Source organism: Jaculus jaculus, chromosome 4 (assembly GCF_020740685.1).
Source record: "Jaculus jaculus isolate mJacJac1 chromosome 4, mJacJac1.mat.Y.cur, whole genome shotgun sequence".
NCBI lineage: Eukaryota > Metazoa > Chordata > Mammalia > Rodentia > Dipodidae > Jaculus > Jaculus jaculus.
In genome coordinates this window covers 166,855,398-167,996,938 of record NC_059105.1, presented here as the reverse complement: position 1 = coordinate 167,996,938, position 1,141,541 = coordinate 166,855,398, and the positions used below count along the sequence as shown (strand labels likewise).

Below are 1,141,541 nucleotides of genomic sequence, written 5' to 3'. Positions count from 1 at the left end.
CCTCGGGCTCCGGGTCTCACCCAGAGCCCAGGCGTGCTTCCCTGCATGGCCCGGCTCACACCCGGCCCCGAGCCACCGCCTGGCTGGGCCCAGCGGCGCGGGCCTGCCTTCGTCGCGCGCCAGCCCGTCCTGGGGGCACCCGCTGCCCCTGCCGCTTGGACCCTTTGCAATCGTTAGGTATCCACGTGGGCCGTTTCCTCACCTCCGCCGACGTCGACCCAGGAGTATTTTATTTGCCCGTATTTCCGTGAAGGCTTTCTGATGACACGGATTAGAAATTGTTCCCGCGCCGCAGAGATGACTCAGCAGTTAAGGGGCTTGGGGCAAAGGGGGCGCAGGCCTCTGGAGTCCGTTTGCAGTGGCTAGAGGCTCTGGCGTGACCATTCTCTCTCCCTCTGTCTCTTAAATAAACAAAATTTTTTTTTAAAAAGGAGGAACCCCTTTCATAGAGTTTTGTGGGGATCAAATAACTATTTTCTATTTAAATTATTTTTATTTATTTATTTGAGAGCGACAGAGAGGGGGGAAGGGAGAGAGGGAGAGGGAGAAGGAAAAAGAGAGAGGGAAAGAGAGAGAGAGAGAATGGGCGCGCCAGGGCCTCCAGCCACTGCAAACGACCTCCAGACGCGTGCGTCCCCTTGTGCATCTGGCTAACGTGGGTCCTGGGGAATCGAGCCTCGAACCGGGGTCCTTAGGCTTCACAGGCAAGTGCTTAACCGCTAAGCCATCTCTCCAGCCCCAAATAACTATTTTAAGCTAAACAATATGGTAACAAACTAGGGGCTGGGGCTATGGCTCAGTGGCAGAATGCATGAGTGCAAGGCTCTGGCTTTGATCCCTAATTCCACAAAAAGGAAACAACTATTTAATGAATTCATTGATTAGTTTTCTTTTGAGACAGAGTCTGTAGCCTTGGCTAGTCTGGAATTCACCATGTAGCCCAGGCTGACTTTAAGCTAGAGGCGATTCTCCTGCCTCAGCCTCTCAAATGCTGGGATTATAAACAGGAGCCACCATGCCTGGTTTGTAAAAGAATTATTTTATGTACAAGACTTTGGAAGTCATGCTTGGCACTGCAAACACTGAGTTGGTTTATTTTTATTAATTTTTTTCGAAGTAAGGTCTTGCTCTAGCCCAAGCTGACCTGGAATTCACTATGTAGACTCAGGCTGGCCTGAAACTCACAGCCATCCTCCTATTTCTGCCTCCCGACTGCTGGGATTAAAGGTGTGCGCCACCAGGTCTGGCTGACTTGGGTATTTTTGCCTTGTCAGCCTGTCCATCTCAGCTGTCTCCTGTTTTCTTCCTCCCAACCTCTATGGCTGAATTTGCCTTTCCCCCACTTCTGTATGCCTCTGATGACTTTCTCCAATCTCCCATTTTCTCTCTTATATTTTACATAGGACCTGGTGGGTTTGAGAGACTAGATGGTAGAGGAAAATCTCAAGTATTGAGGTATTATAGTATAGTGGATTTTGTATTAAGGAAAATCCATGTGTGGAATTTTACTTGACAACTTCAAAGTTTACTTTATCTTCTTTCAAATTTTATTTTATGAGAGAGAGGGAGGGGGGGGAGGGGAGGGAGAGAAAGGACATGCCAGGACCTCTTGCCACTGCGGACGACACGTGTTACTTTGCGCATCTGGTTTAACCTGAATTCCTGGGAAGAGAACCCAGGTAAGCAAGTGTCTTTAACCACTGAGCAATCTCCCCAGCCAAGAAACCTTCGCATTTTAACATATTTGGTGCCAGCTGGAAGTGTTGAAGCTTGACATCGTCTCTCACTGCCCACCAAAACCCCAGATCCATGGGTCAGTGGCCATCTACTTTCACCCCTTAACCAGCCCAATACCCTTGCTTTGTCAAACAGGGAAATTGAGACCCAGAAAAAATGGATAACAGTGGTAAAGTCCTATGGTTCATTATGGTCTTCTAGCTCCCTTTTTTTTTTTTTTTTGTTTAGATGTGTGTGTAAGCATGTCCACGTTTGTGAGTGTGGGCACACATGTGCTACTGTGTGCATTTGGAGGTCAGATGACATCTTTTAAAAATATTTTATCTTTATTTATTGATCTGAGAAAGATAGAGATAGACAGAGAGAGAGTGGGAGAGAAAGAGAGAGAGAAAGGGCATGCCAGGGCCTCTACCCATTACAAACAAACTCCAGATGCATGAGTCACCCTGTGCATCTGGCTTATGTGGATCCTGGGGAATTGAACCTGGGTCCTTTGGCTTTGCAGGCAAGTGCCTTAACCGCTAAGCCATCTCTCTAGCCCAGACGACATCTCTTTCAGTCCTCACCTTCCATGTCTTGCTCACTGCTCTGTTCCCCAGGCCAGCGGGTCTGTGGGTTTCTGGGAAATTCTCCTGCCTCCACTTCTCATCTTGCCTCAGGCATGCTGGGATTAGTGAGGCTTGACGCTGCTTGTGGCTTTTACTAGGAGTCTGGGAATATGAACTCAGTGCTCACCTTTGAGTGGCAAAATCGCTTTATCCACTGAGCTGACTCTGCAGCCCCATGGTCTTCTAAAGCCCATCTTTTGGCATCACAAAGCCAAAGTGACAGCCGTATTTCATGGCCCACTTGGAAAAGAGCTCTCAAAGGGGGCGTCCTAAAAGGGACTGTAGGCTCTCCAAGCCAGGTTTCCATGTGTCCGTGGGGCCCAGAAGTTACCGTCCCTGAAGGAAGATCCTGTGTGCCAAGGGTAGCAATACACCAGAGCCCTGTACTAGAGAAGGACATGAGGCCTCTGCCTTAGAGTACAGCCCTGACACTCAGGGAAGAATGACTCTTGCCCCAGGCTCTATGCCCCTATATGACCCTCTGCCATTCTCTGAATATTTGTGTCTCTTCTCCTCTCCTCTCTTCTCTCCAGTCTATTGAAATCTTAACTCACAAGGTGATAGTATTAAGAGATAGGGCCTTAGGGAAGTGATGGTGTTAGGATATGGGACCTTTCAGGGGAGGTCTTTGGAAATAGCACTCTTATAAGACACCCCAGAGACTCGGGCTTTCCCACCACGTGAGAACACTGCGTGAAGGTCGCTGTTGTATCTGACACTGATTTCGCTGGTGTCTTGGCCTCGGACTTCTAGAAAGATGAGAAACACATTTCCATTGCTTGTAAGCTGCCTAGTCTGCGGCATCCTGTTATAGTAATCTGAACCCCTTCTTTTGGCCACATCCTCCTAACAGTGCCCCCTAAGCACCCCTTCACGCTTACTTCTGGAGCTCAGATCACAGAGCCGGAATTCTTTGTCCAATTGCTGGACGCTGTTCCCGGTGCATCACCAGCCTCACTCTTGCTTCTGTCTCCCTGAATGTAGACCGTGCCACGTGTATGTCGGGCTCCTGGGCGCATGGGGTGGCTGTTTGTTGGAGCCCAGACAGTTTCTGTGTTACAGTTGAGGTGAGGAGGGAAAAGGATGGTACCTCAGCAAGAGAAAGGAATATTTATGTTTGGCATGGAATTCCTAAATTCAAACTTAACCTTCCAGATTGTTACATTGTGCAGTTTTCAAGGCAGGAGGGTAAAAATATCGTGTCACTGGTTCCATGGTTTTAAGATATTTAGGCCTGGTGTATATGTGGGCTTCGAATAGAATTCTTGTGTCAGGGTCTAGTGGAAGCAGTAGAGGCTGGCTTCTTGGTGGTCAGAATTTGGTCTAAATCTTACTGTCTCGAGCTCTCCTTGAGCTAGAGGGTTGGCCTAATCATGGCTATCGTTTCATTTTGAAACATTTCAGCCTGCAATAAGTGTTAACATGAACAATTGCTTGGGAAGGAGTAACCAATTTGGAGTGAATTCAGAGAACTGCTTATAAATGTTCTTGATCATGGCCCATTGTTTGCAGTCAATATATTTTTAACACATAATAATAATTCTTGATAATAATCATAATTTTCTCATTATTAGGAGAAGGGCAGCCGCTACCCTGCAGATAGCATTGCTGCTGCCAGGGGGTTTTGGAAAAATACAGCGCTTTCTGATTGTTCAAGGATGTTTCCCTCGTTGAGCGGGCTCGGGTCCAGAGCACCTTCCCTTTCGCAGCTGGGCCACGCTGGGAGGCAGGGCAGCTGGCCAATGGTAACTTAGCCTCATCTCGCCTGTCAAGCAAGAAGGAAAGCATAAAACCTCGGGGTGTTTGTTACCATATTGCTGGATGTTGTGTCCTGCCAAGAGGGTCTGATGGCAACTTAAAAGTGGTATAGGGAATGTCGATGGCTAGTTATAAGAGAGGAGACCTCAAATCTGAAAGTCAATTCTGGACCTGATATTGGCATGAGCTGTAGTCCATGGATTTCCGATTTTTTTTTTTTCACATTGTTCTTTCTAGCATCTGGTGGGTAAATCCTGGTGGTCCAGAAATTTCCTGAGGAGTTGTGGGTATGGGAGATAAAAACAGGGATGAGTAAATGCTACCTTACTCGCTGCCTCTCTGCTGATTATTTCTACTTTTTCCCCCTCGGATTATTATTTTTTTAAATATTTATTTTATTTAACTTATTTGAGAGAGAGAGATAGAAAGAGGGAGAGAAAAAGAGAGAGAGAGAATGGACGTACCAGGGCCTTTAGCCACTGCAGACAAACTCTAGATGCATGTGCCCCCTTGTGCATTTGGCTTATGTGGCTCCTGGGGAATTAAACCTGGGTCCTTTTGGCTTTGCAGGCAAATGCCTTAACTGCTAAGCCATCTCATCAGCCCCGGACTATTATTTTTTAATTAGAGCTGCTTACACAATGCTGAACTGGACTGGAATATTTTCCCTTCCTTTCTCTGTTTGATAGATGTGCTAATAGATAATGAACTGGTCTCTGGAAGAAGCTGAGAGTCTGAAGAATTTATTAACTTAATAATCACTCTCCAAGTAATTCATGATGATAGACCAGTTGTTTCATCAGCAGAATGAGGATAAATCATCACCACTTCATAGGGTTACTGTAAAGATCAAATAAAATTTATGTGTAATGCCTTTGTACTACAGATAGTTGGGATTGGATAATCCTTTTATTTTTCATTAAAAAAATAAAGTTTATTAGATCATAATGTTTTCTGAATTTACTACCTTTTCCAATATGGGCTGGATAATTCTTTGCTGTGAGGGGCTGTCTTGTGCATTACAGATGTTTATCAGCATCCCTGGTTTCTAACCACTAGTTGTGACAACCAAAGAATTTCTGCCAAATGTCATGCGGGGAGGGCAACAAACTTGCTCTGCTAATGGAGAATTGCTGCTCTAGCAAAAGGTCTAGATAAAGCTCTTGAAATAGTGCAGCTTTTTCTTGTTCACAGGAAGGCATGAGTAGGCAAAGGGGTCAAATAAACTACCATGGCAGGCTGTCCAGAGGGTTTGGAGCCCATGATCTCAGTAGAAAATGTTAGAGGGTCAAGTCAAAGAGAGCTGAGCACACCGAGAAGGCAAAGGCGACAAGATTATGGCTGCCGTTGGTTTCTTAGGGTTCATTACACGTTATGTTACGTGCACACTTCAAGGAGCTTTCACTTTCTTACAAAGTATAGATTTATCTTGGTTTTTGTAGTGTGTGCTAGCATCTTTTAGAGTGAGTGCATGGTCTGGTTTAAAAGACACACGGCGGGGGTGGGGGTGGGGGAGGGTGGGTGCTGGAGAGATGGCTTGGTGGTAAAGGCAATTGCCTGCAAAGCCAAAGGATCCTGGTTTGACTCTCCAGGACCCATGTAAACCAGATGCACAAGGGGGCACAGGCATCTGGAGTTCATTTGCAGTGGCTGGAGGCCCTGACGTGCCCATTTTCTCTCTTTCTCTCTCTGCTTCTTTCTCCCAAATAAATAAATAAATAATATATATTCTTGATAAAAAGACAAACAGGGGACTGGAGAGATGGCCTGATAGCTCCAGTTTGATTCATTAGTACTCATGTAAAGCCCGATTTAGAAACTGGCACGTGCATCTGCCATTTGTTTGCAGTGACAAGAGACCCTGGTATTCCCATTCTTCTCTCTCTCTCTCTCTCTCCTTGCAAATAAATAAATACTTAAAAAATATATAAAAGAAGCTGGGCATGGTGGTATATGCCTTTAATCCCAGCATTTGGGAGGCAGAGGTAGGAAGATTGCCATAAGTTCGAGGCCAGCCTGAGACTATGTAGTGAATGCCAGGTCAGCCTGGGTTAGAGTGAAACACTACCTTGAAAAACCAATATATATATATATCAGACAGAGTGGACAAGCCCCCATTGTGTGTGACATATGTCTTTCTTTCCTGATGCTAAGTTCCTCAGGGCTGAGTGAAAGTCTGCCCAAATCACTTCGGTGGCACCTGAATATTCACTAAGACTTCCTTAAGGGTATCGAATAAAATAAAAACCAAACACACCTCCAGTATTCAACCTCCTCCTGAAGACAGCCACTTCTGGGCTTCTTGTGCGCGGCAGCAATGCTCTGCATGTAGTGCCACGAGCCTTCTGCATGGATTGTAAACCCGAGGCAGACAGTGCCTCAGCAACTTTCTCAAGGTCACACTGTGACTCTGTCTCTCTGCTTCCTGGTCACCATGAAATGAGCAACTCTGCTCTGCCATCCCCCATCTTCCATGATATTCTGCCTCCCCAGAGGCCACGCGACCGTGAAACAAAACCTCTGAAACCCATGAGCCAAGGCAAAGGCCGTGTTAACACGCACAGAGAAGAGGGCCATTTGCAAGCCAGGGAGAGAACTCTTGCCACAACCAATCGTGCTGGTATCCTGGTATTGGACCTCCTCCAGAAGTAGGAGAAATGAGTCCTTGTTGTTTAGTCCCCCCCACCCCCAAATCACATGACATGTATGAGGTGGGGCCAGGTCTCCCTAAATCTCCAACTTATAACTTACTTAATGTGTCCATGCCGGTAGAAGTTGATGCCAAGACAACCCAGAATTAAATACCCAAGTAGCAGTTTCCGAGAGACACCCTCTCTCACCTCACAAGTCTCTGGCTGATGCCATCTAACATCTACTAAGTTACGCCCTGAACACTCGTCTCTAGAATTTTTCTGGACTTTGCTTCAATTCAAAGTTCCTAATCCTAATCTTGATAAAAATGAATAATTGTAATAGGCAACACTCTTAAGCTTTGCCATACTAAGATTTCATAACGACATGGAAGTATGTGCAGTTATTACTTTCAGTTTTTAGGGTGAGGAAAGTGAGTCACAGGTTAAATATATTGTACTGAGGTCATGAAGAACTCAAGATCTGTCTGAGTTCAGACCTCATGTTCTACATCTGCTATTGTGGCGAGGCACACGAGCCTGAAGTGGGGAGTAATTTTAAGATCTTGCCTTTTCAGAGCCTCTTATGCACATCACCTTACTGAGCTTGTTAGAGTCAACGCAGGTGCACGCTGCTCAGAGAGCCAGTGGGAGTTACATTGTTGTTATTATTAGAGGTCGTCTTTAGCATTTCTATGGTGCTTGATTCTTGCAAATTGCTCTCTGGTTTATTTTTCTAATGAAGATTCACAAGTGCATTAGAATTTGTAACATATTTATAGATATGGATACATTTACACTGTTGGTAAATATGCTGAGAAAAAAATCTGGTTACTGAGGTCCAATAGCTAATATAGGTTCCCCCCATTAAATGTGATCAGTAAAGCATACCACCCTTACTTTCCTTGACATTTTAAAAATTTTTATTTATTTATTTGACAGACAAAGAGGAAGAGAGAGAGAGGGAGAGAATAAATGGGCATGCCAGGGCCTCCAGCCACTCACTGCAAATGAACTCCAGATGCATGGCCCCCCTTGTGCATCTGGCAAATGTGGGTCCTGGGGAATAGAACCTGGGTCATTTGTCTTTGCAGGCAAACACCTTAACCAGTAAGCCATCCCTCCATCCTCCTTGACAATTTAAAAAAAAAAATTTTATTTCTTTATTTGAGAGAGTGGTAGAGAAAGAGGGAGAGAGGGGGAGAGAATGGGTGCACCAGGGCCTCCAGCTACTGCAAATGAACTCCAGATGCAGGTGCCACCTTGTGCATCTGGCTTATGTGGGGCCTAGGGAATTGAACCTGGGTCCTCTGCTTTGCAGGCAAATGCCTTTACTGCTAAGCCATCCCTCCAGCCCTCCTTGACGATTTTTTGTTGTTGTTGTTGATGTTCTTTCGAGGTAGGGGCTCACTCTGGCCCAGGCTGACCTGGAATTCACTATGGAGTCTTAGGGTGACCTCGAACTCACAGTGATCCTCCTGCCTCTGCCTCCCTAGTGCAGGGATTAAAGGTGCCCGGCTCCTCCTTGACAATTTTTAACACCAAGCATTCTAGCCAGAGATAAAACTGGGAAAATTCAATGAGCAAGTAACCAATAAGCAAATGTTACTTGATGGCAAACTTTAATGTAATAGGAATTAAATTGCACATTGGGAGAGATCTAGTTGATATCCGATTTAATGCCTATTCTTTTAGAAGCAGCCTTTTGTTTGGGTGGTGTCAGTATTGTTCTTGCTCAACACCCTTGCTAACTGCTAGCCATGGAGACCTTTGAATTTATTCAACTATGAACAAACAAGCGCCCGAGTAAGAAACTCATATCATCTCTCTCTCTCCCTCTCTCTCTCTCTCTCTCCTCCCTCCCTCCCTCCCTCCCTCTCTCTCTCTCTCTCTCTCTCTCAGCTACAGTAACACCCAAGGCCATGGCATGCAGCTGTCTTTCACTCTTACCCAAGGGCAGATGTTTGACTAACCCTTTGGTATCAGTGAGCAAAGGACTTCCCCTGCAAAGTGCAAATAGGCATGCAGAATGAGTTTCGAATCTGAGTTCCACTTTGTTATTGCTGCATTATGAGTCGTGCGTGCATTTTGATGGCGTTAGATTAAACTAATCGCATGAACTGGAACAAATACCGAATTGCAGGAACTCCGTTTACCCAATAGGATGCAGTCAGTAATGGAAGTCCCACAATTAAGCGACAATGCCCTCCAAATCATACACCATCGTTGAAGAGAACATACATAATCATTATCTCAAGCACTTCATATCTCTGTTGGGAGTAATTGGAGTCAGACTTGGAAGAAGCCTGACTTTAAATTGACCATTGAAAACAGAACCTCTTTAAACCCTCAGCCCTGGATTACCAGGATGCTGAACTGGGGAGTTTAAACTCACAGACCTTTACAATTAAGTAAAGCCCTTCAGAGAAATACAATCAGCTTCACCACAAATCCATGAAATAATTACAGGTTTTTATTTTCAATCTTTTAGTTATGCCTTGGTATAGCTTCTAGAGCCCATGAATACATGATGGGGTGAGGTTACAGAACTAAAGAAAATTTAAAGAATTACAAGTTTCCACTGTCCAACCACTTAATAAAAATGAAAACAGTTTCCTCAGGATTTCGGGCTTTAAATTTGAGTAGTGTGGAGGTTTAATGTACATCCATAGAGAACCAGAGAATTGCAGGTTGGTGAAATTGTCTTCCAGAGAAATAATATACCCTAAATAAGAAATTAAAAGAAAAATGTACTTACCCTGAAAACTTCTTCTGATTTCTGGAGATTGTGGAGTTTAGTACATCGGCTCCTGCAGCCATTTCCGGAGGACCAATACACCCAAGCCCAGAAAACTTTGCCTTCCCCAGGACACAGAAACTATGGAAAGATTTCTATGCAGAAATCAAATCACCTATTCTTTTAATTGATTTTTTTTTTTTTTTTGCCTTTCGGGTGAAATTGTGAGCTACTCTCCCAGCTTCCTATTAATCCTCACTGCGCGTTCCTCGGCTTGCCAATGCTTCCTTCTACCCTAAAAGGCTGAGGAGGGACCCCAATAATCATTGTTCCTGTTAGCCTCCCAGAGACTCTGTCCTTGGTGCTGAAAGAGAGATGGAGGAGGCACAAGCAAGATCTGTTTTCTACCTCTCTCTCCTCGTCCCCCTTCCCTCTGAGTCTCTGTCTGCTTCGGTATTGTGCTTTTTTTTCCCTTTAGCACATGTGTATTTTTCCCTCAGTGATCCTTTAATAGCAGCACTTCCTCTCTCTTTATCTTTATGCTTTGATTTCTCTTGAATAACTCTCCCCATCCTTAGTTTAATTGCTTTCCAGCTTTTGGTGGGTGTAAAGATGATTGGCTCACACAATCTGAAGGAACCGATCAACAAATTGATACCACAAGTGGTTAATGGAAATCAGCAAAATTGAAAAGACAATTGACGGAATAATTAAACTTGGAGGTGTATGCCTGTCTGGGAAAAGAAGGTTAAAGGAAACAGTGCACTGGAAGCAAAACGGAAGCCTGCAGTATAGCTAGTGAGAAAGAGGGAATCAGTTCATATTGAGAGAAATATTAGGAGTTTACTTAGTGACACTTCTTCTTTACACAGACATTTATAGAACACTTGCCAATCCATTCTTGCTATTTGTCTATCTATTTATTTTTTTCTTTTCCTCCCACTTTATTTATTTATTTTTCAAAATAGGGTCTCTCTGTAGCCTAGGGTGACTCATGTATTCTCAGGCTGGTCTTGAACTCACATCCATCCTCTTACCTTGGCTTCCCAAATTTTGGGATTAAAGGCATGTGCCACCACACCCAGATTCTCCACTTTTTTTTTTTTTTTTTGGTTTTTCGAGGTAGGGTCTCACTCTGGCTCAGGCTGACCTGGAATTCACTATGTAGTCTCAGGGTGGCCTCGAACTCTCGGAGATCCTCCTACCTCTGCCTCCCAAGTGCTGGGATTAAAGGCATGCGCCACCACGCCCGGCCCACTTTTTTTTTTAAAAATATACCTTTACAGGCAAAAGTGGGGGCACAAATAAGAGTAGTATTAATGGAAATCAGCACTAGAATTTAGGCAATCTTAATTCATGTTCACCTGTTCATGTAACACTTTACCACGGAATCCCGACTACCTCCTTTTCTCTTCCTCTTTTTATTTTAAATTTTTATTTATTTATTTGAGGGGGAGAGAAAGAGACAGAGAGAAAATGGGCATGCTAGGGCCTCCAGCCACTGCATAAGAAATCCAGATGCATGCCCCACCTTGTGTATCTGGCTTATGTGGGTCCTGGAGAGTTGAACCTGGGTTCTTTGGCTTTGCAGGCCAATGCCTTAATTGCTAAGCCATCTCTCCAGCCCTTGTTCTCTTATTTTTTAATCTCCTCACCTACCTTCACACAAGGTAGGAATTCTTTCACTAGTTTTATGCCATTTGTGGATGAGCTTTGAGACTGCACTGCCTACTATCATGGGAAGCTAATTCTCATCAGATGTGATGGAGTCCTCAGCTGGCTCAGACAGAGGCAGCAGCACAGTCTACATGCTAATAACAAGGACCATCATGGGCTGGAGAGATGGCTTAGCAGTTAAGGCACTGGCCTACGAACCCAAAAGACTCAGGTTTGATTCCTCAAGATACACGTAAGCCTGAAGCACCAGGTGGCACATGCCTCTGGAGTTTGTTTGCAATAGCTGAAAGCCCTGGTGTGCCCATTCTCTCTCTCAAGTAAATTAAATAAATAAATGAGAAATTAGGATTTAAAAAATGACCATCATTTAGTAAGCATGTATTATCATCAGGTCATTTTGATACACTGCTTCAGTTAATCCTTCCAGCACTTAATCTTATGTGGTAGATACCATTTTTTCTTATATAGATAAGGAAATTGAGACATACAGAAGTTAACATAATATGGTGGGTAGAATGCAAAATGTCCCCTGTACCCTCCAAGTGTTTGTGATTAAGACTCCTACATAGTCCCCATCTGGTCATCTTTGGGAGCTGGGGCCTCACTGGAGGAGGCATGTCAGTGAGTTTGGGCCCTGAGGTTCATTAGTCCAGCCCTACTGGGTTCTGAGAGCTAGTTCATTCTGACTACATTCTTCCTGCTCCTGAGACATGATGCGGTGTCCCCTCGGTCTGCTCTGCCATGCTTTCTCCACCGAGATGAGACTTCTCGTTGAAACTGTAAGTGGAAATAAGCCTTTTTCTCCCATGTTCTGACTGGGTGTTTTGTTCTAGCAACCAGAAGGCAGCTGAATTTCTGAAGGCCACACAGCTAACAAGTAGACCCAGAATTTGGATCTAGACACCTTAATTATCCTAACCATTTTTGCACAATTCTTCCAAAGGTGGAAAAACTTAGTCCTTCTCAGGTGACTGACAACATTTCAGAAAAAAATAATAGATATAATGGTGATAATTAATGATGACATTAGCAATATAATCTTTTTGTGGTGAAATTGTGGAAATGCCAGGACTATGGGATGGATGTCAAGGAGAGCTGCTGGTACTGGATGAAATTTTCTGTGACTGTGAGTAGCCTATCTGGAGAGGCAGAATTGGAACTCCAGAGACTGGTCACTGGTTAGAATTATCGGACTTGGACACTTGTCACTGTTGGAGTTGTTGGACTTGGAACTACAGAGTTTCGTATTTGCTGTGTCTAAATCTTGTATTGGTTGAATGTTTCTTTGCTGTGCCCAATGCCATCTTTTGCTGTGAGTGTTTATTCTGTGCCATCATGTTATTTATTTATTTTTGTTGTTGTAGCTCAGTTAAAAGAAAGTGGACTATAAGGATGTTTGAACATTGTTGGGATTGATAAAAAACTATGGGGGCTTTTAAAGTTGGATGAATGCATTGTATTTTATATCATGTATGGATATCAGTTTATGGGTGCTATAGCCGGAATGTAGTGGTTTGATTCAGGTGTCCCTCATAAACTTAGGTCTTTTGAATGCTTGGTCCTCAGCGGATGGCGATATGGGAGTTAAAACCTCCTAGAGGCAGTGTGTTGGTGGGGTCAGGCTTGTGGGTGTCATAGCCAGTTTCCTCTTACCAGTGTTTGGCACACTCTTCTGATGCTGTTGTCCATCTGATGTTGCCCAGGAGGTGATATCCACCCTCTGCTCATGCCATCATTATTTTCTACTGCTATCAGGGAGCTTCCCCTTGAGACCATAATCCAAAATAACCCCCACTTTTTATTTTACCTACAAGCTACTCTTGGTTGGATGTTTTCGGCCAGCGGTGCGAACCTAACTGCCATAACATGGTAGCTCATGCTCATAAACTCAACACTTAAGAGGCTGAGACAGGAGGAGTGCTACAAGTTTGAGGCCAGCCTAGGCTACATAGTGGATTGCAGGTAATCCTGGGATATATCATGAGATCCTATTCCCCGCCCTGCCAAATAAGCAAGAATTAACCAAACAACAGAAAAAGTAACTATGCCACTTCTGTTTATTTCTTTAACATTTGAGCATATTTGCTGAATGATCTTGCTGCCCTGATTGCCTAAGAATATAGAAGGAAAGGTGTCCTATTTATTTTTTGTTTTGGTTTTGAGGTAGGGTTTCACTGTAGCCCAGGCTGATCTGAAATTCTCTATGTAGTATGTAGCGTCAGGGTGGTCTTGAACTCATGGCTATCCTCCTACCTCTGCCTCCTGAGTGCTGGGATTAAAGGTGTGTGCCACCACGCCTGGCTGGAAAGATCCTATTTCTAGACCTGTGCTGAGAATGTTGTATGTCCTCAGGGGGCCTCTCCAAATGCTGGCAGGCCTTTCCTTAACTTTATTTTTATTTTTATTTATTTATTTGAGAGTGACAGAGAGAGAAAGAGGCAGAGAGAGAGAGAGAGAGAGAGAGAGAGAGAGAGAGAGAGAAAGAGGCAGAGAGAGAGGAGAGTAGGTGCGTCAGGGCCTCCAGCCACTGAAAACAAACTCCAGATGCGTGCACCCCCTTGTGCATCTGGCTAATGTGGGGCCTGGGGAATGGAGCCTTGAACTGGGGTCCTTAGGCTTCACAGGCAAGCGCTTGACTGCTAAGCCACCTCTCCAGCTCTCATTAGCTTTTTTATAGTGATTTTTCTTTGGTAAAGTTCAAGGGGGAAATAAAGAAAGATTACTCCTCTTATTTGATTTCTGTCTAGAGGCATCGGACAGGGAAATTCACTGGCCTGTCCCAAGTCACACATCTGAGCAGTCAGTCCAGTCTCACATCAGTTGGCTCCTCAGTAGACTGCCTGACTCTCTCAGGAATGAGAGGCCTTGGTATAGGCAACCAGAGGGGAGGAAGTGGATGAATGGTCATGTCTCTCAGGACTTCAGTGTAGGCGCAGACCAGCCATTGCCTGTTTTAGCCTGGTGATTGTCATTCATAGTCACCGCCTTGTGCATGTTTTGTTCTTTGAAATAAATGAGGCCTCTTCTCATGATTGGCATTCAGGATTTTGAGATCTGCCTTCTGGGAAGAACTCCATAACGCCTACAGAACAGACACGCCTGGGCAAAACATGAAGAAAAATACAGATCATTCCCTCTGTCTTTCTTCTAGGAACCCATCTCCATGGCACGGGTAGGGCATGCTCATGTGACACCCAGTGGGCCCTTCATCTGGAAGTCTTTCACTTTAACCTGAAGCAAGAGCGGAGTCTCGGTGGACTTCTGGTACATAGTCATGCGCAGTGGTTTTGGAGAAGTCTGTGGTGACTGGAAGATTTGATTCTCACACTGATCTTAAATGCAGACATCCTGATCTAGCTGAAGGACGACCCAGTGTGCTTTTCACTGAAACCACCTTGAGGTTGTTTTCTGTTGCTCTGATTTTTTAAAATTTAAATGTGCCAATTAAACAATACACTATACTTCACAAACTATATATATATATATATTTGTATCTATCATAATTATATAGTTTGTGATTTATAGGTATACATATATTTATATTATAATAATTATATACATAAATATATTTTATATATTATATTTTAATATATAGAATTATATATAAAATTCAATACATAAATTTACATACATAAATGTACATTTATATATATAATAATATATAATTGGTATATATTTAAACTTATATAGTTTGTGATTTATATATCTCACAGTTTGTGATATATATGTATGTGTGAGAGAGAGAGAGAATAAGTATATGGGTGCATCAAGGCTCCTGCCCTTGCAAGTGAACTCTGGTTACACGCACCATTTTTGTATGACTGGCTTTACGTGGGTACTGAGGAATCAAACTCAGGCCAGTAGGCCTGGAAACCATTGGCCACTGAGCAATCATCCCCAGTCTGGTTCTGCTTTTTTTTGTACATATTCCCATTATATAATCTAGGCTAATTTCAAACCCACGGCCATCATCTGCCCACCTTGGCCCTCCAGGTGCTAGGATTGCAGACATGTGCCAGCGTGCCATGTCCCTATCTCAAGTTGGCAAGAGCAGTGCGTGAGTCAGGTGATGTGATTTCTTCTATTACTCCTTTCCTGATCCTCTGCAATGACACCCTGTGATAAATGAGAATTGTCTAAGAAAATCCTGTTTCACATTCAAATTCACCCACCACCTAAATTGAATTCTTGAAGGAAAAATAGCTCAACACATTTATTACTGTCTACTACTGAGCCCGGTCTCACTTCTTTTCTACCAGAGAATGGCGGTGAATAAATGATGCCTCTCAATCAACCTCATTTGTGCTCACTGTTTATTAGGTGGTAGAATAGTGGGAAATAGTAGGTGTTTGTCTTCATATTTATACCTACTTTTCTATTTTTATTTGTTATATTTTATTTATTTGTTTAAGAGAGAGAGAGAGAAAATGGATGTGCCAGCTTCCAGCCACTGCAAACCAACTTCAGATGCGTGCACCACCATGTGTATCTGGCATTTCATGGGTCCTGGGGTATCAAACCTACGTCCTTAGGCTTCATAAGCAAATATCTTAACTGCTAAGCCATCTCTCCAGCCCTAGAATTAGAGACTTTTGTATCTATCTTGATTACTTTTGAATGGATAGGTATGACAATTTTTTTTCTCCCAAAGGTGACGTCAAGTATGTCTCATCCATCACGCTTTTCCAGAACTCTGCCACAAATCATCAGGAAGATCCAGACCTTTCTTCTTCAAGTTGTTAGGCCTTTCTAATTCTACCAGCCTGTAGAGCATGGCAGAAGTAATGCTATGTGATTTTCAAAGGCCAGGTCATAAAATCTCACATGTTTCTACTTTCGTCACCTGAGATACTTTTCCTTGGAACTCAATCACTCTGCTAAGAGCAAGCTGAGACAGTCCATGGAGAGCTACATGAAGAGAAAACAGGACTGTGTCCCACAGTCTGGGCTGAGCCCACAGCTGAAAGCCGGAGCTTTGCCAACCATCAGTATGAAGGATTTTGAAAGTGGATATCCTGGTCCTCAGCTGAACTGTGCCAACTGGTGCCATGTGGAACAGAGGCAAGCAATCACCACAAAGCGTTGTTCAAAGTTCAGACTCACGAGCAAAATGAATGTGTGATGCTATGTTAAGTGGATACTCTTGCTATGCAGCAATAGACAATGCGAGGTTACTTGAGACACAATCTTTATAGAACCTGTCATATTTAGTGTTCAGGAAGAACACATCTCAAATTCTATTGCATCCATCTCATTTTGAGGAAACTGTCACTTAATTACTTGGGGTGTTTCATTTGAACCTCAGACGTTGTCTCTTTTGCTTTCAGTTTTTGTTTTTAATTTTTTTTTTTTAATTTGAGAGTGAGAGATAGGAAGAGAAAGAGGCAGATAGAAAATGGCCATTCCAGGGCCTTCAGTAGAAAGAGAGAGAAAGGTGGGGGAGAGAGAGAATGGGCAAGCCAGGGCCTTCAGCCACTGCAAACAAACTCCAGTGTGTGCACCACCTTGTGTGCATGTGCGGCATTGCTTGCTTGCATCACTGTGTCTGGTTTATGTGGGACCTGGAGATTCGAACATGAGTTCTTAGGCTTTGCAAGCAAGTGCCATAACCACTAAGCCATCTCTCCAGCCCCCATTGTTTTTGTTTTTATAAAACTTTGATATTCAAAATATGGGTCAAGGGCCAGGACCAACAAAATCAGCTTCAGTTTGGAAGTTGCTAGAAATGGAGATTATTGGCCCCCAAACTCTGATTTACTGAATATGGAATATGTATCCTAACAGAATGCCCCACTACTTGTTAAAGTTGGAAAAGCAATGGTATGAATAGCAAGACTGTAAAGTAGGTCTATCTACAGACACTGGAAAAAGAATTGTCTGTCTATCTATCTATCATCTATCATCGATCTATCTACCTACCTACCTATCATCTATTTATCTATCTATCTGCCTACCTACCTCCATATCATCTATCTGTCTATCTATCTATCTACCTACCTATTATCTATCTATCTATCTCTCCATCTATTTATCTATCTAATCTTTTCATCCTATAAAGCTGAAATACTATGTGCATTATAAACAAACTCCTGGGTTGGAGGGATGGCTTAGTGGTTAACGTGCTTGCCTGCAAAGCCTAAAGACCCAGGTTTGATTCCCCAGGACGCATGTAAGCCAAATGTACAAGGTGGTACTCGTGTCTGAGTTCATTTGCAGTGGCTGAAGGCCCTTGCATGCCCATTCTCTCTCTCTCTCTTTGCCACCCTTCAAATAAATAAATAGATAAAAAGTTGGAAAAAAACCAAATTTCCCATTTTCTAGAGAGTTGTTCTTTACAATAAAAATAGATTTTTTTCAGCGTATTTTTATTCCCTGTTTATATGTAATTTAATCTTTATTGTTTCCATTGTATTTCTGGTTTTGGTTTTGTTTGTTATTTTTTTATGTTGTAAAGTTAGTTTGTTGATTTGCAATCTTTCTTGTTTTTCAATGGGAGTATTTCTACTAAAATTTCTTCTAAGCATGGCTGTCACTGTTTGCCATAAATTCTGGTATACTGTGTTTGCATTTGTCTCAAAATATTTTCTAATTTCTCTCATGATTTCTTTCTCCTTCTTCTTCTCCTTCTTCTTCTCCTTCTTCTTCTCCTTCCTCCTCCTCCTCTTTCTTCTTCTTTTTGGTCTCTTTCTGGCCCAGGCTGACCTGGAATTCACTATGTAGTCTCAGGATGACCTCAAATTCACAGTGATCCTCCTACCTCTGCCTCCCGAATGCTGGGCTTAAAGGCATGAGCCACCACGCCTGGCTTTCATGATTTCTTTTTTTTTCTTTTCTTTTTTTTTTTTTTTTTTTTTTTTTTTTTTTTTTTTTTACCATTGTTAAGAGTATGTTATTTTTTTAAACCGTGTTATTCCATGAACGTTAAAACTTTGTCCCATTGTGAGATTAGAAAACACTGCATATGCCTGCTGTGTCTGTTGGAAATATGTTAACCCCACTGTTTCTTCACTAGTTTTCTGTCTGGTTGTTTTATCCACTTGTAAAGGTGGGATGGTAAGGCCTCTATAATATAAAGACTTCTATTTCTTCCTATAGTTCTTTCAGTTCCTTAAACAATTTGTTTACTTTCAAGGAGAAAGAGGGAGGAGAGAGAGAGAGAAGGAGAGAGAGACAGATTGGGCCACTAGCCTCTACAAATGAACTTTGGATGCATGTGCCACCTTATGCATCTGGCTCTATGTGGGTACTGGGGAATCAAACCAAAGTTTTTAGGTTTCGCAGGCCAGTGCCTTAACTGGGGAGTCAACTCCCCCGTCCACTTCTTTTAGTTTTTTAAAGTGTTACTTTATTTTTGTTTATTTATTTGTAAGGAGAAATAGAGAGAAGAGAGACAGAATTGGCACACCAGGGCTGCTAGCTGCTGCAAATGAACTCCAGATGCATGTGTCACTTTGTGCATCTGGCTTTACATGGGTACTGGGGAATTAAACCTGTGTCATTAGGCATTGCAAGCAAGCACCTTAACCATTGAGCAATCTCTCCAGCCCAGTTTTTACTTCATATAGTTTTATGATCAATGGATCATCAGGTAGACCATTATGTGTATAAATGTTTATAGTTGTGATATTTCTCTTGCTGTATCAAAACTTTTATTAACATGTTTTATACTTTTTTGATTTAAAATTTATCCTGTCTGATAGTAATATTGCCAGTCTTACTTTCTTTTGTTACTATTTTCTTGAAATCATTTTTCCTCCATTTTACTTTCAACCTGCTCATGTCTTTGGATCTAAAATGAGTCTCTTGTAGATGGCATATGGTTAGATCATTATTTTAAAAAAAGTCTACTCATCTCTGGCTTTTGAAAGGGCTGTTTAATCCATTTGCACTTAAAGTTATTACTTACAAGGTAGGGCTTACTTCTGTCATTTTACTATTTGTTTTCTCCATAGGAAAAAAATGGTTTAAAAAAGTAGAAAACAAATAGTAAAAAGTGGCTTTTTATCCTCATTTCTGTATTATGATCTTCTTTCATGTTTAGTTGATTTACATAGTAAAACGTTTAAACCCTTATTTTTTGTGTGTATTTAGCTTTATTATTTTCATTTATCATGGGGATTACATTTGACATTCATGTTTTATAACTTTAATTTCAATTTTCAGCAGTCTAACTTCAGTAACTTACAAAAACTTTGCTCCTTATAGCTCCAACCCTACCTCTTTCAGTTGTTGAAATCATGAAATTACATCCTTATATATTGTGTGCCCCAAAATATGAACCAGTGCTTCTTTTATTGATATGCATTGCAATTTTATATTTATTTATGTATTTGAGAGAGACAGAGAGAGAGAGAATGGGTGCTCCAGGGCCTCTTGCTTTGCAAGTGGGTGAGAACTCCAGGTGCATGTACCCACTTTGCATATCTGGCTTTACATGAGTACTGGGCAATCAAACCCAAGCCATCAGGCTTTGCAAGCAAGCACGTTTAACGGCTGAGCCACCTCTCCATTCCCCACCTCAAGTCTTTTAAACTTGTGATTGTCCTTCCGTATCTTTGGTCACTTTCTGATTTACTCACATACACTCTGCTCTTTCTGAATTTTTTAGTCATTAATATATGGCGCCCAAAAAACACCAAAGAAAAAAGTGAAGGGAGATGATTTAAAAAGGTCACTGCCCCTTTCAATTCCCTGGAAGTAATTTAGGCCTGAGGAGTTGAAGCTTGCAGCAAGGGCTAGAGAAATGACAATGGCTGTGTCTTCTACCTTTGAGACAAAGTCTTGCTGTGTAACCTATACTGACCTCAACTTCACCTGCCTCAACCTCCCAAGAACTTGGATTATAGGTATGTGACACCAAGCAAGCTGGCTATGTGCCTCCTCGCTGGCACTTTTGTGAAGAGGAGGAACATGAGGTGATCAGAACACTGGCCCTGGCTATTTGGACGACAAGGCACTCTGGCTTCTCTAAGCAGTGACCAAGGGGCTCCAGGAACTAGTGTGCAGAACAGGGGCTGGGGATGGGTAGCTGTTATTTTCCTAAAGATGGAAATGACCGAAATAAATCTCAGTTTCCCAACCATGTCTGCCTCTGCAAGTTGCAAGCCTTTGATAGACTCCAGTGTTCCGAAATGTTTGTATCCGACAGATTCTGAAAGTGCAGTTGTTCTCTTGGCAAGAAGGCCGGTTCCTTGTGCTTTCTGCGTTCTTATCTTTCTAGAATCTTCCCTTTTCTGTTGGCTTTAAAAATATTATTTATTTATTTGCACATACGTGTGTGTGTGTGTGTGTGTGTGTGCATGAGTGTGCCAGGATCTCTTGCCACTGTAATTGAATGCCTGTCTGGTTTTATGTGGGTGGCTGGGGAATTGAACCCATGCCAAGAGGTTTTACAAGATAAGCACCTCTACCACTGAACCATCTCCCCTGGCCCTCCGTCAGCTTGCATCGCCCTCTGAAAATTAGAAAGCTATACGTATAAGGGTGGGAGATGAGAAAGGTGGAGTACAGACATGATGTCAGAAGTCCTCATGGCTGGGAAACCAGACTCACATGTTGCCTGCAGAGGCTGGAGTGGGTGAGGTAGTGGATTTCCTCTTGGGAGGGTGGAGTGGCTTAGGGATGGCGGATCACTTACTTTTCTTGGAGCTGTGACAGAATATCTAACACAAGCAACTTAAAGAAGAGACCCTTGTGATTCACAGTTTAGGGACTGTCGTCTGTCACGGTGAAGAAAGCATGGTGGCAGGGCCAGCTTCTGTAAGTAGCAGCGGAACTTCTGTGAGGCTGCTTCCTCGTATCCCAGCAGATCCAGAAGCAGAGAAGAGGGGTGCTGGCGCTCAGCTACCTTCTTCCCCTGTGCCCTTTCTATTCAGTCCAGGAGCCCAGCCCATGGGATGGTGCCATCCACATTCAAGCCAGGTCTCCCCTTCTCTGCCCCTCTCCCCCAGTTAATTTCCCGGAAATACCCTCACAGACACACCCAAAAGTGTGCCTCACTAATGCCCCAGGCATTTCTTCATCCAATCAAACTGACAATCAAAATTTACCATAACAGATAGCTATTGCCTGGAATAAGAAGTGTATGAATAAAAGTCACCCGTTCCTTTCCTTCCCTCCTCCCTTTCTTCCTTCCTTCCTTTCTTCTTTCTTCCTCCCTCTCTCCCTCCTTTCTTTCTTTCCTCTTTCCCTGAAATGAAGCCCAGGATCCCAGTCATGCCTCCTAGGCACATTCTCTACTACTGAGTGATAGCCCCAGCCCACTTTATTATTTTTTTATAGCTGACATCATTCTATCATCAAATAGGTGATGTGTGTGTGACTTTCTTTCTTTTTTTTTTTTTTTTGCAAATGGCTAAATATGTATGGAAATATATGTTTATTTTGAAAGTAAATAGTTTTAAAGCACTTTAGGCTTTCCCAGGAGGAAATGTTCTCTAAGATTGAAAATTGACTATTATTTCTTTTGCTATAGATAGGATTTGCGCATTCACACACCAGGCCTCTCTTGGGTAAGTGCTTTCATAATGGTTTGATCCCTGCCCCAGAGCACGAAGGGAGCGGTTTTATCTTCCTATTTTGTTCTTCAAGATACTCAGCATGTGTGAAGTGTATCTGCAACCTGTTCTCCAGGGGTTGCATTTCCTAATCCGCAAAAGTTCAGTCCTCCTCAGCAGATAGGACATAGAGAACTTTGTGTGTTAATGACGATAATCTTGAATTCAGTGGGGACTTCGGCTCCTCCACAGCCCCTTGGCAATCTTGTCGTTGATGTTCAGATATCCCACTGTGTCACGCTGCTGCAAACGTTTGATCGTGACAAAGCAGTCAGTTTGACAAAGGACAAATAGGAGAGTCCAAAGAAGGACAGCTGGTGTCACTGGGACTCTTGGGGACGTTGAAAGAGCTCAGACTTATTGAATGGGTTCACTTCCCAGAAGTGCTCATGTCTTCCTCTTTCCTAGCTGAAGTTTCCTTAAGAGATCTCTCAAGTTGGTTCTGGCTTGTGTGTGTGTGTGTGTGTGTGTGTGTGTGTGTGTGTGTGTGTGTGTTTTAATGAGAGAGAGAGAGACAATGGTCATGCCAGGGCCTTCAGCCACTGAGAACAACTCCAGACGCGTGCGCCCCCTTGTGTGCACATGTGACATTGCGTGCTTGTGTCACTGTGCGTGTGGCTTATGTGGGACCAGGAGATTCAAACATGAGTCCTTAGGCTTCACAGGCAAGCACCTTAACCGCTAAGCCATCTTTCCAGCCCTTGTCCTTGTGTTTTAAAGAAGCCCTGTAAAGTGCTTCTGTCCATCAGGGTCTAGTCACACTAGGGTTCTTTCCAGGCCCACGGGTGGCTGGTGCCTTCACATCGGTGACAAGATGCGGCACAGAGAGCTCCTGCCACGCGGCCTGTGGGGCCTTAGGGAGGAGGCTGGAGCAGCTCCTTTCACAAAGGTTTCCAAGAGCACTTCCCAAAAAAGCAAAGAGGAAAATCGGTTTATTATTCTGCCTAGGAATTTGCAAATAACAACAAAAACCTTCTCAACAGAATGAAATGATAAGGAGTTGATTATCTCTTTAAGAAGCAGGTACCTTCACACGAATTTGTTTGAGAACATGTTTGTTTTCTGTTCTGCCAACCTCAGCACATAGGTCTTGTCTCCAGGCTCACTCACTTCATGGCCATCAACGGCTGTAGCAGCTCCAGAATCTTGTTCTCACAGCAACATCTGAAGGTGGAGGGAAAGACCTGCTTTTTGTTTAAATTTAAATTTATTTGACAAAGAAAGAGGGAGAGAGAGAGAGAGAAAATGGGCACATGCCAGGCACAGCCACTGCAAATGAACTGCAGACACATGTGCCCCCTTGTGCGTCTAGCTAACATGGGTCCTGGGGGATCGAACTTGGGTCCTTTGGCTTTGCAGACAAATGCCTTAACCACTAAGCCATCTCTCCAGTCCAAGACTTGCTTTTAAGATTGAGGGCCCTTTCCCAGGATTCCCTCAGCAAATTTCCCTTATGTTTCTTTTTCTTTATTATTATTATTTTATATAATTAACAACTTTCATGATTGTAATCAATATCTCCTGGTAATTCCTTCCTTCCCCTCACTTTCCCCTTTGAAACTCCACTCTCCATCATATCCTCTCGTCCTCTTAATCAGTCTCTTTTTAACTTCTTTTTTTTTTTGAGGTAAGTTCTCACTCTAGCCTAGGCTGACCTGGAATTCACTATAGAGTCTCAGGGTGGCCTTGAACTCATGGCAATCCTCCAACCTCTGCCTCCTGAGTGCTGGGATTAAAGGCATGCACCACCACGCCCGGCTCTCAATCAGTCTCTTTTATTTTGATGTCATCATCTTTTCCTCCTATTATGATGGTCTTGTGTCAGGCATTATGAAGTCATAGATATTCAGGCCGTTTTGTGTCTGGAGGAGCACATTGTAAGGAGTCCTACCCTTCCTTTGGCTCTTACATTCTTTCTACAACCTCTTCCACAATGTACTCTGAGCCTTGGAAGGTGTGATAGGGATTTTGCAGTGCTGAACACTCCTCTGTCACTTCTTCTCAGCACCATGATGCCTTCTGAGTCATCCCAAGGTCACTGCCATCTGAAAAGAGTAAGTTCTCTAATGAAAAATGAGAGTAGCACTAATATATGGGTATGAACATTAAGGGAAGTTCTTACTGGGCAGTTTGGTGAGCATAGTATATGCATTTAGCCAGACACCAGTAGACCTTACACCCCTAGGGCTCATGACGACCCCTGTTGTAGGTTTTCAGTATCAGGGATGTATTCCCTCCCATGGAGCAGGCTTCCAGTCCTATTAGAGGGCAGTTGGTTTCCCCCATAACAGACATGCCACTGTTGCACCCATTGGCTCATTTGGCCTTGCTGGCCACATATAAGGCTTGCAGTGTCCACTGTGGAGTATCTTCACTGGTGATTTCTCTCTCTCCCATTGAACTGCATGCAACGTGGCTTTTTCCAGCTTTCTGTCAGCTGGTCTACATGGAGGAGGTTTTCAGCTCAGCTCCAGCAGGATTTCTCAGTGGCCTTGCAGCCCAAGTATGTGGAATCTTCAGCAATAGGGTCTTACCATCTATTCCTGGTGGGAAACCAAGGGCCTCGGCAATGGCCTGTAATGTTTTGGGGGCATCAGGGACCTCCTTGGCCAACAACTCACTGAAAGGTATCCCATCCCTGGCACTGAAAATTTTCTAGTAACAATCTATGGCTCCTGAGTGTTCCAGTGTCCAAAAAAAGCAGGTTTCCCTATGATTTATTTATAACCTCTTAGATTTTGATTGGCCATCCCTCCATCTTTCCTTTACTCAGTTTCTTCCCCTGAGCTCACTTAGGCCTTTTTACTACCATTAATCTGTTCTTCTACTTACATATATACAATACCATCCTATCAAGTCCCCCCTCCCTTCCTTTCTATTCCCTTTATATCTCCTTATGTTTCATTTGCCAGATTTATATTACATGTGCATGCTGAACCATCCACCAGCCAGGGGGACCAGAAAACTGCTCCAGACAGGTTGATCAAAACAGCTTCCCAGGAAAAGTGGATGCCTGGACAGAGTTCAGCAGGGAGAGGACAGGAAGTGACAAACAGCTACCTTGAGATGAAAGTGAACTCCTTAGTAGTGCTGTTAAAATCACCTGAAACATTCCAAAGAATGATACAGTAGCATTAACATGATGTTCAGAAGTACAATGACCACACTGCAGCTTTATCTTGCAGATTTCATTGGTTGCACAAATAGCACATGTACTTTTACGTGGGTGAGATGCTTATTTTTGTAGTTATTTTGACCATGTAAAATAATTGTGGACGATAGCACACACAACTCACATCACCAATAGCATCCGTGATGACTCTGTCAATTTGATGTGACATTTTAATCCAGCATCTGTCACTTGAGCCTTTTGCTATTACTAATATCATTGCCATAGCCTTTATTGTTATTTAATTAACTTATGAGGGTTAGAGAATGGGCGCGCCAGGTCCTCTAGCCACTGCAAATAAACTCCAGATGCATGTGTCACCATGTGCATCTGGCTTACATGGGCTCTGGGGAATTCAACCTGGGTCCTTAGGCTTTGCAAGCAAGCATGCCTTAACCATTAACCTATCTCTCCAGCCCTGGAATAGCCTTTAAAGAGGGTATCAGTATAAATCCATACTGGGTAAGGACATGTTACCAGCACCCTGAGAAAGGCAATGGTGAGTAGCTGAAATGTCATCATGCTTGGAATTAGAGTCTAGTATTTTGTCTTATCTCTGCCACATCCAGGCTTCAGTTTATCAATTTTCCAGGCCTCAGTTTCCTTACTTGGAAAAAATAGAGTTAAGCACCCAACATGGCTCAGAGAATATTGTGGAAGAAGGGGCAGAAAATTGTAAGAGCCACAAATTGGGACATTTTGCACAGACATTGCTTCACCCCCATAACTGATTGCTGCCTCCCACAATGCATGACCCACAATCCCCATGGGGCTGGCTTGCATCCCCCATGAGGAAGGTCTCTTCAGAAAGGGGCAGGGAGGAGGAAAAGGATGGTACTAACATTGGTTGTTTATATACTAAATATGCCCATACCTAATAAAAATAAAATTTAAAAAATAATAAAAAAACATGGAGTAAGTAAATAAAATCTGTGTTCATTTCCAGCTTCATTGTTCTCAATGTTATGAATTATAATTTTCTGGAAAGAATTAGTGTTTGGGCCTCAGGCTTAGGTATTGACTTAATAAGTGCACAGTGATTGAAAACTGGTGGCCACGTTATGTCTGTAGAAAACCTGTGTTTTTAGCCAGCATGTTTTTTTCCCCATAAAGCAAATATGCTCTATCCAGTTGGGCCACACCTTCGCCCACCACAAGCGGCTTTCTTCTAGCCATCTGCATACATTTAGGGGACGTGCCTTGTCCCAGAAGGGCTTCGAGTTTACAACTCCTGGAAGAAGGCAAGACCGTGGGGCTTGAACCACTCACCCACCTGAACCTGACACCTGGTTTCCATGGAAGCCTTCCTTCCCAGCATTGTGGAAAGGCAGCCTTGTTTGCTCTGGAGATCTACCGATGGTTTCCTTGTAACGCACATAAACACCTTGTCAGGCACCAGAGACAGGTTGAAGAGGGTGATTGATGGGAGTGGGCTTGTGAAATCACACCTGCTGTCACAGCAGATGGGTGGGTGGGGGGGAGGAAAGAAAAAAAACCCGGTAGTAACCTGTGGAATTCTGATCCTTTCTGAACAGTCACTCACAGAACATAATTTTAGCTCTTTTACATGCTTTAGAAATAACCATTATCACAAACCAAACTCTAGGGGAACAAGGACCATGTGAATTTTCAGCAGTATAATTTCAATAAAATAGCAAGAAACCTTCACCAACTGGGCGAACTGGTGTTTGAGCACTGGGTGGTACGGCAGCTCTTTCTCTGCCAAGTGCAGAAATGTCATTCAAGCTACAGTTGTTGGCTGGCTGCCCACAGGGCGTCTAAAGGCTTAGCGCATTCCTGGGTGAATGTTGTAGTCCACAAGAGATCTTGCCTCTGGAATACCCAATGCCCTAGAGGGGAGAGAGATGAGAAAGATTGTGTGGTGAAAACCAGCGAATATGGGCCATGGACACCAGTGGGTGAGCCCACGTGTACCTGAACAAATGTTTTCTGCTCTCAGTTTTGAGATTTTTTTTTAATCATTGGCTGTGTCCTATATGACTTAGCAACAGGATATCCCAATTGTCCCTGGTAGGCATTTAAACATTTATTTTAAAACTAGTTATTGAGTTTCCGCTACGTTGACTGCATTGTTTTCTGGAAGGAAGGTCCAAATAAGTGTGCGTGGGTGCCTACAGCACATATAAGTGCTATGTTGAGAGGCAGGAAAAGAATTGAACAGGACTGGGCAAGAGAGGTCCCAAGGGCAGATTCCATTAAATTAGAATAAACCTCAAATGCTTAGAGCTGACTACTGTTCATGAAAGGAAGACTAGAGAAATGGATTTGGGCCTCACAGTGCATGGGAATGCGAGCTAGAGTAGATAAAGCACAATAGTGTTGCCCACTAATGTCCAAAGAAAGTCTCTGGTAGTTCGTTCGTTCATTCATTCATTCATTCATTCACCCATCCATCAAATAGTCCCCCCGCATTGGTTCTGCGCCAGGCCTGCCTGAAGGACAAGGAACAGTGGGTAAGCATACCATGTCCAGCCCAGGTCCAGGGAGGGATGACGCCAGCTCACCAGGGACTTTCAGGGGATGGTGAGCATTACGTGGAGGGTGGACATGGGCGGTGGCTGCGACAGGAGATGGGTGAGTGCGGGAGACTGCCTGCTTTCTCCGCTTCCTGGAAGAGGTGATGGCTGTGCTTAGACCAGAAGCAGCCAGCCGTGCAGGGCTCAGGGGTCGAGCATTCCCAGGGGAGGTAACAGCTGGTGCAGAGTCCTTGAGGTGGAAACTGGATTGGCATATTTGAGAAGGCCTGTGTCGCCTGGTATAGTGACAAGACGGTGGAACAAGCGAGGTGGGAGGGGAATACTCCAGATGGCACAGGAGCCCGCGTTTTATTCTGAGGGGATGGAAGCCCTTTGAAGGAAGCAAAGGAATGATGTACTTGATATGCAGACCCCTCACCCTGCTGCCTGAGAATAGAGCGAGCGAGGGAAGGAAGCAGGGACACCCCTCCACCCCCGAAGAGGGGACCTTGGGGATCTGGAAGCAAGGGGGGCTCCTTGGACTCTGGTGGTGTTACTGGAGATGGGGGAGAAAATGCAGTTGGTTTGGATGCTGGTTATAGGGGTGACAGGATTTGCTGAGAGAGAGAGGGAATGGTCAACACTGTGACAGAGATTGATTCAATCATCAAGAATGTTCTGGCTTCTCTGCGATGCTTAAAGAACTCCTGTGATTGCCTTGAGTTTGCAAATAAAAGTGAGCACAATGTAGAAATAAAGAAATGTCTCAAATGAGGAAAAAGAAAAAAAAGCAAGGATATTTCTCCTTAGGTTTCTAGAATGCTAGCAAGCAAGTCAGTCCCCACGACGTTTTTCTTTTCTTTTACTTTTCTTTTTTATTTCCTCTTCTCGTCTTTTGTTTTCTTTCTTTCTTTTTTATTCATTAAAGCAGCCAATCAAAGCCATACCCATGTTAAAGATTCTGCAAGGCTTACTCACTGGCTAATGGGTTGATTAGAATTTTGTGGCCTTGGGATTTGTAATGTTGCAGATCCACAGCCAAGTTATCTCGGACTGTCTTAGTACTCTTTATTATTTTTTATTTGAAGTATAGTCTCTGGCTGTAGCCCAGGCTGCCCTGAAACACACTATGTATTCCCAGGCTGGCCTCAAACTCACAGCATCCTCCTGTCTTTGCCTCCTGAGTATCAAAGGCATGCACCACCACTACTGCTTATCTTTAGTACTCTTGATAACCACTCATTATCACTTCTATGTCTGCCTATAGCATCCTGTGAGTGTCAGGTAAAGCCTTTGGAATGTATTAGCAGACCACTAGCTTCCACAAATCCAAAAGCTAAGATTGTCATTAGATAGCACCCAAAATCCATAGCAATAATTTCCTACTTTACTGTAACCTACCTATCTGATGTTTCTCCAACGTACATTTCTTTTTTTAAAAACAGTTTTAAAAAATATTTTTATTCATTTATTTGAAAGAGAGAGAGAGACAGACAGACAGACAGACAGACAGACAGACAGAGACAAAGAATGGGCACGCTAGGGCCTCCAGCCACTGAAAACAAACTCTAGATGCATGTGTCCCTTTGTGCATCTGGCTTACGTGGGTCCTGGAGAATCCAACTGGGATCCTTTGGCTTTGTAGGCAAATGCCTTAACCACTAAGCCATCTCTCCAGCCCTCCAATGTACATTTCTTGATTTATAACTTTCTTTTGTTCTATAATTACAAAAAAATTCATGAAATCATTTCCACAGTGGAACATGCTATTTGAGGCAAACTGAACCTGTGGTCCCGGCCATGATCACTCACATTTGGCTTAATAATAAACTTCTTCCTCAGTCCCTTTAACTAAGAGCTTTGCTTTGTATTGACAAGTACAGATGTCACTTTGATTCTAAGGGAAATGGTGACAAAATATAGAGAGACTGTCATTATTAATGTCCTGGCCACTTGGATCTGGTGTTATAAGTTATTATTTAAGGATTGCCCTTAAAGATTCTGATTCTATGCAGGTCTAAAGACTAGTTCCTGGGCTGTTTATTATAGATGAGAAGGTGGTGCCCTCCTTGGCTATTGATGTTCTGAGCAGGTCACTGTGGGTTGTGGGTCAAAGTTCTACTTTCATTCACTGCCCCTTTCTATATTCAGTCCCTCAATGTCTTTACAATGCTTGTTTTTATTTCTGAAATAGATCATACATTTTTGTATATTTCTTCCTCTAAGCTCCTGCAAAACCATTTCTTTAGTGTGCGCGTGTGTGTGCACATGCGTGCTTGTGTGTGTGTGTGTGTGTGAGAGAGAGACAGAGAGAGAGAGAGAGAGAGAGAGAGAGAGAGAGAGAGAGAGAGAGAGAGAATCGGTGCTCCAGGGTCTCCAGCCACTGCAATTGAACTCCAGACGCGTGGGCCACCTTGTGCACATGTGACCTTGTGCTTGCGTCACCTTTGTGCATCTGGCTTACGTGGGATCTGGAGAGTCAAACACGGGTCCTTTGGCTTTGCAGGCAAGCGCCTTAACTGCTAAGCCATATCTCCAGCCCCAAATCCATTCCTCATTATCCATTTTCTCCAGGTTTATCTCTGCTGCAACCTCATGTTCTATGGTGAGAGGCGCTTATTAGCCTTTACCTCTCCCCGATGATATTTTCTGACAGATATTAGTTGAATTTCTAATCTTAAAATTGGACTTTCCTCATCACAATATTCTTCATCTTCTTTCTTCCTTCCTTCCTTCCTTCCTTCCTTCCTTCCTTCCTTCCTTCCTTCCTTCCTTCCTTCCTTTCTTTCTTTTTCTGAGGTAGGGTCTCACTCTAGCCCAGATTCAGGGTGGCCTTGAGCTTCCTGTGATCCTCCTGCCTCTGCCCCCCCCCCCCGCCCCTGCACAGTCCCCAGTTTGGGGATTAAAGGCATGCCCCACCACACCTGGCCCTTATAGCAACTGGACTACATCCCCAGGCCTCCTAGTGACATTTTATGTCTAACTATTCCTATTGTCAACAGCACATTTTCCAGGGTTCAAAGTGTGGTTTACCAACTGGTGCCCACAAGAAACCTTTGTTACCAGTCTGAGGCAAGATAAACATCGATATTGAAAGAAAGCATTATAAATATATAAATATAAGTTATAATAATAAATATATAATCTACATGATAATATATTGTATATATAATAAACAAATATATAATAATGCATATATAAATGATTCTAAATAATCATGGCATATGGATAAAATAATTTTATATCCACTGAACTAATATTTATATTTCAGACTTACATTCTCTCTTCCTCCCCCCTCCCTTTTAAAAAATTCTTGTATGTGGGAGTGGAGAGATGGCTTAGTGGTTAAGGCACTTGTCTGCTAAGCCAAAGGACCCAGGTGTGATTCCCCAGGACCCGCAGAAGCCAGATGCACAAGGGGGGGCTGCATGCATCTGGAGTTCATTTGCAGTGGCTGGAAGCCCTGGTGCTGTGCCCATTCTTTCTCTTTCTTTCTCTCTCTGCCTCTTTCCCTTTCTCAAATAAATAAATAAAAATAAAATATATATTTTTTTAAAATTCTTGCATGTGGATTGGAAAGTTGATCACAACTAAAGTTGCATAATGCCTAGCTAGAGAAAAACCACACTAGGTTTCTCACGGTGGCCAACTTGAGAATCGTTGGGATGAGGAAGGCTAAGAGGCGAAAGAGTAGCGGTGGCCTGTTTCTGGAGAGACAGGCAGTGATCTTGAGCCCTTGCCCAGCCCACAGCCTCCTTCCCCTCAGCTCTCAGTCACCCGGGCTGCCCTGGCTTCCACTTTACCACCCCTAGTCTGGAGTAGCCACCTTCGGACAGCCTCTTGTGGCTCGGTGGGCAAAAGGGAAGAAACATGCTTGGCCAGATCATGTTCGCAAACACTCTTGCTTCGCCTTCTTCAGCTTCTGCGTTGCTGCTAATGGGACTGGATTTCTTCATATACTAGAATCTAGAGGAGGGTATCTTAAATTTCACTTGATGAGTTTTCTTTTTTGGGGGGGCAGGCACAAGTGAGCAAACACATTCCTGGCCACACGCACAGAACGGTTTCTTATAGCGTGTTTGTTCAACTCACTGAGTGGCCCTTCTTTTATTTATTTATTTATTTATTTATTTATTTATTTATTTATTTGAGAGCGACAGACACAGAGAGAAAGACAGATAGAGGGAGAAAGAGAGAATGGGTGCGCCAGGGCTTCCAGCCTCTGCAAACGAACTCCAGACGTGTGCGCCCCCCTGTGCATCTGGCTAACGTGGGACCTGGGGAACTGAGCCTCGAACCGGGGTCCTTAGGCTTCACAGGCAAGAGCTTAACCGCTAAGCCATCTCTCCAGCCCTGAGTGGCCCTTCTTGCATCTCTCTTCATTTGCCATTCTCTATCTCCTGGGGAGCTCTGAGTTAGAAGAGCCGGTCCAGATCCTGGTCCTGCAGCAAGAGCTCTCACCTGCTGAGCGGTCTTCCCAGGGAGCTGACTCCACTCCACAGGTAAGTTCGCACGTGCCAGATCCTGTGATCGATGTTTCATGCTTCAAATGCGATCAAGGTGTCGAAGCTCTCCTTGGTGATTTCCCCGAAGGACACCGTGTTCTTTGTAATTCTTCAAGTCAGTGCTTCCTGGTTATCTTCCCTGGGTAGCTGTGCTTCGAACAGCTGGCCTGAGCGGGACCTTCTGCACCTCAATCCATCCTACGTTTGTCCTCGGCGTCTCTGAAGACGTGCTGGCTGGGTCAGCCTCTCCAATCTTACAAAACCATGACACCTTCTGCCCTCAATTTTCCAGGTGAGGCACTTGAACTTGCTGCCTGCTTTTCTGTCCCACTCTCAAGACAGGTGGGTGAGCTCATTAGTCTTACAAATGTCATTTCCCAGCACAGCTTCCTGTCGTGGGAAAGACAGCCTTAGAGCCTATTGCCAAGTTATTGTTTTTAATCACTTAAGTAAAACAGTCTCTGTCTCTCTCTCTCTCTCTCTCTCTCTCTCTCTCTCTCTCTCTCTTTTCTTCCAACTCATCTATCACTCATATTCCCAGCAAATTCTGCCTCCCCTGGCCATCCACAGTGAAAGCAGAACAGCTTTCTCAAGACTTAGGGGGAGCCTGCATGCTTTCAAGCCTTAGGAAATTCCCCCGGCAGGTATCTCCAATCAGCTCTAATCTACTCATCAGTGATTTTCTTTCAAAAGGAACCACTTGAGGCTGAGCCAGAGGCTTGTCAAGTGCTCCAGGCCTTGTGGGAAACTGGGAGGAACAGAACAGAGGTGGGTGAGCAAAGGTGGGGGGTGGGGAGCTGTGGAGGAGTTCATGAATCTCCACTAAACATCAGGACAGACTTTTCTGGAAATATAGGGCCTATATTGGGGGAGGGTGTTAGTTCTTGTAAGTTACTTTTTTTTAATTTACTTTTGTCTTATTTGTAGTAATTGGGAGATCTATTCAAAATTCTCCATAACCTGAAGGGGAGGTATGTTCATCCGGGCTATAATGAAGAGGTACCAAGAGGATGTTGTGCTGATACGCCACTGTGACCAAAGACGCACCCTCAGCAAAAGTGCGAAATGTCAAATGAGAAAATGGTAAATGTCTGTAATCACACAGTCAATAAAATGTGTATGATTTTGACAATATTCCCAACTGAGCTAAGCAAGCAGCTGAATTCCATGGCTGCCTTTGTTATTCATAATAACAGAGACTGGCAAGTAGAGACAATAAGTCATAAACCGACTTTAAAAGTTATTGGGGTTGTGGTAGAAAATATAGATGGTTTTATTTTCAGGTTTGAAGTTAATTCAGTAGGGAGGAATAGCTAGCACACAGCAATATTGAACAGTGCAATTAGGATTTCAAAGGGCTCAAAACCGAAAGCATTTCATATTAATAACACCACAAAAGAGTTAAAATTCTAAAATGTCTTATTCACATATAAAACATCAATTTACATAAGTTGAAGTTGGGGAGATTTTGCTTGACAATCCTTACGGGAGTTAGGCGTTGGAGGGAATGGTTGATTGGATTTCTAAACTTAAAGAGTTAGCAGTTTGATTAAAATAAAGGGAATATCACGGCTTCAAAGCTGTGCAACTTTAGGCTGCTTAGATAAAAGTATGTAAAACCAGATAGGGAATATTCCCTTTGTACTTCAGGCTGTTCAGGTCATTTATTTATTTATTTATTTATTTTGAGGCTAACCCAACAGAATTGGCCTTTTTTTTGAGAGAGAGAGAAAGAGAAAGAGAGAGAGAGAGGATTGGTGTGCCAAAACCTCCACTGCAAAGGAACTCCAGACACGTGTGCCCCCTTGTCTGCAGGTGTGCCCTTGTGCACTTGTATCTGGCTTACGTGGGACCTGGAGAGTCAAACATGAGTCCTTAGGCTTTGTAGGCAAGTGCCTTAACTGCTAGGCCATTTTTTCCAGCCCCCGCACCCCTCCCCCGCTTTTTTGGAGGCAGGATCTTACTCTAGCTCAGGCTGACCTGGAACTCATTCTCAGCCCTAGGCTGGCCTTGAACTCAGGGCCATCCCCCTATCTCAGCTGGGATTAAAGGTGTGAGCCACCATACCCACCTGTTTCCAGGTAATTTGTTGCACAAGAGCCCATTTTGGGCAGGAGGACCAAAGTCAAGGGACTGAGCCATACATACAGTAATACAGTGACCCTCATGCTAACTAATTACATCTTCTAATTGCAAACTACCCAAACAATTAGGTGCATATCTTTAAAATATGTGATTTGATAACTTTTATAAAAGCTTGACACGAAAACATCAGCACAGCCAAGGTGGCAAACATGCATTGTCCCCCCAAAGTTTCCAATTGGAAATTGCTCCTAGCTACTCTTTTCTGTATCCACACCACTTGTATAGCTTCTGTTACCATAAATTAACTTGCGTGCTGGAACAATAGTTCAGTGGTTAAGGCACTTGCCTGCAAAGCCTAATGACCTGGGTTCTATCCACCTGTACCCACATAAAGCCAGGTACACAATGTGGCACATGCATATGGAGTTTGTTTGCAGCAGCTAGAGGCCCTGGCTTGCCCATTCTCTTTCTTTCTCTCTGCTTGAAATAAATAAATAAAAATATTTAAAAAATTAATTTGCACTCTAAGAATTTTATTTAAGTGAAATCATATATATTTTTGGCTTTTACTCAGTCTAATTGTTGTTGTTATTATTTTCTTTTCTTTTGAGACAGGGTCTTACTTAGCTTGGGCTGATCTTGAACTTCCCACGTAGCTGAGGCTGGCTTTGAACTCCTCACCCTTCTGTTTCCACCTGCCACATGCTTAGATTATAAGCACGCACCACCATGGTGCAGATAGAGAATGAGGTAGAATGGGCACTGCAAGCGAACTTCAGATGTGTGCGCCACCTTGTGCATCTGGTTTACGTGGATCCTGGGGAATCGAACCTGAGTTCTTTGAGTTTGCAGGCAATGCCTTAATCACTAAGCCATCTCACCAGCCCTCATTTCTTTTTTTCTATTCATTTTATTAGTATATATTCTATAAAGCAATGGGATTTATTACAACTTTTTTACATTTATATAATATACTTTATTCAGAGTTCTATTTCTATTTATCTATTTATTTATGAGAGACAGAGAGAATAAAGAAGAGGAGAGGGGTAAAGGGAATATGGGCAAACTAGGGATTTCTGCCACTGCAAACAAACTCAAATGCATGTACCATTTCGTGCATCTGGCTATTGTGTAGGTACTGGGGAATTGAACCTGAGCTGTCAGGCCTGTAAGCAAGTGCCTTTAAACTGAGCCATCATTTCATCTCCTCTATTTTTTAATTTCGTTTTTTTGTTTATTTTTATTTATTCATTTGCGAGTGATAGCCAGAGACAGAGACAGAGAGAGAGAGAGAGAATGGGTGTGTCAGGGCCTCCAGCCACCGCAAATGAACTACAGACACACCCCCTTGTGCATCTGACTAACGTGGGTCCTGGGAAAATCAAGCCTCGAACTGGGGTCCTTAGGCTTCACAGGCAAGTGCTTAACCACTAAGCCATCTCTTCAGCCTTCCTCTATTTATTTCTTAATGTTAAGTAATAGTTTACAATCCATCACTAGTTTTTGGCTGTAGCAGACAAAGGAACCATGAACACATACATACAAGTCTTCATATGTAAATATACATCTTTTCTTAACAAGAAGCCCTCAGGAGAGAAGTTGGTAGATCACACGGCAGGCGTAAAGCAATACACCAGTGGCTATGCTAGTTGACAATTCCCACAGACGGTATATAAAATCTCCAGCTCCTCCACACTCTTCCTGGTGCTTGAATGACTGGCACTCCTATGGCCTCTGTTTTTAATTTTAGTCATACGAAAACACAAGATGTGATGTTGTGGGGTATTAACCTGCATGTCTCTAATGAATAATGATGTTGGGCATCTTTTCATATGCTTACTTTGCACCTGTATATTATGAGTTGACCATCAGAAACCTGAAAACCAAGTATACTACTGATGAGACAAAGGTGAAAAAAATAATCTCTGGATAAAAATCCAACAGAAGGAACAATAAAGAAATACTGTGAGAGACTCAGAAAACAGGAAGTGTGCCTGAGGAGGTCATGTAATAATGACACTGAGTGATTTGAGCAAAGGATGGAAATGAAAAAAGCCATTTCTGAAAAAACGAGGCAGATTTCGGATATTTTCAGGAGCTGAAGTAGACTGGCATTCTCACTGTGCTTTCTATAGGATTGTCATATTGCTAAGCTGAATGATATCGGTGTGCTGAATTTACCTTCAGTTTCTCCTTAGAAATTGTCATGTCTTTAAAAAACAAGAAAACCAGGCATTTTTCCTTTCAGAGCAGCTTGTCCCCATTTATCTTCTCAAAGTTTCAAACTTTGTTTTCCTTTAAATTAAAAAAAGGCTTCTCTTGTTTTTTAGTGCTGGTATCTCCAGACAACTGAAGACAGCTGATGAAGGATGGCTTCCTGAAAACTCACGCTGACGCTCATTAAGAAGTACATGTTGAAAACTCTCACGTAATCACTCAGACCTCTTCATGTTTCCAAAAATCGTATTTCCAGCTTCAAAGAAACAATTTGGAATGCAACAGTTCTTCTTTTTCTTTTTTTTTAAACCTTTTTAAAATTATTTGTTTGAGAGAGAGAGAGAGAGAGAGAGAGAGAGAGAGAGAGAGAGAGAGAGAGAGATTGAGCGAGCAAGAAGCAGATAGAGAGAGAATGGGTGTGCCAGGTCTGAAAACAAACTCCAGACACATGGGCCACCTTGTGCATTTGGCTTACGTGGGTCCTGGGGAGTAGAATTGGGTCCGTTGGCTTTAATAGGCAAGTGCCTTAACTGCTAAGCCATCTCTTCAACCCTGGAATACAAGAGTTCTTGTTTCAGCCAAATAATTTTCTGAAGTCCAGCAATGCTTATGCTTTCCTCTGACTTTGTTTCACCTATCAGTCTCAAATAAAGTTCTACCTCGTTGCTTTGTTTAAGAAGGAAAGAGGAAATGCTTCATGGTTGGTCTCAGTTCTGGCTAAGAACTTGGTCGTTTATTTCCTGTCTTTTCTCCCAAGACCTATATTTCATAAAGAAAAAAATCAGATTTTATATACAGATTATTTTTGTCATTTGTTCTTTGATGATTTATCATCTTTCTTGCTAAAATTACATGTAATATCATTCTTTTCTAGCTGGTTTTTTTCCCCCACTCTAGCCCAGGCTGTCCTGAAATTCACTATGTAGTCTCAGGGTGGCCTTGAATTGAATGGCGATCCTCCTACCTTTGACTTCCGAGTGCTGGGATTAAAGGAGTATACCACCATGCCTGTCTCATTACACCTTTTCTTTAAAAAAATTTATTTTATTTATTTGAGAGAGAGAGAAAGAGGCAGATAGAAAGAGCATGGGCACACCAGGGCCCTCCGCCATTGCAAACAAACTCCAGACACATGCACCGCCTTGTACATCGGGCTTTATGTGGGTCCTGGGAAATCGAACCTGGGTCCTTTGGCTTTGTAGGCAAATTCTCTAACCACTAAGCCATCTCTCCAGTCCTCATTACTCCTTTTTAAACAGACAGTGAGCCTCATCTCAGCTCATTCTGTCCCTCCCCTTCCCACTTTCCATACCCTTGTTATTCTCAGAGGCGACATTCCAGGTTTCCTCTCAGCCTCTCTATACCCACAGCCCACATGGTCTCTCTTTCCTGTAATTATACTGTTTTCACTTGTGCTTGTCAGTTTTCTGCAGTGTCCACTCTGTTACTCATTTATTTTGTGACTGTTTTTAATTCTCACCATGATGATTTGCTTATCTTCATTCTTCATAAGATCCCTTCTTCTTTTATATTGCTTTTTCTTTTTATTATTACTGGCTTTAGCTTTCATACAGTGTTCTTTCTTAAGAATTACACAAGAAATAAAAAACATTTGGAGGGAATTTCTCCTGCAAAGAATTTTTCTATTATATTGATATGTATTTTCTATTATTTTGAAATCTATTTTCCTGTTTTTTTTTTTTAAGTTTTATTTATTTATTTATTTGAGAGAGAGTGTCTCAGAGAGACAGAAGAAGAGGCAGACCGGATGGGCACACTGAGGCCTCCAGCCACTGAAAACGAACCCAGGTCCATACGCCACCTTGTTCATTTGGCTTACATGGGTACTGGGGAATTGATGCTAAGTCCTTGGGCTTCATAGGCAAGAGCCTTAACAGCTTAGCCATCTCTCCAGTGCCTGATATCTATTTTATATTATATTGATATCTTTCTGTGGGATTACTCATTTTAAAAATTCATTTCAGTTATTCAACTGGAATTGTAGCTTTATGTGTTGGGGTTGGATATTTTTTAGTAGCTTCTATAGGGCTTACAATATACGCCTGTAACTGGTCACTGACTACTTAGAATTAATCTCGCCCCACTTCATTTGGAATGCAGAAAACTCAACTTTGCAGGTGTATTTATTCCCACCCATATATTTTTGTTTATTTTTTTCAAGGTAGGATATTACTCCAGCCCAGGCTGACCTGGAACTCACTCCATAGTCCTAGGTTGGCCTTGAACTTACAGCAATCCTCCTACCACTGCTAACCAAGTGCTGAGATTAAATTCGTGCACCACCATGTCTGCCTATCCTTATTATTTTATTTTATTTTTTTATGAGAGAGAGAAAAAGAGAGAGAGAGAGAGAGAGAATTGGTGTGCTAGGGCTTTCAGCTACTAATATCGAACTCCAGACATATGTGCCATCTTGTGTGCACGTGCGACCTTGCGTGCTTGCATCACCTTGTGTGTCTGGCTTACTTGGGACCTGGAGGGTTGAACATGGGTCCTTAGGCCTTACAGGCAAGTGCCTTAATTGCAAAGCTATTTCTCCAGCCCAATCTTTTTTTCTTCATTCTAGACTTGTTAGGTATGTTACCTCAGCATACATTATAAGTCCTGATGAAGTGATGTTACTGTTATTTATTTATGTATTTATTTATTTTTTTTAAATATTATTTTTATTTTCTTATTTTTTTTTTATTTGAGAGCAACAGACACAGAGAGAAAGACAGATAGAGGGAGAGAGAGAGAGAATGGGCGCGCCAGGGCTTCCAGCCTCTGCAAACGAACTCCAGACGTGTGCGCCCCCTTGTGCATCTGGCTAACATGGGACCTGGGGAACTGAGCCTCGAACCAGGGTCCTTAGGCTTCACAGGCAAGTGCTTAACTGCTAAGCCATCTCTCCAGCCCTATTTATGTATTTATTTAAGAGTGACAGACAGAGAGAGAAAGAGGCAGATAGAGAGAGAGGGAGAATGGGCGTGCCAGGGCCTCCAGCCACTGCAAACGAACTCCAGATGCATGCATCCCCTTGTGCATCTGGCTAATGTGGGTTCTGGGGAATCGAGCCTTGAACTGGGGTCCTTAGGCTTCACAGGCAAACACTTAACCACTGAGCCATCTCTCCAGCCCAATGTTTTTATTTTAAGCAATTCCATATATGCTGAAGAAATTAAGAATGAATAATAATACATAGTTACCATTTCTGGTGCTGTTCCTTCCTTCTTAAAAATTTGTTTTCCAGCTGGGCATGGTGGAGCATGCCTTTAATCCCAGCACTTGGGAGGCAGAGGTATGAGGATCGTCGTGAGTTTGAGGCCACCCTGAGACTCCATAGTGAGTTCCAGGTCAGCCTGGGCTAGAGTGCGACCTAACCTCGAAAAAAAAAAAAAAAAATTGTTTTTCAGGCTGAAGAGATGCTTAGTGGTTAAGGCATTTGCCTGCAAAGCCTAAGGACCCAGGTTCAATTCCCCAGGACCCACATAAGCCAGATGGCACATGCATCTGTAGTTAGTTTGCAGTGACTAGAAGCCCTGGCATGCCTATTCTGTCTCTCTCAAATCAATTAATAAATAAATCTTTAAAAATACATGTAAAAAATTTGGTTTCCACTTGATTTAATTTTCCTTCAGTCAGAAGAACCTTTTGAATAATTCCATATATGGCATGTTATTGGTAATGAATTCATTTAAAATTTTAAAATTTGCCTGCTCCTTCTTCCTCTCCTTCCTCCTCCTCCTTTCATGAAATAGAGTCTCCTGGGCTGGGAGATGGCTCAGTGACTAAAGGCACTTGCCTGCAAAGTCTACTGGCCTGGGTTGGGTTCTCCAGCAACCACGTAAAACCAGATGAGCAAGTAGCATATGTGCCTCCCTTTCTCCCCCTTTTCTTCCTCTCTCTATCTTTGCAAATAAATAAAAATACTGAAAAATAAAATAAAATAAAATAAATAGGGTCTCCTCATGTTGCCCAGGCTGTTCTCAAACTCTTGGACTAAAGGAATCCTCCTAGCTCAGCTCCAGGAAGGAGTATTGGGATCATAGGCACATGTTACCATGCTTAACATTTGGTAATGTTTGTGTTCATTTGTTTTCTGTGCTGGGGATTGTTAGACAAGTGCTCTGCTACCATATTCTCAACCCCTGCTTTCATTCTGTTTTTCTTTTCTTTTTAAATTTTATTATGTATATATATGTTATAACAGGCTGTACTCTTTTAGCCCCTTGCCCAGGCTCCTGTTACCCTGTGGGGGCCCTCCTCAGTGGGATTATGGTATCAGCTGTGGGGTCATGAAGGCCTCAGTCAGTCCCTGTGGAGTAGCAGGGGAACTGTGCCTCAGGGTATGCCCACCCACTCTGTGGCTCTTACAATCTCTCTGCCCCCTCTTCTGCAATGTTCTCTGAGCCATGGCAGAGCTTTTGGCATTCTGACTTAGTGTTTTTGAGTTCTCTATAACCTCTAGAGTTCTGCTTTGATGGGTTTTGATTGATCACCATGTCTGTCACCATCGCCTTGGAGCGGGCTGTCAAGTTAGCAGTAAGAGCAGTATTCATGCTGCAGCTTCCTCTATAATTTCTCCTTGGTCCTGACAGATGTGGTAGAGGTGGCCTGTATGGTGGTGGGCAGTTGGTTATCTTCTTGTTTTATCGGTTGTTCTTGGTTCTCTCCCATTTTCTCTGCCATCTGTAAAACAAAACCAGATTCTACAACCAAGAGTGAGAGCAGCTTAGGTTAAAGGAGGTATATGAAGTTATTTGAGAGAGATTAAAAAAATATTTTATTTATTTATTTGAGAGAGAGAGGGGAAGAAGCAAAGAGAAAGATAGAATGGGCACACAAGGACCTCCAGCCACTGTAAATGATCTCCAGATGCATGCCCCCCCCCCTTGTGTGTCTGGCTTATGTGGGTCCTGGGGAATCGAACCGGGGTCCTTAGGCTTTGCAGACAAATGCCATAAGTGCTAGGCTATTTCTGTAGCCCCTGACAGATGTTTTGAGAGCAGTGGGGCTTCCCTCTGAAGTCTGAGTTTCTTGACCATGGGATTCTGACTTGGTTCCTACTACTAGATATGAGTTCTCTCCCACTGAAAACAGGCCTCATGCCCAGAGAATAGCTGGTTACCCACAGAGGCCGTATGTCATATTGCACAAGTGTGTACTTCTTTTCCAGGTCATCCATGTTGTAGTGTACAGGGTCCCCTGCCTATTCACGCTCTTGGTGACTGTTGTCCTCCAGTGGTTCCCACAGGGCTTCCCAGCTCTATGAGAACTAGCCAGGAAGGAGCGAGTTTCCCTTGTCTTCTTTCTGAAAGGATATTTTTTTCTGGATATAGAGTCCTGTTTTGTTTTTTTTTTTTTTCTTTCAGAATTTTGTGGTGATTCTCTACATGTCTCCGGTATTTCGTGGCTGGTCTATGGAACTGCTATAGGCACGGTTCTCTTTTTACTTACTCTGCTTGTAATTGAATAGCATGAGGGTGAGTCTGTAGGTGGTTTGTATTTTTCATCAAAATCGAGGATGTTTTGTCCATTATTTGCCCCCATTTGTATACTTTTCTCATTAAAACATCTCTAATCACAGGGCTGGGGAGAGGGCTCAGCAGTTTAAAGCATTTGCTGCCAAGCTCTGCTAGCCCAGGTTCAACTTTCCAGCCACCCATTTAAAGCTAGATGGGCATTCCTTTGCAGTGGCAAAGTACCCTGTTTTTTCCCCACCCCCACAAATAAATAAATAAAATTAAAATGTCTTCAATTCCATGTTGATACTGTCCCATGCATCTCTGATGCTCTTTTTATTTTATCTTGGATTGTTTTCCTGTTCCTTCAGGTTGGATTTCTTTTAGCCAATTTTTAGATTCATAGATTCTTTTATTTGTCATCTCAATTCTATCAATACCATGCCATGAAATTTTTATTTATTTTTGGTTTTTCAAGGTAGAGTCTCACTCGAGCCCAGGCTGACCTGGAATTCACTACGTAGCCTCAGGTTGGCCTCGAACTCATGGCAATCCTCCGACCTCTGCCTCCCGAGGACTGGGATTAAGGGCGTGTACCACCACGCCTGGCTCTATGTTTATTTTTCAGTTGCTGAATTTATATTTGGTTTTTAAACCATAGTTTTTACATTCTAGATAAGAGTTCCTATTGTTTCATTAATTGCAAGTATAGTTTTTGTTATCATGTCAAGCATAGTTGCTGAGTCATTTTGCATTTTATTCTGGACATCGTGAATGGAAGGTGTGGATTCTTTCATATGGTTTCAAAGATTTATTTTGCTGGGGTTAGACAACTGATTTATATCATCATACTATGAACTTTATACTCATAAACTTTATCTTTTAGGTAACAACTTAAAGCTGAGCTCATTGATTTTGATTTTTTTTAGAGTCTCCCCATAATATGTGATTAAGGAGTCAATGGGAGATATGAGTATTATTTACATATAGAATTTGGGACTCCTATTTATGGCTCATTTTTTTTTTGGTGGGGGTTCACTTTTCAATTTATAGCAGCTATGACTTTCCCAACACTGTCCTCTATTCTTTAGACAAAATGGATTGCAACTTCCTGTCGGAAGTTTCACTGTTCTGAGAAGTTATTGGTTGTAGCTTATCTTCAGGATAGAACCATAAAGTAGGAGACACCCCCCTCAGGTAAACAAGTCTCAAAAAATCCTCCAAGAGATGGCTTAGCAGCTAAGGCATTTGCCTGCAAACCCAAAGGACCCATGTTCGATTCCCCAGGACGCACATAAGCCAGATGCACAAGGTGGTGCATGCATCTGGAGTTCATTTGCAATGGCTGAAGGCCCGGGCGTGCATCTTCTCTCTCTCTCTCTCTCGGCCTCTTCTTTCTCTGTCTATAAATAAATAAATAAAATTAAAATTTAAGAAATCCTCCAGTATCTTCCTGGTTTGTTTATTTCCCCTCCCTTCCTTCCTCCGTCCCTCCCTCCCTCCCTACCTCCATCTCTCTCTTCCTTCCTTCCTTTCTTCATTCCTTTTATCTGTCTCTTTTTTAAATTCTCTAGTGCCTTCAGTGTGGTTGAGCTTTACTTTGCTATTGAACTTCTGTTGTCCCCCAGGCTGGCTATGACTTGCTATGAATGTAGCCAGCACTCACCTTGAGTTTCTGATCATCCTGCCTCAGTACCTGAAGAGTGGGGCTACAAGAATTTGCTGCTCTGCCTGGCTACCGCTGAACTCTGAACTGCAGAGAAGTTCTGAAATTCTAGTGGCTCTCTCCTGCTTCTTCATGTGCAGGCCCTGAGTGCGAGCTCAGCAGCCATCGGCTTAGCTGTAAGAGTTGGGATGGGTGAAGAGATTAAGCTGCTCCATTTTTAAGTGCTTCAGCCCAAAATAGAGAAAAGCAGACATTGAAAGGTTTATTTACATTGTAAGTCAGAAGTCTCAAGGGAGTGGGAAGGACCCGAAAACAGAAGCAAAGTCTGTAGGGAATTTTGTCTGTGCTAAAGAGCTTCTTTTCTGTATTTGAAATGGGGTTACCTTGGCAATGCCCCTGATTTTTGCCTGGCAGGGCAGCCTACGCCAGATGTTATGTTGGAACTAAGCCTCACCTGTACTCAGCTCAGTATAGGAAATAACTTCTAACAAATAAAGCTTACTAACATGGAGTTCACCCTCTCAGAAATAGTGGGTTGCCTGTGAATGGACTCATTCAAGTGGAAGGCTGGTGACCACCCTACCTTATTTGATTTCTCATCTTACTATGAGGGATGGTAGAAGAATATATTATTTTTCCCCTGATGCAGTTGATACTGAACAACTGTAAGGTGCATCAACAAGGCTTTGCATTCTGAAGGATAGGGCTTAAATAGTTAGGGTAAATGTTTTTAACTTAGACTTTCTTTTTTTTAAATTTCTTGGGTTTTTTTTTTTTGAGAGAAAGAGAGAGAGAGAGAGAGAGAGAGGGAGAGAGAGAGAATTGGCACGCCAGGGCCTCAGCCACTGTAATCAAACTCCAGATGCTTGTGCCACCTAGTGGGCATGTGTGACCTTGCTCTTGCCTCACCTTTATGCATCTGGTTTATGTAGGATCTGGAGAGAGAGAGATTGAACATGGGTCCTTAGGCTTTGCAGGCAAGTGCCTCAACTGTTAAGCCATATCTCCAGCCTTAACTTAGACTTTTATTGACAGAAAACATGGATGACCCATTAGAATATTGTAAAAGGAAAAACAATTTAAATGTGATCAATTATACAAAACCTGATTACTACTTGCTTTATAATCTTTGAAAATTATCTCTCTAAGAGAAATCTAAATCAGGGCAGGGTGGATGGCAAGTGGTAGGGTTGACCTCAGATGCCACTGGTGTCTAGTGTTCAAATTTGTATCTTTCTCTTGCTTGTCCTTTGTGCTCATAAAAAAAAAAAAAAAAGCTGCCTGTTGGAGCGACACAGTTTGAACATTCAAGCAGGTGTTCCTTTGCCTTCTCGCCTTGCTACCAAATGATTGTCATAAGCAGTATAAAAATGAGTCTTACTTCCTACCAAGGAGGTTTAGAACAGTCTTGATCTTCATAATTAGTCATACTCAGGAAGTAGCATATTATACTAAAAGATGTTGGCACAGTCATATTGTCTTTCCAAACCACCTGTGACATGAGATGAACTGGACACAAGAAGCTACCTGAACAACGATGGCTGCTTTAAGGTCATCTAGCTCTGACAATGACTCCAGTTATGACGACCATGTGACTCACACCTCTCTACCCCACTGTCACTTCAGCCGGAGAAGGAGTTCATAATACTACAAGGACACTCACATAGGGAGTGCCCATTAAACAGTGGAGTGGAGAAATGAGTGATCTATTCTACTCGTCAGTTATCTGGAAATAAATAATCTTTCCCTCATTTGACAGTTCCCAGACAGATGTTTATAAGCTTTGGCAGAAAAGGGATAGTGCCTTAAAATCATATTAAATGGCACTAACTGCACACTTGTCTACATGCTAGAAGGCTTCCTAAGTCCTTTTTATACATTATTTCAATAATATCTTAAAACAGCCCTTTAGCATCTGTTGCTCTTCTCGTTTTACCAGGAAAAAAACTAAGACATAGGAGGTTGGGTACAGCCCGCGGTCGCTGTCTCAGGCAACTGCAGATGGGGAATCTAACTCCAGGGTCCTTGACTTCAGCTTTGGGTCTGGACCACAGCCATAGGATGGACAGATCAGCCATTTTAGAATTCTGCATGACATTCCCTTTAAGTCTTAAAGGGGACTGAGATGGGATTAGGCGTCCAGGATACAGTGGCAAGTGACTGAGTTCAGTAGGCACTGGAATTTCTTCTATGAGCACAGAGACGTTGTTTTCTAAGCCTCACCCTGGCTCACTTTACTCTTCCATTGATCAAAAAGCTACTAGGATGAGAGATAGATAGGTTATGGATTCTTCTACTTTAGATTTTTCTGGATCAAAATAATAACGTTCATTTATTAGAGTTGGTCAGGCTTTGTGGACACTGATTTACCATCAGCATCACTTACAGGTGGTGATGGTGTCTGTTTTTCTGAACCCATAGTCCTAGAATGGACTAGGAGGGTTCTGAGAACCCCTTAAAAATTATAATCATCATGGTATAGGTTTCTGAAAATCTGTATTTTCTTGCGGGGTGTGGCTGTAACTTATAGGGGGAATGGGACCTAAGACAGCTGAGAACCACTGTTTGGGTAACCTAGCATAGTTTCTTTGGGTTGTAACTGTACCCTTGTCTTGAACTTCAGATCAGGGATGGACATTTTCTTTCTTTTTTAAAAATAGTTGTGTGTGCGTGCATGCGTGCGTGTGTGTGTGTGAACAAGTCAGAGTGGACACCAGAAGCATGTGCTCCTTTCGTGTTTGCATCTGGCTTTGCCTGGGGTCGGGGCAATTGAACTGGGGCAGGCAGACTTTGCAAGCAAGCCCCTTTAACGGCCATCTCTCTAGTCCCAGGAATGGACATTTCCTGTGGTTTAGAATAGCTTGATGCTGGTCCTCAGACCCAGATTGGACCCTTTGGATATTGATATCAGCTCACCTTGAGCCCAAGGTAGCCAGCCACAGCCTGTGCTGAGGAGGGAGCGCTGGGTTCATGCACCAGAGTTTAACTTCTGTCTGAAGTTCCATGGTGAGGCTCTTCCATGATAATGTCTTTTCCTGCTTAGGATAATTTACTTAAAAAATTTTTTTTTTAATTTATTTACTTGACAGAGAAAGAGGGAAAGAGAGAGGGAGAGAATGGGTGTGTCAGGGCCTCCAGCCACTGCAAATGAACTCGAGATGTGTGCACACCCTTGTGCATCTGGCTATCTTGGGTCCTGGGGAATGGAACCTGGGTCCTTTGGCTTTGCAGGCAAACACCTTAACCACCAAGCCATCCTTCCAGCCCAGGACAATTTACTTTTACGCAGACGTAATAATAACAAGAAGAGACACTAGTAATGTAATATCTTCTGGTAAAGTAGTAACAGAATCAGACAGATTCTGACACTTCTTTCAGTATAGTGTCAGAATGACAAGCAATTAGCACTGAACATAGAAAATTCATACTCCTATATTATCTTGCCACAGTCTCCTTGAAACTTCCAAGTGTTGAAGAACGTCTACCACCTTTGGAAAGAGCTCATTCCAATGATGGACAGCCTGATTGGAAATATTTTCCTATTCAATTTTTTTCCTTTTTGAAATATCTTCTATAATTTTTTTTTTTCTGTGTGTGTGTGTTTTGTGACTTCGACCCACTGACCTTGGTCTTCTCCTTTCTCCTCCAATAGGTTGTTTTGCTTTTGCTTCTAATGATCTAACAGAGTTTTCCACTCACTCTAGCAGTTGCTCATGTCATGTTTCTCAAGTCCATCTTCTCATTCCACCTGAACTGTTGAATTGCAATGTATGGGTGAGAGTCTCTATGTACTGGAATGCAGCTAATGCTATGTTTATCCATCATGCATTACATGTATGTCTGCATGCGTGTGTATACACACATATGCACATTAGCAGACCATGGTGGTTGATCTTGATTCATTTTGTGATTAGATTGATAAACGCCTGGGAAATTAATAAAGCACATCTATTGTTCATGAGGGCATTCCAGAGAGATTATCTGTTCCTTTTTCTTTCTTTCTTTTCTTTTCTTTTCCTTTTTTTTTGTGGGGGGGGGAGTGTTGAGGTAGGTTCTCACTCTAGCTCAGGATGACCTGGAATTCACTAGTCTCAGGGTGGCCTCGAAACCTCAGTGATTGTCCCACCTCTGCCTCCCAAGTGCTGGGTTTAAAGACATGTGCCACCATGCCCCTGGCAAGAGAGATTCTCTAAATGGAGAAGATTGGCCTTCAATGTGGTTGGCATCATCCCATAATGTGGGGGCCTAAATAGAATTAAAGAGGGACAAGAAGTGAGCCTGCTAATGCAAGCATTTGCTCTTTCTGCTTCCTCGTGGTCATAAGTTGCTATAACATAAGCAAAATTATTTAGGGTTTTTTTTTTTTTTTGAGGCAGGGTCTCACTCTAGAACAGGCTGACTTGGAATTTACTATGTAGTCTCAGGGTGGCCTTGAACCAAAGGCAATCCTCCTACTTCTGCCTCCCAAATGCTGGGGATGAAAGGCATGTGCCACCACGCCTGGCTTCTTCAGGTATTTTGTCACAGCCATGGAAAGTCTGGCCAACATATCCCCTCGTAAACATGTATGCTCCCCCATAGTTAGTAACATTTATTGATAATTTTTTTTGGTTTTTTTTTTGGTTTTTTGAGGTAGGGTCTCACTCTAGCCCAGGCTGACCTGGAATTCACTATGAAGTCTCAGGGTGGCCTCGAACTCAAGGCAATCTTCCTACCTCTGCCTCCTGAGTGCTGGGATTAAAGGCGTGCACCACCACACCTGGGTTGATAGGATTTTTATATCAGCAAGGGCTATTGTATTCATACAGATACACACCATTGTCTTTACAATCTATCCCCCCGGCCATGGGTAGAAGTGAGAGGGAGAATGAATTTATATTTTCTTATCCAAGGGAACATTTATCATGACTCACCCATGATAAATCAGAGGACACGAGATGGCAATGTCCATGCTTGGACTTGACTAGGGTAAAGTCAAAGTGACTTGAGAATCTGGCCTTTCAAGCCAGGGAAGTCCTAGAGCAGATTACATAATTAAAGAAATACGATATTCTTTCATCTGTGGGTGCTGGTGCGTTGAAATTCACACTCCTGCTTATGGTGACTCAGTATGTCTTGTTTATGAAAGTGTTCATAGCAGATTTTTCAGTTGGAAGTTTACACTCTACCAAGGACTCATCCATCTCAGACATGTGTCTAAACAGATCTGATCCCTGTGAGGTGGTGTGCAGTGTGTATTTTGCGGCTCTTCCTAGTTTATAAAAGCAGTCATTTTTTGTTGTTGTTTCCTGTGGTGAACTTTGAGGGCGTGCGGGGTTCATTAGCCTCATTTCATAGATGAGGAAATAGAGCTGTGGAGAGGCAAGGCTTGGTGAATTTTAGGCAAGACTTCAGATGCAGCTTTTGGGTATGATTTGTCCTTGCACACAGTAGGGGCACAGCCAGCCAGGAGAGGAACCTTCTGGGATGTTCTTTTTCAACTAGTATCAGAAGGATAGGCTGCAAGATAGCTCCCAAAGCTTCTGTATTAGTCAGGGTTCTCCAGAGGAACAGAGCTGCTAGAATGAATTGTTTTAAAAAGGAAATTTATTGGATTAGCTTATGGTAGTCCAATAGCAGTTGCAGGCCCGAGAATCAAGGAACCAGGTAGCTCTCAGTCCACACGTGGCCAGATGCCTCTGCAGTCCCAGTCTGGCACTGAAGGCCTGGAGGCTTCCTGAGGAGCCACTGGGTTTTGGTCCACGCGGGTCTGCAGTTGACACTGGCCTTCAGTCCATGCTGGAAGGCAGCGAGCTGCCCCAGCAGCCAAGTGGGAAGAAGGAAGGAAGGGCTCTTTTCACCCAGAGCTTCCTTATATCAAGTCCCCCTCTGAGCGGGGCCACTCGCTCTGGGGGAAGGGCTCACTCTCGGGGAAGGACTTCCTCCTTTACTTGATCCTTCCTGGAAGCAACCTCAGAGACCAACATGAAAGGGATTTCTGTGGATTACTAAACAGATCACAATGACAACACCTTAGCTATCACAGCCACCTATATGAGAAACAGAATTTTTTTTTTGCAACAAAAGTATAATTGATGTATAGTGAAATGTGCACACACTACATGTATAGATTGACTCGTTTTGACAAAATGCAGACACTGCTGTAACCCACATTAGATCAAGAATATTTCTATTACTGTAGAAATATTTCCATCATTTCTTGGCTCTTTTCAATTAGTTTCCTCCCTGCTCCGGTTCTGTCAATAACTTCTACCTTCTGCCCCATGGTTTCGTATTATTAGTATTATTATTTCCAAAACTTCTGTTTGGCTTTTCTGTGGGAAGGGTCAGATGGACAGCAGTGAAATCGGTTGTGTTAATCAAATTTCTGTCACTGTGACCAAACACCTGAGAATGAGCGAGAGAGAAAAGTATTATTTTTGCTCATGGTTTCTGAGGCTTCAGTCTATGACCAGCTGGCTCCTAGGTTTGAGGTGAGGCAGGACATCAAGGCAGCTCGGGCATGGTGGGGCAAAGCTACTCACCAGGGATAAGCATGAAAGAGAACATGAGTCAGGGTCCTCCAGGCTCACGCAGGAACCCAGTGACCTATTTTCCACTGACTTCAAGCCTCGCCAGTACTGGTAGAGGCTCTTGGATCGTTTGTCAGCTGAAGCCACTGAGCAGAGGCAGTGTTTTGGTGACAACAGTTCCTATCTGCATTCAACAGCTAGTGAGTGACATTTAAGCAGCTCTGAGACCTTGCCAGAGGCTCACAGACACCACACTGGAACCAAGTTAATGCTGACACAAAAGAAGACCACAGCCCCAAGCCATTCATTCTATCTCAGAGAGTAGATCTGAGCCCATGAACTTCTTTCAACTCTGGGGTTTGGCCTCAGGGAGTCCCCTGCTCATAGAAGATGGGAAGATAGCCATGTTCTGAAGTCCCTTACTCAACATTATCATAACGCCACCGCAACTTTCATTTCTTAGTCACCGTGACTCTGCAGTGGCTCTGTCAAGATTTGGGGTCCACTGCCCTCTGGAGAAGGAACAGATTTGGAAATGCCAACTATCACCAGAAGGTGTCTGCATCGATGACTGGACTCAGAGTATGGGGCGGGGGGGGGGGGGGAGATTCGACTGTGTCCTACATCTGAACCCCATTTCTAGCCAGGAAATGGCTTTCAAGGGTGCAGCTAGCTGGGATGGTCCACTCCACTCAACTTATTCCCCTGTTGCCAGTCTGGCCAGTCTCCTTGCAAAGGCATTCTTCCTCCCTGCTCCCAGTCAGCTGACTTTGTTCTTGTTACAAAATCCAGTCCCATCATTTCCCATCCCAGCCTGTGAGACCCCTTGTCTGGATTGGGAAAAGGTGCATCCTGGGAATTAGCAGAAGCAAGAGGAAACCACTTCTTTGGCAATTGTGCGGCCCCTTCTTCCTGGTCATGCCAGTGAGCTCCAGGGAAGGGGACTTCCAGCTCCTGGGCCCTTCCCTGGTCATGACAGAGAGACGGGGATGCAGGCAATCCTTGTTCTCCTATGTGATCACTTATCCTTTGTCTCCAGCTACAAACATCGAACGGGGTCAGCGCTCCAGTGCCAGCCTTCCTGTGGATGTGTGGAGGACAAGAAATGAGGCATCAACAAGTACAGGGAATGACAGTTTAGGTGGAGCACAGGGAATTAAAAATCCCCGCCCCCCCAAAAAAATTCCAGAATCTGTTTATTTGCCAATGCATGGTCAGTTTCCTTAGTTGCTTTGATATCATCCCACCTCATTCAAAACTATACAGATTTTGAGCTGGAGAGATGGCTTAGCGGTTAAGCGCTTGCCTGTGAAGCCTACAGAGCCCGGTTCAAGGCTCGATTCCCGAGGACCCACGTTAGCCAGATGCACAAGGGGGCATATGCGTCTGGAGTTCATTTGCAGTGGCTTGAAGACCTAGCACGCCCATTCTCTCTCTCTCTCTCTCTCTTTCTCTCTCTCTCTCTGCCTCTTTCTCTCTCTGTTGCTCTCAAATAAATAAATTAATTAATTAAAAAAAACTGTACAAATTCCAACATCCTCACTTTATCTACACACACATACACACACAATGTAAAAAGAAATGACAATCAAGAGAGTTTGCTTGATTAACATCTTGGGAGAAAATGAACAGGAGTCTTTGGGGATACAAATAAATGGCTTAGAGGCTGATCAACCTTTCACTATCTAAGCAGGGCAGGCAATGAGAGGACTTGGAATTCTGTGACTGTCTGTATGATTACAACCGTACCCTTAACAAGACATGGTAGTGCTTTTTTTGGCATTCAATTATATTGTGCTGTGCGTGTGTGTGTATACACTCACACACGCACACACGCAGCGCTGGAATTGAAATCATCTCAAGTGAGAATTCTTGTGATGTATTTAAAGGGTTTTGCATTTGACAGGTTGCTACCTAGTTATGGACTAAAATCTCACCAGGCACCCCATAGCTTATCGCCTGTCATTTCAAAACAAAGACATCCTGCTTCCTCTTTCTGTGTCACATCTCATCGACTCATTCTCAGCAGACTCTTACTTTCATTACAAGCTCGGTGCCACCTCCCTGACTTTCATCAGATGAGAACTTGAAGGGAAAAAAAAAAAAAAAAAAAACAAGGAAAGAGGGGGAAAAAAAATTCCATGTTTTGACTTGAGCTCTAGGTGTTATTCACTAGGTCCAGCTTGAAAGAGAAAAAACCTGTCCCACGAGGGGGCAGGCCTGCTTTTCTGTCTTCTGCCACCACACGGGTCTCTGAAGTGTGTGAAAAAGAGAGGAAGAGACAATTAACACTCAGCGCCAATCTACATTTCCTTTTTAGCTGCCGTTTACACACTGCTCAGGTCTGGAAAACCAGCATTTCATGCCGCTCCCTAGAGGGCCAGCCTCAGCTCTGGCAGCTCCATCTGCACGGCAGTCACATTGCTGAAATCATCAGCCAACCCAGCGTCCGTTCACTTATTTATTTATTTTTAGGAAAAGAAAATGAGAGAGAGAGAGAGAGAGAGAGGAAGCAGGAGAGTAAAGTTGAGTGCACAAGCGAGCAGGTTGAAAAGACTAGATGAGAATCTGGTAATCTTCATGCACAGCTTGACCAATCCCTTCACTGGGGCCAGGCAGGGGTGCATCGGTGGAGTTTGTCCTTTGATCATCTTCTAGATTCGTGTGAGCAGCGAGCGAATGAGCAAGGGCCTGGTGACAACAGGGGATGACAGGCTGTGAGGTTGGAGGCAGGAAGGACACACTTGATAAGTTCCGATGTGCCTCTCATCAGCCTGTATGTCAGTGAGCTCTTGCTGATGGGGAACAGCAGGCGGGTGGGGGGGGGGGAGGGAGGCAAACTGGGAAGTCACTACTGGTGTGGGACGAGCTACCGAGATGTCTCTGGAGGAGGGGGGTGTGTACCTTACGTCTGGACAGCTTGTTTTATTTCCCCCATGCAGCCCCCCACTCCAGAAAGGTTGATCATTGAGGCAAAATGGCTTCCATAACCTTTGTTGTTTGATCATGATGATTTTTCATATTGAATTCACCACCCCTGGAAGTCATTGAGTCAATGGTCACAGCTGGCTTTTAAAAAGGGGGTTGAGTCATTTTGTGATCGGTGAGACAGAGAGAAGCCCGAGCTGAGGGCAATCATATTTTCCTGCTTCAAGACATCAGTTGATCACTGCAGGGGTCAGAGCGAAGTGTTTTTCTCATGCAAGTTGTGGCATGATAGACTAGGTGAAAGAAGGAAAAAGAAAAATCAAGTTATCTTTTTGTTGATTTTGTTTGTTTTGATTTCAAGAGAACGGGGCTGAAAAGCTTAGCATTATTTCAACAGACCTGCTCCGTCCGGGTCTGCTCAGGTGGCAGTGTGGTGGTGGTGCTGGTGGCTGGGCTGGGCTGGGCAGTGCCTGGGCGTGGACTTGCCCAAGGATGGGCGCAGATGGGAGGCAAGGGCAGCAGTGGGGATGGAATTCAGTGTGTCAAGAAAAGACTCATAAGTAGCCTGCAGTGATCGGTGATTCAGTTACGCATCATCCGGTCCCTCAGTAACACAGATGTGTCATCTGGGTTTCTCAGTCTCTTCCCATTCTCAGCTTCTGGGGGTTCCGGCAATAAGGCTGACTTGTCTCCACTGTGCTAACTTAATGCTCCCCGAGTCACACCCTATAAGGGTTCAGATTGCAAACGCCCCGCATTCATTTCACATTTATCTAAGAAACTGCCCACTGGGAACCCAGAGCTGCTCTACCTGCAGAGGAAATAGAAGTTCAGGTGCTTGCAGACCTTGGGTTCTCGTGAAGGCACACAACTATAAAGAAACAAACAAACAAATATATAACCTTCCAGATGGAAATAAATGCTATAAAACAATCAAAATCCAGGGGTGCACTAGAGAGTGTTGGGGGCACAGCTTAGTAGTGGAATACTTGCTATCTTTGCTGGCATGTGTAAGGTCCTGTGTTCAATTCCCAGCATAGGAAAATAAACAAAGGAATGCATGTTTTAAAAAAATCAGAGAAAAGCCAGGCGTGGTGGCGCACGCCTTTAATCCCAGCACTCGGGAGGCAGAGGTAGGAGGATCACCGTGAGTTCGAGGCCACCCTGAGACTACATAGTTAGTTCCAGGTCAGCCTGGACCAGAGTGAGACCATACCTCGAAAAAGCAAAATAACAACAACAACAACAACAACAACAACAAAAAATCAGAGAATGAGGGCTGGAGAGATGGCTTAGAGGTTAAACGCTTGCCTGTGAAGCCTAGGGACCCCAGTTCGAGGCTCGATTCCCCAGGACCCACATCAGCCAGATGCACAAGGGGGCGCATACATCTGGAGTTTGTTTGCAGTGGCTGGAAGCCCTGGCACGCCCATTCTCTGTCTCTCTCTGCCTGTTTCTCTCTCTGTCTGTCACTGTCAAATAAATAAGAATAAACAACAACAACAAAAAAAAAATCAAAGAATGAGGACAACCAATGAAAGAGGTTTGTTGTAAGTGGGAAACAAATGGAGTCATTTGATTGAACTCGCTGCTGTTTGCAGCTCTGGCTGGAGAAATGGCTTTGACTTGCATGTGGATCGTTAGAAAGGACAAAGGGATGAAGCTAGAGCCATGAGGGATAAGATACAGTTCAGGTGGAAGATCAGCTGTAAACGGGAGATCGGCCGGTCATTTCCAGGAACAGGAGGGGAGGCAAAGCGCGTGGGCGCAGAGGCAGATGATGACAGGATGGGAAATTCCTCTGCCCTCTCCGGCTTGCTGAGTGAAGTGGGAAGCGTGGCTAGCAGAGGTGGATGAAGGGGAAAGGAAGGCGTTGGGGGTTTGCAGACAGAAGAAGATGTGAAACCGATCCAGAAACTTGAGGCCTGGGAGATACAGAAGCTGGGAGGCAGCACCCGTGGCCGCTCTCAGGTGAGACCAGCCAGTTTGCTTTGGTCCTGGGGTTGATGCTCAGGTCGCAGGCCTGGGGCTGCGGAGGGCTCGGCCTCCAGTACGCTCAGCTGAGGAGGATGCAGGGAGAAAGGCTGCCAGCGGCAGGTGGAGATGTGGGCAGCGGGTACCACCCAGTGGCCCACGGAATCTTAGTTAGGTCAAGCAGATGGGGAGGTTGAACGAAAAGATTCCAGGAATGGGCTTTGCAGGGCTGAGGGTGTGTGTGTGTGTGCTAAGAACCGCCAGGACTGGGAGACCAGAGAAGGTGGCCCAGGACAGGGGAGCCAGTGGTCTGGCAAGGAGATGAAGAAGCTTCTGCCTTCGCGGGGCTGTGGCTGAGAGGTGAGAGGAAGGCTGGAAGGCAAATCGCTGCAGGAGAGGCGGCGGAGGCACCGAGGGGCCAGCTTTTTGGGAGGAGAACCCCCCCCCCCCAGAAGGGACATGTACGTCCCCAGTACCACCCTGCGTGCTCTGTCTTTCCTAAGGGATAGTCCCTGGAGCCAAAGCCCATTGCAAACACTGAAAGCACCAGGAGTCATGGTCGAAGTACTTTTTATTGGGGTGCTGGGGAGGCGACCCAGAGGGTAAAGGGCTTGTTGTACGAGCACGCGGGTTTGAATCTGTATCCTAGCATCCACCGAGAAGCCTGCCCGTGTTCCCGCACTGGCGCCCTGAAGACTAAAGCGGCTTCTGGAGGGCTGGCTGGATCAGCTGAATGGCCTGCACTGACCTCTTCAAGACATCATGGAGGAAGAGGAAAAGACCAGGGGATGACTGTGGTACAAAGTGGGGGAAGGAAAATGGCTTAGAAACAAAATGACAGAGGAGAGGGGAGGAAGCCCAGCTCACTTCCCAACCCGGGGGGAGGGGGGGGGGGCAGGGACGGGGGGGGGGTTTCCAGTGGGATGGAAATCTAGTTATCTGACCAGCAGAAAGCTCCCCCGTTTGTTAATTATGAGACTGGGAAAAAAATTATGTAACCTCCCTGTGCCTCATTTTTTTTTTTCCCTCAAACATCAAGTAGAGATAGTGATATTGAACGTCTTTAACAGACTTAAGTATTCAGTGACATAATGTCTGCAGTGTGCTGATCACATAGTACCTAGCTCATAGCAAATATATATATATTATATAAATAAATATAATAAATTATATATATAATATATATATATATATATATATATATATATATATATATATATATATTCATTCTCCAGAGCAGTTTTATCCACTATCTCAATCACTGGAAGGGTAGATTGAGGGGCTTTTTAAGGAAGGTGAGGCACAGAGCCTGGCTGAAAGATGCTGACTTGGCCACAAAAGATGGGGTTCAGAGGGGAGGGCGGAGGGGAGGAAAGTAGCCCCGCAGCTCGGGCAGAGCAGCTGACTCCATAGCCAGAGAGTGCTGACAGAAGAGACGGAAGTGAAGCATGTTTCTAATCAGAGCCATGAAAGTTGGTGGCGGGGATTTGGGGGGGTGTGGGGGGAGTGATGCCTGGAGGCTTTATTGGTAATTGATGTGCCTCTGACAATAATTAGAAACAATTTCTGGGGACTCACAGGGTAAAGTCAACTCGTGACATTATTTACCACAGAGAGTAGCTTCTGGAGTGAAAATGGATGTTATTGTTTCCCCAAGAATGCATTAGAAGGAGACTTTATGGTGAATAGATTTTTCAAGGTATTTGACATTCACTGACTTTCTGTTTAGCTCCTCTTAGTCACAGAAGCTATTACCACGACGACAATACCTGGATTTATCTCTGCTAATGGCAGAAGACCTGTTAGAGATAAATTTCTCCTCTGTGGGCCTCAGGCTCAGCAGTGTGACAACTTTGCCTCTCTAGCCACTGGGATGCTGAGGAATCTTGGAACTGCTGGGAGCTGTACGCTTAGCTTCTGCCTCACGTCAACCAAGACCCAACTGTCAATGCCCAGGGTCTGGGTTAGCGTGAATGGTGGTGTTTTTTTTTTTTTTTTTTACAAAGTTAGTTCTACTTGATGTCATGAGATTAAGATGATATATGTAAGATACTGAACACAGAGCTGGACATATAGCAAGACTCAACTGTTATTTGTGGGTTCTTCTGACAAGAGGTCTTTCTTATTTGGCATACGCCTAGCCCTGGTGATTGGGTACAGGTTGGAGAAAAACCAGTAGCATTCTTGGACCATACTGCTAGGGGGATGTATTTCTCTGGGGAGGCTCTATGTTCAGGAGCTTGAGGTTTCCCTAGAATTGGTTTTGCTTTGGGTGTAGTCCTGGAGGTAAAAGTCAAAGGACAGCTCATCTGGAAGGGCACCACAGACGCCAAAGATCAGACAACACTGATTTGCTTCTCACCTTATCTGTACTAAAATCCAAGTGGCTGGGCTGGAGAGATGGCTTAGCAGTGAAGGCGCTTGTTTACAGAGCCAAAGGACCCCGATTCAATTCCCCAGGACCCACGCAAGCCAGATGCACAAAGTGACACATGTGTCTGGAGTTCATTTGCAGTGGCTGGAGGCCCTGGGGGCAATTCTGTCTCTGTTTCCCTCTCTCTCTCTCTCTCAAATAAATAAATAATCCAAGTGGGAACTGAAGTTGAGCTCAGGGAAGGAGGCACAGGGCAGGGGGTCTCCAAGCTGAGGGCCAAGAACTCTCCTAGGGTACCTTGTGCCCCAGCCCATCCACGAAGATGGGAAACAATATCAAAGCCCGTTGAAGTCAAAGCCCCTACAGATGATTCTCAAAAGGGGTGCTTATTGGCACCTTGGAGGGTAACTCACCCCCAGGTGGGACTGCCCCAGGCAGTTCAGAAAGTGTAACACTGAGGGCTTCCTCTCACTTAAATGTCTGTAGTCTTCCACCTCACAGACACGGCAGTGACTGGAAAGGCCACACACATTTCATAACTTCCCAAGACAAGGACGTCAGAGGGAGTAACAAGGTGTCTGCGTGTCCTCCTCCGTGTAAACAGACCTTTATACTCCCTGGCTGGACAACCCCTGGCCTCACCTGGATCATTTTTCTAGTCTTGCTCAAGCGTGGGTAAAGCAGACAGTGATCTCCCGGGACCGGGCAAGTGTTTAAAGACTTTTAGATACCAGTTGTCCCCTCTCTGGGAATGTGGCCTCCGCTGAAAGAGCTGTCCTAGTCACAATGCTTCCAGCTCTGCATATGTGTCCTGGTTCATCATATGCCACTAGGGCCGGGGGATTGATTCTAAAGCTAATGAGGCTTAAGAATCCAAGGCCTGTATCAGAAAGAAACTTCATAGAATCCCCAATCTGAAACAGTCCTAAAACTTTATATGACATTACCACTATCACTTCATCTGAGAACCCGACTGTAGGATGATTTTAAAGATAGCTCCATGGCTAGGAAGGTGGCTCAGCAGTTGGACACCTGCTGAGTTCAGTCCCTCCTGGTGCCCAGAAAAGCTGAATGCAAAGAGGTGAATGCATTTGGAATCTCAACAAGTGTCTGGCAATGGGAGGTGGAGCCAGGAGAATCCTGAAGCCTACACGCAGCAGCAGCAGTGGCAGCATTAAGAGAGACCTTGTCTCAGAAGAGGAAAGAGGGGGCTGGAGAGATGGCTTAGTGATTAAGGCCCTTGCCTGAGGAGCCCAAGGACCCATGTTCGACTGTCCAGACCCCAGATGCAAAAAGGTGAGGTAAGTGCAAGGTCGCACACTCCCACTAGGTGGTGCAAGTGTCTGGAGTTGGATTACAGTGGCTGAGGCCCTGGTGTGCTAATTCTCTCTCTCTCTAAAATAAAAATTCATTCATTAATTAATAAAGCGGAAAGGAGAAGAGAAGCACCCAAGGTTGTCTTAATATCTACATGTATGTCATGGCAAGCAACTCTCCCCATATTATGGGCCTTGAAAAAGGCTCTAAATCTTAAGCCTCATAATGAAATAGAAAAGAAAAAGAATAACCATAAATTATTGCTAGTCCTTGTGTGTTAAGGCAGTCCTCACCTGGTACTGTCCACAGCTCTGAGAGTTCTTCATTTCATCGCCCCTATCTTATTATTTTTATGTATTTAACTTTTTCTTTTCTTTTTGCAGTGCTAGTGATCCCGGGAGCTGCAAGTTTAGTCCTAGTTTGTAGTTGAGGAGATTGAGGTGCAAGGGAGGTCTCAAATGCCTTGCTTATGATTATAAAGTAAATAGGGGTAAGAACCAGGATTTGAACCCCCAAATTTATGATTCCAAGTCACCTTTTGTGCTCTGCATACAGTTACACTCCTTGCAAATGTGGGGGATATCAAAACAGCAATGCTGGTAAAGGAAATGTCTCAAAAATACTACAGCGGAGGGTGACAGGCAAGCTCAGGCTCCCACGAGGATGAGCAGCTGGCTGACAGGGCAAAGCCTTCAGTTGGCTAAGGAGGTATCTCTTTCCACAGTGCGTGGGCTTGGGGGAGTCAGAGTTTGATCAGTAAGTATCTGTTTTTACCTACAGCTGAATTTGTTAAGTCATTCTGGCAGAAAAAAAAAAAATGTGTGCTATTCCCTGTTCTTGGCTAATGAGCCTTCAGTTTTGCAAGGGACACAGTGGAGGGCTGGCTGGGCTCACACCAACACGGGGTGGGGGGGTGGCTGTGATGGAGGATCACCCAAGTGAAGAGAGAAGCTGTCAAGACTTTGGTTTTGGGAAATTTTTACACAGGTGCAGGTGTTGAGAATACAGGTATTTCCAGAAAATACAGGTATTTCCAGAAAATAGTAAGAGACACCCACTGTGAAGTGCTGTAAGAGAGAGCAGTGCCCAGTCACAGGAAAGTCACCGTGGGCTTTGGAGAGAGGCCTGTCTTCTTGCAGCACAGATCCTTCTCCAGTGTAGCAGCAACGAACTCTTTGAAATGCAGGTGAGAAACCCTGTTTAGATCACTGACTCCAGCTTAAAAAAAAAAAATGCTTATGTAGTCTCCATCACAATGTAGATTGCCCCTTTATTTTTATTTTTTGACAATTTCATACATGTATATAATTTATTTTGATCATATTCAAGCCCCACTACCAATTTTTTTTTTTTTTTTTTGGTTTGTCGAGGTAGGGTCTCACTCTAGCTCAGGATGTCCTGGAATTCACTATGTAGTGTCAGGGTGGCCTCGAACTCATGGCGATCCATCTATCTCTGCCTCCCAAGTGCTGGGATTAAAGGCATATGCCCAGATGCCACTACCCATTTTTATGCTCCCATTCCTGCTTAACCTTCTTTTATAAAAAATGTATTTTTATTTATTTGAGAGAGAGAGAGAGAGAGAGAGAGAGATACAGAGAAAGAGGCAGATAGAGAGAAAGAGAGAATGGGCACATCAGGGCCTCCAGCTGCTGCAATCGAACTCCAGACGCATGTGCCACCTTTGTGCATCTGGCTTATGTAGGTCCTGGGGAATCAAACCATGGTCCTTAGGCTTCACAAGCAAATGCCTTAACTGCTAACCCATTTTCCCCAGCCCTAAACCCCTTCTTTTTCCCAATTAGTCTTCCTCATATTTTCACGTGTGTGTGTGTGTATGTGTGTGTGTGTGTGTCTGCGAGAGAGAGAGAGAGAGAGAGAGAGAGAGAGGGGGAGAGGGAAAGGGGAGAGAGACCCACTGAGTTTAATTAGGATGCTTATGTGAACGTAAGGTGCAGGGTTATTGTTGAAGCATGGACACCTTACCAGTTGCTCCAGCACTGAATAAAATGACTACCCCCACCCAGCAAACACTGGAGGGGTGGGACCTCCTATGCCCCTCCCCATCCATGACAGAATGTGGTCAGACCCAGTCTTGTGCAGGTGATCATGGCCACTATGAGCTCATGAGTACAATGGCCATGTGTCTAGAAGAAAACATTTCAACTCCATTTTCCCTGCTTTTAAAATTATTTTTATGATTTATTAGAAAGAGGGAGAGAGAAGGACAGAGAGAGAGAGAGAGAATGGGCGTGCCAGGGCCTCTAGCTACTGCAAACAAACTCCAGACGCATGCGCTACCTAGTGCTTCTGGCATACATGGGATCTAGGGAATCAAACCTGGGTCCTTAGGCTTTGCAGGCAACAGCCTTAACTGCTAGGCCATCTCTCCAGTCCCTCACCCTGCCTTTTAACCATCATAAAGAGCCCCTGGATAATGTGACAATTAATAAGATGAAATATGTTCATGTCCTGTGAGCTACTTGTTACAATTCATCCGAAGACCTAGCAGCATGACCACATAAATATGGCTAAAGATATTTATTATAGGGCTGAAGAGATGGCTTAGCAGTTTAGCACTTGCCTATCAAGCCTAAGGACCCCAGTTCAAGGCTCGATTCCCCAGGATCCACGTTAGCCAGATGCACAAGGGGGCGCACACATCTGGAGTTCGTTTGCTGTGGCTGGAAGCCCTGGCATGTCCACTCTCTCTCTCTGTCGCTTTCAAATAAATAAATAAGAATAAACCAAAAAATTAAAAATTCAAAAAAGATATTTATTATAGCATTGGTTGGATAAATTGTTATTTAACAGACGATGGATAACTTGGAGTCATGTGAAATGTTTTGCACATTAAATGAAAGGGCTGGGAGACGGCTCAGCAGGTTAGAGCACTTGCTCCAGCAGCAGCAGGATCTGAGTGAGGCCCTCTTCGTCTACACAGAAGCCCAGGCCTGGCTGCACACACTGTATCCCCGGCACCGAGGGAGGCGGAGACAGGAGGATCACTGGGGCTCCCTGGTCAGCAAGTCTAACTGGAAACTGAGGAGCTCCAGTGTCCGTGAGAGACTCTGTCTTTGGGAACTAAGGTAGAAGAGCAATGAAAGGGAGGCACCCAGAGTTTTCTTCTGACCTCTGCATGTGTGGACACCAGGTGCAAGTGTCAGCAAACACACACGTATGTAACACACACACACACACACACACACGCACACACACACACACACACACAGAAACTAAATGAAAAATGAAATTGCAAACTGTTCACATTATGCAATGTGTGGTCCCAGCCAACTGTGCAAAGGCAGGCATTTGCCTCCACACACTTGTGTTCAGCTCAAAGGAAGCAAGTCTGGAAGGACGGTGTATGCCTTTGAGAGCTGAGGTTAGAAATATAGAGGGAAATCCATTGTTTATATCTTATACCCCTTTTCCAAAGGCAGAAGAAGTGGAACTGTGGATGATTTTTTTAATTGATTTATTTAAGAGTGGCAGACACACACACACACAGAGAAAGACAGACAGAGAGAGAGAGAGAGAGAGAGAGAGAGAGAGAATGGGTGCGCCAGGGCCTCCAGCCACTGCAAATGAACTCCAAACGTGTGCACCCCCTTGTGCATCTGGCTAACATGGGTCCTGGGAAATTGAACCTTGAACCGGGATCCTTAGGCTTCACAGGCAAGCACTTAATCGCTAAGCCATCTCTCTAGCCCCTGTGGGTGATTTTTATTTCCTTTTAAAATGCCTTTTCTACATTACCCAAAGTTCATATTAAAAAACAAAACAAAAAAAAAACAAAACCCAGGCTTCTTTTAAGACTGAATTTCAAGGGTTATACTAGGTGAGGTAACACAGGCCCAGAAAGCCAAGCGCCACATGTTCTCTCTCATATGTGGATCCTAGCTACAGATGATTGGGCTTCTGCATGAGAATGAAAATATTTAGTAGCAGAGGCCAGTAAGTTAAAAAGGAGACATAAAGGGAAGAGAAAGGAAAGGAGGAGGGTACTTAATAGGTTGATATTGTATATATGTAAGTACAATGGTTGAGATGGGGAGGTAATATGGTGGAGAATGGAATTTCAAAGGGGAAAGTGTAGGGGGTGGGGAGGGAAGGAATTACCATGGGATTTTTTTTATAATCATGGAAAATGCAAATAAAAATTAAAAGAAAGAAAACAAACAAACAAAAATCACCAGAACAATATTTATATATGATGACAGGCATGCATTCAATGTCTAAGGAGGGAAACGGATATTATACAAATTCAATGAAATATACTTCTTTGAAAAAAGACTAGAGAACTGTCTTCTATAGTAGAAATAAACTATTATAAGTAATTAAAAAAAAAAAGACTGAATTTCAGTCCTGCTCGGGAAGCAGCACAATGTGGCTTCCCAGCCGGGAATGCGGGCTTCATCAGCTAGCCTCGCGGCTGAGCCGTAGGCAGTGGCGTAGATGGCTGACTTTGCCTCTGTGTGCTGCAGGTTCACCTCAGTAACACAGGAATAATAACAGAATCCAGGGCTGGCTTAGTGGTTAACACGTTTGCCCTCAAAGCCAAAGGACCCAGGTTCAATTCCCCAGGACCCACGTAAGCCAGATGTACAAGTTGGCACCTGTGCCTGGAGTTTGTTTGCAGTGGCCGGAGGCCCTAGTGTGCCCATTCTCTCTCTGTGTGTCAAATAAATAACTAAATATTACAGTCTCCAGTCTGTGAAATTGGTGGCAGGATCAGTGAGACCTTTTATATAAAGCATGTGGCCAGGGCTTAGAAAGCATTGGCCATTATTACTGGAAGAAAAGAACAGGCTCAAGGGAACAGGCGGGCAGTGTGACAATGAGACACAGTCTACACTTTCCTGTCTCCCTGTGGGGCTGGAGGGGAAGGACAAGGGGAGACAGACACAAGCCCTTGGGAAGGTGCAGAGGAGGAACTGACTGGGTGCTCTGTCAGCGAGAGCTGTAGGGGAAAGGTCTAGAATGATCATTTCTTTTGGTGCCTGTGCATTTTCTTATGGTCCAGTGATCTCCTCCCCGCCCCCCAGCAAGCTTCAATCCTGCCTGATTTTCTGGGGATGGGGTCTAACTGTGGAGCGCAAGCCTGTGTTTGCCTTTTCGCACCGACAGGCGGGGGTCAAGGCCGCTCACTCTTCCTCAAGTCCGCAGGCCTCTGAGCACTGTGGCCAGGCTGCCCCTGCTGCTGATGTTTTCATTAGCGTCCTCTTGAAATGTTGCTTGGTCAGATGATCAGAAACCTGCCCACCGTCGAAATTGGTTTCTCAGAATTTACTGTCTGGCTCTAAAGCTGTGGTCACTGAAAATGACTCATGGTCCAGTTGTGATTCCTTTTCAGATAAATTACAGGCCAGACAACCTAACTTCTTTGGAAGTCACAGTGGCCATTTCAGATCTCAGCATGCTTTAGGCCCTTTGACCTGGCTGTTTAATGTACCAGAAGAGGCCTCAGTAACTGAAAATGACCACCTGGTAACCATAGAGGGACAACTGCTCGCTGAGAAATAGTCGAGCATCGTGGACATTCCTGCCTGACAGCAGCCCTCCCTCTCGCTCGATTAGACTCGGCTGTCTGTGTCACGTTGCCTCTTGAGCCCGTCTACGGCTCAGAGGATTCAGTGCGGACGCGCTTGTACTGCCATCATTCAAGATGAGTCACAGTCTGGCGGAAGTCATTACAGCCAGCAGAACCGCCTATCAATTCCCCTTCCTCTCCTTCCCACCTTCCTGCCTCTGTCCTCCAAGACTGCCACATCTATGACACTTGTGCCTCCTCTCCCAGCCAGCTCACACTGTCCTTTATATAGTGTTTTTGTGTTGCTTTTCTTTTTTTTTTTTTTTTTAAATTTTTATTTATTTCAGAGCGACAGACACAGAGAGAAAGACAGATAGAGGGAGAGAGAGAATGGGCGCGCCAGGGCTTCCAGCCTCTGCAAACGAACTCCAGACGCGTGCGCCCCCTTGTGCATCTGGCTAACGTGGGACCTGGGGAACCGAGCCTCGAACCGGGGTCCTTAGGCTTCTCAGGCAAGCGCTTAACCGCTAAGCCATCTCTCCAGCCCTTGTGTTGCTTTTCTAATTGGCTACTTCTGAGGCAATCCACCCTGATATACTTTATAGTGTCTTTCTAGAATCTTCTACACAGAGCTGGTTACCTTCACTTGGTTCCTTCCTAACACTTTGATCATATTTACCTCCTCTCCTTGTTTTTATTGTTTAATTAATACATATAATATGTATGTTATAGATACACACATACATTATCTCTCCATACTTAGCACCCTCGTTGTGGTTTAATATATATAGTGATCAGTAAGTCCTCAAACTTCAGCAGGCATAAGAATTTAAAAGCAGCAACAGCAACAACAGCCTATTAAGCATTTATGGTGTGCAAACCTAGCATTGGGAATGCAGTAGGTTTTCAAGTGGACTGGGTCCCAGTGTTTCACCTTTACAGTACTTCCTCCCTAATGGGAGGCCTCTGATTTGGTAGCTCTATCTTGGAGGTAGGACTCAACATTTTAATTATGACCCTGAACATCTCTGATCCCCACGGCTAGAGACACTGATCCCCACGGCTAGAGACACGCTCTTAGGTAAACAGTGTGGTAGACTTTCAGCTTGTCTTCATGAAGCTGATGTTTATAGCATCACTGTAGCCTCGCTTTGAATTCAAGTGCTTTGAGCCCGGACTAGCTAGTGACCATGAAGGACCCTCACCTTGAGGAGAATTACGGATTTTACTAATCTTCAGATAAGAGGTATGACGGTTCCTAAACCAGTCTGCTGGGGAACTCGGTTCTGTAGTGCGTTTAATAGATGAATCACGGGCTGGAGAGATGGTTTAGCGGTTAAGTGCTTGCCTGTGAAGCCTAAGGACCCCGGTTCAAGGCTCGGCTCCCCAGGTCCCACGTTATCCAGATGCATAAGGGGGCGCACGCGTCTGGAGTTCGTTTGCAGAGGCTGGAGGCCCTGGCGTGCCCATTCTCTCTCTCTCCCTCTTGGTGTCTGTCGCTCTCAAATAAATAAATAAAAAATTTTTTAAAAAATAGATGAATTACAAAACAAGTTAAAGAAAGCTAAACCCGTTTTCCTTTGGTCAGCACCTACAGAAAGCAACCTGCATTGGGACTCCATGAGGAGTCTACTAAGTATTTCCCATTTTACAAGGTTGCTGTGTGAAATGTCTGGGCTTTGAGCAAAAAGACCTGAACTTGTTTTACCTGTTCAGACCTAGATTATTCTATTTTTGAGTTTTGGGTTTCTGTTTCTCATTTCTCATTGCTGCTGGCTCTGTCCACATCACAGGACTGCCGTGAGATGGAGATGACTAACACATGTAAATGCCTTTCAAAGTGTAAAGTTCTCAGCAGACATCGCTTTTTAGTACATAGAAAATATGCTAGGCATAATTATAATTGCAGTATGAGTTACTATTGGGCAACAGAGGAGGGAAAAAATAATTTTGACTGGGATAATTAATTTATAGCTAGCAGTTGAATGGGATGCCAAAAGCAAATCCATGCACACAGGTGTTCAGGATTGTTTTTCTGACACCATTTGCTATTCATTTATGTGTTGCTTGCTATGAGCAGGAATATGGGTGTAACTGGAGATCTGTGAATGCCAATCTTCAAGAGAAGGAGCAGCCAAGGAGGACTTTGATATGGCCAAAGTATTTTATTTAGGATTTCAGAAACCTCACTGCAATTATACCTTAATAGGCAATATGGAGCTATATTCCATCTAAGCCCAAGGAAATCATAATGGGGAAAAGAGCTTCGAAAGGTTATGCAGTAACTTCCCTTTATAGAATTTTGACATTATCTGGAGGAAGCATGAACTCATGCAATTTTTATATGATTTATGAATTCCACAATGCTCTGTTTGTCCAGGTAGCAAACTTTTGGCAATTTCCCATTTTCCCTGTTACTGTGTTTGCTGATTGGTTGAAGATTTAGTCAGGGGAGCTCTGGGATTTAGCAAGAAACATCACAATTTTTCTTTGTATTTATTAAGAAACTCTATAGAATTGTCGAACACCTGCTGTATGCCAAGCATAGTACCAGGTACTGGAAATTCAATACTTCATAAAATGGGCCCCGACTTCATAACAGACCCAGGTAAGTGGGAGGTAAGGAGGCCAGCAGGTAGTAGTAACAAGAGGATTCACTGTTGACGTTTGGTGCACTTGATAATAGCGGCCCACCGCCATGTTTCATGGCCCAAGAAGTAGGGTGAATGAGGAGTTTCTTGGGAGAGTCCATAAGCTCACTCATGGGACAAATAAGACAGGAAGGGCAATGTCAGGAAATGGGGAAAACAAACAAACAAAGCCATTAGAGGTACAAGTTCGAGACTGGCTTTTAGGTTAGTTGACTTCCTTTCCCTGGGAATGATCTGTGGGTTTGGTGTCACTGAAGGCTTCCTGCATCTGGTGCTGCCCAGGGGTAAGTGATTACAGATGAGAAATGGTCTTAGCCTGGGACAAGACCTCTGGGTAAATGGAGTCTAAATCTATGCATAGTGTCCCAGAGGCTCAAGGTTGACCTTTGGGGCCTCTGTGGGTAGATTCAGTTTCATACAACAATTACCACTCTAGCAAATTAAAGTAGAAAGGGATTTATTACCACATACTAAGTGACTATGAAACTCTATGGGGACCAGGGGAGCTGGCTCCAGGATGCACATCCAAAATCTCTTACCTCAGCCGCGTGTCCAATTTTCTGACATTGTAATATGACGTTGTCATCCGCAAATGGGTTGTGCTGTGTCCACAGCCATCCCGGGATACACATCCCGGGATGTGCTCACACCTACTCTTACAAGCTCTGGCCATCATCAGGAAATTTGTATTTCTGCCATGCAATGCCATGGGAAACCATGAATGAAAGCTGTGGCCTGCTTCTGTCTCTGCCCATGTGGCAAATGTTTGCCGTGTTCTCCGCGTTCCTCTTCCCACGGTTTAGTTCTGTGCTCAAATTCGCTTTGAATGTATTTGGGAGTATGTCTGGGATGCCAAAGAGAAATGTGGGATTTTTTTTAGCACACTAGGAGGTCGGAATAAACTTGGAAGAAGCCAATCACAGTATCTTCCACAGCCCTTCTAAGTCTAGAGAGGTGCTAGCGGGACTGTTGAGGTCCAAAGCACTCAAGCAATCCCCATTATTTTAAATAGAGGGGAGAAAGCAGGGGTAGAATATGGAATCCTGCTGGTCCTGTGACATGGGGGGACTTGGGAGGCACCTCAGGGCTGTGGGCATGGAGTTAAGGAGGATATGGATGAAAGAACCAGGCATTAAATAAGCAGCTGGGGAGGGATCAGAACAATGTGGACTCAGAGCTCAGGGAGGCCGGGAGGCTCAGTACCCAGAGGTATGGCTGAGAGTTCAGAAGCAGACTCAGGAAGATCCAGCTCATTAGTGGAGTTAATTCTGCTGGGGGTCCCGATGTTAGCGCATTGCTAGATTAACGCAAGGCAAGTTCATATCATTGGGTGCCTTTCTGCATATATGTTGATGTTAGTCAAGAGAGAAACAGAGAGAGAGATCATCCTGTTCGATCACCTTGCTGAACAGCTTTTCATCTGGACTGGAGTGGCCTTTGTCTCTGTTGTCTCTGGTGGGGCTGATCATGATACCCACCTGCTCATTTAGCCCTGCCTCCAGGCTTGAGCTGATTGTGGCAGAGGCCGAAGGTGAAAGAAACGCAGCTTCATCGCTGGGGAGGATGTCAAGCGAAAGCGGACCTGGTATGTCTGGATCTTTGCAAGAAGGCAAAGCCATCTCTCTAGCCCTCACCGTGTTCTTCCATTTACCCACTTAACCATAGCTACACAGGGCTTGCCATGCAGCAGGCGCGTACACGCTCTCTGAACGGGTGATGTGAGGGCAAGCAGACAGCACTGTAATCCTAGTACTTGGGAAGTTGAGGCAGAAGGATCACAAGTTTGAGGCATGTACATCAAAAAAAATAAAATAAAATAAAAAGGGATGGAGAGATGGCTTAGTGGTTAAGGCATTTGCTTGCAAAGTCAAAGGACCTTGGTTCAATTCCCCAGGACCCATGTAAGCCAGATGCAGAAGGTGGCGCATGTGTCTGGAATTCGTTGGAGGCCCTGGGGCACCCATTTTCTCTCTCTGTCTCTGTCTGCCTCTTACCCTCTCACTCTCTCAAATAAATAAATAAAATTAATAAAGAAAAAAAAAGAGAAAGAAAGAAAAAATAAAAAGAGCTAGAGAGATAGTTTAGTGGTTAAGGGCACTTGCCTCCAAAGCCTAAGGACCCATGTTCAATTAACCAGATCCCACACAATCCAGACACACAAGGTAATGCATGTGAAAGGTCACACACATGCACAAGGTGGGGCACACATCTGGAGTTTGATTATAGAAGCTAGAGGTCCTGGTGTATCAATTCTCTCTCTCTTTATCTTGCTCTCACACTTTCATTAAAAATCGAGAGAGAGGAAGAAAAAAAGAGAGAGAAGGGAAAAGAGAAACGTAAAGAAAGAAAAAAAGGGAAGGGAAAGGAGAAGATGGTGAAACTCACTTAGGTAGAGATGGACGGAAGAGCAGGCCAGGTAGAGAGCATGGGGTCTGCACAGCCCGTGGCTGGAGTGGAGGTCATACATAGCACGGACAGAGCTGAGGGTGGGCAGGAAGGGCTTTGCCTGCCTTTCTGCGAAGTGTGAAGGAAAGCCACTGGAAAAGCTTTGGGGCACAAAGAGGCACATACAGAAATCAGTGCTTTAGGAAACGACACTGGCAGTTTTATTTTATTTTTAAAAACTTTTTAAGGGACATTTTTCATACATGTATATGATTTTGTTGTTGTTTTCTGTTTTTTTGTTTTTGCTTTTGTTTTTTGAAGTAGGGTATTACTGTAGCCCAGGCTGACCTGGAATTTACTCTGTAGTGTCAGGGTGGCCTTGAACTCACAGCGATCCTCCTACCTCTGCCTCCCGAGTGCTGGGATGAAAGGTGTGCGCCACCACGCCCGGCTTGTATATGAAGTATTTTGATCATAATCCTTTGTTATCTTCCACTCCCCTTTTACTGACTCCTTTCCAAGTAGTCCTCTTCTATTTTGACATCATTTTTTCCCACTTCTCTATCATCCATGATGATATGTTGATGGGTCTAATATTGTGTACATAACATGCTCTGATGATTTTAAAAGCACTTTATCTCTTCCTTGGAGGAACTAGGCTGGCATCACGGGGGCAGAGGTGGAAGTGGAAAATAGTGGATTTGAGATCAGTGAGGGGGGACCTGAGCAACAGTAGTGGAAGTGAGATAAATGACAATAAGTCATACATAGGATGTGGTGAAGAAGAGACAGAGACAGAACTGAGTAATTAGGTGGAAGAGACAATATGAGAAGGAAGCAGTTTTGTTATTCCTGAACATTCTAGTAACACTTTTCGATTTGCTTTCCATTTTTTTCATATATATCTTTCCAACTTCCACCCTTGGGTGAGAAATTCCAAGTGAATATATTTCCTAAATGAAATTCTCACCACAGTCAGGATGTGCTTATATATAAGACACAACAAAGACGCCGAGGTGGTTGGAGCTCTGTAGCATGTCGTATCATAGAGGATTAACTGTGTTACCTCCGAGGAATGATTTCACCTTTTGCAGTCACAAATTCACCAGGTAAAAAACACTCGGGCCATAACAGTGCATGACTTCTTAGGTTTCTGTAGAATTAAGTGAGATAATATCTGTAAAGCATAGAACCTGGTGTGAAGAAAATCTTCCATGAATGTTGGCTGGCACTGTTACTCAGAGCTTCTAGCTGACCATCCTTCAGGGTCCTCTGAGTCCCCCTGAGGTATGTCCCTGCAGGTCCTGCATAGTAGACTGAGTCCAGGTTACAGGACCCTGAAAAGATGGTTTTGCATATTAGATTTAATTCTACCTGCTTCCTCTCAATGCTGGCTTTGGCCTCTGGGACTGTGCAGAATTTGCCTGAAGAAGATGGTGTGGTAGGAAGGATGGAAGGGACAGGATCAAAGAGGGAGAGATAATGAAGTGCAAAAAATGAAGGTTTCTGCCGGGCATGGTGGCGCACGCCTTTAATCCCAGCATTCAGGAGGCAGAGGTAGGAGGATTGCCATGAGTTTGAGGCCAGCCTGAGACTCCATAGTGAATTCCAGGTCAGCCTAAGCTAGAGGAAACCCTACCTCGAAAAATCATAAAAAAAAAAAAAAAAACAACCAAAAAACAAACAAACAAAAAAAAAAAATGAAGGTTTCTGCCCTGCTGGGGATGTGGTAGTTTTACTGTGGTTCATTTTATTATAGGACTCTGCAGAGTCTTCTTATTTCTCACTCCACTTTTGAGCACTGGCCATGTGTCAAGCACTGGAGACGAGCCCTGGCTCCACGCTGCCAGACCGATCTTTCTTCCCAGAAGGTTTTACTTGCCTGAAATTCTTAGCTGGCCCATTCTTTCTCCATCAAAACGACAAGAGCACCACCACGAAAGGAACCAAGTGGCTCTGTAGCCTAGTCTAGAACAGGGCAGAAAATAGTCTACTGTGTGGATTGGCTCTGTTGCAGTTACCTCTTTTTGTTGGGATACAATGCTTGACCCAAAGCAGACAGCCGGTTGTGGCTGCGCACACCTTTAATCCCGGCCCTTGGGAGGCAGAGGCAGGAGGGTTGCAGTGAGTTCAAGGCCACCCCGAGACTACGTAGTGAATTCCAGACAGGCCTGGGCTAGGGTAAAACCCTACCTCAAACAAACAACAACAAGTCATAATAATGATTCAATAAAAGCAGCTAATGGGAGGAAAGGGTTCACTTTGACTTACAGTCTTGAGGGTGGCATGGTGGCAGGGGAAAGCAGGGCGCAGAGGGGTTGGGATTGGACGCCACACTCTGCCCCAGCAGGCGGAAACCAGCAGCAGGAGAGCAAGCCCGATCTGGCAAGCTGGAGTGGGGTGTAACAGCCCTCAGCTTGCTCTCACAGCACACCTCCTCCAGCAAGGCTCCACCTCCCAAACTGCCACCAGCTGAGGACCAATTGCTCAAAGCACATGAGTTCATGGAGAACATCTGATTCAAATCTTCATGGTTTCCTTTGGGGAGATTCTCATGCCTTCAGAGAGAACATGTGTGTGTTCCTACCAGCTAACTGGAGGCATTACCCAGCTCAGTATATTTTAAATTCTCAGTGTGGTATTTCTCAGCTCATATTAGTCATGAGAACTCTAGCCTTAAATCCAATGAGAATGACGCACTATCATTAATTTCTCAGGAGAAATGCGTCCTTCCCAGCATTCCGAGGATCAGACAGATAATTGTATTTACTGGGCTCCCTCTGGGGGAGGGGGTGTTTTTCCCCATATTTCCTCTTTCCACCAAGGATGTCGCCCTTTAGGGGAACCAACTTTAGGCAAATTAACTGCTTCCACATTGTCCACAATCTAAAATTTGTCCTTCTCCATAACTCTTAACTCATAACTCATAACTTCTTCATAACTCCAGCCAGCACTCCTCCAGTGTGCGCTCAAGATGTTCACGGGAGCCATGGGCCGTTATCACAGACGAAGAAGGTGAGGCTAAAGGTCAGTGATTTTTCTCGTGGAGGTGGGAATTCCAGACATGGACCTCACGTTCCATGTCCTCTTCCTTTATGGAGTCATGGGCTCAATTGTAAACATATTTAATGACCTTGTCCTGTTTTACAGTTGACTTAACACCGGTGTTTGGAAATTTCTGGTTAGTGGATGTCACAGTGCATAACATTTCATACTTCTGATCTTCATGACATGTGACATTGCTTAGTGGTTCTCAAATGCCAGTCTATGGCCCAATTAAGGCCCGTGACAAAGCTATCATAAATTTCAGCAAAATGTAAAGTAAATTTAAATTAAAGGCTGATTCTTTTAAAATGCATCTCCCAAACTTTCCATTATGAAATGATTATTGTATCAGCTATTTTTCTTTCTTCTGATTTTTTTTAAAGGTAATTGCTATTGTATGAAATAAAAGTGGTGATTCTTTTTGTTAAAATTCAGTGCTTATTTCAAAAGGCTAGGGAAACTTGGTATATATAGCCAACTGAAGGAAAACAAGATGTTCTGTTCCTGGCGCAATGAATCCTAGATATTCCAAACAATCCTAGTATAAATACTTATAAAAGTCAGATTGGAAAATCATCAAAAATCTATACTTTTACTGTCGAGAATTAAAAAAAAAATATTTAGAAGCCAAAAACAATAAGAAAGCATAGAGAAAATCTTTTTTTGTGAGAGAGAAGGACAAATTTTAGATTGTGGACAATGTGGAAGCAGTTAATTTGCCTAAAGTTGGTTCCCCTAAAGGGCGACATCCTTGGTGGAAAGAGGAAATATGGGGAAAAGCACCCCTCCCCCAGAGGGAGCCCAGTAAATACAATTATCTGTCTGATCCTCGGAATGCTGGGAGGGACGCATTTCTCCTGAGAAATTAATGATAGTGAGTCATTCTCATTGGATTTAAGGCTAGAGTTCTCATGACTAATATGAGCTGAGAAATACCACACTGAGAATTTAAAATATACTGAGCTGGGTAATGCCTCCAGTTAGCTGGTAGGAACACACACATGTTCTCTCTGAAGGCATGAACTTTGATTCCAGGCCTCAGAGAATTTCTAGCACATCAATTCAACTTAATAGCACAAAATGAAAAAAATCACAAAATAAATCCAAAGATTTATTTTAAAAAAAAGCAATCAGGGCTGGGGAGATGGCTTAGTGTTTAAGTGCTTGCCTGTGAGGCCTAAGGATCCCGGTTCAAGGCTCGATTCCCCAGGACCCACGTTAGCCAGATGCACAAGGGGGCAAATGTATCTGGAGTTCGTTTGCAATGGCTGGAAGCCCTAGTGTGCCCATTTCCTCTCTCTCTCTTCCTCTTTCTGTCTGTCGCTCTCAAAAAAATAAATAAAAATAAACAAAAAATATTAAAAAAAGAAGCAATCGAACCAAAAAACCCAAACAGAATCAGAACTGTAAAACGTTCAGAAGGCAAATGGTCAAAGAAAGGAGATGACTGTTTACAATGGTGCATTTGGATAGCATATGGCCTTGATAATTCATGATCTGAATAATAGGAGGAAAAGCAATAATGACATCAAAATAAAAGAGAGACTAACTTGAAAGAAGAAGTGATTTAGTGGAGGGTTGATTTGGGAGGGGGGGATGGGGTAGTGGGAGGGGGTTATGATCATGGTCTATTGTATATATTTATGCAAGAATTTAGCTAGCAGATTTAAGCAGGACAATTAGAACTTGTACAAATGAAAAGTACAGCTGCTGTCATTTAAAAGTTTCAGTTATGTAGGTGAGAAAAGAGGTAATTAAATGGAAGATAGCTATGAAGCAATTACCCCAATGCCTGAAGGAAGAAAGAGATAAAGAATATGGAAGGCAAGTTAAGAGAGAGGAAAGATAAAGTGAGAAAGTTGATGGGTACATACACATCCACAATTACAGTGGATGAAAAATATCTCAAATCAAAGACAAACGAATGTCCTCAGATTCAGAAATCCTTATAAAAAAAAATCCACCTAAGTATAAAGCAGGATACATCACAGACCCCCACCTATACACACCATATGACAAAAAAAAAAAAAATCCAAGACAAACATGCTGCAAGAAACTATAGAGAAAAGACAAACTATTCAAAAGCAATGGTAATGGAGAGACACACACTTAAACATCTTCACTGAAAAATATTTAATAAGACAAATGTAACACCTAAAGAATCTTATTTCCAAAAATGCCATTTTAATCTTTATTTTTTTATTTTTAGTTTTAAGTAAACACTGTTTTACCTGTAACCAGAATGAAATGGGCCACACACTTGGAATTTAAATATAGACATTTCCTGGCTCATCCCACTTTCACTTTTGGACAAGTAAGATATTATAATCTCACTAAACTGAAAGCCAGGCTGGCCATGAATGCCAGAGATCCTCCTGCCTCAGCCTCTCATGTTCTGCTATTAACAGTCACGTATCACCATACATGGCTTCCTCGTATGTTTTAGCTATCCACATGAGTGGTCATGTGACCAGTATAGCTTCTGATTGTTCCTGTGCCTCTAGTTGAATTGTCTAAGGACACAGATCATGTACTGCACAGTGACTTGGTTCCTTTCTGATACCAAATCTAAAGGGAGCTGAAGTTTGGTCACTGACCCAATACGGTTACTTTTTCACTGTCGTGTGTTTTGCAGGTGAACTTTGAAAAATTCCCTGAATATTTTTCTACTCCAAAGTCATTCTGATAAACTTAGTTCATTTAATAATCCCAGTGAGACCGTACTTGGATCTATTAAATTGTAACTTTGCTTTTTTTTTAAACTTTTTTTATTGACAACTTCCATAATTATAGACAATAAACCACCTCCCTCTCCCACTTTCCCCTTCACAAATTACTCTCCATCATATTCCCTCCCCCTCTCGATCAGTCTCTTTTTTATTTTGATGTCATCATCTTTGCCTGTGTCTGGAAGAGTGCATTGTAAGGAGTCCTTCCCTTCCTTTGGCTCTTACATTCTTTCCGCCACCTCTTCTGCAATGAAACTTGAGCCTTGGAGGGTATGATAAAGATGTTTCAGTGCTGAACACTCCCCTGTCATTTCTTAGCACTATGGTGCCTTTTTTGCCCCCCCAGCAAGCCCAACAAACTGTCCCCCCGCCTTTTTTGTTGTTGTTTTTCCAAGGTAGGGTCTCACTCTGGCTCAGGCTGACCTGGAATTCACTAGGTAGTCTCAGGGTGGTCTTGAACTCACAGCCATCCTCCTACCTCTGCCTCCCAAGTGCTGGGATTAAAGGTGTGCGCCACCACACCTGACAGACTGCCCCTTTTTTATGACAGGGGAAAAGAGAGAGAGAGAGAGAGAGAGAGAGAGGGAGGGAGGGAGGGAGGGAGAGAATTGGCACTCCAGGGCCTACAGCCACTGTAATCGAACTCCAAATGCATGTGCCACCTTGTACACATGTGTGATCTTCTGCACTTGCATGACCTTGTGCGACTGGCTTACATGGGACCTGGAAAATAGGACATGGGGTCCTAAGACTTTGCAGGCCAGCAACTTAAATGCTAAGTCGTCTCTTCAGCCTTTTGAGTTACCCCAGTGGTCATTGCTATCTGAAAAGGGAAGCTTCTCTAACCAAAGTGAGAGTAGCGTTAATATATGGGTATGAATGTTAAGAAAAGTGCTTACAGGGATGTTTGGTGAGCATAATACATGCATTTAGTCAGACAACAGTAGGCATTACACCCTTAGGGCATGTGACCTCCCCCACTATAGGTTTTTGATTTATGTTTCAAGTACCAGGCATATATTCCCTCCTGGGAAGTGGGACTCCAGTCCAGTTAGAAAGTGGATGGTTTCCTCCATAATATGCCACTATTGCACCTGTTGGCTCATTTGCCCTAGCTGGCCAAACTTGAGGCTTCCAGTGTCCACTATTTTCACCACTGATGACTTCTGTCTCCTATGGGGCTGCATGCAGCATAGCTTTTTCCAGCTTTCCATCAGTTGGTCTACAGGGAGGAGGTTTTCAGCTCAGCTCCAGCTTGATTTCTCAGTGACCTTGCAGCTCAAGCATGTGGAGTCTTCAGCAATAGGTTCTTACCATGTATTTCTTGTGGGAAAGGAAGAGCCTTGGCAATGGTCTGTAACGTTTGAGAGGTATCAGGGACCTTCCTGGCCAACAACTCACTAGACAGTATCTCATCTCTAGCAGTGAAATTTTTCTATGGCTCCTGGATGCACAATTATCCAAAAAGGTAGGTTTCCATATGACTTATTCATAACATCTTAAATTTTGATCTGTTCAACAATAACTTTCTTGAGTGTCAGTCATGAACTCCTAAGAAGAAAGAGGGTCACATATATCACCAACTACTATTCTCAGATGTAGAATTACTGTCCTCATGTCTCAGGGAGGGCATCTTCCTTTTAATATTGCAAAATCAGGTCTGCTTAGTTTACTTACAAGGCTCAGACACAATACTCAGTGACTCTCCAGCTTAAAAAGAAAATGTCTTCTCCTATCTCACAGTTCTCTTTCAGGAGCTGATCCCAAATGGGCAGAATAAGTTTTGTGTCATTTTACAACTGCTGACTTCCTTAGCTAAAAAAGAAGATAATCTGCAAGACACCTACATTGGATGCACTACAGCGCTTGTTTCAACAGTGTTAACTGTAGGATACAGATTTCTTATGTGACAACCCCTTGTTTATTTCCAAGTAAGGGGAAAAGTTTTGATGGCATGTAATTTTCCATGAAATGATTAATATTCACATAATTTGTGAGGTAGAACATCGGCAAATCCTAAGATACTATCTGGAGCTGTCAAACTTACTTTCTTTACTGGAAAGGCAAATGGCTTGGTACAAGTCTGATGGCTTGGCATGAAAATTATGTTGGGAAAAAAAATTCTATGTTTCTCTTCATTCAGAACACAACCATCTACCACAGAGTCAGGAAACAGAGCCAGTATTAATTCCACATTCATTCAGTAGGAAACATCCACAGGTGCTGGAGAGATGGCTTCGTGGTGGAGGCATTTGCCTGCGAAGTGTAAGGACCCATGTTCCATCTCTCTCCAGATCCCACATAAGCCAGATGCACAAAGGTGCAAGGTCACACCTGCACATTAGTTGTCACAAGTGCCTGGAGTTCGATTGCAGTGGCTGAGGCCCTGGCGTGCCAATTCTCTCTCCCTAAAAAAAATTCTCTCTAAAAGAAACAATCCCCTATAGCCTGCAACTTTGCATAAATATTAAATACATCAACATTAACATGGAGAACTCAGAAGTGCTTTCCAAGGGATCAGTGTCAACAAGATACAGTGTTTGACACCCAGGACCTAGCCACTAGCGAAGGCCACTTGTAAATTCATAGGGATATAAAGGAGAGAATGTTCACTGCTGAGTTGCCTATGCTGAACTCTCATCTTTGCATGTATTATTCTTCATACATATTGCTTCATAATCTTAAGCCTATCTTATCATTTATTAAATCTGACCCACTAGCTCCAAGTCCTTGGTCCTAGTTAAATGCTTTAAGGCATAATAAGACCACGATGTAACAAAATCCTGTAATATTCGGGGTTTATAAGAAATATCATAGAGCTGGGCATGGTGGCACACGCCTTTAGTCTCAGCACTTGGGAGGTAGAGGTAGGAGGATCATTGTGAGTTCTAGGCCACCCTGAGACTCCATCATGAATTCCAGGCCAGCCTGGGCTAGAGTGAGACCCTACCTTGAAAAACAAAACAAAACAAAACAAAACAAAATCATAGAATTTATTTTTGTTCTAAGGCACCAGCTCTATTCAAATAGTTATTTTACAAAAATAATACTTTAATTTAAAAAGGAAATTGTACTGAAGCACCAAAAGTAAAAAATGGAAGTTCTTCCTGGGCTGGAGAGATGGCTTAGCGGTTAAGCGCTTGCCTGTGAAGCCTGAGGACCCCGGTTCGAGGCTCAATTCCCCAGGACCCACATTAGCCAGGTGCACAAGGGGGCGCATGCGTCTGGAGTTCGTTTGCAGTGGCTGGAGGCCCTGGCTCGCCCATTCTCTCTCTCTCTCTATTTGCCTCTCTCTCTCTCTGTCACTCTCAAATAAATAAATAAATATGAACAAAAAAAATTAAAAAATGGAAGTTCTTCCTGACCTTGGCCCACCCTTTTCTCCATAGAGAGTCACAGTTTCATGCATTTTCTTCAAATTTGGATTCCTTCTTTTACCTGACACTGTATCTTGGCTATGTTTTAATAGCAGTATAAAAAATATCTTATTGTCGCATAGTATTTCATAGAACAGATGTGCCATAACTTACTTCTTACTGACAAGCACTTAGGTTGTTTCCAGTGTTTCACATATAGGCACAAAATTACAGTGTTTGTGATTTTTCTTTGCATATGTTTCTGCATATTTGTGAGGTTATTTCTCTAGCATAGAGTTCTAGAAATTGAATTAACATGAATCTACATGTTTTTCATTTTAATAACCATATCCAGTTAAAATTATTTTCCTGTGATTTTTAATGAGAGATATATCTTATTTTTATTTTTTATTTTTTGTGTTTTTTCAAGACAGGTCCTCACTCTAGCCCAGACTGAGGTGAAATTCTCTATATAGTCTCAGGGTGGCCTTGAACTCACAGTGATCCTCCTCTCCCAAGTGCTGGGATTAAAGTCAGTGCAATGTCACCTGGTTTATTTTTATTTTTAAACTTATTCATTTATTTATATTCACAAGGGGAGAGAGGGATAGACAGAGAATGCATACGGTCTCCAGATGCATGTCCCACATTGTGCATCTGGCTTTATGTGGGTACTGGAGAGTTAAATCCAGACTGCTGGCCTTTTAGGATTTACAAAAAAGTACCTTTAACTGCTGAGTCATCTCCCAGTCCTTTGTTTTTATTTATGTATTTTTAAAATTTGGACTAGGCTGGAGAGATTGCTTAGTGGTTAAGGTACTTGCCTGCAAAGCTAAAAGACCCAGGTTCAATTCCCCAGGGACCACATACACCAGATGCAGAAGGGGGCACACACATCTGGAGTTTGTTTGCAGTGGCTGGAGGCCCTGGCATGTCCATTCTCTCTATCTCTCAAATAAAGAAAGAAAAATAAAACACTTGTTAAAAAATTGGACCTATTTAAGTCTTAGAATACTGTTGCTACACTGGTAAAGTAAGTGAGAGTGATGGACATTCAAAACTATGTTTGCGGGCTGGAGAGATGGCTTAGCAGTTAGGCGCCTGCCTGCGAAGCCTAAGGACCCCGGTTCGAGGCTCGGTTCCCCAGGTCCCACGTTAGCCAGATGCACAAGGGGGCGCACGCGTCTGGAGTTCGTTTGCAGAGGCTGGAAGCCCTGGCGTGCCCATTCTCTCTCTCTCTCCCTCTATCTGTCTTTCTCTCTGTGTCTGTCACTCTCAAATAAATAAATAAAAATAACCAAAAAAACTATGTTTGCAAAAGAGCATTATTATTAGCTGTTGTTCTTGTTAATTTTGGTGTGTAGGCATGCACGTGCATGTGTGTGAGAGCTCACGGGCCACGATGTGTGTGTGGAGGTCAGAAGACAATCCTCTGGTTGGTCCTCGCCTTCCTTCTCTTTGAGGCCGGTGTCTCATTGCTCACTGCTCCATTCACCAGGACAGCTGGTCTGTGAGCCTGAGGGGACTTCTGTCTCCGCGTCTTAACTCATCATAGACCTGCTGGGATTACAGGAGCCCGTCACAGCTTCTTACTTTTTCATGTGGGTTCTGGGGATCTGAACTCAGATACTCACATTTGTATGGAAAGCGCTCTATCCACTGAGCCAGTTCCCCGGCCCCAAGACTTCTTTTAGCATTATTAATATTCATTAAATCCTTACGTAGTCTTAAATGAAGCATCTACTATGCTTACTCGTGTGTGGCCCTGTATCTCCTTGGAGATTAGATAATTTATTTGGAAGGATGCACATATTTTAATTTCCTTCTCTCCAGTGTGATTCCCTGTGTGTCAAAAGAGAGAAAGGCTATAGAAGGTTTTCCCGTGTTATTTGCACTCAAAGCCTTCCCAGCCTCCAGTGTGCGAGGCAAAAGTGGGGGGTGGGAAAAGCTGTTTGTATATTTATGCTTTCATCGTGCTGCTTGCCATGGGGCTCCATGAGTGTTAAATGACGGAGTAGCTTAGCAAAAACCTTTCTGGTGTTCCTCGTATTCACACAGTTTAACGGCAGTTTGGACCATGTTGGGACCCAGACAGAGCGGTAGCCGAAGGTCTTTCCACATTTGCTGCACTCAATAGTCTTCTCGTCAGTGCGGATGGGTGACTTCCTGAAGCCTTTCCCACATGGCACATGGGCGTTATAGCCAGCTTCTCCTTGCCAGTGTCTGACCCACTCTCCTGCTACCATTGCCCACCTGACCGCGGCCAGGAAGGGATGTCCACCCTTTGCTCACCCCAGCAATTCCCCCTGCCGTCATGGAGCTTCCCTTCGAGTCTGTAAGGCAAAAATGAACCCTAACCCTCCCGGAGGCTGCTCTTGGTTGGGTTCTTTGTGCCAGCCACGTGAGTTGACCGCCACACCAAGCAATGCCAAACCTCCCGCAGCTGGAGAGAAGGAGAGGAGATAAGTGGGAGGCAGGCAACAGGGATCCGCATATGACCCTCGTCCAATGCCCTCCCTCGCTCGAGAGAAGAGGATTTGGAATTGGAGAACGAGAGGTAGTTTGAAGGTTCTGCGTGCTGGAAGGAAGGGCGCTGGTGGTCGTTGATGCCCTCAGGGCTGAGGTCTCCACCGTGTGCAATGTTCTGTAAGGCAGCTCTTTGAAATGGTCTTCTCTCGGAACATGGCCAATGGAAGAGAGACTGGAAAGCTACAGGCATTGAAGGTCTGCCAGTGAGGTAGGGTGACTTTCAGAGAATACTTAAATTTGTCCTTCCTTCCTCCCTTCCTTCCTTCCTTCCTTCCTTCCTTCCTTCCTTCCTTCCTTCCTTCCTTCCTTCCTTCCTTCCTTCCTTCCTTCCTTCCTTCCTTCCTTCCTTCCTTCCTTCCTTCCTTCCTTCCTTCCTTCCTTCCTTCCTTCCCTTTCTTGTCCCTCCCTCCCTCCTTCCCTTTCTCCCTCCCTCCTTCCTGCCTTCCTTCTGAGAAAGAGAGAGAGTTGCCACACACCAGGGCCTCAGCCACTGAAATTGAACTCCAGATACTTGCGCCACCTAGTGGGCATGTGTGACCTTGCACTTACTTCACCTCTGTGTGTCTGGCTTAAGTGGAATCTGGAGAGTCGAACATGGGTCCTTAGGTTTCCCAGGCAAGCACCTTAACCGCTAAGCCATCTCTCCAGCCCAAATTTGTCTTATTTTATTTTTAAATCATCTTCTGGGCTGGCCAGAACTTACCCCTCCAACTTTATGAGAAGGGGTAACAGCAGGTGCCCTTTTCACTTTCCTGATATAAGATGATTCTAATATTTTATAATTAAAAGCGTGGATAGCAGGGGTTTTTATTGGCATCACCTGCCTGATCGCTTTCACAATGTATGCATATATTAGGCACTGAGAACTGCAATACTAGGCAGCCATGCCAAGAATTTCCTCATCCAGAGTGTTTGGAGCAAGTCAGCACAGTCAGGATCTAAGGCAGAGGGCTCAGCTGTGTTTTTCAGATAACAAGACCCTCCCTAGGATGGGAATCAGTAGCGGGTGGCAATGAGTTAGGCAGCTATGCATGAGTTAATCGTAATAGCTCTGGACCGTCTTGCTACATATTTGATGGCAAAGTTCTTTCTGGCAGTGGTTCACAAAGTATTACCCCTGGTCTCCATGGTATCATGTTTGAGGGCTGAGGAAAGGCTGGTTATATCTGCATCAGAGCCATGATAATATGGGAATTTACAGCATGAATTTTTTTTTTTTCTCTTGGAAATGAAATCTTTTCTTTAATGAATTTGTCTTTCAGTGTAGCTTTTAAATGACAGAAAGCAGCTTCCAAAACGCTTTATGTCATCTGACATGTCAGTAGCAGTGCTTGAAAGTAACCTGGATGCTCCAGGAGAAAGTTGGTACAAATTAGGTCACAACAGTATCTCTCCCCAATGTCTGTGCAGGACGGAACCACTCACAGGGGCCTCTGTGTCAGCCTAATGCTGTTGCAGGTGACCTGACCGTGACTGTAAATCATCACCTGCAGTCTTTGGTCCTTGGATACACCCCTGGGCAGGATGCCCACTGCCTCCTGTCAGTACTGTAGCCCACACATGGACTCAGGCTCTTTACTATTAATCAAGGCCGAGGGTTTAACCAGACTTTGTAAAGGCTGGCATTAGCTGAGGGACTTCCAAACACAGCAGCTTCCACCCGGACACCAGAAGCGTCCCCCTCCCCTGTGCAGGAGCGCTCTCTTTTCCGGACTTGGTTCTTCTGCCCTTGAAGGAAGGACCTAGTTTTTGTTAACCATTTAATAACACCTTACACATGCCTGCGCTCAAGGGCATCTGGACCCAAGTCAAGGCTTACACAGGTTGGAGCTGCCTTCTGTACTTCAAATCTGACCTGTTGGCTCGTGCCCCAGTTCTCTTTTTACCTTTAAAGATGACTGCCCAATGGGGTTTCTACTTTCCTCACAGGAAACTCTACATGACTTTTATAGCACATCCCTTAGAATAGAACACCATATATATATATATATATATATATATATATATAGACATATACATACACACATACACACACACACACACACAATATCTATCTATCTATCTATCTATCTATCTATCTATCTATCCATGGTTGTGAGTTTAATTGTGGCCCCCTCACCCACAGCTGTTGATGTTGTAGAATCTCAGGATGTGACATTGTGTGGAAACAAGGTCTTGGCAGATAATGAATTTACAATGAGGTTGCTCAAGTGGGTATAATCCAATATTACTTAAAAATGCCCTCATCAAAATTGTTTCAGCCAGGCGTGGTGGTGCACACCTTTAATCCCAGCACTTGGGAGGTAGAGGTAGGAGGATCACCATGAGTTCGAGGCCACCCTGCGAATACATAGTGAATTCCAGGTCAGCCTGGGCCAGAGTGAGACCCTACCTCAAAAGAACAACAACAAAAAAAATTGTTTCAGATGAAAGAGAGAGTACTTTTCCTCAAGGTAAAGGGTTGTGCTGGAAAAGTTGAGTAATTTTTTCACCAGTGAGGTTGAGGTATTGACTTTCAATAGAAAACAACAACTTGGATCCTTCCTTCACATTACACAGAAAAATCAAGTAAAAATGAATTATAGAACCAAATGAGAGAGCTGCAGCTATAAGTCTTAGAAGACAGTGCAGGAATTAATTTCTGTGACCTACGTTTACAACAGTTGTAACATCAAGTGTGTCGGCAATAAGAGGTCACGATGATGTTATCACCGTCACCGGATTAAAAACATTTCTGTGTTTCAAAGGATAATGTTGATGAAGTGGAAAACTCAGCCCAAGAAGAAATATCTATTGCTTAATAAGAGGTTTGTATCTAAAATCATACAAATAACTCTTGTAACCCAAAAGACAACAAGCTCAATTGAACATGTGCAAAGAATTTAAGTAGGCCTGCCTCTAAAAAAAGGTGTACAGGCGGCCAATAGGTGCTCAGAAGATGCTCAAGTCATTAGCTGCTATGAAAGTATGACTCAAAAATTACAATGAAGTTGGTATGGAAGCCCATACCTGTAATCCCAGCCCTTGGGAGGCTGAGGCAGCAAGATTGCTGTGAGTTCAAGGCCAGTATGGGTATAGTTTGAGACTCTCTTAAAAAATACAAAGAAAGTCATTTTATAACAAATGTCATATGAGTCCATTTACATGAATTACCCAGAGGAGATAAATCTACAGAGGCAGAAAGTAAGGTTGGGGGTGAAAAGAAGGCATGGGGATTTACTGATAATGGGGTTGAAGCTTCTTTTGGATAACAAAAATGTTCTAAAATTGGGTTGTGATGATAGATAACTCTATGAATATACCAAAAAAGCATTGATTTCATGCTTTAACTGGATAGGTTTTATGTTTGTAATCTATGTTTCAATAAAACAATTGTCTTTCTTTTGTGAAAACCACGTTTGAATGTCCAAAAGAACACTTTATTTCAGGTGTCCAGAGAAACACTACATTGATCACCCATATGAAAGCTTTTATAGTCAGCATCCTGTTGCTGGCAGAAAACACCTGACCAAGAGCAGCTTATGGGAGGAAAGGGTTTATTTTGGCTCATAGACTCAAGGGGAAGCTCCGCAATGGCAGGGAAAACGACAACATGAGCAGAGGGTGGACGTCACCTCCTTGCTAACGTCAGGTGGAGCACAGCAACAGGCGAGTATGCCGGACACTGACAAGGAGAAGCTGGCTGTAACACCCATAAGCCCAACCCCAACAATATGCCGCCTTCAGGAGGTTCCAATTCCCAAATTGTCACCAGCTGAGGAACCTAGCATTCAGAACACATAAATTTACTGGGGACACCTGAATCAAATCAGCACCCTAGCCATGTAGCTTAATAAGGAACACACTCAGATGGAATGGAAGCCTCTCCTGCATTCCTTCTGTTTTGCTGGTGTGTACGTGTACGCACATGAGTATGTGTAATGTGTGTGGGGGGGGTGGGGGAGGGCATGTGTGTTTGCCTGCTGTGAGAGGTTCTCCTCTATGGTGTCTGGAAAAGAAAGTCAACTAGCCCACTCTGTTGCTCTTTATTATTGTTATTATTTGTATTATTTATTTATGTTTTGTTTTTTATTTTTAAATTTTATTTAAAATTTTTATTTTATTTATTTATTTCAGAGCGACAAACAGAGAGAAAGAGGCAGATAGAGAGAGAGAGAGAGAGAGAGAGAGAGAGAGAGAGAGAGAGAATGGGCGCACCAGGGCCTCCAGCCACTGCAGATGAACTCCAGACGTGTGCGCCCCCTTGTGCATCTGGCTAACGTGGGTCCTGGGGAATCGAGCCTTGAACCGGGGTCCTTAGGCTTCACAGGCAAGCGCCTAACCGCTAAGCCATCTCTCCAGCCCTGTGTTTTGTTTTGTTGAGGTGGGGGTCTCCAGGTTGACCTGGAATTTTCAAGCTGGCCTCAAACGCACAGCTATCCTCCTACCTTAGCCTTCCCTAGTGCTGTGATTAAAGGCATGTACCACCACACCTAGACTGCTCCCACCTTTTGAGTGGGGCAGGGAGAGTCTCTTACTGATAACTCACTCTTTTTTTTTAAAAAATTTTTTTTTTTTATTGATTTATTTGAGAGTGACAGACAGAGAGAGACAGATAGAGGGAGAGAGAGAATGGGCGTGCCAGGGCTTCCAGCCTCTGCAAACGAACTCCAGACGCGTGCACCCCCTTGTGCATCTGGCTAACGTGGGACCTGGGGAATCGAGCCTCGAACCGGGGTCCTTAGGCTTCACAGGCAAGCGCTTAACCGCTATGCCATCTCTCCAGCCCTGATAACTCACTCTTGATGGTTTTTGTGACCAGGGGAAATGCCCTGGTCTCTGGTTCCCTTTGCAGGACTGGAGTCACAGGCACCTGTGGCCATGCCCAGATGTTCATGTGGGTTGTAGAGGTTTGAAATCCGTCAGTTTCAGGCTGCCTCAGGCCTTCTTCAGGCTTGAACCCATAAATTTGTATATAAAAGAAAATATACTTGACAAATTTTGTTTACAAAAGCTGTTATTTTATTACTCTAGCACTTTATTCATTACTATATATGTATATATAGTGTAATATAAATAAATAATAAATATACATATTTATTAATTTATTTGAGACAGGTTCTCACACTGTACCCGAGGCTGGTATGGAATTTACTATGCAGGTCACACTGCCCTCAAACTCATGATCCTCCTGCCTCCCAGTATCTAGTTTTAGACTGTGGTCACTGAATCCAGGCACTGTTGTAGGAATTAATGAATCATTGGCAAAATCCACTGCAGGGAGAGGGAGAGAGTCTTTATTCACATGCAGACCTCTGCTGGCTCATGCCAAAAACTGACAGAGGCCCTGACCTCAAGGCTGTGCTGGACTTACATACCTTTTTCAATCCTTTGTCTGAGTTCTCCCACACTTGGGGGGCGGGGATGTACACCCACAAGTGTAGGGTTCTGTCAAATAAGATTAGGTACAGGCAGCTGTCTCCTGAGATAAGGTAGTTATATATTGTCCAAAGGGGTTGGGCTCGGGGTCACTGTTGCAGTCAGGTTCGCATTGCTGGTAGAAATCACCCAACCAAGAGCAGCTTGTGGGGAAAATAAAAGAGGTTTATTTTGGCTTACAGGCTCAAGGGGAAGCTCCGTGATGGCAGGGGAAAATGATGGTATGAGCAGAGGGTGGACATCACCTCCTGGGCAAGATCAGGTGGACAACAGCAACAGGAGAGCGTGCCAAACACTGGCAAGGGGACACCGGCTATAACACCCATATGCCCGCCCACAACAATACACTGCCTCCAGGTATTAATTCCCAAATCTCCATCTGCTGGGAGCCTGGCATTCTGAAAACCTAAGTTTATGGGGGACAGCTGGATCAAATCCCCACAGTCACAGACTGCTTGTTAGCTACCATCAGAGGACTCTCCCCCGCTGCAGTTTCAGAGGAGGGAAATGCGACATCTATTGCTTCACTGGAAATCCTAGGAGCGTGTACGTCTCTTGTAGATACATTGATTATATTCCATCTAAACTCATACAAGTTAGACACATTAGCTATCTGGTATTCCTCCAGTCCTACAGCCGCAAAAGAGCCGAGTTCTGTCAGTGGACGGGTCTGGAATACATCCTTTCCACCTGTGATGTCTCCTGTCACCTCAGGGTGCTCTTGGAATGCTTTCCCACCTAGCACTGGGTCCTTCATGAGCTCCTTTGTGTTGATAGGTCTGGAGAGCCTCCCATATCCAACCTAGAGAGACATTCAGGTCAAAGAGAGCTTCCCTTGCAGCATTTGTCGACCTCACTGTGTGAAGCACAGAGAGGAGGAAAAAGCAGGCCACCCGTGAGTAGATTGGGGGCTACAGTTCCACAGTGAGCCTATAGGTGCCCAGTGTTTTGTAGAACCTTATTAGATCTCAGAGAAGACAGGCACAGGGGATTTGATTCAGGTGTCCCCCATAAACTCAGGAGCTCTGAATGCTAGGTTCCCAGCTAATGGAGATGTGGGAATCAACACCTCCTGGAGGGCAGTGTATTGTTGGGGCCGGGCTTATGGGTGTTGTAACCAGTTTCCCCTTGCCAGTGTTTGGCACACTCTCCTGTTGCTGTTGTCCACTTTATGTGGGTCAGGGGGCTCAAGCCATCATTTCCCCTGCCATCATGGAGCTTCTCCTCAAGCCTGTAAGCCAAAATAAACCTCTTTTTCCCACAAGCTGCTCTCGGTTGGGTGGTTGCTATCAGCAATGCGAACCTGACTGCAACAACAGGAAATATTAAAGGAAACATGGTTAGAAACAGAATTCATAGAAACAAGATTCCATTTATAATTTCAGCTTGAAAGTTAAGGGACCATTGCGTACCATCTCAATCCTCTACATCTGGGAATTTGCCACCTCAAAACTGTAAGGCCTTTCTTAAAGTCAGAGCCCATCTTGGCATCTGGATATTCATGTCATTGCTAAGAACCTAGTAACTCACTCTGTTATATTATCATCCTTACTATTATACTATTATCATGTCATTACTATTATACCCAACAAAGCCACTTCTATCTTGAGATACAGGCTTAGGTGTGAAAGAAGAGATCCTGAATGAGTTCAGACTAAAGTTTGAGTAGTGGACCCACGAAACCATGCTGTCCCTTGCTCGTAGCTTCTTTCTTTGTCCACTTAAAGGCTGTTCCATACAGTTGTCCATAGGTTCCAAAGTTGTCCATTTAACTCTCCTATTAGACATGGCTGTTATTATTTTAGGACTTTTTTTTTTTTTTTTTTGAGATAGGGTTTCACTTGGGTCCAGACTGACCTATAATTCACTATGGAGTCTCAGGGTGGCCTTGAACTCATGACAATCCTCCCACCTCTGCCTCCTGAGTGCTGGGATTAAAGGCATGCACCACCACGCCTGGCTTATTTTAGGACTTTAACTAAAGTCATCTAGATAGTTTTTTTTTTTCCCGGCCCTTCCACAAAAAGAGCAAATGAGAGCTCATTTGGGGAAGCCCTAGTTCTCTTTCGACTTTGGTTCAAGATAGAACGAATTTGATTCTGGTCTCTGGAATTGGCCTCATATATGATAGGCTGATTTATCCCAGCCCACTGTCTCTATAGACCATTGGCAAGACAACGCTCAGCTTTGTAAGTTGTGCCCCACAGGTTGAAGCTCTTTATAGGAACTGGGGGAGAATAACTCTTCATCACTCTAATATCCAAATAACACTAGAGCAGGGTTCCAGGGTAAGCTCTTCCTCACTTAGTCCATAAAAAAGCAGTATGCGGGCTGGAGAGATGGCTTAGCGGTTAAGCGCTTGCCTGTGAAGCCTAAGGACCCCGGTTCGAGGCTCGGTTCCCCAGGTCCCACGTTAGCCAGATGCACAAGGGGGCGCACGCATCTGGAGTTCGCTTGCAGAGGCTGGAAGCCCTGGCGTGCCCATTCTCTCTCTCTCCCTCTATCTGTCTTTCTCTCTGTGTCTGTCGCTCTCAAATAAATAAATTTAAAAAAAAAAAAAAAAGCAGTATGCATCCTTCATAAACCCAACTGGCCTGGTCCCTATATAATTCTCAAACAGCCTCTTGTTATTTATTCATTAAAGCTTAACTGATGGATCCTTGTTCCAGCCAAGATTGAGCAGCTCAAGTTCTCAGAATGACTCCCTTTTGCAACTAAATCAAAAACCAATCCTAGATTAACACACACTCAGTACGTCCCTGGAAGGTGGGAAAGGTGGACTGCCACAGAACTTCAGAACTTGGGGGGACAACACAAGGGTGCATTTCTTATCTTTAGAAAAATATTTTATTTAAAGATGGGAGTGGTGGTGCACGCCTTTTATCCCAGTACTCGGGAGGCAGAGGTTGGAGGATCACCGTTAGTTCAAGACCACCCTGAGACTGCATAGAGAATTCCAGGTCAGCCTGAGCTAGAGTGAGACCCTATCTCGAAATGTCAAAAAAATTATTTATTTACTTGCAGGGAGTGAGAGGAGAGAGGGAAGGGGGAAGGGGCAAAGAATGTGTGTGCCAGGGCCCTGTGGCCAGTGCAAATGAATTCCAGATTCATATACCACTTCGTGCCTCTGGCTTTATGTGGATACTGGGAATTGAACCTGGGTCATTAGGCATTTCAGGCAAGTGTCTTAGCCACTGAGCCATCTCTTCAGCCCCCCCTCCCATTTTTTGTTTTTGTTTTTGTTTTAACTGCTAATGTATCCTGAGTTAGAAAGGGCAAGAGAAGGCACAGCCTGGAATTCCCAACAGACAAAGACAGAAGAAATCTCAAGAGCAGCAAGCCTTAATATTTATTTACTAGAGAGTAGAAGAGCAATGTTAGGAGATCGAGATAGAGAGAATGGTTACTGCTAGGCCAAGGCCTCCTATAACAAACTCCAGGCACATGTACCACTTTGCGCATCCAGCATTCTGGTACTGGAGAACTGAACCCAGGCAGAGTCATTTAGTCCAGGGCTTCTGAGCCATTTTCTTCTACGGGCTACGTAGCTCAAAGAGTCCAGTTCTGTAAGTATAGACAATAAACCATGAAAATTCCTTGCCTGTCCCCCAATTCCCCTCTCAAATTCACCCTCTATTAAATCCCTTCTTTTTCCCGAGTCTCTCTTTTATATTAATGCCACTATCTTTTCTTCCATGTGAAGGTCTTATGTACGCAGTGTCAGACACTGTGAGGCCATGGATATCAAGACCATCTACCCTTCTTTTGACTGCCACATTCTTTGCACCACCTCTTCTGCAATGGACCTTGAGCCTTCAAGGGTGTGATAGAGATGTCTCAGTGTCAAACACTCCACTGTCTCTTCTTCTCGGCACTGTGGTGAATTTTGAGTCACCCCAGTGGTCACTGCATTTGAAAAGAGAAGCTTCTCTGACCAAAAGTGTTCCAAAGGACTCCTCCTCATCCTCTGGCTCTTACATTATTTCCAACAACTCTTTTACAATATTCCTTGAGCCCTGGTGGCTGTAATAACATGTCTCAATTAGTGATGAGCACTGAGCTGTCACTTCTCAGCACTTCCATGAGGCTGGAGCCTCCCCAGTTGTTACTGCTGTCTGCAAAAAAGAACGACACTAACCTATGCACAGAAATGTAAATATGTGACGAGCAATTTGATGAGTACAATAATTCCACTTAGCCAAACAACAGTAGTAGCTTCCCCCTAGGGCCTAGAACCTTCCCAATCATCAACTTAAAAAAATTTATTTATTTATATTTATTTATTTATTTGACAGAGAAAGAGGGAGAGAGAGGGAGAGAATGGGCATGTCAGGGCCTCCAGCCGCTGCAGACGAACTCCAGATGCATGTGCCACCTTGTGCATCTGGCTTACGTGGGTCCTGGGGAATCGAACCTGGGTCCTTTGGCTTTGCAGGCAAATGCCTTAACCGCTAAGCAATCTCACCATCCCCCACTCATCAACTTTTGACTAAGTTTTCAGTAGTTGGCATGAATTCCCTCCTGTGGAGTAGGCCTCAACTCCAATCATATGCAGTTGGTTACTCCTATAATAATTGTATGACACCGGGTGTGGTGGTGCACGCCTTTAATCCCAGCACTCGGGAGGCAGAGGTAGGAGGATCGCTGAGAGTTCGAGGCCACCCTGAGACTACATAGTGAATTCCAGGTCAGCCTGAGCCAGAGTGAGACCCTACCTCGAAAAAACCAAATAATAATAATAATAATAATAATTGTATGATGCTATTGAATTAGTGGGCACATCATGCCTGGCTGTCTGGTTGTGTGGCTCATTGGAGTCACTGCTGGTAAAACTGTTGGTTCTTGCCTAGCAGCTGACATAGCACTTCCGGCACTAAGACAGCCAGCCAGCAGGGGGAGGCTTCCAGCTCTGCTCCACCTTGACTCCTCAGCATCCTGCAACTGACACATTCCACCTTATTTTTGAGGTAAGGCCTTTTCCTGAACCTGGAGCTCACTAATTTAGTTAGGCAAGTTTGCCAAGAGCCCCAGGGATTCTCCTATCTCTGCCATCTCAATACTGGAGGATTATGGGTGTGTGCCACTATGCCCAGCTTTTTATTTATGTATTTATTTCTATATATTTATTTGAGAGTGACAGAAAGAGAGAGAAAGAGGGAGAGAGAGAGAGAGAGAGAGAGAGAGAGAGAGAGAGAGAGAGAGAATGGGTGTTCCAGGGCCTCCAGCCACTGCAAACAAATTCCAGATGCGTGCGCTTCCTTGTACATCTGGCCAACGTGGATCCTGGGGAATCCAGCCTCGAACCTGGGTCCTTAGGCTTCACAGGCAAGTGCTTAACCACTAAGCCATCTCTCCAGCCCATGCCCAGTTTTAACGTGGGTACTGGTGATCTAGACTCAGGTCCTTATGTTTTACCCACTGAGCCATCTCTCACAACCCTCAACTTTTTGTTTTGTTATTTATATTGTTCCTTTGGCTTCCATTTCATTAATTTTTGACCCAGTCTTTATAATTTCTTTCTGCCTACTGCTTTTGTGTTTGGCTTGTTCTTGTTTTCCTAAGACATTAAGATGTATCATTAGGGCAGGGATGGTTCAACATATGCAAATCAATAAATGTAATGCATTATATAAATGGACTGAAGGACAAAAGTCATATGATCATCTCATTAGATGCAGAGAAAGCATTTGACAAAATCCAACATCCCTTCATGATGAAAGTCTTACAGAGACTGGGAATAGAAGGAACATATCTCAATATAATAAAAGCTATTTATGACAAGCCTACAGCCAGCATATTACTAAATGGGGAAAATCTGGAAGCTCTTCCACTAAAATCAGGAACAAGACAAGGGTGTCCACTGTCCCCACTTTTATTTAATATAGTACTGGAAGTCTTAGCCGTAGTAATGAGGCAAGAGATGCACATAAAAGGGATACAAATTGGAAAGGAATAAATCAAATTATCATTATTTGCAGATGTCATGGTTCTATATATAAAGGACTATAAAGACTCTACTAGCAAACTGTTAGAGCTGATAAACACCTACAACCATGTAGCAGGATACAAAATAAATACACAGAAATCAGGAGCATTCCTATATGCTAACAACAAACATACAGAAGATGAAATCAGAGAATCACTCCCATTCACAATTGCATCAAAGAAAATAAACTACCTTTGAATAAACCTAACCAAAGAAGTACAGGATTTCTACAATGAAAACTATAAAACACTCAAATGAGAAATTGCAGAAGACACTAGGAAGTGGAAAAACATCCCTTGTTCCTGGATTGGAAGAATAAATATTGTGAAAATGGCAATCTTACCAAAAGCAATCTACATATTTAATGCAATCCCCATCAAAATTCCAAAGGCATTCTTCACGGAAATAGAAGAAACAATCCAAAAATTCATTTGGAATCATAAAAACCTTGAATATCTAAAATAATACTGACCAACAAAAATAAGTTGGAAGATATCACCATACCTGATTTTAACCTATACTACAAAGCCATAGTAACAAAAACAGCATGGTACTGGCACAAAAGCAGATATGTAGATAAATGGAACAGAATAGAGGACCCAGGTAGCTACAACCACCTGATATTCAATAAAAATGCCAAAAATACTCATTAGAGAAAAGACAGCCTCTTCAGCAAATGGTGCTGGGAAAACTGGATATGTATCTGTAGAAGGATGAAAATCGATTCTTCTCTTCCTCCATGCACAAGAATTAAATCCAAATGGACTAAAGACCTTAACATCAGACCTGAAACTCTGAAATTGCTAAAGGAAAAAGTAGGGGAAACCCTTCAACATTATTGGTCTTGGCAAAGACTTTCTGTATATAACCCTAGTTGCTCAGGCAATAAAACCACAGATTAACTACTGTGACCTCATGAAATTACAAAGATTTTGTACTGCAAAGGATGCTGTGAATAAAGCAAAGAGGCAACCTACAGAATGGGAAAAAATCTTTGCCAGCTATATGCCTGATAGAGGATTAATATCTAGGATATACAAAGAACTCAAAAAGTTAAATAATAAGAAGTCAAACAAGCCAATTAAAAAATGGGCTATGGGGCTGGAGAGATGGCTTGGTGGTTGGGCGCTTGCCTGTGAAGCCTAAGGACCCCGGTTCAAGGCTCGGTTCCCCAGGTCCCACGTTAGCCAGATGCACAAGGGGGCGTACGCGTCTGGAGTTCGTTTGCAGAGGCTGGAAGCCCTGGCACGCCCATTCTCTCTCTCTCCCTCTATCTGTCTTTCTCTCTGTGTTTGTCGCTCTCAAATAAATAAATAAATAAATAAATTAAAAAAAATGGGCTATGGAGCTAAATAGATGAGTTCTCAAAGGAAGAAATATGAATGGCGTATAAGCATCTAAAAAAATGTTCTACATCACTAGTCATCAGGGAAATGCAGATTAAAACTACATTGAGATTCCATCTCACTCCTGTCAGATTGGCTACCATCATGAAAACAAATGATACATTCTGGGGATTTTGAAAAAGAGGAACTCTTCTACACTGTTGGTGGGAATGAAATCTGGTCCAGCCATTGTGGAAATCAGTGTGGAGGTTCCTAAGACAACTATAAATTGATCTACCATATGACCCAGCTATAGCACTCCTAGGCATATATCCTAAGGACTCATCCCATTTCCTTAGAAGTTCATGTGCAACCATGTTTATTGCTGCTCAATTCATAATAGCTGGGAAATGGAACCAGCCTAGATGTCCCTCAACTGATGAGCGGATAATGAAGATGTGGCACATTTATACAATGGAGTTCTACTCAGCAGTAAAGAAAAATGAAGTTATGAAATTTGCAGGAAAATGGATGGATCTGGAAAGGATTATACTAAGTGAGATAACCTGGGCCCAGAAAGCCAAGTGCCACATGTTCTTCCTCATATGTGGATCCTAGCTACAGATGATTGATCTTCTGTGTGAGAAGGAAAAAAGTCAGTAGCAGAGGCCAGTAAGTTAAAAAGGAGATATAAAGGGAAGAGAAAGGAAGACAGGAGGGTACTTAATAGGTTGGTATTGTATATATGCAAGTAGAAGAATAGATTAACAGGGGTGAAAAGGCCCAAAGTGAGGTCAGGGGAAGAGATTGAGCAAAGGAAAGGTGGAGGGAGGGCTAATCAAAATCTAAGAGGATGCAAATAAATCATATGGAATCCTCCAATTTCTGACAATGGAACACTCAGGAGTCATATATCATTGTTAGAAAATTTTCAGTGCTAGGAATGGGATACCTCCAGTGAATTGTTGGCCAGGGAGATCCCTGATGCCCCAAAACATTATAGGCCATTGCTGAGGCCCTTGGTTTCCCACCAGGAATAGATGGTAAGACCCTGTTGCTGAAGACTTCACATACTTGGGCTGCAAGGCCACTGAGAAATCCTGCTGGAACTGAGCTGATAACCTCCTCCATGTAGACCAGCTGACAGAAAGCTGGAAGAAGCCATTCTACATGTAGTTCAATGGGAGAAAGAGATGCCAACAGTGAAGATACTCAACAGTGGACAATGCAAGCCTTTTAATTGGCCAGCCAGGCCAAATGAGCCAATGGGTGCAATAGTGGCACATCTGTCATGGTGGAAACCAACTGCTCTCCAATTGTACTGGAGGCCCACTCCATGGGGGGAAACACATCCCTGATACTGAAAACTTAAAACAGAGGTAGTCATGAGGCCTAGGGGTGTAACATATGCTGATATCTGGAAAAATGTATATAGTATGCTTATCAAACTGCCCAGTAAGCACTTCTCTTAATATTTATACCCTTATATTAATGCTACTCTCACTTTGGGTAGAGAATCTTCTCTTTGCAGATGGAAGTGACTTTGGGATGACTCAGAAGGTATCATAGTGCTGGAAAGAAATGGCTGAAGTACTGAGTAATATCTCGATCACACCTTCCAAGGCTCACAGTCTAATGCAGAAGAGGTGACGGAAAGAATGTAAGAGCCAAAGGAAGGGTAGGACTTCTTACAATGTGCTCCCTCCAGACATAAAATGGCCTGGATGTCCATGACCTCATAGTGCCTGACACTACCTACACAAGACCATCATAAGAGGAGGAAAAGACCATGACATCAAAATAAAAGAGAGACTGATTGAGATGGGGAGGGGATATGATAGAGAATGGAATTTCAAAGGGGAAAGTGGGGGAGGGGAGGAAGAGTACCATGGGATACTTTTTATAATCATGGAAAATGTTAATAAAAATTGAGAAAAAAATTAAAAAGTAAAGTAAACAAATCTTGGAATCACAAAAAAAGATGTATCATTAGGTTACTTGAGATCTCTTTGTTTTTAAAAGTTGTTTATTATCTTATATTCATTATACATAACAAAGAGTTTTGTTATGGCATTATCATACATGTATATATTTTGATCATATTCAACACCCCCATTACCTACTTTTATCCACTTTCCACACCTACTGATCTCCTTCCTCTTACACACTAGTCAACTGTCTACCTTTGTGCCCATTTTTTGTTTTGTTTTGCCTTTGTTGACCTAACGTGCTTAGCTAATGTTGCTTACAGGAGCATGAGTGAGAGCTTATTTTTAGGAACATGGCCAACTTCCCAGTCGCTACACTGCTAAAGATAATATATCTTCCTCCCCGAGCAACAATTATCTGTCTCTAAATCTTTAAGGAGTGGTGGAGACCTCTGAGCCCCTGGGATGTTGATTGGTCCAACCCTGTGCCTATCTTGTCCAGGTAGTTACGGTCTGTTGAGAGTTCGAGAGTGCAAGGGTTCATGCTATGCTCAAAAGACAGCACTCCACAACACTGTCCAACAACACCTGGCTAGTACATTCTTTCTGAGGTCTCCTTTTTTCTTTTGGCTTTTTGAGGTAGGGTCTCACTCTGGTCCAGACTGACCTGGAATTAACTATGGAGTCTCAGGTGGCCTCAAATTCACAGTGATCCTCCTACCTCTGCCTCCCGAGTGCTGGGATTAAAGGCATAAGCCACTACGCCCAGCTTTCTAGTTTTTTAATATACTTTATTTATTTGAGAGAGAGAGAGAGAGAGAATGGGCATGCCTGGGCCTCTAGCCACTGCAAATAAACTCCAGACGCATGCACCCCCTTGTGCGTCTGGCTTACGTGGGTCTTGGAGAGTAGAACCGGGGTCCTTTGGCTTTTCAGGCAAATGCCTTAAGTGCTAAGCCATCTCTCCAGCCCAAGATCTTTAGTTTTTAAGAAAAGCATGCATCACTAGACATTTTCCTCTTAGAATCATCTTAGCTGTATACCACAAAGGTTCTGGTGGGTTGTGTTTTTTTTTTTTTCATTTGGTCCCAGGAATTTGTAAATTTCCTCTCTGTTTTCTTCCATGAGCAAGAGTGTATTGCTCAGAATCTGAGTGTTTGTGTTTTTTCCATAGTTTCTCTTGCTACTTACTGATTGTAGTATTACTCCACTATGATAGAATAAAAATTATTTTGCTTGTTTTTGTAGTTTCAAAAAAGTCTCTAACGAAAGACGTAAATGGCATTTACTATGAACACGTTAAGACCCTAACAGGAAAAATTAAGAAAGATATTAGAAGATTAAAAGGTTTCCCATGATTATACATAGGCAGGATTAATATTATAAAACTGGTAATTTAGTGAAAGCGACTTACAGATTCAGCACAATCCCTATCAAACTTCCACTTACAACTGGGCATGGTAACACATGCCTTCAATCCAAGCACTATGGAGGCAGCAAGAGGGGGATCATTGTGAGTTTCAGACTTGCCTGGTATACAGAGTGAGTTCCATGTCAGCCTGGGCTAGAGTGAAACATAACCCCTCCGCCCCCCACAAAAAACAAGCAAAAGCAAAATAAAAAAATTCCAATTACATTCCTCATAGAACTAGAAAACAAATTTAAATTCATATGAAAACACAAAATACTTCAAATAGCCAAAACAGTCCTAAGCAGAAAGAGCTATCTTATGATACCTGACCTCAAATTATATGACAGAGCTGTAATAACAAAACCTGTATTGTAATTCACAAAAATGACAGGGACACCAGTGCAAGAAAGTAGAGAATCCAGAAATACCTCTACACGTGTACAATCACCTGATTTTGATTTTTAAAAAGTTATAAACTTTACTGTATGAACAAATCATGTGTTGGTCCCGTTCCCCTCATGTTTTCCTCTGATATCCCTTCTTCCCTGCCCCTGTTCCAGTGAGGGCCCTCCTCAGCGGGGTTATTAGTGTTCACCAAGGGTCATGAATGAGTCAGTTTCTGTGGAGGTGGGACAATGCTTCAGGATAGTCCTCTCCACACTGTGGTTCTTACAATCTTTCCATCTCCTCTTCTGCAATGTTACCTAAGCCTTGGTGGGAATACACCTTCAATAATACAATACCACAATAATAATAATACTACAATGAATCTACTTTAGTGTTGAGCTCTCTGCAACCTATGGGTTTGTGCTTTGATGAGTTTTTGGGTGTCCTTAGTGTCTATGACCATCTCCCTGGAGCAGGTCACACTGGAAACTTAGAAGGGGGCCAGCTCCCTGCCGGCTAGCCCTCAGAGTGCTCGAAGTGCTCTGTGAGCTGCTGGTAGGTAATGGCCACCATCACTGTGAACAAGCAGGGCGTCTTCAAAGCTACAAAATCAACCCGCTGGGCAAGATGTACATACCTCTGCAACAGTGGCACACAGCTTATGTGGGTAACCAGAGGCTCTCTGATTGGGTAAGAGGTCCACTCAGTGAGAGAACTCAGACCTGACATTGAGAACTAAGAATCCTATGGATACAGTGGTTATAGACTCCAGAATAAAGCTTCTACAGCTCTTTGGCAAAGAAAAGAGGCTACACCAACCAAATATCTCTTAAGGGCTGGAGAGATGGCTTAGCAGTTAAGGCACTTGACTATGAAGCCTAAGGACCCATGTTTGACTCCCTAGGTCCCACATACGCCAGATGCACAAGGTGACTGGTGCACGCATTTGGAGTTTGATTATAGTGGCTGGAGGCCCTGGTGTGCCAATTCTCTCTCCCCAGCCCCACCTAAAAATCCAAAAAGCTCTTAAATAACTATGCTTATCCTTTTAATCCAATGCTGCAGTCACTCTTGGTTGAGAATTTGTTTATTTTAATTTAATTTAATTTAATTTATTTTTTTAGCAGATGGAAGCAATAACTGGGGAGTACTAAGACCCATCGCTATTTCAAGAAAAGATAGCCAACTGCCAACGTGAGATGATCCACCCTTAGTACATCTGCCAGCGACCTAATTTTTGACAAAGGTGTCAAAAATCCTACATTAGAGAAAAGACAACCTCTTCAACAAATGATGCTGAGAAAAAAGAATGAAATTCAACCTGTATCTCTCACCACATACAAAACTCAATTTAAAATGGATCAAAGAAAGATCTTAATGGAAAATACAAAACTTTAAAACTGCTATAGGAAAACACAGGCAAGACATATCAAGATATAGGCATAAATAAGGGCTTTCTGAAAAGGACTCCAATATTACAGAAAATAATTTCAAGAATTGACAAATGGGATGACCTAAAATTAAAAAGGAAATGATCACAAGTAAAGAGACAGTATAAGAAATGAGACCAAGTGTTTGCCAACTAGACATCAAAACATGGCATTAATCTATGGAATATGCAAAGAACTACAAAAGTAAACACAAAGCATCAAATTATCCAACTTATAAGTGCATTAATGAACTGAATAGGCACATTTAAAAGAACACATGACAATAAATATTTGAAAAGTGCTAGGGCCGGAGGGGTGGCTTAGCAGTTAAGATATTTGCCTGCAAAGCCAAAGGACCCAGGTTCGATTCCCCAGGACCCACATTAGCCAGGTGCATAAAGGGGGCACACGTGTCTGGAGTTTGTTTGTGGTGGCTGGAGGCTCTGCTGTGCCCATTCTCTCTCCCATTCTCTCTCTCTCCCTCCCTCCCTCTTTGTCTGTCATATAAATAAAGTGCTTAACATTCTTAGCCTTCAGGGAGCTGCAAAGTGAAACTGCTTCGAGATGACGCCTCACCCCAGTAAGAATGGTTATCGCAAAGAAAACAAACAAGTTCTGCTGAGGATGTGGGGAATGAGGAACACTTACATCCTACTGGTGGGAATGTAAATTTGTACGGCCATTATTGAAGTTAGTGTGGAGGTTCCTCAAAAAATTAAAAACAGCCGGGTGTGGTGGCGCACGCCTTTAATCCCAGCACTCAGGAGGCAGAGGTAGGAGGATCGCCATGAGTTCAAGGCCACCCTGAGACTACAGAGTGAATTCCAGGCCAGCCTGGGCTAGAATGAGACTGTATCTCAAAAATCTAAAACTAAATAAATAAATAAAAATAAAATATAAAATTGTATTATTGATTAACTATTTATTAAACCCCAATAGTTTGCTGAGCAGTGCAATTGGTGAATTGGGGAGTAGAAAGATCCCCCACATCCAGAAAATGTATCGTGTTCTAGCAGGTACATACCCACATAGCTGGAGGGGAAGGCCAGAGGCTACTGGTAAAGTTGCTCTGTATTCTTTGAAGTCACAAAGTTACAGGTTAGTTAGAATACTTATATTTATTTAGTGATCCTATTAATTTTTGTTGTTGTTGTTTTTCGAGGTAGGGTCTCACTCTAGCTCCTGGAACTCACTCTGTAGTCTCAGGGTGGCCTTGAACTCATGGCGATCCTCCTACCTCTGCCTCCCGAGGGCTGAGATTAAAGGTGTGCGCCGCCACGCCCGGCTATTCTATTACTTTTAACTCATTGAAAATTTTGTTTCTGAAAGCAGTCCTTTGAGGTTATTGAGCATATGATGTAACTCACATTTTACAGGTGAGTTTTACTTCAGAAAGCTTTCGGCGTGGGAGGTTACATGTGGCAGTGTCTGAACGAGGGTGTTTGCCTCTTCGACAGGGCCTCAGGGAGCTCACTTGCCGGAAAGTGCCACTGAGTCACAAGAAGCTCTGACCACTGGTCTACCCTCTAGGACGACACAAGAAGCAAAGTGGTGGCATTTCCTTTGTCACCTCAGTGTGCCAAGCTTCCTCTGGAGATGCCAGTGGAGAAAGGATAATTTAAACAGCTCAGATCTCGTTCCCTTTTCTCTCTGTGGGCTGGTGTAGGTTTCTTGCCCTGAAATGTCTGCCCCAGCTACTTCTTGGTGCCTCTTATCAGGAGAGCTGGTTTCCTTGAACTCTATGCTAGTGGAAACAGGAATTCCATAGCAAAGCATCCCTTTGCCCTGAAGTGCCTCTCATACAAAAAGGTGAGGAAACAGCCTTTGTTGTAATACATTATCAGGACACTCAAAACAAAATAGGGTACAGGCCTATAGCTTTTGCTTACAGGCTTGTCTAGTACAAGAATACAAAATCCTAGCCGGGTTTGGTGGCACATGCCTTTAATCCCAGCACTTGGGAGGCAGAGACAGGAGGATCACCATGAGTTTGAGGCCACCCTGAGAATACAGAGTGAATTTCAGGTCAGCCTAGACTAGAGTGAAACCCTACTTCCCAGAAAAAAAAAAAAAAAAAAGAATACAGAATCCATATTGTATCTCAGGGATTGGAGGTAGAGGGGATCTGAGTTACACATGTCGTTCAGCACCTGACAGAGCAGAGCTTCAGAGAACCAGGGCTCTGTTCCTAAGTCAACCTGTCTGGCTCACATACTGGCTTCCCTGAGGAAGTCTTCTTCCCTGGGCTTTCCAGGCACTCTGGTGAGTAGATTTGGACAGGCCTGGCCCATGTGAGTCGGAAATAGTCAAATCTAACACAAGGGACCAAGATGGGAGAAGGGCAAGTGGCGTGTGTGTAAGACATAAAGCTCAAGGGGCGGGGGTGGGGGGAGGGATCTGAGCCCAGAAAAACAGCTCAGAGAGAAAATACAAGAGATCAATGAATGATCTGGTACAGAGATGGAAGGATGGAGACTGTGACATCATGGCTTCCTAAGATCAGGCTCCATAGCCAGGTCTGTGAGGAGCATCTATTGTGGGAATATCTGGGCCACTAGCAAGAAGCTACATGACTGAGAGGCCATTTTTACGTGCGGCCTGGAAGGGGATGCCAGCTGTTGTGGACTTGGCCCACCTCCACCAGCCCTCAGGAGGAGTGGAAGGTACGGGGTTAGGAGTCACTGTGGTACTCCTTGAGTCACAGTGACTGCAGATCAGAAAACTCGTGGATGCTGTGACAACACTCAACAGCTTGTGGAAATTTAAGCAGTAGCCCCAAAATTCTTTCAGACTCCTCCTCTTGAGAGGTGTGGCCATGAGCCCCTCCTTTGAGTCTAGGCTCGTTTGTAACTGCTTTGAAGTCAAACATGGCAGACCTGAGGACATGTGACTTCTGAGGCTAGTTCATAAAAGCTCATGCCAATGGGCAACCTGGGGAATAGCCAACCACCCCAGATACCAGGATGGAGAGGCGGTGAGTGAAGACGTTTTGGTTAGAAGCCACAGCTGAAGTCAGCCTGTGACCTTCCTCCTACTATGATTTGAGTGTAAGATGTCTTTTATAGGCTCATGAGCTTCAACACTTGCCCCCCCCACCAGCTTGTGATGCTGTTTTGAGAGAGGATGAGGGGGATGGGCCCTTTAGGTGGTGGGACATGGTTGGTAGAAGCAGGGCTGCTTGGGATAGAGTGTTTCAGGCCCTGCTCCCATCTGATCTCTCTGTGCTTCATAATCTACCAACAAGCCCTGCCACGAGCTCCCACTGCCACAGCCACAGCCACAAGCTGTTCTCACTGCCAAACCTTTCCCACCACAATGGACTTCAGTCCCCCAAACCATAAGCCCAGATAAATCCTTCCTCCCTTGCTTGTTCCTTTCATGTATTTTATCACAGTGATGAGAAAAGTGACTAAAATGTGATGGAAGCCGTGTTAGGTACTCCAGACTAACCCATCTGCCAGCTGAGACCCGTCACAGCGTCACAGTGAAAGAGAAATAGGAGAAAGGCTGGCTTCTTTCAGGCCGTTTCCGTTATAAATTGAGGCCCAGAGAGAACCAGGAGATGCCAGCCCACATGCCAACCCTCCTTAGCACGAAAGGAGCTCTTGTCAGGAATGGAACTCGGGTCTGATCAAGACTCATCTTCAATCAGCTTACAGTGCCCCCTTGCTGCCCATAGTCTAGCCCACTTCTAGGTGGGCTGGCTCTGGGGTCCATCCTCCAAATCTACAAACCATGGCTCTTCCCTTACTTAACTGGGTCTGACAAAGGAATACAGTTTCTAAACTACAAAGGCCGTGGCTTTCTTCCTGTCACTCTCTCTGCCTGCCTGCCCTCACTCTGGCCGTGCGGAGTCTGGCTTCCTCCCCGCCCCCCAGTCTGGCTGAGTGAAGGGGAGAACACAATACCATCTCTTGGTCTGGGGGGACTTTTCTGCTTACCTTTGCTTTATAGTTTTGGGTAACTTCTCACTTTTTATTTATTTATTTTGGTTTTTTGAGGTAGCCCAGGCTGACCTGGAATTCTCTCTGTATTATCAGGATGGCCTGGTACTTATGACGATCCTCCTACCTCTGCCACCCGAGTGCTGGGATTAAAAGCATGCGCCACCACGCCCAGCTCATAACTTCTCATTTTAATTACATGTATGATTTTCTTCTGGTCTCTAAATCTATCACTTGTGTATTTCCCTTACACTTCCAGATCTACCATGTGGGTGCTTTCTCTGACTCTATGTCTGTTGCCTGTGTAACTTCTCTAAACTTGGGGTAACCATGGACATTGGACCTAGGTAGGGCCCTGGGCTAAAGCACACCTAAGCTGTCTGACACTCCATACACCAGGGTATGGAGTGGTTGAAGCAGCTTGAACTGCTGGTCACATCTCGGGGATGGGACTGGCAGGGAAGCTCCTCCCCCTATTCTTGGGGGTCGCAGTGAGCCTGGACCACCACCCCCGGACAAAATCTCAGACCCTGATATCGGCAGGAAGTAAGGCCACTCCCTCTCCAAGCAGGGGATACCTGGACATTCAGATAAGACTTAGGCTTTGCCCATAACCCTGTGGCCTTTGGCCAGTTGCCTAGGAAACTCCTTATATGGAATCAGCCAGCACCTTTCACAGCCCCTCCCCCTGTACCATTGCCTATGTGCTGGGACGAATGCCCCCATATGCTAATTAGGCACCAGCAAGCAACCTTGTACATCCAATCCCCTTAGGACCCTCAACTGATAATAAACCCATTTCCCTGACAATAAGCAGAGAGCTGTTCACTGAAAACTGTCTCCCAAGAGTGATGCTTGCGCGCTCACCTCCATGGTTGCCTGGGACCCCTTTGGTGGACCGCAGCCGGCCCAATGACCCAGGAGCATACTCACGGATATGACTCTCTTTACCACTCATTTCTCATCTCAATTTCTAAGTCTCTGCTTTGGTATTTTTCCCTCTGCTATTCTTCCGTAAGCTCCCACCATTTGCCCTCTTAACTTCCTTCTATAGGGAAGCACAAGGCAGATGCTATGTGGATTTCTTCTACATCTACCTACATATGCACCCAAGTTCTATTTTCCATGTGCTTGTAGCTCTACCCTAGTCTTCCCTTAAAAATCCTCAATTCAGGGCTGGAGAGATGGCTCAGTGGTTAAGGCACTTCTTTGTGAAGCATAAGGACCCAGGTTAGATTCCCCAGTGCCAATGTAAGCCAGATGCACAAGGTGGTGCATGCGTCTGGAGTTCATTTGCAGTGGCTGGAAGCCCTGGCCTGCCCATTTGCTCTCTCAAATTAATAAATAACTAATAAATAACTAAATAAATAAATACCTCAATAATAACTAATAAATAAATAAATACCTCAATTTCTCTTAAATGAACCTTATGAACTGTGCAGTGTTTTCTACTTCCCACATGTTTATGATTCTACTCTGGCCTTCTTCCTAGATCCCAATTTCCCTTAAATATGTCGCACAATTTGTGAGTTCTCCCTAAATAAACTTAATAATTCATAATCTATCCTTCTTCAGTCATTTTTTTCAATTTTTTGTTAAAAATAAAATAGGACCCAAAATTGGGGTTCATAAACTTGGGGACCCTCCTCCTGAACCCCAAAATCCTGCATCAACAGTAGAAAAAATGTGCTGGTACGAAATGAATTGTGTCTCCTTCCCCTCCCAAAGTTCAAACGCAGAAATCCTTACCCCTCGAACCTCAGAATTCAACCGTGTTGGGTGATACGGCTTTAGAGAGGCAACTAAAGTAAAATGGGGTCATAGGGATAGGATCTAATGCTACATAACTAGTCACAGACACACCCAAAGGGCGTGCAGACATACTTGGAGACAGCAGGCCTCTAACAGCCAAGGAGAGACCCCTCAGAAGAAATCAGCCCTGCCAGTACTTTGATTTTGGATTTCTGGCCTCCAGAACTGTGAGGTGTTATGCCCAGTTCTTGACACCCCCAGTGACCACCAAGGAGAACCAAACACATATGCAAGGGCAAGGAGCTTTATTTCGGGCTTAAGCTCTGTCTCTTGACTTCACCAAGGCAGAGGATCTGTACAAGAGCCCCGAGTAGCGGGAGGGTAGGGTTTGTATAGGGATTTGAACATAGAAGGGGACGGGTACGTGATTGGTTGATTTAAACAGTCACTGCACTTGTACTCTTCTGATTGGCTTAGGATTTTGGCCAGCAAAGTTGGCGTGCTGGGCTAGGGGAATTGAACTTTTCTATGACTTCAGGAATGTATGGCATAATCAGTTTCCAGTAATTGTTGAGCCCATCCTTACCAGAAAATAAAAACTTAGATCTTGCCAGGAAACAGAAACTTAGGCCTACTGAGGACTCTGAATCTTGTCATAGCATTCATCTGGTTCCTGAGTCCTTCATAGGGAACCTCTTTCTGTTTCTGTTCTTTTACTTTGAAACTTGTAGTTCATTGTAATGCAGAAGTAGCCAAGTCATGTACCCAACGCCAAAAATTCACCAGAAATCGGGGAAAGATGAGGACACGGTTTGGGGGTAGATTGTTCCACAGCGACACTTGTGGAAATCAGTTTGGGCTTCTAAACTTCCTCTGACTCCCGAGAGCCAAAGTTTTCCTTCTACATTGTCCGAGGAGAATGGACTGCGATTGGACAACTGGAAGAAGGGATAGAACCCGACCAAGAAGATGGGGCAAAGGCCACACACAGAAATGAGATCCAGAAGCTTGTGAAGAGGTTTGAAGACGTGTTCACATTACTTTGAGGAAAAGGGAAAAGGCTGCGTACGGTGCTGCCTCATTACAGCTGTTCTGTGGATATGCCCTTTGGTCTGGTGGGGTTCCCTGGGCGAGAGAACCATAGTAGCAGACTGCAGGCCCAGGGCCCTGTCTGACCCACATTCTGATTTTGTAGAAGAGTGATTATAGCTCTGGAGGTGGGGGGCTAGGTCTGGGGTTGTCTACCAGGAAGCACTTTTCTTACCCTGGGGGATGTTGCATTACAGCTAATTACAGGCTGTCTGCGGAAGATTTTCTAATTACTTCATTTGCATTAGTCTTATTTCTCAAGGAATCTACAAACTTTTTGAAAGCATCTTGAGGACAGGGACACTCTCCTGTGAGTTTTCTCCCCTTGGCAGAGCCCCAGGTAATACCCTTGAAGACATTGAACGGGAGAGGTCATCATCAGTAGAACAGGAGACACTGTGAATGTGGATGCTAGGGTGAGCCTGAGTGGGTTCAAATGTAATTTATTTATTTTTTAATATGGAACGGTTCACAAATTTGCATGTCATCCTTGCACAGGGGCCATGCTAATGTTCTCTGTTATTGCTCCAATTTTTGTGTATATGAGCACTCAAATATAAATTTTATTTCTTACCTGCTAGGGGACCTTGGACAGGCTACTCTCTCCAAACCAGTTTTCTCACCTGCCCACAGGGAATATACTATACAGAATCTGCCTTGTGAAGCACTAGAACCAGCGCTACCTGGCATCCAAGACACGCTCATTCCACGGCAGTAAATACTTACATTAATTAACAGTTTTTATTTTCATTTGGCTTTAAAAGCTCGACACACATTCATGCCCATGAGGCCTCAGGGTTTGAGGTAAGGAGAAGAATGGAAGCAGGTAGGCAGATAGATAGTGGTGGGTTAAAGAGCATGGTTTTGGAGAGGACTTGCAAGCAGATAAGTTCTTGTTGCTGGAATTAAACACTTGAGCAGAAGCAGATTATGGGAGAAGAAGGTTTTGGTTTATAGTTTCAAGAGGAAGCTTCATCATAGAGGAGAAAGCATGGCTACTGGGTCACCTCTTCATTTAGCAGGTGGAGACAGAAGGGGGAGAAGGGGAAGAGGGAGCGGGAGAGAGAGAGAGGAGCAAGAACGAGGTAGCTCCGAACACCCAGTGAGCTAGATGCGTCAACCTCAAGGCCTGCCTCTAGAAACACACCTCCTCCAGCAAGGCTTCACCTCCCAAATTAAGCAGGAGGCTCAATCACAAACATTTGAGGTTAGGGGGGAAATTTACATTCAAACTGCCACGGGCCTCAATCCTAGCTGGACTTTGTTTAACAAGAGTGAATTTGCAGAGGTGTTTGTCTTGGCATGGGAAGGTAGTGAGAATTTCCAAGGTATGGCAGGCACTGTTTACGACCCCACCTATCACCCTCTCACCCCTCCCCACCCCTCAAGAGGACCAATCCTACATAAGCACCTTACTCCCAGGCCTGGCTGACTCCTACGTTATACCTAGGGATCTCCAGCGAACCCAGAGCCTGAGGGTCCTCCCCAGCCACAGCAAGAGCTTTGAGAAATTAGAAGGGAGCCAAATAATTAGAAAAAGCTTAATTAGAAAACAGGTTTCCTAGGAAAAAGGAATTAACTTGAAAAGTGGAACTTAATCAAGAAAACTCTGGGCACAGGAATCAAAATCCCAGAGGTAGTTTGTGCTGCCTTGCATCTCAAACATGCCCATCTTTTCCCCAAGTGCAGTTAATGTTCATCACATGCTCTGTGGTGGTTTGAATTGGCTGCCACCCATGAACTTATGTGTTTTGAATGTTTGGTTCCCAAATGATAGCAATTTGAGAGGTGGATCCTTGCTAGAGCAAGTGTATTTTGGGGGGAGTCAGACTTAGGGATGTTAGAGCTAGGACTCCTTGCTAGAGTTGGGCTCCCTCTCCTGCTGCTGGTGTCCACCTGACGTTGGCCTAGGACATGATGTGCAGCCTCTGCTCCACCATCTTTCCCTTGCCATCATGAAGCTTCACCCCTCAAGTCCTCCCACAAGCTGCTTTTGTTTGGGTTTTGTGCCAGCAACCAGAAGGTAACTGGAACGTGCTCCTCCCTGCTCTGCCTCACCAAAGGATCAAAGTGAAGGGACCAAAGACAATACCACTGAACCTACTAGGTCAGATATTCCCAGGGTTAGAGACATGAGGGCCCCTCCTTTCTGATTAGCAGTGTGTAAATCCAAGGACTGGAGCTGTAGGACTCTAACTAGTGGCCAGAGGCGTCTGTTCTCTGACCCCAGTAGAAGACATGATGATGAGGTACCCAGACGGTCCTTAATCTGTAACTATCAAAATCTAGTTCCAGGAGCCTTAAACCTTGCAAGATTGACTTTCTAGAAGGAGACTTTCTGATAAAGTATCAGAACATGCCACTGTCTCTTCCTATAAGGGTCAATCCAAATGGGCCTATTAATCACATGGACAGGACAATGGCCTTCAGGAAAGCTACATAAATGCGGATAGGAGCAATTGGCCCTTGTCTAGTCTCATCCCTGGAGGTTGCCCACTTTTCTCTGAAATGTATCCAGCCTATATTCCACACGATACTCTGTGTATCTTGTCTGAATTCTTTCTTTTTTAAAAATATATTTTATTTTTATTTGACAGAGAGAGAGAGAGATTTGAGAGATGGAGGGAGGGAGAGAATGGGCGTGCCAGGCCCTCCAGACGCCACAAATGTACTCCAGGTGCATGTGCCACCTTGTACATCTGGCTTATGTGGGTCCTGGGGAATCAAACCTGGGTCCTTTGCCTTTGCAAGTAAGTACCTTAACCACTAAGCAATCCCTTCAGTCCTGTCTGAATTTTTTTTTAAATGTTTTTGTTCTGATTTATTATTTACTTAGTAGAGACAGAGAGAAGGACACACATAGAGAGAATGGGTGCGCCAGGGCCTCTAGCCACTGTAAACAAACTCCAGATGCATGTGCCACCATGTACATCTGGTTTACGTGGGACCTGGAGAATTGAACCTGGGTCCTTAGGCTTCATAGGCAAGGGCCTTAACCACTAAACCATCTCTCCAGCCCCTGTCTGAATTCTTTCTGTGGAACTCACAAAAACTGAAGACCCAAGGGGAATCTAGAGGGAGATTTTGATAACAAAACCATAAGCCCAAAAGAAAAATTTCTCCTTCTACATTAAGTGACAAAGTCCGCAGTCCTAAAAAAATTTGTTTTTATACACAGGTTTGAATCTGTAACATCTCCCAAAGGCCCATATGTCAAAGGCATGGTTTTCAGCCTCTTGTACAACTGGCAGGTGGTGGAACCTTCAGGAAGAGGGACCTAGAAAAAGGAAGTTAGGTCATCGTGAATGTTCCCCTCACCAAGGGCATATTGGTGAAATATTTTTTATTTATTTCATTTTTTTTTTTCAAGGTAGGATCTCACTCTCGCCCACACTGACCTGGAATTCACTATGTAGTCTCAGGGTGGCCTCAAACTCACCACAATCCTCCTACCTCTTCTTTGCAAGTGTTGGGATTAAAGACATCCACCACCATACCTGGCTGGTGGAGCATTTTAAAGGTGGAGAAAGCTGGGTGTGGTGGCGCATGCCTTTAATCCTAGCACTTGGGAGGCAGAGGTAGGAGGATCCCTGTGCACTTGAGGCCACCCTGAGACTACATAATTCCAGGTCACCCTGGGCTAGAATGAGACACTACCTCAAAAAAAATCAAACCAAAACAAACAACAAAAAAGTGGAAAAACCTTGACAAGGGCAGCCCTCTAAGTTACACTCTCAGAGGCACACTTCTTCCAACTGAACCCCACTTAGCAAAGTTTCCTCCACCACCGAGTGACATCACCAGGTAAGAACTAAGCCCAATGTATGAGCCTTTGGGGAAGCTCCTAGATCCAAACTATAACAGAGATCCTGTTGGGTTTAGCTCTGTGTGAGAGAATTTCTTGTTGGCAGTGGCCTTTGGGGGTAGGTCATGGGGTTGAGGTAGCTAGAAAATTGGGTTCATGGAAGGGAGAAAGCAAGGATTTACCGTAGCCAGATACAACTGTAGAGGCCACATCTATATCTGGCCTGTACTTCCCCCACACTGGAAGAAATGTACACATTCTTAAGTCACTCATCCCGTGATCTATTTCTTACTTCCTTCTGGAAGACTTCTCAGACATTTGGGAAGAGTAGTTTTAATTGAATAAGGCAAAGAGAAAGTGTCTGTTTTGAAAAGGATCATTGTGGGACCAGAGGCTGAAATTTTTCATTTGCCCCCCAGCCTGTGAGAATCACGACTTTCTTAACCACTTTGATCAGAGCATCAAACACATGCACTGGCCCTGAGAGAACAAGCTACGCATATCAATCCGTTTGGTACCACAGAAGCTTGCAAAGAAACAGCCCCTTCTTTTCTTTCTTTTTTAAAATTTATTTTTGTTTTTATTTATTTGCAAGAACAGAGAGAAAGAGAGAGAGAGAGAGGAGAGACAGAGAGAGAATGGGCACGCCATGGCCTGTAGCCACCACAAACAAACTCCAGATATATATGCCCCTTGCATATCTGGCTCACATGGGTCCTGAGGAATCGAACCTGGGTCCTTAGGCTTTGCAGGCATATGCCTTAACTGCTAAGCCATCTCTCAAGCCCCCCCCCCTTTTAAAGTATTTTATTTTTACCTATTTATTGAGAGAGGAAGAGAAAGAGAGAATGTGTGCAACAGAGCTTCTACCCACTGCAAATGAACTCCAAACGCATGTGCCTCCTTGTACATCTGGTTTACATGGGTTCTGGGGAGTCAAATTTGGGTCCTTAGGTTTTGCAGGCAAGCACCTTAACCACTAAGCCAGCTCTCCGGCCCCAGAGCCCCTTCTTTCACTGGGACTTTTAAGATGCCTTTCTTTACTACAGGTTGCCATGCACATCCATGTTCCTCCCCCAGTAATATGTTTTCTAACATTCTGAGCAAGCATGCCCAAATGTCCCATCCTGTTTCTGAGATGTTGCCTAGGAGCGTGGAAGACCAGCTATGAAGATGGCATTGCCATTATGACTCTGCAGAGACCAGCTGCGCGCTGTCAGGGCTGCTGCTACCGCTCCGCCTGCTTTCACACTACTGAATTATACCTTCTTGCTCTGAGCTTAGGTTCCTGTGCTTTATCCACACAGCTCCCTCCTTCTCTTTTTACCTGATATGAACCATCATCCTTTAAATCCTCCTTACTTTTTTTTTTAATATTTATTTATTTATTTGAGAGCGACAGACAGAGAAAGAGGCAGATAGAGGGAGAAAGAATGGGGCGCCAGGGCCTCCAGCCACTGCAAATGAACTCCAGACGGATGCGCCCTCTGGCTAATGTGGGTCCTAGGGAGTCTAGCCTCGAACCGGGGTCCTTAGGCTTCAAAGGCAAGCGCTTAACTGCTAAGTCATCTCTGCAGCCCAATCCTCTTACTTTTACGGATGTCATTCACTCATATAATTTACCACATAACTTATATTATTTACTTATATTTTCGAGGTAGGGTCTCGCTCTGGCCCAGGCTGACCTGGAACTCACTATGTAGTCTCAGGCCTTGAACTCACGGCGATCTACCTACCTCTTTCTCCCGAGTGCTGGGATTAAAGGCGTGTCCCACTACACCCAGCTCTTACGTTATTTTTGTTTGGGTGTGAAATTTCTAACAGGTTATAAACTCCTGGAGTAGACTTTTTTTCTTCTTCTTTGCTCTGACCATAATGCCTAGCAGAGCAATATTTCAAAGGAAGATTTCCATGTTTGTTGATTGATTGACATAAAGAAATGTGTTAGTGCTGTGAAATTTGTTATGACACAGCATCAAGCAGCCTCAGTTTAGATTAGTAACTGCCAATCCAAAATGGGAAATTTGGCTATATACTAAAGAGATTTTTGAATTATTATGACATTTTAAATTAATTATGTATTTCCAAGTATATATTTCCGTTAGTTGTATAATTATCATTATGCTGAATACTATTATGCTTAAATGTTTAGTAGCTCATGTAAGCGGCTGAAATTAGTGATGTTTTCCAGCCAACCCTGATTCTTTTTTTCTTTTTGGTTTTTCATGGTAGGGTCTCACTGTAGCCCAGGCTGACCTGGATTTCACTAAGGAGTCTCAGGGTGGCCTCGAACTCACAGCAATCCTCCTACCCCTGCCTCCCGAGTGCTGGGGTTAAAGGCATGAGCTACCATGCCTGGCCAGGTTCATTTTTAATTGTTCTCCACAGCCATGTCCTTGTGGGTCAGCAAACTCTCCTTTCTCTGTCTTCTCACCCACATAACCAGCGAACAAAGGCACACTTGACAAACAGCAGTTCAAACATGTGGTTCAGGTGAGACCGGGTCTCAGCCACACTTAGGGTCCTGCTAAGAAGACAGCTGTACCTGGGCCAGGGCTCCATCAGGTGCCCCGGCGGAGGGTTGGTAATTAGCGCCAATCTTGAAGCCAAAGGGGCACCAGCCTACAAAGTGAATGCTGAGCTTGGACTTGATGGTGGCAATGACAACCCTGACATCTCTACATCTGCTACAGAAAGCTGTTCATACATGGTAGGCTTTCTAGGCAGGTATTACAGAGGCCTGTGAGGTCAGAGAGAAGTAAATGGGCAGGTATGGTGCCAGATTGGTCTGGAATTCTGTCAGATCAACATTCAGGGCTCTGTCATGTCTGATGTGACTAATAAGACTGTTAAGGTTAGTGTAGGTTCGGTACTCTGTATTGGGGTTTCTACTCCAGATGTCATGGATGGTATCATTATCTACCATGAAGGCACAATCTTCTGATTCCAGGGTGCTATGGGTGGTGAGGATGGAGTATGGGGCTCAGCCATTACTATTGAAACCTGGGGGCAGAGTGAGGTGCAGAGGCCCGGTAAAGGGAGAACTTGGACTTGGTCTTCTTGCCACAATCAACAGAGAGATGTTCTGTCAGCAAGATGGTAAGCCCAGACCCACCTCTTCCACCGAAACTTTAGAAAACCAAGAAGCCCTGGGATCTAGTCAGCTACTTTGCCATTTTGCAACCTCAGTCCAGGGTGGAGTCAGAGAACTTGCCAATGTTGCAGTGCCCACGGGCATAGTTATTGGCAGCATTTTCCTTGCATAGGATGAGCTGATCAGGTTGGAAGAGCTGCCAGTAGGTACCAGTGTGAATTTTGTTAGAAGGGTTACAAGCAGATAGACCTCCAGTTATCTTCTCCCAGAAGCTCAGTCAACACAACCCATTCACAAGAACATTTTATTTGTTTGTTTGTTTGTTTATTTATTTTTCCAAGGTAGGGTCTCACTCTGGCCCAGGCTGACCTGGAATTCACTATGTAGTCTCAGGGTGGCCTTGAACTCACAGCGATCCTCCTACCTCTGCCTCCCGAGTGCTGGGATTAAAGGCGTGTGCCACCATGCCCGGCTCCACAAGCACGTTTTCTAGATGATGCTACACATTTTGCACTGGATTCCATCAGATACCAGATACTGGTCGCTGAAATGTAAGCCATGCTTCGATGAGCCACTGGGATGAAGTGCTGACACCTGGTTCTTCCTTTCAGCTGTCAGTTTTGCCCTTTGTGATGAGCCAGCTATCTGCTGAGGCTGCTTAACCCCTGGAATATCTGTGTTGACCCTACATTTCGTATGGTTAGTATCCATGGTTGTTTCTTAACTGAATCAGCTGTTTTATTAGCGTTTATATGGTTTAGTCTATATTTATTGGCTGGAATTATTCTGTCAAGAGCTGTTTTCCTTTCTCACTGGCGCTATTTTTAACCCTTAAATACATTCTATCTGAAAAGACAAGATAAATGATTTTTACTTTTGTTAACAACTTTTAGAATGAGGAATTTTGAAATACTACCTCCAATGGTGATATACATGGTTTACTTGTTGTTGGAATGTCTATTTTTTTTTTTTTTTTTTTGAGGTAGGGACTCACTGTAGCTCAGGCTGACCTGGAATTCACTATGTAGTCTCAGGGTGGCCTTAAACTCATGGCTGTTCTATATTTGCCTCCCTAATGCTAGGATTAAAGGTGTGGACCCAGATCAAGGAATGTCTATTCTTTGAGTGAAAAAAAATATATGTATATATAAGTATATTTTCATAATTCTAATTAGCCCAACTTTGGTCGGTCTAGTCCCTTCAAATTAATTAAATTAAATTTTTCTGGACATGATCCCATTGATCTTTGAAGATTTCAAGCTTATTTATGCTATGTCCATCCCTTGCTCTAAGCTTGGAGTGAATCATTTCTCTTCTCAGCCCTGGCTTCTTGAATGCAGCATGGTATTTAGAGAATATATCTGGCACTGGTATACTTATTGTTACTAGATTTCTTTTTGAAACATTTTATTCGTTCAATAGGCACACTGAGATCATATATATATATATATATATATATATATATATATATGAGATATATATATACACACATATATATATGTATATATATATTTATGTATGGATATTATATCATGGCTTTGAAGTGACAATTTATATTCAAATTTAACATTATATGGTTTTGTCAAGTTATTTGAATTCATATTTATAAATGCCTGTTTTCTCTAATGCTGAAAAGCCCAGCTTCTAACATGAATATAGTTATATATTATATTGTTATCTCAAAATAGTAATACAAATGAATGAATAGAATATGTTTACATTATCTATATCTAGATATTTTTATAAAAGAACACAGATGATCCCCAACTTTGGAAAGTTTGTTTATAATTTCTTGACTTCATGAGACTATGATAGTACTACACGTTCAATAGAAACGATTTTAGAACTTGGAGGTTTTATATTTTTCCAGACTAGTGGTATGTGGTGAGATGGACTCTCTTGTGATGCTGGATGGTGGCAGCTACCTGCAGCTTCCAGATAGCCAGTTGCTCAGCCCCCAGGGTAAAATCCTGAAAATTTTAGTGTATTGTGTTATTAAGTTATCATGTTTGGTAGGTAAGCTGTAGTGTGTCCATTTTTACATATTTTCCACTTTTTTAATTTTCAATTTTTTATTGACAATTTCTATACTTACAGACAATAAACCATGACATTTCCCTCCCCCCATTTTACCCTTCACAACTCTGCTGTCCATCATATCCCCTCCCTCTCTCTGTTAAGTCTCTCTTTTATTTTGATGTCATCATCTTTTTCTATTATGAGGGTCTCGTGAAGGTATTGCTAGGCACTGTGAGGTCATCAATATCAAGGCCCATTTCTGTCTGAACAGTTGTATTGTAAGGAGTGGTGCCCTTCCTTTGGCTCTTACATTCTTTCCACCACCTCTTCAGCAATGGATCCTGAGCCTTGGAGGGTGTGAGATGTTTCAGTGCTGGATACTCCTCCATCCCTTCTTCTCAGCACTATGTTGCCTTTTGGGTCATCCCAGTGGTCATCGCCATCTGAAAAGAGAAGCTTCTCTAACCAGAAGTGAGAGTAGCATTAATATATGAATATGAACATTAAGTGTAGTGCTTTTAGGGCAGTTTGGTGAGAATAATATATGCATTTAGCCAGACCAGAGCAGGCTTTATACCCATAAGGCTCACGACCTCCCTTGCCATAGGCTTTTGATTAGGTTTTCAGTACCAGGCATGTATACCCTACCATAGATCAGGCCTCCAGTCCAATTAGAGAACAGTTTGTTTCCCCCAGAGCAGACATGCCACTATTGTACTCATTTGGCCTGTCTGACCAAACTTGAAGCTTCCAGTGTCCACTGTTTTTACTGCTGATGACTTCTGTCTCCCATAGGGCTACATGCAGTGCAGATTTTTCCAGCTTTCGGTTGTCTGGTTTACAGGGAAAAAGTTTTCAGCTCAGCACCAGCTTGTTTTTATAGTGATTTTGCTGCCCATGCATGTGAAGTCTCCAGCAACAGGGTCTTACCATCTGTTACTCATGGGAAACCAAGGGCCTTGGCAATGGCCTGTAATGTTTTGGAGGCAACAACTCACTGGAAAGTATCCCATCCCTGGCACTGAAAATTTTCTAGTAGCAATCTATGGCTTCTGGATGTGTCATTACCCAAAGAAGTAGGTTTTCATATGTCTTATGCAGAATATCTTGAATTTTGATTGACCCTCCCCCTCCACCCTTCTCTTTCTTAGTCTCTTCCCTTGGCCTTACATAGGCCATTCCACTGCCTGTAATCTGTTTTTCTACTTACATATATACAATACCATCCCCTTAATCAGTATCATGAGGTAACTCCCAGAAGTTGAGGAGCATGTGTATACCCTACTGAATATTAAGTGCTGAGTTTCAAACTCATTTGAAAGAATTACCTTCTTTGTATTGCTGTTATTAACTTTCTATGCAATTAAATTAATTTGCTTTTTTTCAAAATTTGTGTAGTAATGACTTCTAGCTGTGTCCTCAAATAGTTGTTAACAGGGGCTAATGACCTCCTGCAGGCCTCTTTAATAAGGGTGACGACTCCACTAAGGGTTCTTTCCTAATCATGTAATCACTTCCCCATAGGTCCCACATTGTAATACCTACACACTGGAGTTTCCATTTCAACAGATGAACTCTGGTGGGCCACAGACATTCAGATCATAGCAACATATATTTGTGAATCTGTAAGATACTTACATGTTTGGGGAGATAAGACATATTTCACAGTTTTTCTTCTATCCCATTCCCCTCCTTCCCTTCCTCTTTGTTCTTTGCTTAAAGAGGAACTAGTTTTTAAATTAATTTCTGATTCATTCTTATACTTTTCCTCTTTTTAAAATTTTTATTCTTTTGGTTTTTTTCAAGGTAGGGTCTTGCTGTAGCCAAGGCTGAACTGGAATTCACTATGTAGTCTCAGGGTGGTCTCAAGCTCACAACAATCCTACTACCTCTGCCTTCCAAGTACTGGGATCTTATACTTTTAAAAAGATTACACATGTGTGTGCGTGCATGTGCACACGTGCGCGCGCACACACACACATAGGCAAATGCATACTCATAGTTTACTCCCTTTGTCCCCTTCACACAAAGGTACCATATTACACATGCTTTTTGACTCCTCACTTTTTTTATTTGACAATATCCCACAAGTATGACTCCATAATAACACACTAAGCTCAACCTATTTTTGTAAATTTATTTTATTTTACTTTCAAAAGAAACTTTTTGTTGACAGTTTACATAAGAATAGACAATAAATCACGATAATTCCCACCCCCATTCTCTCCCTCTCAAATCCCCTTTTCATCTAATCCCCTGACCCTTCAGTTAGTCTTCATTCTATTTTGATATCTTTTCCTTCTATTGTGTAGGTAGTAACAAGGCACTGTGAGGTCATGGATATTCAGGCCATTTTGTGTGGGGAAGAGTGGACTATAAGCAGTCCTACCCTTCCTTTGGCTCTTACATTCTTTCCACCACCTCTTCCGCGATTGATCTTTGAAGGCTTTTTATTTCCTGCTGTCCATCCCTTTCCCTAAACTTGGAGTGAATCATTTCTCTTGTCAGCCCTGGCTCTTCAAATGCAGAATAGTATTTGGTGACTGTATTGGAGGGTGTGATAGAGCTATCTCAGTGCTGAACGCCTTACTGTCACTTCTCAGCACTATGGTGACTTTTGAGTCACCCCAGTGGTCACCACCATCTGAAAAGAGAAGCTTTTCTAACCAAAAGTGAGAGTAGCATTAATATATGGGTATAGACATTTAAAAAGTGCTTACTGGGCAGTTTGGTGGGCGTCATATATGCATTTAGCCAGACAACAGTAGGTCTTGCTCCCATAGGGCTAATGACCTTCCCAGCCATAGGCTTTTGATTAAGTTTTCTTTACTGGGCATGCATTCCCTCCTGTGAGGTTGGGCCTCCAGTCCAATGAGAGAGCAGTTGGTTTTCCCCATGACACACAATGCCTCCATTGCCCTAGTTGTCACGTTAGGCCTGGATGGAAAATCTTAAGGCTTGCAGGGTCTACTGCTGTTTAACATCATTGATGAATTCTTTCTCCCAAAGTGCTGCATGCAGCTTAGCTTTTTGACAGCTAGTCAACAGGGAGGAGGCTTCCAGCTCAGCTCCAGCTTGATTTCTCAGAGACCTGCAGCCCAAGCATGTGGAGTCGTCAGTAATCAGGTCTTATCATCTAGTTCTGGTAGGAAACCAAGAGCCTTGGCAATGTCCTGTAATGTTTAGGGGACATCAGGAACCTCCCTGGCCAACAACTCACTGGAAGGTATCCTATCCCTGGCACTGAACATTTCCAAGTGACAATCTATGGTTTCTGGGTGCAACATTTCCAAAGAAGTAAGTTTCCATATGTTTATTTATAACACCTTAAATTTGTATTAATCTTTCTCCCTCTCTTCCTAAACTCAGTTCCTTCCCCTGATCCCCCTTAGATCATTCTAATACCATAATCTTTCCCTCTACTTGCATATCTACAATATATTCCCCTTAAGTCCTCCCCTCTCCTCCCTTCCTCACAGTCCCTTTCTAGCTTTCTGGCCTCTCCTACTGACTTTCACTCCAACTCACACAAAAAATCTAAACATTTGTAGCTAGGATCCACATATGAGAGAGTACATGCTACATTTGACTTTCTTGGCGTGGGTTACCTCACTTAATATAATCGTTTCCAGTTCCTTTCATTTCCCAGCAAATTTCATAATTGAACCTGTGTCCTTAGGCTTTGCAGGCAAGCACCTTAACTGCTAAGTCATTTCTCCAGCCCTTCCGTTTCTTAGTATAGGCACTTAAAACTACAAATTCCCTGCTTAGGACTGCCTTCATTGTATCCCATAGGTCTTAGTATGCTATGTTTTCATTATCATTTGATTCTATACATTTTTTATTTCTTTCTTGATTTCTTCATTGACCCATTCATCATTCAGAAATGTATTGTTTAGTTTCTATGAGTTTCTATATGTTCTACAGTCTTGCTTGCTCTTGATTTGTATTTTAAGCCCATTATGATCAGATAGAGTACAGGGATTACTTCAACGTTCTTGTATTTGCTAAGATTTGCTTTGTGTCCTAATATGTGGTCTATTTTAGAGAATGTGCCACATGCTACTGCAAAGAAATTGTATTCTGAGGCATTTGGGTGGAATGTTCTAGAAATATCTGTTAGGTCCATTTGTTCTATGAAGTCATTTAATCCATTAAATCTCTGTTTATTTTATTTTATTTTTTTGCTGGGATGACCTGTCAGTTGGTAAGAGTAGGATTGAAGTCACCCATTTCAATTGGTATTAAAGTCACTTTCTACAACTGTGCTTAGTATTATCTGTGACCTTAACTCTAGTAGTGTTTGTATAATAAAATTTGGGTCATTGTTGGATTGTTCCTGTAATCAATAGAAAGTGGCTTTCATTATCTTTCCTAACTAATCTTGGTTTGAAGTCTTTCCTGCCTGATATTAGAATTAGTAACACCTATTTGTTTCTTATGTTCATTTTCTTGAAATGCCATTTTCTATCCTTTTACCTTACAGTAGTTATTTATTTATTTATTTATTTTATGGAGAGGTGAGTTTTTTGGAGGCAAGAAGCAGAAGGATCCTGCCTTTTAATGTAGTCTGCCAGTCTGTATCTTTTGGGTGGGACATTGAGGCTACTGATGTTATGTTAGAGTTATTATTAAAAGGTGTGTATTTATTCTCACCACTATTCTTATTTTTATAGTGCTTCCTATTTTTCCTTTACTCTGTTTTATTAAATGTTATCTGAACATAGTTTTTTTTTTTTTTTCTGTTTTCTCATGTATGTGCTTTTTTTCCTCTTCATTCTGAAGGATTCCTTCAAGCATTTTCTATAGAACTGGCTTAGTGGTCATATATTCCTTTAGTTTATTTTTGTTGTGAAATGTCCTTATTTCTCTGTCAATTTGGATGGATAGATTGCTGGATATAGTAACCTTGGTTGACAGTTGCCATCTGTCAGAACTTGGAATACATCATTCCAGGCTCTTCTGGCTTTCAAAGTTTATGTTGAATAATCTGCTGTGATCCTGGTGGGCATGCCTTTATAGGTAACTTGATGCTTCTCTCTTACTGATTTTAATATATTTTCTTTGGTCTTTGTGTTTCGTAGTTGAATTATAATATGGGGAGGAGAGGTTTTTTTTTTCTGGTTTTGATTATTTGGTGTTCTAAAGGCTTCCTATATCTGTATTGGCATCTCCTTGACTAGGGAGGAAATTTTCTTCTATGGCTTTGTTGAAAATAACTCTTCTCCTTTTACTGTACCCTGAATTCTTAAGCTTGAGCTCTTCACAGTGTCCCAAATGTCTTGAAATTCCAACCCATGCCTTCCTATTGGTTTGTCTTTCTCTTTGTTGGAATATTCTAGATCTGTCACCTTATCTTGTAGCTCAGATATTCTGTCTTCTCCTTGACTCATTTTTGTGAGGCTTTCTACAGAGGTTTTTTCTTTATTGTTCTTACTGTGTTTTTCATTTTTAGCATTTTATGTTTGGTATTTCTACAGTATTTCTATTTCCTTACTTATATCTTGTATTGATCTCCTTATTTTGCTAAGTTAGTTTCCTTTGTTCTCCCTCAGGAGTTTTTCTTCTTCAATTCCTTTGATTTCTTTTAACATATTTATAATTATTCTTTTGAATGTTTTGTCTGACATTTCATCTAAATAAGTGTCACTGGAGGTTATTTCTGTTTGATTTATAATTTTGGTAGAATTCTATTGCCTTGATTTTTTGTGTTTCTTATATTATAATTTAGAGATTTTTGCATCTTGAGTTAATTTATTGCTTGGGTTTTCTAATTATCTGCTATGTTCTTAGACATGTAAATCATAAATTATATCTTTAAGGTAGGAGCCTATGCTACAAAGTGTGCCTCTAATATTACTCCCAGAGTAACAGCAGAAATGACCCAAGCTGTTGGATAAGCCTGCAATGCAAATACTCTGTTTTAAAACTGACAACAATGTTTCTTTTTATTTCAATAAGTGCTGGTGGGTAAAAGAACAAGGCTGGTAAAGATATTCTAGTATTTTGGTTAACTAGAAGTGGGAGCAGTATAAGGTAAACTAGTGTGAGGGCTAGTATTGACTTTGAAAAGATGATGGAAGTGGCTCAGGTATGTGGGAAGGGGAAGTTGGGTACTATTAGTTTCCATAGATATTAGAAGTTATTGACTCTATGGAAGGTTGTATTTATGGAGAATAAGGAGGAGAAAAAGAGGACAGGGTGTGGAAAAGGGGTTGGGAAAAAAGGATGCAAATAAACAAGTTGTAGGTAGGAAAAGTTGTAGACATATTCCAATAGTAGGCTGGGTGGAGAAAAACACAATCTAAAATCCAACTGAGCAATATGTACACATACAAGACCAACATGGAGCATTTATGCACATGTAGGAATTGAAACAAACAGGTATAGGTATACTAACAAAGCCAAATTCCCTAAACATGACTTATACCCTTAATCCTATTAATTTAGAGGCTGAGATTCCTGGTCTATAATGGGTTCCAGGTCAGCCTGGGCATGATTGAGACCCTTCCCCAACAAAAGACAGAAGAAAAGAAAAAAAGGCACTATAAATCAAGAACTATCAAAAGTGACAAAAGTCAACTCCAGAACTCATTTAAGAATGGCAAAGCTGACCTAAAGCACATCAATCAAATCTAACACATCAGCATTTTTGTCTAAGTAGGCTAGGTTTGAATCCTTTCTCTCCCTGGTATTATTACTTAGTAACATGCCCAGGACCTCTTGCCACTGCAAATAACCTCAGATTCGCTTGCCACTTTGTGCATCTGGCTTTATGTGGTTACTAGAGAATTAAACGCAGGCTGTCAGGCTTTGTAAGCAAGTACCTTTAATCACTGAGCCAGCTGGCCACCCCTCACATTCTTTCAGCCCTTTCCTCCCATGAGTTTCCTGACCTCAAAGACGGTGATATAGATGTCTCATTTAGTTCTGAGCACTCAACAATTCCTGATTTTCTGGTTTTGTTGAGTTTTGAGTCTCCTCAGTGGTCACCAGCAACTGCAAAAAGAAGCTTTTTTTTTTTTTTTTTTTTAACCATAGGTGTGACTAGTACTAATCCATAGGCACAAACATAAATATTTAGATATCAATTTGCTGGGTACAGCATATCCATTTAGCCAAACAACAGTAGTAGCTTCCCTCCAAGGGCCTATGACCTCCCCAGCCATAGACTTAAAAACATTTGTTTATTTGAGATAGAGGGAGAGAAGGGGCACACCAGGGCCTTTAGCTACTGCAATTAAACTCCAGACATATTCCACCTCCACCTTGTGCGTCTGGCTTAGAACCTGGCTCCTGAGGCTTCATAGGCGAGTGCCTTAACCTCTAAACCATCTCTCCAGCCCGCCACAGATTTTTGACTATCAACCTGTATTATTTAAGTTGCCTAGTTCTCCATTATGAAGTTACATGGTTTGTTTAACCATTCCCCTATCAGTAGATATTTCAGTTGTTCCCTTTTATAATTGCTAGATTATATGATGCCCAAATGAATAATTTTGTGACATGTCATTACATATTTGTGAAGTTATTTCTTTAGATTTACAGAAATAACTGGGCCAAAGGGTAAACATAGATGTAATCTTGGGAAATACTGATGAATTCCTCCTGAAAGAAGTCCTTTCATTTTGCACTTCTGACAGTAGTAGATGACAGTACTTATTTCTTCATAGCTGTACCAAGAGAATACATTATCAAATCTTGATTATTATTATTTATTTATTTTTTTTTTTGGTCAATCTAATGGGAGAAAAAAACTAGTATTTTGGTGTAGGTTTTTTTTTTTTTTTTTAAGACACATTCTAATGTACTTTTTGGAAAAAGCACACTAATATTTGTTATTCCTAAGTAGTTTCTGGGTTTTATTTATTTATTTTTTTGTCTTTTTGTTTTTTGAGGTAGGGTCTCACTCCAGCTCAGGCTGACCTGAAATTCACTATGTTGTCTCAGGGTGGCCTCAAACTCTTGGCAATCCTCCTACCTCTGCCTCCCGAGTGATGGGATTAAAGACGTGTGCCACCACGCCCGGCAGTAGTTCCTCTTTGTACAGCTCTCAACACAGAATTTTATTAGAGCAATTTTCACGTTGCTTTATAGAAACATTCATGTTCGTGCTTGCTGTGAGATTGTGAGTTCCACAAGGCAAAGATCACATGATTCATCTTGCATCTCTGCATCTATTTCCTTCTAAGCACTATTTGTTTGCTTGTTTTTTTTTTTTTGTGAAATACAGAAACTTTTAGTTTATTAAAAGAATAAAGAAATAATGTTGATCTGTAAACTTACTGAAAGTGCAAAGGTATAGAGAAAATAATGTGGATACATGAACATCTGTCATGTTAAAAAGGAAAGCTTATAATTCTAGATCCTTTGAAGAGCTATCACACTGGTTATATATTTATCCTGCTCTATACATTTTGCCAGGCATGGTAGCTCACACCTGTAATCCCAGCACTGTCCTCACACTTGGGTGGCAAGCCTTTTATTCACTGAGCCATCTATCTCTACTTCCCCATTCATTCGTTTTCATTTTATTGAGATTGTAAGAAATAAGTCATGGATATTGATTTTATTAGGTTTCTAATAAGAATCAAAGGACATGACCACATGCTTTCAAACATATTGATCTTACATTTAATATTAATGGATTTTCTAGTTTTAAATCATTCTTGTTATCATGGAATAAATGTTACCTGTTGGGCTGGAGAGATGGTTTAGCGGTTAAACGCTTGCCTGTGAAGCCTAAGGACCCCAGTTCGAGGCTCGGTTCCCCAGGACGCACGTTAGCCAGATGCACAAGGGGGCACACGCATCTGGAGTTCTTTTGCAGTGGCTGGAAGCCCTGGCGCACCTGTTCTCAATCTCTCTCTCTCTCTCTCTCTCTCTCTCTCTCTGTCACTCTCAAATAAATAAATAAAAAATGAACAAAAATTTTAAAAAAATGTTACCTGTTGCAGTCATACTTGCGTTGCTGGCAGATAACACCTGACCAAGAACAGCTTGTGGGGAAAAAAAAGGTTTGTTTTGGCTTACAGACTTGAGGGGAAAGCTCCAAGATGGCAGGAGAAAATAATGGCATGAAATGAACAGAGAGTAGATATCACCTTCTGGCCAACATAAGGTGGACAATAGCAACAGGAGAGTGAGCAAAACACTGGCAAGGGGAAACTGGCTATAATACCCATAAGCCTCCCCCCAACAATACTCTGCCTCCAGGAGGCGTTAGTTCCCAAATCTCCATCAGCTGGGAACCTAGCATTCAGAACACCTAAGTTTATGGGGGACACCTGAATCAAACCACCACACCTGATAGTTATATATTTTAACATATTCTTAGTCTTTTTTGCTCAGAATTCTTCCACCAGTATATTTTATTTTTAAGTAGTTTTATTTATTTGCAAGCAGAGAAAGAAGAGAAACACAGAGAATGAGTGCACTGGTGTCTCCATCTGCTGCAGACGGACTCTGGATGCATGTGGAACCTTGTGCATCTGGCTTTATGTGGGTACTGGGGAATTGAACCTGGGTCCTTAGGCTTTGTAGGCAAGTGCCTTAATCACTGAGCCATCTCTTCAGCCTCTTCCCTCAGTGTTTTGAAGAAAACTTGGGATCTGCTTTTCTTTTTTTGTATGCAGTCTTAATCATTTTTGCAACAATTTTCAATTAATTTCATGGAACTAATTAGGAAGTTTTTTTGTGTGTGTGTCTGTATAGTTTAGGTTGGTTATGGTTCCCTTGAGAATCCGGGCCTGTCATTCTCTTTGTTGGGGGGAAGGGGAGCTACCCCCAACCCTAGGTGCTTGAGCTATTTGTAATGGGCATGCTCACTTGTACTTCAATCCCAATCTTAGCTGTCCTGAATAATTTAGGGTTGACAGAAGTAGGAAAACAGAAAGTAAGTCTCCAGAGGTAGAGTGTTCCCAAGGCAGATGGGGGTAAGGGGGTGGTTTGATGACATAAAGGACAAAGACAAAGATTATTTGCTTGACCAAAGTTTAGTTCAGCTCTGAGCTTTCTAGGCCTATCTGTGTGCTTTTTTGTAAAACCCATTCTTTTTTTTTTGTTGTTGTTGTTGTTGTTTTTTGGTTTTTTTCGAGGTAGGGTCTCACTCTAGCCCAGGCTGCCCTGGAATTCACTATGGAGTCTCAGGGTGGCCTCGAACTCATGGTGATCCTCCTACCTCTGCCTCCCAAGTGCTGGGATTAAAGGCGTGCACCACCACGCCTGGCTATGTAAAACCCATTCTTAGCAAATAACTCTGCTGAGGCAGTTGGGCAGGAATCCCATCATCTATATGTGAGCATGCTCCTTATCTGCTCAGGCCTCTCCTCTCTCACCATTTCTCAGTGATGTCTGGTCATCCCGGGGCTCTCCGGCATGAGTCCTGTTAGGTTACTTCAGCCAGCATTTCTCTCAGCTCTGAGCTTTTCTCATGTACCCACCAGTGGCTGCTTGTGCCTTGACTGTTCATTCCCACTTGCCCATGACGTGCTCCGAGTTGAGCCCAGTCTCTTTCCCTCATAGTAAAATCCCATTGCTTTGGTGCCTAAACCAATCATGATGGTTGTGGTATCCCCCGTAGGCTGTTTTATTCTTATTTTATTTATTTACTTATTTTAGTTTTTTTTAAAAATTTTATTTATGATCAGAGAGAGATGGGGGGAAGGGGAGGGAGACTAGGCACTCCAGGGCCTCCAGCCACTGCAAATGAACTCCAGATGCATGTGTCCCTTGTGCATCTGGCTTATGTGGGTCCTGGGGAATCAAACCTTGGTCCTTTGGCTTTGCAGGCAAAAGTCTTAACCACTAAGCTATTTCTCCAGCCCCCATAAACTTTTATGTTCTAAATGCTGGGCCACCAGCTGGTGGCAATTTGGGAAGTGGAGCCTTCTAGAAGTAATGTATTGTTGGGGATGGGCTTATAGGTGTTTATAGCCGGTTTCCCCTTGCCAGTGTTTGGCACACTCTCCTGATGCTGTTGTACACCTGATGTTGACCAGGAGGTGATGTCTACCCTCTGATCATGTCATCGTTTTCCCCTGCCATCATGGAGCTTCCCCTCAAGTCTTCAAGTCAAAATAAACCTTTTCCTCCCACAAGCTGCTCTTGGTTGGGTGTTTTCCAGCCATGTGAACCTGACTGCAACAATGGTCTTTATAAAGTCTGCCTTACTTTACTTGAACAAGTATCTTTTCAAATTATTTGTTTATTTATTTATTTGAGAGCAACAGACAGACAGAGAGAGAAAGAAGCAGAGAGAGAGGGAGGGAGGGAGAGAGAATGGGTGAGCCAGGGCCTAACAAATATCTTGAATAGTGTTTCTAGCTGTATACTAGAGTGATGTCATCTAAGGGCAGGAGGGGAAGGAGGGAAGCGGTGGTAGTGAGAGGGAGGTGGGTCGAGAAGAAGTTGAAGCTAAGGAGACAGGATTAACTACTTCCAGAAACTTTTCTTGGGACTGCATTCCAACCTATTGTGGGAGGCCTCTGCCCTGTTTTCACAGCTGGGCGGGGAGGTGAGCAGGAGTGGCAAGGACATCTGAGTCCAGGGAACTTTTTGGCAGCCTGTGTGGGTGGAAGAGAGAGATCTTCAGTGACGTGACCCAAGAAAGACTTGGACACAAAGAGCCAGCAAGCCCAGCCTGGAGTTCTTATTTGCATGCATTGTGAGGGATGCCATAAACTTTACTTTGGGGTTAAGTCTTTAATTTTCTGAGGCAGCTGCTCTCTGCAAGTGGATTTGTGACAACTACCCCATTGGCTAGATATATGTTCATTGTGAGGTAGTTTTTCAAGGGCAAGTCATGCTCTTCCTGGGCTCAAGAGTGGCTACTCTCGGGCTGGAGAGATGGCTTAGCAGTTCAGGCGCGTGCCTGCCAAGCCTAAGGACCCAGGTTCAAGTCTCCAGGACCCGCTTAAGCCAGATGTACATGGTGGCACATGCATCTGGAGTTTATTTGCAGTGACTAGAAGCTGTGTTGCGCTCATCCTCACTCTCTATTTCTGGCACTCAATATCTAATAAATAAATAAAATCTTAAAAAAAAAAAAAGAGTGGCTAGCATTTCTCTCAGCTGTTTCCCCTGGACTGTGCACGCCTCCACACGCAGTCGCCACTAGGAGGCGCTGGTCCGCGGCATGCTGATTCCCTGGCCCCTTGCAGCTGCAGGATGGATGCCTTTGAACAGAGGCAGGGATTGGAGGGAGCAGATTGTTTGGAAGAGTCCTGGAGCTCCTGCCGCCATTTGTGAGCCTGAAGGAAGACTGCAGAGAAGCCAAAGCCAAAAACAAAAACAAAAACAAAAAAATCCCAAACTGCTGGCTGCTAAAGATTGGTTTGTGTTCTGAGAGACCTGTTATTACTTCTTATGGACACATCTCCAGCCTGATGGAAAGCCTGACCCTCCTCAGCTCCCTTTCCCCTCAGAGCTGTGATCCTTGAATAAACAGGTTTCTAAGTCCAGGCCTAGGAGCTAGCTAGGGGCTCAGGTGAGGCTCACAACAGGCCCAGGGGATGAACTCTGCTGTCAATAGATGTCAGGGGAGTGTTTGGCATCTAGGCATGCGCTTGTTTCCTCTTTACAGACAAATATTAACTTTCTTTCCCAGCGCCTACCTTATACAGCTGCCTCAAGGCTGGCCAGACCTGCTGAGCCCTCCAACCCAAAAGACAGGGGGGAAAAAGAATAATTGATAGCTCATAGCTCATTTGAGAACTTTCCAAGGGAATTTCTAGCCAGCTCCTGACGGTCTCAGAGGTGTCACGCTGTCCTGCTTTCCTCAGTGACTTCCCCAAGCCCAGAAAACCAGGGTTACTTTGGTCCCATTGCTGGATTTGAAGCACAGCTGACAATGATCTTGACCATGTTCCTAGTCAGAAATAAGCAGAAAAAGTCTTCATTTTTTTTTTTTTAACCCAACTCTATTTTTATATTAGCCGGCTTTGAATATTTATAATCCAGATGCAGTGCACCCACCTTTTCATGTACTCTTCCCACTAGCTACTCTCCCATCTCTGATGCCTCTAGCATGACAATTTTGACCACACTCATCCAGTCTGACCTTAGCATTTCCCCTGGGCACATTTGGGTACTATTGCTCCTCTAACTGAAGAAGACACTTGGCTATTAAAAACTGGTGGAGGGGGCTGGAGAGATGGCTTAGCGGTTAGGGCGCATGCCTGCGAAGCCCAAGGACCCTGATTTGATTCTCCAGGTCCTATGTAAGCCAGATGCACATGGTGGTGCATGTGTCTGGAGTTCATTTGCAGTGGCTAGAGGCCCTGGTGCACCCATTCTCATACACTCTCTCCCTCTGTCTATCTCTAATAAAATAAATAAAAATAAAATCTTTTTAAAAAGTGGTGGAGGGGGGCTGGAGAAATGCCTTAGCAGTTAAGGCGCTTGCATGCAAAGCCAAAAGACCTAGGTTCGATTCCCCAGGACCCACATAAGCTAGATGCACAAAGCAGAACATGCATCTGGAGTTTGTTTGCAGAGGCTGAAGGCCCTGGTGCGTCCATTCTTTCTTGCTATCTAAAAATAAATAAAAAATATTAAAATGAAGTGGTGGAGATGTGAGCCCAGAGAGAAAGGTGGACAGGGGGAAGCTGGCAAGGCATAGACTCAGGATCTAGAGAAGGGACAGATGTGCTCATTTGTCACGGTAAAGAGCTGGGAATGGGCAGAACCTAGGAAGGGGAGCAAACTGTTCTGCATGAGGAGAAGGACAAGGGCCTGGCTGCTAGGAAGAGGCTGAAGTGGAGGAGGCAGAATGCGAGGCTCTGAAGGTTTGTCCTGGTGGTGATGCAGATTTTCAGGCTGTACACTGTGATCCATGCCCAACGGTGCTGGGGCAAGTGCTAGGGAGACACATCCCCTTTATCTCTTCTCTTTTGTCTTTTGTTTTTTCATTTTTATTTTTCTGAAGCAGGATCTCACTGTAGCCCAGGCTGACCTGGACCTCCCTCTCCCAGCGATCCAGGCTGGCCTCCAACTCCCAGCGATCCTCTTGCCTCTGCCTCCTGAGCCCTGGCATTACAGGCGTGCCACGGTGCCCTCCAGCTCGTCTCTTGAGCGCTTCTACCAGAGAACAAGCATTGCCCAGCGTTTAGGGCTAAGCTATGGCTATTCGCTTCGTATCTTCAGAGCCTGGGGCTTTGCATGCACTTGGGGACTTTAAAACGAATGAAAAGAGGAAGGAAGGAAAGGGAGGGGGTGAGGAAGGCAGATGGGTTAGCAGCAGGATTTAGTGATGAGCGAAGAGCCCTACGTAAGCGTGAACCATCCCTTTCCTGGATCATCCTTGGGGTTCACTCTTCTGTCTACTTCTGACTTGAGTCAGGTCACTGCATGAAGGGAAAGTCATCCTTCTAGTCACTTCTGTGTGTTAGAGGAACTGAGCCACATAATACAATACAGGATCTAGCTGGATAAACACAGCAAAATGAAGATTAGGGGGGAGTACCTCATTCAAGGAAGTTGCTGTTTGTCTACGACCTTTGTCCCACCCAGGGATCGTCCTCAATTGTCAGTGGCTTTGACTCAGCAGAAATTCCTGAGTGTTCCATACACGCCTTTGAATGTTTTAGATCAAGATGAATTTTCCAACAAGTGCATGAAGAGAGAACTTAGAAACCATAACTGACTAAGAGTCACCACCACCAAGAGTCTAACCACATTCTTTTTGTTGTTCAGTTTTCAATGCATTTCCTTCATGGTTTTTCCTGTGGCTCGCTCTACGTGGTTTGCGTACTCGTAGAGAGCTTTATCTGTTTTTTTGCCACTGTGTTTGCTGACCTCAGTTTTTCCGAGACCCTCTTTCCTCACAGGCTTGGTTTCACCATGTCACCTGGATGTAGTTGGCCAGTTTCAGCCACTTGAAAAGAGGCGACATCTGCTTCCTGTAGGGCCCCTGATCAGAAGCATGCACGGCTGGGTGTTCCTGATCTGGGCCCAGGGTCTGAGGCAGGCTGCCCTTTGTGCCACAGGTAAGACCAGGACAGGGCAAAGAGGAGGCTCGAGCTAGGAGCAGAGACCAGGGCACTCCTGTGGGCAAAGTTCTGTGATGGAAGCACAAGTGGCTGTTAGGGTGCTTTGAGCCCTCATGTCAGAGAAGGGGATGATGTGCTCTTTGGGGTGGTAATGAAAGGCCTTTCTGATCCTCAGGGTTAGGGTTTGGGCTCTGGCTGGACGGCTACACAGAAAGGAGGCGAGGGGAGGAGAAAGGACCAAGAAGGGAGCCAAGAAGCCTTCCAGCAACTCACTTCTGGTGCAGCTTTTCGGTGCCTGAGGAACCTTGCACAGAAACATGGCACATAGTTCCCTGTGCATCAAAATACCTTCTTCCCGTCTTCCAGACAGATTACTACGAGAGTCTGAATTTTGTTAAGTTTATTCCTCTTATGTTGCAAACTTTAGACAGATAGGTCTGAGGGATGAGGACACAAATATGTAAACTTTCATACAGATTAGTGCCAAAGCTGTTTCCTGACTCTTTTGAGAGAAGAGAGGGGTTTAGGGGTGCTGGGGAAGTGTTAAGCAGCGAAGAGGATAGTTTAGCCTAAATTGTTTTTTTCTTTTTTTCTCTTCTTTCCGTTCTTTCCTTTACTCTCCTCCCCTTCCCAATTCTTTCCTTTCTCCGCTTGTCCCTTCTCCTTTCTGTTTTTTTCTTTGACACTGGGTCTCATTATGTTTCTGAGGCTGGCCTAGAACTCACCATGTTGCCCAGGCTGGCCTGAAACTCTCCTAAGATCCTTCTGTCTTAGCCTCCTGAGTGTGTGTGGGTGGGGGGGAATGTGAGCCACCACCCTTGTTGCTAAGAAGTAGAGTTTTTTTCTGCTAAGTTTCCTGTCTCCTGGAGGTTTTTTTTTTTTTTTCCTAACATCCCAAATGTCATTCAACCAAATAGCCCTGCCTTATTTAGAAGGAGAGGACTAGGTGCACAGTTCAGCTGCTGGAGATCATAAAGAAGCAGAGAGCTGATATGCTAAGTCGAGAGACTATAAATCTGTGGACATAATCCCCCAGCTAGAAAGGAAAGTGCCTGGCGGAATACCCTGGAGAGGAAAGTGCTAAGTTGCGTGATAATAAGCCAGGCATTTAGTAATGGGTTAATTATAAAGTATGGGCAGTGAGTGTCCAAGGAAAAGGGAGGTCACTATGGGATGGGATCCCCGGGAGACAAGCCGTAAGTCATCAGGGGGCAGACGGATGATGGGCTGGACTGGAGGGAAGGTCAAGAAGACTGGAAAGAGGCCACAGACTGAGAACAGAAGCAGGAATGGCTGGTACTAGGAGGAACATCTCTTGAGATGGGAGAGATATGAAGCAATAACCAACCCCAGGATGAGCTGCAGGCACTCTCATTCCTGATACCAGGTCTGGTCTCGGGATCGCATGGAATTTCTACAGGACGGTCGATGACGGCTGCCCACCTGGACCTCACAGTGAGCTTTCTCCCTCTTCCCTAGGAGTCATGACAGGCACTATAGAAACAGAGGGGGACATTTCTGCAGAAGAAGGTGGTTCTGCCATCTTTCAGTGCCGCCTTTCATCCACCAAAGCCGAAGTGACCCAGGTCAACTGGAAGAAACGAGACCAACTTCTGGCAGTTTATCACCCTGTCCTTGGGTGGCATATCTCGCCAGGCTTCAGGGAGCGGGTGGCCCCTGGCCCCCATCTAGGCCTCACCTTCAAGTCTCTCACAATGAATGACACAGGGGAGTATTTCTGTACCTATTACACCTACCCTGATGGGATTTACAGTGGGAGGATCTTCCTGGTGGTTCAAGAAAGCTCAGGTATGACCTCTGGAGCGAGCTGGCTCAGGAACCTCTTCCTCTAGTGTTGAAAACAACATCCTGAGATACTCTGAGACTTCTCAGTGCCGAAGCTCATGTGAATTGTAGAAGGAGCTTTGAAAAGAATCCTGATATAAGGGCTATTCCCCCCAGACTGGTGAAATCAGAAACCTCTTCCTGCCACCCCCCACCCCCCACCGAGGTAGGGTCTGGCTCTGGTCCAGGCTGATCTGGAATTCACTATGTAGTCTCAGGGTGGCCTCAAAGTCATGGCAATCCTCCTACCTCTGCCTCCCAAGTGCTGGGACTAAAGGCTGGTGAGAAACCTCTTTTTTAAAATTTTAATATTTATTTATTTATTTGAGAGTGAGAGATAAAGAAATAAGCAGGGAGAGAGAGAGAGAAAGAGAGAGAGAGAGAGAGAGAGACTGGGCATGCCAGGGCCTCCAGCCATTGCAAACGAACTCCAGATACATATGCCCCCTTGTGCATCTGGCTTACGTGGGTCCTGGGGAGCCAAACTTGGGTCCTTTGGCTTTGCAGGCAAACGCTTTAACCGTTAAGCCATCTCTCCAGCCTGAGAGACCTCTTTTTGCATAGGAAGTACCTCTCATCCATATAGATGATGCCTACTGAAGGGTACTCATTCACTTATTTAGTACCAGTCATAGTAATTAGAATTAGCCCTTTGACTTTATGAAGACTAACGTGGGTTGAAAACAGGGCACAGCGCGTGCATGTGCTAAATGTTTGTGGGCCACAATAGACATTTGTGTGACACTTCAAAGCTTCCAAAATGTTCTCAGAATTGTCAGTGTCTGGACGGTTAAAATCCAATTCTTGTGAAGGTGGGAAAGGATTGTTTCAAAATCATACCTGATGGTCAGAGAGGTGGCTTGGTGTCTAAAGGCACTTGCTTGCAAAGCCTGCTGGCCTAGGATCGGTTACCCAGTACCCACGTAAAGCCAGATACACAAAGTGGCACATGCATCTGGAGTTTGTTTGCAGTGGGCAGGAGATCCTGGTACACCAATATTCTCTCTGTCTCTCCCCCATCTGTTACTCTTGTAAATACATAAGAATTGTTTTTTTCTTTAATCACACCTGAGAGATAGTCTAGCAGTGTGGCTAAGAACTCAGCCTCCTGCTGTCAAATAGCCGGGTCTAAACCCTGTACTGCTGTCGACTTTAGTAAGGGTCTTGGTTCCTCTGTGCATAACTTCTCAGCTGTGCAGTGGCGATGCCTGTCCAACCACATGAAGGAATGATGAGGAGGAGCGTAGAATGATCTCCTATAAGAAAATGTCCTGAGCCCAGGGCCAGGAACACAGCAAGCACCTTGTAACTGTTCTCCATGACTATGTTTCCCATCTGACTGATGATGGCAGATTTTGTCACCCGGAGCTGCTCTGGGTAGGACAGTGGATGCTAACACAGGTGTCCTAGGCCATAGAACTCCACAGCTCAGAACCTCTTCTTCCTGAGACCAGTTCTATTGGAGTTTAATTCTCATGAGTTTTGAAAGTATGCAGATAATGAGAACATAAAAAGCTACCTTAAAATTTCCTTTTAAATGTTACTTCTGGGGCTGGGAAGATAGTGCAGTGGTTAAAGGCTCTTGCTTGCAAAGCAATTTCTAAGCCACCCACGTAAGCCAGGTGCAGGGCAAGTATCTTGTATTTGTTTGTAGTGGCAAGAATGCACACACACACACACACACACACACACACTCAAATACACGTGCAAATAAAAATAAATAAGTTAACATTACTTCTCAGTTGGCTCCAAAACAGGCCAAATGCAATGAGTCACCAAGATCCCAGACTCTGGAATCACATAGCCTGGGGCTGGATATTGTCATGGACCCTGGGTGATTTGGGTAGGTTATTAACTTTTTGCCCTTTATCTATAAAGAAGTAATCTATTTTTAAAACATTTGTATGTATTGATTTGCAAGGAGAGACTATAGGAGCGAATGAGTGGGAATGGGCATGTCAGGGTCTCTGGCCACTGCAGAAGAACTACAGATGCATTCAGTGCTTTGTACGTCTGGCTTTCCATGAGCACTGGGGAATCAAACCCCAGTCGACAGGCTTTGTAAGCAGGTGTCTTTAACCACTGACCATCTGCTTCCCAGCCCACCTGAATACACTTCTGTTTGTTCTCATATGACAAGCGTCCGTCAAGCCCACCCTGCCTTTCCTCCATACCTCTCGCTCCTTTTTGTGGTCTACCACCTAGTTTTATAGCTTATATACTCACTTTCGCATCCCTAATTACATGCAGAAAGCAGTAAAAGTTTTGATCCGCTTGTTTCAATGTTTAATTAGACAGTTTTTACTATGTGTATATATGAAGTGTGATAAAACAAAGTGCTCACTTTTTGTATTGCCTTCTGGGTGGTAGTTTTGCATTTCCTGATTACTGAAAATGAGTTGACGGAGCAGAGGAAAGGGTTGAAGAAACGACCCAAGGAACACCCCAGTATGCACCTCCTCCAGAGGTCGGTCACTAATTCCACTGGAGGCCAGGTAGATGCACTGGTCACTGGGGAGCTGGACTTAAAGGCTCGTCTGTGGGGTCGGAGCAAGGGCAGACAACCCTCACCTGAAGCTGAGGCTTTCCTGGGGAAGGCAGCCTTGCCACTTTGCCACTCACCAGTTTTGTTCTCCCTCTAGTGGCCGGGTTCCAGATGCCAGTGTCTGGAGCCGTAGCTGCTGTCCTCGGGGTCATCTGCGCAGCTGCCCTCGGGGTGCTGGTCGCGTTGGTTAGAAAGGTAATGGCTCTGGCTGCCCGTCTCATTCCCAGGCACTCTCATCCCTGCCCGCTCTGTTTTCACGTCCCCGTCTGCTCATGAGAAGAACATAGATAAGAGAGCCAGAGTCAGTTCTACGACACAAGCCCAAGGAGCAGGAACAGAGAGCGCGTCTCTGCTCTGCCTCGCCGGGCTGGAGAAGGGACGCGAGGGTACCTGCCATTCACAGTTCCTGCCTGTCCCTGAAGCTACCTCTCTGAGAGTTCATCCACTATGAGTCTGATATGATATATCTCAGAGCACGTCTTCTGGGTGCTAGGGCTTTTGGTCTTATAGTAACTCATTTAATTTTCACAGCTCTGGCTGTAATGGGAAGCCCAGCACTTCTGCAAGATGGGAACTAAAACCCTGAGAAGCCGGGCGTGGTGGCACACACCTTCAGTTCCAGCATTTGAGAGGCAGAGGTAGGGAGGATCGCTGTGAGTTCAAGGCCACCCTGAGACTGCATAGTGAATTCCAGGTCAGCCTGGTCTACAGTAGGACCTTACCTAAAAAAAAAAAAAAAAAAACCTGAAAATTTGAGCTAAAAGTCACAGCAGGTTGTAAATCCTTTGTGACTTTAGCTTAAGAGGTCTTGTGGCTGGAAGGGTGATAGCTGGGCCATTACAGGGTGTGGTTTCTAGTTCAGCACGGTTCAGGGATGTTAGCTAATGTCCCCCAGCTCTCCATATTTTGTTTGTATACAAAATGGGGATTATAATTCGTGCTCTGTGTCGCAAAGTTGTGATGAACAACTGACATGTTTCAGACCAATACTTGGTAAATCGTGGAAAGCGTCCTTCTTCTTTCTGGGTCATGAACTGTAAGTCGGGGAAGAGCAAAAGTGTTCTGGGTTCTTGTTGGTCACGTGGGTCTGCTAAGCCACCCCGGGTCACCCCAATTCAAGTCACTACACAAACATTTTGGGGAAGCCAGCCTGGGATCCTCTGGAATATTCCCTACAGACCCCCATCCATTTTCCCTCCCATGTAGCATACTGTAGTTAACAGCTCAGCTCTGAAGCCCCCCAGAATTATGCCATGTACTGTTGTTGCTAATGCATGTGGATTTATAGCCACCAGATTATTTTATTTTCCCCCCACCCCCCACTCTGCTTCACTGCCTTTTGATTTTTTTTTTTTTTTTTTTTTTTTTGTTTTCGAGGTAGGGTCTCACTCTAGCCCAGGCTGACCTGGAATTCACTATGGAGTCTCAGGGTGGCCTCGAACTCACGGCGATCCTCCTACCTCTGCCTCTCAAGTGCTGGGATTAAAGGCGTGCGCCACCACGCCCAGCTTTGCCTTTTGATTTTTGAATTTAGATTCTTTCATTATCAAAAATCTTGTTTGTCACTTATGCAATTCTGTTGATATTCTTCTTGTGGTCACATGAAGTATCATAGAATGTGACTTATAAAGTTTTTAATATATTAGTGATAATCAATTATTACTTTTAGTATTTCCTGGAGTGTACAAGAAACTTAGAGAATATTAACTCTTACTTCCCTCCTCTAAGTTATTGCATTTATTACCACATCATTTAGTTCTCTTTATATTTTAAGGCTACAAGAATTATTTCTATGAGGCCATATACCTTTAGGTCTATTCTTCCTTTTGCTATTCCCTCTGTCCTGCCTGGTCTGTCTTGTAACTATAATCAGTTTCCTTCTGCCTAAAGGATATTCTATAGCATTTTTTCAATGAAGATTGGCTGGCATTGAATCATCTTTTTTTTTTTTTTTGGTTTGTTTGTTTGTCTAAAAGTGTTTTCCCCCATGAATTTCGAAATGATATGTTTATTTTGCTAGCTGTAAAAATCCGTGTTGGCAATTATTTTTCTTTTAGCACATGGAAAATAATTGCTTCATTGTCTAACTTCCTATATTTTTATTGGAAGCCAGGTTTTATTTTTACTTCTTTTAAAATCACTCTCAGCCTTCTCATTCTTTGAAAATTCTCTGTAGTTTTCAGCATTTGTACAATGATATAATTAGATGTGATTATCTCTGTTTGGGGTTTGGCAAGAGTGTTTTTTTTTTTTTCAATTTGTGGTTCTATGATTTTTGTCAATTTTTGTCAATTCTGGCCATTATCTCTTCTCATATTACTTCTCTATTCTTGCTTTCTTCTCTTTCTGGAGATCTAATTACAGGGAATTAGATACTTTCACTTTTCTTCTACATGTCTCTTATCTTCTTTTACATTTCCATCCATTTGTCTCACCATGTTTTATAGAGGATCTTTTCTTCTGACATATCGTTCAGGTGACTAAATATCTCTCTTAATATGTCTATTCCTTGTTTAAATAGTTTGCAATCTGTCAAAATTTCCAATCTTGTCATTTAATTCTTTTGTTTATGGGGGGGACATGTGTGTGCTTGTGTAGGAGTGTGCATGTACGTGTGTGTGTGTGTGTGTGTGTGTGTGTGTGCGCGTATAGGCCAGAGGACAACCTCTGGTTCCATTCTCCTTCTTTGAGATAGAATCTGCCATTGGCCTGGAGCCAATTAGGTGAGTCTATGACCCAGGAATCCTCCTGTGTCTGCTTCCTCAGCATTGGAGTTACAGGTGCACACCACAGGTGCACACTACTTGGCTTGGCATTATAATGTGGTACTGGGGATTGAGCTCAGATCCTCATGCTTGTGAAGCAAGCATTTTACTCTTTACTGATAGAGCTATCTCTCCAGCCATCTTTTTTAAAATAAATAAATAAATATATTTTTATGAGGTAGGGTCTCATTCTAGCCCAGGCTAGCCTGGAACTCACTCTATAGTCCCAGGCTGGTTTTGAACTTAAAACAAACCTCCTAGCTCTTCTTCTGAAGTGCTGGGATTTAAGGCATGTAGTGACATGCCTGCCCAGCCATCTTTCAATTCTTTGAAAATATTAAACAATTATTCTGAAGTCTGTGCCTAACAAACATGTTAATTAGACACTCTGTGGGTCTTTCTCTATTATTTAGTTTTACTTGGTTATTAGTCATATGTCATCTCTTTTTTACTTTTTTTTGTTTTTCCTTTTCTTTTTTGTAAAATGTATTTTATTTTTATTTATTTGAGAGAGCAATAAAGAGAGAGAATGAGAGAATGGGCAGCCCAGGGCCTCCAGCCACTGCAAACAAACTCCAGATGCATACACCACTTGCCTTATGTGGGTTCTGGAGAGTGGAGCTGTGGTCCTTTGGCTTTGCAGGCAAGCACCTTAGTTGCTAAGCCATTTCTCCAGCCCCTTCTTCTCTTTTTTTTATTGAAAATATTTTATTAATAATTTAAACCAGGTGTGGTGGTGCATGCCTTCAATCCTAGCACTTGGGAGGCAGAGGTAGGAGGATCGCTGTGAGTTTGAGGCCTCCATGAGACTATATAGGTCAGCCTGGGCTAGAGCAAAACCCCACTTTGAAAAACCAAAAACCAAAAAATGAAAACAAAATTTACATAATCCCTTTCTACCACCTTTCTTGTTTTCCCTACCTGATTTTCCCTCTATTGACCCCCTTTACTTTCCAATTACTCCTTCTTCTATCTTGTTAAGTTTAGTGACAACTTGCATACATATGTACAATGCACCCTGATCACAACCCTGTTACTACCTCCTTTATAAGCCCTTTCTCCTCCCTCCTCCACCAAGACCCTCTTTCTTCCGACTATTTCCTCTTCTTCTATTTGATGTCTTTCTTGACTTTCTCTCTCTTTTTCACCCTCTTCCATTGCCCATGACAATATGTTGATGGGTCCCATATGATGCAGGTTTTGTGTGGATAACGAAAGGTGACGTCACTTTGTGTCTGGAAGACACCATCCAAAGCGTTCCTTCTGATCTTACATCCTTTTCCTCCCTCTTTCTCATGAGAGATGACTCATGTACTGCTCAACTGTCACTTCTCAGCATTTTAAGGAGTTTTGTGTCTCCTCAGTAATCACCATTAATTGAAAAGACAAACTTCTCTAACCAGAAGTGAAGGCTGCACTAATATATGGGCATAAACAAAATATTTCAAGGGCAATTTGGTGGGCATAATAAATCCATTTAGTTCAATAATAATAGCAGCTTCCCTGTTAGGGCTTATGACCCTCTCAGCCATAGGCTTTGACTGGAATTTTAGTATCAGGCATGAGTCCCTTCCCATGGGGTAGATCTTAAATGCAATCAGAAAGCAGATGGTTACCCCCATAAGTCATGCCTCTTTTGCACTAATGGATACAGCTTGCAGGGTCCTTTGCCATTTAAGACTGTTGTTGGTTTTTCTCCCCCAGCAGGCTGCATAGCACATTCCAGCACTATGACAGTCAGTCAGCAGGGATGAGCCTTCTAGTTCAGTTCCAGCTTGATTTCTCAGTGTGCGGCAGCTAGAGCACGCGGAGTGTTCAGCAATAGGGTCATACTGTCTAGCTCTGGTGGGCAGCCAAGAGCCTTGTCAGTAGTCCATATTGTTTTGGGGGCCTCGGAGTCCTTCTTGACCAACAACTAACTAGAAGATGTATTATTTTCTTGGTTAGTAGCACTTTCATTGAATAGCGAGCAGTGTACATGAAAAACTACAGCAGTGATTTGAGACGCTCCTCCTCCAGGGAGTGTTTCCTTCGCGCCAGTCAAGCGGCTAGTCTGCATCACTAGCAGTACCAGGGGTCACGTGAATCAAATCAGTGCCAAAGGACAGGATTCATTACTTTTCTTGTTGTATTGAAATGCCTGACAAAAGCCACTTAAAGAAGGGAAGGTTTATCTTGGTTCACTGTTGGAGAGCAAGAGGAGCTCGGGGTGGCTGGTCACGTTGCCGTCGAAGCACTGGGAGTGTAGGGTAAGCTACTGTGTCCAGCTATGTGTGTGTTCTGGGGGTCTGAATTCAAGTCACCATGCTTGTGCAGCAGGTAACTTTACCCACTGAGTCATCTCAGCCCGGAATTCCTTTTTTACTGGTGTGTGTAGTATCCTCTCTCTCTGTCTCTCTGTCTCTCTGTCTTTCTCTGTCTGTCTCTGCATGTGCATATGCAGGTGCATGTGTCCCATATTCTCTCATTTGAGGAACATATCCTCAAATTCTCTGACTAAACTTGGAGATCACTGTTGTTCTGGCTAGACTGGCTGACAAGTGAGCCCCAGAGAGCCTCCTGTCCCTGCCCCCCGCCCCACAGCACTGGGGTTACAGGCATGTGCGGCCACGCCTGGCCTTTCTTATTTTAGCCTGGGTGTTGAGGATTGAGCTCATATCCTCCTGTAACAAGCTGTCTCATGCCTGCTGAGCCATCTCCGCAGCAGCAGAACTCCTATATCTTTTTAAATATTTTTATTTATTTATTTGCAAGCAGAGAGAGAGAGAGGTAGAAAGAGAATGGGTGCACCAGGTGCTACAAACAAACTCCAGATGCATATATCACTTTGTGCACCTGGCTTTACATGGGTACTGGGGAATCGAACCCTGGTCATTAGGGTTTGCAGACAAGTGCCTTAACTGCTCAGCCATCTCCAGCCCCTAAACCCAGTACTTGGGAAGCGAAGATAGGAGGATCATCATGAGTTCAAGGTCAGTCTGTGCTATAGGGGGAGTTCCAGGACAGCCTGGGCTAGAGTGAGACGCTGCCTCCAAAAATCCTAAAACACACACACACACACACACACACACACACACACACACACACACGTAAACCAAGTCTATCAATGAAATTATGCACAGAACACAATGATGATAATAAATGTCTATGCTACTAGTTTATATTTTCTGTACTGTACTTTAAAATATATATATGTATTTGAGAGAAAGAGAGAATGGGGGCACCAGGGCCTCTTGCCTCTGCAAATGAACTCTAGACACATGCAGCACTTTGTGCATTTGGCTTTATGTGGGCACTGGAGAATCGAACCCATGCCATCAGCCTTTGCAAGCAAATGCCTTTAACTGCTGAGCCATCTCCCCATCCCTGTACTGTATTTTTATTATTTTAGAGTGCAGATGATATTTTGAAAAAATGTCCCATGTGATGCCAATGCAGCTACCACATTTTGTGTTTACCTCATTTTTAAAAAGCTATTTTATTTTCGGGCTGGAGAGATGGCTTAGCAGTTAAGCGCTTGCCTGTGAAGCCTGAGGACCCTGGTTCGAGGCTCGGTTCCCCAGGTCCCACGTTAGCCAGATGTACAAGGGGGCGCACGCGTCTGGAGTTCGTTTGCAGTGGCTGGAAGCCCTGGCACGCCCATTCTCTCTCTCTCCCTCTATCTGTCTTTCTCTCTGTGTCTGTCGCTCTCAAATAAATAAATTAAAAAAAAAAGTTATTTTATTTTATAGCCGGGCGTGGTGATGCACACCTTTCATCCCAGCACTTGGGAGGCAAAGGTAGGAGGATCACCGTGAGTTCAAGGCCACCCTGAGACTACATTGCAGAACTCCTATTTTTGATGCTATGTCTTTCATTCATATTTTCATTTTCAGCTTGATTTTGCAGCAGAGATTTGCCTGACTTATCTACTTTGTATTCTCAGCTGAGTTCCAGCCTCCCCTGCACCCCCTTCCGTCCCCCAGTTCCTCAAACCTAACCAGTGCTCAGCACCATCTGACTGTGCTCTCGCCAGTCCCCGGGAGGGATGGACAGGCCGGTGTCTTTCCATTCAGGTTGCATCTCATTGCGAGTTCTCACACTTTGTTCTCTTTGTCCTTTTCCCAGAAAAGGGCCACATCTCTTTCTTTTCTTTCTTTCTTTCTTTTTTTTTTCCTTTTCTTTTCTTTCTAACTTAACTTTTCTTTGACTTTTTAAAGTCTCTTACTCCCATAAAGACCACAGAGTTTTCTTTCCCTTTCAGTTAGGATGAATCACAGAGCTAGAATTTCTTGGTTAGTGCTATCATATCTCCTTGAATTCCATGAGTGTTTTTTTTTTTTTTAATGTATAAGCAGCCTTAATTTTAACCTTGCCTTGACCCCATTGTATTTATTTCCCACTGTAACTAATTCTGCTTTTGTAGTTAGATTTCTCTTCATGTTCATATCTGTCATGAGTGACTGGCCTTGGACTTTCCCTAATCTTTTACATCTTAAATTCTGTCAGTTTTATGTGTAAACCTTCTCTGTCCTTTATTTATCATCACTGACAAAGGCATTGGTCTAACTAACAAATAACGCATTCTATGTGACATGCGTTCTATTCCTAACCAGATCTTCAAATGAAGAGAGACCAAAACCCTTTGCTCTTAGGATCATTTGACTGGAAAGTGTGGATGGAGAAAGATATTTTGGCAGCGGAGCTAAAGCCATGTTCCCCTCAATAAACTGCAAATTGCCTAGGCCTCCCACAGGGACCCAGCGGTGGCTGAGACGTGGCTGTTGCTATGGAGGAAGCCAATTACCCATAGTATTTTTCTTTACATCCTGGCTCTCATGATAGGCATGGTTAGGAAATGGGGTGTCTGAGGGGAGGGGAGGACAAAAGAAGTGCCTGGCTGAAGGGAAGAAGATGTGACCATTATCTCTGAGCTGGGCAGGGAGCAGTGATAGTGACTGGTGAACAAATGTTCTCTACTGTTGGTCACCAGCGCTTTCTAGTTCTGGAGTGACAAGATGAAAAGCTCTGTAGAGGTGCCAGGAGACATTTTCCTCTTCAGGACTCAAGGCTGGTTAATTTTCACGTTAGAAACCCAGACCAACTTTGTCATGGTGGAGACTGAGAGAAGGGTCAGTAGCTCTCCCGTTCTGTTGTTCTCCTTCTGCAACGTGTCACTCTCCGGTTTTCTCTTTGACACCCCCCATTGCTTCCTGTCTAGCTCAGGTCCCCTCTGCTTCTGTCTTGTTCTTTAGCTACAGTCCCTGGGGCTCTTCAGGTCCTCTCTGCTTCTGTCTTGTACTTTAGCTACAGTCCCTAGGGCTCTCTTCCCTCTTTTCTCAAAGCATCCTATACTTGCATAGTTCAAGGTCCCATCCAGGAACACATAGTTCTCCAGAACCGGGTTGTTCAGAGACAGTTTAAAAGGATCTAGTATATAAGGAAGCAATAAAAGGATGATGAGAAAGGATGGCTGTTGGAACCTAGAGAGAGAGTTATAGAGGGGCCACCTGGAGAGGTGCAGTGATCGTAAAGTGAGGGTCACAATTAGTCCAAGGGCACCCTGCACAGAGAAGGCAGGGCATACGTACCTTCATCTCGCTCTCGGTTCTCCATCCCACTGCTGCCGTGCTGTGTGGAGGGGAGGTGAAGCGGTTCACACGGGGCCTGCAGTACAGTCTTCTTATAGTACAGAAGGCAGAGAAAGTCGAGATTGGAGACAAGTGATAAGCAGACCACACCAATGCTGTCCTATTCCGGGACCTAGAAACTGGGCAAGGGATCTGGCCTTCTAGACTTCCCATGAGCAGGGCTGGCTTCAGAGCCCACACCCATGTACTCTTCATGTTCTACACGTTTAGATGTAGGACAGCTAAACGACCTTGAGCTCTGATGGTGTCTGCTGCCATGACTCAACTCTATCACTATGTTATGAAAGGACTAATTGTTCCAATGAACACTAAAGACATTAAAATTGCAATTTTATATCATTTCCATGTGTTGTGAAATACTCTTTTTTTTTATTAGAAAATTTGTTTTATTAAGTAGAAACTCTGTATGGACACATCATGTGTTAGTGCCGTCATTTCCCTCCTCCCTTCCCCCGTTCCACTGAGGGCCCTCCTCAGAGGGATTGCTGGTGTTCTCCCTGGGGTTGTGGCTTATGAGATGCCATGCAGCAGTCAGTCACTGGGGTGGTGGTGGGGGGGGGGGAACAATGCCTAAGGACATTCCCTTCCACTCTGGGTCTCTTACAGTCTTTCTGCTCCCTCTTCAGAAAAATCCCCTGAGCTGTGGTGGGCGTATTTTAAGTCTTCTTAGTGTTGTGCTCTCTGCAGCTTCTGGGTTCCTGCTTTGGTGTGCTTTCATTATCCCCAGTGTCTGTCTCCATCACCCTGGTGTCAGGCTCGCATGGAAGCAGCGCTCTTGCTCATCTTGCCAAGTCCTCTGTGGTTTCACCTGGGCCCTGGCTGGTATGTGAGAGGTGGTTTATCTCCTGGGCTCTCGCTGCCATCAAAGAAGAAAAATATGTTCTCCAGTGGAGAATAAGGTCAGCATAGGTTAAGTGGGATAAACATTATCAATTAAGAGAGATTTTGATGGGTGTAGCCTCTCTTTCCCAGTTCCAGCTATGGGTTCCTTCCCACTGAACAGAGAGAGCCAGTGGTTACCCATCTAGGCCAGGTGCCATTATTGCACAGGAGTGTACATCTTATCGGGCTGGTTGCTTTCACATAGCAGTGTCCCTGCTAGCAGATCTCTCATTCTGTGGTGGCAGGTAATCAAGTGCTTTAATAGGAGCCTGATTGTTTGGCGACCCCATAGATCTCTCTGATCAATAGTTCAATGTGGGCTGTAGCCAGTTTTCCAGGGCTGGGCAGTACAACCCTGAGTCCAGTGTTTTAGGATTAGGCTTCAACCTACCCTCTCCATGGCCCTTCATAACAGACAGTCCCTGCATACTCCTGTTGAGGGCTGATCTTTCAGTCTGCTATACAGGAGAAAGGTTTCTATGGTACCAATTCATTTTGGATTTAGTTTTGTGAGTATCTTCCCCCACCCCCCGCAGCAACTCCCCATTTCCCTTCCTCAAACACTTCCATCCCTATTATCTGTCCCTCAAAGCTGTTTCAGGTTAGGAACCACAGATGAGGGAGAACATGTAGTTTATCTTTCTGTGCTTACATGAGTTTGCTTAGTATGAGCTGTTCCAAGGCCATTCATTTTCCTATAAATTTCACTGTATCATGTTTCCTTACTGCTGAGTAGAATTACATTGTGTAAATGTACCACATTGTCATTGTCCATTTGTCAAACAATGGGCATCTGGGTTGGTTCCAGTTCTTAGCTATTGTGAATTGAGCAGCTATAAATGTGGTTGAGCCAATATCTCAGCAGTGAAGAGTGGAGCCTTTAAGGTCAATGCCCGGTAGAGGAATAGATGGGTCAGTTGGTAGCTCTATTTTCATCGTTTTCAGGAGTCTCCATGTTGATTTCCATAGTGGTTGTACTAGTTTGCACTCCCACCGGCAGTGAGTGAGGGTTCATCTTTCCCCTCAACAACATTTATTGTCATTTGGGTTTTTTTGTTTATTTATTTATTTATATGAGAGAGACAGGCAGAGAGTGAAAGAGGCAGAGAGAAAGAGAGAGAGAGAAAGAGAGAATGGGCTTGCCAGGGCCTCCAGGCACTGCAAACAAACTCCAGACACATGTGCTCCCTTGTGCATCTGGCTTACATGGGTCCTGGGGAATCAAGTCTTGAACCAGCGTCCTTAGGCTTCACAGGCAAGCACTTAACTGCTAAGCCATCTCTCCAGCCCTGTCATTTGATTTTTTAATGATTGTCATCCTGACTGGAGTAAGGTGGAATCTCAAAGTTCTTTTAATTTGCATTTCCCTGATGGTTAAGGGTGTTGAACATTTTAAGTGAGTATTAGCCATTTGTATTTCTTCATTGAGAATTTCCTATTCAGATCTCTGTTCTATATTTTGAATGTATATTTTTTATTGCTTAGTTTTTTCAGTTCTTTTTTTTTCAAGTCTCTGTCAGTGGAGTAGCTGGTGAAGATTTTCTCCCATTCTGTGGGTAGTCTGTTTGCACTGCTTATGGTATGCTTGTCTGTATGAAAGCTTTTTGGCTCCATGAGATCCCACTGGTTGAGTGATTGTTCAGTTTCTGGGCTGCTGGGATGTTGTTCAGAAGGTTTTACCCCATTTACATATTGTGGAGAGTTCCCCCTATTTTTTCCCAGTAGTTTAAGAGTTTCAGGTCTCATATTGAGGTCTTTAATACATTTGGAGTTGATTTTTGTGCATGGTGAGAGGTGTGGGTCCAGTTTTCATTTTTCTACATGTGATTTTCCAATTTGTCAGCACTATTTGTTGAAGATGCTGTCTTTTCACCAGTGTACATTGTTGGCTCCTTTGTCAAAGATCAAGTAGCTGTAATTGCTTGAACTAAGGGCTGGGTCTTCAATTCTGTTCCATTGGTCTGCATGTCTGTTTTAATGCTAGTGCCATACTGTTTTTGTTACTATGGCTTTGTAGTCTAGCTTTAGATCAGATATGGAGATACCTCCAGAACTGTTTCTTTTGCTTTAGATCAGATATGGTGATACCTCCAGAAGTGTTTCTTTTGCTGAGGCTATTTTTGGATATCTGGGGCTTTCTGCCATTCCATATGATTTTTTTTTTAATTTATTTGAGAGCAACAAAGAGAGAAAGAGGGAGAATAGGTGTGCCAGGGCCTCTAGCCACTGCAAACGAACTCCAGACGTGTGCACCCCCTTGTGCATCTGGCTAACGTGGGTCCTGGGGAATGGAGCCTCGAACCGGGGTCCTTAGGCTTCACAGGCAAGCGCTTAACCACTAAGCCATCTCTCCAGCCCCCATATGAATTTTGAAATCACTTTTTCTATGTCTGTGAAGAGTGATGCTGGGATTTTTATTGGTATTTCATTGAATCTATATATTGCTTTTGGTAGGATTGCCATTTTTACAGTATCAATTCTACCTATGCAAGAACATGGAATGTCTTTCCATCTTTTCATATCCTCCTCAGTTTCTTTTTGAATGTATTTATGTTTTCAGTATAAAAGTCTTTTCCCTCCTTAGTTAGTGTTATTCCAAGGTGTTTGATATGTGTGTGTGGTGGTGTGTGTGGGGGGGGCAGCTGTTGAAAATGGGACTCACTAATTTTTTTTTGTGAGGCAAGCCCAACGGACTGGACTTTTTTTTTCTTTTTACTATTTTAACTATTTTGTTTGTTTGTTTTTATTAACAACTTCCATAATTGTAAACAATATCCCATAGTAATTCCCTTTCTCCTCCCACTTTCCCCTTGAAACTCCACTGTCCATCATATTCCCTCCCCTTATGTGTGTGAGAGCAAGACAGAGAGAGTGTGAGAGAGAAACTGGTGTGCCAGGGCCTCAAGCCACTGCAATTGAACTCCAGACATGTGAGCCACCTTGTGTGCATGTGTGGCCTGCGCACAAGCTTCTGGCTTTTGTGGGATCTGAAGAGTCGAACATGGATCCTTAGGCTTTGCAGGCAGGTGCCTTAACTGTCAAGCCATCTCTCTAGCCCGATTTATTTCTCTATATTTTTATCTTTTGCATATAGGAAGGCTACTGATTTTTGTGTGTTTATTTTGCACTCTGTCACTTTGCTGAAGGTATTTATCACATTTAGAAGTTTTATGGTACAATCTTTCAGGTCAGTTGTGTATAGGGTCACGTCATTTGCAAATAGGACTAGTTTGACTTCTTGCTTACAAATTTGTTTCCTTTCTATGTCTTTCTCCTGTCTTACTGCTTGGGCTAGGACTTCTAGTTCTATGCTGAAGAGCAGCGGTGCGAGTGGGCGCCCCTGCCTTGTTCCCTGTCGTAATGGGAGCTCCGTGAGTCTTTCCTTATTAAATATGATTTGCACTTTAGTGCTTTGAATGTAGCCTTTATTGTGTTGAGATATCAACTCTCCATGACTAGTGTCTCCAGTGTTTTGATCATGATGTTGTAATTTGCCAAAGGCCTTTTCTGCATCTATTGACATTATCATGGGTTCTTATGTTTAAGTTTATTTATTTGGTATATTATGCTAATCCATTTGCATATCTTGAACCGTTCCTGAATCCCTGGGATGAATCCTGCTTGATCCAGATGGATAATGCTTTTGATGTGTGGTTGAATTCCATTTCAGAGGATTTTGTCCAGCATTTTTGTCTACAAGTTTTTCAGGGATATAGGTCTACAGAATTCTTTTTTTTGTGGTATCTCTGTCTGGTTTGGGCATTAAGGTGATGCTAGCTTTATAAAAGGAGTTGAGGAACATTCTCTGTTCTCTGATTATGTGAAATAGCTTGATAAAAAGTGTTTTTAGTTCTTTTATGAAGGTGTGGTAGAATTTGGCTGAGAATCCATCAGGTTATGGACTTTTCCTTTTAAGGAGGCTTTGGGTTACATTTTCAATCTGCATGGATGCCATAGGTTTGTTTAGGAGATTTATCTGCTCTGGAATTAAGTTTGCTAGGTTGTATGTGTCCAGGAATTTGCCCATTTCCTCCAGTTTAGTGAGTTTTGTGGAGTAGATGTTTTGTAAGTGTGGTTTGATGATTCTTCCCATTTTATTGATGTCTGCTATGACCCCCCCCCCGTTTACACTCCTTATTTTATTAATTTCAGACTTCCCCATTTTTCTTCTGGTCAAATTAATTTTATAATTTTCTTTTTTTAAAGAAAAAAATATTTTTATATATTTATTTGAGAGAGAGACAGACAGAGGCAGATAAAGAGAGAGAATGAGCACACCACAGCCTCTAGCCACTGCAAACAAACTCCAGACACATATGTCACCATGTGCATGTGGCTTATGTGGTGAGTACTGGGGAATTGAACCTGGTTCCTTAGGCTTTGCAGGCAAGAGCCTTAACCACTAGGCAATTTCTTCAGCACCTACAATTTCGTTTTTGATTTCTTCAATGACTCATTCATTGTTTAATAACATGTTGTTCCATCTCTAAGAGCTGGGGCAATTTCTGTTGTTTCTGTTGTTCATTTATAACTTTAAAGCACTGTGGTCTGATATTATGCAGGAAGTCACATTAATTTTCCTGAATTTATGGCAGTATGCTTTATGGCCTGATATATGATATATTTTGGAGATGGTTCCATTTGCTTGGAAAATAATTTTCTATCCTTTCACTCTGAGGAGATGTCTATCTTTAATGGTGAGGTGGGTTTCTTGAAGGCAGCAGATAGGAGGATCCATTTCTCTGATCCACCCTGTTAGCTTGTATCTTTCTATGGGTGAGTTAAGTCCATTAATTTTTACAGTTATAACTGTGAGGCATGATTTAAGCCCTGCTGAAGGGCTTGTGGGGCGTGGTGCTTTGAACGTTTTCATGCCATCTCTAGTTTTGGTTAACATGTCCATCCTCTTGTACGCTCTCGAGGTTGGCTGTTTGTTCTTCTGTGGGCAATATTTCCTGTAATATTCTCTTTAGGTTTGGCCTTGTATTCAAATAATAACAGCTGGCTTTTGTAATGGAAAGTTTCCTTTCTTTATTATGAGGGATACTTTCACCGGGTATAGTAGTTTGGGTTGGAAGCCATACTTTTGTAGGCTTTGAAGTACTTCATTCCATGCCCTTCTGGCTTTCATGGTTTTCCATTGAAAAATCTCAGGTAACTCTGATGGACTTGCCTTTGTGTGGGCTGAATTGTTTCTCTCTTGCTGCTTTTAACATTCTCTGTTTTCATTGTTTAGAGTTTTCACTCTGAGGTGCCTTGGAGAGTTTCTTCTTTGGTGTAGTCTGTTTGGTGTTCTATGAGCTTTTTGTATCTTGATGGGTCTCACTTTTGTGGGGCTGGGAAAATTTTCTTCTATAATTTTGTTGAATATGTTCTCTATGCCTATGGCCTGGATTTTCTCCCCCTTCTGGAATGCCCATGATCTGGATGTTTTGTCATTTTAGGGTATCCCATAGTTCCCTCATATTATGTTCCCATGATTTTTTGAACTTATCAAAGTTTTGGGTTCCAGATCAGTTTCTTCTGTCTTATCTCCCAGCTCAGAAGTTCTGTTCCCCACATGACTGACTCTGTTAGTGAGGGCTTCTAGACAGGCTTTTAAAAGCTCTATGTAATTTTTGTTTTCTGTTATGTTTTTCTGAATTGTGTTCATCTCTTTTTTGAGGTCCAATTTCAGGTTGAGCTTTGGTTTTTGTAATGCTTCCTGGAGTTCATTTTTGCATTTGATCATATCTTCTATCAAGCACAATCAGCTGGCTTTTTAGATCCTCTATTTGTTGACTCACCTTCAGTTCATTTATCTCTTTCTCTCTCTCTCTCTCTCTCTCTCTCTCTCTTTTTTTTTTTTTCCAAGGTAGGGTTTCACTCTAGCTCAGGCTGACCTGGAATTCACTATGTAGTCTCAGGGTGGCCTTGAACTCATGGTGATCCTCCTACCTCTGCCTCCCAAGTGTTGGGATTAAAGGCATGCACCACCACACCCAGCCCATTTATCTCTCTTTTGAGGTCTGTCTGGTTTTCCTCAATTAAGCTAAGCCTAGTGAGGAAGGCTGTGTGCATTTCATTTGTGAAATTTTTTTGTTTTTTAAGATTTGCTTCTACTTCAATGATTTGCTTGATCAGGGTCACATAGTTTATTGTGCTTTCATTTTGGGATTTAATTTCTATTGTTTCCTCTATGTTTTCATTGGATGCTTCCATTGTGGGGCTAGGTAACCTTGGTGGAGAACTGTCAGTTTGTGGTCTTTTTTTTTTTTTCCTAAATTCAAGTCTACCCATCTTGGGGTAAAAGCCTTATTTTACTATGGAGGAAGCAAGTATTTGTCTTTGTAGGATCTCCAGTGTTCTGATTTAGATTTGAAATGGACTGGAGTGGGATGGTGTTATAACTGCAGATGCATAGGTTGTGGAGTTTGCAAGCACTTCAGCAGCTCTGGGCTGGTGACTGATAAGAGGTTGTTTTGAAGGTCTGGAATCTTTTCAGCCCATGCTCACAGCCATGCCTTGCCTGTGGGGCTCAGAAGCAATAATAGTTTCTCCTATTCCCCCACTGAGCAGGTTGTGGAGGAGAATGGGTATCCCTTGTGCTGCTTGTCTGGGAAAGAAGTGAGGTGCCAAGGAGGCAGCAGGGGGAGTCTGTCAGGGGATGTAGGCCTTGGGGGCGGGGAGTGGTGGAGCCATGCTCCTTGGGCCAGACAGCTGAACATGGATTCACTGGTTTCTATCTGTCTCCGGGGAGCAAGCTTTCCCCTGAGGTTCTTTGCCCCCAGTGAGCACTCTCTTAAGGGCTAGCTGTTCCCAGCAACCCAGCTTTCTTCCTCTATTAATTCTTTATTGAAGAATTAATTTATTAAGGAATTATTAAAGAACCCAAAACTTGGGGTTCATAAATTCTGGGGGACCCCCGCCTAAACCCCCAAATCCTGCATCAGATACAACACATGTGGAGGTCCAGTGGTTTCCTACCCACCCCAGGAGGAATAAAAAGTTGGGGCCTGTTCTTGCTACATGCACATGTAGGGTCCCAGCCACTCCACATTGGGAGCAGAAGAACCAGGAGTCAGGGACCTGAGACATGTTCTCAGTTTCAACCACTTGGAGAAATGTACAAACAGCAGTGGCTCTAATTTGCTATTTGGGCCCTGATTACTAACCCCTGTCTTAGCAGGTTCACTATAGTACTCCCCACTTTCTGGGCATGTTTTTTTTTCTCTTCTTCTTCTTTTTACATAGTTTTCCAAGTCACTGTTGCACCTCTCCTATATGCAGGATGCTATGCCTGTTTCATGCGGCCCTTGTGAAGGTGCTGAATCTTGTCCCAGTGCTGAGGACTGTTCCTCCGTCTCGCCTCATTCAGTACCTTCAGGATTCACTCCTAGCTCTTGAGTGCCGGTTGACATTTCCCTCTAATTCAGGGGCTCTTGGCCAGTAGGGGAGGTGGAGGCGGATCACAGTGGGCCACATCTGCTGCTGCAGACAGCACAGGAGAAGCAAACGGCTCACAGCTCTCCAGGGCACCTATCCTGATCCTCGCCCTGGTACCGGTGACCCTTCCCTTCCTATCCAAACCCTGACTTTGGCATGGGAGATGCACCTCGAGGGTGCATTCACTCTTCTTTGTGGTGTTGTCACTGGCAGTTAGTTCCTTGTCTTCATCAGCTGGAAACGAGCATCTCTTTACACACTGCCATGAGAGAAACCTCTACCCTTGGCTTTATAAAAGCTCCTCAACCTTGGTCCCTTTACTTCATGTCTTACCCCGGTTCCTCGCAGTCATGGGGTCTCCACTGCTGCCGGCTGGTGATGGACACTTCCCCAGTCCTGTTCCTCCAGGCTGCCTTTTGGCATCCTTCCCAGGAGTCACTGGTTTAGATGTGGTCCTGAGAACAGCGACTGGCAGTGTGAACTCTGGTGTGAGCTCCCGGGCATGCTTTCTCAGTGGAAAGGTCATAAAGGAAGCAGGACAAAAACCAATGGATGAAAGCTCACAATGAATGTCATCTCTGCTGAGGGCATTTTTATATTATAAACATTTTATTTTATATTTTTTGTAGTATAAGCATTGGTTGAATTTATTATAAATGTTATTTGCTAACCAGATAATGGAAAGGTACGCCCAGGGGATCTTTTATGAGGGGAAAAAAAAGAAAGATGTATGTGTCCAGGTCCTGGATGCTAACTCTGCAACCCCACTGTATTTACTCCTAGAGGGCAGTGCTCGTCCTGGGAAGATGCAGCTGCAATCTGTAGCTCCCCTGTAATGTTAGTTCACTAATCCCAGACCTATTTCTTACACTGGTTATAATTATAGAGTCCTCATGCAGGATAAAATGGAAATGGGACAGCTAGGGGACCCACCCCAGGTACATCTGCATCTCCCAGAGGACTTTTAGAGCTCAAAATAGTCCTCAGATTTTTTTTTTAAAAAGGCAAGAATGACTAGTTTTACCTAGAATGAGAATTAGAACACACAAGCACAAGAGGTCATAATTAAAAGTATTCATATTTTAGGGCTGGAGGGATAGCTTAGTGGTTAAGGCATTTGCCTGCAAAGCCAAAGGATCCAGGTTTGATTCCTCAGAACCCACATTAGCCAGATGCACAAGGGGTCACATGTGTCTGGAGTTTGTTTGCAGTGGCTGGAGGCCCTGGCGTGCCCATTCTCTCTCTCTCTCCCTCTTTCTCTGGCAAATAAATAAAATAAATAAAGAATTATTTTTAAAGTATTCATATTTGAAAAACAGAGTGGAATATATTTGAGGTGCAGTAGTTCTTTCAAGCACAGTATCATTATAAACTATGATAGTGACTCCTCCCCTTCACGCTGATGTTAAAGTTCACTTCTCCTGTGAAGCAATGTGGAGACAGATCACTCCTGACGTATGTGCTTCTGAGATTATGGCCTCTATAGGTCTACCTCCTCAAGGCCTGTGTGATGTGCCATCCATGTTTTTTTTTAAAAAGATTTTATTTTTATTTATTTATCAGAGGGAGGGAGACAGAGTAGGAGGGAGAGAAAGAGAGAGAGAGAGTAAGAATGGGCATGCCAGGGCCTCTAGCCACTGCAAACGAACTCTAGACGCATGTTCCACTGTGTGCATCTGGTTTACGTGTGACCTGGAGAATTGAACTGGGGTCCCTAGGCTTCACAGACATGTGTCTTAACCACTAAGCCATCTCTCCAGCCCCCATTCCTGGTTTTTGACATTCATTCACTGTGTGCATTTACACAGCCTCTCTGCTGTCCCTCCTCGGACTATACTGGTGCAGTGATGGGCTTGGGGCTAATCGATGCTGATCCCAACCCTGATGTTTCTTTCTTGGGAGAGGGAGATTTCATGTGCTTTTTCAATTTATGTTTTTTTTTTTTAAGGCATGGTCTCTCTATGTAGCCCTAGGCTGGCTTCTAATTTATAGTAATCCTCTTGCCTCTGTCTTTGCTTTCTGAGTACTTGGATATACAGTATGCACTACCATGCTCCACTCAAATAGAATAACATGTGAATTTTTTTCTTGCAGTAATAGTGGTAGGCCCTGGGGCCTTGGATATGCTCACCAAGTGCTCTACCGCTGACTGATTCTGTCACCATTATTTTCCAAGTCAGTGGCTCTTTGTCATTTGTCATTCAGACACGTATTGGTAGGAGGGTAAATAATCCAAATTATAGCAGTCTTTAGTAAGGCTAAGTGGTATCAGTGGGTATCAGTTTTTGTTCTGTTTTGTTTTTCAAGGTAGGGTCTCACTCGAGCTCAGACTGACCTGGAATTCACTATGGAGTCTCAGGGTGGCCTCGAACTCATGGTGATCCTCCTAGCTCTGCCTCCTGAGTGCTAGGATTAAAGGCATCCATCACCATGCCCAACTCAAGAGGGTATCAGTTTTGCATTGAGATGCCATAAGCATTTCTCCTGCCATTGTGTTTATGCCTTTGGTTCTTCCGTTTCCTTGCCTTAGCACCTATGACATTGTTATAATGATGTGACGACTGACTTCACATCCCTGACTTCATTAAACAGATTTCACTGCTGCAGATAGTGGCAGCTTTTAAACTTCACTTTTGAAAACTCACTAGGTGAGGGCTGTGTGAAGTTAGCCTACAGGTAAGAGGAAATGTGAAGTCAGATCATTGTGAAAGGGATTCGCAAAACAGTCTTTTTCACTGGTGGTGAGAAAGAAAGTATTACGAGCAGACGGGGGAAATTTGGTTGGGGGCTTTGTGGGTGACTGGAACTTAGTATTAGCCTCCAGGTTTCTCAACAGCTGACATCGACAGGAAAAGTTTGTACAGTAGGATCCTGATGGTCTCACTGGAGACAAGGTGAAATCAAGCTTATTGACGGTTATTTGCTGGCTGTGTCTGGCTAGCAGTGGTTACCTATCCCTGGAGCTCAGCACAGAGCCTGTGCTTCAGAGGGCAGGTGATGGATGGCTGCTGGTTCGCTGCAGAGGAAGTGACTCAGCAAGTGCCCAGAGAGAAAAGGCAGACAGGGGCCAGAATCCTAGGGAACTTTTTGATTTGGAGATCAGTGTGCAAAGAGAAGAAAAAGGCCAGTGTAGCTGACGATGAAGATAGAGGATCAAGGGAGGAGGAGAGGGAAAAATGGTGGCATAGAGACCAGGGAGATAAATATTTCTAAAAGGCAGAAATCAACAGTATCAAATGTAGTAAAGAGTAAAGACAGACTGAAGCTGTCATTCCAGGCTAAGGGAAGGGAAAGTAAGGGCTGTGGGGCACAAGGCATGCATGGCAAGTTAGTTTCACTGGAGTTGTTAGTAATGAAATCTAGCTACAATGAGATGAGAAATTATGGGCTAAGGAACACACTTACTTCTCTCTGTCAGCCCTCCCCCTCTCTTTCTCTGTTCATGTAAGAAAAAAGGGAGGTAAGATTACAAGCACGTATCATGTTGGGAAGTAACTTTTGAATAACAGCCTCATGTACTCACTTTGTTTCCTTCTAGAAGAACTCTCTTAGAATCCGTTCAGTGGAAAGTAGCCTTGGGAGAATGGCAGCTGAGCACCAGGAACTGAGCTTCAGCATTCCCTTGTCCCCTGGACGATGTGTCCAGGTAGATGCTGCCCCTGCTAGCCCCTATGAAGAGCAGCAAGGAGACAACTATGAAGAGCCACCTGAATATTTCAATGTCCTGAGCTACAGAAGTCTGGGGAGCATAAGCTTCCTAGTGGAGACCGGTTAACAGCCAGAGGCATCTCTGAAGATGATTCCTGTCTAGACATATTACAGATGCAGGTGTCCCTCTGCTCCCCTGATGTACTCTGTGTGTGTGTGTGTGTGTGTTTTCAGTTAGGTGAATGAAGGGCAGTCTCTTCTCCATCTTCATTTCCTTCATCCTTCCCTTCCATCTCCCTGTGACAGATACAAGGCAAGTAGATTGCAGCTTCATTACAAATATAACGTTGAAAAACAGACAAAAGTAAAAACCCAAAACACATTGACTGGCTTTGTATGTAGCAGAACTCTGGACTCTGCTCAATAACACTTCTCACAGTAGTGCAGAGCAGGGTTTGGGGCTCTGGTGGTTTGTGGTGGATGACGAGAGTGGTGTAACTGCAGAATCACTGTCACCATCATCACATTTGCTCATTCAGGGCATTTATGAATGAGGCATAGTACCAGCCTCTGCAAGGGATTTAGGATGATGAAAGCTTGGTCAGTGCCCTTAGGAAGTGTGTGTGGGAGGAGGGTGGACATTTATATTAAAAGATAGTGGGAGATAAAAGTACATAATTCAGGTTTTCAGGAAGAGGTATCAATTAAGATGAGGTGGTCAGGATAGACTTAGGTATGGTGAAATTTATGGAGCATAAAGGGATTGATGAGGCTGATCTGGTGGGAAGAAACATTTTCCTAGAGTTCACGAAGGAACTCCAATTAGTGCAGTTCTGAGGCTTACAAGTTCTAACACCAAAAGACCAATGGTCTTCAGATTTTCTCCTTTAGATAGGCATATTAAAAAAATGTTTTTTTTTTTTTAATTTGAGAGAGAGAAAGAAAGAGAGAGAGAGAGAATTGGCACACTAGGGCCTCAGCCACTGCAATCAAACCCCAGATGCTTGTGCCACCTAGTGGGCATTGCAAACTTGAGCTTGCCTCACCTTGTGCATCTGGCTTACGTGGGATCTGGAGACTCGAACATGGGTTTTTAGGCTTTGCAGGCAAGCATCTTAACTGCTAAGCCATCTCTCTAGCCCTGGATAGACATTTTAAGTATCTTCTTGTTGTGATGGACTCAGAGTCCATTTGTGATGATCTGACACACAGAGGATTCCTTGTCCCCACCGTGTGGGCTGAGAAACCACCAGGAAACCCCTGTCCACCCAGGACAGTGCCCCATAAGCCAAGATGCACCTTTTCTGAGTCAATCTACCACTGAGCCATTGAAAATAGAGTCTGTTTCCCACCTAAAGTAAAATATATAATTTTTTAACTAGGGACTCTTTTAGGAAGAAAACAAAAACAAAGAAACAGGGTAGATGCATATGTTTGTATGACAAAGGGTTTTAAAAATGTAGATTTTTCTCTTCATCCCATCACCTCTTTATGCTGGGGTTGAGGTATCTGCAATTCATTTTTGTTGGCTGGATCAGAAGAGACTTTGCCCTCAGACTGCCTCTCATGGAGAAATGAGCAAATGGATTGGGTCAGCCGTGAGTGATGTTCTCTCATGGGTTCCAAGCTGAGAGTGTGACATGAACTTGTCTCTTGCCACCAGTAAGGTGACATTTCAACTCCTGGGTTTTTAATTTTATTTGTCTCACTATTCTACCATATGGGTATGCCATTAGGGACAATGATCTGAAACCTGTCCAGGACTACAGCCCTTTGGAAGAAAGATGGATAGTGTAAAATGCTGTTGTTTACTGTGACAGGTCACAGGACCTCTCTTACAAAAGTAATGGAACAGACTCAGAAACAGGAAATAAAGTAAAATGTAAAGACAAAATGGAATGATGATTTGAATTGGAGACGTATATTGAATTGAGGTAGGCTTCAGATTTGGGTGTCATTAACATAATTGTGGTAACTGGGAAACATTTATATAAATACCACTGGGATGGTGATATAAAATACAAGAGAGCCTATAGATGTTGGAAATGGGCCAGGTTACTTCAATTTGACGAAAAACAAATTTCAAAGTGGAAACTGGACTAAATTCTCTGAGAAATGCAGAAGGCAGTCCCCTAAAAGTCAGACTCCTGACAATATGCGCTGTCCAAGACAGTAGCCACTCTCCACATGTGTGGTGGAGTTAATTCTAACTGGGATGTGCTGAGCTGTGAGTGTAAAATTGTTATATAGCAAATCCCTCCAAATTGAAATATTTCTTTCTGCAGGAAGGAGGAAGGCTCTAGAGACTTAGGAGGTCAAGTCTGGGCTAGTTGAAACTTGACAGGTCATATGACCATTCCCTAAGGGTGTAAGAATTTTTTTTTTTTTTAAACAAACAAAACAAAACTCTTGAGGGCAGTCTGTGACCAGTGTGGTGTAGCAATTGAAACCTTCCCTCCTGGTGGGAGGAAGGGAAGATCAGAAAACCCAAGAGATCGACAAGTCTGGGGGAAAAGGTTGCAAGATCCCACCCTACAGATAGATAAAGGAAAAACAACTATGAAAAGAATTTTTCACCTGCCCTGCCAAGCTGCATACGAATCATGTAGTGTGCTGGAAAATCTGACCAGCTGAGCTCCCTGAGACCCTGAGCCCCAGCTTCTGAGTTGCCACCTGGGCTGGGCTGGGCTGGGCTGGTTTTCCGTCAGGCAGCTGCCCTTGAGTCATCCATGCTCCTCACACTGCTCTTAAGTGACTCCAAATAAACTCACTGGTTCACCACACTAGGATCAGTGCATTCCAGCTTTGGTCTGTTGTTTGAGATCAAGCTGGTGTGCATAGCTGTGTGCTCGCATCTCCCCGGGGAAAAAAAGTTTTTCATGACAAAAACACATGCCAGATTTTGAAGACAACATGAAGCCTGAAATTGCACACTATCACATTAGTAATTTAAAGCACTGATTACGTGTCAAAATGATGCTTTGGATCGTTTTGTCCTAAAATATATGAAAGCTAATTTCCCCCATTTCTCTTTGTTTTTTTTTTTTTAATGTGATGGGTGGCTGGACAACCTAAATTTGCTTATGTGGCCTAATTATATTTCTACTGAGATACATGGCTCTGTGTTCTAAATCTGAGTGAAACTGGTATCTAAGGAAGGGTCTCCCTCTCTCTCTCTCTCTCTCTTTCTTTTCTTTTTTCGCTGACCTGGAATTCACTATGTAGTCTCAGGGTGGCGTTGAACTCACAGTGATCCTCCTCCCCCTGCCTCCTGAGTGTTGGGATTAAAGGCGTGTGCCACCACGCTTGGCTCTAAGGGGGTTCTCTCTATGTCTGTGGGCCTTTATCTCATTTTCATTCGTTTTAAAAGATAATTCTTTAGAAAGCTTTCTATTCCCTTTATTATGCCTGTTGAGAAGTATGTCGGGAAGGATTACAGGGGAGGATTGAAATAGGGCCCCTTAAGTGTGACAGAAAGAGATCTCAAGCGCTCTTGGATTCTCTCTCGGGCTTCCTGACCAAGAGGATTAATAAGTGCATGAATGAGTGTTCAGAGCTCGGGAAGGAACTCATCTATTTATTCAATGCCCATATTCAGAACCTAGGCTTATAGAATCAAATCCAGAAATTGTACTGAGTAGGTGTGAGAAATGTCAAGTCATGGAGCATGGGGACAGATGGTCTCTATGAGTGCACAGCATGGACAGCAATGCCAGCCATGACATTTCATCTCAGAGTAGGTCCTTCTCATCCTCCTGGGCTCCAGGGATGAATTGTCATGCCTCCTGTTTATACTAAGCCCATCGGAGTGGGGCTGGAGGCTGTGTGAGCTGCACATGAGTGGAATTTTGGTGGCCTCAGCATCTGCGGCAGGGTGAAGGGAAGATACTGGTTTGCTGTGGCTGTCAGCTAGGGGAAGGTGTGAGTCTGTTCCATCTTCTGATTCTCCCAAGTCCTGTCCATATCTTTCACTAGTAATCTCTCACCCTCTACCCTAAAGCACAACTGTGGAGAGGCTGAGGGGAACAATAAGTGCAGCGAGAGCCTGAGCTCTCCGAAAGCCAGAATATACCTAAAGTTTGGGAGAATTTATTTGGAAAGGTAGCGCGTAGGATAATGCTGCCTGATAGAATTTTCTGTGATGATGGCAGTGTCCTGCATTTTCCAACATGATCACATGAGGATATAGAGACCTTGGAATCTGGCAAATGGGACAAAGAAACTTCAGTGAATTTTAGTCGACTGAAATTTAAATGTAACTTACGTTGTCTGGTGGATAGTGTGCTGGGTATCACTGCCTTGCATATGAAGAACACACAGAGCTGTGCACTATTGGCACTGGGTGGTTCTATGGAAGCTCAACTTTTGACAAGTTTGCCACTGGGAAGAAACATGGATACTCTCCTTCTATTCCATGTCCCCTGGTCAGGACAAAGCCTGAGGTCAAAGTAGGCTGTGTATTTATGTATTTATAGGCCTTCCAATAGCAACCTAGGTAGCTAAATGGTGTATATTTTATAGGCCAGGACTGCCAGGAAGTTTGTGATTCATAGATGTTATGCAGGAATCAACCTTCATCACAGGACTTACCTTCAACTATAGTCATTCTGATTCAAGGCAGTGGTGAAGAACACTTCTCTGGAACTAAAACTCTAATACATTCCACAGCCATCAGGCATAAGCATGGTGTGAAGTGGAGTAGACACTGGGGCTACTTGGTAAAAGTGTTGATTTCTTTAATTAAGTTTCATTATGTTAGATGACTCCAACCACTTAAGAAAACAGCCTCATTACCAATATTTTCCATTTGTAAAATGAAAATAGTAATACTAACTTTTTAAAAAATTTCATTTATTTTTATTTATTTATTTGAGAGCGACAGACGGAGAGAGAAAGGCAGAGAGAGAGAGAGAGAGAGGGAGACAGAATGGGTGCGCCAGGGCCTCCAGCCACTGCAAATGAACTCCAGATGCGTGCGCCCCCTTGTGCATCTGGCTAATGTGGGTCCTGGGGAATGGAGCCTCGAACTGGGGTCCTTAGGCTTCACAGGCAAGTGCTTAACCGCCAAGCCATCTCTCCAGCCCATAATATTAACTTTAATTTATGTTCTTAGCTAGGTGTGGCAGCACACCCCTTTAATCGCAGCACTTGGGAAGCAGAGGTTGGAGGGTTGCCTTGATTTCAAAGCCAGGCTGGGACTACAGAGTGAGTTCCAGGTCAGCCTGGGCTAGAGTGAGACCCTACCTCAAAAAAAATGAAATAAAATAAAATAAAATAAAAATAAAATGTTCTTAAAGGGACGAGGTAAGAACAAAGGTGGAATACTTTTTAAACTATAACATGTTTAGTTTACAAGTTTATATTTATAATTAAGTTGATTTTTTTTTCAAGGTAGGGTCTTGTGCCAGCCCAGGCTGACCTGGAATTCACTACGTAGTTTCATGGTGGCCTTGAACTCACAGCGATCCTCCTACCTCTGCCTCCTGGGTGCTGGGATTAAAGGAGTGCATCATCATACCCAGCCTATAATTAAGTTGATTTTAAGGCACAAAAGCTTCATTCATAAATGATTTACTTGCTCCAGGTGGGTAGAGCAGTAAAAGATCTTTACCATGATTGATGAAGCAGCAAAATGGTTCATTTTGTACATTGTATGCCTGCTGAATTTAGGACATGCACCTGACAGACAGCATTTCACTGTGAGACAGGAACTAGGTTAGCAAAGCAACATTCCTTACATTAATATTATAGCTGAAAAATAAATGATTTCATATTTTTACTAGTGTTTAGTTTATAATTTTTTTTATAATTCTTTAAGAGCTGTATACATAACAAGCTCCCCGATGCTATGTTTGAGCATATTTAAGAATTCTTATAATAAGAATAATTATGAATTATATTATTAGTAAGCATCATAAAAATATAGATTTCACCTCACTGGGGTGGTTGCTGTGGAAAGTTTGTTTTTTTCTCCTTTATATTTATGCTTGAGAAATATTGGTGCATACAATGCCATCAGACTTAAGAGTACTTCAGTGTAGGTGCTGGTTTGCTATTTGCTTTCCACTGGAAAATTATGTATTTCTGAGCCTTTGTTTCTATAAGTTGGTGTAATAATAGCCCCCTTGCAGTGTCCCCATTAGAACTTGGAAGACGGATAAAGTGGTAAGCCGTGAGGTGTGGTACGAATAGTGGGCGTGCTCTTCACAATGGTGAGCACCCCTCCACCACCCACCCACTGTATCAACAGGGACAGAAGAGGCTTCCCGAGTGCATAGAGATGCAGGGAGCACAGTGAACCTGGAAGACACCCGCTGGCATTAAGGTGTTGCTGACATAGGAAGCACAGGTCATGTGTCATGAACGTTTTCTTTCTTCGCTTGTTGTACTTTCTACAACACTCCGTTAACTTAGGAGGTGAGTGACTGAGTTGCAAAAGGCCACTACTTAAGTTCAAAGAGATCATTATGAAGCCTTTGCGGTTCATCGATGACCTGCCAATTCAGAGGTCGCTTTGACCACGTGGAGCTTGTGTTTAGGGCTTTTGGGCTCCTCACGCCAGTGGAAAAGGCCATCCTGACTCCTTCTCCAACTCAAGGCCTAAAGCCTTTCATGAGTCCCACAGACTCAACTGCTTATTCTTTGGATCCTTCCATCGCAGTCTTATTAACTCCTGTAGCGCTGACAGTGTGGCTTGAATGGTGCAATACAGCACGTGGTTTTATAGGAACTTCCATTTCTAGCTGCTGGACTTTAAGGTTTATCAAGGTTGAAATAATTTCCTGCATTTCCTTCACTGAGTGAAATACTGATGCTTACTAAAGACTCAGTGAGTTCCATAGGTTGGGCTGATTTCACCAACCACAAACAATGTGTAAGTTCTCCTCATCATGGTAGCTATTTCTATGAGAATGATGAAGTCAGGAGAGCAAGTATGACTAGGGTCACATATCAGAAAGACCTGAGGCAAACAGTCCTTCTGCAGTCTTTAACATCATCAAATGGCAACATATTTTGTGCCACTGGCTTTCTCTCCTTTTGCATATGGATCTGAGAAGCCCGAGAGATTTTAAGCAAATGGTTCAGGGACAGATTCGCAGCACGACAGGCGAGAGGACACAGGGACAGGGGGGTACTCTAGCGTGTTCGCCACAGGCGGCACATGGACACTGATGTGGTGGGAGGCGTCAATATGAACGGGTTCGTATCAACAGTGAATGAGCCACGTCATGAGGTGTGGGCAGGTGCAGGATAATGCCCAAGTTCCCCAAAGTGACCTTCACATCACCAGCCCCGAAATCCCCATTTCTTGTATGAAGAGGACAGATACACTGATGTACTTTCATGGCATGCTAGTTCAGCCCTCGGGCGGGCACTGCCAGGACCCTGGGGCTACAGGAGGGCACTCCTTCTCCAAGCCCAGCACGCCAGAACTTAGGCTTTGCCCTGTGACCTTTGGCCAGTTGCCTAGTAAATGCCTTATCAGCCAGCAGCCTTCACACAGCCCATCCCCCTGAGACCCTCTTCCCGCCCCTATGTGGATCACCCGACTCTTTCCTGCTGGAATGAACGCCCCTAGGCATCAGCTAGCAACCTTTGAACCCACCAATCCCCTTAGGACCCTCTTCCCTCCCTCAGCTGCTTATAAACCCATTTCCCTGACAAATAAGAGGAGTTGTTCACTGAGACTGCCTCCTGAAAGGGGTTCTTTTGTCGGGCTCACTGCCGCTCAAGACCCTGCTCTCCTCCACCGTTGCCTGGACGCCTTCAGGAGCTGTGCCCGAGGACCCAGGGGCCCACAGTCTTCCCTGAGCACATCTCCGAGCAGGCCAGCCCGCAGTGTGTGCGGAGAGGGCGGCTTGAAACCCACGCTGCCACCGCATGAAGAAGGGCACAGCAGAAGCCAAGAGAAGAGTTTTTTTTTTTTTTTTAATTATTCCTTCATATTCAAACTTCACAAACAGTGTGAACTTGTACAATACCTCGGAAAGTGAAACTTACAAAAAAAGTGCTGGTAACATTTAAAAAAAAAAAAACAACAAAAACCCCAAAAAACAAACATCATTCTTAGCAACATCAATTACTCTTCCACACAAAACAGAAACCTTGTAAAATTTATTTTCGTATTTTTAAGGCGTAATACTTCCGTATAAAGTATATGCAAGAGATAAAACTTCACAGTATTCCAAAATGTCACAATAATAATAATAATATAATAGTATAATGAAGCGCTACAGTTAATTTTTCTTTTTTTGATTTTTTTTTCCTGTTTAAATAACAAATACAAGTCACAGGTAAATATACGTGAGAAAAATACGAGGCTAATATTAAATGGCAGGTAAGGGTACTGTCACTGTAAGAAAAAACTGGCAGGGCGTGTGTATTTAGTCTATATTTTAAAGCACTTGATAGAAAAGGCGTATGCAAGGTTCTCCAAAACAAATTTTCTGTTTGCTTGTTTGATAACTGACAAGTTAAGAGTATAATGAGAAAAAAAAAAAAGGAACAAATTCCCTCTCAAAACTATTGACCTGCTCATCCCCAACCATGTGTGTACGGGTGGATGGGTGCGTGCTTGTGTATGCATGGGCTTCCATGACACAGACTGGCACAGACTGGCAGAGACAGTGCCCCATGCCCACCTGCAAGGACAGGAGGCTTACGTCTGTAGTTCTTCAGCCCACGTTCCTCTAAGGAAATAATCCTTTCTACTTAATCAGCTCTCTCTTCCCTTCTTTCCTTACTTTTTCTTTTTCTTTTTCTATTGCCCAATTCTTCACTCTGAAAAGACAATCTGGTTAGGAAAGTAGGACTCCATTTAAAATTCTCTGGGAGCTGGAAACTGCATACAAGGCTTGTGACACCCACACAGACATCGGAAATATCACTTGGACAAATGAATTGTTTGCGTATGTGTATATTAGGTCTGAATACACAGTGTGTGTGTGCGCGTGCGCACATGTGTGTATACACAGTAGTAATTGCAAAAAAAGGGACCGTATTCCTCTTCATACTAAGATACAACGTGATAAGACACATTTCTGTGCAGGGAAAGGGGCTTCTTCGAGTCTTATCACAACACTGTGGCGGGAGAATCAGGAAGTGGGCTCACCTTTCAGCAGTCACCACAGTAAACTTCACTGAGGACACACATGCCCAGATGTCTGCTCTGTGCACATGTGTGTGTGTTAACAGCCAGCCATTCAGCCAACAGGTAACAGAAAGACAGCAGATAGCAAAACACGTCAATAAGGTGCTCAAAGAAAAAAGTGGCACCCACTCATCAAATGGATGGCCACGTTAAGGTGCTTCAAAAAAGTTCTTTTTTTTTTTTTAAAGTTATTTCAGACATTAAGAGAGTTTGCACATGGTAGTTCTGAGCCAGGCCAAGGGTTTTGAGATTTCTAACATCTTCCTATTAAAAAAGGGCTTTCACTGTAGTCGTTTTGTTCAGTTGGATATGGTTGCTTGAGTTTAACACATTTTTAATAGCCAAAAAAACTGAAATCAAATCATCATGACTAAAAGAAATAAGTGGTGAAATGACAGAACATTACTGCATTCCCGTTGGATCAAGATGGTTTCGCCCATTTTTCTTCTATCACTAACACTGTTCCTTTTTTTCTTTATTACAATCCATTCCTTATGAACATACAGAAATGACCCAAATCACTGCAAGTGGCTGTTTATATTTTTTGTGATCTGTTGCAAGAGTCCAACCTTGTTTCCTCTGCTGCTGTCTGTGTAGCATCTGGATTTGTAATGAGCATCTGATTTGTTACGTGCATGTGTGTATGTATGCACATATACACACCTATATATGTATAGCATATACACCATATATATGTAGACACACATAGAAAGCGTGTATACATTTATACATAATACAGGGTGTACTGTTTCAACTGGAGATAAGCTGAACTGGGTTCAGACACTAGCACATGGTTATCTTTCCCCTGCTCCCTCTGTGTATTTTAAACAGCTTGGAGCTTTTATTTATTTTTAAAGTGCATTTTCAATGCAGAATAACTGTAATCCACTGATTCCTTGGAAAACATTTTTTGATGAGAAAAAAAAAAATCTCACGGTTCTCAGCCCCAAGCAAGAGAAACTTGGGTTTGGTCATGCTAGGGCTGAACGTGGCAGTGCCAGGCCTGTGCCTGGTGACTACTGGACATTCTGGACTCCGGGCACCTTAGCAGCAGCAGCAGCACCTTTATGAGAAGGCAGAGAGAGGAAAGGAAGAAGAGGGAGAGTGCAGAAGAGGAAGAACAGAGTGTGTGTGTGTGTGTGTGTGTGTGTGTGAGTGTGAGTGTGAGAATTGCTAATGTGGACTGTAATGGATGTGCAGTCCCTGTCGGCTTCAGGTAAGGGATACCATCTAGTTCCTTTCCCGCCACCTGACTCCAATGTCCCCTGGCCCCCACATGCTTAAGCATCACTCGCTGGTCCTCACTCCCGAGGCTGGCATCAGGGTTAGTTTATGGTGGGTATGTGAGTGCCAGCATCAAGTAGGAATAAGGCACCAGAGAAATCAAAATGTTACCAAACGATGCAAAATCCCCATTTCAAAGAGCCTCTTCCCATGCTCCATTAAAATATTGCATGTGATACCACTCAGTATGTGTACTTAAAGTGTGTTAGATACAGTCTCTGAAAGGAACTCTAAAAGGCCCTTCAGCACCAGAGATCTTTAGGAATGCACCCTTTGTCTGAACACCCCCACCCCACCCCAGAAGCAAAAGCACCAGATCAGGAGAACCGGGCATCTGGCCTTGCTCCCCTCGTGTTGATAAAAGTGAAGAAGTCTGTGAAATAGAAATCTCAGTAACTGCTCTAAAATCCACTGTATTCAGGTTGTCAGGTATCTGGTTACTTGATTCTCTAAATATCCAAAGCACATTGTGAAGGGGGCTCAGATGTTGGTGTTTTATGCTTTGGGGGAGTGCACTAAATGAAACTTCACTTCTCAAATGATACCTATATCTTCTCCTAACACCTCAGACTTCCCTATCTCTTAAAAAAATAAAAATACAGTATAAAAAGGAAAGAGATTCATCTAACTATAAAAGGAAAAATGAAGGCACATGATTTTATTCGGTCCCACAGTCCTTAAGAAAAAATGGTGTGTGTGTGTGTGTGTGTGTGTGTGTGTGTGTGTGTGTGTGTGTGTGTATGCATGCGTACATACAAAGTGGGAAGCCTAGGGTCATTGAGGAAGTCACCCAAGGGAAATTAGAGAGAACAGAAGAGAATGTTGAAACAGAGAAGGAAGAGGGAGGAGGGAACGGAGGCTTCTCTTCAGCTTTCTGTCATTGACAGTCTCAAGATTTAGCTGCTTTGGGGTCCAGAAAAGAATTTGTTTGTCTTGGTCTAGAAAGTGCCCCAGTTAAAATATCTCCAGTTAATCATGTTACAGCTTTTGGTGTTTCCCTTTTCCCTTCCCTCCAGCCAAATGATTTTTTTTTTATTTTTAAAAAATATCACAGTTTTTAAAAATTATTTTTTCAATGTCGAAAAAATATGGAAAAAGCTATTGACCAGCCTCAGGGCATACTGCCTCTCCATCTTCACAGTGAGCAGATGGATGGATAATCCAGAGTCAAAGGGAAGGAGAGCAAGAGCCCATGTGCCGAGTGGTCTCTTGTTGTGCCTCCCTGAGGGCAGGGTGCCTTCACTGCACCCACAGCCACCTTTTCCATTTGGATCCCTGCCCTTCCCATCCATGGAATGTGGGTTGCTGAGCAAGGCAGACCCAAGGGAACAGCAGGATCTTACGAGCAGAAGGTGAAGGAGGCCAGGCTGCACCTGCCAGGCGCTTGGTCTTGTGTTCTCTTGGTAGACGTTCCTGGGGACAGGGGGAAGCAGGGCTGCCCTGGGGACACTGAAGTCCCACTCACGGTTGACTTCCTGAGACCTCAGCATCAGGCTCACTAGCTTTTGGCTTCTCTGTGCAGCTGGCCCCCCCGGTCCCTAAGAAGGCAATGATCCAAGATAAAAGAGGCAGAACCCATAGGCTGTGGCATACAAAAAAAGGGCTATGGACAGTGGGATTTCAGAAACAAATTGAACTTTGGTTTTCCAACTTTTTCAGACCAGAAAAATTAAAGCAGGGCTTCGGTGGTTTCTGTCATCTGAGAGCTGTTATATTTTTTTCTCATTTGGCAAGGCTAAGGCAGGGGGGAGAGAAAAGGGGTTTCCCATAATTGGTTGAAGACACAGGGTGGCAAAATGCTTCCACACTTAAACTCACAGTCCAGTGTTTTTGACATTTCATAAATAGCTTTTTTTTTTCCTCTAAAAAAAGAATAAAACAAGAACAATCCCTTTACTTACTCATCTGAAACAAAATAAACAGCAGTGGGTACAAACTTCTTCTTGTAACAATTACAAAAAAAACAACAATATAATCCCAACTTTTAACACGCATCTTGAATCAGTTATTTTTTTTTTTTAACCTTAAAACTGCAGCATATCCTTAAGGGCAAACTTTTCGATTAGTTTTTTTCTTTTTTTTTTTTTCTTAAATAATGTCTTCACCAAAAAAACAGTCTTGTACCAATAAAATGCATTCAAAAATAGAAAATATTACACAACAAAAATATGTATCCTTCCTTTCCAAAAAAGATTCTTCACAAAAAAATGTAGAAAAAATTCCAACAATTTTTTTTCCTTCTCCTACACATTAACTTTCAGTCTAGGGCACAATTATTTATTGATTTAAATGTCTGTTTTTGCATAAAATATGGAAGATGCAAAACATTAACTGTATTAGGATTGTGAAATTACATCCTCTCCCACCCCAAGTCTAAAACAAAACAAAACCAGAAAAACCCAGCAAATATGAAACAAGTGATGCAGCCAGTTGGCTAAGAGAGAGGACCTGTGTTCACTGTGCGTTTGTGTGGGTTGTCTGGCCTTGTTGGGGAATGCTGAAGAGAGAGCAGATTGGATTAAAGACCTTCTTTAGCATACACCAATGTCCAGCCAGTCATTTATAGCCCCACTTTGTGGGACCGTCACTGCAAGTCTACATGACAAGAGAAATAGGCAGTCAGAGCACTTAAGTGTACTGATGTGTGTACTGGACACATACGTCTTTGCAAACCACATTCTCAAGCACAATTCCGTGTGTGAGTACATGCATGCTTTTTGTAAAACTTCCCAAAATGGAGCTGAATCATAAGACAAAAGGTAAGAAAATCTGGGGTGATTTCTTCCTTAGTCTCTTCCACATTCAACCTGTTAGTGTATTAATTGAGCAATAAGGAGATCTCCCCTCACAAAGGAGTGCCCTGTTTCCTGTAGAGTTTTTGTATGTTTTTAGCACTGTAGCTTAAAATAAATTTTTCTTACTTGATGATATTTATCTTTCATGGGGCATGTAGCTTGCATGTGTACTCAGTATGGACAAATGTTTTCTTCATAGTTTTTATTACTTCATGTTGCTTATTTGCTTGCTGGATTTTTTCTGTATGGTTTTGTTTTGTTTCTGATTTTTAAACAGTGAAATATGTCCAATTTTATTTCCAGTGCATTAAACAAAATTTAAATTAAAAGAAGAAATAAAACTTTCCCCCTCGTTCTTCTAAACTTCTAAAAGAAATGACTGATAAACGTACAATATAATAAAATCAGGCATTGCCAAAAATAGCATCATGTGCAACCTCAAGAACATCAAAGAAAATAGACAAGTAGGCATTCTAGAACATAGGCATGAAGAAGCCAAGACAATATAATTCCAACTATAGTATGATTGGCAAGCACTGGTAAAATATGGGTAAGGCTACTTTTAGATTCCTAACTCAACATAGTTGACCACTGCTCTTCTGTCTTTTCTTTCAACTCTTACTCTTTTTTTATTTTCTAGTTCCTTATAGCTTTAAAATGAACAAATTTGATTTATATTTTTGGTCTACAGTAGAATTACATATCAGTAATATAATAAAAAGGTATTTCATTAACAGGTTGGTACTGCAACCATGTGGGAAAATAGAAAGAGTACTCAGCTAGACATAGCAAATGGACTCTATCCTTATAAAAATAACAACAAGTGTAATAGAAATTATATTCAGGGTAACATATTAAACTGAAAACAAGTGTAGAAAGATATATTTTGGATAATATAAGCTTCTGACAAGCTATGCCCTAGAATTGCCTTAAATCTTTTCCATGACTTCCACCTTTCCATAGCCTCACTCAAAATTCAAATGAAAACTGAAACAAAATGAACATAAAGAGGTGGTTGAGCCAGCCAAAAACTTCCAAATTATCTTAGTTGACAGTCAAGATCAGATAGATACCATTTGAGAAAACGACCACAGAAGAGCTGCTAATGAATGGTATTTAGTTATACTTTTGGAAGAATTTTCAGCCCACAGATAAAGAGAGAAACCAAGAAACCACATAGTTTTTCTGGTAACATGTGGGATGAAGTATAATTCTGATTGAGAGGATTCAGTGGTGAGGTGGGAAAGAGAAGAGGCAGGAGAAACAGGTGATGCTGGGTACTACCTTCACTTGTTTGTTTGCTCCAATGTGTTGCGGACTCCAGTGTCTTCTGAGTAAATGTGTCATCTCAGCTTTTGACCTGAAATCCACATACACTGGTCTCCCTAAGAGCTGGTGGCTCTAAGGTATCCCTGCTCCCCACTACCCACTGTGGCCCACTCTTGATGAAATATGGAAGCATGCAGAGTTGCAATAGCAAAGGCTGTTTGCAATAGCTATTCCTAGCAATGTCTGAATGACTGAGACACATTCACAGTCCAGTGGGGCGAGGGGAGAAAAAGAAATGATAAAAGTTGAGCTTGGTATCAATAAATGTGAAATTTCCTTATGAAGAAAAGGAAGAAGAATAAGAATAAGAAGAAATGGTATTTGTCAGAAAATACTGCTTTTGGTTTCTTTTAACTTCGACTTGTCCTTGGTTTTCTCTCATTCTGTTGCTCCAGTTTAAAGGAGGGTTTAGAATCTAGTGCAAATATCTTCAAATCACAGCATTCTAGGAGCAATATCCTGTCTCTTCATCCTAAGTGGATACTATCCCTCAGGTCTCAGAAGATGGGGCAATGGTCCAAAAAAGTACAAATAAATAAATTATTAATCTAATACTCACTATAACAAGAAAGGCACTATCACAACAGAATAGTCTCCAAGTATTTTCCTTGCCATGGCAGGGATATTCCATCATGCTAATAACCAAAGCAAAACTCAGACCATAGTTTTTCAGTATTTGAACTCAATGACCCACTGTCTAATGTCCTCATGGGACAGTCACATCAGCCCTGACCCCACAGAGCCCTGATCTGTACTTGTTTCTTGCTGCCCTATGTGTCACCAATGATTCTTGCTTGGTTCTGAATGATTTATCTCACTCTCTTCCATGGAAGTTTCTTTCTCTCCATCAGTCTCCAGGTCATGACTCCAGTAAAGACAGTTTACAGGTCATGCACTGTTGTGCATTTTTCCTTTCATTTTCCAAACCTTTGACCAAACCCTAAGTCAGTTCAGTAGCTCCTTTAATGCCAAGGTTTCCTGTAAATACCATTGTGAACAGAAAGAAAGTCAAAGTGTCAACCGTTAACCATCAAAAGCACATCCCTTGAGCCTGTTTTCATACTTTTATCTGGGAGAGAGGTGGATGGGCTCTGGAGAAGAAAATCTTTGGTGACGGAACTGGAGTGGATATACAAGCTTTAAGGAAGAAATTGTTTGTTCACCAAAGCCCTGCCCCCCAAAGTATTCTAGGACAGTTAATGTAAGAATGTTTTGAAAGGTCAATGTTTTCTTTCCATAGCTTTGGTTTGGAGTCATCATATCCTCTTAGTGCTTACTCAATGCACATTTCCAAGTGTCTTTTAAGAGCTCTGTATTTAGAGTTCTTATCTGACACACAGTTCTTTAATTCTTTGAGTGCTTAAGGGATTGCTTCTGTTATTTCTCAATGCTCTACACAGAGTTTGCTTAACTAGCAAGGTGGATACTTCTGTTAAAAAAAAAAATAACCCTCTAATTTGGAATGGCAGGCTGGGACAGATTTTAAGGAGGAGAAAGAAAGGTAAGTCTCAATACTTAATCATACGAAAGGAGCCTCAAGTGTGAGCTTCCCAAATTGATGCCTTCATGTGTGAGAGTATGCAAAGAGATCCAACATTAGCTGTTTATATGGGTAGATTTTTTTTTTCCTTACTGAGAAAGAATTCTCAAAAGCTGTCACCTGGGATTCGAGAAGAGTCCCTCAGAAGTTTCACTCTTCTGTTATTATTCCCACACTATCTATTGCTTTTCCTGTGGTACAAGATTCTCTTATTAACAGTTACTAAAGAGCTGTCAAACTCTGATTTCTTCTAAGACAAAAAACAGAAAAGGCAATAAAATAAAGCCAACAAAGAAAAGTTAGGGGGAAATAACCACTGTTAACTTTTAGGCACTGTTAAGGTCTCTGCTTAAGGACAGTGTAGAATGGAGCAGGGGTAGGTTCTCATCGGTCCTCTAACCCTTCCTCCAATGTGAGCGCTGGCCTTGCTTGTTTCAAAATAAGCTTCGCACCTCACTGGTCTTCACTGCTTATTGCACTGTTCCCTTACTGTCACCCTACAGGACTTTTCCGCACGCATGGCCTTCCTCTTTGGTTAGCCCCATCTAGGGTTCCCATGGATGGATTGAAAGAATATCTCATTACGGGTTATGAGGTTGTGCTTTTTCTTTCTTTTGAAAGAAGCACACGTCACTGCCCTGTCACAGAGAGGCACACTACCAAGGGGCTTTGTAGTACTGGCCAAGATGAAGACTTTATGTTGGAGCAGGTGGCTTTTATTTTTTTTTTTAACCATTGTGGCTCTTACTGAAAACTTAGTTGGAAATACTGGATAGTTTCTTAAATGTCTTCCACTTGCTATATGAACCCGGCTTCGTTACAGTAAGAAAACAGCTCTTATCAGTGTGGCAATTTTTCGGTCGGATCAAAAGCTGACAAAAATCCCGCAGATTCCCATCAGCTCTGCTAAGACCAAGCACGGCGGAGACAACCTCCAATCTGTGATGCTCCTGGTCTACTAACTGGCCTCTTTCTTTCCCTTACCTAACACACTCTCGCCTGGCACAAGTAAATGCATTTCAGTAGTGCAATGCAGTGCAATCATGCTTAGTGAAAAAAAAAAAAAAGGAAGAAGAAACTACTATTATAGACTTCAAGCTCAACTCTAAACAGCTCTTGCTAAAGGTCACCAGTGCTACAAAAGTGAGAGATTCAGTCTTTACCTCACTCCTGTGAGTCATTTCTGTCTTTTTCCTTTTTCCTTTTCTTTTGCCCCTGTTTGTTTCAGCTCAAAGGAGAGGAACAACTGGCTGGTACCTCTGTATTGTTCTGTGAAACATTAAGCCAATAGGCAGAAAATAAGAGGAAGTAGTTGAGTTGAAACCAAGGGTGTTATTTAGAGGAGGAAACCTCTATTAATGCAAGGGTCAGTAGTGGTTTTTATTTGACAGTTTTTGTCATGTCAGATGGCTCCAATGCTAACAGGAATGGGTGCAGAACAAAGATGGAGCCTTCCTGTTCCCCAAAACATGCTCCTAAATTTAACAGTGCTAGGATCTTGCTTTTGAGTGTGCAATCAGTACTCTTCAAGGGCTACAGGCTGCTCCACCTTACATAAGATAAATAGGTATGCTGTTCTACATTCACCACTTTTCCTTCACGCCATTCCTCTTCTATTCATTCTTTCTTGACTACACAAAGAAACAGCTATACATACATGCACAGAAATTCTCAAGGCCCCTCTCTGAACGATGCATTGAAAACTGGCACAAATAGCTCAATGACATACTTATGCAAAAAGCACAGCTAAGTGAATGATCACACCAAAATGAAGATTCTGCCCTGTATGTCCTCTTGTTCATCAGTTCAAAGGGAGAAGAGCTATTCATAGGAGTTCTTGTTAAAGGGAATCCGGAGTGAGTCTGGGGTGACAGCATGAGCTGCTCTGGAGAAGCTCCATGTTCAACAATCCCCAAGCATCTGTCCATTCCCCTTGTCTGCATTTTCCCTCCACAGATGCAAACCTGCCTGACAGCTCAAACCCACACATGCATGCTTGCAGTTGGGGGGGGGGGGGATCAATGTGTACTTTAGAATAGGTAACAGAAATGAAGAAGTTTGGCATAGTAGATTTAGCATGCTTAAATTGCTTTAAGACAAAATGACCCTAGATTTTTCTCCCTTATCAGCTTCTCACCCTTAGTTAGTCCTGGTGGATGAGGACCAAGGTCCTATCTCCTCGGGTGACAGAACTATTATTTCTCTCAACCTTGTGCGAAACTGGACCTTCATTAGATATAAGCAAATCGTCCTTGATTTATATTTCAATGGGCCCCTCTTGAAAACTGAGGTTCAAATCAATGGGACTAAGGAAGAAGTTAACTGCTGAAAATACCTTTGAGAATTCTCTCTCACAGCTCTATAGCTTAGTAGGGCAACTAGCTGTGTCTTTCAAGGACTCCCCCTGCTTCAGACTAGAACAAACTCTGGTTGGATGTGATGCTTATGCTCTTTTTAGTTGTTGCTGCGTGTATTCCTCATATATCTTGGAGAGTACATTAGGTGCAGGAGAAGTCAAGGATTTCTATATATTCTTTAAATGGGGCTTGAGAGCATTAAGGGAAGACTCACATTAAAAAAAATGTATAGTTATATTAATTCTTAGAACCACCGCAAAGAGAGGTGGAGAGGAATGATGGGGAAAGTGGTGGTAGCTTTCTCTGCTGCCCCAGACAACTGGCTTTAGGACTTATAGCTGTATCAGATTGAGTCCCATCATGTCCTCTTGCCCTTTTGCTTTTCTTATGCTGGTCATTTGATTGAAATTGTAGTGATTTTAAAGTATGAGCCGAGAATGAAAATCAAAGCACAAATGACATGTCATAAGAAGGTTGTCAGGCTATTTGTAAATCGAGTTGAGTTGTGAACAGTGTGCTTCAAGTGAAGTTCTACAATCCCCTCTCCTTTTTCTCTCCAGTTTCTAATTGTCGTGTTTCCTTTTTTTGCAATGTTGGGCTTCCGGGCACGGGTAGGACTGGCAGTTCAGAGTTCCTGCTTATCAGAATCTCAGTGCTCATTAGGGAGAGATGAGAGGCGAAGGGAAAGTGGATGTTTTTATACTTAAGACCATTGGAACACAGTCTAGAAATAAGTAGAAAAGAAAATCCTACAATTGCAAAAACGTGATTTAGGTATTTTATTAACACTTCTTCTTTTTCCTTTCTGAGTAGTCTGTATAATATACTAAGAAGAAACATCCAAAGAAAAATTAAATTAAATTAATTTGTTCCCAGCCTCACTCCAAGAAGGATTTGGGGAGGCAATAAGGATTTGTAGTATGAAATGTTTGCCCCTCGTTTACAATCAACTCCCATTCTTTAATCCCAGACATGTTAGTTTAGGTAAATAGAGATTTATTTTTTCTCCCTCAAGGAACAGATTTATTTTAACTAGTCTCTTTTCAAAGTGCAGAGAAAATTTCTCTCCTCAAAGCTCTCAAGTGCCATCAGAAAAGGAAAATAAGATTTTTCAGGAAAAAAAAAAGGATTCCTTGATGGAAAAATGAAGGCTTTTCTAACTGGAAAGTGACTACAGTGGGGTAGGACAGCCACATGACTGCCCAGGGACAGCACCAAATTAAAGAATAAAAACCTTCTTCCTAGCTTGAGAAAAGATCAAGAAAAACAAACAAATCAACAAACGAACTCTACTAAAATATACATTCCTCCAGTTTCTGGTTCCTAACAAGGTATGATTCGGTTTAAGTCAAGGTTTATAGATAGCAAACGACTGTTTTAATGTGTACAAGTATTGTCCCTTTGCTTGGCTATGTTTCACTTTCTTGGAAGCAATTGCATCTATGCACACTTGTTCTGAAGTCCCAGTGCAGAAAACAAACTGGTTTTCTACCAGCCTCAGTCTCCTAACATTTCCTAAGCTATATGTGCAAATACTAAAACTACCTAAGTGTAAAATGAGATGCAGGCTTTCTGAAATGCACTGTGTATGTGGGGGAGGAAGTAAGCTTTTTATGAGCAAAAGAAAAAAAATTCCCTTCCTAATCTGCCAACTATGTAGACAGTGTTTCTGACCATGGTTGTGCTGCATACATTACTGCAAGGGTGGCTGCTATCTTGACAGGAGCTGCCTTGCAAAGGCAGGAGGCCCACGAGCAATAGGAAATTCACACCCTGGAGCCTCCTCACTATTAAATGGGATTTAGATGTTCATCTATGACTCACAGAGGTTATGTTAAGAAATCCTTGGTCTGAGGATTGGACCTCTTGGGCTAAGAAAGTGGCCTGGATCAATTGGACCAGAAGATATCTTTCAGAACTAGATCTTCTCTCACTTCACACTCTACTTGAAATGATAGCATAGAATTGTAAGACAGTCTTTCAGAAGGCCATGCCAGAGGAGAAGAATACTTTAGAGAAAGAATACTTAAGAGAAAAGGTTGCAGGTGTCCTAAAGGGCAAAAGAAGAGAGGGTGAGTGAGACTCCCTAGGAGAACATGCTGTGACTCTTCAGCAGGGCAAATGTTGGCTCTCAGAAGCCGTGGCTTCCTGATGCACATCAGCCTTAGGAAAGCTTTGTGGACCTTCTGTTTATTCCATTGCTGTCTGTGGCACGAGTTGATGTCACAACTGGTTTAACACAAAAGCTGGGTGAAGCCTCAAGTCAACAGAGAATATAGTTCTGGTCTTGTTGATTCTGCTTTTTAAGGAGAAAAGTGAGAAATGAGTGCCTGTGCACTCTAAGGCAGGTACTACTGCAGTTGTAAGAGTCTGTCTTCACATGAACCGAGAGGTGAGATGGTAACATGGCAAGTCGGGGCACTGGATTCCAGGGTCATTGTAAAGATAACATTATAGGTATCCTGGATGGGCTACATCTAGAATGACTTAAGTCTTCCGGTCAGTTTTCTAAAGATCAGGCAGCTGTAGTACATCAGAATGACATCTAGCACACTGGTCACATAATAAGCAGAATATTTAGGAATGACAGCCTTTAAAGTAACCACTCATTCTTGTTACTGTTTTGTCTTAAAGCACATATTATGTGCATGTTTAAAAATCTCTGGCTGCATAATAGATACTTGAAAAACCTTATGGGTCCTTTATGCCTTAGTAAATTACTGCTCAAAGTTCTATACTAGTTGATATTTGGTTTATCAAAAATGTAATAAATGGGGCTGGAGAGATAGCTTAGCAGTTAAGGTGCTTGCCTGAGAAGCCTGAAGACCCAGGTTTAATTCCCCAGTATCCATGTAAGCCTGATGCACAAGGTGGCACATGCATCTGGAATTCATTTGCAATGGCTGAAGTTCTGGCATGCCTATTCTCTCTCTTTATCTGCTTCTTTCTCTTTCATTCCCTCTCTCAAATAGAATCCTATATGTCTAATATCTGGTAAATATATAATTTGGACAAATATTAGCACAAGTTGAAATAGTCAACATTAGTGATTTTTTTTTTTCTTTCCCAGAAATGGTCTACTCATCTCAAGAATTTGAAAACTGTGGTATTTAAAAAAGAGAGACCATACTTTTTTTTTTTCTTTTTTATCTTTGGTTGAATGTAAAGGTGAGAGGAATTAATAATCTCAGCTAGTACAGTTGACATTTAAAACTGTGACTCAGGTCCTCCTACTCTCAGAAGAATATTGACAACGTTTATAATCTGAAGCTGAAATGAAGACATGCCTCATTCTGCCTACGAGTCTCAAGTTTGTGAGCTCATTTGAGGAAGGACATTAAGAACTGGTGAGTGAAGGCAGAGACCGGAACAACCAGGGCTCATGGAGTAATAGTAGTTTTGTGGGTCAGCAGAGAGATAATTAGACAGTTCAAAGCCATCTTAAAAAAAAAGAAACATGACATAAAGCAAATCAAGAAAGAAAAAGAAAGAGGGAAATCATGAATTTGAGACATTCTACATAGCACGTGATCACTGGAGGAGGAACGACGGCACTCACACTCAGTTCATAACCATGCTTGTATAGTTCACATGCGTTTAGTTAAAAATGGACAACACAGGGGTAATTTCCTATTATCCTCTATTTTAGCCTCCCCACAGGAGATGAAGATGGAAGCTCCTTGGTCAGTACCAGGTCCACAACTAAGAATGCTAAGGAGAGCTTGGGATGGGGGAGCGTAAGGTGCTGGACAGGCCCAGTGGAATGGGACGGTATGGATGAGAGAAGACTGAAGAAGAAAGATGTATATTCACACTAGCGAGCCTAAATATTGGTCCACTGTATGGAGGCCTTTTATACGGAGTTTTATAAAAAGCTATTTTGATTTTGTGCTTGATACAGAATGGAGAGAATGAGACTGGCTTCCAGATAGATGAAAAGTTGATACAATTCTGATGTTCAGGCATTTAACTGAACACTTGAGGGCAGTTGAAGAAATTCTTTACCTGAAAATACTATCTGAAAGTATATCTGTATTGGCAGATCGGCTATCTGATTCCTGAAAGTTCCATGGTGTCCTGGGGAAAGAAGAAGGGTGTTCCCACATCCCCACTTTTTAACACACAAGTGTTGATGCAGGGGGCCAGGTACCCAAGCAACACCACTTATGGATTATGTAAGCTGAAAACTATGTGATATATGTTTCTGAGTTCTGACAACGAAATATTTCTCAAAAATCCAGTTTTCATTTAAGAACAATTCTCCTGGGAAAATGAACACAATACTGCCAAGCTGCCTCCAGGGAGATGGTGAAGATCAGTGACAATAACTGCAAGCATGCTGAAAGCAGAAGGTGGCCAGTGAAGATTCAGGAATGAATCAGTGTTTGAAAACAGCGTTGGGACACCTAGGCACTTCACCGTCTTCTGCGTCTGACCTAAGCATCCCTCTGAGATGCAGTTTAGTCAGCCAGATCACCTGTCAGCTAAGCAGCCCCTAGGTCATTGTAAAACATGTGTGGACAATGACGCTCTTACTGGGGAGAGTCACAGATACATTCATATGCACTTCTTCTGTTTTTTAGACAGTGACAGGGTCAGCTAAACAAGATCACTAGAATATGAACCTCTGTGTTAGCCACACCAAAGTTTTTTTTAGAAATTAAAAAAATAGCTTTAATTTTCCCATATTTGCTGAATCTGAGCTTAAAAAAAATCCTAAAATCTTCTAAAGACAGTACCAAAGCTGATAATATGAAAAGCAAACTAGCCATAATTGTATGAAATGCACCAGCTTAACTGTAGCAGGTTGGTGATGGGAGATATATGCAGAGAAATAATATTTCAATCAACTCATGATCATAGGCAGATTCCAAAGGTAAAATGAATATAATGTGATACATTTCAATATAGAGTTGTTGTATATAATGCGTATGTTCTAGGTTTCAGAAATACTGCAACGTAGTGTACTGTACTTAAGCATATCTAAATAGTAACCCTAGTCTTCCACAAACTCACTAGTACTGTTAATTAAAACAACAAAACGAAAACCAAAAATGATTTTTTCCAGTAAAAAGAAATATCTGTGGTTACAGTCACAGATTTCTTTTGAATATAGAAAGACAATATACATTTTCAAAAATAATAATAAACAAAAACAGTTGCAATGGTAAGTCGCCATACTGAGTGAAGGGGAGAAATGTCACTGAAGTAGACAAGAAAGGAAATCTCTGAATTCTGTAAAGCAGAACTAATCTACATAAAACAAAAAGGACCACCTAGAAAATGAAGGGCATGGAAGTGAAAAAGAAAACTGAATTTGACTGTTTATAAGATGTCAGGAGTCACCTCGGAGGGCCGGGCCCATTCACTGAGCATCCACAGTGACATTTTACTTTAACGCTTGACGCTCTTAGAGATTCCCCCCTGGATAGCCAACCTACTCCGCGAGACACAGACAAGGACCACACTCGTTTCAGGAGAAAGCATGGGAGCGAGGGTGATGATGTGGGGATGCCAGTAGGAGCATCAGGGAGCTTCCGTGTGGGAGTAAAACACGCACGTGGTTCCCCTGTGAGCGTGGGCATATCGGGCTTCAGGAAGGACAAGAAGGGAAGCCTTAGAGACACCTAGGAGAGCCCGGGGATGTGTGGGGCTGCCCTTCCTGGCCTGGGTGGTCCTCCTGCTGGGGAGTCCCAATCAGGTACCCTGGACTGCGATTCCCCCTGGTCTGCTCCCCGGCTGAGAGCTTGTGCTCCATCTTATTCCCAAACAGCCTGGCCCTGTGGGCTTGCTGTGGAGCCAACAAGCTGCCTGTTTCTCCCAACTCTGAAGTGCTACTGAAAGCAACAGAGTGGGCAGGTGACTGCTTCCTGGGAAGGGAGCCATCAGTCTGAGCGCGATGGTGGAAGAGGCAACTGCGTGCGCTTCATTCAGGAGGTGCACACACACACACACACACACACACACAAACACACACACCCAGACACCCACACGCCAGCAGTTCTACGGAAGCGTAGCACTTGTTCAAGTGTTTCAGCAAAGGTACACACAGAAATCACGCATGGTTGTGCTACTTGCTTGCATGCCCCAACGCCTCATCACAGGCACGGGCGCACCGATTACAGCAATAGACCAGAAGCAGGCATGTGAACCAAGTTAGACCTTTGACTTTTAGCCAGAGATGCCCAAGTCTAGGTTGTCGTCACTGGAAAAGATGAATACAGAATAGTTTTGCACTAAAAACACGTCACACTGTGTACACACACACACACACACACGCGCGGTGCTCTCACAGACCTCCTGGACAGCAGCTGTGACATCCTGGATGGGTCAAGACACTTCCCTTACAAACATCTACGGCTATGGGGTTCATTTTCTCTTCTTTTCTTTCTGTATCAGAATTTTTTTCTTTTTTTGAGGCATTCTGATCCAACAAGCTTCTGAATGTGGAGGAGATGTACTGGAGACTTTGACACTGCTCCCAGGCTTCCCTGGACGGAGCTGGGGCTGCTCTGACCTGGGCTAGGTTTTTGTCTATGACCTACAGATTTTGCTCCTTTACTAAAGATTCGAAACTTCCGATTTTGCATTGAAACAAAGACCGAGCAGATGAACCAGATACGCTCCAAAACCGAGGGGAAAAGGCCTAGAGATACATGCTACGTAGGGAAAGAGATTTTTGTGGTGGCTGTTCACTCTGTTAAGGAAATGTTTAAAGCTGATGTCCTAAGCACCTGTGATTATTTTTAAAGGATTCACTATTTAGCAATATGATGCCCATTTTAAATTAGGCCTTGACCTATCAATAAGATAGGGTAGACAGGAAATTGTAGCCACTTCCTGAGAGCAGCCAGAGTTCTTCCACATTTGAGGCCTCCTCAGAAAGTCACTGTTTCCAAAGCCATCAGTGCTGAGTATGGCTGGTTTTTGTGGTAACGTGACTATTATGAAGAAAGGAATGCCCCTATCTTCATAGCTGTCCACTTTCTGTACTTTTTAAATCTTCTTCCCTTGGGCTTTCTAATTTAAGGCAATTAATTGTAGGACCTACGAGGTTTCTTTTGAAAATAACTTAACTGAGGTCACTTCAGAATTCGGTCTGTGGAGCAGCAGGTGGGGCCAAAAGAAACCATCAGGAGGTCGCTTGTCAGCAGTGTGGAAAGATTTTACTCCTTGTTTCAATGGAGGGCCTTCAGTGAGAGGACAAATGCAGTTGAAAAGGGCCTACAGCTAAGTAGCCTTCATCCTTAACTTCTCCTTCTAAAAAGCCTAGACAAATCCTACAGCCCCACAACTATTTCCTGGGATCTGCTAATGTATGCCACTTACTATGGGGGATTCAGAGTTGAAGGAGTGAATGTTTTCAGAACCTCAGAAAATTACTTCGGGTACTGTGGTCATGCTTATTTCACCTTGCTGCCCTGTGCTAGAAATGATGATCAGTAGATCCCATGTGCCCATTTACAGAACACTGACTCACCCGTATCTCTTGAGGAGGTTGAAGAGATCTCAGAAACACAGTAACACTGAAAGGCCCCGGGGAATGTGAAAGGATTCCATCACAAGGGCAGGAGCTCCTCTGTGCCACCTTTCTGTCTTCCCCCAGCACTTCTGCCTGAGCACCTGGACAGAGACTGTTTCTAAAAGTTTGCTCCACTTGATCTCTTTCCCAAGCACCTAAGGGAGTGGACCCTTTGAGAAAACACGCAAGAGGAGAAGGCAGTGGCTATGGTTTTACTTGGGAAGAAATGTCTATCTTCAGAAGGCTGGTGGCTGGGATGGCTCAAGCAGCCTTTTCATTCCCTGCAGAGAGCCTGGAGTGGGGAGGCCATGGATAGCTTTGCTTTTCTGTGGAATTAAAGAGTCCAGTGAAACTTTAGTGTACCCTTCCTTTTGTTACTAACTCACATGGTTCTGTTTTATTTTCTTATTTTTTTTAAATCCTTTTTCTGGGGGACAAAATTGGCCACTTAAAATAAAATTCTTTTCTAGTGAGGAAAGAGGTTTCTCAGAGCCAGAAATCCCTCAAAAGAAAGTCTGTCGACCCTACCCTAGGAAAAGCCCAAAGATTTAAGCACCTCTTGCCAAACTTCCTAGTTTTAGGATTGGATGTTTTCCGGTTTAGCATTATGGGCTACTGAGTATATTAAGCAATTCTTTTGATCTCTTCCTAGAGCTTCCATTTCCCCAACTTTGACTCATTTCTAAATTAAATCATTCTTCTGGAAGATTTCTTTTAAGAGTTCAGTCATGGCAGACAAGGCGGTGTCCTGTCCTCACTCCCCAGGGCTCTGGTTGCACCCCTTCTTTTTGCTTCCCTCCCTGCAGCAGCATGCTGGCCACAGCAGTGCAGTCTGCTCTGCCCCTCTGCACAGTCACACCTCCACAGCTCACTAAATGCCATCCTTCCGAACGACAGGGGAAGCTCAGGGTGGGCCTTTCTGATCCCTCCTGGCCAGGCCCCACTCCTCAGCGCAACATTGTTGGGGGTGTTGTGGAGACTTCCCAAGAGGGAAAGCAATAGGAGCCTTTACTTACTGTGTTTTCTTGGGGCTGTTGAGGGATTAAATAAGGGGCACACCTCAGTGGTAATTTTTATGCTGTGAGAAAACACTGATTTGGGGGCATGAAAAGGGTACATCCTGCTGGTGTGTTTGTGTGATGAAAGCAGTCATAGATCAAAGCAGTAGAACTTAAAATAAAAGGCAGCCATAGAAAACTTGTTCTCTTCTCATTCTCAGAATACACAAATTCTCCCCGTTCATGGGTTGGAAAGGAGTTTACTTGGTCCTTACAGATTACTATAAAATAAAACCTTCATGACTTTTAAACAAGGCAATTACAAGTCTTTCTAAGGCCAAGAGCTATAGTGCCCTGTAAGATGCTAGGGGGAGAGAATGATGGTAATTACCAACAAAACTTCCTTGGGGCACAAATAAATTGAAAACATAGGAAGTAGGGGAGGGTCTATTAAAATGTTGGAAGAAGTTTGAGTTCATAACTTAATTAAAATATAAAATAAAAATATTTTGATCCAGAAATTTTCATTTCAGATATTTTGTGGAGGGGGGTGGCTTGTTTCTCAATCTTTTCTTATTGCAGATGTGTATCATATATATATATATATCTGAGCTTCAATTCCTGTCCTTTTGAAGGGTTACATTTTACACATTTATGGGCCTTTTTTGCACACATGTTGTTATTTCATATGAAAACATTTTTCACTATGCTGGGATACTCTCAGTGCTTTTAGTCCTTGGAAATTTTAGTTTTTGTAATCTCTCTATTGAAATGTGTTGTAAGCATCCCTCTTTGATGTTGCTTTCTCATATTTAGAAAACTCCTTTAAAAAATACTAGCATACTAAAACATTAATTTTTTTCCATCATACCAGTTCTTGTTCCCTGTAACTCCCTTTAAGAGTGAGAAGCCTTATATCTGGAACATCTGCTTCTGTCTTATCTATATTTTGTTTCCTGGGTACTTAAAAGAATTGTTTTAAAGTGCTGATAACATCCTAGCATGAAAATTATAGGACTGCAAACCAAAAAAAATAAGGATCTATACTCTGAAATGGAGGGCTGGAAATCAGAAACCTTCTCTATGCTTTTGAAACAGGTACAGATGGGCTTATCTTTTAAAGTCTCAGATAGTTTGGAAAGGAGCCTCACAGTGGGCAAACAAGACAGCAATAACCCTACAGAAGACTCTTTGTTCCTCCACATTAGCTACTACTTCAATCTAGTTTCTTCCTGGTTCCACAGAACATTTTGTCAACTCTTTTAGGCTGTGACATGTTTGGGGTGGGGGGAGAATACAAAGAGTAGGAATAAGCCTGTGTTTAGTATCTCACCAAGAAATATTTGTGTATCCCCCAAATCTTCCCCTCCCCCCTTTTTTCTAAAAAAAAGGAGACAGTTCCTTTACAGGGGTGGGCATCCGGGTTTCAAGTCACCTGCAGTTTTTGTCTTCTTTTTTCTCTCTCTATATGCTCCACAAGAAAAGGTGGATTTTAACCCATTTGCTTAGTTTTTACAATGGAAACTCAACATTAAGGCAAATTGGTCTCTCTCAGATTTGAAAAGCAAGCAGTGAAATGTGGCCAAGTACTGGCTTTTCTGGAAATATTATGAATTCTGCCTACTTTACTAGGATTTGAGTAAAGACACTATTTAAAAGGTACTACTGTTAAATAGTGAAAATATTTTACAGTGGCTTCTGGCCTCCTTTCATTTATGTTATATAATGAGTGATTTTATATCTCTTTCCTTCCAGATTAAAAAAATTATCATGATGTCAATCTTTTTCATTTTATGGGTTGAACGACTCTTCAAAATATCAAAACAATTCCACGACAAAATTAATGCTCCCTCTATTGGTGGTAAGTAGAATATTAAGTCACTATTAATACTTTACCAGTAAAATCAGCAACCTAAAAAACTGAATTGATTTTTCTGAAGCTGACTTTTCAAATGGGTCACACAATTTTTAGCAGGACTATTCTTTGAAATCATGATGGGTGATATTCAGTAGTCAGTTAACCATCCATGCCTACATAAAACTCCTAGCAAAATATCCACTGAATTAAGCACCATAGGACCAATTCAAACTCCACAAATACTCCAGTTACACGAACTACAAAACATCACAAAGAACTTATGGAAAAGATCCAAGTTAACCAATTGTCTAAAATATATGAATAAAACCAATTTAGTCACCATAGAGTTGCTTGCCTTGGATGTTTTTTTTTCCTTATTTGCTGCATGGTCTGTGTAAATAAAATGCTAACAGGAAAATTAGAAGGAAAGTTAAATTAAAATGTAGAGTAATTTTGAACTGAAAATATCCTCTTTTCTTTTTTATAAAGTTGTAGCTTGGTGTTTCTGCTTTATTGAAAGATTTACTTTTCCCTTTAAGTGTGCTAAAACATGCCCAATGATGAAATCACTTAAAGAGTATAAGTTAGATTTAAAATGTCCTATTTTTGAACTGGAATCCCTTAAGGACACTGTGTATAATGGAAAATCTCTATTATGATTTCTTGATCACGACCAAGGAGAGAAATCCCAACTAGGAAGAGAGTGGCATGTGGGATGACGCAACAGATTGGCGGCCTCCTGAATGCTGGAAGTTGGTATCAAGGAGATTGCTAATTTCCCTAAGACCTTTCCAAAAGCAAGGATGAATAAATCATCTAAAGAATGTTATCTTATTTAGCCCTCTTAGCTAGAGTGGAAAGAGTCAGAAGGTGATGTTTGAAAGGAAGAGAGTAATTTTGGCATCTATGCATTATGGTTTGTAACAAAGTGATGCTCAGAGTTGTGAAGGGCAAAGAGGTGTGAAAGAGTTCTGTGGAGTCCTCCTCCTGGCTGACCACAAGAGAAACAAACCTATTTGTCAAGATCTACAGACAACTAGTGTTTCATCAAAGGAAAAAAAAAAGTCAGTGGAAATTGTAGAATCCTAAAGAGCTCAGTGAAATTTTGGAGAAGCGAGGCATCTGCTTCTGAAAGCTAAAGTCCCTCCCATGAAAAAGAACAGAATTCTAGATGGATCAGTGGGAAAAATATTCAGTGGAGCAACTTAAGCTTGCTAAAAGTCAAAGATTTACATAACAAAATACAAAGCAGCAGTTCAAATTACAGCAGAGATGGGTGAGCCTCAGAGGGCCTCAGCAACCCAGGCAATACTTAAAATAATAAAAATTAAGAAAAATAAAAAAAATGAAGAAAATAACCTTCCTCTCTTTCAAATATAACTTTAGTTGCCTTTTATTCTTTCTATCTGGAAGCAGTATCGCTAACCTTAACAGTCTTGACTTACCCAAAAAAAAAAAAAAAATATATATATATATATATATATGTGTGTGTGTGTGTGTGTGTGTGTGTGTCTGTGTGTGTCTGTGTGTGTATGTGTGTGTGTGTAATAAAATAAAAGAGAAAGGATTGGTGGCAGTGTATGCAAAACCAAAATGAGAAAAAAATTACTTTTGACAATCTCACTTTTTTTGTTTTTTTTTTTACACAAATACTGTCGTAAATATATTTAAAAAATCAGCATTCTATCTGGTAAACGTCACTTTTGCCCCTCTATAAAATTCTGAATTAAAAAAGCCTCAAGAACTTCTTATTGTCCCCACCCTCCATTTCTTTCTTTTTCTCTTCCACAAGAATATATCCTGACACTTTTTTTTTTTTTTTTTGCAAAGATTGTTGGAAATAACCCTTCTCTTGTACCTAGAAACATAGGTGCAAATTTCTGATATCTTTGTTTTATCTGCATTCCTGCCTTTCATGAAAGTCCTTCTTGACTGTGCTGAGGCCGTGGCTCAGCGAAGACACTGAATAAATACGATAGCCACTCTTGCTTGTTGCTTGTCCACGTCGCCCTGGCTTCTGCTGAAAGGGGGAACGCGGAAGGGGCGGGCCAGGGTGTGCGCACTGGGCAGAATGGGGGAGAAGCCTGCCATGTCACTTTCTTCCCGCACCCCTGAACTCACTGCCCCTCCCACCCACAGCCCTTTAATGAATCAGGTGGAAAAGCAGGGCCTTTCTTCTGGGTTTTCAACCAGAAGTGATATTCCACAGTTTTAACTGGTACTGTGAAGTCCAAGTGGCCAGAATTGTGAAAATGTCCACTGAAAACACTGCAAGCGGTGTACTTAAAGACAGTAGGCCTTTTAGATTTTGTTATATATTTTGTAGTGCTCTTCACAAGTGGAAAAAAAAAAATTATTTTTCTTTTTTTTTTTTTTTTTTTTTTTACTTTTTTAAAAGATTTTTTTTTTTTTTTTTTAAAGAAGGGTTGTATTTAGAGGCCAGTAGCTAGAGATCCAACCAGTGGACCTCCTGAAGCACTACCGGGCCTTAAGGCCACCATCCGAGGGAGGCTGGGAAAACTATTATTCACCCAAGCCCCCGGAAATGTAATGTACCAGCAGGCAAAAAACAGTTCTTTATGTAGTACAAAATGAAACAAAAACAGAAACAAAAACAGAAAGTAAAAAAATGAAACCAAAACATCTCTTAAATTCTAGTGCCGTAGCTTTTTGTCTGTCTGTTTAACTTCTTTCGCTGGGGTTGTGTTCGTAAGAAAGAGAACCTACTTATCCGTCAGACACATGCATCCTCATGTGGTCGTTGAACTGCTCCATTTGGTCAAACTTTGCCGGGCAGACCGAGCAGACGTAAGTGGTGCCCTCCGTGCAGGCCACCACGCCTGGGGGGCCAGCGCGGGCGCCCGGGGGCGTGCCTGCGGGAGGGGTCCCGTTGCTGGCACTGTGCAGGGCCACGTGTCGCTCCAGGAGGGTCTTGTGGGAGAACTTCTTTTTGCAGATGTAGCACTCGTAGGACTTCTCCCCGCGGTGGAGGCGCATGTGCACGTTGAGGGAGCTCTTCTGGGTGAAGCGCTTGTTGCAGATGCTGCACTGGTAGGCCCTCACTCCCGTGTGCGTCACCATGTGCTTGATAAGGTAGTCCTTCAAGGAGAAGGAGCGCCAACAGATGCTGCACTGGTGCGGCTTCTCGCCTGTTGACGGGGGGGGGGGGGGGGGGGACAGCAAGCGGGAAGGAGCGAGACACGGCCGAGGAAGGAGGATGAGGGGAAGAAAAGCAAGACAACAACAACAACAAAAAAAAAAAAAAAAAGGAAGAGAAACAAAACAAAACAAAAATTAAGAGAAAATAAAAATCGGATTGCTTAACAGATCATCCTTTAGTGGGAAGACTTAAACCTTCCTGGATCACCTTGCTTAGAGAAAGCTTGCTTTAAGGGACGGCTGGGGCAGTTTCGAGATTTCCTGCCTCCAAAAGATGCATCATTATTGATTGTAAGTCTGTAGTAGACTTAAAAAGCACACTTTTTTTTTTTCTTTTCTTTTTTGAGGTAGGGTCTCACTCTAGCTCAGGCTGACCTGGAATTCACTAATGTAGTCTCAGGGTGGCCTCAGATTCACAGTGATCCTCCTACCTCTGCCTCCTGAGTGCCGGGATTAAAGACGCATGCCACCATGCCCGGCATGGTGTTAATTGCGTTTGTCTATGGCAAAACCTCCCTAAAATGAAGCTCACAAGTGAATCGACTGTTCTGTGTCAACTGCAATGAGCGGCACATTGTCTCAGCAGTTGTGGAGGGTGACTGGGTGGTGGACTATGTGGTGATCTCAGAGTCCCATGGGCCCTGGTCAAATCTAGGCACCAACACACTGTATGCCGCTGTGGAAAAAAAAAAAAAATCAAGTGCCCGGAGGTACTCAGTCCTACTTACCTCAGTATGCTGGCGTTGACATAAAATACATATGAAACCACTGTGCAGACCACCAAGCGTGCTGTGGGAATACTTCCATGGCCTTCTTATTACAAGGCGATATCCTCCCCACCCCCGCCACCCGTTAAACGGTTCCATGTGCTTTTTGACTCTTAGGTCAATGTCTAAAATAGTTTTTCTCTCTTCTTATTTATTTATATTAGCCAGCTGGCAGAAGCCCTTCTTTCTTTTGTGTTTACTGCTTGGGTTTGCCATTGGCTCAGATACCAAATGACTGAGCTAGTTAAAAACAGTCAAGCAAAACTCGTCAGTGAATGATGAGGCATCCTTCTATAAGGGAAGTCCATGGGCCTGTGGCCTCCCTTTGGATAATCACTTAGACCTGCTCATCTGTAGTATTTGTTCTGGGCTCCTGTTCTGTGCTTTTGGTGGGTGACATGAACCACATTAAAATGTTTGGTCCACTTGTACCTCATTACTGATAGCCCAAAGTAGTAAGTGTTTCCTATGACTCTTCTATGCCTCAACTGAAAGCCGGAAACTCCCAGGGTAATTGCTTCAACATTTGAATTACTTCTTACTTGAGGATAACTTCCATTTGAAATAAGTGCCTTGACTGTATTCTTACTTTTTCAGTTATACAACCTAGGAGGTGTGATGGTATCGAATGTGTAGAATGCTTACCATGTGCCACGTTCAGGGCTAAATGTTTGTGTTCATGATTCATTTTGTGGGACTTTCTATCATTAGACTACTTTTTTTTTTTGGTGTGTTTTCAAACATGAAAGGATTTTTTTTTAAGCACACTGATGGTACAATATGATGCATATAGAATGCCAGGGTTATATGGGAAGACTCAAATAGAAGTATGATAAAGAGTCCAGTCTACGCAGGGTGTTTACACATTGGTGCTTTTTTTTTGGAAATGAGAAATTCCTTAAGAAGCACAGTCATGCATGTTATTTTTAGTTGAAACATTTCTTTCGGCTGGAAACATGCTTGGAACTCAGCTGGTCTTTGCTATCCTTGTGCTTTCAGTACAATTTTTAGTGGCTACGATAAGCTAGCCAGCTATCTCTTTCAACATGTCCACCTGTCACCTGTAATGGGAAGCAGGGCCTTCAACTCCAGATGGTTTCTGGTCTGTTAGGAAGCTGAGACTTTGTGTTACAATGCTCTTGCTCTTTGACATTCCCGTAGGCAAGGTCACTGATGAAGGCACTTACTTTCACACCCTTCTAATCCAACTACAAATTGATTCTTCACCGTTGTCAGTTTTTTCTCTCCCCAGCATATATATGTATGCTGTTGGCATGCATGTAGTATCATTTCTGCCATTAATTATTTGTGTGACCCTGGGCTTTTCAAGGGTTCTCTTCTCTCTGGGTTTGTTTTGCTTTCTGTAAGTAAGTGAGGAATTGGACCAGACACTTGCCATGGTCCTTTGTGGATTTGCGAGTCTTCTCAGGATGCCCCCAAACACCCGAGGTCTCTGGTTCTGGCCTTGTCAGCAAATGACCCTAGGGCCGCCTGCTTAGTCATTCCATGCATTAGCAGTCCCACATTTTAAATAGGACAAAGTATCTTGTTCCCTTCTCTGCCACAGAAAAAAAATGGTGTGCTAGTTAATGAGGAACAGTGTTTGCAAGGCACTAGGGAGCTCCTCAAAGGAAGGTACTCTCTATAATTACTGAGGTGCAGTGACGATGGAGTGTGGGCACTTCAGAAACCGTCTGACTAAATGGAGTATATTTTCAGATTTGTCAGGTGCCCGCCATCTTCCGTTTCAGATGTATGGATCTAAAACAGCGTCACTCATCAAGAATGTTGATATGTTTCTGCTCTCTTATTTTCCTGCATGCCACTTATAGCAGACCTTAAAGAACTAAAGAAAGTGGTCTGCTGACTGATGCTGTCCAGGCGAAGTCAAGAAAAGATAAATAAATTACCACTGATTTAAGTGGCTTTCCAGGTTTGGCCCTAGGGTGAGATACTGTAAGTCACGCTTCTTAGGAAAGGACACAAAGTACAAAGCAGACACTTGGATCATGACCTGGAGGGCTGTAGGCCCTTCACCGTAGAGCTCAGAGTGATCTGTTGTGGGGTGCAGTCATATATGAATGTCATTTCTTATCTGAGTGACTTGGGCATCTTTTTAAGCCTCTCTAAAACTCGGTTTCCTTATGTCCGATGTGACAATACTCCAGAGCGTACACACCCTGTGAACTGTTTTGAAATTTAAAAAGAAAAAGCACGTAACAGAGTCTATGGTCACTTAAAAACAAACTAGACTGATTCAGCCTGAAGGAGGTAAGGAAGTCAACCAAGAAATAACTTACCTAACGTGGGAAAGCCAGCCCCGCGTCCTAAAACAACTACAACAAATTTTTTTTTTCAAATAAAGCAGGCTCTGTCACCGAGGCTCTGCCATTCAGACGCAGGTGCACAATCTACTCTCAGCTATGCAAGCCAATGAAGAGAAGGTATGCCACGAATAAAATGTTAACACAAAGCAGGGGCAGGACTTCCTGACAATTGGCCACTGAGTGTTGGAGGCAGTGAAGCCAACCCGAGGTGAAGAAGCAAGGGGAGAGGGATTTCCTGCCTTTTCCAGGATGGGAGAGTGGGGAACGCTGATGTGCCCATGGGGGTGGATTAAAAAAAATAATAATGCGTGACAAGCTCTTTGATGAGGCAGGAGAGGAAGAGGAGAGCAGGGATGTCCTGGAAAGTGCAGGTCTACTGAATGAGGGAAGTCAAGGCTGTATCAGAAAATGGAGAAGGTTCCGTACCAGCAGTGGACCTACGCTCCGATGGAGCGCTGAGGTGCTGTTGTGGGCACACCTCTAAGATACACTTGGTAGCCCCCCTTGGCCTTCCTGGCAAGCTCCTGTTCATTCAGTGTCGAGGAGGGACAGAGTAACTTCACAAAGCATCTGTGGATTCAGGGGCAGCGGAAGGGTTCTGATGGCAAGCAGAATATTAACGATCTTAGGGAATCTCACGCACATGACTTGGCCTCCTACAATGCTATGAACGGGATGAACAGCAAGCAGCACCCTCTGAAAATGATGTCTCCAGTAAGAGTTGTGCTAACATCCTGAAGATCACTTAACACACGAATAACAGCTGACAGTATGATGTGAACCCGACCTCTGCTGTGAACTGTTTCTTGCTCTCTTGATTAGAATGGAAAATTATGGTGCTGTGGTAACATCTAATATATGTGTTCCTAAGTGGCTATGGTAATTTCATAACATTTATAGTTAAGTGCTTTCACATAAATTACTTAAGTCTCAGAGTAACCATATGTAAGTATGATTAAGATCTACAAAACCGAGTTTCAGGTTGAACCTAGAACTTAAAAGACCCAAAGCCACAAAGTGTTTGTAAAACTAAGGCTTTCTTACTCCAAGTATTTATCCCCATTAGTTTGATAGACCAGTCCAAACTCCATATGAGGACCTCACAGTACTGTCCTGGTGTTACTGTTGTTACAGATAGCTCACACTGTTATGCTCCAGTTATCACTGTATCTGTCTACATTGACTTCATGGCTGAATAGCTGAGCTTCTTAGAAAAAATAAGCAAATTTATCTTATGTGCAGAACATATCAATGGGATAAGAACATCAGCAATGGATTGGCTGGTGATAATATGATTCATAAAAAAAGTCAAAAGAACTATGATTTGTTGGTGAAAAACACAAATGGGAATATAGATACTTCACTAAAGCTAATTAAAAAAAAGAAAAAAGAAGAAAAAAAGAGGAAGAAATCTAAAAGTCTTGCTGAGAAAAGAATGCATTTATGTATAAGTTCCTTGAATTAAGTTCTCCTGGAAAGCATGCCCACATTTTTTGAACATTCATTTACATACTCACTCAACAAACATTTGCTAAGCAACTACATATGCTAGCCCATATTCATTTATAGATTTTTTTTTTTTAAGGAAAAAGTCCTAAGTTTGGATCTTAAAAGAAACTTCCACCTGGAGTTTCTTGATAAAATATACACTGCCCTCTGAAGTTTCTTGCTTTGCTGTTCATCCCACGGCTCAGCCTTCTCATAGTACATCCTTCTCATAGTACCTGTCTGCCTCCTGTTTACTCCTGTTCCTTTCCTCTGACTTGTGTTCTCTCTTGATGGGGGGAGGGGAAAGGCATGGAACAGCTGGGCTTTGCTCCATGAAGGATGGTTTGTGCTTTTCCCCTCCAGGTCTCTTGCTTCCACACATGCCCTAAACTCTTGGTTTGCTTTCTCACAACTCTTAAGAAGCCACACAGTAAGTGAACATGGAAAACTTTTTGAGGGCTAATGGAGTCCTGCCATAGCTTATTTGGCAGTCGGGGGAGTGGGGGAAAGTGTCTAGGTGAGGGGATTTTCTTTACTCAGAAAAATCATTAAGGCCAGGCGTGGTGGCACACGCCTTTAATCCCGGCACTCGGGAGGAACAGGTAGGAGGATCACCATGAATTTGAGGCCACCCTGAGGCTACATAGTGAATTCCAGGTCAGCCTGACCTAGAGTGAGACCCTACCTCAAAAAACAAAAACAAATAATCAAAATCATTATGGAATGAAAACAAAGTTCTTGCTATGAAGGTAGTTCAAGAGAAACCTGAGGAATATCACACTGTAAGAAACTCAATGTCTCCTAGGTAGAGGGGCCTAAGTAATAATGATGATCTTTTATTTCTTTTTTTTTTTTTTTTTTTTTTTTGGTTTTTCAAGGTAGGGTCTCACTCTAGTCCAGGCACACTGACCTGGAAAATTCACTCTGTATTCTCAGGGTAGCCTCGAACTCATGGCAAACCCTCCTACCTCTGCCTCCCAAGTGCTGGGATTAAAGGCGTGTGCCACCAACCCAGCATGATGATGATTTTTTAAAAATTAAGTAATATTGGGCTGGAGAAAATAGCTTAGTGGTTAAGGCACTTGCCTGCAAAACCAAACTGAACACAGGTTCAATTCCTCAGGACCCATGTAAGCCAGATGCACAAGGAATCCAGATTTCAGGACTTATTCTCTAACGCCACCACTGAAAATAAGTCCCATCCACCTTAAACCCTGGAGGAACTGAAGGCTCAGCAATGACGCAGGTCTGTTTGCCGAGTAGCTGTGCTGGAGGGAAGCCAAATCTCTGTCCTTCTGACTCTCTCAAGATTCTCTTTCTTGGTAGAACTCTTTTTGGCTACACTTGGAAAAGAACAAGTCCACCTCTGCTCTTCAAAGTATCCTTGGTACTTTCTAAAAACCCTTAAAAAAATGTTTGCGTGTGTGTGTGTGTGTGTGTGTGTGTGTGTGCACATGAGCACCATGGCATGTGTGTGGAAGTCAAATGATAACCTTGGGGTGTCTGTCCTTTCCTTCTAACCTCTTTTTAAGACGGGGTCTCTTCATTGTTTAGGCTGCTGCATGTGTGCCAGTCTAGCTGGCTTGCATGGTTCTGGATTTTCATGCCTCTGCTTATTGTCCTAGGTGTGTTGGGTGACAGAAATATCTGCCACCTTGTGTCTGGCTATGCCTGGGTGCTGGTGGATCAAACTTGGCCCAGCAGGCTTGCAGGCAAGCATGTTTCACCACTAAGCCTTGTCCCCAGTGCTCTAAAAACTTTGGAAATTTGGCCTTAAACTCCCTCCTCATGTTCTGTCTTGCTTTTTGAAAATTCCAGGCCAGTTGTTCGTTTTTTTTTTTTTTCCAAATTATTTAGTTATTTGTGTGTGGGTATGTAAGTGTGTGTGTGTGTGTGTATGAGAGAGAGGAGGGGGGAGAGAAAGTATTTGGGCATGCCAGATTCCCCTGCCACTGCAAAGACTCATGTGCCACTTTGTGTATCTGTTTTTATGTGGGTACTGGGGAACCAAGTCCCAGGCCGTAAGGCTTTGTAAGCAAGCACCTTCTACTGCTGAGCCACCTCTCCTGCCCTCAGTTGTTCTTAATTTTTTCAGATTAAGAATTCCTTCCTTCACTTAGAAAAAAGTTGAAATACACAGAAACTTTTTGCAAATTGCAGAGCCAAATAATTGCAGAGAGAAAGGGCAGGTAGTTTTTCTTTTTTTAATGATGTGCTCAACTGATACATGTATAAAATTAATTGATTCCAGATGTGGCTATATGATATAAATCAATGCTAACACCTTAATATTTTTTGAGCAGCTTAATTAATAATTTACCACATTCTGAAGACAATACTTTGAGCACAACTCAGATTTTTAAAATGGCCAAGTACTGCTTTTTGCATCTATAATATCTAGGCATGTGAATCTCATTGCTGCTTTTTAATCATGGACAAAACTGGTTACTTGGGTTAAGCACAGAATTCTTTGGTGACTCTATTGAAAAAAATTCTATACATTAAGACATTTGGTAGCATAATGAAAGTTTTATTTTGTAAACGTGAAGCCCCATTTCAGCATGTGATCTGAATGAGCGCATGGATTTTATGTCTGGTACTTTTACTGGGAGGTGAACAGCAAAAGGGACAGTAAATATATTTGTAGATCCAAGAAGAACAAAGTTACCTTTGGCTAAGGAAACACACAAATGCTCCCCCCCCTGCACTAATCTTTAATTTCATTGATTTGAAAGCAGCTATTTCAGGAGAAAAAGACATCAACTATCTGAGATCATGTCTGCATATGTTTCTATATGAACAAAAACACCATTATTTGGCTAATTTCCCTTGCTGAAGCTCAGGTTGCTATTGCATCCATATTTTCCCTGAGTAAACATAGTAACTTACCACTACTTTTCTTCCTAAATTCAGCAGTAAGTCCCGATGTTTATCTTGAGTTGTGAAAACTGAAAACTTTAAGCATAAATGACTGGCATAAAGCCATGTATGTTGATTTACATAATATCCTGATGTAGGCTGAACCGCCAAAAGAGGCAAAGTTCAGCGGAGGGAACATTGCTCACTTGCAATGTTGGGAATCTTGTCTGTTTGTCAACTGCTTTCCTTCTCTTCTATTCCTGCAGTTATTTTACTTTTGATATTATGTGTGTGTATGTGTCTCTGTCTGATATGTAGCATGGGTGTGCGCATGCTGTGGTGCATGTGTGGAAGTTGGAAGATAACCTTGGGGGATTGGTCCTCTCTCCCTTGCTTGGGACAGTCCCTCTTGTTGTTTGCTGCTGGGGAGGCCAGCGACAGCCTCTCCTGACTCTGCCTCCTACCCGGATTAGAGACACGGGAGCCATGTTGAATATGGCTTTACATGGGTGTGAGGGATTCACTCTTGGTTAGGAGGCTTGTGGAACAAGCGCCTTTTACCACTAACCTGTCCTCAATTTAAGTGCCAGCGTTTTGTGCCCTCTTAGATGCCTACTAGCCTGATGTGAGAGGTAAGGCTGCACTTTGAGAAACCAATTCTCTTTCATGTATCAGAATCTGAAATATGTGACTTTTCCCTGAAAATCATTTGTTACTTAATAGGACCATTCTGGAATCAGAGGTTTGTTAGGTGACTGACTTTCATAACAATTTCAAATATGGTGGTCATTACTACAGTAGGGAGAATTTATGTGAAATTCTAATCATACAGATGATCTCTTTTAGGGCAACACATCCACGGGACTCTCACCTCTATTTCTGTCCCATTATGAAACTAAGAAAAGAACTAGCTAAGAGATCAGGAGATTTTTAACTCTGGAACCAGAATCCTGGGAACCGTTCACCTAACCCGGACCCTCTGAATAATGTCCACAAGAGATGGTCTATTCTGGGGCTGGAGGGATGGCTTAGTGGTTAAGGCCTTTGCCTAAGAAGCCTTAGGACCAAGGTTCGATTCCCCAGGACAGACATAAGCCCGATTACATAAGGGGCGCATGTGTCTGGAGTTCATTTGCAGTGGCTGGAGGTCCTGGCACACTCATTCTCTCCCCCCCTCTTTCTGTCTCTCTCTCCCTCTTTGTCTGTCACATAAATTAAAAAGAAAGAAATGGTTTATTCTATCCTTAAAAGAAATAAGCCTAGGTTTTTTTTTTTTTTTTTTTGAGGAACCCATCTTATAGCAGCTTTGATTACTAAACATCTTCTTTTGATTCATTAAAGGCTCTAGAACTTGTAATCAGTGATCAAATTCATTTTTCTTTGAAACCAAACAAAATAAGCTTTCTGCCTCTCCCAGCCATCTTGATAATGCTAGTAAGAGCTGTGGCACCCATGTTAGGAGCGCCTCTAACAACTCACTGCGCACTAACTGGCAAGTCCCCCAGGAGCCACGCAGTAAGGAAGGTTTAACAAGGAGACGGAAATATAGGAAAGTTCAGTGATTTCTTTATGTGCCACACACTTTAGGAAGCCTGAACTGGTCCAAGCTAGGCAATCTGGCTCCAGTTTGCTGCCTCGGGAACTCGCCTACTTGAACGCGGTGCCCTATTCTTCTCTTGCTCAGGCTGCCTACCTCTGGGACATCCCTTTCTCCATAAAGGGCTTCTGTGATTTGGGGTTCTTTATTCCTGTGATGAGGCTCAGCCCGGCTTCTTCTACAAGAAGCCTTACGGGCGGTGTTTCTCCACATTCTGAAAGAGGACTCCAGACCCTCTCTTCTACCTGCTGTTCTTTCCAGTAGCCTCCCCCTACCTCCCCTCCCCACCAGGCTGCAGGCCTTCTTCAGGGGGAGCCCCCCAACTCACCTGTGTGGACAAACATGTGCTTGACGTAGTTCTGCTTGGCCGTGAACGTCTTGTTACAGAGGGTGCATTCATAAGGCTTCTTTTCGCCTTGCCCGCTGGCTGTGCTGTGGCCTGCGGAGGGGGCCAGGGGCTGGGGCGCTGGCAGCTGGGCAGTGAAGGTGGACAGGCCCGGCTGGGACACTGTCACAAACTGGGTCTGCTGGCCTGCCAGGGGTTGTGGCAAGCTGAAGAGGAAGGGCTTGGGGCCGCTGCCTGCGGGCTGGGTAGTGAAGAGGGCTGGCAGGTAGGTGTTGCCAGCTGTGCCAATGACCTGTGTGTTGCTGGTCAAGGTCAGAGGCATCCTCAGGTTGCTGGTGAGGGTTTCCGTCTGGCGTAAGTAGAGCTGGGTACTTGGCAATGGCTGTCCGATGGACGTGTTGACCGAAGGCTGTTGCAGGACGCTTTTCTCGGAGCTGTTGCTGACCGTGACCACCGAGCTGTCCATGTCCACCTCGTTGCTGCTTTTCTCGGGCGAGGAGGCACCTGGTTCTAGCTGGTTGGGTTGGGCACCACCTTCCGCCGGGGTCTCCCCGGCCTGCTCGGGTTGGATGGGCTCCGCCTGGCCATCCCTGGCGGCTCCTGCGCCGAACTGCTGCTCCACCGAGTCGGGCTCGGTGCCGATGGACGAGCTGACCCCGGAGTCGAAGCTCTCGCCTTTGGGCTCGCTCTCGGTGCCCTCGGCTTGGTCGGTGTCTTCGGGGCACTCCTCGGACTCGTGGCGTTCCAGGATCTGCTGCCCGTAGCAGTCGTAGTCGTCCTCCATCTCCTGCTTGATGTGGATGTTGCCCACCAGGGTCTGGATGCGCACGGGCCGCGGCTGCTTGCGGCAGTGCGTGCTCTCGGGCGTGGTGGACAGGTAGCGTTCCATCTGCTGCGAGCGCTCGTGGATGCGGGTGATCCAGCTGGGGTCTTCCATGTGGTGGTCGCGGGGCAGGCCGAGCGCCGTCTCGTGGTGGCTGACCACGGCGCCGCTGTAGAAGGAGCGCTCCCCGCTGCCGTTCTGCATGGAGCACGCGTACAGCGCCGAGTAGATGCGGTCCACGCTGTGCTGCGGGTGGTGGCTCTGCAGGTAGCCCGACTCCGTGTCGCTGCTCTGGCCCGACGTGCCCGACTCCGGCGTGCCCCGCGGGGTGTCCTGGCCCGAGTCCTGGATGCCCGGGAACGCGTCGCCCACGTTCTGCGACACGATGCGCGTGCACTCGTCGATGACCGTCTTGATCTGCAGGATGCTGGCGGCCGTGAGGATCTGCAGCGCCTCGGACTGCGAGACCCGCAGCACGCCGCTGTACATGAAGTCGATGAGCTTCTGCACCGACTGCACCGACACCACGGACGGGATCTCGATGTCACTGTAGCCCAGCAGCAGCTTGTCCTGGAAGAAGGGGCTGCCGGCGGCCAGCACGCAGCGGTGCGCGCGCAGCATGCTCCCGTGGATGCGCACCGTCACGTCACAGAAGTGGCCACGGTTGCGTTGCTCGTTCAGGGTCTCGAGCACGGAATTGCTGAAGTTGTGAAGGTTGATGCTGTGAATGCGCTCGGTCATCCCCTTGCAACTGATGTCACCTGCAGTGCAACGGGCCAGAGACACAACGGGGGCTGGGTCAGAAACCGGGCACTGCATTCTGGCACCCAGGCCTCCTGAGTGAAGCCATCCCCGCCCTCCTGGCAGTCAGGGACACAGGTGGGCAGGTGGCAAACACAGCCCAGGCCATCTGCTGACGACCTGGAGTTTCTCCCACTTCCCACCTTGGTGCCCCTGCTGTTTTGAATACTGTATTCGTAGCAATCCCCCAGAAATCAGAAATGGAGCTCAAGTTGTCTGCTGAAGTTAATAACCAGATGGCCTCGTGCCTGCTTACACCTAGGACGTCAACAGGAACAAGGGAGAGACAAAGGAAAGACTTATTCTCAGAGAAAACGCCACCCGGCTTTGGACAGGCCTGAGCCCGAGTCCTCTGGGAACGTCTACACCCCCTGCAAGTTATAGAACTTCCTCATTTTATTCATATGCACTAGCAAAAGGCATTGTTTAAAATCCCCTCCTAGTTCTCAACGTGCTATATTACCATAACCCATATCATATATGCAAAAATTCTAGAAAAATTCAACCCCTACCAAGATGTCGTACAAACAGCTGCCACCACATTTCCAGATGACAGATGGGCTACAGAATGCAATGTGCACGTGGATGGGGCGTTTGCTGGCTGCTTCCTGTGCCTCCTCACCCTTCTCCTCATCTCTGACAGCCTGCTGAGCATTTCCTAGGGCAGCCACGTGTCACACAGTTGAGGTTTTCAGGCCCAGTGAAGAAGGAACCGTAAGGCCACAGCAGGCCGCACTGACCAGACCAAACTAGGTAATTCCATTTATCAAACTGAGCATTCTTAGAGGGAAGCCATGGACTGCTAATAATGAGGACAGGAGAGCTGGAGTAAACTGGAAGGGGGATACTCACTTATTCTATGAAATAGGATGCAATTATTAGAGGTAACAGGTAACTCTTTTGGTTTTTCGAGGTAGGGTATCGCTCTAACCCAGGCTGACCTGGAATTCGCTATGCAGTCTCAGAGTGGCCTCGAACTCAAGGTGATCTTCCCATCTCTCTTCCCTAGTGCTGGGAGGAAAGGTGTGCGCCACCACGCCGGGCAGTCAGAGCTATTAAATAGCTCCCAGGAGGAAGACAACAGTCAGCTATGTGAGGCTGTGCTAGCCTGACCCATTGCCCCCCCACCACCACCATATGTTTCACGCTGTGTAGATGAGTGATCGTGTTGGTAACATAAATTCGCAGAGAAGGAGAAGGTGGACTTGGCACTAAGTCTCAAGACCCTCAATTTTGCCTTCACAATTTGTGACAGTTTATTCTGATTGACTGTCAACTTGATTGGATCCAGTGCTGCCTAAGCAATTAGGAGGCACACCTCTGGGCGTGTCTGTGATGGTATTTCTAGAGATCATTTGATCTCTTGACAGTTTCATAACTGGAAGTCATTACTGGGAAAGGTTGGAGGTGTAAAGCCTCACTGGGGTGAGGAGGTCAGTGGGGGTGTTTCCTAGGCACTCGATCTTGTGTTAGATCTTTCCTGTGTTCTGACTTCTTGGCTTCCTATCCACAATGGAAGAGCTTTCTGGAACATATGCTTCCCCTGCCATAACTGGCATGTGGGGCCAAGCAACCATGAACTTGAACCCTCGGAAACCATGGGCCAAAATAAGTCCTTCTTCCCTCAAGTTGTTGCTGTCAGGTTTCGGTCATGACAGTAAGAAAAGCAGCTAAGTCCCGACTGAGCTATCAAGTTGAGAGAGGCAAGTCAACGGGCTTTGAAACGAGGGTCTCAGGTGTTCACTGCTGGTCTGTGACCTATATTCTGGTCTTGTGAGAAACAGCTCCCGAGGCGTCATCCTGCACACGGAAGGACTGCCTCCCCACTCGGGTTCCTTCTCCTCACACGCAGCGTGAAGGGCTTCTTAGGGGAGTCTGCGTGGTTCTACACTTGATCATTGCTTATGTTGTCTGGGCTTAATAAATATCTTCAGGCTTTGTGCTCACATTCCATGAGATGACCTGCATTAATTTAGGCAAGAGAACTTTGTTCAACCTCTATCAGGTGTATTATGCATCTGAAATTCTGTGTTAGGCTATAGCTTCTGTCTTTTTTCACTTGCAATAAGACAAATCTTCTTTGCCAAATTGACGTATCACTGCAAATCCCCTATAACTGTTTTAATATAAAAATCTGGCCCTTGGGCTGGAGAGAAGGCTTAGCAGTTAAGGCGCATGCCTGCGAAATTTAAGGATCCAGGTTTGATTCTCCAGGTCTCATATAAGCCAGATGCACATGGTGGTGCATGCATCTGGAGTTCGTTTGCAGTGGCTGGAGGCCCTGGCACACCCATTCTCTCTATCTTTCTGCTGGTCTGTAATAAATAAATAAAAATAAATCCTTAAAAAATATGGCCCTAGATGAAGGTACAAGTAACTGAGGAAAAGATGTCTGGGGACTCAGTCAAGAGACTAAATTTTCAGTTGTTGCTGAGTTCTTCTTGTATGTATGGCAGGACAATAGTAACAAGAGCAAACTTTTTTAAGCCTTATCATCTGTCAAGAACAGTCAAAAGTACTCTGTGTATAGTATCCCATTTGATTCTCAGAGCCTGCTCTCTGTCTTGGCTCTGAGAATTAAATGGCAATTTATAGGTGAGGAAATTGAGAAATGTGCTCAACACTGCACAGGTAGCTGGTAGCAGAGCTGGTGGGTGAGCCCACGTGATATGGCTGCGGAGACCCCTTCTTCACTATGTCACCAGCTTTGCCAGTGGGCGGGGGTTGGCATTAAAGTGCCCACGGATTTTCTGTAAGGCCAGTAGAGCTTTCCAACTGAAAGTTCTCCCACTAGCCTTCACATTTTCAGGCCTTGAGGATCTAATGTAGCCTTGATCATCTGACAAGAATACACACGTATATACATGTATATATGTACTGTGCATGTATCTACTTATATACATGGAACAGTGGAAGAAATAAAGCAACTTGTCTTGGCACTAAAATATAACTATTTCTATATATATAATTTCACTATTATAGAGGTCTCTCTTTCATTAAAAAAAAAGAAGGAAATAAAAATGGTTGTACACAGACAAAGAAGAATCACTATCTTTGGGTAGAGGGGCTTATTAAAGTATCATTTTCTCCATAGATGGGAACATTCTTTCAGCACCTGTTTGATCATAGCATTGGTAATAATGGTCACACTGGAGATGTACCTAACAAGCTGCCCTCTCACAATCTTTTGTTTGTTTGTTTGTTTTATTTTGTTTTTCAAGGTAGGGTCTCACTCTAGCCCAGGCTGACCTGGAATTCACTATGGAGTCTCAGGGTGGCCTCGAATTCAGCGATCCTCCTACCTCTGCCTCCCATTTACTGGGAATAAAGGCATGCGCCACTATGCCTGGCTCACAACCATTTTAATAGTTCACATATACACAGTATTTTATACAGTATACAATTCTTTAATATGTAACATTTGTTTACTGTAACAATTCTATATATATATATTTTTCAGTAGAGCTCATGTTGCTCTTATTTAAGGTAAGAGAAAGTTAGGGCTCTCAAAGTATATACCTGACTTGCCCAAAATTTTACAAAACTAGCAAGTGTCCACACTGTACTAAGGACCCAGCTTTGCCTACACCCTTTTCACTAAGAGCAGTGACCACTGCAAAATGAAAACCTGAACTGCCCAAAGATCTAAAGCCATCGTCATTCTCATAAAAAAGACACCGAAAGTTATGGCAGACTTTATCTTACAAATGAGAAACAGTGAACATCAAAAACTGTTATTTGCCGGGTGTGGTGGCACATGACTTTAATCCTGGCACTCAGGAGGCAGAGGTAGGAGGACTGCTGTAAGTTCAAGGCCACCCTGAGAGTATATAGTGAATTCCAGGTCTGCCTGAGCTACAGTGAGACCCTACCCCCCACAAAAAAAAAAAAAAAGGAAAACCAGAAAACAAAAAAACAACAAGAAAAACTGTTATTTTAAGTTACCTATTCACAAAGAAGTTCTTGAGGAAAAAAAATTCAACTGCTTGTTTGACCAAACTGAAGTGAAGATTTAGTCAACCTAAACAATCAGGTTCTTTGCTAAAATTTCTAAGTTACAACTAATGCAGTAATGTTGCCACCAAATTCATTAAAAACCACATAGGCAAATGGAAACCTGAACACAGATACAACCTGAAGTGATAAGCATTTAGATTCTCATGGACAAGGCTCTCAAACGCCACTCTGAGCGCCCTTGGCCCCACGCTGCAACGAGATGCCCTGAAAGGCAGAATCTCTTTTCACTGATAGGGTGCGGATGCGATGGAAGAGCTCTGCCCCTCCATTCAAGCACGCCTTATTCCTCCAGCACACAATGCAAGGCAATTCCTTTCCCAGGCTTGCTTTTATTTTTAACACTAATACAGTGGGAAAGTTTCTGCCACAGTTAAGGCGAAATTCAGGCTTTTGTGAACATGTCCTTTTCAACCAATGGGCATTAATGTATAGATTCCAATGGAATAAATCTGAAATACTCACTGTAGATCTGTCCCCCATTGAAAACAAATCTTGATTAGATGGTTATTCAAGAACTGTATAGGAAGGAATGATGTGAAAATGCTAACTCCATTCTTTCCTAGATTGGCACTGAATAGGCATTTGGGCTATTCAACACACACACACACTCACACACAGAAATCAAACTACCTCCCCCTCTCTATGAAATCCCAAACCTATATAAAAATCACCCAACTTCACACAGATTTTGTGTATTTGAGGATGCCACCCCACTCTAAGAAAAACCAAGTGGTGTGAACACAAAACTGATGGCAAAGAGAAAAAAAGTGATAAAAAAAATAGTTGATTTGTGCTTGTGTGTGTGTTTATTTGAAAAGAAAAACCTACCCTCCTTTCTATCAGAGAAAAAAGTCAGCCTGTGATGGCATTCACTGGAAACATTCAAGGAATTGCAGCACTGAAAGTGAGGATGCAATTATTCTAAGTGACTGTTCTGAGAGAGAGCGCAAATGGATGGAGCTGGAGCAGGGGTGAGTCCCCAAGGGAAAATGTGCCTGCGGACCCCGGTGTACGAGGGCCCTGCGCTCTGCTTTGTCGGAACTCTGCTCAGCAGGTCCCTTAAGCTGCAGGGGTCCAGGGATAGGGCTGAGCGTGAGAATAAAAAGCTGCCTGTGCGGAAGAGAACATGAACAAGAAAGGGAACCGCAGGCATTACAATCTCTTTTAATTAGGTGTGAAATCCAGGCCTTTCTCAGGCAGGACAGCAAAGGGATATATGAAGTGCGGGGAGTGCAAGGGTAAGAGGCTGCAGAGGGGGAGGGACATGTGAGGTTGCTGGGACTTGGGAGGAACCATCAGCTCTTAACATTAAAGCCAGTATGAAGTTTGGTCAAGCCAACAGGTCTAAGTCAAATAGCAGGGCCAAAATGTCCCTGAGCTTTCAATTTGAAGTACCAAGCTCAGAGGAGGTAAGTGGGTCAGCATGTGAACTAGGGAGAGGGATGGCCGGGCCCCAGCACCCTGCCTTATACTCTTTCCAGTCTTGAACGTTGATAATGTTAGTGTGGTAAGACTGCTGCTGTATCAGGAGGGGAATGGTGGGCGTAAGTGACTTCATATTGGTGCTGCTTGCCAAGCTAAGCTGCTCGAAAGGGTCACTAACTGTGGAGAAAGCAAGTACGTATTTTGGTAACTCAGTCCCTCTACCCCTGACAGAGATGATACCTTAGTGAGATCTACTTTGCCTAAGCACCAAGGTGATTTCACCAAGTGCTCGCTATCAGAGGAATGAAGTTTCCTTGGCAGAGGTTCCACCAGCCAGAGTAAACGGCTCTGTGTTCCCCCTACTTCCTCTCTCTCTCTCTCTCTCTCTCTCTCTCTCTCTCTGTGTGTGTGTTTCACTGGGGGCAGGCATCTTTACCATCTTTGGAAGCTGGCTGGGAACTCACCTGTGTAAGTAGGAGGAAGCAGGCAAAATACAACCCCTTTTTGTTACCTTGGATTCATTTGCTCTGCATATGCTAGCTGCCCTTACACTGAGCCCACACAGGCTTATAGCCTGTGGAAAGAAGGCTTGTGCCACCTTATCTACCCACCTTGGGTGAAAGGGGCATGCTCTTGGTTAGCTCTCACTGTGGGTTGTTATGATCTGGTTTGTAATGGCCTGTGTCTCCCCTCCGAAGGCTCATGTATTGAAGGATCTGCCTGAGGTTGGTAGATCCAAGTATTGAGATGTGATTGGATCATGACGGCTCTGATCAATCAACTCATTTATCAACTGATTGATTCACAAATTTGGCTCGATTCCTGGGAGGCAAGGGAAACTTTCAGAGGTGGGATCTAGTTGGAGGAAGTATTAGTGTACCCCTTCCTCTCTCCCTCTTCCTCCTCTCCTTTTGTGTTTCTCTCCTGGCCACCAGGAGTTAAGCAACTGTGCTCCACCAGGGCCGTGTTCCCTGAAGTTCTGCTCGACCACAGAGTAGGGACATCACAGCCAGCTGACCATGGACTGAAAGCTTTGAAATTGTGAGCCAAAATTAGCCTTTTTTTCCTCTTAAGATATTCTCTCAGGTATTTGTCACAACAACAAACTAGCATAAACATTATCTTAAAGATTATATAAGTTTACGTTGTAGGAACCAATAGGGATTTCAGCACATTACTTAGCCATCCATGGCAAAATTCTTCGAATAAAATAGAAATCAACTGTTCAACCTTCATAAATGTGACTTTCAGATATATTCCCAGGAAGGAACTACCTACCTATAGAGGTAAGATCTACCTACATCAGTGGAGGGCTGCCTGAATATGTTTTTGTAAGCACTGTTTGTTATTTTGGCTAGGTAAAGTCATTAAAATTATTCATTTATTTAAACTGTTTATAATACCCTTCTACCTATGATCTTAATACTGTACTTGGATATGTCTTTAGTATTACTTGGATTTCATTCATTCATGGGACATCTTTAGGGAATACTATAAGAATTTAAGATCTTTAGCATGTGGGCGTTAGGGCGGTACCTATAGTTTTCATGAATGTGTTTGTATTTTCAGAGAGGTCAGGTCAAAAACTTAAGAATCAGAAAAGACGCCTATATTTTCTCCAAACTAAGTACCCCTGAATTGAGATTCGACAATCTCTCTTTAAGCTGCTCTTGACTACTTTCAAAGACCCTAGGGCTGAAACTGATGCAGACTTCCTGGCCCATATGTTGCATCATCAGCTGAGCTAACACTCTCCATGAACTTATCTATAGCTATTATGTTCTATAGGGTAAACAATCTTCAGCAAACTGAAAAAGTTACTTTTCAGAAAAGAATGGCTAATAACAACAGCAGCAGCACATTCAAATGAAAAATAAATGCAGATAATAAAATACTAATGCTAGTTGAAATCTGAGGGGTGAGGACAGCTATGCTGTTTCCAACTGTTAATTATTATTTGGCTTTACAGAGTTTCAGTTTCTCTCATTTAGCTCAAAATTTTAAATTAAGTGTGTAATACTCTCTAGGATGGAGGAGAACGTGCCTGGCTATATGTCTACAGTCACAAATGCAACTGACTTACTAAGTCACTTTACAAATAGTTCAATTTGCTTATTTGCATATGGGTATGTGGGCCATGCTGTGCTTGGGTCAAGGTGTCTGAGCTCCACCTTCTTTGAAAGAGGACCTCTTGCTATTGCAAATGAACTGCCCGACTGAAAATGAACATCAGATTAGGTGGCCCACCAGCTTCAGGTCTCCTGGCTGCATTTTCTCCTGTCATAAACTCACTGGGATCACTGATGCATAAGCCACTTTGCATCTGGCTTTGTGTGGGTACTGGTGAATTGAACTCAGGCTAGCAGGCTTTGTAAGCAAGCACCTTTGACTCTGACCTAGGATCCCCTCCAACCCAGAAGTTTCTCTTGAGGTTGCTTACATCTTCACTAGTTCATTTATTAAGAATACCACAGTGTGGGCTGGAGAGATGGCTTAGCGGTTAAGCGCTTGCCTGTGAAGCCTAAGGACTCCGGTTCGAGGCTTGGTTCCTCAGGTCCCACGTTAGCCAGATGCACAAGGGGGCGCACGCGTCTGGAGTTCGTTTGCAGAGGCTGGAAGCCCTGGCGCACCCATTCTCTCTCTCTCCCTCTATCTGTCTTTCTCTCTGTGTCTGTCGCTCTCAAATAAATAAATAAATTAATTAATTAAAAAAAAAAAGAATACCACAGTGTAAACGGAACTGTAAGATTTATACATGAACTGAAATCTAAAAGAATGGAAGAACTTCATCAAAAAGGACTTGATATTTGAAGCGTATCAAACAACCAATGTCTACAGCTCAGTGGTCAATAAATGTTCATTCTACTTTTTGGATTCTGTGGATATCATTGCTGCTTATGACCCTCTTAAGGCTCTGTTTAGGATGGGACCTCAGAATAAGATTTAAGCCACATTTTAGCAGTTAGGAAAATTTCATGGTATGCTTTCCTAGAGAAAATTTCCTCCAGCCTTAGGGTATTGCTAATTTCTTATTTTACCACTATTCTGATTGTGAATCTGTGGTTATCCAAACCACATTTTCTATATCATTATTAAGAACTGAAATGTTGTTTTAAGTAAGCCTAAATGTCCTATTCATTTGTACCCAGTACTTGCTATTTCATAGATGTCTAATCAGCAGAGTACCATCAGTGTACTGGACCAGTGTGCTATTTTGTGGTAGGGAAAGCAATCGGGCTTGGGGACACAGGAACCTGAGGAAGGAACGATGGTGAGGGTCTATGACTAGCTTTACTTGGTAAAAGTGAACTGATTGTGGTGGGCCTTGTGGATAAGTATGGGGGGAAGGCATTTGTTAGATCAATAGCTGTTTAACAAGTAGCAGGGCATGTGTTAATTTGCTGAAGCAATGAAACTACATCTTGTAAATCACTACAATTTGAGTCGGTTAAACTTTTAATAATCACTAACATTCTCCAGGATCCATCTGTGTTCTGCACATGCCAAATAGAAAAACTGAATGAGGATGTGGTGAGAATCGCCACACAGGCTTCTTTCAAGTCCTTGATGGTGGCATTAATCTCCGCAAACCCTCCAGGGACATGCTGCTTTTGATTTACCATTTTCCTAGGTAAAGGCAGCTCTAATGGTTTCCATTTGGCATTTTGCAGCAGAATGGTCCATACTCCACTGGTAAGGGCACCAATGTGGGCATGCTGCCAGATGCTAAGTATATCTATTGTAATTATACATTCTAGAAGCAGGGAAATGTAGACCAGATAGATATGGGGACCCACTGCAAATCAGACTTGAGCTGAAACTCCATCATCTGATCTTTCTTTGTTTTTTAAAAAATATTTGTTTATTTGAGAGAGAGAGAGAGAGAGAGAGAGAGAGAGAGAGAGAGAGAGAGAGAGAGAGAGGAGGATGGAGGAAGGAGCAAGGGAACAAAGAGAGAGAGAGAGAGAATGAGAACCTGCCACTGCAAACAAACTCCAGAAGCATATGCCACTTTGTGTATCTGGCTTTATATGGGAACTGGAAATTGAACGTAGGCCATCAGCAAAAAACTTTAATTAATGAGCCATCTCTCCAGCCCCCCCATCATCTGAGCTTGTTCAGTCCCTACTCTGGAGAGTGAAGGAGGTGTTTTGAGTCTCTTGGAACCAACAGAGTCCAAAACATTTGACTGTGTCCCTTTCCCCAATGTACAGTTACCTTGGCTGAAGGAATGTTATTCCTTTTAGGAAAGGACGGGGAAAAGATTAATGGTATACATTCTAGGTCTTATCCTGGGAACCTTTCTCCAGGGATTCCAGCTGGCTCTGCCTCTTTTAAGCTGCCTCGGGTCTGGGAACTGTGCTTCTCTTGTTTTGATGGGTTGAGGTAGAGGCGTGCTTATTTCACCTGGAAGTTTTCTGTTTATGCAGATCAAGGAAGGATTTGGTAGGCTTCCTTTCTGTTGCACTTGTAGGAACGTGGGGATTCATGAGCCAATGCCAAGGATCCACACAACTCAGACTCTTCTCGGTGCTTTGCCTCTGCCGTCCACTCTGCAGCTATGCCTGTCCCGCCTGTCGCTGCTGAGGGCCACCATTTGGCCCTTGTCTCCTCAGGACCCGGATTTCCCCATGGTACCTAGGTTTTCTGTTTGAGACACGGGATTCCCACTGACAGGCCTGGCCTACACGGACCCACGGTCACGGAGCTCGTCAGGGATGCCGGGGCTTCTCCCGTGGGTTGATTTTGCAAAGTGCTGGGCCTATCTTTTGGATTCTCCCAGTGTGAAACAAAAGGGAAATCCACTCTACTACTAGCATTTCAGCCTCCCTAAGCCTTTGAAATTCTTCCTCAGGCCATCTCGAATTCACTCATGTTGGCCTCTTTTGGCCCATGTTTCTGGAAAACAAGCCAAACTAACTGCTAGTGCCTTTTTAAAAAAATTTCTACACCGCAACACGAAATTCAAAATCTCTGCTTCATGGGCCCATAGTGATAAATTCACCCAGCCTGTGGCTGCTGTGCAGCCCAGCTTCATGAAGGCTCTCTGGGTTCCCAGCACATGGCTTTCGGGCACCCTGAAATACCACTCCTGCTGCCAAGATGCTCACGAGGAAGCCCTCCAAGGAGTGGTGAAGGAAGACACCAGAGGAGACTGTCCAAGCTGTCAGCTAAAGCCACATCTGCAGAATAGGAAGGTGGCCGAGAGGGAAGCAGGAAAGGATAAACCCTCGGGTTTATTATTATTTATTATATTACTCATTGAGGGAGAATCTCTCCCATCTGTCACTCAGTCTCACATGTTGACTTCCTCGGGAAATGCACTTATGGCCACACTTAAAACAATGCTTTTTAGGTTTCTACGCTGTCCTTGACTCAGTGAAGTTAGCATTTGAAATTAACCATTCTAAAATGTTTCCTGAATGTCTATACTTTGAGCATTTGATTCCAGTGAAATAAAACATTGAGACTTAACTCTCTTACAGTATAAGCTTGTACCAGCTGAGTTTTAACTATCTGAACAAAAGCTAGGTAGATAATTCCAGACAACACTCTGAAAGATACCTATTCTCTCATTCCAAAGTTGAAATGAAATGGCTTCTTGAGGAGGGAAGACCTGCTGGGATTAAGGAGGAAAGTCACTGAAATCTGAGGCCAATGCCTTTAAATCCTCTTACATTGTAAACCTTTGAGCCACCTTTTAGGAGTTATGGGTGTTTTTTTTTTTTTTTTTCTCCTAAAGCTCTTTCCTTACAAATTTAGCTGCTGCCCTATTGTAACCTTTCCCATTGTTCACTAAATCTGAAGAACAAAAATGCAGAGGTTCTACATCTGTGGGTGAGATACAAAGCTGAACACGAGGCCCTACTTAAATTCACAGAGTTATAGAGTTGGAGGCTGGCTTCAGGTGGGCCTCAAATTACAGTTAAAGAATCCAGGTCCCTCCAAATGGCTGAACCTTCACCAGGTCCTTACAGGAAACACCTGAACCACAAGACACTGGAGAGGGTAGGATCAAGTCTAACCCAAATCTTCTACATCTTCCCTCCCTCCCTCTCCCCCTCCATCTCTCTCTCCCTCCTCTCTAACTCTTGTATATTAGTCTATTTTTTCCTCATTTTCTTATTGGGCACTGACCTGCAACTCTTAGTACCAGCATGGGGCTGTCATCCACAATGAGCTTTTGATCAGAGAAACCTACAAGGTTTCCTAAAAGAATGACAGATTTCTGTCAGAGTACTTGATGACCCACCAAAGGTCAGTGGTAAGACCCTATTGCTGAAGACTCCATATGCAGCTGACACGTAAAATGGAATGGCATGGCTGGAATCCATGAGAGAGTCAGTTCCCAGACAGTCAGCGTGTCTAGTGCCAGAAGGCGCTACATGGACGACTGGGGGAGATGACCAATATCTGTCTAAGCAACTCATGGTCTAACCTACTTAGCAACAAATAACCTGTTGTGATGCCCACACAAATGCAATAGTGGCACACAGCCATGGTGGGGAACCAACTGCTCTTGATTTGTCTAACTGATCCCTTCAGTGGTACGGGACCCATAGCTGGAGCTGGGAAACAAGTTAGAACCATATCCAAACATAAGCCCACTCTCCAATACCAAGCTACCATCAATCATGGGGTACAAGAGGGCCTACACCTATTAAACTCTCTATAAAAAAAGTAAGGGTTATCTCATTTCTCCTGGTGCTAACTTACTCTCCGTTGGAGAATCTGCTTCTCTTTTTCAGATAGATGCAGATCCTAAGGAGAGAGCAACCCCATCATACCTCAAAAGGGCCCTGACTGAAACTAAGGAAAATTGGTGAAACAGGCAAGGGTGCTGTTTTCCTAATGAACCGGATACCAGCACAAGGGGAAGGAGACCAACACAGAGAAAAATCAACTCCTACCAAATCTGAGAGCCAGAGCCTCAGAGGCCCCCAACACCTCATCACTGGAGCAGACCAAAAATGAACCCAACATGGCTCAGGGAAATTTTGCAGAAGAGGTGGCGGAAAGAATGTCAGAGCCACATGTTGGGGCATAATATGCAGAGACATTTATTGTACCAATAACTGTGGGCTAACTCCACAATGCACGGCCCATATACCTCAACAAGGAGGGGCCATTTGTGAGGGGGTAGGTCAAGGATGAGCCTAATAATGGTACAAACTGCCTGCATTTGCTGAATAGAAAACTAATAAAAAAAACACTAAAAGAAAAGTATTTGTCATGATGAGAATGGAAAGAGGATTATTAGGGGAAACAAAAGTGGCAGAGAGCATGAAGGGTGAATATGTTCAATATATATGATACACTTGAATGAACATATCTATATGAAATTCATTACTATACAATGAGTATATGCCAGTAAAATTTTTGATAATTTTATTTTTTTTCATTTTTGTGACAGTGCATGTGTATATATGTGAGCAAGCACCTTTAAGCACTGAGTCATCTCCCCAGCCCCTGTTTATATATGTGTATGAGGGGGATGCACATGCCTTAGCACACGTGAAGACTGTCTCCATTTTCCTTTTTGAGATACTGTCTCTCTTATTGCTGCTTTTGCTGATTGATAGTCTAGTCTAGCTGATTTATGTTCTCCTGGATGAGCTTCCCATTGTTGGATGAGCATTGATATTACAGACACATGTGCTACCTTTGTGTGGCTTTATGTTGGTGCTGGGAAATTGAACTTGGGTTGGCAGACTTGCAAACAAGTGTCTTTAATTTCTGAGCAATCTCTCCAGCCCTAAACATACATACATACAGACAGACAGACAGATACACACACACACACACACACACACACACACACACACACACACATATAGGCATTACTGGTATAGGGTAAAACACTGCTCTCTGATTGGCTTTGAGGCCTGTTCCACAGGAAGTACTGAAAACCTGGTCAAAAGCTTATACTGTTGCATGGCTAAATGTATATGCTATATCTATTACTTTGCTTTGTAAATATTTTGCTTATGCTCATAAATTAGTTCTTGTAAAAGAAAAAAAAAAAAGAATCCAGGCTCCTTACTTTATTGGAAAAGAGATACAAACTTCAGAGGTTGAGGCTAGTGAGCTGGTTTGGCAGCTATAGGTGCTTGCCCAAGTTTGAGTTTCCAAAACATACATAAAGCCAATGGCAGAGTGGCCCAAGTGTCTGTAATTCCCAATGTGCCTATGGTAACAGGAGGAGAATCCGCAAGCTCATGTGCCAGCTAAATGGGAGACCCTGTCTCACAATAGGAAGGAGAGGACAAACATCCCAAGTTGTCCCCAGACCTCCACATATGCACCATTGCACATCCACACCCATACACACACACACACCACCACCACCACCAGTAGCAGCAGTAACAGCAGCAACAAATTTAAGAAATGTTCATTCAGGGGTAGACAGGTGGCTCATTGGTAAATGTGCTTCCTTGCAAGCTTGTTAAGCTGAGTTCAATCCTCATTGCCCACAGAAAGCCAGAAGCAAAGTGGCGCACATGTCTATAATCCCAAGGTGGAATCATGGGAAGTCCGAAGCTCAGAAGCTGTAGCGGCAACACATGGAAAGTCCTGGTCTCAAAAGGCAGTGTGAGGAGAGTGATAAACACCCTGAGGTTGTCTTCTGACCATGTGCATGCTGTGCTACATGCATGCACATACATGTGCATAAATCACACACACACATACACACACACACACATGCACTCATGCATGCACACAAATAAATAATAGTCAAAATAAGAAAATAAATGCTCACTCAAAACTAGCACCAGGCTGTAGAGATTGCTCAGTGGTTAATGTGCTTATTGGCAAAGTCAAAGGACTCAGGTTTGATTCTCAGCACTCAAGTAAAGGCAGATGCACAAGGTGGCCCATGCATCTGGAGTTCATCTGCAGTGGCTGGAGGCCCTGGTGCACCCATTCTGTCTGTCTTTCTCTCTCTCAAATAAATAAATAAAATATTTTTAAAAATCGCTTTCTTACTTGTCTGTTTTCCTTTGAGTTTCTATATACATCGTATTATTTTAAAATAAAAAACAAAATAAAAACATAAAATTTTAACTTAAGTCTAAGGAGACAATAATATTCTTTTTTATTTTCATTTTTAAATATATAGAGAGAGAAGAGAGAGAGAAAATTGGCACGCCAGGGCCTCAGCCACTGACATCGAGCTCCAGATGCTTGCACCACCTAGTGGGCATGTGCGACCTTGCGCTTGCTTCACCTTTGTGTGTCTGGCTGATGTGGGAGCTGCAGAGTTGAACATGGGTCACTTAGGCTTCGCAGGCAAGTGCCTTAACTGCTAAGCCATCTCTCCAGCCCAAGACAATAATATTATTTCAGAAAGTATCAACCAATAAGAATTATATAAATTAAATTTTGAGCTATAAAAACTTTTTATCTAGAATTCTGTGAAGGATAAAACAGAATTCCATAGTGTCATATAAACATTTTGTTTTTTCAGGGGAAGGGGGCCTCAAACTAGCTATGTGGCTGAGGATGATCTTGAACTTCTGCTCCTCTTGCTTCCATCTCCTTAGTGCTGGGATTGCAGGTACATACCACCACACACAACTTAAAAAAAATTGTTCTTATTGTTATTGTTATATTTTATCAGAGAGGGAGAGAGAGCATTGGCGCGCCAGGGCCTCCAGCCACTGTCGTCAAGCTCTACACACGTGCACCGTCTTGTGCTGATGTGCGACCTCATGTGCTTGTGGCACATTGTGATCTGGCTTATGTGGGACCTGGAGAGTCGAGCATGAGTCCTTAGGCTTTGTGGGCAAGTGCCTTAACTGCTAGGCAATCTCTCCAGCCAGTTGTTTTATGTGGTGCTGGGGATGGGATTGAATCTAGGACGTCATGCATGCTGGGCAAGCACTCTACGAACTGGGCCACATCCCTAGCTTATGAATCAGCTTTCTAACTAAAATTATCACGGGGCTTCCCGAGCCACAGAATTTCCTTCTTCACTGCGCTCAAACTTCCTATAAGCGGTTTTCAGATTCATGCTCAAATGCTTTCTGCTTGAGTCTTCCTGAAAATAACCCCACCTCTGATGTGACAACTAGTTTTCAAATATAGCAGTGTTGGCAGGAGGAAGCTAAAGACTAGTTTCTTTGTGGAAGTTGTGGGCTTGAACCAGGTTAGACTGTTTTACTGAAGAGTGAAGACCCTCTATCTTAAAGTAATAGTAAAAAAAAGTGTGTGTGGGGGGAGCTGTTTTGCTAGATAAATGGTTAAATGGCATCACAGAGGTGACTGGATGGAACAATTTAAGAGGGCAGTTGGCTCTCATTTGTCTACTTATGATGACCCATTATAGAACCAGGCACAGAGGGGTAAGAAGTGGGAGTGTAGGGGCTTTGGAGGGAATATGCTCAAAGTACATTATGTATTTATGTGATGATATCCTTATGCTACCCAGCACCCCTTGCTATGAGTATATACCAATGGGGAGCTAATCTTCAAATGTAAAATCAAACAAAACAGAACATGTAAGTTCTTTTCTCCCTGGTCATGGCATAAAAATGATTCTAAAATGTGTTGCCGGGTAGAACTCAAACCATTATTAGGCACTGGTGGATAAGTGAGGCAGAAAGCATATATCATCATTACCCTAGTAAAGATGATTTATTTTAAAGTTATCATATTTTTTACACACACATAGTCTCTACATTTTCCATAGTGTTTATGATATTATTTACAGATTAGAGTCAAGAAGACACTGAACTCTAAGAGTCTTCTGTACTTATTCTTATTAACTTGTCTTACTTTGTCAGTTTGGCTTGGTTTGATTTTCAAAGTATTCCCTCAAATAAAAATCTCTGCATTGATTCAAGATACTTGTTCTTTTGCTGGTTCCAGAATACATGGCATTTCTTTTTCCCTCTTCTCCTTCTTGTGGTGTTGGAGCTCACTAGGGTATGTATGCTAGGCAGGCTCTCTGGCACCGAGCTTCACAGCCCTGCACTACGTTCATTCTTCACCATCTTCCGCTGAATGTGTAACGAGTTCGGAAGTGACTGTGATCTCTCTGGTTATCAAATGCCATGCATCTTCCACAAAACTTACAGTTCTTCCTTTCCCGTGAAGGTCAGTATGGTTGCTACAGTTCATCCTACGTTCTTCTTTTCCTTGTTCCAACTTATTGGCAAGGTGGTAAGTGGAGCCATTAATATCTGGCTTGTTCTCATGGGATCAGAAAACTTGTCTAAGCTAATTCCTCTCTTCCTCTTCCTATAGATAGAAAATGCCCAATCTTCCTATACCCATCTGGGCTCTACTTCCAGGGGTATTGTGGGCTCAAACCCCATTAAGTCCTAAAAGACAGGGTTTTCTTTGCTAATTTGGGCTTCTACAAGGAATTAATTTAGGCCCTCTCTGGGATGTGGAGGGGGAGGCCAATGCGTTGTGAGTTAGATTGCAGCAATATTACATGGAGGAAAATTGTAAGCTTCCTTTAAAATACCAAAGGCAGCTAAGTGTGGTGGCTCTGCTTATCTTAGCACTTGGGAGGCTAAGCTGGGAGATGTTGGAGACTGGACTCCACAGTGAGGCCGTGTCTCACCAGTAAGAACTAAAACAAAACAAAAATGAAGAGTCAGTCTCTTTACTTGCACCCAACTCTTCTTGGGGATATTTCTTGGCACACTTTTGGAGACCAGACATAAGGAGGCACTCACCATCTTGAGAGAAACAATGATCTTCTGGGGTCTGGGGCTACACTTGGTGCTGAAGACCACGTAAAGGCATCTGTGAGTAGAGTGACGGAAATGCTTTCTGCAAGGACAAGGGCCAGCAGCGTCTCTGGGGGGTGATCACTGATGGAGACTGCCACGGACTGAAGACTTGACCACTCTCTAGATCTTGTGAGTTTGTATAATATGAGGGAATCATGAGACCTTACTGTCCTTCTGGCCAACATGGTGTCAGGAATCCCAGGTTGAATTTTCTTTAGGAAAACAAGGGAACACCCTCCTGAATGGTGAGATATAGATCTGAACTGTCTACATATGTGCCATATAATTTCAATTAACAGATTAATGTCTCCCTCTCTTTTTTCATTTGTGCCTGTCTTATCTGTAGAAGATGACTTTAGCTTTCTGAAGGCCAGTCTCTTACTTTGTCATAACTATTTCTATAAAGTCAATCACAAATAGAGGCAACTGGATCCCTATTATTGCCCTGACATTTCTTTACACTCTTGTCTGATCAGCTCTTCATTAAACCTTGCACACACATGCTGACAGTAAGTGGGAAGCTCAGAGGACCCACTTTTTCCAAGGTGTGCCTACTTGCTATAGTGCCAGGAGGTCCTTTCCTTATAATCCCTGAAGGTCTGGATAATGTTCTTCCCATTTTTCATTTAGTGAATCACCAATGTTCTTTGTTCAATATGAACTTAAAGTCTAATACCACTGGTTTATGCATTTATTTCATATCCCACATATGCCATACTATCCCCATCTCCCTGACTCTATTTGTCCCGAGAGACAGCTCACTGGGTCCTCTTTTGTGTGTGTGTGTGTGTGTTTGAGGTAGGGTCTCACTCTAGCCCAGGCTGACCTGGATTTCACTAAGGAGTCTCAGGGTGGCCTTGAACTCATGGTGATCCTCCTACCTCTGCCTCCTGAGTGCTGGGATTAAAGGCGTGCGCCACCATGCCCAGCACACTGGGACCTCTTATACAATGAAGATTCAGTAGACCCCAAAACGGAGCTACACTTGTGGGAAGACACAGCCAATCTGTGAAGTGAGATGAAGCAATCAGGCCCAACTCCTCTCACTCTTGCCTAACCCAGGGAAGCTGACCTGCTTGGTAACAGATGTGGCAGAGACAGGTCATCTTCCAATTGGCGCTGATCATGGGCATTTTATATTTGTGTTCACAGTGTTGGGATTGTTTAGAATATTTTCACTTGGTGGCCACTGGGTGTCCTCATTTACAAAGCAAATATGCAACACTGAGTACAGGTCACCAGCAAGAATAAAAGCCACTGGTTTTCTCTTTGGCCTTTCATATACTGGGCCTAAATTTATTGCTAAACTCACAACCAGGTTGTATATTAGTGCTGTTTAAAAGTCAAACTGTTAAAGTTTTTTTTTTTTTTTGAACCAAAAGTAACTTATTCACTGTCCAGACATGAATTTAAAAGTCTGTTTTTTCAATAGAGGGGCCTGTGAAGCAGCTATTAGAATGAGGCCTTATTCATTGGAAAATTGGCATGGGATTTTGACTATCTACAGAGAGAGCCAGCAGAAAGGAGCAGAGAAGATCTTAATTTATTCTCGAATGAAAAGAGAACACCAAATATCTCTATGGGATATTTGTTAGAGCGTTTTTTATCTTGACTTTTCTGAAAACTAATTAAAAATAATAATGAGAAAGATAAAATATGTCCTTTGTCTAGAAAAATCAAAATGCAAAAAAAAAAAAAAAAAAAACCAAAAAAACCACAGCCCAATGTGCTAGGTCACTGTCATGATTACCAATCATTTCACATTTCAAGACAAAGAATCAAGTTATTCCACTGTGGATCAGTTATCCCATCTATAAAATGAAAATGTCTGTTTCACATGAATGTTTTGGGACAAACAAATAGGATATGGAGGCACATAAGGTTTCTGGGATGAGAAATGATACATGAGGTAGGTTTAGATGTTTCAAACATTGTGTGATTGAGTCACAGCTGCGTATGACTTGTCCCTGATGGTAGATAGGAATCAAGGCCAGAGCTTGCACAGCCAACAAATATGTACGGGGTTGGTTGCTCCAAGGCACCCAGTGTGACACACTCCCAGCTGAGCAATCACTTTTGTATTCTGTGCACTGATTTTCTGCCTTTCTAGAGCTGACACTGTCTTACCATCTTAGTTCTACACACTTCTGAAGAAATTCTTGCCTTGCATGGCAGAAAATGATTTCTGCCTCTCCATCTTGCTAATTCCTCAAACTTGAGACACTGAACTACTATGGCATATAAAAGGCCCTATGCCCTCAAATGTGATACTTCACCCATTAGGTATTTCTTTTCCAAAAATAAACTTCACCAGACCTTTTTTTTCCCCCCACAAGTGTACATCCCACTTCAGTTATTATTCTCTGGCATGTCATTTCAGTATATAAATTATCAACCTGGTTCTATGCCGTGACCCATAATTTACAGAGATAACATCAGGGAAACAAGGAAACTCTCCAAGCTACTCAGGGCTTTTCAGAGACACTTTTGGTCTTATTGGCTTTGGTTACCAGGCTTTTTTTTTGTGTGTGTGTGTGAAGGACCACCCACCTGCCCTTGCTGCCAGAGCTGCAGTCTGTAGCTCTTAATCCCCAGTTAAATGTAAAACAATGCACAATAGCCAGGTCACTCTCACCCTGTGATGGTACTAAGGGCTCACAATGTCTTTGCAGCTTATGGAGAAGTCCTTTCATTCCTTCCAAAGATCTTAAGTTCTTGGGGTTTATAAGTATTTTGCAAGCCTTTAATTAGTGGATTCATTTTTGAACTGCTGTAACCCTGAAGACACGTATCTGCAGAGCCCTTCTGATTGCATTCCCCCCTCAGCGTTTTCCCAATTTGGCTCCCTTGGTTTGCTCTTTCATTTCACTTTCAGAACTTCTTGAGGCTCCGTGGCTGAACACCACACAGCGCGGGCTTTATCTGATGTGCCGGCGCCTGGTGTGGACGAAGACACACTAGTGTTTTGTTCTTAGAGTACGGGACTGATGTTCTGAAACCTAGACTCTAACACAAAAGAGATCATTAGCTCGTTTTAAGTGTCTCTTTTCTTCCCTCCCACCCTCCTCCTGCCCACCCCAATACTTCCTTAGTCTTATGCACTGGCAGCAGATGGCAACCATATTCCAAAGCTGAGCATATACAAAATCGTGCCATGGAGAACAGAGTGGCTTCAAAGTTAGCCTTTCTATTCAAGTGGGATGGCTGAGACTTCTGGAGCAGTGAACTCATCTCTCATTCACTTAATCCTCTATTCAGTGAGCCAGGAATTTGTTTTCTTACACATCCTTGTACTGTCCAGCCAGTTGAAGGAGGGTGGGCGTGAAGCAACTCTCTTGAGGGCCATTCCAGCAGGAGGGCACTAAGATTCTCTGCCAAGCTCTTGTTTCCCTGGGCCAGCTCTGCCTGCTGCTGATCAAATCCTGCCATTCCCAGGGGAGGAGCTTGGGAGCACTGTGTGTGGGGAGTAGATTTCTCAAGAACTGTCTCCTTGTTAGACTGACAGTCACATGCTGTATTCCCCAGACAAAGATTAGACCTAAGAAGAGGATGAGACTAGAAGGAGGGGCAGGGCTGCAGAAGACTGCACATGGCGGTGCTGTGATGGAAGGCGGGAGTGGGAAAACCTTTCATTTGTGTTGTTGCAAGGTTTGCTAGAGCTTTCACCTAATCATCTGTTTGAGCATCTTGAAAAGAAGTATCTATTTCCATGATATCTATCAAAAACAGGCACCAGATTATGCTACAAAATTGACCTCAACCCTGCCATATTGCTATTAGAATCAAAACATGTAGCAGTCTACATCCCACGGAAAGCTCTTCTGTTTCCCCAGCACCCAAACCTGAGGCTATCTGGGATGCACTTTATTACGTAATTTGCTGAGTGAGAAAACTCAGGTGAGAATCGCTGCTTCATTTTACACGTGGGCAATCTGCTCACACGTGCACTTTTCCTGAGCTCTCCTTACCTTCGTTCATTCGTTCATTCATTCTGAAAATATTTACTGAGCACCTTTTATGGCTAAGGACCTTGCTGGGCACCAGAGATTTCAGCAGTGGACAAGATGGGGTTTCGGCACCCAGGAATTCTTCTGCTGGCTAAAATAAGCATTTAATTAACAAGTTCACTGAGGCTGAGGATATAGCTCAGTGATGCAGGTCTTGCCAAGGATATGTAAAACACTGGTTTTGAGTCCCCAACACTGTAAACAATGAATGCACAAACCAGTAAACAAAATTAACTGAGGTGCTGAAAAACATCTGGGACAGTGTTGTTTGAACAGGAAGAGTTTGCCTTAGCTAGTATGGCTTCCGAACCTCTTTCAACCATCCTTATTGAGGCTAAAGACTTCTGTAACCAAGAACTTCTGTCTTAAACTTCCTTTTACTTTTATATTAATTCCTTTCTTGGCTACAATGTTGAGAGTTAAGACTGCAATAGTTACTATTTTTTTTCTTTTGGGTGGGACTGTGACTGTGAGGATCGTTACTTTGCAAGCTACACATATATTTTCTCTGTAAATATTGTACCATCTAATTTGCGTCTTTGGATTCTGCTGATTAGCCATCAACATGTGATTTAAGGCATATTGCATACAAGATGCAGAAATCATGACTCAGTAAGTTATCATTTTAAAGCTCTGACGGATTTATACAGTCTTGCACACAATCTAGTTTGGCTTTCAATCCGCAGCTATTACAAGGAGACTTGTAGATCAAGTTCCTACCCATGTGTTTTTAAAATTCTACACTCAGCAGCAAAAACACTCAGGAGTAAATGTCCAAAATTATCTCTACACATTACTAAAAACTATGTGGGCATCACAGGACAGGAGAGGCTCCCTAGGGACAAAGCCAGCAAGTCTTACAGAATTTCTTCAGATCGCACCTTCCCTCTAACTACTGCAAACTGCTCCAGCATGGGAGAAGGTAAGTGAGGTGCGATTAAGAGTAATCCTTGTCTGGCACGAAACACATTTACTCTTCTAACCGTAACTCGATGTACTCTGCAACCCTCAGGAAGGCTGTCTTTCAAAAGGATAAGAGGTGCAGCTTTTTGTTTTGTTTTTTACTTGTAAGTATTTCTCATTGGAAAAGGCTCTCTGGGGCTGGAGAGATGGCTTAGAGGTTAAGGCACTTGCCTGCGAAGCCTAAGGACCCAGGTTCGATTCCCTAGTACCCACGTATAGCCAGATTCACATGGTGGCACTTGCATCTGGGGTTTGTTTGCAATGGTTGGAGGCCCTGGCACGCCCCTTCTCTCTTCTGCTTCTCTTTCTCTCTTTCTCTCAAATAAATAAGTAAAATAAGAAAATACTTAAGAATACATTTTTTCAAAAAGGCTCTCTGATGTGGCAAACAGTTGCTTGCCCGTTTTAAGGCCTGATTTTTTTGTCCCCTCATGTATTTGGGCTATAGTAAAAGACACTGAAGTGGGCTGGAGAGATGGCTTGGTGGTTAAGCGCTTGCCTGTGAAGCCTAAGGACACCAGCTCGAGGCTCAATTCCCCTATGCCAGATGCACAAGGTGGCATATGCATCTGGAGTTCGTTTGTTGTGGCTGGAGGCCCAGATGTGCCCATTTTCTCTCTCTCTGCCTCTTTCTGTCACTCTCAAATAAATAAAAATAAACAAAATATCCTTTAAAAAAACACACTGAAGTGCTTGCATCGGACATGTATAGATTTGACAGTGTCTTCTGAGGCAGACAGCACACAAATCCATTCCCTTCTCTAGTATGGAAACATGTCTTACTGATTAGAATCCTGTGAGAACAAGGAAATGAGACAGTACCACTGTCTTCTGATGCTATAGCATTAACAACATTCTCACAACACTACAGTATTAATATTATTCCAACGCTGTGGTTTCAACATCATTCTACCAATGCTATAATATTAATAATATTCTGAAGTTTCCTTATATCAAGAAAACAACATTCAGAAGCTTTTTAAAAAATACATGTACACACACGTGAGACTGTGATGCACGCGCGCACACACACACACACACACACGCACACACACAACCCCAACTTTTTTGTCCACTAGACAATTTTCTTACCTAGTATGTGTGGTTAAGAATGATATAGCAATGTATTTGGCATAGAGTAGATATTATTATATATTCATCCTCTTTCATTTTTAGGAAAGCAAAGAAACTGTTCTGTGCAGACTTTCCTCTCCTACAAAGCTTTTGAGTCACAGTCATGCTTAAAGGGAAGAGAGGGGGCACCCGCCACACTGCCCTTTATGCTGCATTAATTTCAGTCCATGTTTACCTCTCAGTGTAAAATAGTTGACCTGAAGCTAGACATGGTGGCATCTGTCTATACTCCTAGCACTAGGGAAGGTGGAGGCAGGTAAATCTCAAGTTCAAGGCCAACACGGGCTATATTCAAAGAGTATTGGCTATTTACCTGGCTCTGTTTTAGGAGCTTTACATACAGTGCTATAATCCTTGTACTGACTCAATGGTATATATCCTATTCTTTTACTCTGATTTTTGCTTATGAAGAAGTGGAAGCAGAGGGAGGTAATTCAGAGTATGTGAATGGCACTCATAGGCTGAAGTTCATGTTAAAAAGAGCAAATAACTAGACCACGGGGGTGAGAAAACATTTCCCGAAGCACACATGGTCTAAATTTTAGCCCATTATCAACATGCTCAAGAAAGAGCCTTAGGAGTCTGTTCCCACACCTGCCCTTGCCCTCGGGATACAGTGAAGGGCCCTGAAGTCATCAGGACACTGGGCCTCTCTTCACTGTTGCTGACTTTACTCCTGGGAGCCTGGTTTGACCATACAGATTCTGACTGCAATATGTCCTGGGGATGTCATTGTTTGCCTGTTGTGATTTTTTTTTTTCCTGACCCAAATCTACTGGAAGCTTTAAGTCTGTGATCCAGATGAACACAACCAGAGCAACGTATCTTCTCCAGAGGCCTGTCATGGAGGCTCAGCCTTCCAGTCAAGGGATGGCTTTGGAGTGGGGCTGGGAGCTAGAAGTATTCTTTGCCTACAGTTGCCTGAATCATCCCTGAGGAATCAGGTCTGCTTGGGAGCATCTCTCGGCAGCTTAACCCAGGTTATGGAGGTGACTCAGGAGTCCCAGGATCTGGACCCTTTAGGTAAGGAGTACAGTAGAATAGCTTGATTCTTGGGGGAACTTCCAAATTGGAAAACCAACCCAAAACTAAACACCCACATCATTAGGATTTCCTTCAAAGAAGTCCAATCCTTTTCTCCGGGGATAACATTAAGGATTTTAGGTCAGAACCTGCATGTGTTATGAGACACAGAGCTATGCTCAATAGTCTGGACTATATGAGCCTTCATTTCATGATCTCCTTTATATGCCCAAACTGGTCAAGATGCGAGGCATGGACAATAGATGATTATGCAGGAAAGGAAGATATTACAGTTAAAAATGAATGACAAATAATTTAGATTTCTTGAAATGCTTTCTGCAGTGTTTTGCATGCTACACAGGTTTTCATAAAAATTCCAGATGCCCTCACTTAATACTGTGTGAAATCTTGGTAGAAGAGGGACAACGAATCATTCTGAAACTACTGGGTATGAATGAGTACGAGGAAACTCTTTTCAGAACCAGGAAGGGAAGGAAAAACTTCTTAAGGTCGATTCAGTATCCACTATGAATTCATTCCGTCTTGTGAAATTACAAAGAATGTTCAAAATTCACCCATGAGGTTCTTTAATTTTTAGTACTGTTAAAATAAATTGTTCTCATTTAGTTTTACAGAGAATGTAATAGCGGAGCAAAGTAACATTTGATTTAGTTGGGTCCAGATCACTATCCTGAAGTAAAATATCAGATACTGTCCATGTACATGGCAGTGGCATTTGGGATATCTCTAAACACTGAAGAAAAGAAATAGTTGAAGTAAACAAGTTAAACTCTCTCTGCCCGAAATAATGAGCCTGGGCTATCTTGTGATGTCATGCAGACAACAGCATATGCTGTGACTAGTAACTCCAAGGTTATTTGAGTAGGGCCTCTCATGAAATGAGTTCACAGAATGTGACATATTTTGTTTGTTTGTTTTCAAAGTAGGATCTAACTCTAGCCCAGGCTGACCTGGAATTCACTATGTGGCCTTGAACTCATGGTGATCCTCTTACCTCTACCACCCGAGTGCTGGGATTAAAAGCGTGCACCACCATGCCTGGCTAGAATGTGACATTTTCAAAAGGCTTACACTTTAACTAATTTGTTTTAAAAGTCTGCTAGGAGACCCATGCTCTGCTTAATGTTCTGAGATTACGGAGGATGATGGAATGAATATTAGTGAAGCTATCCAAAGAAGACACATAACAATTCTTATAAAACATCCACTTTTGTTAAGTAAAAGGGAAAGAAAGTGACACTGGGAATAAGTGGAGAAAGAACCAATGCAATTATTGATCCGTCAGGTGCCTTCAATGCAGTCCCATCCCCACTGCTGTGAGGTGGATGCCCTCTTACCTTGCTTGCTCAATACATCTCTCTTTATAGGTTTTTTTTTTTTTTAAATCAGTTCTCAGTTTCTAACTGGCCTTGATCCCACCTTAGAGTTACTCATTATTAACACGCTATACACCACTAAACTTCTTTTGAAAACCAGTTTATGAGTGGTCGCTTTCCCATTTATCTTGTTTGTACCCCTCTGGCACGGTGGGACATGCTCGGTGTGTCGCAGTGTCACGTCGGATTCTGCTTTCGCGACCGCATTTGGAAACTGCAGTTCTAAAGCCCAAAGTGACCCTTCCCAGCTCTCAGTTCGGTGGGTCTGGGGTGTCTGCAGCTTTGGCATCACCGACCCTTTTCCCTTCTCACTCTCCTGGCTCTCAGATCTTTTTTCTTTTTTCTTTCCTCCTTTGAAGATTCTTTGTTCTAGTTCTTATCACTCAATGTAAACATTCCCCAGGTTCTATTTTCTTTTTATTTTTCTCTCAACAAAGTCTTCTTTGAAGTTTACTGCCATATTTGTGGCATGAATTATGTCCTCTTGGTTAGAGTGTTTCCTCATCCTAATTTCAAATACTTCTGCTATAACCAAGACCCCATTTGTAACTTGTTGTTAGTTGTTTCCACCGGGAAGAGCTCAGCGTCTCATGCTTCACAATGTGTTCAATGCAGTTCTAGTCTGTTTTCCTAAATACCTTTTCTAGTGCTGAGGACTGAGCCTGGCGCTTCATGAATTCTGTCAATTCTACCACTGGGATATTACCATCTATCTGTCATCTATTATCTATATCTATCTATTATCTATCTATTATCTATCTATCTATCTATCTCTGTCTATCTATCTTCTATATCTATCTATCTATCTATCTATCTATCTATCTATCTATCTATCTATCTATCTATCATCTATCTATATCTGTCTGTCTATCTATATTTATCTATCTTCTATATCTATCTATCTATCTATCTATCCATCCATCCATCCATCCATCCATCCATCCATCCATCCATCCATCCATCCATCTAGCATTTATCTTATCTATCTACAGAAAGGGTCTTGCTAAATTGACCAGACTGACTTTAAACTTGCTTTTACTCTATAGCCCAGCAGGCTGTGGACTTGAGATTTTCTCCTTTCAGTCTTTTTGGTAGCTAGGATTAAAAACTGTGTCTCCATATGTAGCCCCTGAATACTTTGCATCATCTCTTGTTGGTATCTTCATGCAATTATCTTTGAATCTTTCTGTTCTTTCACCCAGCAGTCAGCTGCTGGAGCTCTCAGTCCTAAGCTAGTCTGTTGAGTTGGGCTCCGGTGACCCTCACTCCTTTTATCACTAGCCTCCTTATGATGGTTTGAATTAGGTGTCCCCCATAAACTTATGCATTCTAAATGTGAGGAGTCGGGCTGGTGGCAATTTGGGAGTTGGAACCTCTTGAAGGAGGTGTGTTGTTGGGGATGGGCTTATGGCTTATAGCCAGCTTCCCCTTGCCAGTGTTCAGCACAGACATGCTGCTGTGTTCCACCTGCAGGGGCAGAGGTGATGTCTAGTCTCTGCTCATGCCATGTTTTCCCCTGTCATCATGGAACTTCCCCCAGAATTTGTAAGCTAAAATAAACCCTTTCTTCCCATAAGCTGCTTTTGGCTGGATGCTTTAAGTCGTAACAAGAAGGTAACCGCAACACTTCTTATGAAGGGCTGAACTACTGACAATCCTTTCTAAATCTGTTCTTCCTTCAGTGGTTGCCCCCTTGATTTTCACACACTGGCTGCTAAAGTACATCTGCCCTAGGCAAAGTCTTGGTGGCAGGTCCTTTAAAATGCTTGTATAGATTTGACTCAGACTGACTCTCCTACTTTCCCTTAATTTCTCACCTCCAATGAAATCCTATTCATCTTTCATTTTTATTTATTTCTGAGAGAGAGAGAGAGAGAGAGAGAGAGAGAGAGAGAGAGAGAGAGAGAGAGAGAGAAATAGGCAGGAGAGATATAATGGGCACTCCAGGACTACCAGCCACGCAAATGAGCTCCAGACATGTGTGACCACTTGTGCATCTGGCTTATGTGGGTAGTGGGGAATTGAACCTGGGTCCTTCGGCTTTTCAGGCAAGCGCCTTAACCACTAAGCAATCCCTCCAGCCCTCATCTTTTACTTTAAAAAATTATTATTATTTATTTATGAGAGAGAGTGAGAGTAAGAGAGAGAAAGCAGCAGACAAATAGAAAGAATGGGCACATGAGGGCCTATTACATGAACTACTCAAATAGCCTTGTAGTTACTAGTAACAGCATATGCTGTTGTCAGCATAACATCACATTATATGAACTCCAGATGCATGTGACACCTTGTGCATCTGGCTTATGTGGGTCCTGGGGAATTGAACCCGGGTCCTTTGGCTTTGCAGGCAAATGCCTTAACCACTAAGCCATCTCTCCAGCCCCTCTATTCATCTTTTCAAAGAGGTCAGTTTGAACCTTTTCAATTAACTAGATATCACTGTTATCAGATAGTAATGCATTTCATAAACTCTCTAAATTCCAAGACAATGGGGATTTAAGGATGCGCACTACGCTTTAGGATTACTGGGACTGGGTCTTCATCTTTGCGAACCCATGGAACTCAGCAGGATGCCCATCACACAGATTCCCGTACACATGGAGGTCAAGTGAGTAAATAAATGCTCTGGAGGGCCCAGGTGTTGGGAAGCGTCTCCAGTCACCCCACAGGGCAGCAGCTGTCTGTAAAAGTGTCTGTTTGTCTTGATGAGACTTTCAGTCTATGCACATGACCTGCACAGGAACATCCTGCTCAGGACCTGACCTGTGCACCTCCACCTTCCAAGCATTCAGTCGCTAGACCCGTGAAGATTTCTGACTCTTCTCTGCTCAGAAGATGAAAATTCTTTTACCAGCAGACTTGAAACAGGTGGCACACACAGAGGATGGAAGATAAGGGTTCTCTGCTCTGTGTTTGGTTCCATTATTCACTGTGCTGGAGACCTTTGAGTCCTCAAATGCCACAGTTTCCTTGTCAGTAAAATAATGGGTTGAGACCACCTAATCCTTACTCTTCATCACTGCTATAAAAAGTTAAAACTGGTGGGGCTGGAGAGATGACTTAGCGGTTAAGCGCTTGCCTGTGAAGCCTAAGGACTCCGGTTCGAGGCTTGATTCTCCAGTACCCATGTAAACCAGATGCACAAGGTGGCGCATACATCTGGAGTTTGTTTGCAGTGGCTGGAGGCCCTGACGTGCACATTCTCTCTCTCTCTCTCTCTCTCTCTCTCTCTCTCTCTCTCTCTCTCTCTCTGTCACTCTCAAATAAATAAATAAAAATAAACAAAAAAAATTTTAAAAAAAGTTAAAACTGGTGTACATTCCTGAGAGGGAATACAGGATAGAAAGGCAGAAGAGACTAAAAGGAAAGCAGAGAATGCTTATTCTGCTGCTGAGTAATAAGGAGTTTGATTATATCAGCCAGTGTGAAGTGACTATTGAACATGCAATTAATCTCCTTAAAGTGAGTTCCTTAAAGCATCCTCCTGCCTCTTGCATTCTTGCAATTGATCCTAAATGATCCACCTCCACAGAAAGTTGTGCAGGTGGGCTTCAGAAATGTTTCAAGTAAGGACGTGAGAAGCCAAGAGCAGAGGGAATGCACAGAGAGCTGTAACTAGCAGTTTCAGTCATGAATGAGACAGGCAGCCTGGGAAAGAGTGTGATGGCACGACAGGAACAGGATGCTGAAGACAAAGACAAAGAATGGGAGCCTGAGCAGCATCACTTGGTTCTAACAGCTACATGGGGACAACCTCAGGCACAGACGGGCAGTGTGTGGAGAGCATTGTGGCGCGGTGTGTACTGAGATGAGATGAGAGTTACCAAGAGAACTGGGAGGATTTCAGAGGACAGACTGCTGGAGTCTGAAGAGGCCATGAGTCCAAGAGAGAGACTCTGAATGGTGACTCTGTGACCAGGGAACACATCTTCCTCTACACGACCAGTCATTTTGAATCAGGCCTGCGGGGTAGGTTTTTAATCCTAGCCACTCTGGAGGCTAAGAAGGAGGAAGATTTCTTGGATACAGACTGAGTTTCAGAACAGCATGGGCAAAGTGAGATGAACCTGTTAAAAGGGTGTATGTGTAGGGGGAGTTAAGGACTTGGGATATAACTCAGTGGTAGATTACTTGCATAGCTTGTGAAAAGGCCCCGGGTTCAATCCTTAGTATCAAAAAAAAAAAGGGCTGGAGAGATGGCTTAGCGGTGAAGTGCTTGCCTGTGAAGCCTAAGGACCCCGGTTCGAGGCTCGGTTCCCCAGGTCCCACGTTAGCCAGATGCACAAGGGGGCGCACGCGTCTGGAGTTCGTTTGCAGAGGCTGGAAGCCCTGGCGCGCCCATTCTCTCTCTCTCCCTCTGTCTTTCTCTCTGTGTCTGTCGCTCTCAAATAAATAAAAATTTTTAAAAAAAGAAAGAAAAGAAAAGAAAGAAAGAAAGAAAGAAAGAAAGAAAAAGGTTATTTTGAGATATATTTTGTCTGTTAGGGGATGATTGAGAGTTTTACTCTATAACTTATTGGAAAAGCAAATGTCTCTTATAAAGGCATATACATTAGGCATGGCTGAATTATAAATGAGTGATGTTACCCAAATTCAGACTGTCCTATGATTAAAATGAGGCAAAGTATAAGAAGGCCTGGGTATCAAATTGCACTTGTCCTGTGAAAACCCCTCATTCTTTTGTGCCTCTGTGAGTCAGCTTCTGGTCCTTCTTCATGGAATGCCAATCCTTCTCCCTTCTGCTTCACCTGTGACCCAGTTTAGTGTCTTTTTGCTGGGGAGCCTTTCCCACTGGCACGGGTTTCTTCCTGGGGAGCTCACCCAGGCCCTGTGCAAAGAGGAACCCAGACATTCTACATGTGCATTCACCCCTTTGCAGGCTAGCAAGCTGCAACTGCACTGAGGGGAGGGTATCTAATCCCTGTTTCCATCTCTAACCCTATCTGAGGTCTCGGTGGGTTTGGCAAGTGACTAAGTCAAGGCTTAAGTAAATGAGCCTAGAAAAGAATGAGGTAAGAGTGGATACCAGAAGTCACTGTCTAAGTGACCGGGTGAGATGCTCAATAGAGTTAAACCTGTAGGAAAAGAGAAATTCTGCAAAGCAGGGCTAATTATTTTTAGGAGAGACAGTGAGAGAGAGAGAGAATTGGCATGCCAGGGCCTCTGGCCACTGCGATTGAACTCCAGATGCGTGCGCCCCCTTGTGTCCATGCGTTCCATTGTGTGCTTGTGTCACCTCGTGTATCTGGTTTATGTGCATCTGGAGAGTCGAACATGGGTCCTTAGGCTTCACAGGCAAGCACTTGAACCACCAAGCCTTCTCTCCAGCTTTGGAGGGCTAATTTTATGAGAAGACATGGAACTATAAAAATATAATTTTTAATAGTCAGTGTGATCCTAAACTCAATAAATAGAAAACTCCAGAAAATTTGAGCAAAAAGATTTAAAAAAAAAACAAAAAACCTAGCCTTCTAATGTTCAATTGCTAGACTGAGCACTAAAATCCCTAAATAAGAGAGTAAAAAGGGTAAAAAAAAAAAAAAAAATTCCAAAGAGATTATATGTCAATTAACACAGAGGCAGAAAGGTGACTTTTTAAAAAGGGAAAGACTATCTTTAAAGAATTGAAATCCACACTTAATAGGGAACAGGTTTACTTGGCTAATGGGATGGCAGGAAAAACAGTTTAAACTGTGCACAATGAAGAGATAAACATGTAATTCCTTATAGGACTCAGAATAGACAGGAAGGCAGGACAGTGGAGGCAGCCAGAGCACCGAGTTATACCACAGATGCTCAATTTACTACTCAACTGATACGGAATTTATTAGAAAATTAATTATCCAAGCCATAGGATAATGACTGTCTGTGGTTGTTATCCCACCCCATCTTGGCTATATTTCTGCTGCAAATTAGTGTGACCCCAAAATGTTTTCATGATTGTCCAACTTGTCCTAAATTCCATAAATAAACTCTTTCAGAGGATGCTGTTTTTTGCCATGTCTCTATTACGGTTCTTCACAGATGGACCATTTTTGTCCTTCCAAAGTCTAAGAATAACTCTTTCAGTTATCAAGACGTACCACAATCCAGTTCAGCTGCTCCTGTGGGATTCCAGTTAGTTTAGACACATCTGCTGAGTTACATGCATTTGAATCCAAATGAAGCTTTTGTTTGATTATACTTTTTGAACATTTATAGAGGTTTTTGGGGGCCAAAATGTTTTTCTTTTTCTTTTTTTTTTTCTTTCTCTTTTTGGCACACCAAACAGAGATCTTCGGTTATAAACACTGCCTTCTGAGCACCTCCAACAGAAATCCAATCTTTTCATGTGAACAGGTGCCTCAGGAAGCTTTTGGAAGGTTTTACACTGAATCAGCTTTCTGATTGGAAACTTTCTGAACACTCAGTCAAATTTGCCAGAGAAACCTTCAAACTTGCTTGAGCAGTTTTCACTCACACAGACACACATTCACACTTAGAGACAGCCCCAGTACAGTACACCAGAGCCCTGTGAAGCTGAAGTTATCTTTCTTAAAGGTTAGATACCACATGCAAGCAAACCGAGCAGAAAGGAGTGCATGACGGGAGAGAGTGAGCAGCTGTAAGATGGAAAGACCCCCAGTGAGCGCGCCCCTCGACTGGCCTCACCACAGGGTTTTGGCCGCACACCTTTAAGATTGTAATCTCATCCAGTTTCCAATATATATGCCAGCATTTGCATGTTTAAACGCTGTGCCAGAGTACTGCTAATTCCTTTCACTCGCAAACCTGTTCAGTTATTCTGAGACATTTCCTTCTCCAACACAAATGGGTCAAGCAGATTCAAGTGCAGAGGAAGAAACACCCCTAGTCCCGAGTCAGGACTGCTTTGGCAAAGCCCACCTCTTACCTGATTTCCCTACAACTTTTCTTCCCAGTTTGAATATAAACCGGAGTCGTTAGAGAGTAAAATCACTTTTCAAGTCTTAAGCCTAGGAAGCTATTACAAAGTCAAGTCACTCCTCCACTGGGCATGTCTGGAATTCATGGGGAAATCTGCTTTCAACTTGTTCTTATGGCCAGGGACCAGATGCTCTAAGGTGGCCAGAAACCTTTGTCTACACCCACTTAGCAGATTTCTGGCTCCTTATCAGGGACTCAGAGGTTTATTTGCAGAAATGAGTCATTTCCTTCGAAATATCCTTCACCCTATTTACATGCTTGCATATTCCTTTCATTTTGTTTCCCCCACAGCTTTACTAAGGGAATTAATTATGTAGAACAGGAACATACAGTAAGTACATCTGAGATCCATCTATTAGGCCTGGCTAAGGCCAGCAGCTGATGCTGAATGGGAAAGAGCATGCACCAAATGTTTTCTAATCACAAAGTTAGTAATTAATTGCTCTTTAAAATACATTTTATGCTTCTTTCTGTCTGTGTACATGGAATGCACATTTACTATATGCCAAAAATTACAGCGAGATGGTTTAAATGTGACTGGCACGGAAGTCCGGAAATCAGTGCTAATGTCCTCACAGCAACTTTAACTGTCTGCACACACATGTAGCGCTGTAATTGTCCTGCATTTCTTGGTAACATGCAGAGAGGGGCTGGGGAGGGAAGCTAAACACTCACATCCACAACTGTAGTTACTGGACAGAAACAAAGGCCGGCAACTGCGCTCCTTTCCAGAGATGCGCATGAAAGCCATGTCCTCCGCACGGTGTTGTGTGATCTGGGGGTGACAGGAGCTGCTGTCATGCTGCTCTCACGCGCAGGGGACAGTTTCTGTTGCTGTGGGAACCTGAACTTTGCATTTCCTGACTTGGGGGTAATTAAAATGTCAGCCTTAATGTGGCATTAATGGAGATTGCCATAAAATCCTGCTTGTTTTGTTCTCTCAAAAACTGCTTAGAAGTTCACAATGAGCCAAGTATACTCAAAATTTAATCACAGGGACTTGGATGGGTGAAGTGAAATGCTGGGAGAGAGAAGGCCAGCGAAAGGTGGACGTTAGGATCTAGGCAATGAAGAGCCCACGGTCTTCTCGACAGCAGGCAGCCCAACATGCCACGCTATGCACACAGCTCAATTTAAACCCATCCACACAACAGTTTGGTAGTATGGGAAGGTTAAATTAAAAATAAATAAAAACTGTTAATGCGCAAATGCATCTTGGCAAAGGCACAAACAGTGACAGTCGGATGAGTCCAGCACCAAACACTGGAAGGTGAGGAACCACGTGGTCGGACGTCAGCTCCGTATGGGAGAGGAGACAGCAGACCAGGTGACCCGCAGCAGACGTGAGGAGGGCAGCCAGAGGGGGAAGAATCCCTTCTCTATCACGGGAGCCTTATTTGGGGAAAAACAAGATGGAAGAAATGCACAAGTACAAGTTCTGGTCGCGTCTGTCACGAATACGCCTGGGATGTACCACAGACTGGTGGTTGTCAAGATAGGCTTGTTACGTGGAGAGTTTTGTCTGCTCCACGGACTCGGTTTAGCCCTGTTTGTGCATCGGAACAGAGAGCTTGGCTCAGCCCACACCCAGCCTGTAGGGTGGGTAACCGCTCTGTCAAACACATAGGGCTTTTTTTTTTTAATACCCTTTGCATCCCCAAACTCATCTTAATGCCTTCCATTATCATCATCTGAATTTATTTACCATTACATTTTCAGAAATGGTGTAGAGGTGACAAGCTCAGAGGTAATGGTGGAATATTGCTGCGAGGAAATTGTATTAGTGAGTGTGCTGCGGAACAGCACGCATTTCACCAGCCATGCTAACAGCATCATCTCGCTGAGGGAAGAATACCTCAGCTATGTGCCTTCTGGCTTTGGATATTACTGGGATCTTTGGCCAAATGGGAAGTGGCTTGGCAATTCAACGGCCAACTGATGATGTAGAGGGTCAGACTGGTCATGTATGCTTTTAAAACATAGCTGTGTCCTTCACCTGAGAAGTCACTGCAGTTCTTCCCCTTACCAGTTCACAGCACAGCTGAACTTTTCTTTTGCTAGGACCATCTATCCAGTCTGATTTTATAGCTCCACCACCAACGTGAGTAGATCTACATATCTAAGATGCCGGTTCATGACCAGGAATGCCATCTTTGGGCTTTGAGCAGAGACTTCTAGCTGCTCACAATGAAAGCAACCCATAAATACTCCATAGCACGTACTCAAGTTAATTGCAGGCAAATCATTCACGTCAGTCTTCTCATCTGTAAATTGGGAAGAATCATGCTGACTGACAGGAAATGGGCATTAAGTCATGACTAAGAATAATTTTGCTATGCACATGACAAATAAAAAGGTGTTATAAAAATTCAAGTGCTTGTGAAAGCTTGGAACACCACATACTGGTGGAATGTTCCTGAAGCTAAAGAGACTAACAAGTCAAGGGCACTATTTTTAAATGCCCCAAATCTGTTAGTTCTAAATAGGAATGGAATATTTTACCTTAAAGAAATTAGGCTTTTAAATTAATCTATGGTAAGAATGACATTTGAAAGTAAAAAAAAAAAAAGTCCTTTTGAATGCAAGAAGAGCATCCAAAAATTTTAACAGCTTAAAATAAACTTCTTTCCTGTCTTCTCTCAAGCAACCTCCAAATGGACAGATTTCTGTGAATCTTTCCTAAAAACAATTTTTCCTCTAAGTGTAGACTAAAATCAGGACAAACTACAATCCAAATACATTTGGAGAGCAGTATAATCAATTTAAACAACAGGTTGGCACAGAGCAGACTCACATGTCTTAATGGCAAAATCAAAGTGACTTTCTAAACAGCTGGAGGTTAGCTCTTCTCCTCCCAATTTCTTCTCCTTCCAGCTTCATTCAGACACCCCACCGAGCTCCACTCTGCCGGCTTCCACAGGGTCTGTGGTGACAATGCATTCCTACTGTTCCTTTTATAGATGCCAGGCTGGTAAGGCTGGTAAGGCCTGGCCGGAGGATGCTTACCGTACAATCCATGAAGCTCAGTGCCTTTTTTATTCAGTAAAACATTCATTTTGCTGTAATAGATTTCTGGGCAAAGGCCATTGTATTTAATCTTCCACATAAGGTGTGGCAGAAAGCCAGGTGATGAAGGTCTCTATGCAGAAGTTCCAGGCCCTTCCCCTCAGGGACAGGCCACCTTCCTGCTAGGTAGGGGCAGCGTGCACATGTCTATGGGCATGATGCCATGCTATTTTCCAGTTCTTCCTGTAATTACTATTAGGCTGGAGACTGCCAGGCAAGGAAAACCAAGGATGGGACTGTGAAGGCTGACAGACTCCGGCTCCTGCTCTGCCCTCGGATGTCTGGATAGAAGCTGGGACTTTGTACAAATCACACGGGCCTGAGTGACTGGGATCCTTGTGTGTCTCTTTCCACTTTCTAGTGAAAGCTGGAGGGTGGCCTCTGTCCTGCCATAGGTACAAAACGCCCTGCATTACCCTGCCCCTGCCCCTAGGCTTATCCTTTCAGTCTAGGAGTTTCCAGACAAAGTGCGTAGGGAACAGAATCTCCTAGAACCAGTCACCTCTTGTCGTCTTTGAAGAATTTTATGTTTGCTCTATTAGAAAAATAAAAGTAAGTGATTTATAATCTCATTTCCTTAATTGAAAATTTTTGTCTTTGTAGAACAGGATAGATGGAGTCTTTTTTGGAAATAAGGTCTCTTGGTCTCTTACTTTCCTCACTCTAAAGAACATGCCAGCTCTCTGCCTGTTTCCAGACATTCTGTGTGGACATTAGTTAGAAAAGTTGGGTATCTTAAAGCTAAGAGGTTTGGTATTATCTACATATGTGCTTCTCTTTGAAGTACTGGCTTACGTTTGAGATACAACGATCAGCCTCCTAATGTGATTTATCAATTTTCTTAAAATATAATTTAAGAAGTGACTTCTAGATTAGTGAGAAGATGGCAAAAATAAACAGCAAAGAAGTGATTTCAGTAGTGACGATCTCATTAAGCTGCCCATTTCCAAATTTAGCCCTTAGGCAGTTTTTTTTAATTAAAAAATATTTTTAACCTGAATTCTTATTGGCTATGTAACTCTGGGTGGCTTTTGAATTCTTGGAAGCCATTCTCTTTTCTTCTGCAAATTTATGCTATCCTTTAACCACTTCAAAATAAATTAAAAACTGGAAAGGCAGAAATTCAGCCAAGCTACATGAGACTCCAATAACTAATGCAAATCTGACTTGTGTTATGTAATTTGGTCTTCTGAGGTCCGTTTTTTTTTTTTTTTTTGGTGATTCCATTTAGGAATGGCGGAAGAGTTCTTATCCAGTCCAAGACTGATCAGAAAGCAGCAATGCAATGTCTTTCTCTGAGCTAATGTGAAAGAAAATGTGGCTCAAGTAATTAATCAGCAGTTTGAGACCCAACGGCTTGGCTCGTTACCTGGCTTAAAATGTACTCTCTCGCTTTGAAAATATATACATGTTGGCTGGATCCAAATGGTGGCATGTTACTTTTGGCTACTTTAGAAGGCCAAATGCAAACAGCCTGCTCTGAATGCGAAACAGGCAGAACCAGGGGAGAAACACCATGCCAAGAGGCCATCACCTCACGGTGTACTCACAATCAGATGACCCGGTGTGAGCGTGAGAGTTTGTCAGTGAATGTGCAGAGTGGATGAGGGCTGGGTCTGGAGACAAAACAGCTTCAAAGTTCAGGCAGGGAAGGCCCGGCTTGGCGCTGGATCCGCCCGGCTGAGAAATCTCATTCTCCTCAGATGCCTTCTGGTTTTCAGCTGTCTTGGGTTTCTTCCTGAAAATAAACAAAGGGCCCTTTGAAGGAACTGACTGCATATTTGGGAAAAGGCATTTTTAGAATCTGTTAAAGATAACTTGATTTTTTTTTTTCTGAAGGGGGATGGGAGGGAGTCCAGTATGTCCCTTGTTTTAAAACAAGCTGATTCTTGTGTTTTTTTTTTCCCCCCTCCAGTAATGGCCTAACTGGGAACACATGAAAGCATATGGGCCAAGCAAACAGCACCACATTTGGACTCTGTTGGCTGTATAAAAAGACCCTGTCCCAGAACTTTAGACAGCTTGAGCTACGTATGGCTGACATTATCCAAGAAAGCATCCTTTCCCACCCCGCGAGAGCTTGAACATGGACTGGAAAAACACTAGTGGAGGTTTACCGTTCTAACATTTGTCAGGAGGAAGCTTAGAGACAGGCCCGGCGGAGTAATGGGAGAAGCACTGGACTGTGAGTCAGGAGACTTGAGCTATGGTACTAGCTGTGCGTCTAACTTGCTGTGTGGCTTTGGACACCTCACTTCACCTCTCTGGGCTTCAGTTTCCTCATCTGTAAAATAAAGGGCTTGGATTAGAAGGCCTTAAAGGTCTCTTCCAGGATAGTAAGTTTCTCTTTGTGGAACACATGACTGTTGCCATTGAATCAATGCATCATTTTGGATCACAACCTAAGCCTGTCGTACAGACGAGAGGAGCAGTGACAGAGACGTGTGCTCAGCAGCAAGTGCAGAGTGATAAGGACGGTTAGGTTCCAGGAGGTGGAAGGGCAGTGTCACCCAGAGGCTCTTTAGTCATTGAGTGCTTGGGATTCCCTCTGCTCTTTGACTTAGTGCAAGCTCTTGGAGTTTAGGAGTGTGGCCCAATGTTTGCCATGTGAGGAAGAAACGTCAAAGAAAGCAGAAAGCAATTGTTACTAATAGTTATTTGGGGCCAGGAATCAGAATGAAACAGCTCAGCTATCGTAGTCACCTCAAGACTCCTTTTCCCAGGGCAATGCAACTGATGTTAATTTATAAGTCACCCTACAGTATATGGACCCTAGACCACAGCGAAAATGGATTATTAGCTAATAACATATCCCCAATTTCATGGCTTTGTGTGTGTGTGTGTGTGTCACCATGTAGACAGTAACCAAAGACTTCCTCCCGCCCCCTTTTGAGATAGAAGACTATGTATACTACATAATTTGTTGTAAATAAATTTGCTTCCATGCTTTCCTTCTTTCTATGAGGATGGCATTGAACTTGTACACAGACTATTTCACACTGAAATGTGTCATATGGGGCAGTGAAATCTGCCCTTGCGGAATATGACATTACGATTAGTATTCTGTATCTTTGGTCCAACAGGTTGTGAAATCAAGTCTCTTTCTTCAGAGGGCAGAAGGCAGAAATAGTATGGTAAGCACTAGAATAGAAGTGAAACCTTCGGACATTTCTTGCAATACAGGAAAGCCAGTATAAGAGAAAGAAATTGCAAGGCCTTGATCAGTGCTAGTGGGCCACCACTGGACCAGAACCCAAGTCCTGTGTTTATGTGGTTCCCTGAGGATCTGCTACTCTGACTTTTCAACTCAGAAAGCCTCCAAGACCGAATCTCCCCGATGCAACTCTGTCCCTCTTTCCGTCACTACCACCTGTCACCAGGCTGGAAGCCCCTGGCTCATCAGACCCACTTTGTGTGCCTTAGCCAGCTCACTGTCCAACCCTGACAGCTCTGCTCCACACCTGTGACTCCTCTCCACCCCATGCCAGCGCCTCCCACCATGCATCTGCATCATCGTTTACCGACTGTCGCCTTCCTGCCTGAACCCAGCCCTGCTGCTTTTCCTTCACAAAATCTCAGGTGATCCCGCCACCCTGACACTCAGGGTCAGGTCCTTATCAGTGCTAGCTTATTTTATGTGTCCCATACACAAGTCCCCTGGAATTCTTTTGCCATTTCCAGAACCGTCTGGAATCTTCATTTCTGGCTCTACATTCTTACTCTTTTTTTTTTTTTTTTTTTGTGGTTTTTGAGGTAGGGTCTCACTCTGGCTCAGGCTGACCTGGAATTCACTATGTAGTCTCAGGGTGGCCTCGAACTCACGGCAATCGTCCCACCTCTGCCTCCCGAGTGCTGGGATTAAAGGCGTGCGCCACCACGCCTGGCTCCTAACTCTTTGTTCTTGCTTTGAACACCCTTGACTCATTTCTGCCTGTGGAAATCAAACTTACCCTTTATAGTTCTCAAATGCTGTCACCATCTTACTCACTGTGATTCTTCCCTATCAGAAAGAACTTCTGTATATTCCTCTGAAATTTCCTAATAGTTCTTTAGTAATTGTGTTTTGTGCAATAAATTTTATTTTAATGATGGTTATTTATGAGTTATTTCTTGTAGTAGAGAGGACCCTCTCTGAAGGTGAGGAAATGTCTTATTTTTTTTAAGGTAGGGTCTTTCTCTAGCCCAGGCTGACCTGGAATTCACTATGTAGTCTCAGGCTGGCCTTGAATTCACAGAGATCTTTCTACCGCTGCTTCCCAAGTGCTAGGAGTAAAGGTGTGCGCCACCATGCCTGGCTCTTAATTATTTTTATATTTCCTGTGTTCATGCACTTTTTCCTTCTTTCTTATCATCATTTGTTCATTTATACATTCACTTTATATTTGCTATGTGCTATGAATTATCAGCATGGGTTAGGGTTTGAACAACCCTGTTTCCTTCCTGTCATCCCACAGTTCACTGTCTAGTCCATACTGTGAAGTGGAACATCTCTCACAAGGAAACCATTCAAGAGTTGTTTGTTGATGGAATGAAATGGAGCTGAAATTAAAATATTCATGGGGAACAGTGACAGTCTGAATTCCAATTATGCTTCCAGTGTACTCTACCTGAATGGGCTGCCTTTCCTTTGAAAATATGGAGGACATTTAATAAAAATGGTACTGTTTTGTTCAGTAGATCTAGACTGGGCCTTATCATTAGTTTAAATGTAGAGACAAAACACCAATGACAAATATTACCTAGCAGAAAGAAGATTACCTCTGATGCTTATAGAAATGGCACAGGCTAGGTTGAGACGTGGTTCAGAAAATTCAGTTGGACACTCTCTTTTTGGCAGGTTTACATGGCTAAGGCACCAATACTTTGAACTGTAGAAACTACTGGTTGTTCACATCAATACCCCTGCTTCCAGTCCTAGGTTTGATCTGACTTCGTACCTGACACCTTATAAGACAGCATGTGCTGTCTCCGGGATCACCTTTGGGGACCCTTGTGGGAATACAAACACTGCGGCCACCTCCACAGATGGGAAATATAACCAACTTTTCTGGCTGACGTCTTCGTGTGCCCAATTTCACCGTATCCATGCTCTCACCACTGGCTGCTTCCTAACTGCACAGGCAAGAGAGACCTGCTAACTCTGCCCTTGGATGCACTTGTCTCCTGCCTCAACTTCCCAGTTCTTTTGGACCCTGTTTCCCTGGAGTGGAGAAACACTAAAACATGGCACCTGTCCGTCTGGCATGGACAGCCAAGATTATTTGATCAATTTTGCAGCTTATGGTGAGTAAGGATGGAAGACCAAATTCTGTTGTAATTAACTGAGAATATTTTCTTTAAGTTGTACACAGGGCTCAATAAACAGGAGGTTACATCCCAGGGCAAGTCTCTAGGAGCATCTGTGGATTGCACTACTCCCTGGAGCCTTTAGAGGGCAGCAGCACACTGGCTGACTCCAGGCAGCATTCCCAGAGCAAACTCCTACCAGAACCTTCCTCCTGGTCACCATGCCAAAGGTTGGTTTGCCAAGTTCTCTCTGGCCTCTCCTTCTCTTTCTTTCTTTCTTTCAAGTTTGTTTTCTCCCCTGCCCCCACCTACCCTGTGCCTGACTCTCCCTCCCTTCCTCCCTTCCTTTCCCTTTTCTTCTCACCCCCTCTCCCTCCCTCTGTTCTCTCTTTCTTTCTCTTACTTTGTTAAAATTATACACTCTGATGAAGTCGCCCTTCAACCGGAAAATGAAAAATCCAATGAAAAAGTTAGACAAGCCAATAACAACAAAGAAAGAAACCCAGAGAAAGGGGAAAGGGGGCTGGCAAGGGGGAAGGACTTCAGAACAAGAAAGGGCAGATGTTTCGTAAATATATGCAAGGCAAGGCTGGGTGTGCCTGTGCACTTCCACAGAGAAACAGGCCAATCATTGTGCACTTCCTCCTGCCACACTGGTGGAGCTTGTATTCAAAAAAAAAAAAAAAAGAAAGAAAGAAAGAAAGAAAGAAAAAGAAGTGTGGCCACAGGCACCAGCCTTTCAACGGTCAGTTCTGACATTCTGTCTGAACATCTCCCAATTGTCCAAAGAGAACAAAAACATTTTCATCTCCCCACTGTGAACGTTTTCTGTTACGGGAAGAAGGCTGCTTCAAGAAAGAGGAAGGCACTTTAAGGTGAAGGGCAGCTGAGTTAGCCAGCAGAACCTTCTGTTTTTCAACTCTCTTTGTGCCGACCCGGCAACAAGTTTTGGGCTGAAACATAGCAGTGAGTGAGGCTGTTGAGGATATTGGCTCTTCCCTAAAGCAGACCATATTGTATGTGCAAAGAAATATGCATTAAACCATATGGATAAGACGTTAGGTATTAAGCGTGTTAAATGCGTGGAAATTAACCAGATTGGTGGCATTCGATGTATATATTTCACACTCCCTTGCACATACTGCACACGTAGAGAGATGGCAGTGCTTTCAGCAACATATGGAAAAATAAATATTTTATCTGCGTGAGCTCTTATCAGTCTCCAGGGTCTGTTGAGAGGAGAGTGCTTTCTTCTATCTTCCTCTCCCAATTCTCTCCCTGCACTGGGCTCCCATCCTCTCCTCACATTAACATGCTCTTCCACTTCCACTTATCTATCAGCCTGGTTGGATGGGAAAGAATTAGTCAGAATCCCCCTTTTGATAAATAATTCCTCAATCATCGGATCAGGGAAATTTAGACCAGCAATGCCTGCCCCAACCTTCTTGAAGTGGTGAGCATTTCCCTACTCTGTTCCACAGTACCAGTGTGTGAGGAGGGACTAAGAAGGGGAACCACTCCAGCAGGAGAGGGTGCATGGCACAACAGCACAACTGAGCTCCACTACCTAGTACTTGTGGGGTACTGAGCAGGTTCTTCTGAATCACTGAGCCTTGTTTTCCCCATCTGTAAAATGGGAGCAATAGTATCTACCATGTGCCATGTGTGCTGAGTAAAAAGTGACATGAGCCATGTTATGATTAGGGCTGGCCAGTAGCAAGTATTCAGTTATTGCAGCTTCTTTCATAGAATTACTTCTGTGGGTTTCATGTTAGCTATATAATAGGACATCTCCATCTTAGTAATCTTTTGAATCTTAGTAATCTTTTGAATTCCAAGATCAGGGGCCAGGGCAAATGCCATGAAGTCAGAAGGAGTATTAAAGGTCAGTCAGCAAGCTCTTCCTCTCAACTCTGACCTCACTGTATTTCCCTCTTGACACCTCCTTTCTGTTCTCATGTTTATCATTACTGTGACTATACTCAGAGCTGCTTTGAGTTAGCTGAGGGCCAAGCAAACTGTACTTGGCCCATGGAAGCCCACCAGACCCAAGCAGTACGGCCTATCCATGGAAACCAGCCGACATGCTCTTGCTTATCACGTTTCTTGCGATTTATCCTTTCACGACTTGGCCCAATAGTCTCACATTAATTTACAATGTTTTCATGATTAAAGCATTTATTATCTCAATCTTTCTTCCTTCTGCTTGGCAGGGTGGATTCATAGTCCTTTCCAGTGTGTTTCCCCTCACTGTAACAGTAGTAGATGGCAAGGGTTTTAACTGAAGAGAGCTTGATCTAAGGACGGTCCTGAGGTACAGATGACGATAAGGGACCCTCAAGGGCTGCTGAAGCCCCAGAGACTGGCAACAGTGGAGACCTGTGGATCTCAGCTTTAAATGAGTAAATGTGAAAGTGGGGGGGGGTATGTTTCCTGAGTTGAGACAGGATAGTGTCAGGCAGGGATCTGACCTAGTGAATAGCCTGGCTTCTCTCTCCACATCTCAGATACATTGCAAATGCCTTCTCTTGGCCTAACTCAAGGGGCAGCTAGCGGACAAGCTACAGTCCTCAAAAGCCTCCCGTGCACGTATCAGGGGCAGAGTACGGGATTTGCTTGGAGGTAGTGGGTTGGCAAGATTCATCACCAAGCCCGTTCTTCCCTTTTCCATTTTTTGTCATCCTTTTACTGTCAATGATACCTTCTGGGAGTAACAACAAGAAAAGCATAACAAAACAAAATCAGTCCTCTCAGTGTCCACATGCCTGTTTTGTGTGCTTCCCATTTAGAGAGCAAGAAAACCCAATGTGAGCTCATGTGTAGGGGTTTGGTTTGTGTTCCTTGCTACCATATCCCAGTGCCCAGAATAGTGCCTGGCACACAATGCACATTCAGTAAATTTTAGTGGATTGAGTAAATATACTCGTCTCTGTTGTGCCAGGCACTAAATATACACCATCCTCTTTAGTTACCATCGCAGCGTGGGGGAGCAGGCAGGGCCAAGCATGGCTGCGCAGGTGATGTGTTACACCACCACACTTGCTCCTGTTTTTACTCTCAAGCCTTGAGACCTGGGACAGAAAACTATCAACTCACAGGAAGGGACACATTTTCTTCAAACAGTTCACATTTTTATACTTTTTCCATCTTAAGGTTTTTGCACTTAGTAAGTCTCTGTGCATTTTATTATTATTTCCTTTTACATATAAGGAGGCAGACTTTCTCTGAACAGCAGAGATTGTAAGGGTTATAACACAATTTATCCATTTTCTAGGGCCCACAAGAAGGTAAAACATTTACTGTGGCAGAAGCAGGTGCTCACTTGTGAATTTCCTAGCAAATTGTCAAGAAACATCAGGCCCCAATTCTCAGGTCTAGATCTGTGTTTTCAGCTGCACAGGAATGGGGGAGGAGTGGCAAGGGCTCTATTGCTCCTGAAGGCTGGAGAAGCCCTGATACCAGTCTGTTCTAGGATGGCTCCCCTACTGCGAAAGAACAATTATACCATGAAAACTACTGAGATGTGAGAACTTGTAAGGGATGCCTTGTACTTGAACTTGGGGATGAATTATGATATTGTGCAAGTAATTGCTTGTGAGATGAGGGGCTGACGAAACTGTCTTTGGTCTTTGCTCACATCTTTAGTCCCCAGTCCTTCCATGTTCTTTGCTCTGCAGGATGCTGACAGCTTGCGGGCCCTTCCTGACCAAGTAGGTATCATCGCTGACACTGGCGATCATCAATTACCATCCAGACGATTGCGAGAATTAGAGGCAGAAAGTGACATGAGATAAAACAAAATTATAGATCCATCCCACTGGGATCGCAGTATGCTACACTAAGCTAAAGACGCACAAAATATGAACGTGAAAATCCTACCTGAAGCCTGAGAGGGACGTTAGCCTCCCAGGGTTAGCGTTTTCCAGTCACAGAGACTTCTGTAAAACACCATCTCATTACCTGCCTCATACCATATAGGAAAGCTTAGAAGTACAACAGCTAGAATAGGACTTCATTTAAAAATGTATAATTGAGTTATTTTGCATGCATAATTTCTAAACAGCCTAAATTTCTGGATTTTCTTCATGGAGAAAAAAAAAAACCATATTCATGTATGGGTTTTAGCAATGTTAAGTTAATCAACGTTTCATTATTTTCCTGTAGATATTATATCTCCTACTCTGTCTTATTTGTACACCTTTCCTTATAAGATCTGAACTCGTACAGACATACCTGATATAGAGGGGACTGAACTGGACAGGGCCATGCACCCAGGGGGCAGAGCACAGATACCATGATAGCCTGCACATGTAGCATGAAAAGGAACTCAGTGTCCTCATTGGCTGGCCGTGGCTCCCTATAGTTGCAGGGAAACAATAGCACAGGGACCAGCTAAACTCTTTCCCAGATTTGACTAAGACGACACGAAACGACAAGACATCGCGAGATCCAACAGAGTGGCATACAACCAGTAGCCAACAGAAGGGTCACCGACACTTGGAGAGGTGGGCTGGTGACCCAGCGGAACAGCGCCAGGCCCTGTGACGTGTGTGCTCAGATCTGGCGCAGAGCAGCCACCAGGCAAGGAGGTTGAAGACGAGCCAGGGCACGCACCATAGGCTGCTAGCTGAGAAGAACTATGGGCAGAAGTTGGTCATCTTTGCTATACATCTTAAGAGGTGAAGCCAATTTTAACCTGCGTTTAGAACTGTGTGGTCTGTTGTACTATTATTATTATCTTATTAAACAAAGTGAACTAGGAAAAACTCTCATTGGAGGCATGATGTACTTACAGTAGTTTCCAGATAAACGGTGTTACTCTTCAGGTAAATCACTCCAAGGCTTGGGCCTAGTGCAGATGTTCATTGGGGCAGGGGACAGAGAGTGGCCGCATCTATCATAGACAACAAACAGAAACAGGGTTGTTAAATGAGTAGGCAGCGGCTGCATGCTCTTTCTTTGATGCAGACAGAACCTTAGAACGTGACTGGGGGCTGGCTCTGCCGTGCTGCGGGGCAGTGGTTCAGGGGCGGGAGAATGGCCGGCCACGGAGCAGGCTCCACTCTCAGCACTTCTGTCTGAATGCCCATGTGGCCGGAGGCATCCGGAGCACCTTGGTGGAGGTGGAGTAGAGTTTTGGTGGCTCTGGCTTGGGATCCCGGTGGAGGTTAAGAGTGGAGAAAATGACACCAATTATACATATTTGTGGCATATGACTGTAAGATTCAAGAGTAACCAAGACCACTTACAGCGCTCTGAGGCAAAGATGAAAGTTTTTTTTTTGGGGGGGGGTGGACTCGAGCTGTCAGGACTGACTCTCGAGAGTGGGAGCAGGCAGCCTGGCTTACAGATAGTGGGCTTCATAGGCTCTTCAGTTGGAGGAAGGTGGGGAAGGGAAGGAATTTCTTTGTTCTTTACATTAGCCATAGGGTGAGACCAGAAGTGACCCAGTGAGAGATAAGGAGGCACTAAATCTAAACCTGGGGCATTTGTTAGGCAGGGAAGGGATAATGGCTAGGCAGTAAATGTTTGATAAGCAGGGAAGGGGTAATGGATGGGCAATTTCTTGAAGAACTGGATGACCCATTTCCTTATCTCTGTCGCCCTCCTAATGTAACTCCATTTTGTCCCTGACCTGTCAATGACATCATCTTTTGAGATAGGTATGCATTGTGGAATTGCTAAATTCAACTAATTAACGTAGGCATTGACTCATATATTTATCAGTTTTTGTGGTAGGTATACTTAAAATCTACCCTCTCAGCAATGTTTTGGATAGTAATGTTGCTAGAGACTTTTTACCATGAGATATGGCAGATTTCTAGGAGTCTTCCTCCTTAGTCAGATGGCTCCTTTGATCAACACCTTCCTCGTCTCTGCTACCCATGCTCTTATTCCTGCTTCTAGGAATGGATTAAACTCTTTTGGGTTCCATATGGAAGTGAGAAAATGCTGTATGCCTTTCTGTGCCTTGCTGATTTCATCTAATGTCCTCCACATTCAACCACGATGTGGCAAATGTCAGGATTTCCTTCTTTTTAAAGCCTGAACAGCTCTCCACTGTGTATATAGATCATATTTCTGGCAGTTTTGGTTTCCTGCAGTTTTGCTCAGTCCTAACCTGGTTTTAGGATATGGATTTACCTGGCTTGAATTCTTGCCTATTCTGATCTCTGCTTCCATTGTTCATTCAGCCTGAGGAGCTATCGTTTAATTAGCACCTGTCTCCAAGCCTCTGACGCATTGTTCCATCCAATAAGCCCCACCTCTTCTGGCCACATTGGGCAAAAATGACCAGTTTGTTCCTGAAGCTCTCCTCCCTTTGCAATGGGACACTGCATTATTCTGCATGTGTTCCTACCACCAGGCTTCCTGTACTGGCTTATTTCTTTCTTCTTTTACACTAACATAGGCATTCCTTAAGATTCTCCCCTGAGGCTTTGTCTAGAAAAATCCCCCAGGACCAACATGTGCTTCTCCAGTATATCCACGTAGCTACCCCTAGTTCCTGCTTATCTGCACAGTTCCAGACCCACATTCTAAACAACAGCCAGTTACTGGTACATTCATTCATGGGCTCATTCAGAGTTCTCATAGCATCTACTAAGCACCTGAGAGAGATGAGAAGTCAGAGTCTCTGTTGAGAATCTTATCTCTCTGTTAAATATCATCAGGCTTCTGTAGTCAGAAAGTTTAACACAGAATTCACTAATTTCTCAAAATCTGTTCCTTCTCCAGACTTCCTATTTCCAGTTGGTACCATTTCTATCCTGTCAATTGAGCCTACAGTTGAAAAGTCATATTTACTTCCTGAATTTTCTTTTTTGCTTCTCATATCCAATGAGCTGCCAAACCCAATGGCTTTGGTTGTGGCTGTGTTTCTTGGATCTGCTTGCTTTCTACATCCAACACACATCATCACTTTACCACCTACTTCAGTGGCTTCTGAGAACATCTGACTATCCTTGCTTCTAGCTTCTCTTTACCTTTAAGCTCAAATCTCACTCCAACATTATATTATTTCCCAAAGTGCCAGCCATTCCTCAAACCCTTCTTGTTGACTGTCCTGAAATTCAGATTTCTCAGTTTCACATTTAAAGATGCTATACTGTGGCCCAGGTTCAATTTCCTATTATTCTCCCTATAGTCCATCCTATATGCTCACGAAATCCCGCTCTTTCCCGCCACATTTACGCTGTCTTCTATCATTGCAATGTGCTCATAGGTCACCAAATGCCACCTCATTTAGGAAGCACTTCCCCAAAAGGGACATGTCCTTGAGTCCTCAAGCACTGGTTTGCATGACTTCCCAGGACAGGCTACTGAGTCTGCCCGTGGTCTGTATGGCATGCCCGCGCCCCCTGTGAGCTCCCAGGAAGCAAAGGTGAGCGCAGTTCTGTGTACCGTGGGGGCGCAGAAAACATTGCTCCAACATGAAGGCAATGTAAGAAGCAAGCTTGCTCTCCTATCCTCTCCTGCCCCTCTCCTTGCCCCAGACAAATCACGGACATCAGAGATTCTCTTCCATGGAGCAGGACAGAGACATTAGAACCCCATCCCCCCAAACCGAGTTCTGAGGCTTGAATATACTACCCTACCCTTCACCTGCCTTTCTGTGTAGGAACTGGCCATAAAGAAATTTTCTGACGTACCTTCCTTGGTGGCAGTGGATCACAAGACCCCTGATTAGGAAAGGGTCCCGTCCAAACGAGATGGAAAGAATGCTGCCCAGAAAGACCAGCAAGAATCTGAACAGACAGGCCTTTCTGGGTTTCTGAGCTCGGTCTACTACTGTTAGGTCATACTCTTTTGTCCAATCATATTCCTACATAGCTGTCCATACTTCATTAGACTCAAGCGTGGACAGTTCACCTTGAGTCTTTGGGTCTCCACTCTGAAGTCTCCTGTGTCAGGCAGAATTATGATCAAATAAATTTCTTGCACTTTTTTTCTTGCTAAAGTATGTATGATTTTTTCTTACATGGGTGTTGGTAATGCTTCTTTATGATGGGTGGGACAGGGGTCAACTCTTTTTCTGATTCTATATTGTGTCATGTGCAATGCCCTGCACACAGATCTATGCTCAGCTGATGTTGGTTAAATCAAATTCCAGAGGAATAAAGAATCTTGCTTAGAATCATAGAAACTGAGGCTGATTAGTAAGAACTTAAAGTTCCTATAGTCTAATGCTGTCATTTTCAGAGGAAGACATTATGTAAACTGACTTATTCAAGGCCATATCCTTGTTAGCAATGGAGCAAGACTACCTGATATAAAAGGGGATGCATCTTTATGTCTGTGTCCTTGTTTGCTTAACATCAGTAAGCCCAGCTGGCCCCCACGAGTGACCAGAACTGAGACAGTCAGGAAGAGGGCAAAACGTGGTCAAAAATAACAAACTTCTTTCCATTTATTTTCTTCAACAAACTGGATAGATATCATTTTAGTGTTAAATGATGTCATAAAATGAGGATGGGTTGAAAAAACAAGGAAACAAATTTTTCTAACATTACCAACAGAACTAATTATGGCAATATTGAAAATACCACTTGAGTGATAAACCCAGGCTGAGCATTGGAGTGGGGTTTCTGTTACTCAGGGACAGCTGTGGTTTTAGCCCCAGTTCCTGCAGGTTTTGGTGAGAACAGGCTGCAGTGATTTGTATGGGGACATTTATTACGTCCACTGGAAGTCTTCCTATATTAATTTACACTGTTTTTTCAAGTTGACTTTGCATAGTATTCATGTTCTAGGTTTGTTTAAATTTTCACTTATTTTTTCTTCTTCTTTTTAAAAATATTTGTTTATTTGAGAGAGAGAGAGAGAGAAAGAGAGAGAGAGAGAGAGAAAGAAAGAGAGACAGAGAGAGAGAGAGAGAGAGAGAGAGAGGGAGGGAGGGAGGGAGTGAGGGAGGGAGAAATGGGCACACCAGGGCTTCCAGCCACTGCAAATGAACTCCAGATATGTGTGCTCCCTTGTGCATGTGGCTCACATGGGTCCTGAGGAATCAAACCTGGGTCCTTTGGCTTTGCAGGCAAGTGCCTTAACTGCCAAGCCATCTCTCCAGCCCTCTTCTTCTTTTATTAAACTAACTTACTTAGAGAAATGTACAGATGACTGCTCCAAGTCTGTTCTCATTTCCTGTCTACTCTCATCCTCAAATAATCATTTTATCTCCCCTGAGATGAAGAGCCCAGTAAAACATGCCTTGGGATTGTGGTGCTGATTTCAGTGAGGAAAACACTTTCTAGGAGCATCAGCCGACCCTTAAGACTTCACGTGTTCCTGAAAGTTACCCACCACAGAAACAGCTTGGTGGTATTTATCAAACTCTTTTTGGCTGGTGTAGTGGAACTGGGCTACATACGGAGAAGTCCACCAAATAGCAATGCCCCAGGTGCCACATAAACAGCAAATTGGGCTCAAGTGCCCTCCACAGTTCTTTCTAACCCATCCTCTGGCAAGAGATAATCATCTTTTCACCAGAAAGAACTTTCTTTTTCTATATCCTTTGGAAACTACATTAAGGAGACAAAAGAGGTCACTGATCAATAAGTCTTGTGCACTGCAGTGCGCGGCAAACTGGCCACACACAGGGACCCTCTGTGTGGTCAGACTGTGTGTGTACAGCCTACCTACCGGCTGACTGAAAGTGCGCATTTTATAATTAAGCATGGCCATAATCTTTCTGTCTTTGAACCAAACCCTTCTCTTTCAGCCCCACCTCCTGCTACTATGATCTTACTCCCCCTTTTTTTTTCTTGGCAAACTGTCATTTCCCTCATCTCCTTATTTCCCCTCTTGCCTTAGCACACACCTGAGGGTCTATTAATCAGAGCTACCACATGGTGCGTCATGTTTTATTGCTGAAAGGGTGGTTACATGCTAAAAAGACTTAGTGAAAATGACTTCATGGGGTTTCATATTTATTCCCTTTTAATGACTTCCATATTCAGTGTCCTCAGGTCTTAAATCAAAAGGTAATTTTGAGGGGCTGCTGGTGCCACAAATTCTACTCAGAATTTGGAAATCCAGCTGTTCTTTCGGCCTTTTACATCATCACTGTAATAAAGAGTCTGCTCTTAGAGCCAGCGAGCCTATGGATGGCATCAGTGACAGAACAAAGGGTCACTTCTCTCAAGCCTGCTGCCCTGTTGTCCTCTCTAGATCTGTCATGGAAGCCCTTAGAGAGCAGGGCTTCAGTGGAACACATGGCCACATATCACTGAAGGAACTATGTACAAAGGTTTTATTTTATATGGCCTTTCCCATCCATTCCTTAGAAATCATACCAACTCACTCTAAGATGAGAAGGTACTTACGGTAGTAAAATTTACAAAAAGACACTGCAGCAATAATTGCTACCTGTGTAGGGTGTTCAAATTTTTTTTATCAGGGACCACATTAGGTTTATTTATTTCTGAGATAGGGTCTCACTTTTGTAGCTCAGGGCTTGCCCGGAATTTTCTGTGTAGTTCATGCTGGCCTCAATTGCATGGTAATCCTCCTGCCTCAGCCTCCCAAGTGGTAGGATTATGGGTGTGAGCCACCATACCCTGCTTCATGGGTGGCATTTGTACATATGAAACCATTCTCAGTGAATCCTCCCAGCCTTGCTAGTTAATATAATTATTGTATCAAGGAGGAGGAAAAGTGACTCAGTCAGTTCACGGAATCAGCCCATGATGAGCAAGCTCCAGGAGAGTGAGAGAGGAATCCAAACTCGGACCTTCCTAGCTCTGAATCTATGTTCCTTTCACTAGATCACTGTTCTAGCACAGCATGGGACCACTGCCAGTCCTAGTGTGATCTCAGCACAAGAAAGATACTTGTGCCATTCCAGTTCAGAGCTACTGGAATGAATGGATGGTACGGATCACAGAGGAAGGAACTCTTCCTGCAACCATCAGTAAGCATTCTGGCTTCCTGCTTCCTTTCAAATTAAACATGGGACTGTTTTATATGTCTTAAATTCTAATGAGCAAATGAAGAACTAGGGATTTCTGATTCAGCATGTCTGGGGTGGAGTCTGCGATTCTGCATTTCCAGTGGGCTCTCATGTGGTGCTGATGCTACTGGTCTGGGTAATACATATCTTATGTCTGACACCCTCATTTCTAACTACAGGCTGTTTGCAAAGGAGCAGTTCAAGCCGAATAACGTGGCCAACAGCTTATGGCAGGATGGCTTCTGATTTGGGCTGTTTGTCAGGTCATCACACATTATACAGAATTCAAGGAATGTCTGGCATTGAGTCCTTTGTGAAAAAAAAAAAAAAAGTTGCTTCTAGGTCCCCCTGGGCCTCTCCCAACTTTTTAAAATTCAAAATCATAATGTCTAAAACATGCCACGTTCCTATTTTTTTACATTATTGTTATTTTTAACAATAATTATCTGGTAATAATTCAAATAACACCTTTCCTCTGAGAAATTCAATGAGCTTTACTAACCTTAATTGTCTAACAGCAATTCCCAGGTGTAGAAAAAGCTGTCTCAAAGATCACAGTAAATTTAAAATTGTTCCACTTCCCTCATTTCTTCGCTCTAAATGTAAGGGTGATTTAGTGATAAGGGGTTACTAATTGGCAAGACCCACTAACTCATCGTTTGAGGCACAAGAGATTTCACAGAACAAAGGTAGATGCAAGAAATACTCAGTTGTGGGGTGATTGTGGAAGATACAGTGTTAGAAGGAACTAAAAAGAGGCAGAGTCCAAAGGAGCAAAACTAAGAGACGTGAAGTAAAATTACAGACCTAGCTGGATGACCTTAAGTGAGTCATTGAACCTGTAGCTGGCTCAGCCTTTCCATCTGTAAGAAGAGATGGGTTTTATAATTTTAAGTCCTTTAAAATTCAAATCGTCCCCTGAGAAGAAAAATGTGGGAATTACAGAGCTCATCAACCTGTTAAAACCATTAAACCTGTAAAAGAAATCTATTTGACTTTTAACTTTTTAACTAATTACCTGAAACAAATTCCCAAGTCTATATCACTAATCCCACCTGTCTAGAAACTGGTGAAAAACGATTTAATGAATAAGCACTAAAGGCATCATGGCCAGAAAAAACTCATCAGGAACCCCATCTTTAGCTTTCCGTTGCTATAAAAACGGTTTCACTCTTAAAATGTTCCTTAATTAACCACTAGTTAATACCCATGTCCAGAAGAAATACCTCTGATGGCTTGCAGACCCCTGGGATGGCCCTGCCAACAGAAAGTGAAATCATAGTCCAAGTGTTTGTCACAATAAATCTATGTTAATTTTCTCCATAGAGACCTCTTGATTCTTTTTTGACAATTCACAAACTGTGTTAATAACAGTTAGCTGCACATCCCCAAAGCATTAGCGTTTCAGGTACAGTTGATTTTTGTTCAGAATAAAAGATTGTGGGAATCAGGTGATATATAATGTTGGGATGATTTTCTAGTGTTAATGAATACCTGGTGATGTGACACCCCACTCCACCCCCTTTCAGTCATTTCCTATGGAAAATTTTCTGTCTGGAAAGTTTGCCACTGGTCCTGGTTATAAGGTCACTTTAGACTCTGATGAGGACTTGAATGTTAGCGTGATTTGTGGCCAAATGTATTACTTGGTGTTTTCCAACTTTTCTACACTTCACCCCATGCACTGAGTATGCTTCCTGGACTCTTACATCTTGTGGCTAACTGGGAGAACAGGTACCATGGGACATCAAGATGGCACTGCTCCACGCAGCACATCCCAAGTAAATGTCACTTCGTCTGTTCCCCTCACTTTAGTAACAGTTTAATCTGCCACCAACTGAATGCTCGTGATGTAGTAGACATTGTGCTTTTTCACCCATTAACTTAACTACATTTCTTACAATTGCCCTTTGAAGATGGGGATTATGTTTGCAGCTAACATACAGACCAAGAAGCTGAGGCTGTTTCGGAAGGGTGCAGTTCTTTGCCCCGGGCCGGGAAGCTGGAGGGCAGTGCAGCATGATGCAAGGTGAGGCTTTCTGCACAATGCCCCAGGGTTCAGCCCTCGCTCGCTTTCACTGGCCCCTGACTCCTGCTTTTATTCCACTTCCCCTCACTTAAGGTCCCAGGCACAGGCCTCTGTTAGAATCCCCAGTCATAGCCTTCTGATGCCTTCTTTGGAACTTTTTGGATGTTCTCAAAAACCTTCTACACTTGACCTGTGTGCCCCATACACTAATACTATAATTCCAAACTCCATCACCACCACTTTCCTCCCCTCCTTGCTGTGGATTAAACTCAAGGCCTACCTTTTTTTTTGTTTGTTTATTTCTTTTTCAGCACACCTTCTCTACCCTTTTTCTTTAGCTTCTACGTGGCCCTCATCCCCACGTTAAAGTCCTCTTTTGAGGCCTCACCTGTGACCTCAAGTGTTCTGTCTCCAGCTTTGAACTCACTCGCCCTACTGCGTACCAAGCTTACTCTTTCACGCTTAGTAGCTGGTCGCCCTGTCTTTGTCCAGCTTGACCTCACCCCACCATCATTTTTCTCAACTCTGTCCTCACTAACCCCTCAGATGGCATTCTCTCACATCTTGCATATTCGGGGTTCCTTGACCATGAATCCAGATCACCACGTGTTCCTCACTCACACTCTCCATCACAAGCACGCGCTGCTGCTCTCTGGGCCTTCACGCCTGCGCATTGTTTCCAAAGGCAAGCCTCACTATGCCTGGCATTTACCTGGTCCCACTCATTCCCCAGTTTCTTCTTCAGGTGAGCTCAGCCCTTCCTGTAGTAACAGGATCGATACATACACAGACACAGTGGTACATGTAGTGGCTCTCATCTTCTTCTTTGCTATCTCTTAATTTTCATTCCTCAAAATAGAGATGTGCCTTTTCCTATACTCCCTTGTTTTCTCAGGGGTATCCTCTCTACTTCTGATCTTTCTTCCTCTCATCATTAGTGACCCTTCCTCTGCAGTCACAGAGGTAAGGACATAGTTTCTTATTCTATCTCCAACTCTTGTCCTTCAAGATGTTTCAGGTGACATATCCCCAAGCGAGTTTTATAGGCCACTAAGACCTTAACAAGCACCACAGCAATTGTTTGTCAATACCAGAGACCATCAGACTAAAACAACTCTCACCTATAAATTCACCAGAATTTTCTTTCTATACAAGGTCCATAGCTAATAATAATATGAAACTTCACTGTGAAGGCAGCCTTGGCTCAGAGTCCTCTGCGTCTGACTTAGCACTCCAATAGTTACTGCTGTCCACCACACCTGGCCTGTTTTCTTATCACTGGTTAGCATGTAAGTTCTCTAGAGCAGAGACCTTATGTTCCTTATTACAGAAATACCAGCACCTACTATTTATAGCCCTTGTGCAGAGCAAGATGTGGTGACCACATTATTGGTCACTATAGACAAAACAGACTAAACCTTGATTTATATGAGGGGTAAAGAGAACTCACTACCCACCACCACCACAGCCACTGCCTCCACAAATGCTTCTAGGCCTGCCTAAGGCTTTGATTAACACGAGGACTAGGAGAGTAAAGGCAGTTCTGTTCTCGGCTGAAGAATCTGACTTAGTGGACACCAAATGGACGAGCACCGAAGAGTCCAAGGACGGGACCACTGGAATATGACTTTGAACCAAGGCCAAATTCCCACTCCTGATGGTTTAGTCATGGTAGCCTAATGAAAAAGAAAAGGCCCTTCTTTACCAGGAAGCTGGGAGAACCCACCGTCCATGGTTGTGCCTGGCCCCACGGTATGCAGCATCCTCAGAATGTGGGCTGCCACCTTGCACCCAGATCCAGCCTTTACCTCCAGGCAGTCTGGAGCCAGTCCCTTGTGAAGGCAGCTGAGCAGCCACTTGCACAACACAAAGCCTCAAACAATGAATTCCGTCTTCCCCTTGAAAGCAGTGTTCTGCCACAACACAGGAAAGCCCAGGGCAGGTTTTTCTCAGGACAGTGAGTAACAACTAGATATTAAAGGGCTTTGAGTTTTTCAGATTAGATCTTATCTGAGGTTGGGACTTAACAGCTTTCATAATACTGAGTTTGTAGCGAGAGAGTTGGGCTAGAAATTTTTTTATACAGGTATAGTACTCTTCCTTAACCACTGCAGGAACAAATTACTTTAATATTTTAGCAGAAGGGAAAATGCATTTCCTAGTATGTGAAGTGTTCTAGTTTCTTTCTGGATTTAAATAGTGGTATACAAACAAAGGATTTAACTAAAAACTATTTTGTAAACAAGAATATTTGCTTATATTTGATATTAGAAGAGGTGGCTTATATTATGGGACATGTGATATAGCAGGATAATGGCAAAATGTTCATCAACAGGAATTTCTGTGTCAGCCATCAGTTTAAGTTCCTAACAACAGGGGTATCACTATATCACTAGTAACCAATATTAAGTATTTTAAAACTGGAACTTTCATTACAAGAGATTTTCAGATATTTCTCAGTCCTGTCTTCACTGAGTTGTCTTTCTGGACGATGTGCACCCTGGAGAGTGGAACTGAAGACCGGCCTGCCTGTTGGGTGTGTAAGTGGGCCAGGGCTGCTATTTTCTGAGAATCACAGGCGGTTTCTGTGACAAGGCGTGAGTTTCTTTCCGTAGGGAAAGTAGTTTACTTTTGCATTCTGGGTGAAGCCTAGGATTTCCTCATCTCTTTCTGGCTGACGCTTTTGGTGAGGGCAGGGAGACTGTTAGGGTGCTCTATCTATATCGCCGGAAACCAGGAAAGGTGATGGGCTACTCTCTCAAATACTGTAAAAATGAGTCATGCAGATGAGATGAGAAGCTTGGGTCCCGGGGCTGGGGAGAGGAGGAGGAGGGGCAGGCAGTGAATGCTACCCAGGTAGTGAGTAATAGAAGATAATCTAAGACCAAGATTTTCAGAAAAAAAAGCAAACCACTTTTTCTTCCCTTTTCAAAACTGCCCTGCTTGCTAATAAGCTTTTGTAGCCAACCAAGCAGCAGAGCCCTAGATTGAGAACCCCGACATCTGCCTTTCTCCCCACATCTGCTAAGAAACTAGCTCGATGGCCCTGGTCGAGTCATCAACTTTTCCAAGGCAAGGCCGGAGGACGACAAATGGCAAAATGCCATCCATCAACCTAAGCCAACTGTTACCTGTAAAACGGTGTTAATAACACTGCATGCGTGGCCTATCCAATGAGGTTGAGACCAGCGTCTATGGGAATGCTTTGTAGACTGTGGTGTTTAAGCAGCCTGGAGGGATCCAGGAGGGGTCTCAAGTGGGGGGGGGAGCTGAGAGCCAGTCCACTTCTGTTGAGGTTCTGGGAGGAGCTGTGCTGAAGCCCTGGCACCAGCACAGACCCTACTTCGTTCTCTGCTCTACTGGCATGCTGCAAGGCATCACTTGAGCAGAGTTCCGTGCGTGGGTGAGCCAGATACTCAAGTTCCAACCTTTCTGGGTAGAAGCCATGAGAATTCTGAGCCATAGCAGTGGTGACAATCACCGCTCTGCCAGGCATATCTGAAAGATACCCTGGAGACCCAAGGGAGGGAGGTCAGACATCACTGCTCCTGAGGCCCTGCTTTCTCCTGTACCCTCCTCCAGCCCACATGATTTCACCTGGAAGCCCCTGGAGACAGAGAAGATCCCGAATTAGCAGGAGCCTCCTCTCCTGATAACCTAAGTGCTCTGACTAAAAGGCAGAGGGTATCAGGAGAATGGCTGTACCGAGTCGCATTGATTTCTCCAGCCTTTGTCTGTGTCTGGTTTCTGTCTCGTTCGGAGGTGGTTACTGTTACTACAAGCAGCATGAATCATGTCTCTGTTAAAAAACAGAGCTTCAATTGTCTTACATAACCCCTGGTAACTGAACGTCTAATAATAGCAAGCCATTTCCAGGTAGGGATTCTGTCTACCTCCCAGACACACATACACACACATGCGAAAACACATGCTCTTCTCCCAGTTCCTCACGCGGTGTGACAGACAGGAGGAAGAAAAGAGAGGAAGGGGCAGCCAGCTGAATTTTCTGTATTTGATATATATTGAACTATAATGCTCGGTAGGATCTGATAAGTAACATGCTTGTTTACAGAACTGTAGGTAACAAAACACACCAGCTAGATCACTTTTCTTCCTGAAGCACTAAGCCTGAGGGACAGGGAAGGCAGTCATTTCAATGGACTGGCTGCTAGCTGGCACTGGCTAACCTCAAAGGACTTTTCCACATCTCCTTTTTATTTCATCAGAGGATATTCTAAAGTTTCTTGGCTATAGTTGTGTTTAAAATTCCAGGGAGTGAAAACCAACTTTGAAGGCATGGCTTCAGTGTCCCACCAGGCAGGCTATAGCAACTCGGGCACTGTTCTCTGGGTCTCTTCCCTTGGGGGAAATAATTGCATCTATGGATTTATACTTCTTTCATGCTTACTCACTAGCTTGTCATATATTATGGGGTCTTTCCATACATGTTTTCTGCTTGGTCACCTGTTAAGGTTATAACCCCCCCCCCCAAAAAAAAGTCAAGTAGTACAAAAGAAAGAAAAGGTGACTTTTTGAAAAATTCCAAAGATAACTTTTTCTTTAAATTCTTCATTTTATTTAGGAAAAAATAGTCTTAATAGCAAATTGAAATATTTATGATGAGCAACATTACAAATTTACCCATTTCTACTTCTTCACTGACTCAACACAGACCTGCCACTTATTAGAACCACAGAAAAAAAAAAAAAACTTTACACTCTCTTTTAATTGTCCTGTACCATGAGAGAGTGGACTATACCAGGTCAAACCAAAGTGTCCTTTGAGGACCGGCACCTGACTATTTTACATGAGACAGTTATATAATTCAAATAGTTGTATGTTCCCTCAAATACAACAACTTCCTATTTCCTTCAGGAATATCCCCAAATCTATAAATGCAGAAAAGTTTTGAAGTAAGGAAGTAAACAGGAGACAATAAAGAAAGAAGAGGGAGGGAGAGATGTCCATTATTGTTATTTGCAAACTGGCTAGATTTGGTTATGAAAATCTCTACCATTGTTTTCTGGTTGTCTTTGCTATATGCCAGATAGCTAAAAGGAAATGAGTTCTTTTTTTTTCTTTGCCCACAAATATCCAAATGTACAACAGTGGGGGGTGGTCTTCACCACTAAATCCCCTGACATTATGACAGGCTCACAGTGGTGGGACACAGCTGTTCAGGCTAGACTCCTCTTTTTCTTTCATATGTGCTGTGAATTAAACTATTCTTAAAGTTGGTATGCTGGTGGAGTAAATGTTTGAGTAAAAACAGCCCTGAGACACCACAGTTTTCTTCACAAAAGGCTATTCACTTTAACTACTGTGAACATTGCCAAATAGTACCCTGTTCATAGAGGGACAAGAGATTCACTTCTTCCCCTTACCTTGGCTTCAACAATCATGATTCCTCTCTGCATCTGAGATGACTAAACTCACCAGAAATTTCGGGATTCCTCTCTGCATCTGAGATGATTAAGCTCACCTGAAATTTCGGGATTCCTCTCTGCATCTGAGATGATTAAGCTCACCTGAAATTTCGGGATTCCTCTCTGCATCTGAGATGATTAAGCTCACCTGAAATTTCGGGATTCCTCTCTGCATCTGAGATGATTAAGCTCACCTGAAATTTCAGGATTCCTCTCTGCATCTGAGATGATTAAGCTCACCTGAAATTTCAGGATTCCTCTCTGCATCTGAGAAATAATTAAGCTCACCTGAAATCGGGATTCCTCTCTGCATCTGAGATGATTAAGCTCACCTGAAATTTTGGGATTCCTCTCTGCATCTGAGATGATTAAGCTCACCTGAAATTTCGGGATTCCTCTCTGCATCTGAGATGATTAAGCTCACCTGAAATTTCGGGATTCCTCTCTGCATCTGAGATGATTAAGCTCACCTGAAATTTCAGGATTCCTCTCTGCATCTGAGATGATTAAGCTCACCTGAAATTTCAGGATTCCTATCTGCATCTGAGAAATAATTAAGCTCACCTGAAATCGGGATTCCTCTCTGCATCTGAGATGATTAAGCTCACCTGAAATTTCGGGATTCCTCTCTGCATCTGAGATGATTAAGCTCACCTGAAATTTCGGGATTCCTCTCTGCATCTGAGATGATTAAGCTCACCTGAAATTTTGGGATTCCTCTCTGCATCTGAGATGATTAAGCTCACCTGAAATTTCGGGATTCCTCTCTGCATCTGAGATGATTAAGCTCACCTGAAATTTTGGGATTCCTCTCTGCATCTGAGATGATTAAGCTCACCTGAAATTTCAGGATTCCTCTCTGCATCTGAGATGATTAAGCTCACCTGAAATTTCGGGATTCCTCTCTGCATCGGAGATGACTAAACTCACCTGAAATTTCTAAATTATTCTCTGCATATGAGATGATTAAGCTCACCTGAAATTTCAGGATTCCTCTCTGCATCTGAGATGATTAAACTCACCTGAAATTTCTAAATTATTCTCTGCATCTGAGATGATTAAGCTCACCTGAAATTTCAGGATTCCTCTCTGCATCTGAGATGATTAAGCTCACCTGAAATTTCGGGATTACTCTCTGCATCTGAGATGATTAAACTCACCTGAAATTTTGGGATTACTCTCTGCATCTGAGATGATTAAGCTCACCTGAAATTTCAGGATTCCTCTCTGCATCTGAGATGATTAAGCTCACCTGAAATTTCGGGATTCCTCTCTGCATCTGAGATGATTAAGCTCACCTGAAATTTTGGGATTCCTCTCTGCATCTGAGATGACTAAGCTCACCTGAAATTTCGGGATTCCTCTCTGCATCTGAGAAATAATTAAGCTCACCTGAAATTTTGGGATTCCTCTCTGTATCTTTGAGATGAATAAGCTCACCTGAAATTGGGATTCCTCTCTGTATCTCTGAGATGATTAAGCTCACCTGAAATTTCAGGATTCCTCTCTGCATCTGAGATGACTAAACTCACCTGAAATTTCAGATTCCTCTCTGCATCTGAGATGATTAAGCTCACCTGAAATTTTGGGATTCCTCTCTGCATCAGAGATGATTAAACTCACCTGAAATTTCGAGATTCCTGTCTGCATTTGAGAGATGATTAAGCTCACCTGAAATCAGGATTCCTGTCTGCATCTAAGAAATAATTAAGCTCACCTGAAATCGGGATTCTGTAGCTCAGAGATGATTAGGCTCACCTGAAATTTTGGGATTCCTTTCTGCATCTGAAAGATGATTTAGCTCATCTGAAATTTTGGGGCAGTGTGTCAGCCAGTCCTTCATGAGGTGGGTTTGGCTTCTAAGCAAGGACTTGGGGGGGGGGCACACATTTATAATGCAAAAATGGATCATTATATTATTTTACTTTGCAATAGTAAGAGTATTTCTGGATTGTTGCTTACAAGTACATCAAAAGAACCATATTTGGGCACCAAACCACATAGCACTGTATCAGGAGACATCCATTAAATAACCATTTACTGAATGTCTACTGTCAGTGATGGACTCTCTATCCATGAAAGGGAGCTGGGCCACACCAGACTCCCACCATGTTCTTTTTCTTGTTCATTGAAGAAAATATTAGCAACATCCTAAATATAGCTATTTTTGGACCTGACAGACAGAATGGCTGTGAGAATGACAATGACTTCCTTACAAAGGTATAGCACTTTAAAGACATCAAAGGAAGAACTCAGGGAAAGGAAATGAGCAGCTGTGCCCTTACCTGTTTGTTGCTCCTAAAAAATGTCTGGAGCCCTAGAAACTTGAAAAGTACAATATAGTCAAGCCACTTTTATAGGTATTGTAAGATTCATATTAAAATTATACAGAGGACTGGAGAGATGGGCTTAGCAGTTAAGGCACTTGCCTACAAAGCCTAAGGATCTAAGTTCAAATTCTCAATACCCACATAAGCCAGAGGCACAAGGTGGTGCCTGCATCTGGAGTTCATTTTCAGTGGCTAGAGGTCCTGGCACACCCATTCACTCTCCTTCTCTCTCAAATAAACAAATAAATAAAATATTTGTAAAAGATATGAGCTGAAGAGATTGCTCAGTGGTTAAGGCACTTGCCTGCAAAGCCTAATGAACCAAGTTTGATCCCAGCAACTACATGAAAGTCCCTGGCATGCTCATTCTTTCTTTCTCTCTCTCTCTCCCTCCCTCTCTCTCTCTCTCTCTGTCTGTAATTCAATAAATAAAATATTTAAAAAGAACATACATCATCTGATCTAATAAACTCCTCTTGTTTGTAAATAGTCTGGAGACAGGTGAGAACCCATCTCAATTATTAGAATCATTTATAGGACTCCAACAATTAATTATTATAAAACAAACTTTTCTCTAAAGCAATTGAGAAGTCAGTTGGTAATAAAGATACAAAAAAGCAGTGTTGGTGGGATAAGATAGAGTTTACTTTTTTAAAAAAATGAATACAGACAAACAAAAAATTACAGTGCTTTGAAAGTCACCTGACTGTCTCAGAAGATTTGGGTCCCTAGACTATAAACTGTTGTAAACAGTCTCAGATGTAAAAGAGGAGTGTTGGTTTAGATCATTCTAAGATTCTTTCTGCTGTAACACTTGAGGATGCTCCAATCAGAGACGAAGAAAGAGGAACCCCCCCTATTTTGACACATGCTTTCACCTAACCCACCTCTGCGTGGTTCACACGGAGTGCCAGGTTCTTCAGCTCAGCAAGTTAGATAGGAAAGATTCAGGTGATTTTTCTTCTATACCTGGGAAACTGCCAGGCAATAATTCTGCTTTTCATTGTATATTGATGTTTCCTCTCACATTAATCAGACTTAAGCCTAAGCTATAAACATGGTTTTTCTGGCACAAAGGAAGATTCTCCATCCTCTCCCACCAGCCCTCACCCAAGCTCACACATTACTTATGTCCTGGCTTTTTTTTTTTCTCTTCCAACTTCATAAAATTCTTGGTATGCATAAAGCTTTAAAACAAAAACAAACAAATAAAACAAAACAGCTCTGTTTGAATAACTTGCTTTAGTTAAGGCGGTATAAGAAAACATTAATGCTCAAGGAAAAAAAAATGCACTTGCATCTTAGAAAAGACTAAATAAAGTGTTGTTTCAATGGTAGTTCATATGTTGTTATTAACTTTTCATTTTCAAAAATAATGTTACATATTGGGTTTATAGTCTGGTGCGCAGACATGGGTATTTCTCCCAAAAGTTCCCAGGCCAATGCTTGCTCAAAGCCAAGAAGGCCCAGGACTCACAGAGCTGGCCTTACATAGACAAAGGAGTCACACACAAAATTTGGTACCTGGAGCTTATATCATATCCTGACTAGGCACTCTAGTTACCCATGACTCGCTCCTTTCCATCTCTGCTCTGTTCCTTTGATGGTTTCATTCCCTTCACCTAGAATGCCCTCTGCCTCCCTTTTACTGCCCCAAACCCCTTGAATTCCCATTTTCAGCCTCATTTCCAAGAAGCAATTTAGGCTGACCAACTTGGGACTCAGTGATAACTTTCATGGTCACATGAGAACTGGTTCTTGTAATGGAGAGAGTCACTAAGACCACATACCTAAGTGTTCCAAAATCTCCAAAAAGATTGTCATTATTGACAAAATGCCACTTTAAGAGCAGGCTCAACACAGAGGCTATGGTGCTCCAGGGGAAAGCTGGAGCCATGTGTGCTGAAGGGATTGTTTGTTTTTAAATGCAGGAAGAATAGATTCTCTGCTTCTAAAAAAAAAATGCATGGTGGCGCATGCCTTTAATCCCAGCACTTGCAAGGTAGGAGGAGCATGGAGAGTTCGAGGCCACCGTGAGACTACATAGTAAATTCCAGGTCAGCCTGAACATTGGGTACAGTGATATACAGTGTCATAAAGTATGACTATATTAATTATGAGGGCAAAATATGAAGATATTAGTAGGGTGAATATAGGGCCCAGCTAAGACAGGCAAAGACAGAGGTATGCATATTACATGTGAATTTATCTCCGACAAGTTCCCCAATTAGCATCTCTCATAGTCTGACCCTGTCACCATGCATTATCACGAACTCTAACAAGTCAGGTAAAGGGCCACAATACATCCTAATAGTAAGACATAGACTGAAGCGCAGAAATGCTGGATACTATCATATATGTATGTATGTATACAATTTTATGTGTATATTTATGTATCAGTATATACAAACATATACATTTGTACGATATTTGGCAAACCCACTCATGGTATTCCTGTGAAGTAGGCATGTGGTAAATATCATTATCCCATTAAACAGATGGTAGGCTCTGGCATATCATGCCATATTCTAAAGTGGTAGAGCAGTGAGCAGAGACTGAAGAGAGAAGGAGAGAGGGAGAGAGTGCAGTTTAATATACAGCTAGCTGCAAATCTCTGTGAATTGCTACTTTCCTAAAGACAATCTGGGTAGGCTGCATTTGGATGAGAACTGGGGATAGTTTGGGAAGCTTTAAAAATATACAAGGGGACAACTTTTCAGATTCATTCAGATATAGTATCTTCATTTTTACTTACTAGAGACATTTTTTGAAAAGCAGCTTTTTATCTTAACTCATTTGTGTTCCAAGTAAACTTCCAAATTGCTGAGCAGATTAAAAAAAAAAAAAAGAACACAACAAAAACCTACACGCCAAGTTGAAACCCCGGGTAAAGCTTTTTTTTCAAAAATTGTCCTAACAAAGTAAACTAGTGGAGAGGACAAAGTTGAAAATGGGTTTGGTGACATCAATGCTAGCTGGCAGGATGTCCCAGGGATACACTATGTTCAAATGCACATGTGATGAAGCCTTTACCTGGTTAAAGTATATATAGCTATGACATTGCTACTTAATATGCACTCAGCCTCACAGATCCCATAATTAAATGTAGCCTGTTTCTTTACAGGATCCAGCAGAAGTGAAAGGGTTACTCAAATGAAGGCTTTGAATTCACAAAGGTATTTGAACTGGCTTCAAGAAGACATGAAACATCAATACATCTGGAGAATAGAACTTGCAATTGCCTGTTCTTTACCATCTGGTCTCAAGAACATTTTCTGCTTGGAAGTTGCATAAGCAATGAAAAAACACACAAACAACTTCCTGTACCATGTTTTTGGTCACTCATAATGACGCATTAACAAAGTAAACCAGCTAAATATGAGCAACAGTGCCTTATTCCAGATGACAACATACATTATATAACTAAGATCAATGAAAAAGAACATATTTATTTTAACAGACCTGGACTTAAAACAAAGTATTCAAGAGTGAATAGCCTTTCAAGGTGTTCATCCTGAGTGGTTTTGGCTAGACTGGTTTCTCAGTGTCACTAAAAAACCATTTCTATTTTTTTTTTCCAAATTAAGAAAAAACTCAAATAAATAAAAGCTATGTAGGTATGAAATGTTCCATATACATCTTAATGATATAAACGATCAGCAATAAGATATTTTCTAAACTTTTTTAAAAATGGAAACCTTCTAGATTATGCTGTTTTTTTCTAGAGTATGCTCATCCCATTTAATTTTTTCATAGGATGCAGGGTCATCCTTGTGAATATTCATCATTCATTCCTACTTTTCAGAAATATATTTTCCTCATTTCTCTTGAGACTCAGTCTCTTTCCCTACTGCCCAGCCTCACTGCCAGACCAAATTGTGTGAAGCCCACTCTCTACTGCTAAAGCCAAGTGGCGTCACTCTCTGTTTTTCAGAGCCGTGTCCTCTCAACTCTATGCTAAATGTATTTTGTAAACTGCTTTGAATTGGAAAATCAGACACATGGGTGACATGCAGACAATCCCGCTTGAGAGCAGGGTTTGGTTGGAGACCTGGGGGAGGCCCATTTGGACACTTGAAGGTCTTTGTTTATTTGTGATCTAAGGTTGTAAGTCAGAGGTCTAAATGGCTAGAATTGGGCTGAGAGGAGGTATTAGTGTTTAATGCAGAGTGTGACACACACTTTTATTGCAAGGATTCTTATTTTTGATGGAATTGGCCAGAAAACCACTTCTGATGATTTTATTTGGCAGGTTTCTGATCCATCACATACAGTCCCTTGATTTTGAGAGGAAATGTTGCTGAGGACAGTTTTGGTAATAGATTTCACCAGAGGGAGAAAAAAAAAAAGTGATGGGCTGGAGAGATGGCTTAGTGGTAAAGCACTTGCCTGTGAAACCTAAAGACCATGGTTCGAGGCTCAACACCCCAGGACCCACGTTAGCTAGATGCACAAGGGGGCACACGCATCTGGAGTTCGTTTTCAGTGGCCAGAGGCTCTGGAGTGCCCATTCTCTATCTATCTCTATCTGCTTCTTTCTCTCCCTGTCTCTTTGTCACTCTCAAATAAGTAATTAAAGAAAAATTTTTTTAAAAAGTGAGCTGGACATGGTGGCACATGCCTTTAATCCCAGCACTCAGGAGGCAGAGGTAGGTGGATCACTGTGAGTTCAACGCCACCCTGAGACTACATATTGAGTTCCAGGAGGTCAGCCTGGACTAGAGTGAGACCCTACCTCGAAAAATAAAAAAATAAAAAATAAAGTATCTAGTAGCCAAGATATAAAACTTCTCTGGATTTCCATTGTTTCTCTATCCTTTGAATAAGAAAGACTCTGGCCTACCTGGACACTGGGAAACATAATAAATTGTACAGCTATTTATATGAAGTGTTCAGAGATGCAACATCTGATCAGCTTTTCTCCTATTCCCTCAAAGGGGAAATTAGCATAATTCACAATCTGTGATAGTTAGGATAAAGGTTTCATGGAAATTTACCTTTTCACTATCTCTGAAAATAGGATTTCTAAGCAAACCAGTACTATTTGGATTGTGTGGGGCGAGGGTGCTGGGGATATAGCTCAGAGGGTAAACTGCTTGCTGCCCAAGCATGGGGATCTGGGTTCAGGTTCCCCAGCACCCAAGAAGAGCCAAATGTTGGAACACTAGTGTATGGAATTTCACCATGCACAGGGGAAAAGGGAAGTGGAGAACGGCCCTGAAGCTTACATCACACCTATATATACGGACTACAACTTACACCAATGCCAAAAAAGAAAAAAAAGGGGGGGCGGGGAGAGGAGAGAACTGTGTTTAACCTATAACTGGGGGGAGGGGATTTCAAATATTTTAATGTACCATGTGAGATAAGCTAGTGATCATTATTTCTTATCTTAAAATTAGTGGTCAAGAAAGTTTACTTGTTCACGATTTGAAGTCTCAAACTACATAAAACTGTTTGTTGCATGGGTTTCATTTTCAGCTTGTTCAGATCAGTTGTCCCTTTCTTCAGTTTGTCCAAACTGGTGATTAAAAAAAAAAAAAAACTAAACATTTTTAGCTTCCTAGACTTACAGTTTTACTTGCTTGATTAGTTTGTTATTTTTTTTTTTTTTGTATTTTTGGTAAAACAGTATATAAATGCTAGGCCTATTTCTTATGTATTATTTTTAAATAAGCTGAGTTTGCATGACACTGACAATTTCAGAGGCCAAGGACGGTAGACCGAAGACAGAAGTTCAGGCATAAACTGGTCTCCTGTTAGTTTCCCACAGCTCAAGTGTCCACAGCATCTGAGGACATGGCTAATGAGTCCTGAAATTCATTCACAACATTGCTAATCTTTCAGGAATCTTATAACCTTGACTGACCTTTCCACAATCATGAGAGGAAAACCTTGAGAAAATTAGAACCAGTCCTCAGCCTTCTCTTCTTTTATTCTGCTATTTTTTTTTTTTATTGGAACAATTGAAAGACTCTGTTTTTAAATGCCATAGAAGACTAACGATTGAATAATTTTCTCACATCTCTGTTTGCACTCTCACAGTCTGGTTGCATTGATTTGTGTTTCATAAGTCGACATTTCCTTTGTTGGTCACAAATCAATGCTATAGAACAAACCCGCCAGCCCACTCCCCCAACATTCTTGCAAATTCAAAACAAAGCAGTTTATATTTTTGTTTTGAAAAAATTGGAGTAGGAAGGTCCCTAGTTAAAGTCCCTGGGGAGTGGAGGGACTGCTAGCTTGTCTTCTGGTGGAAGAGCAGGGCTTGCCCTCCACCCAGCGCCCCCGGTGCCCCTCGTTAGCCCAGTTAATGCCCTCACCATCATACATCACACAGTACCCCCCCCCTCCACCGAAGCAGCACAATGTGATGTCACGCTCAGATATGATTTCATGGCAGAGAAAAACAAAGACAGAAAGAGCTGAATGTACTCTGCTTTTATTCAAATCTTCTAAGAGGAGATCTTTTTTTTTTTCCTGTCCCCTGAGAGGAGAAGAGCAGACAGTGGCTCACGTGACTGTGAAAACTCAGTTCTGAAGATTCACTGGCACCACTACCCCAGTGGGTCGGGATGAGTACCAAGCCCAGGGAAACGCTGTCATCAGTCAGGTGCTCTTGCCTACACTTAGCTACAGGTGGAAAGCACGCAGGCACGATTTGATTTGCCCAGATTAAAAGAGCAATTTTCTATCCCTTTCCTCCCCCTCTTTTAAAAATAGCCAATCGATTTTGGCCTGGCTATTGCTGACTGTACCAGGTCCATTTTAATACGCCGCTGATTAAATGGCGCGTGCTTGGCTGAAGGCGAGACAGCGGGACGAGAAGGCCAGAGCCCAGCGAGCACGCCGGCCACGGTCAGCGCGAGAGGGCCACGGCCCCCCGGCCTGCCCCGGTGGACTGTTGGGAGCACATTTTAGGCTCAAACTGGTTAACATGTCATTCTGGGAGTTTGAAGCCTGGAATTCATTTAGCTTTTTAATCCTGACCTTAAGGATTAAAGGGAAAAAAAAAGGCCTTTGATTTTTGTTTTCAAACACAAACGGGGTGGGGGGGGGATGCTGTGCCCTAAACAGCAGCGACATGTGACGGGGAGACACTGCTCAGAAGTCAGCCTCTGCAATGGCCTTCTAAGAAGTCGGGCTCTTTCAACCTCGCAGAGGTCTTCCTAGTGAATGACACGAAAGGAAACGAAGGACGCGGGACCTGGGTCGAGGGGTGACTGCCTTTGGGATATATCAGGTGGTCCCAGAAAAATTAGCATACTTCTACAAGCTCTGATGACTTTAAGAAAGCACCACCTTAACCCGTGCATGTGGTTGCAAAAAATAAACCCAGGACGAACTTTTTCGGGCCTTTCTTGGAAAGACGCAATCTCTGTAGATATATCTGTTCATAAAAGGCAAAATCCACCTGACAGGAGGGGTCCAGGGCTCAACAGTGCGTCCTAGGACATGGGACTTGGCTCTGAGAATTAGTGGACTCCATTTTAAAAAGCACTCCTAATTCTTCCCTCTCATTTACTGCTTCCTCTCTCCCCTCTCTCCCTTTTCCTCTCTCCCATTATCATTTACTTAATTTGTATCCTGGCCTTAATGGGGACAGAACTGTATCCAGAGGTAGTATTAAGATAAGAAATTTCAGGAAGAAAGATTTAATGAGGGGCTTAGGAGTTTTTGGACGAGGAATAGGAAATTATTTAGAGAGAAATGAGAAAAACTAAGAAAATTAAATATCGGATGGAGCACAGTGGCTGCAGAAGAAATGCGTCTGAGAGACACAGATGGTCTGCATTCTCCAGAACAAACAAACAGGAAGTAACAGGGCCAGAGCCCCCTCTCCCCTCCCCCCCCCCAGCCCTCCTGCCAGTTCAAGTTGAAAAAAGAAAAAAAAAAAAAAAGCCAATGTGTTTACATCAAAAAGTTTCCTTTTAGACACTGGAAAGTGATCAAAATAAAAGGAACAAGAGATAACTGGTTCTAGCAGGTAAAATACCAAAGGGACAGCACGTGGTTGGGGGAGGGGGAGACATCAAGGATCAAAGGTGCAGCACAGTGCACAGAACAGTCAGGCTGTGGGGCTTACTGGTGATCAATGCAGCAGGTGGCAGCTCTGCTGGGCTGGTTTGTGTTGAGCAGTTTTGCTGGCGGGTGCTGTGGGAAATGACTGTTCAGAGTGAAGAGGAAGACAGGTGAGTTAGTGGAGGCTAGGGCGTAATTTGGGGGCACAATGAGCTAGTTAGCATTTCAGTTTAGGTGATAATAAGCTCTTGAGACCTAGGACTGAATCTTATTAAAAATGCAGCTGGAATGGATGGCTAGTTCCTGGGTTAGAAGCAAACTAAGACCTTTTCGGTTCCCACATCTGAATGCAGAAATAATGCAAGCATGTATGTGAAAAATATCAAAGGTTTGCAAAACTGGGGTGCAGGGCCACAGAGGAAGTGCATGGTACACCAGTCATCTCTCCTCCCTGCCCTTTGAAGGGGCCACAGAGCTCTGGCAGGTTAATCACCAATCAACCTCCAGTCTCACAGCCACCCCATGGAGATAAACCACTCATGTCCCCTACAACTCCTGGCAGAAATGAGGACAGTTTTCGTGTTCCAAAACTAATTGGACAGTAAGGAGTGTCTGTAAGAATAAAAGGGGGTGGGAGTGGAGGATGGAAATAAAAGGGGGAGAAAAGTGTCCTTGTTGAAAGTTTTAAATTACAGGCTCAGTAAAAAACTGGCATTCCACCACATCCGGTCTGGTTACCAAATGGAAAAATAGGGTCATTAACATGTTTATTTGAATTACATTAGTCCTTCCCTTTCATATTTAATTTATTCTGTTAGAAAAAAAAACAACACAACGGTCTGCATACTTGTGAAAGCAGAAGTGTAAAGGATCAGGGAGCCAAAATACAATGATCTTCACCCATTATCTGCCCCCCAAAAAAGCTTGTCAGAACTCACTAGGATCATTCAGGGATTCTTCCTCCCCACCCCAGGGATAAAAACAGACACAATTTTCTGTAGGGTGCAGAGTTTTGTTAAAATTACATGGGAACGTATTTCAATTTAAGGAGTGAGAGAGCTAGATTAACATGAAAAGGAAGTTCAAAATCAAAACACACACACAAAAAGGTCGGGATAAAATAATCTTTTCATGGACTGATCGTGTGGGGACAAGGATGGTGCTGGCCTACTGAGCCCTGACCATTCTCTCCGAGACATGGAGGGTGCGGTTCACAGGGGAGCCGTGGTGTCATTAGCATTCTAGGTGTGAAAAGTCCAAGTCTGCAGGATGATCTCATGGGCCTTGCTGTCATCCCTAGCAGGTCAGATCAGCATTGGGAAAAGCAAGTAGAAGGTTTGGGATCACAAAAGAGAAAAAAGGCATATCATTAGGATAGCGTATGGAAATGACAGTAAAGAGTGTCTATAAAAAGGAATAAAGGTGGAGGGGGTAACTGGATGACCTTCAGGGTGGCTACATGGAAAGGATGCAAGATTCAGTATCACAAGACCAGTCCCTGCCCAACAGCTTACAGCTACATTTGTGCAAGTAGTTTAATAAGTTTATCTCATCCATGAAATGGGAACATGAATAATTCCCACAGAATTATGAGAATCGATTGAGATAATATATGCAAAATACCCTAGAAAGCACTGGGCAGATATAAGGCATTTTCTGAAGATGGTCGTACCAAGGCCAGGCCAGTGTGTGAAGGACAAGAACCTCCTTCCTGGAGCCAGCCACCTGGGTTAGGGTTGAAGGGACTTCTCAAGGGATGCTGACCTTGGGGTCACAGATGACCTCCACAGGAGATTGCCACCCACTCATGAAGAGTCATTCCAAGTTCAAATCGTACTTTGTGGTGGAGATACTAATATATATACATCTACATATCTCTATCTCTATATCTATAACTCTCACGGCGGTGGCTCTGGGTTCCTGGTGCTCCAAGTCCCAACTCCAGTTCCGACTGGAAAGCACTGCCTGGTGCCCTTTTTTGGATCTCCTGAGCAAGGGGACATGTCAGGCTCCTGCTTTTCTTCATGGAAAGGGTTTCAGTTGGCTATGACAGAATTATGTTTTTGTCATGATCAATTCCTCTTTGTTCCACTTTGTGGAACATTTTGCTAGCTGTCTCTAAGTTGAACCTTAGCTCTGAAGCAATTGAATTCACATTAAGATCATTCTGTTTGGAGCCCAGAGCATACTTAGAGAGGAATTTTGACAGGGAAGAGAAGAGTTAAATCACAACTCCAGTAAAGATAATGGTAATACACGAGAGGGATCCTTTCTGAATGCAGCACTCCAAAACAAAACAATGAATAAATAAAAAAAGGACGAGTGGAAGTTTAGACTCAATTAAACTAATCACAATGTAACATGAATATTTTGGGGTTGGAGAGATGGCATAGTGGTTAAGATGCTTGCCTGCAAAGTCTAAGGACCCAGGTTCAATTCCCCAGTACCCACTTGAGCCATATGCAGATGGTGGTGCCTGTGTCTGGCTAGAGGCCATGGTGCACCCATTCTCTCTCTCCCTCTCTCTTTCTCAAATAAATAAATAAATAAAAACTTAAAATTTAAAAAACAAACATTTTTATTTATTTATTTTTTTATTTTATTTTTTTATATTTTTTATTTATTTATTTGAGAGTGACAGACACAGAGAGAAAGACAGATAGGAGAGAGAGGGAATGGCGAATTCCAGATGTGTGCACCCCCTTGTGCATCTGGCTAACATGGGACCTGGGGAACCGAGCCTCGAACCGGGGTCCTTAGGCTTCACAGGCAAGCGCTTAACCGCCAAGCCATCTCTCCAGCCCAAACATTTTTATTTATAATGGTGAAATCCAGGGGTATATGATAAGTGGATCTAAAAAATAAAATGTCTGAGAATATACAGATGGATTTCTTTATCATATTCTGTACATGCAAACTAAAACCTTATTAGTCTTTAAGTAATGAACCACTTTGCATGCTTATAAAGCTTGTAAAATTAATAAAATGCTGATGACAGAAGGAGTAACACTAAGGTTTAGCTAAATTCATTGATAATAAGTACACCATAGTGGATTCTGTGGAGATATCTGGAGGAAAATAACTCTAAGTCTTGAGGTTAACAATGAGGGCAATTGTGACTTATCTGCCAGCTTCCTGGAAGTTGGATACTGAACTGAAAGGACGATGAGCCTGACCCAATGGGGAGTTTTCTTATAACCAGATGCTCACAAGAGAGCAGGGGCCAATTTCATTGCTAACACCAGAAGTATTTGGGACAGAAGGTCTGCAAATGCTTAAACTTATAGTCAATGTCATATGATCCAAGTCATGTCATGACATTTTTTTCTCTAGTAATTATCTACAATGATATAGGTGAGACAACTAAGGAACACAGACATTCAGAGAGGGAAAAAAATTAATAAAGGCCACACAGCTGACAAATGGCAGACTTGAGATTTGAACTCAAGATTATTTGCTTCCAAAACTCTATTAATATATGCTGTTGCTATTTTGTCCATTAGCCTGATATGCCAACAAAGATGGCCAGTTAATCTTTCAAAGCACTGTGGCTTTTGACCAGTAAACCCTGCATGCACCTATAACTTTAGATTAAAGATAACTCTCTCTCATTAAGCCTACAAAGTCAAAGAAACCAGGTTCAATTCTCCAGGACCTATGTAAGCCAGATGCACAAGGTGGCACATGTGTCTGGAGTTCATTTGCAATGGCTAGAGGCCCTACATGCCCATTCTTTCTCTCTCTCTCTCTCTCTCTCTCCCCCGTCTTCTCCCTCTCTTCTCTCAAATAAATACATTAATTAAAACAAAAAAAAAAAAAAAAGAAGAAGAAGAAGAAACAGAAAGCCAGATGTGGTGGCACACTACTTTAATCCCAGTACTAGGGAGGCAGAGGTAGGAGGATCTCAGTGAGTTCAAGGTCACCTTTGGACTATGTAGTGAATTCCAGACACTATGTTGAAAAAACAAAAGAAGAAAACCCGGGCATGGTGGTACATGCCTTTGATCACCAAGAGTTCGAGGCCACCCTGAGACTACATAGTGAATTTTAGGTCAGCCTGGGCTAAAGTGAAACCCTACCTCAAAAAGCCAAAAAAAAAAAAAAAAAAAAAAAAAAAAAAAAAGGAGGGGGAGGAAAAGGAGGAAAAACAAGGAGCAAGCACTTCCAGAAAAGGCCTCTGGCTAATAAACCTAGAGCTAAGGGTTACTACAGAATCTGACAGTAGCAATTGGAATAGCAACACATTTTTTTTCCATATCGATTAGAGATTAACTTCGTTTTCCTGACCTAAACTCATGTATTTGAAAGAAGTGAGCAAATATCTTAGATTCTATGTCTTGTGCTAGTGATTCTAATGTTGAATGGGTTACCAAACTGGAAGATGAGAAATACCTGGGTGTGGAGAAACTTTATGACAAGGAAAATAGAGAAAATCCCAGACTTGACTCTCCTTGATGCAGAGTACTTCAACCCTAATGATTATATAACAATTATATTTTGAAGAAAGTGGAAATTCAGTTGTAGGAGGCTCTGTTTCAAGAAAGTTGCTGACCTAAAGACTGTGATAATGTGTTTCAGGAGCTTTCTGTTCCTCATAACAAAACTAGAAAGCCTTTCAAAATCTTTTGTGGCCTTCAGTATGTAACTGTAAGTCTGTATTTTAATTTCTAGCCCTGTAAAATAGCAGTAGTTATTTTATTCAGAATTATTGAATATATTTACAGTAGAATCTACTTATGAGTATTTTCAGAAATCTAGTTCTTAATAAGGTTATCTATAAATCTTTCTCCAGGGTCTCTTCTTTTTCCCTCTGTAACTTTTTAAAAACATATTTTATTTACTTCGGGACTGTAGATATGGCTTAGTGGTTAAGCGCTTGCCTGTGAAGCCTAAGGACCCCGGTTCGAGGCTCAGCTCCCCAGGACCCACATTAGCCAGATGCACAAGGGGGTGCATGCATCTGGAGTTCATTTCCAGTGGCTGGAAGCCCTGGCGCACCCATTCTCTCTCTTGCTCTCTGCCTCTTTCTCTCTCTCTCTGTTGCTCTCAAATAAATAAAACTAAGCAAACAAAAAAAATTAAAAAATATATATTTTATTTATTTGAGAGAGAGAAAAAGAGGCAGAGAGAAATAGAGAGGGAGAGAATGGGCATGCCAGGGCCTCCAGCCACTGCAAACAAACTCCTGATGCAGGTGTCCCCTTGTGCATCTGGTTTACGTAGGTCCTGGAGAATCGAAACGGGATCCTTTGGCTTTGCAGGCAGATGCCTTAGCTGCTAAGCCATTTCTCCAGCCCAAGTTTTTCCCTCTGTAATTTTTGCTCCTCCTTCCCTCTTCAGGGTTTTAGCCACAAAAGTAATGGGTTCCTATAACTTTGGAATCTTTTCAGCTTTCACAGATATTCTCTTGGAGATGGAACACTTCCTGGGTTAATGAAAGGATTGATATAGTTTGAGATCATGAAGAAAGAATTGTAATCTTCTTTTGGCAAAAATGCTTATATTATTTAAGAACATGTCCCACACAAAGGCTTACATTCCCTCAATACCAATGTGACAGTCACCCAAGACCTGGGTATGTGCCATTACCAAACCTGGCAATGCTATGCCATTGCTTAAAGGAACGGATCGGTGCCAAAGAGGAAAGATCCTACGAGAGAAATATCAGAGATGATGGTGCAGACCCGAGGGCAGAACCTCTGGGTAAAGAGGCATGCGGGGGAGAGAACATAGCCCAGTGTGGGACCTGCAACTCCAAGTTCTGCTTCTTGCTCTCAGTATGAATTAGATGTGCAGCATAGGGCAAAGCAGAAAAGTGACCAGTTCTAAATACCCTCATCTGACAGTGAAAACCTCCTTTCAGATGTAACACTGTGACTGTGCATCTTGCCTGGTTGGTTTCCTTGGTGAGCACATGGGTTGAATGTGGTCAACACGAAAGACACTGTTTCCATTCAGTCAGATGGCCCAGCATATGCTCTGCGCTTAGTACCTGCTCAGTCAATACTTATTCAATGACTTGGGATAGAGGAAAAAAAAAAAACAAACTTTTATTTCCCAGTCAAATGTTCTAATTTAGGTTAAAATGGACAGTTGCCCAAAAGAGCGTGGCATTTAGTATCAAGGTGTCTAAGCCCCTGGAGAAAAAAAAAAAAAAACTCACAAGGTGGGTCTCACAAATGTGTAGGCTTGACATTGTTACAGCCAGGGGAGCTCCAAGAATGTGACCATTTGGCACTTCCTACACTAGCTCAGAGTGTTCTTCCCAGAGCCCTCTTCCCAAAAGACCTATCAGTCCTGAATACGTCCTGGAGTTTAAGATGAATGCCCAACTAGCTCATCAAGTCCTCATGACATTAAGCTGGGGTATGAGGGTATGGATTTTTTTTTTCTACTTTTCACATGGGAAGAGAGAAGTACGCTTCTACTGTGGCCACCTCAGTTCCTAGCAGGCCAGGGACAAGTAAGTTAACTTGTCCTATGGTTTGAGCCCTGACCTCTGTGGAACAGCAGAGCTGAGATTCTGCCCATGTGTGGTGACCACACACAGTCACTATCACTTGATAAAGGTACATGCAAAGATGGATACCAGGTTGCTTAGTAATAGCAACTTCCTGGTCACTGTGTCTGACAAGCTTAATTTGAATTCTCTTAGCAATGCCTACCTAATTAAGAAGAGGGGCCAGAACCTGGGAGATGGGTGATCAAACATTAGAACGAGTAACTGTCATGGATGTCCTATGACATTTTCAACTTGTGTCTAACATCTGGGGTTTTGTTGGGGATTTGTATTGTTCTCTCCACTTCTCTCCTTTTCTATAATCTGGCCAAAGCACTCAGAGTGCTGACAGAGCTCCTCGGCTGGCCTGCAGAACAGACTGAATCTCCTGGTCAGCAGTGACAAGTAAACACTGGTTTTATTTTTGTAGCTTGGTTGTAGATCCATGGGCAGCTGTCCCACTGTGCACAATCAATCCCTCTTTTCAGGGGTTATAACTCAACCATCAAAATACCAAAATATGCCTGGTTTGAAACCTGCTGTCCAGAGTCTCAAGCCCAGGAATGACTGTGGTTTACTTCCAAATTTAAGAAAATATTGAGTTTTGTCGGTTATTTATTTACCATTTGCAAATGTGAGAGTCGTTTAAACTTTCCATAGGAAAATGTGCTAAAAAGATGCCGTTTTATTACCTTTGGTAATTTACTCTGAATCTCGGCACATCGCTGGAAGAACTGCACGATGGGGGACATTTGTCCCATTTTCCTACCAAATACAGATGCTCTGACTGCTTGGGTCCTCATCAGTGCTCAAACGTTGGTGTGTTGTAACATAATGAAATAAAGGCGGTGACTTCTTTTGTTCTTTTCAGTGATGTGCAGAATGGATTAATGAGTTCTTGTTTTGGGCCCTTGTATAACTCAAAAACTCGTTTCAACTTAAATAAATTAAGTAAGTAATTAGTTCATAATATGGCCTAATCACCTCTGGTATTTTGAAACAAACAAAACACAAAAATGGCTGTTGCACATTTGTGCTTAATTACTTCAATATAAAATACCCGTGTGGATTTCATTACAGGTGACTCAAATTTTAAACCTACAGTTTGCTTGTGATAGAAAGTCTGGAGTATAGTATGGCATAGGTTCCCATGAAGATTCTCTATCCTTCCCTTCTCTTCTCCTGAGGAAAGCCTATAAAGCCACATTCTTGTTCTCCTAATTGGCAGAAGAAAAGAAAAAAAAAAACCCTTTCTTTCAAAGGCTCCGGAGAAGAGTTTACTTCTTATAGAGGCTCAAAGGATGCTAAACAGTAAAGGAAAGTCAGTGTCATTTCTAGAATTTTCAGAGTTCAAGTATGCTCTTGGAGGATGAGGAACCTTGTTTGCATATCTGTCTGAGGATTTTCCTTGGTGAGCAGAACAGCCTTATGGAAGTTCTTCCAGAAGAATGTATCCAATAGAATAAAAAGTCTTGTGATGTCCCTAATGTAATGGGGAGAAGGACTTTAAAAAAATCAACTGTGTAACTGTGAGTTCTAGCCTTAAAGGAACTTTCTTGGCTTGGATTTTTTTCCGCCCTCCCTCTCAGATCCTTCATAATCAAAGTATGTGCCAAGACTGGTGATGCAAACCGAAGGACTGCATGTGATCCTGGATTTCTTTCCATCAGTAAGTCCAACCAGTATGGCCAGGTTTGGACGCAGTAAGTTAATGGCAGGAAACAGATAATGGAACATTGTCAGAGAGGCTCACAAACTCATAGTCTCTTCTTTATAAACAGGCATGAAGGGTCCTGGTGCAGGCTCTGAAGCTTCTAGGTTAGTCTGACTGTCAGCTGACTGACCAGCCTTCACCAGCAGATGTCTAGGTCATCTGCTTGACAACACCTCACTGCCATGCCAGCTGCAGACATCACAGCCCTTTAGGTGACATCTCATACCGCCGTGCACATCTAATGCTCTTTGAATTTCAAGACAGAAATCTAAGTGCAACCAAACATTTTCCCGAATTATGACAGCTTTGTGAATGTCACTCATCCTTAGAACTGAGACCAACATCTTTTTCTGATGGTTGATGTGGAAGAGCTTCTTCTTTTTTTTTTTAACTTTGTGAGTCATGTAAATCCACTCAAATTGAGGGTCGAAACCCTTTTCACCTGTGGACCTCCGCTCACTCAGTGATGTCTTACACACAATCGGGACTCAATTAAACACTGGTTTTCCAAAATGGAACCAGTCTTATTGCAAGCGAAAATGGAGTATACAATAAAGTTCTAAATGAACTTGCAGGAGGACTCATAGATCTTGAGTATATTTAAGAAAGAAAGAAACAGGCATCTAAAACAAGTGGATTTTGATAGTTTCCCAGGGGAAGCGGTAGAAGTTTCATGACTCAGGGCATTTTAAACCAGAATAGACAAAACACTGGTGCGGTGTGTTGAAATAAAATATGCGTAGTCCGTCTGTGAATTAGTGTTTACTTTCAATATAATTATAAGTGAAGCAACACTGTAATGGGATTTTTTCGTACACATGAAAGCTATGGCTACTATGTTTCCACATGGACCATATGTTGCACATATTGGTTGGTGTGGATGTGTAACCCTACCGCCCTCTAGTGGATGAAATGTAAGACCCACCTGATCGGACATTTAACGAGCTACTATGGTTTTGGGGGTATATCAATCCTTAATTATTTAGGGTAGAAAGAAAATAGCTGTGTTGATGCATTTTTCATCAAATTATAAAATTGAAGGGCATTAAAAACAACAGAGTCAAACTCTGTAATTAAGACTGCCATTTAATGTTTGTTCGCACACGGTATTCATTTCTGTGTGTCCCTGCCAAAGATCCATTGTGTAATGTTGTCCTCATATGACATTAAAAACACCAGTTCCCTGGAAAATGTAAGAAAGAAATCATGCTGCCTTGAAATACATGGAGTTTGCTTTTGGAAACAGAAAATTAACAGACATAGTAAGATAATTTGGAATACAAATAATAGCTAAGAGAAACTTGAAAATCAGTGCTTTCTTTACATCGGAGCAAGCATATTAGCAACCTATGAGTGTGCTGGCTGAAACTCAGAAAAGAGCTGAGAAACGGGCTTCACGGGGAAACTGCTTGGAGAAAACCCGAGTGAACATGCTCTTACATCAAGGGGGTAGGAAAATAAGTCTAAAACCACAACAGGGATATTTAATGCTGCCACAGCTGTTTTTTTTAAGGCACAGGATCCAATGGCCCTTTCCACCCCCCCACCATGAAGAAAGATATGCATCTGTAGAGCTTGTCAGCATTCTGTTGTTAAGACGCGGGATAAATGGGAAGGCAGTTCGCGTTGTGTAATGTTAATTATTTTAAAGGACTTAGACTTCAACCATTATTTTTAGTTTCATACTTAGCACATTAAATGATTCCCCTAAAATATACCAAGGGGAAGCAGCTATACAGCCTGAATTCCAAACAACTGATATATCAGGTGGAATAGATGAAATTTAAATGAAGAAAAATATATCTTATGCTCACTGACTGTTCCAAACCTATGACTCTTAGTACAAATTTTCAGAAAGAACTGACTAATTTTTAAGTGCCATAAATCATTAGAAGCTGGTGGTGATGTGTCATAGCTACACAGTCGGGGGTGGGGGGGATCCGTGGTGGGGAGAACCCAGTTAGCTCACTCCAGAGCAAGTGACAGTTCTCAGAGTCCATGATCTAATGGTTTAGCAATCAAAGGTAGGTTCTAGAGGATGTTTTGCCCACTTAAATGGCACCAGTAAACCAATCTACAGAATGGTATAAATCAGTATAAAAACTCTAATGACCTGAGTGATCGGGAAGAAATGTGACCTGATAAATATCTGGGAAGCTCTGTTTTCATCTCAACCACATTTGCTGTGCTGCCATTGGTGTCTCTTCAGATAGATGACTGGAAGCCCTGGGACAGGTGAGGGCAAGCAGTATGGGCCACAGGAGGAAACAGAGCCAGTTTCCTGCTTAGCACCACGGACAGAGCTGTCAGCAGAAGGACATCCTCGGAGTTATCCTTGTTGTCAAACACAAAGCCATCAGTGTTGCATTTTAAAGATACTTCTGAGCCCAGCGTGGTGGCGCACGCCTTTAATCCCAGCACTCGGGAGGCAGAGGTAGGAGGATCACTGTGAGTTCAAGGCCAGCCTGAGACACCTAGTGAATTCTAGGTCGGCCTGAGCTAGTGTGAAACCCTACCTCAAAAAAACAAAAGAAAACAAAACAAAACACCACAAAAGACAACAATAATAACAAAAACATAACTTCTTATCCCTATTATGAATGGCAGTCAGTCATGCTGCCTCCTCACAGGGTGCCCATTGGAGCTGAATTGACCTCTGTGTGTAAATCGGTGTCTCATCCACCTGTGCACATGGAGGGAGGAAAGACTACCCAGGACAGACATCTCCTCCACCTTCCCCTGTCACTTCTCTGGTTTGTGAAAAACCGTAGCGCTCAAAGGACGAACGCCCACTTTTCCTATGACAACATGAGCCCCTGTGCATTTCAGCCTTAGGCTCCCCAAAGCACAGATACTGCTCTGCGGCCCACCCCGGAAAGGGAGTAAGAAAGTCAACTTCCAAAGGAAGTCCTGTTACAGCAGACTGCAAACGGACATCCATTTCCAGCCGGTTATGGCCTTTACAGACGGCCACTGTTAGTTAGACTCAGTGGCTGAACACCAGGTTCTGGGCAAGCAGAGCCTCTCCTCACCGTGGAGCAGGGGCTGCCTCCGCCTTTCTGCACTGCTGCTTTGATATAAAGAACTAGGACGAAGAAAGAGCATGGCATACTAAACTCAGTGGTATTTGCTAAAAATTCAGTCAAAGCTTTTCTCACTCGATTGCTAACAAGAAACTTATCATTTCTAGAGAACCTGACTGCCAGGGAACTTCTGAGTTTTAGTTTTGTGACTTTATTTATTTTCTTTTTAGGTAAATGTTTTATTGAATTATGCCCAATCAGCAAATGCATGAACCATGCTTATGTGGCTCAAGAAATTGTCACCTAGCAAACATTTCCTGACCCTGGCCCCGATCAAGAACAGAGCATATGCTGTCTCCTACAATCCTCTCTTTGTCATTGTCCTGGCCCCCATATGAGTTCTAGTTTTGATCAATTTTTTTTTTTTGGTGCTTTTCCTTTTAATCTTTTATTTGATAGGCCTTCATATTCACAAGAGAGTTTAGTAAGAGTGGAAGGCAAGTTGAAGTCTAGACTCTTTTTTGCCAGCTCACTACATATGTTCACCAAATGGTGAAATCCTTACTTGAAACCTTAGCAAGACAAGATGAGCTCTGTCTGCCCAGTAGCCTTTCAGAGGCATTAAGGGTAAGAGAGAAGGTAAGTAATTCACTATGCGTCCCCATTTCTATAATGGGGAAGGACATCTTGATACATTTACAATACTCCTCGGGGGATATTTCATCAGTTATACCTAAACTCTAATGGACAATAATTGATTTGAACTTTCCACTTAGCACAGAGCTGTAAACAGCCTCAGTGCAGACGGCAGCGATGAGCCGGCGTTTTGTAAAGTGGAGAGAGATTCAGAAAACTTTTGTACTGGGTCATGCCGTAGCCTAACAGCTTTTGTATCCAGGGAAGAAACAGTTTGTCCTCCTGGTTTTAATAGCTGGGCTAATAGAGTTTCAAGCCTGTAGGAGGTCTAGGTTATCTTTTGAAGGCATTCCATTTTAACCCCTCACTATTATGATGGTTTATAACCCAGCCATAAAGATGCACTCTCAATCTAGACACACATCAGGACACATTCAGAAACAGAACTTTCTGAATGCTAATTTCCTGGGGAAAGGAAAAAAAATAAGACATTGGAAGTCATTTTAAAACTAGTTACTTTTTTTTTTTTTTAACTCTTTGTGGTTAGTGGTGCCATATTTTCTCAGGGAAAATCAGCCCTTCTCTGAATGTCTCTCATCTTGTTGACACAGCCTGTTTCTCGCCTCCCCTACCTTACTTTGTTGTTTGGCCTAGTGTATTCTCTCATAGAATGACCTGGAAGCTTGTCCTGTAACAAGCCATGGGGCTGACCATGAGCGTGGCTGTGTATCACAGCTTCCCGTGTAGGCCCTGGCTAGCCTTGTTGACTGTACAAGTAAGTTATGAAGTTCAGAGGAACCGCTGTGCCCCACGTCAGCTTGCCATCTCCCTCGGGCATGACCACAGGGTCAAGGAAGAGACAGGATGGTGGGAAAGCATTTCACTTAGCCCACTGCGTCTTCTGCGTAGAAGGCGACTTTCCTGCCATGTCCCTTCCCCGTGCCGGGTGATGGGGGGTCTCCTGTAATGCACGAGAAGTTCATGAGGCAGCAGTTGTTAGACAACAGGGGCAGAAGCCCCTTTGGAGTTGCCTCTGTTTTCAGACCTTATGCAAGATTGCAGAAGAGCTTCGCAAAAGCCTCTCTCGTCAGATGTGCAAGGGACACACACCAAGACGGCACCCGTTATGAATATGCTGCTAGCTGACATTACTCATCTTATGTGATTTTGACATGGAATATAAATTTGCTGGTAATTCAGCTGATAAAACTGTAAGAGCAAAAATATTCTACCCTCAGTTATAGCTCCCTTTCTAGAAAACAGGATATAATCAACATTTTATAAGAATTTTTTCCCAGATTCTAAAATGTATTAAAATCAGACACAATATAACTTGCTCCATTTGGTCCTGAAAAGGACTCTGTAGATCCTATTCGCCAAACACAGCTCTGGTTTTGTTTTACAAACAAGGTACTCAACATCCTAGAGCCCTTACTCTTTTCCATTTTTTTAAAAATTATTTTTTATTTATTCATTTTGGGAGAGAGGGAGGGAAGCAGGGAGAGGGAGAGAAAGAGAGAGAGAGAGAGAGAAAAAGAGAAAAATAGAAAGAAAGCAAGAGAGAGAGTGTGCACCAGGGCCTCTAGCCACTGCAAACAAACCCCAGACAGTTGCACCACCTTGTGCATCTGGCTTACATGAGTCCTGGGGAATCAAACCTGGGTCCTTAGGCTTCATAGGCAAGCACCTTAACCGCTAAGCCATCTCTCTAGCCGTCACTTTTTTTTATTTGGGGAGAATGATGTCTGTACATTCATGCTTATTTCCTATTGAAATAATGAAAGTATGTCATAAGCCCCTGGAAAGATGGTCTTACACATTTTGGCCCAATCACTTTCACCTTGATAGCAGTGCAACCAATGGCTGAGCACAGTGGAAGTGTCTTTCACCCCTCTTGGATAGCATGAAATGTGGAAATGACATTATCCATCATTTGGCTGTTATGGCTTAATCATAGCCAAGTTCTTCCCTAGGCAAATCCCATCTCTCCACAGTCAAAGGGTAACATTTTACTACTGGCTGTTTAAATCAAATCTGACATCCTCAAATCTGGTTTAAGTGGTGTTTGAGGATCATTTAGCTTGCTGTTGAACTCGTAAGTCCTTCTTCCACACTTCAATGGAATACTCTTTAGCCCTAAAGTTTCATACAGTGATCAGTAGTAGTGTAACAAGTATTTATCCTGTAATAATTTATACTGTGGATGTAACTGCAGTGTATTGGATTTAGCTCTCATAACCATCACTAAGCATGAAATATTCCTTTAAAATAAAATGATGCTAAAACTTAACAGACTACAACTTAAATCCACTTCCCTTTTGACATCAACTTTGGGATTCAAAGTTCCATAAGTCATAAAAAAGTGGAAAAATCTTAGAGAAAGTTCACAGCCAACCCCAAAGAACCTTCCTTCCTTCACTGCCCAAAATACTGAGAGATAATTAAATAATAGTCATCAGTACGACGATGTGTTCTTATTAGCTGTTCCTTATGCATAATTAGGGCCAAAACTTTAAAAATGAGGCTTAAGGATCATGAGGAGTTTTGTAATAATTTTCTGACATATTTCAGGAGACAAAGTCTCACATGAAATACTGTGATGTCCCATTGTAAGTTTTGTGGCAATTTAAGTGAAGTGCTTAGAGGACAGGACTAGTGAACAAAATGAGTTCTAGGCTTTGACTTCACATAGAAGCTAAAAGTGGACTGTAGAGCTTATCTTGAAATACTCTTTCACAGAAAAAGCATACATAAGATACAATAACTGACACATCTCACACGCTAAGCTGGCTATTGTCATACAGAGTCAATCTCATATTAACTCTCTGTCTCATTATTGATCATTCATGCTAAATGCTTGGCAGAGGTCAAGGAAGCAAATCTACCTTCTTTAGAACAAGAGACTTGCCTATTTGCTTTTGAAAACGCTATTTACTGTGGTTTTTTTTTTTTTTTACAGTAATCAGCTGTATGCGGTCATATTCTAATTGCCATATAAAAACCTTAATTCAGGGACACATCTTTTAAAACAGTGTATTATTCAGCAACCTTAGGCAAACATACACTTTAGGAGCAGAGAAGGTGCCGACAGAGACAAGTAATCACAGATACAAAGCATGGTGAATTTCTGTGCCATGCTCTTCACACCCCAACTAATCTCGCCGGGAAACTACAGAAGGGGCAGAACCATTTCTATTATGATAATTCACAAAGGGAGGCCATATAGATATGCATGCTAAGTCTCTCCCCACCTCTCCGTTTACATGCCAGGATTTCAACTCTGCGACACCGAGTCCCTTCATTTAGCCAATTAGTCCTTCCAACTTCACGTGATGCTCGCCAAGAAGAAGGAATAGAGTGCTGACGTTCACTGCTTTGAAAGTTGCTATTCTAATGCCAAAGCTGCCTCTTGAGCAATTTCCAGAATGTATTAACGTGGAAGCAAAGCTCTACTCCCAAAGACAGGGATCACATTATGCAGGGGAGCCCCCTTCCACAGTCACAATTGCACAGATCTCCCCCATCCGCTCGCTGCAAGAGCTTACGGTTGCAGTGAGCATAGGCCTGGGCATGCAGCTCTTACCAGGCCAACCTAGGCAGTTTTCCCGAAGCAAAAGGGTCAATGTACTGACAGCAAGCAAAGCATGGCACATTTTCTCAACCCCAGCATGGGCCAGATCCTAGCATTGTGGTACTGAAGAAAGCCAGTCAAGGTCCAAAGCAAACCAGTTTCTCAGTTTGAGTTAGAGTGAAAGATTCTTCAATTTCTTCCTTCCTTTATTTATTTTTTAAATACTTTATTTATTTGAGTGTGAGAGAGAGAGAGAAAGAGGGGAGAGAGTGACAGAGAGAGAGAATGGGTACACCAGGCTTCTAGCCACTGCAAACAAATTGCAGACCACATGTGCATGTGGCTGATGTGGGTACTGGGGAATCAAACCTGGGTCCTTTAGTTCTATAGGCAAGTGCCTTACCCACTAAACCATTTGTCCAGCCCCCCCTTATTTTAATTCAAATAAGCCTAGGTTCAATTTCAATTATTTTTACTCAACAGTCACCCTTAGGATTTTTTTTTCTTTACATTACGGACCAAGTCGCAACAGTTTACAAAAACTTGTATAGCTGTATGTCTCTGCATGTTCTCTTATGTAAGTTTTTCTATACTAAGCAAGTAATATGAGTTACTCAAAACCATCATTATTTTACTAACCATCCTATCCACAGTGACAGGTACAGATTTTATTGTTGCTTCTTTACTCTCAGCAATGGACAGATGTAGAGACAGGTAACGGCAAGTACAAGCACAGCGGGTTTCTGTGCCGCATCACTTCACACCTTGCTTCAGCAGGGGCACGCGGGGTGGAGCAGGCCCTCTCTACTAGCCAATGACAGCAGCGTCCCCTCTAATTCAGTCATTCTTGGCCTCACTCAGGGGGTTTGCAAGGGGTTTCTGGAATCCTTGACTGAGGCAGAGAAAGGTGCAGTGGAAGGCGCCCTTGGCTAAGACCAGACTCCTAGCCTCCACCCAACTTCTGCAAGTGAGTTCTATGTTCTTGATGCAGTGCACTGCCTGTCTTTCCCAGGCTTCAATACAGTTCCTTCTAATCTGTTTTTGTTTATTCGCTTTCCACCTTAAGTTTCTGGAAATGGCTTCTTTCTCCATTTTAGGCCTCTTCATCTTAAAGTCTTGGTTCAACCTTCTCCTTTTTGATTATTCCCTCAACATTTCTCCCTATTTTCTTTGGCATCTCCTGAATGTGCTGTCACTAAAGCACCACCTTGGGTCCACAAGTCTTTCTTCTTAGACGGCAACATTTGAGAGGTTCATTCAATCCTTCATCTTTTCCCATAGCCCACGACTCAAAGTTAATGTCCTTAACACTTCCTTCTCACAATAGCTCTGATAATCCATGTTCTGCATGCATCCCAACACCCATAATGAGCATTCTGTCTTTCCTTTTAAATAACTTTACTAACTAAATTCTATATAATTACAGTTCATGTCCCATCCAATGACCCAGTCTTTTGCTAAAGGTTCACATTTTAAAATATATTACTTCTCTTATATAGCTCACTATGAAATCTAGGATCATCTTAGAATGATCTTGACTGAAAGATGCCTTATTTCCTATTTTTGTCCTCGGCTGGCTCTTGATCACACTCTAGCTAGGAAACTACATTGCCTCCACCCTTCAAACATCTTCTGGATGGTGTGCCCATCATAGTTCTCTCTTTAGCTGTCCCCTGGTTTTCTACACTGTCAGGTCAGTTTTGAATTCCAGGCTCCCAGCTCTGAATGGCCCCATAGGCTTCTTTCCTCCTCTCACCTATCATTAGCGAGTACCTGGTCCCACCTTCACCTGACAGACCAGTCACAGCTCCCTTCTGCCTTCTCCCTTCTGAGTGCATCCCTGAACTTTTCCCATATAAGCCTGCATGTACGATATAGTTCCTCATCCAATAAGGAACGTTTTCCCTTCCTTCGAATTACGACTCAAATCACACTCCTGCAGCGTCCCATGATTATTGTTGGTTACCTCTAGTCCTGTAAGCGAAGGTAAGAACTATTCCATCTGCCTCTTCACAACTTGCTTTTAAGTTTTATATTTTAATTGTATATTTGAGTCACTTACAAATTATGCTGATGATAAGAAAAAAGTATAGTGGGTCTTCTGTACAGTTTAATTATTACGTAATAACAACTGTAGGTCTCAATTTCAACTTGTTAGGTCAGGACAAAATGTAGTCACCGAGGACAGCGGGAGGGTGACAGAGTCGTAAGGAAGTGGGTCATCCACATTCCTCAAGGAGCCACCCAGCCATCATCCCTTCCTTGTCTAACAATGCCCCAGGTCTAGTTTTCCTGGCCCCTTATCTCCAACCTGGTCACTGTTCTGGCCTCACCCAGGCTATGTGAAAAGGCTAATGTAAAGAACAAAGGAGTTCTTTCCCTTCCTCACCTTCCCCCACCTGAACAGCTCTATATAGCCCACTGTCTGTAATCTCAAAGTTGACTGTGCTCTGCTCTTTAGAGTCAGTCTTGGCAGCTCGTGTTTTTCCCAAATAAAAGCTTCCATCTTTGCCTCAGAGTGGTCTTGGTCACTCTTGAACCTTACTCAACTTATGTTTAAAATAAACGAAAACTGTCTTGTTTAAATACTTTAAGTTGTATAAAGCCATCTAAGCATCCTAATTTTCAAGAACTGCCCACTGCTGTGCACATTTTAGGTATCAGTGAACACCTGTTGAATTGGCTTGAAGAACAATCCTCTTAAACAGTTTTCTTACTCGTGGAGGAGGGAACAATCAGAAGGCTATTAACATAAATATTCCATAATGGCATTTGAGTGCAACAACAATAATACTGAAATAAGAGTTTCTCAGATTCCACTTACAATCTTGTTTAACATTGTATTGATAAAAATATATATTAAAAAAAAATAGCTTTGGTTTTTAAACACTAAATTTACACACCAAGAATGAGACATCAGCAAAGTCTCCTAGCCTGATTTATTTCTCTGTAATATATCTGTCTTGAGAACATCAGCAGGAATACACCAAAGAAATATGTCCCTCATGGGATCAACTATATAAAAAGACGGAACACATCATCAGCACAAAAATCATTATCCATCTAATTTCCCCCCTTCTAGATGGCTCCGGTGAGCCCCTCGATCATTACCGACTAGGGTTAAGATAGACCTTAATGGATTAATTAAGCCAGAGAAGGGCTACACTGCAGCTGGGAGAGGAGGAGGTCCTGATGCAGAGGACGCAACACCTCCTTTACGCTTTCGTTCACACGCGGGGAGACACGGCTATCCCCAGGAGCTGCCCATTGATACTGCAGTCTCCAAAATGAGGTTGGGTGCCAGCTCTCTCAGCCTTCCCCTGAACACTCATCAAAATCTACGGCTTGGGTATTTATCAAATTTTATCATGTAAGAAATTAAATGTCAAGACTTTTCTTCCCATCAAGACTATGGAGGGTGGTGGGAAGAGGGTAGAGCAGTGCTCAGGAATCACCAGCGAGGGGACCCTGAGTGTCTGGATGCCTAAGTGATGCTGGGCGCATCACGATACCAGAATATTCACAGGAAGCCAAAAGGCAGAGTTGCCCACAGCCACAAAGTCATCTGGCTTGGGGGAGGGGCGCACAGGCCCAAAGGCAGCTGTTGAAATGGAAACCTTGAGAGCTGTTCCTTTAAAGAGGGTTTTGAAATTCAAATGTAAAAAGGGAACAAGACAATCCAAAAGGCACAATTTAGGGTCTTTTTCTCCTCATAAAAAGAGAAAGAGAAGCAACTCCCCGCACAGAACCATCCTGGCAGTTTACTCTTATTTCCTGAACCGAGTCAGCATATTAATGAGGTGAAAACCTTTTCATGATAGGAGATGGGGCTCTATCAGACACAGCATTACACAGACAGGTGTAAAAGGGGAAAGGTAAACTCTGGGGGATGGTGAGGAGACTAATGCATTCCCTCTGAGTGTAGAAAGTGTCCAGGGAGATAGATGGGGACTAGCAACCTCAATTCCACCCAAGTGCCCTGAGCAGCGCAGAGCATCCTCTTGTGGGATGATAGCATAGGACAGGCTTTCCTGGGGTCAGGCTGACCACGTGGAGTCTCAGGGTCTAAAAAAAGACAGCAATTAGAATGGTGTCCTGAATGAGTTTCAAAAGTAAGAACCAGTTCCCAAACCCTTAGCAGATTTTATGAGTGATTCTTTCAGTAGGGGGGAAAACTCACACTAAGTTCAAACAGCACACTTCTCAAAATGCATGCCATTTGAATACTGGACTTGAAAGGGTTCCAAATTTAGTGGTCATTTATTCATCTTGTAAATGAGGAAACTGAGGACTTGATAGTGGTCAGAGGTAAGTACGCAGCTGGCAATTTTAGCCCTAATGAACTCACAGAGAGATTCAGGGTTATCAAGGATCCCATAGGCTTGAGCCCCTGAAGGCCCTCTCATTTGAGCAACACACACACACACACACACACACACACTCAGAAGAACTCTCTAGACATATAGCATATATTTCTGGGCTGGAGTATGGCTCAGTGGTAATGTGATTGCATAGCATGCATGAAGTCCTGAGTTCAATCTTTAGTACTGAAAAACCAAAACAAAACAAAATACTTTTCTGGGCACTAAAAATAGTAACCTCTTCTATAGTGTTGTCATTATCATGGACAAGAATTACCGACTAAATGAATTGGTTTGGTCAACAAACATGTATTGAGCGCCAACTTGAACATGTTTTATCAAAGCAAAAGGTGCATGATTAGACAGAGTTTGTCCTGTTTTATCTCTGCAGTGTAACTATCTCAAACAACAGAGTTCCTTCCCACTGGATCAACAAATTAATCATTACTTATGAGTCATGAGAGAAAGCATAGGCCATACCTTATATTTTAGTCAGACACTGAGAATAATCTGGAATGTCTCTGGAACCCCAAAGCTAAAGGCTGAGTCATTGTTTTCAGCTGTTCTTTGCACTTGGATGGACTTCAGAACTGACCCCAGATCCACTGCTCTTACTCAGGAGCTCCAAACAGAGCTCTCCGGGACTTGCTGCTCTCTTGCCCAGGGAATTTAGGTCAAGGGTGGGAATGACGCTGTGAATAAAGCAGGAACCTGCTTGAGTTTTGTCGCCAAGTCATGTTGCTCTCATTTATATTGTAGCTGTGTTAGTTTGAATGGATGTCTCCTAATAGATGCAGGAGTTTTATTCTAGCTTGTAACTTACTGGATTTCCAGATGCCTGGTTGGAGGAGCTGTCATTATGGGCAGATCCTGGGGTCCAGCTGTAAGGTGTCTTTGGGGGCGGTTCTGAATTCCAGCCTAAAATATGTAGAGCCCTTCAACTCTGCGAGTATGCTTGGTTTTAGTGGTGCTGGTGGTGGTGTTTCTCTCTGCATGGACCTATGAGTGGGGGGTCAGTTTCTCCTATAGAGCCCTGGATCTATAAGCAGCAATAAACCCTGATCCTCCCATAAACTGTGCCTGGTTTGGAAGTTTATCCCAGCAACACAAAACTGACTGTGACAGCAGCATAGGAGGGAACAACAACCTTCTTTCCAATAAACAAAACTTCAGTGGCTAACACCTAGTGAATGTCATTAACTCAAGTCATGTAGTTATTGAGAAAAACTACTAACAGTAAGCTTATGACCAAAGAAATTATCATGGTGCCCAAGCATTCCTCTTCAAGGGAAGAAAGAAGACAGCATATGAATACCAACCTTGTTTTAGGCACCAAGGATTTTAAAAAATACATGTGATCTTATTACATCCTCATAAAGAGCTTCCAGAACAGTAACGATCATTTCCATTTCTTCAGACAAAGAAACTGAGGTACGGCAATGGCACGCTTCGGGCACACTTATGCATGCCACTGGCCATCTTTTAAGTGAACACCTACGATGCAATGATAAAGCATGCCCAGAGCTAATACATACAAACACCCACTCTCTGCCATCTTAACATTGTAATCGGCTGGCATGAACACACTGTACTTGAGCCCACCCAATAAACAGAATATTAGCATAGAAAATTCAAATGACTCATGTTCAAAGGGATTTTTTTTTTTTCAGTTACATATGACAATTTAGCAGACACTGCAAACTTCTCATGCAATCAATGTTTAACTGCACTGGCAAAAACCAACCAACCAACCAACCAAACAAACAAACAAGAAACTCCTCCAAACTCTGTCACCACTAGAAAGATTTCATAATCCCTACAAAAATCTGACCCAGCCAATTCTCCATTAATCACTGGCAAATAGGTATTTAGCCTCAAAAATATTTAAAGATAAGCACAGAGTATGCTACACTTTTATTCACTGTTGACATTCTCACTTTCTCTACTTACCTTGTTTTTTGTGAAGCATGGAAAAGAAAAAGTGTTTTCCGCACACAGGAAGGCCTAGCTTCAGAGAAGCACATCTCAAAGTAAAACTGGGTTCCCTTCCCGGTGGTGGGATGGGACGTTAAGAGCTCCCTCTCTTCCATGAACCTCTCCATCCACACCAAAATCCTCTGTCCAAACATCCTCTTCTAGCTCCATGCAGGGTAGAAAAAGAAAAGAAAAAGCTGGAAAGGGTACAGAAGAAGAGGGAGGGTCCAGAAGAGGGTGTCAAGAGAGGACTGTAGTTTCCCAGTGTGCTATAGCAAGCAAGATTCTGAGAGTCCAAAGCACTCCCCAGCAACCCAGCAACCTGGACGGTTGACTTCCTCCCTCAGCTCCAGAAAAGAACCCCATATATGCAGGATGGTACTGTGAGGGGTTTATTGGGCAGAGCCCGGAGGTTGGCACTACACAACTTTCCAGCATGTTCTCCATCACGGATGAAAACAAGTACCCAAGAAACACTGTAGCTGGATATGGTGGTGCATGCCTCTAATCCCAGCACTTAGGAGGCTGAAGTAGACAGACTGAGCTGAGGTTGAGGCAACACCCTAGGCTACATAGTAAGCTAAAGGCCAGCCTGGGATACATACTAAAATCCTGGCTCAAAAAATAAAATAATATAAAGTAAAAAGGAATATGATAATTTTCAGAATATATTCCAATGCAAGTAAAAGCTATATTCTAAGATTAAATGAAGTGAGCTGTTATTTATTAAGATGGTACAGCCTATTATTTATTATTATCTATTGACACTTGATAATCAAGATTTGTCAAAATGTCACTCCAATTGTTTAGCTAAAAAGACAAGAGAAAGTGACTGAGATAGACAAGCATTGTACCGTCCAGCCACCAAGAGACACATGACTGATATCCCAATATGAATGATAAAAATGTCAACAGCTATGTCCTATGACCCTGAGTATTTGTACAGTGTTTCCACAGTCAGAACCGAGGTGGAAGAGGGGTTGGTGGGTATGCAGTTAGTGTTTCTGATAACATTCACCGTGGGAATTCCAAGGAGTCTCACATATTGGGAACAGCACTCATGGTCACCTTTTCTGCAAACTGCCAACTGCACAAGGGAGGGGAAGGGGGTCAAAGAAAGCAAGGGCACCCAAGCTTCCAGCCATCTTCTACTACCTTGCGTGGGGTAGCTGGCTATGGCGAATGATGGATGTGTAGTTGTCTCTTTCTAATACAGACAGCACAGAAGGGAGGGGCAAAACCACACACTTGTATTTTGCTAATGTAAAAGTCCCAGTGGAAACATTAGCACTCAAAGACATTAATGTGGATTTGGGACACTCCCTAAAGGATTTTGATTCCATTAGAAAAAAAAAAAAAAAGACAGTGACAGATATAATCCTGCTTTGATATGTTTAATGCCATTTAAAGAGAAACTGTACCCATTTACCTCAGGCCAGGACGCCGAGGGTTCAAAAAGTGAAATATCATTTCTCAGTGCAGAGAAAATGCTTGGAAAATATTATGTGAAAATTAATTTGGCATGCATCTTTGAGATTTTAGATTTCTGGGATGAGCAAATGGGTACAGTTTTCTTTTAACTGTTTTTGAACACCATGTGTTGAGAAGAAAACAACAGAATGGCAATTGCTCATCCAAAATGCTAACTTGTGGCATGGCATCGTCAAGATGGCCTGCCACAGCCAGAAAGCAGGTGTGTGCTGTGCCTCTCACTTGAGTAGCATGCACGCCACAGCCACATGCCCCTGCCGCCAGCAACCTCTTGCATTTGCTGTGGGAACCTTTCTGAGGGGGCAGTAAACATGACTCAACAGAATGCTAGCCGAGGAGAGACCGGCTCTCCAAGCTTGCTGTGAGACAGACTTCTGGAGGAAGAGTCTAAGAAAAACTGGAATAATGTGTCTGTTTTGGAATTCTTTGCTGGATTACTTCCTGTGACTAGCTTCAGATCATTTTGTGTGGTTGAGATTTAGGTGGTAATCAGGGTGGAGGGTAATGGTGCAGCTATTGTGTGACTGGAGAGCTCGCTTAAGTCAGCTGCCTCATTTGGACTGAGGTCACGGTTAATGGCTGGAGCACAGATCGCAAGCACCTGGTCTAAAAGCGTGGAGGGATAAAACCCTCACCCTTTGGATCCGCTCGTAAGTTTTAAGCAGGGTGTACAAAATTATAAGGAGGATCGGGATGTCTAAGTGTCATCAGCCTGGTGTTGTGACTCTGATATGTGTTCCTGCTAGACTTAAAAGATTTTATATACATTTCTATTCCCATTCAACTGTTCTATAGCCCTGTAAGGAAGAAGAAAAGGTAAAAAACAACAAAAAAATTACCATTTTCTTTCTGCCCTATCAGAAGCTTGCTGTGAAGGCCAGATTAAAACTTAAGTACACTATGTTTTGTGTATGTATTTGCACGCATGTGTGTGGGTGTTTGTATGTATGCAGGTGCCCTTGTACGTGCACGTGTGTATGTATGCCAAAGGTCAATGTCAGGGGTTTTCCTCAGTCACTCTCTACCTTATTTATTTATTCATTTATTTTTATTTATTTATTTTTTAATATTTTATTTATTTATTTATTTGAGAGCGACAGACACAGAGAGGAAGACAGGTAGAGGGAGAGAGAGAATGGGCGCGCCAGGGCTTCCAGCCTCTGCAAACGAACTCCAGACGCGTGCGCCCCCTTGTGCAGCTGGCTAACGTGGGACCTGGGGAACCGAGCCTCGAACCGGGGTCCTTAGGCTTCACAGGCAAGCGCTTAACCGCTAAGCCAACTCTCCAGCCCATTATTCATTTATTTTTGAGATAGGATTCTCTTAACGAACCTAGAGCTTGCCAATTCAACTCATCTAGACCGTTTACCCTGGGAATCTGCCTGTATCCTTATCCTGAGCATTGTGATAACAGGCATATGTGACTACACCTTGCTTTTAAGTGGGCGCTGGGGCTGTGAACCCAGGTCCTTATACTTATGTGACGGGCACTTTACCCGCAGAGCCATCTCCTTAGCTCCTCCAGGTCATGTCTAAGTTTAAGTTAGAGACCACCTGAAATACAGTTCTAGGTTAATCTGTTTTATAGGACAGATAATATCTGAAAGTAAAGAAGTAGATGAGATTCAAAATGACTATTTAACACGAACAAATGAGTAACCGCTTTACTATATGATCTCAATTACTAATTCATAACCAGTTAAGTATCTACTCTACGCAATTGTTAAGAGGAGGCTACCTGCCACAGTGCTGTCAGCTGTAGCTACAGATACGCAGGAGGCTGGTGCAGGACTGAATAAATTCAGGTGTTTAAGACCAAACAACAACAACAACAACAAAAAAAACCAAAACCAAAAAGTAAAAGTAAAGTGTTGGGAATACTGAAGCCTTTAAGTTCTGAATTGGAAATTAAAAAAAAAAAAAAAGAAATCAGATGGCTCAGCAGTTCAAGGCACCCCTTGCAAAGCATTCAGGTGCAGGTCTGCTTTGCCAGCTCCCATGTAAAGCTGGACATACACAGTGGTGTAGTGTTGAAGCTCATTTGCAGTGGCAGGAGGCCCTAGAACATTCTCTCTCTCTCTCTTTCTGCAAATAAATGAAAAAAATACATATATATTTTAAAAATTTTTGTTTATTTTTATTTATTTATTTGAGAGCAACAGACAGAGAGAGAGAGAGAAAAAATGGGTGCACCAGGGTCTCCAGCCACTGCAAACGAACTCCAGACGCGTGCGCCCCCTTGTGCATGTGGCTTACGTAGGTCCTGGGGTATCGAGCCTCAAACCGGGGTCCTTCGGCTTCACAGGCAAGTGCTGAACCGCTAAGCCACCTCTCCAGCCCAATAAAAAACACATATTTTTAAAGTTCTTATGCTTTATAGATACAACTATGGGCTAGCTTCTGGGCAGGCAGCTATAGAGTTTAGCAAAGATGATTTTTGTTGCCAAAAAATTAATTTAATTTTGAATGTTAATCGAATTCACTCAAATCACTGTACCTTTTACTTTTGAGGGTACAAGCTGCGTGGTGAGGGGGCTGCAAGTGTGCGTCTATGCATGGTCTCTCTGGTTCTGAGGGTTGAGAGAAACATAAACATCTTCCAGAATAGGACAGTGTCCCATCAATGCCACATGGGGCACAGAAATGACCACCTGAACAGCTGAGAAGAAGCAAGTCCTCCTGGGCATGAAGCCGCCCTTCACAGACATACTAAATAAGTCAGTGCACGAAAGGGAAGGTACTTGTAGTGTTAAGGCACCTGACCATCAGTGTGCATGGAGGGCTGTGAGGAGACAGATGCATGCTTCACACACACGGCTTTCCAACTGCGGCGTCCTAGAGTCAGTGTTCACCAAAGGCGTGCATGGGTAAAGGTGCAAGCCAAGTGAATGCCAGGCCAGGTCAGTGTGTCTGCATCAAGTGTAGATATTTAGATGATCATTAATACTCTGTTAATAGTTGGCACTATAATGACATCATTTTCTTCCCATGCTGGTGTGAAAAGTTCATTCTTTTACCCATTCCAGAGTGATGGGAGGAATAATTCAGGTCTTCATCTTTTCAAATGAGGCAAATACATTGCCCACGTAATGTGCCCTTGGTACAAACATCAAAATGTCTTTCAAGAACAGTAACACATGATTTTTTCCCCCTGATTTGCCTGCCTAAGAAGATGAGCTGGAATCATGCTCCCTGGAAGTAATGGCAGTGGAGGTGGGAAGGACAAAGGCTGAGAACCATGTGAAAAGGATGTTCCCATGGCAGTGAGAATCCCATTTGTATGTGCTGGCTTCTAGATTTTTCCATAGAACCACCTTATCTTACCTTTTTAAAAAAAATTCATTTTGGACATTCTGTTCCTTTATATCTTGAATAGTGACTGAGAGACAGAGACAGAGTGAGTGTGTGTGTGTGTGTGTGTGCGTGTGTGTGTGTTTAAGAGGGAGGATGGCATTACTGATGTGCTTTTGAAAAGGATTCAAGGTTGTATGGATCCTCAAAGAATATAATTGAAAAAAAAATATTGTTCCTTTGAATCCATGGTGCTTGCATTTGGGCACAGTTTTCTTTTTTCCACCCTTAAATACGGTATTTGAGACAATCTAACCACAATGGAAAGCTTTTACAGTGTTAAAAGTGTAGGCGAACCAAATCAGAATTAATTTCTGAAAGGGGAGACACAGATACAAGAAGAAAGTTAAGGATAAAAAAAAAAATCCATGCAGTAGGCAATCTCACAGAAGTGTTTGACATGTTTCCTAATTCCTTGAGGTAGGGCAGGTGAAGAAGAGAAGAATTCTAGGCCGATTTGCTCCCATACAATGCCAGGTTGTGTCACCAGAGGGTCCAGTTGCCTTGGTTATAATGTACTCTATGTTCTGACTGCATGAACCCAGAAGAGTCTAAGAAGGGAGAAGTCCAGGCTTAAGTGGGGCTAAGATGAAGTGTCCATAGCTACTCAGTCAGAGGACCCAATCGGTCTACAGGGTACACAGCTGCACTGCCTTATCATAGCAAGAGAGGCACATTTTGGGCAGGAGAGAGGGCTTTAATGGTAACAGGGCTTGCTGCAAGTTTGAGGGCCTGAGAGGGCTTGAGTTCACCGCCCTGGACCCGTGTAAACAGCTGGCACTGTCAATGCACATCTTTAACTGCAGTCTTGTGGGGAACAGAGACTGGGAAGAATTGCTGGGGGTTTTGAAAAACCTCCGCTTCACGTTCAGAGAGACTCTGTCTCATGGAGAGATAGATGAGGAAGGGCATCCCATGTTCACCTATCTTCCTTGTGCCGCTGGATGCATCAGCAGTGGCGTGTGTGAGTTCACGTTTGCCCTGCCTCACGCCATCCTGCACACCCTACACATGCAAAAAAAAAAAAAAAAAAAGGGCATATGTTCTTGGGGGAAAAAGAACAGAAAACTTATCTAAAGTAATTAGTTTAAAAGACTTATAAACCATAGAAGGAAAGTGGATGAAGGCAAGAGTGCTAACTTTTGGACATTAGTTTAAGCCTGACACCATTTTCCTGGTCCTCATACAAACTATGAATGGTTGCTTGGTATTACACCAATTGTCCCTGAGAAGAGCCTAAAGTTCACAGGGGTTAGGAGTCTAGCTTCTGGCCACCAAGCTAAGGAGGGCCTAACCTTGTGTTCAAACCCGAGCTGCAGGACACAAAGCCTGTCTGCTCGCCCTGCCTTGCCAGGCCAGACTCTGCATGCATGGAATCAGTGTTGGGAGAATTCTGGCCAGCATCTCTGGTTAGCAGAGCGAACCACTTTTATCATTTGCCAACATGTCATGGAAAACAAAACAAAACAAAACCAAAAAAAAAAAAAAAAATCTTAAAACTCCTGGCACGAGGTTTCCTATCAAGCACCTTAAGTTCGGCTTAGTTACATCTTCTTTGAATATCAGACAGTCTTATAAAAAAAAAAAAAAGTCTAATGAGAATGAAGGATTTTTCATTTCTATTAGCTCTTAGATTAGTTTAAAAATCTCCTATTCATCCACAACAATGTGCCTGGGGAACTTTAACTGCCAGACATGCATCTGAAAATGCTGAAAAGTCAGAATTTGGGGCCTATGTACTGACTAATGTTACCAGCTATGAGTCCGCTTGAACATCAGTAATACGATATTTCCCGCTACAATTTGATTTGGTTAAAATGTGTTTGAAGTTCACCCTTTTATTAACTAGAATTACCACCTCCTGTAACTGGAGGGCCCCTAAGAACAGGCTGCAAGTGCAATCTAACCTCCCACCCATCAGAGGCGCATTTCCTGGCAACAAATACTATTAAATTGATAAGTACAGAAATAGGTCAAAATGCCTTTCCAATAGCTGCTAATATTCCCTTAATGCTCCACAGAAACCCTTTGATTCTCGTGCCAACATTTTCTCTGGAGTTACAGGAGCAACGACTAGTATAGAGGAAAAAGACTAGAAAGGAGGGCTGGCTGCTGCAGACAGGCCTTCTCAGGAGTTGCTCTAATGATGGAAATGTAGATGGTTCTAGAAGCTCAAGGACCCCCCCCACACACACACACACTTGGCTCTACTGTTGTTAGAAGAAAAGCTGCATTCTATCCGAGCAGAGACATTCTCACGCACACACAAGACACTCCAGATGACTTTATATTTGTAAAGCATATCTGTAAATTATATACTTAAATGTGTAAAATTCTCATAGTTCACTAGTGGTTGGAGTCTTGATTTGTCACAGAGCATTTAGGTTTCAAAACTTATTTGCTGTACTGGCTGGGCGTGGTGGTGCACATCTTTAATCCCAGCACTTGGGAGGCTGAAGTAGGAGGATCGCTATGAGTTTGAGGCCATTCTGTGATTACAAATTGAGTTCCAGGTCAGCCTGGGCTAGAGTGACACCTTTCCTCAAAAAAAGCAAACAACAACAAACCCAAACAACAGCAACAACAACAAAAGCCTAAACTAACTAAAACCCTCAGGGGTGGAGAGATGACTTAATGGTTAAGGAGCTTGCCTGAGAAACCTAAGGGTCCAGGTTTGATTCCCCACTACCCATGTAAGCCAGATGCAAATGGTGGCACATGTGTCTGGAGTTCCTTTGCAGTGGCTAGAGACTCTGGTGGGCCCATTCATTTCCTCTCTCTCTACCTCTTTCTTTCTTAATTAAATAAATAAGCCATGCCATTCCATTTTACATGTCAGCTGCATATGGTGTCTTCAGCAATAGGGTCTTACCACTAACCTTTGGTGGGTCATCAAGTACTCTGACAGAAATCTATCATTCTTTTAGGAAACCTTGTAGGTTTCTCTGATCAAAAGCTCATTGAGGGTGATAGCCCCATGCTGGTACTGGGAGTTACAGGTCAGTGCCCCCTAAGAAAATGAGGGTAAAAGGTAACTAATATATAGGAGTTAGAGAGGCAAGAGAGAGGGATAGGGAGGGAAAGAAGATGTAGAGGATTTAGGTTAGACTTGATCCTACCCTCTCCAGTGTCTTGGGGTTCAGGTGTTTCCTGTAAGGGCCTGGTAAAGGTTCAACCATTTGGTCTGCCTTTTAGGAAGTAGATTTTTATGGTACCATTGCTATTTGGGTCTAGATTAGTGTTTCTCACCCCTTCGATGCCCTCCCCTCCCTCCCCGTCCATCCATTAAAAAAAAAAAAAAAAACTAGAAAAAAAATCCTAAAATTTAGAGCCAGGTGTAGTGGCACATGCCTTTAATCCCAGCACTCAGGAGGTAGAGGTAGGAGGATTGCTCTGAGTTCGAGGCCACCCTGAGACAATGTAGTGAATTCCAGGTCAGCCTGGATCCGAGTGAGACCCTACCTCAACCAACTAACAAACAAACAGTAATGACAATAAAAACCACATTACTTACACTTCTCTCAAAACCTTACCCATTTGGGTCTTGGCTATCCAGGGTAGAAACTTATGTTCTGATAAAATATAAATAGTGCTGTGGCATGTTTTTATTACAGGGAGACCCTCTGCAGCCATCCTGAGTTTGATTATTCACTATGTAAACCCACATTTCTTCCTTCTCCCTGCAAGGGGAAAAGTTTACTTTTCTGAGTTCATATCACATGTGTGCCGAAAGCAGAAGATGGGATGTATGTGGCTGGCTCTAGGCTGCATGGTTTGCTTGGAAAGAATAGCCGCCACCTGTGCCAGGGACACAAGGTGCTCCCCATGAACGAGGTGCATCTGAAGTCGCAGCACTTCTGAGATACAGACATCCCAGCATGGTTAGCCATTCATGTCTCCGTGCACCTCTCACTTCAACCCGCCTCCTTACTTACTTCAGGGTACCACTGAACTGAACCTGGGCAAAGGGATATGGGTAATTCTGGGACAAGAGTAGTTGAAGGCAGGACTCGGTTTAATCCGGGACCCAGGGCTCTGTTGGCAGAGGAGGTGGCAGGGGTAGGGAGGACTGAAAAGGGCTCTGTCACCTTTTTAGTTTTTGCCTGATGTCTGGTCTGGAGCTGGTTAACCACTGCACCACCCTGAAACCTCACCGCAGAGGGATTTCATGGCTTATCAGTTATGCTTTGGGCCTTTACTCTGCTGTGGTTATGGTGTTGGTAGACAGGAAGGAAGTCAGCTTTCACTTAAAAGCTTTCAAACTGCAGGCTCCCTGGTTAATCTAATCTCTGACAGTCTAAACTCACTGAGACTACCTCGTCTGGCACTTGTGATGTTCCTCCTGCTTCTCTTCCTTTTCTAGACCGGGGAGAGCACTGTGTGAAGAAGATGAGGGAGAAGGAGGAGGGGAGAGAGAAGTAGCTTTTCCTAGCATTGAAGCCAGTGACTGAAGCTTTGTGTGAGGTGAGCATTGTTCAGGACCCTCTCACAGCTCTGGGCATCACTAGTGAGAGGAAGTTTGATGAGTCCAGAGCAGCTCGAGGTGGCTGGTCAGGCTTCTCCTGTCATAGGACTCTCTGCCGGCTCTGAAAACTATTTTTCTTCTCCTTTTAGTTACGGGCTATGGCCAGTTGTGTACTTTATCTTCTAGGAACAATGACCACCTCCTTTTCCCTTCCCTGGGATCCTGGCTGGAAGTCAGGAGGCCTGGATTCTTCTAGAAGGGCTGTTGTTGTGAATACGTCCCTGAGCCTCTGTGGGGTCTCGTCCTACCTTAAGATTCTCTCGCTCTCAATCGCCAAGGTGGGGACAGAAATTACTGCCCTTGTCTTAAACTCAGCACAAGTTACTCCCATTAGATGGCAGAGGTAGGCCAAAGGAAGGAAGAGACTCCAGCTTTGCCATTTCTGTGTGAAGATGGTGTGACGAGTGGTGACTGCTAAGGGCGTAGGGCAGCGATTGGATGGGCTGAGGATACACAGCCAGCAGTGGCATCGGGAGCTGAGTAGCTAGAAGCCCAGGGCCAGAGTTGGGAGACATCTGACTAATACCATGGCTGGGCAGTGCCAGCAGTGAAGCCATGTGAATGTTAGATGCTGTTTTAAAATTGTCAATCTAATGGCTGATTCCTATTTTAATAACTCATTAAAAGGCAAAGACCTCACTAGCATGACCTAACTATTTTCCCCAGATACTAACTTGGACTTAAAAAAAATAATACTTGGCTAAGACAACTGTAGAGTTTTTGATTGTAAAGCAAGGGCCCCTTGATCACAATCATCTTGAGGTGCTTGGGGGAAGAAAGGAGATGGTTCTCTGAACCACATTACTTGGAGAGAAATCTTCAAAGAGTTTACAGAGACATGAGCTTCTGAGGAATCACAGAAGGGATCATTTTCTGTAAGAGAAGACCTGTGACTGATACTTCAGCTGGCATGCCAGGGAAAGATACACTCCAGGCAGGACCAGCTACGTAACTTGTAGTACTCAAGGCAAAATGCAAAATGTGGGGTCTTTTATTAGACATTATTGAGCATTTTAAGACAGCCACAGGGAAGCTTTAAGTTAAGCACGGAGTTCTTCCAGGTGTAGGCTCCTGAGGAGCTACCCAGGCTGGGAACTCATGAAGCTGGTCTTCGGTCTGGCCCTTGTTCTCACCAAGGCATTCCAGCCTCATACTCTCCACGACCCACGTTTAACAACCTGCACCACTACGCCCAGACCTTTCGGTTAGCTCTGTCCTGGGTCTGCCAACCTATCCACTAGCACTTGGAACTCTGCTGCATTTGTCACACCCACTAATCTGTAGTCCTGGCACAACCTAAGGATGCCCAGGAAGTCAGTGTCGTGGAATCAAAACATATTTTTTGTAAAAACACAAAGCACAACGAGTAGAAGTTACTGAAAAAAAAAATAAAGCTGAATTTCCTGGCTATACCTTTGGTGCCTGATTTCTTTCCAGCCTTACCTTCGGCAGGTCTTGGGCGTGTGTGCGCAGGTTCAGAAGCACAGGTGAGTTGCCACAATAACTCTTTTCAGTGTAGGAAAAAGTGGAGGAAATAGGAGAGCTTGGTCCCAGCCCAGCAGAAACTCACTTGTTTCCCTGGCAGCGTGCTTGCTCCTCACTCGGCTTGGCCTATGCTAAGTTGGAGCTATGACTTCACTCCCCATGGAAGCTAAAGTTCTCTTTCCTGGATGCTTGGAAGAGGCCTACAGGAAAAGCTATTATAGCGTAACGGTCATGACTGAAAAACCACATTTATTTATCTTCACCTGCCCTCCTCATGTCATTATCACTCCATTGAGGTCTGAATGGAGAAAGGACAGATTAAAGAGCCAAGACCAACATCAAAAGGATAACAGCAGAACAGACAGAGTGAGTTGAACGTGGTATCTTTTCCAGCCATCTCGAGGGTCTTACACATGCTGACCTGCTTGTTGTTGGGACAGATCTAGCTTGAGCAGATGCCTAGGATGTTGGCACATGCTGACTGCTAGCCTGTCCCTTAATATATACCTTTGTCTTTTTTTTTCTTAAAAAAAAAAAAAAAGAACTGTGTAATAGGGAGAATCAGTGTATTCCTACAGCCACATTTGCTTTGGTATGAGACCAACTATTATAACCTGGATTTGATATTCTCACAAACATGTCTATCAGCAAGCTTACCTTTTATTGTGCTTCTCAGGCCTGTGCTGTGTTGAGGAAGGCCATGAGGATGCGTGGGTCTATGGATGCATGCTAGAATTTCTGTACTGACGTTTAGGTTTCACAAGCCCTTCATTGCACAGAGGTGAAAGAGGCTCAGTCATTACTTTCAAGTGTTTTAAGAATTAGTAATTAGCAGAGGAGGTCTTAAAAACTTAGAAAAAAAAGGTATATGACCTTCACAACAGATGCACACATAACACCCTGATCCATTCATTTTACAATCATTCTTCCCTGCTGTAAATAGAGGGCCGTAATATATACATTTATCTATGTGTGCACAATCAGCCTCTGCAGTAATGTGGGAGGCAGATGAGGATAGATGGTTTCCTATTTATTTGACAAATACACTATTATATAGACAGGTTAAGCAATCTGTCCTATAAGGAAGGGCGGTGCTGGGAAAATTCCACATCTGCTCCTCTGTCATACCACGCTGCAACTGGAAAGCCAACATTGTTTCCAGTGACCTGATCTAAATGTTGGACAATGCAGTTTTCCTGAAAATATATTTTACTATTGCTTTCATTCCCTCTATCTTTCTCCCTCTTCTGTGAGATTTTATGAACTATTGGTAATTGTGTCTGCTCTAAATTTATACTAGCTTTTTGTGAGGTCTGATGGGTTTTAGGTCTTACAGAGAGCATAGGAAAAAAAAAAAGACCTCTAAAATGCCAAATTATAAATGATGCTGGGATAGTAGGTTTGAGTGAATGCCACTATCAAGTTGATGCTCCTGGGATGGCTCAGCCCCTCCTCTCATGAGACCTAGCCCATTGGCTCTGCAGTGGTGCATCAGGACGCAAAGGCAGGCCACAGCTCATCAATACCTATTGCTCTGAGACTCCAGACAAAGGCCAGAGCTTGTGTTTCACCTTTCTGCTGAACTCTTCAGCTTGGATATGTCCTGAAATGCACATTGGGGTATTGCCTCCTAAGTTCCTCACCCTGTATTTCTCTATCTTGCCTCAAATTTGCATGTTACTTACAGTGACATATTTCATAAATGATCCCCACTTTCATTTAGCCAAGGACAGTATATTTTGGTATTATGTTATCCTTGTTATCTCTTCTGTCAGTTATGTGACTAAAAATATTCCTGTTTCTTGCCTCTTGTTATATTTTTGATTAATGTTTCTCAGTGATAGCTGGTAAATGCTTAGGAAATATAGTTTTGCTTTAATAAATCCTTAAAATAATGTAATGACAAAGGAAAACTGGTAGAGAAAGCATATGGTACATTTTGAAGCTGTACTTCATAAATACTTTTTCCTAAATTTTCTTCTCTCTCTTATTTCTTCTTTCTGAATACAATGCCAACAAATTAGTTATCTAGGCTATTTAAAAAATAAAAATTAGGATTATAATTATGAATTTCTTTTCTGATCACAGGACCTATAATCCCTAGAGCATAACAGCACTCTTTATAAAGGACACTGCACTATCAATATCTCCCCAAAGCTGCTTCTCCTTAGGACCCAGACTACACTATGGACGTTGCTATAGCTTTCAGAGCCCTGGCTGGTTGTCACCGCATCAGGTCCTCCCTCTGCAGTTCCACTCAGACATGCAGAGTGTGCATTTGGGGATGACACACAGTGGAATAGGAAGGGTACAGAGCTCTGTCGTACCAGTACATGTATTGTAAGGAAGTAGTTACGAGGCAACTGCATTGCTCTTTTATATTCTAGGCAACACACCGATGAATATAATTCATAATGAACATATTCAACATTTTTTCCATCAGTTTAATACATAATTCATAAATATTAGAGATGGGAAAGACTTACTAGATTACCAAGTCCAAATCTCCTTTTTGCACTTCCCTTTTCCCCAACTGTTAATGCTAGCTCAAAAACCAAAACCAAAACAAACCAATATTCCACCAAAATGAAATAAAACAAATAAACAAAAAAAATTACACAGGCAAAGCAACAAATTCACAGGTTTTTATAAGCATAGAGGAAAATTCAGAAGTCTATGGGGGTAGATGAATTGCTGTATTTACCTAGGTAGAAGGCTGAATACAGGTGACTCCAGAAAAAGGCAGGCCAAGATATAGGAATGCCATCCCTCCTTTGAAAACGCAACTCAAGCAAAGACCCATGGAACCAGTGCAAATTCTTGGCCAAGTGATTATGCCTGACTCTACAACCTGGTTGTATTCAGGACTCAGACACTTCTTTCTAGCTAGGACTCAGGATCTCAATGAGAATGATGAAAAAGAAAGCATTTAAATGAATAGAGAGTTAAAAGTACTAGAGACTGCTCCCTGGGATTATCTGTACTACCGAGATAGGAAAAGTTTGCAGATGCTACTGTCTCTCTAGAGGAATAAATGCTTGCATTTTAATATTCTCAGCAGCTGGTTCCTGTTGAATGCCATCAGGATGATTCAGCCACCCACCAGGGACACCAGGAACAGCAAGTGCACACACACACAGAAATCTGTAAAACTTTCTTCTCCTGGTGCCAACACTATTACTCTGGCAAAGCCAAACCCTTCATTGAATTACCAGTTCCACTAAATATGACCTTGTTCCCCCTCACGTAATTCCAGCTCACTCTCAAATAAATGGAACTTGTGGTTGATTAGAATGCAACATCCTTCCCTACTCGAGCATAGCAGGCTGTCAACCCTTCCCCTGGCTGTACGTGTGACCCACCTGCTTTTCACTTTCTCGCTGCTCACCAGCACTTTAAAGGACCTACACCCAGACACACTCAGCATCTACTTTCTATGGTATTGTGCCTGAAGCTGAGCTCTTGTGTGTGATGTTGTATTTCTACCTTTGCATGGGCTCAAGTTACATTGTTATCATTTTCTTGTCTTGGAGGCTTTCCATGGACTCAGGATGGGGTTACATGCCTGGGAAAAACAGCAATGCTGAATTGATCATAAACCTCATTAATACAGAATTAGAATGCTATACCATAGCTAATTAAAAAATTCTATACCTGTTCCTTCAAATGTAGACCAGATTAGACCTTCAAGGGAAGAGAAATGCCAAAGATGACAGCTAGCTATCAAAATGCCTCCCTGTCTTCAGGTCTCCAAAGTAAAATCTAAGGACATTTAACACAGACTTGGGTGCTCTCAACGGCCATGAAAATATGCGGCTGAAGAGGGAATCTATAAACGTAATGAATACACAACTGGCTTATAACAGATACAACCAAAATTAAATTCGAGATCTTGACCTAGTCTCCAAAGTAAAAGTTGATAGTTTGGGCCACAGAGAGAGATATATAAAGCTCATTAATCACATAAAGTAGAAATACAAGCTGCCACTTCTAGGGGTGCGGCAAAGAGCCACGTGACGTGCTTGGTGGGAGTCTGTGGGGAACCTGAAAGAAGATGTGACAATGACAGTCTACAGCGAGCAACACTGATGACTTTTATGGCATACCTGGGGCAGGCCTTGATTATGGCCATCACTAATCTAAAGTGCCAAAGCAGAGTTTAAGGTTCTTTGTGTGTGTGTATGGAAGTAGCAGGCATAATATGGACTTGTATAAGAAGATCCTATATGCTTCTATCAGGTGCCAATCATACAAAAGCCATCGCCATCATTGTATGATAGGGTACTGAGTTCACTCTATGACTTTAAGAATTATAATAATGGAGGAAAACTAGAAGCAAGGGAATATTAATAGCAGCAGCAACAGCAGCAGCAGCAGCAGTACTAATAACAGCATTGTTACTGGATGATAACCATGAGCTACTCATTATGCTAAGCACTTTATAGGGTACATTTCATAAAATCCTTATAATATCCCAGCAGGGTGGGCATTATTTTCCTGTGTACAGATGTGCAAAGTGAGGCCCAATAAAATTAAATACATTGCCCTTAGTTAAATAGAATGGCTTCTTACATTACAAATAAACACACAAATAGCTAATCTGTAAAACAGAATATGATACGTATCATTAAAAGCCACTAAGGACGCCGGGCGTGGTGGCGTACACCTTTCATCCCAGCACTTGCAAGGGAGGCAGAGGTAGGAGGATCACAGTGAGTTCGAGGCCAGTCTGAGACTACCTAATGCATTTGAGGTCAGCCTGGGCTAGAACAAGACCCTAACTCAATCCCACCCCCAAAACAAAACAAAATAAAACAAAACAAAACAAAACAAAACAAAACAGACATTTTTTTTCCCCCCAGGAAAATAAAGGAGGCAGATTATTGCTTCTTTTGGGAATCTAAGAGGAAAAGGAAGGGATGGGGAAGTACGGTGCCTGCTTAGGAAACAAGGAGGAGTCCAGTTTGCAATGTGAGTCAGTGTTTTTTTTTTTTTTAATTTTGTTCATTATTTATTTATTTGAGAGCAACAGACACAGACAGAAAGGCAGATAGAGAGAGAGAGAGAGAATGGGCGCACCAGGGCCTTTAGCCACTGCAAATGAACTCTAGACGCATGCGCCCCCTTGTGCATCTGGCTAACGTGGGTCCTGGGGAATTGAGCTTTGAACCGGGATCCTTAGGCTTCACAGGCAAGCACTTAACCGCTAAGCCATCTCTCCAGCCTGAGTCAGTGTTTTGAACTTGTACTATGTATGATTAGAACACACACTTTGGTAAGCTAATAAAATACAGTATACGTACAGAAGACTTCTACAGAGGAAGAAAGACTTCTTTCCAAAAGAAACTGCAGGCTACAAACTTTCTCCCCTGTTGCTCTCCTTATTCTTTTGATTATGTGTGATAATGAGCAGGAAGAAAAGTGAGATATAAGGCTCTGGGGGTCAGAGGAGCAGTGTAAGGTCCAGAGAGCCTCTGAGGAGGGCATGTCTGTAGCATTTTCTATTATGTCCCAGAATGCCGTATCCTCCCACACCGACTTGCCCCTGCCTCATTTAAGGTGTGGTTATTGATATCTAAATAGGAACCCTAAGGTTTGACTCTTTTCTTTTCATCTTCAATTATTTTTGGAATATTATCTATTTTTTAGTTTTGTTTTGAGACATAATTAGAAATTTTTCCTTTTGGCCCCAGTTTTGCCTTTCTTATCTTCAGAACATGTTGCTACTTCTCAATGTTAAAATTTGCTTATTGGTGAAGTTAGTGGCTTAATCCCAGGTAAAATTTCTTAATGATTTAGACATCTGGCCTTTTTGATTAAAAAAAAAAAACAATGATCTTCTATAAATCTGCTATTCTTTCTTATTTAGAATCCATTGTTAATTGGAACAAATGTAGTGCCACAGGTCCAGATAAAATCATGCAGGTTTCTTTCTCAATGTTTCTTTTTCTGTTTTCTAAATATAAGCCATTGTTATATAACAACTATAAGTAACGATGCTAACTTTTACATGGTCTTGCATCAAGCAGACCAATATTCTTCTCTAGAAAGCTGGTTGGCCCACTTACCTATATTGAGATATGTAGGGCTCCTTCAGTCTTTGAGATGTACTGATTATGACTCCATGACATTGACATTTGCAGCAGAGCTTTCCAACTTCAAACAACAGCATAACAACTCACTATAACAATTACATTTATATGGATCTTTGAGAGGATGTGTGCATAACAGCTCTTTGTAACTAGTATCACACTGGATAGCCAAAGCGTATGATGGGGCTCCAATTACCAGAAGCAATTGAATTTTATAGGTAAATTATGCCATGTAGGAAAAAGTACTGCCTCTCTACTTTTAAAATCACCTGACTTCTCTTTTACATATATGTTGACTTTGAACCAAGCCACAAATTTTAAACATGCCCAGTAATGAATGATTACTACCTGTACTATCATGGTGTCTGTGTCTTACCCTTCTGACCTTGCCCACGGAGTCTACACTTCCTGATTCCTGATGTAATCACACATGTTTCATTCACTGTGGTTACGTCCATCACAGTGCTGTTTGGAATTATCATCATTCCTGCTGCACCTTAGTTCAGTGAAATTAAATGTGCTTATGCAACCTGTTGCCACTTTAATTTCTTCAGCTAGGATTTCTTCAACTAGATAGGAATTTTATTTTATGTGATCAATAAATACTTAGTCAAACAGCTCTGAAGAGTTGGTAGATTTTTTTTCACTGGAGCAAAATCTCAAGGTTAGCGAGATTTTTAAAAAATCTAGGCAGTGCCATTTTTTCTGACCTTGAATGCATAGGTTCAAAATTTATGAGTGTGAGTTGAGTCTTTCAAAGCAATCTATTAAAGCAGTAGATATAAAATATGTATAGCTTGTATCACCATATGCATTGAATTAATCAGGAATCTAAGTATTTTTAAAGAAATATTAAATCTGATCCACACTGACAAATTCACTGACTTTCTGATGCAGCCCAAAACATCTTTTGCAACACTGAAGGGTCATTTTAAAAAGCAGTATATGGACTAGGAAGTGGCAATATAGCTCACTGTGATAATCTATGAATCCTTTAACTTTTGCTCTTTTTATGGTCATGGTATGTACAAAGAAATAAACATGTGATAGTTTAGATCCAGAAAGTTTTTGTTTGGCTAAACTCTGAAAACATAGCTGAAATTAAAAGTTGGATACTTGGCATCTCATCATTGCTGTTTATGTTACAAGGCTTACAGTGCCACCCTATAAAAGATAGATTCGTTTATTTTCATGTTCATTCTAAAGTGTAGAGTTTCAGGACTGGGAATGGATTACAGATTGTTCTCGCCTGGTTATTTTTGGCTTTAAGTATATTGATCACTTTATCATTTTCTTGCTTTAAACACAGCACAAATGTTATTCTCATCATGCCAGAAATGGGTTTGGAATTGATTTTGAGTTTCCATCAATTTTACTCTTTGCTCTCTGTGAGAAGTTTTCACTTGCTTAAATTCAGAAAGACAGTTTTGTTCAAAAGATGTGAGCACAACATTTAGGGAGCCTTAGCTGGCCAAGAAAATTCAGATGTTCTATTTTACCAAAGAATAAAAAATTTTGAATTTATTAGCATGAACTTTACTGAAATGAGTGAAGAATCATTCATATAAATGTAGTCTCAAGTACTTCCCCCTCCCCTTCACACAAGTATTCAACAAAGCATGTATCTTCTGAGAAGCCCGCCTGATTGGTCCAGGTTGGCACTGTTTCAGTGTTTGGCCTACGGCGGCTGCTTAGGAATAATTTCGTCTCATCCTCTCTTTTCCTGGATGGTATCAGACTCAGACACGTGGTATGCAAAGGAAATCCAAGTCCTTTAAAAATGCTATTTCTTTTGCTACTAAGGCCAAGACCAGTTCTACTTTGGCCAAATGATCTTATCAAGTTTTAACAATATATTTAGTAGCATCTTCAATCTTGGAGAAGGCAATAGACTGAGAAGGTAATTTATTACATATAGCATACATGTATTTCCCTCCCCTGGCACCAGGAAAGGATATGATCAAACTTATTCTATCAGTACTGAAAATGATATAACACTGACAAGAATAGAATACCGTGGCAATGATTCATTTTGGTTAATTAAAAAATACAAAAAACCAAGCATTTCTTTTCATATTAAAACAGATACTAGAGATCTATTTTCAGTTATTGTTGCAAATATTTTGGCTCCTATAGAGGCACTTTGCGGACACAGCTTCTTTGCCCTACCAAGCACCGCTATAATTCAGAGCCTAACATTTCAGCCCAGGTTCTCTAGACTAATTGGATGACATAACTGCATTACGGTATTAAGATTCCTTTGCAGAATCTCATGAAAGGCTATCTGCACAGTTCAGATAACGTGAAAGATCTGTCACAAACACAGCCCAAAACTTGTATGCACCATATATTTTTTCTCGGTTTACAGTAACCATCACTCCTATGACAACTGCTAGGATTTAACCTCACACTTAAGAATAACAACAAAGTCAGGGAGATGTTCGGGTAGACAAATTTCATGTTACACTCCATCCTTATTGCTCCCATGCAGTTTGGGGTTTCCTAGAGAATACTACATGTCTGTTGAAAAGTACCAGGAAATCTTTTCTTCCAGCTATGCAGCCCTGATTTTGTATGTGTATAAGACACACCTTAAAAGAGAGAGCCCCACAAACTAGAGTGGGACGTTAATTTAAATAGACTTAGGGGAAGAGCTCCATCTACTGAACTGGTTAGATCACAGATTTCACCTTATAGTTTCCATTCACTACTTTCCACCACGCAGCAGCCCTGGAGAGAACAGAAAAGTTATGCAACTGACCATCCCAAATGCTAGTTGTGAGCCTGGTGCTCTTCTGTGCACTTCCTAGACACCTTATGTCCCTTTTCCTTTGCCCTTTTGACTTGCAAAACTTTTCATGTTTCAATACGAAATAAAAATGGGATGCTTTGCTACATGGAGCTTCTCCTGGAAGCAATACAAAGTCATTGAAGGAAAAGCCTTGGGTAGTTGTAGGGAGTTACATGAAGAGCATCTCCACCTGGCAGGTTGAGCAGACAAGCAAAGATGCAAAGAGAAGAGTAGCCTACTACTACAAGCCTACCTGTGTCATTGCTGAGGAGGGCTGCAGCCAGCCAGAATCAGCTCTTCTGGGCTCTCCTTGGCTGCACAGCGCTGCGGTGGCCTTGGGAATTTGCTGTGGCTTCCTAAGATTATGGGACATGCTTCAGCAAGCCAAAAGAGTCACAAACAAAATTTAGGAGAGGGGGAAAAAAAAGTACAAAACCAGCTGATCTTACTGGAGAAGCTCTTGGCATTTTTTCCTACAAATGTCACAATTTTCTTTGATCGCTAAAAATGATCACATCATGTGTATCATTGTTTTCTCAGGGTCGCTAGTGGCATAGTGAGGTCAAATGGACCCAGGAGAAGCAAAATCAGATTGTGGCTCCTGCTTGTTTAAAAACTATCCAGGACAGCATGGGTTAAAAAGTTTCTTCAATAGAATACTGAGGGCATATAGAAACTATATAAAGAAAAAGATAACCACAGTCTTCCTAGATTAGAAAAGTTAAAAAAAATACTTGCTAACAGACTAAGGATAAAAGATAAGGATAAAGCAAGCTGCATTTTAATAAACTTGAATATTAGTTTAGTTGCATAACATTGAGGCATAAGACATATGAAAATATAAATTAAGATAAATTACTAGAATATAAGTAGATGGTAACAAGCATATGTACATATTAAATAATCAAAAGTAAGAGTTTATTGGATTTTTAAATTACAGAAAAATAAAATATAATAAATTAAGTTTTAATTAATGTTAATTATTTTTAAGTAGATATAGAATAACTATTAAGTGTTTCTGTGTATCTCACTCTGTGTATGCAAATATGTGTTTATATATACACCTGCATAAAGATATATGTTTATATACAGATACCTGCACACACACCTGCATTAAATAGTACTGACTGAAACTGAAAGGCAATAAATAAAAACTGGAACTTTGAATTCTTTCAAATTAGGGACTGAAAATATCAGCATTAATTAGGCAGGTTTCTTAATATTTCTTTTTATCACATTAAATTTTCAGGTTCTGTTCAAATGCACAAAAAGAAAAAAATTAGAAAAGCGTGTATCAATACGTGTTTTGTAAAAACTTAATTTGCATTTATTAGAATATTTAGAGCTCAAAATATATGGCTAATAGGGTTTTCTTCAGACCTTTTCAAGACAAGTTTACTTATTAGTCAAGAATATGTGAAATTTCATCTCAGAGGGTGACCTGTTTGGATAGTTATAAAGACCTGAAAAATGAGATTATCTCCATCATAACTATACTAAAACAGATAATGAAAGAGTGTATTCTGGCAAGAATCAATCAAAACTGCAAAGGCTGAGAGAGATATCACAGACCTGAGAGAGGTAACCACATGAGGCAACATCAAACCGAGCTAATGGAGATAAAGCATTCTGGAAAATGGAAAGTGTTAACAGCCACTGGCAAGAAACAGCACACTCCAGCAGTGATGGCAACGACAAAACACAACAGTGAAGAACCACTGGACACATATGTAGACATGTATATGTAATACACACACACCTAGGTAGACATGTATATATAATACACACACATGTAGACATGTACATAGAATACACACACACATGTAGACGTTATATATAATATACACACGCATATGTAGACGCAAAGTCTGACTACTTACTAAGCAAGAACAGAACCTACTTCTTTGTCACTGTCTTTGGAAGCCTGGCTTAAAATAAAAGACTTGCACAAAAGATACATGTGTTCCTTTCCTGGTATTATTACAGGCCCACCTAGATTTAGCTTTCGATTCCAGATGAGATCAGACAAGTTCAGGCTAGCACATCTTTGCTCTGTAAGCACACAGCTACTATCATTTCACTGGCAAATTCTCGTATCCCCAAATTTATGCACAACAGATGCCCTTAAAAATCTGTAAATTTTCTGTTTCAGTCAAATACCTCATTGAGTTAATTTTTTTTTCCTCAATTTACTTTGCTAGAAATAAGCCAGAAAGTTAAGGCAGGCAACCCTTGCAAGCAAGAAAAGTTGAATAGTACTTACCCTAAGTACAATGTGCAAGCTTTAATGGGAAATTTAGTTTTGCTCTATGATATTTAGAAAGGTATCCAGGTCTGAACTAGGCTCCTGCCCTTTCTCTCCTGGAGAACGGAGTAGGCTCACTGAAGCTGCCTCAGAGAAGGGTCATACAAATCAACAGCCTTACCTGTGGCCATTCAAAAGACTGCACTTTGCTGTGTGTTTTAAACTATGAATAAAGTCAGAGACAGCGCATGCTCAGCAGGCAATTTAAAAACATTTATAACACTGTTGTTTCAAAAACAAATTTCCTCAAACAAAGCAAAACTCTCATTTCTTATCCATGCCAAGTTTAAAGTTCTGAGACAAAGCTGTTTTGGAGTTTTCAGTTGGGGGAAAAAAGGTTTAATTTTTTTTTTTTTTTTTTTTTTTTTTTTTTGAGCCGAAGAATAGTTTTCCCTTCCCTTTTGGGTATTCTTAAAGGGGTGGAATAAATTTTCCTCCAGCTTCAACAAAACTCATTTCTGGTTACGATAATGTAAGGTTCAGGAGTGACCAAGACCACGGAGAGCACTCTGAGGCAAAGATGGAAGTTTTATTCGGGGTGGGGGGGGGCACAAGCTGCCAGGACTGACTCTCAAGAGTGGGCGCAGTCAGCTTGGGGTTACAGAGAGTGGGCTGCATAGGCTCTTCAGTTGGGGGAAGGTGAGGAAGGGAAGGAATTTCTTTGTTGGGGCAGTAAATTTCTGTTCTTTACATTAGCCATAGGGTGAGACCAGAAGTGACCTGGTGAGAGATAGGGGGACAGTAAATCTAGACCTGGGGCATCTTAATGGCCGGGCAATTCCTTGAGGAATGTGGATGACCCACTTCCTTATATCTCTCTGTCGCCATCCTGTTGTATTTGGTGACTCCCTTTTGGGAAGCCTATCTTGACCTAACAGATAAGACATTATACATTTCTGGTCTAAAAAAAAAAAAAAAAATTCAGATCAAGCACCCAGAAACTAAAAACTACGGGTTTAAAGAATGTAATGGTCACCTGAACTTTCAAGGCTGTTTTGTCTGTTGCTATACAAAAATATATCCAGATATAAACAGGATTATAATGTTATGCATAAGTAAGAATAATGTATACACATAAACATGTGTATCCAGAAAAGTTCTCCTTTTTCTATGATAACTAAACACTGAACCCTCCAGAGAAATACACCAACACTTTAGGATAAATCTATTGATACATGTCAGTATGGTTTTCTGGTTTTCATAGCAAGCATACACAGGAAGGCAATCACATATTGGCTGGTTAAATTTTGAGATGTACTAATTAAAAATTTGGTAAAATAGGGTTTTGAAGTCATAATTGCAGTAGAGATGCCTGCATCTTTCCTCTTTGGGGGATTTCTCTTTCTCCTCCTTGAATACCCTAAATATCCCATTTTATCATCTACCACCAAACCCTGAACAGCCCACTGATTTTACTGATCTTACTTAAATCTCTTGCTTAATTTTTAAGTTTCTGAATTTCACTACTTTCCAAGGGTACTCAGCAGGCCTCACAAGAGCTCCACAGACATATCGTTAACTATCTCTGATGTTTTAAAACTCAATAGAGGGTGCCAAAAAAAAAAAAAAATCAAGGATTTAAAAAAAGTTTATTAAACTGAAACTATGAGTACAAATTTGAAGAAGTTGCCTTTACTTTTATTTCCCTCTCAACTCAGCACAGGTGTTTCCTAGCTTGCACTGCTGTGCATGCAGATGAGGAGGAGGGTTACCCCGAGGTGAGGGAGGGCGGCATGGGCTGCCCAGCAAGCATTTTGGATCTGCAGCCTCCTGTGTTCAAATGGATGTTTAAAACTGGACCCCCCCCCCCACCAAAAAGCCCATAATGAGGTTTCTTTTTTGGCAAATGATTAAACCACTATACTGAAATAGTTAAAGCTTTGTCCTTAAATAAAGATCAACAGAACAAAAACAAAGATAAAAAATTGCACACACATATGCATGCGTACACACACTTTGACATACACAGATACACAAAAGTAGCTGGTGAGGGGAGAAGGAAATTAAATAAAAGAAAACAAACAGAGTCCTAACAGGCCATTCTCCAAAAAGGAATCTAAATAAAAAGTCATATGATATCTGATAGTGCAGGACACGTCGCCAAGAACCGGAGCGATTGCCTCCTGGAAGAAAGGGCCAGTGTACTCCAGCTCAAAGAGCTTTTCTTTCCTCCTCCTCTATTTTTTTCCCCTTTTCTCCTCGACTGTGAATGTGTGACTCTCAGGTCAGATCCACGAAGAACCCCAGAATGACAGCTATCACCTTTCACCGTACTCTGGCCGTACAGCTAGCTGAGGGGAGCTGCAGGAGTTTGATGATGAAGGGAGCTACTCTGAAGCTTTCAGCAACAGCCTCTTCTCCTGGCTCCTCTGCCCCTCTTACCTGCCCTCCCACCACATCAAAACTGAGGAAGAGACAGACACACAGAACACAAAAATGCAGGTATAACAGCTGCAGTGGCAAAGAAGGAAAAAGAAAAAAAAAAAAGTAAAAAGGGAAAAGGAAAAAGAGAAGACAAAAACAAAAAGAAACAACCCCAAATTCTCTTGCCTTCAATATAAAACTTTTTACAAACCAAGTTTCTTTTATTTTGATGGCTAACTTTCATTTTAGTCTCTTGCTCCTTCAGCACTATTAAAAACATTAAAAATTCTGCAAAAATATACAAGTCTATGGCCAATTCAAGAATTTTCCTCAAGAAAGTATGTAACAAGTGAGCTGCCCTAGACAAATTTGGATTTGCCCAAACTTCCCTTAGTTTTGGTATCTCTCACAGAGTTCAAGTGCGGACACTGGCCACCCAGCACTGGTTTTTTCTTGGAGAGTCATTACTGAGGCAGCACATACATAGGAAGGGCTCCCGAAAAGACGCCTTGTTATCAAGTTACTTCAAACATAAGGCACTCAGACCTCCCAGCCAGGAAGGTTTCCTGATGAGTCTCTGCCCTCTACGTGCTGTGCCCTGCAGAAGCACTGATATGAATGCATCCCATAAACACGGTTAAATGCACAGACCTGTAGTTTTTCTTACAGTTTCCCTTTTCAGGGATAATGAACAGATTATATTTCCTGTGAAAGGGGAAAGAAGGAAGAAAAGAGTTTCTAATTTCTGAAACAACTGTTGTAGCTGTTTTCCACTGAGCTAAATAGTTATGTGCAGTTAGGTACTGTACCTAATGTGTATTTATGTGGTTTTGTGGTGCTTGTAGCTCTTTCCCCTTTGCTTAGTTTAGTGTCCATTATGTACCTTAAAATATTTCCAAATGGTAAAATATAAATGCATTAAGGGAGAACTTATGGAAAGAACATATTTGCTTGGGATCATAATTCAAGGACATTAGATAAAAAAAATAAATGGACAGCATGTGTAAAAGATAAAATTGTTTACTACATTTTGCTCATACAGTTCACATCCTGATTTCTTTTTTCTTTTGTTGGAGCATTAATTTGAAAATGATAGGCATCCTGTAATGTTTACTGTAACACACACAGGCAGAAAATCAAATGGAGAGTACAAAGCTACGTGGCTATCAGAATTATTGAAAAAAATCTCCAGTTAGACTATATTTTGCTTGAACTAATATATCATAGATGGGGTCAGGCGATCTCTCTGGGAGTTCTGTTATTTACATTATAGAAACAAAATAGAAAATACAAGTATCTGCTCCTTTCTACCTGTACTTAATAACTGTAAGTGGCACAAGCGGTACCTTTAAACAGATGGATGCAAAACTTGGGAGATCGAATGAACTTATGGACCCCATTCCCATTGGCATTTTGGGAGCTCAGATTCCATAATTAACTTTTTACCAAAGTGGCAAAAGTAGAGGATGTTTTTGCCACTAAATTATTTGATGGACTCTTGCTTTCTTCTACAAGATTTCAGGTACCCAGGAAAGGTAAAGGCATGATAAAAGAAGATGCATCCTGAACAACTTTTATTGTGAGTAGAAAAGAAATAGTCAAGCGAGCATAGGAACAGTTGGATTTAGAAAGATTAAAAGAGGAGAAAAGAGCAACACATCCAACTTAATTAGTCTTTTTCCTTTTAATTTTTTTCATGTATGTATTGGGGTGATGAGAGAAAAGATAACTAGATTTCTTTTGAATGTCTTTGTGTCTTTATAGAGTGAATGTTCTGTTCCTGTTTTTTTTTTCTTTTTTAGGCAAAAAAACTAATAAAAATAGAAAAACATATATCAGACATTAAGCTCACTCCCCCCCCCCCCTTTCCCTTTGTAAAGAACTCTTTGTTCTCTAGTGAAAATGCTGAAAAATCCCCGGGCAGCTACTCCCTGAAACAAGTGCAAAACACTTAGAGGCTTTTGGGCTGGCTGGGAGCCAGGAACCCTCCCGCTGTCTGGTTAGAAGAGGAAAAAAAGAAGAGAGAGGGAGAGAGGGAAGAGGGATGGTGGGGGGGGAGAGGGAGAGAGGAAGAGGGAGAGAGAGAGAGAGAGAGAGAGAGAGAGAGAGAGAGAGAGAGAGAGAGAGAGAGAGAGAGAGAGAGAGAGAGAGAGAGAGAGAGAGAGAGAGAGAGAGAGAGGAGAGGGGAGAGGGGAGCGAGGAGAGAGGAAAGAGAAATTGGAGCTTCCTTTTAATAGCCATAGGAAGCAGCTTTCTTTTTTCTTTTTTTCTTCTTCTTCTTTTTTTTTTTTTTTTTTCAAAACTGGCGGTCAAGCGTTAAGTAACTCCGGTCTAAATCCACCTGCTAGAAATGAACTTGGGTACCCCCCAGGGGTGCACAAAGACAGGGAAGACAGTAACATACTCCATACTCTTTCCCACCCGTGTACTGCTTCCATTCTTCCTGCTCCCATACACAAATGCCCACAGCTTCTCACGCCGCCCCTCTCACCCCCACCCCAGCAACAAACACAGCAAAATACATGCTCCCTCAGCCTCCTTTAAAAAAAAAGGCTTTTCCATCTCGGTTGCGACACAGTGATAAGGGGTAGCGAACATCTCATACCTGGTGTGAGTGCTAATCAGTCAGGAGTTCTCCTTTTCCCAAGACAGGGAACTGTTTCCTTCCAAATTTATTAGAACCTCCTCCACTGCCTCTTTGAAAAACCTTCTTTGTCACCCTCTCCCAAGTCCCGATACTTCTTTAAAAAAAAAATGGCTTCGGAGCTCCTTCTATTCTTGATATTGATTCTCTCCCCCCACCCCTCCTCCTCTCTCCTGTCTGTGTCTCTTCTGAGTGGTCTATTGATAAGTCCCTGGAGGCACTGGGTCAGCCTGCCCGTAGGAAACCAGACACAATGCACAAATCTCCGAGTGCCATTCTGCCATCAGCAAGCAGACCACGTTTAGGAGGGAGAGAGAGAGAGAGAGAGAGGGAGAGGGAGAGAGAGAGAAAAACAGTAGAGCAAGAGACAGAGAGAGAGAGAGAGAGAGAGAGAGAGAGGAGAGAGAGAGAGAGAGACCAAGCGAGAGAGGGAGAGAGACAGAGAGAGGAGGGAGAGGAGAGAGAGAGGGAGAGAGACAGAAAGAGAGACACGGAAGGAGAGAGAGAGTGTGCGAGAAAAAGACTGATTGGAACAGGAGGGAGGGAGAGAGAGAAAGGGAGAGGGAGAGCGACACTGCCAGTCAGGTTAATCATCCCTACTTTAATTAGCTGTTCGGCTTAGACATAAAACAATTGAATTTGAATGATCTGTCAGCAGGCTCGGCTGAACCAAAGGGGAAAAGCGAATATTACAAAAAGACTGTTGCTGTGTTCTGATAAGCAATACTGCTCGTACTGACAAATCCTCAAAGGGGGAACTATTAAAACTTACAACTAAACAAAAAGTACAAATACAAATGGCACTAGATCGAGGTCTTTTTTTTAAAAAAATGGAGTTTTCTACCCTAGTTTTATGAACTGGGGGTACTGTGTGCAGGTGCCAGCATACTAGGGATTTGTGTGTAATGTGTGAAAGTTTATTAACGATGGTCTAGGAGTGCAGCAGACAGATGCTGCAGGGAACAAGACAGGTACAGTCAGATGCCGAATCTAGATCTTGGAGGGAGATGGATGCTGAAAAAAGAGGCACCATGGTAAGAGCACGGCACAGACAAAGTCAGTGGGCAGACAGGCGGGCAGATTTGAGGTTCCGCATGATCTTGTCTGAAAAGGCAAAAGTTCTGATGCAATAATAGGTGCAAAACAATTCATCCATCCTCCTCTCCTGGTACACTCCAAGGTGCAGTTAAAATGGATTAATCTTTGTGACAAACAGAGCTGGCAAGGCAGACGGTGGCAGACACTGAGGCAATTTGCAGACCCAGAGAATACAGAGCTGGCAGAAGATCCAGAGACCGACCTCTCCACCCCTCATTCAGCAGATAAGGAAACCGAGGCCCAGAGTCTCAAAGCCATAAGTCACAAAGGTGATAACCATGTCACCACCAGAACCCAGGGTTCTAGAAGTCCACCAAGCTGTTTCACATGTCACCTAGCCTCTAGTATTTAAAGACTCTAGCCCAACAGGTATGAAAGTCACCCTTGCCTTCAAAACAGCAAGATTCTTCCATCTGTATAATTAATTCACAAGCCTCCATTTTTTTTTTCAAAACTGTCTAAATCACCAAGTGGAAACAATTTTTGGCCCATTTCGAATGATAAGCCTAAGGGATTTGCGTTCTTAGTTCATTCTCAGAGAAAAGCAGAGAAATATAACATTGTAGAGGTCCCACGCCAGCAAGGTTCAGTTTGTGCCACATTTCCAAGCTAATGTAGGGCAGTGGACTGATCTATAAAGACCTGGCCCAGAGTTTACCGTTTGCTCTAGGACCATCATCTGCTATGTGGCCCTACATAAGATGTGCTTTTCTCTACAAGGCATTTCTTAAAACACAGACACCATGTGGGTGAACAAGATCGAGCCTTTCAGTTTATGATGTGGTTTTAAATCACTGATTAGATTTTTCTACCTGGAAGATTAGCTATGGGCTACTTGTCTGATATGTTTCAACTGAAAACAAACTGCCTAAATAAAGAGGGCCAATTGTGTTATTTGTTCACGAATTTGATCAGATCTTTTTGGGGACACATATGATCACATTCTGTAAGAAGGTCTCTTGACAATATGTAATGGAGGATAGATTTTTTAAGAGAACGAAAGAGGTGCTTATAAAAAGAACAGTGCCATCAGATGTTATTTGAGAAATTAAGTCTCTTGTCCTAAAACAAGAATCGTGCTGTATATAAAAGCAAAAACTGTCAGTCATGCTTCAGTAATGACATTGTTACTTAGGGTGAAAGAAAAACCAAAAAAAATGTCAGGCACCTGGGAACCCACTCAAAGGCAAGGCATCTGAGAGAAGTGATAGCCAAAGTAATTTAGTTTATTTGCACACCGACCTCTTTATCTTTAGGCCTAAAACATACAGCTCATGGTCAGTTTGAGGGTGGGGGAGAGAAAGAAGTGATTTTGACTTAGATTCCCCTGCAAGTCTAAGAGTACCTGATAGCCTGCAAATGCATGCTGGTGAGCTGTTTACGAAGGTCATGAGCTTTGTAACACTGCATAAGTCACAAAGGCTCTGAGGGCCTTAGTTTCTGATGTGTAACAGGTGATGACATTGATCTGAAAAGGTTCTTGTGAGGATGGCATGAGCTAACATATAAAGCACACAAGTAGTCATAGCACGGCAGGTATTAAGGATTAGGGTTAATGTAAGGGTGTAAATGAACAAAAGTACAAACTGTGGATGTGCTAAGTGTGTCCTATTCAAAGTCTGCCGGTTCCAGACATAAAACCAGGCAGTGAAGCAAAGATCTAATACTTTGATAGAAAAAGTTGGAAGCAGAGATTCAGTTAAGGACCCCAAATTTCTAAATTCTAAACTTCCATGATATTAGGTCATCTGAAAGCTGTGATATTTCTTTATTCACAAATATGAGAATACTTCATGGCTCACAATACAAATGAGAGTCAATATATACTACGGAACATTTGATTGGCACTCTGGTGTTTTACAACGTTTATCACACATTTGTGTCACAACAATCCTATGAATTAGTTGCTCTCAAATACCCCCATTTCACGGCAAGAGAAAGTGGGGGTATAGTAAGATGAGAAAACTTGCTGAGAATCGCAGCGGTACAAGCATGGAGCTGAGATTCAATGCAGGCCGTCTGACCCAGCCTGCGCCATCAGGCACAGTGACATCCACACAGGTAGTTGCTAGTTATTAAATGTGTGTTAAATGAATAGTAAGTGGAGAAAAAAAAAAAAACTCACAAGTTTAAAAAATTTCCTGAGCAGCAGTAAGTTTCTGAGTGACTTGAGAAAACCTTGTGCCTGGATCACCTACTGTGTGCTCTGCAGTCTACTCCAGGTGTGGCCCTTGATCAGAAGCCAAGCTGGGTGTGTCCTGGCAGGATGCTGAAAGTGGACTGGATGGAGAGCACTGACCATGGCCACCAGGGCATTTGGGCATCTGATGGCATTTTTATCTGCTTGAGGGTAGTGTTAGCGCATGGGTTAGTAATTGGCTTAATTCCAATTTGGATAATTACATCATGTCTCTTTAATTTGTCCCCTGACTATGCTATCCTTCACATGCTGTCACATATGTGCACTTTTTAAAAAAAGCATAGGAACACACACAAACATATAGCTGTATTTAAAGTTTGCATATTCACTTAGTGTTCTTTTCCCCCTTAAATGATCAGCGCATGGTGGCCATGTAATCAATAGATGAATGTGGGAAACAGTGAAAATCATTACAAAATGACAATTAGTTGAAGTTCAAATTTTTATTTGGCACTGAAATAAACACTTTGTTAAGTCATTTCCTTAGTGACAGGATTCCATGATATATTTACTCCTCATGGGAAGATATTTCAAGAACTGATGGTTGGCTTATGATAAACTAATAAACCAATTTCCTTATACTGTGTAGGTTTTACCATAAAAACACCAATGAAAATTCTGAATTTTTAGAATAAAAAATAAAACTAGGCCCTATGTGGTATAGCAAACTAAAGCTCATGGGTTATAGGATAGTTATTAATCCAGTTATTAGGCCCTGGCTTATTTGGCAGTTCTCTCTCTCTTTTTTTAACCTTCAAGCTTACTAGGAGAATAATTTTTAAATTATAGGAGAAAAAAATAAAGTATCCTAATTTAAAAAGATTTGGAAAGTTGACAGGCAAAGTAGACACTCCCCTCTCCTTTTCCCAAAGAAGGGTTGGTCTGAAAAATCTTGGCTGTGCCTACTTGGTACCACAGGACCCTCCAGAGGCACACGGCTTGATCGCTGCACAAAGGTGTACATACACCCGCGGCGCAGCACGGCTTACTGGGGCCCATGTGCACGAATAAATCACCCGGCAAAAGGTGTATGGGAAGGAGAATAAAGGGTTAATTTATCTACTGTGCATGAGAGTTTCTAGACCTTTGCTTCCTCAGCTTTCAGTTCAGAATTCCATGCATATTCCGTACCCAATAATAAATGCCATAATTCAATGTATGCCAGGATTTGATTTACTTTCAAGTACCTTTTCTGGTTCAGCTCTCAAAACCTTCCTTCCTATAAACTTCCTTCAAATTATTCTCTGTGGCTCTCTATAAATCATTTAAAGTTGATGCTTGTGCAGAGAGATTTGTATCAAACTAGTCCTGTTTCCTTTTGAGAATCAATGATCAAGTTCCATGGTGCCATTATCTGAGAATAGGCCTGAATAAATAAATAAATAAACAGATAGATAGATAGATAGATAGATAGATAGATAGATAGATAGATAGATAGATAGAGCCAGTCATAATAGCAGCTGTCACTCAGTGACTATTCTCATGTTTGTTACTCACGCTTGGAGACTGACCACTGTGATCACAAGTTCACTCCATTTTGCATATTTGCTGCCTGTGTTTTTTTTTTGTTGTTGTTGTTTTGTTTTGTTTTTTTCAAGGTAGGGTCTCACTCTAGCCCTGGCTGACCTGGAATTCACTATGTAGTTTCAGGCTAGCCTCGAACTCATAGTGATTTTCCTACCTCTGCCTCCTGAATGCTGGGATTAAAGGTGTGCGCCACCATGTTGAGCTATTTGATGCAATTTTAGTAAGACACTTAATTCACAGTGGTAGACAATATCCAATAAAAACTGAAGACAACAAATTTTAATTATTTTAGCTGCCAATGCAAAACAATTTTATCTCTGTGCCTCAAATTTCCAATCTGTAAGGTGGGTATTAGTCGAACACTAGTGATTAAAAAGGTTTAAAGGCATATTATTAAGTAGGCTCCTTAAGAATTAGAAGGCAAGCCGGGTGTGGTGGTGCACACTTTTAATTCAAGCACTGGGAAGGCAGAGGTAGGAGGATCGCCATAAGTTTGAGGCTGCCCTGAGACTGCATAGTGAATTCCAGGTCAGCCTGGGCTAGAGTGAGACCCTACCTTGAAAAACCAAAAACATAAAAAATTTAAAAAATTTAAAAAAATTGAGGGCAAAAGTACTTATACTAGATATTTTCATAGCCTCACCATAATTTATTTTTACAGCAAAAAGTTATTGGAAGAACATATTACAAATTCAAAACTTAAGTAAATTTTGAATTCAAAGGAAAAGCAGAGAAAATGTTATCTTTAATATTGGATGTAATTATCAAGCTATCAAGCTCTTGGTATTTATTTATTTATTTATTTATTTATTTATTTATTTATTTATTTAAGAGAGGGAGAGAGGAAGAGAGAGAGGGAATGCTAGGGTATCTAGCTGTTGCAAAGGAACTCCAGAGGCCCACACCTCCTTGTTCATCTTGCTTACATGGGTCCTGGGGAACTGAACCTGGGTCCTTTGACTTTACAGGCAAGCACCTTAACCACTAAGCCATCTCTCCAGCCCAAGCACTTGGTTTTAGAGTGCCATTTAGGAATATCCTTGTACAGGCAAGCACCTTAACCACTAAGCCATCTCTCCAGCCCAAGCACTTGGTTTTAGAGTGCCATTTAGGAATATCCTTGTAAATATAATAGATGAACATGAGGTAGGGTCTCACTCTAGCCCAGGGTGACCTGGAGTCACTATGTAGTCTCAGGGCAGCCTCAAACTCATGGAGATCCTCCTACTTCTGAGTTTTTATCTCTCTCAGTTTACAAAACAACAACAAGAACTGCATATTAGAGATAGTTCCTCTGAGAAGCTTAAGGTCAATCAAGAAGGTGGAACCCCTAAGTTCATGGGTCCTTGCTCTTATGCTTGCCTTATTCATACTTTGAGAGATGGCTTTCCTACTCCAGATTTCCCACTTGGACCTATCGAAATTTTGGTGCTAAGAAAGGGGTAACATCTGCGTAGTCTGATAAATGCACTACAAAGAAATTATGGTAAGTAGAACAGTGAACTCCCAAACTATCCATGTCCTAATTCCCGAAGTCTGGGGATGTTACAAGCTAGGGGGTCTTGCAAAGATTCAACTGACACCAGTAAGATGGGGAGATAATCCTAGACCTCCTGGGTGGGCTCAAAATATAATCACAAGAGTTCTTATAAGACCGAGGCAGAAGGATCAGTGTTAGTTAGAGATACACTTACAGAAATAAGAGGTTGGAGTTATTTGAAGAAGGGGTCATGAGCCAAGGAGTGCAGAAGCTTCCAGAAGATATAAAAGGCAAACAGTTTCAAAAACAAGCCAACCCTATCAAGACCTTGACTTTAGTGCAGTGAAGCTGAGTTCATCCCTCGGCCTTCAGAACTGTGAGAGAATAAACTACATGGTACTGAGGTATCAAGCTTGTGGCAATTTGTTATGAAAGCCATAGGAAATTAATACAGGCACCATCAGCTGCTTTGATCTGGATGTTATCTTCCAACATAACTGAAATATTTCTTAGCTCTTAAAAAAAAACATTCACTTTAGCAGACACATTATTTGTTGGTGCAAACTGCACACACGCTATAAGAACTCTTACTGGCATTCTGAAAAACAATGCCTTGATGGTAAATCAAGGATGTCTTGCCCCCTCCCCCTTTTTTTTTTGGAAGAATGTCTACTCCAGGGTGACACAAAGTTTTCCATCTAAACAATGTTGGCTAAGGGTCCATTGACTGTAGAGGCATTTAATGGCTCTTTCCCATGTCCATTCTTAGAGCAACTCTTCTCTGGTGAGTTGGCAATCGCATTTCCTCAAACAGTATGTTAAAGTACTTCTTTCCATTTTTAAATATCCATTTATTTATTAAACACACACACACACACACACACACACACACACACACACGAGGGGGGGAGAGGGAGGGGGAGAATGGGTATGTCAGGGCCTTCTGCCACTGCATACAAACTCCAGACACACTCGTAGGCACTGGGGAATCGAACCTGGATCATTAGGCTTTGCAGGCAAGTACTTAAACCATTGAGAACTTTCTCCATCCCTTTAACAGTACTTTTAAGAAGAAGGAGACTAGAGGAGCTCAATTCTTGACTGCTGAAAGATACGAACTCCTTCAAAGTCTCCAGACACTTTCTTGCTAACCCTCTCGTGTACATTTTTTCTATGCTTTCCTAATGAGGAGAAACTAGCAGCACAAGACAGCATTTATAAAGCAAACTTCCTTGAGAAAATTCTCTTGCCCTCATGTGGCCCTGCTGGCCAATGGCTGTGCCTCTGTGGGACAGTGCTCCTAAAAGGAGTGAAAGGAGTGCCTTTTGGACCAATGTCCAAAACACTTTTGGCATCAGTGTTGCCTGAGACTTGCTAGAGATGTAAATCCTTGGGCCTTACTACAGACCTTAATCAGATGGTCAGAGGTAAATGTTTGAGTGTCTATATTTAGTAAGTCCTTCAGATGATTGTGGAGTGTACTATCATACAGCAAGTCTGTGAGGCTCAGGAAGGCTAGTAGGAAAAAAATACATGGTGGACTGTGAGTAAGATTATCTGCTAACTTGGGTATAATCGTGGCTCTGACGTCTGCTAGCTATGTGACCTCAGATCATATTCTTAGTCTGTCTCATCTATAAGATGGGAACAAGAGAAATAATAATAAGAGTTCTATTATGCAAAAGGCTAACATGGGCTGAATGAGATCATAAACATGAAAATTCTTTATGCCTCTATATTACTTAGGGACGAAATTTCAGTTTGGAATGAAGGTGCTTTAGGACTAAGTTGTTGAGGACATCTTGATTTTTCATATCAACTGAGACCCCATAATATTAACAGTAAAAAGCTTAAGAATTTTCAAATGTCCAATTCTCTGAGTCACAATGCAGGCTGGATGTTTGTAGACATTTACAGGATGTGCTAGTGAGCGAAGGAACCCTGGGTATTATTAGACTCTAGAACCAAGTGCTGAATTTATTGATTTGAATATTTTTCTGTTCATTAGATGGCAGAATTTAGTGACAATACTGAATTCTGTACAGACAAGGAAAGTCTCTGGCTTGTGGGGCTCAGTACCATAATTCTTTATCAGTCTTCAGGGACACTCCATTTTCATAAAGTGGCCCATGAACACTTTTATTTCAAGCCCAAGTGATTACGCTCACATGGCATTCACTGAAAAAGGGCATCCATCATTGGTAGATGGGCTTGTTCGAATCAGAACGGAGGTACTTTTAGATATAGGAGTCTACTCTTCTTCATAGACTGAAAACAACTACCACAACCAGATTAGATATAACGATGACTTTCATGGAAAATTATGAGGATTTTATTCAGTCTCTGAGTAATAAAAATTCAGTTTCTACCAAGGGTTCTAAGAGGGAAGAATAAATAGCCCACACAAGAGAGCTGACCATATCTTTCCCTTCTTGCATGGGATTTTAGCATGGATCTCCTCTGACCCGAGAGCCCTTCCTTCCTCTAAAGATTAAAGGCCACACTTCACGTTTCAGCATCTCCTCTGTGCCTTACAGGACCGGTTGTGGTGTGACAACGGTTTAGTTTGGCTCCCGTTTCTGCTAAGCCTGTCACAGTGTGTGCATCAGGAGAAACAGCTGCACCTTTTAAGAGCTTCATGTCCTTAAGCAAGTCATCTTTCCTTTTAAACATCACAGACTTTTTTTTTTTTTTAATTTGTAAAATGTGTTTAATATGTGCTTGCCAATCTTCCAAGTTGTTCTGAGAATTAAAGTCTACAATGTATCCAGAATGCCTTGTAAACTAGGATCTTGTTTGCTTGGTGTTATCAATATTTTTGATTATTGACTCTTCAGAAGGAGAGTGCAGGTATGTATAGATACACTAGGAGTGGTAGCTCGCATAATTTTAAACATGTAAGTTGTATATATATCCATGATTTATTCCCAAACATATATTAATATCTTTGTTAGGTTATAACTGAAGGGGTAACTGAGGATGTGATTTCCTTTCAGATCTATCTTTTTGATCACGCTCAGTTTCACATCGAATAGTGCTTTGGATTTTATTATAATTCCATTTTGACCGACTTTGAACAGATTCTCTAAGTAAGAATAGATTTAGTATTACAAAATTAAAGAAAACATGGCATCCAAGGCTAGGGATGAGTAAAAATATCTTCAAAGGCCATTCCTTAGTTGCTTAATACCAAAGATCTATTTAGAAATGTTCAGCAGTAAAACAAGTAGTCCTGAAGAAAAATTTGTAGCAAAGGTAGTGGTTCAACATTTAAAAGAACAAGAACTTGTATTCTGGCACAAAGCAAATGATAATTACTTGAAATGCCCAAACTGCTCAAACAAATCTGTGAGTTGAGTTCAAATGAACAGTTCATATGTTTTAGCTATTTAAGTAGCTTTATGAGCATGTGGCGCTCATACAGTAAGTCCAACAAATAGGAGGGAAATTACACTATATTTTATTGTCAGTCATTAATGCAATTGTGCAAATAATATATCTGAATATCCTGAGCTGTCATTTCAATGTGTGTGTAGTCAATTCTACCTTTTCTTCTGTGTGCTCTTAACCAGGATAAACCCTGACTTACATTTCCCTGAATTTCCCTCTGCCTCCAGTCTAGTGGTTTCTACATAGCATTTGCTTCCAAACTATCTGCTGTTTAATTGGATTCACTTCTTATTGGCTTTTCTTGGGGGCAATTACTGCACATAAAATGTCCATAGATAAATGCATCATTATCACTGAGGTGAAAGTTGCAATTCTTAATTTTTTTTTAAATTATGCATTGGGCCACTTATTTTTCCCATGTGACACTTAACCTGACTAATTATAGAAGTGAATGGAAAACATAGTTCTCTTTTAAAATGCTCACTTTATGTGCAACATTTTTAGGAATTCAGCTAATGTGTCAAGTACAGTCATTCTGCACAATGATGTTGACTGTGAGGCTCTGTGTACTACGGTTGTGACTGGAAAGGTTTAAAGTTAAAGTAGGCTACTCATAAAATTACATAAACATAAATATGCACTATCCCACAGACACACATTTGCACATCTTTAAACTTAAATTAATGCAAAGAAAGATACATTCCTTTGTTCTAGTGGAATACAAATGCTGAAGACTAATAAATGAATAAATAAAACACTAGGTAGCCAAATCAATGTCTGCTCAATTCTGGTCAAGGAGGTGAAGTGAGGTTTCCCTTTGAGTCAGAGAATGTAGTGGATAAAAAGGATGAGAATAGCTGGGGGGATTTCCTGAGGCCATTGCAGACCAGCTCACACACTGTTAAGAGGCTCATTTTCATGAGACTTTTGGTTGCATTTGTCACACTTGCTCTATCTAGGTCCCCTGGAGTATTAAGAGCCACATCACAGCACTACAAGAATAGGGCTGAATGCAAGAAGGTACATTACAAGGTTCTTTTCTTTCAGATCCAAATATCTTGGCGTCTGTAAATATTTTCAAGACTGTACTTTTTCATGTTTATTTTTCCTTCTCCCTGAATCCTCATATATTCCTTCAAATAGGACTAAGTAGAAAAGAATTTTTGTTCCCAATAAAAACCCAAATTCTTGTACTTTAAAAAAAATAGCCAACTATAAACATTTTTATTCATACTAGTGTGTGTGTGTGTGTGTGTGTGTGTGTGTGTGTGTGTGTGTGTGTTAGCACGGCCTTAGCTAGTGTCCCTCACCTTTCACTCTGTTTGAGGGTCTCTCGTGTTTTATGCCAGTGCTAATGCCAGACTAGCTGGCGCCCTACTTTCCAGGATTCTCCTCGCTCTGCCTCTCATCTTGCCATAGGTTCACTAAGGTTACAGAACCCTATGTGACTGTGTCTGGCTTTTTTGTGGGTTCTAATAAAATTTAGTAGTGTTCTGTGGCTTGAGGAATACCATTTGATGATTGACACCAAAAAAAGCTACCAAAATATTTAAGATGGACTTTGGGATATGAGGAAAATTCCAAAAATTAGAAATTGGAGGGATATGCACTAAACAAGCAGTAGATACAGGACGAAAGGTAAAGAACAAGGTTAGGAAAGTGCAAAGTATGTTAGGGACCCATGTGGCCCAATGACAGCAGGAGCTGGACATGCCACGGGTAGAACATGCGTTTGGAAGCACCCAGTCTCCTGCCGGGAGGCACTGGACACTCACAACTTGAGGGAAGAAGAGGTTCAAACAACTGACTAGATGATTTCAAGAATACAGTGTGAGATAAAGTGAGGCAAACTTACATCTTGTGGGTTGGTGAAGGGGTCATGTATGAAAGAATGAGAGGGGTTATGAGATCAATCAGAGAGCCAGGCAATAGCAACTGTGGAGGTAAAGAAGTCTTCAAGAAACAGAGTGACAGGCTAAAGAGATGGCTTAGTGGTTAAGGCACTTGCCTACAAAGCCAAAGGGTACAGGTTTGATTCTCCAAGACCCATGTAAGCCAGATGCACAAGGTGGTGAATGTGTCTGGCGTTTATTTGCAGTGGCAGGAGGCCCTAGTGTGCCTATTCTCTCCTTCTCTCTCTCTCTCTCTCTCTTTCTTGTCTCTCTCTCTCTCTCTCAAATAAAAAATAAAAATATTAAAAAAAATAGAGTGAGCTGGTCAATAAGTTAAAGCACAGAGACACTGGCAATCCCCTGAGGAAGCACATGGTATAAAAGTTGGGTTTTTTCTTATTGAACTCATCTTTGAAAGGGCCCCTCTTACTAATTTGTACCTTTCCATAAACTCAGACAGGCACTAAACTGTAACATAAATAGTTTTCTAGCTAAAAAAATGGTATTATTAACTTTGAAGCAAAGTGTATTGAAGCTTTAAGAGCAGTCAGTAAAATTCAAATTTTATTGTTTCAATTTTATTTAAAAGACAACTGTCTTTCTTGATAGTGCAGGTTAATTATTCCTTGGTGGGAGTGTGAACTTACTAGAATTTTATTCAGTGTATGTGTGTGTGTGTGTTTGTGGATGTGTGTGCCTTTCCTACTTGCAGGCATTGTGCTAAGTGCTGGGTTCAAAAGAATTTCCATAACTGCTTCCATGGCTCTTACCCGTGAGCTTCGTGTCTAACGTTGGCATGAAGTTGATGCCTTTGTTATGATGTATTTTGGTTCTAGCCCCTAAGAGTTTGTGTTAAGTGCATATTTAAGTGTAATTTTTCTGTTCCAAAATGTTTTTTTAAAACATTTGAATAATTTTTGGTGTCATCAAAGGTACTTTAGAAGAAAAAAAACAACTCAAGGCCAACACAGGCATTAGATCTTTTGCTTTGACTTGGTAGCATGTGGCAAGCAAGCATATTTTTCTATGATTTAAAACAACTATGAGGATTTTATTCTTGATTTTTATCCTCTAAAGAATAAAGGTGAAGATGAAAACCAGTTTTAGATGGAGAATTAAAAAACAGCTCCAGGGTAAGTTCCCATTGAGGGTCAAAATGGAGGGAGGAAGGCACATGGGGGAAACCTACAGAATCCCCCTTATTGATATGCATTTTGTATATGCATAAACTTTCTGATACTGCCCCGAGACATCAGTCATTTTCGCCTTTCTCCTATAAAATAGAAATCTTGCATACCTTGTTTAGCAGCCTATGTTCCTTTGGGACGTATTTGAAATCTTCCATAGTATTTGGATCTATCAATACATAGCTATTGATCCATTTCTATTTTTCTTACATTTTGATTTTCATTTTTTTCCCAATGTATTTGAGTATCACTGAACACAGCCTTTGCATTGTTTTGGTTAGTGAAAAGAAATTTTGGAGGACTTTAACACTTAGTACTATAGCCAGGAAAGCAAGGAAACCGAATATGTCTAACACAAGCAAAGAGAGAAATGTCCAACTTCTCCATGACTGAGCCAAGGTGGTAAAAGGCGAAAGTGGGTGTGGCATAAACTGTGGAGTGATGGGAGGCCCCAGGCTTGAACGCAGGGGGCATCTGCTCCTCAGCTCCATGTGCAAGCAGGTCCAACGCTGCCAGGGCTCCAAGTCTTCAAGAGAAGCCAGAAAAATCTGGAATTTTTTTTTTTTAAATTTCTTTGTGCTTAAAAACCTGGCTCTAATTATTTTAAAATATTCTACAGACCAAAAATAAGTCTGAAAAAATTCTATAGGTTATGTAGATGTAGCTCAAAGCCACTGGTTTATAGTTTCCAAATTAAAACAAGGGGAGCATGGCATTTGAGACTCTATTTCCAGGGAAATATGTTATGTGGGGAGCTATTTCTAAACACAGAGTTAAGCAAATAAAGTTTCAGGTGACACTCCTCACAAGGGTCATGACACAGAGAGAACCAACCTCAATGTGGAAGTCTTAGAGGCAGGCAAACAGTGCTCCTGCTTCACACTTATGGAGAATTAAGGCAGAGAGGCTTCTAGCACGTTTGAGCTCAAGGAAACGTGCATTACAGCTATGCTTTTAACGGTGTGCATTGGAGTTGACACCCAACTGCATTCCCCTTCACTTCCCTGGGAGCAAACATTTCCCATCGCTGTCCACCTGCACTACTTCCTTCCTTAAAGAGGAGGTGGTAGTTGGCTATGTTCTGGGTCTGATTCATGAGAAATAAGCCCAAGCCCAACATTTCTGTTCTTAACAGATTTTGGTTTTTCAATCTGTAGAACACAATGTTTCCCTGGGCTCAGTTATAGCATGCCAAGTTTTGGCTGGCCACAGACTTTGACATCTGAGTGAAAAATCTTTCAACAATGGCATTTAAACGGAAGAATCAACAGACCTTTAATTATAACACTGCTCGAAATTCCCCCCTCTCTTATCATGATGTTCAAATTGCCTCAAATCACTAACTGCATGGACAGCATGTTATTTCGTTTGCCATTGGAAATATCATAATTTGGAAACTTGGTGGCTTGAGAATGTGTATTAATTTTTGAAAAATCAGTATTACTTTATTCACCATAAATTAAAGAGGCATATGGAACGAAGGTCAAAATTACTGATTCATTAAGAAGAAGAAACAAAAAATACCCAGCACATAAGAAACAAAAGATACTCAGCACATAATTCCTCAACTTATCTAAAATGCTCAAGATTTGTTTAGATAGAGGTAGGATTTCTACTTGTAAATTGGGCATTAAATACATAGAAATAGGAAGTCTCTTTTTAGTAAGGTTTCACTGAATGCCTCTGTATTTTGCCATAAAGTGTTCGATGATCATTTCTTTTATTAATGACACAGTTTCCTATTATGCTATGTCTCCCTAACTGAATGACAAAAGACACCTCTTTATTGTTAAGGTACACAAGCAATCCTTTGAAAGCTCCCTTTTTCAAAAATCAATGTTGAAAAAAATGTTCTTAAATTTGTAACCAACCTGTCTATTTGTGCATACTTCCTGGAAAAACTGGGGTTAAAAAGTAAATACAGAAAATGTTTACTTCTATGTTCTATACTAGTTAGATAAGTTTTTGTTTGTTTTTAAATTATAGAGCTTGGTTATATGTGGAAAGTGGGCATAATTTCAGTTCCTTTTTAATCTTGAAGAGAAACTTGGCTTTAGATTTCCAGGAAATACATTTATTTAGACCAAACATTATGGCAGACTTCTATATACAATTTCTAATCTTCATAATATGCCTTCAAGATGGGTATCATTAATCTGTTACTGATAAGGAAACTGAAACAGATGAATTGAATAATTTGACCAAGGCAATTATGCTAAAGTCCTTTTGTGCACAGATTTTAAGTGGTAGGGTATGCGTACAAATCTTGCATGACCTCCAAGTCTCTGGTGTCTCCCTTCTCAGGAAAAACACTTCCCTGAAATGTGCACACCCCTTTCCTTTGTAAATCGGCCCTACTTTCTTAATGTGAGTTAGCAGAGAGATCATACTCTTAATTATATTTAGCACTGCCTTGTGACTGTGAAATTCATCTTTGTCCACTATATAGAATTCACATTCTAAGAATAGGCACAAGGGCCACAAGCCTCTAATTTCTTAGAAGAGACATGATTTCAAATCTTGCCTCTTCCTTCCTTCCTCTCTCCCCCGTCCTCCTTTCCTCCTTCCCTCCCTCACTCCATCCCTTCCTCTTTTTGGTAGGATCTCTAATCCAGGCTGGCCCCAAACTTACTATGTAGTAGACAATGATGTTTCACTTTTGATCCTCCTGCCTTCACCTGCAGAGTGCTTGTAACGTATGCATGACCACTGTGCTCAGTTCATGTGATGCTAAAGATCAAACCCAGGACCTTGTGAATGCTGGTTAAGCACTCTATTACAGTCCTCAAATCTTAGCTTCCATTATCCCTAAAAGTAGGCTTGTCTTGTTAAAATTATATTTAAGACTAGGTTCAGAAAATCTGTGGTCTCTGCTTTTATGTACCAGAACATAAAACACTCAAGAATTAGGTCCTCCTGGGTAGGAGCAGAAGAAGGAACCCATATCAAAGCTGCTGAGGGGAGTCAAGATAATAATTAATGATGATAACTGATATGTATTGAACCTATGAGGAAATATTCTGGATTCTGTTTATATGTCATGTGTAATTTTCATAATACTCTCATTTACACATTAGGAAATAGGTGTGGAGATGATAAACAACTGGTTCAAGGTCCTGTGTCTACTAATGGCATGGAAGTCTGTGTTTTATACTTTCTCTGCTTTATTGAACTACCTTTATGGGTATAGCAACAACATTAAAGAGGTAAATCAAGCAGCAGTACGAAGTTTACAAGTAGAAGATGCAGCCAGAGCTTGGGAACTAAGGCAGGAACAGATCAGGAAGTGGGTTTTGGATCGAGTGTGGTTGGAGCAGTTGGGTGTGTGGTGTGTAGGAGCACCCTGCTGTATGTCAGGGACCAGGAGCTGGGAGCGGGGGGGAGGGTTGGGGGAGAAGCAACGTCTGGGCCTGGTGGCTGGACATGGAGCTGCCGGGATGATTTCATGCTCTTCTTCTTCACAAATGTTAATAAGGTTTTGTGAATTGAGGAGCAGGGAATAAAGAAGATCTGTGTCCTACTCAAACATTTCTCTCTTGGCACGTCATTAATTGGTGGAGTGGTATGTGTTGGGGGAAACCATAGTTGAATAACAAGATACTTTTTTAACATACAAATTTTCCTGGGAGTTAGGGTTAACCCTCATTTATACCTTGGGGTAAACTACTTTGATGATGTTTCTAGCCTACTTGATTGAGTATAATTAAAGTCAAGGAATGGCAGTTTGGGGAAAGGAGATGGGTAACTTTGGAGTTGAGGAAGGGTGATGGGGTGACAGCAATGACGGTGAACGACAGCTTTCCCCAGGGGAATGGGAAGGTACCAAACAGAATTCTGTCAAAATGTTGTTAAGGATTAAATAAAGAAAAGGTACTAATTTTGTTAGTCTAGTTCTGCTCTACTTTTTGGTTTAGAGATTTTGTAATAGTCAGGACACAATCAAAACCACTCAGTTGGTGATAATTCTTGCCTTAAAAACTAAGATGAGGGCTGGAGAGACGGCTTAGTGGTTAAGCACTTGCCTGTGTAGCCTAACAACCCCAATTCGAGGCTCAATTCTCCAGAACCCACATTAGCCAGATGTACAAGGGGGCGCATTTGTCTGGAGTTCATTTGTAGTGGCTGGAGGCCCTGGCACACCCATTCTCTCTCTCTATCTGTCTTTCTTTCTGTGTCTCTCACTGTCAAATAAATAAATCAATAAATGAATATCAACAAAAAAAACTAAGCTGAATTCCCTAGTTTGAGTTGCTTCCCAATATATACTCATCGAGCCAGTGGGATGTCAAATTTAACTTGGAAGTTGGTAACTTTCAGATGTTCCAAATCCTAACTCATTGCAGTCGAGGTTAACCCAGCCCAGCCTTTCATGTTCTATGACTTTGTCTTCCCTGGAAAGACAGAAGAAAGAGAATCTAAAGAGTGAAGGAAAATGGAAGCCTCCATCTGCACTTGCTTCTTGGGTGGCCAGTCAAGCAAGTCCTTGTTTCCATGTGGCCACTAGAATGTGCTCTCTGGATGCTGCAGCAACGCTGTCACCATGTGCGCACCGGGAAGTGACGCGGGAAATGTGGGGGTGGGGGTGGGGGCGGGCGGAATCTGAACCACACGCAGACAGGGTTGTATTAAGGAGAAGCCCACTAAGAAAGGGCCCATGTCTTGCCAGGGCCTTGGTAGATTCATTTCCACTCTGGACCTGTACAGGGCCTGCACAGAACCCCTGAAATGCTGATGTATACACCGTGACAGGTACAGTCCATGGATTCTACCGCAGCGCACAGACTCGCTCTCACTGTGGTATTCACAGAGCCCTGGCTGGGGCCAGGAACGAGCATGGGAGGACACAGCTCATTCTCCCCGCACCTTCCCTCTCCAGTTCAGACCAAGGAGGGCTCTAAATTATAGTGCTTTTCAAAGGTACACTCAACATATAGCTCACCCTGTAACTTAAAGGAGAGAGGGGAAATGTTTTGTTATAGCTGAACTGAATTTGACAGTAAATTTGCATTTTGGATATGTTTTCACACATGAGCTGTAGAAAAATGTACATTTTGTCTAAATGTTGACAAAGCTTCAGAGCTAATGTAGGAGATGGAAGGAACCTAGCAGGTTAGGTAGCCTAGGCTGTATGTATATCAGCATCACGTGAAAAGGTTTAAAATATATGAGATCCTTGACCACTTCCTCTAGTTATGCTTAATGTCAGTTTTGGTTACATGAAGACAGTTCTGAGGACCAGAAATCTTAGCAACTTCTTCATTTGTCTCATCAGGAATCTAAGCATGGGAGAGGTAAAGGTACAAATGACTTCTCTATGATCACAGAGGAATATGTGACGAGAAAGACTAGGGGTGGGGTGAAACTGATTCTGTTAGGTATATTCTAAATTACTTTATTATTTTAGAATATCTATGATGTTTAGAGAAAGTAATGTTTCACTCCATTACAAGATTCTTGTGTGGCATTTCATTTGTAAAAACAGCAAGCAAGGAGAAGAAAGATCACAAGAACAAACGAAGAAAGAAACAGACGGAGAGGAAGGGAGGGAGGAAGGAGAGAGGGAAGAAGGAGGAAGGAGAGAAGGAGTAAGGAAGGAAGGAAGAAGGACAGGAGAAAGGAAGTGAAAAGAAGAGAAAGACCTGCAAGCAGCCTCAACTGGCATCAAATCAGGCCACCCACAAATCCTGTAAAGCAGAAGAAGCCCAGTGGGCTTCTCACAGATTCCCACTCAGCCCCACTCAGAGGGCCTGAAATTAAGCTGCTGCTCTCCCTCTCACCCGCTCCTGCTCTGTTGCCCTGCTTCTCTTTATGACTCCACTCTGCTTCAAAATCATGGAGATGTTTTTGGTGCCTTCCTGTCCCTGGCTCCCAAAATGTAATGGATTAATTCTCTTCCGGCATGGGTCATAAATCAGCGTGCTGTCTTTGCCCCGTCCCTCTGCCCCTGCCCTAGTTAGGGCCCATATGGCCTTCTGCTGGGACAGCTGCGGGTCTCCTGTCTTTCCCGGGTCCTCTGGTTTCTCCTGACTCCAATCCAGTGTGCCCACTGTTGCCAGATTAATCTTCTGGAGGCACACAGCTCTGATTATGTTACTCTCCCACTAAAATCTCTCAATAGCTCCCCACTGTCCACTGCATGAAGTCCAAATTCCTCGGCCTGATAATGAAGTCCTTCCGCTCGCTGTCCCCAGCCTACCTCGGGCACTCGCTTTCCCACCACTGGCCTGTGCACACGTGGTGCTCTGGTCAGGCACGACTTCTTCTTGACTCTGCCACGCTCCGCTCGCCGTCTCAGACACGGACGCTCCGCTGATCTCTGGATGTTCAAGTCTTTGCCTCCATCTTGAGGCAAAGGCCTTGGATAGCCCTCCTCTGAACCCCAAGAATGATTTTTATTATTCTGGGCTACATTTACGAAGCATATTACTTGCTATTGTGGGTTGCTGACAAAGCAGCCCCGTGTCTCAGCTCTTCTGCTAGGGGAGGGCAAGCTTTGTGTGCCATTCATGTGTAGGCGCTGGCCAGTGCAGAGCACATTACTGCACTGCTGACGAGCATCGTTGGCTGAAGGCGGGAAGCGCCGACTTGCTACACCGCCTAAGTACAGCTGGTTGTCTTTGGCCAAAGGAGATTAGAAACATCAGGGAAAGCACGCGGCTCTTAGAGGCTTGTTTGCACCAGAAGTAACTTGATAGTGAAGGAGAGATGAAAACTATAAAAAGAAGATATCAGAACTAAAAATACTATACCAGTTCAAGGGTAAACAGGCACAGAAGCAAAATATCTTAATAAGTATTGTGTTTTCTTAAAATTTATTTAGTTATTTGAGAGCGAGGGAGAGAGAGAGACAGAGAGAGAGAGAGAGAGAGAGAGAGAGAGAGAGAGAGAGAGAGAGAGAGAGGGAGGGAGGGAGGGAGGGAGGGAGGGAGGGAGACAGAAAATGGGTGCTCCAGGGCCTCCAGCCACTCTAAAGGAACTGCGGACACAAGAGCCACCTTGTGCATCTGTCTTATGTGGGTCCCGGGTCCCGGGCACTTGAATCTGGGTGCTTTGGTTTTGTAGGCAAAGGCCTTAACTACTAAGCCTTCTCTCCAGCCTAGGAGTTTTTAAGGCCACATACAACAGCAGAGAGATCACAAAATAATGTCCAACTATATATGGCATCATTTTTACAATTCCATGTACCCATTAGCATCAGCAGAAATGTTAATACAATTACAATTCAAGACGAACCTGAGCCATTTAGGAATCTGCATTATGGTAAAGCAAGTTCTAAGGAAACTACACAGGTACATAAATTTAAGATGCTATACATCAAAGCTTAAAGTTGATAAGAAATTTCTCATGATAATAAGGGGAGGCAAAATTAGGCTTCACGAGATATTTTGTACCATAAATCCCATTTCCATAATGAAATCAGGTACATAAGTTCTAGCTGTATCTCATATGAGTTGCGTACAATGGTTCTGGTTTGCTTGTAGTTACCTTAACGTTAGAATTTAGGATTAGATTTCCGCCCCCCCCCCGCTCCCCCCACCACATCAGCTCACAGTAGCTAAAGCTTTCTTGGGTTCACTGCGAGAAATGGGTAGAGTGACGGCAACTTGTGGGGCTGCTGCAGGGATCACATGAGATCACGCGCAGGGAGTGTCTTCGCGTGGCTTGGCACACTCACGGACAGTGCAATAAACGTCACCTTCAAACAGCAAAATGCTGGCTGCATAACTGTGTGTGTTGTGGTTATAAAGAAACATCACATAAATTCAAAAAATATGCCAGAAATAACATAACTTGAGAATGCCTCATCTCTATTTTCAGACTGAACATTTATTCCAAAGACACTGGGAATGGCAAATAATTTGGACCCATTACTACCATTATGAAGCGCAATCACAGTTCCTATTCTTACCGTAGGGCTAAAGAAACTGACACCTAAAGGTGAGCGGACTTGTACCGCCGGACACAGGAACCATCAGGGCTAAATACAGGTCAGAATCCTTGAGCTAGTGAAAATGGTCTTTGTACTTTGCAGTTTTGCCTGAACTTTTAGTCTTTTTCAGTTTTTTTTTTTTTTTTTTGAGATAGGGTCTCATGAGGCCCTGACTGGCCTCAAACTCACTATGTAGCCAAGGTTATCCTTGAACTGCTGATCCCCCTGACTCTGTGTCCTTAGTGCTGGGGTTACAGGTATGTGCCACCACATTTGACTTCAGTCTTTCTAATCTTTATCCCTTGAAGGAAGACTCAAAGTTTAGTCAAAAGTCTGGTACAATTTTTGGATGGTTATCAGACTTTTGCATGCAGTATTAATTTTCCTTCCTTTCACTTGAGTCAGAATTACTTAGAAGTTTTTATTTTAGAAAATAATTTTACAGAAGAAAAGGGGGTACTCCATAATAGAAACTTCCCTTTAATAATACATACCTCATGGTCCAAGAAGATTAACATCCATTTTGGCTTTGAAAAAATCTGTTTGCTGTTTTATCTTACGTTTGCTGTGGATATTAATTATCTCTCTCACACACACATACACACGTCTTTAAAGAGGTCCAAATTTCATATCTCACTTGAAATATTTGAAAATTTATATTTGGTGAAAGACTGCAAAAGGGAGTCTTCTAATCTTATGAAAAATTAAGTTATAGAAGGTCACAATTAAAAAAAATCTATTTTGTGAGACGGAAAACTGAGTCTAGTTCCAGGGTTCAGAGGTTAGTCTTGTGCAACATGAGTTAGACCAAAGCAGTGAGACAGCAGCAAAGGGATGCCGAGGTTCCTCTGCCTCAGACAGACACTTCTGCATCTGTATTACAGAAAATGTGCCAGTTCTAGCAAGCTCGCAGCACTAAGCAAAGTGCCAGAGTCACAGCCGGGGATTTGTCTTTCAAGACTGGCTCTATTTACTGGAGGGGTGTGTGTTTGTGTGTGTGTGAGTATATGTATGTGTGTGTGTGTGAGTATATGTGTGTATGTGTGTGAGTGGGTGTGTATGTGCGTACGTGTGTGTGTGTGTGTGTGTATGTGTGTGCGTGTGTTTGTGTTCTTCCTCACCCTTAGGCGTTTTTTTGAAGAAGGCAGAGAAGGAAGGAGTTTTTGTTGAGTTCTATTTTAGATTTTAGTGAATAGGAAAGCAAGGAATTTGCCAGCCTGTTACTCAGTTATACTGGAACATGATGCAAACTCAACTCAATTTGGAGCACAGAAGGTGTTGAAAAAATTTTCTAAAGAGGTCTTGAAATATCTAAGCCTGTCTTCAAGGAAGGCCTTACAAAAGTATGTTAGTACTAGAGGTGTGCTGTGTCTTCTATCTATGAGCGTCATCTGTTGCTATCCACACTGATCTATAGAATATCCAGTATTTTTTATTTGAGTGTCCAGTATTTTTTTTCCTTTGGTTTTTCAAGGTAGGGTCTCACTCTAGCCCAGGCTGACCTGGGACTCACTATGTATTCTCAGGGTAACCTCAAACTCATGATGATCCTCCTACCTCTGCCTCCCGAGTGCTGGGATTAAAGGTATGTGCCACCATGCCCGGCTTGAATATCCAGTATTTTTTATTTTAAATATTTTGTATTTATTTATTTATTTATTGGTTTTTCGAGGTAGAGTCTCGCTCTGGTCCAGGCTGACCTGGAATTAACTCTGACATCTTAGGGTGGCCTTGAACTCATGGCAATCCCCCTACCTCTGCCTCCCGAGTGCTGGGATTAAAGGCGTGCGCCACCATGCCCGGCTTATTTTGTATTTATTGATGACAGAGAGAGAGAGAGAGAGGGAGAGAGAGAGAGAGAGGGAATGAATGGGCATGACAGGGCATCTTGCCACTGCAAACCAACTCCAGATGCATGTGTCACACTGTGTATCTAGTTTTATGTGAGCACTATGGAATTGAACATGGGTCTCCTGACTTGGCAAAGAAACACCTTTCCAGTCTGAGTGTGATATTTAAAAAAATTACTTTGTGCTAGATGTAGTGGTGCATGCTTGTAATCCAACCACTAGGGAAGATGAAGCAGGAGGACAACTGTGACTTGAGACCAGCCTGGGGGACACTGTGAGTTACAGGACAGCCTGGACTGGGCCACATAGCAAGATACATAGCAAGAGTTTGCCTCAAAAAGCCAAAAACAGGGCTGGAGAGATGGCTTAGTGGTTAAGGCACTTGCTTGCAAAGCCAAAGGACCCAGGTCTCATTCCCCAGGACCCACGTAAAGCCAGATGCACAAGGGGGTGCATGCATCTGAAGTTCCTTTGCAGTGGCTGGAGGCCCTGGCGTGCCCATTCTCTCTCTCTCTCTCTGCTTCTCCCTGTCTCTCTCTCTCTCAAATAAATAAATAATTTTTTAAAAGTTAAAAACAAGCAAACAGAACCTTGTCTTATATCTTTTATACTCAGAAGAGTAATAACAGGTATGCACTTTGTGTGTGAGACACACACATGGATCTTTACAAAGTCATTTCCACATATTTACACTGTTTAGAGCACAGGCTGTAAAGGCACAAGCAAAGTACACCGACCCATTTGTATTAACCTTGTCTCTTTTCTTCTTCCTGTCCTGAACACATGTGTCCAGTATAAACAAACACTGATGGGGACATGTCTCTGTGTGTTTCTAACTGGATGCTATTTTGAGAATTGTTTAGGTTTCTAGAAATTGCCACATGATTTTGTTTTGATTTGAAAAACAGTTTAGCAAAAGCATGCAGGTCATAAAGGCAGGTATGAGACCATTATTGAAGTACAGAAACAAATGGAAAATGAGAGTCCAGGACACTGTCACAGAGCAGTGCCCCCTTGTGAGACACTCTGGGCTCAGTTAAGATTGAGTGAGACCATAAGATAACACACCAGCTTGGGGTTAACAGTGTTTCTAGACCTTGATGATGCAACGATGTCCCTCATCCTTTGCTTTCAGACAGTGGGTCATCCAGACACTTAAGTAGCCTTTATATCTTCCCCATCCCCATTTTTGTTGAAGATGTCCTTGAAATAAGACTTGATGAAAAAAAAGCTTTGTTCTTGATGAAGCATATGTATATTGTGGCATCAGCTGAAACCAATGATTGGTTTTAGCTCTAGGAAGAAAAAAAAAAAAAAACAATCTTTCATGCTGCGATTTCTCATGCTAGTTCTCAGCACAGAAGTGATTCCTTTTTTTTTTTTTAAGTTGCATAAAGCCTAGCAACATTTAAGTTTTCCCAGCAAGGAGAAATTGTTTTTCAGCTGTTAAAATTTTCAGATTAAAAAAAAAAAAAACTGGAGGGCTGGAGAGATGGCTTAGCGGTTAAGGTGCATGCCTGCAAAGCAAAAGGACCCCTGTTGGACTCTCCAGGACACACATAAGCCAGATGCACAAGGGGGCGCATGCATCTGGAGTTCCTTTCAGTGGATGGAGGCTCTGGCGTGCCCATTTTCTCTCTCTCTCAGCCTCTTTTTCTCTCTCAAATAAACAAATAAAATGTAAAAAAAATTGTATAAAACTGGGAAAAGTTTGTTTCAAAATGTAAATCATTTTTTGTACAGGAATTTGCATATAGAGAAATGCTATTGCTATGCTTAAAAGTTCTTGCCTTTGAAATAAGGAAGTAACAGGTATTTACATTTAACAAACTGCATGTTGCTTTATGGCTATCTTATTAAGCACTGCTTATAAACACAGTGCTCCAGAGGACTGCTTATGCACACATTTGCTGAAAGGATCACTTAGAACATGAGTAGTGGATGCATCTCCGTGTGAGAGCAAGGGGTGGTTGGGTTTGAACTGAGGAGCATCCTTGCACTCAGCTAATAAGCTTTCTAAAGACCTTTCACTGTAGCTACAAGACACTCTTCCTTCCCTTAAGCCTACTTGATTCCTCACCTTGAGGACTGGGCCAGAGCTGACACAGCATATGATACTTCAAGCACAAAAATGAGGAAACATGAGGTACCAGTGGAGAGGCAGAGCAAAGGATCAGTCATGAGCAGGCCTATCATTTTTAGAGTCTAGGTATTCTTCAATTTTAAGCAAACTGCAGATATGAGGAGTGGAAGATCTTATCTTGAACTATGGTTTTTGATTTTCCATCCTTTTTATTCATGATCACCAGCAGGAAGTTGTTTTACACTGGGATGGTGTTTACACACATATATGCGTGTGTCTGTTTGAGTTGCAGAGGCAGTGACCAATCTACTAACATTGTAGATGTTCAGACTTTACTTAATCTTATGAAAAAATTTATTGTTTGGAACACTGAAGGCCAACATTATGCAAACATTAGATTTTGAATCTCTAATGAAGAACTTTCTAAAATTAAGAAAATGGCCCAATATTCTGATCTACTCTCTGAAATGACACTTCAATCCATTCTTTCTTGCAGTCTCTGCATGTAGTTGGTGTGTGCGTGCGTGTGCAGGTGGAGGCCTGGGTTTGATGCTGAATGTCTCCTTGGATCACTGTCTACTTCTCTGAGGTCTTTTGCTGAACCTGCAGCTCACTGATTTGGCAAATCTAGCTAGCCATTAGACCCAGACATTCCCTGCCTCTGCCTCCCTGTAGCTGGCATTACAGAACTGCACCTTCATACCTGGCATCTGTGTGGCTTCTGAGGATCTGAACTCAGGTCCTCATGCTCACGCTCTTTACCCACGGATCCTTCTCCCCAACTCAATTCATTGTTTCTGTTACCCACTGACAATTTACTCATTTGGTTTTCCACATTTATCGACCTCCTACTACATACCTTATAACATAAGCCAGTAATCCACACTTACATCAACTACACATTGGTCAGGTGGTTCTTAAAACAGAAACCATTCATACTAACAGATCCTGTTCAGTTTTCCTATCTGCCAAGCAGTGACTTCTCATCATCACTGTAGTCCTCATATAACACCGCAATTTCATCTTTATTTACTTTTCATATTTAACCTTGATTAAGCATGCTATGAGTGTAACCATGAGATAGTAATAAGCCAGACGCTTTGAAAATAACTTTCTCATAACGAAGCTTTCCTTACTTCTTTCAACATGTGGAGAGAGAGAAAATTTACATGAGTTTGTGATCCAGAAATCTGGAAAACTGACCCATATCTACTTTACAGTGGTTTTGAAAGTAACGAGATAAAGCTTGCGAAGCCCGGAGCAGCAGAGAAAATGAAGAGCGCGTGCGGATGAACAGCAGCGCGGCTGCCCTCTGGTGCTGGGGACACACGTAGAAACCGGGAAGGCAGCACGGCCTGAGCGCTCCTTACTGACCACCGCTAAGCGCGTGTGCCTAGACCAGCTGAAAATGTTATACAGCTCAGTTACCGACATGGATCTGTCCAAAACTGGTGACCACTGTGGACCAGAAGCCTACAGAATGTATTAGACTGAAGGGCAGACACACAGGTGCGGTGGGGACACAGGACTCTCTCCTGACCATGTATGTTATGGATCAAGGACACAGTATTAAAAGGAAAACTTTCTGGGCTGGAGAGATGGCTTAGCGGTTAAGCGCTTGCCTGTGAAGCCTAAGGACCCCGGTTCGAGGCTCGGTTCCCCAGCTCCCACGTTAGCCAGATGCACAAGGGGGCGCACGCATCTGGAGTTCGGTTGCAGAGGCTGGAAGCCCTGGCGTGCCCATTCTCTCTCCCTCTCTCTCTCTCTCTCTCTCTCTCTCTCTCTCTCTCTGTTTTTCTCTCTGTGTCTGTCGCTCTCAAATAAATAAATAAAAAATGAACAAAAAAATAAAAAAATAAAATAAAAGGAAAACTTTCTACCTTCTAAAAGTGAAATGCTTTCAGGCTTTTATGACGGTGTACGTGATTTGTTTTTAATTTTGGAGTTTATGATTTAGGCATTATTAAAGTACAATTGAACATTGTTTTATTAATATAATTAAATTACAGCCTACCTCTTCAAAGGCTTTTTTAAAGTCTGTCTGTCTTTATGGGTACGGTTATAGTTTCCTCCAGAGAGTTACTCCACCTTCCAGAGCTTCTTACTCTGTGCACAAATGGCAAATTGGCATGTGCGCTTTGGCACAGGGAGAGAAGTAACTGCTAAGGTCACATGAATGGGGCTATTACAGGCGTCAAGCTCTGGAGGCCAAAGATACCAGAAAAATGAGCAGCTTAAAAACTGTCCCTTCTTATGCTTTTGCCCTGTTTCTATATGGAAAATTACATTTCTCTTAGAGTATATGTGTAAATATGCATCTGCTAGTGTTTTGGCAACTCTAAGTTACCTAAATTAGTTTTGATCAACACTGTCGGATTTTTAAATGTACCCACGTAATAAAGGCAAGTTAAAAAACACACACACACACACAAACAGATCCTACAGTACATTGTGTGCTCTGCTGTTCCAAGCCTCGGCTTCAAGACAAAAGGGAGTGAGACTTTGTCATTTGCTAGCTGTTAATAATCAAGAGAAGATCTGCCAGACAAGCTCTTCGAGGGCTCTGTCTGTCTGGACCAGGTATATACTGCAATACACAAAGGGCTTTGCCGGGGGAGAAAAATGAGTGTTCATGGACAATGATGCAGCTTTCTTAATTAAGATTTTCATTACTGATACATACATTAAGTTCTGCAACTGCAAGAGCCAAAGCACTGTCATGTGCAGGTAGATGTCCCTGATTCCATCTTCAGGCAGTAATGCTAAAACATATTAAATGTGCATCCAGCAAGTGTTGTGGATACCAGGAGAGCACCAAAAACATTTTTGTTGGGGTGCAGAAAGGCCCAATAAAACGGATCTGTAATACATCTAATGGGCAGGAGAAAAGCCTAGATCAATTGGTGGGTGTGTGTGTATCTGTATGTGTATTTATATATGATGGCCTTTTGTGGTCCTGGAGTAGATATGGGTATCTGTATATGATCTAGGAATAAGCCCTATATCATAACACGAAGAGCTTTTTATAAGGAACTTTATTCTTTAAAGGACTAAAGGAAATAAAGTGACTAATATCGGGTAGATTTTGGAAGCCAATGAAGACTCATGCACACAGGTCACCCTCACTCTATACCTCCTGGGTCACCTGAATTTCCTAGATTAAGTTATTTTTATAAAAATAATTTTGCTAAAAATGAGAAGAAACTAAAACCCTATACAATTCTAAAGATGGGTGAGTATCTAGAATGCATGCTTTTTTTTTTTTTAAAGATTGGTCTGTTCATTTTTATTTGCGAGCGACAGACAGAGAAAGAGGGAGAGAGAGAGAATGGGCAAACCAGGGCCTCCAGCCACTGCAAATGAACTCCAGATGTGTGCACCCTCTTGTGCATCTGGCTAACGTGGGTCCTGGGGAATGGAGCCTTGAACCTGGGTCCTTAGGCTTCACAGGCAAGCGCTTACTGGCTAAGCCATCTCTTCAGCCCTAGAATGCATGCTTTTTTGTTAGTTTGGGACAGAGTCTCTTGGAGCCCAGGCTGGTCTTAAACACTCTGTGTAGCTGAGGATGACCTTGAATTCCTGATCCTCCCGACTAAACTTCCCAACTACTGGGATTATAGGCGTGTGACCCCACACCCCGCAACAGTGCATTGTTTTGAGTCCATTGTAAATAATGCCTAACTCATTTGAGGGTGGCTGGTGTAGTTAAGGTGTGAGCAGTTAGCAGTGTTTCAGGTTTCTATTTGTATCTTATCCTGTTTCAAAGTACATATCCCTTTTAGGAATAGGGGTTACTCCTAGAGAGCTTTGTTCCCTTCTCTAAAGGACATGTCTGTCAGTGAGAGAGGTGCAACTTAACAAAAGATGATCTAATTACAATATTAAAAATCGCACGTTCATTTTTGGCAGTTACTATGGTATCTATCTAAATTCATATACAGAAGCGCAACAGTCAGCATATGGTATTACGTGGTAAGGCCTTGGGGAGGGGGGAATAAGCCATAAAAGCAGCTCCTTTGAGAAGTGATTAGTAGCCCTACAAAAGAGGTGTGAAGGAGTTGTTTCACTCCTTTTTGTCACCTGAAGATACATCAGACATGTCTTCCACCACACGAAGACCACCAAGAAGCCCAATCTTGGAAGCACAGAAGCCTATACTGGACAGTGAATATTCTGGTACCTTGCTTTTGGACTTCCTAGCTTCCATAACCATGAAAAAATACATTTCAACTTATAGATTTCTCAGACTGAGGTACTGTGGTACAGGATTTATCTTGAATTTATTTTTTTTAACTTTGTTTATTTTTATTTATTTGAGAGCAACAGGCAGACAGAGAAAGAGGGACAGAGAGAGAGAGAGAGGAAGAAAGAGAGAGAGAATGATAGCACCAGGACCTCCAGCCATTGCAAACAAACTTCAGATGCATGCGCCCCCTTGTGCATCTGGCTAACATGGGTCTTGGGTAATCAAGCCTCAAACCGGGGTCCTTAGGCTTCACAGGCAAGCGCTTAACCGCTAAACCATCTCGCCAGCCCTTATCTTGAATTTTTATGCGACCACCCCCACATCATTTTCTAGAAAGAAATAAGCCATTACACATTATTAACACGGTTCAAAAGAAATTCTTCAGTTTTTGTTTTTGTAGTTTGCATAAAGAGAAATACTCTGAATAGACTTCAACACTCCATTCGGATCTCTGAAGTAGTTTTCTAGATGTGAGTCTATGTGAATGACATTTCTCTTCCTATGCAGGTCAGAGGTTTGGAGATGAGAAGTAAGCACACAGCCTCCTGGAAAGTGGTGAGCTTCCTCAATTATTGCAGATGAGCGATGCTAGTCAGTGGGAAGGTGACTAGAGTGACTCTCATTGAGCAGGATGGATGGATGACATACGGGTACCTATCCTTAAACACTACACTCATCTGGAGAAGCTACGAGGTGTTTTGATTCACGCTAATCTTTATCTGAAAAAGTGTCATTTTGTACGATTGGTGGAGGGTGTGAAGGAGTCGCTGGTGGAGAGGCAATGTGGTGAACATTACTCCAGCATGGTGGCGATGGATATAAGCAGGCAAGACTCCCGGAAAATTATTCACAAGAGATTAACCATCATTTCTTTTTTACTTGTCCTTAGCAAGTGAGGACCAGACTAAAGGACAACACTGAAGGACTTAAGCATACACTTTCCACACACTTTTAGGGGACACATGCTTCTCTTACCCAAAGTAGAGGATCTTTTTTTAAGTTAAAGGTGATCATTGTATTTAATGTACCAAAAGCCTAAAAATGTACAAGGAGGTGCTAAAAGGAATGTCAGCTTTAGTATTCCACTGTAAATGGCAAGGAAGTCTGTGCTAGATAAATATTTGGAAATGAGTCTTGGGGTTAAAGGTCAGGTAGGGATGACTAATGCCTAACTTGTACTCATTGCCCCATATCTGAAGAAATGGAGAGTAGAATGGTCTATAAAGGAAAAATCAAATGAGCCTAAGATTTTGATCCTGTCTCTACAAGGATTTACTGTGCAGCTTATCTCAAGAGTAGCCTAATAGAATGACTCTGTGAGAAATACTACGCATATGTGTACGTCCACACACTGACCCCAGCTTTGAATAGGTAATCATGTTTAGGAAGAAAAAGGGGGTGGTGGAAAGGAATTTGAGGAACATTTGTAGCATTAATGCCCCTTAACATTAATCATTTCTGTGTTTGTCCCTATTTGGCCCCTGACGATTAGTTGTTATGGAGGCAGGTGTGATGTGTGATATTTGTGAAGAGCATTTAAAAAAAATTTTTTTTGTTTATTTTTATTTATTTATTTGAGAGCGAGAGAATGAGAGAGAGAGAAAGAGAGACAGAGAGGCAGAGAATGGGCATGCCAGGGTTTCCAGCCACTGCAAATGAACTCCAGATGCATCTGTCCCCTTGTGTATCTGGCTAACATGGGTCCTAGTGAACTGAGCCTCGAACCAGGGTACTTAGGCTTCACAGGCAAGTGCTAAACCACTAAGCCATCTCTCCAGCCCCTGTTAGGAGTATTTTTACAAAGGCGAATTAGCACTCAGAGGTACGTTGAGTAGTCTCATGCCCTTGAACAGCCACTAGCAGCACCAAAGCCTGGATCACACCTCCTGGGGCACGTGATGCTGGAATAGAGAATAGGCCAATTATTCCTCGTCTCCCACCATGTTCCTTAGCTTCAGGTTGGCCTAAAGGGACACGTTAGCCTCTCTTTGGATTATTTCTAGACAAAGATTCAGGGCATAGATGACTTTTATGGGCAGATTTTTTTTTTTTTTTTTGGAAAAGGAAGACACGCCTTAGCACATGCCATCCATCTTTTAAAATCTGCAACTAAACACTCTGTGCTGAAGGAATGCTCCTGGTACCGCTCAGAGCAGCTCTGCACAACTCCTGCCTCTTTGAGAAGCCAGTGACACGCTCTGAGAGCCACGCTGCTCCCCGTTCTGATGCGCAGGAAGGAGGGTGTCCTTCCTGGTGTGGGTCGGGAAGCTGCGGCGGTGCTGGCGGGATGGCACTGCTGCTTCCCCAGCCTCTTTCACTTTCCCTGAAGTTGCTGAAACACATTCCACTTCATTAAGTGTGTCGTAATACACGTGGGAGTGAGGGGGCGGCGAAGGACACAGAAGACATGGCCTCTAGCACTTTATTTATGAGAACATCAGAATCTCTATCTACATCTGGTAGGAGAAGAGTGTCAATCCTGCCCTGGAGACTGGGATCAGGCAATGTTGCCAGTGTGTCGTTTTCCCTTCCCAGCAATTCACTGATTCTGGGGTCTAATGGCAGAGTGCAGATGAGCGCTTTATACCGGTGTGGCTGACCACTCTTTGGAGGATGGTGATGTCGGCTAGGTGTGAGTGTATGTGACCAGGAAGAGCTACTTCCCCTTGCCCTACTCCACAGGTCTCCTGACTGGCACTCTGTGCCCCACGGAACCCCAGGGAGGGCCGTGAGAGGGCGGGTGGTTATCACAGCGACAGCAGCAGAGCCTGTGGTGCCCCTGAAGGACTTTAGGGAGCAACACCTCTGAGACACAGAATAAGACTCAGCAACCAAATACTTGTTAGACTGTCCAGTTGTTTTTTTTTTTTTCTAGCTTTTTTATTTCACAATAAAGTAATCTGAAATAATACAAACAGGATGTTTGGCTTAGCAACTTTTACAGAACAAGACTAATAATTAAAAGTAAATAAAAATATTAATACTAGTAATATAAACAATAAAAGTTTTATAATTTCATTGTTGATTTGTAACTACTCCTAAGGTATTGGGGGTATCTCACAAATGTTTTTCACACTTTAGAAAACAGTTCTCCATAGCAACTATTACTTTTGTGTAATAAAAGTAAATACTCTTTCCTTTTAAGTTTTCAGGTATTGGTCTAATGTCTGGAATATATATTTTGTAACCCTCATATGAAAGAATTCATTGGTATTTTAAAACTTACAATTAAACATACAGAAGTAGTGAACATGCAGAGATCTAGGCAGTGTTTGTCTTTGCTGGCGGAAGTGAAAACTGATAAAACTTTATTGGCGTGCAATGCAGGAATGTGTGCATTTTACTTTGGTATTTTCACTGCTTTAAGTTTAGCCTAAGGAAACAGTCAGGTGCATTTTAAAAAAACCACATGCATGCATGGATACATAAATTATAGCATTATTTAGTAAGCAAGCAGTTCTGAGTATCCTAACTGTTCAGCAATAAGTGATTGGTGATTGAGTCAATATATTATCTATACACTGGAGTATCATGTTGCTGTCAAGATCACAGAGATTGTGGGGCTGGGGAGATAGCTCAGTGATTAAAGGCAATGTTTGCAAAGCCTGCTTGCCAGCGGGTTCAATTCCCCAGCTACCCACATAAAGCCAGACACTAAAAAGTGATGTGTGTGATTGGTGTTCATTTGCAGGGGCAAGTGGCCCTGTTGCATGCACGCGCGCACGTGCACACACACACACACACACACACACACACACGTGCTCTTAAGTAAATAAATAAATGAAAATTAAAGATCGTATAGATCAATAAGTATTAACATGGAAAAACAGTTGGTATCCTGTTAAATGGCAAGGGCATATCACAAACAGTAAATTCTTTTTTCATTCCATTTTGGAAAGAGATGAAGAAAACAAAAACCAAAACAGATAAGTAGGTATGTATGGATGTATATTTCCCAAATGTTTACAGAGCTAATCTCTGAGCTTTGAGATTTTGGAATAATTTTACCTTATGTATTCTTTATGTGTTCTTTATACATACTAGCACTCTGAAAATTGAAGAAAAACTAAATGTATTCTTTTAGTTAGAAGTGAAATGTGAAACATTCACTTGGGGGTAAAGAAGCACTTAAACCCTGTAACAACTACTTAGAAATTTCAGTATGATTTTCAGAGTCATTTGTAGTCGGTAGCTTTCTAACAAGTAACATCACTGTCTAGTTACCTTCACTGGTCGGTGACATTATTGTCTGTTTCAGTATTTTTTTTTTCAAGTTGATGTGATCAATCTGATATGATACGGCTTTTATTTGAAAGGATTTTTAATATATAAAAGACCTGATACTGAAAATAACCTAAATATTTGTTGGGCACAGTTAGGTAAATGCTAGAGTTTTATATGATAGGTTATTATTCAGATGTTAGTGATATTTGTGGAGTTTTTAATTATACAAAGAAGGACGTATTGAATTATGATAAAATCTAGAAGAGACACAGGAAGTTGACCAAAAATGTTAATAACAGTTTTTTTTCTATGTAGTGGGATTATGGATGTTTTCTGCTTACTGTATACTTCATATTTTACAAAAAAAATGTGAATTATAGAATCATTTTTCATGTAAATATTTTTAAAAATACAGCTGCTTCACTCATCAGCTGCCAATTTACCCCAGAAGTATTTGCAGTTTAGTTCTGAGTCCAATGGTCCTAATGTCATTTCCTAACGGGAATCTAGCAGAACAGAATGTGTTGATATAAGCAAAGACCATTACTGCCACCCCCCGCTCCTGAAGTACCATTTTATCATGCTTAGCATAAATGTGTATAAAGGATCCTCTTCTACCAGAAATTAGGCATTTCTATCTTCCTTACATCCTCTGGATACTCTCTTACATAGCCAGCAGCTGGAGTTCAGTTACTTCAGAATGCTCTTGGGTCTCAGGTCTGAAAGGTGTAGAAGCAGAAGGTACGGCTGGAGAGATGGCTTACTGGTTAAGCACTTGCCTGTGAAGCCTAAGGACCCCGGTTCAAGGCTCGATTCTCCAGGACCCACATTGTGTGCACGTGTCTGGAGTTCGTTTGCAGTGGCTGGAAGCCCTGGTGTGCCCATTCTCTCTCTCTCTCTATCTGCCTCTTTCTGTCTCTGTCACTCTCAAATAAATAAAAATGAACAACAAAAAATTAGAAGCCAAAGGTAGGTGTAGATTATCATTAGGGACGTAGATTCTTTTTCTTATTTCAAATGGGTGTTCCTTTAGTAAACAAAATGGGGTGCTACCCAAGGTCTCCTGGAGTTCATTAGCTTTCTTTCTTCTTTCTCTTTCTACCTTCATTCTTTCCTCTCTCTAACCTATTCTCTCTCTCTCTCTCTCTCCTTCCATCTTCTAAATTTAAAGTCTTTATATATTGTTAGACACCAGCATTTAAACTTTACAGAAAATCCCCATTGCACCCCATTTCAAGTAGTTATTTCTAAATAATCCTACTTTAGCATAGTGATAGATATGATGCATCATAGAGGTTTGGCAATGGTAAGGCAGGGAGCCTGACTGGGGATGGAGAGGATGGGGCATAGGAAGATGCAACAGGAACTGGCCAAGAAGAACCCTACTATATTTCTTGGGTCAACTTGCAAATTCATTAGTGCCTACACCTACTTCAAAACTTTACTTTGATAAGCTCTGCCCATTTATTCTTGGCAGGCCCTTGTCCTCTTAGGAGCCATTCTGCAGGGTCTTCCCACATGGATGCAAAATACATCAATGTTTCCACTTTTTAAAACCTTCTTTTGACCATGTCTTTCCTTGAGCTATACTAGCTCATTGTCCTTTGCTTTCTATTTTATTTTAGTTTTGCATTTGCTGTGCGTCTTTCTTCACCTTTCACTCTCTTCTTATTCCAGGACAAACAAGTTAGTATTTCTACCACTTCAGCAAAACAGCTCTTGCTAAGGTCAGCGGTAATCTACAAACAAATGCATGTAATGTATAGTTTCCAGCCCTGCATGTTCTACTCCTCTCAAGAGCATTCCACATTGCTGCCCACTGTCCCTGAAACACACTTCTTTTGGCTTCCATGCCCCCATGCTTCCTGATTTTCCTGTGACTATGAAACTCTGAGAGCATTTTACAGATTACATTTTCTCTGCCAGCTGACTCCATATTAAGCAGTCCGGAAGTGTCAGTTTAGGCCTTTTCCTCAACAAACCTCTGTCCATAATCATCTTTGTCCAGGCCATCAGCTTTGCTTAGGACCATGTAGATGACTCTCAGTTGCTATTTCCTCCTTGTCTCACTTCTGACTCAGTTGCATATATTCAAATGCATATTTCAACATATGCAGTTTTATCTATCAATAGCACCTCACATTCAACATTTCAAAGAACAAAATTTACAATCGTCCCTCCACCTAAATCTTCCTTTGGCTTTTCATATCATGCAAAAGACGCCATTTCTTTATAGTTTTATATGCTAAGAACCAGGAATCATAGTTTCTACCTTTCTTTCCTTCAACTCTCACAATCAACTACAAGAAAATCCTGCCTATTTCACTTCTTGTCTCAGTTAGACTTATTTTTCCTCTATTCCTGTGGTCACTATGCTAGGCAAGCTCCTGTGTGGTCTATCAGAATGGCCCTCTTACTGGTCTTTCCATATTCACTTTTGAGTCTTCACAATCATTGACCACAGTGAAACTTGCTTCATCTCTCTCTTCCCCCTCTTTCCTCCAAAGAGAATTACGGATTAAGGTGCAATTGTAAGAGACAATAAAGAGATTTCTGTTATTACCTTCATCCCTTTTTTCCAGCATAACATCTTATATAGATACAGTACAAAACCATCATAAGAAAACTAACATTAGCACAACTCATCAACCTTATCCAAGTTTCAGGCGTTTTGTATGCAATTGTGTGTATTTAGTGTCATGAAGTTTTGTCACTTAGACAGAGTCGTGGAAGCAGCACCAAGTCAAACTACAGAACATTCCACTATAGATCCTTGTACTACCATTTCATGGCCACAGTAACTCCCACATTTACCCCAGTTCTAACTTCATTAAAACACAGCCCTGACACCCATCATTATAATAATTACAATTTTTGAGTACAAGAGTGTATCCGAGTTGTCACGTACGTCAATAGCTCATTATTTTTTAGTGCTAAAATTTATTTCATGATATGCGTGTGCAACAGTTTGTTTAACCATTCACCCACTGACGGTATTTGAGTTGTTTCCAGTTTGGAGCTATTTCCAATAAAGTGTTGTAAAGCGATTGGTGCATAGGTGTTAATGTGCACATTTCAATCTCTATAAATATGCTCATGAGTGGATATCATGGCATGCTTCTTCAGTTTGTTTGGCGACTGTCCTTAGGTAAAAGACAAGAATCCTTAATGTCTAAAAAGCATTGGAAGACCTCACACATTTTTTCAACTTGGGCTGTTCTTCCCCTTGTTATCTTATTCTATCTGTATTTAAGTCCTTCCCCCATGCTGTTTCCTTTGCCAGGAGTCCTTTCATACAGTCCGACCTCAGCGCTGTTTTACATTTCAGATATCTTCTCAAACGTTATGCCCTTATAGAAGCTGACTATGGACATCCAGACTCAGCTGCACATCTTATTTTTGCTTTTACAGCATTTAGAACTTTCTTTAACAAAATTTTTTTTGTTTACTTTTATTTATTTATTTGAGAGCAACAGACAGAGAGTAAGAGAGAAAATGGACGTGCCAGGGACTCTAGCCACTGCAAATGAACTCCGTATATGTGCGCCCCCTTGTGCATCTGGCCAACGTAGGTCCTGGGGAATTGAGCCTTAAATTGGGTCCTTAGGCTTCATAGGCAAGCACTTAACTGCTAAGCCACCTCTCTAGCCCATTTGGCACTTTTATTTCATGAAAGTAAGCACCGTTTGAAAGTAAACGTCCTTTTGTGTGGTCATTAAATTAATACCTACTTTATATCCCTGGGTTCCAAACTACAAGAGGAGAGAGATCATACCTATTTTCTTCACTATTATAGCTTCAGCTACAAGGAAATATAACAAAAAACATCCTGCATATTTTATGTATCTAATATATATATACACACACATATATACAATATATAAATATAAATATATATATATACTTGAGAGAGGGGGGGCAGATAGAGAGACAATGGGCGTTCAAGACCTCCAGCCACCACAAATGAACTCCAGACACATGTGCCACTTTGTGCATCTGGCTTACATGGGTCCTGGGGAACTGAACCTGAGTCCTTGGGCTTTGCAGGCAAGTGCCTTAACCACTAAGCCATCTCTCTAACCCCATATTTTACCTCTTAATTGTCTCAGTCATACTTGTTTTTTCTGTATTGCCATGGTCACTATACTAGTGATGCTGTGTGTTTGATGAAATTTGGCCAAGGATTTTAAGAACAGATGGTCCTGAATTCAAGTTCTATCTCTAATACATATTAAGTGTTCTTGGAAAAATGTTTAAAATGGTAAATTTGTTTCCTCCTTTGTACAATTTGATAACAGCATCTGTTTAACAGGGTACTTTTAAAAGTGAAATCAAATAGCCATTAACAATGTACAGTCCATTATCTTAAGCAAGAAAAGCATTCAGTAAATGTCACTGCTATTAGTTTAAGCAGAAATACAAGTGTTTATATATACATTTTTTTCCTGTAGGTTTTATCCAGTTCACTAATTTCATTTTACACCAGTTTCCTCCAAGTTCTGACTCTAGTAACTTACAGATTCTGAAAAGGAACCTCGGAGCAGAGTTTGGATTCTAACCCCAGGTGTTTCCTTAGACAAATCTTTCTCATGTCTCATCTCCAGGAGAGTTTTCTAAGCACCCTCTTGCTTCCTGCTCCACTCCTGATCCTGTCCCACAGGGGTGAGTCACTCTATTGAGAAAGAGCGCTCAATTCTTTGGAATTAGGTTCACCAGACTTGTCACAGTCTGAAAGTGCAATTTAGTCCGTTTCTGTCTCCTTCTCTACTTTGACTAGTGAAAGTTCTTGACCTGGCAAAGTGTTGTTCATATGCAGATCCAAATGTTCTCTTGAGGGCTTTCCAAAGAGCCAGGCGGTCTATTCTGCCTCTAGCACACCCTCTCCCTGAAAACACATCTATAGCACTGTTGGTTTCCCAGCTATCAGTCTTTTTTTTAGTAGGCTTTGATCAAGGGAGGGGAAGACCTGCACTACTGAAGGACCACTCAAAGATCTCAACACTTGAGTGTATGTTTTGGCTTCAAATATCATTCTTTCACTCTCTTGTTTTGTTTTGTTTTGTTTGTTTGTTTGGTTTTTCAAGGTAGGGTCTCACTCTGGTCCAGGCTGACCTGGAATTAACTCTGTCATCTCAGGGTGGCCTTGAACTCATGGCAATCCTCCTACCTCTGCCTCCCGAGTGCTGGGATTAAAGGCGTGCACCACCACGCCCGGCCTCTCTTGTTTTTTTAATTTACATTTTACCCATTTTCAAGATCCAGCTGAATCACATTTTACATGAAATTTTCCAGTCCTCAAGACTGTTTTAAGTACAAAATCCTATTGTACTTCCTGGACTATGTGATTCTTTTTGGAACTTAAATGATTTATGGTCTTATGTGCATACAACTCCCCCAAACTTCTTTTCCCAACTATATTTTAAGTTCCTTTAGAACAAACAATGGCAGTGAGCTATATTTATATTTTAACTCTAATAAACATGACTCTTTATACACAGTCAATGCTCAACAATATCTTATAGGAATGGATGTGGTTAAGACTGGCTTATTAGCCAGTCTCTGATTTGTAGGCCCAAGTTATAACTAATATGAGTTAGCAGATATGTAGTTTCTCAAGGGGCTGTGCCAATGGCCAAAGAAAGAAAAGGTTAAGCCAGATATGGTGGCTCATGCCTTTTACCCCAGAATAACAATAAGACCCTTGTGCTGCAGATATGCTCAGCACTTAAGGCATTTGCTTGCAAAGCCTAATGACTTGAGTTTGGTTCCCAGTACCCACATAAAGCCAGATGCACAACGTGGTACACGCATGTGGAGTTCATTTGCAGGGCTAGAGGCCCTGGTGTGCCAATCCTCTCTCTTTCTCTGAAGAATACAGGGGCATATAACTTTAATACCAGCACTGTAGAGGCTGAGGATCCATGTGAGTTTGAGGCCACCCTGAGACAACATAATGAATTCTAGGTCAGCTTGGACTAGAGTGAGACCTTACCTTAAAATCCAAACAAAAAAACAAAAACCTGGAGAGGGAGGGAGGCAGAGATAATATGAGTATAACCCTGAGTTGTGTGTCTGTCTGTTTGTCTGTCTGTCTATCTATATCTATCCATCTATCACCTATTATCTATCATCTATCTACCTGCCTATGTCTATCTATCATCTTTATGTACCACTTATCTGTACTAGAGCTTCATGCTGTCTTCTGCTATGCATTCTCTTTACTAATCTGCGTCCTCATTTTCTCTTATGAAAATATATGAAAGATATAGGTAGAAAGGCCCAGAAAATTCAAGCAGAAGGAGGCAATGTTCCTGGCTGTGGTCACTTGGTCTGCAGTGTTGTGCTTCTCTCAATTAGTCACAAGGATTTTTTTAATTAGCCACTACTACCACAGGGTGGGGGAAAATGAAGAGTACATGTTTTAAAAATGGTATCTGAGCAATGAAAGACAGAGAATATTTTAAAGATCACTAAATTTAATTTATTCAACCTAAATGCATAAATGTACAGGTGGGGACATTATTTATGCAGGTATATGCAAATCATTTTATAAAATAGGCAAAGCCCTTCTGCTTTTCATAAGTTGCCAAGGTGGTTCCTGATATTTTAAAAGCTATGCACCTTTAATGTAATTTCCTGAGAGTTGGAATCCCTTGTAGGAATCACAGTCGTTGTCAGACCAAGCTTATTCTCCTCCTTCCTCTGGGACATTTACATGGCTCTCATAACCATCACAAAAAGAGTGGTTTCCACAGAGATAGGACTGGAAAAATCCCTTGGAAATTGCTGAGGAACAAGTCACAGTGTTCAAAGCAGAGAACATAGGCTTTGAAAACATGAACCCATCTGACCTCTTGAATTGAGTACAGTGAATTCCTGAGCTCTGAAACATGGGGCCCGGCTGTGCATGCCATATTGGTGCTATAAGACTGGCAGTGGGTTGGCTGTGGCATGGTCTATTTCAAACTCCTTCACAGTGCCCAGTGTTGCATGTTCCCAGATGACATTTGGTTGGCAGAAGCTGGGCCTCCAAAGCTGGCAGTCTGGAATGCGGCCCACTGTGTTTTGACAAACATATAATTGACCATCTGATCACCAGCCTACGTTCTGCACTCAGGTCACTGGGGGATCTGGGCTTTCAATAGGTCTCTGCTCCTCATCTTGCTCATCTTCTCAAACCTTTCTCCAGAAAGCAATATAGAGAAGACTTAAACACGCCCACACATATCTCCTTGTTGGCAAAAGAGAACACAGTACGTGAGACATAAACTGGTGAAATGTTCCTTTAAGTTGTCCTGGCAGCCCAAAGTGAAGAAGAGGAACGCACGCTCACGTGAACTCTAATTCAGAGAGGAGGAGTGAATATACGGAGTTGTTTCAACACCCGGCTGTGCATAAGTTGCAATTCAGTTCGATGGCTTGGAAATTCTGCTTAGAAAACGGCAGCAATGGAAAAATGACACGCAATCAGGGCAATGGCTGACTTCAGGGAGACATTATTAAGAAATGGTTTCACGTGTCTCTTTATCCCCTTTCTCCTTCCACTCTAAGCCTGTTATGGGCAGGAGACCCTTCCCCCATCTCAACACCAGCAGACAGCTGCTCACGTTGAGGTCAGATTTCAAAGTGACATCTCCACTGAAGTTGCTGGGAGGATGTTTCTGGTTTTAAGTTTGGCCCCATGAAACACACTGGCTTTCTTCCACAATCCATAACGCAAGGAACAGGTAGTGGGCAAAGGTGTGCTGGAATTACGCAAATGTCAATGCCTGTGTCAGCACCCCTCAATAGCTCCTCGCCATTCCATCTCCTGCCCAGCTCAGGCCCTTGATTTCCACCTGTGGCCTGTCTCCATGTTTTCACCCTCCTTTGGGAGACTCTTGTCTAGAATGTAAACAAGTGTCCGGGAGGCTGCAGACTCAAAAGCACGCTCCTTTGCATGGCCCTCTTGTGTGATTGCTGCCTGCGTCCTCACTCTGTCTCCCAGGCTCCCCTTGCCACCACATTCCCGCACGCCAGACTACTTGCGCCTGATCTGGCTACTCCTCGACGCCTCCTCACTTAGGAATGCTCCTGACTTTGTCCTAATCACGAACACTTCCCCCCATTCTCTTCTAAACCCCCATAAGTAAAAGGAGTATGCTTTAAAATAATGCTAAATGCATAGTGTAGTAAGCACATAAGCCTGTGACATAGTCAGTTGTCATTGTTATCAAGTGTTCTATGGTGCATATAATATATATGGGCTGGACAGTTATATGACTGGTAGAACACTGAGTTTAATAACATGGATTCTACTGCTCACTTTTTTCACTGTGTACTGGCTGGAATCCCTCCACACCAATGGGCACTCCTTTTTTGACCCTCCTTTATGTATCATGCACATACCTGCATACCAGAGTTGGTCTTTCGTCACCTTAATTCATCTTTCATCTCCTCTTGCACACTGTGAGACTCTTAAATTGTGATTTTCCTCCCTCCCCCCACATTTCTGTGGATCAGTCTCAGGGCCTGAGTCTTGTTCTACATCACTGAGCTTCACCACAAGTGCTCTACCACTGGGCTGCAACCTTGGCCCCAGAATGTGACATTCTTTTTTTTTGGTGTTTCGAGGTAGGATCTCACTCTAACTCAGGCTGACCTGGAATCCAGTATGTAGTCTCAGGGTGGCCTTGAACTCATGGCGATCCTCCTACCTCTGCCTCCTGAATGCTGGGATTAAAGGCGTATACTACCACGCCCGGCTCAGAATGTGACATTCTTAACAAAAGGTGATATTTCTCACTTATCTTGGAGTTCCCAGAACCAAGCATTGTTACAAGCTTCCCATAAATGTTTGTTGACTGAAAACCAAATAAAGAGCTGTGCATGATAATTAATCAAAACTACGCCAAACAGAAGCAGTAGCTCTTATAAGCATGGTAGGAGATTATTAGCAATCTAATGAGGGTGGAAGATCCCAGCAGTAAGGCACTTTCTGGTGGTTATCACAGGGGCTAGTGATTGGCTGGGGTGAGAGGGAAGGATGGATGCTGTGATGGAAGAATATCTTTTAACAGAGAATAGCACTAAGAGAATAAATTATCACCCTTCCATGCTTAGTTTTTAATGTGATAGGGTACTGTCCTAAGAATGTGTCTGATCTGAACTGCAGAGAAGCCCAGCTTACAAGAACTGGGTTTCCCAAAGAGGGCAAGTCTGTGCCACCTGCTTCAAGGCAGCATGGCAGGATAGGGAGGGCTCTTTTCTGTTTCTGCTGAAGAGTAATGGGATGGAAAACTCTTGGGGGAAAAGTCTGGCAGCTATTCAGTTCCTATTCGAATTTGGGTCAGAGCCAGATTGGGACATTGGGCTAAATGCAATGCCAATGAGAGAAGGTCAAATGGGCTGAACTCTGCACCTGGCCAGGAGGCCACTGACGAGGCACTTGGAGTGAGAAGCACAAGGGAGATAATGTTCTGATGTGTTCCCAAGGAACCTTTTCTTTTGCTGGGCTTCTGGGGAACCACCCCTGGAGCCATCAGCTGTGCCTGTGGGGGCATTTGAGGATAGCAGGACTGTCACTGACTCGCATCCTGCTGGCACGAAGGCAACTTCAGGATTTGTAACAAGCCAAGCAAGCTAGAAGCCTTGCCCAGGGTGGAACAGGGTCATGCGCACATGAATGGCCTGTCAGCTCACTACAGGTCTTTTGCCCAGCCTTATCCCTGCTTTCAAAAGCAGGATCTCTCCAGACGCTGCTCCACTGAGGACTGATGTGGCACAGAATTAGCTTCACATTTTCCTATGAACCCGAGACAGCCTTTCAATTACGTGATTTTTTTTAAATTTTAATCTCAAAGGTCTCCCCCTCCATTTCCAATAGGTGACACAGGCCTCCCGTGTGCTTATGTCTGAGGCTTGCCCTAAAGCACTGACGTCATGACGCCTCAGCTAGGCGGGGGGAGTGCATCATGCTGACTCATCCCGGTGATGTGAGGATGAATGCCTTGTCTCACACAGAGCTATTATGTGAACTGTTTCAACACAAAAGAACTGTAACAAAACTGATTTGCCAGCCAGAGGACGCGAAATACACAGTGCTAGGTAACTATGGGGAGGGATAGGAAGATACAAAGTGGTGACATCCTCGAAGAATTAGCAGATCCACTCTCTCAGCTCAGAAAACAGGGGATCTTAAGACCCGTCTGGGGCAGGTTGGAGCCACCCCTGTTTCATAAATGCACTACACACAACTCCTTCCTGTGTCAAATAAAATATCACACTTGAGTTTAGCTTTAGCCTCCTCTGGAGGACTCTTCTCTCCTAAATACATTTGCCGCCAGCTTCTGGAAATGTTACTGGAAGCCACACACAAGCAAAAGAGCCATGGGAACACGCTTTCTGCAGATCGCTACAACACAAGAGATGCCACCGCGCAGTCACTGAAGTCAGATATGATTTTGTGAGGGAGGGACAGTGTGCAGAGGAAAGTGAGACATATCCAGAGGGATGCGCATGACTTTTTATCATATGAGGTGACTGTAGCTCCCTGTAGGGTTCTCTGGGTGGAACGGCTTGTAGTGACTATTTGAGTTCACTGCCCAAGAACCTCTTTTAAGCAGCTCAGTGAATCAACCAGATCCACTCCGTGCAGCCTGGTTTGACCTTTAAATAATAAACGTTCTCTCTTTTTCACTCGAAATCAAGGATTTTCCACTTCCTTCCTTCTTTCCTTTCTTTATTTTTAAACAATGTCCCCTCTTTTTGTTTTTCCAAAAAAGAATGATGCAGTCTCTAAATCTTCTGGCACATATGAACATGTGAGTCTTAAGATTTCTTTTTTTTTTTCTTCCTCTTCCTAACACTTTATAATTTTCTACAAAATTTTAGCCTCTTTACTTTTCAGTTTTGTACTTCAAGTAAAAGGATGTTATAACGTTTTTCAATAAATGAAAGCTCTGCTCTAGAAGTTAAAATTTAAAATGGCTGGATCTCGGGACGGGTTAATCACTGAAGAATGAATAATTGCCTATTGACTGACAGCGGAGAAAAAGCCCAACTGTCGCTGAGCTCTGGCTGTGGAATGTGAGCTCCAGTTTAGAGGAGCAGTGACTCCTGCAAACAGCAGCTGCAGGAGGGAGAGGGCCGTCTTCCCAGAAGAGCAGTGCTGGGCAGCTGGTCTCTGCAGCCCCCTCACGGATGGTAACTCACCACCACCGCCAACAGCATTGACTCCAAACGTGGAAACAAGCTAGGAGAGCGAAGGCACACCAAACCAGCGCTAAAAACCACAACAAAGTCAACTAGAAACCATGCCGACAAAGACCCAAACTTCACAGATTTGACACTTCTTAAAGATAAAGAAACCACTTTTACTTACAAAAAGAGAGGGAACAGGCAACAGATCGGTGGTCAAGGAACTGAAAATGAAAGAAAAAAGGTATTAGACATATAAACTCATCGACATTGTCAGGAAAAGAAAACCAAATCTAAGTATGTCGAACTGGTTGTTCTCAAAGTAACACATTTTGTCACCTATAGTCACAAAATTAAAAAAAAAAATTTAAAGTGTTCCCTTGTTATGATTGCCAAACGGTGTGTCCCATAAAGACTGCCAAAATCTTTCCTGTCAATTTCATCTGATCTCCATCATACAAAATTTACTTGTCTATTTAAATATTTTAAACTTTAATAAAACCCGAAATATTCAACTACTCAATTACAATGTCCATATTCCAAGTGCTCAATAGCCACATGTGGCTAGTGACTGACTTCCTGACACAGACACTGAACATTTCCATCACTGCAGGAAGTTCTATTGATGATGGCAGGAAATTATGTGACACTGATTTTAAACTGAAGCCTCTGTCTCCCAAATACAACTATAAATATGAAACTTGCAGGTTTTGGGAAAGTTGATCATGACAGTTCTTATGCTGTGTTTAAGAATTTTTCCTCAAATTACATGTTGAATAACCTACTAGGACTGGTATGCCCACTATTGTTTTGATAGACACTCTTTTTTTTTTTTTTTTTTTTTTGGTTTTTTGAGGTAGGATCTCACTGTAGCCTAGCCTGACCTGGAACTCACTATGTAATCTCTGGGATTAAATGCTGGGATTAAAGGCATGCACCACCACACTTGGCTTTTGACAGACATTCTTATAAAAGGGTAAAATTAAGGTAACCACATATCTATAAGAAATTAATAAAGCAAGTCCCTCCCCAACCTAGGTCCCACTAGAGTATATCAGGACTTAATGTACAAGTGTTAAACCTGTCTGACATGATTTTTTTTTTCGGACAGAAGGCCTCTAGAAATATTCAAACTTTATTAAAGGTACCAACTAGAAGAGCCCAATTAACTAACTTCAATGGAAAAGGTAAAAACAGAAAATGAGCAACGCACAAGACCTCTCCAGAAAGTATTCTGGACACGCACAACATGGTAGAGAGTTCTGCAAAGAAAGGTTTTCTTCCACGTGAACAATGTGAGATCTGTCTGTGCACATCCAGGGGTGAAGGGTGTGGTTCCCCTGGGAAAGAGACTTCGCAGCCGGGCCAGGCGGGGGCCGGTGGGGAGTGTCTGTATGTGTCACACTGTGCCACAAAACTGACGTCTTTAATGAGAAATTAAAGGAAGACAGTTTGACTATGCATGAATTATTGATTGTATATACAAATGTGAAATACAAAATAAAAGCTGAGCAAAGACTTTAAAGTTCATAAGTTTTTGTATGCTTTTGTCTCCTCTAAAGAAGATACTAGATCCCTGTGTATCTTTTCCTCCTTTCCTTCCCCTCTTCTTTCCTTTCTTTTTTTATAACCATCTCGTGTTTCTGAGCTATGTTCTTTCCAAATATTTGGGTAAAATCAGAAAATGTGATTAATAATTTTCTGTAAAATGTACTCAACTAACACTTTTCTACTACATGTTGTAAACCCAGTTACCTCTTAATAACGTAGTTTGCTCAGCAGAAACTGGATCAAGGGCTTATGTTCTTCTATCTAAGTAGATAACTTTCGTTACTAAATTTCAAAGGGCACTTACTTACAAACTTAGTCAAAATTAAATTTTGGATGTGATCAAAAGAGATCAATACAAAGGTGCCAAGTGCACCTCGGGCCTTTCTTGATGTCAAATGACACACAGGCTGTCAGTTCCAGGAATCCAAGACAGAGATAAAAATGAGAGGGCACATTATGATTTTAAAAAGAATCAAAACAAGTTAAATTATAGACTTAATTGAATATAATTGCTATACTGATATATATATTAATGTAAAGAAATAAAAGTGATCCGAAACTTAATACTAAGGTTAAAATTCAATCTCATAGTTCTCGTACAATTTAAAAATGTCCATAAATGTAAAAAGGTCTCTACTTCTTTTTAAAAATATTTTATTTGCTAAGTTGAGAGAGAGAAAGAGGCACAGAGAAACAGAGAGAGAGAGAGGGAGGGAGAGAAGGGGAGCCCCAGAGCCTCCAGCCACTGCAAATGAACTCCAGATGCATGCATCCCCTTGTGCATCTGGCTTATGTGAGTCCTGGAGATTTGAACCAGGATCCTTTGGCTTTGCAGGCAAACACCTTAACCACTAAGCAATCTCTCCAGCCTCTGGGGTCTCTACTTCTTGATTAACTTACAGTCGGCTGCACAATTTACAATATGTATTAATCTTCAGGGATTTACCTTGCTCAGTTGAAGCTTTACGTATTGGCACATGTCCTTTCCTCCTACAGCTTATGAGCTGTTTTCGTATGAAATGCAAAGAATCATCTATAACAGCTTTGCATAAGACTTAAAGCATTCCGTTGAACACGACAGGTTGGACACAAAGATGTAACACAAGATACACAACTATAAAGGCCAAGTCACCCGGGACATTCAAACACAGGGTGTGCGTGGGTGAGGAGTGGGAGGAGAGACACTCAGTGACGTCTGACCTAAACTCCACGATTCCAAGAACGCCGATCTCTAAGGACCTAAAAGTATTAAAGATAACTTAAAAGATTAGTTTGTTCTAATTTCAATTTAGATAACATTTTCAGACAGTGGTTTCCCATACTTGGAGGTGGTACAGATCCTAGGGTAATCTTTCCAGAAAACTTAAAACACCAAACTTCAAGGAACTTCTGGTCTCCATGAAGGCCATTATGAGCCTCCTCCAAGTTACTAACCTGTGGCCTGTGGTTGGGAGGGGGGATTAAAGTGAGGAGGAAAGAAAATTCTCTTTTAATTGTTACCTGGAAGTTTAAAACAAAGCATATACTGATGCAATGAGTAAAGAAAATGTTAAAAAATAGAAATATCTACCTTAAAAAGCCAAAAAGAAAAAGGAATAATAGAGCCAGTTGTGGTGGCGCACACCTTTAATCCCAGCACTCAGGAGGCAGAGGTAGTGAGTTTGAGGCCACCCTGAGACTACATAGTGAATTCCAGGTCAGCCTGGGCTACAGTGAGGCCCTACCTTGAAACACCAAAAAAAAAAAAAAAAAAAAAAAAAGCATAAAAAATGGAAATCTATGGGCTAGAGAGATGGCTCAATGGATAATGCAATTGCCACCTAAAGCTCTGAGTACTTGGGTTCAAATCCCCAGACCCCAACCGAGAAGCTCCTGGAGCTCATGAAAATAGTGAACAATAAGATGAGAGATCCCACCTCAAAGAAAGTGCAAAGCAAGGACTGACCTGAAGATTGTTCTCTGACCTCCACATGCGTGCCATGGCATATGTGTGCCCATACTCACCTACTCACATGCATGCATGCATACACACACACACACACACACACACACACACACACACGAAACATTTTAAACATGGAGCTCCAAGTGGGTAAGGATGCATGACTAGGGATACAGTCTCCCTGAAGCTCCCTTAGACTTTGGTCTTCCTAGTCATATACAAACTTAAATTCATTTTATTAGCATATACTGGTGATACAGAATAAAGGGCTGGCTTCATTTTGACACTGTCCTAGTGGACATAATGTACTTCAATCATATTTTCACATTCACATCATAGTTTCTCTTTAGAACCTTCACAGAGTTGTTTCTACAATGGGGTAGAGGAGTACAGGTAGAGGAGTACAGAGCTAAGCAAGGCACATTCCCTGTTCACTGAGCACCTTCTGTGGTTTCAGGCACCCTGTTTAGCAGAAGCTTTTCCAGTTTGGATACGGCGAGCTCCCCCTGCCCCCCAGGAATATAGGAGTAACCTGGATGACATTAAAACACAAAGTGCCGAGGCATGACTGCTTCTTGGAGAGCTAGGTTTCTTTGGAGGTAGGCAGCTTAAACTGTTGTTTCTATATCTTTCATTTACTCAATAACTAATTCTGGATGCTATAGAAGAAACAAAATGGACAACTTTCCTGTCCTCATGATACTTCCAGTTTACTAAAACAAATGAGACTATGCTGAGGAGTAGCAAGCAAAATTGGTGTGTATTCTTAGAGTGACACCTGAGACCCCACTGAAGTATCTGGTCTAAGGCCCACTGTCTCAGCCCTGCCCCACTAGGCATTCGGACTGCTGGATCACTCTAACTTACAGACCACCTAAGTCCAAGTTTGACTGGTACTCACTGGTAAAGTGCATCATTTAATCCTCACTACTGTTAATTTATTAGGGGATAAATGGAGATTTCAGAAATTGGAAACTTATGCCCAAGTCACACAGCCACTGGCTTCTGAAGTAAGCCTATACCTTTCCAAAGTCTACATAGTTTTGACCACCAAATTATACCACCTCCAGGCGTTTCCCACTTTTTGTTTCCCCATGAAATCTGGGCTCACTCAGGATGAGGCAGACAGGTTTCAGCTTCTCTTTGGAAGGAGACATGTTTGGCTTGATTTGCATTCTAAGTATTTCACAGTGGTAAGGGAAAGCTATTATTATACCCATTTTATGGTGAGGAAGCCGAGCCACTTGCCAGCTGAGGTATCTGGCTGAGTTAAAAACAGAATCTGGGTTGTCAGGTCCCATTCCTCTCAACTAATTCAAAGCTGAGGCAATGCTACTGGTCAAGGGCTTTTCTTTTTAAAAAATATTTAATTTATCTATTTGACAGAGAAAGAGGGAGGGAGGGAGGGAGGGAAGGAAGGAGGGAGGGGGAAAGAGAGATAGATAGATAGATAGAAAGAAAGAAAGAAAGAAAGAAAGAAAGAAAGAAAGAAAGAAAGAAAGAAAGAAAGAAAGAAAGGGCATGCCAGGGCCTCCAGCCACTGCAAATTCTAGACACGTGTGCCCCTTGTGCATCTGGCTCACATGGGTCCTGGGGATTGGAACCTGGGTCCTTTGGCTTTGCCAGCTAACGCCTTAACTGTTAAGCCATTCCTCCAGCCCCCAAGGGCTTTTCTTCACATGACAGTAACACTGGGCGACAAAGAGTGAGAAAAACTTTTAAAAGAAGGATCAATCATGTGCGAAGCGTTAAGGACCCAGGTTTAATTCTCCAGGTCCCACGTAAGTCAGACTCACAAGGTGCCACACACATCTGGAGTTTGTTTGCAGTGGCTAGAGGCCCTGGAAACACATTCTCACACATTCTCTCTCTTTCTCTGTCTCTCTCTATCTATCTCTAAGAAATAAATAATAAAATCTTTACAAAAAGAGGGAACAATCACAGTGCAATAATCAAGCAAAGAAGAAGTCATCATAACTCACTCACAAAATCTGTTACTTTGAGGACTGTGAATCAAAGAGGGAGTGCTTATTCATTCCAAATGAATCAGAAAACTAGAATGTGTCACAGCACTGATGACAACTGAAGCCCAGCAGTCATCCCCCCAGCTGGTGAAGGTCAAGGGAAGGCAACTGGACAGGAATGACCTCTGACACCTGCCTTTCACCTTCCAATTGTTTTCCTTCACCCATTCTCTACAGAGTTGACGTGGGCTTATATCTTTGTTTTCTGTGGGTAAGAATAATGTTGAAATGTTCTTTCAATGTTAATACAATGTTCAAAGTATTGTATTAATTAATTCCTATGTGGGAGTCACTGCAAACAGGAGGATGAAATTCTTTTACCTTACTGAGTGTGTTAATACCTTTGACTTTCAGTATTTTCAAAGGCTGAAGCACTATTGGATTTTTAGATTCATGTGTCTCTCAGAATCAGTGCCATTTTCATAGATTCCTGTCAATTGATATTCCATCTTCACTCTGGATACATGAGTTCCTTTGTCTGACACTCAAGAAATTTTATGCTAGATTTAATGACATTTTATGCATTGTGCTTTGGGGAGTTTTTAATTCTCTACTTTTCTAACATGGCAAAAGGTTGACAAGCTAAAGTCAGATGGAAGGGTTATTCAGATGTATACATGAAGCCTTTTGCAGTCTCCTACAGACCAGTTTCTTGGAGTGTTTACATTTCTTTTGGTGAGTCTGACAAGATCACAAATGGTCACACATAGCCACTGATATGTTGAGGTCTGCCTGGCAGGATCATAGTGTTTTGGTTCTATCTCAAAAAAGACTTAGGGAGCCATAAAGATGCTATCATAGGAAGTGAATGGTGTCACCCTCTAGAAATTGAGAGGATGAAATAAGCTAAGTAATTATCAATGAAGTGAGAGGATATAAGAACTAAAGCTCAATAACTAAGCCTGAGATTGTTTATGAGCCTTTGTCAAGATATAACACTTCATGCCACCTATGCCACACAAGTCTTCCTGACCCTTTTTGCTTCTTATAGGAGCAAGGCCTGGGCAACTAGAATTAAAGGAAAGAAGTGGTGCCAGGAGGGGGTTGCAGGAATTGAATCTGTCTACACTTAGGATGTGTTCTTGTAGTTTCTTTAGTAGATAGGACCTTTTGTATTGTGAGTTGGAACAGTTTTTAATCTGATTCCAAATAGTTTATCCCCTTGTAGATCTCCCATTTTGAAGTTCAAGCCTTACAGATTCTAAATGGATTGGGTATCAGGACTTTTGGCCAGTTGTAAATTTATACTTCTGGGGGGATCTTAAAAAGTGTGGTACCGCTAACATGTCGCACTTGGTCACAGTGCAGTTCCTGGTCCAACATTAATGATATTTACTACAAAAAAATTGTACCTGTTTCAAGGAAAACTCACTCCAAGATTTCTTGGGACACAGGCACAGATAATGACTTGTGAGCAGTACAATATATTTCAGAATAAATCCAGACACAGCACAAGGCAGAAAGAAAAGATATGTACAGATTGGTGAAAACAGAGGAATATCTTTAGTCCATTCTCTCAAATGTTAAAAAATACAAAGACAGGGCCGGAGAGATGGTTTAGAAGCTAAGGCACTTGCTGGCAAAGCCAAAGGATCCGGGGTTCAATTCCCCAGCACCCACAAAAAGCCAAATGCATGCATCTGGAGTTCATTTGCAGTAGCTGGAGGCCCTGGTGCACCATTCACTCTCTATCTGCCTCTTACTCTCTCTTAAAATAAACTATGTTTTTAATTTTAAAAATTTATTTATTTACTTATTTGAGAGACAGGGAAAGAAGCAGGCAGAGAGAAAGAATGGGCACACCAGGGCTTCCAGCCACTGCAAATGAACTCCAGATGCATGCGCCACCTTGTGCATCTGGCTTACATGGGTACTGGGGAACTGAACCAAAGCCCCTTGGCTTTGTAGGCAAGTGTCTTGACTGCTAAGCCATCTCTCCAGCCCAAATAAAATATTTTTAAAAATACAAAGAAAGAAATTATTGCCGGGCGTGGTGGCACATGCCTTTAATTGCAGCACTTGGGAGGCAGAGGTAGGAGGATTGCCATGAGTTCGAGGCCACCTTGAGAATCCATAGTGAATTCCAGGTCAGCCTGGGCTAGAGTGAGACCCTACCTCGAAAAACCAAAAGAAAGAAAAGAAAAGAAAAAAAAAGAAAAGAAAAGAAAGAAAGAAAGAAAGAAAGAAGGAAAGAAAGAAAGAAAGAGAGGAAGAAAGAAAGAAAGAAAGAGAGAGGGAAAGAAAGGAAGAAAGAAACAATGAAATTATAAAACAAAGTCATTTCAAAAGATACAAATTAATCAGATACTTGAACCTAATGATGTGATAGATATTGAAACATGAGGACAACATGGACAGGGTCTGAGTTTCAAAGACTGGAAACAGCTTTCTGTAATAGATCGTGGGAAATGCTACTTTCTTCTTTGTCACTACGAACTATTCGCTTAAGAGCATCCAGGACCTTTCACAATCTGGCGCTAACCCCTCTCTCTGTCTCTCCTCCACTGCTTCTTTATACCCTGTCGCAGCCTGTTTGCTCCTCCCTGAGTCTGCCTAGGCCATCTATGTCTCTGAGCCTGTGCTGACAGTTCACACTTGAATCTCCCAAGCCTGGCCGTGTGTTAAACACAGCATGACACTCCGATGTTTGTTGAATAAATGTCGTCTGTCTATTTTAAGAGACAAAGATGATAGAAAAAGTTGTTAAATCAGTAAATAAATAGCACCAGAGAGAGGTCAAGGAAAAGTTAATTTTAGTGCATTTAAGGATGGGGGGGGCGGGCACGATGAGTTTTAAGATTAGGAAAACTGATGCTCTTTATTCTTGGGTGTAGCCAATACTGTGAGGCAGTTGCTTTTTTGGGAACAAGTTTAAACCTCAAGGTTAAATGAACACAAATGTTCTGTCCATCAGGATATAATGAAAAAGTTGTGGCTATTTCCACACCAGCACAGTGAAATTAAAATATGCAGTGCCTCTTTCAGAGACATCATATATGACAGAACATTTAAAAATAGTCCCCTTTGCCAGTTGGGTGCAGAAAGAGCTATAGAAATAAAAGAAAATGCTAAGGAAATGGGGAGAATTTAGTTTGGAGAAGAAAGAGGTGCAGTGTGTATCTTCATAGTTTTCTGCCAACAGTCGTTACAAAGAGGACAATGATCAACATTTCTGTCCTGGGGGAACATGATACTAAACAGTTCAGAGAAGAAGTTAAGACCTGAAAATGAATACCCTAAATATGTGAATGGTAAATAATCAAATAGATTGCTAAGAGCAATTATGAAATTTCTTTCTTCACAGTTTTTTAAAAATAGGAAGTATCCTCTTCTATTTTGGATGGAATGAATGCAACTCTTGCATCCAGCCTGGGCAGGAGTGGGTAATTTCAATAGCTTCTCTAGTCATGCTTAGCAATATGACAACAACTTCGTAAAAAATATTGACTCTAAATATGATATACAGTCAGAATATAGTTGAGTAAAATATATTCTAGAGCAAAAGAGGATTAGTAAATATAAGATGATAAGTTATTAAAGTCAAAATATTATATGGTGCTTAGGTATTGATTCAATTCACCAGAAGCACATGACACAAATAAAATGGAGGAAAAATGTACCAGAATCTACTACATTTTTATCATAATGGTTGGTAGAGAAAAAAATTCTAACAATTCATTCTTTTATGTCTAAGGAGTTTAACTGAATGTTTCATAAACTTAATATTGAATACAAATATAAACTTAATTTCCAATTAAAGAAAAAAGTTAGGAAAAAAGTTCACCTTATAATATAAGAATTCACCATTATTATTCCTAAGACTATTTTCAAACTCATTAGGAGAACCAATGAACAACTCTTTTGGATGACCAACATGGCCCCCATATGATTAAAAATTCAAATGCAATGACAGACTCAGAGAGAAGTTCTAACGTGGATGGCTATTACCGGCTGTCTTGCTTACTTACCTTGTAGCTTTGGAGTTCAGCAGAAGTGTCCATTACATACAGCACAGGGTCAGCTGAATAGTTCCAGTGACCTCGTCTGAACCAAATTCACTTAAAGCAGTTTACTACATTTCTTAAATAGAAGATGAGCCCATTCTATCTATGGCTCAGAATTGGACTGGATCACTGAACTGTTGCCCAACTCTTATAAGCAAAGCACTAACATGTACCAATCAACAGGCAGCCCATAGCAAAGGCACCAGGAAGGTCAAAATACACACACATAAGAAATTGGCAGTACATTATAGAAGAAAGCTATTTCTAAAGATGGACTTTGGCTGTTAAAACCTTTGAGCATTATTCAACCTTTGTTAGGGACAGATGCATGCACACACACACACACACGCACACACACACACACACACACACCAAAATGTCAGTTCTGATGCAACTTGTAAAGATCTAGTTTAAAAAATAAGAATGAGAGAGAAATATAGCTTTACTTTGCAACCCATTATTTTTGTAAGAACACAAATCAGAGACAAACTGTGCCAATTTCTTCATAGCTGACTTGTTTAAGAGATTGTTCTAGTCTTCACTAATGACTTTCTTGAGGTTGGTTATTACCATGATCAGGAGTTGGGAGGATAGAGCTCTAAGGGCTTTTGAAACATTTTGCTCAGTATCACTATGGGAAAACAAAGTCAGCATTAAGCTAACTTTGACAACCTAGCTAGGATAAGGGTTGGTGTGTGTAGCCATTGCTTATGCTGTTTCAAATGATGGGAGTGAACAGAGCAGCAGAGGTGACAAGCTCACCAGCAACCTGAATTTTGAAAAGCTGTGGAACAATAAGCTTAACACAGGTTGTTCGAATTCATAAGGCTTCTTCCCTCCTTCTTTCCCTTCCTCATTCACTTCTTTGCACATCTACATTCCTCTCACTGGGCAGTTAAAGAACAAGGTCCTAATGTGACGGGGGCTGCTTCTTTGGGGCCATTCTCAGTCATCTGTCATTTAGCTTCCCCAACCACAACTTATTCTCAGTTTTCTAAAAATGTATTAATTTAATTGTCTTAATACTTCCTCTTAGGTGAATTTGCATTTTCTTAACTGACTCTACAAGATTCAAATTTAGGGTTTTTTTTTCACCCATTGGTAATGAGTGTGTGTGTGTGTGTGGGGGGGTGATCATCCTGTATTCTTCAAAATTTCTAGTTGTTCATCTTTTCCTCCACCTCACAAGAAGATACCTTTTTTAGAGTTTAATTTAAAATAAAACATATACATAGATATGCATACATCATATATATGCTTTTTTCTCTCAAAAGTTATAAACATTTTGTGACTTTCCATCTACTATAAAATCTTAGAATTGCCCCAATAAGTTATATAGAAAGAAGAAAACACAATAGCTCGCACAGAAACTTCATTAGCATATTCATCATTAGTGTTTTCCTTGTGCTTAATCTCCACTGGTTCCTTCCTTTTTATTAGAATAACCTTAAGAAGACATTACAATATCTTCTTACCCTAGACAGCCTGGCTTGGGAGATTTTCTTGTAAATATCTGAATTCTTATAGCCACCTATTAAGGATGTAGGAATTGAAAATGTTTTCTGTCTGCTCTTTAACCTCCCACTTCCTGAAAGGATTAGACTGTAAACAACCTAGTGGGAATCCTTCAGATCAAACCAGGGCTGAGCTGATCTCAGCTGGCAGGGAACAGCCAGCAGTCTGCGAAACACAATTATGAAAATAGAAAGGATTCACCCATACTTTCAGGAAGAAATTATATTGCTTCTAAAATGAGACCTAGAAAATAAGGCACATTAAAAGAAACTGAGAAGATATGATTTTTGAAAGGGTTGGCAGAGGTAAATTTCCAAACACACCAGCTTGTCTGGGTTGTCTCAAACCCTGGATTGTCTCTAACAATGGCCTGTACCAGAACCTTCAACAGAAGTCCATTTTTTCTCTGACCAATGAAGCCCAAAGGACTCACTGCACAAAGGGTTCCTTTCTTGTTTCCAGCCAGTATGTGCCTCCGAGTCTAAAGGTTCCTAGCTATCTTTTGATTCTGTGAGTCTGCATATGCATGGTTTCTCCTGATTGAGTTGGTGCTGAGGAAGTAACCCACCCACAACTGCAAGGAGCTAATTAACCCCACACTGAGCATTCTTCTCTCATTTTACACAGTCACTCAATACTTGAAGTGAACCAGTGGCATGTGATTTTTTACCCTGTTAGTGAAGAAAGCAAGGTGCTGGGAAGAGCAGGAATGTGTTGGCCCTAAATTGAAATAGTAGTGGGATCCTAAAGCATTATCAAATGGCATCTTATCTAACAGTGAATAAGTAGTAAAATAAAATCCATGGATGAAACCTTTCCATGTCATTCATTCAATTCTTACAATGTCCATTTAAGTGCCAAACATCAAACAATAAATACTGAGATAGAGAGGTTGGATTTATACAAAGAAAATTTTTTTTTTAAATCTCATTTTACTGGAAAACAAAGTAAGAAAGGGCCTCAGCTGCCTTCCCTATTCTTGAACAACATTAGGAGAAAGAGCTGAGCAGAGAATGACACAACTCATCTTTTCTCCATTTCAAGAAATAGGTTCATGTTTTTTTCTACATTTATTTTTGCCAAAGTGAATGTCTTGAAAACTCTCTGGTCACTGTTTTCTAACTTTTCCGAAAAGAAGAAAGAAAGGGAAATGTTGATGGTGGGTGATTTAATGAAATCCTATTGTCAGTGTGATGGAGCTTATTAGGTCAGGACAAAATGGAGTTACAGCGGAGGGCGACAGAGATAAGGACTGGGGCTACCCACATTCCTTAAGAAATTGGCCCGCCATTAGCCCTTCCCTGCCTAAAATGTCCCAGGTCTAGACTTACTGCCCCCCTTATCTATCACCAGGTCACCCTATGGCTGATGTAAAGAACAAAGAAGTTTCTTCCCTTCCTCAACTTCCCCTAGCTGAAGAGCTCTATCTAGGGTACTATCCGTGATCTCAAAGCTGACTGCTCCACTCCTGAGAGTCAATCTTGGCAGCTCCTGTTCCCCCCCCTCCCCACCACCACACATAAAAACTTCCATCTTTGCCTCAGAATGCTCTCCATGTCTTGGTCACTCCTGAACCTTACATGTGATGTCATCTGGGTAAATAACGTAAGTCAAATCTGATCTATTCTTTCTTTAAAAAAGTTATTTCAAAAGGCCTTTTGAAAAAAAGAAAATGGTCATATTAAAAGTGTTATGGTAAGAAAATTCTTGTTGATGGTTATGAGATGAAGTGAGTAAAAAAGATAAACTGGAGAGAAAACTTTATATGTTGGATGTTACATGTTTGATGAAAAAGATTGTTGCAGAGTGGTTACGTGGATTGTTAAGGTAAAAGTTTGTAGATGAAGGTGTGAGTAAGCTTAAACAGGTTAAAAACAAAGAACTATTAGCCTAGGGTTTGCATCAGACTAGCAAAGTATGGCCCTGGCTGGTAGCAGGTTGCTATGGTATTCAGGTTGTAAACTTAACTTTAATTTATTGATGTTAATCTGGTCATAATAACGGTTATGAAAGACTGAATTTAGAGTACCCAGCCAAGTTCACTAGGTTCCTCTATTTGTCAACCTTTTAACTAATTCTGAAGGTTACAATTGATTCATTAATATTTAATTCTCTCCTAAGGTTATTGTATCTAAAACCCTGCCTCAAAAAAAAAAAAAAAAAAATCTCACAGAACTATTTACTCTTTTTCCCCCCTATTTTATAAGGTAAATAGACCACATTTAAAACATTATACAGTATTTATCTGCCACACACTTAAAAACTATTTACTTCATGGTAAGCAGTAAAAAGAAATTCTAAACAAACATATTGTGATTTAAGATGTAATTCCTCCAATAATCAGTCTTAATACTTTAATTTTAACTTATGTCATTACTGAACAAGTTTGCCAAATTATCACAGGCAGAATTATAGAGTTGGTTAAGGTTCAAATTCTTAAAGATTGTGTCATAAACTTTTGTGTACTTTAAGAGATTAGAAATATTTCTTTTTGGCTCAGCAGTTAAAGGTGCTTATTTGCAAAGCCAGATGCACATAGTGGGACATACATTGTTTGCCGTGACAAGTGACCCTGGCGTGTCCAGGCCTACTTTCTTGTCTCCTTTCTTCGTTAGATCATGGCAGTTCCTCTATTCTTTTGGTATGTTAAATATAGCTAAATTAATTTCAGAAACTAATTTATAGATTGATGGACATCTTATTTAGCTTTTAAAAGTACTAAATCTCCTTATTATGTGTATACACACACACATACACACACACACATATGTATAAAAGTATCCCACCTCAGATGAACTTTAAAAAATATATAACTTTTCATGTATTCATATTTAAGTCAAAAATGTTACTGTATAATATAGAGTTCCTGTTTATTTTAAGTTCTGTCAATGGATTTTTGTTCATCATTTACTCTCTGTAGCCTCATGTGCTTTAAATATGTAAAGTCTACTTTCTGTTAATATCATACTTTTCCAGATATCAGAATATTATAATTTGATTTATACAAAGTCCATGATGTTTGGCTATCAATAAGCATACATCACCATGCCTGGCTAAAAGTCTGTAATTTTAAGATGGTTCTTGTCTTGTTTAAGCTGATTTTGCTAAATGATTATCACTGAGGTTATAATCTAAGTCTTATGAAAAGTGGCTTATGATTTTTGTTCTTAGAAAACCTAAAAAAGCTCCCCATGTCTTAGAAAATTTCACTCTATTCAAGCAATATAGTTTGTCTAAGCTTCACTTAACAGTCATAAATATTTCTTTAGATAAGCCTTAAAATTGTTCAATGATAAAAGGTACATTGTGTCTGTCATATTGTCTCTAGTGTATGTTAAAATCAGGCTTGCTTAACTCAACAATGACCAAATTTTATTTTATTTTTGAACTATGTATAATCAGTCTCAGTCAAGGTTTTACTTAATTAACTATCTCATTTCTGATATCTTAAGTTCATTGCTCTTAGAGATATTGATACTTAAAACATGAAAATACAAACAATGTCAATATAGTTTGTCTGAGCTTCATGTAGCAGTCATAAATATTTCTTTAGTTAAGCCTTAAAATTGTTCAATAGTAAAAGGTACTTATTTAAGAAATTGCTTTGTGTTTGTCATATTGTCTCTAATGCATGTTAAAATCATGCTTGTTTAACTCAACAATGACCAAGTTTTATTTTATTCTTTTTTTAAAAGAGAGAGAGAGAGAGAGAGAGAGAGAGAGAGAGAGAAGTGTATTTTATTCATTTTTATTTGTTTGTTTGAGAGCGAAAGACACAGAGAAAAAGAGGAAGATAGAGAGAGAGAATGGGCACGCCAGGGCATCCAGCCACTGCAAACAAACTCCAGATGCATGCACCCTCTTGTGCATCTGTCTAATGTGGGTCTTGGGGAGTTGAGCCTCGAACCAGGGTCCTTAGTCTTTACAAGCAAGTGCTTATCTGCGAAACCATCTCTCCAGCCCTTTATTCTCAAGCTAAGTATAATCAGTCTCAGTCAAGGTTTCACTTAATTGTCTCATTTCCAACATCTTAAGTTCATTGCAGATAGAAATATTGATTCTTAAGACATGTTTCCTCTCCTAAAAAAAAAAAAAAAAAAAAAAAAAAAAAACTTTTAAATTGCTATTCTACTTCCAGTTGTTGTTGGTGGTGGATAATTGGTACTTGCATTGGTATGTAGACTAGCCAAAGTTGTTTTCAAACACAGATGCTAAGTTTTTATACTGTCTTGTCAATTTCTAAATTAAATCAATTGCCTTAAAGTTAATGATAAAATAATTGATAAAATATTGTTTTCAGGGCTAATAAAATCTTCTGTCTATACTTATAACTGACAGTTACTTAAAAGATAGAATGTGCATGCTTTATATGTCCCAGACATAGCTTACATTGTCACCTGACAACTAAACTTAAATACTAATCAAAATGATTTTAAATTATTGTGTCATTCTCTAATCAGATCTTCTTTACTAACCAGGTATGTTCTACATCCTTTTAAACTAATCGGTTTTGTCAATCAGATATGTATAGTCTCTCTGATTAAGTAATAACTATATGTAAAAGCCAAAATCAATTGAAAACATTGGAGTTAAAAGGATAACCAATATTTTGGCTCCTACTCCCGGGTCAAAAGGCCACAGGAGATGTTGGGACACTTGAACTTCTAGCCTCTGGTAAGTTACCTGTCTTTTTGATCAGAGAGGATGTGGAGACCCAGAAATGAGTTCCAAGTTAGTGTATCTGCAACAGGAGAGTCACATTGGAGGAAAATCAGTCCTTCAGGTTTCCCAAACGAGGGAGGGCCACCTGGTCAGCATGGCCTTGACTTATCCTAGCAATGAGAGTCACAGGACTCCTCACGGGTCCTGGAAAGTCTCTCTTACAGAGCCATTATTGACCTCCAAAGTATACAGCTACTTCTGGCAGCCTACATGGTTTTAATCACCCAACGAGAAAAATATAACCACAGTGTAAACAATGAGTCAGACTAATAGGCTCTCCTGTCTGATAGTGACTTACAATACTAAACTCTAACATTAACTCAAGCCTTCTGCCTCTGCCTGTCCCTGATTAACTTCACCTACCCTGACCCCAGCTCCTCCCACTTGCCTAAGCCAGAATCAGAGCTATTCCTCAGACCCCCTCCTTCCTTCGCCCTTACCCTATCTCATACAGGGATAAGTACACTGCCACCCCAACGGACACTCTCAAACTTAAACTCTCTTGTGTTCCTACTCTTCCCCTGACCCTAAAATGCCCCTCTGCCTCCTCTCTCTTGCCTCAATCCCTCTATCTCTCGCCTCTGAATGTTCATCTCCCTTTACACCTGGCATTTTGACAAGAGTAACAAGCTCCTTTGTTCTCCCTTCTGTCTTTTCACGGGGTGCACAGAACCCATCTCCCTCAGCTTCTCTATAACAGGTGTCTGCCAGCAACTGCTCGGAAGCCAGCTCCGCACAGGGATGGTACGAGAGAAGTCTCTGCTTTGCTCAGGACCAAGTCATAACAACATGCTGCACTGGTGCTATTGATCTCACCACTCCACCACCTCTAGCCACCATGAGACTGCCTCCTCATCACCTGCCCCAAAGAGAGACCCATTGACTGCATTATCCATCCTCTCCGAGCATAAGAACTTATCACCCCAAGGTCAACATAAAAAAAATTAATCTGTGACTCTTACCATTAACAAAAGGCTGTAATGTTAGATCAGGACAAAATGGAGTTACAGCAGGAAGGAGACAGAGATAAGGAAGTGGGTCATCTACATTCCTCAAGAAATTGCTCAGCCATTATCCCTTCCCTGCCTAAAATGTCCCAGGTCTAGATTTACTGTCCCCTTATCTTTCACTAGGTCACTTCTGGTCTTACCCTATGGCTAATGTAAAGAACAAAGAAACTCCTTCCCTTCCTCACCTTCCCCCAACTGAAGAGCTCTATCTAGGGCACTATCTGCGATCTCAAAGCTGACTGCTCTGCTCTTGAGAGTCAGTCCTGGCAGCTCCTGTATTTCCTGAATAAAAACTTCCATCTTTGCCTCAGAGTGCTCTCTGTAGTCTTGGTCACTCCTGAACCTTACAGAGCTGAAAAAGCTCTTACAAAATATGTCCACATGCTTAAAATAAAACCACCTTCAACATAATGTGTATAGTATAGAGTGGTTTTTGCCATGGCAAAAGAAACAGAAGCCAACAATTTAGACATTCTGCTAAAGCCCTCCATAGATAAATCACAGAAATATTCTGTGGTCAGACAAATGGAACAGGACAAGTTCTAGGTCTTGGAAGCGTTTGAAAGACATTAAGTTGGATTTAAGTTTGTCATCTCTATAAAATACAAGAAAAATTCTAGGCTATTTCCCTCAATTTTGCTAGTACATGTCTTTAGTTTACAAAAAAAAAAAATTAGACATAAGTAGAGAAGAAAATGACTTCTCAATGTCCCACCTAATGCAAAGTATCAAACTGGCTCACTATGGTAGCAATGAGTGGGCAGAGAGCCTGCCAGCCTTTCAACTTCGCTTTCCTCTGCAACGTGATTTATGCACAAGCTATTTAATGTTCACAAACTCTGAAATCCTTGGTATGGTGGACACAGGACAAAGGAAAGGCCATCTACTATACTATACAATATTATACAATATATACTTTACAATATTTGCTTGAAGCAGTATAAGTGCAGTTTGGGAACCAAAGACCTCAGAAAAGGTCTGTGCCACATTCACCATGCTCCCTGAGCTTCCTCTACCTCAGGTGCCACATGCCAGTCTTTGGCTGATGAAGCTGGTCCAAAAGGTGAAGCCCAAAGGTCCAGAGGGGTATAGTTCATTTTTACTCATGCTGGTTGGAAACTGTGTATTTGACATGTGGCCCAAATCAAACTTTTATGTCTCTGTCTCAAGCTTTTGGCTAAAACTGCCTCATCTGGCCCGCCTGCAGCAGCAACAGAGTTGTGATTTCAAAGACAGTCCTGCCCATTAGAAGTTTTTAGGCTCTATGAGGCTTGGGATTCTAAGTCCCTTACCACAGTCTTTTAGACCAAACAGAATACACCTCTTACTACCATGTTTTTCTTTTTCTTTTTTTCCAAGTTAGGGTCTCACTCTAGCCCAGGCTGATTTGGAACTTACTATGTAATCGATTGTAGAAGATTGGCCTTTAACTCATAGTGATCTTCTTACCTCTCTCCCTGAATGCTGGGATTAAAGGCGTGCACCACTATGCCTAGCTGCCATTTCCCATTTGTTTCATGCAACTATAAGTACTGAGCTCAATAAAATTTGCAATTTATTCTGAGAATTTCTTTAGAAGTAGAAAATGAAAAGTATTTTCCAGATGGAACTATGTGTGTATGCGTGTATGTGTGAGTGTGTGTGTGTGTGTATATATATATATATATATATATATATATATATATGTATGTATGTATAAAATCAGAGTTTATTGTTTCTTATTTGGCCAACCAGATTCCACTCCTGTGCTCAAGGACAAATGCCTTAACCACTAACCCATCTCTCTAGCCCTAAAGTGAATCTTTATAATCTAATCTGAAATGCCATTTTTTCTTTCTTTTTTGAAGTAATAGTGTTTCGCCCTCTAAGAAGCACATCTCTAGTTATAGGCAACTTCCAGGTCACTGGTCTCTTTAACACAACACTCCAAACCCTTCCATATAGAAGCACTTCAGCATCTTCCCAAGGCCTATGATCTTGCTCAAGAACGGGACTTTGGTGAGTGTTGAACACAGCCCGTGCCCCTAGCTCCTTAGCAGAGTGCCTCTTGCCTTGTATGTTTGTATTTTGTACTTGCCCCCTAGGAAAATGACGAGCGCCATGCAAAGAACAATAACCTTTCACCACTTGGTGAACCTGTTTACCTCTCCTTGTGCCCTGTCAACAATAGGATAGAGAGCATCATAGTCTTCTCTCAGCTCTTTGTCGACATTTTCACCTTATATGAACAGTAGTGATGGAATTATAAGTACCATTATTCCTCCTCTGTGTTAATGTTCTTATTATCTTGCATAAACAAGAGTGAACAAACAGGTACATGACACCAATCAATCCCCTTTCTGAAAATGCAGTTTTTACATTTCTAAACAGAGGAAGGATTTAATGAATTCAACATGTAGTTTACCTGTTTATTTTTTGAATGCTAATGAAGTAACACCAAATTACTGCTGAAGTACTTTCAGATTTATATCAACCATTATCACTGGTCCTGGCAGCGGAGGGTATGGGGTCAGTGGAGCTCATGCCAATGGGTCCAAAGCCTCTGGTTTGAAGGGTAAAGATGCTGGGCAGCATGTTAAGAGGTTGAGTCAATTTCAATTTGCTGGGTAGGTAGGAAACATTTGCCAACAGTAAGAAGGATATATACAGATTGTGGAACAAATTACTATGGTAGAGGTCAAGGCCATTTGAATTCATTAGGTGAAAAGCCGAAATTGAAGGGAAAAAGGACAAGGGAAACTCGTTTTCCATCTTTGCACTGGATCCTTTCTTTCCTAGTGCACTTTCTCTTTTTGTCTTTCTTCACTTCATACTCCCTCCCTCTGTTCCTCAGACTCTTCCTTTCACCTCTTTATAACAAGCAATAGGAACAATTTTAGAGGACAGCAACACAAGAAGAATACAGAAAGTGATGGTAATATACTGCATACACACATGCCACACATATATAACCTATATTTGATTGATGGAGAAGGCAAAACTGGGACTTTTGAGATTTAAAAAATTCATGGTATGTCTGGTCATATTAATCTCCAGACCAGCTGGGTTTTAGCATTGCTAGGAAGAGCTATAATAGGATCAGGAACAGGAAAGAATCAGGGGAAAAAAGTTGAATTCTATGAGAATTCATACTTGTAAAGAAAGGAAGACTTCTTTAGAATTGCTTATTGAAATTCCCCAAAGTTTTTTTTTTTTTTTTTTTAAAAACTTATATATAGATAGCCACAGGAGAAGGGTTTAGAATTCTCACAGGGCTTAGGAAACTTCTAAACCTTGTGTATTATGTTCATATCAGTCCACTCAAGCAAGAAAAGGGTAAATAGAGCATGGTATCTCACAGTGAATAACATGGTTGGTTACTTTGTTAAGATGACATATGAAGACAGGACCCACTGGGACAGAGCTATCTTTACAAATGCCATAAAGGAACATTCAGGTTCCTCTGAATGCATTGGGCAGGAGAGATTAACTATATAGTGTCATCTTCAAAGGACCTAACAGTATTACCTAAGTAAGTGCCAACTTCTTAGACAAGACTATTTGAGGGTGGGAGGAAATTCAGTACTAGATGGGTGCGGTTATGGCAGTACCTGAGAGGCTGAGCTAAGAGGATTCAGAGTTTGAGGGCAGCCTGGACTACAAAGCAAGAACCTGTTTCAAAAACAACAGGTAAGGGTTGAAGAGAAGACATTGCAGTTAAGATGCTCACCTGCAAAGCCTAAGGACCTAAGTTCAATTCCCCAGTACCCATGTAAGCCAAGTGCACAAGGGGGTGCATGCGTCTGGAGTTCATTTGCAGTGGCTAGAGGCCCTGGCACACCCTTTATTGCTCTCTACTCCCTCTTTCTCTTGCTTCCTCTCTCAAATAAATCGATAAAAATATTTAAAGCTGGGTATGGTGGCACATGTCCTTAATCCCAGCACTTGGGAGGCAGAAGTAGGACGATCACCATGAGTTCAAGGCCACCCCAAGACTACATAGTGAATTCCAGGTCAGCTGGGGCTAGAATGAAACCCTACCTCAAAAAAAAAAAAAAAAAACAAAAAAAAAACCAAAAAAAAAAAAAACCAACCAATCAAACAAACAGGTAAAACAAGCATACCAGAATAGTTTACTGGGTTCCGGAGCAGGGAAAGGTTGCTGGTACATACGACAACATTGAATGCCGAACGATGCGGGCACAAGTAAGAGGAGACACAGGAAGAGAGCCTTCGGGGTACCATACACTTTGGGAAGTTGAGGCAAAAAGTAGTATTTGCTTCTCATCCACCTGGTTTCCCCTGGCCCATGGAATGTTCTGATTTCTTTGACTTTTACAGATAAGCGACCTTCTCCCCTGAGGATTAGTCTTCGGTGACGGTGGCGGTAATCATGACTGCTGCTCTAGTTTGCGTCATGAACGTCCCCCAACGGTCCTTGGGTGCTCGGTCTCCAGCCCATGGGACTTTCAGGAGGAAGTTCGGGCACTGAGTACATGCATTTGAAGTAGACACTGGGACTCCAGCCCTTCCTGTTCTCTGTGGCAAGTGGGGAGGAAACCCTGAGCACCAGGCTGTAGTTCTGCCTGGTCTATACCCTTGAACAGACTCAGCCCTTGCTCTGGGGCTTCTCTACACCTGTGGTGGGATGCATGTATAGCAGGTATAGGCCTCCTTACCAGAACACCATGTACTCTACCGGCTCACCACGACCTTTTGTTTTTCAAGGTTTTTTTTTTTTTTTTGTTGTTGTTGTTGTTGTTGTCAGGCTGACCTGGAATTCACTCTGTAGTCTCATGGTGGCCTCCAACTCACAGTGATCCTCCTACCTCTGTCTCCCAAGTGTTGGGATTAAAGGTGTGTGCCACCATGCCCAGCTTTCTCTATAGTTTCTAAGTGTGTGTTCTAGTTACAACCAAGTGAACCTTAGTGTTCACTTTTCCTCATCTCTTCAGCTGCTGGTTGATGCTACAGGTAAACCAGAAACTACAGTCAGGTATGCCTCAGAACTATGGTTTCCAGCTTGAGGGAGGTGAACATTAGGACCACTTTGCAATTTTCTTTTTAATATGTATTTTTATTTATTTGGGAGACAGAAAGAAAGAGAGGTAGAGAGAAAGAATAGGCACACCAGGTCCCCCAGCCACTGCAAATGAACTCCAGACATGTGTGTCCCCTTGTGCATCTGGCTAATGTGGGTCCTGGGGAATAGAACCTGGATCCTTTGGCTTTGTAGACAAGTGCCTTAACCACTAAGCCATCCCTCCAGACCCACTTTGTAATTCTTTATTTCTGGTCTGTTTCCATTTTCATCCATCATTCTGTTTAGTTCTTATAACCAAATAGCTACCCTTCACTCACCATAGTTAGCCTTGCCTCGCTCCTCACAGAGGAAGCAGGAGTTATCTCTCTGCCCCTGACATGGACACCAGCCCTCTCATCACAGGAAGCACCCACAATCTCCTTCTGTATCTCACTCTCTGTGACTGGTCTACATCATAAGTGAGGCCACTATGTGCAGAACTTTAGTCTTAGGTTCCTTCTGCCCTGGGCTCCTGGCACTTGTGGCCTTACCAGCCTCCTCTGCTTTTCACTTGTGGATGCCTGCTGTGGCCATTCACTTGCTTTGGGACATGCCCCCTTCACCAGCAGACACAGGCACTGATCCCTGTGGCATATTCCGTCTTGGGTATTGGGGATCTTCCCTGTGCACGGTGTGCGTCCCCTTCATGGATCTTACAGATGATGCGCGGATCGACAGTAAGGCTGCTGGCTGGCACTGCGTCTTTCTGCTTACCCGTGCCCAACCTGTCCTCTGCCAACGTGTTACCTGGATCAGGCCCTGGCATGGAAAGTCATAAGCCAGCAGATAACCAGCCTCCCGATGGGCTGAGCTGGCATGGGCATTGCCAATGTTGAAGTGAGGGCCTTTTGGGGAGGAAGACATGGAGGTGAGTTTTCCTGAAGCCTGAGCGGGTTCCAGGCATCAAAATGGCCCTGACCAGCTGTCTTAGCTCGAGCCCTCGCTTCCGCATCTTCCTTGCCATGACGGACTATCCTCTCAAACTGTGAGCCAAAACAAACCCTCTTTTCCTTAATTTGCTTTTGTTGGGTGTTTTGTGACAGAAATGAGCAAAGTAACTCATATGATTTCCATGTTGGTTCTGATATCTTTAAAATAAAGCCCACTACAAGCGCCGACTTTTCCTAGGTGTAGCAGACAGCTTCAGGTTCACTGAGATGAACTTTCAGACCAGGCACAGTTATGGAGGAATGGATATTTATTGAAGCTTACAGATCCAGGGGAAGTTCCATAATGGCAGAAGAAGCTGGCCTGCCTTCACAGGCCCAAGCAGACACAGAGACAAAGCACCAGCCAAAAGCCAAAAGCCACACAGCACAGCACACTTCAGGAACTCCAGCCAGCCAAAAGCCAAAAGCCACACAGCACAGCACACTTCAGGAACTCCAGCTAGGCACACTTTGCATATCTTTATATTGAAATCTGAAACCCACCACCACAACTTAAGATCCACCCAGTGACATTGCCTCCAGCCAGGCAGCCAGCAGATGCAAACTACAAACAAACAACTGAATATATTGAGGGCCATCTATTCTATTCAAACCACCACACTAGGTAACTCTTTCCAGAATCTCTCAGCAGTCATCCCTATACTACTCACTGCTGCTCGTGGTATGTCACTCAGCACCCAAGAACATGTGCTATGTACAGTCAGGCTCTTGCACAGTTGGGCATTCTTCACGCTCGCTCTCTATAGTCATCTATGTTTACATAACAGTTCATACTTTTCACCATCACCTTATCCATTTCCACTCAGAACCATAAACCTAGGCGTTATTTTGAGAAACTGGTGTTTGGCAATAGGAGCCATCCATCAGAATGCTACTGCCTGAGCGTCTCTGTTACATCATCATGAGGGGTTAGATTATGTCCTCCCTAAACCCACAAATGGAAGCCCCGACTCCTCAGGCTCTTCACGCTGTAATCCTGAGAATACGCTCTTCGCGGATATGACGAAGATGAGGTTATAATGCAGCAGAGCAAACTCCTCGTTTGATATGATGAGTGTCTTACCAAAAGTGAGACTCTGGACACTGACTCGCACGAGGATGGCAACTGAAGATGAAGCAGAGACCAGGCGAGGCCTTCTACGAGCTGAGGCCCACCAACAGCTGCCATCTGACCACCAGAAGCCAGGGGAAGCCACCGAACAGACCCCTCCCCACTTTCACAAGAGCCAACGTTGCGGCCACTTTGGTCTTCCACGGTAACCTCTGCAACTGTGAGACTATAAACTTTATTTTGTCTAAACAATCACTAGATGAAACTTTGCTACAGCAGTCCTGACAGGCCTAAATACTCACTCAAAACATCCATCCTGTGCGTATTACAATATTCACTAGTTCCTTTAGTCATCAAATATCGAGTACCTACTGAGTACCTACTAGGATCCGGGCCCGGCGCTAGCGTGTTGAATGAGTCAATGAATAAGAGTGCTGCCATCTTCTGGCACGTATGGCCCGCTACCACGCATGCAACAAGCATTTGCTATGAGCCACGCAGTGTTCTTATCCCAAAGGGCAGCATTATTGACAGATCCAGCTCTCTGTCTTTTAGGAGTTTTAAATTTTGTAAGAGGAAACAGATATTAAGTAAGGACACTTGTAAATAAGTCGTGAAATTTTACTTTTTGCCCCAGACAGCAAATAATCACAATATCCCCTAAACACTTTCACTCATGAAAATGGCTCAGGACATCAGTTATATTATTAATAACAACATTATTAATATTCCTAAATCCAATGTTATTTCCTTTGTGTTCTTTCAAGCTCTATATAGGCCTTAAGACTAATAAACTTTATTTTCTGACGTGAGCATAATTTTAGAAGTTTCACTGGTATTCGAGAGCAAACATGCTACTTCACAGCCCATAAAATAATGACTAACCCAATGAAACCATCATGGGGTAGGGTAACCCCCAGTCAGCATATCTGTTAGAAGTACTTAGGCAAGATACTTCAAAGGTTGGACTTCTCCATTAGCCAGTGAGCCACTAAACCTGCATTTATTAAACAGTTCCTCTGTGCAGATGGTAATAGAGTTATAGACAGGGCAGATTTTGTCACCACTGAATTTATGTTGTTTTGAGAAAGCCTGAACAAAGAATCTCACTGTTGTTTCCTTTATTATCATATTAATAAAGCAAATGCAGGGTGCGTGGTGAAAATACAGGCGAGGGGGTAAACACTTGGTCATAGGACGTGTCTTCGAGGGTTTTTGAGAAGGTTCCTTGAGGAAGTGCTGCCTGAGGGGTGTACTTTATTTGTTCAAGCTAAGATCATGAAGTCTCAGGATTTTTTTCCTTCCTAATCTCCTTTCACCCACATATACACATTTCAAATGCTTGAAAGCATTCTTCAAATATTCTAAGAGCACCAAAACTAATAAGAAGACAAGGACTCTCCAAAGAAAAGGAACCAGAAATAGAAGGGGGGTAGCTCAAATTTTCATATTCATTTTGAGAGCACCTCAAGATGATTAAAACACATTATAAACTAGAACATGTGAATTAATCCCTTGCCAAGTTTCATTTAACTTAAGGCCCTATCGAGGTCCGTAAATTGGAAAGAGTCTTCAAACATGGACTTAGATTGTTCTGTGGTCCTTAGATGACTGGAAGGTTTACTGCTGTGATTGTCTTAAGGAGTGGGATCTGGCTGGTTAGAAACAGGAGGGCAGTACATCTCCAACAGTATCAATTCCATGAGATCTGTACTGGTTCACAGCTGTTTTCCTGGCAAGACAGCAAGAAAGGCAGCCGGGGCTCAATAACTATCACTTGAATGATGAGTTGAATGAGTATTCTAGATCCTTTAAAAGATTCTCCAACTTGCTTCTTACCCAAGTGCTGTCTTTCTATAGGCCAGTGGTTCTTCTCAGGGCTTTTTTTGCTCACACCACCAAACATATGTGTTCCTGGTAACCAGTTCAAGGAGTTCCTACTGGCTTCTAGTGGGTAGAGACAGGAAAGCTGCCAACTGTACATACTGCACGAGAGCACCCTGCTCTGCAAAGATCTCTCTACAGCCAAGTATCCCCAGGACCCAGTTGTAAACCTTGCTTTGGGCCCTATGTTCCTATCAAGTGGTACTCTGTCACCTGTTCCTCCCTGTATTCGGGGGTTCTGAGGAAGCCCTGGAGCCTTACTGCATCACCTTCCTTTCTTTCCTAGCCCAACAAAAACTACTCTTGCTCTTAGGCATGGCTTTGGCTCTGTTGAATCAGTGTGTACGCGTTGAGGAAATCATCTGAAACAAGTCTGTCTCCCTAATATCAGTGACTAATGTATCATACAGTACCGCTAATTTTCCTATGCTGACCTAAGATCTATGCAGATTCCAGTAAAATCAGCTTGTTTCGAGACCAGTGATATGTGTGTAAGAAAAGGAACCTCCTCTTCACTCGTATCCAAACAGTGTAACAATGTCTGGTCAGGATCAGTGCTCCAGATTATCTTTTTTTTTTTTTTTCATGATGAAAACTATTACACATTCCATCAAATTCCAATAGTGAGTGTTTAGAAAGACTAGATTTAGAGCGTGTCCTCTCCCACCATCCTCCCCCTGAACAATGAAATGCTACCGTTTGATTTTCATTTCAATGGGGAAACTTATGTGAAGCCAGGGCAGGGCATGTGTCATCTTCTACACTATGAGGTGACTCCAGTAATCTTGGTGTTGTGGCCTATAATCCAGTTACCATAGAGACTGAAAATACTAATGGTGCAGCATTGTGATTGGTGGGGAAGACAGACTTTTTTCAGAAGCTTTTTCAAAGACATAAAGATAAGACACAAGGTAGAAAATGTGACTACTAATCAAGAGGAGGAGGCACAGCAGGGAGAAGTCCCACATCATCACAGATTCTAGAAAGTTGGAACAACAGAGTTTGCAACTACTGCAATAAAACCAAGTCAACTTTCCACTTATTGGCTGCCTCTGTCAGGAAAATTTCAAATATAGGGTATAGAGCAGACATAAGATATGCTAAAATTTAAAAGAAAATCAACTTATTTAGGTATAGGATGGTCAAAGGGGTATGATAAGAAAACATTTTCAGTTTTTGGTTTTTCGAGGTAGGGTCTCACTCTAGCCCAGGCTGACCTGTAATTGACTATGTAGTCTCATGGTGGCCTTGAACTCATGGAAATCCTCCTACTTCTGGGATTAAAGTGCTGGGATTAACAACAGATGTCCCCACATCTGGCTCAAGAAAACATTTTTAAATAATATATTTTATGTATTTATTTTGAGAGAGAGAGAGAGAGAGAGAGAGAGAGAGAGAGAGAGAGAGAGAGAGAGAAAGAGGTAGGTAGATAGAAAATGGGCTCAACAGGGCCTCTACCACTGTAAATGACCTCCAGATGCATGCACCACCTTGTACATCTGGCATGTGGGCATTAGGGAATTGAACCTAGGTCCTTAGGCTTCACAGGCAAGTGCCTTAACTGCTAAGTTATCTCTGCAGTCCTCTCAAGAATATATTTTTAAATAACTCAAGGCAAGAAACAGAAAAGGATCTCAGAGGACATTAAAGTGGAAAGTTATATCAAGTAGGAAGACTGACTTAGAGAGAGGCAGGTCCTTAGGGAATTATTTATTTAACTTCGGACTAACTCTGTTTTCTTCCCTGAAATGTAAAAGGAAAAAGAAAAAAACCAAAAAAGACGACTTTCCTCAATTTTAGGAGGGCTCTCCTTAAAATCCCAATGGCTTAACCAATGAATATTAGGTAACACAGAAAAGAAATCTGACAAAAATACTTAGCAGAATAGATAAATTAGGCGGATAATGTTGGAATGCAACAGACTCGTTCCCTAGTTTATAGTTCAGTCTCATATATGTGATTTTGCTCTTCATACAAGTTTTTGGGTGCATGTGAATGTGCATGTGGAGCCAGAGATCGATATTGGCTGTCTTAATTAGCGTCATTCCATTTTATTTACAGAAGGACCTCTCACTTGAGTCCACAGCTCACTGACTTGGTTAGTCTAGGTGGCCAGGGATTCCCTGTCTGCCTCCTGGGATCACAGGTGGGTAACTAGGCACATACCTGGAGTTTACATGAGTAGAGGGTATTTGAACTCTGGTCCTCACAAGCGCTTTGTCCCCTGAGCCATATCCCCTGCCCATCTCCATACAAACCTGAGGTAGAAATCAATGTCTATAAACTTAAAAGGTCCAGGTGGTAATTTGTGGAAGATTTTTAAACAGAAAGGAAGATAGGATAGGATGTGTGTTGCTGTGGGGATGAGTGGGAGTTAGGAGAAAAGCATTAAGACGTGATTACAGAAGTTTCTTAGGCTGGAGAGATTGCTCAGCAGTTAAAAGCACTTGCTTGCAAAACATGACTTGCTTGATTAAATTCCCCAGTACCCATATAAAGCTAGGTACATTAAGTGGCATATGTGTCTGCAGTTTGTAGCAACAGGAGGCCTTGATGTGCCCATTCTCTTTTTCTCTGTCTCTGTCAAGTAAGTATATTTAAAAGTAATTTCTTGATGTTGGGTCATTAACCCATAATGTTGAATGACACACATATCAGAATAACATATTCAGTGTCCACTGGACAGTCATTTTCTTTCTTACACATATTGTTACTGCTGGGTGTGGTGGCATACCCCTTAAATGCCAGCACTTAGAAGGCTGAGGTAGGAGGATCTCTGTGAATTGGAGGTCAGTCTACTTAGTGAATTTCAAGCCAACCTGAGCTACAGTAAGACCCTAACTTGAAAAACAAAACAAAACAATATTTATTTGCAAGCAAAGAGAGACAGCCCAAGAGAGAGAGAGAGTGTATGAGACAGCGAGTGAGCAAGAGAGAGAGAGAAAGGGCATGCTAGAGCCTCCATCTGTTAAAATGAACTCTGGACCCATGCGCCATTTTGTGCATTTTGCTTTAAGTAGGTACTGGGGAATTGAACCTGAGTAGTAAGGTTTTGCAGGCAAATGCCCTAACTTCTGAGCCATGTTTCCAGACCTTGGAAGTCACATTTTCTTATTTTAAAAATGCTTTTCAAATCTTTATCTTTATCCCTTTGTTCTCTCTTGAACACTAACCTCCTTTACCTAATAATCTAGGGGAACACCCCAATTAGGCATCTAAAAAGCATCCAAAATCCTACATATCTGAATGTAACTCATCTTTTCTCTCCAACTTTTCTCTTTGCTTTGTTCACTATGGGAGCAGGGAGTGTCACTGTTTACTCACCGTCACAGGAGATGTGCCTGGGGGTGATCTGTCACTTTTCAATCACCAGTCAAATCCTCACCACCCCATAGACTTGAAAATCTAATGCAGTTTTTTTTTTTAATTATCAAAGTAAATTTTGTGCAGAGAAATACTTACAGCTAATTTGATTTTAGACTATTAACTTACTTTTATTTAATATAGTTCTGGAAGCCTTAGCCATAGCAATAAGGCAAGAGACATACATAAAAGGGACACAAACTGGAAAAGAAGAGATCAAGTTATCATTATTTGCAGATGACATGATTCTATATATAAAGGACCCTAAAACCAGCAAACTGTTAGAGCTGACAAACACCTACAGCCACGTAGCAGGATACAAAATAAATACACAGAAATCAGTATCATTTCTATATGCGAACAACAAACACACAGAGGATGAAATCAGAGAATCACTCCCATTCACAGTTGCATCAAAAAAACCAAAGTACCTTGGAATAAACCTAACCAAGGAAGTAAAGAATCTCTACAATGAGAACTTTAAGACACTCATGCGAGAAATTGCAGAAGAAACTACAAAGTGGAAAAACATCCCTTGTTCCTGGACAGGAAGAATCAATATTGTGAAAAAGGCAATATTACCAAAAGCAAGATTGTAGTAGATACACATTTAATGCAATCCCTATCAAAATTCCAAAGGCATTCTTCGTGGAAATAGAAAAAACAATCCAAAAATTCATTTGGAATCACAAAAAACCTCGAATATCTAAAAGAATACTGAGCAACAAAAATAAGGCTGGTGGTATCACCATACCTGATTTTAACCTATACTACAGAGCCATAGTAACAAAAACAGCATGGCACTGGCACAAAAGCAGACATGTAGATCAATGGAACAGAATACAGGACCCAGATGTAAGTCCAGGTAGCTATAGCCACCTGATATTTGATAAAAATGACAAAAATACTCAATTGGAGAAAAGACAGCCTCTTCAGCAAATGGTGTTGGGAAAACTGGATATGTATCTGTAGAAGGATGAAAATAGATCCTTTTTTCTCTCCATGTACAAGAATTAAGTCCAAATGGATTAAATACCTTAACATCAGACCTGAAACTCTAAAACTGCTAGAGGAAAAAGTAGGGGAAACCCTTCAACATATTGGTCTTGGCAAAGACTTTCTGAATACAACCTCAATTGCTCAGGCAATAAAACCACAGGTTAATCACTGGGACCTCATGAAATTACAAAGATTTTGCACTGCAAAGGACACAGTGAAAAAAGCAAAGAGGCAACCTACAGCATGGGAAAAAATCTTCTCCAGCTATATATCTGATAGAGGATTAATATCTAGGATATACAAAGAACTTAAAAGGTTAACTAATAAGGAATCAAACAAGCCAATCAAAAAATGGGCTATGGAGCTAAATAGATGAGTTCTCAAAGGAAGAAATAGGAATGGCATATAAGCATCTAAAAAAATGTTCTATGTCACTAGTCATCAGGGAAATGCAGATTAAAACTACATTGAGATTCCATCTCACTCCTGTCAGATTGGCCACCATCATGAAAACAAATGATCATAAATGTTGGCAGAGATGTGGAAAAAGAGGAACTCTTCTACACTGCTGGTGGGAATGCAATCTGGTCCAGCCATTGTGGAAATCAGTGTGGAGGTTCCTAAAACAGCTAAAGATTGATCTACCATATGACCCAGCTATAGCACTCCTAGGCATATATCCTAAGGACTCATCTCATTTCCTTAGAAGTACGTGCTCAACCATATTTATTGCTGCTCAATTTATAATAGCTGGGAAGTGGAACCAGCCTAGATGTCCCTCAACTGATGAGTAGATAATGAAGATATGGCCCATTTATACAATGGAGTTCTACTCAGCGGTAAAGAAAAATGAAGTTATGAAATTTGCAGAAAAATGGATGGATCTGGAAAGGATTATACTAAGTGAGGTAACTCAGGCCCAGAAAGCCAAGCGCCACATGTTCTCCCTCATATGTGGATCCTAGCTACAGATGATTGGGCTTCTGCGTGAGAAGGAAAATACTTAGTAGCAGAGGCCAGTAAGTTAAAAAGGAGACATAAAGGGAAAAGAAAGGAAGAGAGGGGGGTACTTAATAGGTTAGTATTGTATATATGTAAGTAGAATGAATGAGATGGGGAGGGGATATGATGGAGAATGGAATTTCAAAGGGGCAGGTGGGGGAGGGGAGGAAGGGTATTACCATGGGATATTTTTTATAATCATGGAAAATGTTAATAAAAATTGAGAAAATATAAATAATTAAAAATAAACAGCAACAACAAAAATTTAAAAAGTTTAAATTTTCTTGATAAGCCTATTATAAACACATATACACACACACACATTACTATTTCTTAAAACTTTTGTATAAAATAATAAAAACTTATTTCTGCAAGGGCTGGATTACTTACTTGGTAGAAAATCTATACCTTCAAACTATTTCAACTGTCAGTTAGGGGCATCACAGTCACCAATAAATATATGACTTATAAAAACAGTTACTCTGACAATGAGGGATTTTGTTTTTGGTTTTTTGAGGTAGGGTCCCACTCTAGCCCAGGCTGACCTAGAATTTACTATGTAGTCTCAGGGTGGCCTTGAATTCATGATAATCCTCCTACTTCTACCTCCTGAGCGCTGGGATTAAAGATGTGTGCCACCACACCTGGCTACAAAGGCTTTTTATTTATTTATGAGAAAGACAGAGAGGCAGAAAAAGAGAATAGGCATGCCAGAGTCTCTAACCACTGCCAACAAACTCCAGACACATTTGCCGCCTATGTGTCTGGCGTATTACATGGGTACTGGGGAATTGAACCTGGGTCCTTAGGCTTCACAGGCAAGTGCCTTAAACACTAAGCCATCTCTTCAGCCCTGACAATGAGGGATTTTACACTTAACTAGGTAAGTTTTACAACCTGGACTCTGTTAAAGTTTAAATGTTAAAGTTTATTCTTATCTAATTCTTTCTACTTAAAGGCCTGATGGAGGTAGCTAGTATTTTGTTTCTCTATTAACCAGGTTTCTTGGTTCTGGGGACTTCAGGATTTTCTCACATTTTCACCTCTCAATCCTACTGTTCTATAGCACATTAGTTAAGGTCATCACTACCTGTCACTTCTAATATTACAGTGGCCACTGGATTATATTTCTGAGCCTCTGCACGAGGCACTACTTTTGTCTACAGTACCCACAATCCCCTAATAAACACTTACTGAATGGAATAGAAATGCTGTGGCTGTTGCTGTCTTGGGTGCTGAACAGAAATAGAACCCCATCAAATATTCTGAATAAACTTGCATAAGTGCTTTCATTTTCAAAATTAATTTTGAAGAATCTGAAAATTTTGCCATGGAGAATGAAGGGGCCCAGGCCACAGTATTATGTTTTGTATTTAATAAAAATATTTTCAAAATCAGTGCATGAAAGGCTTATGTTTTTCTTTAATTCATCTAACTGATAGTGCCTGCACTTTCTATGTAGAGACATGGTTCATGGTTCTTGGCTATTAGGACTTCTTCTTTTTTTTTTTTTTTTTTTTTTTTTTTTTTTTTTTTGAGGTAGGATCTCACTCTGGCCCAGGCTGACCTGGAATTCACCATGTAGTCTCAGGGTGACCTCGAACTCATGGCGATCCTCCAACCTCTGCCTCCCAAGTGTTGGGATTCGAGGCATGTGCCACCACATCCGGCTAGTTTAGTTTATTTTTTTCCTTTGGTTTGCTCTGGTTTGCTTTGCTTTGATTTGAACTCTTAGGAAGCCCTGTGGTGGCGCACACCTCTAATTCCAACACTTGGGAGGCAGAGGTAGGAGGATTGCCATGCGTTCAAGGCCACCCTGACACTACATGGTGAATTCCAGGTCAGCCTGGGCCAGAGTGAGACTCTACCTCTTAAAACAAAACAAAACAAAACAAAATCTAAACTAAACTAATCTATGACCATGGGCCTTACATTCACAAAAAGGGGAAGTAAATGTACACATGAACCCTGTTACATTTGAAGAGAGCACGTGCTATGGAACGAAGGAGGGGCGCGCAATTTAAAATAGGGCGACACGGGCTGGAGAGATGGCTTAGCGGTTAAGCGCTTGCCTGCGAAGCCTAAGGATCCCGGTTCGAGGCTCGGTTCCCCAGGACCCATGTTAGCCAGATGCACAAGGGGGCGCACGCGTCTGGAGTTTTTTTGCAGTGGCTGGAAGCCCTGGCGCACCCATTCTCTCCCCCCCCTCTCTCTCTGCCACTCTCAAATAAGTAAATAAAAATAACCAAATAAAATAGGGCGACACAAGGCTTTGCTGTGAAGTGAGGACTGGGCAAAGGCCTGAAGATGATGGTGAAGCAAGCTTTGCCCAGGGAGAGCATTGAGTACAAAGGCCTCGCAGCAAACGGCACTTGGAAGGTCTGAGAAAGGGAGGGAGATCAAAGAGGCCTGAGACGGTGAATGAGGATCCATCTCTGGGTGAAAGGAGTGCAGAAGGCTTTGTGGAGTGCTGTCAAGGGCTGCCTTTCTTCCAAGGGAGACGAGGGGCCGCCAGAGAGTTCTGAGCGGAGGAGTGGCGCGGTCTGCGTGCAGCTACTGACCGCGGTAGCGGGCGTTGCTGAAGCTTCCTGCGCAGAACAGGCTGTTCGCTGGTCAAGAGGGCAGCAGGATCCACGTTAGGAGGCCACTGAACCCGCCCAGTAAGAAAGGACCACAGTAGGAGCGAGGGTAGTCGCGGAGGAGGGGTCAGAGTGTGGGTGTGTTCTGAAGGAAGCATTGCAGGATTTGTTCAATGGCTGCGTTTTAAGAGAAATAAAGAGCTTGGGGGCGCATTTTCAAATTCAGTTTGAGCAGCTCTAAGAATGAAGATGTTTGTCAAGACAGGCAGATGGCATATTTGTTGGTTCAAATACGCATTTCTCGCATGTAAATTTGAGATGCGCATCAGACGCCCAGTAGAAATGCTATGTGGTCAGTTGAATATGTGAACCTAGAATTCCAAGTAAAGCCTGCACTAGAGGCAAAGGCTAGAAACACATTGTGAATATTCAGGTTGAGGAGAAACAGAAGGGGAAGGAGCCCTAGAACCCTTAAATATTTACATCATTGGATTCCAGAATTTTCCCATGAAAGGGACTGAAAGGGAATGGTCTGTGAGGTCACAAAGGTCAGGAGAGAACGGGGAACTAAAGCCAACGAAAGAAAATGTTTTAGTGTAGAAAGAACGGTGAGACAGGGCAAATGACGCTAAGATGGGGAAGGATGAAGGTGACCTGAATTGGGTAATGGATTCAGCAACAAGGAAGACCTTGATCTTAGCCTGAAATTAAAGTGAGAGTCATCACTTTGTTTGTGATTTTCTCCAGCCAGGATGCATGTATGGACTGTGTGTGTGTGTTGGTGGGCGGGGGGGAGGGGGGGTTCGGTCGTGTAGTAGACAGCGTAGTGAGGCAAGGGAAGACTAGGGAGTTAAACATATATGTGCAGGGCATTATCCATGGAGCCCAAGGTATATAATAAAGTAGGCTATGAGAAGCTATGGAAAAAAAAAATCAATGAATGAAAGGTCCTAGTGGGCTTAGGAAATTGAAATAGAAAGACTGAGCTGTGACTTTAGGTGATGGTTGAAGACTGAATGCTGGGCCTGGAGAGATGGCTTAGTGGTTAAAGACGCTTGCTTGAAAAAAACGGCACCATCAATTCCCCAGTATCCACGTGAAGCCAGGTGAACAGGTGGGAGCGCCTGCAACTGCTGTCTGTTCACAGTGACAGGGAGCCCTGGCATTCCCATGTACACTCACGATCTGCCCCTCTCTGTCTCTCTGTCTCTGTCTGCCTCACATAAATAAATTAAAAAAAAATTTGTTTTTGAAAAGTGGATGCTGGAAATTGAGATTATGGAAATTTATAAATGTCAGTAATTAAAAATTTAAAAACACAGTCATGGCAACGAGTAGTAGACTAAGGGAGAGAATGGAACACGACAGAAGTTTCCGGAACTTTGTGGACTGGAAGAGCAGACCAGGAGGGGGTTAGGACAGAGAGTCTGCCCACCCCTCCTCAGCGTTCCCTCTCACTTTCCATCTTTCCATTGTCCACTGCTGGTGTTAGCAAACTTTAATTTTCCAGAGTACGTAGCTATAAATGCCCGCGTCTGGCCTTTCTTGTCTCTATTCCACTTGCGATTTTTTCCATCTGGGGGCATTCCTAGTTGTCACTCAGCTTATCCTTCTTCCTGGTCTTCATCGCCATTTGAAAATATCTTTCCAATTTATTGGTGGCTTATTTTATTTTTTTTCCTTTAGGAGGAAGTTTCTGTTTTGTCTTACAGGACTACAAATTCAACTAGATGATAGAACACAATATACCTTCAATAGGGAACACAATATACCCAGTAGTTCTAGAATAAATTAATGAAACATGCTGGTAAATCCTTTTTTATTTATTCATTTATTTATTTATTTATTTTGGAGGTAGGGTCTCACTCTAGCTCAGGCTGATCAAGAATTCACTATGTAGTCTCAGGCTGGCGATCCTCCTACCTCTGCCTCCTGACTGCTAGGATTAAAGGTGTGCGCCACCACCCTCAGCCGAATTCTTGTTTTTGTAGGTCCATACGAGAGCTTTACTCTACCATATTGTCCAATAGTTACTTCACTTTCTGCTGAACAGAATTTTTAACAACTTTCATCATATTTATGATTCTGTAGCATACACAACAATTTTTCAAAGACCAGCTTGGGTCTTACTCCCTGGATGGCCTTTCTGTTACTACTGTGGGGCCCATCAATTTCTTCCGTTCCCAAAGTCCTGCTATCACAAATAACATTAGCTGCCTTCTGTTTCTCAAATGTTCCATGTTTATTAATTTTATCTTTCACTTTGAAAAAAAAAATATATATATATTTGGCTCAGAGATCTGGTTTCATACCTAAGATACAACCAATAATAACTAACACAATGTGAACAGACTACAGATGTTTAAAAAAATAAAAACAAAACAAAATAAAACCCCACTATGGCTTTACTGATTAGCTTTATTAAATTCTGTCTTCAGCAACCTGACAAAAATCTATTCTTTTCTTTCCTTCCTTCCTGTGCTGTCATCTGAACGTGAGTCCTCTTCCTGCTCTATGAACAACTCCGTTAAGCTCAGAACCAACTTGGCCGCGTACTGAGCGGAATTGCTGGCCTTGCTAGTTTTGTGACTAACCTCCTCTCCTTGCTAACACGGCTTCTGGAGCCTCTTGGCAACTTCAGCATGTCTGGGACATAGCTGCCCAGATCGTCCTCCCCTTGGTTGTTTTTGTCACTTGGTTATTTATTTAGAATCTCTGAATTTCGTGTCTATACAACTGCATGCATCCTCTGGGGATTTGTTTTTCCTTGGCTCCTTCCTAGGCTGGCTTCTTTCACACCTCCTCTTCCTCTTTCCAGTCCCCACTTCACTCAACTTGCCCTTTGTCTCGCGTGGAGGGCTCAGCTTTCACACCTGCTTTTAAACTTCCTGTGCATTTAGAATACTTTCTCAAATAATATAAAATTTATAATATTTATGAATAAATGACACAATGCCAAGATATTCTGTCTCTTCTTTCAAATAACATCTGAAGACGCGCCTGTACCACTGAGTTCTATATTTAAGATATTGAATAAGTACCATTCGCCCATCTGTTTTCATTCTGTCTTACATTTTACAGAACCTGCTTCAGAGTAGTCTCGTGAGATCTTTAGGACTAGGGGTGGCCTGGCATGTGCACAACCTGGCCTTTGCTCTATAGACCCAAGAAATTCTTTAACAAGTAACAGTAAGAGCCCACTGAGCACTTTTAAGTTCTGCTCCTAAGCCCTATAAAAGGAAACCTAACAACAGGAACTATAATAGAAAATCTGAACTAAAACTAACCTCTTACTAGTTTTTGCTATAGTAACATTACTTCCAAGGACATATATTCTAATAAATACTTACCTAGGTAATTCATTTGCTTATTGTTCTTTTGCCAATACTGTGCACGATATCAAATGGTTTATAGGACAGGAGATAAAAAACAAACAAAAGCAAAAACAAACAAACAAACAAAAACCCAACTAGACCCTTCCAGCTATGAAGGGCATCAGAGGAAAGCAGTAAAATAAGAACTCTGCTGGGTGCACACTCTGAAAGAATTAGTCTCCCAAGTAAAACTACTCGACAGCATCTCTGCCTGCTTTCCAGCATTTCCTTCTGCCCTCCCCTTCTCCCTTCCCTACTCCACACCTTTTCCAATAATGGAAGACTCTTTTCTCTAATTCCAGGTGGGAAGTGCATCATTCTGCATGAAAAAATCTGTTTTTCCTGTTCACACACCACATGGTCTGATGAAGCTACTGCAAGAGACCCGCGGTGTTTAACAGAGGAGGAGGGGACATCAGCAGGAGCCAGGCCTAAGCGGCAGCTTCCCTGGGAAGACCTGAGTCATGATTGTCTGGTTACTGCAGTGGCCACTAGGTGGCAGGTCCAGAGATCTGACTGGTGCCTCACTGGAGGGCAAGTGTTCATAGGAAATGGAAAATCTGGCACTCAGTTCAGCCAGTGTTGGTTAGTCACAAGCCTTTCCACTTTGTCAGTTATAATAAGACAATGTCCACATTCCTCGGAGGTGTGTGGTGATAGAATGTCTCCGGAATCTGGTATTAGAGAATACTGATATCTTATACATAACTAGAAATGGCAGGCATCTTCAGAGCCGGGTTTCCTAAATGTTCAGCCGTATCTCATTATCCACGGGTCTCTACAACATCTTACCACAATCTTGAAATATAAAAAGTAGTTGCCTTACCTGCCTCCATGGGAACAAATAGAGGAGACTGGGGTTAGGTATATTTACCTATATATGAACACTTATTTACTATTTACCAGTAGATCTAATATAACATTATTCATGTACATTTCCTGTAGTGGAGGCTGATCATATATTCATGTTAATTGTTTTAGAAAAAAATATGTAGGGCCTATTTATTTATTTATTTATTTATGAGAGAGAGAGAGAGAGAGACAGCGTTACAGAGAGAGTATGGACACGTCATTTGCCATTGCAAACGAACTCCAGATGCAAGTGCCACCGTGGGCATCTGGTCTACGTGGGTTCTCAGGAAATCAAACCTGGGTCCTTGGGCTTCACAGGCAAGCGTCTTAACCTCTAAGCCATCTCTCCAGCCCAAGACTTATTATTTAATAGAAGATGATAATTACGCTCTATGATTAAAAATGAAATTAGTAACTTTAGAAGAAATTCTTTGTTGTACATAGTGCAGTTTTCTTTCACTGTGAGGGGTACCCCAGAAGTGGTCTCATGAGACTGTAAGAGAAGTCATTCAGGGCTGCAGGGATGGCTTAGAAGGGTAAGACATTTGCCTGCAAAGTCAAAGCACCCAGGTTCGGTTCCCCAGGACCCACATAAGCCAGATGCACAGGGGGGCACATATGTCTGGGGTTTGTTTGCAGTGGCTGGAGTCCCCAGCGTGCCTATTCTCCCTCTCTCTCTGTCAAATAAATAAATAAAAATAAAATATTTAGAAGTCATTCATAGGCCAATTATTCCGAAGATGGGTTGTGTCTTTACCTTCATGCTTTTAAAATTTTTTGATTTTTACTTCTATGTTTTTGGTGACGAGGTTATCCTGATTTTAACTTCATACTCACTGACTACTTTTCTTATCTTTTAATTAAGAACTGACCTTATGATTTTTAAGAGTAGAGAATCATAAGCTCTGAGATAATTTATCATTCTCACTAAAGAAAATGTGTTCTAAAGTCAAATTTATTTTTACACAAAAGTTGTGACATGCATTTTGATATACGTTTAAACTTCCTTGCCAATTAAAATTTTATAACAATGAAAGTAACGCAGACTCAATTATAGCTTGCTACTCACTCATCACTCACCTTTTGTTCTCTTTTTCTTTTAAAATTTAGGTAAAGGAGTAGCGGTAAACATGTTGATTTCAACTACCTTGTTTGTGACCGTCATGTCTACACAAGACACCCAAAGAAGAGAGCATGCTTTTTCTGCCATCATGAAACTTCCCCATGAAACTTGGGTTGGATTATTTTCCAGCAATGAGAAGGTAGCTGCTACATTTCTTCCTTCTCTTTCTCCTCTCCTCTCTTCTCCTTTTCTTTATTTTCCCTTCCTTTGCTTTATGGTGTAGAAATAAGTTTTCACAAATATAAGTATGGCCTGTATTTGCACACACATGGAATTTAGATCAGCACTGACTGATTCTCATTAGTTTGAAGGTAGGAATTAAAATACGAAGACCCACAGAATTTAGTATGAAGTACCACGGCTATTTCTAGATAATTGTGGTTAAACACACGCATTCACGCACGCACGCATGCACACACAAATGCCCAACCTGAACTCTCATCACAGAAGAGCACTGCATAGACACTGAAAGGCTTGGGTTTGTTCTAATTTTATTTATTTATTTATTTATTTATTTGAGAGCGACAGACACAGAGAGAAAGACAGATAGAGGGAGAGAGAGAGAATGGGCGCGCCAGGGCTTCCAGCCTCTGCAAACGAACTCCAGACGCGTGCACCCCCTTGTGCATCTGCCTAACATGGGACCTGGGGAACCGAGCCTCGAACCGGGGTCCTTAGGCTTCACAGGCAAGCGCTTAACTGCTAAGCCATCTCTCCAGCCCGGGTTTATTCTAATTTTGACAGTAATTCTGGATTGTGAGATCCAGAGGGCAGGACCTTCCTGGGGTCTTCACCTCTCAAATGAGTTTATTTTTTTAATTCTTAAAATTTTCATTTATTAATATGAGAGACAAAGAGCATATAGGTGCACCAGGACCTCCTGTACTGCAACCAACGTCCAGATACATGTGCCCCTTTGTGTATCTGGCTTTATGTGGGAACTGGAGAATCGAACCTGGACCATTAGGTTTTACAAGGAAGCGGAAGCACCTTTAATCACTGAGCCATCTCTCCAGGCTTGAAACGAGGCTGTTTTAAGGGGAAGGCCTATGATTCTACTCTGCTTTAATAAATTTAGTATCCAGTTAGTAAACTGCTATGCATGGCAGGATCCTTTTTTTTTCTCCCTCTGAAATAGATTGATAGTCTCAGCTGAAGAGTACTGTTGAGTTATACTGAGAGCTACTATGTCCCTACCAACTCTAAGTCTACCCAAGCAGGCAAGGATGGAGTGGGTTTCCATTCACCCAGCCCCTTCCCATTCTGCAAAACTCTCATGCATTTCTCCACTGTCTGCACTGCTATATCCTATATAAGAAGTCATCCTTGGCTAAGTATTCAAAACAACTTTTACCCTTCTTCTTGTGCATGGAGCTAAAACTCCTTCTAGCTAGGCTTCTCTGAAGAGAGCTACAGCCTTGTGGCCACGTGACCACATTTTGGTTAATGGAATACTGCTGGAAGTGATACATACTGTTCTAGGCCTGACTCAGAAGACAGTCCTACAGTCCTATGCAATCTAAATCTGTTTTATGTAATCTTCTTCCTGGATGTGACACTCAGCGTGACCCTGGAAAGTCCTGAAGATGGTGAAGTCTCTGCCAACCTGAATCTATGACCAGATTTTGCAGAAGCAAAAGAGAAATTTCTACTGTGTTAAGCCATCAAGACTAGGGGTTGTCATTTGTGGTGGCACACACTTTTAATCCCAGCACTTGGGATGCAGAGGTAGGAGGACTACCATGAGTTCGAGGCCACTCTGAGATTACATAATGAATTCCAGGTCAGCCTGAGCTAGACTGAGACCCTACCTAAAAAAAAAAAAAAAAAAAAAAAAAGACTTGGGGTTAATGCCATATAAAAGCTAGTATATTTTAAGTAAGAACACTCCTCCTAAACCAGAGACTAGTTCTCCTCCAAGACACTAATAATGTTTCACAACGTTTTCTGCCTTGGTTTATTTCTTAACTTATATGGAAAAGCATATATGTTACATATATTTTACCCATTCTCTACAAACTCTACTTGGCTCAATGAATGCAAAAAATATACATAGGAGTTTTGAAAACGATAGGAAGTAATGAAATAATTTTCATTAAAAATCTAGGGGTGGGGAGGATGGCTCAGTGATTATAACACTTGGGAGTCTGCTGACCTGAATGAAATCCTTCTCAATACCCACATAAAGCCTGATGCAAAGGGGCACATGCCGCTGTAATGCTAACATGCCTTCAGCAATGGGAGGTGTAGCCAGGAGGATCTGGCAGTCACTGGTCAGAGTTGTAGCAGCAAAGTATGAGAGAGCCTGTTTCTGAAGAAGGTGGCAAGACAGTCCTCTGACCTGTACGCATACACTGCACCATATGCCCACCCACTCACCCACACACCCACCCGCTCACATACATACATGCACAAATAAAACAATGTAAAAATCAGTCTAGCTCTTAAAATTTTTATTTAGGTAGAAGATAAGGTTTGTTTGTTGCGGTGGTTCGAATGTAAAATATACCCCATAGAGTCATGTCTTTTGATTACTGGTCCCCAGCTGGTGGCCACTTTGGAAAGTTGGAAAGCCGTTGTGAGGCAGAGCTTGGCTTGGAGGAGGGGCATCCCTGGGAGGGGGCCTTGAAGTTCACTAGCCCAGGCTACTTGGTGTTCAGATCTGGCTCACTCAAACCACATCCTCCCCGCTGCTGTGATAAGATATGATATGACAAGTTTGCTTTGCCATGCTTTTTTTTTTTTTTTTTAATGCCATCATGAAACTTCCCCATGAAACTTGGGTTGGATTATTTTCCAGCAATGAGAAGGTAGCTGCTACATTTTTTTCTTTCTCTTTCTCCTCTCCTTTCTTCTCCTTTTCTTTATTTTCCCTTCCTTTGCTTTATGGTGTAGAAATATAGTGCTTGCCAATAGCCTTTTTATATACTTTGTGTACTGCTTTCCCTAAAAATCATGCTCTTAAAAATGTATACATGAAGCTGGGCGTGGTGGCGCATGCCTTTAATCCCAGCACTCAGGAGGCAGAGGTAGGAGGATTGCCATGAGTTCAAGGCCACCCTGAGACTACAGAGTTAATTTCAGGTCAGCCTGGACCAAAGTGAGACCCTACCTCGAAAAACCAAAAAAAAAAAAAAAAAAAAAAAAGTATACGTGAAATGCTTTGAAAATCTAGGACAATACCAAATAGATACATCAAGAGATTGAGAAATATTGAAACCTAGGAACTGTAAAACAATGTTTATGCTTGCATAGAGTTTCCACTACTTATGAACTTTCAGCTATAAACTATCATCTCAAGAAGAACAGTACACTTTGGGTACTCTGTGTTAGTCCTACCTTTTCTATGTTAAATTCTGGACATTTGCAGTCTTATTTTTATTTTTAAAAATATTAATTATTTAGTTGTTTGCAAGGCGGTAAGGCCGAGGTGGGAGAAGGAGGGAGGGAGGGAGGAATGGGAGCGCCGGGGCCTCTTGACATTGCAAACGAACTCCAGATGCACCACTTCGTGCATCTGCCTTATGTGGGGGCTAGGGAAACTGAGCCTTGGCCATCAGGTTTTGCAAGCAAGCACCTGTAAGTGCAGAGTGACCTCTCCAGCCCCCTTCAGTGTTAGTTTTTAGTTACGCTCACCACTGCTGTTCCCTGAAATGCTTCACCTTTGGTTTCCTTAATAACACTGGCCTGATTTTCCCACTCCCTGTCTCTTCAGAGCATCCTCTTCTTTTCTTTGGATCACCAGTCTTATCTGACACTCAAGTATTGGGATTCCCTAGTATTCTACCCTGGCATGTCCCCCCCACACACACCTCTAAATTCTACTTGAGTCATCTCATCCAGTCTCAGGAATTTATCTTCTGTCCCCTCAAAATAAATCCTGACTCTGCACCTTGAGCTCCTGCTCTGCATAGCCTGATGTGTCCCAGAAAGTCTAGAACCTCAGCATTGGGCAGCCACCTGAAGCACGAGTCCTCACCAAAAGGGGAACTCTCTTCTTCCTCCTCCCTCTCCTGGAGGATGACATCAACTTGGAAGCACTAAGCTCTTCTTTGCCCCTTTCTTGTCCCTTTCCTAAATTAGCTAATTAAATTCAAAATCCTGTAGTAGTAGTAGTAGTAGTAGTTTTATAGTCTTTTTGAGATTTTTTTTTTTTAGTCTCAGTTTAGGAACTAGTGGTAAATGCAGATTAAAAATGGGATTAAGCAGAGTGTGGTGGTGCACACCTTTAACCCAGCACTCAGGAGGCAGAGATAGGAGGATCTCTGTGAGTTCTTGGCCACCCTGAGATTGCATAGTGAATTCCAGGTCAGCATGAGCTAGAGTGAGACCCTACCTCGAAAAACAAAACAAAATAACAACAACAAAAAAAAAAATGGGATTAAGGGCTACAGAGATGGTTTAGCAGTTAAAGGGCTTGTCTGGAAAGCCAAAGGACCCAGGTTTGACCCAGGTTTGATTCTACAGGACTCATGTAAAGCCAGATGCACAAGGTAGCACATGTGTCTGGAGTTCGTTTCCAGGGGCTAGGGGTCCTGGCGTGCCGTTTTTTTCTTTTCCTGTATCTGCCTTTTTATTTTTTTCTCTTAAAGAAAAACAAATAAAAATAAAAATGGCATTTAAAAAGACCCTCTTTGTCAGACACATACTATTCTGCATTGCTTCACACATACATATAAATAAAGGCAAGAAGCACAGGATGGAAAGAGAAAAGATGTTCATTCTCTTCTACTGTGCCCGGCTTTAACTGTAAGCTCGCATGGAATCATGAGAGCTGTTCTGAGAGGCAATGGTCTTGTTCTGCTTCTCAAAACTGGGACTGCTTAAAGCAGAGAAGAATCAACAGGAAGGAAAGTATTTTTGCAGACAAGAGGGGCTTTTCTCACCACTGGGCCTTTGGTAACGTCTGCAACCGAGGAGTAGGAAACGTGCTCTTCCTGGCTGCACCTCCAAAGGCTCCAGGCCTGCGGTTTTTATTCATGTCTGGGTATAATTACATGGGCTCACATTTAAGTGATATATTTTTCTTTGAGATACAAATGAGACTCCCCCTATCTAATCAGTTGCTTTGATTTCTTGGCCCTAAAATTCATTCTTCACTGTTTTTCACAATTCTTCAACATCAGTAATAACTTCCTATAGCAACTGTGGTCCTTTTACTTTCCCCAGTGTGATATATTTATCATCTGTTATGCAAACCTCTTCTTTTGCTTCTTCCCTGTGCACCACCAGCTCTAGCATCTTAAATTTTCATTTGACATACTGCTTACCTAAATTATTTCATGTGTGTTCCCATCCATGGAAATTCATTTTTGTGTGACATAAATCCCTACCCTATTCTATTTCACAGTAATAAAACTTTATACTGAATTGCCAAAGAGATAGGTAACCAACCACACAGTTTAAATTAAGTGCAAGATACACATGTTTGAATATTCTGCGTTTCTGTCTAAGATGTGCAGAGACAGGTCCTGCTTGTGTCTGAGCATTCTGTCATCTTACTCAAACTGGTGCACTTACTTAAATTTAAGAACAGTTTTCTCACTTTGAGTCAAAAGTAACTTCTGCTATGCACAAAAGGCACAGTTATGAAAATACTATGTGTGTCAGGAAAATCTCCTCTCAACAATCGTTGCCATCAGTTCTGTGTTTGAAAGAAGCAACTTCCTGACCCGAGCACACGCCCGTGAGATGAAGCCTCACCCTGAGCCCGGCCTCATTGACTGCTATCCCTTAGCACCGCCGGTGGCTTCGGTCCTTGTCCAAGTTAACCTTTGCTAGTTGTTGTAACCATGGTAAATATCCTGTTTATTGGATTTTATTAGCATTTTAAATTTTGACATTTGGAAAAGCACATTCCTCCTTCTTTTTTCATTCTGTCATTTCTTAATGTACAACTATCCAACCAAGCGCTTTCCAATTTTAAGTTTCTCTTTCCTAGTTTCAGAAGATTACAATTTTGGAAAGTCACTATTATTCTGCTAGTCTAAAGCCAGAACACATCAATTCTTATGACAAAATTTTGGTCACAGGCATTATTCCTATAATTTCAACATCAAGGGTTTTCAGTTCTACAGTTACTTGTATTTTTAGTGAAGCGAGTTTTGGTCTGAATCACCCTTTCCACCATTTTGAGTGGCGTGGCAGTACTAGTGATAGAATTTGTGTCACACTAGTTCTCAGAGTGCCTCCCACACACGTGGCTCTTGCTTGGCTCTGAGCACATGCTACCGTAAAATCAGACCCTTCCGCAGATAAGGGAATAGGAACAGAAGCGACTTTGGATCATGAACTAGCTGACCACTACAGTAAGTTCCCCTGCGGTGCTCTTGCCCTACACCACATCCTGTCTGTTTATTTATTGTTGCACATTTATTGCATAATGCTTTTCAAATATCCAGCTGTCACCTCTCCTTATCACTCTAACGTTACTCATGCAATATTCTGTTTTAACTCTTTATTTGATTACATCTATTCATCCAACCCCTGTTCTTCTCACTAGACTTTGAGCTGTGTTTGCTCAGTGGTCCATGTATCTCTGGCTCCGTAGACCCCAACTAGCCTCCACCCCATCTCTGCCAAGTCTCCTGGGCTCTAAATGCTCATCGTCCTTTGTTGGCAATCTATTTTCAAACAAAAATTTAAAGACTATTATCAATATTAGTATTATCTGAGAGGAAAAGGTTTCATCCATAAATAGAAGAATAGGAAAATCAAGAGATGTGAGGGAAGCTTCCTGTCAGCTACAGGAATATGAAACAAGCCCGGGACACCCATGCTCAGGCCACGTCTGCACCAGAGTAGTCACATGCATGAGGCCCACAGAGGCTGGCTCCTGCGGGAGGCCACAGAAGCTGCATGAACACTATTTCCTCATCCCTCTGAGGACTGCTGTTGTTTGAAAGAGCTGTTGCAAACTGGACATTTTGTTCCATTCTAATTTATCTGTGTTCCTGGAGCCACATCTCCACTTCTAAACACTAATCACTTCTCTAGGTGAGCTTAAGTACCTAATTATTAAGAGCCCTCCAAATTTCTAGTGTCATCTTCAAAATAGTTAGTGCCCTTTCTGTCCCATTTGCCCCCTGTGCTTGGGACTGAATCCGTATAGCAAATATCTCTAATGAAGAATCATGATACAGGGTTAAATTCACAAATTAAGCAATTCCTTTGGTTTTTATGTCAATTCCTTTTATCTTTGAATCTCTACCTTCATTTGCTTAAAATCCATCCCACTGTGAAACTAAAAAAAAACAATGCTACTGTGACAATTCAAAGAGAATTTGTTGAACCTTAGGACATTTTTCAGAAATTCTTGTTACCTGTAAGCTCTTACATATAGCATCAGATTACCTAGCGTCCAGGGAATAGCAGGACAATACATTAGCAGATTTCATATTAATCTTTAGAATCCCAGATTTATTTCCTGTCCAGGTTAAATGCCCTTTTGATTACCATAGCAAAAAAATACAAAAATTGATTATAATCATTAATGGAGGCTTAAAATATTAACTTCCGTAGCTTTACCCCCAATATCTATAATTAAATGCAAAAAAAGAGAAGTTAATGTAATGTTAAAGTTGATCTTCTAATTGCACAAAGTCATGAATTTTAAAATTAAGGGGGTTTTTGGTGCCACACTCTCATTTCCACAACAGTCCTCAAATGCTTTTTACAATATATGTTTAATGTAAATGCATGCCTTTACAGTTCCTGGGGAAAAATGCAAAGCATTAAGAGACTATGATTGAACCTTTATATGTCTACTTACAGCATGATATATTCAACAATACTTGGAAAGTATGATTTTTCTTTTAAATTACAACACGCCACTCAAGTGATGACCATATTCCTGCTCAGGAATTTGCACATTTCTATAAATCCTTTAACCTTTGCTTCTGATTACAAACTAGGCATTCTTTAAAAGACAAAAAAAAATTTGTACACTAGAAAAAATAAAAAACACTCAACAACAATCTGTGGACTATGATAGAAGGATCTGCTCCTTCAGCACACCACACCAGGACGCTCACGGGAAATTCATACTTAGACGACTAGATTGGACTATGTATGAAGGGTTAGAGGAACTTCTACATGAAAGCAAAAGCTTTATACGTGGCTGTGTAGGGATTAGGATTCTACTATCAAAGCTACTTATTAGCCAAGGAGACTTTCAGCAAACTGCTTAAATGTCCAAACATTTTTGTTAGATTAATAACACTCTGGGGGCTGGAGAGGTGGCTTAACAGTTAAGCATTTGCCTGCAAAGCCAAAGGACCTCGGTTCAATTCCCCAAGACCCACGTAAGCCAGATGCACAAGGAAGCATGTGAGTCTGGAGTTCGTTTGCAGTGGCTGGAGGCCATGGTGTGCCCATTCTCTCTCTCCCTCTCTCTGCCTCTTTCTCTCTCTCTCTCTCAAATAAATAAATAATCAAGTTAAAAAAAATAATACTCTGGTCCTAGGTATCAGCACAGAAAACAAAACAAAATAAACAAAGAGGAACATCACCAAACAACTAATTCTGTAGGGTTGTCTTAAGACTAAAGTAAGCAATATATGTAATGAGGGTTCTGTAAAAGCCCTTGCTGGGCGTCCTGGTGCATGCCTTTAATCCCAGCATTTGGGAGGCATAGGTAGGAGAATCGCCATGAATTCGAGGCCACCCTGAGACTCCATAGTGAATTCCAGGTCAGCGTGGGCTAGAGTGAGACCCTACCCCAGAAAACCAAAAAAAAAAAAAAAAGCCCTTGGGGGGTTTATGGTACTATACCAACTTTCACCACTGAAAAAGGAATACTCATAAGTTATCAAACTCTAGGTGTTTCTGAAACACAAAATTTGACAATTTAAAATTCAGTTTATTAAAATAAGGGCACTGAGGGTTGTTTTCTTTTTAAAGCAAGTTTCCCTAAGGCAGGAATTTGTCTGTGGGTCACTATTAAGTGCCAGGTGTGTTCCACACACCATGTACCAAGGCACCCTGGCCAACTCTGAAGTAAGGTGAATCGTGTGAATACTTAGATACTGGGCAACCACCCCTAATATTTCCCTCAAACTTTAGGAATCATTTGTGCCTAAAAAGAAGATGTGATAGATAAATTCTAGTTGTCATGTAATTTGTATAGTTGTAACTTATAAATATAAAGGCACATAGTGAAAGTGGCACCTCAACCACGGTTGTAATAACTCTTAAGTGTATGCAGGCAGGAATGAATAAAAAATGGCAAAGTCTACATCCAGAAGCCATAGATTGTTACTAGAAAATTTTCTGTGCCAGGGAGGCAATATACTCCAGTGAGCTGTTGGCCAGGGAGGTCCTTGATGACCCCAAGACATTACAGGCCATTGCTGAGGCCCTTGGTTTCCCACCAGGAATAGATGGTAAGATCCTATTGCCGAAGACTCGACATACTTGGGCTGCAAGGCCACTGAGAAATCTTGCTGGAGCTGAGCTGAAAACCTCCTCCATGTGTACCAGCTGACAGAAAACTGGAAAAAGCTACACTGCATGCAGCTCCATGGGAGAGAGAGAATTCATTAATAGAGATAATCAACAGTGGACACTGTAAGCCTTAAGTGTGGGCCAGCCAGCCAAATGAACCAATGGGTGCAATAGTGGTATGTCTGTTATGGGGGAAACCAACCACTCTCTACCTGGACTGGAGACCCACTCTATGGGAGGGAATACATGCCTGCTAATGAAAACTTATGACAGGGAAAGTCATGAGCCCTAGGGGTATAACACCTACTGGCATCTGGCTAAATGCATATATTAAGCTCACCAAGCTGCCTGGTAAGTACTTTTATTAATGTTCATACCCATATATTAATATTATTCTCACTTTTGATTAGAGAAGATTCTCTTTTCAGATGGCAGTGACCTCTGGGATGACTCAAAAGCTGCTAGGGTGCTGAGAAGAAGTGAGAGAGGAGTATTAAGCACTGAAACATCTCTATCACACCATCCAGGAAGACTATAAGCACCAAAGGAAGGGTAGGACTCCTTACAATGCACTCTTCCCAACACAAAATGGCCTGGATATCTATGACCTCTCATTGCCTGGTACTACCTACACAAGACCAGAATAATAGAAGGAAAGAATGATGACATCAAAATAAAAGAGAGACTGATGGTGGGGGGGCATGATGGAAAGTGGAGTTGGAAAGGTAAAGTGAGAGGGGGAGGGAATTATCAAAAAAAGGCAACATCTGGTCTGGAGAGATGGCTTAGCGGTTAAGTGCTTGCCTGTGAAGCCTAAGGATCCCGGTTCAAGGCTTGATTCTCTAGGACCCACATTAGCCAGATGCACAAGGGGGCGCTCACGTCTGGAGTTCGTTTGCAGTGGCTGGAGGCCCTGGTGTACCCATTCTCTCTCTCTCTATCTGCCTCTTTCGCTCTCTGTCACTCTCAAATTTAAAAAAAAAAAAAAAAAGCAGCATCTATTGTGAATGGATGATGTAGAGCCCAGGAAGGTAAGCAAGTAAGTAAACAGCTGAGGCAGGCTTGTCCTCACTGGAGGAGAGTCCATCCCTCACAGGAATTAAGGAAATGAGTCCAAGAAGAAGAAAGAACTGGGAACGAAGGTATCTCTCTCTCTCTCTCTCTCTCTCTCTCTCTCTTTTTCTTCTTCTTCTTTCAATAGGCAAGAAACTAAATTAGCTTGTAGAATGAAATGGAAAAGAACTTTCCCTGTCAACATTGATCTTGTTTGAGGTCTAGCAAACTTGTAGAATAGACACATGTGTTCTACCTGTTTGGTTTTTCTCCTCTACCTGTGAGGTACACAGGCAGGGTTTAGGCAAATCAGATCCACTCAGAAAATCAGCTTCTCTTTCAAATGTACAAGAACTAATGCTCTAATAGTATAGTTCAACAGAGTGATAGCTTACAGTTCCTGTACAGCCAAGATGTGTGTGGGAGTGGTACAATGCAACAAAGCATTTAAGGGAAAGATTGAGAGATTTAACCAGAAACTACACAATAAACAAAACCAGAAACCAGAAAATCTCACACATGTGACAACCAGAAAAGCATATATAACAAATATGTTTTGAGTCCTACTGGGTTTCTAAGTTAATTCAAAGGTGTAGATGATGTTTCTCTGTACAGAGGGGAAGAGTTGGGCCACGGTGCATATTATCTATCATATAGGGGAATCAGGACTACAACTATTGATCCAAGTCAGCTCCCAATTCTGACTTTGTGTAACTTAGACCAAGTTACCTACTTTCTTCATACTATAATTTCTGAGTAGAAACTACTAGCAAGTTGATGATGAAACTTTCAGCTAACATACATTTTATTAGAAAACAGGCTATTGTCATCATGAACCAAGAAACTTAGCATTCTACACCCAAAGACGTATATTCCCAAGCTCCTTAATAACAGTGTGTAATTATCTAGGCTACACCTTTTTTTTTTTTTTGTTCATTTTTTATTTATTTATTTGAGAGCGACAGACACAGGGAGAAAGACAGATAGAGGGAGAGAGAGAGAATGGGCGCGCCAGGGCTTCCAGCCTCTGCAAATGAACTCCAGACGCGTGCGCCCCCTTGTGCATCTGGCTAACGTGGGACCTGGGGAACCGAGCCTCGAACCGGGGTCCTTAGGCTTCACAGGCAAGCGCTTAACTGCTAAGCCATCTCTCCATCCCTAGGCTACACCTTTAAAAAAATTTTTTTTCACACTTTTAAGACTAAACAAAAAGTTAGAATTTCAATAATTAAACAAAAACAAAAGCAATGGGTAATTTTTTGAGGAAGAAGAGTTTTCTTTTCATAATAGTTCAACGAAAAACTTTTGCATGTGTATATGTTTGGGGTGTGTGCATGTGTGTTTGGGGTGCATGTGTGTTCATGCATCTGTGGGCACAGATGTGTGTGCAAAGGGGGGGTCATCCTCTATTGTCTTATTTTTTTGTGCCTTATTTTGAAAGAGTCTCTCTTTCTCACTAACCCAGAGCTCACAGATTTGGGCAGAACTAGCCAGTCCCCAACGATCCTCCTGTCTCTACCTCCCAGTTAGAAAAGCGTGTACCGCCATACCTGGCATTTTTAAAAATATGGGTACAAACTCAGGTCCTTATACTTAGCGGGGCAAGTTCTTCCCTGTCTGAAGTCATTTCCTCAAACCCTCTCAAAAAGTTTTAAAGTCTTTTCCTTTAAAGATTTTCATGTGAAAATTACCTTTGTGTTATTCTCTAAAATAGGTAACTACTGTTAATTTAAACCATCTCCAGAAAACATCACAAAAATCAAATGGCAAGGAAATGGCATGATATAATAACCGTGCCCTGAGCATCTTCTATATTTCTTGCCATGTGCTAGTAGTCAGGGAAAAAGAGGGCCCGGATTTCTGTTTTCAACTGTACAAACAACAATCTTACATCCTATTACCAACTTGGGTTGGCCTTAGTAGATTTGGCCATAAAGTTAAAATAAATTCAAAACAGAGATCACTGAAGTTTCATCTCACTGAGACTTTTTGAAACAATATCTTATATAAATCACTTGGCTGTTTGTTCACATATCTTGCCAAAATGCCAAGATTTGTCAAATAATCATTTTTTAAATTATAACAATTCAATACAAAACACAATGATTTGGTGATGAGATCTACTTTATATATATAAGACCATAAAAATACATAGTGCTCTTAAAACCTAAACTGTGACTTCTTATGGTGGTCTTAATGCCAAAATATGGAAGACTGTAGCCCAAGGAACCAATTCTGCACTATTAATAAATTTAGAAGAATGACTAGCTATTTCATGAGATTGTCATTATGAAAACCTTTCAGAAAACTAAACTAAAATGACTCATGAAGTTGATACATATACTGAAATATAAGGATTCTGCTCATACCTCCTCTTTCTCCGTGGTGTAGCATTATTGATATACAGATCTGTACCCAAAGGAGAGATAGCCCACTTTGTGTACTGATGCTCCTGGCTATGTTAGTGAAACAGGAATAAGAGCTCATTGCTGGATGCTTCTGGATGCCATAGAAGAGTAACCATATGGTTCTGCATATGACCAAAAGAGCTGCTAGGGCTTTTATGGTGTTCAGGATAAAAGCTGTTTATCTCGTTTTCATAGTCATCTGAAAATTGCCCTTCCAAAGACTTCTTGCTCCCACATCAGCTACCATTTGTATGTCACTTTACAGTTAGTAAAAATGCTTTCATATGCATTACACTGTTTAGGTAGAAGGCAGGAGTACTGGACTGGCCCTGCTGCAAAGGCTCCTGAGTGTTTACCAAAGCTACTACTTCTAGTTGTATACCATTACAGAAGCCACTTGATCTCTTTAGACTCTCATTATAAATATGTGATAATACCTGCCGTGTGATGAGCTATAGATTAACAATAATGCCGTTAGAGTGTTATCATTAATGACCCATGCCAAGGACACCGAGGACTTCAGGAGACTGCTTCTCCTCATCAAGCTGGAGGAGGAGTAGATATTACAAGCCTCTAGAATAATAGTCTCTTCAAATCTTTGATATAAGCCATCTTCACAAAATCGTTCTCCAATTCATGCTCCCCCTGATCAAAAAAAAAAAAAAAAAAAAGGCCTTTTATAAACCCTTAAGAGAGACAGGCCATGATTTGGAGCAAGTGGTAAAAATTAATTCTAGGTCTTCTTCAGCTTTGAAACTATTTCTCCTGAAGCCACCCATTTCTTTTGAGCCGAGTTTATAGGGTGAGCTGAAAGTGGGTCAGGAGGAGATTTTTGTTACATAATAGCAGTCTCTATGGGACCTTAAGCCAAGTCTCTGAAATCCATAAATACAGAAAATATCTTCCAGGGGGCTGGAGAGATGGATTAGTGGTTAAGCGCTTGCCTGTGACGCCTAAGGACCCCGGTTGGAGGCTCGGTTCCCCAGGTCCCACCTTAGCCAGATGCACAAGGGGGCGCACGCGTCTGGAGTTCGTTTGCAGAGGCTGGAAGCCCTGGCGCGCCCATTCTCTCTCTCTCTCCCTCTATCTGTCTTTCTCTCTGTGTCTGTTGCTCTCAAATAAATAAATAAAAATTAAAAAAAATATCTTCCAGGTCTCTTGCCTTTCAGATTTATTGATCATTCTCAAATACTGAACTAGCACAACTAGGGCACCCTGGTACATATGTGCAGAGTAGAGCGTGGGCACATGCGGCTTTTGAGTGAGTCACGCCTGTGCCTCTTGTCTATGTCCATCTTCAGAGGACAGCCTGCATGAAGATACTCATCTGATGCGCTTGTTTAAGGATGGACACGTTTGAGCATCAGACCATAACTCACTTTTCCTCACTGAATGGTGGATCCATTTGCTGAATGGTGAATCCCAATGCCTCTGACAGTTCTTGCATGGACAACCAACATAGAATCTCTTTCTTCACATGGTACAGCACATTCAAGATCTTACAACTAAACACCCAGTATAAGTCCTGGGTGCTTTGCCCTTCCTCTAACATTTCCAAAGTCCCGTTCTGGATTGATGGGCTATAATGTACAGTGAGTGCTTTTGCAACATACAACTGCATGTTTTTAAATCAGGACGGGAGAATTCAAATGTACTGTTGATAAATAGTGGTCATATGAGTCATGAAGAAGTAAGCAAACATTTACCAAATAAATTCAGTGTGGAGAATTCCTCACCATGCTTGAGCACTTTCTGCTTCCTGAAGGTGTTTATAATTCTTGCTGGGAGTGCGGGGAAAAACAAAACTTACTGCTTAAGATGGCTCAAGTTCTAAAGGAACACACGCAGAGTATGCAATGACTTCGGCATGGTAAGCAGGATAGGAAAAAGGAACTTTTAAAGGAATGTTGGATGCGGAGATAAGGAAGAGAGAAGTAGCACAATTGGACACATGGAGATGAGAAAAGGCAAATCAACTGACTTGGTTAAAGCAGCAAGAACAGGGTAGTGAAGAGCAGGTGACATCTATAGGTGCAAGAACCTGTGTGCAGAAACAGCTCACCTGGCTCTCAAAGATGGCCAAGATGGGGCTGGAGAGACTGCTCAATGGTTAAGGCACTTGCCTGCAAAGCCTAATGACCCAGGTTCAATTCCCCAGTGTCCATATAAAGCCAGATGCACAAAGTGGCCCATGCATCTGTTTTTCATTTTCTTTCTCTCTCTCTCTGCTTGTAAATAAAGAAACAAATAAATAAAATACATTTTAAAAAAATAAAAAGATTATCAAGATGCTAAACAAAGCCCTTGTTAGCTCCGCTGTCAAGGAAACAGAAGTTGAAGAGACCTTGCAAGTGAAGAAGAGGAAGCCAAGGGTAGCAGAACTTTTCAGCCAGATGAGCACCTAGCGTTTATATGTAGAGGTAGAAAAAGATACAGTATCAAGTCTGAAGCCAAGAGAAGAGCTGTGGGGACTGAGAATAGGAGCAAGTACTCTAGGTTATTAGACATACTGCTGTGTGGAAACAGTCAAAGGAAGGGTGGTCTGTCTCTTGTGGTTCAGAAAGGAGCTAAGGACTCCTCTTTTCAAGCCCTACTGTATTTGAAAATCAAGAGTAAAAGGAGATCAACAAGGGGCACAAACTGGAAATGGAAAAGGATGGCTAGTGTGGAAGATGTTTACTCAGCGATATGACAAGCAAATGATTTGGGTGTGTGCACATCTTTGTAAACTAGACATACAACTGTAGAAATGATGCCTCTTACTGTTATGTTACAGTGTACAACTTTATTCAATGTCAGTTATTGATAGTTTAACTAACTTATTAGTACATAGATTGTGTGTACATGTATACATGCATATTTGTGTGCTCATGTAGGACAGAGGATGACATCCGGTGTCTACCACCATTGTGCTTCATCTTATTTATTATGGCAGAGTCTCACCCTGAAACTATAGTTCATGGGTTGGGCTAGGCTAGCTAGCCAGTAATCTCTAGAGAACCCCTTGCTTCACCTCCAGAGCACTAGGATTATAGGCCTGAAATTTATTTTATTCATTTATTTAATTATGAGTGACAGAAAAATGGAGAGAAAAAAATGGGTATGCCAGGACCTCTAGCCCCTGAAAACAAACTCTAGATGTATGTGCCTCCTTGTGCATCTGGCTTTATATGAGTACTAGGAAATCGAACCTGGGTCCTTAAAACTTTGCAGGCAAGTGCCTTAACGGCTAAACCATCTCTCTAGCCCCTGGGCCTGATGTTTATATGTGATCTGGGTATTTGAACTCAAGTCCACATGCTTTACCAACCAAGCCATCTCCCCAGACCACAGTTAACCAGTTCCTCTTAAAATATTTGTTGTATATTATATGCACAGTGTATAATAAGGCTATGCATAAGGTTAACAAATAGGAAACATCAAAAATTCTATCACTGATTAGAAAATAGTTTAAATCTTTTGTGACATTATTTACATTTTTATTTTTTTTGTGTGTTTTTTTAATTGTTTGCAGTTCTTAGATCACTGTACTGGTAATGTTTCATTAGTGACAGACATGTCATCTCAACCTGAGTTAAATCAAATATATATAATTTTTTTAGTGTATGTGCATCTTTTTTCTCAAATAGCATTTATGCCCTTAAGCAGGTGCCTTTAATGACTAGGCCATCTCTCTAACCTCCAACATTTATGCATTTAGATGAAGCCCATGAATGAGATGCCTTTAGGGTGCAATGGGCTTGTATTTCTATGCAGACTCATCTTGACTGAAGACCTTGTGGTTCCCTGGAAACATATTCTACTCTTTAGTAGGACTTTTGGCCTTATGGCCCTGGCATCTGAACCATAGTTGTTGTGGATTCTTTCTTGCTTGGGAGGGGGTAAGAAAGGAAAATGCACCCTGGATGCACAAAGCACTGTGTAGGAATTCATGGCATGGCCTCACTTTGTCCTCAGTCCAGATGCGCTGTAACCCTGTGGGGACTGACTTTATCCTTATAGGATTAGAATGAAGAGCCTCGAGAAATCAATTAGCCTCAGAATTAGCTTTATCTACAGGTACTTCAGAAATATGTCAAGTTTTAAAAACATGACTGTGCTATTTGGCAAACATTAACATAAAGTAAAGGAAGTACAAAAATGGATGTAGTCATCTTATTTCTTCATAGGTTTTAAGACATAAAACTTACTTTGAAGAAAAATAGTCAAGGATAAGAAAAAAACTTTCTCACATACGTTAAAGGAAAAAAAGTACCCAAAGAAATAAACAAACACATGGCAGCCTCTTAATATACTAAGGCATTACTGACCTTTGACTACTGAGAAAATCTGAATGATGAAAATTCTATAGCTATTCTACCAATGGAAGAGGTGCCTCTTCTTAGCTCAAGGGAAGGAAAACCTTGTATGACATTTCACTGACAGCTATTCAGAGAGCTAGTATCTTTTTGTGCTCATGTTAGGCAGTCCTATTCACCAGTGCTTATCAGTGTAAGTGGGACCTTTTCTTAAGCCAGTCTTCTTGTGCATTAGGCATGAGTACATCCATTCTTTAACATGGAGTCAGTGTTGATTTTGTAGTGCATGACTTGGTAGAATGGGACAACTAACCACAGTAATTCCTTTAATGGTATTACATTTCTACTTCCTTCCCTAAGGCATGAAATTAATGGTAAAATTCTATGCAGTGGCCAGTGTATAACCTTACTGGTATTTTTTGCAGCATGATACTATTAATGATGCCACAACGGTTCCTTCTATCTCCAATCTATGTAGTATAATCCATTCTCTACTACCGAGTCATTTCATTTTTGTAAACAGACATTTGACTTTGATACAGAAATTTTCACTGAACTATAGAGGTGTAACAGTCACTCAACATAGGACATAAATAAGTTCTTACTATCTTCTTTTGAGCTTTTATCTTTTTCATTTTTTTAAATCATCATACTAGGGATAATCTTACCTAAAAAGCTACTGGTAGGGTTGATTTCACAATGGGTTATAAGTTGACTTTTTTTTAAAAAAAAACTGATATTGTTAGCAGCTTTTTGGTAATATCAGTTAAGAGCACACTTTATATTTGACATCACTCTTGCTTGAACACCCACTTCCAACCACCCCATTAATACTATTTTGGCTTTCAAACTGTGCTTTCTCAATTTTCTTCCCAGATAATATTTCCTTCTATATAAGTCTATCTTCTTTTTAAATTCTTCTTTTTTTCTGTTCTGTCATATTGACCTTAATTTTTTCTGCAATTAAAATATCTCCTCAGTTTATTTTGGTTCTTTGGTAAGCTGTATTAACAGTTCTTTTTTTTTTTTAAGATACTTTCCTTGAAAGTCTTCAAAGTGTATATACATTAGTCAAATTGACCCACATTTACTAGGGATAGGATGAAGTCGAAATTCAAGCTGACTTTTATACAACAGTGAATAAGCATTACCCCACACAAGACTGTTGTTCTTCTATGTTATTTCCTCTTCATTTCTGGAGGAGGACAATAAGCCCATATTAGGCATGTTGTCTCAGCTTCCTGAGTAATGCTTTTTGTTGTTATTGGGGGTAGGTGTTGCCTTTAAACACTTTTGGTCTCATTCTTGACTTCTTTATTTTCTTTCCATTTTGAAAATTCATTTTATCTATATCTATCTATCTATCTATCTATCTATCTATCTATCTATCTATCTATTGAGCTAGGGTCTCCCTCTAACCCAGACTGACCTGGATCTCACTCTATAGTAACACGTTGGCTTCAAACTCAGAGCAATCCTCTTACCTCTGCCTCCCAAGTATTGGGATTAAAGGCATGTGCCACCACGCCCAGCCTTTTGTTCTACTTAAAAAAACACGATTTATGAAAAAACAGTCAAATAATTTTTAAAGAGGAACTGTCATAAAAGATGCTTCAGCATGCTGAAGAGAGTTTTTACACTCATGGAGATTAAAAATTATTTTGACTATTTTCCTGATTTTGAATAGAGTGATACCTTTTTATCAGTCTATTCTATAATAAAAGAAAAATTGAAAATAATCTTGTTCGCAGTCAAAAAGATTTATGCATACATATATATTAACAGTGAGTGTGTTCATGTGTGTGCAGGTGCACACGTGTACTGTGGAGCCTCAGATGCTGTTCCTCAGAAAGGTTGACCACATTTTTTGAGACAGGGTCTCTCATGGACTTGGAGCTGGCCAACTAGGCTAGAATGGTTTTCCAGCAAGCCCTAGGGATATTCTTGTCTCCACCTCTGCAGCCCTGGAGTTACAGGTATATGTCATCAAGCCTAAGATTTTTACATGGACCCTGGGATTCAAACTCAGGTTCTCTTACTGATGAGGCAAGCACTTTACTGACTAAGCTCTCTCCCAGCTCTGGAATAACAATACTTTTTGAATACCTACTGGTCAGCATGGCACGGTATAAAAATTCCTTTGTAAAAAAACAAAGGTACTAGACAAATTTCCACTGACGTGACATAAACACTAAGTTTCATAAAAGAAGTGCATGAAAGTTGGTTGGTGGGGAAGTTATAGGAAGAACAGATGGATTTCATTGCATAGGAGAAGCAAAAAGTAAGAGGGGGTCCAGAAGGATCCTAGCATTTAGTGTAAGGCAGCAAATGCAGACGATATTTGCTAGATGGAAATAAAGATAGGGATGTAGATAAATAGCTCAGTGAAGGAAATAATATTGCTCAAAACTGAGAGCATGGTTAAGAGATTAAAGGTGCTTGCTTGCAAAGCCTTCCATCCCAGACTCAATTCCCCAACATCCACATAAAGCCAGATACACAAAATGGTGCATGCATCTGGAGTTCATTTGCTATGGCAAGAGGCCCTAGTATGCCTATTCTCTCTGTCTCTCTGTCTCTCTCTCTCTCTCTCTCTCTCCCTCCCATCTTTCTCAAATAAGTAAAAAATATTAAAAATAAAGGTCCTGAGATAAATTTTAAAAAGTTTAAAACATGACGTTCTCTGAGAAAAATTCTTTCCATGGAAACTACAGATAACATTTGTTTCTATTTCTTATGAACTGTTATAGATATAGCTTGTGTTTATGACATGGTACTCAATAAAAACATCATCCCATTTACAAGGTACATTATTTTTTTTATTTTTATTTTTTTGGTTTTTCGAGGCAGGGTCTCACTCTGGTCCAGGCTGACCTGGAATTAACTCCTCTGTAGTCTCAGGGTGGCCTTGAACTCATGGCAATCCTCCTACCTCTGCCTCCCAAGTGCTGGGATTAAAGGCGTGCGCCACCACGCCCGGCAATTATTCTTGAAGTCAGAAAGCATGTGAGTAGCTGTGAGGATATGAAGGGATGTGTCTAGACATTTATGTAAATTTGTCAATATGGTCCTCAACAAAATAAAGCTCAAAGACAGTTTATTATCTAGAAACACTTTCAATTCTATAAATAACTCCACCTTTAGCCAAAACTATGGAGAGTCTAGATAACTAGGTATCTATTCACCATCATATAGCTTAACTGTAGTTTTTATTATTCCTTCCCTATCTAAAGTTCTCTGGAAATGGTTATGAAGGGAGAAAATCATGAAACCAAGGACAATGATTCATTTTTTGAAATTTTTACTTGAGTTTTTGTGTTTCCTTCTTTTTTTCTCTGTCATTCAATGATCAATCCTACTTTAGAACCACTTAGATAATAGACAAATTACAAAGATTCAGTAAATGTTCCCATGGCTCATTTCCAAACAGCCCAAAATTCATGGGGAAATGGTAAAGTCAAAGAGCTTTTTCTCTAACACAGATTTCTATACAATGAAATTATGATTCACCCCTTAGTTATAGTTTTGTCACTCTCACAAGAGAAGGTTGCTGTAGATGTGGTCATTGGCTGCAATTTAGGCCACACATTGAAAAAAAACAAAAAGCAGCAAAAACAAAACCTCTGGTGTCTGGAAGAGAAAGATATAGCTAGGCAAAAAGGATAGATACTCACACATGGGCCCTTTCTCTTAGCTCACTCATGATGAAGGTTTTGAAAGCTCAAGATTTATGATGCACGTGAAGTTATGATTATTATTTTGTGTGACATTTTTGCCCTCAGAATTATTTTCAGTCACATTAATATACAAAAATAAGCTTAAGCTGGATGACTAATGCTGGCTAACTTCAACAGGTACCCTTAACACTGCTTCTCAAACTTTTTGTCTTTTTTCCAAATCTACATATACTTCCTGGGACAGTTACATGGTTTCCTGCCAAGAGGAGATCTGGGAACAATACTTGTTGTTGCATTGCTCCTGCAGACTTGAGAGCCCAACCTGCCTAAGTTTTGACCATAAGATGGCTACAACAACTGCCCGAAAAGCAACTTTAATAACTTTACCACTTGACTTCTACATAGATTTTTCATGTGTATAAAATATTAATGACCATGTTAGAAGCACAGCAGTTCAATTCATACAAATTTTTGGTGTGTGCACTATCCTATAAGAAAAATACAAAAAAAAAAAACAAGTATAATTTAAATTCCACTTCCTCAAACACTTAGCTTCTTACTGCCATTATTGAAGTATTTTGTTGGTCCCTAGAAAAGTCATGGAAATTTAGAATTTAAGATTTTATTATATATGTATTTACTAAGAGTATATAGGGTTTCTTTTTCCCGATGCTATGGAGTTAGATCACATTTATTAGACTGGTGCAGTTCATATTAATTTAAATGAATATCATGCATTCACAGTGTAATCTATAAAACACATTTATTTGTTGTATTACACTTTGAAAATATCGCTGCTCAGGAATGAGATAATTCAAGTATAAAGACAGTTAAAGCAGTCTATATAGCTAAGGTTCTGGGACCCATGACAATGACCTTTGTCCTCATGGAATTAGACAACGTGCAAGTTTGGAATTGGGTAGTTGAGAAGGAGAAGGAGAAAGAAATTCATTCACTACCTTGATAGGTTCTGCAAAATAGCTTCCTTATTCCTACAATATGGCAATTTGTCTTCCTTATCCTAGCAGAAAGCCAGGAGCTTAAAAAAAATCTTCTGCCAAGAGGTTTCTTTCCTTCTAGAAACATACGATAACTGTGTGATAAAGAGGCTGATGTCTCCTGCTGAGCTGTGACATCATACAGACCACTTCCCAAATAAAATACTGATCTAGTCATGGCTTCCTATCCCTTTCTTATCTCACCAGCCTTGCTGAATATTTGAGGACAAGGGTCATAGCTAGTTTACTTCTTTTGGTAAGAAAGCCTTTGCAGATGAAGTCATCTTCATTATTCTGTTTCTTTCTTTCTCACTAGAGTGTAATTCTAAAGCCAACCAAGGATCACTTCAGTGAAATATTAAAGGCAAGGGATGCCTGAAATGATTAAAAGAAGCAAAGCTTTCCCATAGCACTTGTCCTTTTCTCTGTGAGGAGATGAGGTAATATATAATCTCCTTCCTATGTACTATCACAAGGGCAATTTGTGGGAGGAAGAGACGGACTTCTGGGTGTGAAATCCCATTGCATGGCCAGGGTGAGATTCAGAAGCGTGGATCTTCAATATCCTTATTTCAGAATCAGTCTCTCTGCTCAGAACAGTACCTTAGATAAACCATGGTCTTCCATCTTGTCTTACTTTGAATCTCTCTTTGATGGACTATCCGATGAAAAAAGAGGTTCTGCTAATGAAAGGTGGGGCATATGACCAAATGTCAAATTGTCTACACTTTCTCATGTCTGCACACAAGTCTTATACTTGATCTGCTCTGAAGCTTCTATCTCTGGGTGACTCCTATGTGTAATCTGGACAGACAGCTGGTTTGTTTATATAGAAAATTAAACAGCCTCAAGTGTCAGTAGACCTTCGTATCTTCTTAATTCTTTGATAACTGTGTCAAGTACAAGGCTACAAAGAACCTTACTAAGGGATACTGAATTCACACTTGCCAAAGCAATCAGTGACGCGTAAACTAGAGACTAACCCTCACTTCCCCTCTGCATGAAGTGGCAGCTTTGCCTCAGAGTTTATGTTGAACTATATGTTCTTTTATTAATACTTTATTTTTATTGATTTGATAAAGAAAGTGGGTGGGGGAGAGAGAGAGAATGGGCATGCCAGGGCCTCCAGCTACTGCAAATGAACTCCAGATGCATGTGCCCCCTTGTGCATCTGGCTAATGTGGGTCCTGGGGAATGGAACCTGGGTCCTTTGGCTTTGCAGGCAAACACCTTAACTGCTAAGCCATGCTTCTAGCCCGAACTATAAGTTCTTATGAAGTATTTCTCACTGCAGCCAGCATCCGTTTAGTAGTACTAAATGGTGATTCCCAGTTCCAGCTTGCAAGAGAACCACAGAAGAAAGAGCAGAAAAGGGGAACCAAGAAAAAGCCCAATTTTCTCACATTTAATAAGTCAGATGCACAAGGGGGTGTATGCATCTGGAGTCTGTGTGCAGTGGTTAGAGGCCCTGGTGTGACCATACTCGTTCTCTATCTCCCCCCCTTCTTCTCTCAAAATAAATAAAATAAAAATAATTAAAGTTTTTTTAAACATTAATCAGGGCTGCAGAGATGGCTTAGCAGTTAAGGCACTTTCCTACAAAGTCAAAGGATCCTGGTTCAATTCTCCAGGACCCACGTAAGCCAGATGCACAAAGTGTGCATGCATCTGGAGTTTGGCTGGAGGCCCTAAGCGCCATTCTCTCTCTCTCTACCACCTTCTTTCTCTCTCTCTTTGTCTCAAATAAATAAATAAATAATAAAATAAAAACTTAATTGATTTTAAATTCCTGGGTAAAAACCTGGTAACTTTCAGATCTGCCACTGCAAGGCTATTCCCGGGTGGTTGGTTTCCACCCCCCATCATATATTATTTTCCTAAAGTCTCTCAAAGAACTAAAGGGCTTCTTTCTAGAGACTAAAATGAAGTTGACAATCACGTTGCAAGTCAAACTGATCCTGATTCTTTTCGTCACTTTTTAATTCATTGCAGATGGTGTAAATAGGGTGTTTGCTGGCTGGCAGGTAATGAATCCTGTTATAGATAATGGTGAAGGACAGAATCTTACGCCTGGTGACATTCTTGCATCTAAGCAGCTATATAGGGCCATCACCAATTGCTTTGCAGCAGCACATATAATCCCATGACAGGGTGCAAAATCCAGCCCACTTCCCTACAGGAGTGATGCTTGCTACATCCGGATCACCACATGGAAGTTGCCCTGACTCTACCCTCACCGTCCACATGAGTAGACAAGTCTAAGATGTGATCTAATGTCTCCTGCTCTAAAAGGAAAGTGTAATCTGTTTAAATATCCAAACACTTTTCTTCCCAGGTACCACCATTCATCACAACTGTCAGTGTTCTGTGGAAGAGTAATGGCCCTCAGGCATGGGATATAGCTCCATGGGGGACTGGTGAATGCCACTGCCAAGCGCAGAAATTGATCGGTTTTCAGTGGGGTGAGTATGCGCATCATGAAAGACCTGCACTTACTCACTAAGTGACAAGTGGCTGTTTACCCCACACACAATAAAGCCCAGGTTAGGGAGCCACAGATCCCGCTGTCTTTAATTGTTCAAACATGTGCGCATTAGATTTGGATCCATCAGTGAGAAGGATTTAAGCAGCTTGAAACTGGAAGTTGGATCACAGTCATTCAAAGGTACATTTGGAGATAACACAGAACTGCTGCCTTCTACTCTCATTTCTTCTTTTTTTTTTTTTTTAAACAATCCATTCTAACAATGAAGGCAGTAACTTCCCACACCCCACAGAAGCATATTCAGATAATCAGAATACATGTATAGTGGGAAGTAAAATGCTTGTTTTGCTCCTGTAGACATTTTGTTTTTCCAAGGTAAGGTTTCACTTGAGCCCAGGCTGACCTGGAATTCACCCAGGGTGGCCTCAAACTCACGGTGATCCTCCTTCCTCTGCCTCCTCCCAAATGCTGTGATTAAAGGTGTGCGCCACCATGCCGGGCTTGTAGATTTCTTTTAATCCCCGGGTTTGTTCCTAAAAGTTTCTAGAAGATAGGATACAAGCGATGGGGTAGAAACTCATGATTTCCAGGAGCTTCCTCATGGAATCAGTTTTGACATTTGCTTTTAAATCCTTCCCATCTCCCTAGTCTCATTTCCTTTACTCTCAAATCTCCTCAGGACAAGATCCTTTGCATTCTGCAGGCTATTGACATCTTGGTAAATTCTTTGTCATTAAAAAGTTACACCACAAGTTCATCCTACTTCCCTCACTTCTTATAGCAATGCTATATCTTCAGGCTTTTAGATTTTAGAATTTTCAGTATTTTTGTGATGTTATTTCTCGGTAAAATTATTTCTTTAAATTTATTTGCAAGGAGAAAGAGAGAGAGACAGAGAGAGAGAGAGAGAGAGAGAGAGAGAGAAAATAGGTGCCACAGGGTCTCCAGCCACTGCAAATGAACTCCAGACACATGCTCCATTTTGTGCATCTAGCTTTATATGGGTACTGGGGAATCAAACTTGGGTTGTTAGGTTTTGCAGGCAAGCGTATTAACTGCTGAGCCATTTCTGCAGCCCTGTGATGTTACTTCCAATGTACTTGTGCTTTTAATTTTGGCTCCATTTTTGTCACTAGCCTGCATAGTACTAAACAATTAAAAACTACAGCTAATTTAGGAAGTTCTGTTACCCCCTTTGATTATGTTTTTAACATTTTTCTCTTTTAAGTGTTCAAGGATAGCTCAAGTTGAAGGGAAAATAAAAATACCCTTCAAGATATAGTATCCATTCTAAATCACAAAACACTAGATTTGTTTTGAGAACTTTTGCAACCTGAACAAGTTGAGTGGTTCAACATAAATAAGTGAAAGAAATCAACTGTTGTAGAATGATTCATCTTAAGAAAATTAATGAATAATGACCTTTAAAAATCATTACAATTAGGAGTATCTTTTCTAGTTAGGAATTCTCTGAACTCTTGTCAGGGCAGGGTTATGTCAATTTAGGGATACTTTGGTGTTCATTATATTCTGATTGTTAACATCTCTAATGATAAGACTTGGACACTTTCTTGGAAAGAGAAAGTTTCGATTAGATAAATCCCAATAACTAATGAAATATACAAAAGAGATAATGGAAGTGGAAGCTCTGCTGTGGAGGAAGAAATCTTTTTGAGTATTAGGTATGTTCTAGAAGATAATAAGAAATCAGATAGTGAACTGAGCAAAATGACCTTTGATGTAAAGTGTCAGCTAGAAATGTCAATCCAATTCAGGACAGGATACAAAGGGACATTGTATCTTTGAGCAGAGAGGTATTAAGTCACCTGATTATCTTTTCTGAAAACATACATTATAATTTATATACTTTTATTACCCTAAAGATGTAGACAAATCAGGGAAGATTAATAATCAGTTCTATTAGGAGTTAGCAAATGAGCTGGGGTAAATTGCATTAGTTTTTAAGAGTTCTGGATTCTCTTTTCCAGATTTGACATGTTTCACATGGGAACAGTCAATCTTGAAATTTTGATAGGGTAATTTATATTCTGTTCTTCAGAGGAAGGGAAGTGTAGGAGCTAAAGGGAAGGTGAGTATTTACAATACTATAAGAGCCTAGGGTAGCTAGGGGGTAGAAAATTCTATTATAGGATTCTTCAACCTCCATTACAAAATAATACCTAGTTCTGAAGCCTTCATTTAAATTGAGCTTAATGCACTAAACATTTGCAGTATTTTTCATACCTAATTGTTTTGGGTCTACAGAATAAAGTTACTCTGTGGCACAATACAGGTATGCTCATGTTTTTCCAGAAATCTTATTTCCAAGGTCACTCTAGGAGCTCTGATGATGAAATAAAATATAACTTTAGGTCATTACTCTTAGCTCTAGTGCAGTTTCTCACCTCTTCATATCACCCTGGAGGTGCAACCTATGGTCTCAGGAACACTCCACTGGAAAAGGCTGCCAGACTCTTCCTTCTGAGTAATTGTGTAGATATATTTTAATAGAGAATCATATAGTTTGCCAAACTGAATTATTTATGAATATCACTGAGAAGTGTTTAATGTAACTTTTAACATTAGTGAAAATAGGTTGTCCATAAGCTAACAGTAAATCATTGCTTTTACACAGTTCATTTCTCCTGAATATATTTATCATTATTTACCATGTATTATTAAAGTATTTCAATCAGATGACAAAGAAAAATTGAACTAAACTTCTTTTAACCAACATTAGTGACATTTCAACATTCACCTCCTGGCTCACTGGAATCTCTGTACTTGCCACTTCACTTTTTCTAAAATGATTTTCCTACAGATCTTCATACGTCTGACTTTGAGTATCATTTGTGCCTCATTCATGTCTATTTAATATCATATCCTTACTTGCCATCGGTTAGGTTGTATTTTTCATTTATTCATTTCATTCTTCAGGATGCATATTTACATATTGACTATCACCTGTACTAGAATGTTCTAGGAAGAAAGAGGACTTGTGAATCCTGCTCACTACTGCACTGCTGGTTCCTAGAACATTAGAACCACAGATGCTTGACAAATGTTTGTCAAGTGGATGAATAAATGATTGAAGTGAAAATAAGAACAGGAAACAACAGCAACAATGGAGCTTCTTGCTGGCGGCTCTTTAACCATACTCAAAATGCTCTGAAAGCCAACAGGAGCTTTGTGAACACACTAACATCAAAAGTACTAATTTCAGTAATTAAAAGCCAGGACTTCAGTACTCATCAGTGGCTGATCTAAAATCATATAGTAAACAAGTATTGTATAATTCTGGTCTCAAATCTCGTCAGTTCAGTCACTCTTGCAGCGTTTTCCTGAGATCACAACCTTAAACCATGGATAATTAATCCAAAGCCCACAGATAGCTTTGAGAGGGGTGTCTGAATTCTTTGAAAAAGTAATACTTCCTCTTTCAGGGTGCGGGCCCACCATTCTCATTAGATGATCAATAGAAATCATTAACTAGAAGAAGACGGGAATCTCTTTAAACAAATTCATTGTAAAACAAGTTTCAGTTAGTCGTCCCTGAGCAGACTGAGGCTCCTGGTTTCGACATTTTTTGTAGAGAAGGAATGAATGCCTATGAAAATCATAACCCTGACTGGTAGCCAGGCCTCTCCAGCACCCACCCAAAGATGTGCTAGCTCAGAGGTTGGCTAGCCTTCCCTGGAGTGCATGGTAAGAAAAATGACTAGCTCAAAGAAGAGACCATGAGGGACGTCCTCTTTCTAATCGTACTCTTGATTAAAGCACAGCCCACTATGCTCAGTTTGTGTTGTAGTATTCTCAGCTTAATTTCAGGTATATTACTGTAGCTTAAAGATTAGATAACAAAAAAGCTGATTATTAGGTACTAAACAGATAATATGAAAGAAAATATGTAATTCTAAGATGTAAGTCATTTTAAATTTGTCAGCTTTAATGTGCTTTCTTTGTAGCCTGTTTAAAATTTTTTTCAATGAAAACCCAATTATTTCTTAATAAGATATTAAGATCTAACTATACACTTTCCCACACACTGTCAGGGAAGAGTTAAGGGTGCGGATCACCATTGGGAATAGCATATTGGTATAGTAAATAAAAATAAACTCTCCTAAGGTTTTTTAAACATAATAATCCACAATAAATGAGGCCCATTTTTTAAAAGAAATGTATTTTAAATATTTTATTTTTATTTATTTATTTGACAGAGAAAGAAGGGGAGAGAGAGAGAGAGAGAGAATGGGCACGCCAGTGCCTCCAGCCACTGCAAACGAACTCCAGATGCTTGCGCCCCCATGTGCATCTGGCTAACGTGGGTCCTGGGGAATTGAACCTGGGTCCTTTGGCTTTGCAGGCAAGTGCCTTAACTACTAAGCCAACCCTCCAGCCCGAGGCCCATTTTATTTAAACCTGTGCATTGGATAGTGATGGTGGCAACGCTGATGATAAGAGCAATGGCAGCTCAGTGTGCCAAGGCTCACTGTGGCCCAGGTGTTTTTTCTAAGTGCTTTAGTGTTATTATCCCACTCCATCTTCAGAGCTGATTGTCACATCTCACCTCGAGGCGAGGAAAGTGCTAGTACAAAGAAAACCAGCAGGGTGCAGGGCAACACTCATGAGGCAGAGGTAGGAGGATCATTGTGAGTTCAAGGCCAGACTGAGACTCCATAGTGAATTCCAGGTCAGCCTGAGCTACAGTGAGACCCTACCTCAGGGGGGAAACAAAGACAAAACAAAACAGGATTGTTGTCCAGACTCTCTGATGCCGATCCCTGCCTTTTATTTCTATGTTCTGCTACTTCCTTCATTTCTTTATACATACCTTTGAATAAAAAGACATAGGGTAGCAAACATCTATCACCGTCTTTGTATATTTGAATGATACTCATTTTCCCATACACCTTTCTCATGATTTTCACATTATCACTATTTCTAATCACACACAAAATACAAACCTTCATTTTCTACAATATCTTTGGCCAGTTGGGACATAATCCCATTTTTAACTGCACATTTTGAAAATAAAGGATTTTATTTACCTAACAGTCCCATAACTCTAAAGTTAATCTTGGGAAAAAAATGAATCTTTATGAGTCCTCATGAAGTTTCTTAGAATGTTTAAGTGTGGCGACACTAGGCATATTAAGTCATATGAAATTGCCATTTCTGTAGGTCAAAATATCTGAATATCATCGAGTCAAGTAGTCCAAACTATGTTCACTTATCAGATGTTGATGGCTACCGTGATTAGAGATTATTCATACTCTACAATCCTTCTCCACTCACAAATGGCTCTGTTTATGTGAGGCATATTTCCGCTAAAGTGCTTGAGGGATGGTGCTGAGCCTGCTGTAAAGGCTGCTTTGATTCTTACTAGTAGGTACCTTCCAATGATCACAAAGAAAATTGGCAAGACTGGCCTTAGAAGGTTAAATTCATAAAGGTTTGAGGTTTTCTTCATCTCTGGATGCACTTTTAACTGGACAAATTTTAAAGAGATTTCGGGTCTGTGACGTAAGTTCATGTGGATATATATTAGTTTCCTCTTGCTGTTATAACAGAATAGCACACATTTATTGTCTTAAAAACACAAACCCGTAACAGTGTTGAAGGTCACAAGTCCTAAAGCCACTATGTCACCAAGCCCTTATTCTTTCTGGAGGGGTGAGGAGACAAGCCCTTCCTTTAGTATTTCCAGCTTCTATAGGCTACCTGTAGTCTTGGGTTCATGGCTCCTTCCTTAGTCTTAAAAACCAGAGAAATACCCTCATCAAATCTCCCTCTGTGACCGCAGCTTCCACCATCAGATCACCTATGACCTGAATTTCTTGCTTATCTTTCTTTTTTTTTTTTAATTTTTTATTTATTTATTTGAGAGCAACAGACACAGAGAGAAAGACAGATAGAGGGAGAGAGAGAGAATGGGCGCGCCAGGGCTTCCAGCCTCTGCAAACGAACTCCAGACGCGTGCGCCCCCTTGTGCATCTGGCTAACGTGGGACCTGGGGAACTGAGCCTCGAACAGGGGTCCATAGGCTTCACAGGCGAGCACTTAACCGCTAAGCCATCTCTCCAGCCCCTTATCTTTCTTTTAAAAGAACACTTTTTAAAATGACCCTTGTGACTACAGTAAGTCTACCTAGATAATCCAGTATAACCTTCAAATCCCCATTTAGTCACAACTGCCAAGACCCTCTGCAATGAAAGGCAACATATCCACAGGTTCCGCAGATTAGGATATGGACTTATTTGGAGACCATTATTCTGTCTGTTATAGGAACCAAAATATTCGAGGAACCCAAACGTCAAATAAAAAAATAAGACAACAATTTATCATTCTTTAAGCCTAATGCCATTGTAAGCTGCATATATATTTTTAATATACCTTCATAGCATTTAAAAAGATAGTAACTTAGAACTCTCTGGCTTCTCTTTGGGCACAAGAGTATGGAAATTATCATAGTCTTAGCTTTGGTTTGTAGAGTCATATTTTATCCCTTTACCTAGTTTTAGTTAGTCCCATTTATATCAACATATCATTTTTGCAGAATTCCTAGTTCTTTTCCCTGCCAAGAATTATTAATATGGAAAATGCCCTCAGCTTTTCTTTCTGCCCTCTAAAAAAGGCACAATTTTAGCCAAAGACCAGGACAGACTCCAAGCATTTCTGCACATATCTTTTTTGAGTCCTTCCTTCACTCACTGCATGGACAATCTCAGTGAGAGAACCAGTACCTTGCAGGTGTTAACATGACGGATGGATGGACAGCACCATGAGAACCTTCTTCACGTAGCTCCTGGCTTAGGTAAGCCCGATTCAAAAGCCCTCCTTCTTCTTCACCTGAAATATCTTCTCTGACCTACCTCTCCCCTGACCACTGTTTCCAGTGAACACTAGCTTTTAAGCAGTTAGGCTTTATCAGTTGGGCTCATCATAACTGCATAACATCTTTGTCCTGCTGGAAGCTATTCAGCATCCAGAGGACCATCTTTATGCTGATAATACTAAAATATAAAATAATGCCAACAGCTGGTGCTACAAATGGCTTTTAAAAACGATGTTCATTCACTAAAATTCCTCTTGCTACTTTTGACATGAAACACGCAGTCTCTAATTATTCTGATCAAGACGGTGAAATACAAAAACAAACTTTAATTGTGTTTAACAGATATTTAATCAGGACTCACTGAACTACAGATTAAAGCTGAAATTCATAAACCATAATTACCCGATTGTCGCAATCTTTTGGTCCACATTCTCCTTCCGTCTGGGCGTCTGGCACCTTGCCCCGAATTTCTTTTACTGTCTTCTCAGCTTCGTTACTGTTCATGTTTTCCAGCAGAGATTTAGCACAGATTACAAAATATCTGTTCTTGGCAACTTTCTTCATTAGCTTTTTTTCCCCCTTGCAAAAAAGTTTCTATATTTTTTTTCTACTAGAGAAGCTGGAATAGGCACACGTTTAGGGTGATTTGATGACACAAACTAATTACACAGTTATCAGGAGATAACGTGGTAGCGATAACTGGAGTTACTATAGTCATCACGTAGGTATCCTGCAATTTCTCCAGTGTACTACGCAGCGTGTCCCAGTCACCATGTAATTACCTCACGTCATCGGGGCATTGTTTTATGGAAAATGCTTATCTCTCACCCTAACCAAACCTTTTCTGCCACATTTGGAAAAAATATACATAAAAGTGCAATTCTTAGTTCTCATTTTCAGTTCTGCTCATTCTCAGTAAGATGCCATGTGAATTTAGAGAAACACCTGTCCCCCCTTCAAAAGGGAGCAAACGGAGAGATTGCTCTCTTGTGTTTCACTCTACTCAGGTGAGAGAAGTAATTGCCAATAATACATACGTTTTCTTTTTTGTTTAAAAAAAAAAGTCAGGAAAGAAACAAAAATCTCATCACCACTACCCCCCAAACCACCCTATTTACTTAGGATTTGTTTGGTCTGGCACTTCCCCTACTCTTTCCTTTCAAATCTCAGTCACTCACATTTGTTTTTCCTAGAATTATGGTGTAAATCATTCTTAACAAGCTAGCTTAAAACTTCTCTCACTCAGTAGAAACACAACACGCCACCGTAATTGAAAGAGAGAACTGCAAGCTTGAATCTCTTTCTGCCCAGTTCTTTGGGGACCAGTCTTCAGAAGGACATGCCGAGTCTCCCTTGCCGTGTGGTGACCTCCGTGTCACACAGTTTGGATCACATCACAGACCAAGGCAAGAGGATAAAAAGGAAGCACTGGCAAAAGAAGAGAGGGTGGTTCCTTTATGTCCCCCCCCTGGGGGGGGGGGCACAATCCTCACGACCAAGGACGTACTTGCTACTTCTTTATCTCTGCTTGATAGCTTGCAGTCTGACCTCACTAAGACCTTTACATGTGACACGTCACCTGAGAGTTCCTCTTTAAAACAGGATGTAGTGGCTTCCTTTGTAGCACAAGTTGAAAGCTATTTCCAATTCTGCTTTTATTAGTCACCTCCCAATTTGAGAGCTACCCATTCAATTGCACATTTAGCCCAACTTGGGGTACAAATCACCTCCAGATTTAGAAGGGCCAGAGAAAAATTGCTATCCTATCCTGGAGCATTGTTCTTCAATCACACAGTCCCTCCAAACACAGTTGACAGCCTTTGAGATGCAAAATGCATCACTTTAATGTAGTAGAGGTCCCCTTCGCTGCGTTGCCAAATCTATTTAGCAGAATCTTCTTGGAATAATCTGTCCCTAGACCCGAGGATGTGCAGTGATTTTAAGCATTTTAAGCTAACGATAATGGTTAGTGCTGATAACAGATGTACCTGGCTGTGATGTGATCTATTCCAGTAGGCTTTTATGAGCTGTTCATTCCTATTGACTTAGCATTTTATGTCTCTGCTCTTGCCTGGTGTGATGGCTGCATAGGGGTGTCATGTGTGTATTTTCCTGATGTGTGATGGCTGCACGGGGGGCTGTGTGTATTTTCTCAGTGCAATGGCTGCACGGTGTTGAGTGTGTGTGCTGGCCTTGAGTTATAGCGGCGCACATTACTGTGAGCCTTTCTGTCCCATCTGATGCTTGCTCACAGGGTCCTATGTGCATCTTTTGCTTCATGCAATGGTCTCATTTGTTGCTGAACTAATGCTGGGCATTTCTAGCAGTTATCTTTCTACAGGGTCCTGGCGGGTTGGGGGGACAGGACTGCAGTAAAATCAATAAACAGTGCTAGACAGGCCCTTGTAAACATGAAATGACACCCATGCATAGATGCCTTCTCTGACTATGGCATGCTAAAATGCAAGGGCTGTTACCTTATTGGCATTGGTATACAATTTCAAAGGTCTCTTCAACTCTTTCTTACATTGCAGCCATTTGGGAGAGACAGAGACTGCTGCTGGTCAGAGGGCTTCTGCACATTACTCTAATAACACTGCTCAGTACGTTGTCCTACACACCAGCTCTTAAACTCCATCCTGACTTGCTGTGGTATAGTAGCTGATATCGTATAAGTAGTGAATATGCCTTTCATTTATTCCTGCAGTTTCACCAGGCCCTCCTCAGTTGCCCTCTAACTAACACACACACACACACACACACACACACACACACACACACACCCTCCCCTTGCCTCCAGTCTCCCTATATCCCTCCTGTGTTCACCATATCCCTCCTGTGTTCACCAAATGGAACTGACAAAGGAGAGAACCAATGAGGTTAAAGTCTTTTGAAACCCCTGGAATACAGATGAGCTGGGAGGCATCTGGAAACAAAACCAGACACTTGAAATCAAAGAGACAAGTAAATTACTATCCTAATCTAGGAAGAATAACTAAAGGTGTCAGTGGGGTTCCATTGATAGTACTTGGCCTGGGGCCAGAATGCCAAGGGTTCAAACTCCACACCAGCTTTGGGCTCAGGCCCAATACTTGCCACTGCAGGGCGCAGCAGCATGCACAGCAGTGTTAAAGGTCTCAGCCTTCTGCAGAGAGGTTAAGTCCAAGTCCGCCTGCCTGTCTGTCGCTGTGTCCTGCAAGGGTACACGGACCACCCTAGCTTCCTCTCTGGTGCTTTTTCCAGGCTGGGGAGGAATGAGCAGCAGGAGCAGTGGAAACATCAGCAGTATATAATTAGTGCAACGCACCTTCTCGGTGAGGTCGCTAGAAGGAAAATATGTGCAAGACAATTCAACTGTCCCCCCTCCCAACCACCCCACCACAACCTCCACAAAAAAAAAAAGAGAGGGAAAAAACCTGGTGTCTGTCTTAAAGATTCTTCCATCAATGCAAGAAGCTAAGTTTGGAAACGTAAAAGCATGTGTCTAAAAGAAAGGAAATGTTTTCATTGGAACAGCTTACATGTCTGGTGCACTTGCATAAAAACTATTGCATAGCATTTTAGAGCTAAAATTGCTATAAAATGCTTAATACAGTAAGAATAATTATGAGATTTTGCATGCACAGCTGGTATACAACTAAAGTCTAAGCCACAGATTCAATGAAGCATGGGAAAATCGTTTATAAAAATTCCTGGTATGCCAGTTTAACTCACCATCAACAGACTATCAACACTTCCTTCACTCTTGGTGGGAAGGGGAGATACTTACCTACCAAATGCTACAGTTCTACTCTCATGGATACCATTAGTGTTTGCTTCAAGGAATTCTAGTCATGACGTGCAGCAGCAATACACCATGGTATGAACCACCTGAATACAAGGCTTCATCACTAAGCACAGGAATTACGAAGAGAGTAAACAGTGTGGCAAAGACCCGCTGTGATCCTGTAGTGAGTCTGCAGCCTCTCTTCTCTTATTTCTTTACTTCTTCTTGTTCTTCTCTGCTTTCTAAGACGCAAATAAATCTTTAGGGAACTTCCTGGGTACTCTTGACCCCCTGGCACAGCTCAGCTAGTCTTGCTTTCCCTGGAGTGGCATCGAGAGAACAGAATCCTGCTTTCACTTTCTCTTCCAAATATCACTATTCCCTGTCCACCATTCTCTCTAGCTCTATCTACTATCACTTGAAAAGGAGCTAATTTGTATCAACTGTTAACAGTTAATGTTAATAATAATACAACATAGTTTATATATTTATTTGCAAGCAGAAAGCGAGAAAGAGAGAGAGAAAGAAAAGAGAGAACACACCAGGGCCTCCAGCCACTACAAAGTCCATACGCATGTGCCACTTTGTGCATCTGGCTTTATGTGGGTACCAGGGGGGAAAACACTGGCCAGGAACTGAAGAGATGGCATAGTGGTTGAGGTGCTTGCCTGCGGAGCCAAAGGACCCAGGTTCTATTCCCCAGAACCCACATAAACCAGATACACAAGTTGGCACATGCATCTGGAGTCTACTTGCAGTGGCTGGAGGCCCGGTTGTGCTCTCTCAAACAAATAAATTAAAAAGTTACGGGCTGGAGAGATGGCTTAGCAGTTTAGCGTTTGCCTGTGAAGCCTAAGGACCCCGGTTCGAGACTCGATTCCCCAGGTCCCACGTTAGCCAGATGCACAAGGGGGCGCACGTGTCTGGAGTTCGTTTGCAGAGGCTGGAAGCCCTGGCGCACCCATTCTCTCTCTCTCCCTCTACCTGTCTTTCTCTCTGTGTCTGTCGCTCTCAAATAAATAAATTTAAAAAAAAATTTAAAAAAAGTTAAAAAAAAACAATCCAAAAGCCAGTGGTTTCAACTGCTGAGCCATCTTTCCAGCTCAATATGGTTTATTTTTAATGAGAAAAATCAAATGTAAGGTCAATTAAAAGTCAAGTAAGACTGTATTGCGACCTTTTAGGCTGCATAGGTTAATGCCATAACAGGTGAATAATCCTAACCAGAGATTTTCTGGCTCTCCCTCGTGCCTCTTGGGTCATAAGAGGAACTGACAGCGTGTGCGTGTGTGTGTGTGTGTGTGTGTGTGTGTGTGTGCGTGTGTGTGTGTGTGCGCGCGCGTGCGCGCTTGTGAGAGAACCACCAGGAGGCCAGGAGGCTGGGGAACACAAAGGCAGCGTGGTACTTTGAAAAATGAACTTAACCAGGATCAGGGAACTCGGCTTGAGGACCGATCAACTTAGCTGCCGAGTGTTGTGGCATCACCCCATTTGTCAGCTGAGAAGTGAAGCTCTGGAACTAGAAAGTCGTCATCATGGTCCCTGCTAGCTCGGGTGCTCCTCTGTCCTCTCTCCTCACGGCATAACTACTTCCTTCAGCTAACACCTGGCAGCCCTGGATGAGAATGGTGGCTTCACCCGGAACCAGTGGAGTACAGTTATTCATACCCAGAGTGAAGTTTGGAACTCTTCTAGGACCTGCATATCCTAAGTTTTTAGTTAGTTCCTTTACGTTATGAAGGCATTTTCTTAGTATTTCTGTCTCTCCTTATTTATTGAATTCAATAGACATGTAATGAACATTTTCTGTATATGACACACAGGGTTGAACCTAAGAAGAACAAATGATTCTATGTTTCTTTTCACCATTCTAGGACTATAATAATATAAAGAAAATAGAAGAAATCATACTATCTGGCACAGTCCAACGTTCTTTTTTCCTTCCACAAAAGAATATGATAAGGCTTGGAGGTGACTCAGTGGATAAGTGCTTGCTGATCATGCTAGAGTACCCTAGTTCAATCCCCAGACCCCACATAAAAGGCTACATGCCTTGACAGCTTCTGTAATTCCAGAATGCTGATGGAGCTGGAAGGCCTCAACAGCAGAATTACCCTAACGTGAAGAAGAGCAAAGCAAGAACCCAGATGATGTCTCAGATGAGGAGGGCAGGTAAGGGCCAACCAAAAAGTTACCTTCTGATGTGGCACACACACGCACCCCACACTCACAGATAACAAATGAAGACTCACACAGGAGCATGCACACACAACACGCACACATGAATGTAATGACTTGAATTGTTAAAATTTATCCATTTAATTATGCACTTCACTAACAGGAAGGATATTGCTCAACATGCATTTCGAGGTTATTAATTTGTAATAAAGGGAGCAATCAGGGGGTGGGAGAAAGTAATAAAATACTCCCTTTTCCAGAATCTTGATACATTCTTAGGCTCACATCATTCATGATTCGTGTAAATAGCCTCTGGGAAAGTTTAGTATTTTTCTTTGTTTTACTTACCAAATTACTAATTGTCCCTTGTTAAGTGTATAGTAAATGCCGGGTACTTAAGATTCATTATCACATATTGAAAAATTTCTGCATTTTAGATATTATTGCCTTCCTTTTGTAGATATAAAAACTGAGGCTCAGAGAGGTAAAGTAACTTACCAAAGATAATTCAGATGGTGTATAGACTTGGGATTTAAACTTCAGGCTGTTCTTGTTTATGCTACATAGCTCTACAACCATTCTTTGGTTCTACATATCAAACTTTCTTTGAAAAACAATTCTGCTTTCATGCTTGACTTTAGTAAGCAAGGAAAGCGCTCTTTATACTCTTTCTTCATATTCATTCTTTGCATTATATACAGCACAAAGGAAACAGGAGAAGGTTAAGATCTTTTAAATAGATCTGGATCTCTTTTTATACTTATTTGCATTGAGATGAGTAATTAAATTTGGGGCTCTCAATCAAAGTAAAAGAATGAGCTATTTGCAATGCAAGCATTTGTTATTAATTGATCAGACATGGATAAGGTGTATTATTACAGCTATATTTGTGAGGTATGCTTTACACTGCTCTTCTGCATATTACTTGGTACTGTTTTTCATTTTCTTGCACTTTGGACTTTTTGTTTTGTTTTTATGAATTTAGTCACAGTTGGTAGTGTTTTGAACTTTGTAAAAAAGTGTAATACTAAGGAAATTTAAAAAAGAAAAAGAAAATATTTTCAAAATGATGTAAAAATCAAATCTACCCTTCACTAATTTGATTTGTAGAAAATGGAGAACAAAGTATTACAAGCAGAATGCTTTTAAATACATCCTAATTACTTCAATGTGCAAATGCACTGACTAAACAGAAGCATGCATTTAACACTTTGCACTTCAGTTGTGCTTATTCATCTAAGTTCTATAGATAGCAATTCCAGAAAAATAGGAGATAGACTGCTCTGTAGCCAGCCATTCCACAGTTATGGGGGAAAACTGTTGTTTCAAAGTTCAAGATTTCCTCTGAAGTCAGCTCATTTTTGTACAACATTATACAACAAAATAGCAGATGAATTGCTATAGATTCTCAGTTTTCTCAGTTGACCCTGTCTGTTCTATTCTTCTGTCTTCACTGGGGTGGGTGAGGGCATGGGGTAGCCTTGCTTTCCATAGCAAAGTCCCCTAGCAGCAAGCAAGATGAAATCTGAGGAGTGATGCCACACGGCTGGCATTGGTCTGTAATCAATTCTGGGATAGAATCACGATGCCAGGGTTCCTCAGAGGTTGGCTTGGGACCAGTTGTACTAGAATCACTGGGGAAGCATGTTACCAAGATAAATTTCATGGTCTTACCCCATACCAAACCAATTTAATGAGCTTCTCTTGAAGTGGAACCTAGGTCTTTATTTTAAACAAGCTGTCCAAGTAACTTTTGCATTAACAACACCTGGCTTATATATTTAGGCCCCCTGGTTGCATCAGTCAAAAGCCCAAGCTATATTTTCATATGCCCAGTCTTAGCAGTCAAGTGGCATTTGCAAGTACTAAGTTTTGTCTTAAAAATAACCCAAAGGCTTTACCAGTCATGATGTTGCTTGATATGTGATATCTCCTTAGTCTTCACTATTCCCATCTTTCAGATGAGAAAGCTGCAATTCAGAGAGACTTAACATCTTGTTATGGATATTACTCTAACGACTAAATGAGCTCTTAAGAACAATAACTAACTCTCAGCTTTGCAGGTAAATATGTTCTTCAAAGACGTTTGTAACTTATTATTACTACCCTAAAAGCACTTGCCTAGACGCTACTCAGATTGAATTGGATACAGAACTGTATCTAAATGACATGTTTCTTAGATTATTTTAGATACTAGCATCAAAAGTCTATTCTGTAATCATGTAGTTTGTCAGAACCTGAGGTAAGAAAGGTATGGGTTCTGCCTTCACTGCATGTAAGTTTCTGAAAGAGAGACAAGCTTGGTGTAAACAGCTCTGTCAATGTGGTCAATGGAAGCCTGGGGAGAGAGAGAGAGTACGTCATTCTTCTGGCAAAAGGAGAAGAGGATGAGGTCTGGACATTTTTAGTTATTTTGCCAGTGGCTAGTATAAGGAATTCAGATTTTTAAGATTACATTTTTACTTATATAGTATTGTTAGAAAAGAGAAGGGCTAATTGAGTTGTATATTTTGAATCGTTTAAACTTTATCTTGTTCATTCTTTCCAACTGGGTTTCTTTGATGGACAAAGTTCTGAGTACAGACACAAGCAAGTCATTATGTTTACTCATTTTTACACAGATCAACCAGCTGAGTGTATATTCTTGAGAAGAAAGCCTAATAAGTTTGCCAAGAGCACCTTATTCAACGTGATAGATGACTTTACAGTGACATAGTGACTGTCCTATACTTTGTTTATATATATTTCAATTTTCCAAAATGCTATTATTAGATTAACAATTAGCAATTTTTTATATAATAAGAAACTTTAGCAGTTAAAGATAATTGTAGACATACAAGATAATCTAAAAGATGGACATTTCTTTTTATGAGAAGATGATGTTCATGCATATAAATATGCCTAGTGCATATCAATGGCAGAAGACAATGATGTTGTAAATCAAATTAGTTTTTTTTTTTTGAAGTAGGGTCTCACTCTAGTGCAAGCTGACCTGGAATTCACTCTGCATTCTCAGGGTGGCCTCCAACTCACAGTGATCATCCTACCTCTGCCTCCCAAGTGCCACCACACCTGGCTTTAAATGAGGTTTTAAGAGCATCACAGAGCTGGGTGTGGTGGTGCAAGCATTTAATCCCAGCACTCAAGAGGCAGAGGCGGGAAGACTGCTGTGAGTTCGAGGCCACCTTGAAACTACAGTGAATTCCAGATCAGCCTGAGCTAGAGCAAGACCCTACCTCAAAACAACAACAACAAAAAAAGCACAAGCTGATCACATAAGGCAAGGTCTAGAAGGATCCTGCAAATAAAGGAGTCTGATGATGGAAACAAGACAGTCCAGGTCAGGGAAAACTGAGATCTATGTACCATTAAATATCAGAATATTAAACAAATTGAATTTAGATATGCATACTTTTCTTAAAATATCAAATTTATAATTTATTATCTAGATTATTTGTTGTTTGCTTAAAGCTTTTATTTTTCTCATTACAGTATACAAAGCTTTTGCAAAGTTTAAAAGGACAAATAAAATAAAAATTAAATTCATATAGAGATAACTGCTCCTAACATTTTAAAGTATTCCCTTCCACCATATGCAAGAAATTATTTTTTATAATCTGAGACCATGTTGGATGTACAAGTTTAGATTTTGGGAGTATATACTTGCAGTTACATTATTTCACAAGCATTTTCTAGTTAAAATCATTAAATGCTTTTAAGAACTGTATAATTTATATCTATCTAATAGGTAGACTATATATGCAAACACCTTTAGCTACAAAGCCATTTCTCTAGCCCTAATATGGATATTACATTATTTGCTTAATAATTTCCTAGAGTTTGAATATTTAAGATTGCATTTTCCTTGTTTTTTAATGCCATTGTAATAAGCACTTGTGTGCAGAGATCTGTGTCTGACGCTGCATTTCTTAGAGGTGGATGCCTTGAAGTCAGAAGATGCACTGCTAGAGACAGGTTCTTGGCAATATTAGTTTGTAGAAAATTTTGTCAACTTACACCTTCACCATAAGTTTATGGTAACTGTTTTTCTGTACATTTGCTAGCACCAGGATTTCTTGTTTTTTAAAATAAGTCTTGGAAAAGTTATAATGCTTGTGCACATGTTTATTAAACATTTATATTTCCTCCTTCATGGCTTTTAAAAATATTCTTCCCAGCTTTTATTATAATTACATTTTTTAGTATTTTTAGTTATTTATTTCATAGGACAGAGAGAATGAATAGGCATGTCAGGGCCTCTAGCCACTGCAAATGAACTCAAGATGCATATGCTACCTCGTGCATCTGGCCTATGTGGGTTCTGGGGAATCAAACCTGGGTCCTTTGGCTTTGCAGGCAGATGTCTTAACCACTAAGCCATCCCTCCAGCCCCTCTGTCATTATGGATTGTATCACTGTGGTCTGAATTCTCCTTATCTCGTCTTAAATAGTGGCAAAAGCTTGCTCATGTTGATCCATTCTGCACATTGGTATTCAAAAGTTCTTCTGAAAATAATGTTTTTCTCACACCAATCCTGATGAAGAACCTACCACAGTCCCAAGGTTTTTCTCCACCGTGTTCTGAGGAAAATTCATTGCATTCTTGGCTATGGCCTTGTGAATTTTCTTGACCAAATTAGGTCACTACTAAAAGGGCTTTAAATGTAATTCAGTTTTTGTCTGAAGATATTTCTACATAGAGGCAGGAACATACAATGCAGAATACTAGAATACAAAACAAATCTGAAAGGGGCTGGAGAGATGGCTCAGCAGTTAAGGTGTTTGCCTGCAAAGCCTAATGATCTGTGATCAGTTCCTTAGTACTCACATAAAGCCAGATGCAAAGAGTGGTACATGTATCTGGAATTCATTTGCAGAGGCTAGAAGCTGTGACACACCCATTCTTTTCTCTCTCTCTCCTTGCAAATATATCAATAAAATATTTTTTTAAATATGGAGATAGAGAGATGGTTAGTGGTTAAGGTGCTTGTCTGCAAAGCCTAAGGTCGCAGGTTCAAGTCCCCCAGAACCCATATAACCCAGATGCCCGAAATGGCGTATGCTTCTGGAATTTGTTTAAAGTGGCTAGAGGCTCTGGCATGCCATTTTGTCTCTCTCTGCCTATTTCTCTGTCTCATAAAAATAAATAAACAAACATAAAAAATATATTTTAAAACTCTGAAAGGGCTTTATAGAACATTAATCCCTACTCTCTATATTTATCATGGGGAAAAAAATGGGCCCATGTATTTCCATGAATTACCTGTGATCATGTAAGGAGTTAAATGTCAAAGCTAAGACAAGAAACCCAAATTTTTGATTCTCAGTTCAATGGATTTTAAAAAGGGAATAATAAAATCATTTTTATAATTTAAAGAATAGAAACAGCTAGGAAGACAGTTTAATTTCAATCTGTTGTTATGTATGAAAGATTATTAAAATCATGCCACATAGAAAGCTTGAGTGTTCTTATAACACGAATAATATGTACTTCTTATAAATCAATCAAATGTGTCATTAAAATTTCCATAAAATTTGCACATCAGCAAATAACCCAGTTTATAATTTGCTTTTTCCTTGCTATTCTACATGTTTTCCTTAACCTGCTACAATGGAAGCCAAGTATTTTTATTCTACCATGTTGCAGATCCTCAGTAAGATTCTGGACAATATCAATGAAAATGGTAATTTCTCAAAAGAGTCACCTATAGAATTTCCTTTAACATAGTTGGGAGATTTTAAAGAACTACCTATAAAAATAAAATAATAGGAATCACTTAAAATACCATCATTTCAATAGCATACAACATGAGATTTTCTGGAAGGACTCAGGCTAATAGACACTAATATGATATACTTACTGCTATTTAATTACTGCCTCAGAGATTCAAGAATCTTATAGTATTTTCCAAATAAAAATTTAACAGGGGCTGGAGAGATGGCTTAGCAGTTGAGCACTTGCCTGTGAAGCCTAATGACCCCAGTTCAAGGCTTGATTTCCCAGGACCCACGTTAGCCAGATGCACAAGGGGTGCATGTGTCCGGAGTTCGTTTGCAGTGGCTGGAGGCCCAGGTGCACCCATTTTCTCTCTCTCTATCTGCCTCTTTCCCTCTCTGTTGCTCTCAAATAAATAAATAAAAATGAACAAAAAAATAAAAATTTAACAGTAGTCACTGAATTAATTGTAAAAGGGATTTGCCAAATAAATTCATTATTTAAAAATCAGGGAGGAGGAAATGGGGAAATCAGTGTGAGTGGGACAAAACTGAAGGGAATGTTATTGCTTACAAAGGACCGAATCACAAAGCATGTGTTTCCCTAAAAAATAAATAAATAAATAAAAGAGCATTTATTAAATTACATAGGAGTAGAGAGATGGCTCAGTTGCTAAGACACTTGCTTGTAAAGTCTAAGAACCTGGGTTTGATTCCTCAGCACCATGTAAAGCCAGATGCCCAAGATGGTGCATGTGCTGGAGTTCATCTGCAATAGCTAGGGGCCCTGTCACACCCATTATTTCTCTCTTTCTCTCACTAGTCTCCCTCAAATAAATAAATAAAACCATTAAAAAATTAATCCAGGCCTGGTGGCACATGTCTTCAATCCCAGCACTCGGAAGGTAGAAGTAGGAGGATTGCCATGAGTTTGAGGCCACCCTGAGACTACATAGTGAATTCCAGATCAGTCTGGGCTATAGTGAAACCCTACCTCAGAAAAACAGCAACAACAATAACAAAATTATATGGTAGTTACAGAATTCATGTTTTAAATGAAATAGTAAGTCAAGGGAAGACTCTAAAGATATCTAAGCTGTTTATTTTTCTTTCTGTATACAAATGTGTATACACAAAACATACCCATTAACTTACCATGTACTAAATATTCTTTGTATAGGACATCTTTACTACCTACAGTAAGTGATGTCATGGCTTTTGGTTATCCTCCCTACTGATGCATCAATAAGAATTAATATTCTATACCTGACATATATTACAATGAGAAAAACAACAAAAGAGAACTGAGTGACAAGAAGAGATTGAAAAAAAAGAACATCTTAAATTTCTAACTTCATGAAGTTTGTAATTCCATTCATTTGGACAATTAAAAATATCCTTGGGGGGCTGGAGAGATGGCTTAGTGGTTAAGCGCTTGCCTGTGAAGCCTAAGGACCCCAGTTCGAGGCTCGGTTCCCCAGGTCCCACGTTAGCCAGATGCACAAGGGGGCGCACGCGTCTGGAGTTCGTTTGCAGAGGTTGGAAGCCCTGGCGCGCCCATTCTCTCTCTCCCTCTATCTGTCTTTCTCTCTGTATCTGTCACTCTCAAATAAATAAATAAAAAATTTAAAAATATATATAAAAAAATAAAAAAATTATCCTTGGATAACTTTTTAGAAAAAGGAGTAACCAGTACTAGAAGAATATTTTATGCTATAAATTTTTAAAATGTTATATTGAGAACAAGCAAAATGTTAGTCATATACCAGAGATGGTAGAGAGAAAGAGGGATAGAGAGAAGACATGAGATAGAGTCAAAGAGAAAGAGAACAAGAGAATGAACCAAGGACCAGAAAAACCTAGAAAATATAAAACAAGTAGGGAGGTAAGACCAGATACAAGTTTTGTAAAAATAGAAATTCCCTAACTTATCACAATAAATATCATAAGATAAATAATCCCACAGAATCTTACCATAAGATAGTAGTTTAAAGACACTAACCTTATAGTAGTGAAAACAAGATTCAAGTATTTCTGTCATTTAGTAGTTATAAGCATTTTACTTAAGTAGTTTATTTAGCCTCTTTGTCTGGATTTTATACTGTGTGCATTAGAGGGAGTACATTAGAGGACTGAATATAATACATGTAAAGCTCAGGGCTGGAGAGATGGCTTAGCGGTTAAGCACTTGCCTGTGAAGCCTAAGGACCCCAGTTTGAGGCTCAATTCCCCAGGACCCACATTAGCCAGATGCACAAGGGGGCGCACATGTTTGTCTGCAGTGGCTGGAGGCCCTAGTGGGCCCATTCTCTCTCTCTCTCTATCTGCCTCTTTCTCTCTGTCTGGTGTTCTCTTATAAATTTTTTAAAAAGTAAACAAAATTTTTTTGGAAAACAATCCACGTACAGCTCAGTGTATAGTGCAACTTTACATTCAAAAATAACTATAATTTATATCATTACTTTTTAGTAAATGATGTATCCATGTAAAAGACATAAAATTCTAAGCAACATATATTGTTAAGACGCAACCCTCAATAAAATACATAATATTAAAAAAAACTAAAGAGCAAAGTCAGATTCAAAAGTATGATGATTATCTATGCCCAGAAGTGAAATCAGGATATGGAAATGGTGCTGAAGCCAAGTCGGCAGGGGCCTAGCTCTTTGGAGCAATGAGATAAAAGAGGTTCATGTGTAACCCACCTGACCCTCGCTTATTCCATCAACAAGAGGCTGCTAAAACTTTGACCAATTGCCACCCACTTATTATATGGGGCTACAGACCCTGGGAAGTGGGAAGTATAAGACAGCTTTATGATAAAATATTCTTATAGAGATGACACTGAGCTGTCATTGTTATGATTGTATTGGGGGTAGAAACTCAAGGATACAGACAGAGGCAACTGTAAGGTAAACTATTCAAGGACTGTGAACAAAGAAAAGCAAAAGAAAAATGAGACACAAAAATGCCCCATGGTCCACTTTAACCTGCAAGATAAAATTCAAAAACAGAACAAGAACTCTAATGCCAAGAAAAACAACAAAAATCAGTAACTGTAAGTGTACTTCTGCTAATTGTGATTTAAACAATTATATCACAATGTCCTTAACATGAACATGTTTGCAATGTTCAAAAGTAAAGCAGTCATATCTTTAAGGCATAGACAATTACTAAATAAAAGCGAACAAAGCAACAAAATAATAATAAGTAAATAAGATAAATAAATAAGAAATCGTTTTTTAAAAAAAAATGTTCCTTGACAATAAAATTACTATAGTTAGAAAAAGTTAAGAAAGGACTACTTTAAAGAGAGAATTAAATGAGTTATTGTGATGACTAAAATTGTCAACTTGATGGAGTTTAGAATCAATGTAAAGTAAATATCTGAGATAAATAAATTAAAGTGGGACACCCCACTCTGCTTTCAGACTACAGTTCCCTGTCCCTGCTGCCATCCCCTTCAAGTTGAGCGGACATGAATCTTGAACTGTGAGCTGAAACAAATCCTTCTCTTAGTTTTTTTCTTTAGGTATTTTGTTACAGCAATAAGAAAAGTAACTAATATTGTTGGAAAGCAATCTTAAGGAATTAATTCAGAAAAATGATTTTTAAAAGTATAAAATGTTTTTAGAAAATGAAATAGTGGTTTAGATATGGCAAATTGATTCAGAAATATCCATAGATCTCCTGTAGGAATTCCAGACAAGAAAATGGAGATATTATCACAGAAAATAGTTTAAAATATCAAAAGTGGTTTAATTATAATATATATACATATAATATACATGTATATATGTGTATGTATGTATGTATATATGTGTATATATATACATATATACATGTATATATGTATATGTGTGTGTGTATATATATATATATATATATATATATATATATATATATATATATATACACACACATACATATACACATACATTTTAGCATGAGCAATAAAGAAACAGGTAAGGCACTGTAGATTTCAATACCAGTAGTAAAATCTTGGTACTGGATAAATTTATAAAAGAAATTTTAAATTGAATTTCTCTTTAATTAAGACCATAAATAAAGCATTTCTTCTTGTTACAATTAATTTGAATCATGGATAAAAATTAAAAAAAGAGAAAATGCATTTAGATAATAAAAATATACTCTCATAATATATGCACATACTTATCTGGAATATATCTCAAGCATTACAAACAAACCCAAATAGTTATAAAAATATAAATTTAACAAAACAACAGTCAAATATGAAGTAGAGCTAATAAGAAAATTAGAGAAATATTTGAACCTGAATTTTTTTAAATAAGTTTTTAAAATTAAATAATTGATGGGTGTAGAGGTGGCTTAGCAGTTAAGCGCTTGCCTGTGAAGCCTAAGAATCCCCATTCAAGGTTTGATTCCCCAGGACCCATGTAAGCCAGATGCGTAAGGTGGTATATGCATCTGGAGTTCATTGATAGAGGTTGGAGGCCCTGGTGTGCCCTTTCTTTCTTTCTTTCTTTCTTTCTTTCTTCCTTCCTTTCTTTCTTTCTCTCTCTCCCTCTCTCTCTCTCTCTCTCTCTCTCTCTCTCTCTCCTCTCTGTTGCTCTCAAATAAATAAATAAATAAATGAAAATAAATAAAATTTTAAAAATTAAATAGTTGCTTAATGTAGAAAAAGGGAATGATAAAAAACACTATTGTAACAAAGTAGAATGAACAAAATAAATGCTAATAAAAACACAAATATGCTGAATAGCACAAAGAAAAAAATGCAAATAAGCAAAATCCAAGGCAAGCTTTTAGAAAAACTAAAAGTAACAGAAAAGCAACTAGTAAAACAAGGCTAAGGCTCAGATAAACAACGGTAGTGGTGCTGAGGACACATGCATACATAATGCATTCTTATGATTTCTATTTTTAACCTTCAATTATTAATACCTCATGTCTCTAAGTAATTCATATAGCATGACAGTTTCAAAATTAGAAAAAAATCAAAGGTTACTCAATTTATTTTATGAGCCTATTAATACTAGGACACCCAAAACTCTGCAATAACAGTCTAATAAATAAAAATTAAAAATTAAAGAGTAATTGTCCATAAAAATACGTAATGAAACTATTAGCCAATAATCATGTGAGTGGAACCACAATATTTAACCTCAAATTATACTACAGAGCCATAGTGACCAATACAGCATAGGACTCGCACAATTACAGACATGTAAGCCAGTGGAATGGGACAGAGGGCCTAGAAACAAGTCCACACAGCTACATCCATCTGAGCTTTGACAAATCAATCAACAAAATACATGGGGGGGGGGAATAACCCACCACATCCTCTTTAAAACATGTTACTGGAAATCCACATGTAGCAGAATGAAATTAAATAAGTATCTCTTACCCTGAACAAACACCAAGTAACAAAACTATCAAAGATCTAAATATGTGATCTGAGACTTTAAAACTTTTAGAGGAAAACATTTAAAAAAAAAAAAACACCTTAAGATATAAGCATTGGCAAGACATTTTTGGAAAGGACTCTTGTGGCACAGGAAATAATCCCAACAATTGACAAAGGGGATTCCATGAAATTTAAATCTTTGTATGAAAAACCAACAATCATTACAGGGAAGAGGCAGACTACACAATACACAAAAATACTGTGCCAACTCATCACCAGGTAGTGGCTTAACACCTAGAACACATAAAGAAGTAAAGAACTAAAACTCCAAAACATACTTCCAACAACAACAAAAATAGGCTAAGGAACTGAAATGACATTTCACAACAAAAGAAACACAAGTGGTCAAAAAATATTTTAGGCCTGGAGAGACTGCTCAGCAGTTAAGGGTCTTGCCTGCAAAGCCTAAAGATCCAAGTTCAAAATCCCAGCACCCATGTGTATCTGCAGTTCTTTTACAGTAGCTAAAGGCCCTGACATGTCTATTCTCTCTGTAGTAGGGTACTCGGGAGACAGAGGTAGGAAGGTCACCTTGAGTTCTAGGTCATTCTGAGACTACACAGTGAATTCTGGGTCAGCCTGGGGCAAGACAAGAGCCTACCTTGAAAAGCAAAATAAAACAAGCAAACAAAAAAGTTTTTGAAAAAAATGTCCAACATCTTCAGCTGTCAGGAAAATGCAAAACAAAATTAAAATTGCTTTGAGATTCCATTTTACTCCAGTTAGAAAGCCTATCATCAAGAAAACAAATGACAAGAAATTCTGGTGAGGATGAGAGTAAAACAGAGCCCTTATTCACTGTGGGTATGAATGTAAACTGGCACACCTACTATTGAAAATGGTGTGAAGGCTCCCCCCTCAAAAAAACCCCTAAAAATAGAATAGCAATATGACTCAGCTATAAAACCCCCGGGTACATACAAAAAAAAAAAAAAAAAAAAAAAAGACCTACCACAAAAATATTTATTGTTTTTGTTTATTTTTATTTTTATTGATTTGAGAGCAACAGACAGAGAGAGAGGCCGAGAGACAGAGAGAGAGAAGGAGAGAGAGAATGGGTGTGCCAGGGCCTCCAGCCACTGCAAAAGAACTCCAGATGTGTGCCCCCTTGTGCATCTGGCTAACGTGGGTCCTGGGGAGTCGAGCCTTGAACCAGGATCCTTAGGCTCCATGGGCAAACACTTAACCACTAAGCCATCTCTCCAGCCCTGTTTATTATTTTTTACTCACGATAGCTAAAGCAATACTTAAAGACTAAGCAGATTTTTTTCTAGGAATTTAGGAAATATTTAATAATAATGAAATTATAAAATTTTTAGGAAAATATACGGATCTTGAAAATATTACACTAAATGAGGTAAATTAAGCTCAGAAAGGCAAACATTGTGTGTTCTCATACGTAGATCCTAACTTTGACTTTTTAGATACGTATGTATGTTGGAATAAGATTAAGTACACACCTGGAAGCTGAATAGTGGCCATGAGGAATGGGGTGTTGCTTAAGGAAGGGGATAATAAAACACGTGTGATATGAAAATAGAGGGGCTTGGAGCGTAAAAGTTTAGGTGAAGAAAAAGGCGGAGAGTTGGGAGGACAGGAAGGGCTGGGGGCATAAACTAAAGATGCCTGAAGAAGCCATATGGAAACCTATTTCTTTGTCATCTAGCTAAAAAAAAAAAAGTAAAAAAATAAACGGTTGAAACAAGAGTGCCCTGTGTAGGTGGACAATGCTGCTTCTAGGAGCCATAAGTTACTGTGGGAAAATCTGAGTGCCAGAGGTAGGACGCTTCCCAGGGAGCTGTCGGTTCAGGGAGGTCACTGAGGCTCACTTAACAAGACAGGCTATTGCTACGGCTTTTGGTTGCTCATCAGAGCTTGATGGAAAGACCCTACTGCTGAAGACACTATTTGTTTCTATTGCAGGGCGCTGAGAAATCAAGCTGGAGCTGAGCTAGAAGCTTCCTCCCTGTGCTGGAAAGTGTTTGGCAGGGTGGTGGGGAGGAAAGTCATCAACAGTTTTGCTCAGTGGTGGCTCCTGTGATGTACACAACTGACCAGCCAGAGAAAAAAAAATGTACCCATTAATGCAACTGTTACTGGGTAAGCAAATGATTTCTGATTTGATTTGAGGATCACTCCATGGGAGGAAATTCATGTCTACTATGGAAAAGCTAGTCAAAAGCCCGTATCTGGGAGAGTCTTGGGCTCTTGGCAGGAAGCTACTATTGTTTAAATAAATGGATATGTTGTATCCATCAAACTGCCATCGAAATATTTATCTTTATGCCCACAGATCAGTGCTGTTCTCACCTTTAGTCAGAGAAGTTTCTTCTTGCAGTTGATGGTGACTCAAAACTCATCAGTATACTGAAGAGACTCAAAACACATCAAAGTGCTGAGAATAAGTAAATGATGAGTGCCCAGTGCTAAATTAAACATTTATATCAGTCCCTTGAAGGTTCAGAGAACTCTGCAGAAAACTGGGGCAAAAAGAATGTATAGCTGGGCAGGCGTGGTGGTGCATACCTTTAATCCAGCACTTGTGAGGCAGATGTAGGAGGACTGCCATGTGTTAGAGGTCACCCTGAGACTACATAGTGAATTTCAGGTCAGCCTGGGCTAGAGAGAAAACCTACCTCAAAAAAAAAAAAAAAAAAAAAAAAAAAAAAAAAAAAAAGAACGTAAGAGCCAAAAGATGGGGAGAAATGCTATCTTTTGTATTGTATTCATGACCTCGCACAGACGGTTGTTATGTGAACAAGACTGTACTACTGGACTCATCAATGTTCCACCATGGATGATGTAAGAGGAAATGAGGCCCCCATGCCTCCCTGAGGAGTTATGTAGACACTCAAATTGCACATGTAAGTCTCCAGCCATGTTCATGCAGGTAAACTTAAGTAAAGTCAGTGGTTCACACAAATATGCAAGAAGAAAAAGACATGAAAGTAGAAAAGGGGCTGGAGAGATGGTTTAATGGTTAAGGGGTTTGTTTGCAAAGCCAAAAGGACTCAGGTTTTATTTCCCAGGACCCATGTAAGCCAGATGCATTTGGAGTTACCCATGTAAGCCAGATGCATTTGGAGTTCGCTTGCAGTTGGAAGAGGCCCTGGTATGCCCATTCTCTCTCCCCCTGTCTCTCCTTATGGGCCTCTCTCTCTTTCTCGCAAATAAATAAATAAAAATGGAAGAAAAACTCAAAGAACTACTTGGGAAGAAGAGGTTTGATGGGAGGAAGTAGGGGAACAACAAAAGGTAATAAAAAGAGATTATGATGAGAATGCATTATGGACATGTATAAAGTTGTCAATAAAATAAACCAACGAAATATAAAAAGAAATGTTTGACTAAAGAAAATGCATTACTATAATGTAAAACTAACACAATAAAGGAATATTATACTTTGGTTCAGAAAATGCATTACATATAATTTAACTAATATTGCTGACTTGAGATACCTAGCCAACTATGTATATGGTAGAAGTTTCCTTAAGATAGTAATTTTGTTTTGTTAAAATCCCGTACAGGGCCTGGGAAGACGGCTCAGTTGGTAAAGTATTTGCTGGGCAAATGTGAAGATCTGGGTTCAGATCGCTGGAGCCCAGGTAAAGTGGGCACATGTCTCTGAGAACAGCACGTGGGATATGGAGACAGAGAATTGTTGAGGCTCACTGGCGAGCTAGACTGGCTATGTCCAAGTGCTCCAAACTCCAGGAGAGCTTCTGTCTCAATTAATAAAGTGGGGCTGGAGAGATGGCTTAGCGGTTAAGCGCTTGCCTATGAAGCCTAAGGACCCCGGTTCGAGGCTCGATTCCCCAGGACCCATGTTAGCCAGATGCACAAGGGGGCGCATGCATCTGGAGTTCATTTGCAGTGGCTGGAGGACCTGGCATGCCCATTCTCTCTCTCTCTCTGCCTCTTTCTCTGTCTGTTGCTCTCAAATAAATAAATAAAAATAAACCAAAAAATTTTTTAAAAATTAATAAAGTGGAGGGAAATACTAGAGGGAGACACCTGACATCCATTTCTTGTCTCTACACATATGCACACACATGCACACATCCCTGCACACACGTATACAGGCATGTATACCACACACACATAAATACACACCGAAAATCCCATGGAAACATTACCATAATGTCTTCATTAAAATAAAAAAACAGAATAATATATTCCTAACACCATGACTTCTACTTAACACTATGTAGAAGTTAGTTCACCTCCAGAAACCTTGCTAAATCCTATTATTTATAATAGCTAAACTGGTAATTTTCTTAAGTTTCTCCATGGCCATGTATATAATCACCAAATAATGTGTTTCTCTTAAAAGGAAACTTTGAAATGTTCATTTCCCCCCTGTCATATTGCATTACTTTCCCACCCAATGTTAAGGAAAAGTATAAAAATCTAGGCTGTTTGAGAGGCACTTTAACAAAATAGGCTCAAAAATTTGATGGTGAAAACTATAAACATTTTTAAAGAGCATGAAAGAAGGTGTAAGTATAGCAAAATAGTTACTTGTAATTGCATTAATTTGAGAGAATGATTATCGGGGAGAAAAACTGACATTTTTATGTGTCATTCTATTGTTATATAAAACTTACGTAAAGCTCATTCAGTGAGAATAGAGGTCAGAACAGTTGTGCTTGGTTTTAGTCTTGTGGAGGCTTTGGAGACTATTAACTACAAGGTGCAAGATTCTCCCTAGGCATTGTAAACGGGATTCATCATTGATTGGGTGCTGCCACACAGAGCTGTCAGCTCATTAACTACACGTCTAACTTGTCCATTTCACTGTAAGTTACTAGTAGTGGAGAGAAGCATAGCAATAGGTTCAGGAGCAAACATTCCAAAGTATTAAGATTTGTTTAAGACTTCTGTTTTTTTAAGTTTTTCTTTATACTATTATGTGCTTGAAATATTTCACATCAAACATTATCACTGTCTTTCTTAAGCTGGATTAAGGCAAAGGAAAGTGACATCTTCGCTTCATAGTCCCTGACAATAGATCCTAACATTCTAGGAGTTAACAAGCTCTTCGTAGCCAAAAATACTTACAAACCAACCATTTTGTTGAATTGAGAACATTTGCAGTTTATTTCTCTTAATGTCGAATCTTAGCCTTTCTTAAGGAGGGACCAGAGACATATGTTGTTGATAGAAACAGATGCTACTAGCAAACAAAGATTACCCGTCTAGGTTTCTGGGCAGATGCAACTGGGCATGCGTTGCCAAAACTTTCCTGATAAGAATCAACAGGTGACTTGGCATCGACAGAGCTGTTTGCTCATGGTTCTCACCTCTGGTTTCAGAAAACAGAAAGAAACAATACCTTTTCAACGCTGCATCTCAAGCCGACTATATGGAAAGCAAGGTTTATTCCAGCCAGTTCTTCTCTCAGAACGCGGAGGAAAAGCTGCAGCTTCTGCTACTCTCGCCACAGCCACGGTACAGATGTTTGGAAAATGCAAAAACAGAAATGAAACAAAAAGAAAACCCTCAAAATAAGTTTTGCATAAATGAAAAATACCATATAATTATCATAGCTTTAAAAAGGTAAATACATATTTTATTCTTTCCTCTCCTATTAAACAAAAAGAACCAAAACAAACAAAAACATTGATGTTTGACTTAATCAGTGTTTTGCTGAAGCTAACAATTACAAGGATCAACTCCAATATGCCTAAAAGTGAGATTAAAAAACAGATTTCTATTACTCTGAAAAACAACTATTTTATATCTAAGAATGGTCAAATATGACCTGCTTAAGCAAATAATTACTAATGGAATAGACCCATTAAAAATGTTTTAAGGTACAATATGGGAAAAAGGTGATTCTTCAAAACCTTCTAAGTAGGGCAAATAAAGTTAACTGAAATAACACAGGTTCCTTATAGTACTTGGAGAAAATATAGTTTAGAAAGACCTTCAAACTACTCAAATGTGCATTCCTTATTTCGCCCAGCCAGTACTAAGCACCGGTTACCACAGTAGCAAATGGTCTATTAGATTTAAGCACATGGATGCAAATTATTAAAAGGAGATTTTTAAAAGAAAGCTATAAAGAATGCAATGTAATCACTGAGGGGGCGCTACCTAAATGGAAACCCAGATGCTGGTTTTGGGCCTGGCTTTGGCCTTCATCTTGGGCATGTGATTTCCTTTAGACAACTTCTTTGAGTTTCAGCATTCACACCTTCCAGGTGAAAGTGTCACAAAGTCACCCTGATCAAAAACTATTCTGAAATTTTATAAATCTAATGAAATTAATCCCACATGAGTTTTCCCTTCCCTTCTTTGTTAAAATGATCATTAAGTAAATATATATTAAAAACATGTGTACACATATAACTAATTAGTTATTCTTCTGAATAGAAAGAGAATATTCCTTTCATTCTTCTTTTTTGCCATTATCTATTCCCTAATGTGTATCTTAAAAAAAGAGTTCCTATGAAAATTATTTTTAATTTTTTTCTGAATCAAAAATAGCATATCATTTCTTTGCCATTTAAGTTCTATTAAGAAAGAAAACAACAAATACATATGGATATACTATTAGGAACTTTACAAAAGAAAGAAAAAGGGGCTGGAGAGATGGCTTAGTGGTTAACGTGCTTGCTTGCAAAGCCAAAGGACCCAGATTCGATTCCCCAGGATCCACAAGGGGGCGCATACATCTGAAGCTCATTTGCACTGGCTGGAGGCCCTGGTGTGCCCATTCTCTCTCTCTCTCTCTACCTGCCTATTTCTCTATCTCTCAAATAAATAAATAAAATAAAATAAAATAAAATAAAATAAAATAAAATAAAAATATATTGAAAAGAAACAAAAAGCCAGTAAAAATACCATTAAAAATTCAAATTGGCCAGGCATGGTGGTGCTCACCTTTAATCTCAGCACTGGGGGGGCGGGGGGGAGGCAGAGGTAGGAGGATTACTGTGATTTCAAGGTCACCATGAGACTACATTGTAAATTTCAGGTCAGCCTGGGCTAGAGTGAGACCTTACCTCAAAAAAACAAAAACAAGAAAAATTCAAATTGTTCCTTAGCATATTTCCTTTCTTGGGAACTTCCAGCCACCGCCTCAGCTTATGCTGGCCTTCCTGAGCTGGTGCCCGGCTCTCACTACACAAAGGACCCTCTTTTCCCACCCTTTCCACCTGTCCTCTGAGGCAGGGGCTCCACAACGCAAAGGGATAGATTACAGCAGCAGATGCGAGTAACACATTTTACCTGGGAGACATACTGTGGTCAATTTCCCAAGTCTACACAAACAAGTTCAGGCCCAACATAACTCTGCAAGAAGTTTGGATGCCTATGGCTGAGCAATGACGATCATTTTCAGTCACTTTCACACAGCAAGACTTTAAGAAATGAAAGCAAGTTAGGCACCAGCCAGAAAACACATGGAGAATGAGTTTTGCATAGGAATGCTCAAACCAGAACAGACACCGTCAGTGTACCCCTAACTCTCCTGAACAGTCTAGAAGGAACACATGGCACCTGGCACCTTGATGAGAAAGAGAAGTTGAGCTTTATGACAGGTGAAAATCTTGGGGGAAATACTCTACTGATCCTAAGGTACTATTCCTGGAGGTGAGGGGCAGGCTATGTTCTTATTACAGGTTCCGTCAGGCTTTGTGTGCCGACAGGACAGGATCCGCTTGACAGCATGTGCCCTCAGGGACCACCTAATGTGTGGCCCCCTGAGAGGAGGAGGGCTCCTTGCTCACACAGACAGGAGGCTGCCCAGCATGTGAACACTCCCTGCTGGCAACTGGGATTAGAAGTAGACTGGTGGTGTCTTGGAGGACTTCTAAGGCTCTGATTCCTTTAGACAACTCTGGGTTATCATGCTGAATGAGAAAGAGGTAAGGGAGGCAAGCAATATGAGGAACTCAAGAAGTAGCAGAAAACAAAACAAAAACAAAACAAGCCAATGTGTCAAGCTGGCATACATAATTCACACTGAAATTTCCAAACTGTTAACATCTCTTAAAGCATTCATAGGTGTTATTTTCATGTCTGGAAGGGCTGGATAGAGAATGTAGGAGAAGACCTTCCCTTGTGAACAACCTACAAGAACACTTTTGGGGACAGACCAGGTATGTTTACAACACTGATGTTTTACTAGGGAATTCCTCTGTAACTCTCACAGAACTGCCTGGCATGCCCAGTATGCCGCCACATTTGCCTGAGCCCTGAACAAGTGGTCTTGGTCACTTTAAACAGCCAGAAGCAGTGGTTCTGGTATCCTCCTGCTGCTCCCTTCTGTGTGGGTTCTTTATAATAAAATGAAGGTCAAAATGGCAGCCTGCTGCAAACAGCAGTGCTTCAATTGCAGGAATAAGTTGTTTGCCATCAACTTGTTAATGCAGCAGTCAGGCACCTCTGCCAGCTAACACCAGCAGATACGGGGTCTAGAACAGAAAGACGGTCCTGCAGATGCTTTCGCTTGGAGGAAGGCTGAGCAAAAGCCAAAACGTCAGCAGGGCCTGCTGGTTCCATACTTTCTATCGAGCTCTGTGAACAAAATGTTAGATGACTGCAATGACAAGTTTGTGACAAGCAAGTCATTTGTGCAACTGGTGCACTCCTGTTTTTATCTGTTTACCATTCAGACTTGTGAATGCCATTTCAAGCACTCGCAGGATTTCTGGCTCCCATTAAGGGGAAACAGCTCCTCCATGTTTAGAATTTTCTGCCTCAAAGAGAATTACTAAGCAATTATTTATCCCTGTGGTCACAGTGTCACACAAAGCACTCTTGAGTTGTTTTGTTGGACTCTGAATCATGAAACAGAGCCCCGAGAACTGGATAGCTTGGAGCATCAGAAATTTCCCATTTAGTTTATTGGAATGACTACAAAGCAAGCCTGTAAGAGTCAATAAAATTGTGGCCAGCTTGAAATACCTTGCTCTTTTGCTCAGGGATCATATATCAAGGCCATATGCTTCAAGGCACATAAACTCACTGGTAACAAGTAGATCCTGAGACACAAGGGCCTGGCTATCCTGCAGACACTGACATGTGATCTAACATATGATAGTTTTGGTGACAAGGACAGCGTTAGCTGTTAAGCAGGGAGTTTATACTGTCTTCTCCCTATGTGTCATGGGTAACTAGAGGCCCAAACAGAGCTGGAAAACATTTTAACTATGTGATAAGAAGCCGTATCATAACACAAAAGAGCACTTGGGAACCACCCTTGGGCCGACGTTTTCAGAGTAAATGGAAACCCTGGCAGACTTGGGACCAAGAGTTTAAGATCTCATCAAAAATTCAAGATTCCTCATCTGAGGCCTCCCCAGTGACTTTTGGCAAGCCATTTTAATCTGTTATGAAGAGGGTAGGACATAGTAACAGAGTTCACATTCCCTAGTCCCTTGGCATGTTTGTTTGTTTGTTTCTTTTTTTTTTTGTTGGTTTTTTGAGGTAGGGTCTCACTCTAGCTTAAGCTGACCTGGAATTCACTCTGTAGTCTCAGGGTGGCCTCAAACTCTCAGTGATCCTCCTACCTCTGCCTCCCAAGTGCTGGGATTAAAGGCGTGCACCACCACGCCTGGCTACCTTGGCACATTTCGTTGTGCTATCGATGCACCCTTTAGAACTCAAGAACAGGAATGGTAATCTCTTGTGTTACCTTTTTTTTTTTTTTTTTTTTTTTTGCAGAGTTTTGAATGGTTGTCCATTCTTGGTATTAAATTTTCAAATAATTGAAAGGATAACTCTCAACATGTTAGCAACTTTTTCAGCAGAGATGTGAACAGACTATGTGGAGAAGGGGTCAGAGGTGGAGGACAGGGGGATATGCGGGGGACTGTGCCGAAATCACTGGTACAAACCAGGGTGGAGTTAGGATAGGGGGCTGCACGGCACTACAGAAAAAAACAGCAGGCACAGAAAGTTTATTAGTAATGATCCTCTGCCACATTATACAATTTACATATGCAATTTAAGTCTTTCAGTACTCATGGGTGCATAGTTTCTCGTTTTTTTTTTTTAATGTAGGATCTAAAATGTTTGGATTTAAATACCTGACTATAAAAACATACGTTGCAAAGACTTGAACATTGTTTTCCCTCCTCCAGCACCCACACATTTTAAGCCACCGAAGAACTACAGCCATTCCACCATGTTCAGAAATGCCTCGTCTGGGCTTCACTGGAAGCCATCTTAATTTGTAAGTGCAGAAATTCAAAACTTAGATATAAAAAAGCAAGAGAGAGAGAGAGAGAGAGAGAGACTTTGGGCCCTAGGTGTGTTTGCTATCCTTAGGTCTCTGGGAAAGCAGAGCTATGAGCTGTTATATCAAGATGCCACCCCTTCCCTAGCCCTGAGCCATTCTTGCTTCAATGCTCAGGGGAGAAGGTGACAGTGATCTCGCCTCATCAAGTATCTGCCGTGAATGCACTGTTTGCTGGCATCACCTTGTGTCTTTGCCAAAGCGCTTCTCCCTCTGCATGCATGGAGCTTTAATTTACCCCAGTCTTTACGCCCCTGCTACCCAAGGGAGTCTCTTTTTGTCACTTGTCTGCTATTTTCAGGTGGAAAAAAGGAGTGGACACAATGCCTACTATGACAGTGATTCCCGACACAGTCCAAACTTTGAACATGGCTCAGGATCTTCCTTCGTTTGCTTCTCTGCTGTGTTTATCTGTGGTGATAGCTTTGTCCCATCCCATTGGAATGTAAGTCAGAGCTACAGATATCTGACTGGTAAGCAAGACTTTGCAGCTCCTTCATCTTTAGTTAACATGAGCTCAAGCCACATAAGCCCCCCCCCCCCCGAAGCTCGTCTCCCCTACTCCTCCTACAGCTGTTTGCCGTGTAGGGGTGGCAAAAAACATGACCCATGAGGCCTGCGTTACACTTCCTGATTTCTATTTAATGTGCATTCAGAGTGGTTCTCAGTGTTCATGCTAACACTGTTTTTCTTAATGCTATTTCTACATTTATTTATTTATTTATTTATTTTTAAACTTTTTTATTTATTTATTTGAGAGCGACAGACACAGAGAGAAAGATAGATAGAGGGAGAGAGAGAGAATGGGCGCGCCAGGGCTTCCAGCCTCTGCAAACGAACTCCAGACGCGTGCGCCCCCTTGTGCATCTGGCTAACGTGGGACCTGGGGAACCGAGCCTCGAACCGGGGTCCTTAGGCTTCACAGGCAAGCGCTTAACCGCTAAGCCATCTCTCCAGCCCTACATTTATTTTTTTACAAAATTTTTAAAAGCTACCTGAAAAGACTCTCAGGGCCATGATGTGGTGAGGGGCGCTCCATACCCAGTGACTGGTGTGAGCCACACTCTGATACCCAACAAGGCTCACGGTGGCACAGCCCGAAATAAACACGTAGCCCCTAGGCTGCCCCGTCCCACCTTGGGACACTTTCTGTGTGCAAAGATGTTCTTCCTCATATTGAAACTCAACCTGTCTTTCTACACTGTGCCCCTAATGAATTCTAGTTTTGTCTCAGCCCACCTCTCAATCCCGAGGGCTTCAGGGAGGTGCCAGCCTAATTGTTGATTGAATTAACAACCCTTGTGCCCATCACATAACAAAACTGGTATAGATGGTCCTGCCACATTCTCCCCTTATCCAGCTGGACTTAAATGCCTGCTCCACTCTTCTCACAAGTCTGAGAGAAATGGAAATTAATCAGTTCACCCTGTCTCATTTCATTTGGATGCACGTGATACATGTTGCAATGCACTGTTAATCTTTTGCTTTTCTGTCCCATTCTGTGGAAAATCTTCCCTGACAGCGTCAGGTAGATTTGATTGATGTGGCTATTTAGAGGGTGACCATATAATTTATTGTCCAAACAGGGACACTTTTGAGAGCAAAAGGAACTTATGAAAAATTATACCAGTTCTATGGGCTTAAAACAGAACTGTCCTAGGCAAACCAATATAGCAGCTTGCACACGCCTTTCTCTATACTCTTATGTAATACTGCTTCCACGACTGGTTCTACCACTTACGTGTGAGCACTCTTCAGGGACAGCACACATTTACCTGTGTATCATCATTTCTGGAAGAGCACCTGGCAGGTTGGGAGAGTTTGGGACATATAAACGTTTGAATGATTTCTTTTCACTTAATGATACACAGTATCCTATGGACCTTTTGCATATCTTATAGCGTATAGAACCAATAAATGTTGGCTCCATATTGTGGGAAGTGAGTCAAAAATACTGCACTTAATGCTAGAGGAAGGGAAGGGTTGGAATATAATGGTAATGGGTTTGACATTGAATACTGACAGCAAAAACTGGAGTGAAATGTGATGAAAATTTCCACTAAAAGTCTATCACACTTAAAAAAAAATACTAAACAATACACTCTAATCCTTTCTTTACAAGAAAGTTTTCTGGCAGCTGCTAAAAATTCATGAAATACAATTTCATGTCTGTAACAAGTCAACTAACATAGAAAATGGTGGTTACAGTGTGATCCTTTCCTTCTACTGAAATGGTGGAGGCATTTCTATTTCATTCTATTCTATTATATTCATCACCATGATCAAACACAATTAAAAATACAAATGGCCTTTGGCATTTTTGTTTCTTTCCTCTTATCCTCAGTAGCTTTACAGAAGGAACAGAAGAACAACAACAAAAATCAAAAAACTAAAAAACAACAAATACCTGAGAAATAAACCACCTGAAGAAATATTTTCTTCTCTGCTTTCTAACACATTTTGCCTAGTTCCTGAAAGGTGTCAGTACTCTTTTAAACAGTTTCATAGAAATCAATTGCCTGAGCTGGGTGTGGTGGCACACGCCTTTAATCCCAGCACTCGGGAGGCAGAGGTAGGAGGATCACCATGAGTTGGAGGCTGCCCTGAGACTACATAGTGAATTCCAGGTCAGCCTGGGCTAGAGTGAGACCCTACCTCGAAAAACCAAAAGTTTTGGTTTGATGCCCTGAAAGCACTACACTTAATGTTCATACTTATATTAATACTAATCTCACTTCTGGTTAGAGAAGCTTCTCTTTTCATATGGTGATGACCATTGGAATGACTCAAAAGGCAACATAGTGCTGAGAAGAAGGGATGGAGGAGTGTTCAGCACTGAAACATCTCTATCACACCCTCCCAAGGCTCAGGGTCCATTGTGGAAGAGGTGGCAGAAAGAATGTAAGAGCCGAAGGAAGGGTACTGCTCCTTACAATGCAACTTTCCAGACAGAAATTGGCCTTGATGTCAGGAGCCATGACCTCACAGTGCCTAGCAATACCTACACAAGACCCTTATAATAGGAGAAAAAGATGATGACATCAAATTAAATGAGAGACTAATGGAGAGAGGCAGGGGATATGATAAACAGCAAAGTTGTGAAGGGGAAAGTAGGGGGGAGGAGGGAAATATCATGGTTTATTGTCTGTAAGTATAGAAGCCTATATATATATATATATATATATATATATATATATATATATATATATATATATATATATATATATATATATATTATATATTATATATATAAGTGGCATCTTGTTGATGTGATTTTTGTATTATTCTTCCATGCCTATTTCTTAAAATCTAATTTTAAATTAAAATTTACTTTATTTTGTGATTTTAGAAATGCCTGTACCAAAAATTTAGAATAGATTCGCCTTGCCAATATTGAAAATCATGAATCTAAATTCTTCAAAGAAACATCAGAAGCCAAGGTTGACTGCAGTGACATGATACCTCTGTATTTCTCTGCATTGACTCTGATTCCTCACCGGTCACTGCTTGAGAATTCCAAAGTGCTTTCCACAAAATGAATGGGTTAGAAATGTTACTTCTCCTTATAATTTTGAAGGAAAATTTCACTGAAGCTCTGCTAGTGACATGGAGTTAAGTTAAAACTATAGCTTTGTCTTAGTCAAGCCGAGCTTTTATTGGGCCAAAGAAGACAACAGGCCGGGTGTGGTGGCTCATGTCTGTAACTCCAGCACTTGAGAGGCTCGGACAGGAGAACTTCCCTGAGTTGGAAGACACCCTGGGCTACATCGTGAGTGTCAGGCCATTCTGAGCTGCAGAGTAAGACTCTGTGACGCTACAAGTGGCAGACAACAACTACAGAAGATGCAGCAGCAGGGAGGCTTCAACTTTGATGGGATCTAAGGAGCCGCACTTGGCTTCATGACGGCTCTCCAAGGGTGGCGCGTGTAGAACAGGAGCTACATTTCCATGCCCACCACTTGCACGTAGAGGTACTGAATGGCTGCCCTCTGGTGCGCTTTCCCAAACAGTAAGTTTCCTTCTGGCCGGCTAAGGATAAAGAACATGATTGTGTCATCATCTTAAAGCAGTGAGCTGGACTTCACCAGCACAACAATCCTCCCGGGAATCAGCCACAGAGTAGCATTTTAATTTATATACTGATTTTAAAACATAATGTTATTAATAAGTAGCCTTTATATTTCACTTAGAACTCTCCAGAAAGAAAAGATTACTTATCTCAGTCAACTCTTCTGTCTAACATTTTCTCATTTTTATATGTTATATATATGATATATATTATATTATGTGCTATAATATATATTTTATATATATATACTATAATATTATATGTTATAGTAGTATATTTTTAAGTTTCCATAAAAACCTACAATTGGTATAAAGATATCAGTTGTGCCATATATATCTACTATTATGTATGTCCAGACTTTTTTTTCACATGCTAACTTCATCCTCCTTACTTTTGGTTGTAAGGCCTGCATGTCACTGCTGGTTAAGTGGGTATCTTCCAGGAAATTATTACATCAGGAGAAAAGGAAAAGTATAAGCTTTCTAATTATCGAACAAAAGGACTTTTATCATACAGGAGTATACAATGCTCATTTCTTTCAAAATAATAAAACATTTTTCTTTAAAGAGAATAAAACATGTAGTACAATCTTACGTAAATTGGGTGCTTTTGAGAAGAGTCTAGCAAGTACTCCACTAGCGGTACCACTCATGCGTGGGAACTTTTGAGTTGAAGGTTGACGAGTAGACATTTTAGTAAGGCAGGAGTGGGAATCATAATAAATCACTCATTCATGAACTAATACCAAGAATGATTATTTAATGGCAAAAACAGGCAGATTTAAGAATATAGCCATCCTGTGACTAGCAACAGAACTAGTAATGTAACTACTCATATCTTGGGGTTAGGGTTTTGGGGCCTATTGGATTTTGCACTTGTCAGTGAAGTATCCCTTGGGGAGACAAAGCTCATCTTCATAACAACAGTACATTCTACGTTGTGTTAAGTAGACCTTCATAGTAACCCTTCTTCAAGTGTTTTCTTGACATCTGGCAGCTATTTCAAACTAGTAGCAGTCTCCAGTAGCTGGCAGCCACAGGAGCCCTCCTTGCTGAGGCAAGGCCAGACATATTCTCCCATCAAGACTTTTTTTTCCCCATCCTTAACTTGGTAATTTTGTTCTGTGAGCAGGAAGCAAAATCTAAGCTAGAGAACCAAGAGTTAAAGTAGCAAGAACCTACATCTTCCTCATCTCAGGCAAGAGAGCATTTTAGTATTAATGAAGACATGGTCAAATTATAATCGTGAAAATCAAATACAGTTCCAAGGTATATCCCAAGTGATCATCATTACCATAAATTCTGCAGACTAGTTGTGTTTCACCACAACCTTGTCTCAGTGTCTGCCTCAGAATGGATTAGTATTGAACATGAAACATGTAGTATATGACAAAGAACAAATAAAGCTCTATCTAGGGAAGAAGAGGCTAAGTTTACAGCCTGGCAGATGAGTATTATCAACAATTTGATAAACACGCTTCTAAGTTATCCATGGAAGATGCTGAGAATGTTCCATATTCTATCTTGAAGGCTTGGTGTTATGAAAGAAAAGCAAATGGAAAACCTCACAACCAGTAGTCAGTGGTGCATACTGTGTGCATGTGTTCCCTTCTCTCAGAGACCACCAAGAAAGACTCAGTTACAGACAGAGGCAGGAGCTCTCATGTGCTTCTTCATTAGAAACTGCCTGTTACTACACTGCATTTTCTACGAATTAGGAAGAAAAATACCAAGACCCCATGTACAAGCTCACATCTTCTGTTTCATATTTTGGGGTCTGCCTTATATTGTTAGGTGGTTTCTGATGGCTGGAGCCCTTGTGACTTTTCCCTTTTCCATGCATCCTGCCTAGCTGAACACAACCCTTCCAGGGAGACTTTCTGCTACAAATAACAATGAGTACAAGTCAACAGACATGTACATTTTCCTTTAGTAAAACTAAAGGCCTAAAGTTCCATTGTCACTTGTATTGAAAGATTAATGCTGCTTGCTAGGCATTTCTTTCTCAGTTCTGTTATATGTGGGAAAGCTAGAGATATTACATGGAAAGCAGGTATCAACTTGTCAGCAATCCGAGTTAAAAATCATATCTGACAAAGATCTGAGTCATTCCAGTTCAGGAGTTATTGCTGGTCATATGTGCCCATAGAAAACATGCTTTCATGATTCCCTCAAAGGTCGTAAGAGTTTTGCTAGCTGGGAACCTACATTGCTTGGTCTGAGCATGACTTAAAACTTGGAAAATTCATTCCTACTCATCTTAGATTAGACACAGATCTCTAAGATAAGACTGGCATCTGGTCAACTCTCACCTTCCTCATTCCTTTTCTAAAGTTCTGATTCTTGATGTATTTGTAGCACAATGTCCAAGGTCTCATATGAGCTGAGAACACACAGTACTTCAGTAACTAAGATCTCCTAATATTGGTTTCCCTCACTGATCTTGCAAGGTCAATATACAGTTATTTAGAGCATGTCATAGGAAAGTTGATATAATAGTATCTTTTATAAATGGGCCATTTTACTGACATAATAGTGAGGATAACAAAGAAATCTTTGAAAATATCAAATTTTATTTATTTGTTGATTGATTTATTTGAGAGAATCAGAGAGAGAGAGAGAGAGAGAGAGAGAAGGAGGCAGACAGACAGACAGAATGGGCATGCCAAGGCCTCCAGCCACTGCAAACGAAGTCCAGACACATGCACTACCCTGTGTATCTGGCTTATGTGGATCTTGGGGAATCGAACCAAAGTCCTTTGGCTTTTGCAGGCAAGCACCTTAACAGCTAAGCCATCTCTCCAGCCCTCAAGTTTTTATTTTAGAAAACAACCAACTTTACTTCTCTAACTTACTAATATTTCCTCTTCATACAGCTAAATCTCTATCAAAATAGAATAAAATGCATGCTAAGGATAGATGTCTTACCCAAAAGTTCCCAGTAGCCTAAGGAACACATACATTTTTATCATAAAAGTGTCACAACATTGGCCTAAATATGATAACCTTGGCAAAAAACATAAACAAAAGCAAGCAAACAAAAATCTGCTAGAACACAATTTTGAAAATACATTGCCAGTATTCCATCACCTACATACTATTCACACCTCAAAATTTAGATTATTCAACGATGCCATTTATTTCAGCTTTCATCAGAACATGTTGGGAAGATTATTATTTTAGTACATAGTAGGTAAAAATGACATCATATAAATAAGGCACAGAGAAAGATGCAGAAGGCATGGGCCGCCAGTTATAAAAGGATGTGACAGGCTAATATCCACTCACTCGGACTGGCTCCTGATACACTGATAGCGTGATGGCTGCTGGGTTCCACATTTAAGTGCGGTTATCGGGGCCCCCAAATATTGACAGTGTGCCAGATTCTAAGAAACTATTGATGTACGCAGCCGGCCACCGCTCCAGACACCTCTCAGACAGAGCCTCTAAATGTCACAGAGAAATGAATTTTCATGAAATAAAGAGAGAGAGAGAGATTGGGAAAGCAAGAAGAAAGAACATAGAATAAGTATGAAAAGAAAAAGAGAAAGAAAAAGCATCAGAAACACACACACACACACACACACACACACACACAGACACCACACACAAGAAGGCACATGGTATCTCATCTCGAAAGCTCAATCGGAGCTCCTCACAAAGGATGCTACCAAGAAACTCAAGCAACTTTAATCATCTCACCGTGTGGTATTTAAGAAGTTAAGGGAGATACACGGTACAGAACAGGTATGAAAAGACTATTTCTAAACAAGGTATGGCTCAAATATAAATAATGCTTAGCTTGTTCTGAAAACAAATTCAAAATGAAATAAAAGGAATGGACACAAATAAACATGGGGAAAGTCTCTCCAGCAGTTCATGGAAATTAAAAGTCAACGGTCAAGGCTTAATGAAATCCATTCCTCTCCAAGGCTCAGATGTGTCCTCTGATTGCTTCTTTTGAGGGTCACACCAAGAGCAGTGACACCTAGTGGGTTTGTCACAAGATATTGTAGGGTGCCTTCGTCTTTTCTCTGAATCATTCCAAAGAAAACACACCTACTAGGGAGGTAGAGGAGGTAAGGCAATTAACTGACATGGGGCTACAGTAGAAGTGAGCCATGATTATAACTAGAACCAAGTGGTCCTCAGAAACCGTGTACACAACTCAATACATTTTAAATGTAAATGAAGCTGTTTTACTTTGAAAGTCTTCCATCTGCTGAGGGCACCTTCTCTTGACCTTGATACACTGTGTCATTAAAAGCAGCCACACTCTCAAGGTTAGAAAGCTGCCGGCTTGAGCATTTACTTTTCTGTATTAAACGCATACAATCTCCACATTTATACCGAGCAATCATGCCAATGCCCACAAACAAAATTCCCCCCTCCTTTTCAAAGCACATGGGTAGATTTTTAAAAACCTACAGTAAAATTGTTTCACAAAGCCCCAACTGCCTTTTTACTGGAATTACAATAAGCCTTGGTGTAAATGATTCTTCTGCATCTGGCTCTCTCCGCCTTGGGTATTTAGGACATTATCAGATACTTCAAGAGAAAAGTTCCATAGCTGAAACATTCAATAGAGGTTTTGTTTTTGCATCAACTTTTCAGTGATTTCTTAGTACCTTTCTTTTCTATTAGGAGATAAAGTGAAAGGCGTTCAGATTTCCTGCCATGGGAAAAATAATTATTTTTCCTCTTTTTAAAGGCTTTTATTTTGAAGACAAAAATCAGTTTTAACTGGAATGGAAATTGCAGTAAAATCTCAGACACTGTAATCAGTGACTGCATGTAGACTCTCAAGAAGAATGCCAACTTCATGTGAGGCCACGGTCCTGCCAGGGCCACCAGACGTGCCATCTGTGTGTGATACCTGTATCCATTCTCAGATTTATGCTTTAAAGCCTTTACCTTATAAAGGCAATCCTCCCTAATACCTTACACACACACACACACACACACACACACACACACACACGGAGAGAGACACAGTATTTTCTCCTGTGACCATACAGTAAACAGTTTTGTGTAACTTTAGCAATCATGCTGAAAAAAAAAAGCTCTTAGATTCCGCTGATTATATAAATTCATCAAATATTCAGTGATTGGTCAAGATAAATCATTAGGTACCCCTACCAAAAATACTGTGGAATGGTTAAAAAAGATTATGTGCTATATGGCAGAATTGTATGACATAAAATATGGCATAATCCTTCCTATCTAAATATAATGAAAATACATGTATATATGTTGACCTAAACAGTTTTTTTTTTTCCTGAACAGACCCATACATCACTTATATTATGAAATATTTTTGGGAAAAGGAGAATCTCACTTCTATTTATGCATTTACCAATTTTAATATGCTTACTTATTTATTTATATATTCATAGGAGGGGGGAGAAATTGGGCATGCCAGGGCTTCTAACCATCACAAATGAACACCAGATGCAAATACCACCTTGTGCATCTGGATTGCATGGGTAGCGGGGAATTAAACCTGTTAAACCTGGGTTTTAGGATTTGCAGTCAAGTGCCTTAACCACTGGTCCATCTCCACAGCCCACATTTACCCATTTTAATTTTTCAATTGTATGCTTACAAAGTAAGCCACAGACTTACCTGGGTGTGTTCTCTATATTGAAACTTTAAGATACAAAATTTTAAAAGATAAACATCTTTCAAATAAATCAAAGAAATGTAATCCCTCTTACTTATAAGAGAGTTAAAAGGGTAAAGTACAGAAAAAGGACAACTCTTGTAATTTTCTCATCCAGCAAGCGTCCCTGTCAAAGTCATGGTACCAACAGTTAGTTTGCGAAGCGCCTCTCCCTTCTTGGCTGGGAGGAGGAGGCGTCTCTACGTCCCGTAGGTGGTACGGGGAGGGGACCACGAGCTCCACGTCTGCTGTGCCACGCGCTCTTCTAGACAATGTTCACCACTACAGGTTCTGATTGCCACGAGACGTTTGAACCAGCACAGGCCATGTGTGGCACTACCCAAAGTTACGCATGTTCTTCCTTTACTTACTATTGTCCCCTGAAAACCATGTTCCTCATGCTATCTGATGACACAGCACGATGTCACAGGACGGACTGAGAGCGCAGAAGGCTGCTGCTACCATGTCTGCACCAACATCAAGGAAGGAAGTGAAACAATGTTCTTCTCCTCTGTATGTGCAGAGGCACTTTCAGGCAAGGTGCACTGACTTAAAATTTCTCCAAAGACTAAGGAAAATGACAGAAGAGCGCAGAGAGGCAACTCACATGGAGTTCCACCTTAGGCAACTGACCTAATTGCAACACCATTCAGCCGTTTTTTAGTCAGGGTCATATTCTGAAGAAGGGATCACATCCTGTCTTTCATGAAAACACTGGGGCACTACTATTCGTTTTTTAACTAAGTTATTTTCTTTTATCAAATTTAAGAATTTTCACATCATTATTATTATTATTGAAAATAAGATAAATTACCATTTTTTTCTGGCTCTTGTTGGTTGCTTTCTATGGGTCATTAATTTATTTACATTAGTTTCAGTTGACATTCAAAATAATGCCATTACTGTTGCTATTCTTATTATTCCCACATTATAGATGATAACTTAGACTTGAAGTGTTGAAAAACTTGCCCAATCAGAAATTTATTAAGGAGCAGATGAGCATGGGACTCCGTATCAGTGTGACCCCACAGATTCCAAGACCATCTTCCAGATTAGGTTCACGTGGCTTCTGACGTGGAGGTTTAAACTATGCCCATAGCTTTTGTATTTGTATGTGTGTGTGTGGAGAGAGAAAACAAGCAGACAGAGGCAGAGGCAGAGAAAAGGATAAACAGGAAGTGCCAGAAAGACAGCACAGCATCCAGGACTCAGTTTACTCAACACTGAAATGGACAGCACCTCCCACGGAGGTTTACCGTGAGGACCAAATGAGAAGAGAATGTGATGAAAGCATTTAGTATACGAAACATGAAAAAGTATTAATGTTACCGCTTTATAAGTTTGCCTCTTTTGCATACTGGATGTGTTCTGGAGAAGGTGATTATGACAATGTATAGGCTGAACCTCTGTCATCAAGTCACAGAGCAATTACATTATAAATTAATGGAGAAAGATTCCTAACAGATTGAGATGAACACTCGTAGGCAGGCAGGGTCTTAGGTGGAGGCTGGTCTTGGGGGTTTTGTGGGAACCTCTGTGGGTTAGCAGTCCTTTTATGTCTTAGCTCCCTCTTTTCAAGTTCCCTGACTAAAAACCCCAGTCGTTTCCCAAGGCAGGTTCCTTCTTCTCCTTGTCAGGCCCACGAGGTCTCACAGAATGTCCATGTAACAACAGTGCCTCACCTGCAGGCCCATCACACACATCATGTGCAAAAGTTAGAAACTCCTTCAACGTGAGATTCGCAACTAAGTAAAATAATGAGTACTGTATTTACTCTGCATGTTGGGTTATAACTCAGTGGTTTGAATTAATGATACTTGCACTAGTTTCATTATATTCATGACATGAGAAGGCTCTGGGGTCAGGAGCCCTGTCTGCTTTCTTGAAAACCCTATACTTACTAGTTAGGCCTATAAATAAAGTGAAACCTGAAATAGTACTGACTTCACCTTCAACTCATAACTGAACCCAACTTGGGGACTGACGGGCTGTTTTCTCCCTTCATTCTCATCAGAGATGAGTGTGTCGGGTTACTAACTGATGGGGAGCTGCATGCTCCCACAGTGTACTTCATGGCAACAACCTGACCCATTTTAGGGCTTTGAAATAAAGGTGCCAGTACTTTCCTTTAAACAAATGCTTTATTTCTATTTTTATTTTAATCTTAGTACATCCCTTTATTTGTGGAAAATATTCAGAAAGAATAAAACTTACAAAATAAACCATCTGCTGCCCAGACCTTGGGAAAAACAGTGATGTTCAGAAATATCAGATTAATTTACTCAAAAGCATAAAAACCTTATCAAATATATACATATATATTTAAATTAGCTTTAAAGCTCAGGTAGAAAACAAGATCTGGCCTCAGCGTGCCAACAGGTGTCAGCTGCTAAAGGCCAGCGCGGTCTATACCTCTACGAGCCTGGTAGGTTCAGTGGCTCAGAAACACTCTCGTACATTTCACAAGACTCATTCCAGATTACCCTGCACATGCTGATAGTTTGGGAAGCCAGCAGACAGTCTCTCTGGGTCTAGAACAATTCAAACCAGGGTCACTTGTCCTGTATTTAAGAATTTTCCATAATTAGACAATGGGATCTATTTGGCTACCTGCATCTTACTATTTTCTACATTCATTTTTCTGTCCTCTGCTCTCTACTCACTCATTATGCAATGAATACCAGGTATGCTAGGGAGGGTGGATAGCTGACAAGTGATCACTAGACAGATAAATACGTTAAATAAAGAGCTACATAAAACAGATGTTATTCATGGCCTCACAAAATGGCTTACGAAAGGGAGAATCCAAGTGGAGGACGCTTTGAGTTAAGAATTGGGAGGATTCTTGGTATTTAAAAAAAAAAAAAAAGAGGCTGGGCATGGTGGCACATGCCTTTAATCTCAGCACTTGGGAGGCAGAGAGGTAGGAGGATCGCCATGAGTTTGAGGCCACCCTGAGACTACATGGGGAATTCCAGGTCAGCCTGAGCTAGAGTGAGACCCTACCTCAGAAAAAGAAAAAAAGAAAGAAAGAAAAGAGAGTGTAAGACAAAAGGTCAGGCGAAGCAGGATAAACAACATCACCAAAAAGGTTATTATTCACTGGGAACAAAAGTAAATCATTTGACTTGTGAAAGTGAGCAATGATAAAACACACACACACACACACACACACACACACTATAAACTGGGGCTGAGTTATGGAGGAATATGTCAACCAAAGAGTATTATTCCATCAATAATCTGTCAGAACAAAGTGCAGTCCGCAACCTGCCTACTTCCATGATTTCCATAGGCAGTAAAATAACGCATCACAATCTCTTGATTCTTTAGACTCCACCGGGGAGATTTAAAATTCCTGGTGGAGGAAACATCTTTTCTAAGGATTCTGACTCCAGCTGAGAATATCATGATTCATCTTTTAAAGCTAATCATATCACAGGATTTGGACAAGAATCTAGCCAGCTTCTAATCTCATCAGCTTTGGTCCTTCATTGTCAATGATAAGTACTATAGACTTGTTTAAGGTGGGTCCTTAGAGTGACTGAGAGGTGGCCTGAGCACAAGTGAGATGGCTGTAGAAGAGTGTAATAAAAGCTGTCCTTTGATTTTGACTAGAGCTAACATCGCCATAACTGATTGGTCAGTTATATGTCTACATTCATGTTTTTTTGTTACTCTGAAGTCATTCCATTGCTTGGGGAAATCACACATTCCATGTCTTGTTAACTCTACTCCTAAATGTTTAGGAGTTTCTGATTCTAGTCATCGTAAAAATGTCCCTTTCCTAATGTTTCCTCCTTGCTGTTTTTGTTGTGAGACAGGTCTCCCTCCCTTGGTAGTCTAAATGGGCGCAGAAGTCACTACGAACTCCAGGACTGCCTCAGACTTGTGGCCAGCCCTCTCCCCTTAGCCTGACTCCTGAGTGCCAGGATTGCAAGTCTGTGCCTCCACAGCCAGCTCCTCTTTATCATTCTCTATTGCATCTATTCACTTCTGCTATGCTTTGAATGTGCGTGTGTTTATTTTTCTGCTCTGTCCCTTCATACATTAGCTCTTTGTTAAGGATCACGGGTGTGTTTTGTTTACTGTTGTAACCCTAGTACCGAGAACAGTTGTTGCAAGAAAGACTACTTTTGAAAAATGAAAGTGAAATATAACGTAGGGTTAAGAAATATTAACTGAGGTATAGAAAAAAGCTTTCGGCATAAACCTCTCTCCAAAAACTAATTGCTATATAATTTGAAAATATTACCAATTAATTACTTCATGAACTAATTTCCAATAGAACTAAAGCACCTTTAAGATGTATTTTTTCTTACTGCTACTGACATAATAATCCTACTCTCTACATCTATTCAGATGAGAATTATGGCTGAGTGTGTGCTCTGGAGTAGGCAGATGAAGTCAGGACGTCCCCTAACTACCTATGTTCTATAGACCGTTACCGGCTTATAGCATATCCATGCATATTCCGTGCCTAAAGAACTAGAATTTGGCCCAACAAACAATGACTTTTACTCATTTTGCTAACACATGGTCTCACAGAAACAAATAAATGTGCAAATATGCAGTCAATGAAATGAACAACTGAAGACTAACGCAGGGAGAGAGAAGGTGACCACCTGAGAGCAAAGTCGCTCATCCTTAACTGTTCTTTTATCCAGATTACCCTGTTTCATTGTATTTGTGCTGCATCATGACAGCAGAAAGAATGGGACCTGGTGCACTATGCAAGTGATAGGCTAGTCATGTTTTATGAATCTCTGAGAACAGTTTGCCTTCTCTCTTCTAATATTCTCTTTTACCTGAAAATATCTTTTGCAATAAAATCGTATTCTTCTCTTCTATTTTCTTTCTTCTCTTTTGAATGGGTCATACCATGAAGCCTAGGATGTCCTGCAACTCATTGGGTTTACAGGCATGTACCACTATATCTAGGGCTATTTCTCAATATAAAAACTCAACTAGGGGGCTGGCGAGATGGATTAGTGGTTAAATGCTTGCCTGTGAAGCCTAAGGACCCCGGTTCGAGGCTCGATTCCTCAGGATCCACATTAGCTAGATGCACAAGGGGGCACACGCATCTGGAGTTCATTTGCAATGGCTGGAAGCCCTGGTGCACCCATTCTCTCTCTCTCTCTGCCTCTTTCTCTGTCTGTTGCTCTCAAATAATTAAAAATAAACCCCCAAAAATAAAAAAATTAGGAAAATAGAAATAAAACAATGAATTCTTTTATAATCTTGACATGGGCAAAGACTTTCCATTTATGATTTAGTATTCAAGAGTCTGGTTATAATAAAAATAAATGTCTATATGAAAAAAATCATAAGCAAAACAAAAAAGATAAAGTGGGGAAAATTTGCTGCTCTTCTAGTTATTATCAGCTATATTATGTAAATTGTAAGGCAACAGTAAGAAAAAAGACCCATAAGTCAATAGAAAGAAAAAGCAAAAGAAATAAATAGACACCTCATAGAAAAATACACATATCAAAAGATATTTAGTATTACTTAAAACAAGAAAATGCAAATTAACACTACACAGAGGTACTCTCATTTGCTGACATACTTGGCAAAATTTCAAAAATCTAATGAAAATACTGTTTTGTTTAGACTGGGATAAAACAGTATTGCTAGTGCGGCTGCTAAATGATCCAACCCCTGTTGAAATTGCTTTCTCCAAGTTTCAGAAGCTTGTGTACTAAAGATAAACTTGCAGGTTGTAAAGTGGTGTTACTCACAAGGTGTGTTACTAGACTACTTTCCAAAAGGATGAAGCTTATTTATTTGTGGAATACTACGCAGCTGTAAAAGAGATTGCTGCACTGATAGGAAAAGATGTGCAAAATGGAGAATGGATGTTGGAGAAGTGCGCTGGAGAATACTGCAGCTTTTGTGTAAAGTGAAATAAAAACATATCTGATCTGAATAAGATCACTGGACAGTTACATGAGCAATTAGTTAGCAAAAGTAATTACCAAGGGAAACTAGGGGAGATGACACAGGTAAGTGAGGAGAAAGAGACAAGGCTTTTCTATATACATTATTATTATTATTTTATTTTGGGTTTTTTTTTTTGAGGTAGGGTCTTTCTTTCAGGCCCATGCTGCCTGGAATTCACTAGTATGTAATCTCAGGGTGGCCTCCAAACATGTGCTTTTTGAAATTTGAAATAATACTGTCTACTAAACAAAAAAAAAAAAAATGAATCAAGAATAATCTTATATAAACTTGAAATGAAATGACACAGCAATGATGAAACGGTTCTCTAACCCCATGGAGTTCAGTCCAGTTCTTGCCACTAATGTAGCCAACATTTGGGTAAATGTAATAAAACGGTGTCCTTAGACCACGTTCTCTCTTCTCCAGCTGCACAGCACCCTTAGCACGGTGTTAAACTAAGCTACTCATTTCTAAGTTTTATGGAGTTACCATCAAGATGCCAAATCACATTAAAATGCTGCAACTGTGGACTAATCAATGAGTCCTCTTAACACGGCCTGGGGAAGTTTTCATATGTCCCCCTCTGTGTGCTGAAAGGAAAAGACACTTGTTGCTGTATAAGAAGAAAACACAGGACTGGGGACATGCTTCCACGGATCAAGTGCTTGTCATATACGTTTCAGAACCTGAGTTTGGATCCACAGAGCCCACCTGAAGCCCAACGCACCTGTGGTGAGAGGGGAGCTGGAGACGCAGAATATCCCGGAAATTTCAATGGAGAACACAGAAGGTGGGAAGATAGAACCTACACCCAAAGTTGCCCTCTGACCTCCACACATCTGTGCCCATTCACACACATGAATATGCCCCACACTTGTCGTGCACACATATCAAAGAAGGATGAAATACATTTTTTATGAGTTTAAAGTATGAGATTATTAGAAATAATAAGTATATCTTCATTGTTGAGATGATAACATACTGCTTCAAAGGCACTCAGATGATGACTCCATCTGCATGAGATTATTGACATGGGATAGAATGTAACATTATGTCAAAGATATATCATGAATACTTGGGAGCACCTAAAGGAGAAATCTGTTTAAACAGCAGAATATAATTAATGGTCATATAACAACAGCGAATGTTTTGCAACATAAACCACACGTTATTTGCTGGTCAGAGACTAAGTGGTTTTCCGAAAGATTTCCTCATATTAGAAGTGGAGTGCTTGGAACAACCTGATAGTCACAAAAAAAGAGCAAGAGTGAATGCTCTTTGATTTCCCATTTCCCTTGTTTAATTACTATTTTAGTAAGTAGAGAGCCATTGAGTTATCCAGTCTGCCTAAGAATTTCTTCTTTGGGTTCTTTTTTTTAAAAAAAAAAATTTAACCTTAGGCTATCATTTTAAAACATGAAAGTAGATAGGGAGGTAATTTTCTTTCATTCATTCATTTAATTCATTCATACTAATCAAACACCAAAAATGGTCTGCATATTTTGCTACCATCAGTGGTCAAGTGATGAAAGACAAAGTCTCTGCTCTCAAATGTTTCAGTTTGGTAAGGAAAAGAGACACTGAATATTCAACTAATTATAACACAGAGTGATTAGTGCTACCAATAAGCATCAGCAGCTGGGGAGAACAGAGATATGAGACCTGACTTTTTTTTTTTTTAAGACTTAATTTAAGCTTTTTTTTTTAAGATTTAAGATTTTAAGATTTTTAAGATTTTTTAAGATGTAAGATCTGAAATAATTTTTATTTATTTATTTATTAGACACAGAGAGAGGGCAAGAAAGAGAGAGACAGGGAGAGAGAGAGAGAAAGAGAGGAAGAGTGTGTGTGTGTGAAAATGGGCATGCCAGGGTCTGTGGCCACTGCAAACACACAAACTCCAGATGCATGTGCCACCTTGTGTATCTGGCTTACTTGGGACCTGGAGAATTGAACCTGGGTCCTCAGGCTTCACAGGCCAAGTGGCTTAACCGCTAAGCTATACCTCCAGCCCGAGACCTTGGCTTTCAATGAAAAAACAGAAGAAGTTAAACAGCCAGAGACCAGAGAGGATGGGAGTGGTGCCAGGTAAAGGTAACAGAAAAGAATGAGGCAGTGGCAAAGGCGGGCAGAGTGAGGTCCTGGGAGGAAACCTCGGGTGGTTCCAGGGGGTCTGAGGCGGTGTGTGGGGAGTGGTACTGCGGCTTATAGCAAACTCATGTAGGCATGGCAACACCACTTTAGACAGGATGTTTAGGGAAGGTTAAGCCTAAACGAAGAGAAAGAGAAAGCCGGCTGGGACATGCAGAGTGAGGAATGTTCCCGAAGAGAACTGCACTTAAGGAACCATACACCTATTTTGGGGAATAGTTATGGAGCTACAGGCACTGATTCCTGGTTGTCAGAGATGAGCAGAACTATTCCAAATATGATTCCCCTGACTATTATCTAATCTCTTTTGTTGTCTCTGGAACCACAGTTCTTTCCCATCAATGAATTCATTCAGTCCCTGTAATCAACTCTGATTAGTGTTGTTTAACATCAATCTTTTCTACTTTTTTTCAAAGAAAGATACCAATCAGTTGCTGCACACCCCTGCTTGTTAAAAGCAGCACCTCTCCTGCTGACTTACCAGTCTCTTAATCAAAAGGGCAGGAGGAAGCAGTTGGGATTCACTTTTCTTTTTTTTTTCCTTTCAAAGTACACAAATGTCAACTTCCTCAAGGATGTTTGGCATAGCTGAGTTCAGTCCTGTAACTGTACAAAGTCAGCTTGATCAAAAGGTTGCAGGATGCCCACTGCTAAAATGGAGAGAGAAAAGGAAACGGCGGGCTTCCCTGAAGTGTGAATGAGTGCACAGGCCACAGTCACATGTGTATTTACACTGAAGACACGCTGAGCAGACAAAGGAGTTTAGGAAATGTGAACTCTACCATGACACTGTTCTGTTTTTGCTGTTGAGCCTCTGGAGCAACACTGGTTTTCCTTGGTGACATATATATATATACACACACACACATACACATATACATATACATATATATACATATATATATATATAAAACTATATATATAAATTTTTTTACTACCAGTCCACTATATTTAGCTGAAGAGTATAAATGTACTTGCTTCTCTGTATTTGAAAGTCTCTTCAGCCATCTACCTATACATCCTATCATTATGTTTCCCTTTTAAGAAATCAGTTTCTGGGCTGGAGAGATGGCTTTGTGGTTAAGATCCTTGCCGGCAAAGCCAAAGGATCCCAGTTCGACTCTCCAAGACCCACGTAAGCCAGATGCACAAGGTGGTGCATGTGTCTGAGGTTCGTTTGTAGTGGCTGGATGCCCTGGCATGCCCATTCTCTCTCTCCTTCTTTCTCTCTCTCTCTGCCCCCCCCCAAATAAATAAATAAAAATAAAACACTAAAAACAGAAATCAGTTTCTATCACGTGGCTATCAATATGACCAATTCTTGTCAAAAAATTTCCCTTAGAAGATATTTCTAAGAGATTCATACAGAAATACATATCTGAATAGTTATCATAGATTAAACTGTGACTCAGACTAGTTTCATGAACTGGGAATAGTTTGTAAATAAGACTTATGGACATTTCCAATGCTGAATGCATATCCTATCAAGCACAAATATCATCTTAATATGGTTTATGGTCTGCAAAGAAAAGTGTGGAAGACATTTAATATTTCTAACAGTGTATGGAATCATTCCACAATGTTTTATGTAACCTCATCATTACTTAAATGTTAAAACTGAAGCAATGAGATGATACATATTAGTGTAAGGTCACAGCTCTGAGATCTAGAATGCATGCTCCAAAGACCTAATTTGGAGAACTTTGATTCTATGTGACAACCATGTATTAGGCAGGGACATTGGGTGAGAAAGGGAAATACAAACTCTTAAGAACACTGATATGCAAGGACAAGGAGCAATATAGGATTGTTTAAACAACACTGGTCTAGAGAAAGACTCTGGCTTTACCTGGAATGCCTTGAATTCTTGAAGAAAGGATAAGGAGAAAGGTGTCAATATGATTACTTTTATGTGAAATAAAGTAACATATCATATCCTATATTTAGGATTCTAAAAAGTACATCAGAGCAGATTTCCTAAATTTTCATTATCTTAATCCCTGATATTTCTTTTGTTTAAAAATATATTTTATGTATGTATGTATGTATTTACTTATGACAGAGAAAGAGATGGGGGGGAATGGGCATGCCAGGGCCTCCAGCCACTGCAAATGAACTCCAGATGCATATGCCCCCTTGTGCATCTGGCTTATGTGGATGCTGGGGAATCAAAATGAGGTCTTTTGGCTTTGTAGGCAAACACTTTAACCGCTAAGCCATCTCTCCAGCCCCCTGATATTTCTTATTTGAGAATGCCAGAGTCTGTTTTCTGGGTCTAAAGTAGATTGGAGATTTTGCACCTTTCACAGATGACCCTGAGAAATCTTAGAATCAGGGATATTTGGGAAACATCCCAATCAAATCTTAACCACCTCAGCCAAAACATCTTGATTCATCTCATCTCAATGTTTCTGTCCCCCCCCCCTCTCTCTCTCTCTCTTTTGTTTTTCAAGGTAGAGTCTTACTCTAGCTCAGGCTGACCTGGATGGAATTCGCTATGTAGCCTCAGGGTGGCCTCGAACTCATAGCAATCCTCCTACATCTGCCTCCCGGGTGCTGGGATTAAATGGGTGCACCACCACGCCCAGCTCCGTTGTCTCTCTTGAGCCAGTGCAAACCTTTATAACAAACCATGAACTCACTATCCTTTAAAATAGGAAGATAAGTAGGTACTGAAGTCTAAGGATTGTAGCAAAAGCAGTCAAATGAGAATTGTAACTATCTCATTCCCACAGAAGTATCAAGGTGTAACTCCCCAGTGTCAATCATTAGTTGTTTTTTTTAGTTTCATTTATTTATTTGAGAGCGACAGACAGAGAAAGAGGCAGAGAGAAAGAGAGACAATGGGCACTCCAGGGCCTCCAGCCACTGCAAACGAACTCCAGACACATGCGCTCCCCTGTGCATTTGGCTAACGTGGGTCCTGGGGAACCGAGCCTCAAACCAGGGTCCTTAGGCTTCACAGGCAAGCGCTTAACTGCTAAGCCATTTCTCCAGCCCTGGTTTATTATTATTTTTTTTAAGTACATGTTTGGTCAACATTCTTTAGCTTCATGGAGAGTTTCCCTTTCACTCTTTTCATAAAATTACTAGTTATTAGGAATATATGCTTATGTTGGAGGTGAGTGCAGCAAAATAGGCCTGCCTTACTTGATCCCCGGCATAGCTGCTGCTCCTGCCAAGGTTACGCAGACCAAACAACAACAAACAGGAAGAGAAGTCTCAACCCTTTCTCTATTATTTTTCAGTGGGTACGTGGTGTATGTACGGGAGTGTGTATGCAATACATGCTCTGCATGCAAATGAGTGTGGAAGCCAGAGGAAGACGCTGGGTCCTTTATCACTCTCCCACTATATTCTCCGCAAACAGAGTCTCTCACTGAAACTGGACCTCACTGTTTCACTGTTTATTGGCTGTCCAGCGAGCCCCTGCAATCCTCCTGTCTCTGCCTGCCTTAGGGTTGAGGCTGCAAGCCTTCCCAGCCACACCTATATATATATATATATATAAATATATATATATTTAAATATATTTATTAATTTGAGAGAGAGGCAGAGAGAAAGAGAGAGAGACAGCATGCCAGGGCCTCCAGCCACTGCAAAGGAACTCCAGATGCGTGAGCCCCTTGTGCATCTGGCTTATGTGGGTCCTGGAGAGTGCAACCAGGATCCTTTGGCTTTGCAGGCCAACGCCTTAACTGCTAAGCCATTTCTCCAGCCCCCACACCTAGCTTTTTATGTGGGTGCTCAGAGCTGAACTCACATCCTCTTCCTTGTGCAGCAAGCGCTGTTATCTACTGAGCCATCTTCATGGCTCTGTTGTTCTCTTTAGCACATCTACCTTCCTCCTTTGAAAGGTAGAGATATGCCCTTTATGCATCTTCTAGCTCTGATATGTCCTTATAAACCTGGCCTGACCATTGCCGAGGCCCTTGGTTTCCCACCAGGAATAGATGGTAAGACCCTATTGCTGAAGACTCCATATACTTGGGCTGCAAGGCCACTGAGAAATCCTGCTGGAATTGAGCTGATAACCACCTCCATGTAGACCAGCTGACAGAAAGCTAGAAAAAGCCATTCTACATGTAGTTCAATGGGAGAAAGAGATACCACCAGTGAAGATACTCAACAGTGGACACTGCAAGCCTTATAATTGGCCAGTCAGCCCAAAAGAGCCAAGGGGTGCAATAGTGGCATGTCTGTCATAGTGGAAACCAACTGTCCTCCAATTGGACTGGAGGCCCACTCCATGGGGGAAAACACATCCCTCATACTGAAAACTTAAAACAGGGGTAGTCATGAGCCCTAGGGGTGTAACATCTGCTGATGTCTGGAAAAATGTATATACTATGCTTATCAAACTGCCCAGTAAGCTCTTCTCTTAATATTTATACCCTTATATTTACAATACTCTCACTTTAGGTAGAGAATCTTCTCTTTTCAGATGGCAGTCACCTTGGGATGACTCAGAAGGTATCATAGTGCTGGAAAGAAGTGACTGGAGTACTGAGTAACATCTCGATCACAACTTCCAAGGCTCAGGGTCTAAGAATGTAAGAGCCAAAGTGTTGGGCCTTGAAAGGCCCAGACGCAAGGCCTAGTGGAACTTCCTGAGCCTAGCTAAAGTTCAGCTATCTGCCTCTGGCCAGCTATGACTCAGCAAGATGCCTAATGGCCTCTGGCCTGTTACTTCTATATAGGAATTGGAATTCCCGCGTGCGCTTAGAACCAATCATTTCAAAAGTCACAGTTTACTATTGGCCTTTACCTCTCCCCCATCCTAGAATCCCCACCCTCATTCTCAACGCTATATAGGCAACCGCCTGTAACAATAAAGTGAGTTCCTGCTTTGACGAGACTCCCGGGTGGTGTGTTCCTGGCTGTTGACACTCACCCTCCTCCTCAACCCCTTGGGAGGAACCAGAGTGCCTGGTCCTTCCTCAGCACTACCTGCCAGGGGAGCCCAGCACCAAAGGAAGGGTAGGACTCCTCACAACATGCTCCCTCCAGACATAAAATGGCCTGGATATCCATGACCCCATAGAGCCTGACACTACCTGCACAAGACCATCATAAGAGGAGGAAAAGATCACGACATCAAAATAAAAGAGAGACTGATTGAGAGGGGGAGGGGATATGATGGAGAATGGAATTTCAAAGGGGAAAGTGGGGGGGTAGGGTATTATCATGGGATATTTTTTATGATCATGGAAAATGTTAATAAAAATTGAGGAAAAAAAACTGGACTGAGACAAAACTCTTCTGCTCTTCTACTTTCCTTCTGGAAAGACACGCTCAGGCACAGGGATGCAGGCTCACTTCTGGGTGTCTTTCAGTTAATATTTCTACAAAGTGGGTACACAAGAACAAGTAACAAAAGATATTCTTAATGCTGCTTTTGTAACAAATCTACAATGTTGAAGAATACTGAATTTTGGGAAAAGAATGGTTCATCCTCTCATACAAACACAAGAGGGAAGGGAAATGATGATAAAGAATACTTTTTAATTGTAGTTGTACTGTAGTTATAGTAAGAAGAACATAATTAATTTCTGTTATCAAATAACACTGTTAAGGAAATCAGATTAAAAATATAAGTTTTCAGCTGGGTGTGATGGTGCTCGCCTTTAATCCCAGCACTCAGGAGGCAGATGTAGCAGGATTACCATGAGTTCGAGGCCACTCTGAGGCTACATCATGACTTCCAGGTCAGCCTGAGCTAGAGTGAGACCCTACCTCAAAAAAAAACCAAAAAAAAAAAAAAAAAAGTTTTCTCTTGTTATCTTGCTCTTTTATACACAAAATAACTTTAGATTTAGTTTACTATCCCTAGTATATTTTTACTCTGGGCCAAAATACCTTCTACCTCACAAGAAATATTGTATAGTGAGATTATGAAGGTCAAAAATGTATATAGTTACGGAGAATGACTGCAGCTAAAATAAGCACTTAGAGTAGTGAACCATTTTCCTGAGAAGCGTAAAGTACAATGATTTTCCTACTGGGACAGAATGAGTCTCTTCAGTGAGGTGGAGGCTAAGTGACAGCGAGCGTTGTAGCCTACAGCAGGAAACGCACTTCACGGAGCAGAACCCGCGTGGGTCAGGGCCGTCAGAAGAGTGTAGCAGGTAGTGTCTAGAGGCAGCAAAGAGATGGGCACGCCGGACGCACCATGGAATGGAGAATGTTTGTGAATCTATCTCCATTGTCCTCAAGAACACTGGAAGTCAATATTTGACAGGTCTTTAATTGTACCTGAGACAAGTTCTATTCTCTCAAGCCAGGTGGGAATTAACAAGTTACCCTCCGCCGTCTTCAGGATGCGTGTGATCAAGCCCCAGTGACAGCAGCAGGAGTATAGCATTGGCCTCTACTTAATTCCTGTCCAAGGTCTGACATGAGATAAGTACAGACATGTGTCAACAAGTGCGTATTTATTTATGTCTAAATTTCCCTCACTCAGACCTACAGGGAAGGCATAACTTCCAGTGGGATAACACGTGCACCCACTAATGGGGTGAGAGCAACTGACAAGTGGGTGAAAGGAAGCATAGGTGTGTCGGGCTTAACCCCAGCTTGTGGGCAGGAACCTGTCATTGCAGCGTAGTCGGCTGCTGGTTCTCTTATTCACATAGCCCTTGCTCAGTTTTCCAAACATTCCTCCTATAAATGACGCTGCTCTCTATGCACTATGCAGACAGGTTTGTCAAGCAAGGCTATCAAATTCACGTGCTGCCCCCACTGCTGGGTAAGTTTAGTTCAATTACTGGCTGGGGAGACAGAATTTGGTATTTTGGAAGCATTTTTTTTCATGTCAGAAACCTAAAACTTGGGCTGGAGAGATGGCTTAGCGGTTAAGCGCTTGCCTGTGAAGCCTAAGGACCCCGGTTCGAGGCTCGGTTCCCCAGGTCCCACATTAGCCAGATGCATAGGGGGGCGCACGCGTCTGGAGTTCGTTTGCAGAGGCTGGAAGCCCTGGCACGCCCATTCTCTCTCTCTCCCTCTATCTGTCTTTCTCTCTGTGTCTGTCGCTCTCAAATAAATAAATAAAAAATTAAAAAAAAAAAGAAACCTAAAACTTAAGATAAAAATTCACAGAAGTTGCTTGATGTCTAAAGTCAATGAAATCAGGATGTGTCCTGTGGTCTACTACACATACATCTTGCTGCGTCCAGAAGAGATGAGGAGGAAAACAGTCCTATTTAAAAGGATCTCTGAGGGCTGGAGAGATGGCTTAGCGGTTAAGCGCTTGCCTGTGAAGCCTAAGGACCCTGGTTCGAGGCTCGGTTCCCCAGGTCCCATGTTAGCCAGATGCACAAGGGGGCGCACACATCTGGAGTTCATTTGCAGTGGCTGGAAGCCCTGGCGCGCCCATTCTCTCTCTGTCTTTCTCCCTGTGTCTGTCACTCTCAAATAAATAAATAAAAAATGACCAAAAAATATTTTTAAAAAAGTATTATTTAAAAGGATCTCTGAGCAGGCAAACAGTGAAAGATACTCAGTAACATGAAACGGGTTGGTTACTTGCATTAAGACAAGAACAAAGGAAAGTACATGCGTGCTCTGGGGTAAGTGGAAGTGGTCTATCGAGGTGCTGTATGAGCCAAATTACTATCCTTCAAGACTTTGAGAATGGACCAAAGAAAGTGAACTGGATAGTGACGGGTGAACACAATAAAAACAAGTTAATGAACTTCTCACAACCAAGTCCCAGAAACCTCTTGGGATGTCTGAGACTATCTGAGGGGCAATGTGAGAGTTTAGGGTGATCTTAAAATTCTTGCTGCAATATATTCTATGTTGGAGTTTTCTTTTATTGCAAATCTAGTTTAACAGAATAAAAAAGTGGCATGAAAATGTAGAAAATTTTCTCAGTGTTTCAGATGAACTATATCCAAAGTATAGTTGGGGATCTGGAATGAGTATGTCACTAGAATCCCTGTGTAGATTAGTGATCTAAGACATCTGAGATCTCCCAGAGTTTTAATATCAAGAAATCGCTCATGAGAGTCTGCAGTAGCCTGAGTGTCCTCCGGGCTTATTCTCTAAACTGTCCAACTCCAAGAGTTGTTTAAGACCATGATAAAATGAAACCACCACTGGTTGGAGGCTTGAGTGAGCCTGAGAGCTTAACTCCCAAGCAAGCTCTGCCTCGGGAGCGATAGACTACAATACAATCACATCGAAAGGCAAAAGAGGGCGACTATGTAAGAGGTATTTTATGGTCACAGTTAGAGCTATGTGGGACTAGAAATAGGGCAGGTAGGGAAGAGACACGAAAAATGCTATCAGCGTTTTCTGAAATGTTGTTTGTGTGTGTGTGTGTGTGTGTTTTTCGAGGTAGGGTTTCACTCTAGTCCAGGTTGACCTTGAATTCACTGTGTAGTCTCAGGGTGGCCTTGAACTCACGGTGATCCTCTTACCTCTGCCTCCATAGTGCTGGGATTAAAGGTGTGTGCCACCAAGCCTGGTTGTGTGTGTGTGTGTGTGTGTGTGTGTGTGTGTGTGTGTGTGTGTGTGTGTGTTTTCTCCTTAGTCATAACTGTGTTTTAGCTTCGGTTGTTTTACCACTAAATTATTGCAACAGCTTCTCAGAATCTTTGACTAGACTCAGCCTTCTTTGTTTACTCTTTATACTAAAGTTAGGCTAGCGAAAACACTGCTTTAGTTCTCTTGCCTATTGAGGAAACACCTTTTGTGTGTTAATTGTATGACAGCCATTGTTGTCATCAACCTCCAAGAATAAATCCTGGGCTACATTTGATGTTGCTAAATTCACTATCCAGTGTTTGACAACATGGATCTATTTATTTACTTATTTATTTATTTATTTTGGTTTTTTGAGGTAGGGTCTCACTCTGGCTCAGACTAACCTGGAATTAACTTTGTAGTCTCAGGGAAGCCTCGGACTCATGGTGATCTTCCTACCTTTGCCTCCCAAGTGCTGGGAGGATCTCATTTTTAATTTCATTACTTTTAAACAGAAATTTTTTTCCCATTAGTTGAAATTTATCTTCATTTTTTCTATCATGTTGCTCCAGTTCACACCACTGGATTCTTTGATTTTTTTTTCCAAAATACTTTCTATGCCTTGAATCCACCTTTTAGATCTACAGCTAAAGTCCTCCCTCTATTACAAAGCCTTCTGTACACCCGGTTGGTCATCATCACTGGACACTTGCAGCGTTCACTGACATTCTTTATTAATCCTTTGCTGCAAGTTAATAGACTAAGAATGTCTACCTAGACAGTTATAGGAACTAATTACTAATTTAAGAACTACTACTATAAAAACCCTGCCATCCTTGTGAACAGGTATGCATCCTTAATAATCAGTGGCATTGTTAACTATTATGACCATAATTAAGAGCAACACCACACTTTTTTTCTAAATTTAAAATTCACCAGTCCTTACACTTATAGTATTTTTTTTTTTTTTTTTTTTTACCTTTTTATGAGTCAGAAAACAGTTACAACAATGGTTTTGCAGGCAGCAATACTGAATTTTCCTCTTTCTTTTCTGTGTGCTATTTCCTACCAGACATACTACTACACTAACAATGATTTTGTCCATTTACATCTGACACTAGTTAGCTTTGTGAGTTACTTCAAAAGGTAAGACGAAGGACCACATATGGTATAAGCTGATTTAATGTGGTTTCTTAAGAATAAGGCTTAACATTAGTTGCTACTTACTTATTATTGATATAGTTTTCTCAAATAATCACAAATATAAAAGGGTTACATGAAAACAGAACAAGGTTAGCAACAAGGACATCAGATTTAAATACAAATGACTAATGAATCGCCTGTAAGATGATTCAAATTTCAAATCACAAGAAAAGATATTCAGAGGCATTCACAACACAGTTTTAGGAGAGTAGTTATTGTTTTCTGAAGGAAAAGATGAAACGGAAGAGAGATACTGCTTTAACTGTGTCATGGCATTAATGGTGAACTGATCAGAAGATCAGGACTAGATCTTGCTTAACAGATTTTACAATTTAGAGGGAAGATACCCACGCAGGATTTACACGATTAAACGATGATGAGCCAGAACAAGGGGACAAAAGTAAGCTCAGCAATGGGCTGATCCTTCTGCTCAGATGAAAGGCGTGTGCCACCACAGCCACTCTGGTTAAAGTAATCTTGAGATTAGCATGTCGATAAACTCTACAGCTAGGCCAAGCAAGTATTCCCTTGTGGGCAAAATATGTGACTGTCTGCATGACCCTTTAGCAGAGGAATACATGATAATGAGGAGAGTGGTCACGCGGATGAGGACAACAGGCAGTGTTCACTGTGGGCCTGCCATACACCAGGGGTTAGTACTTTATTAGATCATGTATTCCTCATAGTAGTTTTATGATGAAAATAAATTTCTGATTAGCATCTTCCTTTTGTACAGATGAAGAAACCAAGGCACTGTGAATCAGTTTGCCAAGGTCACATACACCCTCTGGTTGGAACACCAGGCCAGTGCATTCTTGTACCAGTATCTGCCTAACGTCAGGAGAAAAAGCAGAGATGTGCACTTCCTTACCTCAGAGCTTGTCCACGTCGACATGCTAAGTACGGTTCACATTCCTATGCATGGAAATGACTTAAAGATCTTCGCATCATAGAAAAAGCCCTTCTCAGAAACATGACAGCAGCATTATGTTTAGAAACATAATGAAAGGCTCACAGTAACACAGAGAGATTTGGCTCAGATTTTAATTTTTAATTATACTACTTAAGCAATAAAAAGGTACAGTGATGAAGCATGGGAACAATGGATGCACTAACATGGAAACTGAAATTTTTAGCTATAGTGTGATTCTCTACCTCCCTGTGTTGTCCGTTCTATATGGGGTGATACTAAGGTAACAAGATAATTATAAAATACAGTTACTTCATGAAGCTTCGTGTATTTCATTATTACTTTGATTTTCTGAAATATGACATTCTGTTGGGAATTTTAAAAATATTATTTACTCGAGAGAGAGCTAGAAACAGGCAGATTGAGAATGGGTGCACCAGGGCCTCTAGCCACTACAAATGAAATCCAGATGCATGCATGTGCCACCTTATGCATCTGGCTTTCCATCTCTCCAGTCTGGGATTTCTTATTTAAAATCATGTACGTAAATGAATCTCACATGCAGGAAAGAGAATGTCCAAATGATACAAATGACATAATACTTAAAGAAATTGGGCTGAGTGGAGAGATGGCTTAGCAGTTAAACACTTGCCTGTGAAGTCTAAGGACTCCAGTTCGAGGCTCAGTTCCCCAGCACCCATGTAAGCCAGACATACAAGGGGGCACATGTGTCTGGAGTCCGTTTGCAGTGGCGGGAGGCCCTGGTGCACCCGTTCTCTCTTTTTCTGCCTCTTTCTCTCTCTGTCTGTTGCTCTCAAATAAATAAATAAAAATAAAAAAACAAAAGAAAGAAAGAAGTTGGGCTGGAGAAATGTCTTAGTGGTTAAGGCACTTGCCTGCAAAGCCAAAGAACCCAAGTTTGATTTCCCCAGACCCATGTAAGCCAGATGTACAAGGTGGCACTTGTGTCTGGAGTTCCTTAGCAGTGGCTAAAGGCTTTGGTGCACACATTCTCTCCCTTCTCTCTCCCCTGTCTCTCTGCCTCTTTCTCTCTTTCAAATAAAATAAAATAAAATATTTAAAAATACCTAAAGAAATTTAAATAGCACTGTCCATTTTTTTTTTAATGGCAAAAGGTTGCATGTTCACATAGGTTTCTGAACATGAAATTTTAATTAAAATCCATGCAGAAAAATACTTAAATTTGAATCTTCCCATGATGGTCTCCTGGAATCAAACCTAAGGCATTATCCAATAAATATCTCTAACAACTTGGATAGAAATTTATTTCCCTTATATAAACATTCAACTAAATTGCTATACCTTCCTGTTTTCATCTTGAGTATTTTTCAAGATGCAATGTCCCTGTTACATATCTAGGAAATCACTTTCGTGAGGCCTAATACAACCTATATTTTTCTGAATACAGAGACTATGGTATTTTTTTTTTTCAAAAGTGAGCAAGCAACAAGGCAAACGGAAAGAATAGGGTCAAAGACTCGCAGACTGTGTGCCTGCTGCAGAGGCGCATCTCAAAGTTCCTCTTTTTCTAGCTTTAACATAATGAAAGAGCCTGACTTTGAACCCAGTAGTCAGTGTCTAACAGCAGCAGAGCAGGAACACCTGTACAGTGCGCGGGTGGTGGTGGCCCCTTTTATCATTTGACCTTCAATGAATAATACGCCTGCCTTCAGCCCTCAGGCCTGGACCTGCTGCAAAGGTGACAGATACCTGTCATATTTTAGTGCAGCTTATCACCTCAGCCCCTGTAGTGATTGAGTATTTACAGACACAGAGATAGAAACATAAAGCATTTATGTATAGGCAGGAGTCCCCTGGAGGTGGCGATTAGGACTAGGCAGTAATTTTAGCTTGAAGTTCCTATGACTTAAATAGCCACTTGAGCTCTGCTCTTGCAGTTTACGATGTCAATAGAACCCCTAAATGAAATTACAGCCTTCTGATACGCAGCAGGGTATCCTTTCTTTGCCATGCAATGTACACGGCCAGGAAAAATTGCTCTGTATATGGGGTTTCACTAAAGTAGAATTTATCATAAGGCAGCTCTGCTAAAATATCATTATGCTGTTATTCACTGGATAACACATCTAATGACTTGGGGTGCACTTGATAGCCATGTTTCAGTGAACACAGACGCACGCCCTGATGTGAACTGGGCACTCTAAGGCTTCAGAGCGCTATCGATTTCAATTCTACCATAATTTACACCTGGCTTGTTTTGCCAATAGCTTGAACCCATGCTAACACTGGAACATACACATACAGGCATTAGAGAGATCAGAAATGAACTGTACAGCAAAAATGCATGCAGCAAACTTTCTAGGATTTTATATTCATAATAATTATCCTTGATGCTAACTGAATAGTTTGCACGACTTTCTGTTACACCCAAACATTGCCTTGGCTAGCACTGTTTTGTGCTTGGTGGTGAGAGTAATAATAAACTCCTATGTCTGTACAAACCATGGGTACTTTTGGGGTAGGATCTGGGGCAGGTTATCTTGGTTTCTCCTACCACCTTGCACAATGAAAAGATCATAGATAATGGTTGTGCATAGGAATCCTCTCTGATAGCTCCTCTTTCTCTCTTTGTTCTGCAACTATGGTGTGCTCCAGCTACCTGCTCCCATTTAACTTCCTTCAACATGTTTTCCTTGAGAAACGTCAACTCCACAACCACCATCATGAGTCTGATGGTTCCACCAAACAGAAACATCCTTAACCCCAACATATCTCCACTAGGCTTGAAAAACCCAAATGCCTACTGGACATCAGTCTGAATGCTACCCCAATATCCCCAAATTAAACACATTCAAGAGTAAATCTATCACCTTTCCCCAGCCTACAAAACCTGCTCAAAGCTTGTTGTTGTTGCTGTTTAGTTGTATAAGGCAGAAACCTGGGAGCTATCAAAAATTCTGTCTTCTCCTGATGCCAGGCCCAATGTGTCCATTCCACCTCTTATCTTTTGAACGTGTCTATTCCTCTCTATTCCCACAGTTACTGTCCTAGTTCATTTTTTTTTCCTGTCTGAACAATTTAAGATGCCCCCTAACTCATTTTCCTGCCTCTGTTCTCCCACGTCTACAATCTATCCTCCACTCTCTGCTGCCAGGGTGATCTCGTGTAACACAATGTGGTCATTAACCTTCTCTACGTAAAACCTTTCAATGGCTCCCCAAATGCTACAGGAAGAAGTTAAAACATCTTTGCATGGCAATCAAGACCCACCGATTATTCCCTGCCTACCCATACGGCATCGTTTCTTCCCACTCCGCTACTAAGCATCCGTGATACTGTTCCCCATATCTGTCATCTGGTTCCCACATAAGTGGCTTTTCCCTTGCTTTCTGCTCTTCTCACTGAATTTCCCCTCTCCTCTCAGGGCTCCAGTAAAGTCCTCAAGGCCTCGTATGTACTTGTTACCTTATCTGTAAAGTGCTGCCTGACACTTTTCTCTAACATACATCCAGCTGAATACTGTTTGGTACCTCTAGGTTTCCTTGAGCCTCTTTCTAGGAGGCTATTAGTATATGACATTATCCTAACATTGTTTTTTCTCTATCTGTCTCTATCATAGTGAGGAACTTAAGGTTCTACCTTATTTAATCTTTGCATTGCTGGTGACAGAGCCAGCATGTTCACAGTAGCAAGCAGAAGGGTGCTCTGGACTATACTGTCTCCATTACCTTGTTGCCTACCATTCTCCTGTTTCCCTGATTCCACCACAGTCTTCTCTGTTATCACTCATACTTGCCAGATTAATTCTTTTTTTTTTTGTGAGTTGTAAACCATTTTTATATTTATGTTTTAAAATTTTATTTTAAGCTGATGCATAAAAACAAAAACTGTATGTATTAAGGGACATCACGTAATGTTTTAGTATATATAAGTGGTACAATGCTTATATCAGGGTAAACACACACAACTCTTAAAAAGTAATTATCGAGAGCCGGGCGTGGTGGCGCACGCCTTTAATCCCAGCACTCGGGAGGCAGAGGTAGGAGGATCGCTGTGAGTTCAAGGCCACCCTGAGACTACATAGTTAATTCCAGGTCAGCCTGGGCTAGAGTGAGACCCTACCTCAAAAAAAAAAAAAAAAAATCAAAAAAAAAGTAATTATCGAGCTAGGGAAATGGCTTAGCAGTTAAGGCATTTGCCTGCAGAAGCCTAGGGACCCCAGTTCGATTTCCCAGGACCCACATAAGCTAGATGCACAAGGGGGCACATGTATCTGGAGTCTGTTTTCAGTGGCTAGAGATCCTGGCATGCCCATAAAAAAAGTAATTATCACTTATTTATTGTGAAAACATTCAAAATCCTTTCTTGCAGATTATTTTGGTATCTATGGTCACTCTGGTGTGCTATGGTGCCCCAAGCTGCTTGCTCCTGTCTAGCTGGAGCTCAGCACTTACTGACGAACCTCACTCATCATGGCCTCTAATAATCACCATGCTCTCAACTTCGATAACAGCAACCCAATGCAGTCCCGCCCAAGTCCTCTGCACTTAGCGGTTTCACTGCTGAAGCTGTCCTTGCCCAGACGTCTGTAAAACGTGTTACTTTGTCCTCACTGAAGTCTTGCTTCAAATGTTGCTCCTGCTAGGCATGGTGGAGCATGCCTATAAGCCAGCACCAGGGAGGCCAAGGCAGGAATACCGCCATGAGGTTAAGGCCAGCCTGAGCTGTAGGGTGAGTATCAGGTCGGCCTGGGCTACCAGAGACCCTGCTTCAGCACTCTCCCCAGTCCCACAAAAAAAGTTGTTCCTACCCAGTATGATATTTCAGCACAAACCCTGTCTGCTCTTCTACCCTCCTTTACTTCACACACTGCTACATCACAAGTCATGAGTTCGTGTGTGCTCATCTCCCATGTGGTTCTCCTAGACTCTGTACTATGAGAACAGACTTCAGTTGATCCCACGTACTTTAGAACCCCCTGTCCTAGAAGACAGCGTGGGATATAGTTTAAGCTCCTCATTAAGTATTTGTTTATTAATCAATATTCAGTTTCTAGAATAATAACTAATACGAAGTACAGATTAAAAATGTTTTGTGAATAAAAAAATGAATTAATGCTAAATCTGTTTAATGACTTATAATGAAGAAACAGATGGCACTTTGATCACCACAAAAACCCGGGTAAATCAGTCAAATGGGTACTATTATCTTCTAAGCAAAGTGAAGTTGCTAAGTCCCTTAATTTAGAACCCTAATTTAGGCAGCTAAATTAAGGCTACCTGGCTAGTTTAAGGGCTGCTCCTATTTTTTTTAACCTTGCTTTTAGGATGCAGTCACATTTTCCGCACTCTCTTCACGATGTAGTTGTAACATTTATCATACTGTTTTTGTTCCTTTTGACTAGGAAGGCAATTAACAGGAGGTGTAAGGTGCTAATACATTTTATTATAATTTATATCTTTCTCTATTGGTGTTTTTCATAAAACACATCCCTTTCTTTCATTTTCAAAAGTGGATTAGGCACTCAAACCATTTTGCCCCTCCGAGTGATTTGTACAGGACTACCCAAGAGGATACCTTCATATTAGAAGTCCTGCCAGAAGGAACTGGAAGGTGAGCATGGTATTTATAGCTTGGGGATGAACAGGTTGTTTGGGGCCAAGACTGTGCTACTGGAAATGTCTTCTGTGTGCTAACACCCAGAGAAGAACCAGTTCAGCAACAAAACATTTCAGTGTTTGGCATGTCTGTGGAGTTAACTTTCTATTGTTCAAGGATTAATTACCCATTATGTGAAGTATTCTTTCTCCCCCTGGCTGCTTACATCTAGGAACTCAGTTTACTAGACAGAGGGTAAGTAGGGAAAATAGAGATGAAAGTGAAACACACATATACACACATTAGAAGTTCTAGAAAATAATTAAAAAAATTTTTTTTTTCGAGGTAGGGTCTCAGTCTAGCCCAGGCTGACCTGGAATTCACTGTGTATTCTCAGGGTGGCCTTGAACTCATGGCGATCCTCCTACCTCTGCCTCCTGAGATCTGGGACCAAAGGTGTGCGCCATCGTGCCTGGCTTTAGAAAACAATTCTTTTAGAAGACACTATCAGATGTAGTTGGTGGACTGCCAAATTCATTAAAAGGTGTGACTAAGGCCCACTTTATGTAATACTTTTATTTCTTTTAATTATTGTTTACTATGCCAGTTAGTGGTATATACAGTTCGTTACTGTCGGGCTGTCAGTACTAGTAGGAGGACTTAGCAAGTGGCACTTGAGGGGCCGAATCGGATGCCCCTCCCCTGAAGTCGTCTTAGTGCGCTGCAGCTAATGACTGAAGCAGCACCAAGTGATTCCACCAATTTCTCTCCTCATCGATCACAAACAATTGAACTTGGCTATTTTCAGCTATTATTTACCTCAAACAGGGCATTTAATTAGTGCTTGTTAAGTCAGTGTAAATGGTCTGTCTGCCTGTCCTCCTGCCCAGCTCTTTATTGTGTTGTCTGCCAGCCCCGCCCCTCTCCTCTCTCCTTCAAGTCATTCGCGGCCAGTCTCCATCAGCTGCCATCAGCCTGGCTCCTTAAGTGTGGAGTGGAGGAAAAGAACAACCACTGACTGTCTATAAGTGAATATTCACCGGCTAGGGTCAATGATTAACATGGTGCCATACACGTTGTCCTTTAGTACTTTCAGATGACAGGAGCTAATCTAGGCCTGGAAGACAAAGGGAATTACTCCAAAATCAAGACCTTCATGTCCATCCAGAATTTACCTAAGCTTTAGGGGATGGAGCAAAGAGCTAGGGTGCTGTCCTACTGAGAAAATCTAATATGGAGGCCCAGACACAGATAAAAATCTACTGTGTACCTTGCTGGACATGTTCCTCCAGTATGATCAGCAAGATATATTCACTGTCAATAAATGAAAATTTTCATTCACTCATTCATTCATTTTCTATCCACTGATCCTCCAGCCCACCCATTAAGAATAATGTAATTTAGCCGGGCGTGGTGGCGCACGCCTTTAATCCCAGCACTCGGGAGGCAGAGGTAGGAGGATCGCCATGAGTTCAAGGCCACCCTGAGATGACAGAGTTAATTCCAGGTCAGCCTGGACCAGAGTGAGACCCTACCTCGAAAAACCAAAAAAAAAAAAAAAAAAAAAAAAAGAATAATGTAATTTGGTATTGTTTAGAAGGGACAGAAACAAATATAAAATATAATACCTGCTATGTAACAACATGTTTCACATATAAAAAAATTTCCGTTAAAGACAGCATATGATAACTGATATACTGATTTAGAAAATGCTATTAGGGCTGAAAAGATGACTTAGCAGTTAAGGCACTTGCCTGTGAAGTCTAAGGACCCAGGTTCAATTCCCTAGGACCTACATAAGGCATCTGCAGTGGCTAGAGGCCCTGGTATACCCGTATTTTCTCTCTCTCAAACAAACAAAAAAAAAAAATTAAAAATGCTATCAATGTCATGTCATCTGTAGTTTAGCTTATCATGAAAAGCTTCACAGAAAAAGTGTGACTTGGCAGGCTATGAGAGACAGGGTATTTGAGAAATTGTATGCTGATGCTAATATGTAAATGTAGTATCAAGGTATTTAATATACAACTAAATAGATGATCAATGAGAATAAACTGTATCATTAATTTATTAAGCATAGTCTCAAGATAATTAGAAAGCTAATGTTCTAGTTAATGTTAAGCTACTTTATACATATACCAATTAATATTTTGAAGTTGCTTATAAAAAAGTACGTTTATAACCTGACATGTATATTTAATGAAAAAAATTACTAAACTTATCAGTTATCAATTTATTCAATTTGCAGATATTATTCATAAATATTTATATAAGTAGTATTCTTAGTATGATAAAAAGTCAACTTTACTTTTGGTCAATTTTCAAAACAAAAATTTTGTTGAATTCAAAGACAAATAATCTTTGCTAATAGTTGGTTATATTTCAAACATGGATATAAGCATGTGGTTTTGCATATCTATGCATTTATAAATTTATATAAATATCCAACTGCATGAAAGCTGTCTTAAAAAATTCTCGAATTAAAAAAATTCTTGAATTTTTAAACTACCTATCTTTCTTAAATTGTAAAATCATTTCTGTTCAAATAGAAATAATTATTTTGTCAATAATTAGGTGAAAAGGCCAAGAAAATACAGAAAGAACAATTTCTAGTGAGGGAAATCACAGTATAATTACTTAGTCATTTTATTTGTGTATAATTGCAACTACCTAATAAAAAAATATACCACACAGGTAATTCTTCCTTCAAAAAGTTGCAGACAAGAAAATATACTTTGTAAAACATGCATCCTCATTAATTCAGAGGCATAAAACTTCCAGATGAATACTAAAAACAACTGAATTATTCATAGTATACTATGAAGGCTTATTATATAGGCATAAAAATCAGATAATACAACTATGTCAGATCAAAGATATACATTATTTTTTCCTCCTATCAGATGTGTACTAATCAAATTCTGAATTCTTACATACGTTCACTTCCCACAGACTTCTATGATCATAGAACTCCAGATCTTAACAACTAGAAGGAAAATCTCTCTGGAATATTGTATGTTTTAAATGTTGTTTCTTGTAATATAATTTGAAGTATAATATGTACATGCTTAAATTTGTTGATAATACTTTATATGTACTCATAGCTTTCAGAAATAAGCTGTTTCTCACGTGTTGATAGATAGATCCAGCTGATCTTCAGTGTAGCCTATAGAGACCTCAAGTTCTCTGAGCCTTTCCAGTCAGAATGCTAATGGAAGGATGCAGAGACTACTGTGTAGCTAGCTCTTGGTGGTAAAAGATTAATAGCTTGTTAGGTTTTTATGCTATGCTTCAAAGTTTTTAATAACATTTTCTTATTCAGCTTCTTTTTTAGAAAATAAGAAAATGAATGGAAAATATCTCATGAAACATAATACATATAAATAGTATAGTCATTACTAACATGGGCTAATTGAAATGGGTAGACTAGACTTCAGTATTATATCATAAGCTTTTACCACATTAAGCTTCTACCATACTGGCCCTAATGAAACTTGGACTTCTTCCTGTCCACTGATGGCAGAGGAATTTGTTGAGCCTCAGAAGCTAGAGGAGTGGTGATAGGAAGGTGAGTCATCCTGGAGGTGGCTCATGAACCCTGGGATACTTCAGCAGGGCTCAGTCTCTGTAGAACAGTTGGGATACATGAGCATGCATGAGTTCTGTGGTTAAGAATCTGAATCACTCAGAGTAGCAAACAAAATTCCAGAGCTAAGTATCAATGTTATATGTTGGATCACTGTACCCATTTGGACAAAAGTGCACATAGCAGGCACATGCAATACACATCTGTTGAAATGTAAAATCAACTATTACTAAAGCATTTTCAACCCTAGGAAGAATCCACTGGCAATGTGTTAATAGCAAAGACAACTAAAACAACAAAATAGCATCCCTTTCCAAATATTTGAGCACATCGAGTAAGTGCCCCTTAGGCTGGGTTGTGGTTCTGGGAAGTTTTAGCCTATGAGAACCATATTGGAGACATCAAAGAGCTCTTCTTCTCTCCAAAGAGCAATTCACTTCAGATGCTGTCACACAGTCAAATGTTTATGGCCACCATGTTTTTTTGTTTTTTGTTTCTTTTTTTTTTTCCACTCAAGATTTTGGGACTGGGCAGATTCTTGAAATTAGAAGGAAAATGAGAAAACACAGTTAAGATCCAATACCTCAGGGAAGAGCAACCAAATAGGAGCCTGGCAGCCAAAGACAAAAGTACAGTCTACCTCTGATCTCATTTCCAGGAGAGCACTCATCTTTAGAAGGGTAGAGAAGGCTCTGATTGGCTATGAAAGCAGGCCTCCTTGACCAGTCACATAACAGACGGGGTGCACTCCCCACTCGCCCAGTCCCTTCCTTTAACAACTTCTAAAAGCCCGCTCAATCGGTCTCTTATATCAAGGACAATACTATATTTGGGTTTAATCCTGTGAGGACAGTCGTCAGGTTTTTCTTTTTTTCTTTTTTTTTGTTACAAAGATAAACTTTCCTGGAGCCAATTAAAACTTCTCATTGCATTCTTTTGCTCAGTATCCAAGTGCAAAGAAATAAAGAAAAGGGTGTGGCAAATACTGTTTTCCTAAGGTCAGATGGGGACAGCTTCCTAACATATAGTAGCAGCCAGTACTTAGCAACGTGATCTTTAGAGGAACTATACTAGCAATACTTAAACAAGAAAAAAATATCTCTCCATCTACTGTCAGTTTTCTTTCCTGCTGTAGGTAGGTCAGTACCATGAGCATACCACAAAGGTTCAGAACAGAGATGCATGAAAAGTACAGGGAAACTTCAACCGGACAATCCCTCTCACTTTCTCTCCCCTCTCCTCCTACCACACGGAATTCTTCCTCCCTGCCCCAGTTACTCACCTATCTTCCTCCTCCCACAGGCATGTATGCTAGGCATGTCCAGGCTGACAGCCAACTGTGAGGGCACAAACCTATGCCTGCAGAGGCTCCTCCTCAGCAGAGGCGCAACGCTCTGCCATAGAATAGACAGCTCTCAGCTGTGCACACTGAAATCTTCATCATTCTGTTTGCCTGTTTGGTAGCTTTGTAAAAAAAAAAAAAAAAAAAGCAAGCAAACAAATAAATAAAACACCATTTCTTTCCTGCCTGCCACAGAGACACCAAGAGTAGAATCCTTGACACACCAGATAGATTCTGGAACCTCAGCACTCACCAGGACTGTGGGTTCCTGATCCAAGGAGTGACGGCTGAGAATCTGCACAGTCTCCTGAGAGCCTCCAGGCCTGGCTGGTAAGCGCCCTGCTCTGATTAGTTAGTGGAGGAGTTCACAGTGTCCCAGAGTGCTGAAGCACAGAAATTAGGGAGGGGAGGTGGAAGGAAAATCACTGGAGCCTCTTACGATCTAACTTCCACTAACTGAGAGGAAATGTCTTATAAATAAACAACAGCAAGAGAAACAAAAAAAAAAAAAAAAAAAAAAAAAAAAAGCCATCCCGTCTTGCCAGAGGAATGTACATTATTGTCTCCGGACGGAAAACTTTACACCACACCAGAATGCAGCCATGTCTCCTGAAACTACCTCCCTTGAAACAGAAAGAAAAAGAGACTCAAGAAGGAAAGGAAGGGGAAGGGAAGGAGGGCGGCTTTCTCATCCCTTTGACTGCACTGGGAAGTTCCTGTGAGTGCTCAGCAGACACACTAAGCTTCAGTGTCACTATCCCAGGGTTTCGTGTGGAGACTGCTTATTAACAAAATTTCATTTCTGCCCAGATCACTGCTGTACCATCCGGATATTTTCAGAAGGGAAGTTCAGGAAGGGGGGGAGGGATGGGTGCAACTGTGGAGGAGAGGAAGAAAAGAGGACAAAGGGAAACTCCTGATGACCCGGAATGCCCTAGCCACGGCCATGATAAAGCAAGCCCCCGCCCCGCCGCCGGCCACTGCTTGTTGGGGACTTGGTGATGCGAGTGTGTCTCGTCTACTTACTCTTTCTGCCGGGGAGGCTGAGATTCCTACATGTCCAGCTCATTCTGGACGGTACCGTAAGCAACAAGTGAAACGAGCTCAGTGATCTCATTCTAGCCCTTCGACTCCTGTCCACATCACTAAGCGACTGCACAGCTTGGCACAAGCCAGGATGAGTCAGCAGTCTCTGGTCATGAGAGGCCAGGCCTGGAATAGTAGGGGGTTAGGTCAGGAGCAAAATGAAGCAGAAAGGCAGCCTGGATGGCAGGGCTCAACGCTGCGACCGACATACAGGAATATTGCAAGTCAAAATGAAAGAGCCCCTATCAGTTCTTACACAGTAAGACAAACAGTAGCAGAGGCAGAAGAGGAAGATGCTGGTAGAGCCACAGAGGATAAAAGATGCTCGTTAAGATTGCTGGAACATTGACGTCTTCAATGTAATCTGACTTGAAGTTAAAAGAAAAAGAAAAAAGTTATGGGCTGGAGGGATGGCTTGGTGGTTAAGGCACTTGCCTGCAAAGCCAAAGGACCCCAGGTTCAATTCCCCCAAGACCCTCGTCAGCCAGATACACAGGTAGCACACACATCTGGAATTCGTTTGCAATGGCTGGAGGCCCAGGTGTGCCCATTCTCTCTCTCTCAAGTAAATTAATAAAAGTTAATTTAAAAAAATGGCGGTACCTTACATCCTATCTTAGCATTAAATACTGCTGTCTCAGTTCGTTAAGTAGCAAAACAAAAATAAATAAATAAATAAACAAACACGATTGTTAGATAGCAAGAGAAGTAGAATTCTCTATAAACTTAAAGAAATTATAAGAGCCGGATATATTAAAGGTGTACATTTGGCCCAACTATATCCTTATATAACTTTCACAAAGTGGCCAAAGAGAATTATTTCCTACACCAGTGTTGGTGGCAGGAAAGAGTCAAGTGAAAGACAGTAAGTTGAACTCTGACACACAGGGGCGACCACTTAGCGCGTTTCTCTACACAGGGCTTAGGGCGGTCCTCCGTTAAGAAGTGATGCTTCCTCTTGGTACCTTCTTCGAACATCTCTCCCTGCAGCGCGCACTATAGCGCGGTGTGTAGGGAGTGAAAGACTAAAGAGGACAAAAGCCAGGTTTGTGAGGGAGGAGAGCTGTTGTATTAAGTCAGCTGATAACTATCTAAACAAGATTTAAAGGAACCATAGCTAGAGGAGGATAATGAAGTGGAGACTTGAGAGTTATTAGCAAATAGCAGTGATGGCAATGAATGAGCTGTAGGCAGATGGCGTGGGCCAGCATGGTGTGGAAAACAGAATGAGGTCGACAGAGTTGGGAAAACTATTAAAAGGCTTCCTTCAAGTTCTCTGCAAAGATGAATGATGACCCATGATATATTCCTATTTTCCCCCAGATGTCCAAAAGTGTATGTGTAAGAGAATACATGACATTTCATTTAGCTTTTATCTCACAGAGTATTAAATCATTGGAAAGCATCTTTATTAAATGTTCAATGAATGGCCTAGTCTCAGTTTCCCTTTCTTTGAAATCAAAACAATGTTATCATCCCCACTAAAGTATTGCAAAGGCCTGACCAGTGTTTATAAATTGTCACGGTAGTGTCTGTCTTATGGTGAACATACCATAAGGCACTATGATTACTGTTATTCTTGGATTATTGTTACCTTTTTACATGTTTGGAAGAAGAATCCCTGCCATTGCTGTGTCATTGAATTGCGTGGAACCAATAGGAAAACTATAGTAAAGTCAATCGAGTAATACTGCTTACAACAATGCTTTGAAAGTTTTTTGTTTTTTTTTTTTTTTTTGGTGTGGTACATTAAACGTTATATTTGAACACAGAGGACACTGCTGAAGATATATTATGTGAAAGTCTTGGTTTGGGGTATCTATGTTTTCAGAGCATCTTGGAGCCTAGTAATGTCTAGTAACTAGCAGCCTAAAAGAGAAGAGGGGATTTTAGAAGCTTTTCCAAAGTCAACAGGATAAAAGTGCTATTGGCCTTGACCACATGATGGGTTTTTTTTTTTTTTTTTTGCTTTGTTTTTAACCAGAGAGGAAAACTTAGTCCTGTTGATCATCCAAGCCTAATTGATTAATTGTGGGTCTGACCATCTGGCTGATGAACACTGACACCCAGCAGTGATTACTGGGTAACACAAGCCCGGATGTGTTCTCCTGATGCCTCCCACAATAATGGCAACACTGAACTTAAGGTTAGTTTATTCAGGCCTTTTGGCTCAACCTCTTCATGGAACAGTGGTTGTGGCAGGGAATCTTTTACCAGACCTGGTCAAGCATTATCTTCTCTCATTTCAGATGCCTCTCCTTTCCAATTCCACCCATACCCACTCCCGGGCCCTCTCTTGGACATAATCACTTTTCATGCAAAGCATTCCATCTGTAGTATTCATTATGTTGTTGGATTCTCTCATTTCTAGTTCTTTTATTCTGAGAAATATGTGACTGGTCTAAACAAACTATACTATTATTTCACAGGGATCCTATAGGGACAGTTTTACTGTGTCTTTTTGTGTACTGGTTTACTTCAAGTTACTCTGTGCTTACAGAATAAATTTATTTCACCTAAGTCATGAAATTGAATAAAAATTCTGCCAACATCCCAATTCTACATGAGGTTAGCAGAATGCAAGGCTTAAGAGAGGGTAGTGCTTACATGTTAAAGTTATTTCTCATTCTCAGAAGTGTCCCAAGGTCAGCATTCCCACCTTTTCAATACACATGAGGACACAATTAGAGAAAGCAAGGTTTAGGTAAGTAATAGGGGATGGGAAGGATGCCACTCACAAACTGGTGCACACGTGGAGATAACATGTATGCAGGAGACTTTTACGAGCAAATCAGATCCGAGCACATAAGTTGAAGCCTTAGGGATTACAGCCGAGTCTATTACATTTCATTTTATCTTGTGGAGCAAGATGGGGGAGTGAAATGACACAAGTGGATTGCAGAAGCTTGCCTAAGGAGCTGCAGTGGAGAACCACCCATTCCTCTTTCCCTTTCCCACAGAGCTTTCACCTGTGAATGCATGCACCCTTTCCCCGGCTCCTTCCTGTTGCTGGATCCCACTGTGTTCCATGCCATATTCATGTTACTTTGCAGAAGAAGATGGTGCTACCATGCTAATCTACAGAGTTCTGGGCTGGGCGCTGGGAAAATGTTTTTGGCATGACTGTCAGTAAACAACTGTGTGTCTTGGGCAAGTCAAGTCCCTTAACTCCCCATGTCTTAGTGTCTTCATTGAAAAATGACAGGGTAGGACGGCATGAACTCCAGTTCTCTGCCAACACTAAGATTCTATGGTTCTCTAACTCATTTTCTGTCCCCCTGCATTAAATGCTCAACAACTCTGCTTATAATATTTTTTTCTGCTCTCAGTTACTGATAGAAGAACAACCCCTTCATTTACTACCCAGTATTTTGTATTTATTTCCTCTCTTTTTGATGTTATGTATTTTGAGTCATAAACATGAACATATCCAGATAGATGCTTTAAATTTGAAGGCATTTAAGGAGAATAGCTTTCCCATGTAGAACATTTAGTGGAGCTCTGTGTGGAGGAAGCTAGCCATCCAAAAGTGGAGCAAAGGGGCCAATTCACAAATGAGAGGAAGCCTTTCATAATAAGAGTCTCCAGGCTCTTCAATTTAGATAAAGCTCAAAAGCTATCAACTTCCAACTACTTTTCTAATCAATCCCAGACACCATCACAGACACTTAGGGCTACAAATTTGAGGACCAGCACTGGCAGTGATGCAATTCTTATTTCACCTCCACCATCCACTGCCAAGTAGGATTTAGGATGGCATAGTAATAAGAGCCAAGAGGACAATCTGTCATTTATTTTCCTCCAAACTTTTTGAAATTTCCCATTTGGGCTCTGTTTCCCAGTTTTAATTTGGTAACTGCCATTTTTCAGCATTTCTTTTAACAGGTTACTAATAATTTCTGATACAGAATCTCATATTTCATTTTCTCCTGCTAGAACTGCTGTTAATATTTCATCTGCCTTCAATTCGGCTCTGAATAAAGGCTGCTGCGTTTCCAATACACTGTTAACACTTTGGTTCTGGGGATTTCATCGCCAGCCGTTATCCAGCTTGTCCATACGTGGGTAGGTAGAAGTGCTAGGTTGATTATTGTAGAAATAGCTCACGGTGTGTCATACATTCTAGGGAGACTTACAGTGTATTCCCCTAAATCTTGGTGGAAACAAACAAACCATAGCAAAGGTCCTGTTCATTTTCAAAGATAACTTGCCCTTTCCTTCATTTCTGCAAGTAGAAGGCAGTAATTAAGAGCCAGGGCTCACAAGCTGATCAAGGTTCAAATCTGACACTGAAACTTGTTAGATTAATCACCCTAGTCTCTCTTCCCATTCACAAAACAAGGATAATAAAGAGTATTGCTATGGGTATCTAATAACTATTGCAAAGGACTAAGGGTTCCCAAGTCTCAATAAATGATGGCTATGACCGTCATGGCTATCTGGTGTCAGTACACCACACATTGACATTATATAATATACAATTATTCATTTTCAACAAATTACTTTTGAAGCCAGATTTTTGTTGCTTATCCATAGCTTACATTTTAACAAATTCTTAGTGCAATCAAGTACAAATATTTTATTTTTCAGAGAAGAAGAAGAGAGACAGAGAGAGAGAGAAAGAGAGAGAGAAATGGTGCATCAGGGCCTCAGCCACTGCAATCGAGCTTCAGATGGTTGCGCCACCTAGTGGGCCTGTGCAACCTTGTGCTTGCCTCACCTTTGTGCACCTGGCTCACATGGGCTCTGGAGAGAGATTGAACATGATTCCTTAGGCTTCACAGGCAAGTGTCATCTCTCCAGCCCACAAATATTTTTTAAAAAGTGGATCCTTGGGATGGGAAGATGGCTTAGCAGGTAAAGGCACTTTTGTAAAAAACAATTTTCATTTATTTATTTATTTGAGAGAAAGAAGCAGATAGATGAGAGAGAGAGAGAGAGAGAGAGAGAGAGAGAGAGGGAGAATATGGCTGTGCCAGCACCTCCAATCACTGCAAATGAACTACAGATGCATGTGCCACCTTATGCATATGGCTTATGTGTACACTGGGGAATCAAATCTGGGTCCTCAGGCTTCACAGGTGAGTGCCTTAACCACAAAGCCATCTCTCCAGCCCCCAAAAGCCATCTCTCCAGCCCCCTAAAGGCACTTTCCTTCAATGCCTGCTGGCCAGGGTTCAAATCCCCAGTAAGAGTTCATTTTCAATGGCAAGAAGCCTGTTGTGTGCATTCTCTCTCTCTCTCAAATAAATAGTAAATTAATAAATAAATTTTTAAAGTCGATCTTTAAAGATACATGTAGACAGTATATAATGACATATTATTTTGCCACATTTCCATCTAGCATAAAATTCTTCAACATTCTCTTCATATAATTTTTAGCACAAGATGAGGAACATAGTCCCAATGTTAATTGGTTCTCTAGAGATGACCTTTCATATTGACTTCCTCTTACTCTCAAAGAATAGGTATTTTAATCTGATCTCAGCATGTGTAAGCTAGGGTCCATCAGGACAGCCAAACCACATAGCAGTTTTGAACAGAATAGTTCAAATGAAAGAGCTATTGATACTCACAGAGGATTGAATCAAGAGTAACAGGAAGAAGGGAAGAAAAACTTAAGAGGATATGAGAGTAGCAAATGAAGGAGCAACCACTACTTGTATACTAACACAGCATCTCAATGAAGAGCTGTTTCCACCCTTCAACAAGGATGCAGACATTGCTGATCCCAGGAAACATCCCGTCTTGGAATGGGCTGTAGACCATGTTGGACAAAGCAAAGCCACAGCTTACTGAATGCCAGAAAAGTTTCAAGGAGACCCTTTCAACAGAAACTGAATGGGTGAAACTGATCGGTGTCTACCTTCTTGTGTGGTAATGAAAGGCATCCAGAAGAAGGCGTCTCACTTGCAGGGCTGTGTGTGTGTGTGTGTGTGTGTGTGTGTGTGTGTGTGTGTAGTACATGCCAGGGGAAGGTGATGGACACTGGGCACTGGAGACGCAGTCTTGCACACCAGCCAGTGAGTGCCCGCATGGATGTGTGTGCTATAGGAACTGAATGCTGGAGAAGAAGCCCAAAGAGAAGGAGCCAAGCTCCTCGGAGACTATGCACACTGCAGGAGTCTGCCAAAGAAGTGGATGAAACCAAGAAGGAGACCTCCTTACTTCAGTAAAGTCTTCCTGGACCCTGCCCTCACACAGCACCTTTAAACCAGCTGGCAAGGGAAGATACTTAAGAGTCAGATACTCTCTTGTAGAGCAGTCAAGGAAGGGTAAATTTACAACTAGAAGGTAAAACACTGGTAAACAGCAGAACACAGATCGGTACTGTGATCTGCTCACATCCTTATGAAACAAGTCACTGTGGAGATGACACTCCAGTGTTCTCAACCTACCGTGCTGCTCTTCTCCTTTACTGACAAATCAACTCTCTTGGCATAGCTGAACACATACTGAGAGGATGAAGGAAAAAAGGAGACAACTAAATAAAACCTTATAAAATACTAGTTTTATGGTCACAGTACTGATATTTGTGTAATAGCCTTTTCCCCCCAATGCTACACACTTATATTTAAATGCTCATAATTTAATTACGAAAGAGATGTGCAGAAATATTACATTATTTATCTAAATCTGTGATCCCAAGACAGAATTCCCATGATGTGGATAATCAGGAGAGTCACTACAAAAAAACCTAAAGCTCTAAGAGGTGAAAATGACTCAGTTATCACTTCTCTCTCCTTTGAATTGATTCTAGAACTCATATTTGCTTGTTTCATCACTTCTGTTTTTTTTTGCTTTTAAGGTTGGGTCTCACTCTAGCTCAGGCTGAACTGGAATTCACTCTGGAGTCTCAGGGTGGCCTTGAACTCATGGCGATCCTCCTACCTCTGCCACCTGAGTGCTGGGACTAAAGGTGTGCAGCACCACGCCTGACATTTTTTTTTTTTTGAGAAGAAAGAAGATGGTGGCTCTTAGTTATACATTACTATTCTTTTAGACACATGTATCATATACTTAGTAGTAGTTTTTAATTTATTTACTCTTTGGTTACTCTCTTTCTTTGTTCTATTCTCAATGTGTGGTGGTTTGATTCAAGTGTCCCTATAAACTTAGGTGTTCTGAATGCTAGGTCCCCAGCTGATGGATATTTGGGAATTACACCTGGAGGTGGTGCATTGTTGGGGGCAGGCTTATGGGTGTTATAGTCAGTTTCCACTTGTCAGTGTTTGGCACACTTTCCTGTTCCTATTGTCCACCTTATGTTGGCCAGGGGGTGATATCCCTGCCCCCTGCTCATGCCATCAATTTCCCTGCCATCATGGAGCTTCCCCTCAAATTTGTAAGCCAAAATCTTTTTCCCACAAGCTGCTCTTGGTTGGTTGATTTCTACCTGCAATGTGAACCTGACTGCAACACAATGTTAAATAGAGAAGTACCAAAAGAGGGATGCAAGGGTTTGGGGGTGGAGGGAGAATAGGAGAGTGGGAGCGATACACACAAAACCAAATCCAACATAAATTGATCTCATAGAAACCTCCCTCTGGGACAGCAGACTAAGAGCTGTAACCCTCAATAGGAGCATGAAGGGAGTATCTGGTAAAATGGGCCCTGGAAAGGGTGAGATGAAGCCTAATCCTAAAACATTTAGGTCTGGCAAATAACTCTAACCCACATTGAGTTGTTGATCAGAGAGACCTATGAGGTCCCCAAAACAAGACAGGCTTCTGTCAGAGCACCTAATTACCCACCGGAGGTAAAAAGTAAGACTCTATTGCTGAAGACAAGACATGTTGCCAACACAGAACATGGAGAGAAGAAAGCCAGTTCCCAGATGGTTAGCCCATATCGTGCTGAGAAGCACATATGTGCTGCTGGAGGAAAACGGCCAACAGTGTCGTGGATAAGCAGGGGCCCTGCTTTATGAAAGCTACCAGCCTGACAAGATGTACACCTCTGTGCAAAAGTGGCACACAGCCTAGGTGGGTAACCAATGGATTTCTGATTGGCTAAGAGAACCACTCAGTGGAAAGGAACCCATAGCTGGAACTGAAAACCAAGTCAGAATCCTATGGAGACCAAGATTATGGACTTCAGTGAGAAGCTCCCACTAGTCTTTGGCTAAAAGTGAAGCTATACCCATCAAAATCTCTCTAAATTAACAATGCTTTTCTCTTTTAGCCTATCATGATCCCACTCTCCATTGGGGAATCTGTTTTTCTTTTTCAGAAAGCAGCAATGACAAGGACAACTAAAATCTATCAACAAGACAAGAATAGACAGCTACCTCTCTGGCAAGAGATGAACCATCCCTCACAATTAGCCAGGGCCCAGGTGAAACCCCAGGGGAACTGGCACGATGAACAAGAGTGCTGTTCCCATGGGAGCCTGAGAACCTGTGCCACAGTGATGGAGACAGACACTGAGGATACCCAAAACACACCAAAGCAGAAATACAGAAGCCTCTGAGAGCTCAACACCAAAGGCAGACTTAAAGCACACCCACCAAGGCTCAGGGAATGTTGTGGAAGAGGAGACAGAAAGAATTTAAGAGCCACAGGGTGGGAAGGAATACCCAGAGGCATTACCTACCCCCCGCCCCACACACACAATAACTGACTTCTGCTCTGACAATGCATAACCTCCAACTCTATGGTGAATACCAGAAATCCCACTAAGAGGGCCCTCAGTGGAGTAGGGACAGGGAAGAGGGAAATAATGATACTAACACCACATGATGTATTCATATAAATTTCTACTTAATAAAAAGAGCGAGAGAGAAGCACCAATGAATGACCAATCTGGTCCATTACTGAAGGTATACTGAAGTGATCACTGTTCAGCCTAGCTTTACTAATAGGTAGTGCACATACTCTAACACAACTCATTTCCTTCTGCCCAGTTTCTTTTAGATCAGGATAGAAATCTGTACTTTGTAGATAGGGGTGGACTTTAAAGAGAAAACTTCTGACATTAGACAAGGGTTTTGATGTTGAGCAGGTGAGAGCAGCTCACTGAGAAGTGAGTTCTAGGGAGAGCATATCACAGGGGGGTTAAGACCAAAAGCATCTGTGTCACCCACAACATATCCATCTTTACCTAGGTCTGACCACAAGTGGTCCTCTCTTCCCACTACAGCAGAATAGGTCTTCTGGATGTTTCAGTCATTCTTTCTGGAAAGCAGTCCTAACACCTGGCAAAGCAAGGTCTCTGGGGTCTTCTCACAGTCAGCCTCATCTCTGTCAGCTAGAGGTGGTAGGTATTCTTAAGATTTCCTTTTGTTACACATAAATACTGAGGACAAACAATGACCCTACATTCATGCCCTTCTTCCAGAATATACACACAGACCTCTTGCCTTCAATTTCTGAGCCCACAGGATGATGGTAAGGGAGAGACATGAACTCACGTGAAACAGACAGGCGAGTCCATTTCACTTTAGTTAGCCCTTGTGTTCAGCTGGCTTTTCTGCAATGACCCACTACACTCACCCTGCTGGCTGCTCTCACTAGCAACATGCCTTTTTAATCAGCCTTCCTGGGGTCTGCATTTGATTACAGCATTTGTGTTCTATTTTGATTCTTTTGTACCATGCCCTGTGGTGTTAGCTTGAAAGGTGTTATTTATAAAATGAAATTCTATTGTATTGCCACTTGGATTCAAAGAGGACATATAATATTAATGCAGAATATATTTAATAATATCTTGAAACTATTAAATCAATTTCTTCATGAGAACACAGAAGAGGGAGGGAGGGATGTGGGTTGGTAACCAGGTAATAAGAGTTAAGTATCACATGAACTTTCCTTCACGCACTCCTGAAGGCCAGCATGAGAAACATTCTCCAAATGTCAGGGCATTCTAAGGAGATGACTACCTTTCCTTAGCCAGACGACGGCAACACACACCTGTTTAAACATTCTGCTATACAGGCCAAACATTTTCCTCAGCTTCAGATGCTAGGTTTTTGAGTAAGGAAACCATGAAACCAGACATGGATGATGTGTTTACCACACAGACTTAGGTAAAGAAAAATACAATCACCTATTTTTACAGAGCTTTTTTCAAAATTTGTTCTCTCCCACTCATAACACTTCTCAAAAGCAAGCTCAGAAAATTCTAGTGATTCTAAGAAACGAAGCTTCTAGCTGCCATAATTAGGATGATATTGTCACCTAGCAAAAATGTGGGCTTCATTACAGCTGCTGAGCTTACAGTCAAAGGTTCATGAATTAGTTTGATAGAAGAGTTCTCAACTTTTTTTTCACTCCTAATTTTAATGCAAACCAAAGTCTGAAAGATTATATCACTGTGACCCATTTCAAAAGCACATCTGTGTCATATGTTCCACTCTCTCACTCTTTTTCCTACTGACACCTCTGAAACAATCCATTACTATTTGGGCAGAGACCACAGATGTGTCAGGTGTAGAAGATGCTTCAAGCTTTGGAAACAACACAATGGAAATTGCAATCAGCAAAAGGATACTTGCTGGACAGCCTTGGACCAGAAAGTTCTAGATTTTCACCTGGTTCTATGGCCTTGTTATATAATTCCAGAAAATTCAGAGTCCAGCTTTCCAAACATCTGAATAGGAATAATGTCATTTATCCTTTTCTAATTGTGTAAGGCTTTAGGAGTGAATGAGATAATGGTTCTAGAATGTTCTATAAATGTATAATATTAATTAATTGATTTATTTACTTATTTATTTTTTGAGGTAGGGTTTCACTGTGGCCCAGGCTGACCTGGAATTTACTATGTAGTCTCAGGATGGCCTCGAATTCACAGTGATCCTCCTACCTCTGCCTCCTGAGTGTTGGGTTAAAGGCATGTGCTACCACACCAAGCTAAATGCATTTGTTTTTTTTTTTTTTTGGTTTTTCGAGGTAGGGTCTCACTCTGGCTCAGGCTGACCTGGAATTCACTATGTAGTCTCAGGGTGGCCTCGAACTCTCGGCGATCCTCCTACCTCTGCCTCCCGAGTGCTGGGATTAAAGGCGTGCGCCACCACGCCCGGCTGCATAATATTATTAAATAATCATTCTGAGACCTTTTTTTTCTTACCAAACCTAGAGATGAGAAACACTAATATGGGAAAGAATGTCCTTTCTTTTTGGAATGAATTACATATGCTTATTTATAAATGGTATGTCAAGCCTAAGGAGCTAGCATGTGCTGGGGATGTATACCTTAGTCTTGCGCATATGCACCGTTAGCCGTATGCAAGAAAAGACCGTATTGCTCTACTTTGTGTCCATTCAGGCTCTACCTCACTGGTTTGTGATATCTACTATTCTTTTAATTAAGTCTGTTAAATTAAACTGGAAAGGGAGATCATACAATTTTCAAACTGAAAACAACTACAAGTTTGTGCTTGAGTTCAGTTACCTTATTTTACAAACAATAAAGTTTAGGCTAGGATGAATTAACTTATCCAAGTTCAATATTAATAAATGCTATATCTTTGAAAGTGTTGTTTTAAAGATCTGCCCATGCAAATAAGTCATTAACCAAATGAAAACAAAATAGATGTTCTTTTGTCAAAATGAGAAGCATTATTTAGCTCAAATAATCAGATGTGTCCAAGTCTAACTGAGAAGGCTGAAGCCTAAACTAACAAGTACATTTCATGACATGCTATAGGCCTGGTGTAGTATGTCGAGTGTATGTTCCCCAATAGACTTACGAGTTTTATTAAAGCTGGTAACTTGGATTTCTAGCTGCCTGACTGGAAGAAGTGTCACTAGAGTCAGGTCCCGGGTCCAGTTCAAAGATGTGTTTGGGGGTGCATCTGATTTCCAGCATAAAGGTAAGTCGTGTGCTTGAGTGCAGCCTGGGCTTCCTGGAGTGTGCTTGCTTGTGGTGCTGCTGGCCTGTGAAAAGGGGCAGCTTCTTCTGCCATGTGGAACTTCCCCTCTGTCTGTAAGCTTCAATAAATCCCTTCTACCAACAACTGGTGTCTGGTTTGGAGGCTCATCCTAGCAGCATGGAACTGACTCTAATATCTGCCATGATAGAAATGCCAGGTTTCTGAGGCATCTTATCTTAATACTATACCTACTGGGCAGTCATTTGCATATGTAACAGGTGAAATTAAGGTTTAACAAACCAAGAACAGGATGGAGTTAAAATGACGGAAGGATACAAAACCCTCTCTCTTATTTCATGATAGAAATATACATAAAATAATGATGTTGGAACCAGAATACCCTGAACAGAAAGTCAGAGTCTAACTAAGAAGGAGAAGCACAGAACAAGACACATACTGGATCCAGGCTGCTGTAGCTATAGGCTTAACAAAAGCATCTCACCACAGCTGTGTCCTTACCTCCTCGAAAGCAGCTTACTTCAATACTGAAAGGCTTGCTTTAGTTGTACTTTCTCCTATGGGCACATGAGCGAGGAGAGCCAGGTTGCTGGCTTGTTAGGCAACCTCCCTAGGGTTTGCTGCTGTCCTGCCTCATGGACAGCACTGCACAACCTGGTCCCTGGGACAGTTGGGCACATAGGGAAGGGGAAAGTGGCTCTTTAGGGCAGGTGCTGCACTGGAAGTTTTGGGATGCACTTGGCATCCGTGAAAGAAGGAAGTGAAAGCACGTTTTCCTCTGGCACTTTGGAGCACTCTGTCCAATCACTTTCCATGTTATCGCATAGAGATCCCTGAACCACCAACAAAACTCAGTCCCCTCAGGTCAAGTACTGCTTGTGGGTGAAGGTGTTCCCAGTCAAACCCAGTCCATACAGCTTGGGAGAAATGGCTATCAAGTTGGACACACAAACTATAATAACAAACCTACAATGTGACAATTGGTCAGAAAAACATGACACAATGCAAGAAAGAGAAAAAATCTACACTACCAAGTCTTCCAGTGAGAAATAAATGAATGTAGGGGCTCGAGGGATGGCTCTGTGTTTAAAGCACTTGCCTGAAAAGGCTAAGGACCTAGGTTTGATTCCCTAGATCCTCACATAACCCAGATATGCAAGGTGACACATGTGCCTGGAGTTCCTTTTCAGTGGCTACAGGCCCTGGCATGCCCAGTTTTTCTCTCTCTATTTATCTGCCTCTTTCTTTCTGTCAAATAAATAAATATTAAAATAAAGGAAGTAGTGAACTTGAAAACAGATTATTTGAAATTACGAGCTAAGGAAGCAATATGAAAAAGAAAATGAAAACAAAAACAGAACAGCTTAAGGGATTCTACCAAGTGAGCCATAAACATTATAGAATTGCTATAAGCAGGAGATGTGAGAAAGGTGGTATATTTAGAGAAATGGAAGAAAAAACAAGTCTGTGGAGATGAAAACTCTATATTCATGAAGGCAAAAGAACCCTAAATAGATGGAAAATAAACAGGTCTACACTAAGACAGCACAAGATCAAATAGTCAAAGTTCAAAGGCACAGAGAATTCTGAATGTAGCAAGAGAAAAGTAACTCCTTATTTTCAAGGAAGACCACATAGATGGTTAGAGGTTGTTCAGCACAACCTTGCAGGTGAGAAGTAGACTGAGAAATTCAAGTTCCTAAGAAAACAAATGTTAACCAAGAACACTATATCCAACACAACTGCTATGAAATGTAGGAGAGGTGAAGACTTTCCAGACACACAGGTTTTTGAGGGAGTCCACCACAACCAGAGCTACCTTTACAAGATACACACACACACACACATACACGGTAAAGAGAGTTGAAATGAAAGGATTCTAATTAGCTGCATAGCAGGAGAACTTATGAAAAGATAAACTTCACTGGTAAATATGTTTATACCCAAATACTGAAGTTCACTAAGACTATAATGGAAGCCACCTCTTTCAACTCTAGGATCAATATTAAGAGATGAGAGAGGGCTGGAGAGATGGCTTAGTGGTTAAGCGCTTGCCTGTGAAGCCTAAGGACCCTGGTTCGAGGCTTGACTCCCCAGGACTCATGTTAGCCAGATGCACAAGGGGATGAATGTGTCTGGAGTTCATTGGCAGTGGCTGGAGGCCCTGGCATGCCCATTCTCTATCTATATCTGCCTCTCTCTCTCTCTGTCACTCTCAAATAAATAAGTAAATAATTTAAAAATATACATATATATATTAAAAAAAAGATGAGAGGGACTGGAGAGATGGCTTAGCAGTTAAGGTGCTTGCCTGCAAAGAGTAAGGATTCATATTCAATTCTCCAGATCCCAAGTAAGCCAGACACACAAAGGTAAGGCAAGTGCAAGGTCACACATGTCCACTAGGTGGTGTGCAAACACCTGGAGTGGCTGAGGCCCTGGAGTATCAACTCTCTCTCTTTCTAAAATTAAAAAATAAATGATGAGAGAATCAAGATACTAACTGCAACAACTTGTTAATGGATATATATTATAAAAATGAAAAAACTGAGACATCAATAACATGGCATGTAGGGACACCAGAGTAAGACCCTACCTAAAAACAAAACAAAACAAAACAAAACAAAACAAAACAAAACACCTACAATCCCCACAATAATGACAAAATATAAAGAGAAAGGAAGCCAGGTCTAGGGAAGCAGGTCTGTAATCCAGGCTCTGTCTCAAAATTGAAGTAAATAAAACACAACTATTTGGGGATATAGTAGTTTGGTAACATAGCACTTACAGAGAGAGATTAAAACATCCTAGCACTAAACAAGAACAACAGGAAGTTACAGTGGAAAGCAGCATAAGAGGAAGAAAAAAGTTACAAAGTATAAAATGGCAAAATGTCAATAAGCCTTAATCTTTACCTATCGAGTGTGGATGAGTTAAATGCCCCAATCCAAAGACATACAGCCCATCTGAGCAGACAATAAAATGATGCCCAGGCCGGGCATGGTGCACATGCCTTTAATCCCAGCACGGGGAGGCAGAGGTAGGATGATCTCTGTGAGTTTGAGACCACCCTGAGTCTCCATAGTGAATTCCAGGTGAGCCTGAGCTAGAGTGAGTCAGAAACAACAACAACAAAAATACCCAGCCGAACATTGCCTAAGAGACAGTCACTTTAGCTTTAAAGACACATTGAAAAGGAAGGGTTGGAAAAGAATATTTCATGGCAATGGCAACCAAATTAGACTTATTAAGTGAAACTGTCACTAGCAACAAAGCAGCCCACTATATGATAAAAGGATGAACTCATTAAGGCAGTGTGACAATTTGCTTCACCAGAGTGTCTTGGTTGGAATCCTCTTGAACAGAACAGAAACTACATGAATGTAAATTTTCATTATTGTGAAGTGGGACTCTTCAACGAGCTACTTTTAATTTTTGCACACTCTTGTTACCACTGGCATTCCTAGGAGTTTATGGAGAAAAAAACAAAAACAACATGGAGAAGGAGCAAGCAACAGCAACAGGCTGGATGCTTCTCGTAGCTGTTGGGCTCCGTGGAAACTATTAAAATTTACAGAAACCTGATGCAAGAGAGATAACTGTGCTTCCAAATACCAGGTTCACATTTTTAGCTTGGTATTTCAGCTGCTCTGACTCGCTCCACCATGCTCACTCGGGCTTTCTAGGCTTGGTGCTTCCTAGTAAGTAATCTGGCACGTAGCAACGTCAAGTTTCTCAAGGAGCCCATGTTAAGTTTTCTGTTCTACCTCCATGCTTTGGTAGGTCATGTCTGGACTTCTGCATTGGCATCTTGCTCATTCATTTGATGTGATTTAATGCCATTTGTGAGATGACAGGGAAAAATAAGAGTAAGCATTAGCTTCCATCCCCAGATGATTCAGAAATTCAGAATGTAGTGGCCATTTAGTGTGTGTAACATAGCTATTCCTGCTTTTAAGCATCTTTGTTCTTAGCTCAGAGTGTCTAATCAGTACTCATTTATCAATATAATTGCTTTAGTTATCTGATAATGTACCTTATGTCTACCTTTTGCATAAATTATATTTTAGTTTTTATAGCTCACATTAATTTTCCTTTTATTTTGTGTCATTACTGCTGAGTTAGACAACGTGCTACGTCCACTATCCCGTCTTCCTGGCAACGACACTCTTCCCTGTGGCTCAGGTCCTTTGAGGTGACTCACCGGGATGTCCCACACCCCTCAGCGTGCTAAGTAGCTTTCAAACCTTCTCACCTGAGGCTTGAAGCCCTGAGTAAAAAAAAAAAAAATTATAGCGTTTGCCTTTGGAGTAGGGATACATGACTACGTAAGTTGGGACAGAAGCTATTTTCAAGCTTTCCAAATATTACAAGTTAGCAGGGAACCGTTGGGGAGAGAAATAAGTTGCTTTGGGTCATTTTAGGTTAGTGACCTTAAATATAAAGTGTGATTTAATCAGAAGCCAGAATAATCATGGCAGGAGGTGGGGAAAAAGACGAGGCGCTGCTGCACTGAGAGAGGACTTTGGTGGCAGCATTTAGCTGGAGCAAAATCTGCAGGGTTCTGTCGGAGGCTGGGCAGACAAAGGGCTGCATTATGAAACAAATTTTGTGTTCCTTTGTGAGCGATTCCACAACAGAGTTTCATTAGTTCCCCTCTCCCCAGAAAATTTACCACTTCCAGGCTGAAACTGGCTGTCCATAAGGGAAACTTTCTATCTCAAAGTTTAAATTGTAAGAAAACTGAAAACTTTTTTTTTTTCCCTCTAGGAACTAACCAAATTAATCTGAACTTTTTACTGACTAGGAAAACACTTAAGTTAGATGGGTGAGAAATAATCTTACTTGAAGGGTTGCCTAATAATTCAGCAATAGTTAGCAAAATTGCTAAATTCGCTTTTTGCCATTTTCTGATAGTGTTACTCTGTTAGATGGAACCCTCTTGGGTCATCATTCAATATAGAATTTTATAGGCAGAGGTGAAAGTCAGCATATTACATAGATGACATGCAGCAGTGTGCTCTCAGGAGTAGTATCTGTTTTCAAAAGAAAAAAAACTCATCTATTATGAGGATATTCAAAGATATGCATAGTTTCACACTGTCAAAAAGCTTTGAGGTATAAAATTTCATATTTTTAGCACCTCAATTCTTTTATCAGTTACTACTTACAAGCCTTCCTTTTTTTGTTGTTTTTTGTTTGTTTGTTTTTCGAGGTAGGGTCTCACTCTAGTTCAGGCTGACCTGGAATTTACTACATAGCTTCAGGGTGGCCTCGAACATGTGGCGATCCTCCTACTTCTGCATCCCAAGTGCTGGGATTAAAGGCAAGCGCCTCTATGCCTACCTACAGCCTTCCTTTATAAGACATTATTTTGATCAGCTTTAAACATAATTTAACTGCCAAAATGCCAAATAGGTTGACCCTTTTTTCTGATACAGGTTTGATGTTTGCCACTTAAGACCCCAGTGAAAACTGAAAATACTTTCCTGAGAATTTCACTCAGGTTAAGTCTTTTCGTCTGAATGTCTGGTTACGTATAGTCAAGGGCAGGAAGTGTTCAACCACCATGGTGAACCAGCAGGTGGCACTTCTCTTTCTGATGGATGCCCAACACTTACTTTTTTTGACTGCAAAGCACAAGACAGAAACACACAACAAGCACTTTACAGTAAACTTCAAGATGACCCTTTCTGCCCATTCAAGACAGGCAAGATGAAGGTAGAAGGAACACCAGACAAGATGAAGCTAAAAGGAAGGTAAGTTTTAAGAGTGACAATGAGAAACAGACTCCTTGTGAAGGTAGGATTCTGTCGGACCCCAGTGGGGGCTCAACTTTATTAGGGTTTAAGGGTCTACTCTCTTTCAGACTCCTTTCTCGTCTTGTTCTTGGATTGGTCTTTTGATGTCCACTTGGCCGGTTCTGGCTCCTGACTGGATCTAAGTGTCTAAGGATTGCGGTTTGCTGGCCGGTTATGGCCCCAGCACGGAAGAACTGGTGTTTGACCTTTAGACCTTCATTTATGGCTACAGGAGAGGGCTGGCCTCTAGGGACTTTTAACGGCAAAAGGATAATAGAAACTTCTGAGCAAGGCCAGTTTGAGACAAAATTTATGGGCAACCTTATTTTTGAATCTTATAGAAAAGTTATGGGCAAGGCTATTTTGAAAATATCCTGTTTTGAATCTTATAGGAAACTCATGGGCAAGGCTATTTTGAAAAAAAAAAATTATAGAAAATTAGTTCTCTTGGGACACCCTCCCATCTCTTCCTACCTGTTGGCAACAGGAAGCAGAGATGGACTTTCATTCCCTTGAACTTTATTCTGAAAGAACATCATCCTCAGGTTCAAAATTAAGTCTTTAAGTTGGATCATCATCTCTCCCACATTACCCGGGAAAGTTTGGCTACAGATATCCAGATACAATTGTTAATGGTGGCCACTTTCATTTTCAAAAACATGCCAGTTTTGATAATAAATCATAAGGATCTTCTGAGTATAATCTTAAAAAAAAAACTTAATTGCACTATTTACAGTGGTAATAGTCTCTTAAAGGAAAATTAAAGTAGCTAATGTTGGTCAACTTATGTAAAGAGAAAGATATAAACTGAGTCTATTACTTTATTCCAAATACTTAAAGCAGAAGCATCTTGCTATCTAGAAGTTTATTTTCAGATGAGAATAATTTTGAAGAATCACATTATAGGAATTATCTTGGGTTTTAATTTTAGTACTTTTTATTCCTATTTCATAAAATCAGGTATATTTGCCCTAATAATTTGGGCAATGAAAAAAAAAAAAACCCACAAGATTTGCAATGAAATTCTTTGAACCTTGGATTAGAATCTTAATTCCACTGCTTACTGGCAAATTTTTGGTTCTGTGAACATCATTATTGTTAACTTCTAAAATATCTGTAAGTACTTTTTAAAATCTAGAAGTGAAAGAGCTACACACACTGAAAGAAGTTTGAAGTTACTAAGTTACCATTATTTCCTTTCATAAATAAAGGGAGGTTTTCCATTTTAATTTCCAGCATACTTCTATAATGAGCAGTGAGATTTACTCAAGGATGGGGGAGCAGGTCTGTACCCCCCAATTCCTTCAGACATGGATGGGGAAACCTGGGGGTGGATCTAGAGAGGAAAATCTATGAATATTATGTACTGAGATATAAAGTAATTTTTTTTGGTCAAAATTGAAAATAGTCAACATTGATCAGCTCTGCTAGGCAAATTTCTTTTGTTACTTAAAAAAAACTATATTTATTTATTTATTTTGAAAGAAGAGAGACAGAGAGAGAGAGGATGAATATACATGAATGTGCCATGACCTCTTGCCTCTTGCACGTGACCTCCAGACATGTGTGCCCCTTTGTGCATCTAGCTTTACTTAGGTACTGGAGAATCAAACCAAGGTCATTAGACTTTATGAGCAAATGTCTTTAACCACTGAGCAATCTCTCCAGACCCTTTTGTAATTTTTGTAATGGAAAACTTCGTCACCATTTTTGTAATGATGTCTATGTAGCTGATGATTCTTTGTTGTAAATATAATGTATTTACAAAAATTGTAGGATACAATTGCGGTGCTTAGCAAGAGCCTGCAGTGGGACATAGGGAGTGGAGACCATTCTGGATATCCCTCTCAGGGCTGAAAAAGAGCACTAGAAATCTTCCTTATTTCTTGCAGAGAAAGGAAGAATCTCTCACACATCTCACCTATTAGAAGTTCATTTGTGCTTAACAAGCCCCTCTTTAAAATGCAAATTTGCCTTGTAAACCCGTAAACCTCATTCACACCTTATTGTTAATGACTTTGATGTTTTAGAATATGATCAACACTTAACTGATATCGAACATCTAGGAATGAACAAGGAGTTCAGGGTGGAAAGAGGGGATCTTGGTGGAATGGGACCAGAGGTGGTAGTGTAAGGATTTGATTTTGGGGAACTGAGAGCAAATAGACATTTTGAAGCTTTGTCTAGGAAAGTGGCAGTTGCTAGGGTACTACAAAATGAGTATTTTTTTTCCTGATTGCCACAGTGATAGCAGAACAAGACTGGATGCCTACAAAAGTTAAGTTATTTTTTTTTGAAATGTTACCATAACAAATTAATTAAACTTACTCTCTTTTGGAGGGAAGTCTTTCTTGCTAACTATTAATACTACAATTCAGTGATTATGGGTTCTTAGACTCATCTGGCTCATACTCCCAGATTTGAAGCTCCATTGACTCAACTGAATTCCAAGACAGAAAGCGAATGTGGCCCAATTCTTTTTCATCATCTTTCCGGTGCTTCTAGAGATTAAAAAGTGTAGTCCTAGAACACACTGGAAACAGTCCCAGAAGAAGGTTAAATGTATGTATCAGTATTTGGAATCTGGTATGAAACGTTACTGATTTAATCACGATACAATGGCTGCATGTACTGAACTCCACATTGTACCCTGTAAACATACATAAATACTGTGCATCAACCAAAACTACAGGCTGAAAAGCTTGTAAAATATGAAGTACATTTTAGGTGACTTAAACTACACATCATAGCTATGCAAAAATTCACAGAAAACATTACATGACATCTTGTAACATTATTATCACCTCTCCTATCATCTGAAAAATATGCTAAATAAACTGTTCACTGTTAAGGACAGGGATCATATTTGCTATAAAAATGGCTAATTTTAGTTTTATGTGGTTGGATCCATTTGCAAACTGTTCCATGAGAACATATGGGTGGAACATGCTTGCTCTTCCACAGTGGTCCTTCTTTGAGGACAGGCTGGAATATTTTAATATTTTCCTTAGCGTCTCCATGTGCTACTTTGTTTTGCTGATGGCATCTTGTTCTATGTAGTTTTTTTGTTCTATTGTGTTTTTCTTTTCAAGGTAGGGTCTCACTCTAGCCCCAACTAACCTGGAACTCATTCTGTATTCCTAGGCTGGCCTCGAACTCACAGTGATCCTCCTACCTCTGCTGGGATTAAATGTGTGAGCCAATACACCTGGCTTTGTTCCGCTGTTAATGAAGTGAGTTCTTCAAAAATGTTTTTTAAATATTTTTATTTATTTGCAAGGAAAGAGACAGTGAGAAAGTGAGTGAGCGAGCGAGTGAGAAAGAGAGAGAGAATATATAAATGAGAATGGGCACATCAGGGCCTCTACTGCTGCAAACAAACTCCAGATGCATGTACCACTTTGTGCATCTGGCTTCACATGGGTACTGGGGAATCAAACTGGGGTACTAGGCTTTGTAGGCAAGTGCTTTAACTGCTGAGCAATCTCCTCGGCCCAGAAGTGATTTCTAATAATATGTTTCTTGTAGATGTGGGCTGGCAACTAATAGAGGTCCCGAGAATGGATGGCAAAGGCTGGGCTGCAATTCTCCCCCTGATCCTTTGTGCGTTATTCACCTACATGCATTTTGAGCAGCAGTGAAGCGTCACAGAAGGGAGCACATGTGGGCTGACTGTCAGCTACCCACAAGGTCCCTCACAGGCTAGGTTTGTGTGAAATGGAGACCTGCGAGTTTTCAGGTCACCGGATGTACGAGTCACTGTTTTAAGTGGTCTTGATGTAAGCAGCAGTGAAGCCCACATCTTGGAGAGTTGGAATGCGATTCTCAGTGGGTCTTTTAACTGTCAGCTATGAAAAATGGCGTAGTAGAAGCCCAGTTCTTTCAAACATAGCAGAGAATTTTAGAGCAAACTCGACCACCCAACTCTTTTCTCCCTCCCACTATGCATATTGCCTTAACCTCCTGGTACGTCACTCCTCCTTCCTTCTTCATACATTTTGCCTCCATTCTTTTTGACCTGCGCTTCCTCACAGCGATACTCTGTGTTGTGGCACGTGACTGATTATAGGTAAGTGTGGGTGCACAACTGACCATCTTGACAAATATAAAGTGAACAATGGGCAATCTCTTAATTATGGAAATTAATATTTCTCTCTTAATTATGAAAGTGAGAAATCCGGGATAGCAAGATGTTGAATGAGAAATGATACAATCAGGAGACAGAAAGAAAAACCAGTACAGCTAACACAGTTGAGAGCGCCTGTAGAAACAAACTAATATATGTTCATAAAAAAGTAAATGGAAAGCCTGAAATTAGAGTGCTAGTGGCACTCATAGATCAAAAGCAGAAAGTTATATCTGTGTAGTCCACCTCTAGAGCATGGATAAATTTGATAGTGCTATTAGAAGAACACTAGAGAAAGATGTTTGGATTTAAGGGTTACAGAAAATAGAGAAGGCTAGAGGTTCAAGGCAAGTCCGTTTGGCTTGTGGGGTCAACAGCTTCTACGGAGACCCTGATGATTTCTGCTCCCGAGCGTTTACACCCTCATCCTGCCAACACTGCGTCAGGGTTGGTCCACGACCAGTGGAAGACAGTACAAGTGAAAGTGTCCTGTTCCTGACAACGGTCCCCGACGCCATTACCACTTCTGCCTTGGAGTTAGGTTGCCTCTCTCTGGGGCAGGGCAGGACCCTAGACTATTAGGCCCCCGAGGATCCCTATGGAACTAAAATTAACAGTCACTGACTCTTCAGCCATGTAATTAAGACACCCTGTAAGACTACCACAGGACCCTCAAGCCTTTAGATTACTTAGCCTCAGCTGCTAGTTTGACTATAATGTCATGGCACATCTAAACATCAAGCCACTGTTAGCCTCTTGATGACATGAAACTGATGTCAGTTTTCATACATGATTATTGTCTTAAACCAAGGTTTGGGGGTAACTATTGTAGCATTAGATGACATACTGAATGTGGCTACTGTGATAGGGGTGGTTTGGCATTTTAGTATTAATCATAACTTTAGTACCCTGGTGCACTCATTATTGGTCATGCTTGGCCTACTTTCTTTCATGAATTTATTTTTCAGTGAGTCAATAAACACAGAAAATAAGATCCATGAGCTCAAAATTTTATAATAGTATAATGCTAACTATAATATTCTTGCCCTCTTCAGCTATGATATTCATCCTAATTATCATTTAATCATTCCTTTGTTTCCCTTTTTATAAAGGTTTACTACATGTAAAAGTATCTTTAAACCTATGTGTATATGTATATCTATTTGATTTTTTATTTTATAAAATGTGACTATGCTGTATATAATATATTGAGAATAAAGGATTTTTACTGAATGGTACTATTGTTAGGCTAAATGGATATATTATGTTCGACAAATTTCCTTCTAAACATTTATGCTTATGCCCACATGTTAGTGCTTCTCTCCCTTTTGGTTAGTGATGCTTTTCTTTTCCGATGGTGATAACTACTAGGGAAACTCAACACTCATCGATTAGCTGAGAAGTGACAATGACTTCAGCACTGAGAGACATCTCTATTACACCCTCCAAGACTCAGGGATTACTGTGGAAGAATGTAAGATCCAAAGAATGGAGAGGAGTATTTTGCAATGTTCTCATCCACACACAAAGTGGTAACTACATACATGACCTCACAGTGGTTTTTGTCACTAGAATAATATTGGGACCATCAATGTGACCTCCTGAATGTTGGAGGAGGGCAAAAAAAAAAAAAAGCAAGATAGAAGAAGGACCAGTGGGAAAGAAGAGGCTTAACCAAAAGGGAGTGGAAGAATGGGGGCAAAAGAAAGTACTACAAGGGAATTATTATCAAAGTATATTATGTTTATGTATAAAATTATGAATAAATTTGTGCAAAAAAGAATCCCTGATATAATTACTTAATGTCTACCCTGAAACTATGTGATTACACTCTAAACCTAAGCATTACTATTGTATAGGCAAATGGTGAGAATCTGGAACCCTCACTTCTCACCTTCTTCTGATATTTTTTTTTGTCTTGAAACATCATTGGGGAGTCAGCCTCATTTACTAGTTACAGCGATAACTACAGCTTCAACCTTTTCTTGATGTCTTTCTGGCTGCCATTAGTTTGTAATGGATAGTGTTATTGAAGATCAAGGTTATTTTATTTTGATGTTATTACTACATTTCCCTCCGATGCGAGAAGAGATACTGAGTCATAAAGACATAATGTGTTTTCTTGTACTGAAACAAGTGGATTCTGGCTATGGAGGAGCAAAAGTCATTGTATTCATTAAATGAGGACTTTATATTTGGCTTTACTAGGTAATTACATTAGGCAGACACACCACTTTTCCTGACTTGACACAGTTACAAAAACTTGGGTACAAAATCTATTTACAAAGCAACAGATATTTCTAGTTCTTCACTAAATAAACTGTGTGGCTTTGAGGAATACAGAAAGAACTAAAATTGATGAAATTGTCTTAAACTATGGCATAATGCCCAAATCATGGAAAAGGTCAGGAAAGAATGGAGGGTTTTAGAGTAATTGCTGAAAGTGATAGGAAGTCCTCACAGAGGAGAGTCACTTTTTCATCTTTATTTATTATTTGGAGCCTCTTTTGAAACAAAAATAGGCTCTAAACATTTGAGAAATCAATGTTTTTCTTATTTCCATTTTCATAAAAACTGCCTACAGGGAAAGAAAGGCTACACAGAAAGTAGCCAAGTGGGAAGAATAGACGGCAGTGAGTGAAAAGAAGCAACCATGCAACCCTCCTGTCCCTTGGCAGGAGTTGCTCATGCATGTGTGTCTGTGTGATGTGTGTGCATATGTGTGTATGCATGCGAGAGTGGCTGCGCGTGTGCCGGGACATGTGTGTAGAGGCTGGAGGTCAAGGGCATGGGGCTGGTCCTTGCCTTTCTCCTCATTCTGAGCCAGTGTCTTTCTCTGGCCTTCTTGCTTGCTAAGCCGCTTTTTACCAGGGCCATTGGCTGGAGCACGCCGGGGCTGCAGAAGCCCGGCATGAGTGTTCAGGTTTGCTTGGCAAGAGCTTCACCCACGACACCATCTTCCCAGTCTCTCAGGATGACTTTGAGAGTGAAGGAAGCCTGGGAAACATTTTCGTGGCCGAGTTTAAAGAGAACGAAACCAATCCTTTCCTCCTTATACCACAGCTTGTATTTGGAGAAGGAACTCCTTTCTTCAGTGAAACCTTCTCTTTCTTGAAGAAAACTCCATTAGGAGCATTTGCAGTAGTCAAGGTCAAGGGACAGGCAAGGAAAGGCAGAGTCCAAGCTGAAGGCTTTAAAACAAGGGTGAATTGATAGAATGTGGTGGAAGCAAAAGATATTGTAAAACAAGCAAAAAATAATAATAATAATCTTTTTTTTTTCTAGGCCATTGTATAACAGAAAGTTAGTTGACTTTTCTACTGTAAATGTAAAGAAAACAAAAGTTTCATTCATCCTCCTGTAATGCTGCCAATCTAATTTGCTATTAAATTTCTATTCAAAGGTCTATTTTGTTTAGTTGTAAGGGATTTGATTCCCTTAAACTTTCCCAGGCAGTTTGCATGGAAAGGCAGTTGCTAGGGGTATTCCTAAGGGAACTTACAAAACATTGGAAGATAAATAACCTCAGCTCAATATGCAGATGAAATTGAAGGCAAGGCTTACAAATTCCCTTTAGAATGAAAAGGAAAAAAAGATTCAGAATTCTGGGCGAGAGATGCTAGTTTGTACCTTGTTAGGATGAACTGAGTTAAGGTATTTATGCTTTCCAGTTACTGAAGACTTACACATTGTTTCTCTTGAAAATAAACAGTTATCTGGAGTAGAAGTTGGAAAGGGATGTTCATCAATCCCCTCTTCCACATTTCCTTTCCTTTCTCCCTCTATTCTACAGCAATTCCTCAAAGGTAATAGACATAAGAAGAGAAAGCCCTAAGGAGCAGTTTGGGATGCTCAAAAATTCAAAGGAAAGCTGAAATTCTAGGAAACCCTTCTGACAACTTGCTTAGGCTAAGGAAAACATGGGTTTCATGTCAGTCAGATATAAGTGCAAAATCAAATTCCACTATCTTCTAGGTCTGCCCTTGAACAAGTAAACTCCAGTTTGGTCCTCTTTAAAGTGTTACATGCACAATTTAAGCACTCACTAATACTATCACTACAACTTCATTTGGGTACTAACTATAACAGTTATGTGTGATAAGGGAAAGATATTTAATACTGGGACAGTCTCTCTGCAATAACCATTCGATAATTGACCAGCTGGTATGTTGTTAATGTTTCTTTATTCCTATCATTTGGAAATAACAAAAGATCAGAACTAAAAGAAACCGAAAACAATACTCAATTACTATGATTAACCTTTCAGAAAATGTTCATAAGCATTTAGAACTATTGTTCCCACATTATTGAACTTTCTTTTACTGACATTTTGAAATGGCTATCTATCAGAAGAGACAAGAAAGGTAAAATTTTAGCTGAATAAATTTAAACTAAATGTATGCTATGTTGTACTTAGATTAGCTATTTTAATTGTTGTATTTTAATTTGTTCTGAGAAAACTATTAGTAATTACAAATGTTTATTACATGGCAGATACATTAATTATAGTTACTATTATTTAATGTTAATACTTACAACCAGCAAAATGCATGTAATAGCAGGAACCTGTTGCTGTGTACTTAATATAGCACATTTGGTTAAGTATTTTATGTTTTAACAATTAAAATTTACAAGTATCTAATAAGGTAAGTCTCACTAACTGCATAGAATTGCTGATGATTCATCTTTGTTACAGGAAAACTCTATATCCAATCTTCTGAAGCACTGGTAAAACAGAGTTGTGATACTTTATATGTAGAAAGTTGATTCACAAAAGTGTATTGTTAGGGCTGGAGAGATTGCTCAGTTGTTTAGATGCTTGGCTGCAAAGCCAAATGAGTGTTTCCTAGTACCTACGTAAAGCCAGATGCACAAAGTGGCACATGCATCTGGATTTCTCTTGCAGCAGCTGGAGGCCCTGGTGTGCCCATTCTCTCAGTTTCTCTTCTCTCAATCTCTCTCTGCTTACAAGTGAATAAATTAATGAATAATTTTTAAAAAGTGTATTGTCAACCACTTTACTGAGGTGTGTTATAGAAAAAACCCTAATGTTGCCTTATACAATATAGAAAGGATATCCCCCAAAGATAGCATTTGATAGTATGTAAACAGTGATATAGAATAAAAGCTTAATAGAGGACTTAATCTTGACCAAAAGTACAGTGAGAATTTAGAGAAACAAAATCTATTTGTCATAGAATTTAGACCAGTGGATTTCAAAGTTTAAAATACAGTACAAAAGATCATGGGCTGAAGAGATGGCTTAGTGGTTAAGTGCTTGCCTGTGAAGCCTGAAGACCCCGTTTCTAGGCTTGACTCCCCAGGACCCACGTTAGCCAGATGCACAAGGGGGCGCACGCATCTGGAGTTTGTTTGCAGTGGCTGGAGGCCCTGGCACGCCCATTCTCACTCTCTCTCTCTCTCTCTCTCTCTCTCTCTCTCTCTCTCTCTGCCTCTCTCTCTCTCTCTCTCTCTCTCTGTCTGTCTGTTGTTCTTAAATAAATAAATAAATAAATAAAGTTCATGACATGGTCAAGAATTATTATTAATAATCTCAAAGGCAATAACTCAAGCAAGGCAGATAAAGTATTGCCTCCTTAAAACAAATGTCATGATTTATTCCAGTTCCTACTCATTGGACTAATCCTTAGGTATAGATATTAGATACATGGAGACTTAAAAATAATATAACTTTAAAAATTGACCTATGTTACTACACAAAACAATCCTCATTATATTCCAAATTCAGAAAGTTAACCTATGCCCATTCACTTCATAGCTCTCCAAATAACACAATAATTTAATTATCTCCTTAATCTAGTAAAGGAGTCAGAGAAGGAATACTATTCTTTCATTGTTTACTTTGCTTCTAGGATGAGAATATGCTTTGAGTTTAAACTTTCTGGTGAAACTTGTGTCCACAGCAATGGTCTTACTTCTAGCTCTCTAGTATTCATTCACCAGTATCATTCAGTCACATGGGTTTTCATGAAATCAGAAATAAAGAGAATAACTTAGATAAATTCACTTATCTAATTTCATAATTAAAGAAAGAGAATAACTGCAGCTTATATTAGACTGATTGTACAGAAGGTTTATTAAAATGGAAAGGGGCTGATGCCTTAGGGGTGCCTGATAGCCTGGCTTCCATTCCCAGTACCCTCGTGAAACCAGATGCACAAAGTGGTGCACGTGTCTGGAGTTCATTTGCAGAGGCAGAAGGCCCTGACACTCACATTCTCTCTTTCTCTCTCAAACAAACAAAGGATTAAATAAATACAAATTTTTAAGGAAAGAGATAGGATAAAGTCTTTTTAGATTATTTACTTGGAAAAACTGTGGAATTTCAAGATAATCTTTTCTGAGAAACCACTAATAATGCTGTACATTTATACAACTAAAATCAGTGCATGTGACTTCTAGCATACTTCATTAGAATGTACTTTCTCAGGCTGGAGAGATGGCTTAGCAGTTAAGGCCCTTGCCTACAAACCCAGGTTCGATTCCCCAGGACTCATATAAGCCAGATGCACAAGATGGCACATGTGTCTGGAGTTTGTTCACAGTGGCTGGAGGCCCTGCATGCCCATTCTCTCAAATAAATAAATTTTTAAAAGTTTTTTTTTTTTTTTTTAAGAATGTACTTTCTTTCATACAGAGTCACACAGGTGAACAAGCTGAAAAAATTGAGTGGAACTCCTTCATCATAGGGATTAGATTCCAACTGTGTCATAGGGATTAAACCACTTGATCTCAAGTTCTTTTAATTTTTACATGTGCATATGTGTGTGTGGGTACACATGTGTGTGATAGTGCACCTGGACCATGGAGACCAAACACTGATATCAGACATCTTCCTCAGTTGCTTTCCTTTTTTTTTTTTTTTTTTTTTGCAACGAGATCTGTCATTGAACTTGGAACTCATGGACTAGACTAGACTATCTGACCAGTAAGCCGTAGTGATTAACCCATCTCCAACTCACTAGCACTGCACCCAGCTTTTATGGGGTGCTAGGGATCTGAACCATGGTCCTCATGCTTGCCCTTTACAGACTGAGCCATATCCACATCCCCCTCAGCTTCTTCAAACATGTAGAAGACTAACACTAATCTTAGGACATTTAGTTTTCTTGAAATTTATACTATGTAAGTTATTTATTTGCCAAATCATTTATAAAAGGATAAAAATGACATAATTCCTAAAGGCTGTAATTTTTTTACTTAAAAAAAATTTTTTTAAGGTAGAGTCTCAGTCTAGCCCAGGCTAACCTGGAACTCACTCTGAATTTCTAGGCTGGCCTCAAAATCACAGCAATTCTCCTATCTCTGCCTGCAGAGTGCTGGGATTAAAGGTGGCCACCATCATATCCTGCAGATTATAATTTTAAAAGTAGTCATAATGACAAGCAATAATGATAACCAAATACACATTATGTATGAGGCCCTAATAAATACTGTAATTGACACTTTTGAGACCCTGTTCCAGACTAGGAACTGCATGAACCATGTCCACATATGCACAGAAATCTAGCTTTAATTATGCAATAGAGTTAGATGAGCTTTTTTTTTTTGTTGTTGTTAAACAGAATAGATCACATATTTCTGTGTTTGGATCTCTCCAAATACCCCCAACAATTGTTTCCAGAAGGGAAAAAATCAAACTAATTATTTTGAAAAAAAATTACAAGAAAGCTTTTTTTTTTTAAATAATGCACAAGTTCTCAATTTCTACTGAAACACAATACCCAATACTATTTCTGAAAATTCACTGACCAGTAGCCATAAAATGTATTATTATTTAACAGAAAATAGTTTGGGGAAATAGTGGAGTAGGAAGCATTCTTAGACTGCACACTGACCTCCATTTACATGTCTCAGTGTCATGTGCTTTTTATCCGGTATCACTTCTTTTTCTGTCACTTTTAATATCCCTACAATAAGAAATATTAGTATTTACTTATTTAAAATACCTCAGCAGTGCCTCCACATATGCATATTATCATGAAAACCAAGAAAACATGGCAGAGATTTGGTGTTCTGGGGGCCTTTGGGGTGTTCTCCTAGGCATGGCCTAAGATATTTTCTCTCTTGCACAGCTATAAATATTATTGCTGGTATTACTAGTATTAATTCCACTGTTTATTTCCAGTAGGCTCTTTCTGTAGGCTATGAACAAAAATATCAGCTGCTCAGTTGTTATTTTCATGGTCATTTTAAATTATAACCATAAATGCTTTTAATTTCCTAAATATCCTAAAGCAATCTGCATACAAATATATTCCTCTTTGCTAACAAAATTATGTAGCTGAAATCAAGTTTCATTAAAATATATGAGGGGAATTAGTACATTATTAACATTAAAAATTGAGCAATATACAAGATAGTCATAGGATGTAATATGGTGTAGTCAGGCCTTCAGAGGTTCTGAGGCATCACTTTCAAACATCATTTATCATGTTGATAAAGCTGAGGTCAAGTTTCGAAAAGTGCAACTTGTTAAAAGCAAGAATAAATGAATGAGGGATGAGTCAGCTCATCTGATAAAAAGGGTATAAAAAGACTTCAAAAGCATACAACATGACTTGGTAAATATTCAGTGTATCAAAGTGTAGTTGCCGTCTGGCGTTGATAGACGGGGCTAAAATATGTGTTTAAAAAAAAAAAGCAAGAAAGGAAATAACTCAGCCAGGTTAATGTGCTTGTGTCTGCCTTTCATAATTCAGGTATTAAGTGCTTTGATAAACACTCACTATGAATGAAAGACTCCTCCATTACAGGATGACTTGGGAAATACTGGTTGGGTATGAGTATGAAGAAATAAAATCAGACAAGACCTGATGGCACTGAATAAACCAAAAACAAAATAAAAATGTGCTTGAGGTAAAGCAGAATTCTGAGTCTTAAGATAATACTGTGAGAACATCAGATTCACAGTTAAATACAGAGAATTGGTAACCAGCTTACATTTAGAAAGAAACTGAAATCTTGTGCATTTTGAGTTTTAAAGATTCAATTATTATTTTCCTTGGTTAGAACTATTTAGAAGAAACATGGACTGGGTAGTAGCAAGGACAAGAAATGTCTTAAGGCCTGACATTTTTTGTTTCTAAGCTATACTTTATTGGAGACTTCATTCCTTAACATGGAACATTCTCTGGATTTCCAAATGTGAACGATTTATGTTCTAGTACATCTCTTGGAATCAGAGTCATGGGCAGAGAGAGGGAAGTTTAACACAGCTTTGAAGGTTAATGAGGACAGAGCCCAGGGCCACGGATAACAAAACTGATGAAGCAATTCAGATGAGAACCGATTACACTCAAACGTGCATTTTTCAAAAATCAAGGTAAAATTTGCATATAGTAACATTCACAGATTTTTATTGACACATAAAAATTACGTATGCTTACAAGATGCCATTTGATGTTTTGATACATATCAATTGAGGGTGAGCATTTCTGTCTCCTCAAGTATTTATGATTCTTCATGCTGAAAATGTTCAAAATCTTTCCCTTTGGTCCTTAAAAATGTTTTATGTTTCATCATTGCCTAAAGACAATCTACTGTTCAACAGAAGCTCACAACTCCTCCTCCTCTTTAACTGTAACTCCATAAGTGATTGAACACACTTTCTCCATTCTTTCCTCCACACTACCTTCTCAGTTTCAGACAACTACCATATGTACAACTTGTTTAGGATCAACTTTTATATATCATACATAAATGTGATCATGAGCTATTGTCTCTTTTTTGGGATAGTTTCACTTAACATATCTGTCCTCAGGTTTTATTACATTCATAAATGACAAAATTTAATTCTTTTTCTGGCTAAATATTTCATTGTGTAAATATACCATTTTAAAAATCTTATTTATTTGAGAAAGAGAAAGAGGGAGAGGGGGGGAGAGAGAGAGAGCAAGAGAGATAGAGAGAATGGGCATGAGAGGGACCCTGGCCATTGCAAACAAAACCCAAATGCAGGCACCACCCTGTGTATCTGGCTTTATGTAGGTACTGGGGAATCGAACTCAGGTCCTTAAGCTTTGTTGGCAAGCACCTTAATCACAGAGCCATCTCTCCAGTAGAAATATACCATTCTTAAAATCCATTTGTCAGCCAGGTGTGGTGACACACAACTTTAATCCCAACCCCTGGGAGGCAGAGGTAGAAGGATCTCTGTGAGTTCAAGGCCAGTCTGAGGCTACAGAGAGAGATCTAGGACATTCATCAACTGGTTGATTTTATGTTGTTTACATTTCTTGGCAATTGTGAAGGCACTGTAACCATAAAAGTGCAGTTTTCTGTTCAATGTTGTGACTTCATTTTTCTCTGGAAATATAACCAGTACTGATACTGCTGGATCATAGGATGTTTCTCTTTTTAATTTCTGAGGAACATCTATTCAGTTTCCAAAGTAGTTGTACCAATTTACATGCCTACAACAGTGTATAGCGTTTCCTTTCCCCCTATATTCTTGCCAGTATTTACAATCTTTAGTGCTTTTAAATTTTTTTTTATTTGTATTTATTTATTTGAGAGTGACAGACAAATAGAGAAAGAGGCAAAGAGAGAGAAAGAATGGCAACACCAGGGCCTCCAACCACTGCAAATGAACTCCAGATACATGTGCATCTGGTTTATGTGAGTCCTGAGGAACCGAGCCTTGAAGCAGGGTCCTTAGGCTTCATAGGCAAGCATTTAACCGTTACGCCATCTCTCCAGCTCCTCCTTAGTGTTTTTGATAGCAACCATTCCTCCTGGGCCAGATGACACCTCACAATGGCTGTAATTTGCTTTCCTCTGACTACTGGCTGTATTGAACACTCCGTCACAAACCTGTTGGACATTTCTGAAATATCCATTCAGGTCAATTGCCCATCTTTTGATTGACCCTTTTTTGCTGTTGACTTTTTGGATATCTTTGTATATTCTGAATATTAGTTCCTTGTGAAGCATGTAGCTTTCAAATATTTTCTTGCATCCTGTAGGGTCCCTGAATTCGGATCACTCTTCCTTTGCTGTGCAGAACTTTTCCATCTGATGTCATCTCATTAGGAACTTTTGCTTTTGTTCCCTGTAATTACCATATTTTAAAATGTTCAATATAAAGAATCTTTGTAAATGATTATACTCATATAATCACTATTAAATAGAACTATAGACGGCTCCTTTGTTTACCTTCAATTTTTACCTTCCATAAACAACCAGTATCTAATTTTTACCACCATAGATTAGTTTTGCCTTTACACAAATGGAAGGAACCATTTCTACTCCATATCAGGATTTCCTCCACACATGTTCTGAAAATCACTAACAATGTTGTATAGATTATGTTGTTTTGTCTTGTTTGCTTACTGGTTTCCTAATTTGTATATCCATTTCCCACACATATGTGTTTCTTCCAAATTTAGGTAATGATGAGTAAAGTCATTATAATTGTTGGTGTATGGGTCTCTTTGAGGGTATCATTTCACCTTCTCTTTGCAAATACTTAGGAATAGGGCTACCAAGTCATAGACAGGTGGATGTTTAACTTGACCCAGGTACAGAATGGCTGTTGTACTACATCATCCCATTAGCAAACACAAGAACATTTTCTAATCCTTTGCCACTTTAATTGAATTGTCAGCCAGCGGTGATGGCAACGCCTTTAATCCCAGCACTGAGGAGGCAGAGGTAGGAGGATCACTGTGAGTTCAAGGTCACCCTGAGACTACATAGTGAGTTCTAGGTCAGCCTGAGCTAGAGAGAGACCCTACCTTGAACAACCAAAAAAAAAAAAAAAAAAAAATTGAATTGTCTATGTGTTTTTAGTAGGCATTCCTTGCACTCTGGTCACAATTTTGTTTTGACAAATACATTAAAATACTTTTTCTTAGTCATTTGTTTGCCTAGTCATAATCTTGAAAAATTTTTAAAATTTTTATTAGTTTTGTATTTATTTAAGAGAGAAAGAGGCAGAGGCAGAGAGAAAGAGAAAGAGAGAGAGAGAGGGAGAGAAAGAGGAAATATCAGGGCATCTATCCACTGCAAACGAACTCCAGATGTGTGTGCTAATTTGTGCATTTTGCTTACATGGGTCCTGGGGAATCAAACCTGGATCCTTTGGCTTTGTAGGCAAGTGCCTTAACTTCTGGACCATCTCTCTGGCCCTTGAAATTTTTAATCTGGATGCAGTTCAATTAATTTTTCCTTTTATGCCCAGGGCTTGTGTCTTCTAAACAATCTACCCAATCCAAAGGCATGAGACTTGTTTTTTCTACACATCATCCTAGAAACATTATAGTTCTGCTGTGAGCAAGTATTGGCACATCAAATTACTGTAGAATTTAGTAAGAGATGGAGATAAGTTTTTTCTACATGTCTCTGTACTCATTTCAGCACCATTTGTTGAAAAGATTTCCCTTTTTCCAATTCAATTACTTTTCTGCCTCTTTTTTATCAGGTGACTTTATATATTTGGAGCTACAAATTGGACTCCATTCTGCTGTTATAGCCTATCATATGGGGGAGGAACTCGGGATTAGATTCATGTTTTTCATTTAGTATATATTTATAAATCATCTTGAAGTTAGATAGTGTGAGTCCTATCTTTGGTCTATACTATGTTTCTTGAAAATCTGTATAAATTTTAACTTTCACTTGAAAATTTCTCTAAATACTAGGAAAGAAAACTTGAGATTCTGATTGGATCTCTTTTAAATTTATTAAGTAATATGAGGAAAAGGACACCTCAAAACTCATCTGTTCTTAGCTGGGCGTGGTGGCACATACCTTTAATCCCAGCACTCAGGAGGCAGAGGTAGGAAGATTGCCATGAGTTCGAGGCCACCGTGAGACTCCATAGTGAAATCCAGGCCAGCCTGAGCTAGAATGAGACCCTACCTCAAAACCCCCCCCCCCCAAAAAAAAAACAAACCCAAACATTCATCTGTTCTTTATAACAATGAAAATTTCTTTAAATTTCTTTCAGTTTTCAATGTGGATGCTTAAATTCCTTTGTTAAAATTTCTGTTATTTGGTATTTATTTTGTTCTTGCAAATTTAAGCTTTTCATTGTCAAATATTTTCCATCACTATATAAAATACAATTAGCATCGTGATTGTGTGATATTTCTAGATGTATGTATTAGCTCTAGTTTTATAAATCTCTTAAGATTTCATAATGCAAAATCCTGATAGATATGAATAAATAAAGCTTTACTTTTTTGTTATCTTTATATCTTATATTCCTCGCTGTGTTTTTCCTGTTAGGAGTATTAGATCAATGCTGGACATATTCAGGAAACCCTGCCTTGTACTGCATCTTAGTAGGAAAGATTTAGTCTTTCAGTTATCAATATCTTTTTTTTTTTTTAAATATTTTTTGTTCATTTTTCATTTATTTATTTGAGAGTGACAGACAGAGAGAAAGACAGATAGAGGGAGAGAGAATGGGCGAGCCAGGGCTTCCAGCCACTGCAAACGAACTCCAGACGCGTGCGCCCCCTTGTGCATCTGGCTAATGTGGGACCTGGGGAACCGAGCCTCGAACCGGGGTCCTTAGGCTTCACAGGCAAGCGCTTAACCGCTAAGCCATCTCTCCAGCCCAAGTTCTCAATATCTTAATGATAGGTCTTCATCACATTGATTCCATTTCTTGACAGTTTTATTATAAATAAAACACTTATTTTTACATTTTCAAAAATTTCCTTAATCTATTGGGATATACCACTTCTGTTATTCTAATAGAAAATTTGTATTTATTTATTTACTTCAAATTTTAAATCATATTCTTATTCCTGAGATAAATCTCATTTCCCTGTAAAGTATAATCCTCTTTATATTTTGCTGGATTTATGTCAATATCTTCTTATAGATTATTATGCCTAGATTTTTGAGAAGCTACCTCGCTGTCTTATTTTCTTTACAATCTCTATCAAGTTTTTCCAAAAAACATTATGTTGATTTCTTAAAACAAACCAGGAAATCTTTTAACTGCCTATACTTTCTAAAACTGTGACTATAGGATTAGTATTATCTCCTTTTCAGATGTTTTATGGAGTTCTTCAGGGAAATCACATGGGGCTGGGTTGTCTTATTAAGAAACTTTCCAGGGCTGGAGAGATGGCTTAGCGGTTAAGCGCTTGCCTGTGAAGCCTAAGGACCCCAGTTCGAGGCTCGGTTCCCCAGGTCCCACATTAGCCAGATGCACAAGGGGTCGCACGTGTCTGGAGTTCGTTTGCAGATGCTGGAAGCCCTGGCGCGCCCATTCTCTCTCTCTCCCTCTATCTGTCTTTCTCTCTGTGTCTGTCGCTCTCAAATAAATAAATAAATAAAATTAAAAAAGAAAAAAAAGAAACTTTCCAGGCTGGAGGAATGGCTTAGCAGTTAAGGTGTTTTTGTCTGCAAAGCCAAAGGACCCAGGTTCAGTTCCGCAGAACCCACGTTAACCAGATGCACAGTTTGTCTGCAGTGGCTGGAGGCCCTTGTGTGTCCATTTTCTCTCTCCCCCTCTTTCTCTGTCAAATAAAAATAAATAAATAAATATTTAAGAAAAAGAGAAACTTTTCAATTCATATTCAGCTTCAAGTATAAATTATATAATCTGTATTTACTGTGTCAGTTTTCATAATACATTTTAAAAGAAATTTGTCTATTTTGTCAAAGTTGAAATTATACCCATGAGGTGCCATGAGATTTTCACATAATAGTATCTCATTATCTTTTAATCCCTATATGGACTCAGTTGTAATGATATTTTGCCTTCATTAGTAATATTGTTCATTTGTATTTTTTTCTTCAACATTGTTGTTATGGTTTTATTAATTATGTTAACTATTTCAAATAATCTAGTTCTGGCTTTGTTAATCCTTAGCACTACTTTTATTTGATATTTTATTTATATTTATATAAAAAATATATATAGTTTATTAATTCTCTTTTTGTTGATTATCACTTCTATCATTATCATTATTATTTTAAAATATATTTTATTTTTATTTATTTATTTGAGAGCGAATAAGAGAAAGCAAGAGCAAGATGCAGACAGAGAGAGAGTGTGCATGCCAGGGCCTGTAGCCACTTCAAATGAACTCCAGATGCATGCACCACCTGGCTGACATCGGTACTGGGGAATCGAACCTGGGTCCTTAACTGCTAAGCCATCTCTCAAGCCCATCATTATTATTGTTGGTATTGTTGTTTCTTGGTTTTTCGAGGTTGAGTCTCGCTGTAGCCCAGGCTGACCTGTAATTCAGTATGTAGTCTTAAGAGTGGTGATCCACCTACCTCTGTCTCCTCAGTCCTGCGGCACTGAGAATAAAGGTGTGTGCCACCACACCCAGCAAATATGTAGCCCAGGCTGGTCTTGAACTCCTGATTCTCCTGCCTCTGCCTCTGCCTAGTTAGCAATTTCCTAGCGGTGTGTGTCATTACAACTGGCTCTTTTTTAAAAATACTATTATTTATTTGGGAAAGAGAGAGTGAGTATGGCACACCAGGGCCTTATGCCTTTACAAACTCCATATACATGAGCCACTTTGTGTATCTGGCTTTATGTGAGTACTGGAGAATTGAACTTAGGCCATTAGGCTTTGTAAGAAAGGACCTTTAACTGCTGAGCCATTTCTCCACTTTCTACCACTTCTATTAATAATGATACTAATTATTAATACCATTATTATCTTGCTACTTACACTATCTTGAAGTTTAACATCATGAACTTTTATTTTCTTACAATGAAAACCTATGGCATTGATTTTTATTGTGTTGTTCCTTTTGTAGTTTTGAATTAGAGTTTCATGCAGCTGAGATAGGCTTTGAATTTGGCTATGTAGCCTAAGATATCCTTGATCCTTGATCCTTTTGTCTCCATATCCAAAGAGCCAGGATTATAGGTGTGTACCACCTTGTTCTTCCTCTACTCAAATTGAAGATATTCAAACCTGGTATGGAGGCACGCCTTTAATCCTAGCATGCAGGAGGCCAAGGAAGGAGGCTCTCTATGAGTGCAAGGCCAGCCTGAGACTACCTAATAAATACCATGTCAGCCTGGGCTACAGCAAGACACTACCTCAAAAAAAAAAAAAAAAAAAGTCAAGATATTCATATCCATGCACTACTATAAGGTACCTGAAACAATCACTTATCTTCAAACTGGGTTTCCATCTGTGTTATTTCCCTGAGCCTCAAGCCTTGCCTCCTGCACGCCTTGTATCAGTTCTGCTGACAATAGTTATTTATACTTGGAAGAGATCTTTGTTGTATAAATATATCTTGTTTATCACTTCTTTTTCATTTTAATTACTTTTTTGTTTGTGTATATGTACCTAGGTAATGTAGTGTGTGGGGGTGTGTCTGTGGTCAATGCACCTGTTCTTTTTAAACTTTTTGAATTGGCCTTTCGTTTATGAGAAGGAATGAGTTGATGTTTAAATAATTGTTGTCATATAACCAATATTCTTCCTTTGGGATGCTTTTGAGCTTCCTCTTAGGACCCGGTTTATAAAAACTTGAACATAATGCCTACATGTTATTTCTCCCTCAAAATTTTGGACATTTCCAGCTCTGATTTTTTCAGTTATCATTTATGTCCTGGGTGTTTCCCACAACTACCTTCAATATACTCTTAAGTTTCTCCATCTCATTTCTCTTCCAAACAAAAGAACCACCATTTTCTCGCAGTTTTGGTTTTATGCTTTGCTTTGTTGTTGTTGCACTGGGGTTCAAATTTAAGGCTTAGTTCTTTTTTGGGGTGGTGGTGGTGATAACTCACACCTTTAATCCCAGCACTCAGGCGGCAGACGTCGGAGGATCACCATGAGTTCGAGGCCACCCTGAGACTACATAGTGGATTACAGGTCAGCCTGAGTTAGAGTGAGACCCTACCTTGAAAAAAAAAGTTACTTCTCTTTCACTGCCATCTTCCCCCCTATTTTCCCCAGGTAGGGTGTCACTCCATCTCAGGCTGACCTGTAATTCACTATGTAGTCTCAGGGTGGCCTCAAACTCATGGCAAGCCTCCTATCTCTGCCTCCCCAGTGCTGAGATCAAAGTGTAGACCACCACACCCAGCTGTTCCCCCTTTTCTGAAGTACAGTTTCACTTTGTTGCTCAGGCTGACCAGGAACTGGCTTTCCCAGGCTGGCCTTGAGCTCTTATCTTCCAAGGCTTAGTTCTTTAGATTACTTTTTGTTTGTCTGTTTTGTGTTATGAGGAGGAATGGTCTTGCTTTAGCCCAGGCTGACCTAGATTTACTATGTAGTCTCAGGCTGACCTTGAACTCACAGCAATATTTCTACTTGTATCTCCTGACTGCTGAGGTTAAAGGTATGCACCACCATATCCTGTAGAGAGAGAAAGAGAATTGGTGGTCCAGGGCCTCTCGCCTGTACAAAGAAACTCCAGATGCATGTTTCTCTTTGTGCATCTGGCTTTACATGGGTATTGGGGAATAGAATTCAGGTTGTTAGGCTTTAGCAGCAAGACTGCTGAGCAACCTCTAGGCCCTAGATTACTTAAAAAAATATATATATATATGTGTGTGTGTGTGTGTGTGTGTGTGTGTGTGTGTGTGTGTGTGTGTATAATGTATTTATTTGCAAGGAGAGAGAGAAATAAAAGAGAAAGAAGGGGGTGCACCTGGGCCTTCAGATGCATGTGCTACTCTGTGCAGATGGCTTTACATGGGTACTGAGGAATCAAATCCAGGCCTTTAGGATTTTCAAGCAAATGCCTAAACCACTGGGCAATCTCTCCAGCCCAGATGACTTTTAAAAAAAATTCTTTATTAAGGTTTGGGAACAGTTTCTCCTGTTGCCACTAGTCTTTTTAAGCATCCTCTACCATTTTCTTAAAATTTTCAGATATGCTATAATTTTTTGATTGTTTCTACTTTTCTGCTTATTTGGTCATTTGCTCAGTCACTATCATATTTTCCTTAATTCCTGATTGTATTTCTAATTAATTTTTGCTTTGAAGTTCTTATCTGCCAATTGCAACTTCTGGATCATCTATAAGGCTATTTCTACTCACTGCTTTAACAAACCTCCACATGTTACATTACCTGGGGTCCATGGCCATTGCTATCTGAATCATAGCTAGACATTGGACTATGTCTTGTACACACTGTTAGCATCTCTGATAGGACAGGTTCTTGTTCCGGTGGATCATTAACTTACAGGCTGACTACTGTGACATTGTGGTAGCTTGTTGTGCTTTGTAAAGCTATTCAGAGATTTTGTTTTGCCTTTATAAGAAATTTATTAGTCCTGGGGCACCATGTATATTTCTAAAGTCTAGCTCTTCTACATTGTAAGTAAAGCCTGAGACATTAAATCACATTTTTATTAAGTGAAACTCAAACTCAGGTGTCCCTCCTTCATCTAATATATTTGCTCATTTAGCCTTTTAGTTACTGTTTTTCTTCTCTTCCTCATACTATCAAAAATTGATTTGGAAAATTGAATTAGAAGTGTCTATAGGTTTATGAGAAAAGACTTTCACATTAAAAAATCATTTATAGTAGCTAGGAATATGTTATGTATTTTATTTGCTAAATATAACTTATAATATTAGTAGTCATATTGAACTGATAACATGTAAGTGAAATTACAAAGGGTTCTAACTAAAGAAAACTACCTTATGGAAGGGCATATTGTATCACTAACTATGTTAGAAGCTGGTCATATGGTACATGTGGTATAGTCATATTGGGAATATAGATATCTCCACCATCACTGATTTTTAGGATTCATTTTAAAGCAGATGTTTAAGAAACATACACAATTTTAGAACAGTTTGAAAGAATAGATTTTATAAAATTCTTATTTTGTAGATAATAAAACCACAAAGTAACCCAGAAAGTAAGACTCAAGAGCCAACTTTAAACCACTTACTCTTACAGCCACTCTCAATGAGATCTAACTCAACCAAGATACACATCATTTACTCTAATTGTATATATTCCCAATTAATTTTCTCCTCCATCTCTCACATTATCAATTTGATTTTTAAGTTATGTTGTCATGTTACCCATTCTTTTGATATAAAATTCTTACTCATTTCATGAGGAGACAGCAAAAATGGAGATCAAAGATTGAAGCAATGAGTGACCAAAAATATTTCTCGAATCATTGAACCTGAAACATTCTGTCCTGTTCTGACCATCTATTTTGCCCTTTAGAACTCTTTCAAATTAATCTCTTCCAGAGTTTAGCCTGGAGCTACCTACCATTCCACCAGGCCAATCACCTCAGCAAATTGGTATGACACACGGACTGTTAATTATTTGCCTTTATTTCTCAACAACATTTTCAGTAATATGTGGAAATCAAAATCAGAGCGAGCCCAGATCTTCAGCCACATTAGACTTTAGTTAGAGAGAATCTTTCCCACCTCATGAGGTTCAGCTAACCCATCTCATCTACCTCCATGCATACAGACTCTGGCATGATGTTTCCCTTTTTTTTTTCCTTCTTGGTTAAGATTTCACACAGGCTATTAAGCTCAAGAACCTAACTGACTTCATACTGATGCCCAGCCTTTTAGTCCTGAGATGTCCTGAGGGTAAACTGGAGCCTGAGACTCCTGAAAGTAATCTTTGCTCTCAGGTCCTACTGGTGGAACTCAAGTCCTTACCACCAAATCCAGCGGTCCTAATCCAGCTTGTAATCAATTTAACTTTTAAAGTCTTTGTGCACATTAGGTAATATGTGTACTCTGAACTCCCAGGGGACCATGTTCACTGCCCAGCTAGGAAGCCCTACCCTTCATTATTCAGCAACAGCTTGGAGAGCATTCTCATTCCAGCCTTCCGCCCTCTGACAGACCAGCTGCATCAAAGGCTATGTTCCCTATTCGTTTGTTTTCTCCTAAAGCAGAATCACCATTTCATACTAAATCACCCATTGGCAAAGGAAGGACTCTAGGCACCAAATTTAAAACCCGTCTCTTCTGTGAAACACAGCCACTCTAAACGGAACCTTGCCTTGACTCTTTGGGTCCCTGCATAGTGTTCAGGGGAAGTTGCTGGCTTCTGAACTGACGGTTTGAAAATGAAGGCATTTTTCTTTTAGAGAGAATAGTCCTTCAGTGATTTAAACAACAGGCCCTGTGATCAAAATAATTCATAAAGGAAAAGATTTATGAAGTGACTTCACTAGCACACAATGCATTTTTTAAACTTTGTTTTTTAAATAAATCTGTCAGTACACAAGCCAAGACAACACATCTGAATGCAATATCAGTGGACACACCCTGAATCTCTTCTCCTTTGCTTGCAAAAGACTGTGGTAGAAAAAGGAAATGCTTTTCTTTTTAAAAAATTTAATATTAGTTAAAAGAAATTTTAAAATGGAAAGACTTTAAAATACTGTAAAAAAGTGTCATTTCATACAGAAAACCTGTCTTTAAGAAATGTATTTTCCTTCCACTGCTTGTGCTTGTTTAAGAAAAATAAAAATAAAAAAAATATATATATACACATACATACATACATACATACATACATACATACATACATATATATATATATATATATATATATATATATATATATATATATAAATATAAAGAAAGAAACCTAACTTATAATGAATCCTGCTGGCATAAGGGAGCCTGTTCTAATCTCCCTTTATCAGGTTTGAGTGGTAGTTTTGCTTAACAAGTATTGACAGGGCAGTCCTGTTTCTCAGGCTTTCGTCTCCCTCGGCTGGAGAAGGATACAGTGCATTTTCACATTCCCAAAGTCTGCAGTTGTTTTTATATAAGAAGCAATTTGCTTGGGTCACGTCAGGTCGAATGGGATGCCTGCCCAGCTCTTGGTTTTAAAGGAAAAACATACAGAAAGACACAAAAACACAGCAGTTTCCTTCATTAAATTCCACTCTACCTGCCATGGGCTTCTAGCCACAATGGAATTTCCCACCCTGGCCTAGCCTAGCCTAACTTTTATTTTTAGGGAATTTTTTTCTTTAAATCTTATGAGCTTTTTTTTTTTTTTTTCAAATAAACCTTGAGGTAAGGTTTATTAAACGATAGAGTAATTGTCTACTTTTAACAAATCAGACTTAAGAAACAAATGTTAGTGACCTTCAGTAATACTTCTGGATAACCACCTCTTGCATTACATTAAAAAAAAAAAAAAAAAAAAAAACTCTTCAAACTAAGCATAGCAACACAGGTCATGCAATTTTAAATCAAAACTTGAATCCTGAAGAGAATAGGAAGTGGCATCTTTTCAGTACTTCTTACCTAATTGCATTAGATACAAAGAGTTTTAGAGAAAAACATAACATATAGATGGAGAGAGGAGGGGAGAGTGGGGAGAGGGCTATGAAGAGAGGAGAGAGAGAGGAAAAGTTGGATAGACAAGAAGAGGGATGGAAAAAGAGAGAGAACCTCTTTTTGAACCTCACTTTTCTGAAATTCATTTATATTTTTGCTGTTGCTGAAAGGCAAATGATTTAATCAGATGTGTTCATATGGATTATTTAAACTATGCAAAGCAACATGGAAAAAAAATCCCAAGAAATCCAGACAGGGTCTGCTGTAAAATACTTGGTTTGAAGCCTAAAGCTAAGTAAACTGGTCACACAATATTCAGAGTCCTAAGAAATGTAGCTCTGTACTTCTATACTTCTTTGCTTCTTTATTTCAACATTTGGAGTCTCTGGCATTGAGAAAAGTCAGGAAAATGACCTTGCCTAGTTAACTCATTTGTAGCCTGAGAGAAACACAAATAAAGAGTGAGATGAGAAGTGGAGGGAGGGAGGGAAGAAGAAATGAACAAAGAGAGAGAGGGAGAGAATATGAGTTAGTAGTGAAGGAAGAAAGTGTACCTTCTTATAATCTTTGGTCAGCACAAAGAAAGGCTCAAACATGTTTTGTACTGGTGGAATAAAGCATGGGACCAAAATCAGCTGACAGGAGGAATGTTTTGTACTTTGGCTTAAAATATCCAGGGGAAGCTTCATGCAGGCCAGGGAAAGCACAGCACGAGCAGAGTGTGGAGAACACCTCTGCCACAGCAGGCGTAGCACCACCGCAGAAGAGGGAGGCAGTTAGCAAAGGGGAGCTGGCTGTAACACCCCCAAGTCTGCCACCAACAACCCACCTTCTCCAGCAAGGCTTCACTTTCCAAATTCCCATCAGATGTGAACCAAGCATTTAAAACCCCTGAGTTTATGGGGGACACCTAATTCAAACCACCACCCTCTGCCCCTGGCCTCTATAAACTGATGACAACCCATGATGTGAAATACAATGCATTCAGTCCAACTTTAAAAGTCCCTATATATATAATGTCAGTACTGTTCAAACATTCACATAGTCCAAGGTCTCCTAATTGTGTGCTTTAAAACCGAAAGCACACAATGGCACAGAGTAAAAATTCATACCACATACGATGGAATTGCAATAAAACAGTGAATCGATTAATAGCTAAAATAGGGTAAACATAAAATACTATAGCTCAAAGTCCATCATCTGTAACCAGTGGCCAAGTCTCTGGGGTTCCAATTCAGCTTCTTCTGCTGACTGCTTATAGCATGTGGCACAATCCATCCTAAGCCAGCAGCTCTCCTTATAGCCTTCTCATCGTCCTGGCATGTCTAAAAAATTCTGAGGTCTTTACTGAAACCCATGGTTCAGCCTCATGGCTTTCCTAGTCATACATGCAGGGATTCCAATAATACTATCTCATATTCCCCTGTGGCCATTTCCAAGAAAAGCAAGCTGCGTTGCAAGTACAGTGACTCTTTCCTGCATTTGTTGTATGCTCATAGTGCTAGGCAGGCTATCACATTTGTTAATCCACACAGTGGGGAATAAAGCTGACTTCGAAGAATAGAAAAACTCCTTCAGCACTCTGGCCCCTTACTTTCAAGAGTCAGCATTCTTTCTGCTGTCACACTACCGAACAGCTGGCCCAGGCATAATGGTGGCAACCTTTCAAACAACGGCACTTGAAGTGGCTGTAGCCTTCAGCCTGCATTTCTTCTCGTGCCAGGTCCATCTGCTCACATCAGCCCTTTCTTTTAAAACTAACCCTGCCCATGTTCTCAGGAGGGCAGAACACAGTGAGCCTCTCACACAAACTGCTTCTGTCACGGTCAGACAAAGCTCTTTTCCCCTCATAAACTCGGCCCACATAGTCCACAGCTCTTTGTGAATTTACATCATTCAACTCTGTGATCAGAATGGTCTTATTAAGCATTCCTATAGCACCTGAAGGCATCTCTTAGGCCTAGGTTTCAAATCTTTCCACAGTTCTCTGACAAATCAGTTCCAAAAGACCGAAAGTCATGCAGTCAGGCTTCTAGCAGCAATAACTTCACTCTACTGGTACCAATTTTCTATTGTCATTATTTGCAATAAACAACAGCAGGAGAATGAGCCAACTAGCAAAGGGGAGCTGTATATAACACCCCTAAGACCATCCCCCGTAACAACACACCTCCTCCATCAAGAATGTACCACCCCAACTGCCATCAGCTGGAAATCAAGCACTCAAAACACATGAGTTGATGGGGGACATGCGACTCAAACCACCGCAAGACATGACTGGGGAGATGTGAATTCTGTCCCCCCCCCCCCACAGTTTCCAACAGCCTTGTCCAAATCAAGTTGAGGCTGACTGCCAACCAGCTCTCTTTGAAGCATTTTTATCTTGCTCCCTTGTTCATTATTTCCCAGCTGGACTTTGCAGATCCTCCCTTACATGAGTAAGTTTACTTGTGAAGCATGCCATGTTTTCTTAGCAATCTTATTATTTCCCTCATTTCAGCTTCTTATGCTCAAACCTCTGATTTCTTGTAAGTGGATGGTTAATGCAGCTATTCTGGCATCACTGCACATTTCTAAACCAAATATTAGTTCACTCTGCCTGGCTTCCAGAACAATTTGCTGCAGGAGACCATCTCATGAGTTTGTCTACTCATGTGAGTAAACAAAGACTGTCTAAAATATGAATCTGGAAAAGAAAGAGCAGTAACATCTACCACAACACCCTTACGGAAGCCAAAATGACTGTTATGTTAAGCAAGTTTCCACTTACAGATGTTGTCTAACTCACTCTCTACCAAATATGGGCACACAGGGGTTTGTGGGTGTACTTGCATGTGCTATCTCAAATATTAGACATTTCCTTTTGAAAGAGATTGCATTTTTATCTCATAAATGTAAATATTTTATATTAACATTTAATACTGATTTAGTGATTCCAGAGTTCCTTTGACCTCTGCAGTAAGCGTAGATGGATCTGCGAATGAGGATCCTGAAAACTGCTCTGAGAACTACAGTCGCGTTACCTGTGTCTACATAAGATCTCTCATGATCTCGCAAAATCAGAGATTTTTGAGGCAATGTCTAGTTTGTGGTTGTACTGGCAAGAAAAAAAACAACACCCCTACTTATGATGTACCTCCCTCAACCAATATAGTGAACTCGACTGTGAGGAAACATTTCCTGTATTTGGGACAGAACATGAGGATTAATACTCATCACTAAGGATTTAAGAACTTGTCCACATATCAACTTCAAGAAGGAGAACAGGATTAACCATAGGGATACAGAGAAACAAAAGTAGTACTATGCTAATCTGTTGTACAATTATTACAAAAGTAGTCAAAAGGCCGGGCATGGTGACACATGCCTTTAATCACAGCACTTGGGAGGCAGAGGTAGGAGGATCATCTCAAGTTCGAGGCCATCCTGAGACTACATAATGATTTCCAGGTCAGCCTGAGCTAGAGTGAAACTATTACCTCAAAAAAAAAAAAAAAAAAAAAAAGTCAAAACCAGCATAAATAGATTTGTATATAATTTTTCTAGAAACTGTGCTAAAATTAGATCTCTAGGAAACACTTCTATTCTTTTCCCCCAATACACACACACACACACACACACACACACACACACACACACACACACACACACTAGCCTAGGCCTAATCTACTATGAAAGGTTTGTATCTGTGAACCAGTGAAGTTGTTTTTATGTATAGCAAAGAGGAAGAAAAATAATAATAATAAAAAAAACTGGAGTAGCCACAGTTATGTGTAATATCACACAGAAAACAGACTAAAAGCAAGTAAAAGGTAAATGGACAGTGGTGTGTATAGACAACAAATCAATATTCTTAAAGTGTTGGTAATGGGACAATTTTGCCTAACATCCTTCTAAAGGATTTGTTCACCTCAGGGGCCTGCACCGTACCTCACAAAAATTAAACAATAATCTGTAGCAAGTTGCAAACACGGAATTATCTAAGGATGTGGACTGAATCAAGATGTTCTGAGAAGGGAATGAGAAACTGAGTACTGGCCCAGTATGTGTCCCGGTGTGCTAAGTGGTTCTGGTATAAATGTGAGCAACCAAAATAGTAAAATACACAAAAGGTATAATCTCTTTTAAATAAGGAATCTTCATTAGAAGAGGGATTGGCAAGCCACTGAGTTTGTTTTGGCAAAAGGGCACTCAAGATTTTGGCCATAGTTGGAGTCAAAAACTAAAATTCATACTACTGAGTTTTAAACCCTTCACACTTACGTAAAATCATCGATAATTAAAAAAGCCGTGTATACTACTTCTGCACAGTACTATAATTCAAAACTTCAAGTTTAATCTAGAGAATGAAGGTTCATAGAGCACAAATAATTAATTTTGTGCTTTTATAACAATTCGTTGGATGAGAGGAAATGAACCTGATTATTAGTAAGTGTTACTCAGTGCCCACCATACCGACATTTCTTAGTAACTGGGGACCGTGGGAGCCTCCTAACAAGGTTAATTTCCTACATTCTGAGCTTATGTACTTGCAGTCTTTGTAGGTCTGAGTGGTTAACTGCCTTCCCCAGTTGTGCCAGTCTGGCAAGCTCCGCCTGGATGCTGTAGGCACTGTCGGTGTTCCAAATAGACCCCAAACTTCCTCCAGTACTGTTGTCTGTGGTTTTCACTGGGTGTTATCTATGATGACGATGCATTTGCACTCTAATCTTACCTTCTCTCCTACTCATCTGTCTTAACTTTATTCTCCCTACCATTCTATGTTCCTTATGAGGAGCCAAGAGGCTCTACAGCATTTGTAACCAAGGTCAGGATGAAGTCCAAACTTGAGATACAGCACACGCACACACACTGCCTTGAAGATGTAATAATGAACTTAAGCCAAGATGCTTTGATTTCCCTTGTGTTAGTTAAAGTACTGTAAGTCAACAGATGTCCTCCTGTTATAAACCATAGTATTTCTACAGCAGAGGGAAAGAATTGTAAACTACCTGTTAGATTTCTTGCTAAAATTGACCTATTTCCTCTGGACATAGTTAATTCACTTGGTACCAATGAATATTAACAGCTTCTTTTGTGGGCAGATAGAAAGAAATATGATCTTTCTTTGCTTATAAAAACGTTGACTAACTGGTGTTGGACTGCAAAACCTTTGTCTTACTTAGCAAATAGCTCAGTTATCAAGAGCTCAAGTACAGAATGTGGGAACAGCAATACCAGAATCTTGTGATTATTTAAGCCACCTTCAACAATTCACTGACGCCTAGTTTAGTGTTGACAGAGAATGCTGTTCTTAAAACTTCCAAGGAATGAGTAGAACATATTTAAATGGATTATAGACTTCTTGAAGCACAAAATTAATTACTGGTTTTCTTTATAAAACTTAAGTGAATTTCTCCTTAGAAATGAGATAGATGATAGAAAATGTAAACATCTCACAACTACCAGTGGAAATCCCAGAGACATTTCTTTGCTGACAGATACATGACTGGTTGAATCAGATATCTGCTATGAATGCTTATGTGTTCTGAATGGTTAGTCCCCAGCTAATGGGAATTTGGGAGGTAGAGCCTTCCTGGAGGAGGTGTGTTCCTGGGGATGGGCTTTGGGTGTTATAGCCAGCTCCCTTTACCACAACTCAGTTCACTGTTGCTGCTATTTACCACCTGCTGTGGCAGAAGTGATGTCTAACATCTGCTCATGCCATGCTTCCCCCTGTCACCGTGAAGCTTCCCCTTGAAACTGTAAGCCAAAATAAAACCTTATGGCCCATCAGCTGCTTTTTGTTGGGTGTTTTGTCCCAGCAACACAAACGAAACAATGCTTTGTCCTGTGAGATCGCAATATATAAACAGGTATCTACATAAAGATACTGTTTAATGCTATTCTGATAGTCTAGGTAATATGTAAATAAGATATAAAGTTGAAACAAATGTGTTATGAAGCTGTGTCAGAATATGCCACTTGAAGTGTGTGCCTAAAGTAACTTTGCTAGGTTCATGTTAAGCATCACATAACTATAAGTAATAATTTTATAAACATTTAGCTCTTTAAAATTTATTTATATTTATTTATTTATTTTGGTTTTTCAAGGTAGGGTTTCACTCTAGCTCTGGCTGACCTGGAATTAACTCTGTATTCTCAGGGTGGCCTTGAACTCACAGCAATCCTCCTACCTCTGCCTCCTCAGTGCTGGGATTAAAAGCTTGCACCACCACGTTTGGCTTAAAATGTTGTTTATTTTCATTTGAGAGCATCAGGCAGAGAGAAGGAGGCAGGTTGAGAGAGAGAGAGAGAGAGAGAGGGTGAGAGAGAGAAAATGGGCACACCAGGGCCTCCAGCCACTGCAAAGGAACCCCAGATGCGTGCGCCCCCTTGTGCATCTGTCTAACATGGGTCCTGGGAAATCGAGCCTTGAACCAGGGTCCTTAGGCTTCACAGGCAAGTGCTTAACCACTGAGCCATCTCTCCAGCCCCCGACATTTAGTTTTTGAGTAAGCCACAACTATCCTGCAAATACTGTCCCAAGCACTACTACACTATTAAAGAAGAACAAATACAAATAAAACTTGAAAATAAAAATTCAAACTTGTGAAAATTACTATTAGTTACTAATATTTATAAATGTGATGGCTTTATTTCCTTATGGGCTTCTCCTGATAAAAAGAGGTTTCCTGAAAATGTTCAGAGAACATCTGCTCATGGCCACAGCATGACTGTGCACAGATCGACTCATCTCTGCGCATACCTGCTTCCTTTCGAATTTTACTTCAGTTAGTGTTATTAGCATTAAAGTGCACTGAGGGTCTCAGGGAAAAACGGCTACTTCTCATTTAGAACCCTAGGAAACTATACCCTAGGTGAGCAGCACAGAAATCAATAAACGAAACAAACAAAACAGACATACTTGGCTTAGCCACACATAAGATGGAAACAGCAATTATTGAGAAGCCAATATTACTTATCCTCCTTTCTGCCCATTTTAATTGCTATCGTGAGCTCCGAAACTATTTGTCTTTCTCCTTCAAGGGGAAGTTCTAGCACCAGCAATGGAGATGGGGAAGTTCGAGATCGTTTTAAGTTTTTTAACGGTTCAACTCGAAACAGTTAAGTACCTCCTATTAGGAGACACCACTAAAATTTATTTCTGGAAGGAGGCACAGGGAGAGATTTAAAAAAAAAAAGGCAGAAAGCAATAGGAAGGATGCAGCGGTGCTTCTGCACTATGAGTCAGAAAAAAAAAATCAGAATTCTGTTCTCAAGATGCTTGCAATCTTGTTCTAGAGAAAGAGATTAATCCACTTAGCATACACAAAGAATAGCAAGAAACAGAATAATGAAGTGTAAAACTGGGTGTAGAGTCAAAGTGCTGCGGGGCAGCCGAGTCTCTTACATCTTTTGCAACTCTGAGGAGAGAGACAATGGGTCACATGCAACCTACTCTACTTTCTCTATTAGTTTCATAATACAGTTGTAATCCCATTACAAAGAACTTCAAGGAACTATTGACATTTTTTGCTGCCCTATAGTTTATTGTCTCAAGCATTGCTTGGAATACCAGGCTCCACACAGAGATGTACTCTAACGGTATCTGTTGACCTGCATTATGTTGGGGTTAGCCTAAACAAACAAAGAGGAACACGACGGGGAATCAGCTACATGGATGGTAAGGAGGCTCATGCTAGTTTTATAATGTTTTACTATTCTTAACCTAAAGACTAGATGTTTAAAGCAGGCATTATTCTTGACTAACCTTGTTATTCTATGAGAGAGGCATATTAATTACGAGTATGCCTCTGTGAGGCATATATGCAGCGGTGGATTCACTGGGAATTGAGTTGAGCTTAAACTTCAAGGGTCACTTGCTTGGCTCATTGTATGGCTCTGTGCTTACCTTCATAATCAGAGTTTTGTATTTTTTGTTTTATTAGCTGGTCCTTCCTGATAGTTCCTAAATATTCCTGGAAAATTCTTGAAGACAGCAATTCTTGACTATTCTGAAAGGCCAGCTCTGGAAAGGATGCCCAATATACTTTCATAAGGCTGTCATATTATTTATAGTTTATAAATGTATCTCTCATTGCTATTGCTTCCTCATCTCTGCCAAGGAAGAAATGTTATTTTGTCATACGGTTATATGTTATTAAACTCTAAATAAAATTTATCCATTGAGTGATTCAATGATTGGAACTAATCACAGTGTTTAAAAAAAAGAGAGTTTAAGCGGCAGAAGTCAGAGTCCAAGAATAAAGTTATGCTGGTGAGACCCAGAATGTTTCACTAGACCAACAATGACAATTATCCACAGCTAAGTGAGACATGCTTTTGAGAAAACGGCACTCACACATTCTCTGAATACATTCTACTGTAGTACCCACTGAGAAGGGTGGTGAGTTTATGCAGACTGTGGGAATTTTTTTTTTACCACTAGTAACAACATGTTATCTGTTATTCTGGTCTCTGTAAACCCTAACTAGATCCCACAAGCACCTCTAAGCTCTACCATGGAATTTTCACACTTCGGAGTAAGAAGTTCAGAACAGAATAAAAATTTTGGATCCACTATGTGTAAATGCAGTTCTTCCTTTAATGCCTTGTTCTGGATTTTGGAGAAAACTGAATAAAAGTTAATTTAAGAAAAAAAGAATGAGATTTACACAAATGGAATATTAAATTTAAAAAAAATAATAGTAAAATTGTTTGTAACCATATCCTGTTAGGTTTTTTTCCTCTCTCTTAGAAATGGAGTAAGAATGCTTCAAATAAAAAAATAAATAAATAAAGCACAACCTTTGTCATAAACAAGAAGCTCATTAAAAGAACTTTTCATAGTTTCCTGACACAACCTGAATTTTATTTTGGTGGCAACACATATTAAGAGCAAGGTTGGGCTGGAGAGATGGCTTAGCGGTTAAGCGCTTGCCTGTGAAGCCTAAGGACACCAGTTTGAGGCTTGATTCCCTAGGACCCACTTTAGCCAGATGCACAAGGGGGCACACGCGTCTGGAGTTCCTTTGCAGTGGCTGCAGACCCTGGCACGCCCATTCTCTCTCTCTATCTGCCTCTTTCTCTCTCTGTCTGTCACTCTTAAATAAATAAATAAATAAATAAAAATAAAAAGTGAGAGAGAGAAAAGTTGGGGCAGGGAAGAGAGAGAGGAAGAGAGAAACTCATTTTGTGGACAGGGTGAAAGAATCAACACTGCAAATCCTTCTGGTACCTACTGGGTTAGTTTGTTGACTGAATTGTTGGCTTGAGGGATCCAGGTAGCCCTGAAATAAGGACCACAATGCAAAAGAAAGTTCTACTCTGATCCAGGGGTGATGGAATTCCATGCCAGAATCTCACCTGAGATTCTGATGAAACCAGTAAAGACAAGTCCACGTGGTTCCACTTCACATATCTAACCATTCTCTCCTTTAGTCTATTGTATCGTGGCACTGAGAACTGAACTTGGGACTTCATGCGTGCTAGGCAAGAGTGCGGTCACTGTACTGTATCCCCAGCCCAGTCCTCCTTTTACTGTTAAATCTTCCTTCACCTACTCTTTCCTAGAAGTGCTACATTATAATAAAAAGTACAGGTTTGGGAATTTGAAACCTTGGTGTCTGGTCTATGCTCTGTCAAACCGTGACAAGCTGTTTCCTTGAACCTCATTTTCGCATACCTAGAATGGGGGCTAACAACTTTTCCTCAGTCACCTCAAGGTTCTCAAAGCATCTCCAGCTTCAAATTTAGCTGGGATGAGAACACAGCGCCCCTTCGTGACCTATGAAATGAGAATCTCTGTGGGATAGGAAGTCATAGAAACTTATTTTAAATTCCCATCCAAGTGTTTTTTTGTATAGTAAAATATCATATGTACTTGGGCTGTGTAGCATTAAATGAAACCATAGTGGTGAAAGTTATTCGTAACTTGTACAGCAAAATGCATACGTCTAGCTGCTTCCGTCAGTTCATTCTCCAGGAAGCGTACAGTGTGAAAGCAAGGCAGACATGGAACCACTTTCCTGAAGATCTTGCTTCCAGCCATTCCCTGCCAAGCCATCAGCATCCCACTGAATCTCCCAGAAGGCAGGAGAGGCTCGCTAAGGCCGGGGGTAGAGCGGAGAGCTGTGACACAAGGAGTCTTCTGCAGAATTTCATTTGTGTGATTGTCCCTACCCCACAGGGTGATATAAGGATTAATTCCTATTTGGTAATTTACTATGTGTAAAATGCCTCTAGCCCCTTGGAGGAAAGTGCTATATAAATGTAAAATAATAATTATAATAACAATAACCCCAACTATTTAACTGATCAGTGAATTAGCCAGAAGATTTAGTCTGCCAAGGGACAAGCCTGAAACCATTATAAGTTGAAATACTTTACATCATCATATCTCATAACTGTTATCACAAAAAGGGGAAACAAAGGGTGAAAATTAAGATAAATCCATGTTCTCAACTAATTTAAATGACAGAGGATCACCAGTAATGTTTCAGGAGAGCCGGGGAAATGCAAAAATGACAAGTGCATTGTAATTATAACTCTGCCACAAGGCATGGGGGTTTTATATATTTTGCTCTTCTATTTGTATGGGAAATATCTCCTCAGTGCAACATCTAAAATTTACCCCTACTAAGATAAAGTAAAGTGCTTCCTACACAGACATGAATGAGGATCCCCAGCACCCATGTAAAACCTGGGTGGAACTGGGCATGGTGGCACATGCCTTTAATCCCAGCCCTCAGGAGGCAGAGGTAGGAGGATCCCTGTGAGTTCGAGGCCACCCTGAGAATACTTAGTGAATTCTACTTAGTAAACTCCAGCCTGGACTAGAGTGAGAGCCTACCTCAAAAAACAACAACAACAACAAAAACTTGGGTGGGATTGCTAGCTGCTAGTTTAGCTGCCCTGTGAGCTCCAGGTTCAGTGACAGACCCTGTTTCAAAGAGAAGGCACCTGCTATTGACCTAGGGATGTCACATGCATACACACATGTGCCTGTACACATATACACACATGTACTTATTCACAGGTAAACTTGCATACACACACATGCACAGACACCACACACCCACGTGTAAAAAATCCAGCTATGCTTTTACTTAGCTGATATTGTGTTCCTAATTTGCTCCTGCTGGAGGTGACAATTTTTTATTATTTATTTATTTATTTGAGAGGGAGAAAGAGGGGGAGAGAGACAGGGGGAAAAACTGGCATGCCAGGGCCTCTAGCCACTGCAAACAAACTCAAGATGCATGCGCCCCCTTGTGCATCTGGCTTGCATGGGTCCTGAAGAATCGAACTGGGATCCTTTGGCTTTGCAGGCAAATGCCTTAACTGCTAAGCCATCCCTCCAGCCACACACCCCCTTTTGAGGTAGTTTCTCACTCTAGCCAAGGCCAATCAAATTCACCATGTACTGTCAGGCTGGCCTCCAAGTCACAGAGGCTCTCCTACCTCTGTGTCCCAAATAGTGGGATTAAAGGTATCTGGCTGGTGGTGATACTCTTCTCCCTGAGGACGGTGGAGGTTACTCTGTGACGTTCCAGGTAATATTTGAATTAGTTGTTCATAGTGAACTTGAACACTCACAGATTTCACTCTAAAAAGATTAAGTTTTTATTCTCAGATTGAAATTTAGGAAATTGAAATATGACAGGATACCTTTTCTCTCCAGCAAAAACAGATCTGGATATATAAACTCACAGGAACTTAGCTATTTATTTATTAATTAATTCATGTTTGTTTGTTTCAAAGAGATCTTTCTACTGAAAGCTGAAAGGGCTGAACCTAGAACTTTCCAACTTTGCAAAAGCAAAGGCCAAAGAAATCTTCATGGGCAAAGGCCCCGGCAGTTCCAAAGCAACTGCTGAATTAGCATCTCAGTTACATACCTGCCCACTTTCTGACATCTGGCCACAGGGGTTCCTTTGTAAGGAACAGGCCCTGGATAAGCTTTAATTCTCTTTGTTTTATGGACCACATACAAAATAGTTTTTATGTATATAAAGAGGTACTGGACTACTTGAAAACGGACCGATTAAAAACATAAAATGTACTAACCAACCAACCAAGCAAATAATAAAGCATGTGGTACCTTGCTCTATTTTTAACTATTACCTGCTAGTTTCAAAGACTTTCATTTTGGGGGCTGGAGAGATGTCTCAATGGTTAAGGCACTTGCCTGCAGAGCCTAACAACCAGGCTTTATTCCCCAGTACCCACCTAAAACCCGATATACAAAGTGGTTCATGTATCTGGAGTTCATTTGCAGTGGGTAGATGCCCTGGCACACCCATTCTCTCTTCTCTCTATCTCTCTGTGCTTGCAAATTAATTAATTAAAAAAGAGACTTCTATTTTTAATATCCTACACTGCATGAATAAACACAGGTGTAAACTGAAAAAATAAATTAGTGTAACTCAAATTATTTTATCAAAATTTACAGTTAAGATTACATATGACCATCAGATAGAGTAGTGAATGAAGAAATCAGTGGGACAAATGAGATCAAAAGCTTGAATTGCAACTGACTCTTTGCATGAAGTAGTAAAACTTGAAATGTCTTTGATTTATAGAAAATTGGTATGGAATACATGATACTTAACACTGCAAAGGATTTCAAATGTGATCTACATTCAAGCACAGCCATCCATAAACACACACATTAGAATATGTATGCTCTGGTATAGCCTGCTGCCTTCCAAGAGCTGGAAACAGACTCAAGGGAATGGGCATGTATTTTCATAAACTGCTTTGTGACCATCACTGGTCGGGAGCTTGCCCATTTAAGAGCTTTCCAAGAACGGTATTCCAAGCGTAATACCCTAGCTAGTATTCTGGCCTTCTGGCCATGTTGGGATCTCTTGCCCTTGTCCACCAGCCCAGTAGTACACTCACCACAGTGGAGTATTGCCCGAAAGACACAGCTTTGGCAAACTGCTCCTTGTGACCATATTCTTCTCACAAATCGGTTACTATACGTTCTTTGTGTGTGCATGTGTGTGTGTGGGGGGGGGGGTAGTAGCCACTAAGAATGTTACTATGCTTTAATGAAGCAGTTAAAATGTGCCAACACAATTATGCCTTACCATTCCCAATACTTTTTTTTAAAATAGGCTTTCTATACATGACAAAATATCTTCATGTGTCCAGAAGAGGTAAAAGTTATAACAATTCTTTTTACTTGATAATATTGTTTTGTTTTTTTTTTTAAGGAAGCTAACTAGGAAATATCAATGGGCAGTCACAAAGTTAAAAAAAAAAGCATATATTTACTAAACATACTCCTGCTGAATTTCTTTCACTTAAATATATGTTGGAATCCTATGATATAATGTGTTTATTCCCCCCACCCAACATGTGAAGCTAAAACACTGGCCTTTGATCAAAGAATAAATACAATGCTTTAAATGTTCTCGTAATCTAAACTTTTGAAAACTCGGGTTCTTTTTACATTTTAATTATAACTCAAGGAGGAAAATTTTCAAAGTATTTTCCTTATTAATGACAAAAGCAGCAACCATAACAATAATGACAGTACAGTTAAGTAATGCTTAGATATCCTGGGTACCATGGTAATCACATGCATTAGTTTATTAAATCTTTATAACAAATCTACCAGGTTATACTATATACTATTATTTCTTCCTGCTTCTTGATGAAAAATAGAAGCACAAAGGAATTAGAAATCTGCACAAGATCACACAGTATATATATAGCATCAGGATTCAGACTTAGAGCCCACCTCTGCTACATGATGAACACAGTAGTTCTCTGTTATATACAGGGAATATGATCCCATGCTCCCAAAAGATGGCTGAAACTACTGACAGTATTGAGTCCTATAGGGCCAGGGTTTTGTGTGTGCTTGTGTGTGTGTGTTTGGGGTGGAGGCAGTTGAGGTAGGTCTCACTCTAGCCTAGGCTGACGTGGAGTTCATATGGAGTCTCAGAGTGGACTTGAACTCAAGGCAATCCACCTATCTCTGCCTCCCAAATGCTGGGATTAAAGATGTGTGCCATCATGCTTGGCAGGATTTGTGTTTTATATACAGGCCTAACTATGAAAGACTTTTACCTTTTCCCTAGAGGAAGTAATTTATAGTTTTTTTTAAATATACTTTTTAGCATTTCCAAATGGTTGGTACCACTGTAGCGAGAAAGCAGGGGATTGAGTTCATCATTCTAGTCATAACAGAATTCAGTTGAAAGCTTATGAACTGTTTATGGATGGAAATTTCTATGAAATATTGTTACACTGCAATTGGTCCTGGGTAACTAAAACAATAGAAAGTAAGACCATAAATAAAGTGTGTGTGTGTGTGTGTGTGTGTGTGTGTGTGTGTGTGTACACGCACACACATGTGCTCACATGTTTCAGGGTAGGTGTTGGGTTTGTATTTTGGTTGCTGAAGGCCCAGGTTCTTTCACCTCCCAGAACCTCTTCCCCAGCTGCTTAGCTTGGAGTGTTCATCTTCTCTTCTGAACAGTTAAACACTCATCTGCACACAGCCGGATTGAGTAGCGCAGTGGTTAGAAACTACAGCTCTGGAGACAAAAGCAAAGGTTAAACTCCAGTTGTTAGCTGGGCTTCACTCACCCTTGTCTTGGTTTCCTCCCATGCAAGGTAAGAACAGAAACACACATGTTATCTAGTGATTGCTAGAGATACACAGGATGAAGAACATGAAAGCTGAACACGGGGGTAACAATGATTAACACACATTATCTTCATTATGACTACTTTAATCTGTTAATACCTATGATCTCTTTTTTCTCTAGTTAGGCTATATTTCTTCCAGAGAAAATAATCAATATGAATCCTTCTTGTTTTGTGTTGAGCTTCCAAAAATATTCAATGTATTGTTGAACTCTAAGATGTTTTTGATATCACTTCAATAATTATTAGCAATTTTAATTTGTCTAATATTTCCATTGTTACACTTTACATGTAATTATATAATGTGTTACAAAATACTGTACAATATTATAAATACATTTATATTTTACATAATGTAACATGCACACAGATATCACTAAATAATGTAATATGTGTATAGATATAACTTACTACACATCAGAAACTTTGCAAACTGCATGATGGCATTATCTCATGATCTCATGTAATTTTTCCTGACACATTTCTGATTAGTGGATTTTAATAATCCCTACTAGACACAGGAGGAAATTCAGACTCATAAGGGTCACTCAACTGGTATTAAAAAATGTGCATCCAATAATACCTGCTAAACAAAAAAATTAAAGTACATATTCAATAATTTTTTTGGTCTTGGTAAATCAACTAACTTCTTAATTATTTCTGTAATCAGAAAACTTGTGTTTAAAGCAAACTAATGTGACCTATTCAATATCATTTGTTTATTAGTTAGCTATTAATAACAGAATATTGAAAGCCAGGTATACAACAAGTGTTAGAAAAAAAATCTATGGATCTAAAAGTTTTTCAACAAAAGCAATTAAAGATTTAATGTCTTTTTACTTACTATAATTTTCTGTGTATACTCCTATTAAAAATCCAACTTCTTTTCTCCTTGCCCACTCTTGCTTATTCTTTAAAGCCTAAGTTTCATAGTGTTAAATTTATACAGAGTTTTGCCCATACGAAGCTTATATGACAAGGCAAGGAACCATTTTAATTATATTTACTCTTCATTTTGAGTATATTTCTTTTTCATATCTGACAAAGACTTTTGAAGTCAGAAAGAAAGGCAAAGCAACCTGATTTTTTTAAAAAAGTCTTTCATGTACAATCTTTTGTCTGTAATATTCTCATAATAGCTTAGAAAATTTAAAAGAAGGTTTTAGCTGTTTTTGTTCTTTTCAAATTGGCAAAATTTGATTTTTTTTCATCACATGTTTGTATTGGCTTTACAAATCAACAAACACGAAAATAAGAACATATTCAACTTAAAAAATGCACTCTTTATTGGTTCCTTGGCATCACTAAGTAACACCAGCATCATTCTGAAGACTGCTGTCATTCTCTTTACAGAAGAGTTAACATGCACCTATAAGAACACAAGGCTAAGCCTGCCATGTTGAGAAGAGAAACAACTAAAGGGCTACGAGAGACACATGACTTTCACCAGCTTCCTAGGTAACCATCACATCTTAGCATCTCCTCTGCATCCACACTGGTGACATGGGTGCTAGCTTGCAGGACCATAACATTTTATGCATGATTCTAAGTTGTAGTGAGCTGATAAACTCAGTAGGATAGGCTGTTAAGAAAAAGAAAACTTATGGGCTGGAGAGATGGCTTAGCGGTTAAGTGCTTGCCTGTGAAGCCTAAGGACCCCAGTTCGAGGCTCGGTTCCCCAGGTCCCATGTTAGCCAGATGCACAAGGGGGCGCACGCGTCTGGAGTTCGTTTGCAGAGGCTGGAAGCCCTGGTGCGCCCATTCTCTCTCTCTCCCCCTCTATCTGTCTTTCTCTCTGTGTCTGTCGCTCTCAAAATAAATAAATAAAATGTTTTAAAACAAAGAAAAGAAAAAGAAAACTTAGAGCTGGAGATGGCTTAGTGGGTAGGAAACGTGCCTGTGCAGCTTAAGAATACAGGTTCTGTTTCCAAGTACACATGTAGGCCGGATGGCATACCAATTCTCTTGCTATCTCTCTCTTAATAAATAAAATATTAAAAAGGAAAACATTTCCAGAATCTTGCCACTAAGGATGGTGCAATTATGAATAATTATTTAAAGTTAAACGTCATAAAGAAAAATTATTTATACAGAGTCCATGGGCATATAAGAATCTTAGAAGTTTAATATTTTTATTAATTTATTAAAGATTTATTTATTGTACACCTATTTGTAGTAGGTTTGGCAATAGAAAATTAAAACATGCAAAAAATAAATGGTCTGGGAACAGTACAGGAGTGTAAGTGCACCTGGTGGGAGAGAACAGAGATGACAACGTGCACCAAATCATGATGATAATCCCTCTGTTTCTAAGTTATCGCCTTGAAAATTTAGATGGTTAATACCTACTGGGTTTTGGCTTTAAATCTTTTACCAAGTTTTGCAAATAAAATAAGGAAAGAAACCCAGTGTATTGATGTGGTTGAACAAGCCAGTGTGATGACCAATGCCTGATAACTGAGAGATGAGTAAGGCAGTTATCCACTCAGTCAGCCTCTCCATTATTTAGTATGCTCACCGAAGGAACTAAAGACTCATGTACAACATGCTTTCTGTTCACTTGAATAAAAATCTTACAAATTGATGGGATGTAAAAAAATAAATCTCTTATATGATAATAACTGTTATTTAATCAAACAATGGGCACATATACTCATCTACAGATACATACTATCTGCAGTCAGGAAACGTCGATCAAGTGAGCTGAGAAGTGTACTAGCTCTCCATCTAGTAACTACCACCATGCCATCTTCAGGCAATTAATCTGACAGCTGGACACTGAGGTATGAGTGGCAGTGGAAAAAAATCTATAAATAATTTTCCTAGTGGTAGTAGTTCTTAAAACAAAGCAATTTAGTAATAGTGCAAGGAGAGACAACTAACAATTACAAAGCCATATGTTGCCCAGGGAAGGGAGTAAGTTCCAAATATATTTTCTCTTTTAAATCCTTGCTAAAGTACTAAGAAGGCTACTGTTTGTTCATTTTAAAGGAAACCATCACTAAGTATAAGAACATGAATTAAAGCCCCAGAGGCCACATTACTTAAAATGTGGAAAGGAAGAAATAGAAAGATATGTCACCAACTGCTCTTGATGTGGCTGACGGATCCGCTCAGTGGAATGGAACCCATAGATGGAGCTGGGAAACCAGTCAGAATCATATCTAATAATGAGCCTGCTCTCCATTATCAAGCTCCCACCAGTCGTGGGCTACAAGAGGACCTACACCTATTAAATTCTCTCTAAAAATAATGGTTATCCCATTTATCTGGTGCTAACTTTACTCTCCGTTGGAGGATTTGCTTCTCTTTTACAGATGGACGCATATCCTAAGGATGGAACCAGCCTATCCCACCTCAAAAGGGCTCCAGCTGAAACTAAGAGTAACTGGGGAAATGAGTGCTGCTTTGTTGGTGAACCTGGTACCAGCACAAGGGTGAAGGAGAGAGACACAGAGAACACTCAACTCCTTCCAAACCAGAGATCCAGAGACACAGAGGCTCCCACGACCTTAGCACTGAAGCAGACCTAAAATGAACACATCATGGCTCAGGAAAATTTGCAGAAGAGGGGTGGAAAGATTGTCAGAGCCACATGTTGGGTCATGATACACAGAGACATTGCCTCTCCCCCATAACTGATGGCTAAACCCCCAATGTATGACCCACATTCCCCAATGGGAAGGGTCCCTGTGGAGGAGGAAGGGCAGGGAGGAGGCTAACGATGGCAACTTGACCATATACACTGTGTACATAACTAATAATAAGAAAGTAAAATAAATTAAAAAAGAAAGACATGTTAGGCCCTTAGTCTTCCTAATTTATATTATGTGGCCTTTTCTTGGAGCCCACTTTCACGCCAAAGAAATAGAAATCAGTGTGGTGGATTAGTATTTTTAAAAAAGGAATAATGGCAAAATGGAACTTCAGGCATTAAATGACAGAAAATTATAGCTGATATCTATTACTTCTAAACATTTTACTTGCGTCCATTCACTGAATCCTTGGGACAACATTTCTGGAGGTGTGTACAATCATTTCATTATTACTACTTGATGGTGGAGACACTAAGCCAAAGAGGAGACAAACTTTCCAAGTCACAAAGTTCTGGGCAGCTATGTGTTTGGACTTCACAGAGTAAAGCCTGCAGAGTTTCATCATTTGGCTTTAATTCCTCTTTAGGTTACAAGTTGTTAACTGAGGGGGCTTGAATAAAGTTTAAACACAGCTCACAGCACAGGGCAGCCTCCATTAAATGCTAGTCACTGTGTCTCTTTTTATTCAGTTCTCAAATTCTATAACAATAATACCTTTATTTTTAGAGTAGACTTGGTTTATGAAGACTTTTGATCTCATTTCAATCTTAAAATAACTAAGACTGTGACTCAGGACTACAATAAGGCACTAGTAAAACAATGTTGAAGATTACCTAAAGGCACAGAATGTTCCTCATGCTACAGATTTTAGTGATGCAGATAACCTATAAAAGTAGGAGTGTGTCACTAAAAGTTTAAAGGGCATTTACATAGGAAAAAAAAAAAAAGATGATTAGAAAGGAATCCCAAAAGTTAAAAGGAGATTATTTATGGATGATTTGGTGTGATTTTAATTGTCCTCTTGTACTTAAATCTACACATATGACAATAGCAATGAATGATTTTAACAAAGAAAAGCAAAGAAAAAATATACATATGACAGGGCCTACTGCTCTTTTAGAGACAACAGTAGTGAGGGAAAACCCCAGTAGAATTATGTGATTATCGTGATTTCACCCTTATGTAGTGAGGAAGCTTGAACAGAATCTAAAGCTCTTCATTTCTAGTTAGTGTGTTTTCTCTGACCTCCATGTCTATTCAGTGGTTATCATCACTGAGTAATTCCAAAGGAATCAAGGTAGAAAGCGTGTGGAGGTGGTTCCTAGATATGCCAATTGAAAATGTGCTGCCAGCCTCCACTGAGAAGTTCCTACACCACACCAGGCTTCTTGTTTATTCAAACTATTTGTTCATGAGTGTAAAGCTGTATTATATGTGGAAGACTGTACATTTTCTCTAATTCTTTGTTTGTACTCTATAATGGAATAATACACCCATATACTTAACCACATGACTTTACCATAACTCCCATTGTGTGTGTGTGGGGGGGCATAGGGGTATGCATTTCTGTCTCATGGCATTGAACTTAGCTAAGTGATTTGCTTTGACCAACAGAATATTAATACAAATGAAATAAGTGCAGACTTCAGATACTGTTGAAAGAGAGCAGATTCTGAAGTTATTAATAGTTTATCTTTCCAAATTAAAGATTGATAAAGTTTTCTAAAATCAAGGGAGATATTTTTATTTTTATGGAGAACATAGCTGCCATACAATATCATGTCCTTCTGCACTAACTTGGGACAAAATAAACTACTTGCAGAATTTAGGGTGCTTTTCTTTGATCTATTCTGGTAAGATGCTTTTGGTGCTGAATGATCACCTTGTTCATCACATTCTGGAATAATCCATGTATGGGATGGTAACACACAGGAAGAGAGTCTTGAACTTCTCACGTCACTGTTTGCATTCTGGAGCCTTACTGTCTCTCATGACAAGTAGATATTTCCCTGGTGGGAAGTATGGATTGGGTGAGTCCTATATTTCTATTAGAAATGGATGGTAAGACCTTACCATGGCTCATTCTAGGCTGTTTTCATAGAATCACAACAATGCTCAGAGGCCACTGATTTTCAACTTACTTTCATTCAAATGGTTGCAAAAATAATTATCATTACTATAGCATGGCTCTGAATTCACATCCCTCTCTTTTGATATACAAAAACGGTGGGGTTCTTACACATTCCTCTCAGTTTATCCAAGGTCATTTACATTTTCTGGATGACAAACTAAAGTATTAAGATGATTTCCCATTAAACAAAGCTTATAATAAAACACGAGTGAATATAACTTTAGTGTAGGATCAATCTTGTGTGTGTTTTAAGTATTTTTTAAAAAATTTTATTGGGAACTTTAATATATGGCCATGCCATAATTTGGTTGTGTTGCCATTACCTTACCCTACGGTTTGTCAGGAGGGTGCTAGGTTCAGGAGATCACAAATAAACAGAATAATGTTGGTCTCTCCAAATGGTATAATCTATTGAGATGAGCAGACAGGCCTCTACAGAGCTTTGAGAACCAGGCTTTGAAAATGGTTAATAATTCACCCAGAGTAGCAAACAGCAGAAAAGAAGGCACTGTGTTGTGAGGGATACACACACACACACACACACACACACACACACACACACACACACACAAAATAAAAATAAAAATAAAAAAATAAAAAAACAACCAAGGATTTGGCACATTTTGGGTTCCTTCCAAAGAACAGTCTGGAACAGGGGTATGAGAGTCTAAAGTAATATGGAAAGAGATCTCAGAAGGTAGGAGTAAAGGAGTGAAGGAGTCTAAGTCACAGAGAAAGAAATGTTATAATAAAGACATGTTGACAAGGCCACAAAGATACAAACTGGGGTTCAATTTTTCTACAAGCATACTTAGGCTAGGCTTTGGGACTAAAGAGAACTGCTTCAGGAACTGCTGAAATCCCATGTGAATCAAGAGATGAGGCCATGATTGGCAGGTAGATATGCAGGTAGCCTACACATGCAATATGATCTAGCATCCTTAAAGAGTATTATGGGAAAGTGAGACTGTAACCTTTACTCAATTACACTTCATAAAGGTGTCTCTGACTTCTGTGAGTCAGACTTCAGGACAGAACGTAACCACACTGAGGAGCTAAGAATGATTCTCACACTCTGCACGATACTCATCAACTGTTACTCTCCTATGCAAGTCTGGTCAGTATTGATCCTTTTGTATTTGTGAGAAGTAATGGTTTAACTATTTGAGGGCACTCTTCCAAGCAAGTGATGAATTTTTGCATAATTCTGTCATGACTTGGTTCTACTGAAAAATTTCTTGACATTCCAAGTTCATGGCAATAAACTTTGCAGCTTGAAATTTTGAAATTTAAAAGGTTTAAAGGTTATGGCCAAAGGTATTCAGCTTGAAAGTCTGTTTTCTAGACTTCGTTTCTGGAAACATTCTATCTTTGTGGATGATCTCTGTTTTGGATAACCCTGCCACGCAGCTTGCTATGTAGGGTGAGAGCGAAGTTTATTCTGCAGCTTTCCAAGCGGCAGAGGACTTTTCTGGAGACCGTTGGTGTGGAGGCTCACAGCATTACACTAAACAATAGATACTTTTGTGGTTTCAGGAAAAGAGTTGATAAACCATTCATTCCTGTGTTATAAAGGAAATGATTGTATTCGTAATCCTTACAAATGTAGTGAGGCAGTGATGGGTGGGGTCGCAGTCCCTTATATGAACATATGTGGCTGCCTTTCAACAATGAGTAGGCAAGTCTTTAAAAAAAAATAGTTTCAAAACCTGGGTCAGTTAGCAAGCTCCTTTCTGAGACATCCAACTTAGCTGCTGAGAACCAACACTCTTTCCATTTTCTAGTCTGCTTCCCTTTTGTTTTAGGCAAGTTTTTCCCCTTTCCCTCCCTTGATTGTCCACTCCACTCTTTCACTCATTTGCTCTCACTTCCCAGTGCCTCCTGTCTCTATTTGTCAGCCCAAAATCCGTTCATCCCACAATAGGCTCCAGTGAGGGAAAAGAAAAGGTCCCAACAAAGCCCCCATCGGAGACAAGGCCTTGCAGAGGGTGGTGAATAGAGGCAGGAGTACAGCCTGTGGACTGAGGCTGTTCACTGCTGCTCTACAGGCTCCTAGCCCCGCAAGCCATTAGGCTTCAGCAAGCTTGATAGCTGTATCAAGCCTCGTGATTTCAAAGCTTTCATGGCTGACAAGGACTTGCTAATTTCAAACTTTCTAACCAATTACAATCACAAAGAACTCAGGACAATAATCAGTGAGCAAAATGAAACTGCTGGAGTGAAGCAGCTCTCTGCAAGTTTCACTCTCGTGGCTCTGACACGAATGTGCAGCTGGGACTGCTTCAATAAGTAAATAAAAATACACCATACAACACAAACACTCACAATGGATCCCACTTGCTGTTGTGTTCCCAGTAGTGGGGTATGTAGGAACCCTGTCTTGCATTCAGCCCATTAATTTCTGATGGTGTTAATTAAAAACTTTTGATGCTGGTTTGAATGGAAAATACCTCAAACAGTGTTTCCTTTATTGAAGTACCAAGTTCCAAGTCTTGGATTATTAGGTTCCGCTCTGTCAGCAGTGAGACCAACATAAATGCTTTTCAGACCATCTGCTTTGGCCAAGAAGATTAGTAATAATAATAATAAATAAATGAAAAGGAAGAAGAGAAACTGTTTAGGTTGAAAACTCCCTTATGTCAATTTATTTTTTAAGGACTAAATTGAAAATCCAGGTCCCTGCGTGTAGAACATATGATTTTTTAAAAAACAAATCTCTCTTTTTCAAATCCCTACAGAACATTCAAATCACCCAATGTTCCAGGACCTGAATTTTTTATATTTTAAAATTGAGAAAGCTGCTTAAAATAAGTGAATCAGCTGCTAAGTGATTTCTCTCTGTCTTTTTCTTCTTCTAGCTTTTGAAAGTCTGAAAAAAATGCTGAAAATGGTATATGAAATTGATATGTGTGATTTAAGAAGTTTAATATGATTACTGAGGACTCAGGCTTTCTATTTAAAATCAGATAGGGTGGGAGAATAGAAACTCTGAGTGGAGAATATTCATCCCTTGTGAAATGGGGAGAATGTTTAGTCCACCGAGCAACGTAAGGGTGCAGAAGCAGTTATTGGGATTTCTCCATCTTCTGGAAGCCCTGGGAAGACTTGGGAATCCAGAGAGCAGTGTGAGAAGTGTTATGCTGAAGCTGAGCCAATGAGACAGCCTGCCCTCCATCGAACGTGTCTGTGAAGTATGAAGCAAGCCGCAGATACAGCCTGATTGGCTTTAGATTATTGTCCAATTTGTTATTCAGTAATTCTTCCTTTTGTGTATGGATGGGTGCTTAAGGCCTTGGGCACACGTTGTGACAGTCCCCGAAGTCACCTCACAAAACACTCTTCTATATTCTGCAATGACTAGCTTCTCAATCATTTTGCATTCCCCATTCGGTTTACTTTCTTTGTCTGCAACCTCCAGTGAATCCTTGAAAGACCACAACACTTTCCTCTTTCACCCTGAAGGTCTTTATCACTCTTATTCTTGTTTTCATCTACAGATCTCTAAAACAGATGAAGTTTTCCAGGTTTGCTTTCCTCCCCTTAATAACTACAGCAGGAACTGACCTCATCATTTTGAAACAGATTACAGAATCAGTCTCCAAGTTTGGTGACACGATGGTGGTCCTTTGGCAACAGCATGAGCTGCCACACGAGAAGGACCCCTCAAGTGCAGCCCAAGGACAACATGCAGAACAGTGGAAGTAAAACCCCACAGGGAAAGAGTTCTGAGCAAACCACCACACGAGTCTATTTGTTCACAAGATTTATGTATCTTACTCAGAGTAAATGATAGGTGATATTGCCTACAAACGACTATTAAATGTAAATTAACAGATATGTAGTAAATGAGTGTATTAAGATGATGTGCAGCTGAAATGATATATATATATTTTTCCTACAGAACAAGTTTTTGTTAAACTTAAGCCTTACTCTCTTCCCTCTCCAGCAGTAGAAACATCTGGTCGGTTTTAGATTCCCCTTGGATTTCCAACTTCAAAGGGAATTATAAAGAATAACAAATTCATGTACCGGCAGTAAAAAAATAAAAAAAATAGACCAGCAGGACAGAATGGTAAAATTGTCCTCATTTGACTGTTAGTGACAGGCACCACAGGCAGAACTACGAGAAAGGACAAAGGCGAGATCACTGGTTGACAACCAGAGCGCCTGCAAGGGAACGAACCTTTGGCTACATGCAAATGAACATGCACAGGGCCCTTAGCAATCGACCAGGACAGCTCTCCTTGCTAAAATTAAGTCAATCAAAAATATAAGGAATTGGAATGGGTAAGATGGTTCATATTTACATATTAAAAAGTTTGTTGAAATAACAAGTAACTCAATAAAAGTTTATTGAAAGAATTACCTAAAGATAATCTGGGAGATCCATTTAATCTTTGGGTTTAGATGTGATCCGGAGAAAACGGTGTAGATTTCCCTTTTAGAAGGGACAGGATAAGCCATCCTAGAATTAACTCAGATTCCCAATAGCCAGGCCCATCACATTCTGAGAAAACCCTGGAACTCTAATGAGAACTTAAAAGCAGCCAGTGCTTCTTCTTGCTCTGGGTACCTAGTATCAACAGATAACTAGAAATCAAAATCTTGCTTGAGTTGAGCAAGGTTTGAATGAATGATTGATATCTGTAATTGTGTTAAGGGTGTTTGACTTTACTTCCCAGAACTGGATTTGTTTTTCTCCTCCATCATTTTCCTAGCAAACCTGAAACACACTTCCTAGAGTGCAGGTCTTGATGTAATCAAACATGAGAAAATGAGAACATCTAGAAAGTATAATTTTGTCACTGTAATTACCTCATATAAACAGCCTTCCTATGTGTAGTGCACACAGCAGCAACAATAAAAATAAACAAAGACATGATTAACTAATCAACTTGTTTGTGGACAATGAGAGAAAAATAGTCAAGGGATAAACTATCTTTAAATAATTAATTACAAGAGTCTTTAAACTTAGCATTCTGAGGTTACAGATCTCCACACCACAGATCCATTAGACTGATTCACACAAACCATGGAAGCCAATTATTTCGACCAGAAGAGGTGCATCAACAGCTTGTGAGGGGTGTGCTCACAGTGGAGGATGGGGCATACAGACCAGCTGTCAATGGAGCCCAGACGGTTCCCTATGCAGCATTCCCCATTGGGAAGACCATCTCCAAAGCCCATTTTGCACACCACAGACTTTACCAGAAAGGAAGGAATGAAGAGCCTTCCTGAGCACTCCAGGATGAAAGGGCTGAGCTGGCTAAATTATCTTGGCAAGGCAGGGCATTTCTCCTTCATCGTCCAACTGATGCAGAATCACAGGAGTTATCCTAGTGAAGGACGCCATGATTCTTAGCCTCATGGAAACTGCGCCCAGTGGCATGTTACCTGCCCAGTGAGAACTTGGTCAGTATTCTAACTTCATGGCACAGGAAGTTGGTGATCTGAACAAACCTGTCCACCTTCTTCATATAACTATCACCATCTATAGAACAATTCTGTTATGATGGTGGGGGCAGTCCTCACAAAGCACTCCTTGCTTTCTGTAAGCAGGGTTATCCCACTCGGACTCTGAATTTAACAAGAGATGAGGAAGTAAAGGGTGTAGGATATAAATTTATTGTAAGAATGTTGTTTTACAGCTTGAGGCCATATAAGGTCACACATACAACAATGATGAACAAACACCTGGATACAAATAGGCCATTTTGAAGGAAATGTGAGTGTGAGTGTGTGTGTGTGTGTGTGTGTGTGTGTGTGCGCACGCGTGCACATATATAGCAAGAAGATAACACTTTTATTCATAGTGATACTTATTCGAGCTGCTATTGTGATCAAACTTTAGTGGTTTGCTTGGATATAGAGAAAGAAAGAATCCTGGATAAACCTCTGCTTTGTTTACAAAGGCAGCGTATAGTACAAGTCTAAGACATGAGGCACACAATCCAATCCCACACATAAGTTAAGGGTACATCTTAGTTGCTGCATGGCTAGTATCGACCTTAAGGGAATGATGAAAAGTTCACTTCTATCAATTATGGGTACCCTAGTTGTGGTAAAATATCCTTGCAGCTTTCTAATGGGACAATGACTGATCCTTCCTATGTTTTCTTGAGATATCTGTTGGACTACCGTGTAGCCAGACACTTTTTTTTTTAAACTTTTGGTGATATTTTAATGATGGTTAGCCAGCCAGGGTAAGGAAAAACAAATAGTCATAAGATTGAAAGTACAAGAGAAATGGAACAAGGGAAGAATTTGTATTGTTTACACCAACCAGTGGAGCAAATTTTACAGTTACTCTGCTTGGATAGTTTATTGCTTATGTTATTACTTTCTTTTTTTTTTTTTCCAATGTGCTTTTCTCTACCAGCTTTGGCTGAAATATTTTGTATGTGTCCATACTGTAAACCATCATATTTTTCTAGAGATTTAGTGTGGTGTAGAAATTTTTTTTTTTTTTACTTCCCCAAGGGTTAGGAACATCAATATTCTAGCTACTCACTTTCGAGGCCAATGGAAAGATTAAGTAGACCAGAGCAACACATAAATTCAGTTTATACTGAAGCAATATGTTACTTACTTACTCACATCCTGAATTTCTGATGAGTGAAAAACACCTGTTAAACAACACATTGCTACTGAACAGTCACTGCCCTACAACGCAAAGACAGCGAGGCAGGACCAAACCCTCACCACAAGTTCTCTACAGAAACCCCAAAGCCCACAGGGCACTCCATATGTGTGGAGCCCTTTCTGTGAAGGATCTGAACTAACCATGGACAAGGGGCTTACAAATAGTTCTCTAGGAACAACACACACACAGACATTGTTCTGCAATGTACCATCTATGACTCAAACTCTTATATATAATTCCTCCTTTCAGATTTAAGAGTCTCATATATGCATTAGAAGCATTAGAAGATTTCTGCTCCTGCCAACAAATTTTAAAAACTGTAGATGTTTGAATACAGAGTTAAGTTTTATTTAAGTAGCTTGGCTATATTTATCTAGTATGGATTGGCTGCAGTTAGAACAGAGTTCTGCGTAGTCAGAAGTGTACATTTTCCTTTTACCTTAGATAACTGTATACAATACATGAATACACTCAATGATGGAACATACTGATAAGCTCTTATAACTAGTGATTACATATTAGAAAATATGAGGCCAAGACACAAAGAAGGAAAAATAGTGTTATATAAAATGTTTAGAACTACTTATCTAAATGTTTGACATTCACATATAAAAAAAATCTCCTGATGAGCCTAAAATATTAGTAAATTAAGTAAATGCTATGATGCCTACAGTTTGTTTCAACGCAGCACAACAATACAGTGGGAAACTACTGTGCCAAGAATTAGTCACTATACAAGCTGGATAAAGAGTACACAGAAATTCATTATAATAACTGACCTACATTCATGTATTTGAAAATTTTCATGAAATAAACTTAAAAATATAAACTCATTTGAACTGCCATTCATTTATTTATTACTTATTGAGTCGTTCATTTACAGCTCCTATATAAAGAAATGTGATGATATTAAAATTTTTTTAAGTAATACTGCTGTTGTTGGGCATTTAGCTTAAATGAACTATTCTTCTTAAGGAATAGTATATGTTTATTTAAACTGTATTAAAAATTGTGACTACACATCATATCCTTTGACACATAAATTCTGAAAGCAGAGCCTCAAAATTATATAGGTAGGATTATAGTTGTTCAAAAACAAGATAAAATATATCAAATAGTTATTAATGGTTAGATTTAAGTTACAAAAGTAATTTTAATTTTTATCCACTTATTTCCTATGCATTTTCCCAAATTATTACTTAAGTGAGCATGCACACTTTTAAAAGGAAAATAAATATTTATTCATTAGTAGAAAAGATGTGCTTTCCTTTCCTAAGGAGCTTTTCATTTACTAGGAGGGAGAAACAGCAAACACACTGCCAGGATAGTTTTGATCTTCATATCTAGAAGTGAAATAGCCCCAGAGGAAAACAGACAGCAATACACATTTTATCTGATCATACTACAGAAAGAGATTACTTTGTGGTAGAGAGAAACTGGGGAGGAACCCTTTTTTTTTGCAAGCCAGCAAGAGTGTGAAATTCTGGCCCTTCTGTGATGAGATCACTTTGTGACGCGCGCAAAGGGAGTGACAAGTTAGTTACCCAGTATGCTTTTCTGTCCCTCGAGACCCTGGAGCCACACCGATAGGAGTTTCTTTCTGGGCAACATAACAAGTAAAGCAGAGGAGAAGGGGGAGGGAGGAAGTTCAGTGCGAGATGGATATTCTCCAAAGGGCAGAGATAGATGAGCGCCTGAACCGTAAAGAACGGCGGAGTGGTAACTTAGGCTGGCATGCCATGGGTATGGAGAGTCCCTGTGAGAAAGCTGCCCTTACTGCCCCAAGAGATGACGTTCTTCACTTCAGGAACACTCATTTTAAGTGAACTCAACAGTGTAACCTTTAAAGGTTGGATCTGTGATGTTCATGACTATGTAGGCCTGGACAGAGCCAAGAAGGACAGAGTCAGACGCCTCCTCTGACCTCTTTAGTACATTTATCAGAGCATCCCAGTACAGGCTACCTCGGGTCATCTCAGCTCCTTTAGGCCCTGCATGACTTAACAATGTTCTACAAATCTACCCTTCATCCTGCCCATATACTTTCCAGTCACCTAATATTAAGAATTCTTACAGGCTACAAGCTACCCCTTCAGAAATTTTACACAGTCTCACCAAAATATAAAAACTTTCAACTAATGTTCACTTGCTGCCCTGAATCTTGGTGTCTTTATTTAATTCATAAACATGGGCTATTAATCAACGTCTCTAAAGGGCATTTTCCTCTTCTATTTCACACAAAAACAATCATTGCTCACCTTCATTGAATCTCCCTTCCTGTCACCTTAGAAGTTCTTTGGATAAATCTATCTCTGGAGTCTTCCAAAGAAACCCCTTCAATGTGTGTACTCTCATGTAACAAAGTTACTTGAAAACGTCTATCAGTATCAGGGATAAAGGGTTCTTGGGATGATGTTTCTTATTCTTCTCTATGGTAATATTTCACACAAACACTACTGAATCATCTTTTTTTTTTTTTAATCAATGTGAAGGCTTGTTCTGTTTAAATTCAGTATGTGAGGTGATAAAGTCACCAGAGCCTTTCGATTTAATTTTGTCCAAAGTTCATAGAAATATACGTGATTTCTTTGCACTTTTATATTATGGATTACATCTTAGAGATAACAAAAGTATACTTACCAGCTAGCAATGTTGTGAGCAATATCCAGTTAATGATGTTAAAGCAGTCTGAAATGGAAAATAGTATCTGTTTTAATAAATATGCAACATGACAATTATAAAATAATAATAGACTTGTTACTTACTTTGAGACTTTGACTTTATGATAGTTTATAGAAGGTAGAAGATGCTTCCCTTTTGGGAATGAGAACACAATTGTGCCCTTGTTCCCCAAAGTAGCTATGGGAAATGCCTGCATGTTAACGTGGAGGTCACTAACCAGCTACAGTTATGAATGACTTGCTGGGCATTTGTGCAATATACTCCAAATTACACTGAAAATTTATGTTTTATTATCTATGGTCTGTTGAAAAACTAATCACACCATTGTGAACCATGAAGACTTACAGCTCCATTTGGACTTCACTACACTTTTCACTAAATATTGTGTAAGTTAACATGAACTAGTCTTTCCTTGTTTTTGGTTGTTACTTGTAACTGCATGTAAGTCTTATGGCAATGGCGACAAACAATTATGCATTCTACTTTCATGACCTGTGAGCTACTGGACACATCACAAGAACATATTAATATATAGCCAGGCAATAAGTTGAACCTTTTTTTTTTTTAAATATTTTTTTTAAATTTTTTTTTATTTATTTCAGAGCGACAGACACAGAGAGAAAGACAGATAGAGGGAGAGAGAGAGAATGGGCGCGCCAGGGCTTCCAGCCTCTGCAAACGAACTCCAGACGCGTGCACCCCCTTGTGCATCTGGCTAACGTGGGACCTGGGGAACCGAGCCTCGAACCGGGGTCCTTAGGCTTCACAGGCAAGCGCTTAACCGCTAAGCCATCTCTCCAGCCCTAAGTTGAACCTTTTAAACTAAAATCTTTTATGCGAAGGCAAAGAACAGAGAAAACTCCAAATTAACGTTTGGAAAGCTTCAACTGTGGAGCAACACTCTCCAAATATTATATAATGTGCATTTAAATAAATTGCTTGCCTAACAAGCAGTAAACTGTCAATAATCTTAAACATTTTTCTTATCAATTCCTTTAAAAATTTAGAAGCCATGCACAGTTTTCCTGGAGGTCACCTCCATCACCAACAGCATCATTGCAACGGAGCCCTTGAGAAGCAGCAGCATTATAAATTTAAGTTAAAACTCTTTAGAAAGATCAAGAATCGAAGTAATGAAACCCTATGTGAAAGAATCACTTAACATAACCTCTCTCTACAGTTACCCACAGTACCTACACAAATAAAAGAGGTCCAGAAATAATTGTCCAGAGAAAATGAGGAAATCCCAAATTTAAGGGACCCTGTGGCACAGTGCAAGAGGAATATATTTGAAAGCCAAAATCTTAAGTATCAAACACATTTGCATATGAAATTTAATGAGAACCACCGAGGTAGCTTGCCAAAAATTATGTTTTTTAAATGAGCCAATAGCCAACGAAGCAATGACCCCTAAAAAAAAGACCCTTTAGGAAAGTTCTAAAATAGCTTTATTAAATTTGCTATTTGTATAAAGAAAGAATATGATGGGGCACTGAGGATCCTGTAGCTTAACAGGATGTCACTAGAATCAGAAGGTGCTGTATCCAGTTTCTTCGTATCTTTCACTCTCTGCTTACCAGAGCCACACTGCAGGACCCTTGCCAGCTCACCAAACAGAGGACACTAGGGAAACCGCTACTGTGCATAGAACTGAAGTCACTGCCCCAAAGCTGTCGGTGACTGAGGGTCTTGTTGAAGTGTTAGGGAATATATATAGAGTACCACCACCAATGAGAAGAAAAACAAGAGTGAATGGGTTGTGAGAACCTAGCAGAAACCAGAAAGCCTTTAAAACCCTCCTTACCTTCTGCACGCTCTGCAAACAGAAGGCTGAGGTGTGACAGCCTTTCCTAAACTTGGATCCTGCATTATAAATGAAAACTGGCCCTATCTGTTCTCAGGGCTGTGGTCACAGCTGAAGATTAGGGCTCAACAGACTCAGCTGACGTCAAGTGGACGCTGAAAGGTCAGTTCCCGCCTTCATTTAGTTTGGAAGGTGTGAATGCCCCCAAGATGTAAATGAAAGCTATGATGACAAAAGGACGCATGGACGACGTTCAGACTTTCCCTCTACTTTTCTAATCAGATATTTTTAACAACCCAGGAAATGCTGACTGTCTGTAAGAGTTCTAAATCTTCTTTATTTTTTATTAATTCAGGCAACCCATCTAATGTCAAGGTACTAAGAACAGCTTACTATATAAATAACTATATATAAATAACTTACTATATAATTAATTATAATATATATAAATAACTATACACATACGTACCCCAAGACCTTAGCTACATATTATTAGTCATGCCAAAATATGTTATAAAGAATGCACTTTACATTTTACTGAAATAGAAAATATTTTTGAAGCTGCTACTATGTCCCAGCCACAGCTGAAATGGCTCTGCTAAGTCATGACTGAGACGCTTGCAACATCACCACCATCGCCAACAGCAACAAGAGGAATGAAGTGGAAAGTCTATGACAGTCTGGTACCAGTATACAAGATTTCACACCAGAACATAAACTAGAGTATAATACAATTAGAACAGACATTAAGCAAATGTATGTGTGAATCTGACTTTCTGTCTAAACAGAATATTCTGACCAGCTTCTGTTTCATTACTTTTCCACAATTATTTCCTCATTAACATTTTAAGAAGAAAAGAAGGTAGGTAGAAGGAAGTATATTTATATTTTGATATATATATACTAACTTAGTTGTTATTCATATTTAAACTGCAAAATAGCCCTACCTTATCATAAACATAGAAATTGGAAACTACTGTTAGTCACTCAGTAGATAGAATCAAGAGCCATACATTTAAGCAATGAAACCTAAAACTCAAGGCACATGTTACTGGCTTTGATTTTTATCTTTGTGCATTTGAGTTTTCCATCTAAAGGAATTTTAAACTGTAATAGCTAACCATAATAAAAAGTTTACACTCTTATGAGACAGTCTGAATTAAAACAAAGAGGTAAAGGAAAAACTTACCTCAGACCTTCAGTAACATCAAATCAATTGATTTCCCATGGCATTAGCATTCAGAAATAAAGTATGAACTCACAGAATGGTGCTAATTCCAAACACAAGGAGACAAGTGCTTCCATAGTTGTGATCCTGTGCTAAAGACCATAGGCCTCTCTCTCCTTCCCACCTTACACCTTCACTGATTGTGTTAAAATAGCCATAAATACCAGCGCCCAGGTGTCCAGTGCTGAGCTGTCTACCATTTTATATCCAGTTTTTAATGGGCAGAACAAAACACTGAATCTCCCCAAAGTCCCTTATCAGACAAAAATGCCTGGTTCCCAGAGGACGTAGTCAGTTAAGTGAAACAAAATATTTTAACGGAGAAGAAAGCCTGATAAATCATATACAAATATCATTGTGTTCTCATTTCAGAGGGGAAATAAGTACCTTCAGTGTGAACACGGTGAGTATGGGAAAGTGACTGAGGAGCCACCGAGAGGACAGAGGAGTGGGGAGGGATGGAGGAGTTGGGAAGGGAAGGGGAGAGGAGAGACATGACAGAGGAAAGACAGCTTATTGTATATTTGACATTTGAAGAAGAAATGGTACAATGTATCCAAGGGTGTTTTAGGAAGTAGTGTGAGAGAAAGTTATAAAGAGAAGTCCAGGAGCTATATAATCTTAAATAGATACTGTCATTTGGGGAGAGATTCTATAGGGAGTTTGAATTAAGTCTTCTGTCCCTGTTGTAGCATCTAGATGTTTGCTTTTCCATTGAGACTCTGGGGTTTTAATATAATTTGTCATGAGAAAGAAAAAAATAAAAGCAGATCCTCATAGATTCCAAAGCAAAAAGCAAGAGAAATATAAACTTACTTGTATTTTCTTACATAAAATTACAACAAATGTACATACACATACACAACCATCTTTATTCTCTGTTTTGCACTTAACTTTATCATAGGAAAGTTGTTTGTTTTCCACAAAATAAGTAAAAACATGTCAGAATTATTTTATTCTTATATTGCTTTGAAAATTTATCACATGACTTGATCACAAAATCCCATTAGGGCTTTTACAATTATGGGATGTTATGCTGCATCCTCAGGTAACTATAAATAGTCATATATATTAACCAACTACTTTATTTTTTAAAAAATCTTTTTATTTATTTATTTTCAAGCAGAGAGATAGAAAGAAGACAGAATGGGCATGCCAGGGCAAACGACTTCTAGATGCATGTGGCACTTTGTGTCTCTGGTTTTATGTGGTTAATAGGGAATCGATCCTGGGTCGTTAGGCTTTGCAGGCAAGCGCCTTAACTGTTGAGCCATCTCTCCAGCCCTTACTAGCTGCTTTCTAAAGCATCTGAGAAAATGAGGAAAAAAATAAAACTCTAAGTTTCTCCATCTGTTACTTCCTTTTTTTTTTTTTTTCTTTTTGGCTTTGGAAAAGTAAAATTATGCAAGAGCTTTTGACTGTAAAGGCTGTGTGTGACTTTTCCCTTTTTGTCTCTGTGTACCGGTTATGTGATGTTGCATAACTGAGTACAGAGTAGGCAGCTAACGTTTACTATTGATTTACACTATGCTACCTAATGAATTCAGAACACACACAAAAAAAAAAAAAAACAGAAAGAAAAGAAAAAAGAAAAAGGAGCAGTATGAAGAGGACGAGGAGGAAGTAACCAAAAAAAAAAAAGAATAGGAAAAGAAAAAAGAGGGAATGGCGAGGAATGAGAAAGAACTTATTTGAAGAAACTATCCTCGTGCCTGGAGTAAGTTCATTTTTACTACCTTTAGCTCTGACTTTGGCTATGGTTTGGGCGTCAGACAAATGTATTTGAGATAGTGACCTGAATACCTATCTCGACGACGCTTGCTGGCTGGTAGGCGTCTGAATGTTCTACTGTGTCGAATCACTGAAAGCAGTTTTCCTAAACAAACTGAGATCTTCATGTGCACCAACTTAAAAATTCCCCCGTGCGTTCGTGAATCTGAGTCCACAACAGACAATGCTATGACCAACTAGTTTGTGCAGTTGCAATTATTATTTGACTGACAGGCAGATTTACTGTCAGGACGAAGTCAGCACGGGCACATTGAGAAATCTCTTGGTAGGCTGCACACTATTTTGGAAGAAGATATGCCTTAAAAAGTTATGGGATATTAACATAACTAATCTTTTAAAAAATACTGAGAAGAATGCAGCTATTTAGTAACAGGAAAGAATATGGCTTTTTGTTGAAGGGCAAAGCAGGTTGAGTTTTGATTGGGTTATGCAAATTTAAATTAATAGAAGGGCAACCAAGAATGTACTGATTTTCATTTTCTTGGTTAAACAGGAGTTTCATGAGGAAGAGTAAATTCGGGATTAGGAAGCCAGAAATGCCATCTTTCAGTTAATTGGGTTATTGGGATGAACTGAGTCACCCAAAATAATATGTGAAAAATCTGCAAAATGAGGAAGGCCCTTAAACTCATCAACAATATGTACAGGAGAAACTTAAGGGATTCCTGACACCGTTCATGGAGAGCCTTTGACTTTCTACGCGGACGGAGATGGGCATGGAGGTCAGTGCTCCACTGCTGGTAAGTGCCTCCCAGTCCAAGGAAGTCCTGAGCTTATGTCAGAATGCCCATCGGACGTTGCCACGGGCCTCCCTCCTTTTATGCTGAGACCAACCGCAAAGGTGAGGAGGAGGAACAGAAGTTCTCTTTCATTCAGCAGATCACTAGACAGCTGGGCAGGGAACTTGTTTCCTTCTTCAATGCATGTTTGTAAATGGTGACCAAGACAAATCACAGGTCATTCCAATGACAGAACAAGAGTCAGGGCTCAATTCTAATCATCTGAGCTAAATCAAGACCTACCCCATCCATGTGCCGAAGATGCTATGAGGATAGGTGACAGAGGCACCCAGTTCTATACCTGGTTCCTCAAACCTGCCCGCCTCTTCTCTATGCTTAGCAGCAAATATTTGCTCAAACTGTAAAATGCTTAAAGGAGAGATATCTACACATAAAGGGTACCAGAAAAGCTAAAAAGCAAGCAAACAAACCACAAAAACCTTGCATACCAACGTTTTATAAGAAAACCGTATTGTTCTATCATTTATTTGCAGGCAAAATAATGAAATAAAGGGGAAAAGTGGACAGTTGACTTCAGTTCCATTTTATTAGAAAAAAAGCTGAAAAAAGGATAACATCAGCAAAGGGTTGTATTCATATGCATCTGTCGTTTGGCCTACGATTTTCAGTGCAGTCCCGAGCATCAGAAAGTCCATTTTAATTTCCATGGACACATACTAAATGAAAAGTTATGGGATATCAACATAACTAATCTTTTAAAAAATACTGAGAAGAATGTAGCTATTTAGTAACAGGAAAGAATATGGCTTTTTGTTGAAGGGCAAAGCAGGTTGAGTTTTGATTAGGTTATGCAAATTTAAATTAATAGAAGGGCAACCAAGAATGTACTGATTTTCATTTTCTTGGTTAAACAGGAGTTTTATGAGGAAAAGTAAATTCGGGATTAGGAAGCCAGAAATGCCATCTTTCAGTTAATTGGAGAATAAGACCTTTAAAAAAGAAGTGCAACTGCAATCTCTCAGAATTTCCAGTTGATTCAACAAAAAGCCGTGTAACAATAGTAGCCATGTTTTTTGGTTTTTTTTGTTTTTCTTTTTTCTTTAAGTAGGGCTATCATCTTGTCTAGGACAAAATGATCTAGGACACTGCATGGATATTAAAAGTAAAACTTTCAAACGAACAAGTATTAATAAAAAAAAAAGCTTTGGCCATCCATTTAATGTAATTTATTCTCAGCAACTTTCTTCAATAAGCATGTTGGTGGTATTTCTACAAGGTAATGTCTTGTGCCTTTTATCTGGTGGAAAGTGATTGAACACTTGCTCATTCTCATTTTATATGAAGAGTCCAAGGGTAAGAATTACTTTCCCCCCTTCCGACTGGATGAGCAGACAGCCCTAGTGATCCATGGCTCGCATTCTGTGCGGCTGTTGGGGGTGGGGCTCAGGTCTCCACTTAGCCAACTACTCTTACCTACAGAGCCATCTCTCTAGGCCCTCACAATTAATTTTTTGGGGAACATAAATTTTGAGGCAGAACTGGGACTAGTATCTAAAGCTCACATTGCATTTTCCCACCACATAAGCCACATCAAAGTATATAAACAGAATCTTATTTTACATGCCATAGGGAAAAATTTCGAAGAATTCTAAGACAAGAAATTCCAACATTTTTTTTTAAATGATCACCTTAAATCTATCTTATACTTATTTTTTTATTATAAATGTGAGTCTACTGTTTAAATAGTCACTTCCCTTTTCCTCTTTATTTTGGAGATCTCTCTTTGCCCCCCCCCCCCCGCCCATCCTCTCACTTAACCTCTTCATCTAGCTCATCTACACCTCTCCTGAAATCAAGTTCTTCCTGTTCTCTCATGTTTCATCTGTTTAGCCACCTTTTATTTATTCCTTTTGCATACAGAATTCATCTAAGTTAAAATGCTTTAATAGCCTCAGAAGCTGTCAAGAAAGAAAATATAAATTTAGTAATATATAATAAATAGGCCTCTGGCATATACTTGAGGTTTGAAAGACACAACAAGACGGCAACTCCTCAGGGTAATCTATAGCTGGCCGCCTGCCCTGTAGAATACTACCGCCGTCTAGACCTCTGAATTGTCAGTGTAGACACTGTGGCCTGTGTAAAGCTTCTCATCAAAGACGGACAGCAAAGACTCTTAATTCCCAGGCCATTCATTTTCCCCCATGCCGAGTTGCCTGTCTACTTCCTTTTCCTTCTTTCTCTTCCATAGATGGAGCTGATATTTGAAGCTGATTATAGCACAGGGAGGCAAGGTCCAAAGAAATCCCAGTAGCCTAATGTAGCTTAATGAGGCAGGCCAAACTCTCTCAATTATAATAGAAGTCAGAAAGAGACTCACACACTAAAACTGCACTTACGCAGAAAATAAAGTGTGAGGAGGTAAATAAAAAATTCAAAAGTGAGAAAGAGGTCTCTGGATAGCAAGGACATGGTTGCCAGAACCTTGTAATTAAAATCATGTCACTGTTTCCATTATCTCTACTCTTATGGGATTTACAATTTAGCTAAAACGATTAACTATAGGCTGAAATTATGGGAGATACTTTTTTCCTTCTTATGCCTTAAAAGAGAAAACATCTACCAACTATTTAGCAATGTTAATGGCATTTGTACTCTGACCTCACACCTTTCCCTACTAAAGGGCAGTTCCTAATCAACAAACAGGGAGCCAAGGTGAGGAACACTAACCATCATAATTTCCTTAAGATTTCAAACCTAAAACATTTTGTAAGCAAGACAGGTCACAGTGCGTCAATGAAGATTATGTGTGCACAGTGTTTGCTGTGTTAATCTGATAACTATCTTTTCAGTGCTCTTTACTGTGCCTTTCCCATTCGATATGGCACTTTATACTTTTTCTTTATAATCATGTCTTCAAGATAAAATTACAGCGTATCAGATAATAAAGAGAGAAAAGGCCAGGCATGGTGGCACACACCTTTAATCCCAGCACTCGGGAGGCACAGGTAGGAGGATCGCCATCAGTTCAAGGCCACCCTGAGACTCCATAGTGAATTCTAGGTCAGTTTGACCAAAAGTGAGTAACAGCCTACTTCAGAACCCCCCCCCAAAAAGAGAGAGAGAGAGAGAGAGAGAGAGAGAGAGAGAGAGAGAGAAAGAGAATTAAGATTTATAGTCTGAAGCAGGTAGAGCTTGTAAGTTTCCATATTAGTATAAACATTCTTTCAAATAATACATATGATGGAAAGCATACGCTGTTTTACTCCCCACAATACAAGCTTTTTGGAATAATAAAATTTATATAGTTGTATGTGTGCATTGTGTGTGCATGTGCATATATGTATGGTGCCCTATGTTCTTCAAGAGTATTTTTAAGAAACATATTTTCAAAATCACCATTAGGTGAAGAAATTAAAAACAAGGCAGCTGTGGCTAAGCAGACGTGAAAGAAAACTGAACAGTTCTTTGGGCAACACCAATGCGTTATTCAACTTTTAGTGAGTTAATTTTGCTTTATCCTTCCCTCAGTATTTTTTCCTTAAGTCTAGCAGCTGGACAAAACTTTATCTCCCATTTTAGGAGAAGCACAAAAGAGGAAAGAGCTGGAACATACTCATACCTGGTTCCCCACCCTATTTAGGAAAAGTCACGGTAGGTAGAAGGAAGAGCAGCAGCAACCACCATGCCAACAAGTCCATGTGTGACACTGGACAAATGCAGGCAGTCTATCCCTGAGGACCCAGGTTTGATGCCCCAGTACCCACGTAAAGCCAGATGCACAAGGTGGCACAAGGTGTCTCGAGTTTGTTTGCAGTAGCTGGAGGGCCTAACATACCCACTCTATCTCTTTATGCTTGCAAATAAATAAAACTATTAAAAGATCCATTTAAAATATCTGTTAGGGAAATAATGAGGCTTAGGGAGAAATTGGAGATCATTTCTTCAAATTGTGTTTATTTAAACACATGATCAAGACATAAATTTCGGTATTAAAAAGTTAAGGGCCTAGTTCACTTAAACCACCTAAAAATAACTGACAACATCCTCTTCACTTAAACAAAACAAAATAGAGCAAAACTCACAACCAATTATTTTGACTGGTGAGAACAGACAGTGCTATGAAAGTAACAGATGGAAGCCCATTTTTACTCGCACAACATTCACTGAGCACAACTGCAGGCTTCCCACAACTATAACGTGACAACGCCGACTCTGCCACGTGCTTCCAAAGACCTCCTTTGGGAGCCTTAGAACCCCCTGCCCTGCCTAAGGCTCAGGGGAGCACTGTACAAGAGGGGGCTGACAGAATGTAAGGGCCACAGGGCAGGAAGCTGGACTCTGAGGCATTGCCTCCCCCTAAGAGACTGGCTGGTGGATTCATAATCCCACATTGAAGACCAAGAACTCCACTGAGAAAAGACCCTTCATGGGATGGGGCTGGGGGAGATGGACTGAAGAACGAGAGGATAACATGAGAATAATATGACCAAATTGCAGTATGTTCATATCTTAATGTTCTTAATCTAAAATTAAAAATGAAGATCTCCTTTGGGTTCATTTTCTTGAAGACTACAGAGGGGCCTGTGCAAAACAAGGCAGAATGAAACTAACTCACGCATATAAACCTTGAAATAGAAGAAAGTCGCAGCCCTGTGACAAAGGGATTCAGGTGTCACCCCTGCCAGGTTTTGGTTTTTTTTCGCATTTCTTCCTCAGAGCTGGAGTAGGTGCTCTTCTCTTATGTATTTTTGTGGTCTGGTAGTATGTTCAGGAAAAGTGGCATTTTTGTGCCCTCAAAACACCATACTACGTATCATCGAAAAGCTTTCATAAATCAATTAATTAAAAGTAATAAATCATCCTACTCAGTTCTCAGACTTTAAAGAAAGGTTTTCTTTTCACTTTTCCTACCTTCCACGGTGTCTTCTGATCTGCCAGTGTCTTTCAGGCAGTAACTTCAACGTCAGTTACTGATTTTCAACCTGGATCACAAGGACTTCCAGCAATAATAAAATGGTGCTGATCTGCTGGCTTCCACTCTCTATAACGTCTATATTTATATGCTCATGCTTCTATTTGAATCTATATTTATCTGCTTTATCTGCCTACAGTGCATCTGTTTCTCATACACACAGACATATATTTATACATATACACACATACTGTATATATATGTGTGTTATATATAAACACACACACACCACAAAAATGTATGAATTATGCTAGTGTGCTTCACTTCGGCAACCGTGTAGGTGCATAAATAGACATATGATAAATACATAAGGAGCCAAGGTGCCCACGTGGGCAGTTGCACAGGAAAGGCAGAGTATAACAATATCCCTTTCTGCTCCACTTGGCTGTTGGCCTTTGAGGTCAAACTCTGTTGTATGACATATCATTGACTGTTCTGAGAAGAACTAAAAGGCAAAACGGTGTAAAGATACAGAAATCAAGCATTCCAACTTGGCCATTTTAGCGATGAGAAGACTGAGGGACTAAAAGGTGAGGAGCCAGCAGTGTACAGCCTTCTAGAGTCTGCAGCCAAATCTGTCTGCCTCTTAGACAGAGGGTCTTTATACTGTGTTAAATCCAAATGATGAAATATCTTTTTCTCAAACTCAGTATCATTCTTTTATTTTGCCACTTTTCCCTCGTATTCTTTTTCCTTCCTTCATGACACGTACGCCTCCACCACTGGCAGGGTTAGGCACTGCTCCTACTTACACAGCATCTTCCCATCGGTTGTTCGGTCAGGCATTTCAACGGTTTAAACATTTTCTGTATATATCATTTCACTTAATCTATAAAATATCTCTATCAAAGAGGCATTACTATTCACCACCACTTTTGAGATGAAAAAATCTTGGGATCTGGTAAGATGGCTCAGTAGTTAGAAGTGCTTGCTACATAAGCCTGGCGACCAGAGTTCAGATCCCCAGAACACACTCAGAGCCAGATGCAAGTAGTACACACGCCTGTAATTCCAACATTCCTGTGGCAATGAGAGGCAGAGTTAGGAGAATCCTGAAGCTTAAGGGAAACCTAGCTTCACATTCACAGGGGTGAACAACAGGAGAAACTGTGTCTCAAACAAGGTGAAAAATGAAGACTGACACCCCAAGATTGTCCTCTAACCACCACATGCATGCTGTGGCGTGTGCATGTCCATACATACACATGCCCCTCCCCCGACACACACACAAAATCACTCACAATCTTGGGTTCGGTAACTTAAAACCTTCATCTACATAGCGAGTAGCCAGAAGGGATTAGCTCCTGTGATACTCAAGCCACACATTTTCCCCAGCAGTCCAAGAGGACTACTTAAAATAGACCTATTTGTCATACCAATGCGTCCCTATCCCACCAACACAGCCTAACAACCTTATACATTGAGCGATCGGTCTGTTTTATAGGACACAACCAGCAGCTACGTTTACTCAGTCTGCAGCCAGGGCCTCTTCCAGTGAACTGAAACATGCAGAATTCAGGCCAAAATAATTATCTCAAGGGAAGTCTTACATGATTTGAAGTCTCAATGACTTTTGAGCATGTGTGTGTTCTTGTTTGGGTATGCAAGGACAATGTCACAGGTCAAACATCTCGTTGGTAGTAGCCTGATCTGAAGTGTCCCAGCACAGAAGACTTTTCACTCGTGGATACAGAATCCGGCACTGCGAGATGCCACTTGGGTTTGTGAACTCCCTGAGGCACACTGCACCCACAAGCCAATGCTCAGGAAATCAACCTAGCCCACATCTGCAGCACCTCATCTGCGCTATACTAATAATTACTCTTCATTTATGCATTAAGTCCAAGTTATTAAGATATGTTTCAGATACTCATCACAAGTAGTACATTTTATTTAACCCTTTCAGAACATCTACCCCTTGTCGATAGGACATGGAGCTACCATGTTAGAGGGCCTGATAGTACAGAAAGGTGATGCTTGTAAAGAGAAACATGGACTTGAATCGGAAGCTTCGGTTTTCCACGCATTTACAACATAGCTCTCAGCATGTCAGTTACATCTCTGAATCTGCTCCACCAACTGTGGAATGAAGAATAAAAACGCCTACTTTATAGACACCGTGCGAGGATTAGAGAAAGTCCCAGAACAATGTCGCCCTCTTAAAGTGGGGCATTAAATATTAATTGCTATATGTTTAGGAAGGCCATTTGGATGTGGCTTTCTATTGTACAAATGATATAACATTCTCCCAGGAGTAGCAGGAGATGGGAAGTCACGTTTTTATACTTGTTTGCTGAAAGGCAAACTTTTTGGTGAACATGTATATTCTAAGTAAAGACAGAAATGCAAGCATTTCCTAGTGTCATGTTCTCAATGGAAGAGCTTAAGGCATTTAAAATCCCCTGGATGTTGTGATTGCTTATACTGTCATTTAACAATGGGGCAAAATGAAGCTTTGAGGTACAACCCCCAGATCAATAATAATAACGACAAAAAAAAAAAAAAAAACTCCAGCAGGGCTGAGTAGAATTTCTGTTTCCTAACATCTGAATCCCACAGTGTCCAGCTGAGTAAAAACCGCTGCAAGGTCACAGATACAAAAGGCCACGCTTTACTCAAAGCTTCCTGAGATTACTCACGGAGGCCCAGAACATTAGGTAATGCTGTGTACATCTGCTGCGATAAGAAGGGTGAGTCAGGGTTAGGTCAGGGCTTTAGGTTAGAGGGGTGGGGCTTTCAGATAAACTGTTGAGAACAGTTGAATTTCGGCAGACAGCGAACCACACAGCACTTGGTGCGAGAGAAGAGAAAAAGGGAGACAGCCAGAGACCAGCCAAGGTGGGTGGGAACACAGACCCTGTGGGGCTCGAGGGGTAAATGCCTCAAAGAGCAAACCCTCCTGCATGCACACACGGAGAGAAGCGAACAAAAAAGCCTAGGGTGCAGCATAAATCCTGCTATCCCAATAACACACACAGATGTTCCACCATTGTTTTCTTTTATGCACATTTTAATTAAGAGATCAGAATCAAGCATTAAAATGTTATTAAGTGGCTTGTTTACATTTTCGCTATATGTCATTTATTATGCATTTTTCAGAAGGACTACTTGGAATTTTTATGTCACTGCTACAATTGTCCTGCTAACTTAACCCGGCTTTAACTAACCAAAATATATGCCAGGGAGCTTTTTTTTGGTCCGTCCAAGCAATAGAGGAGGCGCTCACGTCCTTAATTCTCCATCCAGCTACCCCCTCCCCCCACGGTACCCCTGGCAGCATGACAAAGCGCACTACCCAGCTCTCGCACAGCAGGGGTCTCAGGTCCATAGCAACCTTTCTGATTTTTCACAAGAGGCCCAATTTCAAATATTCTCCCATTGTCCACACCAGAAAACGGTCTGCAGCCCCACGCTACGTGCGTTCCCTAAGCACTGGGAAAAACTCAGAAACTCCAAGCTGCCACATGAGGAACTTCCCTTCCTATTAGCTACACTGACTCCCCTGGATAGCGCTAGTGGGGGACGTGGAAACAAATAGTTTTCTTTTTTTCTTTTCCCAGCTGCACTGCCTATTTCTAGTTGACAACTTGTCCCCATTGACTCCTGTACCAGTCCTTTGGATTCTCTGTATCATGGTGGGTTCATGTAAGCACTCACACTTCCCTTCCTCCCCGATTCCACGGATAGCATGACTTCCTTTTACCATCAACCTGTACGCATGGTTGCACCACACGCTTTAAGGCACTGTCCTGGAAGCCCACGATTCATACCGTGTGGCGTGAATCATGGTACGTGGCACTGTGAGGTCTCAAAGGACAAGGCTCATGTCTTATGCAAGTTCATTCAAGTGCTGCACATAGTGACTGTTCAGTTAGTGCCAGCGAGACAGGCAAAGTGTCATTTTCTCTCCCTTCCTTCCTTTCTTCCTTTCTTTCTTCTTTCTTTCCTCTCTTTCTTCTTTCTCTTTCCTTCCTTTCTCCTCTTCCCCTTTTTTGTCCTTCCCTTCCCTCCCTTCCTTTCTTCCTTCCTTCCTTCCTTCCTTCCTTCCTTCCTTCCTTCCTTCCTTCCTTCATCTTTCCTTCCTTCTCCATCTCTTGTCTATTGTCAAGATAAGTAGAACATTTGTTCAGCTCTGGCATATGAACAGGATGCATTCTAATCTTGCTGTCAACTTACATTACTTGTATCAGTGATTATAAAAATGACTTGGTAGCTCAGGGTATGAATTTGAGGTAGGAGTGAATAATCTGTTATCACTGCAGACCAGACAGGCATCAGGGAGGAGGAAGAGTATGGTTTGAACCTGTCCCTTTGGGAAAGAATTCTTAAGAAGTTACCACAGAATGGATAAAACTATCTCAGTCTTCTGGCAAACACCTTAGCAGTGTGTGTCATAAACTTAAAAAGAGGAATACTGTTGACTCAGAAATTAAATATCTATGACTTTTTCAAAGGAAAGAATCAGAGATCTGCATAAAAATTTGGAAGGAGGAAGGCTTATCATGATATTACTTAGAGCTGTGAAGAAATGGGAACCTTATGTTTCTGACAACAGAGCGTTGATTAAATAAATGAGAGTAGATCTACTTACTGGAATACTATGCACATATTAAAAATATATTGGGTAGTTCTTAGGGACATGAAGTAAATAATTTTTGGTGTTATTAAGAGAAAGTATAATAACCAATATCATATTAGGGAAATTTCTTGTACTACTACATATTGCTAACTACTGTTAATTTAAATATTGTTTGGAAAAAAAGATGTACAGAAACATAGCAGAAAGTGAATGGGATATACTGAAGGTAGTTATTTCTGAACAGAGGAATCATGAATGATTTATATTTCTTTTGAACTTTTCCATAAAGTTTATAAAATTTTATGGTAAAATATTGCTTATAACATTAAATCTACATAAACCTTTGGTCTCAAATGACCCCAAGTAACTTTCTATTTAATGTTTTTGCCTTAAGAGTCCTTGGTCTCCTGTTTTCATAAAGAGTGTCATATTTTAAAATCTTAAGTGTTTGGGACTATGTAGTTATAATAGATACTCTACCTCTTAAATAAATAAAACGTTAACAGCTATGTGATTTTAATCTTGGGCTCTTCCATAGAAAAAATACCAACAAACTGTGAGTTAATAATGGGGAATGTCAGGAATCTGGACAGGGCTTCTTGAATCCATTTTTCTATAGACCTAAATTTTACCTTCAATTCAAGCTCCCAGCATTAATTTGTGTCATGTTATCTTATTTAGATATTCAGCATCCCTTTACTCTTTTGATTTCCAAACTGCTTATCGAGTGAACACTGAGATGACTGCTTAATAGGAGAGGGTGCTGTAGAGAATTAATGTGGTACATAGCTCCAGTTCTTTTTGAAAAGCCACCATGAGCTTGGTGGAATAACAAGACTGGCATTACTGGTTCCACCCCTGAGCTGCCACCACCGCTTCTCATGACTCTCCATTGCTGACTCTGCCTCTTATCTGTAGAGTAGTCTCATCTCTTTTAACCTACACATGAGAGTGCATAGCATTTAAAAAAATAACGGGCTTCCTGTCAATCTCTAGCATGGCCTTGTGATCTAGTCTGTACCTGTCTACATAATCATTCTTCATTTGAACCAAACATTTTCTTGCTCTTCCTGGAATATTTCAAATTGTTCTTGCTTCAAGACTTCCCAATATCCCTTTCTTTTGCCTAAAATATTCTTCCTCCTGGCCACCATACCTTTTTCTTGTTATTTGAATATTTTTATTTTTCAAATGTTATACCTCTGTGTTCTTATTTTCTCCCTCAATCATATTTAAAATATGTTTTTCTGTTTACTTAATTACTGACTACTTCTATTTGAACCATAAAGTAAGTTTTATAGGGGTATAGTTGCTCAATTTATCACTATATTCCTAGTAATTAGAATGATGTTTGAAACAGTATAGGTGTTTGACATCTATTAAATGACTGAATGGGCAAGTGGGTAAGTAAATATTCCTGTACTTAAAAACTCCACCTTGTTTACATAAAAGTTAAATAGAAAACACTTATTCTTCATCATGTGGTGATGATCTAGATTGTCCCAGAGGCCTCTACTGTTTGCATTTGACTGCATTGGTCAGCCTGGGCAATCACCCATCTGTTCTACCTCAGATCCTATAATGAAGTTCTTGGGAGAAGTAAAGTCACATTAGATAGTTGGCTAAAAATATAAAATTTTATCCCCTCCAGATTTGTGAAAGAGGTTTTCAACTCTCAACATCCCTAGGGTATAATCTTGGATCCGAAGAACTCCCAATCTGCATGGAAACAAAGAACCCTTTTGTAGAATTTACTTTATGAAAGTATTGAGTACAGCTCTCTTTGTATCTACAATGTTTAGAACATGAGTGAGTAGAAAGCAGAGCTTCAATAAATATTAAGCAAATGAATAAATTGACCCATGGAACAAACAACAAAAATTTTAAGTGTTGTTTTGTGTATAAACTTCACATAACAGTGCTAAGTAATCTCACACACAAAACAGTGGTCTCAACTAAAAATGTGCTACGTAAAATCCATTCTTGTAATCTTCCTCCATAGACAGATGACAAAGCACATGTGAAGGACCAGGTCTTACACATCTTGTACCTACTGTCTTCAGTACAGTTATCTGGCTGTAAAAGGAGGAAAAACTCCAAGGCAAAGAATAGAAAAGTTGGGAGAACTGGCAACAATCAGTGAGTATGAAAGAATGTCAGTCTGACATGATTATCAGATGTTAGGTGATGAAAATCATGCCAGTTAGCTTATGGATTACTACCTTATTTTTATTAAAGACATGAGTTCTGAAGTTATTTAATGAACATGTAATCAAAGCTAATGGTGATTACTTTCCATGAGACTGGTACTTTATGGGATACTGCTGAACAAAGTGATAGATATTCAACCCATGAAAATCTCCACTTCTTTTTACCCAACCCCCTCTCTGAGTTTGCTAAAATATTGTAGCAAATGGGTGTTATGAAAATGTGCTTTTGAAGCATGTTTAGTAATATGGAAGTATTTCACATATAAAGAAGCAATAGCAGAGATAACAAAATATATGCTATACTATTAAAGCAGTATGTTTTGTGGGTTTCTATCATAGTTAGGGTAGCCAGCAGCCTGACTTTGCTTGACATGGAGGAGGCTCCTTAGACTTTGGATTTTCATCTTTCAAAAGTTTTTATTTTCATTTATGTATTAGGGACAGATAGAGGGTGAGAAAGACAGAGAAAGAGAGGAGAGAGTGCAGCGAAACCACAGGCAAGTCAAAACTAGGTGACAAACTTAACCATGGTATATTTGCTTAATGTGGTTCTCACATATGTATTTTTACATAGGGTCTGTAAGTACTTTCAGAACACACAGTAGACAACTAAACCTTACTGGACTGCACAGAAGAGGACGAAGCATGGATCAGCCTGGGTTTCTGTAGCACATCGTGTGAAGTACAAAACCCTTTGCTTTGAATTCCCTTCACATCTGCCCTGCATGTTGGATGTCTTAGGTTTTAAGACTATATGCCTATATTGATTTTATTATAATCAAGGTCACTAATTAGCGGGTGTTAGGACAATTTCCTTTTCTTCAGAAGGCAGGGAAAAGTGAGAAGCAGCAATGGAGACTGGTCTCAACTGACACATGGGCTCATCTATTTTTTATAACTCTAAATGTGGTAATTTATGATGGTGATGTCACTATGAGAAATTAAAATTTTCCAACTCTGAGTACATGTTTTCTACATATCCCAGAACTAAACACATGCAGACTTTGGTACAAAAGGCGAGGTCTATAGCACTATTCTATGCTGAATATTGTTGAGACATTTGTTAGGAGATAGACTGAGGAGGCCTCACGATCCTTGCAGCCGCTCCTAGCAGATGTGGCTTGAGGGGCTCCCATATAGTGGCTGGTATTCGCACACCGAATAAGTGTTAGTATCCATGCTATTATGTAGTGTGAAAAGTATTTCATTTTTCAAACAGTTTACAATGCCAGGTTTTAAACACTGAAGGGCAATACCTTATTTCAAAATATCTCTGGTCAGTCTCAGTAACTACACCTACCTTTGAGGTTTCTTTTATGTCTCTTAAATTCGATGATAAAAAGAAATATCTAAATTTATAATACACATGAAACAGTGAAATTAAGGAAAAATTCTATTTGATGTACGTGTTTTTTTTTTAAGTTCCCATGACTAAAAAGATCAACAGTTAGCTACATTTGTAATATTCATGCCTCCCAGACTCATGGTAATGAGTTTCATCTCTGATCGAATTTTTATAACCAGCTTTCATTCACCTGTGAAGTAGGCAACAGAAAATCAGAGGAGGCTCTGGTCTTAAAGAATCAGATACTAAACTTCCTTCTATTGAAAGAAGTAGGAAGGAAATAAACTGCCCCTCTCCTATGTGACACTGTCTTTCTCTGCTTTTTGTAGAACCTGCATACAAATACGGACAAACTCGAAGCAGAGGACTGATTAATCAAAACCTGAAAATCATATTCTTTAGCTCTCGGCCTCGTGAAACCCTGGTGTGTCCTCAGCTTTGGCCAAATGCCCAGTAGAGAGAATTCTTCCACAAGATGAACATGTTTCAGAACAAACCCTTCTCCTAATTGATGGTTTTTAAAGCCCAACCCTACATTCTGTTTAGGGCTTTGGTTACGTAGGTAAGCCAAAACAGAGGAGACAGGACTTCCTCCCGTAAACTGGCTGGAGCCCAGGTTGCACTGATGCAGCCTAAATAGAAAACCTCTGCTTTTCAATCCCTTTGTTCTCTTGGATGTCACAGCTTCCTGCTCTGTTCGCTTCCTTTTATAGTCTTCCCTCACCAAGCATTTCAGGGGGGAAAAAAAAAGCTAAATAAAGATCACAGCCTGTTCCATTGTGTCCCCTTCTTCTTCATCATCTTCTTTTGCATTTGTGCAATGTTGTGGCACCTATTAACTACCAATGTTTTCAGAATGACATTATACAAGGTGCAGGCTGTACCACTGTGCCCTAAAAATATCAACAACTGCATTAGTCTCACAATAATTAATGGCAGGCATTATGCAAATGACAACTTTTTCCCTGCAAAATAATGACATTTCTTCATTTTGAGCAGAGTTATGCAAAACAATGAATTTAAGATGATAAATCACACAGGAGAATTAAGAAAGCCATAACGTTCCTGCCCAGGCAGGCAGAAAGATAGACAGATCAACAATTTAGAAGACATTGTTTGTTCTCACACCACTATAAAAAATCATAGCCAGTCGGCCATTAATGTGTGTGGAGGTTTTTCCTTCTCCCCTTTAGGCAACAATGCATGAGGGGATGCTAAATTCTAGCAATTGGATCATTACAAGTCACAAGCAAATTTTTCTTTATTAACCTTAATAAGTCATTCACTCAGAGACTATAGTCATCAGACAAATAAAAAGTATCACATGCCATTCTGCTACACATTAACTAATTCCTTATGCAAACATCACAACATATAGCAATTACTGCCGCTCAAAAAAACAAAGTCATTTTCAATTTATTTTATTGCTTTTATACTTGGCCATTTCCTGTAGCACATTATCATTTCTTTCCATAACAACCGGAGGTGAAAAGGAGAATTTCAATAGCAATGAGCCCTTCCTCGGGCCACCTCTGTCATACCTTTTACCCCTCCCAACTAGTAAGAAAGGTTAGGGGAAGGAGTGTGTGGTCCTTCCCAGTAAATTCCCAGGGAGTCCTAACAGGAATAGTCCATTTGGCCTCTGCCCTAGTGGTAGAGAAACTGAGCATCTGGAAGAGAAACCCAGGTCTGACTGTCTCCTACATTTACAACCATAATCCCGGGATGCTTTCCTGGATTCAATAAAATGAGGTAAAAAGGCTCATCTAAATCTGCCACTAACAGGTAAATAGCGAAGGCAATATATAAAAAGTTAACCGGAGCTGACTCTTTCTAGAGCAGAAACAAATAATGAAAACTGAACCCCTCTCCCCAGTGCTAACCAGCACCTCTTACTTTATCACACTGCATCCGTCACCCAAGATCCCAGTGAAATAAACACTGAAGAAACCTTACATGTTACCAATAGATATTTTGACCCATTTTCCAGACTGGCAAATGGATTCTGAGGAATTTGGGACTTCGTACAAAGACGTATGCTGAAAGAAGTGAGATCTGGTGCTATCTCTGATAATCTGACCTCCGAGGCCTGTGGCCTCTCTCTCATAATCACAAGCACTCTTTCTTGCTGGTAAGCAATTATGTGAAAGCAGCCCGAATGTGTCCCCTTTCACACAATAGGATGATCATCTCCCTGTGTTGTCTTAAATCTGCAATCTATTCCCTCCTTTTAAGGTAGAACATTTCCAAAACACACACGGGAAAAGCTCCCTTTTCAGTTTCTCTTCCTGAAGGTAATAACATTTTGCAGTTCTCCTTAAATAAAACCCAGCCCATGCTGGATCAATAAGAATGATGCCCATTTCCCTAATGGCAGCCGATTGCCATTTGCTATTCAAATCAGACTAGATAAATTACAGTACATGCCAGGGAACAGGCCAGTGAATTAAGACAGGCCTCCAGAGGACCAGCGATATTATTAATCTTTTAAGACACTATCATATTTCTTCTTGACAGTGTGCGTAGACTCACAGACACACTGCACCCAGATTGAAATATCAGCTGCTAAAAAAAATCAATAGTGTTAGAAACACAATAATTTTTGGTCTGTAGGGCCTACACTAAGCAACACTTGTCCCCTCTGTCTACCTCTTCTCCCACTTCCCATCTCACCATTTCCCTTCCTACCTTTTTATTTTTCTCTTTCCATTCTCTGGTTTTAAAAGCTTGTAAGCCCAAATGACAAGATATTATCAAGGAGTTTCCACTACTAACACAAGCCAGTGTGGTTAAGTTTTGGTTTTCCCATAGGTTGTTTGAAAGACAATTTTGATAGTCTGGTAAAATGTTTTTATGTGGAAATGATCTTCCTTTACCCTTATATAAACCCCCAAATCTTGTGATCTTGGTTCTGTTTTTTGAGGAATTATAGATATGAAAGGGTACAATGGAAATGGATGGACAGTAGCGTATAGTGATAAAAAAAAAAAACAACAAAACAACTACCAATTACTCTCTGAAACTTGGACAGGCCTTTGCCTCTGCTGTTGCTCACTGCTGCTGTTTGGAGTCATCTCACCACTAGCTAGCCGAGTCTGAACTAGACCAAGACCTGATGAATCTTAGCCCATACCTTGGACATTTTCAAAGAGACTTTGGCTTTTTTTGCATGTTTTTTCTACTCCAGATTTGAAGCTTTGATTCTTGTTCATGTTGTTTTTCAACTGGAGGAACAGCTTTAAACAAATACAGTATACCAACTGAGACAAAAAACCCACAAAAGCTACCATAACTTATGTATCATTGTATGATAGCTTCATTCCACATTTCTCTGTTCGTTTTCTCTTTTATTTTTCCCTTCCTGGTAAAATTTGTTGTGACAGTTGATAATATTTGCTTTATTCACCATGTCTTCCTTTCCTATCCTTTCTTTAGTCCATTCCAATTAATCAGCTTTCTTTTCTTTTCTGTTCTCTTCTTTTCTTTTCCTTTCTTTAACTCTAGTCTACCAAGCTCACTGCTGCCAAATCCTATGGTCACATTTGTATTCTTATTTCACTCAGCTTCTCAGCAGCAATTTAGCATGGCTAACCACTTCCTCTTCTTGAAGCACTGTGGCTATCTTCTGGGACACCTCTCTTTCTAGTTTTTCCTACCACCTAATTGGGTACTTAAAACCTATTTAAAGTGTCATCAACATGTGAAATCTGCTATACTCAATTCATTTTAAAATTTTTTTGTTCATTATTTATTTATTTATTTATTTGAGAGCAGCAGACACAGAGAGAAAGACAGGTAGAGGGAGAGAGAGAGAATGGGCGCACCAGGGCTTCCAGCCACTGCAAACGAACTCCAGACGCGTGCGCCCCCCTTGTGCATCTGGCTAACGTGGGACCTGGGGAACCGAGCCTCGAACCGGGGTCCTTAGGCTTCACAGGCAAGCGCTTAACCGCTAAGCCATCTCTCCAGCCCCATTTCTAAGTTACTTCTGACTTGAGATAATCACAGAGTATTTGCCAAACAATGGATTTTGAGATATCCAAGTTTTGGCTTTATGACTTTCAAATAAAGAACAGAATAGAAAATGTAGCTCTTGCCAGACATGCTAGTGCATGTCTTTATTCCCAACACTCAGGAGGCAGAGGTACAAGGATTGCTGTGAGTATGAGGCCCCCCTGAAAGTACATAGTGAATTCTAGGTCAGCCTGGATTAGAGTGAGACCCTACCTTGAAAAACAAACAAGAAAAAAACGAAAGAGAGTTTAGCTCTTGGTTTGTTTTGGAGCTTGTTTGTTCCATATACTTCATGATAAATTCATTAACTATGTTGAAATACCTATCCACAAGTGATTCTTTACCTAGAAATTTCCAAAACTGATAAATTACTACATATGGCCCAAACAGGTGTTTTGAATTTATTTTTTTCTTTTTTTCCATCACTGTGTCAAAACACAGTGAAGTCATAGTGTTTTACAAAGTCCCCCCATACTGAACTTGACACACATATGTGTACTTCTTCATACTTCTATTAGATTCAATTAATTACTGCACCCCAGCTTTTCCAAGAACGGTTCTTTGAGGGATACATGGCAAGAAATAAAGATGAAGGTGTTGGAGAGATGGCTCAGAGGTTAAGGTACTTGCAGACAAAGCCTAACAACCTGGGTTCAATCCCTCAGGACCCAATAAAGCCAGGTGCACAAAGTGGCACATGCATCTGGAGTTCATTTACAGTGGCTTCAGGCCCTGGGGTGGTCATTTCCCTCTTTCTCTCTCTCTCTCTCTGCTTGGAAATAAATAAATATCTTATAAAAAAGAAATAAAGATGAAAACCATTCTCAAGTAAACCAAAGAAACCTAAATGAGTTTTTGACATTAGATTAAGGCGTAAAATATTGTCAGAGAGCGTGATATGTCTGATGAAAGATGGAGCTAGAGTTAATTTCTGTCTGTCTCAGGAAAAGAAAGAATCCTTTTCTTAAAAATGTGAATGGAGAACAGTATACAATGCAAAAAAATATGCAAATGTGTTATTGCAGAGAATCCCCAAAACTTTTGGATAAGATAACTCTAGCTCTCTTTTCGGCTTACTGTCTTTCACATAGTCAGGTTCAAGTCCTTATCAAAGGGTTTTTTTTTTTTTTCAATATAGACTGAAACAAATATTCCATTTTTGATCATGGGAGGATATTAGCAAAATTCCCAGGGTTAATACTTTAGTTGTATACATATGCATTTATTGTTATTATTTTGGAATGTGAGTTGTTCCACTGAGTTAAACTTTAACCACATTAATCCAGGGGAAAAAAATCTCTGATTATCAACTGACAATTTTGTAAACAGTTATCTCATGGGTTAAATATTAACTTGAAAAATTTAACTCAAACCTCCAAACAAGCAAGAGGAACCACAAGGTCAGGAGGAAGGATTAAAGGTTTTTCTGTCTCTCACTTACCACACTCCCTTAGGAGGAGGGGACACAGTAAGGACCAAAGGAACAATTTTGTTGGTGGATAGATGATAATTAGGAAGCTAGGGAAGAGTGGAAGGGCAGACAAAAGCAAGAAAGGGGCCTAGAATACAGGGGCTGCTGTCACCCCAGCCTGCAGACTTTCAGAAATGAAGGCAAGCCTTGTGGGAACAAAAGCTTACAGGGATGTTAATCCACTTATTATTTTTAGGAGAATGTATGTGCCTCCCCTTCCTTCCCTCTCCCCTTCCTTCTTTCCTCCTCTCTATTCATCTCCCTCCCTTCTCTTCTCTCTAGCTTCTCTCTTTTTCTCCCTTTCTCCTTCCTTCCCTTTCCCTCCCTGGCCCCTCTCTTCCACCCTACCCAAAAGTGGCTGACCAAATTGGCCTACCTGATACTGAACCTCACCTGGTGTTCCAGAGTCAGTCCCCCACTCTAAACGATGGCATGGAGGCTGATCTGCGTGGCCTGCTTCCATCTAAATGTGAAATGAAGCTGAAATGCTTTCCTGTAGTATTGGATTATTAGGAACTATGACCCTCTAACTGTCCATCAGTTCATCCCCACTTAAGAGAACTATATCACCTAAGGAAAAAACATGGATGTAGGTATTGGACCAAGTCTGAAAGAGTTTTCTGTCTTTGTCCTGAGTAGATTTTTTTTTGTATTTTTATTTATTTATTTTCAAGGAGAGAAAAAGAAAGAGAGAGAACAGGTGCCCTAGGGCCCTTAGCTGCTGCAAATGAATTACAGACTAATGTGATGCATGCGCCACTTTACACATCTGCCTTTGTGTAGATACTGCGGAATCGAACTCTGGTTGTCAGGCTTTGCATGCAGCAAGCGCTTTAGCCACTAAGCCATCTCTCCAGCCCAATCAGCACTTTTAACTCAAAAATATTCAGAAAATCTACATGGTCAAAAAAATTTGTACAATCTTGATATCTGAAGTGCAGTATAAAGTTGATTTACTTTAATGCTGTTTTAGAAATGGTTAGCAATGATTAATGTTTTCCCTGCCAGTATGTTAAAAATAAAACTTGCCTGCTGATTAAAAAAATGTTTTAAAAACAACTTCTTAGTGAAGAGCTTTTAAGGAAGACTCCCTCCCTACCCTTGCCCTGTAAATGTTGTTCTGTAGCCAGTTACTCTAGACTGGGCATGGGTGCTGTTGCCGGGAAGACAGCAGCTGTGACTGCCTGCAAGAAACTTTCCTAAGGTCTAGACAACAATGTTTCCTCTTTGGAGATGAGGAGGAGGGTCATTAGACCCTCATCTGAGGTTCCCACAGCCACACCTCCCCCAGCTAAGGCACACATGGTTTGGTGGTGTGTTGGGATGCATAGAAGACTGCTCATGTGGGACTTCAGTGATGCCCCATTCCTAAGCTCTTGCCCTTGCTGGGACAGGACTTTCTGGTGATGCAGCGGTCTCACTCAAACATGTTCCTATAAGCAATCCTAACAAAATCATTGGCGCACCAAGTTGGACTTAGTTGGGACCATTTCTTTGGTTGTCAGTGCCATATCTGGGGTGAATAGGCATTTCTTTAAATTTCTCTAGGAAAAGTCATACATCGAATGAACAGAACATGTGAGGCCAAATAATATGAACGTACAAAAGAGAAATGAGTTGATGAAAAGAAAAATGAAATAATCAGCAACAATCCTAATATAATATCTGCATTACATTTACATTCAAAAAATACGATAGAGCTCATCAGACCTCACTTCTTTTATACTTTTCTTTCTAAAAGACAGGGCATTTCTGTCTAACTCCCCCAAGCTAGCCTTGAACTCAGGATCATTCTGTCCCAGTCTCCGGATTGCTGACATTACAGGGCTCCAGAACTATGCCCAGCTTTCTCTTGTACTTTTAATACATGAACATAAATACCTGCTAATTAGAGAAAAATATTTAGCTATGTAGCTTATATTTTGTACTTGTAAAGCTTCTCATATAAGATGCAATCACATCATCTATATATTATATGTATTATATCACACCATCCATATATATATTCAAAGGGAATCACAAAAAGGACAAAATTCAAAGTAATTCATGAGATAGAAAAAGTGTTTAGAACAAAGTAAAAACTCCACATTCTAAGTACTCATTTATTTGGCAAATATTAATCCTATGCTGAATATGTTTGGGTTTCCCTGGTAGAAATTGGGGGACAAACAGTCATGTGTATGGAGACATTGGCACATGACTGAGGTAATTAGGAGCTCGCTATTCAGGTAATTTCTGAAACAATGATAGAGAAATTCAGATATTAGAATGAAGTTTTAGAGAGAGCATCATCACTTATGTCTAGGCTGACAACAGGAAGCTTCACTGTGATTAAAAGTATCTAGCTCAGCTTTGGAAAAATATGTGCAATTTGTGAAGTGATAATGAAATTCGGGTTTGTGAAGGGTATGAAAAACAGCCCAGAACCATAAAGTTGGAAGACATACTTGGGAGCAACAGGTGAACAACGTAGTTGAACTTGTATAGGAAACAGCAGTGGAAATGCAGATGAGGTGTGGAGTGTACAAAGAATCCTTGAATACTTGGGAGACTGGTAGGTCCACTTTGTTCTATGGGTGAAGAGGTCTATTGAAGACTTGTACGTAGGGTCCTGGCCTACATATTTTGGTATAAGTAATCAAAAATGGAGGATGGGGGAGGAGAGCATGTACAACTCACTGAAATAATTCAGGAGTTAAATGACCATTTGAACTATCAAATGGTATCAGTGAAAAAATTATATATTCTAGAGATACTGTCCGGAAATGATTAATAATTGATATTCTACTATGAACTGGGCACTGAGCCATGTACTTGGCATAGATTAATTCATTTTGTCTGCATGCCAATCCTGAGAGGTAATTGTCTCCATGCCAGCCCTAAGAGGTAAGTTTTTTACCATTTTACAGATGAGAATCAAGCAAGTTTCACAAGGTTATGCAGTCAGTTAAATGTTAAAACAAAGAGTTAAACCCAGAACACCAGACTCAACAGCATATCATCTTAATCGGTAAAATCACTTTTTCCTAGACATAAGGCCCATGGTGGCATGTCATATGACCAAAATCGATAGAATTTTGACAATCTTTCATATTAGTCATAGGATGCACAGGTCCTTGGGATTCTAAATTTGGAAGTTTAAGGGTTGTGAGTTGAATAGTGACACTAAATAAAAACAGAAAGATAATTTTAAAAAAGATTTTCTTGATTTCATATTATACTTTGTTCTTAACAGTCCAGTGTATTTTGGGATACAGGTAAAATTTATAGTGGAAGTCAGAAAGGCAAATGAGACATCAAACCTCAAAGCTGTCTGACGCAGGCTACTACCATACTTGTCTGTCTTGGTTTCACTGATGTAGATCTTCAGGGGAAGCATAGTTTTTGGTTTGCTGAATGAGCAGATTAAAGGGAATTTAGTAACATGAATAAATGTGAATGCCACAGTAGAAGACAGCAGTCTATTGTCAGTGGCAGGCCACTTCTGGTTCGAATCTGCCTTAGCCACATTCCAACATAGAACAAGTTACTTTGGGTTTTGTGGGTTGAATGGGGTAATATTTAACAGAAAATAAAAGGTATATATGTGGAGCTGATGGTCCTATGTAAAGGCAGGAGTTCATACAAATTCATAAAGGCATTTCCAAAGGTTATTATCTCTGATGAAAGAAAATCTTCACACCTTTTTTTTTTTATTTATAAGATCCTACAATGAGACCTAAAGGAAAAAAATATGCCAAATAACTGCCAGTTTTAAAAGAAAAATAAATTATTTTCTGAGAAGTAGAAACTATACTTTCAACTGAAGAAGAGATTTTAATTGCTGGGAGACATATCAGCTGAATGGTTTAGGTTGGACTTGTGGGATCAGCAGCAGCCAGTGGAATATATATTAAAGAAAAAAAAGTTTAATTAGCCTCAAGATTTTATACAGCTCGGCTCTTCCCTCCCACACCTTGTCTGATTCCAACAGGTCACCCTCCTTTTCAATCAGTCTGTTCCTACCCTTTTCTCAGTTGCTGTCATGACAAGCCAATAGGAAAATGACAAAGATGAAAACAAGGTTTGAGTAATTGCTGCACCGTGGCTGGTTGTTGTTTGAGCATCATTTTATTTCTTCCAATCACACAGGTCCTTGGACTTCACAGCTCCGTGTTTCAAATGGGGGTGATGCTGATTATATTATGACATTACAGCAAAGACAGGCAGATCAGACAAAGTGAATTTCACTCAGTAATTAAACTGCAGTTTCTTTCGTCTAAAGTCCAGGGCAGAATTAATCGAAAGGTAGCTCTTTATCATTTCTATTCATGCTGGGATTTGAAGAGTGAGCTATGACTTGATAGCTAGTCTGGAATCTCTGACTGGTGGCCCCACATCTGTCTAACTAGCAAAAATAATATCAGCTCAAGATACATTTACAAGGTTATATCCTTCACTTTTATTTTACTTTTTTTCTAAAGGAAATGCAAATAGGTTCAAGCATGCTGCATTTCTATTACTCTACTTTGTATTACAAAAATATCTGTTGAAAATAGCAGGCCAGAGTGGTGGAGAGCATGCATTTAATCCCAGCAGAGGTAGGAGGATTGCATGAGTTGGAGACCACCCTGAGACTACACAGTGAATTCCAGGTCAGCCTGGGCTAGAGGGAGACCCTACTTAAAAAACTAGAGGGGGGGCAGAACCTCCCCAAATCCACCATATTTTATAAATGGTGTCCCCACAATTCCACTTAGCACTGTGCTCTAATGGCATTTTTTTTTTTTTTTGTATTTCATTATTTTAGAATCAATCTGAATTTTGGGATGGCTCAAGCAACAGCTTTACTTTTTGCTTGCACGTTCTACTTTTATTTCAAAGGACTCATTGTAGGACATGAAAAGGCATTGAACTTTTTTCAGTGGTTCTTTAAACTTGTGGTATCGCCAGCTTCTTTGCAGAGTAATAGGTTGGATCACTGACCCTCAATTCATAATTGTCATAGATGCAACTATGAGGCATCCAGCCCCCTTTCTAGCTTAAATGATTCAGAATCTTCAGGATTTCTAGGCAAGAACCTGTACACTCCTTAAGTCAGTAGGTGATGTGAGCATATAGCCAGAGTTAAGAACTGGTGAGTCAGCTACAGAGTAAACCAGCTGTATTTGCAAAAGATTTATCAAAACAAGCCATTGTTGAGGGAAATGAGGCCTGATATTGTTGTGGGAAATCTCTTCATTAGAAGATAAAAAGCTCATTCTAGTAGCCTTTGCATAGGAAAATATATACTCCCGTTCCCAAAGGGCAGTGGAGGAGGAAGGGTATAAAACAGTCAGATCTATATTGACTAAGCCTCCATTGTTCTACCTGATAACCTTGGAGGTGATGGTTGACTGACTGCGCTGATCACATGACGGCACCGAGCCTGCAACCATATAATTTGAGATAGAAGACTGTTGCCTAACATCATAGAATCTCAGAGTTTGGAAACAAACTTGGAATTAGCTGTCATCTAGGTTAACCCCTCCTCTATGCAGGTGTCTCAGAACAAGAAAGACAGGATCGAGAAGATCTGTCTTTACATTCTAACTAAGCCCTGTTTCAGAGTTTAAAAGCACACACTCTGGAATTGAAGCGAATTCAGTTACTTATTTGGCAATCCTAAGGCATTCACTTTTTTTAAGCCTCAATAAACTTATCTTTAAAATGGAATCAAGAATATGTATCACATGGAGCTACTGGGGTTTTATATTAATTTACTTGAGAGTCCCTAGCACATGAAAAGTTCAGAAATCAAGAAAGACCTGCTGAAAGCAGATATACTAATTACAGAAGGTGGCAATTGACCCTTTATGACTAAAATCAGTTTTTGGACTCATAGATTAGTTTTCTGTGAGATTTGGTTTCAAATAGAAATCATTTTCAAATTTTATTGACCAAAAGTATCATCTGGAAGTGACTCTTAGAAATGCAAATTACGGGCTCCAAGAGATTTGATCCAGTTCATATGGGTGGAAATTAGGAATATGCACTTTAATAACCATCTAGGTGACTCTGACCATAATCAAGGGGCCTTTCTTTCGTAAGGATAGCCACATAGGATAGAAATTAGATAATCATTTATTTCCAAAATGATCACACAGTATTATCTTATCTGGAAGAGTTCACACTTTCTACTCCTTTGATCAGAGTTTAGTTACATGAATATCAGTCATGCAAATATAATATGTTCTTACAGTATGATTATACTGAGCTAAAAAAAATCTATTTTCCTTCAATTAAACATAGTTCCTAAAAAATTAACTTTTAACTACTAGTATTATCTTCATTTTTTAAATTACCAGTGGGCACATGCAAATATACAGACATGGGTCATTTTCATTATCAACTCCTTTTTCTTTCTTACAAAAGAATAAAAGAACTTTCTAAAAACTGGTAAATTCGCTAAATAAATAAAAGCAGCTTTTCCCCTCTTTAAATGCAGTGTAGAACAAAGCATTTCCAAAATGCATTAGTGACAATAATAAATCAATGTATAATTGTGAGTTGAATATTTTAAATGCAATTGATAAATTAATTTGCTCCAATGAATATATTTAACCTTAAATGAAGACTGTTCTAAATCTAATGAGAGTTTTAACTATTTATACTCCCAGTATTTTCTAAGGAATGAAAAGTGAGAGAAATTTTAGAAATGTACATAGCATTTATAATACAAGACACCAACTGATATCCATTGACTCGATGTTCTCAGAGCTTTTGTATAAGATGTAACAAGGGAGTTGTGGCCTCTAATTGCTACTAATCATACAAACAAGCGGTGCTGAAGATGACATCCAAAGGTGGAGAGGGTGACATTATTACAAGGCAATGTGGACTAGTGGTCAAGTGTCCCATTGAATGAAAAGCTTTTCAACACATACTCCATGAGCTATAGTTAGTTACTTCTGGCCTCAGAAACTCAGTCACAATAGTTCTCTGAGGAAGCCTTGATGACTTGAGTGGGCACTGAATCAATGCAACTTATTATTATAAGAGTTGGCAGTTTTTATAGTATACACAAAATATATCAGAGGTAAGACTTAAACGAACTGCACAGACATTAAGAGCTTGATGAAGACAAAATTAAGAGAATGTTGGCATAACTGGTAATCATTTATAAACATGAGTTCAGTTGGGTCATCCAGAGAGAGTAATATTTGGCTACAGAACAGGATAAGGACCATTTTAGGGAGGGTGGGGGTACTACTGATATAAGCTGTCCGTCAGAAGTTAAAAAAAAAAAGTTTGGTTACTGTTATATAATCATTTCAAGGTAAAAGTATAGAGCAGAAAAATGGAAGTATTAATTTCAAAAAATCATTTGCAATCTTTTGGTTAGAGCTTTTGTAAAAGTATTTTCTCAGTTAAATTTAGCATTTCTTTAGAACAGGGGATCTCAAATTTGAGTTCACATCTGGAAAGGAATTTCAGAGTGAACTACATTGCTGCACTCCTGCCCAGTGTTTCTTATTTCTATTTTTTGAATTTATTTTATTTTATTTGTTTGAAATAGAGAAAGCCAGAGAAAGAGGCAGATGGACAGCAAGAGAGACAATGGGCATGCCAGGGCCTTCAGCCATTGCAAATGAACTCCAGACACATGCACCACCCTGTACATTTGGTTTACTTTGGTCTTGGGGAATCAAACCTGGGTCCCTTGGCTACACAGGTAAGCACCTCAACCGCTAAGCCGTATCTCCAGCCCTACCCAGTGGTTCTTACTCAGAGTTGGGTGTAGGGGCTCAGGCCAATAATCTCAGCACTGTGGAAGCTGAGGCAGGAGGCTCACTAATTAGTTCAAGGCCAGCCTGGGCTACAGAGCTCCGGTTTAGGTTGTGCTAGAGTGAGATTCTGCCTCAAGAAAACATTAAAGTTTCTTATGCAGTAAAACAGGGTAAGGCCAGGGAGTTCCATTTCTTTTTCTTTTACTTCCTACCTTCCTTCCTTCCCTCCTTCCTTCCTCCTTCCTCTCTTCTTCCCTCCCTCCCTCCCTCCCTCCCTCCCTTTCTTTTTTTGATAGTGTTTTGCTCTAGTGCAGGCTGACCTGGAATTTACTATGTAGTCTCAGAGTGTCCTCAAACTCACAGTGATCCTCCTACTTTAGTGTCCAGAATGCTGGGATTTGAGGAGTACACCACCATGTCCAGCTCCCATTTCTAAAGCATTCCTAGGTCATGCAAAGACTGCTAATCACTTTGAAACCCACTGCTTCACGAGTAAGAAAAAAGATAAGAGTCAGAAGAAGGTGGTAAGTCAGGATTGGGTGGTCCTTTCCTAAAAGTGGAAAAACACCCTAAATGTAGGAAAGGAATAAATAATTTAGGAGTTATTTTCATTTCCTGTAAATTTTCATTCCCACTTTTATACTAAGTCATAGAAGAATTTATATGGAGATTACCTAAGAAACAAACTTCTTACTTTGACCTTGTGATCTCTCTATTGGATCTTTAAAAAATATTTTTATTTATTTATTTGTAAGCAGAGTGAGATAAGAGAAGAGAGACACAGAGAATGGGCACATTTAGGGCCTCCAACTGCTGTAAACTCCAGATGCATGCACTACTTTGTGCATGTGGCTTTATGTGGGTACTGGGGAATCCAACCCAGGTCTCTAGGCTTTGCAGGCAAGTGCCTTGACTGCTGAGTCATCTCTCCAGCCCATCTACTGGATCTTAATTGTGTGAATGAGGAGACCCATTGTCAGAAGAAGTCTAGGCTAACCAATCTAGAAATACAAAGATAACCTCTTTTACCTCTATTCAATCATCAAAAATAACAGTGCTAAGAGCATGATGAAGGAGGAGGGTGGAGTTTTTATTCCAAAAAGCCTCTGTCAATCAGTGCTAGACATTTTGAGCATGGACAACACTTAAATATATGCCCTACAATCCATAAACTATTCCCAACCCACCTTAGATCACCTTTTTATTTTTCTCAACAGGCAATCAGAAATAAGTAGAGGGAATAAGACTTTTCTACTTTGATGAAAGCCACTATTTAATCATTCTCACCTTCTACTTTAGAATCTTTTTTAGACAAACTTCTATATAGTAAATATATAGTAAATAAAATTATAAAGTGTAAAAATTTAAAACAAAATGCTTATAGAAAATAAAGTGCAGCATTTACACATGTCAGTATTATGTTTTCAAAGGCAGATTTAAAAAAAGAGATAAAATGTTATATGTGATTATTCATGTATGGATATGTGTGGAAAAATATTAAAAATGGATTTAAGGTACTAGAAACTTTCCCGTCCCCTTAAAAAAAACCCACTCAACAACAACAGCATGCTTATTTCCAAGCCATTTATCTTCTTTTACAATGAGATGCTGCATAATTCAAAACGTATAATTATTAATAATAACAACAATTACCACAAACACAAGAGAAATAATGATAGTAAGCATGACGGGCCCAGGTCCCCATAGATAAAAGGGTTAAGAACTTGTCCAGGTATTTTAGGACAGGTTACACAACACTATTGGGAAAAATACTAATTTTTTTTTTTCTCATGCTCTCCAGAAAATACCACAGAAAAAGATATAAACTTTAATACCTGTTGTTAAGTAACTTTATTTTGCTGATTGGGTCAGGAGGTCTAAATAGAAAACAATATGAGGCCTATAATGTCTCTTAGGAAAGAGCATCACTGTGAAATCCTGGTCGGTCCCAATTCTATTTCTAGTTAAGCATCCCCATTCACTCATAAGCACAATGAAATAGCCGTTATAAAGTGTTTTTCAGTTTACATTTTCACAAATATAATATTATTGGATTGTCTTAAGATTCCTGAAGTGTAGGGAAGTAGGAAAACTATTAATTTAATTCCCATCAGAAGGGGACAGAATTGGGGATCAATGGAAAAGAAAGGAGTTAATCTTTAGGAAATGTCTGTATTGGGTGAAATTGAGCATGTAAAAAGCAGCTCAGATCATGTGATCATCGCCCTGGGGAAAGCTTCGACCTGGATGCAGATGGTACAGGTGCAAAGGGTCGGTGCTTTTCTCAGCAAACCACAGACTCAATTCTCCTTGTAAATGTGTAGTTACAGTAACCGGCCCTCAAGAGGAGGCTCACAGAATTGCCAAGAACTGAAACCACTAACAGCATCAGCTTTCTTGGTCGGGTTTTTCAGTGCTGGCACCCAGGTTCTTGGCATGCTAGGCAAGTGCCCGACCACTCAGCTGCGCTCCACTCCTCTTTTTCTCACTTAGCCTTAAGTCGGTTCTTCCTTGAGAACGCATAAGGAATGCATCTTTCAAACGTTAGCTGGCCATGGGAGGAGGTGCTATTTCATTGGTCTAGAATACTGACATTTATTTTTTAATGCTTTAAAAATATTTATTTATGAGAAAGGGACAAAGAGAGGGAGGGGAGAGGACAGGAAAGTTATGGGCCCACTAGCACCTGGTGAGAGAGAGAGAGGAGAGAGAAAGGTGAGTATGGTCCCACGAGTGCCTCCTGTGTCCACAACGGAAATCCAGACACATGTGCCTTTATGTGGGTACCTGGGTGGTCAGTCAGGCTTTGCAATCAAGCTCCATTAACCGCTAAGACCTCCCTCCAGCCTAGCACACTGACTTTTAAAAATCACTCCCGGGTTTCCACAGACACAAGAGTCAATGCAACCATGTTTACACTAGAGTATTCTTTGGGAGAAAGATAAACCAAGAGAATAGCCAACCTAAAGGCTAAATTCTGACATAGTCTCAACCTCAAACATTTAGTTTCACAGTAAGTGGAAACACATGCACATAAAAACAAGAAAAAAAAAAAAAAAGAACAGCAGAGGGTCCATGAACAAAATTTCCATTCTTGTTCTGAACTCAAATCACAAAGCTATAAATTTAGACTTTGAAGAAGTCTCTTATAGAGACTAACACACTTTTTTTTTTTTTTTGCTAGTTTTCAGGTATGGTCTCCATATACTTTCATAATACAGTTTATGCCTAAGAGCATTTAAAAGTTTGGAAAATCAAGATTTCCTTGGAGGAGATAGAGATTTTTTTTTTTTTTTTACCTAGAAGCCACACTGGGAATTTGAGCTGCAGGAGAAGAGGGAGGTCTAGAAAATAAGTAAATATTTGCAAAATTAAGTTAGATTTTTGGATATTAAAGAAACATTTATTGAAAGATAACTGCCTCATATACCAAACAACTAACTTGCTACTATGCACTTTTAGAGAATACAGTATTTCAAGGATGATCTATGGAGGCCTTATTCTTTGATGATGATGATGATGATTTTTGAGACAGAGCCTCATGTTGTCTAGGCTAGTCTTGAATACACTGTGTTTCTGAGGACAACCTTGAACTATTAATTCTCCTGCCTCTACTTGCCAAGTGCTGGGATTAGAGGCATATAACACCACACCCTGCTAGGATTTTATTTTTATACTGGCGCAATATTAATGTTAGCAGTGTCTTTAAAGTTGTATATTAAAATCATCCTTGTAAAGCAATTATCTACTTTTAAACACATTGGCTTTAGGAACTAGAGATGTGTGGCTACTAGCTACTATTGACTGATTGCATTTCCCAAAATTCATACGATGAACCCTTAAGTCACAGTGCGTGTTTATTTGGCAATGGAGCTTTTGGCGGGGTTACTGAGATTAACTGAGGTCATAAGGGTGGGGCCCTACTACAACAGTCCTGTCTTTTTTATAAGGAAAAGAAGAGATGTCAGAGGTGCTCCCATGAGCATAAAATGCAAAGTTCATGTGAGGACACATCAAGAAGAAGGTCACCTGGCAGAAAGGAATGAGTCCTCATGAGAAACCAATCTTGATCTTGATCTTTCTTCTAGTCACCAGTTCTAGTGAGAAATACATTTTTTATTGTCTAATCTCCTACTCTGTGGTGTTTTATTGTGACAGTCCTACTGGCTAACACAGGCATTAGAATTTTCACAGTTATTTGGAAAGTAGAATCTGTTCTTAAAGCGCAATTAGATAAATGGATTATGTGAGGTGCAAAAATATCCCAAGTGACAAAGAATCAATAGGTGGCATTTTGGCAACTTGACCTAGATCTATCCTCTAGTACAATGTTTCCGTTCTTTATATTTTCATCACAGAACAAAAAGTTAGTTTCTGTGTTAATCAGTCTGGTTTTTTTTATTATAGGTTTTGTCACTCATACCTACTCATTAGAGTAATAGAAGAAAGCAACATAATTTATCTTCTGTGTCCATTCTACATGTATCTTAAAATAGTCTAGTCCTCCGTCTTGAATTTCCAAACAATCTTCATTCCCTTAGCCATTCCACACATGACATGCTTTGTTTTTCTAATACCTTGGTCATTTATACCTAAAGATGTTTCTATTTGTTTATATTTCCTTTGTAGGGTTGTTAAGCTGTAAGTCCCCCATAACATTCATAAGCACTCTTCTGGAAATATAAACACAGCATCTTTCATTTACTCATTTAAAAATGCTATCTGGTGCTAGTGAGATGGCTTAGCAATTAAGGCGCTTGCCTGCAAAGCCTAAGGACTGAAGTTTGATTCCCTAATACCCACATAAGCCCAAAGCACAAGGTGGTTCATGAATCTGGAGTTTGTCTGCAGTGGCTAGGGGCTGTGGCACACCCATGCTCTCTATCTTCCTGTCTCTCTCTCTCTTTCTTTCTCTTGCTCTTTTCCAAATAAAGAAATTAACTATAAAAAATAAAATATAAAGTAAATGTTATCTGGTTAGATATGGTTCATTATTACATTCTTTGAACATGTCTTGGGAACTTGATTACTTTACTCAACAAGTTTTCTTGTTGGATTCCTATCATCTGTAAATTGGTGAATATAGATTGATCTAAGTCACTAAAACACTTAGTGAGTGAACTAAGGCCTAGTGCATCACTGTACAAAGCCACAGGAGTCCCCTTTCCTTGGTCATTGAACCGTTCATTTACATCCAACACTGGTCATTCAACATGGCATTAATTTTATCTGTATTTGTAGGAGCTATTAACCTCTCAGTGCATGTAGCTCAGGAGATATCAGATCACATAGTGTTGGCTTTCAGTGAAGACATTCTCTTCACCCAGCAGAACTCATTTCTTTAGGCTTTGTTTATTACCTTACTAATCCACTCTAGACTCTTTTTCAGGTTTGACACTAATCTGGTTGTCCTCACGAACTTCCTGATAAGGTACATTTTAATATCTCTATTTGCCTAATAATTTCTTTTTCAGTTTCACTCAGACCCAAAGCATCAACACTCATTAAGTGTGTCTAATGATCTTATCTTTTCCTGAAAGAGGAAGGTCAATAATTGATTATCTCATTGATAAACCCTCCTACCATTCTACTGTTCTCATTCCCATGCCCCAGGATCTCTTCCTCCTTCCTGCTTTTTCTTCAGGATGGTCATACCCGTACAGTCACGAAAGCACCCAGAGATGGCATGCTTGATAGACACAGAGCTCCAAGCAGTGGAGGACTCCAAACCCAGTGTTGGCCTCAAGTCCCGTCTGTGCTGACAGAGCAGATGTCCACGTGAGGCTTTGCTTTTGTTCTGCACACCATATGAATTCATATTTCAACCATACCAGCGTACTTAGAGAAGGTTAGATTTTTTTCTGCTTCCTGTAGGTAATTTCTGTGGCTTTGTACTTTTTTCAGCCTTTAGCTGTAAAAGGTGGTAATGTATAATGCTTTTATTTTCCCATGAAGAGTTTCTCTGAGGCAAGCATGGATCCGACCTTTACCTAATCAAGAAAAGTTGTTTGGGCAGTGGGGGATGGGGAGGCAGCTTGGGCTTTAAATGTACAAATCAGTTCTAATAAAAACACTGAAATTCAGGTGCCTGGGGTTAGAAATACTGGAGGGAATTCAATTACACTAATTAATATTTAAGAAGGGCTAGAGATCACATAGTGAATGTGGGAAACTAGGCCAGTCAGACATGAGCATATGGGGAGGGCAAGATCAACAGATAAAAGTAACAAACAAATCATACATAAATGCTCCAACAGGAATGAAGTAGAGAATATAAAATAAATGTTCCAACAGACTCTAAAGAGGAGGTAAAGTAAGTGGTCCCTCAGACATAAAAGCAAAATGTTCCAATACACACAGATATTTTATTGGTTTTATGTAAACACGTATATTATTAAAAATGTTTTTTTCCAAATAAGTTAGTAGGAAATGTTACCCATTTATAAATCAGCTTTAGTGAGGGTTGTGTGAATTCACAGTATAGTGTATTTACTCTCATGTAGTCACTGGCTCACTGCACAGGAGGCTCAGAAAGGTTTGACTTGTCTACTAGTGGTTTCCTAATGGCTAAGGCTACATGGATGCCCAGAACCTTATAGAAGGGTAAAAAGCTAGAGTCATCCTGGTTCTTGATGACTGTGATATAGCCAATGTCACAGCTTATATATCTCTCTATTTTTGGACCTACTCAGGCAATTCTGACTTTTTGGTCAGTCACTCTTGAGAGAGCCCTGGACAGATTTCCTGAGAAGGCGCTGGTGAGGCCGGAGCTCGGTGCTCCTCTCAGGCATGTGGCTTGTTCTCCCACAGCCTCTCTGCGCGTTCATCTCCTGAAGCATCTCGTCTCTACCCCTCTTCTCTTTCTCCTGTCTTCACTGTGGGAATTTGACAATTTCTAACCAAGAGAATGTACTGGATCTGGATTTCTTTTCCAAGTTCAATACATTTAGTGTAAAATATGGAAAATGTCAATTAGGAAAAATAAAATGAGAAAAAAAAATGAGAATGATGGGAAAAACCATGTCTTGATATCCACTGAATTATTTTACTATCTATATCATCTTGTAGAGGTGGAAGAACAAGTAAGTATGTAGGAGAATTTGAAGAAAGAAGACTGAAAATAAGATAACTGAATTTGTCCAAATTCTCTAGTGTATATAGATGGTGCTAAGAGATTTCAGAGAAACCTCAATGATAATATGCAATATTAAGTCATATAGATAACAAAGCAAAAAAAGAAACAAGTTCATATATTTTAGGAGCCTGACCTAAAGAAATAATTGAAACATACCAAAGCTTATATGATAAAACATTCCTAAAGGCTAAGCTTTCTAAATAAGAATGGAATACAGGGCTGGAAGGATTGCTTAGTGGTCAAGGTGTTTGCCTACAAAGCCAAAGGCCCAGGTTCAATTCCCCAGGACCCACATTAGCCAGATGCATAAAGTGGAATATGTATCTGGAGTTCATTTGTAGTGGCTGGAGGCCCTGATGCATCCTCTCAGTCTCTGTCTCTCTCTCTTTCAAATACATTAATAACAAAGAAAAGAATGGAATACTAAACAGACTAAGGCTATTTCCTAAAAGTTTGTTTGAATTAAATCACTGGTTTTCAAGCTATTTTATAACTTCAAGATTAAGATAATTATGAAAAAGATTATGCAGCTGTTAAATAATCAAAATGTTTTTTAAAACTTATTTTTTGTCTAGGTAGGGTCTCACTCTAGCTCAGGCTAACTTGGAATTCACTATGTAGTCTTATGGTGGCCTCAAATTCATGGAAATCCTCCTACCTCTGCCTCCTGAGTGCTGGGATTAAAGGTGTGCACCACCACACCCAGCTTAAAATACTTTAAATTAATTTATAATTATGGTCAAAATGGCATGCAACTTAAAATATATTACATGAAATCTAAAAATACTTTGGAGGGCTGGAGAGATGGCTTAGTGGTTAAGCGCTTGCCTGTGAAGCCTAAAGACTCTGGCTCAAGGCTCAATTCACTAGGACCCACGTTTGCCAGATGCACAAGGGGGTACACGCATCTGGAGTTCATTTGCAGTGGCTGGAAGCCCTGGCACACCCATTCTCTTTCTGTCTCTCCCTATATTCCTCTTTCTCTCTCTGTCACTCTCAAATAAATAAATAAAAATGAACAAAATTTAAAAAAATAAAAATACTTTGGAGAGCAATGCATTATTAAAAGCTAAATTTGAGCCGGGCATGGTGGCGCATGGCTTTAATCCCAGCACTCGGGAGGCAGAGGTAGGAGGATCACTGTGAGTTCAAGGCCACCCTGAGACTAAAGAGTGAATTCCAGGTCAGCCTGGGCCAGAGTGAGAGCTTACCTCGAAAAACTAAACAAAAAAAAGCTCAATATGTACAGAAAGGCTAACCAGTGTTCATGAAATCCTGAAATTAAGTTCTAAGATTGGAAGACAAGATTTTTGTAAATAAAAAACTAAATGTTACCAAATGCAACAACTTATCAGTGATTAATGATTTTTTACACCATGGAGTGACTTATTCTCTCAAAAACAAAAAAAGAAAGAAAATAGACATAGCTAAAACCAAATAATAACATGTGATTGTTTGAAAGTACAATGTCCCCCCTTAGGCTCATATGGTTGTGACTAAAACTCATACTTAATCCCAAACTGGTGCAACCTTTGGAAGATAGGAGAGGTTTCATGGGAGTGGACCTTGGGCGTGCTATGGGCCAGCCATGCTTGTCACACTGAGGTCCCACTCTCTCTTTGCACCCTGCTGATGTGGAGAAATGATGCCTGGCTTTTCCTGCCAGGATGAAACATCCTTCATAACCATCAGCCAAAAATAATCCTTTTCCTCCAATGAGTTGCTTCTAGTCAGGTGATTTGTTCCAGCAATAATAAGCTAACTATTACAAAAATATGGTATCAGAAGTGGGGTTGCAGATGTGATAAATCTGACCATGTGTTTTTTGGTCCTTTATGTTTATTTGCATGAGGATTATAGAAGATTTGGTACATTAGAGAAACTTTACAGCCCTGAGAGCCAACACTGATGGGCTATTCTGTGAGAATTTATGAATCCTAAATACAGAGAAAATTGTAGACTGTGGAGGCTGGGCTTATGAGGTTTCAAAGGGCAAAGAAAGAAGTTTGTTAAAAGTGGGCTATTTGTGGAAAAACTGGCTGCATTCTACCCATGTTCTGAGACTCTGTGTTAGATCAAATTTAGAAGAAGTGGACTGGTATGTCTGAAGAACATATAGAACAGAAAGATATAAAAAACATGTAATGTTGAGATAAAAAATGTGAGTAAACAAAGTTATAGGCACAGAGAGACTGCTTTTAGGACCCTTAAACTGCAATTATTAAAGAGCTCTCCATTATTAAAGACAGGCCAGATGTACTGCTTTGGGACAATGGGAAAGATGTGCTGAAGACAAAATCTAACCCACCAAAGGCACAAAGTACAAAGAAAGCACATCCTTTTAAAAAAGAAGGGTCTTAAAGTAAGAATGCTGAAAGAATTCCTGCTCTTCAACGTCAAGCTTCATTCTTTCCTGGATTTACAAATGTTTAAAATCTTATTTATTTATTTATTTATTTTTTGTGGGGGGGAGAGAATTGGCACACCAGGACCTCTTGCCACTGAAATCTAACTCCACACATGTGCACACTTTCATTCTTGTGTCACTTTGTGCATCTGGCTTGCGTGGGACCTGGAGAGTCAAACATGAATCCTTAGGCTTCGCAGGCAAGCACCTTAACAGCTATGCCATCTCTCCAGCCGTGGATTTACAAATTTGGTGTTAAAGTCTGCCTGGTGTTGATTTTACAAGCAAGAAAAATACAGGAAATAGGTTCAGGAAGTACAGTTCTGACAATATGAGGCAGCATTGAATCCCTGCATGGAGACCCTATAAGAGTACTTGATGGAGCTAGGAAAATAAACCTTGAGTTACACTAGAAATATCAGGATTTCAAAGATGCTAGGACTGTGAGATGGCCACCAAGGAAAACTAGTCACTCTTATTTATATAGATATCTGCCTTCTAAGCAAGTAGCACAATGGAGGTATAGAATTGGCCCTTTTAGAGCCCATAGGACTTCATCACAGTTCCCAGATGCCAGAGCTGCAATATGTGATGTTTGCCCTACTTGTTTTTGTTCATATGTTGAGTCAGTTTTTCCTTGCTACGCCTTCTTTTTAGAATGAGAATATTTACTCTATGTTAGATATATACAACTTTTATTTTGATTTTACAGGGTTCACAGTGAAGAGACTATTTCAGGAGAGATTTTATATTTTTTAAGAATGTTGGGATTTATAAACATTGAGATTTTTAAAGATAGACTGAGTGCATTTTGCACTGTGAGACGGTAATGAGTCTATGTGGACCATGGTTTGAATGTGAAATATCCCCCACTGCCTCGAGTATTTGTGATTACATTTCCTACTTAGTGCCCAGCTGATATAGGCTGGAGCTCGGGGTTGACTAGTTTAGCTGGCTAGGTGTTCAGAGCCAGCTTGCTCTTGTTTCTTTCTCTCTCCCTCTCTGTCTCTCTCTCTCTGCTGCAGATTTGTGATGTTGTGAGCTAGTTTCCCTGATTTTCTCTACCCAAATGAAACTTTTAAAACCATAAGCTTGAGCTGGGTGGGGGGATGCCCTCCTTTAATCCCAGCACTCGAGAGGCAGAGGCAGGAGGATCGCTATGAGTGTGAGGCTAGCTTGGGACTACAGAGTGAGTACCAGGTTGGCCTGGACTAGAATGAGATATTACCTTGAAAAACAATACAAAACCAACGAACAAAACATAAACTATAAGCTTGAAATGAACCTTTTCCTTCCATTAGCTGCTTCTGGCCAGATGATCTGTTCAAGCACCAAGAAGCTAATAGCTACAGGTTGTCACTTGAAAGGTGCCACAGTGTAAAGGTTAAGAATATACCTCAATTTCCATTTTGGTTCCGCTCCTCCATAACCCTGGGGAGATTACTTAACTTGGCTAAATCAGTAAAATGGAAGAAATAATAAAATAACTATTCTCATGAATTTGTAATAAAACTAAATGAAATTATACATACATGTTGTTTAGCAGGCTACCTAATATTTGCAAAGCTTGTGATAAAACTTGAATGTGATTAGTAACTTTGTCTAAAAGCCACTTATTTTCTTTTGTTTGTTTTTCTATGATCAGATTGAAGTCATAATTTATTATCTATATGTTTCATCATTCTGGAATGATGCTCTTTTAAAGTTTCTTTGTCTTTGATTCTAAAATGTTCTTTGGCTTATGTCTTCATCTCTGCCTCATTCATCATGTAGACCCACAGGAATCATTTTGGTAGGTTTCTTTTTTCTTTTTTTATCACTGCCTATGCAATTTTTTTTCATTCCTACTCAGTATAAGAAGTAAAACTCAAGTAACAACAAACTATTATGAAAATTTATTTGGACTACAGGTTGCCAAAATTAGAGGGAAACAGAATTATTAATGTTAAATCAAAAAATGCTGTATGCTGTATACCTGTAATCCCAGTACTGGAAAGGCAAAGAAAGCAGGTTCAAGAATTCAAGATCACAACTACACAGTAATTTGGGGGCTATAGTCTAGAGCTCTGAAAACTACAGGGGTCAGAAAACTTATGTCTGAATAAAAATATATACTAAATAGGAACACTGAAAGGACTGAAGTTCTCTGATCAAATAGGAACTAGAATGGTGAAACATTTTATTGTACTTTTTTTTTTTAGAGAGAACCTACAGTACTGGATTGGTATCTTTGTGCATACAACCACAAAAGGGATGCTCAACAATTACTTGGTGTTAACAGCAATAGAAATTCAGATTTTTAATGCATTTTTCAAAGAAGCAAAGTTAGAATTCATAGATAAGATAATTAAAATTAGAACCCATGTTGTCACAAAGCCAAATTTTGCTGTGATACAAATATTTTTCTTAAATAGGTCACTAATGATTCATGCAGGTAACAAAAAAAAGTTGGTTTACTATAAAAGGAAATGCAGATGTATAAGTTTTTGCCTTTTGTCTGGATATAGACCTGCCTCAACTCCTATCAGCACTAAATTCATTTAAAAATTAAAAGCAGGGCTGGAGAGATGGCTTAGCGGTTAAGCGCTTGCCTGTGAAGCCTGACGATCCCGGTTCAAGGTTCGATTCCCCAGGTCCCACGTTAGCCAGATGCACAAGGGGGCGCACGCGTCTGGAGTTCGTTTGCAGAGGCTGGAAGCCCTGGCGCGCCCATTCTCTCTCTCTCCCTCTATCTGTCTTTCTCTCTGTGTCTGTTGCTCTCAAATAAATAAATAAAAATTAAATAAAAAAATAATAAAAAAAAATTAAAAGCAAAGATATTGCCAAGGACACTGAAGAGGAGATGCAACATCATGCATGAAAGCATGCACCATGAAGGGCGGAAGGACAAAACCAATTGACATGGAACAAGCAAACTTACAAGTCAAGGAAGTTTTCTATAATGTCAAAATAATGCTAAACAGAACCAAAATTACTATTCATGGTACTAGCCAATAAAAAATTTTTCTCAGGGTGGCTGGAAAGATCGATTAGTGGTTAAGGTGCTTGCCTGCACAGCCAAAGGACCTAAGTTCGATTGCTCAGTACCCACATAAGCCCAATGCACAAGGTGGCATATGCATCTGGAGTTTGTTGGCAGTGGCTGGAAGCCATGGTATGGCCATTCTCTGTATATATACCTGCCTCTTTCCCTCAAATAAATAAAATATTTTTGTAAAAATAATTTTTCTCAGAATGTATATAAGTTTAAAATATTCTAGAAATTTATATTTTTTAAATATAAATATTAAAAGGCATTTTTGTAAAATATATGAAAAATGTATTAGAAATAAACAATTAGACTACCACAACCAAGTGCAAGCTCCTGGGGAAACATGCACGTGTGCACGAGCGTGCACACACACACACACACACACACACACACAAACATCTACATGCACTCACATCAGTCATACATACTTGCTATCTCTGTTTTAGGAAAAGACAGGTAGAAATGTTCCCAATATCTTCACTGCTTAAGAATAAATCCCTGCACTGTGATGAGAAGCCATGTTATATTATTAACCACTATTCAATATCTATTTGTTGCAAACCTCTGCATAGAAAGAACCATTCCTATTCTGATAGGACCTGTGTAAATGCTCAGGATCACCTTGAAAATATTACACTTTCTGCTCTTTTGAGTACTGGTCATTAAAAAAAAATAACAATAAGTATGAAAGTAATGTCACAGTAAATGCAGTTGGTAGGTCAGTATTGTTTTAATACATCACTTTAAAATCATACCTTTAAGATATGATTCTATAAATTCTATACATATCCTATAAATAACACTTACAATGATTAAATATCTATTCATCAAGTTTGATGCAAGCATGTTAAATAAAGTAGATATATTTATCACTTAAAATTGCAACAATGCAACTATACGATAAATGTTAAGTCATTGTTTCATCTTTATTTTGATAAAATCTCTTTTAGGTAGTATCATTTCATGTTAGGCTTTTTTGTGCTGCTTAATATTGTAATTAATAATTCATATTTTTGTCTTTCTCCCCTCACTCTGACAACTTTTATTTTTAATCGGTGGGCATGTGCCAAATTGGTTTGTTATTTATTTATAATGTAAAATGACAAGGGAATTAAATATGTGGAATAAGAGAGAGAGAGAGAAGAGAGGGAGAAATTTCTTAACAATTGGGATGTTTTTTGTTTACCCTTATGGACTTGAGGATTTTAGAAAGGTTAGATTAGATGCCACTGTCTTTGTGTGTCAAGATGTAGTAAATATATTAAGTAGAACTGTTCATTTAATTTTTTAAAAATGCATTTTAGTTTTGTGAAGACATCTGGGCACATTATAAAAAGAAAAAATTACCAATATTTGTAAGACTCCCTATTCTGATAAGATCCTATAATGCCAATTAAGTAAAAATTCTGACAAAACAGATCTATTTGTATTCTTTCCTAAGCTAAAAACATGCAAATGTAGTAGGAACAAACAGAAAATTTCTAAGATATCAGAATGAAAAAAATAAAATGTTCTGTTTTTGAACCTTTATGGAATAGAACATTAAGTAATCTCTTTAATTCTACCCATAACCAGAAACCACATATCCTGAGTGCTTGAGCGCTGAATGACTGTGACAGAAAATTCACAGTGTGGTTTCAAGAACATCAGCAGTCTGTTCATTAGGGGAGCTGGATATAATGAAGAACCACAGGCCCACACAAGCACTATCATGGGACACAGCCAGTGACAGCAACCTATAGAGATACAGCCCATGAATCTGCACCAGCAACCAAGGTACAATTGAATCTGTGAGCTACACTTTCATTGCAAATCTCTTCTATTTCACTAGGTCTTCCCACTGTCACAAAACCCTTTTAACTCACACCATGTATCAAACATTAGGAATTCAAGGAAGAAAGAAAATTTGGTCAAGTTACACATTCCTCAAAAATTGTAGTTATCTAGGCTGGAGAGAAGGCTTAGCCATTAAACGCTTGCCTGTGAAGCCTAAGGACCCTGGATCAATGCTCGATTCCCCTGGACCCACATTAGCGAGATGCACAAGGGGGTGCACGCATCTGGAGTCTATTTGCAGTGGCTGGAGGCCCTGGAACGCCCATTCTCTCTCTCTCTCTCTCTCTCTCTCTCTCTCTCTCTCTCTCTCTCTCACTCTCTCTCTCTCTCTCTCTGCCTCTTTCTCTCTCAGTATGTCACTCTCAAATAAATAAATAAAAATTAAACAATTTAGTATCTTTCATTTTTCGATTAGATGAATAGCCATAGTGAACCATCACTGGACCTTTAAGCCAGACCCTTCTCATAAGACCTGCTCTTGTCAACGTGTGTAAATTTTTGAAGCTCAGATACTGCTCAGTGAGACTCCAGTTTGGAAAATGATTAACTTTAAAAAGATAATCTGGAGCTGGGCATAGTGGCAATGCCTTTAACCCAGGCCAGGAGGCTGAGGTGGGATGATCTCAGTGAGTAGGCCAGCCTCGGGCAACAGATGGAGTTCCAGGTCAGCCTGGGCTACAGTGAGACTCTACCTTGACAAAAACAAACAAGCAAGCAAGCAAGCAAAGATAATATAATCCCAGATCACACTGAAAATCAAACCATTATTTACTGATTATTATATATTATTGAGTACTTCAAATTGCCACAAAATTAATGAAGAAAAATGTATTCAATCTGTCCTCCTCATTATATTTTTGTGTAAAATAAGTATGCTTCTCCATATCTGGAGTTTTATATGGGTTTTATCATTGGCATCCTTTGAGAATCCCTTTAAATAATAAAATGGATTTTTCCAAATGCAAACTACCATAATTTAGTCATATTAACATCTGAATGTTTCCATTGATCTGTCCAGAAAAAAAGAACAGAGGTCTGTTGAGAAAACAATCTTTTTCATGAACATCAGTAATATTCCTCTATTATCTGGAAAAAACTACAGAAACATAAAGCATTAGATGTGCATCTAGATAAAAATAATTTTACAACTGGTATCTGAGAGGTGAGCACAGGCTGAGCTGGACTCCTTGGCTTCCTTCTGTCCAAAAATTTCCTGTTTCTCTATTTCCTATGGTTACCACCATGGAACATGTTAAAATCTCAGTAGGGACTCTGTTTCAACTTTTCCTTTCAAAACAGAGTGAAAGCTGAATGGAAAAAAAATGTCCTTCCTATCTCCTTGCCAGGCACAGTGTAAGATCCACAAAGTTAAAAGCCAGGCAAATAGTATTTTATGTGCCCCAAAACTTAGTAAGTGACAGAATGCTACAAAAATCCCCAAATTTTAGGCATGTGACCTGACTCATTATGTATTATGAGATGAGTCAAGGAAAATAGAACCATCTATACTTTTATGGGACACTTGGATAATTCCTCCCGGTCCAGCACGAAAACTAACTTTTGCTTCAAGAGATACATGGGGTAGTATTATTTTAAAAAATGATATAAATTGGAAATTAATCATGTACAAATTATTAAAAAGTATTCCTGGTAAAGATAGGTGGAAATATGCAAATAGAGTGATAAAACCATGTCTGCCTTAAAAATATATTAGCTATTCATCTGTGTATGAAGGCTTACTTAAGACTCACAGAAGAAAATCAGAGAAAATTAAGAGGACTTACAGCTGCAGCCGTCTTCAACCAGCAGTGTTCTGTTCTCTCTCCACTAAGATGAAAGCTACTAACAATTGTACTCATACACCAAGCAATGGCAGAAATAGTAATCAACTGTAGGGACACGTTAGTTTTTAGCCTGTTTGCAGAGTTCTGCCTGTTATTTCTTAAGCCTACATGTCAATAATCTATCGTATCCCCATTCCTTTCATGAGCATTTCCCTGGGTTTGGGTTTTTTTTTTTTTTTATTTTCAAGTGTTCAATGTTAGGGTGCAAAAGAACAGAGTAGTGATGCTTGGTGCAGGACCAGGATGAGGGATGAATCTCTTTGAGATTTAACCTAAGATATGAACATATATTGTTATGGCTTGAATCTATAATATCTGTTACAGTCTTATGATTTTAATATTTGTTGGCCACTGCTGGCACTAGGTTGGGAGGCTGTGGAGACCTTGGGATGTGGAGCCTTCCTGGAAGAAGTAGGTCCCTGGGGGGATTCTTTCGAAGGTCATTCCTGCTCCTCATTCCTGCCTCCCTCTGTTCCTGGCCTGCTGTCATGTGAACAGCCAACACCACATGCTTGTGTGGCCATGAACTGAACTGCTCCCCATGCATTCCCTGACATGATAGCATGAAACTTTCTAGTACATTGGAGCTAAAATTCACCTTTCCTCTCTCAAGATGATCCTGTGAAGTATTGCTACAAGTGATAGAGATATGAAAGTAACTAATGCCTGTCAGCATGTAGGTGGTAAGAAGGGCACAAGGAACTAAAGGGGACACTGTGGACAAGATAACAAGTGTACATAGTGAGTTATTTCCCCTCTGTTTTGTAAAGTGCCCTCCTCACTATACAGGTAATAAAAATGTGGGATGCATATTCATAGCAACTTATATGTAATGGGATCAAATAACAAACCAGGCAATATGATGTCAAACATTTAAGTAAAAAAAAAAGAAGTCTTACTTAATTCTCACAAATAGCCTACAAGTGTTATTCTTTGCATTTTAGAAATAAGAATGCTAAAGTCTGCAGAGAAAAAATAACTTGTTTAAAGTTGCAGGGTAACTTCGTATCTGTTTGACTTCAATACCCCTGTTCCCAAATATTAGATAAGTAGTTCTTAAGCATATTTGCATGTTAAAAATACTCAATATTAAAAAAACTTGCTGATGCTCAAAACCTAGTACAGAAGAATTAAATACAAATTTCTTGCATGCAGACAGAGACCCATGGTAAAGCTCATGCAGGACCCTGTAACTCTCATTGCAGGTCAGTTATGTGCTAAGCACAGTAGCCAGGCATCACCAGTCTCTTTTCAGTGGTTCTTGCTTGTTTCTCCATGTTTACCTGGCCAAATTCTCTCAGCATGACTATTTGGAAAAGCAAAACACATTGGGGAAATTTTATTTATTTATTTATTTATTTATTTATTTATTTATTATTTTTGGTTTTTCAAGATAGGGTCTTACTCTGGTTCAGGTTGACCTGGAATTCACTATGGAGTCTCAGGGTGGCCTCAAATTCATGGCAATCCTCCAACCTCTGCCTCCCGAGTGCTTGGATCAAAGGTGTGCGCCACCATGCCTGGCCTCATTTTTTATTGTTATTTATTTATTTGTTGGACAGAGAGAAAAAGGGAGAGAAAGAGAGAGGGAAAATGGGCATGCCAGGGCCTCCAGCAGCTGCAAAGAAACTCCAGACACATGCGCCTCCTTGTGCATCTATTCCTGGGGAATAGAACCTGGGTCCCTTGGCTTTGCAGGCAAACACCTTAACCACTAAGCAATCCCTCCAGCCCAGAATTTTTTTTTTTAATAAAAGGCCATCATAGTCAAATTTGGTTCTATTCATAAATCTGTGTTTAGCCATCTATTGGCTGCAAACCCACACATGTTTACCTTAAAGGGAAGTATAAGACTGCTCTTTAAGTGCTTTAGCCCAAAACTAGTTACTAAAATTGGGGGTGGGCTCTTTCCTCTTAAAAAACAATAAGGATATCTATTAGATCTAGTGGAGGGGACACAGCTACCACTCTTTACAATGCTGCTACACTTAGGATCTCGAGGCAACTGACAGTCATTCAAAATATAAAGGCAAAGTGAGGAAAATGTCTGTAAGGCACTAGGGCCGGGCTGGTGTCTAAGCTCTGCCATTTCACTGCCACGACATAAAGACACGGAGTCTTGATTTCCTTTTCTGCACTTAAATTACATCTCCCTTAGGGCAGTGATTCAAAAAGTGTGGTCCCCATCAGCATCACCTGTGAACATGTTAGAAGTAAAATGACCAATTCCCACTCCAGAATCAGAATCAGAATCAGAAACTTTGTACGTATGTGTGTACAGTGATTTGTGGTTCCAAAATCCTCACAAATGGTTCTGATGGCTCGCAGGTCATCCTGACGCATCCAGTTCAACAGGAGCGTGGTCGAAGGATGCAAGAAGATTGTATGTAACGATGAGTTTTATTATCATCTACTTAAATAAAAAAATTTCAAGATGGCTAACCCCACAATGCACAACCCGTATTCCCCAACAAGGAGGGTCCCTGTGGAGGGGGACGGTCAGTGAGGAGGCTAACAATGATACCAAGTTGCCTGTATTCACTGAGCACAAAACTAATAAATAGAAAAAAGTAAGATAAAGATTAAAATTAAAAAAATTCAAATTCTCTCCCAGAGAAGGAGAAATAACATACCAGCTACATTAGTTAGAGAATAATATCACTTCTGAATTTTACTTTGACTGTGTAGAAGAGGTACAAGTCAACCAGAGGTTATGCACTTAGCACGGAGTCACAGAGAAAGCAAATAGAACTGAGAAAGAAACCGCAGTGTGAACTTGATTTTAACTCAATCACACTGTTAAGATAAGAAGCATGCACCTTCCACTGTAATGACAATGAACCTTTTAATAAACAAATCTTTATGCTCATAGCTTAAAAAATATCAAAGTAGATTTTTGGCTTTTAAAGATAGATTGACTCTTATACTTCTGGGCTAAAGGCAACTCAAGAGTCAACAGAATCACAAGATTCCTCCTATCCTGAGAAAGTTCAATTACCCTGACCTCTCTGTGTAGTGTGGGGTTTAGATTCCATTTAGATATGTAGACTTCTCTGTCATTATCTGGGTAATATTAAGCATAAGCTGAATTTTAGGAAATGCTTTAGAATGGTTTTCTCTCAGCCTCCTGTCAGAAGCACTCTGTCTTTTTGTCGTAATTTATTTGATATAGCTACTAAGATGTCTGATACTTTCACATGCAAAGGTGCCAAAAAACAAAGAGCGAGAGAATGGGTTGTTAATGAAATTCTCTGATTGTAAAAAGCACTTTGGCATGATCAGGTGGTAAATAATACTAAGAGGAATAACATAAGTGCTTAGGTGCTACGGTACTAGTCACCACAATAAATGCAGAGGAGAGAAGACATGAATAGAATTTGCATTTTATGCAGCTGCTGTGTGTATATAGAATACACAGAAGCTAATTTTTCAATAATAGTGGAAATATTGTTCAAAATCTATTCTCACTATCTTCTCACTTTAAAAGGCATTATATAGAAATACACCCATCTATCGTAGTGAAATGGCGAGTGTGTACAAAGAGGCTAGAAAAAGAGCCTCCTTGCTTGCATGAAAAAGAGAGCTCAAATAAAAGGAGAGAATGAGGAAAATAGTAACACTATTAGAGCAGCTATACACACACACACAAAGGCGACTTTTAAGAAACATGAAATAAATAACTGTTAATGTGTGGCAGAGCAACTACAATAAAGATTTATGATCACATACCAAAAATACAGACATGTTTTTCTTTCTGTTTGCTGGACTACTTTTATAGAGGTGCTTGTTTGTTAAAGGGTCCATACAGAAGAAAGGAGGAAGTATGATTTGGGAATGTTGCTACTCTTTCTGTGTAGTCCAGCTGCAATACTAGTATCAACTCCATACCAGACTCTTCTAACAGTTCCATGAACAGTTCTAAGCTTACCAAGAAGTTGCCATCTATTTTATTGTTTTCAATACTTGTTTGTTAAGTATGCTAAATCCTAGCCTGTATTTACTTTCATTTGGAAGAGATGGAGGAGATATTGAGAGTAGAGGAAGTCTGTTAGCTATATCAGAAATGAGTAAAGGGGATTCTGAGACAGCAAAGGATAAGGTAATAGGAACATTAATCACATGGTACTTAGCCCCAATGACTGAATCTTCCATATGATACAATTCTCTCCCTTTCTTTGTTCTGTCCCTTCGTCCAAAAAAAAAAAAATTGTTTCTAATATATTTTCTGTTCTAGTCTTTTAAAAAAGCAAGATTGGACTTATACCTCTAACTACATTTCAAAATATTTCAAATTTCTAACTTGACATCAACATAAATTTCCTAAGAGAAAGCATCTAAGCATATAAAATTATTACATATTTCTAGAATAGAACAATGGGAAGATACCTATCATGATGAGAAAAGGCTAATAATAATAATCATAAAAAAATGAGTAACAATATCCTGGATCCTACAGCATTACTTAAAGATTCACCTGCATGAAGGAAGACTCTTGGACAAGGAGGTCAGCATTCAGCCAAAGTCAGACCTTCCAGAAAGCTGTGAATGGTCTCAGAACAGACTTTAGAAATGACATTAGAATGAGCACTGGGACCGTGGCATAAAAGCATCTCCCTGCCCCTCGTACTAAAAGTTAACTATTAAACCACATGTTGTTCATCCTGATTTGGTTTACTCAATTCTAAAATAAGGACATGCTGATCAGATTGACCTTGGCAACTGAACACCAGTGAAGGCTCTATGAAGAATCACAATCTTCCCATTAACCCCACCCAAGATTTATCATATATCATACTACCAATTCCGCACTACTAGTGAAGGATGGAAGCTATCTTATCATGAACAAGTTCTTCTCTTTCTTTAGTGTTTAGATTTTGGCATACTCAACATTTTTAAGTACTTAATCTTTTCCCCTTTATTTCTTTTTTCCCCCTTTCTCTTATTTATTCTTTTAATTAGTTACAGACTTCCTTGTGTGGACAATACATAAAAGAAACTGGCTGATTCTGTGAACACAGAATGGGATAATAGACACATGAGAAAGAAATGTTTTCAATGGTACTTTTTAGATTTCATCTCTGGGAAAGATATTTCCCTTTATTGATTATTTTCATGCACTGTCTACTCTATAGCTTAAAAGACAGTATTTGAGAAACCGGCCACTGTTCAAACTATTTTTCAAAACATATGTTTTAAGCTTCATTTTATTCTCTGTTAGAAAAGAGATTTGTTCATTTTCTTTGTGGAGTCATGATAATAGAGAATCACAGTCTAGAGCATTGTAGATGGGGATTATATCCAAACTGAATTATATACAAAATTAGTTAGATTGGGCAATGCAACTAAAAGGAAAAAGGGGTCATAAGATTTACTTTTTTCACAAATGCGAGTACCAGTTCATGTGAATGTTAAATTTACTAAACAAATAATATCATACTTTTGAGAAGATATTTTATTTTTTTATAAACAAATAAATAAGTTTTATTTATTCAGAGAGAAAGAGAGAGACAATGATGGGCAGGCCAGAGCTGTCAGTGGCTACAAACTCCAGGTACATGTGCCACCTTGTGCATCTGACTTATGTGGTTCCTGGGGAATCGAACCTGGGTCCTTTGACTTAATGGGCAAATGCCTTAACCAATAAGCCATTTCTCCAACCCTGGAAAGATATTTTGTAACATCAACAATTCTGGGACTGGGATAAAGAATTAATGTAGAATACATCTGTGGAATTTTCCTCTATTTTATACTAATACTCGATGAAATGCTATTTTAAGGATAGGAAGGTTACAAGTAGCATAAAAGGAAGTCAATTTTTCAAAACATATTTATTTATTTATTTGAGAAAGAGACAGAGAATGATGTAGGCAGAGAGTGACTATGTGTACATCAGGATTTATGGCTACTGCAAACAAACTCTAGATGCATTGCCACTTTGTGAATTTGGTTTTAATGGGTACTGGCAACTCAAACCTGGGTCATCAGGTCTTGCAAGCGAGTGTCTCTAACAGCTCTGACAGCTTTCTAGGCAAGAAGTCAATTCTTAATAGGTGCTAGAACAGCAAACTTTGAATCATAGCATACTATTTTATAGGGACAATATTTTTAGCAGAGGAAAAGGTTGAAGGCACTTGAGATAAAAAGGTCAAAATAGACCTGGAGAGATATATGGCTTAGCAGTTAAGGTGCTTGCCTGAAAAGCCTAAGGACTCAGGTTCGATTTCCTAGTACCTATGTGGGCCAGATACACAAGGTGGCACATGCGTCTGAAGTTTGCTTGCAGTGGCTGGAGGCCCTGGCTTGTCCATTCTCTCTCTCTTGTTCTTTCTCTCTAGCTGCCTCTTTCTTTCTCTTAAATAAATAAAAATTTTTAAATAGATAAAAATACCTAATTCTGATTAGATTTGTAAAATGTGTCAATATTGATTTGTTATTTTTAAATGAGTGATGCTCAATGATTCTTTTATGTTTTGAGCCTTCAAATCTGAAATGGAAAACTAACCACCTTACTTTCAATTAGAGGAGTAAAAAATAGTGAAAGAGGTGAGGAAACCGCTCAGGTAGTAAAATGCTTTATGTGCAATCCAGAACTCAAGTTAAAAAGAAAAAAAAAAAAATAAGGCCAAGGAAAGGATTATACTTAGGGAGGTAACCCAGGCTCAGAAAGCCAAACGTCACTTGTTCTCTCTCATATGTGGATCCTAGCTCCAAATGATTGGACTTCTATGTGAGTAAGAATAAAATTCAGTAACAGAGGCCAGTAAGCTAGAAAGAAGATACAAAGGGAATAGAAAGGGAGGGAGGGGGGACTTAATAGGATGGTATTGTATATATGTAAGTAGAAGAACAGAGTAAAAAGGCCTAAGTGAGGTCAGGGGAAGAGACTGAGTAAAGGAAAGGTGGAGGGAGGGCTAATCAAAATCTAAGAGGATATAAATAAGTCATATGGAAACTACTTTTTTGGACACTGGAACATCCAGAAGCCATAGATTATTAACTAGAAAATTTTCAGTGCCAGGTATGGGATAACTTTCAGTGAGTTGTTGGCTAGGGAGGTTCCTGATAACCCTAAGACATTACAGGCCATTGTTGAAACTCTTGGTTTTCCAAGAATAGATTGTAAGACCTTATTGCTGGGCTACAAGGTCACTGAGAAATCCTGCTAGAGCTAAGCTGTAAACCTCCTCCACATTTCAGCTAACAGAAAGCTGAAGAAAAGCTGTGCTGCATACAGTTCAATGGGAAAGAGAAATCATTAGTGAAGATACTCTACAGTACACACTGCAAGCCTTAAATCTGTCTAGCCAGGCAAAATGAGCCAACAGGTGCAATAGTGGCATGTCTGTTATGGGAGAAATCAACCACTCATTAATTGGACTGTAGGCCTGTTCCATGGGAGGGAATACATCCCTGATACTGAAAAACCTATAATATGGGTAGTCATGAGTCCTAGAGGTATAATTTCTACTGGTGTCTGGCTAAATGTATATACTATGTTCAGCAAACTGCTCAGTAAGCACTTCTCTTAATGTTCATACCCATGTATTAATGCTACTCTCACTTTTGGTTAGAGCAGCTTCTCTTCTCAAATGGCAGTGACCTTGGGATGACTCAGAAGGCACCATAGTGTTGAGAAGAAGTGACAAAGGAATGCTCAGCACTGAAATATATCACATCTTACAAGGCTCAAAATCCATTGTGGAAGAGGCGGTGGAAAGAATGTAAAAGCTAAAGGAAGAAGGGTAGGACTCCTTACAATGTGCTCCTCCAGACACAAAATGGCCTGGATATCCATGATCTCACAGTGCCTGACACTACCTGCACAAGACTGTCATAATAGAAGAAAAAGATCACACAACAAAATAAAAGAAAGACTGATTGTGATGGGGAGAGGATATGATAGACAGTGGCGTTTCAAAGGGGAAAGTGAGGGAAGGGAGGGAATTACCATGGGTTGTTGTCTATAATTATGGATGTTGTCAATAAAAAGTAAATTTAAAAATAAGCTTTATTTATAAAATAAGTCTTGCTCCCAAAATCCTGAATCATGAGACTTTCTGCCATAAGGGATATTAATGATATTTTATAAAGGCAAGATTTAAAAAACACTATGGTAGAAAGGGAATGTAGATTCTCAGGTTAATACCAACTGCCTTAAATCAAAGCTAAGGGGAAAGAAACAGACCCTACACAAACAGTACACAAAACGATATGGGGCACCTGAGAGAAATGGAAGAACAAAAAGCAATAGAGTCCCACAGAAGTTTACATTATAAAGAGCTCTCAGATGCGACTAATGTAAGTGATAAAATTGATTCAAAAATACATTTCTGTGGGACTAAAGCAAGAGAAGAATTAGTAGGAATTAAGAAGTATTTAGAGGGATGGGGAGATGGCTTAGTGGTTAAGTTGCTTGCCTGCAAACCAAAAGACCCAGATTCAATTACTCAGAACTCATATAAGCCAGATGCACATGGTAGTGCTTGTGTCTGGAGTTCGTTTGCAGTGGCTGGAGGCCCTGGTATTGTGCCCATTCTCTCTCTCTCCCTCTTTCTCTCTCTCTCTAGTAAATAAGTAAAAATATAATATTAAAAAAGTAAAAAAGAAACATTTAGAACTAAAATCCTTAAGATGTATGTTCCAAGGTAGTGCTAGTTACAGAAACACAAATATTGATGGGTTAAATCAGGACTGAGGAAAATATAAATCCAAATACGGGCAGCACTGAGGGGAAAAAATAGGCAGCTTGGTACTCAACTGTCATCACAACTCATTTGTGTTTCACATCCCACTGTTTGTGACATTAACAGAATTTCGAATTTAGCAATGAACTATTTTTATATTGTGCATCTCTGTAGCCATTTTCCATATGTATCTACCACAGCAACTAGTAATAATAGCCCTTGATCTTTAAAATGCTTCTAACTAATACTATTCAAATCAGGGGTCACCTAAGAGTTTTCCAAGTAATTCCCCTTTTCTACTATTTGAAGTAGAACATTGTTCCTGCTATTTATTTGCATTAAGCCTTAATTATTTGGTTACTTTAATAAAAAAAAAAAGTCCTTGGGTGGCTTTTGCTTTTATTGTCATTTTCAGAACATTAAGTTAGGCTGGGATTTTTGAATTGTATTTTCATTTACCAAGAACAATTAAAGCAATTTTCCATGCAGACATTTTAGTAGATCAAATTTACATATAGGCTTCCTACTATGTGTCAAACATTAAGCAAAAGAATTTCAAATACTATAATTATATGTACTCATATATTAATACATATTGAGGAGCATTTGAGTATTGCCCAAAGAACTCTCCTCTCTTATTACTGTTGACAGCAGAGACAATTTGTGAGTACCCATTCTATTCCATAATGTATCAGGAATTTAAGTAGGGGTCATGACACACACCAATGAGGAAGTTATTGCTCCATTTCTATTTGAGGACTTCAGACACAGGGAGTTACTGGTCCACGAAGAATGGTAGAGCTCTTGACATATGTGGGTACCTGCATTCCATCCCCAGTATCAGAAACAATAAAATCAGACATAGGAGAAAGGAAGGGAGGAGGGGACTTAATAGGTTGGTATTGTATCTATGTAAGTAGAAGAATAGATTAACAGAGGTGAAAAGGCCCAAAGTGAAGTCAGGGGAAGAGACTGAATAAAGGAAAGGTGGAGGAAGGGCTAATCAAAATCTAAGAGGATGCAAATAACTCATATGGAATCCTCTGGTTTCATACAATGGAACACTCAGGAGCCATAAACCATTGTTAGAAAATACCTCCAGTGAGTTGCTGGGACAGGGAGGTCCCTGATGCCCCCAAAACATTATAGGCCATTGCCGAGACCCTTGGTATCCCACCAGGAATTGATGGCAAGACCCTATTGCTGAAGACTCCACATACTTGGGCTACAAGGCCACTGAGAAATCCTGCTGGAACTGAGCTGATAACCTCCTCCATGTAGACCAGCTGACAGAAAGCTGAAAGAAGCCATTCTACATGTAGTTTAATGGGAGAAAGATATACCACCAGTGAAGATACTCAACAGTGGACACTGCAAGCCTTATAATTGGCCAGCCAGGCCAAAAGAGCCAAGGGGTGCAATAGTGGCACGTCTGTCATAGTGGAAACTGCCCTCCAATTTGACTGGAGGCCCACTCCATGGGAGGAAACACATCCCTGATACTGAAAACTTAAAACAGGGGTAGTCATGAGCCCTAGGGGTATAACATCTGCTGATATCTGGAAAAATGTATATAATATGCTTATCAAACTGTCCAGTAAGCACTTCTCTTAATATTTATACTCTTATATTAATGCTACTCTCACTTTGGGTAGAGAATCTTCTCTTTGCAGATGGAAGTGACTTTGGGATGACTCAGAAGGGATCATAGTGCTGGAAAGAAGTGACTGGAGTACTGAGTAACATCTCGATCCCACCTTCAAAGGTTCAGGGTCTAATGCAGAAGAGGTGGCAGAAAGAATGTAAGAGCCAAAGGAATGTTAGGACTCCTTACAATGTGCTTCCTCCAGACATAAAATGGCCTGGATATCCATGACCTCACAGTGCCTGACACTACCTACACAAGACCATCATAAGAGGAGGAAAAGACCATGATATCAAAATAAAAGAGAGACTGAGATGGGGAGGGGATATGATGGAGAATGGAATTTCAAAGGGGGTAGTGGGGGGTCAGGGAGGGTACTTCCATGGGATACTTTTTATAATCATGGAAAATATTTATAAAAAATGTTAATATAAAATACAGCTAACTGCTTTTAAAGATATACTGATTATAATCTATCATTCTCATCACAGAATCATGAGATACCTGAAATGATGTTCACATTTTCTGGTAAAACATATTCAATTCAGTACACATTCTTTAGGTGCCTATTAAGTGATCTTAGTTCACGACCAGGAATATACGACACATATTTGACAATTAGAATCTTTTCCCTGAAGATGTCAATTTTAGGTGACATTACATTTTTAATGTTTTTCCATTACTGATATATAAAAAAGGTGGTAATATCTGATAAGCACTGGTACTTTAGAGCTAAAAGTTTATTTTAATATAACAAAGTTGGTCAATCCCAAACTGTGATGTTTATTTTAGTTTTGGACATAATTTCTACCAAGAAACAGAAATTTAGTTTGCATAGCATTTTTCTTTTTTTTTTTAAAGACAATTTTTAAAATTAGTTTGGTACCATTATTAGGCTGATCCGTGGCCTACCCCTTCCCCATTGGCCCCTCCATGTTGAGGTATATGGGTCATGCATTGTGGAGTTAGCCCACAGTTATTGGGACATGGCTCAGGGAAATTTTGCGGAAGAGGGGGCATGCATATCATTTTTCTTTTGAGATAAACTACATTGTAATTTTCACTGATAGAACTCAGATTCTTTCTAGGTACTGCAAAGTTAAGACCTCTACCACATCTTCAGAAAAAATGTGTTTTGAATTATTTTGTCACTAGTGGATGAAATATATTAATAAAATCATGGCGATAGTGATAATCATAACTGTAATAACAAGTGATTATGACATTTATTGAATACTTTTCAATGTCTTAAGTACTGTGATTAATAGTTCCTATATGCTATCTTACTAATTTGTAAAGATATTTCATGAGGTAAGACTCTTATTTTACAGATTAGTATATTTGAAGCACAGATATTCACTAATTTGCTAAAGATGATTGGTGGACAGAAAAGAGACAAGGCCAGGTTTTGACCCCAACGAGTCAGACTCTATGTAGAAATTATAACAGATGTTACAAGATTTTTTAGAAAGCTGTATTTTGGTAATCTGTCCATCTACACCATGGTGGTTTGGGCCCATTTGGTTTGTAAGTCAAAATGTGAAGATAGCTAAGGAATCAAGGTCTGAGTAGCTGCTATTCATGCCTGTCAATTAAAATGCACAAGGTGACACATGCATCTGGAGTTCATTTGCAGTGGCTAGAGGTCCTGGCATGTTAATTCTTTCTCTCTCTCTACCTCTTTCTCTCTTAAAAAAAAAAAAAAAGTAAAGAAAAGTATTTATTTTTAAAAAAGTGCCCCATGGATGCTAACAATGGTGTCTCTAAGTGGTAAGTTCATAGCTGATTTTCTGTTTTTATTAACATATATTCTTATTGTTTAAAATATTTCCATGGTGGACACATGTTACTTAGTGACCAAAGACAAAATTGGGATTTTTCAGATTCTCTTTTACTCTTAGGCACTTGGCCTCAGTGAACACCTGCTCTGGGAAGGTCTGTTGCTCCTTTCTGGTCTGTGACCCTTTCTAGGATGGCGCTTCCTCCTCCATCCTCCAGAAACCTTACCAAAGCCATTCTCTCCTGCTCCAGTGTAGGCACAGCCCCGTGAGGCCTGAGGACACAACTCTCTATCATGGTGCTCTATGCATCATGAGCACCACGAGCTCAGTAAAAAACCCCAGAATACACATGCACTACCGCCAGCAAAAAAAAAAAAAAAAAAAAAAAGATTAAAAAATCTTATAATTGATTAGGCATGCTTTGTAGCCTTTAAGGTAACTTCTTTCCCCTTATTTTCCATGTGGTCCCTTGGGAAAGAGCTTCCCACAGGAAGAGCATTCTGAAATGACTGGTCTATTTTCTGAATACAACAAGAAAATTATGTTTAGGGATGAGGGGAGAAATGTCTCAAAAATGAAGTATATTTTTCTATCTATATTAATTTATATTTCATATTTATCATTTTATTCCCTTTGCACCCTAATAAGCTCCAAGAAAGCTATTATTATTATTTTATATATTTATATTTATATGATATATATTTATATTATTATTTGCTATTATATCACTAGTTCCTAGGAAAGGTCCTGGTGGCACTAAATATTCAATAAATATATGTTGAAAAAAGGTGCAACATGATAAGAAAAAGAGGCAGATATAGTAAAATCTTTTCTAGGAAAATTTAAGCCACCAAAAATTGCAGGTTCTCATTCTTTATGAGACAAGGCTTCTCAATTGGCCTCACCAATTAGGCTAGACTATCTAGACAAGGAGCTTCAGAGATCTCCCTGCCAGTATCTCTCCAGTGTGGGGATTACAGGTGGTGCCATCATACCTGACACTTTACATGGGTCCTACGGGTGGAACACAGGTCTGTATGCTTACAAGGCAAACACTTATCCACTGAACTACCTCCTTGGCCTCCACAGTGGGTTTGTAAGGCATATTGTTCCAGTTTTATTAGATGGCATTCATCACATGGTATTGAATATGCATTAATGTTCTAGTTAGTTTAAATATAATGAACTCTTAACAGCTGCAATTAAGCATATCTGTGATGGTTTGAATGCAAATGTATGTACCTCATAACCTACTTTTTGATGAAGATTAAGCTTCCCACATAAGTTTCCAACAGGAAAACCATGCTGCAAGAGGTGTGTCACTGGGGACAGATGTGGAGTCCAGCCTTACCAGCTGTTAAGAATCAAGCTACAGCTGTGTATGCAGGTCTTTCTCTCTCTGTCGTGGATGTATGGTGAAGTGTGCCAGCTTCATGTGCAATGATGATGCTTCCCTTAGAATTTGTATGGCTGAAGTAAACCCTCTCCTCCCATAGGCTTCTTTTGGTTGGATGTTTGTTCCAACAAAGAGGAGGTAACCATGACAATATCCAATCATTTTATGTTGCATACAAGTAAGTTTTAAAGTTAAAATTCTAGAAAACTGATTTTAACTAACCTACATAGTCTCCTAAACTGCAGAGACCCAGGTACCATCTTTAGAGCTTTGGATTCAGAAATGCCAGGAAGGGATTCAGGAATCTTCATTTTAATGGGTGCTTCATATACCTGATGTAGATTGGTCCTTGGGTTGCAAGGTAATATAAAAATAAATCTTTTTTTTTTTTTTTGTTTTGTTTTTTGAGGTACACTCTCACTCTAGCCCAGGCTGACCTGGAATTCACTATGGAATCTCAGGGTGGCCTCGAACTCACAGCAATCCTCTACCTCTGCCTCCTGGGTGCTGGGATTAAAGGTGTGCGCCACCACGCCCGGCTTAAAAATAAATCTTTATGCTTTAACTTTTAAATGTGAATATAAGAGTAGCCTAGGGCTGGAGAGATGGCTTAGCAGTTAAGCGCTTGCCTGTGAAGACTAAGGACCCCGGTTCGAGGCTTGGTTCCCCAGGTCCCACGTTAGCCAGATGCACAAGGGGGCACACGTGTCTGGAGTTCGTTTGCAGTGGCTGGAAGCCCTGGCATGCCCATTCTCTCTCTCTCCCTCTATCTGTCTTTCTCTCTGTGTCTGTCACTCTCAAATAAATAAAAAATTAAAAAAAAAGAGTAACCTATTAAATGTCACATGATCATCAAAATTACCTCTGACAAACCTATGTACTTTGCTAAGACTTTCAAAAATGAATGAAGAGGAATGTAAAGGTGAGAAACAAATTTCAAGCCAAAAGAGCTCCTTTAAACTTCAAAAACCCTGACAAGCTGTGTACCATGACAATAGAAAAGGAATGGCAGCCATATAGCAATTCCTTGTGCACTGTTGAGGAGACTTAATTTTGGCTCAAGATGTTCATTTGATAAGATGTGTTTTTGTGGTTATTATAAAAGAAGAAACCTTCTCAATCTGTAATTTACTCTTATAGCATATATATGTATTTTATCAAATGAAATGATTTTGAAAATTCTTCTCTCTTTAACTCATATTCCACAAGAACTTGATCTTGCTAACATTAAAATGCTAGTCAGTCTTTCCAAATTCTTTCTGAGAAACTTATTTCTTAAGTTAGCATGGGATGACTCTCCTTTCACATCCATATCCCAAGGACATTTTTGTTTCTACCTTTGACCTGATCTTCAGGATTCAGTAAGCCATAATTATGTTCAATGGAAGCTTTAACTTCTCTTAAACCCTTAGTCTGTTATATTTTTTCAAGAGTATGGTGACCAATTGTAGAAATTATGCTAGTGTCAGAGAGACTATAAATTACATAACTTGTCAAGATTTTCTCTCAAGGAAAGTTTAGACAACTGTACAGTGGTTCCCTGAACACAGTTTGTGTGCTGACCTCCATCTTGATTCTATCTTTACATCCTTATCCTTGTTTACCTTTTATAATTCATGGATTTTGTTCAATTATCTGGTTCCTTGTCAAGCATTTAAATTCTTTTATTACAACAAAGTATCAAAGATATCCAAATAACCGGGTGTGGTGATGCACGCCTTTAATCCCGGCACTCGGGAGGCAGAGGTAGGAGGATCGCCGAGAGTTCGAGGCCACCTGAGACTACATAGTGATTTCCAGGTCAGCCTGAGCCAGAGTAAGACCCTACCTCGAAAAACCAAAGGAAAAAAAAAAAAAAAAGATATCCAAATAAAAACTTGTATCTAACTGGGTGTATACACATTCCAAACCAAAAATTAAAACTAATCTTCTAAAATGAAAGAAATGTCTCAAAGTCATTAGGCTAACAGATTAATCAGAAGTGTTGCAATGTATAGATGTATGGAATTAAAATTCCACCATGAGATGGCCAATTATTGGTCATGGAAATTGTACTTGTTCATTTTTTCATATCCAGATCATTAAGTTTGACATCCTCCAGTAGTTGGGGAACTCAACTGCAACTGTTTTAAAGATTTTATGTGCAGTCTTCATACTATTAAAAAGAATGTCTCATCTTGAGTTGGGCATAGTGGCACACAGCATTAAACCCACCACTCAGGAGGCAGAGGTAGGAAAATCGCCGTGAGTTCGAGGGCACCCTGAGACTACATAGTGAATTCCAGGTCAGCCTGGACTAGAGTGAAACCATACCTTGAAAAAAAAAGTCTTATCTTAATCATCCTCTTAAAGTATATGAAAATGATTTTTCTCCTTTAAAAATTACACAAGTGTACATCTTGTCAGGCCAGTTGTTTTCACATAGCAGTGTCCTCTGCTTGCTCATAATGTTGCTGGACACCTGTGCAGTAAGGCTCAGAGTTTAGCTAGGAGAACTACTCAGTGGAAAGGAACCCCATAGCTAGAACTGGGAACTGAGTCATAATCTTATGGAGACCAAGATTATGGTCTCCAACAAGAAACTCCCACTAACTTTTGGCCAACACAGAGGCGATAACCATCAAAGTCTCTCTAAATTAACATTGCTTATCACTTTAAACTTATGCTGATCTCACTTTGTTGGAGAATTTGTTCTTTTTCAGAAAACAGTGAGAACCAAGGACAATCAAAATCTATCAAAACAAGAAAAGATAGCTGACTCCCCATCGGCAGATGAACCGCCCCTTGCACATCAGCCAGGCCCTTGTGAGACCACAGAGGAACTGGTGAGATGAGCAAGAGTGCTGTGTCCGTGGATAGCCTCATCATCTGCGCAGGGTGATGGTGACAGATGCTGAAGATATTCAAAATATACCAAAGCAGAAATACTAAAGCTACTAAGAACTCAACACTAACGGAGACTTAAAGCACACCCAGCAAGCCACAGGGAGGGAGACAATATCCAGAGCCACTGCCTCCCTCGACAATAACTGACTGCTGCTCTCACAAGTCCTAATTCACAACCCCATGGTGAATACCAGAAATCTCACTGAGGTGGGCCCTCAGTTGGAATGGGGACAGGGAGGAAGAAAATCATAGTACCAATACATATGTCCATACAAAGTCTCTACTTAATAAAAAATACATGTATTCATGATATACATATATACATTTTTTACTTATATTTTTTACTTATGCTTTTACTTATATTTCTCAAGCAAAACATTTCAGTCCTTATCTTACTTTCATTTAAGTAAGCTATTTTCATTAAGCAACAAAGACTATTATTCATTTCAACACTGAAAACATTCTGAATGAATTTCATTGACTTTCTTTATTTTCCTCTGATAATGAACCACCCAATCTCATTTTGCTTTTAGTGCAACTCAGATAAAGAAGAGAAATTATGGTTGAGGACTGGACATGTTATAAGTGACATCCATCTTGATTTGTCCTTACATGACCACTATAGAACTATCATAGCAATACTAAAATATTACCATGTTTTTGGTATAAGTATGGTTTTTGTTCTTTCATCAATTTATGCATTTCAAAGCCTTCTAAATGCCAAAGGAAAATAGTAGCATTACCTGGGTATAATGCCAAAATGTGCTCTTGTTTTGTTTTGTTGTTGCCCTTCCCCCAGCATGGACAACCAATAGCTGATTCATACTCCTATTACATCATAGCCGGATTATAGAAATTCTCTTTATTCAGGCATCTGCATGTCTTTTGGAAATTATTTTAGATCATCCAGATGCTAGCAGCTGGACTTCATTTTTGTTCTAATAGTCACCATTTTATATTTCTCTAAGTCACTGTGAGCTTTGCTGGACATGTCCAAATTCAAAATCTAAACAGAGAAAAAGGATTCCATTAACTTGCCATATGCAGATGTCATTCAAATAACACTTTGCAATTGACTGCCCATGTATAAGCATGTAATAATACCCTTTTCCAAAAAAGTATCTAGCAAAAGTCAGTGGTTGCAAGACACTTGTAAACTTCAGAGTGCTGTATCCTTAACATTTTCTGAACAATTCTGGTTCAATTTTCAAGTCTTTCAAAATTCTCATAATTTTTTGGTATTCACAATAAAGCAGACAGATGGCTTGTACTCTGAACATATGCCTTAAATGCCCTCTTTGCTATTTCAAAATAATGGACCAAATTTTGTCCTCCAAGAGTTACAAGAAAACTTTAGGGATGCTGCCTGTTGAAATCTAAGGAGAGAATGCTGTCTAGAGGGAATTGAGCCTGTAAAACATGTGTTTTTTAAACTTTCTTTTGAGCTCTATTCTACATGCTAAAGCAAACTTGTTTTTTTTTTTTTTAAATAAAATAGGATGCAGTAAGAAAAAATCCTAACCAGCACAATATTGCACAAGGACAGATTAGAAGGCAAACTCTGTTTTATTTATATATATTTTACATTCTGATTCTCTAAACCTTCTGAGAGCTGGCTGATTTATTCTCTCTTACTGCCAGAGTTCTCATTCTTATTCTTCTTATTACTAGTACAATCATGTCAATATTTTATTGTTAAAGTACTTTGCAATTATTAATTAGTTAATTTAGCCTAAATTATGTTTATGCTTTTGTTTTAAATCCATTCTATTCATAGTTATTGTAAGCCTAACATGCTATTTCGCCAGCCAATTATTCTCATTTCAAAAACAGTTTGTTGTTGATGACAGCATATTTTCTAGGTTTTCAAAGAATATCTAATTCAACCACAGTAGAGATTTTATAAATACATACACATATATATATGCATATATATATGTATATATATGGTGTAATTGTACTTATAAAAGATCATTGTTTCTTAATGACTAAATTTTATACATGAGCCATTTCCATTTTTATATTCTATGTATTTAAATTTAGTTTTGAAAAATACCCTAGTCTCTCTTATTTACAGTATCTGCAAAACTATAGAGTCTGATCACCATTACAGATTTTAAAGAAGAAACAGAAAAGAAAGAAAGAAAAAAAAAAAACCCACACAACTGACAATAAGGACACTTTGGTTATGGCAGAAACCCGAAGCTTAAACAACTGTTCCAAAACTTTCATGTCCCTGAAGAAATTCTCAACAAGGACTAGATTGGTTCTAGTGTAAAACAGCATTTACTTTAAAAAATAAATGTCATACTTGTACCCAAATATGTTTGGGACACTGCTAAGATGCACCACAATTAACAATATTGAAAATATCTACAAATCTTTCAATCAAGTCCTCATTTTAGACAAATACAAATATCTGAGCAAAGTTGAAAACTATTTTTAGGACAAAACATTAAGAAACTCTTTTGCTGATGAAGGCAAACAACTTTGAGAAGCCCCTCTCTGCTTCTTACGTCTGTAACTTTCACAATAAATGCATCACGGAAAACCAAAGCTCAACTTTGAAATACGCTCAGCAGTATTCTAATAAACAACCTGATTTAAAAACTCACCATACTAACAGTCATGCTTTCACTCCTTCCCTCGCTTCTCCTTGCTCTTTCACTTCCCATGCACACACAATCACACTTACCTGCACAAGTCTGAAACATCAGTCTATGTATTTTTTTTGAAATGCACTCTGTACCGATGCATTTTTCTGTGTTTCTTTCTAACCCTCGGGAATGTTAAGAATTTAGGAAGAGAGCCACAGCTTAAGAGAGCAATTATTTGCCAGTAAATACTCAATTTGCTTGTCCTCTGATTTTTCTTCTAACTTGCATATTCAATAATCCGTCCCTGACTGCGTCACAAGCACAAAAAGTCTTTTCTCCAAAGGAGAACACTTTCGCCAATCAGCCTTCAGCCATGCCAGGGCACAGCTCGTCAGGGTGATTTGTTAGCTTTAATTAATAATTCCTCATGCTGGCCATTTTCACAAATAACACAGTGACACTGGGACACTGGCTGGCCATGATTCAGGTTGATAAAAATACTGTGAGAGGGGGTGGGGAGGGGTGGCCGAATTCAGACACCGTTTATAAACACCTCTAATCATACTCTTTCGGTTTACAATGTACAGGACATCGCAGCTAAATTACCACGTTATGTCCACCAATTTGTATTCAGATGGAAGCCATATGTTCCTCCGTTTTTATCTGCTAGGTCCTCGGTGGTACCAACACCCTCACTGGGCAGACAGCATTTACAAAGGAGGGCTCTAGCCTCGGGATTGCAAAAGTTTACTGCAGGGTAAAGTTGAGAAATCAGAGATACTTCTGGGTGAGCTTGTGTAACAGTCTGGAAAGAGAAGTCCAAGTAGTGAGTTGTAAGTGTTAGATTTTCTCTCCCTGCTCTGTGACACTGGACTTTTCATTTAGCCCCTTCAAAACTCCTCAAACTCCACCCTCACAACAGTCAGCAACAATGGGGTATTTGTTCAGGTATGCCACAATATTTTCTGATTTTTAACTACATGTCACACACTGTCTTAAAGGGCAGAGATCGTGCCTGAAAGCAAGACTTTCCAGTTAGCTGACATAATCCATGTATTAAAATATATATATATATATATACATATATATATATATATATATATATATATATATATATATATATATATATATCTGGAGGAATAGCTTAGTGGTTAAGGAATTTGCCTGCAAGGCCAAAGGACCCAGGTTTGATTCCCCAGGACCCATGTAAGCCAAAGGCACAAGGGGGCACATGCATCTGGAGTTCATTTGGAATGGCTGGAGGCCCTGGCATGCCCATTCTCTCACTCTCTCTCCCTCTTTCTCTGTCATATAAATAAATAAATATGAAATTTTTTTTAAAAGCATATAGATAACATGCTTCAGCAAAGCCACATAATAGTGTAGAAATAAAAGTAAGGATTAATAATACTGTCTACTTGATTTCACCAAATAACATCAAACGTTGGCAGCACACTTGAGCCTACTGTGCAAAAGGGATAAGATTCAGGGTAAAGTCAAAGAAAACAAACAGGTAAAATAAAAGTTTTCCAAAGATTAGAAAATACCCGTCAAAGTGACCAGAGAACTCAGGAGCATGTTCACAGGCTCACAGGCAATTCCAGAGGATCACTAATACTTTAAGAACACAAAAATGCACAGAAAACTTTAATCGCGTCTCTCATTTCATATGTGTATGATGGTGAGTTTATTACTTTATTGAACAGTCCCAGGAACTGAATAATAAATCCTCAGTGTGGGAATATGAATGAGTAAGGCACGGTCTCTGTCTTCATCAGTGGGTTTCTAATTTAGTTAGCACACTCTGAAAGAGAAAATTCACATCTAAACAGAACAGCATGAAGCAGGGCACCTCTGTGAAGTGCACCAGAAGTATTTGTACAGTTAAGAGTAGAAGAGCTCATGGTAGGGAAAGCATTCTAAGAGAGGCCAACCTTTGTTCACTTCTTAAACTTATTACTAGAATCAGAAAGCAGTTCTAGGAATGAAGGGAATTAATGCATGCTAATTTCAGATAAATGTTTTAGATGGTAAATATTTTAGGCTTTATAATCAAGTTTATTAAAAAAAAAAGGCCCACCAAAACCATACTGCCTTGTCATCCTCAGAAAAGAAGGCAGCATCCCAGCACTGGGCTGACCAGTGACTCAGGCTGTCCTCACTTTAAGTGTGTTTCTGTTGTTCAGGAAACTAGGCAATGGAGTGACACATTGCCTTTTGCACTTTCTAGTCCATTTATCTTCTTACTGTGCAAATTCTTGTACCACTTCTATTGGCACTGTACCACAAGTAAAATCACATTTGCAGTTATTCAAAAAGGAGAAACCTCTGTATACCTTAATGACCACACAGATGCTTCCAGCCTGAGAGTGCATGCTATACAATAAGAGAGTATACATGATGTTTGAGGAACAAAAATAATACTCCTTAACCCTAAAGGAGGTTTCTTCAGAGCTGGTAAACATGCTTGGGGAATATATACAGCTCCTAATGATATTGGACACTTTCCCTTATGTTTTATTCAAAATAGGAGTAAGCATCCAGAATACAAAACTTATTATAGATTAGTAATATATAGCTAATTGATTAATTTATATACTTCATTAATACATTCAGTACATATTTACTGAGCTCCCACTATCTACTCTGGTAAGTCACATATAACAGATATATGGTTATTTGGGTGCTGGCAATTGATCTAAGAACCATACATATGTGTGTATAAACTTAAACATACATCCACAGATATAATCTCAATCAGAACATATTGATGAAGTACATACTATTAAGTGGATATGCACTAATGTCCTAGATAGTAAATTACTATGACAACCGCCTACCATAACCAGTTTCAATATTTTAGAATTACACTGTCATGTATCATGTTTATGTCATTATTTTTAATCTAGGAAAATCCAGATAGTTGTGAGATTATTTTAACAGTGAGTCAAAATGTCTGTTCTAGTAAGCAGTATCTCTCACAAATAAGACAGGAAAGTAGATATGGTATCTTTAGATTAGCAGGTCACACTGGGGGAAAAAAAAATGGCAACCAGCTTGGGTTAGGCATGTTTCTAAGTGAAAAAGGCCACATGTGATATGCCAGTCCCCCTTTCCCTTATTCAAACAATTTGTAAGGCAATTCAAAATCATCTACATCTAAAGTACAACACCTGGGCTGGAGAGATGGCTTAGCGGTTAAGTGCTTGCCTGTGAAACCTAAGGACCCCAGTTCGAGGCTCGGTTCCCCAGGTCCCATGTTAGCCAGATGCACAAGGGGGCGCATGCGTCTGGAGTTCGTTTGCAGAGGCTGGAAGCCCTGGCGCGCCCATTCTCTCTCTTTCCCTCTATCTGTCTTTCTCTCTGTGTCTGTCGCTCTCAAATAAATAAATAAATAATTTAAAAAAAACACAAAACAAATAAAGTACAACACCTGCAACCAATACTCATTATTTCTGGATCAAATGGCACATACACTACCATAGCCTACCTTAAACAATAAAGGTAAATAAGTGTGAGGGAAATTTCGCAAAAGAGACTTGGTGGTTTGATGGTTTTCCTTTAAAGACTTTACTAATATGACTGAAATGGTTGTGATCAAGAAAACAAAATCAAGATAGACAAGGATGTTCTCATTTTCCAAAGCGACATATTCCACATTGCAGTTTGTTTAATGCAGATGGGGCTAGCCAGAGAAGCCATCACTGGGTAGTAGGGTATACTCTCCTAAATGTCACCACTGGTATTCCTCAGCTCCCGGGCACTCTGATGACCTCTTCATATACCTTACTCCCTTCACACACTGACTTAAATACAGCCATTTTCAATTCCTGATACAACTTATGTAGAAAGTAGCAATGGAACGCATTTACTGTAGACCTAGCTCCAGGCAAAAGGGTGTGCTTCTTCATGGGTGGGTCACAGAAGGGGCTTCAAGAAGGCTCTTCTCATTTTGCATGTAAAGTTTCTTTGTTGAGCTTTCTTGCAATAGGGACTGCCTGGATTCTCCGCTGTGGACACTTACTTTATGGATCCTGGATCCAAATGGGTTATTATGGGGAAACCAGAGGATAAGTGTGGGAGTTTGAATGGGTGGCCACCAATATACTCAAGATTTTATTAAAGTTTGGCTGAAGAAGGTGTCACTGGGCAGATCCTAGGGTCCAGCCCCAAGGTGTGGTGGTGGATTTGGAATTCCAGTCTAAAGATACACAAGTTCTTGAGCTTAGCCTGGAGTTCCAAAACTGTGGTTCTATGTACTGGTGTTAGTGGCTTGTGGTATTTTCTCTCTGTGCTAGGACCTGGGAAACTGAGCCAGCTTCTTTTGCCATTATGGAACTTGCCCTGGATCTGTAATTTTCAAATGCATCCCTTTCTCCATAATGTTGCTTGGTTTGGAAGGTCATCTCATTGACCTGAGCCTGGAGCTGTCTGCCACAGAATTGGCATAAGAATGTGGGGTGTGGCTGAGATAAATCTGACCATCTGGATTTTGTTTTTTTTGAAACTTTTGTTTTCTGGAGGAATAGGGATTGGCTTGGTACTTGCAACTGAAGATACCTTCCAGAGCAGTAAGCCATGCTTTATGGACTATTCTGATGAGAGTTTCAGAATGATGACTGCAGAGAGAATTGCATTGGGAAGCTTGAATATGAACTTTCTAAGGGGAAGGAAAGAGTTCAGAGGACTTTGTTGGAAATGGGCTACTGCCACAAGGGCTGGCTGTGTTCTGCTGCCCATGCCCAGATAATTTGATCAAGGTTAAGTTTGTAATGGACTGATGAGTTTGGCTAAATATATGGGACTGAAAGATTTAAGATTTTAAGTTGGAAAAGCTCAAGCAAGTTTAAAATTACTGGCACAAAGACTGGTTGCTGAATTTGTTATTGTTAAATATATTAGCATTTGGAAGGAAGATGACCCAACTACTATACATTGAAACAACAGGAAGGATGCCTAAGGAAAGACTATGATAGACAAGTGAACTCTTTTGGAAAAGAGGTAATTGGGGAAGGAATCTACTTTGCAAGGTTACAATTTATTTCATCCCTAAATTAAGAATATGGCTGTGTCCTGCATACCTGGTATTGGTTTTGGAAGCATTAAAAATACATGGAGTGGTCACGAAATACACACAGTTTCAGGAGCCACTGCTGAGGTATAGCACATAGGCAAGACATGATGACCCTCATGAACAGGCTGGAGGAGCCTTTGGAGGATGGACCATGTTTTGCATGGAGCCCAAAGTTGTTTTGATATACCAGGATTGTGCAAGAGGTACCACAGAGGCTGCTGGCTTGGGATGGAAGGTTTCCCTGGCTATTCAGCCCAGGTGGAGCAGACTGAGTTGGAAAATCTGGAGACTATCAGTCACTGGTTATGACATCAGACTGAGTGGACTTGAACTGCAGAGGGTGGATGTTTGCTTGATGGTGACTGAGTCTGCATTGTTCCAGTCTTTTCTTTCTATGCTATACAGCAGTTGGAAATGTTTATTCTGTGCCTTTATATGTTGAAAGTATGTAATATGTTTGATTTTATAGGACTCACAGCTAAGAGACCATCTTAAATCTCAGATGAGATTTAGGACTTTGGAACTAACTATCTTAAGTTGGTAAAGACTGTGAGAACCTTTGAATCTGACAATATACCATGAGAGATGGTTTAAATCTATTGGGGTACAGGGGCAAAATGCAGTGGTTTGAATGCATGGCCTCTAGTATATTTAGGATTTTATTAAAATTTTTAATTTATATCTGTAGCCACATGGTGGGAGGAGGTATCAATCGGTGGATCCTAGGGTCCAGTCTAAGGTGTGGTGGTGGATTTGGAATTCTTGTCTAAAGGCTTGAGCTTAGCCTGGAGTTCCAAAAGTGTGCTTGCATGTTCTAGTTTTGATGAACTGTGGCTTTTTCTCTCTCTGCTTGGATCTGTAAAAGTGTGCCAGCTTCTTCTGCCATTATGAAACTTCCCCTGGATCTGTAATTTTGAAATAAATCCCTTGCTCCATAACTGTGCCTGGTTTAGAAGTTCCTCTCAGTGACTTAAGTCTGATCACTACAATGACTAAATAAGCATGAAGACCTTTATCTATCACCACACTCACCACTTCCGTGGTTCATCCAAGGCAGTTAGAGCTTTCTAGAACCTGCTCAGTTTTCAATTACAAATTCTAATTGGTGGAAAGCAAAAGGATATTATGAACACTTTTGTATATGCTTTCTCCAAGATATCTTAATTTGGCCTGGTTAGTTCCCTGCTTCCTTACCAGCTATCTGAATCCTTAAACTTATACAAGCAAATCCCACCTGAAAAAGATGATAATGAAAAGAAATTGCAAATGCTTAAAAGTAGAGCTATTTCTGTACCTCTCTTCTAAATAAATTCTAAATGTTATTATTTCAGTTATGTTTTTTCCACACATATACAAACACCTAACACCCAAGATGGGGTAACTGATACCTGCTTGTCAAAGGAATAAAATATAATCTGATCAAAGTATTGCATTTAGATTAATGCCCAAAGAAGAATTTTGAGCTCAAATACTATACAATGTAAATTTACTTGAGGATTTTAAATCTACAACTTTCTCAGCATTTCTTACCAGTTCCACATATGAAAATCAGGATTCACCAAAGGGGAAAATGTTTCTTGTCAGAAAACTAGTTATAGCCAGATTACAGATTGAGGAACTCCAAGATTATATCGGCTTCCCTGTGACCTTGCTATGGGATTTGCTACAAATCAGTTAATATCCTATATCTCAGGCTCTATATTTTATCTGTGATCCCTAAGTAATATTATCAAGATAATATGGATGAGGTGTTTTGATAATCTCATAGGGCACATGCTAAAGCCCTAAACTGCAATGTCAAAATGAAAAAATAAGTATGTAGAATGATACCATTATCTTGGGTAACATTAACTAACCTACTCAGAACATCAACATCTCTATTTTCTGCTAGAAAATGGGTATAGCCATCTTCATGCTTTATATCAAATAGTGCATTGAAATGAATAAAGATTACTGGAAAAAAAAATCTACTGAAAATTTCAACCACGCTTCCTTGAGGTGAATTGATGGATATGTTAATTAGCTTGGTTGAATCTTTTTACAATGTATACACAGATCAAAACATCACATTGTACTCGATAAGTATACATAATTATTTGTCAACTATCAATCAATAAAATGCTTACTATATAATGATGACATCAAAGTTGATTACCAAATGTATTATAGAAACTTATTTCAACATATCAAAGCATGAGCTGTAGTTGTGTTTTCGGCATATGTGGATGCTTATGAAGGAAGGCTATTAAAAAGACAAGGAGCTGGACTGCCTTTTATTTGTATGGCTGGCTGCATTTTATGGTGGATCCAAGACCTTAGTAATGAGAAAACAGAATCAGGAGATGGAATTTCTAGCAGAATGTTATATACAAAATAAAATTTCTTCAGTAATGAGTTGGCAGAAATGCTACACATGTGCTCTGACAACCAGGAATGTTTGATCAGCTTTTCATGCTTGGCAGAGCAGTGTTCCTGAAGTGCCCCTCAGTATTCCCTCCCACCTTTAAGTTTGGTCCTACATTGCCAGGTGGGAGTAATGACCAAAGGGAGGGGCAAAACAAATAGAGGCACCCACTGTGGCAGGGTTCACCTCAAGGATCAAAGAGTTGATTTGGCTGTGGTTGCCAAAATCAGAATTGCCAAGGGCAGCTCATCAGCATGATACCCTGAGAACCACATGGGCAACCCCGAGAGGGCTGGCACCTGAGGCCAGAGCCCTTCATCCCACTCAGGAGGCGTATCTGCTAAGAACTAAGTGTGCACATTTCCTTGCCCACTCACAGCCTTTGATCTTAACTCAACTGTGCACTAGAATTATTTTACTGAATGATGCAATCCTAGCAGACACCATACAAATGAGACAAAAGCTTAATTACCGTCTACTCTGATCTTATACCTTACCAATTTCTGAGGAAGGTTCTTCTATTCCTATACTAATGAGTAAACTTTTTGACAACTAATAGAAAACACAATCAGTTTATATCATCTTTATTAGCTTTATTTCTTTAGTTTTTATCTCTATCATTGGAACATACTACCTTCTTAGAATACACACACTACCCACTATGAATCCAAGTGAATAATAGTCACTTAAATATTTATCTCAACATAGTCTAAGATTCCAAAAGAAAGCAGAGCCCTTAAGAAACTAAAACAAATAACATGAAATCCATCCTATCCCACAAATGGACATTGATTTCTTGGGAACTTCTCTTATAGAAACAATCTATTCTCCCTTAACTCACAGTAACATCAAGATCTGGACCCTTCCTTCATGTTGGATGAGAAGGTGGGCCACACTTCCAGAGGAAAATACAATGAAAGCTGTAAGTAACGACTATTCTGTATCTTGTAATGAAGGTGATAATGAAAAAGTGAAGCAAGGGTAAAATTACTAAGGCTGAGAACTATGTATAACTTGCTCATGTGTCTATAACTGAACCTTGTAGGAAACAGATGTGGTTGACTTATGATAAAACATAGCATTCATGATAATTATGGATTGAATAATGAACTAAACTTAATATGTTTAAGCCTGAAATCCTAGTACCTCAAAATGTGACAGGATTTGGGAATAATGTCATAGGACTTATAATTAACTAAGACCAAGTGTTAATTGGAATATGGTGGACCTGTAGTTCAATATGACTGACACATTAAAAATGATATGGTAATAAAAACACTGCCTTACAAGAGAACCATCAAGAAGAGAATTACCAAGAAATGGCATTTGAATCTATATCATAATTAGAAGGCAAATGTCCCGATGAGAAGTTAAAGACAATTCTAAAGGGAAGGACAGCTGACTGTGGATGCTTGAGAGGGGAAACAGAAAAGAGTCTAAGTAGGAGGGAGTGGAAACACCCGGGAAGTGAGCATGAGAGGTAAGTTGGTATTGAAACATGCACACAGGCTAGCAGCAGAATGTTTGTCTAGCATGCAGGAGGACATGGTATTGGAAAAAGCAGTTTTCTGCAGAGAAGTAGAAAAGAAATTAACATTAAAAACTTCTGACCAGGGTTGGAGAAATAGCTTAGTGGTTAAGGCACTTGTCTGTGAAGCCTAAGGAATAGGTTCAATTCCCCAGTACCCACATAAGCCAAATGTACAAAGTGGCATTATGCATCTGGAGTTGTTTGCAGTGGCTGGTGGTCCTGGCATAGCCATTCTCTCTATATGTGCCTTTAGCTGTCTATCATAAATACATAAACAAAACTTTAAAAAACAATCTTCTGACCAATAGATTAAGCTCTTCTGAAACTAGTGTTCTGATTCTTTTTTATTTAAATAAAGACTATCAAACAAAACTTTTAAAAAGTTCCTATATTAGATAGGGAATTTTGTGTAGATAAGCAGTTATAGTACATAGGCAGGTCAAGGAAGAAATACTTCATGAAATAAGAAACTATAATTTTATGTAGTGTGTTCATTGGAGACTTTTGGGGAAAAGGGAAGGTCAAAATAGCTCTGTAGACTTTATTTGTTATTTTGAATAACTTAAAAACTCTAATTGTCCTAAACAGTTTATTCAGCCTATTATTAATTTAATCTAGGGAGCAAAAATCGACTTGACTTTTTGACAGACAGGTGACTCCAACTGGAAAATTCAAATTCTATGAGAAAACTCTGCTTAGCAACATTTTCAACTGTCAACAGAAATCCATTTAACAGAATCTCTACTTGCTCCCTTCTTCCTAAAGAGAAGCACACAGATACTCTCAGGAAAAATGGGACCCAAAGGGCCCCTTTCTATGGCAATAGATGGTTCATGCTCCATATCTTATACCAATCCGTGTCCTCTTTCAGTTCTTCATAAAATTTGGAAAATGGACTTGTCCATGTCTATAAAACAGTTACATAATTCCACTAAATATAACAACTGTACCTTAAGTTAGCTATTTTATATATTTAAAGATTCATCAATCAAGTTAATTATTTTATTCATCATAAAAATTTTGCTGAGATGATGATAATCAAATAAGAAGTCCAAACACTGACAAGTGTGGTAATGGATACATTTTATATAGATATTACATTTTTCTCAACTATGACTTCCACAGAACACTGGTACTACTAGAAAACAGGGTAGGATATTCTTAAAACTGAAATGCAGAAAAGTGGTAAAATGAAAGTTAGCATCAATGGGATAAAAGGACAGAAACATATAGGAAAAAGGCTAACATTGATATAATTTGGGCCCTCATTTCAAATAATGCATAACTCTTGTCAACTGAAGAAAATAGATTCAAAATAAAAATGAAGGTGAAGAAATGAGAGGGGAATGAGAAAGGAAAGTGGGGGAAGGCAGAGAGAGTGGGAGGGAAGGAGGGAAAGGGGAATGAGGTATGAAAGAAACAGGGACCAAAGGATGAGAGAACAAGTGAGCAAGAGAGAAGAGATAAAGGAACGAGGAAGTAATCTGTCTCCCCGAGGCTAGTCCTCTCATCTTCCTCCCCTGCTCCCTGCATCAGCTCAAATATTAAGAAAGAGTGTTCGAAAGGGCTGGAGGCAGAGGTTACTTCCAATGGGCTTAGGTACCCAGATTTGAAACTCACAAGCCCAGGTGGTTTTAAGCTCATGTGTTCCTTCAAGAACAAGCAGGTGACAAGGAAGAGTAAAGTGGGGGAAAGACATCACAAATTCAAACAAAACACACCTGTGCACGAGTGCTTTTACTCATTTCCAAACAGCTCAGGCAAACCTTAAAACGCATCTCTGGGCTGGAGAGATGACTTGGCAGTTAAGCACTTGCCTGTGAAGCCTAATGACCCCAGTTCAAGGCTCGATTCCCCAGGACACACGTAAGCCAGATGCACAATGCAGCACATGCATTTGGAGTTCGTTTGCAGTGGCTGGAGGCTATGGCGTGCCCATTCTCTCTCTCTCTCTCTCTCTCTCTCTCTCTCTCTCTCTCTCTCTCTCTCTCCCTCTTTCTCTGTCTTTTGCTCCCAAATAAACAAAAAAAATTTTTTTTTAAACCCTCATCTCTGTACCCTCAAATAGTTCATTAGTTCAAAGAGCCTCTGGCTCCAGGATCTGGATCAATAAATAGGCAGGAATAAGGATTTGGATAGTTGGAAATGGAACATAAACCACCCAGCCAGCCAACAAACACACACAGGCAAACAAAGCAGATCCTTGACTTCAACTTAACCCATATGCTTCTGACTTCTTTTGTCTTGTTTCTGGAATTTAGAATGCGAAAATCCTGTAACTGGGCTAATGAAATAATTACCAAAAAAATAGAGAAATTTATACAGCATTATCACAACTCTATAAATTTTTATTCATTAATTCCATATTTTTCCCTGCTAGTTTCTTTGATAGTTTGCTGATAGTTAATGCTGTCCTGATTTTTAACACAATTCTAAAGTACGAATGAACTTTATCTCCAGTCGACTCCTTACATTTGTCTACACTTTTCTTTGACCTTCTTGGCTCTTTCGTGAACAGAGCCACAGGATTTGTTTCTGGGCCCTTTCCCCTTGGGTGTTATAATGTAACTTTCATTTTTCAGCTCTAAACTAGATCCTTATTCAAAATGACATACTTAACTATACTGTCTCCTTAGGTCCAACTGTCAGCCAACCTTTGTACTGAGATGTCAGTTATGTGACCATTTTTACAAATCCTGGTCTCATGCTATCATTAGATCACGTATGTCTATTTGATAACAGGGGAAGGGGTGAACTTTTCTGTTTCCTGGCAAGTAACAACTACATTTATTTCAGCCCTCCATGATAATCACCTCTAGCTATATTTTAGTAATCCCATTTCTGGATGAGCTTGGCTGGTGTCTCTTTTCTGATGTTCTGCCACAATGGTCAAATCGTCTTTTAGAATAAAAGGTGTTGTTGAATAATACTACAACTGGAGCAAGAAAACCTCTATTATACCTCAAGTCCTAATGATCATCTTGGCTTTTCCTGGATCCTATATGGTCTATTTACCAAATAGGAAAAAACACTGTTGATAAAGTTCTATTAGAAAAAAAAAAAAAAACTACTAGTCTATGAAAGTATTCATGCTAATTCTTCTATATCTTCACCCCTCCATTTACACTATATTTTATGGCCCTTCATCCTATAAAATACAGAGCATTGTATAAATATATATAATGGAGAGACTCATTCTTATGGAATTATTTATGATAGATAGAATAATGCACCCAAAATATGTCTACTCATTAATACCCGGAACGTTCAGTTACATGACACTGTTATTCTGTACGGAAAAGGTGCTCCTTAGATGCTATTGTTATGGCTGCTGATAGTAAAATAGGGAGAGACTCCAAGATTATCCCACTGGGCCAAATCTCATCAGCTTAAAAGCACAAAACCTTGAGGGTTGAATGTAGAAAATAAACGTGGTAGATTTTAGATGCAATAATGGTTCAAGACACCATGCTAGTGCTGAGATGTGGGAGGGGCACATGAAAGGATGTAGATGCTTCTCGATAGGCTTGGTGAGATCTTAGTCCCAGGGCTGCAACAAACAGAATGAGCTGGGAGCTAGAATCTTCTGCAATCGACAGTTAAGAACTCATCCATTTAGCTGGGCGTGGTGGCACACGCCGTTAATCCCAGCACTCGGGAGGCAGAGTTAGGAGGATTGCCATGAGTTCAAGGCCACTCTGAGATGATAGAGTTAATTCCAGGTCAGCCTGGACCAGAGTGAGACCCTACCTCGAAAAACAAAACAAAACAAAACAAACAACAAAAAAAGAACTCATCCATTTGACACCTTGTTTTCTACAGGACAGTGAGACATGCTATAAGCTTCAAAGTTTGTGGCAATTTGTTACAGTAATAATATAAAACCAATACTTCTTTTACTACACCATTCCAGGGTAAAGGCCAACAGATATAATAGTTTTCAATTTACAAAGTGAAAAGGTGAATCATGAGTCACTACTATGAAAACAGAAAGTTCTTAGTACTGTAAATCTTTTTCCTGATTTTCCTTTTCACTATATCCCCAGAGAAAATAATGCTTAGGCTGGGCATGGTGGCATACAACTTTAATCTCAGCATTTAAGAGGCTGAGGTAGAAGGATTGCCATGAGTTTGAGGCCAACCTGCAACTATATACTTTCATGTCAGCCAAAAAGAAAAGAAGATGCTTAAACATAAAGATCACAAGGAGGTTATCTGTATTGCAGTTCAGTGTCCACCACTAACATGCTTGCCTTCTCTTCATCAGCAATGATTAGATTATTATACCTATCAAATCTACTGCCTAGAAAAAGAAAATTCTGGAAATAGTTCAAAGGATTTCAAAGGCATTATGGACATTTAAGAAATAATGAAAGCCAGACGTGATGGCATACGCCTTAATCCCATAACTTGGGAGGCAGAGGTAACATGATCAACATGAGTTCGAGGCCACCCTAAGACTAAAGACTGAATTCCAGGTCATCCTAGAGTGAGACCCTACCTTGGAAAACCAAAAAAGAAAAAAAAAAATTAAGACAAAGTAAATCTAGTGAATTTTGAATGTGTATCCAAATTCACAGACCGTGTGTTTTGTACTATGTTTTCCCACTGCAAAAGATGTATAATATTCTTACATCTAAAAGAATTATCTTTAAAATTTAATTAGTTCTATATTATGCCACTACAAATTTCTTTCAAATATTTATTGTAAATTAAAACCTCTTCCTTCTTCATACACACACACACACACACACACACACACACACACACACACACACACATATATATTTCCATAGTTCCAATCTGGCCTTAATAGAACAAGACAATATTAGAAGCATTACAGCTGTATCCATTGGTTTCTCAGCCTGGAATGGAATGCTTAGGGATCTTAGACTTCAAAGATTTATGCAAGTTCAGAACCCAAAACATCTTGGGGTCTAACCAACAAGTACATGTTGAAAGTTGATATTTCTGTAACCAGCTAGAAATTATTTTCAAAGAAAATGGCAAATTCTTAGCCAGGTATAAATATTCTAACATATAATTGCATCAGGCTATAAAATAATATAAAAGAAAGAAAAATAACAAATACAAATTTTAGCCATTCTTATAGAAACAATAAAATGCAGTTATTTTTTCACCTGCAGATATAAAAATTCATTGAGTAAGAATTACTAGCCGCATACTTTGTAGCTTTTCTTTTCCTACTATGAGGCTACAGTTTTGGCTAGGAGCATAGGAGGCCATATGAGAAAAACCAAACAAACCATGCAATATGACCCCTATCCTCCAAGAAATAAGACCACTTTAATTCCTCCTCTTTTTGAATATCACATGCTGCTCCCCACAGGTCTCTGAAAATTTATCAAAAACCCTGGGCATTTACAAACAGATATCATAATTTTGAGGGGGTTTAAGGCTCGGGCACAGAAAATTAATGCCCATTTTATATCTGTCCCCATTTAGTATTTCTTAAGGGGCTGTATAATAAATCCCGCCAACTCTTTTTTAAGGGCTATTCAGACACAAAATAAACTAAGAACATTTTAAAATGCAATTCTCAGAAAAACCTGCTTTGCTTAACCTTCTATCCTTCTTTAAAAAATGAGAAAGGCATGATGTTCTTTTTTTGTTAATTAATTCATTTTAGACAATTCCTTAAATTTTCATTTTAATAAATTTTTGTGTGGGTGCATTAATTACTTTCAAAGATGCTTTACAACTGTTACCTATTAAAAGCCTTTGTTAGTGAATAAAAAAAAAAAAAACCTTACAGCATGCCCCTCCCTTCCCCATTCTATGCAGGTCCTTGCTATCAACTGCTGGAGTATGCCTGCTTTGCACCTAGAGCTATAATTATTTTGCTTTAATTTTACAAAACCTTTTGTTCCATTCCCACGAGCCCACCTGATCCTTATATTACACTCTCTCTATTAAAACGCTCATGCACAACAAAGCATGGCTGCACTGATTCATAAGTAACTTGCTTTCCTCGGTAAAATGCCACTGGCTAGGGGATGGGACACAGTTCTGAGTGTCAACCTTCTCTGCCAATTTTCATATTTTAGAGTTAAAATATGTTATTTTGGAGAGTTGCAATCATCCCTAGCATCCTACCTTGCCTCATTGTTTTGTGTATGTGTGTGATTTAAGCAATATTTTTGTATACATAATTTTACTCTGGGCAACGTAGGTACAATGTTGAGGATGGTGAGTATATGAAGTTATAATCATGGTGTGATTTCTTTCGTTCATATGGTAAAGTCTTTGTTTTTAACCCAATTTTTTTGCCTTCTTTAATTTCCATTCTCCACCCCTTTTCCTTGAGATCTTGCAACACATGTGGGCTTTTTGACAGAAAAAAAATGTAGTGATTCATCAAGAGAATTGTTTGTTTGCTCTGAGGAGCACCCTGAGGACCCTCTGGGCTACACAAGAAGCCCTTTGATCCTGGAAAATTTATTTCTTCCAGATGTTTTCCCTGTAGCCACCTTTCTGCCATGTCCCTCTTCATTATGTAGCATAAGAATGAATGCTCAAGAACAACTACTATGACATACTGTTTTTCTGAATGCCATGGGACAGGGAGCTCACATTTGACTGATTCTGTGGGTTCTCCTTGCTTTCCACACATACAGTGATGGAGAAAGGTTAACTCCGAGGAAGCCAGAAATGAGTCTGAGTCTCATGGAGTATCTTTAGGATTAAGATGGGAGTGATGTGAACCAGGTCAAAATAAATATATATGTTATACAAATCTCAGGCCACTGATCATGGATCTAATATTAGCTGATCCTTAAAGTCTTAATACCTGGATTTACCATCTTGTCTACTTGTTCTACCTAAGTACAAAGTATAAACAAAAAAATAAAGCCTAACTGACCCGCCTCTGTTCCTCACCCCTTATCTTTACCCTCTCCCACATCACCTTTTCTCCTTGATTTGGCTGACAGTGCAAATAAAATGAGGAAAGAGGGTCAAGACAGGAAAGATGTAGAGACACGTGGTAGGTTAAGTAATTCTCCCCAAAGATACCCACATCCTAATTTCTGGCATCTATAAATGTCACTTTATATGACTAAAACTGAGACCTTAACACATATAATTTTATTAAATATTTTGCCATGGGAAGAGTATCTCAGGTTATCTAGATGGGCCCTAAATATAATCACTTGAATCCTTACCAGAGAGAAAGATTTCACACACAGAGAAGAGGGCAATTCAGTGTGACCATGGAGCCTGACATTACTCCAAAGAGTGATGTGGCCTCAAGCCAAGAACCACTGGCAGTGAGCAGAAGCAGAAAAGGACTAGCCCAGTGTCCTCAGAGGAAGGAGCTCAGCCCCACAGACACAGGCATGCTGGTCCACTGATAGTCTGTTGGACTTCTGGTCTCTAGAACTATGAGAGAATAAATTGCTGATGTGTTATACCACTAAATTTGAGTTAGCTTATTACAGAAGCCATAGGAATACAGTTGGTTAACTGTTTTAAGATTGAATTGTCAAGAACATTCCTGAAATCATACATTTCAGGTAGAAGACAGGATAAGAAAACAAAGTTCTGGGACATAAAAGAAGAAATTCCCAATGACCAACTGGTGGTTTGAATGAAATGTCCCCTATATGACTCATGTGGCTGGTATACTTGGTCTCTGTTGGTGACAATTCAGGAATGTTGTGGGGTTTTGGAAAACTGGAGCCTTGATAAAGAAAGGGTGTCATTGAGGTTGGAGTTTTGAGTAATCCAGCCCAGCTGAAGGCTAGTACTTAGACTTCCTTCCTGTGGGTATGGAGTTGTGAGGCCCACCTAGCTGTCTGCTCCTATTATGCTTTCTCCTCCACAATAAAAATTCCCCTAAAAACAGAAAGATGAAATAAACTCTTCATTCCCATAAGCTTTTTTCTGGTGTAGTGTTCTGTCTCACCAATGAGAAGTTTACTGCTATAGAGAAAATTGGTTCTAAGAAGTGGGCCATATGAGGTGATAAGTCTGATTATATATAGAGATAGATAGATAGATAGATAGATAGATAGATAGATAGATAGATAGATATAGATATAGATATAGATATAGATATAGATATAGATATAGATATAGATATAGATATAGATATAGATATAGATATAGATATAGATATAGATATATCTATCTCACACATAATGTCTTTTGGAAATGATTTTGTGGGAGGAAGATGGAAGAATTGACTTTGGACAAGAGAAGCTTGATAGGCTATTCTGGTGAGAGCTTGAAAGACTGCAATGTAGAGAGAACTGTGGACTATGGCTTGGCTTATGAGGTTTCAGAGGGGAAAGAAAGGACTCTGTCAGGACTAGGACAGCTCGGAGATAATTCTTGTGATGTTATGGTGGAGTTTCTCTCTGCATTCTACCCCTGTCCTGAGTACCTGAGCAAAGTTAACTTTGAAAAAATATGTACTGGTATATCTGGTGGAGGAAATACAGAGTAAGCAGGTTACTTTGGATATAAAGTTGGGCTCATCAGGAAGTATGTACTGGTTTTAGGCTGCTTAAGCTTAAAAAAATTAAAAGATTACCACCCTCAAGAAAACACTAGCTGGGCTGGAGAGATGGCTTAGCGGTTAAGCGCTTGCCTGTGAAGCCTAAGGACCCCGGTTCGAGGTTCGGTTCCCCAGGTCCCACATTAGCCATATGCACAAGGGGGCGCACACATCTGGAGTTCGTTTGCAGAGGCTGGAAGCCCTGGCGCGCCCATTCTCTCTCTCTCCCTCTATCTGTCTTTCTCTCGATGTCTGTCGCTCTTAAATAAATAAATAAATAAATAAATAAATAAATAAATAAATAAATAAATAAAAGAATGTTCTTTAAAAAAAAGAAAAAGAAAACACTAGCTGCTCTGCATTGGGACAACAGAAAATGTCATTGACATTCGCACGTTTTTGGAGATGGCCACTCGGTGATGTCATACAGGATTATAGTCCCTGCATAGAGGCCATATGTGACCATGGCATGGAGCTGTGAAAGATGACTCAATCATGGGAAGCACTGGATACTCCAGTGAGCTGTATATGACACAACTATGGGACAGCTACCGTAGGACACTGTTAGCTTGGCAAGCAAGTAGCACAGCTTGACATGTGGAGTTGCCCAAGGCTTTTGGAACCCAGAGGTTTTAATAATGGGTGGAGATGCGAGATATGAACCTGCAGGATTTTTTTTTTTATCTTAATTGGACCACTTTGTCCTTGTATGTCTTCTTTTTGAAATGTTAATGTTTACTCTGTTCTTTTTTGTGTTGTAAGTATGTAACTTGTTTTCATTTTATAGAGTTCACAGATAAGAGACTGGCTTAGGTTTCAGAAAGACTTTGTACTTTAAACAGTACTGGACATGATGGAGACTATGGGAACTTTTGAAATTGAACATGGTGAAATGGTCATGAGTCTATTGCAAACATGGGTAGAATGTGATGTTTTGCCCATATAGGTTCATATGTTTTGAATACTTGGTCCCCAGCTGGTGGCAATTTGAAAAAGTTGTTGGGCTTTTGGGAAGTGCAGACTTATGGAGGAGGGGACCACTGTGGGTGAACCTTAGAATTTCCAAGCTTGATACCCCTCGCCATAAGTCAGCTCAGTCTTCCAATTCCATCTCAACTCATTTCACAAGCCATGATATTCAGGTGTCTGCTCTGCCATGCTTTCACCACCATGATAAAACTTCTTGAAACTATGACCCAAAATAAACCCTTTCTTCCCATAAGTTGCCTCTGGTGGGTGTTTTCTCCCAGCTACAAGATGCAGCATTATACCTCCACCCCTCTGTTTGGAATAGGAATGTGTACTCTGTACCAGTATGTATTGGAGGTAGGTAACTCAAGCTTTGATTATACAGAGATCATAGTTGAGAGAGACAGTCTTGAGTCTCAGATGAGTTCATGGATTTTTAAAGATGGACTTAATGCATTTTGCATCATGATATGGTCATGAGACTATGGGGGCCAGAGGTAGACTAGGGTGGTTTCAATGAAATTTCCCCATAGGCTTGTAATTTGAATAACTGGTGCCCATCTGGTGATAATTTGGGGAAGTTATGAGGCCCTTGAGAACTGAAGCCTTGCTGGGACACATGTGTTGTTGAGGGCAGGATTTGGTGTAATACAGACAGCTCCAAGCCCAATCACTGTACTACTTCCTTCCTACTTCCTTCCTGCTGCTACAGAGATGTGACGTTCCTACTGCACTTTCCCTGACATGATAAAGCTTTCCCTCAACAATGTCAGCTGAAATAAACCTTTTCCTTCCATAAGCTGCTTCTGGTCAGGTGCTTTGGCCAGCAATGAAAAAGTGACTGCTATAGGCAGTACTGTAATTCTTAAGAAGAATGGTAGCCTAGCAAGTCAAAAACTAAAATAAACAAAGCAAAGAGATCATATGAAAATATATAAAGAAAGGTTACACATATTGTAAATGAAAATTTTCTAACTTTCTTTTTATTATTTTTCTAGATATTTTTATTTATTTCAGAAAGGGGGAGAGAGAGAGACAGAGAATGAATATGGGCGTGTCAGGACCTCCACTGTAAACAAACACCAGATGAATGCGCAACTTTGTGCGTCTGGTTGGAGTGGGTACTGGGAATTGAACCTGGGCTTTCAGACTTTGCAAGTAGGTACCTTTAACTGTTGAGCCATCTCTCCAGGACAAAAATGTTCTAACTTTCTAATGCTAGTTGGCATATTTAATGCAAAAGCGCAAAATTTTCACATTTTCCATTTAAACGAATTGTTTCTATCTGTCATATTACCAATCACTCCATCCCAAATCCAATGTCAGAATTATGAACTCTGGTGACAACTGATTTAGCTTATGTATACACTATATTTGACATATACCCAAAGTGCTATAAGTGCAGATTCTCTACCTACACTTCTAGTAACGTTTCATTAGCTGTTCAAAGAACAATGAGTTGCTTTTTCTTGTGTGTTTGTAATGTACATGGCATATACACATTTATGTGTCCCATGTACTTGTCTATGGCCAGGTGCACTTACGCATCGTGTTCAGAGCAGAATGTGGTATGACCTGCTCCACTGCTCCTTCTGCCTGTGATTATTTGGTCGGGAGTCTCTTAGTGATCCTGGAGTTCACAGGTTTTGCAAGCTCTGGTGATTTTCAGGCCTCTGCTCTAGGGCTACAGAAGAACATGCTGGTGCCTAGTTATTTAATGTGGGTTCTATAGATCTGAACTTCGGCAGTCCTCTGGGCCTCCTCAAGTTCTCAAGCTTGCACAGAAAGTGCCCATCACTTCTTAGCCACCACTCCAGTCCATAGATAATCAATTTTTCAATGTTGCCTATTTATGGCACAAAGTATAGTAATTTGATACATCTATAGAATGTATGATGATAAAATCAAGGCAATTCATATTTGTATCTCACATTCATGTGCTTTTGTGTGTTGAGAGCCTTAAAACTCCTCTCTTCATAATGTTACATGATAAATTATTATAAACAGATACTATACAGTGCTATAATACTAATACTTATTGTTAAACACACAGCTTTATTTATTTATTTTATCCCATCTTCATCTATCTTCTCTTTCCACTCCTGTGAATTCAATTTTCAGCTTTTACTTATGAGTTAGAACATGTATTCATCTTTCTGTGGCTGCTTTATTTTACCTAACATGATATACTAAACACACTACTTCTTTTTTTTTTTTTTTGGTTTTTCAAGGTAGGGTCTCTGGTTCAGGCTGACCTGGAATTAGCTCTGTCATCTCAGGGTAGCCTTGAACTCATGGCAATCCTCCTACTTCTGCCTCCCAAGTGCTGGGAGATTAAAGGCGTGCACCACCACACTACTTCTTAAAACAATGCTAATCTGGAGAAAACCAATAGCTAAATGATGTTCACATGACAAGCCCACTCAGCTAACCATTTTATCTAGTTCATTAGAATCCCATAGCAGCTATTTTATATAAAAAGTACAGAGGGGATATTTGAATTCCATGATTATTTTCAGCTACAGGGTTTTCAACAACCAAACTATTGATCTTTGAAATAAGCATGAGGGATGTGGATCTAGACTACTGACACAAATGAAGAAATAGTTTTCTGAGGAGTGGAGAAGACTGTTTATCAATCAGTAAGTAAGTAGAAAAAATCAGTTAGAAATATTGACTATACTTTCTAGAATGTGAAAAGCAACTAGAGATAAAGTTGTGAAGAATGGGCTGGAAACAGCTTAGTGGCTAAGATGCTTGCCTGTAAAGCCAAAGGATCCAGGTTAGACTCACCAGGACCAACATAAGCCAGATGCACATGGTGGCACATGCATCTGGAATTCTCTTTCAGTGGCTGGAGGGCCTGACATTCCCATTATCTCTCTCTATTTACCTCTTTCTCTCTTTCCCTCTGTCAAATAAATAAATAAAAATATAAAAATTTTAAAGTTTGGAAGAGCAGTCTAATGACAGAACATGAACAAGATGGTTATTTATTTGTTTATTCACTTATTGACTACATTATTATTAACAAAGAACATTCATTGGATAGTAGGCTTAAAACAGAAAAATACTATTTTTTAACAAAAGAAGTGATTGGCTCCAAAGAAGATATCCCAAGGAATCAAAGGATTGTTCTAACAGCTGTCCCATGCATCTTCCTTTAGGGAAAGATGAATGATCAGAATTTCAGTGTATTCTTTTTCCACTTCCCACCACTACCAGACTGTTCTAAGACAGTTCAACGGTCAGGACTTCAGAGGCATGTTATATGGGATGAAAAGCAGTGTACAAATTTCCAACTTCATACTCTTTACCTCATTGTCTCCTCATCTCATTATGTTATTTGCATTAACAATATTTACACCTTATTTGGGGGCAGAGATACAATATATATTTTTTATAAAAATTCTATGCAGGATTTCATAATACCATACAATTACAGTCACTCTTCTAACAACCTAGAAAAGGATGGCTAATATTTCCATTTATCATCGGCCAATCTATGTGAAGTTACTTGAATCCAGAATATAGGAATCGTTTTTATTAACTATGTTCTCTTAGCTCTGTTATACTCAGGAAATGCTTAAGGAGCAACTGGTGGACAGGAGAATAGAGAGTAAGTATTGAGGAGCAGTGGGATTAATCCACTGAAACTTGCAATCTTTGTACAGCATTATTGATCCCTGAGGAGACAGAGAATAGAAGGGCTTAGTTGATGGGGAGGTGTCTCAGTAGTTACAGTGCTTGCTGTGCAAGCAGGAGTGCTCGAGTTCCAATGCCCAGCACCCATATAAAAATGATGGTGTGGCGTGCCTATAATTCCCATGCTGAGGAGGGATGGATGGGGAATCCCTGGGACTCACTGACTAGCCAGTGTGGCTGAATCTCTGAGAATAAGGTAGAGTCACTAAGGAAGACTGTGGAAGTTAACCTCTGGCCTACACACACACATACATACACACACACACACACACACACACACACACACACACACACACCCCTACACACATGCTCCACTATACATACACACAAAGATGCATCCCACAGACAGATACATTAAAAAGAGAAAATTTTAAAGCCCCAGTATAAAAACATTTTAACTCCGTTAGTGTAGATTGCAATCCTAAAAGTAAATATACTCTACATGACAAATACAGAAGGAATTTTTCACGACATTACTGCAATAGAGAAATGGTTGAGATACAGAGGGTTAATGAAAGAGAGGATAACACAAGACATGCTTGTGTGCCATAATGAAAGAGCAGAGACTTCTCTCCAAACTTCTTAGTCATCAGGCTTCTGAAACATGAATTAATCAGAGTCTCTGGTTATCAGTCACTATGTTGAAGCATTCCTTGATTCTATACTTGGGTCTTCAAAGTGGATAGTTTTTTTGTTTTTGTTTTTTAAGGCAGGATCTTTCTCTAGTGCAAGCTGACCTGGAATTCACTATGGAGTCTCAGGGTGGCCTTGAACTCACAGCAATCCTCCTACCTCTGCCTCCCAAGTGATGGTATTAAAGGCATGCACCACTGCACATGAAAAAGTGGATAGTTTTATAGAAACCCTCTCTAGATAGACAAATCATATATACATTAAAAACATGAAGTTATTTTTCCCCTCCAAAGCAGCTTAGTAAATTAAAGAAAGTATGCAAAGAATAAAACTAGAATTTAAGTCCTGGATAAAAATGTTCTACATTAGTGACTGTTTTAATATACCTTGATCACAAATCGTGGTATTTTTTTCTTAACAAAAAACAGATCCCAGGCTGGAGGGATGGCTTAGCAATTAAGGTACTTGCCTGCAAAGCCCAAGGACCTAGGTTTGCTTTCCTAGAACCCATGTAAGCCAGATGCACAAGGGGGCACATATGTCTGAAGTTCATTTGTAGTGGCTGGAGGCTCTGGCATCCCCATTCTCTCACTCTGTTTATCACTCTGTCTGCCTCTTTCTCTCTCGTTCTAGCAAATAAGTAAATAAATAATTTATTTAAAAACCAACTCCATCAAACATAAAGATCATAGACCCTTCCATAGGGACCTTTATGACCACCTACTACAATCTCTCATGCTATTGATGAAGAGACAAAATTATGAATGTTTTAATAAAGCCTGCCTTAAGTTTTTCATTGGATGAAATGAATGTTACCTGCAGAAATGGAGGTGAGAAACAATGGACAAGTAGAGGACTGGGGAGGTAGGAGGCAAAGTTAAAGGCTTTTCCAGCGGAGCAGAGCACCAAGGGCAGAAGCCATTCTCCAATATGCATCCAGGTCACTTCTGAGAGTGACTTGAATATTACAAAGCTGATAACATCCATTTTAAGAGAATCATGTGTATCAGAAGCTTCCAAGTAGTTTAGATGTGCATTTTCCTTACTTATAACATGGTACCTGTGCATTCATTTCTACTACACATCAACTCTTACTTCCCCAGCATATGCAAATTAGAAACACAATGCTATTATTCAAATCGCCTTTAAAATAAAGTTTATCTCATAATACAGGGGAAAATGAATGCTTTGGAGAGTGATCTAAACATAAATTTTAATTGGAAGATTGCTAAAATAAATACATTTTTTTTTAAAGTAGAGCATCTAAAATCATATTTTGAGACTAAACCTTAACTTTGCTTTAGACATTTTTTTCTTTGTCATTCTTCAGTCTGTGAATAAGATTAGGATATAATCATTTTTATATGATAGTATAGTACTCCAAAGTGTAAGCCTGTGGATGGATGATATAACTACATAAGTTTCTTAGAATAGGGACTAGCTCACAGTCATTAATAAATGTTAGTGGCCATCATGGATTTGTACAAGTCTGTTGACTATTTTGGAGGTCAGACTTTTCCCATTAGTAAGACTTTTTAAAACACTTTGCCTTCTAAGTTATTACCAAACTAATTTGCATCAATATGCTGTCTCATTATGAATAATAAAATAACAGAATGAATAACTTCAATCTGACTTGCTTAGATTAATTTAAGCCAGGGACTATCTTTTTTTTTTTTTTTTTTTAAATAAGCTAAACTGGGCATGGAGGTGCACACCTACAATTCAGCCTTGTGAGGCAAAGGAAGCCTGGGCTACACAGTGAGTTAAGGCCAGCCTGGGCTAGTCAGCAAGACATTGTCTGCCAAAAGCAAACAAAAATGACCAGAGAACAACAACAACAAAAAAGAAGTGAAACGAAACAAGCAAGAATAAACTGAAATATAGCACTCTGTTCTGGTTTAAAGCAACAGACCAAAGTCTCTTAACAAGAGGTTTGAGACAAGCCTGGGCTACATAGTAAGACCCTGTCTCAGAACAAAATAAGGTAAAAAGAGAAAACAAGGAGGGCTGGAGAGATGGCTTAGCGGTTAAGTGCTTGCCTGTGAAGCCTAAGGACCCCGGTTCGAGGCTCGGTTCCCCAGGTCCCACGTTAGCCAGATGCACAAGAGGGTGCACGCGTCTGGAGTTCGTTTGCAGAGGCTGGAAGCCTTGGCACGCCCATTCTCTCTCTTTCCCTCTATCTGTCTTTCTCTCTGTGTCTGTCACTCTCAAATAAATAAATAAAAAATTTTAAAAAAAAAAGAGAAAACAAGGAGGCACAAAGAGACTTGCAGGATGCACCTAACATCTAGTACATGACAGCTCTTACAGAGGAAAGTGGAGGTGGTGGCTTATGACAGCAAGCTTAACTATGTGCTCCCATAGCATCCTCCTCTGGACCTGGTGCTATGTAACCGCTTCTCCTCATATTCTCTTCCTGCTATTATACAGGGATCTACTTGAGGAAAAAAAACATCCCATTAGTTGTTCTTCAATAGTAAAACTTTTTAGGAAACTTTCATGGAATTAGTGTGACAATAAGAAATGCTAGTCTGGGCTGGAGAGATGGCTTAGCGGTTAAGCGCTTGCCTGTGAAGCCTAAGGACCCCGGTTTGAGGCTCGGTTCCCCAGGTCCCACGTTAGCCAGATGCACAAGGGGGCGCACGCGTCGTTTGCAGTGGCTGGAAGCCCTGGCGCACCCATTCTCTCTCTCTCCCTCTATCTGTCTCTCTCCCTGTGTCTGTCACTCTCAAATAAATAAATAAATAAATAATGAACAACAACAAAAAAAAAAAGAAATGCTAGTCATCAGTCCCACAAAGGAGCCTATCCAATGGAGGACAACATGGAGGAATAACTGACTGTGCACTAGGGTATTGGGAATATTTCTGATATCTTGCTAGGTGTAAGTACTCTAAGGGACCATAAAGTATTTTAAAGTTTAATCATGTGTAAGTTGCAACTTTCTTTTTGTAATGCATAAATATTTGAGAATCTACTCTGTGGTATTTTACAAGGCAAAGGAACAAAATGCAATGCAAGGGAAGAATAACTAGACTGATAAACCACGGCAAAAGTTTGAAAATAAATTCAATAAAAGAGCCTTACAGCATCAGTGTTGTGGGAGACCATTAGAGAAGAAGTAGTTATTTATAGTTGGGAAAGTAAGGAGGAATCAAGGTAATTTGAGTAATGTGTAGTACTTGAGAAGGTTCTTGATATAAATATGTAATCTGTCTCTGTGAAAATAAAGCAGTATACACTTAATATAAAAATTGGCCATTATGCATAGATCAGTGGAAATATATGTGACTAGGTGTCAAAACCACCAAAGCAATGCCCATTGATCATGTATTTGAAATTCCCACTATTAATTGATGCATATATCACTGTAGTGTAATTCCAATAAAAATAATGTCTCGTACAAATTCATTCACTTGTGGGTATATGTTAATACTTTAATGTGAGACTGAAGTATCAAATTCTGAACTGTGCTGAGTGTGCTGAATACCAAGGTGATGAAGACAGAATCAGTCCTCAGTCCAGGAAGGGGACCAGATGAGCAAATTCATAACTACAGTGAAACACACACGATGTCAAATGAAGTAGTAGATGATAAGAGCATATATAATCATAATCTATTCCTAATCTCAGAACAATATATGGCAGGATGATATTTCAACTAATAGAAAGTGATCATAGTTTTTGTTGGTCTTGGTTTTCATCTGATTTGATCTTTATCTAGAGCTGTCTGACAATATGGGTGTTATACTACTTGCTACTAAATCTTGGTCTTTTTAAATAAATAAAAATGCTGCCTGTTGAACTATTTATTTAGTTTTGGTTGTATCAAACACATATAGTATTATGTTGTTAATTTTTTTAAAACAAAACATGGTACACTTTCCCTGTTTTATTGCTTCTTCTTCTTCTTCTTCTTTTTTTTTTTTTTAGTTAAGACATCTTTTATTATAAATGACAGTAAGTTTAGGAAGGCGACAATGATGATGTATGAAACAGAACAAAAAAGTGTTTTCTTTTGTGAGATTACATCTACAGGTCTGTGAAGAGTAAAATCTTGTTTGGACCAGAAAATTGAGCAAATACAAGATAGGAGTCACAGAGGAAGCAATTACAGGAAACACCAATTGTTATCACTTTAATAAGTCCAGGTTAGAGTTGGTCTTTTGTTTAGATTTTACTTTAAATCCAAGCTATAAACTATAGCCCTTAACAATCATTCTCCTAAAAACTGCCAGTCACACAGAGAGTGTTCTTGAGGAAGCGAACTTCAAAATCTGTTAGAGCAGAACACAGTCCATGTCAGTTCTTATGAAAGAATCATACTGGCTATATGGTGTTTCTTTGAATAGAGAGATGCAGTGGACTTGAGTTGCCCCGTTCTAAAGGACTAACAGGGTAAAATACCAAGAGATCCAGTGCACAGAGCATTGTTCTCGTGGAATTTCACCTAGTTCAGCGTGAAAACGGTGTGGTCTAAGGAGTAGATGGCGGTTGAGTACCAGTAAGGTGGAAAAAAGAAGCATGCTGTATGCACAGCCCTGAAAAGAATAAAAAGAAACACAACACTTCAGTACTGCATAAAATACAATTTAAGTTGATTAAAACAGCAGCTGACTCACTGCTTAATCATTAAAAAATGTAATCAGTTCAAGTAGCTTGAAATATGGCAAAAAATATCCCCAGGATAGACAGGATGAGTGAACAAAAGGGCCTCACTTTCATCTGATGGACTCAAGACAGGTATGCTAGGGGCTATAATTTAAGTGCTGTGTGTTTAAGTTTTCCCATCAATATTAGAATTATGCATGCCTTTTAGAAGTGTACAACTTGTAAAGATAGTATAGGGATGAGAAAAACATGCTACAAAATACAAAATGAGCGAGACTACATGCCAATTTACTCTTATGCCTGAAATGTGGATAACCTCATCCCTATTGTTAAAAAAAAAACACACACACACACATAAACAAAAACACAGAGGAAGCGGGATTAAGTGTGGATCTTTATCCTTTCTCTTTAGGATAGCCTAGGATTCAACCCCAAGTTTGTAAATGGTGCTTCGTATGTTTTCTCTTACTGTTGCTGTTCTTTTTATCCTAAGGAGAATCACAAATCATGCCTTGGTACCATCATGTCCCTCCTCCCTGTCCCCAGTCCACTGAGGGGCCCCTTCGTGAGGACGCTGGTATTCACCATGGGTTGGTGGGATATGAGTTGTGAGAGCAGCAGTCAGTCACTGTGGTGGGGGGAATGCCTCAGGATCTTCTCACCCACGCTGTGGTTCTTAGAATTTTCTGCCCCACTCTTCTGCTTAGTTCCCTGAGAAGTGGTGGGTGTGTTTGAGTCTTCTTTAGTGTTGAGCCCTCAGCAGCTTCTGATTTCTACTTTGGTGTGTGTTGAAGATCCTCACAGTATGTCGCCTGCTCCCTGGCCCAGGTTGTCAGGCTCACTGTGGAAGCAACACTCTTGCTCATCTCACCAATTCCTCTGTGGTTTTACCTGGGCCTTAGTAGGAGTATGGGGGGATTGCCTGATGAGAAGGGCCCTAGAGGGAGAAGGATGAAGCCTAAACCTAGGACATGTGCCTCTGGCTTTTAACTCCCAGTACCAGAAATCAGTTATAAAATACAGTGAGCTACTGATCAGAGAGACCTAGGAGGTCCCCCAAACAAGAGAGGCTTCTGTCAAAGCACTTGATTACCCACCTGAGGTAAAAGGTAAGATCCTGTTTCTGAAGACACTACATGCTGCAGACACAAAACAAGGAGAGATTTGGCTGGAATCTGGAAGGAAGCCAGTTCCCCAGATGGTTAGCTCATATAATGCTGGAAAGCACTACATGAGCTGCTGGGGGAATATGGCCAACAAAGTTATTGTTCTTTTTTTGAAACCTAACTATGTAATTTTTCAAGTAGCTTGTAGTTTAACTAACAATTTTCACAGTAAGTGGTGAAACATGTAGATTCCAGAATACATGTTTTTTCTGCATATATCTTAAAGATATCTTTATTTAGAAGAGAAATGTCAAGAACATGTCTTCCTTCATACATTTATATATGTGCAATAGCCTACTCATAAAATAATTAAAAACAATATATAAAAATTATAACATTTTATGAATCATGCAAGGTATAGCTGAACACTTCTGCATGCTTAAGAAATAATACACTAATAGTTATAAATTAACTTAAAGAAGTATACAGATATAATAAGCACATAATTCTAGACAGAGGTAAAGATATGCTTAGTAATGTTTGTCCTTAAAATTGTTAAGTCTTAAAAAGTCTCCATTTCTCTAAATTGTATTTTGTGTATTCCCAAGAAGATATACTTTATTTTCCAAATTATGAGCAATTCAATAAATAAACTCATAATAATATATATAAATGTTCACTAAGATTTTTTCCAAGGAAACATTCTTACTGAAAGTTTTTTTTGGTATTGACATTTTTAGTTCAAAATTACTAAGAAATGTGTTTGTTTATTTTTAATATTTACTTATTTATTTATTTATTTGGTTTTTCAAGGTAGGGTTTCACTCTAGTCCAGGCTGTCCTGCAATTCACTATGTAATTTTAGGGTGGCCTTGAACTCTCAGAGATCCTCCTACCTCTGCCTTCTAAGTGCTGGGATTAAAGACATGCATTATCATGCCTGGCTGAAACATGTTTATTGTCAGTAGAAAAACTCAATCAAAAGCACAATGAAGGGATGGAGAGATGGCTTAGTAGCTAAGGTACTTGCCTATGAAGCCTAAGGACTAAGGTTCAGTCCCAGGATCCACGTAAGGAAGATGCATAAGGTGGAACATGTGTCTGGAGCTTATTTAGAGCAGCTGGAGGTCCTGGCCCACCTGTCTTCTCTTTCTCTCTCTCGCTCCCTCTCTCTCTATTTCTATCTGCTTCTTTCCCTTTCTCTCTCTCAAATAAATAAATAAAATATTTTAAAAGCACAATGAGACATTAGTTGATATTATAAGAATAGATATTATAAAAACTACATAAAACTTGCTGGAAAGCGTTCAGAGCAAAGGGAACATTTGCACATCTCTGGTAGGAATGCAAACTGACACAACCACCATGGAAGACAATATTGAAGTTCCTAGAAAAATTAAAAGTAGAACTTGTATGGAATTAAGAAGTGTCACTTATGAACAAACATCCAAAAGCAACAAAGTGAGTACAATGAAGATATCTTCAATATTTGTAGTTACCAAGATAAGGAAGCAATCTGAGTGACCTTAAATAGATGAATGGATAAAAATATGAGCTATATATTTCATACATACACATAATATATATGTATATGGTGTGTGTGTGTGTGTGTGTGTGTGTGTGTATGTGTGTGTGTGTGTGTGTAAGTTCAGGAACTCTTGCCAGTATAACATGAATAGACCTAGGGAATACTAATGCTAAACTCAGAAAGATAAATGTATGATTTCAATTATATGTGGAATCAGAAAATGTCAAAATTATTATAGGAATGAACAGAATGTACTTGTCAGGGATGATCATACTCCAATGTTACAAACTTTCTGTTATTACATGAATAAATCCTGAAGACCTAATGGACAGCTTGGTGACGATGGTTAATGCTGAATTGTATATTTAGAATTTACTAAGAACATAGATCATGTGTTTGCACCACATATACAAAAGGTGTCTATATGGGGTGACAGATGTGTTATTAGCTTGATTTTAGAAGCCAATTCACAATACATTTGTATACAAAATTATTGCACTGGACATCTTAAAATATACCACTTTTATTTGTCCATTATGTCTCAATAAAACAGTAAAAATTTTAAATACTCTCTTAAACAAACAGGAAATTTACAAAAGCCATAGCTTAAGAATACATTTTGACAACAAGGTAAAGAACATTCCTGTCTCTGCAACCTTCTCATTGCCTGGTAAGATTATCCCAGTTAACACCTCCATGGGTACACTTCCCAACCATGGAAGATGGCTTGTTCCACTCTACCAACGTACAGATAAGGCCACCCCAACAACATCTATTATGTTACAATATATTATAAAAATATTAACTTAGGATATACATGTATACACACACACACACACACACACACACACACACACATATATAGAAATAGAAATTGGTTTCATTTTTGGATGGCTGCATATAATATTACAATATCTGGATATAATGCAACAATGTATTAAACCATTTATATTTTCAGAAAAATAACTCAGCTCTTAAAAATATGAAGTTATGAAACTTGTAGGGGAATTGATGGAATCTGAAAGAATTATGTTAAATGAAGTAACTAAAGCCCAAAGAAACCAAAGAAAGACAAAAATCACATATACTCTCTCATCTGTACATCCTAAACTTTAAATGTTTGTGCATATGTAAATAAGAGGATGTGAGCCTGAATATAGGCTATGATTCAAGAGAGTAGACACGAGGGAATGAGAAGGAGGTAAATCACAAAAGGAGACACCAGAGTAAGAGATCAAAAAGGAAGCTAAATTGTGGGGAGAACATGAGGGACATGGTGGAAAGGGGAAACATGGGGAAGAGGAATAAACAATGTTTGAAAACACTACAATGCAACCTAATTCTTTTCATGCTATAAAATATTTTTAAAAATAAAAATGAGTAAACTAATGAAAGGAAGAGAGAGAGTTCTCAAAAGAAGAAACATGAATGGTCAGTACTTGAATAATTATTCAACATCCTTTGACAGTAGAAAAACACAAATTCAGTCAGAATGGCTATCATTAAAGACAAACATGAAGGACAAATGCTAGCAAGCACACAGAGAAAAGAGAACCCTTACTCATTGTTCGTGGGAGTGCAAACTGGTGTACTTACTCTGGTACTCAGTGATGAGGTATATCAAAAAGCTAAAAATAGGATCACCATGTGATCCAGCTATAAGACCCTGGGCATATATCCAATGGACTCTATATTACCACATAGGTACTTGCACATCTATATTTATTGCTGCCCTTTTCTCCGTAAAAAGAACCTGCCTACATGTTCACCAAATGCTCTCACTCTAGCCTAGGATGACTTGGAATAGTCTAAGGGTGGCTTCAAACTCTTGGTGATCCTCCTGCCTTTGCCTTCTGAGTGCTGGGATTAAAGGTGTGTGTCACCATGGTCAGCTAGCTACAAGAAAAAAATCAAAATTTAAACTCATGCAGATATGATCCTTAAATAGATGGAGAGGTGGTATTTTGAGGTCTTTTAGAAAAGAATTAAGTAAAAGGATGAAAAACTACATGCACTTTGACAAGAAAACAGCAATTCTGAAGAAAGAACAGAATAGAGTAGCTCTAAAAATGGGGTTCAGGTTAAGATTCAGGCCCCAGAATCAAACTGTCTTCTGTACCCTGAAATAAAACGTATCCACTTCTCCCTTACGATAATGATGACAATAAAAACTCAACAGCAAGCAGTGACAAGAATGCAGAGCAGTGATAACTCTTTCATTGTTGGTGGGACTGCAGCACCGTGAAGGCTCTTAGCAAAATAGTGCTACAGGCTATCGGTTCTAGGCGCATGCCTGTGCGTGTGCGCGCACACACACACACACACACACACACACACAGCACTGGGATAGGCGCATTTATTTGGATATTTATCCTAGGAAAACAAAAGCTTGTTTTGACACAAAACATAAAATATGGACTTATACTGCATTTCTACTTTTATTGTCCCAAACTGGGGTGGGGGGAGGACAAGTATCTTTCAATGACTGCCTGGATATATGTAGTTGGTAGGATAGTTTTAAAAAGAAATGCTACTCAGCGATCAAAAATGCGGAAATCATTAACGCATGTATTAACAGGCTGAGTTTAAATGTAATATGCTGAGTGAAATAAGCCTTTCTCAAAAAGTTACATGCTACAGGACTCATTTCTATGACAGTACATATGATGATGAAGTCATGGTGATGTGGAAGAGATCAGTGATGGTCTGGTATGGAGGAGCAAAGGTAAATGCCCCCCCCCCATAAGCTCATGGGTTTAAATACTTAACCATCAATTAGTGGTGCAGTTAGAGAAGGTTGAGGAAACTTTAAGAGCTGGAGCTTTGCTGGAGGAAGTGTGTCACTGAGGGCAGATTTGAGGTTTTATAGTGCAGCCTCCACTTTCTGTTCTATTCTTCCTGCTCATGAGACAATAGGATGCCAGCTTTCTCCTGGTTCCAGGCCTTTTTCTCCACAAGTTACTTCCCTATAAAGCAGTAAGCTGAAAATGAACTCCTTCCTTCCCCAAGGGGCTCCTGTCTGGGCATTTTATGTAACAGTCATGAGAAGTAATGCATACACTTGTCTGTGGTCAGTCAGATGGAATAAGGAGTGAAGAGGGAGGGAGAGGTATCTGGGGTGAAGGAGCTGCTTGTGTCATGATAGCCACAGTGGTTATTATTGCACGAATGTATACATGTGCTGAATTTCATAGAACACTATCTAAAGAAATTTATCAAATCAACAGAAATAACAAAGGTGTTTGGGGGATAAAAGAAATCTATCAAAAACATATTGAATTCATGGGAAAAATGTAAGCTCAAAAAAAAAAAAAAAACACAAAAATCCTCTCTTGGCTGCTTCTGTTAAAAGACCAGCCAGTTAAGAAATAATATACTGCTAAAAAGAAAGCATGCAGGTCTGTACCTACCATTAGTACTAAAGTGAAAAATCATTCTCTAGTTTAAAATATAGTCTCTTGGAGTTTATTATAGTCAGTACCACTTATGAATCAAGGATAATGGTAGTGTTCGAATCTCCTAAATATGACAGGCCTCAACTGCAAGGTAAAGAGTGTGACTTAAGCTAATAAATTATTATATTCAACGGGCCTTAATGGTTCACAATTGTGCTTCTAACTTTGTAACAGCACTCTATTTTCATTGAAATTTCTCAAAAGATTTCAAACATATATTACTTCTCTTACTATTAAGGGAAACACACACACACACACACACACACACACACACACACACACACACATGGAGGGTCACACACCATTGTAAATCTGGCTGAGATCTGGGAATGACATGCTATGGCAGCTCGATGCCATTACAGGGTGGCTTCCTGGGAGGGGACAAATCAGAAGGTTGGTGGCTAGTAGTTAACCAGCTTGGATTATACTTCTCATACCTTGTATGCCCACACGCTGCCCCCAAAATTATCTGAAGAGGAGCTGAAGCAGAGGGCAACCATTTATGGGCCATAGGCCCCAGGTAAAGCTTGAAATTGATCTCATTCTAAAATGCTAGACAGTGAATATGACTAGAAGAAAAGCACTTCATATGACACCAGGAAAGCTGGGCCTCCTAGGGTCTGACCCTGAGTTGCTGGGAGGTGGCATACAAAGTACACCCTGCTCAGCCTCACGTGCTCACACCACAACCTAGTGCATGGTCCTTCAATCCCACACCAACCTTGATCACTTTAGACCAGGCCACCCAACACAGGCCACACAAGAGTTGCGATGGCTGCATCTTCAGTGAGACAGCTGGACTTGAGATGGGCAGACCAAGATGCAAAGCAAATAACAAACAGAACCCAGCCCAGGGATCCCCACCGAAAGTGCCTAGTCCCACAATGAAAGCCTCCAATGAAAGCTTAGAGGAAACCCAAGATATAGAAGCCCAGAATGAGACTTCACACACATTTTAAATAAACTTAATAAAACCTTGAAAAAAATGGATGGTTGAATGGGAAGAAACTGTACAAAGAAAAAGCAAACAGAAACTTCAAGAATGGCTGAAGGAAGTGAAAGAAAATTCAAGAATGGATAAAGGAAATGGAAGAAAACTGGCAAAAAGAATTCAAATAATAAATCAATGGTTGGTTCAATGAATTGGGAGAAAGGTGATAAAAAGAACTCAAAGGATGGATAAAAGAAATAGAAGGCAATCAACAAGAACAATGTAGTCAACAGCTGAAGAGATAGCTGAAAAAAAAAACAAAGAGAATAAGGAAATAGTACTCCATAAACAGCTTAATGAAATTGAAGATCAAAATTCTAAAAAAACTTCAGAAGAATCAACACATATATGAACGAGCCAAAGGAAAAAGCTCAACGAGGACATATCCAAATGCAGAAATGAACTATAAGAGACAATAAAGTGGTAAAACCAAGAAATGAAAGTGGAATTTAAGCAAGAGATGGAAATGCTGAAGAAAAACAAAACAGAAAACCGAAATTCAATAACCTCTTAAAAGGCTCCTAAGAAAGTCTCAACAACAGAAATGACCACATGGAGAACAGAATTTTTGAACACAAGGACAAGGCAGAAGAATTAGATTCCAAAAACATTTGAAAAACTGTGTGGACAGAATATGAGGAATCTTTGGGACAACTTAATACCAATATGTGGATCATAGGCATACTGGAAAGGGGAAGATATAGAGACCAAGGACATAGGGAATACCTTCAACAAAGTTTTTGAAGAAAAATTTCCTAACCTTGCAAAACAGACTGATCTAGATACAGGAAGTACACAAAATACCAAACAGAAAGGACCAGACAAGAGATACCCGATGTCAGATAATAACCCAAACCTTAAACACAGAAAAAAAGGAGAGTGTACTAAAAGCTGTTAGAGAAAAACAGCTCTATACATACAGAGGTAAGCCCATCAGAAATACCACAGATTTTTCAATGGAAACTCTTAAAGCCAGAAAGAGCTTGGAACAGAGTATTTCAAAAGATATGTGACCATGGCTGCCAACCCAAACTACTGTAACTAGCAAAATTATCCCTCATATTAGAAGGGAAAAGAAAATCTTTCAGGAAATAAAACCAGCTGTTCAATTACATGAGCACCAGGCAGCCCTACCAAGAACACTGCATAGGATACTCCACACTCAGGAGAGGAACCAACATGTACACGAGGAGAGAAAAAGACACAATCAGAACTAGAGCAGACATAAAATCATGCAAAGACCGAGACAATAGCAAACTCCACAAAACCTTCAGTATGACAGGGATTATCCCATACCTCACTGTTATTACTCTGCATGTTAATGGACTCAACTTCCCAATAAAAAGACACAGGTTAACAGGCGGGATCAGAAAGATGGATGCATCCATTTGCTGTCTACAAGAAATCCACCTTATAATTAAAGACAAACATCACTTTAGAATGAAGGGATAGAAGAAGTTATTGCAAACAAAGGAAAAGAGAAACAAGGAAAAGGAAAACACGAAGTAGTTGTAGTGATTTTGAAAAAAAAATGGACTTTAAACCAAAGTTACCCAAAAGAGATAAAGAAGACCTCGTACTCTATAAAGGAACAATACAAAATGAGGATATTACAACCATAAATTTATATGCATCAAAAAATACAGGGACACCTAATTTTACAAAGCAAGATTTACTAGCTAATAAAACAGATATCTATCACAATACAATAACAGTAGGAGATTTTAATACTATCATCAATAGACAGATCCTCCAAACAAAACATAAACAAAGAAACAGTAGCGCTAAACACCACCATAGGTCAAATGGGCTTAACAGACATCTACAGAACATTCCTCCCTCATTCTACGGAATAAACATTTTTCCCTGCAGTTCAGGAAATCTCCCTCAAAATTGACCATATTACTAGGAAATAAAGCATGTCTCCACAAATTCAGAAAAACTGACATAATCCCTTGCATCATATATGACCACAATGCATTAAAACTAGAAATCAGCAACAACAGTGATAACAGAAAACACAGCAAATTCTGGAGACTGAACAACCCACTATTAAACAATGAATGGGTTGTTGAAAAAATCAGAAAGGAAATAAAAAGAAATATTAAGCTGAATAGCAATGAAAAACACAACATACAAAAACTTATGGTGCAAAATGAAGGCCATTCTAAGAGGGAAGTTTATAGCACTAAATGCCTATATTAAAAATGCAGAAAAATCCCCAAAGTACCAGGTAGAAAGAAATGATCAAGATCAAAGAAGAAGTCAATGAACTGGAAATACAGAAGCAATTTTAAAAATTGATGAAATGAAGGGCTGGTTCTTTGAAAAATATAAAGGTGATTGAGAAACAACTGGCTGTATTGATCAAAAAAAAAAAAAAAAAAAGAAGACTCAAATAAACAAGACTAGAGATGAAAGAAGAGCCATCACAACTGATGCCAATGAAACTGGAAGAATCATCAGGGCATATTCAGAAACCTGTATTCTATAAAACTGGAAAACCTTGAAGGAATGCATGAACTCCTTCACCCATATCACTTTCCAAAACTAAATCCAGAATAGACAGGCTTCCTAAAGAAAAACTATTACTTCTAACAAAATTAAAAAAGTAATTTTAAAACTTCCAAAAAAAAAAAAAAAAAGTCCAGGCCCAGATGGATTCACTGCTGAGTTCTACCAAGCCTTCATTCAAGAGCTAAAACCATTTCCTCCCAAGCGTCTCACACAACTGAGAAACAGAGAACGCTCACAAAGTCCTTCTATGAAGCCAGCATCACTCTAATGGTGAAAGCAGACAGAGATCCAACAAATATAGAAAATTACCAACCAATATCCCTGATGAAATTAGACACAAAAATCCTCAATAAAATCCTCACAAGTGGAATTCTAGAACATATTGAAGGCATCATCCACTTCAATAAATTAGGTTTCTTCCCAGGGATGGTTGGTTCAACATACAGAAATTGATCAATGTAATTTACCACATAAATAAACTTACCCTTAAGAATCACATGATTGGGCTGGAGAGATGGCTTAGCAGTTAAGCGCTTTCCTTTGAAGTCTAAGGACCCCAGTTTGAGGCTCGATTTCCCAGGACCTATGTTAGCCAGATGCATAAGGGGGTGCATGCGTCTGGAGATCTGCAACGGCTAGAGGCCCTGGCACGCCCATTTTCTCTCTCTCTGTCTCTTTCTCCCTCAGTCTGTTGCTCTCAAATAAATAAATAAAAATTAATAAAAAAAATTAAAAAAGAATCACATGATTATTTCAGTAGATGAAGAAAAGGCCTTTGACAAAATATAACACCACTTCATTATTAAAACACTGAAGATATTAGGGATGGGGGAACATACCTCACATAATAAGGGCCATTTATAATGCACCTAAAGCCCAGATCAAACTACATAGTAAAAAAATTGAAGTGCTCCTAGTAAGATCTGGAACAAGACAAGGGTGTCTACCTTCACCATTGCTTTTCAACATATGACTTAAAGTATTAGCTGAAGCAATGATCAAGAGAAAAATGGGATAAAAATTGACAAGGAAAAACTTAAAGTAGCCCTATTTGCAGATGAATTGCTTTTATATATAAGTGACCCAAAAGACTTCACCAAAAAAAATTCTAAAGTGATAAATTCTTTCAGTAAATTGGCAGTACAATATCAATACCCCCAAATCAGTATCTACCCTATAAGCCAAAGATAAACAAATGGATAAAGAGATAAGGAATGCTATCCCATTTTCAATAGCCACAAAACATTAAATACCTCAGAATATCACTAACCAAGGAAGTGAAAGACATATATATAAACATTAAAACAACAAAGAAAGAAATTGAGGAGAGTAAGAGAAGATAGAAAGCCCTCCCATGCTCATGTATTGGAAGAATTAATACTGTAAAACTGGACATCCTACCAAAAGTACTATACAGATTCAATATAATTGCAATAAAAATTTACACAACATTCTTCACAGAGATAGAAAAAATAATCTTAAAATTCATATGGAAGAACATAAGGCCTCAGATAGTCAAAAATATCCTCAACAAAAGAAATACCTCTGGAGATATCACCATACTTTATTTCAAGATGTATTATGAAGCCATAGTAACTAAAACAGTGTGGTAATGGCACTAAAACAGACACACAGATCAATGGAATAGAAGGCACATCTCCAAATCTAAGCAACGGCAGCTACCTGATCTGTTACAAAGGAACCAGAATACACCCTAGAAAAAAGACACAAGCACTTTCAATAAATGGTGCTGGAGAAATTGGGTAACTATATGTCAATGAACAAAATTAGACCTACTTCTCTCGACCTGCATAAAATTCAACTATAAATGGATTAAGGACCTCAATATAAGACCTGAAATTCAAAAACCACTAGAAGAAAGTATAGGGAGAACACCCTACGATATAGATATAGGGAAAGACTTCCTGAATAAGACACCAGTAGCATAGAACATTAAATCAACGCTCAACCACTGGGACCTCATGAAACTATAAAGCTACTGCACAGACAAGTAAATCATTCACAGAGTCAATAGACATACTGCAGAATGGGAGAAAATTTTCATCAGCTATACCTCCAATAAAGATCTAATAACTAGGGCTGGAGGGCTGGCTTAGCAGTTAAGGTATCTGCCTGCAAAGGAAAAGGACTCAGGTTCAATTCCCCAGGACCCACATTAGCCATATGCACAAGGTGGCACATGTGTCTGGAGTTCATTTGCAGTGGCTGAAGGCCCTGGTGCTTCCATTCTTTCTCTCTCTTTCTCTCTCCCTCTCTTTCTCTTCCTTTCTCTATCTAAAGAACGAAATAAAAATATTTTTTACAAAGAGATCTAATATATAGAATCTACAAAGAACTCAAAAAACTAAACAACAGAAAATCAAACAACCCAATCAAAAACTGGGGTAGACATTTGAACATTTAAGTCTCAAAGGAAGAAATACAAATGGCTATTGGACACTTAAGAAGATGTTTAGCATTTTTAATCATCAGAGAAACGCATAACAACCCTGAGATTTCATCTCGCTCCAGTCAGGATGTCAACTCATTAAAAAAAAAAAAAAATCAAATAACAAATGCTGGTGAGGCTATGGGGAATGAGTAACCCTCACCCTTGCTGGTGGGAGTGAAAACATGTACAACCACCATGTAATCAGTATGGAGACTCCTCAAAAGATGAAAACAGATCTAGCATTTGATCCAGCTATTCCACTCCTGGGCATAGATACCCTTAAGACTCCACTCTTCACTACAGAGATACTTGCTCAACTATGTTTGCTACTGCTCTATCCAGATGTCCATCAACTGATGAATGGATAATCGAGATGTACATATATACAATAGAATCCTACTCAGCAGTAAGGAAAAATGAAAGAAAACCATCCTAAGCGAGAGGTCACAGAGGCACAGAACTAAAACCCTGTAATCACACACTACAACTTCCCCTGCACTCCATCTTAACCCATGGAAACCTGTAATCTACCTTAAGTTTTCATGAAATTGAACATCCCAAATTTCTTGTATCAGCAGAACACAGTATTGATCCAGATGTGACTGGCTTATATCAGTTAGCACACTGTTTTCGGCTACTTCATACTAGGCATCAGACTTGAATGGCTGTTTAAGATTGAATGATATCTTTGGGGTATCAATTTGTCCTAAGATGGACCCTTGAGTTACTATAACTATTAACTATAACTTTTGACATATTTTTAGCCACCATTTATTTCCCTGTAATGTAGACTCAAGGCATCTTCTGATGCCCTTTAGTAATTTCATTTAAGACCTTTCATTTACAATAGCTTACTGAAAACTATATTTATTTTTGGTCAGTGTGGTGCTTTGATTCAGGTCCCCCATAAACTTACGTGTTCTGAATGCTAGGTTCTCAGCTGATGGACATTTGGGAATTAACATCTCCTGGAGACAGTGTATTGTTGGGGACAAGCGTATGGGTGTTATAGCCAGTTTCCCCTTTCCAGGGTTTGGCACACTCCCCTGTTCCTGTTGTCCACCCTCTGCTCATGCCATTGTTTTCCCTGCCATCATGGAGCTTCCCCTCGAGCCTGTAAACCAAAATAAACCTCTTTTTTCCTACAAGATGCTCTTGGTTGGGAGATTTCTACCAGCAATGAGACCTGTCTGCCACAGTAAAGTGGTACCAAGGAGTGGTATTGCTGCCACACACCTGACTGTGTGGCTTGGGCCTTCTTGGAGCTGATTTTCAAGAGGAATGTGGAAGGATTTGAAACCTTGACCTAAGAGATGCCTTGCAGTGCTATAAGTATAGCTTTACAGACTATTCTGGTCAGAGTTGAAAGGCCTGAATGCAGTAAGAATTATTGACTGTGAGGTTTGGTTTATGAGGGTAAGAAAGAGTTTTGCTTGGACTGAGTTAGCAGTATGTGTGAAGAGCTTGCTGTTATGCCCGTGTCCTGACAAGTTATTCAGGGTTGCATTGTGTAGAAATGAACTGATGTGAGAAGAAAGATATGGGCACAGAAAAAAATATGAAATCTTTGGGGCTAAACTGTTACCCTTTCACCTGAAAATTGTTTAAGAGATAACAACTATTGAGATTGGGCCAGCTGATCTGCACTGGAGCAACAGTAAGAATGTAGAATCTTTTGAAGGGACCTGAATGCTCAAGGAATGTCCTGTTCTTCAAAGTCTGCTTTACCCCCCTCACCCCAGATTAACAAATTGGCACCCTACCTGGTATTGTGGAGTATAAGAAATGCAGGAGAAAGAGGGTCACTGAGTTTGCAACATGGTTTTGTGTTTTGGAAATGGCAATGGGCAGTGTGAAGCAGGTTTGTTGGGTGCCTGCATGGAGACACCATGAGGCTGAGAGGATGAAGTGTGGATTACAGTGGAGACCCAGTGAAAATTCTGGGACCACGAGATGGCTGCTAAAAAAAGCTGCCGGCCTGGATGAAGTCTTCCAGGACTGTGAGTAGCCTAGCTGGAGAGGGTGGAATTGGAACTCCAGAGACTTGTTGCTGGTTAGAATATCAGACTTGGAAATTTGTCATTGACTATGGTTGTTGGACTTGGAGTTACAGAGTTTGATGTTTGTCCAGTTTAAATCTTATAGTGGTTGAATATTTCTTTGTTATGCCCAATGTCATCTTTTGTAGTGTTAATGTTTATTCTGTGCCACTATGGGTTTTTTTGAGGTTATTTCTATACATATGGTATGGCTCAGTTAAAAGATATTAGACTATGGGGTTGTATGAATATCACTGGAATTGTTAAAAACCATGGGGACTTTGAAAGTTGGATGAATGCATTGTGTTTTATATCATGTATAGTTATCAGTTTATGAGGGCCAGGGGTGGAATATGGTGGTTTGATTCGGGTGTTCCTCCATAAACTTAGGTGTTCTGAATGGTGGTTCCCAGATGATATAGATTTGGGAATTAATGCCTCCTGGAGGGAGTGTATTGTTGTAGGGGGCTTATGGGTATTATAGTCAGTGTCCCCTTGCCAGTGTTTGGCATACTCTCCTGTTGTTATGATCTATCTTATCTTGGTCAGGGGGTGATGTCCACCCTCTGCTCATGCCATCGTTTTCCCTGCCATCATGGCACTTCCCCCTCGAGCTTGGAAGCCAAAACCAACCTCTTTTTTCCCACAAGTTGTTCTTGATTGGGTGATTTCTACCAGCACTGCAAACCTGACTATAACAGTCAGCTACATTTAGTATCTAGTTAATTACGTCAGTAATAGTACTCCTATGTTTACAAATTGCCTGTTCCAATTTGGTCATTAGTTTGCTATGTGTGAGACTTTGTGTGTCCTATGAATGATATGTAAATCATATGTAACGATATATAAAACTGTATGTTGATAAAGCTGTATTTTTTTCTGGTTAAGGAAAGTAGTCATTACAGAGAAACAGTTTTCCTATGTGGTGTCATATGCTAAATTTGAATTAACTAAACTGAAAATAAGAGTTTGGTTCTTTCACAGAGCTAGACTTTATCACACCTAATTTTACAAAGCATTTGGGTAAATTTTTACTTAGGTATGTTTAAAAGACTTGTTAATGTGCAATCCATTTTAGGATCCTCTCAGCTAAAGAAAGAGATTTTGAGTTAGGAGGAGCCAAGAGTAACTAAATGAAGATACTCTTGAAAAGTAGTTACACTGGGAAGCACCTAAGCTGTAGAGCACTTACAGTAATTTGTAGGGCCTAGCATGTGTGAGGCCCTAGATTCAATCCTGAGTGTGGCGGAGGGAGGAAAGCAGTTAAGTAGTTAGGGCCTGGAGCACACACGTAGGAGAAAAGAGATTTAGAATTATAGATGACAAAAGAGCCACCTTAATTGGAAGAAAATAATCTATCTCTTCACAGTAAAAGATATATCAAATATCAACATGACTCTGATGATCTGCCCATCTATTTGGTTCAAGGTTGTTTAGATAGAGATCTCTGATCACTGTTTTGAAACTTGGGCTGCTAGGATTGCCCTTTCCGTTACTTAATCTGTTGCAGATCTTCTGGTAGGAATATAATCCTCTGAAGTTTAATACGTTTATTCTTTTCTTGAATGAATGAGAAACATAAAAGATGAAAGGAAATCTGGTGAAATTTCAACAGAGAGGGGAGAATGAGGCAGAACCAACAAAGTCAAAGTGAGCAGAAGAATTAATTGACTTGGGCTAGAGAGAGCTGCAGGAGCTCCTGGACAGAAAAAGGAAGGAGAGAAATTTGAAAATACCTACAATACAGAGAAGATTTGAAGATGAGAGAAAAAAAAAAAAAAAAAGGAACCTGAGAACTTCTCTTGCACATTGGATAGGCATTGTGTCCAGAAAAACTATACATGTAACAAGAAAGAAAATTACTTTTGTTGACTTGTGATTAACTATTGGCTTTGTGTATGTAATTTCACATGACTCTTTATGAAGAAAGAACTCAGCTTAATATGCATGCACCATGCTCCTAATATATGGTCAAAGGAATGCAGACATGCACGCAAGTGCACGCACACATAAACACATACACACTCCTAATCCTTGTTCACGAGAAAACTAGTACCATGGTGCTTCAGAAACAAGCACTGAATAAAAGACAATCTACTTAGAATGTATATTTGTATTTTGAATTAAATGATTTGAAGCAATGAAAATGAAATGAAGATTTCTATGTACTGATTATTTTTCTCTGGTCATTTTTCTAAGAAAAGAAAAAAGTAATTTGATATATTTATTCATTTTAAAATTCCCTTTGCAATAGTTGTACGTTTTAACTAAGCAATACAGATTTTAAAAATCTAATACTTTTACCTAAGTCCTTTTTTGTGGACAACCATGTGGCCTTACTAAAGCAAAAAACATAGCAGTAATTGGTCCATAGCCTTTCTTCATGCTCACACACATGCATAAAACACGTTTATTTAGGACTATTCATTACCTGATGATTTGATCTTATCACTTAACAAATTACGGTCATCCTTCCAAGTTAGTAGCTATACATATAACTCATTGTTTTGCTAATGTTGCTATCATCTTTAATAATTGTAAATATGTATAGAAATAATGAAATCAGGATTTTATTTTATTTTTTCTAAACTAGAGTCTCTCTCTCTAGCCCAGGCTGACCTGGAATTTACTATATATTTAGTCTCAGGTAGGCTTTGAACTCACAGCAATCCTCCTGTCTCTGCCTCCCAAGTGCTGGGATTAAAGGTGCATCACCATGCCTGGCACTGTTTTTTTAATATTTTTTAAAAAAATTTATTTATTAGACAGAGCGAGACACAGAGAGGAAAAGGGACAGAGAAAGAATGGGTCCACCAGGGCCTCCAGCCAATGCAAACAAACTCTAGACTCATGTGCTACCTTGTGCATTTGGCTTATGTGGGTACTGGGGGACTGAACCTGGGTTCTTAGGCTTTGCAGCCAAGCGCCTTAACTGTTAAGCCACCTCTCCAGTCCAGGATTTTCTTAACACTTTAGTAATGAAAAATTTTATATAAAGCTTTTACTCTGGGTATTGAATTCTTATTGAAGACCCATTCAGTGCATATCATCACCACCAGTGACTGAGAAAAAAAATTAGTACCTGATTCTCAGTTCTTCCCCTCACTACTGTCACTCCCTAGTATGTGATAAAACAATTTTCTTTTTAATTTGAGAAAATGCTCAGAGAATTTATAGTATCAAATATTTTAAAAATCAATCTTTTAAAAGAAGAAAACTCACATTGGCAATTTTTTTCTTAGTCATTGTTTCCAATGTGTGAATAGTCATAGCAACCATGGAGTATTTCTTTATACGTAAGCACAAAAACAAACCCATTTCAAACCAGTAAGAGTTCAGAATAAGCACCCAACCCCCGAGGCCTCAAAGTGATTTGTGTTTCTACTATAATCCATGATATTTAAAAAAATATATTTTATTTTTATTTATTTATTTGACAGAGAAAGTCAGGGAGAGAGAGAGAGGGAATGGGCGTGCCAGAGCCTCGAGCCTCTCTGCAAATGAACTCCAGATGCATGAGGCCCCCTTGTGCATCTGGCTAACGTGGGTCCTGAGGAATCGAACCTGTGTCGTTTGGCTTTGCAGGCAAATGCCTTAACTGCTAAGCCATCCTCCCCAGCCCAATCCATGATATTTGTGAAACATCCTTATTCCATGGAACTGCAAATACTTCACACATATCACTTCCTTTCTTTCCATCATATATCTATACGGTACAGCAAAGTGTCCCCTACAATGAAGGAAAATGATCTGAGATGCAGTGTTTGGGAATACCTAAGTCAAGCCTCTAGAGTGTCAGCCCATACCATTTCTTTTCAATCACATTTGCCTTCCTATGTTGATGCATATAGTGATAATATGGGTAGCATGGGAGAGACAGTTTTTACTCAAAATGAAGGCTCTTTATGAAAACTGTTTTTATATTTCCCAAAAGGCCTTATGTCTAATCTTCACTGACAAGTTTTATGGTTTAAATAGCTGGATCTAAGCTATCTTATTTAGAAGCCAGTGTCTAGTTAGGCCCCTTGTACTCTCCAGTCACTATCCTTAGGAGGCCCTAATCTAAAAACAAGACAAAATCCACAAAGCTGATAGCAACAACAATAACAACTTAGAGATGACTGATCATAGAATTAGGCTGCACTATATTTAAATTTCATATGCAAAGAACAATTCAGAAAAACCATAACCATAGTTAAGCTGCTTCTATGTAATCAAGTTGTTATATTTGCCAAAAAGTAAAAGACCTTATTGAAAAATATAAACTTTGGGGCTGGAAAGATGGCTCAACTATTAAGGTACTTGTCTGCAAAGCTCAATGACCAGGGTTTGATTCCCCAATACCCATGTAAAGCCACTTGCACAGAGTGGTGCACGCATCTGGAGTTCATTTGCAGTGGCTGGAGGTACTGGTGTGCCCATTCTCTCTCTCCCTTTTTCTTTCTTTCCTCTCTCTGTCTCTTCTCCGCATCTCTCTGCTTGCAAACAAAAACAAATTTAAAAAAACTTGTAATAATAATTATCATATATAAGCCAATTTACTTTCTTGTGCCTCTGAAGTCATACTGTCAAAGGGGTTCATAACTCTGGGAACCTGAAACTAATAAGAGTCCAGTCCCCACCCTTGCCACAGACTCAAGTCTCCCTGAAAGAACTCTTACTTCAGCATGCCCTTCTCTCTCCCAGGTGACTCAGAATGGTGCTTTTAGGTAATCTCTGGGGACAGTAAGCACATTTAGGTGCAAGGTGGGACAAAGAACAGTGTGGCACAGTGTTGCTGAGAAAGCAGGTGGCTGTTCCTTTCTAACTGCTTCTCACCAGTCTTGAAGAGCATAGGTGTCACCCTCTGAGAAGGTGGCACCCCACCCCCACATTTGAAGTTGAGCCACAGTTAGACTTTTAATGAAATATTATAAAATAAAATTGTTGAAAATATTTTTTTCCTCATGAGAAAACCTAACAATGGAAAGATTTATGGGTACACTTCTGCCCTTTCTTGACCACTGAGTCATCTCTCCAGCCCCACTTCTGATCTTTCTGATCTAGGGCTACTTACAACATATTGCAAAGGGCAAGGCTGAGGTAAAGAAAATAGTCCTTTATGTTAAGCAGGAAAGGGGGTATTATTGAGTTATTTTGGAAGATATAAATGGGGATTGCAAAGACCTTTCATGGATATGAACACAGTGATCATATCCCAAAAGCAAGGAGGGGAAGCAACCCTGGCTAGGTCATATTGCTTGAAATTACCATACGATTGCTTTCCATACTGATATGAGGTGTCCCATCCCAGACTCGGATTGCTATTTTACAGTGAAAACTGGTTTCACGATAGGTACCTTTGCCAATCACATAAACACAGCCTCTTCAGAAGTGGAAGTGTTGACATGCAGTGCTATTACGGTGACGCACAGAAGGCGATTCCGAATCCTATCTAAAGTGGGACCTGCTCTCAGCACGTGTTCGCTAGGTGTGTGTGTCCTTCTCTGATTCCCATTTTTGAAAAACAGATCATTTCCTTTTTCCTTTTCTTTCTCTGTTTTTCTCTTTTCTTCTCTATTCTTGTTCATCTTCCTCTCCCTTTTTTAAGAGACCCAGTCTATGTAGCCTATGCTGGCTTCGAAATTGTAATCATCTTGCTTCTAATTCCTGGATTTATAGATGTGAGCATCCATCTTTGGTCAAAGAACTCATTACTCATGTAGCTCTCAGCAGTCATCAGAAAACAACTACTATGTTTGGATTTTCAAGGTTTTACATTTTCATAGTAGCAGTGAGTTTGAACACGTTCATATAGTTTTCCCTCTGATTAAGTTATACATCTTCTACCACATTAATCTTAAGAAAAATAAGACCCAAATATCCATTTTAGAACATTTGAGTTATACCATTTTATTGATCTGTGAAGCTCTCATTCACTTTTCAAAAATATTTTTAAACAGGACCTAGGCTTGTGACGCCACAATGTATGAAATGGAATGCTGGGTACAGATAAACATGTCAGAGAGATGAAAGACTAATTCAGTGAACTTGGTCAGTCTTCCTAAGTCCTCACACCTCAGCGGAGGAAACATACAAACATTGCATTTGTTTGGAAACATACTAACATAATTCATTGCAAAAGCAATCTTTCAACATACTCTTTCTCTCTTAAGAAATCTGTAAGAGCGTAAATAATACTTCTGTTTGCTATATCAGGAGCTGTGATATGTTGACCACAGAAAACTAACCAGCATTCAGGAGGATAGACACGGAGATGAGCGGAATAATGACAGGAATATTTTGGGTAAACAAGACATGATGGTGCACTTCTGTAATTAAAGCACTCAGGAGGTGTAGGCACGAAGGTAAGGAGTTTGAGATCACTCTTGGCTACATTAGAGTTGCAAAGTAGTGCGTGAGACCCTGTCTCAAGCAAGTAAAACAAACAAACAAGAAACCTGGGTCAGACAATAAACACTGGTTCAGGCTTTTGCTAATATATGTGGGGCAGTAAAAGCTCATTAGGACTGTTTCAGGGACAATACTTTATCAATGTTGCTTTTTATTTTCTTAACTGTTTTTCTAGGTTTTTTAGACATTTGGACCACTAAAGAAGATAACAAGGGCTGGATGGATCCACATAAGCCAGATGCACAAGGTGGCACATGAGTCTGGAGTTCATTTGCAGCAGCTGGAGCCCCTGGCATGCCTATTCTCTCTGTCCACCCATCTCTCTCTCTCTCTGTGTGTGTGTCTGTCTCTTTCTCTGTGTCAAATAAATAAATAAAAATAAAATTACATATGTATTTATAAAGAAGATAACAAAGTACAACCTATAAAGATATCATAGAGGAAGTATTCATAGATGAGGAATACATTAGGTCTGGCAGTAATAGAAACTCACATCCTGGTTCTGCATTCTTATATGCTATGTGTTCTTTCTGGGCTCAGTATTTTCCTTACAAAATAGAATGGTTCCCTCTTTGTTCAGGGATTGCTGAGTATGATAGGTAGTAAGGATTAAAGACAACGTTTATCTCACAGATTAAGTAAATAGATTGCAATATGTATTATTCTTATATGTTATTAATTTTGGCTTGTACACAGATTTATCTCCTATATTTATTATTCCCCTCCCTATCTAAGACCTTCACATAATTATAGTAGGAGCAACTACGTTAAGCTATTAGGTAGCTTGTGTATGGTACTTTGCCTGAGCATTGGGGTTGTAGTCCTAGCTTTGCCACTTGGGCTATACAAACATTTAATGTTTCTATGCACAATTAATGATTCACTACATAGCATGGATATGAATTCTAGAATTTTGTTCATCTCCAAAATCAGCAGGTTGGAAAATTAATTCCTAAGGTTCTCTACTACTGTGACATTTTCTGATGCAAGTCTCTTTTTACTGAATTACAACAGATAAATTCTCATATCTTTAGAGCTTACCCCATATCTCAATGGTTTAACATTCACATTCCCTCTACTCTTTCTTCTTTAATTGCAAAAAGGGACAACTTCCCTCGCTTTGTAAACAAATCAGTATCTCTATTCTGGCTTAGCAACATTCTAGGGCATTAATGCATCATGCTTTAAAATAGTCTAGACTGTTCTTTAATCCAGAAATTTAGTCATGTTGTAGGCAATAACAATGAAGATAATCATGAATCATTTTCAAGGCTTCCAATGCCTCCAGGCCTCTCGTCATTTCACATGATAAAGAATACCAAATTAAAGATAAATTTAAGATTTAATAGTCAAAGTCTAAGAGTAAAGCACATTGTTGATATTCGTTCCATTCTTACACATGGAATGCTTAAAACTAAACAAAAATAAATGACCCACCAGCAAGAACAGCTTAAAAATTATTATGTAGAAAGGATATGAACTTGACCTTATATCAGAAGGTTGTTAGAAATTTCTGTTCATAATGACAGGAAAAGTGGTCTTGACTGTAGACCTCAATTTCAGAAGTCCAAACTCTTCTCAAGCTCAGTGAGGATTCAAAGTAAAGGTATGGTTCTGTGAGAATGGATGTACCACATAGCTTTGAATTATTTTGGTCTTTTTCTATTCTTAAAGCTGTCCTTCAACTGAGATTTGTGTACTATATGTCTATAGATGTGATTGCACAGAGTACTGGGAATTCACATCCTCCTCCTGGCGCCTCCCTGCCTTATGTGCAGACCTTTCTCTGCTTCGCTCCAGCCACCCTGGACTCCTTTTAGTTACACACACAGAAACGCACCTTCAAAGTCTCTGCATCTCACAGCAGGGCTATCCATGTGCTGTTGCCGTCTGGAACTTTCATTACGCTTCCCAACCTACTATTCTTAACTTGAAGGCTACTTTCAGATTTCTCTTGTGAGTGTCCGCTGAAGAGTATGGTTGCTATCCCTAATACACTGTCATGCACATGTGGTTCTCTTCATGGACCAAACTTCATAATGTTGTAATTATCTTTTTATGTACTAAGTATATATGATCTCTCAACTGTTTATAATTTCTATATTCTCAGTATGAAGCATAGTTGAGTAATGAACTCATGATTCTGTTGCAGTACATTTTGTTGAATTCATGCATTTTAAGTAAATATGGACTTTACTTCTGAAAATTATTCTCTAATAAATAAGCATTTATAACAAATAGTGCATTTTTTTTGTTTCTTAGTTTTGTTTTTTTCTTGACAAAGTATCACATTGTAGCCCAGCTGGGCCTGGGAATCACTGTATAGCCCAGGTTAATCTAAAATTTACAGAAATTCTCCCACCTCAGCATCCTGAAAGTTAGGATTATATGTGTGAACTACAATATCCAAATTTGTTTTATAAATTGTAGAATTAAGTTATGCCTCAAAAAATATAGACAAAGGGATGGCACAATGGGTAAAGGTGACTACTTGCAAAGCTTGCCACCCTGGCATCCACATAAAGGCAGAGGCTCTCTCAGTAAAAGACCATGGTATGCTTGTGCATGCATACAAGTGTATGCACACATGCACAGATAAATAAGTAAAGTTAAACAAAACAAAAGGAATGTTGAGAAATACAGATGAATCATACATTAGTTTCTTAGGACACATGTGACCTATTGTCATAAACTTGTTCACTTACAATAACATAAGTTTATTCTCTGAAGTTCAAAAACAAGGTTGTCTGTAAGGCCATTCCATTTGCTAAATGAATTTGGCATGTAGGGAGAATGGATGACTCCTGGCTAGGTCAGAGGAGGAAGGAGTTACAGAAGTAATAGTATTTGAAGTAAATTTTGTAGGATGGGTTGCATTTTATTGTTAAAAAAAAAAGAATGAATATTTTCAGCTGACAAAAACAGTATGAATAACTATGGATGTGGAAATATGGCCCAAGTATAAGGAATATGAAGCAAGGTTGGGCAAGATGATTAATTCTGAAATGAGGTGAGACTTAAATGTCAACATTCCATGGTGTTGGTCAAAAATTGTCAAGTAGTCAATATAGAATTATTTAACTTAAAATATATAATATAGGAGGGGGTCACACCTGTCTGTGAAGGTGGACTCTATCTCTTCTTAAACCAAGTTTAATTTGCATGGTACTTTTTTTTTTTTATCACAGCTAACCAGAAAAACTTCTATTTCAAAATTTATACATGGATGTTAAAGATATTTACTGTGGTTTAGAGACACATCATAGCTGAAGTTACAAATCTGTGAGTTATCAACAGTTAAAATAATATCAAACTTTCATATATTGGGCACAGAATTCTAAGTAAGAAATATACTTACTTTTTGCTCTAGCATCTAACCATATGTAACAAACTATTTTCTTTTACTCATATTTATTTGATTCCTTTTCATTCATATCATGGCTTACTAATGGGTTACAACCCGCACATTTGGGAACCTGATATTCCCACACTTTCTATTCCACTCCCATTTGCTTCTCTTTACTCCCTAGTATCTACTGGCATCAAAACAAGGCAGCTGGAATTCAATTTTTCATAGCCTTTTCTCTTGTAATGTTTGATGGGGGTCTTGATCTTAACTCCTTATCACTTCAGTTTTCAGCCATACAAAAATGTGAAATAATTTCACGTGTATCTTTGATGTTCTTAAATGTTATTCAATGTGATGACAGTACAATTCACTAGGCCTAAATTTTGTCATTTTAGTTTTGCCTCAGAGGCCAAGTTTTATGAGAGCCTTAATTTGCATCACTGGGAGCTGATTTCATAAAAATGAAAGGATTCCTTTTGCAAATAAATTGTGAAGACTGATTGTGGGGTGGGGATAGAAAATGCTAGCTCAAATATAAGTGAGTCCCAAAGAATATTGTGTTACGGTCTTACTGGTGTTGCGTAACTGGTCCCGGTTTTTTGTGTAATGAACATAAACTCTGCCCATTGTTACTTCTCAGGATCTTGGCTTCTTGACCCAACATCTATCGCACCACCCATCCCACTTCCATGAGAAACAATGTCCTGCATGACAACAAGTGAGACTAAGTCAGCTGATCACCAAGCATGCTCGCGTCAGGTGGACCTATCTGTGGAGTCAATACAGAATGCCAAAGGGAAACTACAAAAGACCAGTTCCCTGACAAAGAGAATGAACATTTCTCATTTTGGTCAGAAACAAAGAAGTATAAAGTCAGTAAGGTGAGAAGAATAAGAAAGATGGGTAAGGTAATGAGCGTAAGGTTGTACTACTAAGAGACAGATAACTAGTTGGATATCAGGAAGATTGGTCCTTTTCAAATTATCTCCTTTATAATTGTGTCCCTAACTGCTAAAACGTCATTCAGTTCCTTTGGAATAAGTACTCCCAAATTTATGACTTTAAGAAGTGTTTACAATTATATTAAAAACAATAGTTATTTTGTGATTAACTATTATTGTGCTAAGTGCTAAAGTTTATAACAGTGTATGAATCCTTATTCTTAGAGACCTTTCTATCTGTGGTCTTCAACTGTTGTAGTCAGGGCAAAGCTAACAACAGCTGCCATTCATTCATCATGCTAGCTAGGAACTGTGCTGGCTGGCAGCATGCCTAAGGTGCTACAGCACCCTCTGTCTGTTTTACTTGATACCCTCAAAGGAGAGATGTCTTCATAGGTCCATGCAAATAGGTATATTTTCAAGAACTTGGGGGAAAGGCAGAGGCATGAAACTACTCTAGGGGCGAATCACCTTCAGTGCTCTCCATTGGACAGGGACCATCATGTTGTAAGTATTCCCCACATCTTCCATTCCAAAAGAGCATTAGTATTTTAAGACTCACTAGCAAAGACATTAAGCTGCAAAATTTAAGAAGGTGATATAAACTCTAGATTTCTTTTTCAAAATGTTCAATTTTTATCTAAAACATGAAAAAGATTGAATTTTCTTATACTATTTCATAATCTTTGAATTCAACATTAAAATTATTTTCTGTCTTTCCTGTACTTACTATAAGCTTCTGTTTTCTTACCCGGGGTATCTCAGTCTTTTACATGACTGCTCCAGATCTATTCAGTGCCTGTTATTCAGACATCGAAATCCCAAATGTTAATTGTTCTTCCAAGTACATTGACAAAACAGCAGCTAAATAAGGGTAGACCAGACTGTGGTAGACTCTGACATGCATTTATGGAACAATGGGGCTCCGCGAGACAGCCTCGTAGCTCACGGGGAGACATAAGATGCGCTATTTTGACTACTTCATAGCAGAATGGGGAACACAAGCACACAGAAAATTATGCATTTTACTTCATTTTGCCCAAAGTTCTCCCACTACAGAGTCTTGTGATGTCATCATGAACTTTCTCTTCATTTCCACTGATAACACAGCTAAACACGTTTCTAACAACTATGCAAAAGAAAACAAAATATACCTTGAATCAAAAGAAATCTTTTATGTCTGAAGAGCTGGTATCAAAACACCAATCTTTCCAAATGGGCATGTGTCCCCGTACTGATGCACAGTGGATGACATCTTCCTTAGTGGAATGCGCACCAGCCAAAAGAAACACTTTACCATTTCACTTGACTACTTGATAATGAATACTGAGCACAATAACTTCTTCTCAGAAAATCATTTCAAGATGTATTTTTTTTTTCAGGGACATTCCATGTTTTACTCCTGTCTGTCTGGGCTAGCAGTATATTTTACTCCTGTCTGTCTGTCTGGGATGGCAGTGTTTTTTACTCTTGTCTATCTAGAATAGCAGTGTTGTTACTCCTGTCTGTCTCTGTCACTTTCTGAGTTGGTGCAGAATCACAGAGGGAAGTGAGAAAAAGCTTCCACTTACAGGAACTCAGTGCAGCTCAGTCTCTCGTTTTTAAGGTGCAGTGATTTCAGTCTCTAAATGTAACTTCAGGCAGTCTGAAAAGAAACAGGTTAAAATCTCTTTCAGTTATAATTGGTATTTCAGATTTAATTAAAAATTAAACTTTCATAATGTTTCACCATCCAAAGCAATGCATTATCAGTCAAGCGTAGCTTTTCTTTCCTGCTGAGGAAAAAAAAGAAAGAAAGAAAGAAAGAAAGAAAGAAAGAAAGAAAGAAAGAAAGAAAGAAAGAAAAAGGAATAAAAAGAGGGGAAAAAGTTAAAAAAGGGAACCTTTTCCCAAGGTAGTTTTCTTTAATGATAAGTATCTAAAGAAAGTGGGGGTAGAAATTCCAAAAAGATGAACCAAACATGCATCTGTGTTAAGGATTTCATGTTATTATTACAAAATTAGTCTTAGTGAATTTTTGGTATATTTGAAGAAATATTTTAAAACTTCATAAGCAATAATTCCACTACCTAACAGTCATGGAAAATACTGAGCTCAGAGAATAAAGCATAACATCTATGGATCTGAACATACATGTAAAAGGAAAGTTATGGTTTCAAAGATAACTGGAGAAATGTTAGAGCTATGTGCTCTCAAATGACTGGTAGAAAACAGATGGTACAGCAGAGGCGAGCAGACATATTTAGCAATACAAATGGCCCCAGCCATGTACTGTGAGTTCAGCGTGCCTGACCTCACGTCAATTTTACTTCCTGAAACATGTACCGCTGCTAAGCCAAGAACAGCAGCCGGGTTTTGAGAGACCTCTTGGATTTAACTTTATGTGTTATAAAATATGTACCTTTAATCTGCAGAAGAGTCCAGACATTAAGCTTTCTAATTATATCACAAATATTTGGGCTTAAAATGCCTTGCTACTTTTTTTCACAAACACTATCATCTATAAATCAATTAATAAATAAAAAATACCTCACATGTTACATTAAGTAATGTATATTTTTAAAGTTGAATAACAGGCACATTAGTATTTAGAAAAATATTTTAGATGCAAAATAGAACTATTATAATTAATGTTCCTTCTTTTATTCTGGAGCAGTAATTTTTGGAAATTTATCCAGAGCACTGATTGTGGTACATTTTATGTCCGACCTCACATAATGCAAAGTAACATTTTGATACAAGATCATGATCATAAGTAACCCCTGAAATTAAACAAAGTATTAGAAAATATATCTGGTGCTCACTTACAAATTCTGTCTTCTTGTTTCTTTGAAATATAAGGAAGAATTATTTAGATAATGTCTATTTAATGTACATATATTTTAAATGGCAACTTGCTAAACACTTCATACTAAATCTACCCATGAATGGGATTAGATTGTTTAAAATCACTGACTGACTAAACTTTTCCCTGCTTCTCAAATGTCTGAATTAGACTAAAAAAGCACCAGTGTAAAGACAGAAATTATGGAGGCGTCACCAGGGACAACTGAATAAGAGGTGGGGAGAACACATATATCCTTATAAGGTAACAAAACATTCATGAACGTTACTGACAAAAATAACTGCTCCGAGATTATATGGAGTAACAATCACCCCTGATAAATGATTCAGAGATATCAAGGGTGTCCACCTCTACATAAAGGTATCAACTCACTGGTTCTACTCACTGAGGAAACATGCTTAGTGAGGCTGACTCAGAGTCTGGGGTGAGAGAAAGTGGGCTCTAAAATGCCAGTCAGATTTCCTTTTCCTCAATTCACCAGATGGAGAGGGAAATGAATTAAGTGTTTAAAATAATGAAGTGAATTCTGAACGGTCCACAAAGTTGCATCCCCTCTCCTATCATTCCTCTTTGTCTTCTTTGACGTTTTTAAAAATTTCTATTTGTTCCCTTTTCATCTTCTCCCTCTATTTGTCTTCTTTCCTCCCTTCCTCCCTCTCTCCCTTCCATCTTCCTTTCTTCCTTTGGTGGGGGTAATGAAGCTCAAAAATAACATCTTGTATCCTGTTGAGGAAAACTTGGTCACAACTATCCTTCCAGATGACATATTCATTCTTAAATGTCTGTTTTCCAGTCCAAAGAAAACAGAACAATTGAGGAAACAGAGACACAACACCACTTACCACCACCACCACCACTTTTAATTCCTATGATACATTCATTACGGCAACTGCAGTTTATTTATACTATACCTAACCTCAAACAGGACTACAAAGAAGACGGATCACAGGGCCATTCTGCAGCACTCAGGCAAACGGCTGGGCAAAACAGATGGATCTTGCTTTGCGCCAGGACTCAAAAAATACAGTCGCCAATTCACTGTTGGCGACTACATATCTTGGCCCAAAGATGGACCTGGAAGTGGGACCAGTTGTCTTTGACATGAATATTGCTCCTCTTCATATCTGCCTCATGAACAGATCACTAACTGTCACTGAGTATGGGGGCTCATTTTAGTAGAAATTGTGTGAGAGGCCCATTATTAAGGAAAGTTAAACATTATGAGGTCCTGTCAAGTGAGATAAAGGAGCAGAAATCAGGATATGATCTAATTTTGGCATTGCTATCTATGTTTCAACATCCTCATTTTTTTTTTCAAGTTCACAACTGTACACTGAGCCCACCTTCAAATGGCAAACTTATAGGCATATGTTTTCTTTTCAATAGGAGTAACTTCCTCCTGACATGTCAGTTTATAAAATCTTTATTTATTTATTTTTTTCTTGGTCACATACATCAATCTTATTTAAATTGACAACCAGAGCTAGACATCTCTAATCAGGACAAAAAAAATACTTAAGGGTTTATAGACCAGCCAACATGTAATAATTTCCTGAGACAAGTAATAACGCAACTCACAAAGCCTGCAAGATGCTTCCCTGTGCAGAGAGCCTCCAGCAAGGGAGGTTTATACTGTGAACTAGGTAAGGAGTCCGCAGGGCCTTCCTAGAGAAGAAGCAACTTCTGTAACCAACCTTGTGAGTCACAAAGCCACAACACAAAGCCTGAAAGGTGGCCAAAGGGGGCAAACAAAAAAGACCGGCAGTAACACTGAGTAGTAACAAAGGAGGGCCATGCAGGTGGCCACATTCTACCTTTGAAAATCCTCACACACATAGCAGCTCAGATATCACCAGGCTGCAGAACTTCAAGAAAGAACAAACAGTTTAGGAGGTCGGTTAACTCAAGCACTTCTCTTGATGTTCTCCCAGCAATTCAGCCCTGATTTTTATCTTTCTCTGGTTGTTTTTGAGTTCATTCACCTCTCTATGACTTACTTATTTTGACATGTTTGATTTTTAAAAGTACAAGTCTTGACTATGGTCAGCACAGAAAGCTAATTACAGATTAACGATTTTTTTTTTCCTTTACAGAAATTTATTATGGAAAATTTCAAACATGTAAAAGTAAGGTGAACTCATGGCGACTCATAGCCTTTCATTCATTTTGTACCAAAACTCATTTCTACTTTTCTTTCACTTAGATCATTTCAAAGACAATATGGAACACTGCACTATCTCATCCATGAATAGTTCTGTATCAATTATTAAGGATACTTATTAAGGATAACTGGCTTTTACACACTTCAAAAATAAAACAGTTCTTCAATAGTAACATTCTATTCTTCTCAAATAATCCACTTAAATGTTTTGTTAAAATTTCTTCCCTCACCCTCTCATACTCACATTTTTCCCATAGGTGCTTAGTTTGCATGAAAATTTAAAGATCCAGACACTCTGATAATTTGCCTATAATCTATAAAATGCCTATTTCTTTTCATTATCTTAACTCTTTATTTTGGTACAGTATTAGATTTAAAGAAAAACGACAAAGATAAAACAGAGTTCCAAAACTTCTTTCACCAACTTCTAATATTATGTTGCAGAACTATGGTTAAGTTGTCAAAACTAAAAAATTATCACTGATACAAAGCCATTAATGAAAGTGTGAGCTTTATTCAGATGACACCAATTCTTCCCTGATGTTTTTTTCCCTGTCCTAAGAATCTAATATAAGATATCAAATTGGATTGAGGTAGCATGAGTGTGTAGTTGCCTTTAGTTTTTGACAAATTTAACAGTGTTTATTTTCCATCATCTTCTTAGTTTGGGGTTTTGTTTTATTCCTCTTTTAAGGTAGGGTCTCACTCTAGCCCAGGTTGACCTGGAATTCTCCATGTAGTCTCAGGGTGGCCTTGAACTCACAGCGATCCTCCTATGTGCTGGGATTAGAGGTGTGCACCACCATGCCCGACTTCTTAGTTTTTTGTTTTATTTTTGTTTATTTATTTATTTGACAGAGAAAGAGGGAGAGAATGGGTGCACCAGGGCCTCCAGCCACTGCAGTTGAACTCCAGATGTGTGCTCCCCTTTTGTGCATCCTTGTGCACGTGGATCCTGGAGAATCGAACCCAGGTTCTTTGGCTTTGCAGGCAACCATCTTAACCACTAAGCCATCCCTCTAGCTCTTCTTGTTAGTTTTGAATACAATAGTTACATAGCTTGTGTTATTTTACTGAATTTGAATGTTTCCAGTGTTTTTTCACAACCAGATTGGTATTGTAAGTATTAGAGATGAATATGAAACAGAAGATGTGTCCTTCTTATAATAACAGGAAATACATCACATCAATAATTTATCACTGGAAGTGTTAACATTGGTTATGTAGTGAAAATTCTATCATCCATGTTTGTTTCTATTTTTTCAGTTTTAATGAGCATAATTTCACTACAACAGTATATTGTGACATAACTTTTATAGCATAATTACCCTTAGCATCCACAATGGTGAGTAAATCTAGAACTATTATAACCACCAACACAACCCAGTTGAGAACACTGTTATCACTCCAAAATTTCCTTCACATCTTTATAGTCAAACCTCTAGCAGATCATAACTAGCCAGCCTTCCATCTATGAGCCTTTTCCTTTTCTTAATATTTCCATATTTTCAAATAGAAAACATGTCCTCTTTTTACTTACATGTTTTTAAGGTTTATCTGTGTGCAGTAAGTTCTTTTGTTGATACATGGTAATATATTATTTGGGAAGAATACAGTTTTTAAAATCCATCCATCATTTGATGGACATTTCGAGAGATTTCAAATTTTGACCATTATGAATAATGCTTCCATTGTCAATCTGTGTGTGTGTGTGTGTGTGTGTGTGTGTGTGTATGTGTGTATTGGCTTGTTTTCATTTCTCTTATGGAGATACCTAGAAGTGAAATTTCTGGGTCTTAGGAGCAGGTGGCTTATTTCAACTCCTAAAAAATTTCCAAACTATTTTTCAAATTGACTATACTATTGTACTTTTCCACAAGAAATATAGAAGGGTTCCCATTTCTCTGTATCTTTATGAATAATTACTGCCCTATTTAAAAAATTAGTAACTTGTTAATGTATCATCTAGCTTATTTTTTTCTTTAAGGGTTAATGATGTGATCATCTGTTCATGTGTTTATTAGAAATTTCTACATCTTCTTCAGTGAAATATTTACTCAAAAATTTCCCAACTTCTAAATGGGCTGTTTATTCTTTTGTGATTGAATATATCTTTATGTACTATGAAGTTAACTTCTTTATAATTTATAACTTATAATTACTAATTATGTTAAATCTGCTCTATAAATCTAAGTCTTGCAGTTACTTTCCCCTGCCCATGAATCATCACTTATATCATATATATATATTTGAGGTAGGGCCTCATTCTGCCCCAAGCTGAGCTGGAATTCACTCTGTAATCACAGGCGGACCTTGAACTCTTGAACTCACAGAGATCTTCATACCTCTGTTTCTGGAGTGCTGGGACTAAAGGCATGTGCATCCATGCCTGGCTAATGATATTGCTTGAATTTGAAAAGTTCTTAATTTTGCTGAAATTCAAGTTATCAGCTTTATTTTTTGAAATATATATTTTTTTTATTGTAGGGGGCAGGGAGAGAGTGGGCACAGCAGGTGCTCTAGCTACTGCAAATGAACTCCAGATGCATGTGCAACCATGTGCATCTGGTTTATGAGGGACCTGAAGAATCACACCTAGGTCCTTAGGCTTTGCAGGCATGTGCCTTAACCACTAAGCAATCTCTCCAGCTCTGAGGTAATTTTTATGTATTGTGTAAAATAAGGATCTAAAATTTCTTAAAACCTTTTTTTTATGAGAGAGAGAGCAACAGCAAGAGAGAGAGAGAGCAAGAATGAGAGCAAGAGAGATAATTGGCATGTCAGGGCCTCCAGCCACTCTAATCAAACTCCAGATGCGTGCTCAACCTTGTGCACATATGTTACCTTGTGCTCACACCACCTGGTGCATCTGGCTTACATGGGACCTAGGGAGATGAACATGGGTCCTCAGACTTTGCAGGCAAGTGCATTAATCACTAAGCCATCTCTCTAGGCCTAAAATTTTTTTTCATATAATCATACAATCCGGACACCAACTACTTAGCACTTCGCTGTAAAGACTATCTCTTCCCCTGCCAAAGTACCTTGATATGTTTTTCAAAACCACCTGACCAAAAATAAGGATAATTTTCTGGATTATCAATTTTATTCCACTGATCTATATCCTAGAACCCTAGGGTCTTCATTATTGTAGTTTTAATAGTAAGTTTTCTAAGATAAGGAAATATATCATCTTGTGTTTCCTTTCTTCATAATTATTTTATTTTAAATCATTTCTATAGTCATTCAAATTTTAGAAGAAACTTGTCAATTTCTACAAAAATGTCTATATTATTTTTACTGTTATTATAAATGGAATTGTTTTCTTAGTTTCATTGTTGCTAGCTTGTAGAAATAAAATTGATTTCTATATATCTCTTGCATCCAGTTGTTAAACTCATGAACGTCTATGTGCATTACTTGGCTTTCTTTTTCTTTAAATAAATAATATTTATTTGTGAGAAAAAGAGGAATAGAAAGGGAGAGAGAGAGAATGGGCACAGTAGGGCATCTGGCCACTGCAAACAAACTTCAGACACATGTGTCACCTTGTGCATCTAGCTTACATGGATTCTGGGTAATTGAACCTGGGTCCTTTGGCTTTGCAGGCATGCACCATAACTGCTAAGCCATGTCTCCAACCCCACTACTTGACTTTCTACATAATATCTTGTCTGCAAAGAAAAAAGCATGTTCACTTTTATCTCTCCCTTGATTTCTTTCTCTTATATATTATTTTCCCTTCTTCTTTCTTGCTCTCTCCTTCACTCTCTGTCTTGGTTATCATTCTGAACAAAAAGCTTATTGCAATGTAGAATGAAGTAAGTCTGATCTCATAATCTTGTTTCTTTTCTAATCTTAGTAGTAAATTAATCTCTAATCATTGCACTGATGTATGTTACAGATTGTGCACTTCTCTGGGAGAGAGAGTTGCATGTCCGTGCCTTTACAATAATCAGATGTCAGATTTAGTTGGTTTTGTAAGTATTATCTTCCAAGGATTGTCACAGAACCTCAGCGACGTCCGAGGGTGGCTCCTGCGGGGCAGCTGATGAGATTACCACTGATTGATAAGGTAAAACTGGACACCACAGGGATGTGAGGAGGTAGAATATTTTTATTCTAAATAAAGTTAATAATCCTGTTCGAGATTCTCAGAAAATGCCCCAGAAAATGAATGAGATCATATACATTCAGCCTTTAAGCCAGGTTCATAGCGACTTGAACATAAAAGGTCTATATGGGAAGGAAGTATCATCTTTATGTTGGGAACCATCACAGAAAATGTTATTTTCAAGTCATCCTTGCCCTCCTGAGATGAGTCTTAGTTGGTCAGAGTATATAATACTCCCTGATATCACTGAATTTTAATAAGGTGCTGAGGATTTTTGTGTCTATTTTCATGAGAGATACTAAATTTTGGTTTTCTTTTATTGTGATGTTTTTGTCTGGCTTTTACTGAAAAAGGTAATGTCTTTATAGAGTGAAGTGAAAAGTACTCTTACCATATAGTCTGGAAAATTCTGTGAAAGATTAGTAGTTTTTTGTTTTGTTTTGTTTTATTTTGAAGTGTTGGATAGCATTTACCAGTGAAGCCATTTGCATTGAGGCAGGCTGGTTTTTCTTCTCCTTCCCTTTCAAATTCCTTCTTTCCCCTTCCTTCTCTTTCATTCTCTCTTCCTTCCACCCCTCCTGTCTTTTTCTCCCTCCCTCTTTCATCTCTTTCCTCCCCTTCTTCCCCCCTACCCCTCCTTCCTTCTAAATTTCATTTATTTAACTGTTACAGGCCTATTTAAATTTTGTATGTGTCTTTGCACCAGTTTTGGTAACTTGTGCATTTCTAGGCTAGTTCATTGGGCTACCTCTTGACAGTATTATTTAAGAACTACTTTATTTCTCATCAGCTGACTGGCGATGTCCTGTCATTCACTCCTCATTGTAGTCATCTGCCATCTTCTGTTCTTTTTGAATCTAATAAATCAGCTGTCAATTTTGTTTTAATTAAAAGGAATTTCTGGTTTATTGATTTTATATATATATATATATATATATATATATATATATATATATATCATTTTCTTGTCTTCCATTATATTGATATCTATTCTTATTATTTCCATTTAGTTACATGTTTGCACTGTATATTTACTTACATGTTTGCCATCTCTTTGTCACTAGAATTGAATACGCAATTTAATTAACTTTTAAAGAGAGAAGATTTATTTTCTTTAACAGTCTGGAAGTCTCCCTCATCAAGAGCCCCTGGAGTGATGGAGCCATGGCTGGAGGGTATGGAGAACAAACCATTTCCTCATGATCCAGGAAGCACAGGTGAAACTGAGGGCCAGCAAGCTTCCACATGTCTTTATAGGAAAACATTATGCACATTTGGAATGTTTGGGGGCCTATTTCACTTCTTTTCCCTGCTTTACATGTTGTTATACCATGATACATGCATAGGCCCATGTGACTATCTCACGGGTCTCTGAAGTTCTGATGGCCACCTTCAAAACTTCAGTCCCTCTCTTCAGATTATCCCACTTCTGCTCACTCATCTTCACATTAACTGTTTCTTCAGCTAGCTCCCCTCTGCTGTTGAAATCCACTGATAATTATTTCATTTGCTACAGTATTTTTCAACTCCAAAATTTGTTCCATTTGAAATACTTTCTACTTTTATTTTGACACTTTGCATTTGTTTCATTGTTATTTGTTGTAGTTTTAAGACAGAATCTTACTATATGGGCTTAAACTGACTTGGTACTCATTGGATACTTTAAACCTCAAATTCACTTTCCTCCTGCTTCATTCTCCCAAGTATTGGATTTACTGGCATGACCAGCACACGTCGATCTTTATCACACCACTTAGCATGGCTTCTTATTTACTTGAACATATTTATAAAAGCTACTTTCATGTCTTTGTCCATAAACACAACATCTGCTCTCCCTAATTCACATTTAGAGTCAGATTCTTTCGACTGGATAGGGTCACATTCCTATTAATTGAGTATCTTACTTTTTTTTTTTCCTTCAGAAAATTGACATTTTATATGTTATACCAATCTTGGCTTCTGATTTTTCCCTTTTCGGGCTTGTTGCTACGTGGCTGTCTCTTTAGGGCTTCCTTGGTCTGACTCTGTGGAGTCTGTCTCCCCCATGCTGTGTGACGCCGGCGCCTCTGCTCAGCTCTGTAATTACTGTCTTACTTTTTACCTAGGATTTGGCCTTGCGTCTATACAGTTCACAGATCAGCCAGCGGTTCAATACTGAGCCAATAATATTCGAGCATTTATTGATGTATCTGGATTTGGGTAAGAGCTACATTCAAATTTTAAGCAGTTTATAAATCTACTGGTATTTACTGTCCTTTGGAGACCCTTTTCTTTGCTCTTTGGGTGCACTATGCCTTAGGACAGCAAGAAAGAGAGACTCCCTTACCTTCTGAGGTCTTAACTTAGAATAGGTGTTAGCCTCCCAGAAAATCAAGGATATGTGGGACTAAATTAATTCATATATAGCAAGAGCCTCATTAAATTCTCTCTGCCAAGTATGTGATCTAAGTGTTTTATTGTATGCTCCACTCTGAATTATAGCATCAGCTTAGATAGGTTTGACCCTTTTTTTCTGTTCACTATTTGAGATTGCCACTGTTTTGATAACACCTAAGGGAATAAGTTTCTTCTCTGTTCTGTTCTATCAAGTCAGCTCCTCTTATAGCAGCAAAGTTGTGGGGTTGTGTACTTGCCCTGGAATTATTTGCTGATGGAGCTTTGGGGAGCAATAATGAATGGAAACAGTCCTGGCTAAAATGCATAAGCCTACCAATTAGACTAGTTTCCCTACTCTTAAAATTGCCCTGTTTGAGGGGTAGTCATGAGCCCTAGGGGTGTAACATCTGCTGCTGTCTGGAAAAATGTATATACTATGCTTATCAAACCGCCCAGTAAATACTTCTCTTAATATTTATACCCTTATATTAATGCTACTCTCACTGTGGGTAGAGAATCTTCTCTTTTCAGATGGCAGTGACTTTGGGATAACTCAGAAGATATCATAGTGCTGGAAAGAAGTGACTGGAGTACTCAGTAACATCTCAATCACACCTTCTGAGGCTCAGGTTCTAATGCGGAAGAGGTGGCGGAAAGAATGTCAGAACCAAAGGAAGGTTAGGACTCTTTACAACGTGCTCCCTCCAGACATAAAATGGCCTGGGTATCCATGACCTCATAGTGCCTGACACTACCTACACAAGACCATTATAAGAGAAGGAACAGACCATGACATCAAAATAAAAGAGAGACTGATTGAGATAGGGAGGGGATATGATGGAGAGTGGAGTTTCAAAGGGAAAGTTGGGGGAGGATATTACCATGGGATACTTTTCATAATCATGGAAAATGTTAATAAAAATTGAGAAAAAAGAGCTGGGCGTGGTGGCACATGCCTTTAATCCCAGCACTCGGGAGGCAGAGGTAGGAGGATTGCCATGAGTTCAAGGCCACCCTGAGATGACAGAGTTAATTCCAGGTCAGCCTGGACCAGAGTGAGACCCTATCTCGAAAAAACCAAAAAAAAAAAAAAAAAAAAAGAAAAAGAAAAAGAAAAAAAAAAGAGAAAAAAAACTGCCCAGTTTGGGTGATACATTTTATGATGTTCTTTACAGTAAACAAGCATTTTGGCATTTCTTTAGTTAAGGAGTACTGCCTACTTCTTTTGCTTGCAATGCAGTAATGAGGAGCCCAGCTACAGGTGTGTGTGTATGGTGGAAAGTGTCCTTCATGGAATGACAAATGTGTAGGAAGTTATATATGGACTTTGCACCTCTAGAGAGATTAAAAAGTAGGGGAAGTGGGGCATGGTTGCACACGACTTTAATCTCAGCACACACTTGGGAAGTAGACATAGGAGGATCACCATGAGTTTAAGGCCACCCTGAGACTACATAGTGAATTTCAGGTCAGTCTGATACCCCCCAAAAACAACAGCAACAAAAAAGCAGTAGGTGAAGGGCCTAAGAATCTTTACCAGACCTGGTAATTCTGTTACATCAGGTCTGAAGATCTGGCGTTGATTGGGATATAAGAATATTCATCAAACTTCATTTATGGACGATAAAGCAATTTGTCTCATTTTGTCAGGATTGAGAGAAACTTAATGAGAACAGCTACAATTTATTGGTTCACAATGGAATGCTGAGAAATTTGGAACTTCACTGAGCTGAAATACACATTCCAAACAATTATGGAGAACAAGTCATCTAGACTTAATATCAAATAAAATCATAGACCTGATGTTTCTATAAAGTGGCCTGCATATTTACTTGGATCAAGTTAGTATTTACAAACTTTCATTGTTTCCTATGCTTACCTATAGCATATGCTTCAGGAATACACTAAGGAGATTAATTCCATTTTTTATCTATAATATTTTCCAAAAATAATTTTATAATTAATCAAATAGGGCATATTTCATAAGCTGGATATTATTTACTTTTCTAAAAATTTACTATTACCTGTTAAATGAAATTTGTTTCATCTCATCCAGTAAAGACAAGTACTTGAACATTTCTAAAATAATATGTGGAGGTAGAAATCACTTCTAAAGAGAAACAAAATGTTAAATTTGACACTGAAAAGTTTAAAAATATACATGACACATGATTTTGAATAGTACTTTTATTTCTTTACTTATTCATAATATATTTACCATGAGACTATAATATTATGTGGGCAATAAGTGTTAGATATGTTTACAAAGTTTAAGTACCGCAAAACCACAAGCATATATCTCTTGAGTCTAGTCCAGTCTTATCTCAGGAATTATACTATTCCTATGAATGTTGGCATGTAGAATTATATCATCTCCCATGGCTCAGATTATCTACAGTTCAGAAAAGACTTTTAAAAAGTCAAGAAATATGTTCTGTTTAATTTTCATCCAACTACTTCTTGGCTTAAAACAGAAATGTATACTATACCCATATGTACTTCTTCAAGACAGTTGCTCCAATATAGGAAGAGGCTGGGTAAATAGAGGAGGTATGCTGGGTCTAATTTTTATGAGATCTTAGACAAATGATACCACACAGGAAGCTCATGGTAAGGTTAGGGGGAACTGGTGGCTGCAAAAGCCTTGAAGTTTGGAAGTTGTATTACTTAATCGATAGTATTGCTTCTGTATTAAATTACAATAAATGCTCCACAGGGACAAATATTGTGGTTTATGACAAACACTATTCTACATCAGCATTAAAAATTGAGATAAAATTTTATAAAATATGTACTGAATGCTAAAGTTGAAATAGATGTGCTCTATAAAATAAAATATGATGAAAGCTCAAAGGATGAGGATCTTCTCACTTAATATACCAAAATTTCATCAGATTCCCTTTTTATGATATATGCTAACTTTGTGTTATTATATCGATTTTTGCTTAGCATATTAAGTCTTTGGTGACTGGTTCTAAAAATCTGAACAAGCTCTTTAATAAGAGATTCTTCAGGCAATGATTTTAGTTTTATATTTAGACTAGCTATTTCTTCTAGTTCTAAATTCTAAGTAAGGTCTCCTTTCCTAAGACAATTTATCCAGGCATTATTTTGAAAATTAATGTGTATTTTTCAGTGTATTTCCAAAGAAAAAATGAAAAATCTTACAAAACTATTGTAAAATTAAGTAGTAAGTGAAAATTAATTATAAAGACACAATAATGATAGGGAAAGCATGATTGAACCATGTCAAAGTCAATATATACCAGATATTTTACATGTTTTAATGCTTCTTTTAAAGAAGTATTAGCTGGGCATGGTAGCACATGCCTTTAATCCCAGCACTCGGGAGGCAGAGGTAGGAGGATTGCCCTGAGTTTAAGGCCACCCTGAGAATACACAGTGAATACCAGGTCAGCCTGGGCTAGAGCGAGACCCTACTTCAAAAAACTAAGAAAAAAATATATACACATTCCAAGATAAACTCTATAATCTTCAGTTGGAGTTTGACAAAATTTAAAAGCAAACTGACTGATAATCTTTAAAATTTAATTCTTGGAACTGGAGAGATGGCTTAGGTTAAGGCACTTGCCTGCAAAGCCTAAGGGCCCAGTTTTGAATTCCTGATACCCACTTAGGTTATATGCACAAGGAGGTGCATGTATCTGGAGTTTGTTTGCAGTGGTTGGTGGACCTGGCATACCATTCTCTCTCTCTATCAAATGTATAAATTAATGAAAAATAAGATATTAAGATTTAATTCTAATAATCAAAAACTAAGACTTTATCCTATTTTAACAATATAAGAAAGAAGTCCTGTTTTAAAAATCAGTATTTACCTTAACCAAGAAAAGAAACCTAAAAATCCAAGATATTAACATGTAATCAAGAGCAAGAAGTATGCTTCCTATCATAATGAACTTAACTATTTAAAAATTTTTAATTAATGAAAGAGGAGATTAATCAGAGTAAAACTGGAAATAGTTAACTTTTAACATTGTTGGCTGATAATTTAATGGTCTTGAAAACTAGAAAATGCATAAGAACCTACTAGCAGAGTTAAATAAAGTAACTAAGTAATAAATATTAAAAAGGAGAGATACGGATTTTTCACAGAAAACCCTGAAAAGAGCATCCAATATCTATACTTAGATATAATAAGAAATTTGAGGACATATATAAATAAGTTGAGAAAATGTATTTGTTTGTGAAATAATACACAAATGGAAAGTTTCTAATATTTCTGAATATGAATGCTAAATAATGCAAAGACACTAATGCTAATTTATAGGTTTAATAAAATCCTACTGGAACATGTTTATGAACTCAATGAAGTAAATGAATTGTGAATAGTAAGTTTGTGACAAGAGCTAAAATATTTTTGTAAAGAGAAAAACAGCTATTTGTAGTGGAACAGGTCTGTAATCCCTGCATATGTGAGATGCAGACAGGATATTAGTTCAAGGCCATCCTTGGCTATACAGTGAGTTCATACCAGTCTGGGCTACATGAGACCCTGTCTCAAGGAAAAAAAAAAAACAGACAATTTTGACATAATAGACATGTAAGTTTACCATGACATTCTAACAGAAACCACAGAGAACCAGTAAGGAAACGCCTTAAAGGTGCTCTAGATGTAGATTCTGATGTTTCTGATATTGAAGAAAAATATGCAGTTGCTAAGTGATCAGAGTCAGTAGGAAAATGGTGCCAAGAAAGTGGTCAATCATTGGCGACACAATTAAATAAGATACTTCTTTTTGTCTTAGGCTAAAACAAACTTTAGAAGCAACAGACGGTTAACTACACAAAATAGAAATATTATCATACTAGAAAAATAATGAATATTTTTCAGATTTCAAGCTATCAAAAAAGACAAAAGCAAGGGACACAGAGAAAAAAGTAACCATAGAGTTAACCACATAGTTATTTAAATTTTTCTGACATTAACAATAACAAAAATAACTAAGTTGCATATGAAAACTAGGAAACACATTTTGGCAACATGTTTGAAAAAAGCAATGACTTGACATCTAAAAGAAAGTCTTACAAATTAGTAAGATGACATGAGTTAAGGACGTGAAGAAATTTATCAAAAGAAGGAAGCAATGACCAGTAAGTTTATGAAATATATTCTACTCCAAACTGATAAAATAAATGCACATTAAAGCAAAATAAAAACAAATTTTGGCTTGCCAAGTGGACAAATATTCATATTCAAAGCAGGTGAGACAAGAGTATAGAAAAATACTTTAGATGTCAAGCATGGAGGAGTTGATTAAAAGAATGTTTAGTATGCAAGTCAGATACAATATTTTTTCAAGTATTCATGTTATAAATTTTATGACTATCAACTTAAAATATAATTGATGGTAAATGAAGGAAGCAGCACAAGGCCACATGATATTATTAAGAATGAAAACATATACAAAGGGCTAGAGTAATAGCTCATTTGGGTAAGAGCTTTCTTGCAGAGCATAAGAACGTGAGTTTGGATCCTCATTACCCCCATAAAAAGTTAGGCACAGTGCTGAGGAGGAAAAAACAGGAGGATCCCTGCAGAAAAATGACCAGCTACTTTAGCTGTATTGGTGTGCCCCACATTTAGTTAAAGACCCTGTCTCAAAAACTAAAATGACAACTGATTGAGAAAGACACCTAATATTGATATCTGGGTCTGCATATACATGCACACATACAAAATCATATATATACACACCACACACAGATAAACATTTAGAGATACATATATGAACACACACACACACACACTTTACATTTGGACATAGATTTTGATAAAAGCAGGATAAATATTAGAGCTGTTACTAGTGGTGGCAACTGATTTACGGTAGTTGGTATGTAACTTTCATGATTATAAAATTCTCCTCAGGGCTGGTGAGATGGTTTAGCAGTTAAGGCACTTGCCTGCAAAGCCAAAGAACTCAGGTTCAATTTTCCAGGACCCAAGTAGGCCAGATGCACAAGGGGATGCATGCATCTGGAGCTCATCTGCAGTGCCTGGAGGCCCTGGTGCACCTATTCTCTCTCTCTTTCCTCCCACCCTCTCTCTCGCTCAAATAAATAAAGCCAGGTGTAGTGGTGCACACCTTTAATCCCAGCACTTGGGAAGTAGAGGTAGAGGAACTGCCATGAGTTTGAGATCACCCTGAGACTTCATAGTGAATTTCTGATCAGCTTGGGTTACAGGGAGACCCTACCTCTAAAAAACAACAAATAAAAAATAAAATAAAATAAAATTCTCCTAAGAAACACAACTATAATTATATAGTAGGTCAAAAGGTTATGTTAATTTTAATTTTGATTTATATGGGTTCAGACTTCATCCAAGATAAAATACCAAACACTTATAAAACTCATTTGTTCTACTTTTAACAGTAATTACTGTTAGGCCCTTTCATTTGTGAGTCTCCCTCTGTAGTATTGTTTATAAGGTACTTCCTTTCTTGAATTGAAAACCAAAGAAAATAAAGAAAGTCATGTTTAAGTGCCGCAATGGTCCACAATGTAGGAGTTGGACTTTATAATGTTCTGGTGGCCCTTCCTTTGTCTACTTAGAGGTAAGACTTACTGACACTGACAATAATTGTTTTGGTAGCAAGTTCTACAATGTATAATCTGAAAATGTTTACTTGGCCAATTTAACCAACACCAAGGAAGTTTCCCCTAAGCAACTGTGACCACACGGTGAACAGCATTATTTGTTTTGCACATTTCAGAGGCACAGAGCATCAACATGTCTAGTATTCTCAACGTAACAATGGGTAGGATGTGAATTTTCCATCAGTGCTTAAAAATAGCTGCCAAAGTCAAGACATGCAATAACCTTCTAAGTTTGCTGGCTCCATGTTTTGTTTGAAGGCACACCCCTCCAAACGTCTGCACTCACCATCTGCTACAAACCCACAGAAAAATGTGCTCAAGTCTGCTGTTGCTTGGCATTGGCAAGGACAGTCAATGTCCAATTGCATCCTGACATGTGCACCGTATCAGGAACCTTATGACACAGCCCTCAACATCAAAGCAGCACTTTCAGGCCCCACTGCACATCAATCAAACGCTTATGACAGTCAAGCTGATAGACGAAACCTAAGCCAGCCCTAGATACCTACTGTGCACGGATCTCTCCAGTTTGCCTGCAGCTCACCTTCTATTAGCCTGATAGCTTTGGCCTAGTCTTCCATGCCAAAAAAGTCCATGGAGTCACTCTGGCAAGAGGAAGGGTCTACATCAATGTCAACAACAACTTTCTTGCTGTCGACCCTACCATCTGTCCTCCTGTTTTCTCCTACTGTACCGTATATGGACCTTGATGGATAGGGTGCTAATAGTCCAAGACTCTAGTTTAGCCAGCCTTTGCAGATGGGGTCAACATGACTGCCCTCTGGGCCAAACTCTCAAGGTAACAGAGCTGAGGGGTTACTTGGAGAGAGTCTTTTTGCAAGTTTTGATATCATAAACAAAACAAACAAAAGGGATTCCAACCAGTTTTTGAGTTTTGAGTTTTATGTTCAATGCTTTTTCAAGGGAAGGTGATTTTTTTTACACTTGATTTATTAGAACATCTGAGTTAAGAAGTATACGTAAATCCCATTTCAAGATTATGGGTAAGAGAAATAAAGCTAATGAATAAAAATAAATCTGAGGCTCTTTTATCTTTAATATAGGAAAGTATTTTTATTATACCTAAAATTATCCAAAAATAATCTGTGCCATGTTACAATTATAACAACTTCATTTTTTTCAGAGAAATGACAACATTCATATTAAATACAGGAATTAAAAATTTAAATACTTACTATATCCATTGATGCTTTATGTCTTATAAATGGAAGAAGTTTCACATGTTTAATTGTCATTCTATTCGAGGAAATTTGGGTCAATTTTTTGTTGTTGTTTGCCATTAGGAATTGATTTTCTGATGGGTCTTTTTCAACATTGCATACCATTTTTGGAGCCACACTAGCACTGCACAACAAATCTGTATACTTCTAGATTCAGTGTTTAAAATAACTTTTTGTTGCATTGAATTTTCATATATACACCTCTCATGTGCCTCACATTCCTGTTGACTCCCTTTACTTTTCCCCATGTATGCTAGTGAATTCATTATCAAAGAGAAACTTAAGCTCTGTTAAAGGATCTACAAGGTAGCCTTGAGAGAAGGACTTGAAAAGCATCTCAGAAATAAGTAAAAATTAGACTTTATAGCATGTCATTACTGTAGGAGCATAATAGTCCATTATTCATTTGATGCAACAGTGTTAAGAGAATATTGCAGATGCTAAATGGAAAATAAGTTTTCATACTTACCCTCCAGAAGTTGAATGGCACAAGCAGGCCAGATAGAACAGTGATATTTAAGTATCAGATAAGAATAGTTTATGAAAACACAATGTAGAATGCAATAAATTAATATTGCCATAAATTTATAAATATAAATTATTATTTCGGCATAAGCATATTGACAAAGCATTTCAATTAGGTAATGAAAATGCACTTATAAGTGAGCATAATGGCATAATAAACAAAATTTCAGGGAATGTGACTGGTTTAAACTCAATATGATGACACATGGATGTGAGTCTGTTTGTCTTTAAGAAACATCACTTGAAAATCTACACAATTAATGTATGTAATAATTAGAAGCAAATCTTCACCATAAAGGATAAGAAAATGAATATGAAAGTATGTTATGTACTATTAGGTTATGCACTGACACCTTCACAGCATCTACCATAGTGCCTGATATATACTAAGTACTTACTACATGTTTATAGAATTAGCAGAATTTAAGTGGAAAGAGAGGTATAAAAAGATTTGTATAAGTAGAATTCCAATCACTTAAAGACCATGGGAAATGAATCAAATTTTTATCCATTTCTTTAGGTTTATGAATCAAGATGAATCATTTGGTACAACTACCATGAAATGAAAAGCTATTATTTTTTTTAAAATTTCTAAATATCCCCAAATTTTCTAGCATTCTTTGGTGAACTAAGATAATGCCAAAGAAATCCTACATAAACCTGAACTTACAATGTCCTGGCCTAATCATCTGGCTAATCTCTTTGAGTTTTCCTGAAATATGCTCCCATCCCATTTTCTATGGGAATTCTCCCACTGATTAACACAGAGAATGAGAATTTGGCCTGTGCTCTATAGGCACCATTGAAACGTGGCCACCTGAGGCATGTAGGGAGGGCATCCAGCTGGCATACCACATGTTGCCCTGGAGTAGTGTACAATGAGAGGGAGATTTTGGCTAAGAATACCTGGGCAATCTCTACAAAGGTCCTGATTATGAAAAGGACTTCAGCATTATCATTGTCTCTCGAGTGTAATATGAGCCAGGGAAACTTCTAAGTTTATATACTGTCCAAAAAAAAAAAAAAACTCTTATAGGAAAAAAAATCAAAAAGAATTCTATGAAAGGGAAAAATGTGGGCCATTGATACTAGAGTTCAAGAAATTTGCACATTAGTGTGAAGACCTTTTTTGAGAATTCCAAATACTTTAAAATTGATTCTGAAGTACAGTACAACATAGAGTAAATGGTAATGAACTCCATTAAACACTGAATGTAAAAAACATGCCATGAGAATTTATGTTTTATACAATGTTGTAGTACATATTATAATATAATTTAATATCCCTGTGGTACTCATTTAAAATGTGTTGCTTTTTATTTATTATATACAACATGTAAAAATAAAGTGCATGTATTTGAACTTTAATGCCAATGAAACAATTTTGTCAACTTTGCGTTTGTTTTTCAAAACACCATACGTGATTAGAACACATAATGCATTAGTATTTTTGCCAGTTTTTGTTTTTAAACTAAACCTGTTTTTGAATTACATAAGCAAAGCACAGAAATCAGAATTTCGAAACATATTTGGGGTAAATTTTTAAATAAATCTACTTGATTTTTTTGTCAGATCTACTTTGAGCGCCAGGAACATTTTTGTGAAATTCCACTGGGTAAGTAGGGTAGCCAGGAAACAATCCTCATGGTGAGAAAGAAGCATATGTATAATTTTCAGTGAGTTTTCACCCTCCTATTGAACAGCTCTGGTGATATTTACAGTATAAAATGAGTATACATCTTAAGAGATTCATGATGTCACCAACTGCTAAGCAACAATTACAGCTGGGTTTTACATTTGTGTTTATGTTATTTTGCATATAGACTCCAAAAACCAATAAGGAGAAAATCTGATACAAAACACACTCTGGAATTGAAAGACAGATTCCATCAATATAACTAGTTGATAATATTTCAGAGACAGAGTTTGACAGTAAGAGAAACAAACAAACATTCTGGCTTAAACATGCCATGTCAGCCACTCGAGCTGTCATTCAAGAGATTTTACTTTGTATCATTAATTCAGTGCCACATGAATAGGAATTCTGACTGTCCAATAAATTTTGGTGACAATTTACTTGCATAAAGGAAAATAATACCCATGTGGAAACTTTTAATTTGTTGTTATTTATGTCTCTTTGAACTTTATTAAAATATTGTAGTTATTCACTTAATTTAAATTATTTTCTAAAAGCTTAAGCAAATTACAGAGAACACAATGTCCTTATGACTAATGAGTTCCAATTTATATCTGAGAAAATAGAAGCCCAGAGAGCTAAAGTATTGGCAGAAGACAATATTGCAAGTCCAGCAATATATTCAGTGTCGTTACTTGAATCGTAACAAAAACATAAAAATTTCTACTTATTTTTTATTAAATTATCATTTCACTTACTTCAACTAGTTTACAGAGAAGTTTTATTGGTAGTTTAAGTGGCTAAAAATTTTCTTTTAGTTGAATTAGTCTTTTTAATTTGTGACCGATAGAGTTTGGCTTACAAAATGCCAATTTCTTTGGGGATTTAGGTTCTTTAGGCTTCTTACTTCCCTGATGCCACTGTAATTCCTAATAGGCTAGGAAATGCTAAGATTCAGGTCAGTCACTGTACCAACTCACAGTAGCCCAGAATGCCCCAACTAGCCCTGTTTACAGCTGATCACATCTAAATACTGATTCTTCCAAAAACTTGTATTTTGATGCCTTCTTCATTTTAGAATTACACGTGGAAAGGCTCTTTGATATAAACTGCATACAATCAAGATGTAGGGAATGGTTTTCCACCTCTGCGTGCTACAAAAAGTCCCACTGAGTTAAGTAGGGTTCTACCAAGGCCACTTAAACACATTAGCCTATTATGCTCCACATTTCCTTATTGTTCTCAAAAAGCTAATGAAGTGCTACAGTGTGATGTTGGTGCTGGAGTACTTTTAAAGGCATTTTAGGAGTGATGTTTCTCTCATGACTCCAGAAGGGGTTTCCACTTCCTACAAATATTTAGTAGGCCATGCAGAGACCGTGCGGTCTCAGTACTGAGACTGTTTAGACTTGTAGCTGGAAAAGAAAATACAGAACAATGGTCACTAACAGGTTTCAGTGTGGGCTTGACTGTCACGGAACAGTGACAGAAATTAGAAGGCGGGCCAGGCTGACTTGCTAAAGTGTTCCAGGGAATTGATAGGTTTCATGAACAGTGTTATTTTTCTTTCTATACATAGATAAAACTGATTTTTATTGATTATTCTACTGGCTCAGAACAACATGTAAAATTAAACAATGATTTATCAAGAGTTATTTTTAGTAAAAGAAATATGCTAATAACTGAAAGTCAAATTATAGAGTAAAACATATCTAATTTCCTTCCCTTTTAGAGAATGCCAATTTCTCCATCAGAAAAACAAAGATTTCTTAATATCTATGGTCATTTCTAGCTCTAATATTTGTTGGCTTTATGATTCTTAATACCAATACTCTACATTGAAGGATAGTATGCAGGTAAAAGTAAAAGGAATAAAACTCACTCCAGGAGATACTTCTCACTGAAGCTAAAATTGTATCACTGTGTTTGAAACGTCATAAACAATATCAACAATGAAGGAAAGCCTGGAACCAAAGCATTGGTAGTATGTCTAGACCAAGATTAAGAAAATACTAACACATGGAGGAATCATATATTTCTACTGAACTATGGTGAGATGTGTCTTGTCAAAAGGCCTTTTTTTACACAATAATCCTTGCCTTTTGGAAACAAACAAACAAAAAAGCCAGATTGTCAAGTAAATTGGTCATTTTCAGAAAATCAGATCATAATCCTAAACATCTCTGTAACAGACATTGTTCATATCTCTGATCTCTATTTGATAATACTGAGAATGTTATATTCTTTTTGAAGATCAGGTATCAGCATTCAATACAGACATTTTACTTAATGAATGCTAACAATGTTTTACATTATTTATTTGTATTTGCTATGTAATCCTTCTTGGCTACTAAGAAATAAGTGCCACTAGAACACAGACATGATTTTGAAGTACAGAAGCACAAAAATAACTGTTAGTAATGTGAGACTATTAATCTGACTTATGAGTTCAGTTAGAAAATAAATAGGTAGCATGGTGTTTCACAAATAAACATGACTCACGGTTAAAAAGCATGTTTTTAGCTTTTTCCCTAATAAGATCCAGGAGAGCAACTTATTCCTTTGTATATGAAAGTAGATTCAGAAAAGACATGAAATTCGAAGGTACATACTTTCTTGAAATTGTAAGTGTGAAGGTGTAACCATAAGCAATGAGAAGGAAACTGTACCACCACACCACACCACACACTCTTTTAAAGGGGAGCTCCTACAGCACAGCAAATGCTGGAATGAACAGCAGGAGTCCCTGCAGAGGCACTGGTACTGCCAGTAGACAGATGCGTCGTCACAACTCGTTACTTAACATTTAGGGGCATCAGGGCGATGGTTTCTATTTTTTCTGAATAAGAGGGATTTATATCTCTAAATACCTTTCCAACCCAATAGCATTTTATATAAATCTATCTATAGAATTAAGTAAGCATATACCTTGTTTTAATTATTGTGTGATAATCATTAATAATATACTCACAGGTTAACCTAATATAGTTAAGACTGAGCCAACTCTAGTCATCTCTCTACAACACAGAAGAACATAAAATATTAAGACTTCTTCACTTCTTTTATATTTAAAGATATTTAATAATTGATTTACATGTATTAATTATACACATTAATGGAATTCAGTGTAATCACCGAATACATGCATATAATGTATATCGCTCAAATCTAATCTTTTGATATTTATTGCTTTCCATTATTCTCAAGTTCAAGGGATCATCTGTTACTCTTCATTTACTCTGAAGCTGTAAGCACTAAAAATCTTTGTGATTGAAGGATACATTATCCAAGAATGAGACATGGGAAAGAGTATAAAATTGAGTCACACATTTCAAATGCTTATGTTTCTTTAGTTAATTATGTCTGTCTGAGAAAAGTAGTAATAAAAGTAGTAATAATAATAGAGTAAGACCTATGAGGTAGACTGGCAATGTAAGTAAAAACAAACACCACCATGGGAACATGGAAATCTAGATTTAAGCTTTTCTACTAGAAATATTTATAAGCATACTACCTTTGTTATATAGACACTGATGACAAGACCAGATAACAGAAATCCAGCTTATTTGGGGGGGGAGGGGAGTAATCAAAGGTCATTTGAAAGAGAGAGTTGAGGTCAAGAGCTAAGCCCCTGAGGCCTGATCCAGAAGTTTCACTAGAGGGTGCTCTTGGGCTGTTATGACTTCTCCATTCTCCAGTCAGAAAATCAAATAATATCTTGAAAATATATTTAGCCTTAGTATAACTTGCACTCCAGCATGGAATCCATACATAATATTTTAATGTAGATGAAAAGAAACCTCTAGCAAAGGTTGAGCCTGATTTTAATTTTCCTTTGTTATTGCCTTGTTTATATTACATGTAAGATTTCTAAAAAAGAGGCATAAGAGAATAGGAGGCATCCAATTCTACAATCAATTAGACAGCCACAAAAGCTTCCTTTACATCTAAAAATGGGATGGAATGGGGTTAACTAATGAAGCTATTTATGTGAATATATTTTTGTGAGGACACTTTAAGCTTGCAATAAATTCTTAACTTATATACCTGAAAATATTTTCATTATTGTGGTGGTTTGATTCAGGTGTGCCACATAAACTTAGGTGATCTGAATGCTAGGTTCCCAGCCAACGGAGATTTGAGAATCAGTGCCTCCAGGAGGCAGTGTATTGTTGGGGGCGGGTTTATGGGTGTTATAGTCAGTGTCCCCTTGTCAGTGTTTGGCACACTCTCCTTTGCTATTGTCCACCTTATGTTGGCCAGGAGGTGCTATCCACTTTCTGCTCATGCCATTGTTTTCTCTGGCCATAATTGAGCATCCCCTTGAGTCTATAAGCCAAAATAAAACCTTTTTTCCTCACAACCTGCTTTTGGACAGGTGATTTCTGCCAGCAATGCAAACCTGACTCCAACAGTGTAGTTGGTAATGAGGAGTGGTGTCATTTGCTGTTAAGACACCTGACTATGTGACTTTGGCCTTTTGGAGCTGGTTTTCAAGAGGAATATGGAAGGATTTGAAACCTTGGCCTAACAGACATCTTGCAGTGCTGTAAGTACAGCTTGATGGACTATTCTTGTAAGAGTTGAAAGACCTGAATACAGTAAGAACTAGGGGCTGTGAGGTTTGTTTTGTGCAGGTGAGAAAGAGCTTTGCCTGGACTGGGCTAGAAGCAGTTTGTGTGAGAGGCTTGCTGTTTTTCCCATGTCCTGAGAATTTGTGCAGGGTTGCTTTGCATAGAAATGGAGTGGTGTGAGCAGAGGGATATGGCGGAGAGAGAAAAAAAAAAAAAAGAAATCTTTGGGCCAAAATTGCTGCCTGTTCAGCTGCAGTTGTGTAAGAGATCACAACCATTGTGGTTGGACCAGCTGACCTGCACTGGAATTGCAATGCAGTCTTTGGAAGGGGCCTGAAGGCTGAAGGAGTGTCCTGTTCTTCAACGTCTGCTTTATTCTGCCCCCCTGGATTAACAAAATTAGCACCCCACCTGGTATTATGGAGTATAAGAAATGTAGGACAGATAGGGTCATTGAATTTGCAACATGGGCTTATGTTATGGAAATGGCCATGGGCAGTATGAGGCAAGACTGCCTGAATGGAGGCCCAGTAGAGATGCCAGGACTATGAGATGGCTACCAATGAGAGCTGCCGGCCCTGGATGAAGTTTCCTAGGGCTGTGAGTAGCCTAGCTGGAGGGGCAGAATTAGAACTCTAGAGACTTGTTGCTGATTAGAATTATTGGACTTGGAGACTTGTTATGGACTAGAGTTGTTGGACTTGGAGATACAGAGTTTGATGTTTGGCCCTGTTTAAATCTTGTATTGGTTGAATATTTCTTTGCTATGCATAATGCCATCTTTTGCAGTGTGTTTATTCTGTACCATTATGGGTTTTGGGTTTTTTGTTTGTTTGGATTTTGGTATTATGGCTCAGTTAAAAGACCTTGGATTATGGGGATGTTTAAATATCATTAGGATTGATAAAAACTATAGGGACTTTTAAAGCTGGACTGAATGTATTGTATTTTTTTTTAATTTTTTTATTATTTATTTATTTGAGAGCGACAGACACAGAGAGAAAGACAGATAGAGGGAGAGAGAGAGAATGGGCGCCCTAGGGCTTCCAGCCTCTGCAAATGAACTCCAGACACGTGCGCCCCCTTGTGCATCTGGCTAACGTGGGACCTGGGGAACCGAGCCTCGAACCGGGGTCCTTAGGCTTCACAGGCAAGCGCTTAACCGCTAAGCCATCTCTCCAGCCCTTGTATTTTATATCATGTATGGATATCAGCTTATGGGATCCAGGGGTAGAGTGTGGTGGTTTGATTCAGGTATTCCCCCATAAACTTAGGTGTTCTGAATGCTAGGTTCCCAGATGATGGAGATTTGGGAAGTAATGCCTACTGGAGGCAATATATTGTTGGGGGCAGGCTTATGCATGTTACAGCCAGCTTCCTCTTGCCAGTATCTGGCATACTCTCCTGCTCCTATTGTCCACCTGATGTTGGCCAGGAGGTGATGTCCACCATCTGCTCATGCCATGGTTTCCCCTGCCATCTTGGAGCTTCCCCTTGAGTCCGTAAGCCAAAATAAGCCTTTTTTCTCAGAAGCTGATCTTGGTCAGGTGACTTCTGCCAGCAATATGAACCTGACTGCAACACTTATTCAATGGAATTTAAGTGTGCAATAATGTTGAAAACAATCTATTATCTACATATCTATCATTCATATTTATCATGACATTGACTACAGAGTCATGAGCATATATTCAGTATTTCTTGACCCTTCACCACAGATAGATTTTTTGGCATCAAGTTTCTGGCATGATGCCATAATATATTTTAATATCCATTCCATGTGTTAGAATTTTTCTGTAAATGTGGTTGTATTTTTCTTGGATTTTATTATTTGATATCATCTAGTTGTGCATGCTTTCTATATATTTCCAGATTTTTTATATACATTACAAAGAGCAAATCAAAATGTTTCTATGTGGTTAATTTTAATATTAATTTTTTATTTACATAGATTAAAAAGTTTTCTCTGTACATTAAAATTCTGAATTTTCATATGCTCAAGAATAACAGTTTACTTCTGCAGAATGGAAATAAATGACTGAATAAAATTTTTCTTCATGCTTCCAATGTAAAGATTATTCTGAACTGTGTATAGTCTCTAATTATGCATAGCACCATAGTGACCTTATCACACATGTTCTGAATTTTTTTTTCTTCTTTCAAATTTTTATTAACAGCTTCCATGATTATAAAAAATATCCCATGGTAATACCCTCCCTCCCCTCACTTTCCCCTTTGAAACTGCATTCTCCATCATATCCCTTCCCCATCTCAACCAGTCTGTCTTTTATTTTGACGTCATGATCATTTCTTCCTATTATGATTTGATGCCTTTTGCATTTTTACATTTGACAGTATCATTCTAAAGATGATAAAGAAGGCTAATATTTTCCTACATTGGCAATATGGTTAAATTTATAGTTTCATTATTTCTTAGTTGAATCAAGCTTATTGGATTTTCTTAAAAAATCAACTTCAATTATTATTATTATGATGATTTATTATTATTATTATTGTTGTTGTTGTTGTTGTTGTTTTCAAATAATGAATCTAGGTCCTGAACAGCAGCTCTGAACAATCCATGAATATGTTGAGACGTGTTACAAATTCTTAACTGGTAAGAGATAACTCTGGTCATTTATGTATTCCTGCTCTGTTCAACTTCCTAAATAGGCTGTGAGTAATATGAAACATGGAGAAAATTGAAAGTGGTCTCAGAGCTCTTATGAAGTAGACTTCTGAACTTTAAAGGGGCCCATTCTGAGAAGTACCATATAGCTGAAGTAGGCACATTTGATGTTTGTTGTTGCCCTATTCAACATGCAGGGAATCAAGTCAAAAACATATATTTAATGTTTACTTCATCCAAGTTACTTATAAATGAGCTTAAATCACTCTATGAAGAATTGGCAAAAATCCCATGAATACTATTAAAATAAAAAGAATCAATGAAAAGGTGTAATTATTTCAGTCCTAGATAAAATTAATTTGTGGGAGAGGTCATTTTTCTTTCAAATACATTCAAGTTTCTCCAAACAGGTCAATATTTTCTGGTGAATGGGAAAAAAAGACCCACTTAGTTTGAGTTTGTCCATGTTGATATTCATCTCTATATCATAGTTAAATAAAATCTTTATAAAACTGCACATCTGCAAAAGAGGGTTTAAGCTGAGACCAGAGTAACAAGCATTGGTTGGGATAAGAAGACCTTTTAAGTATTCATAAGTATTCTTTCGATTATTTTTTGCTCTAATCTTTTTTATTGAATTGAAACAAAATAGTTTCACCTGATTTTATGAATCCGATTAGTAGAAATTTTTAGCTAGAAGTTTCATCAGCGATGCAAATCCAACACGATTAGTTAATAATTAGGACACAAGGCACGGAAAGAACAAGTTGACACCCCGTCCCCATGCTATGCAGTCGGCCAGGCCTTGCTCAGCACATCCCTCGTCCCTGTCACAGCGTCCTCTCTGCTGCACACCCTTCCACACCTCTTGGTTTTTCATGAGGCATCTTTGAGGAATGTCATAATCTTACTTGATTTCCATTGACATTTCGGAGAAAGGAAAGGAGGAGGAAAGTTTTTCAATGACTAGCTCTTCAACTCAGGCGATACTCCTAGGTCTGAATGATCCTCAGTGTAGTCTAAGTCTGCTGACCTACATGGGTGTGCATGCTCATTAAAAGTGTATGCATCACGAAGTACACCAATGTGCCTCCTGACGACACGCTCCTTTTGTGTTTCAGTAGTTACCAGCCCATGGATCTTGGATCTGAGAGGCGCTCTGCATTCGTCTGCTACTCTGCCCAGCATGTGAGCACTGCCTACCTTGTAGGAACAAGAGTGCAGGTGTACTCTTTGCTTTAGAAGATACACTAAGCCAAATTCTGAACTTACCAAACAGATAAATTAAGAGATGATTATTCACAGCATAAAAGGATTCACCACGGGATGCTTTTAAATCATAAGCTTCTCTACTGCATTTTAAATAAGTTGATTTGCAAAGCTTCCTTCATAAGCACTTTTCAAAATTCAGAGTTCAAGGTCCCTGATCCAAAGCAGTGAGCGACTGGTAGATAGAAGCTCCCACTACTTAGTACCTGCTAGGCCACGCTTTCTTTCAGATAAGACAGTAATTAGTAGTACAGTTCATTTTTGAGAAATTAATGAATTTCTCATTCCTGAAAGATGTAACATTACTGTGTGCCTGGCATAGTGCTAAGCATTTTACCTACTAGTGTCATTTACTCCTCTTGATTAAAACTCTATGAGATTAGTACAATTATTCTAATTATAGATGAGGAAATTGGGACTAAGGGAAGGGTCAGGTAACAACTAAATTTATGAGACTATTAAGTGGTGATGTTAGATTCAAAGTCAGAACTGCCTACAGCCCTGGCCCTTATATGTCTTATAATATGGTTTTATATTAAATTTAATGAGGTCCCTTTCCTGTGGCTTGGGTATAGCTGAGTTCCATTGCACTGCCTCAGAGTACCAGTCCTGTCCATAGCAATAGGGCGCAGCCATACAGCCTGAATGCACTAAGTCAGGGAGACACTATCAAGGTATCTAGTTGGATTTGACTGGCCTGCTGTATTCAGCTAGGACTACCTGCTTTTGAAACCCACCTCATCACACATCTTTGCTCAGTCATTGAGAAAAATCAAAACATAGTATCTCAATAACTATCACACTTTTCTCATAATTAATTTCTTTTCATATAAAAGTATCATTTCTTCTAACCTTTTATTTTATGTAATGGATTTTCCTGCTGTTCACGTATGTTCTGTTATTTCATAGAACTGTTTTTTTTTTTTTCAGCACAGAAAACTTACCCATGCCATTTCTATGTAGCTGTGTAAACAAAATACTTAGAAAGTTGTGTAGCATAAGATGAAATGCAGTAAGTTATAGAAAACCCGAGGCCTGGGTCTAAATTTGGGTTGTTTTCACTTAATGATTCTGTTTCCGTGTTAGATTTACTTCACCTCTCTGGGCTTTGGCTTTGTCCATCAACACTGAAATAGAATAACCATAGTCCCGGAATCATAAGTTTCTTAGTATTTAAAAGGGAAGGTGCTATACTATGTAAATTCATGCTATTATTACTGATGCTTCCACAGGGGCTGAATGCTAAGACACCTGTATCTCTGTAGGAGACTGACTTTAATATCCAGATATAATGCCAAGTCTATCATAAAAGGCATTTTATAGGGGTCCATAAACTTGCTTTTAACACTACAGATTTTTCATCTACCCTGGTTGAACTATACTGCACCGGGTAGTTTACCTGCTTTCACCGGTTCCACAGAGAAATAGGTGTGTGTTCTTTTCCTTCTAGGATGAAGATTGTAAAGTTCTAGACTCCTGTGATCCCAATCCACCAATACAGGCTTTGCTTAAATTTTATTACTAATTATTTTTGAAGACTGCCATTAACTCGCTAACTTCTTATCTGAATGTTTATAGTAAATCCACTGAAATTTCATGCAGCTTAACTGCATCATTTCCTTGAAGAGTACGAAGCCCCCCGAGAGTCTACATATAGGTCTCTTGGAAAACGAAAGGCACTATAATTGCATGAAAGGATATTTAGTGTTACTTTTGGGGCAACAATATAAATTCCTATCTCACCTGGTTAGCAGAATCCTGCCCTAGGAATGCCACATCTGACCGAATCCATGCCAATCTTGCCCGTGAAGTCATTTGAATAAATACAAACTCCAAGTTTGAGTAGAATGCTGAGTTGGTACAACACTAACTCGGGTTTTTTTGTTTGCTTCTTTGTTTGTTATTTTAGTTTTTATTCTTTTTTTTTTTTTTTTGTTTTGTTTTTCGAGGTAGGGTCTCACTCTGGTCCAGGCTGACCTGGAATTAACTCTGTCATCTCAGGGTGGCCTTGAACTCATGGCAATCCTCTTACCTCTGCCCCCCGAGTGCTGGGATTAAAGGCGTGCACCACCACGCCTGGCTTCTTTTTTATCATTACTATTAGTTATGTACATACTCAGTGTGTAAACAGCCATGTTGGCACCATCGTTAGCCTCCTCCCTGTCCTCCCCCTTCTATAGGGACCCTCCTCATTGGAGAATATGGGTCATGCACTGTGGGGTAGTCATCAGTTATGGGTAACATGCAATGTCTCTGTGCATAAGGTCCCAACATGTGGCTCTAACAATCTTTCCACCTGCTCTTCCATGAATTCCCCTGAGTCATGTTGGGTTTGTTTTAGGGTTACTTCAGTGATGAGCTCTGATCACTGAGGAGCAGGAAGAGGAAGCATGGTAGGATAAATTTCTTTTTCTTTCTTTCCAAAAGATCCTTCCCCATAAATTTTCTGTAAGACTCAAACAGGATAACTTCAAAACTGCCTAGCCCATAAATTTTCTAGAAGTTTCAAAGCAAGTTTTCCCATAAAATTGCTATAAGTTTCTAAATAAGGTAAGTCACAGAATGGCATTGCTCTGAAGTTTCCTTTGCTTCTTTTCCCACAGGGATACAGGGTTAAGATATGGATATTATGGACAATTCTCTGTACCAGGAAACAAAGGCATAAATATCAAATACCTCGACTGTTGCAGCTGCAGTAGCCATAACCCCCCACCCCCAACAATGCTTTATATCCAACAGAAAGCCAGAACCAGCCAAGTGGACAAACAACCAACCCAAGAAGGACAAGAGAAGCAACCCCATCAAACCCTACGAACAGGCGTATTCCCCTGGGAGTCAGGTGGATTGCCAGCGCCCAGGGCCCCTCCTTTCACTAGAGTCTGTTTCATGCTGCAGCTATTAATGCTTACTTTGGTGGCTTCACCCTTCAGCCAGTTTCTTTTTTTTTTTAATGTTTTATTTATTTGAGAGAAAAAGGGAGAATATGAATGGGTGCACCAGATCCCTCAGCTGCTGCAAATGAACTCCAAATTCATGTGCAACCCTGTGCATCTATCTGGCTTATGTGGGTCCTGGGGAATTGAACCTGAGTCCTTTGGCTTTATAGGAAAACACCTTCACCACTAAGCCATTTCTCTAGCCCTATTTCTCCTTTTTTTTTTTGTTTTTTTAATTATTTTATCAGCAGGAGAGAAGGATCCAAACCTTAAATGGTATCAAGTACATCCAGTTTGAATTATATTTTTCTTATAAAATTCATCTCATTCTGGTTTATCATTCACTTCATTTATTGATTTACGCCAATCTTTATATATACATGTGTGTGTGTATATATATATATATATATATATATATATATATATATATATATACACACATACATACGTACATACATGTATATATATATACATACATACATGTATATACTTAATGTGTATATATATATTATATATATTATAAATTAGGTGAAATATATTTCAGATCATTTTATTATTGAATTAATGTGCCAGTTCCCGGCATGTATTTCACTATCACCATATCTAACAAAGTCATGGTGACTGAAATATACCAAAAAGTGGCAATTTGTTCTAACCAAGTTAATTACAAAGGGGCCAAAGGAAAATTGCCACAAAAATTCACTAATGACTGACCTTCTGACATTTAAAATTAAGCTCAAGGTATTATTCTACAAATAAAAATGACATCATTGTATCCCTCAAAGACAGAATGCATCATTTTTTAAATTATGTATATCAAAGTCAGCATCCATGCTTAATGCTCCAAATCTTAGAAACTACATTTACCCACTGAATGAGTCCCCTTTACTGAACTTAGGTTGCACATTCATGCCCCTATATTAAAACTTGATAAATATTTAAGGCCAACATTTGTTTGATGACTGACTTTCAGAATTATATTAAGCAAATGAAAAAGTGATTAAGACTTATTCTTAGACATATAGGATTTCATAACTGTAATAAAGCCTTTAAATAATTTCTGATTCTTCCACTATGCTTTGCATTATAAATAGAAGCTTACTACAGAAATAAAGCTAAGTTTTCAACAAAAAAATGAGAGAGCTTTACTTTATAAAGGATAGAAATCAGGAAAACTCTATTACAAATTTGGGAATTTCTGATTTTATTCTTTACGTTCAATGGATTCCAAAATGATATAAATTTTACTCATAGGAAAATAGTCCATCTACAATGACTTGCTGAAGCATCATTAAGATGCAACTTAGGTTACCTGATGCAAACCTTGGTATTCCATTCTATTTTGGTTAATGTTTGCATTATAATTCTAGTAATGTTTCAACAAAATTCTCAGCATAAATGTTAGCCATATTATATTGCATATGAACAGGCATACCTGGAAATGTAATGGCACTGCCTGAGAGAAACAGAACATATCAAGCATTTGTTAGTAGCATTAAATCATTGCTTTTATATCATTCCAACTTTACCCAAACATTCCTACATTTCACCAAATGGCAAAAGAATCTCAGAGAAAAGTATTGTTAACCCCATGTTACACATTTAAAAAGTCATAGATCAACTGAAATGATTTGTATAAGGTCACTGATTAATCAGCAGAACTCAGCTAGACTTTGAACTTAAAATTTCACTATTGGAATCTTTTTAAAATTTTTTTCTTTGTTTATTTTTATTTATTTATTTTGAAAGTGACATAAAGGGAGAGAAAGAGGAAGGGAGAGAGAGAGAGAGAGAGAGAGAGAGAGAGAGAAAATGGGCGTGCAGGGCCTCCATCCAGCCACTGCAAACAAACTGCAGATGCATGCACCCCTTTGTACATCTGGCTTACATGGGTCCTGAGGAATCAGGCCTCAAACCAGAGTCCTTAGGCTTCACAGCCAAACACTTAACTGCTAAACCATCTCTCTAGCTTTCACTACTGTAATCTTAATGCACTTTCAATTATTTGCAAAGAAACTTCACTTAAGCACAGATTAGACTGTGCAGAAAACCATAAACATGAAGGGAACCCTAGAATATACAAAAAGCAAGTGAACTCACCACCTCTACCAAGTTTGGTAATACCTACTGAAGTTTTTTTTTTTTTCAAAAAATAATTTTTATTAGCCACTTTAATATAAGAACATACTTTACCATGGGGTTATCTTCTCATGTCCTTTCTCCTTTGTTCCTATTCCACTGAGGACCCTCCCTTCCCGCCACGTTGTCCTTACATGCTTCCCACCCCTGCTCTGCAATGCTCTCTGAACCTTGTAGCATGCATTTTAAGGGTTCTTTAGGGTTGGGTTCTCAGTAGCTTCTAATTCTCTGCTTTGATGAGTTTTGAGTCTCTTCATTGTCGACTACCATCTCCTTGCCCTCAGGCTGTCAGTGTGAGCAGCATTCATATTTAATCCTCCACTTCCTCTGTCATATTTCCTAGGCCCTGGAAGGTGTGGTCATTTTCCTTCTGCTAGGCACTGGGCTTTCTTTTCTTGTCATTCTGATGGGTCTTGAGTCCCCTGGGTATTCACTGGCATCTTCTGAAACATGGGTTTCTGACTTGGTTCTCAGTACCAGGTATGAACTCAGTCTGACTGAGTTGGGCTCATAATTACTCCCATAATATATGTGCCATATTTCACCAGTGGACACGTCCTGCCTGGCTGGTTGATTTTGTAGCTTGCAGGATCCACTGCTTGTTCAGCCTGTTGAAGATTTTTAATTCTCAGCTATACTGTATTTTATATTTTGAAAAGTTAAAGAATGATAATATCAAACTTATATCCTTCCAAATTTGTAAGTATTCAAACCTAAAGGGAATTCCTCATTCCTCACTTACAGCAAAAAGAATGTAATAATGCCAGAGGCAAACCCGTCTACACAGCATGTCCCATTTTACAGTACACAGAAATCACTGGAATCCAGCTATTCTCAGAGATAGTAATGAACTTCTAAAGGTGAGTCAGTTTTGGCCTCTGATTTACATTCCCACCATCAGAGTTTTGAATAAAACAATTTTTCAAGAGTATCAACAAACTACATTTATATTACTAACAGAATATGTTTTCATTGCTAGTGGTCAACTATCTGATTCTTTGAGATTTTGCCCTTTCTTTTGTCTATGTCTCCATTTTCCAGCTCTAATCCCTGCCTTTCTTTACTCTTCCGACACTTAAGAAAGAAGGACTTGAAATTGCCTGGATGCCTCTACACTCCTGCTCTAGAGATTAAGCCCAGATGTTCCCATGGATTGAGTCCTATTTCCCTAAAATATAGCATCTGATTGAGTTAGGTATACAGTTATTATCACAGGAAACAGCAAACTATATTTTTTTTGTTCTTGGTATTAAGACATGTGTGACACTTGTTTTAGAGCATCCATCTAATAAACTCTCCCAAAGAAAATAGTCTGAATATATTTTCTCATTCTCAGTGAAAGGAAAATTGTTGTGGTTACTCAAAATACTCTTTATTTACTTCTAGTCAAAGTTCTGGGGAAGACAAAGTGAACTGATAATTTCTAGTTTGTATTTATGGACACTAGTTGCTGTTGACCCATAAGTGCTACTTAGATTAGCGGTGACCCTGAAGTGAGACCTGAAGCTTGCTGAGGGGCCTGTACCATGCTGTGGATGTAATGAAGTATTCTATAAGGACAATTTCCTCGCAGTACTACCATACCTCCTGAGAGGTTAAGACTGACAGGTTCTTTTCACGCAAAAATAAGGCTCTACTACTGACCAGAACACATATATGGATCTTCACAATTCTCCAATTTGCTCTCCAAGGAACAGCTTTGATAGATTTAGGCTCTTTTTGTCATAAAGTATTCTATTTATTTCCCAGCAGCTGGTGTCAAAAAAAGTTGTCGTATTTTTTTAATATTCCTTTTAAATAAATAAAATCTGTTTTCATATTGTGTAAAATTAGTTTTGCCTGCTGTGAGTTTGTGGCATTATGAAGTGATCATTTCTTCCCATGAATTATTTAAAATGAGGATATCAAAATATGACAGAACAATACAATGAACTATACAATACAATTTAATTTTGTAATATACCAGCTCACACTAGTATCTTGCACTGCACAGCAGGTGCAGTACATTGGATCAGAATTAGCAGATCAAATCTAAGCCCTGCAGTTTCTCACATTTCAGTATCTGAATTATCCAGTGGGCCACAGAATCACTCATATTCAGTAGCAGAAAGCTACCCAAAGATATTTTTATTTACTTATGTGGGCACTGATGTTCAATCCGGCTAGAAGACATTAGCTTCCTACTCCCATCTTCCTGTATCTTTTTTAAAGTTCTTTAAGACATCAAGTTTGGCAGCTGTTTCTTTTCATATCAAACATTATCAATATTAATAGCATTTCCTGTGGATCCTTGGATCACTTTGTCTTATAGATCAAATGCATCTATGTAACCACAATGATTGATACTAATGTTATCACTAAAGAATTTTGTAAAAGGAAGGATAATAATGATCCACTGAAACTTGCCACCATACTTACAGTACTTGTTCAGAGTTGCCACAAACTTTCAAGGTGAGTGAGATTTCATGAATGAGCTGCTAATGAGTAGGTAGGGCGTGATTAGAAGCTATAAGAAAGTCTGAAATAAAGAGAGACCAAGGGTTATCTTGTATTTTACATTTATGCTTTAATAAAGCATAATCAAAATACTATCTTGATTTTTTCCTCAGTGGATTTTGCATCATTCTATAAGTGAAATTATATTTGATTAACTCAAGTGTATTGCAGACTCAGTGTATTCAGCACTGAAATAACCTCTGACAAAATTTCACCACAAAGATGGAAAAAAAAACGACATAGAAACAACATACTATGGCACATCACAGATGATTCTTCAAAGCAAGAAACTTGCTTAAAAGAAAGAATATGGATGAATGAGCAGGTTTACTGTTAGTTCTACATACTACAAACCAACTTACCACAGCTCCAAACAAAACCCTGGATTTCACAGCATTCACATCACCACTACCTCTTCATGCCCCCATGTCGGTGAAAAGAACCACCACATACCTAGTTGTTCAGGCCAAACACCAGCAGTTCTTCTGCTTCATCTACCACAAGAAAACTATCAGTAAGTCTCACTAACCCAAAACCTACATAAACCAACAATGTCTCACCATCACTGACTTCACCAACCCATATTACAATGATCTTCTCTCTGGTTTTCTGATTTATTTTCCTGTTACCATTGTCACCCTTTGTAATCTATTATTAAAACGGAAAATTCAGGGACTGGAGAGATGGGCCAGCAGTTAAATGAACTTGCTTACAATGCCTGATAGCCTGGTCTCAATTCCTCAGTACCCTTGTAAAGCCAGATGCGCAAAGTGACACATGCATCTGGAGATAGTCTGTAGTGGCAAGAGACATGGTATGCTCATTCCTGCTCATTCCTTCTCTCCGCTTGTAAATAATATCTAAGTAAAATGTAAAAAGCAGAAGCTAGAGTATTCTTCAAATGAGGTAGCATCATATCATAAATTTCTACCACATATGTGTTTTAATAAGAATGGAATTGAAATCCAAAACCATAAGCAATAAATCCTGTCATCACTTGTTTATTCCCATCTCTCTGATTGCCATTCATTCCTCCCTTTGCCTATTTTGTCCCTCAGAGAAGCCTGGCCTATTCTATTAGTTCAGTGGAACAATTTTTTCTGTTCAGAGTGTCCTTTTCAAGATTTTCATGTGGCTGATTCTTTCTCATTCTCCCTAGTTTAAACATAACCTCCACACAGATGTATTTTGTTGTCTAATCACAATATCCAAAGCCTACTTAATTTGTTCTGTCATGACAAATTTTTCCCTAAAAACCAATCACTTACAGCTTTATTTCTATCTTCTGTACTAACATGATGTATGTTGTCTATATTCTTGTCTAGCTTACATGGGGACACAATTCTTAGATGTATTGCTATTTAGTTTCTATTACTGTGTAGTAATTTATCCTCAAACTAGGAAATGAACAATTAGCTCATAATTTCCTTATGTCAGAAATCTCGATGCAGTAGAGCTGGGGACTTCTGCATCAAAGTCTCTTACAAGGTTGTGATAAAACTGTCAGCCAGGTTTGTGGTCTCACCCAGTATTTCCCCTAGAGTGGGAAATCCACTTTCAAATTTACTATACCTGCTGTTGATAACCTCAATTTCATGTTATTTGGGTGTCTCCTCATGACACAGTTATTTATTTGACTTTCTACAAGTAGAGCGAGAGAGTAAGAGAGTTACTCACTAGGTGATGAAACTAGGAAGGAGACCATGAAAGCTGTTGAGTAAGACAGAGTGGAGTGGGGACAATAAAGCAAATATGATATAAAAGCAAAAAGGAAGCTGAGAGAGGACATACATGTGTTTAGGGGATAGGGAAAGGAAGAGAACAAAAAAACATTTTTGCTTAAAAATACTATACTAAAAGCCAAAACTTTGTATGCTAATTCATAGAATAAGAAATAACAATAATAACATAAATAAAAAGAAATAAGAAAAAGACACACCTGCAGTGAAAAGCTTGGCCACTTTTAAAACATATTATTATGAGTGACATTGTATTCATTTCTGTTCTTTCCTAAAAGAAAGTCAATGGGTCCAATCCAGTCACAAAGGACAGGGAATGATACAGAGAGATTCAGACACAGCATATGGGTGGATTCCTGTATGCTATTTAGAATATGCCTATCACAATCGCTTAAGAATTCATAGAAAATTTCCTGGCATTTACTAAACAAACAATCTTATAAATTAGTATTATACTGTATTTAACCTGTCCTAAATCACTGTTTCACTAATGACTAGGAAAACATGACTCAAATAGTGACAAAGAAATTCGAAGAGATGACTACATGGAAGATTTCATTAGGTTATGTAAGAAAACATTAGCAGAGCCTCAGCTGTACCGTGTTACTAGGGACTGAAATGATAGAATCCTATGTCTTTCATATAGGGATGCAAAAATCAAAGTTACTTGACATAAGTTAACAGAAACTCTTAATGAGGACAAATACATATTAGGCATCTCTGGGGTAAGATAAAACAAAAACATCTTTTAAGCTGATGGTATTTGATTATATATATGGCCAAGGAAGTTTTGAACAACCAGAAGCTGAAATAGGATGGAACTATTCCCCTTCACAATACTGAAAGGGCGTGTTGACATGCCAACCATTTGATTTCAGATGGATGATTTCCACCACTGCAGGAAAACAAACATCTAATGCTTTGAGTCGTCAAAGTTGTGATCATTTTTAAGGCAACCTTAAGAACCCGGCACACTCAGAACAAGTAATTACATTTCTCAGAGAGGTAACAGGATGTAGTAGAAAGAACTTTTGAGTAAGACTAATTGAGGTTTAAATTTTGGATTTCTTTATACCCACTATACCAGTTGTGTGTCTTTGGAAAATTTATTCTCTATCTCTGTCCTTCATGTGCCTACTAGAAAGATGATGGTATGCTCCCTTGCAGAATAACTGTGGAATATAGCAATTTCAATGTAGGTATTCCAATAACACTCAATGCTGAATTTGTTTATTGATGGTAAACTCAAAAGGCTATTTCATACTTATAAAATGTTTTGTAACAAGACTATTTTTCTCCCATCCAAGTGCTTACTATGCCTGACCCTATTTAGCCTCTAAGATCAGACAAGACTGGAGGTGTCCAGGGAAGTATAGCTGCACCTTTCTTCTGGATAACATTCTACAAGACAAAACCACCAGTGAAGCAGGAGGGTGGGCAGAGAGATGGAATAAACTTAACTTTATACCATGGATTCTGGCTGTAAATCCCAGGCCCAGAAATGGGTTCCCCCACTCCACAGTGAGTTGTTGGCCAGGAAGAGCCATGAAGTCCCCAAAACCATGTATGCTATTGCCAAAACACTTGATTACCTGCCAGAGCTAAAAGATAAGACCCTATTGCTGAAAACACTGTGGTCACCGGACATGTGAATATCATGCTGGAACCTAAAGGGAAACGAGCTTCCTCCTGGCTAACCGTCTCAGTGCTGGAGAGCCCTATGAGAGCCGCTACAAAACAGCGGTCACCAACAGCATGAATAAGCAGGGAAACCCTGCAGACAACAAAATCGACCAAGTGAACAAAAGTACACGTTTGTGCAACAGTGGCACACTGCCTCTGTGGGTAATCAACTGTTCTCTGACTGGACATAAGACCCGCTCACTGGGAAAGAACTCATACCTGGTACTGAAAGCCAGGTCTGAATCCCACGGTCAGGAAAGCCATACTTCAGGGAGAAACTCTCACTTCTCTGAAGAAGAGTGAGTTTGCACCCCATAACGTCTTTCAAATAACTGTGCATAACCCTGCAACCCAAGATGTTCTCACTCTTGTTTGGCGAATCTGTTTCATTTTAAAGATAGCAGAGAAAAAAGAGGTGAACCAGAGTCCACTGATAAGACAAGAAGACAGCCAACTGCTCACCATGAGACATTCGGCCTCTACAGCATCAGATGGGGCCCAAGAGAAAGTGTAGAAGAAGCAGTCACATGAGTCCTGCTACTACTGCTAACCTGAGGCCCAGCATTTGCGTGGTGATGACAGACAGAGTGACCAACAGAACAGAAATCCAGAGGATACAGAGAACTCAACACTAAATCAGACTGCCAACAGGCTGCCATAGCTCAGACAACACTGCAGAAAAGGAGGATTATAAGAGCCATAGAGTGGATAGGAATAACCTGAGTTTGCTGCCACCCTCGCACTACCTACCCCACAGGGGCTGACTGAGGCCGTCCTGAGCCCACGGTGAATACCATAACCCTGCTGGCGAGGGACCCCGGGTCATGGGAGCAGGGGCAAGGGGATAAAAAGAGTATAGCCTGCTATATAGAAAATAAAATTTAAAAACCAACCATTTTCCTTGAAAATCAATGAACATTTTAGCAAGACATTTGTTTTTTTAGAACATAAGGGGCTGATTTATTTGGAAACTATTGGTATAATTCCAAATGTCTTACCAAATCCTTTTTTTTCAAGCTGAATATTCCTGACATTTTATACAACCTCTTGGGTTGTTGGTTGGACCATATTAAGTCCAATTCTTTTACTATCCCATTTTTCATGTCATAAGTCATTTATAATGGACAAATAAGGGGCCACATCATTAGTAGAATATATATTTTGCTGAGGTTTAAGATAGCCACATATATAGAGTCAAATTTTTTTTCTTAAATATTGGTATCAAAATATTGGCAGCACAATATTCTCTACAATCAAGTAGTCACATACATATCAACTATGATTAATAAAAGAAGTTCTAGGGCTGAAGAGACTGCCCAGTGGTTAAGGCATTTGCCTGTAAAGCCTAACAACCTGGGTTCGATTTCCCAGGGTCCACATATACCAGCTACACAAAGCGGTGCATGCATCTGGAGTCCATTTGCAGTGGCTATTGGCCCTGGAACACCCATATACTCTCTCTCTCTCCTTGCAAATAAATAAATAAAATATATAAAAAATTAGCTCTAGAAATAATTTTCCTAGGGTAATAATGTAGGAATTAAGGCAGTCAGGTATTTCACATTCTGAAAAAAATTCCCTATTTCAAGAAAGCCAAGGGATTGTAGAGATGGCTCAGCAGTTAAGAAACTTGCCTGCAAAGCCTAACAACCCAGGTTTGATTCCCCAGTACCCACATAAATCCAGATGTACAAAGTGGCATGTGCATCTGGAGTTTGTTTTCAATGGCTAGAAGCCTTGGTTCTCATTCTGTCTGTCTTTCTTCTCTCTATCTCACTATGCTTGCAAATAAATAAATATACAAAAAATAGCAAAACGACCTGTGTTCACATATTGGTAAAAATTCAATGTTATTTAAGTTTCCATATTACCAATAGTAACTGTGTCCAGATGCTGGGAAAAGATGGAGGGAGATAAGGTGGGGCAGAAAGAGGTTGAAAAATGGATACTAAGTTACCATTAGACAAAAGATGTGGTTGGCTATTGCACAGTAAGATGATGATAGAGAATCTCAGTGTTGTCAATGTACTCCAGTGAACAAGAAGAAAGGATTTTGAAAGTTTTTTTTTTACCATAAGGAAGTGATAAATATTTGAGAATATACATATATTTAACTTGATTTCAACACTGCACAATATAAAATATATAAACATAGCATTTCTATTAGCATACACACACATATATATTTATATGCATCAATGAATAATTACTGTTTCCAAAAAATAATAAATTAGCTTTTTATTGTGAGTTTGTATAAAATTTCTTTTCATAGACTCTGAAAGCATTTATGAGATGTCTCACCAATATCCATACCAAGGGATTATATTGGCATGCAATATAGCTTTAAGAAGATATGATATTCCCTACCTTAAAAAGAGATTTCAGCAAGATAGCCAATAAAAATAAAGTACATGAGGCTGAGAATATGCCATGGTTGGCAGAGTGGTGCAAAACAAGCAAGAAGCCCTGGGTTTGATTCACAGCACTATATAAACTGGCTGTGTTGACACCAAGATGGAGCCCTAGCACTCTGGTGGAAGAGGCAGAAGGACCAGAGATACAAGGTCACTGCCCAGCTAGTTTGAAGCCAGCCTGACATGCACGTAACCATGTCTCAAAAAATAAATAAAGTGAAATAAAGCCTGCCTTATGAAAGTCCCACGTAAGAGAATTTTAATTAGTTAGGGAATTGGGGAAGACATCCAGAGAAAATGAGTTTTAAGATAAGACTTAATAAATTGGTCTATTTCAGTAGCACAAGAGGGAAGAAAAGAGAAAAGGAGTGTGTCCCAAAGAAGTTCAGGACGACTGGCTAGAAAAAGAGCAGCAAGATGGCGAGAATGCTACTGAGGGTATCAGAGGACTATTGCAAGAATTTAGGTAAGGTAAAATGGTTCCCTGAACTGCAATGGTAGCTTTGGCCAGAAAGGTGAACAGATTAGAGGAAGATCACAAGACAAAAGGGATGACTGGACATGGGACACTGGGGAATACCGAAAGGTAAAATCAAGTTTTCAATGTGAGCATTTATATGACAATCTGAAAAGAATAGATTTAAGGGAGATTTTTTGTTTGGCACATATTGAATTTGGGGTACCCATGGGTCATAAAAGAAAAGAGAGTTTGAAAACAGTGCTCAGAGGTTGAAGAGAGTTGACCAGCTTATTCAGGAAAATATACTAATAGGTCTATGGTTGAAGTGAGGTTTTCCAGGAAGATCCCAAGTGAACAGGATGCCTAAGAGGAAGTTCTGAGAACACCAACATACAATACTGCCAAGATCAGATAAGAACGCCCTTTACAGGCATTTTAAATTCCTTCATAAAAATGCTTACAATTAAGCTATCATACTTCATTCTCTTTGACTCTTAAGTAAGATTATGAAATAAGCAAGTCGGACAATAACAAATAAGAAAATACAGATTCCAAGCCAGGCATGGTAGTGCACGCCTTTAATAGCAGCATTCAGGAGGCAGAGGTAGGATCACTGTGAATCTGAGGTCAGCCTGAGACTGCATGGTGAATTCCAGGTCAGTCTTGGCCAGATTGAGACCCTACCTCATAAAAGAGAGAGAGAGAGAGAGAGAAGAGGAGGAGGAGGAGGAGGAGGGAGGAGGAAGAAGGAGGGAAGGAGGTAGGGAGGGAGGGAGGAAAAGAAAGAAAGAAGAGGCAAGAAGGAGAAGGAGGAGGGGAAGGAGGGAGAGGAGGAAGAGAAATAGATTCAAAAAGATTATAGCACACCAATGATAACACTGGAAATTGGGTATAGCTCTAGATTATCTTAGTTTTCTGTAGAACTATTAACTGGATCCCTAGAGTTAACAAGGCCGAGCCCGCCTCCGCCTTCCTAGAGCACACACAATAGTGGGTGGAAGGAGTATCGGCTAAAAACGAGAGGAACACTCAAGAGTCAGGCTTTACCTACTTCGACAAGGATAGGTAAACAGATAGGTGTTTATCCTTTTAAAAATGGCTCAATTGTTTCCAACGTGGCTGTACTGTTTTATTTTTTGGCAAGTTTCTCCATGTCCTCAATAGTACTTGGTATGACCATTCCTAAAAGTTCAGCCATTCTCATTCTGTGTAGTAGCATCACATAGCTTCAATGTGAGATACTGTCTTTCTAGTAACAACTAATATTGAACATATTTTATGTGCTTTTACATTTTTGAAATAAATGTTCAAATACTTTATCCATTTAACACAGTTTTTTAAAATTTATTAATATACTGAGTTTTGAAAGTTCATATTTCCTGGATACAAAGCCTCTAAAAGATTTACTGACAAATATTTTATTCTAGTTTTTAGCTTATTTTTCAGTCTCTTGATAATGTTTTCAAAGAAGAGAAGTTTTAATTGATGAAATGTAGTTTACTAATTTTTTTCATGGCTCACTCATAAATGAATAATACACTACTCCATTATTAACATATTACATGCTTTATCCATATATATAATATGTGATAAATAAATAAATATATATTCTAAGTAAACTGATACATACTAAATATCCATAAATATATGATGAATAAGAAAATTTAAAGTGGTGAAATGCATACTATATAAACTGAGTTCATCAACAACCTAGAAAATAAAATGGTCTTAAGTAGGAAAGCATTTTCAATATTATAATGTCTATTATGGTTTCTTGATACAAGAACCCAACTTTTGAAAAGCCTGTCAGATTAAGATTCTAATTTATTTCCCTGGATATGATGTTTTTGCCTTAAAACTTTGAATTTGAAGTGCTGTAGAAGTTGAATTTAAATCAATAAATCTCCTACACACCTCTGTCACACTCATCCCTTGATTCAAATCCTGTATGCACCCTTGTAAATAAATCAAGGCTGCTGAATTCTCGAAAACTCTAATTGTGCCAATTATAAATAAGCCTCAGGATGGATTTCAACCAGCAGCATCCTCCAAACCATTATCTGCTACTATAGTCCATTATTTTTCTTTCATAATTAATTTTTCTAAGTAGGTCAGTACTATTCGTTTTATTTAAGTGCTGTTCCAGCAATCCCATTTTCCCAACAACCAAAGCCAACTGTAACTTTATACATATTTTTTACTGGGTACACAAAATATTCTTATACTACATGAAAATTAGGCACTGGAAGTTTTTTCTACTGTGAATAGTACAGCATATTATACTGGGTCGTGGCTGCACACAGCATAACTGTAAGTAAGGCCCAGTGGAGACACACCCTGAGGACTGCCATGCACATGAGTGCTTATGTAGGTGCTCAGATTTCACAACAATTTTAAAAATCAACAAAATATATTACAACATCTAAATCAGTGGGAACAATTATACTAAAGCTACAGATTGGTGGCCACAACACACACACACACACACACACACACACACACACATAAAACAGTTGAATAGTCATACAAATCACACAGTATAACAAAATCCTGTTGTGTGCATGCCTACATAAAGCCACATAGTATGTGTGCGTGTGAGTGTGTGTGTTTGTATTATATGCATGGAATCAAATCTCATATCACAGGAACACAGGAGACAAAGTTGTTCGGTATGTGAGAGAATCAATGACTTTAATCCTAAGAAAAAAAATGTTCCACGGGTCCCATTTATTCCTCGTTTAGACACCATTATAAAAACTTTGCGTATCCACTTTCCAATCCACAACAAATTAAACACCGAAATTCAAGAACATAAGTGAGCTTGGAACTGAGGCCAGCTGTCAGGCAGCCTGGGCTACAGAAAGGACCTCCAGAGAGCATTCCCAGGGAGGCTGCTGGTGGAGCACTGCATCCTGTTGTGTAGGGAGAGGTCGAGTGGCAGTAGGTAAAATTGCTTACTTAAAGTTAATTAATTTGGGCTTATTTAGTCTGGATGAAACTTTTGCCATTTTAGTAACAAGAGAATATAGCTCCAATACAAAACTAATAGTGAATACAAATTGTTTCAGTGCCAGTAACAAAAGATAATGGTTTTCCTATGACTTTTACTAGTAGGTTTTTCTGAATCATTCTGAGTGAATTCCATATTGCCTGAGTTTTAAACCCATTTTGATTCTATTTAGCCAAGTCTTTCTCAAAACATAATGAGAAGGTGGGGCTTTGCATCTCTCATAAGAAAAAAAAAACATGACAGTACCACCAGTGCATCCATTAAGCCATTACATACTATTGAGACATGAACTAAAGGATACTACGCTGAATACTGGATCTCTTCTTTCTGAAACACCTGAAGTTCTTAATTCAACTATTTACTCTTGATCAAACGATATTCTAGTACAAGAAATTGACTGATTATCCCATGGTCGGAATTATATTTAGTGATGTGAGAATGAAATTTCATTTCACTCAAACAAATGGTTCTGGTATCCCAATCAATGAATAACTTCATCATGTGGGAACCATCATTACAAAAGAATGTGACGGAAAATGTTGAGAAAAAATGGATTATACTAGAAGCCTTAACAAAGGCTATTTTTCATAGCGGTACTGTCATTATCTGAAAGTTGAGTACTTGCCTTTACATTTTCCTAAGCCAAAAAAAAAAAAAAGGCTTTTTGTTTTATTTTTTGCTCCATACTGGCTATCCCTTCTTGAATGTGCTTTATTTTGACTAAACATTCCAGCACTCACTCCTGGAGATAGCTATAGTGACGTTGCTGGGGGTTAGGGAGGGTTTATGGGAATTAAGAGAGTCTATTTTTTGACCACTGCATCTGTGAGACATATGAAATTCCTTTGGTAAACACAGCAATGTAACAATAAGACTATCAAGAGAACTCCTCAGGCCAGGAAAAAAAAAAAACAAAAAACCATGACCACATGGGTGACTGAAAATCCTTTTTCTTTCTCTGAGACGAGAGAAAAATAAATAAATAAATAGGGAGGGAGGGAGGAGAAGAGAGAGAAAGGGAGAGAGATTGATTTTCAGGCTTGGCTCTTAATTATACTTCTCCACTACACTCAACAGGCCACTGGAATCTGAGGGAAAACTGACCCCATCTCACTCTATGATGTGGTGAAAAATAACCCAGTCTGCCACAGTACCTATTTCCTGCATTTTCTGTACCCCGTGGGTCTTCAGTAGGTCCGTGTAGGTTGATTGAATGTCCGACTCACTATCAGTGTGGATACGCCACATAGTGCTTGCCAGTAAAATCAAACAACTGAATACCTACCTTCCTGAAGGGTGGCATCTGATGCACAGAACCACTCTTCCATGCCCAGCACTCACTCCCCCCAAACCAGTTCACAGAAAGAGTACGAAGACGAGAAAATAAACGTAAGAAGAACAACCAGGGCGCTTTACAAAGCCTGTGATATTATCTAGGCCGACAGCGCAGACACTTGTCGGTGCTGGCCAGAGCCCTGCACGCTTGCCAGCTCCCCAGAAGTCCTGGGAGAACAATGCAACCAGCAGGTCAGGTACACACGGATGTGTCCACACCACCACCCCTCACACCACACACACCAGTATGATGTGACCATGCCATCACCACCTCACACCCCTTCACACCACCCCACACCATCACACACCATTTATGATGTGTCCACAGAATCACCCCTTATACCACCACACACACACACACACACACACACACACACACACACACACACACACACACACACACACTATTATAACTGTCTGAACACATGTGGGCAGGTAAGCCCAGAAAGTGGGCACTCCATGTTGGCAGGAGGGAAAGAGGCTGCCAACAAACAGGGCCTGTTTATTATTTAACAGTTGGTACTGCTAGAGGCCTGGCACAGTTATACAGCGCTCTCTGTTTCAGTGTAAGTCAGCCTGATTATGAGAGTATGGAAGCCAAATCATGTTTACCATAGTCTGCGGGAACCTCACTGCCCCCAACAGACATGGAAAATCTTACAATCGCTCTCATCCAAATAGAGAAAAATCATCCCTGAGATGGAGGGAAAGGGTACCCTGTGCTCAGATCTTGTTTGATGTGCTGGCTCAGTGTCTCCACATGCAGTTGCTTTCCCTCTGCTCATGAAAAATCATTCCTTTCTAATGGTATGGCTTCTAACCCTCTGTTTTTTTTTGGGGGGGGTTGCTTTGCTTTAGGACCTAAGTCCTCCAAATCATGTGTGAGTCACCCATCCACTCATATTGCTTATGCCATGCTGCACATGTTGGCTTTCCAGCAAAAGAATCTGCCATCCAGGACAGCTACCTCCTACTTCTTAGCCAGGGCTGCCTGGGCAGTAAGTCTCTTCTCTGCCAACGCAGGCCACAGGTGGATGCCTTCCTACAAATCCAATCAGCAGGATAATGCACTACTATCACAAGAGTGGACCTTAATGACAAAGAGCCCTGCTTAGATGGTCACCCCATTAACTCTGATTTGATTATTCTGCCCCAGCAGAACACTTGGCTTCACAACCACTGATGGCACCAGCCCAACAGAAAACCTCTAGAAAAGTACTCACAGTGGGTTCATACCTTTTCAAAATATTACACTTGATATATACAATATAAGTATGATAAGTATTTATATAGTCCTGCTTCCCCGGGAAAGCACACACTGTTTATAAAGAAACAAACTGAGGTCAGAACACATGAGACAATTGTGATAACTAGGCAGCATGGAAAATTTAATCATTTCCTTTGAAATTCAACATAAATCAACATTTCTTTTAAGTGTAAGAACCTTGGCTTTTATCTTCCATATACAACCCAGGCAGTTTTTGATATTTTACATAACTCTATTCTATATGACTGTTTATAAATTCAAGATAAAACTAACTTCATAAAAGCTAGCTCAGTATTTTGAAACTGAATTGTACTTCAGCTTCAGTTAACCTGGAACTCACTCTGTAGCTCCAGGCTGGCCTGAAACTCAAGAAAATCCTTCTATCACAGATTCCCAAGTGTTGGGATTTAGGGTTTGGCTCAGTTTTTGTTCTTTTAATTATCCTCCTGAGATGAATGATATTATATTTATTATAATTTTCTGTAGTCATGGAGGCTAAACCTAGAGATTTTCCTCTGACCATTGTTTTACCCATGTCAACTTGTTAAAATAAGAACTTTATTCAGCATGCTGGGAAGATTGCTTAGTGGTTAAAGGCACTTGCTTCTAAAACCTGATGGTCTGGGTTTGATTCCCTACTAGCCACATAAAGAAAGATGCACAAAGTGGCTCATGTTCCTGGAGTTTACATGCAATGGCAGGAGGCCCTGGTGTACCCATTCACTGTCTGTCTCTCTCTTTTTCTCTCCTTGCAAATAAATAAATAATTTTTTTAAAAGCTTAGAGAGAACCTAATTAAAAGTTTACTCTTACTTATGGAAGCTTTCAGTTATTAGAAGACTGCATTTTTGTCAGAGATGTGAGTTGCCAATTGTAGAGATAATTTTCTCATATCATTTTTACAGCTGTTTACTTAGTTTGCTTGGTTTTATTTTGTTTTTCAGTGCTGGGGATTGAATCCAAAACCTTGCATATGACTAGGAATGGGTTCCACCACTAAGCTACATCCCCAAAACTTTGAAGACTATTTTTTTACTTTTTATCTTAATGGAATTTTCTCATTTATGATTTTTTTTTAAAATATTTTTGTTAACAACTTCCATAATTATAAAAATATCCCAGGGCTAGAGAGATGGCTTAGCAGTTAAGCGCTTGCCTGTGAAGCCTAAGGACCCCAGTTTGAGGCTCGGTTCCCCAGGACCCACATTAGCCACATGCACAAGGGGGTGCACTTGTCTGGAGTTCGTTTGCAGTGGCTGGAAGCCCTGGCGCGCCCATTCCCTCTCTATTTGTCTCTTTCTCTTCCTCTCTCTGTCACTCTCAAATAAAAAAATAAAAATGAACAAAAAATATTTTTAAAAAATATCCCATGGTAATGGCCTCTCTCCCCCACTTTCCCCTTTGAAACTGCATTTTCCATCATATCCCCTCCCCATCTCAATCACTCTCTCTTTTATTTTGATGTCATGATATTTTCCTCCTATTATTTATGATTTTGATAATATTATAAGAAGTTATTCTCTTCCTACCCAAACTCTTTGCATCTAATGTGGCTTTTAGTTTTATCAATTTTACCTTTCTCCTTTCTTGTTCTCTCACAGTTTTCTCTATTCATTATCATCTTCTCTTTGTGTTATATATCTACTTTTTGATATTTAATTCAACTAAGCTACAATTTCTTCTCTTTCTTTGCTACAATGAAACTACATCCTCACAGTGAATACAGCAATCCTACTCACTGAGAAGGGTCCTCAGCGGAATGGGGGCAAGGTGGAGGGAAATAATGGTACCAACATATGATGTGTCCATACAAAGTGCCTACTTAACAAAAATATTCAAGAAAATACACACGTTGTCTTCTGCTATAGTTCCTCTAGCATATATCTTGTCCACCTTTATTTAATGTCACCTATGACTTCTGGTTAGCTATGCATGAATCCAGTGTAGGTTTTTGTTGTTGTTGTTACCTATATTAAGTGAACTAAATTTGTCAATGGATTGCCTATGAAACACTAGCAAAGTACCCTGAGGCAGGTGAGAAATTTCAGTTTGGTCATGTGACAGAAGAGGCCAAACCTCATAGAGGCCAGCAAGTAGAAAGAAAAGGGGAAAGATGATTGGGAAGGGGAAAGGGGTAGAGAAATAGAGTCCGAGATACACAGGGAGAGGAGGGAGAGGAAGATGAAGGGACTGAGGGAAAACAGTTCTCAAGGCAATGCCCCTAGACTCCATTCAAGTGGGTCTCATTCCACAGTTTCCATCATCTCCCAGTAGTCCATCAACTTAGAAACTCATCAATGGATCATGCCACTGATGAATTCAGAACCCTTATGAGGCCATCAGTTCTCAAAAGACATACTTCTGAACACAGTTCAGAACACAGTTGCAGTGGGAAATCAAGCTATTAATACATGAGACTTTCTATACATATGGTCTATACCATAAAGCCTGTCTTCCCACTTGGGTTAGTGGGAGTTGTAGACCTACATGAAGTGCTATATGTTACACATTTCATGAGTTGTGATCCATATTTCTTTATTCCTCTACTCCAGAATGTGATTAATAGTGGCAAAAGCTAGTAGTTTCTGGCTTCCATCTAGCTACTATCTCACAACCTCTTACCATTCCTCATTCTCAGCCAGCAATGCTGGTACCCTCAGTTATTTTCTATGATATCTGACAAGGTTTCTTCATTCCATTTTTTTTCTCTATTTTTTCCTAGGTGCCATAACAAGATCAACCTACAGTAGTATTTGAAGATCTATATTAGAGGTGAAATGGTTGTGAGTGATGAAAAGCTGTATAAATGATATATAATAGTCATATAGTCTTATGGTATGGAGCACAGGCAGAGATGGTAAATTCTATATTAATTATATATATATATTCTATATATAATTCTAGAGTCTATAATTTCCACATAGGTAATTATTACTCAATAGCAGAACTTTAGAGTGCATTATGACCATGGGAGATGTAGGCTCCATCATGAAGTTTTAAGTCAGTAGAAACAACTATTAGAACTATAAAATGTTCAGTAAAAGTAAAAATAATTGGCAAGAACTAACTGGATAGACAAGCCATCAAAAAATGTCCAGCAATATGTCTCATGTCAAGTGTCATAAAACTTCTCTTATGAATGTAAAGGTAAGTAACATGTGCATTTAATAAGACGTCAAGGTACCTTTGATTTTGAAATCTGTTGGTCCAGCCCAGTGCATGTTGCAGATCTTGATATAGTGTGAGTTTCTTCTTCCTTCTAGTTGTGCTCATGCAAGCCCTTTGCAATGAAGAATCAAGAACCAGGGTCCAGACTTGACCTGCTTTCTCTTGTCATTACGCCCAAGTGCTGGTGAGGGTGCGAGCGCAGGAAGTCAGTACAGGAGGAAACACTGATGGCACTTGAATCCTCATTTGTCATTATGTGAGAGTGTTTTTAAAAAGCATGGCCACTGCCTTCTTTCTTCGGAGGCCTCCACCAGAGCCCAGTGGGGGAAGAATGGACACTGCCCAGTCTTCATCTGGGGAGCAGCAGGAGAGGGCAGCCTGTGCTTGGCTGAACGGAACCCTCCCTGACAGCTGTGGGAATGTCTGTGCCACCAGGCCCCTTGGAAAATCATTCCTAAAATGACTAATGTTGTCAGTCCAAAAATACAATTAGATAGAATAAAATCCCCAACTACACACACGTTTCAGGTGCATGCACAGATGCACGCACACACACAAATGCACACACACACACACACACACACACACACAATTCATATGCACACAAAAATGGATGTCAATGGGAAAACAGCGTAATGAGAGTAACACCCCAACATTTATGCAAATTTTCTAGCCCTGTGAGGGGAGATTAGAATATAACAAAGGGTATACCCAAGTTAGAATTTTAAGAGTCCTGATTTTAGTTTGAGCAATGTCACTGTCTGGCTGTGTGTACTTACCCAGGTGACTTAACCTCTCTGGACTTTGCTCCATAATATTTCAAATAAGAAAACTGATTACTAAGTGATGACTAAGAGCCCTCCAAGAGATAAAAGTTCCTTAATCTGGGATAAAAATAATTAACATTGGATGGAATATTACCATGTATAAATGAGTTCAACATGCCTTACCTAATTGGTTTCTTATGGCAGTACTGGGTAGTATTATTATGATGTTGCCCATTTTTAGAGGCAAGAGTAAGAAAGCACAAAATGCTAGGGTTGGCATTGGATAGATGCTCCCAAGAGGAAAATATCCCTTCAGTAGAGGAAGGAGCTGATGCTGACAAGGATCATGAACAACAGATAATCCAGGCTGTGAGCTCTTGTCTAGGGTACAACCATTTCTGGATGCTGCTTTGGGGGAATGATAATCTACCATGTGCAATGTTATCTGATGATGTATTTATCAAAAAAACTAATAAAAAGAAAATTAAAAAAAGATACAATAATTGTTACTGCACTACACCCTAATGAATTATTGTGTTCAGGGTTCCTACAAAAAAAAAGTAATATTATACTCGGCTTATGTTTTAATTGATTTATTAATATTTTATCACAGGAATGTAATTTAAGCTCCTCATGATTTAGATCTCATAAACCTTTAGCATTTTGCAAATTCAAATTCCAATTTAAAGCCAGGGCGAGCAATTAACTTTTCTATCATCTTGTCAGGGGAGAAGGTTCGTGTTTAATTTGAGACAAAGTGACAGAAATATATATACACTGTATGTATTACTCCAATTTAATTTATGAGTCAGCACCATCCACCTTCGAAATGCAGATTTAATAGAAGGGGAGGAAGAGAAGGCTGTGCTGTCATGATAGGGCTGTGATATCTGCCCTGAATGTCTTACATTAAAAAAAAAAAAGTGTCTGGTTTGTTGAGATGCCAGGGTAGTTTGCAGGCTTATTTCCAGTTCTTTTGTTTTAAATTCCCTTTATGAATTCTTTTTTGTTTTCCATACAAGAGATGATCTGGATGATGTCACACACACACATCCTCCACTGCTACCCAGTGCTCAATTCTGTTTTATGCATAGACACCATTACACACTTATCCTAAACCTAGGTGAGGTACATGATGGTAAATAGGTCCATGAAATCATTTCGGTATCACTCCTCATTTTTCAAACGTGACATCTTAAATACTGTCTACCTAAAACAAGCTAACAACAAAATCTTCTCCACAACACAATGTAACTTGCAAGATATTTGCTATGTAAATATATTTTTAAAAAACACAGTGGTACATCCCAGTGATCCTTGAAAAATTGTCTAAGGACAGGGTAGGAACAGATGAGCAACGGGGACAAAGGTGGCCAGGTAAACGGTTGTTACTGAACACTGAGAACACTGAGCAGGGCGGCGAGACAGTTAGGGAATTCCTCCTAGCTCTGTTATCCCAGTAATTCACCAAAGGCTCACAATGCTCTATCTGATGGTGAGTAACATGACATCTCCTCCCTGGTTCAATCAAAGGGAAGCAATTTACATCTCAAACCGGTTCTCATCAGCGGGACATAAAAACTGCAGAACAGAGACACAGCAAATGTGCTTATTTATACAGCATCAACTCATTGCCACTGTTCTTTATTATTTTCCTTTGCTCCCTCCGCCCCTAGATGGTGGCCATTTTGAATAGCACGCTTTAAATTCTAAAGTGAAGCAAAGAAGGGACTAAGAACAATTCAGGAAGAAAATTAAAGAAAGATTTATCTGGACCTGACAATCACTGGTCCTTGTGGGACGAGGCCAATCCTTTTGTTCCATTTAAAAACAGAACCTGGGACCCTTTGCAGGCCACAAGAAAAGAATTAGAATACAGTTAATGGAAAATTCTGGAAGGTACCCTGACAAATGTTTAGTTGCTTTTCAGACATATAATGCTGTGGGTACATAAGTGAATATAGCACATTTGTCAACGAAAGGCTATGCTGAATTAGTGTAAGGTTTCCATTCACAAAACAAGCTTATTTTACTAATAGTCTCCATTAATCTCAGTTTAATTATGTCAGGCATTTTGTACTTGTACAAGACAGTGAAAATGGCCCAAAATGCATTTACTGCACCTGCTTAAAGGCAGTCTATCTCTGAAAACTATTTCAGGGAAAGAGGACAAGCTATAACAGACATGGCTTTTAGGCAAAATGTGGGATTATGGAAAAGGGGTTTAAATACAGGAGGTAAAAATGGTAATCATATTCATCAAGTACACAAAGAAGTAAAAACGAGAAGCTCTAGATAATTCTTTTTAGTGGACTCACTAAAATAACAATAACAGCTTGATGAAGAGAACATGATTGTCGAAAGCTTGTCCGTTTTACATTTTCTCTTTACATAGTGCAATAAAAAGGGAGCACCTGCAGTTTCAACTTGTGTGTGTGTGTGTGTGTGTGTGTGTGTGTGTGTGTGTGTGTGTTAAAATAAATCATGGCACATCATATTTGCTTTAGGAGCTCCTAGTCTAATCTCAAGTACATACTGCCTACTATAAGCCACATTTGAGCCCTCCGAACTACCTGTGAGGTCCACAGAGTATTGCTTTTGCTCCATACCCTTTCTATTCATTCAAACACACCAGCATCTTGTCACTCTAAACTCTTAGTTAAAACAGACTTCTTTGTCCTGAGTCTTTTAAGACAAATTAAATCAAAATACCCTGTACTTTACATGACTTTGGTGGCACCTACTCCTCATCTAGAAAAAAAAAAATATTAACTGCACATCACAGATATCTGTGGCCCATGAGAAAACCTTAAGCTTAATCACATTGGTGGACTGGTGTGATCACTCTTGAAATTTGAGCTATTATTGCTGAAAATTAAAAAAAAAAAATTACACTTACTAAATCCTTATAGTACATCAATTTTAAACTTTTGAGATTATATGAGAGAAATGATATTAAGAAATGTATGATTGGGCTGGAGAAATGGCTTAGCGGTTAAGCGCTTGCCTATGAAGCCTAAGGACCCTGGTTTGAGGCTCGATTCCCCAGGACCAGACCCACATTAACCAGATGCACAAGGGTGTACGCGCATCTGGAGTATGTTTACAGTGGCTGGAGGCCCTGGCGTGCCCATTCTCTCTCTCTCTCTCTCTAAAATAAATTTTAAAAATGTATGATTAATAAGAAGCATTTCATATGCTAAAGAAATAAGATTTCTCCTTTATCTTTTGGTCTGTCGTTTATCTTCTCTTTGCATCTATGTCTCTCTCCTATTCCCCTTCCCTTTCTCCTCCCACCTTCTCCTGACCTTTCTTCTACTCCCTGTTTCTCTCCTTCCCTTTAAAAATATGGAGGAGATCTACATGATGGCACACACCTTTAATCCCATCACTTGGGGGGCAGAGATAGGAGGATCGCTTTGAGTTCAAGGCCACTGTGAGACTACAGAGTGAATTCCAAGTCAGCCTGAGCTGCAATGAAATTCTACCTCAAAAAATAAAATAAAATAAAATAAAAATGGAGGAAAAATGGTAAAATTTAGGCAAATAAGTATTTTTGCCTCAGAATTCACATGTTTTGATGATTCATCCTGGTAATTTCATGGGAGGGGGGATTTTGGATGACATTTTATGACTTTTTTAAGAGACTACGGATATTCTTCAGAGATCAAGCTATTTGTAACATTTTTATAATCACCTTTAATGGTCCTCATGAGAGTTTGTGATGTGCTCTAAGCAAAGGTATTCTTTAAGTAACTACAGTAGTGGCCTTAAAGGCAGAGTGGAAGATGGTGTATTATGTACACGGCTAAAGCAAAGGTTCAGACTTCTCTATAGGAGTGCAGTGTCACTAACAGACATGAGCTTCCTGGCTCTATTGCATATGTAGATTCAAATGTGAGTCTTGAAATAATCTTTTATAGATGAAAGGCAGAGGACTAATCTCTTCTGTACATTTTGAAACTACTGGGTTTTGTCACTATGAACATCTGATATATAAAATATTAAAATTACAGTGAGATTAAAATCTGATTGTTTAAAAAAAATAATTTGCCTGAACCTCCATTGAGGAACTAGCAACATGAAGTGAGATTTAAGGGGCTCAGCAGTTAAAGGCATTTGCTAGCAAGCCTGCCAGACCAGGTTTGCTTCTCTAGCAAAGGGGCAGACGCAGCTGATGCAAAGTGACACACATCTGCTCCTGATGTGTCTATAGCAATGAGAAAAACAGCTGGAAGAATCCAGAACCTCCAAGGAAATGAGCAACAACTCAGCTCTCCTCTGACCTTCTCATGTATGCCATGCTTGGCTTGGCCTTACACACATACGTGTAAAAAGATGAGGTATAAATTTTTCATCTTCATAAAATTCTTTAAGAATTTTGGCCACTCAGAACAAGTAGAGATAGTCAGAGCAAGGGGATTTCAGTGTCTCAGCAGATATTTCTTAAGGCCAGAGCACAAGCTCTCAGTGGAGACCTTTGAAAAGGAAGAGCCAGGGATGGTGGTGCCCTGAGTATCTCCTAGTGTGCTCAATCTTCTCAGTAGCTCTTGGGTAGTAAATATTGTATCTTACCAGAAGAGATAAAGTCCTATTATACCTGACTGAAAATATTCACAATATTCATGGTATGATTAAAACTGCACAAGCCATGAAAACTTCTTGGAATTAAAAGCTGGAGGGTCTGTGGAGATGGCTTATTGGCTAAAGGCACTTTCCTGATGATCTGGGTTCAATTCCTCAGTCCCTCACATATTGCTGAACAGGAGTTCATTTGCAGTGGCAAGAGACTGGAATGTGTATGAATGCATCCACACACACACACACACACAACTGGACATCTTTGTAAGGAAATGTTAGTATCTACCCATTATACAGGTTTTACAAGGCAGGCATGTCTACAATAAAATGGTCCCATGTCTACCTGGTTCATGATTTTAAAGATTTGGGGGATTAATAAAACATTTCTCTATACTACTCACACCTCAGGGTCTTAGCCATGTTTTTTTTTAATATTTTTGTTCATTTTTATTTATTTACTTGAGAGTGACAGAAAGAGAGAGAAAGAGGGAGAGAGAGAGAGAGAGAGAGAGAGAGAGAGAGAGAAAGAGAGAGAGAGAGAATGGGCACACCAGGCCCTCTAGCCACTGCAAACGAACTCCAGACACATGCGCTCCCTTGTGCATCTGGCTAATGTGGGTCCTGGGGAATCGAGTCTCAAACCAGGGTCCTTAGGCTTCACAGGCAAGTGCTTAACCGCTAAGCCATCTCTCAAGAAATGACAAAACACTTTATTTGGGGCTAAAGTGATGGCTCTGCAGTTAAGACACTTACATGCAAAGACTACAGGCCCAGGTTCGATTCCCCAGTACCCACATAAGCCAGATGCATAAGATGGTACATTGCATCTGGAGTTCATCCGCAGTAGCTAGAGGCCCTGGCATGCCTATTATCTCTCTGTCTCTTTCCCTCTACCTGTGTCAAAAACACAAATAACTTTTTTTAAAGATTTAAAAACAAAGACTTTATTTGATTTCCTTCAGATATACATAGAACATCTTTTTTAAAAAAAAAAACATGTGGCATACAGAAAATGTCTTTTTTGGTAGAGAAAACAATGTCTATAACAATTTTAGTGGCGACATTAGTTCTGTATTTCCTTTAGTGATTTTTTTCAACCTGAGAGTTCTAAGAAGTATGCAAACATTAATTTACTAAATTCTGCTGTCTTCTCTGTGTGAATTAGAATATTATCACATCTTTATTATTTTTAGGCAAGAATTACCCTGGCTTGCCAAAGCTACACAGCTAAAAAAGAATAAGGAGAAATATGCTTTTTTTGTTGTTGTTGGAAGTAAATGCTTAGGAAAGTTGATTAACCACAAAAAATAATACACCCAAAAGGCTCATGGAAGAGATGGGGCTGAAAGAAGATAAGAGTCGGAGGACGGAGAGCAGCATTGTAGAACACTGTCTTGACATGTCATAGCCTTTGAACTCAGGAAATCACAGCAGTCCCAGTTATGAGCAGGAGACTGGGCCAAGCAACATTCTATGCTGGTGACTTAGGGAGGGAGAAGTCACTTGCTTCAGCGAAATAGGCAATGGTATATTTTCCATGCTCAAGTTAATAACCCTAATAAATGCCTATGAGTAATCACAGAAGTAGCCATAACTAAATTCAGTGGATTATTAAAGAAAAGACATGAAAGTAGAAGGGAAGAAGGGGTTCAGCAGTAGCAGAAGAGGGAACAAGAACAGATAATGAGGGTGAATGCAACTAATTTACCATGTACGAAATTATGAATACATATTTACATGTATTTACATACATATATACATGTACTTACATACATAGATTTACAGACATATATTCACAGGTATGAACTTATCAATAAAATAAAAAGGAATATACTTAAAAGAGCATCTGTTCTTTCTTACTACTTCCACTTCATTTCTTTTTTTTACTTTAGAAGTTCTGTGCTATGAATCAACATCTTTACAAGTAATCGTAGCACTCACTAAAAGTATTATTTAGGAAACACTTATGAGCTAGATACAATGCTAACAGCTCCAGCTCCAAGAGCTACGGTGCACAAGCTCATGTGGACATAATCTTGTATTCTGTTTATTACTGTGTCTGTCTCCAGAGTCTAGAGCTGGACCTGGGTCCTGAAAAGTACTTTTTAAAACATATGAAATAGGGAAGAATTCTTCATTTCAGATGACTAAGCTGTCTAAATTTTGGAACAGAATATGTTTGTAACTTAGGGACATTTGATTACACACTTTTATTAAAACTAAAACAGCAGTATTTGATTTGAATATGTATAATTAAATATAGGCTACCAGTGGCCTCTTTAAAAAAATTTATTGGGAATAAGTTTTTTTTTTTTTTCCAACAATGGCCATATTAACAACAAAGTTTATTTATTTGGCAAAAGTTTATTGAACACATACAATATTCCAGATATTATCCAGGGAGCACCATGAGTCCCTACACATTGGAAACCCTGAGAGATAACAGATGGGTATGGCTAATGGCTACAACTGGCTGTTCACATGGGAATTATTAAAGAAATGGAATTGTAGCCACAGCAAGCCTGAACAGAAAAAGCAATGCCTGAACTCTCACAATACCTGATCTCAAATCACACTACTGAGCCCCAGGAACAAAAACAGCAAGGTAATAGCACAAATGCAGACACACAAAGAACAATGGAGTAGAGCAGAAAACACAGAAATAAACACATCGAATGATAGCTATATGATTTTGTTAGTTATCATTTTTCAATTTAATTTAATTTTTTAATTTATTTGACAGAGAAAAGAGGGAGAGAGAAAGAGAGAATGGGCATGCCAGGGCCTCCAGCCAGTGCAAACGAACTCCAGACACATGCACCACCTTGTGAATCTGGCTAATGTGGGTCCTGGGGAATTGAACCGGGTCATTTGGCTTTGCAGGCAAATGCTTTAAGCACTAAGCCATACCTCCAACCCAACTATCTGATTTTTGAAAACATAAATGCAATGTGAACCTGACTGCAACAGTATACTTGGTACTGAGGAGTGGTGTCAATTGCTTATAGACACCTGACTGTGTGGCTTTGGCCTTTTGGCCTTTCAAGAGGAATGTACAATGATTTGAAACCTTGGCCTAAGAGACACCTTGTAGTGTTGTAAGTATAGCACGATGCACTATTCTGGACAAACTCAGACCTGATACAGTAAGAACTATGGACTGTGATGTTTTGCTTATGTGGGTGAAAAGGAGTTTTGCCTGGACTGTGCTAGAAGCAGTTTGTGTGACAGATTTGCTGTTATGCTCATGTCCTGAGACCTTGTGCAGGGTTGCTTTGTATAGAAATGAGCAGAGGGATACGGCACAGAAATGAAATCTTTGGGCTGAAACTTCTGCCTGTTCAGCTGCAATTATATGAGATTACAACCTTTGAGCGTATGTCAGCTGACCTGCAGTGGAGCAACAGGTAGAATATAGTCTCTTTCGAAGGGGTCTGAATGCTAAAGGAGTTTCCTATTCTTCAAAGTCTGCTTTATTCTTCCCTGGATCAACAGACTGGCAATCTACCTGGTATTGTGGAGTATAAGAAATGCAGGAAAGAGAAAGGCTCATTGAATTTGCAACATGGTCTTGTGTTTTGGAAACAACCCTGGGCAGTGTGAAGCAGATTTCATGGAGGCCTGATGGAGCTGTGAGGGTGAACTGTGTATTGCAACGGAGACCCAGTGGAGATGCCAGGGCCACAAGACAGCTGCTAAGGAAAGCTGCTGGCCCCAGATGAAGTTTTCCAGGACTGTGAGTAGTCTGGCTGGAGGGGCAGAATTGGAAGTCCAGAGACTTGCTGGTTAGAATTATTGGACTTGGAGATTTGTCAATGACTAGAGTTGTTGGGCTTGGAATTATAGTTTGATGTTTGCGCTGTATAAATCTTGTATTTGTTGAATATTTCTTTGCTATCCCCAATGATATATTTTGCAGTATGAGTATTTATTCTGTGCCATTATGAGTTTTGGAGAATTTTTTTTTTTGTATTATGGCTCAGTTAAAAGATCTTAGACTATGAGAATCTTAAGCATAATTAGGATTGATAAAAACTACGGGGACTTTTAAAGTTGGATGGGAGGCACTGCATTTTATATCATGGATGTTTATTAGTTTATGGATGCTAGGGACAGCAGAATGTAGTGGCTTGATTCAGGTGTACCCCATAAACTTAGGTGTTCTGAATGCTAGGTTCCCAGCTGATGGAGATTTGGGAATAAACATCTCCTGGAGGAAGTGTATTGTTGGGGGCAGGCTTATGGGTTATAGCCAGTTTCCCCATGCCAGTGTTCGGCACACTCCCCTATTGCTACTGTCCACCTTATGTTGGCCAGGGGGTGTCCACCCTCTGCTCATTCCATTGTTTTCCCTGCCATCATGGAGTTTCCACTTGAATCTGAAAACCAAATTTTACCTTTTTGCCCCCCAAAAGCTACTCTTGGTCATGTGATTTTTTGCAAGAAATACGAACCTGACTGCAACAGTTACAGCGGCATTCATTATTCACAATAATCAAGGTACAGAATCAGCTTAGATATCTATCAACAGATAAATAGATCAGTTAGAATGTGGTAAATATATAAAAAATGAAGTTTTATTCAGCCGTAAAGAAAAGAAAGAAAGTATGTCAGTTGAAGGAAAATAGTGGAAGCTAAAAATCATCATGTGAAATGAAATAAGGCAGAAGCAGAAAGACAAGTATCACATAGGGAATACAGACTTAAATATATGTGTGTGTGTGTGTGTGTGTGTGTGTATATATATATATATATATATATATATATATATATATATATATATGTATGTATGTATGTATATGTATGTATGTGTTTGTGTCTCTGTATATATGTGTGTTTATATACATACATGATATATACTTGATATATAAATGATATATACACATATATGAAATAGTATATAAAAGGCAGACTTTGTGAAAATATGGGACAAGTGAGACAGAGAGACCACCAAAGTATAACAGAGGTAAATACAAGAAATATGCATTAAATACATGTGGATATGTTAAAATGAATCCCATTATTTTGTATGCTGATTCTTCTTTTAAAAGAATATAGAGCCGGGCGTGGTGGTGCACGCCTTTAATCCCAGCACTCTGGAGGCAGAGATAGGAGGATTGCCATGAGTTTGAGGCCACCCTGAGACTACAGAGTTAATTCCAGGTCAGCCTGGACCAGAGTGAGACCCTACCTCAAAAAACCAAAAAACAGGACTGGAGAGATGGCTTAGTGGTTAAGCGCTTGCCTGTGAAGCCTAAGGACCCCGGTTCGAGGCTCGGTTCCCCAGGTCCCACATAAGCCAGATGCACAAGGGGGCGCACGCGTCTGGAGTTCGTTTGCAGAGGCTGGAAGCCCTGGCGCGCCCATTCTCTCTCTCCCTCTATCTGTCTTTCTCTCTGTGTCTGTCGCTCTCAAATAAATAAATAAATAATGAACAAAAAAATATTTAAATAAAAAAGAATATAGAAAGGGGATAATTAGGAATTAGGATTAAAATGGGACTTAACAAATAGGTAATGGTGTGATAAATCCAATCAAAATACCTTATATTCATATGAAAATGGACGTTATAAAATGTCAATATGAAACGCACTATACTGTACAAACAAAATATGCCATTGTATCTGTATCTTTGATTTTTAAAATGCATTCATTTTACAGGGATTTTGTTCTGAAGTCCAGATCATTTTCTATAAATATGAGAGAAGGGTATCTATAGGCAGTGCAGTTATAGGTAAGATCTGCCTATAAGGTTTTTTTTTTTTCACAATTTTACAATACTAATTTAGTAATAGCTCAACGAGTCAGTTTCTTTCTGAATACCCATGAGCAAAATGTGAGCACAGTGATTATTATAACATATGTCCATAAAGTGAAATGGCTGACAATTCCTACACAATCAATGTTTTAGAAATAAATTAGGCATCATGGTAAGTTCTGAAAAGCATGAATGATCATTTTCAGTCTTCCACATAGTCATTTCTCAACTTTATCTTACACAGATATACTCTTAAACTCTGTTTGTGTGGCCTAAAATTAGAATCTATCTACAACTCTTACTCAAGAAGTTTAGGGAAAATATTTTAAAGAAAAAGAAGACCACAAAGTATTACATGATAAATAAGGTCTTACAAATTCCTGATCATATATGAACAAATTAGTGTAGTTATTGTTGCACAGCCTGATGGCCGCATTTGTGGTCACTCAGTGGAGCTATAGCGTGTATTTCCCTACACTTCCCATCTTCTCTCAAAACATAATTTACCCAACCATAACTGCCGTATCTGAATTTATTTTGCTTTCACAATTTACTTTATTCAGTTACTTAAAAAATAACCTCAAACTAGGCATGGTGGCCCATGTCTTTAAACCCAGCAACTGTGAGGCAGAGGTAGGAGGACTGCCATGAGTTCAAGGCCACCTTGAGACTACATAGTGAATTCCAGGTCAGCCTAGGCTAGAGTGAGAACCTACCTTAAAAAAAAAAAAAAAAACAGCAAAAGCAACAAAAACCTAACTAAATAAATAAGTGACCTCAGTTCTTTTTTCATCCCTTTTAGTATAGAAAACAATGCTTCTGTAAATATTTCTGCTCATAAATTGATTCTGTAGATATGCTATACAAACTGCATCATTAGAAAGTAAATTTAAGAGACTAAATTAGCTGGGCGTGGTGGTGTACGCCTTTAATCCCAGCACTCAGGAGGCAGAAGCAGGAGGATCGCCTTGAGTCTGAGGCAACTCTAAGAATACAGAGTGAATTCCAGGTCAGCCTGGACTATAGTGAGACTCTACCTCGAAACATATAAAAAAATAAAAATAAATAAATAAAAAAGAGCCCAAATTAGATGTTGATGCTGGCAGGCAGTCCACTAAAGTCTTATTCTCCTAAATATGACATGGAAGCATATGTCATTTAGTTGGGAAAGCATTCAAAACACTTGTTGGGGAAGCAAAACATGGTATTGATATATCTGATTTTCTACTTCAGTGAACGAAGGAACTATGTGAAGGTGATAGATCTTCCACAGGCTGGCTCTGTGTATTTACAAAATTGAAATTTGATACCTAAAACCATTATTATACTCAATTTACTTAGCATTTCTTTTCTAACCGTGAGTTTATGACAGTGATTCAATAGGACTAGCCATTCCACACTAATTTTCATGTTCAAGTTCATTAGTGTTGTCTCTACCAAACCCCATACTATAAGATTCAGTGTAGTTTATTTCTTATTACATTAAACCACTTGTCATTTCTTATTTATCTAGTGAAGGCACAAAAAAAAAAAAAGAGAGAAAGAAAGAAAGAAAGAGAGGAAGAAAGAAAGAAAGAAAAAGAAAAAGGTTTCCAGGCTGTTATATTTTCCTATGTTTTAACTATATTTCCCCTTAGGTAATGTTCACATTAATTGGCAGAACAAAAAAGTAAATTTTCTATTTCTCTCAAACTGAAAAATGTAAGAAGTATTTTATGGACAAGAGGATCTACCCATCTAAAGTTTACTATAAACTATCATCTGATTCTGGCAGTTTTCATATAATAATATCGTAGTTGTTACCTATGACAAGACTACAACTTGCAGGAAGTAAACAAACTATAGGTATTTCCACTGGTGTGGGTGATGGGTTTTTATCTTTAACTGTAGGTATTAAACTTTACAAAGAAGTATTATATCAAAGTACTAAATATAGCATATATTCACTTAACTCAGTTTTCCCAGAACATTATTCCCTCTATTATCAGACTCCCAAAAATCTAGATTTTGTTTTCCCTTCAAATCTACCTTTAATATTAATTTTAATCTCATTTTGCATGTCTAAAAATTGCTAGTAAGTATAATAATTAAGTACTGTGAATTTCTTCTTCCATAATCATGGTCAAACAACAACCAGTCTCTTACTTATCTCTTGAAAATATTAGAAAGATTCTTGTCCTGCCTACATGGTCATGTTTAATACAAATAGTGCTGAAGGTGCCGGGCGGGGTGGCGCACACCTTCAATCCCAGCACTTGGGAGGCAGAGGTAGGAGGATAGACATGAGTTCGAGGCCACCCTGAGATGACAGAGTTAGTTCCAGGTCAGCCTGGACCAGAGTGAGACCCTACCTCGAAGCCCCCCACCCAAAAAAAAAAAACAAATCGTGCTGAAGGCCTGCCCTTGTCACACACTCACACACACCATAGTAGCACGTAACAAGGACTTCAAGAATTAAGTCAACACTTCTAGTCTCCCGGTCCAACCATGCACGCACGCCTATGGTGCCTATTTCAATGGTGTTTAGACCTTTGAGCAAATCTATTTGTCTAAAAACAAATGCATATATAGGAAAACAGAACAGCATGGCTGTGGTCTTTTCAGTTGGTTCTATTTGGAAAATGAGAAGTCAGATACAACATTCTGGAACTCTAGAGTCTTCTTATCTTAAACACCAGAGAGCAAAATCCTTGGTTCTGAGTGGTGGAACTTCTGGAGCATCTCTGTTACAGGGGCGGTGCGGACGCTTTCCTTCTGTCATGGCTTCTTCCTGCCATTGGCTTCAATTTCCTTGTAAGGATACACACAATCATTCTGAATGAAAGCCACAATTTTCATTCTCTCAAAAAAGTGTTTCCAAAGAAATTCGCTGCAATATAAAGCTACCTATGATATTATAGATGCTAAGATATCTTCAATATTTCTCTACATTTAATAAATATTCCTGGGCTGGAGGGATGGTTTAGTGGTTAGGGCATTTGCCTGCAAAGCCAAAGGACCCATGTTCAATTCCCTAGGACCCACGTTAGCCAGATGCACATGGTGTCACATGCATCTGGAGTTTGTTTGCAGTGGCTGGAGGTCATGGCACACTGATTCTCTCTCTCTCTCTCTCTTTCTATCTCTTTCCTTCTGTGAAGTAAATAAATAAAAACATTTTAAAAAATATATAAATATTCTCTACATTTCCTAGTGTCCACCAGCATAGCTAAGAGCAAATGAAGAAATCTCCCATCAAGCCTCATATGTCTAAAATTTTAAAATTTCTAACTCATGATGAAGTCATTCTTTCTAGAAATCATTTCATTCCCTATTACTCTAGGAACACTGTTCTTTATTTCTATTTTAAAGATGGGGAAGGGGTTGGAGAGATCACTCGGTGGTCTAAAGTACTGCTGCACAAGTATGAGGGCCCGAGGCAGCCTGAGCTTGTTTTCCTGGCACCTGCATAAAGGCTGGGTGGAGTCACACATGTCTGTAACCGAGTTATGCATGGAGCAAATTTTAAAAAAAATCACTGGAGCTCACTGACCTAATTGGGGTGAGGGAAGCATCAAAATAGAAGGTCTGAGTTGAGTGAGACACTATCTCAAGAAAACTAGGGGAGGGATGGAGAGATGGCTTAGGCAGTTAAGCATTTTCCTGTAAAGCCAAAGGACCCTGGTTTGAGGCTCGGTTCCCCAGGACCCATGTTAGCAAGATGTACAAGGGGGCGCACATGTCTGGAGTTTGTTTGCAGTGGCTGGAGGTCCTGGCGCGCCCATTCTTGTTCTCTCTATCTGCCCGTTTTTCTCCCTCTCTGTCACTCTCAAAGAAATAAATAAAAATGAACAAAAAATTAAAAATAAAACTAGGGGAATCTGTGTAAAGGACACTCATTTTCATCCTCTGGCCACTGCACATGTGTACACAGATGTGCATACACACACACACACACACACACACACACAAACAAACACGCACATGCACACACATCATACACTCACAGAAGAACAAACATTCATTTCCTAAGCCTTCTGACAAGTGAAAGATTTAAGATTTGAATCAATGGGAGGCTAACAAGATATTTAGCCATTGGATTACATTGCTTCCTTTTAGTGGTCAAAAAAAAAAAAAGAATGACTAAACGTGTAATTATGAAGTAACGCAGCACAAATTCAAATCTCATTTTTACCAAGTATTACCTATATGGCCTTGGGCACAGAACTATGTGACCCTTTATCTTTAAGTACATAAAAATACCCCAGAGTCATTAATGCTTAGTATTTTGCATGAACCAGTTCATTTAACACTTGAAATACTCAGTCACTTTATATAAGAAACGTGAGTATCCATGGATTGTAGAGTTTGTGGGAAATGAATCATTAGCCTTCACGCAGAAACACTGGAACTGACCATGCTCCATGCGCAGTATTATCTGAGTAAAGCAAGGTTAAGTAACTTGTCTACTGTTGCAGAGTACATGGTGAAGACGCAATTTGAATGAGAGCTTCTCATTTCTAGAAGCCAGACACGTAATCCATGAACTTGGAGAAGTTAGCCAATAGCATTTGCTTCCTATGTCTTCGGGATGTGTTTTGGTTAGTATTACATTTTTGAGCCCTATCCAAACAATTGAGTGCATAAATAGATTGATTTTCTTGCAAACAAAAGGAAACTTCTTCACCTGATAGCCCTTGACAGAGGACATCCCTTTTTTTTTTTTTTTTTTTTAATTCTGTCTTCTGACTCACACTGAAATGCTGAGCCTTCCCAGGTCTTCATCCTGTAGCAGCAACCGTCAGATTTCCGGCACCTCCAGCCTTGGCAGCAAAGCTGGAGCTACTGCACTGGCTCTCCTGGGTCTCCAACATGCCAAGTACAGACCTTGGGACTTAGTAGATGCCATAGTCATTTAAGTCATTGCCTTTTACAATATCTCTTTCTCTTTCTGTGTGTACGATTGATTTTGCCTCTCTAACAGTACAGCATGCAGAATGCCTGCAGGGAGAAATAGTCAAAGACAAGAGAAAAGAAATCACCACATGGAAGAGCCTCCTTCAGCACGAGCAAATCTGGTCCAGGGGGTGATGATGATATTGTGAAGGGCACTGGATGGTCAAGCAAGGAACAGAGGTACTTTATGGGAAAGAAATGGGAAAAAAATAGGTTTACTTGTAAATTAAAAATACAAGCTACTTTCATTCTCCACTACCCCAACCTGAGAGAGAATTTTGACTTCTGTATCATGATGTCAAGCTCACTGGGAATATAGGTGTGACCTACTTTGGCAAGTAAATAGGTTAAAAGAAAGGGGAAGGAATTAGCAAAGTTAGGCTTATTTAATGCCCTTGTGTGCAGTAACACAGCAGATTTGACTTCTATCTATGTACCTTGGTTCCAGCTGCAAACCACAGAAGAATAAAAATATTTCTCTATTTAAAGGCTATAAACCCTTGGATTTTGAAGAGGATGAAAAATTTAAAATTTCAATACATGCAAGGTACACTGACATTCTTAGAAGGAATACTGATTCAGTGACCCCAGCTTATCACCGAGAGGTACACTCCCCACTAAGTCTTCCCCTGAGTATCTTTGTTAGGTAGTATCAGGACCAGGGCCACAACTTCATCCAGTACACATAAGGAAGAAACTGGGTGACCTTTTCTCTGGGCCTCAAATATTTGTATTTCTCCCTTGATGTAATTTAAAATCCAGAGAAGGTATAATTTCTAGGGGGAAAAAAAAAGAAAAACTAATTTACTTTTAAGGGAAACAGAAAATATAAGCAACATACTCAATTCTAGTATGCAGGATCTATGCTGATTTTTCTCAAGGAAAAAGGATGTCATTGCCACAATCCCCAAAGTAACCACAGTTAACATACTTCTGAGCATCAGAGCAGTAGGCAGAGACAGTGATACCTGGTTCTTCCTCAGGCAGATAAATAGCCAAGCACTCCCCAAAGAGAACCAAGGTTGCTCTTCCTGACTCTTAATTTCCCTTTATGTCTCCTAAGTACAGTATTTTGTCTTATGCAATTCAAGGCTCATGGACCAATCCTATTTTACTCAAAGCATTAAAACTGGTGCAATGAATTTTTATATTTCCTTCTGGCTACATTTACTAAAAATCTAACCTCATTATGCAACCAAATCTATGCTGGTGAGGTGTACATTATAATTTTACAAAGGTCTAAGGAGTACTGTCAATAAACAGAAAAAAACGAAAAGAAGAAGTCCTGCTGAAGAAAGCCCACACATGCGAAGGAGTGCAAGCCTGAGTCCTTTCCCACACACAGACTCTTGTCTGTGCTCTCCGCATACCATCAAGGGACGTGGACACTTAAAACACTTCTAAGTAAACAAATCATAACCTTTCATCAGCTTGTACTTACATAATTCTTCAAAGGTTTTTTTTTTCATAATAAATCGAAAATGAGGTTGGTTAGTTATTTTTACACTATAATTGAGGCAACTCGATTTTGAAGAAAGGGGGGCTTAGGAAAGGAGAGAAGTTCTAAACAGCCAAGTTAATTCCCTTAAAACCACTTCTATGGAGGTGAAACATCCCAACTAGTAATAATGCTCTGACCAAATCTGACTAAATGTGTCTTTTCAGGGCTTCCCGCCGAGCTGCTTCTGGAGAGCTGATGGTGTGTCTCCATGTTTTCCAGAGCTATGACCTCAGGTTAGGAGGTTACTGAGGTCACTGCAACGTCCAAAGAGGAGAAAGGGTTATAAATCTTCAATTAGTGCTCATTGCAATGTTGCAAATGGTACATGAGTAATAGAAAGAAAAAGAGAGAAAGAGAGAGAGAGAGAGAGAGATTTCCCAAAGCTCGTTAGACTCTAGTTCAGCATATTCTTTTAATTAAAACTACTCAACATAAACCAAGGTTTGTGTTATATGACCTCAACATTTTATTTTTTTTTTTGAAGTAGAGTCTCATTCTAGTTCAGGCTGACCTGGAATTCACTTTGTAGTCTCAGGGTGGCCTTGAGCTCACAGTGATTCTCCTACCTCTGCCTCACGAGTGCTGGGATTAAAGGCGTGCGCCACTACGCCTGGCTTTGACCTCCGTATTTTTAAGAATTTTCATTCAGAATATCAAAACAGACTTTCACTTGACATCTCTTGTACCATAGCTTTCCGTGATTATTAAATAAAATCTATCAACTTGATGTTTGAGACTATTGTCTTATTTTTTTGGCTAATTCCTGAAAATAATCTTCAGCTGAATGGGTTTCTAATTCTCTTCTATTTCTTCCTCTAAAGTCTTCAACAACTCATAGACATCTTGTCAATTTATATTAGATACTATACAATCTGCTTGCAAAATGACCCTCACGCATGCTTCTTAATGCTATTTTTGGTACTCCTGCTTTCTATTTTAGCTGTAGGATCATAGTAGGTGCCTTCTCAAAATCTTGCAAAATATTCAAAAAATAAAGATGGCTAAAACTGTTGTCAGCTGCATTTAACTAGCAAATATTTCTCAAAACATGAATATAAGGTAAAGTCATAAAAAAGTTAAAATCCAACTTGATTTCTACCCCAAGAGTCCATCAGAAGTGTAAGAACTTCAGGACACATCTCAGCATCAAAGACACACAGGAGCAGTTTTACAAAAGTATCAGAGGCTCTTTCTTTTACTGTACTTTTATTAGGCAGAAGAGAAATAAAGCCAAACTTCTGGAGTTAGTTTGCAGTGGCAGCCCATATTCACTCTCTTTTGCTGTCTACCTCATTATCTCTCTCTCTCTCTTTCTCTTAAATAAAAAACAACCAAAATAGTAAAAAATAAAAAAAAGTAGCAAAGTATACAAAACTGCTGTCTATATCTAACCATATTATTGCTTTTGCTTTTTACATCATAGGAGAGTTTGTAGCAGCAATATATTTTTATATTCACAAATATTTTATTGACTTAACAGTATATTAATGCTATAGAAGTTTAATTTTGTATTAATACTGGAGTAAATAACATTAAATGCAATGAAAAACTTCATTATACTTAAGGTACTTTGAAGCTTAAATGAAGCAGGAAGAAAAATTTCAAAGGCTACCATTTTAACAGCAAATGCCTCCATTTATAAATTAATTAATTAGCAAGCTTATTTTCTTATCTAAGTTCTGTGTAAGTATTTTTACTTTTCTCACAGTAAACTATATGTGTGAAAAATCCATCAGTGTTATTACCAATATTTATTTTTGATGGCCACAGCTTTTCTAATCTTTGTGTAGCCATATGTTTAATGTTGCATTACTTAGAATATTTTTTAAAACATTCAGAAAAGATGTAAGTTATATGAAATATGCTTTCCTGTTTAAATGCCTACATTTTTTAAGCAAGAAAATTTCTGAAATGGACATATGCATTGTATAAAATCTACCTTATGAAAATAGATGGTACATGCTAGGAAATCATCACACAGTTCCACAAATCAGCAATGTGTTGGCACCAAGTCATTACAAATGTCAAGTCAAGCACGCTAAGTATCAATGGTGGTTATTCAGTCTTACAGAAAAGACTTCTTCGTGACTCTAGATCTATACAACGTGAACTTTAATTTCTGAATCACAATACTAATAGAATTTTAATGGATAATGCTTCAATTGCTAACACTTCTTACAGGAATCTTGATTATAATCCTCTGAAGATTATTCTAGAACATAACAATGCCTAAAAGTAGATGTCGTTTCTTTCACGCAAGCACAACATTTATCGTGGCTAAGATGAAATTATGTTGCTCATGTGACTCCTAAAAAGCAAAAATACTTGAATAAGTTTCACATGGAGAGGAAATGCACAAGAAATCGGGGCCACCTTCAAGGTACTGCTATCTAGCATGAATATGAATGACATTCTGGTGGGATACTCTCCCTCCAGTTCCTTATTTCTACGGTGTCAAGCTTAATATCAGGGGAAAAAAATATATATGAAGCATAACTCACAAAACTCTGAGCCTCGTTTCTTCACTAGATGGTGTGACAGTGATAGGAGAAATGTGGGGGAAAAAAACCGTGTTCCGGTTAATGCACAATTTAGATGCAAAGTAGAAGCGTAACTAAAACCCAACTCTAGCTCTCATTTAGTAATTCAAGAAAATGTGCCAGAGTGAAGGAAGTGAGTCCCTTTCCTTTCTTGGCTGCTAAACCGTTCTTTAGACAGTCACCATGCTTCAGCCTTCTCTGCCTTTCCTTTCCCTGTGAGATCCCTCTCTAGTCCCTCTTCCATAGGAATTCTATTCATGCTCATCCCCCCCTGCATCTGTATTCTTTACCTCTCATCCAAGTAAAATTTGGTTACTTTATGATTAACCTTCTTTCCACAAAGTCACTTTTCCACATTCTACCTTCTATTTCTTTCTTTTTGTTTTTTTTTTCAGTCAACCTCCAGTCATAGGAGTTAAGTTCAACACACAGTGTAGACCACAGTCTGTGGTCTCTTGTTTCCTTCAGGCATAGGTTTATATTTATCATACCAAATGCATAGCTATCCAAACTCTATCTTTCAACATTCCTGGTTTTAGCTGCAAGTTTACTTTTACTTCTACTTTTTTAAAAATATTTTTTGTTTATTTTTTATTTATCTATTTGAGAGTGACAGACAGAGAGAAAGACAGATACAGGGGGAGAGAGAGAATGGGTGAGCCAGGGCTTCCAGCCACTGCAAACGAACTCCAGACGCATGCACCCCCTTGTGCATCTGGCTAACGTGGGACCTGGGGAACCGAGCCTCGAACCAGGGTCCTTAGGCTTCACAGGCAAGCGCTTAACCGCTAAGTCATCTCTCCAGCCCTACTTCTACTTTTAAAGATACTCATTACGTCTTTGTGGTCAGAACATTCTTGTTTAACTTTCATCTTTCCATTATTGATTTATCTTTCTTATGAAAAGTCTCATCATCCTCAACTTCTGAGCTACAAGATTCCTAAAGTCATAATTATGATGAACAAGAGTGATGGAGACTCAGAAACAGGAGACAGTATGTGATACAGAGGAGATGTAGTTTAGGAAGATGAGATCAAAGGGAAGCTTCAGGAGAGGAGAGCTGGGATACAGCATCTTCTTTCTCATACAATCTTCCACTGTTCTTTCTCCTATGTATTTTTGTGTGCACAATCTTTTATTAAAATTATATATTTGCCAGGACAGAGAGAAGAGGGATAAAGAGAATAGATATGCCAGGGCCTCCAGCCACTGCAAATGAACTCTAGATGCATTTTCCACATTGTGCTTCTGCCTTTACATGGGTACTGTGGAAATGAACCTGGGTTGTTAGGCTTTGCAGGCAAGCACCTTAACCACTGTGCCATCTCTCCAGCTCATGTTTGCACAATCTGTTTTTCAGAGAAAAAGCTACTGCATATATTTTTGCAAAACAATGCTCTCTTTACCACAAACAATATGTATAGTTTGGAAAGCTAGGATTATACAGATAAGACATTAATGAACTCATAGATCATCGTATGCTCTCAGCCTATCCTACTCATGTTCCTTGCTGACACATTACCTCCTTACCGTAGAGCTACCAAACAACTCTTTCTTTTGCATTAGTACTTCCCTGTTCTTCCCACTGTCTAATGAGAATCGATATTAAAAGGTCAAATCTAAGTATTATTTGCTCTAAGAAGTTTTCCCCACAGCTGTTCTATGAAGCTTTGCAAACTCCTCCATTTCTACACTTTACTCATTGGTAGAACATGTATGTTGTTGCTTTGTGTATACATGTGTATATTCAGGTAAGCGTGGGCATGTGTGTAGGTACACATGCATGCACATCTATGTAGGGAAACCAGCCAACACCAGGTATGTTTCCTCAGGCACTCTTTGTGAGAGATGATAGTTAACCTTGCTAATCGATAGAATATAGAGTCACCATGGAAACAAATCCCTAAGCATGTCTATTAGGGAGTTTCCAGATTATGTGAATTGAGGTGGGAAGACTCACCTAAAATGTGGGCAGCATCATGCATACGCTGAGGGTCCTAGGACACATGAAAAGGAGAAAGTGAACTGACAACAAGCATACATTGATTCTCTCTGTTTCTTAACTGCAGACATAATGCGACCAGCATTGTTGCATGTTTCTGCCACTGTTCCTTCCTTGTCATGATGGACTATAACCATAAATGGGAACGCCTGCTGCCTTGAATAACTTGTGGTCAAGCATTTTGTTGCAACAATGAGAACACGAACTAATATTGTTTCTCACTGGGTGGAGCTCACCAAGTAGGCCAGACTTGCTAGCCAGTGGAGTCCAGGTATCCTCTTGTCTCTGTCTCCTCAGTGCTATGGTTACAAGATTTATCATCATGTCTGGCGTTTGTAGTATAGGTAATGGGGATCAAACTGAGATCCTCACTCTTGCCAGATAAGTACTTTATTAGAGGAGGCATCTCCTCAGCCCTCATGTTGCTTTAAAATCCATGCCCATGACTAGACTTTGGAATTCCGGCTAGCAGACTCATGCTAGATACTAGAAATACAAGGATTCAAGACACGATCTTTTCAAATTGAAAAATTTTCCAGTTTATCAAGGAAGATAAAAACTTTCACAACTACACATCAGCTCTGATGAAAATAAGGTATTCCTGTTTAATTGCTTTTAATTATAGGTGAACACATTGCTGGGGCAATGTCAAATAACCAAAAATTGAGGAATATAGGGAGTGGATCTAAGAATGTGAGAAGAACAAGGAATAAACTGGAAAGGTGTGGTGGGAAAGAGAATGGGGGTTAGTCAAAATACATGCTTAATGCAAGACTGAGAAAAGAGATCTGCATTAGCACAGGGTATCTGGGTAGCAGAGCCAGGGAAGTATACTTGCCATAAAATTAAAAAGGCCAGACTATGGATCCAAGTTAGCTTCCAGTTTGTCACTGGGCAAGGAACTCAGTGGTTTGTATGGTTTATCTCAACCACCTCATAGCTACCCCTTGAGGTGGACAATATGAGAAAATAGAGATCAAGTAAATTATAACTTCTTTAGCCAGTAACTAGAATAGTTGTGATTCAAACTCAATAGTAATTTGAAGTCTACCCTATCTACATTCAATTTTAGACTAACTCCAAGGTAGGAGTAGCCATAGGATTAATGAAATATCACTTATTTCCAAAAAAAAAGAGAGATCCAGTTACTTTGCATAATCCTAAGGCTTCCTGTACAGTAACCAATGATAATTTAATTGTAAGGTCAGCTACTAGACTCTAGCGTATCATATGTAAGATGGGGACAACCTGGAAATCATTTAGTCTAGCCTCTTATTTTTTTAATAACTGAATACCAATGTCTAGTAGTTCACACATACAGATTACTATGAAGAGATATTTTGAGAGGCAGAATATGAAGGTTTTGTTTCTAAGGCAGAAGATCAGGAGAAACAAACATCTCATCCTGTACAGCTAAGATTCAAGCAGCCAGATCTTTTGTGCTGCCTCGGGCCACATGTATCTCCAGTATGAAGTAAGTATATTACACACTTAATACATATATAAGTATTATACCATATACTTACTTCATATATAAGTATTATACCATATACACTTTTACCAAATCTGGTGCTCAAATAGCACTGAAAGAAATGCGAATGGTTTCATATATGAAGATGTCTGTGATAAGGGTATAAATGTATAATTGTCAGGACATTGACCATATTAGTTAGATGTAACTAAATTCATTTTCATTTGCCATTTGGAACACACCATTTTCCCCTTGATACTTTTCAAGTTGTATTCTAAATGCCTATGTTGCAAGGTCTTTGGCTTCAAATGACCTCATGAGGAATCAAGTGTTTACTATTTCATGAGAACATAGTATTTAGAAGGTGCCCTTTTGGTAGAATGATTAGGAAAAGTTTTTAAACTAATTAAGAAATAATTCAAAAGATTTTAATTAACTGGTAATATGAATGTTTCATCATGATCTTAACTTTTAGAGATGAGGAATATGCAAGCGTTTCTAAAACAATGTTCCCATGAAGCTGAGCAGAAGGGCTGCTTCTAACAGAATTTGCCAGCCAAACTCCCAAAGGGCCCCCAACAGGCTTTCTCAATTTGTGGGCGCTGTCCTCTAGCAATCTATTTCTTTCCAGACTCTCCTTGGAAACCAAAGATTTATGTCATTCTCTTCGTATTTGAAAATGAAATTGGTGCTGGTTAAAGAAAAAATGAAAACTGAAGGCCAGCCTTTTTCCAAGAATCCAAGCTTGTTGGATAAATAAGTAATTAATATTCTTTATTCTTGAGATATCACCAATGACTTTGTCTCTGTAGCACTGTTGTCATTATTTGGACATTTCCTGAAATTCAGTTTACCTAAGACATTTATAAAGATGAATTGTGCTACACATGGGCTTTAGAAAGCAAAAGTGGGCTGGAGGGATGGCTTAGCGGTTAAGCCATTTGCCTGTAAAGCCAAAGGTTTGATTCCCCAGGACCCACGTTAGCCAGATGCACAAGGGGGCACACGCATCTGGAGTTCATTTGCAGTGGCTGGAGGCTCTGGTGCGCCCATTCTCTCTCTCTCTCTCTCTCTCTCTCTCTCTCTCTCTCTCTCTCTCTCCCTCCCTCCCTCCCTCCCTCCCTCCCTCCCTCTTTCTCTGTCAAATAAATAAAATGAATAAAAATAAAAAGTGTAACATCTCACAATTTCTTTTTAATCAAAGGTAAGCAGATTGTAAGGTAGTACATAGGGAATGAGACCCTCCTTTTTGAAATAACTCAGGAATCTCCTACTTAAAGCCCACTCAATGAAAAATTACATAACCTAAAAACATCGCCTAATAAAAGAACATTCACTTGGTATCCTGAAATGCTTTCTGCTCTTTGAATCCATTCAAACAAGTAGGTATCTCAGCATTTCACTGGTAGCTTATCAAACCAGACTGGAACAGGAGGAGTGAGTAAAAACGGCTTTCTGAGGATCTCCACAGTCATTGTTCTATAAAAACATATGAACATATTATTGTAGACTCATCTTCACAGGAAGTCACTCAGTTAATAAGCACAGACCTGCAAGTTAATATTAAAATTTGCTTTGATTTCAGAAGCAGCAAAGCTCATCCCACTAGGAGCGATTACATAAAACCCTTATTGTCACGTTCGTCATCACCGCTCTCAACAGACCACTGCCAGCACCAAGAAGCCGGCCCTGGGTTCACCGCAGGAGCTGCGCTGCACCGCCCGCCAGCCCAGGAACAATGCCGGAGTGAGGTGGCCTGTTTATCTTATCAGAATGGCACTCCTTTAATTTTTCAATTCTCTTTATTGATGTCCTCTTTCATGTATAGGTCTATTAGATTCTACTTCCTCTACTGTCCTCCCAGGAATTGGTGCTTGCCAACTACAATAAGTTGTTTTGACAACTTGTCTAGCTATACAATACTCTGTTTCTTTCCCTCTGCAGTCTTTTTGGCTTCAAATGAGTTGCTTCAAAATACAACAGAGACTATCCAACCAAACTGTGCAACAGGGGGAGAAAGCTTTCTATGCATAAGCACTGTCCTGCCAAAACCATAATCTTTCATGTGCTCATAGTTCTCATTCTTTTCCTCTGGATTTTTATGGATAAATCCCCTTTGCTATCTTGTCTGCTCCTATCTTAATAAGGAATGACTGCCGTGACCACCCCCATCTAGCTACGCCATTCACCGCCAGCACCTCTGCTCTCCTCGTGTGCTTCAAGAAGAACTGATTAGCACTTTGCATAATTAACCTGATTAGCACTGTGCATAATCAAACTGATTAGCACTTTGCATAATTAAAAAGAAATAATAATAATAACAATAATAAGCACTAAGTAATATCAGAAGCTGTTAGTCCCACAGACTTTTGGTTACCTCCAAGATTAGTTCAGTGCTGCATATTCTGCACCCTCACACTGAGATCTGTCTTTACCTCAAAAGTCAAGAAAATAAATGAAAGTTCTTTCAATGCATGGCCCCATTATGGTTTTTATACCCATCCCTAGTTAGTTTGGGTCTTAGATATTTTACTCATGCTAAAATGGAAAAAAATAAATGAGAATTTAGCACTCTGTTAATGGAGAAATAGTTGAAATAAAATGAGAATACAAGATGTGTGCTTTTCCCGCAGCCACCTAACTATCCTGTGGTTACTTCTGGGTGACGGTGGGGCAAAGCAAGGACCAACTTATCAGGGAAACCCAGCTCTACCATCTAATTTTGCGACTTCAGAAAAATGACTCACTTACTCATAACTTCAGTTTCGTCACATGTAAAATGGAGATGACAATATCACATATGCCACCTCATTGAAATAAAATAATAGTCAAGGAAACTGCCTTGGAAACTGAGTAATACTATGAACACACACACACACACACACACACACACACACACAAACAGTCCTCCCCCTCCCCCGACCCACACGCAGTACACTAGTCTAGGCCCCTAAACCTCTTGCTCCCCACAACTTCATTTCACACTATGGAGAGCATCACATACCAAGTAACAGCATTTTATATTTATATTGTCTTGAAATAAAAACAGTTATAAAGTCTGTTTGTATAATTTCTTTATTCACTAGTCCAGGGCTGAATATGATTAAAATTTTGACGTTGAGTTATAATTTTACTTTAGTAATTATTGCACCCACCACAGTCTTCATTTATGTTTCCATGGAGGTTAACATCAAGCTGTTCCTGGAAATTCACAAGAGAGGGAAGAAAATACAGTCTACTTCTACTGAGCTGTGACTACAACAGGGGAATTCTGCAACTCTACTTAATGCACTCCGTCACAGCCAGCCTCCCGCGCGTCACTCCTCACCTCAACTCTCTCTTCTAAGAAACCATCTCTGAGGCCCTTCTCTCAGAAGCTCTGTCTCATGTTCTGCATTGCAACTCCTCTACTGCTTGCTACATAACTATGTGCATACCTGCTACCCTTAGATGACAGAGTTCTCAGAGACCCTACTATGCCTATTCTTTCTCCCACAAATAGCTGCCCTCAAAAGAGATGTGCAAGTGAACTCCTGACACTGTGGTTACAGGTAACCCTGGGAAAGTGAACTGCAACATATTTTTCCATAAGCATTTACTATATAAGTTCTGTGTGCAAGCCTGAGGAATGACACGACTATCCATACACTGGAGAACACAAAGGTGTTTGATCTGCCCATTCCCCCTTAGCTGACCACTAAACTCAGTCATTTACTGTGTCATTCAAAACAAAATGTAAATGTCAAGTAAATGGTAGGCATCATATTACGCATTGCACATAACACAGTTCAAAAGGGAATACTGGTTGCTGTGGAAGAAATGATGATGTAGATGTCTTTTAAGAAACTTAGATTAGCCTTTGAGAGGCTGGGGTGAAGTGAGAATGAGCCATCATTCCTTTACAGAAAGGTAACCTTTAAGTAACCAGGATGATCAGTTCCGAAGTATCCATCATGAAGCCACAGGCCTTCATCAAGGGGAGGGTGTGTAGTCTCTGGGCCAATCATTCATCTTACAATTCATTTAATTCAAGAAGGAAAATGCTGCTGTGGAGATTATTCAAGTCCAAATGTTCCTGGTGAAGGTGCTTCCAGTAATTCTGGGAAAGAAGCCAATCCCTAGTTTTATATGTAAATATTTTAAAACACACACATATATATAAGCATGCAGGAAAGGTCAAGAAGATGTCTTTAAAATCTATTTTAATAATATTTTTTTGTAACTGTCCACAGAAATTTCAGCTTTTTTTTGGTAGCCTTACATTTTCTTTTACACAATACACCTGCTTTTTTTTTCTAAACTAAATATTTCTTCCATCTAATGACTCTCTTTATTAGACAGCATCTAATTTGCATACATTTACATACAATTTAACTGCTAGCTTGTGAGAACAAAGAAATGGCTCTGTATTGTACTGAAGGACAATACTCAGTAAAGGAAGGTATAAAAACCAGCCCTTTCTGTGACCGTGTAGGTTCTTTGTTTCACATATACCAACCTCTCTCTCTTTTTAACATGCTACTTAAAAGGGGTAAGAATTAATTCATCAAATAATGAAAGAGACTACTTCGTCTAATTGCCCATACCACCCCAGCTTGGTTACCACAATTCAGGGGTCCACATTCCATGAATCTACCACAGCTTCCTTTACTGGAAATGGTAGATTCAACCCCTTCCTCTATTTTGTGTAGTGTTCTGTCCCTGGGGTTACTGTGATAGAGCTCTGTTTCAATACTCATTTGTGGGGCCCGTCTCCTTGTTCCTGAACAGACAGGGTAAAATACAGCATATCGCTTTCTAGTGAACAATGCAGGACTTTACCCTTAACAGGTTAACAGATTTCACAGATTTCAGGTCTTTAGAATACAAACTGGCTCTTCAAGCAGAAAGGGTTTTCAGCATCTCTGGGGAAGTCAATGGGGAAGAAGGCTTGATGGCAGGAGGAAGGGCATGGTAAGAGAAGTCAGCAACAACAGAGCATCTGAGCAACTGTACTCCATCACCACTGCCTTCCCCACTGTAAGTCTGCAAACCTGCAGACCCTTGGGGAATGGAAAAGAGAAACAAATCTGAAGACGAGGGGCCCTTAATTCTCCTGTGAAGTGAACACACACACTCTGTGGAACAGGGCGAGCTGTCATTCCTCTTCTGTTGGTGGCTTTCGTTCTTGATGCATGGACAGTGAGATTACAGGCAGCAGTCTTGAATAGCTTCTCCAGTGTTTTCAAAACATTAAGTCCAGAAAACACATTTAATAAGTAATAAAGCTGCAGTCACAACCATGTGAAAATAAACACAAAGGGATTCAAAGGTCTGAAATGAAACATGTAAAAATGAACTGTGGTATAAACAATGCTTAAAAATTATAATAAGTGATTCAAATGTAAAGCCAGACATGAGGGCCACTGAAAATTATAAGACCACATACCAACTGGCACCACAGGCTGAAAGGAAGTTTCTTCCACAGTTGTTTGCTGAAAGCTGCCAGGGAAGATGCATTTCCTTAGAAATATATTTAATATCATTAATTTGGCCTGTTTTGTGCATCTGATATTGCACAGTTAAAAGTTTTATGACCAAAAGAGGTGTGAGCTTGTCAGTGATAAGTGAGGAAATTCTAGCGCTCTGTGGGGCTGCGCAAGGCCCACGATTTGGAACCTTTGGCAGCTAACAGATTGCACAAGCTCTTCTAGCGATGCAGAGACGTGTCTGATTTTCCACCTGGTGAGAAGAAGCCGGAGCTAGAGATAGTACTGGTGCTGGGGTGCTGTCATACACCAACTCTGCCAATGCCTTCCCTCAAAAGCAATTATGAATATTAATAAAGACAGCTCTGCAATAAAGGATTAGCCACTGCACTGAAAAAATTTTTAAAAATAACACTATTGGTACTGAAAGGATTGTAGAATGAAAGTCAAGAAACCAGTGACCCTCTGAAAACCATGGCTTATACCTCAAAACATCCCTAAATTCCAGAGAACTGATTCTGGAACCCCAAGAATCTTATCTATGACAAAATGAGACCATCACTCAGTGGTGCTGCAGTATCTGTCACTTCAGAAACACTCAGTAGAGATTTCTGATTCCAGGCTCATCAACCTTTTCAATTGATGCAGATTTGAGGCGGTACTTGCTTTTGAGTTATATAGTACTGTCGGTACCCAGCATCAGACTGATTTTTTTTTTTTAATTCTAACATGTTAAATTCACTATGTTTGTTTCTAAAGCACCTCTTAATACTAACTCAGCCAATATCACCTGTGCTGGAGGTGGTTAAGATCCACCTCCCAAAGCGTGTTACCACGGTGACAAAGTAGTGACCTAATTTACACACACCTGCTGGGTTAATTGGGCCAAAATGAAAGATGATATATATGCTCAAAATCCAAAACTGATTTTTTCCTTCAAAATTAAATATTTGATTTTTTTAAATTAGCAGTTTCTAAAGCTAAGTAACATACTCCAGGTGTGCATTTGCCAGTTAATATACCCTGAATGTTTTATGATACATGAGTAGCAAAATATATTGAGTGATGAATACAAATCTTTTATGTATTTTCTGTGTGCAATGATTAGTGCATGTAAGTGGTCTCAATCACTAAATATGTGCACTGTGTTTGGAGGGAAAGGCCACAGTTTTAAAACAGACAATTCAAACGTACCAAGTTAGCACAGAGTTCCCAGCTCTCTCTGAAAATACAAGCTCACTTTGGATACCTGCAGGTGCTCTTTTAGCTCAAGGTAGTGTGCAACATGTCGCAAAACAAAATATTACTCTCTTCCCATTTTTCACTCTCTCTTCCCAAGCCCCTGAGAATTGCTTTTGAGTCATAGGACGTTTAATGCCCAAGCTTGATAAGGGTACGGGCAGACCAACACTTTCAGAGAGTGCTGGTACAGACACAGCAGTATGTAAATGCATAGTGAAATTCATCAAAAAATCTATGCATTCATTTATTCTACCCAAAGATATCATCATGTATGTTCATTCAAATGTTTTCTCGAAGACATTGTAATCATTTATTATGCAGAAAACACTGGAACATTTACATAGACCAGGATAAGATTGGTTAGGTAAATTATGACACACACACTGTACGGAACACCAATATAATCTATATAAAATTATGACACAGAAAATAATATTAAAGAGAAATAAGCATTCATAATGCATTGGTAGCTGGAAAAGAATGACAATCTATAATTATTTACTATGAGTATTCATTTTGGCTTTGATCATACTTTTTGTTAGTAACAAAATCAAAGATTTGTTGCCTTATTTCTGTCTCTGAATTTTCCAAATAGTTTTACCTTTAGGTGTGCTGTTCTTGGAAAACATATTATCAATAAATATAATGAAAATATACCTTATATAAAATTAACATGTAGTATTATTGAGTAATGCATAATATTCTATAAAAATAAAAGTGATCAGTAGGAAAAGAGTTAAAAGATATTCTTGATCCTTCTCCCACACACAGATTACAAATTTCACCTATCTGTATTTATTTTTCTTTTTGTCAAATGTAGTCACAAGTAGGTGTTTAGCTGGCGAAGGTCTTTTGATTGCTATCATTCAACTTTTCTAAGTGACTGGAATCTTTGGTTGCTTATAAACTTTACACAGATGGCAGCCATCAGAACCCTTAGATTAAGCTTCTTTTTAAACTAACAAAACCACATGAAGTAATTGCCTTTCAATACTTAAGTCTACATGAAGCAAACTTTTCAAGAAAATTTGTTCATTACCTGGTTATTGTGTCCTGCTTCCAGTAGAATGTTCACATTTTGATTTCCTTTGTACAACTTATAGGTCTTACTGGTAAGTACATGCTTCTCTTAAGAAAGTAAAATTAACATTACCATAGGAACTGGGTTTTCTGTGAAATGTATCTCACTAGGGGTTTCATTTATTCTATGATGCTTTCACTAATGTAATCACTTCTCAGACAATCAATATATCATGATTTATTATTAGAAGTGAAAGTATTTATTGGAATTTCCTATGTCACGAACAATAGACATTAGTGATTGATTGATAAAGAAAGAAAGCTACTGTCAATGGCCAGGCATAGTGGTATACACCTTTAATCTCAGTACTTGGAGGGGAGAGGTAGGAAGACTGCCCTGAGTTTGAGGTCAGACTGAGACTACATAGTAAATTCCAGGTCCATCTGGGCTAGAGAGAGACCTTACCTCAAAAAAAAAAAAAAAAAAAAAAAAAAAAAAAAAAAAAAAAAAGCTTAGCATGGTGGCACATGCCTTTAATCCCAGCCCTGGGGAGACAGGGGAAGGAGGATCACTGAGAGTTTGAGGCCACCCTGAGACTACGTAGTGAATTCTAGGTCAGCCTGAGCTAGAGTGAGACCCTATCTTGGAAAACCAAAAAAAGAAAAGGAAGGAAGGAAGGGAGGGAGGGAGAGAGGAAAGAAGGAAGGGAGGAAGGAAGGAAGGATAAAGAAAGACCTAAGCTTTCCCTCCCCTAAAAAAATCAAAACAAAAGCCAGCTTATTTTCATTCTTAAAGTCATGGATTAATGCATTTAAAATGTGAAATGTCAATTTTACATTAATCAAAGGAATCGATATTAAAAGAGAGTAAACTATGAATATGCTAGAAGAAAATATGAGTAAATTATGTAGCAGTTGTTCTCAGTGATCAAGTACATGAATGATAAATGCAACTACACAAAGTCTATTAAACAAAATGTAATTAATAACAAATAGTTTAACATATATAGAAAGAAATCCACTTTTGATTATATAAACAGAAGCTATACAAATCAATAAAAGATGAAAACACAATGAAGATGGAGAATATTTAACAGCCAATTCTCAGAAAAAGAAAGATAAATGTCCAATGAACTCTTAAAATGTTACTTAACTCATAATAAAGAAATGCAAATAAAAGCAATCATGAAATACAATTTTTACTTTTCCAGTAATACAATTGTTTTGGTGAGGCTATAAGAAAGAATTTTCATAGGCTGCTGTTAAGCATTAAAACAATATTGTTTAAAAATATCAAGCATGTCATTCTTGTACAGGACAGGAAACATGCTCATCTTATCCGTATTGTTCCAGTCTTAGTATATATATTTTAATTATTTTAATTTTTTTATTTTTATATATAATACTACAGGTTAAAAAATAAGGAACAGTGGCTGGAGAGATGTCTTAGTGGTTAAGGCACATGCCTGTGAAGCCCAAGGACCCAGGTTAGATTCTCCAGGTCCCACATAAGACAGATGCTCATAGTGGTGCATGCATCCTGAGTTCATTTGCAGGAGCCCTGGCACGCCCATTCTCTCTCTCTCTCTCTCTCTCTCTCTCTCTCTCTCTCTCTCTCTATCTCTCTCTCTGACAGTAATAAATAAATAAAAATAAATGAATGAATATATGGAACACTTCATGAATTTGGGCGTCATCCCTGCGCAGGGGCCATGCTAGTCTCCACTGTATTGTTCCAATTTTAGAATATGTGCTGCCAAAGCGAGCACCGGTCTTAGCATGCTTTAAAATGAGCACAGAAACATGTTAAAATATTTAACAATCATCTAAGTTTTAATCATCTAATACATGTAGGAAATGCTGTATAAATTAGACTTTGTTTAGAATGCTATTTACTGTAATACTTTTTGAACATCAGTGAGGCAGGAAATAACCGAATGTCAGTAATTTAGGTAATGGTGAAAACTTGTTTTGGAAAAAGTAGGCATTTTACAAAGTATACTATGTTATCAATGTCATAAAACATGTAGGTGCTGGAGGGATGGCTAAATGGCTAAGGTGTTTGCCTGCAAAGCCAAAGGATCCCAGGTTCTATTCCCCAGGACTGACATAAGCCAGATGCAAAAGGGGGCACATACATCTGGAGTTCGTTTGCAATGGCTGGAGGCTCTGGCACACCCATCTCTCTCTCTCTCTCTCTCTCTCTCTCTCTCTCTCTCTCTCTCTCTCACTCTCTTTCTCTCTGTCAAATAAATAAACAAATAAATAAATAAAAATAAAATATTTAATCACACAAGGCAAAAAATAGAGACCAAATATTTTTTCAAATTCTAAAAAATAAAACATGTAGGTTATATAATCTCTAAGATACTGTATTAAGAAATGAACAAATTGGGCTGGAGAGATGGCTTAGTGGTTAAGTGCTTGCCTGTAAAGCCTAAGGACCCCGGTTCAAGGCTTGATTCCCCAGGACCCACTTTAGCCAGATGCGCAAGGGGATTCATGCATCTGGAGTTCATTTGCAGTAGCTGGAGGCCCTGGTGTGCCCATTCCTCTCTTTCTCTCTTTGCCTCTTTCTCTTTCTGTCTGCCACTCTCAAATAAATAAATTAAAAAAAAACTTGTAAAAAAGTTTGAATAATGGGCTCCATTTGTGTTTTTGAAATAAATAGGCACATTTCTCTCCATTCACACACTTGAAGCTATTTACCCGTGGTGAACAGGATCCTATGTTGGTGAAGACAATCTTTCATTTCATATTTTTACACAATATTCAAATATTTGTGTTTTCAAAATATTATTTATTCATGAGAGAGAGAATGAGAATGTGAATGGGTACACCAGCGCCTCTTGGCACTCGCATTTTAGACTTAGGAACCACTTTGTGCATCTGGCTTTACGTCGGCAGTGGGAAATCAAACGCAGGCCAAGAGGCTATGAAAACAAGTGCCTTTAACCACTGAGCAATCTCTTTAGCCCACTATTCACATTTTTAAACCATGTGAATATGTTTTAAACAAACAAAAATTTTCAACATGTTGGAAAATGAAATAGTGATATATTAATTCCTCACTCTATGCTTGCCTAGATCTACAAAATTCAACTTCATTGTATTTCTGTTTCCTCATCTGTAAAATAATGAGTTAGCTTACAAAATGGTCTATAAGTTACCTTATTGGTCTTGCAATATATAGTTGTATGTGTTAGTAATCTGATACAGAAAGATGGAAAATATAATTGAGACTTAAATATTAATTTTGAATATCTGTATCGACTAAAATGAGCATGTATGTAGCCATTTAGCGTTTTGTATGCAGACTGCAGTGATGATGGCCTTGTAACAAAAGCAAATAATGGGATGCTGAAAACGTGGCAAGCTGAGAAAATTAACTACTATCTTGAATGTTATATCACTGACTGCACAAGAAGCGTTTCTAAGTTTCAGTTCAGCTCTGCCAAGTTGTTGAAACTTGCCAAACAAGACCGATCAGAAAAGCCATTCTTTCCTTTCTTTCTTTTTAAAAAATATTTTCTCAAGAGTTTTTTTTTTCTTTCTTTCTTTTTTTTTTTTAGAGACTGAGAGAGGGAAAGAAAGAGAGTGAGAGTGAGAATGGCCATGCCAGGGCCTCCAGCCACTGCAAAGAAACTCCAGACACATGTGCCACCATATGCATGTGGCTTATGTGGGACATGGAGAATCAAACCTGAGTCCTCAGGCTGCACATGCAAGTGCCTTAACCACTAAGCCATCTTTCCAGTCCCAGAAAAGGCCTTCTTAAACTCATCTCTGCCTGCCATATCATGTAAGCTGCCCTAGCTGATTTCTTGAATGTGGCCTGATGTGTCTATATGTCTCATATAGACAGCACAAATAAAGCAAAATGTCAACATGAGCTTGTAATTCCTAAGCAAGTATGTGATATTGTAGTACATGCTTGTAAGTTGTAAGAAGCACTCTTCCAAAAATATCATGTGCTAAATCTTGGGCTAGTCGAGATTGATACTAAAAATAAATAAATCTTTAAATATAAGAATATTCTATTTGGCCTTCTACTTTCATTTTTACCTTTAATGAACAGAAAAAAAAATGATGGTATTCCTTTAACAGATGATTTAACCTAGGGAAAATCTCTGTGTCTTTCTCAAACAATTCCTGGTACCAAAGTAAACGACAGAATTGCTTGGGAGGGAAGAGATAGTCATACAACTAGTCCTTTCTTCTGGACTTCTGCTTTCACAAATAAAATGTCAACAAATATTAGTGAGATTATGAGTTCCTTTCCACTGAGTAGATCTCCATAACTAGAACTGGGAACCAAGTCAGAATCCTAGGGAGACCAAGGCTATGGACTCTAAGGAGAAGCTCCCACTAATCTTTGTCCAAAAGTGAGGCCACAGACATTATAATCTCTATAAATTAACAATATGAATCCCCTTTAACCTATCCTGATCTCACTCTCTATTGAAGAGTATTTTTCTTTTTCAGAAAGCAGCGAGAACCAAGGATAACCATAATCTATCAACAAGACAAGCAGAGTCCCTGGCGGGAGATGAACCACCCCTCTCACAGTAGCCAGGGCCAGGTGAGACCACAGAGTACTGGCAAGATGAGCAAGAGAGCTGCCTCCACTGCAAGCCTGACAACCTGCGCTGTGGTGATGGAGGCAGACACTGAGGACACTCAAAACGCACCAAAGCAGAAATCCAGAAGCTGCTGAGAGCTCAACGCTAAAGCAGACTTAAAGCACACCCACCACGGCTCAGGGAATTTTGTGAAGGAAAGGGTAGAAGGAATGTAAGAGCCACTGGGGTGGGGGGGAATATCCAGAAGCATTCCCCCTCCCTACAATGATTGCCCACTGCTCTCACAACTCCTAATCCACAACTCCATTGTGAATGCCAGCAATTCCACTAAAGAAGGCCCACAGTGGAGTGAGAATAGGAGAGTGGGAAATGAAGGTGCCAACATATAACATGCCCACACAAAGTTTCTACTTGATAAAATAATACAAAGTAAAAAAAATTAGTAAGATAAGATTTAAGAACTTTCATTCCACTCACATATTTGTAACTTGTAGGAATTTTGACTACAGAATTTTTGTGCTTAAGACCTTTAATTGAATTTATATTATTCATGTTTAGAGTTTGAGCATTATTTCCCCTAGAAATGACTCAATCACCATCCCAGTGACTCTGCTTTTCCATTGGATACCATGAACAGCACTTATTATTTATTAAATTTATCCTATTTATGTATATGTTAATCTGCTTAGTAGTACACACACAACATACACACACACACACACATACAACACACAACACACACACACACAACACATACACACACACACACAAAAAAAAAAAAAAACAAAGTAAAAGTTTTTCCTAGTGTAAGGTCTTAGGTTTAACCCCCTAGTATCTGGAGGGAGGGTGGAAGGGGGGAGGAAAGGAGGAAGGAAGGCCTTTTCATCTATCCTCTTTGAGATTTCAAAATAATTTTTATAAAACATAAAATAAAAAACTTTCAGAATCCATTTAAAATTAACTTGGGAGAGGTAGAAAGAACACAGAGAACTGAGTGGAAGGTTGCTGAGTTTAAATCCTGTATCAGTCACTTATGGCTACATAAAGTTAGATAGTAACTTCGGTGAGCTAAGCCTTATACTTCCAATTGTATCATGGATACTTAGGCTTCTACTGATCACTTAAGGGGTGTATTTGTATATACAGTTTTTAAATTAAGTTCTAGCAGGTGATACATATACAAAGATTAGATTGTAGTTTCAACAGGAAACTGAATTTCACTCAGATACTAAATTTCAAGGGTGTACTTGGCTTGTGGTATCTGGAGATCATTATAAGAAAATATCATCTAAATTATGACTTAGGGAAAAATTATCTGAAATGACCTTGGAGTATAAAAATAAAAGTTGGATGATTCCAAACTTAGTTTTTATCTTTGAACTACATATGCAGAGTGACTTTGACACAGTGATTACTTCTTCTCAGGCTTCATGTAAATGTTAGAAAAAAGGTTCAGAAGTTTAAAATGGTATGAATGAATATGACTCATAATTCTGTTATAGTCATAAAAATAGCAAGGTGTTAAGGCCACAAGTTTTCTATAAACAAGGGTCAGAATCAATTCTGTTGACAACAGAGGGGAGAACAGACTAGTATTAGTGTGTTTCAATAAGCGCTTCACAGACATCTGCTACTAAAACAGTTATTTCCCATAGCAGTTTGAATGATTCTAAGGTCCCCAAAAATCCATTTCTACCCTAGACCTCTGAATATAACAATATTTTCAAATGGGGTATTTGCTGCTATAATCATGAGATTAAATAATTCTTATTTGAAAGTAGGACCTAAATTCAAATTCTAGTTCTTTTTAAAGAGAAGAAGAAGGTACACAGAAGGGAAGGCCACATGAAGATGGAAGCAGAATTCCAGGTCAAGAAAGGACAGAGGCTGCCCGAACTCTGACCAAGCAAATCAAGATCCTCTCCAGAACCTAGAGAAAAATAAGAAAATATATGGCCCTGCTGCACCCCTGTTATGGATATCCAGCCTCCAGAAGTTGAGAGAACACATTTCTATGGTTTTAAGCCACTTGGGTTTGGGATAATTTGGCTCATCAGCCCTAGGTAACTTGCAATTCAGCCGAGACTACAATACTGAGAAAGAGGAAAAGGATATAAAAGTTCGTATGTGTAAACGGCAACCTTAACTCTGCAATAGTCAGGAGCACAGAGAGCAAAGAGATGTTCCTGAGATGGAGTGATTGCTGCCTATAGTAGTAACAAGGAATGTACTGCTCTCTACTTGCTTAGAGATGTCCAACAAAGGTGGTGCAACCTTTCCTAATACCATCCTTTCAAGAAAGTCAGAATACAGGGCTTAAATTAACATGGGTCATAGGAAAATGTAAAATTAATGGATTTATAATCAAAATATAACAAGTTGTACTTCATGGTGATTAAGTAGTTAATATTCTATGTTTATTAACATACAGTATATGATCAATACCAAAATTATGCTTCAAATTACTTAATCAGAATACTTTAAATTCACTCATCAAAGAAAAGTTATTTATGTTGCTGAAGATTGTATTCACAGAGTAAATACGCTGATTTTGGTCAAGAGAAAATCAAGCATGATTTCAAATGACAAATTTAGAGAGAGAAAAATATCAATTTTCTTTGGGCCTGGGGTATACAATATCTTGACACTGGCAATGACTCGAATAAGTACATACTGCTTTGCTTGCGGTATCAGGCCAACATGATTAAAGATTATACTTGAATTGTCTCCTGATGAACAAAATTAACTATTTCTTTTTTAAATGTATTATTTTTATTTATTTGAGAGAGAGGCAGATAGAGACAGAATGGGTGCACCAAGGCCTCCAGCTACTGCAAAAGAACTCCAGACACATGTGCCACCTTGCGTATCTGGATGGCTTATATGGGTCCTGGGAAATCAAACTGAGTCCTTTGGCTTGGCAGGTAAGTGCAAACTACTAAGCCATCTCTCCAGCCCAAATATTTCTTTAAAAATATTGAACTCGGCTATCCTACTTGCTTCATAAATTTAAAGCATCACATAAGCAAGTTTCTGTCAGATTTCCATTTACATATTTATTTTTGATTTAAAATAATACATTTTGTTACAGACATACTTAGTGTGGATACATCATGTGTTAGTACCATCCCTTCCTCTCCCCTGCCCCCACCCCGCTGGGGACCCTCCTCAGTGGGGTTGCAGTTATTCTCCCATAGGGTTGTGCGTTTTGAGTTATGGGAGCAGAAGTCAGTTTTGTGGGAAGACCTATTTAAGTTACATATGTCATTGACATTACTATGTAGTTAAACAATTTAAACCTGAAAATCAGGATGATTTAACCATATTTCATTTTTTTATCTTTAAAAAGTCAGAATCTATAGTATAATTATGTTGTGATGTACTTAACAAAAAATGATAATACTGAAAGATTGAGGAAAGTTCATATACCTTTAAGAAAACATTCTGTCCAAAGAAAAAGTAATTCATTAATTTTACCTTCAGTATACAGAGGTTCATGTTTTCAGAATATTAGAAATGATATTAAGTCCTTTATAGATCTTAAAAATCACAAGGATGAAACAGGTACAAATTGAAGAAATTAACTTTCTGGAAACCACAAACAGTTTTATTTTTTAACGAACAGTTATTCAATCACTACCAGTAAACAAGATTATTTCTACGGTATATAAACTTCAGTCAAACTTCTAATCAAGTCCCAAAAATACTCTAAAGACGGAAATTATTATGCTTATAAATTAGAGGGCAATTTATTTGGTTATTTTTCTGAAACACTGATCTACCATTTTACAGGTTCAGTCAGTCATCCGGATTTGGGGTACTTGTGCATAGTGCCAAGTTCATCTGATTTAATAGCTAGACGATTTTTTCATTAACTGAGCACATAGAAGTACGATGGAGATGAGGACACAGAAGAGGAAGAGCTCATTTGAATCCCCAGGGCTTTGGCTTGCTGTCGTCTCTAACTGACACACGCGGAGCCTCAGCCTAGAAGCCCACAGATAGTTTCTCAGCGTGTCACAACCAAAACGTGTCTGCAAAGAAACTAAATCGTCTACTCATGAAACAGCACTGTTTGCTCTATGACATACTGTTTTCTTATTCTCTGAAACTAGGGACTAAATTAGTAAAAATTAATCAGCAAAATTCTTGACCACTACAGTTAAAATAAAATTACCCCAAGCAGGTGTTGTAAGTGCCACAATATGTATAAAGTTACAAATTGGACTTAAAAATATTCTTTTGTGGTTATTTTGGCATCTTTTGTTTGATTATATTTTCCCTTTTAAGCTTTAATATAGAAATATATCAAAGTACTCAAAGTATTTGATATAAACCTGTGGACAGCAAAATCCTCTTCGAATCCTTAATTCTTACAGAACACTGACAGGAAGAAGGCACGCCTAATACTTGTGGACGGTATATAGGGAGAAAACGTGAAAAAATCGACAAGGAATTATGGGAGTTTTAACACGAAGCATCAGTGATGCCTATGTGAGGATTTCTCTTACAAGAAATTATATAATGAATCGTATCACAGTTTACAGTCTAGCATAGGAGCTAAAAAGTAATAATTATATAACCAATCATCTATTTACAACTAGGATCTACCCATTACCTTTGACTCTGTTACACGTCTCATCTTAACTCACTTGATCAGATTACCCCTAACATCACAAAGTTTCATCTTCACCTCTCTAGTAAGTGAATTCCTATGTGCTGTGTTTTATTCAGGACCAAAGTCAAATATTGCTTCAACCTAGCAGCTCACAGATATCTCTGCTCCCACTATCTTTGGCACTTGAGGATGCTGTTTTTGTTTTGTTTTCACCTACAAAGGTAAATGGGTTTCTTATTACATGCTACTTCAAAGGGCAGCACTGGGCAAAGAATTATCTTCAGAAGGTTTCTGACAAGTTCGTAGTTGGTGGCAGAGAGAACCCAAGTGGACTGGTAACATTTCATGGAAGGGGATAAAACGAAGGAGTGCGAATGGGTTTAGAGGACTGATCTGAAAGTGACATTGACTTATTGTATATCATTTGTCTTCAAGTATAGATGGCAAGACTGTTGTAATCAAGGACCATAGATCCATTCTAGTATCTATGTCTTGAAAAGTGTGCCTGCTGATGACGATGAAATAATATTTCACTACTGTTGTTCATAAACTCTTTATTTTATGCTTCCTTCAAAATATTAAACCCACTTTAGACAAACTTTGTAACATATTTCTAGTAAATATGTTGTATTTAAAATCTCCATTCAAATTAAATGCTATGATATTAATATCATTACAGATTAAGTATATTCCTGACAAACATCTAATACACAAAGAAAAACGATGTAAAAGGATTTCACATAGGTAATAAACCTTTAAAAATACAGACATCGATAGCTTTTAAATAAAGCTTCCATTTTTACATCCTAGGATCTTATCCCTACTTTGGTATACTGCACCTTCTTGTCAGTGCTAAATGTTGATGCAATCCATGTCAATTAGTTTAGGTTTTACATTCGACACCAAGTTCCATTTTACTTGCCCCCATACTAGGAAGTGCATTTATCATATTCCACAACAGTTCACAGTTTGTTCTACATTAACTGCTCAGTCTTGGTGCCAATAAGACTGTGCTGGAATAGCAAATGAATTTGGTACGTTCATTTAAATGATTCTGAAAACCACAGGCTACCCAGTTGTCTAATGATAAGAAAGCCCCAAAGCCACCTGATCACCATTATCTTTTTTTTTTTTTCTTTTTTTTTTTTTTTGACTCATGGTCAGGATCTAAATACTGAGAAGAATGAAGAGGAAAAATATACCTGAGACCCATCATGGGTAGGGGTTTTATTAATTCAGGCACCAGAGATGATGAAGCTAGGCTGGAAGAGGAATGGGATATAAGATCTGCAAGGCTTTAGCGGCTCCAAGCCCAATGCTGGTTTTGGCACTTCTCCCGCAGTGAGTTACAAAACACCAGCAGGTGCTGGCGATCACAGCGGCCACACGCTGCTTCTAACTGACCCAATTACATCTGCCTGAACAGGCCCGGGACACCAAACTGCTTGAAGAGATCCATAGGCTACAGGAGAATCAGTCTATCCTGAGGTACCATTGTCCTTGAGACAGTCGTTTGCAATCTTCAGGGTCAGAAAGAAGTGGCCACCCACACACGGCCAGGCACAGGAGAAAAGGCAGAGGGGGTAATTTCATTCTCTTTAATATTAAAGAAACTGAAAGTATCATAAAAAGCTTTTTTATAGTTTTATGTTTTAAATTGGACAGTCGATGAGGTCTTACGGATGCCTTGAAACAGCCTAATTTTGTGAAAACATTTCTGAAATCACTGGGTACAGCACATTTACAGAACATGCTCTTGGGATCCGGACTTCGCTCCAAACCTTGTTTGTACAAAAAGGGGCCAAGCAGCTGGGAAATTCTGGAGTGGAGTGTGTCCTCATTAGTTCCCATCTGCCACCAGAACTCAGCTCATGGCAAGTTTGGCTAAGTCCTGGTGTACTCAGGTCCAAATGTGGGTCAGTTTTAATTACACTATACAGAATTCAGCGTGCAGTTTTTCAATCTGTATTATACAGCACAGAGGAACAGGCAGCTCTCCAGCTAATCAATTTTTTAAAAGTACATATATAAAAATTTTAAACCTGGCTAGACAGACAGTGGGTGAGAAAAAAAAAATCTTATAAATGAGTACAATGGTTACTTAAGAAAATTATTAGGGAAATTGGGTCACGATCTAGTTCTGCTTGGAGATTTCGAAGTGAGAAACAAAATGTTTTCGTTGGTAAGAAGGGAAATGTACGTAAGGGACACAATGCCGCGCACTGTCTGGTCGGAGGAGTGAGAGTGAGGCCAGCCACAGCACACAGCCTCCAGCGCCGGCTGCCCCTTCCAGTGCTCATCCTCATGGCAGGAATTCCGTGAAGGAAAACAATCAGAAAGTACCTGGTCGAAGTGGAGAAACAAGGACAGAGGAGGCCTGAGAAAGAGTATTGAGGGCAGAGGCAGCGGAGAGGAAGAAAGAGTGGCACACGTGTCCCGAGGCCCAGGCTCTGGGCAGCCTTGGCTCACCCTGCGAGCTACACGGGGTGGGGCGGGGGGCGGGCAGAATCGACCATGAAGGCTGTGTTCACAGCCCAGCCCGCAGAAAAGGGTCATCAGGGTTAGGTGAGCTAGGACACATAGTTCGGAAAGACAACTGTCAGCAAAATGTCAGGAGCAAAGTAATTGGTCATTTATGCAATAACATACCATACCATTCTGTCATAGCAAAGTGACAAAACACAGGCTGACATGTTTTCTGATTGAATTATGGACTTTATCCATTTAAAAAGTAGTATCAGAAGAGAAAGGGACACAGCTCATAGACTAAAGCACTTGTCCCACAAGATGGAAGGCCTGAGTTCAGATCCCCAAAAGGCACATGCACGCAGACACAGCAGCCTGCATCTGTAACCCCAACAAGCCTGCGGTGAGGGGGGAGGCAGTGACTGGGGAATTCCCAGGAGCTCAGGCCCAGTGAGCCTAGAGGTGAAGGTGGCGCTGAACACCATGAACAGCCCGCTTCAAGGAAGGCGGAAGGCAAGCTCCGTGGTTGTCCTCTGATCTCAACACATGCCCACAGCAGACACATGCCGGCACTCACATGCATGAATATGCATGTGCGGCTTACACTCTAAGAAAACACGTCTAGGCTATGTTCAGATGCCAGTCTTTAATGCTTATCCTCTTTGACATTTCATTTTATCACTGTAGTGCAGAAAAATGACATTTATCTGAAAGTATTGTGGTAAATAAGCACTAACAATAACATATGTTCAATACAAGCACATACATGTGTATAAACGCACTGAATTCCATACAGTGAAACCAAAACTGACATACATTGTCCCTAAGTACACAAAGACACTGAAACATTAACTAATATTGATCCAACAATTACAAATTGTACCCACTACATAAAAAAGGATGTGGGCTGTTCTATTCATAATGGCTAGGAACTTGAATCAGCCCATCAGCTGATGAATGGATAATGAAGATGTGGCACATACACGCAATGGAATCAAACAATAAAATTTACCAGTGAATGGGTGGACTTGGAAAAAAAAATCATTCTAAGTGAGGTCACACAGGCACAGAATGACAGATGCCACATGTATTCTCTCATCTGTGGTTCCCAACTGGAATCAATTAGGGATGAGTGCAAACAATGGAGAGCTCCACAAGTGTGGGTATAAAACCAGTGAGACCAATAGAGAGAAGAACTAGGGGGAGCGGAGGAAAGGAGTTACCTGACAAGTTAGGGGATGGCTGAATATTGGGGGCATTGGGGTCTTGGAGATACAAGGGATAGGGAGGTTGGGGAGGGAATTATACAAATTAAGATAAAATGAATCAGCCCCATTGAAATCCTAATTCTGACTAACATTCTACAAAATATAACCACCAATAAAAGGGTGGTGGGGGAGGGGGCAGTCCAGACAGAATATGGAAAAAAGCTTAATTTTCTTAAAACCACAGACTCTGGCTGGTAATTCCCATGCCCAGAGTTGGGTTGCCCCCCCCAACCCCCAAAGTGAGCTATTGGCCAGGGAGACACATGAGGTCCACAAAACAAAGTAGGCCATTGACAAAACACTTGATTACCTGCCAGAGCTAAAAGGTAAGACCCTATGGCTGAAGACATCCCAGGCCACAGTCACAGGACAATGAATTACCATGCCGGAACCAGAAGGGAAATTGGTTCCCTCCTAGCTAGCTCTCATGGGGCTGCAAAGCACTATGGGAGCTGCTGGAAGAAAATGCTCACCAACAGCATGAGCAAGAATCAACCAGTCAGACAAGAAGTACACCCTTGTGTAACAGTGGCACGTAGCCTCTGCAGGTAAAACTAACTGTTCTCTGATTGGACATAAGACCTGCTCAGTGGGAGAGAACTCATACTTGCTACTGGAAACCAAGTCAGATTCCCACAGAAAGGAAACTCATGCCGCAGAGAGAAGCCCCACGCGCACTGGAGCAGAAGTATAGGACTGTACACCAAGAACTCTTCAAATAACGCTGCTGCCCTCTTTGACCCACGCTGCTCTCGGGCTGGAGAACCGGCTCTATTTTACAGATGGCACAGAAAGCGAAGAATTAAGATCCATCGATGAGACAAGCAGATACCCATGTGCCCACCACCGGACTTGCCCCCTCTTCCACATCTGCCAGGGCCCAGGAGAACTTGCAGCTTTGATACATGTCTTTATAAAAAGGGAAGGGCAGGAATCTGGATGCCAAGGTCAACACTCATAGAGTGAAAGCACTGGGAAGAGACGTAAGGACAAAATACCCAGCCCCAGGCCAGAGAGGAAGGCCTGGAACAGAGCCTCTTCATCACTTCATCACCAAGCTCAGAAGCACAAACTGCATAAGCTGCTTATGACCTTTAATTAAAGGCTCCTAAACTGTGAGAAAACCAATTTCTGCCTAACGCAGGAAATTTGTGGTATTTTGGTATAACAGCCTTAGCAAACACTTACCTCAAATAAATAAGAATGCCATTAGTGATCAATTTTAATTTTTATGATGATCAAAACTCTATTTTTTATATTAGGCACATCAGCTCTATCACGTGTACTAAATAATTATCTATGGAGCTGAAATTGCAGTGCAGTTCAATTAGAATTCTAAAGTCCTAAATTTAATCTGAATTAAGAAATTTAGAACCTACACATCCTAACAATCATTGTTCCAAGATGTTGACCTGCTTAAGGTACTCACAGACTCCTGTAAATCATCTGAAATCATGTAAATAGTAGATTCTTTCCCCTTGTACCTAATCCAGCTAATAATTATCACAAAGAAGCCAATGCCATTCACACACACATGCTAAAAGAATTCAATTGATTTCAATGGAAAGTGATCTTATAAGATTACATGAGAAACAGAAATACCATATGGTCAACAAATTCCATTTCTGGATTTATAACCAAACTGAAACCAGTTTCTTAAGAAAGTAGCTACTTACCTGTATTCATAGCAAAATTATGAGAAACTAAAATGTATAAACAACTCAAGTTGCAATGATTAGACAGGCAGCACGTGGTATTGTGGTAGTTTGAATAGACGGCCCCACTATATTCAGTGTTTTATTAATTTGTAGTTTGAATCCATAGCCACCTTGCTGGAGGAGATGTCACTGGGCAGATCTTAAGGTGTGGTGGTGGGTTTGAAATTCCAATAGAAAGATACACAAAGTGTCTAGTTCTCCCTGTTTGGTTCTTTAAGAGGGGCCGGCTTCTTCTGCCATTATGGAACGTCCCTTGGATCTGGAAGCTTCAATAAATATCCCTTTATCCAAAACTGTGCCTGGTTTGGAAGTTCATCTCAGTGAACCTAAAGGCATCTACTATATAAATTGGTACCAAAATGTGTAGTGAGATAAACCTGACCATGTGGATTTGGGTCTTTTGCAACTTTTGTTTTGGAGCAATGGGCATGGACGTGGTACTTGCAACTGAAGACACCTTTTGGAGTGGTAAGCCAAGTATTATGGACTATTCTGATAAGAGTTTTGTAAGTACAAAGCCAAGTACAGACAGTATTGAACTTCAAGGCTTGGCTTATGAGCTTTCTAAGGGAAAGGAAAACCTACAGAGGACTTTGTTGGAACTGGGCTACTGGCTGCATTCTGCTGCCCAAGCCCAGAGAATTTGTTCAAGGTTAAATTTGTATTGGACTGATGTGCTTGGATAAAGCTACAGGACTGAGATATTCAAGATTTTAAGTTGGAAAACCTCAAGCAAGTTAAAAGTATAGGTACTGAGACTGGTTTTAAGTTACTGAATCTGCTATTGTCAACATATTAGCAATCTTAAGGAAGAGGGTCCAACTGCTTTACATTAAAACAATGGAGAAGATGCCTGAGGAAAGACTATGACAAAAATACAAACTGTTTGTCAAGGTTATAATTTATTTTGTCCCTAAATTAAGAATATGGCTGTGTCCCTCACACCTGGTATTAGTTCTGAAAGCATGAAAAACACACGGAGTGGCGCAGAAGTGCACACATGGATGCAAGAGCTGCTGCTGAGATGCGGAATGAGAAAGAGCCTGATGACGCTTGATAGGCTGGAAGAGCCGTTGGAAGATGGACCATGGTTTACCTGGAGACTTTCTGGATATACCAGGGCTGTGCAAGGGCCATCATGGAGGCTATTAGCTAGGGATGAAAGTTTTCCCTGACTGCTCAGCCCAGCTGGAGGGGTGGAACTGAAATACCCAGAGACTGCCAGTCACTAGACCTGAACTACAAAGCTTTGATGTTTGCTTGATGGGGGTTGAGTTTACATTGTTCTAGTCTCTCCTTGCTATGCCTTATACTAGTTAAAAATATTTACTATACCTTTATGTGTCAGAAGTATTTAACTTCTTTGATGTTATAAGACTCACAGCTAAAGAAAAAAAAATCTTAAACCTTAGAGAAGACTTAGGACTTTGGAACTATCTTAAGTTGGTCAAGACTGTGGGGACCTTTGAAACTGGACTGAATACAGTTTGCAATGAGGAGCCAGAGGCAGAATGTGGTAGTTCGAATAGATGGCCCCCACTATATTCAGTGTTTTATTAGATTATAGTTTGGATCTGCAGTCACTTGGCTGGAGGAGAAGCCACTGGGCAGATCTTAAGGTGTGGTGGTGAGTTTGAAATTCCAATCTAAAGATACACAAAGTGTATAGTACCACCTGGAGTTCCTGAAGTGTGCTGTGTGGTTTTGCTTTTGGCTTTTTCTCTGTCTGTGTGGTAATTTAAGAGGGGGGCAGCTTCTTCTACCATTAAGGAACTTCCCCTGGATGTGTAAGCTTCAATAAATATCCCTTTCTTCATAACTGTACCTGGTTTAGAAGTTCATCTTCATGTACCTAAAGCTGTCTACTACAGATATTATATGGAATAAAATGCATCCTTTATAATGGAAAACCCTGGGGCTGGGAGATGGCTCAGTGGATCAAGTACTTTCTATAAAAGCATAGGACCTGCATTTGGATACCAGAACCCACAGAAAAGCAAGGCAGGTTGGTGTGTGCCTATAATAAGCCCAGTACCAAGGAAACGTAAGATAGGGAATGCCTGGGGCTCACTGGTTAATCTAAGTGAACCAGTGAGCTCTGAGTTTATCAGGAAAAGCTATCTGGACGAATAAGATGGACAGCAACTTTGGAAGAACCCTGATGTCAATCTCTAGCTGCCACACACACATGGACAGGTACACATGAGTGCCTGCAGATATAAATGCACCCCTCCCACAGGAACATGCATGTACATACACATGCACACCCCAGACATATACACACCAAGACAAGAAAGAGAAAATTCTGATGTATATGCTACAGTGCAGATGAAGGTTAAATGAAATAAGCCAAACATGGGAAGACAAATATATTGTGACATGACTTACATGACCCAAAGAAGTCAGATCATTTAGACAGAAATAGGATGGGGCTTTCTGAGAACTTTAGGAAGAGAAGAATAGGTATTCATTTTTAATGGACATATCATTTCCACTTATTAAAATAAAAGTCACAAGACTGCTTAATAAACATTATGAATATATTTAATACCATTTAATTGTTCAACTAAATAGGCCAAACTAGGTAAATTTCATGTTACATGTATTTGAGAACCATAAAAAATAGAGAAAATGATAAAAATCTAAGGTCTTCTTAATTTATTTCACTGATGTATTTTTTTTTTAATCTCTTTTAAAGCCCTAGGAACAGAAACAACTTTGTACCTTTGAGACAATCTTTGATATAGTGCCTTCAGCAGGATCCCTGCTCCCAGCAAACTTGACAGTCTTTCTTGGTATCTAGGAGTAGCTATGATGGTGGCAGAAGTGGTCCTAGAAATGACAGTATCACAGGTAAGACATTTGGCTGTTTTCTATGGGCCAACCACTTCAGTAAACACTCTACCCTATTACCTAACTCTCAACACAATAAAATATGAATGAGATACTATAATCTTCCAGTTTTACAAATGGGAAAACAAAAGAACAGAGACTTGACTAGGTCCATATTAATAGAAAGTGGTGAAACCCCAAAAAACCCTGTTAAATGTCTAAACCTTCCTTGGGTCACTATGATGTTTGATGAAAATGACTTTAAGATTCCCTCCATCATAGCATTCATAAGCATAAACTTCATAAACTGCTCATAAGCTTTGATTAAAGGCTCCTAAACTGTGAGGAAACTAAATTCTGAGGTAAATACTTTGACCTAACAAATTAAGGATCAGTAGGAAAAATGATATCCCTTATCCACTGGGATAAATTAGTGAAAGAAAAACTGTCTCCAAAGGAAAGGAATTTCCAAGTGTAAGAGTACCTATGAATATCATCAACTCAGTAATTCCAAGATTTGAGAAGCTTAAATAAGACATTTTAATGAAGTACTTATTATTGGATTATTTTGAAACCTGGATCATACTTAAGAGAGTGCCAACACCACACAAAAATGTAATTTTAGAAGGGCCTGCATCAGATTTCAAGCTGCTTTATTTTTACTTTGCCTTTGCTTGGCTTTATGTATTTACAGTTGAAACTTAGTGATTAATAAAAACTGTAATTATAAATATGTATAGAGTAAATACAGGGTCGAATACTTCTGCTTATTAAAACAGCTACATATTTTTAATATGTTCTGATCTAACCTGACCCAAAGAAAGTCAACACAGAATTCATTTTTGTATTTTTAGTGCAGTATCATTAGGAAGGGAGAGCACAGTGAGTGCTTGGAAGGCCAATGCATTAATCACATAGCACAGAATATTTGTTTATCCCTATAGTACAAAGAGTTTCCAAGGTGACAAGTAACTTAACCATCAATGCTTCAGCCTTTCTGTGTATAATGGCAATGGCAAACACACTTTTTTCTTAGAAAAAATAAATAAAAAGCAAATATTGGTAGTTTAATTTTGAACCTATAATAATGAGAGTGTATCAATTTTTACATAACAATTTCTTAATTTTCTCAAACAAGATTTATCATTATTTTTATTTCTATCTAACCAGCAATATAAGGAGTAAGTCCATCAAAGCTCACCCAAAATGTATAACAGGTAGCAAGTTTCTAGGGTATTGTTCCTCTGTTTCTAATGTAACACTACCAATGTTTTATTCATTATGCATACATTCGCATTTACTGACCAACTAATATGTAAAAGGCATTATGTTAAGGGGCTATAAGCAATCTTCTAACTCCTTTTTATTTATATTTCCTATTTAGGAAGAGGTTATCTCAATTCATATTAGGATGCTTTATTTAAAACAGAGAGAAAAAGAGAGAGAGATTCCATATGGACTAATAAAAAGAAAAGATAGAGGAGCTCTAAGACAAGATTTATGTTGTTAAATACTCATTGAAACTCCTTAGCATTTTATATATCTTAAGCTGATTAATGCAGGCTATTAGAATAAATTTTCAACATCAGAACTACTGAATAAGTTAATTAAATACCTTTACATTGAATGTAGCATTTTGTATTCCACTTATAGAACTTTAAGTATGATAAAGTGCATCATGGTTTGTGTACATTAAAAGTATGCATATTTGTCAGAGAATATATATATAGTCAATTAACAAAAAGAAACATTATCACTACCAGTAACTTTTTGGAAAATATACTAAGGATGTCTGATTCAAAGACAATGATGCAGCCTTAAAATATTCATGTGCATTTCAGCCTTTCTTCAGGAACTTACTACTCAGTTTTTCTTTTCCCCTCTCACTTCCACCCTGACTGCAAGAAAGGCACATGCACAAATCAAGAAATTAATTTACAGTATACCCTTAAATTTTCCTGGTATGCCCCATGTGTCCACTAATAGCCAAATGCTTTCAAATCTGTTCAGCTAAATGTATCAATAACTACATCCAGCCTCACATAGTGGGGCTGCCAACATGGGGAAATTGAGCCAAACACAAAATGTCAAAATGTTTCTACTAGGACAAAATTCTCTGCAGTTATTCTGAGTGATACTCTCTCTCAGGTATACCCTGAAAAATCAGCATACCCATTATCCATGGTAGTCATCAGCTACAAAATATATTTGAGACACAAAATGAAGGACTAGAAAATTATCTGGGAGCTATAGCCAGTGAGCTTTTTAAGAACCAATGTAATAGTTCAAGGTCTGCACCACATTATCTTTCAAACTGAAGAGTACACAAACACGTAACAGCACAAGCAAACTGCTAACAAGCTTCTCTGTGCCTCCCCCCCTGACACAGCTGCAAGCACAATTGAGCAGGTGCAACCAAGCTTTTAAGAATCCCAGCCTGTTGCCCAGGAACCACAACACTGCATGGTTGAGATTTCAAACAGGTGCAAACATTTCTTTCCATTCGCCTAGTGCTTGAGACAGCATGAGAAGACAGTACATCTGCAACAACTCCTTACATAGAGCAACCTCCACAGGAAACGAACACAAGAACAACAAAAAAGTTTGAAAATAAAAATATCAACCACAGTGGTTCCCACCTCATCAGTCACTTTACCAGTTCTCTTCCAGAAAATACTTGCTAAGATTCGTGAGATGAATGGTTTGTAATGAAGATTATTCTGATTACTGACTTGGCCAATAAAAAAAGAAATGCAATGTATATATAAAGCATAAACCCTTAAAAGTGTCGATGTTTATAAGTTAAATAAATAACATGTGCATATTATGAAGTCTGTACGTTACTGTATAATACAAAATGAAATAAAATTGGTTGATACACAAATTTAAATAGCCATAGGTTACATACATACCTGTCCAGCTACGGGCACAAAAAAGACTTGCAAATTATTAGGCACTCTGAAATGCAAAACAAATATGACATATAAGTAAAAAATAATTTACTGAATCAAAACCAGTACTAATAGTTAACCAATTTCTACAGAGCACAGAGAAAAGATCCCAGTGCAGACAGAGGGTAGATTATTTTATCTGCTTCCCATGGTGTATTTCACACACAAAGCCCCTTAATCATGCTACCGAAAACAAGCACCAGCAAAGGATCCAGACTTACCATGGCCTCTAAAATGCAAATGCTTTCACTAGAGAAGGAGGCAAACACTTAAAGATGATTTTTTTTTTTTTTTTTTTGGTATTCTTCCAGTACTATTGCCTTGCCTTCCTAATACAAATATGACTGCTTCTCTCTAAAACGAAACTACTCCAATTCATCTGCACTCAAACTGGCTAGGATACTGGTGGTGAATAAAGGTGCATTTGTAGAGCTGTCCACAAAAATGCATAAAAATTTAAGTAAACTTTGAATGCTCAATTACTTTGTTAAAACAATAAATAGAACTGAGACTGATCGCTTCAAGAAGGAATGTTCACACATGAGGCTATTGCAAACTGCCTCAGCCCAATACAGAAAAAAACTGCTAGTGAGGTAGGTATGGACACAAAACTTTGTAAGCCTGCCTTTACAAAAGAAAAAAAAAATCTTTGTGGAGTATATAATCAGATTTAAAAAATATCTGAGTTTGGGTGGAAACTATATTGTTAACAAGTAGCCTCCAAACTAAATTCTCCAAAGTAACAATTTCATGTTTTATTCTGCAAAAAAATCTAATTTATATACTTCACGACATAATTAATAACAGCAACATATCAAAATCAGGAATCTTTACTTTAAAAGTGTATATGTGTGTTACACATGTTCATGATAAGGACAGTGTCACACGTGATTCTGATGTGAATGTGAACTGCTAAGAATTTCTGGAAGGTCATGCTGTTTATGTAACATTATGAAACTCAGTATATTTAGTTTTAAAAATTCAGCTTACCTAATAGAAAACCAACATAAATTTATGTTAAAAGATAATTTTAGGATAGGAAAAAACTCTATAGGAAATTTAAATATTTAACAGCAGAAAACAATTAGAGTATAGTGCATCACATCTACTTAAAGGAAGATTTTTCAATAATTCACAAGGCATCTTAAAGGGATATTTTAAATTTTGAGAGAAAATAGAAATGCATGTTATTCTAATGCTCAGTTATCTAAACATGTGCAATGTCAACGGCATAGGCCAATGACGTGATGTGGATGATAAAAGCAGAACAAACAGGCAAAATACTGAGGGTGATAAGAAGGATGGGATAAGATTATAAAGAATCAAAGTTCTTTCTTCTTTCTTACAGTTATGTAATAGCACTACACATTACTAAGGATGACAGTAAAAATATTAGGTAAAGGGAAAAATTATAAAATATAATATGGAAATCCTAACTCTAACCTTCCTAAGATAGGTAAATTATTTCCATCACACATGAAAACACTAAGGATATCTATGGTGAGAAACACGAGCTCTTCCCCACAAGCATACAGCCAAGGTCTTTCATATCTCACCATGCAAGCACCTACAGTACAATTCCGTGACGTATTGTTTTATCATTCAGTGGAAACTTTCTAATATAGCAAGGAAATCTGCAACTGAAAATCTGTTCCATCTCACACAGACTCACTCACCACACCAGCAGTGTTCAGTGAGGACCTACTATGTTCTGGCTGCTGGGTTTGTCACTGTCAGCTGACATCAGCCCCAATCTTCATAGTGCAACCAAATTAAAAATAGTAAAAATATGTAGAAGGAGCTAAAAGAAAGATATAAACACAGCACAGCTCAAGGCATTTTTTGAGAGATCTGGTAAATTTTAGAGCAATGAAAGTTGGCAAGTTTATTCTTTTATGATGTTGAGCAAAAACTTGTAAGTAACACTGAATCAAACACCATGCCCATGAGTGTGTATCACTTTCAAAGGGCCCTGGTAGATTACTTTAAGTGTTTCCTTACATGATATGCTTCCTGTTGATAGAAATATAATAGGAGATCAAGTAGGAAGGAATTTTGGTTAAATCTAAGACATTATACATTTAAGATTGTCCCAGATTATGCAGAGCCATATTAAATACATAGGCAATTATTAACAAGCTCAAGTTATTTATTGTCAGCCTAAGTAAATAAGTTAGTTACTTGTTAATCCATTCTGAAGACGCTGGCATGACACCACGTGACAGCCAAGGAGCAAGAGCAGATCTCTTGCTGTGCAGATAACGTGATAAGGCATATAAGGTCAGGAGTGGGTTGATTTCTCTGTGGTCTATAGCCACAGTCTCTGTGCGTTTGAAGTCAGTGCCATACTATGGTTATAAGATTGAGGTCAATGGGGTCAGCACTTGAAGTGGTGACAAGTGCTTAAAACAGCTGTTCATGTGACCAACGATCCACAGACTAGGCTCATGGAGTTCTGGGCAGCAACAAAGTTATGAGGTAAGAAGAAGGTTAAATGCTTAGCCTGTGCCATCAAACAATACTGGAAATAGAAGTGCAGCTGCTCTCCTTCAATCTGTCTACTTGTGCACGTTCCCTGTTCCCTTTCTTTAAAATGGCGACCATGTTACCCACCCTATAGAGTTATTATGGTGACCAATGCTCTTGCAAGAAATATGGAGAGAAATTAGCACAATGCTGCCATAAGTAAGCATTTGCTAAAAGGGAACTGACAGTACCATCACAGTTCGATGCAAAGCTAAAGGACTAAACTAAGCACAGAGAGAAGAGCTAAAGGCGACTTCTTGGGCTTTAACCCTGCAACTCACCCAAGAGCCAGGCCTGTGCTGCACGGTCACGAATACTTTTCAAGGAACAAACACTCCGTAACATAACATAGTACTAGCCACAGCAATGGCCCAGCCAGTGCCGTCAAACGTCATTACTATAACTGAAGGGAAAGGTAGAAGGGTCTACAACGTATGTGCTACAATATCACTCAACTTCTTGGGCGAAACTTTTCTATATTCAACTAAGCAATTAGGAAAAACAAAGAGGACAAAACAAATATAATTATTGAACTGGAATCAGGCCAAGGTACTGTGGATTCCTTAGCAATCACACATAAGCAGCCTCCCCTCTTAATTGAGAATTTTAAAATATGGACATACTATAACGTGTTCATAATCCCCTCCACTTAGCCTCTTTGGTACCTCTCTCACACTACTATTTCACTGACCCCTCTTCTTTCCTCCTAGTCTTTTTTATCTGGATGTCCCATTCTCTTTGTTCTTACCCCCCTTTATGCACACTAAAGAGACTCAAATAACCCAAGTTAAAATGTAATATATGGGTTGCAAATATAAACGAGAGAGATTAGTTAGTAAGAGCTAGTTCCCACCTACCCACCCCCGCCCTGGCTTAAAAGACAGAAATGAACGCACAGCTATCTTTTCTAATTTCATTTTTGTTTTGGTTTAAAGGACAGTACAGATCCAGAGCTAGTGGCCTGTCTTCAGGTTGTCACACATATAATGTGATCCCCAAAGCTATCTGGATCATGTGGGGTGAAGTTACTATGATCATCATTATATAAGAAAAACTAGATAGAGTGTTTCTTTTTCTTTGTTTTTTATTTTAAGTTCATTTTAGCTATATTTTGGCACTGCTGTGTTCTCTACAAGGAAGTGAATAGTTAGACCTCTATGTGCAAAGTGAGGAATCTGAATTCTCAACAAGAAACCTTATCTAAATATTATTAACTCCATTTGTCTAGTTATCCCTACTTAATAGTAAATTATAAGAATAATACTAACTGTTGTTATTTTCACAGATGATTTTACATAACTTGAAGCTTCTTCAATGAAAAGTCTGATCTAGTAAGCAAATAACTAAAATTAAAATTTGAACACAGACTGATTGAGATGGGGATGGGATATGATGGAGAATGGAGTTTCAAAGGGAAGAGTGGGGGGAGGGAGGGTATTACCATCGGGTATTTTTTATAATCATGGAAGTTGTTAATAAAAATTTGAAAGCAAAAGGACTGTATTTTCATAGCCAGGCATGGTGGCGCACGCCTTTAATCTCAGCACTCAGGAGGCAGAGGTAGGAGGATCACTGAGGGTTCGAGGCCACCCTGAGACTCCATAGTGAATTCCAGGTCAGCCTGGGCTAGAGTGAGACCCTACCTCAAAAGACCAAAAAAAAAAAAAGAACTATATTTTCATAACAATCTATGACTTGTGGAATCACAGGGGTGGGATACCTTACAGTGACTTGTTGGTGAGTGAGGCCCTTATTCCCCCAAATCACTAAAGGTCATTGCCAAGTCTCTTGGTTTCCCACCAGAACTAGATGGTAAGAGCTTGCTGCTGATGACTCCACATGCTTACACTGCAGGTCACTGAGAAATCAAGCTGCAGCTGAGCTGAAAACCTCCTCCCTGTTGAGTAGCAGTCAGATGCTGGAAAGAGCTATGCAACATGAAGTCTTTTGGGAGAGAGACTCATCACCAGAGTTGAATAGCAGTCGACCCTGCAAGCTTTACAGCCAGCCAGTCAGGCCAAATGTGCCAACCAGTACCACAGTGGCATGTCTGTTATGGTGGAAATCAGCTGCTCTCACTGGACTGCCAAGGGAAAGGAAGACATGCCTGGTACTGAAAATCTCATCAAAATCCTATGGCTGGGAAGGTCATAAGCCCCTATTGGGAGTAATGTTTACTGTTGTCTGGCTAAATGCTTATGTTATGCCCACCAAGCTGTCCTCTAAACATTTAAATTGATGCCCATATACTGATGCTATTCTCGTTTTTGGTTAGACGGGCTTCTCTTTTCAAACACTAACCATGGTGCTGAGAAGTGACAATGGAGTGTTCCCCACTAAGTGAGTCATGTCTACTACACCCTTCAAGACTCAGGGACCATTGTGTAAGACGTGGTGGAAAGAATATAGGAGCCTCCAATAAAGGGGAGGGCTGCTTACATTTTTTCACTCAAATGCAAAGTGGCCTTACAGTGGCTGATGCTCTCAACATAAGACCTATATAATAGAAGGGAAAAAAGCTGTGGCGTCAAATAGGACAGCAGTTGGAAAGAAGAAGGGATGCAGCGGAGGGGTACTTGGAAGGGGAGAAAGGGGGTGATGGGAAGGGATTACATTCATAGTACACTGTCAACATACATGAAAGCTGTCAACAAAGTTATTAAAAATTGCATTTTGAAAATACTGTCAAATTGTAGTTATGACTACTAAAATTATTCTTTTTTTTTTTTTTTGGTTTTCGAGGTAGGGTCTCACTCTAGCCCAGGCTGACCTGGAATTCACTATGGAGTCTCAGGGTGGCCTCGAACTTACAGCGATCCTCCTACCTCTGCCTCCCGAGTGCTGGGATTAAAGGCGTGCGTCACCATGCCTGGCTAAAATTAATTATTCTTAAAAACTTGAATTCTAGGGCAGGACAGAGGGCTTGGCAGTTAAGGTGATTTCCTGTGAAGCACAAGGACCTATGTACAGCTCCCCAGGTCCTATGTAAAAGTCAGACACACAAGGTGATGCACGTGCAAGGTCGCATATGAACACAAGGTGGCACACGCTTCTGGAGTCCAAGTATAGTGGCTGGGGGCCCTGGCACGCCAATTTTCACCCTCTCCCTCTCATTAGAAAATAAAAAAGCCAGTCTGTTAGGCTTGCCTCAAAAAAAAAAATTAAAAAGTGAATTCTAGTAGCTGCTCATACATAGCTGTCATCGTTTCCTCTTCCAGAATCCATAACAAGTGTGTCACAATTATCAAAATTATCACATAAATAAATAAATAAAAGATACTTATACACATGTAAGTATCATTTATTTATTTATTGTTTTTTCTAGTCCAGACTGACCTGAATTCTCTATGTAGACTCAGGGTGGCCTCAAACTCATGGTGATTCTCTTACCTCTGCCTCCCAAGAGCTGGGGTTAAAGGTGTATGTCATCATGCCCAGGTGTATCTTTTATATAAGATGATAAAATTGAGAATATGTGGTTTGTTTTATTATACAATCATATCTTTATTCTTTAATGCAGCATCAAATATGTAGCAAGTATGACATAAAATATGGGTTAAAGGAATTTCAATCAATTCTTTTCTATCCAATCTTAATGATTACAAAAATGCACAATGCGCTGGGCGTGGAGGCACATGCCTTTAATGCAAGCATTCGAGAGGCAGAGGTAGAAGGATTACCAAGAGTTCGAGGCCATAGAAGGATTACCAAGAGTTTGAGGCCACCCTGAGACTACATAGTAAATCCAGGTTAGCCTGAGCTAGAGTGAGACCCTACCTCGAAAAATAAAAAGAAAAATTCACACTGCATAAAAACTGAGGCATCACATTCCTAGAAATTTTTTTTCCCAATTTTCAAAGGGGAATCAAACCCACAACTCAACAATTTTAGCATAATACAAGGTATGACATAGAATCTTCTGGAGATACCAACCAAAGGTGTCACTTCTCTATTTTGCAGAAATTCTGCTATTAATCACAATGCAAATTTCTTCACTAATTTTACTTTTGGTTGACTGTGATTATCTTTCTCCTCATAGTTTGCATATTCTGCAGAAGCCACTTTATTTTGCTGAGCACTTTACAGATCTTTTATTTATATCTAGATAATAAGATCTAGTTTCATTTCAGTAACACAGTAAATACTTAGCAGATACTTGTTAAATGCCGAACATGATTGATCAAAAGAGGTTAAAATTTGGTAAAGAATAGCTACTTATACTGTCTTCATTTCAAATCTACCACATAGAAACTTCAGTAACATGGTACCATGATTAAAAATTTTGTTCCATCAGAGCATTTTAAAGACATTTGCATATAGACTGAAGGTGGAACTGTAGGAAAGCAATGGAATCATACGGCAATAGCACCTGCTTCTACTTACAAGTCTGAGGCATGAATTCCAGCTTACTAGGTCTGTCCTAGTAGCTGATTTACCCTGATACTTAGATTTATACTATTAAAACTAGTGGGATTTTATCTAGCACACAGGGTTCTTATACTGATTTGCGAGAAACTATGTGAAAGTAACTAGTAGGACATCTCATGGCATTAAGGAGGCGGAACTCAATCTAAATTGGCTCCTTCATATTGGTCAGTCACTGTATACAGCAAATGACATAACTTGGCCAAAAGGCCAGGATAACACTTTTAAGGGAGAGAAACTAGGGGAATAATGGATATCAGGCAGAAAAAAATTAAGCATTAGGGAAAATAAATAAGAAAAATTACTGCAAAGTATTGAGAATATTGCAGCAGTTAGAAATTGGAAAAATATTTTAACATGATAGAAAAAATTGCCAAGAAATCTATTAGTTTTTCTTTTAAGTGGCACAGCTTTTCCTTCACATAAATAAAATAATTGCTACTATTAGGAAAAAAATAAACAGAAATGTACATTAAACACATATTAGAAGTTTAACATTCTTCACATGATTTCACATACTGGAAACTCAGCTAAAGTAAATATAGTTATGAACACGATTATTTGCTGTGATAAAGTAATAGCATATCATTTTCTGCATTTTCTGCAGAGTATACAAGGCAAATGTGTACATGCTCATCAAGTATTGTAACAAAGCAACAATTTAAAGGTCAATTTTTTGCCTTTAAAAATTATTTATTTGGCCGGATATGGTGGTGCACACCTTTAATCCCAGCACTCAGGAGGCAGAGGTAGAAGGATCGCCATAAATTCAAGGCCACCCTGAGACTACATAGTGCATTCCAGGTCACCCTGAGCTAGAGTGAAACCCTACTTCAAAATATATATATATATATTTATTTTGAAGTGTGTGTGTGTGTGTTGTGTGTGGTGTGATGTGTATAGTACATGCATGTGCGAGTCCAGCTATGCAACTTCAAGGCATACTCCCAGTCACACGTTTCATCAACCTTCTAAAAGTTCTGTAGCCTTCCTGAACTGCTGGCCAGCTGGGAATTAAGTATTCAAACTCAGGAACCTATGGGGGAAAGTTTACATTAAAACCATAATGTCTACAGAAACTTAAAGGAGTTTTAGTATAAAATTTTAAATAATGCTTGTTATTAAAAGTGATATAAAAGAAATTAAATCCAAAATAGTATATGATACTAACATATATGATGAGGCAAGTTAGGTGAAGTTGAAGTTTTTTAAACCAAGAGAAGGATGAAAAGAATTTAAGAAAATTCAAGTAACATGAGAGAGGACAAATGATTTTTTAAAATTAAAAAAAATCTAAAAGAAGACATAAAATGCGGTTTTTTGTTGTTGTTTTATTTTTATTTAAATTTTTTGTTTATTTATTTATTTAACAGTGACAGACAGAGAAAGAGGCAGAGACAGACAAGAGAATGGGCGTGCCAGGGCACCCAGCCACGGCAAATGAATTCCAGATGCATGCACCCCCTTGTGCATCTGGCTAATGTGGGTCCTGGGGAATCGAACCTTGAACCAGGGTCCTTAGGCTTCAAAGGCAAGTGCTTAACCACTAAGCCATCTCTCCAGCCCATAAAATGCGTTTTAAATAATCAATAATATAAGTATTTATGATAAATAGAAACCAAGGGCTGGAGATATGGCTCAGCAGTTAAATGCACTTGCTTTAAAAGCCTAATGTCCTGTGTTTGGTTCCCTAGTTCCCACATAAAACCAGATGTACAAAGTATCACATGCACCTGGAGTTCATTTGAAGTGGCATGAGTCCCTGGCATGCACATAGCCATTCATTCTCTCTCTTTCTCTCTCTCTCCCTCTCTCTCTCTCTTTCTCTCTCTCTCTCTCTCTTTCTCTAACTCTCCTTTCTCTTTGGAAATAAACAAAATATTAAAAAATAGAAACCAATTATATTCTGATTAAAAGTAACAGTGCTCAGTAACGTCTTTACAACAGTCTTAACTGCAAGTTTTAGATAGTTTTCATGTAATAGTAGTAAGAATGAGCTAAGTATATTAAACTGCAACAATATGCAAGCTAGGTTAAAATATTATTAAAAACACATACAGTTATGAAATAATAAAAATGAAATAATTTCTCAACAAAAAATAGCAAGTTATATATCTAAACATCTAACAGCATAACTCTAAAATACATATGAACCAGAAAATCCCCATTTTAATAAAAAAAAAATCTTACCATACTTCCATCATTAATTGCTAAGTGGCCAATAAAAAAGTAATGTAATTTAATAACTTAATAATCTAATTAACAATAATAAAGGTCTAATGAATTCCTGTGTGTAATAATTGTAAGATATAAATGCCTTCTAGGCACACATAAAAATTTTATAAAAACTGACCCTGTCTCAAGACACAAAGAAAGTCACAACACATACCAAAGAAGTTAAATAATTTTATCATCTCCTTTAATCACAATTAAATTTAATTCTTAACAGGAATATGTCCCCCCAAATTATGACAACAGGATGTATCAAAACTTAAAACTTTATATAAATTATAGATTAAAGACTAGTACGAAATTGAAAACTCAAATACATGTAAACCCAGGTGACAATGTACACAATACGCACGTGACTCATGGGAGACTGATGACACAGTCTTAGGAAAAGACACACATTTTAGGTTCATGGGTTAAAAGGAAAGTACAAGACCAAAAGGATCAAGAAGTTAACTGGTAAGACAAATAGCAGTAATTTTTTTTTACCATAAAAGAATAGTTAGTTGGCTAACAAGTAAGCAGCCCTGGAAATGGGATAAATGCTAAGCAATTTAACAAATTCTAAATTTTGCAAATATACATACATACATACATACATATATATATATATATATATATATATATATATATATGTATATGCCAATTATATGAACAAAATAGCCAAATTATTTTAATATTAAAATCAAACTGGTGATTTTATTTTTTTTAAAAAAGTGGTTCAATAAAATCTAAAATAAATACTTACATTACAAATAAAGGCAAAACATAAATACATATTTACATATGTATGAATTACTATGCCCAAATGTACTTTAATATCAATTTTGATAAGTCTGCAAGAAAAATGTAAAGTACATACTGAAATCACTGGATCACCAAAAATAATAAAATGACTTAATTCTCATATACTACCTTAAAGTGCTGACATTAAAATCAGATAAAGGAAGCATAAGCAAAGAAAAGTTTTTATAATAGTGAGTAAGAAGGGGCACAAACCAGCAATCTCATTCAGGAAAAGTAGCCACCAGCAACTGTGATCACTTACATACTTCCTCCTGTGCATTTTGCTATTTACTAGTCATTATATTCTGTTTTCGCCAATAGGGTGATTTAATATTTACTTGTTTTTACTTTTCGACTAACATAAAAAATAATACATTTCACTTGACGTTTTCATATAGGGATATCCTTCATACCTCAAACATATTCCCTCATCTCTTATTCCTCTTCCTGACAAATATCCCCCTTCCTGAGTCCATGTCATATACATACAAGTATACATATGTATCATGTTCTTTCTTTATTTAAGTGCAGCCACATAAAAGAAAATGCATGTGACATTTCTCTTTATTATCCCATTAGCTGATCTTGTTCCCCTTGCACCTTCCCTATGTCTTTGTGTCTGTCTCATATATGTATGGCACGTGCATGTGGGGATAGTGCATGAACACAGGTGTGTGTATGTATGTGTGGGATGGAAGATAACCTCAGGTGTCATCCTCAGGAATGCCATCTACCTCCTTTGAGAAGGGCTTATGTTGGCCAACAACTCTCCAACAAGAATAGAATAGCCAGCCAGAGGACCACAGAAATCTTGTCTACACTAGCCCCGTGCTGGGATTACAAGTGTGTCACTATGCTAGGGATCTTACATGGGTAATGAGGATAAAACTCAAGTCCTCTTGCTTGTGAGGCAACAACTTTGCCAACTGAACCATCTCGCCATGCTCATGCATGAGTAATTTCACCTCACTAGCACAGTATGTAACACATGAGTTGTTTTCATAACCTAATTTCTTTCTTCATAATCCTATAAAGGAGGAACAAGATGCTCCAACAAAGGAAGTGGAATGAGATCACATATTGAATATAAGGCGGAGATTGGAGAAAGGAAACTCTATCTAAAGGCCAGATATGTAAAATTTCTCTAGTACTGATTCATCTTTCAATGTTTACACTGTGTATATATTCACAAATTATTACGAGCACAGTTATTTTCAACACTTTTATCTTTTAGTTTAAAACAAAGATCAGTTGTTTATGAATCAATATGGTTTTTGGAATTTGATAATATATTTGCTTTCACCAGTGAATTTAATATGTTTTCATCCTGTTACTTAATATTGTTTTAGTTCCACTTAAAGAACTGTCTAGGATATCTATAAGGCAAGTATATGGTATGGAACTCCTTTGGCTTGTGTTTGTCTCGTGAGGACTTTATCCTTGCTCCATTTATGAGGACACTTTTTTGAGTATTTTTGTTCAAAGGCTGGCATAGGTTTATTTTGTTTTGTCTCATTTTAGTTTTGACTTTCAGAATACTGAACGGGTCATCCCATTATCTCATGGCCTTCTTGAGAAATCCAAAGATAGCCTTATAAAGTATCCCTTAAATGTGACAAGTCCCTTTTCTCTTAGCACTTTCATGGTAATCTCCTTGTCTTTAACTTATGAAGACAAGATTTTGATACATATTTGTAATACTCTACATAAAGTTGATTTGTCCCAGGGTCTGTTGAGCTTTATGAAAGTGAATGTGTACACTACTCCCAAGGATTGGTAGATTTATAGCAGTGCTTGGTTAAATTAGTTATTTTCCCCGTTTTCGTACTTTCTTCTCCTCTGGGACTTCCATAATACATATATCTGTATACTACATGTTGTTCAATATACCTCACCTTTTTTTTCTCTCTTTTTAAGCTTTGCTTTTTACTCTCCTAATTAGATAATTTTAAGTCATCTGGCATAAAGTTTATTGGTTCTTTCTTTAGTAAGATAGAATTTGCTATGGAAATTCTCTATTAAAATTTTCACTTCTGTCATTATATTACTCAGCTTTTGCTAGGATCTTTTTATATTTCCTATCTCTGTATTTAACTTTTCACTTTGTGAATTTCTAAAATCTCATTTTCTTGTCTGTTTTCATGCCCCTCGTTGAGCCTTAGGATGACTACTCTGACTTCATTTTCTTTGTCCTGGCAATAATATATCACACTACAGCTGAGTGCAGCTAGAACCACCATCTGGGGGCTTTTCAGGTTCTGCTCACAAGGCTAAGGTTGGTATTGATGTACAGGACACTACAAAGGAATTTTAGTATATAGTTTTGGTAGCATAACCAAGCATAAAATGACCTGAAGACGTATTTCCAAGGGCATGGGAGATTTCCAACTTAGACCTGAGTTTAGAGTTCTGCTACTTAGGTGTAGTTCAGAGAAGTTTCATGGTATTTTTACAAACTCCTATTTGATTCTCAAGGCTTCCATGGAATACATTTATCCATGGGTAGATGGAAAATTATTATTTTATGGAGGGATACTAAGTAGGAAGCCTAAAACACCATCTTAAAATTTTGAAAGAAGAATGTGTCTATAATTAAGGAATAAGAATGAAGAAGAATAAACATTTGAAAAACTCAAGAATAAGTCAAGTGTGATTTCCCACTTTAAAGGTAAAGGTAGGGGGATAAGGAATTGAATGCCAATAGTGGCTACATAGTGAGTCTGAGGCCAGCCTGGGCTACATAAGCCTATGTCTCAAAACATATAAAATAAAGTTTTAAAAATAAAAGCCGCTCTGTGGAGAGAGCTTCTGAGCAATATGGCAGCATGGTAGCCATGTCAGAGCAGCCTAGGAAGGTAATAAGAAGAAGAACAGTGTAATACACTCTTCTACCAAAACTTGAAGGTGTATAAGGCATTATCAACCTCAGCAGAGAAGCAGGAGAGACCCAGCACTTCTAGTGATCACAGAAGCAGGCAGAAATGGCTCCCGCAGTGGCCCTGGCGTCCGTTTGGCCACCAGGCTCTGCTTGAGCAGAAATTAGGTGAATAGATTTTCCACATACATCAGCCTCCTGACAAAGTCAAGAAACTGAAGGAGAAGACAATAGTAACCAGCTGAGTGGTTCATGAGCAAGAGGATCTTGGGGACCACCTACACAGCTCTAGTACAAACTCAAGCACAATCGACTGCCTTCCCTGCCCCAATCACCAGGGCCAGCAACCACTGGAGACCTGGGGATGGGAGATCAGCCACGCAACATCCAGCACACGTGATCAGAGCAGTGGACTGAGCCAGCCTGCCTAGCCAAGCCCACAGTGCCATAAAGAGGGACCCAAGTGGGCTCGCAGTACAGCTAAGACCAAGCCATCCCACAAGGCAACAGGGCCTACCCACACCAGGTCATACCCACTACAAAGCCTTGGGGATAGGCCTGCAATGGAAATGCTAATTGCACCTTCCATGTCAGGGCAGGTTATGTGTTAGATTTCACTGATGGTCGGTTTTGCCATTCTTAAATAAGCTGTACTTTGGGGTTGTTCTTGGTTGCTTCCTGGTTTACGGTGCCTTTGTCTTCTTCTGTCATTCCTGTAGGCAGGGTCTCACTGGGCCTCAGGCTGACCTGGAAACCTTTACAGATCAGAGTTCTCAGCCTCCCAGTTGACGGTATCAAGGGTGTGGAGCAACACACACTCTTAGGGACTTTAATTTTGTTACATTATCTGTTTGTTTTAATACCCATTATTACACAAATACTCCATGCTGGTTTTGAGTAAATGGGTATGTCGTACAGTTTAAGTTTAGAATTTACCTGTATGTTCTCCTCCTAGCCAAGTAGAATACTTGCATAGTAGTCAAACCCAACACTTAGGGTCCCTTCTGCTGTTAATCTGGGAGTCACTTAAGATCCACACCTGGCACCTTAAGCTCCAACCATGAAGGCACATAACATCAGGTTTACATATCTATGAATAGTGCAGATAATTAGAAAACACAAGCATTAAATTAACCAAAGATGCAAAAATCTCTACATTATAATACAAGAAACACAAAAAACATCAAGACAATGTAATTCCATCAAAAATTATAAATCTACCAGAAATGTCCTTCAGTAAGACTGATTTAGATAAAATGCCTGGGAAAGATTTCAATGTGATAAATGTGATATACTATATAAGTGAACTGAAGGACAAAAATCACATGATTGAGCTGGGCATGGTGACATGCCTTTAGTCCCAGCCCTTGGGAGGCAGAGGTAGGAGGATTGCTGTGAGTTCGAGGACACCCTGAGATGACATAGTGAATTCCAGGTCAGCCTGGGTTAGAGTGAGACCCTACCCTGAAATACAAAAACTAACAAAAATCATATGATCATCTCAATAAATGCAGAAAAGATATCTGACAAATGTACTTCTTAGTAAAATTATGAAAAAACTGGGAATAGAAGGAACATATCTCAACATAATAAAGGATATTTATGACAAACCTACAGCCAACATGATACTAAATGGGAAAATTGAAGCTTTCCCACTAAAAATCTGGAATGAGACAAGGGTGCCCACTGTCCCCACTTTAATATAGTATTAAATGTCTTAAGTATAACAATAAGGCAAGCAAAACACATAAAAGTGATACAAATTGGAAAGAAAAATAAATATCATTATTTTCAGATGATATGATTCTATATATAAAGGGTCCTAAAGACTCTACCAGCAAACTATTAGAGCTGATAAACACTGTTAGCAACATAGCAGGATACAAAATAAACACATAGAAATAAGTAGCTTTCCTATACACTAACAACAAACATGCTGAGGATAACATCAGGGAATCTCTCCCATTCACAATTGCTTCAAACAAAAATAAAATAAAATAAAATAAAGTACCTTGGGATAAACCTAATCAAGGACGTAAAGGATCTCTACAGTGAAAACTCTAAAACACTCAAGAGAAAAATTGCAGAAGACATTAGGAAATGGAAGACATCACATTTCATGGATTGGAAGAACCAATATTGTGAAAATGTCAACCTTACCTAAATCAATGTATACATTTAATGCAGTCCCCATCAAAATTTTAGTAGCATTCTTCACAGAAATAGAAAAAGCAATCCTAAAATTCATGTGGAAGCAAAAAAAAAAAAACCTCGAATAGCCAAAATAATTTTAAGCTGTATTACAGAGTCACAGTAACAAAAACAGTGTGGCACTCACACAAATACAGACTCATACATCAATGGAACAGAGCAGAGGACCCAGATATAAATCAAAGCAGGTACAGCCATATGCTTTTTGACAAAAATATTCATTGGGGAAAAGCCTCTTTAACAAATGTGCTGAGAAAACTGGATATTTACATATAGAAGGATAAAGATAGATTCTTCTCTCTCCATGCACAAGAATCAAGTCCAGAGCTGGAGAGATGGCTTAGCAGTTAAGCACTTGCCTGTAAGGGCCCTGGTTTGAAGCTTGATTCCCCAGGACCCATGTTAGCCAGATGCACAAGGGAGTGCACACGTCTGGAGTTCATTTGCAGTTGCTGGAGGTCCTGGCGCACCCATTCTCATTCTCTCTCTCTCTCTCTCTCTCTCTCTCTCTGTCTCTCTCTCCTTCCCTCTCTCCCTCCCTCCCTCCCTCCCTGTGCCTCTTTCAGTCTCTGTCACTCTCAAATAAATATACAAAAATAAACAAAAAAAAATTAAAAAAGAATCAAGTCCAAATGGATCAAAGATCTTAATATCAGACCTAAAATTCTGAAGTTGCTAGAGAAAAAAGCTAGGGAAATGTTTCAACATACTGGCATAGGCAATGACTTTCTGAGTATAACCCCAGTTGCTTAAGAAATAAAACCATTAATCAACCACTGGGACCTCATGAAATTAAAAAGGTTTTGTACAGCAAAGGACACTGTGAATAGAGCAAAGAGGTAACCCACATAATGGGAGAAAATTGTTGCCATGTATACATCTGACAGAGGATTAATATTTAGCATACATAAAGAACTCAGACAACTAAATAAGAAGAAATCAAACATCCCAATTAAAAATGGGCTATGGAGTAGAGAGTTCTCTCAAAAGAAGAAATACAGAATGGCATATGAACATCTAAAATTGTTCTACATCCTGAGCCATCAGGGAAATGCAAATTAAAACTACTTTGAGACTCCATCTCACTCCTGTCAGAATGGCTATCATCAAAAAACAAATGACAATAAATGCTGGCACGGATGCAAAAAAAAGAGGAACACTTCTATACTGTTGGTGGGAATATAATCTAGTACAACCACTGTGGAAATCAGTGTGGAGGTTCCTGAGACAGCTAAAAATAGATTTACCATATGACCCAGCCATACCACTCCTAGGCGTATATTCTAAGGATTCGCCTCACTACCTTAGAGATATTTGCATATCCATGTTTACTGCCACTCTAGTCACAGTACCTAGGAAATGGAACCAGCCTAGATGGCCCTTAACTAATGAATGGATAATGAAGATGTCATACATTTATACAATGGAGTTATATTCAGCAGTAAAAAAAATGAGATTATGAAATTTTCAGGAAAATGGATGGATCTGGAAAGGACAAGTGATGTAACCCGGGCCCAGTAAGCCAAACATTTTCTGCCATATGTGGTCCTAACTACAAATGTTCAGACTTGTATGTCAGTTGGAGTAAAAATCAGTAGCAGAGGCCAGTAAGCAAGGAAAGGGCTATAATGGAGGGAGGAGAGGGAGGAACGTAAGTGGACGGCATTGTAGATACGTAAGTAGATGAACAGATTACTGGGGGTGGAATGGCTTACGTGAGGTGATGGAAAAGAGGGGGTGAAAGAAGGGTGGGGAGAGCTAATCAAAATTCAAGGTTTTTCAATAAGCCATATGGAAACCTACTTTTATATAATTTTAGTGGAATCCATAGAATATTACTAGAAAAGTTTCAGCACTAGGGATGGGATAACTTCCAGTGATTTGTTGACCAGGGAGGTCCCTGATGCCTGAAAAACATTATAGACCACTATTATGTGCCAAGGCTCTTGGTTTCCCACTAGAAATAGATGGTAAAACCCTGTTGCTGAAGACTCCACATGCACCCATTCTCTCTTTCTCTCCCTCTCTCCTTTCTCTAGTAGCAATAAATAAAAATATTAAAAAATAAAATTATATAATTCTGAAAACTCACTCTGGATTTATATCAATAGAAAATTAAAACACTGTTTTTTATTTTGTTTTGTCTTCCCAAAGTTTTGTTTTTCTCGCTGTATCCCAAGCTGACCTGGAATTCACTTTGTAATCTCAGGGTGGCCTTGAATTCACAACAATCCTCCTACCTCACCCTCCCAAGTGCTGGGATTAATGGACACCACATGTATCTAAATCATTGCTTTGAAGATGTATCTTTCCCCACCCATCCTCACTATAGTAGTGTTCATGGAAGCCAACATATGTAAATTAATTTCACATTGACAAAGAAATATTAAAAGAAATAAATATACATATGCATTTAGATAATGGCATGTTGTTCAGCCACATAAAAATATTGCAATCTTCAACAATATGGATGAAACTAAAACACTCTAAGTAAAATGAAACAGACATAGGAAGATATATATTGTATGGACTCACATGCAATTTAAGACTCTAACTCATAAAAGAAAGTAGAGTGTTGATTACCAGGTATTGGGGAGGGGGGCAAAATAAATGGTGATGTTTTGATGTAGGATATGAAAATAAACAAGTTCTGGGGGGTCTAATATACAGAATGGGTTACAATGTATATATAAATTAATTTGTGATAACTCTAAGTAAATGTTTGTATATATCATCACAATGCACATTCTGAACCTTTCTCAATTAAATACTAAATAAATGTTCATTCAGGTTTCTGAGATTCTGTGTATTTTCTCCTCTTTAGACATTGATTTTTTTACTGATCTATATCTAAGTTTCCTGACTTTTTTACCTGCCTCCATCAAGCTTTCAGACCTATTAAGTGTTTTATTTACTTAATGTCAGAATGTCCATTTGGTACCTTTTATAATGTTTTATTTCCCTGAAGAAATTTCTGATATTTTTATGTTTCAACTGTTTTTCCTTTTACCTCAGGATGCATAGTTGCAATGCTTTGTTTAATTTCCATGCTTAATAATTTTAACATATGAATGATCTCAAAATTGTTATTTGTTAATTTTATTTAGCCCCGGGAAAGGGTAGTGTTTGAAAGAATGTTTGCATTTGAAATGTATTTTTTTTTTCCTTTTTGGACATTGGCAATGTTAATGGGAATGTTCTGGATTGTGTTATATAAAGCCAAAGAAGACTGGTATTTTGCTAAAGCAGGGCATTAATCTCACACTGCAAACTCTACTAGGCAGATCACAGATTAGATACTTTCAGTCTGACTGTGCATTTGTGGTTCAGAGGTCACCCAAAGACAGGTAGAGTTTATACTCAAATTTGAGGCTCTTTAACTCTGTCTCCCTATTTACATTTACTCTGTCAGTCTATGACTATAGAAAACCTCCTCTCAAAGGTTTTTCTTGGAATTTAGCAACCCCATGTTGTCACTATAACTGCAGACATCATAAGGAAAAGTTAAAAATATTTGAAATTAAATCCATCCTCTCTCAAATACTTTAAAAAAAAAAGTTTGAAGCCACCTCTAATATTTTTCTTCTGTGATTATACTCAGAAATACTCGGGCATTGGTCTATTTTTTGATTATTTGATTGCTTGTGTCCATAATTTATAACTATCATTTATAAGTTGGTGTTTTATTAGAAACTTATTTAGCAAATCCACAAGCAAAAGTCTAGGATTACTATGAATTGTGGGACTATATCACTGCAAAAACAACAACAACAAAAAAAAAGAAGTCTCAAAAAACATACCAAGAGATGCAAATTAAAATTTGAGTGAAAATACTAGAAACATGTCTTCTGCTTGTGGTAGAAGACAAAAGGAACAATTAATTGGGTAGTAATTACATTCACGGGAATAGCGGCCATCAAAACACACACAAATACAAGTGAAATCCAAATACACTAAATTCTCTAAAGCTCTGAAAGTGGAAAAATATGTTAGTCAAATGTTTCAAGGCTAGCATTCTTCACCAGATCCCAGAACTAAAACAGGAAAAATAAATAAAATAATTTCCGTGCAAAGTTTTATGTGCTGCCCATCTCAAAGTTTAAAAAATTACCTCAAGATCTGAAAATGTTTACATTGCCAACAAATTAGTTTTCTAAATTAAAAACAAGCACAAATTTGAATGTGGCATTAAAACAATACAAAACAAACAAATTCCCACTCGCCAACTAGCCCAGTCACTAGGGAGGAAAGCAGAGCCCAGACAACTCCATGGCTATGGATGCACTGTAGGACATGGTAACTTTAACTGGTAAGAAAATATTACTGTAAACACATTAATAATGTAATCTCTGCAAGAGGCACATCACTGAATCACATTAAAGTTAGATGTGGTGTGGTAGCTCAGGCCTATAATCTCAGGATGCTGAGGGAGGAAGTCAACCGCAAGTTCATCATTACAGGCCAGCTTGGGCCGCAGTGTGAGCTGTCTCAAAACCAGCAAACAAAAATAAATAATCTCACCTAACCTTTTCTTTTTTGGTGTGTGACTCTGGCTTTTCTTTCATTAGGCCATGGTGAAAACATCCCCACTATCTGAAGATGGGCTTCCATTAAGCAACACTGAGACCTGGGATGAGTCCCTATTCTTATCCATCTTCAGTTTTCTACGTGAAATAGGCAGCTAGAAAGAGATTTCTACTGCCCAATACTAATAGTATATGACTACTTAAAATACTTTATTTCTGAATTCTTCAATGTCGGAGGCATTATTATATGATTTATACACAAAATATATGGCAAGTTCATCAGATCTATAACCCTCAAAAGAGAATAAAGAAAAAAATAGAGATTAGCCAAATACAAAAAAAAAGGAACCCATATATATCACTAGTAAATCAACATGTAGTAAAGTTATTTCATGAAAAAGATGATTTTTTTTTACATCAGTACTTCAGATTAATGGGACTATGAATTTCACTAAAAAGATAATATGATTTGGCTTACAATTCTGAAAACTTGAGATTTTCTTCTTATAAAATTTCTTTCTTAGAAATAAAAATAGAGTAAGTAACACAATGTCATTCCCACCTACCTAGAATGACATTCACACAAATAGCTTTAATAAATATTTATTAAGCATATGATCTGTGCAAGGTTCTGGATTTCCCAGTGCAAGATTCATACCTACAAGTATGAGTTCTGATCTGAGAGTTTACAATCTCTCAGAAGCAATACATATGAAAATGAATATATACATAAATAATGATGGTAAATGATAGACAGATAGGTGATTGGGGCTGGAGAGATGGCTTAACAGTTAAGCGCTTTCCTGTGAAGCCTAAGGACCCCAGTTCGAGGCTCGATTCTCCAGGACCCACGTTAGCCAGATGCACAGGGGGTGCACGCGTCTAGAGTTTGTTTGCAGTGGCTGGAGGCCCTGGCGCACCCATTCTCTCTCTTTCAATATCTACCTCTTTCTCTCTCTGTCACTCTCAACTAAATAAATAAAAATGAACAAAAAATTTAAAAACCAACTATTTACTAATTTAATTTCTATCACCTCAGAGGCTGTAATAATTATTTTTGCAGTTTATTTCACTTACAAATCACAAAATGTAAATTATATGGTTAAAGTTTTCCCTCATTCTTACTTCCATATGACTATAGTCATCCAGCATAACTGTTAAAAAGAAAGAACACAAATTCAAAATGTACAAAAAGTACAGAATGGATGCACACAAGTATTTCTTATTAAACATATATGAGAAAATGAACAAAATAATAATGCCTTGCATTTTATGCCACCAAGTTTGGGAATATTTTGTTACATGATGAAAATGGAACAGGAAAAAATTTCACTAAAATAATAAAAGGTTATTTATCAAATAAGTTATAGATATTGTCAACTAGAGTTCCTTTCTAGTGAATTTCTTCAGGAAACAGTGTAGTAACAACCCTTACACACTGCAGGTAAAGCCCAAGAATACTATAGTGCTCATTACTAACCTGGTACCGGCTATTACCTTACATCTTCAAGCGACAGTGACAGTTCAGCAGTTGAAGTCTTCAGGGAGAGAGACAGAGACTCACGTAGAAGAACGGTAGATTTCAAAGTAAGAGGAAGGAAAAGGAGAAGGGAGGAGCACCAGCATGCATCAGCCACCACTGCTGGCAAGCCAGTGACCCAGACTACAGAAGCTAACGTGGGTCAGATCAGCTCAGAGACTATAACCACTGCATAGCCACAGCCTCCACACTTACCTGGACCTGAAATGTTACTTAATACCTCCTGAGAGTTCCTATTTATCTTCTTTGTGTTTGCCATACATTTCAAATATTACCTGTTTTCATTTAATGTTCTATTCTACCACATCCCTTTCCATGTCAATGAAGAAATCTGTCTCCCCCAGTTGGAGAAACATTAAATCAAAGTTTTTCAAGATCATTTTTTTTCATCCTTCTATACAAATATCAAGGTGAATCTACCATTGATCAAGCACTTCTCCATTACAGGCCCTCTTGGAATTTTTGAATCCTTCATTTAATTGCCCATCTGAGTGGCTCTAAATTACCTTACATATTACTCCCCTAAACCCAAAGAGTGACCACTCCTCAAATTGATGGTTACTTACTTCCGTGGCTTCCATTTTCTGATATCCTTTCCTCCCACTAAAGGTAAATGCCCCAAAACTGGGCTGTATTTTATAAAATTTTGAACCATGGTCTCTATGCCTGGCACACAGTTGGTGCTTAACATGTGCTGATTGAATCTCCACCTCACATACTCCAGTGTGGCTCTACTGGAGACTGCATGCATGATGGTTGTGTCTCACGGCCTTTTCTCATTTCATCTTTTTCTCCTTCTAGTCTTCAGTGAAGCATCATACAGTTAATGAGAGAGACCCTTTTCAATTTGCATACAGTTTAATATAAAATAACACAGTAAAATTGCTTGATAATTCAGGAATGTCTACCTTGGAACAGTAAAACAATAAAACAATTCAGACACTGGCTTTTAAAATAAATTTTTCATCAACAAAAATTAAGAATTTTATAAGTTTAAAATGAAATTCATGTGATGTAAAAGCAGAAGGGAGACTATTTTAGAGAAGGAAGGGGACCAGCAAGACGGTACAGGACAGAAAAGGTAGACAGTAGAACACGAGGAAAAGTAAGAACAAAGTAAAATAACATATGTGCATACTATGTTATAATGAAACCAATTTCTTTGATGCTAACTTTAAAATTAATATTAAAACTCACATAGACACAATAGCATATTAATATATCAGTGAGATTATTTAAGAAGATATTTCTAGAAATGCAAAACAATTCCTCTTTGTAGTCCTAATGATGAGCCTATCAAAACCAGTACTTATGGAAATAGCTTTTACTTTCATCAAAAAAAAAAAAGCCATCAACTTCAAATAAAATAAATAATGGTCAGGTTGGAGTTATGGTCACTTTCATGTCCTACACCTAGTCCTGAATGTTTCAGTGAAAAATAACTTAAAACAAAGAGTATCTGCTGCTTTACTTCCTTCCTCTGTTCTCATTAACTAGGGAGTGTGGGACATTTTAAGTATTTAAAATAAAATCAATCCCATTATTTCAGCATACTTAAACTTTGCTCAGTGATTCACAGTGTCCCTACTGCCGATCAAGCTACATTTTGGAAGAGATACCACAGAGTTGAGGAGGCTTTTAAAGGTTGGTCTTCAGGGAAATAAGGACATTGAAATTTCACTCCAATTATTTTTTTATTTCCTGTCATCCTGAATCCAGAATACACATTACACTATGAAGTCTTTGTTTTCTGCAGTAAAATACTCTTCAAAATAACATGTAAAAGTAATAGGTTAGAGAAAAAAAAAGTCAGAAAAGAAGAGTAAAATTAGATTAGCTAACCATTTGAGAAACATTGCATTTTATTTATAAAATGTGGTAGAAATAAGCAAGTTCTGCCGTCTGTTTCCTTGGCCTGTGGGTACCTGGGACATAATTCAGTCTGCCATCCCCTGTTCCCAGATCAGCTCACTCTTTGTTCAGTCCCATCTTCAGTCTGGCATATAATTACTTCTTCAGCTCCTGTGCTATTTGGTTTTAAGCACCTCTTACCCCCAAGGCCTCATGGCTCTAAGGGCTTGTTGAATTTAAACAAGCACATTTAAATCTTTGTCTTTAAATGAGTAAAATAAAAAGTCTTAACACCTAACACAGAGTACTCTTCTCTCCACCTACACTCTAAATGTGCACGCTATAATTGTCTTCCAGATCATAATGAGCATCTATCCATCCTCAAAATCAGAGAAAGGAGGATTCACTCTAGAAGTAAATTTGCAATGAATGCTTTTATTCTTGATTAGCTATGTGTGTTTGGGGACACAGAGATTGGCACGTGCATAATTTAACTGCCTAATAAGAATTGGATGAACAGGGACACCTTGGAAATGAAGGTGGGAAAAAGAAAGTGGAGAAAAACCAGAAGTGAAAAAGAAAGATCATTAACAGACAATATAACACAAGAAAAGAAATGGTAAGCCTTAGCTCTCACCAACAAACTGCAAATTCACGTGCATAATAACATGGATGCACAACCACATACACACATATGGTACACATACACTCATACATACACATACACATGCATTGTAATTTTGGCTAGGCTAAAACTCTCGGAATTCCCAGGAAGACAGAGTGGGAATATGGATTCTACTACTGCTGCTGATGCTGGAAAATCATAAATATTACCTATGATCTAATATTTGTTCCACAGAACACTTGTTGGTGAATTTTGAAGAGAAGTGGAATATGCATTAGCTGAATAAGAACATAGGTATGCATTACATCACTTAAACAGACCTCGAAAACACATCTGTCTAATTAGGGAGCGTGAGAGCAACGTATGAAACTGAAGAGGGTTTGGCAGACTACAGAGGATTCTTTCCATGGTCCAAAGAAAGTCAGAAACGAATGGATGATGTTCCCCCCCCCTTCTTTGTTTACATGAATGAATCATATTAAAATCAGACCCTGTCTGATGTGCCTGTTGAATAGGGTTTAAAAAGAAAATGAAATATCCTTTGTTCAAGAAACAGGTATTTGGTGGACATGGGGCATCTGAGCTGTAAATATACACTTTCTATAAATGATTTTAAACTAGAAGGCCAAAATATACTTTATCACCTGACACTATGACTTTTCATTTGCTTTTACAGGGTCCAAAACTACTGTGTTCTATGTTGAAAGTGAATGTAGTACTGAATATAGAATCACTCCAGGGATGCTGCACCTACTCCGAGAACTCACCAAGAGCACGTGCCACACCAAGCTCCACCTCAATGACTAAAATAGAAACGCTCTCTCTTGTTCTGCCTGTCACTGTTCTATGCAGCTGTTTTGCAGGTGCACGTATAGAAAGCAGAGAGTTTCTGTCAGAGTCGTGGAGAGCGCTCTTTCAAGAGCACAGGTAGATAATGGTTAATGGACCCACTTTCAGAATTCCTTAATTTTTTTATTAAAATTTTCATACATGTACATAATACAGTCTCATCACCATCCCCTCTTCACAGTTTCTTTTGTACACCCATCCCCTTCTACCAAGCCCCTTCTTTCCAGGAAAATCTTCATATTTTTGTCCTATATTTTTTTGTTTTCTCGAGCATGCTTTCCCAACGAAATCATCTTAAACAGTTTTCATTCCTTTCATTTTAGGTACTTCATTTCCCCAAATAGTGAAAACTGTCATGAAAACCTGAAACTAAGATTTTCTTTTAAAAATTTTTTTGTTTATTTTTTAAAATTTATTTATTTGAGAGTGACAGAGAGAGAGAGAGAGAGAGAGAGAGAGAGAGAGAGAGAGAGAGAGAGGCAGATAGAGTGAGAGAGAATGGGCGCCCAGGGCCTCCGGCTGCTGCTACAAGCAAACTCCAGACATGTGCACCCCCTTGTGCATCTATCCTGGGGCATGGAGCCTCGAACCAGGGTCCTTAGGCTTCACAGGCAAGCGCTTAACCGCTAAGCTATCTCTCCAACCCAGATTTTCTTTAAAAAAAAACAACTTTATTTAAAAATTTTATTTACTTATATTTGAGACACAGAGAAAGGTAATGAGAGAGAGAAAAAATGGGCACGCCAGGGAATCTAGCCACTGAAAACAAACTCCAGACACGTATCTGGCTTATGTGGAATCTGGAGAATCAACCTGGGTCCTTAGGCTTCACAGGCAAGCATATTTACCAGCAATCCATCTCTCCAGCCCTGAAAATAAGATTTCTTATTGCTATATTGGCTTACTTTCTTCCAGTCTTTAAAAAGAATGAACTTTTGTAGCTTTTAGTCTTAATTGCAATTATAATATATCTCATAGTAATTTTAATTTTGTTTAAAAAGTAACAAGAATGTTTTCATTTCAATAGCTGTAGCACGTTCTACTGAGGAGACCAAAGCAGCGTGACAAGCCCTTACAGCTGTTTGCAATTCTCAGCTATTTTTAAAGGAACTGCGATAAGCTTTATTGTGTAAAAACTTGTATTTTTGAGTATTTGGGTTATTTCGTTAGATTTCTTCAATCACAATGCAAGCAATTACCTCAATTAAAACTTTGGGCCTGGGTTACCTCACTTAGTATAATCCTCTGCAGATCTATCCATTTTCCTGCAAACTTCATAACTTCATTTTTATTTCCCACTGAATAGAACTCCATTGTGTAAATGTGCCATATCTTTGTCATCCACTCATCAGTTGAGGGGCATCTACCCCAGCTATTGTGAACTGAGCAACAATAAACATGGCTGAGCAAGCATTTCTAAGGTAATGAGATGAATCCTTAGGATACATGCCCAGGAGTGCTATAGCTGGGTCTTATGGTAGATAAATTTTTAGCTGTCTTAGGAACCTCCACACTGATTTCCACAATGGATGGACCAGATTGCAGTCCCACCAACAGTATAGAAGGGCTGAATGGATATACTATGCTCATGACCTCACAGTGCCTGACAATACCTACACAAGACCATCATAATAGGAGGAAAAGATCATGACATCAAAATGAAAGAGTGATTGAGAGGGGGTGGGGATATGATGGAGAATGGAGTTTCAAAGGGGAAAGTGTGGGTGGAGGGTATTACCATGGGATATTGTTTATAATCATGAAAGTTGTTAATAAAACAAAAAATTTGAAAATAAAAAAACTTCTGTACCATCAAAGGATTTTAATTTAAAAACTTCATTTTTTGATTTTTTTAATTTTAGGAAAGTATAGTTTTTGCTAAGGAGATGAATATAACCTTTCAAATGCAAGTGATGAATTTATTAAAGAGGAATAAACTTCAGAAACAAATATTGCCAAATAAAAGTAGAGAATTTATACTGTTGAGAGTGTAAGTGGCATATGAACAAGAAGATCTTCATATATTACTTTGAGAACAACAATCCTTAACTACCACCTTTTCTCAAATAGCATGTCCACTGAATTAGCATCATAGGAAGACTGAGTTTGGGGCCGAAGAGATGGCCTAGTGGTTAAAGCTGACTGCTTGCAGCCTGCTATTGCATCCTGAGTTCAATTCCCCAACACTCATATTAAATCCACATGGTACTTGTGTCTGGAGTTCCTTTGCAGTGGCAAGAAGCCCTGGCATGTCTTATTTTTCCTCTGTCTCACTCTCCCCCCTCTGTCTCAAATATAAAAAAAAGTATTTTAAAAAAGACTTTGAGTTTTATTATGATTTAGTAGCTTGTAAAAAAATAACCCTTTTATTAAAAAAACTATAAAAGATGAATAACATGGAGGCATTTGACAAAACCTGAAGATACCAGGGAACAAGCACAGCAGTTTCAACATAAAACCCAATGTCTTCTAAAGAAAGGAAAAATACTGAAGTAGACTATATAGTGTCTACCATTTTCCACTCAAGACATTGCTTATTTCCTAAGTAGCACTGGAATGAAAGACTGAGCACAAAACTAGAGCAGAGGGCTAAGTCAGCGTGCAATAATAGTAATCAAGTAATCAAGATGGGAGGTGAGAAGACAGGTCTGTACCATAAAGCTCACTGGAGCATTATTCACTATAGCAAACATACGGGGCCAACCTCAAAGTAAGAAGGACATCCAATCCTTTACCAAAACATGGAGGAAACATTAACACGTTAAGCTAAGTGATAATCTTGTGTAACATTGAAAAAAGTCAAATTCAATGAAAACAACAACAAAAGGGGGCATCGTCTGTATGCTCACAAATGAGAATGGAGAATGAGGTGCTTCTCAAAAAGTACAGTTTTAGTTCACAGTGAAAAAATATGTTTGAGAGATCTGTGGTACTGCCAAGTGATTAGAGTTAACAACCATGGTTATATGCTATAGTATGTCTCTTCTGACTGGCTAAAAGAAAAGGTTCTGCTCATCAAAAACATTTCCCAATGTCTATGCTTATCCCCTTGGTCCATGCTGCCCTCATTATGGGTTAGAAAACTTGCTGTACAGAGGAGATGCAAGACCCATGGAAATAACAAGCGAGTCAACTGGCTAGCGCATGAGTCATTTTTACCATATCTGCCAGGGCCCAAGTAATACTACAGAGCAAGTGGAGGATTAAATTTGAGTGGGGCTCCCACTCCTAGCCTGAGAACCTTCTTGAGGGAAATGGTGTAGACACTAAGGAGGGTAAAAACACATCAATGGAGAAAAGAATTTGCCTCAAGCTAAACATTATTAATATTTAACATGTCCTTCAAGAATCAAGAAACATCGTGGTAGAAAAGGTAGAAAGAATGAAAGAATGTATCAGCCACAGGGTGAAAAGGTGTACTGTGAGACATGGCTACCCTCTTACTCTCCTCAACCCTACACAGGGACCAACCAGTGCATTCCTGCCAACAGTGAGAACCTATATCCCCATTTAGGAGGTCTCACAGAGGAGGGGATAGAGGATAACCTGATGTGAATATGATCAATTTGCAGTATGCTCATATGCTAAAATTCCCAGGGCCGAAGAGATGGCTTAGCAGTTAAGGTACATGCCTGCGAAGCCTAAGGACCCAGGTTCGATTTTCCAGGTCCCTTGTAGGACAAATCCACATGGTGGCACATGTGTCTGGAGTTCGTTTTCAGTGGCTAGAGGCCCTGGCACACCCATTCATTCTCTCTCTCTCTCGCTCTCCCTCTTTTTCCCTCTCTGTCTCAAATAAATAAAAAAATCTGTAAAAAAAATTCCCAATAAAAGTATTTTTAAAAACTCAATGACTGTTATTTAATAATAAAGACGGCTCATCAGGTAAAGGTGCTTGTTCTCAACTCTTCCATCCTTAGTTTAATTTCCTAGCACCTACATAAAACTGGATGCACAGTGGATTGTGTGTCTGTAATCCCAGCAATAAAGGACTGAGTTAGAAGAATATGGAAACACACAGGCAACCTACGCTGGCTTACAATCAGTGGCAAAAATTCAACAAAGGAGAACCTGAAGGAGAATCCACACATAATCATAAAAAAAAATTCATACAAAATTAACTACAAATTGAGAACTATATATATGAGGAAAATCATTTTGAAAGAGAAAATTATTTCAGAATAAGAAAAATATTCACCAACAAACTGATACTGCAACACTACTAAAGCTTACCATTAATATGTAAGGAAATTCATCTGACAGCTATATGTACATGTACAAAAAGTACAGCCCAAAAGGTATATATGAGTAAATACTAGAAAAATAAAGTGACAAAGCAAAACAATAACAGTAACTCTCTTAGAAATTGGAACACTTTAAGTATTATAATACCAAAAGACAAAAGCCAATAAGCCAAAAGGTGAATGTGGTGTCCCCCACAAACTTAGGTGTTCTGAATGCTAGGTTCTCAGCTGATGGAAATTTGGGAATTAATGCCTCCTGGAGGGAGTATATTGCTGGGGGCGGGCTTACGGGTATTATAGCCAGTTTCCCCTTGCCAGTGTTTGGCACACTCTCCTGTTGCTGTTGTCCACCTTATGTAGGCCAGAGGGTGATGCGCAACCTCTGCTCATGCCATCATTTTCCCTGCCATCATGAAGCTTCCGCTTGAGTCTGTAAACCAAAATAAACCTCCTGTTCCCACAAGCTGCTCTTAGTTGGGTGATTTCCACCAGCAATGTGAACCTGACTGCAACAGTAAGTAATGAAAGACTATAATTCGTTAATGGGAAGACATACAAAGTATAATTTAGAGTAGACCTTATTATGGTGAACATTAAGAAATTTAATATAAACGTATACAATTAATAAGAGAAAATATTAAGCATAAAGAAATTAGGAAGGTATAACAAGACAATACAATTAAATTTACAAGTATGACTAACTTCATTTAATATAAACATACTAATGTCACATTGAATAATAAATAATGTCGGATTATAAATCAGGAAGCAACAACATGATGATTATAAGAATTATTTTAAATATAAGCTAAAAAAAAAGTTCAAAGTAGAACTATTGAAAAGATATTACCCAAAAGACAGTAAACCAAAGAAGGCTGTGATCACAGTTTAAGAAGTTTAAGTAGAACGTCAGAGGAGACACAACATGGGAAGAGCTTCACGCAGCAGAAAGTCCTAGCAAGTCTATTAGAAAGACACCCAAATCTAAATCTTTGCATGGCCAATAATGGCTCTACTAAATGGACACAGGCCAAACTCAAGAGCATGTGTGTGTGTGTGTGTGTGTGTGTGTGTGTGTACACATATAAATACACAGTATAGTATGTGACCTTAACATATTTTTATCAGTCATTGATGAAGGACAAACAGAAAATTAGTAGGTAAGATTTGAGCACCAACATTTTAAAAATTAGATATAATTGACACATATAACGGTGTTTCCAATAACTAAGATAAACATTCTTTTACTTGACAAAAGTGAAGTTTGTGAAAACTGTACATGAACTGGGTCATAAAGCAAGCCTCCATAATCTTCAAAACATTTAAGTCATGTAGAGTATGCTATTTGACCATTGTTGAATCAAACATTAAAAAAACAACAAATGTTAATCAACAAATCTCAAATGTTTTGAAATTAGGAAATAAACTCAAATAAGCAAAAATTATTTTCTGGGTAGAGTAAATTAGTTTTCTAAAATTATAGAATTAATGCCTGAGTTCAAACAAAGAATCTTAACATGTAGAAAATGAGGTATTTCTAACAACGACACAGATATAGAACAAAGACAAACAGAGGTATGATGAACAATTTCATATCAATAAATGTGGAAAGCCAGATGACACAGGCAGGTCTCTTGAATTCATTTTACCAAAACAGACAAAGACGCAATGAAAACCCTACACAGTTCTACATGTTTTAAAGAAACTAAGTATCTCATCTAAAGCCATTCCACAAGGAAAGTTTCTAAGCCAAATATCTCAATATTAAATTATTCCATAAACACTGAAACAATAGAACAAAAATAAAATAAAAATGCCACATAAAAATCTTTCCCAATAGTGGAAATATGGCAATATTTTCCAATTCATTTAAAACTTATTGTAGTTAAGAACCAAAACCCAAGGACAACAAATAAGGTATTTTATAGGTCAATCATTCTTTTCAGAGTAGTCAAAAATATCTTAAAATTATTAGCAAATTCAATGAAATTCCCTGTAAAAATAGACAATACATCAATGTTAAGTACAGTTTATTTTAGGAATTGCAAATGTAGAATTAAGTTCAAAAATGACTGATTGAGTTTAACATTTAATAATGCCATGGAAAAATTCTTGAGATATCAATATGTCCAGAAGTATGTGAGATAGGATGCCTTTTCATGATTAGGAAAACAAAAGGAAAGAAATCAAAACAAAACACACATAAGCACATATACAATGACCCAAACAATTCAGCAAACAGGAATTGAGGACAATTTCTTTGATCTCAGGAAGGGCATTTGCAACTTAAAAAATACAAAAAGTTAGGGCTGGTGAAATGACTTAGTGGTTAAGGTGTTTGCCTGCGAAGCCTAAAGACCCAGGTTCAATTCCCCAGGACCCACGTAAGCCAGATGCACAAGGGAGCACATGTGTCTGGAGATCGTCTGCAGTGGCTAAAGGCTCTGGCGCACCCATTCTCTCTTTCTCTATCTGCCTCTATCTCTCTCAAATAAGTAAATAATGATAATAATAAAATGCAAATTTAGCCTAAAGAAACATTATGCTTCTATTTAATAATGAAGAAGTCCTTGTGAGTGCAGTAAGAAAGAAAATAGAAAATAATAGTGTATAGAATAGATAAAACTATAATTGTAAATGGAAAACAATAATATATTTACAAGACCACCAAAAGAATCCACAAATATAAAAATTAATAACTGAGTGCAAAGTTTTCTGACCATGTAGATGCACACAGGCTCTATTATTAAAAACAAAGATTTAATGTTTTGTAGTATTATTCATAGAGTTTCAAGTATTAGGTTGGTATATCTTTGGGTTGTATTGTGCTAAAGTTGCTGCTTGAGTTAACTTGAATTACATTACAAAAAAAAATCATAAAATGAAACTTATGTAGGATTTGGGACAGAATTTAAACAATTCCTCAAATGGCCCTACACATAATTCTGGTGTTCTGTACTACATATCTATGTGAAGTGGCTTTCTCAGCATTGGTGAATATAAAATCAAAACATGGATCAACCCGGAGAGAAACTGTAGATGCTAAAGTCCTATATTACCAAACATTCATTCAAGATTTCCTTATGTAAAAATAACTAGGGACTGGAGAGATAACAAAGATAGCTCAGATAGCTCCATGAGGACCTGGTTTGGATCCCAGCACTCATATGGAAATTGGAAACAAGGGTGCATGCCTATAAAGTCAGTACCGAGGAAGCCTGAGGGATCCTGCGAGCTGGCTAGCTAGCTTGTGTACCCAACTGGGGAGGTCTGGGTTCAGTGAGAGACCTTTTCTCAAAATATTATGGACAGCAATAGACAAACATCAGACCTCCACCATGGGAGTCCATGTGCAGGGACACATATATGTGCACAGGTTAATGTGTACATACACATATGTGAGCACACCCCACCCCACATATACATGTGCAAAAATAAAGCATGTCATCTTAGTATGCAAAGTTGCTTTCTTCCTTAATAAATCATAAAATTATATGTATTCCAAAGAATTCTTTTAATATAAATCTATGCTTTGTTACAGGTAAGTACTTCATTTGTATTGCTATTTTATATACTATACAGTAGGTTCATATAACTATTTCTTGGACAAAAAGGGGGCTAAAAATCACTTGAGAAGCCTTGATGTGTTAGTACAATAGCTTAAAAGACCATACATAAACAAGGATGTTTTCAAGTAACAAAATTTGGGAATTTTCTAGCCATTAATTATTCCAATATTTTTAAGCATTGAACAGTTTTCCATTCTGATAATCTAATAATGTATGAGATTTATTGTTATTGCTCCATGGGTCTCTTTCAACATTACTTCAGGGGTTTTTTTCCTCTTGGTTATTCATAATGAACAATTTCAACTGATCAAAAAATAAATGGACTCATTTTCTTCTTATCTTCATTTTATTATTGAGATGGCCTAGAGATATGTGTTACTTTTATTTATCAGGTTTAAGACTGTTCCTTTCTTGTGTTGTTAGGTCATTTTTGTAATGGAAAATTTAACATCTTATTCAAACAATTGCAACATCTAAGTCATTTCAGTTTTGTATCTGCAGACTGTCTTTGATTATGGAAGTTGAAAATTTCTTGGTTCTCCAGATACCTAGTAATTTTAGAAATTTTGAATATTATCATGAGATTCTGATTCTTATACAAATTATTTGGTGAGCAGTCACATTTTTATATTAATGTGCAGTTGATTTGGTTGTAAGATACGAGATGTTTCTGTGATTCCATTACCAGTTTTGTTAACAGTGCTGACAGATCAATCCTGTGGGTAAGCCAATTCCCAATCTTTGGCTTAGGCAATGGTCTGTTACTTTCGACCTTGATTCTTTTGTATGTAGATGAAGATCTGACACATGCATTTGCAATTCAAGATGAGCACAGAATTTCATAACTACTTTATGAGGACAATTTACTGAGTTCTTTTCTCGCAATGATCTCACTGGTATTTCTTAGTTCCATGAAAACTCTTTTATGGTCCTCCAGCCACAGGCTGAGGCTTTATTAGCTTGACTCATGCAGATTTCTATGAAGATGCCATGTCCAAAGCCAACTGGCCAGAGAATCAGGAGAGAAAAACAGAGTCAATGGGAGCACATTACATTCTTAGTTAATTTTGCACTAAGTGTTTTAGTTCAGAAAAGTATACATGAAAGTTCAGTTACCATTAAATTTACAGGTAAATGGATTTTTATCAACATAGAAAAATATAACTTTACCAAACAGGTTGATTTGTCATCCTTCTAGTTTCTACTTCCTCCAGATAGCCATTATTATGACTTCGAACAGGCTGTTAGCTTTTCCACTTAAGGGATGGGTGAATGTGAATAAGGAAGTAAGAAAAGGATTCATGGACTCATGTGAGAAGATAACCGAAAGAAGCTGAGTGGATCTGAGGGAAGGAGGAGCAGTAGAAGGGGGCAAGGGAGTCTAGTGAGGACAATCAGGAAGAAGGGTGAGTAACAACAGGTATAGCGACATCTGTGTATGGAAATGTTATAATGCAACTGACCACTTGGTATTATGCTGACTTAAAAATTACTAAAAGTTGCCAAGCATGGTGGCTCATGCCTTTAATTCCAGCAATCAGGAGGCAGAAATAGGAGGATCACTATGAGTTTGAGGCCACCCTGAGACTACAGAGTGAATTCCCTGTCAGCCTGGGCTAGAGTGAAACCCTACCTTGAAAAAAAAAAAATTGCCAAAAGTTGTAAAGAAAACAGAAAACAAAATATAAACTGAAATAATTCTAATCATAACAACAAGAAAAATTAATGTCAATGGTCTAAGCATAACAATTAAAGACAGTGATAATCAAATGGTTTAAAGTTCCCCAACTATATACAATTCACCTGAAAATTTCTTGAAATATAGTGATATCTAGGTTAAAATATAAAAGAATGGAAAAGTAGCTGCTCTTATCTCTAGGGAATTAGCTCCAGGTTTTCCCATGGGCTTCAAAATTCAGACATCCCCCACACTGAGTCCCACATCTTCAATGGCACAGTATTTTCATATAACCAACATATATTCTCCTGTAAACTAGATTTATGTATAGTACCTAATACTGTAATGTGTAAATGCTTGTAAGCAGTTATCTGTGTCGTTTAGGAAACAGTAACAAAGGAAGGGTTGCATATGTTCAGCAAAGTTGTGGTGTTCTACTGTTGCTTTGAAGTTGAATGCACAGGTGAAGAGCCTATAAATATGGAGGGCTAGATCCATCACGCAAACTCTAGTCATGATAAAGCTACAATGGCTATGTTAAGTTTTGGAAAAGTTGATTTCAAAATGAATGGCATCAGGAGGGTGAGGGCCACTGTGTAATTATCAAAAATTACTTAACGAATAGGATACAACAACTCTAAATAGAGCTTCAAAACCTATGAAGCACAAATGGACAGAATTGAAAAGAGAAACATACAAATCAAAATTAAAGTTGGTGGAATCACTTCTTTCACAGTCACAGTTAGAACTAGTAGGTACAAAATTGGTAAGAATGTAAAAGAACTTAAAAATTAGAATTAGGAGGCTGGGGAGATGGCTCAATGGGTTGCATGAAGACCTGCAGTTGGTCCTCCACAACCCACATAAAAAGTGTCCCGTAATGGTGCATGCCTACAATCCCAGCTCTGAGGAAGGCAGGAGCCTGTCACACCTCGGGATCACTGACTAGCTCGGTTAACTGAACTGGTGAGCTCTAGGTTCTATGAATGAGATACACGGGGAAAGTGATCAAACAAGCACACCAATGTCAATGCCTGGCCTCCACATGCAAATGCACACATCTGTGAACCCCTGCAAACACATTTACTCAGACACATATGAACACACACACATACACACATGCATGCACACGACATACACATACAAAAATTATGAGTGAGAAAAAGGCACATGGTTACTCAGAAAAGCCCATAGCATTTACATTAATAGATCATATTCACAAAAAATTAAATAAACGTAAGTGTGATTAGTGATCTTTTAATTTAAGAGCATACAGTTTTGGTGGGAGTAAAGGTTAATTGCTTAGAGACAGAATCTATACAAGTAGAGCCAGAAAATGATGAAAAGGAGGAGCTTATATATTTTTAAGAAATGAACTGAAAAAAAAGCTTAGCAGAAGTGAAGTTCTGCTGATCATACTGTGAGAGTTCAAATAGTTTATCACAATTTTAGGAAACAGGTTAGCTGCTTTGTTTAAGCACTTGTATAGCACACGTAGTTTTCACTACAATGGAGCTGAGTATTTGATTTAAATATTTGTTTTTAAAAACCCATTGATCAAAACTTTATAACCCTACATAAAAATGTAGGTGCTTTTTTGCCTAGGAAAATAATTTGAAATCAGAATGCTGCTGTCTTAATAATATGTAAATATTCTATAAGCAGGAAATCAGTATTGTCTTATAAAACCAGCAAAGTGATAAGTTGATATCCACAAAAGCATTTGTACTATGCATTAATCTGTAAGAGAAAGCAATGGGGTGGGGGGTAAAATGAGCTTAATGTTTGCTTATTGTTTTTATTTTGATTACATACACATCAACACACAGAGGAAGGTTATATTAAGGAGGATAGTTGGACATGGGTTAAAAAGAAAGGCCTAAAATTAAATTGCATGATCTTAGAAACCTGCTTTGGGGAGATAGTATCTAAGAAGGACCTAGTGACCTTAAGGTATGTTTCAGAAGTAGCAGTGCCCATGGAGTGTCACTGAGCCGTACTAAAGAGCAAAATCCTGCCATTTGCAGCTAAAATGGATAGAAACAACATGACGTTACATTGAGTGAAATGAGCCAGACACTACAGCAAGTACCACATGTCCTCTCCCACAGGTAAATGCTTTAAACACTCAATTTGAAAGCATAATGATGAGTGCTATAAATCAAGAAGGGTATGGGGGAGTAAAAGGAAGGATATGGATGGATTTGATCATGCTACAGGCATGTGCAGAGATATGATGCTGAATCGATTCATATGTAAAATACATGTTAATGAAAAGTAAATACTAACAAGGAACTTCCAATGTCAACGTGTTTCAGTGAACACACTGAATGGAGGTGAGCTGACACAGCTCTTTCCAAAGTAAGAGAAGACTTGGGTATGCAGGTACCTTCAACAGCAAATACTTTGAGAAGTTAGTCTCCTTCTAGGGAAAGCATGAGAAGAACGAAAATACTCACTTTTTACATTATCTTGTAATGCTGCTACTCCCATGCCCTGGCTGATACTGTAAAGAAGGGTGAACCTTTTGTTTGCAGCTACCATTGCTGGCACCAACCTACTCTACCTACAAAAGGGCACTAGCCCTTCCAAATGAAGTCACTCAGCTGTAAGCTGTAGAAGATACACTTCGGTTCTAACAGAGTAAATGGTTCCTGCCTCCATGGCACTGCAGATCAAGTTTCACTGACCCAGCAGCTCAGCCTCACCAGTACCATGAAACAATCCCAGCAAGTCCAGGTTCAGAAACTCCCCAAAAGTTCTTAAAGAGCAGTACATGGGCATTAGACAGCTGTGGCTCCTACAGTCTCTTTGCAGCTCTAACTCTCTGTCCATTCCAAATGGTTAAGGACCAATACAAGCAAGATATAGAGTAGGGTTCTATTCAGAGAGCTAACTCGCAAATGTCTCTCTCCATAGTCTATTGCTTACTTCCTAAATCTTGGATTGGATTCATTTCTTAGCTGTACTGTTGTGCAATTGTTAAGATCTTGGCTCCACTGATTAATGACAACAATAAAGGACTTTGACTGAAAAACAAAATACAAAAAAAAAAGTTCTGTTTTTTTTTTCTTGTGCTGCCCAACTTAAATGGGACAAGGCCTTGTAATACTAGCTTTAGTACTGTGTCATGAAAACATGTGGGAGACCCCAAACAGTGCCTTTCCCACTATGAGCAAAGGTTAGCACAAGAGTGAATTTCCTTCTTCAAACAGAAATGATGACGGCAAGAGGACAGGGAAAGGCAACCATCAACCCACAGCATGTGACCAGCCATCTAGGAAATCTGCTCGTATGTGTCACATTAGATAAAACACTGAAATGGGTGTTATATTGGATTGTATTTAGTTTGTAACAGAAAGATGTTGATTTTTTGGCATGTGTATGTGTGTGCAGTGTGTCTGTACAGGTGCATGTTCATATGTGTGTGGCAGCAGATGTGTGTCAGGTGACTGTGTACCTGTGTGAGAGTACACGTAGCAGCCAGGCTGTTTTGTGTCTTCTGCAATCACTCTCCAACTTCTTTTTTTTTCTACAACAAGGGATCTCTTTTTGAAACTAGAGCTCACAAATTGGGCTAGACACGCTAACCAGTAATCTCAGGGGGATGTGCCAGTGTCTACCTACCCAGAGCTGAGAATATAGGTACATACTACCATGCCTGGTATTTTATATGGGTGTTGGGTCCCATAGAAAAAGGAAATGTTGGGCTGGAGAGATGGCTTAGTGGTTAAGGCACCTGCTTGCGAAGCCTAAGGACCTAGGATCATTTCCCCAGGACCACATAAGCCAGATGCACAAAGTGGCACATATGTCTGGAGTTCTTTTGAAGTGGGTAGAGGCCCTGGAATGACCATTCTCTCCCTCCCCTCCTTCCTCTCTCTCTACCTCTTTCTCTGTCTCTCTCAAATAAATAAAAATATAAAGAAAGGCAAGTGTCTTCATTACTCACTGAGCTATCTTTCCAACCCAGAAGTGAGCTATTTTTATAGATGGAGTAATATGGGTGGAAAATATTGGGAAAGATTTCTAGTGAAAAAAAGCAAAGAAACAGAAAGTTTTGGTGCACAATAGGACTAATGATTTGGTTAACTCCATTTTAAAGATAGAGGTATACATGTAAATGTAAAATGGGTATAAATGTTTTCTACTAATATAAAGAAGACCATGGAGTCTGGATAACCATGTAAGTACATGCTATACTGCAAAGATGTACATAAACACTAATCAAACTGGGAGATGGCAGCCGTGATCTCATCTCTCAAAATCTAACTCACTACTCAGAGCATTCTATAACGGTTTTCGGTCAACATTGCAAAAGCAAGGGATGTCTGCCTGTGATGGTTTGAATGTGAATGTACGTTCCTCAGAGCTTAGGGTATTCTGAAGGTTAAGCTTTCTCAAACACCCTGCTGGAGGCAGCATGTCACTGGGGGTGGGTTGGAATTGTAGCCAAAAAGGTATGGAGAAGAGTTTGAGTTCTGGTAGGAGTCGTGCTTACTGCTTGTTTTGGTGCTTACTGCCTGGATTAATTTTTTTTCCTCCCTGAATGTATGGAAGTACACAGTTATTCCACCATTGATAGGACTTGAGCTGGATCTGTAAGCCTGAAATAAACCAGTTCCTCCCCTAATCTGTGTCTGGCTGGATATTCTACCCAGCAACATGACACTGCCTCCAACACTGCTCTTTTCAGTCAAGCAACTGAGCAAATACTCAAGACAATCAAGAACTAATATGGTGACAGCAGGAAATTTCCAATGCTCAGTTCATCCCACTGGGACTGATCCCTGCAGGCCATCTGGTGACTTAGATTTTTTAAAAAACAGGTATTTATGGAATGAGCCGCAATAGGAAAACAAACTGAAATCATGGGATAAGCTTTTGTTCAAATTTAACTTTCATTATCTCAGAGAAGAATCATGGACTAGAATTAACTGATGTGATCATTTCAAGTTGAAGTACGTAAATGGCATGGCAAAAATTACAGTATAATGGCAGGAGTACTATTAGCAATGGTGCCCCTTAAAACCATTCTCATACTCCAGTATTTTGGATTACTGATGAGATAAAACTCTTGGTAGTGTTACACCATGCAATAAACTGGGCATTGCACCAAAACATGCAGCCATGTGACCTGGGATTTGTCTCAATCAGCCTCATGTAAGGGAGGCCCCCGATGCCATGTTAACACCCTGAGCTCAGGAATGAGCCATTTCCTCATGCAGATCAGCATTTTTCACTGTCCAGTGAAAAAAAAGTGATCCTGGTTCACTCTGACACAGTTCCTAATTTTGACCACAAAGGCAGATTTGCATCTTTGGTTCAAAAGGCTGAGAGTGAATTGAGTATGGACTTTGTTTCTCTTCTTTTGCTGTCATAGCAAATTGAAACGAAGGTTTTATAAAGTATGTCCTACAGACATATGGGACCCCAATCCTTAAAAAAAAAAAAAAGTGGAGTCCACAGCAACACAGAGAAATTTTAGACTATGCTTAGGCTAATATGGAACTGAGTCATACGAGAATTAATTCCTCACATATTTTGCTTTTATCCTGTAGCAACCATGATATTTACAAAAATCTAACTGTATTAAAACTTTATGTTACACCAGCAACTGCTGGAAGTCACGATAAAGTGTAGTATTGAAGGAAAGGCAGGAGTTTCAGTCCCAAGTAGCCTGTTTCCCCCATGAACAAAAAATGAAAACAACAAAAAATATGATAGAAAAAATAGAATGAGACAAAATTGGAAAAATTTTAAAAAAGAAAATAGGATAGAAAATATTTGTGTGCCTCACAGTGGGCGGACATACTTTTGGTGAACTTTGTGTTTTAGCTCACGAATCCCTTTGCTGGAGCAGCGTGTCTCTTTATGGATGCAGGTGTGGATGTGGGTGCACACGCCACAGCGTGCACGTGGACGTGAGAGGACGGCGGCAGCGGCAGTCCCGGTCTTCCGCCTCGTGTGGAAGCGGGGTCTCTCATCCGCACACAGGCCGGATGGCCCACTGATGGGATTCTCCTACTTGCTGTAGGTGTACTGAACTACAGACAGGGTCTCCGACGTGGGGATCCTCACTCAAGTACTCATGCTTAGACAGCAAGTGCTGTGTCTAACCACTGAGAAATCCCCCATGCCCAGGGGTAGCATTTCCAACCTTCTGTACAGAAATATGAAACCACAGACAAAGGTTCCTGGTCATCTTACACCTGAAGAAAAGCAAGTGTTTCCAAGTAGTTTATATGCAGAGCTTCCCTCCAAGCTGAAATGGAGGTCAGCTTTATAAGCCCTTACATGAAATGTGTACAGTATTTTAACTACTTATTCTGAAAATTAAATCTTTTCCTAGCATCCATCAATCTGATACTAAATTCATTAGGAAAATGAAATGAAAAGAACACAACATACATTGCTATTAATGGAGTGTTCTATGCATGTCACTACCCACCAAATGTACTAAAAATGGACTCATTTCTATTTGAGTGCTTCCACACAATTATCTGCTTTTCAGTACAGTGTTTTTGGAGTGAAATTTTCTTAAAGCTGCAAAGACATTTACTTTGTAAAACTCCCTTTCCAAGGAAAACATTTTGGAATGTCCACCATCAGTGCATGCTGACTATTTACTCTGGTAGATCCTCCTCAATGCTACATGTAAGATCCAGTAAAGAAAAACTGAGTTTTCAGTCTAAAGAATTCATTTTATAATATTTATTTTAAAATCTGGAGATATCTTCCTTCTTTTTAAAAATTTTATTTGTATTTATTTATTTGAGAGCAAGAGACAGAGAGAGAAAGAGAGAGAATGGGCATGCCAGGGCCTCCAGCCACTGCAAACAAACTCCAAATGCGTGCGCCCCTTGTGCATCTGGCTAACGTGGATCCTGTGGAATCGAGCCTCGAACCAGGGTCCTCAGGTTTCACAGGCAAGCACTTAACCACTAAGCCATCTCTCCAGCCCTTTCTTCCTTCTTGAGGTTTATTTTATGTTAATGATCATTTCATAGTACTTCCTCTACCTTTATAGTTAACAGAATCTAAGGGAGAAAAGAATCTATCTAACATTCAATCTACAAAAATTTCTTAATAATGACAAAATCTGCAAGTGGTTTGCAAATATTAGAATACAATCCTAACATGTGCCTGAGTAGGGAGTCTTTTTGCAGAGAAAAATATAAAACAAAAGAAACTTCGTTATTTGTCTGAGGTTTGACATAAAGTAGAACCTTTCGAGCAAAGGAAGTAACACAAATTTGTAAATAATCCATAGGTGGTAACAGTCTTGATTTTTTCAAGAAAACTTGCCCATTCCCCAACAGATTGCAACTAAACTTGCATGTGACCAACCAAGGTTTAAGACCAAAATTTAATATTGATAATACTTTATAAAGTCTTCACCTATTTTTACTTCATTTTTATAAGAAATGTTCACATATGAACATGTTGCAAACTGACCATATTCCAGTTGGATCATACTGCCCCTATTCCACTGAAGGCCCACCTAAGTGAGAGTGTCCATGGTCACTGTGAGGTCGTAAGTGAGTGAACCAGTCAGTCTCGGGGGGGGGGGAGGGGGAAGAGCGGGCAGGCTTCTTCCCCTGTTTCTCTTATATCCTTTCTGCCTCCTTTTGTTCACCTATTTAGAAGTCCAAGAGAAGCTGAACTGTTTTCTCACTTGCTTTAGTGAACAAAGGAAAAGACCTTTAAAGTTGGAAAAGTCAACCTACCAGCTGTCTGTGAAACAGAAGCTCACACGGCTTCCAGCACGTCTTCAAGTATCTTGTTGAACACTGTGTCAAGAAACAACAACAGGAAAAAATGCCCAGGAAGGAAGAAATGCAAATGAAGGGTACCACACTGTGGTTCCAATGATCAAATGAGCACAAGTATGAGAGAAAAGACTTCACAAGCAAATGGAAAGATTGCTCCAATGAGAAAAAGAGGAGCCACAAAACACTGGAAGTCTACTGGAAAATCCAAGTGGATTCCATGCTGTAAGCATTAATTGAAAATTATGTGAAATGAGAAGGAAAAGCCATTAACTAGGGGTAAAGAAAATAAGGGAGGAAAATTAATGTCTAATTTGCAAGGAATACCAACACCAAGAGTAAAGAAAAGGTTCTGATGTTATTAATTCTTCATTGTAAAACAAAGGGACCAAATCAACTAGCAAGAAAAAAGGAAATTCAGAGATTAGATTTTTTTTATTTTTTTTAATCTATTTTTATTTATTTGAGAGAGAGAAAGAGGCAGAGAAAGGGAGAGAGAGAATGGGCACACAAGGGTCTCCAGCCACTGCAAGCAAACTCCAGACACATGCACCCCTTTGTGCATCTGGCTTACATGGGTCCTGGGAATCAAACTGAGGTCCTTTGGCTTTGCAGGTAAACACCTTAACTGCTAAGCCACCTTTCCAGCTCTAGTTTGTTTCTTTTTAGTTAAAATTGAAAACAGTATGCATGTACTCATACAAACACAGGTACGGTCTCACTAAAAGCCCACAGCAATGGAGCAAACTGACCACTGGTGAAACATATGAAACCATGAAAAAGAAAGCACATATAGACAGAAAACATTAAAGAGATTTTGAGGCAAACAAATTACTAGGTTTGGATTTGAAATACTGAAAAAGATAAGTCATTCTTAATAATGTAGATGCATATGACTTACTAGGACAAAATGTACACTGTTCACAAGTAGCACATATATCTAATCTATCTTTAAAATGGAACTTTTCCAGGTATAAACAGTTCTTATTAATTTATTTTTATTTATTCATTTACTTGAGAGAGATAGAGAAAGAGAGACGGAGAGACATACAGAATGGGTACACCAGGGCCTCCAGCACTGAAAACGAACTCCAAACGCATGCACCACCTCGTGTGTCTGGCTTATGTGGGTATTGGGAAATCGAACCTAGGTCCTTTGGCTTTGCAGTCAAGCACTTAACTGCTAAGAAATCTCTCCAACCCTGTTTTTAACTTTTTGAGGCAAAGTCTTGCTATGTATTAATACATAGACAAATGAAAACTTGACAATGTATCCACGTGATAAGGAAAAACTTTAAAATCAACCATCATAACCAATGGTAGTCACTGTTGATAGATATAAAATGCACATTTTAGTTTTCAGGGAAACTCCTGGAAAAACATATCCCCTTAGAAAATGGAACCTAAGTATCTATAAATGTAGTAATGACACTACACACTCTTTTCAGAGTCTTCAAAAAGTATTTATAAAGTTTTATAGGAAAAAAAAAAACTACACAAACAGGACTGGAGAGATAGCTCAGCAATTAAGGTGATTGTTAGCAAAGCCTAACAACTCCTGTTTGAATCCTCAGTACCAACATAAAGCCAGATTCGCAAGGTGGTGCGTGTGTCTGGAGTTCATTTGCAGTGTCTAGAGGCCCTAGCACATCCATTTTCTCTCTTTCTCTTTATCTGCCTTTCTCTCTCCCTTTCTCTCAAATAAATAAAAATAAATAAATAAAATGCTTTTAAAAACTATACAAACAGTGGATAGATATATGTGATAATTAATTTTGATTTTCAATTTAATTGTGTGAGGGCTTTTCCAAAAATGATTAGATCACCAAAGCTCTAATGTAACTGATTGTCCAATCCAATGACAGGTTCAAAATTTAAAAAGACAATTGCCAGGTTGTGTAACTGTGGAAGGTATATAACCTAACTGGAGAAAATTGATCGACTGGGGCTATGTGTGTGAAGGGTGTATCTTGGCCACAGGCTCTTCCTGTCATTTCTCTTTGCTTCCCATCTCCTTGAGATAAGCAAATTTGCCCCACTATGTGTTCTTGTTGCCATGACACAACAACATACTGCTTTACTGCACGGCCACAGCAATGTTGCAAGCTGGCCATTGACGAAAGCTAAGAAACCATGAGCCAAAGTAAATTTCTCTTCCCTTTAAGTTGTTTTCTCAGGTATTGATAAAAGTGTCAAAAAAAAAAAATACCCTATCAAATTATGAATGGGTATTTCCACAAACATGAAACTGCATTATAGCTATATGAAATGTGAAAAAATAGAAAAGATAAATATACTTTTATAAATGTTGACTGCTGATAAAACTGTCCCCTGCAGGTTCTTTATATTCCTTCTTCCTCTTCAGGTAGTAACACATTAAATTACTATTCACTGCGTTGACTCTCCTCGCTGACCTCAACTCCTCTACATTTAACACAAATCACCTGAAAACCAAGGATATCTGAAGCTCTAAGGAGGAAACAACGTTTAACATGTCATATTCTGATTCCACAGTTCATAATCTAGTAGGAAATGTGAGACCTGAGTAAATGTAATTGATATCTGAACAAAAATAGAATATGGAGTGACTTCTGCCTAAATGATTGGCTGGGCTAATGCCTCAAGGTGAGAAGACATTAGATTCAAAGTCAAGGAATCTCCCAATCCAAAACATGATGATCTAATTTTAAACAGATTTTTAAGTGTCTACCTACTTAGAACTGTCACAAGTAAAATCACTTTGCCTGGTGTGGTGGTTTGATTCGGGTGTCCCCCATAAACTTAGATGGTCTGAGCGCTAGGTCCCCAGCTGATGGAGATTTGGAAATTGGCACCTCCTGGAGGCGGTGTGTTGTTGGGACAGGCTTATTATAGTCAGAACTCCCATGCCAGTGTTTGGCACACAATATTTTTGTTGTTGTCCACCTTATGTTGGCCAGGGGTGATGTCCACCCTCTGCTCATGCCATCCTTTTCCCTTATCATCATGGAGCTTCCCCTCGAGTATGTAATCCAAAATAAACTCTTTTTTTCCCAGTAGCTGCTCTTAGTTGGGTGAACCTGATTGCCAACACCTGTCCTTCAATCAATTAAAAAGGATACAATAATAAAAAAAGATAATTTTAAAATAAGACAATAAAAAATTTAAAGATAATTTAATTTAAATATTTTAAGAAAAAATTAGTTCTGTCCTTTCTCATTGGTGGTCAATTAGGAAAATGAACAGGTTTCTGTTGTGTGTGTCTCAATGAATAATGTAGCTTGATTTTGTGTGTTGAAAGTCCAGCCTTGACAGTCTGTTTTAGAATGGAGGGGAGGGGGCTGGAGAGATGGCTTAGCAGTTTAGCACTTGCCTGTGAAGCCTAAGGATCCCAGTTTGAGGCTCAATACCCCAGGACCCACATAAGCCAGATGCACAAGGGGGCACACACGTCTGGAATTCATTTGCAGTGGCTGGCGGCCCTGGCACACCCTTTCTTTCTCTCTCCCCACCTCTTTCTCTCTCTGTCTGTCACTCTCAAGTAAATAAATAAAACAATGTTTTAGAGTAAGGGGTGATTGTTTTCTCTTCTGTTTGTGTGCACAGGTCCAAGTGTATACATGAGTGAGTCTGCATGCTGAGGCTCCAGGACAACCTGAGGTGGTCAGTGTTATCCACCATTTTAAGACAAGATACAACATTGACCTTGAGCTTACCAATGAGGCCAGTCTAGCCTGTGAACCCAAGGATCCTCCTGTCTGTTTCCCCAGCTCCGGGATTACAGGCTTGTACGCCATGACTTCCATTTTTATAAAGGTACTGAGGATTGAACTGAGGTCCTTCTGCTTAAAAGGCAAGCACTTTACCCATTGGGGTAACTCCCCAACTTATTTCTATTTGTCCATAAAATTCAGTGTCAGGTAAAATAAAACTTAAAATAATATAATGGGAACACACACATACACACAAATCCTACAATTATAAATTTTTTATTGACAATTCAAATGGCTAAAAGCAGCTAAATTATCAATTGATCAAACTGTTTTCTGGTATCTTGTGCTTTTAAACAACTCACCCCAATGGTTGTCATCTTGGGGAGGATAATTTGAAGCCAGCCAAAGGGGGTAATTTTGATCTCTACTATCCACACTTGCAGAATCACTGTTCTCCCTTCAGATATCAGATGTATTTCAGCTGTGATGATTGGTCTATTTTATTTTCAACAATGTTACTTCACTTGACTCAAAATTTTATCTTAAGCTGCAGAAAAAAACAAGCCTGATAACTAGTCAGACTGAAAATATAGGAAGTTTAATAGGTAATTCAACATTACCTGTAGTGGCATATTTTTTCACCATATTTGCCAAGCACACCTGTCAAAAGCCTATGAAGAAAGCCTCAAAAGAATGCATTTTTTAAAATATTTATTGGCAAGCAGAGAGAGATAGAAAAGAGACAGAAAGAGAACGGACATTTCAGGGCCTCCAGCTGCTGTAAACGGACTCCAGATGCATGCACCACTTTGTGCATCTGGCTCCACATGGGCACTGGGGAATCAAAGTTGGGTCATTATGCTTTGCAGCCAAGCACCTTAACTTCTGAGACATTTCTCCAGCACCCGCCCCCAAATAAAACCACCTTATTCTGAGCTTTTCTCTTTTACTACATAAAAATTAAAGACATCTGGTTGGTTCAGGATTATAGACCTTGAAAGATATCTGCATTCTTGTTTAATCAGAGATTATCCATAAATCTAAAATTTCTTTTTGTCTTTGAAAAAAAAAATAACTGAACCATACTGCTAGTGAGTGCTGTAAACTAAAGGGAAAAGAGGAGATGCCTCATGAGGTCACCGATTCACTGGATAAAGCAAGGAGATTAGGGTGGCAAGATTCTGTAAGAAGTCTTGGATCTTTCTAATTGATGAATTTTCTTCAAGGAAAAAGTGGGCTCCATTTCTGTTTTTAAAAATCCAGAGTGTCTTTAATAGTGTAACTAATGACAACCTTCCCGTTATTCTCTCTTAAGAGGAAACCCTATAATAAGAGCTTCCCAGAATGTCAAATAGTACTTGTCTCATAACAGGGCTTCTTTGTTCATTCACCATGTCTCTTTTGATATGCACAGATAATAAAAGTTCATGTAAAACTAAAGGTAATATAGAGCAGAAGCCAACACTAATTCTGTATAAATATGTCTGATTAATAAGAATGCCATTGTTATGGTTATTTCGTAATGTCATGATTGTGAGAAGAACAGAGGATAGAAGTACTCTTACTCTCACTGTTTTTGTTCATCCTCTGTCATCCAACCAGTTGGTGAATTTTTGTTCTGTGGGGGAAAGGAAGGATAGAATTTTTTGTCCAATAATTATTTCTGTTGCATTAGTTCATCTCATAAGCTATGAAACTAGGTTTAAATTCAGCAAAGTAAATTAAAAGATTTTATTCTAAAATTAAACCCCACATCCACAAAAAGAAAAAGAAAAATGAAAAACTATTCTTCAGGCTCTAGGATCTTTTTCTCACGTGTATAGCCACTGCTTAACTGGTGCTTTTCTGTGACCATCTGAAAGGTAGACTTGAGCACAAAAGCACTAAGACCCGGTCAAGAGCTGAACAAGTTCAACCCTAACTATGGTTCGGTCCTCTAACCAGACGCCAGAGTGAGTGCGAGAGTCAGCGCCCACTCCAGTGAAGGCTGAGCACATGGGTCCTTACTGGCAAGGACAAGTCATAGATAAGAGCCTGCAGAGTCTGCAACTAAAAAGAATATCCTCAGCCTAGGAAATGTCTGTATTGTCACTACTTTGTTTTCTCTTTAAATTCTTCTCTCCTAAATCCTGGCCTCCCCACTTGGGGCAGCAGTATAATATAAAAATTTAACAGCTGATCTTAAATTTAGCTGACATTTTTATATCCTTCTCAACATACTCTTAAGATTGCACCCAAGAAGGAGATTATTAAATAGTAGCAGGAGACAAGTTATCACACCATTTTGACTGAACACAAAACAGCACTGTACCTTTCTTGATGATAAACCAAACATTTCCACAACTCTATCAATTTCATAAACAATATGCAATTAATAACTGGGAAAGGAGGAAAGAAATTGTATTTCTCGCATCTTTTCATCTTCCTTGAGATCCTCAGTAGTTTCATAAGGTGGCAGAAACGGCCACAAAAAGCATATGCCCAGCTGAGCTGAGGTCTCCCAGGAAGCGGCTTCTGTCACTCAGAAGCAAAGGTTTACCTCGGTGACAACTGTGGCATATCTGCTGTAGCCATTAGCCAGGGTACTGCTGTGTGAAGGCTGGCACCTCTCACAAATCTTTATTTTTAATTTAGACATTACTTTTCTTAAAATGAATTTATTTTTTCAGTCTCTCAATCCCTCCTTAGTTTTATTTATGAATATGGCTCTTCTTGATGGTAACTTTAATGTGAAATAGGCACTAATTAATGTCCCAGTCTGCCAACTTAATCCCTTTCCACACTCTCTACAGAGAACCTTAAGGTAAGTAACAGTTTACAGTCAATACTGGGTTTAATTATGCTTAATGAGAGTTATTGTCTCTGTTTACTAACTGCATTTAGGTGTGTGGATCCTAGATGAGCTTTCCCCAGGCCTCATTCTGATGCCTTAATGATGCCTCTGTGCACTGTATGTTCAGCGCTTAAATCTAGAAAGTGACTTCTAGAGGACAAAGCAAGTCCCACCTTCAGCTCAGACACCATTAATGAGTGAGCGCAACCACAGCCCAACCACACATTTCTGTAGTAAGAAAACGACCATTTTATGCTTTCCAAGCATATTCACTTAAGAACCTAATTACTGCCTAAATTCCAGATCCTGGCTAAGTCTACATACATAAAAACTTTCTAAGTAATTATTATTATAAGTGGTCTGCATGCTAAGATTATGGAGCACCACACATTTCTAAGATCCTGTAGTAATCCTTCAATATTATTTCAATTACTCAGATCTAAAACCATTTGGACAAAAGTGAACGATTTAGTCTCAATCTCTCTAAAATGTCTTTTTTTTTTAATTCAAAACTGTATTCAACATCATTGAAGATAAGGTTGTTTTGCCTAATTCAGATATAAAATAAAGCATTGAAACGAATATCCAGACCAAAAGGAAATCAAACCATGACTCAAAAGAAATTACTAAGCTTATCTTTCTTTAAAAATGCCTTTTGCTGATTTTGGTTGTGGCTAAGCTTTATATTGAGCTGACGGTATAGTTTCTCTACATCTTTGAATAGACTAAACAATTTGTAAACATTTACTGAGTACCTAATCTGAGTTAGGTACAAAGATTGTCAAGATACACTCCCTTTCCTGACATTAAGAAGCTTACTAACTGAAAGCAAAGAAGCATGAGTAAAAATGGCTGTGCTCATGTGAGTGAAAGCAGAGGAGGTACACATGATGACTTGATTCTGGATGAAAGGATAAACAAGGCCTCTGACTGTGAAGTAGAAGTTTTGTTATAATATAGCCAGTTGAAGGCCATAGTAGGACGAGTGAGTGGAAACAATGAAAACACCAAGTACATCAGCATACAGTGTGTTTAAAAGACAGCAAATTTTGAAGTTTAGGTAGAAAGAACTGTGCCCAGAAAAAGAAAGAAAAAAAAAAAGAAGGAGGAGGAGGATAGCCATTGACTATATTGTTTTTATTAATAATATCTACAATCTTAATTATAACTCTTTGAGATAGGTATTTTTCCATTTCCCTTTATAGCACAGTAACTTAAGAGAAGTAATTTATTTTTCTCACAGACAGTAGTTGAATAGATTGACAATCAGTTGTCACTCCAAAGTAATGCTATTTACAAGTAGGAAACAAAAAACATGTACACTAAATAAATGTACATCACATTATGTCAAAATGGCACTTCCAAATCATGTCAGTCCATTAATGACAGAAACTGCATGAAATTGAAACTTTAGACCTAAGATAGACACATAATTCTCGAAGAATAATGAACATACTTCTATAACATTGAAAAGTTAAAATTCGAGGACTGGAGAGACGGCTTAGAGGTTAAGGCATTTGCCTGTAAAGCCAAAAGATTCAATTCCCCAGGACCCACATTAGCCATATGCACAGGGGTTACAAGCATCTGGAGTTCGTTTGCAGTGGCTGGAAGCCCTGGCATGCACATTCTCATTCTCTCATTCAGTCTTCTCCTCTCTCTCTCCCTCTCTCTCTCCCTCTCTCTCTCTCTCTCTCTCCCTCTCTCTCTCTCTCTTTCTCTCTCTCTCTCTCCCCCCCTCTTTCTCTGTCAAATAAAAAAAAATAAAATAAAATAAGAAGTTAAAATTCTGACCACTTGAGATAGGGCTGCACACCAGGGCTAGATACCATTCCAACACGCCTGCCTGAGAAGGAACAAACTAGTGGAAGATGGCAGAGAAAACAGACAAGAATCAAGAGCCATAGAAAAGACAAGAAGATAGCTGACTGCCCACTACGAGACTTGCCACCTCTACCACAACCACCAGAGCCCAGGAGAAATTGCATAGGAAGTGGCGACATGAATACTGTTCTTACTGCTAGCATGACAACCAGCTCTAAGACAGTGATGACAGACATGGTTATCAATCAAAACCTATCCAAGCAGAAACCAATAAGCTACAGAGAACTCAACACTCAATCCGGATGGCAATAGGCCTGCCATGGCTCAGGTAACACACTGTGGAAGAGGGGGTGGAAAGATTTTAAGAACTACAGAGTGGGTAGTAATTTTCTGGGGCACAGTTCCCCACATTATGCCACAGGGACTGGCTGAGGCCTTCATGGTCCCACAGACACCAAAACACCACTGAGAAGGGTCCCCAGGGTAATGGGAGCAGGGTCAAGAGAATAAAATGGCACTTTACTTAAAGAGTTTTTTGTTTGTTTGTTTGTTTTCAGTACTGTTGTCTGATTAACTTTTTGTTAGAAAACACTACCTGTTAGAAAATAAAAAATTAGACTAGAGAATAATTTGAACAAAACCAAGTAAGCCATTTCAGAAACAATTAAAATGTAAAAGACTTTTATACCTTTCTGAAACGCATTCAAATATTTTACAAAAATCCATTTCTCTGATGCAAATAAAAAAAGACTGAGATTTCATCTCAATCCAGTCAGGATGGCATACATCAAAAAGTCAAACGAGGGACTAGAGCAATGGCTAAGTGGTTAATATGCTTACGTGCAAAACCTAACGACCTGAGTTCAATTCCCCAAGTGCACAAAGTGGCACATGCGTTTGGAATTTGTTTGCAATGGCTGGACACCCTAGGGCACCCATTCATATTCTCTCTCTTATACTCTCTCTTTGCTAGCAAATAAATTTTTAAATAAGTCAAGTGACAACAAATGCTGGTGAGGCTGTGGGAAAGAGGAACCCATATGTGCTGCTGTTCAGAGTGCAAACTGGTACAACTACTATGGAAATCAATATGGTGGCTCCTGAAAAGGATGAAAACAGAGCTAGCATTGGACCCAGCTATACCACTCCTGGGCACACACCCTCAGAACTCCACTCTTTACAACAGAGATACCTGCTAAACCATGTCTGTTTCATCTATATTTATGATAGCTAGTTCTGGAATTGGCCCAGATGCCCATCAACTGATGGATGAATAATGAAGATGTGGCATATATGTAAACAATGGAATTTTACACAGAGAAAGCAGAGAAAATGGAGAAGTGCCTAGATCCATCAATAAGACAATAAGATAGCTGACTGTCCAACATGAGACTTTCCACCTCTACCACATCTGCTAGGGCACAGGAAAAATTGCAGAGGAAGTGTTATCATGAATAATGCTTTTACAGGTAGCCTGACACCAGCCCCAGGTGTGCCCGTTCACTCTCCCTCTCCCTCTTTCTCTATCAAATAAACAAACAAATAAAAATAAAAACTTATATTATTTCTTTGTTCTAAAGATATTTTTCTCATTTTATGTTCAAGTATATCCTTAGTCGCTAAATTCACAGAATTAATTCTGAAATACTTTGGAAAAACGTATTTTTTTCATCCTTCTACTTTTATTCAGATGTAGTTTAAAAGTTTTGTACTATTATTCCCTTACCCCAACTCCCATTACCCGAAATCCCTCTTTAGTGGGGTTCTGGTCATCTCTGTGGGGCCATGAAGGTCTCAGTCAGTCCCTTTCGGGTAGCTGGGGATCAAATCTCAGGGTATTCCTCCTGGCCTCCAGCCACTGCAAACAAACTCCAGACACCTGCGACCCCTTATGCATCTAGCTAATGTGGGTCCTGGGGAATTGAACCTGGGTCCTTTGGCTTTGCAGGCAAATGCATTAACCATTAAGCCATCCCTCCAGCCCTGAATTTTTATTTTAATAGCAAAAATTGTCTTATTTTTAGTAACATGAATATCTTTTTATCTAATTAATAACGTGTTCTCCATTTCAAATACTGATGCTATCAGCAGAGTATCCACACATCTGGGCATGTTTCTGAGTTTACCTAAACCAACCCTTCTGTAGTGTACTTTTCCTCTCAGTACCTCAGCTATGCAGATTTGCAGAAACGCCTCAAACGCTCTTATTTGCCCGCACCACACTACTTCAGATGGTTTTCAGGCCATTCAAGTTATTACCAGAGACTGGCCATTCTTAGACACCCACTTTTGTCCTTTTGCTCAGGAAAAGAAAAGGGTGTAGATTCCAATGATAAGTCTTCCTCAACATGATAATCATATTTATTCACACCAGAATTATATAAAAGAAGTATGACCTTAGTGTTAACTCACAGTTTATAGTATAAAAATATCCATAGGTAAATATAACATTGCAGTTCTATATGCATTCATAAGGACATTTCAAATATATATATATATATTTATATATATTTATATATATATATGATTATATTTGTATGTACATATTATATATAGACATTGATATGTAGGTACACAAGCATTTGCATTTGAGCTGGTATTACTGAAAGTAGAAAAATACTTACACTGTTTTCATAACACAAATTTTATCTGAAATAAAATGTCCTTTAAAAACTATAATTAATGATTGTTATGTCAAAATGTGAACCCAAGGGTCAAGCTTTCTAATTCACAGTTTGAGAGGTCATAGCTCAAATTATAACCTTAAAAAACTGATTATCTATGAGTAATTTGACAAATCCATCTAATAAACACTGAATGCATACAAAATATTTTTAAGAGTATAAAAAATGTATGTCCAAGTGGACAGCTGATGGAAGAAATGGACATTTTACTGAACAAGGCTAAAGTCCAGCATAATGACTTGGAATGCTTTTGAATGAGCATGCAGGCTAAAAGGCCAAATGGCTCATGCATCCAAAGGATGCATAATGAACAATCTGAGCAGAAGACAAAATATTCCACACATGTCCAGTGAGAGGAAAAACTAAACATGCCTATCATCTACTCTGTTTTCAACCACCCTATATCCCATTTCAAAGGTAAATGATGGACCATTAATAAACATTCATTAAAAGAAGTAATTTTCTGCAAATAAAAAATATTAGATTTTTTTGACAAATCTGAGATGCTAAAATAGATATGGAGGTCATCCATATCATATAGAGTAAGCTAGGTTTTAAAAAAACTACTTTCTTCAGGCCGGGCGTGGTGGCGAGGCCAGCATGGGCTATATGAAACACAAGGTCACTGAAAGAAGAAAAAGACAGAAAGATGATAGAAAGATAGTAGATAGATTGACAGATATAGGAAGAGACAGACAAATGGAAGGCGGGAAATACACATTTTTAAGAGAAAAAAGTCAGCATTTTCTGAATCCATAAAAATGCTTCCATGTAAGCCAGGCAAGGTGGCACACTCCTTTAATCCGGGCACTCGGGAGGCAGAGGTAGGAGGATCACTGTGAGTTCGAGGCCACCCTGAGACTACACAGTGAATTGCAGGTCAGCCTGGGCTAGAGCGAGACCCTACCTCCAAAAACAAAACAACAACAACAACAACAACAAATGCTTCCATGTTAATTGCATTCCTCTTCATGCCGTTATGCCTTATTGCAAGAGTCCTTGATATATCTGAACATGTTTGACTTTGATGTACAGGGAACTTAGTGGTTCTCAAATACTAGTTAGTATCACTAGTGAGCTATGCAGATATAACCAAAATACCATAAAAAAAAAGACATTTAAAAAGAGATTCTTCTTGATAGAAGTAAAAGCTTAACTCTGGTGCCACTCTGCCTGGTAAATGTTTCTGTCATTCTGCTGGACCAGCCCACACATACTGGGCTCTTGATGTTTTTGGGGCTCAACCATCTGGTCCTTTATTTACTCAACTCTTTTCTAATACTGACAAGTGTATTAGTAACACTTCTTTGATCACTAGTAAATATAGAGCTACCACATAACTAACATCTTCTCTCATTCTGAAAGTCACTAATTAGTTGTGGGTAGGAGTTTGAGACCATTACAAAGACACACTGAGCATTACTACAGAAGTCATCGAAATACCTCCCCTCACCCCCAAGCAGGATAAATTACTTCCTTAGCAGAATAAAAAACACTTTGCATCACTAAAGGATAGAAAAAAGAGACATGACTATTTAAAGGAATGGTAGATAAGGAGGAACAGTGAATGTAGACAGTTGGCAAGAAACAAAACTTACTCATACCTGTCATCCCAACACTCAGGTAGCAGAGGCAAGAGGATCACGCCTAAGGCAAGACTAGCCAAGATTAAAATAGCAAGATGCTCTCTCATAAATATACCTTCTCAACAGAAACAAGGTAAATGATTCCTAGTTTTTTTGTTTTTTGTTTTTTGGTTTTTCGAGGTAGGGTCTCACTCTAGCCCAGGCTGACCTGGAATTTACTGTGGAGTCTCAGAGTGGCCTCGAACTCATGGTGATCCTCCTACCTCTGCCTCTCAAGTGTTGGGATTAAAGGCATGTGCCACCATGCCTGGCCTACTATTATTTTTTTAATGACCATTCTAATAGAAGTCTTGATATATTATAGGCAACTTTAGAAGCTACATTTGTCATTTTATGTAAAAAAAAATCTGAATTACTTGATATTGCAGAGTAAAATTTAGGACTGAAATATAAAATGAAGTTCCAAAAGGGGCTAAAAAGTCTCTTAGAAACAAGATGCAGTCTCTTTGTAAGTAGTAAAACTGGGATTTCACATAATTCAAATACATTATAAAATATATTTATTTACAGGGCACTTTTGTGTTGGATGAAAGTCTAAGGTCATTAAATTTTCTGTAATTTAGATTGTTCTAATAATATTAGTTGCTTTGTGTGTTTAAAACATCATAACTCAGATCCTTAAAACTCAGGTCTCTATGCAGAGATGACCCACTTGTCCTCATTACAGAATTCACTGCAACACCAAGCAAAAGCTGTTCAGAGATAATTTGGGTTTTCAGTTTTTCTCTATTTTTCATAGGCATTGTCCTATAGCAAAAGGTAAATAAAATTGTGGATTTTGGAAAAACTAGTACTTCCTTATTAAATTTTATAACTAATGGTAAAAAATATTCATTGGTCATACACAGAAATAAATTGATGAAAAATGAATATGGGGGCAGAAGCATATAGTTTTATATCAAACTTAAGAACTGTCAATGAAGAGAAACATTTGTCACATGGAAAAGAATGACTCTGCATACAGATAAACGCAGGTACATAAAGGAAATATAATGGAAGTTCAAGTCTGCTGGGCGCTATGTTAGCGTGGAGGCAGTTACAAAGCAAGGATCAACCAACTGACAGAACTATTATTCATGGCAGGTATGTAAGCAGTCGGGGCAGCAATGTTGGTGACCCTACCTACTAAAGAGCTTTGCCAGTACAGGCCGGCTACCTAGGACCAAGCAGGACACAAAATAGTAAAACATAGCATCAGTTGAGGGCAGATTCAACACCATCCATCTTCAACTTAAATGTCACAAGAAGCCCACACTGAAGAATGCTTTCCCTCTGGGTTGCAATTTTTTTTTAAGAGTTTACTTTTATTTCTTTATTAGAGATGGGGGGGTAAAGAGACAGAGAGAGAGAGAGAGAGAGAGAGAAAGAGAGAGAGAGAGAGAGAGAGAGAATGGACACACCAGAGCCTCCAGCCACTGCAAACGAACTCCAGATGTATGTGCCACCATGAGCATCTGACTTACATGGGACCTAGAGAATCAAACCTGGGTACGTACTTAGGCTTTGCAGGCATGCGCTTTAGCCACTAAGCCATCTCTCCAGCTCTGGGTTGAAAATTTTGATCACTTGCCTCTACTTATCTTACTATGATGAGCAATGAGTTTGAAATAACTAAGCATTTCCAACATAGGACACACAAGTGATTCTAACGTGAGCTGGCAAAATTTTTTGTTGTTGTTTATGTTTCTGTTTTTGAAGTAGGGTCTCACTCTAGCTCACGCTGACCTGGAATTCGCTATGTAGTCTCAGGATGGCCTCGAACTCATGGAGATCCTCCTACCTCTGCCTCCCAAGAGCTGGGATTAAAGGTGTATGCCACCAGGCCCAGCTAGTTGGCAAGATTTTTTGTTACTACGTATTACCATCATGTTATTATATGAACAGATGGCTGAAGCAAATCCATTTCACTGACATTGTATTATGGGATCTAGGTAGTCCTACAATCAAACCAAACAAAAGGGCAACACAGAAGAGGTCAATGTGCCTGCCCTCATTTAGTCAGCAGCTTTATCTGTGAAATGTGAAAATAAAAACCAACCCCAGCTATAATCCTGCATTGCACAATTTACATATAATATTTGAGTCAATATTTACATATTTCTATTTAAAATCATTATATTTATGAAAGTAGAATAATACATAGATGAATGATGATATACTCTTTGAAGAAAAGTTAAATTAAGCCAAAGACAGACAAATATTGCAGGTTTCTCTCTTAATAATCTCCAGATTTTATGTAGGTACATAAAATTGTATATGCATACATGACAAAAGTACAAGTAAGGGCTGGAGACACGGCTTAGTGGCTAAAGTGCTTGTCTGTGAAGTGTAAGGACTCATGTTTGACTCTCCATATCCCATGTAAACCAGACACACAGGTAAAGCAAGCATACAAGAACACACATGCACACAAGAGGGTACACACATCTAAGAGTGTGATTTCAGTGGCTGGAGGCCCTGAGGCATCAATTCTCTCTCCCACACTCTCTCCTGATCGCTCTCTCTCTGTATCTCTCTCATTAAAAAGGCCAGTCTGTTAGGCTTGCCTCAAAAAAAAAAGTAGAAGTGAAACTGTCTAGGGCAAGAAGGGTACTAATGAGGTGAGAAAATGGAGAGCAGGGATAGGAGGGAGGATGCTCCACATGCAATAGTTACTTGTATGAGAAACACTTAAATGAAAAATAATGAGACCTTTTAGGAAAAAAAAATGATTTAATTGTATCTTTCAACAACATGATTTCCAATAATTAGTCATATTTATCGTTTGTCAGATTTTAAGCTGATAAGTAGTTTATAAGAAAACATCAACTTATAACTTTATTTATATTCAATTCTTTTAATGAAACCTCAGGAAGAAAATATATCTTAAGCAGCAAATCTCCAAATGAAAAGTTTAAATGTACTTACCAAAATGTTGATGACCAAATTAGTAGTATAAAAGGTATTCAATCCCAAGTAACTAAATTTTGCTCCATGAGGCTTCTTGAAAACACACACACACACACACACACACACACACACACAATGCTAAATGAGTTCTTCATATGACAACTTCATGTCTATAAGCAACCTACAAAATACGTCACTTTGATTTTGTAAAATAAAGGCTACGTAGGGCAAAAGAGACAAAGATTTGGGGTCTATTTCTATTTATAGCAACTAATGGTAAAACAACTCAGGGTTATAGTATAGAATGCATTTACACATGTGGCTGTAGAGACAGAGACAAAGAGAATTCTGGATCTCTACCTTCAGAAAGACATGCTGAAATATGAGGGTTAAGAGTACGTCTTTAGTACCTCTGTACCTTAAAATATTGCCGAGTATTAATTTTTCATCAAGTTGTCATTTTCTTTGACATTTGGTTTTATTAATCAAGGCATTTACCATTAATTTGTAGAAAATATCATAATTAAGCCAAATAAAATAAAATCCTTAAAAGGTTAAAATTAGAAGGCAGGTGAATTAGAACTCTGACATTACTGTGTTGACACACGGAGCTTCTTGGAAGTATGGGAATCAAGTGTTTTCATTTTGGTGCCTCAATCTTGGGGCTGGCTGGTTTAAAAAAAAGTTATAAAGATTTGATTTAAAACTGTCTGACAGTTTTGACATTCAGGAGAAAGTACTGCTGCTGCGTTTGGAACAATTTGCATATCCCCCTGCTGAAGGGAATGTTTGAGGTGTGCACTGGTGTAAAAAAATTAAACACAAGCTATCACACATGCTTTAGTGCATGTATTCACAAAACTGATGGTTCGATTGCACCACCCCACCCCCTTCCAATATAATCTGTGATTTACTCTTCTATAGTAAATTACCCCACCAAGTTATTCTAGCTGGAAGATCTAACCACACATATGAGAAGAAAAGTAATTACAGTTGCTCTTGTCTAAGAAACCTTCTCCAAGTGCTAAAAGCTTTGTATAGACAATGTAGCAACACAAGACTATTCTAAACTTCTTGCCTGATACTCTGGTCTTCTATCAGAAACTCTTCAATGTGATCTGACCTGTTTTGTTGTTCCTAATGAAGACACTTTTACTTTGTATAGTAAGTGGCAAAGCTATTTATTCTTGGAGAAAACATAAACTTTCTTTTTTATTCCTTTGAACTAATATGTCTACTTAAGAAAAAGGCACATTTTAAAACTATGATTTCAGCCGGGTGTGGTGGGGAACACTTTTAATTCCAGCACTCGGAAGGCAGAGGTAGGAGGATCACTGTGAACTGGAAGCCACCTTGAGACTACAGAGAGAAATCCAGGTTACCCTGGGCTAGAGTGAGACCCTACCTCGAAAAACAAAACAAACAAATAAACAAAACTAGGATTGCAAACTAACAAAAAATGTGACACACATTCTTGGACAGAAAGAAGAAAAGGGGGAACAACAATCATTAGGCTGAAATGAGGTTTCTTTTGTTTACTTATAGTATTTTTTTTGATAGGGATTAAATATAGTAAAAGGCACTAAAAGGTTGAACCAGTAAATGTAAGACTTTGGAAATCCAAGCCAAACAAGCATGAGTGCCTTAGAAGGCCCAATACACCCCACGTTTAATTCCCTAGCACCCATGGAAACAGGTGGGCATGGCCACACCTACATACAACCCCAGCCCAGCAGGAAGCAAAGTCTCGAATATCACCAAGGCTTGCCAGCCAGACCAAAAGAATTAACAGTCCCAGGGTCAAAGAGATTCCATCTCAAGAAAAAGCATTTATGAGTGAAACAAAGACCTGATATTCTCTACTAACCTAGGCACACACAGGGATTGGCTATAGATCTGTACACACATTCATATACCACACATACCACACACACACACACACACACACGCATGCATGGAAGTAAACAATTCAAGACAGTAAACAAGTGAGAAAGTATTACTTGATATTACCTTCAGTATTTGGAGTCTCAAAAGGCAATTCAAATACTCCTTTCATTTATCTGTATGTAAAGAAAACACTAAAATTAGAAAAAAGTCAAAGGAAATAACTTGCATTTCCATAATGTCTTTATGATTAGCTATGAGAAATAGGTCGAAAAGTTTGTGTAGGCTAACTAATATTCACTTTGAAGGAACAAGAAAAATCAATATGTCCAGTATAAGAACTAAAAACATGTAGTACAAGCACTCAGCAAAATAGGTCTTGAAAATTCAATATAAGCCACTGTATGGACATTTTAAAAACATTATTTATTTATCTGTAAGTAGAGTGGGATAGAGAAAAGAGAGATGACAGAAATTATGGGCATGTCAGGGCCTCCAGCCACTACAAATGAATTTCAGATGCATGCACCACTTTTGTGCATGAGGCTTTATGTGGATACTGGGGAATCTAACCTAGGTGGTTAGGCTTTGTAGGCAAGCACCTGTAACTGATGAGCCACCTCTCCAGCCCCAGCATGTACAATTTTGAGAGGGATGAAGAACAGAAGAGTAGAAACTTTTGTAAATGGCATTAATAGTGGCTGTTCTACTTTAATATTCATGTTTTTTGAAAGAGCTAATCCAAACCCATTCATTTGCTTAGTCATTAAAAGATATATATTGAAAAGATATATCTTGTTAATCCCTGGAGAATTAGGAAGTATACAGAGATAAGACACCAATCCTATTATAAATATAGCAGGTAAGGTTCTAAGATACATGCATAAACACAGAAAATTCATACAAAACAAAAACAAAATGGGTGGAATGCAATAAGGAAGCAGAGGGTAACATGTTCAATAGGGCTTGAACAGGTCTTTGACACCCAGGGTTCTGGCAAAGAAATGCTTTATACCTCCTGTCTCAGCAGCAAGGCTAATCGTAAGCTCCTATCAAGATCAGGGGTAGGAATGGATGACAAAGGATGAGTCACTTTTAAATTCCTTTCTATCCAAATCCACTTTCATAGTGTAGAATCAAAGCTGAGACTGGAAGGTAGAGCAGTCAGGATGTTGATGGGCCTTCAAAGACAATTTGGTAAGCTTCATTATACAATGGTGTAACTAGAAAGAACTTTCCCATTAAAAATTGAGTTGGATGCTGTATGTCCTTGTAACGTGAGCTTTCTAAATTTGCTAAGAAATCTCAATGATGACCTTGATGCCATATTTATTTACTAATAATATCTACAGAGATTTAGCCATTCAAAATCTCAAAATCAGTTTTACCAAAGAAAATGTAATGCATAAGCACAAGCTAATCATAAACCAATATATCTACAGTGAAAAGATGCCTTTTAACAAAAGTCATGGGATTTTTAATTGATTCGATCTTTAATGTGCATATGCAATGTCTGTACAAAGGGAAACAAGGAGGCATATAATAGCCACACCAGAAAACCATGAGAGACCTGAGTTTAAGCTGTGCAACCATCTAATTAATGAGGCCCAGAAAAGAAAAATAACAGTGCAGTTACATTAAAGGTACATGAAGAAATGCTAAACTTGCTGTATTAATGCAGATTTTAAGAGGCACTAAAAATTACTGACAACAAGAATAAGATCAAAATGATCATTAATAGATGAACAAACAATTAGAAACAGAAGAAAACATGTTCACATTATGAGAAGATGCAGAAAGAAACTTTTTAGAAAATTAATTTGGCCATTACATGATGCATTATGAGTAATAGTTACTTATTATTTTTATCCCTCACTGGAATGGAAGTATGATAAGTCAGACATTTATTTTTTCCACATTATCCTCAATCCCATGAACTGTGACTAACAAATACAAGAAAATCTGTGCATATTTACTGAATGAAAGAAAGAGCTGGCCAACATATGCACTAGTCTCTACATCTACATCTCTAACACAGATAAGGACATTTGGGCTTAAAGAAGTTTTGTGTTGTATGTTAATTTATACTTTTTCCTTCTACAACTCCAACCTCCTATATCCATGATTTATCATTATTTTTAAAACAAAGGAAACAAGCAAGTAAATCACGAGGCTTATAATGTCAAAAAAGTAGTATAAAATAAGATCACAACACTGGGAATTACATGAGTTTGTACTTTCATTCATCTGGACAAGAAAGGTTCTTGGGAGAGGAAACAACACAAAGACACCAGAAGCATTAACAGAGGGGACAATGGGCTGCTGCAGGATGGAGAAATGACACACAACACCTCAGTACAATGACTGGCACTCAGGAAACTGTATACTCGCTATTATTTTCTTTACATTGCAATTTTTTAATAAATTGTGGATTTCTTCACTTAAAGGGTAAGTCTATCAAAAGCAATCATTTTTATCTTCCCTAAAATTCCTTAAATAGTGCCTAACAAGAACTCAATAAACATTTACAAAACTGAAAAGAAGACTATTATCACTTCAATTAGAAAACATAAACAGACCACAAGATCATGAAAAAGTCACCATATTTCATATGCCTGAAATCAATCTAACCAGTTCACATAATAATCTTTCTCATATTTTAAAAAGGAAGAATATAAAAAATATGGGTAGGGCCAGTAAGTCACAAAAACTAAATGGTAAGAATTAATTGAAAAAGATTGAAAAATAACAGCAACCACTAGGAGTTGTGTACACCAGACTCTGAGCAGTCAACTATTAACTGTGCATACCTTCCCTTGATTTTTTAAAGTATCACATAAGCCTGGACCTTAAAATCAACATGTTTAAAGTTTGAATATGTGACTAATTACATCTATACAGCACACCTAATATTAAAAGAGAGGGCAGATAAGATGTTTGTTGGTTTTAATGACAGGATAAAGGGACTAGCAGAATATGGCATGTAAATACAGACCACTCTAAATTAGTTTTGGAATTACAATTGGTATATATTTAAACAAATACATGTTAAAATAAGCCAATTTTAGTCAACGACAAAATCATGTAGTACCTTCCCACATTCAGGAATTATTTTTCCATCAATGGTGCTTTATATTCACATATTCCCTGAACTATGAGAAGTCTCCTGGCTGCCTCACTAACTTCTTTAAATCAGGCCCTCTCAGGATAGGACACAGTAAATGGAACTGCTAAATACCATTTTACATCAATAATTGTGAAAAGTAATCATCTTCATTAAATAAAAAGTAAATCCAAGGTTTACTCATATCATATAAAGATTATGACCATCAAAAGCATGTCAAAGGATTCATATATTTACATAGCCAGGTGAACAACTTGCATTCACTTGAAGGTTCAACAAGGCTGCTGAGTTCTAGTTATCCATAATGGTGGTTCCTAAGGTGGAGGTATCCATTTTGCAAAACACCAGAAAACTGTGATAATTTCTAAGGTAGCCTTCAGAAATCCTTCCCAACAGTAGACTAGCTGAATCTGTGAGAAGGCCATCGAAAAGCAGAGCAAATCCATCGAGCAGGAGCTCTAGGGCAGCAACAAAGGACCATTCACTTGACTGAATTACACTATCTGTTAGGCACTACAGTTTCCTTCCAAATAGAGAAAGTAGAAAAAGATTATGTACTTAATATTTCTGTTTAGCCTGAAATCTAATCAATTTACACTTTTCTTTCTTGTCCCTTTAAAAGTAACCCCAGACCTCTTATTTATTATGCAGCTTCACTATTTGTTTTTATTTCCCAATAACTGAATGCCTTAAATAAACTCTTAAAAAACAACATACCAACAAATAAATAAATTAAAACTCAATGACTATAAAAAGTACACACTCCAACCTGGTTAATTATTAACAGGTAAACAGAATGCATTTTAGAATTATTTACTTAATCTCCTCCAACTAAAAACCTTAAAAGTTTTTGAGTTTAGAATGTGTACCCTTTTTGATGATCCATAAAATAATTCTTTTGAAATATTCTACTAACCAACATTAATAAAACCATTTTAAAAGCACAAAATATAAGTTTAAACATTTATACAAGTACATACAAAATAGATTTCCAAAGGCACTAATACTCCTTTTCTTTCAACTCTCTATTCCCTTTCATGTGATTTATTTCATACTACAATTGAGAAAAAGGACTGGAGATATATATTCAATTCATTGGTATAATAACGGTTATAAGGCAATCAATAATAAAATATTGATAAAAGTATCATGATAAATATACAACTATGAACCTATAAAATGGTGATAATTATGAAAAGAGAAGGAATAAAAGAAAGGAGAGTAGACAGAACCAGCACTTTCTCTATCAGGCACAGAACGCCGCCACCAGGTACCACGTGAGTCATGATGAACTGAGTGTTGGGTCACTGTGTTTTCTGCTTAAATCAGAAGAGAAAAAGTTTCATTTGATCCTTAAAATTTTAATATGTACTAGTAGATTTTTCCATCTTTCTAAGTCAGGTACTTTAAGTTTTTCATTTGCTAAAAACATTTATGTTGCCTTAGAAGGCATCTTAACTAATCACATGGAAGGAATCATAAAGGAAGATTAAAAAAAAACAAACCCAAAGAAGTGTTTTCTCTAGAGAAGTGTGCATGCTCACAAGGTTTTGGATAAAAGTTCCAGGGTCCCACGTAAGAACCCTCTTGCCTTCTAATATATGGATTTCCACATACTTACACACAGAGATTATAGTGACCCCATGACATGAAAAGGTATTAGAAGTTGGTTATTTTCTGGTTTGTTTCCTGTCTTCTACAAGAGTATGAAAAAAGTTTCAGTTCATTTGGATAAAAGTTAAATATGTCCCCTTCTAGAACAGTTGCACTACCAGGTCTTTGAGGTTTAAAGCACTGCTTTCAAATACAACAGACTTTAAAAGTAGCAATAACAGTTTGTCTTATAATTTCATAACTCACAGAAGTGGCAGGATTAGAAAGAAAACTATTAAATTTACATTTTTGCCACCACAACTGAAAATAATTGCAAATACGTAAGCATGGTGTAAACTTATGTTTGCTGATTTAATACATTTTTACTCATTTCAACTTCACAGAAACTCCAGGAGGTAGGTAGTGTCAATACACTCGTTTTATTGAGTTAAAATGGAGGCACAGAAAGATCAAGTAATTGGCCAAAGGACACTGAAGTACGAAAGGAAGACTCAGAACTCACATTCAGAATGGATGCACAGCCCAGTCTTACAAGCCATATATTCCAGATATACTTTCTACCTTTCCTGAACTGATGGGTGTGACTTTACATTAAACGAAGTCTTTTTTGCTGCAATACAGGAAATTTTCATAGTATTTTCCCATGCAAATTCATTAGCAGAATTATTAGTAAGCTGTTAAAAAAAATGGACCAAACTTGGTCACTGATAGTTATATACCATAATAAATTCCCCAGAGTACCTGACATACAAAAATAAGAAACCAGTATCTCAGTAATTGTTGAATTACAAAATGATCCTGACATCATTTCATTTTTTGGAAACAGGTCTGATGGGATAGAAAATCAAATGGTTATAGCCTCTGAAGGCCAACCAAGATAGTAACACAAATGGACAATGTTATCATCACTTCTCCAAAACAAAACTGCTTCTATTCCTAACTTGTCTGAAGAGAGGTACAGGGTATAGGAATTATCCATTCTAGTCTTGAACCATGTTTATGAAGTAAAATGTTAAAGTGAACTGCATATTTAATGAAGACAAGCAAGTCGTTTCAGTGGTCACAGCTGTAGCAATATGGGTGCTGTTTTGGCCTATCCGTTTCCCTCACAGATTGCTATCAACTTGTGGCACTAAGGATTTGTCTTTAGCACACCAACTTTTTGTTATGAAGTAGATCACTGCAAAGCAAGTGCCGACGCCAAGAATAAATACACAAATCCCATCCACATGGTTTGTATAAAAGAGGATTTAATTATAAATCCATCCCATTCAATTTTCATTGAATAATTTCCTCCATATAAATTCAAACAATCAGGTACTACTCAAGAGGCACAAAACAGAGCAAAATAAAGCAGAATATAGCACATAGCAAACAGATATGTAGATGCAACACAACATCACGAAGAACCCTGGTAACAGAGGTGGGTGGATCTTACACATTGGGCTTTGATGGAATAACATTCTTTTCAGCCAAGACAGGCTTGGAATGACAAAGTGGAATGTGTGGAATACAATAAGATCCTCAGCATCTGTATACTTCAAAATTGTCCTAGTTAACACAGAAATTATCTAGTATTCTCTTTTTCCATGTACCAAGCCTTGGTCACTTACAGTGGCATCTAAACTTTTTTAAAATTATTTTTATAATGTATTTTGGAGTGTTTTTCAGCATTTCCAAATTATATGCAATGTATTATAATATTAATCTCCCCCATTACCCACTTGTCACCCTCCCACTCCCGCTGACCTACTTCCTCACCCCAACAAGTCACCTCCACTAACTACCATGTCTTCTTTCTTAAGAGATGTGCAGATCACCATTGAAAGAGCCATGAAATCAGGGAAACAACATTTCACAGCATTCATTCCAAATCTCCATCTACCAGATCTCTAGTTCGCAGAGTCTTTCTGCTCCCTCTTCTGAAGTGCTCCCTGGACCTTGGCAGGGGTGATGCACTTTGAGGACTCAAGTCTCTGTGATGTCACCTACTGCAAAAAGAAGCATCTCTGGGCTGGAGAGATGGCTTAGCGGTTAAGCGCTTGCCTGTGAAGCCTAAGGACCTTGGTTCGAGGCTCGGTTCCCCAGGTCCCACATTAGCCAGATGCACAAGGGGGCGCACGCATCTGGAGTTCGTTTGCAGAGGCTGGAAGCCCTTGCGCGCCCATTCTCTCCCTCTCCCTCTATCTGTCTTTCTCTCTGTGTCTGTCGCTCTCAAATAAATAAATAAAAAATGAACAAAAAAATAATTAAAAAAAAGAAGCATCTCTGATCAAAGCTGAGAGTAGCACTGCTCTACAGGTATAAATCAGTAGATTCCCACCTAGAGACCATGAGCTCCATAGGCTTCTTACCAGGTGTATACTGTCAGGTGAATATACCTTCCCATGGAATGGCCTTGAATCAGAAAGCAGTTGGCTACCCCCAAAAGTCATGTCACTATTGCACCAGTGGACATATATTAACTAGAAGGTCAGTATTATATGCTAGGTAAAACCTCTGATGACAGTTCACCTTCAGCAGCTTTCAGAGTTCCTTCTGGCACTGTGAATGTTGGACAACAGGGAAGAAGCGTCCAGTTGAGTTCCTGTTTGATTTTATTGTGTACTTTCACAGAAAGGTCATACTATCTAGTTCAGGTGGGCAAGGAAGAGTAATGGCGAGAGCGAAGATTGTTTTGGGGACCTCAGGGATCTCCATGACCAAAAACTCATAGCAAAGTATCACGCATGTGGCACAGGATACTCATTTTATGGCTTTTAGTTTCTGGGTACAGGATTATTTATTTATGCAAAGTACCTCCATTCAAATTTTTTAATTTTTTGATAAATTATCAGTTTTGGTTAGTTAATAATGTCTTTGGTTATCATTTTTAAAATTTACTTTGGGGTCTGGAGAGATGTCTTACAGTTAAGCTGCTTGCCTGTGAAGCCTAAGATATCAGGTTTGATTCCGCAGTACCCAGGAAAGCCAGATGCACAAGGTGGTGCATGCATCTGGAGCTCCTTTGCAGTGGCTGCAGGCCATGGCATGCCCTCTCTCTCCCACTCACTCTTCCCTTGCCTCTTTCTTATCCTCTCTTATAAGTAAATAAATAAGTAACTTTTTTAAAAACTTATTTGAGAGAGAGAAAGAGGCAGACAGAAAGAGAGAGAGAATGGGTGCACCAGGGCCTCCTGCCACTGCAAATGAACCTCAGACACATGTGCCACTTTGTGTATCTGGCTCTACACAGATACTGGGGGATGAACCTAGGCTGCCAGACCTTCAAGTTTGGCAGCACCTTCAACCCCTGATACCCCAAACCCTTATGCTTGTCTCATATACCTTACTTTTGATTAACCTTTCCTCCTACCATCACCTTTATCCCCATTTTCTTCCCCCGTTCCCACTTGAACCTATTCCACATCCTCTACTTTCTCAGCCTCTACTGACATCATCTACAAGTGTACCGGGCAGCATGCACACCAGTATTTATGCAGCTGAAATATTTTCACATATTCATTAAGCCCTCAACATTTCCTCCATGGGGTCTTTTACATATAGTCCAGGATGAAGTACTCTTGTCTACTTTGTCAGTCCTTATTAAATATGAAGAGAACAAAACCTAAAAGAAATGCCAGTTAGAAAAGTTGGAATATGATACAATACATTACAGCACTCAGGCCAAGTGTTATGAGCTGGTCAGCATTACTTCTCAGGCAATTCTGGTTGCCATATTTCAGGGACTTGGGCAGTGCACCATACCAAAGCACTTGGTCAAAGCAAGTTGGCAAAGGAAAGATGTTTTTATCAGGATAATGTGAGCTACATCTTTAGAATGAAGGCATAGATTTTTGTATGTCCCACATATAAAACAGATTGTAAGTGAGAGAAAAGAACTTTTTACCTTAAAGCCAAAACATAGCTGAGGTTAAACTTCAGGTAGCTTTTTGAATTTATTTAATCAGATTTCAGTTACATGATTTTTATTTACATTATAGACCTCCAATTATTTTCTGGTTTAAACTATATTTCATTGCATATGCTCATGGTCTTCAGATTTTCCACTACTGCTTAAATTACCACTTTTTGTAATTCCTTATTTTAAGGTGCTTATTTGCTTTGTTATATGACTATACCATTGACTTTTACTGAAAACTAGTTTTACTTTTTGAACTTGCCTTCTTTTCCCTTCCTCAAAAGGTGTACTAATGGAACATTGTTTTTAACTTTGGGATTTGTTAGTTTCCACATGACATCCTTCTACACACTGTCCTGCCCATTTTCCTACAATTCTCTGCATTTCTGTTCAGCTGAATGCGGGCTTAGAATTTTTCTTTTTACCTATTTAGGTACAACCAATTTCCAGTTCAAACCTTCTTGCTTAACATTAATAATGATTTTTTTAATCTTTATTGTATCTACAAATCTACTTCAGCTAATTTACCACTTTCTGGGTAAAGACTCAACCCAATCAGGTTGTACAACAGCTGCCTAGGCCAGGGAGTGACATTCTACCTACACTTGATCAGAGAGTCAAAAATGCAAGGATTAATCCAAGTTTACTTCCATACTTTCTCCCTTTTCACACTTCCCTTATTCACATTTAAATACCCATGCTGGGCCTTCTCTTTCACTCCTGATTGATTTAGATATGGCTAACTCAGTCACTCTCATTCTATCTCAGATATACCTACATTTTAATTTATAAAACCTTGATCAATTAATTGAATATCCAGGAAAATATCTCATGCCATTACCACTAGTGCACTCCCACAGACACAAACATGGAAGAGCATGTGATTTAACACATATAGAGTATGAGTAAACACACACACACACACACACACACACCTATATTGTTTTACAGCCATCCAGCATTATGATCTTTATTAGGTCACACATGTCTGTGGGTTTGAACTTGCTCTTCAAGGAAACTCTCCTTGGTTATTTCATAATGGTTTCTCCTTTTAGATCCTTCAGTTTGCAACTCAAATACCTTGAAACTCTTCATTGCACTACTGGTTCTTCTAGTCAATCTCATAAGTCCACGCTGTACTTTGTGACTATCACTATCTACATTATCATTTACTTATAAACTCACTCATTGTCAGTATCCTTCATGAGAAATGCTATCTTTCTTTTGGCTGCCAAAGTGCTTACTCCTAGATGGCATTCCTGGCACATACTATGAGCACTCAAATATCTGAGATGAATCTAAATGAATAATGAATAAATTAGGGCATTAATATTCAATTAACAAATATTTATCAAGCACTTACAATGCAAAATACTTTTTAGCATTAGTTCTTGGGCTGGTGTGTGTTATGACCCTAACATGTGAGAGAAAGGTCCAAGATTAATCTGGTGGCACCTATTTTGAAAGAGGTTTTTAGAAAGTAACTTGCTAAAGAATCAGACTGAAAATGTCTTGTCCTTTAATAGCAATCAGCATTCCTTTAGTATTCCTATAGTACACTACTGATATGTCATTTCCTTTTATGATGTCAAGAACTCTTTAATGGAATTGAAAGAAAGCAGCAAAATGACATCACTTCAGACCTTTACTACAAAGCGATAGGCCAATTCCAACAAAATATCAACTACTCAGACTAAAGGTAGTAACAGATATGAATTCAATTATTCCTGTGTACAACTTATAGATAACTCCACTTATGCCCAGACATGATGCTGTACCTGAAAAAGGCGATTTGATAGGTGTACCTGTTTTTGAATGAGTTAGGTCATTAGGGACGTACAAGCAAAGCGAAAAGGAGAAAAATGGCAAGTAGTAGTTAAAGAACAGAGCATCAAGCCAGGCACCGAACAATGAGCAGTAGGGAAGCAGCTCCACTGAAAACTGGGAGGAACAAATGGCAGCAGATATGCAACAGAACGTCAGGCCAGGCCTTTACCAGCATCCATCAGAAAGGACTGAGGAAGCCCCTTAAGCACAGGAAGAGTCATCATCAATCACTGGTCCTAGGAAGAGGCCTTTCCTTAGGTGAGCTTTCTCATTACAAGTTCTCACCACCAGTATTTTTATACCACAAGTAAAATAATAGTAAACTCTGCTTAACTTTTTCTGTAAAAGGACAAAGAGTAAATATTTTACACTTTGCTGTCATACAATTTCTTTCTTTGCTATTCACTATGCCACTACAGAGTAAACAACTACATGCAATAAACACAAACAAGTAAGCATGGCTATACTCTAATTTAATAGTGATACAATAATTTGCTTATAAAAACAGGAAGGAAAAAATTTGTGGACCCCAATCTAATCTTATCAGTGAAGACTCCAGAAACTGGCACAGGAGATACTTAATGTTAAAATTTAATTACATGGAGGTATAAAGATGACTTGTACTGTTAAGTGGCTTTATGTTCTGTACATGGTACTTTCTCTTCTTTTTTGATGCCTGCCATTATTATTATTATTATTATTATTAGAGAGAGAGAGACAGAGACAGAGAGAGAATGGGCACGCCAGGGCTTTCAGCCACTGCAAACGAACTCCAGATGCATGCGCCCCCTTGTGCATCTGGCTAACGTGGGTCCTGGGGAATCCAGCCTCCAACTGGGGTCCTTCGGCTTCACAGGCAAGCGCTTAACTGCTAAGCCATCTCTCCACCCTAATATCAACTTTTTATGAAAATTCCATCCATCAGATTATGTGGTGTAAAAATTATTTTTGAAAAACTACAATAAGTATTAGATTAAAGTACACAAACAAACTCCCTTTATCCATGTTAATTCTGAAATTCAAATTTTTTAAACAACTAAAAATGTCAAATGTGACTTGCTTGTAATAGTCTCATGCTTTTCATTGCTCCTGATCCCTTTGTCCTTATGGTTATTTATTTCTCTTCCTTTTATTTGAAGAATTATGTCAGATATCCTGTAAGATCACTTCAAATTACATTTACATTAGATCTACTATAAAAATGCTTTTCTTCAGAATCTTTTGTTCTTCTAAATTCATCAATTAGAATCTATACATATACATATTATACTAAATACTCCTAAATTCTAATTTTTATACTTAATGGATATTTTCACAAGATTTAATGAATTCATTACCTGGTATTGCATTACCCTTTCATTAGTGTAACAAAACACCAGGCCAGAAGCAGCTGATGGGAGGAAGGGGTTTACTCTGACTTACAGTCTAGATGGGAAGCTCCATGATGGCGGGGGACAGCATGTCACAAGCACAGACTGGACGTCACTTCTACTTCAGCAGGTAGAAAACAACATCAGGAGAGTTAACTGATCTCTGGCAAGGGGAAGCTGCCTATAATATCCCTAAGCCCACCCCCCATAACACATCTGCTCCAGCAAGACTCCACATCCCAAACTGCTGCCAGCTGGAGTTCAAACAGAACAGAGGAGGTTATGGAGGACGTCTGAGCCAAACCATCACACATGGCTTTCACATTTTCTTTCAGACACCAAGATAGCTACGCAGCTGGACTCAAACTTGATAAAGATTCTAAATGATTGAACATGGATCCACACTGTCATGAGACACATTATTTATTAATTAGTAACATTATCATTTTCTATTTTCCATCTTATGGTTAAGGTAATAAATTCTGCTGCCAATCACCCTCCATTAGCTTATTAGCTCAACCATTCAGGATAACCAATAAATTGTGCACTACATTTCTGACATCCAATTCTGCTTTATCGTTCTGGCTACATAAATCTCTAGAATATCATGTCAAAGTATGTTTTTTAGCTTCGCTAAGGGTCATGCAAAAATGCCAAATCTGGAAAAGCTAAATGTAAAGTTGTTACCATTAGGTTGCATCAGCATGTCATGTAGCAATTATTTTTAAAATACAATTATAAAAATTATAAATATAAAGATTCCAGATAATAAAAAGTCTGCTTCAGCTAGATTCAGTATTCAGCAAAAGAAAACACTTGAGAATCCAAGTAATAATAAACCTTGAGATAGCTGAAATCTCCATTCTAAATAATGGGGACATTTAGGTAATTGTCTGTACAAACAAGGATCAAACTTTTGAGATCAAAAAATGCTTGGCCTTCCCAGGTATGCTGAATACAAAAAGCTTACCACTATATATTACACAATAGGGATAAGACTGTTGAATCTATCTGAAAACATCCTCAAAATCTCCACACAGTAACTGATTTATTAAAGAAATAACTAGGCCTTCTTTTGCCTCATAGGAAAGAGAATCAAAACTGCTGCAGTATTTGCAAAAGGATGATGGTGTGTTCACGTCTCACTTCCATCCCTTGAATAATTTCATTACTTATGCTCTTGCCATGTACATTCAGCATGTTGAAGAAAACCATTTCCAAAAGAACACAGTTTTGTTGATCCTGGATTCCCAATAATGTCCCTTGGTAGAAAAGAAGCTCTTACATACAATCAAAGTGACAATCACTAACTCTACTCAGAAGGCTCATAAGCACAGCACAAATCATAAGGTGCCAAACTAAGGGTAAATGCAAACCTCTCAACATCATCCCAGTATTAGCAAAAAGCACCCATTTAGTTATATGTAAGAAACAAACTTATTTCCAGTAAGTTGGAAGCAAGTACACTGGAACTAGAATGATTTGTTTGCCTCAGCTACAGTTCATCTGACTCCCTGAAAAGAATTAAACTAACCTAGCCAAAGATTTGTCTCCTCTGGGGGCAAGCTGCCTTATCAATAAAATCATACCCACTCTCCCTATTCTTCCTAGTGCTCATCTCAAAAACACTCTCTTGCTCTCTCCCTACGCCATCCCTCTTAAACTTTTCCCTATTCCTCCTTTTCCTCCTTACCATACACACACAAACACACAAATACATGTTACATGATCCTGTTAGCTTGATATTTTCTTTAACAATTCTATATGATCATTCATGCGAGAGTACAGCAATAAAAATCACAGGCACTGAAAATACTAAACACAGAAAATACACACATCACCAATGAGGGAACAAGGAAGTTATGAACAATCTAAAAAATTAGTACATTGTCATACTGAATCTACTGCAAGTGAAGGCAGACTGATTCCACGAGATGTTGTTGTAGCTCTCTTGACCAATACAGATGTGTGAGATCATCAACTAATTTAAAAGTGAATGAAACTGAAAAGATAAAAAGAGAAATCTCTGGGTGTCAAAAATGAGTACTAACATGTAGAGCAGAGGTCAGCCTTGACAGATCCCTAAGGCATCATACACTTATAGGCCCCCAAAAGTAAGATGTACCGAACAATGGAAGAAGTCTGAAGCCATTAATAGACACAAAGGAAAAATAAAGCATTATGCTTATTAACAAATTCATCCCATTATACAATTTAGATTAGAAAAGTCTGAACTAGAATGAAGATGCAGGAGAAAGCTACAAATCAACTCTAGATTCTGAGTGGAAAAAAAGTCACATGAAATATCAAAATTAGTTATATGTAATGGGTATTTAAGTGATTAGTACTCACATAACTATTTAAAACAGGAAAATGAATATAAAATAATCAGGTTTTCTTCAGTAAATTAGTTTAGATCTCGGGATAAAAGGTGAACAAACAAGTTCATTTGCCTCAGAAGAACCTACAGAACAAACACAGAAAACAATTTTTTTCATCAGAAAATAAGCCCTATTTAGTAGTCCAAAGGAATGATACTCTTTTGTCCACCAATTCAACAAGTACTCAATACCTATTTTAGAAAAGTACTATCTTATGGCTCAACAGGTACAGATATTTTTAACTATAAAAAATAAGTATCAAAATTAGTGAGTCAAAAATGATGGGAGAATAAACTTAAAAAGGAAGAGAAGAAATAATGATTCAAGCAGAAATTAATGACAAATATACCATAGAGACAATCAACAAAAGTTTGTTAAGAAGATGATAGTGTATTGGGTTAAACCTCAAGAAAGTGGCACTATTGAAAATAAGAGTCAAGGACTAGAAAAATGGCTTAGTGATTAAGGCACTTGCCTGTAAAGCCAAAGAACCCAGGTTCAATTCCCCAGTATCCAAGTAAGCTAGATACACAAGGTGGTACAAGTATCTGAAATTCATTGGCAGTGGCTAAAGGCCCTGGCACACTAGTTCTCTCTCTATCTGCCTCTTTCTTTCAAATAAATTTTAAAAATGTTTAAAAACCAGAGTCAAAAACTAAACAATAAACATTATACAGGAGGAAGAGATTAGAAACTGTAGAGATAAGGAAAATGTAGCTTTAAAGATAGGAAAGGGGAAAGACTTTCAGGAACAATACCTCAGTAGCCCAGGAAATTAAACAATAAATCAACCAGCGGGATCTCATGATGGTAAAACGTTTTGTACAGACAAATATACCACAAACAGAGCCAAAAGGCTACCCACAGAATAAAGAAAATCTTTACCAGCTACCTCACTGACAGAGCCTAATACCTAAATTTACAAAGAAAAAAAAAGGCCTAGGCTGGAAAGGCAGCTTAGTGGTTAAGGCCTTTGTCTGCAAAGTCAAAGCATCCTGGTTCAATTCTCCAGGACCCACGTAAGCCAGACGCACAAGGGGGCACATGCATCTGGAGTCTGTTTGCAGGGGCTGGATGCCCTGGCATGCCCATTCTTCTCTCTCTCTCACTCTCTCTCTCTTGTCTCTCTCTCTCTCTCAAATAAATAAATAAATTAATTAATTAATTAATTAATTAAATGTCATATATATATATATGAAAAAACAAATAGATAATACTCACCTAAGAAAATGTTCAATTCCTTAACCATCAAGGAAATGCAAAGTAAAACAGCTATAAGATTCCACCTTACCCCAGTCAGGATGGCAGTCATTTAAAAAATCAAATGACATTAAGTGTTGGCAAGGATATGAGTAAAGAGGAACCCTCATTCACTGTTGGGTACGCAAACTTGTACAACCACTATGGAAATCAATATGGACATTCCTGAAAAAAATATGAAAATAGAGTACCACGTGACCCAGCTATTCCTCTACTGGGCATCCACCCTAAAAGGTTCACTCTTCCCTACAGAGATATTTGCTCAACCATGTTTATAGCTTCTCGATTCACAATAACTAAGAACTGGGATCCACTCAAATGGCCATCATTAGATGAATGGATAATGAATATGTGGTACATTTACACAATGGAATTCTACTCAGCAGTACAGAAAAATGATATAATGAAATCTGTAGGAAAATGGACAGATTTTTGGAACAGATCATATTAAATGAACACTCACAAACATAGAAAGACAAAAGCCACATGTTCTCTTTCACCTGTGGTTCCTAACCAGGAAATCTTGACTTGCAGGCAAACCTACCAGGCAGCTCGAGAGACAAAAATTAGGGATGGAAACGGTGGGAAGTGGGTGGAAGGATGAAGGGAGATAACTGACAAAATTAAATTCAAAAGGAACTGGTTCCATAGAAACCTTCTTCTGGGATAGAAGACTCAAAGATATAGCCCTCAACAGAAGCATGGAGGGATTGTCTGGTAAGAAGGGCCCTGGAAAGGGTGAGATGAAGCCTAGTACCTAAAACATTTGGCTCTAGCTTGTAACTCCCAGTATCAAAAATCAGTTACAACCCACATTGAGATGGTGATCAGAGAAACCTACAAGGTCCCCAAAACCAGACTTGCTTCTGTCAAGGCACTTGGTTACCTGAGTGAGGAATAAGGGAAAACCCTCTTGCTGAAGTCATCACATGCACTGACACGGAACACTGAGAGTTCTGACTGGCATCTCTAAGGAAGCCAGCTCCCAGAAGGTCTGCCCATATGGTGCTGCAGAGCGCTACATGAGCTGCTGGGGAAAATGGCCAACAACATTGTGAGCAAGCAGGAGGCACTGCTGTAAGAAAGCAAACGTCCTGACAGCACCTGCGCACTTGTGCAGTGGTGGCTCCCAGCCTAGGAGGGCAAACAAGAACTCTCTGATTGGCTAAGAGATCTGCTCAGTGGAAAGGACCCATGTCTGATTGGCTAAGAGATCTGCTCAGTGTAAAGGACCCATATCTGATTGGCTAAGAGATCTGCTCAGTGGAAAGGGACCCATAGCTGGAACTGGGATCTGAGTCAGAACCCTATGGAGAGCAAGACTATGGTCTCCAACAAAAAGCCCCCACTAGATTTTGGCCAATATAGAGGCTACACCCATCAAAATCTCTCTAAATTACAAATTCTTATACCCTTTAACCTACGCTGATCATCCTTCTCCATTGGAGAATCTGTTTTTCTTTTTTAAAAAGCAGTGAGAACCAAGTCCAACCAAAATCTATCAACAAATCAAGAAAAGGTATCTGACTCCCTGACAGGAGGTGAACCACCCCTTGCACATCAGCCAGGGCCCAGGTGAAACCACAGAGGAACTGGGGAGATGAGCAAGATTGGTGCTTCCATGCTTAGCCTGACAATCTTTGCCAGGGTGAGGGAGATATATACTGAGGATACTCAAAATGCACCAAACCAGAAATCCAGAAACTGCTGGGAGTTCAAAACTAAAGCGGACTTATATCAAACCCACCAAGAGATAGGGAATTTTGCAGAAGAGGGGGCAGAACGAATGTAAGAGCCACAGGGTGGGGGGGGGGGGGGGAATCCAGAGACATTGCCCCTTCCGCAATGACTGACTGCTGCTTTTACAACTCATAACCCTCAACTCCATGGTGAATACCAGCAATCCAACTAAGGAGGACCCTCAGTAGAGAAAGGACAGGGAAGAGGGAAATGATGTTACCAACATACGATGTGTCCATATAGTTTCTACTTTATGAAATAAAAAACAAAAAAAAAAGACATAAGAACTGAAAGGCTCTACAAATCTTAGAACATTTTAGTTCTTTTAGCTAGATAGAGTTTATCCTAGAAATGAATGAGTATTCATCATCAGCCAATGGTTGAGGAGATGTCTCTGTGGGTAACTAATTGATTACAAAAGCCCAACAACCCAAGGTCAGATCCCCAGAACCCACAAACCTTTAGCAAGTGTATCTATTACCCTAGTGCACCTACAACAAGATGGGAAAGGAAACAGGAGAATCCAAAATCTTGTGGGCCAGTTACCTTGGTGAATCCATCAGCCAAGCAAAGAAACCCTGCCTCAAAACAGAGTGAATGTGGAGGACCATTCAGGGCTGTCCTCTAATCTCTATACCCCTGTCACTGAATTTACACACACACATACACACACACACACACACACACACACACATATCATACACATGCACCATAAAACATAAAGTTATTTTTAAATGTTTCAAAGAAATACATAGGCAGTTATGCTGGCACATGTTTGTAATCTCAGCATTTGGGAGGCTAAGACAGGAGGTTAACAATGATTTCTACATGAAAAAAGAATATATAGCATGTTCTGGGCTATATATGCATGAGTTAGGAGTGAGATCATTTTTATATGTCTTTCCATACATGACTTATCTACTACTTAACTAACATTTTCTATACCCATCCATATTGTCAGAAATGACAGTGTTTCTTGACTTTTTATACCTGAATAGTATACCACTCTGTATATATTTTCCTTATTAATTTGTCCAATGGTTGTTTCATAAAAGGAATAAATTCTTGTGTTCTACAGCACAGTAGAATGGATGATAAATTGATGTATAGATAGATAGATTATAGATAGATAGATGTTAGGAATTTGAGTGTGCTCATATAGTTATAAATTAGAAGTGATATATATGTTAATTATTTTTAGTTTCTTACTGAGTTGTCATTAAAGTATGGCACTATAATTCATAAAATTGTGTAACCATCCATTCATGAAAGTTTTAAGTTATAAAACATATCCAGGTCAAAAATGAATCTCATTGAGAGGGCTAATATGTGAGATTTATTTCATAAATATTATTTGGCTGGGAATTCAATTATTGAATTGTTGATCTAAAACCTGGTTTTCTTCCAAGAAAAACTGTATTTCTGATTATCCTAATATAATACTTTCTTTTTGGTTTTTTGAGGTAGGGTTTCACTCTAGCCCAGGCTCAACAAGAATTCATTATGTGGTCTCAGGATGGCCTTCAACTCACAGGGATCCTCCTACTTCTGCCTCCTGTGTGCTGGGATTAAAGGCGTGCAGCACCAACAAATTTCAATTAGGTGATTTTAAATGTCAATTATAGTGTGCTATTTTTATATTTTAAATATCTACAAATTCATTTTAACTTAAATTATACATTAGCAGATTATTACTTTTGAGAAATTAGAAATTCTAGAATGTCTTATCCCCAAAAGGCCTTTAACAAATATGTTAAAGGGAAGATTAGAATATAATTTTCATAAAAATTAAAAGTAATTTGGCATTCTTCAGTTTGTAGACTTTCTCTTTTCCAGTGAAATATTTCTTAAGCCTATTTCAACATAACTTACCAATATCTTTTTAAGTTTCACAACTTTGAAGAAAAGACACAACAGATTTTTTTTTTCTCCCTATAAACTGGCTAAGTTCCACATAAAACTGGCTTGTCAAGATCTCTCAGTTTGAAAGTTTGTGGAGAATACCAAAGAGAAGAAAACACTGTGGAAATCACTATACTTTAATTTCTGGGTGACCCACAGCTCATTTTTCCCAGTTTATGTCACTCAGGGTCATGGTGGCAGGAAGAATTTACCTGGATTCATATGCTACAAATGACTCTAAAAAAACAGCATATATGCTATTTTGGGAAATTCTGGAGTAAAAATGGCAATCCCCTTTACTTTAACTTTAAAATCCCTAGATTAAGAAATGACTGTCAAGCTCCTGCCATGAGAGGTTCTTCTTATATAGGCACTAGCTATGACACATTTATGCCCACCCTTAGGTGAGCTGGCACAGTCGTGAAACTTAGCTTTACCAGCTCCTGATCATCACTGTTAAAAATTATATCTAAAGTGGCACTCCCTAAATTTGATTTTTATTACATGTATCGCGCCCACACACATGCACACCCACATCCATGGACAGGATCCTACAAAATACTGCCACTATGACAAGTTTCTGGGGGAAAAAAAGGTTTAATACTCTTCAATATGTCCCCAGATTTGTTGAAAATGAGCATTACAAAAGTCTGGAAACAAAAAGGTATTACAACATTAATTTCAACCCATTAATCTTACAGAAGAGTCAGAACCTCTGATCTAATGAGATACATGGATCCAACTTACAATGTTGAAAACATGTCAGACTACATTTGGTATCCATTTCAAAAAAATGTCAAAATAAAACATGAGCTGCTAACAAATAAATGCATTATAGGAAACTTTTGAAATTACATATAAAACGGTACAGCTGAGAACAATACAGATGTAAGAAAGGATTTCAGGTATTTATATTTCTTAAATAGGATATTTTTAAGCCAACATTGAGAGTCAAACATGAAAAGTATAAATTTTCTGGCTGGAGAGATGACTGAGCAGCTAAGGTACTTTCCTGCAAAGCATAACAACATGAGTTCGATTCCCCAGTCCCCATGTAAAGCCAGATGTACAGTGGCGTGTGTATCTGGAGTTCATTTGCAGTGTCAGCAGCTTCTGGCACATTCTCTCTCTGTCTCCCCTCTCTATATCTCTCTCTGCTTGCAAATAAATAAATAAAAATATTTCATTTTTTTCACACAGTTTTTTCGGGGCTGGAGAGATTGCTCAGTGGATAAAGAAACTTGCTAGAAAAGCCTTACAGCCTGGGTTCAAATCCTCAATACCCATGTAAAGACACACATAAAGTGGTACATGCATCTGGGGTTCATTTACAATGGCTGGCAACAGGCCACTGCACACCTGTTTCCTCTCTCTCATTTCATCATTTCTCTCTCCTTTCAAAGAAATAAACAAAAATATATTTTTTTAAAATAATATAAACTTGGGCTGGAGAGATGGCTCAGCAGTTAAAGGCTCTTGCCTGCAGAGCCTAACGACCAGTGTTCTATTCTCCAATACCCATGTAGAGCCAGATGCACAGAATTGTGCATGTACCTGCAGTTCATTTGCAGTGGGTAGACACCCTGACACTCCCATTCTCTTTCTTTCTCTCTATGCTTGCAAGTAAATAAATAAAAATATTTTTAAAATAGATAAGCTTTCATCTGCTTTCTTAAGTCACCAATTAACTAATTAAATTTGAAACTAAAACATAGTAGCATTTACACTGGCCAAAAAATAGTAAATTCATGGATACAAACTTAATAAAATTAAATATCTATGTGAAGAACATCAGCTAATTAATTGGAGAGATATTCCATGTCCATATAAAACTTTATATTAACTGACTTTGATAACCAATATGATCTCCAAACATTCAAACTTAGACCATAGCAACAATATTCTATTACAAAAGTTTTATTTAATAAAAGGGAAGTCTTATTTGTAATGAAAGTAATAGAAAATTAATCTACTTCAAAAATATTTCAATAAACATTTAAAATATCTACAATATGAGTATAAGGGGTAAAGGAAATATACAATTGTGAGGGTATATAGCAAAAGACTTCAAAGATCGTGTGTAAAATATGGTTATTAAAGAAAGATAAATTGCTGGATGTGATGGTGCACGCCTTTAATCCCTGTACTCCAGAGCCAGAAGGAGGAGAATGGCTGTGAGTGCGAGGCCACCCTGAGACTACATACTGAATTCCAGATCAGCCTGTGCTAGAGTGAGACCCTACCTCGAAAAACCAACCAAACAAACAAACAAACAAAAAAGCAGAAAGATTAAAAAAAATTACAGACTCAAACAAGACTTACACATGAATACAATGGGTACAATTCAGTGAATTTAAATTTCATTCCCTTGGTCATCTTCAAAAGAAAGACAAGTAAGCATCTTGAAAGGAAAAGAAGCATTTCTTTGTAGAACTCTCTGCAGGACTTCCATCCTCAATGACCGCAGTGACCATCAAGTAGTCATGACATTAATTTATCTAAACCTGTCCAACCTGACTGTAGTGCTTCAGACTGGGTGTCTAAGGTTGTAATAATCTGCAAGGATATGAAACCTGTGTCACTGCAACTATTACGGAATTTTGAAGTGTGTATAAAATACTGGAGCTGCAAGGGCTGTGAGTTGTGTCAGTATTATTTTGGATAATGGATGAGCATAATAATGCTCACACACGCTTTTGTATTAAATACAATGTATCTTTTCTCACAACCAGTAAGACGCGGTGATCTGGCTATCTTTCGTAGGAAAATACATCTTAGCTATTAATGCAGAGTGGTGCTGCACGAGCCTGGAGTCCTGTGACTTCCACAGAGAGGACAAACCTCTCCTCCTGCTTTGTGCTGCGTGCTGCAGCGAACACCTTCCCATATCCTAGGCTGTTACTCTGCTATCTCCTCAATTTCTCTTCCGATTCTTGTTGAGATGTCTTATTTCTTTTCTAATTATTTCTAATATTCCTTGGCACTTTTTTTCTGACTTGTTCATTTTGGTCATTCATTGTACCCGCATGTGGCATCTTTGGAGCACTCTTTCTGACGGGGATTTTTTTCTTTGTAGTGGTTGGACTCTTGCTGTTGCTTTTGGAGGTCTGAACCTTAGTAGAAACATTAAATTTGGTTGCCCAAATGCTTCTCACACATCTTCTACCTGTGTTGACTATGTATTGAGACTTTATCACAAATTCCTCCAAATTGCCTTTCTGCCCTCGATCATTAATTTTGTAAAAGGACACTCAACTACCTAACCAGAGATCCAGAGACACAGAGGCTCCCATGACCTACTCACTGAAGTAGGCCTAAAATGAACACAACATAGCTCAGGGAAATCTGCGGAAGAGGGCGGAAAGATTGTTAGAGCCACGTGTTGGGACATTATGCACAGAGACATTGCCTCCTCCCCATATCTGATGGCTACCCACACAATGCATGACCTACATTCCCCAATGAGGAGGGTCCCTGCAGAGGAGGGAGGACAGGGAGGAGGCTGAGATGGTACTAACATGACTGTATACACACTGTGTACATAACTAATAAAGAGAAAAAATGTTCCCAGACCTACAAAATACTAGAATAAATAAATAAGGTACTAGGATACCCCCTAACTCTCCATGGGTATAATGTTAATATACAAACTATTTCCATTTTTATGAATTCTGTGATTTCTTGCTTTTAGTCTATGTGCATTATTAGCATTTGCTGTTCAGAGAGGTAAAACACAACTAGGGCATGCACAAAATGCTTCAGGAACTGCGCATTGCATAATTCAGTCCCCTAAATCCCAGGCAGTTCTCAAAACAATTTTGTTCAGAATACTGTAATTTTAGCTGGGATCTCAAAATTTTCTTTTTGCATAAAATATAATCCTTCACAATATGACCATAAACAATTTTTAAACAAACTATTTCATTTCAAAATTAACATCTCAAATTGTTTTGTCCAAGAGGACAGACTTAAGCTTCTATCTATCTAGATAGCAGTAACTAAAACACTAGAAAATTATTCTTCTTTTTTGAAGCAGTACCTAGAAAATATTTAATCAAGGTTAGTGACATATAACTGCTAACTGATCAAATCTAAACTAAGTACAATTCTATCTTCACTACAAAGGACAAAAATCACACAATCTGGAGGAGAGCAAAGTTATCACCACATTAAAATTGTCAAGTAACTTCTAAACTAGATCACTTGCCTTCATAATCCTCTCAGAACAAAATGTTCTCTAAGAACAGATCTGATATGAAGAGCCAAAAAATGGAAAAACATTTACTACCAATTTACTGCAGTCACCCATAAACTCTTACAAGAACATTATGTACCAGGGTTCAAGCCAGCAAGCTATTAAAGCAGACTGACCTGGTGTCATTTCATTTTACTTTAAGGCTACCGAAGCATTAATAAGTCTTTAGGAAATTGTAGTTACGTTGAAATGACCTTATCATGTAATCAATTTTTCAAATATTCCAACTGTGTTGAGGCAAGTTCTGTTTATTTTTTGCTTCTTCCTGGTCAATGTCATTCTACTTTTAAAAATACTATCATCTTTTTTTTTGTTTGTTTCTCTGATCCAAATCATGGTTTCATCTTGGAAATATATCAATTGAAATGGTGCTAATTGCCATTGTTAATGAACACGGCGACATCTACCACCCTTGGCCCCAGTGCCACTTTATATGCCTTTGCTCATGTCGACATCAAAGAGGAAAAGATGCAAAGAATCATTTTGAAAAAAATAAGATTTCGCATATACAGCTCTCTTGGTTTGTCTGTTTTATGTTTTAAACACCCAGGCACGATAATCATAAAATTACTTTGCTTTATACTCCCTGGTTAATTTTTACTTGCTAAAAACTTTGTAACACAACATTTCCTCTCATTTATAAGGACAATAATGGTACTCTGGAGGTTCATGATTAATCCAGTATCTTGCTCACTAGTTGCCATCTTCCCTCAGTGGCAGAAGTTCCAAGCAACTGGGGCACCTTCCAACACACTTTACTAATGGAAAATATTACTGCATATAAGCTTTGTATAAAATAAGGAATCCAAGTTACTTTCATGCATAAGAATTGGCAGGGATTCAATTTTTTAAAAATATATTTATTAATTTGAGAGAGAGAGAAAGAGAGACGGGGAGAGGGAAAGAGATGCCAGGGCATCCAGCAGCTGTAAAGGAATTCCAGATGCATGCACCACCTTGTGTATCTGGCTTACGTGGGTCCTGGGGAATCAAACCTGGGTCCTTTGGCTTTGCAGGCAAACACCTTAACTGCTAAGCCATCTCTTCAGCCCAAAGATTAAATTTTTAATTGAAACCTCATAAAGGAAAAATAAAACACATAAAAATTTAGTCATGAACAGGATTAAATTTGGGTAGTCACTGAACTATAATTCTCAATTAACTAGATATTTCTTGCCGACAGAAATGTAACTAAAGTTTATCATTTAAAGCATTGCTTAATAATAAGTATTTGGGCTGAGAATACGGTTCATTGGGTAAAGAGCTTGCCACATAAGATTGAGGACTTGAGTTCAGATAAATTTAAACCACATTAAGCCAGACCTAGTACCATGGGCATCTGTAATCCCAGAACTCCTGTGGTGTGAAGGGAAGAAGAAACAGAAGACTCTCCCAAAAACTTACAGGCAAGCGCTCCTGGGAAATGCAAGGATGAACAAGGAGAGACCTTTCCTCAAACAAGATGGAAAGTGAGGAGCTACACTTGAAGTTATCCACTGCCTTTCACACACCTACACGGCAGCACACGTGCACCCGTACTCACATACGCCTACACACGTGTAATCCCACATACACGCCCAAAAGCAGATACTCATGTCTTTTTGTAACTACATACTATGTGCATGTGTGTACATGTGTGTATGCAGATGGACAGGTAATACACACGTACCTACCAAGATCTATATTGACAGATGGCACATACATACGTGCCAACACAGACAGATGAAAAACTGGTAGACAGTAGGTAAGTTGGTAGGTAGGTGGAAAGACAGACAAATAGACTTCTACTTTATTTAGAATGTAAGATCCATGGACCAAACTTTGTTTAATCCTCTGTGTTTCCGCAAATTCCAGTAGAATGTGTCTATCATAGCATTTACTCACCAGGTATTTGTTGGAAGAAATCATAAATTAGTCATCATACAAATACAATACTCAAATTCTTTATTATGAAAGTAATTATTGGCAAGCACTACAAATACATAACTACTTCCTCAATAGGTAGTTCAATTTTCATCTGACCGCAATAGTACATTAGACTGTACCTTTGTATTTGTGAACCTACTTTAGTGTTATGTTACCTTAAACTATAAATTTCTATCATATTTCTTGAAGAGATTTGTTGCCTATGCAATATATTTTTTCAACTATCATGTTGTAATGAAACAATGCTTCTTTATTTATGAACAAACTATATTTATACTTCAGACAGCTTGGCTTAATTAGAATATCTACAATATCCTTATTTTATGTTTCTCATAAAACTCTCTTATGTAATTAGTCACATTCCAATCAAACTGACATGAAAATAATCAGCAATGAGCTCTGCCTGGGATCGTGAATGGGACATCGGAGAGCCATCACCCAGCAGGTAAGTAAATGGGGATATAGCTAGACTCTTCCACACTTGCCCCATGCTGCTTTCCCAAATCAAAACTACAAGTTGTGATGTCACTGAAACATCCAATAAGATTTTCATTGGAAGTTTTTTTCCTGGCTTAGACTCCAGTGACACGACAGCAACTTTGTAAGTTTGCAAGTGGGGCAGCACAGCAAAGAACGTGTTTGGCCTTATCTTATTTCCCTTTGACAGATTCCTTAACGTGAGGTTTAGGCCAACGTTTTAATGAGAAAAAAAAAAAAAACTCAAATGAAAAAGACAACCAAAGAAGACAAAACCACAAACACAGAGTCACAGATTTCTCACCAACAAACACTGTGAGTTGTCCAGCAACATATGTTGAGCCAGGCTGTAAGCTCCTCAACAGAGACTTTCTGATTTGCTGCTACACCTCCTAGCGGCTAAGGAGCCTGGAAAACTGTATGATTGATAGGAAAAAAAATATCTGTACTGAGTGGAATCCATGTCCATCATACATTAATGACAGAGTACTGTAGAGTGAGGGGTAAGCAAAATAAGCAGTCCATCACTGTGTGCTTCGTTCTCTTGCCTTTCATGTCTTCTCATTAAAGTCACAAAATAGGACACAGATGAATAAAGTACGAATCAAACATATAAAAAGTCAACAGAGTTTCTCTAGAAACCTCTTGAAAAAGGAAGAACCTTATAAAAAAAAATCCCTGGGCGCTGAGGATTTAGCTCAGTGGTAGAGTCCTTGCCTTACACTGTACAAGACACTTAGGAGACTCTATAACACTAAAAAACCTCTACTAAATAGTGTTACAATCTTAATACTATGGTACACGTATTAAAAATATTAGTAAGCCTTCCATTTTTCCTTATGAGGGATGGTAAATGATCAATGGTCTCCATGTTTTCCCTTCTTATTGGGGAAGTAAGTAGGGAAAAATACAAAACCATGAAACTTTACCAGAGCTCATGAAATTGACTAATAAATAGTCACTCAGAAGACTGAAAACAAAAGACAAAAAGGAAAATAAGTATGCACACATGCAGTCCGCACTTTCTGGCTGAACAGCAACACTATGCTAGCCAAGCATCATTATTTCACCCTATTTGTCCTCATGGCCTGGACGGAGGTAAGCAAGCACGATGAGGAAGAATAGGTCAGAAGCTGAGAGAATAAGTCAAATGTGAACTCACTGGGTAAGAAGAGCATCAAGGAGCTTTAACAGACAATTCTTAAGCATATAGGTTAATGCTACTTGTATATTTTAATTGAGATGCTATCTATGTAGAAATGTATAGGACAAAGCATGTAGCATGACAAAATATGTCTGAAGAATACATTGTAAAAGAAAACCCAATCCAAGAACAAAAGAAAATTTGAGAAAAATATAAGTAGCCAAATATAAAATGGTCAAAAGTGATTAAACATGCATCACAGAAAATATATAAATGGTTAAGAAACATGAAAAACTTCAGATTTGTATACATACCCATACCATTTTTCTTTAGTAAAATGGCAAATGTGTAAAAAAAAAAAAAACACTAACATTTTGAGTCGGTAAGCACAAATAAAGCAGAGAAAATGCATTGGTGAGAAACTAATGCTGTGAAATTTGGGGACCCCCACCTCGAAAAACCAAAAAATAAAAAAGGAAAGAAAGAAAGCTGTGTCCACTGGTGCAATAGTGGCATGGGTGTTATGAGGGGTAACTAGCCATCCTATGGATTTGAGTCTGTTCTACAAGCCTGATATAAAAATCCAGGTCAATAGTTGGGGAGAACACATGCCCAAGCAGGGAACATACCACCCTTGTTTTGCTAAATGGATATGTTATCTAAGTACTTTCTAAATAATTATATTTATAAATACACAGTGGTGCTGATCTCTGCTCTTTCAGAGACTCATAAGTGGACAAAGTGCTGAAAATAGGTGAAAATGAGTTGATTGCTCAGCCCTATACGGGACACTGCTATCATGCTCTCCAATTCTTAGAGAACATCACAAAAGAGACAACGAATATAAGAGCAGGAAGGCGGGGAGAAATTCTGTGGAGGCCCGTTGTCTGAAAATGACATGACTATCATATTCGTGAAATCACAGTATGAGTGATTACTGTACAAGACCTGCATGTGATCAGGCCAGTCACCATTCAGCCATGGATAAGGGAAGGGCCCTTCCCTTCCCCTCCCTGCAAAGCTAATGGCAGTTAGAGGGTGGTGGGGAAGAGCCGTTCTCTTATGTGGTGTAGCCACGGGCAGGTGATGGGAAGAAGCAGGCATTTAGTGAAGTGGGAGGAGAACAACAGAGGGTCAGTGAGAAAGTATATGATTAAGACACGGAATGTACATCTAGATAAATGATAGACAGAGATATAGATGATATAGATACAAAGAAACTGTCAGGAAAAACAATTTAAATGATTAAAAAATAAAAAGTGGAAACACCGGAATCACAAAAAAAACATACTCCTAGAACAACTGAAGGTTGAATAGTCATAATAGGGGTATGCAACAATCCCTAACTCTCTTTCCATTCAGGCTGTTGTTGCTCATTTGATTGCCTTTTACCTTTTACAGTTTTTAACACCTATCCACCACCTTATTCTTGTCTCCTTCTTAACTCTTAAATTACACAAGTAGTAAACAGAAGGAAAAAAGAAAAAAAAAAAAGACAAGTGTGTTTAGATATGTTATTTACTAGTACTTCCAAAAATAACTTCCATCATACACTTTCAAGTAGCACTTTAATGATTCTAAATTTTATCTCTTTATCTTTTATGTCCCTTTATCTCCTCTCTGAATCAAATACTGAGTGACTAATAATATGAAAATTAATGTACTATTTTATATCTATAGCTAATTTCTCTACAATGTCTACCTTGTAGACATGAAGTCTTTTGGTCACTACTTTTTGCAAAACTAAATAAGAGTGTTTCTGGCAAAGGCAAACTGGGGAGAAGCAAAAAATTAAAATGCAACTGGTGGCATTTTTCTTTTAGACTCTACTTTCTTGTAATAAACCTGAAGTTTTAGATTACCGGTATTCTTTTATTGGTTTGATTGAGGTTTATAGAACCCTCATTATCTGCTGGGAATTATTAATAACTTTATCAATAGCTGTTATTTATAAAAAGATAAATCAATCCTTTTCTGACACATAAAAGCATGTAAATTAAGTGGCAAGGAATCAGACTTCAATATAACATGATAAGGCCCATATCAGAAGAACAGGTTGTTTTCCTCATCCTATGCATGTTACTCAGTCCTCTATTTTGATCTTTAGATTTTCCCTGTACTTGCAAACTATCTCCCTATCCTCCCCATTAAAATCTACCTATGAGCAAATTCCATTTTCCCTAAGGCCTGCTCTGACATAGATGTCTTGGGGGGGAAAAATCTTACAAAATAACTCACTGTGGATAATAAATGACAAAATATGTACTTCATAGATCCCGAATTTTAACAAGTTACTGCACTCGAAAAGAATAGCTTGTTATTGGAGGGAATTTCAAGAACTATAGTAGGCTAGTATGAAAGAAATTTTAGGAAGTCCTTTCTTATATGCATCAGTAACAACAGGGAGGATGAACTATACTATAGACTGTAACACTTTCCATGCCTTGATAAACTATTCTGCAAATTATGTACTCATCCACGGAGGAAATACAACTGAATAACTGAATAACACTGTTGGCAAGGTATTATGTAATAATAAATGAGAATTATGTTGATTTAATATTGCAAAATTTTAAATTTCATGTAGTTATGAAGAGTTTCCCCTGATATAAAAATGAGACAAGGATTGTTGTTTAATTGTAAATGCTGACAACTGGGCTGGAGAGATGGCTTAGCAGTTAAGTGCTTGCCTGTGAAACTTAAGGACCCCGATTCAAGGCTCAATTCCCTAGGGCCCACGTTAGCCAGATGCACAAGGGGGCGCACATGTCTGGAGTTCATTTGCAGTGGCTGGAGGCCCTGGCAGGTCCACTCTCTCTCCCTCCCTCCCTCCCTCCCTCCCTCTCCTCCCCCCCCCCCCCCGCCTCTTTCTGTCTGTCGCTCTCAAATAAATAAATAAAAATAAACATTTTTTTTAAAAAGCTGACAACTATAGGGAAATGATATAACCAAAAATATTGGTCAATAACAAGTCAGTGATGCACAGGATCACAAGTTTAACTTATTGAATAAAACAGAAAGTATTTAGTATCATGTCCTTGTAAAACTTATCTGTAGACTTGGGTTTACTCTTTGTAAAAGAAGTATTTAAATTGGAGTAAAATCTATTCTTGCTTATAGGAACTTCTCTTCTATTTTTGTTCCAAGTATTAACACAATGTTAAACCAAAAGTGAGTTCATTAATGAAATTTAATTTAACTGGCCAACTGCATAGTTGAAGATTAAATGAATGGAAAATCATACTAAGGCAAATGAATTGTAAGATCAGGAACACATCTGTAAACACTTAATGAGAAACAATGAAGACCTAGGAATGAAAAGGGTTCATTTTATTGTATAGATTTCAGGGATATAAGGAAAATTTAACAGCAAAGTTGAGATTTATATAAAACTACTATTTCTCCCTTGTCTTTACAGATAAGCCAAAAATATTAATAACTTTACTTTTTATTATAGCTAAGATAATCAAAGTAATGTATTATGGCAGTTCCTGATTCCAAATGGTCTTTTAAATTCCCTTTTCCACACTGGCATGAGAATTGTATACTTAAAATAATAATTCTCAAAAAAGGTGTTCTTCCTGGAGAAGAACATTACTTAGAAATATATCAAATAGAGGCATTTTAAAATCAGGCTAAATCAAATCAATGCTAGAAATTCTAATCAAATAATATGGAAGAAAATATATAAATACACAAAATAAAGAACAAGAATGACACTAAAATACTTAACAATGTTAAATTATGTAAACATATTACATATAAATATATACTAATAAAACCAAAATCCCAATGGTAGGCATAACATTCCAAGTAAACAGTAATTTTCAAAATTCATTCTATAAATGTAAATCTTTAACAGATCAAAAGGTTAAAATATTAGTTGTAAAAGATTTCAGAAATATATTAAGTCATTCTGGCTTTTACATGTAATAACCTGAGAAGCCAAAGAAATTTTAAATGAAAAGTAATAAAAAGGATCTGTAACTGGTGAGTTTTAATTGCATGGTAACAGTCATGACAACTAAGTAGGACATTCCAACCACACCATACAGAAACTGGTAGATGGTGATAGAAAAACAGAAATGCTGAAATTCAAACAGAATGGTTAGAAACAAACTTATTTGTAAATTCAGCATTTAGCATATGATAAATAATGCATTTCAAATCAGTGGGTAAAACATAGATTTTTCAATTGATGGTACCAGGACAGCTGCTTAAATATTTAGAAGAAAGTAAATTTAGAGCTTAACTTACACTGTATATCAAAATAAAATTACAGATGGTTTAAAGACATATGTAAGCAGTGAGACCATAAAAAAAAAAAAAACTACAGGCAAATACAGAAGAATTGTTAATCTCACTATGAGTTGGAAAAGGTCTTTCTCAGCATAAAAACAATGGCAGAATCCATAAAGGAAAATATGATAGATTTTTTTAAACATAGGATACTTGAACATATACAAAATATATATCAGAACTTAATAAAATAAATAGGCAGGCAAAAAATCAGAAAAACTGTTTGCAACATATAACAAAACACTATTCAGCAATAATAAGCAAGGACCTCGGAAAATAATCAGCATATACTCTTAAAAGAGAAAGTGTTATTAAACAGCAAATGCGCGCGCGCGCGCGCACACACACACACACACACACACACACACACACACTCAATCTTATACTTGTTTAGATAAAAACGACTCCCTCTCCCCAATACAACATGGTTTACTATCTATAAGTTTTGTTTTGTTTTGTTTTGTTTTGTTTTGTTTTGTTTTGTTTTGTTTTTGAATCCAGCATCTTCTCTTGTTTTTCTATTTACCTCATACTCATTTTTCAACGACCACTTTGGGCATGTCATTAGAAATCAAGAAGTTGCTCCTAAATTACCAGGCTGTGAAATGTACCCTCATGAAAATCTTGCACTTTCAAGTCAGTGCTCTACATTCACATCTGTTACATATATAGTAAGTACTCCATCTCTATGACTAAAGTTCTTCAAGAGTATTGGGAGTATCTTACTTTTCCCTGCATGGTTAGTCCTGGTACTATATCTGTCACATAATATGCTGTAAAAGAATATTAACTTGTTTTTTGCTAAGATATCTTCTAATTAAGATTTTTCCAAAATACAACTAATCTCAGCTGGGAGCCAAAGAGGGGAAGAATGAGCACGCACTAAGAGGGCTGCAGTGAATGGAGGGAGACAGAGCACAGTTCTGCCCTTTTGCCTGAGACACAGCAGAAGCCCCCTCAGGGTATAGCTGAGTATGTCAAGTGCACAGTCATCTTTCTAAAAACAACCTAAACATATATATCAACTCCAGATAATGTCTCATGATTTATCCTTCAAGTTTATTGTTATTCCTGAGTCTCTTCCCTCATCACAAATTGAGCCACGTCTTCTCCTTGGCGGTATCAGTGCAGTGTGTTTCCATACTGTAAGAACATAAGTGTATTAACATGTATTTAACACAAATCTTATGTATAACCTTGATTTTCTGTTTTTATATTCACGTGTCTTCTAGGACAGAGAGTCAACACCAGTTTCCTACTTTCCCTCTCACCAAGCAGAAAAATAAATACATGTAAGAGTTGTTACAAAAGCAAAACTTATATTTGCCATGGAAACCTAATATTAGAGTCAGAAGACATGTTTTAGCTATGCTTCTCCTAGCTGTACTAGTTACAAAACTTTCTCAAATGTCATGCCCCACTTTTCTAGTAAGTGTACATAAAAAATTTTAAAACTCATTACTCAACCAAAAATATAATTTCTATTAATAATGAAACAGTAGGTCTTTTGAGCTACATAGTGGCATTATTAAGAATTTTTGTTGAACTATAACATTCTCTATATGAAGCTTTGTATATATAATAAATAAAATCACACAATCCTATCTAACACTAATGTCAATTTACTACCATATTGCTTGATATATTTTTAAGTTTTCCAATAGATATTTGACCTTCTATAAGTAGAAAGTAAAATTCTGAGGCTTAAAATTATTTACTTCCAAGATAGAAAGTAATCTTTTTCTCCTTCTGTTTCCCAAAACTATTATTAGACAGTCCATGCAAACAACTAAAAACAAAAAATTATATGGTGCAGTTAATTGAAAAAACGCTTTTGCTACACAAAGAAATTGACACTAAGTGCTGTATTAGCAGGAAATCAGTGATTTTCAATTGACATTGCACAGGAAATCGTTTAGTGTCAATTGATATTAAATGGGCAAAATTGTACTGAATTAGTACAAAATGATTTGGTGGTGAAAATGTACTTCCATTAGGTGGCTTGCTATTAAGTGAGCTCAAACGTAGTATGTTTTAGAGGTCACTAGTCAACAAAACCCAGGGCATGCCATTCAACCCCAAGTACATCCCAATGCTTGCTCTTGACACCCTTATCAGAAGATAAGTTAGGGTCACATTATCATGACAAAACTGTCTTCCTTTGAGCTTTCAAGGGGTGTGGGAAATTTCAAATTGCTTAAATGAGTTAAATTAACCAGTGGTAAGCAGCATGACTTCTTGGTCCTATCTAATGGTACTAATCTTTCAAAAATATACTTTACAGAAATTTTGTCATAAAGTAAAAGGTAAAATAGTAACACCTGTTTTATGTAATGTGGTCCAGATTCAACTCTCTCTAAAAAATAGTCTTGTCCATGAGCAAGTAAAAAGTGTTGGCTAAATGAATTATATCATGAGATAAAACAAAAAAGTCACTTTATTGGTCATTTTGTTTTTTGTTTGAAGCAAGACAAGGGTCTCACCCTAGACCAGGCTGACCAGGAACTTACCTTGTGGCCAGAATGGCCTTAAATTCAGTGACAGTGATCCTTCTACCTCAGCCTCCAAAGTGCTGTGATTAAAAATGTGACTCACTGTACCAGACTCTATTGTTCTTTTCAGAAACGTATATTGTAGAATGAATAATGCAGACAAAGAATTGTTTATACACAGAAAGCATGGTAAGAGGGACAGAACTCAAGTAGATATGCTATACAGCCATCACAAATACAGCAATCGCATTAATAGATACTTGCTAAGAATAGAAATGAGGATCCCTAAGGTAAAGGATACAATAAAACTACCTAACTAGTATTGCAAAAACTAATAATGGTGTTATTAGACATGTAGAACACTCTTCCTCCAAAGGATACCCATCCTTCTCAAGTACACATGAGATACCTTGTAAAACAGACTCCACATTAGGCCAAAAATTAAGTCTCCATATAAATGATAAATAGCATGTAAGACATAGTCTATGCTAAGAATGGGGTAAAGGTAGAAATCAATAACTAAAAGAAAAACAGATTATTCACAAATTTGTGAAATTTAAATACAAGCACACTCTTGAACAACCAACTCATCAAAACAACATTGCAAGGGAAATGGAAAGATACCTCAAAGTGAGATTTAAAAAAATAAATAAATAACCAAACAGAAAGCAGTGCTAAGGGGAGATTTATAGCTATAACATTTACATAAAAAATAAAAACAAAAACCTGTCAAATATCTTCAGAACTTTCAGGAATAAGAAAATTAACAAGCTAAACCCAAAGTCAGTATATGATAAGAAAAATAAGGAAGTTAAAGAAGTGAGTTCTTCTGAAAGATCAAGGAATGTGAGAAAACTGCATATGGATCACTAAGACACAAAAAAAGAAAACAACCAAATCAAATCACAGACATGAAAGATAAGAGTGAAGACATCACCACCAAGATGGAAACACAAAGGATTAAGCCTATACTGTGAGCAACTGTATGCCGTCTGTTTGGATAACCTAGGTGAAAAACAAATTCATATAAACACAACATATATTGGACTAACCCATAAATGAACAGAGAGCCTCAACTTACTATCCACCTCCCCACAACAAAAAAGCTCAATACCTGATGGCTTTACAAATGAATTTTGCCATATTTTCAAATAAATAATAACAATCCTTTTGAAAATTTTCTAAAAATAATAAATAAACCTAACTCCCAGGCTCATTATATGAGCCTAGGATTAACATGATCCCAGCATCAGAAAATATACAAAAACTAGATATCCCTTGTGAGCACTGATGATGATTAAAAGCCCTAGGAAATTAATGCAGTAATATATGAAAAGGATATGTGCCATAGACATTCTGCATTTGCTGAGATGCAAGGATGATGTACCTATCATATGAAAACTGGTCAGTGTCACACAAATAAGGGAAGATAAAATCACATCAATTAAGGCAGAAAATTGATTTGATAGTGATGCAATATAGGACAAACCCATAGCTAACATCATTCTCAATGACAAAAGATAAACATTTTCACTAAGATCAGGAACAAAGGAAGCATATATTTACCACTTCTATTCAACAGCATTGGAAGTCTAGTCAAAGTAATTAGGCAAGAAAAATAAATACAAGGCATCTGATTCTGAAAAAAGGGAAATAACCTCTACTGATAAGTTATGTAATCTTATATGTAATAACTCTTAAAGATTCTACCTCTAAAAAAAAAAAACTGTCAAAACTCAATGAATTCGCAAAGCAGCAGGATTCATAACACACAAATATCAGGTGTATTTCTACATACCACTAAGCATTTTAAAAGAATACTAAGAAAATTCCATAAAGCAATTTCAAAAAGTAACTTGTCCAAGGAAGTGAACCACTTGTACAATAATAACGAAAAATATTTCAGAAAGAAATTAAAGTTGCTATAAAGTCAATGGGAAGGTAACTGACAATCATGGACTAGAAAACCTAATATGATGACATCAGTGTTACTCACAGTGATTAACAGATTTAATGTAATCCCTATACATACACATGGCATTCTTTCAGAAATTAAAAATTCATTTTAGCTGGAGGGTGGTGGAATATGCCTTTAATCCCAGCACTCAGAAGGCAGAGGTAAAAGGACTGCTGTGAGCTCAAGGCCCGACTGAAACTACAGAGTGAGATCCAGGTCAGTCTGAGCTACAGTGAGACCCTAACTTGGAAAAACTGAAAACTTACAAAAAGAAAAAAAAAAACAAAAACTCATTGTAAAATTTCCATGAAATTCCATGAAATAGAAAAAGGAACCTCAAGAGTCAAAGCAAATAAAGAAAATAAGGAACAAAGCCAAAGGATTCACACTTCCTGATTTCAAACTCACTAGACAGAGTAATCAAAACACTATGGTGCTGATATAAAGATAGATATAGATATAGATAGGACAATGAAATGGTAAAGAGTCCAGATATAAATACTCATATGTATGGGAGTTTTGAAAAGTATTCCATGGCCACCCAATAGAGAAGAAAAATAATTTCAACAAGTGGTACTGTGAGATCAGGGTATAAAAATACACAGAACAAGGCTGAACCATTACCTAACACCCTACTCAAAATGTAACTCAAAAGAAATTCATAAAATTTAAAACTACAAAACCCTTAAGAGGAAACATAAGGGAAAAAGCTTCACTATACTGTATATGGCAACTGTTCTTTTTTTTTTTTTTTTTTTTTTGGTTTTTCGAAGTAGGGTCTCACTCTGGTCCAGGCTGACCTTGAATTCACTCTGTCATCTCAGGGTGGCCTTGAACTCATGGTGATCCTCCTACCTCTGCCTCCCGAGTGCTGGGATTAAAGGCGTGCGCCACCACGCCCGGCGCAACTGTTCTTAATTATAACACTAAGGCACAGGCAGCCAACAAAAACAGACAAACTGGACTTCACTGAAAAAAGTGTCAATATCTATGAAATGACACTATCAACAGAGTAAGAAGGAAATCCATCAAATTGAATAAATATTTCTAAATCATACATCTGAAAAGGGATTGGAAATATATATATATAAAGAATAGATAGCCGGGCATGGTGGCATACACCTTTAATCCCAGCACTTGGGAGGCAGAGGTTAGGAGGATCACCATGAATTCAAGGCCACCCTGAGATTACATAGTAAATTCCAGGTCAGCCTGGGATAGACTGAAACCCTACCTTGAAAAACCAAAAAAAAACCAAAAAACTAATCATATATATATATTCTAAAAACTAAATTGATTTTTAAAATGGATGTATAAGGGCCGGGGAGATGGTTCAGTGGTTAAAGGTAGTTGCTTACAAAGCCAGTCAGCCAGGTTCAAATCCCCTGTACTCATGTGAAGCCACATGCACAAAGTGGATCGTGCATCCGGAATTCATTTACAGGAGCTACTGTCCATTTATTCTCTTTATCTACCCCTTCCTTTCACTCACAAATCAATAGAACAGGAGTTTTTCCATGAGTTCAAGGTCGACCTAGAGTACAGAGTAAGTTCCAAGTCAACCTAGGCTAGAGTGAGAATTTGCCACAAGAAAGTATTTGTTTAAAAACAAAATGGGGGCTGGAGAGATGGCTTAGCAGTTAAGCGTTTGCCAGTTCGAGGCTCTATTCCCCAGGACCCACATTAGCCAGATGCACAAGGGGGCACACGTGTCTGGAGTTCCTTTACAGTGGCTGGAAGCCCTGGCGTGCCCCATTCTCTCTCTGTCTCTTTCTCTCCCTCTCTCTCTCTGTCACTCTCAAATAAATAAATTAAATTAAAATGAACAAAAAATATTTTAAAAACAAAATGGATATTTAACAAAAGCAAGAATTTCCATGTGCTACCGCACAGAAAGGTAGTTATAGGTAACAATATTGAACTATAAGCTTCAAAAATCTAGAAGAAATAATTCTGAAAGATTTCATCATAAAAGTGACAAATATTTGAGGATATATCTTGATTTCAACCTTATGAATTGAAATCTAACATGAATGTACAATTTTATGTCATTAGTACTAGTAAGTACTAGTTTATGTCATTAGTACTAGTAAGTGTACAAACGGACAAGGGACTGGATAGACATTTCTCCAGGGCAGTTAGACACACAGCAAATAGACACCTGGAAATACGTTCAATATCACTAATCATTTGAGAAATGAAATGAAAACTACCATGAGGCCTGGAAGATGGCTCAATGGAGCTGAGTTTGGATCCCCAGCATCCACATAAAAGCAGATCTGTTAAGTTCACGCATCTGTAATCCCAACACTCCTGTTGTGAAATGGGAGGTAAAGACAGAGGAATCCCCCAGAAGCTCAGAGGCCAGCTTGTCTGGTAGACACCAAGGAAGAGAGAGGCTTCCTCTAACAAGATGGAAGACAAGGAGTGACACCCAATTGTCCTCACCTGGAAAGCTTCTCTAGCAACCACAGAAGTCAGGGGAACATGCGTCTGAAGTTCATTTGCAGTGGCTAGAGGCCCTGGCATGCCTGGATTTTTTTTTTCTCTCTCTCTCCCTCTATCTGCTTCTCTCCCTGTGTCAAATAAATAAAATACTTTTAAAAAGTAGCACAATTTTCTGATGTTCATTTATAATCACAAGAGGCTCCAAAATCAAGGATTTTAACTAGGTAAATAAGACTTTCAAAACTGAGATGTACCTAGCAGCTCAAAATATAAATCACCTTGCAAGGATACCTGAAGATAAAATCTTCTAAGTCCCAGTTGAACTATAAAAGTCAAAATATGCTGGGTGAAGAGATTTAAGCAGGAATCAGTAAGTGATGATTAGTGGAAACTCAAAACAAAACCAAATATATGTAACTGTACCTCCGTGTGACTATTCGTTTAAGGCTTGCTTTGAGTGTTATTTTAAGTGAACGAATCTATTTCATAATATTTACTGTCTGTGGTTTTAGAACACAGAATTCTAAGTAGCCCAAATCAGTAAAAATGTGATAAACTAATTAACTCAGTTATAGAAAACTTAATTATTTAAAAATTGAAGTTTCACACAGATACTCTCACTATCTAACATAGTAACAAATTAAAAATTCATAGTCACAGGTACTTAAAACAATTTTCAGGGTGATAGCTCCCATCTCAAAACTTTGTATAAATGATGAAAATAACATGTCAAAGACCTACAGGGAAAATCTATATATGCTCTAACATTGTTTATCTCACAAATAGTAATCCAAAATGCATTTGTTAAGAACTAGGCAAATAAAATATACCTAAAATTCTGAAGGCAGTCAAGGATCAAAGCAAAACTTACTACTTAATTCAATAATACCACTATGGAGCACTACTGGAGTAAAAACAAAGCAAGATAAAAGCTAACTTAGCCATACACAGTTTGTGATAGTAAGAGAAGCTATATATAAATACATGGGAAACAATCAGTCAAGCTGATGAGTATATGACATGTATTTATTCAGTAGATTAGTAATTATTCAAGAAAATCAGCAACAAAAGCAATAATTATTCATTGTTGAATGGAATAACTCATTTCAATATTTTTAAATATATTCTGTATGGGCTAGAAAGATTGCTTAATGGTTAGAGTGCTTGCCTGTAGAGCCTAAGGACCCAGGTTTGATTCCCCAATACCCACATAAGCCAGATGCACATAGTAGTGCATGCATCTGCAGTTTGTTTGCAGTGGCTAGAAGCCCTGGCATGCCCATTCTCTCTCTCTCAAATAAAAATAAAATATTTTTTTTAAATATTCTGTGCAATAAAAATCCTATTTTCATTAAATTTTATTATAAAACTAAAGGTGTAATATCCTGAAACATTTTTTCTATAAATGAATAAAATTACATTGTTTCAACTGATACTTTAATAATCAACATTATAATTTTATATTCAATAGAAATACTGAAAATATTAAAATTTGAAGCCGGGCGTGGTGGCGCACGCCTTTAATCCCAGCACTTGGGAGGCAGAGGTAGGAGGATTGCCGTGAGTTCGAGGCCACCCTGAGACTCCATAGTGAATTCCAGGTCAGCCTGGGCTAGAGTGAGACCCTACCTCAAAAAACCAAAAAAAAAAAAAATTTGAGTTACAGTTTGTCTAAAAAGTATACTATCAATATTTGCTTCTATGTCTGTAATATGTGTAAAATATAAAATTTAATAATTTATAAAAATTTACTACATGTTCACTATCTCTAAAGTATTACATTATGCAAATGTAAAATTCAACAATTTTACACATTCAACTAAATTTCTTTTCTCTCCCCCTTACTAGAGATTACTAATTGCTTCTCTGACATCATTATTAGATAGTATCTCAATCGTCTGTTACTATATCCTAGCACAGGAAGAGACAGTATCTTCAATGAGGTCAACATGAGCTAACTATGTGTTATGGGAATGAAATGAAGATTAAGCTTGAAATATGCACACAAAATAATAGTGTCGAGATAAAGTAGATGACAGTTTCATTCAAATCTGCAACTGTCAGATTACATGGTCAAGAGTGTGACACAGAATGACTCAGAATACTGTAACAGTCTAAGACAGGGTGCAAGACAAGAATCACAATATATCAGGAATGACAGAGACAGCCAAGGGTGTGACATTATGGGATTTGGTGAATCACTGTACAAAGAAAGCTTCCAAATGTCTGAAAACTTCACATCAGATTCGCTCTGTATTCTTTTGTTTTTGTTTTAATTTTTCGAGGTAGAGTTTCACTGTAGTCCAGGCTGACCTGGAATTCACTCTGTAGTCAGGGTGGCCTTGAATTCACAGCGATCCTACCTCTGCCTCCCAGTGCTGGGATTAAAGGCGTGCGCCACCACACTGGGCATCACTCTATGTTTTTAAAGAATACACTAGAAGAATTATGTTGGAGTACTCAATAAATGTGGATTTCAATCTACAGGTAACACTAACTGTTTTTGGCATCAAAACTGCTCATGCATCACATTTTGCTAAGCACGTGCTGACACAGAGCTGGCCTAGGTCGCTCTGAACGCTAGTTTGGCTACGAGCCTCTCACTCTATGTGGAACGTGCAGTTAGCAGTATGTCATATTTAAATTTTTATTAACAAGGTACTTAAAAGTTGTCCCTTATCTAAATTTAATAAGCAATGTGTGCAATGGCCACTACTTTTCAAAAGTTGTGTTTTGAATTGTGATAAATAGGAGCTGAAGTGGGGATTAAGAAACAAGATGTTGGTCAAGGAAACAAGGTTTCACTTAGATAAGAGCAGTTCAATTATACAGATCTATTATACAACATATACATACATATATACATATATAAGTGTGTGTGTGTAAGTGCATATATATATATATATATAAAATTACACTTCAAAATGGAAAAGCAAGGAGATTTTAAATGTTCTCACCACACAAAACAAAATATGATATGACAAGCTTGTTGATTAATCATTTCAAAATCTATACTTTTATCAAAACATTGCCTTGTATACCATACACACACACACACACACACACACACACACACGTTAACTTGCCAATTAGAATAATGATGAAAACATTTTAAAATCTTCACTGTTTTTCTTCAGGTTTTCTGGATTGACAAAGTATTGAATGATGCCCGAACTAAATCGTTCAGTCATTCATTCAATACACATTTATTAAAAGGCTTGTATATGCCAACAAGGATATGTACAACACAGCAGAGAGAACAAGAGAATAAGGCTCATGCTTACGCTCTGCTGGGAGAAGTAGATATACCCCAATTTTTTTTTTTTAAATCTGACTCTCTCTCTCAAATAAATAAATAAAACTTTTTTAAAAAATCTTCAAAATAATGAGTCTTATTCTCAAAGACTGCACACCAGAAACTTAATGGAATGGTGTAGCTTTCTGAGGACAACAAGATAAAGAGTTAGTTGAGAAAGGAATATTGGAACTATGATTCAAACATTCAATAGCTTTTCACTAGACAGTAAGAGGAGAGAATGAGGTTTCAATGATGGTCAGGCAGAAGAAGCATTCCTGAAAGCATACGGAGAAATGGCAAAAATTTGGGATGCAGGAAGTCTAGGGCACCAGACATGGAAGTAAATTGTGATTACATACCTGATGCCAATACAGCCACACTAAGAAGTTTGAGTTTAACCTTGATCACAAAGAAAGAAAATTCAAACAAGACAGAGATATATTTTAATATATACTTTAGAAAATAGATAGACAGAAACATAAGGAATTCATTTCTGGAAAATGTTCATTTTTACTTTAAAACACACAGTAGGAAGAGTTTACTTCTCCAGCTTTGGGCAGCAGCAGCAACAGTAAACTAACAGGCACAAAATGTCCAGATCTTCACAGTAACAGTGACAATTTCTGAGCATATTTTTCATATAAATAATCACCCAATTCAAAAACTCTATTAAGGGGCTGGGGAAATGGTTCAGCAGTTAAAGGCTTTTGTTTGCAATGCCTGACAGCCTTCGTTCGATTCCCTGGTACCCACATAAAGCCAAATGCACAAATCAGAGCATGTGCCTGGTGTTTGCAGTGGCAGGAGGCTCTGCCCATCCTTCCTTCACCCACCCCCCACTTTCATTCTTTCTCTGTCTTTGCAAATAAAGAAATAAATATAGTTTTAAAACTCTATTAAGCCTGATGTGGTGGTTTACCACTTTAATCTAAGCACTGAAAAGGCTGATTTAGGAGGATCTTGGTGAATTTGAGGACACCCTGCAGTTACAGAGTAATTTCTTACCTTGAAAAGCAAAAAGAAAAACAAAAAACAAACAACTTCACTAGATGAAATGATGGGTTGGCTATCATGAAGTAGATGACCACATACTTTCATAGATGACAGTGTTCACATGGTGCACAATGAGAAAGGCAGGTAACTCAAATAGTAAAGTAAAAGTATCTTCATGAAATTAAGAGTACAATCTTAGACAGACATGATGCAGGACTGTACTACCAAGTGCTGTCTAGGCTGACACAAGAAGAATCTAAGTTCAAGACTAGCCTGGGCTACAATGTGAGTTCAAGGCCATCTTGGATGATTCCTAATGAGACACTATGTCAAAATAAAAAGTAATAAAGGGGCTGAAAATGATACTTAGTGGTATATCATTTAATTAATAAGTGCAAGGCCCTAAATTCAATCTTTACTATGACAAAATGTACAACCTGTATTCAACAGGATTTCATATTACTCTTGCAGAAGTCATCAATGTACTTGAAATATACATATACATATATATGCACATAGCACCTAAACTTTGCAAAGACATACAATAGTCATCAGCCCTCCTTTATGACACAAGCTATGCCTTATGAAAGAACATACGGTACTATCTTTATTTTACCAAGACTGAAACTAAAGTTAATAAAAACTAAATTCATGGACTAGAGATGATGGCTTAGCAGTAAAGGCAAAGCCCAAGGACCCAGGTTCGATTCCCCAGGACCCACATAAGCCAGATGTACAAGGGGGTACAAGCATCTGGAGTTAAAGATAGTGGGAGGCCCTCTCTTCCCCACCTCTCTCTCCCTTTGCCTCTCTCTCTCAAATAAATAAAAACATTAAATTAATTGTCCACTATTGAATGGCACATTTAATAAATGATTAGTGGTGTCCAATTCCAAAGTTTAATTTTCAAATTGTATATCTAGCCCTTGGAGCTGGGGAGATATCTCAGTAGGAAAAGTGCTTGCCTCACAAACATGAGGACCTGATTTTAATTTCCACATAAAAAAATTGGTGTGGTGGCATCTACTTATCATCCCAGCCCTGAGGAGGGAGATAGATGAATGCTACTCTGGAAGAGTAGCACCCAAACTTGTCATCTGACCTCCACACACGCGTGCACATACTTGTGTATAAAGCACATGTCCACACGTACATCCACACCTATACACACAAGAAAAAAATTGAACGTCTGGTTCCTATCATCATGATTAATAATAGCTCCTCTTATAAGATGAGCTGAAGCTTAGGAGAAAACAGAACCAGATAATTCTAGTGTCATTCTATGAAGAATGAAGAGAAAAGAAGGCACATATAATAAACTGAATTGAATTTAAACATATTCTTTATGAGAATTATTTTGAAAATTTTTGCATTCCAAAAAAATTGTGGCCAATAGTCAACTTCATTAGGAAATTTAGATTAGTGAAGCACTATATACTTTTTTACGTTTAGGCTTATAGTATGTTGACAAGATGATTAAAAAGAAATACAAAAATTACTTCCAGGTTAGGACCAAAAGAGTCCAAATGACTATGAATTTCATATGAGCAAACTAAATTTCTTTACACAATGTCATAACTTTTCAACTCTGGAATAATGTTCAGATACTCAGTGACCTTGTTTGTAATTGTGGAAGTGGAAGATCACCCTCATTTCCTGAGAGAATGTAGCTACAATGATCCTGCACGGAGTCTGAAAATTAAGTTGTCCTTTCTCAGAAATTTTATTCTTCTAGTAGATGACACAGCAACTTTTCTCTCTGCTTCCTTCTCCCAACCAAGAAGACAGTACCTCTGATACTCAGTTGATAATCTTTGCAAAGGTAGACTACAATAGATTAAGACCAAACCATTCAACTATTATGAAGATAAAGAAAGGCAAAAAAAAAAAAATCATTTAAGGGTGATACAGGAATTAGATGTACAAAGGAACTGAGAGAAAAGGAACCTATACCAGCCATCTCATTAGCTTAATTGAAAGTCCCTATAGCAGTTACATTCTCATTACTCAGACAAAACACCAGGCCAGAAGCAACTTGTGGAAGGGGTGATCTAATCAAGGGAAAGTTGCATTAGGACAAAGAAAAATCATGGCGGCCAAATCAAATCACACATGCCCAGCAGAAACAACAGCAAGAGTTTGTTGGCTCTGAATATTCAGTAGACGACACAAATCAGACCCAAGGTCCACCCCTAGCAACACACCTCCCTCTAGCAAGGCTCCAACTCCCAAAGGCTCCACCAACTGGAGACTATATGGGAGGCTTAAGCACAAACACATGAGGCTATACAGGGCAGCTTACATTCAAATACTATAGTCCTTGTTAACCCCTATCATAGTGCACTGTGTGCCACCAATAACAAAAAGCAATCTCAAACACTGTGCTTACATTTTATGAAAACAGGCTAACATCTGTAAATACAGAAAATTTCCAATGGCTTCATTCATCTACAACAAAGCTGCTGGTCTGCCAAGTTCAACAAAAGACTTTCCAATGGAGTTTTTAAAAAGAAAATAGTTTTAAAATATTCATTTGCACACATCTGAAAGTAAAGTACCCAGTGTATTTTCGGAAATTAAAAAAAAAAGAGAAGCCAGGTGTGGTGGCACACACCTTTAATCCCAGCACTTGGGAGGCAGAGGTAGGAGGATTACCATGAGTTGGAGGCTACCCTGAGACTGCCAAGTGAATTCGAGGTCAGCCTGGGCTACAGTGAAACCCTACCTTAAAAAAAAAAAAAAAAAAAAAAACAGAAATACTTTTGTGTATTTCCAACATAACCAAATATTTCCTTAAACTGCTTCCTTTCTCAAATGTCTTTGGTTTGATCTTAAAGGCCTTGTTTTTGGCTTAAAAACTAATATGATGGGGTGGGGAGAAGGCTCAGTGGATAAGAACAAGTACATTATGACCTCTTGGGCTGGAGGCAAAAGTGTACTCCCACGTAAAAAGCTGGTGGTGATGGGCGTGGTGGCGCAAGCCTTTAATCCCAGCAGAGATAGGAGGAGCACTGTGAGTTCAAGGCCACCCTGAGACTACCTAGTGAATTCCAGGTCAGCCTGGACTAGAGTGAAACCCTACCTTGACAAAACAAAGCAAAAAAGCTGGTGACAAGCACATACATCTGTAACCCTCAAGGCCCCAGAGGGGAGGGCTGTGCACAGCAGAGAATCGCTGCAGCTCACCGACTGACAGCAGCTCCAGGCTGAGACAGTACCTACCTCAGAACACTTGCAAGTGGTAAGAGAAAGCACTCATTCCTCTCCTCCAGCCTCCACGTGCATGTGCGTGGAGCACATGCATCTGCACACACACATGCATATCACACACTACACATACCGTACACCCGGCCCCCACAGAAAAGGAAAGTTATCTTTTAATGCAAACAAAATTACATATGATCCAGTCACGCCAAGTAAGAAGAATTTACCGTTGTTTAGTTCCCACAAATAAAATATCCAAGAAATCTTCACTAAACAGATGCATACTTAATGTTTTCAGCTCATCAAAAACAAACAAAAAAAAAGTGGGTGAAGTAGAAAGGAGACAAGAATCACTAATCAGAAGTGCTGAAAGTAACAGCCAGCTCTCAGATACTTCGGGTTTTCACACAAAAGGAGGATGCAGTAGATGCACATGTGCAGTTAGTAATAGTTTTCACTAAATTCTATTTCCAGAAATACTACTTTTCCAAGTTTGGAGCTACATCTTTCTAGAAATGCTATCTATCCCTTTTCCTTGCCTTAAACCTGAACAATATTAATTCTCAGCTATAAAGTCTCACAGTGACAATAATTTCATCTTGAATTGTAAATCTGCTGTATCAGAATACATTAACACACGTGTTGGAATGAAATGAAACTACACTTGTAAAGAACCTGCAATGGGGCCTCACCCACAGTGGGTGTAGCATCCACAACTCCTACTGCTGCTCTGCATGGGTTGTCTCAAGGGCTTCTGCGGAAGAGAAATGGTATGGCTGTGGAGAAGGAAAGGCACTTTAAACAGCAACCTCTGCCCGCAAGGTTTTCACTATGACACAGAGGAGAAAGGTAACAATTCGCCCCTGGCCTTCTTCCCTTAGATGTCAGACTGAATGAAGCATCCTTGTACCATAAACAGGACCACAGAAAACACTGTGAGACCCAATGTACACCATCCTCTAAGAAGTTATAGAGCTCATTAATAAAGTTAGTCATACTGCACATGCCCCTTCAATTTTCTTTTCATTCCAATAGACTACAAAATGGGTAGCATATGATTCTATTTATGTACAGAAACATAAATATGTATTGCATAGTCATTATGTATAATACTTAGAAAGCTAAGTGATTTTCTTTTGTCTATATAATTTTATGCATGTATAATTTTTTGATTATTCATTTGCAGGAAGAGAGCTGCCACTACAAACTGTAGACACATGTGCCACTTTATGTATCTGGCTTTACAAGGGAACTAAGGAATCAAACCCAATCTGGCAGTTTACAAGCAAATGTCTTGAACCACTGAACCATCTCCCCAGCCCCATATATAAGTTCCATAAGTAAAACTACGTAACTCGGGCTGGAGAGATGGCTTATCAGTTAAGGACTTGCCTATGAAGCCTAAGGACCCCTGTTCAAGGCTGAATTCCCCAAGACCCACGTAAGCCAGATGCAAAAGGTGTCATATGCATCTGGAGTGCATCTGCAGTTGCTGGAGGCCCTGGGGCGCCCATTCTCTCCCTCCCTCCCTCTCTCTCTCTCTCTCTCTCTCTCTCTCTCTCTCTCGCTCTCTCCCCCTTTCCCTCTCTCCCTCTTTCTCTGTCTGCCACTCCCACATAAATAAAAATAAACATTTTTTTAAAACTACATTATTCTTTTCTTTTTCATTAAGTAAAAAGCCATATAAAAAGTACAAAATTAATTTCCAAAGAAATTTGTCTACTGATACTGTGTGCACTGATCATGTTTTATTTTCTTAAAATAAAACAAAAACTGGGGAGATGACTTGGTGAGTAAAATTCTTGCCAGTCAACCATAAAGACTGAATTCATATCTCCAAGCCCATGTAAAGACAGGTAAGGTAACATGAATATGTGTCATTCCTCAGTGAGTTGGGAGGCAGAGACCATTAGCATCTGAAACACTTGAGAATCAACCAGAATGTGAACTACAGATTTTAGAGGAAAGGATGCAGTTGTTTACAATTTCCCACCAAAGCATCATCCCACTCAGTGGTAAGTGTGTGACCAATAGCTTAGGTAAAAGTTTTCTCTGCACTTTATTTTCACTTCTTAAGAAAATTATGATTTACAATTGAAGACCTTTCATATCTATAATAAATATGAGGTGGGACTGTCACACAGTTCTAGATAAGTTGCAATAAATACTGACCAGAGTTGTTATGAGAATTTTCCTCATTAAAGACTACCTTCATGTGTCAGATTAATGCCAATAATTATTCTGCACTCAAACCTAAAACCTTGAACAGTTGGATGACAGAAATGAGTTCATTATGTATCTGTTGGAAACATTTAGTCCCACAAGTAACTATAAAGAAAAACATTTAAAATTCATTTACTGCATCTAAAAATTGTTCTAAAATGCAGTTAATATTGTAACATCAGTGCCTTGCTCTCAAAATGAATAAACACATCAAATTTAGATGCATCAAATTCTCAGCAGTCATTGATCCATTGGTACCAGTCTGTATTCAAAAGAATTAGGATAAAATTCTGATAACTTACCTTCACCTAAAAATATGGCAAGCTTACTACTTAACAGTTCAGGGATCCTTAAAATTTATTTTTATTTATATGCATGTCATAAATAACACTACATATAAGACATATTACATGATATATTCTATATGTAACATATGCTGTAACGTGACATAGCATGTAAATCACTGTGTATGAATTAGGCTATTTGAAATTATAAGAACAGTCTTTGTAGTTAACATGTTTTATGAAGATAAAAAAATCATTTCTCTTACCTCTTGCTCATACTTGCCAACCCAATTTATTTGTGCATGTGTATGTGCTGTGAACATGTGTGTGTGTGTGTGTGTGCATGTGTGTGTATGCAAGCGTGCATGCAGAAGCATGAGGATTATGTCAGCATCCACTCTCAATCTCACCCCACCCAATTCCTGAGGACGTGTCTCTCACTGACTTCCAGGCTCCCTGGCCAGGCTACTCTGGCTTTCGACACCAAGAATATGCTGCCTCCACCACCCAGGGCGTGGGACTACAGCTCAGTCACCACACTGACCCGGCATTCATGGGACTGCTACGATCTGAACTTAAGTCCTCACACTTGCAAAGCAAGATCTTTCCCTGCCCCGCTGAGGTAGCTTCCTCTACATATCTTAAAAAGTGTACTTCAAACATGTTCTCAAAAGTAGACTATGATATTTATCTAGTTATTACATTCTGAGTTTTTTTGTGGTATTGGTGGAGTTAATATAATGGAAAGGAAACATGCAGAAATTCAAAGAATTTGAAGTTATACCAGAACGATGCCACAACTCACCCAGCAAAGAGAGTCAGTCCCATGTTTAGAGGGCTTTAAATAACTGTCTTTCTAGTAAAGCTAACCTTATATACCAACGGATAGTTTGTAAGGTGTGTTCTTTACACAACCACCTGAAATTGGGGTATTTCCTTGATTACAGAGATGTCACTATCATAATTTTGCAAAACACCAAACTCATCATACAAGGCTGATAAAATTTCCTGTATCAAATGCCAGTTCTGTTCTGATTTGGAGTACATTTCAAACAAACATGCAAAGATGTATGTATATAAATATATATGCACATACGATGTATATACACAAACACATACATATATACATGTTTATACACACATATGTACATAAAAGTCCAATGTGCTTTCTGTTCTTGAATAGGTTTAGCAAAGTTTGAAAAGTCCCTTTAAGCATATGCAACATCCCATTTTGTGAAGCACTTAATGCCTGTCTATTTAATGTGGCTTAAATCTTATGTCAAAGCCAAGGCCCTGGGTTCACATGATTTATATTGATAAATTATAATGATAATCGTAATAATATCCCAACAGAAGTATCTGTCATTTCAGGTAAGATAAATAATCTTGGCTGAATTAAAACAAACGTTGAGGTGATTATTACTATGTACATTGCAAAGCAACCATAAGCTTCACAAAATGAATCAAATTCACAACTGCGACTCTCACAACGTTTATGTAAGGACTACTACGAAAGGTCAGCCATCCCTCTTCCTCAGGCACACTGGGTGTGAACCCAGTGATCTGTCCTTTGCTTATAAAGATATGAACATTTTTGAATTTTTATTTACATTTAAAATAACCATTCTTTAACATTTGTCCTTAAAATTTGTCTGGAAAGGCTACAAAGGAGAATTTAATAAAGACCTCTATCTTACAAAGGATTCACCATAATCCATGCATGTCCCACTTTTCTTATACAACTTCATCTGTCACAAGTACACTGCACACACCTTTACCAGTCAGACTGAACTGTCAGCCTTACAGAACTGGTGATGGTCATAGCAAAAAAAAAAAAAAAAAGACACTTTTAAAAAATATTTTATTTATTTATTTGAGAGAGGGACAGACAGAGGAAGAGGCAGATACATAGATAGAGAAAGAAAGAGAATACTTGTGCCAGGTCTCCTGCCATGGCAAATGAAGGCCAGATGCATGTGCCACCTTGTGCATCTGGCTTACATGGGTCCTGGGGAATCAAACCTAGGTCCTTTGGCTTTGCAGGCAAGTGCCTTAACCACTAAGTCATGTCTCCATCCCAGACACCTTTTTTTAATCTCCATGATTTTTAGGCATATCTCTTACCCTATACTATAATACTTTTCACTCTTCTTTCTCTAACCATGATAGTACTGCTTTTTCCTGTCAGAAACCTCCTTCACCAGCCCCTTCCACATAGATCTTTGTCTCCCAATAGTAACTTGCTTCAACAGCAATTACTGTTGAATGTTGAAAATGTCTTATAACTACCTGCCCCTCCTTCAATGCCATGTATTACTTGAAAATACAGAGTATCGATGATTATTTTTTGATTATTAAACTCTAGACAGACAGCAATTTTTGAATGAATGTGTCATTTATCAGAATATAAAGCAAATTAGTGAAAAATATCAGAAATAAAGCATCTCATAAAATGGGACACACTCCTTGTATTTGTTTTAAATAACAAAGTACTACTGAGAAAAACATCAGTTAGAAATGATGTCCATCAATATTAGTGTGCAATAGTTTTGGAGGTCATTCTGCTGAAAGTTAAAACTGAAAATACAGCATTTAAGTTCAGCTTTGCTTTCTGATGATCTTAGTTTCACATGTGAGATGCCAGTGTAATAAAGTTGCTCACAGATCACATTTTAAAAGTCAAATAATTATATGGTGACATCATGGAGATCAAAAATACAAACTTCAGGACAAAGTGTTTATAAAATTCTTTATTGTGGTGGGAGATTTGAAATTCCAGTCTAAAGATATGCCAAGTGTCTGAGTTCTGCATGGAGTTCCTGAAGTGTGCTGTGTGGCATGGCGTGACGTGGCCTGGCTTGGGGGTATTTGTTGTTGTTGTTCTTGAGATTCTCTCTCTCTCTGTCTCTCTCTCTCTCTCTCCTTTGTCCTGTGAGAGAAGGACAGCTTCTTCTGCCATTATAGAACTTCCCCTGGATCTGTAAGTTTCAATAAATATCCCTTCTTCATAACTGTGCCTGGCCTGGAAGTTCATCTCAGTAACCTGAAGCTGTCTGCCACAAGTGGCATGTCTGTCATGGGGAAGCCAAACACTCTCTAACTGGACTGGAAGCCCACTCTATGGGAGGAAATACAGGCCTGATACTGAAAAATCTATGACGGGGGGAAGTCATGAGCCCTAGGGGTGTAACACCTGCTGGTGTCTGGCTAAATGCACATATTATGCTCACCAAACTGCCCGGTAAGCACTTCTCTTAATGCTCATATCCATATATTAATGCTACTGTCACTTTTGGTTAGAAAAACTTCTCTTTTCAGATGACAGTGACCTCTGGGAAGACTCAAAAAGGCAGAAGTGACAGAGGAGTGCTCAGTACTTAAACATCTCTATCATTCCTTCCAATGTTCAGGGTCCATTGTGGACAAGGTGGTAGAAAGGATGTAAGAGCCAAAGGAAGGGTAGGAATGCTTACAATGCAAGTTCCAGGTACAAAATGACCTGGATATCCATTATCTCACAGTGTCTGGCACTACCTGCAAAAGACTATCATAATAGGGAAAAGATGATGACATCAGAATAAAAAGAGAGTCTGATTGAGAGGGGGAGGGGATGTGGTGGATGGAATTGTGAAGAGGGAAGTGGGAAGGGGAAGACATTATCCTTATCTATAATTATGGAAGTTGTCAATAAAAAAAATTCTCTATTGACAACAAATCAGATTGTATCTTGTGATTTTTTTTCTTTTCTTTCTTTATTTTTTCTATATTAATTTATATTTTTATGAGATTCTATATGTTTCTACTAATTTCTATTATATTAATTCTATAGTTCAAAAATGTTTTATTTTCAAGCTGAGTATCACATTTCTCCCTGCTTATATTATCTCAATGTCTTGCATGCCAGTTCATTATTCTTAAATTCTGAATCAAACTTCTCTGAGATGAAATACAATCAGACTCACTAAAAAAGAAGAAAAAAAGGATCAAAACAGACTAATAAAATACAGTGGTATGGATGCATGTTAGAAAGTTTTTATTTTGCTTAATTTGTGGTTAGTTTGTCCACATTTTCCAAAAAAAATAATCCCCATAAACTTCCAATAATTACAATTTTAATTAAGTTGGGCTTTCATGTTGCATTGTTTAAATTAGTTCGTTGCTCTATGGGCACAATCATAACCTATTGTCTCCCATTAGTCAATATCTGCTTTGTAAGATTAAATATTCAGAAATTTAACATGTGAGGCACTGAAATGTTTAACATTTTTCACACAACCACCACAGAAATCCTATGAGTCAACTTACAAAGAAATAAACACTAGGAAGTAAAGCTGCAATGGAAAGCGCTTCCAATGTGAAACATCCCAATACTGTGATCTCGCAAGGAGCAATCTAAGGCAATACTTCAGCTCTGAACACAGTTTGTACTTTCTCAGTTGTCTTTCCAAGAAAGGACTAAGATAACCAATAGCCATATAGCATAATTATTGCCTTAGCTTTGATAATTAAGCTCAAAAGTTGAAATCCTGGCATGTTTGGGGGCCTCTAAAGCAGCTTCGTAATGAAGAATTTAGATATGGAGATTATTTGAAGGCCCCCAGGACTCTGCAGCTATTCATTAGAAGCACTAGAACTGAAAGCCAAATATTTTCTAGGCGTGTGTTATATTAGAACACTGCGACGTTCTATTTTTATCGCTCCAGGCTGTCTATACAGTTGAGGTAAAATTAAAAAGTGTATAATTAATCATTTATCAAGGCAGGAGTGCTATTTAAGGTTATCCTTACCATCAAGCAATAATTACTTGGATAATACAAAAATGGTTGATTTGACACACTGATCTATATAAATCCTAAAACAAACAAAAAACCCGGAACAATTCATAGTTTGGCTTCTACAGATTAGTAACAACAGTATAATTGCTCTTAATAGTAAAAAATGTTGAATTTTCTGAACATCTATAATTTTCATAAATCAAAAATTTACTGATATAATGATTTACAAGAACTAAAATACTATAGGAACTAATTACAAATGTTGTTACTACATGCCCAAGTTCTCATCCTAATTTATGAGGTCTTCAATTTCAGGCTTGAAATCTTACAGAAATCAGATCTTTTCAGAATTCATGCTTTAGCATTCCATAGATTCCCTGAGACCAGAGGCCGTCCTAGTTTTCTCAACTTCCTTGTGCTATCTCATTTAATACATACAAACACAGTCATTTTAACCGCTCTCCTTTCTTTCTTCTCAAGACCTCACCCCTGCCCCACTGGCCCATCTGGGAAACACAAAGTCAGTGGACAAACAGATCTGTAGGGAAGTCATTATAGACAGAAAGTATCACTTCCTTCCAACAGTTTGTTAAAAAAAAAAAAAAGAGCCTAAAACAGGAGTTAATGGCCATAAGAGCTGCCACCTTAGCAGTTGTGATGCCTATTTTCAATTTGATTATGTTAGTAAGTACCTACAACACTAATGAGACACACTTTTGCATGTATCTGTGAAGGTTTCTCCACAGAGGATTAACTGGAGTTGGAGAAGACTGCTCTGAGTAGTTGTAACACCACCCCATTGGCTGGGGTCCTAAGCTGCGTAAAAAGAGAAGCCGGACAGTCAGCTAAGCAACAGGATCTTCCTCTCTCTGCTTCTTGACCCACCAAGATGTGAGCTAGTACCCTTTGACTCCACCGACAGGCCCTGATGCATCTTCTTCCCCTGAAGCCTACTGGAGAATGGCTTATATTAATCAGTTGAGTAGCTCCAAAATTTCTGACCTACAAAAATAGTGAGATAAATGGTATTTTGAGTCAAATAATTTTATTTTTTATGTGACAATAAATAAAAAACACCAATCATGAGAAATTGGGAGAAAATGTCATACCATATAAGTTTTATACATCGCTTAAAAATATTTCAAATGACAATATTTAACACTGATCAGTGGCTAGAAAAAGTAATGCAACTTGTGAGAAATTGGCCTATTTTGGAAGCATACAATGGCAGTATAATTTTGTGTGTGTGCCACCCCAACCTGCCCATGTTTTTATGATTAAAAAAAAGATCCTACAAGTATGCAAAGAGTCATGTTCAATAATACATACGTATTCTTAAAAGGGCAATATCTGATTTTTTTTATTTTTAATTGGTTCCTAAGGTGGCATATATGTTATACTTACATTTTAAGATATCTTCCTTTTATAGGTTAAAAAGGATATTTAGACCTATAAATAATGGCCACTCATTGGTTAAAAGTACAGGATTAGGGGGAATATGCTTATAATCAGATAAAATAAATTATAAATCTATTTAGCTCTTTCATACCCACACCTTACATGTTCTTATTTCCATGTTGTATCATCTATGCCAGTGATTTTGAATATTTCTTAGCGTTTTTTTTTTTGCCTTAACAGGAAACAAGGAGAAAAAAAAATTAGAAAATGGAATAGCTCTCCCTCTCACTGAACAGAACTGAGAAGTAACTGCGCAGCAACAGCAGATCGCTGAGTATAATTAGAACCTCAAGGGGTTTGAGTCATTTTTTGGAGCATTCTTTGAATTTATCTATTCCAAAACATGTGCCTGTTTAAACTCTCTGTTAATAATAAGAATCTTGTGTAGTCCAATTATTGAAGCATAATTCTAAAGATTATTATAGTCACAAAATTAAAGATCATCTTATCCCCCTCTGATTTCTGCAACACCTCTTGTAGACGAGCTGTTATTACAACTGCCTTCTTCACTGCTCCAAAGTAGTAGAGGCTTCTCGCATGATCACATCAATACATGTACTTTAATGTACATAAGCCTAAAACAGGGCTTTTGAAATCAACTTTTAAATACACATACATTAGACACAATAGAGTATACACATTTTACACATATAGATCAATGGATCTAAACAAATCTATTTTCCCATATGATTCATATTTCATTTAATTTCCTCTTTGGGCTTATTTGTTATGGAGTCTTTCTTATTTCATAATGAATATTCTAGAGTTTACACTACATACAATTAAGTATACCATGAAACAAACATGAACTTCAGTTTACACTAGGACACTGTCACTCTGAACCCACTATAAGTTGATAATACTGCAATCACATCATAGCATGCTACAGAGTACCAGTTCACCTTCATGATCATGTGACTGACTGGACCCAGCAGCTAACTACCTCAGCCCAGCATCGTGACAGTATTGAATTATATATTGTTAGTGCAAGAAAAGATCAAAACTCAAGTTTTGAAGGATGATTGTAACTAATTATGAATCACTTTTGAATCAGTTAAAGAGTAAAAAATTATAAGTTGAAGGCTAGAGAGATGGCTTAGCAGTTAAGGCATCTGCCTGCAAAGCCAAAGGAACCAGGTTCAATTCCCCAGGACCCATGTAAGACAGATGCACCAGGGGCCATATGTGTCAGGAATTCATTTATGGTGGCTGGAGACCCTGGTGTGCCCATTTTCTCCCTCTCTCCCTCTCTCTTTCTCTTTGTTTCTTTCTCCCTCTAAAATTAATAAATAAATAAAAATATAAGTTGAACTATCATATACCAAGATTGTAAAAGATAACTACTTCCTTTAAAAAACATTCATCAATAATGCTCCCATCACTTAAGGCACAATAAACATCTTATATACATATCTAATACCTTGTTCACTAGTTTGTGACTAAACATCTTTAAAGTACTGAAAAAAAAAAAGTCAACCTAGAATTTTGTAAAATAAAACTAAGAGAAAGGAATCACCCAAAGACATGTGCTGTCACAAATATTAAAGACAGTGCTGTAAGCATGAGAAAAATGACCGCTGAGGAAATAGAAATTTGTAATGATACAAAGAGGGGTATCAGTAATGGTAACCATATATAAATATATATCAGGTTTTTGTCTCTTTCCAAAATGTATTTAAGATATAATCAGCTGTTAGTAACAAAACATCACATGCATGCATGCACACACACACACACACACACAACACAGGTACTTTGGTCACAATGATGAGGAAAGTAACATATACAATACTCAATGAATGTGAGCGAAAGCCATTCCTTTTATTTCTTTGTAAGAAAGACTCATCTTTTAAGGTACAGCTGACATGCCACCTCTATAGGTGGTAGGATTCCTCTAGAAGAGAGATAAGGGTATTTCTTAAGATACGTATCTCACAGTATCAATATCAGGGGTGTGTGTGTGTGTGTGTGTGTGTGTGTGTGTGTGTGTGTGTGTGTGACTCTACCTCAAAGCAAACAAAAATAAAATAAAATCACTACTTATATGAAAATTTTCAAATAAATTCATGAAACTGCCTTATCTACTGCATATTTATTCAAATCTTTTCCTTCCTCCAAGACACCATATAGTTACAGCATTTTCTTATTTAATAGCCCTGTTAACATTATTGGTAAATGAAAAATGAGATTGGTATGGCATGACTAGTTTCTTGGAGAAATAATGATGTGACAGCTAGTAACAACCCAGGTTTCTGCATCTTCTCACGCGATGTACTGAGTATTTCAGTTCACAATATTGCAGAAAATAAAGTTTACTCTATAGGTGATGGAATTCACCTTATTTTTAATTTTATTTTAATTTTCTTTATATCTATTGTTTTGTACTTTTCTACTCTCCACATGCCAAAATTATAACATTAAGTAGAAAATGACTATAATTGGAAGGGGGAAAAGGGGAGTGGTGGGATTATGATCATGATATATTGTCATAAGTTGTCCAAAAAAAGGTTTTTTGTTGTTTTGTTTTTCTTTTTTGAGGTAGGTTCTCACTCTAGTCCAGGCTGACTTGGTATTCATTATGTACTCTTAGGGTGGCCTTGAACTCACTGCCATCCACCTACCTCTCCCTCCCAAGTGCTGGGATTAGAGGTATGTGCCGAACACACCCAGCTAAAAACAAAGTTTGTTTGATTGTTTTAAGAAAAGGAATGAAAGGGGAAAGGGGGGGGGGAATTACCATGGGATATTTTTTATAATCATGGAAAATGTTAATAAAAAATTAAATTAAATTTAAAAAAAAAGAAAAGGAATAGTCTTTGGAACAACAATCCTCAGTTTTAGATTTCAGTTTCCCTCTCAGACAACTGGTTTAAAAATTCCTGGGCCAGGAATGGTGACACACAGCTTTGATCCCAGTTCTTGGGAGTCAAAAGTAGGAGGATTGCCATGAGTTAGAGGTCACCCTGTTATTACATAATGAATTCCAGGTCATCCTGGACTACAGAGAGACCATACCATTAAAAAAAAAAAAAATCCTGGGCCGGAGAGATGGCTTAGAGGTTAAGTGCTTGCCTATGAAGCCGAAGGACCCCGGTTCGAGGCTCAGTTCCCCAGGTCCCACGTTAGCCATATGCACAAGGGGGCGCACGCGTCTGGAGTTTGTTTGCAGAGGCTGGAAGCCCTGGCGCGCCCACTCCCTCTCTCTCCCTCTATCTGTCTTTCTCTCTGTGTCTGATGCTCTCAAATAAATAAATAAATAATTTAAAAAAAAAAAAACTTTAAAAAAATTTTTTAAAAATCCTAATTTCAGTTAAAACACCTAAAAATCTTGGGGTGTGGTGATTATTAAATGGAAGAATGCGACAACTTCTTATGCACACCACTAAACTCTTAATTATTGGATTTCTATAAAATGAGAATAAGAGCTGGAGAAATAACTCAGCAAATAAAGGCACTGCATGCAAAGCCTGCATGCCTGAGCTTGATTACCCCGTGCCAACCCAGATGCACAAGGTGGTGCATGCAACTGGAGTTTGTAGTGGCTGAAGGCCCTGGTGCACCCATCCCCCCTTCTCTCCCACCACATATATACATGTACATGTACATATACATACATACATACATACACACACATATACATATACATATATATATATATATATATATATATATATATATGTAGTCACTCTGCTTGTGGAATAAATAAATACAATTATTTATAAAATGAGGATAAATATCCCTTCTTACTTTTGAGAATCACCAAAGATCCAGGGAAACTACACCTTGGCAATAATTTTAAAACACACACATTATATAACTGTGTTTTAAAAAATGTATTATTTAGCTGAAAAGGTGGCTCAGCAGTGAAGGCACTTGCCAGTAAACTCAAAGGACCCAAGTTCAATTCCTCAGTACCCAAGTATAGCCAGATGCAGAAGGTGGTGCATGCATCTGGAGTTTGTCTGCAGTGGATGGATACCCTGACATGTCTATTCTCCTTTCCTCGCTCCATGCCTTCCTCCCTCTCTCAAATAAATTTTTAAAAAGTATTATTATTTTAAGAATGCTCTTTTTAGCAGACAAAATTTATCAAATTTATCTCTGCCATCACTATAGCACCTCTTTACATTGTTATAGTTTCTTAGTAATAGCTTTCAATAGGAGGTTCTAGAATCATACGCATGAAATTGTATAATTATGAAAGAATAAATCATGGGCTGGAGAGATGGCTTAGTGGTTAAGCGCTTGCCTGTGAAGCCTAAGGACCCCGGTTCAAGGTTCAATTCCCAAGGACCCACGTTAGCCAGATGCACAAGGGGGCGCACGCATCTGGAGTTCGTTTCCAGTAGCGGGAGGCCCTGGCACACCCATTCTCTCTCTCTCTCTCGCTTTCTCTCATCACTCTCAAATAAATAAATAAAATATTAAAAAATATATATTTAAAAAAGAATAAATTAAAGAACAAATTTAAAAACTACTATAAATACACAAAAGCCAGCTAAAACATTGGAACGATTTTTAATATAGCTGAATATGTTTGATATTAGTAGCCTCAAAAAGGATTATGAACAACCATTTTGTCATTTTTTCTTTTCCAAGTGGTTATATCTAAGCATGTCCTGACTTTTTTTGTTAGATTACGTTTTCCTTTCTGACAACCACTACACAAAAGCTAAATAATGTGTACATACTCCATACCACAAAAATATAGTATAAAATATATATTCCCATTTAATGAACCAGAAAGTACTTTCTAACCCACAGTTTAGACTAACCATAAGACAGACTCTATCGTAAGTGTTCAGTTCGGAGACACAGTCTTAAAACTGGTCCAACAACTTCTATTGTGCCAGTTACCAGCACTGCCAGCCCTTTGCCCTTCACGCCTGGAGAACATCCATCAGAAAACGGGAAGCAAAGCAAAGTGCCACAATGCACCATTGATGTCGGAGCAAGCCTGCCCAAGCAGCTGCAACAGGGCAACTCTTCAAAGTGTCGGCATAGAAACTTGCGAGTCTCCCTCCCGTTCGCCATCAATGAAAACCTTTATAAGTAACAATCAATTATCAAATAAATCTTTGAGACATATCTTGTTCGTTCTTTACTTCTTTCAATACTAAATGTCCTTGGTTAAAGAAAAGTAAAGAAGAGCCCCACTCCCTTTTCTACCTTGGTCTCTGCCTTTGCCTCTCTTAAGTTCTAAAAAATTTCTCAAGTAGGTCTGAACACTTTTGTCTATCAATCCTGTATTGAGACTTTTTTTGTTTGTTTGTTGTTGGGATTTTATTGTGGAGTTCTTATTTAAAATCTTCAAAAGGCACTTGATATTTTGAGCACACTTATACTGGATTTTTTGGCAAAGCATGAGCCTGATTATTGAAAGATAATCTAAATTCTGAACTGCATGCACTGAATCACATAACCTCCATATTTTGTAAGCCACAACAAAAGCATCATATATTATCCATCAATGAATAGATAATGAGTCAACAAACATTTAAAACATTCTATGAGGATTCATGCACTATTTTTGTGAAGTTTTGATACAAAAAAATGTATCAAGTATTTAAACATTACTTAGAATGTGGGCAAGGTATTCTTCATTTAACAAATCACTGAACCTTTTATGACTACACCTACCAAATACAATTAAAGTTTTTTTTTCTACTTTCCCTTAGCAAAAAATTATTACTAGTGCCTTTCTTTTATTTAGAACACAAACAGGATTTTTAGACTCTTCATTATTGTTTTAACCACACAAGTATGTGTTCCTTGGGAGAGAAATGTTTTCAAATGATACTTACTCTCAAAATGGCCCAAATTCAGCAATGCCAGCATATATAGCTATTGCTCCAGATACTTAAAATATGTGTATTGTTTTGAGTTATTCTCCTACCTGAAAAATCAAAATCACTGTAGACTGAGTGACTTAAACCACAGCAATTTACTTCTCATGGTTCTGAATGTGGGGAGCCTGAGAGCAGAACACTACCACGGCCAAGTTCCCCTGAGTCCTTCCTCCTGGTAGGCATATGGTCAACCTCTGGATATGTCCTCAAGGGATGGGGAGTATAAAGAAGCACCACAATAATTTAAAATTTTGTTTATTTTTATTTTTATTTATTTGAGAGCAACAGACACAGAGAGAAAGAAGTAGAGAGAGAGAGAGAGAGAGAGAGAAAGAGAGAGAGAGAAAGAGAGAGAGAGAGAATGGGCACCCCAGGGCCCCCAGCCACTGCAAATGAACTCCAGATGCATGTGCCACCTTGTGCATTGGGCTTATGTGGGTCCTCGGGAATCAAGCCGCAAGCCAAGGTCCTTAAGCTTCACGAGCAAGCACTCAACTGCCAAGCTATTTCTCCAGTGCCAGTGCATTATTTTATAAGAGCACTTAGTTCCTCATGGAATCCCACCTTAGTAACCTAGTTACTTCCCAAAGGTCTCATGTAAAAATAACACATAGGGAATTAGCATTTCAGGCACAAACCTATAGTCCATACCAGTCAAGATACTTCAGTATGATTGAACAGTTTACTTTTGCACTATTTTCAAAGCAATGCATCTATATAAGTTAAATAATATCTGTCATAGGGTCTATGCAAAAGCAATAATCCATATCATACCTTTGAGACTCCTTACCAAAATTTGTTTGTGCTTATTTCCAAATAATATACTTGTATTGTTATAATTGATTTATAAATTTTTGACTTAATGGCTTAATTTTTTTAATCACAGAAGATGAATATTAGCTCTCTTCCTCATTTCCTTTTTATCATCTTCCCACTGGCCAGTCAGGTAATCTGTTTTGAATACCTTCCACACTTTGAATAGCAATTATTCCATCTTATAATTAATACTGGTACTTTGGGAAGAAGTATCCTATATGGGTGAATAATGCTGTACCCAAAAGCCATAGATGATTACAAAAAAAAAAAAAAAAATCACTGACAACTTCCAGTGAGTTGTCAGGAAGGCAAGGGCCCTGGTGACCCCAAAATATTGCATATTATTGCCAAGGCTCTTGGTCACCCACCAGAACTAGATGGTAAAACTCTATTGCTAAAGATGCCACATACTGGGCTGCAGAGCACTAAGAAGTCAGTCTGGAGCTGACCTGGAAGCCTCCTCCCTGTTGACTAGCTGTCATAATGCTTGAAAAAGCTATGCAGCCTGTTGGGGATAAAAGTCATCAAGTGGTCTTAACTAGCAAGTTTTACTGCTGACAAGCCAAATGTGCCAACCAGTACAATGGTGGCATGTCTATTATAAAAGAAACCAACTACTCTCTGATAGAATTTGGGTCCTGTTCCATGGGAAGGAATTTCTATCTGGTACTAAAAACCTAGTCAAAAGCCCTATGGCTAGGGAGGTCATAAGTACTAGAGGAGAAACTATGACTATTTTTGCGTACTAAACTGCCTTCTAAATACTTAGTACATAGTGCTGAACACTCCACTGTCTCTTCTTCTCAGCACTTTGATGAGTTTTGAATCTCCCCAGTGGTCACCACCTTCTGAATAGAAGTTTCGCTAGCCCAAAGTGAGAGTAGCATTAATTTGTGGACATAAACAAAACTATTTAGTATATTGTGTATAGGTTGCAGGTAGTCAATAAAAATATTGTCACTTTGCACTTCCCCATTTCCAAGATCTACAAAATATATATATATATAACCTGGAGCAAGGAAAACAGCTCAACAGTTAAAGGTGCTTGCTTCCAAAGCCTGATGATCTAGGGTTCAATTCCCAAGCCATACATGTAAGGCAGATGCAAAAAGTGGCAGAAGTGTCTGGTATTCATTTGCAGTGATAAAAGGCCAAGACAAAAGTCAAATAAATAAAAGAATGTAAGAGCCAATGGAAGGGTAGGACTCCTTACAATGTCCTCCCTCCAGACACAAAATGGCCTGGATATCCATGACCTCACAGTGCCTGACACTACCTACATAAGACCATCATAAGAGGAGAAAAAGATCATGACATCAAAATTCAGAGAGACTGACTGAGATGGGGAAGGGATATGATAGAGAATGGAGTTTCAAAGGGGAAAGTGGCGGGAGGGAGGGTATTACCATGGGGTATTTTTTATAATCATGGAAGTTGTTAATAAAAATTTGAAAAAATAAATAAATAAAAATTATTTTCTAAAAAATAAATCTAAAACCTAAATATTTGTCACTCTTAAATATTAAGAGCCCTATGCCAGCTCTTTCCTCTGAAGACATTTTCTGTGCTTTCCATCTTCCAGGTCAAGTACAGATAAGGCATGCTTAAGATTAATGCACAACTATTGTCTGTAAGAGTCACCGTCCCTCTGGGTGACATTCTCATCTAGTTTCTAAATACTGCCTTGCTCTTTCTTTTAGTTTTCTTTCTTTGTATATAGCATATATCTGCAATAATTTTGTAGGTAGTAAATACAGGAGGTATATGTGGGAAGCCAAACGCCTCTTTTGTACCCTCACATTTGATTAATAGTTTAGCTGGCTATTGGGCATGATTGGGGCACACCTTTAATCCCAGCAATTGAGATGTTGAGGTAGGATGATCACTATGAGTTCAAAGACAGCCTGAGGTTACAGAATGAGTTCCAGGTCAGCCTAGAATAGAGTAAGATCATTCCTCAAAACATCAACAATAAAATAGAAGTAGTTTGGCTGAGTACTGAAATTTTAGTAATTTTATCAGAATTCTTAAACACTTTGAATTCTATTATTTCCCCATTAAAAACTCTGATACTATTCTGCTACTTGAGCCAATGCACAGACTTATATTTCATCTCTACAAGTTTCCGTTACCATCTACTTGTTAATGGCATTATAAAAGAAGCCCAGTTGATGGAGGTTTAGTTTATATTCTTACGAACACTCAGCAGGTACTTTCAAACTAGAAATAATATCTTAGTATAAAAAAACACCTTGTATCATAGAAATTTAGAATACTTTCTTCTCTATCATTTTTCTGCTGTCCCTGTTTTCTGGAAATCCTATTAGATTTCATTTTGGATTGCTTGTCTGACTTCATCTTTCCCTCTGTGTCCTATAATTTCACTTTGCTTTACTGTATTTTCAGAAAATAATTCAACCTTACCTAAGTATATTATTTTAAGTATTGTCCACACTCATTCGTTGATTACCACTTTTTTATATTATTCTGCTATGTTTTGTGGAAGCACTATGTTTCAAGAATAATACTTCATTAGATTGTCAAATCTAAGAATGTTTCATATAAAACCACTGGACTGTACACCTTTAGTACATAGGACCCATAGCTTAAATATGCCCAATTTCCCTAATGTGCCAAATATATTTTCCAATATAGTGTATTCACAGTGAATGAGTACATGAGTGACAAATATAATTATGAGTATTATCAGGGCTGGAGAAATTATTTAGAGGTTGAGTCACTTGCCTGCAAAGCCTAAGGACCTAGGTTCAATTTCCCAGTACCCACATAAACCAGATGTACAAGGTGGCACATGAGTCTAGAGTTTATTTGCAGTGGCTAGAGGCCCTGGTAGGCTCATTCTCTATATATACCCGCCTCTCTCCCTCCCCTTCTCTCTCTCAAAAGAATAAATAAATAAATAAATAAATATCCACAAAACTATGAACCAATAAGTTTATCTGCTCTTGATAAACTCATTCAATGAACAGATATTAAACAATCAGAATGTTATATACATTTTTAAATATATACACACATTTTCAGGAGATTTTTCTATGTAATATTGATCTGATCTTTACTTGAGTATATGGTAAATCTTTCATTACATATCATAGCAAAAAATTTCAACATAGTTGAAAACTGTATTGTATCTGACAAGAAAAATATAATTATTTTAACAAAATTAAGATATCCTTGTTAGTATTCCAATCTGTAGAATGTTCTCTGCACTAGATGCTTCCAAAACAGAGAAATTAAGTCCTATTTTGCTAAAAGATTGACCACTACTGCCTTGCATACCATTGTAATGTTTTCCAAAATGGTTTCTAACAAAATTGAACAACACTATTGTACACACATATACTATAATTGTACCCTTTCTTCTACCAGATCAACCTCATAGTCCATGATATGCTAACCATAATCTGCCCAAATAAAATTATGCCTGCCCCAACTTTATTATGAGAACCCAACGCTGCTGGTGATTTATTAATCCATCACCTGAAATTCTGCAAGGCAGTCATAAAAATGGCCAGTTATAGAAATGTCTTCATCTACAACCAAATACTTAAAATACAAAGGATATAAACCAACCCAATGATATGAGCAAAACCAGAGAACTCTGAGCATAAAGGCTTTCTTCTGTGCCTTGACTTGTACTTAACAAGGATTTTTGAGCATCATGTTGGCCACAGAATTTCATATGAAGAAGCCTCTTGAATCTTGCTACCTTACAAGTATTAGATTTAACAAAAGGGCAGGCTTAGTAATCTAAACGGTGTAAACCTGGAATATCAAGCCCATTGTATGGACACTGTACAATAGTATGTAATATGGCTGTAGAATAGCATGAATAAGAAGGGGACCCTACAGGCTACAAAAACAACCAGCTGGGCAAAAAGTACATACTTTATAGTTGTGCAATAGTGGCACACAGACTCCGTGGGTGAACAACTATTCTCTGATTCAGCATGAGGCCCCCTCAGTGGGAGAGAACTCATTATCTGGTAGTAGAAACCAGGCCAGAATCCCATGGTCAGGAAGCTCGGACTCCAGAAAGAAGCCCCACTGCTCTCAGGAGATGATTGGCCTCTCAAATAACTGTGCATACCTCCTTTAACCCAAGCTTCTCTCATTCTTGGATGGAGAACTGGCTTTATTGTACAAACGACAATGAAAATGGACAAGAAGTAAAATCCATCAAGAAGAAAGCCATCTCCCTGCCACTAGATATGCTACCTCAACCACATCTGAAAGGGCTCAGGAAAAATGCAGAGAAAGGGGCGACATGAATACTTCTCTTACCGCTAGCCTGACAACCAGCTCCAGGATGATGGTGACAGACATGGTGATCTATCAAAACCTATCAAAGCAAAAACCTAGCAACATTAAATCAGATTTCCAGGCCTACCATGGCTCAGGGAACATTGAGGAAGAGGGGGCAAAAAGAAGGTAAGAGCCACACAGTGGGTGGAAATTCCCTGAAGCATGCTCACCAATCCTGTACCCCACAAGCCTCCATGACCCCACAGTGAATACCATAACCCCATTGAGGAAGGCCCCAGATTAACAGGAATGAGGATAAAAATATATAACCTGTTAAATAGATAAAATAATTTAAAAATATTTTTATTTATTTATTTGAGAGAAAAAGGGAGAGAGAGAATGGGCATTTTAGGGCCTCCAACCACTGCAAGCAAACTCGTCACCTTGTACATCTGGCTTACATGGGTCCTGAGGAGTCGGACTGTGATCCTTTGGCTTTGCAGGCAAATACCTTAATGGCTAAACTATCTCTCCAGCCCCAATATAATAATTTTTTAAGTAAATAAAATAAAAAAGTATGTTTGATCACATTGAAAATGAACAAAGTAAAATTCTCAGTCCTCTATTACCACCCCCGCAAAAAAGATTTTTTTCTTATCTTTTTTTTTTTTTTTTTTTTTGGTTTTTCGAGGTAGGGTCTCACTCTGGTCCAGGCTGACCTGGAAGTAACTCTGTAGTCTCAGGGTGGCCTTGAACTCACGGTGATCCTCCTACCTCTGCCTCCCGAGTGCTGGGATTAAAGGCGTGCGCCACCATGCCCGGCTAAAAAAGAATTTTTTAAATGTGGACTAATTAATGAAAACCAATAATGCAACAGCAGCAGAGGCATTTGGGAACTGAACATATGTCACACAGGGTTCACTACTGCAATCAGTATTTTACTCAAACACTGTCGTAGTTCAGCTACCAGGTCTTTTGCTCAATATACTCCATTCAGCCCTGTCCTTCATTTGTTCTCGACTTATAATTGGGATAGAACTGTGTACAGCCTGGAGTTTATTTTAGGGAGAAAGCCAGTGGTTAAATTAGGCTCCCTGTAGGGAGGAGCTGTACAAGCGCTCCAAGCACCTCTCACTGGTGCCCCTTAAACTCTCTCTATACTGGATCCTTTAGATAGCCTTCAGTTAACACGGAGCCCTGCACTTATGTCTCATACAACTTTAGGTCCCAGCATTTCCTGAGGACACATTGTGTTAGTCTAACTTCTCATAGATTCTGGGAGGGTAGAAAATGGTCAGATTTACCTACTAACACAAACATAACTAGGTATATCTTACTGACGCGATATTCTAATAGCAGGCAACAATGATGAAGATTATTATAACTGTAATATAAATGTATTTATTAAAGCAGATGACCTCAAATAATGACATTTGACAAATGTGAGTGATGACATGCAATTTTTTTTAAAGTACATGGCATACATTGTTCTGGATGCTATATATCTTATTTGATTCTCATATACAAAGTAAAATCCTTACTAGGTAAAATTGCTTGCATCCCCATTTTACACAAAAGACAATAGTTATGGGCTAGGATAATTTTAATATATTCAGTTTACATTCAAATATAAAACCTTTTGCCTATTTATTACCCATGTAATACAACTCAACTATCATTGATTTTTTTTTTGGGGGGGTGGGGGTCTTTTAGGAAGTGATCCATTATTTTTCTTGTTTAAACTACAATATAATATGTCAGGTATTATTTCTTACTTGGGTTTATTTAAAGCAGGTAAAAGTTTAAGGAGACTTGAAAAGCAAACTAAATGATCTTTCCAGACTTTTAGTATTCCTCTTCGATCCACACCCCAAGCAATCTTTCACAGCTGTATAGCACATACCTTCTTTAAGCTATACTTTATTTTACTTATTCACCTTTAAAACTACTTTCCAAAAGATTCAATGGAAATTCATAAAATCAACAACCCTTTATATTTTGTACTTCTATTTCATCAATTTAGATAATTAAATTATAATTGAATGTTCAGCTAGCATAAACAATAAAAAAACATAAATCACTCTAAGTAAGCAAAGATAAAAGTAATACTACTATCCTGAAGCAGTGATTGGCTAAAAGGGCTTTTCTTGAACTCTTATCATTCTCCAATTACAACTATTACTATGCAATACATATATCAGGTTTCTGCCAGGTTTGTAATTAAAAAGTAAAAATCAAGGGCTAGAGAGATTGCTCAGTGGTTAAAGATGCTTGCTTACAAAGACTGTAGCCTGGGTTCAGTTTCCTAGTACCCACATAATGCCAGAATCATAAAGTGGTACGTGCATCTGGAGTTTGTTTGCAGAAGCAAGACACCATGATAGGTTCATGCTCATATTCTCTCTCTCTCTCTCTCTCTCTCGTTTTAAGTACATTTCAAAAAAAGAAAAGCACAAATAAAGTTTGTATAGAGGATTATAATGATACCAAAAACTCTACACATATATGTAACAAATTCTTATCTTTAATTAGGAATTCTAGGAGATTCCTTCACTGATTAAAAGCTAAGATCACAAAATATCCCAAACTCAATTATGTATATGAAGGTTGAATATATACACCACACAGAAACTAAACATTAATAAATGAAGCTTTGATCTCAAAAAAGAAACTTTCTAGCCAGGCATGGTGGTGCACGCCTTTAATCCCAGGACTCGGGAAGCAGAGGTAGGAGGATCACTGTGAGTTCGAGGTACCCTGAGACTCCTAGTGAATTCCAGGCCAGCCTGGGCTAGAGTGAGACCCTACCTCAGAAAAAGAAAGAAAGAAAGAAAGAAAGAAAGAAAGAAGGCAGGAAGGCAGGAAGGCAGGAAGGCAGGAAGGAAGGAAGGAAGGAAGGAAGGAAGGAAGGAAGGAAGGAAGGAAACAAACAAACTAACTAACTTTCTCCCTTCTAGGGGAAACCATATACCATGAATGGGGAAAGCATTGAATTGAAATCTTATGTTCAGCCAATCACTGTTATTTAATGTGGGAGAATTCACTTCACCTCCTTGTGCTGGAAGATCCTTATGTGGAAAAATAAGGCAGTAATACCAGCTCCATCTCATACATATGTGGTTTATTTTATGATTATAATTAGTACATTAAAACAGATAAAACACTAAAACTATCAATCATCATATATACATGGGAATTAATGCTTCTGGAAATCCTGGTTTATATTTCACACACAGAAGGCTGGGGTCATAGCAGATCATTTTAAACATGACAAGGGTGAAATTATTTAAGTCTAGGATGGGGGCATGTTCTTGGCATGTGCGTGGCCCTGAGTTTAATCACCAAGTACAAACATGAAAGGTCTAAGTTACTTTCCAACTATGGTGCCACTGGTGACAGAGCAGAACCAAGATGTCCCGATTGACCAGGGAAAGAGTATAATGGGCCTAAGAGTGTGATCAATTGGAAATTCAAACAAGCTAAAGTACCTAGAATGAACTAATGCTCTACTATAAACTGTAAACAGAGATAAATTTCTAGATGCCACATAGTTTTCTATAGTAAGTCCTAGAAATGGCTTTGGTGATGATATTGGGGAAGAGAACAAAAATATAGTTTAAAAAATTCACAGTCAACTATATTGTATACCAAGCATGAACTACGAATTGATAGCACAAAACTCTGTCAGGTGTACAGACTAAACAGAAGGTTAATGTAATTACCATGTTTGTACTATTCCTTTCTACTGGCTGGAGTGATTAACTGTAGGTTAGGAAGTTAAGAAAACAAAAGAGGATGGACGGCAATGGAGCTCAAGTGCCGTTAATTGGATGCTTGTTGGTACAGTTAGCTTCCTCTTTTCTCTAGCCGTTAATGCAGCAGGGGAGAGTGATCTAACACAGCAAAGTGGCACGAAGGGCCGGGCCTAAGCCTGTCCCTCTATGGCGACTATTCTTGTGCACCCAGGCCGCCCACTGAAATGAACAATGTCTGCCACTGCCGCGGAGAATCATCCAAACTCTGATCGTGAAACACATCCCACAAAGGATGAAAGAGTTCTGATTCCACAGGGTTTAGCTTGCAGCTGGTCATGCATGCAGAGGGATGTGCCATGAGGGTGACAAAGAGAATGGCTGGGGCAGCCAGCCGAACATTTTCAAATACTTGGGGAACTATTCTTTTCAAACTAAGGAAATATACAGACTCCTTTATAACAGAATTCAAGAGCCAGGATTTCTAATCGCTGCAATCATCCAGGTGTGCATAGTATTGCAAATAAAAGAAATTTTGAGAATTTCTAAGTGTTTAGACATCTTGGGGAGTTCTCCATTTATGACAAGAAATGACACTACCTAGTGACTTGTTTTTCTTCTCTAGGTTGGAGCTCAGTGCTACTTCAGACTTTTAAAATGATAGGAAGAAATCAATGTAGATCTTATCTACATGTGATGCAGGTATAATGGACAATAATCTGGAGTATAAATATGGTGACATGCAAAATAGCATGCTTGAGACCACACACTTTAAGGCAAAGTCAGTGGGGAAACTCACAGGGCACTCACTACACAGCATCAGGCCTCATGGTCTAACAAGGCTGTGCTGGAGAACAGTTTGACCTTAGAGAGTGGCCTAAGCAGACCTGAAAGTCCTAAGGTGCTTCCTTGCAGTAACGACTGGCCACTTAAATGGGCACAACGAGGCATAATCTAGTTTTTCAGCTCTCCAGGTCACCGCTGGCTAAAGAAATAATAAGAGCAGCAGCAAAGCTTCGAGAAGGATAACACTAGCCTCTCTAATAAGCTCACTCCCAGCATGGAAAACAGACCCCACCCCCAGCTCTCTCCTATGCCTCTTCTCAAAAGCTGGTCTGCCTCTGTTTACAGGATAAAGTAAGAGGCTCCTTTCATTGGCCATAATGGTGCTCACATCAGGCTCAGCAATTGCTTTTTCAATTATCTCACTGATTCAGATGAACGCCACCATAACTAGATGGGTGGCCTTGTAGAAGTTATTTAATCTCATTCAACCTTTGATTCCTTACAGGTAAAAAGGAAATAATATCTGCCCTTTGAGATTGTTGTGAAGAATAATAAGGTAGTTCATTGTTTTGGTATGAGAATAAAGCGTGATTCGGTAAATGGTTTTTATTGTCTGTGCCATTATCTATAACAAGAGTAAAAAATAGTCCACATAAGAAACTGAAATGACAAATGGAATAGAGTATCAAAAAAAAAAAAAAATCCCCCTATCCTGCCTGGATGTCATTATTGATGGAAACACTGTATCATTTATTTCAGTTTAGATCACACTTTGAGAAAAGCACTGTTTCCTGAGAAGATTATGCCAAAGTAAAAAGAACTCATTGGAGAAAGATTTCTTTTCCACATAATCACTCTGTTAACTCTAATTAATCTCCACCAGAATACTGTCACCAAGTTCTTGGAACCAAACCTACTCCTATATTTCACATAGTAAAACATACAAGTTTTACATGCATTTTTTAGGTAGACGTTTGACATTGGAGAAAAAGGTTCCATATCATTACAATCTTTTTTACTTTCTACTTCTGCCACCCTTAATGTTCTCAGTAGCTCTGCTAATATTCCTCAAATAAGAGGAAAATCGCAATGAAAACTTACACTAGGTAAGAAAAATTAGAATACATTCATTGTAAGTTAATTCTCAGCTATCCTATCAGTTGCATAAAATGGTCTGTAAGCCCTAAGTCCATTGGAAACATATGACAATGGCTTTTAAATTTTTATTGTATTATTTTATGTGTGCATATATTTGTGCACGTGTCATGTGCATGGGCACATGTGTACTTGGTATATGCGCACTGGCTCTCTGTCCATCTTTTTGTTAAGTCAGGGTCTATCTCTTTTATTTTGGGGGTTTTTGAGAGAGGTGGTTGTTGTTATTGTTTTTGCAACAAGGAAACTAGACTGGACAGTCTAGTTGGTCCCATAAGCTTCATGATTCTCCTGGCTCTGCCTCTGCCTCCCATTAACAGAGGTGAGCTGGGATTACAGACGTGTGCATCATTTTGCATACAGTTTTATCCAATTCTGGTAAGAACACTCAATTTAAGATCTATCCTTCATGCAAAAGATGAAATACATCTTTTAAAAGCATAGCATTTATAACATAAGTACAATATTAATAAATATTTAGACAGAACTTACTATCTTAACTGAAACTTTTTGTCCATTTATTAGTAACTTGGTATTACCACCTCAGTACCAGTTCCTGAAAAACCACCATTATCCTTGTCAATTCAATTTGGCTATTTTAGAAAACTCATATAACATAATTCTGTGATTGACTTACTGTATTAAACATAATATTCTCAGGTTTCATCTATACTGTCCCATATTACATAATTTCCTTACTTTTTGTTGTAGAATAACATTCCATTGCATGCATAATGCACATATGTATTTTTTCTTTATAATTCATCTATAAGATGAGCTCATATTTCATCACTGTCAACAATGACCATAATATATAAAAATACACAAGAACCTCCATGAAGAACAGGAACTCACCAGCCACTCAATTACTAGAACTTTGATCTTAGCCTCTCAAACTGTAGGAAATAACTTTCTGTTGTTCACAAAGCACCGAGAATAAGTTGTTTGTTACAGCAAACTAAATGGAATCAGAGAAACTTAGATATGTATCCAAGAAAGAAAGACAGATACATGTTCAAACGCTCTGCACCACCAGTCACCAGAATAAGACAAATCAAGACTGTGATGAGAGATTACCTCACCCTTTCTCTGGTTCTAAGAAGGATATCATTGAATTCTGATGGAGACAACATTGAATATATAAATTACTTTGGTAACATATCCATTTTCACAGCATTAATTTTGCCAATTCGGGTACACAGAGGGACTTTCCATCTTCCATGATCTTCTTTGATTTCTTTCTTTAGTGTACTGAAGTTTTCATTGTAGAGTTCTTTTATTTTCTTGACTAGGCTTATTTCTACATATGTGTATGTATACACGCTCTATTGTACATGGGATATTCTACCTAGTTTTTTTCAGCAAATTTATTATTGGTATACATGAAAGTAAGTGATTTTAGTACGATGACTTCTGTAGTTTTCAGCTTTCCGGAAAAGATTAACAATATTGACAAACTAACAAAAAGAGAATGCCCAAATTAATAAAGTTACAGAAATGAAAAGAGTTGTTACAACAGACTACAATGAAAGTCAGAATATCATTGGAAAATGCTTTGAAGACATTATTCCAAAAATCTGGAAAAACTAGAAGAAATGGATGCTTCTAACTGTATATGATCTTCCAAAATTAAACCCAGAGGATATAAACAATTTAAACTGACCTATAACAAGCAATGAGATTAAAGAAGTAATTAAAATATATCCCCCAAAAATCAAAGCCCCAGAACCAGACAGATTCACTGCTAAATTCTACTAAGCATTTAAGGAAGTTCTTACACCAATATTCCGCAAACTGTTCCACAAAATAGAAATGGACAGGACACTACCAAACTCATTCTATGAAGTCACTTTTAACCTGATACCAAAACTGAATAAAGTAATAACAAACAAACAAAAATAACCTGCCATGGTGGTGCATGCCATTAATCCAACACTCGGGAGGCAGAGGCAGGAGGATCGCTGTGAGTTTGAGGTCAGCTGAGACTAGAGAGTGAGTCCCAGGCCAGCCTGGGCTAAAGTGAGACTCTACCTCAAAAACATAAAAGAAAAGAAAAGAAAAAATGGGGAAAGAGAAGTGAGGGTGGAAAGTGAGAGGAAAGAAGGGGAGAGGAAGAAATGGAAGGAAAGAGACCAAAAGAGGAGGGCTGGGGAGGGTTGAGTGGAGGATAGGGGAGGAAAGGGAAGAGATGGGAAGGGAAGAAAACAACATACCAATTTCTCTAATAAACACAGATCCTAAAATTCTCAACAAAATTTTTAGTAACTGAATTCAAAAACACATCAGGAAGATCATTCACCATGGTTGGGTTGGTTTAATCTCAGAGATGCAAGGCTTGTCCAACATACACAAATCAATAAATGTACTACACCATATACATCTACATGAGCTTAAGGACATGGCAATAGATACACAAAAAGCATTTATTGACTTTTTAAAAATTTATTATAACTACAGGGCTAATGTTATGTAAATACAATATTGAGGAAATTATAAGAATGATGTACATTCTCAGTACAAAGACAATTCTCCCATTACTTTGCATTTCCTTGTCTCTTCTTTCCCCAGTATACCCTTAGCCACCAAAATTCTCTCTTCCCTTTTCATATTCATGTGTTGTGTTGCCCTCCTCAACTTCCCTTCTTTAAAGCCTTTTTTGTTGAAAAAAAATCTCATGGACCATTTTCTGGTTTCCTGGCTTTTACCTACACTCCCACTTAAAATACATGCATTTAATATTTAAAGGTATGACACAGTATGAGAAAGAGAACATGTGGTAATTGTCTTTCAGAGCCTGGGTTACCTTACTTATAATATTCCATCCAATTTGCTATGCATTTCATAATTCCATTTAGCTTTACTGCTGAATAAACTTCCACTGTACATTTGCACTACATTTTCACTGTCCATTCCTCTGCTGGTGGACACCTAAGCCGATTCAATGCCCTTTCTGTTCTGCAGAGCTGCTTTAATAAGGATGGATGTGCAAGTTCCCCTGCAGTAGAGTGTAAAGTCCTTTAAGTATATGCCCGGGAGCAGGAAATCTGGGTCATACGGTAGATTCTAGTTGTTTGAAAGCCTCAACACTGTTTTCCATAATGGTTTCACCCATTTACACTCTCATCAACAGTACGGTTCCTCTTTCCTCACACCCTTACTGCCATTTGTTTTCACTTGTTTCCCTTTTTGTTTTGTTTTGGCTTTTGGGGTGTGTTTGTGTATGTGTGTGTGTGTGTGTGTGATGTGTGTGTTAACATGTACACATTAATGGATGTGTGCATGTAGTTATGTACATGCCACAATGCCATGCCCATGTGGAGTTCAGAGGACAACTTTTAAGTGACAATCCTCACCTTCTACCTCATTTGACATTTGAGGCAGCGTCTCCTGTTTTGCTGATTACCACTGTGCCAGCCGGGACAGCTGGTCTAAAAACTTCTATGAAATTTTCCTGTCTCCACCTCTCACCTTGACTCCAAAGTACCAGGATTACAGAATCTGGATTTTTCCTGGTGTCTGGGGATTAGGTGCTCATTCATGCAATGCAATTTATCCACCAAACCAGCTCATCATCTGTTTTCTTCCTAATAGTTCTCCCAACTGAAGAGAGAGAAGACCTCAAAGTAGTTAGAATTTGCATTTCTCTGAAGACTAAGAATGTCTAATACTGTTACAAATATGTACCTGTCATTTTCACTGTGCTCTTGAGAACTGTCTGCTTGCTTTGTTTATTGTCCTATTTATTGATAGGCAGTTCAGAGTTTATTGTGTTTAAGTTTTGCAGTTCTTCATATATTCTAGATATCAGCCCCCTATTAGAAGAAGTATAAGCAAAGATTTTCACAAGTCCTGTAGGCTGTCTGTTCATTTGTTGATGATAGCTTCTTTTGCTGTACAGAGGTTTTATTTTAATCTTATGTAATCACATTTGCTGATTCCTGGGATTCATTCCTGGGTTACTGAGGTTCTGTTCAGTAATTTTCTGGCTACGTCTGTATCTTTTTAAAAATATTTTTAGTTTTTATTTAGTTATTTCCGAGTGACAGACAGAGAAAGACGGAGAGAGAGAGAATGGGTGTGCCAGGGCTTCCAGCCACTGCAAATGAACTCCAGATGCGTGCGCCCCCTTAGCATCTGGCTAACATGGGTCCTAGGGAATCAAGCCTCGAACCAGGGTCCTTAGGCTTCACAGGCAAGTGCTTAACCACTAACCCATCTCTCCAGCCCTACACCTATATCTTGAAGTGTTTTACTTATGTTTATTTTGGCCTTTTTTGTATTTCCAGTTTTAAATTGAAATCTTCGTTCCAGTTTGTTGTAGTCAGCAACACGTTGCTGGAACAAACTTCCAAACAAACACAGTTTATGGGAAAGGGGGACTTATTCAAGCTTGCAGATCCAGGGGAAGTTTCAACAATGGCAAAAGCAACCAGCTCCCTTTAGGCACTCCAAGCACAGAGGAATTACCTACACATAGCACCACCAGCAAACAGCATGCAAGCAGAAATGCAGAACTCAAAGTCTTCTCTATACCTTTAGGCTGCACTTCAGATATACCCCCAGTGACATACCCCTTTCCTCCTCCCTCCATAGAAGGAGTCTGCCTGCTAGGGGCTGAAGCTGAAAACTCAATTTCAATAAAAGATCTGAGTCTGGGCTGGAGGGATGGCTTAGCAGTTAAGCACTTGCCTGTGAAGCCTAAGGATCCTGGTTCGAAGCTCGATTCCCCAGGACCCACCTTAGCCAGATGCACAAGGGGGCACATGCATCTGGAGTTCATTTGCAGTGGCTGGAGGCCCTGGCACACCCATCCCCCCCCCATCTCTCTCTCTCTCTGCCTCTTTCTCTCTCTGTCTGTCACTCTGAAATAAATAAATAAAAATAAACAAAAAAAAAAACCCTGTATTTAAAAAAAAAATCTGAGTCTAAGGGAGGACTACTACACAGTTTGAATTGATTATTTTTTGCATGGTAAGAGATATTGATCTAATTCACTCTTTTGCAAGTGGGTATCTGGTTTTGCCAGCACCATTGATTTAATAGGTTATCTTTCAGAAAAGGCATTTGACAAAGTTCAACATGACTACATGATACAAGTCCTGGAGAAATGTGGAGCTGATAGAATATACCTCAAAATAATAAACACTATTCAATGCAAACCTCTAGCCAACATTATAAAAATGGGGAAAAACTGAGCGAATTTCTTCTAAAATGTGGAATGAGACACTGGTGCCTGCTTTCTCTACTTTTATTCAATGTCATACTAAGTCTTAGCTAGAGCAAAAAAAATAAGAAAGCTATAAATGACCCCTCACATCTCTGTTAAGGCTCAAGTGAAACCACAGAAGAAGTGGGGACAGGAGCAAGAGTGTTGCTTCCATGGGGAGCCTGACAAGCAATTCCAGGATGATGGAGACAGACCCTGGGGACATTCAACACATACCAAAGCAGAAATCCAGAGGCTCCTAAGAGCTCATCACTGAAGTAGGATCAAGACTAACCTAAATCTGCTACATCTTCCCTCCCTCCCTCTCCTCCTCCCCCTCTCTCTCCTTTATAACTCTTGTATATTAGTTATGTTTTTCCTCATTTTCTTAGTGGGCACTGACCTGTAATCCCCCACTACCAGCTTGGGGCTACCATCCACAATGAGCTTTTGATCAGAGAAACCTACAAGGTTTCCTAAAACAATGACAGACTTCTGTCAGAGTACTTGATGACCCACCAAAGGTCAGTGGTAAGACTCTATTGCTGAAGATTCCATACGCAGCTGACAAGTAAAATGGAATGGCATGGCTGGAAGCCAGGAGAGAGTCAGTTCCCAGACAGTCAGCGTGTCTAGTGCCAGAAGGTGCTACATGGGCGACTGGGGGAAATGACCAATATCTGTCCAAGCAACTCATGGTCTAACCTACTTAGCAACAAATAACCTGGTGTGATGCCCACACAAGTGCAATAGTGGCACACGGCCATGGTGGGGAACCAACTGCTCTTGATTTGGCTAACTGATCCCCTCAGTGGTATGAGACCCATAGCTGAAGCTGGGAAACAAGTCAGTACCATATCCAAACATAAGCCCACTGTCCAATATCAAGCTACCATCAATCATGGGGTACAAGAGGGCCTACACCTATTAAACTCTCTATCAAGAAAGTAAGTGTTATCTCAATTTTCTTAGTGCCAACTTACTCTCCGTTGGAGAATCTGCTTCTCTTTTTCAGATAATGCAGATCCTAAGGAGAGAGCTGCCCCATCATACCTCAAAAGGGGCCCGACTGATACTAAGGAAAATTGGCGAAACAAGCAATGGTGCTGTTTTCCTGATGAACCAGATACCAGCACAAAGGGGAAAGAGACCAACACAGAGAAAAATCAACTACCAAATCAGAGAGCCAGAGCCCCAGAGGCCCCCAACACCTCAGCACTTAAGCAGACCAAAAATGAACCCAACATGGCTCAGGGAAATTTTGCAGAAGAGGGAGCGGAAAGAATGTCAGAGCCACATGTTGGGTCATGATATGCAAAGACATTTATCGTACCAATAACTGTGGGCTAACTCCACAATGCATGACCCATTTACATCAACACAGAGGGTTCATTGGGAGGGGGTAGATCATGGATGAGCCTAAACAATGGTACCAAACCGCCTGTATTTGCTGAAAACTAATAAATTAAATTTAAAAAAAATACACCTACCAAAGCTCAGGGAATTTCGCAGAAAAAGGGGCAGAAAGATTGTAAGAGTCACAGGTTGGGAGGTCCTGCCCAGAGGCAGTGCCTCCCACCAATCACTGACTGCTGCTCCCACAACTCCATAGGGAATACCAGCACCCCTGAGAAGGGCACCCTGAGGAATGGGGGCAAGGAGGAGGGAAAAGATGGTAACAACACATGATCTGCCCATACAAAGTAAGTTCTTTTTTTCTAAATTTTTTTTTGTTTTATTTATTTATTTGAGAGGGACAGAGAGAGAGAGAGAATGAGGCTGAGAGAAAGAGAGAGAGAGAGAGAGAGAGAGAGAGAGAGAGAGAGAGAATGGGCATGCCAGGGCCTCCAGCCACTGCAAACGAACTCCAGATGCGTGTGCCCCCTTGTGCATCTGGCTAACATGGGTCCTGGGGAATCAAGCTTCGAACCGGGGTCCTTAGGCTTCACAGGCAAGCGCTTAACCACTAAGCCATCTCTCCAGCCCACAAAGTATGTTCTTAATAATGAAAATCAAAGGCCCTACAGACTCCACCAGGAAAATCTTACAGCTAATACCTATTTTCAAAACTTACTAAGATATTTCATATATTCATTCTAAGCATCAAACAAGATCACTAGTAATAATGTATACAGGTAAAATGTGTATGAGCGGTGGTAATAAAGATGGGTCAACAAAAGAATAGAAATAAAAACAATTAACATTTAGCAAGCATTACCATAAGGTAGATGCATTATCACACTTAACTTTCACCAAAGCCAGTAAGTTAGAAAAATGCACTCTGAAGTTCTAGTATTTTCATTTTTAAACAATGGTGTCAAATGAACTGAAAGAATGGCTTTGTAAGATAATATCGATCTTAATAAATTAGAGTGTAAGCATAAAAAAATCATTAGACTATAACAATTATAACAACTATTATTAATTATAGTTATTTACTTACTATTATTAAAAATCTTATAAAATGGACTGGTATTATTATTCTGATTATGAGAATATAATCGTGAATTTATATATTCAATATTTGGTCCTCACAAACTCATTTAAAAGTTAACATAACATTTACCAAGAAAAGACTAGATAGTATTTACCAGATTTTTGCGTTATAACACAAAGTTATATAACTTTCAACTAAATGTTCACATCCACAGTGTAGTTGGTAAGTTATAAATCAATGCATTCCAAAAACTACCTGGACAAGTTACTCGTTCCAGGATATCACGAAGTTTCCTCCACTTATTCTCCAGAACTATGAAATATAACATATATTAATAATCATAATTAAAAAATAAATAACGGACATGTACATGCACAGCCACAAAATACTATAATCTAAGAATTAGTCTTCAGTTCTTAACACCTTAAACCATCAGCATCTATTTTGAAGTTTACAATTTTTTCATATGCTTGATTCAATCCATTCTTGGTAAAAACCCATAATTCAAGAGCATATAACTATACTTTCAATAATTCAACTGCATATCATACTTTAAGAATAATAATGCTAGTATGTTACATGACTATATTATTAATGGATGCCAGTATTTTAGTGCCTACTAGATGTGAAATAAAATAATAGATGCTTTTCTAAGGATCATTTTACACGTGATTATTCCAGGAGTTTGGTTATCTTACATATATTTTACAAATAATTAAAATAGCTCAGTGTTCATGAACTGAATATTCATGTCCCCCCATGACATCAGATGTTGAATCTCTGGTTCCCAATGTGACAGCATTAGAAAATGGTGCTTTTGAGAGATTATTAGTATTAGCTGAAATCATGAAGGTAGAGCCCTCATGAATGAGAAAAGTGCCCTTACCAAAAAAAATAATAACTTTTTTTCAAATTGGTCAAGTAAGGACACAAGAATTTATCAGATTTTAATGCAGAAGAGAGCCCTAAACAAAACCTAACGAGGCCAGTACTATATGGTCATGAACTCACAGTCTGTAGACTTATGAAAAATAAAATTTTAGTTGTTGAAAATCCCACCCATTCTTCTCAATTTCTGTTTGTCTGTCTCTGTCTCCCTCCCTCTCTCTCCCTCTCCCTCTCCCTCCCTTCCTGCTTGCAAATAAAAATTTTTAAAGGGCTGGAGACTGGTTTAGCAGTTATGATGCTTGCCTGCAAAGCCTAATAACCCAAATTTGACTCCCCACTACCCATGTAAAGCCAGATGCACAAGTGGTGCAAGCATTCTGGAGTTCATCTGAAGCAGCTGGAGTTCCCGACGTACCCATATTCATTCATTGTATTCTGTATGTGTGTGATTTCTATGTGTATCTCCCTGCTTGCAAACAAATAAACATTTTTTAAAAAAAATTGAAAGCCACACAATCTATGGTAACTTGTTATAGTAGTTTACATGGACTACAATCAACATAACCGGCCCATAATTTCAGATACCAAGCAGCAGAATCAGATTCAAATCTGCCTTGGGTGATCACAACAATGAAAGAAGATTGCAAAGTAGGAGGCTGTAATATTGACCTACAAAAACCAAGAACCTTCCTGTATGGAAACAGAAAGCAAGAAAGAACATATTGTGGAAGAGAAGATACTGCCTAAGTATTAAGTATATAAGAAGGCAAGCAAACATATTTTTATTAATAAATAGAATACGATGGAGTAAACAACCAATGTTTAAACTTATAAAAGGAATGCTATACACCATTTGTGAAAGATTCAAGTCACTGAACAAGGGGAAAGAAAAAGCAAGTTCTGCATAAAATACTTTACCCTCAGAGAGATATTAGTTATCCATTTGTCAGTCAATGAATATCTTAAAATCACATTAACAGTATCATCAGGGCTTTTTCCTCAAGGTCTTCTCACTGATTATAAAGTTCACCTGGAATAACAAATAAGCAAAAAACCCTATGCAACTCAGAAAAAAAGGAGTAATGGTAGGTGTGAAGGAGATTAACACTTTAGATATTGAAGCACGTTATGAAGCCACAACAGCTATAATTACGTTATATGCATAGGAGTAGGATAGTGACTCGGAACAGAAAATCTAGAGAGGCACCCAGTTATGAGAAAACGCACTGTCATGTGCACACTAGAAAAAAATGATAAATTCCTTTACAAGTTGAGAATAGGAAAATTGCTCCTATTTATGGTTCAATGTGATAAGACTCAAGAAAGTCAGCTCAACAATGTAAAGAAAATGCTTCCTTTAGTCAGATAGGTTCAAGTAAAAGAAAATACTTCCTTTAGTCAAATAGGTTTTACATTCTATAGAGTCTTGTGAATGAAGCCTAACACATTTGGGGAATCATAGAAATTTCTGACTTGTTTGGTAGAACCAACTCTGATACCTTCTATTTCATCATCATTTTAAACCTCAGCAGAAATCTCGTAGTGACATAAACAGAGTCAGAGCCGTGTCCTTTACTGTAGTAGAGAATAAACTACACTGCCCTATATTGCAATTCAGAGCCAAGACCTTCACTCAAATTCTTATGCAACCACTGCTTACTTTTTTATTTTTGGTTTTTCAAGGTAGGGTTTCACTCTAGCACAGGCGGACCTGGAATTCAGTACAGAGTCTCAGGTGGCCTCGAACTCACAGCAATCCTCCTACCTCTGCCTCCCAAGTGCTGGGATTAAAGACATGCGCCACCATAACAGGCACAATGCTTACTTTTAAAAGGGATTCCAGTCTTTGAATGTTTCAATCTACAATTCAATTTCAAAATGTATTAATTGCTACACAGCAAGGCCCCTTACAGATATTTGGAGTTAGCCTATAATTAAAAGTAGCAATTAATGCAAATGTGTACAAAACTCATTAAATAGGGTTAAGGAGAAGACTTAGCAGTTAAGGTGCTTTCTTACAAAGCCAAAGGACCTAAGTTTGATTCTCCAGGACCCACGTGAGCTAGATACACCAAGTGGCACATGCGCCTGGAGTTCGTCTGCAATGGCTAGAGGCCCTGACGTGCCCATTCTCTCTCTCTCTCTCTCTCTCTGTCTCTTTCTCTCTTCATTTCTGTGTGTGTCTCTCTCAAATAAATAAATAAAAATATTTTTTAAAAACACATTAAATAATATTGTCAAAAACATTGTTGTGGAGAAGGATCTCTAGTGTCCAGTTGGATTTAAGCCAGTACGTAACATCACTGTTGACTATGTAGCACTGTGTTCATTATGAGACAACATCTTTGCTTTCCTTGAAATCTTTTACTTCACCATAAAGATAAGAGGCCTCTAAAAAAAAAATGTAAAGATTGTGTTTAGGAAGAAAAATATTGCATATTGAATATTTTTAAATAAACATTTCAGGACGCATGATACATATTCTTTGGAAAGCAAATATGCCATAATTGAGTGGCAGGAAGGTATCTCAAACACAATAGTCACACTGTCTGATTGGTGTCTCTGGATCATATAGAGAATACCTACATCTATAAAAGTAAGTACTATCTCCACAAGTGGTTTCTGAAAAAGCAATATAAAAAAAAAACACTAAGATGGTACATTGGCAAAAGATATCACACTGCCTTGCTGCACAACAACATTGCCTTGCAAATGAAAACCTGCACTATTCCTTATGATCAGGGTTTCACCCATTTATTTGGTTAATCATTAAAATGGCTAAACAGACCTCTAATTTGAAAATAAAAACCAATTGATGCAATCACAAACAAGTTCTAAAATTGCGGTTTATAAAAATTGAAATCTTGTTCTAAGCCAAAACACACACACAGTTACCTTTTCCTAATCAGAGCATTCATTTCTCCTCATTATGATCTCACAAGCACATTAAAATGTTATTAACATTAATTACATCTGAGCGCCTATGCATGAGCAGCGACAGTCGTGAGCGTGCGCGTGTCTGGATCACATCTACATTTATATACCTTGCTGCACTTTGCTTATAAAACATGTGAAAATATTTCTGCTAACACCAATTAGCTAATTTCATACACACACACACACACACACACACACACAGGCAGAGAGAGAGAGAGAGAGAGAGAGAGAGAGAGAGAGAGAGAGAGAGAGGGAGGGAGAGAAAGAGACAGAGAGAGAGGAAAGGAGGGGGGGAAGTAAACTACTGTCTCGCTTCACAGCCTATCAGAGGCCAGCAAGCATATGAACAAATGGGTGGGAAAGAAAGGGAAAGAACACTTGAAAATGAGAACTAAATACCTTATACTTGAGTCTTGATTCTTGAGGTGAAAACAAAACTGAGAACAAAACAACAAAAATTAAGTAATTAAAATGATAAACCTAAGCCCTCTATTTTCTGCACAGTATGATGATAGAGATAAAGGGAAAGTTGTGTGAAAAAGGCAGCAGACAAGGGAGCCAGAGGTGACAGTGTCTTTGCATGCTGTTTTAAGTTCTCCATGTGCAAACACACACACACACATCACACATCTGACCCACACAAATATACCCACAGACTAAACAAAACAAAAACTTTATTCCGACCTTTAGCTAAGATTATGTCACTACATCTTGAAACATATCTGTCTTCACAAGCAAGTAAGATATTTGCGTAACTCAAATGATGTATGGATTCTATTTATACATCGAACATTATATACGGGAACCATTTGTCCCTCCCATAGAACAACAATGTAAATGTACTAGGCAGTTCCAGCCACAAAACTCATACAATCCTTATCTGTTGAATTTATACTCTCCTCTGAGCAGACAAATCTTTTATCATTCACACAAACATGCCATCAAATTATATTCTTCCTACATCCCCTAGCATTTATTGGATATATTCATCAGCAGCATACAACAGATCATCACATTTACATTTTCTTCTTTGATCCTTGTGCCTATCTGATTACTGGATTCAAAGTCCTAAGAAACACCATTTTATCTATAGCCACATACACTGAGTCTTCTGACCATTTTTAATTCTTTGTTCCTGTTAACCACTATCCCAAATACTGTGTTGCTTGCATCAAGAAAATATTTCAAGATTCCTTATGTAAAACACCAGGCATCAGATAGAAGAGTTCATTTTTAGTTCCATGACAGAATTTTTAGTGAGAAAAACAATTTATCTCATTGGGTCACAATACGTATGTCTGTAGGAAAAATAATTAAGAGTACTTAATAGTATTATAACAACTGATTATACTAATTAAAATACTGGAGAACATTTAACTTTAAGAATGAAGTGGGGGGGGGGAGGAATGGAACATGAGACATTCAGTTATCCAGCACAATTAATGCTTAAGTTGATTTAAGCATCTATATTTTATTGTATAATCTTAATTTTCTACCTATCATGCAATAGCCTCATTAGCACCACATAACATGGAAGTAAAGGACCCATGACAACACAGGTCTGTGTCCTCCAGATATGCCATGTAACAAAAGTCTAAGTACGCTTTGAGTATACAGCACAGATTAGAGATATAGGAAGGATTTCTGAATCCTTATGAAATAGTATTCAAAATATATGATATTGCCATCAATATGGAGTTCAAGTGTTAAAAAAAATATGCATGAAGATTAGATAGATTTCATAATCTAGGTAATTGCAAGCAACTATTTGTAAATATACAAACATAGCTGTATCTATCCACTAGCTCTAAGAATGGCCTTAAAAAATAAAATCTAAGGCAGGTATGGTGGCACACACATTTAATCCCAGCACTTGGGGGACAAAGGTAGGAGGATCGCCATGAGTTCAATGCTACCTTGAAACTACACAGTGAATTCCAGGTCAGCCTGGGCTAGAGCAAAACCCAACCTCAAAAAACCAAAATGAAATAAAATACAATCCATAGAACCATGGAAATAAATAGTAAACCTAATAAAATTACTTACATGTCATAACATAATAACACTATGCTTCAAAATGTATTGATTTTTAATTAGGGAATCCTTAAGTATCTCTTTACAGGTCACTGATGGCATTATAGAATTTGAAGTCCAAAATTAAAGTATTAACAACTACTGCCATATGAACAGCAATTCGAATTTTTAAAGAAATATCTAAATTTATAGAATAATGAAAAATTAATTTAGTTTAGGAATCAATTTACAACAGGAGTTTCAGGCGATAGACCCCTAAATAATCCTAGACATAGGGAAAAGTAGGAGACAGCAAAGAAAAATACCCCTGGGACATTATCAAAAGTCCCACAATGTTAAATCCTCAGTGACACGATACAGAGAGCTTGCCACCATCCATCTCAGAAGACTAAGATAGACAAAGCAAAAAGTGCATAAACTTGGAACCCACCTTCCCTTCTCATAAATGTCACATCACAAACTACAAAGATTAAATGACCACATTTCAACATCAAAGGTGCACATGGCATTTGAATCAGATCTAAGAACCATAGTCTTTATTTTCCAATAACAGCCAATATGCTGAGGCTCACTTAACTCTTTCCTGTTTTTTTTTTTTTTTAGCTTCTCAAGGAAGACTGAAATTGGAGACTACGTGAGAAACTACAGTTCATCATTTCCAAAAATGATATTCATCCAGATTGCCCTTCAATCCGTGAAATCTGAGATGCCTCAGGATTCTTCTTTGTGAGAGCCTCACAAATATATCCAAAGATGGTGAGTCCCATATGGCTCTGATAAATGAAACCCGTTACTGTGGATTTCAAGCTCTTCTTTACAACAAAACACTATTGGGTGGATTTGGTGCTCATGAAATAAAGCACTAATTGCGTGGCCTAACAACACTGAATCCTCTGCCTAGCAGACATTTCAAGTTGTGCCAAATTGGTTTTGGGATGTGAACAAACACCCTGGAGCCAGACACTCACAGGCACACACCACTCCCTGGAAGGAAGTTGGGCACTCTTGGAAACTACATTAACTCTTTCAGGCCACCCGGGAACCTAAGTAATTCTCAGGAAAAGACAGATTTCATTTAAGACAAAAACAAGTCATTCTATCCAATGTTAAACCCAAGTAAAAGGTAAAATAGCAAACGCTGATTGGGAGTTAAAGAGTGTCCAGTGATGTCACAGAAAATCTATATCCAGTGGGTGCTTTTTCAAATGTATCCAAAAAAAATCTCACTCCTGTTTTCCTATGTATGCACAATTTCCAAGATATTAATATGAGCTGTGTGCATTCAGAAAAGAAGAATTCATTTTAAGCTTAATATGCCACATTTGCCTCAAGCCAAGTGATAAGAAACTTTTGTTTCTTTGGTAACCACTTTCCACTTATTATAAAAAGAAACTTCTAAAGTGTTTTAATCCACATGAAATATAATTTCCAAACAAGAATTCTTCTCTAGTCTTTGTATCCTAGTTCAGAAATGTCTATAAATCTGAAGATACGCATCGAAGTGGCAATTAATCTAATACCATCATCTTTTCACTCAAATTTCAGTTAATTTTTAAAACAACATAATGTGAAGAAAACTCTAAAACCATCACTTCTTCATTCTTCAGTTTTTCTGTCTTAATTTCTGCAAAAATAATTTCTTATGAATAAGTATTTAATTTTCTAGCAAATTTTAATCAAACCTTTTATTTGCAGGATGCTAAAAGCATATTTGTCCTCAAAAAAACCCAAACTCCATCATCTATAATTTTATACTTTTTAGGCTACTGTCATATTTTATTTTAAAAGCTTAATAAACATGCAGTTACAATGAAAATTATTTGGAATTAGGAAATGACTGACTGCATAGGCATACGAAGAGGTTAACTACTTCTAGTTTAAGTCTCTACCATATCATTTCTTAAAGAAACATTATTTAATTTCTTGCCAGTTGGTATGAATTTACATATAACACCAGAAGACTGTGTTCCATTTCTAACAAAGCCTTATAGCCTAACAATTAGCTTGCACATGCTGCTACTATTGACTCCATTAAAACACAACAAACTTGTCAACAGACCCTGAAAGGAAATAAGCTGCTATTTGTAAGTAGAGAGGACACATTTGGGTAAATCCAATGTGTAGTTGCTCTGACCTCAATTAGTTAATCTCAATTCTTAAGAGTAGAACCCAAGGCTGTGGTTGTGTCAAAATGAAGGTCATCTACCTGATGTGCACAGAGATTCTAGAACTCCAGATAACTCACACATTTCCTAATCAAAATTAGAGGTTGTGTTTGTGGGCTGTGTTTGAACTATGTGTCTGCTATGATGGCAATACCTTTAAATTCTGCTGCATATTCATTTACTTAGCTGCTGGTAATCAAATATAACTCAGATTCTAGTTTAGATTAGTATATAGAATCTAGCAAGGCATCAAAACATTACATATATATGTAATATATATATATATATATATAACTGATACTACCACACAAGCAAGTTTCTAGTTTTTGTTGTTGTTGTTGTTTGTTGTTGTTTTTGGTTTTTTGAGGCAGAGTCTATTCTAGCCCAGGCTGACCTGGAATTCACTATGGAGTCTCAGGGTGGCCTCGAACTCATGGCAATCCTCCTACCTCTGCCTCTTGAGTGCTGGGATTAAAGGCGTGCACCACCATGCCCCAGCAAGTTTCTAGTTTTTTAAAGCAAATATTTACTACATCAGTGAAAAGCTGACTTAATGCATACATAGTTAACACAGAAGCAATTTTCCCACAAGGCTCAAGCCAAAGGACATCTGGGGCAATTACACACACTTACAGAGGAGTCAAGTTCGAGTTAGTATTTGTACTGAAAATCCATTTAATGATATCAAATCAGGAGGAAAAATAAGCATAGATTCATTTTGATACCCTGTGATCAACATAATCAGGATTTTTTTCTTATCTTCTTACTATTTGCCCAGCACTTTTTTCATGTCAAAAGTCCTTCCCATGAGCTCAGAATCATCTCCGTTAACACCATGGCCTGTTCTGGTGCCACATTTCTTTTTGTTCACAATCTGAACAAAACAGAAGTAGAGGCTGAGAATGAAGCACAGTCCTTACAGATCAGCCAGCTCTAAATCAGCCAGCTCTAAATGCCCTTAATAGTCAAAATGTGCCTATTAACCAGTTTTCTAGCCAATAACATCGTCTGTATGATTGTTTAAATGCTAAAGTGGCAGGAAAGAAGAGGGAGGGGAAGGATAGAAAGGTATCAGAGGAGCCATTCCTGATCAACAGAGGAACTGGACTGCCTAGTTTTCTTACAGAAGCAACGAGTGACCTAGTTCCTAGCAGCAACCCCAACACTGAAAACTGCAGTGTAACGGAAAGCAAGCTGCTTTACGTCTGCTGGCTTCTACTGCTCACTCAGTAAGACAGGAGGTTACACAGCTGCAGACACCCACTGCTCTCTGCATCCCGATGACGGCTAGAATCTTTTAAGTTCTATGTCCCGAGCCAAAACTTCACCATCAGCTACTTTCCATCCCTTTTCCTGTATCCTGTACCTTTGCAAGGAAATAAAATTAGCAAAGTTAAGCGTGCCCAGTGGGCAAGACAGGCTTGGGTTTAAGGAGTAAGATGGAGCACGCTGTGCTAAAGTGCTGATTTGGCTCCAAAAGGTTCATTGTTCGGATGCTACCTCCCACAACTAGCTCCTCAGGGATTTTTGCAGGAAAATGGAGAACTGTGTTAAGATAGACATGCCCTTTAAGCTGGTCTCAAATCAAAATAAATTTAGAATATTCAAAAACACCCTATAGGATTTTCCCTGTGGAACCTAAATAAATCACTGACTAAATTGCCCAGTTCATACTCCACTACTAAATGGGACTTTCTACAGCAAAACCTTATGTCTTACTTTTCTACATCTGAAAAGACAGTAGGCAGAGTTCTTCACTTTAGGCTTCATTCTTCTATCTTCTTGTGATGGAATTCCAAAAGAATGCCATTTAGGGAATGACCTCTTATAAACTGAAATACAACTTGTTTCTAAAAACCTTGCAAGTCGGGCTGGAGAGATGGCTTAGCGGTTAAGTGCTTGCCTGTGAAGCCTAAGGACCCCGGTTCGAGGCTCGGTTCCCCAGGTCCCACGTTAGCCAGATGCACAAGGGGGCGCACGCGTCTGGAGTTCCTTTGCAGAGGCTGGAAGCCCTGGCGCGCCCATTCTCTCTCTCTCCCTCTATCTGTCTTTCTCTCTGTGTCTGTTGCTCTCAAATAAATAAATAAATAAAAATCATAAAAAAAAAATAAATAAATAAATAAATAAATAAAAACCTTGCAAGTCTGCTAAAGACAAGATCACATCCCGTGGTTAGTAATCTTGTGGAACGTTAAAGATATGCACCTTTAATACATCATTAAATAGCATTAAGATCCTTCTAACATGGGTACATATTATAACATAAAATCATGAATAGTTTCACACCTGCATGTACACTGGAATTTATTTATTAACTCTAAAACTGCATTCATACTAAATTTTTAGCAATTAGTATATAAGAGAAGTGTGAATGGTATTTTTTTCTTTCTTTGAGACAGACAGAGAGGCAAACAGAGAGAGAATGCGTGTGCCAGGGCCTTCAGCTGGTACAAAAGAACCCCAGAAGCATGCGCTGCCTTGTGCATATACTTTACTTGGGTCCTGGGGAATCGAACCTGGGTCCTTTGGCTTTGCAGCCTAGCATCATAACTGCTAAGCCATCCCTCCAGCCCATGTATTCGTTTTTATATTGTACTGCATACACAGGCTGTCCTTTATATTATGAAACTTTTTTTCTTTTCAAACAAGAAATATAATGGATGCTCAGTAATCAGGATTTTTAACTTTTATGATAAAGGCATCACTCATTGTACTTTAAATGGAAACCAATTCTTGTAAGACTGATCATAATGGTTCTGCCATAAAAATGTTATTCATCATATGCAGTGTATCTTAACAGTTAAGATTTAAATTTTCTTTCAAATAACATGCCCCAACAGAGAGTTTTAACTCTCAAAAATATAAATAGAAAATTTTTCACTTCAACTGATCTTCTTACAAAATTAACAGTGGTTCCAAACTTTACAATATTTCAGAAAGAAACTACTAGATTAAGAATGAAAAATAATAAAATCCCTATAAAGGAAAAATCTCTAAGTCCTATATAATTTACTTAGCACTTATTGACTCATGCCTAAGAAATGGAGGAGTGGCCTGACTTAGGATGGTAGCTGTAGGAGAGTCAGCAATGGCACATTACAACATTCACTCTACCATGTACCGGGGCTTGATCCCAATTCTGCCACTTTCTAGATACCCAGTCTTGTGGAAGTCACTTAGCCCAACTTCCTATCTCTTAAGGCACACCTCATAATAAAGGTACAGAAGTTAAAAATGATACCCCCCCAAAAAAAAAAATGATCGCACAGGAGATCATTTTAAGAATTCACTAACTTCTGGGCATGGCAGTGCATGCCTTTAATCTCAGGACTCAGGAGGTAGAGGTAGGAGGATCACCATGAGTTTGAGGCCACTCTGAGACTCCATAGTGAATTCCTGGTCAGCCTGAGTTAGAGTGACACCCTACCTGGAAAAAAAAAAACAGTTCAATAACTATGATTATTAGTACAGTTCAATAACTATGATTATTAGTATGATTATTAGTAGTATTTAGACCCTTTCTATGGAGACTTAATTTCTACTTCCAGTGACAAACTCATTTTGTAACACAACAATAAGACTTATTTTCAATTTATGTGGTCTACTTGATAATTATTAGAGTACATAGGTCATACAGTTTTTAGCCCCCAAAGCTAGACATTATATTTGTCATACTGGGAAAATGGCAGATCTGTTGAACTGGGGAAAATAGTTTGATGCAATGGAAAGAGCACAGACTGAATCTTGACTTTGGCCCTTAACAGCTGCAAGCCTCAGTTGTTTTCATCTGAAACACAAGCAGAAAATCACTGATCAAATAGAGCAACTTGTGTGAAAGGTGCTACGTCTTTCCCTTCATCCTTAGTTTTTGGCCTATGGCATAAGACTAAACTTTTCTAACACGACAGTATTGCCTCTGGCCTGGCACACGCAAGGTGTGAGTATGTTTAGTGAGGGGCGAGTGAAGCAGATGAAGATGAACTTGGATGCAACAATAAATACAATTTAATAGTATGCCCTAAAGTAAGAGTAGTGATTCTTTATTATAAGAATATATGGGGAGGTCCTTTTCAGAAAATACTCATGACAAATATTGCTCTTGAGATTCTGATTTAAGGTGCCCAGGAATAGAATCGAGAAACATAAGCATTTAAAAGGTTTTCCTATGACCTGATACATATGACATGTGGCTCAACTTAAGGGTTCTAAGTATTTTGGAGCAGCTGCAATTCAGGACGCCCAAGTTCTTCTGTACAGGAACTGAGAATAAAGCTTGCAGATCTGAAATTTTAAATACTTTCATTTATTTCTTTGGGAAACAGAGAGGGAGGAGGCCGGCAGGGGGGCATGGAGAATGGGCATGCCAAAGCCTCCTGCCACTGCAAACAAACTGCAGACACATGTAACACCTTGTGCATCTGGCTTTACGTGTGACTTAAGAATTCAAAGCTGGGCTAGGATTTCCAAGCAAGTGCCTTTAACCACTGAGCCATCTCCCCAGCCCAAGGAGATCTGATTTTTTTTTTTTTTTTTTTTTTTTTTTTTTGGTTTTGCGAGGTAGGGTCTCACTATAGTCCAGGCTGACCTGGAACACACTATGTAGTCTCAGGGTGGCCTCAAACTCACGGAGATCCACCTACCTCTGCCTCCTGAGTGCTGGGATTAAAGGCGTGCGCCACCACGTCCAGCTTAGGAGATCTGATATTTAACAAACACCATAGGTATTTCTTATGTTCACTAAAGTTAAGGAAGCACTGATCTAGGGTAATACAATTTTTAATCACATTTGGTTATTGAAAAATTTGTACTTTCTTAATAAATAACATGTCCAAAACATAACTTAGAAATATGTAAATAGTTATTTAGAAACTAGTAGTCTATTTTAGCCTAAGCATTACTGTTGCAGTTATTAAAACCAAAACACAGAAATTTTTTAAGGCATCAGAAAGTCCACCACCACACAGCAGTCCAACTAAGAAATGTCACAAATTCACATATTTCAATGTAAAATTGTGGGTTTTGCTTTTAGTTTTTACTGTACATTCTTTAAGTAGAACAATAATGGCTACAACTATCATTAATATTTGTATACTACATTTACCACTTTTATATGCATGAATTAACTTAGTCCCGGCACTGATTTTGTGAGGAACATAAGAAAACTAATGTTTATTGCTATTTTTCTACAAATTAAAAGTTTTTTTTTAAAAAAAAAACAAGTTCTCCAATCCTAAATTTTCCTATCTTTATGGTAACATGTGGACTGAACCCCCAGGCAGGTACAAATTCCATTCAAAAAACATGAAATTTAGGGTTGGAGACATGGCTTAGTGGTTAAGGCACTTGTTTGCAAAACCTAAGGACCCAGGTTTGATTTCCCAGGACCTACAAAATACAGATAGATGCACAAGGTGGTTCATGTATCTGGAGTTCATGTGCAATGGCTAGAAGCTCTTATATACCTGTTCTCCCTCTCTCTCTCACTCTCTGTTTCCCTCTCTCTCTAATAAATAAACAAAATGTTTAAAAATATAAACTTTAAAATCTGTGATTTTTTTAATTGTTATAAATAAACCCCTCAGAGCATGAAATTATTTAAGTTTAAATTAGTCTATAGTCATATGCCATCATGAGTTTATCTTGCTGTTTAAATTTTTACTTTATTTATTTTATAGCAAAAAGATAAAAGAAAGGTAGAACCTCAAAGAAAAACAAATAAAAATTTAATAAGGCACAAAAATTAGAATACCCTTAAGCTATAATGCTGTCACTTACCCTGCCCATATCAAATTTAACCCATATAAGAGATTCATCTTCTAAAACATGAAAAACATTTAATAGCACTCTTAAAGGCTAGAAATTCAATGTTTTACAATGGTGATCTAAAAAGTGAGAAGACAGATATGCAACATGAACAATTCTAACATGTATCCAGTCCCTACCAAAATCATTGGTCAGATCAGCTTGTCATCAACTAGAACCACTACTCTGATTTTAACAGACCTAGCAAGTAGCGTAGCTGACCCAAATTACATAGGAAATCTGTTATGAAGATAGAATGAGAAACTGTATGTTTACTCCAAACACAAGTACAGTACACACTCTTGGATAGTTGGGGCATTGTTTTCCTAAGTGAAATTTAGAGCACTTGGAAAGGAGGTAGAATCAAAGGTGTTTATACAAAGGAAAATAATGCCCTAAAATAACTGTAAACTCAGAAACCCATACACACAACAAGAAGTAAGAATTTTATACAGCAGGAGACAGGATCTCTCTGTGGCCTGAAACTCACTGATTAGGCCACACTGGCCGTCCAGGAAGCTCTAAGGATCCTCCTGTCTCCTCCTCTCCAGGGCTGATATCACAGGCATGCAAGACCACACATAGGATTTCATGTGGGTACCAAGGAACAATCTTATGTTCCCATGCTGCGATAGTCACAATCACCTCTGGGATCGTGCAAATGAATGATGGGTATATTTGATGGGGTGACACACAGCAGATAATGCACAGAAACAGTGGTGACCACGAAAGTTACAATACTTGCTTGTTCCTGACACCATCCAACTGACCGAAAGCCTCCATACAGACCTCATTAGAGTGTAGCATGCAGCCACAAGGAGAGAACAAACGTGGAGGAAAAGTCCAAGCCAAGTGTTAGAACAAGGAAGTGAACCGGGTCCTGGGGAGCCAATTAAAACACATTATCATAAAATTCCAAAACAATTTTCAAATATTTTATTTTTTTAAAAGTCAATACTATAAAACAGCCTTATAAGCAAAAAAAAAAATAAAAAAGAAGAAGAAGAATTTTATAAACCAGCCAAATGTTACTTATTTGGACCTCAAGTAATAGAGTGACTATATCAAATGCCATAGATTCTAGAGGCAGTACGACTAAGGCACATACTCTCTCCTCAAGTTCAAGGCTTGTACGGAATAAACATATGTATTTAGAAGCAATGGTAATACAATGTGAGAAATGGTGCTACCAAGAGACGCATGTGAAAGTTGTCATGAAAATCTGAAAAGCAGGGGTACTCACTCACTGTCTGAAACGAAGGGGTACTCACTGTCTGCAATGACTGAGCTGAGGCTCACAAGGGTAAGAACTGGGTGAACATCTCTGGCAACCCCTACCTTCTCTATCTCCAGTTCTAAACTAAATGCAGCCCTCTTTGCACCTTGGCTTCCACAAGGATTTTAAGTGTATCTGGAATGAGAAGAGTAAGCACACATCCTAGCATCTCCTTGAGCGTAAGAATCGTCAAACTTACGAGAACGCTCGATAGTTTTAGGCTGTATTGTTGTTGTTTTGTTGCTGCTGCTGCTGCTGCTGCTGTTTTTGGAAAGCTACTATAAAATCCAAGCTTGAAACAACTTACAAATTCAGCAAATGCCCTTTCTTTTTCGCTGTCTCATGCATTAGCTACTCTCCTATCAACAGGGACACAAGGTGGCACTGTCGTGCTGGCATTCATTTCAGGGCCCTTTCTAAAAGGACAAATCTGAAAAAAGCAAAAGGCCCTATTGTGACACCTAAAACCAGAGTGCTAGTGCTGGCCTCCTTCTAAATATGCCAGCATTACAGAGGCCTAAGGAAGAGCAACTCATTTTGCATTTCATGAATGTCACATAATACTTTTACAGGAGACAACATAGTCTCTGATGGTTTCTCCAAAATGTCATGTCTGTGCTCATCAGAATGTTCACAGGCACACAGTTCAGCTTTGCCAGCAGAAGCTCAGCAGTGACTGCTCGCCATGGGCAGGCTGTGGACAAGGACCACCTCTCCACCTAGTGGCCAGTGGGAAGGAATGGAGCCACAGTAGCCATGTTGCACTTCATTTAGTTACAAGCAGGCTGGTATCAAGCCACCCACAGACAATTAAGTCAGTCAGTGTGACAAACAACAACTTTTGGTTTATTGAATTCTTCGAATCATCAAATAGGCTCAGTAATCTGTTGTGATATTTACTTACCCAGAGAACCAGAACCTTAAAATTGAAGTACTCTGCTCTCTCTGACCACATACATGTCCTCTATTCTTGTATCCGTAAACTTTGTTCCATACATTCGTAACTTACACATAGAAAGTGCAAACAGATTTATCTACACACACAACTAAAATAAAATTACACAAAAGAGAAGCTTTCTCCCTCATTTCACAGGCAAGAACACTGTAGAACAGGGAGATTATGGTTTATTTAAAGTCACACAGTCAGAACTAGAAACCAGGCCTCCAGATTTACTTGCTTTAAATCCTTTGTGGTATTAATTAATACCTCCTGAGTCCCAAAGAAGTGCTTTTTGTAACACACCATAGGGTTTCTCTCAACATACAAGGAAAATAATTAGTTTCTGAAACTTTTGTTCCTGTTTTTGTGCTTACTTGATAGAATGAAACTATTGTATATAGGTCCCAGCACATCTTCATATTTGTGAGAATATTATGAACTAAATAATTACTCATATCCCTTCAACTTTTACAAAACAAAACAGCAAAAGGGCAGGATACAAGGAGAAATGTCCTGTTCAAAACTGCTTTACAAAAAGTCGTAATGTAAAACGAAACCTGAATCCATTCCATTCTGACTGATGGAAAGTTTATAGACAGTTTTTTCTTTTGTTTTGCTTTTATATAAAAATTATCTAACACACACACAAACTTTATCCATTTTCATTCAGCTCATGATGCTGCTTTGGCGCTCGTGTTAGGAAGGCTTCTTACTGAAACAAAGGAGATCTGTCCACAAGCTATGAAAATTTGCTCACAACTCCAAACTCAGGGATTAAAAGGGGGGAAAGAAACCTGGCAGTGGGTGCGCTGCACACGTGAGCTGCTTGACTTTTCTCCTGCGCTCTTCCCCTGGGGGTGCCACTGGAGTCTGTCTTGGGATGGATGAAGAACGCAGGTGGGCTTAGTCGACACAGTAGGGATGGGCCAAATGGCTTTTACTAGATGTTGGGGGTAAAAAAATAATTTCTTTCTCCCAATCCATCTATCCTCAACTTACTTATGTTATCGCAATTGAACTTAGAGCCACTTAATTTTTAATCATCTCTATTTCTCTCCCCTGTAGAAATGAATGAGAGAATAAAGTAGACCACTGATGTGGGAACCAGAAAATGTTACAACTGCTTCAGTTCTTTATATCATACCTAAAAACCAGGAAGACGGAGACATTAATAAATTTGTACAGAATTAGAGTATATTTATTGGGTCAAGAGGATTTTAGTGTCCAGTATTAAAAGACAAAAAAATGCTAACAAAGCACTAGGATAGAGCCATCCCTACAACAATATTTGCCTAATTTCTATTTGAACAATTTAAGAAAAGAGCATTTTCTCACTGTTTAAAGGTGTTGGTGTCTATATGGTGTCAATGTTTTAAATGTTAGTCTTACAGTTTTCATATATAGTCACAGTTGCACATATAGCAATAAAAAAGTTATATAAGCCAAAACATTCATAACTTTCTACTAATAATAATTTGGTTTTGTCATTGTTTTTTGTTCTTACTAATTTTTAAGTAGGTACCTAACAAACAAAACAATACTCGTATATTTTTCTTCATATACATTTCATTTACTGAAGTAAATATCAAACTGTAAAAGGAATTTATAACAACAAATCATAATTTAATTGCAAATTCACAGAACATTTTAAAGGAAAAATAAAACAAAGATCCAAACTTAAGTCAAAAGAAAAATCTAAACCCTTCTAAACATCAAAAATAAAATTCACAGGGCTGGAGAGATGACTCAGGGGTTATAGGTGCTTGCCTGCAAAGCCTGACAATCTAAGTCAATTTCCCAATACTCATCTAAAGCCAGACGCAAAAAGAGGTACATGCATCTGGAGTTCATTTACAGGCAGGAAGCCCTGGCAACACCATTATCCCCCCCCCCTTCCCTCTGGGTCTCTCTCAAATAAATAAATAAAAGTATTTAAAAACAAAATAAAATTTATATAACAAATTCTATAGTTTCAAAAGTTTAGATTGAGTTTACCTGAGAAAATAAGCGCATATATAAAATTTGTAACTACTCTTGTTTGTACCTTTATATTTCACTTTTTTGTGTATCTTTTTAATCTTCAAAACCCCCAAACTCTACGATGTGATTTTATATTTATTGAATGCAAATCCTTACATTAGTAGTTTAATGTGAAAATTTTTCAAATAAAATTCTTAATACATAAATGCTTAATAAGTAATAGGCACATTAAATTAATATCTGGACACATACAAGTCTTCAGTACCAAAATGACTTGTAATATCAAAAAGGTAAACATAGTATGCTCTAATTGCCATCCTTCCCATCAGCTTCAAGGGTAAAAGTGGGAATTCACAATTAATAATGACATACTCAATTTCAAGGTGAGAACTAGGTGAGTCACTTTAAACTTAGAGTCCTTATTCCTTTTCTCAATATTCCTACTTGGAAGCCAGCAGCCCCTCTTGTCTAAGTTAACGTGGTTATGTAAGGGTCACTTTACACTGCTTAACCGAACTACCAAACAGCCGCCTGGGGTTGCCGTAGAGTGTCCAAAGATCCCAGAAAAGCAAGCTCCATGTCCTCAAGCTGGCTGCTGTCAAGTGAGCTGCAGAATCACCAAAAGGCTTGGCCCTGGAGTGGAAGAGTGTACGAAGCCAAATTCGAGCATAATTTGTCCACAGTGAGTACAGAAACGACACCGTACCTATTCGTATTACAGTTGAACAGTTACAGCGGCAGAAAAGTCCTTTTTGCTTCTGAGCCCTTGAATGCTCTTTCAAACATCTACTGCAGGGGCAACAATATACACTACAGTATTAGGTGGGTAGTATCTCTTCTCTTAGCCTCAGAAACTCACCAATGCTGAAATCAGAAATGATATGAATGGAAATAACTGGCAGAATTATTTATAACTAGTATTAACAATGATGAATAAATGTGTAATATCTATGAAACAGGAAAACAAGAGCTGGCAATTTTTAGAACTTGTAGGACATTGATATGGCCTTTGAGTTTTGGGCAGCAAATGAGAAGCACCTTGCTAGTTATTTAACATTGGCTATAGTTCCTGGAAATTCTGTAAAATGCTAGAAATTTAAGTAATGGAAATAATGAAGCAAGTTTTCAGGAAAATTATAAGTTTCAGGTTTCGCAAGATGCCTACAAGTTTAAGACTTGACTTAAGATTTAAAGCAAAGTATCAAATGATCAATGCTGACTCTAGTGATTATGTAAATAATCCCTAGTAATTGTATAAAGTCACCAAAATAGTTTACATATTATGAAAAAAAAATCATTTAAAGGTCCTTGGCTTCAAAGTTAATACTAACACTTGCATAACTGAGAGCGCGTGTTGTCCTTGGTGTAGGATAAACTGTGTTTGTTATACCTGATTTCTAAACTTCGCCTATAATTTATACAGCCATATAAAAGAAAATATTTAGATTTTCTTTTCAGTGCTAGTTAAGGAAGTTAGTTCAGGCATTTATTTTTCTTCTTCTATACTTCCGTACAAAAAAAATAATAAAACCCATAGTTTGCTATGGTATATTTCTAAAGTACTATCCAACGTAAGTCAGGTCCAGTGCCGATTAGCAACATGTATTCTTAAGAGGGTCTGAAGAAGGCTGGAGCTAGCAGCATTTTCAAGGAATGTCAACAGCAGTCCTTCCTCTAAATGAGATGATCACCAGTGAGCAGCGTGAGCAACATGCTGCTCCACACACCTTGCCAGAGCCTGAAGCACACACTCGCTCAGGGAACGATTGAATTTGACTTCTCCCTACGCAGTAGCAAGACCAGTCACTACTCAGGGTTGGGCAAGTCCATGAACACATCCACCGATAATTTTTATATTAATAGAAAGCCAGGACATGTGTAGATCATCACACAATTGGATATTTATGTAGTGCCAGATTTTATGAATACAGGAATTTGTTAATTAGCACAAGGTCTAATCATCAAAATTCAAAAATAGATAAATAAATAGGACTACCATTTATTTGTTAACATTTCAGGGAGAAAGTATGCAGCTGCTTTCCTTCTGATGAATACAGACGTCTGCAGAAAAATATGAAGGAAAAATATCTGCAATTTTTAAAGCCTTATTGAGTAAGATCCAGGAAATCACTACATAGTCTTTATATTAAAAATAATCATAGTGATTCACTCTTTGAGTTAAAAAAAAAGTTTAAACTGGCATGTGCTTAGCATCTGAATCATACCATTTGCCTTCTACTGTTTGGGTGCTTCTCAAAGAGCCAAAGACGATCTTCAACGGATAGGAGTTAAAAAGCACAAGCACGTCACTCAGTACCACATTGTTTTAGCTACAGGGCATGGCAAGACATGAAATAACTGCTTTAGAACACTTCCTCATGTGGGTGTGTTAGATAACTGTCTGCTCCAACACTAAAATGAAACACACTGTGACCTGACCAAGGCTGCAGGATCTAAACAGACAGATTCCATGTGCTGATAGGAAGAGCCCACCATAACCAGCAAGGCTGGTTAATGAATTTTTCTGGCACTCTGTAGCCCTCCTGTGACGCAGCCTTTCAGCTTTCCAAATCCCTATACAGCAGAGCACACTGGTTTTAAGTTTACTTATGCACATTGTACAATGTCTTGCTGCATTTGGATTGTGACAGTCCCTCCCAGAAAAGGGCAAGATTATTTTACATACTAAAAATATTTCAGATTTACTGAAGGCCAACCAAGAACTATAATGCAAAAAAAAAAAAATCCTAAATATTAAAACCACCACACAAAGGACTAAAATCCTACTTATATTTCTATTTTCTAGAAGGCTAAAAGAATTTTTCCCTTGAGAATCTCTCCATCTTCTTGTTTGTGTTTAATATAAACATACTTGATGTGAATTTTTAAAATATCATGTCACCAAACAAATTATTTACTTATCCATACCAATATGAGATTATGTGAATAATGTACATAAGAGTACAATGGTATTTCCACAAATAAATGTGTATACAAAGAAAGAATTCTTGTTCAATAGATGTGGTAAATATTTCTTTTGTTTTAAAAAAAAAATCTTAGATAGTTCTCACAGTGCTAAAATGGAAAATAACAGGTGCATGAAACAGTTCTGACCTAAAAATTCTAAACCAAATTTTTGGGTCAGACAGAGTCTAAAGTTTAAAAAAAAATCATATTCAAAATACTAATTATGTTCTATGTTAATACACACTTTCTAAAGACTCTCCCTAAAGTTTCCCTTGGACCTGTGTTGGGGGAAAAAAAAATCTCTGTTAGGACCGGATTGAATATAGTTAAGATGTGTACTGCCCTTGGTCAAGACTGGCATTTCTAACTTAAGAGACAGTTTGGAAAAATAAGCAAATTAAAAGCCTAAGTATAAATTTTTAAACAGAAGAGGTTAAAAAAAAAAAAGACTCAGCAGTAAAAGTTCATCACCCTAGAAGAATAATGGATTTTTAATAAACATTTTACTAGGTTTGAACCTTGAGGACATGTTGGGGAGTCTACTCTGGTGTCCCAGGTGGGTGAAGAATGTTGCTTTATGGAGCTCTTTGTGCTGTCAGAAAGGCCTAATGGAATTAACAGGGGGAGGAGGGAGAGCATGCCACTTATATTAAATAAATAATTTATTACAAAAAAGGTGATTGTTACGATCAAAGATTTGCACAGACCCAGTGCCACGCTGTCTCACTGCTCACACACTGAAAACCTTTCTCTGCCTCACTGTCTGTCTTAATTTCTATTAAATGATTAGCCATTCTACTTTCGGACATATCCAAATAAAACTCCATTAAGAAGTCTACCTTACATGGAACTCACTGAAGTACTTGTTTGAATTTCAAAGAAGACTATTTTAGGAAAATTCATCAACAATATCAGCTAGTTTGAAACAAAACTTTTCCCACCACAAGAATAAAAAAGAAATGAAAGTAAAAAGAGCATCTGAAAACCATATTTGCAATAACAAATACACTATTTATGACCCCAAAATGTTAAGTGAATACTTACAGTTGTTGTGCAAGATGGCCTGATACACTTCAGAGCTTTTACTCTGTAAAAACATGGCCAGTCCTCCACCCTCCCTCCCCAAACATAAATAAACAGTAATATACTAAAAGGAAACTGTCTCAGGATAAAAACTGCTTGTTAAGAAAGTTTATATTCTGACTATCCACAGTGACTACCCTATAACTGTAAGAGTTGACCTGTAAAACAAAAAGTTAAAAAGAAGTCTCTTATTTCTTTCCAAACATATCCCCCAGATACAGTATTTCTGTGTGTGTGATGACAAAAATAATTACTTGATTCCTATCAGTCCTGAAGAACTGCCCCTCACCTCATGTCCAATGCAACCAAACAAACATGCTAGCAAAAGGTATGCAACCTGCTGCAAGGATTTAAACTGTAAATATGGACTTCAAACTTCACTGTGAAACAAAGAAAAAGAGTCTCACTTTGGTAGTACCCACACTGGCACTGCAGCTAAAACTCATTGGCAAATAACTAACAAAACCCAGTTAGCAATAAATAAGGACAACATGATATATAGACAGACAGATGGAATTGCATAAACAGACAAGAAAAGCAAAGAGACAAACATACGGAGGAGTTTGTTTTAAAAGAGGGGAAGATTCTGATTTATTTGGTATTTTAGGAGAAAAATAGGTTTGTTTGGAATTATTTTTAAAGTAATAAAACCGAATCACAAGGTCACACCCTTAAATAACTAAGAAGAAAATTAGTAGAGGGTAGGCCTCCTATAGATGTTCCAAGTTTTAAGCTAACATTAGCTCTGTCAAATGTAAATACAGAAATTAAAAATCAAAGAAGAAAGAATCAAAGAACTGGGAACTACAGATGATAAGCAGAAGGGGGATTGAGCAGCAGGATTGTGTTTATGAAAGTTGTCTGCCCTACCTTCTTCCCCAGCGCTGAGTTTCTCTTCTCATAATCGGTGTCTCCCTGGAAGTACAGTGTGAGTGGTAATGACTGCCTGCCTCCCTAATGAGTCCATTTTCCTGCTCTTGATGTTGTGTATATACACACACTGCAACCTACCTTACAAACCACAGAGACGGGAAGAGAGAGAGAGAGAAAGCAAGAGAGAGGGAGGGAGAGGGGGGCAGAGAGAGAGAGAGAGAGAGGGAGAGAGACAGAGACAGAGCAAGCAAGCCAGTGAGAGAGAGAGAAAAGGAGAGAAAGAAAAACAGAAAGAAACTGAGAGAGAAAGGCACAGACAAAGCCCTCCTACCAGACAGCAGACAGCCCTCCTTCCCTATCCAGCAAAATGCAACTCGACTAAAGCAGCAACAGGTTCAGTATTGCCAGACTATCAGAGTGAAAAAGGTATAGTCTCTGTATCACTACTGCCTGCAAATAAACAGTTTAAGAGCAGCTGGCTCCACCTTCTTTATTTATGCTCCATTATGAGGAATGCATTGTTTCAGCTCTGGCACACAGTACGTGTGTAATTATCATAAATACATTTTTTGCATATTAGCAGGAAATAGTGAAATGCATAGCTTATTTGTGCGATCTTTCAAATTTATCTTTTAATGTGAGAAGTATGTCAACAAATCTGCTCTGACAAAAGCCTAGTAATGATTTTAAAGTCAAAGCAGTCTTAAAGGAGACTGTAAAAAAAAAAAAAAAAGACTGCATACAATAGGAAAACTGATCTCAGACAAAACTGGTAACTGCAAGTAAGAAATCCCTGCTCAGCAAATAAATCAGGATCATATACAAAATTGCAGACAAACACAGAATTGAGTTTAATGAAGTTACTGGAGGGCTAGTACTCTAGAAGAAAGCAGACTGCTTTCTTATTAGAAACGTCTAGCTAGACACACATCCCAGAACAGTGTGGTCTGTATGAACAGGTGCAACGCTAAGGGCAAACAGTAGACATCAGAAATCACAGTGCGGTACCATGCCTCAGAATATGGATCAGAAACTACAGCAGACAAGCCTTGACCTGTTATTAGGAATAAAACCTAAAGATAATGCTTCCAAATAAAGAAAAAAAATAAAACTTCCTTTGTCCTATACATCTAGCAAATTTCCATGCGTACTAGCTCCAGAATAATACTGTTGCTATACTTTTTGTCCCAACACGTGCTCCCCAAGCCATTTGCCAATGCCCACGTGCTATTTCTCCTATAGTAATACATCTGTAGTTTTAGAATCACCAGAAGAAAACTGGGCTAGTTTGAAGTCACTGCCATTACGTCTCACTATTTCAAAAATAATACTCGATGTGTCATACCATATTCTAGCAAGGTATTTTGTAGGCATTCATCTCCCTAAATAAGTTTCTATATTAATTAAGCTGTGCCGTTTAGCTTGATTTAGGAACATTAAAATTAAGAAAATCTACACATACAAAAAGAAATGAAAAAATAAGACTGCATCTGACTTAACTCTGTATTTGGATACCAATGATCCTAACAGTATTAACTGTAAAGTTATCCTTTTCATAGAGTTTGATGGAGTACTGTACTTTAAAATCAGAATGTATTCCTTTCAGTAATCAATGCTACATTATGTAGACTTCAATACTTTGTTTCAACGCTCAGTTTTCTATTAAAAAGTAATTATATAGGGCTGGAGAGATGGCTTAGCAGTTAAGTACTTGCCTGTGAAGCCTAAGGACTCCGGTTCAAGGCTCGATTCCCCAGAACCCACATTTGCCAAATGCACAAGGGGGGCACATGCATCTGGAGTTCGTTTGCAATGGCTGGAGGCCCTGGCACCATTCTCTCTCTCTTCCTTCCTCTCTCTCTCACTCTCTCTTGCTCTCACTCTCAAATCAATAAATAAAGATAAAACAAAAAAAATCAAGGCTATCTTCAGCTACCTATCAAATTCAAATATCAGCCTGCACAATTGAGACACTGACTCAAAATCACTAAAATAAGAAAGAAAAACTAAAAGTCCAGACCCTCTGATTTCACTGTACACAAAATTTTATTTCTCTGTCTCAATCATGCCATACTAAAAGTGGTGGTTGAGGACTGGAAAGATTGCTTAGTGGTTAAGGCAATTGCCTGTGAAGCCTCAGGATCCAGGTTCAATTCTCCAGGACACACATAAGCCAGAAACACATGGTGACGCATGCGTCTGGAGTTTATTTGCAGTGGCTGGAGGCCCTGGTGTGTCCATCCCCCTCTAATAAATAAATAAATAAATAAGTGTTGCCTTAAAAGGAAAGTGACATGATAGACTCCTCCACCTCTGGTCACACCTACAGAAAAACAGTTAGTGTGCCCAAGGTACCAACATGCATCCGCCTCTGTGGCAGTGCCTGACAGTTCTGTGTTTCTACCATTGCCTATGGTTTCACGGAAGCTTTGTGCATATGCATTCAAACCAAAACATATATATATATTAATTAAAAAACAGAACCAGAGCTGGGGAGATGGCTCAAATGTTAAAGGTGCTTGCATGCAAAGCCTAATAACCTGGGTTTGGTCCCAGCACCTATGTAAAGGCCAGATACACAAAGTGGCACGTGAATCTGGAGTTCATATACAGTGGCAGGAGGCCTTGACATGCCCATTGTCTGTCTGTCTGCCTGTCTGTGTGTGTTTCCCCCCCCTCCCTCTCTCTCTCCCTCTACCCCCCCCTTGCATAAAAAAAAAAGGCCAGTCTGTTGGGCTAGAACCCACGTAAGCCAGATGCACAAGGGGACACATGCATCTGGAGTTTGTTTGCAGTGGCTGGAAGCCCTGGTGCGCCCATTCCCTCTCACTCTCATTCTCGCTCTCTCTCTCTCTTTCTCTCCCCCCTCTCTCTATCTCTCAAATAAATAAATAAATAAATAAAAGTAAAGTCATAAAATAAAGTGGTAAAGAAAAAAACTTAAAACACATAACCTTTATAGCAAGAAAAAATGGTTCACATTATATATTTGTAAGTAATATCTTAACAATAAAGGTTCTGTATGAGGGTCCATGAGTTCAAGGCCACCCTTGGACTACATGGTAAATTCCAGGTCAGCTTGGGCTAGAGCAAGACTCTACATCAAAAATGAAAGACAAATAAATAAATAAAGTTTCTAGGGATCTATGAAAGATATAAAATTATTAAACATTTTTGTATGTTGATATATCATGGACAATCTGCTCCTATAGAAACATTTTGAAATTGAACTTGAAAATTGATATGTGTTTTTCCTATAGAACAGATGTATTGAGTCAATGCAATCCCAATCAAAACCCCAAAAAGATAATTAGAGAGTACTGACAAACCAATTCGAAATTTTACATGGAGAAGAAAATTCTAAGAGTAGGCACCATGCTGTTAAAGAAAAAGAAATAATAAAGTTGAAAAAGCTATAGTAATCAACACAGTGTGGAAGTGGCAAAAGAACACACAAATACATCCATGGAAAAGAATAGAAAGGCTAGAAATAGAGCCACATAAATCTAGTCAACTGATCTTGAGCAAAAATTAAAAGGAACTACAATGGAGCAAAGACAGCCAATTCAACAAATAGTGTGGAACAAAAGATATAAAAGAAAAAAGAACTTTTTATTGTTGCTTATTTATTTGAGAATGACAGACAAAGACAGAGAATGGGCACTCCAGGGTCTTCAATCATTGCAAACTAACTCCAGATGCGTGTGCCCCCTTGTGCATCTGGCTAACGTGGGTCCTGGGGAATCGAGCCTCGAACCGGGGTCCTTAGGCTTCATAGGCAAGCCCTTAACCACTAAGCCATCTCTCCAGTCCAAGAAAAAGAACTTTTAAAAACTAGACACAGTGGCTAGAGAGATGGCTTAGCAGTAAAGGTGTTTGTCTGTGAAGCCCAAGGACCTAGGTTTGACTCCCCAGAACCCACGTAAGCCAGATTTACAAGGGGGTGCATGCATCTGGAGTTTGTTTGCAGTGACTGGGGGCCCTGGTGAGCTCATATTCATATTCATTCCCTCTCTCTCTCTCTCTCTCTCTCTCTCTCTCTCTCTCTCTCTCTCTCTTTCTCCCTCTCTAAAATAAGTAAATAAATAAATGAAAAAAGATTTACCTTGTTAAAAATAAATAAATAAAACTAGACACCAACCTTAAAGAACCTTTACAGAGCAGCTGGGCAGATGGCTCAGCAGTTACAGGTGATTGCTTGCAAAGCATGTCTCCCTGGGTTCAATTCCCAAACCACCCATGTAAGTTGGACTCAAAAAGTGGCACAAGTATATGGTATCCATTTGCAGAGGCAAGAGGCCCTAGTATCCACCCTATTTTCTCCCTCTCTCTCTGTCTCTCTCTCTCTCTCTCTCTCTCTCTCTCTCTCTCTCTCACACACACACACACACACACATGCATGCACTCGTCCTCACAAATAAAAAAATTATATTTTTAATAACTTTCACAGAAATGAACTCAAATCACAAAGACCACTAACATTTGTGAAATGTAAAACTCTGAGACTCAAAAATATGAAGAAAAATCTTTAGATAAATCACCAAAAGCATGATCCATGAAAGAGAATTATTAGTAAGCTAGACTTCATTAAAAATATACTTTTACTATGCAAAAAACCCTGTCAAAAGAATGGCCATGGACAGGTAGAAAATATTTGCAAAAGACATATACTATAATGGACAGTTATGTGAAATATGAAAAGAGTTCTTCAAATTCAACAAGAAAATAAAACCACCAGATTAAAATTGACCAAAGAACCCAGGCGTGGTGGCACACACCTTTAATCTTAGCACTCAGGAGGCAGAAGTAGGAGGATTGCTGAGAGTCCAAGGCTACCCTGAGACTACATGGTGAATTCCAGGTCAGCCTTCGCTAGAGTGAGAGCCTACCTTGGAAAACCAAAAATCTTAAAATTAAAAAAAACAAGGCCGAAGAGCTTAAGGGACTTCACTAAAGAAGACAAATGGCAAATAAGCAAATTAAAAGAGTTCCTCATATCATATCATATGCCACCAATTAAATATAAATTAAAACAATAAGATGTCATCACATACTAGAATAACCAAAACCGAAAATACTGACAATACCAAATGCTGGTGAAAATGTGGAGCAACAGGAACTCTCATTCACTGACTTCTTACAAACTAAAGACTCTTTATCCTATGATCCAGCAATAATACTCTTTGACATTTATATAAGCTTACTGAAACCTATGCCTGAAAAAAATAACTATTGCATTTAGATGTTTTACAGGTTTTATTCATAATTCCTCAAACTTGCAGGTAATCAAGATGCTTTTCAGTAGATAAATGAACAGATAATCTTTAGTATATGTTCATAATGTTTTTCAGTGACAAAACGAAATGAGTACATACAAAGATCTGGAGGAAGATGTGCATCACTAAGTGAAAGAAACTAATATGAAAATGTTAGACACTGGATGATTCCAACTACACAACCAGAAAAGGTAACTGGGAGAATAAGAAAATAATAACAATGGTTCCAGGAGTCACAGTGAGGAAGGGGTGAATAAATGAATCACAAATATCTTTTCAGGGCAGAGAGATCACTCTATAACCAGCAGCAAGCAGACACATGTGCTTACAGATTTGCTCAAAATAAGAATATACAAGAGTAATTCTAAATGTGCAAGATGAATCTGAGTGACAATGATGTACGAAAGTAAGTTTATTCATTGTAACAAATGTAGCACTGTAATGATGGATATTGACAAAGGAGAGGGAAGTATAATACATACACAGAGGTAAGAGTATATATGAGGAATCTGATATTTTCCCTCAAATTTTCTACAAACCTAAAACTTCTTTAAAAACTAAAGTATTTAAAAATAAACTTAAAAAAAAAAAAAAAACTACGCTGGTTCCAGTACAACCGGTTAATACTTTGCATCGCCTGGTTTCATATAACCACCTCAGTCTTAATTTCTTCATATAATGAAAATTAAAAAGAAAGTACTGGACTTGATAACATAATAATTATTATTATAGCCACTGCTTAGGGGCTTACCATGTGCAAGAAACTGCTCTAAGTACCCTGCACTTTATTAACTCATCAAATTCTAATGATAAGCCTATGAGGTAAGAATTGTTTTTAAGCCACCTTTTCAAGGTGAAGAAGAGGGAGATTAAGTAACTTGCCCAAGATCACATAATTTAGTAGTAATGGGATATGAATCCAGCCTATGGAGTTTATAGATCTTATGCACTTAAAAACTATACTGGAGTGTTATCAAAAACCTAATGATAGTTAAGGCTTCATCAAGCCACAGGATTCAAACCCAACATATCCTATTATATTTGCATATTAATATAGCATAGCACAAAATTCTTCAAGCCCAGGAGTTCTCAATACTTTTGGTTTAAGGACAGCATCTTTACAATATTCAGGGTTGGGGGAGCTGCTGGAGAGAGGGCTCAATGGCTAAGGCACTTGCCTGCAAAGCCTAAGAACTCGGGTTTAGCCCCTCAGCACCCATGTAAAACCAGATGCACAAAGTGGCTCGTGTGCCTGGAGTTCTTTTGCAGACTCTCAAGGTCCTCATACACCCATGCTCTCTACATGCCTTTCTCTCTCTCTCTCTCTCTCCCTCCCTCCCTCTCTCTCTCTCTCTCTTAAATAAAAAAATGAGTACATAAATAAAATATTTAAATCACTCTAGGGAACTAGAGAAATGTCTCAATGAGTAAGGAGCTTGCCTCACAAGCCTAAGGACCCTAGTTTGCCTAGTCAGAACCAATGGAAAGCCAGACTCAGTAGCTCACATCTGTGATCCTGGCTTGCTCACAGCAAGATAGGAGGCAGAGACAGAATCCTAGACACTCACGCGCCTGCTGACCTTATATACACAGTTCTGAACAATCCCTGCTTTAAACAAGGCAGAAGGTGAGAATCGACACCTGAAGTTGCCCTCTGACCTACACAGATACATGCCCACACTCACAAATACACACACGAAGATTTTAAAAATGATAATCGTAAAAGATATACTTTTAGGCCTTTAAAGTTGTACATTAAATATATACTCTGTCAAGTAATCTTAAGAATTGTATACTTCAGGGCTGGAGAGATGGCTTAGCGGTTAAGCGCTTGCCTGTGAAGCCTAAGGACCCCAGTTCGAGGCTCGCTTCCCCAGGTCCCACGTTAGCCAGGTGCACAAGGGAGCGCCCGCGTCTGGAGTTCATTTGCAGAGGTTGGAAGCCCTGGTGCGCCCATTCTCTCTCTTTCCCTCTATCTGCCTTTCTCTCTGTGTCTGTTGCTCTCAAATAAATAAATAAATAAATAAATTTTTAAAAAAAGAATTGTATACTTCAAGTATTAAGTGCTTAATAGTCATGTATCTAAGTATTTAGTGAACTATATAATGCATAAAAATAAAACATCTCTAATTTTGATAGCCTAAGAAATAAAAACAAGAGTTATAGTAATTTATAAGAGACATTGAAAGAATTCTATTATATGATTTTATACAAATTTTTTCACTTTTGAATTGGATCTACTCTCAGTTTTTACAGTAATGACTTATTCTCAAATAAAGAATTTACACTGGTTCTGATCTCTATGCATTAACTAACATATACATCTGCTCACTATGGACTATACACTATATTTGGAAGTGAAGAGTGATGATCAGAATGCATGATCCACAGCTCCTGCCACTGGAAATGCTGACAGGTGGGGACAGGAATGTAAATGATTGAATCTTGCGATAGTCTACAGAAAGCAGTGACTGACTCAAATTCTGTGCTCCCTTCCTCAGTAGAAACTGAAAATTAAAATCTGAAAAAATAAATATAAATAGCTAAATTTAAAGGTAGGTTATGAAAGCAGCATGTGTGTACTTATTTGGGCAGGGATAGGTACTGAGGTTAGAGTTGGAAAATAGTTTATTTTCTTATACAGTGATTTATAGATGCACTAAATATACTTGCAAGCATTTTCCACCAAAATGCCTAGTATCTTCTGCAAGTACATCGTATACACGCTTAAGTGACTGTGAAAATCAGTGATAAATGTTGCCTTGGAGTACAAAATTTCATTATTTTCAGTTGCAACTTGGTCAGAATTATACTGAAAACTGAGTATTTACAGAATATATGGAAGATTTTTGTTTTCAAAAGCAAATGAAGTGAGCTAAATTCCAAAGCATAATTCTAGGTTATGCTTTTCTGAATTCCTTCTTAAGTAATATTAATGTCTGAGTAATATTTGAAAGCTACATGGATGGCTCAGCAGGTAAGGCACTTGTCTGCAAAGCCTAAGGATCCAGGTTCTATTCCCCAGGACCTATTAAAGCCAGATGCACAATGTGGAACATGAACCTGGAGTTTGGAGCAACTGGTATGCCCGTTCTCACTCTTTCTCTTTCTCTTTATCTATCTCTATATGCCTCCCCACCCCTCTCTCTCTCTCTCTCTCTCTCTCTCTCTCTTAGCCTCTCTGTCTCTCTTAAAAATGAATAAATAAGCTGGACATGGTGGCACACGCCTTTAATTCTAGCACTTGGGTGGCAGAGGTAGGAGGATCAACATGAGTTCAAAGCCACCCTGAGACTACAAAGTGAATTCCAGGTCAGTCAGGCTAGAGTGAGACCCTACCTCAAAAAAAAAACAAAGAATAAATCAATCAATTAATTAATAAAATATTTGAGGCCTAACAGGAAAAATGTAAGAATACTTTGACATTCTTCATAAAATTCCTAAAGTACCTTTATTGAGAAGAAGAAAGGGGAAAAAAATAGAGGCATGTTACAATAATGGAAAGATTTAGAAGCCTTAATAAATGGATTAAAAAAAAAAAGGCAATGTCTGAGATTGGTCAATGATTAAGCGCTACACTAAGGAAATGACTCTGTCACCGAAGCTGCTGTCATCAAGTTAACTGTGTGCCCTAATTAGATAATAATCCTTAATTTTGGTCATCAGATTAAAATTCCACATCATTAATCCTTAGGAAAAGTAAAGATACTGTAGATAAATCATGGCTTACTATTATTGGCAAGTAGTATCATCCCTGACAGGGAAGAAAAGTATATCTGAGTTCAATTTTAATCAATGAGTAGTCAATTTAAGACTACAACAGTGTGTTTCACCTCACGTATGTGAGTGGGATGCCTCCATGATGGCAAACTGCAGGGCTGCAGGGTCCCACATGCCTCCTTTCCTCCCTGGCCTGAGAGCCCACACCAGTTTCCAGCCCCATCTAACTTGCTTTCCTGCTCTGGCACCTGGCAGCGCAGCTGTTACCTACACGAAGCTCAGTAAGGTTTCCTTGATTGAGTGGACGCGTGCAAGTGTGCAGTCATCAATAATAAAGCAACTGAACACAGGATTTATAAATAATGCTTAATTAAAAATATTAACACATTTGGGCTAGAGAGATGGTTTAGCAGTTAAACGCTTGCCTGTGAAGGCTAAAGACCCCGGTTCGAGGCTCAATTCCCCAGGACCCACATTAGCCAAACACACAAGGGGGCGCACGTGTCTGGAGTTCGTTTGCAGTGGCTGGAGGCCCTGACGCGCCCATTCTCTCACTCCCTATCTGCCTCTTTCTCTCTCTGTATGTAAAAATAAACTAAAAAATTAGAAAAAATATATTAATACATTTGATTTCTACAAATGAGATAAACAACTGGTAAGTAGTACTTCCTTTTAAACAAAACTTTTTGTTTATTTATTTATTTGACAGTGGCAGAAAGAGAGAGAGAGAGAGAATGGACACATCAGGGCTTCCAGCCTCTGCAAACGAACTCCAGACGCGTGCGCCCCCTTGTGCATCTGGCTAACGTGGGTCCTGGGGAATCGAGCCTCAAACCGGGGTCCTTAGGCTTCACAGGCAAGCGCTTAACCGCTAAACCAACTCTAGCCCTAAGAAGTACTTTTAAAAGTTACTGAATCACATATAAAACATACCCTTATTTTAGGACTTTGTGGCAAAAAAAAAAAAAATACAAACAAGTAATACTCTTCACCTTCACTTCATGGTTTTTGTTTTTTTTTTTTAAGTTTAATTCACAATAAATGGTTGGATAAAACAGGTACTATGGTGGCTGAGGAGATGGCTTGGTCTATAAAGCACTTGCCATGCAAGCGTGAGGGCCCAAGCTTGGGTCCACAGTGCCTACATAGAATGCTGGGAGTGGCAGAATGTGCCTAAAATCCTACGACAGGAAAGATGGAGACAGAAAGATCCCATGGCAAGTTGGCAAGTTTACTTATCTGAATCAGTTAACCCTGAGTTCAGTGAGAGATCCTGCCTGAAATAAGGTAGATAATAATAGAGGAAGATCCCCGATGTCAACCTATAGCCTACACACATGCACACACACACACACACTCATGTATGCCCACATGCATATGAACATACACACATGTACATACATTCCCACACAAAAAAAATAAGAGGAAAAGTTAGTGCCTTCTAGCATATTTTAACTGTTATCATCCCTGACAATAAAATTCAGCCTGTATTTACACTTCATTTATTTAGCATCTCTTCTCTATATGCAACTAAAGTGTTCAAGCAGAAGTGTAAAGTTGGCCCAAAGTTCTTCACAGAAATGGAACTATCTGGTTTGAAGAACATAATATGGTAAGCTAAGAGTACAGCCTTACACATCTATGAAGTGTTATCTAAAAGTTAATAACAGTTTGAAGGTAGGAAAGTACAGATGAGCAGGAGTAGAAAGAACAGAAAATGCCAGAAAAAAAGAAAAAGGTGAGCAGTGAGAAATTCTGTGTGTTAATGTGGCCATTTTGTCTAAGATTGAAGCACAATCTTGAATTCTAAGGAACTGTATTCTTTTAATATGTGTGTGTGTGTGTGTGTGTGTGTGTGTGTGTGTGTGTGTGTGTGTGTATACATATATATTGTTGTTGTTGTTTTCCAAGGTAGAGTTTTGCTCTGGTCCAGGCTGACCTGGAATTCCTTATGTAGTCTCAAGGTGGCCTCGAACTCAGGGTGATGATCCTCCTACCTCTGCCTCCCGTGTGCTGGGATTAAAGGCATGCGCCACCACGACCGGCTTTATTTACTTATTCTGAAACAGAGAAAAGCAGGCAGAGGGAGACAGAGAGAGAGAGAGAGAGGGAGACAGAGAGAGAGAGAGAGGGAGGGAGAAAATCTACAAAAATTTAAACAAGTAAGACCCTGGGAAGTAGAAACATAAAGATTTATGCCTAAACTATAAAATTATTTTGCTATTGCTGTTGTTATTACCTCTATAAACTCATCTTAAGGGTTAACATTATCTTCAGAAACTGAAATGAGTACTTTCATGACAGAATTAATGGAAATGCTGAATCAATGAAATAAAAAACATACTAATGCCTTTTGCAATAGCATCTTCATTCACATATATTCAGTCAATTCTTCCTGCCCCCTGCTCAGTCCTTCACATTAATCTAGGACAAAGCAAGCAACTACCTTAAATTTAGAACACATACATAATTTGTTCATATGTATACTATATATTAAGTACACCAGGAAAATAAAAAGAGGACAAGGGTATTTTATAGGAAAAATAAAAAGCATATGTAAGATATGAGAGGTATTTTAACTCAATAGACTTCATATCTTTCCTATATCTTTATTTATAAAACTTTTGACACTTAATGACTGTAGACTTTACCTAGCACATGCCTCTTATGATGTCATATGAAAGATATGAAACTGAGATAAACTGCAAACAACTCTAAGCTAATACCTTAATAATATTCACGTGGCTTTTCCTTAAAATACTTAAGGTTCTCCCTTTAATATGTTTCCACCAATAAATGCCCCTCATAATTAACTTGTGCTTTACCATTTTAATCAGATGTTTACCATAACAGATTATGTGGAATATTTTTCAGGTAGTTAACTTTACCTATTACTACTATCTTTAAAAAGTTATCTTAATAACTAAGTAGAAATAATACATTAGTTCTAGGCAGTGGTGCTAGAATAAGAAATGTTTTGAGAACAATGAAAACAGCTGTGGGTGTAAACAAGCAATGCACTGCCAGTATGTACTCCCTGAACAACAGCTCCAGCATTAGGTCGCAAACCAGACTCCATCTCCTACAACAAATGAACAAAATGGTGAAGATGCAGTTTTACCAGTGAGTTGTTTTTCCCAATGCTGAGGGGTCAACTGGCACTCCAATTTTTAAAAATATTACCCTTCATCTGTAAAAATGTTTTAAATCTTTATAGATCATTGCCTCTTGAATCTTAATAGTACTAACTAAAACTTTAAATTCTAAGTTGTTGAGATTCTCTCATATAGTGTTGTAACTACCTTTCCATTGCTGTAATAAAGCACCAGAGCAAAAGCAGCTGATGGGAAGAAAGTTTTGTTTAGTTTATTATTATTATTATTATTATTATTATTATTATTATTATTATTATTATTTCAGCATACAATCTCAAGGGAAAGCTCCAAGATGGCAGGGGAAAGCATGACAAAAGCAGAGGATGAACATCACCTGGGTAGTTTGAGTATGATAATTTGAATGTAGGGCCCTTCAACTCAGTCATTTTTTTTTTAATTTTTTTGTTCATTTTTTTTATTTATTTATTTGAGTGTGACAGAGAGAGAGAAAGAGAGTGGGTGCATCAGGGCCTCCAGCCACTGCAAACGAACTCCAGATGAGTGTGCCCCTTGTGCATCTGGCTAATGTGGGTCCTGGCGAATCAAGCCTCGAACCAGGGTCCTTAGGCTTCACAGGCAAGCGCTTAACCGCTAAGCCATCTCTCCAGCCCTCAGTCATTTTTTGATTAAACTTCCTAAGTGAGCCCCTCGCAGGCAAACCCTGGGGGAAGACCCAGGAGTCCAGGCCTGAGGTGTGTTTGGGGTGGATCTTCCATCCAACACTACTAGGTGTGAAAAGAGCAGTTTGAAATCTGCTCGTTCCTGCTTGCTGGTGATGGTGTTTGCTGGCTGCAGCTGCTTCTCTCTGTTTAGATCTATGAAAGAGAGCCAGCTTCTACCACCACTGATGGTGTGACCCTGGATTGTCGTAAGCCTGAAATAAACCCCTTCTTCCCATAAGCTGTGTCTGGTTGGATGTCTGCCCCAGCAACAAGGAGCTGACTGTACCATGACCTCTGCCACAGCAGGTGGAAACAGTAGCAAGAAAGGGAGCCAAACTCTTACAAGGAGGAGAGGGCTATAGCACCCTAAAGCTCACCCCAACAACACACCTCCTCCAACAAGGCTCTACCTCTCAAAATATCATCAGCTGGGGAAAAGGCACTCAGAACTCAAGAATTTATGGAGGATATCTGATTCAAACTATCACATTTTGTTATATATTTTCTACTAAATTTTAAAGCTTTAATTTGAAATCAGTAACCATACCAATGACTTCATAGAGCACCATGTACACTTGTGACTTCAATGTGTTTGCTACAATAGTTTGCCCATAAATGAATCCATTTCTCTTGCATGCTTACTTCTGTGGTAGAACTTAAATACTACACTTCCCAGACTGCTTTGCCAGAATGAAAAGCACATAAGACTAAAATGGAAAGAACATTGTTGCTGCTGTTGTTTAGTTTTGTTCCTGGTTTTCCAGCTCTATACTTGGCACTGGCAATCTGAGCAATGGCACTTCAGCCATCTCTACAACACAGAGCTCTTAGGAGCTGCCTTCCAGAATTGAGGACTACAGCAAAAGTACCACACCACTGCATGACAGCAGCAGCCACCAGGAACTGGACACTCCAAAAGCCTCACCATCAGCAGAACGGAGCTGAGGAGCCCTAGACTCAAAGACTCACTCAGAGTGCTCCTGCTGCCTCGCAAGCACAGGGCTCTGTAAACTTGGGAGCAAGACTTTCCCTCGCTTTAACTGCAGGCATTCAATGATAAATAACATTGTCCCCTTTTTTGTTCTAATGTATTTTCCAACACCTTAATTCAGTATCTTGGACTACACTTCCTCTATTCAGAGTCATTTCAATTTGCATAATGTCATTAGCTGGCATAAGCCCACCCTCCAGTATGTGCCATTATTATTAAGTTTTATAAGAATATGAGTAATAGCCATTTAAAAGATAAGCCAGGGCTGGAGAGATGGCTTAGCGGTTAAGCACTTGCCTGTGAAGCCTAAGGACCCCGGTTTGAGGCTCGGTTCCCCAGGTCCCAAGTTAGCCAGATGCACAAGGGGGTGCACGCGTCTGGAGTTCGTTTGCAGAGGCTGGAAGCCCTGGCGCGCCCATTCTCTCTCTCTCTCTCTCCCTCTGTCTTTCTCTCTGTGTCTGTCGCTCTCAAATAAATAAATAAATAAAATTTCAAAAAATAAATAAATACATAAATAAATAAAAAATAAAAGATAACCCAGAAATACATAGCATTTAAAATTTCAAGTATTTTTCTATCGATTAATAACTTAAAAACATAAATATTTTTTATTGACAACTCCCATAATTATAAACAATATCCCATGGTAACATTTTTCAATCAAACAAATTATCGAACAGAAATTGGATTAAACAAATAAGTATCATCATTTACATCTTGGTGTGATTATGGTGGTTTAATTTTAAAATGTCCTCCATAGCCTATGTGTTTAACCACTTGCTACCTGGATGAAAAGGTTATGGAACCGTTAGGAGGGGAGCCTTCTTAGCGGAAGTGAGTCATTGGGAGCTGGGAGCAGACCTGGAGATTTTTATAGCTCAGCCCACTTCCTGTTCATTCTGTTTCCTGACTATATTGCAATCTAACCAGATGGCTTCCCATTACTGCCACCAGCCTTTACTGCCACACTGGAATAGATCCCCTGGAAATGTAAGCTAAATTAAACCCTTTCCTTAAGTTGCTTCTGTACAGAGATTTTGACCCAGCAATGAGAAAATAATAAAATAACAGTTTTACATTTTCTGAAATAGTCATTTGAAAAGGTGGTACTGGGTTCAAGTTGTAAAAAACTATCATGGTGGACATTAGAGAGGTTAGGGGAAAAGCCTCACAAATCAGCAAACCAAAGGGAAAGAGGAGTATCAATGACTGCATTCACTGAATCACAATACTCAAATTTCAATACCAACTGCCAATTGTATTAAATAGTTGCTAACATAGGGCTAGTAAGTCTCCATCTTCCCAGATGTCATGAAGGCTTATAAACTAGGAAATATATTCAGTGTTAAGCAAAAAAATTTTTAAATCTACTTAAAGATTGAATTTGGAAGACTTTAAAACATGTTATAAAATTGTTTTCCAAGTTTTGTACAGCTTTTAATGTCTACAAAAACTAGCTTTATAACTGCAATGATTTTTGCAATGAAATCTCATAAAAATAATTATATTTGTTCAACATAAATTGCTCTCCTCACATCATGCATCTTCTGGCTAGAAGTACCTTTTGGACATTATCAGTACTATCCTAAAACATATGTCACAGAACAGAGTACCAACAATCACCAGTCATCACAGGGCCACCTGTCATACTGTACAGAAAATGAGTAATGACCATTAGCTTAATACTGTTCCTCAACATCCTACCCCAGATAACCAGTGGACTTTGAGTTGGGCAAATGAAATTCATCAAATTCTCCATCTCATTACAAAGTATCATAATGACCCTATTAAAGTGTTATGATGTGTTTATATTTGGTTATGCATTATTTTATCCTACACTTAAAATTAACCATATTAATGATATCCTATAGCACTCACATATACTTATGATTTTACCATCTTTGCTGAAATAGCTTGTTTATAAATGAATGAATTTCATGTGCAGTTCTGTAACCTAACCAAGGAATATTTTTTTCCATTCCAATCAAATCAACTGCTCCAATATATTAACTGTATTAATATGTTTTTTCTAGAATGCATTGTTTTACTGAGAATATCTTCCTGCTTAGCAGTTACTGTCTCTAGAAAGCACTTTAGTTATTTGCAAAAATAGTTCTTAATCTTACTGAAATTGAGCCTAGAAAATATCATTGCCTGAAATGTCAGAAATACAGGTATTTTCATTTAACTATATAGTAAACCTACTGCACTGCGTTATTTGTGCAATGCTTGTTTCCCCAAATCTTCAGAATGTTTTCAATCTATCTCCAAAACGTGACAGAGTCTGTTGCTCTATTGTTTTTCATATATTATTTCAACTACAACTGCTCTTGAGGAAAGAACAATGTTTCCAAAGAAATGATATTTTCTATTAGATTTTTGAGTAGTCCCTGTACCTAAACATTAATTTAATGATTGTAAAGTATGTGCTAAGTATAACATGACGTTGAACATTGTTAATTTCATGATCCAAATATTTACCAATAAGATAATATGCCATCATCATTAGAAAATACCTTTTGGACATTATTATTAGGAGTGGTGGTATACCCCTTTAATCACAGCATTCTGGAGGCAGAGGTAGAAAAATCATCATGAGATGGAGGTCAACCTGGGACTACAAAGCGAATGCCAAGTCAGCCTGGACTAGATCAAGTGAGACCTTACCTCAAAAGAAAAAAGAAAAAGAAACTACCTCAAGATAACACCATAAACATGAGCTGAAAGCCTTTTGACATTATGGTAAATGTAAATCTACATCTCAAGTATAATTCTTGATAATATTTTAACTTAAACTACTGCTAAATTATATCATTTTACCTTATAATATACTAAAGCATTCATAGTATTCATTAAGAATATTCTTATTTGAATAGTATTATCTATACAATGATTTTTTTCAGTGAGCTATGCATGGAAAGAATTAGCTAAAACTAGATATGTCTCTCTGAAAAAAGGCAGAAAAATAAAAATTAGCACCTCTGGTTCTTAAGTCAAATAAATTCCCATCTTCCTTTATATAATTTGCCATGCATATTAATGATACTCTGATACTACCAGCATCTATTTCCATGCTGAATATTAGTAAACTTTAATGTTTGGGATTTTACAAATAAGAGGTTTGATACCTTTTCAAAACCTATTCTATCACACTGCATATTTCCAAGAGTACAAGAAGCCTAGTCTTAGAACATTATTTTACATCATGTCCCTTAATTCAAGTTTGAAAAATGCAGGTAAACTATAAACATATTTTGGGGGATTTTTGTTTGTTTGCTTGTTTTTGTTTTTGTTTTTCGAGGTAGGGTCTCATTTTAGCTCAGGCTGACCTGGAATTCTCTATGTAGTCTCAGGGTTGCCTCGAACTCAGAGTGATCCTCCTACCTCTGCCTCCTGAGTGCTGGGATTACAGGCATGTACCACCACGCCCAGCCTTATAAATGTATTTTTTTTAACTTTTTATTTGAGAATGACAGAGAGAGAACGAGGCAGATAGAGACAGAGAGAACAGGCGCACCAGGGCTTCCAGCCACTGCAAACAAACTCCAGACACGTGTACCCCCTTTGTGCATCTGGCTAATGTGGGTCCTGGAAAATCAAGCCTTGAACCGGGGTCTTTAGGCTTCAAAAGCAAGCGCTTAACCACTAAACCATCTCTGCAGCCCACTATAGACATATTTTTAACCATGGCTCTCATATATCTGTAAAGTGAGAATAGGAATAGCTATATGGGGTTGGAGAGGAGGCTCAGCAGTTAAGGCGCTTGCCTGCAAAGCCTAACAACCCAGGCTACATGCCCCAGTAACCAGCTAAAGCCAGATGCACAAAGGAGAACATGCATCTGGTGTTCATTTGCAGCAGCTGGAGGCCCTAGCACACCCATATTTATATTCATTCTCTTTCCCTCTGCTTGCCAATAAATAAATGAGCAAAATTTTAAAAATAAATAAATAAAATAACAGGGCCAGAGAGATTGCTCAGCAGTTAAGGTGCTTGTCTGCAAAGCCTAAGGACCCAAGTTCAATTCCCCAGTACCCACATAAAGCCAGATGTACAAGGTAGTACATGTGTCTTCTGAAATTCTTTTGCAGTGGCTAGAGGCACTGGCACACCCATTCTCTTTGTCTCTTTCTCTCTCTCAATTAAATAAGTAAAAATAAAAATGATGCTTTCTAGAAAAGGAAGAACAAAATGGGAGCAGGCAGCCACCAGGGAAGTGTTTGCTGGGGGCAGGTAGCCACCAGGGAAGCCTGCTCACTGGTTGCAGGGGGAAAGCCTGCTTGCTGAGGTAAGGTGGTCGCCTGGGAACTGCCTGCTGGGAGCACAGGGGCATCAGTGCATCTCCACAACCTGCTCTGCGAAGATACAGCGGGAAAGCAGGGGCCAGTCCAACTGCTCCCAAGCCCCACAGGAGAGGCGCGTCCGCAACCACGAAGCCAGCCCTCATCTCAGCCACCAGCCCAGAGCTACTGGCACACTGGCCACCTCCACCACCAGCACATCTGCAGTTACAACCCCACCCCACTCCCATCTGGTTCAAACCTGAAAGAGAACACGCACTGATGATCCTACAAGGGCAAATGCTTGCTTCCTCCTTAATATAATAGGACTTTTATCCCAAGATGGGTAGATCCAACAGAAAAAGTGAAAGAAACACGAGAGAGACCTCCACCAAGGTTGCCTTGTGCCGCAGTGGAAGCCTCTAGTGAAAACAAAGAGGACGTAAAAATTGAATCCTCAAATGAAAGCACAGTGAGCTATGTGGTCGTGGCCAAGCTAATCAATGAGCTGGATGGAACCAAATCATCAAAAAACCAACAATCAATGCAAGAAATGCACACATCCTTCTTCACTAGGCTCCACTTAATTGAGGAAAACCAGAAGAGACCTCAAAAGAGAGATAAACAAATTGAAGGTGAGTCAACCAACAGAGGATCTCAATAATCAGCTAATTAAGCTTAATGAAGACATGATCAAATGCAAGAATGAATTGCAGGCAACATCAAGAAAATCAAACCTGGACCTGAAACTGGAATTTAACAAACAGCTGGACAGGATGCAGAAAAATGCAAGAGAAAACAGAAATCAAATAGAGCTTTTAAAAGCCTCTAGATAATCCAAGAGATTATTTTGTGGAGTACAGAACCTCAGATCTGGAAGACAAGACAGAAAAACTAATTTGGAACTCAAAAGATTTGACAAGTTGAAAAATTATGTGAACAGAATGAAAATACTGTGGGAAAACCTAAAGTGATCAAACATCTGGGTCATGGATACACCAGAAAGGGAAGAAGTCCTGGCCAACAGCACACAGAACATTTTCAAGAAAATTATTGAAGAAAATTTTTCCAGTCTCACAAAAGAGAAGCCCATCCAGATACAAGAAGCTCACAGAACAACAAACAGACTGGACTAAAGAAGAAACCCTCCAAGGCACATCATAGTTAAAACACTAAAGGATGAAAACAAGGAGAGAGAGAGAGCTAGAAACAGCAACGATGAAAGCCAGAAGGGCTTGGGATAGAGCACTTCAAAGCCTAAGAAACCACTGTACTCAATGAAAGTATCCCACGCAGTGGATGGAGAAAGGACAACTTCCATGACAAAAGCCAGCTATATGATTATGTAACACAAGTCAAACCTACAGAGAATACTTCAGGAAATATTCCACAGAGAAAGAACTCAGCAAGGCTGTTCTATTTTCAACAGCCACAAAAAATAAAAAAATAAAATACCTTGGAGTAGCACTAACCAAAGAAGTTATATACTACATACTAAAAACATAAAAATACTCAAGAAAGAAACTGAGGAAGACATAAGAAGATGGAAGGATCGTCCATGTTTCTGGACAGGCAGAATTAATACTGTAAAAGTGGCAATTCTACCCAAAGAAATATATACAGATTCTACACAGTACCAATTGAAAAAAAGAATCATCATTCTTTACAGAGACAGAAAAAATAATTATGAAATTCATATGGAATGACAAAGGGCCTCAGATATCCAAAAATATCCTCAGCAAAAGAAACACCTCTGGAGGTATCACCATACTTAATCTAAAGCCATACTAGTAACAAAAACAGCATGATATTAGCAGAAAAACAGACATACAGACTAGTGGAGCAGAAGTGAAGACTCAGCACTTATTTAAGCAACTACAGCTACTTACACTGTGACAAAGAGAACAAGAACACACACTGGAGAAAAGAGGGCATCTCCCACAAAGGTGCTGCACAAATCGGATGACCACTTGTAGAAAAAGGAGACTAGCCCCACTACTCTCATCATGAACCAGAATCAACTCCAAGTGGACTTGACCCAGCCTTTCCTCGCCTGGGCATTTACCCTAAAGGCTCCACTCATCACTGCAGAGATATTTGCTCAGCCATGTTTATAGCTTCTCTATTCACAATAGCTAGTAACTGAAATCAACTCAAATGCCCATCCAATGATGAATGGATAATGAAGATGTGGTACACATACACAATGGAATCCTACTCAGCAGTAAGGAAACGTGATACAGTGAAATTTGAAGGAAAATGGACAGATTTGAAACAGATCAGACAAAGTGAACTTGCACAAACACAGAAAGCCAAGCACTACATGTTCTCCCTCATCCATGGTGCCTAATCTGGAGCAGTTTAAATTTCGGGCATACCAGACAGGGAATTTGAGGGACATGTAACTGAAATGGGATTGTCTGGGGAAAGGGGAATGGGAGGGATACACAGAAAACTAAATCCTCCTGGACAGCAGACTAAAAGATATAACCCTCAATAAGAGTATGCAAAGATCATCTGCTAAAAAGGACTGTACAGATGGTGGGATGAAACCTAACCCTAAAACATCTGGCTCTGGCTTATAAATCACAGCACCAGAAATCAGCTACAACCCACATTGAACTGTTGATTGGAGAGACCTAGAGGACCCCAAAACAAGGCGGGGTTCTGTCAAACTACTGATTACCCACCTGAGGTGAAAGGTAAGACCTTATTGCTGAAAACACCATAAATTGCCAACAGAGAACACTGAGAGATCTGGCTGGAATCCACAAGAAAGCCAGTTCTCAGATGGCTGGCCCACATAGTGCTGGAAAGTACTAAGTGAGCTTCTAGGGAAGCTGACCAACAATGTTGTATACTAGTAGGGGACACTGCTATACAAAAGCAACCAGCTGACAAGGTGGACACATCTGTACAACAGTGGCACCCACCCGCGGTGGGTAACCAATGGCTCTCCGGTTGGCTAAAGATCTGCTCAGTGGAAAAGAACCCATAGCTGGAACTGGGAATGGAGTCAGAATGCTATGGAGACCAAGAACATGGACTCCAATGTGAAGCTCCCACTAGTCTCTGACCCAAACAGAGACTATGCCCATCAAAATCTCTCTTAATTATCAATGCTTATCCCATTTAACCTATGCTGACCTCAGTCTCCATTAAAGAATCTCTTTTTCTTTTTCAGAAGGCAGCTAGAACCGAGGAGATAAACCACCCCTCACACATCAGCCAGGGCCCATGTGAAACCACAGAGGAATTGGCAAGGTGACCAAGAGTGCTGCTTCAACAGCGAGCCTGACAACCAGCACAACAGTGATGGAGACAGACACTGAGGATACTCAAAATGGATCAAAGCAAAAACCCAGAAGCTGCTGAGAGCTCTACAATAAAGCACTTAACACACTCATCATGGCCCAAGGAACTGTGTGGAAGAAGGGGACAGGAAGATTGTAAGAGCCACAGAGTAGAAGGGAATATTCAGGGGCACTGCCCTTCACCCCACAATGACTGATTACTGCTCTCACAATTCATAGCCCACAAACCAATGGTGAATACCAGCAATCCCACTGAGGGCCCTCACTGGAATGGGGGCAGGGAGGAGGGACGTGATGGTACCAACACGTGATGTGTCCATACAGTTTCCACTTAATAAAATAAAAATAAACAGAATAGCTATATCACAGAACTGTTTTGAGCATTACATTAGATTGATAGTAAGTGATAGAATTTGTTGTCAACATACAAAGTGAAGGACACTTGGCAAAACACATGAATTTTATTAAGACTAGTGTCTATATATAATAAACAAAATATTGGTTCATTCCCCATAAACACAAATTGTAAAAAAAAAAAAAATAAAGAATATTAATTAAAGCAAATAGAGTGGGTTATTTACATGCCTATCTCTTTTACAAAACCTGAAGTTTTCCATAGGCAAAGCCATGTTGTAGTCATCTATGTGTTGTAATAAAGTACAGAGTACAATGTTCTGAATGTACTGAGTGCTCAATAACTTTCTGAATGTTAGACACACACATGTAGAGTGTGTTATGGTTTATCTTAACTGGACATAGAATCACCTGTGAAGGACTATCCATTTTGGTTAGGTTCTATTCAAGTCTGTGATGGATTATCTTAACTAAGGTGGGAAGAACCACTTCGACTGTGGAGACACCATTCCATGGGCCGGTGTTCTTAGCACCAGCAGAAGGAGAGAGCTGACTGAGTACCAGCTTCATGGTCCGCCTCCTCACTGTGCTGAGTGTGACCAGCTTCCTCAAGTTCCCGCTGCCACGCCTTCACCACCGGGATGAAAGATAACCTGCAAGTGCGATCCCAAAGAAACCCTTCCTCCTTTAAACTGACTTGGCTTTTCAGTTATTTTGGCCCAGCAACAGGAAGTTGACTATTGCAGTTACCTTCTCATTATTGCTGGGACAAAACATCTGACCAGAAGCAAATTGTGAGAGGAAAGGGTTTATTTCAGCTTAGTTTTGAGGGAAAGTTTCATCAAAGCAGAGAAATGCATGGCAGAACGGCAGCTGAGGCATCACATCTCATCACCACAACTGGGAGGGAGCAGTCTGCATGAGTCAGCTCTAAACACTCAGTGGACTGAACTAATAAACTTTAAGGACTGCCAACAAGGTTCCACCTCCCTAACACTCCACCTGCTAGGGACAATGAAAGAGGCTTAACAGCAAACACTTGAGGCAATGGGGGCATTTAAATTCAAACCATCACATTAATGAATACAGAGTGTCACTATAACCTGAGGTTTATTATCTGCAAAAATTACAGCACCTTCTCAAAAAAAGAAAGCAAAAAAAACAGATGTGGTGGTACACACCTTTAATTCCAGCATTCATGTCAACAACATATATTTGCTGATCACCTAACAGCTTAAGATTTTCTTCAAAAAGTAATATATTGCAATGTGAGCTGGATGTGGTGACACACATCTGTCACTTCGAATGTGGGAGGCAGAAGCAAGAGATCAGAATTTCAAGGTCAGCCTAGGTTATATCTTATCTCAAAAACAAAGAAAAATTCCACAACAATTTAAGTTAATTTAATTATCACCAACATCTTGTGGAAACTATTTATGACAATCCAAAGTTTTCACAGTAAAAAAAAAAAAAATGGAGCTTCAGGGAAAGTAAATAATGTTTATACCACGATCCTCTTAGTAGAAAGTGATAAGCCTAGACTTCGATAGGTCATCTCATGTACTCGTCTTCCATCAAGCATGCTTCTTCTGCCTCCTAATTAAAAAGGATCCATCCACAACAGAAAATACTATTTAATTTTAGTTAACATGATTAAAATTATTTGTCTAGGCTTAAGTGATGCAAGAAAATGGTTAAATTATAGTCACTAATGGTTCTAGGACATGAGAATTTTTTTGGTGCAACATAATAAACTCTGTCCCATGAAAACTGAAAATAAGATAAATAAAAATAGGCTTATTGTCAAAGAAAAGAAAGATTAGTGCTGGATGTGGTGGCACATGCCTTTAATCTCAGCACTCAGGAAGCAGAAGTAGGAGGATGGCCATGAGTTCAAGGCCACCCTGAGACTACATAGTGGGTTCCAGGTCAGCCTGGGCCAGAGTGATTCCCTACTTTGAAAAACCAAAAAAAAAAAAAAAAAAGAAAAAAAAGAAAGAAAGAAAAGAAAGATTAGTTTCACAATAGTTCAATTTATATTATCACTAATGTACCAAATTCTAAAATGCACCTATATGAAAAATGGTTTACGGTATTTAAAAATAACTGTATCATCAAATAGTTGTGACCTTATTCTTCTGGCCATTGTAACTGGTCTTTCTATGTGTTTGAGAAAGCATCTCAAGCTTTACATACTGAAATTTTTAATTAGAATACAATGCAATGTATCAAGTTCAGTGGTCTTTCTACAATATTGATAAAATTACATGGTTCTTGGCTTTTGAGGCTTCTTCTGCATGTTTAGAGTCTAACTTCAGTTTCCAGTCTAAATGGTAAAGGACTCTTAGAAGCTGTTATGAAACAAATCCAAGTATATCCAAAACATCTACATTGAAAAGAAAGTGTTTAAAATGCTACTCTGAATTGTTTCAATTTTCAAGATGAAAACAATGGCAAAAAATGGCACATGCATTAATTATCTTTCACTTTGCTGGGACACAATACCGGACACAAATAAATTTAAGGGCAGAAGGGTTTATTTCAGTTTAAGCTCAAAATTCCTGCCCATCTTGGCAGGAACAGCATCATGGCAACAGGAGTTTAGGGTCACATTCAGGTCAGTCGGGAGGCAAGAGGAACGAATGCCGGTGCTCCACCAGCTCTCTCCTCTTTATACAGTCCAAGACTTCAGCCCATGTTCTAGCGTCCACCATATTTAAGGAGGGTCTTCCCACCTCAATTAGCCTAATCGAATAATCCCTAATAGGCATTCCCAGTGGCTAGTTTCCTAGGTGAACCTAGGTCCTGTCCAACGTACAATTACTATAAAACATCATAGAACTACATCATGTCAATTCGACACTCACACATAATGCTTTTAGAGCCATTGCCTTCTACCTCTAGTACCCATAGGCTCATGGTCATCTCATAACGTAACTGCATTCAGTTCCAACGTCAAAAGTCCTCAGACTTTAACAGTCCCAAGATTGTTCAAGGGTATAAAGTTGAAAGTCTCTTCTAAAGACTCAAAGCAATCTCCTAAACTGAAGTCCAAAACAAGACCAAAATTCAGTAGAGCAAATTCTAAACCTTGCATGTCCATACTTGGCACTTGGGACTCTTGTGGAAAGCATATGACTTCTAATAATTTTGTTGTTCATTTTTATTTATTTATTTAAGAGTGACAGAGAGAGAGGCAGATAGAGAAAGAGAAAATGGGCACGCCAGGGCCTCTAGCCACTGCAAACAAACTCCAGATGCATGCGCCCCCTTGTGCATCTGGCTTACGTGGGTCCTGGGGAACTGAGCCTCGAACCGGGGTCGTTAGGCTTCATAGGCAAGCACTTAACTGCTAAGTCATCTCTCCAGCCTTAAGCCATCTCTCCAGCCCAGATGAGCATATGACTTCTAAAGGCCTTTGGTAGTACTCATAACCTCACCCTGGGACCACTCCACTTCAAATCCACAGCTTTCCTAAGCAAGTGTCCTGTGTTTCTGGTAGTCCCAACATCACAGTGTCTTCGCCTTCAAAGCTTCATGATGCAACCTGTCAGGGAATCCATACAGGGGATCTGACCATGCCACACACTGCCGGGCCTCAGCGACTCTCTGGAACCACACACAAGACTCCATGACCCCCTCTACCTTACATCATCATGCCTCCAAAACAGTACACACGGATGATACTGCCAAGTTCTTTTGCCAGCCTGGAATGTAGCCACCCCTCAGTTGGACCACAGCTACAGCTCTGTATGACTCTGAGAAAATATTTGCCTAGACAGTTGTGTTGCCCTTCAGTTTAGACTTTCTTCCTTCAAATGAATGTGGACTTTTACATGCTGGGACCTCCAGTGTGTGAGTTTTTCTCTCAGGGCGCCCTTCCTGTTGTGCCAGTTCTGTGCAGGAAGTTTCTCTTCTAAGATGTTGATCTACCAAGTATAGTGGCTTACTCAGCACCATCCTGAATGTAATTCTGCCTTGAGATTTCCTTAGTCAAGCAAATTTGTCCATTGTATTTGAGTTCTACATTATTAAAGTTCTCAGGATGTGGCAGATTGCAGCCAGTTTCTTTGAGAACATACAGCATGAACTGCCTCTAGTCCAGCTCCTGATAGAGCAACTTCTTCCCCTCTGCAATCTCACAAGCCAGGTCTCTATCGTCTGTGTTTCTCTCGGCTTTCTAGTCTTCCAAGCTTCCAATTTAGCTCTTCTTACAGTATTCAAGAGCCTCTCTGGCCCAAAGTTAAAAACGTCCTCCTTAAAACCAGTTCTAAAGGCCTACGAACCACAATGTCACGTTTGTTACAGCAATTCCCCAACTCCTGGTCCCAATTTTCTATATTAGTAATCCTTCTTGTTGCTGGGACAAAATACCTGACAAAAACATCAGTTTAAATAATGAGGGTTTTATTCCAGCTTACAGTTCCAGGTCGTAGTCCGTCAGGGAACAGAAGACCTGGCAGCTGGAGCTGGACAGCTGCTCACATTCAGCACAAGCAGGACACAGGGAACAGTGAATGCCGGTGCTCAGTAAGTGCTTGCCTTTTTTTTTTTTTTTTTTTTATGAAGAGTCTTACTCTAGCCCAGGATGACCTGGAATTCACTACATAGTCTCAGGGTAGCCTTGAACTCACGGTGATCCTCCTACCTCTGCCTCCCAAGTGCTGGGATTGAAGATATGTGCCACCACACCCAGCTGATCTCCTTTTTATATAGTCTGGAAGCCTAGCCCGTGGAGTAGGATCTCCCACTTCATTGGAGTGGATCTTCCCACTTCCATTATTCCAACTGAGGTAATCCTTCACAGACATACCCAGAGGCTAAATTCCTAAGAGATTCTACCTAAACCATCCCAGCAGGTGAACTTATAATGGGGCAGGAGTTAAAAATAACTAGTGAATCCAAACTCATGCTTTAAAGCATGAATTTAAACATCATTTAAACATTTAAACATGGAGGTTCTTTTCCTCACTTTCAGTAATCTACTAGTAACTCTGGATCATAAATATGGTAGACAGAAACTAATTCTTCTATCTTCCTTTGAAAAATGTTAGCAAGTCTTTTGTCACAATTTTCCATTAATTATAGAAAAACAAAAATATTCTTAAAAATCGTTCCTTTCCATGTTTCATGTTAACAAGTCCAATTATGACTGACTGTACAGTCATATATTTATGAATAGATTCTTGTTTCCCACGTACTTTCATTCACTCAAAAGACATCACTAGGCTGGAGAGATGGCTTAGCAGGTAAGGCACTTGCCTGAAATGTTTAAGGACCAAGGTGCGATTTCCCAGGACCCATATAAGCCAGATGCACAAGGTGGTACATGTATCTGGAGTTCATCTGCAGTGGCAGTGGTTAGAGGCCCATTCTCTCTCTTTATCTGCCTTTTTTTTTCTTTCTCTCACAAATAAATAAATAAAATATTTTTCAAAGACATCACCACATACAATGTCTTTATCTGTCTTACGTCTCCAAAAAAGCTAAGCTCCTGCTTTTCCACTGACTATCATTCTTTAAAACTTTCTATGTATTGATTCTATCCATTGTTTGACCACACATTTCTATTAAGTACTTTGAATTTCACTGCTCTTCATTTACTCATCATCATCTTTCCACCAGCCTATATTCACAGAGCTAGACTGCCTCCCAACTACCCCTCAGTCTTCTACCATCTCACCCATCTCACATTTCCAATTTCAAACACCTACCTACTCTTAAGGAAAAAATACACACACACACACACACACACACACACACACACACACAGAAAAGATCAGAACCTATTTATTTATCTTGATATTCTAATTTCTGAAAATATGTATGATTTTCTATAAAAGTCTGCCAGTGTTCTTTCCCAAATTATCTGTGCTACAGACTAGCTCTCAAAATCAGGGTATTTACTCCTCTTTCTATGACAGCTACTCCAGGTTAGTGAAGGTTCTTTGTTATCTCAAATTTATTCTGCCTTAAGAAATTCAGAACACAAGGGGAATTCTGTAAGTCTCACTCATAATCCAACAACTCTTCGTCAGTACCTCTTCACATATCCATGGGCACCTTCCTTCATCCTATCCCAAACTTATCCTTAGTATTTGTCCTTCACATAAGAACTAATATCTAGAACAGCATATTAATAACTGAACATGTTCTAATATAAGAATTATTAACAAAATGAGTATTTACCTATGTGATCACAATTTATTTCAAAACTCAAAATAGATACAGAAAATAGGAAACAAAATAGAAAATCATTCTAGATACACAAAAGGATTAATAATGGAAGCAGATGTCAAAGAGTGTTGCTTTACTAGAAACATTATATAGAATACTTGTCAATTCTCTGACAAATATAAATTATACCAGCTCTGGACACCTAAGAAGAGAAAGAGATAAATGAGTGAGGAATGTTCCAAGAGCCAAAGCTAAATATGAACTGGTTCACCGCACATAAACAATCAACCAGTAATTCAAAATCAATAATCAATCATTCAACTCATCATTTCCATGGTAACTTACATATTTCTCAAATGTTATACACTTTTTCTTTTCTATGATCTTTCAAAACTGGGTTTAATGTAAATGTTTGCTTTGAGTTGGTTGAATAAAAATATTTAGTACTTGTAGTCAGCTCGATGTTGCTGGAATGAGCATCCAAACCAGGCATAGTTTAGGGACAGAAGGGATTTATATCAAGCTTACAAATCCAGGGAGAAGTTCCCTCAGTGACAGAAACAGCTGTTTCCATACACCCAAGAAGAGAAAAACTATCACCAGACAGCAAACACCAAAAGCAAGAGGAACAAAACTGGCAGCAATAACAGTGACCCCAGCAGAGCTCAGACCTCTGCATAGCTTTTGACTGGAATTCTGATCCACCTCCAACACACCTTAGGGTTGAACCTTAGCATCTGCCCTCAGGAACATTTTCTCCAGCCAGGCAGCTGGAAACAAACTTTCATATAACACCTGAGTCTATAGGAGCCATATATTCAAACTACCACAGTACAGGAACAAGATAATCTTTAGTTCTCCTGAAGAATAACTGAAATCTTACAAGACAACACTGCTTAGCACTACTATATGAGCCATCTGAACACTTCACACATAGGTCACCAAGCTACTTACTGCCCCTTCACCTCTGTTTCCTCATCTGTAAACTGGCAATAATAATTTTAACTGCCTCACAGTGTCAATATGGAACAAATGAGTTAAAACATGTAAGCATCTCAACATTGATTAGTACGTAGTGAAAGTAAAGAGTTAAGAGAACACTAATCCCAAAATAAATGTCATCCAATTAGGTAACAACATACCTTTTAGATTTTTAAAAAACAGCTGCTAAATTAGTATACTATAATGTTCACATAAACTTGGAATCAAGGTACATTAAATTTAGTTTTCCAACTGATTTTTTTTTTAGTATAATTAAGACTGAAATTATACTTTGTTACTTTTTGTGTTTTAAAACCTAACAGATTGGCCTCATGAACAAACCCTAAGCTAAAATAAGGAGTGGCTTTGGACAAGACTGAAAAATTTAGAATATATTCATTGGTAACTATATTTTTGTGTGTGTGTTCATATATTAGCATTAAAACAGAAATGCATCGGAGATCAAGGGCAAAGACTGACACTCAGGTAAAACACAGACTTACAAAGCTAAACTCTGAACAGTTGGCCCTTACATATATCAAGTTAAACTCTGAACAGTTGGCCCTTACATATATCAAGATAAACTCTGAACAATTGGCCCTTACATATATCAGTCCTTAATACGAAGCTCTACTAAATTACCTTTAATGCAGGTTGCTATAGATGTAGTTGAATCAACCAAGAACACAGACGTAAAAGCACATAAGCAGACCTTTTCCTAGACAGATCAGTGCCATGCAAGAGGAAACGAGGGAAATCACTAAGGAAAGACAGCAATACACAGCAAGTGGGGCTGGACACTTGTGAACCCTCTAAAAGCAACCTCAATTTCCTTTCTATGCAATGTACAAAACTCAGCTTCAGAGAATGACTTATGAAGAGGCAGAAAAAGCATAAACTATGAAACAAAATAATTATGATGAGATACTTTTTCTAATTAGCATATGCTAAAGTAAGTGAAAAGACAGAATACAAATCAAGAGAATAAAAAAGAATTTAGACTATACAGACAACTCATGCAAATCGATAGAAAAGAAAAAACAAAAATAGGTGACTCCAAGAACAATCTTCTCATAGGAAAATAGAAAACTTCAAAACCACAATGTTTTTCTAATTCCCTTAAATAGCAAAATTTGAAATCTGAAAGTACTACATGTTAAAAAGAACACAGATCAATAAAAATATTTATTATAATTAACTGACAAACAACTGAGAGATACCATTTTAGAGAAACAATTTGATAGTGTCCTATAACATTGATCATTTACATCCTGAAGAACACTGCAGCTCAAATATATATGCATATAGTCAAGAATACAAGAATACCCTATAAATGTCAACAGTAAACAGCTCAAATGTCCAAGAGCAAGAGAAATGGTAACCACACTGTGCTATAGTCAAAATTTTTATATAAATAGGAAATTTAAATCTATGAACTAAAGTTACAAAGGTGGGCAAAATTTAATAATGTAATGTTGAACATTAAAAGAAAAGTAAGTACCTAAGTATATATATTCCCTAGGTGAGACATTAAGGTTTTAATTAGTCACATATTATATAAGTGGTAACTGTATCAGTTTACTTTTTTAAAGAAGCAAAGGAAAACAAGCACAAAGTTCAGAATTATAGATATTCTGCTATTGATAAAACTGATATGAGCAAGGCAAAAGTACAGAGATATGGATAAATTATTTTAAGCCTTTTTTGGTGGAGGTGGAAGTCTTACTCTGTGGAGCAAGCTGCTATGGAAATCACTATGCAGCCAACCTAGTCTGACTTGTGGTAATTCTGCTATGTGAGCTCCAGAAAGCAAAAACACACTCCACCTACTGTGCTATTTTATTGGTTGAGTTGAGTTCATAGGTATTGTGACTTAAACTAACAAATGAATTAAGAAGGAAATTAATGTGTACAATGCATGCAACAATGACTAAATCATATGATTAACTAATTCTATGTACTTAAAAATCCAATTTATTTAAATGGCAAATGCTTTAGCAAAACTTCTGAAACTTTAACATCTATAAATCATTGAAATCTTGCTAAAATGAGTATGACTGACCTGGGATGAGGTTTGGAATCTTTTATTTCAGCTCCTACAGAATCTATGTATTATGCAGTTCTCAAATATGAGGTGCTAGAGGAGCCAAGAAGATTGAGGTCATTCAACGCAACAATAAAGTTTGGCTAATGAAAAGTTTTAAATAAGTAAGCATTTGTTTATCTCAATATACATACATACATACATACACACACACACACACACACACACAAACACACACAGGGTTGAAGAGATGGCTCAGTGGTTAAAGGTAACTAACGCAAAGTCTGATAGCCTGGGTTTGATTCCCCAGTACCCACATAAAGCCAGATGCACAAAGTGGTACATGCATCTGGAGTTCATTTGCAGTGGCTGGAGGCCCTGGTGTGTTCACATTCATTCTCTCTGGGTGTCTGCTTCATTCTCTGTATCTCTATCAAATAAATAAATAAAAATATTTTTTAAAACACACATATATACATGCACATACATACTATGCATATGTACATGTATATATGTGTGTTTTAAAAAATATTATATATATACATGTATATATATACATATATACATAATAGATAGATGACAGATATATAATCCCCATGGTTTTTTTAATTTTTTTATTTATTTTTTAAATTTATTTATTTGAGAGCGACAGACACAGAGAGAAAGACAGATAGAGGGAGAGAGAGAATGGGCGCGCCAGGGCTTCCAGCCTCTGCAAAGGAACTCCAGACGCGTGCGCCCCCTTGTGCATCTGGCTAACGTGGGACCTGGGGAACCGAGCCTCGAACCGGGGTCCTTAGGCTTCACAGGCAAGCGCTTAACCGCTAAGCCATCTCTCCAGCCCAATCCCCATGGTTTCAAGATGGAGCATCAGTGGTCTGACAAGACAGCAAGCCACATGGCTGGAGGCTGGAACCTGAGGCCTCTAGGAGCATTCTGTCCTGAGCCGCAGTCGCTAGTACCTGTGTTTTGATATTTACCCTGCTTGTTCTTGATTTTGCACTGGTTCAGTCTTTCCCTATGATGCCTCCTTTTTCAAGTGGGACTGTTTATGCTGTGTCACCACGTATATGTGATTTGTGTTTTGAAACAGACTCATAATTAAGAGATTGTTTCAGATGAAACTTTGGCCTTATTTGTTTGTTTTGAGGTAGAGTCTCGCTTATCTGAAATGTCCTCTGAGGCCTCACATTGGCCTCAAACTCACAGTAATCCTCCCATTTCAACCTCCTAAATGCTGGAATTAAATGTATGCATCACCATGATGGTTTGACTTTTAAACAGGGTTGGGCATTATAAACACTACTGGGGACTTTTAAAGTTCAGATGAATGCATTTTATATCACAAAATGGTCATGAGTCTCTGGACACCAGGGGCAGAATGTGGTGGCTTGAATCAGATGTCCCCCAGGGGATCATGAATTTTAAATACTTGGCCCCCAACTCATAGCAATTTGGGATGTGGAGCTCTGCTGCAGGTTGTGTTGCTAAGAGTGGACTTAGGGGTGTTACACCTCAGATTCCCCTTGGCAGAACTTGGCTCACTTTCTTCCTGCCCTCTGCCAGCTGCTATGGCAAGAAGTGATGCCAGGCCTCTGCTGTATCATCCTTTCCCTGCTATGATGACATTTACCCTCGGTAATGTTCCATCAGCAGCTGCTTTGGGTTAGGTGGTTTGTCTCAGCAACACTAAAAAAAACCTGCAGCAAACCCATAAAAGCAGGTACAAGCCATTGATGTTTAGGATTTTTATTGAAAGCACAGCTTTCCCAGCTAGCTACAGTAAACTGAAAGGATAAGATGAATTTAAGGGCTAAGACTAAGGAAGTGTCTCTGTGGGTAAAAGGCGTGCTCCACAGAAGTGAGAAGCTGGATTATATCCCTAGCATTCACATACGTGCTGAACACGGTGGTGTGCCTGTAATCCCAGGAGGGATCGTGGGAGGCAAAGGCAGGAAGATCCCTGGCATAAGCTGGCTAGGTTAGTAGACTAGCCAAATCCATGAGCTCTGAGTTCAGTGAGAGACACTAGGTCAGCAAGTAAGGTGGCATACAACAGAAGCCATGAAATATCAACTTTTGGCCTCCATGCAACAAGTACACACGTGTGCACACACACCTGCATGATATCTGCCTACCTATATACAAGCATGTGTACACATACACACAAGGATTAAGGAAAACCATTTTGGGTTTTTAAAGATCAGAATACACAGATAATTTAATTTCCCTTTTCCTAAGTCCTCAAAAACTGCAACTTGCAATTTGCAAAGCTATTATTGGTAGTTAGAAATATTCAAACTACAACGTACAGTATTAAGATATTATCTCTGTAATCGAAGAATTTTTTAAATTCTTTTATAAGCTGTGTTTTTAATTACTAAATACTGTAGGTATTTCCTGGTACTCCCACACCCAAAAAAAACTTACCAACAATATATCTGACAAACCTAATTTGACAAATAAAAGGTTATGTAGGAACTGAAGAGTTGGCTCAGCAATTAAGGTGCCTGCCTACAAAACCTAAGGATCTTGATTTGATTCTAGGATACCCACATATAGCCAGATGCACAAGGTGGTACAAGCATCTAGGGATAACTTGCAGTGGCTAGAGGCCCTGGCATGCCCATTCTCTTCTTTCTCTCTCTATGCCTCTTTCTCTACCAAATAAATACATATATAATATAAATAAATTAAAGATAATATACTTTTATTACTTAGATTACTCATGTTATAGTCTAGTCATCATTAACTACAGCTATAAATTATAAGGAGGATGTGGTGTTTGGCTCTGGCATCTTTTATTAAGATTAAACTTCCTACTTAAGTGCCCAGCAGGCAAATCCTTACTGGGGATGGGGCTGAGGGGAGGATGTCACTGGGGCTGGATTTCGGCCCAGACCTATCAGGTGTGTAAAGAGTATTTTGAACTCCAGCTGTTTGTGCTTGTTGGCTCTCTGCTATGCTCTGTGGAAGTTAGCTAGCTTCTTCCTGTAAGGTTCGGGAGTGACCAAGACAATGGGGACCACTATAGGGCAAAGATGGAAGTTTTATTCAGGGGAAAAAAACACAAGCTGCCAGGGCTGACCCTCATGAGCAGAACAGTCAGCTTGGGGTCAAAGAGAGTGGGCTTCATAGGCTCTTTAGTTGGGGGAAGGTGAGGAAGGGAAGGAATTTTTTTTTTGTTTTCTGTTGGGGCAGTAAATCTCTGTTCTTTACATTAGCCATAGGGTGAGACCAGAAGTAACCTGGTGAGAGATAAGGGGAAAGTAAATCTAGACTTGGAGCCTTGTTAGGCAGGGGAGGGATAATGGCTGGGCAATTTCTTGAGGAATGTAGATGACCCACTTCTCTGTCGCCCTCCTGCTGTAACTCCACTTTGTCCTGACCTACCACTATGACATGGATGATGCTGGTCCTGAATTCTATAAGCCTAAAATAAGCCCTTGCCTTCCATAAGTTGCTTCTGGTCAGGTTATTATCACAGCAACAAGAAGGTAACTACAACAGAAAATTAGTAGCAACAGACACTGGTAGCTACCTACATTAAGCTATTGATCAGAGAGACCTACAAGGTCTACAAACCAAGACAGCTTTCTGTCAAAGAAATTGATTACCTGCCCGAGGCAAAAGCTAAGCCCTATTGCTGAAGACACCATATGCTGCTGACACAAAGTACACAGAGACCAGGATGGAATTCAAAAGAAAGCCAGTCCCCAGTGAGCCTGTCTCGTGCTAGAAAGCACTACAACAGCTACTGGGGGAAAATGGCCAATAGTCTGAGCAACTAGAGGTCTAAGCTACCCAGAAGCCAACACCCTGACACAATGTACACACCAGTGCAATAGTGGCACACAGCCTTGGTGGGTAACCAATAGCTTTCTGATTGGCTAAGAGATACACTCAATGTAACAGAACCCATATCTGGAATACGATCAGAATCCTATGGAGACAAGGATTCTGTTTTCAAGTGTCAAGCTCTCACTAGTCTTTGGCTAAAAGAGGGGTTACATAATCAAATTCTCCCTAAATTAATAATGCTTATCCCATTTAAACTATGCTGACTTCACTCTCCATTGAAGAATCTGTTCTTTTTCAGAAGGTAGCAAGACGGAAGGAGAGAAACTACCCCTCTCACTTTAGCCAAGCCACAGCTGAATTCAGAGGAACTGGGGAGATAAGCAAGAGAGCTGCTTCCGTGCAGTTCCTGAGCATCAGTGCCAGGGTGAAGGAGACAGACCCTGAGGATACTCAACACCTACCAAAGTAGAAATCCAGAAGCTCCTAAGAGCTCATCACTGAAACAGACTTAAAATTCACCCACCACAGCTCAAGGAATTTTGCAGAAGGGGAAGGAAAGATTCTAAGAGCCACAGGTTAAGACATCATGCCCAGAGGCATCCCCTCCCCACAAAAATAACTGACTACTGCTCCCACAACACATAAACTACAGCCCCATGGGGAATACCTGGAACCCCACTGAGAAGCATCCCCAATGGAATGGGGGTAGAGACAAGAGGAACAAAAGGGGTACCAACACATAATGTATCCACACAAAACACCTTGTTAGTAATAATAATAATAAACATTAAAAACAGAAAAAAGAAAATTGGTACCAAGAGAAGGGTTGTTTCTGCAATGAATATGATCATGTGGATTTTGGTATTTTCTAATGTGTTGGTGCTGAGAAATGTGGAAAGATTTGGTATTTTGGATTGAAAAAGTTTTATTGTGTTATAAGCAAAGTTTCATGGACTATTCTGGTGAGAGTTTAAGATGCTAAATGTAAAGAGAATTGTGGACTGTGAAAACCTGGCTTATAAAACTTTCAAAAGGGAAACAGAACTTTTTTGGAACGGGGCTTCAAGTACAAAGGATGACTCACTTCTTCTGCCCATATCCTAATAATCTGAGCAAGCTGAATTTAAAAGTAATGGACTGGTGTGCCTTGCAGAAGTTACAGAATAGAAACATAAGAAAGATGTACTGTCTCATGGTGCTGGGAAGAAGTGACAGGAGTGCTCAGCACTACAATATCTCTATCACACTATGGTGGTTTGATACAGGGGTCCCCCATAAACTTAGGTGTTCTGAATGCTAGGTTCCCAGCTGATGGATATTTGGGAATTAATGCCTCCTGGAGGGAGTGTATCATTGGGGGCCGGCTTATGGGCTTTATAGCCAGTTCCCCATGCCAGTGTTTGGCACACCCTTCTGTTGCTGTGGTCCATCTTATGTTTGCCAGGGGGTGATGTCCACCCTCTGCTCATGCCATCGTTTTCCCCTGTCATCGTGAAGCTTCCCCTCGAGCCTGTGAGCCAAAATAAACCTCTTTTTCCCAGAAGCTGCTCTTGGTTGGGTGATTTCTACCAGCAATGCGAACCGGACTGCAACACACACCTGCCAAGGCTCAGGGTCCAATGCAGAAGAGGTGGCGGAAAGAATGTAAGAACCAAAGGAAGAGTAGGACTCCTTATAACATGCTCCTCCAGACACAAAACAGCCTGGATACCCATGACCTCACAGTGCCTGACACGACCTACCCAAGACCATCATACTAGGAGGAAAAGATCATGACATCAAAATAAACAAGAGACTGATTGAGAAGGGAAGGGTTATGATGGAGAATGGAGTTTCAAAGGGGAAAGTGGGGGGAGGGAGGACATTACCATGGGATATTGTTTACAATCATGGAACTGTTAATAAAAAAATAATAATAATAAAATAAAATTTTTTTAAAAGATGTATTGTTTATCTAGGAAAAATTCAAACAAGTTTGAAGTTACAGGCACAGAGACTGGTTTTCGGTTACTGAAGCTAGTTGTTGATTACCACCATTAAGGGTGGTCCAAATGCAAATGAGGGAGAAATTAATGCATAGAAGGCTCAAAAGAGTAAAAGTACAAATACTTTTGAAAGGAGGTAGGTTGAAGGAAGACTGGTAAAGAGTATGTGGCTCTTCAAGGGTTATCCCCCTTGGATTTATAAATTGGACTACGCCTCACACCTGGAGCTAGTTTTGAAAGCATGAAAAATGCAGAGAATTAGGTCATGAAGTGTAACAGAGTTTTCTTTTTGGAAATGGCCCCTGAACAAAGTGAAGCAGGATTGAAATCCCTGGGTGGAGGCCCAGTAAGGCCATTTTATGAGGGTGAACAGGTTCCAGAGGCCACTATTATAAGACAAAGTGAATCAGGGTTATGGAGTTCTATGGAGTCCAGTAAGGTCACTGTATGTAGGGGAGCCAGTTCCATAAACTGCTGCTAATATACAGCAAATGAAACAGGGTGGAAAACCTTTGTATGGCCAAGAAAAGCCACCATATAGAGCTATAAAAATAGGCTGAGTGTGGTGGTGCACGCCTTTAATCCCAGCACTTGGGAGGCAGAGGTAGAAGGATCACCAAGAGTTCAAGGCCACCCTGAGACTACATAGTGAATTCCAGGTCAGCCTGAACTAGAGTGAGACCCTACCTCGGAAAACCAAAAAAAAAAAAAAAAAAAAAAAAATTGGTGGTTTGTAATGTAGACCCAAAAATGTTTTGCATGCATATCCCAGGGCTGAAAAGTGTCTGCCAGGCAGAGCTGCCGGTCAGGGACAGAATTTGCCTCAGTCTCCTCAGCCCAGCTGGAGCTAAAGAAAGAAAGTCCAGAGGCCTCTGTCACGGGTATGGATACCAGACTTAAAACTGCAGATGTCTCATGTGTGTCTGCTAGTTATTGATTTTCCCTTAGTCCTGTCTCTTCTTTTTATGTTTTTTTTACAGTGGAAAGTTTTGGGTTGTTTTGTGTCATTAGGTATTAGAAGTATATACCTTATGCTTTGACCTTACAGGATTCACAGTTATGAGACAGTCTAAGATGACACCTGGTATTTTGTTAAAGTCTTAAAGTTGGTAAAGATTACAGAGATCTTTAAGTTGGACTGGGTGTGATTTCCACTATAGGACAAGGGGCAGAATGTGGTGGCTTGGATATCAATATATATCCCCAATAGATTCATGATTTTTTTTAAGATTAAACTTCCCACTTAAGTTCCCAGCAGGCAGATCCCTGCTACCATGGGAACGTTACTAGGGGTGGATTTTCAGCCCACTCCACTGTGTGTGTAAAGAGCATTTGAAGCTCTGGCTGTCCATGCTTGTTAGCTGTTTGGTGGTGTCCCTCTGCTATGATCTACGGAATTGTGCTGGGTTCTTCTGCCATTGATAATGCTTGCCATGGATTTTGTAAACCTGAAATAATAGCCTTTCTTTCTACAAGCTGCTTCTGGTCAGGTATTTGCCCCAACAACAGGAAAGTAACTGCAACAGAGGGAATTTCCAGTAAATCACAACAGGGAAATTTCCTTTTAGTATTTAAGCATACAGCTGCAATTAGATATTTTCTTTGTAACTCCTATTACTCATGTTTTGACTTGTACGTCCTGCAAAGTTCACTGTTTCTATTCAAGAGTTCTCTGTTTCCTATATGCTTTCTTACATTTGCACTTTTGTTTGCCAATTCGTATCTCAACAATGACACCTAGTTAAATCATCCCCTGAGTTGTTTCACTAAGGTATGTCTCTTAGAATTCAAAATTTTTTATTTTCCTTTCAGTGATCCCATTTTTTTTTTCTTGCCAAAGTCAGGTTTTATTACTTTTGCCAACAGTAACTAGTCAGCTAGGCATGACGTCAGAGCTTCCTCCTGGTCGTCCTCTTTCACTAGTGATTAGATCCCACAAACGGCACATAAAATTGTGGTGATAACTCACTGGCACTGAGTTACACTTGTAGGAGAACTCCAAGAGGAAGAAATATCACAGACAGGGAAAAGCACATATTCTGACAATTCCCAGCAAAGTACAAGGATGGCTCTCTCTGCTGTCCTATGTCTTTATTTAGCCACAGGGAATGAAAAGATGTCATTCAGCCACTTTGGCTTTTTAGCTAGTTTGGAAGACCTGGATACTTCACATGAGTAAATACTGATCTCCCACAGTGGTTCATAATCTTCTGAAGATAACTCCTTCCTCCCAATGCCTGCTGCTTTCTGATATTTACCCTGAACTCCAGTACTGCTCCCTCAGCTGCTTGCTCAGTTCACAGAGCTGAGCAGCCATTTCATTCATTCAGAAAGGCAGGCAGCTGGGGGTCAAAAGTAAAAGGGAAGATAACTACATACAGGTCAACTTGTTTTTCTAAAACCTTAAATTGTAAAATAAAGTTTGAGGGTGGGATGTGACACATAAATCTGAAGTATACTTGAGCATTATACTCATTCCCAAGAATCAGTAGCTTTCTCGAAAATACATTCTTAAATATATGAAAGTAAGGCATTCTCCAAATACTCTTAAGATACAAATCTCAAAATATAATACAGCTACTAATCACTTGATGTAGGCTTTAATGGAATCCCAGTTTTAATTATTCTAGGACACAATCATCTTTTGTTTTAGAAACAAGTTAAAATCAAGTTGCTGTATTTTTCTTCTGTTAGGAGAAAAACAAATTATGTCTTTGGCCAATCAGATAAATTTCCCAAATGTACTAACAAGTCTCACAAATATGAAAAATTATGACAACTATTTTATATGACCTCCAAGATAACCTTCCATATTGCTTATAGCCCAATGATTTTTTTCTTTTCTAAATGAGGATTGAAAATAAAAAATATTACAAATATACTAATTACTAAATAATTTAAATAATAAGATTAAATTAAAACTAGTTTTATAGAATTTTTGTGAATGTTCCTTGTTAAAAATTTAAAAGTTCATATGAAGTATTCAAAATCTCAATTGTAATCTCTAAAATGAAAACACACTATGGTTTATTGTTCCTGCTATCCAGATAGAAATCATATAGGATATGAAATTTGGGTTTCATCCTTGAGTCAGTAGGTAATGTAATTCTGTGTACTCTATTCAACACAATATCCTGAATTGATTGTAGTAGATTTGCTTTAGTATTGATGGACGATATCTGATATATTCCTTTATGAATCATAGTAAACATTATTTTTATTGGAACTTCTGTCATGATAGAATTTCATTAAGTATCTAAAAGGATAAGGGATCATAATCATGTGTAAAGATGTCTTGGTCTTAGGAAAAGTAGAGAGAATGTCTATAATCAGTAATTTTCACAAAGTTAAATTTGAACCAGGATTAGTTGAAAATAAGGAACCGTATAGGCTGGTAAGCAAAATATAAAGTAATATTCCTTAAACAGATACATTATGACCAACAAATACTTACCGAATCCCTTATGTGTGCTAAGTGCAATTCTGGTACTAAGGCCATCAAGATAAACAAAGCACTCTGTCCTTAAAAGATGCAGCTCACATAGATTCTGGCTGGTAAATTCCAAGCCCAGAATTGGGATGCCCGTCCTCACCCCACAGTGAGCTGTTGTCCAGGAAGACCCATAAAGTCTCCAAAACAATACAGACCATTGCCAAAACACTTGGTTACCTGACAGAGCTAAAGGGTAAGACCCTATTGCTGAAGAGAGCTGAGGCTGCAATCACAGGACATCGGAATATCATGCTGGTACCAAAAGGGAAACTAGCTCCCTCCTAGCTAGCTCTCATAGGGCTGGAGAGCCCTGTGGGAGCTGCTGGAGGACAATGACCATCAACAATATGAATAAGCAAAGGGGCCCTGCAGACTGCAAAATCAACCAGCCAGACAATCAGTACACACTTGCCCACTACTGGCACACAACCTCTGACCTAACCAACTGCTCTCTGATTGGACATGAGGCCCGTTTAGTGGGGGAAAACACATATCTGGTACTGGAAACCAAGTCAGAATCCCACGGTCAGGAAACTCAAGACTTCAGAAAGAAGCCCACACTGACATCTGGAGAAGAGGCTCTCAAATAACTTTCCATACCCCATTTAACCCAAGCTGTTCTCACTCTTGGCTGGAAAATCTGCTTTAGTTATATAAGGCAGAGAAAACACAAGAAAAGAGCCAAAAAAAAAGAAGAAAAGAAATAAGAGCCACTCATAAGACAAAAAGATAGCCAACTGCCCACTATGAGACTGACCACTCTACCACATCTGCCAAGGCCCAGGAGAAATTGCAGAGGAAGCAATGACATGCATACTGCTCTTACTGATAGCCTGACAACCAATTCCATGGAGACACTGACAAACGAAGTGATCAATCAAAACCTATCAAAGCAGAAATACAGAGACTACAGAGAACTCAACATTAAATCAGACTTCCAACAGGCCTGCCACGGCTCAAGGAACATTGTGGAAGAGGGAGTGGAAAGATTGTAAGAGCCACAGCGTGGATAGGAATGTCATGAGGCAGGATCCCCATACCCCGCTACCCCATAGGAACTAACTGAGTTCTTATGACCCCACAGTGAATATCATAATCCCACTGAGGAAGACCCCCCCCCCAAGGTAAAGGGATAAGGAATGAGAGGATAAAAGAAAATAAACTGTTATTATATACGTATAATAACATATATATACACACACATATACATATATATATATATATATATATATATATATAAAATTAACTAAAAGGACTTCAGTTCAAATAGCAAGAAGCTCTGGGGTTTCTATTTTCTCTTTCTCTTTCTCTCTCTCATTCTCACTTTCTATTTCTCACTCTCACTCTCAATCTACAGTTCCGTGTGCTATGATTCTAATGTACCTTCCCTAAATGATGAATCTCTAATTTAACTTGTAGTTAAAAAGAACAAATTTGGGCTGGAGAGTTGGCTTAGCAGTTAAGGTGCTTGCTGGCAAAGCCAAAGGACCCAGGTTCAATTCCCCAGTACTCATGTACAGCCAGATGCACAAGGTGGCACATGCATCTGGAGTTCATTTGCAATGGCTAAAGGCCTTGGTTTGCCCATTCTCTCTCTATCTGCCTTTCTCTCTCTCTCTCTCTCTCTCTCTCTCTCTCTCTCTTTCTCTTTCTCTTTCTCAACTATTTTTAAAAAACACAAAACTAAAAAAAAAAAAAACCCACAAAACTAAAGCAAATTCACTCTGCATCACAGCTACTTAGTTTTGCATAGTAAAACTCATCAGTACACATATGATAGATAGAAAGAGATGTATAACCCAACAGTACAGAAAAACAATCACCATTCATTTTGACCCTTGTGCACTTTGTTTCATTTTATAACTAATATTGAAATTGTAACGCAGAATAGCTCAGCCATAATGTCCTAGGATTTTTTTCCATTTTTCCTATACTGATTTTCAGCTCAAAAGACCTATCTCTTCAACATGGTAATGCTTTGTCTTCAACCTCTTTCCAGAACACAAATATTAAATAAAAGCATTAGTTTTTAATGGCACTTATCTGAGGGTCATGTATACAAAAGATACTGAAATAGAAAGAAGGTAGGCATTATGAAGACGAGGTACAACAGTATGTCAGAAAACATACAAGAACACCAGTCATAATAAACCTGAAGAGGAAAGCTGCCATGCATAAACTAAAGCCAATAACTTTTCTAGCATTATATTTTTCAGTGACATTTTTGAAGCATTCAAAATTATTATTGCACTGTATTTACTTAATGTACTATAATAAAGATTTGGAATAATTATCTGAAATATGGTCATAAAGAAAAGCAAAGTTACAAGTGATGGTATGGCAACTCATTAGTCTGTCACTATTCAGATGTATCACATATATACAGACTAAACCTACAATATCTCTTTAAAACTTTTGATATCTCTTGTAGACAATGGATATAATACTAATTGATTTGGGGCTGGAGAGATGGCTTAGCGGTTAAGCGCTTGCCTGTGAAGCCTAAGGACCCTGGTACAAGGCTCGGTTCCCCAGGTCCCACGTTAGCCAAATGCACAAGGGGGCGCACGCATCTGGAGTTCGTTTGCAGAGGCTGGAAGCCCTGGCGCGCCCATTCTCTCTCTCTCCCTCTATCTGTCTTTCTCTCTGTGTCTGTCGCTCTCAAATAAATAAATAAATAAATTTTTTAAAAAATACTAATTGATTTGACATAATTCAATTATTTGAAATTAGAATTAACTTTAAAAGTTTCTATAATTTCTTTTCATTCAGTCATGATAGACATTTCAAATATAACCCAAACTCAGGAACACTAGTTTTACCTGAGCCAATCATTTGCAATAATCATTTATGCAATCAAATAAAATTGAGCCTTTCTTTCATTAGTGACATCAAGGAAAAGTTAAATAAAGTTACATAGAAAATCTGGACTGTTATTGTATGATAAGGTTGGTTAAAACTCCACAAACATAAGGTCAAAGACTAAATGACATAATGAATATAATAAAATTAAGGCAAAAAAATTATTTCAACCCTCATATCCACCAAACCCTCAGGAAAACTGAAAGGTGTTTTCTTGTATTTGAAAACTGGATTCTAAATATCAACTCAGAAATGGTTTTTGGTGGAACAGAAAAGTACTCAATAAATGTTTTTATCATATAACTTTCTCTACTAATTTGCCCTTCTTTGTAATGCAATTAAACTTCCTGCCTGATTCCAGGATAGTATCAATTATCATGTACAAAAATATTAAAGTCTTGGTATTGCACTCTCTTGGCGAGCTATCTCAGGCCAGTTATTGGCTTCTAAAGTAATTTTAGTGTTGTATGAAAGGAAAGGAGACTGGCACTCATGCTCAGGCCTCACAACACACATATGGTCAAGGCACTGCCATGTACTTTGTGGCATCTAACCACTATGTATTTTGTTTGTTTGTTTTGTTTTTCAAAGTAGGGTCTCACTCTAGCTCAGGCTGACCTGGAATTCACTATGTAGTCTCACAGTGACCTTGAACTCATGGTGATCCTCCTACCTCTGCCTCCCAAGTGCTGGGATAAAAGGCGTGCTCCACCACATCCGGTTTAAACACTATTTTGTAATATACATGGTTTATTCCTAAAGAAAAATATGTCAACTAGGAGACAGTAAAAAATGAGCCTAATTTTCCCTAAATATTCCATTCATTGGAAACTAGTTAGATGAATTACACTACTTGAATTTAAAAAAAAAAAATTAAAGACTCAAATAACAACAAACAAAAGGCCCTTTTGAAATCAGAACCTACCAGGTTGAATACATTGTTTCTGTTCTGTCTCAGCCTTAATTTCTCTAGATCTCTAGTTGCTAAGGTTGGCTTGGTTTAGTTTGTCTTTTTGGCACCTGTCTCATTATTAGCAGCACCTAATGTTTCCTTTGTCCTGTTTTGGCTTTAAATGTTATCCAGCTCCACAGTTATTCACATAACCAAATCAGGGAACAGCTACTGAATCTATTCACAGTTCAACCTTAAATCAAATTCCCTCTCAACATTGACAATTCTTGACTGAAAAGTTAAAATTTTAAACCAAATTCTACCATAGCAACCATTCTTCCTACTTACAACTCAGGTTCCTTGTACAGTACTCTACAACCACCTCCAAACCTACTATGTCTTTCTTAAAATAAAATTACCAGTGCTACTCTGGGGAAGCACTGAGAATGGCCCCAGAACAGAGACCTGGTGGGGTGGTAATTAACTGCCTAGGTTTGCTAGAGCTGGGCTTGAATTTGAAATCCCCTCTGTTAGACATGTGACTTTGAGTAAGGTATTACATCCCTTTTCTAAGCCTTAATTCATCTTTCAGAATGAGATAATAAGTGCACCTGTCTCATAAAAATTTTGGAATTAACTTAAGAAATGCCTATGCCTAGTTCAGAGCAAGCTCTCAAAAAATGTTGACTACTATTGTGGTTATCATTATTATTTAATACAATGATAGCATATTTAATTTCCTTTTCACTGTGCTTCCTACTAAAAATTCTGCTAGTGTTTTTGACACAAATATCTGAAGAAAACATCTACAATAATTCTTCAGTATACCTGCTGAATTTCAGTTAGCATTCTCAAATGTTTCCCTTAATCACATTGAAAATATCTCTTCCATTATTTATATGCACTTAACTATACCACTATGTGTACACAATGATATAATTTTTTTTCTCTCAACTTCGATTAACTAGATGTTTGGTGGCAAAAATACCTTAGCATTGCCTAATTTATTTAAAAAAGATATATACCTAATTTACTGAAATAAAAAGTATATTCTATGAAGCAAAATAAAATGCTACATGAGCAGTACTAGAAATATCTGAAGCTTCCAAGACATAGTGAAATGAAGAACATTGATAAGTTTATAAATTTCTGCAGATTACTATCTGTACTAGTCAATAGGTAGTGTTTAATAGCTTTTAGCTGTCATATCCATTCCTTTTTAACTTTTTTTATTTGAGAGCGAGAGAAAGGCAGAAAGAGAGAGAATGGGCATGCCAGGGCCTCTAGCCACTGCAAACAAACTCCAGAGGCATGTGCCACCTTATACATCTATCTTACACGGGACCTGGCAATCAAATCTGGGTCATTCGGCTTTGCACACAAATGCCTTAACAAACTAAACCATCTCTCTAGCCCTCATATATATTTCTATTAATTGACTGATATACTAGTCTGCATTTATTTTTAAATAATTTTTGCTTTATTTATTTATTTGAGAGCTACAGACAGAGAGAGAAAGATAGAGAGAAAATGGGCGCACCAGGGCCTCCAGCCTCTGCAAACAAACTCCAGACGCGTGCGGGCCCTTGTGCATCTGGCTAACGTGGGTCCTGGGGAATCGAGCCTTGAACTGGGGTCCTTAGGCTTCACAGGCAAGCGCTTAACCACTAAGCCATCTCTCCAGCACTGCAATTATTTTTAGATGAAAGTTTTGAGGTTATCATTAAATACTAACCTATTAAGTATTTCCACATGATTGCATGCACTCGTTTCTGTACACAATAAGGTAGTCTTCACAAAGACTCTCCTAACCCAAATTCTTTCAACTACCCTACATCAAAATAGTCAAATTTCTTCACACATACTATCATCCCTCCTATGTGGATCTATTCTATTCTTAAATGGGTATAATGTAGGTTCAACAATCAAATGCAATAATTAAAAGTACAAATTTCATAAGCTTTATATGGAGATGGATCCTGATTACTCAAAGTATATCTATATTGTTAGACAAAAGGAACAAAAAATATGCTTACTTTTTTTGAAAATATGTATTTATTGATCTAGACATGTATCTTAAAGACTGAGTTAACTAAATCTATTATAACCTGATTTTACCAATTAAACAGCATTATAATGAATGCAAAGAATCAAGGTTATAAATTCTATCAATAATATAGCTTCCTGAATTATGATGAGTTGGTGAAAATTTATGTAAGCCAGTGAATTTATTCTTACCACTATAAAAGATTATAAGGAACTGATACCATTCTATATTTGAAAGCAAGTATCATTAAAATGAAGAGTATCAAGGACTAAAAGTGAAAAGCAAAAAAAAAAAAAAAAAAAGCATCCTACCTATACTTTCTTAATGGTATAAATATCACTTACTTCTAAGAATATTTCCTTAAGCAAAAAGACATCACAGGACGGTGAAGCAATGTTTTTAATGTTATTTATTTATTTGAGAGAAAGAGGGAGGGAAAGACAGAGAGAGAGAGAGAGAAAGACAGACAGAGAAAATGGGCACACCAGGGCCTCTAGCCACTGCTAATAAACTCCAGACGCATGCACCAACTTGTGCCTCTGGCTTATGTGGGTTCTGGGAAATTGAACCTGAGTCCTTAGGCTTTGCAGGCAAGCGTCTTAACCATTAAACCATCTGTCCAGCCCTGAAGCAATTTGTTTTTTTTAATATTTATTTACCTACAAGGGTAAGGAAAGAAAGAGAGAATGGGTGCACCAGGGCCTCCAGCCACTGCAAACAAACTCCAGTGCATCTGAGTTTACATGGGTACATAGGGAACTGAACCAGGGCTAGCAGATTTTGTAAGGATGCACCTTTACCCACGGAGCCATCTCCCCCACCCAGTGAAGCACTTTTTCGTGGTAGGGACCTACAGGTTATGTGACATGTTCAAGATCATACAAACAGTGGCAGCACTGGATAAAAAACAAACTCAAGATTTTCTTAAATCTGCAGTAAGAGTAAAATAAAAAGTCGGAGATTCGCTAAGGGGTGAGAGGAGTGGGAAGTGGCAGGAGAATGAGTACAGCGGCAGGTTGGCCTTCCTGTTTTATAAACAGAGGTTCCTGGAGTTCCTTTTGCAATAGCAATGTGTTCTGAAAATTAAGACACACGTAAAATGGATTTCTGATAATTTATAAAGCCCTGAAACATAAGTAAGTAAATTTCTACAGGATTACCAATGACAGATAATGAATACCAAGAATTTCAAAACTGTAAGTTCCCATCTCTTAAAAAGCGTCAAGTATAAGTGAAAGGATGAAGCTGTGTACCCAACTCCTTAAACTGGGTCTATTTTTCCTGACGTGCATATTCATGAGCTGACAGTAAAAACAGGCTGGCGGCTTTGTTTTACTTTACTCTGTTTACCTCATTCTGTCAAGAATGGATTTTGACACTCACAGTATTAATATTGCTATTTTTATTGATATAATTAGCATTGCTATAAATAATTTCTTGGCCTGCCATATCTAAGTATATCATTAAAATTAGCAACATTAAGACATTTCTTATTTCTTACAATGTTGGAATTAGATTGCTGGCCCAAAGAATCAAAATGACCTCGTGATGTGAAAATTGCTGGAAAATAAAATACCGTTGCCCTGTCAATAGAGACGACTGTTTTGTGTAAGACTTCACGAAACACACGAGTTTATATTTGTTTGAAGCTAAAGTTTCTCACCAATCTGCTGTTTCAATTTCCCATCACACCATATTGTACCTAAAACAGGCAATCTGGATGAATTGCTACTTTTTTTTCCTCTCCCAAACAGCTCAAGAATGGATTTGAAATATGAAGCTTGAATCTATAAAGCAAAAGAATTAAGACACCCAAAAATGAGACAGGGTGGGTGAAAATAAGCATGCTTAATAACCATTTGTATAATTGCTAGTGGGTGGTCAGCCCACTTGTGAGATTTTGATCATTACATGAAAGCAAAATCAAAACATATTTTATCTTGCTCTAGATCTCATCAGCTGTGACAATAACCTTATCTTGACCTTGAATGGTTTGTTCATAAAACAAAGCAGGGTGACTGACCCAGTGCATAGTCAACACAGAAAATAAAGGCCAAAACAAAATGACAATACAATTCAAAACAAGTGTTTGGAAATTTTAGCCTAGTATATTAAAACCTTTCTTTGTCTCTATCACTTGACAGATGGTTAGCCCTCACACAGCCTAGTATCTCTGGCAAAGAAATGACTGTGTCTCGCCAATAACACCCCAAATTTTGACTTAAAATTCACTGTATACATGCTTAAACTTACCTTACAAATATGAATATTAATACAATTAGTCATGCTTATTTTAATATTGTAGCAACTCAACAGATGTCAAGATTTTATCTTTTATACAAGGAATATTTCTTTTGGAAACTAAACTACCTTATGAGGAATCAGGTTTTATGAACTTCCCATTTTAGTTTTCATTTATTTTATGAACTGCTTGGTAATTGTGCTCTAAAAACCTTCAAAATAACATTTTAGCCTAAAAGTATGACAAAATTTACAAAGATTTCATTAGCTTGTGTTTCTGTGTTGCCCACAGAAAAGTTCTGGTAACAAGCAAAGTATGTCAAACAATATCACTTGGGAGCATTCAACACATTCCATGTCAAGAACACAGGGCAAAATGGTATTTACCAGTGCTAAAACATGTCTTTATTCATAAAATGTTCATGTATAAACTCCCAATGACAAACACCCATTGGTCAACCACTCTTAATAGTAATAGGAAAAGCTCTTAGTTTTTAACATTCTGTTAACCATTCTTTAATTTATTGTATAAAAAAAAACACAGGTACAGACAATTTACCCATTAATTTAAGAAACAAATCTCTGTTTCATTCTCAGTCTTCGTATTTAAGCTTTTCACATCCTTGGCAGATCTGTACATAAGCTGGAAGCCATCACAAAGGGCTTTACCATGCACTACCTTCTTCTGGAAACAGTTAATGACAGAGACATTACAGAGATGTTTCGTTGGTAGAGAGACATAAACTCTCAATAGCAGAGGTTGGGGGACTGAGGGAGAGAGTACAGTAAAAGCTTTCCCAAGGACTAAACTTGTAACTGTCTTAACAAAGACTCACAGTGGCAGATAATCAATGAAAATCAGACCTTGGGGCTGGAGGGATGGCTTAGTGGTTGAGCTCTTGCCTGTGAAGTTTAAGGACCCCTGTTGGAGGTTCCATTCCCCAGGACTCACGTAAGCCAGATGCACAAGGGGGCACATGCATCTGGAGTTCGTTTGCAGTGGCTGGAGGCCCTAGTATCCCCATTTTCTCTCTCTCTCTGCCTCTTTCTCTCTCTGTCTGTTGCTCTCAAATAAATAAATAAATAATAAACAAAAAAGAAAATCAGACCTTGTTATTTGAGAACTATGAACTATGAATCAAGTTTGGGAAAGGTGAGATACCTTTGAAGCCACAGAGTTAAATTTCCTACTCATTTAACCAGGCACCAGGTTTTCTTCAGGTGGAGCCTAAAAGCGGTTGTATCCTGTCTCTCCCCCACCGCCCCCCACCCCCACCTACAGACTAAGTGAGGAAAGTAATGCTAAAATCCTCAGTAATGTTCTTCTTACATTTCAATGGTCTACTACTTCAGAGAAGTTCCATTAAGTGCTTTAGGAATTTGTAAAAAAAAAAAAAAAGTTTAAATAACAAAGCTTTTTTTTTTGCACACTTTTCTATGTCTTTAATGTCACCTACATATTAATTATAACTTTCATCTCTTGGTAAAGCAACAAATGTAAAGGATTGAGACCAGATTTTTCCATTCCTAAACAAATCCTAACCAAAAATTAACAGACAAGTCTAGCATGTTTTATCACACCTCACTAGCAAAACAATGCTGCAGAGGAATTTTGTAGCAAATTTGAAAGCATGGAATTCTTAAAATATAAAGCAACATTTTACTTATTTCAAAGACATGTTAAACATTATAAGAAGAAGCCCTATCTGACAGAGTTACTGAAATAAAAGAAAAGACATTTCATAACAATAGCAATTGAGAAATACTATCCATTCCCTTATACTTTTGTAATTCATTTTATTGTTTTATTTTTAATTTATTTTATTTATTAGATAGAAAGAAAGGAGGCAGATAGAGAAAGAATGGGCATGATAGGGCCTCCAGCCACTGCAAATGAACTCCAGATGCATGCACCACCACCTTGTGCATATAGCTTTACCCAGGTACTGGGGAATTGAACGTGGGTCTCTTGACTTTGCAGGCAAGTGCCTTAACCAATGAGTCATTTCTCTAGCCCCATTCTCTCACAGTACTAAAATCTCTTTGAAATGGTAGTTTGTAGTTTACCAAACAAAAAGTAGCTATATCTTAATGTTTAATCAAAAAAATTCTCCTAGCAATGTCGAGTATATAAATGTATGTGACATAACAGTGTAACTCACTAAGGGCCAAAATTTACTCTTTTGTGCACTGTCACACCCCAAGTGTCTTCAACAATTCGCTGATTTCACCCTCCATTTCAGAAAAACATGATTATTTCAGGCATAAAACTCTACTTCCATATTCCAAATGTTTTATAGACATTTACCTCTCCTTACCACATTCTAAAGATATCTGAAATAATTTAAAATTCATTTATAAATTATAGATCCTTTTCAGGAATTGGTTGTATCTTTTACTGATGTTCTAAAATGGCCTAATTACTCAGTCTACTCTTTTTTCTGGGAAGTCCAATTTGTCTAGAAAATCTTCTGAAGATTTGTACAAATGAGGCCAAAGTAATTTATTTTTTCCCTTAGATTTTCTTCCTATACCACACAGTCAAATTGTATTGAAATGACAGAAAATTGGATATTTAAATCTCAAAAACGTTCCAACATAACAACATAAAAAACAGCCACCATATTTACCAAATCTAATCTAACCTCATCAAAGCCCTCACATGAAAACTTAGAGTTATTCCATTCAATCTCATATTGTCTTTCATTAGCTAGTCAATGCACACATAATACATCTGTTTTTTAAGGTTTCTTTTTATTTATTAAAGACAGAGAGGAGGGGGTGAGAGAAAAAGAAAGAATGGGCATGCCAGGGCCTCTAACCACTGCAAATAAACCCCAGACACATGCACCACCATGTGCATCTGGCTTATATGGGACCTAGAGAATCAGACCTGGGTACTTACACTTTGCAGGGAAGCATCTCAGCCACTATCTCTCTGGCCCTGTATTTTCCTGATATAGTAATGGTGTAGATATAATAGTAGCCTATCTAGGCAGGGATGCCTTCATATTTTCTTTAGCCTAATAAAACTAGAACTTCACCATGAAAGGGCACACTCCTTTGAAACACTAACCTACCTGATCTTCATGTGCCTAAGGCCTCTAAATCTAGACTAGAACCAAAAATACTGGACTGCCTAACTCACTGAGCAGCTAATACATTACTAGAAAACTCAGTTTTCTTAGCCTAATTTGGCACCGTTTGCTAAAAACCCAATGCCCTGCAAAACTGAGCTCAATGGAAATCACAAACCCAAATCTGAGAATTAAAAGCGGACCACAGAACACGGTGTAACATTCATAATTCTTCCAGGAAGAGTCTAAGCAAGTCTTGAACCGCTGAGCCCTCTCCCTAGCCCATTTAAATTGAGTCTGAGTAAGCAGAAGACCACCTGTCAATTTTACTTCCTCAGAACCTTTTCTCTTTCAATGTGTGTGCGTGGTGCATGCATGTATGTGTAGTTGTGTGGGGGTAATGTGTGCAGATGTATGTGGCCACAGGTCCATGTTGGGTGTTTTCCTCAACCGCCTCATCATCTTATCTTTTTAGTATATTGGTGTGTGTGTGTTTGTTTTCAAGGACAAAGATACCAACTTGCAATATTTGTGTGTCAACTCTGGTGCATCTGATTAAGAATGACAAGTGCGAGCTGGAGCGATGGCTTAGCGGTTAAGCGCTTGCCTGTGAAGCCTAAGAACCCCAGTTCAATGCTCAATTCCCCAGGACCCACGTAAGCCAGATAGATGCACAAGGGGGCCCATGCCCATGCGTCTGGAGTTCCTTTGCAGTGACTGGAGGTGCCTGCGCGCCCATTCTCTCTCTCTTTCTCTCTGCCTCCCTCCCTCCCCACGTCTCTCCCTCCCCCTCCCTCCCTCCCTCCCTCCCTCCCTCTCTCTCTCTCTCTCTCTCTCTATCTCTGTCAAATAAAAATAAACAAAGAATGGCAAGTGCAAAGTCAGGGGTGGTGGCATACACCTTTAATCCCAGCCCTGGGGAGACAAAGGAAGGAGGATCCCTGTGAGTCTAAGGTCAGCCTGTGACTACATAGTGAATTCCAGGGCAGTCTGGGCTACAGTTCAAAACACAACAAAAAAAGACAAGACAAGCAAAAGCTTGAAATTTTTATGAAACATCTTTCCCTTCCTAGAAGCACAACCATGTCTATTTTCAAAAGAAAACTGCAGAATGTGGTCAAATTTTGACTGGCACATTCATAATGTAGGTGGATGGGGATGGTCGTCTATTCTTGCAAGACAGGAAAGCAGTCCTTGAAATTGGGAGTAAATCATCTATGAACTTAAGTAATAATCGATGACTATGTAAATTTACATTAGCCAGTATTTTTAATTTTTCAGCGGCAACAAGTTGCAGAAGTTTAGAACACCGTTCCCTTGAAAACACTTGGAAGAATGTATGCCCCGCGAAAAATGTTAGTGTGCTGAAATTTCCACATGGCCATGCAGTGGGAGGGGAAAAAATATCCATTTCTGCAACATTTGGAGGTTTTTAGAGGTTTAAAAAGAAAAAGTGAAAAATAGTTCGCTTGTCCACAAAGGTAACACGTTCCAGTTAATTTGGGCCAGGGAAGATTGAGACGGTTACTCTACCCACAGGCAGGCTTCCAAATGTCTTCCCGGTTCATTCAGATTTTTATCGGAGAGCTTGTCGCCCAGCCTCTGACCTCACCCGACCCCGGCTCAGAGTACGGAGATCCGAGCTTCACGGCGCTAGGTAGCCGAGCTGTACGCCATATTGTGTTTTCCGCTGATGTTTATGGTTTGCGCGTGTGCCATATGCTTGTGCAAGCGTGTTTATCAATACAACTTTTAGAAAAGCCCATGCCTCCTGCCTCCTTAGAAAGAGTTACAGCTTCGGGGAGCTGAGTGGTGGTGGGGGGGAGGGGGGGGGACAAGGGGAGGACCCGGAGAGCTGCACAGATTGGGGGGTAAAAAATGCATTAAAAAGGACATTTAAACTTTGCAAACCCTCCCAGCTGTTTGCGTGTGGATGTGCGTGTGTGTTTCACCCTTTAGGTACCAAACAGCGTTTCACGTTAGGTTTCCAAAGCGGCCCAGAGGAGAGAAGGAAGAGGATGCAATGGGGTACGGGGGAAGGAGCGCAGGGAGGCTGTCCGGTGGGTGGCCGGCTCCGAGCCGGTGGCGCGGGAGAAGCGTGGGGCGCTAGGGGAGCCCCGATACCTCCCGCCCCTCGGTCTCTGCAGACGGGCCGGCCAGACGAGAGGCGGGGAGAGGGGCGGGGAAACCGTACCCCTACAACCCCCCCACACCCACCCAAGCTTCTCTCCCGGGAAGCAGCCGATCGGGGAGACACACACGCGCTTCCAGCCACGGGACGCCCCGCCCGCTGCCCAGCCTCTCCCGCGCCCGGGGGAAGGGGGCGCGGCATTGCGCCTCATTGCGTTACATTGCATCGCGTCGCATCGCATCGCAGCGCACGGCCCGGCGGGGCGGGGCGGGGCCGGCCCGCTGCCCCACGGTCTCGCCGCTCCGAAACTCGCGGCCCCGGCCCGGCCCCACCCCGCGCTCCCCTCCTCCCTCTCCTCCTCCTCCTCCTCCTCGTCCTCCTCCTCCTCCTCCCGGCCGACGCCGCCACCGCCCACCTCGCGGCGACTCGCAGACGCCCGGCCCCGCACGGCACGCACGCAGCCCTCCCTCCCGGCCGCCCCACCACAAATTAGAGTTTTCGGCGTTACCTCCTCGCGCTCTTTAATCTTCTTTCCTCAACTCCTAAACTTCCCCCCGCCCCTGCCTCTTCGGCAGCACGACCGCATTGGGCGCCTCACGCCGGCCAACCTCTAGCTTGCCCTTCTATTGGGTATTGCTCCCGTCACTCTCGCTCCAAGTAGACCAATGGGAACGGCCCGGCCCTCGTGAGGTTGCCGCCCATAAACAAAAATGCACCCTTGCTCCTCCCCTTTTGGGTCCCCGCCTTCCGCAGGCCCGTCCCTCAGCTCCGTCATCCGCCATTGGCTCCCGGGAGAACCAATCCGCTATCTCGTGCGCCCATTGGCTAGCGGTAACGTCGCTCACTGAAAGGCTAATAGGTCATTGGTTGAGTGTCTCGCCCACTACTCCCGGAGAGGTCAATCGCAGCTCGTTGTTCAGTGATCCGAGATCTAGAACCCTATTGGTGGAGCCGAGCCCGTCAGACCGGACCAGAGCGATGCGCTGATTGGCCCTACGCACGCCACCATCATGTTTGGTTGTGGGCTCCTCCGCCCCCCCCTCCTCCTCCTCTCCCTCCCGCCTCCGCCCGCCCCTCCCTCCCGGCCGAAGCCTCCCCCTCCCCCTTCCCAGACCGCTTTTACTTTCTACGCATTTCTATTTCCTCCTTTATTTATTTATATTTGTGATAAACTTAAATGACCCGAGGATGGAGGCGGGACTTGGAGGCAGAGAGCTGGGGGCAGGAGGACGAGTGACGGCCGCCGGGGCCCAATGGTTGGCGGGCGCTGCGGGGTGAGGGGCGGCGGCGCGGGCCGGGGGGAGCCGCCGGGCGCGCCGGGCCTCGCCAGCCGGGGTGGCCCCGGGCGGAGGCGGCGGGGACCCGGCGTCTGCGGCGACGCCACGCGGGGGGAGAGCGGGACGACGAGGAGCACCGGCTGTGGGCCTCGCGGGGCGGCCCGGGTCAGGGCTCCGTGCCTACCGCCAGCCCCGGGCCGGGTCACCGGAGGCCGCGCCGGGCTCCAGAGTTTTGTTCGTAGAAGCTTTGGGAAAAACATGATGATAATAATAAATAATAATAATAATAAATAAATAAATACAATAGAGCCGAGCGCGGTGGCGCCCGCCTTTCATCCCAGGCCGAGGTAGGAGGAGCGCGCCGTGAGTTCGAGGCCACCCTCAGAGACTCCACAGTGCATTCCAGGTCAGCCTGGGCTAGACGGAGACCCTACCTCGAAATACCCCAAAAAATAAATAAAAAATAAAATGCAGTGCGGAATGGTTCCTAAGCCGCCCTCCATAGAAAGGAGGATTTATGATTCCTACTGGAAAAAGCAGATTATGTTTCTTATTATTTACTAAACGCCCCAAGTAAGGATGTTACTCCAGCCCCGCCCCCAACACACACACCAACCGGAGCCCACGAAAATGCTGTGAAAATGCTGTGAGCTCGAAGGAATTAAAGCAACAGGGAAAATTAAAAGCGGTTCGCGTGCTTCAGTAAAACCTTCGTATGCGTGCGTCCGTTTGTCACTCCGACACAGTGCTCCCCGGAGCCAGATTCTCAACAGAGACTGACTGGTCCAGTACTCAGGCATTTGGGGGAATAGGGTGGGAGGGATTGGGGTGGTGGGGGAAATGAGGCTTAAGGCCAACAGGAAACCAAGGATAGATTCCTGAAAAGAATTCCTTAAAAGGACTAAAATGGAAGAAATAATAATAATTGCTTTTCACTACACAAAGGAAAAGAATTCCTGCCAAAATAAGAAATTGTACTTTTTAAGGAACATAAAAAGTGGGGTTTTTTTTCCACAGAAGAAAGTACTTTGTCAAAAAATACTGTGCATACAAAGAATATGTTATTTAAAATAATAGCTATTAATACAGAAAATAACAACGTAGGGTATGGGTTTGATGTGTAGCTTCCACTAGACTTGAATTAAGTCTTTCGGATTTTTAACTTAGGTTTCCTTGGCATATCCTTGCATGCATTCCACACAAGATGCCTGGCTTTGAGTAGGTAGCCGTCTCTGGCAGAACTTAAGCAAGATCAACTAACAGAAAAAGGTACAAGGCCTTGACCTCATAAATTCCTCTAGATCCATCTTTAAGATTACATATGTGGGTGTTAGAATCTAGAAAATCATAAGCTAAAGAATTCAAAGATCAAGTGTAGAGAAATTGCTATTGAATGTGAAAGTCAAAATATTTTATTTTATATACAAAGCTAAAAGTGATACCTTGAGAATTATAAGTATTCCATGCAGAACAAGCAACTTCACCGTGAGAAAATACAGCAGAACTTAACAAATGTTCAAATATTTTATAGCATGACTTCTACAAGGAGGAATAGCTGCCCCCTTGAATTATTTTTGCCCCTTTGGTGTGTGTATAGTGTATATGGTGTGGTGTGGTGTAGTGTCAGTAGTGATGTGTGTACTTGTATGTATTCTCTATGGACCATCCACCTTATTTCCCTGAGATAGAACGTCTCACTGAAACTGAAGCTGCCCAGCTTTTGGTTAGACTAACTGACCAGAGAGCCCCAGCAATGCTGTCTCCATTACCCTCAGCCCTGGGGTCATAGACATGCACAATCATGCCTGGCTTTTTTCACTAGGCTGCTGGAATAGAAATCCAGACTTCAAGTATTTGCAACAAGCATTCCTACCCACTGAGCTATCTTCCCCAACCGCTGCATTGCTTCTTTAAACTAGGTTTTCAACAAATGTTATATTTTTCAGCATATTAACATGAGTTGTTAGATAATGCATTAGGAAAGCAGCATAAAATAGTAAGTTCGAGTAATGGTGATTATGTGTAGCATTGTTTGTTTTTATGTCCAATTCTGAAGTTCAATGCTTCTGCCTCTAAGGAATGTCTTCATATTTCCAGGGCACACTTACCTTGTCCACCCTGCTCTTTTCTCTCCCCAAATATAAACAGCTCAAAAGACGCAACAAGAACTCCATAATTATAATGAGTGTTCCTAAGAGATCGTTTCTTTACCATTCAGAAGAACCAAGGAAAGGAATAAAATAAGAATGGCATAGTAAGAATGGCATAGTAAGAAATCAGGGAGGAAGATTAACAGAATGCCAATTGCCTAGAGAAGGATTTTTGTGCAGAACTTAGTTTAATCCTCTATCCCAGTCACAGTCTGCTTCTTTCCAATGTGCTAATTATTAATTCATTCAACAGATACTATGAGCACTTGTTTCATACTAAATAAATTTTTGGATATCTGAAGTTTGTAGAAACTAAAAGTAGATTTGGAATTTTTCCCTAGAGTGGTTTCTTGGAAAACATAAAAAAAAAAAAATCATTATGCCATGTGTATACATGACATATAAGACATGGGAATACAGTAGAAAGAATGCCTAATTCTTACAAAGTTGAGAATATTTATAATTGAATGTATTATACTAAATATAAATGTTAATCAAGTCAGGTCCTACTCTAAAGAACTGATTCTAATAAGGTAACTAGACATATATACAAAATATGATAATATATAATGTCATATATGCCATGGGATTTTATAAGTTATATAAGACATAAAAAATAATGGTATTTTCAAATGAAATGGAAAGAGTCTTGATGAAACAAATAAATGCTACAAGACATCAGAAAAGCTATTAGTCAGGGAATTCTCAACAAGCAGTATTCAAAAGGAGCACAAAATAGATAAAAACAATAAATGTTTAGCATAGTGAAAGGCTCAGGAACCTTCTAGAATCTGTAAACCCAGTTATGCCTAAAAAAAGAAAAACAATTATTCTCTGTGGTGGTTACTCTTACTATTAACTTGAGATGGTTTTAAGAAAATTCTTTAAAGAACTTACACGCTCCTTCTCACAATGTGTCATCCACCACATGATAGGGTTAGCAACTTAAAACAGATACTACGTTTCTATACATGAACTCACTAATAATTTGAGCACACAAGAGCAATGAAAGAATATAAAATCTTCCATTTAGAGTGACATAAAATTGAACTAGACAGCAAAATTTGTCAGAACAATGTGCAAAATATTAAGGTTAGACCATTCGCCTTCCAAAGGAACTTAAGGGGAAATTTTGTAAATCCACATGCAACCCAGATGTGAAACAAATTATTCTGTCCCTGGAGACTTTACATAAAGCCACCAACTCCTCAATGTGGTAGAAGTCTGAGGCAGCCAGACTCTCCTTCCCATGCCTGCGTTGTGTTCCAACAAGCTTTGTTTCAAACGGAAATTCATAACAAAACATAAGCAGATTCCACCAAAACCTCACAAAATTAGGACATAATGGGGTGGACTACAGAGTGTGATGTTAAGGAAAGGAGAAGAGGGAGAGGAGAAAAAGACGGCATCTATTAATGATGCAGTGTACTGATTAGATGAGCTGAACACAAATACCCCAGACACAGGCTGCTGCATAAATGGCAAATCAATGACATTGCAGATTGGCCACAGAGACTATGGGGAAGAAGAGCTATTCAATTACTGGTATTATAGAAATAGGGTAAAAGAAAAATGAAACTACACAATTGACAAAAATTAAACTATGTGTCCTTTATGGCTAGGAGATGGACAGTCTAGATGTTTGCTGTATTTCAATGACAATGGATTTGGTGAGGAGGAGAAGCACTAAGAAGTAGTATAGGATAAATAATAAATGTCCAACATAATAAAAAGTTCAGCTGACTTTTAGAATCCATAAACCCAGTTGTACCTACACCAACCATATCTTGGTGATATCAGTCTGATGGGATTTAGAATAGCCTAAGAGATTAGTAACACACATCTCCAGTGTATCTGTGAGGTTATTTTGAGAGAGGGCTAATTGAAGGGAAAGACTCACACTAAATGTGGGTGGCACCATTCCATTGGCTGGGGCCCCAGAAAGAATCGAAGAGGGCAAAATAGAAGACAGCAGAAAGCCTGTATTCCCTACAGCTCTCTTCCACCACATCTCGCCACACTATTCCTCTGTCCACTCTCATGGTGCCAACTGACCATGGACTGAGCTCTGACATAATGAATGAACCAAAATAAAATCTTCTTCTATTTGGTTGTTCTGTCAGGTATTTGGTCACAGTTATCACAATGTAATTAATGCAATTTTCATCATTACCAAGATGGTTTTAACTGGATTTATATTCACTTACAATTTGACATTTGTACATCTTAGTTGACATTCACTAACAATGTTAAAATTTATTGTATAAATTGACAGTGTTTCTTCATCAGGAGAAATGTTTTAGGTTTTTGTTTTTTTTTTCCCCAACAATCAGAAAGGATTTCTCAAGCTGGGGAGATGGCTCAGTGATTTGAGGTACTTGCTTACAAAGCCTGCAGGTCAGAGTTCAATTCTCCAGCCCCCACTTAAAGCCACATGCACAAAATTAAGTTAGTACACCCATTCTCTCTCTCTTTCTCTTTTCTATTTCTCTTTCTCTGGAATAAAAAAAAAAAAAGTACTTTTAAAAGGGGTTACTTTCCCATTAGATTTTCTAGTTGTGATGTTTGTGTGTAAGAAAACTGTATTGGTTTACTTTTGCTCGTGTTCATTTGGTTAAAAAAATTTTTTTGAGACAGAGTCTCACTACATAGCCTATGCTGACAGCTAATTTGCTACTTAAACTTGTCTGGACTCCAAATCACCATACTTCTGCATCAGCCTCCCTGGTGCTAGCTTTACAGACATAAACCCTGCCTTGACAGACAATTGCTGGGTTTTACACATTGACTTTGTACGAGTATGTCTTTGTGAACTCTGTTGTTTACTTATCATTTATTATTTCTCTTCGTTTGCTGGTCAACATTTGTATGTCTAAAATAGTCATTTTTCCTTTCTTTTCAGTGTTTATAACCAGCAGTTTATTTTTCTTACTTTATTAATCAGAATTTTGAGCATAATGTTGAATTGAACTTTTGGTAGTATATACATCTTTGCATTAATTATGAATGTTTGATGTGGCATCTTTTGGTATCTTTCTTCCTGAAATTTTTGTTTAAAGTGATATATATTTTTAGTTTACAAAGATTTGTTTTATAAAAAAAATGATGAATAGATATTTATTAATTTTATAAGCATGCGATCATTCATTTTCTGCAGTTAATACATTGAATTATAATAAATTTACTGATGTTCAATTATATTTCCATTCTTAGTTTCTTAGTTTTATTTTAGTGAATATATGTTGCATTTCCTAATTTTTGTTTGGAATTTTCTAACTTCCAAAGTTCTCAGCTAGGATTGGTGATGCATGGTAGCATGCACAACCTTTATGAATTAGATGGTTTATATCTAACTTCATTGGATAACTTGGATCAATTTTATCTTTTTTTTTTTTTTTTTTTTTTTTTTCTTTTTCAAGGTAGAGTCTTACTCTAGCCCATGCTGACCTGAAATTGACTGTGGAGTCTCAGGGTGGCCTAGAACTCACAGAGATCCTCCTACCTCTGCCTCCTGGGTGCTGGGATTAAAGACATACACCACTGTGCCTGGCTAAATTTTATCTTTTACCATACTCTGAAGACACTTTGTTCTACAATAGGCTGTTCTGTAAAAAACATCTTGGTCTATGGCTTTTTTTTTCTTTTTCTTTTAAAGATAGACCTTTGTTCAGAAGTTCTGAGGTACATGTGTAAAGTTCGTCTAGCCCTAATTGAACTCCAAGTGAAGGATGAATGGGTCTCCATAAGTAGATATGTTCCTTAATTTAATCACACTGACAAACTCCATTTTACTGTATAACATATGACACGTGCGCAAGTTTCAGGCATCAGAACAGGACAGCTCTAGCTCAAGGAGACAATTGTTCCATGTAGAGAAGACCTCTTATCAGTCTTACTGTTAGAGTCTCAACCCAAGGAAGGAACTGAATTTTCTAGAAAAAAAAATAATAATTCCACAGGTCTTAACAGCAATTCCTGAGAATAGGTTTTTCAGTTTTTGTTTTTTATCAAGGTAGGGTTTCACTCTAGCCCAGGCCGACCTGGAATGCACTATGTAGTCTCAGGGTGGCCTCGAACTCATGGTGATCCTCCTACCTCTGCCTCCTGAGCGCTGGGATGAAAGGCGTGCGCCACCACACCCGGCTCTGAGTAAGTATATTTTTAATTGCCATTCGATAACTCAAGGATGCAATCAATGAACTTCCATGAATGTCAATTTCTGTACTGTTTCTCACTGTACAAAATTTTTGAGAAATTTAAGTGAATGAAATGATAAAAGAGTTTTTGAGTATCATTATATGTCACAATATATCAGAAAACAGGCCACCATCTTTCAAAAACTAATCAGCTTCCATTTGAAGATGACTCGGTTTATAAAAGATTACATGCCTCTTTCACATGAAGTGCACTGGTGTCATCACTATAATCAAGTAGAGTGAGTATAGCTGTGGACTGTAATCCCAGCATGCAGGAGGATCAGAAGCTCAAGATCATCCTCAGTTACACAGTAGGGTCAAAAAATGTTACAGTCAGGAAGCTAGGGACGAGCTGAATGGACTACCACCAAGGGCTATCTTTCTCTCCTTCCTTAAAATCAGCAAGCCTGTTGCCTGAGAACTATTTGCTTTGATATATATATATAACTTATTTGTTTATTTGAGGGAGAGAAAGAGGCAGAGAGAGAGAGAGAAAGAGGGAGAGTATGGGTGCACTAGGGCCTCCAGCCACTGCAGACTCCAGATGTGTGAGTCTCTTTGTGTATCTGGCTTCCGTGGGTCATGGAGAATCGAACCAGGATCATTTGGCTTTGCAGGCATGCGCCTTACCTGCTAAGCCATCTCTCCAGCCCCTGCTCTTTTATTTCTAATTAGCAGAAGAAGCAAAATACCTTTAGTCACTTGCTTTTCTTAGAATGTGACTTTACATGATGATGGACTCACAAAGTTTGTGAACAAAAGCAAAAACAAATTGTTCCTCTAGCCAAAGAAATGCTAAAGACCATCATCACTTGGTAAAATAAAATATAAAGGAAATTTCAGAGATTAGAGATCCTTTCTTCAGATTGTACACCCCAAACTATCTGCACAGAAAATTAATCTGCCCTGTATTAAATCTCCGGAGAAGATTTGTTTAAAACCTCTGCTAATAACTCCAGTGTTTAACAACTTATTTAGAAGTTTAATGTCTACACGTTTATGAAATACACCTTACATGAATGATATTTATTTTATTTTTGTGTTCATTTATTTATTTATTTATTTGAGAGCAACAGACACAGAGAGAAAGACAGATAGAGGGAGAGAGAGAGGATGGGCGCGCCAGGGCTTCCAGCCACTGCAAACGAACTCCAGACGCGTGCGCCCCCTGTGCATCTGGCTAACATGGGACCTGGGGAACCGAGCCTCGAACCGGGGTCCATAGGCTTCATAGGCAAGCGCTTAACCGCTAAGCCATCTCTCCAGCCCAATATTTATTTTAAATGCCAAGTTAGATTAACGATTTACAACACTATGCTTTCTCAAGAAACAACTTTAAATAATCATGTTCATAAAAATACTGAAGCCACAAGGAAAATGATTAACACTTTAGAAATGGACACTTTAAAAATACTAAATGCACATTTTCAGAGACAGAAGAAAATAAAATTTATCTATTTATATATGATACATACATTTGTGTATGTGTTTACAAATTTTTTCAGAATATGTAGCTGAACATCATTACTCATGCCTGCAATCCTATCAGGAGACAGGAGGATTGTCACATGTTCAACCTACCTTCAAAAACCAAAGTAAAAAATAATATACAAGTATATTCTATTTACCTTGATTTTCCCTGGCATATTTAAGAGATTATACTTTTTTCCTTGTTTTCTTATTTTTATCCTTGTTTTGCTTTCAAATTTAGTTCTGATCATGGAACTTTCCATAAAAGAATACTTGAAATTACATAAAGTCATGAAATCATACAACTCATAAATGCTATGGAATTGGGCAGAACTCAAAGTACAATAAAATTATCTCAATAACTTAATTTTAATTTTATTTTATTTATGAGAGAGAAAGAGAGAGAGAAGGGGCATGCCAGGGCCTTCAGCCATGCAAATGAACTCCAGACACATGTGCCCTCTTGTGTGCATGTGTGACATTGCACATTTGCTTCACTGTGCGTCTGGCTTACGTGGGACCTGGAGTTCTTAGGCTTCGCAGGCAAGCTCCTTAACTGCTAAACCCTCTCTTCAGCCCTAAGAAACAGTCTTTAATCTCAGATGAGACTTGAGACTTTGAAACAATCTTAAAATTGGTAAAGATTATGGGGACCTTTGAAGTTAGACTGAATACAGTTTGCCATCTTCTTCCACCAATGATGGAGTTGCCCCCTGGATCCACAAGTTTGAAATAAATACCTTCCTCCTAAAGACTGTGCCTGATGGGATGTGCCTGTTTGGACCTGTGGGAGATGACTTGCTCCTTCATGGACCCGAGTGACAGTCCTTAACAAGGAAGTGTTTTTGTGTTTTGTTTTCTTTTGTTTTTTTCCTGACCACCCACTTCCTACAGATTATCCTTTCAAACCCCCAAAGGTGAGGCTACCTTCAACTCCCCTGATGTTTGGACAAAGGACAGCTTGTGATGAAGGGGTCTGTACAGGTCACAGCTTGCTTTCAATACCAAAAATCTACCATTGCAGTATCAACCACAAAGGCAGTATCTGCCTGGACATCCTGCGGTCACAGTGGTCCCCAGCACTGACTGTGTGGAAAGTTCTTTTGTCTATCTGCTCTCCGCTATGCCACCTTAACCCTGATGACCTACTGGTGTTAGAAACAGCCCCCACCTAAAAGGCTGACAGAGAGAAGTACAACAGACTAGCAAAAGAAAGGACACAGAAATGTGCCATGTAAGCACCTCCAAGATTCCCCGGGTGACGCTTTTTCCAAGAGAAGCTCACCAGGTCTTCCTGTGAAGATCTGGGCTGTTCATTGAGCCCTCACCCAGACTCCTCTGCGCTTCACACACGTGTTATTGGCCTCACACTTCCTCTGGCTGCAGCACGTTGGTGTCACTGTCAGCCATTACGGCTTTGAAAATATCATTTAAAACTTTTTAATGATATTTATTTATTTATTTATTTGAGAGAGAAAGAGGGAGAGAGAAAGAATGGGTATGCTAGGGCCTCTAGCCACTGCAAAGGAAATCCAGACACATGTGGCACCCTGTGCATCTGGCTTTATGTGGGTACTAAGGAATTGTGCCTGGGTCCTTAGGCTTCAAAGGCAATGCTTTAACCCCTAAGCCATCTCTCCAGCCCTATATACCACACCTTTGATGCCAAAACAACAGCCGTTGTTATGATCTTCAGCCTTCCTGGTACACTGGAATTGGCCTGCCTACTCCAACTCACTCGCTTATCTCAGAAACACGAGGCCCCACAGGTTTAGCTCCCCTGCCCTCAAATGATGTCACACCCACCGTGGCACCTCACAGGCTCCCAACATGGCCCCTTGCCACGTGTCCTTTGCCTTGTGAACTCGGTGCTGCCTTGGTGACCCATTACACACAGATTTGTCTCATATCTTGTCTGCCACAGAGCCATGTCCTGAGGAGTCGTGGGTGCATTCTGGAGGCTTCTGGGAATTGGAATTATGTCACTGCAAATTGCTTCTCCTGTCTGCTGCTGTCTTCCTCTGCAGTACAGGGCTGCCTTTTTCTCCTCACCAAACACCACAAATGGAGAGTGTCAGGATATAGAGCATATAGCACCCCAGGAGAGAGGACTTTCAAAAGCAAGAGCACATTGTTAAACATGGAGAGGTTTTGTTATGCTTTTCTGTGAGATGAGGATTTTTTCCCCCATATCCCCACCTCCACCACAGGGCACCTACATGAAGTTGAAGTTCAGTCTCTTCTGCTATCTTTCATAATGACACTGATCTTCTCTTCGTTGACTTGATTCTGAAACAAAAGCAAAAAAAAAAAAAAAAGGTAAGCAAACATCAGGCATAAGCTATATGATCTTTAGCACAGACTAGTAAATAATAAATTTCTTCGTGCATATACACCTCATAGGCAAGATGTAATGAAGTTTTGGATAGGGTTTGCTTAAACTCTTTGTCTCTGTGTCACCTGATGCTTCAGTGTTCCTAATGCTCACAGAGGCACCCTTTGCCAGCTATAGCAAGTGAGTAAACCTTTAGCAGTCAGACAGTCATGCTTAATTGAGTGAGTACGAACATGGACCATCACTTATTCTGGACATATATTTCAGATAAGGAGTATGGGGATTCCAATGATTAGTTTGTACTGAATAAGACACACTTCAGGAGTTTGGAATTATTGGTTCTATCCATGCTATCCAATGGCTACCATATAATAGGTGCCAACAAAAGTTTTCACTAGTTATCTTAAGCCTCAAGCCCATCCGGGCACAGTTGAACCTCAAGGTAGAGGCTGACGGGATTTCTGTAGGTGGAATGAAGTTTGAGGAGGAAGCTAAATAAAAAGTCTACAGAGGTATTCTTCCGCTCTTAATAAAGAAAGTCACAAAAAGGTTTTTTTTGTTTGTTTCCTGTACCAGAGTTTATAAAAATTATCTTTACATTACATTAAGTACATGGTAGCATTATGTCTGAAGAACTAATGGATATACCTTTATTTTAAAATATTTAGAGGGCTGGAGAGATGGCTTAGCAGTTAAGGCGTTTGCCTATAAAGCCAAAGGATTCTGGTTTGATTCTCCAGGGCCCACGTAAGGCAGATGTACAAGGGGTATGTGCATCTGGAGTTCGTTTGCAGTGGCTGGAGGCCCTGGCGTGCCCATTCTCTCTCTCTCTCTCTATCTCTATCTCCTCAAGTAAATAAATAAAATATATTTAAAAATAAATATTTTTTAAAAATATTTGCAGTTGGGTGTGACATGCCTTTAATCCCAGCACCCTGGAGGCAAAGGTAGGAGGATCGCTGTGAGTTTGAGGCCAACCTGAGGCTACCCAGTGAATTCCGGGTTAGCCTGGGCCAGAGTGAGAGCCTACCTTGAAAAACCCATACACACACACACACACACACACACGTATTCAAAAAGAAATTATATATATTATTATATAATATATATATATATTTTAGATATATTTTATTTATTTACTTGAGGAGAGAAAGAGGAAGAGCATCTAGAAAGGTGAATCCTTTCAAGAATGTTTTAGGTTTCTCTCTCTCTCTCTCTCTCTCTCTATATATATATATATATATATATATACACACACACACATACATACACACACACACATGTATATATATACACACACACATATATCTGGTAATCCAAACTTTCAGAGATGATCATCTTTTTGCTTCTGGAAGGTTATGCAGGCCGTACCTCAGTGTTGACTGCACAATGAGGCTCATATGGTTTCTGAAGGTGGGGGTGCTATTTTCTTAAAATGAGACAACAATGAAGTTTGCTCAGTCAATTGACTCTTCCTGTCATGAAAGCCTTTCTGTATGTAGCATGTGGCGATGTTTGGTAGCATTATGCTCACAAGAAAATCTCTTTCAAAAGTCAGAGTCAATCTTTGCAAATTCTGCTGCTACTTGATCGCTAGGTTGATGTCGTATTCTATATCCTCTGTCATTTCGTTGTTCACAATATCCTCACCAGGAGATTCAATCATAAGAAGTAACTTGCTTTGCTTCTCTGTGAGAAGCCACTTATTATTGGTTATAGTCCTATCACAAAACTGCAGTAATTTAGCAAGCCTTCAGCCTCTACTTCTGATTCTGTTTCCTTGCTTTCTCCACCATATTTGCATCCAGTCCCTCCACCAAAGTCTTAAATCCCTCAAAGCCATGCATGAGGGCCAGAAACAAAATCTTTTCCAATTAAATTTTGTATTTTGACTTCATAAATGATAAGCATTCTTAATGGCATCTAGAAAGGTGAATCCTTTCCAGAAAGGTTTCAGTTTACTTTACTCCTGTCTAACAGGGAAATCACTATTTAAGACAAGCTGTTTTTCATAGGCAGACATGGTGGCACACACTTGTAAACTCAGTACTCAAGAGGTTGATGCAGGGTGACTGCCTTGAGTTCAAGGACAGCCTAGGCCACAACATGAAGCCCTGCCTTAAAAAGAAATGTATTTATTAAATACTAAAATTTTGAAGTCAAATGAATCCTACAGAATATTATTTTTATTTATTTATTTAACTTACTTATTTTTGGTTTTTCAAAGTAGGGTCTCGCTCTAGCCCAGGCTGTCCTAGAATTCACTCTGTAGTCTCAGGGTGGCCTCAAACTCATGGCAATCCTCCTACCTCTGCCTCCCGAGTGCTGGGATTAAAGGCGTGAGCCACTATGCCTAGCCAGCATATTATTTTTGTCAGCAGGCATGAGAAGACAAAAATCAATCCCTTTGTCCATATCCATCAGAGCTCTTGAACAAGCAAGCCTAATGTCAATGAGTAGTAATAGTTGGGGGAAAAATTTGTTTTTCTGAACAGTAGGTCTCAACAGTGGGCTTATAATATTTGGTAAACCATATTGTAAACAGCTGCGCTGTCACCCAGGCTTTGTTGTTCCATTTATAGAACACATGCAGAGTAGATTTAGTGGAATTCTTAAGGGCCGTAGGGCTCTCAGAATGGTTAATGAGCTCTGGCTTCAATTTAAAGTCAGCGGCTGTATTAGCCCATTGCCAGAGTCAGACTCTTCGGAAACGTTGAAACCAGACATTGATTTCTCCTCCCTAACTATGGAAGTCCCAAGTTGGTATTTTCTTTCTGTATAAGGTTTGCCTTATTTACACAGAGGATCTCTTGTTTTGGGTAGCCACCTTCAGTGATTTTAAGGAGATCTGCAGGAGGAATCATAGCTTCTCTCTCAGCTGCTTGACCTTCCTTCCCTGTGTTATGGAGATTAGGTTTTGGCCCAAGGTCATTTTGAGGCTGTTTGATTCTCTCCAGACCATTAAAAGTTTCTCCACCTCAGCAATTGAGTTGTTTTGCTTTCTTTTCATTTCTGTGATTACTGGAGAAGCACTTTTCATCACTTTTTTCTTCGCATTCACAATGTGGCTTGTAACGTGGTGCCAAAGAGCTCCTCCTAGCCTATCTTGACCTTTGGCATGCTTTCTTCGGAGCCTTAGGATTAACCATTTCCAGCTTTTTTTTCCCCCTTTTTTTAAGTGTGGGAAATCATGCATGCTAGGCAAACCTTCCATCACTCAGTTATATCCCCCGATCACAAAAACGGAGAAATATGTGACACTCTTCTTTTCACTTGAACCCTTAAAGGCCATTTAATGACTATCAATTGGCCAAATTTCAATATTGTTGTGTCCCAAGGAATAGAAAAGATAAAGGGATAGAGAGAGATGGGGAAATGGGATTGGTTGGTGGAAGAATTAGAACGCACATACGTCTCTATCACGCTCACCACCCCGTATGAATATACCATCTATGCCGCCCAAAGAATTGCAGGGCATGGAAGATCAGTGAACAAAGCCCATCGTATTAGATACAATAATTATGAAAGCGGAATGTTGCTACAGTTACCAAAATGTGGCACAGAGACATGAAGTGCACATTTGCTGTCCAAAGTATGGCATCACTATACTTGTTCGCGGGCACGTTGTCAACAACCTTCAATTTGTTAAAAAAAAAAAAAATCAGAATGTGCAAAGCACAATGAAGCCAAGCAAAACTGAAATGAAGCATGCCTGTAATGGGCTTTTAGACCACATGTCTAATTGCCCGATTTCCTATCCTCAGTGGAAATTAGTCCTGTCTACTAGCATGGCCATGCAGACTAAAATAATTACATTTCAGAAATTTTAAACAGTAAAAGCTGAATTTTTATTTAGGGAACAAAAAAGATTAGATAATATTTTCCAATGAGAGGGGAAATGTGACATTTATAGCAATAAGGCTCCTCTGAAAGAAACAATATCTGCTTTTCTGAAAATGAAAGGTGCAAGAGAATAAATCATGTTTTAGGAGAAAATGGTTGAAAAGGACAGATTTTCCAACTCCTTTCATAAAATGTAAGATTTACTATGAGTGGTTTTTTTTTTTTTTTTTTTTTTTTTTTTAGGTAGGGTCTCACTCTAGCCGAGGCTGACCTGGAATTCACTATGTTATGTCAGAGTGGCCTTGAACTCATGGTGATCCTCCTACCTCTGCCTCCCAAGGGCTGGAATTAAAGGCATGCTCCACCACTGCCCGGCTATGACTTTCTTTTTTTTAGGGGCTGGGGGTATCAGTTGAGGAACTCACTCGGTATCCTAGTCTGGCTTTGAACTCACTGAGATCCTCCTACCTCAGCATGAACCACCATACCTGCTAAACATGGTTTTCAGGTGATCAAAATACAATGGTGACTGATGCATAATTAAATCTAATAAGAAAGGACACACAAAGCCAGGCATGGTGGCACACGCCTTTAATCCCCCCCCCCACACACACCCTGGAGGAAGTGTCAGGAGGACACCCATGAGTTCAAGGCCACCCTGAGACTACACAGTGAATTCCAGCTCAGCCTGGGCTAGAGTGAGATTCTACCTTGAAACAACCATCCAGAAAAAGAAAAAGAAAGGACATACAGAATAATTTCTGAGATTGTGATAAATATTTAGGTCACTTTAATTAGAGAGTACTTTGATTCTGACTGCATTTTGAAAACATATGGTTGTTTTCCTTGAATCTTTATTGAACTTTTTTCTTTCTTTCGTTCTTTCTTTTCTTAAGTTAAATTTGAAGCTTAAAGCTTTTGTAAAAGTTTCAGATTCAAGTGCAGACTTCCAGGGAAGGATGAAAGTTATGAGGTGTAATGTAAGAATATTGCTAAATAAAATACTTCCAAGGTAACCTGTCTTTGATTTATCTTTTCTATTAAAGATTAATACTTGAAAATGTCAAAATAGCACAGACTTGAGACAACCTTAAGCTTTGTAGAGTTACTGTGTATACTTTCATACAATGAGCCTCTAGTATGCTGTCAGAATTGGTGTGCAGATGAAGGCTAAGAGATAATACCCCTGCTTCATTGTATCAGTTCCTTAAAGTGAGTGCCCTGTGATAGGAAAAGGAATCTGTGCAGCTGATGATACACACTTACCCAATATTTTTTGGTTTATACGAACTTCTCATTGTGACGCTCCTCAATTTTGCTGCTACTTTTTCTTTCTTTTTTTTCTTTTTTTGGTTTTTCGAGGTAGGGTCTCATTCTAGCCCAGGCTGACCTGGAATTCACTATGGCGTCTCAGGGTGGCCTTGAACTCGCAGCAATCCTCCTACCTCTGCCTCCCGAGTGCTGGGATTAAAGGCATGCACCACCACGCCCGGCCCTTTCTTTCTTTTTTTAAAAATATGTTATTTTTATTTATTTATATTTCAGAGGGGGGGGGGGAGAGAGAGAGAGAAAGAAAGAGAGAGAGAGATGGGGGATGGGCATTCCAGGGCTTCCATCCACTGCAAAAGAACTCCAGATGTGTGTGCCCCCTTGTGCATCTGGCTTATGTGTCCTGGGGAATTGAACCTGGGTGCTTTGGCTTTGCAGGCAAGTTCCTTAACCACTAAGCCATCTCTCCAACCCTACTGCTATTTTTTTTCCCTCCCAGTCCCAGGTATGGTCTTGTTTTTGCAGAGAACTGATGGGGGTTGGAAGCTTTGGCCAGCAGACAATTTGGTTGGGTGAATACCCAGGTATTGCTGGCTGATTTTCTATCTCTATAGAAAGTAAGTCAAACAAAGAAGAAAACAACAGATAGGCTTTTCAATTCTTTCTGCAGTCCTGTAAGACTTTTTTTTTTTTTTTTTAGTTTATTTGTACATGGAGGAGGGTGAACCAGGGAATGATAGCTCGCAGGGTCTGCAAGCATCTTTAAATCATGCCCCCGCCCCATCTTGGAAGACATAGTATAAAACATCCCATATCTGAAAGAAAAAAGAAAATCAGCTGTCGCTTTTGAAAATAGCATATACGTGGAGGGGGAGGGAGGGAATTACCATGGGATATTTTTTTATAATCATGGAAAATGCTAATAAAAATTAAAATAAAATTTACAAAAAGAAAATAGCATATAACAAATCACTTCGGTGTAATTAAAATGTTGAGTTTAGGGCTGGTGAAATGGCTTAGTGGTTAAGGTATCTGCCTGGGAAGCCTTAGGACCCTGGTATGATTTCCCAGGACCCACGTAAGCTACGTAATGCACAAGGGGGCGCATGCGTCTGGAGTCTGTTTGCAGTGGCTGAAGGCCCTGGCACTGCCCATTCTCTTTTTCTCTCTGCCTCTTCCTCACTCTCTCTCTCTCAAGTAAATAAATAAAATATTTTAAAACATTTTTTTGACTTTGGAAAACATATTGGGACTGCTGTAAGTTCTATTTATCATGTTTCTGAAGATCTCGGTGTACTAAAGGCTGTGCTAACTCCTTTGAGAAACACACAATATTTATTTCTGCCCTTAACAAGGACAAAAAGCTGATAATCTCACTAAATAAAAAAAGTAGTAGGCAAACTATGTACAAAACATACATGTAATAAATGGCTGCTTTAGTAAGTTATTTCCCGTCCCAGTCGTATGAATTCAGTGGGGATTTCCAGTAGAATTGACATAAGGATAAAATGAGCCTGGAGTGGTGGCGCACGCCTTTGATCCCAGCACTTGGGAGGCAGAGGTAGGAGGGTCTCTGGTGACTTCCAAGTCAGCCTGAGACTACAAACTGAATTTCAGGTCAGCCTAGGCTAGAGTGAGACCCTACCTCACAAAAACAAAAACAAACAAAGGGATGAGATTCCCAGGCATGGTTGGTGCACGCCTTTAACCCTACTGCTCAGAAGGGCGCAGAGGCAGGAGGCCACCTTGAGAATACAGAGTGAATTCCAGGTCAGCCTGGGGCTAGAGTGAGGCTCTACCTGGAAAAACAAACAAACAAACAAACAAACAAAAAAGTGATAAGATCTTGTGGAGATCCAAGATCTATGTTAAGACACAATGGGAGCTTGTCCTGGATTTAAGACAGCTAGAAGGATCTCTGGGCCTGTGTTCTACTAATTAAGGAAGTGCAGCCACTGCGCTTTTATCTGTCTTTTAGTCTCTGCCCCTCTCCAACAGTTTAAATTCAAATTTGTTAGAAGGTTGATAGCTTGATTTAGCTATTTATTCAACCCCCCTTAAGCTGAGCTTTTTTTTTTTTTTTTTTTTTCCTCACCTGAACATTAGCCAATGCATGAATTAGCTGGCCTTGGGTAGACTTACCATTCCTGTCTTCCTCATTAGTGGGTAGGAGTTTCTAATGGAATGGGAGGAAAGAAGGTATATATACTCTGTGATGGGCACCACAGCTCCCTTGGGCTGTCCCTTTCAACAGGATTGTTCTAGTGTGTTGTGCAGGGTGTCATAACCGACATGAAAGTGGCTGTAAGCATACGGCTACTAAGTGCTCTGGGAGATCAAAGAAAACAGCTCTTAATGGGGATTGATAACCAAGTGAGACCCCTCGGAAGGAAGAGATCTGAACTCTGTCATGAATGATAGCAATAATCAAGTTTTGAGGCAAAGGGAGGGAGGAATTCTAATGTAAAGGTATGAATCCGAATAATAGCTACAAAATAGCCTTTATCTTTCCTCATAGTTAGTGGGACATTTTAAAATATATTTTATTTTTCATCTTTAAATATATTTTATTTATCTGAAAGAGGTAGAAAGAAAGAGAGAATGGGCATGCCAGGGCCTCCAGCCACTGCAAATGAACTCCAGATGCGTGCGTCCTCTTGTGTATCTGGCATATGTGGGTCCTGGAGAATTGAACCAAGGTCTTTAGGCTTCACAGGCAAACACCTTAACCACGAAACTGTCTCTCCAGCCCTGTTGGGACAAATTTTTAACATAACTTTAAAAAACACGATTATGAGGTTGAAAACACAAACATTTAGTCTGATTAAGGACTACTTTTCTGGTTGTAAAGTAAAGCCAGAGGTAGCCTTTTTTTTTTTTTTTTTCTTCCTTTCTCTCTTACCACCTAGTTTTTACACAAAAATATGGTCTCAAAGTGGAGAAAATCCTGAGCTGGCTGCATTGTCACTTCACATTTTCACACAAGTTAGAGAAGGAAGAGAAGGAACCCTAGGGGGAAGAAAGAACAAGTGTGGTTTCTTACCAGTCCAGAAAAGGTGAAAATTCTCTTCCTCCATTTCCCCATCCCTCCCAGAGGCCCCTGTACCTGCCAGGGTTTATCCAAGCTCCTAGAGTCCTTTATGTAACTTGTGTCCCTGGTGAAACATTTTCAGGACAAGAACTGATCTGTCCTTCAAGGCCAGCACTTTTCCTCAAGAGCAAAACAATTGTGGCTAGGAAATAGTATTTTATAGATGAGGCAGCTTTCCCCACAAACTTATGTTTGGCAAGGTTGGAGAGATAATACTTGGAAAATGGGTGCTGAGTAGTCAGTATAAAAAAATTGTTCAGGGGGCTGGAAAGATGACTTAGCAGTTGGGGTGCTTGCCTGCAGAGCCAAAGGACCCAGATTCAATTGCGCAGGACCCATATAAGCCAGATGTACAAGGTGACACATGCTTCTGGAGTTTGACTACAGTGTCTGGAGGCCTTGGCGAGCCCGTTCTCTCTCCCCCTCTGCCTCTTTCTCTCCCTTTCTCTCTCAAATCAGTAAATGAAAAAAAAAAAAAAGTTCAGGGATAGAGGGATAGCTCAGTGGAAAGGCACTTGCCTTCAGAACCTAATGACCCAATTTGATTCTCCAGTCCCTATGTAAAGCCAGATATAAAATGCATCTTGTAGTCTGTTTGCAGTGGCTGGAGGCCATGGCACATCCATTCTCTCTGTCTGTCTCTCTTCTATCTCTCTCTGCTTCTAAATAAATAAATAGAAGTTATTTTTAAAAAAATGTTTACTTCATGATGCCCTCCAAAACAAGGAAATATCAAACCTTTCTTCCTACATAAAACTTAGTTTTGACTGTCCATTTTATTGAACTTTTAAAAATTTTATTTCTAGAGAGAGAGAAGGAAGGAGAGAGAATTGGCATGGCAGGACCTCAGCCACCACAATTGAACTTCAGATGCTTGCACCACCTAGTGGGCATGTGTGATCTTATCCTTGCCTCACCTTTGTGTGTGTGGCTTACATGGGATCTGGAGAGAGATTGAACATGGGTCCTTAGGCTTCACAGGCAAGTGCCTTAACTGCTAAGCCATCTCTCCTGCCCTGAATTTTATTTTTATTCTTATTTTTTAAAAAAATATTTTACTGGGCTGGAGAAATAGTTTAGCGATTAAGGACCATGCCTAGAGAGCCAAAGGACCCAGGTTCAATTCTCCAGGACCCACATAAGCCAGATGCACAGGGTGGCACATGCATCTGGAGTTCCTCTGCAGTGGCTGGAGGCCCTGCCATGCCCATCTATCTGCCTTCTTCTCTTTCTCTCTCTCTCTCTGTCTCTCTCTCTCTGTGTCTGTCTTGCTCCAATGAATAAATAAAATATTAAAAATATATTTTACTAAAGCCAAGCACCACATGTTCTCTCTCCTATGTGGATCCTAGTTACAAATGTTTTCACTTATGTGTGAGTTGGAATAAAACTCAGGAGCAGAGGCCAGTAAGCTAGAAAGGGGCTATAAGGGAGGGAGGAGAGGTGAGGACTTAAGGGAATGGTATTGGATATATGTAAGTAGAAAAACAGATTACGGGGGGTAGAAAGGCCTAAGTGAGGCCAGGGGAAGAGATTGAGTAAAGGAAGGATGGGGAGGGTTAATCAAAATCTAAGAGGGTATGAAGAAGTCATATGGAAACCTACTTTTTTTTTGACAATACCATATCCAGAAGCCATAGATTGTTACTAGAAAAATTTTAGTGCCAGGGTTAGGATACCTTCTAGTGAGGTATTGGTCAAGGAGGTTCCTGACGTTTCCCCAAAACATTACCAGCCATTTCCAAAGCTCTTGGCTTCCCACCAGGGAATAGATGGTAAGACCCTATTGCTGAAGACTCCACATGCTTGGGCTGCAAGTTCACTGAGAAATCAAGCTGGAGCTGAGCTGGTAAGCTCCTCTATGTAGAGCAGCTGATAGAAAGCTGGAAAAAGCTACGCAACATGCAGCTCCATGGGAAAAGGAGAAATCATCAGTGGACACTGCAAGTCTTAAGGGTTGCCAGCCAGGCCAAATGAGCCAACAGGTGCAATAGTGACATGTCTGTTATGGGGGAAACCAGATGCTCTCTAATTGGACTAGAGGCCCACTCCACAGGAGGGAATACATGCCTGATACTGAAAACCTAGGTTGGGGGAAAATCATGAGCCCTAGGTGTATAACACCTGCTGGTGTCTGGCTAAATGCATATATTATGCTCACCAAACTTCCCAGTAAGCACTTTTTTAAATATTCATACCCATATATTAATGCTACTCCCACTTTTGTTTAAAGAAGCTTCTCTTTTCAGATGGCAGTGACCTTGGGATAACTCAAAAGGCAGAAGTGACAGAGGAGTGCTCAGCACTGAAACGTCTCTATCACGCCTTCCAAGGCTCAGGGATCATTGTGGAAGAGGTAGCAGAAAGAATGCGAGAACCAAAGGAAAGGTAGGACTCCTTACAATGCACTTTTCCAGACACAAAATGGCTGGGATATCCATGACCTCACAAGACCAGTATAATAGGAGGAAAAGATGATGACATCAAAATAAAAGAGAGACTGATGGAGAGAAGGAGGGGATATGATGGAGAATGGAGTAGTGAAGGGAAAGTGCGGGAGGAAGGAATTATAATGGTTTATTGTCTATAATTATGGAAGTTGTCAATAATAAAAAATTCAAAAAATATTTTCCTTTTATATTTTACTTTTATTTATTTATTTGAAAGAGAAAGAGGTAGAAAGAACGGGCATGCCAGGGCCTCCAGCCATTGTAAATGAATTCTAGACACATGCACCACCTTGTGCATCTGACTTATATGGGTCCTGGTGAATCAAACCTGCTTTGCAGGCAAACATTACCTACTAAGCCATCTCTCCAGTCCTATCCTTTGAATTCCACATTGCCACTGTGATGAGATTAAAGTTTCTGGGATTTAGTATCAAAGACAGGTTGTGGAAGCACCTAGTCTGCCATATTGATCTGGGCTGGAGAACTCTTCCCTTCGCCATACCTTCTCTGTTCCGAATACTTGACAGGCAAGATTCTGTACCACCTCTGCTCATTTCCTCAAGAGAGCTATGACTCCTAATACCAGGACAAAGACTTACTGGCTGTGCCTTTGGTTCTTACAGGTTGACAGAGAGAGCCATCATGCCCTGCTTCATGCAGAAGGAAATAACTAAAACAAAACATTAAAGCCCTTTGGGAAGCTTATGTTCCTCGATTGTGAGCACTTCTTCAGATCTGTTTTGGGGACATGTATGAGTGACTGATACTAATAACGTACTGAACCATTAGTTGACATTTCTATGTGCAAGGTATGGTCTTGCTTAAACCATAGGTTGACACAATATTATGGAGCCTGGGTCAGATCCAGCTTGCCAACTTTTTTGTAAATAAAGTTTTGTTGAAATATAGCTACTTCTGGTTTTTTCCACATTGTGGATGGATGGTTTTGTACTGCAACCATAGAACTGTGAAGTAACAGAGATGAAATGACCTATACACTTTAAAATACTAACATATTTACTATTCTTATCCTTTACAGCAGAAGTGTGCAGGCCCCTATTCTAAGCACATAGTATACATCTAGTGTAATTACAACAATTCCATGAAGCAGATAATATTTTTCCGATTGCTATTTTACAGATAGTTTTGACCAAATACAATGTCTTAAAAACTTCCTCAAGGCCACCTAGCTAGTGAGCATTACAGAGCTGGGCTTATTTCTTTCAATATTTCAAAATGTTAGAGTTAATATAATCAAGACTACAACAGTTGTTATTTTAATAAAGGGCACATATGAAGCCTGAGGTTATAGGTGTGATGGTTTGGTTCTCGAATGTCCCGTAAAGTTCCACATGGTAAAGTCTTGACTCCCAGAGAGGCACTACACCAAGTGATAGAACCTTTAAGGCCAGGGCTTGGAGAAGATCTTCAGGTCACTGAGTATGTGCTCTTGAATGGGGTGGTGATATCCTGTCTCCTCCTCTTCTTCATCTTCATGTCTTGACCACGAGGTGAGACTTGGCACTGCCATGTATTCCCTGCTATGGTGCGCTGCTGCCTCCCCACGGGCACAAAGCAATGGCTTCAAGCAATCATATTGCCTGAAACTTAAGCCAAATAACTTTCTTTTTTTTTTTTCCTATTTTTACTCATTTTTATTTATTTATTTACCTCTTAGAGACAGAGGGATGGAAGGAGAGAGAAAGGCAGAGAGAGAATGGGCATGCCAGGGCCTCTAGCCACTGCAAATGAACTCCAGATGCATGCACCATGATGTGCATCTGGCCAATGTGGGACCTGGAGAATCGAACCTGGGTCCTTAGGCTTCACAGGCAAGCACCTTAATGGCTAAGCCGCCTATCTCTCCTGCCCCAGAATAACTATCATTATGTTGATTACCTCAGGTATTTTGTTACAGCAATGCAGTAGAAATGAATCATTCTCAACCAGGTTTAAATTTGCAAGCCAGGAGACATTTGGCAATATTTGGAGACATTTTTGTTTTTCATGACTAAGTCTGTAGTGTGGAGGTTTCTAGTAGATAGAGTCCATGGATGGCAGTAAATACTCCATATTGCATAGGAAAGCTCAGTAGACTGAAGAATTAGGTAACAGCCGGGTGTGGTGGTGCCTGCCTTTAATCCCAGCACTCGGGAGGCGGAGTGAAGAGAATTTGCTATAAATTTGAGGCTACACTGAAACTACATAGTGAATTCCAGGTCAGCCTGGGCTAGAGCAAGACATGACCTCAAAAAAAAAAAAAAATCATAATTAAGTGACAAAAAATGGCAAATGGTGAATAATGCCATTGTTGTAAAATCCTAGTCTAATCCAGCTATCTATCTACCTACAGGGTCGGTCCTTTGGGCTTATAATAAATACTACCTCATTGTGTTTTCTTCAGCTGACTGGCAGTTAAGTATATGTACAGAACAAAGAAAAGTTAGAGAAAAATGAATGTGAATGGGAGCTAAAGGAAAGCCTCTGGGAAACGGACCAGTACTTAACATGGAGTCAGAAGTGTATTGCTTCCCATACTAATATCCTGCTGTGGACACCCAGCTGTCCCCTCTTCTCCCACCTATGGCCATTTCTACAGTGACCACTGGTCACTGTGGAAATTACTGGGTTTTCTCCCTCTGCACCTCTTTCTTCCAGAAAAAAAAAAAGAAAGAAAATGTGTCGACCCACCTTAATGTATGGATTACTTTCTGGCTGCTGTGAACAAGTAGCAGACCTGAAACAGCTTAGAGAAGGAGAGTTCATTTTGGCGAAGAGTCCTGAGGGAAGTCCACCTCGGCAGGAGCGGGAACCCAGTGTCACACTGCCGCACAGCAAGGAGGTGGCAAGAGGGAGACGTGCGGTTTGATCGGCGAGCTTTTCCCTTCTTATACAGTCTAGGAACCCAGCCCGTGGGATGGTGCCGCTCCTGGTTAGATGAATCCTCCCACCTCAATTAATCTTATCTAGAAAATTCCTAACAGACATGCCAAGAGGTGTGTTTCCATGGTGACTGAAAATCCTATCAAGTTGACAACCAGAGATTAACCATCACACTATGGGTCAGTGCCTTGCTGCTGTGATAACAAATTAATACAAATGTGGAGGCTTAAAACAAAGCTTTATTCTCTTACAGTCTCTACTGCATTCGTTTTGACTGACTTCTGTAAAAAGTGTCATGATAATTCTTGACATAATCATATTTGCAAAGTCCTTTTACCCTAGGAAGTAGCACTCACAGGTACTGGCAGTGAGGAGGAAGCCGTCTTTGGAGCTGTTGCCTTCCTATGCTTTCTACACATTGCCTTCACTTTCTGTGCCAACTCAACTTGTGCCTCCCTGGGGCGCTCAGGTATCTACATATTCCTCAAACTCTCCCTCCCCAGAAAAAAAAAATCCAAATTGTATCAGCTAGTTACCATCAAAACAGAAATTCTCTTTTGGACAGAATTCTCAGGTTTCATTACCTCATAAATTGACAGCCACGGTAGAATGCTGCCCTCTGACCTGATATTAATTCCTAACCCAGTCCATGATGCAAAAGCAGTGATCATGTGGTACACAGCAAAGTGACTGACATGTAATGAAAATCTTGTGACAGTGTCTGGTAGATTGCACTGGTGGCCCAGGGTTCCTTAGCTTTCCTGAATTAGTGACATTTTCCATGGGACTTCATGTTCATCCTGTGTTTTTTTTTTTAACTTTGTATTATGTTTATTGACAGGTTTCATACCTGTATATAATATATTTCGAGCATAATCTCTTCCTATTTTCTTCTCTTGTCCCATTTCCCCAACCCATTGCCACTGAGCCCGTTCTTTCTAACTCCTCCAGCTTGTGTGTGTGTGTGTGTGTGTGTGTGTGTGTGTGTGTGTGTGTGTCCCACTGAGTTTAATTAGGGTTGCCTATATGAGTTTGAGTAGGGGATTATTTACAAGAACCTACATAACTTGCTAGTGGCTACACCAGTGAAGAAAATGTCTCCCACTCTTCCAACAACCATTAACTGCCAACGACTCCTTAGACCTGTTTTGTTTTGTTTTGTTTTTATTTTTATTTTTATTTATTTGAGAGGAACAGACAGAGAGAGAGAGGCAGAGAGAGAGAAAGAGAGAGAGAATGGGCATGCCAGGGCCTCCAGCCACTGCAAACGAACTCCAGACATGTATTGTGCCCCTTGTGCATCTGGCTAAAGTGGGTCCTGAGGAATTGAGCCTCGAACCAGGGGCCTTAGGCTTCACAGGCAAGCGTTTAACCACTAAGCCATCTCTTCAGCCCCCTTAGACTGGTTTTAAGATACAGGATATAATGCCTTTTCCTCCTGTTTTGGGCCTAGTCATGTGACTACTATTTGCACAAAGAATAAGTTGAAAGGTGTCAGTATTTTAGTATAGAACTTCATTCAAGAGGACTTGGATTTCCTTTCTGTACTTTACCACTGCTATGGGAAGGATAGGCTTTGGACCATCCTGTTAGACTCAAGAAATGATTGAGGGCTGGAGAGGTGGCTTAGCTGGTAAGGTCTTTGCCTATAAATCCAAAGGACCCAGGTTCAATTCCCCAGGACGCACATAAGCCAGATGCACAAGTTGGCACATGCATTTGGAGTTTGTTTGCAATGGCTAAAGGCCCTGATGTGCCCATTCTCTCTCTCTCTGCCTCTTTCTGTCTCTCAAATAAATAAAAGGAAAGCAAAAATATATTTAAAAAATAATTATTGAAAGATATCACAGATATTATTGTCTGAGACAAGCTACCTATATGGGTCATCCTAGACCAATTTACCTCCAGCCCACTGTTAATGTATGAGCTCAATCAATACAGTACAGTAAAATGTTGAAGATGTTTTTGTCACAAAACAAAAGTTAATGGACATAGTCCGTTTTTCTCAAAATGAGTCTATAGATGTTTTTGCTCTTATCAGAATGGGGCTGTGGAGATGACAGCCCCTCAAAGTGTCAGAGGCTTCACTGCAACAAAGTGGTGATTCCCTTGAAGCCCACAAGAGACTGAAAACAACCCGATCGAACCAAAACCTCTGAGCAGGAAAGAGGTGCTTCCCTGTGTAATTTCATGTAGAAAAATTTCAATCCTCAGTGGTCAAGGCTCTGAGGACTGCTCAAAATTCCAACACAACACTTAGAAAACTAGGATTTGGAATGACCAAGGAAGGACATTGATTGGAAGAACAAATCTGTTACTGCCTGCGACCATGTCATATTTTTCTGTAATGTCAAGCAACACTCATGGAAGCTGTGGGAATGCAGGATGGCCTAGACATTTGAACAGGTCAGGAAGGGCACATGGATTATCAGGTGTGGTGTGACTGAAAACCTGGGATGTAAGATCAAGACTTCATCTTGGGAAGAAGCTTGGCTGAATGAAATTTCTCCAGCCGTATGCCAATGCTCAAATCTACAAAAGTGTGTGAGACTTACCAGTATAAGACACTACGAAATTTATTATCTATTTTCCATGTGATGAACCTGTGATTGAAAGAAAATATCCTCATAATTATAAAAATGTGAGCAGGGGAGGTTTCTACCAAATTTTCACTCTGCAAAGACTTCCAGTCAAGATGGCATCTGCCTAACTGCGCTGCACCTCCAGGGGAAGGAAAGGCAAGATGTTGAGGGTTTATTGGGCCTTCCAAGGGTTAGCCTAACAGACCTCCAGTGGGAGGGCAGGGAGGAGCAAAGAAGGGAATCTGCTCACTCCCAGGCTCTTGGGTGGCCAGCAGACCCCCAATCCCCTCAGGGAGGTATACTAGCCATGGTCCCAGCTGCAGGTTCCTTCTGCACTAATTGCAGGCAAGGGGACCCAGGCCAGCAGACCAGCATAGCCCCATGCATGCCTCCACACTTGCAAATGCTGTTCCACTTGCTGTAGCCCCCTACAGCATGGACCCAGGCCAGCAGGCTAGCTTTCCCCCAGGGGACCTCCATGCAGAAATACCTTTCACTTGCTGCAGCCCCCCCCCCTCCAGTGTGCTGATCCAGGCCAGCAAGCTTGCATTTCCCCCAGGGTGCCTCCATGCTCTGTTCCACGTGCTGCTGCCCCCTCTCCCATCTCCTTACTCAGACCCAGGTCAGCAGGCTGGTGCTTCCCCTGCCACCACCAGGGACCTCCATGTGCCACTGCCCCTTCGTGCATGGTCCTAGGCCAACAGGCTACAGCCCCGCCTCCCTAGGCTCTCCCACCACAGGGTCCTCCACGTCCCACCAGAGTGTCACCTGACCCACAGCAGTCCCATATACCCACTCTGTGCTATCACAGGACCCGGCAGTCCCATCCACCCCTTGCTACAGGGTACAACGGGACTGGCTGTCCCATCCCTTCACCCTTCAGCATTGCAGAACCACCACTCATTCCCATCCTACCTCTTCCCGCACCCTTTTCCCCAGCCCAACTACATACCAATCTGCTTTGTCCATTCCCCGCAAACCCTGTCTCCTTGGGCCACTTGTCCACACAATTCCATACCCCAAATCATGGAATAACAAGCCCCTAAATCAGGTCCCCACACCACCACAAGAGCCTCATGGGCTCCTTGCCTTTGAGCAGGCAGACCCCATTGCCATCAGAGGCTCGGTGGAAGAAAACATAACAAGGAATAATCACTGAAGACACTTCAAGGGTAGACTACAGCTTCCTCCTAAATTATATAAGATTCCTACACTGTGATGGGTGGACCACAGCACAAAAGGAATTACATGAAAAATCAAATGCAAGTAAATCCAATAGGATCGCCCAGTTCCACAATGGATGTCTCTAATCAAAACATAGATGAGACAAGAGTATCAGAATCCCAAAATGAAGATACAAGCTATGCAACCCTGACCAAGCAAATAGCAGAACTTGAAAAAAAGCAACAGAGGGCTGATAATCAGATGAATGCTATCCTTGCTAGACTAGACCTAATAGATAAAAACCAGGAATGGTTCCAAAGATAGTTAAATGATATGTAGGAGAGTGAAAAAAGTGGGGGGAACCTCAATAACCAGCTAGCTAAGCTCAATGAAGACATAAAGAAATGTAAGGATAAATTCCAAGAAGCATTAAGAAAATCAAAAAATGATGTGAAAAGGGAACTCAACAGAGGTATGGAAACTATACATAAAAAAGCAGTAGAAAATACATACCAAATTGAGCAAGCTCAAAACTGTATAGAAGCTCTCAAGAATAGAGTCAGCCATGTGGAGGATAGAAACTCAGAACTGAAAGACAAAAGAGAAGAAAAAGTTAATGTGTCCAAAAGTTTCAATAAGCTCAAAAGTTTCTGTGAACAGAACATGAGGGAACTGTGGGATACCCCTAAGCATCCCAACATTCAGATCATGGGAATACCAGAAGGGGAAGAAATTCAGATCAAAGGCATGGAGAACTTATACAACAAAATTATCAAAGAAAACTTTCCCACTCTCAAAAGAAAGTCCCATCAAGTTACAAGAAGCTAACAGAACCCCAAACAGACTGGACCAAAGGAGTCATCCTCCAAGACATATTATCATCAAGCCTCTAGACATCGATATCAAAGAGAAAGTCCTAAAAGCAGGTAGGGAGAAACAACACATTGCATATAAAGGTAATCCCATCAGAAGTACTTCAGACTTCTCAATGGAAACCCTAAAAGACATAAGGGTCTGAAATAGAACACTGCAAAGTCTAAGAACCTGTGGTTTCCATTCCAAACTACTCTACCCAACAAAAGTATCCCTCATAATAGATGGTGAACGAAAAACTTTCCATGATAAAACCCAGTTTTACGACTATATGAACACAAAGCCAAACCTGCAGAGAGTACTTCAGGGAATTATCTACACAGAAGAGTCAAATAATCAACCTCAAGTGCCTACAAGAAGCAAATCACAATAACCAAACTCAGAGAAGGAACAAAAACCTACAAAGTCCGAGAAAACACCAAACCACGTAAACCACCATGATATGGCAGGGTTTAAATCAAACCTCACAGACATTATCCTAAATATTAGTGGCCTTAATTCACCCATCAAGAGACATAAGCTAGAAGGGTGGATCAGAAAATTAGACCCCTCAATCTGTTGTCTTCGAGAAACCCACATCACCACTAAAGACAGACACCTCCTCAGGGTGAAAGGGTGGAAAATGGTATTCTAAGCAAATGGAGATAAGAAACAAGCAGGTGTAGCTATACCAATATCAGATAAAATAGACTTCAAACCAAAATTTTTTTAAAAAATGGACAAAAGAAGGTCACTCCTACTTTTCAAGGGAATGATCTAACAAGAGTATCTCACAATCACCAATCTTTATGCACCAAACACAAGTGTACTATAACTCATAAAACAAAACCTACTTGACCACAAAACAGAAATAACACCAACACCATCGTAGCGGGGGACCTCAATACAGCAGTAGGCAGATCACCCAAACAGAAAATTAACAGGGAAGTGAGAGAGCTCAATAAAACCATAGATCGATTAGACCTAATGGACATATACAGAACATTTTACCCCAAATCCATGGACTACATGTTTTTCTCAGCAGCCCATGGAACCTTCTCTAAAATAGATCATATGCTAAGTCACAAAGCCTGCCTCCATATATTTAGGAAGATTGACATAATTTCCTGCATGATATCAGACCATGATTCTCTATTGCTAGAAATAAACAACAAAAGATACTCCAGGTAGGCTGGAGGGATGGCTTAGCTGTTAAGGCATTTGCCTGCAAAGCCAAAGGAATCAGATTCGATTCCCTAGGACCCACGTAAGCCAGATGCACATGGTGGTGCATGTGTCTGGAGTTCATTTGCAGTGGCTAGAGGCTTTGATGTACCCATCCTCTCTCTCTCTCTCTCTCTCTGTCAAATAAATAAATAAAAAGATACACCAGGAATCCCATCAGCTCTGGGAAACTGAACAACACACTTCTAACAATAAACTGGTAGTGGATGAAATAAAAAATAAAACTGTGAAATTTCTAGAAATAAATGACAATGAGAACACATCATACCAAAATGTAGGGGACACAATGAAGGTGGTCCTCAGGGGAAAATTCATAGCACTAAATGTTTTCATAACAAAGACAGAGAGATCCTAAATAAACAACCTAACCATCTACCTAAGGCACTGGAAAAATAAGAAGAATCCAACCCAAAAAGCTCCAAATGGAAAGAAATAATTCAGATCAGAGCAGAAGTTAATGAATTGGAAACTAAGAAAACAATTTGGAAAACTGATGGAACAAAGAGCTGGTTCATTGAAAAAATAAACAAGATTGATAAATCCCTAGCCAGTTTGATCAAGTGGAAAAAAGAAACATTTCAAATTAACAAAACTAGAAATGAAAAAGGAAAGAGCACAACAGTTATGAGTGACATTGGGAGAATCATCAGGACTTACTTCAAAAACCTCTACTCACAAAATTGGATAATATGGATGAAATGGATGAATTCCTGGACACATGCCACCTACCAAAACTAAACTCAGAGCAGATTAATCTCCTAGACAAACCTATCACACCCATTGAGATTGAAAGGTAATCAAAAACCTCCCTAAAAAGAAGAGTCCAGCACCAGATGCCCTCTCAGCTGAATTCTATCTAACCCTCATGTAAGAACTGAAACCAATTTTTTTTCTGTGCCATACAATCAGAGAACAGGGAAAGCTCCCCAACTCCTTTTATGAAGCTACTATCACCCTAATACCAAAACCAGGCAGAGATGCCACAAGAAAAGAATACTATAGGCCTATTTCTCTGATGAACTTAGACCCAAAGATCCTAAACAAAATCCTTGCAAACCAAATTCAACAATACATCAAAAGCATTATCCACCTTGATCAAGTAGGCTTCATCCCATGAACGCAGGGGTGGTTCAACATATGGGAATCCGTCAACATAATACACTACATAAATAAGCTTAAACACAAAAGCCACATGATCATTTTGATAGATGCAGAAAAGGCCTTTGACAAACTACAATATCACTTCATGATCAAAACATTGGAGAGAATAGGCATGGACAGTTTATATCTCAACATAATAAAGGCTATATATAAAGCTCCTAACGCCCCAATAATACTTAATGGAGAAGGACTGAAGGAATATAGTACTGGAAGTCTCAGCTCAAGCAATAAGATAGGAGAAAGAAATAAAAGGGATACTAATTGGAAAGAAAGAAGTTAAGTTAGCCCTATTCACAGATGACATGATTCTATACATAAGAAACCCAAGAACATAAATCTCAAAACTCTTAAAGGTGATTAACTCCTTTAGCAAAGTAGCAGTATACAAAGTCAATGCACAAAAATCAGTAGCATTTCCATATGCAAAAGACAAAGATACAGAGAAAGAAATACGTGACACTGTCCCATTTTCAATAGCAGCAGCAACAACAAAAATACCTTGGAATAACAACCAAGGATGTAAAAGACCCATATACTGAAAACATAAAAACACTCAAGAACGAAATTGAGGAGGACTTGAGAAAATCAAAAGACCTCCCATGCTCTTGGATAGGCAGAAACAACATTATGAAAATGGCAATCTTACCAAAGGCAATATACAGATTTAATGTAACACCAATAAAAACCCCAACATTGTTCTTCACCGTGATAGGAAAAATGACCTCAAAATTCATATGGAATGGCAGAAGACCTCGGATATCCAAGAATATCCCCAGCAAAAGAAACACCTCTGGAGGCATCACCACACCTGACCTAAAGCTATATTACAAAGCCATAGTAATAAAAACAGCATTGTGGGCTGGAGAGATGGCTTAGCGGGTAAGCGCTTGCCTGTGAAGCCTAAGGACCCCGGTTCGAGGCTCGGTTCCCCAGGTCCCACGTTAGCCAGATGCACAAGGGGGCACACACGTCTGGAGTTCGTTTGCAGAGGCTGGAAGCCCTGGCGCACCCATTCTCTCTCTTCCTCTATCTGTCTTTCTCTCTGTGTCTGCCACTCTCAAATAAATAAAAAAAAATAATAAAAAATTTTTTTAAAAACAGCATTGTACTGGCATAAAAACACAATTATAGACCAATGGAACAGAACTGAGGACCCGAACTTTGGGTCAAGTAACTACAGCTACTTGGAATTTGACAAAGACCCTAACAATGTAGGCTGGAAATAAAACAACATCTTCAACAAATGGTTCTGGACAAACTGAATAACCATATACAAGAAATTGAAACTTGATCCACACACCTCTCCATGCACAAAAATCAAGTCTAAATAGATCAATGACCTCAATATAAGACTGGAAACTCGGCTACTTCTAGAAGAAAAAATAGGAGGAACTTTCCATGATACAGGAATGGGAAAAAACTTCCTGAACAAACCCCAGTAGCTCAGGAACTTAAACAATCACTCAACCATTGGCATCCCATGAAGCTGGAAAGTTTCTTCACAGACAAACATACAATAAGCAGAGACAATAGATTACACACAGAATGGGAGAAAGTTTTTGCTGGCTATACAACTGACAGAGGCCTAATTTCTAGAATCTAAAAAAACTCAAAAACCTAAACTATAAAAAGTCAAACAACCTACTCACAAAATGGGGCAAAGAACTGGACAGGCAGTCCTCAGAGGAAGAAATACAAATGGCAAACTCACACTTATGAGAATGCTCATCATCCCTAATCATTAGGGAAATGCAAATTAAAACACCCATGAAATTCCATCTTACCCCAATAAGGATAGTAAACATTAAACAATCAAATGAAAACAAATGCTGGAGAGAATGTGGCGAAATAGAAACCCTCATTCACTTTTGGTGGGAAATGTAAGATGGTACAACCACTATGGAAAGCAATATGGAGACTCCTAAAAAGGTTGACCATACAGTAACCAACACATCCAGTTATTCCCTTAGTGGGTATTTACCCTAAAAGCCCCACGCCTCAGTTCAGAGAGATTTGCTTAACCATATGTATAGCTGCTCAATTCATAATAGCTTAAAGCTGGAATCAATCCAGATGTCCATCATTAGACGGATGGATAGTCAAGATGTGGTATATCTACATGATAGAATTATACACAGCAGTAAGGAAAAATGACACAATGAAATTTGAAGAAAAATGGTTGAACCTGGAATAGATCATTCTCAGTGAACTCACCCAATCACAGAAAGATCATTGTTGCATGGTATCACTCATCTGTAGCTCCTAATCTAAATCTGCCCAAGATGCTGACATACCTAATAAGCATCTCAAGGACTGGACAATAGGAATGGTGGGGCAGGAGGAAGGGTAAGAGGTGGTAGGGGACACAAAGCTGGACTCCAATGGCAGTGGAACCATAAAATTCTACATCCTAAAAGACAGACTAAATGGCTGAACCTCCATCAGGTCCTTAGAGGGAACACCTGAATCACAAAGCCCGGAGAGGGTATGACGAAGACTAACCCTAGTGTTCTCCTATTTCTCTCTCTATCTCTCTTCCTTTTCTCTCTCTTATCTCTATCTCTTTTGTATTACCTACTTTTTCTTCCTTATTTTCCTTGGTATTGGCTTATAACTCAGCACCAGCATGTGGTCAATATCCACAATGAACTGTTGATCAGAGAGACCTACAAGGTTTCCCAAAAGAAGACAGATTTCTGTCAGAGTACTTGATGACCCACCAAAGGTTAGTGGTAAGACTGTACTGCTGAAAACACCATATGCTGTTGGTATGGAACATGGAGTAACCTGGCTGGAATCTGGAAGAGAGTCAGTCCCCAGACAATTAGCTCATCAAGTGCCAGAAGGGGCTACATGAGCGAATGGGGGGAAATGACCAACATATGTTCAAGCAACTCATAGTCTAAGCTACTCAGCAGCAAACAACCTGACTGTGATATCCATGCAAGTGTAATAGTGCCACACAGCCATGGTGGGGTAACCAACTGCTCTTGACTGGGCTAACTGATCTGCTCAGTGGAATAGAACCCATAGCAGGATCTGGGAAACAAATCAAAACCATATCCAAAAAACAAGCCCACTCTCCATTATCAAGCTCCTACCAATCGTGGGCTACAAGAGGGCCTGCACCTATTAAGTTCTCTCTAAAAAATAATGGTTATCTCATTTATCTGGCGCTGACTTTACTCTCCATTGGAGAATTTGCTTCTCTTTTTCAGATGGACACAGATCCTGAGGAGAGAACCAGCCCATCATACCTCACTAGGCTCCAGCTGAAACCAAGAGTAATTGGGGAAATGAGCAAGTGTGCTGCTTTCTTGGTGAACCTGGTACCAGCACAAGGGTGAAGGAGATAGACACAGAGAACACTCAACTCCTACAAAACCAGATATCCAAAGACACAGAGGCTCCCAAGACCTCATCACTGTAGTAGACTTAAAATGATCCCAACATGGCTCAGGGAAGTTTGTGGAAGAGCAGGTGGAAAGAGTGTTAGAGCCACATGTTGGAACATTATGCACAGAGACATTGCCTCCTCCCCATAACTGATGGCTACCCACCCAATGCATGAGCCACATTCTCCAATGAGGAGGGTCCCTGCAGAGGGGAGAGGACAGGGAGGAGGCTAATGATGGTAGCAACATAACTGTATACACACTATGTATGCAACTAATAAAAAATGTCAAAAATTGGAAAAAAAAGTACTTAGTATAATATATATAGCATGAAATTGTTATAGCAGAACTTAATTTTTTTCTTTCTGCATTAGTGAATATATCAGTAAAAGTAATGTTGGTAATATAATAGAATAAACCACGTTATTCATTCTTTAAAGCATTTTTTTTTTTTTTTTTGAGGTAGGGTCTCACTCTAGCCCAGGCTGACGTGGAATTCACTAGGGAGTCTCAGGGTAGCTTTGAACTCATGGCAATCCTCCTACCTCTGCCTCTCGAGTGCTGGGATTAAAGGCGTGCACCACCACACCTGGCTTTAAAGCACTTTAATACATGTGAAGGTTACAGAAAACTAGTCAAACAAATTAAGACTTACAGGTATGAGTCAAACAATGTCTAATGTTATTTTTAATTCATCATTCCTTTATTTCTTCATAACTATAAATGCAGTTTTACTTTAAGCTACTAAAGCTTCCCATGGTATAGAAGATTTTATACTTAAGGTATTAGATCTAAAAATTTTAGGCCTTAGGAACAAATTTAGACAATTGGTAATACATGCACTATAACATGCCACTACAGAAGTGTCTATTGTTCAAACATACAAATAACAAATACTCCTATGATAACTACCTTAAGATGAGTTTTTAATTGCTTCGATGACTATAGTAGCGATTCCCAAAATATGCTTACTCTGTTTACCGACAGTTTTATTCAGCATATGGGCATAGGAAAGCATTAGCATTTTCTAACTCTGAGGATGAATGTGTTTAATGTTGAAATAACTTTGAACAGTTCTATGTTTTTCGGCATGAAGTTCAAGAAGAAATGTAAATACAGAATCGTAAATCTGCTACTGTTATTCTCCGTACCGATTGGTTAAGCTGGCAAATATATCACCACACTATTTTGGCTTCCTTTAACAACCAACTTAATTAAACACACAATTCAAAAGTTTGCCATTGGCAGGCCAGCTATTCAAAAACATTCACACTGTGTAGATCTAGCTGTTTACCTCAATTTCATCCATCCAATTCTGCCTATCCTTTAAATGGAAGGTTGGAGGCTATAGTGAGTCTCAGATTTGATAGTGGAATAACAGAAAATGGCAGGAGTTTGGGGCTGACTCTTGGTTTGTAAGAAAGAGAACTTAACAACACTGTTTTTTTTTTTCTGCTGAGACGTGGAAACCCAATCAACTTGGGGTTATGCCCTTGTTCTCTCAGTGCGCAATGCATTTCAAGGTCCACATTGCTAAGGCCTGATGATGGTGGTGGACGAGGGAGAATTAGGCACACGTTGGCATGTGCAACATACGGTGTTGGCATCATCAGAAGCAGTTTCTTTCTCCTCTAATATTTAATCATTGAATGGGAAGAACAATTTGTGTTTTTGTTTTTCCTGACAATAAGATAGATCTGTTATGTGCAAAGCTTATCTGCTTGCTGCCTTTCATGTACTTGGGTTTGTTATGACGTTCCTATATTCTACCCCTTGAGAAACTTGGTGAAGTCACTTTATTATTCACTATCTTATTACTTCTCTTATTGCATGTTAAAGTTGTCCTATCACTTTTCCACTATGTTGGGGAAGAATTATTAAAGCCTCAAGACAATCTCTCTAGACATGCAGTCCCTCCAACTTGATGTTTCACTCGCGTTCCCATTATTACCCAGGGCTAAGCAAACATTAGCTAATACTTGATAGTGTAGAATTATGCCTTATTCTCTGACATGAGCCTCGAAGAACTCTGATAGAGATAGTTTCCCTTAGCATTTAAAGCTTGTACTAGGTTTAAAAAAAGAGTGGATATTATAGGAAGTATTAAGTGAAAGTGATTCCAGGGGTAGGAATAACAGGAGCCAACAGATGAAAGCTGACGTCATGAGACACGGACGTGACGGTGGTTCCGGGACACTGAGGCAATTGACTTGATTATCATGTGAGCATCTTGCTGGGAATAATGAAAAATAAGGTCACATACACACGAAAGGATTCTATACGGTGAATTTTGCTACGGCAAGGGATGTATTTCTTTTTGCAATCATGAGTTTTCTTCAAACTTTTGGCCGAAAACAATTGAAGAAGTGCAAAGCAGAGAAGAATAGCCCTAAAATTTATGATTATGGACAAGGATTTTGATTGAAGTGCTGTCAATTTTGCTTCTTTTCCACCTTGCCTCTACAAGAAATTGTAATGAAGACAGAGGGGACTTGGTTCTCTACTGAACTTGTGACTCTTACAAGAAAATCTTGCACGGGCCTCTGGAACAAAAGCTCTGTGAGAAGAGAGCTATAAATTTGTCCACGGATAAACTCAGCCAGAACAAGTCCAGGTGTGGAAGAGCCAGTGCTCAAAATTGTTTTCAAAGCCCAACAGGACATAAGCCTATGAAGCTTCTCTCTTCTCCAGTCTTCAGGGGAAAATTTCCCGAGGCAAGGACTGCTCCCGAGGCAGACGCACATCTGTGAGATCTTCTTGCCCCGTCTCAACCCAGCATGCGCAGCTTGACCCAAGGCTTGCTGTGTGCAGGGGAGAAGCTGCCGGAAGGCTCAGAGCTCTGCGCTTTGACCATTCTCGGCAGTGTCACACTCTCGTGTGGCTTTGCCCCAGGATAGAACCTTTGCTCCACACCACTGTGGAAGTGCACATAAGTGTTTCTGCCAAGTCCCACGTCATGTCAAAGAGCTCAGCGTTTGCCCTGAAGCCATGTATCTTTCAACTGTATTTGTATGAGCGTGACTCTGCGGGGTTTGAATGCACCAGGAGCGTGAATTGGTGCTGTGTTCTGAATTGTTGTGTACCACCAATACGCAATATCTTGAAAATCTAGTTGTATATGTGACAGTATTAAATGGCCGGTTTCGGGGAGCTGGAGAGATGGCTCAGTGGTTAAAGGTGCCCTTATGCAAAGCCTGCCAGACTGGGTTCACTTCCCCAGCACCCACATAAAGCCAGATGCAAAAATGGTCCAAGTATGTGGCATTCCTATGCAGTGGCAGAAGACCCTGGTATCTTCTCCCCATTTCATGGTGTACATGCACACAGACATGCACATGCATGCATGAGGCAAATAAAAAAAAATAGATTAAAAAAATTTTTTTTGGCTTTTCAAGGTAGGATCTCACTCTAGTCCAGGCTGACCTGGAATTAACTATGTAGTCTCAGGGTGGCCTCAAACTCTCGGTGATCTTCCTACCTCTGCCTCTCAAGTGCTGGGATTAAAGAAAGGTTTGCTTTTTTTAAAAAAGAGGCTGGGCTTTTAGGTCATGAGTGCTTCATGAATGGTATTTGAACTTTTATTATAAAAGGGGTCCCAGAAAGCTGCCTTCTCCTCACCTCATCTCCACCCCTGTCTTTTCTTTTCGTTTTAACCCTTTGAGGACCCAGAGAGAAGTCACCACCTATAAACAAAGAAACTGGTCCACCCCAGACCCTGAATACAGCAGGGCCTTGATCTTAAACTTCCCAGCCTTCAAACTGTGAGGAAATTATGTGTTTATAAACTCCCCAGTGAGTGACATTTTGTTAAAGCAGCCTGAGTGTACTGAGATAATGGAAGAAAGTGTTGCCGAAGACAAAGAGGGAAAAGACACAGAAGACAAGGGTTACATTTCTGATCATTAAGCTTAAGAAGGCATATTTGCAAGTTAAATGTGCAACGTGACCTTAGCTATGTAAAAACACGCTTTAAGCTTCAGGAACTATGTCAAGATAAAAGCAGTGGTGGACAATTCTTTTCTCACCTTCTCGTACATTTGTCAGCACACTTTTAGCCTGTGTGCCTTTGCAAAATGCCTTTCCTGTAGCACCATCTTCAATACAAAGTACTAGTATGTACACCTTTTAATAGATGGTGATAATTGAACCACATAAGTGACAATGTAGAATCTTACTGACCATTGACCCTACCTCTCCTGTGCAAATTATCTCTTTAGAAAATACTGCATGATTTTAGCATCTGTTTGCTTTAGAATTTAACAAATAAATAAATAAATAAATAAAGCAGCAGAAATTATGATGTGGCCGAGGGTCTGGTTTGCTGAGTAAAGTGTGTTCCTAGGCAATAATACCAGAGTAAATTGGAGGCTTGGTAGAAATACAGATTTTCAGCCGGGCGTGGTGGCGCACGCCTTTAATCCCAGCACTCAGGAGGCAGAGATAGGAGGATTGCCGTGAGTTCGAGGCCACCCTGAGACTACAGAGTTAATTCCAGGTCAGCCTGGACCAGAGTGAGACCCTACCTCAAAAAACCAAAAAAAAAAAAAAAAAAAAAGAAAAAAAGAAATACAGATTTTCTAGTCTTTTTGGAGATGTGCCTGCCTATAAACTTCTAATTTTACCAAGTCCTGGTGATTCTGATGCACATTTAAGTGTACGAGTCACTGGCCTAGGGCAGGAGCAGGTTAATTAAGAGCCATGACCCAAAGACCAAATCTGATCACCTTATTACGTATAAAATGTTACTGGAACACAGCAGAGATCATTTGTTTACATATTTCCTATGGATATGTTTTGCATCTTATAGTATTGAGGAGTCTTAATAGATACCGTAAGTCCCAAAAATCCTAAAAAAAAAATTACTATTTGACTTAAAAGAAAATCCTCTTATTTTGGAGGATAAATTTCTTTATTTGTCTATTTTTTTCACCATTGGAGCACAAAGAATATATTAAGAATTTAATCCTGAAAAGTATATTTTAAATACTTTTTTATTTATCTAACAGAAAGAAACAGGCAGAGAAGAGAGAGAGAAGGAGTGAGAGTAAGTATGGGCACACCAGGGCCTCCTGTAACTGCAAACAAACTCCAGGTATATGTGCCACTTTGTGCATCTCTCTGCCTTTGGTGAGTACTGTGGAATAGAGCCCAGGGCCATGAGGCTTTGCAGGCAAGCGTCACTAACCACTTAGCCAACTCTCCATCCCCATGAAAGGTGTTTTTGTTTTTTGACGAAGTGAACTGATGACTTTAATTAAATATGTTAATGCGAATTTCATTGATGTAGAAACTTTATGGCAATGTAGAATGACCATTCTTTCATACTCATAATTCTTGATGCGAACTTTTGTTCTAGAAATAAATAATAAATAAATATTAAATCAAACAGAAAATAATTCTTAAAAATGAAAGGGAACCACAAAGGTTGATACCTATGGCTGGGAGACAAAATAAATCCAAAGGGTTCCATCTGCTGGTAGAAATAAAAATGGCTACAAATTGAAGTTTGCGTTGTAAAAATTGGCAGAATTGAGAGATATAGAAGCTTAAACTGAAAAGATCATTGTCTGACTCATTTATTTTAAGGAAGAAATTAACAAGGATTGTGAAAGTAACATTCCAGGTGTTTTTAGTGGTTCACACAAAGCCAACAGGTTAGCATTGTAGATTTTTTTAGGCTAAGGTTTATATAGAAGCAAGTTCCTTTTTCTTTCCTGTTTACCAAGCCAATCCCATTACTAACATATTATGCAAGTAGGTGGGAATCAGTCTATCATACAATTTAGAGTTGTATAAAGCACTTAGGTGTTAAAATTTGATGTTTTTAATTTAAAAAGCCACAAAGTTATGCTGTGAAATTACAGAAAACACAACCAATGATAATATTACATATAAATATTAAATATTAATATTAATATTTATTTATTTCTTATTTGAGAGAGAGAGAGAGAGAGAGAGAGCCAGAGAGAAAGGGGCAGAGACAGGGAGACAGAGAGAAAGAATGGGCACACTAGGGAATCCAGCCACTACACACTCTAGATGTATGCATTACCTTGTACATCGGGCTTATGTGGGTCCTGAGGAATCGAACCTGGGTCCTTTGCCTTTGTAGGCAAGTGCCTTAACCACTAGGCAATCTCTCCAGCTCTGAACATTTTGCTTCTTAATTAGAAATTCATTACTGAAAAAATTTAAATCAACACATAATGACATATTTCTCAGACATTAGAATAGCCCCTAAGTGCTACGTAACTGCTTGTTTTAATACAGAGAAAAAAAGAACTACCCAAACTTATACAAATATCTTCCTTTCAAAAATGGTTTTATTGAGGAATCATTCCTGTAACATAATGCACCCATTCTAAGTATACCTTTCCATGTGTTTTTAGCAAATTATCAAAGTTATGCACATAACTTTTAGATGACCCACTTTTAGAAAACGTCTCTCATTCCAAAACATCTCCTATGCTCACTTGGAGTGGGTTTTAATTCCTATGCCCACACCTAGAAAATTATCTTTATTCTGCTTGGAATTTTTCTTAGGAATAAAATATGTAATATGTAGTTTTTTAGTTATTATTTTTTTCCACTTCATATTCTTTAAGTTCATCTTAGTTGTAGCATGTATTAGTACCTTGTTTCCTGTTGTTGGTGAATAATTTTCCCTTGATGAACATAGCATATTTTTAAGTTCAATTTTGATTGCCAAATAGTAATTGTGTATGTTTATAAGGTGCAATTTGATGTTTCATTGCATGTGTACATTATGGGATGCTTGAATCAGGGTAATTAGCATTTCCGTCATTTAAAATATTTATTATTGCTTTGTGATATGTTGCAGTCAGCTTTGAGTTGCTGGCAGAAAACACCCGACCAAGAGCAGCTTGTTGGCGGAAAAGGTTTATTTTGGTTTACAGACTTGCAGGGAAGTTCCATAATGGCAGAGGAAAATGATGGCATGAGCAAAAGACATCACCTCCTTGCCTACATCAGGTGGACAACAGAAGCAGGAGAATGTGTCAAACACTGACAAGGGGGTGGGTGTTGCCACAAGCCTGCCCCCAACATCACCTCCAGAAGGTGCCAATTCCCAATTGCCACCAGCTGGGGACCTAGCATTCAGAATACATCAGTTTATGGGGGACACTTGAATCAAACCATCACATAATATAAAAGATTCAGTATTTTCTTTTGTAGCTATTTTGAAATTTATGATACATTAACCTCAGCACTCTGTTTTAGTAACCACTGTTGTATGCTCTATGAGTTTGGCTAATGTTAGCTTCCACATAAGAGAACATATGATGTTTTCTTGTCTGTGCTTAGCTTCTCTCTCTTAGCTAATGTTTATCAAATTCATCTATGTCATGTTGGCAGAAATGATAGCATTTCCCTTTCTAGGGCAAAATACTATTGTGTATGTGTATTTAAAATTTTTTTTAATTGACAACGTCCATAATTATAGACAATAAGCCATGATAATTCTCTCCTCTCCCCCACTTTTCCCTTCAAAATCCACTCTCCATAATATCACCTCCTTCACTCAATTAGTCTCTCTTTTATTTTGATGTCATCATCTTTTCCCTCTATTATGAGTGTCTTGTGAAGGTAGTGCCAGGCATTGTGAGGTCATGGATATTGAGGACAATTTGTGTCTTCATGATTGCATTGTAAGCAGTGCTACCCTTCCTTTGGCTCTTACATTCTTTCCACCACCTCTTCTGCAGGACCCTGAGCCTTGGAAGGTGTGATATAGATGTTTCTGTGCTGAATACTCCTGTGTCACCTCTCAGCACTGTGGTGCCTTTTTGGTCATCCCAGTGGTCACAGCCACCCCAAAAGAGAAATTTCTCTAATCAAAAGTGAGAGTAGAGCCCGGCGTGGTGGTACACTCCTTTAATCCCAGCACTCAGAAGCAGAGGTAGGAGGATCACCATGAGTTCAAGGCCACCCTGAGACTATATAGTGAATTCCAGGTCAGCTTGGGCTAGAGTGAGACCCTACCTTGAAAAAAAAAAAAGGGAGAGTAGTATTAATGTATGGGTATAAACATTACGAAAAGTGTTTACAGGGCAGTTTGGTGAGCATAATATATGCATTTAGCTAGATAAGAGCAGGCATTACATGCCTAAGGCTCATGGCCTCCCCTGCCATCGGCTTCTGATGAGGCTTTCAGTACCAGGCATGTATTCCCTCCCATGGAGCAGGCCTCTAGTCTAATTAGAGAGAGGTTGGTTTCCTTCATAACAAATATATTACCTGTTCAGTCATTTGGCCTGATTGGCCAAACTTAAGGATTGTAATGTCCACTGATAACTTCTGTCTCCCACAGGGCTGCACGCAACATAGCTTTTTCCAGCTTTCTATCAGCTGGTCTACAGGGAAGACAGTTTTTCAGCTCAGCTTTAGCTTGATTTCTCAGTGATCTTGCAATCAGAGCATGTGGAGTCTTCAGCATTAGGGTCTTGCCATCTGTGGATTGGTTTTTGAAATGATGTTCCTGGCTAATTTGACATTATAGGCTCAAATGATCCTCCTGCCTTGACTTCCTGAGTAGCTGGGGCTACAGATGTACAGATGCACATCACTATGCTTGCATCATGCATTGATAACCATGTTTTGCAAAATATTTGCAACCTGGTAATGTGATGCCTCCTGCTTTGTTATTGTTGCTCAAGATTTTGGATTCCAATTGTATATATTGCAATTGGAAAATATGGTTGATATATTTTGACATTTTTGAATTTGTTGAGGATTGCTCTGTGACCTATCTGAATGATGTTTCATATACGCTTGAGAAGAATATGTATTTTGTTATTAAAAACTAGATTGTTCTCTATGTCTGTCAGGTCCATTCCATTTAATGTAGTCCAAGTCTCATGCTACCCTGTATATTTTGTCTGGCTAATTTATTCAGTGATTTAAGTGGGATACTGAAATCTTATTATTGTGTAATAGTCTGTCTCTGTTGTAAGGCATTTTTCTTCAGGGCATAACATGAAGCCATCTTGAAATAAAGAATGCTTTGGCCTGGTAGCTATGGCAACTTTGGAGCAGAACAATGCTGTGATACCAAGTCTGTGGTAATGATAATAGAACTACTGACAATTCCCTAGTAGATGAAAGAGTAGAAGGTCATAAGATCCTCACCTGAAATCAAGTGATTGCTTCCTCCTGCCCTCCCCACCTCTAGCCACAAGCTAGATTACATAAGAAATAGAAAGCTAACTAGAGGAGGGACTCCACCCTGCAGCTTCCATGAGTTTACTAACCAGGGACTGGAGAGATGGCTTAGTTGTTAAGGTGCTTGCCTGTGAAGCCTAATGTTTGATTTCCTAGTACCCACATAAGCCAGATGCACAAAGTGGCACATGGGTCTGGAGTTCTTTTGTAGTGGTTAGAGACCTTGGCATACCCATTCTCTCTCTATCTGCCTTTTTCTCCCTCTGGCTCATAAATAAACAAATAGATAAATAACAGGATGAGGTGGGCTTTGTAGTGATGCAACTACCTTTGAGTCACCCATGTCCCTGTAAGTAGCCCATTGCCTATGTTCTCTAAGTAACCCCAGTGAACTTTTTGGTTCAATGAAATTGGATTTTGGTGCAATTGTATTTTGATCTATAGTTTGTGCCCTATCTGGGGTGGACTGATGGAGTTTCTATCTTCCCAGGGGAAAAACTTCACATGACAATCTCATTTCAAATTTCTCAATGTTTGTGTGTCATGTATTTAAATACTATATTGCTGGCTACACTGGTGTTTGCAATTTTATCTTTTTGATGACTACTTTATCAGTGTGTAATGTTTGGCTACTGCTTTTGCTATGTTCTATCAGCTGTAGTATATTGGATAAGCATTTTAATTACTTTCAAGAAAGTTTTTACTTTCCTTTAAAAAAAAATTTATTAGCGTTTTCCATGATTATAAAAAAAAATCCCATGGTAATTCCCCCCCCCACACACACTTTCCCTTTTGAAATTCCATTCTCCATCATATTACCTCCACCCTCCTACTTTCCTTTTTGATTAGCATTTTTTTATTTAAAATTAAGTTGACTTTTATGTATTTGCATAATTTCTAAAATTCTTCTTGTTGGAGGCTTGAGAGATGGCTTAGCGATTAAGGTGCATGCCTGCAAAGCCTAAGGATCCAGGTTCAATTCTCCAAGTCCCATGTAAGCCAGATACACATGGTGGTGCATGCATCTGGAGTTTGTTTGCAGTGGTTAGAGGCTTTGGCGTGTGCATTTTGTCTCTATCTCTCTCCCTCCCTCTCTCTCTGTCTCCAATAAATAAATTTTTTTAAATCTTTAAAATAAAACACTTAATCTCCTCAAACGGTTATCATTCCTTTATTTTAATACTTGTATTTATTTATTTATTGAGAAAGAGAGAGAGAGAATGAATACAGCATGCCAGAGCCTCTTCCCACTGCAAACAAAATTGAGATGCATGCATCTCTTTGCACATCTGACTTTAAGTGGATACTGTGGAATCAAACCTGGGCCATCAGGCTTGCAAGCAAATGCCTTTAGCTGAGTCATATCCTCAGCCCCATTTATCATTTATTTGTTGTGAAAACTTTCAAAATAATTTCTTCTAACTTTTTGAAATGCATAGTACATTATTATTTAATATAGTCTCCTACTGTACACTGACATACCAGAACTTCTTAAGCTTATCTAGTGGTAACGTGGGAATTATTGATCCATACTTAAAAAACACTGTGCATTTCCACATGCAAGACATGAATGTAACAGTTTCTTCATATCTCCACCAGTAGTTGCTATTGCTTACCTTTTTACCACAATAATCTTAGGGGATATGAAGTGGTTTCTTATTGAAGTTTTAATTGTAATTCAATATTTCCAAAAATTAATTATGGTAGATATAGCACTTACTTTTTTGTTGCTGGGTCAAAACATTCTACCAGAAGCAACTTCGGGGTTTATTTCTGACTTAGAGTTTTGACAGAACGTTTTACTGCGGTATAGATATGTGGCAGGAACAAGCATCCAGGCATCATATCTTCTCAGTGAGCCAATGAATACCCAGTGGGGCTGGCCTAAGAAACTTCAAGAAATCTTAAAAGTTAACCTTAAAAGCCAAATAGCTTACTTTGAAATGTAGGTCAAAACCTTAACAAAGGGCTAGAGAGATGGCTTAATGCTTAAGGTGCTAGCCTGCAAAGCCAAAGAACCGAGGTTCAATTCCCCAGTACCTACATAATGCCAGATGCACAAGGTGGCACGCACATCTGGAGTTCATTTGCAGTGGCTATAGGCCCTGGTGTGCCCATTCTCTCTCTCTTCCCTTTTTTCTCTCCCTCAAATAAATAAATAAACAAACAATTTTTTAAAAACTTTAACAAAAAGTCATATAGTTATCAATTACTCATGTAAATATGATTCATATCATATGCAATCAGAAAATCACAAGTCAGTTCAGCAATGACACACCAATACACAGTTACTGCAGTGTCAAAACCCAGAACAGACAATACCAAGTACTGAGCATATATAGAAACAAGGACTATCATTTATTGCTGGATGGACACAAAAGAGTACCACTACTTTGACAAACAGTTTAACACTCTCCTACAAAATTAAACCTATTCTTATGTATAATCCAGAAACTGCACTCCTTGTTATTTATGCAAAAAACTTGTAAACTCAAGTCCACACAAAAACTTGCATACAGATACTTAAAAAGTTAATTAGTTAATTTTTACATAATTTCCAAAACTTGACAGCCACAAAGATGCCCCTTAGCAGGTGAATGAACAACATGTGGTACGCCCAGAAAATGCAATATTACTCGATGTTAAAAAGAAATGACAAACCAGGCATGGTGGCACACGCCTTTAATCCCAGCACTTGGGAGACAGAGGTAGGAGGACTGCTGTGAGTTCGAGGCTACCCTGAGACTCCATAGTGAATTCCAGGTCAGCCTGGGCTAGAGTGAGACCCTACCTCAAAAAAAAAAAAAAAAAAAAAAGGAAGAAATGAGATATCAATCCATGAGAAAGACAGAGGAAACTTAATTGCATATCACTAAGTAAAAGAATCCCATTTGTGGAGGCTGCATGTGGAAAATACAACTCTATCCATATGCTTTTATGAAAAGTCAAACTATGATGTTGTTAATAATAATAATAAAAATCATTTAAAAACTATGAAGACAATAAAACGATCTGGAATAACAAAGAGTTAGAGAGGGAGGGAGGATTTCGAGAGCAATAAAACTTCTCTATTTGCTTATGGATAAATGTGATTATATGTTTATCCAAATTTATAAAGCACTGAACACTACAAATTAACCAGCTTGTAAACTATAACCTTTGGGTGGTTATGATGTGTCTAAGTAGATTTGTAATGGTTATACCACCAGGCTTGCAGACCATAGAGGAAGATGTTCATGAGAGAAGGTGGGGGATAATAGGATCTTTGCAGCTACCCTTCAATGTTGCTATGAACCCCAAACTACAAAATAAAGTCTATTAAGACATATGAAAATGAAAAGGAGACCAAGCATGATGAGCAGCCAGTCCTTGTAAAGGCCATCTGTGGTAAATTGTCTAGCATGACTAGAAAAACAGCAATTAAATCAAAACAATTACCTGCAGTCAGTTTCTGTGAAGGTTATTAAACTAATGACTCATGAAACTGGCTCAGAGCAGTCATTTTTCATGCTTTCTTACTCATATTCTAGTTACAACCTAATCTTCATTTTGTTCTAGTCAGCACCATGCTGCTGGGATGAACCTCCAAGCCAGAAACCACTTCTAGGAGGAAGGGCTTACTCGAAGCTGACAGATCCAGAGGAAGTTCCGCCATGGTGGAACAAGGTGGCCCCCTTTCACAGGTCCCCGCAGAGAGAGCAAAACCACCCCCAGCACCATGAGCAAGCACCCAACCGCAAGGACCTCGGCACAGCTCCCTCTGCCTATCTTGGGCTGGAATTCATAGGAAAATGGATGGGTCTGGAAAATATTATACTAAGTGAGGTAACCCAGGCTCAGAAAAAAAAAAAAAATGACCATCTCATGCTCTCTCTTATGGGTGGATCCTGATTTCAAATTTGAAGTAAGGCACCATAGAGGCCAGGAAACAAGAAGCCATGAGGGTGTGAGGGGCGAGGGCCCTGGGGAGGGCTGCTAGGCATGTAAGTAGAGTGATGTGATGTTGGGGGTGGAAAGGCCAAAGGGGGGTCAGAGGAAGGGGATGGAGGAGAGGAGGGGGTGGGGAAAGCTTAACTAAAAACATAAAAAAGCCACAGGATAACATGTTTCCTTGTTAGCCCCATAAAAATATGTAACTAATAATTTAGAAGACAGGAAGAGTTTTGGAAAAAAAAAACCCAAACAAAAACAACAACAACAACAAAAAATACACCCTCCATGTAGGGTAGACAATGCTGCTCATTGAAGTGATAGGCTGTTGCAAGAAAACCCTAGCGCCAGGGGTAAGATATCCCTCAGTGAGTTGTTGGCCAGGGATGCCCTGGAGGTTCTTAAAATAATACTTCAGTGTCAAGGCTCTTGATTGCCCACCAGAACTAGATAATATGACCCTACTGCTGAAGATACCATGGACACAGGTTACACAATGCTGAATCATCAAAGTGGAACTGAGCTTGATGCTGTGTGAGAAAGTGCCATGGAGACTCCTTGGGTAGGAGTCATCAACGGTTTTGCCCAATAGTGGATTCAACTTGTGTGCTATGCAACCAACCAACCAGGCAAGATGTACCTCCTGGTGCCATAGTGGCATGATGGTTACAGAGTTAACCAGCTGTTCTTTTAGTTGGATCTGAGGCCTATGTTCAACCAGAAGCAGCCTGTGGAAGAAGAGGGTTTATTTTGGCTTTCAGTCTTGAGAGGAATCTTCACCATGACAGGAAGAGCAGGCTAGAGCAGACAAATGAGCATCACGCCTTCTCACAGCAGCAGGAGAGGGAAGTATTCTGAGTGGGCTAGTCCTAAACATCCAGGGGGCTAACTAAGAAACCTCAAGCTATATCCATCATGTCACACCTTTTCTAGCACGGCTCTGCCTCCCAAAGGCTTTACAACTTTCTCAAGTTGCCTCTAGCTAGGAAGAAAGTATTCAAAGCATATGTGGCTATGGGTGACATTTTACATTCAAACAACCATAGGAGGGAATCTAAACCTAATACTGAAAGCTTAGTCGAAGGCCAATGGCTGAGAAAAATCATAGACCCTAGTGAAGGAAGCTCCCACTGTTATTTGGCTAACTGGATATGATGCCCTCATTAAATAGCATGGACATAAAAAAAAAGCTTTTCTAATTCATGATCACAGGATGAATCAAGAAAAGTTCATGGACTACTCTATGCCATAAAGAATGGAAGAAACCTGCTAAATATAATTGGGTGCTTAAAACTCTTAATACTCAATGTCAAGCTTTTGACTCTGTGCAAAAATATTAAAATTAATGAATGAGTTTGGCATGGGTACTAAATATAAAATCATCCAATCAAAGCAGTAGTGCTTCCATAATCAAACAGCAAGCTATCTTAACTAAGAAGCAAGGAAGCAATCTCATTTGCAATGTATACAGAAAAAAAAATTCCTTGGGAAATAATTTAATGCAGATCCCTACAATAAAATTATAAGGTCCAGTGAAAGAGATTCTAGAGAATACACACATAATGGAAAGCTATCTTGTTATCATGGATTACAAGAATACATATAGTGAAAAATACATGTACTACACAAAGCAATCTATAAATTCAACGCAACCCTTACCAAAATACGAGATGGTTTTCATGGGACAAAAAAATTAATAATAACCTAGAATTTATATTGAATCATAAAATGATCCCATCTAACCAAAGCCATCTTGAGCAAGAAGAGAAAAGCAGAGGTTCCTCAGGAAATCAAAAACAGAACTCCCATATCTCACCACTTGGCACGTATCTAAAAGAAATGAAACCTGCTGGGCGTGGTGGCACGCCTTTAATCCCAGCACTCGGGAGGCAGAGGTAGGAGGATTGCTATGAGTTCACGACCACCCTAAGACTCCATAGTGAATTCCAGGTCAGCCTGGGCTAGAGTGAGACCCTACCTCAAAAAAAGCCAAAAAAAAAAAAAAAAAAAAAAAGAAAGAAAGAAAGAAATGAAACCAGTACATTGAGGAGACTTCTGCCTGCCCATCAGCACTGTTTACAATAACCAAGCAATAGAAATAAAGCAATCATAGTGTCTGCCAGTGCAGCGTGAAATCCCCAGCAGCTACAAAAAGGAATTTGTGGTAACATGGGTGGAAGTAGAGATTACCTATATTAAGTAGAATAAAATAATTCAGAGAAAGAATGCAGACCCTGCACGATTCCTCTCGTCTACCTGTGGACTCTGGAAAAGTCAACCTCATGGAAGTTGACGGCAGAATAGTGGTTACTAGAAGCTAGGGAGTTCGAAGGAAGGGAGACGAGGAAGCAACGATGCACAGGCGCTCAGCTACAGCGCGACAGGGGTGAGACATTTTAGTGTGCCAGGGCGCAGTAGGTGACCACTGGTAGTAATTGTACATTTCAAAAAGCTGTATGAATTTTGACCGTTATGATGGCAAATGTTTAAGGAGATATGTTAAACTTAACTTAAACATCATAGCATGTATCACATTGTATCCCATTAATACACACAAAAATTTTGTTTTACTGTGTTAGTTTTATTTATTTATTTAGGTTTTTGGAGGTAGGGTCTCACTCTGGTCCAGGCTGACCTGGAATTAGCTCTGTAGTCTCAGGGTGGCCTCAAACGCATGGCGATCCTCCTACCTCTGCCTCCTGAGTGCTGGGATTAAAGGCGTGCGCCACCACGCCCGGCTTCTGTGTTAGTTTTAAAAAGAAAAAAATAAATCTGTGTTCAAGTGAATACCTTGAGTGAAGAGAACACGGCTGGGATGTGTAGAGATCACTGTCCAGAGGATTTAGTTGGCCAGGGTACGTAGTGTGAAAATGACTAGTGGGAAAAATCATATAATGATGGACTAGGTTTTTGTTTGTTTTTTATTTTAGAGAGAGCAAGAGGGAGGGGGAGAGAAAGAGAGAGACAGAGAGAGAGAGAGGGAATGAATTAGTATGCTAGGGCCTCAGCCACAGAAATCGAACTCCAGATGCTTACAGCCCTAGCTGGGCATGTGCGTCTGGCTTACATGGGATATGGAGAGTAGAACATGGGTCCTTAGGCTCCGCAGGCAAGCATCTTAACTGCTCATCCCTCTTTCCAGTCCATGGACTAGTTTTTCTGATTCTTGACATTTCCCAAAGCTCCCACAGCTCTAGCTGAGTTGTCCCCTACCTGGAGAAGTGAGAGGAAGCACAAGAAATGATTGAATCCAAGTGCTAATTTATGGCTGACATAAAGCCACGGTGTCCGTTTCGGAGCTTCTGTTTAGTCGTGGCCATGTGGCATTGCTGCTGGATGCTTAACCTGGAAGCAGCAGTCAAGGTGAAGAAGGGGAAACTGAAGAGACTGAGGGAGAACTGCTCAGGTAGGCAGCTAAGGGGAAACAGGAAGTTCTAACCGCGCCTGCTGCAGCAGAACGGGACTGGAGCATCGGATGCAGTCTCATCCAGTCGGCTCTCTCGCCTGCTACTCAATTGTGCCGATCTGATCCTGAGCCCAGACCCATGGGCTCTCAGATTAAACCCCACCACAATGTTATAAACAGATGCTCACCAGGTGAGCAGGCCTCTTTTTAACTTTTCACCTCTTGAACTTCCAAGCCCCTGCTGTGGTAAACTGAGCAGTTGGCTGGGCTGAGATGGAGGGGCCGTTTACCCCTACATTGGCTCCCTACCCCCTCCTGCCTTCCACATGGCCTGAACTCAGGAGCTCTCTGTACTTTCTCCTCTCTTTCTTTGTTTCTCTCTCTCTCTCAATCCCTTCCTTCCTTCCTTCCTTCCTTCCTTCCTTCCTTCCTTCCTTCCTTCCTTCCTTCCTTCCTTCCTTCCTTCCTTCCTTCCTGCCTTCCTTCCTGCCTTCCTTCCTGCCTTCCTTCCTGCCTTCCTGCCTTCCTTCCTGCCTTCCTTCTTTCTTTTTCTCTCTCTCTCCCTCCCTTCCTTCCTTCCTTTCCTCCTTTCTTCTTTCTTTCTTTTGAGGTAGGGTCTCACTCTAGCCCAGGATGACCTGGAATTCACTATGTCGTCTCAGGGTGGCCTTGAACTCATGGTGATCCTCCCACCTCTACCTCCAAAGTGCTGGAATTAAAGGCATATGCCACCATGCCAATATTATTATTATTTTTAATGGACTAGAGAGATGGCCTAGCAGTTTAGGCACTTGCCTGTGAAGCCTAAGAATTCAGGTCTGATTCCCCAAAACCCACATAAAGCCAGAGTACATGCATCTGTAGTTTGTTTGCAGTAGCTACAGGCCTTGGGGTACCCATTCTCTCTCTCTCTCTCTCAATCTCTTTCAATCTCTTTTTTTGAGGAAGTGTCTTGTTTTAGTCCAGGCTGACCTGGAATTCACTGTGTAGTCTCAGGGTGGCCTCAAAGTGATCCTTCTACCTCAGCCTCCTGAGTGCTGGGGTGAAAAGGATGTACTGCCATGCCTGGCTGTCTTTCTTTCTCTTAATCTAAATAAAGTCCCTTTAAGTCTTACCTCTGGTCTATGGATTTTCCTTTTATAAAATTGTAAGACAAGAATCCCAGGTGCCCTAAATTTATTCGTGCATTGGTGTATTGGCAAGGAACCCCAAAACTCCAGTTCCTAGAAGGAAGTCACTGTTAAATAAGTGATGATTAGTAGTTGAACTGGGTTAGTGTTTGCTGAAATGGAAGAGCTGAATGTTCCAGATTTTGAGGCAGTAAATTGATAGCAGCTAACAACTTTACCTACAGACAGCATAGATAATATTTATTTATTTATTCCTTTTTTTTAACTCTAACTATTTTATTAATATTTTTCAGGCTCATTATGGCTTTCATTAACGTTTGCCTAGTAAACAACTGACCTAGTAGACTAGCAGTCTTGAGGTGTGGGGGCTCGAACAATTGTGGCTACCTAGTTTACAAGGCAAATGCATTGACTCATATGATGAGGGTCATTACGCTAGTTTAAAAGACAGCGCAGCCCCCTTACGCATTGTTCATTTAAAGTGAATGTTAGAACACGTGGTTGTATATCTAGCCCACAGAAATCCCATCACAATCTTAATGTTCTACGTAACAAATACCCACCTCTTATGTGCTTTGAAAGTTTTATTTATGCCTAATTATTAACTCAAAAGTAATGTAAATAGTCTATTTAAAATAAGCTAATGACTTACATGTTTTCATATGGATGAATGTCTATATCTACACAGAAAATACATAGCAATCCTATCTACCTATATTAAAAAAAATAGATTGTCTTTCCAAATTTTGCATAGTCATCACTGTAAAAAGAGGTATGTGGAATTTAAGGTTTCACAATGGTCGGAAAGCAGCAGTTATTCCTGCAATATCTCATTAGCATCTGACTCAAATGCTCTTCCATTACATAACCTAGAAGACATCTAGCCCATATAAAAATCTGTCATTATTCTGAGAAGGCCCCAATGTTACCCCAGATCCATCAGAAAGAACAGTGGCGCAGTGTAGAACAGTGAATCCACCTGACTGCCCCGCTCACTCGGAGAAGCAATCTGGTCACAGGGAAACAGTCCTTCTGCTGGGGACACTCCCAGTGGGATTCTCATGTGGCCAAGGCACGCTATTTCTAAACGGGGGACCACGGGATCAGGGTGAAGTCACACCAGCACGATTGCAAACTTACAGACATTCCTTTGCAGCAGAACTCGTCCAACTCCTCTCAAAGTACACTGGTCTCCCCACCGCAACCCAGAGTAACCAAGGGGGCATACTGGAGCAGAAGTAAACTCTATCACATTCTTATTGCTGGATTAAGTGTGAAGATCGGCACACCTCTACCACATCGGTACTGTTCCAGGACGTAGGTAGGAGTAGTGGTAATGAGAAAACAGACAATTGCACAATTAACAGAAACGTAAAACATATGTGTCAAAATCTGCACTAAGCCTACATCCAAAGGAGTCTCACAGGTCAGTGGTGTGCGGAACTCCGGGTTCTGTGGTAGAGTTCTGCATTGGACTTGCGGCCACTGGCATGGGTGGGCTCATGGCCTGTCTGCCAGGGGTGAACATGGTCCACAGAGCTATCCTGCTGTCTGCTGAGCCACAGAATTCACAGAAGTTCAGGTTATTCGTTATCTGAATCAGTCCTTGTGCTAAGTTTGATGTAGATGAAGATAAAGTGGCTTCTTGGTCAACGATTGCAGTTTCTTCCTTCTAAAGTCATTGGGTTTCTTCTAACAGTTCTATTATAATGGGCCCTGGTTTAATTTCATCCATCTCTCTGAAAGCAAAACACTTGGTGCTGGTAAACCTCTTTTTAGGCTTGTAGTGTTTTTTTAAACAAAATTTGTTTATTTTTATTTATTTATTTGAGAGCGACAGAGAGAGGAAGAGGCAGAGAGAGAGAGAGAGAGAGAGAGAGAGAGAGAGAGAGAGAGAAAATGTGCATGCCAGGGTCTCCAGTCACTGAAAATTCAAACTCCAGACGCGCCGCCCCCTTGTGCATCTGGCTAACGTGGGTCCTGGGGAATCAAGCCTTGAACTGGAGTCCTTAGGCTTCACAGGCGAGTGCTTAACTGCTAAGCCATCTCTCCAGCCCTGGCTTATAGGGTTTGAATTCAAAGAAGATAGCTGCACCTTTGGTTAATTTTTCAACATGATTCCGGAGCTCGGTGTCCACATTAAAATGAATTTACATATCTTCTTTTCTTGAGGTCACAGAGTATCTTGCATCAGAGTGAAGTCTATGCCATTCACCTCCCTCACAGCGAGTGTAAGATAGGGATTGATGCATTGCCCAGCATCCTTCAGACCAATTTTCTCAATTCTGATAGTGAGTAAGGTCCTTCCTGGCAACCTGGGTAACAAAGTAAGGGGAACTCAAGCAGGAAGAGTACCACCCTCTTCTTCATCCTCTTCAAATTCCAAATTCGCTTCTTCACCAGGTGCTCACATTGTTTTTATTTTTTAAAATTTTGTTGTTGTTTTTATTATTTATTTGAGAGTGACAGACAGAGACAAAGAGGCAGAGAGAGAGAGAGAGAATGGGCACATGCCAGGGCCTCCAGCCACTGCAAACGAACCCTAGATGCATGCGCTCCCTTGTGCATCTGGCTAACGTGGGACCTGGGGAACCGAGCCTCGAACCAGGGTCCTTGGGTTTCACAGGCAAGCGCTTAACCGCTAAGCCATCTCTCCAGCCTCACATTGTTCTTAATAGGACAGACCGAACATCAAATGGGAAATGCTCTATTGTATGTAAGCGTATTCTTCAGGACTGGTTCTAGCTTCTTCGGGAACTCCAATTTAAATTCTTCCTGGGACCGTGTGGACTGTAAGGCTGCACTTTCGCCATTCCAAGCATGTCGCAATTTTGCCGATCGTTTTCAGCTGGGGAATCGGTGGCTATTTCAGCTACACGTTACAGGGGAGGTTTCCGAGCTGACGAACAAGTGATCACTTCTGCCCTTAAGATGATGTGAGCCTGGTTGTCACCGTTCTCATCTGTCGCCTTAGCTCCTGGGGGTGGTTAGGTGAGGATCACAGGAGACCGGCCTTTTGTTCTCCTGTGAATTCAGAACTGTTGCGCGGAGCCTGGGCCTCCTTTGGTGGATGCCTTGCTAATATCTGATACTCGGCTATCGCCTCCACCAGCTGGTCCCAGGAGTGGAAGTTGGCGCCTCTCCTAAAACTGGTGCCCCAGCGTGCAGCCAACATGGCCCATGGCCCACCAAACCCCCCAACCCCAGCAAGACCTGGCTGTGGGGCGCCACCCCCACATTACCAGGGCCGGGATAGGAACAGCTACGGCCAACCACCGCCCCAATTTATGAATGCTGTCAGCATACAAAATAATGGATTTCACTATGGCATTTTTATACATGTATATAATATTTATACATGTATGTAACAGCACTTCACTCTTACCCCTCCCTACCCATCTATTTCCCTCCTCTATTCCTCCGGTTCCTTCCCTGGTTCCAAAAGTACCTCCAGTAGATGTATTTTCAAAAAACCTTTTTTATTTATTTATTTGAAATCAACAGGGGGGGGGGGGGGAGAGGAGAGAAAGAGCACATCAGGGCCTCCAGCCACTGCAAACGAACTCCAGATGCGTGCTCCCCCTTGTGCATCTGGTAACGTGGGTCCTGGGGAATCGAGCCTCGAACCAGGGTCCTTAGGCTTCACAGGCAAGCGCTTAACCGCTAAGCCATCTCTCCATCCTTGCATTTTTTTTTTTTTAAAGATGTTTAGAGGGATGGCACCGTCATTCATGGAAATGAGTAAATTGGGCTTTTTCTAGGGAGAAGTCGATGAATAATCTTCCAAACATTTTGAATTTGAAATACTGATGGAGAGCTCTGACACACAGTTGGACACGGAGGGCTGAAGCCAGGAGAAGTTAAGTGCGGCCAGAAATAAAGGTTCTCTCCCTCTCCCACAAAGCCACCAGGATCTTCTGGTGGATCTTTAGTAGAAGCCCTCAAGGGGTTGGAGTTAGCAAGAGGGTCAGCAGTGAGGAGCGAACTGATCTCGGAGCTGCCAAAGCTGACTGCATGTGCAGTGAGAAGAGGCAAAAGAAGCAGATGTGAACGGAGATCAGGAAATGCAGACGAATCAAGCCAGAAAAACCTTTTGCTGAGAAGTTGGTTCTATGCAACATTTGTAATCTGGGTCTAGAATTAGGTCGGGCCATTAAGAGAGAAACTGGGACCCATAATAGAGCTTTATTTATTTGGGGACATAATATATGGCGGTGAGTATGATGAAAATAATAAATGAATAGTAGATGTCCTAAAAATTGCTATTACAGAAATGCACCAATAAACTTTCATATATTCCTGTATTTCCTAGTTCTCCTCCTGTGACATGTAATTCTTTTTAAAATATTAGCCAATGGTATATTCTATAATTTGTTTTAATATTGTGTTTTAAAAGTATATTTTAGGGCTGGAGGGATGGCTTAGCAGTTAAGGCGTTTGCCTGCAAAGCCAAAGGACCTCGGTTGGATTCCCCAGGACCCACGTTAGCCAGATGCACAAGGGGGCGCATGTGTGTGGAGTTCGTTTGCAGTGGCTGGAGGCCCTGGTGCACCAATTCTGTTTCTTTCTCTCTCTTGTTCTTTCTTTTTCTTTTTCTCTCTCTCTTCCTCTTTCTCTGTCAAATGAATAAATAAAAGTAAAATATTTTAAAAGCATATTTTATGATGCTATGATGCAAAAGTGGTGTTTTGGACTAAATACAGACCTATGTGATTAATATATTTAGCTTGAAAATAGGAACAATAATGCTTGCCACTAGTCTATCTCAGAGACTCCTTATGTGAACTCATTGAGAAGAATTACATAGCATTACAGGAATGTAAAACATATACGGCAATGTATACCATAATTGATGTTGAAGAACCTCTGATCATATGTTGGTAAAATTTTTATTACTTTAAATAAACCATAAACTTTTTTCCCTGTATATAAAGTCACCAAACATTCTCATCTTTTTTAGTTATAAATTCACTATAACTGCCTTCTGTGAGATATTTGCATTTATCTTATTTTTGCCTACTTCTGCTCTGGCAAATACATGTCAAATAAAATGTTAGTGTCAACAAACAAATATTTTTGTTGGGTGTGTCCTTCCTGTCCAAATGTTTGTTTTTAGGCAGGACTATTTGTTGCAAAAAGTGTTCATGAACCATGCATTTGTTGTTAGACCATCCTAACAGCTCAAGCAGTCTTGTCTACATTTTCTTAGGGCACCCTTCTTCCCAGGACTTCTTTCTTACCAGTCCTCTGGTTGGCCAAGATATTATTATTTTTTCTTTCTGAGGCTTCAGTATTTGCCTGGTAGGAATGCTTGCACAAACATTTGTGGATAGCCCAAACATTTTTTTAAATAACATTTGCTTGGAAAAAAAAAATTTTTACTGGCAGTTAGGACACATTATTTAAACATATTTCAAAATATTTATGCATCCCTGTAATACTTTGGTGGTGTCCGTAGTGTCAGTCTGAACGGTTGGTTTTCTAGTTAAGCCTTTTTGCTTGTTTACTTTTGGTCATTCCACACAGTTGACTTGATTAACTCAAATAGTTAGGTGGCTATAATAACCAGAGGTTTTTGAACTTTCTTTTTCTTTTTTTTTTTTTTTCCAGAGAAGTGAATTTGAAAAAACAAATGAGATTAATTTTAGCACAATCTTGTCAAATGACTGAATCTCTGTTGCTACCTTGGCTCTTTCTTCCTTCACAATAATGATTCATAAAGTGATGGATTTGTTAATGTCAATTTGTATTACTGCTTAGAAATAGAAGTAGCTTTATGTGACCTGTGGTCCTTACTGTGTACCTCAAGCCATCTTTAAGGTCTCCCCCCCATTTTATCACTATTCCCCAATGAAGAAAGAAAATGGGTACTTATTTGCACATTTATATGGATCACCAAATGAAACTTTGGGAGTTTTTGTTTATTTATTTGGTTTGATTTTTTGAGGTAGGGGCCTCACACTAGTCCAGGCTGACCTAGAATTCACTCCATAGTCTCAGGTGTCCTCAAACTCACTGCAATCTTCCTATCTCTGCCTCCCAAGCACTGGGATTAAAGGTGTGTGCCATTACACCTGGCTTGTTTATGTTTGATTAGCAGGATTGATTTTTTTTTGTTTTGTTTTGTTTTTCGAGGTAGGGTTCCATTCTAGTCCAGGCTGACCTGGAATTCACTATGGAGTCTCAGGGGGGCCTCGAACTCACGGCCATCCTCCTATCTCTGCCTCCCGAGTGCTGGGATTAAAGGCATGCACCACCACACCCGGCTTTTTAATTTTTGTATTTTTCTAAGATAAAGAGAGAAGCCTTAAATATACTATTATATCTAACTTTTAGATATGTTTTGATTTGAGTATTTGCTTATCTGCTCTGCATAGGAAGAGCAAGAAACATCACCTTAATTTTGACCTCTGGAGGTGACAATGTCACATAATTTTAAGTTTTGAGTAAGTATATCTTAGTATAAGGTTTTTAACCATATTATAAAATTTTGACTCATGAAAGGTTCCTTACTTATCCCCATGTTGCTAAGTCTGTTTTTCTTGGCTCTATCCTTTTGATAGTTTTTGTGCTGATTTTTTTTCTTGATGTTCATATGGTGTCCTTTTACTGGTGTTGTGATATGTATATATATTTATACCAACCTATTCATTATGTGAATTATGTGTAAATTTGCTCCATGCATTGTGTCTTTTCACTCAAGAGTCTCTAGTTTGTCTTGATCTGGCTGTACCTCTAGCATTTCTTTGTGTCTATATGCTTCTTTTCCTGTTTGGATATACATGTATTTTGTGTTCTCTATTTCTATGTCTATTTTGATGTATCTTTTGGCTTAGTTTGCCTTTATTCTTTCTTTATCTCTGTAGTTCACCTTTTATGTGTTTTTCTCAGTTTTTATTTGATTTCAATTCTCTATATGTGCTTTCCTTTGTTATGGTACAAAACACAAGTTCCATACCTACTCTTGTGTCATGCTTACTAATTAGAAATTACAGTTTGAGCCAGGCATGGTGGTGCATGCCTTTAATCCCAGCTCTTGGGTGGTAGAGGTAAGAGGATGGCTGTGAGTTTGAGGCTAGCCTAAGACTACATGGTGAATTCTAGGTCAGCTTAGGCTAGAGCAGAGACCCTACTTTGCAACTCACCCCTGCACCCCAAAAATGAAAAAAAACTAGTTTGCTCTTTTATGTACATCAAAACATAATGTTCTATCCCATAATTAGATAATAGATACAACTTCTACTTTTCAATGTAAAAAATATGAAAAGAGCCAAGCTTGGTGGTGTACACCTTTAATCCTAGCACTTGGGAGGCAGAGGTAGGGGGATCACTGTGAGTTTGAGGTCACCCTGAGACTACATAGTGAATTCCAGAAAGAAAGGCATCAACCATTAAGGAACAAAAATTTACACATAAGGTTTCCTATTTTATGCCATTAGAAAAATTAAAGATCATAAAAGACAATTCATTGGAAAAACACAAATTAGGTAGAGTAGGTAAAAACAGATATGTTCTCATTAGTAATTAGGTACATGTAATTAAAAAAATTTAATTATACCTTATCCATTATGGGAAAGTAAGATGGCTATAATAACACATATTATAGTTTTAGTGATTCAACATTTCAAGAGGACTATATGTATCAAAACTTTAAATACATATAAGCTCTGGCTCAGAGATTTAGTTTCAGATTTTTTTTTTTTTTTTTTTTTTTTGAGGTAGGATTTCACTCTAGTTCAAACTGACCTGGAATCCACCATGTAGTCTCAGGGGTGGCCTCAAACTCATGGTGATCCTCCTACCACTGCCTCTCAAGTGCTGCGATTAAAGGCATGATCCACCATGCCTGGCTCGATTTCAGGAATTTGTTCAAAGAAATAAGTAGATAAGTCCTAAAGCATTTCATATTCATTTAGAATAAAAGCAAACTATCACCCATGGACAATGACAAAGAAAAAGAAAGAAAGAAGTAGATAAGTGTACAACTGTTTATTTCAGGATTTCTTTTAGTAGTGTAAAATTGAAAGTAAATGTTCATCAGTGAGAGATTGGGTAAATAAATGATCACTCATGAAATAGAATATTATGCATCTATTGTTGTTATAGAGTATTGTTGGCTGTAGAAACTTGTAGATGTGAAACGTACATGCTATTTCTTTATTCAGAGGTGCTATAGGGCTGGAGAGAAGGCTTGGTGGTTAAGGTGCTTGCCTGTGACATCCTAAGATTCATGTTAAACTCTTCAGGTCCCACGTAAGCCAGACTCACAGTGATGCAAGGGAGCGATGTTGTACATACGCCTCTGGAGTTCATTTGCAGGGGCTGGAGGCTCTGGCGTGCCAATTTTCTCTCTCTCCCTCTCTCTCTCTCTCTCTCTCTCTCTCACACACACACGCACACACACACACACACACACACACACACACACACACACACACAGCCAGTCCATTGGGCTTGCCTCAAAGAGGTGCTATAGAGAGTGTGGTAATTTAAGTATAAAATGTCCCACATAGCCTCATTTGTTTGTGATTAAGCCTCACATGCTCAGTCCTCAGCTGGTAGAACCTTTAGGAGGCCGAGCTGCTAGCGGTGTGTCGGGGGGCCAGGCTTTGAAGTTTGTTCACTTAGCTCACTGGACGTTCAGAGCTGGCTCACTTTTGCTGCTCTGTCCCAACGGATGTGACAAGATGTGACACTCACACTGTGTGCTCTGCCATGCTTTCTCTGACAGGATGAAATGTCCCCTTGAAGCTATACACTGAAATAAACACTTTCCCATAAGCTGCTTTTTGTCACATGTTTGTCTCAGCAATGAGGAGATAATTGCTACACAGCGATAGCTATGTTATTTTGTGTGGAATGCAAGGTAAGAAAGCTACTTCCTCTGTATTTTGGCTTTAATACTCAAGTATTATGGTTAAAAAAATGGCTGGTATCAGTTTGAGAAGTTTTTTTTGTTCTTAAATTCTACAGAAGATGAAGGACTTTTTAATTTTAAAATATTAAATAAATTGATAACTTTCGTGGTTTTCCTTTCTCTTTCCCCTCCCCCCCACTGTGGATCAGTGATGCTCCAAAAAAAACTGATTTTTCATCCTAGATAAGGTGATTTTATTGAATGTTTTAAAAATTCTGAGCCTTGATATGTATTGTCTTAATCAGTTGTCAAGGAAAAAAGTATTTGTCTAGAGCCAGGCTTGGTGGTACATGCCTTTAATCCCAGCTCTTGGGGGGCAGAGGTAGAAGGTTTGCCATGAGCTCAAGGTCACTCTGAGACTACATAGTGAATTCCAGGTACGCTTGGGCTAGAGCGGGACCCTACCTCTACAAATCAAATATATAGATTTGTCTAGAGCCTTTGGAAAAAATAAACAGAGAAAAAAAATTAAGCTCCATACCTGTCAGAATGTCATTGCAATGTGAAGCTCCAAGACGGTGAGCAAATACAATGTGAAATAATGGAGATGAACACTGTGTTCATGCCAATATCAATATCAATGTCACTCACTAAAAATGAAGCTTCAACGTGTTCAGTACAGTACTCGACAAATTCAGTATAAAGAAGATTTACGTAGGGAAACATTTTTGTATTGTATTTATTCACCTGAGAGAGAGAGAAAGGGGGAGAAAAAAAGAGAATTCCAGGGCCTCTAGATGTATATGCCACCTAGTGCATCTGGTTTTACATGGGTACTGGGGAATTGAACCAGGGCCCTTAGTCTTTGCAGGCAAGCACGTTAACCACTGAGCCATCTCTCTAGCCCTAGAGAAGCATTTTTTTGGGTGGGGGGTTCGAGGTAGGGTTTCACTGTAGCTCAGCTCAGGCTGACCTGGAATTCACTATGTAGTCTCAGGGTGGCCTCAAACTCACAGCAATCCTCCTACCTCTGCCTCCCGAGTGCTGGGATTAAAGGCGTGCGCCACCACACCTGGCCTGAGAAGCATTTTTAAATGAAGATTTTTGGACCCCAAAGGTTCCAATTTGGTAAGTCTGGAGCAGCCATTAGAATCTGTCTTAGCTTCCAAGGTGATGCCAACATAAGAAGTCGAAGGGTTATTTTAAGAACTGATGCTAGTGGGCAAATTCCTATGCTACATTTTCCTAAAATTATATGTACCAGTTTCTATTTCTAGGAGGGTGTTTAAATATAAGCTTATTGAAGGGATTATGGGAATTCTTTGAGGGGGGAGTTCAGAGGCAGATCTATACCCATTTTACGACTTATTGGCTTTCTGGACCACAATTCTGAGCCGAGCTGCCAACGTTTACTTTCATCAAATAAAAATTGGCATGCCTTTTGCCTTTTCTTCAAAGACATTAATATTTATAAATTTTCTCTTTATTATTTTATAAGAGTAGGTAGTGTGAATGCCCAAAATCATTGTAATGAAAGTGTGACAATGGAATTATGAGAAGCTGCAAAGGCAGAATTCTGCTCAATGAACGTAGCTGTGAAGTGTATAAAAGACTTCAGAGCACTTAGACGTAATTTGAATATCAATTTTTTGTGTATTAAAGAAATAAAGGAAATAAAAGTAAGTCTATACACTATCTGAGTAGAAATCTTTCTAAATATTAGCTCTGAAATTTTTCAAAAGGAAGGCCATGGGATGTGCAGGAAGGTGTACATAATATTTCTACAGTATAGCATAGTCTTCCTATATAAAGCCAGCTTTTTGTTTTGTTTTGTTTTCTTTGGGGTAGGGTCTCGCTCTAGCCCAGGCTGTCCTGGAATTCACTATGTAGTCTCAGGGTGGCCTTGAACTCATGGCAATCCTCCTGCCTCTGCCTCCTGAGTGTTGGGATTAAAGGCGTGTGCCACCACACCCTGCTAAAGCTAGCTTTTTGGCGATCACAGCTCATAGTGAACTCTAATCAATGCTGAAGCTATTTTCACCCAGACCAGAGAGAGAATGATAGAAGGTTTATGATTGGTGCAAATACGATCTTTCACTCACATGAAGAACTGGCAGGCAGGTTCAGACATCCTCTTTCTGGTTGCATAAATGGGTTTTCAGCTCACTAGCTCAGAGGCATCGTCCTGGGCTATCCCTCTGCTGTTGCAACATTAGGCTCAACAGAAGGCTCCTTTTGAGTGGTCTTTTCTTGCCTACATTTGATCATATCCTTATGATGGGTGTAGCAGGTAACACTAAGAGAAGATGATAGAAGCAGCAGTACCCAGCAAAGGTGGTAGCAATCAGAAAAGCCACTGACAGGAACAGTGGCAGTAGGGACCTCTGACGATTAACAGAAGGGCAGAGGAGGTAAACACCACGAGGAAAAGAGATGATGAGGATAAGGACTAGGAGGAGAGGAAGAAGAGAATCTTCACGTTCTGTTCACTGGGAAAGCTCCAGCGAGTTTCGAAGCCTTAATGGCCAAGAGTCTCAGATTCCCTTGGCCAGAGAGCTGTAGCACTTATCGTGATAGCGTTGAGGGTTCTAGAATTTGAGGCTTGTATGAGAATTTAACACTAGGAACCTAACACTGGGCTGCTATGTGCTGCTGTTTGACGTTAATAGCCATCAAGTGCTGGGGCTCCTGGTGGTTCAAGGGCAGAGTGATAAGTCTCCAATCTGAATACCTAAAGCAATGAACCTCTGGTTTCTAAAGCCTGGAGCTGTAGATCTCTAGCTTTCAGGGCTTGAATCTCTGTGCTTCTAGGTCTGTCAGTCTTGATGCTAGTCTTTGGACACTAAAAGGTTCTGGACTGTTGGCAATGAAGAGCTTTGCCTGGTCTGATCACAATTTCTATTCAGGTAGGGCAAAAGATCCCAGTCAGCTGACTGGTAACACCACTCCCTCTTGTTCTAAGCGACGCCTGGAACACATTTCTCCAGTTGCACTTGTCTCCTGAAATCTTTTTGCAACTAGACCAAATTACCAGGGGCCAGAATATATATTTTACTTATCAATGAATACATTCCTCATCTAACTTTGATCCTTGCCTGACGCAAAGGAGACATCAGTTAATAGTTCTTAAGTGTACAGATGTAGTAGTATGTAATCGATCCCCAGCACTGAAAAGGAAGAAAGACTGACTGAATGAACAAAATAATGAGAGAAATATGAAATCAAATGAAGCAGTACTTTGGGTGTGAGGTGTCCCTCTTAGCCTCTTATGTTTGTATTTAAGCCTCATAATCCCCAGGTGGTGGTGGACTCTTTGGGAAGGCGGTGAGTCTTTAGGGAGTGAGGCCTTCATAGAGAAGGTGTGTCATTGGGAGTGCTATCTCCTAGCCTTTCTTGCTGCACTGAGCTGATTTGCTGCTTCCTCCCTGCTGATGTCATGATGTGATGCCCGCAGTCCAGCCCTGCCATGCTCTCTCCACCATGATGGAAACTTCCCCTCAATACAGTAAGCTGGGGCTGCAGAGATGGCTCAGAGGTTAAGGCAACTGTCTGCAAAGCCCAATGGCCAGGGTTCAATTCCCCAGTATCCACGTGCATGTGGAGTTCGTTTGCAGCAACTAGAGGCCCTGGCATACCCATTCACTCTGTCTCTCTTCTATCTCTCTCTGCTTGCAAATAAATAAAACAAAACCAAAACCTGTAAGCTGAAAAGAACCCTTTCCTTTCATAAACTCCTTCTGGCCCAGTATTTTGTCTTAGCAAGGAGAAAGTAACCGACTGATACAAATGATTATATGCAACACTTCAGACCTAGACCCATCCACTAGAACTGCATGGGGGGCAATATTGGTCCCGGGAGACTTTCTCAGTGATTTCACTGACTGTACACATTCCTAACCACTTATGCCACTGATCATCTATATGTGAACTTACCCCTGATTTCAGAGTTCAAGGTCCTTCCTATAAAATTACAGCAGGATTTGCAGTGAAGTATACTCACTCTTACCTGGGCCTTTCAGTTATTTCCAGCCATAGGAATATAGAATATAGGTAGGCTTCAGGGGACTCTTGCTGGGGTAGTGGAGAGACAGACTTTAAGGCAAGCAGACAGACAGATGATGGGTTGTGTTTACTATAGAGAGTTGCTGTAGATTTACATAGCTTTAATAAGGAAATAACATCATGTACCTTGCAGTATATCAATTAAACAAATGAATTGCATGTCATTTTTTTTATATCTAATTTTTCTTTTCTCTTTTCTTCCACTCGGATTGTGTTCTTTCCCTCTAACTCTCCCAAGAGAAGAGACACACAATTGTCATCAATGGTGATGGGCACTTGCATGAAACAATATCTAGGGCGCATGTCACTTTTAAGTTTGGCACAAAAGCCTTTATATAAGGAAAATATAGTTGAGAAATATTGTTAAAATATGTGACATTGTCCACAAAGACAACAAAACATAAATTTAAAAAATATATATGCAATACACCTCTGCCATGCAAAGTTGCAGTTTCTGTGTCTCCTGGTTCTTTGGCTCTCATCATGTTAGGTATATTATTTTCCTGATATACATAGGTGTGTGTGTGTGTGTGTGTATAATCTTAGTTCTTTGCTTTTCCTCCAGTCTTGCACACATACAAGTAACAATAATCTTCTCAATATCGGTTCAATTTTGTAACTCCCTGAACCAAACGTGTCAGTAACTTAATTGACCAAATTTGCAAGTGAAGACGGTCTGGGGACAGTCATTGGTTTTCAGTCTGGCTGAAAGTATCCTGGGCAAAACCCTTGGCCACATGCTTCTACAGCAAGGGGCAATGTGCCCAGTAATGCTCAACATACATAGGTAGCCTGCAAGGCACAGTCCCTGTCTCCCATCTGCTTTGCAATGCAGCTTCCTGCCAAGGAACTAGCTTTGGCTTTTAATCTCCAACCGTATACCGGTACTTGATCCTTGTGTTTTAAGTTTGTGTTTCCTGGAAATTACACTCACGCTCCTTTCAATTTTTTTTTTGTTTATTTTTATTTATTTATTTGACAGCAACAGACAGAGAAAGAGGCAGAGAGGGAGAGAATGGGCACGCCAGGGCCTCCAACCACTGCAAACGAACTCCAGACATGTGAGCCCCCTTGTGCATCTGGCTAACGTGGGTCCTGGGGAACCAAGCCTCAAACCAGGGTCCTTAGGCTTCAGAGGCAAGCACTTAACTGCTAAGCCATCTTTCCAGCCCCTCATGCTCTTTCAAAGTGGCCTAAAGTAGGTGTTGCAGTCAGGTTCTCATTGCTGGTAGAAATCACCCAACCAAGAGCAGCTTCTGGGAAAAAGAGGTTTATTTTGGCTTATAGACTCGAGGGGGAAGCTCCATGATGGCAAGGGAAAACGATGGCATGAGCAAAGGATAGCTATCACCCCCTGGCCAACATAAGGTGGACCACAGCAACAGGAGAGTATGCCAAACACTGACACCGGGAAACTGGTTATAACACCCATACGCCGGCGCCCAACAATACACTGCCTGCAGGAGGCGCTAATTCCCAGATCTCCACCAGCTGGTGATCTATTATTCAGAACACCTTAGTATATGGGGGACACCTGAATCAAACCCCCACACTAAGTCTATAATATATGCTGAAGAGCATGTAGTTGCTGGACAGTGATTCTTCTGTCTTCTCAGGTGGAATCCCTTGAATACAAGCAGCAGCCTGGACTAAGTTCACATGCATACTTCTCTTTTAAGCACCCACTATGCTGTCAAGTTAAGAGTCCCTCTGCCATGATTCTGCTGTTTCTGGCTCTTGCATTTGTTTCCTCTCTTCTCTTCTCTTCTCTTCTCTTCTCTTCTCTTCTCTTCTCTTCTCTTCTCTTCTCTTCTCTTCTCTTCTCTTCTCTTCTCTTCTCTTCTCTTTTCTTTTCTATTTTTGCTAGTATGCCCAAGAACAGAGTTCATGTATATTAGGACACATTTCTAAGAATCTAGAGATAGAATAAGATATGAAGATAACTTTTGATGGTGCTAGGTCACAGAATTGAAACTATTAGAAAATTCTATGCCTTCAGTGCCATGGTACTGAGAAGAAGTGACAGAGATGTGTTCTGCACTGAAACATCTCTATCACACCCTCCAAGGCTCAGGGTCCATTGTGGAAGAGGTGACAGAAAGAATTTAAGAGCCAAAAGAAGGGTAGGACTCCTTACAACATGCTCCTCCAGACACAAAATGGCCTGGATATCTATGACCTTGCAGTGCTTGGCACTACCTACAAAAGACCATCATAATGAGAGGAAAAGATGATGACATCAAAATAAAAGAGTCTGGTTGAAAAGGGGAAGGAATATGATGGAGAGTGGAGGCAATTACCATGGTTTATTGTCTATAATTATGGAAGTTGTCAATAAATAATAAGTAAAAAATATTTTAAAATGAAAGAAAATTCTGTGCTTTCAGAAAAAAAGGAGGACTAATGAGTTATAATTACATTGAGAGAGTATATTGAGAAGGTTCCTGTCACTTTACTACAACCAGGACCATTACAACAGGGACAGGTCTCTGTTTTCAAATGTACAGAATAATAATGCTGACATGTGGAAGGTCTACAGATCTACTTGGAATAAAGCCATATTTTATAATACTGGAGTTGAAAACCATGATATATATAGAAGAATGATTATTAAGTGGCTTCAGCCTAATAAATGCTTTGTGCCCTCTACTTGGGAGAAGTTTTCTCAATGGTGAAGATGGGAGACTAATTTAGTTAACATCACGCAAGTATCACTACTTAATGGTAACATTAACAAAAATGAATGATTAAAAAAATAGAGAGTATGCATAGATGACTAGAAGCAGAATACCAACTGAGTTCTAAACATACAATTCTGGGTACTTATCAGCCATGAATGAACTAAGTCATTACAAAGAAAAAAGTTAATGCTGGGCATGGTGGCGCATGCCTTTAATCCCAGCACTTGGGAGGCAGAGGTAGGAGGATCGCCAAGAGTTCAAGGCCACCCTGAGACTACATCGTTAATTCCAGGTCAGCCTGAACCAGAGAGAGACCCTACCTCGAAAAACAAAAACCAAACAAACAAAAACAAAGAAAAAAGTTAATAACACAAATAAAAACAATTACTTGAGAAAACAATGTAATATTCCTTCATGGACTTGCTTAGTCAAAGGGCAAGTGATTTTCCAATTTTAGTTGAATTGTAAAATGTTAGAATGTTTATTTTTTCCTTTATTTTCCATAGAAGAAGGTGAACATTTAGTGCTGGATTTCAGGAAATCACTATCAAAGTATCTACCACAATTAATAAATGGATTAAAGGCAGCTTGGAAGGCTATGTTTACTGTTTGGAATGAGAACAAACAGGAGATGAGGAAATAAAGTCAGTTATCAGGGCCTAAAGGTCAGGTGACGATGACTAACATTAAAACATACAAAAGGAGAGTTGGAAAGATTGCTCAGTGGTTAAGGCACTTGCTGGCAAAGCCTAATGACCCGGGTGTGATACCCCCGTACTCATTAAGGACAGATGCACAAAGTGGCACATGCATCTGGAGTTTGTCTGTAGTGGGTGGTGGCTCTACTGCACCTATTCTCTCTGCCTGTCTCACTTCTCACTATCTCCCTGTGCTTTCAAATAAATAAATAAAATTATCTTTTAGATAAAACCATAGAAAAGGTATGAAACACAATCTGCTTATTAACAAAGAGGGTTTCTATCTTGTAATGTTATATATTTAGATGGATTTTGTAGAATTTAGCTAAAAGGTACACTGTTCTGTCACTAACATTTTATTCTTTCCTTGTTAGAAAGTAAAGTGAACACAAAAAGAATAGCAGTCCATCAAGATACATAGTTGTTCAAAATGTTTAAAGACTTGCATAGTCATCCATATATTTGTTAATTCTGGAAATTGACTATTTACTCAATGCCAAGAACTGTACAAGATATTATTCACAAGAGAAAGGGAAATTGCCATGGTTCCTGAAAGGTTATAATCTGGTTGCATTTAATAAACATTAAAGATTAGCAATCTCATAATTAATATGGTGAATAGTGCCATTGGGTCAGAACCACAGAGACTATCAGAAAAGCAAGATGATGCTCATTATTGATCTATGCAGAGAGAGGCCCAAGGAAAAAGTCTTTGAAGAAGGGATGTCGAAGTTAAGACAAGCAGGATGGAGAAGTTGACATGATGAGAGGAATTCAGATGGAAAGATCAGCATAGATGAAAGCGCTGGAGTGGGAAAAGAAGGCAGTGTGCTCTAGGAATTGAAGGATCCCTGAGGTTAGAGCAGAGAGTGGTGATGGCTCTAAATATGATTTCAAAGTAGGTAAGGGGTTGGTTTTTGTAGGGCTTCATGGCTATGCTAAGAAGTTTTAATTCAATTTTTAAAATATTTTTGTGTATTTATTTATTTGAGAGAGAGAGAGAGGCAGATAGATAGAAATAGAATGGGTACACCAGGGCCTCCAGCAACTGCAAATAAAGTTGAGACACGTGCACCACCTTGTGCATCTAGCTTACGTGGGTCCTGGGGAATTGAATAGGGGTCCTCTGGCTGTGCAGGCAAGTGCCTTAACCACCAAACCATCTCTCCAGCCGTGAAGTTTTTATTTTAAGCACTACTGGGAGTTAATAAGAGAAAGACAAGTTTGCAGATAAAGACTTATATAAATGTTAACTTTCTAGTACAGGTGGCCTAAAAGAGAAATGACCAGATTAATTTATAATGGGATGAATTTTTTTGAATTGTGGACTAAAGAGCCACAAAGATCAATCAATGGCCCATTGAGTCTATCCTGCCTTTTTCTTGGTTTCCTTCCAGTGAATCCATTATTTTTGGCAGTAACCTATATAGTAGGCATTTGAATATATACATATATATATAATTAAAGCTCTAAAATATATTTCCAAATATATATATATATATATACACACATACATATATATGGATATTGATATTGATGTTTCCAAGTTACATTTGGCCCACGAGAGCCCTGTACAAGGTAAAATCTTGGTCAGAACCAGATGTGATGTCTGAATTGACAGGTGAGTAATCCATAAGTTAGCTGGTTAACTTGTTTCAAGCATGTTGCTCTGAAGCCATTACAGGACATCTATATTGAATTGCCATCCCTCCAGCCCACGTCAGTGATTTAACATTGCTTATGAGATAATGTCCAAATGCTTCAAGATAGCAAACCATGGCTTTAGTGAGTGACCTTTGTCCATCAGCACTCACCTTCTTGCCTCCTCTAAATGAACTTTGCCCTTCAGTAATTCTATACTACTTACCTAGCCTCTGAGCTTTAAAAAAAAAAGTTTCTTTTTGTTTTCCCTGTATTTTTGTGGCCTCATCCATGCTTGTTCTGCAGAGCTCCACAGTCACGGAGACTGCTGCGATGCAATGTCTCTTCACGTAGACAGTGAACTTCTTTCTCATTGTTTTGTTTATTAAATGAGCAATTCAGTCTCTAGCTACAATTAATGATGATCTGATCTGGCATGTGTCCATATTGTTGACGATTCTTTTCCCTTTTAAAATCCACATGTTTATTTCAACATCAAAAGCACATTCTCATCTAAGTATGGGCACTATCTGGTACGGGTATCCTTGGTGTTCTTAGAAATGCAATATCACAGGCTTAAGACTAAGAGAACCTGAATTTGCATTTCAACAAGGTCCCTAGGTGATTCATATTTACAACACGGCTTGAAACATGGAGGCCTAGGAGATATGCTACCGAGTAGAGTTCTACTTGCACTTAGGATACCTGAGAGCCCTTCATCACCGTCTCCTACAGTGATTCAGTGAGGTGTATCGCTTTAGAAGCTGATAACCTTTTCTCACCAGCCTGGCAAACCTTGCTGCATATGACAGAGCCAAAATCAATTTCTCTAACGCAACCTGCAGCATTTGTTAAGAGGTTTCTACTTATGAATGTATACGTGTAACGTATGTATACATGGCATTTATGTAATAGGTCCTCTTCACTTAAAACAATCAGCCTTAGAAAGCAAGGTAGACTCACTTATCATAACCCCGACCTTTCCAGTAGACAGTTCTGGCATTGCCCTTGGTCTTGCGGATAAAGATGTCTGCTGTTTTGCTGTTAGTCTTCTCTACACAGTTGCTTGTCTTGGCTTTCTTCTCTCTGTTACTCTTACTGTCTTTGAAAATTAACTCTAATTTTCCCTTCCTTCCTTCCCTCATTTTACTTTTTTGCAGTCATATTCATCTCTTACTCTGTTCTTGCACAACCCAATCTTAGTTTTACTGTTTTGGTCTTGAAACTATTGAGGGAAATATGAAAGATTATATGTAGACAATTTCATAGGCATTTGTTTCTTCTGTGTTCAAGTGTCCCAGGGTCTTTAACAGTGCAGAGCATCTATATATAATATATATATTCTTAACACCCTTTTAGGTTTTCTTTCTATATTCATTACTAATAGCTAGCCAAGTCTGGGCATCAATATACTTTCATTTACCTCAGCAATGTTCCTCCTTGCTTTGAGAGTTTGGTCATTACCTGAAAGCAGATTACACACGAAGTCTAATCTCCTGTTTTTGCAGCTAGGCGTTCTTCTGCTTAAAATGCTCCACAGTGTTTCTTGACTAGAGTCATCTTACTCATTTTTTTTTTTTTAGCATTTGGTTTGGATTGTTCTAACTTGCTTCTGTGAAGTTAATAACTAACATCCTTCCTTTTAAAACATCCTCTCCCTGCTGTGTCTTTCAATACAGGCCAATCCATTTTTCTTTCCTCTTATTACCAAAAATCTCATCCAGTGTGTCAGGGGACTCCTGTCAACACACCTAATGGGCCTTTCACAAAAGACTCTTCACAAGCCTTTCCTTAAGACTTCATGGTCCAGCAACACGATGTGGAAAAGCAAAGTAAAAGGAAGGCTGGGGGGGGGGGGGGGTTGGGACAGGAAATTATACTATCACAGGAAATTGTAGTAATAAAGTGAAAAGCCAAGGAAGCAACCGGCTGGCAAATCATAAAATCCAAATCACGCAGCAGCAGGGATAAACTGAACCTCTACCCACTGGCCGACAGTTTTGGATTGTTCTGTTAGCCATGATTCCCAAAGAAAATGCATACCTTTTGTGATGTGAGGAATTTAGTGACTTGCTTTAACTTTTACCATAATGATTGGCAAAACCAGGCCTAGGCTATGGGCTTTCTGACTCTTAGGTCAGGTTGGACATTTCCCCTAATAACGGGAAATTACTAAGGGTCAATTTATGCAGGGTCCTATCATCTTCACATTTTCATGTAGTAAATACTCCTCACGAGACTGCCCGAGGCCATTTTACAGAGGATAATCTGTAAACATGAGAGTTCTCATTCTGGGAGCATTTGTGTTTATTCTAGAAAGTAGGCTCACATGTATGAAACAGCTTTCCCATGTGAGCATTCACATATTATGGACCTGAGAGGGGCAGGAAGATAAACGTTTTTTTTCCAAGGAGAACAGGTACCCATAGTTGCCATAGCAACTGGAAACTGATGTACAGAAAATCCTGCTAGAAAATTTCCACATATTGAAGGTGTCTTGTCTGACCAGTAGCTAAGGCAATTTGATTAGCTTTATTAATTGAAGCAGAGGTATCTAAAATGGGGAGCAAGTGCCCCAGTTAATATGCAAATCTATTTCCTGTGATTTTAGAAAAATAGTACTGATTTTTTTTTTCTTTTTTTTCCGAGGTAGGGTCTCTTTCTGGTCCAGGCTGACCTGGAACTCACTATGTAGTCTCAGGGTGGCCTTGAACTCATGGAGTTCAAAAAAAAATTCAGCCAGGCGTGGTGGCACACGCCTTTAATCCCAGCACTGAGGAGGCAGAGGTAGTTGGATCTCCATGAGTTCAAGGCCACCCTGAGACTACATAGTGAATTCCAGGTCAGCCTGGACCAGAAAGAGACCCTACCTCGAATACCAAAGGGAAAATATATTTATGTGTATATGTACGTGTGAGTGTGTGTGAGGGGTGTGTGTGAGTGTACCCTGGTACACACGTGAAGGCCAAAGGACAACTTGCCATGCTTCTTCCACTTTCTTCCTTTGAAACTGAACCTCTCTTGTTTTGTCATTGCTGCTTGCAGAGTCTCCTGGTTGCCTCCTCCTGTCCATAGGCACTTCAGGATGACACATGCATGTGACACTCAAGATGCTTGCAACTAAGTGCCTTTAATCACTAAGCCATCTCCCCAGAGGTGCTGCTGAAACTGAAGACACCGCACAATTCCAAAGAGAATCACTGCACTTGATCCTAATGCTATCCATTACTTTTGTTGTTTTTGAGTTTTATAGCAATGGGGCCATACAGCACACACTTTTAAAAAAAAATGCCTACTTTATTTTTTATCAACATTGTCTTTGTGTGGTATGATAAAGACTTTTTAAAATCTTTTTTTTTTTTTTTCATTTTATTTCGGTGAATGTTTTTGTTTTCAATGTAGCAAACTTGTGCTAGATACATATAACCTATAAATAAGCTGGAAAGGCGTGTTCAAAATTTAGTTCCTGGGCTGGAGGGATGTCTTAGCGGTTATTGCCTGCAAAGCCAAGAGACCCAGGGTCGATTCCCCAGAACCCACGTTAGCCAGATGCACAAGGGGGCGCACGCGTCTGGAGTTTGTTTGCAGTGGCTGGAGGCCCTGGCGTGTCCATTCTCTCTCTCCCTCTTTCTCTATCAAGTAAATAAATAAATAAATAGAAAAGAACACATATATATATATATATATATATATATATATATATATATATGTTAGTTCCTGGATTAAAGTACAACATTATTTACATAAATATCTTGACTTTAAATCCAAGCGAATTTATTCACTTAGAAAGCCCCAACTGCCCTTAACTACAAGCTGTGGTGCATTCAGCTAGACATTTGTTTTCAGTAAACATTTATTGTTGAGCACAAGTCTTTGTAGGCAAAAGAAGACAAGGAGGTGATGGAAGAAGAAAAGGAAGAGGAGGAGAAGGCACAAGAAAAGGAGGAAGAGGGGCTGGAGAGATGGCTTAGCGGTTAAGCGCTTGCCTGTGAAGCCTAAGGACCCCCGGTTTGAGGCTCGGTTCCCCAGGTCCCACGTTAGCCAGATGCACAAGGGGGCGCATGCGTCTGGAGTTTGTTCGCAGTGGCTGGAGGCCCTGGCGCGCCCATTCTCTCTCTCTCTCTATCTCTATCTCTCTATCTCTCTCTGTCACTGTCAAATAAATAAATAAAAATAAACAAAAAAAAATTTAAAAAAAAAAAAAGAAAAGGAGGAAGAGGAGGAGGAAAAAAAAAACAACGTAGTAACATGGTACCAGTCCTCAAGGAGTCAATCTGTCACTAGTACTGAAACAGAGCAATAACTCAACTGATTATTCCAGGCAGAATTAAAAGTCTTTAAGAGACAAAACTTTAAAAAAAAATACAGGAACCCGGATAAAGGATGACCAATCTTCCAGGAAGCTATAAAAGTCACATTAAGAGTTTAACTAGATAAACTTTGAACCCCCTCCTGTCTGGCAACTTCCAAAATTTTATCAGATTTCTCATTACAGAAGGGGGATCATAATTCCCACCAGCAATCCATTATATGCTGTTTCAGTTAATGACTGTACAGTGGGCATGTCTAGCTCTTAGTCAAAAGGGGGCAGCATTCAACCTTTTTCTGAAAACTGGAGAGCCCTTTGGCTACATCCCTTTCTAGGAAAAGAATACTTTTTTTTTTTTTTTTAATCAGATAGAATTTTAGAACATGCATACACATTTTAAGCGCAGTGTTTTAATTGTTTGTTTGTAGAGATGGCAACTAATTTGCACTGTCAAGTCACTGAGACCGACATAGGACACCTCCAGAAACGAAGTGGGGCGGTGTCAGCGGCCAAAGTTCCCCTTTTCCGCCTTTGTCCCTGTGCTGGGCGTGGCTCAGCCTTGCTCAGACTCTGGTTGCTACAGGGCGGTGGCTGGAAGGAACAAAAGGCATCGGACCTCTACTTCTACCCTGAGAAGAGGATGGTCAGGGGAAGCCTGGGAAGAAGGAGGACTTGCTGTGGCTCTCTATTATTGCTGTTAGCATCTCATGTTGGTTCTTCTTCTTCTTTTTTTCCTGTTGGATCCTTACCTTTCTTAAACCTGTATTTCTAAGCATAAAGATTACTTGAAAGGCGCATACGGAGATTATGTGTCCTGTGGGGATAGATGACTGCACTCTGCTGAGGTCATCTCTTCATTTGCCAAGTAACCCTTCGGTTATGAAGTGCGGTGGCTTGCAGCTCTCTTCCTGCCGATGCCCTAGCCGAGGGGTGCTGTGGGGGAGCCTGACAGGAGCGATGCTGAGGCTGCCCCACCCTGTGTCTGTCTGTATGACCTCTAACTGCCAGACCACCAGATAACTGATTCTGCTTTGTTAGTGAAATCCTGATTTTAATGGCCGACTTATATCACCTCCATGTCTTCCTTGACTGGCTTTGAGAAAAAATCAATATCGATGGCCAGAATGCCCGATTGACTATCACAGTAGATTTTCACCATACTGTACACACCCTTAAATAGCCCCTGAATGACTTTTTTAAAATTTTTATTCACACAGTAGAACTTCACCAAACGTCCCTCAATGATAAAGAAGAGTTGGCCCTCCCCATAATTAGCTTTTGTAAATATCAAGTCAAAGGTCAGAGCAAAGGGCACCTGATTCCTTTCTTTCGTGAGGACAACCAGGAGACAGAGGCACTGTGACTGATTTCAGAATGTCAGCAAAGGATGAGGTCATTGCTTTCTTTCCATGCAAAGGCCACAAAAGGAATGAACTTGGAAGAATCAGAGATCATTACCTTAATATGAGTATTAGATAATAATTGATCATTTATGGGGCAGTTACAAATACCCTGACTCTTCCTTATATCTAGGAAAGTGCTTTGCTCTGTCAGGGAAATGATGATCTGAAAGCAGCTCTTGACAAGATTCCTGATGACATCATGGAACTGCGCTGTGAGGACACAAAGCATTTGTCACACTTAAGGTCTGAACAAGCAGTGGATCGTGCCCCGAGTTACAAAGGAAAGAAAAAGGCATTCATTTGTCAGACTTCACATGGAGCAATATCTAAAGTCTAATGCCCATTTGAGAATTAAGACAAAACACTTTCATTTCTTTTGCAATGAAACATCATGACGTTGAAACCACTAGCGTTTAAGCAAAACAGTGAATTTAAATATATGTTTTTCAGGCGATAAGTCTGCATTTCCTGGTGTACGAGAGAGGACAATTGGGTGTGAGGCAGTTTAGGGTGACTGGGATCCCCAAAGTAAAAAGTAGGAATGGTTTTGGACCTGTCCTTGCAGTCTCCACTTTGTTAAAGATCAAAGAAAAGTCTACTTTCTCCTTATCTCTTACCTAAAGGAGCTCCCTGGACTTGTTTTTCCATAAAATAACCTGACCCCCTTCTGGGGAAGGAACATTCCTAGAAGGTTTAAATTTGAACCTGACTCCGTGGTTGGTTAAGCTCAGACCCAAAGCTTGACATCATGGCTGGTTAGCTTAGGACCTCATTCAGAATCTATAAATGACCCCGATTTGGGTCACAGGGTGGCTTTACTGCCTCTCGCCTCTCTCATTGTGGGAGGGAGCCATCTGTCCTTCCTCCTCTTTCATTCTCTTAAGCTAATTAAGTTTATTTAAACCTTATCCTCTGGTCTAGGGACTTTAATTCTTTAAATTCATAAGACAAGAATCTGGGGTACCCTAAATTTGTTGATGCGTTGGCATATTGGTGTATTCACAAGGAACTCCAAAATTCCTGTTTTAGGAGGTGAGTGGTCCTGGGTTCCTGAAGGGACTGAGATACACTTCAGAAGGTAAAGATTTTGTTTTTCAAATGGGAACCATCTTAGCCAAGCTGGTAAACATTGGGCACTGTCATTAAAAGAGATTTTTCTTTTCTTTTTTTTTTTTTAATGAAATTAGAGAAGCATTTTTCTTTTTTAAAAAATTTTATGTTCATTTTTATTTATTTATTTGAGAGTGACAGAGAAAGAGGGAGAGAGAGAGAGAGAGAGAGAGAGAGAGAGAGAGAGTGTGAGTCCTGGGTCCTGGGTCCTGGGGAATCCAGCCTTGAACCGGGGTCCTTAGGCTTCACAGGCAAGCTCTTAACCACTAAGCCATCTCTCCAACCCAAAAGAGATTTTTAAAAAGACTTCCAGTATGCTTAATTTAAGTTATGAGAGAAAGAATGGGTGCTCCAGGGCCTACAGCCACTGCCAACAAACTGCAGATGCATGTGCCACCTTGTGCATCTGGCTTATGTGGGTCTTGGAGAATCAAACCTAGGTCCTAGCCGGGTGTGGTGGTGCACACCTTTAATCCCAGCACTTGGGAGGCAGAGGTAGGAGGATTGCTATGAGTTCGAGGCCACCTTGAGACTCCATAGTGAATTCCAGGTCCGCCTGGGCTAGAGTGAGACCCTACCTCGAAAAAACAAAACAACCCCCCCCAAAACCCTAGGTCCTTAGGCTTTGCAGGCAAGCGCCTTAACTGCTAAGCCATCTCTTCAGCCCCAAGAGATTTTGTTTTGTTTTGTTTTTTGTTTTTTGAGATAGGGTCTTGATCTAGTCCACACAGATCTGGAATTCACTGTGTAATGTCAGGGTGGTCTCTAACTCACAGTGAACCACCTACTTCTGCCTCCAAAGAGCCTGGCTGGCTTAAGAGATTTTTGAGGCCATCAACCTAAATGCTGAGAAAAAGTAGGCCTGTACCGACTATAAGGTCCATGAAGAATTGTTTTTCTTCTTCTTCCTTTTTTTTTTGTTTTTGTTTTTGTTTTTGTTTTTGTTTTTGAGGTAGGGTCTCACGCTAGTCCAGGCTGACCTGGAACTCGCTATGTAGTCTCAGGGTGGCCTCAAACTCTCAGCAATCCTCCTGCCTCTGCCTCCCAAGTGCTGGGATTAAAGTGCACCACCATGCCCGGCTTGGTTTTCTTCTTAATAAAACTCAACATCCTTCCCAGGGATCTCAGGAAATGTATGAAATTTAGACCATCAGACCATATAATAGAATGTGGTAGGCTTAACATGTGATTGAATGACTCTAAGAGTGGCTATTTTTGTTTTATTTTTTATTTTTTTGAGGTAGGGTTTCACTCTAGCTCAGGCTGACTTGGAATTCACTATGTAGTCTCAGGGTGGCCTCGAACTCATGGTGATCCTCCTACCTCTGCCTCTCGAGTGCTGGAATTAAAGGCATGCGCCACCACACCCGGCTCAAGCGTGGCTATATTTAGAGGTGAAGGTTATTGGGCTGACTGGGAATGTCTTTCTTCTCTCCCAAAAGAGCAGATAATAGCCTTGCCAAGAATATGAGTGCTGTTCTGCACCTTTCCTTCTCTCTTTTCTTATTTCTTTCTTTCTTTCTCTCTCTCTCTCTTTTTTTTTTTTTTTTTTTGAGACTGTTTCATGTAGCCTAGACTGACCTGAACTCCCTATAGCCAGGCTTGAATCCAATCCTCCTTCCTCTACCAGCCAAGAAATTACAGCCATATACCACCATGCCTGATTTTTTATCCTGCATCCTTCCTGAATGGCCTTATAAAGTACCAAAGGTAGGAATGAAGTATTCACAGATGCAAAAGGAAATCTGGTACCTTAGTTCAGCAGATTGTTAGAAACGTTCCAGGAACTCTGTAATTTATAAACCACAGAATTTATCTCTTGTAGTTCTAAATGCAGGAAATCCATAGTCAAGGTGCTTCTGAATTGGCGTTTGGTGAAGGCCCATCTTCTAGGTGAGAGAGGGAACTCCTGGACATCTCACTTGGTGAAGGGAGCAAGTTAGCTCACCGAGATGTCTTTCAAACATAGGAGTGCCACGGAAAGGCCTCATCTGTTAATGTCATCACCTGGGGGACTAGGGTTCAGTACAAATGAAGACAAACATTCTGACTACAGCAAGTAGACTCGGTGACAGACTATACCCAGAATTTACCACCTTGCAAAAGTGTGTGGCAAGTTGCTAACAACTGATTTTCTGGGTCATAAGGAAGGCAGAAAATGTAATGAAATCATTCAACCAGATTGTAGACTTTGCTTATAGTCAAAAGTCCAAAGAGGATCTTAAGTGAATAAATAGGTTGAATGGGAGGCTGTATGAGTGTGTTGGGGAATTAGCTGGCATGGTGGGATCAAGATTGCTTTCAGTTCTCCAAATAATTCCGCACAGATAGCTGCCTATACCAGAAAAAGAAAAAAAAAAAAAAAAAAAGGAGAAATACCAGCGTTCAATTTCCATTTGTGGAAAAGAACAAATTCTAGAGCTTGAGAAGAAAAAACACGCGGAACGGGGTAAGGCGCGCTCAGGTGGAGGCAAGGAAAACATCGTTCAGAACCTTGGTATGCGGCTGTTTTCCTAGGAAGTGGAGGCTTTCCTCTCCCGCACCTCTTTCACTTCCTGAATATAGTGACCCATTTTTCTTAATACTCTTCTGTACTTATGTTTGTTTAATTGTCATACTGAATGTCGCTACTTGAGAAAAGCCTCCCTTATGTTAACTCTGCCTAAAGACCTTTGCTAAGTGCCTTGTTACACTATGTTTTTGTTTGAAATTTAGTTTGATGGAAAAATGTATTCTAATATATTTTCTAGATTATAAGTTTTTTTCTTTTCTTTTTTTGTTTTTTTTTTTTTTTACAAGTAGAGATGTTTTGTTATCTTTCTAAAAGATCACTGTTGGGGCTCCTGGCGCATGGGAAGTATTCCATGATGTCATCTGCTGAATCTAATGAGCAGCCGTTTGGAATGAGTTCAGTGTTTCGGATTTCGTGGGGGAGTTCTATTGTATAAATCTGCAAAATGTGGAAAAATCAATAAAGCATAATAAAAGGTTATCAATGTGTGCAAGTATTGCTATTATAAGAACTGGTTGCATAGAAGGACACCTGAATCTCAGTTGTGACTGTCTTACTACCCCTGGGAAGAGTTCTCTGTAATAATTAGTTTTTCCATTTGCAAAATAGGATATTATGCCTACTTTAGAAGATATTTTTCCTGATAATTAAATGAGATAATACAGGATAAATAGTAATGTTAGCATATATAATATATTTTCATAATTATTAGTTTATTAATTTGTCATTAAAAATTGCCCATATTTCCTAAGATAGTAGAAAACACACTTGGCAATATGATCAAAGACAAAGATTTAGTCCTATTGTCTCTACTACATCATATGACCTCAAGCAAATTGCAAGCATCTCAGGGGCCTTCTTCATTTATGTGCAAAATGACAATGTTGAACTATTCTCTTAAGGTTCATGGTGAGAATCAGCATATTGTAGTAAATTTACAGGAAATCAAATGTTTATACAGTTCCTTTCTCTAAGAATACCCATACCTTTTGTGATGGTTTGATTCAGGTGTCTCCATAAGTTTATGTGTTTGGAATGCTTGATCCCCAGCTGAAAGCAATTTGGGAATTGGAACCTTCTTGTGGGTGTGTTATTGGGAGTGGGATTATAGGTATTATAGCCAGATTCTCCTTGCCAGTCTTTGGCACACTCTCCTGCTGCTGTTGTCCACCTGATGTTGCCCAGGAGCTGATGTCCACCCTCTGCCCATGCCACATTTTCCCCTGCCATCATGGAGCCTCCCCTGGAGTCTCTAAACCAAAATAAGCATCTTTCCTTCCATCAGCCGCTTTGGGGTTGGTGCTTTCTGCCAGCAATGTGATGCTGACTTCATCTTCTCTTAGATTTTTGCTAGTCAGGTTACTGGGAAGCAGCTTCTGAAATGTAGAGTAAATGTCAGGAAAAATCTAGAAAATGCTTTCAGGATTAACACTTAACAGAGGGAAAGAAATGGGATTGGTCAACAGAAGTTGAAGTATATGCACTCAAAACAAAAGCCTCTGCCAACTCTTTTACAATGGATATTTTGCTATGTTTTTAAGGATAAACATTGTCCCGACCCGCAGGACCTCGTTATTCGTGGGGGCGAGGGGGACCCTAACCTGAAATAAGATGGGCGAGAGAGAGAGAGGAAGAGACTCAAGCAAATGTACACTTGTCAAGAGTCCAATTTTATTGAGCCACAGCGGCCTTTTTAAGGGTTAGGGTTAGGGTCTTGGGGGGGGGGGCTGGAGGAGGCAGGTGGTGGAAAGTTACAGAATCTTCTTGGCCTTTGGCCTAGGACAGTTTGCAGTTATTCCAAGAATTCACGGTATAGTTATGTCTCTACAGTCGCCAGGCAGGATGTTAATTAGTTAGGTGTGGCGGGGTGAGGGGATGGAATCAGGTATGGCAGGGTGGGGGGATGAGGAAAGGTCGGAAGTTGCTCAGGGCAGAAGTTATCTCAGGGCAGAGGTTATCTCAGGGCAAAGATCTGTTCAGGGCTCATCTCCTCGTCTCCAACAAAACATGACCACTGTGACAAGTGTAATGACTACAACATTTTTACAATTTACAAAGCATGGCAGATGCCTTACAAACTGTATTCCTGGGCTGGGTTCCTCTCTGAACTGTCTTTTTTATCAGTCAGTGATGGAATCTACAGCAGAGATGTTGTGTTCTTATAGATCTGCTACCCTGTCACAGTTGATTGATCCAAAGTTTAGTACAAACGTAAACTGGATCAATTTGAGTAAGTTTTAAGTTTACTTAGAAAAGAGAATCGATTTCTGATGAAAGGAACCAAAAGTCACCAGGTATTGTTCAGGAATTGCTTGTGAGGAAGTCATGAAAGACAGATCTAACCATGCATGTTTGAAAATGATAAAGAATTACATGATTAAGAAGTCATATTAGCCGGGCGTGGTGGCGCACGCCTTTAATCCCAGTACTCGGGAGGCAGAGGTAGGAGGATTGCCATGAGTTCGAGGCCACCCTGAGACTACATGGTGAATTCCAGGTCAGCCTGGGCTAGAGTGAAACCCTACCTCAAAAAAACCAAAAAAAAAAAAAAAAAAAAGAAGTCATATTAATACACACACACATCTGACAATAAGACTTCCAATTTCAGAAAGCAAAAGTTGGTAAAAACTTTTGCAACAGCATATCCACAATTATAGCTAAAGAATTGAATACTCAATAAATAAAAGAGCCCGATAGCATACCAGTAATAATATAAAAGACATAAAAACATCATCCAACTTGAACGAGTCAACATTTATAGAGCATTCTAGCCAACAATAGACTATATAACCTATACAAATACACATGTATCATTCAATAAGGTAAAACATATTCTGGGCACTGTGAAACAAATTTACAGAGGTGAAAGGAACCAAGCATGTAGAATATACTTGCTGCAGGCTTGAGAGATGGATTAGTGGTTATAGCACTTACCAACAAAGCCAAAGGACCCAGGTTTGATTCCCCAGTACCATGTAAAGCCAGATGCACACGGTGGCATATGAATCCAGAGTTTGTTTGCAGTGGCTGGAGGCCCTGGAGCACCGGTTCTCTCTTTTCTATCTGACTCTTCCTCTCTCTCAAAAAATAAAATATTTTTTAAAAATTAAAAAAAGAATATACTCTGACTAAAATATAATTAAGCTATATTTTTTATGAGAGAGAAAGAGAGAGAGAGAGAGTGAACAAGAGAGTATGAAAGAGAATCGACCGTCCAGGGCCTTTAGACATTGCAATTGAACTCCGTATGCGTGTGCCACCATCTGCACATGTGTGACCTTGTGCACATGCATCACCTTGTGTGTCTGGCTTATGTGGGTTCCGAGGAGTTGAACCTGGGTCCTTAGGTTTCACAGGCAATTGCTTTAACCACCAATCTATCTCTCCAGCCCAAAGCTAGATTTTTAAAAAAAATTATTTGTACATGTGTGTGCCTGTGTGTATTGGTGCACCAGGGTCTCTTGCTGCTGCAAATGAACTCCAGATGCATGTGCCACTTTATGTTAAGCTTTATGTGGGTACTAGAGAATCAGACCTGGGTCAACACACTCTGCAAACAGGCATCTTTAACCACTGAGCACTCTCCTCTGACGCTGTTAGATATTTACAAAATAAGGATATCAGGAAACTCCATATATATTTTTTAAACATGAGCAATACCTTAATAAATAATCTATGAATTACAGAGACACTCAGAAAAGAAATTTGAGGGCTGGAGAGAAGGCTTAGTGGTTAAGGTGCTTGGCTGGGAAGCCTAGGGACCTAGGTTCGATTCCCCAGGACCCATGTAAGCCAGATGCACAAGGTGGCTTGTGTGTCTGGACTGTGTGTACAGTGGCTAGAGGCTCCAGTGGGCCCATTCTCCCTTTATCTGCCTATTCCTATCAAATATATATATATATTATTAGAGATATATATAATATATCTCTATATTTATATATGTATACACACATACACACACATACATATATATACATATATATATATACATATATATATATATATATATATATATATATATATATATATATTTGATATATATGAAAGGAAATTTGAGAACATTTTGAATTGAATGAAAGTAAGAACACCATATGTCAAAACGTATGGAATACATCTATAGCAATAATGCATGTACAACTTGTACAATTAAATGCTCATGGTAGAAAAGAATACTGAGTAGTGGAAGTTGTATGCCTCCTGTTTTGTAGCTTGTTTCCTCTGGACTGAAACATTTGCTCATAGAAAGAAAGCAGAGGCTTGTGAAACTTAAAAGGTCCCATCCCCGAGGCTATATTCGCTGATAAAGCATTGCTGCCAGAGTGGATGTGGAGTCTTTGGGGTACAGCTGTCCTCAAGTTGCCCAGGGGGTTCCCGTAATACTACTTTCATGAGTCATTACCCATGCTGAGGTCGGACTTGGCTAGTGATGCGCCTGGTTTTGAGTTACCCACGGCGCTGGGAGCAGCTGCGCTGCACTCATTGGCTCAGCGAGCTGGAGTTGGATGGAATTAGTCATCCGGCCCTGCGCATCTTAGGATAAAGGCACTATTTCAATGCCTTCCCGCAGGAGAAGCAGTGACACAAACTGCCCGCTAAACAGAGAACCTCAGACGTGAGCCGGGAGTGACAAGTGCGTCGCCCACCCTGCGGGGATAAGACACGTAACTAAGGCTGAGAGGGTGGTAGTGTCCTGGGGACAGTCCGGATGTGGCCATCTTTCCCTGGGGCACAACGAAGGGTGTGCCTCTTTGCAGCCGTGGAATTGTGTGGCCGCTAGCCTGGGTGGTGAGACAAGCAGCCAAGGTGCCACCATCCGAAGGCGGAGCGCACTTGAGGGTAGCCCCAGGGTCGGCGTTTCCCGTGTGCTGGCACGGCTCCTTGACAAAGGGGATCTACACTGGGATCTAGGAAAGCTCCAAAATCCAGATGGACTAATGGATATTTTAGAAACTGAAAATGGTACATCTGGGATGGAACGATAAGTAGGTGTTGCAGTCAGGTTTGCATCGCTGGTAGAAACCATCTAACCAAAAGCAGCTTCTGGGGTAAAAAAAAAAAAGAGGTTTATTTTGGCTTACAGGCTTGAGGGGGGAGCTCCATGATGGTAGGAGAAACAATGGCATGAGCAGAGGGTGGACATCACCCCCGGCCAACATAAGGTGGACCATAGCAACAGGAGTGTGCCAAACACTGGCAAGGGAACACTGGCTATCACACCCATAAGCCCACCCCCAACAATACACTGCCTCCAGGAGGCATTAATTCCCAAATCTCCATCAGCTGGGAACCTAGCGCCCAAAACACCTGAGTTTATGGGGGACGCCTGAATCAAGCCACCACAGCAGGATATGGCTGCATTTGCCTGGCCCCTCTTATGGGCAATGAGGCTTGCAACTCAGGCTGAGCTATCTTCCAGACAGAATTTTCCCATGGAACGGAGGACTTACAATGGGGTAAAGGAATCTGGATTTAATCCTTTGTACCAGCCTCTGGTTTGGCAGGAAAAGTAAAACAAATAAATACAATAAAATAAAATAAAAAACAAAAGGATGAAATGGAGATACTGTCTACACACCATGTGGTTGGCATGATATTCTGAAAGCGACAGAACTATGAGGGCAAAAATCAGGTGAGTGGTTGTCAGGTGGATGGGTTTGCAGGGAAAGTCCGACCACAGGTGACACAGAGGTGTATTTCAGGGCAATACAATTACTCTTTATCTCAGAATGTTTTCTGAGAAAGAGTATGATGTTTTCCTGTGTGGAGATTTCACCTCAATGTGCTTCACAGGAAAAAAGAAAACTCCACCCACAGAGAGAAACTATAAGGTAAGTTTTTGCCTTTGAAATGAAATTCTGGCAGTGTGGCTACATTTCTTTTCAAAACTCTGATATATCTGTGCTCTTTTTGGAGTTCAGCTGCTTAAAAGATGATTCATTTGATCTGCTTTTCATAAAAGATGGAAGAGACCTGTGTGAATATATTCCATGTTACCTGAGTGACAAATGTATTTCCAATTCAATCTCTAATTTTTTTCCAAGCAAGTTTAAATAAAGTTTCTATTACTTGCAAGATAGTCTTGAGTGTTTCATGGAAATAGACACTTCTCCCAACTTCCAGTGTGAAAATTCTATTTCTTTTTCTCAAGGGTACTTTTACACACACTTGTTAGTTATCTATCTGCCACATTTTTGGAAATACAGTTGTAGGCACTTGTCTGCCAAATTGTAGAAAAGCTATTCAAAATTTTAATCAAAATAAAATAGCAATGCTCATCTTATCTCCCATATCTATTGAGGTTACATTTTTAACCTTTTCCCTTTCATGCTTATAAAAGTATCAGTTACAATTTGAAAATGAATTATTATAAAATGTCCAGTGACATGCTTTGTTCAATTTGAACTTTTTGCATTACCATATGATAACAGTAAACTGGATTCAGAAGATATTGGTGTGGTGGCTTTAATGAAAAGTGTCCTCCATAGACTCATGCGTTTAAATGCTCAGTCCTCAGTTGGGGTGATGTCTGGAAAGTTTGTGGAGCCTTACTGGAAGAAGGGTGCCACTGAGAACAGGCCTGGAGGTGTTGCAGCATAGCCCTTGGTGATTTTTAGCTTTTCTACTTCTTCCCTGCTTATGTGAAAATGTGATCGTATTTGTCTGCTCCTTTTATGCTTTCCCTGCCCTGATGAGCACTTTCCTTCAAAACTATAAAGCAAATACACCTTTTCCTTCCGTAAGCTAATTCTGTTTGGGTATTTTATTCCAGCAATGAGAACGTATCTTACAGAAAAAAACTAGTACCAAGTGTGTGTGTGTGTGTGTGTGTGTGTGTGCGCGTGTGTGTGTATGTGTGTGTATGTGTGTGTATGTGTGTGTGTGTGTTGGGGGATGGGAATCTTTCTTGGGAAATGGAGTAGAGGCAATTCATGTGATATTCTGAAAAAGAAACTCAGCTGCATTCTTCCTGTGTCCTGAGAACTTGAGCAAAGTTAAATTTACCAAATAATGGGCTAATGTGTTTGGCAGAGGAAATTTTAGGGCAGATGAGTCTGCAGTGTATAGTTTGGTTCCTTTTTGCTACTCTTGTTCAGATATACAATGAAAGAAAGAAAAACACAAGGCAGAAAGATAAGGAAGAGAAAAAAAGTAAAGTTTGGCACAGAAAGAAATATAAGCAAGATTCAAGGCCCAGGCCCAGAGACTGCAATTGATATAGTTGCAATTATTAAAGTGATTGCTACCCTTTCAGATGGGCCAGCTGCTCTGCATTGGGACAATGGGAAAGATGCCTTGAGGGTTAGACCCCCACCAAAGAAAGGCTCAAGTTAATGAGAATGCTAATTACTTTTGAAAGTAGGGGCCCTTCCCCAACACCTCATCACTAAAGCAGACCAAAAATGAACCCAGTATGGCTCAGGGAAATTTTGCAGAAGAGGGGGCAGAAAGAATGTCAGAGCCACATGTTGGGTCATGATATGCAGAGACATTTCTCCTACCCATAACTGTGGGCTAACTCCACAATGCATGACCCATATAACGCAACAAGGAGGGGCCATGGAGAGGGGGTAGGTCACGGATGAGCCTAATAATGGTACCAAACTGACTGTATTCGCTGAGTACAAAAGTAATTAATAAAAAAATAAAGAAAGAAAGAAAAAAGAAAGTAGGGGGCCTGAAGGAAGATTTCTATTCCTTGGGGTCAAACTTCATCCTCATCATGGCAAAAACAAACAACAAACAAAAAACAATCAGTATTGTCCACATGGCATTGGTTTTGGGAACATGAAAAATGCAGGAAATAGAGTGTTATGGATTATTTCATAATTCCCGAGAGCCACTGAGTTTGAGAAATGTGGGGAAGAGTCGAAGTTCCTTCGGGGAAGCCCTGTGAGATCATTTTGTGAAACTGTGAAAATGCACCCTCGATTTCAGTGGAGATCCCAGGATGTTGGGGATGCCAGGACCATGGAAGAACCACAGGTTCTGGGTATATCCTGCCCAGGAGAAGGGCTACGGTCAGTATAGCTACATGGAGCTGTGGCATTTGATATTTGTTTTGCTGATTTTTCAGTCTTGCATTGGTCCAGTTTTTCCTTGCTATGTCTCCTTCCTCTCCTTTGGGGTGGGAATATTTTCTCCATGACACTACATGGCAAAAGTATGTAACCTGGGTTTTGATTTTTTTTTTTTTTTTTTGAGGTACAGTCTCATTATGACTCAGGCTGACCTGGAATTCACTATGTAGTCTCAGGGTGGCCTCGAATTCAGGGCGATCCTCCTACCTCTGCCTCCTGAGTGCTGGGATTAAAGGTGTGCGCCACCATGCCCGGGCACTTTGTTTTGATTTTTATAGGGCTCATAGAGATTGACTTGGGCCTGTAAGGAAAGTGAAAGAAAAAAAAAATGAAAGGAAAACAGCGAACTTGATCTCAACAGACAGAGACTGTTCACTGAAGCACAGCGAGGGGCTGTGACCTTCCTGAGGGACGGAGGCTGAAGAACTGAGCCAGGCTGAGATTTAAGCTGATGAGGAAGCCCTTAAGGAAAACAGACCGGACCACGTGCAGGTCTAAGGGAAGCAGATAAGAAACTGTAGTTATTTGTGTCCTTGCTTGGAATAAGCTTTTTAAGCAAAATTGTCTAGGGTGGATACTCCAGATGGTTTCTGTTCCTTCAAGGCCTTCTAAGTTGAGGGAAGTTTATCAGTCAAGGCAGTTGTTAGGCCTGTTTGGGACTGACTGTGTCTGATGTTTCTTCAAGGCCTTCTAGTCTTAGGGACAGGCATTAGCACTTTAGTTCCCTCTGGTTGTCAGGGAAAGTCATTAATCCTTCAACATGTCAGATGAGTCTTTGGACTTTTTTTCTTGCAAATTTTTATTAACAACTTACCCCATGGTAATACCCTCCCTCCCCCCACTTTTCCCTTTGAAATTCTATTCTCCATCATACCCTCTCCCCATCTCAATCAGTCTCTCTTTTAATTTTGATGTCATGATCTTTTCCTCCTCTTATGATGGTCTTGTGCAGGTAGTGTCAGGCACTGTGAGGCCATGGATATCCAGGCCATTTTGTGTCTGGAGGGAGCATGTTGTATGGAGTCCTACTCTTCCTTTGGCTCCTACATTCTTACCGCCACCTCTTCCGCATTAGACCCTGAACCTTGGAAGGTGTGATAGAGATACTGCAGTACTGAGCACTGCAGTTATTTCTTTCTATCACCATGATACCTTCTGAGTCGTCCCAAGGTCACTGTCATCTGAAAAGAGAAGATTCTCTAGAATCTTTGGACTTGTGAATAATGTTGCGACTGGTAAGAATGGTAAGAACTTTTAAAGTTGAACTTAATGGGTTTTACATTATGAGATGGCCAAAAGTCTGTGTGGACCAGAGGTGGAATGTGGTGGCTTAGATGTGGAATGCCCTCACTAGACTCATGTATAGTAAAACTTGATTCCTAATTGATGTTGTTATTTGGGAAGTTTTGTGGGGACTTTAGGAATTGGAGTCTTGCTGGAGGAAGTATGTCACTGGGTTTGTGTTTAAAAAAGAAGAAGCTATAACTTGAACCGATATCACTGAGTTACTGTAAGCATGAAGTAAAAACTGAGGCGCTCAACCTATCTTTGTCAGCAGATGGAAAAATCCCCCAAAGAGAGAAGTGTCCAGAAAGGGTCTAGCAGGGTGATAAGAAGGAAAGGCAGTTTTTAGGCTAAAACAAAGCAAAATAAAGTTCATTGTTAGGGTGCTCTGACCACAGAAGAGACTGACATGCAAATTTCCATGTCTTACTTCTTCACTTGCCCCTTCCCTCAGCTATGAAAAGTATAAAATGTAAGGAAAATCTCAGGTCTCTAGGTCAGAGCTTCTTTGGAGAGCTATGTTAAGCTCCTTGGCGCCTGGGTAAATAAACTCCTTTGCTTTCACGCATACTGGCATTGGAGTGATCTTTCCAGAGAGTTTCTGCCGCAGGCTGGGCTGGAGGGGGTACACTCTGGCCCCCCTTGGTGCTGTTGTGCTCCGTACTTCCTCTGTTCTGACAGGAAGAGGTGATACTGTCTGTCTTGTCCTTCCATGCTTTCCCCACAAAACCTTCCCCTGAAAGCATAAGCCAGAAAACAAAAACAAAAAAACAAAACCAAAAAAAACAAAAACAAAAAAACAAAAACAAAAACAAAAAACAAACAAACAACCTCCCCCCCAAACCCTTTCCTTCCGTAAGTTATTTCTAGTTGGGTATTTTGGGTATTTTTACTCCCAGCAGTGAGAGAATCACTGATATACCTGAAAAATACAACATCCTGTATGGCTTGTCACCATACCTGAACCCACAAAAGGAGACCCAAAAGATGATTTAAGACCCTCACCCAAGTCCAAGTCCTGCCTGGGTTACAAAACACAATGCAAGACTGTCTCAAGACACCAAAAGAGGGGTTGGAGGGGAAATAAGGGAATGGAAAGGGAAAGGAAAGAAAATGTGAGGAGAGAGCCAGAATTCATTTTCATCTATATATTTGTCTTAAAAACAGGCTTTGGGAATAATTGAGAAAGAAAATGACCAGAGCGCCTTGCACAATGTTAGATATGGTAAATAGAGCAGTAGAAGTCGAAGGCATTGTCTTGTGTCTTCCTTGGGCTGTTACTATTATTGCTTGAAGTTATGTCTCTTGGAAACATCCCGTTGACTTATAATTTAACTTCAAATATTCCCTTCTTTAAAACATTTGACAAAGTGACACATAATTTGCAAGGAAAGTGAGAGAAGAAATAGGAAAATGATTTCTAAAACCATAATGTGCTTTGTAAGATAAAATGGAAAGCAGATTCATAGGGAAGGTCATCAAATGGTGGCAACAGTGACTGACACAGTACCTGAAAGGTATCTGAAATCATACCAGTGATAATTAAAAACAGTTCTTTCTGAGACATTTCAAAGCAGAGGAGCTCTTCTCTCCTCAGGAAACCTCAACAGTGTTTTGTTGGTGTAATAAAAATAAAGACACATTGAAATGGGATTTTTACATTTGTGATTCCTAAACCCTTAGCAGTGCTGTGGGAAAGATATAGGCTTTTATATACGCAAGCTATCTTATTTTAGCATGATTTTGCAAACAATTGAGAATGCTTAACAATCAGCCCATGCTAAAATTTGCTTAGAACATACATTCTTTGAATGAACCTCGTTGATAATATTGAGGAAATCTGCGATGATTTTAGGGGATGTATTTATTTATTTTTCATTTAGAGAAACAAACTTGTTCCTTGCCCTGCTTGGCGGGTTCTTGCTGACAGTAGAGTCAGCAATTGTAATGAAGCTTCTAAGACATGAAGATGATGTGGTTTGTTACAGAAATGGTAATGCTGAAGCTAAAACAATGTGGGGGACGGAAAGTACAAGAGGCGATGTTTCAGTATTACGCAATATCTGTTGTCTGAGTTTACACATGACTCAAGGAAAACAGCCTTGCAGACAACTAAACACAGGAGCATCATAGGCTGAAAAGGCGAACTGTCCCCATGGCTTCTTCTTACGATTCTCTCTCTCTCTCTCTCTCTCTTTTTTTTTTTTTGTCATCAATATAGCATTTCCCTGGCAGGATGCTCTTGTCCTCAAATATAAAAGTTACAAATAACGTTCCTGTTCATTCCAGAAACTTCCTAGAATACCCACCAGCTCCTTAATAAGAAAGAATTAAAGACAGTTTAATCTTCAAGACCCGAACAACTCCTTACTTCAAAGTGCCTGCCTTGCTATGTTTATTGATAAGAGTAAAAAAGACTTAAATATCTTAGATTTAATTATAAGGGCCACGGGATGGAGGGGTGGGGGCAGATTACAGAAGTAAATCTCTTAAAAGATTTGGGGAAACCAAACAAACTATTCCACATTCCTGAACATATTTTTAAAACCTTGACTCAAGCCCAAAGAGGCCAGACCACCAGGCATTCTCACATCCTGTTTACAACCCCAACCCATCCAGAGGCAACAAGTATTTCTCTTTATGGAGGACATTATCCAACACTTTCCAGGCAGAGCTCTTGGCCCTAGGGGGTTGAATGTTCCCCAGGAGATCCCATGCTGAGAGATTTCACACAGCTACCAGGTGTGAGAGGAAAGAGCTAGCTGGAGAAAAAGATTTCCCAGCAGCTCTGACTCACCGCGAAATCTACATATTTCCTGGCTTTTGTTTCAGTTTGTGCAGGAAGGTGTAAAATATCTGTGGAAAAGGTGAAGAGGAATCAGGAGATTTTCTTTTCCCATTCCCCAGTTCTGTCTAGAACTGTTTTCTTCTGGGTTTTCTCTTTAAAATATGGCCAGTAAAATGAATTTGAGAGTCCAGTTAGAGCCATGGACCCCAGATTAGTAGCATCCATTCATGTTATTCTGATGCTCTTATGTAGATAATGGAGGTTCATGTCAGTAAGTTATGCTATCTTTCTCCCAGTTTGCATTATACAAAATGGGCGTGGGTTACAGGTCTGGAAGATAACGTTTCCAAGTGCTGTCTAGCCTCTCTGATCTAACTGTAGGAACTTGTCCCAGCACTGGTCCTCTGACCAGCAAGCATAGTGGTTCAATAAGCACTTTTATTTCAGAGATCCCTACCTTCAAAAGCTTTGGTTTGCCAGGCGTGGTGGCGTACGCCTTTAATCCCAGCACTCAGGAGGCAGAGGTAGGAGGATCGCTGTGAGTTCAAGGCCACCCTGAGACTCCATAGTGAATTCCAGGTCAGCCTGGGCTAGAATGAGACCCTACCTTGAAAAACCAAAAGTTTTGGTTTGAGGCTACCAATGTTCAACTATCATAACGCTACCCAATTCTCACCGAGCCCTCACATTGACAGCCTGTTGTACACTAGACTGAGACGAGCAGGGAAGGTCTCCCCTGGGTGACTCTGCGCTGTACAGAGTAGCAGCTTTCAGACTGCCTAACCTCTGTTTTATAAAGAAACAGTCCTCACACAAGTCAGTCCATTTTGAGTAAATATGCCAAGAAAGTATGACTTCTTTTTTAAAAATATATTTTATTTTCATTTATTTATTTATTTGACAGAGAAAGAGAGAGTATGTGAGAGAATGGGCACGCCAAGGCCTCCAGCCTCTGCAAACAAACTCCAGATGCAGGCACCCCCTTGTGCAGCTGGCTAACATGGGTCCTGGGGAATCGAACTGAGGTCCTTTGGCTTTGCACACAAATGTCTTAACCGCTAAGCCATCCCTCCAGCCCAAGACTCCATTTTTTTTTGGGGGGGGGGTTTCGAGGTAGGGTCTCACTCTGGTCCAGGCTGACCTGGAATTCACTATGTAGTCTCAGGGTGGCCTCGAACTCATGGCGATCCTCCTACCTCTGCCTCCCGAGTGCTGGGATTAAAGGCATGCACCACCACTCATTTTTTTTTTTAACATGGGTAAACAACCAACATCTTCAGCACAGGAGGAGGTACAGACTGATAAATAATTTCTTTGTGCCAATAAATGATACCTGAAAATAAATCATATCAGAAGAATCAGCTACAGGAGCAGATTACTCATACCAAATGTGACCGCCACCAGTGGTCTGTAAAAGAAGGAACCTGACACTGAAGTTTGGCAGGCTCACTGAGTAGTCATCCGGTCAGTTGTAACAACCCTCGTCCAGGAAAACTGACACAGCAGAGGACTCTGACTCTGTCCCCAGGCTCCAAAAAGACCAGCTTTCATCATTCACTGTGTCTTCCTTCTTTCTCCCTGGGGAAGCATTGCCCTCCCACGCTGTCCTTGGAATAGAAAGGTGAACACCTGAAAATCTTTTCCTATGGCCTGATAATAAAAGGTGGAGAATAATTTCTGAGCTGGTGCTGAGGTACAGCCATCACTCAATCAGCTCCTGCTGCCATAATGAAATGCCAGAGACTGGGCGAGATGAACAAGAGTCACTTAATTTTCACAGTTATGCAGCCTGAGAAATCTGAGATGGAGGCAGCCAGCATGATTTGAGTTCTGGTAACTGCCTCCTTCGTGGCTGGAAGAAGAGTGATGTATTACTGTATTCCCAGACGGTGAGGATAGGATCGGCAGAGGCAAGTTATCTGATCTTTTATTAAATGGGCACTGTTCTCATTATGAGGACCACACCCTCGTGTCCCAAATGGGACATGGGAAATAGAAGGATAAGATGTAGGACTTCTGGAAACCTCAGAGACTCTAGGCTCATACATTACTTTAGAGTAGAAGTTCTGCCTGCTTAAAATTTCATTTAATATTTTAAGCTGTTATTAAGGAAACATTTCTCAAAAAAGGATTGCACACTTTGTTGCCTTCTTTTTTTTTTTTTTTTTGAGGTACCATCTCACTCTGGCCCAGGCTGACCTGGAATTCACTATGGAGTCTCAGGGTGGCCTCTAACTCACAGCGATCCTCCTACCTCTGCCTCCTGAGTGCTGGGATTAAAGGCGTGCGCCACCACGCCTGGCTTCCTTGTTGCCTTCTTAATGAGAGAGGTTTGAACATAGTTTCACCTCTTCTTGATGACCCAAGGTCATCATTACACTCATCAATTCTGCAAAGCAATAATGCCTTTAAGGACCATCAGGGTGTATAAAGTTGCTCACGTTTGCATTTTTCTTTCTAGACTGCTATGTTTTGTTTTGTTTTTTCTATTTGTATCCATCCTTAATTGCCTTTTATATTGTAAGACTTACATATACCCCATGCGCTGCTATTAATGTGTAGTGTATCTAATTCAAGGAGGACTTTTTCCCTAGTAAAATATGTTACCTATAATCTGCGGTGATCTTAGAAAACATAAAAAAAATACTGTCCATGTCTGAGTGTGGTTATTTTTGCATCAGGATAGTAGAGGAAATGAGGGTTCAAATTCACTAGATTTAGTGACAATGAGTGATTATTTTTCTCTTTTCTGTCTATACCTACTCTGCTCATGTTCTAGTTAGTTGGGAAAAAAAATAGCTGGTATACAGTGCTTCTGATAAGTGAAAAATGGAGAAAACAGAGACCCAGTACACTGTGACTATCAGTTAATTAGCAACATCATGGCCACCACACAAAGATAAATAGCGTCTTTCATGCACCAGCTTGGACAAGAGCCCAGTATCCCTTTGCTTGATTTTTTTTTTTTTTTGAGTGTTTCTACTTTAGTTACTTGTTTCTTATTTTCAAGGAGATACAAACGTTGATAGCAAACAAATTAATGTGATGCCAGTATTGGCATTCCAGCGCCATTTCCTCATTTTTTTGAGTCACTTCATCGTTTCCAGAGAATTTTCCTGGATATGTTCTCCTTGAGCATTACCATCTCCTGTATCAGAACCTCCTATAATCAGGCCTCTGCATAGCGTCATTTATGTCCCTACAGATTGTATAGATTCTCTCTTAAAGCTCAGTGAGTCTGAGAGCCTTCTGGCATGTTAGTAAGGTAGCAGTAGCAAGCCATCAGAGTAACAGTTCCATGTGGGGTGCTAATTTAAAACTCACTGAGGAAAAGAGTGTACAACCACACTGAGAAGATCTCCATCTAAAAAAATTGCTAAAAATTGCGAAAAGTTGTTAAAGGCTAAGGAGTCAGTAATGTGCTTACCTTGTAAGCATGAAGTCCTGAGTTCAATCTCCAGAACCCACATTAAAAAAAAAACAAACAAAAAACTTCTTCTCTCTGTCTGTTTGTCTCTTTGTCTCTTTCAAACAAATAAGTAAGTAAAAATTTTAGAGTGGGGGGCTGGAGGGATGGCTTAGTGGTTAAGGCACTTATTTGCAAAGGCAGAGGACCCAGGTTCGATTCCCCAGGACCCACGCAAGCCAGATGCAGAAGGCATTGCGTGTGTCTGGAGTTCATTTGCAGTGGTTGGAGGCCTTGGTATGCCCATGCTCTCTCTGTCTCTGAAAAAACTAAATTAATTAAAAAAAATTTTTTAAAAAGCTGTGTGTGGTTCCGTGTTGTTTGTAGTCCAAGCTGTAGGGAGGCAGAGACAGGCAGGTGCTCCCTGACCAGCCAGTCTCGCCTACTTGGAGAGCTCTTGGTCAGTGGGGGGCCTGGTCTCTGAAAAGATGGCTTGCACCTGAGGGTGATCCATGCAGTTGTCCTCTGGTCTCCACATTCACGTACACGTACTAGCATGCATGCTTTGCACCTGCACACACACACACACACACACACACACACACTCACACACAACACACACACACACACAGCTAACAAAATAATAGAAAAATATTAACGTGCCTATTTGTTTAGAAACCTGTGGGACTCTCTCAATCTCACAGCAGCCCTGCCACATTCTTCAGTAAGATTTTCAATCATCTGTGCCCAAAGATAATAAAACCCATGAACAATTGTTTGTAAGAAGCAAAGCATTCTTTATTTCAGAGTTGTTTTGTTTTTTTTTTTCCTCAGTTTAACCTTTAAATCTTCACTTCTGGAATGTAGAAAATTGGCTTATCTTATAATGAATGACCTTCTCTTTTGAAGGACTTTCTTTTTTCCTTTTTTTAAAAAATAAGTTTAATGTTGAACACTAAGACAGCTTGCCATATTCAAAAAACTACTCGTCTGGAGTGGTTATACTCCATGGATATATTTCTTGAGCTCTTATCAAGTTTTATATACTGTTTCAAGCACAGGGCCTTCAGCAGTGAGCCAGAGAGATAAGCACTGGAGACTAGAAAAAACTCAATGGAGCAACAATATGGGGGGAGGGGGAGCAAGGAGACTAAACACAGTGGAACCTGGCATCAGCTATTGTGATAGTCAAGTTAATGACAACAATGGTCTCAACTATGGCTTGATCAATGAGGTATGGGAATAAGGATTGTTGGAGACAAGGAGATGAGCCCTGAACAGATCTTTGCCCTGAGATAACCTCTGCCCTGAGATAACTTCTGCCCTGAGCAACTTCTGACCTTTCCTCATCCCCCCACCCTGCCATACCTGATTCCATCCCCTCACCCCGCCACACCTAACTAATTAACATCCTGCCTGACGACTGCAGAGACATGAGAACTATACCGCGAGTTCTTGGAATAACTGCAAACTGTCCTAGGCCAAAGGCCAAGAAGATTCTGTAACTTTCCACCACCTGCCTCCTCCAGCCCCCCCCCTCACCCAAGACCCTAACCCTAACCCTTAAAAAGGCCGCTGTGGCTCAATAAAATGGGACTCTTGACAAGTGTACATTTGCTTGAGTCTCTTCCTCTCTCTCGCCCATCTTATTTCAGGTTAGGGTCCCCCTTGCCCCCACGAATAACGAGGTCCCGCGGGTCGGGACAAAGGATGGATTTTAGGAAGAACTTAGAAAATTTATATATATATATATATATATATATATATATATATAGAGAGAGAGAGAGAGAGAGAGAGAGAGAGAGAGAGAGAGAGAATGGCAAAGAGAAAAAAGAGAAACTCAGTAGAGCCAAGGTTTCTAGCTTTCACGGTCTGGAGGAGAGGCCATGCTGTTTACTGATGTCAGGGTTCAGGATGTGTAGCTGTGGTCGGGAGAGAGAAAGTAAATAGATGAAGGCCACAGTTGGGGGCATGTTCAATTTGAGACATCACGGGGACACACAGGAAGGGATTCCCAAAAGACGCTTGTTGGAAGAGAAGAGCCCCCTGGGATCTGGCCCAATGCTTTGGATACAGTCCAAGTTCACCTTTGGGGTCATTTAGAGTTTGGGGTATTCTTATGGTTACAGATGGTTACAGATTATGATTAGTTTCAGGGTTTAGAGAGCCTTAAGGACTTCTCTGTGGCCAAAATTTTATCTTTCAAAACTTATCCTAAGATTCTGTATTTGGGAAAAAAAATAGTTCATGTTACCAAGTCTCCAAAGTGCAGGTCTTTTCTTTCAGTCTAGTAGCTCCTTCTTTCCTCAAGACAAAGCCCAAACTTTCCTTTTATTGTCTGACATACTATCACTGTAGATGGTAGGAGTAATATTACTATTCAATGTGGATATTGATTCTTCCAGGGCCCCTGTTGTTGTTTATATTTTATTTATTTGTGCATTTATTTGAGAGAGAGAGAAGCAGATAGAGGAGTGGCATGCTAGTGCCTCTGTCCGGTGCAAACGAACTGCAGACGCTTGTGCTGCCTTGTGTGCCTGGCTTACTTGGGTACTGGGGAATTGAACTCGGGTCCTTAGGCTTTGCAGACAAGCGCCTTAACCACTTTCCAGCTCCCAGGGCCCCGATTCTAACTCTCCAGCTCTAGTCCATGGTTAACTAGGAAATAATGCCATTAACGTTTTTCCTTCCTTGCATTTTCCTTGGCTGCACAGCTTACTGCCAACTGACTGGCATCGCTTACTGATTTAGAAGGAGGTTCTGCTATGGAATAGAACCGAAGGCCTACCTTGTGCTGGGAAATTTGACATACATTGAAGCTACAGTGATTAAAACAAACGAAAGTGGAAGCTCAAATCTGCTTTGCCATAACTGTGTCTTTAAGAGGTCAAAATGCCAAACTTAGTTGTGAGGTCAGGGATAATGATGTTTCTTTCTTTGGTTGACTATGGAATGCTATCTGACTAAAAATTGACTGCATTTTTCTTTTTAAAATAATTTCTCCCCTCTGTTTGCTCCTAAAAAGACTATTTGTTCAACTTGTTCTCAGTTTGGTTTTTCTACCAAGAAGAATGAGAAATGGAGCTCTAAATTAGACATCGCAAATGAAGGTGAGAAAGGCAACATGGGCGTTGAGTGAGAGAAAAACAATGTGTAATTCTTACCTTAGAAAGGCAAGTTGTGAAAGGAGCAAAGGAACAAGTTCTTTGAGCCATTTCTGTGTTATGCTGTTGAAACACTTCTTTAGAAAAGTGTTAACCCGATACTGGGCACACTATGAAAAATCTGCCTGTCCAAAACTAGGTTTCCTCTTTCGAGCAGAGCTTCCCGATTCTTAGAAGTATTGATCAGTGTAAGTGCAGGTCGATCAGAGCTTTTGTGTTTGCATTTAAATGTGAATCAATCACATTTTATTAAAAATTTAAGCAATGAGTGAGAATGGAAAAATGTATTTAGCCAAGCTGAGGTTCATTCTGAAATTGGGAGTTTCATAATGTGTGAAAAATTAGAGACAACAGATGCTGAGGGTGAAGTGATTAGCTAGAATTGTATGGGACTAGTGAATGTTTATTGGCAAATCTCAGTTTTGCAAGATGAGAAACAAGAACCTTTTTAAGATGTCTAGACAAATCAACATGCATCAAGCTTTTTGTTAATTATTCCACAAATAATTATGGGAATAATTATCATGTTTAGTGTTGTGACTACCATTTAGAAGGATACATTTTTAACTGTGGCAACATATATATATATATGTATATATATATATATATATATATATGTATATATATATATATATATATATATATATGTTATAAAATTTACCATTTTTATCCTTTTCTAAGTGTATAGATGTAACATTAAGTATCTTACATCATTCTGTTACCATTACCACTGTCTTTGAAGAACTTTCACATCTTGTCAATCTGCAACTTTGTACCCATTGTAATATAGCATCATGGCTCTCTCCCTGTAGCCCCTGGAAACCACCATTCTACTTTCCATCTCTATGTATCTGACTATGTAATTATCTCATATGAAGAATCATACAGTATTCGCCTTTTTGCCACTAGCTTATTTCACATAGTGTACTTTCTTCCAGTTTTATCTGTATTGTACTATGTATCAAAACCTCTTTCCCTTTAAAGGCTAAGTAATAGTCCAGTATATGTATATGCCATATTTTACTTACTTGCCCATTTGGGTTGCTCCCACCTTTTATCTATTCTGCATAATGCTGATATTAACATGGGTACATAACACCTGCTTGAGTCCCTACTTCCAATTCCTTTGAGTATACAAACAGAAGAGAAATTATAATTGCAGGTTGATAATTCTATGTTTAATTTTTTTTAATTTATTTATTTGAGAGCGACAGACACAGAGAGAAAGACAGATAGAGGGGGAGAGAGGGAATGGGCACGCCAGGGCTTCCAGCCTCTGCAAACGAACTCCAGACGCGTGCGCCCCCTTGTGCATCTGGCTAACGTGGGACCTGGGGAACCGAGCCTCGAACCGGGGTCCTTAGGCTTCACAGGCAAGTGCTTAACCGCTAAGCCATCTCTCCAGCCCAATAATTCTATGTTTAATTTTTTGAGAAACCACCATATATATATATTTGTGGGGGCCAGAGGTGGAATGTGGTGGCTTGATTCAGGTGTCCCCCATAAACTTAGGTGTTCTGAATGCTAGGTTCCCAGCTGATGGAGATTTGGGAATTAATGTCTCCTGGAGGGAGTGTATTGTTGGGGGCGGGATTATGGATGTTATATCCAGTTTCCCCTTGCCATTGTTTGGCACACTCTCCTGTTCCTGTTGTCCACCTTATTTTGGCCAGGGGGTGATGTCCACCCTCTGTTCATGTCATCGTTTTCCCTGCAATCATGGAACTTCCCCTTGAGCCCATAAACCAAAATAAAACTCTTTTTTTCTCTCATACACACAAAAAATATTACAGAGATAACGTCAGAATTCAAATTAGGGAGAGAGAGACACAAGGCACACCATCTTCATTCAGTAGAAGCTTTGCTTTGCTCTAGGGGTTAGCTGTGACTGGAAGGTACTGTGAACTACAGACAGCATAAACAATGCATTTCCAGGGCTGGAGAGATAGCTTAGAGATCAAGGTGCTTGCCAGCAAAGCCAAAGGACCCCTGTGTGATTCGCTAGTACCCACGTAAGCTCAAGTTCCTTTGCAGTTGATAGAGGCCCTGGTATACCCATTCTCTGGCTATCTGCCCTCTTCTGAAATAAACAAAATATTTTTCAGTTCTTCTTTTAAAGGTTTCCTGTCTCCCACCCCACAACAGGATCTTGCTATGTAGCCTAGGATGGCTCGAGGCTAGTGAGCCTCTTGCCTTAGCTTCCCAGTACTGGTATTATAGTCATGTGCCACCATACATAACTCTTTCCCCTTCCTCTTTCCTCTTCTTAATCCTCTCCCCCCACCCCCTTCTCTCCTCCTTCTTTCTTCTTTTTGTCTGTTTTTTTCTTTTTGGTGCTGGGGGACTGAATCGAAGACCTTAAACCTGCAAGCCAGGCAAGTGCTACACAACTGAGCTGGACCTCTTTCTGTTAAAGGCGGAAGACCAGGAAAGTAAGCAGTTGGAATGCAACATGAAAGGGAATCCGTTGGACAGGCGCAACACTGTGGTGTCTTATGTATCTCCCGGCCTCTAGCCCACACCCCTTCAGACATCGGGATTTGAATTTGGACCTCTTTGAGCTCCTCTCAGTTTCCCTGCTGTGGAGATCAAATGGAGTATCTGTTTCTCATTGTGAGGGATATGGACGCTCAGGGTGACTGGGGCATGTTGCAGACATCTGGACAGGGTGGGCTACTTGTTAAAATTTGTAGTTGTGATATTCCCCAGCAATACACCAATATATGCCAACACATCAATAATTTTGGAGTTAGACCAATGAAACAATAATTTTGGGGTGTTTCCAGATTCTTGTTTTATGAACTCAAAGGATTGAAATGCACATATCAGAGGATAAGGTTTAGAGGGACTTTATAGGTTAAGAGAAGCAAAGAGGAAAAAATAGAGGAAAGCTGATGCCCGTGAGAAGGCAGGGAAGGGTAAAGGCCAACCCCAAGATACAAACTGGGGTCATTTACAAGTTCTCAGTGATGGCTCAGTGGACGGCTCAGCTGACAAGCTGTAACCCCAAGTTTTGGGACTGGGATTAGCCAACCAAATGCCAGGATCGCGTTTTCTAGGGATCTTCATTCTAGGAAAAGAGAACTCCTGCCTAGGTAGGGATGTGGGCTGTTTATGGAAAAACAGAGCATTCCGGGAAAGGGGAACTCCTTCCTAGGGAAGGACTCAAGTCATTTATGGACAAACAGATCTAGGGAGCTTCTCTAGCAAGGTGGAGACGGCAAGGGCGGGTTCAAGAACATTCCCGGCTTTTTACTTTTGGAGCCAAGTCACACTTAATTGCCTCAGTTGTGTTTGATAGACAAAGTTATTTAAAAAGTTATTATTTATTTATTTATTTGAGAGACAGAAAGATACAGGGAGAGAGAGAGAGAGAGAGGGAGAATGGGTGCACCAGGGCCTCCAGCCACCGCAAATGAACTCCAGACACATGCGCCCCTTGTGCATCTGGCTAACGTGGGTCCTGGGGAATTGAGCCTTGAACTGGGGTCCTTAGGCTTCACAGGCAAGCGCTTAACCGCTAAGCCATCTCTTCAGCCCGATAGTTTTTTTTCTTTTTAAATTTTGACGTATGCCATTCTAAGCCCTTCTTGCTTTCAGGGTTTTTGTTGACAAATCCGAGGTAATTCTGATGGAATTGCCTTTGTATGTTATGAGTTGTTTCTCTCTTGCTGCTTTTAGCACTTGTTGTTTTTATTGTTTAGAGTTTTCACTCTGATGCTCTTTGGAGAGTTTCTTCTTTGGTCCAGTATGTTTGGTGTTTTACAAGCTTCTTGTATGTGGATGGATCTCTCATTTTAGAATGTGGGAAAGTTTTCTTCAATAGTTTTGTTGAATATGTTCTCCATGTTTTTGGCCTAAATTTATTCCTCTTCTGGTATAGCCATGATCAGTATATTTGGTATTTTCTGAGTATTCCACAATTCTCTCATATTCTATTTACATGTTTTTTTAAAACTTATCAAAATTTTTGGACTTATGAACAATTTCTTCTGTCTTGCCTTCCAGATTTGAGGTTCTGTCCATCACATGATTAACTCTGTTAGTGTTGGTTTCTAGGGAGGCTTTTACAAGCTTTATGTTATTTTTTTTTTGTTTTATGTTGTGTTTTTCTATATTTTATCCATCCTTTTGTAGAGTTCCAATTTGAGGTTGTGGTTTGACATTCTTGATTCTTCTTAGCATTTATTCTTCCATTTAATCATGTCTTCATTAAGCTTAATCAGCTGATTATTGAGATACTGTGTTTGCTGACACGCCTTCAATTAATTTATCTTTCCTTTGAAATCTTTCTGGATTTCCTTCATTAAGTTAAGCCTACAGATGAAAGCTGTGGCTGTAAGAGATGATTCCACTCAATTTCATTCATGTGATTGTTGATTTTTTTTTTTTTTTTTTTTATGATTTGCTTCCAGTTTAGTGATTTGCTTGGTCAGGGCAAACAAGCTCACTGTGCTTTCATTTAGGGATTGTATTTCTACTGTCTCTAGGCTTTCATTGGAGACTTCCATTGTAGAACTAGGCAACCTTGTTGGAGACCTGTCAGATTGTTGTCTCATGTTGTTTTTATGTGTTTGGGTCTACCCATCTCAGGGTAAAAGTCTATTTAGCTAAGGAGGAAGCAAGTATTTGCCTTTATAGGATCTTCAGTGAGTGTTCTATCTTGGGTTTGAACTGGATTGCAGTGGAATATCATTGTGTCTATAGATGCATGGATTGTGGAGGTTGCAAGTGTGCCTGCAGCTCAGGGCTGAGGGCTGATATGAAAGCTGTGAGTGGAGGTCTGGAATCTCTCCAGCCCCTGATCAGAGCCATGTCTTTCCTGTTGGGGCTCAGGGGCTGACGCTCTTGTCCCTGCTCTTCTATTGCACCCAGATGAGTGGTTGTAGTGGACTCAGTGGTACCCCTGACCAGTGGTTGCCAGATATTCCTGTGTTCCCAATCTGGGGTGGGAGTACTGTCTTGCACAAAACGTTAGCTGGCAGGGAGGTAGCTCCCAGCTCAGTTCCAGGTTGGTTTCTCTCTACCCTGTGCTGAAATGTCACACAGTATTTTACTGTCTGCTTTCTTACCCACCTCTTCTGCCTACCTCTAAGGTCAAGAAAATATTCTAATCAGAAATGTTTGTAAGATGAATAAATGAGTAGAAAGAGAGCTATAAGGCAACCAGAAGCATTTATGTGAAGAACTGAGGTACAATAACCTGGACTATTTCTCTACGAAGGTTAGCATTAATGTTCCTTATTAGGATTTTTGACAGCTGTGGTGTGAGGGAACAATTCTCTTGGTTATTCCACTGTAAAATTCTGCAAAATGCCCTTGTAGAGCTCTTTCTTCAAGTCTTATTATCACCCTTCTCCCTAGATAATCAATAAATGACTGAATTTTTCTATAAATTTCAACTGTTCATTATGCTATTATTTTTTCCTTGTTTAATTGTTTTAATCTAGCAAATCCATAAATCCTGACATACCCTACCTTGAGACATTTATTATTATCACAGTCATCTTGATTTTTCCACCTAACTTGGGTGCTTATATTGTATACATTTTCAACCTTTTTCTACTGAAGCATGGCAAAGGGTCTCATTTTAGTATTTCTAGTTTTTTTAAAAATTTTTTTTATTTATTTATATGAGATAAAGAGATACAGGAAGAGGCAGAGAGAAAGAGAGAATGGGCACACTAGTGGCCTCTAGCCACTCCAGACACTGGCGCCCCCTTGTGCATCTGGCTTATGTGGGTCCTGGGGTATTGCAGTCCTTAGGCTTCACAGGCAAATGCTCTAACTGCTAAGCCATTTCCCCAGCCCTAGCTTTCCTAGTTTTAATCAGAAGATTATACCTAGAATATCATTAAATATAACTCCTACAGAAACTGAAGCACTGTGGTTTGTAGACTAGCAAAAAGAACGTTGGTGATAAACATTATGATCAGAAATGTTGCAAAAGACAATCATCCTCATGGGAAGAGAACAAAAGAGAGATTTCTTTTTCAACTCTGAGCAACCGTGTTTTCATCCAGCTATAATTCTGGGAAGCACCGGAAATCCCCAAAGCAAAGTGCCATATGTCCTTTCGGAGCCTGGAGATGTGGGCTTCGTTGCTAAGAAGATGATTCTCCCCCCCAACCCCTCCGCTTCTTGACACTCATCTGAAGCCTGGGCAACAGGGAGTTGATGTAAGCAGAGCAGGGATCTAACAATGTTAACTGTGCTGACATCATCCTAGCTGTGCGGCGCTGATGGGAGTTTAGAATATCAAACGTCCTATCAAGGGCAGTGACCAGGTGTGACTCATCTCCCTGGAGAAGCTGGAGAGAGGAAAGGAGAGGGTAGGATTATTTCACGCTGATCCACAGGCTGCCTTTCAGACTGAGCTATTTGACTGGCTTACTTGAAGCAGGAAAACCCTGGTTTCGGGAAATACTTTATATTCTAGTCTACCTATCTCGGCATGGAATTGAGTACTCCAACAATATAATATATGAAAATACACATTCTATAGAATCATTAGTTTTTATATTACAACAACCCAACTATGAGAACAATTCAAAGAATTGTCTTTCTTTCTTTCTTTCTTTTTTTTCTTTTTCTTTTCTTCCTGGTGTCATCTAGTGAACTGGGCAGACACCACTGAGTTAAAAAGATGCTGAACAAAAGAACACGGTGCAGGTCTGCTGACTGTGCTCCGGTGTTGCTAAATGAGCACATCTTCGAGGTCTGAGCAGAGGGCACTGCTCGGTTTGCAGGGGATGGGGAGTGTGCCCAGTGAATGCTCAACAATTGCTTCTTGGATGAATAGTATCAAAAGCCTACAGTTTGTAAGCGTGGGTATCTGTTTTTTATCTACTTAAGAAATTGACCGTTAAAATATTTTTATTTATTTGCAAGCAGAAGGAAAGGGAGGTGAAGCGGGGAGAGTATTGGCACACCAGGGCTTCTAGCCATGCACAGAGACTTCAGGTGCATGTAGCACTTTGCATCTGGCTCTATGTGAATAGTGGGGATCAAACCTGGGTCATTAGGCTTCTCAGGCAAGCACCTTAGTTGCTGAGCCATCTCTCCAGCCCCAGGAGTTAACTTTTTTTTTTTTTTTTTAAGTCAATTGACTTTAATGAATAACAGGTGGTAAAACCACACACAACAATCATTTTGATGTTAAGACAATGTTTCCCAAATCTCTTGCCCAACCAGAACATTTCATTAGAGTGACTGAGGTAGGGCAATTAAGTCAGCAAGAAGTATACATCAGAACAGGATGATGTCAATATGTCCTGGACTATTAATTTATTTATGTCCTGCGTGGTCACAACACAAGGAACCAAAGAACAATGCTGTTGTTGCCCCGCACTTAAGGCTTAAAAGTGCCATTTAGTCTTAAATTTGCTGTGCAAGCTTTGTAAAACGGCACATGTGGGACAGATTGTGAGACATATTGTGATCAATGTGTATTGGTTGTGATTGGTATAGACTGAACAGCACAGAAACAAAACAATGTGTTTCAGATCTATACGCTATAACTTGCACAATACAGATGCTTTTGGAGGGGAAGGGAGGAGAAATGTGGCGAGGGTTGGCTTCTTTAGAATAATATGTGGGATGACATAAGGAACTCCAAGTTGTTGTTATGAGATAATAAAGAAGTTAATAAGAGTGATAAAACAAAGCTAACATGTTCCTAGAAGGCATCTTAAGCTTTGGAAGCAGATGTTGAGATGTTTGGAACGAATTTACATTATTTCCTTCTGCTTTGAAAACAACTTGGTAGAGAAGTTCCCCGTATATGTGTCTCTGATGCTATTTCCAATATGGGGCGGTTAAGATTACACAACAGTTGATAGTAACCTTTCCTCATGACGATAATGATGTAGAACGTAGGAGTCCGCAGAAGATTCTCCTGGTCCATTTAGTTCATGGACCACTGCTTATAAAAAGGTAATGGAGGGTGTGAGAATGGCTTAAAGAATAATTCTGAAATGTTACGGCAGCAATTTTCACAAATGCTCAGCAACTTCCTCCTCTTAGATTTTGCTGGGAAAATGTATGACTGGGGGTGATGCATACATTTCTTTGAAAGGCAGGCATAATTATTTCTTGCTTCACATAATCATAGCTAGTGAAGAAACATTCCTGGACAGTTCTATAGCCATAGGATTCCAAGTTGGATCAGATGTACAGGAAGATTGCTAAGCTCCTAAGAACTTTCTTGAGTTTGAAACTCAGAAGAGAGAGCAAAACATTTGCAAGCTGTCTTTCCTGAGACTATGTTGACCACAGAGGGCCACAGAGCAATTATTGGCCTCCATCTAAATCTTTTATGATATAATTATGTAATCAAGAATTTTATTAGGGTTGGGTATACTTGGTTGTCTTAGAAAACACTTGTACCTACAAGATTTGAAGAGTGTATATGAAGATTAATGGGAGATGAATTAGCTGTGATGTAGCCTAAAAAAAAAATCATCAAAAGAAGAGGCTAGGGCTGGAGGGATTGCTTAGCAGTTAGTACACTTGCCTGCAAAGCCAAAGGACCCAGGTTTGAATCCCCAGGACCTACATAAGTCAGATGCACAAGGTGGCACATGCATCTGGAGTTTGTTTGTAGTGGCTGGAGGCCTGGGATGCCCATTCTTTCTCTCTCTCTGGTTCTCTCATATAAATAAATGAATAAAAATAAAATTTTTTAAAATAGAGGCTAAAGTCCTGTAGATGAAACAAAATAGTTTACTTTTCTCTCTCATATAAATAGTGCAGAATGGTAGGATGGCTTTGTCAGCCACATCCTCAGGCTTTTATCACTAGGTCCAACAGAGCAGTTCCATTTCTTCCCATTTCCCAGGCAACCAGTGCGAAGGAGAAGAACAGAAGAATTAGGGCATTGTGTATGTTGCAGTCAGGTTCGCATTACTGATCAAAATTACCCAATCATGAGCAGCTTGTGGGGAAAAAGAGGTTTATTTTGGCTTACAGGCTTGAGGGGAAGCTCTACGATGTCAGGGGAAAACGATGGCATGAGCAGAGGGTGGACAACATCAGGTGGACAACAGCAACAGGAGAGTGTGCCCAACACTGGCAAGGGGAAACTGGCTATAACACCCATAAGCCTGGCCCCGACAATACACTTCCTCCAGGAGGTGTTAATTCCCAAATCTCCATCAGCTAGGAAGCTAGCATTCAGAACACCTTAGTTTATGGAGGACACTTGAATCAAACCACCACATTCTGCCCCTGGTCCCCATAAACTGATATCCATACATGATGTAAAATGCAATGCATTTAGTCCAATTTTAAAAGTCCCCATAGTTTTTATCAATCCCAATGATGTTCAAACATCCCAATAATCCAAGATCTTTTATCTAAGCCATAATACCAAAAAAATTCTCCCAAAATCCAGAATGCCACAGAATAAACATTCACACTGCAAAAGATGGCTTTAGGCATAGCAAAGAAACAGTCAGCCAATACAAGATTGAAAACAGTGCAAACATGAAACTCTGTAGTCAAGTCCAACAACTCTAGTCAGTCACAAATCTCCAAGTCTGATAATTCTAACCATCAACAAGCCTCTGGAGCTCCAATTCCACCCCTCCAGCTAGGCTACTCACAGTCCTGGAAAATTTCATTGGCATCAGCAGCTTTCCTTAGCAGCCATCTCATGGTCCTGTCCTCTCCACTGGGTCTCCACTGCAACCCAGGGTCCATCCTCATGGCCCCATGGGGTCTCCATGCAGGCATCCAGCAAACTTGCTTCACACTGCCCATGGCCATTTCCAAAACACAAGATGGTATTGCAAACTCAATGACCCTCTCTTTCCTGCATTTCTTATACTCCACAATACCAGGTAGGGTACCAATTTGTTAATCCAGGGGGGAATAAGGCAGACTTTGAAGAACAGGACACTCCTTGAGCACTCAGACCCCTTCAAAAGAATCTATATTCTTCCTGTTCCCCAGTGCAGGTCACCTGGCCCAATCTCAAAGGTTGTAACCTCTCATTTGCTGCTGAACAGACAGCAGTTCACCCAAAGATTTTTCTTTCTGTGCCATATCTCTCTGCTTACACAATCCATTTCTACACAAAGCAACCTTGCACAACTTCTCAGGACACGGACATAAGAGCAAGCTTCTCTCACACACTGCTAGCCCATTCCATGCAAAGCTCTTTCTCACCCTCATAAACCAAACGTTACAGTCCATAGTTCTTACTGCCTTCAGGTCTTTCAACTCTGACCAGAATAGTCCATCAAGCTGTACTTACAGCACTGCAGTGCATATCTTAGGCCAAGTTTTCAAATCCTTCCACATTCCTCTTGAAAATCAGCTCCAAAAGGCCAAAGCCACACAGTCAGGTGTGTAGCAGCAATCCCACTCCTCGGCACCACTTTACTGTTGCAATCAGGTTCACATTGCTGGTAGAAATCACTGAACCAAGAGCAGCTTGTGGGAAAAAGAGGTTTATTTTGGTTTACAGGCTCAAGGGGAAGCTCCACAATGGCAAAGAAAATGATGGCATGAGCAGAGGGTGGACATCACCCCCTGGCCAACATAAGGCAGACAACAGCAACAGGAGAGTGTGCCAAACACTGGCAAGGAGAAACTGGCTATAAAACACATAAGCCCGCCCCCAACAATACACTCCCTCCAGGAGGCATTAATTCCCAAATCTCTATCAGCTGGGAACCTAGCATTCAGAACACCTAAGTTTATGGGGGACACCTGAATCAAACCACCACAGTGTACTAGATTGTTCTACAAATAAGATCTGAAAGAAACACATCATTTCCTCTCATACCCCACTAGCCAGGTAGTAGTATGAATGCACTTGACTGAAGTGAGGACTTAGGAAGGACTTTAGGTACCATGTATTTGGATGAACTTTTGCTTTAAGAGAAAAGTAGACCCGGTATTACTGACAACTGACATCAGCCACAAAGCCATGTCAAGCTCGCAGGAGATCTGTGCTTGAAGGCAGCAGAAGGTTTCCCTCCACTGCAGGCACCTGTCCAGTCTCCATGAATCCTAAAGGAAGCCCTTCCAATGTGTGCATCAGACAGCTTCAGGTGGCTGAGATGAATGTCCAGACCAGGCACAGTCATGGAGGAAGGGATACTTATTGAAGCCTACAGATCCAGAGGAAGTTCCATAATGGCAGAAGAAAGTGGCCCACTTTCACAAGGCTGAGCAGAGAGAGATGAAAGCCAAAAGCCATCACAAGTAAGCATCCTTCGGGGACCCTTGGCCGACCCCCAGGCACTTTGCGTATCTTTAGACTGGAATTCCGAATGCACCCCCTTACCTTAGGGCCGGGCCCTATGATCCACCCAGTGACATCTCCTCCAGCCAGGTGGCTGCAGATCTAAATTACAAACTTGAATAAAATCCTGAATATATGGGTGTGGGGGGGCATCCATTGAAACTACCACAATGTGTGTCTGTGTCTTTTTCCAGAGGAGACCGATAAAAAAGTGATACCAGGACAATTTTTCCCCCTGGTGACTCATGTAGAGTCCGATGGACAGAAGTATGTCCCATGGAAGGAAATAGTCTGGGAGCCATTGACCTGACCCTTCCAGAACTTTCAGGAGAAGATGATGTGAGTTCCTTTGGGAAATGCAGAAAAAGAACACCAGAGATGCTACCCCTAATTTATTTTGAAAATTTCAACTTTTGGAATGAGGCCCAATGTGTGCTTGGTCAACCCACCTCTTTATTGAGAGTTCCGAGAAAAAAAAAAAGCCAATAGAGGAGTATCCATGTACTTCCATCAACCTTTTTAAGAGGGCCTAGTGAACTTGTAGTGTGTTGGCACAGTTAAATTTCAAAGAAGTGGCAGTGGTCAGCAGGATACATACTTTAAAAAAAAAAAACATTTAAGAAGTATGCCATATCTACTGATCACTGGGAACTGTGCTATTGATGTATTTATATCTCATAAAGCTTTATCTGGTCTAATTATGACATAGATTCAGTGGGTGAGTGGAGAAGGCTTGAAGGGAAAATACTTGGGAAACACCTTGGGTCTCGGGATCCAAGCACACTGTATCATTCAAATTTTCACAGCAATGCCAATGGCATAATAGGAAACCAGAGTCAGAGCTTTGATCACTGAGGTCCATGGCCATGACAGGAGCTGGCTTCTCCCTTTGAAGAAATGGTGCCCTGGTGGGTTCTGCGCCTACTTTACATAGCTCATTATTGTTATTAGTATTATTTGCTGGGTCTCTTATTTATGCCAAGTTATTTAGATACTATTTGCCTGATACACATTTAAATATTTTCTTTGTTATTTTATAGCATTAATTTCGTTTTAAATCCCTTATCTCCTGAATCAAATTCCTTTCTTGCCTGGGGATACAGTTTTCCATTTGGCACTTCCATTTTGATTGAAGGATCCACCCATAAAAGCTTGTCTTCATACAAAAAACAATTCATTATTTATGTGAGTCAGAAAAATGTATAGCTTTCTGAGTGTGTGGGAAACGGAGGAGCTGAAATATCCAACCCACCTGATTGATAGTTATATTAAAGGTTGTAGTCAGTTAAATAAGTGCCTTTGGATTGAGCTGATAAAAGCCTCATGTTTTCCTTCAAATATTATTTTAGTAAATGCTTGTTATTTACATTTATTACTTGTCCTTCTATGTTTTTCGCCAGAAGATCACAACATTGAATACCGTTGCAAATGTTAATTGCTTAATCTATGTTTTGAAAGATGATATTCAATTGGTTCCTTTTGAAAATTGTGATAAATATTGATGTTTAAGGTCTTAGGTTATTGAGATGATCTTTCTCCAGCCACTCTGAAAGCTCCTTCAGGCAATATTGTTTAACATAACTGGTTTCTCAGCATAATGGGAGTGAGGGGTGCTGCGGTCATTCAGAGCTCCCCTTGGAGTAGGAATGGCCACAGTAGGGTCCAGGCCAGGCTGGGATCTCTGCAGCGGGGCGGGGAACACTCCCTAGTCGAAGCTTTGTTTTTCTTCCCTGTCGCTTTCCTTCTGGATCCCAGTCCATCTCTGGTTAGTGGAGGGCACTTTCAAAAAGAAAGTAAAATTCTTCTCTGAAAACACTGTGCTGAAGAAAGCTGACACTTCTTGTTGAATAATGTCAATTCGTTGTTTTTAAGTTTTTTTCCCTCCTCATTTAATTATAATATGTTAGAATATTCTTCTTTGGGATATTCTGCACTGTGAACTGATGGCTTCAATTCATGAAATGTATCGGCTGGCGACTTAGCTGTATTTTCTACCTTCTACTGAGTCATGCCCAGAGGCTACATGTAGCCCTATTAACATTCATAGTCTTTTAAATTCCTGAGTCCCCCATATAATAAATTACCTTCAAGCATCAAACCTGCTTACCAACATACACCCGTTTGGAAACAAAATGGGCCATTGGAGGTATCTTTAATATGATCATATAATAATGTATGTCTCTGCCTTTGAATCTTCATTGAGCCTCCACTTTGTGGTCTGTCCCCAGATAAGAGGATGGGGTAGCTTAACAAAAGTCACCCCACAGGAAAAGTACCTGGCCTCCTAGATGAGCACCTGCCGACAATGACTCCCAGGGAGGGAGAGGAGGACTTCAAAGATGCTTCTAGAAGGAGAACAACAAAATACTCAGAGGTGTGGCAATATCACAGTGCTACTTGGAATTAAAGCCAAAAAAACAAAAAGCACCCAAAACAAACAAATAAGTAAGAAGTGGTTACTTACTAAAATTGGACTTATGGACTGGAGAGATGGCTTTAGTGGCAAAGCCTGATGACTGGGGTTTGATTCCCCAGGACCCACGTAAAGCCAGATGCACAAAGTGGGGCGGGCATCTGGAGTTTATTTGCACTCATTCTCTCTCTGTCTATTTCTCTCTGCTTGAAAATAAATAAATAAAAAATATTCCTTAAAAGTGGGTGGGTGACTTATAGGATCTTAGCCATCTCTAAAACAAAGCACAGAGACTGAGTCCAAAGCTAACTGATGTGGAGGAACAACCAGAGGACCTAACATGTGAGGACTGGGAGGGGGAGAAGGAGCACTAGGGAGTAGAAACCTTAAGTAGCCATGGACAGGTTTAAGTCTATACCTAGAAAGGGCTTATTGAAACGTAGGATTAGTGAAAATCAATACAGATCTTTACGTAACGGGAATTTTGGGGCTCCTTGCCAATGCACCGATATACCCATGCACCAATGAATTTTGGGTCCCCAGGATCCTTGTCTTATGAAGTTAAAGAATTATAATCCACAGAGCAGAGGGTAAGACCTAACAGGACTTTGTTAGATGAGGAGAAGAGGAGAAAGTAGAGAGAGCTCCTGCCATGTGGCTGGCAGGTGTGGGTAAAGAGCCCATGTGGGCACAGGGGTCCAAAAGAAGAGAGGCCTGCCAACCTTGTAAATGGCTATTTATAATCTTACCATGGTGGGCTGTGCTCTCAGACACAGGTGCGTCTGAGAGGGAGAGCTGATTGTTCTGGGCTCAGGAAGAGATCAGCACACCTGAGTAGGAGGCAAGAGAGAGTTGATTGGATGGGATTGAACAGATGCTGAATTCTGGTTCTGCTGGAGCAGACAGGCAGTGTTGCATCTGTTTGTTTCCCACTAACTGGCTGCCTGACTAGTCCCCCCCATTATGACTTAAATTTTGTTGTCAACATGATTAGTCTAGGAATCAAGCAGGAAACATGCCTCTTGGGCTGGTCTGTGAAGATAGTTCCAGGAAGGATTGGAAAAGGAAGACTTTAAGACTTTCCTCTAGAGTGGGCAGGTCTTTCTGTGGGGGACTATATATAAAGAAGTTCTGAGAAAATACAGGACTTTTTGCTGGACTGTCCATGCTACTTGCTGGTGCATGCATGTACCCTGTTGCTGCTATTCCCGGACCAAGGATCACCAGCATGAACTGAAGACCAGGAGCTCTCTAGGGATTCTCCAGGCCTTCAGTGTCAGATGGGAACTGCTGAGGCATCCCGCCACATTCTCTGACTTTCCAGTGTGCAGACAGCTAATGTTGGGCTCCCCAGCATGTAAGCTAATCTAATAAATCCTTTTTATAATACATATTCATTCTATTGGTCTGTTCCTCTAGAGATCTCTGATGTGTGTGTGTGTGTGTTGACAGATCTTTTATTTCACTGCTAGGAATTGAAACTAGGGATTCATATACCAGGGCAAACATTCTGCCACTGAATTTTATCTCCCACCACTGCTAGAGTTTTTACGTTACAATAATGAAGAGGCAACTATTCAAGATCTCCGGTAGCACCGTCAGTTAAAGAAACAAACATCATGGCCCCTCTTGCCACAGAGGACTCTTCAGTTCATTAAAAAGGAGACTAAGATGAAATTTCTCATCTCCAGCACTGGAAGTTGGAACACAGTGGTGCAACATCTCCATCGTGTTGAATGAAAAGCAAGATGATTTGAATTAAATAATAAAATATTTGAGGAAAGTTTTGAAAAGTATTAATTAAGTTGGGGTTTGAAAGCACAGAATACTTAGGTTTGTTTGGAAGTCAGAGTAGGAATCAGTAGTAGAGCCAGGAAACTTGAGGGGCTTAGAGGTAGAAGTGGGGAAGGGCTGGTGGGTGGGGGGCAGTAGCCAGGTAGAAGGGCAGAAATCAGGGAACGGAAAGGACTCAGGCGGGAGTGGGCAGGGGACGGGAATGGGGAGGGAGGAGGGGAAAGGTATACACAAAATTGAAGATGGGATGGATAACATATATAGAAACCTATTTCTTCATCAGCTAATTAAAAGATGTAAGTTTTAAAAAGAACATTTGGGACTGGGAAGATGGCTCAGCCGTTAAAGGTGTTTGCTTGCAAAGTCTGCTGGCCTAGGTTTGACTCCCTACTACCCACCTAAGGGCAGATGTACAAAGCGGCAGATATGTCTGGTGTTCTTTTGCAGTGGCAAGAGGCCCTGGTATGCCCATTCTCTCTTGTCCCCTCCGTCTCTCCCTTCATTCCTCCCTCTCTTATTCCCTCTACTTGTAAATAAATAAATAAATATTAAAAAAATAAAAGAGAGAGAGAGAGAGAGAGAGAGATTGAGCAAATTACAGTATGTTCATGTATTAAGTTTCTCAATAAAAAGAAAACATAAAAAAGGAAATCAACAAAAAAAGCCAAAAAATTTAGTCAAGCATTGTGGCGCACGCCTTTAATCCCAGCACTCGGGAGGCAGAGGTAGTAGGATTGCCATGATTTTGAGGCCACCCTGAGACTACATAGTGAAATTCAGTTCTGCCTGGTCTAGAGTGAGACCCTACCTCAAAAAAAAAAAAAAAAAAAACCAACAACAACAACAACAACAACAAAAACAAAAAGAAAGGAAAGAGATCAAGCTTAGAAATAATAAAGAAAAAAATAGACATTTTTTTCTTCAGGAATAAAAGTGCCTGGATATTATGATACAACATAAATTTTTTTAAAAAAAATGTTTACAAGAAGCAATTGTCTATAGTCACAAAGTTACTACAATTTTATTCTATATATTGGCAAGAAAAAGACCTGAAAGGAAAATGCAGGAGAGTAATAAATAATAAGAGAGAGAGAGAAAGAGAGAGAGAGAGAGAGAGAGACAGAGAACTATTCAGTCTGCAAACATTTACAAGAGCACATTATCATGTTAACAGGGAAATAAAATTAAAGCAACAATAAAATGTCTTTATTTATTAAAGTAGTAAAAGCAACAAAATGAAAAGTTTGAGTCAAGGACCCAGGGAAGCTGACCTCCTGGACTGTTTTGGTACTTGGCAACATGAAAATGTACAACCGCTCTTTGAACTATAAAGTAGAAATTTCTATTAAAAATTTAAAACACGCGTCAATGGCCTAATGACTTAATTTTGGAGATCTTCCCCTTGAATAAGACAAAGCACAATGTTGGGAATACACAAATGTGTTTAACTGTGTGGTGCTTTTTGTAGAGGTAAAAGTTTCTACGAAAGAGTTGAATGACCATCAGAAAAAGAAAATAAATTAAGTGATAGTTTTGGACCATTTGGTGTCTTTTTTGTTTGTTTGATTTGTTTTTATTTTGTTTTGAAGAGTGAGTTACCTGTTTCATCTTCTCAGCAGATGGGATGTTTATATGTTATTAAGGAACAATAGGGTAAAACATAGTGTTTGAAATCATCGTGTGTGTGTGTTTCTGTTTGTACATGTCTGTGTTAGTGGTGTGGGTGGGGTAAAGACAGGTCTATGCATTGGACAGATTAGGAGAGAAAATCCGTAAGGAGAGGGCTAGGGTGGTTGCTTCATGGTTAAGAGCACTTGCTGCCTAAACAATAGGCTCTCTTGGCAGGAAAGTGGCAACTCAACTCCCAGAATGCATGTACAACGTATGTCTAACCCAGTCTGTGGGAGCTGGGAGAACCCCAAGAATTGCTAGGGCTCACTGATTGTCCCCAGCACAGGATTGAGGGAGAGACCCTCCACTCAAGCAAATACGTAGATGAGTGATGAGAGAAGGACACCTGATGTTCTCCTCTGGCCTCTGCAGGCATGTGCATAGAGCGTGCATGTCTGAAAACATGTGCATACTTCATGTATCCCACATACTACACACAGCACACTGTGTACATCACACACACACACACACACACACACACACACACACACACACACACGGATGGTCAGGGAAGTATAAGTTCTCTAAGGACAGGCCCCCAGAATTTGGAAAGCATTTTTCAAAAACATTCCACCCCCCCCCCAAAAATTGTCCTTTGCTTTTTATTTGCCAAGGTCTCTGCTAGACTTCTACAAGAATAAACGGATGGCATTGTATTTAGAAAATCAACAGTTGCCGTCTGGATTCAAGCATCACTGCTCAGTGGACCAACTTGAACAGAAGGATGCTTCAAACCCCACTAGGCTGGAGATAAACGCACTCAAGATGTAAAGAGTGGCCCTGGAACGCGTTCAGAAGGAGGCATGCTCTCCGCAGTGCTTCACCATGTTGCATTGGCAAAGACATCGGGGTACAGCTGTCCTGTTGATGATGTGAGGGCTGCCCGGGCCAGTCTCCGAGTCGTCACTAATTTTAAAGAAGTTTAATTTCAGTACTCTCATTGACTCTGTGAAGTGTCGTGTGTGATGTCAGTTTGTATAGGAGGCGTGATGCCTGGGAGAAGATTGTGAGTCTGTCTGGGTTGTAATTCCAGGCTGCCTGGATGTGAAAGCGAAATCTGCTACTTCCCACCTTTGAAATCTCAAGCGACTTACTACTCCAGCTCTGTGTAGCTTGGAGTCTTTGCAGCAAAGTGGGCGTAACAAGGGGTGTTGGAAATATCTTAGTACCATTTTTGGCACGTGGCAAAGCCAAACAAATGGTAGTTACCTATGGTATGCTTGCTTGATCATTGAAATTACAATATGCCTAGAGGTTGTGCCTCACGTATCAGTAATACGTGCAGAGAACTTTGGATGAACACTTTTCATTAATGGAGAAAAATATTGAGTTTATAACATGGGTATTCAAATTTTTAGATATCTATTTTTTATCACAACTTTCCTATTCTTATCTTCAATTTCTCTTGAAACCTAGTGCAAGAGTTTTAGACTTTCCTATGCATTTCTGTAACACCACAAATGGGGCTCTGTGTTATTTATTGCCTTGTAACAAATTATCCTAAAATTTAAGGTCTGAAAATGACAATAGACAGCCTAGGTGTGGTGCACGCCTTTAATGCCGGCATTTGGGAGGCAGAGGTAAGAGGATCACTGTGAGTTCAAGGCCAGCATGAGACTACATAGTGAATTCCAAGTAAGCCTGGGCTAGAGTGAGACCCTACCTTGTAAAACAAACAAAATTACAATAGACATACATCACCTCAAACAATTCTAGCTAGACAATTTTTGTCCAGGACCTCTCAGATTGTATGTGGGGCTGTCATCAGCTGAAGTCCTGACTCAGACTGAAGGATCACTTCAAACTTGGCTCCAGCATGTAGCAGACAAGGGGAAGCTGTCTGCTGGCTGGAAGCCGATGTCTCATCCCATATGAAGCACGCCATAGACTGTGTGCCATAGTTTCTCTTGCGACTCTACCTTAGAAATTACAGTCTGATTTACAGCATTGTACCTATTTCATGTCTTTCATTTAGTCAATATCTTATAGCCAGGGCAGTAGGCCAGGTGCTTTAGTGGTGCATAAAAATTCAATTTGTGGGCTGGAGAGATGGCTTAGCAGTTAAATGCTTGCCTGTGAAGCCTAAGGACCCCGGTTCGAGGCTTGGTTCCCCAGGTCCCACGTTAGCCAGATGCACAAGGGGGCGCACGCGTCTGGAGTTCGTTTGCAGAGGCTGGAAGTCCTGGCGTGCCCATTCTCTCTCTCTCCCTCTATCTGTCTTTCTCTCTGTGTCTGTCGCTCTCAAATAAAAAAAAATTCAATTTGTAAGTCCTACTCTAAAAATCGTAACGCCTGGCCCGATGAATAAAACACCCAGTCTTGTAACTGTAGCAAAAGGCAATGTGGTAAAAGTCTCATGGAGGAAGTGATGTCAGTAAGCTCCTTAGGTGTTTCGGGAAGGAGGAGTAAAGTGTTTGTTTGTGTTTTAGCATAAATGGGATATAATCTGGGTCTTTAAGAATGAAACGGGGGGCACGGTGGGTGGACAAAAGGGGAAATGCATCCCGTGCACAGTAAACAATGCAACAGCGTCATGGAGCCGAGGACACAAGCTGAGCTCAGAAGCCCGCAATCAGAACACCTTTAAATAAGTGCACCTAAGGAGGTAAGGCAGAGGCCAATATGTAAAAATCCCTAAAGACCCCGCTGAAACTTCTCAAACCTATTCAGTAAGTAATGAGTACAGTTGAAATTTGTTAAACAATGGGATATAAATTTGGTAAGCAATAGGGATATGAAGACTCTTTTAGGCTAGTCTCCAGGAGCAATTAGAGAGGAAGAAAAAAAAGAGACAGAGAAAGTGGGTTAGGAAGAGCTTATTATGTCTTAAAGAGAATAAGAGGATACAATAAATGCTACATTAGGATTAGAAACACACAGGTGTCAGCTTGAATGAATCTGAAGAGTTTAGAAACAATAACTACTGCACTTAAGGGATTATATAATAAATGGATAAATAGAAATTTGGTCCCCATTTCAGAGTACGAGTTGATTTAAAGGATAGTGATGAGTGCGTACTAGGATAGGCCAGTTACAAAGGACTTGGAAATCACTGTATTCTCTTTTCCTTTGTTTTCTGGGTAGGCAACTGTTTGCTGAGATGAACTGAATCATTATAACTTGGAGAATGGGACTAATGCTCATTCCAAAGTGAGCGAAGAGGGCAATGTGGGGAAGGGCAGGACTAGATCCCCAGCGTTCTGTATTGGGTTACTTGGCTGGAGTTTGAACTCAATTGGTAACCATGTTGGTAGACAAAGGGAAAACTGAGAAGATAAGAATGAAACTGGGATATAGTAGTGTTTGACGTCACAGGTTTGGAGTCATGTGGATATGACTTCAAATATATGTCTCCATTTCTAGCTGACCTTTGGTGAGCTGTTTAATTTTTAAGAAGCTTAGTTGCCTAATCTGTAAGAAGATTTATGATAAGATCTTGTGAAGTTTCAATGATATTTGGCATATCAAACTCTTGGCATAGTGACTGCCCATAGTGAGCATTCTAACCATAGATTTATTGAGACTGTGACCTTTAATCTACTATCTTAGGAGACTGATAATGTTCTAAGATCTTTTAGAACAGCCAAGTGGAACTGTTGATTCCATTTAGCATCAGATTAATCTCTCATTGCTTATAACTGTTGTCAGGTAAATATCCACATATGTTTACCTTTTCAGGAGGTAAGAAGTCAAGGAGGTTGAAAATCATTGTTGAATGTTCCAACTAATGAACATATTTTAATATTCATCCTTTCACTCCCAATGACCAGTTAAGTCCCCATGTTAGCTATTTGTGTTACTTCCCATTGGGAAGACATATTAAAATAATTCTAATGTTTTTAAAATTATATAAGAATCATAAATATGATTTGGTAATGCTTATCTTTTCTTGAAAGGAAAGTAAGTATCCTTTGAATTCACCCTAATTCTTCCTATTTGTCAAATGAATTTGTCAGGAGTATTTGAATTGCAACATAAAAATAAATCCACTTCAAACTGGGTTAACACAAAAGGGAAAAATTATCAATACAACTAAAGGGTGAATGGTTTCAGGAGAAGCTGAACTAAGGGCTCAAGTAGTGTTTTAAGGTTGTTTTTTTTTTCAGGACTTGGGTTTGCTGGTTTCTGGATAGAGTCTTTCTTAGAGTAAGCTTTCCTTTAGTGGTAGTATGTTTGGCCGACAGGTTCAGGCCTTTAATTTAAATTTTCAAGTATTCTAGTAAGGAACTAGTATCTTCCTTCTGATGGTTCTATAAATCATTCAAGAATGCTCAGATTGGGCTCTGATAACATTCTGTGCCCTTCCCTGAGCTAACCAAAGAAGGAGCGCTCTGATGGCTGTAGCCTGAGACACTTGCCCTTTTGCATAATGGGAGCTAAATTAGTTTTACTTGATGGAGAGAATTAGAAGTGAAAAATGATGCTTCCCAAGGACAGTCAGTATCTTAGCCAAGAGCAGCCAGGAAAGGATATTTTGAAAACAAAACTTTCCCACAAAAAATCCTGCAATTCATGATGTAAACTGTTAATCAACATTCTGCTTGAATGGATACCATCATGCACAACAGATAGGTGAACTCGAATCCCTCACCTCTCTAGGAGCCTTCCACCTTTCAGCATGGCAACCCTGGGACAGCACACTGGAAGCCATCAATCAGCACTTGCTGAATTGAGTTGAAACTGGTCCAGACAGAGAGTTTGCTCCCACAATTTATCTGACCAAATTTTCTGAACAATCTTTTTATCCATGCATAGCTCAGAGGGAGAAGCAAAGGATTCTAACTTGAAGTATTCCAAAGCTTCTCCAGAAAAAGAGAAATGGAGGTTTCTGAATGACCAACGATGCTTAAAAGGAAGCATTGGTGGAAAGTTGGAAAACTTGTACCAGATGTAGAAAATTAATGGATGGATGGAAGAAGTTCAGCTGCCTCTGGATGAGGCACAGAAAGGCAGCAGTTCGTTCCAAGTGCTCTGGAGGGGCAGCTTAAGACCCTTTAATCTTTGATGAATGTGATTGAACTCTTTCCACTACCCAAGGAAGACAGAGCATTCATGAGGGCTCTTCCTGTGCTGGCTTCCTGCCACCATCAACCTTGTCTTTGGCATAATTATATTCTGCTGTTAGCATTTTAAAATTCTTCTTTCTGGCAAGAAAATCTGGTAGATTAATACATGTGGCAAGCAAAACCAAGTATTACAGAAAGATGACACTAGAATGAGCCAAGAGTTTAGGGTGGGTGTTCCATTAGGGATCTTTGGGAAATTATACGTTTCCAGTCTTTGTTCTACTCTTTGATGGCCTCCAATTCATGCCTCCTAGTTATACCGTCCAGGTACATTGAGGATGTGCATGAGCAAAGATGTGACCTTACAGATCAAGTTATATTAGGATGGAAATTAATGAACAAAGCATTTCTTCTGGGTTAATATGCAAGACACTTAGTTAATTAATATATCACATCTCATAAAATTAAAAGATCACACATTTCCTAATTTAATGATAAAATACTGAGTTCACAGGAAAGGTTAAAAGTAAAGCTCAGTCACACACTGAACTGATAGACATTCTAATGATGAAATCTAGGCATATTCTTGGAACTACACTGACATAAAACCACCAGCCAAGCAGCCAACCAAAAAGACGGAAGATTCAGACCAGGGAAGATACGATGAAAACTATTCATCAGTCACCAGCTGCTTGCTGTAAATACAAGTTATTTGATATATTGTGTATCAGTTTTCCACTGCTGTGACAAAATATGTGACAAAGCAACTTGAAGATAGAAAGATTTATTTTTGGCTTGTAGTTTCACAGGTTTTGAATCTATTTCTTCTGGATCTGTGGTAAGGCAAAACATCATGGTGGTGAGCATGTGGTATAGAAAAGTAGTTTGATTTAGGCGAGACAGGAAGGAGGAAGAGAGAGAGAGTGAGCACAAGTGAGATAGTGAGAAAGAGGAAGGCATGCGCCCACTGATCCACTTCCTCCAAATAAGCTCTACCTCCTAAAATTTCTACTACCTCCCAGTGGGTCTGGAGAGATACCTTTGCGGTTAAGGAGCTTGCCTGCGAAGTCTAAGCACCTATGTTGGATTCTCCAGATCCCAGGTTAGCTAGATGCACAAAGGTGAGGTAAGTGCAAGGTTGCACATGCCCACTAGGTGGCACAAGCATCTGGAGTTCGATTACAGTGGCAGATACCCTGGCATGCCAATTCTCTCTATCTAAAAATATACAACAATAGGGCTGGAGAGATGGTTTAGTGGTTAAGATCTTGCCTGTGAAGTCTAAGGACCCTGGTTTGAGGCTCGATTCCCCAGAACCCACATAAGCCAGATGCACAAGGTGGCACATGCATCTTGAGTTCATTTGTAGTGGATGGAGTCCCTGATGCACCCACTCTCTCTCTCTTTTTCTCTCTGCCTCTTTCTCTCTCTGGCTGTCTGTCACTCTCAAATAAATAAAAATAAAAAAATTAAAAAATACAAAAGCAAAAAGTAAAAAAAAAAAAATCCATCAATGTATGAATCTATTGATACATTATATAATTACTTCCTAAAAGCCCAGCCTCTGAACTCTGCCTCACTGTGTAACAAGCCTTCAACCTTCGGGGTTCACATCATGCTAATCCGTAATATTGTGGCTACTGCTTGTTTTGGGTGATGGTTTTGTTAGATAGCTAATTACACATTACCAGAGTTGAAGGATAATAGGGATGTACACTTTCTTCATAATAAATAGCTTATAAAACCAAGGGCTGGAAATGTGAGGCTTTAATGACTGGTTAGAGGAATGGGACCAAGTCCTATTTCACACTTGGAGGAGACGTCACATCCTGAGTTGCCCAGAAAGTCATGAATTGATAACTATATAAACATGATTCCAGGATCCCGAAACCAAACAAGATCACTGTACAGTAAGAAGCTTTCTGATAATGAACAAGAGCATAGCATTGTTTCGATGCGAATGTTTTTCTGCTTCCACTCTTCAGGACATCTGTCTGATCTGGAGATGTTGGGATATCTTCTGAGCACCATGGTGCCTTCTGGGTCATACCAAGGTCACTGACATCTGAAAAGAGAAGGTTCTCTGCCAAAAGTGAGAGTAGCATTAATATATGGGTATGAACATTAAGAGAAGTGCTGACTGGGCAGTTTGGTGAGCATAGTATATTCATTTAGCCATACAGAAGCAGATGTTATGCCCCTAGGGCTCATGACTACCCTTGTTGTAGGTTTTCAGTATCAGGGATGTATTCCCTCCCATGGAAGGGGCTCTAGTCAAATTAGAGGGCAGTTGGTTTCTTCCATAACAGACATGCCACTATTGTACCTGTTGGCTCATTTGGCCTGACTGGCTAAATTTAAGGATTGCAGTGTCCTGTTGAGTATCTTCACTGGTGATTTCTCTCACTCCCATTGAACTACATGCAGCATGGCTTTTTCTAGCTTTCTGTCAGCTGGTCTACATGGAAGAGGTTTCCAGCTCAGTTCCAGCAGGATTTCTCAGTGTCCCTGAAGCCCAAGTGTGTGGAGTCTTCAGCATCTTCTTACCGTCCATTCCTGGCAGGAAAACAAGGGCCTTGGTAATGGCCTGAAATGTTTTGTGGGCATCAGGGACCTCCCTGCCCAACAACTCACTGGAAGGTATCCCATCCCTGGCACTGAGAAATTTCTAGTAATAATCTATGGCTCCTGATTGTTCCATTGTACAAAAAAAGTAGGTTTCCATATGACTTATTTATATCCTCTTAGATTTTGATTAGCCCTCCCTCTACCTTTCCTTGCTCAATCTCTTCCTCTGGCCCCACTTAGGCTATTTCACCCCTATTAATCTGTTCTTCTACTTACATATGTATAATACTATACTCTTAAATCCCCCCCCTTTTACCTTCCATTTTATATTGTTTTTATTTATTTTTCTGAGAGGAAGGGAGTGAGAGAGAAAAAAATGGGTGTACCAGGGCTTTTGGCCCCAGAAAACAAACTCCAGATGCATGTGCCACCTTGCCCATCTGGCTTTACATGGGTCCTGGGGGATGAAACCTGGGTCCTTTGGCTTTGCAGGCAAGTACTTTAACCACTAAGCCATTTACTCAACTCTTTCTTCCATTTTTTTTTTTAAAGTAGGAAAATAGTAAAAAGTATTACCCCAGTGTTTTTCTACTTTGCATTGCTAAAATATATTTTGTAATAATCTCTTTTGAAATAACCCTGTGAGTTGGGCATATCAGATGTTATTCTGCAAATGTACACATTAAATCCCAGGGAAGCTTGATATCTTGCTGAGCTTGTAAGAAGCAAAAGGAAATAAGATCTTATTCAAGCCCTACGTATCATTCCATAATGTTTCATACCACTATCAACAGAAGCAAACTAAGGGTCAAACATAGACCCACAGTAATATTTTGAGTCAAAAACAAAATGAATTGTGGCCGATACTATCTTATAATCTTTTGGTTAAGGCAATTCCGTAGAAAGAATGAACTGGTGGTAAAAAGCATGGGCAAACAAAAATTTGTAAAACAATGTTGTGAAATGAATTTTGTTATTGGAGCATTCTTTGTCTTAAGTTTTCTGCGTTGTAGGTATAACACAATACTTATCCTTAAATTTATGACACTCTAAATATTTTATTTATCTTGTTATTTGCAAGAAGTGAGAGACACTGAGAAGACACACACACACACATACACATGCGGAGAGATAGGGAGAGATTGGGGTAATAGGTGTGTCAGGGCCTTTAGCCACTGCAAATGAACTCCAGACTCATATGAATCTGGCATTATGTGGGTAGTGTGGATTCAAACCCAGGTCATTGGGCTTTGCCATTAAGTGTCTTAACCATTTAGCCATCTCTCCAGCCTCATGACACTCTTTTTAAAAATTTTTTATTTATTTATTAGAGACACAGAGAGGGAGGGAGAGATTGAGTGAGAGAAAATGAGAGAGAACGGGTATGCCAGGACTTCTAGCCACTGCAAATGAACTCCTCACGCATGCGCCACACTGTGCATCTGGCTTACTTGGGTCCTGGAGAATCGAATCTGTGTCCTTAGGCTTCGCAGGCAAGTGCCTTAACTGCTAAGCCATCTCTCCAGCCCCCGAGGACACTCTTTACAAACAGGTTTATCTGGTGTCTTATTTTTTTTTCCCATGGCTGTAAAATTCATGTTACATTTTTCTTGCCACTAAGTCACCTCTACATCCATAATCAGAAGAAATTCCCGTGCTTCCCTGTTGGCTTTGCGGGAACACCTGTATTTAACTACCAGCAATGTCTACCTAATTTAAACTACAGACCCATGTGCCAAGCACCGGGACTAAGTATCTGCTCTATGGTCTACCTTGAACAGACTTCAGAATCCCATGATTTGCCTTGCCATCCTGCCTGCTCTTCTGCTCTGTGCCCTTGTCAGAATAGCAGCCTGTACCTCATGGGGAAAGTAAGGCTCCAGTGAAATAGGCGAGCATGTTGCTTTATTTACGGACAGCATGTGAGTTCACCTCTCTGCTTCAACCAGGCAGCATCTGACTTCTCTATTCCACATAGCTCTGTACACCTAAATCTGAGTGTAGTCTCTCCTGAAACCAGGAGGAGATGAAACTCATGGGGACATGTCAGTGCTGTCCCTGGTCCCCACACAAAACTTTGATAAAGATGGGCATGGCAAACTGGGCGTGGTGGCGCACGCCTTTAATCCCAGAACTCGGGAGGCAGAGGTAGGAGGATTGCCATGAGTTTGAGGCCACCTTGAGACTACATAGTGAATTCCAGGTCAGTCTGAGCTAGAATGAGACTCTACCTCCAAAAATGAAAAAAATAAAAAAGTAAAAAAAAGAAGCATGACAGCTTCAGCTTTTATCTTTCTTTTTATGCCTGGGCCTAACCTGAAAGGTTGCGCTTAGGTCCATCTAGAACTAGAATTTAGGAGGAATGCTTTGTCAAAAGGGTCTTTATTGGGCAGGAAATGCCACATCTTACAGGGCAGCAGGGTGTGCCTATAGCTGAAACAGATATCTGAAACCACATGAAAGACAACCAAACTTTTGGCTCATAAATTCACAGCCTAGAAGAGTTGGCGGTTACTCCGACAGTGTATTCATTGTGGAGAATCAGTCAGCACACATCTTGGGATCTTTTGGACTCAGTCTGTTGGCTAACCGGCAGCATACATACATCACAAGCAATCATTATTTCTGTTATTTAAATATGTAACTACAGCTATAACTACTGAAATGTTGCCCGAAAAAAAAAAAAAAAAAAAAAAAAGAAAGTTTGTGGTTTGTTCAATACAGAGTAAGCCTTTGAAGTTGGCACCCTGGGGCCCAGCTTCGTTCCCTGGCACGGTGCGAAAATGGCACATATAACTTTCATCACCACCAGTGTGGGGCTCATTTAGAATTTAGGAAGCACAGTGAATAGCAATTATCAGCCAAAGAGCTGGGAAGTGGAAATGACCTAGTAATCAGAGCATTGTGCTGCCACATTACAGTGTGTAAATATCGAGGGAAAGATCAGAACGTGGACACGGAGGGGCCTCACTGTAAAGGCCTGTGTGGACATGTGGCCTCGGCTTTTTGGCATGGTTTTTGGACAACAGCTACTAACCATGCTGACTTGGTAAACAGTGGACCATTGTCATCATTTGCTCACTTACAGGTACCATGACCCGAAAAGGCACTATTACCATGATTTTTATAAACCCCAAACTTGGCTCGCAATGACCAAGAGACATAGGGGGAGTTGACAGCAGCTTGTGTTGGGAGAGTAGACACCATGAACCACACACAGTCAGTTCCTCTGGTTGTTTATTTCGACGCAACTGAATGTCACTTAGAATTATTGAACCTTGCTTCCTTTGTTAAGCTTGGAAAAATATTAAAGTTGCCAGTCCCAATTTATTTATATTTGTCTTCCAAGCCAGTCAGGTGGGGGGGGGGTCTGGTATCAGTGTTGCAAAATGTTGCTAAACGGAGCACCTGGATTACATACTGTGCTCCAGAGGGCCAGGCAAGCATAGGCAGAATCTGGACTTTGGAAATTTATGGAGGTGCAACATAGTAGAAAATTAGTCTCACTGATCAGACGCATTCATCAGCAAGGTTCTAAACAGCAGGCACACGTAATTTCCTACTTTTCCTAGTAATGGCTGACACACTGGGAGAGAATAGATCTAAAAATATTCCCTAGCAAAGGAGAAAGAGGGGTGGAGATTAAAATTTTCTGTTTTCTAAGTGCACAAATACCCTTTCCCTCATTGTTTAAAGCTTCTCAATGCGTGCAGTCTGAGCAGATTAGTTAATTCAAGAAGCTGCTTGACCTCCGTGGAAGCATGGTATGTGGCAGAAGTTCTGCTAATCTCCTTTTATTACTGTTTCATATTAGCCAAGCAATGAGCATGTATATGGTCTAAACTTGACCTGGCATTAAAATAGACTTAGGCCACTCATTCTAGCAGAAGACCACATGCCAAGATTCTGTTAAAACCTTAGCGAGTCCCCTGGTTCTTAACTGTTTCTTGAATCTCCTTTATTACTTTGTTGCCTCCCAGAAGTACATTTCTGTTCAGACTAACCATTGAATTTGCTTGTTAGTGGCCAATGATCGTTTCTAATTTTATTACTATTATTATTATTTTTTATTTTAGAGACAGTGAAAGTGAGTGGAAGAGAGAGAGAGAGAAAAAGAGAGAGAGAGAGAGAGAGAGAGAGAGAGAGAGAGAGAAAGAAATGGCACGCCAGGTCCTCAACTACTGCAATCAAACTCCAGATGTGTGTGCCCCCTTGTGTACATGTGTGTGACATTGCATGCTTGTATCACTGTGCATCTGGCTCACCTGGGATCTGGAAAATCAAACATGAGTTCTCAGGCTTTGCAGCCAAGCACCTGAACTACTAAATCATCTCTCCAGCCCATGAGTACTTTTTTTTTAAATAAATTTTTTTGTTTATTTTTACATACACAGAGAGAAAGAGGTAGATAGGGAGAGAGAGAATGGGCACGTCAGGGCCTCCAGCCACTGCAAACGAACTCCAGACGCATGTGCTGCCCCTCACCCCCATGCATCTAGCTTAAGTGGGTCCTGGGGAATCGAGTCTTGAACTGAGGTCCTTAGCCTTCACAGGCAAGCGCTTAACCACTAAGCCATCTCCCCAGCCCCCATGAGTACTTCTTATACAGGCGAGTCACTACATCTGGAATGGATACTTAGAAACAATAATGTCAAGTTGAGTAGACACATAGCATTTGGATTGTCTCAATTCTAGAAATAATGGCCATTTCTCTAAATGGTAGTGCCTGCCATGTTTCAAAGCATTTCTCTACCATATTACATCACATTTTGATAAATTAGGATGAATTGGAGTCATCCCTACCTTTTGGCCCAAGCAAGACTGATAAATATAAGGCAGAATTGCACATAGTTCTTGATTCAATGCATAGCCACACACTATATATCCTCTGAGAAAAATTATAAAATTACTGTGCCCACAGAGGGTGGTTTTTCATGTCTATCTCTCAGTAGCAGCTGAGGAGTATCTCATCATTTTTTTTTTTTTGTCTCTATAGATTCTGAAATCAAAATGTTTGTTAACTAAGATGTACAAATAATTTGTTTTAGCTGTTACAAGAGAGGCAAACTTAAGGTGTGGTTTCTTTGCAGAGAGTACATAACCTTCTGAAGAGGTTGGAGACAGTCTGATATAAAAGTTCTATGAGGAAAAGATTAGTCTTCAGGCTAGAAAGCCCAGAAAGTCCCTTGGGAATTACCACACACTTTCAGTAGCCACTGACCTCAGGATTTCCTAGTCTGGTCTAGATCTGGATTGCACTGCTACGTCCTAAGGCCAGCGTACAGCTGGTTTTATTCACAATGTTATCTATTAAATATTTGCAACACTGATAATTAAGTGACTTTAGTCTTTGGGGTTTGTATGTTGTATTATATCTTTCATTTTGTGTGTGTGTGTGTGTGTGTGTGTGTGTAAGGGACTGTGGCAGTGAAAGAGAAACTTATATTTGCTCCTTTCCATGAGCTTCTTTGGAAACAGCAATGGAAGCTAGAGCAATTTCTTTCTTTGAGGTGTGAATTGCTGTGAGGAGGAAATTTGTGAAAAATCAATGGGGACACAGAAGCAACTAACAGATGGAACTGGGGCTCCACGAACAAGCACGCCTCTTGTCCACTTGCTCTTTCCCTGTGGCCAAACATGTCTGAATTCTTTTGGAATAGACCATTGCTCAGACAATTCAATCTCCCGGACACTCATTAGGTTTACTTGCACATGGTGAAGGCGGGTGAGGCTGGCTCTATTGACTTGCTCTATTCTGTGTTTTTTTTTTTCAAATGCAGAAGAACAAACTCTTACTCAAATTTTTTTTATGTGTTACATTTGATTGATGTATTCTTTTTATTTATTTATTTTTTTTAATTTAATTTTTATTAACATTTTCCATGATTATAAAAAAAAAAATCCCATGGCAATACCCTCCCTCCCCTCCCACACTTTCCCCTTTGACATTCCATTCTCCATCATATTACCTCCCCATCTCAATCATTGTACTTACATATATACAATACCAACCTATTAAGTACCCTCCTCCCTTCCTTTCTCTTCCCTTTATATCTCCTTTTTAACTTACTGGCCTCTGCTACTAAGTATTTTCCTTCTCACACAGAAGCCCAATCATCTGTAGCTAGGATCCACATATGAGGGGGAACATGTGGCACTTGGCTTTCTGGGCCTGGGTTACCTCACTTAGGATAATCCTTTCCAGATCCATCCATTTTTCTGCAAATTTTGTAACTTCATTTTTCTTTACTGCTTGTTTTTGTTTTTTTGAGGTAGGGTCTTACTTTAGCCCAGGCTGACCTGGAATTCAGTATGTAGTTGTCTCAGGGTGGCCTCGAACTCACCGTGATCCTCCTACCTCTGCCTCCCTAGTGCTGGGTTTAAAGGTGTGTGCCACTATGCCCAGCTCTTAAATCCAACTCTTAATGTCAGCATTGCATTGTGAAATCTTGTTTTCTGACTTCAGAACAGCTTGATTCACTAGGGCATATTGTCTCCCTTTGAACATAAATAAAAATAGCCCAACTTAATCAGACTATGTTTGCCAAGATCCAGCCTATAGGGAACTTTTATTTTTATAGCAAAGAGTAACACATGCTTTATACTAGGCAAATTTTTTTTTTATACTAGGCAATTTTAATGGAAGTATTGGGAATAATGGAATACCTATTGAAAAGTGGTGTTGGAGAGTGGTCCACACACTAGAAAACAAATGCATGGCCTCTTCATCCAGTCAGGAAAAAGAAAACCCGGTTTGGTTTTGAAGTTGCAATACCATTTGCAATACTTTCCTTCCCTGATGGTCTTTTTAACTGCAGTAAACTAAAATTCCTACCAAGCCACTCCTACATGTTATATGCACCTCTTAGAAATGTGTTGAATGAGTGAAGAGAGAAATGAATAAGATTAATGTGTAAAGCAAAATATTTCTTATCTACATAGGAAGGAAAGGCCCATATTCAAATTGAATCTAATAACGGAATAGTGGTTGGTACATGTATTGAATGCATGCAGTGTTCTAGAGGCTTTATTACATACCAGTTCATATATCATGAAAACAATTCCATGAGCTAAGCTCAGTGTGATCAAGTCACCTGCTCACGGTCTCAGAGCTAGTTGAGAAAGGAAGAGGAACTCAAGTCCAACACTAGAGCTTTGGTGCACTTAGTGAGGCGCACAGACAGCTATGGCAAAAGTGTCCATCCGGAGACCTTGACATTGTTCACTGAGTCGGTGAGCCCTTCACCCTGATGATCCATGCCCTGTTGCTCACACTTGGGCTTCTTTTACAGAGAAACATTGCTCTGATTTTGTTAAAAACATGGAAAGAACTTGTTGAAAAGTCAACAAGTTGTCCATACCTATGAGAACCCACCCCGAAAGCGACCAGGCAACCTCATTTGTCCCTAGCAACTGTAAATTATGGGAGCAACCCCAGTACGATGTCTTGGGTGACATCTCTCGGTATGATGAGGGCGCTGTGGTCAGGAGGGAAAGGTTCCTCGGGAGGGCCAGAGTGATAAGAAAGCAAAGAGAAAACATGAGCCCTCAGGGAGGGGCTGCGGGGTTCTCAGCCTTTACCAGTGTCCAGTCACTGCTGAAGGTCACACCCTAGAAGAAATGGGAACCCTCCCCTGCGAGTGCGCCACAGCCTTGTGTTCAAAGAGGAGCCTCAGGATGGACCTCATCCCACAGAGACTGCACACTCCCTTTTGGTACAGTTCCAGAAATACGCACGATCCTTTCTTCTGCTCCTAACTTGACAAGTGTGATCCACAGATCTCTCAAGAGTTCCGCTCTGCTAAATATTCACGAGGGTATCTGACAGAGTGAAGGAAGGGAGATTAAGCAGAGACAAAAAGAGCCAGACAAGAGACAGAAAACATGTAGTTATTAGAATTTACAAGATGGAAAGGAAGTTTATATATATCAAAAACTTTACTGGGTCTTCTTGGGGTAAACAAATCTACTATATTAATTATTTAACACTTTTTCATTATTTTTTAATGATAGATAGTATTGCAGAGAGATTAGTCAATTTATGGCAGTACCGTTACTTTATAATCGCCTTTATTTTATTTAAAACACTTTCTGGGCTAAGTTATTTTGAAACAGTATTCCTTTTTCCTACTGAGAGGAACCCCCACCCCTCTTTAATGGTGTGATGATTCTAGTCCAAATGCAACGAGTTTCTGGAAATGGCAAGTGAGACACTTGTTGCCATGGTGATTGTTAATAGTTCTGACTCAGATATAGTGTTGCTATAGCAACTACATTGAAGCCCTTGGGAGGCAGTGCAGTCTTTTTTTTTTTTCTTTTTTCTTTTTTATCAGCAGAAAGAGGCCAGGAAGAACCATTCTAGTAGCTTCTTGCTGCACTGCAGTGACGAAGCTCTCAAGGCTATTTCATCCAGATGAAAGATGGTCCTGCTTCTGCACTGTCGGAGCAGATATGTTACCCTGGCAGGGCAAATGCAGTCCCACGCATCATAGCGGCCAGCGCATGATCTGCCTTTCAATGAGTTCTAATTTTTTCTCTTTTTATTTATTTATTTATTTGAGAGAGAGAGAAAGAGGCAGAGAGAGGGAGAGAGAGAAGATGGGCATGCCAGGGCCTCCAGCCACTGCAAACAAACTCCAGACGCGTGCGCCCCCTTGTGCATCTGGCTAACGTGGGTCCTGGGGAATCGAACTGAAGTCCTTTGGCTTTGCAGGCAAATGCCTTCACTGCTAAGCCATCTCTCCAGCCCCGAGTTCTATTTTTTTTTTTTTTTTTTTTTGGACTGTCAAGGTTTGTAGCAACACAGGTTGGCTCAAGTGAGTATCCTGAAGATTCCTTAATTAACATCACTGGGAATACAAAAAAAAAGAAACAAGCAAAGGTCAAAGGCCAAATAGGTCAAAATCATCGAGGTGTAGTTCACTTCTGTTTTGATGTTGCCACATAAAGGTGAGAGACATGGCTAACAAAGCAGTTGGGAGAGTTGCTTGAATCGTCAGGGTTTGGTTCTCTAGGTCATATGATTATATTCCATCTTACATATACCCAGCTCTTACAACATGATTGGCAGGCGGAAGGCCCCCAATAGATATTATGAATAATAAGCCTACTTAAGAGGCAGTGGACAAAGCTGTTTACTTTTCCCCCCGCTAAGACCACTCATTCAATTTTGCACCATCGTGAGACGTTTGCTACATTCTGCTGCACTTGCCCATGAGCGTATCAAGTAGGCCCGTGTTCTTGAGTAACTGAGACATTGGTGGAGGTCTCTTCTGTCAGGGCTTGTTCCCGCTGTTCTGCATGAACTTTCAGGATCTGACTTTCCTAGGTCCTTTCAGCTTTTGTTCAGTCATGTGGAGTAGCTGGGATGGAATTTAAGGGCAGCCCTCTGGTGGCCTTGTCACTGGTGAGTAGAAAGAACAGCTGTTTCTAAGACTGCTAAACAGGGGTAGTAAAGTGACGGTTTGACTCCATAGGCTTAAGTTTGAGAAGAGCCTCTCCCATATTGAGTCCATTTGCAAGTACTTTATTTCTGATACAGTTTTAAAAATATTTTTATTTATGAGAGAGAGAATAAGAATGGGAATACCGGACCAGAAGTATCCTTGTACATCTGGATTCTTGTGGGTACTTGGAACTCAAACCCTGGGCCAACAGGCTTTGCAAACAAGCGCCTTTAATTGCTGAGCCATTCCCTTAGGCCCGTCTGATACATGGTTGACCTAAGACATTTCTTACCCTCTTTCACGTTAATGTTCTCTTACATGTGCAAATAATGCTTCCTGCGTG

At 39.9% G+C, this 1,141,541-nt stretch overlaps 2 protein-coding genes, 2 non-coding genes and 3 pseudogenes across 13 annotated transcripts; 2 read left to right on the top strand and 5 right to left on the bottom strand.

The window, feature by feature from the left end:
- Positions 1-105,743: 105,743 nt before the first annotated feature.
- On the bottom strand, positions 105,744-105,844 carry LOC123460450 (annotated as a pseudogene).
- A 23,287-nt stretch (positions 105,845-129,131) lies between these two features.
- Positions 129,132-154,065, top strand: Tigit (T cell immunoreceptor with Ig and ITIM domains). The gene is made up of 4 exons (XM_045146710.1): positions 129,132-129,195; positions 130,678-131,007; positions 133,686-133,783; positions 153,832-154,065. The coding sequence occupies exons 1-4, from the start codon at positions 129,132-129,134 to the stop codon at positions 154,063-154,065; spliced, it is 726 nt and encodes a 241-aa protein (XP_045002645.1).
- A 30,196-nt stretch (positions 154,066-184,261) lies between these two features.
- Zbtb20 (zinc finger and BTB domain containing 20) lies at positions 184,262-954,764 on the bottom strand. Of its 10 annotated transcripts, none has more exons than XM_045146702.1 (13): positions 954,556-954,764; positions 853,121-853,170; positions 793,798-793,843; positions 790,778-790,885; positions 691,049-691,122; positions 570,067-570,114; positions 452,464-452,559; positions 360,000-360,039; positions 242,743-242,843; positions 234,781-234,947; positions 234,214-234,401; positions 195,298-196,899; positions 184,262-185,921 (listed from the first exon to the last, which is right to left on the bottom strand). In XM_045146702.1, the coding sequence occupies exons 10-13, from the start codon at positions 234,789-234,791 to the stop codon at positions 185,500-185,502; spliced, it is 2,223 nt and encodes a 740-aa protein (XP_045002637.1). In that variant the 5' UTR covers positions 234,792-234,947; positions 242,743-242,843; positions 360,000-360,039; positions 452,464-452,559; positions 570,067-570,114; positions 691,049-691,122; positions 790,778-790,885; positions 793,798-793,843; positions 853,121-853,170; positions 954,556-954,764; the 3' UTR covers positions 184,262-185,499. The 10 variants fall into 10 exon arrangements, with proteins under 10 accessions (XP_045002637.1, XP_045002640.1, XP_045002639.1 ...); XM_045146705.1 differs by lacking the exon at positions 954,556-954,764 and adding an exon at positions 946,229-946,259; XM_045146704.1 differs by lacking the exon at positions 954,556-954,764 and adding an exon at positions 891,112-891,206.
- LOC123460503 lies at positions 607,490-607,534 on the bottom strand. Its single transcript, XR_006637052.1, has one exon. It is a non-coding gene; the product is annotated as a small nucleolar RNA SNORD56 (small nucleolar RNA).
- On the bottom strand, positions 775,063-775,169 carry LOC123460413. The gene has a single exon (XR_006636978.1). It is a non-coding gene; the product is annotated as a U6 spliceosomal RNA (small nuclear RNA).
- A 43,349-nt stretch (positions 954,765-998,113) lies between the features above and the next one.
- On the top strand, positions 998,114-998,218 carry LOC123460547 (annotated as a pseudogene).
- Positions 998,219-1,062,664: 64,446 nt separating this feature from the next.
- Positions 1,062,665-1,064,228, bottom strand: LOC101595667 (annotated as a pseudogene).
- Between the last annotated feature and the right edge of the window lie 77,313 nt (positions 1,064,229-1,141,541).

What these genes read in the sequence shown, in the direction of transcription:
- Tigit (XM_045146710.1), top strand. Translation starts at nt 129,132, where the DNA reads ATGCACGGCTGGGTGTTCCTGATCTGGGCCCAGGGTCTGAGGCAGGCT. An exon ending in GGCTGCCCTTTGTGCCACAG is followed by an intron (nt 129,196 to 130,677) that starts GTAAGACCAGGA and finishes CCTCTTCCCTAG; the next exon opens with GAGTCATGACAGGCACTATA. An exon ending in GGTGGTTCAAGAAAGCTCAG is followed by an intron (nt 131,008 to 133,685) that starts GTATGACCTCTG and finishes TTCTCCCTCTAG; the next exon opens with TGGCCGGGTTCCAGATGCCA.
- Zbtb20 (XM_045146702.1), bottom strand. An exon ending in TCACACCGGGTCATCTGATT is followed by an intron (nt 196,900 to 234,213) that starts GTGAGTACACCG and finishes GTTGCACTGCAG; the next exon opens with GTGACATCAGTTGCAAGGGG. An exon ending in GCACATGTTTGTCCACACAG is followed by an intron (nt 185,922 to 195,297) that starts GTGAGTTGGGGG and finishes CCCCGTCAACAG; the next exon opens with GCGAGAAGCCGCACCAGTGC.